The 1,153,433-nt window shown below is 45.1% G+C and overlaps 1 protein-coding gene across 7 annotated transcripts; it reads right to left on the reverse strand.

The window, feature by feature from the left end:
• Positions 1 to 84,074: 84,074 nt before the first annotated feature.
• Positions 84,075 to 785,374, reverse strand: SIPA1L1 (signal induced proliferation associated 1 like 1). 7 transcript variants are annotated; one of them, XM_069208952.1, is made up of 24 exons: positions 784,818 to 785,309; positions 612,512 to 612,562; positions 561,777 to 561,940; positions 555,206 to 555,323; positions 521,271 to 523,070; positions 484,371 to 484,501; positions 469,250 to 469,438; positions 434,223 to 434,397; positions 416,129 to 416,232; positions 384,723 to 384,880; positions 377,178 to 377,754; positions 375,881 to 376,155; positions 354,584 to 354,862; positions 282,961 to 283,113; positions 263,577 to 263,701; positions 231,443 to 231,558; positions 218,382 to 218,824; positions 160,241 to 160,480; positions 159,241 to 159,406; positions 116,080 to 116,302; positions 108,978 to 109,118; positions 96,624 to 96,738; positions 93,873 to 93,954; positions 84,075 to 91,176 (listed from the first exon to the last, which is right to left on the reverse strand). In XM_069208952.1, exons 5-24 carry the CDS (start codon positions 522,769 to 522,771, stop codon positions 91,033 to 91,035), a joined length of 5,337 nt encoding a protein of 1,778 aa, XP_069065053.1. In that variant the 5' UTR covers positions 522,772 to 523,070; positions 555,206 to 555,323; positions 561,777 to 561,940; positions 612,512 to 612,562; positions 784,818 to 785,309; the 3' UTR covers positions 84,075 to 91,032. The 7 variants fall into 7 exon arrangements, with proteins under 7 accessions (XP_069065053.1, XP_069065052.1, XP_069065055.1 ...); XM_069208951.1 differs by lacking the exon at positions 555,206 to 555,323 and having other exon boundaries at positions 784,818 to 785,356; XM_069208954.1 differs by lacking the exons at positions 282,961 to 283,113; positions 555,206 to 555,323 and having other exon boundaries at positions 784,818 to 785,374.
• Between the last annotated feature and the right edge of the window lie 368,059 nt (positions 785,375 to 1,153,433).

Consider the following 1,153,433-nt stretch of genomic DNA (forward strand, 5'->3'; position numbering starts at 1 on the left):
CCCCTTTTGTGCAAGTGCTACCTGAACTCAATTTCCTGGCAACTGGTTCTTTCCAAGTGACAGTGGGCATGGCAGCAGGAATGTCACAGCCAATGTTCTCAATGGTGCTGACAAGGATGCCCTGATAAAACACATGTGCAGCTATATTGTTTTCCCCCAGGTTGAGGATTTGGCCACAGTGAAGGCAGAGTTTTATGCAATGGGACATATCCCCATCATAATTGGGGCGATTGATGGTACACATATTGCATTTGTCCGCCCCCTCCCCCCCCAGCAGAATGAACAGGTGTTCAGGAATCGTAAGAGTTTCCACGCCATGAATGTTCAAATGGTGTGCTTGGCGGACCAGTACATCTCCCATGTCAATGCTAAGTATCCTGGGTCGGGTCATGATGCCTTTGTCCTGAGGACTAGCAGCATCCCAAATGTGATGGGCCAACTACAGAGGCACAGGGTGTGGCTAATAGGTGAGCCCTGGTTCCCACCCAGTATATGTTGGTGTATGCCTGTGGTGTTTCTCATATAGGATAGTGTGTGGCTAAATGTTGTCCCTCAATATTTGCAGGTGACTCTGGTTACCCAAACCTATCATGGCTGCTGACCCCTGTGAGGAATGCCAGGACAGGGGCAGAAGAACGTTACAATGAGGCACATGGGTAAACTAGACGGGTAACTGAGAGAACCTTTGGCCTCCTGAAGGCCAGGTTCCGGTGCCTCCATCTAACAGGTGGATCCCTGTGCTACTCACCCAAGAAGGTCTGCCAGATAGTAGTGGCATGCTGCATGTTGCACAACCTGGCCCTTAGATGCCATGTCCCTTTACTGCAGGAGAATAAGACTGGAGATGCCCCTGTGGCAGCAGTAGACCTTGTGGACAGTGAGGATGAGGAGGCAGAGGATGAGGACAACAGAACGTCTGTGATCCGTCAATACTTCCAATGACACAGGTAGGATAGTGTAACTTTACATTTCAATGACACTGGTTGTAATTTGTGTGGCAATGGCATGCTGATATTTCCCACTTCTATGCCCATTTACTGTTCCCTCTGGTAGTTAATTCTGTAGATGTTGGTGTTTTGACAAATACTCCTGGTATGATCACTACAGCCAGCTACAGGTCATTAATCTATGCTCATTCTATGTACAGTTCATTTGCAATGTTTGTACCTGTTTCAAAAAAATACATATTTGATATACATGACATACTGCAAAAGGAGTTTTTCAAAGGGTGTTTATTGAAGTGCTAACATATAGGGGGAAAGTGCAATGGGATGGGGTGATGATGGAGGAAAGTCCAGGATATTATTCCAGTCTGTTTGTAGCACAGGTACATTATCCAAGGGAACATAGGAAGGTGAGCAATGGCAGTCCAAGGTGGACAGGGTGACTGAGTGGGACACAAGGGGGACAGTCAGGAGAGTCTAATTTCCTGGCGGGAATCTTGGCATGTGTCTCTGGCTTCTGTCTGGATCGCAGGGAATGTTTGCGGGGTGGTTCACCTTCTGCAGGGGGAGGGGTGCTGGTGGCCTGTGAGTCCTGTGGTGGGGCCTCCTGGCCACTAGCGGAAGTGGAACGCTGTTCAGATGTCTGGCTAGTGGCAGGGGCCCGCTGGTGTGAGACTGCCTCTCTCATAATGTTGGCCAAGTCTGCCAGCACCCCTGCTATTTAGATCAGGGTGTTGTTGATGGCCTGCAAGTCCTCCCTGATCCCCTGGTACTGTCCCTCCTGCAGCCGCTTGTTCTCCTGTACGTTGTTCAGGATCTAGCCCATCATGTCCTGGGAATGTTGTTAGGCTCCCAGGATCTCGGAGAATGCCTTCTGGAGAGTCGGTTCCCTAGGCCTGTCCTCCCCATGGCACACAGCACTCATTCCAGTTTCCCTGTTGGCCTGTGCCTCTGTCCCCTGAACCATGTACCCACTGCCACTGACCCCTGGTCCCTGATTGTCTTGGGGGCAAGGTGTGGCCCGGGGTCCTTGTAGAGGTGGACACACTGCTGATTGACGTGTCCTGGGGACAGAGGTGTGGGTACGCTGGGTGGGTGCTGTGGTGTTGTTTCCTGATGGGGGAGGCTCTGTGGTGGTCTGTGACTGGGCTTGGGTAACCGGCTGTCCAGTGGTCCCTGATGGGCCAGGTAGATCATCCAGATCCTGAAGACCAGAGTTACTGTCATCACTGTGGGCCTCTTCTGTTGGGGGACTGGATAGAGCTGGCACCTCCTCTCCAGGAGTACCTGTGGGGATGTAAATGATGTGTTATGGTTTATGTGTATGACATATTGTACATCCCTGGCTTCCCCCCATGGTTGGATTTGCCCTGCCAACTTTCACTTTTGTATGTTAGTGTATGGTGGGATTGTTAGTTCTCTATGCTGTGCATGCTTTAGTGATGAGTGTCCATGCAGGGCTGTGACCGGTGTCCATGCATTGGTACAGCATGCAGGGCTTGTCATTGGGATAAGTGAGATGTGATGGTGGAGTGTGTGGTGAAGTGTGTGGGATGTAGTGGAGTGATGAGAGTGAGGGTGAGGGTATGTTTTGGCATGCAGGTGGGGGTGATAATAGTAGAGAGTTGACTTACCAGAGTCCAGTCCTCCTCCGACTCCGGCCAGTCCCTCAGGATGCAGTATTGCCAAGACTTGCTCCTCCCACGCTGTGAGCTGTGGGGGAAGAGGTGGGGGTCACCCGCTAGTCTTCTGGATAGCAAGCTGGTGTCTTGCTGCTATGGAACGTACCTTCCCCCGTAGATCGGTTCACCTCTTCCTGATGTCATCCCTAGTTCTGGGGTGCTGTCCCACAGCGTTGACCCTGTCCACGATTCTTCGCCATAGCTCCATCTTCCTGGCTATTGATATCTGCTGCACCTGTGCTCCAAACAGCTGTGGCTTTACCCTGACAATTTCCTTCACCATGACCCTTAGCTCCTTCTCTGTAAAACGGGGGTGTCTTTGTGGTGTCATGGGTGTTATGTGAGGTGTGTTGGTGAGGGTGTGTTGGGTAATGTGTTGGGGTGTGTGATGTGGAGTGCATGAGTGGTGCATAGGTGTGAGTAGTGTGTGGCTCTAGTTGTCTCAGTGGTCTTGGTGTCTCTCTGGTGGCAATGATTTGTGATCATAAAGGTTTGTGGGTAATGTGGGTGTGTATTTTATAGTGGTGTGGTGTGTATATGGGTGACAGGTGTGTGTTGTTTGAATTGCCCAATGTGGTGTTGTTTTGTATGTGGGTGTCCATTGTGAGCGCGCCGGTATGTACCGCCAATGGTTACCGCCATTGAATGTCTGCCGTGGTGATTCATGGCTCATAATGTGATGGGAGTTGTTCTGTTGGCGTAATGGTGTGGGTTTTGATACCACCACTTTATCACTGACCTTTGGACTGGCGGATTTGTGTATGTGGCTGAATTCTGTCAGATTGGTGTGTGTGTCATGATATGGTGAGCGGATATCCGCCGCCGTCAGCGTGGCGTTAAGCGGGATTTACAGCCAATGTCATAATGAGGGCCTATGACTTGTCATTGCTGGACACCACTTGTGTCTTTTCAATAGTCCATGTCAGGTTTGTGTCCAATATTTACTAAACATCTTCCCGCCTTAATGGACACCCAACGCGGAGCCAATAACATCCACTGTATACTGCAGCAAAGGCACAGGCATCTTCCACCTAGGCCTTCACCCCCCAACTCGACCCAACATGACATCTAATTTCCAAGATTCCAAGTTCCATGAATTTGATATAGCAAGAGCTTCTCTGCCCCGATGGTATAACACTTAGGCCCATATTTATACTTGGTTTGCGCCGAATTAGCGGAATGTTTTATTTACGGTAATTCAGCGCAAACCTAACTCCATGTTTATACTTTGGCGCTAGACACTTCTAGCGCCAAAGTTATGGAGTTTATGTCATTTTCTGGACGTGAAAACCTACCTTGCGTCAATGAGATGCAAGGTAGGTGTTCCTGCCCAGAAAATGACAAAATGGCTTTAGCGCCATATTTTTCCCCTATGCTAAAATCTAGCACGGGGGATGGGTGCCTTAAATAATGTCGCTAGGCTTACTTAGCGCCATTATTTAACACCTGGGTCAGGGCATGCGTTAGGGGACCTGTGGGCCTTTTTCCAAGTTCAGACACCATGTAAAGAGCCCAAAGGTGTCTGTCCCTGGCCCCAGAGACACCCCCACCCACACCCGAGGGACACCACAGGATGGGGGACACATCCCAGGTAAGCCCCGTTAAGTATTTTTTTTTTAAATCACCCGCTCGGGGGCCCTAACTTGGGGCCCCCTGCATAGCGCTGGCTGCAATGGCCATACCCAGGGGACATCTGTCCCCTGGGCTTGGCCATTGGGGTGGTGGGCATGGCTTCTGTCTTTAGTAAGACAGGAGCCATGTCCATGGGGGTTGTGAGCCAGTAAATGGCGTTACATTGCTTAGAGGCATTACTTTGCCTCTAAACAGTGTAGTGCCATTATTCGGCACACAAGCTTCGGTTTCCCTTACGCCTCACCCCACCCGGTTAGCGTTCTTTGCAAGGACACTAAAAGGGCATCAGCACCAGCTTTTGCCATTCCATAAATATGACGCCTGGTCGGCCAGCCGGCGTCCAGGAATGGCGCTAGCGCAGTTTTTTGTGTAAAAGTATAAATATGGGCTTTAGAGCCTCCCCTGTCGACCAGAACCCATTCTGGCTATAGCTTGACGGCTAAAGTGAAAAGCAAATTATACAGGTTATGTGAATCAGACAATTAGTTAACTGAGAATTTATTCTGTATCTGCCCGTGCCATTATAATATCAGACATTGCTACCTTGTGAATGCACTTAGAACAAATTACATAAATTGGGTCCCAGCACCAGTTGAATTTAATGAACTGATTAGAGACGGTGATTATTGTGTCGGTCTAACCCAATTTTTATACATTGGGCTAAGGAGGTTAGGCTATTCTGTTTGCATGTGTTTGGGGACTAAGAAAGAGGTTTAATTTTTGTGGGTATTGTGAAGTTAATTTTGGCTCAATCATTTTTACTTTGTGCTTTCGACTTAATTATTGTATTATGTTCAAATAAATTTTATTCTATGTTTTGCAAGTAGGCTTTTACCCAAAATGCAATAAAGATGAAATGAAAACAGCAGTATCTCGCTCTGCGACCTGTTATAATTGGCCTAAATTAAGATTGGAGCTGATTACATTTTCCATTTTAAAATGTATTTTAACTCTCTTCAGATACTGAAAAGTAGCTGAAGGCACATGCTGCCCACTCACCCCCAAGCGAATAATATCCCATAGGTCACGAGTATCTGGCATAAACCATCTTAGATGTTTTAATGCGATGCATAGTATTTAGATCGAGCAAAAGCATAATATGCATTATTTAATGATCGGTGTCATAATCAGGACTCTAATTAGACGGGAAAGGTCAGACGCAGTGAGGCACCTTCAAGGAATGAATTAATTTAAAATAAAATAATGTCCTGAGAGTTGAAGTCACCAGAATCTGATCTGCATTTGTGAGTAAGCGTCCAGTAAACAAGCAGATGTTGCACGGCTGACCGCGCCACGTTACCATGGAGAGATGTGTGAAGAACATGGGACCATACGTGAGTCTACCGTAGGAGACACCTGCTCGCCATCATCTTTAATGGATATCAAGAGATCTATTCCTACATATACACAGTGTCTAATATAGGTTAAGGAGCTTTAGATTTTTTGTTGCCTCTTTAGAAAGTTGCAATAAAGTGCTTTTTTAGGGAGGGATGTTGAGTTGAGTCAACCAAGTGCTGGTTCAAAGTGCCTTGTGGAGAAGAAGGGACATTGAGGTTCCTTCTTTGCACTCTCTTACACCCCGGAACAAATCTTCTCCGGTGCAGGTGAAGCTATGGTCCATGGTCATCTCTGCTAAGACGGTCCACTAGGGGTGCCAGTTATGATGGTGGTTTTCTGTTAACCCGCGTCCAAGCTGAAGCGCACGCTCCACCCCTCGAGACGACAAGTAAAGGAAGTAGCCCTGGTCCAGAAATTTGAAAGCATGCAAATATAAGAGGCTGAGGATGGGATCCGACTGCAACGAAAGTTCAATCTGGTAACCTAACAGGAGGTTGGTGATAACTGACTAGATGTCCACAAGGATTCTCCCATCATGCATCACTGTTTTCCATCTCATCCTAGAGTCCTTATGGCTCACAATGCTGTGTGTCTGCCGACCACCTGAAATTCTAGTCGATGATATCCACTCTACTACCAGCATCCCCAACCACGAGCCTAGCATAACACTTGTTTAACTTGTCGCAAATCATCGTTTGTGTTATTTTAAATACCAGATACAACTAGAACTCAGACTTTATAAAATAGCTGTGTGTGTCCAGTCCAGAGAACATGCATGAAGGGCCCTTCACAAGTAGCTCAAAGGTAATTTGTTGGCAGTGGCACAAGAGAAGATTTCTAAGTAAACACAAACTGACCAGGAGTAATAAAAGTGCTTATTGTGTGATCTCTTGAGCAACAGCATTGCTCTCTGAGCCTTTATTATTTTTCTAGTTGTGGTGTCTGCGGCTTGTGATTTGTATGACCTTGTATAGGTCATGTTATGTTGCATAGACAAAATTCCTTACCTTTCTGTAGCACACATCTCTATAGACAAAGCAAAGGGGGCATTATCGTCAGCCCCCCGAGTTTTAAACTTTTCATGGGGAGGGTAAGTCCCACCATTTATAAGGAAGGTAATGCTTGTCTGTCAAATCACAAATATAGTGAAACCTTTCATTTGTGCCCTTTCTGAATCTGTGGATTGGTACCCAATTTTTGTGAAATGATGCTGTAAAACACACCTTATCAACACTTCCTATCAAGGACTAACATGTTTGTCCCCAATCCTCCTGATGGTAGTCAGACCTACCCCAATTTAAAGTATGCTTTTATGGCCCACCACTTTCCAAGTTCACCAGTCACGATTGCGCGGAATAGTCCTGTAAATCGACGGGACTATCCTGTTCCAAATGCTAGAACACGGGCTGATGACAGAAGCTTTTTTATTGGGCTTTAATCAAATTAGCCTACAAGGGCATCCAGAACACCCACCTCCATGTGGTGCCCCCAAATGTAAACAGAGCAGACGGACCGTTAATTTGGCGGACAGGCTACGTTGCCATTTACGAAGCTGGGGACCCTGTCCAGCAAACTAACTCAAGACCTAGTCCCACCCATCAATTGCGAAAACTACAACTGTGCAATTCTGTCAAATTCACAAGATAGGAATGGTGCCAAAAGCATCCCACTGGCAACCACACAAGACAAATCAGAGCCTTATAAAAAATATCCGCCACCTGCCCGAAGGAGGCATCAGTTTCTCCGGGAATCCTACCCTCTTCTGTCTTGGATTAGTATGCCAAGCCTCAACCTACGCCAACTGTAAGCCAATGCAGTCTACCTAACAATGTACTTTGCCACAATCTCTCTTATACCAAACGTGGGCAGATGTTTTGAAGGTCTCACTTATAATCCAACACCCTTACCAGTCCATGGAGTTTATCCACTACATCTACTATCTGGATAGGCATGGAATGACCTTCTGAACAGATGTGCGGCTCATTGCAGGCCTCAAGAAAACTCTAAATTAGTCCACTCTGGCTGGTTCTGGCTAGCCACATCCTATAGCCACTGCTTGATGTCATCAAATGAGATTTACAGAAAGGGTGACAATAATGTCGTCTGTCCTGGTAGTGCTCTCATCCTCTCGCCTCCCATCAATGCTATCTGTGGTGTTTATGACCCCAGAATTGATGACCCTGTGCGGTGGCCAGTAAGGTGGGCTGTAACAGACAAAAACACCATTAAACGGACCTGTGGAGCCAATCATGGCTACCAGCAATTTACTAACCATAAAGTGCATGTCTTTGTCTAACACTTCTTCATCCTTTAAAAGGCTAAGTGCTTCAACCCATTATCTGATAACCGCACCTTGGTCACCATTGCACATTACCTAGAAACACTTTCCACATAGGATCGAATGTAAAACAAGGACAACATCGCACCAACATGACGTAGCACGTTGCCCATACGGGCACTTCACTTAGGATGTGGTAAGTGATATATAAATGTTTTAATACAAAACAGGAAAAGGATTGACAAGTCCCTTTGAGATTACAGTGACGTGTTCAATACTGCTGATGGATCCACATTACGGAGAAGGTGGAGAGCTTGCCTTCAGACCTGCCTTCATAAAGCTTTATCGCAGTAATGCACTCATGCAAGTAGGCACTAGATGGGGCAGTCAAAGGAATTAAACGATTCCTTATTTGTATCACAGGAGAAGTCAGCAATTCCTTTTCTCACAGATACAATTTAATTGTCCCTGTTTGACTTTTGGATCTCAGTCTGGTCCACCCCATTTGTGACATTTTAAGACACATTCTGCCTGATATATTAAAGATGGCTACTGCTAAGTCTACAGCAAGGGTTACCTTCTCCAAATCAGCTAGCTTGGTGGGCTGGGACTCAGTACTTGAAGTCAAAGCTAAAATGTCTATGATGAAGACGCTCTTGTGCATCTTTTTTTTTATTTCCAAATCAGAGCAGCAGGTGATGGAATTAATCAACATCTTGGCATTGAACCCAAATGGCATGCACCTTTTGTACAAATTTAAGAGATGTTTTATACACTTACTTTTAAATTTTGCTACAGTTTGGCTATGGAGGCTGGGTCAATTCTGTGCCCTGGTGATGATGACTCCCCAAAGAAGTTTATGCACTGTTTTCTCATTTTGGTTTTTTTTTTATCGTTGCCCAAGAAAGCTATTTCTATGTCTTTGTTAAATGTTATGGCACAAAGAAAGCAAAGGTCAGTTTTTTAAAATGTCTTGTTAGTGAGCTCTTTACCGATTTGATTAGCTTTTAACCAATTCTTAAAAGCAACAGTATTTCTAAGGCGAATATCGGGCGAAGTTGTACTGGCTACTTAAAAGCCTTTATTTTTTGGAATTATAGAAATATTTCTGTCAAGTTGGTGTTTTATGACAAATTTAAGCGGCTGTGGCTCAAAGTTTAGACTTCAGTCTTGGTTCCAGCTATACATGTCATTTTATATTTTAATGATGCTTTGAATGTTTACTTGTGTTCTTTAAAATATTTTGTGTCTTCTTTTGTCTGGTTAATTCCAAATAAAATAGCTATGGAGTAGAAAGATGACAGTAAATAGAGGCGGTGCAGGAATGGTGCCTACTGGCCCTGGCACACTCTTAAGAAATCTGTAGCAGATTCCTGGAAGCCCCTGGGGACAGACAACACAGTGAACACATCCTCCCAGTTCAGCTATGTAAACACTGGAGAATTACTGCTAAAAGGTACACAAGTGTGGTACTCAGATGCCAATCAAACAGAGTGAGTAACATTAAATCACGGGTCTTGTTAAAATATAAAAAGCTCTGCGACCTCACGTTACACTACAGGAAGGGACGTCACAGGAAGTGATGTCATAATTCTCCTTTTATTTGGCACTGAGACAGGGCACAATACCCTAGTAGCCTGGCATCGAGGACATTTGGAAATTTGAAGCTATCATACACTTCTCTCAGAATGGGCCCATTTTACCGTCCAATGTAATAAAAAGATTTTTTAAATAAAATCTGAGACGTAAACGTCGTTGTATAGTTAACGAGCCTAAATGTGAATGACCTACACTTACTGTGAGGTTTTTAGATAGCGCATCTACCACAATTTCCAACACCTCCTAGGCGCTGTGGGATAGTAATCTAATGACGGATGCATGAAATAATATTTAATCATTTGCGTCGTATGAAATAATGAACAAATATACGTCCTTGCTAAGCAAATTAATTTAACTTCAACCAAATAGAGAGATTGTTTAGGAAGATATGTACTTCTAGATTTAATCATTTATATTTCCAACACACAATTTTTGGTGGGCCATTGACATATGACACGGTTCACTTGGTTGTATTTATCCTGAGTGAGTAAATGCCACGTACTGTATAGGTAAAAAAAAATCTCCATTCGTAGTCTCTTATGTGGCTTCCTCACTGCTCAAGTCTTATGCAAAAACGTAAGAAACGTAAACACGCATAGAAATGTGAAAACATTTTTTATTTCATTTTCACCTTTTGATAATGTCATGGAAGGGGGGCTTAAAACTGATTCTACGTGAACATATTTGGTGCTTGGGGGTTACCATTGGTGTTAATGGGATTGGGCCCTGCTGATGTCTTTTAACAAGTCGAGGAATAATAAGTGCTTCCCTCGAGCCTTTGAAACCACTGCTCCCGCATTAGGTGATGATAATATCAAGGGCGGGCAGTGCCCTGTGCCTTGAGGGTGTCCAAAGGTCTGAAACGAGTTCCCCCCCCCCCCCGGTCGCCCTATTGTATCAGGCATTGGTTCAGTTTTGGAGCCTTTATCTGTCTTTTGTGACTTTTTTCTCCAACCTTTAGTGAGAGATTCCAGCACCTTTCTGAAGGACACCAAACATGTCCTCAACTTGATTGAGACCATCAATTCTAGTACCCGTGTCCAGGCCCTCATCACTCTGGATGTTGAGGCCCTTTACACTAACATCCCTCAGGAAGCTACCCTACAAGTTGTGGAGTCTGCCCTTCTTGAAAGTTCATGGTCCTCTCCGACCCCTGTGCAGTTTGTAATGCAATGTGCTACATTAGCTATGAAAAGGATTTTTTTTCAATTTGAAGACACTCTGTTCCATCAGATTCGGGGTACTTCTATGGGCAGTACCTTCGCACCGAGTCTGGCCTGTTTATATATGTACCACTTTGAGAAAAAGTTTATCCTACCAACATCTAACCCTTTTCATGATAACCTCACACTGTGGCGGAGATATATAGATGATATCCTCATTATTTGGCATTATTTTGGCCTGAAGTAAAACTCCACATAAAAATGGTGGATACACCAGATGTGACTCCAGATTACCTCTTAGAGGCCAGTGTGGTACTTGGTTTGAGAGTGGAAACACCAAGTACATCTCCAGTATAAGCAGTCCAAACAAACATGGCTCATAAGTTCCAGAATGAACTTGCAAGACTGGGGCCAAGGTCTTTGATAAAAAAAGGCCCGTGTGCAAAGATTTAGAATTCGCAGCCTGGATCCCTCCAGTGCTAGGCAAGGCTACTGGCGTCCCAGGAGCAGCTCTACTCAAGGATGCGAAAGGCAAGAACAACACTCAGATAAGGGAATGGTTGCCCTGGTGAACTTGGATGCACAGCATAGTGAGAAGCATGTGTCCTAGGGGTGCTCTTAACCATAATGGGAAAACCTTGCTTCTCCAGAAGATGGGAATCTTTTTTTGGGTGCAAGATTCAATACCAAGAAAGAGGGTCGAAAAAGAGAGGGCAAGATGACTGAAGACAAGAGCAAAAGCAGCCTAAGGACACTCAGGAACAACTTTTGCCGAGGATACAATAACACAAAAAAAGAAGCGCGAAGGCCCTCAGGAGAAAGATAGGGGACATGAGAGTAAGATAGATGGTGGTAAGTCTGCTGAGCGATCGGGCCCAAACTAACATCCCTGGTGGTGGCTTTCTTAAAAAAGGGACAATTAGTGGTGAGATAGAGTAAAACAGGGAAATTGGGGTACAGAGGGAAATTGAGATTAATTGATGGTAGGAGCAAGGTGGCAAAGAGGCAATGTAAAATAATTTTAGGTATGCAGGATAAATACGTTGGCATTGATCAATGAAGGGATGTATGGTCTTCCACCCAGGAAAAATGAAGGGCAGGCAGAATGGAAAGCAGGAAAAGCAAAGGGGAAGCAAAGAACAGGTGGAATAACAAAGAAACATCAGCAAAGTCAATAGGTCTGGAGTTGGCTGCTGGCTTTTGAACTTTGCCAATGCTTGTTTTGTTTAGTTATGTTTTTTGTAAAACTTTATCCTTGAGGGAGCTGCCAGCCCTCACCAATGCATAAAAAGGTGAAAAAAAGCAAAAATATTTTTTGAACTCAATAACATACATTGTCTTAGTAGGTTCTGGCCCTGAAGGGACCTACTTTGTATGCAGATGTGGCTGAGGTGGGCTGCCCTAGGATGTATGGTGTAGGGGGATGGAGGGAAAATTTGAATGATGCAACAACAAACCAATGGATGAAGAGGGCTGGCTGATAGCCAACATAAGCAATAATATATATGTATATATATATATATATAAATATATATGTATATTTTTTTTAAATAAAACTAAAAAGTTTTGGCTAACACCACATTTAAAAATGAGGTAAATGCTCCCAGCAAACTCCTGACCGTGTTGCACCTGAATACAATGGAGCACACGAATCAGTTATTGCCAAACCCCTTCACCTCACTGCTACTCAGGGCCTACCGACAGGCTCGTCCCACAGGCCAGTTCACACCAGATCAGCAGCACTGATACAGGAGCTCTTCAAGCCCATTAGAACGACAGAGGGATTTAAAGTGTGTTAAGTGTACAGTCCCTCATGTCTTGAGTAACTCATGTGTGGACTACTAGTGGTAACTCCAGGCTTACACGCTGCACGCCCTCTTTACATGGTTGTGCAGCCTATTGTTCAACACTACAGCACTTTAAAAATACACCATCACTTCATGATCCAAAACAATCTTCACAGCAAAAGCTGTACTTTAAAAAGTTTTTTCTATATTGACCTTAAAAATTTCCAGAGTCAATTCCAGCCGCTAAAAATAAACTCCAACAGAACAGAAACTTGTGCCAGAACAGATATTATGCTATAAATAAATAAAAAAGATAAGACCAGCTGCCAGATAAGAGTTCTTCTCGTCTTACATCTAATCTGGCCCTCCCCACCTCCTCCCAGAACAACTGTGCTCACTTTTAATTCTATTTTTTTTTTTAACAATCTCTGCTGTTAATTGTATTCACAGCTACTGATCCTGGGCACCACAAGCTTGGAACAGATTATTTCCAAAATGTCTCAGAAAACCGCCCCACTGGACGTATGAAAAGAATCAGCTGGCAATGGTGAAGCAACAATAGCAAAGCGTTGGTTAGTGTGAACCACAGCAGCACTACAATCTAAAGCAACACGTGCTAGACAGGTAAGTAATCAGATCTGACTGGCACTTACCTTGACTGCTGAGCAGCAAAGAAAGAGGCCGTCAAGATGGCGCCTCTCAGGTTTTATGGTTAAGGAGGACTGTGATTGGTGGAAAGGAGGGAAGTATATGGTTGGGGTTCATGGGAGTTGTAGTAGTCGAAAACCTCTTTATTATTGTTCTGTTTGGCTGCTGATAAAAATACAGAAAAAGAAGCACAATCCTTTGTGTCCCTACTAGAATAAAAAAAATCTTGTACCTACATTTAGAAAATGTATTATTTGCATCCACGCATGTGGGCACCACAAGGCCTGAACAGATTATTTCCAAATTGCCTCATTGCAGCATGCCAGCTTGGGCGCAAGTTGGTTTTGTTAAAAAGGGCTCCTCTTCAGAGCCTTGCCTAGCACATTTACCTCAACAGTTTGGACAGTGCTTAATTTGTTAATAAAAACGTGTCGATGCCCAAAGTCCTACTCTTAAGCACACAGCTGCTGCAGTTTAAAAGTGAGAGCAAGGGATATTGAGGCAATCCTGAAGCCATCTCGGGCCTCGTCAATCAATTTACAGCCACTCCCAGCCCCTTCAGCTCACTCTTGCAGCTTTCTGCTTTCTCCGTTTGTGACGCTTTTTCATTTTTCTCTTCCTCCGTCTTTCTCATGTGTGTCTTTTGCTCGCAGCAAATGCTTGAGACAGAAGATTAAGCGCCATACCTCAAAAATGTGTCGGTGCTCAGCACCGGAAACAATAAGCACAAATTAAGGACTGAGTTTGGACCTTCTACTCAACTCTTATGCCAGATGATTCGGAAACTTTGTTCCAAGCTCAAGTCACTTACCACCTAAAAGGCGCCATTGCAGTTCCGCTGTGAAAAAGACCGACCTTACCGCTCTGCCATCTGCAATCTGTCAATTCATCTCTTCGCTCCCCATGGCTGCGAACAGTTTGATATGCCATGCTTCAATACTGCAAAGAGGTTTCTTGGACAATAAGACCATGTTGGATGATGCCCTTCCTGGATTCCAACCCCATGGAAGGACCAAGTCCATTTTTGTTGTCAGACTATACGGCCTTTGGTTGGCCTCCTGTTGGCAGCTGATATCTACGTATTGATTGTTTAAGGTCTATCAGCAGCCCTTGACACTGTCAGCCACGGCAATCTCCAGAACAGACTTCCGGAGCATGGTTGGGTGGGAATGCCGCTTATTGTGTTTTTGCATCGTTTCTATTCAACACCATCCGGAGTATTCATGTTCCTCCGTTCCTCTTGTACCCCCAAACTTGGACCTGTGAGATCCCTTTGGGTTCTGCACTATCCTTCTATCTGTTCAACATTTATGTCGAGTCTTTGGAGAGGCTCATCTGTTCCTCTGGCCTGACCAACACCTGACTTTCCAAAATTCCTTAGCTACTCGCAAAGACCCACATTCACTAAGGTATTTGTACACTCGGATTACACATGTATAAGACACATTTGCTATTCAAAAATGTGCTTTTACATTCACAAAATATTTAATTAGACTTGATATTAACCGACTTTAATGTAATATTACAAGGTTATTAAACTTGGCAGGCGCATGGTGGGTATTCCAGGATGGGGGGCCCAGAAAGTTTTTGCACACCCACAATCTTTTCATTTTGTGCATAGGTAAACGCTTTTTCACCACCCATTCCCACTCTGCTAATTGTTTGAGATTTGCGTTGTTGTTGACAGAAGTAAACACCTTTTCAGCATGGGGCTAGGCAGGGAACACCCCCATAACTGGTGGGGTTGCGAACAGGCACTTTTTCGGGTGGGGGAATGTTTTCTCCCTGAAGAAAAACAAAACACAAGTGCAATTCTACTAATACATAACCATTTGTTTTTCACAAGTATATACAATGCACAATTACCCAGGTTGAAATGGCTTCTCCGGAACATATATCGGAGTACACATAAGTTTACCAACAGTTCTCTCGGAAAATTTGGCAAATCCTCAAAATTCACAAACTGACAGTTTCTTTGAGAATTGAGAAATCTATTTGAGATTTGGACTAAAACAGAGGTCAGGTGTCACTCAAAGAATTTCTCAAGACCCCCTCCCTTCCCTTCTGAGACCCTGTAAGAGGCAATAATGGCTTCCTTTAGAGATGTAGGACTCTCAGACAACAGGGAAAGATGTTCATGAAAACATATTAAGGCCCTTCATCTAATGCTTTTGGTATTCTACATTGTAACAGCTGTATGGTATTGTGGCCAGTGTCAAAAGAACTGTGGGACATAATGGCAGCTGGCTATTGTTTTGACACTGTTTATACTCATTTTAGAGGCCATCTTATTTAAGTAGTAAACACTACCACTGACAGGTAGTTGGATTTCATCTAACGGGAACCAGTGACAATATAGGGGTTCGTCATAACTACGCATCACAGAGTATTTTGCCACGTGTGGGATGGGAGTTATTTTACTGTAGGCATTATGCTCCATTTATCACTTGCTGTGAAATTATCTCCCTTTCTAGAAGGGTGACCTAACTGTATTTTTAGGTTCAAAAGCAACTCCAGGCCCAGATACAGCTCATTTCGTTGATGTGTGACCAGGTCATAGACGGCATCTAATGAGATCATTAAACTCTCAGATCGGCTCAGCGGGTGCTCATGACAAATGTGTCTTGCTTGACGATGTTACTCTCATTGGCAGTAGGTACTTGCCCCTACTCCAGCCCCTCGTTACTACTTTGGAGAAATTCTCACTAATCAATTCGCTGAAGGTGTGGATTTTTGCACATAGAAAGATACCAATAGGTCTGACTTATGACAGTGCACAATTAGGCTATTCATCTACCTAAAAATGACAGCGCTTCAAAGCACTTTGGCACAATGTACAGATTAGGTGGTGACGGTGCTGTTCATCCACCTTTTGTTTACGACTTTAGCTTATTGAAAGTGCCATTGCTATTCCTCTAATATAAACTTTGTTGGCATCCCAGATAATTAAATAAGAGGCACAGCCTTCATTATCTTTTTAAAAATCCTTAACTAAGGCTTTACAGAGTCAGTCACCGTTTGCAAGACTCTTGCATGAGCAGTGTGCGAATAGTACTGCCATTCTGAGGGTAGGAGAATTTCCAAACAGATTTATTGGGTTTTTCCTAAAACTTTCCTCTCATTTCTCCAGTTCGCCAAATGACAGGATTTTGAGGTCTCTGCAGGTATTATACTGGCAGCTGTGCATGTCTCAAATGTTGGCTGAAGTGACAATAGTGAAGAAGCTTCTTTCAGCTGTTGTAACGGGTCTGTCAAGGTCACCTAGGCGGGTTGGATCAAGGATGCCCCAAAGAGAAGTTCCCCGGCTTTCCGGTCTATTATGGATTCACATCCACCCTCACTGCTTGGTTCTAGTTGACCAACCTAGTTGGTTAGCTATGTTTACAGGAAAGAAGGACTTAGGTAAGTGTTTAGGGTTGTAGAATCTCTCCCCTTGGCTCTCTTGGATTAGAGCAATTTTTCATTCCAGCATCTTACTAGCGTTCCTCATTGCCTCTAAAGACTCCAAATGTATTATGGACATATGGGAAGATGCACTTTCCATTTCTTGTTTCTCAACTAGGGCAGACTCAGTGTAACACGAGGGAGTCCCTTCTGATGCCACTGCTACCTCAGTGGTAAGGCAACCAAGTCACACCCAGTGGCAGTAGTATCCAAGGCAAAGCAGAAATGAGATCCGGCCATTCAGACAGCCACAGCAGCCCACCCTCCACTCACCTCCACCATCAGTAAGAAGGAGCCAAAAGCTGAGTAGCATTAGTGTTTGCAGGCCTCCAGTTACAACTCTAACATCTGCGGCCTCTCCAGTAGCACCGACCAAGCACTGCTTCACCACCATCCATAAGCCAGGCAACCCAGAGTCCTCCGAGATGGTGGGCCACTGCTATGTGAGATAATACATGTAAGACGGACCAAGGACTCAGTGCTTCGGCAACAGCAGTACTCTCCGACACCATCTTGCTCCCTCATGCCCTCTATTTCTCACTTAGAACACACACAAATGAGGAAGCAGCCTAAACCACGACTCCTTAACAACGAGGGTTGTTATCCACGAAAGCGGAACACGCTTTCCTCTGCCTTAACGACACATGTCCGGAACAACGAAAACGCGTGGTTAAGGCAGAGTAAAACAGACTCCGGATCAGAGAGGACGCGGTCAGGTAAGGGGGGCTGGGGTAGGATTAGGGGGGTAGTTTTAGGGGTGGGGGTAGTTTTAGGTGCAGGGTGGTGGGGGTCAGGGGGGTTCATGCTGGAACCATGCATGCCATTCCACGCATGCCTTTACAACGAAAAATCGTTGTTAATGCATTCGTGATAGAGGCATTTGTGGTAATAAAGCGGTCGTTGTTCCGACCGCATTGTTCAGGCATGCGTGGTTCAAGCATGTGTTGTTCCGACATACATTCACACAAATGACATACAGAAATAAACAAACTACCCAAAAAGGACTTCAAAAGAGATTAGGGACTTATTGAATGTTATGATGGAGGGAATTTAACTGATGGATTTTCCTCCGGATTTAGCACTTCCTCCATAAATAAGATTTTCTTTGATCCTCCAGCACTTAATAAGGCCTCAGCGTGACTGAGTGGCACCCGAGTTAGGCCTGACATCTCTAACTGTTGCAACTTCATCAGGTTGCCAAGCACATGGCTCCACTCACATTCCAAAATCTGAAATTTACTGCCACAGCTTTCCTCCTATGTTTGGAGTATTTTCTGTTTTTTTTTTAGATTTCGCAAAGGTTTCCAGGAGTCGCCTGAAAAACGTACATGAATTCTTATTTACTCAACTTTGAAGGCTTTTCGGCATTTGCAAATGTACATGGTGCACAATTATGTATGGGGAAATGTTCTGGTCTGTTGTGAGCCCAGTTCGTAGATGTTTCTTCTCCAGTGGAAAATGTTTTTCTCGTTGAAAAATCTCCTTTTCCAGAACGGTCACCTATTTTGCGGGTGGGGATGTTTTTCCCCGAGAAAGGCATTTACTCCTGCCCTTCACATGAAGGAATCCCTGAGCTTACCCAGGAGTAGAATAACCCACGGTAGATGTTAATACTCACACTGAAGTATGTTGGTGGGTGTTCACAATGTTTTGAGTTATTCCTGCCTTGGAATGTTCACTCTAGGGCAGACGATTTACTGATATGACAAAGAATGCAGAATAAACATTTTATAGTGTAAGACCATGTTTCTTGAACACAATTCTCTTTTGCAAAGGTTATTTGCACGTGTAAGTGTACCTTGCATGCAGAAATATTTTTGTAAATCAGGTCCAGTATGTGTGGACTTCCTTCTCCACTATTCAGCATGCCTAACCCAGTGCTTAATTTGTAAAATAAATATATAATACATTATCTCAGTTCCCATTTTTTTTTCTCGGTGTGTTGGGGGTGCACATGCTACTCGGGCTCAAACCTCTAGTAGGAGCAGTCCATTGTTGACCGAGGAGGGGACGTGGGTGAGGAAGGCAAGCGTGGCATTCACTTTTTGTTTAGGTCCTGTCAGCAGCTTCAGTGCCATCACACACAGACCCCTTGCTGCCTCCTAGAGGTGACCACCCTTCGGCTTCCCCTAGAAGAAGACAAAGCAACAGTCTTTCATCTACTTCCATTGTGGTTTGTGGACATAGAAGAAAGACTTCCAATACACTAACTGGTAAAACAAAATACAGCATTAGTGTTTTTCTTTTATTTCTAAGAACCTGTTGTCTCTCACGGCCCTGTAAATAAAGGCAGGTCCAGGATGGGCTGGGGCATGGAGGGGGGCAAAGTGTCCTGGGCCATGAAATTAGACCTGGTGGTGTCCATCCGCAGGGAGGAGGCAAAGTGTCCTGGACCGCTAACCAGCCTTCACCCCTAAAAGTCTTCCGTCTAGGAGGCTATAATATTTCTCCATCCTAATCCACAAGTATATCTCAATGCACCACATTGTGTGTGCTGGAGGCTCTGAAAAGGATAGAAAGTCTATAACCTAGGGGCTTTTGAGCCAGGGTGAGCGAAGAACTACCTGAGCCAGACACCCTAGTGCCCACCACTCTGCAGGAGGCCACCCTTCTGATGGTAGTAGCACCGCTGGAGGAGAGTACTTCACATGCACACTAGACCATGCTCCTTGTGGGACGGAAATTGTGCACTGTCCCCTTCATCATTAATTATTATTACAAATACAGGACAATATGAAGTACTGCAGATAGATTCCTACACTTGACACTTTTTAAGAACTTCAATGAAAAAGGTCAACCCGCGACCATAGCCATCCCAAGTTCACTGGTTAGATATATAAATAACACTACTTAATATGGTTGAAGGGGGTACAGAGACAACCCCACTCCAGGACATTACAGACCATGGGCCAGAACGGCGGTCTGACCGTGACATATTTGCCACGGTCGGACCAATGGCACTGCCAGGTTGCCGCCAGGCACCAGCCTGGTGGTCTCAGCAGTTGCAATCTGCCAGGGCTGTGTTGCTTGCAGCGCTGCCCTGGGGATTAAGAGTCCCCTTTCAGCCAGCCTTTGAATGCAAAGGCTGGCAGAAAGGGGGTGCCAGGGGCCTCATGAGGCACCTGCACTTCCCATGCAGTTGGCATGGGCAGTGCAGGGGCCGCATGGACAGCATTGTCGCGCTTTCCACTGCCCGAATTACAGGCAGTGGAAAGCATGACGGGTGCTGCTGTACCCACCGCACTGGCACATTGGCGCCCGCTCGATTACGAGCCATCATCAATGTTAAGGCCCTGTTCACCGCAGGGCTGGCGTGCGGAAGAGCTGTTTCCACCCACCGGCTCTGCGGTGAACTCTTTATAGGGTGGCGGTGTTCAAACCGCAATGTCGGTCTACTGGCGGTTTGAGTTTGACAGGCGGCCTCCACTGCCCGCCACGCTCAGAATGAGGACCCGTGTCTCCAAACCTGAACTTTTCACCTATTCATTATTAATTTAATGTGTTTTAGTCTAGGTGGTTAAAAGGAAGCAAAACAAGACAAAACCCAGGACGCATCACACAAAGGTACAGGACTGGAAACAGTGTCCTTAATGGCCTGGAGGGACGTAGTCATCGCAGAAGGGAGAGGAGGGAATAAACGCGTCAACTGTGTACCCTACTCTCGAGCTACTGTGCATAATTTTAAAATCTCATGGTCATCCCGATTAAATGTAACTAATCCATCCTGATCTTGCACCCTAGAGATAATATGTACTTAAAATTTTTACTTACAGTTGTAAAGAATCACATTTTGTGTCACCATCATGATCCTAAAAATACATAATTTATTTTCTCTACCGAGTACTCCTTTTAGGTGAAAATCATGGATCATATACTCTTTACCCTGGTTGCACATTTGTTCGCACAACTAGGTTAATCCCCCCCCAAAAAAAAAAAAAGTTTTTTTATCCAAAACTGAGACACCTTTGAGCAACTACAAAACAAATGCCGAGTAGGGGTGGATACCAAGCATCTGCAGCAGAGGCCATCATTCCTCAAGTGCGGCTTACACATGTTTTAGAGGCCTGTTCTATTACACGTGTGAATGTTTTCTGCAAGGACCTCTGGCTTGTACACGGTTTACGCTTGCAGTGACCGCTCACTTTTGCTTGATCTCAGCTTTTTTCTAAGTAGCTTGTTTTTTATCTTCGATGCCCTAGTTATTACAACATAAAACCACTAATCAAGGGAGCAATAATACGACTCATTTAACACAACTAGGTTAGAAGGGAGCAAAGTCTTAAAGCACCTGAAGTATGCCCTAGTACGATGGAATGCTGCTGAAAGTATTCTGAGCTCCTGCTGCCATCTTGTGGTGACTGGTGAGATAGTAGTCTGCGCTCACGAAAGAGTTGAACAGAAAACAGGCGATGGATAAAGGTGCATCATGCTATGTTGGGTTCTATAAAGCGCCACCATTACCTACAGCGATATTGTTGGCGCTGAAGCAAAAAAAATGGCTAAACTAACTAGCTGTCATCTAGTACCTTACACCACCAGGCTCTAAAAGGACATTCTACTACTACCAAAAAGTACGACCTGCTACTATCAAAAGACCTTCGGAAACGTCAAGTGAAGTTGGTCTACAGATCTTAAGCAGAGAGCTGGCATATAAAATGAAAAAGCTGGCCAAAAATAGGGGTCCTGCATTATGAACTGTTTTATGCGCAAGGCTTCGAAGACGTTCTTTAACCTGCATCCAATATGGAGGCCAATAGGGGCAAATTTACTAATAATTTGCATCACAAATATTTATTTTGAATTTCCTTTGCAGTGCAACATTGGTTTGGTGCTGGAAAGTTGCCTGAAAGTAACACAAAACAGCGCTTTGCATTTCTCTGCGTCAGGGCGGCGTTCCATGAATGATACGTGGACGTTCCCATGTAACCACCCACGGGTTGTGACACATTCCTATCTACTAACAACAGTGGACATCGTTTTGCACGAAAAATAACACCTTTTGGAGAGTGGCGTTAACTTGAAGCAATCCTTTTATTTCTTCAAACTTCCCTGCCTTTGCATGTGTGCAGCACTGTACAGCACACACCCAAAGTGGGAAAAGTTTTAAAGTTTTTCTAGGCATGGTATTTTGTATTGGAAGGATATCCTTCCTGTTCAAATCCTAAGCTAGATATCACACGCACTCATGCACTGTGGGGCAAAGATGTGTGCATTGGGTTAGACGGTTGATTGCAGTGCTTAATTTGTGCTTGTTGTTTCCGGTGTTGAGCACCAGCACTTATTTTTGACAGCCGGGGCTTATTGTTCTGTCTCAAGCATTTGATGCGAGCGAAAAACACATATGGGAAAGACGGAAGAAGGGAAGAACAAAAAAGCGTCACAAAGGGAAAAAGTAGAAAGCTGCAAGAGTGAGCTGAAGGGACAAGGAGTGGCTTTATATGGATTGAAGAGGCCCGAGATGGCTTCAGGATTACGCTGCCTCAGTATTCCATGTTCCCACATTTAATTGCAGCAGCAGCGTGTTTAAGAGGAGGTCTTTGGGCACCGGCACATTTTTATTTACAAATTAAGCACTGAGTGACTGTACACCTGTACTAGGGAGAGAGCAACACAGAACCACATCTTAGCAGATCAGGCTCTTTTCTTCACTCCTCCACCACAGTTGTCTGCATTTAAATGTTTAGCAATTCCCCACAAACACGTAAAACTAGCCATGATAAAAGCTCCTTCCACATCACGTTTCAAAGTTGCATAGTCCTCCCTGACAGCTTGATGTGTGTCCCATGTCACAACCTGACAAGTGACATAAAAGCCACTTCTGGAGATAATTAGGCAGGAAAATCAGGAGGAAGGGATACAGAGTTCAGAACAGAAAGGATGTGACCATTCATGGACACCAAGAGATAACATGTGGGACAACTGGATGGGACAAGACAATGGTATCAGGATGGTAGTTATTGACACAAGTAGTCCTCATTTAATTCACAATAAAAAAAAAGGTTTCATCATGTCCGTCTCAAAATCAGGAGGGTACAAAAGTGAAAAAGATGAATCATTCCAAAGGAAAAAGTAGTTTTCAATGTTTAGAAACATAAGTTAACTTTGATGGAAGGAACGGTGTTGCGAAAGGGAATTTCATTCATGCCAACATACTATGAAAAAGTTGGAGACGCAAAATGAACTTCACAAATTAATGAGAAAAATGAGGTTGAAGACTTGTTTGATTAGACAGAGGTTTCTTGAAATACAAAGAATTTAAGCCTAAGACCAGGTTCGCAGCACCAGCAAGTCACTCCAAAGCTAGTTTCTTTGCCAATTTCCACGAGATCGATTTAAATCAATGCCATTTTAAAAAAAAACATCCCCCATAGGTATGTCTTCAAAGCCAATGTAGTCTACCTTGGATCTGCCTTATAACTACATATATTTCACTACATCAGAATCTCAAACATGACATTCGTCGCAGCTTCCTTGAGAAATACAAATGCAAATCAATGCACCATTGGCAACTACAGACAATCATTGCCTGCTGTTGCATTACCATGGTAGTATATAAACAGTGAAATCCACTGCTGAATGCAGAAACCCTCAGGTCAACAATCTACTTTGTTCAACCTCAGAGAAGAGCTTTTCGCTGCCTGCAACTAATGTCAAACCTTTGCCTTTACTGAGTCATCTTTCTGTGGCATTTGGTACCAGCACGCACAAAATACTAACATAGCACATCTCAGTGCCTACCACAGTGATTCCCAAACTTTTTAAAACTATAACCCAATTTTTAGAATTTTTCTAACCCACCTACCTTTAATGCACATGAGGTGGGATGATTTTTTAATGTAACTAAGGTATTGTGTGGAATCATATTGTCAATTTCAGATAGCACATTTTCCATAGAAATGGTCACTACATTTGACCAGACATACAGTTTTACTAAACTAAATAACACCCAAATAATAGTGGGTAGAGACCAGGTCTCTTTGAATATTTATCATGTGAGCATCACCAAGAAAAGTGTCTAGATGTGTTTTGATCATACTAAAATGTTTATTTTCTGCACACTTCAGAATGCCAAAATAGTGCTTTCTTTTTGCTTTCCTAACTGCTGAATGCATACAGTTTATTTACAGGTACTTACATTTTTTTGCAAAAAAGTCATCCTACAGCCTCTTCTTTCACACTCCTGGTGCTCCAGCAAGATTTTCACATTATTCACTCATCTCACTTTGCAACCAGAGGAAGAAAAGCAAACACAAATCCCTATGTTAAAAGAAGAAGCAACAATTTGTTTTAAGACATGGCTGACATTTGACCTCTGTCTTTGAAGCACTGGCAAATGTGCCAAGAAAAACAAAGAAGTTATATTCATCTTTATTTATTGTTTAGACTTTCCTGACTCACTAAAAATTGGCACATGACCCACAGTTTGGGAAAGGCGGGCTAGTGTGTTGATGGTAGAAATACTTTACTTTGACCGATTTATCACTCGGTCACAGCCTACAGTCCGGAAGCATCAGTGATTGATAGGGACAGTGTGGTGCCTTCCTTTGGAAAAGCAGGACCTTCTCCATGGTTTTGCTAGAATATCTCTGCTGCCCTACCTATCCAAGTCACAGGGCCCAGAATGTGTTTTCCCATTTTGCGTACACTAGTGTAATGCAAGTGTTATCCCACGTGATACTAGCAGGGTGTTGTAAGGAACCCAGTATAGTATTGGTCAATTAAATTACTAACTCCACTTAGAGGATCATCAGGTCTTAATTGAATTAAGACCTTCTTTTATGCTAATTAAGAAAATGTGCATTCCTTATTCCAGCCTTTCCCTGTGCTATTGCTTAAAATGTCTCCTAATACCTCTTGATAATGCCCTAATCTACACAAAGGCTCATGATAATGCAATTTCGTTGGCCAGAGACAGACGTTTCGGAAATGTTTAATATTTAGAGGTTTTTTTGGCTGCGCATGTGATATTGAACATCCTTGAAAGAGATCTAAAATTGATCAACAAAGCCAGTGACATTTGAATGCAAGGACTCAATGAGATGGTTCCTCACTAGCCTTAAGTGCCAAGGACCTGTCTGCTGCCTCCTCTGGTCATCCCCTCTCCCTGCTGGCCTCATGTGCACCAATCAAAACTGAGTCCTTAGTGGTGAAACCAAGACACATCCTGTGAGCCTTCCCAAGTGCTTGATTTGAGACAGCGGTTGCAGATGGGGCCCACTGGTAGTCATTTCTGGAGACTCACACCTATTTTTCCTAATCAGGCTTTGACCCAGAGCAAGAGAGAGAAAAACACAAATAGGGAAAAGGAGTAAGATAAAGATGGAAAACAGTGACAAGGAGAGAATGTATGAATGAAGAAGATTTACCTGCAAGAGTGAGATAAAAAGGCAGGGAGTGGCTGGTGGTGGATGAAAGAGGAATGACATGGAATCAAGAATACACAGTCTTGCTAGTTGGCACCCCCAACATTTGATAGCCCTAGCCATGGGTTTCTGAGTAAAACTTTGGGCCCCACCATTTATTCTTTCAGAAATTTGGCACTGGGCACCCTTGTGTTGGACCAACTTAGAAGTTGGCCACCAGCACCATGTGTAGCTGCTTGGAGCTGAGCGAATTGAAGGCAGGTTAATACTTCATACCCTTGGTGTTGGTCATGGGTTGGTCTGACCTGCATACTTTATTTGCAGAGCTGAGGAGCTGTGAGTGGCAGTGTCTTGTGATCACTGCCCTGAAGAAGAAGGCCCATGCTAAGAGAGAGAGCCAGCCTGAACACCATCCTGATCTGGACCTGAAGTAGCTGTGTAGAAATTCTATCCAAAAGGAAATAGTTCAAGTGGATTCTTTATTAGAAATATCCCATCCACAAAAGTACATCCATAAGCTTTCTCCTCCTCCAGCAGCTTTCTGTCTCTCTCCAAGTACTGCCTGAGGAATCAGAATCCTCTTACATTCTACAGCTCCTATGATGTAATACATTCCAGCCACCACACACCTTCCCCCCAAAACATATGATAGAAAATACAGAACAAGCTGAACTGTAAACTTCACTACAAAAAAACATAATAATGAGAACACACAAACATTAAAGTTCATGAAATTTTCTTCTTCGAAATCACAACACAATTGAGATTCCATATCCTCCCATCATTAATTTTGACTACATTCCTGAAAAGTTTGAGGACTACAAAAGGACCCAAGAATTTACTTCCACTTTGACATAATGTGGGTTTTTTAAGTAAAACTTTATCACCAACATTCACACTGACAGTACAAGCACTCTTCTTGTCGAAATACTCTTTCCTTTTTCTTATACATTTCTTTTCACACTCACTTTCATATCCTCCCTTGTCAGACCAGGAAACAGTGCTATTTTTATTCCATGCCACCCAACCCGGAACTAACAGAGTGTTCCCCTTCCTACCTCTGAATAATTCAAAAGTGACTGCACCAGTAGTAGAATGTGGCGTGAATCTGTATGCAAGAAGGAATTTTTTTCAAACCTTCTTTCCAATTTCTGCCAGCTGCCACCTCCAGTTGTAGACATTCCTTTACACACTTATTGAATCTTTCCACAGTCCCATTTCCTTCAGGGTGATACAGGAAACACAATCTACGCTTTATCCCTCTACGCTTAAGATATTCTTCCATCTCATTGGAAAAAAATTGCGAGGCCTTATCTGTCAAAATTGAATTTGGTAACCCCTCTCGGCTGAAAATCTCATCCAACAATCCAATTACTCTCCCTGTTTCAATACTGCTTACAATCCCTATTTCAGCCCACCTGGAGAATTAATCCACTAAGACCAAAATTTAACTAGCCCCACCTTTCGCATGAATAGGTCCCACAATGTCCATCCCAACTACATCCCACAGTTTGCTAGGGAAATCTCCGACACACATAGATGGAACTCTAGTTTTGTATATTTTGCCACTGTTGCAGCAATCGGGACATCTCCTGACTGCCCTTTCAATCATCAAATCCATGCCTGGCCACCAATAGTTAAGGCGGATTCGGGCCTTTGTCTTACTCGTGCTTTGGTGTCCTGAGTGTCCCAGCTCAATAATTCTGTCCGTCAATGCACTCGGAACATAATATTAATGCACGCAATAACAAGCCTTCTGCCACAGACAACTCATCTTTCACCCTCCAAAAACCTTTCAATGCTTCATCACGCTTCACATCTGAATGCCAATGACTCCTGAGCGATTCGCAGACACGTAACACAGAATCTTCAGCTACAGCTCTTACCCATTCATCTTGTTCAATTATCCCTTCCGTAACACTGCACACACTAAATTCATCCTCATGACTTATCCCTAAACCTCCTTCGGATTCAGAAGTAAGTCTCGATAAACAATCAGCAGTTTTGTTACACGCCCCGGTATATAAAACTTATTAAAATTATAATCTTGAAGGTTAACAATCCATCTGCTGATCCTACTAGAAATCAAATCAAGTCCCTTCTTCATAAAAACTTCAACAAGAGGCTTATGGTCAGTTTAAACATGGAATTCCCTTCCCCACACGAAATTCCTGAATTTGTTGATTGCCCAAAATACACTCAAAGCTTCTCTCTCAATAGTAGAATAGTTGATCTCTGCTCCTCGTTATGTCCTTGAATTGTACATCACTGGTTTAAGTATATCCCCACCATCAGATTTCTGTAACAAAACTGCTTCCAGACCTTTAGCACTAGCATCCATCATGAACACACACATTTGTCCGGGATCAAACGAATTCAAGCTTTCCACAGTGGACAATTCTCTTTTAATGCTCTCAAATTCCTTTTTACACTCTCCGTCCCACAAAAATCCAATGCCTTTCTTAAGCAACTTCCGCATATACTCCGTCTTGGAGGCTAAGTTAGGTAAAAACTTAGCGTGGAACTCCACCATTCCTAGAAAAGACAATAGTTCCTCTTTCTTTTCTGGATGAAGCAAACTTAAAATGTTCCTAACAAGATCACTCTTTGGAAACAAACCCCTAGCAGTGATTTTATGACCGAGATACTCAATTTCTGTCTTACTGAAGGAACATTTCTTCAACTTAAGCATCAAACCATGATCTCTCATAATGGTTAGTACCTTCTTCACTCATCTCATGCTCCTTCTCTGTCTGTCCATAAATCAAAATGTCATCCTGGGAGTACTTTATTCCAGGTTCAGAACCAAATAAATTGTACATCATACGCTGGAATTCAGCAGCAGCTGACACCAAACCGAAAGGCATTCTAACGAATCTAAAAGTGCCAAACGGCGTAATAAAAGTAATATAATCTATTGAATCAACATGCAAAACGACCTGATGGTATGCAGAAGCTAAATCCAACGTGCTGAAAAACTTTCTCCCATGTAACAAAGATACCATTTCAGTTATGTTTGGTAACGGAAACTGGTCACTAATAACACACTTGTTGAGATTCCTCAAATCAACACACAACCTGATTTCTCCAGAAGATTTACGTGCAACGACAATTGGAGAAACCCATTCAGAGCACTCTACTGGTTCAATTATGCCTTCTTTGCATAGCCTCTGTATCTCCTTCTCAACATCATCCTTCATTGATATAGGAATAGGTCGTACCTTGGACACCACTTCGACCCTTCCTTAATCTTAATGCGATGCACATATTTCGTCAAACACCCCAACTTGTCACTAAACACATCTTTGAATTCATCAACAAAATCGGGCAAGGACACAACATTCTCATTCTCAATTTTTCCAGAGACCTCAAATATTTCACGCAACATTTGGACATACTCACTCTTAATCATGACTGGTGTAGACCAATTGGATCCAAAATAACATTCAGTTCTTTTTGGTGTGGCCAACTCAAAACACTGTCACCCTTTACAGGCACATACATTTTACCCAAAGTTGTATTAGTCTTGAAATAATCTCAGATTCAAAATAACTCCTCAGTTCTATTACTTGTCCACCATATGCTCCAGGAATCACATCTGGATCTTTCAATTCAACACTATCACTTAAATGTTTGTCAAATAAGTCATTGGACAATAATGTTAACCATGCACCTGAGTCAAACAACACTTCACTTTCAATACCCAAAATAGTGGCAAAATCCTTTGGATGTTTTTTCTTCTTATCTTGTGTACAAACAGTTAAAATAAATCAAATCAAATCAAATCATAAATATTTATAAAGCGCGCTACTCACCCGTGCGGGTCTCAAGGCGCTAGGGGGAAGGGGTTACTGCTGCTCGAAGAGCCAGGTCTTGAGTAGTCTCCGGAAAGCGGAGTGGTCCTGGGTGGTCCTGAGGATGGTGGGGAGGGAGTTCCATGTCTTGGCCGCCAGGTAGGAGAAGGACCTCCCACCCGCCGTGGTGCGGCGGATGCGAGGGACGGCGGCGAGAGCGAGGTTGGCGGAGCGAAGAGGACGGGTGGGAGTGTAAAAGCTGAGGCGGCGGTTGAGGAGTCCGGGTCCCTTGTTGTGGAGGGCTTTGTGTGCGTGTGTGAGGAGTCGGAAGGTGATCCTTTTGTTGACGGGAAGCCAGTGCAGGTGTCTCAGGTGGGCGGAGATGTGGCTGTTGCGGGGTATGTTGAGGATGAGGCGGGCGGAGGCGTTTTGAATTCGTTGCAGACGTTTCTGGAGTTTAGCAGTGGTTCCTGCGTATAGTGTGTTGCCGTAGTCCAGGCGGCTCGTGACGAGGGCGTGGGTCACGGTCTTTCTGGTGTCGGCGGGGATCCAACGGAAGATCTTTCGGAGCATGCAGAGGGTGAGGAAGCAGGAGGATGATATGGCGTTGACTTGTTTGGTCATGGTGAGAAGTGGGTCCAAGATGAAACCGAGGTTGCGTGCGTGGTCTGAGGGGGTCGGTGCGGTGCCAAGGGCCGTGGGCCACCAGGAGTCGTCCAGGCGGTCGGGGTGTTTCCGAGGATGAGGACTTCTGTTTTGTCTGAGTTCAGTTTCAGACGGCTGAGTTTCATTCAATCTGCGACGTCTTTCATTCCATCTTGCAGGTTGGTCTTGGCGCTGGTGGGGTCCTTGGTGAGGGAAAGTATCAGTTGAGTTTTGTTGGCATAGGAGGTGATGATGATGCTGTGTTTGCGTACGATGTCGGCGAGGGGGCTCATGTAGACATTGAAGAGATAGAAGAAAATACAATCCTCCACAACTTTCACAGAAGGAGAATTTTTGCTTGACTTGCAACACTTTGCAAAGTGCCCCCTTTTGTTGCATATCTTACAAGTCACATTAATAGCTGGACACTTTTTGTAAGAAGCATAGGGGGTTATTACAACTTTGGAGGAGGTGTTAATCCGTCCCAAAAGTGACGGTAAAGTGACGGATATACCACCAGCCGTATTACGAGTTCCATAGGATATAATGGACTCGTAATACGGCTGGTGGTATATCCGTCACTTTACCGTCACTTTTGGGACGGATTAACACCTCCTCCGAAGTTGTAATCAGGCCCATAATGTCCAATATTGCCACAACGGAAACATTTTGTGTCTTTGATTCTAGACCATTGCGCTTGATTAACTTTACCATCTGCTTTATCTCCATCACCTTCTTTGCATACATTTTGTTGTTCCTTTTTCTGAATGATCTTGTTAATAGCAGGACTCTTGTTCTTCTCTAACTCTTCCAAGCAAGCTAGAGTGTATTACACACCCTTAGCTAGAATTACAACTTCCTGCAGGGAAGGACCATCTTTACTCCATAGTTCCTGTCTTATCTTATCACTGGAGCATTTCTACATAAACTGATCTCTTATGCGTTCATCAATGGTTGCTCCAAACTTGCATGTTGCTGCTAATTTCCTTAAGGCAGTAATATATTCCTCAATAGTTTCACCAGGTTTTTGCTCTCTCATTCCAAAATGATAACGCTCCAAAATCGTGCTAATTTTTGGTAAATAATGTAAATCTAATTTCTTCAAGCAAATTTCAAACTCATTTAAGTCAGCTCCATCATCTTCAGGCTCTGGTAAGGTCTCCAAACTTCTTGCCCTTCACTACCCAAACAGTGCATGAGTAAAGACGTCTTCCTTTCGTTGGATAAATTTGTGCCACAAACTCTAGAACAATGCAAGAAAGATTTTTTCGATTTGGACCAAGTTATGGGTGCGTCTCCTGGCATGGTTAAAAAGAAAGGAGGAGGAGGTATATTTTGCATTGTTTAGATAAAAGTAAGTAATCCAAAAGAAATATATATTTTTTTTTTCTTCAATGTAAATATTTTTCTCCTTTTAAGGTTTCATTAAACCCATCAATCGTTATAGCCAACTTCCATCATTATGTGCACACAAGGAGAGGTTGTTTTTTTAAAGGAAGTTCCGTCTTTTTTTTTTCCTTGTTCACATGCACGCGTGTACTTCCTGGTTGTGTAGACGCTGCAGTAGGAAAGCAGCCGAAGAAATCAAGAACAGAAAGCGGTTTCAACTTACAAGAAACCGTTTCAGCATAAGAAATCTAAAAGGTGAGAAAAAAATTATTTGCCGGCGTCGGCAACGCGGATGAGTCCTACACGCGCACAATTGGAAGAATGGTGGCACAAGAGAGAAGAATGCCAGCTCGAGAGCGGCGCGATTTGAATTATCTTATTTAACGATCACTTGCCGCTTGATCGCTTGTAGTATATTTAAGTAAACACTATGAAAACAGTGCTTATCCAGATTAAGTGTACATTCTTAAAGCTGTTTAAATTCAGATGCAGAGTAGGATGTTAATGAAAGTCTTCAATGAGCCAAACACGGTTAGTCTTTGACGTGTTAGGATATTTCTTACGCCAGTCGCTCGTCGCCAGTGTAGAAATTCTATCCAAAAGGATATAGTTCAAGTCGATTCTTTATTAGAAATATCCCATCCACAAAAATACATCCATAAGCTTTCTCCTCCTCCAACAGCTTTCTGTCTCTCTCCAAGTACCGCCTGAGGAATCAGAATCCTCTGACATTCTACAGCTCCTATGATGTAATACATTCCAGCTACCACAAGCTGCCCCACACGAGCAGTAGGCTGCATACCAACAAGGCCAACACTGAAGTGGCTGGCTTTTGAGATGTACAGAAAAGAAGCCGGACATTGCTGAATATAGTCCCAGGTGTGCTGAGAATCACTAATGACTAGTATTTAAAACCTGGAGATTTGGGATGGCACACCTCTAAGTTAGCCTTACTGGAGAGTGTCCAAGGCTTGCAGGGAAGTGAGATAGCAACTCCCAGAGGTGTGTGGTTATCCTGAGTGGCTTGTGAGAACTGGACAGTCCCACTCATTGGGCCAAGTCAACAGGTGGCTCCTGGGCTGCATAGTTTCCAGCAGGCTCATAAGGGGAGACTGAGCGCCTGGCTGAAAAGCTGGTGATCATGTTTCTTCTGTGGAGGCATCCGCATGTGCCTAAGCTCACTGTGAAGGATGTAACCCTCGATCCCTGGAATGTAAGTGAAAAAGCATGTGGCTTCCCGGTGGAGGCAGCTGTAGAATGAGGAGGCAGCAGTAGGTGCCCTGGGCCACTATTGTTGATGTGTGTGAGCAGAGCACTGACGGTCACTGTAGATGAAGAACATGACTGGCTCTGGGATGGCTCAACATCCTTGGCTACAGCAGGCTTCTGGTGTCATCATATGGTGAGTGTATGCATGTTTTCCCCGTGAGCAGGACTTTGAGTGATGGCCACCTGTCCAGCGTTTTGCCCATTGCATCACACCCTGTGGGTGAAACAAGGTAACTTGCCTGAGTTGGACTGGTCACTCCCGCCATTTGTAGTGTGATCTCTACATCAGTCATTCAGTGAGTCTTTTTGCCTTGCTTTGAGGGTTCTTCACCTGCTCAGCCAGATGTGCCCTCAAGAGCCCGAAACATTGTCAGTGACCAAATGATGTCACCTGTTCTGGAATGACAACGTGCCAGATTCTGGCCACAGCCATAAGTGCTGCCCAATTGGTTAGCAGATGACAATTGTTGCAGCAGGAAGAATGCTCTGTATCTTGAGAGCTCTGCAGCACTATGTTGTTTTGCTTAGTTTTTGTGCTGTAATTATGATTTGAGTCGTAGTTATTACACAGGGTCTTAATTTTCCAGCCATTACTCTTAGGGTTTCATTACTAGTGGCCCAGAAAGTGAGTTGGTATTTCCCATCCCGTGGAGCTACCAATACTAGGAATACTGGCAAATCCTCCATCATGGAAAATGAGGACCATTGTGAATTGAAACCTGAGGGCCAATAAAAAGTGAAGAATTATTAAACGAGTCAGCAATTCCGGGTCTGAGTCCTCCAGTAATTCCTCACGTGTCCCACAATTCCACCCAGGGATTTCTGCCGCTTTCTGAACTGTGATGGTTCCACCGATCTCGTTTTTTGGCTGGGGCTGGTAACAGCCACTAGGAGACCCTCTGGAAATAAGTGGACACTTGTGATGAAGCACATAGACTAGACTACTGCAGTTGCTACTTGCCAAAAGGGCTGGTGTGGCTTTCATTCAAAAAATGCACTTCCATCACAGGTGGCAGAGCATGCCATCCTCATGATGGTTCCCAAGTTAGTACCCTTGCCACAACAAAGATGAAGCAGGTGCTTAATATGTAAAAAGGTAGGTGACAAGGCCCATCTCAGGAGGTCACTGCATATTGCACTAACCAGTACTTCTGCCAGCACGGCCAATGACAGTACCAAGACAACCACTAACCATCACGCTCCTACAAGTGTGCCAGTTCAGACCGTTCAAGTCCTCCAAAGGAATGAGAATGGTGTAGGCAGCAGGTAAAATTAATTGTAATGTACATTGATTGATTAAACAACTGTTTTGCTCATCTCATAATTAGGCAACAGCACCACCCTGTGGACTCCTGCAGGTGCTGAGATTTAAGTGCCCGGGCCGAGCACCGTAAACCACCGGCTCAATTTAAGCACTGAATCTTTAGGTCCAACTTTACATTTCAACATGAATTCCTTCTTGTAGACGGGGATGGGTGCTATGATGACTAAGGGAAGAAGGACATAGAAGCCCCTTTGACCCTAGTAGTGATGAACGCTCCTCTCTGGCTGCCTTAGAAAAAGGCAGGATAATTGTGGGAGGGCATCTGACAGTAGTAACACATGGCGAGAACCAAGTAGGTGTGTTTATGCAGGGACATTGAACATATACTCAGATAGCTGAGGCCAATCAGTGTCTGGAGGGTACACTACACTGTTATTAAAAGTTACTGAGCTTTAATCCTAGCTCTAGATCGTAGGCATCTTTAATGAGGTCATGAATAATAACCTATCCTGCATATAGGTGTTAACATTCTACTTTTTATACTTATGTATGAAGATACATTTTACTCTCTCATACACAAGACAAATGCCTCAATTGATTGCACGTTTTTGAGAGCTATTGGATCAAGCCATGGTAGAAGTGGCATTAGATGAGGGAAGCTGAACCCAAGCCAGGGTTCATTGCAAACCGGAGACTAGATACTCGAGGACCTTTTGGTGAGACAGAGCTGCTTGCATGTTTAGAAAACTGTCCATGGTACCACAACCTTTAGAGAGCACAGGTCACAGGAGTTACACTAAATGCCTGGGATTATCTCACCAAGAACCAAGCAACCATCAAAATTTCCTCATCATTCATACCTATTCCTGGCCTGCATAAATGCACATTTGCTCACTGGAAGAGTGGTTTCTGCCTGCAAATTGTGTGTGTGTGTGTGTGTGTGTGTGTGTGTGTGTGTGTGTGTGTGTGTGTGTGTGTATATATATATATATATATATATATATATATATATATATATATATATATATATATATATAAGCCTTATAAGCTTTAAGGGAAACAGAGACATGAGAAGATGAACCCATAAGGAGATATGGTAGTGGGATCGATGGACAAATCTAACTAATGAACACTAGTCTGACATATATAAGTCTTATAAGCTTTAAGGGAAACAAGAGACATGAGAAGATGAACCCATAAGGCGATATGGTAGTGGGATCGATGGACAAATCTAACTAATGAACACTAGTCTGACATACACGTTAAAATAATTCAAAAGTGGTAAATGTACACAGGAAGTGGACATGCGGTTGCAAGTACTATGCAGGTGGCACTACACTGCAACACAACATAAGGTCATGGGTGCCTTGAAGTCTGACTTGAGCCAGCAGGGAAGAGGCCACAGCAGCACTTTGCTTCACATCTTTGGGTGGGAGACCAGATGGTATGGACAATATGTGAGGGACCGCGACTGCCAGTGGTCAGGGTTCATCCTTTTCTGGAGCTCTATACCTGAATACAAACATGTGTCGTACATGGTGGGAATGGGACAGAAAGTTAGACCTGGGCGCCAAAATAAAAGTGTCCCCCATTAGTAAATGCGACTGATAAACATATGGCCCACATTTGCAAATCAGGCCAGTTTTAAACTTAGAAAGACAAGCTGAACAGGTGTTTTGCAAGGTATGGGCTACTGCATGCATTTATCCTTGCTGCAGGCAGTGTTTCTCGTACTATCAGAACTCAGTCAAAATCTGTCCCACAAGACCATAAATAGACCTACAAGCAGCCAATAAACCAGTCATATGCTGATCTGAGACCAGCCCTTCGGGCATTGCCAGATTGGCTTATAGTGCTGTCCAACCAAGGTGGCAAATCCCTATGGTCAAATGAGTGATTATCTACTACTGGTTTCCAAACAGCTAGTACTATGCAAGAGAGGTATGCAATACATCATGACGAACGGTGTGGTAGGATCTGGTAGACATTGACCATGGAAAATTGACCAACTTGGCTACAATTTCCAATGATCAATTCCTGGTGATTTGTACATGGATGAACAGGTGTGCATTACCAGATAGGTCACTAGTCCAAAATGATCAAGATTGAGGCTGGTTGAGATTGCCAACGTTACCCAACAAAGAAAGAGAAACGTGGGGATTTGCGTGGGCGGGACGTGGGTATTTTCAGACATGTGGCATTTGTGGTCTCACAGAGATGTGTGGATTCGCAAGTCCGGCTTATGCCATGGGCAAGCTCTGCCAGGGCACTAATCTTCAGAGGGGAGTAGGGCGCTCTCTGTTTTAAGGTCATGCAGACAGCAGAGTCCCAGTCACCTGGCTCCAGTGATTCACATTAAAGTTACTTCACTTTTTTCCCAACATGCTGATTAGGTCTTGCATGCCATTGCACGTGTGTTGCATCAACCCACTCCAAGAAACAGCTTGGCCTCTGTGTGTGTAGCTAATCTGTCTGTGATTCTGGTCTGTTGGGGGAGGAGCAAATATTATGTGTGTTAAGAGGCAGGTCACAACTTTGATGTAGTCAGCCAGGGACTGACCCTCTACACACAAAAGGGTTCCCTGCTGCCTCATTTTATTCATCAGCAGCAGAGAGGGCGCCAACCTTTTCCTCACCGGGCGCTGGAAAAGGCAGACTCTGTGGACTCGGCACAGGGGGAGGAGCGAATGGGAATTTTGTTTTACGAACCTCATTGGTTTTACCTCTTTTCAGATGGGTGCTTTAGTTGCCTTCTCAAGATGGCCACCATCATAAAACAAATAATGGGACTGCACTTTGTGATGCCGAGAGGCCAGCCTGACATGCGCACTTTAAACTTTTCTGTCTTATGACAGCTGGGTTAGAGAAAGCACAGGCCTCCAGCGCTTTGCGAGAGCTGAGAGCGGCCGCTCCCACTAATCCTGGCCCTGCTTTCAGCAGCATGAAAGCAGCGCCAGAATTGGCTTGAGCACTTTCCTGGGTCTCATTGTGTGTTGAAGCCAGGAGAGGAGAAGAGGGCATCCCAAGGTAATTGCCATTTTTAAAATCGTATTATTGTATCACCCCTTATTGTAAATACGAGGCAGCCGCCACTCGTAGACTAGCAGAGTGAGAAGATGTATGGCCGGATACACGGCTGTATGAGTGAAGGGGACTATTCAAGGAAGAATGTATTAATTTTCTGGCTACCCCCTTGATTCTGATGTAACTTGGACTTTTGTGTTATTTAATGAGATCTAGCCTAAGGATCAGAGCTGCAGACTTTTAGAACTGAGGAACCAGGTTTGAGTCCCGGCGTCTGCTGAACATCCTGTGATTCTGGGCAAAACACTTAATCTTCCTGCGCCTAAAAACGCACAAACATTTGAATCTGACTTTGTGTGATTTAACTGGTGTTAGTGTAAAACACTCTAAAGCTCATGGGCCAGATTACGCTATATAAAGCTGCAAAAAAAAAAAACGTTGATAAATGGTTAAAAGTGTTTTTAGTTAGACCTAAAAGGGATGCGGGCTAGCCCTGTGAGCCAGGGTTGCATGGCTCTCTGAATCATTTGCCAAGTCTGAGGCACTTCGAGGGCGTGAGAGCAGTCACTGTTGCCCTGAGCTGTCCTTTTTGCATGTCAGGCTCGTTAGTGTCTTGGACACAGTGCTTAATTTGTGCTTGTGGTTGCCGGTGCTTAGCACCGGCACTTATTTCTGAGGGCCGGCGCTTAGTTTTCTGCCTCAAGCATTTAAGGGAGCAAAAGACACATATGGGAAAGACGGAGGAAGAGAAAATCTAAAAAGTGTCAGCAAGGGGAAAAGCACGAAGCTGCAAGAGTTAACTGAAGGGACAGGGAGTGGCTGTAAATGGATTGAAGAGATGGCTTCAGGATTACGCTGCCTCAGTATTATGTGCTCGCAATTTTAATTGCAGTAGCCGTGTGTTTAAGAGGAGAGCTTTGAGCACCAGCAGCTTTTTATTTACAAATTAAGCACTACTTGGACAGCGCTGTTTATATCATGTCAGGAGCAGAGAAGTGTCTCGCTTTCCTCCAAAGGACCATCCCGCTCTGCACGCAGCGGCGTCCGAGGCTGTCGACTTCCCAGTAAATATGAGCACTTTAACCATCCTGAAAGACGGGCCATAAGAACCAACAATTAATTGCTAATGGTGTAATCAATATTCAAACCACAGCTAAAGCGATCTCTAGTCAATCATCTGCGTGTCTTGGGTTCTCGGGGAGCGTGCACCAGAGCCTTCGTTTAATGTGCTTTTAAATTCAGTCTACCCGGAGGAACGAAACACGTTTTAAACGTTTACAATCTTTCCAGTTCCCATGCAACAAGACCTTTGATATAAATGCAGCGTCAGTAAAAACGATAATGGTGGTAGCGCCACCAAGCGTCTAGGAATATATCTACATCAGAAAGGGCAGAAGGAAACACCCTTTAATGTAGCAACAGTAAGTAACATTTCTATCAGAAAAGTTTCACTTAGCACCGGTTACCGTATGTCAATCATCGAGGAATAGAGGTGGGCGAGCGAACAAATTAAGAGGCAAGAGCACTGCTTAATTTGTAAATCAGTACGTGCTGGTGCCCAAAGCCCTTCTCTTAAACATGCGGTTGCTGCACTTAAATGCGTGAGCATAGAATACTGAGGCGGCGTAATCCTGAAGCCATCTCGGGTCTCTTTAAACCATTTAAAGCCACTCCCTGCCCCTTCAGCTCACTCTTGCAGCTTTCTACCTTTGTGACGCTTTTTCGTTTTTCTCTTCCTCCGTCTTTCTCATGTGTCTTTTGCTCGCTGTAAATGCTTGAGGAAGAAAATACAATAAGCACAAATTCAGCCCCGGGCAAGCGCATGGCACGACTGTTCGAGCCGAGCCCTGAAATTGTTTGCTATGTAAACCATACAACTAATGACAAAAAAAAGTCTCTTCATTATTTTTTTTTAAGTGCATTATTTAAACACGTGGAAGTTTTGACATTACTATGTTACATTACAGCAGTACTTATTAAAAGTGATAGTTTTTTAACCTGAATCATCAGTGCACTACGAGGCAAAAAAGTGGTCAGGTAATCCCTGCACATGGCCCAGATTACAGAGCAACATTATAATGTATTAAATCAAACACAATAGGTTTCTGTACAATTGGTATTCTGAACTTGGATATTTGAAAGTGCTTTCACACACGATAATGATGGAAAAAAGGAGTTTGGGTAAAATAAAATGGTTGCCTCAGATCATGCAATTGCATTGCTTAGTCATTGTTCTCCGCAGCTGGTCCCTTCCTTCTCTTGGGCCTCTACAGTGGAGACAAGGATCACTCTGTCATGTCCAGCTCCATAATGTTTTTTCAAGGTGAAACCAAATGCAGTACTAATCACCTGTTACTGCCAGGAGAACAGCCCCCTGCACCCCTCCTACAGTCTGCTTCTCTGTACAATCAACAAATTGTTGCCACCCAGTCCCTTGTCCTCATCGGCCTGCTCCACCCCCAGCCATTGAAGGTAATGGAGGTTTGCTAACTCCTCCCTGGGCCACTGTTTTTGCGCTCAAAAAGCAACCGGATCAATTGCACTGTAAATCAGCCTTCCCTCTCTGATGGTGTCACCACTGTAGCTTGTGCCTGCAGGTCGAAGAAAACCTTGCCTGGCTGGTGCTTGTGCAGTAGGACATCTGCAGAGTTCATCCAGGAGATTCAGCACACTGTCTCTGAGCAGTGATTTATTTTCAGCTGCTCTGTGTTTATTTCCCTGATCTTGCCTCTGCAGGACAGAGGGTGGCAGGGCAATGCCCCTTTTGCCCATGAACACCAGTCGCAGCTGGTTTTTAGGTTGTTTTGATGCGTCCATTGCTTGCAAAGGAAAATGAGCTGTTGGAAAAATATATGCGGTAGGTTGTTCTTGGGCTGGAACGAGGTAAAGAAATGAGGTATTACCTTAAATCAAATCTCCCAGATCAAGTTATGGTTATTAGTACAGCTTAATGTGGCAAGCGGAGAGTTGAATTTGCTGACGTATTCCAGGATAAATGTGAAAATGGAAGGGATTTTCACACTGATCTATTCTCAAGCATGGAACTATACCTAAGGTCCATAAAGTAATAATGGTATCTTTGTCTGTGAGAGGAACTTTGAGAACCACACTGGATAAACCTTGTGCTGAGGGAAGCATTAAATCCACAGAAGCCTCTGAAAGGCTTAGTCCAGCTGTACTGGCATGAAAACAAAATGGAAATGTACATGTGCCGATTTACGACAACTAAACAACTGTACTTGGGTAGACCGGAATCCACAATACCTAACATCAATCAAATGCTTATTACTTTATTGGAAGGCAAAGGTTTTTCAACCGTAATTTTGTTTCACAGTCCCCTACAGGATTTGCATTGGCTTTTCTAAATGTATTTCTGGTAAATCCATAAATGTATGTATTTCTATCAATTAGTGTATATGGTGAACATGAATCCACCCACATATCAACATCATCTCCTGCTATGGTTACCCTACCCTTTAGAGGATTTTAAGATTCATCAATGTGTAAAATTTGTCCTTCAGTAGCATCAGTTTGAGGAAATTCGATTTTTAATACGATCGTATCGACCCGCCATTTTGTGGCCCGCCGCCATTTTATGTTGCCTTCACTCAGGCAGCACAGCGAACGAAGTCCATTCTGCCTTTTCTGCTTATTCTGCAACATGGTGTTCAAAACAGCCTTCTGCCTCTATCTTTACAAGGCTGGTATTAAGGTCTGACCGAGTACACTAATCCCTGTCTGGTTTTCTAATCCTTGTTTCAACTATCTGTAGGCTCACACTATTCTCCGCCGATCTTATCTTATCGTCTGGCCTTCGCTGTCCTTTGCTAGTATTCTCTCATTTCACAACTGTCCTCCAAACGCACACAAACTTATCGCACCACATGCAACTTCGTTGTGGATCGGTTAATGAATTAGTTCAAGGGAGGGGTGACAAACACAGCTGGAGGGGAGGCAACCTTAAGTCACTTGATACTTTGTTTTCCAGTTCCTTCTATTGGTGCTGTCTTGTTTTCCGACATTTCTATTGGCTCTGTTCTATCTTTACGTTATTCTTACTGGCTCCTTTCTATGTGTTCTAGGAGTGTATGTAGTTAATAAATGGTTTTTATACGGTATATAAGATTGTGCGCCACAAAGTAAAGTGGCAGTCTCCTGAGAACATACCTTGTGTACTTCTTGGACAACTGTACTAGCTGCAGCTAATAAAATCTGATCTTTTACGCCTGACAGAGTGTCCCGTGTCTCTGTTAGTTGAGGCAGGTGAATCCAAGGAGATTTCAGGCGTACCCTGCGCCGCCAGGCCCATAAGGTTCTGGTTCTTCAATTGGCGCCCAACGTGGGGCGGCTTCAGCGGTACCGGTTCTGCCTGAAGGTCGTGAGGAACCCCGCAAGAAAATTCTGGAGGAATCGCGAGCCACGTCAAGCGACCCCTGTATGTCGAAGTGGTCCGAAGGTCTTTTTCAGCGCGGTTACTCCTTCCTGACGGCTACTGACGACTGCTGCCCTGACTGCCGCCCTGCCTTGGCCCTTTCTTTGATGATGTATGGTAAAGCGAGACGATAGACGGGCCTCTGTTGGTGTAAGAAGACATCCTTAGTTAAGTATTTGGTGGGTCGCGCCCACAAATTTTGGTCTTTGTTTTGTCCTTAGGTCCTTAGATTTGGCCATTGCAGTGGCCAAAGCCGAGGGGTAAGTGCATTTGTGCTGTGTAAACTGAAAGTTTTACCCCCTTGATGTTTGTGAACAGCCAGTAAAAATCGTGAGATGTCTGGTCTGACTAAGTTTGGAAAACTTTGTTGCTTTGGTTGTAATAGGGACTCCCAGCTTGAGGACTCCTGTCCGATTCCTTCGGTTGGAACTCCCACATATGAGCTCTATTCTAAACATGGTGTTGGTCCTATTGCCTTTAATAAGACATGGACCCGATATACAAAGAAAGATGGTGTTTTAAAATGGCCAGAAAATGGTAGTTTCGAAACTGATGTGCTAGATAATTTAGAAGCAACGTTATTTAAAAGAAAAGCCCGGCCGGCAATGTTTGACTCTTTTCGCCTTTGGCGTAAGGAAGCCAAACAGAGAGAAATTAAACAAGCGAAACGAGATAGGAAAACACAGGGAATGACGATTATACAGGCTGCTCAGCAATTCAAAGATGATGAAATAGATAATGCAATGGAAATTTCAGACAGACAGCATCGAATGGCAATAGATAAATGCTATCCGACGTTGCCTATCTCTTCCCTTGATAAAAGAAAAGATTTTGAGGAAGATTCCTTAATGTCCCACTTATTGAAATTGCCTCCGCCCTATGTACAAGGTGCTAATGCACCCCCGATGTTACAGCCTGTTCAGCCGCCAGTTGTGCTTCCGCCTGCTCCAGCTTTTCCACATTTGCCTCCTCAAGTATTGCCTATGCCAGCTTTGCCTTTAACTCCTTTGCCTTCTGCTCCTTTGGCAATTCCTAATGCTCCTTTAGTTAATTCACCTAATACCTTGTCCCCTATCCTTATGTCAAATTCTCCATCTATGCGTAAGCGATTTGCAGATACTGTCTCTGGTCTCTTATCACCTTTCTTTGAAGCTTTAAATGTGTCTCCAGCTTTTTCTCGAAGACAGTCTCGTAGTCAATTCCCAGACTCCGAAGAGCGAGAAAAATTGGACTCACTTGCTTGTAGATGGATCAAGAAGGGTCCCCAATATAGTACGTCTGATATTATGTCCACCTTTCTGCAATGGAATGCACCTACGCAGAGATATGTTTTTAAAGTTATGTGCGATACTCTCGCTAAAGAATGGGAGGATATGAATTTGGGTTCGGTCCCACAGGATCTGTTAGATGTTCAGGCTGACTTTGACAAAGGACTTATTATGGGTCCTAAGGTTGAAAACGCTGTCAGAACACTTATTTCTTTCAGATCCCTATTGTTCTCACAGACTTTTCCTGATTCTGATCCTTCAGTTAGGACAGCACTGAAAAACTATCCCATGAGAGAGGTTTCTCCAATATGGAAGGAAGAAGTTGCAGCAGCAGGTGCTAATCCAGCTATTCCTGCGCATTTTCAGCGCATATGGATACATGTCCCCTGGAAAAGGTCTGAAGTTTTAGCACTTAAACAGTCACTACCAGATTCACGCAAAAATCCTGCTGGTTACTATAAAGAGTTGTCGCAAACAGTTGATGCATGTACTATGAATCTAGCAGATATTGACATGTTGATGGGAAATGTAGTTCCACAGACAATATGGGCTAAAATTCGTAGAGAGGATCACGCTCAAGAATTAGGCGGCGATTGGAACGCTATTATTGCCGCAGATAGAGGTCAAGTAGGTGGTGCAAAGCCCGACGCTTTGATCTCAGAACTCCCTGGTAGGATTATTACATTAATGAAAACAATGATGCCTGCTTTGAGAGTTAATTGGGATAAGCTAGCAGCATGTAAACAAAAGAAAGATGAAAGTGTTTCCGATTTCTTTACCCGATTCGAGGAGACATTCATTGATCACAGTGGTCAAGATATGGCTACAGAAGGGGGACAGCGATTATTTGTGGATAAGTTCGTATATAACTTGCTTCCTGAACTATCACACAAGCTAAAAGACTCCGAGAGTTCATGGGCAGTTTCTTCTTCCGCCCAGATATTGGCTACTGCACAATATTATGAAAATAGAGACAAAGAAGAAAGGGAAAAACAAGAGAAAAAGACGAAAGAATTAAAAACTAAAGTTCTCTTGCAACAGGCTTATCCTCCTCGTTATGTTCAGCCTCAGTTTCAACAGCCTCCGCAGTTTCAGAGGTTGTATCAAAAGCCTGAACCATTCATTCCAAGACCTTTGCTAGGTCCCAATCAATGTGCTTATTGTAGGGAGGAAGGTCATTTTAAGAACAATTGTCCGGAATTGTTGCAGCGTAATGGAGCAACATCTGCTTCACGAGGTCGTGGTGGTCTTCAGTCAGCAAATAGAGGTAGAGGTCGAGGTGTGTTAACCCAAGGGCAGCGTTCTTTTGTTCCTCCAAATTCCGGAAATTACTTTGACCAGCAAAATGTTAGGTCTACACAGTATTACAGTGAGGATCAGTATATTGAAGGAGGGAATGAAAGTCTTCATTTTGAATAGGACAGCCATGGACAAAGTAAGGGGGTTACGTCAATTCCAGTGGATCAGAATGGACCTTATGTTAATGTCACTACAATGGGTGTTTCAGAGCCATTTCTTTTAGATACTGGTGCCATGAGAAGCTCTATCATTCATTCTAAACTCCCTGGCGCACCTTTGTCTGGCTTAACGAATGTATCTGTAGGATTTTCTGGCGCCCCTGTTCGCAATCCAGTTTCTTGCCCTTTGCCTGTTTCAATAGGCCCTTATGATTTAGAAGCTCCGCTTCTTCTGACGAATGGTTGTGGTGAAAATCTGTTGGGTTTAGATCTATTAAAAAGAATGCATGCTACGATATATTGTTCACCTTCTGGTGTATACCTCACTCTAGGACAGAAAATGACTAGTCCAATGTACTTATCAAAAGATCAATTCCCACCTGAATTGCTTTCTCTTCCCGAAACGCTTTGGGCTACGGGTCCGAATGACGTTGGTTGTCTTGATATCCCACCTTATGTTGTTACTCTTAAGCCCAATGCTGAAATGCCACGTATTCCGCAATACAGAATCTCTACTGAAGGTGAGAAAGCACTTCTGGAAATTGTCCATGATTTGATTCAGAAGGGTGTGGTTGAGGAAACGAGAGGAAATACATGTAACAGTCCTGTTCTTCCGGTTCTTAAACGCACTGATCCTTCTCAGCCTCCTGTTTATCGTTTTGTAATTGATCTTCGGGAGGTAAACAAGATTGTCGTACCGCAGTTTCCTGTAGTCCCAGATATCACTGCTCTGTTGACGATGATACCTTCTACAGCGACTTGGTTTTCAGTTATTGATTTAAAGAATGCTTTCTTTAGTATTCCCATCGCCGAAGAGAGTAGAGATATTTTTGGTTTTTCCCTCGGAGGCCGAAGCTTCCGGTTTAAACGCGCACCTCAAGGTTATTGTGAAAGTCCCTCTGTTTACAGTCAAGCTCTAAAATGTCATCTTGATGCCTTTTCCTTACCGTCCGGTGCCGCTCTCATTCAGTACATGGATGACTTATTAGTTGCCGCTGATTCAGAGGAGATTTGCAAAAACGTGACCGTTGCACTGTTGCGTCATTTGTTTGATCTGAATCACAAGGTTTCTCCTTCTAAATTACAATATGTCTGTCGCGAGGTGACTTATTTGGGTCATCTCTTGTCAAAGGAGGGACGACGATTGACCCCCGAACGAATTCAGGCAATTGCACAAATGTCAGTGCCATCCACACAAAGAGAGGTACGTGCCTTTTTGGGCATTACTTCTTATTGTAGACAGTGGATTCCGAGTTTCTCTTTATTGGCTAAACCGCTGTTGGCGCTAACTTTAAAAGATACGCCTCAGCCTCTTCCGTGGACTGACGAGTGTCAGAAGAGTTTTACTGATTTGCGTATTGCTTTGTGTTCTGCTCCTGTATTGGGTACTCCTGATTACAGTAAGCCCTTTACGCTCTATGTCCACGAAAGAGAGGGTTGTGCATTGTCAGTCTTAACGCAGCGTTTTGGAGATCAACAGCGACCATGCGCATATTTCTCAGCTACGTTAGATCCAGTAGCTAAAGCATTGCCTAGTTGTCTTAAGGCGACAGCGGCAGCAGCAATTTCTATTCGACAGTCTGCTGGAGTAGTGCTAGATAATACTCTCATTGTTATGGTGCCACATGCAGTGGATACTTTACTAAATAGGACAAAAACGCAGCATCTTACGAGTGCTCGGTTGTCCGGATATGAGCTGACGCTTTTGGCAAGTCACATACACATCAAACGATGTAATACCCTGAATCCAGCTACTTTGTTGCCTCTTCCAGAAGAGAGAGATGTCTCTGAACAGCATGATTGTTTTCTCCGTACTGAAGAAGAGACTAAGGGTAGAATTGACCTAAAAGACACGCCATTAGTGAATCCAGATGGAACACTATGGGTAGATGGTTCTTGTTTCAAGTTCCCGAATGGAGATACAGTTTCAGCCTACGCTATTACTACTTTGTATACGATTGTGGAGACAGCACGCATTAGACATAATTCAGCTCAGGCAGCTGAATTGATAGCCTTAACTAGAGCGTGTGTGTTATCCAAAGGAAAAAGAGTAAACGTGTACACTGATAGCCAATACGCTTTTGGTGTAGCGTTTAACTTTGGGCGCTTATGGAAGGAAAGAGGATTCTTTACTTCCCATGGTACTAAGATACAACATGGTCAATTAGTGACTGAACTTCTTGAGTCACTTACAATGCCTACTCAGATAGCGATCGTGAAGTGTAGTGCACACAAAAAGATTGTGGACGATGTTGGTCGAGGAAATGCATTTGCAGATGAGGTAGCGAAAAAGACAGCCAGAGACAACACAAGTCGAATGTATGTTGCAGGTCCCGCAAACTGCGTAAGAGAAAAGGGAATGTGTGAAGATACAGTAGAGAGTGTGAAATCAATTCAAGGAGAGGCTACGGAGAATGAGTTGAGAAAGTGGAAGGAAAGTACAGGAATGTTAGATGAGATGGGATGTTGGGTTGAATTATCAGAACATCAACGTTGGCTGTTACCAGATGCTTATGTACTACCTGTAGTTACTATGGCACATGGTCCAGCTCACCTAAGTGCAAAAGGAATATGTAAACTTCTGGCTCCAGTGTGGCAAAATGAGGGGATCCCAAAGTGTGCAAATAATGTAGTAAAACATTGTATTGTTTGCTTGATGTACAATCCGGGAAAGGGAACCCCAACTCCAGCAGGTCATTTTGCTCCTCCAACATATCCATTTGAGGTGTTGCAGATCGATTATATTCACATGGAACGATGCAACAACCTCAAATATGTTCTGGTGGTAGTATGTGCTTTTTCTAGATGGGTAGAAGCCTACCCTCTGAAGGACAATACTGCTTTATCAACTGCCAAAATACTTTTGAAAGAATTCTTCCCTAGGTTTGGTTTGCCGCGCATTGTCTGGAGTGACAATGGGAGCGAATTTGTGGGTCAAGTCATGCAAAAAGTTTGTGCAGGTCTTGGCATAAAACAGAAGTTCCACGCGGCGAATCACCCACAGTCGGCTGGTTTAGTAGAATGCTACAATGGAACCTTGAAGCTTAAAATTGCTAAGGTGCAAGCTAGCACAGGACTTAATTGGCCTGATGCTTTACCATTGGCTCTTCTGTCCACCAGAACAGCAGTACACTCTCGTTTGGGGCTTAGCCCTTACGAAGTGATATTTGGTCGCCCAGCTAATGTATGGGGAGTTCCTCGCCCTAAGAAATACTCAGACTTGCCATACCCGATGTTGATTGACTACTTGCATGACCTTACAACTAAATTGCGTGTTCTTCATCAACAGGTTCAGAGTGCTCTACCAGAGGCTTCCACAGACCCAGGTCATTCCATCCGACCAGGTGACTGGGTCTGCACGAAAAATTTCCAACGACAGAGAAATTTGGAGCCCAGATGGAGAGCCACGCCTGGTTCTTTTGACCACAAGAACAGCAGTTAAAGTCGAAGGAAAGAAAAACTGGGTGCATGCCGTGCACTGCAAGAAAGTGCCTTTGCCCTTGCCTTTCGATCAGTGGGTCCGTAGAGGCATCAGTGACTCTGAAAGTGAGAAAGTTCCGCAATTTGTACCATTCAGTGATGCGCGTCTAATTGGAACACTTTCTGAGAAAGAGGACGACGACATCCTTCAAGAAGCAATACCATCGCATCGTCGCTTGAACACGACAAATCCAGGAACATTGTTTCAAAACCAGACTGCCTCTGGACAGGAACGCTATAATTTGAGACCAAGACCAAAGAACTTGTAAATTTCTCTCCTATGTAGTACTCTATCCCGGTTGCAGGGTCACGGTAGGAGTCTTAGTTACGACCTGAGTAAGTGGCAATAGGCCTGCAGGACCTCACAGTGTCATAGGACGGTAGATAATCGTGACTACAGTGATTGAGGAAGATTGCCGTGAGCATCCACTTAGAAAGATGGAGGCTACATTAGATAAAAGAGAAAGTAAAAATGTAAAGAATAATTGTAAAGAAATATGTAGTCGTTGTAGTATTGCTCTATGCGTCATTATATTGTCGTGTATTCTTTTGGCATCTGTAAACTGGATCATTATTACTCTGCAGCAAAAAGTTGTCTCTTCTCCTACCTCTACATCTTCTTCTACTATCTCTCCGCACCTATTTCACACTCTTCCCCAGCATGAACTCATCAGAAGAACTGAATACTTTAACAATTCCTTCGTCCAGTTGTTACATCAACATCAGTTAGTGATCAATACAACTGACTGTTGGGTGTGTGGACTCATACCACATACGGTAGAAAAAGGAATGCCATATTTAGTTCTTCCATTCTCCTATGAAGGTTCCGCTTGGGCTTATTTTGTCATTTTCAATAATGCATATCAAAGTAAAATTAAACAACCTGTCAGTTCACATAGTGTTGGTTCAGATTTCAGTCATAGTTTATTGATAAAGGGAATGGTAGCTATGGCTAAAATCATGGAAAAAAGTGAAGCTTCCATAGATGAAAGAAAAGCATATACCAATTGGAACATAACTAATTACATTTCCAGCCTCAATGATAAGGTTGAGCAAGGAAAATCTCCTCTGATACGGGTCATACCCCAACAAGGAAATTTCTGTCTGCAAATAAATGGTAGAACTCCAAACACCGGACAAAGAGAAAGTTTATGTTCCCATACATATGTTTATTCAGCCCTGAATTCACTGCCGTTAGTACCATCTCAAGGTACATACTTCGTTTGCCACGATAGGGCTTATACATGGTTGCCAGCTGATTTCTCTGGTACTTGTTATATAGCCTTTCTTCTTCCCCCTACATACACCGCTCCTGCGAACCATCATAAAAATAGATATGGCAGAGGGATTGTAGATTCGAAAGACACAGCAGGACAAGAGGGAGGAGATTTCCTCAAAGGATTTCTTCCCTTCTGGGGTCCAATGGCCAACAGCAGAAATATAAGGCAATTGGTTCGTGTCGTAGAAACCACCATAGACATCACTGTAGGAGCTTTAAGTAACATTACGGCTGAACTACAGGCTGATCGTCTTATGACCTTGCAGAACCGTGTTGCCTTAGACTTTGTTCTTGCGGACCGTGGTGGAGTATGCAAATTGATCGGATCAAGTTGCTGTATTTTCATACCTAATGACGCTCCGACAGTATACCAAGCTATCTCTAAGTTACACATAATCTCCGAGTCGATTCATCAAGACGAAGGAGATTGGTCCTTTTCAGAGTGGTTTTGGGGATTACTGTCCAAATGGGGTTGGAAGGTATTGACATTCTTTGGAGTAATTTTAGCTTTTATATTCTCTTGTTGTCTTTGTATGCACTGCGGTCCTGCCGTCTGCAACCTATGTGCTACTGCATGTATTCCCAAACCCAAGTCACAAAGAGCAGAGAATATCAAAATGATGGTACAGCAACAGCTTGATGACCTCATGGCCATAGACATCGACTCAGATTAACATGAGTTTGTGTATCTTGCCTGAGTTCTGGCAAAAGGAGGGTCTGAGGAAATTCGATTTTTAATATGATCGTATCGACCCGCCATTTTGTGGCCCGCCGCCATTTTATGTTGCCTTCACTCAGGCAGCACAGCGAACGAAGTCCATTCTGCCTTTTCTGCTTATTCTGCAACATGGTGTTCAAAACAGCCTTCTGCCTCTATCTTTACAAGGCTGGTATTAAGGTCTGACCGAGTACACTAATCCCTGTCTGGTTTTCTAATCCTTGTTTCAACTATCTGTAGGCTCACACTATTCTCCGCCGATCTTATCTTATCGTCTGGCCTTCGCTGTCCTTTGCTAGTATTCTCTCATTTCACAACTGTCCTCCAAACGCACACAAACTTATCGCACCACATGCAACTTCGTTGTGGATCGGTTAATGAATTAGTTCAAGGGAGGGGTGACAAACACAGCTGGAGGGGAGGCAACCTTAAGTCACTTGATACTTTGTTTTCCAGTTCCTTCTATTGGTGCTGTCTTGTTTTCCGACATTTCTATTGGCTCTGTTCTATCTTTACGTTATTCTTACTGGCTCCTTTCTATGTGTTCTAGGAGTGTATGTAGTTAATAAATGGTTTTTATACGGTATATAAGATTGTGCGCCACAAAGTAAAGTGGCAGTCTCCTGAGAACATACCTTGTGTACTTCTTGGACAACTGTACTAGCTGCAGCTAATAAAATCTGATCTTTTACGCCTGACAGAGTGTCCCGTGTCTCTGTTAGTTGAGGCAGGTGAATCCAAGGAGATTTCAGGCGTACCCTGCGCCGCCAGGCCCATAAGGTTCTGGTTCTTCAAGTTCTCAACTCAAGCTAACTCACCACCAACATCCTCTGATACATTTTTCCCTTTTCATCTGTAACCATTTTACATAGGCTTGAAAAAAATCTCCCAATGTTTTTTACATAACACCTAACTCTTGTTGTGAAAGAATACTCCCTGTAGAGGTAAAATTGGATGTTTAGATATTAAGGTGACAAAAAGATACAGGACCCCAACAGAGTTCTGCAGCAACAGCCTGTTTATCTGTGCCACCTCCAAACTTACCTTTCTAATACAGAATTCTTCCACTACATTCTAATATTAGAGTGGCTTTACCCATTACACAGGATACAACATCACACTGATAGGCCAAGACCCGGGATGCAGCTACTGCTGGTGGATGTCTACTCACATCCACAGTGCTAGGCGAAGCCAAGGATGCTTCTGCTGCTGGTAGCTCTCTAAACTGAACTTGCAACAAGGGAGACTCTTCCTCGCTTTCTTTTAAGGGTGATGGAAGAACCCAAAGAAGGCACAAATGTTCTAGATGATGAAAGAGAAGTCAAGGTGAAAGACAAGAAGACTAAACAAAGAGTCCCTTTATTTGGGGACACATATCGGAGGAGGCTTTAGGCTTTGCTCGGTCTATGATTTGTTGCAAGAGGACCTGTAAAAAGAATCATTCGAGCAAGGCATACGAACAGAGAAGAAAAGCCCCCCTGTGCTGATAATACTGTATCAGTATGAGGGAGGGGTAATCCTTGCCTCCATCATGATCCATCTTGCCCACCTGGCTATAGTGGGATGCGCAACCGCCCTAAATGGCTTCTTAATAGTAATCAATAACTCTCTCTCTGCCAGAGGTCTAGACTTCTCCTTCAGCTCCTCATACGTCTTAAGGCATCTTTCCACACATGGTTTAGGATGTGAATTAAAAGTGGGATACAATACCAACCTTGTACTCATTTTAACCCTCCTGGAAATGGCAAACGTAACCCCTTCGGGAGTGTAAACCCTTGCTGAGATATCCAAGGGGTGTACATCTGAAAGCCTTTTGCAGGAAATCAGGCACAATACCATCGCCAATTTAGCTGAGATTTGTTTCCTGGTGAAAAACTGGTTACTCTTCCATGAAGAGATAAGGTTGAGTACCTTATTGACGTCCCATAAGTGTGAGTATCTGGGATCTGGAGGTCTTGATGATTGAACTCCTTTGAGTAATTGACTCACTCAAGGATGTTCCCCCAACCGGCAAATTATTGACCTGGTTGTGACCTGCAGAAATGGCAGATCGGGAAGAGTTGATTGTGCAGTATGCTAAGCCGGAAGTATACATTTCTGCTATAGGAAGTTGACTACAATAGTAACGGGGGCCCCCCACGGGATCCACCTTCCTCTCCAGACACCAGTGAGCCCATCGGTTCCAGGCTGACTTGTATCGTTTGATCGTGCCCAGAGTCCATGACTGTCTGATAAGGGCATTAGCGTCTTATGAAAGTTGGATTTCTTGCCAGCGTCCCCTGAAATCCTCCAAGCCATGAGGCTGAGATGAACCCGGATTCACACTATATCCCGAAGGATTCCCATGGAATTCAGAGGTTTGAGAGGTGCCGTCCACGACAACTCCAGAAGTGTAGGGAACCACACCTGAGCTTTCCAGATCGGTATGATCAAAATCAATGATGCCCTCCGACGTCTGACTTGAGCCACCACCCTGGTGATCAACAGAAAAGGAGGGAAAGCACAACCCTGACTTCCCGATCAATCCTGCAGAAAATCATACATGGCTGTCTACAACTGAAGTACATTGGAGTGTTCAGTTGTGACGCAAACAGATCTACCTCACAGGGTCCCCAATGATCCATCAGAGATCGAAAAAAATCACAGGATCCAGTTGCCAGTTGCTGGAATCCCTCAGGAAATGGAAATTCCAGTCTGCCACCTTGTTCTGCGTTCCCCGGAGATATTCTGCTGTTACTGAGATCTGTTTCTGCAGGCAGTAATGCCAGAAGTCCTTTTCCAGTTCTGCCGGGCTCTGGAGCGAGTGCCCCCAACCTGTTTTTGTACTGGACAGCTGAGATGTTGTCCAGATGTAACAGGACACAACAGGATACCTTGTCTTGTGTCAGGGACCGGATCGCGAACGAACCTATTAGGAGTTCGAGGCAATTGATGTGTAGATTCAGCTCCTCCGGAGTCCAAAGACCTCCCATGGATACTTGATCACACCTGGCCCCCCATCCCAGTCTGCTGGCATCTATCACTAAGTCGGGAAGGGATCCAAAGACTGCTCTCCTGTTCCATGCCTCCATATGGTCCAACCACCATTGCATCTCCGATCGGGCTTCCGATGAGAGCTACACCAGTTTGGAGTACGTGTGTCCTTTCCTGAGGCGTGAAGCCTTCAATCGTTGGAGGTCCCTGTAATGCAATGGGCCCGGGAAGATAGCCTGCATTGACGAAGACAGAAGGCCCACTATTCCGGCTATTTGGCGGAGGAAGGTCCTGTCCCTCCTGAGCACTTTGGATATTTCCTTCTTGATCTTGGAGATCTTGTTCTCTGGGAGTTTGTGTTTCCAACGTAGTGTCCACTACAAACCCCAGGAAGGTCGTGGATTGTGACAGAAAAAGCATAGACTTCTCTCTGTTGATAACAAAACTGAAATCCTGAAGCAAGGCAATAGTCATGTACACGTAAACCAGCAGCTGAATACGTGATTGATCCATCAAAAGGATATCGTTGAGGTATTTGATTAATCTGACACCCTGAGTTCTCAGATACTCCACTACCGGTTTCAGCAACTTCGTGAAGCACCATGGTGCTGACGATAGGCTGAAAGGTAGACACTTGAATTCGTAAATTAGGTCCCGCCATTGAAATTGTAGAAAATGTTGGTGAGGCGAAAAGATCGGGACCGTGAGGTGAGCATCCTTGAGGTCCAACTAGTCCCCTTGGCACAGAAGGTCCCTGAGAAGATGGATACTGTTAGACCTGACAGCCTTAGGGTGGTCGCCGCCACCTTTTTGCCTGCCTCCCTCCACTTTTGAGATACTTTTTTTGCTGGTTTTTAGACTCGGCGCACTTTACCACTGCTAACCAGTGCTAAAGTGCATATGCTCTCTCCCTTTAAACATGGAGGCCTGCTCCTTTCATAGGCTAACATTGGGCTGCCCTCATACATTGTTTGAGTGGTAGCTGCTGATCTGAAAGGAGTAGGAAGGTCATATTTAGTATGGCCAGAATAGTAAAACAAAATCCTGCTGACTGGTGAAGTTGGATTTAATATTACTATTTTAGAAATGCCACTTTTAGAAAGTGAGCATTTCTCTGTACTTAAATCTTTCTGTGCCTTACAATCCAGATCTGGCTGGGTTTAGTTGACAGCTCCTTGTGCATTCACTCAGACACACCCCAAACACAGGATACTCAGGCTCACTTGCATACATCTGCATTTTGCTGTCTTGCTGCTCTCTTGCTTTGCTACGTAAGTGCTCTCCAAGGGCTTGGATAGAGCTTGCCTCCTGTTCCCTGAAGTCTCAGAACCAAAAAAGACTACTCTCCTTCAGCTGAAATCCCCATGCAGCAAAAACTTTGACGCACGGCCTGCCAAGAAGGAAGCACATCCTGCTCGCGGTGAAAAAGTCACCGCATGCTAAGTCCGGAACGACGCAGTCCGACTTTGCAACAGAGGATCGACGCAGCAACGTGACCGGAACATCAACACACAGCCCTACTGGATCGACGCAAGCAGACTCAGAACAACACTGCACGACTTCCTGAGAGGAATCAACGCAGCGCCTAACATGGGGAAGAAAATTCCACGCATCGCCTACCGGAACCAACGCAGCCACTGTGACTTCGCTCCGCAAACCCAGGATTCCACGCATCGTCCCCGAGGCGTCTAAAAACCCCGCAACCTGAAGAGGATCCAAGTCTGCGCGCTGGAAATCAACGCAACGTCTTCCCTGCGTGGAAAATAATGACGCAAGTCCGTGTGCGAAGAGGCGAAACCGACGCACACTCACTGTTTTCCACGCATCTCCTCCTCAGCGGTCCCTTGCGAGGATTTTTCAAGGCAAACCAGGTACTTTTCCCTACAAGAGACACTTGTTGTTTCTAGGAGAACTTAAGACACTTTTTATTGCTTTTACAGTAATCTGAACCCTAAAGACACTTGATATCACTTTCAGTGATATCCCTACATTTGCTTATTTCTTCTTTAATCATTTTGACCTGCATTTATCCAGTTAAATATTATATATTTTTCTAAACACTGTGTGGTGTATTTTTGTGGTGTTATATTGTGGTATTGTATGGTTTACTGCACAAATACTTTACACATTGCCTTCCAAGTTAAGCCTGACTGCTCAGTGCCAAGCTACCACAAGGTGGGAACAGGATAATTTGGATTGTGTGCGACTTACCCTGAATAGAGTGAGGGCCCTTGCTTGGACAGGAGGTAACCTGACTGCCAACCAAAGACCCCATTTCTACGGATACCCTCCATCTTGAAATCCCGATAAACCACCCATTTGTTATACTCGTTGAGGTTTATTACAGGTCGAAAACCCTTGTCCTTCTCGACCAAGAAGATATTGCTTAAGAAACCCCTTGGGTGAAGATTTGTTGGTGCAATGGCCCCTTTGCCAAGAAGATGTCGTATTTCTGTGTCTATCAGTTGAGATTCCTGAAAATTGAATCGGAAGGGGCGAAGCCTCACACATTGTATCGGGGTGCCATAGAACTCTATGTGGAAACCTTCCACTGTCTCCAGAACCCAAGGGTCGGATGTAATCCGTGCCCAGTTCTCTAAGAATAGACTAATTCTGCCTCCCAGACTGAGGGGAAAAAAGGAGAACTGGAGCATTGGAGCCTTTTCTGGTGAAGCGAGAGGGACGGCTTCTACCAGAACCCCGGTTGGGGAAGAAGGCACCTTGTTTCCCATCGTTCCAGCCATTGTTGCGGCGCGCTTGAGATCTGGAGGTGGTTTATTGGTTCTTATGGTTACGTGCATGGACATCATGGCAGTTGAAGTTCTTAACGCTTTATTGTTTTAACTTTGAACGTGCTGTATATTAATAAAGTGAAGAAAGAACTGCATAATCCTCGCCTCTGGTCCTGACAGAGAATTTCAGTAAATTCACGCTATCTTTCTCAGCCATATGAGAACGAAACCTGCCACTCTCAGTGAATCCTGTCAGGTGATTCCTCTGTGTTCTACTGCAGCCCCCAGAGTGTTCTAAAGAACAACTAGAGTGCCAACAGTCTTGGTATGACAAAAGTGTGGCACACCTGGAGCCATCTTGATTGACTCAAACTGGTAAAATGTAAAAAATAAAATTTAGAGAGGAGGTTCATTTTAGGAGGGGGGTCCATTTTGTCATAGAAATTATGGTTAGTGCTGTAGAAAGGAAAAAAGGGGACAGATTGTAACTAAGTTCTCAAAAATCTTGTACTTTTACATTAAAATATTCTGACATGCAGACTGGAACATGCATTTACAACACCAGCAGCAGACCGCCTGTTAAGTCCCTGGTGATCAGAAGCTTTTCTCGTATTCTAATGAGTAACTAGCGTGCTAACATTCTGAATTCATGCTAAAAGTGTGGCACATCTAAATGTCATCTTGATGGAATCGAAGTGGAAAACTGAAAGCAGTTTCTACTGAGAATACTGCAGTAGATGAGGAGATTAGGGAGCTTCATAATAAATACAGGGAGTGCAGAATTATTAGGCAAGATATATTTTTGAGGATTAATTTTATTATTGAACAACAACCATGTTCTCAATGAACCCAAAAAACTCATTAATATCAAAGCTGAATATTTTGGGAAGTAGTTTTTAGTTTGTTTTTAGTTTTAGCTATGTTAGGGGGATATCTGTGTGTGCAGGTGACTATTACTGTGCATAATTATTAGGCAACTCAACAAAAAAAAATATATACCCATTTCAATTATTTATTATTACCAGTGAAACCAATATAACATCTCAACATTCACAAATATACATTTCTGACATTCAAAAACAAAACAAAAAAAAATCAGTGACCAATATAGCCACCTTTCTTTGCAAGGACACTCAAAAGTCTGCCATCCATGGATTCTGTCAGTGTTTTGATCTGTTCACCATCAACATTGCGTGCAGCAGCAACCACAGCCTCCCAGACACTGTTCAGAGAGGTGTACTGTTTTCCCTCCTTGTAAATCTCACATTTGATGATGGACCACAGGTTCTCAATGGGGTTCAGATCAGGTGAACAAGGAGGCCATGTCATTAGATTTCCTTCTTTTATACCCTTTCTTGCCAGCCACGCTGTGGAGTACTTGGACACGTGTGATGGAGCATTGTCCTGCATGAAAATCATGTTTTTCTTGAAGGATGCAGACTTCTTCCTGTACCACTGCTTGAAGAAGGTGTCTTCCAGGAACTGGCAGTAGGACTGGGAGTTGAGCTTGACTCCATCCTCAACCCGAAAAGGCCCCACTAGCTCATCTTTGATGATACCAGCCCAAACCAGTACTCCACCTCCACCTTGCTGGCGTCTGAGTCGGACTGGAGCTCTCTGCCCTTTACCAATCCAGCCACGGGCCCAACCATCTGGCCCATCAAGACTCACTCTCATTTCATCAGTCCATAAAACCTTAGAAAAATCAGTCTTGAGATATTTCTTGGCCCAGTCTTGACGTTTCAGCTTGTGTGTCTTGTTCAGTGGTGGTCGTCTTTCAGCCTTTCTTACCTTGGCCATGTCTCTGAGTATTGCACACCTTGTGCTTTTGGGCACTCCAGTGATGTTCCAGCTCTGAAATATGGCCAAACTGGTGGCAAGTGGCATCGTGGCAGCTGCACGCTTGACTTTTCTCAGTTCATGGGCAGTTATTTTGCGCCTTGGTTTTTCCACACGCTTCTTGCGACCCTGTTGACTATTTTGAATGAAACGCTTGATTGTTCGATGATCACGCTTCAGAAGCTTTGCAATTTTAAGAGTGCTGCATCCCTCTGCAAGATATCTCACTATTTTTGACTTTTCTGAGCCTGTCAAGTCCTTCTTTTGACCCATTTTGCCAAAAGAAAGGAAGTTGCCTAATAATTATGCACACCTGATATAGGGTGTTGATGTCATTAGACCACACCCCTTCTCATTACAGAGATGCACATCACCTAATATGCTTAATTGGTAGTAGGCTTTCGAGCCTATACAGCTTGGAGTAAGACAACATGCATAAAGAGGATGATGTGGTCAAAATACTCATTTGCCTAATAATTCTGCACTCCCTGTAGATCTCCCTAGATGGTCACCAGAGAAAAAAGGCCTAAATGTAGCACAAATTTCACCCAAATGCAGCCCAAGTATAGCCCAATGACAGAAGTGTGCAAAACACTTGATGTTTTATTTTTGCAGTTTTATATAGCACAGACTTGACCAAAAGGTATTGGAGGGGAAACATCCTAAACAATTAGGTCTAAACCACTACTTGCCTGAACCACTACTGCTAAACAACTAAAAAGTCTCTACAACTAAGTACTGAAAAACTACTGTCTAAACAACAATTGTGCCTGAACAACAAATTTTAAGGTAATGTTTTCTTTTTGGTTTTTATGGTTTATTAGTTGTTTAGAATATATATATATATGGAGCGTGTTGTACAAGGATCTATTTTGAAGGGGCCGACCCGCTTTCCTCAGTGAGAACCACAGCATTTATCCGAGACAGAAGGTCAAACTGAGGTGAGCAAGGGATGGGAGAGAGGTATTTTACCTCCCTTCTAGCTGTTTGGGACCTCCCTATAACGAGAGGAATATGGGCAACAACTTTAAACAAGGACACTTTTCCAGCATACATTAACTTTGGTGCCTAAAACGCTATTTTACGCAGTACAATGATTCAGCACCAGAGTTTAAGAACATGGAATGGTGCACCTTGGGACATGGAGTTCGTGATTATCAGGTCACATGATCAGCAATTTAAAAAGCACTGGCTTTGTGATCACTTGCATTGTCTCACCTGTGATCAAGGCAGTTGGAGCCGAAACGCGTCAGAAAAAGGAGAGTTGTTGTTCACTCTGGAATAAAGTGTTTGGATGGATCCCAAACTGGTGCCTTAGCTATTTTTGTTCTATGTTAAGATGGGATGCTTCGCCCTTATGCGGAGGCTGCCCTGTCAGGGTCTGTGGCCCCTTAATGGAGCGTGTTGTACAAGGATATATATATATATATATATATATATATATATATATATATATGGAAAATGTCACTTACCCAGTGTACATCTGTTCGTGGCATGTTGCGCTGCAGATTCACATGCTGTGCACTGTTCCTGCCATCTAGTGTTGGGCTCGGAGTGTTACAAGTTGTTTTTCTTCGAAGAAGTCTTTTCGAGTCACGGGACCGAGTGACTCCTCCCTTTCGGCTCCATTGCGCATGGGCGTCAACTCCATCTTAGATTCTTTTCCCCGGAGAGGGTGAGGTAGGAGTAGTTAAATTAAGGATACCAGAGGTGCCCATGCAATGGAGTAAATGTGTATGTACATAGCGTATTAAAGTCAAAATTATTTACATATTTACTATTTTAATGCAACTAAAATGGCTACAGGGTCCCGGGGAGGTGGGAGGGCGCATGTGAATCTGCAACGCAACATGCCACGAACAGATGTACACTGGGTAAGTAACATTTTCAGTTCGATGGCATGTGTAGCTGCAGATACACATGCTGTGCATAGACTACAAAGCAGTAATCTCCCCAAAAGCGGTGGTTAGCCTGTAGGAGTTGAAGTTGTCTGAAATAATGTTCTTAGTACAGCCTGTCCTACTGTGGCTTGTTGTGCTGCTAACACATCTACACAGTAGTGTTTAGTAAATGTATGAGGCGTAGACCAAGTGGCTGCCTTACAAATCTCTGTCATTGGTATATTACCAAGAAAAGCCATTGTGGCGCCATTTTTCCTAGTGGAGTGTGCCCTTGGAGTAATGGGTAAATCTCTTTTAGCTTTTTGGTAACAGGTTTGTATGCATTTGACTATCCAACTGGCAATGCCCTGTTTGGATATAGGGTTACCTGCATGTGGTTTTTCGAAAGCTACGAACAATTGTTTCGTTTTACGAAATTGTTTTGTTCTGTCAATGTAATACATTTGCGCTCTTTTTATATCTAACGTATGTAATGCCCTTTCTGCTACTGAGTGGCTGTGGGAAGAAGACTGGAAGTTCTACTGTTTGGTTTAGATGAAATGGTGATATGACTTTTGGTAAGAATTGTGGATTTGTACGGAGAACCACCTTATGTTTATGTATTTGTATAAAGGGTTCTTGAATAGTAAACGCTGTATTTCGCTAACTCTTCTAAGTGAAGTGATGGCTATTAGAAAGGCTACTTTCCAAGTAAAAAATTGGATTTGACAAGAACGCATGGGTTCAAATCGTGGGCCCATGAGTCGTGTTAATACAATATTAAGATTCCACGAAGGCACTGGTGGTGTCCTTGGGGGTATGATTCTTTTTAGTCCTTCCATAAAGGCTTTAATAACTGGGATTCTAAAAAGCGATTTTGTATGTTTAATCTGCAGATAAGCAGATATTGCAGTGAGATGTATGAGATGTATTTTAATGGAAGAGAAGGCTAGATTGGACTTTTGTAAGTGTAGTAAATAACTTACAATGTTTTGTGTGGAGGCGTCTAGTGGCGTAATCTGATTGGCCTGGCAGTAACAAACAAATCTTTTCCATTTGTTAGCGTAACAATGTCTGGTTGTGGGTTTCCTTGCTTGTTTAATTACCTCCATACATTCTTTAGAAAGGTTTAGATATCCAAATTCTAAGACTTCAGGAGCCAGATTGCTAGGTTGAGCGATGCTGGATTTGGGTGTCTGATCTGTTGTTTGTGTTGTGTTAACAGATCTGGTCTGTTTGGTAGTTTGATGTGAGGTACCACAGATAGGTCCAACAGTGTGGTGTACCACGGCTGGCGAGCCCACGTTGGTGCTATAAGTATTAGTTTGAGTTTGTTTTGACTCAGTTTGTTGACCAGATAAGGAATGAGCGGGAGAGGGGGAAAAGCGTTATCAAATATCCCTGACCAGCTGATCCATAGAGCCTTGCCCTTGGACTGAGGGTGTGGGTACCTGGACACGAAGTTGTGGCATTTTGCGTTTTCTTTTGTTGCAAATAGATCTATGTTTGGTGTCCCCCAGCGGTAGAATTGATCTTGTAGAATCTGGGGATGTATTTCCCATTCGTGAGTTTGCTGTTGATCTCGACTGAGATTGTCGGCCAATTGATTTTGAATGCCTGGTATGTATTGTGCTATCAGGCGAATGTTGTTGTGAATTGCCCAATGCCAAATGTTTTGTGCTAAGAGACACAGCTGTGACAAGTGTGTGTCCCCCGTTTGTTTAGATAATACATTGTTGTCATATTGTCTGTCTTGACAAGAATGTGTTTTTGGGCTAGAAGTGGCTGAAACGCTTTTAATGCTAGAAATACCACTGGCAGTTCCAAGTGATTTATGTGAAGTAGTTTTTGTTGATTGTCCCATTAACCTTGTATACTGTGATTGTTGAGGTGTGCTCCCCACCCTATCATGGAAGCGTCTGTTGTGATAATGGCATGGGGCACTGGGTCTTGAAAAGGCCTCCCTTTATTTAAATTTACAGGTTTCCACCATTGAAGCAAAGAGTGTGTTTGGCGGTCTATCCACACTAGATCTTGGAGTTGACCCTGTGCCTGCATCCATTGTTTTGCTAGGCACTGTGTAGTCTTGCGTGTGGGACAATAGCTATGCATGAGGACATCATGCCTAGTAGTTTCATTTCAAACCTTACCGTGTATTTTTGGTTTGGTTGCATGCTTGATCTTACATTTTGAAACGACTGAACTCTTTGTGGACTTGGAGTGGCAATTGCTCTTTGTGTGTTGAGTGTTGCTCCCAAGTATTGTTGTATTTGGGATGGTTCTAGATGTGATGTTTGGTCATTTATAGAACACCCTAGTTTGTGTAGAGTATCTATGACGTATTGCGTGTGAAATTGACATTGTTGCTGAGTATTGGCTTTTATTAGTCAAGCGTCCAAATATGGGAATACGTGCATGTGCTGTCTCCTTATATGAGCTGCTACTACGGCTAGGCATTTTGTAAATACTCTGGGGGCTGTTGTTATTCCGAACTGTAGCACCTTGAATTGATAATGTTTGCCTTGTATTACAAACCTGAGGTGTTTCCTGTGAGATGGATGGATTGGTATGTGAAAATACACATCCTTGAAATCCAGTGTTGTCATGTATTCCCCTTTTTTTTAGTAAGGGAACTACGTCCTGAAGTGTTACCATGTGGAAATGATCTGATTTGATGAAGAGATTCAGTGTTCTGAGATCTAAGATAGGCCTCAGTGTTTTGTCCTTTTTTGGGATAAGGAAATACAGGGAGTAAAGGCCTGTTCCCTTCTGGTGATAGGGTACTACCTCTATGGCTTGTTTTTGTAGCAGTGCTTGGACCTCTATTTGTAATAGCTCTAAGTGTTGTGGAGACAATCTGTGCGGTTTTGGTGGAACATCTGGAGGGAATGTTGTGAATTCTATGCAATAACCATGTTGGATAATTGATAGGACCCATGGGTCTGTGGTAATGTGTGTCCAATTGTGGTAGTATTTGGTTAGCCTCCCCCCCACTGGTGACAAGTGTTGGGGAAGTGTGACATTGAAGTCCCTGTTTGCTAGGGCTTGGTTTGGAGGGCTGGAATTTCCCTCTTCCTCTTGGGAATTGTCCTCTGTAGGAACCACGAAACCCCCCTCTTTGGTATTGCGACTGGTAGGTGGTTTGTTTGGGAGGTGGACGGTTCAGATGTCTTCTTGTCGAAGCACCCTCTAAACTGTGGTTTCCTAAATGTGCCTCTGTATTGTGAGGAGTAGAGCGTGCCCATGGTTTTAGCCGTGTCCGTGTCTTTTTTCATTTTCTCAATTGCGGTATCCACCTCCGGCCCAAACAACTGATGTTGATTTAACGGCATATTTAGTACCGCCTGTTGTATTTCTGGTTTAAATCCAGAACGTCGCAGCCATGCATGCCTTCGAATTGTCACAGCTGTGTTGACAGTCCGTGCAGCTGTATCTGCAGAGTCTAGGGCAGTCCGTATTTGGTTATTTGATACGGCCTGTCCCTCTTCAACCACTAGTTGGGCACGTTTTTGGTGTTCCTTGGGCAAATGCTGGATGATGTCTTGCATTTAGTTCCAGTGCGCCCTGTCGTAGCGTGCAAGTAGGGCTTGTGAGTTTGCAATTCACCATTGATTGGCTGCTTGTGATGCCACTCTTTTCCCTGCTGCGTCGAACTTTCGACTCTCTTTATCAGGGGGTGGGACATCCCCTGATGATTGTTAATTCGCCCTTTTTCTTGCAGCCCCCACAACCACCGGAGGGAGCTGTTGAGTTATAAACACTGGGTCTGACGGGGGCGGTTTATATTTCTTTTTGACCCTTGGCGTGATGGCCCTTCCTTTTACAGGCTCTTGGAAGACGTGTTGTGCGTGTTTAAGCATGCCCGGTAGCATTGGCAGGCTTTGGTAGGATGCGTGAGTGGATGCCAGAGTGTTGAACAGGAAGTCATCCTCCTCCGGTCTGAGTGCATTGTTACATTGTGGAAAGTAGCTGCCCTGGCTAATACTTGCGTATATGCTGTACTGTCCTCTGGTGGTGAAGGCTTGGTCATATAACACTCTGGGCTGTTGTCCGATATAGGTGGGTTGTATAGATCACAGGGATCCGCATCATCTCGAGTCATCCCAGTATGTGTGGGTGACTGCACCATCGCTGTACCCACTGGTGACAAGTGTGGTGATTGCAGTGGGGATGGTTGTGGTGAGAAATGTGGTGGTGGTGATTTGTCTCTAACCACTTTGGCTTTGGGTTGCATCTTAGTCTCTTGAAAAGCTAGTTTTCTTTTCGATTTGAGTGGAGGGATGGTTTGTATCTTCCCAGTGTCCTTCTGGATTTCTAACCTTTGTTGTGTCTGGTCATGTTCTTCTAAATCCAGATCTTGCTCAAATCTGTGCTTTTTTTTGAGCTGCATAGAAAGAACTTGCTCCTCAGTGTAGGAAGAGCGTTTCGGCTCCGAAGCCTGTTTTTTCGGTATCGAAATTCCCAACGAAATTGTCTTTTTCGGTTCCGAGGCTTGCCCGACTCAATGTCAACTTTTTTCGATGCCGGATTCTCGGCAAATCTTTGGCCTTTTTCGGTGCCGATGTTATTTGGTCACCTTCTTTTCTGTGGGTTGAGCCATGGCCTGCTGGCAGTGGCGTCCCCGTGGCCTTGAGTTTTTTGGTGTGACCATGGGTGTGGGACGGGGCAGGTGTACTCACTGTTTGCCGCGCTGTCAAGGGTCGATCACCGTCTGATTCATCAGAGTCCGTTTCTTGGATGGAAATTCTCTCTTTCTCCTCGACGTAGAGATGTTGTTTCGGCTTCTACGCCATTTGTAGTCGTCTTGCGCGTCGATCCCTTAAGGTCTTCTTGGATCGAAACGCTCGGCAAGCTTCACAAGTATCCTCTCTGTGCTCGGGCGACAAACACAGGTTACAGACCCAGTGCTGGTCTGTATAAGGATACTTGGCGTGACACTTAGGACAGAAACGGAAGGTCCATTAGTCTTGGACGACAGGTGTGGTCGGGCCGACCAGGCCTTGATGAAGAGCGGAAGCCCCGAAGGGCCGCCGAAGCGGCTTGATGTCGGTGCCGATACGCTAAAACTAACACGGTACCGAACAAGAACAATACCGATGGATTTTTGATTCTTTTCTAACTTTCCCGATTTGAAATACGGAGCGAAGAGGAACACGTCTGAACCCGATGACGGAAAGAAAACAATCTAAGATGGAGTCGACGCCCATGCGCAATGGAGCCGAAAGGGAGGAGTCACTCGGTCCCGTGACTCGAAAAGACTTCTTCAAAGAAAAACAACTTGTAACACTCCGAGACCAACACTAGATGGCAGGAACAGTGCACAGCATGTGTATCTGCAGCTACACATGCCATCGAACATATATATATATATATATGTATATATATATGGAAAATGTCACTTACCCAGTGTACATCTGTTCGTGGCATGAGACGCTGCAGATTCACATGCTGTGCATTATCCTGCCATCTAGTGTTGGGCTCGGAGTGTTACAAGTTGTTTTTCTTCGAAGAAGTCTTTTCGAGTCACGAGATCGAGGGACTCCTCCCCTTTCGGCTCCATTGCGCATGGGCGTCGACTCCATCTTAGATTGTTTTCCCCGCAGAGGGTGAGGTAGGAGTTGTGTATATAGTAATAGTGCCCATGCAATGGAGTAAGTATGTATGTACATAATGTGTCTAAAAGTGATATATATTTACAAATGTACAAGTTTTATCAACATATAATATATATAATTTTTATCAACTTATAACGGCTACAGGCTCCTGGGGAGGCGGGAGGACGCATGTGAATCTGCAGCGTCTCATGCCATGAACAGATGTACTCTGGGTAAGTGACATTTTCCGTTCGATGGCATGTGTAGCTGCAGATACACATGCTGTGCATAGACTAGTAAGCAGTTATCTCCCCAAATGCGGTGGTTTAGCCTGTAGGAGTTGAAGTTGTTTGAAATAATGTCCGTAATACTGCCTGTCCTACTGTGGCTTGTTGTGTTGTTAACACATCTACACAGTAATGTTTTGTGAATGTATGAGGCGTAGACCATGTGGCTGCCTTACAGATTTCTGTCATAGGTATATTTCCTAGAAAGGCCATTGTGGCGCCTTTCTCTCTAGTGGAGTGTGCCTTTGGTGTAATAGGCAGGTCTCTTTTAGCTTTAACATAGCAGGTTTGAATACACTTTACTATCAATCTGGCAATGCCTTGTTTGGATATTGGATTTCCTGCATGAGGTTTTTGAAAGGCTACAAACAATTGTTTTGTTTTGCGAAATTGTTTTGTTCTATCAATGTAATACATTAGTGCCCTTTTGATGTCTAATGTATGTAATGCTCTTTCGGCTACTGAGTCTGGTTGTGGAAAAAAGACTGGGAGTTCCACTGTTTGATTTAGGTGGAACGGTGATATAACTTTTGGTAGAAATTTTGGATTTGTGCGTAGAACCACTTTATGTTTGTGTATTTGTATAAAGGGTTCTTGTATAGTAAATGCTTGTATTTCAAGTACTCTTCTAAGAGACGTGATAGCTATTAGGAAGGCTACTTTCCAGGTTAAGTATTGCATCTCACAAGAATGCATGGGTTCAAATGGTGGACCCATGAGTCGTGTTAATACAATATTCAGGTTCCATGAGGGAACTGGTGGTGTTCTTGGAGGTATGATTCTCTTTAGACCCTCCATAAATGCTTTTATGACCGGGATTCTAAAGAGTGATGTTGAATGTGTAATTTGCAGATATGTAGATATTGCTGTAAGATGTATTTTAATGGCTGAAAAAGCTAGCTTTGATTTTTGTAAGTGTAATAAATAGCTTACAATGTTTTTTGTGGATGCAAGTAGTGGCTGAATTTGATTATTATGGCAGTAATAAACAAATCTTTTCCATTTATTTGCTTAACAATGTTGTGTAGTAGGTTTCCTAGCTTGTTTAATGACCTCCATACATTCTTGTGTAAGGTCTAAATGTCCAAATTCTAAGACTTCAGGAGCCAGATTGCTAGATTGAGCGATGCTAGATTCGGGTGTCTGATCTGTTGTTTTTGTTGAGTTAACAGATCTGGTCTGTTTGGTAGTTTGATATGAGGTACTACTGACAGATCTAGTAGTGTCGTGTACCATGGTTGGCAAGCCCAAATTGGTGCTACTAGTATTAGTTTGAGTTTGTTTTGACTCCATTTGTTTACTAGATACGGAAGAACTGGGAGAGGGGGGAAAAGCGTAAGCAAATATCCCTGACCAACTCATCCATAACGCATTGCCCTTGGAATGAGGGTGTGGGCACCTGGACGCAAAGTTTTGGCATTTTGCATTTTCTTTTGTTGCGAATAGGTCTATTTGTGGTGTTCCCCAGTTTTGAAAATAAGTTTGTAGTATCTGGGGATGAATTTCCCATTCGTGTATTTGTTGGTGATCTCGACTGAGATTGTCGGCTAACTGGTTTTGAATTCCTGGTATGTATTGTGCTATTAGGCGAATGTGATTGTAAATCGCCCAATGCCAAATCTTCTGTGCTAAGAGACACAGCTGTGATGAGTGTGTCCCACCCTGTTTGTTTAGGTAATACATTGTTGTCATGTTGTCTGTTTTGACAAGAATGTGTTTGTGGGCTATTAACGGTTAAAATGCTTTCAATGCTATAAACACTGCTAGTAGTTCTAGTTGATTTATATGAAGCTGGCTTTGTTGAGTGTCCCATTGTCCCTGGATGCTGTGCTGGTTGAGGTGTGCTCCCCACCCTATCATGGAAGCATCTGTTGTGATCACGTATTGAGACACTGGGTCTTGGAATAGCCGCCCTTGGTTTAAATTTATAGGATTCCACCATTGAAGCGAGGAGTGTGTTTGGCGGTCTATCAACACTAGATCTTGAAGTCGACCCTGTGCTTGTGTCCATTGTGTCGCTAGGCACTGTTGTAAGGGCCGCATGTGTAGTCTTGCATTTGGGACAATGGCTATGCATGAAGACATCATGCCTAGAAATTTCATCACTATCCTCACTTGATAGTGTTGGTTTGGATGCATGTTTAGTATTACGTTTTGGAATGCTTGTACCCTTTGTGGACTTGGAGTGGCAATCCCTTTTTGTGTGTTGATTGTTGCTCCTAAGTATTGTTGTGACACGGTTGTAAGTGTGATTTTTGGTAGTTTATTGAAAACCCTAGCTTGTGAAGGGTTTCTATGACGTATTTTGTGTGTTGAAGATACTGTTTCTGAGTGCTGGTTTTTATTAACCAATCGTCTAGGTACAGGAATACGTACATGTGCTGTCTCCTGATATGTGCAGCTACTACCGCAAGGCATTTTGTAAATACTCTTGGTGCTGTTGGTAATGTACTCCTTGGATTACAAACCTTAAGTATTTCCTGTGGGAAGGATGTATGGGTATGTGGAAGTAAGCATCCTTGAGGTCTAATGTTGACATGTAGTCCTGTTTGAGCAAGGGAATCACGTCTTGAAGTGTCACCATGTGAAAGTGATCTGATTTGATGTTGAGATTTAGTGTTCTGAGATCTAAGATGGGTCTCAGTGTTTTGTCCTTTTTTGGTATTAGAAAATACAGGGAGTAAACACCTGTTCCTTTCAGATGGTTGGGTACTAGTTCTATTGCTTCTTTTTGTAACAACGCTTGGACTTCTAGTTGTAATAGATCCAAGTGCTGTTTGGACATGTTGTGTGCTTTTGGGGCACATTTAGTGGTAATTGTAGGAATTCTATGCAATAACCATGTTGGATAATGGCTAGGAGCCACGAGTCCGTAGTTATGTTTTCCCAATTTTAGTAATAATCTGTGAGTCTCCCCCCCACTGGTGTTATGTGTTGGGGATTCGTGACATTGGAGTCACTGTTTAGTTTGTGGGGTTTTTGGGCTTTGGAATTTCCCTCTTGTCTTAGGGAACTGTCCACCCCTATATTGTCCCTGAAAGCCTCCTCTTTGGTATTGGCCCTGGTATGTGGGTCTGGCCTGTGAGGTTGAAGGTTCTGTGCTTTGGGCCCGAAACCCCCCTCTAAAGTGTGGCTTCCTAAAGGTGCCTCTGCTGTGTGGGGAGTAAAGCGCACCCATGGCTTTGGCCGTGTCCGTGTCTTTCTTTAGCTTTTCTATAGCTGTATCCACCTCCGGCCCAAACAATTGTTGTCCATTAAAAGGCATATTCAGTACAGCCTGCTGGATCTCTGGCTTAAATCCGGAGGTGCGTAGCCATGCGTGTCTCCGAATGGTGACCGCCGTGTTTACTGTTCTGGCGGCTGTGTCCGCTGCTTCCATAGCCGATCTTATTTGGTTGTTGGAGATACTTTGGCCCTCCTCCACAACTGTTGTGCATGCTTCTGAAACTCTTTGGGAAGGTGTTCAATGAAATGTTGCATTGCATCCCAATGTGCCCTGTCATATCTTGCCAATAAAGCCTGTGATTTGGCAATTCGCCATTGATTCGCTGCTTGTGCTGCAACCCTTTTCCCTGCCGCATTGAACTTTCGACTTTATTTGTCGGGTGGTGGTGCATCCCAGAAGTCTGTGAGTTTGCCCTTTTCCGGGCTGCCCCTACTACCACAGAGTCAGGTGTTAGCTGTTGCGTAATGTACATAGGGTCTGTAGGGGAAGGTGTGTACTTCTTCTCCACCCTAGGTGTGATGGCTCTGCCTTTGACTGGCTCTTGAACACCTGTTTCGAGTATTTTAACATGCCTGGTAACATAGGCAAACTTTGGTATTGGCTGTCTTGATGACAGGGTATTGAATAAGAAGTCATCCACTATAGGTTCAGAATGCAGTGCTACGTTATGAAAAGTAGCTGCTCTGGAAACCACCTGCATGTAAGCAGTACTGTCTTCTGGTGGTGATGGTCTTGCCGGGTAGCAATCCAGACTATTATCAGATACTGGTGCATCGTATAGATCCCATGCATCTGGGTCATCTTGGCTCATCCCTGTGTGCGTTGGTGATTGCATCATTGGGGGTGTTGCAATTGGGGACAGTTGCGGTGAGTGCTGTGGCGATGGCTGTGGTGAAAAACGTGTGGAGTTTTTTCTTTAGCCACCTTTGCTTTTGGCTGTTTTTCAGATTCCTGGAAAGCGAGTTTCCATTTCATTTTAATTGGGGGAAGAGGTCTTATTTTCCCTGTGTCCTTCTGTATATGGAGCCTTCTTTGTGTATAGTCTGGCTCTCCCATCTCTAGTTCTTGTCCAAACTTATGGCCTTGTAGTTGTGAAGAAAGGCCTTGTTCCTCGGTATAAGAGCTTTGTTTCGGCTCCGAGGCTGGATGTTTCGACACCGAAACCTTTTCAGCAGTCTTTTTGGGCTCCGAAGCAACTTTTTTCGGTTTCGGGGTGGCAAGTTTGGTCGGAGCCGGTATCTCAGTGCCGAGTATACTCTGTGCCAGTATCTCGACCAGAGTCGGATGTTTTCGGCTCCTGTGTGCCCTTTTTCGGTGCCGATGCTTGGTCACCGTGCTTACTGGTTAAGCCATGGCCTGTCTGCGGTGGCGTCAGCTGGGCTTTCATAATTTTGGAGTGAGTTTTGGCCGGGGCTGTTTTACTCACGGTTTGCTGCCTCGCCAGCTGCTCACTCTCGGGCTCGTCAGAGTCTGAATCAGGAGTGGAGAATGTCTCCTCTTCTTCGACGTCGGGGTGTCCAGCCGGAGTCGACGCCATTTGAAGCCTTCGAGCTCTCCGGTCCCGTAGCATCTTCTTCGACCGAAATGCCCGACAGGCCTCGCAGGTATCCTCTTTGTGTTCGGGGGACAAACACAAATTACAGACCAAATGCTGGTCTGTATAAGGATACTTAGCGTGGCATTTGGGGCAGAAGCGGAATGGGGTCCGTTGCATGAGCCTTGAAGTCGCACGCGGTCGGGCCGACCAGGCCCCGCCAGGGAGTGGAAGCGGAGCTCTTCTGTTCTTCGGTGTTGATGTGCTATTACTAACCCGATACCGAGCGCAAACAATACCGTCGAATTTTCCGAATGTTAACTAACTTTTCCGAACCGAAACACGGAGCGAAGAGGAACACGTCCGAACCCGATGGCGGAAAGAAAACAATCTAAGATGGAGTCGACACCCATGCGCAATGGAGCCGAAAGGGGAGGAGTCCCTCGATCTCGTGACTCGAAAAGACTTCTTCGAAGAAAAAACTTGTAACACTCCGAGCCCAACACTAGATGGCAGAATAATGCACAGCATGTGTATCTGCAGCTATACATGCCATCGAACATATATATATACTAGTTGTTCAGGCAATTGTTATTCAGGTTTAGGCTATAGTTGTTTAGGACCTAGTTGTTCTCTCACATATTCTATTGGAGTGCTTTCTATGAGCATCAGTTACATTACACAAGGACACTTTCATTTTGGTTCCAAGCATGGGGAGATGAAGTGATTTGCCCAGAATCATAGGTTATCAAGCAGATGAAAAATCTCAAACCTGGTTCCTCAGTTGCAAACTCTGCAGCTCTGGCCGCAAAGCCACATCGTCTCCCCTAAGTGTAACATATAATCAAGTGATCAACTGGATAAAAAAAAAATCAATATAGTAAATAATTTAAAAGTGTTTGGTCTATATTTGAGACCTCAGAAAAGACACCCTCAGTTTAGTTTAGTTAGTTATGTAGAGCACTAACCCTAATTTCTATGGGAATAAAACCCTCTCATTTGTATAATTTCTAAAGGAAATGCTTTGGGTATTACAGTTTTGATTACATCAAGATGACGCCAGGTGTGACAATTTTGTAATAAATATAGAATGCTACCAATCCAGTTCTTCATTAGGATACTGTGGTGAGGCAGAGGTCAGGGGCACAGACTCAGATAATTGAGGGGAGGGAGGAGGGTGAAGAGGCAAGAAGTTGACTATGTTGGGAAGGCGGGAGGGGGAGGGGCAATACAATGGACCATGGAGTGCAGAGGTAACAAACCAACCATGCAGGAGAAGCTATGGCAAAATACCAGCCCATTAAGGGCTGAACGAAGAGGCAACGGAAGTACAACCATACATGTCAGAGCTGATTCAGGCAGGAGACACCCGATGTTTTCAGCCCAAAAGGGCCTTATTTTAGCTGTCTCCTGCCTAAAATCCCCTCTTTTTCAATGTAAGTCAATGGGGAAAATAAATTCCCAAGTTTTTTTTCTTCTTCAAAATCTCCCTCTTACCAAGTTCAAAATGTTGGCAAGTAGGAATGGGGTAGGGGCATGGGCTCGGATAACAGAGGGCTGAAGAGAGATGGGTAGGGGCACCAAACTGACCTTACAGGGTAGGTGACAGCGATTGCTGTAGCACAATACACAACAGAGGGCAAGCAGGGCAGCAATGTAGTAACAAAGGACCATGAACGCAATAGGGAGGGGAAAGGTCCATGCACATGGACAATAGAGACCAGATTGGAAAGATGCAAGGACAGCAAGCTGACCATGCCGGACAGACAGGAGGAACAGTTGCAGCATAACGGACCATGAAGGGCAGGTGGGAGGGAGCAGGGGCACGACAATGGACCAGACAAGGCAGGAGGGAGGACTTAGGGGCCTAGACATGGAAAATGGAGGGCAGGAGCAGTGAGCTGGCCACGGAGGGCAGGTGGGATGGGCAATGGAAGTACAACACACCATGGAGTCCAACAGACTATAATGGCATAAAACAGACAATGTAGGGAAGGAAGGAGAGGATCAGGAGCAGCAAGCTGACCACCCAGGCAGGCGGAAGGGGATGTGGCAGCAGAGAAGACCATGAATTGCAAGTAGGAGGGTTAGTGGCAGCACAATGGCCATGTTGGGCAAGAGGGAGGTGGGCAAGGGCACGCACAAAGGACCATGGAGGACAGACGGGAGGAGTAGAGGCTGAACACAGAGTGTAAGGGGCTTCACAACAGACCACACCGGGCAGTCAGGAAGAGCAGTTGCAGCACAACAGAGCATGGAGAGCAGTAGGGAGTTGCAGCAAAATGGACCATGGAGGACAGAAGGGAGTGATAGGGGGCATGGAACGCGAACAGGCAGGGTGGAAGTTGCAGGGACAGGCAGCAGCCACCTGACCACCAGCCTGGGCAGGTGGGAGGGGCAGTGGCAGCTCAACAGAACACTCATAAAGAGGCGGGGCAGCGGCAGGCCCATGGAACATGGTGGGTGTAGGAAAGTGTACCTTTTTGACATGATCACCACCACTTTTTGCCTGGTACATGATGCAATTTTGACTGAAATTACACTGGGTTCCTGCTAACCAGATTCCCAGTGCCAGATCTTTCCGTAAAACTGTGCAATTGTTCCCCCAATAAGCCACACCTTTGGCACTCCTGTACGTCCCTAGTAAATGGTACACCTGGTACCTAGGGCATGGGCATCAAAGGGGGTCTCCAAGGGCTGCAGTATGTATTGTGCCACCTTCAGGGACCCTGCAACTAGCACAGACTGCCATTGCAGGCTGTGTGTCGTGGTGCAGCTAGAGGTGGAAATGCAACATGGCACACAGCCCCTAACACTGCGTGCAATATATGCAAGTCACTCCTATAGCAGGACTTACAACCCTAAGGCAGGGGTCATTATATCACATGCAAGAACATAATTGCAGGACCAGATATGCCCCCGCTATGTCTTTGTCGATTCTTAGACATAGTGAATGAACAGGGAAGCCATTTAAAGTACATGTGCTAGATAATGGTCAATATGCGTTCCCCAGCTACATGATGGTTTCATTGACAATAGGGAGGTTTCAAACATCTTGTGTTAATGAACCCTCACTTATTCCAGTGATGGATTTATCAATACATGCACCCAGAGGGCGCCTTTCAGGAGCCCCCTGAAAACCTACCAACAATTGGTGTGCTGACTGGCTAGTTGTAACTTGCCTGCCACCACCAGACACATTTTTGACCCCCAAGGGTGAGGGCCTTTACTCTCAGGTGGACAGGAACAAGAGGCTGCTCTGGCAGGGGTGTTAGCACACCACTCCCAACAGGATTGCCTGCAAATCAGCTTTCCAAGACAGGGGGCTTCAATGAAGCCCACCACCCTTGCTAAGCAGATCTGGCTTTAATCATGGGCGAGATACCAAACCCCCTGTCCCAGGGCCCATTTGGACAGGTGAGAAATATTGTATTCAGAAAGGTGTGTCCACCCCTTAGGTCAGTCCCACCCCTAAAAACTTCCCACAGGAAACAGCCATATAGATGGTGTAGTGACCCCAGGGGTAAGTAGCCCATTGGCTACTACCGTACAATCCCCTAAATTCAGTATTTAGGAGAGCCCCTGGTACCAGGAAATGAGATCCTACTGACTTGAAAGAAGGACACTCCAGAGACAAATGGCAAGAACTGAAGATACGTGAGACTCAGTGCCAAATCTGCCAGCCTGCCTGCTGACTTCGACAATTGCGAGAGATGTCTCGTCCTCCAGCTGCTGAAACTTCCAAAAGCCCAGAAGACTGCTAGCCTTCATCCCAGCACGAGGAACTCCAGTGGAGCAGCAGAGCTGCTTCCCAGCACCTTTGCAGGCACCCAAGAAACAGAGAAGAATTCCCCAGACAGCCAAAAACAGACACCATCACTGCACCGTTGCCCCCTAGCCCAAGGTGAAGTGGGCTAACTGCCAGCATGTTCCCCAGCCTCTCCGGAAACCAAGGCCATAGTACCCCCGTGCAACCTTCACCTGGATGCCTGCAGCCTCTTTGTGCAGGCCGCCTCAACCACCTCCAGTGACAGAACCCTGATGGCCCTCTGCACCTGGATGCCCGGACCGAGAAGAGGAGAACTACTTGTGTCTCTGCATACCCCAGGCTTGTGAGACTTGAGCCCACTTGTTGGTTCATCCGGACTGGTCCAGCAGTCCATCCCTGCAGTTAGAGCTTCAAGGACTTTACCAAGGTGGATCAGGTGATCCTGCCAAGTGGAGCTAAAGACAGCAATATCATCTAGATAAGCTGCACTAAAGGCTTCCAACCCAGCAAGGACTTTATTCACCAACCTTCAGAAGATGGCATGGGCATTCTTTAAACCGAATGACAACAGTAAACTGGTAATGTCCATCTAGAATCGAGAATGCTTCTCTCTCTTTCACTCCAGGAGTCAGACCAATCTGCCAGTACCCTGATGTTAAATCAGAAGTACAGAGGAATTTGACTGCCCCTCCCCTTCAGTAAGTTAATCTGCTCTTGGGATAGGGTATGAACCTGTCTTGGTTACAGCATTGAGACCTCTATATTCCACACAAAACATCAGCTCTGGTTTATTTCCCTTGGAATAAGTTTTGGGGACAAGGACCACTGGGCTTGCCCAGGGACTGTCAGAGGGCTTAATAACCCCCAACTCAAGCATCTTACTGAATCAGCTTTCATGCTATCTGTCACATGGTGAGACTGACTGTATATTTTACTTTTGACAGGTATATGGTCACCAGTATCTATATCATGGACACATCAGGCGATTCTGACCAGGGGTGAGGGAAAACATACTGCTGTAGGACATGCCTGCAATTCAGATTGCTGCTGGGCAGTGAGAGCATCTGAAAAGACCACACCAACCACTGACCCATCATAGAGATGTGGGAGAGGTCAGGGACGGGCTCATTCTCTTCCTCCTGGTCCTCATCAGTGACCATCAGAATGGTTAATCAGTCCCGTCATGGAAGAGTTTTAGGAGGTTCACATGTATGACTGAGACTTTTTGGGAGTTCCTAGGTCAACCACTCTTCTTCTCAAGAATAGGGTAAGGGCCACTACATTTGTCCTGGTGTGTCCTGGGAGCTACAGGCTCACATACCCACACCTGCCCTGGATGGTATTCCACCAGTGCAGCATTTTGGTCATACCAGAGCTTGTGGAGCTCCTGGCTGACTTCAAGTTTTTTTTCCCCTATGTACGCAGCCATACTCGAACGTAAGCTAGGCACATACTCCACAATGTTTTGTTTGGGCTCTTTGAGAGGTTTCTCCCAGCCTTCTCTCACTAGACACAATAGCCCCCTTACAGGAAGTACAGGCAAATGTTAAAAGGGGGAAAAACCTACTCCCTCCTGTGGCACTGCTCTGTAAGCAAAAAACAAGCATGGTAACAGGATTTCCCATCTCCTGAGTTTATCAGGGAATCCTGCAATCATGCCCTTCATGGTTTTGTTGAATCTCTCAACTAAACCATTTGTGCCTAATATGGGGTAGTGAATTTATAATCACTCCAAAGTGCTTTAACATAACCAGACATGAGGTTACTCTGTCTGATAGCACCTCCTTAGGGAAACCCACTCTGGTGAATACACTCAAGCGGGCCTGGCAACTGCAGGAACAGTGACAGTCCTAAGGGGAATAGCTTCAGGGTACCTAGTGGCATGATCCATTACCACTAGTATGAATCTGTTCCCTGATACTTTGGGGGGGCCACCTGTCTTGCCACTGGCTTGACAGGTGACTCAGGAGCTGCAAAACTCCTTCACCTTCTGGGACATACCTGGCAAGTAGACGTGAGGTACCAACCTACTCCAAATATTGGTCAGGCCAAGATGGCCCAGCTAAGGTGGATGTAATGAGCCACAGTGAGCAGGAACTCTATACATCTGAGGCACTACCACTCGCCTAGTGGCACCAGGCTTGGGGTCTCTGGTCTCAGTAACAGGAGGCCCTCCTCCCAATAGGTTTTGTGGGAGTCCCTGACATCTCCCTTTTCCTGGTCAGCAGCTGCTGCCTCAGGTACTCTGCCCCTGGCTTAGCTCTTCCCTAGAATGTCCCCCTGTGTAAGGCCCAGGCTCCTCATGCTCAGTTCCCTTAAAGGGCTGACAGATCATCCTCCCTGAAGAGAGGGGGCCTGAGCTTCTGGCTGCTTAGAAGCTGGCTTACCAGACTTCTTGCATTTTCTCTTGGAGGACTGGTCCATTAGTCCAGGCTCCAGCACCTCTTTCTCACCCAGGGCTTTGCACTGTGCTCTAGTTTTTTAACACACCCGTTCAGGAATAACCAGCATAGTTGCATAGGTCTTTCTTTCAACCTCAGCCCATGCTGCGGAACTCCAGATCATTTCATAGCAGACAGGCTACAGGAACTGCAGAGGATACCCCTACCTCCTTTTGGCCATTAGCCCCTCCCCACTCTAAGGACACCATTGCCATTGGATGTACCTTAGCTTGGTTGTCAACATTGATGACTGAAGGTGTCACCAGTCTGAAAAACTGATATCCCCAGAACAGTATCTGTCACCATAGAGACACTTGCACCTGTATCCCACAGTGCTTCAACTCCGAGCCCATTTATGAGGCTGTTGTCTGTACTTCTCCAGATTACTGGGCCAGACAGCCAGGGCAGCGACATCCACCCCACCTTCAGAGACTAAAGTTGCTTCTGTGAGCTCTCTGACATGGTCAGGGCCCACCGAGGATCTAATCTGGAGACTTACCACTGCAGCCGGTGCTGCAGGTGCACTGGGGGATTCATTTTGGGACAGACAGGGTCTGCAGTTCAGTGCCCATTGGCTTTGCAATTGTTTCACCAAGCTTTCTTGGGATCCCAGTTCTTACCCTGGTGCCCACCCTTGCTCTGAGTTTTGTCTTGGGGACCACCCTCCTGAACAGGTTTTGGGGGCCTTCAAAAGACTTTGTTTTTATCTTTAGACTGCTGTCCATCTTTCCCCTGGGAGGTGAGAGGGGTGGGAGGGAGAGGTTTGGGGCTCATCAACCCTTTTCTTTTGTCTTGGAGACCTAGTCTTCACCCAGTGGTCTGCCTTCTTTCCCAATTCTTGGGGAGGAATTGGACTAACAGGTACTGATGCCTTTTTTCAGAAACACAGTTTAACAGATGCTCTTTCATAATAAAATTATTAAGCTCCCCCATAGTCTTGCACCAGGTTCAACCAGCTACCCAGTGTTTTGACTGAGAAGTCAACAAAATCTACCCAGGATTGACAAGACATTTCCCTAGTCTTGACCCAGTGGCCTGCCTTCTTTCCCAATTCTTGGAAAGCATTTGGACCTAGGTCTACCAGGCACTGATGCAATTTTTCAGAAACACTTAATGAACAAGTAATTTATCTTTGGTAACGATATATCTGGTAGAGACATTCTAGTTGCAGATTCCGTATCTTAGAATTTCCCCCAGGCATCAGACTGAATCTGGAGATTTGTCTTCGAGGTGTACCCTTGCACGCCATCAGGTGGCATAGGTCGAATCCGCGTGCATCACTGATGTTGCGGTCGTAATGATGACGTTGCGGTCGTAAATAGGCACTACCCTGGCGTACTAATATCAGTTGCTTATCACAACTTTCCACACCAGTAGCACGCAGACATGAACACTGAGAATGGTGTGCCAGAACTAGGGCCCTGAACAAGGAATCTCTGTCCGTAGAAATCAGTTTGCAGTGCGGGGAGGATGGGTTGGTAAGTAATCTGCAACTAGAATATGTCTCTACCAGATAAATCGTTACAGAAGGTAAGTAACTTGTTCATCTGGTACAGACTTTTAGTTGCAGATTCTTTACCTTCTCACCAAAATCCAGGATAGAGGCTGAAACATCGGTATCATAGCCTGAATATCCTGAACTCGCTTTTTGGGAGGATAAGCCCAAATATGCACTGTGTCCAGAACACCTCGGATAAAGGGGAGCGTTTGAGAGGGAGTCATGTGTGACTTTGGCACATTTAAAGTGAACCCGTGGCCACTAAAGGGGTGAAAAGCGGACTGTGCTGGGCTAGGGGCTGCTGTGAGACCAATGGACCGAGCCGTAGCCTGGGACTCCTTAAAACACTTGAGTGCTAAGTCCAGTCCACTTTGTCTCCTAAGAGGCAGGTGCCATCGAGGGCATGTCCATAAGACATTGTTGGACATCTCTCGAAAAGCCAGATGCCCTCAACCAGGCATGGAGCCTTAAGGCCACCATTGACGCATCCAATCACCCAGTGAGTTGGTCGTGTCCAGCCCACAACGGATCGTGAACCTGGCCGCATCCCTGCCATCAGCAACAGCTTGGGAGATGATGTCTGGGGAATGGTGTAGAAGCCCAAGGGGCATGTGGTGTTCAAGGACTGCAATGCCAGACTGGAGGGAGAGAACATCATCTTCCCAAGCTGACCCAGTCTTTTTGATTCCCTAACCAGGGTTGTGGATAGGAATGCTCCAGATGAGGAAGAAGCCTGGATAACAAGGCTCTCAGGCGTAGGGTGTTGAGACAGGAATGTAGGGTCGTTTGGCACACGCCGATGGCGGCAGGATACTGTCCTATTCACCGAAGCCCCTGTGCTGGGCCCAGACCAGTGAGGGCTTCATTGAAGGGTAAAAGGGGTTCCGAAGTGGAAGCCCCAGGATGAAGCACCCGAGTCAGGAGGTTAATCTTCAGGCGTCCTGCTGATCACCACAGAATAAGACACTCCCTCGGCCGTAGCCACGGTAGGGAAAGCATGCCAGCATACAGAGAAGTTTCCAGACCACTAGCCTCGCCCAATTCCTGGGCCCAGCCTAATTCAGGGTTGTCTAGCTGGTATTCCAGGGGGTCCAGCGACCCCTCCAAACCTTCCCAGTATCCATACCCATTATAAAAAGGGTCAAAATCCAACCTGCGGTGAGAGACCCCATCGAAGACAAATCTGGCATTGAACAACGCAGTTGCAGGTTGTCTGGGATCAGGATTGGGTCCATGTCCCTTGTGGGCCCACCTGGCATCAGGAGCGCCGACGTCTTTGCCAGCGCCGGAGAAGGTAATGTTGGCATGACTGGCATCAGCACAGATCTGATAACGGATACAGAGGGGCCCTCAGTGGCTGGAGACAAAGCCAGTGGCATGGAACCTGGGGGGCCCCTCATCGGATCCCCTGAACCTAAAGGTGCCACGGGGGGTCGGTGTGCCTAAAGATGAATCGCTTGGCCTCATAAAACTCCTTCAGCTGGGCAGGGGTGGCTATGGCTCCCATAAAGTTGGGGAGGCATGGAGCAATCCCAGAAGCAGGCTCCAGGGGTGGAGGCCTAGAGCATCAACGCTCTTCAGCCGAGCGACGGGGTGAAGTAGAAGAACGTTTGACCCTCTTTGATGACTTCTTTTTATGACCAGAGTGTCCAGAAGATTTTGAATGGGACGACGAAGAGTGGTAGTGACTCTGTGAGCGGTCTTGTGACCTTCCTCACGAACAAGACCAGGAATGATGCAGAATCGAGTGCCGGCCCTCCATGAACTTCAGGGACCTCTCTCTCAAAGCCTTTGGGGGTCATGGCCTGGCACTCAGAGCACGACTTCGGGTCGTGGTCGCACTCCAGATACAACAAGCACACGAGGTGCTGATCTGTCACCAACATCATTTGGTGACAGGAGTCACATGGTTTGAACCCGGTCTTCTGTGGCATTCCTTGGCACACCAAAAAGTAAAAAAAAGTACGACAAAAAGGTCGAAGCTAGGCAAAAAAAAATTAAGGGCATCTCTCTCCGGATCTGCACGTGGCGCGGAAAGAAAAGAACTGACGTCCGCTCGCTGGAGTGGTGCCTACATACGACTGACATCACGACGACCGCGTTGCCAACGATGCACACAGCGTCAACCAATGCCACCAGATGCCGCGCAAGGGTACTGCTTGAAGAAAAATCTCCAGATCCAGTCTGACATCTGGGGGAAATTCTAAGGATCCAGTCTCACGCCTCCAGGAAATTCTAAGGTAAGGAATCTGCAACTAGAATCTCCATCAGATGGATGCTCTTTCATTATAAGATTATAAAGCCCATCATAGTGTTGCACCTAGTTCCCTTTCAACCAACCACCCAGTGTTTTCACTGATAAGTCAACAAAATCTACCCAGGATTGACAAGAGGTTTTCCTGGTCTACCTGAACCTGTTCCTGTACTCATCAATTGTGAGTCCTTAGCCCTCAGTCAGGGTATCCTTCATGTGGTCACAGGACTCAGCATCTGCTCCAGTCAGTGTCAGGAGTCTATCCCTACACTTTCTTGAGAACAGCTCCCAGAGTAGAGAGCTGCAATACGTATGGCTGAGTTACCTCATGGCACATTCCCTCTCAAAGGCTGTGAACCATTTGGTGATCTCATCACCCTCTTCTAAATATTAGGGAACAATCCCTCTGGGGATCTTAGAGTCAAAAGCTTCTTTTTTCTCCCCATTTAAAACTTTGCTGCCACCATAGGTGGGTCCGAGGCCCATCTCAGCTATTTCTTTTTAAATAGCCATAAGTCTAGCCTTTAATTCAATCCTCTTTGCTAGTTTCTGAAAATCAGCATCTTCACTGTCTCCTTCTCCTGTGGTACTATCAGAGGTGCTCCCAGTGGGGTTACTATCACTGGAGTTGTAGAGGGAGTTATCATGCTCATCCACCTCCTCCTCCTCCTGAGGGTTTTTTTTTTTTTTTTACTTACCATGGCTCTATCATTTTCTGCAACCAACTGCTGCAGATGGGCTTTTGAGGACTTAGACCCCACAGCAAGTACCATGCTTGGCAGAGAGACTTAAGTTAGGCCAACTAAAGGTTTTGGTAAGGGCCCAGGTGGAGCTCTTGGGATGAACCTGCTGCCTCAGTCATGGCTTTAGAGATATTGGGACCTTATTAGAAACAAACTTCTAAGTACACTAACTAAAGTATTTTTAACAGTTTGGACTGGGAAACTAAACACAAGGTCCTAATAGTAATTTTTAAACAATTTTGAAGAATCAAAAATAGGAAAAAAGTATCACCTATTAACCGAGTGGTAGCGCAAATGTAAAGACTTATACACCACCGCCGTGCCCCCAAAGTAGGAAGCTGGCTCTTTATAAGGTATATCAAAATTAGATAACCTTGCAAAGAGTCCAGGGGTTTCATACTTGTGAAGAGGGGCTTGCTCTAGCAATCCCAAGGTGTTCTCTTAGGGGGTACTGTGGTCGAGCAGCCTTAGGCTTATCAAAGAGGAGTGTTAGTCATCTGCAAATACACACACAGTCAATAAATGAGACAACTCAATAAGGAGATCCACACCAATTTACATAACAAAACAAGTATCTTTATATATGTTTTGGCACCAGAATCATCATGATCAGGTAAGCACTTTTTGCAAAATAAATATTTTAGACGAGTCGTGCAATTCTTGAAAGGTGCAATGTTATCCCATGGAGGAAAAACAAAACCCAATAAACAGGTATGGTACAGAGGATTACAGGATCAATAACCTGGGCTACGGTTGGGTATTGGGCAATAGTCAAGACCACACCAACAGATCACAACAGGCAGCACTGGGGCAGCCGGGTGCAGAGGTGTAGTACAGAATTAGATGACAAATGTTAGTCAATGGGGATTGGTCCAGTAGGAAAGAGGCTGCAAATTAGGACTGGGAGTTCAGCCAATGTGAGCCACCAAATGGGCTCAATTCTTACAATGCTCGGGGACATAGGGACACCAGTGGTCCTCTTCTCCTCAGTCCAAGGCGTCTGGGAGCAGAGAGCTTTTCGACTGTTGGGTGCCTGTCACCGGTGGTGGTCAAGGGGGCCACTAGAAACAAACTACAAGCGTGGGCTGAGGGACCAGTCTGGAGGAAATAGCAAGTGGGCTCAGTCTCACGAGCCTGGGGGACACAGACACCACTGGTCCTCTTCTCCTTGGTCTGGGAAATCTGTGTGTAGAAGTACAGTGGACCGTCAGGGTTCCGTCACCAGAGGTGGCTGCAGATGAGGAGGGCCTGCACAAAGAGGCTGAAGGCGTTTGGGTGAAGGTCACAGTGGGAGGACCCACAGTGGCCTTGGTTTCTGGAGAGACTGGGGACCACGCTGGCAGAGTTGGACCACTTCAACTCAGACTAGGGGGCATGGGTGCACTTGTGCTGTGCAGCGTCGGATTTCGGCGACTGGGGCCCTCTTTAGTGCTTATTGGGTGCCTGCAAAGATGCAGGGAAGCTGCTCTGTGGGAGTTCGTTGTGCTGGAGTGAAGGCTAGCAATCTTTGCGGGCTTTTGGAAGTTTAAGCAGCTGCAGAACAAGGTGTCTTCCCCGCAATTGCCAAAGTCAGCAGGCAGGCTGCCAGGGTTGGCGCTGAGTCTGTCACGGATCTTCAGTTCTTGCCATTTGAGTCTCTGGAGTGTCCTCCTTCGAGTCACCAGGATCTCATTTCCTGACGCCAGGGGCTTGCATAAGCAGTTAGGGGAGTGCAGGGTCGTAGCCAATGGGATACTCACCCCTGGGGTCACTACACCCCCCTTTACGACCACTTTCTGTGGTAAGTGGCCATAACTCTGTCCCAGAGTTCCTATTTCTGCAAATACGAAGATGGCAGATTTTTACATGTATCCACATCAGGCAGCTCCTCTTAGGGTTGGGACTGACCTGAGGGGTGGACAGGGGTGTAAGGGGAGGATAGGGGGGGTATAGCGGTGGGGTGGTTTGGCATTTCTCTGTTGAGTGATGGCAGATCTGCATACCAAGGGTTGTGGGCTTCTTTGAAGCTCCCTGTCTTGGAATGCACATTTTCAGGTTATCCTGTTGGGAGGGGTGTGCAAACACCCCTGCCAGAGCAGCCCTTTTTCGTGTTCACCTGAGAGCAAAGGGCTTCACCCACTGGGGGGTCAGAAACTCATCTGGTAGAGGCAAACGTGTTGAAACTAGTCAGTCTGCACACCGGTAGTTGGTAGGTTTTCATGGGGCTCCTCCAAGGTGCCCTCTGGATGTAAGTAGTGATACAGCCATCACTGGAATCAATGAGGGTTTATTAACAAGAGATGTTTAATACCAAACACCCTATTTTCAGTGAAGCCATCAGGTAGCTCTGGAACTCATACTGACCAGTGCCCGGCACAGGTACTTAAAATTGCTTCCCTGTTCACTCACTATGTCTAAGAATTGACAAATGCATAGCAGGAAAATGTCTGCTTGTGCAGATATGTTCTCACATGTAATATAATGTACCCTTCTTTACAGCAGTACAGCCCGCCATAGGGGTGACTTTTGTATATTGCAGGCAGTGTTAGGCGACATGGTGCACCGGCTGTGTGCTATGTTTTTACCTGTAGCTGCACCAAGACACACAGCCTGCAGTGGCAGGCTATCTGTGTTAGGTGCAGGGTCCCTGAAAGTGGCACAATACATACTGCAACCCTTGTGGACCCCCACTTTGGTGCCCATGCCCTAGGTTCCAGGGGTATCATTTACTAGGGACGTACAGGAGTGCCAAAGGTGTGGCCATCTGGAGAACAACTGTACATTTTTAGTGAAACATCTGGCACTGGGGACCTGGTTAGAAGGAATCCAGGGATTTTTCAGTCAAAATTGCAGGCAAAATGTGAGCTGTCCACATTAAAAGGTGGCACTTACCCTACACAACCCCCATCCCCAACCTAGGAGAATGAAACTGACCTTTTCTAAGAGAGTCTTCTTCTAAGTGGAAAAACCTGGAAAGGCCATCTGCTTTTGCACAGTCAGTCCCAGGTCTGTGTTTCAATGAAAAGTCCATTCCCTGTTGGGAGATGGACCACCTCACCAGTTTGGGGGGTTTCACCTTTCTTTTGCATCAGCCATCTGTGGTCTGTATAAACAAGGAAGTGAGAACCAAACCGGTAGGATATCAACTTCTTCGGGAACCAAACCACAGCAAAGGCTTCCTTCTCAATGGCACTCCAACACTGCTCTCTGGGGAGTAACCTCCTGCTAATCAAATCAACAGACTGGTAATGGCCATCGTTACTGCTCTTGGATAGGGCTGCTCTTAACCCATGTCCAGAGGCATCTGTCTGCATTATGAACTGCTTGGAATAATCTAGAGCTTTTAGAGTAGGTGCTTCCTTTAAAGTGATAAATGCCTTTTGACAGCTGTCTAGTTTACTTTCTTTGGCATCGCTTTGGAGTTCAATCTGTTAGGGGTGCCACAATGCTGCCATACACCTTCACAGTGGGCAAAAGAGAGAGAGCAGGGGCATGCACATCTACATCAGCGGGAAGGAGGGTAGGGACAGCAAGCTATGTCTAGAGGCTAAACAGGAGGGCAATGATAGGCACAGAATTGGGTAACGGAGGGCAGGAGGAGTGGGCAGGGATATCAAGCTAAATGGAGGACAGTAGCAGCACATCAGATCGTGCAGGGCATGAGGGAGGGGGCTGGTGCATGGGCTCAAACAACAGACGGTAGGAGGTGGATGGGGTAGCAATCTAACTATTTCAGGTCAGGCTGGAAGGGAAGTGGCAGAACAACAGTCACACAGGGCGGTAATGAGGGAGCAGGGGCATGGACTTGGACAATGGAAGGAAAGGAGGGGGTGCTCTCGCAATGCATAGCTAATTACCCCAACAATTACATCAGCCATGACAAATTCTATGGCATTACTGATATTATCATTGCAACATTTCCAATAATATTGATGAGAAAAGGGAGCATAGCAGGGGCACGTGTTATAGTTACTTGAAATAACCAACTATAACAGCTGAATTTCCATGGTTTTCTGCATGTAATTTCAGAACCTAACTAGAACGACCCTGTAACCTTTTTTCAGTGAATTTCTAAGGGTTTATAAATGCTAATTCCCAACTATAACACCCCTGTAACCTTTGTTTTTTTCAGTGAAAAAACACACACACACACTTCTGTGCTTCAGGACGAGATAAATGTAAATAACTTAAACATGTATTAGTTTACCACAATATATTGTACAAGCTTGGTCCAATTCATTGTTGGCCCAAAAATCTTCCACAGGATTTTGATTCTTATACTGAAAAATGTACGTAGGAAAAGTGATGTTCTGCCACTACTCTAGAATTTATTCCGTCACTAAATTCATAGCAAACACTCTAAATGGTTACATTTGAAATGCAGATATGTAGAGTGGAATCGAGAAGCGGAACAAAATGCAAACAACATTTTAGAAGAGCCTTTAAAATTAGTTTTATTTGTCAGAACTTTACAAGTTGCCTATAGAGGCATCATACAAGCAGAACTCTGTTGCAAAACTGAAACAGTTCGCCTCAAGTCCCTCCCAAAAATAAAAAGAACAAAGCAAGGGTTCAGAACACTCAAGAGCTGCTCGCAATAATCTCCATTTACAAATAATAACATCCGGCATAATACAAATCTCCTTCATACAATCAATAAAAAAGTCAACTTTTACAAAAGAAAGACACTCAGTCTGAATTGCATGAGAACATGTTCCAAAAACCTTAACTTACTATTCGGTGTGAACCACTAGAACAGACGCTTTGAACCAAAATACTAAAAGGGAGAAATAGTACAGGTTGCTTGCTGTAGAGTCATCTAATGGTGGTCCTAAGCCCCCCACGGTCAGATCCTTGGTGGGCACAGCATCAGCAGATCAAAGGGACAGAGCACACTTCAATGCAGAAAAGGAGTCAAGATTGAAGCCTGGTACACTCTGTGCCTCACATGACCAGATCCCACCGCTTTTCACACTTGCCCTCTTCACTTTGGTCTCACCTATCTTGGTTCAGAAGGGCTTGCAGGCAGTGTCAGGAGAAAGAGGATCTTTAGAACCACCAGTAGTAGAGTAACTTGTACTTGTGGGTTCTCTCAGTTCCTCTTCCTCTATACTGAGATTTGAAAACATCTGGTTCCAATTAGGGGGCAGATAAAAGGGCCATAGATCATGGATACTACAGCCCCAGAAGGCTAACCAAAAGTGTTTTTAAGTAGGGCATCCACTGCACATTATTTTCAGAAGCCAGTAGGCATAGTCCAGAAAGATGCTTTACATATAGTATATATAGAAGCACGTCACTGGATAGTCAATGAAGCCGTGATAGTTCATACCGCAAGGGCATTTAACACTACAGTAAACAGGATTCGTTTCTGGCCCTTCAGGGAACAACCAAGTGAGCAACGAAAGCCTAATGTCAGTTTTCTGAGTAAAGGGACACCTGAGGTGATGTACAGTCTTTCCAATTTTATCGGGTTTTTGGTCAGACAAGTAAAATGTCAAAACACTCTTCACATCTAACCTAGAAATGTTTAAGTATTCAAAAAAGGAGTGCATGAAAAACTCAAACAGGACGTTTTTGGAGTGAAAGGAATTCAGAAAGGGAGTTTCATAAAAATGCAGAGTCCCTCCCTAAACCAAGACCACCTTTGTGGAACACTGCAGATGGTTTACACCATTCCAATATTCATCTCGCCAAGGTCTATGACGAAATTCACCACCTGAAAGGAGGCCCTACTTGACAAAATATTTAAAAGTCATTCCAGTGTCGCAAAATGCTTCCCAACTGCATTCAGAAAGGAGGTGAGTTCTTATAAGTCCTTAGATTGGCTAGAGAGGGCTTACAGAAAGGCACCTGGATACCCCAACTGGCAAGATAGAAGACAGCAAAAAAGGCACATGCATAAAGCAGAACATGTATTTGATGTCTTGGAAAGAACTGTTGCAACAACAGCCACTTGCTTTTAGACCAACGTTTGGCTGCATGAAGAATCCTGAAGTCAGCTTCTGAAGTCATAAATGACAAATGCAGCAGCACAGGAACCTGATAGTCAGCTGCACTGATGGCAAAGCAGGACAGATGAATCATCTCTGCAGCCTGTACCACAAATGGTGATACTCTGTGGGGAGCTGGGGGCCCCAGCAACAGGAATAGGTCAAGAGAGGGGACTTCAGCACTTGCAGAAACCTGTAGAGATGAGGAAGCATCCTTTTCAAGTGGTCTGCTCTGCCCAGCCACAGGACCATACCATTAAGCTTCTGAGGTAAAATGTTGCTATCCATTAAGCTAATGCATTTTAAGTTGAAAAAAAAGCTTGGTGAAATTCCTGCTCATGAGAGGTGTGTATTAGCCGAATGTTGGAAGTTTGACACCAAAGTAGGATAGGAGCATCTCCTTGGACTGGAAGAGCAGGGGAGGGATTCACACCGCTAGTGGTGCGGCACCTCACTAATAAACTAGAATGACTGAGAAGAAACTAAATGTGAAGTCCACATTTTCTGAAAGGCTAAGGACATGAAGAAGGCTCATAACACGTTAAAACTACGCAGAAATCAGAGAGATGCTCCACATGCAAACCTGAGGTGTTTCTGATGTGGGTGGGGCTTGTAAGACTAAATTGGAAGTTAGCAACCTGGGAAGGATGGCATAAAGCCAAATTGTTCTGTTCTAGCTTCACCCATGAAGAGCAAGATGCCAAGGATGGAGTGCATACATCTGTCCTACAGCGTATCCATTGAGAACCAAAAATAGACTGAGGATTGCAGGAGCACCTAGATCTTGCCAATAAGCTCTGGATAAAATCACCATAAGACAAGACAGCAAGGAGGCAAATGTAGAAGGAAGAAACCTCAAAAGACCACAGAGAGGAGCTAAAAGTTCTGTCTGAACATCGTATGAGCCTGGCCATCCTGGGAGACTCTCCCTGGCGTAGAACAATATAATGGAAGCATACTTTTGTGTGAGGATTCCTTTGGCTTTATTTCTTTCTATCTAGCCTGATTGTGATTGAGTCTTGCTTTGGGGTAGGGATATAGCCTTGAAAATGTCTGCAACTAGCTTAGGAAAACTGAATAATAAAACAATGACCTTGGCCCCTTCTCTTTACTGGGGATAAGTTGAAAATAAGTCAGCAACGGATTGGGTCCCAGAGGCAGCTGGACCAAAAGCCCAGGCTACATCTTTTGATGCAAGCTGGCGCAATAAAAAAGCTGCGGCCCACAAAGCAAACCTTTGCGAACCCATTTTGTATGAGAGAGGCTGGAACAAAAGAGAAAGGATAAGGCTTAATGAAAAGTTACCTAAGGGACTGAGGGCAAGTGATTCTTGGTAGTAAAGTAGATTGAGAGCAGGCTGCAGCAATGCCACCTTGGGGCACCAAGTACCATAATCCTTAGACAGTATCTTTTAGTCATTCTGCCATAACTTTCTTCAGACAATGAGTCAGCCTTTTGGTCAACTTCAGGAGCTGATACTGTGTGTTTTGCTAAGGGCTGCAGATTCCTGTGATTCAAAGTAGGTTCGTGCAAGTGTTCAACCTTCAGGCAACAGAGGTGTGTACTCAGACATGAACTCATAGGCACTTCAGATAAAGTTCTGGTTCTGTCAGAACATATCTCCTGGCTATGTTGCCTGAGAAAATAATCTTTCTACTTACCCAACGTCGCTTCTATGAAACAAGTAATGCTGAGGGTGACAGTAACCAAATATATACACATCAACGGATGGGATCCTTGTGTCTACAGAGTTGCAGTGTTGGAAAGCACTGATGACATGATCTTCCCCTCTGCCTTCTATACATACTAGTTTAAGTGAAATGACAGGGACTTTTTGGAGGTCTTTAAAGCCAGTGACGTGAGTCCCACAAACTGAAAAAATGCTGATGGACTAAGAAAGCCAGATGGACTAGAATGGGAATTTAAGTACATAGGAAGACCAAGTGAAGAGGAAGCAGCCGACATCTTGGAAAAGTTTTGGCCCGTGCTGTGTGAAAAGTAATGGTGGTTGCTATATAGAAGAGTGGGATGTAAAACTTCTATTTTAACTCCTTTTGTGGTAAGGAAAGAGTGCTCCAGTCTGGCAAGTTGCTGCTACTGGTGACCCGACAAGGAAAGAAGGCTGGACGTACCAATAAGAAAGTTACCTTCCCTTAGAACGTTAAAGTAAGTTGAGATGTAAGTGTTGGGAACTAGGTGTTCCAAGTTGGGAGCTAAAAAATACGAAATTAAATATATAACTCAAGGAAAGCAATGATAACTGTTGGTATGACATAAAGGTTATCAGTGGTGTATGGCAGAGAAGTGTTGCAGGGTTGCTTTCAGGACTGCTATTGTCAAGTTTTAAATTAAGGTTGCATCGGAAATGATGCAGTTAGTAGCAAAGCCACTAATATAGGTCTCAGTACCAAAAATATAGGTATTTCTCCAACTGTGGCACTATGTAACAAATTCAGGTTTCATATTAGAAATGCGTATATACAATCTTTAGTTCCACAAAGATAAGTGGAGTCTGAAATGCTAACACTAAGGGTCAAAATATAATTCTATTGCTCCTGCTGGACCTTCCATGTATCCGAACTACAAATTAAGAATTAACCCAGAAGGAAAAAAATCTGATGCTCTTGATACATTCTTGCTTCTGAATCTCCACCCAGCAATGAAGAAACGTCAGGCTGTGCTACGTCACTAAGGGCAAGAGCACACTGTAAATAACTCGACTGATATTACCCAACGTGTCAACAGTTTGTAGGCTCACGAGTGAAACCGTGGCAATGGCTGTATTACATATAACAGCAATGTTTGTGTAGGGCTGTACGACTTCTCAAATGGAACCTGCTCCACGTATGACTTTGCAAGCGCATGTCAGCCCTAAAACCTGCAGCAGTTGACTACCACTGCCAGGGGCCAGATATGTACAGTTGATCATGCGACGCAAGGTGGCCAAACTGCACATTCCATGCGCTGCAGCTGAAAATGTGGAGATTGCTATTGCTTCAAGTTACCGCTATAAAAATAGGGATATGCTTTATTGACCTTCTTAACATCCCTGAGTAGCAGACTGTTTTTTCATGCTCAGTGGCCAGTGATAGTACCGCTCCACGTCTGCCTCTCGTTGTTCTACATGGCAAAAATATTAATGTTTAGCTGAACCAACCACAGCACATCCTGCAATTGTGTAAAAATTGTGTCGGGGTGCCAGCTTTTCAAGATCAAAGAACAGGTGATATTGAAGGGGAATTGAAACTGCTTTGAAATTTTCACACAGGTTGCAAATATCTCTGTCCCTAAACAATGCTGGTTACAATGAGGAAATCTGGGGTATTCCTTTCAGAATTAGCATCCCCATGTGGGGTAAGAAGGACTGCGAGTAACATGCAAACGTCTATCATCACTTCAAATACAAGCCTAAAAATGTCAACTTTAAGTCAGTCTCTCTTAAATGATGCCAGGGATTTGCGTAAAATAACAGCAGAAATAAAAGCAATGCAAACGTTTGAATTAACGCCCCAAAAATTTACTTTGAAAATAAATTTAAAACCGTGTTTGTGGCTGTGTGCTTAATGTTTTCTTTTATGAAGTAGCAATATCAAATGCCTGGAACGCAGGGAAAGTTGTCTTCAATTGTACACAGTATTGAAAATATACATATCACCAGAACTCCAATGAAGCATTAATTTCAGTGAGGGTCAATCAGCAGCAACAAGAAACTCACACAGTTGCAGCATCCATTCTAAGTGCTTTTGCACTGAAGTATCGCTAGCTGTTCTTACTGGCCCTGCTGAGACCCAGCTTAGGGCGCTAATAGAGTGTATAATATGTGGGTGGAAGGTGCTGAGTTGACGTTGAAGCGCTAACTTGACACTTAATGCTTGGGCTATTTACGTCATCAACGTTGTTAACCACATACTAAGATATTCTAAACTGAGAGGTAATAAAAGATTAACAGCCAAAAAAGGCTCTGTCTTGTGTTGCACAAAAAAAGATTAAGCAGCAGTTACGGCAAGCTAGAAATGCAGAAATCAATGTGCCAACGAAACAATGGTCGCGTAATACTACTGAAACCAGTTGTGCCAAATGTAAGTGTCTTCGTTAAAGCGCCAACCTGAAATATCCACCACAAAGGACAGCTGAGTGACCATATGTGCCAGCACTATCATCTGGCCCCACGGTCGCTGACGTCACATGACAAGTCACAGAGAAAGCGCAACACCACAAGTGGTGGACTCCATCAACGAGAGGGCAGTAAGAGGTGTTTTTAACCTACGATGAAAGGGTGAAAAGAAACGGAAGAGGGTAAAGACAGTAAATTCCGAATGTAATCAACAAACCAGTGACTTGGAGCTGAAAACAGTTCGTAGGTAGAATTTGAAGCCAGTGCCCTCCAATCCTTTTACCCGCATCAGCTTGTTGATTGTAGAAAATGATTTCTGATGATTGACATTCCACATAACCAATCCCAGTGCAACCATATCCCATTAGATTATTGCCAGCACATTAAATGATACAGAAGGCAGTGTGACTTTCAAGTTAGAAATTTTAAAACTATTGTATTAGGATAAAAAAAAGCGCTGTACCACCCAAATTATGTGATTTTGCTACTTAAAACAACTTTAATGCAGTTAGTTGGTGATCATTTGTATGTACTGTGTTTCTCACAGTCCCACCGTTGCCCGCATTATAAATCCAACAATAAGTCTGTAACAAATGATTCAATTGTCCACAATATTTTTTTGCAGCCATGTACTACACAATCAACACATCTGGTTTCACTAGATGAACTGTAAATATATATTTAAGTCAAATGTACGTTAACAAGGGACTGCAGACTCAATATTTCAGAGGCAGCTATCCCGTGTTAACAAGCGCACAACCGGCCAGTCATTTCTGCATGATTAGCCTACTCTAGAGAACACTGAAAAGCAGCAGCACAAAACAATACTCCCAGTTGCGACAGTTTTCAATCCCTAATTAACGATGCTCAAAAGAAGCATAAAAATTTAGACTGCCTGGAGCAGACTGGATAGGGTGAAACCGGAGTCAACAGAAATGGCTATAGGGATTTGGTGCCATTCTTCATACATTTTATACATAACCTAGAAATATGTGCAAAAAAAAGACATTCACATTTTAGAACGCGTGTTTTTACGTTTCTTTCGTTTTTTTATATTTTTTGTTTTTTCCCTTTTCTAAAAAGGCGAGCCGGCGGTGCTGTTGCTCTGGATGTGTGTGCTGTGCCTATGTAAACAGGGTCGCCAGAAGTATGAAAACGGGATCTGCCTTGGAAACATCTTTTTAGAAGATGGTCATGGTCTGAATTAAAGCTAAGCCCAGAGAGCTATTTATAGCAGGTTTTACGACTTTCCTTTCCCTTTGTGTGGAAATCCGTAGTCTCAGTTCATATCAATGGTGTTGAAAACCCATTCTGTAAATTTCTTCAGCTTTGCAGAGGCGTTCTGCGACTCCTCCTGCAGCCGCAGGTTGTCTTCTCGCAGTTGTTGAACCTCAGCTTGGAGATTGGCTTTATCTTCCTTCTCCTGGTGAAAGGAAACATACAGAAAATGAATTGAAGAGACTACAAGAAGCTCTTCTGAACACAGTACAGACTTCATCAGCTAGAGTATTTTCCCAGAAGCTTTAATCAAATTTAAAGTAAAAACCCCTTGTCTTCTATATCTTCTAAAGAAAATCAAATCCGACTTTAAAGAGCAAATTTACAACTGCGAAGGGTCTTGTAAGGCCTAACTCATCACACAAAACGCCAAACAGAACCAGTTAGACTTTACTTAACCCATACTAAACGTTCACCCTCAACGTTTTCTCACTGCGCTGCAGTATACCAAGGCTGTGGATTCCTCTGTACAAGGAGGCCATTGCACACTCACCGAGTGAGTAGCATGTCTGATATTAGTCCGAGCCAAGACTATGGCAGGGTCTCCACACTGCCCGAAGAAAGAAAATACACAACAGGGTGGCATTAAGAATGACCTGGGACTGGGATATTTCCAACCATTCTGGCCTAAGAAATACTGCATTCCAAAATGCGTGATCACTCTACAAACTGGCTGAGAATGCAGCCCATTCTGATCTGTAGCTGGCAAGGAAGAAGTCAGAAAGGCTGGTTTATTAGCTGATCAAACGCCCCCTCAAGCCAGACGAGGCAAAATAATACTAAAGAGAGTCAGGCTTTGCCATCAATGCTGCAAACTTCGAAAGTGCCTTCTATACAAAAAGAGAAATAGCAAGATTGTTGCACGTTTACATGGGTCAAAAACACTTTAAAACATTTCTCAATTTAATGGACTGCACTCTTTCCCTCTCTTACCTCAGCTGCCAACAGCCAACCCAGTCGCAACCTGCAAAGTATTCTTTGCTCCACAGGAAGCATGGGATGCGGTACCCCTTGCCATACATTAGAAGAACATTGAAAGTCACAGTGGAGTTACATATAAAGGAGCAGGCTGAAAGCAGAGTTCCTTTCTGAGCTATGGAACTCGAAGGTGACTTGCAACATTCTTCTAATATATGGCAGACAGGGGGTACTTTCATCCCATATAATACATGGCCATGCCACCACCTTTCCCACAAGCCGCCTTAATCCTTGCTATGTAGCTTTTTCATATGAAATAGAGAATGTTTTCAAACATGAAGAATAAAATATAGTATTTTGAGTACAAAATCAACAAAGCTGTTAGATGTTTCTCGTAAAAAGATACTACAATCAGTTAAATACAAGTAAGATTTTTTTGTTAAAAGACAGTATATCAGAATGTGCAGATATATATAGAAGGATTCTAACATTTTTTATATAACTACCTACGGAGTGGAAAAAGCAAACATGTTGCCATAATTATCTCCTTTCACTTTACAGCTAGAAAAACAGAGAAGAAAGAAAATCCTTAAGAAAAGTCACATTCCTTTTGTTCTTTAAAAAGCTGCTTTAATTATGCTCCTTGACCTCAGCCGTGGCTCTGACAGCAGGCACTGTCAAGTCAGAATTCAACAGTAATAAGTTATTACAGTCTAGATCTGACATCTTTTATTTAGAGTCAACGACTGTGCGCACGTCACAAGTCGCTGAATAGATACATACTTTTAGATGGGTAACAGTGGATAAAAGGGGTTCAGGGATACATCAAATGAACATTAAGAGCGAAGTCTGAGTGGTCGATGATGTCACTAAGAATCCCAAGATGCAAAACATACCCTTAATTCTCTTTTTACCAATCTATATTTTTTATATTAAGTATGCGCCCTCCTCAAAAGAAATTCATGTACCCCTGCTTTCAACTGTTACGCAATGGTAGAGAAGTAATGAAGTAGCGATACATAACATGGCCTCTTATGCATCCCTGCCCCAAAGGTATGCCTTCCTTCTCCCTCCTGAAGCTGTGCTTCTTTTTTCAGTAAAAACAAACAAGAAGAGCTTTGTTGACCGGCTCTCGGCGAGCCACGTCAGCCTGGCCTGGAAGGCCTTTATGATTTATCAACAGTGGGTAATGAATTTTGTTAACAACTGCTGTGATGTCGTAGCAAGGAGTTATCAGATTTAGAAACGGTATCAGACACTAGGTTCTCTACATAGCCATAAATAAGAAATTAGAGATGTTTTTTTATACAGCAATTGTAGAAAGTAATGCATTATAATTTCAAATTGGGATAATATGGCCTGACTGTTTCAGACATTGTAGAACATGCCTTGGATAAAGTTCTGAAAGGGGGGAATTTCACTGCCTATTTAGGTAAAATGACAACTTGGAGAACATAGAAGCAATTCCTATTCCTTATGGGAATATTTTGCAGTTAGTAAGGTTAGAATCAGCTCTTTAATTTCAAATCATTAGTATATATTTAACATAATCCTCACAAAGGCCAAGAACATCTGAATATCCGGCAACAACAATAGAAGAGCAACAATTTGTGGCAGGTCACTAACAAGATCACCAACAGGACACATTAGGACAGTGACAGTGGAGAGTGCTCTGTGCACCTTCGGTTTTATGATGAAAGGTTTGTCAAATAATATGGCTACTTCTCTATATACTTGCTGGGATGGTGTCCTGCATGTCCGAAATCATTTGTGTTAAAATAATGTACTTCTTTAAACAATATATCCTACTGCTCTAGTTATGAACGACATACCTCAGATAAACTATCATCCTTGCACTGCTGTATGTGAGGACAAGAATCCCTATATGTACTGATCGCGCCTCAGACTGTGTGTGTAGTTTACCTTCTTGAGATCATATTGCAGTAATTTCAGCATACTCTCCAACTGGTCAACTTTTGAGGCAAGGCTGGTAGGAGATTCCTTACTACAAAAAACGAGAAAAAGAAGCGTTGATCAATGGGTTTAACAGACCGTGACGGCAAATGAAGGTCCAATGTTAATTTGTTTTTCTGTAATTCATGTTGCAGATGACAATGCGTGCTATAAGAAAGATCTGGTAAATATTCATTGCTAGGCAGGGAGGAAATTACTTTTCAGTCAATAATTATAATCTGACAAGGTGTCAGATTTGAACTCCAGCAAATTCAAAAGTGAATCGGATTTGGTAATGGAAAACGTAGAATTTACCAATACATTTTCTGATTCATAAAGGTAAACTTACACTGTAGTGTAAGTTTACAATTGTTTGCTAATAACAAAGGGATCTACAAGTAGTATCCTTAAGAGTGTGAAGTCTCCGTACATAAAAACATAAGACTGTCCTATCATTTTATGTGTGAAGACTCTGCACTCGTAAATATACTACTTGCAGATCCCTTTGTTAATAGCAAACAATTGTAAACTCACATTAAAGTCTAAGTTTACCTGTGTGAATCAGGCCCAAAGTTGTTATCCACCAGTTGAACAGGCCAAACTCACTGAGGAAATACTCTTTTCATGTGATCAAATTCTGGCATCAATTTATAAGCAAATGAATCTCTCATTAATTTTGTTTTCATCCCTTGCACTCACTTCACAATATCCTAAATATCAGGCTGCATGCTTACATTACACTGGCCATAATGCAACTTATGAGGCATATCAATTAGGTTTTCTCTTCTCCCACAAAAATATCCAACATGCTATAAAGAATGTTTTTTCCCCTCACAATCAAAGACATATTGACATCTCAAGCAATCATCATTGAATCTGGTATCCTCAAGTGGGTTATAAAGAGTCCTTCTATCCAACAATTCAACAATGAGGATTAGTATTTATAGTCATTTTTTGTTTAAACAAATTGGATTTCTCAAACCTACCTTCTAATTAAAAGGGGGGGGGGGGGAGGACTTGTCTTCACACATAGTAGCTGGGGCTCAGTCCAACTAACCAGCATTTGATGAGATAGTGTTCTCTATACTTTTTTTTAAGTTTGGCAGATCTCTAAAACAATGTCCACTGCAGACTCTACACTAGACTAGTTGTAGATCTGTGTCTGTTACTGGGCTCTTCAGATATTGGGGATTGTGTGGCTGGATCAGGAAGCATTGGGATCAATACTGAATCTAGCAGCCTATTCGGTTTCCTTCATAGAGAGTTCTGTCTTAATTAGTGGATCTATGCACACAGCAGGATCTTGGTACTGACAACTCTGCCTCCAGTGTTTTCTTTATCTCAGTTTTATAGTTTAAAAAAAAATAAAATGGTTTTAGGACACGAAGTTCAGAGACATTTAAACACTCGCTCTTGCCGGTTCTCAATTTCTAATTGCGAATTTTGCTGTAAGGAAGCCATGGTTAAAATGATATGCTTTCTGTAGGACTGCCCAGACAGAAGTACTTGCATCTTAGTTTTTCAGTTTGGGCTTGAAGCCATGTGCCATTCGTTGTGTTACGCGAAACTGTTTGTCACTTTCGGTCTTCTCTGCTCGACAGCCTCCTAGTTGCTAATGTTGGGATGCGGGCTATCCTATACACATCTCCATGGAAAGGGCTGATCAGGTTTTGCCACATCCCGTTACGTGGAGAGGAGAGATGCGACTGGAACCAATGGGCTTCCCTTTGGTATTTTATTTTTATTTTTAACATGCTATTTTCATGTTTAGTGCATGCACCATCTCTTTCGTGCGGTGGTGGGACATCTATGATCTGCACCAGTTTGAGTTTCTCAGTTTTGACTTGGACCCACTGTTTTTGCCTGTGTGCATTACATACACACATTGACAGCATCTCTTGCTTGTTTTCTATGCACATTTTTTTTCACTTTCAGCATTTACCTTAAATGGCCAAACTAAATACTCAGACTGCCTCGTAGCTAATGAGCAGAAGATGGCAATCTGCTCACATACACCTAGCCTTTCCAAGACTGAAACTGTGTCCACCTTGCTGCCCAATCGAAACTTAGTTTAGTCTAGTCTATTTCCCCAAGACACTCCCCACTCCTACAACTTCAGCCAGAAACCTTGGAATACTGTTCGACCCAATTACGAGCTTGGAATTCATCACATCCACATCTACATCTACTGTGGCCAGAAACTGAATTACTCAATACTCACAAAGTCCATCAGCAAATCTCCTTTCACACATGTAAATCACGACTCTTCATGCTCATCTATTGTCACATTAGAATATCACCATATACTTCTAGTTGTTTTTTGTCAATACACATTCATGCCAAACAATAACATTTAAAGTTTTTCCACAGTAATCACGTTCGCAGGTACATGCATAGATCTTACTATAGTCACTAAAGTAACTGGTTATCAGCAAAAGTCAGGTAATCAGACATACAAAGTGCTGTCTTGTAGCTACCTATCATGAATGCCAAACGTCGCCAGACTAAAACTGACTTGTTCTCCCCCAACCTGCACGTGTTGCATCATGATTCCAATTATTCCTGAAAGTCAAAGCTTACCTTCTAGGTGCTTATATCCTGGGCAAAAAAATGCCTCCAATGATTAAAAACAGCTGAATTCATCACCGGTTTAAGCAGAAGAGAGGAAAGAGCAATTTTCTCCAGAATACTAGGTTACACCGTAAAAACTTTAGTGCATACCTTAAATAAGGCCTGGCTTGTGAGGCATGTTGTCCATCTGACTGATCGCCCACGGAAGATGCACTCCCTGGTCTGTTTTTTTCACCAGAACCAGAAAAGAATGTGGCACGCTGGACTGAATGAAAGACACAAAAGTGAATCATTGTTAAATAAATAACTGAGCACTGACAGAAATGCATCCAGGGTTCAACTTAATTGTTCCAAACTGTCTTACGAATACACCCAGTTATACAAAATTAGATTGTTACAGTCTGGCTTGACAGCGCAGCTGTCAAAGAATTAATGTGAGAATCACCAAGAGAGGACATTAAGCTCCACCTACATGTTGGGACCAGGAAGTACATGTTTTCAGTGGCCAGAAGTTGTATGCTTCCACAAAAAAAAGTGCTTATTTATCCAACTACCTGAGCTTGAACTCAGGTAGGCCCTTCAGCCAAAGGGCAGGGTGCATGTCTCTAAGTTTGAGGGTACCCCCTGCATGAGCAGGGTGCCCCTACAGATCCCCAGGCCAATTCCTGGAATCTATAAGTGAGGGGAAGCCATCTTAAGGTACGTAGTGCACCAACTATAAAATGGCTTCTCCGAACCTAGGCATGTTTGGTATCAAACATGTTGGAATCATGCAACTACACTGTGCAACAATGTTGGTTGCATGATACTATGTACCCTGAGGGTTCCTTAGAGGATCCCCCAGTTCTGCCTGTGCAGCCTTACGGGGTCTAACTGCAAGCCCAGGCTGCTGCTAACCCCAATGTTCTGCCCTCCTGCTGGTGATCCAAGCTCAGGCCGGAGAAGCCAAACAAAAGATTTCCTACAAGGGAGAAGTGTGGCCACCTCCCCCCGTGTATGAGGTGTCTAATGGCTGGGTTGGGGTGGCCTCTGAGCGCCACCAGACTGTTTTGAAGGGCACATTTGGTGCCCTCTGCACATAATGCAGCGTACAAAGCTAATTTACATAGGCAAATAATATTACTATAAATTAACACAATGAGTGCTTTCCCGTTAAATATGATAGTGTATCTATGGACTTAAATTGTAAAATTCCATCTTAAGAATACATGATCAATTTGAGGATTTCCTAATTGCAATATCGAGACTAAATATTTCAGCTTATGAAAAACAAATTGAAGGGAATGGCACATACCCAGCTCTTCTATTAATATGCTTGGATATTTAGACCACAGGGATAGTAATGCTAGTAACCACAGTTGAGGGTTAGTGCTCATTATTAATAAAAACTATTCAACACATCCCAGAACTACACCACACCATATCATCCTGTTTTCTGCGGATTCTGGTTTGTGAGCTGCTAAAACACATTTGCCAGCAGGGCGCTAAAGTTAAGATTTGTACAGCACGGCATTGAAACAATATTTTCAGGAGGCATAAGAGTACCACTGGGTTTACCTCCCTTAATGCTGATTTTTACATTTCCCCAAGACCGTCTTAGCACTGGTGCAATAAAGCCAAGACAAATGTTCACCTGTCAAATATATGCTTTGCCAAAACATTTGTAGACTTGCTGTTAGATTGTATGGCTCACTAACTAACTATGGCTCTTCAGTTTTCAAGAAGCAACTGCCCAGTGGTGCTGTCTAGATTCTAAATGTAAGAGCTATGGAATTGCATTCCCTCTCGTTTACAGAATATCACCAGTACTGATGCGGTGTCTCTTTCTGTGATGATTAGTAATAAGATAATTGTGTTTTATAAAATGCCAAGAGCTGCAGGACATATTTAGCACCTTATAATGCAGCTTTCATTCTTTGAAGTTGCAAATTCTCTTATCACTTTGCAGTGTAATTTGTTTCCTTCTTTCTAGGATATCTCTGTGCCAAATGAGGCGATCCCAATATAAAGCATATTGATGACGTACAGGTTTACATTAGGTCTGAAGCTTACAGCTCACAGAAACAAATACCAAGCCGGTGTAAGGCCCAGCCCCTACGGTCTACCAACCTGGCCTTCTACAGCCTGCCACAGAAGGAAAATGTTACTCAGTAGACATCTGTTTGTGGCATGCAGTGCTGTAGATTAACATGCTTTGCATACGTCCGCCATCTAGTGTTGGGCTCGGAGTGCTACAAGTTTTTATTTTTTAGAAATTTAAATAAAAAATAAACTTACCTCAGTGCCGCTCCTCTCCTCCGTCTCCTCAGGCTGCAGGTAGGAACAGGCTCCCAGCCTGCCCTGTGGCCAATCATGACGATGCACAGAGCAGCATCAGGATTGGCTGGGAGCACCCTGGCTGGGCACTCCCAGGCAGACTGGGAGCCTGTGCAGGCTTTCTTCAGCCCTGCAACAGCGTTGCCGGCTGGAGAGAGCCTGCTGTGCCATGTATGTATGTATGTTTGGCAGGCCGGAGATGGCCAGCCAAACATACATCCGCAGTGAGGGGAGTGCACAGTGCACTCCCCTTCACTGCTAGTCACCCCATGGCCCTGCCGCTTTCACATAGTTTATTGTCCCTTCCTTGTGAAAGGTTTGCAGCACTTACCATTATAGAATCAGCAGGTAACTGTCCTAATAAAAACTGTAATGATTCTTGCTTTTACAGGCTCTTTAAAAATGTCTTCAGCATGTCTAAGCATGCCTGGAAGCATAGGGAGACACTGGTACTCTGTGAGTAGATGTTAAAGTATTAAACAAAAAATCACCCTCAATAGGATCGGTATGCAACTGAACGTTATGATACACAGCTGCCCTCGCTATAACCGGATTATAAGCAGTGGTATCTTCAGTGGGAGATGGCCTTGCTGAGTATAAATCTGGGTCATTGGGGAGAATGGAATCTGCGTCATATATACCCCATGGGTCTATCGCTTCTTGAGGATCAGTTAAATCATCCCTATGTGGTGATGCAGATGAGGCCTGTGGAGAGAACTGTGTTGAATGCGTAGGTGAAGGTGGTGGTGGGGTAGAAGGAAGGGAAGGAGAATGCGGCGGTGAAGGCTGAGGTTGTTGCATCGCCTTTTGTTTCTCCTTTTAATTAAGGACTTTGAAATGTGGCAGCCCAGCGTTTAGTCTCTTGAAAAGTCAGTTTTCTTTACATTTTTGGAGGAGGAGAGGCTATGATCCTTCCTGTTTCTTTGTGTATATTAATTGTTCGCAGTTTAGCGTCCATAACCTCTAAAATAGGTTGCATCGCCAAAAACTCCTCAGTAGCTAGAGAGTGTTTACTACTGGCAGCTTTCTATTCCAAAGGTTTGAATGCGGAATGCTTGACTCGGGCCAAAAAAGTCAGCTCCAAAAATGCTGTTCATTTTTTCGGCTTCGAGGTGGAAAAGTCTGATTTCCGGCTTGGTACCGAAACTGATGTGCCAGGCTGTTTGGTATATGCTGAATGCACTTTGGTCTTTTGTTTTGGTGCCGAACCTGAGGGTTGGTCATCCAAAGGCAATTTTTCGGGTCCGATCATGGCCCGAAGGCAGTGGAAGACTGACGCAGGAGTCTTTTTAATAGTCTTTATTTGGTGTGATGGGGCTGGTGTACTCACGTATTGTGCCGGTGGGATGGCTTGGCTGTCCAAATCGGAATCTGCAATGGAGACGGCTACACGCTGTCCTACTTCTTCTTGTGGGTGTTCATCTCCGGAGATGTCTGGTGTGTGTTCTGAAGACTTGGACGCCATCTCCAATCGACGCGCCTTTTTGTCCCGAAGAGTCTTTTTGAATCGAAATAATCTACAAGTGTTGCAGTTTTCTTCTCTGTGTTCCGGAGACAGGCAGAGATTACGCACCAAATGCTGATCGGTGTAGGGAAATTTGGCGTGACACAGAGGACATAACCGAAACAGAGTCTATTCTATCAGCCTAATATTGTTCGACTACCCCGATGACTGCAATCTGATCGACTATAAGAGTGGAAATCACGATCGAAACTATACCGACATTTATAGAAAGTTAGAGGAAAGTTCAGAAGATACTGAACCGAGATGTACCGGAGCGAGAGGTAACACGTCCGAACGAGACAGCGAAAAGAAAACAATCAAAGGGCTCAATTCCCATGCACAGTATTACTGAGAGGAGGAGTTACTTGAACCTGTAATACGAAAACATTTTTTGAAGAAAAACAACTTGTAACACTCTGAGCCCAACACTACATGGAGGACTTATGCAAAGCATGTGTATCTACAGCTACACATGCCATCGAACATGCAGAAACTCCAGGTGATTTTGAGACAAGTGGCAGCCTCTTTTTCTTGTGATGAGGTAAAACAACTAGTTTTGTCATCTTATCCCTTATACCTTTGTGTGTGATGTAATCATAGCACACAGTACCACAGTCACTTCGATTCAGACAGTTCTGCCCCATGCTATAGGTTGTTTTCATTATACCCTTGACAGCAGTGTATATTTGGAGGTGGGGTTTAGACATCACTACATAATCTGTCACAGGATGGCCTGTTAGCTACTGTGGTTTCCTGGCGTCACTATTTGTAGGTCTCTGTTTGACGACCCTCACAGTAGCTTAGGTGAGAAAGTTAGTAGGCAAAGCTGTGGCTGAGGAAGCCTAACTATAAAGAGATTCTCTTGAAAGTGAAATGTGGCTGCGGTAACAGCCTTGTGTATGAAAGTGGTTGAAGACATGGTGATGCTTTGGATGGGAGTACACTCTTTGGGCTCCGCGATAATGGTGCACCTGAACCACACCAGGAAACGTGGGTATCATTCACTTCAAATTCAAGCACTTCATGTATCTCCCGCTGCTCATCACACAGCTCTTTCAAATCAGGAGTATCGCAGAGTGACAACGTTGAAATACAGATCAACAGCACAGTGGGTTCTGGTAATTCAGCAGTGCTTAGGCAGCATCAAGCAAGTCAGACAACGGTTCAGGCATCAAAGTCATATGCCTTCAAACTTAAAAAATGTCATCAGAGTTTGCAAACCAACTACATAAACAATTCATTATGTTTGTTTGCAAAAATATATTAAATTGAATCCGATAAATACATTAAAATACATTGATGTGTATGCAACAAGTCTATTGTAACTGAATATATGTGTATAAATAAAATCCTAGAAACAATTTTTTAAAAAAAAAATTTAAGTGCAACTGTAGAGAATCAGATTTAACCAAAGCGGCAGATAATTAACAGTAACTTAAGTTTCTCTGGCGCTTCCAAATACTATGCAATTAGTATTTTTGGTTTGGCCGGAATTCTATTGTTTCACTGCACATATTTTTCAATGTAGACAAATCAATATTTTATAAAAAGTAACAGCTGGTTCAGTAACCATGTCCAACTGGCTAGGCATGCCAGCAGTTATACAACGGCCAGTGAGGAATACAGGAGGATTTTACAATTGACAGTGATAAATCCACCATCCCTGAACTGTCTTTCACAGTTAACCTTAACACACCACGCAAGGTACTGCTATCAGTTAACCTCAATACACCAGCTAAGGTAATGTCAGTAGTTAACCTCAACCCACTAAGCAAGGTAATGCTAGCAGTTAACCTCAACTCACCAAGGTACTGAAATCAAATTTGTATTTCATTTTAAGGATTGCTTGACGTGCACAATAGGCGCCCGTCTAAGAGAATTAAAACATCAATTTAGATAGCGAGACAACACTACTTCCCAATAAGAAGCTAAACCAAGCTCAATATGAACAGCTGCTGCTGTCAGAGGGTCAAACCCCAATATATTTTTTTACAAAATATTTGTGTCCCAATTATGGTATGGACCTCTTGAGAAACCAAACTAGGGCACCTCATAAAAAAAAAAAAAACTGTACAAATCTTTCAACCGACTGCTTTAACCGTGTTGAGTATCTTGTGTGCACTTAACAACCTATACCTTTTAATGCAACGTCTATCTTTTCTTCTCTCTGTAGATCCAACTTCATTCTACTGTTGAACAGTACACTGAAATACTTACACTTTTTAGTTTGAAGCCTACCAGATGAACAAATTACTTACCTTCAGTAACAAATTATCTGGTAGAGACAAATTCTAGCTGCAGATTCCTTACCTTAGAATTTTCCCCAGACGTCTGTCTGGATCCAGAGATTCTTCTCGAGCAGTACCACTGTGTGCCGTCCAGTGGCGACGTTTGACTCCACATCTGTCATTGGCCAGATAAGACGTCACAGGTAGTATACAGGCACCCACCTCGGTGCGCTGACGTCAGTTTCTTTTCACGACTTTCCACGTCAGAAGCACGGAGCCATGAATAACACTGAAACTTGTGCGTCAGAACTAGGATCCTGAAAGGGAAGTCCCGGTGCCTAGAAGTCAGTTCGCAGAGCGGGAAGGATGGGTGGGTTGGTAAGGGATCTGCAACTAGAATATGCCTGTACCAGATAATTTGTTACCGAAAGTAAGTAACTTGTTCATGTGATATAGACTTCTAGATGCAGGTTCCTTACCTTAGAATAGATACCCAAGCAAAACCATCCTGGAGGTGGGTCTGCAAACTAAGATCATACTAGGAAGTCCTGCAGGACCCAACGGGCAAAGTACTCGTCCCTCTGGACCTGACTGTTGAAGCAGTAGATTTTGGTGAACGTGTGCAAAGACGCACACATTGCTGCCTGGCAGATATCTAAGACTGGAACTCCGTGTGCTAACACAGTGGTTGCAGCTGTTGCTCTGGTGGAGTGAGCACGCAAACCCTCTGGGGGTTACTTCTTAGCCAATGCGTAGCACAGCACAGCATGCATAGCATTTTAATGTAGAGAACAACCCTTCTATAGATGGTTCTCTTCTACATTGCCTGACCTTTCTTTGCACCCACATAACCCACAAAGAGTTGATCATCCACCCAGAACTCTTCGGTACGATCAAGATAGAATGCCAACACTATTTTTGGGTCAAGGCAGTGGAGTCTCTCCTCTTCCTTAGAAGGATGTGGGGGTTCGTAAAAAGTACACAAAGTGAAGGATTGGCTTACATGAAAGGGCATGTGTACTTTTGGTAAAAAGGAGGCCCTGGTACGAAACCGCTCCTTGTCAGGATGAATGGAAATGAAGGGTGGCTTCAAGGAAAGAGCCTGCAACTCATTGACCCTGCAGGCAGAAGTGATGGCTACAAGGAAGGCTGTCTTTAGCGTGAGAAGCCCAAGTGGACAGTAATGAAGTGGCTCTAAAGGAGCACAAATCAGAAAAGAAAGAACCAAGTTCAAATCCTATTGGGACATTATGAACGTGAAGGATGAAACATATGGGTAAGACCCTTCAGGAATCTACCCACGATAGAAGATTTAAACAAGGCGTGTTGGTCAGGTAATTTCACGAAAGCAGAGATAGCAGACAAGTAACCCTTTAGGGTGCCCAAAGCGGAGCCCTGTTGGGCTAAAGTAAGAAAAAAACAAGAGAACCTCTGCTAGAGGGGCAGAGAAGTGAAAGTCAACAGACTTGTCTGTGTACCAAGCCACAAATTTATTCAAACGACAGGCGTATTCCGTTTTTGTGGAGGGAACCCTGGCTGCCAAGAAAACATTACAGAGTTCGGGAGGAAAGTCAAAAGCTGTCAATGCTGCTGCTCAATCTCTACGCAAGAAGGCAGAGACTGGACAGGTTTGGGTGGAGAACCGTCCACTACTGTTGCGACAGAAGAGCCTCCCGAAGGGGCAGTCTGATTGGAGGAACTTAAGGGCATGCTCAAGAGCTCAGGATACCAGACTCTTTGTGCCCAGTCCAGAGCCACAAGAATTACTTTCACCTGGTCGTTCTTGATCTTCTTGAGAACTCTGGGCAGAAGTGGTATTGGCGGAAAGGAGACATGAGTTCCACTCGAGATGAAAAGCATCGTCCAGCAAGTGCCACCTTGGAAACTCCAACGTGCAAAGCAGCTGACACGGTGCGCTCACTGCGGAGGCTAACAGATCTAACCCACTGTTGAAAGAGACCTTGCCCCACCTCTGGATGGAAACGCCATTCATGTCTGACCAGCACTGATCGCTGAGTTAGTCTGCTCTGGTGTTCAGAGAGACTGCCAGATGTTGAGCCACCAGAGATATGCCCTAATGTTCCAGCCATGTCCAGAGAGACAGAGCCTCCTGACAGAGTCCATGACTCCACCCAGCCCTGCTTATTGCAGTACCACATGGCAGTGGTGTTGTCCGTGAACACATGCACCACTTTCCCTTTGAGAGAGAGAAGGAATGCTTTCAATGCTAGTCTTATCGCCCTGGGATCCAAAATATTGATATTAAGCCTGGACTCCGCCATAGACCAGATGCCTCTAATCTCTGCATCTCAAATGTAGCTGCCCCATTCCAGGAGTGATGCATTTGTCACTACTGTCAGATCTGGTTGGGGCTGGGAGAGGGATCTGCCTCAGACCCAATCGCGGTTCAAAAGCCACCACTTCAGATCTTGCGCAGGTCCCTCCGAGATCTGGACCATGTCTCACATCATCCCCTGATGCTGAGCCCACTGAAACTTCAGGTCCCACTGCAGAGTCTGCATATGCCATATGGCATGATCTACTAGCAGAATGCAGAAGGCCATGAGGCACTGCAGCCTCAGAGTCATTCTCACTAAAATCCAGGACAGACACTGAAACATCTGTTTCACAGTCTGAATATTCTGGACTCGCCGGAGGATGTGCCCCAAAGTACAAGTTACTTACCTTCGGTAACTAAATATCTGGTAGAGACATTTTAGTTGCAGATTCCTTACCTTAGAATTTCCTCCAGGCGTCAGACTGGATCCAGAAATTTTTTCTTCAAGCAAAACCCTTGCGCGTTGGTAGGTGGTGCTGGTCGACTCCGCGGGCGTAGTTGTCATCATAGTCGCCGTGATGACGTCAGGAGTAGTACATACGCATCGACTCAGCGCAGACACTTCAGTTCTTTTCTTTCCGCGCCAAGCACTGATCTGGAGAGAGCTACCCTGGTCTCTTTTTGACCGACTACGACCCTTTTGTTGATGAAGACACTGGATCCCACGGCCACGCGAAGGCTGGCCAGCATGCACAGCACGGTCACTGGAAGGAAGCGCACATGGTTGGCCCCATTCTCTAGCCACAAAAGGGGCAAAAAGCAGACTGAGGAGGGTGAGGAGCAGCTGACAGGACCAAGGAACGGGCTGTAGCCAGAAACTCATTAAAGCTCTCGAGCACCAAGTTTGCTTTGTCTTTGAAGAGACAGAGGCTATTGAAGGGCATGCGAAAGTGCAGCTTGGACATTCCCCGAAAAGCCAGATGTCCTCAACTAAGCCTGGTGTTTCAAGGCCACAGTCGATGCAACTGATCTACCTAGCAAGTTGGTTGTATCCAGCCCACACCTTATTGTGGACTTCACTGCATTTCTCCCATCAGCAACTGCTTGGGACAGAATGGCCTGGGCCTGCTCCTGGTCCTGTAGCAGCATCTGCACAAACATGTCCCATAAAGTATGGGTGTAACAGCTCAAAAGGCATGTAGTGTTCACGAACCGCAACGCCAGACTGGAGGAAGAGAACATCCTCTTCCCAGGCTGGTCCAGTCTTTTGGATTCCCTATCCAGAGGTGCAGAAGGGAATGCGCCTGAAGATGCAGAGGCCTGGATAACCAAGCTCTCATGGGACGGGTGTTGGTTCTAGAACCCTGGGCCATTAGGCGCTGGCCTATTGTGGTGGGCTATTGTTCTATTAGTAGGAGCCCCAGTGCTGGGTTTGGATCAAGTCCCCAGCTGAACATCAGTGGGGGTCCATTAAAGGATAAAAGGGTTTCTGAAGAGGAAGCCCCAGGCTGAAGCACCTCAGTAAGGAGGATGGTCCTTTCGAAGTCAGCTTGAGACACAGGACCTTGGCCACTCTCCTCACCACCATTGAATAAAAGGCTCCCTTCCTCCATAGCCATGATAGGGAGAGAAGGCATGCCAGCATCAATGGAAGTGTCTGGAACGCCGGCTTCACCCAGGTCCTAAGCCCAGTCCATGGGGTCATCAAGTTGGTATTCCAAAGGGTCCAGCGAGCCCTCCATACTCCCACCGTACCCATAAGAATAAGGTTCAGGATCTGACGTAGGGAGCAAGGTCCTTGTTGAAGTCTGAATCAGAGTCAAGCTACGCCAGTCCGGCTCTGTGATGAAGTCAGCAATGAGTATGGGATCTTGGTGTCGGGAGTGGGGACGTGGAACCGTTGTCAGGGAAGGCTGCGGTGGCACAACCGATGCTGGTTTGGATTTGGAAACAGATCCCTGGGTGCCCTCCAGTGCCAAGGCCGAAGCAGTCAGTGGGGACTCAGAGGGGGCCTCTGCCGACCCAGTGGGGCCTGAAAGTGTTCCAGCAGGGTCACACTGCTCATAGGTGAGGCACATGGCCTCAAAGAACTCACTGAGTTAGGCATGGGTGGCTCAGGCTCCCAGAAACTCTGGGAGGCACAGAGCTGACCCAGAAGTAGGCTCCAAAGACTGAGGCCTAGAATGTTTCTGCTCCTTTTCCTGTATCGTGTCATCCGACCAACGCAGTGAAGTCGAAGATCATTTGCTCTTTTTCGATGACTTCTTGTGCTTACCCGAACTCCCAAGGACTCAGAGTGGGACGATGAAGAGTGAAAGTCTGTGAGCAGTCTCAGGACCCTCTTCTCGACCAAGAGTGTTGCGGAGCAGAATGCTGGGCTACAATTAGAATTAGGATCCGCTCCCTCAAAGCCTTCGGGTTCATGGCCAGCCACTCTGAGCACTACTTCGGATCGTGGTTGTGCTCCAAACACCAGAGACACATCAGATGCGGATCCGTCACGGACATTATCTAGTGACAGACGTAGCGAAGCTTAAAGGCGGTCTTCGGTGACATCTTGACACAGCAGAATGTAAAAAAAGCTTTGACAAAAGTCGAAAAGTCCAGTGAAAGAGTGGCTGTGGGGTAGCTCTTCAGATCAGCACGTAGCCTGGCACAGAAAGAAAAGAACTGATGTTAGCACGCTGGGGTGGCAACTATATGCGGCCTGAGACTTCATATCCGGCGAACCAGATGCAGATGATGGATGTGGATTCCACTGACGCCACCTGATGGCATGCAGGGGTGCTGCTAGAGAAAAATCTTCTGATCCAGACTAATGCTTGAGGGAAATTCGAAGGTAAGGAATCTGCAACTAGATGTCTCTATCAGATAGTGCAGCTGCCTGGTTTGCTTAAAGACATCATGGGGACATTCAGAAGGCTTCCCTGGGAATGCATTCTGCTGTTGGTTACCACTGGCTTTGTTGTATATAACTCACATTTTCTGGCTTTCTATTTGCTGGCCTTATTTATTTCATCCCTCCCAACCAGCAAATTCTTTTCACACTACCTCTTTCTTGTATTCTTCTACAAGCGCTGCTTTCTGTAAATATGGCTGTAAATCTTATTCTTATCTTGTCAGATTTGCTGTGCATTCAAAGACAGAGATCAAACGTCTGGCTCTGTCTTTCAAGGGAGCTTGGTGTTTACTTTTGTTTCTCGGACTTCAAAGTGAGCTGATTTATGTGAGTCTTTCTGGATACCGGGGTAGGAAATAGTTTTTCTAGCTCACAGCAACATTTAAATGAACTGCCCAAGTACTTGAGAATATATCAGAATTAAGAAAGAACAAATTAAGCAAATTGTGTGTTAATTCTGAAGGGTGTTAGAAACAAATACTTTAATATGATCAAGATAAATCAATACACTAGACTGTACTCTCCACCACTGCACTGTGCGCCACTGCGTTCTACAGTGCGGCATTACATGCCACTGAATTATATGCTGCTGCATTTTGTGCCACTATACTCACCAGCACCCTACACTGAAACAATCTACTCCACACCAATGCACTCTACTTTGGAAAAAAATCTACACTAAGCCACTGCATTCTACTCTGAATCAATCTACTCTTATGTCACTGCACTCTACTCAAACTATCTACTCTTAGGCTACTGCACTCTACTCTGAAACAATCTACTCTTACACCACTGCAGTCTTAAGCCAATCTACACCAGTGCACTCTACACTGCATCACTCCACACCACTGCACTGGGCCATGCAAACTGATTTACCCACTTTACTGACTACACTTAAAAACCGAATTAAACTCTGGTCTGTGATGGAAACATTTGCAAAGCTGTACCACATAGTAAAAAAAAAAAAAAGGCACTACGATGGCAAACTAATGGCAGACTGTGCGCTATTCAAGGGCCAATTAACAATAGTATCCAAAATCCAGGGAAGTATACGGAAAATGTTCTGCAGCTAAGCAAATTCAAAATTTCTGGAGAAAAGACTAGGAATCTGCAATTGTGGAAATACACATTTTTATGCTTTACCTAGTCTAAATTAGCGATCATAAAATAAAATATTTCAGTAACAGTCCAAATTGGAAGATCAACAAGTGCTGCTTAAATAACCTTTTTTGAGTATTTAAACATTTTCAAATAAAACAGTCGCAACAGGGCTACTTACCTTCAAAGGCTTTGGCAGCATCTACCAAATTTGACCAATCCAGGTCAGCATCAGGAAGCGGCATAAGACCAGGGTCTGGCATTGGTTGCCTTCGTTGGTCACGGAAGTCAGTGAGAGAAGTGTCTGAGGTAGAGAACTCTCCTGCAGAAGCAAAACATAAAATCAATATTCTCCACAAAATAATTTCTCATTTTTTATTCCAATCTTAGATGGGAATCTCATAATTATCCTCAATATAATGACTGCATACAAACATGTTCTCTAGATTTTACTAGAAACAGGGGTCGGTTGTCTAGACCCCTGGGACCAAAGACTAAATCAACATGCCAATCAGAAGGAGAAAACCAGCTGTACTGCAACCATTTCACAACCCAAATGTCTTTCAAGTAACTATCAATCCTGTGAGACATTACAAAGTTATTCAGTGGAATCTCAAACTTTAGTTTATTAAAGAATTGCATAGTCAAGAACATTAGAAAATTAGGGATACATTGTAAATATTTAAAATTAGAATCCTAGTTTAGTACACAAGAGTTGAATTGTAACCACAATGAAGACAAATAAAATGCCAGCAGCAATGTTCACTAAATGCAAAAATAAGCTGAACGAGTAACATGATTGTGGTGATAAATCTACAGCAATCCGATCTTGACTCTGTTACTTCTAAGTGTTAAGCTAATTCTAGTGCAGCAGAAAATAACAGTTGTGAGGGTTCAGAGATAGTACACATCCACATACCTGTTTGAACAATAGAGGTTATGTTGAAAGCAGTCGCAAGGTTTTCTATGCTCATCTGATGAGGCCAGCTACACTGACAAGTCAGCAAGTGAAGGCCAAATGCCTCCTGCCCAGTTACCCTCACTTAGCAATGGAGATATTATTGTGTACGGTCTGTTCCAGTATTGCGTGTTGTGAAGATTCCCCTCAACCCTGTACACTCTGTGCACTGTTTTTATACCCGTATTTCATTGTTTTTAAAAACTTAGTTTAAACAACAAAGTGACCAGAAGCCCCTTCAATTATTTTCATTCTGCAAGACTTTTTTCTTTTGAATTACAATACGAGACAAATAGTTGCCAATACTCAGGAAACCCCTAGAAATCAATAACAAACTAATGCAAAAAAAAGCAGTCTGGATATAGGTTAAATACTGCGAAATGTAGTAACGTAAGCTTGATTTGCACAACGCAAAACAAAATAAACTCAATGTGCATCATATTAATCACACAATCATTTTTGATTGACTATCACATGCAAATCAAGCACGGGACTACCCAGAGTAGCAAAATCATAATATTCATAACAATATAGCTCTTAAATATGCATGTTGATTCCAAGCGGGCTCTGTCTGTTAGCATTGACACCCCCACCACAAATGTAAGTCATTTTAAATTCTTACCATATGAGTAACTATGCATACATTTTAAGCCTGACTGAGCACAATAAGCCGTTCCTGCCAGAGAACCCAGTGCAATTTGTAAGTGCATCTCAAAGCTCTGTATAGGGTCCACGTTTATCAAAGAAAACAATTATAGGAAGGCATCAGTTAAAAACAGACACATTTACAATGTTTACCCATTTAGCTACCTAATAAAGTGGTTAGGCAGAACAGACAGTTCATCTTTCAACTCAGAAGGGCAAAGACAATCACTTTAAATAAAGCAAACTTGGCTCAGATAAGACGGCCATGGGTCTTGATTTTAATGAACTTGTCCATTGCTTCGTAACTACATCAGTGCAACAAACATAACATACATGCAATACCACCCTAAGCAGGTCATGTGTCTGTATTGGTCACAGACTATCAAAAATTGGTAGAAACAAAAGTGTAGAGTACAGCAACAAAAATGGAGTATGTCAGGTTTCACTTTAACAGCCTACGTATTAGGGTCATGGCCCTGCATCTACTTTGGAAAATGTTAAGTTCTTTGAAATTCGGTAGTTGCCCTCAACACATGCATTTTAAAAATCTGATAAGATACATGTCAGAAAGGGGCATAATGAAAGGTTCATTATCATCTGTCCTGAATTTCTTTTTATATGCTTCCAAGTCTAGTGGCATCCAACTATCACCGCCAACATACACGTAACTGAGCGTAGAAAATTATATCCCTTTCACAGTTTTTTAAATGGCATATTAATAAACGCTGAAATAAAATCAGGTCTATGTTCTTCCATGTTAATGTAGATGGGTTAGATGAATTCAAAGTGCACAGCATAGAAGGAAGTCCCATAGACAGACCCAACATTAGTTGGTCTATGTCCTGGATCATACCTAAGGCAAAAGTATATTCTGAAGTAACATGTTTTTTTTTTTATACCTTTTAACAACAACACTTCTAAATTGTCTTTTGCTGTGAAAAGGCTAGTAGCCCCATTGGCTAACAATGGGTTACAGGCTGGCCACTGAGCCTGGCTAACTTATGAAGAGGACTACTTGTCTGGGTACCAAATTACTTATGATATTAAACCTGCTGTGATGCTCAGGTTGAATTTAATGTCGCTATAGAAGAAATGCAACTTTTAAAAAGTTGCCACTCTGCGACCCGGTTGGCCAGTGGCCTCAAATGGGAACTGGCCCACAGACTGCTTTCTGACCACCTGGGGAGTTGTGTGAACGACTCTCAGGCTTAGGAACAACAGCAGCTTGCTACAGGGCGAGGTGTTACCTCTCCTTCGCAGGAAGCCACCCAAGGTGTTAGCCCAAAAGGCGAGCTTCAAAGGAGAGCTGCCTTTAGTGGGCAGATGACGTGTACACTCAAGGTACAGCCCTTTTCTCACGTAGATAGGCTGGAGAAAGGGACAGAGGGAGAAACCCAGTACCCAAACTGGTTTTCCTGTGGGCATGCAGCAGTCAGGTAGCCACACCTCTAGGGTGGGCTACCAAACTCCTGACCTCCGAGGAAGGGACTCCGCATCTTGAGAGGGGACAGAATAGTGCACACTGGGATTGCAAGATGCCATACATAGCCGTAAAGTTGTCACCAAGAAGGAGGTGGCCTGGTAGACCACTGGCTAGTGACCGCATCATCCCCCAGGGCAAGGTCTGGTAATAAATATTGCACCCTTCACCTCAGATCGCGTTAGAAGGGGAACAAGGAGAGAAGGACTGCCCTGCTGCCACCTGGACTGCACAAAGAAAGGCTGCACCGTCTGCTGGACCCTACCTGCTGCACCTTGGGCTACTGAAGAGAAGACTGGGCCTCTGGCTCGAAGAAAGGTTGTGCTCCAGACCAAAGGAGTGACTCAAAGTAACAGTGGACTGACCCCCATAACCCACACCAGGGTCACCACAGTTGAAGTAGCCCACACCGGAAAGTTGCTAGCCACCACAGATGATTTGCTGCTAGCTGCCATTGGGCTACCCAAGACAAAAGTTGCAACCGAGTCAGCTGGACCCAGAAGTGCTGTCTTAGTCCAGACTGGTCACACAAGAGGGACACCTGCCCCCACCAAAGGATTTTGCTGGGACTGCTGTGCATGGACGCCGGTAGCCCAGCTGCAGCTGTCCTTATATGGTCTCTAAGAGGACTTCAAGGGACCCTGACCACTGTGGCAAAGTCACCCCACCTGACCCGTGGACCGAGGAACAACCGCAAAGGCACACCTGTCAAATGCACAACATCCGGAGCATGCTCAAGCATCTTCATCTCTTCTATCCTCTGCATCAGGACCACTCAATTGACTGTCGTGCTGTAAAGTGTGGAACTGGACTAGAAAAAGTTCTGGGGGCCAGGTAACTGTCCAAATATACCCACTGGCCCCCAGATCTCCTCTCTGTCAGATTTGGTTGCCCAAGCCACGTTGCAGTAGTCGATCTTGATTTTACAAACTTTCATAAAGTTTTCAAAGTTTTCGGTTGCCAATGCTTGTTTGCAGTTGGATTACAAATTAAGATTTCTTCTAAAGTTCTGTATCTCCGAAATCCTACGGTGGATTTTGCTCATCTTGGATTCTAAAAATTCCTAATAATATAATCTATTTATTAAGTTGGTGTTGTGTGGCTTTGTTCAAGCCTTGCTGCTCAAAGCCATAGCTAGCCAGGGTTAAGCATAAGGTTGTGCGAATGAGTGACTGAATCTAAGACAGTTTTTGTGAGTGTATTGCATGGTAAGGCTGTACAGCCATACCATGTAATACACCCAAATCCTCACACTGTGCCCCATCAATGTAATCCATAGAGTATATCTTCCACTCTACAAACCTACTACATCTTTACAGGCCATGAATGCAGCTGGATATTGCAGAAGAAATCAGACCTCCTGTGATCTGGGAGTGAAGCAGTTTACAGATTTGGGTTGTGAACTACACCGCTGGACTATCAAGAAGAGAAAATTGTGTGATTCCCATTCCACTGCTGTTCCAGCTCTTTGATGAATGCCATTCTTATGGTCTGCTTTACAGAAAGATGGAACAAACAGAAAAAAAACTTGCTGGCTAAACTGGGTCCTCTTTGATAGAGAAACCATTTTACTGTCTAAGGGTCCCACTTCAGTAACAATAAAGGGGGTGATGATTTTCTCACCTGGAAACTTGGTAGAACTCACTTCTAAGGTGAATGCGGCACATGCTTGCTGGTATTGTGCACACTCCATGTTGGGGCGATGACTGAATATGAGCCTTGTTAAAGGTGTCAAGAAGGGCCAATGCAGTGGGAGTTCATGACTCTCCATGCTTTCACTTTTTCTTGTATCTTATATGTGGCAGGTGAACAGGTAGTGTTCCCAAACACTAAGGAGGCCCACCTCCTGTGTTTTTCCTTGTGGCAAGGCTGATTTGTTAGCCTTATCCCCTTCAACTGTCACCTGTTTAAATGGCAGACCACACTGCCACTGGGGTGGAGAGACAGGTGCCAAGAGGTGGGCCTACATGATCTAGATCCATCTGCAACAGAACACCCACAGAATGAGGTGGGGTCCTCATCAATACAAGTTAAAAAAAAATAGAAAGTGAATAAAGAATTTGTCCCCAACGCCACACCTTCGGAGAAACACTTGGCTGCCTATTGATGAACAGCACTGCAAGGACAGACTCGGTGCAGCATTTCCCTCCAATGCTACCAGTTACTCATGTCACTTGTTTTGGACTACTCCACTTGTGGAGTAAAATATATCACTGCCTCACAGAAAGAAAGGGTGCTCACACTATGTCAGATAGTCGGAGCTGTATTCCCAGCTTTCTCCTAAAGATGTTATTCTTCATACAAGCCAAAGGGTATTTGAGGGGCCACATACCAATGGTGACACAGAGTGCACTAGCATACACTAGATGACTTCTCTAATGAAATGCAGAGTGTATGCAGGTTGCTTCTAAAGAAGCTTGTTGGTGTGACAAACATGGTGTAAAGACAAAGCATTGCATTATAAGCTACTCTAGGTTAAGGAAAGAAAGGAGGTAAAAACAGCAGGCAAAAGCATCTGGAAAGTCCAATTGAATCATAGCAACGGCTTGTGTTAGAAATTTTCTGAGCACGTGAGCAGTAGGATTCAATCCACACCATTCACCAGAAAAAGAGGGGTTAATGAGTGAATTATCAAGGATGCACAAAAGTGGTAGGACGGGTAATGTTACACGTATGGCAAGCAGGGTAGTAACGCAGAGATTTTTTTAAGGGCCTAAGTTTACATTAGGTGATCCTCAAGTAGTAGAATGGGAAAGAGTCAGTTCGAAAGAATAAGGAAGTATACGGTGTCTAGATTAACAGGGCACTGGGGGTCGCATCAGAGGGCCCTCATACACAGATTCAGTCACCTCAGGGAGGATCACCATCTCACCACCTCAGCAACCAGAGCCTATAATTGTGCCCCTGCTCTGCTACCATGACTCGTAGGCACTGTTCTGCCACTAGCAGTGCTAGGCCTCACCGATTTATACAGCACAATGGGTCATTGCGACAGAAAAGCTGCATCTATTTTTTTCCTCTTTAAATCAAGCACATCCTGCATTTCAATCAAGCTGGTTCTCTCTCCACATTTCGGGGGGGTGGGGCTTAGCAGTCAAGTAACCCACAAAAGTATGTAGAGTATGCCTAAAATCCTACATCTCCTCCCCAGTACTAAGAGTTCAGGCTCAGTAATCAACATGCCGCTTATCAAGAGTCCATACCCATTATTGAAGACCCTAATGAAGTTTCACCTCTCCAAGATCAAGCATTCATACTCTACCATGGATACCACTCGACTTGCCATGGACCAGGATGGACTTCCTGTAATCCACATGAACATGAGAAGCATTTTCAAGTCTCTTATAAATCCATTAAGAGAGTGGGGAAAGATGAACTGTACTCATAGGATTTGTGGATTTGTTAAGAGTGTCTAATCAGAAGCCTGAATTATTGCTGCACATCTTTGAGTTTGCTGCAAGATATGTTTTTTTAAGCAGCACCTCATTTGCCCAACTATCCTGCAATTTCCACATTCTACTATCATCTCTAAGCAGTAGGGTTTTAGGTCTCAAATACAAACAGCATTAGCTACCCGTTGGCCAAGACCCATTGTATATAAGATCTAGAGTGGGCTTTGATTCAGCTTCTTTTTCATGACTGGATGCCTTTGTTGTCTATCTCATTATTCTGGTCCTTCAGCAATGGCTTTCCTCTATATGTTTTTGTCTGTCCCATCCTTTAAGCATTGCGGATGTACACTGCATTTGACTGGATCCACTGTATCCTTCCACTGATGCCTTGATGGGACTCTTTATTGTAATTTCAACTCCCCGTGGAAACACGTACTTTTCTTTCTCTCTGCCCTGGATTCTTCTTCCCATATTTCTTCCTGTTTTCATATCCACCGCTCACCCCTAGTCTCCTGCCCCGTTCCCGGTAATTAGCATTTTTAATGGCATTTCTTCTCTTCTACCACTTCCTCCTCTTTCAGCTATTTGTCATCTTTCTCCTGTCCACACAGCTCAAACGGTGCTGCTGCATCCCTCTACTACCCCTCCATTGTTTTATGTTTTAGCTTATGTTTTCATGGCCAAGGCAGCTGCAACATGCTCCACACTGCTTGCCTGGTTACTCACTTGTGACTTGAAAAAACATTGTTCTAACAACTGTTTACTACTGTTTGTGTGTGCTTTATTTTAAAAAGTCAAAATCTCATACCGTGTACAGACTTCATTCCCAAAGTGTATGACGGCCTTCTTTCAGGTAGGGATTTGTGAAGAGATGGGTAGGTGCTGCTGAAGAGAACAACATTTGGCAGTGCCTGGTCCAGAAGTGAAACACGTGCATTTTCAAAGGCAATGTCTCTTTGACCACTGTAAATACTTTCATCTGACAGTGTTCTGTGCAAGGAACGTCTTGTAGGAGTAGTAGCAAAAGGGGACTGTGGGAGGCAAAGAAAGCACATATGGATATAAGCAAACATTTGTAACACAAGAGGCCTTTGGTACATATCAATTTGCAACCAGATTACAGAAAAAAAATAGGCAGGAACCCTATACATAGAGAAATAAAATGGGCTATAATGTTTCTCAAAATTATTCCATTTTAAGAACAAAAGTTATGGCTGCAAAGATATGCTTAATTCAATAACATAGTGACACTTACACTTAACAAAGGAAAGTCATGCCAAAGAAGATGTCTCTGATGTGTTGCCAAGGCCAATCAAGCAGTGTTAATCAGGTTCATGGACCTGTGAGCTCCCAAGAAGTGAAGCAGAAAGAACCTAAGCAAAACTGTATTGTTTTTGTTTTGTTCAAACTATGGCAAAGGATCCATCTAGAGAGGGTCATCTCAATTCCAGGGGAGGGGTTTTAGGTGATGTACTTCACACTACCTATATAATTATACAAAATTGAAAAGGAAGATTAATAAAGGTATTCTAATTATATTAACCACCATGCACGAAATTGTAAGCAATCAGGGGGTGGGGCTTACTGAGCTCAGGGATTACCGCACTGCTGCAGTCCTGAGGCCTTGTCCATCATACAAAAGCTTGTGATGGTGCTTCACTTGGTGATGGATGAAGCTACATGACACAAGGTATCCTCAGGGAACACAAGATGCTGGGATCTCTTGAAACAACCTGGATATCTGTAGCTAAGTGCTGCAGTATCCAGAAAAAAAAACTACCTTGAGGAATCCATGAGCTCACCCAGTGTATAAGAGCCCCATGGCATACTCGGAGTCAGAAGCGTGTGGGGCCCAAGATGTGGAGGAGTGAGCTGGGCCCACAGACTGCACCTGCCAGTGCATGAAGGACAAGCCAAAGCTTTATCAAGGGGTTGCTGCAAGAGACTATTCCCTGCAAGGACAGGAGGCAGACAAATGTAATTATTTTTTATTTGTTTCCCCTCTAAGGCCTGCTGAGATGGGGACCCGAAGCTTTCAAAGTATTCTGAAAATAGCCACACCCAGGATGAATTTCTGATCATGAGCATGCGGTGAGTCCAGCATTGGAAGGGGTGGGGGTCGTTAGAAGTAATAGCCACAGAGAAGGATACCAAGGACCATAGTCAAAGGATGACTGCATTTGAAACAAAAAACATTACAAGAACACGGAGTCAATACGAGGGTACTAACAATTTGAGTCTTGCACATTTACATCGATTGCTAATCCTGAGTCCAAGGTGGAGTTGTTGGGAACACAAAGAAAGGCGTGGAGACAGTGCTTGCCGAAGTGGCACAGCAAGCAAACAGCAGTGCGTGGCTCACGCTTCTGAGAAGCAAATGGCTACTAGCAAATGGCTTCAAGGTGCCCGTTACCCTCATCCACGCCCAACCACACAGAGGTGAAAAATTCCTACTGGCAGCATTGGAAGATCAACACTGACCTCACCTTCACCCAAAACACATTTGTGGCCTGACACCTTTCTCAATGAACTGAATGTTGTCTTGACATCAAACAAACTGTATGGAAGCAAACCAAAAATAGCAAATTCATTTCCGAGTGATGGATCAATCTACATATACAACAATGGTAGGATCCTGAATCAATCCATACATTATATCCATAAATGTACATCTGACTCTATTCAACCACTTCTTCACAACTCTTCCCAATGCCTTGCACCCACATATACAGCAAATCTTCTTGTACAGTTATAGAAATGAGTACATCCCTGCTGTGATTTCACCTAAGTTACACACACAACTCTCAAAAACATCTCACTCCCATCACTCTTCTACAGTTCCTGAGCTCATACACTGCTTTTTCTCAGTAAGCGCTAATACCAATCCTTGCTCAAGACCTCTCAGCTGCTGACTCACATCACTGAACATCTCAATACTCAGACAATCACTCTGACAATTGCCATCATAAGCCTAGGAGTCCAAACGTCAATGAAAAGCTATGCTTCCTGTCCCCAACACAGACCTCACTATCATCATCAGTTTCCTAGCCACTCTCACATTTGCCAACCTTCAACTACAAGGCTGTAGCTGACAACACTCCAATTAAACCTTGAAAACGGCATATATTATGGGCCAGATGAACATGTTCAAAGTTACGAAAATCACCAGAGCCCCTCACTAGTAGTCATCTATCCCCAGCGGTTTTAAACTGTTGCCTACTGCAAAGGAAAATCACAACTCCGAAGCATTCACTATGGGGAACAGCGAGCATCAACATGGGCGCAGCTCTACAGTTCAGGATCCCGATTCAATCTTCTGGAAAAAGAAAATAAGCATAGTGACTATTAATGCAGCCTAAACATGACAGACCATAATCCTCTTGAACATAAGTTATAGCTCCTCAATTATTCTGGATAGCAGACATGGAATGACCTGCCTACGTGTCCAGTTATCTGCCTTGCTAAAGTCTCCATCATCTCAGAGAAAGTCTGACAATACATGATACTCAAGTCTGAGGAACAACTGACTATCACACCCAGGCAAACTTCAACCCAATGTAACACAGGGAGACAGCCTACTGACAGAGTACACCACTTTGTCCCCTCTTGCCATCAAAACTACTGCACACCTATCCTGGGTTGTTGTACCTTTCCGAAAACAAATGACCCACTAACTCATCATTTAGGGCCGGGCGTCAGTCCGACTCAACCAAAATATAGGCGAACAAGAACATCTCTCCTATTTTGACAGAACTCACCCATTGACAACCCCTTCACCAAAACCTTATGCTTGATGTAGGAAGGTAGCCTCTTTCTAGTGTACCTGTCCGAAAACAAATGACCCACTAACTCATTGTTTAGGGCCGGGCACCAGTCCGACTCAACCAAAATATAGGCGAACAAGATCACTCCTATTTTGACAGAACCCACCCATTGACAACCCCTTCACCAAAATCTTATGCTTGATGTAGGAAGGTAGCCTCTTTCTAGCATTGTTACCCCACCTTTTGGCCTGTTTGTGAGTATATGTCAGTGTGTTTTGCCTGTCTCACTGGTATCCTGCTAGCCAGGACCCCAGTGCTCATAGTTTGTGGCCTTAATGTGTATACCTGTGTAGTGCCTGTGTCACTGAGGCTCTGCTAATCAGAACCTCAGTGCTTATGCTCTCTCTGCCTTTAAATTTGTCACTATAGGCTAGTGACCACTTTTACCAATTTCAATTGGCATACTGAAACACCCTTATAATTCCCTAGTATACGGTACCTAGGTACCCAGGGTATTAGGGTTCCAGGAGATCCCTTTGGGCTGCAGCATTTCTTTTGCCACCCATTGGGAGCTCAGACAAACCTTTACACAGGACTGCCACTGCAGCCAGAGTGAAATAACGCACACGTTTTTTCACAGCCATTTTCACTGCACTTAAGTAACTTATAAGTCACCGATATGTCTAACCTTCACTTGCTGAAGGTTAGGTGCAAAGTTACTAAATGTGAGGGCACCCTTGCACTAGCAAAGGTGCCCCCACATAGTTCAGGGCCATTTCCCGGACTTTGTGAGTGCGGGGTCACCATTACACGTGTGCACTACATATAGGTCAATACCTATATGTAGCTTCACAATGGTAACTCCGAACATGGCCATGTAACATGTCTATGATCATGGAATTCTCCCCCCCATGCCAAATCTGGTATTTGGGAGCCAATTCCATGCATCCCCGGGGCTCCACTATGGACCCGGGTTACTACCAAACCAGCTCTCTGGGGTTTTCTCTGCAGCTACCGCTGCTGCCACCCCACAGATAGGGTTCTGCCCTCCTGGGGTCTGGGCAGCCAAGTCCCAGGAAGGCAGAACAAAGAATTTTCTCAGAGAGGGTGTTACACCCTCTCCCTTTGGAAACTGGTGTTAAAGGCTGGGAAGGGTACCCTCTCCCAACCTCTGGAAATGCTTAGAAGGGCACAGATGGTGCGCTTCTTGCAAAGGCCAGTCTACACCAGTTTAGGGAACCCCCCCCCAGTCCCTGCTCTGGCGCGAAACTGGACAAAGGAAAGGGGAGTGACTACTCCCCTGTCCATCACCACACCAGGGGTGGTGCCCAGAGCTCCTCCAGACCTCTGCTATCTTGTTTCCAGAGGTGTGAGGGCACTGTGAAGGCCTGAGTGGCCAGTGCCAGCAGGTGACGTCAGGGACTCCTCCTGATAGGTGCTTACCTGGCTGGGTGGCCAATCCTCCTCTGAGGGCTATTTAGGGTCTCTCCAGTGGGCTTTTCCTCAGATAACGACTTGCAAGAATTCACCAGAGTTCCTCTGCACTTCTCTCTTCGACTTTTGCCAAGGATCGACTGCTGACTGATCCAGGATGCTTGCAAAACTGCAACAAAGTAGCAAGAAGACTACCAGCGACATTGTAGCGCCAAATCCTACCGGCTTTCACGACTGTTTCCTGGTCGTGCATGCTCTGGGGACGGCCTGGCTTCACCCTGCACTGGAAGCCACGAAGAATTCTCCAGTGGGTCGACTGAATCTTCCCCCTGCTTCAGCAGGCACCAAACTTCAGCTTCACCGGTACTTTAGGACCCCTCTCATCCTGATGAGTGTGGCCCCCTGGAACACAGGTGGTGGACCCAAGTGACCCAGACTGTGACCCACTCTTCCTCCATGACGTTGAGATGTTCGCTGCTTTTCGATGCCATTTCGAGCCTTTGGGCTCTGCGATCTCTCAGGGTCTTCTTTGATCGAAATGATCGTCAGGCCTCGCAATCTTCCTCCTGATGGTCTGGAAAAAGGCACAAATTACAAACTGGTTGTTGGTCTGTATATGGGTACTTCGCGTGGCACCGAGGACAGAATCGGAATGGAATCCGATCCATCAGGTTTTACACACGGTAGGCCCGAATGGGCCAGAGTTAGACACCTGTGCCCCGACGGGTGAAATGAAGGTTCCGACAGTACTACTGGTTCGATTATATGAGATGGGAAACGCGATCAAAACAATACCGACGGTTAAGAAGGTTTTCTGAGATTTTCCGAATCGAAATCTCGGAGCAAGAGTAAACACATCCGAACCTAACAGCGGAAAGAAAATCTAACAATGGAGTCAAAGCCCATGCGCACTGAAACCGAGAGGAGGAGTCACTCGATCCCATGACTCCGAAAAGACTTATTCGAAGGAAACCAACTTGTAGCACTCCGAGCCCAACACTAGATGTTGGAATTGATTTGCATAGCATGTGTATCTGCAGCTACACATGCCATTGAACATAGATATATAGATATATATATATATATATATATATATATCAGTGACAGAACAAAGGTCACACCTGCACTTTATTCAAGGCATTTTTTATTTTAACTTTAATAAAATGGCCATTTTAGGGGTCTTACTGTTCGTAATTTGACTCTCCGGTTCACATGTCTATTGTAGATGGAGCTCCTTCATCTGCAGACCAATTCTTCTTCGCCTTGCCACCTAGCACTGCCGTCTTTCCAGTGAAGGTTTCTTTGGCAAGAGAAGTGATAACAATGATGACCACTGTCTTTGAAACGATGGCCAATGTGCAGACACGCCTGTGGTGAACTGAACACAAGCCTATCTGAGCGCATCCTTACCCAGACCGGGCCAGGGACATGACCCTGGACCAATTTCAGAGTGATAATCTCTCAATCATGTGAGGTTTTGCTGGCTTGGCGATATCGAGTTTGGCAGCTAACCTCTATATTATCCTTCTGTTTGAGGCAGACTCCATAAATGTATGTAAGCACTACAATGTTTCCTTCAACTTGTGCCTAATAGTGAAACAACCTGCCCTTTCAGACAAGGATATGTTTTTTGAATTAAATGTTGCTGTTTAGCCAACCTTAAATTAAATCAATATAGTTTTAATAAAGAGTGTAGATCTGATGCTTTTTTTTATTTTTTTAAACCAAAACCTCATTCAAAGACAACTATGCCAGATGTCGCTAAGGCATACCGGAGGGCTATAGTATTAATAAGCATGACAGCAATGATAAAAGGGGTGGCAGCATTGGCAGTGTTTTTAAATCAGAGTTGATCTGTGTTACAACTGACCTTATGGACTTTGAGCATGAAGGTACTATTTTTTCTTAAATTTCGCACATTTTCTTTTCCGGAGTCCCAATTTACTGCCCTCCAGTTCCAGATGCTAGACTTTCTCACACTCTGCTCAAGGCACTCAAAACGCATGTACTTCAATTTGCTAATCCTAACATTTTTGGAAATCTTAATCTCCATTTTGATAATGAACTCTGTACTTCTGTGTCCAAAGTGATCAAGGATGCTGAAGCCATCACGCCTTTACAATGTGTTAAGCCATGTGGTGGGCCATATCTTAGATGCAGTTTTTATTAATCTTGCAGTTGATCCACCTTTTCCTCTGGTATGAACTGACCATTTCAAGATTTCTATTTCTACTTTGGCAGACCAAGTGTCTACTCCCAATTCTGATTTTCTGATTTCTACAAGACAACTCTCAGATTTCCATTTTTGTGACCTTCTTAAAACATCTAACCTCTACCCCAAATCTAATACAGAGGACGTGGATACATTGTTGATGACATGGATCACCTCCACTTTAGATAAGCTGAAGCCATCAGACTATTTTTTTCTAAAACCACCATCAAACACCCACCACTGTGGTTTAATAGCCAACTTCTTGCCTTCAAAAACGGCTTCAAAGTACTAGAAGAGGGGCAAACAATACGAATCTAAATGTAAAGTGCGATATATTGTAATTAAAATCTTCCATAGAGCCATTAGGAATGCCCAATCTGAATTCTATGCAGATGAAATTAAGGGAGCTTCAAATTCTACAAAGTAAAAATTGTCTATAGTTAAATATATGTAAGAACCCATTAAGTCTCCCCCTATTCCTGGCACTATCAGTAGATATAACAAACTTGCAGGATTCTTTCTGTGATAAATGTATATTTATAGTACCTTCCCTTTAGAGGCTCAGACACAAAAGTTCCTATGATGTTTGAATCTCCCAATGCTTTAGGACCTTGCCTGTCTACTTTAAACCTATTCAAATCGAGGACTTACATAGTCTTATCAACTCTATAAAATCAGGGTCTCCTCTTAACCCTGCCTCATCAAATGTCACCAAGAAGAGCTCATCTATTATCCATTCTATTTTTGTGGAGCTACTTGACCTCTCAATTTCCTCAGCAAAGGTCCCTCTGTCATGGAAACATGCAGTACTCATCCCATTATTACAAAAATCTTCTCTGGATTCTTCCAAAAGTGAAAATTACCATCCTAATTCTCTTCCTCTTCCGGCTAAAGCTTTAGAAAAACACATCAATGGGCAATTATCGAGATATCTGGAAACTAATCTACTTCAGCCCTCGCAGTGAGATACCTGAGTATTGGGCCCGTCCTCTATCTGTTGCTGAAGAGCCAGGAAGGATTCTTGACCAATCATTCTACTTGATCCGAGCGTTGCTTTTTTCGTCCTTATTAGGGCTCTTCAGTCAGGTATAGCTTAGTTCCAGTGCGCAGTGAGCCCGAGACCCATGTCTGAGCATGCCAGCCTTTGCCAGTGTCTAAGATTAATTCAAGCATACCATTCATCACTTTGTTTCTAATGCTCTGAACGTTTTTGGTACCAGGGTACAGAATTTATTTACCCATATCAATTCAGACTCTGATATCAGACAATCCACCGTTCTATACTTCAACTGTGTTTTGGAATGTTTAATGACTTAGCACCACTTAAAAGTAAAAAGACCAAAACCATCGGCTCCCTGCTTTATTGAGGTACTCTCCGAGGTAAAGAAAGTTCTGAGACAGTTAGAAAAATGGCAGACAATCACTATTCACTCACTTACCTCAGAAATGCAAGATCCATCTAAAAAGCCTCATAGGGCTCTCAACTTCGATGTCTTAGTGACTCTACTGAGAACTGCCCCAACAGTTCTGAAAACAACACCCAGATTTAAATGCACAAGAATTGGCTCAATTTTGTGATTCTGAGATGAAATCGATTGATCAATCCCTCACGAGCAGTCCAAATAAAAAAATCCAAACATATCACCACTTATAAATCCAAGACCACTCGCTATCTCTAACAAAATAAGCTAGGGCAAATTATTAAAGAACATCACAAACATCAAACACACAAACCATTTTGGGGCTCAATTCCCAGCAAGTTAAACAGTTGCCATACACTTGCTTCCATGCTGTTTCAAACAATTGAATCTCACTCGCCCAGGTAGAGATTCCGGTGTGCTAGTGAGACACCAAGTCACCCTACTTCTCAAAACACCTTCAGCAGACATATTTGACCGCAACAACTTTTGTCCAGTTTTCAAACCTCTATTCCTTACTGAAAGATGTGTAGAAATGAAAATGTCACTTACCCAGTGTACATCTGTTCGTGGCATCAGTCGCTGAAGATTCACATGTTGTGCATAGCCCGCCATCTGGTGTTGGGTCGGAGTGTTACAAGTTGTTTTTCTTCGAAGAAGTCTTTCGAGTCACGGGACCGAGGGACTCCTCCTCTTTGTCTCCATTGCGCAAGGGCGTCGACTCCATCTTCGATTGTTTTCCCCGCAGAGGGTGAGGTAGGAGTTGTTTGTTAGTAATAGTGCCCATGCAATGGAGTGAATAAGTATGTACCTATTTAAGATTTAATATATTTACAAATGTACAAAGTTGAAGCTAACTTCTAAACGGCTACAGGCTCCCGGGGAGGTGGGTGGGCACATGTGAATCTTCAGCGACTGATGCCACGAACAGATGTACACTGGGTAAGTGACATTTTCAGTTCGATGGCATCTGTCGCTGTAGATACACATGTTGAGCATAGACTAGTAAGCAGTTATCTCCCCAAAAGCGGTGGCTCAGCCTGTAGGAGTGCAAGTAGTCTGAAATAAAGTTCTTAGTACGGCTTGACCTACTGTGGCTTGTTGTGCGGATAGCACGTCTACACAGTAGTGCTTGGTAAATGTGTGAGGCGTAGACCATGTAGCTGCCTTACATATTTCGTGCATTGGAATATTCCCTAGGAAGGCCATGGTAGCGCCTTTTTTTTCTGGTTGAGTGTGCCCTTGGTGTAATGGGCAGTTGTCTTTTTGCTTTAAGGTAGCAGATTTGGATGCACTTAACTATCCATCTGGCTATACCCTGTTTCGATATTGGGTTTCCTGCGTGAGGTTTTTGAAATGCAATAAACAGTTGTTTAGTTTTTCTGATGTTTTTAATTCTGTCGATGTAGTACATTAGTGCTCTTTTGACGTCTAATGTATGTAGTGCCCTTTCAGCTATGGAATCTGGCTGTGGGAAGAACACTGGTAGCTCTACTGTTTGATTTAGGTGGAACGGTGAAATAACCTTTGGCAAAAATTTAGGATTGGTCCTTAGGACTACTTTATTTTTGTGTAGTTGGATAAAAGGTTCTTGTATTGTAAACGCCTGAATTTCACTTACTCTTCTTAGAGATGTGATGGCGACGAGAAATGCAACTTTCCAGGTTAGGAATTGTATTTCGCAAGAATGCATAGGTTCAAAGGGTGGACCCATGAGTCTTGTTAAGACGATGTTGAGGTTCCATGAAGGAACAGGTGGTGTCCTTGGTGGTATAATTCTTTTGAGGCTTTCCATAAACGCTTTAATGACAGGTATCCTAAATAGCGAAGTTGAATGGGTAATCTGCAGGTATGCAGATATTGCTGCGAGGTGTATTTTAATGGAAGAGAAGGCCAGGTTCGATTTTTGTAAGTGTAGTAAGTAACCCACTACATCCTTTGGAGATGCGTGTAATGGTTGAATTTGATTATGATGGCAGTAGCAAACAAACCTTTTCCATTTGCTTGCATAGCAGTGTCTAGTGGATGGTCTTCTAGCTTGCTTTATGACTTCCATACATTCTTGTGTGAGGTTTAAGTGTCCGAATTCTAGGATTTCAGGAGCCAGATTGCTAGATTCAGCGATGCTGGGTTTGGATGCCTGATCTGTTGTTTGTGTTGTGTTAACAGATCTGGCCTGTTGGGCAACTTGACGTGGGGTACTACTGATAGGTCTAGCAGTGTTGTGTACCATGGTTGCCTTGCCCATGTAGGTGCTATCAGTATGAGTTTGAGTTTGTTTTGACTCAATTTGTTTACTAGATATGGAAGGAGAGGGAGAGGGGGAAAAGCGTACGCAAATTTCCCTGACCAGTTCATCCATAGGGCATTGCCTTGAGATTGCCTGTGTGGGTATCTGGATGCGAAGTTTTGGCATTTTGCGTTCTCCTTTGTTGCAAATAAGTCTATTTGAGGTGTCCCCCAACGTTTGAAGTAAGTGTTTAGAATTTGGGGGTGAATTTCCCATTCGTGGACCTGTTGGTGATCTCGAGAGAGATTGTCTGCAAGTTGATTCTGGATCCCTGGAATAAACTGTGCTATTAGGCGAATGTGGTTGTGAATTGCCCATTGCCATATTTTTTGTGCCAGAAGGCACAGCTGTGTCGAGTGTGTCCCCCCCCCTGTTTGTTTAGATAATACATTGTTGTCATGTTGTCCGTTTTGACAAGAATGTATTTGTGAGTTATGATTGGTTGAAATGCTTTTAATGCTTGGAAAACTGCTAGTAGTTGGAGGTGATTTATATGCAGCTTTCTTTGATGTACATCCCATTGTCCTTGTATGCTGTGTTGATTGAGGTGTGCTCCCCACCCTGTCATGGAAGCATCTGTTGTTATCACGTATTGTGGCACTGGGTCTTGGTAAGGCCGCCCTTTGTTTAAATTTATATTGTTCCACCATAGAAGCGAGAGGTATGTTAGGCGGTCTATTAACACCAGATCTAGAAGGCGACCCTGTGCTTGTGACCATTGTGATGCTAGGCACTGTTGTAAGGGCCTCATGTGTAGTCTTGCGTTCGGGACAATGGCTATGCATGAGGGCATCATGCCTAGGAGTTGTAATATTATCTTCGCCTGTATTCTTTGTGTTGGATACATGCGTTGTATAATCTTTTGGAAATTTTGAACCCTTTGTGGACTTGGAGTGGCTATTCCCCTTGTTGTGTCTATTGTCGCTCCTAGGTATTGTTGTACTTTGCACGGCAGAATGTGTGATTTCGCATAGTTGACGGTGAAACAGAGTTTGTATGACCTGATCTGTGTGGTGTGAGCACCTTGTCAGTGAGTCGGTCTTGATTAGCCAGTCGTCTAGATACGGGAATACGTGTATTTGCTGCCTTCTGATGTGTGCAGCCACTACTGCTAGGCATTTTGTGAAGACTCTTGGTGCAGTTGTTAAACCGAACGGCAATACTTTGAATTGGTAATGTATTCCTTTGAATACGAACCTTAGGTATTTTCTGTGCGACGGATGTATTGGTATGTGGAAATACGCGTCCTTGAGATCTAAGGTTGTCATGTAATCTTGTTGCTTTAGCAATGGTAACACTTCCTGTAGCGTGACCATGTGAAAGTGTTCTGATTTGATGTATGTGTTTAGTGTTCTGAGGTCTAGGATTGGTCTCAGTGTTTTGTCCTTCTTTGGTATTAGAAAGTACAGTGAGTAAACCCCTGTATTTGTTTGTGTATCCGGTACCAGTTCTATTGCGTTCTTTTGCAGTAATGCTTGAACTTCTATTTCTAGGAGGTCCGAATGTTGTTTTGATATATTCTGTGTTCTTGGTGGTATGTTTGGAGGGATTTGTAGAAATTCTATGCAATAACCATGTTGGATAATTGCTAATACCCAAGTGTCTGTTGTTATTTTCTCCCACGCTTGGTAATACTGACCTATTCTTCCCCCCACTGGTGTTGTGTGGAGGGGATGAGTGACGTGTGAGTCACTGTTTGGTTGTAGGTGTTTTGGGGCTTTGAAATCTTCCCCTGCTTCTAGGGAATTGTCCTCCTCTGTATTGGCCCCGAAAGCCTCCCCTTTGGTACTGTCCCTGGTAGGTGGACGGTGTTGAATGTGAGGTACTGGCCTGTGTGGCTTGACCCCGAAACCCCCCTCTAAAGGTTGTCTTGCGGAAGGTGTTGAAAGTGCCTCTGCTCTGCGGGGAGTAGAGCGCGCCCATGGCTTTTGCAGTGTCAGTGTCCTTTTTTTAGCTTCTCAATTGCCGTGTCCACTTCAGGTCCGAACAATTGTTGCTCATTGAATGGCATATTGAGCACCGCCTGCTGTATCTCTGGAACCAGATGTTCGTAGCCACGCGTGCCTTCGTATGGTTACTGCCGTGTTAATTGTTCTTGCCGCTGTGTCCGCTGCGTCCATAGAGGAGCGTATCTGGTTATTGGAGATGTTTTGGCCCTCCTCAACCACTTGTTTCGCCCTCTTTTGTAGTTCTGTGGGTAGATGCTCAATGAGGTGTTGCATCTCGTCCCAGTGGGCTCTATCATATCGCGCTAGGAGCGCTTGAGAGTTAGCGATGCGCCACTGGTTTGCAGCCTGTACTGCGACCCTTTTACCGGCTGCATCGAACTTGCGGCTCTCCTTATCCGGGGGTGGTGCATCGCCCGATGTGTGAGAGTTTGCTCTCTTGCGAGCTGCCCCTACCACAACCGAATCTGGTTGGCAGTTGTGAGGTGATGAAAGCTGGGTCTGTGGGAGGTGCTTTATATTTCTTTTCCACCCTCGGTGTTATTGCCCTACTCTTGACAGGCTCTTTGAATATGTCCTTTGCGTGCCTTAGCATTCCTGGGAGCATAGGCAGGCTTTGGTAGGTGCTATATGTGGAAGAGAGGGTGTTGAAGAGGAAGTCATCCTCGACAGGCTCCGAGTGTAGAGACACGTTATGGAACTCTGCTGCTCTAGCCACCACTTGTGAATATGCTGTGCTGTCTTCTGGTGGTGAGGGCTTTGTAGGATACGCCTCTGGACTGTTGTCTGACACTGGGGCGTCGTATAAGTCCCAAGCATCTTGGTCCTGGTCACCTTGGCTTAAGGTGGTGTGAGCCGGTGAATGTGACGGAGTCTGTGCCGGTGAAATGTGAACTACAGGTGGAGGAGAGGGTGGCGGAGTTACCTTCGTCACCAGTTTTGTTTGTGGTGCTTGTTCTTGTTGGAATTTAAGTCTCCTCTTCCTCCTAATAGGGGGAAGGGTGCTTATTTTCCCTGTTCCACTCTGTATAAAAATCCGTTTTTGAGTGTGGTCCACCTCGGTGGATTGTAATTCCTCCTCGAATCTATGCTTTCGCATTAGAGAGGCCAGTGATTGTTCCTCTGAATAGGAACTGGTAGTTGGCTCGGTTGCGGGTCGTTTTGGCACCGAAACTATGTCCACGGACGATCTCGGCACTATTTCGGCCTTCTTCGGTGCCGATGGTCGGTCACCGCTTTTATGGGTTCAGCCATGGCCTGATGGCAGTGGCGTCCCCTGGGCCTTGTCAGTTTTCTTATGTGCTATCTTCGACGTCTTACTCACTGTTTCATGGTCGTCGAATTCGTCCGAGTCCGATTCATGGATCGAGAAGGCTTCTACTTCTTCTTGTTCCTCGAATTCTCGGTGTCCTGTCGGCGTGGACGCCATTTGCAGTCTTCTGGCTCGTCGGTCACAGAGCGTCTTTCGGGACCGGAACGCACGACAGGCCTCACAAGTTTCTTCCCTGTGCTCGGGCGACAGGCACAGGTTACAGACCGAATGTTGGCCTGTATACGGGGTCCGTTCCATCAGCGTCAATGTCACACGCGGTCGGGCCGACCAGGCCCCGACGGGGGATCGAAAACTACCCCGAAGGGCAACGGAGATGTTATCGTTTCGATGCGATGTCGATGCTATCTAACCCGATCGCAACAATACCGACGTAATTTTCCGATTTTGAGCTAACTTTCCGTTCCGAAACCCGGAGCGAAAGGAACACGTCCGAACCCGATGGCGGAAAGAAAACAATCGAAGATGGAGTCGACGCCCATGCGCAATGGAGACAAAGAGGAGGAGTCCCTCGGTCCCGTGACTCGAAAGACTTCTTCGAAGAAAAACAACTTGTAACACTCCGACCCAACACCAGATGGCGGGCTATGCACAACATGTGTATCTACAGCGACAGATGCCATCGAACACTAAGTTACCCAACACATCAAAGAAAACCACCTTCGATGAATTTCAGGATTCAATCAAGACTAACAAAAAAAACAGCATGCCTCAAAATTGTCAACAATACACTTTGCATCCTGACCTTGGACAACTCATGACTTCATATTCTACTTAACCTGGCAGTTGCAGTTAATCACAACACGCCTCTTGACACTCTAAAAAAAAAAGAAATCGGACAGGCATTAATGAAGTGTTTCACATGGCTCAAATCAGCTCTCATGGATGAGACACGAAAAATAGCCACATGCGTATCTTACCATATTGCCTTTAGGCTGCTCAATGATCTATACTAGCCTAAACCCTATTTAACCTGTAACAGGCAAGCCCTCAGAATCTTACTATGAAACTCAGGAATCAAATATTATCAATAAGCAGATGACACACAAATGAACCTACAGATCTTCTACCCAAACAACATCTTCAACCTAGAAAACACTCTAAAGACTATTCAGGAGTGGATTACTTCACATCATTTAAGGCTAAACCCATCGAAAACTGAATTCCTCTTCATTTCCACATCTTAATCACCACTAGCAATACAATCATGGCTGGACTCAATTAGGTCTCCCTTGGGGAACCTACACCTTCATTCCAGAACAAAATCTTAAAATGCTAACTCCATCACTAGTAATGTTTATAACAGACTATTGAGTTTCTCTCCTAATCAGCCGTCCCACAGCTCATTTCAATCCACTGAAAGCAGTTTTACATGCAGCAGCATGGTTCACTTTTGGGGCTAAAAGGAAAGGCCATATAATACCGGACCACAGCTTGCACCACACACAACGCCCTTTGTACATCTCCATCACAGTATCTGCCTGTCAAGCGGAAGATTTTTGATTGGTCTAGACCACCATAGAATGTCAACAATTTTGTTCTAGAACAGCCAACCTACCTTTAAAAAGGAACAATCTATGGTCTAACACTATCCAGAGAGAGCTATCAGAGTCTGGGGTTCCCTACCTAAGAGTTATGCAGCATCACCTCATTGGCAGTCTTGAATCATGCGATGCTCTACAATGATATATGCAGAGAATCAACATTTTAATTTTATTTGGCTTCCTCCTAAGACTACATAAACTTTCATTCTGACATTCAATAATTCTATGAGCAAGATGTAAAACCCCATTTGTAACCGAAAGCGATCAAACACCTAGAATGTCGGCAATGATCCTCTGTGCCCCGGGACCTTCCTTTGTAACTAACTTATTCAGGCACTAACCTTGCACCTGTGCTCCTTTTATGATTGTGTAATGTATGTCGCTTATGCAAAGTTACAGTTGTATTGCAAAGCGATCTAATTCTTTTTAGTAATGTCCGCAGGATAAACAAAAACAAATTTTATAAATAAGCAGCTCATTTCCATTGGACTGGGGCTTCTTTGTGGTTCCCAGTCAGGCTCTGGGTCAGACATGTGAATGATCTTTCTTATTTTCAAGCCTTCAGGTAGCTCACTTAATGGAAGAATTGGGAAGATGATTTTGACTACGCGGTTTGGTTAACTGTGCTGCCTGCACACAGTAATAATGAAATTCAAGGCCCATTCTGCTTCTGCTCTCTACTGGACGGCTGAGGGAGGCACAGATGTACTCCAAAATTCCTCATAAAACCGAGCAACAAGTTGGCACTTGTAACATCCAAGTTGAGTACATGACAACATTACTTACCCGAAGAGAGTGTACTTTACCCAATTGTGTTTTGAAACAGAGATTATTCAGCAGAGTGCTTTGCTGTTAGTGTTGATGGTTCATAGGTGAATTATTTTAGTCCACTGTTTGTAGTCTGAGTTATTTTCAATCAAAAAATATTGAAAGTTCAAAAATTCTAGCTATCATCAAAAGTAAGCTTATGTATTAAAATACTGTGTAGGCTACAGAAGGTCCAAAAAACCGACTGCTATGTTTGTTCTGAATTAAGGCATATTAAACAACTACCATTACCCTGCAAACCAACTGTATGAGAGGCTCATGGAAAACATCACTGGGCAAAAGAGGATGCAGAAATGGCTTTGGAACTTCACATCAAAAAGTGTGCAGCAAGTATAGTAAGTTGTAGTAGAACTTGTGGTAATTTGTGTCCAGACCGATTAGAGTAGAAAAATTGTATCTCTTGTGCAGGAATCCGTGACAAGTTCTTATCATTTGGAAAACTTGTTTTTCCCATGTTCAGCAAAAAATGGACATGCAACCTATTTATTACTAGAACACGAAGCTAGTATTACACAACCTGGGCTTAGCACTGTTAATGTACTTTTTTAAATGCGCGCGGGCCAGGCCGTTTCAGATGTTACTGCTCCAAATGGAAGTTACATTGGCCTATAACAGTAAAAGTTTTGGTCATAACACAGCCAAACAAAATGCATGTGTGGGAAACAGCACTAACAACACAATCATTACCATGCAATACCCTTACCATGCATCAATGACAATGCATACACCTTTACTACGCATATACCTTTACCACACGTGCCTTTACAACGAAAATGTAAGTATTTTCAAGGTGTGTGTGTGTGTGTGTGTGTATATATAACTAAAAAAATGGTGAGGGCGTTTTAAGGGATCAGGTTTGGTAAGGTAATATGAGGGGAAAGGGTGTTTCTTAAAATTTAGGATGGGTGGAGTATTGGCTGGTAAGGTTATTTTTCGATTTTTTAGGGTTTAGGGGTGGTAAGGGCATTTGGGTGGTATAGGCATTTCTATTGTTTACAGTGGGTAAGGGCATTTGGGTGTCAAAGGTAAATTTAGGGTTTTACGTGGGCAAAGGAAGGGTATTTTTAGGGTTTAAAGTGGGTAAGGGTATTTCAGTGACAAGGGTAGTTTTAGGGAGGATAAGGACACTTAGGTGGCAAAAGTAATTTTAGGGTTTCAGGTAGGTAGGAGCATTTGGGTGGTAAGGGTATTTTTAGGGTTTTGGGGTAGGTAAGGGTGGCAAGGTTATTTTTAGGGTTTTGGGGTAGGTAAGGGTGGCAAGGTTATTTTTAGGATTTAGGGTGGGTAAGGGTATTTGGGTGGAAAGGGTCATTTTAGGGTGAGTAGGGCAATTTGGGTGGTAAGGGTTATTTTAAAGGGAATGGGCATTTGTGTGGAAAAGGTATTTTTAGGGTGTGTAAAGATATTTGAGTAGTAAGAGTAATTTCAGGGTTTAGGGTGGTTGAGTCTACAGGCTGATATATATATTTATATTAATGTCACTTACCCAGTGTACATCTGTTTGTGGCATGTAGTGCTGCAGATTCACATGCTGTGCATGTATCACCATCTAGTGGTCGGCTCAGAGTATTACAAGTTGTTTTTCTTCAAAGAAGCTTTTTTCGAGTCACGGGACCGAGAGACTCCTCCTCTCCGTGATAGTGCGCATGGGCATTGACTCCCTTGTTAGATTGTTTTCCCGCAGGAGGGTGAAGTAAGGAATGAAGAATTGTGTAAGTACAAATATATATCGAAAGTGAAGATGTCCATGCAATGTATATACATATTTACATGATAAATGTACTACAACGGCTACAGCCTTCTGGGGAGGAGGGAGGGTGCATGTGAATCTGCAGCGCAACATGCCACGAACAGATGTACAGTGGGTAAGTGACATTTTCCGTTCGATGGCATGTGTAACTGCAGATACACATGCTGTGCAGAGACTACAAAGCAGTAATCTCCCCAAAAGCGGTGGTTAGCCTGTAGGAGTTGAAGTTGTCTGAAATAATGTTCTTAGTATAGCCTGTCCTACTGTGGCTTGTTGTGCTGCTAACACATCTACACAGTAATGCTTAGTAAATGTATGAGGCGTAGACCAAGTGGCTGCCTTACAGATTTCTGTCATTGGTATATTACCAAGAAAAGCCATTGTGGCGCCCTTCTTTCTAGTGGAGTGTGCCCTTGGAGTAATGGGTAATTCTCTTTTAGCTTTTAGGTAGCAGGTTTGTATGCATTTGACAATCCATCTGGCAATGCCCTGTTTGGATATGGGGTTACCTGCATGTGGTTTTTGGAATGCTACGAACAATTGTTTTGTTTTTCGAAATTGTTTTGTTCTGTCAATGTAATACATTAGTGCTCTTTTTATGTCTAACATATGTAATGCCCTTTCTGCTACTGAGTCTGGCTGTGGGAAGAAGACTGGGAGTTCTACCATTTGATTTAGATGAAATGGTGATTTGACTTTTGGTAAGAATTGTGGATTTGTACGGAGAACCACCTTATGTTTAGGTATTTGTATAAAGGGTTCTTGAATAGTAAACGCCTGTATTTTGCTGACTCTTCTAAGTGAAGTGATGGCTATTAGAAAGGCTACTTTCCAAGTTAAAAATTGGATTTGACAAGAATGCATGGGTTCAAATAGTGGGCCCATGAGTCGTGTTTACACAATATTAAGATTCCACGAAGGCACTGGTGGTGTCCTTGGGGGGTATGATTCTTTTTAGTCCTTCCATAAAGGCTTTAATAACTGGAATTCTAAAAAGGGATTTTGTATGTTTAATCTGCAGATAAGCAGATATTGCAGTGAGATGTATTTTAATGGAAGAGAAGGCTAGATTGGACTTTTGTAAGTGTAGTAAGTAACTTACAATGTTTTGTGTGGAGGCGTCTAGTGGCGTAATCTGATTAGCCTGGCAGTAACAAACAAATCTTTTCCATTTGTTAGCGTAACAATGTCTGGTTGTGGGTTTTCTTGCTTGTTTAATGACCTCCATACATTCTTTAGAAAGGTTTAGATATCCAAATTCTAAGACCTCAGGAGCCAGATTGCTAGGTTGAGCGATGCTGGATTTGGGTGTCTGATCTGTTTGTGTTAATCGATCTGGTCTGTTTGGTAGTTTGATGTGGAGTACCACAGATAGGTCCAACAGTGTGGTGTACCATGGTTGGCGAGCCCACGTTGGTGCTATAAGTATTAGTTTGAGTTTGTTTTGACTCAATTTGTTGACCAGATAAGGAATGAGCGGGAGAGGGGGGAAAAGCGTAAGCAAATATCCCTGACCAGCTGATCCATAGAGCATTGCCCTTGGACTGAGGGTGTGGGTACCTGGACGCAAAGTTTTGGCATTTTGCGTTTTCTTTTGTTGCAAATAGATCTAGGTTTGGTGTCCCCCAGCGGTATAAGTGATCTTGTAGAATCTGGGGATGTATTTCCCATTCGTGAGTTTGCTGTTGATCTCGACTGAGATTGTCGGCCAACTGATTTTGAATGCCTGGTATTTATTGTGCTATCAGGCGAATGTTGTTGTGAATTGCCCAATGCCAAATTTTTTGTGCTAAGAGACAAAGCTGTGACAAGTGTGTCTGCCCCTGTTTGTTTAGATAATACATTGTTGTCACATTGTCTGTTTTGACAAGAATGTGTTTGTGGGCTAGAAGTGGCTGAAACGTTTTTAATGCTAGAAATACCACTAGCAATTCAAAGTGATTTATGTGAAGTCGTTTTTGTTGATTGTCCCATTGACCTTGTATGCTGCGATTGTTGAGGTGTGCTCCCCACCCAATCATGGAAGCATCTGTTGTGATAATGACGTGAGGCACTGGGTCTTGAAAAGGCCACCCTTTGTTTAAATTTACAGTGTTCCACCACTGAAGCGAAGAGTGTGTTTGGCGGTCTATCAACACTAGATCTTGGAGTTGACCCTGTGCCTGCGTTCATTGTTTTGCTAGGCACTGCTGTAAGGGCAGCATGTGTAGTCTTGCGTTTGGGACAATAGCTATGCATGAGGACATCATGCCTAGTAGTTTCATCACAAATCTTACTGTGTATTGTTGGTTTGGTTGCATGCTTGACCTTACATTTTGGAACGAATGAACTCTTTGTAGACTTGGAGTGGCAATTGCTCTTTGTGTGTTGAGTGTTGCTCCCAAGTATTGTTGTATTTGGGATGGTTGTAGATGTGATTTTTGGTCATTTATAGAAAACCCTAGTTTATGTAGAGTATCTATGACGTATTGCGTGTGAAATTGACATTGTTGCGGAGTGTTGGCTTTTATTAGCCAATCGTCCAAATATGGGAATACGTGCATGTGCTGTCTCCTTATATGAGCTGCTACTACGGCTAGGCATTTTGTAAATACTCTGGGGGCTGTTGTTATTATGAACGGTAGCACTTTGAATTGATAATGTTTGCCTTGTATTACAAACCTGAGGTATTTCCTGTGAGACGGATGGATGGGTATGTGAAAATACGCATCCTTGAGATCCAGTGTTGTCATGTATTCCCGTTTTTTTAATAAGGGAACTACGTCCTGAAGTGTTACCTTGTGGAAATGATCTGATTTGATGAAGAGATTCAGTGTTCTGAGATCTAAGATAGGCCTTAATGTTTTGTCCTTTTTTGGAATAAGGAAATACAGGGAGTAAACGCCTGTTCCCTTCTGGTGATAGGGTACTAGCTCTATAGCTTGTTTTTGTAGCAGTGCTTGGACCTCTATTTGTAATAGGTCTAAGTGTTGTGGAGACAATATGTGCGCTTTCGGTGGAACATCTGGAGGGAATGTTGTGAATTCTAAGCAATAACCATGTTGGATAATTGATAGGACCCACGGGTCTGTGGTAATGTGTGTCCAATTGTGGTAGTATTTGGTTAGCCTCCCCCACCACTGATGATAAGTGTTGGGGTAGTGTGACATTGAAGTCACCGTTTGCTAGGGCTTGGTTTGGAGGGCTGGAATTTCCCTCTTCCTCTTGGGAATTGTCCTCTGTAAGAACCACTAAACCCCCCTTTTTGGTATTGCGACTGGTAGGTGGGTTTTGTTTGGGAGGTGGATGGGTCAAGTGTCTGTTGTCGAGCCCCCCCCCACCCCCAAACTGTGGTTTCCTAAATGTGCCTCTGTACTGTGAGTAGAGCGCGCCCATGGCGTTGGCCATGTCCGTGTCTTTTTTCATTATCTCGATCGGGGTATCCACCTCTGGCCCAAACAACTGATGTTGATTAAACAGCATATTTAGTACCGTCTGTTGTATTTCTGGTTTAAATCCAGAACTTCGCTGCCATGCATGCCTTCGAATCGTTACAGCTGTGTTGACAGTCCATGCTGCTGTATCTGCAGAGTCTAAGGCAGACCGTATTTGATTGTTCGATATGGCCTGTCCCTCTTCAACTACTTGTTGGGCACGTTTTTGGTGTTCCTTGGGCAAATGCTGGATGATGTCTTGCATTTCGTCCCAGTGTGCCCTGTCGTAGCGTGCAAGTAGGGCTTGCGAGTTTGCAATTCGCCACTGATTGGCTGCTTGTGATGCCACTCTCTTGCCCGCTGCGTCGAACTTTCGACTCTTTATCAGGCGGTGGGGCATCCCCTGATGATTGTGAGTTCGCCCTTTTCCTTGCAGCCCCCACAACCACTGAGTCCGGAGTGAGCTATTGAGTTATACACACTGGGTCTGACGGGGGTGGTTTATATTTCTTTTCGACCCTTGGCGTGATAGCTCTCCCCTTTACAGGCTCTTGGGAGACCTGGTGTTTGAGCATGCCTGGTAGCATTGGCAGGCTTTGATAGGATGCGCGAGTGGATGCCAGAGTAGATCTTTTTAAGAAGGAATGCTGGTAGTGAATGGATGTGAGGGGCTGGGAAAACTGCTAAAATTGCCCAAGAAAACTATCTTTAATACAACCTGGCAACCCTGCCAAGGTTAAAAACATAAAAAGGGGGAAGTACAGAAAACAATGATCTGGTTTCCTACCAAAAACTAAATGTATATCTACCACTCTAGTTAGAGAAGTAGATTTTATGGAACTGTGTGTGGTTATTCACTACACAACAGAGCTGCTAGTCATGGTCATCATGTTTCTCACCTAATACATTCACACGGATCAGGTGGCGATTCTGCATGACCTGTTGTGCCTAACCCTCACCTCACTAAGAGTAAAAAAAAATTAAACTCTACTCCTATTGCCTATGTAAGAAATCACTGAAATCTTATGCTGGAATCAAACTTCTGAATTTGGAGACTGTCCTACATCAGGTACATGGGTCCCTTGGGGCTAGCATGGATGCTGGCTGCTCTTCTATCAAGACAATTTAAAGAGCGCCGCAGTCAGTCTGACCTACCCAGTCTAAGCGGAGACAAAGGCATACATGAGAATACAGTTGCTCCAAATCATTATGCGTTATATGCAGGTCATTGACTACAGTGCAATCTTGTGCATCTTTTGTAAGGGACACCGGTTAAGAATACAACTTACAGACAAATATTGTCCTGTGTACCATAAACACCATGGTATTTGTTCAGCACATAGGCACCACGATATGACTCGAGAGGCACATACTGCTACAATCAAATAGTAGACAGTGATCTAAGACTAAAAGTCTTACGCTGGGAGTTGTATATTTAAAAAATTCAAATAGATGTTGTCAAGTGAACTAAAGAGCTGTGTATTCTTTGTAACATATTCAAACATAAAGGGAGAAGGGGCAAGGACTAACTGTTGGAGTAAGACTCCGGTGACTTCTGGGGGAAGTCATAGCATGGAAGGTGAGGAACAAAGTGGGAAAGCAGAAGAAGGTGGTGGTGGAAGAGGAGGAGCAGTCCTTAAGTTCAAAGGGTAACAGTTGCATAAGTGTCCAGTGGTTGAATGTCTTTAAAGACAAGTCTGTGCTTGTCTGGCAGGGTCTTTCTAAAGCACATATATTGCCTGTGCAGAAGGGATGAGAATCGACCTTTGCCTCTTGTTCATCTTCTGCTGCAGTCTCTCGAGAATTGGCCTTTCCTCCGTCTCTGGAGTATGTTGCTTTGGAGCCAAAGGCAGTTTCCGCCAGATGCATCTCCGCAGACTCACTTTTGGGCTCAGTGGAGGAGCAGGCTTCAAGACTGCAGCAACGACCGACATCCTCAGGCTCACGGCTCCTGAAAGGATCTTTTCTCAGCTCTGAGGCTTTGGTTTGATATTGACTGGTGCACCTGAAGGTGGTGGTGACTTAGGCACAAGGCTTGATGTCTGGACTCCAGAGGTGCAGTGTTGGGCTCTGATGTGCAGCGGTTTCTGGGCTCTGAAAGAGGTCTGGGTGTCAACTGAGGTGGATGGAGCATCCTTGGGTACCTCTACTTCCAAAAGTTTTTCTCCTCTGGCTCAACAAATATGGGAGTGTATCTCAGGACTGGATTGGCATGCCGGAAGGTCAGATGGCTTAAACTGCTCCTCTTCCGTGCACAGTTCAGCCCCGTGAAGAAGCCTGGCATTTCTGAAGAGGGACTGGACATTCTGCTGTGGGTCCACCATCTGTCTCTTCGGTAATGCATGCTTTCGTATTGTGGAATGCAGAGCAAGAGTCACACCAGCTTTTGTCATGCTCCAGCAAAAGGCAGAGGTTGCAGAAAGCATGAAGATCGGCCCAGGGGTCTCTAGAAAGGCAATTCAGGCATCTTCTGAAGAGGGCCCGCTCCATCACCTCAAATGTGTCATCATTTTCTGAAGATGGTCTGGGGCATGCAAGAGCCTAAAAGCCTCAAGGGCCAAGTGGCCTGGCTGCTCATTGACAATGGACTCTAGGAGTGGAGCAGGTGCTGTAAGAACGGAAAATGCATTGCATGGACTTCTCGCAACAGAATAGAAGGCAACAGACTCCAGTCCGAGACAGGAACAAACTTTAGACAAGGAGCAATGCTAATTCACGTCCGAACCCTTGTGGTAGAGAAAAACAATCTAACAATGGAATTCGTGCCCATGGGCATCCACCACCAGAAGCGTTATCACTGACATCTTGTGACACAAAAGACTTCTTAGAAGAATAACAAACTGCAATCGTCCAAGTCCAACACTAGATGGCACGAGCATGCAGAATATGTGCATATGCAGGCACACTTGCTCCGAACAGGAGTTTTTGACATTAAGATAAATCAGCTTTCATAAGGGTTTGGGCGAGTGGTCAATAATAAGGAAGCCTAGACACACAGTCAAAATGTTTGATATAGGCTATAAACCAGTATCAGCTATGCTGTTAATGTCAACGGCTACAGTTGTTTACAGCAGAAACTTAGACCGTGGCTCTGTTTACTAAAGCAAATGTTTCACTGGTAAGCCAGATCATGTAAAGTATTGTTTTAACCTTTCTTTCTTTACAGGACCTCTTAGTCTTGGTGGAAGTGCAGATGCAGAAAAAGTGTGTTCAAGGGTCATTGCCTTGTGACTTTCAGCAGCAGACATGTTTGCTCTGAAGAGAGTTAGGCCCCCTTATGATGGCAATTTAGTTTGCCAGCTAGCTTAGGGGCACCTTAGTGTGTAGCAATGGTAGTGAGGCAGACAGTGTCAAGCAAAGATCGAAATTCAAGAAGAAATAGGTAGAGGGGGCACAGGACTGCTGTTATGTGATGTATTCTGCAGGACATGCAATATGCTACTATTTGATAAATCGCTTAGAGAAGTGCTAAAACAAAACAAAATGTTTGTAATCCAACTTGAAAATGATTATTGCTTCTACAACTGTTCACAGATTGCCAAGATGTGTATATTATTATAATCATAGCAAGTGCAGTTGGAAGTGAGATTGAGGTATAGTTCGGAGTTGAACACAATTTCTGATCTATCACGCTGGGAATAAGTGGGTAGTGATTTGATCAACAATTAGTTTGGGGAACAGTTCAGAGAGAAGGAAGGTGATGGCTACACAAAACTCACTTTCTGGTGGTTTGATGTGAGATAAATTTGTGAGTTCCAATCTTAGGTAGTCACCAGATATTTTCTCTCAAAAGCTATGCCCTAGCGGTAAGAATGTGGATTCCACAAGATGCTGGGGAAGGTGGGCTTTTATCTTTCCTAGCCAGCACACTTCTGTTTATCACTATGTTACTGTAATACAGTAATGACAACTGTTGTGCAACTTTTCTTTGCTGTTTGTGTCTCCTACTATGTGATGGTGAGGGGACAGAAACCCATCAAGAACTAGACCAGGTTGCTCTCTACATCTTAAATCAGGTACTCACTTGGCTAAAGTTAGGCACGTGGTAGGAGATCAGTGGGCACTGAAAGAACATGCTTTGATTAAAAAAAGATGAGTCTGCTTGTAAATAGGGTTTATTTAATCAGTGATTCCTACCCCTTTAATGCAGTTTAAATCTAATCAAGCTGCTTTGCCCACTCAGACACCTTGGCAATGTCCATAAGGGTGGATACCGAGGAACAGAAGAGAGAAAGTAAGCATGAAGGTGGATGGTGTGGCAAACATCCTCCAGATGTGAGGCTCTTTAGAAATTTCCAATTAAAGAATTACAGGTGAGTAGGCAATTGGTGATGCGGAGGAAAGGGAATACCTAGTGGAAGTCTTGGGTTCCAGGGGAGGGGAGGTGGGTAGGCTGTTGCTACCTCAGAAAATAGAGGGCAGAGAATGGCACAACGATGTCCACTTGCTCTGTTTGATCCAAAATGTAGGAGGCCCTCGAGGCACCAATTTTCATTATATCTTCACAAGCATGAACACATCTCAATTAGCATGCCTGCTCATCCCAACATCTTTTCCACAAATAAAGACTCTTCCTGCTACTCAAAGCCCAGCACCACTTTCATTGGCCCTTTGCCTTCCAGTGAAGCAGCTACACGTATACTGTTGAAATGGAGTCAGATGAAATAGATATTATTGGCACCTCAGAAACACATTTCACATGAAGGGAAAGAACTATTGTGGGTGTTTCACTATCACAAAGAGGAAAAGATTGATCAAGGTGGTGGAGGAGACTGAGTTGAAGACACTGTGGTCAATTCAGTGCAGGTGACAGAGAGCACATTTTTCATGCTGCAACAACCATACACATAGAACACATTACAGTCAAGAGGTCTATGGAAAGCCAAAGTCCAGGCTTTACTCTGGAAATTAAACATTACAGCACTTTCATAGTCCTGTTAAGCGTACATGGAAAAAGTGATTACAGAAACTTTGCAGCAGAGAGAAACGAGGACAGGGTAGAGCAGAAGAGGAGACATCTGTGGTGTAAAACAACTACGAGAACTGAAATTCCATATGCACTCCAGAGGTAATGGTGAGAGGTAGCCAGCCAGTCAAAAAGAAAGCACACCACACTGTTCTACTAGCTCCTAACAACCTTGCGAAGAGAAGTGTTCCAGGGAGCTGCACGAAGATAGGTTGAAAAAAACTCCTTTGTCATGCGTGCTCCCTTAGCCTCTTAAAAAAAACAAGTCAAAACCGAGTTTTCCAGCCTCTTTTTAAAAAAAAAAAAAAAAAAACTACTTTACTACGCTGAGATCAGTAAAGTTCTCTGGGATATGTTTCCTAGCACTCCAAATTCCACAGAGAATTTCAGGAAACTAGGTTAGTCAGAATCCTACCAAATATGAACATCTTAGTACATGTCAATGAATCCCCACCTCATTATGCCTCTTCCAAACCTAGTTCCTCCCCCACTCTCACCCCACATGCTAAAAAAGTATAGTTTCTCTATAAGCATCCCCCAAGTACGTCTACTCGGCAGACCTGCCTGCATTAGGGACATTAGGGACAACTGAATTTCCATGAGCCCATCTGTCAGCAGGATTGTTTGGAATACTTCCTGCCCTTTGTTTTTAGTTTCTACTCGTAGCAAAGGTGGCACAGGCACAAAAGGACAGGATACTGAGCTATCTTTGCCATCCACTCAAGTAATAAATACACTGAATTTCACTACTTACTAGGAGGAAAAGTATCTAGCCAATTCCTAATATTTCCATAGCCACGTCAAAATTAAATGAGGTTTGCAAATATGTAAGTTTCAGAAAAAAATAAAACCTAGGAGTGGAATAGTACCTGTCGCAATTCGAAAGTGAGAAATGATAATGTTCAAAACTATGGAACATACTGCCTATGTGATTTATTAAATCCAGAGAAATCTTTCAGGGGAATAATATGCTACTTCCAAGCCTTGTCACCGTATATATTTTAACAAGGCAAACATTCCGCAATCTTGACAGTTAACTTCCAACATGTCCATCATGAGCTTATTTTTACCTCCATGAGCCAGACCAATAAACTGACCTACTGCCAACACAGGCATGCAGCCGGAAGCCCTTTTAAAGAGAATGGCTCGCAACATTAGCTCAGGAAAGCACAGGCGGCTGAAACTTTTTATGAGGATTCAGTCTCAAGAAAAGGTCCAAATTCAAAGATTGAAAATGTAAAACACCCTGGAGATTTTGTATATGCCTCATCACGGTCCTGGTAGGCTTGATATCCAAGACAGATTGGTTGTTTTGCAATATTTTTTTTTTTACAAAGGACTCAGACATAGTGAAAATGTAGACTTCTACGTTACAGCACTGAGACTGCTTTCAGACCACTGATTTGAGAACGTCAGTGATCATGTGGTGAGAGAACAGTTTATCCATCAGTGCCTAGGCAAAAGTATTCAACAGAATTTATTATGGGACACTAGAAAACAGTGAAATGTATTCAAACTTCACAATAGTCTGCGAGAGAAATAAATGATGCCCATTCTGATGACAACAAAGGCTACAGGCCTGGCAAGAAAAACACATCTAAGGAGAAACTTATCTTTAGCCAGAATAAGGTGGTTTAGATGTAGGTTTCCAATGCGTGGCAAAGATGTGAAGTCATACCCAGCTAAGATTTTGGCGTGCAGACCTGTGGGAAGACTGCACATTTTGCTAAAGTGTGGCAGAGTGTATGAGTAAAAAGTACAAGGGATTGCAGTGCTTGCTAAATAATAAGAGTTTAAGACCCAGTGCACAGCTCCAGGAACATTTCCAGGATATGGTCAGGGGGTGACATTAGGAAAGTGGACTCTATTGAATGAGTGGACCCCTATAATGATAAGGTTGGGGACAAATCACTGCATTTATTGATGGGTTTGGGAGTGAGAACACCAATGATTACACAAGACCGTTTTGTGGACATATTAGGAGGAAAAGAGCCGGAACTGTCTGATAGAGCCTCTGTTTCGAATGAAGGTGTACAATTGAACACCCTGGATGAATTAAGGATATCCTTAAATGAAGGTGAAGGAACATTTAAGGCAATATTTATCTGACCAAAAAATGGCTTCTAGGATAGTGTCATCCAGAGTTGTCTGGCATTGTTTTATAATCTGGAGCCGAGGTCCAGGTGCTCACCATAAGGAGTGAAAATGTAGTTAATGTCCTTTTGCTTTGGGAAATATGAGCTTTAAAGATAGGAACGTGTTGAGACTTCAGTTTGTGTCAACCTACTCAGTCTCAAAGAGTTGTGGTCAAATCCCATCTGCTGGAGGTATGCAAGGGTGCTGAACAGATCACCAAAACTAAATAGCCATCTGTGTACTACCAGGTGGAGTTGGGGGCAGAATCCAGAGATTATACAGCCTTCGTGTCTCCCACGAGTACATTCCAATTCTGCCACATGCCATTTGGGCTGGTTTCTACAGCCTTTGTATTTCAACACAATATGTTCCATCTGCGGGAGGTCATTAAGGGGGCGGCGGTGTTTCAGGATCAGGTTCTAATCTATACACCAGACAAAGAAGGACATGATGGTGTCCAGGATAGTGTGTTAAGTGTTTCGGGAATATGGGGTAGTTGTAAAGAAAGAAATGAGAGCTCCTGAAGCATACTGTTAATTTTTTTTAGATGTTTTCTCCAAACATTGTGTCAAACAATAACCAGGGTTGGTAAAAGCCCTGGTCGAAACACCTCCTCCCAAATTATCCTTGGTCTGAACCTTACGGTTGGGTTAAAATACGTTTTAGGGCTGTGTGAGCTTTATGCTAGGTTCACTGTGGACTACACATCACAACTGTTCGAAACACGTTGAGGAGAGAAGTGTCGTTTAGTAGGACAATGTCAATTACTTTTGAATAAGTTAAATCACAAATGATTGATTGCAAGGCTTTAAAGCTATAGGATCCAGCCTTACCATGTGGTATTGTAATCAATGCTCAACTGTCTACCATTAAAATTGAGAAAACATTCACTGCCTCTGTGCACTCTACTTCACATGTGAAAACGGGACGTTAATTTCTCCTATTGCTTTTGGGTGCTAGGAGGACTCAATCATTTGAGTATTTTTGACCTTATATTTTAGATCACTTGATTGAAAGGATTGTCAATTTATACTCATTATTTCTATGCGGCAAAAACTTGCATACCAGACTGTACCTCTTGTGTACAATTTCAACCCTATTTACAGCGACAGTGGTGCAGTGTTGCACCAGCAGTCTGCGCCCAGTTCCTTTCTATCTGGGTATTTTAATACCATTTATCACAAAAATTTAAGTGAGACTCGATGGATAAGCTGAAGAATACAGCTGTTGGCAGAGCATTTTTATCTCCCTCTTTCTAACAGAATTGTTCCAACTGGCTTTGAAAAAGGTAAGAGGGCAAAAGGAGAGAGATCACTAGGCATTACTACTCAGAATATGCAAGCATTATTTATAATCCTTCTGGCAAAAGTTTTACATCTCCCACTCCTTACTATCTGGTCCCTCTCTGACCACACAGAAAAGCCTCAGAAAAACGCAAGCCACTAACCAAAACACTTTTGGACATCAAGGTATATTTGGACTTTTCTATCTAGATTATTGTAAGAAGAAAAAGTTACTTACCTTCGGTAACGCTTTTTCTGATGGATACAGTAGCTACCTGTGGATTCCTCACCTTAGGATTCCTAGCCCTATGAATTCTCCCAATGCGCCAGCATTCAACTGACATTTTCTTCCTAGCACCTCACGTCGAATAGGACATTACAATTGCACGGCTCCGCACGTGACTCCATCGGACGTCATCTGAGCCATAAGAAGTCCTTGCCAGCATGCTGACGTCAGTTTCACCATTATTTACGTGCATTTGAGGCCAACAGGTGAATACCGACCTCACAAGCACATGTGCCAATCCAAAAAAACAACAAAACAAAAAATATATATATATATATATATATATATATATATATATATATATATATATATATATATAATACTCACAATATCTGTTGATATAAAAACAAAAATACATACATTCTATAATAAACGAAGTCTTGGTATGACCAGACAGGCAACGGGGAGGCAGGAGGGACTGTGAGGAATCAGCAGGTAGCTACTGTATTCACCAGAAAAAGCGTTACTGAAGGTAAGTAACTTGTTCTTCTGATGGATATAACTACCTGTGGATTCCTCACCTTATGAATCCCTCTTAACTTCTGAGTCTAAGCAATAATGCTTTGCGAAAGTGTGGAGGGAAGCTCAAGTTGCTGCCTTGCAAGTATCAACAACTGGTACACCTCTAGCTAAAGCCGAAGTGGCAGACTTAGCACTGGTGGACTGGCCCCTACTACCTTTAGGGGGAACCTTCTTTGCTAGCAAATAAACTTTTATGCAAAGAATGACCCACCTTGAAAGGGGTTCTCTTGTGGACGGCTTTGCCCGCATATCCAATGAAGAGTTCATCATCAATTCTAAAGGCTCTTGTCCTCTCAATGTAGAAACTCAGAGCCCTTCTTGGATCTGAACGGTGCAGTCTTTCCTCCTCCTTTGATGGATGGGGAGGAGGGTAAAAAGGACAAGAGTTTTCTAGATCGTCCCAGAGTGACTACTTTAGGAAGGAAAGCCGCCCTGGTTCTCAGCATCTCCTTGTCAGCATGAAAGGTTGTAAAAGGAGGTTTCATACCAAGAGCCTGAAGCTCACTCACACATCTAGCAGACGTGATAGCTGTTAGGAAAACTGTTCTTAAAACTAAAAGTCTCAACAGCCAAGAATGTATAGGCTCAAACGGTGAACCCATTAAAAAAGTCAGAACTAAATTGAATGCCCACTTAGACATTACAAACGGAGAGGGAGGAAACTTGTTAGTTAAGCCTTTTTAGGAACCTAAGAACTACAGGGGACTTAAATAAGGAAGGCTGATCAGGATGGCAAAGAAAGGCAGACAGCACTGACAAATAGCCTTTCACTGTTGCAAATGCACAACTGGGCCAAGGAAAGAACAAAATGCAAAATATCAGATAAATGGGCCTTTAAATGATCAATGTGTCTCTCTCCACACCAAGTAACACATTTTGCCCATCTGCCGGCATAGAGAGACTTGGTGGAGTATCGCCTGGCCGGTAAGATAAAATCCACCACTTCTGGAGGGAGAGAAAAGGAAGTCAGATTGCCCTGTTCAATCTCCAGGCATGTAGGTGCAGGCTCCGGAGGTGGGGGTGTAGAACCTGCCCCTGCGAGAGGATGTCTACCCTGTGAGGGAGACAGAGTGAAAGGCACAGTGAGTTGAAGGAGGTCTGTGAATCACACCCTTCTTGGCCAATCCGGGGATATTAAAATGACTTGAGCTCGATCTTGGTGAATCTTCCTCAGAACTCGAGGAATCAAGGGTATGGGAGGAAACGCATAAGGCATTTGGTCGCACCAAGACAGCTGAAACGTGTCCCCCAACACTGGATACTGGAGGCTGCAGAACAACGGGCAGTGTGCATTCTCCTAAGTGGCAAACAGATCTATCTGAGGAACTCCCCACATCCGGAAGACGTGAAGAACCGGATGAAGACGCCACTTGTGATCGGTTGAGAAGTGCTGACTGAGACCGTCCCCATGTACGTTGAGAACTCTGGCCAGATGGTTTGCTACTATGCAAATCCGATGGCCCTGCGCCCAGGACCACAGCCACAGAGCCTCTCTGCAGAGAAAGTACGACCCCACTCCTCTCTGGTTGCTAATGTACCACATTGATCGGCCAATCATCCAGATAAGGGAATACAGATATTTCCTTCCTTCTGATGTCAGCTGCCATCACCTTCGTGAAGACACGAGGTGTGGAAGACCAAAAGGAAGGACCGCAAACTGGTAGTGTTGCGACCCTACCAGGAACCGGAGATACTTCCTGTACGACTTCAGAATAGGGATATGAAAATAAGCATTCTGTAAGTCGATAGACACCATCCAGTCTTCTTTGTTCAATGCAAGAAGCACCTGTGCTAGGGTCAGCATTTTGATATTCTCCCGTTTGAGGAACCAATTCAAAATCCTCAGATCCAGGATAGGTCTCAATCGACCATCCTTCTTGGGAATCGGGAAATATCTTGAATAACATCCCTGACCCTTTTCCTGCTCTGGAACCAACTCCACTGCACCTTTTAACAAAAGGAAACGCACCTCCTGGTGAAGCAACATGAGATGCTCTTCCATGTAAAATGAATGACAGGAAGGTAAGGGAGGGGGAAACTCCTGTAAAGGAAGGGCATAACCTTTTCACACTATACCTAGCACCCAAGAGTCCAATGTAATTAACTCCCACTTGTGGGAAAAAAAAATGTAACAGCCTTCCCCCTACGGGTGAAACATGCTGGAATATGGAGAGAAAACTAGGGCTGCTTTCCTTGATGGGCTCCCCCAAAGGAAGAGGATGAAGCGGAAGGCTGCTGTGTGGCTTCTCGCATTCTAACCCTCCCACAGCCCTTATAAGACCTGTAGAGAGGGTTGTTAGGATGCTGGATTGTAGCCTTCCACGAAATGAGGACCCACAGCCAAATCCACTGAATCTCGAAAAAGACTTAAAGGGTGCAGACGATGATGGTTGGAGACCCAAAGATTTTGCAGTAGCCCTGCTTTCTTTAAATCATTCCAAAGTGGATTCTGTTTTAGTCCCAAACAACTTCTCACCATCAAAAGGAAGGTCCATCAGCATAGCCTGAACATCAGAGGAGAAACCAGAACCTCTGAGCCACGCATGCCTCCTGGTTGCTACAGAAGTGCCCATAGCCCTAGCAATCGAGTCTGCAGTGTCCAAACCAGATTGAATGACATGCTTTGCTGCCACATGACTGTCCAGCAGGAGTTCATTAAAATGCCCCTGCACATCCTGAGGCGAATTTGGTACAACTGCTCTTGCTGTGTCCATTAGGGCATAGATATACCTCCACAGCACATATGTAGCATTCAGAGACTTTAAGGCCATTCTGCCTGAGAAGAAGCACTCCTTAGCTGTCTGCTTCATACGCTTACACTCCCTATCAGATGGAGTTGTAGGGAACGAACCAGGAGCCGACCACGCAGAACAAGAGGCTTGCACCACCAAGCTTCTCAGGCGTTAGATGCTGTGATAGTAACTGAGGATCTCCTGGAGCAACTCTGTTCCTCCTAGCCACACGCTTGGAAACCGCAGGTGTAGTGACAAGCTTCCTCCAAATTTCTAAAATGGGCTCAGTGAGAGCATCACTGAAAGGGAGGAAAGGTTCAGAAGACGTAGCCAATGGATGCAACACCTCAGTTAAAATGTTTGTTTTCGTCTCCGATTGCCGGTAGTAGTAAGTCAAAAAATTCAGCAGCCTTTCATATCACACTGTGGTAAGAAGCTGCCTCCGCTGTGAGTTCACCTCCAGGTGATGACAATTCCCACTCATGGGATGCATCCAAACCACTAGCAGAGTCTAGGCCCTGAAAGTTACCTACAGGCTCTAGAATTTCCCCTTCCTCCAATAGTGGTTGTTGATACTCTTGCTCCTCTAAGAGTCACAAGGCCCTCTTTCTCGACCTGGACTCCAAACGTGGCGTCGCTAGAGAATTAACCGACGGCGCCGGTTTCAAAATAGAAGGTTGCTCTGGCGGAGCTGAGGGAGGCAAATCCACACTGTGCTGATCGTGATCCATGCAGCGTGGATATCAACTCATTGGGTGCTGCCGGCACCATCATTCGTGGTAGAGGTGGCATCATCGCCACCGAACCAGTACCTTCACATGGAAGAAAGGGTCCAAACAGGGCCTGCTTTTACGGTGCCAGTGACCCCAGCGTGAATGCAGACAGACCAGTGGAACCAGCAGGTGCACCAAAGGGAGCCATAGCTCTGTTAATTATGCTGAACGTAGCATTGAGGAACGCTGATGGATCTGCTCCTGGGGCCGGGAAGGCAGGAAACCCTGGCTCCGATGCTTGTACACCCGTCTCCTGATCATGAGCGGATGCAGGAGAAAAATGAGAAACTGGGCTTGCCGGGGACTCTGAGATCTCAATGAAAGTCGGCCCTGGAGAAACATGTGGACTGAGGAGACACTATAGGGCTGATATCCCACGCCGTGTGGTGCCGTCTCGGATGAGACTGATCTCTGGATGACGACGTCAAGATTCATGTCGGCGTTGCTTCTTATTCGACCTCAAGGATCTATGTGAGAAAGTGTCCCTTGCCTTTGATCTTCAGCAACCTCTACGCTCCTCCTTAGATTTTGCCAAGAAAAGCTTAGCCTCTCTCTCTTTCAAGGCCTTCAGGTTTATTCGCTGGCAGGACACACACCCCTCTACGTCGTGATCTGGGCTCTGGCACCACAGGCAATTTTAGTGCGGATCAGTCACCATGTGACCCCCGCACTTGGTACAAGGCCTAAATCCCGATTTGTTAGGTGGAGACATTGTAGCGCTCTACAACAATTCCCTCAAAACAGTAACTGCCAGGAGGTAGAAAATAAAATTTAGCGTCAAAGGCGCAGGAAAAAGGGAACTGACTGACGTCAGCACACCAGCGAGGACTTCTTATGGCTCCAATGAGCTAGGAAGAAAATTTCTGTTGAATGCTGGCACATTGGGAGAACTCATACGGTGAGGAATCCACAGGAAGTGGTATCCATCAGAAATTGGGTTACTGGTCAAGCGGCGGGGAAATCCCTTCAAGCAACAACCAAAATCCTTGGCAGTGTGAACCACACAAGTCAATAAATTAACCTGTGCTCAATTGTCTGGTAGCTTGGCACAAAAGCAGTCAGGCTTAACTTAGAGTCACTGTGTTAAGTTTTTATGAGGTACACAAGAAAAATCCTACACCAATTTAGAAAAATAGAGGAAATTGCAATAAATTAAACGACTCAAATGCAAATTACATCCTATCAGTAGAATGAAAATGTCACTTACCCAGTGTACATCTGTTCGTGGCATCAGTCGCTGAGATTCACATGGTATGCATGAGCTCGCCATCTGGTGTTGGGTCGGAGTGTTACAAGTTGTTTTTCTTCGAAGAAGTGTTTTCGAGTCACGGGACCGAGTGACTCCACCTTCTGTGCTCATTGCGCATGGGCGTCGACTCCATCTTCGATTGTTTTCCCCGCAGAGGGTGAGGTAGGAGTTGTACTATAGTAATAGTGCCCGCGCAATGAAAAATGTAAGTATGTACCTATTAAAGGATTAAGTAATATATATACAAATGTACAAAATTGAAGGTAACTTCTGAACTGCTACAGGCTTCCGGGGAGGTGGGTGGGTCCATGTGAATCTCAGCGACTGATGCCACGAACAGATGTACACTGGGTAAGTGACATTTTCAGTTCGATGGCATCTGTCGCTGTAGATACACATGGTATGCATAGACTAGTAAGCAGTTAGTTCCCCATAAGCGGTGGTTTAGCCTGTAGGAGTAGAAGTTGTCTGAAATAGAGTTCTTAATACAGCTTGACCTACTGTAGCTTGTTGTGCGGATAGCACATCTATACAGTAGTGTTTGGTGAATGTGTGAGGCGTAGACCAAGTGGCTGCCTTACATATTTCTTGCATTGGGATGTTTCCTAAAAAGGCCATTGAAGCACCTTTTTTCCTTGTTGAATGTGCCCTGGGAGTAATGGGCAGTTGTCTTTTTGCTTTAAGGTAGCAGATTTGGATGCATTTAACTATCCATCTGGCTATACCTTGTTTTGATATTGGGTTACCTGCATGAGGTTTTTGGAATGCAATAAATAGCTGTTTAGTTTTTCTGATGTTCTTCGTTCTGTCAATGTAGTACATTAATGCTCTTTTGACATCTAATGTATGTAGTGCTCTTTCAGCCACAGAATCTGGCTGTGGGAAGAATACTGGTAGTTCTACCGTTTGATTTAGATGGAATGGAGAAATAACTTTTGGTAAAAATTTTGGATTAGGTCGTAGGACGACCTTATTTTTATGTATTTGTATAAAAGGCTCTTGTGTTGTGAACGCTTGAATTTCACTTACTCTTCTTAGAGATGTAATGGCGATGAGAAAGGCAACTTTCCAGGTGAGGAATTGTATTCCGCAAGAGTGCATGGGTTCGAAAGGTGGGCCCATGAGTCTTGTTAGAACCACGTTTAGGTTCCATGAAGGAACAGGTGGTGTTCTTGGTGGTATAATTCTTTTAAGCCCTTCTATGAATGCTTTGATAACTGGTATCCTATACAAGGAAGTTGAATATGTAGTTTGCAGGTATGCAGATATTGCTGCAAGGTGTATTTTAATAGAAGAGAAGGCTAGCTTTGCTTTTTGTAAATGGAGCAAGTAATTTACTATATGTTTTGGAGTTGCCTCTAGTGGTTGTATCTGATTATGATGGCAGTACCAAACAAATCTTTTCCACTTACTTGCGTAGCAGTGTCTAGTGGATGGCCTTCTGGCCTGCTTTATGACTTCCATACACTCTTGGCTAAGTTGTAAGTGTCCGAATTCTAGGATTTCAGGAGCCAGATTGCTAGATTCAGCGATGCTGGGTCCGGGTGTCTGATCTGTTGGTTGTGTTGCGTTAACAGATCTGGTTTGTTGGGCAGTTTGATGTGTGGTACTACAGACAGATCTAGCAGTGTTGTGTACCAGGGTTGTCTTGCCCACGTTGGTGCTATTAAAATGAGTTTGAGTTTGTTTTGACTCAATTTGTTTACTAGGTAAGGAAGGAGAGGGAGAGGAGGAAAAGCGTAAGCAAATATTCCTGACCAGTTCATCCATAGGGCATTGCCTTGGGATTGCTTGTGTGGGTATCTGGACGCGAAGTTTTGGCATTTTGCGTTCTCTTTTGTTGCAAATAAGTCTATTTGTGGTGTTCCCCAGAGTGTGAAGTAGGTGTTCAGAATTTGTGGGTGGATTTCCCATTCGTGGACTTGCTGGTGATCTCGAGAGAGATTGTCTGCCAGCTGATTCTGGATCCCCGGAATAAACTGTGCTATTAGACCAATTTGATGGTGGATTGCCCACTTCCATATTTTTTGAGCTAACAAGCTTAACTGCGTTGAATGTGTTCCTCCTTGTTTGTTTAGATAATACATCGTTGTCATGTTGTCTGTTTTGACAAGGATGTATTTGTGGGTTATGATTGGTTGGAAAGCTTTTAGTGCTTGAAAAACTGCTAATAATTCTAGATGATTTATATGCAGTTTTGTTTGATGTATGTTCCATTGTCCTCTTATGTTGTGTTGATTGAGATGTGCTCCCCACCCTGTCATGGAAGCATCTGTTGTTATTACGTACTGTGGCACTGGGTCTTGGAAAGGCCGCCCTATGTTTAAATTTATACTGTTCCACCATAGAAGCGATAGGTAAGTTTGGCGGTCTAGCAACACCAGATCTAGAAGGTGACCCTGTGCTTGAGACCACTGTGAGGCTAGGCACTGTTGTAAGGGCCTCATGTGCAGTCTTGCGTTTGGGACAATGGCTATGCATGAGGACATCATGCCTAGGAGCTGTAGTATTGTTCTTGCTTGTATTGTTTGGTTTGGAGACATGTGTTGAATGACCCTGTTGAAATTGTGGATCCTTTGTGGAGTTGGCGTTGCTACTCCTTTTGTCGTGTCTATTATGGCTCCTAGATATTGCTGTACTTTGCTTGGCAGAATGTTTGATTTTGCAAAGTTGACGGTGAACCCTAGATTGTAGAGGGTTTGTATGACTTGATTTGTGTGGTTTGAGCATTGTGTGAGCGAACTGGTTTTGATTAGCCAGTCGTCTAGATACGGGAACACATGTATTTGCTGCCTTCTGATGTGTGCAGCGACTACTGCTAGGCATTTTGTGAATACTCTTGGAGCGGTTGTTAAACCAAAAGGCAATACTTTGAATTGGTAATGTATTCCTTTGAATACAAACCTTAGATATTTCCTGTGAGATTGATGTATTGGTATATGGAAATATGCGTCCTTGAGGTCTAGGGTTGTCATGTAGTCGTGTTTTCTGAGCAATGGTAACACTTCTTGTAGTGTGACCATGTGAAAGTGGTCTGATTTGATGAATGTGTTTACTACCCTGAGGTCTAGAATTGGTCTCAGTGTTTCGTCCTTTTTTGGTATCAAGAAGTACAGTGAATAAACTCCTGTGTTTATTTGTGTGCTTGGTACTAATTCTATTGCATTTTTTTGCAGTAGTGCTTGAACTTCTATCTCTAGAAGCTGTGAATGGTATTTTGATAAATTTTGTGATTTTGGTGGTATGTCTGGAGGGAATTGCATGAATTCTATGCAATAACCATGTTGGATAATTGCTAGGACCCATGTGTCTGTAGTTATTTTGTCCCATGCTTCGTAATATTGATGTATCCTCCCCCCCACTGGTGTTGTGTGGGAGGGGTGAGTGACGTGTGAGTCATTGCTTGTTGGTAGTGGTTTTGGGGCTTTGAAATCTTCCTCTATTCCTAGGAAATTGCCCCCCTCTATACTGGCCCCGAAAACCTCCCCTGTACTGTCCCTGGTAGGTGGGCGGTGCGGACTGTGAGGTGCTAGCTTGTGTGGCCTGACCCCGAAACCCTCCTCTAAAAGGTGTTTTGCGGAAGGTGTTATAAGATCCTCTGCTCTGCGGGGAGTAGAGTGCGCCCATGGCCTTGGCAGTGTCAGTGTCCTTCTTGAGCTTTTCTATGGCTGTGTCGACCTCCGGACCGAACAGAAGTTTCTCGTTTACTGGCATGTTAAGCACTGCCTGCTGAATTTCTGGCTTGAATCCAGACGTTCTGAGCCATGCGTGCCTACGGATGGTAACCGACGTATTAATGGTTCTTGCGGCCGTGTCTGCTGCATCCATGGAGGAGCGTATTTGATTGTTGGAAATGTTTTGACCCTCCTCAACAACCTGTTTTGCTCTTTTTTGCAGATCTTTTGGGAGATGTTCAATGAGATGCTGCATCTCATCCCAGTGGGCTCTGTCGTATCGCGCTAGCAGCGCTTGTGAATTTGCGATGCGCCACTGGTTTGCTGCTTGGACAGCAACCCTCTTCCCGGCTGCATCGAACTTCCTACTTTCTTTATCTGGGGGAGGTGCATCCCCAGAAGTGTGTGAGTTTGCCCGTTTTCTGGCAGCCCCTACCACCACAGAGTCTGGTGGCAGCTGAGAGGTGATGAATACGGGGTCCGTAGGAGGCGCCTTATACTTTTTGTCCACCCTAGGCGTCACTGCCCTACTTTTAACTGGCTCCTTGAAAATGTCCTTTGCATGGCGTAGCATGCCTGGGAGCATCGGCAGGCTTTGGTAGGAGCTGTGGGTTGAGGAGAGGGTGTTAAATAAAAAATCATCCTCTACTTGTTCCGAGTGTAGTTCCACATTATGGAATAGTGCTGCTCTAGCCACCACTTGTGAGTAGGCTGTGCTGTCTTCCGGTGGTGATGGCCTAGTTGGGTATGTGTCTGGGCTGTTATCAGACACTGGTGCGTCGTACAAGTCCCACGCATCCTGATCTTGGTCATCGTGGCTCATGGCGGTGTGAGCTGGCGAATGTGACGGGGTGTAAATTGGCGAAGCCGGAGTTACAGGTGGAGGCGAGGGAGGAGGTGTTACCTTTTGTGCTGTTTGTTGCTGAGGAGTAAACTGAAGCGTTCTCTTTCGTTTGACAGGTGGAAGGGTACTGATCTTCCCAGTCCCCTGCTGAATAAAGATACGCTTTTGCGTGTGATCCACGTCAGTGGATTGCAGTTCTTGTTCAAATCTATGTTTCTTCATTTGAGAAGACATAGAATGCTCTTCAGTGTAGGAGCCAGAAACAGGGTCTGATGTCGCTTTTTTCGGCTCCGAAAACCCTGTCGATTGTTTTTTCGGCTCCGAGGTAACCTTCCTCTTTTTCTGTGCCGAAAAATCTGGGCCTCTATGGTCTTCGGCGCCACTGTCTCGGCGTCGATCCGTGTCGACACCGAACTCTCGGTGTCGATGCTTCTGTTTAGCAGTCTCTCGGTCTCGAGGAGGCTGCGTGCCGGTGTCTCGACCGGAGTCGGACGATCTCGACACTGAATGGGCCTTTTTCGGTGCCGATTGTTGGTCACCGAGAATTTGGGTGGAGCCATGGCCGGTTGGCAGTGGCGTCCCCTGGGCCTTCTTTCCTTTTTTAAGGTTTGATCTCGACGTCTTACTCACAGTTCTTGTAGAGTGTAGCTCGTCGGAGTCTGAATCCTGGATGGAAAAGGATTCCTCCTGTTCCTCTTCTGTCTCGAACTGTCGACGCTCTTTTGGCGTGGACGCCATCTGCAGTCTTCTCGCTCGACGGTCGCGCAGAGTTTTTCGGGACCGGAACGCCCGACAGGCCTCACAGGATTCTTCGCTGTGCTCGGGTGACAGGCACAGATTACAGACCGAGTGTAGGTCCGTATAAGGATATTTGTTGTGGCATTCGGGGCAGAATCGAAACGGGGTCCGTTCCATCGGCGTTGTCCTCCACGCGGTCGGGCCGACTAGGCCCCGACGGGGTGCCGAAATCTACCCCGAAGGGCACCGAAGCGCTTCGATGTTCAACGCGTCGTCGTATGTGTCTATCTCTAACCGGATCGCAACGATACCGTCGAAAATCTTCCGTCTTCAGCTATCTTTCCGTTCCGAAACTCGGAGCGACAGGAACACGTCCGAACCCGATGGCGGAAAGAAAACAATCGAAGATGGAGTCGACGCCCATGCGCAATGAGCACAGAAGGTGGAGTCACTCGGTCCCGTGACTCGAAAACACTTCTTCGAAGAAAAACAACTTGTAACACTCCGACCCAACACCAGATGGCGAGCTCATGCATACCATGTGTATCTACAGCGACAGATGCCATCGAACCCAGAGTTATGGATTTTTAAGTTTTTTAGTGAAAAATGGTGCCTCAAAGTACCAACTGCAGGTATCTTGTCAAGCGAGACCAGGGCAAAGTCAAATTTTAGGCCTTACCACGATGTACAAATACAGACACACGAGGTGGATGGGGCCTGGCCTTGGTTTAAATTCTGACTTAGAAGAAATGTTGATGAAAATTCCCAGAGAAGGTTAAGTTCAGCAGGAGAAGGCAGCAGGCTGAGTCCGAGGAGTTGTAGTCCTCTCTGAGCAGCTTGAAGTCTTCAACGATGGCAGGGAATGTTTTTTAGCAGGGAAGCCAGATTTCCAGGCCGAAGAAGTTATCATCGATGGGAAGCCTGTCACTGTTGTTCCTGATGAAGATTTTTACCTTCGGACTTTGACAAAGGTTCGGAAGTCGAATACCTCCAGCAGGTCAAAGCTGCAAGCTTTACTGGGCCAGATAACGTTACTTGGAGGTCCCACTGAACAGAATTTGCTGCTGCGTAGGAGGTGCTACCACAAAGTAGGGCTGACTGGGAAAGCACCTTGGGTGCGTTGACTGGCAGGTATGTCCCTCTCATCTGTCATTTCTTCTGGTGAAAAAGATTCCTAACTTTTAGAATTAGGCAAGAGCAGCAGCTCTAACACCACTTCCAAAGGTCCAGGACCTAGGGAGGGCACCACTTGAAAGGTTAGGACTCACTCCAGCAGAAGCCAGGCGCTTGTTATGTCCCTGTAGCTCACACAGGAAGTCAGCCAACTAGCCCTTAGTTACTTTAGTAGTCCTGGGTTCAAGGAGATGGCCCTCTCGCCTTCAAGCAGTAATGAAGGTCTCAAGTAGAAGGGAAGTCCTGTGAAGAACAAGGCAGGCCCCAAGCAGCAGTGCAGTCCTCTGGAGTACAATGCAGTCCTTTCTTAAGTTTTCCTCCAGTAGTGTACTGAAGTACTGGTCCAGTAGTGTACTGAAGAGGTGATTCAGGCGGTCCAACATGTATACTTGCTGCCAGCTTTTGAAGTGAGGGTGACATCATGGTTGGACATCTGTATCTGGAAAGTTCTCCCCTTCCACTGCCAAGGCTCCAGGTATTTTCGGTTGGCAAAAGACTGGTGTCAGGTTCCTTTGTGTGTGCTGAAGGCAGCCCTTTGAAATGAAACTGGGACAGGGAACAGCATTGCCCCACCCATTTAGGCAGATTGGCCAATACTCCCAACGCCTAGTCCCTTTTTGTCTCATTGTCTGGAAGAAATACACAAAGGCAATCTGTCAGGCTATTCAATCATGTAACACAAGAAGAAAGGTAGCAGGCAAGAAATAGTTAGGACAAGTAAATGTCAGCTTACTTAAAGTGGCATTTTCAGCATTGTGACTTTAAATTAGACTTTACTATGAAAGAGGATCTTAACTTATAATTCATTTGAGTCACAACTTGGCATCCCTATCTGTTCTCAATCAAACATCAACACTTATGAAATGTAAAAAGGTAACCCAATATTACCCAATGGGAGAGGTATGCCTTAAAAAAGAGAAAAAGGATTGTCACATCCAGGACATGTAAAACTTAAAATCACATTTCTTGAAACTATAGACTGTTTATGGTCTACCTTGGGGGTGACTCGTATGTTTTAATAAGGAAGGTTTGGGCCTTAAAAAGGGTTGATTTGCCAGGACGAACTGGCAGTTTAAAATTGCACTTCATGCTGCAACGGCAGGCCTGAAGTATATGTAAAAGTGCAACTTAAGTGGGTAGAAAGAGTGCAACCAACAGGGCCACTAGTACAATTTAATTTACAGGCCCTGTATACAAGTGGTACTATCTCCTAGGGACTTATGAGTAAGTCAATTATCCCAATCAGGTGTAAGGCAACTTATGGTGTTTTAGAGAGACAGCACAAGCACTTTAGTACAGGTTAGCAGTGGTAGAGTGCACAGTCCTAATGGCAACAAAAACAAAATTCAGTAAACAGGAACGGTGAAGGCCAAATGTTTGCGGAATGCCTCAACAAGGAAGACAAGTCTAACAATTATGTTCCTAAATGAATTTGTATGCATGGCCTATGCATCTCTGTTAGTCAGAATAGTATATTTCAAGAACTTTAAATTCAGTGACACACTCAACAGTGGATTGAATCCCAAGCTTTTCAGATCATTCAAAATGCCTGACAAACAATTCTATAAAAGGTAGCACCGTAGCTTCAAGCCTCTGTGGAACATCATCTTACCATTTTCCTAAATTATATACCTTTTGGCAAACGTCAAAGGTCCATAACGTACCTTTAGATTCTTCTCAGATCCAGGCGGTGGGCTATCCAGAGCAATCAATTTTTTAAGCTCTTCCTGAACACTTGTTTTAAGAACCCGCTTTGGGGATGCACGAAGATCGCGGACAGACGCACGCAGCCTTGTATGGGACATTTCATTGTCATCACTCTGGTGGCGTCTTAAAAACAAACAATATAAATTATTAGGATAAAATAAAATATCAGCTCAATTGCATTAATTTACAGGAAAGAAAACAAGATGAAAAGGAGATCCAAGTCTAAATAAATACCCAAAAGTCCATTGACACGAATACCTGTTAAAGGAATAAACCTGTTTTTTCCATACATTTGTAATGCTTTCTTGCCATTATGATTTGCTCAACCACATCATGTAGGCTATAGCTTCCCAACCGGTTATCTACACCAGGGACTGAAAAAGAAAGGGTTTGTTTGGATTTTTGTGTCTTACAAACTATCCCTCTGTGTGTGTATGTTCTTGTTAGTTTGCAACCGAACACTGGGATTGGTGTGCAACTTTAGAAACTGACTTATGAATGCTTTTTGTTTAAACATTTTATGGAAAAAAGTAAAACTGCTTAATAATTAGAAAATGAGTCATATTTACCTCAGTTTCTTAACTTTTAAGATGTGAAATAACTCAACTTATGAGCAGAGAAATTCTTCTCAGCAACTGTTGGAGTGGATTAAGCGGGATTCTATTTGATAGAAAACCTAAAAATATCGCTCTGCCTGTGCTGAAGATTAAGCCTATATTTACAATTGTGCGTCAAAAAAATCTAATGTCGTGAACAGGGATACAACGTATTGCAATAAAGTGCTTCAACATGCACATTATTCAGCTACCTAAACGTACATCCCACACTATCACAGAATTTATGAAAGTCACCTTCAGGCTAGGATTTTTTCATAAATTCACTTAATGTGTATGGTGTGTACACCCACATTTCTAGGTTCAAAATTAACATCCAAAAAGAGAAGCAAAATCCTCTTACTTTCTCGAGTCCATAAACCCCACAGAGTTTATTGTCCCTTCAGGTTTTTTCCATCCAATCAGGTACTTGCTAGTGGCACCCTGGCGAGGGTAGAAAGTCCTAGGACCAGAAGAGGAGGAAGAGGAGGAGGAGAGAGAAGGTGCAAACTGTGGGGAAGTGGCGGAATGAGTCTCATCCTTGGGTGAGCTTCTTGCGCTATTGAAAACAACGGGGCTGGCCGAATGCCTTGAGCTCATGGTACTGGTGGGAAAAGCAACACAAAGACAAAGCTTGACTTAATGTGGTGTGCTTGAGTAGTGCAGTAATATAGGTTACGTAAATGATGCATTTTCATTCTTTTTACTGAAAGCCTATGAATGCATATCAGTATGAGGATTTCTGATGCATCTGCTTTTATCAGTGCTTTGCAGCACAATGCATGCACTTTAATACTGTCATGCATTAATTTCTGATTTAAAAGGAGATTATGGTATTGATGTCTCATTTTACTTTAGGATTTGTCCAATTATAATAGCCAGATATTAATATTTTTTCAGATTTCATCAGATACCAAAAAAACCTCCTATAAGACATTCTCATGTTAGTAGATTTAGTCTCAGGAGTGTCTTCTATGGTTTGGAATACAAACTGCTGTACTTTATCATTTTGTCCTTTGTCCAACTGTGCCACATTTCCAACAATTAAATTTTAAAGTATGGTTAATGCTTTTTTGGCACCTGTAGACGCTGGGATAGAAAACTACTACGTTTCCAGCATCACTATCATATCCAATCGACTGTTCAAATTGGACAAGGGAACAGTACAATATTTCCAACCCCTGGCAAAAACAGCAGAAACTAACCCCAAACTAGAAAACACTTCTGGACTGCCAGTGAATTACAACTTTTTAACCCAATTACAAATTTAATATTTAAAAAAAATCAGCAGTACTCTGGTGTGCTACAAGGTGGTGGGAGAAGCTCTTACTCGAATAAACTGAACTTCTTAATGTAGCTTGTCAATTTCAGCTATGTGGAAAGTGAAACTAAGTTCAACAAGCTCACACCCTTCATTTAAAGAGCTACTCCATATAAAAGCTGACTTTGCTGGCAAACACAGTTTAGACGAAGGGGTGCACCTTTGTCTTTGGAATGCTGTTCTAATTTTCAGAAGCTTTGTTACTCTTCACTAGTTGTTGGTAAAGCACTTTAAGGTCTCCTTTCTCAAAATGATCTGGTTACTCCTGATCACTCTACAACTCTTATTGGGTGGATCATCTGATTCAACACAGAAGCAATTTTTTCACCCAGTAAACTATACCTCAATGTAGACACCAAAATGTGGACGCTTTTTTTTTTTTATTTATTTTTTTATTTTGAACAAGTAAGAAATCGCCAAGCACAGTCAGCACTGACATTAGTGCAGCAAAAAGTGAAGGAAGCCATAATAGGTATAACAGTATCATATAAATGCTGCAGACCCTAGATTAAGCATGAGACTCAACCATGGGGTATGGCTGTTCCCTAACGTATATGGTAAAGAAAGCCTCAAATTACCTTTATACAATGTCATGCCCTGTACTAGTAACATAGTACTGATGGTAACCATCAATAATGCATAACCTCTGTATAACCTACAGCTTACCACCTCATGACAGCGTTATATTTAAGTATGTGCCTCCCAGGTGTTCCTCAGAACTGTACATTTTGGAAATAGGACCATTACCTTATTTCGGTTGCAGTTTTCCATATCCTGCAGGAACAGGTCTTCAAACTCACAGTAGAGCTTTGCAAGAAACCAACCGAGAGGAAACTGAAGAAAGATTCCTTGAATCCTGGGTGTTCTGTGGACTGAGCTTGTTTAAACCGGTAGCATTTAACACAGTTATCACAGTCTCAAGTAGTGTGTTCTAGGCAGCAAACCCAGTTAGGTGACCTGAGTGAGCAAGTAATATTAATTGCTAATGCAGACTTTAAAACTGTTCATTCTCCAAATAGGAAGTGCTTCAAAATAATTAAAACTACATTAATTTTCCACTGGAAGTGCGTGGGAGATTTGTCTTCTTGGGATATGTCACCTGCAGCGTCTCTTTTTCAATATATTATTGAGTTCCTGCACATCGATAGAGGAACACTGTGGGCCTATAGTACATTTTAAATGGTTTTCAAAGCTCCTCATCTGCAAGTTTGAATCCAAATGTGTGCTCTCACAAAAAAGGAAACTCCCACCTCCGTTCATGTGCCTATATCCACAAATAAAGATAGTAAACGGGTGCAAAGTGTGGTCCCTATGCCTGCGACAATCCAAGATAAAACCAAATGTTGCTTTAAAAATTTACACTGAAGGATTTACTTCACCGTACTATTTTATGACTGCTTAAAGTTGTTTCTTTGATTGAGATACAATTTTGCAATAATGTTTGGAAAGATGTATTAAGACAAAGACACCTCCGATGATTAAAATGGATACTAAGAAGGGCAAAAGGGCCAAAAATGTGTTGCTCTGACAAATGCACCTGCAAGGAGACCATGTTTCTCCTGAGTAATGATGTTTCATTAACAAGCTCTCTAAGATTCAAAGAATTGGGTGAGTATTACAAGCACAGCAGTTCAAAAAACAGTAAATCGGTATGCAACAGGAGCATGATGTGCTACTCAGTTTTTTTTTTCCCCCCCTGAAGAAAGAATGAAACATCTCAGGCTTTCTGACTGATCACGTTTAGATTTTGACATTCAAACAGGGTCACAACCTGTTGTTAGATTAGGTAGAAGCTTTCAAGCACCGGTTCTAGTTTATCTTATTATCTAAAACAATGTAATCCAGGGAAAACATACCCCCTGACTCGAACGTATCATCAGTTAAAAATCTAGAAAGTTCTATGCCTGGAAATCCACAGCTACTTAGAGTGGCTTGTAAAATATGAAGTTCTAGATTAGATTTGCTACAGTAGGGGCATGGAGTTTTGGTTTTGCAAGCCAAGGTAGGTCAAAGCAATCCAGCAGAACAAGTTACTAAACTTCTGTAACAACTTATCTGGTAGGGACATTCTATTTGCAGATTCCTTACCTTAAAATGTTCCTCAGGCGTCAGTCTGGATATGGAGAGCTTCCTTTGAGCAGTACCCCTGTGTGTTGTTAGATGGCGTTGGCCGACTCCACGTCGGTTACTGGTGTTGTGGCGCCACCCTAGGGCGCTAACTAGTGCACCTAGGATTTCTTTTCCCTAGAAATCAGTTTGCAGAGCGGGAAGGATGGGTGGCTCAGGTAAGGAATCTACAATGAGAATGTGTCTCTAACAGATCCTTCATTACCAAAGGAAAGTAACTTGATCATTTGATATACTCTTCTAGTGGCAGATTCCTTACTTTAGAATAGATACCCAAGCAATACCATCCCCGGAGGTGGGTCTGCGAACCAAGATCATACTAGGAAATCCTGCAGGACCAAACGGGCCTGCAGACCTGACTGTCCAGGCAATAGTGTTTGGTGAACATGTGCAAAGTTGCCCACATTCCTGCCTGGCAGATGTCCAGGAATGGAACTGAGAGTGCTAACACAGTGGTTGCAGCCGTTGCTCTAGTGGAGTGAGCACGCAAACCCTCTGGGAGTTGCTTCTTAGCCAATGCGTAGCACATTTTAATGCAGAGAACAATCCATCTAGAGATCGTTCTCTTCTGCACTGCCTGACCTTTTTTCACACCCACATGGCCCACAAAGATTTGATCATCCACCTGGAACTCTTTGGTACAATCCAGATCGAACACCAAAGCTTTTTTTGGGTCCACTAGGTGACTCTCCTCTTCCTTAGACGGATGTGGGGACGTGTAAAATGTAGGCAAGGTGATGGACTGGCCTACATGAAAGGGCGTGACCACTTAAGGTAAAAAGGAAGCACTGCTATGAAGCACCACCTTGTAAGGATGGATGGAAATGAAAGATGGCTTTGAGGAAAGGGCCTGCAGCTCACTCTGTGAGCAGAAGTGATGGCGAACAGGAAGGCTATTTATAGAGTAAGAAGACAAAGTGGACAGTTATAAAGTGGCTCAAAAGGAGTACACATCAAAAGAAAGAACCAAGTTCAAATCCCATTGGGGCATTATGAACGGTGAAGGAGGAAACATATGAGTAAGACCCTTCAGGAATCTACCAACAATGGGCAATTTAAACAAGAGGGTTGGTCAGGTAATCTCAGGAAAGTCGAGATAGCAAGCAAATAACCCTTGAGGGTGCCCAGAGCAGAGCCCTGCAGGGCTAGAGAACGTACAAACAAAAGGACCTCAGAAAGAGGAGCAGAGAGGGGGGTGGGGTCAGACTTATCTGTGCACCATGCCACAAGGGATGCCTGGCTGCCAGGATAATGTTACAGCCTTCAGGAGAAAGGTCAAAGCTATTAACTGCTGCTGCTCAATCTCCACGCAAGAAGAAAGACTGGTTAGGTTCGGGTGGAGAAGTGTCCCCTGCTGCTGGGACAGAAGATCCTCCCGAAGGAGCAGTCTGATTAGAGGATCGATGATCATGCTTAGGATACAAGGCCCTTCGTGCCCAGTCTGGAGCCACAAGAATTACTCGGGCCAGGTCGTTCATGATCTTCTTGAGAACTCTGGGCAGAAGTGGCATTGGCAGAAAGGCGGCCTTAGTTCCACTCGAAATGAAAAGCGTCTCCAAGTGAGTGCCACCTTGGAAACTCCAATGCACAAAACAACTGACATTGCGTGTCCTGTGCGGGGGCGAACAGATCTAACAAAGGCTCTCCCCACTGCTAAACGCAACCCTGCGCCACCTCTGGTGGAGATGCCAATCTTAATCGACCAGGCATGGAAGGCTGAGTTCATCCGCTCTGACGTTCAGAGAGCCACCAGATGCTGAACCACCAGGGATATGCCCTGATGTTCCAGCCATGTTCAGAGACAGAGCCTCTTGGCAATGGGTCTACGACCCCACCCCGCCTTGCCGGCTGCAGTACCACATGGCGGTGGTGTTGTCCATGAACAACTGCACCACTTTCCCTTTGCTTTCAAAGCTAGCCTGATCGCCTAAGCTACAAAAGGCTGATGTGGAGCCAGAACTCCACCAGAGACCAGATGCCTCTGATCACCATCTTTCCAATGTGGACACGCCATCCCAGGAGTGACGCATCTGTCACTACTGTCAGATCTTATTGGGGATGGGAGAGGGATCTGCCTCTGACCCAATCGTAGTTCAAAAGCCACCACAGCAGATCTTGTGCAGTTCTCTTTGAGATCTGGATCATGTCAGAGATTCCCATGTTGCTGTGCCCACTGTAACTTCAGATCCCACTGCAGAGCCAGCATATGCCATCTGGCATGAGCCACCAGCAGGATGCAGGAGGCCATGAGGCCCAGCAGCCTCAGTCATTCTCACTGAAATCCAGAACAGACTCAAACATTGGTATCATAGCCTGAATATCCTTGACCCGCCGCTAGGGAGGATAGGCCTGAAACTGCACCGTCCAAAACTGCTCAGATGAAAGGGAGCATCTGAGAGGGAGTCAGGTGGGACTCTGGCACATTTATAGTGAATTCCAGCGACTGCAGGAGGTCTGCCGTAGTCTGGAAGTGGCAGGCGACAACCTGGGGCAAACCCGCCTTCAACAACTAGTCGACGAGGTAGGGCAAGACTGAAACCCCTAATCTGTGCAGATGAGCTGTGACCACCGCCGTCACCTTGGTGTACACCCGAGGAGAGCTGGTAAGGCCAAAGGGGAGCAAGGTAAACAGAAAATGCTTGTGGCCTACTGTGAATCACAAGTAACATCTGTGAACAGGCAGGACGGGAATATAGAAATATCTGTCCTGAAAGTCCAACACTACGATCCAGTCTCCTGGGTCCAGGGCAGATAGGACTTAAGCCACAGTGAGCATTTTATACCGCTCCCTTCAGAGGAAGAGATTGAGGGTCCGAAGGGCTAGTATAAGGCGGAGGCCCTTGTCCTTCTTGGGTAACAAAGTAGTTGGATTAACAACCATGACTGGTTGACCGTATTCAAAACTTAAACCCCCCCCCCCCCAAAAAAAAACATTGAAACAGCATATGACTCCACCTATTCTTTTTCTTACAAGGAATCAGTGCCCCTTTCACGAAGGATAAACAGAGCATTCGCACATGTATCTCTGGTGATTAGGAAGGACGAAAAAAAAAAAAAAAAAAGAAGAACAGAGGAGGATGGAAAAAGGGTCTCCTATCTGTGAAGTGACCACAATGACTTGAGGAGAGGGTGATTATGTAAGACATAGCTGTCACTGGGTCCTGTTCACCTCTGCTGAGGTCTGGAGGACAGACTTGATATTCATCCCAAAGAACCTTTCCTTTGGCATAGCGGTGTGAGCTTAAAGAAGAGAAAGACGTTGCTGATAGCTTAATGAAAATGCCACAAAATGACTTAAATCTCCAGCAGGGTTTTGGCTAGTGCCACTTGAATGGCACTCAAGAGAATTGATTGTGAGCGTGCCTATCAAGTACTGTAGGAGTACCTCGACTCAGTGGAGGAACTAAACAGGCTCTTCTCATTGAAGGGACAATTTATTACTTCCCCCCCCCCCCTCACCCTTGGTGAAAGTTAAAAACATTAGCCATGTCTACCAACATATGAAAAAGCCAGCCAGTGCGCAATTTGAGGTGGTGGTTTCTGGTGCTCAGCACCAGCACTTAATTCTCAACACCGGCACTCATGACAGTCTGCCACATGGTGGTGCTGTCTGTCTAATTTAGAGAAAAGTACAACAAGGGTTTGCTTATTAAATCAATATACATTGAAAATGACCAACACCTGCCTTCAAAGCCATTCTTATATCCTGGAACAGTCTAAATTGTCACACTTGTAGGAGTGTGATGGTTAGGAGATTTGTTGGCATTGTCATTGGCAGTGCTGGTGGAAGCAATGGGTGGTGCAAGCTGCAGTGGGCTTCTGACCCTTGCGCTAGCACTTATGTTTTCACAAATTAAGCACTGGGCCTGCAAGCATGACACTAGAGGCAGCTAACAGGAAGTTGAAGGGACATCAGAAGCTTTTGTTCAGTAGTTTGCCTTAATAACCTTGTTCATTTATGTAGTAGTTTTCAAATGTCTTGCCACAGAAAAACTTGATCTATCTCAGCAGTTCCCAACCTGTGGTCCGCAGGTCTTGGTGGGCAGGAAGGAACTTCTCCAGCTGGGCCTTCTGACAAAAAGACATGTATGTTTTTATTTGTATTACTTCCTTTGTACAGCAGTTTTACAAGCACTTCAAAGTTTCTTGTACATCCAGCAGCTTTCGGGTAAAAATAAAAGTAGCAAGATAACTCTGGTGAATAATGAACCTCCTGGAAAGAGATGGGAGTTGTCTCTAGTGGCAGATGGTTAATATACCTACTACAAGGAATGTGTATCATGAAAAGAACAGTATTTTATGTGCATAGCACAGTGGGTTACTGCTTTTGTCACAGAGATGCTTTACTGTGCAGTTCATAAGTTACAATCGTAATCTAGCAAAGTGACCTATGAGCTGCCATTGAAGAGCTGCATGCAAACTGCATGGCACAAATTAGAATGGATTTTTTTCTGGTCTTTAATTTTCCTTGCGCCGCTAAAAAAAGGTTTGCTTGCGTAGAAATACATTCTTAATAATAAAGTCAATGCAAACCAATGTTTTATGTTCTGAACGATGAGTTTGTGCTTCTCCAGACCAAACACTCTTACAAAATGCCTAGCAGTATGGATGACGTGAACCCTACACCTTGTAGACCCCTGTAAGGTGCTCTGTCACCCTACAGTGGTATGAGAGGGGATATAAAACAAATAAATTACTTGCGACAGAGGCTATGGAGAGATCAGAGACCCTTATGGTTTTACTTCCTTCCACCACCACATATTTACGTGAAAAAGCTTTCTCAGATTTTATGTACCTAGAAAGCGCTTGGAAAATGCTAAATCTGACCAGAGGATTCAGCTTTCCTAAATAAAACTAAACACTGAAAAGTTAGTCACCGAGATGCAGTGCCAACCTTCCCATTAAAATTTTTCAATTTTGGCATATTTTTTCAATATAAAATAATTATATTTTTAGAATTAGAGTATTTGTTTGGTGTATACTTGCTTGTGTATTTTTGCAAATTACTGTTTTAATGCTTGAAATTTAAACTGCACAAATTGCCTGGGGATCCCCGGGATCCAGTAATGACTCAGTGGGGGGCTGGGGGGTCAGGAGTCAAAAGGATCCAACCACTGATCTATGTTTTTGCCATAGGACTTCTGCATATGGGAAGGTGAAGCCTTGGACTCCACAGAGCCTGCAATCACCACCAACAACTTAGGTAGGGTTCATTGAAAGAACTGGCAATATTAAAAATGAACCATCCAACAGAAGGGAGGATGAAGGTGGACAGCATTTTCGAAAGGCGAGAGAGGAACAGTGTCTCAAACAATCATAACATCAACAAGCAATGACACAACGGGACTCATTATGAGTATGACAGGAGGTGGAGGCCGCCCGCCAAACTCTTCCCGCCATCAGTCCACCTCTGCGGACTGAACCCCACCGGCCCTATTAGTTCACCGCAGGCCCTGTGTGAACAGGGCCTTAACATTGCAGCCAGCAACTAATGCCCATAATTCGGGCAGTGGAATGCGCGACGGGGCTGTGCATGGGGGGCCCCTGCACTGCCCATGCCAAGTGCATGGGCAGTGCAGGGGGCCCGCCCCCACTTGCACCGCTGCCCTGGCGGATTACAACCATGTCGAAGTCAGACCACCACTTTGGCAGTGGTCCTTCCTCAATCGTGACCCTGGTGGTTTGGTAACCACAAGGATCATAATGAGGCCCTATGCCTCTAGGTTATGAGAAGTAACAAAATTCTTGTAAGGTGTCTGTTGCAATCAAAGTCTTCAAGATAGAGGCTCCATTTTAAAAGGAGACCAGGCCGTCACTTTCACGAAATGTGGTCTTTCATCAACAGGCCAACCTTTTTTTTTTTTACTGCCTACGTGAAGCTGCCTAATTAAATCACGGCCTAAGAATTGAAATGTAGTGATGGTGGCCAATATATTGTATTAGCATCCCCCCACTCCAAAAGATTAAAACAACAATGATCAAGTCAGGCCTTAAGGATCTTACCTACAAGTATGCTCCAAGTCAGGATGGACTAGCTATGCCAATACCTCCCAAAAGGTCAACATGTTTCTGCCCATGTAGAACAGCCAGAAAATGGTCCTGGGGCATTCATCAAGATAACAGAGGCCCTTCGTCTGACAACACAAACTAAGTGAGTTTGTGTTCCATGATCTTACCATGCACAGGTAGCACACTAGAACAAAGAAACATGCATTGTTTTCCAAGGTTTCTAGGTGTGAGGTCAGCTTACCTTGATCAATCGATCAAATAGACAAGTGAAACAGGACAACACAATCACCACACATGTCCCCATGAAATGAAATGAAATAGTCCAATGTGGAGTTCATGGAACACATTTACTTAAATGTATACTATGTTCATTGCAGAGGTGGTAGAGCAGCTATGCATACTGTCTCATCACCATTGTCACTCTACTGCAAACACACATTCAACAAAGTATTTAAAAAAACATGAGGCCATGGTTTACAAAGCCGCTAAAACGTACCCCACCTCTATGGTTTTTATACAGCAACATATTGGTCAATCAGGGATTAACCAAGCCTACTATTTCTACAGCTCTGAAATGCAATTGTATTGATTGACAGGGACCGATGGACAGCCACTCACAAGGGTTCCGAAAATGAGATAATACTTCTGTATTATAGAAGAGAAGTGAAGTGCAAAATGACTGACAGCAGGTGACAACAGGTGTGTGCAATCCTTGTACCTAAGCTCCAGGATGTTGATTGAACTGCAGATTTACAGCAAGGTAAAATAATGAAGAGATGCTTCAACCTGGACATAGTAGACTGGGGTCAGTGCCACACTGTGATGCCACTGAGTGGGTGTTTTCCATCAGCTGCGTGCAGTGTCTGAAAGGTGGAGTATTGACCTCTCTACAAAATAATCAGTAAATGAAGAAAGAAAAAAGAATACAACCATTTTTCTTTCACCACAAGACCAAGAGGGGGCTGAATTTTGTTACTTCATACATCTAGTCTTAAAGGAAAGTAAGATCATTTTGTGATTCTAACAATAAGACCATCTTTTCGTGCCCAATATAGCTAGTTCTATATAGACTTGTTGATAGCCAGCTTGGAGTGGGGGTTCAGCCACATCCCTTGATTGACTGGCAGTCAAGGCTGCCATTTTTTTTAAATTTTTTTATTTTTTTATTTATATTTTATTGAGTTTTGCATGATACAGAACAGGCAACAATGCAAACAGCCCCCTTCCCCCATTATAGCAACAGACTGTACATACTACAACCCTCCTCTATTCCAGTCAGCAAATCTCCTAGTGTTTCTCGCATTGTGCATCAAGATCGGGAGCCACATCTCTGATCCAACACGCCGGGCTTCCAGTCGACAGTCCGCATATTCAGTCCAGGAGTGATTGTCGTATCAAACATCGAAGTCGATATACCAACAAAAGAGGGGTGAACAACAAGAAAGGCAGGTAGGGTGCACAAACCAGGCTACACTAGCTGACCTCAACTATACACAATCTTTAACCCAGACAGGGAGGGTAAGGGAAAGCATCAAACGCGGGCAAACACACATCATTCCGCCTGCTCATTCCTGGACGTCAGGTACGCACGCAGCGGAGCCCAGATATCCCTCAGCCGGGAACCTTCAGGCATAAGCTCCCAAAAGACCATCAACTGATCTTGACAAAAGGCAGCATCCCGCAGCCATTCGGACCTACGCGGCGCCCGCCCCTGCACCAGCACATGGCAACTCTACGCTTGGCCAATAGCAAAAGTAAGCCCACCAGCCGCCTATGCGGCCCGTTAATCTCATTCACACACCCAAGCAGCGCAACCCTAGGGGAAATGAGTATCTCAGAGCCAGTTACCACAGCAATAGTATGCAAAACCTCCACAAAGAAAGCGTGAACTTGCGCACAGTCCCACGCCAGGTGCAGAAAACCCGCATCCGGCGCATGACAGCGCTCACAGCACGCATCCGCGTGCAGGCCCATGGAGTGGAGCCCGCTGGGTGTAGAATATAGACGATGCAAAAACTTAAAATGCAGCAGCCGTAGCCTATAATTCGGGGACAGCTCTCTCATGTGGGCACAGCAGCATCGCCACATTGCCTCTGAGATAGGTTCCCCCACGTCTCTCTCCCACCTGACCCTAAAAGACTCTTCAGAGCCGCCTCTCTGCTCCTGTATGCAGTTATACAGTTTGGTAACTAGCTTACTCAGCGACCGCACGCAGCACAGCACCTCCAGAGCACAGAACTCCGTGGGCGCCTCCTGCAAGCCTGGAAATCGAGCCCACAGCAAAGCACTAACCCTGAGAGCATACATTTGCTGCAACGCCGTCCCGCCACTGTCATCTAGTACCTCTGAAAAGTTAATCAGGCGACCATCCACAAACCAGTCCCCCAGCCCCGTCAAGCCCCCATCTCGAAGAAAACCACGCACACCACCATCCCGGAATATCTGAGCATCGGCGACCGCCACAACAGGCAACGAAGGAGCAAACGGTGCATTAACCCCAGAACGCTGCATCAGCATCCACCACGCTCTCGCCGTACATGCCACCGTATCAACTCCCTTAGGTCGAGACCGAGCCCGGCCCCCAAGCACATTTAGCAACCCATCCGGCCACACCGCATCGCTCTCGGGCGCCAGATGCGGCAAGTATCGAATCGATCGCAACCAGTAGTATGCAAAGTGCGCTTGCGCGCAGTTATAGTATAACTCCAGATCTGGAGCAGCAAGCCCACCCAACTCGAATGGCACGCCAGCCTCTCCCAAGAGATGCGGGGCCAGCGACCTGCCCATACCAAGCGAATCAGCGCAAGGCGCAGGCGTCGCAGAAAACCCCGCGTGAGCGGAAGTGGGAGGTTAACAAAGAGATACAGGAATTTAGGAAGAACCACCATCTTCGTAATGGCGATACGCCCAATTAACGATAATGGTAGGGCACGCCAAGTCTCAATCTTCTCCTCTAGCCACGACATTGCAGCACCGTAGTTAGCCAGCCAAAGTGTATCAACATCACAGCTCAGCTGAACTCCCAGATAGCGCACCGGGCCCTCCGCCCAAGCCATGGGATACCGCGAGTCGAACTTCGCCACACACGGAGTCAAAGGCAAGACCACCAACTTCAACCAGTTGATCGTGATGCCCGAAAAGGTGCCGAAGCGCACGATCTCGTCCAATAAAATGTCCAAGTTTCGATCGGGGTTCCGCACGTATAGCGCAATGTCATCAGCATACATAGATACCAAGATAGGGGTTTGCAGTTCCGACAGAGACCTATCATTATACTTCTGTCGCAGCCCCGCCGCCAGAGGTTCCATTGCCGACGCAAAAAGTAGCGGGGACAGCGGACAGCCCTGACGCGTACCGCAAGCAACAGGAAATGGGGCCGACACGCACCTGTTGAGACGCAACCGAGCAGTGGGCAGGGTGTACAATAATCTAATCAACTGCACATACCACGCGCTGAGACCTACCCGGGCCAGAAGTGCAAACATATACTCCCATGCCAGAGAGTCAAAAGCTTTGGCGGCATCAAGAAACACCGATGCCGCCCTGTCGTCCGCCCCCAACGAACCCGCCACCGCAAAAAATGTGCGCCAGTTGTGACATGTGGACCTCCCGGGGACAAAACCCGACTGATCCGGGAGCACCAGCTTGGGAAGGAGCGGCTGCAAACGTGCTGCGATCATTTTTGACAGGATTTTGTTGTCAATATTTTTCATAGAGAGTGGGCGATACGAGTCGCATCGAGCCGGATCCTTCCCTGGTTTAAGAATCGTTACTATCAAAGCCTCCCAGAGCGAAGCAGGAAGGGTCCTAGTCTCCAAGTACTCCGCGTACACCTCCAGAAGGCACGGGCGAGAATATCCGCATATTCCTTATAAAACGCTGGGGTCAGGCCATTAGTACCAGGAGACTTATCGCCAGGCATGCCGCGGATCGCCGCCACCACCCCTCCCAGAAAACGGAACATCCAGGTACGACCTGTGTGCCTCATCAAACCACACAAGTGCAATATCCGCAAAATACGTCTGCGCAGCTGCCGCGTCCAGGCCCTCCGGGGCAGCATACAGCTGCGCAAAATACTCTGTAAAAACTTGCATTACACCATTCGTCCCAGTCACCTTCTCATCCCTCAGTGCCAACAACCTCAGTGACATAGTTACTGGCCCAAGGCCTGGGCAGCATATCAGCGAGCGTGCGCCCAGCTCTCTCTCCCTCTTCACAGCGGCGAGCCCACACATGCCTCCCCGTAAAACAAACTTCTCTGAGGGAGGCCTCCTCATACAAGGACACCTCTCGTCGGATCTCCGCTAGCACCTCGCCCGACCAACTCTCAGTCAGACGCCGCTCCAACTCCACAAGTCTCCCCTCTGTCAGCCATCTCCCGCCTCAGGGCCTTCAGTGATCCATGTTGTTTCGAGAGGCATATTCCCCTAATGACTACCTTAAATGCCTCCCATAATGTACCGGCCGACCTCACTGAACCCCGATTCTCAGGGAAAAACAACACAGTAGCCTCGCGCACCTCCGCCCTAAAGGCCGCATCACGGAGTGCCCCGCAGGGCAACCGCCACATGAACGACTGGCTCAACTCGCTGGGTATCTCCAACACCAATCTAACCGGCGAGTGGTCAGATAGAGTGCGAGGAAGATGATCTACTGATCTCGTCCAGGCCTCCACGTCTCTTGTGCCCAGCCAGCGATCAATACGAGACCAGCTACCGTGAACGTAATTCACACACATACCCTCTCTCGCATCTCCATGCTTCTGCCTCCACAGATCTACTAAAGCACCACTCTGCATCACCGCCGCCAGCGACTTCGCTGCCGCAACATGCTGCACTCTGGCCACACTCTCGCGATCCATCATAGAATCCAGAATCACGTTAAAATCGGCGCCCCAAATCACTGGACCAGCACCCAGCGATTCCACCAAGCGCCACAGCTCCAAGAAGAATTCTGGGTCATCCACATTCGGCCCGTAAACAGCAACAAGCCGGCAGGCTCTATCGGACAGCGTACCACTCAGTAGGACATATCTGCCATTTGGGTCGACAATCACATCACGAGTTCGCCACTGCAGACCCTTACGCAACAAGATTGCCACTCCACGAGCGTAACTTGAGTATGTCGAGCAGTGGGTCTCGCCAGCCCACCCAGCTCTCAGTCTGCCCAGCGCAGACGCCGCCAAGTGGGTCTCCTGCAGCATACAAATATCAATTCCATGCCGTTTAACATACTCTGCCACCAGCCGCACCTTCCGCCTGTCATTGAGCCCGCGCACATTCCACGTCAAGCACCAAACCGCAGTCACACTATCAGCCCCCACCACTCCCCCACATGCATACTTCCCTTCGCCAGGAAGCGCATCCCCACCTGCCAAGAACTTGAAAAAAAAACAGCCATAACAACATAGAGAACAGACGCCCGCATCCCAACAAAGCCCGCTCCCACCCCCTCCCACTCAGGCCCCCCCAATTGGACCATTTCAGAAATCCACCCACTCAACCCCAAAACCCACCCCTTTAAATCAAAGGCACAACTATCAGGACTCATCCTAGGGGCTATAGCCGGCCTATCAGCTCTCCACCCAGTGTGCACTTGGGAAGAGGGGAACATGGGCCGAACAGCAAAGCTGAACTCCGGGCGACCTCATGCACGGAGGCGGATCCGCGCACCTCAGCAGTTTCAGCCAGTACCGCCAGCCCAGCAGCGAGCCGACTAGTCATTGTCACTCAAGGCAGCACTCTCTGCTCCCGACTCCCCCGGCCCCGCAGCCCCCGGCCGCCTAGGCAATCGCCGAGCAAACCTGGCTACCCGCTTTGGGTCCGTGAAGTACAGTACCTTCCCCTCATGCCGCACCCTCAACTTAGCAGGATACAGCAAGGCAAACCGGACTCCAGCCTGGTTCAACAATCGTTTGGTCGGTAAAAAAGCACGTCGCAGCGCCTGCACGCCCGGGGTACAATCAGGGAAGAAACTGAGTTCCGAGTTTTTGTATACCAGCGACTTCCTCTCCCTCGCCAGACAAAGAACAGTATCTTGATCCCGGTAATTCAATAGGCGCGCTATAATTGGGCGCAGAGGAGTACCCGGCGGAGGCCGAGACCCCAAGGATCTATGCGCCCTCTCAACCACCAGCATCTGGGAGAGCTCGCCCGCAAACAGATCCGACAGCATGCTCTCCACAAAGTCCTCCATGCGGCCCATATCGGTAGCCTCCGGCAGGCCCACAATGCAAATATTGTTGCGGCGCGACCTCGCCTCCAAGTCCTCATTTTCATTCCGTATCACCTCCAAAATGTGCTACATTTGTGCAATCTGGTCTCTATCCCCCCGACGTACATGCTCCATCTCCGACGTACACGACTCCAGAACCTCAAATCTGGAATCGTGATCGTCCACCCGGGCTTTAATGCGGTCAAGTTGTTCAGTCACATGGTCCAGTTTCGCATCAATGCCAGCCAGGCTATTCTTGAGCTCTAAAAACATGGACCGCACAGACTCCTCTGGGCTACCCTCTCTGACTTCATCACCACAGGGCTGAGAGGCAGGAGCCGAGTTTCTCTTTTTCCCACCCTCAAAGGTGAGCTTTGCTTGACGCTGATCAGCCTTGCCCTTGATTCCAGCTCAGTCCATAATCGACTCCTGCCTGCACACGAAGGGTAAGTAATATCCAGATCTGAGGATGTCCACAATCAGGCAGCCCCTTCACAGCCACCCAAATTTAGCCTCCGGCCTACCAGACGGCACACGAGGTGGCAGACCAGCGCCAAGACACTCCACACGGCAGGCCAATCCGTGCCACCTCTACCGTAAGCCTCCGTCAGAACCAGCTCCAGCACTGTGAATCCTCCGTACACAGAACAGCGTCTGGGCCCCAGCCAAGACCAGCACGCCAGCGCGGTGGACCCCCTCTAGCTCCAGACCCCTAAACGATCACCGGCGGCCCAGCCGCGACCCACCAGGATCAGTTCATCTCCTCCTGCTCTCCAGTGCCCAGCCGCCACGTCTGACTAGTCCCTCTCAGGCAGCTCAATGCATGTCAGCCGACCCAGACCTGCCAAGCGATTCAGAGACGTCGTTCCCCGCAAGGCGCTCCTCAGCGACACTCGTCTGGCACCTCCGTCCGTCCACACGCCAGCAGCAGGCCGCCACGTCCAGCAGATATCCACCGGACCACCAAGCCGGTCCCACCTCCTCTCCGAGGTAATCCGCTGCCGGCTCTAACTCAGCTCCTCTCGCGCCCGCACGCACCACCAGGCCGCCAGGGCGCGAAGACCACCAGAAGCACCAGAGCCGCAGTGTCCGCAAGGCCGCGGAGTCCACGAGGGCCGCGCCTCGATCCAGCCGCCAAGTAGGCCACCAAAAACGTTCACACGCTCCCGGCAGTATATTCGCCGGGAGTGGCACTCCGCGAGCGCCCCGACCACCGGAGTGCGCGTGCGTACAGCAGCCCGCAGCTAGGCCTCCACCCGCGAGTCTCCACACCAGTCCCGATCGCGGGCCGCCACCACACCCATAGTGACGGCAAGACCCACCCAGGACCGCACCTCAATCCGCCTCCGTCAGCGCCGCCCTTTAGGAGAAATAGGCGGATAAACGGCCCGCGGCCCGGCAGAGCCTCACATAGTGCCGGCCATCTTGCCCGGCAGCAGGGCCACGCCCCCGTCAAGGCTGCCATTGATAAAAAAGATACTCATTCTGAGGCAGACTGGTTTCTCCATGGACTGTGATTCAAGGGCTTTGGCAGGCATCAAGTAGTACCACTAGGCTGGGTGCAGGTTCAAATGCTCTCAGGTACAAGGCACAGTGTTTGGGTCAATGACCACAACCCCAAGTTTAGCCTCTTTTGGGAAGTACACCTCCAAGATAACGTTCATTTTATTCCCATTTTGCTAAAGTATATGTGCTGCTACCCACAATGGAGTTTTTAAGCTATTTGGTTTATCCAGACCACACTGCACAGGCAGCACATATGAACATTCCAAGAAAAACCTTTGTGTTCATATTGAAAACATTTACCTTTTAGCCACTTATTCAAGGAGGTTCTATTTCCTCCCTTAAAACAAACATGCCTATCAAGCCAAGCAGAAATCCTGTACTGACGATCTTGCAAACAAGAATATATACAGAGCATATGTAATCAACCATATAGCGCTTAATAAATGAAACATAGCAATGTTTTTGCTGTATACCACTGAATATGTCAAATGTAAATCAAGAAGTAGTGTATTATACAATCAACAAGTCTTTCAGGCCAGCAATAAATCAGAAAGAACGACAGGCGGTTACTTCCTTCAACAGCTGTGTTTACCTGCAGGTTTTACCCTGCTTACAATGACAACCAGATTGAAACATTATTTCTGAGATGCAGAAGAATTTCTGCAAAATCAAAATAAATTAAGGACAGCAATTGGAAGCATAAGAGCACGAAGGGAGGAGAACAAACTACGGATGGAACAGGGCTGGAAGAGTGACAGCAGTAAGGCAATGAAAAAATTGTTTTTCACAGATAAATTTCCTACTCATCGCAGAAAGAACTAGACATTCATTTTAATAGCATTTTGTAAATGCAATAGGTCTCAGTTCAAAAAGGCTAAGCTTTTGGATCGGTCAATGATTTTTACCAAACGCATCTTAATATATGCGCACATAGTTGCTACTCTTGCAATGGGTTTTCTATTAAAGATGATCCATCCCAAAATGGCCTGATACGTATGTGTGCGCTGTGACATTTTCATACACATTAACCCCTTAACTGCTGAGGCTTTTCCACCAGAGTGCTGAGCCTCTTATTGTCTATTTGGTGTACTTTGCGCTTAGGGCTCCAGAACCTATACCCCAACCCCAACACACACATATAAGTATCCAGGCTCCCAATTTGCATCTTTTTTCCCCAAACATCATGGGGATTCTAAGGGGTACCCAGGGTTTGTCAGATTTCTTTGAGGGGGGACACGAAAAAAGCCATAATATTTCATAAATGTTGGATTTGGGTTGGGGGTGATACGGGGAGGGGGGGGGGAGGGGGGGGGGGAAACTGCTGCTCAATAAAACAATTGCCTCAATGAAAGGCTTGCTGTAATAAGATCACCATCTTCGCTGCTTTCAGGAACAAGCACAGCTGGGGGGTTTTAACCATAGTGTTGGCATTTTTCTAAAAGATAATCTATTTTTCCTAAATGTTGTGATTTTTGTGAAACAAGTGGGAAACTCATGGCTGATCCTAAAAAAAGTACGTCTAATCTGCCCTTAATGGGGGCAGAAAGAATGTCGCACCATCTTTGTGGTGGGGACATGTTCATGCTCATGGTGAGCATGTGTTCCATCTTTTTTATATACTTCTTCCCTGGTGTAAATTGAGCTTTTTGCTCTCAGTTGGAAAGATTGGAGGTACTCACCTCCACCGGCCACCTGGGGGGCAGAAAGTTTACATCTTTGGTGGGGGAGGGTCTGGGAAGAGCACAAGCCGTTGCCCAAGGGGCCACTTCCACTGCCAAAAATTCCTGGTGTCAAGTGCGTGGATCACTGCTTGGGGATTGCTAGCCTGTGACAATCACCAATCAGGGATACACTAAGCCAATTACTGCTCAGGGTGTGAGATATGCTATCTGAGTTCAGATGCAGTGAAAGTAAAACGAGCCAATTAGCACGTTTTACTTTCACTTTTAGTGTCTATTCATAAGCAAGGGCCTGATCCATAGCCCACAAAGTATATGTTTTTTTATTGGAATCAGTAGATTTCTCAATGATGTTAACATGTAAACTTACAAAATGTTTACATAATGAACCCAGCGGTATAGCATGCTTGAGACACATTATTGAAGGGCCTGGGCGATGTCAAAGAATATGCAAATAATCAAGTATTTGAATCCTGCACATCAAAAAAGTACGTCTGTGGAAACTGGGTTCAATGACTGATACCATGACATGAAGCTAAAAGGGAATGAGGTTGAGGACAGTGTGAAGAGGGCGAAGGAACCTTCCAGCCAAGGGAGTGAGTGAAAAGAACTAGTTACTTACCTTCGGTAATGACTTTTCTGGTGGATACATTAGCTACCTGTGGATTCCTCACCTATTGAATACTCCCATTGCGCCAGCATCCGACGGAAATCTCCTTCCTAGCTTCTGCACGTCGACATCACAATTGCCCACGCGACGCCGTCTGACGTCATATAGGCAATAAGAGGTCCTCGCCGACGTCAGTACCAACATTTTTTACGTGCCTGAGACTAAAAGGCCATTGAGACAAACAATCAAATAACAATGTTTAATAAAATCGAAGATAAACACATCATTCCAAAAATTCAAGATTTTTTTTTTCTCAAATAAATAAATAAATATATATACAGTATATGTGCAAGCCCTCACATACCAAGAGGAGCACACCCAAGAACAACTTGGTTGGACCAGACAGGCAATGGGCAGGCGGGTGGGACTGTGAGGAATCCACAGGTAGCTAATGTATCCACCAGAAAAGTCGTTACCGAAGGTAAGTAACTCGTTCTTCTGATGGATACAACTACCTGTGGATTCCTCACCTATTGAATAGAGTCCCAAAGCAGAACCGCACTCTGTGTAGGGTGCCTGAATGGTCAAACCAAGAAATCCTACAGCACTGACCGTGCAAAATGGCCATCCCTCCTAACCTCAGAATCCAAGCAGTAATGCTTCGCAAAAGTGTGGAGGGATGACCAAGTTGCGGCCTTGCAGATGTCGACCACAGGAACACCCCTAGCCAAGGCCAAAGAGGCCGACTTCGCTCTGGTGGAATGAGCTCTTATACCATCAGGGGGTTCCTTCTTTGCTAAAGAGTAACACATTTTAATGCAAAGAATGACCCACCTGGAGAGTGTTCTCTTGTGGACTGCCCTTCCTCTCCTCTTTCCCACGTACCCGATGAAGAGCTGATCCTCCAACCTGAAATCCTTTGTTCTGTCCACATAAAAGCATAGCGCTCTCCTCGGGTCGAAGCGGTGTAGTCTTTCTTCTTCTTTCGAAGGATGAGGCGGAGGATAAAACGAGGAAAGAGTAATCGTTTGGGCCATATGAAAGGGTGAAACAACCTTCGGTAGGAAAGCAGCCTTGGTCCTCAACAGCACCTTGTCCCCATAAAAAGATGTGTAAGGGGGTCTAACAGAAAGAGCCTGCAGCTCACTCACTCTTCTTGCGGAAGTAATTGCAACAAGGAAAACAGTCTTTAGGACTAATAACCTTAAAGGGCAAGAATGCATAGGCTCAAACGGTGAACCCATAAGAAATGTTAAGACTAGATTTAAATCCCACTGAGGCATAATGAAAGGAGTGGGAGGAAATTTGTTAATGAGACCTTTTAAAAATCTAAGTACTATAGGGGATTTGAATAGAGAAGGCTGGTCCGGAAGGCATAGAAAGGCTGACAGGGCAGATAAATATCCCTTGACTGTAGCCACTGCACAACCCCTCTGTGCCAGAGATAAAGCAAAAGACAAGATATCCGATAAGTGGGCACGTAAGGGGTCAATTTGCCTCTCTCCACACCAATTCACAAACTTAGCCCACCTATTAGCGGAGATAGATTTAGTGGAGTGTCGCCTGGCCGATAGAATAACATCCACTACGTCAGGCGGGAGAGAAAAGGAACTCGGGTTGCCCCGTTCAATCTCCAGGCATGAAGGTGCAGGCTCTGAAGGTGGGGGTGTAAAACCTGCCTCTGCGACTGCGAGAGGAGGTCTGCCCTGAGAGGAAGATGGAGCGGAGGGCATAGTGAGAGTTGGAGAAGGTCCGTGTACCATACCCTCCTTGGCCAATCCGGAGTTATTAAGATGACTTGAGCCCGGTATTGGCGAATTTTCCTCAAAACTCGAGGAATCAAGGGTATGGGGGGAAAAGCGTAAAGCAACTGGTCGCACCAGGTCATCTGAAACGCGTCCCCCAAAGCTCCTTGTACCGGATACTGGAGGCTGCAGAATAACGGGCAGTGCGAGTTCTCCCGGGTGGCAAACAGATCTATCCGAGGAAACCCCCACATCTGGAAGATTAGACGGACTTGATCCGGATGGAGACGCCACTCGTGATCGGTCGAGAAATGGCGAGTGAGAGTATCCGCACGCACATTCAAGACTCCGGCCAGATGATTTGCTACCAAACAAATCTGATGGTCCTTTGCCCAGGACCAAAGCCGCAGAGCTTCTCTGCAGAGAAGATACGACCCTACACCTCCCTGTTTGTTTATATACCACATTGCGGTAGTATTGTCCGTCAGGACCTGAACCGACGGACCGCGAAGGGATGGGAGGAAGGCCTTGAATGCAAGACGTACAGCCCGCAACTCCAACAGATTTATATGAAACATCTGTTCTACTGGAGACCAAAGACCTTTGATCTCCAGGTCCCCCAGATGAGCTCCCCACCCTAGAGTGGAAGCATCCGTTATTATTGTGGTCACCGGCAGAGGTTGCGAGAACGGCCTTCCTTGGGAAAGATTGCCGTCCGCAATCCACCATTTTAAATCCGTAGCAGCGTCCCCGGAGATCTTTACCGATCCTTTGAGATCCCCTTTGTGTTGAGACCACTGCTTCCGGAGGCACTACTGAAGAGCCCTCATGTGCCAGCGAGCGTGAGTGACCAACAGAATGCAAGAAGCGAACAGACCGAGCAGACGTAGGACCTTGAGGACTGGAACGACCGCTCCACTTCAAAACATTGGAACCAATGCCTGAATGTCCTGAATCCGCTGAGGCGGAGGAAAGGCACGATTCAACGTTGTATCCAGTACTGCTCCTATGAACAGGAGGCGCTGAGAGGGCTCTAGGTGAGATTTGGGCACATTCACTGAAAAACCCAGGTCAAACAACAACTGGGTTGTCGACCGTAGGTGATGCAACACGAGCTCCGGAGACTTGGCTTTGATCAACCAGTCGTCCAGATAAGGAAACACTGCTATACCCTTCCTACTGAGCTCTGCCGCAACCACCAACATCACCTTTGTGAAGACTCGAGGTGCTGAAGTAAGACCAAACGGGAGGACTGCAAACTGATAGTGCTGCGACCCCACCACAAACCAGAGATACTTCCTGTGCGACTCGAGTATCGGGATATGAAAGTAAGCATCCTGCAAGTCGACAGACACCATCCTATCTCCATCGTTCAGCGCCAAAAGCACCTGAGCTAGGGTCAGCATCTTGAACTTCTCCTATTTGAGGAACCAACTCAAGATCCTCAGGTCCAGGATTGGCCTCAACCGACCATCCTTCTTGGGGATCAGGAAGTATCTTGAGTAACAACCCTGACCCCTCTCCTGCTCTGGAACCAACTCCACCGCACCCTTTGAAAGGAGGACTTGAACCTCCTGTTCTAGTAACAGGAGATGCTCTTCTGAACAGTAGGAAGGGCGGGGCAGGATGGGGGGCGGAAACTCCCGAAAGGTGGTGACCCAGGAGTCTGATGTTATAACCTCCCACCTGTGGAGAAAGCTCAATAACCTCCCCCCTACAGGAGTTGAGTGAGAAGGAATTGGTGGAAGTCTAAGGCTGCTTCCCATGCTGCACCCCTCCAGAGGAAGAGGAAGAGGCAGAGTGCTGCTGGGCGGCTCCTCTGGTCCGGACACTACCCCTCCCTCTGTAAGATCTATAGGAGAGAGCAGAGGCGGGTTGATGCTGGAATCTCCCTCGAAAGGAGGAGGAGAAACCACAACCAAATCCTCGAAACCTCCTAAAAAGTCTGGAGAAAGCAGAAGAAGAGGCTTGCAAGCCTAAAGACTTTGCAGTGGCCCTACTCTCCTTGAACCTCTCTAGAGCTGAGTCAGCCTTGGAGCCGAAAAGTTTATCGCCATCGAAAGGAAGGTCCAAGAGTGTTGACTGTACATCAGAAGAGAATCCAGAGCTACGAAGCCAGGCTTGCCTCCTTGTAGCTACAGCAGTACCCATAGCCCTGGCAACAGTCGTATCTAACCCAGATTGAATAACTTGGGTTGCCACTGCTTGAGCATCAGAAACCAGGCTCATTATTTCTTGGGGTACCTCAGTATGAGACGACTTTATTTCGTCCATCAGGGCGTAAATGTATCTCCCTAAAATACAGGTAGCATTAGTGGATTTCAAAGCCATGCTACATGACGAAAAAGCCTTCTTTGATGAAATGTCCATTTTCTTAGAGTCTCTATCTGAGGGCACAGCTGGAAATGATCCTGGGGCAGACCGGGCTGAGCATGAAGCCTGAACCACCAGGCTTTCAGAGTTGGGTGCCTGGAGAGGAAGCCCGGGTCAGCAGGAGCCACTCGATATCGTCGGGCCACAGATCTATTCACCGCCGAAGATGACACCGGCTTCTTCCAAATCTCCGTGATTGGATCCAACAAGGCCTCATTAAAAGGCAGAAGTGGCTCTGCAGATGTTGAGGCAGGATGCAACACTTCAGTTAAAATGTTTGGCTTAGGCTCCGACACCAGCAAAGGGAGGTCTAAAAAGTCAGCTGCTTTCCTGATGACTGAATGAAATGTTGCAGCCTCCTCCGTATACTCTCCAGGTGATGACAAGTCCCATTCAGGAGAGGTGTCCAGACCACTAGCCGTGTCTAAGCCATGGAGATCTTCTTGAGATTCCTCAATCTCTCCTTCTTCTAATGTCTGTCTCCGATATTCTTGTTCCTCAAGGAGGCGAAGAGCAAGCCTCCTCGAATGTAGTCTTTCCTCTATCCTCAGCGTCGACAAGGCTTCAGCAGATGTCGAAGCCTGACGCCAATCCTCGGATCCATCAGATGCCGGATCGAACGGCGCCATGGATTTCTTCGGCGCCGAACGAGGAGAAGGACGGACAGAAGACTGTTCCGGCGCCGGTACCATAGGTCTACTCGGCGTCACTGGCTGAGATGCTGACGCCATAGGCGCCGAGCCCACATTTACCATGGGAAGAAAGTGCATAAAAGGTGCCGGTCGTAATGGAGCCGGAGCACCCATATTGAAGGCCAAAGGGCCCGAAGGGCCAGCCGGTCCACCACCGGGAGCCATCTGCTGAAAGATGGAGAACATCGCATTCAAGAATGCGGAACTATCTGCTCCAGGGGCCGGGTAAGCCGGGTACTGAGGAGCCTGGGTTGGAAGCGACATTGACTCTGGTCCCGACGTCTGCAAAGCTGGAGAAAACTCTTGACGCCGAGGAACCTCGAACACAGAAGGAGGATTCACAGGCGATGTCGGCGAAGTCGGGGATGTCGGAGATGCTAAAGGCATCTGCGGTTGGGGAGAGATGGTGGGACTCACTTTCCAAGTCTTCCGACGTCAAGTCGAAGGTGACCTCGATCGCGATCTCTCCCTACTCGACCGGCGTCCAGATTCTCGACGGCGCCGGGAGTCCCGATGACGCCGTTGCGACTTCGGTGAAGACGTCTTGCGATGATGTCTTTTCTCCTTTTTCTTCGACTTCGCCAAAAAGAGCTTTGCTTCTCGCTCTTTTAAGGCCTTTGGATTCATCCATTGACAAGAGTCACATTTGTCAACGTCGTGGTCGGAACTAAGACACCACAAACAGTAAGAATGTGGGTCCGTAACCGACATCTTGCCACCGCACTCGTTGCAGGGCTTGAATCCAGACTTTCTTTGCGACACTGTAAACTGTCTCAAAGCGAAAACAGCAAAAATAACTAACTACGTCGAGTAGTAACAGTAGCTCCCTCGAAGAATAACTGTCGTTCGAATGGCACGGAAAAAAGGGAACTGACGTCGGCGAGGACCTCTTATTGCCTGTATGACGTCAGACGGCATCGCGTGGGCAATTGTGACGTCCTCGTCGACGTGCAGAAGCTAGGAAGAAGATTTCCGTTGGATGCTGGTGCAATGGGAGTGTTCAATAGGTGAGGAATCCTCAGGTAGTTGTATCCATCAGAACTAATGTAAGGTACAGAAGATCAGAACAGACAACGAGGGTCTCTTGGTGGGGAAAAAAACAGCCCCCAATACGGTCTGTGGACAGAAGGAAATGTGTGCGAATCTTTACCTGCCCATCACTCATAGCTTTCATAACGTGTCAATTTCCCTTTCCTTGATGATCGGCTTCTGTGAGAGTAGGACCATAATTATTATGTAAATAATGAAAAGCAACATAAGCTTCCTATTTGTCAATGTACATCTTCCACCTCTTTGGAGACATCCGCCTAACATGTAAACGTCGCTGCATGACACAAACACCACCACTTGAAGCGGTAAGCCAATTTCAGGTCGGGCAAATATTGCTGCAAAAACGTAATCACTGTAATTTACATTTGTTCCCAGGCAGTTCCAGGTACTAGCTATTTTGAGCCCAGTCAGATCGGCAGACTAATTACAGTTTTGTTTTTCTTCAAGGGAAAATGATTGTCAAACCCCAGTGAGGAATCTCTGCTGTCTGTGTTTGGGCGAAGATGCACCACCAGGACTGCATTCACCCAAAGGAAGCAATGGCACAAATAACCATCACATCATACAACCTGTCAATTTCCCTATCAATCCCTGCAACAGGAATCGCTCCTTGCAAAGAACCCTGGCTTTAAAGTCATAGATGTCATGTACATTTTCAAATGGAACATCTACATTTTACCGATGTTACTTCATAAAAGATAGTGACCAAACCTGCCCAGTGATCTTTGCCTCAAGACCTCTCTTCACATCTTTGAATGGGGGTCAACCCTCAATGGATTCCTTTCCCTTGCCTCAGCTAAGACGAAACCCTGCAATTGTGACAGTAATGCTACCTGGTCCTATACAGGATCAGGCTACCACTAATCCTGGTGGGCACATAAAACTAAAATGGAAAAGAAAAGGCAGTGTCATGTCTACACTTAAGTAATGCTATGGAATAATACCAAGGCTGATGGGAGAGGGATGAGAAACAGGAAGGGACAGTGTGTTGACATGAGATTTCTATAGATAACTAAGCATCTCAAAAGGGAAGGCTTAAAATCCCGCAAACACATGTGTCTCACTATCCATTAACACAGGGTCAGCACTAGTGATTTAAATGACATAGTTTTCTTTAGTGCTGTCTGGAGTTAGCGATTCCAAGTCAAATGGTACTCTGTCATCTCAGAGGGAGGCATGGCATGTGTAAGCCTACAAACGTTACCAGCAAACGTATTCTGAGCAAAATCATTTGAGATAAAGTCCCTAAATTTCCACTGTTTCTTGTTCCAGCTTCTGTTCACCTTGAGGGTGATCACTTCAACTAGAAGACATTGTGTTTGTCCCACAGACGTCAAGAAGGATGTTCAAGACCATGATCAAGTTCTAGCAGAACGTGCTGGTAAGGCACGTCAATAAGACCGATCTCTGAATTAACCATAAACAATAAGGTACTGAACTACGAAGAAACCTAGATGAAAAAAACAGAAAAAGCACAACCAAAAGAGCATACAGTGTTTTAAAACATGCCATCGAAATCGGAGCATGTAACGGGTTAGGGGGAGGTATCATGGTCAGGACTCAATATCTGAAAAGTATCTGAATACTGGAGAGATACATAGATATCGCACCTCCAGCTCTTAGAAGGGAAAAGAGGGGCATTTTCATAGTATTCCATCCCTCAAATGGCTTGGGATGTGGGGTAAATGGAAAGCTCATCTGGGCCTCTTGCTGGGCCTCAAAAGATTTTTGTTCATATTTAAAATTGAGTACTCTCTTTGCTCTTTCTCTTCTGGCCCTGCAAAAGTAGGATGCGCTTACCTTGCACTGTGCACATTTAGGACCAGGTGGAGTCAGTCAAAGACTCCATGAATGACCTGGAATAGTAGGATGGGCTTATCTTGCACTGTGCACATCTAGGACTAGGTGGAGTCAGTCAAAGACTCCATGAATGACCTGGAATAGTAGGATGGGCTTATCTTGCACTGTGCACATCTAGGACTAGGTGGAGTCAGTCAAAGACTCCATGAATGACCTGGAATAGTGGGATGGGCTTATCTTGCACTGTGCACATCTAGGTCCAGGTGGAGTCAGTCAAAGACTTCATGAAGGTCATCCTCAGAGTAATATCTCTGACACAGTGGCACACACGACTATAAGAAAATATTTATCTCCTTGATCATGATGAAAAACTGAACAACTCACTAACGAAATAACAGGGCTGAATGGGCAGTTTCTGAACAAATTCTACAATACACACAGTTAAGTTACCTTTTAGCTGAAATACTGAACAAAAGTTCTCCTAAGAGCTGCATCATCATAAATGTGCAGTAAAGAATCAGAGCGGAATGTAATTCAGAAGTTGGGTTTAAGAGGCAATATAAGTCAATAAAAAATAAAAAAGTAAAATAAAAGTGATCATGTTCCTGAAACCCATAGTGCTCGGAACAGCTGTCCCATTCTTTACCATCCTGCATCCATCCACTCCTAATACATTAAAAGGTCTAGTTTACAGCAGAAAATTGGTGAACTCTAAAGGGTATTATACTGAGAACCATATGCTGGGAATGGTCTAATATGATGGGTAAGTGACCGTGCAACTGCTGTCTCCAGTGGGTCCGACAGGTATCACTAAACGCTCTGTTCCGACTGGTTCAATTCAGTTACCTTTACCACACTTAGCTGACTCCAGAGAGAATTGGAAAGATATGCCCAGCGGCGAGGAGTGAGTATCCCAGGAGCATGGCGACTGGTGCATACTTTCTACACATGGTTTGGTTGTGTCCAGTGATATCCCAGTTCTGGATGCAAGTGAGACAGATGTATCTGGGGGTGACAGAATGTCTTCTCCCACTGGAACTCATTCGGTGCCTACTTGACACAGGTCCCATTATCAGAAAAACAAAGGGTCTCTTGCGCTTCCAGAATCTGGTCTGGATTCTAACAAAAAGATGTATAGCCATGGTGTGGAAGTCAGACGAGTACCCTCCTTTTACCCACTGGTGGACCAAGATGGTAAAGTGGGCCACAACTGAGTTGGCATTACACTGGGCACTGCGTTTAGAGGGCAGCGTCCACTAGGCCGCTCAGACACTTACCTGGTGCAGTTAGACATGAGATCTCACAAACACCACCCCCCCTGAGCACACTACTGGCCCCTCACACAGCCATGTAACAAAGGGGAGACTCAGAAAACTAGGCCACGTTGTCAGCGCAAGAGGTCCAGAAGGCAGGTGCCACAGGATCATATAACCCGTCCACACACTGTACATGAGGTCATTTCAGATAGTGTGTGTTGAGGGGGGGGGGGGTAGTTGGGTAGCGGAGGGACTGGGAACCGCAGACGCACATGATTTGAAGTTATCTTTATTCCTGTTAAAAGCATAAAAATGAAAATGTCACTTACACAGTGTACATCTGTTCGTGGCATCAGTCGCAGTAGATTCGCATGTTTTGCAATAGCTCGCCATCTGGTGTTGGGCCGGAGTGTTACAAGTTGTTTTCTTCGAAGAAGTCTTTCGAGTCACGGGACCGAGTGACTCCTCCTTTTGTCTCCATTGCGCATGGGCGTCGACTCCATCTTCGATTGTTTTTCCCCGCAGAGGGTGAGGTAGGAGTTGAATTGTAGTAATAGCGCCCATGCAATGGAGTGACTAAGTATGCACCTATTTAAGGTTGAGATGATACATATATAAATAGTTGAAGGTAACTTCCAAACTGCTACAGGCTCCCGGGGAGGCGGGTGGGCACATGCGAATCTACTGCGACTGATGCCACGAACAGATGTACACTGGGTAAGTGACATTTTCAGTTCGATGGCATCTGTCGCTGTAGATACGCATGTTTTGCATAGACTAGTAAGCAGTTATCTCCCCAAAAGCGGTGGATCAGCCTGTAGGAGTGGAAGTAGTCTGAAATAATGTTCTTAATACGGCTTGACCTACTGTGGCTTGTTGTGCGGATAACACGTCTACACAGTAGTGCTTGGTGAATGTGTGAGGCGTAGACCATGTGGCTGCCTTACATATTTCTTGCATTGGGATGTTTCCTAGAAAGGCCATGGTAGCACCTTTCTTTCTGGTTGAGTGTGCCCTTGGTGTAATGGGAAGCTGTCGTTTAGCTTTAAGGTAGCAGATTTGGATGCATTTAACTATCCATCTGGCTATACCTTGTTTTGATATTGGGTTTCCTGCATGAGGTTTTTGAAATGCAATAAATAGTTGTTTAGTCTTTCTGATGTTTTTTGTTCTGTCAATGTAATACATAAATGCTCTTTTGACATCTAATGTATGTAGTGCCCTTTCAGCTACGGTATCTGGCTGTGGAAAGAACACTGGAAGTTCCACTGTTTGATTTAGATGGAACGGTGAAATAACCTTTGGCAAAAATTTAGGATTGGTCCTTAGGACGACCTTATTCTTGTGTAGTTGTATAAAAGGTTCCTGTATTGTAAACGCCTGAATCTCGCTTACTCTTCTTAGGGAAGTAATGGCGATGAGAAATGCCACCTTCCAGGTTAGGAACTGTATTTCGCAGGAGTGCATGGGTTCAAAAGGTGGACCCATAAGTCTAGTTAGGACAACATTTAGGTTCTATGAAGGAACAGGTGGTGTTCTTGGTGGTATAATTCTCCTAAGGCCCTCCATGAATGCTTTAATGACTGGTATCTTATATAGGGAAGTTGAATAGGTAGTCTGCAGGTATGCAGATATTGCTGCAAGGTGTATTTTAATGGAAGAGAAAGCCAGGTTAGATTTTTGTAAGTGAAGCAAGTAACCCACTACATGTTCTGGAGTTGTGTGTAATGGTTGTATTTGATTAATATGGCAGTAGCAAACAAACCTCTTCCATTTACTTGCATAGCAGTGCCTGGTGGATGGCCTTCTGGCTTGTTTTATGACTTCCATACATTCTTGGGTAAGTTGTAAGTGCCCGAATTCTAGGATTTCAGGAGCCAGATTGCTAGATTCAGCGATGCTGGATCTGGGTGTCTGATCTTTTGGTTGTGCTGTGTCAACAGATCTGGCCTGTTGGGCAATTTGATGCAGGGTACTACTGATAGGTCTAGCAGCGTTGTGTACCAGGGTTGCCTTGCCCAAGTTGGTGCTATTAATATGAGTTTGAGTTTGTTTTGACTGAGTTTGTTTACCAGGTAAGGAAGGAGAGGGAGAGGAGGAAAAGCGTAAGCAAATATCCCTGACCAGTTCATCCATAGGGCATTGCCTTGGGACTGTTTGTGTGGGTATCTGGATGCAAAGTTTTGGCATTTTGCGTTCTCCTTTGTCGCAAACAAGTCTATCTGAGGTGTTCCCCAGAGTTTGAAATAAGTGTTCAGAATTTGGGGGTGAATTTCCCATTCGTGGACCTGTTGGTGATCTCGAGAGAGATTGTCTGCGAGTTGATTTTGGATCCCTGGTATAAATTGTGCTATTAGGCGAATTTGGTTGTGAATTGCCCAACGCCAAATCTTTTGTGCTAGCAGGCTTAACTGCGTGGAGTGCGTCCCCCCTTGCTTGTTTAGATAATACATTCTCGTCAAAACAGACAACATGACAACAATGTATTTGTGAACTATTATTGGTTGGAAAGCTTTTAGTGCTTGAAAAACTGCTAGAAGTTCTAGGTGATTTATATGCAGTTTTGTTTGATGTACGTTCCATTGTCCTTGTATGCTGTGTTGATCGAGGTGTGCTCCCCACCCTGTCATGGAAGCATCTGTTGTTATTACGTATTGTGGCACTGGGTCTTGGAAAGGCCGCCCTTTGTTTAAATTTATGTTGTTCCACCACAGAAGCGAGAGGTAAGTTTGGCGGTCTATTAACACCAGATCTAGAAGGTGACCCTGTGCTTGTGACCATTGTGATGCTAGGCACTGTTGTAAGGGCCTCATGTGCAGTCTTGCGTTTGGGACAATGGCTATGCATGAAGACATCATGCCCAGGAGTTGTAGTACCATCTTTGCTTGTATCCTTTGTGTTGGATACATGCGTTGTATGATGGTGTTGAAATTTTGAATTCTTTGGGGACTTGGAGTGGCTACTCCTTTTGATGTGTCTATTATGGCTCCCAGGTATTGTTGTACCTTGCGCGGCAGAATTTTGGATTTTGTGAAATTGACGGTGAACCCTAGTTTGAAGAGGGTTTGTATGATATGATTTGTGTGATTTGAGCACTCTATTAACGAATGGGCCTTGATTAGCCAGTCGTCTAGATATGGGAACACATGTATTTGCTGCCTTCTTATGTGTGCAGCGACTACCGCTAGACATTTGGTAAAGACTCTTGGTGCGGTTGTTAATCCGAAAGGCAGTACCTTGAATTGGTAATGTATTCCCTTGAATACAAACCTTAGGTATTTCCTGTGCGATGGGTGTATTGGTATATGGAAATAAGCATCCTTGAGGTCTAAAGTTGCCATGTAGTCGTGTAGTTTTAGCAATGGCAATACTTCTTGTAGTGTGACCATGTGAAAGTGGTCTGATTTGATGAAAGTGTTCACTACTCTGAGGTCTAGGATTGGTCTCAGCGTTTTGTCCTTCTTTGGTATCAGAAAGTACAGTGAGTAAACTCCTGTGTTTATTTGTGTGTTTGGCACTAATTCGATTGCATTCTTTTGCAATAGTGCCTGCACTTCTATCTCCAGGAGATTGGAATGGTGTGTTGTCAAATTTTGTGCTTTTGGTGGTATGTTTGGAGGGAATTGTAGAAATTCTATGCAATAACCATGTTGGATAATTGCTAGAACCCAAGTGTCTGTAGTGATTTCCTCCCATGCTTTGTAATAATGACTTATTCTTCCCCCCACTGGTGTTGTGTGGAGGGGGTGAGTGACATGTGAGTCACTGTTTAGTAGTAGGGGTTTTGGGGCTCTGAAATCTTCCTCTATTCCTAGGGAATTGCCCTCCTCTATATTGTCCCCGAAAACCTCCTCTATACTGTCCCTGGTAACTGGACGGTGTTGCTTGTGAGGTGCTGGCTTGTGTGCTCTGACCCCGAAACCCCCCTCGAAAGGGTGTTTTACGGAATGTGCTGTAATTGCCTCTGCTCTGCGGGGAGTAGAGTGCGCCCATGGCTTTAGCAGTGTCCGTATCTTTTTTGAGTTTCTCAATCGCTGTGTCCACTTCTGGACCGAACAGTTCTTTTTCGTTAAAAGGCATATTGAGAACTGCTTGTTGAATCTCTGGTTTAAATCCAGACGTTCGGAGCCATGCATGCCTTCTGATAGTTACAGATGTATTAATTGTCCGTGCAGCTGTATCTGCAGCGTCCATGGAGGAGCGGATCTGGTTGTTGGAAATGGTCTGTCCCTCCTCAACCACTTGTTTTGCCCTATTTTGTAAGTCCTTGGGCAGATGTTCAATGAGATGTTGCATCTCGTCCCAGTGGGCTCTGTCATAGCGCGCAAGTAGTGCCTGGGAGTTCGCGATGCGCCACTGGTTTGCAGCTTGTGCTGCGACTCTTACCAGCTGCATCGAACTTGCGGCTTTCTTTATCTGGGGGTGGTGCATCTCCAGATGTGTGGGAGTTGGCCCTTTTCCTAGCTGCTCCTACAATGACAGAGTCTGGTGGCAGCTGTGTAGTGATGAAAACCGGGTCTGTAGGAGGCGCCTTATACTTTTTTTCCACCCTTGGTGTGATAGCCCTACTTTTGACCGGCTCCTTAAAGATTTCTTTTGCGTGCCGGAGCATACCAGGGAGCATAGGCAGGCTTTGGTATGAGCTGTGGGTGGAGGAGAGTGTGTTGAATAAAAAATCATCCTCGACCTGTTCTGAGTGGAGGCTTACGTTGTGAAATTGTGCTGCTCTAGCCACCACTTGAGAATACGCGGTGCTGTCCTCTGGTGGAGATGGCTTCGTAGGGTATGCCTCCGGACTGTTATCTGACACTGGGGTGTCGTATAGGTCCCATGCGTCTTGATCTTGGTCACCCTGGCTTATGGTGGTGTGAGCTGGGGAGTGTGATGGAGTTTGTGCTGGTGAGACGTTAATCACGGGCGGAGGAGAGGGTGGTGGGGTAACTCTTTTCACCACTTTTGGTTGTGGTGTCTGTTCAGTTTGGAACTCCAACCTTCTCTTTCTTCTAATGGGGGGGAAGGGTGCTTATTTTTCCTGTCCCCTGCTGTATGAAAATACGCTTTTGCGTATGGTCCACATCAGTTGATTGTAGCTCTTCCTCAAACCTATGCTTTTGCATTTGGGAGGTTAGCAAGTGCTCTTCTGTATAAGAGCCTGAAGCTGAGTCGCTTGCAGTTTGTTTCGGCACCGAAACCCTGTCTGCGTGTTTTTTCGGCTCCGAGGTGACTTTTTTCTTTTTCGGGGCCGAAACCTCTCGGCATCGATCTTCTTCGGTGCCGCTGTCTCGGCGTCGAGCCGTGTCCACACCGGCATCTCGGTGTCGAGGCTTGTCTCCAGCACTTTCTCGGTCCCGAGAAGGCTGCGTGCCGGTGTCTCGACCGGAGTCGGACGATCTCGGCACTGTTTGGGCCTTTTTCGGTGCCGACGGTCGGTCACCGAATTTATGGGTGGAGCCATGGCCTGATGGCAGTGGCGTCCCCTGGGCCTTGTAAATCTTCCTCCGTGTGGTTTTCGACGTCTTACTCACGGTTTGTGTATCGTCGAATCCTTCGGAGTCTGAGTCTTGGATCGAGAAGGTACCTTCCTCTTCTTGTTCCTCGAACTCTCGGTGGGCTGTCGGCGCGGACGCCATCTGAAGTCTTCTGGCTCGACGGTCTCGGAGTGTTTTTCGGGACCGGAACGCACGACAGGCCTCGCAGGTGTCTTCACTGTGCTCAGCTGACAGGCACAGGTTACAGACCAAGTGTTGGTCTGTATAGGGGTATTTATTGTGGCATTTGGGGCAGAAACGGAACGGGGTCCGTTCCATCGGCGTTCTTCAGCACGCGGTCGGGCCGACCAGGCCCCGACGGGGGATCGAAAAACTACCCCGAAGGGCACCGGAGCTCTTCGACCTTCGATGCGGTGTTGAATCTAACTACGCCGATCCCGAACGCAACAATACCGACGAAAATCTTCCGAAATTAGCTATCTTTCCGTTCCGAAACTCGGAGCGACAGGAACACGTCCGAACCCGATGGCGGAAAAAAAACAATCGAAGATGGAGTCGACGCCCATGCGCAATGGAGACAAAAGGAGGAGTCACTCGGTCCCGTGACTCGAAAGACTTCTTCGAAGAAAAACAACTTGTAACACTCCGGCCCAACACCAGATGGCGAGCTATTGCAAAACATGCGTATCTACAGCGACAGATGCCATCGAACATATAGTTATTGTTGGCGTTCCTTTTGTATCTGTCCACTAGTAATGTTATGTATATTTCCTGCTCAGATCTACTGATACCCACACAAGAAAGAACACATGCATTGCATATCGTGTCCAATGGGTATGAGGTTTATATAGATGGCTTCCCCCCTCTATCCACGGCTGTCTGAGATGTGAGAGATGTGGATTTCGCATATGCAAAAATCAATTAACATTTACCAAACAAATAGTGACCATGCAATTATGGCAGCCATTTAAGACATTTTCATTTGAAAAACTAATCTTGCACATAAGGTTGAACAAAACAATCTTTTAATGTCCCATTTAGATGTCCAGGATATGAGCATTTAAGACTAATTTAGGCCCTCATTAAAAAAGTTAGCATGCCAGAGAATACAAACCCACCTATTTTCAGAAAGATGGCATTTAATTCAGTGAAGCACCTCTCCCCCACACTGGAGGAGCAGAGTGAAAAGAACAGCACTCCGGGTAACAGATATTGACTTATCTTATATACACCAGCCATGAGTCGAGCAAGTTTTTGCAATCTTTCTAGATAAAGTACATGTTTTCAACATCCGCAATAGTAACAGATGTATAACTATACAGCATGGACATATTTCGTCATGCCAGATTTACGAGTCTTTGCCTTGGTCTTGACATGCTGTACTGAGCTAGCCAATCATCCAGTCTCATTATTAGGCAGACGGAAATGGAAACTTCTTATTTTTTTTTTTTTTACAACTCCTTACCCCCCCCCAATATACTCTTAGTGAGAGGCAATATGATAGAATACATCTCCCTCCCTTACAAATCACATTAACACTACCACTCACACCAAACACTCAGATCACCAACAGAGAGAGAGAGTGCATTACATTACTGCACAACATCTAACTCCCCAGATTCACATCTGCATAAACATTTAAAGTGTAAAATTATCAATCTTATGAAACTACAGAAATAGTAAGGTGGAACAAAACAGTCTGTACTCCACGTATTTCCACGTTCTGCAACTGCTTCTTTCCCTCGACATCTTACAAGGCTCTGACAACTCTGATTCACCTTTCCATACAAAACTATGTCCCCTCCCTCAAACATGATCACCAATGCTAAAAAAAAAAAAAAAACATTTCTGCTCCTTCTGAGTCTCATCATAACATTCCAAGTACTTAAACTAGTTAACTTGAATGTTCGCACAAACCGTCTCCAAATCCACTTGCTCATCCTAGTGACCCATCCAAATAGGACCTCAAATTTACATGGAACACACTGCAACTCAGCCAATATGCCAACAACCATTTATTGATCATCTTCAGCCATGACAACCTATTCTTCAAAGCCAAATGTACATTTCCCAAAACCATCCAGTTCACTCTCTTAGCAACCTAGATGGCTCTTGTATTATACAACACAAAAAGTTTGTGCTCCACTCCCTTGCCAGTCAAAAAATATTTAATCGTTGGGAGCATAACTGTACAGCACTGTCTGTGACAATAACATTTTATCTTTTATGGTTACCCTAATCACAACACAAACCTCAATCCTTTTGGACAAAGGAACAAGAGCACTATTAACCTACAATTATTACTCAAACTATCAATATGTCACTACACCCACTGCCACACACTATTAGGAAGCTGATCCAGTTTTAAAAGTACACCAATTATCTTCAAACCTTTGCCACTCGTGGTCCACCCTACACATCCATTGTATTATCATACTCCGAACCAACTTATCCATTCCTTGCTTCTAAAAGTTTTTTTTTCTCACCTGCCTCTTCATAACACTTGTCATGCACCACTCATGGGCCATGTCCACACATTTCTTCCTGCAAGCAATGTGAGGCACTAACTGCTCTTTCCTTCAAATGCTAATATACCATACATATTAAACTCATTTTTTCAAACGTGAACAATTGTAACTTCTGAAGGTCAAGCATCACCATGTTATCGATCTGATTGTGGGTGGTGGTAAGTCAGTGGTGGAAAGTCAGAGTGGCCCTGAAAAAACTGCAGCACCCATTTAGGGGTGAGGGTGTTTAATGTGTTATCCGACTCCAATTATAAAAATTACTATTTGGCAACCCAGTTCCAATGCATAGCTAAATGGGACGGTGATTCACAAGTGAACGAAGTTAAATATATAGAAGGCCCAACAAAAACCTACTTTGTGAAGGGTTCGATCTGAAAAGGGTTCGATCTGAAAGCCAGGACATAATATTCTAGAATGAACGTTGCGAAGTAATTTTGGAGAGATGTCTTTTTTGCACTGAAGCACATTCAAGCTCCTGCTGAGGATACATTCCAGACTGCATACGTTAGACTTAAGCTTAAGTCAAATGAGTTGGGATAATGCTAATGTAACTGTACTGGTGGGACAACTGAACCTATATTTGAATTAAGACAAAATAAAAGTATTTTTGTTGAACAATTTATATTCCTCAAACTGTATGCAGTATAAGAGAGGCAATCTTATGGTAAATGCTTCAATCATGTCATGTATTCATCAACTCCATCTTCAAAATGGCAAACAAAAAACTCACATAGATAAAATTCTTAAACATATCAGAGTCCAATTAATCCAGTTATTTCATTGAGTATGGTCCTTGGACGTTGTTTTGTGGGTACATCACATTTCATCTCATGTCCTTTCTTTTTACCACAATGTAGTGATAGCTCTAGGTAAATTGTACTTTGTCCTGGTAGTTCGACTAAGTAAAATTCAGAAGTCCTTTATAATTCCCTTTTAAATTTCACACACTCATCAGTAATACAGTAGACGCGTCTGGGCCTATACACATACCAAGGACTCCCTAGGACTTGTTACAAGGGCTCCAATTTACAACTAAAGATACATAAAAATGTATGCTCACTATTCACAATATATACTATGCAAGGTCATCTCTGGCATACTTATTGCAACAGCTAATGTCATGCATACTCTCCTAGTTACATCTTGACAATGCCCTGGTAAAGCATGGTCTACAACTGGCGACCAGAACATGTCTCCTGGGAGCTCAAAACATACCATGAATACCTGCTGCAAAGGTACAATTATTTTAATCTTCTCTGATACATCAATCTACTCCAATCTATAACGAGAAGTGGGGATCAATTCTAGCATTTATGACAAAAGGAGTAATTCCTTTCTCTGTATAAATAATACATTTATGGGGGAGTCAACTGACCAAATTGATTGTATACAATTGGAAATATTATGGTTACTATGCTCAAATACAGGAACAAAGGAATTATCATATAGACATCTTAGATTGAAACCTATGAAGCCAGCAAATATATTGCATTATAAATAGGGACTGAAGGATCTGGTGGAGTGTCCAGTGTAAGATGGATTTCCATTAACTCCAGACAAAGAAGATTTCAATGGGTTGGTGACTTAACTCGAGATTTAGAGTGCCTAAGCAAACTTGAGAGGCTCCTTTTCTTCTTGGGGTGGTGTTTCTCCTTCAATTATTTCAACATGGGAGTGCGCAATCTTGAGCAAGAGCTAGGAGACGTCGTGCATCTGGACCTTTGCTCTTCTTTGGCGTCGGCCATTAAGAGCTTTGCCTCACTTTTCTTAATTGCTTTTGGAAGCATGCAACAACAGAATAGCAGGAGTCGTGGCAGGACCTGAGGCACCATAAACCGTCCTCATGAGAATGTCTGATATTTGCCGGTCACAGATAGAAAAAGGTTTATACCTGACTTTTTTTCAAAGGTAAAACTATCCTATCCACTGCAGTGTTTTGAACATTGTGAGGTATAAACCTCTGCAGAGCTCTAGGTTTGATTCAGAGGGTGTGGAAGAAAGGAGGCTGAAGATATGGTACAGAGGCGGGCATTTTATACTCCAGGGACGTCATCAGAATGCCATTTCTGCTATAGAGATGGAGCCCGTACCTCCCCCACTAGGAAAGAAGTGTTTAAAAAACATTCCAGATCCAGCCGGGTAAGGGATAACATTCACAAGGGAGGAATCTGCACCTATGAGTATCCCTCAAAAGCATTAGTATATAGATCAGGGGACAAAATTATGTAAGATGATACAGAGCTAGCCATTGCCTGCTCACAAACTCCAGCAATTTCTAACTCGCAGACCAGTAGACAACCCTCATCCTCCACATCAACCTATGTTATCAGCTAGACCTTGGAAGGTGTTGCAGTTGCCAGTATATTCACGAACACAGAAGAAATAAAAGATCCCTTATCACCTTCACCCAGCACTGATGATGTAATCGCTTTCCCAACAATCTCTTCAGAACAAACTCAATGCTCACCACACCTCACACGCCTTATTTTTTATGCTACTGAAATCATTCTCTTCTCCAAGTTAATGGTCTCTTCCCCCCCCCCCCTCATCTAACACTTCTTCATTAACACACCTTCTCTGAGGATGAAACATCAGTGATGGTAAGTCCCATAAACGCAGCAACGAGTCGGGACTCCGCAGCAGGTTTGTGGAACTTAAAATATCTACTTGTCCGTGGACAGGTTGCTTCATACATCTACTTGTCCGGTAAAACAATCTACTTGTCCCTTTGGTGCAGTGTAGTGACACATTATGGCAGCAAGCTCATTATGTAAGAGCTCTGATAATAGCCTCTCCGATTACGCCAGGGCTAGTACTACTGTAGGGCTTGAATACGAACAATTTCAAGTCCTACTATAACAGTTTCCTTATTTTGCCACCTTTCTGCAGATCTACATACTGGGGCTTGAGGAAGCAGTAAGCAATAGTTCCCATGCTGGAATGCCTTGGGGTGTGCAAACCTAGTAACTTGCATGTTTCAAGGATTTTCAACAGCTCTTCTCTAATCTTTTCTCATACTGACAGAGGTTGGAAACTTACCTCGGGACAAGGGCAGAATTAGACATTCTTCCAGGGTTGGGAAAATAGTGATTGGAGGGAAAGTGAACTTGTAAACACAATAGATTTTCACATGAACAAATCTACACATGCATTTTTATTCATGCTAAAATACAGTCACAACTATTTTCTAGGCATAAGATTTCCTGGTCTACTTCTGTAAATTCTTACGAATTCTTGAAAGCCAATAATGCAATGACATACCATGGGTGCACTTTTGTGACTTTCTTTAGGAACTGGGCCACTAATTAGGTCTTGGGTTAACCAAGACATTTTGTTTTTATTAAATTCTATTTCTCTATCTATTGGCTGGATTTACTGTGAGTGATAGCATTCTGCCCTTCAACAAGGTGCATACTGGCACACAAAATAGTTTTTTCAGTGCCAGGAACTACTGTGCTTTTTGAGACAATATTTTTTTTGTGTGTGCTTTTTGCCAAAGTTTGTTACAATGGTGAGGGACTGGCAGCTGGCACAACAATAAAGTATTCAAAAGCCATGTCAAAACAAGACACGCATCGACAAAACCAAACGACTGACAACCAATGCCAGAATGGGTGGTTTTGCCAATGCTTGTTTATTTTCATGTTTTCCTAATCTTGTTGAAAACGGCTACACTGATTTTCCATTATGAATATTTTTTTTAAATGCTAGCATGCATCTACACATTTTACTAAATGGTGTTTTAAAGAATTAGTACCTAAAATTTCAGTGATTTAGCAAAAGTTTTTTTCCTACTTGCATTTTTTTTCCCTGAACATTTTATTTTGAAAGCAAACAATCATCAATCTTGCTTACAAGTTTCTGCAAATATTTGCATCTAATCAGAGAGCATTCTGGGAGCATTATACATAACTTCATATTGTTAAAAAATAAATTAAAAAAACGTGTGTACACATTTTTTTAACCAGAACCACTGTCAGTAAGAGCAGTGTGACCTTACAAAATGTAGTTAGAGCGCTCACTCTTATAATAAAGGCTTTGCATTAATAAACCATAAATTTAGGTTCCAACAGCATTAACATATAGACACAAACACTTCCTCAAGTGCAGACAGTTTCCTTCCCTATTAACTGGCATCTAAAAGTTTTGTGCTTCTCGGGGTTGGGCCTACTTGACCCAAGGACAAAATAAACATGAAAACCTGTTGTCCTTGACATCAAACAATATGTCCTGGGCGTCAGGTTATAGGAATTCCACACCCCTGTGCAGCATAACAGGCTTCTTTATTCACATATCAGGATACATTCAAGAAACATCAGGTTCAGTTGCAGGATACAAAAACATCTACAGGATGCTTCACCAGGAACATGGAACTTCCCTACTCAGCCTCTGGTTCTGAACTGAAAACTGCCAACACTCCAAGCGACATAGCAACATTCCATGAAGCATCACTGTGATGGCGGTGCAAGGGCACAGGTCAAGGAAAGCAGGAAATAAAAATCACCTGTGAAGCAATAGCAAATGCCCTAAGCACCCACGTTTGCAACACTACCCATCACAGGACACATAGCTGTAATTTCATCTGTTACAATGCTTTAAACGCAGCACCAACAACTTACACACTCTTAGCCTGAGCTCATCTCCATTTCACCGTCGTTCCTAATTCACATCTACCTTCCATTTTTGCCTATTACACTGCCTTCATCACTTTTGACATAGAATCACTCACTAGCAACAAATATTCTTTAATGTTAGAATTTCAGATTTCAATTGTGAGTTGACCTTGATGTACTAATATAAATCTTCCATGATTTCCAATTCAAATCCCTCAATACAGCTGTACTTGTTGACAGTTGCATTCTCTTTCTGCGGTAAAAACATTTTTTCCACAATCACATTCATTTTTTTTTTTTTTAAATACTCCAAGAAATCTCTGTGACTTCGTTTTACCAGCTCTAATTCTATATTTCATTCAAAGCAGCATCATCTGGTTGTGTGGGGAGGCCTCTTTTTGCATGGTTAACCCCCCCCCTTTTTTTCTCCTGATGTTGATGTGTCCTAGAAGTTGTAGTGCTCAGGGCCCCTGCTAAACAGGTTCCCTGAGCAAGAGCTCTTTCCCTAAATCTGTTGTGATGCCTGGCACAATTGGATACACTCTTAAATATCACTAAGTCCCTAGTAAATGGGTACACCAATACCCAGAGCATGGGATATTAAGGGTAGGCCTATGAGGGCAGCAGCACTGATTGTGCCATCCTCTAGGGCCCTGCACCCAGATGCACCCAGCACTGCCATTGCAGGCTGAGTGTACTGGGGCAAACCTAAAAAGGCAAACTCGATATGGCACACTCTGTGTGCCCTGTCCACCCTACACTGCATATGTTATGGGTAAGTCACCCCTCTAGCAGGCCTTCCAGCCTTAAGGCAGGGCGCACCATACTGTATGTGAGGGCATAGTTGCATGAGCAATATGCCCCCCACTGTGTCCTTGCCAAACCAGGGACATAGTGAGTGACCAGAGCAGCCATTTTAAGTGCATGTACTGGACACTGGTCAAACACTAGTTCCCCAGCTATATGATGGCCATTCTGCACCCTGGGTTGTTTGGTATCAAACCACTCAGGATGATAAATCCAAACTGGTACCAGTATTGGATGTATCCCTAAATGTACCCAGGGGTCACGTTAGAGGTGCCCCCTACACTAACCTAACTGGCATGGTTGCTGACTCGTTCCATCCAGCATGCCACCTCCAGAGAGCCAATATACAAACCTGGGATAGAGCCCTGACTCTCTGGTTTGTAAGACCATACCCTTCCTGGGTGAAGGAGCTAACACCCCTTCCCTCAGAAATGTGCTCTCTCCTGGCAATGAGCTTCAAAGGGCTACCGCCCTTGAAACTCAAGCCCCCAGGCCTGCTGCTAGAAGCAGATGGCTTCTCCCTTTGTCAGCCCCCACTTCTGGCAGGAGCAAAGGCGGGAAACCACACAGAGTAGGAGGAGGGGGTCTCACTGAGCATGCACCACCCTTTGGCTTGCAGGCAAAGTGGACCCTCCATTTCATTTTCCACCATGCTGAAAGGCATGCAAATAGCCACTGAGGTTTAGGGTAGTGATGCTTCCCACAGGAAATGGTCACTGTAGTGGGTATAGCCACTCAAGTGTAAGTGTTCCATTGCACACTACCAGGTTCCCCCTAAAATGCCCACTAAATTCAGTATTTACTGGGCTCCCCTAGACCAAGAAAACAGATTCATCAGGAAAAAAAGAAGACAGCACCAAAGAACCCAACGGGACGAGAACAGAGACAGAGTCACTTTTACCAACTGGATAATATCTCCGCAACCAGAAGTCACAGCTGGACCCGATACCGCACCAACAGCCCAGATTAGAACTACAAGTGTGCCAACTTAGGTGGCACTGCGCCCTCCCATGGTCAATTAGTGCCAATACCCCAGTTACTGGTCAGTGTAAGTCTGACACCAACAAAAACAGCTCACCCAGAGCTGCTACTGGACCAGGTGGAAGTCCTAGTCGAGGGACCTCAGGAACACCTCAGACCTCCCACCAGTGCGCCCTCATCTTCCTGCAAGGCCTCCAGAAGATGACTTGCCTCCAGCTCCAAAGGATTCCATTGGACCCAGCATCCAAGACCTTCAACTCGCCCTACAACCGGCCGCCCCAAATCGCGGAACCTGCTGTGTGCCACAGGTCCCTAACCACTTGCAACCTCAAAAGCCCAAGGGGACCCCAGGGCACCACCTTTAAACCTGCAAACTAGCTACTTTTCCAGGTCGACCCTCCAAGTGGCCCTGTGCCAAGAGACTTTCCAGCACTGCTCTCGCCAAAACCGGGAGCCGCCCGAGACTCTCCAGCTGGCACGGTGTGCCCACCAACCTCATCAACCATCGTGCAAAAGAAGAGACTGGTAACTGACTTGTGCAATTTTATCTGCATTTTTCTAGGTGGCCTTCCATTGATTCCTATGGTGCGTAATTAAACACGGAAAGACTAACTTTATAAAAACTTTGAAAAATCATAACTCAAAAAGTACTTAACGAATCAACCATTTATGTCTTAAAAATTATATAAAAGCCTGAAGTATTTTTTATAAATTCTGGTCTCCAGTTTTTCATTGTGTGTGTGTGGTGCATGATTGGATTTGAAAGTACAATAAATGCTTAGCACATCTCCAGGATTAGCCTAACTACTCGACCAGCGACCTTAAAAATTGGAGCATTACGTGGTTGCCTGCAATCCCTGCACAGTGTGCCTAGTTTTGGACACTACATGGAGGGACAGCTTCCTACACTGGTAAAATCCTGTATCCTCTCAATCCTTAAACTGCTTAACCGTTCAGCTATATAGATAATTTCTGGTCTATCCTTCAACCCAAGAAGCAGACATGCTTAACAAAATGTCTTGCTTTTGCTTCCTTGTTATGATACGACTTCTGGGGAAAAGAGGAGTTGAATATTAGCCTGCAACTTCCCAGGAAGCACTGTTCTTAAATCGAATAATGTTACTGCACCCCGTATGTAAGCATGTTAAAAAATCCACCACAGTCTAAACAATTTTAATGTATTCAGGTAAAATAATACACAGAACCACAGCATGGTATGGAGAGCGTGTCCCACCTTGATCAGAGTCCACTGATGCAGATTCTCTGCTTGAAGTCACAAGCTTGAACATCTGCCCCAGTGTGTTTCATGCCCTTCTTGGGTCTCCAGCTGTATCTTTTATTTTGGTAATGACAATTCCACCTTTATTTCTTTCACTCCGTTGGAAGCTGCCTAGCTTTCTGCCTGCTATCATGCCTTCTTTGAGTCTATGAAGACGTGTGATGTGCTTTTGTCAAGCATCTTCAGTTTTGCAGGGAACAGCAGTATGTACTTGAGTCCCAACTTGCTAAGTGTTGCCTTATTTCTTCAAATACAGAGGTGAACTGAGACAGAGAATACACCAGGCATCAAAATAGAAGTGGCACTCACTAGTGAGTCAGAAAGCTAAAAAAGTGCCCAATGTTTGCAAACGGTAATGGTTTTGAACTTGTAAAAACATGATTTATCATCGTTTTGCAAGGTATGGAAGACTGCATGGATTTGAGCTTACTTCAGGCAATGTTTGAGGTTTATATTTGGGCAGTCACCAGAAAAATAGACCAGGCAGACTATAAAAAAATAAACATACATACAGCCATGAAATCAACCCATACACTGACGTGTCAGACCAGCCTGTCGGTCACTACCGGATTCTCACATAGGCGAGTCCGACCCTGTTCAAATGTGTTGCAGCTCCACAGCTACCCTATGAATCAGGAAACACTTTTGTTGGGATTGGCTGTGAAGGGGCCATGAATCCTGGCTCTCTGCAGTAGCAGACCCCGGTCTTCATAGTGCAACAGTTTCGCTACTACCAGCCATGGAGGCCTTTCAGGAGGAGGAACTGTGTCCGTCCAAATAAAAAAACAAATGAAAAAAAAAAAAAACTGTGAAAAGCCTCTTGTTGCTGCTGACTTGAGAAACCAAATTTCCAAGAACAACTCAGTGTTCTGTCCTTCTGTTTTTTCTACCAGGTCTACATATTTGCTTGATCTCTTTTAGGTGTAGTCTGCAAGATATTCTGATTATCTTATAATTTCACACAGCTAATATACTTTAGGCTGGACCATTATCTATTCACTTTAGTTTTCAAACATTCATCGCAATAGTTTTTTCTTTTGATCTTCCCTCCAGTATCCATCCACCTTCTGTTCCAAAGCTTCAGGAGTATTGTGGATTTCCATTAAGATATCATCCAGTTTATCCACTTTATCAATGGGCATTTTCTGTGTGCTTTAACTTTTAGCCACAATTGCCAGGTTAGATTCTGATCTACGTATTTCCTGTTCAATTGCTATTTTCATCTGCTGAGGTGGAAGCTTGTTTTGTTTGGGTTTGCCCACTGTGGTAGGGACGGAGGTAATCAAACTCTTATTCTGGTCTATGTAATGCCCTAGAGCCACCAAGGCATCATTAGATCTCACTGCCTCTTAGCACGCTGATGTTGTTTCTTCATTTGATGTGCACAACATTTCACAGCATTCCATGAAAAAACACTCTTTAATTCGTCTGCTTCTGCTTTTCTCTCCACTGCTGTGTATTTTTTGTCGTTTCTAGCCTATAGAAATCTGTAGATCTACCAGTCCATCATTTAACTCCGTGTAAAGAAGCTGGAAACTCAAATCCAGAAAAATTTGATTTATTCTTAACACCGCAAACAGGAACTCAAGGCAGCAGAACAGCAACTAACTTTCCACAACAGATGTGACTTGCTTAGCAAAGGTCGTATATAATCGTAACAGACAATACAAAGAACACTACACATCCTCTTAAATCATCGGGGTTATGACTTGCATTAAAACTGTATTTAATATTTGCAAAGAGTAGCTTTAAAGAGTTCACCATTATCAAGTACAGAAAGGGTCCTCAGTATGGCCCCCATAGACTCTTGAGCTACAATCGTGTCTTGGAGTAGTGACTAGTCTTGAAAAGCAACATTGTTGTATCCTAGTCAGCAAGAACCAGCAAACCGGTGAGGGTCACTTCACCGACCGGATGATATGTCCACAACTGGAAGTCGCAGCCAGACCAGACAACACCCAAAACAGCCCAGACCAGGCCTACATGTGTGCCAACTTTGGTGGCACTGTGCCCTGCTGTGGCAGAGTTCTGCCAATACCCCAGGTACTGGTCAGTGCATGTCAGACACCAACAAAAACAGCTCACCCAGACTGGAACATTGTTGTATCCTAGTCAGTGCTAATCCCCAAAGTAACACCACCAGCACTGAGGCCATATCAAAGTGAGCGTTTCAGATCTGTTTCACGATCATGTCATGGATAAAGCTTTAGCAATTTTGACATAGAAATTGTGCACCAGAGAACAGACATTAAAGTACTTCTTTACGGGGAAAACACACTTTTCATTCATGAAATAACAGACCATCGGACAATACTCTGGGGATCCAAACAAAATGACCCGAACCCTAAATAATTCCAAAACAGAATTATATAACCTATGAAGGACTGTCTGCAAGGCTTCTCAAATTTACTATGCCAAGTTCATGAAGAAATGGGATAAAATGTCACTTATCATTAATCTCCAAAAATCTTTCAGAACACTGGCCAATATGGCATCTCTCTGAACAAGCATTGGTAAAGTCAATAGATACTGCCTATGAGAGCTACTGGCTTTGTTAATGTTTTTTGCCATGCTGTACAGCAGCATGGCTAAACGTAATTTAAAAAAGCACTATGATGCAGTAGGCACTAACTGTGTCAAAGCTTTTTTTTTTGTGCTTTTTTTTTTTTTGTCGTGTGCTTTTCTGGGGTTACAGTGGGCGGGAGGAAGAGAAGGACAGGCAACTGGAAGGGGTGCTCAGTGTCAGAGGGACAGGCAGACAGACAACAAAGGATGACCGGGGTTGGGGACCTAGGTGACTAAGAATGGTGGGTGGTCAAATAGCTGGAGAGTGGTGGGTGGGCAGATGGCAAGAAGGCAGACAAAGGATTATTGGTGGGATGGGCTCAAACACACAAACAATGGAGAGTGAGTAGGGAAGCAGGTCAACGACATGGACAACAGAGTGGGTCGAGGGGTAGAGGCAACCACATGGACAAGGGGGAGAGGATGGGAGGGGTGCTGCAATCACATGGACAGCACACAGGAGAAGTACAGAAAGGAAGCAACTGAAAAACATGCATTGTGAGTGCTTGGACAAAAAGAAAAAATGTATTGCCTGGAACAATGAGCAGAAGGACAAGAGTAATGCGTCCAAGCTTCAGGGGAGGGACAACTGCATGAGCAGGAAGCCTATAGAAGCTCACAAGCCAGTGAGTGAGTGGAAATGAAGCCAACTAATGGCAAGCAATGGACAGCCTCTAAGCTCCCTGTCATGTAACAATAGGTATCGAATGAGACCACACATGAGCAGTCTTCAGCACGACTCAAAGATGCAACACAAGAATGGAAAAAATCTCTAACAAACCAACAACACAATTTGCCATATCTCAACCGGCATAAATGGATCCCCTCTCCACACTACTAAGAAGACATCACTTGCAACACCCACTGTCAGTGAACTGAAACCCACTGTGAAATAAAGAGGATGCAGTATACAAGGGGCCCAAATTCATCAAACAAAAGAACTCAATGTAATTAAGCAGCAGGTTCTTATTGAAGAACGAGTTACTTACCTTCGGTAACGACTTTTCTGGTGGATACATTAGCTACCTGTGGATTCCTCACCTAATGAATACTCCCATGGCGCCAGCATTCGACGGAAATCTTCTTCCTAGTCTCTGCACGTCGACGAGGACGTCACTCTAGCCCACGCGACGCCGTCTGACGTCATACAGGCAATAAGAGGTCCTCGACGACGTGCCGACGTCAGTACCAACATTTTTTACGTGCATGAGAACAACAACCCAATGCAATGAAAGAGCAAGGCAACATCCCATAACCTTGTAAAATACACAATATTGCAATGAATAGCTGTACATTTAATATAACGAACAAATATATGCAAATCATGTATGTACACAAAGATATATATATATATATATATATACAGATAAATATACACAAGTATCCATATATACAACATCTATTGCAACCTTGAAGACCAAGAGGAGCGCACTCAAGGATTACTTGGTAAGACCAGAAAGGCAACGGGGAGGCGGGTGGGACTGTGAGGAATCCACAGGTAGCTAATGTATCCACCAGAAAAGTCGTTACTGAAGGTAAGTAACTCGTTCTTCTGATGGATACAACTACCTGTGGATTCCTCACCTAATGAATAGAGTCCCAAAGCAGTACCACGCCTGGTGGCGGGTGCCTAAATGGTCAAACCAAGAAATCCTGCAGCACTGACCGTGCAAAATGGCCGTCCCTTCTGACCTCAGAGTCCAAACAGTAATGTTTCGCTAAAGTGTGAAGGGACGACCAAGTTGCGGCCTTGCAGATGTCAACCACAGGAACACCTCTGGCCAAGGCCGAAGTGGCAGACTTAGCTCTGGTGGAATGAGCTCTAATGCCCTCAGGAGGGTCCTTCTTTGCCAAAAAGTAACAGATTTTAATGCAAAGAACCACCCACCTGGAGAGTGTTCTCTTGTTGACTGCCTTTCCTCTCCTCTTGCCCACGTACCCGATGAACAGCTGATCCTCCAGCCTGAAATCCTTTGTTCTATCAATAAAGAAGCTCAACGCCCTCTTTGGGTCCAGACGGTGCAGTCTTTCTTCCTCTTTAGAAGGATGAGGCGGAGGATAGAACGTGGACAAAGTAATTGTCTGTGCCAAATGGAAGGGTGAAACAACCTTCGGGAGGAAAGCAGCCTTGGTCCTCAATACCACCTTATCCCCATAAAAAGTTGTATAAGGGGGCTTTACCGATAAGGCCTGCAACTCACTCACTCTCCTTGCAGATGTTATAGCTACCAGAAAAACTGTTTTTATAACCAAATACCTTAAGGGACAAGAATGCATAGGCTCGAAAGGGGACCCCATAAGGAAAGTCAGGACCAAGGACAAATCCCATTGCGGCATAACAAATGGTTTTGGAGGATATTTATTTAGAAGACCTTTCAAGAATCTGATAACAATAGGGGATTTAAATAACGATGGTTGGTCTGGAAGACAAATGAAGGCTGACAAGGCCGACAAATAACCCTTAATGGTAGCCACTGCACAACCTTTCTGCGCTAGAGACAGAGCAAAAGACAAAACGTCCGATAGATGAGCATGTAAGGGATCAATCTGCCTCTCTCCACACCACGCAACAAATTTAGACCACCTATTAGCGTAGATAGATTTAGTGGAGTGTCGCCTGGCCGCTAATATAACATCCACTACATCAGGCGGGAGAGAGAAGGAACTCAGGTTGCCCCGTTCAATCTCCAGGCATGTAGGTGCAGACTCTGGAGGTTGGTGTGTAAAACCTGCCCCTGCGACTGCGAGAGGAGGTCTGCCCTGAAAGGGAGACGGAGCGGAGGGCACATTGAGAGTTGGAGAAGGCCGGAATACCACACCCTCCTTGGCCAATCCGGAGCTATTAAGATGACTAGCGCCCGGTCTTGGTGAATCTTCCTCAATACTCGAGGAATCAAGGGTATGGGAGGAAACACGTAAAGCAACTGGCCGCACCAGGTTATTTGAAACGCGTCCCCCAACGCTCCCTGCATCGGATACTGGAGGCTGCAGAATAACGGACAATGCGCGTTCTCCAGAGTGGCAAACAGATCTACCCGAGGAAACCCCCACCTTTGGAAGATCAAACGGGCTTGATCTGGATGGAGACGCCACTCGTGGTCTGCCGAGAATTGGCGACTGAGACCGTCCGCACGTACATTCAAGACCCCGGCCAGATGATTTGCTACCAAGCAAATCTGATGGTCCTTTGCCCAGGACCATAGTCGAAGAGCTTCTCTGCAGAGAAGGTACGACCCTACTCCTTCCTGTTTGTTTATGTACCACATCGTGGTAGTATTGTCCGTCAGGACCTGTACCGACTGACCACGAAGGGAAGGGAGGAAGGCCTTGAGAGCCAGACGTACAGCCCGTAACTCTAACAGATTGATATGAAACATCTGCTCCTCTGGAGACCAAAGGCCTTTGATCTCCAGATCCCCCAGATGAGCTCTCCACCCTAGAGTGGAAGCATCCGTTATGACCGTGGCCACTGGTGGCGACTGCGCGAACGGCTTTCCTTGTGAAAGATTGTTGCTCGCAATCCACCACTTCAAGTCCACAGCAGCATCTCTGGAGATCTTGACAGCACCTTCTAGATCTCCTTTGTGTTGAGACCACTGCCTTCGGAGGCACCACTGAAGAGCCCTCATGTGCCAGCGAGCATGCGTGACCAACAGAATGCAGGAGGCAAACAGACCGAGCAGACGAAGGACCTTGAGGACTGGAACTACCGCTCCATTTCGAAACATTGGAACCAATTCCTGAATATCTTGAATCCGCTGAGGAGGAGGAAAGGCTCGACTCAATGTTGTATCCAGTACTGCCCCTATGAACAGGAGGCGCTGAGAGGGCTCCAGGTGAGATTTGGGCTTGTTCACCGAAAAACCCAGGTCGAACAACAACTGAGTCATTGACTGCAGATGATGCGACACAAGCTCCGGCGACTTGGCTTTGATCAACCAGTCGTCCAAGTAAGGGAATACTGCTATCCCCTTCCTTCTGAGCTCTGCCGCAACCACCGACATCACCTTCGTGAAGACTCGAGGTGCTGAAGTAAGACCAAACGGAAGGACCGCAAACTGATAGTGCTGCGATCCCACTATAAACCGGAGATACTTCCTGTGTGACTTGAGTATCGGGATATGAAAGTAAGCATCCTGCAAGTCGACAGACACCATCCAATCTCCCTTGTTCAATGCCAAAAGCACCTAAGCTAGGGTCAGCATCTTGAACTTTTCCTGTTTGAGGAACCAATTCAAGATCCTCAGGTCCAGGATTGGTCTCAACCGACCATCCTTCTTGGGAATCAGGAAATACCTTGAGTAACAACCTCGACCCCTTTCCTGCTCTGGGACCAACTCTACCGCGCCCTTTGAAAGGAGGACTTGTACCTCCTGTTCTAGCAACAGGAGGTGTTCTTCTGAACAATAAGATGGGCGGGGCGGGATGAGGGGCGGGAACTCCCGAAAGGGAAGGGTGTAGCCTTTTCCCACAATACTGAGAACCCAAGTGTCCGTTGTAATAGTCTTCCACTTGCGGAGAAAATGCTGTAATCTTCCCCCTACAGGAGAGGAGTGAGTGGGAAATGGTGGAAGCCTAAGGCTGCTTTCCCTGCTGCACCCCTCCAGAGGACGAGGAAGAGGAAGAGGCAGAGTGCTGCTGAGAGGCTCCTCTGGTGCGGGCCCTCCCTCTCCCTCTAAAAGATCTATAGGGATGGGAAGAGGCAGGTTGCTGGAATCTCCCCCGAAAGGAAGCGGAGGAAGAGCCACGCCCAAATCCCCGAAACCTCCTGAAAATCCTGGAAGAGGCAGAGGAAGAAGGAGCTTGGAGTCCTAACGATTTGGCTGTGGCCCTGCTCTCCTTAAAACGTTCCAAGGCCGAATCTGCCTTGGCGCCAAACAGCTTGTCCCCATCAAAAGGGAGATCCAATAGGGTTGACTGCACATCCGCAGAAAACCCCGAATTACGGAGCCAGGCCTGTCTCCTTGCCACCACAGTCGTGCCCATTGCTCTGGCCACCGAGTCGGTGGTGTCCAGCCCAGACTGAATAATCTGGGTCGCGGCAGCCTGGGCATCTGAAACAACATCCAAAAGAACCTGGGGAAGCTCCGTAAATGATGAGGAAATGTCATCCATAAGAGCATGAATATATCTCCCCAGGATACAAGTTGCGTTGGTGGCCTTCAATGCCAGACTGCAGGACGAAAAGATTTTCTTGGACTGCGCATCCAGTTTCTTCGAGTCCCTGTCCCCAGGCACTGTCGGGAAAGAACCAGGCGCTGATTTGGATGAACAGGAGGCCTGCACCACCAAGCTCTCCGGTGTAGGGTGTCTAGAAAGAAAGCCAGGGTCAGTTGGTGCAGCTCGATGCCTCCTGGCTACGGCTCTATGAACCGCTGGGGAAGATACTGGTCTCTTCCACACCTCTAGCACCGAATCCAGCAAAGCGTCATTAAACGGCAATAGAGGCTCTGCCGCAGCTGAGGCCGGATGAAGCACCTCTGTCAGAAGGTTCTGTTTTGTCTCTGCCACCGGCAAAGGCAGGTCCAGAAAACTAGCTGCCTTCCGTACCACTGCGTGAAAGGAAGCAGCCTCCTCCGTGTATTCCCCTGGAGACGAAAGATCCCACTCAGGGGAAGTGTCAAGCCCACTGGCTGTATCTAGACCATGCAGTCCATCACCCGAGTCCTCTAGTTCTCCTTCTTCCAGGACTCGTTGGTACTCCTGCTCCTCTAATAAACGGAGAGCACGTCTCCTCGAATGAAGCCTCTGCTCGATACGCGGAGTCAACAATGCCTCCGCCGAAGCCGAAGATCGGCGCCGATCTTCAGAAGCCACCGACGCCGCGTCCGGCGCCACAGGTAACTTCGGCGCCGATGAAAGAGCACTCGGAGAGGATGGACCCACCGGAGTCACAGGACGAAATCCCGACGACGGAATGGAAATCTCCGGGACCAATCCCTCCGAAGTCACCGGAGTGGACACCGGCGCCGAGCCCACGTTCCCAAAAGGGAGAAAGGGCATAAAGGGTGCCGGCCGTAGAGGCGCAGGATCACCCAATGAAAAGGCCAAAGGGCCAGCCGGAGCACCCCCTGGAGCCATCTGTTGGAAGATGGTATACATCGCATTTAGGAATGCGGTACTATCGGCTCCAGGGGTGGGAAAAGCCGGATACTGGGGTGCCTGTATCGAAGGCGACCCCGACCTCGACGTCTGCGACGCCGGAGACAACACCAGAGGCTGCACCACTTCAATCACCGACGCCTGTCCAGGTGAAGTCGGTGACGCCGGAGAGGGCAACGGCGTCGATGGATGCGGCGTGACCGTGGGACTGACCTCCCAAGTCCTCCGGCGCCGATCCGAAGACCTGGAACGAGTCTCCTTGCTTGAATGGCGCCGTGATTCTCTACGGCGCCGGAGTCTCGATGACGCGGATGCCTTGGCAAAGAAGACTTCTTATGATGTTTTTCTTTCTTCGACTTCGCCATAAACAACTTCGCCTCACGTTCCTTGAGGGCCTTTGGATTAATGAGCTGGCATGAATCGCAAGTCGAGACGTCGTGGTCGGAGTTTAAACACCAAAGGCAGTCGGAGTGAGGATCCGTAACTAACATCTTGCCCCCCCACTCACGACAAGGCTTAAAACCCGACTTTCTCTGCGACATTATTACTGCAGCGAAGGACTACGCAGCAAAAAATACACTGTAACCACGAAAGTAACAGTTGCTCCCTCGAAGATAACCGTTTCGAATGCACGGAAAAAAGGGAACTGGCGTCGGCACGTCGTCGAGGACCTCTTATTGCCTGTATGACGTCAGACGGCGTCGAGTGGGCTAGAGTGACGTCCTCGTCGACGTGCAGAGACTAGGAAGAAGATTTCCGTCGAATGCTGGCGCCATGGGAGTATTCATTAGGTAAGGAATCCACAGGTAGTTGTATCCATCAGAAACATCTCCTCTCAATAGGAACTCCAAACATATGAATGCTTTTGCTTTTCCATAGATTTCAGGAAAATAAACCAGATTTCATTTTGATGACAAGCCACTTACATCTTCAGAAGAGTTAAGTGAAACTTAGCACCCTGCAAACCACTATCTACATAAGATTTAATGATTCATTATTGATATATGCCCACTTTCACAACAGCTCTTTTCAATTAGCCATTTTGCCCTTTGAAGTACATAATCTGGATGGCCATGACATGTGTACTCAATGTTCTGAAAATCGTGAGCATGAGCCAAAATCCATCTCACTGCAATTAAGTAAAGGTGTACTGGATTTATATCAGCATTAACCATACTGAAAACTGTCACGCCATGTCACAAGCAAGGACATTCACCTCTTTGCCAACTTCCTGATTTATCCTTGGGTTTGCCGCATGTGCAGCCCCATTCACAAACAGTTTACAGAAAAAACAATAAAAATGTCTCCTGGGCAATGTATGCCAAAGCGATGTTTCAGACCTTGAGTCTACAGTCCCTGTTTTCTGCTTTAATAGAACGATATTGCCACCAGCATTATTCCTATATTAAAGATTAGTGCTGTGCTATGAAGTGAGCAGCTGAGTGCTTACATTATTCTCTAAAGGGACAACACCTCAAAGTTTACTGATCAAACACAACTTCCAGGCTTTGTTTTTAACAAAATTCTAATCATTGTATCTACAGTGGCTCCCAGACATGCAATCTTTTACTTTACTGCCTGGTAAATCTGCACATCTGCGGTCATGATAACTGATGAGCAGCATAAGAGGGAGATGGTGTTTAAGTGGGTGGGTACAAAACAAGTACCTTTTCATAATCTTGAGATACACATGCTACTTATGGCTCTGTTGGGGACAGGGAACAAATCTGAAACGACTGTCCACTACAGATACTTTACAAATGGAAGAGGGGCTTGGCCAGAATTTTCTGGCCTGGGTGCGGCTGCTCTATACAGCTCTGATTGCCAGGGCAAAGGTCAATGGGGCAGCCTCAGCGGAATTAAACATAAGCAGGGGCACCCACCAGGGGTGCCCGCTATCCCCCTGCTTTTAGCACTGACATCTGAACCTCTGGCGATGTGGATATGCCAGGTCACTTTCCTTAGAGGGCTGGGAAGACGCCAAAACACTTTTATGCAGATTCCCATCAGCAAAAGAGTCGCCTTTAAATCACTCTGCATCGCCCATAAATCCCTCTTCCAGGCAAGCTCGACTCCCCTCAAAAATAGGATCGGTTGACACATTCCTCCTCAGAAACTTAGATCTTAAACTGCCAGGAAATTAATTACCCTGACAATTTTTAAAGAACCAGAAGAGGTAGGAGTTTCTCCCACTACACCTCCCACCTTTGGAACCTGCTACCTGTTCACTTGAGAAACCAGCCAAATTTGGTATCTTTCAGGAAACTCCTTAAAATATGGCTTTTTAAATTTTCTTATGTAGCACTCAGCCGCCATTCACTAGGAAAATTAGCCAATTTGGCTATCTCAGGAAACTCCTTAATTATGGCTTTGTAATCACTATATTTAGCACTAAGTGGTAGATCTCAATCCTAGGCACTAGAACCAGCGCTGAGATCCCCTTGGGCATTTGCTCACAATTTACAAATTGATAAATTCAAACTCGCATACTGCTCTATCTGGACAACCTCAACAGCTCCATGCCCTGAATGCTGCAGATTGTGAAGGTGTTTGGGTCTTATTTGGGGGTCTGCATTAATTGGAGTAAATAAACGGCTTATGCTCTAGCGCGAGGGGAGCAGAGTTAAGTATGGAGCTATCCCCTTAGATGGGAAGTAACTGGATTGAAGACCTTGGGTGCCTTTGTGATCACAGACAAATAGCTCTTTGTCTGGGGAAAGCTCACCAAGATCCTTGACGATTATAGAGGCAGCTTGGGTCGATGGCAGGTGCTCCTGCTGCCACTGCTGGGAAGGGCCATCCTTAACAAAATAAGTTATCTGCCAAATTTTCCTTACATCTTAAAAAAATACACCGTTTGAGGTCCCCTTCAGTTCCTTTAAACCAGTGGACAAGGTGACCAGGACCCTTTTGTGTTACGGTTGACCCAGATGATAGCCTTGCTTACACTGACTAGGAAACTCCTGAAGGGTGGAGGCTGAGCTCCTGAATCAACAACTTTACTCCTCGACGACTCAGTTCCAAGTGATTAATGATTGGGCTTTCCCAAATGAACAGGAGCCATCGCTATTGGCAGACCGTTGGGCGATGGACGCATGGGGATGTGTGCTGCTTCTATGAGGTTAGAGAGGATGCTCCTCTGCTCACCCCTCCCGCCATCACTACCGCCAACAGCGATGATCCAGCTTAAGATTCTCCACCGGGTGTACTTCACGAGGATCAGGCTGTTTCAAATCGTTAAGACTGAGACAGACCTATGTACGGGGGTGCAGACAGAGACACACTGCTGCATACAATACAGGGATGCCTGAATAACCCGAGCTTCTGGCAGGGGTGCAGGATAATATCTCACCTACTCTGGACATAACAGGACCTTACCCCGCAGCTGGTAACTCCCAAGAGCGTGGGGTGATCGGACCTTGGATCACCATGTGCTCCTTTTCAGTAATGTGGCTCTGATGGTGATGCAACGTGACTTAATACAGAGTTCAGGAAGCATTATGGTCCCAACGATAAAAGAATGGAAGACTGGTATGGGCAGGTGCATGAGGACTGAATAGTTGGTTTATCAGGCAAAAAGCTGCTCTAGACAAATATGATACAATCCTAGGCCCCGGGCAGGCAGCGAAGGTCATGACCTCCAGACAACTCCAGGGGAGCATAGGTAGAGGGACTGGATCAGGATGGGGTTACGACAGGTTCCCGGAGCAGCGCTGGTCTCATATATGGGGTTCCTGGCAAAGGAGTCGACCCAATGTACTATACTCAAAGCAACACTGATAAGAGTTTATCTTGCTGTGTTTTTAGTTATGGGGAATGTTAGTGTGATGACTGAGCTAGCATGCCTTCCAAAGATGCTTTGTTGTATAACAACCATTCGTTTATTGTTACCACTGCTGTGGTGTTTCAGAAACATGAACTTAATAAAAAGATTAATATATTAATAAATATAGAGCAACAAGTCTTTCGAAAAAAAGCAAACCCAAAAGGATGTGTACAAACGTTGACAGTCCAACCTCTACTCAAGAGGCTAATCATAGTTATGTTTTTTAAACAGAAATCCTGAGTGTGGAAGAGTCCCAAAAGAGTAAAAAATGGTTAATTCTGGTCATGATGTTTGAGATTTCTTGCCATTCAGACATGCACTGTAAGTAGAGTTTTAATTGCACTACAATACCACTTTAGGTTACAACAGGTCTTGGAAAAATCAGGCTCTTCTTTTTTTGTCATGCCCAAAGAATAGAGTTGGATTTTGCTGCCAACTGGACAGAGGATTTTGAAAAACTACTGCATCATTCAGGGAAAGCAAGTCTACAAGTATATGGTTGATTGAAAACCTTTTGGTCTCATTTATGGCACTTAACATGGAGCTTCTTCAGCATCACATCTCCACAATGCTTGATATGTAAAATAATATCGCAGTTAATTACTGTAATTAACGTAGGACTGCACACATTGCTCACTTAAGGGATCTAATCAAAATTATGTAAAATGCACAACACTGAAATAGTCAAAACAGCACAGATGGTTTGAGGAAAGAAGGTGTTAAGCTTGGTAGGAATGCCATGCAGAAAGTTCTTTGCCTTCAGTGGCACCTGATTAAATAGGTGACTGGGAAGGCCACGTTGCATTTACGCTGACACTTCAAAGCACAGTTACCTGATCCAATCCAAACATTTTATTCATGTAGTTAGGATTAATGTAATTTGTATACTATTTCTATACTACTACAATGCTGCTGTAGCACAAAAAGTCACCATCACGGATAGTGATAAGGAAAAAAAGAAAAAATAATACAAAATAAATACAACTATTGTTCTGGCTGATAAAGCAACATGACTGTGACTGGGGGTGAGTGTTTTCATCGTTCAACACTCAGTCCATCATCCTTTTGTGTTGCTAACGTTGGCCTAAGTGGGAAGGGTATACCCAGACGTGGGTCCCTTGGTCACTGTGCCACTGGATTCAAGCTAGTCTGGCTGATGAAGGGTGATACCCTGAAACCGGTCTCAGGATGCTTGTTTCTGGCAGTTCGGGCTGGACTGTTCCCATGATGTACAGGGTCAAGACAGATTTGCATATGGCTGGGTCCAAACTCAGGTGGCATGGTGAGTAAAAGAACAATGGATTTAACCCAGATCTGTCACTGGGGGTGAGTGTTTGCATTGTTCAGCACTCAGTCCACCATCCTTTTGTGTGGAATACCATCTTCAGTGGGCTTTAATGAGCATAACTATCTGAAAGCTAACCTAGTTGAGCAATCAATAGCAAATGTAAATTGGCAAGACAGCACAATGCGCCAAAAGTGAAAACTGAACACCAAAAAAAAAAAAAAAAAAAAAAACATTTATTTGCTTTTTTTAATAGATCACTGTTGAAAAAAAAATCATAAAATTAGTTTAACTCCTTCAAACATAAAAAGCAGATTTGAAACCTAATATTTCTCGGCTTTTGCTTAGATTTTAAGTGATTTCTTCAACAGGGTACGTTTACTAAAGAACATTGAATCTATTTGCAGTTACCCCTGGGAATATGCAACGTCGGTGATATGTCTAGAAGATCCCTTTGCAACATCCAGATGTTTGGTAAGGGGGAGGGGGGGCACAAGGAGTAAAAGTAAAAGATATCCAAAGGCAGCTGCCAGCACACTGTCAGCTACTGCTAAGGCATTGAACATGTCGAAATCAGGAAACCTGCATCACCACCACCTGTTAGCACACCGCAAGCAAGAACAGCGTGTGATTTGAAAATTAATGTTACCTTGTGTGCGAACCAGCATCAGTGAGGCTGTATGTACTGTTCTCTCTTGTCAGGGGGTTAGAGCCCGGGTGAACCTTATGCAACTCCATACTCAATTGAGATTCGCTCTTTCGCTCAAGGGAGTGAGTGTCTTTCTCCGGAATCTTGCTGTCACTCATGCAGACCTCGCTGGCACTGTGCCACAGAGGTGAGATTTTCTCCTTTGGTGGTCCAGTCCTGGGAGATGTTGTAGTGGTCCCTGCTGCAGCAGTACTTGCCTGGTTGGCACCATAGGATGTGGTATCAATGCCACTGTCTGCGGAAGTTCCTTGGAGGTAGGTGTAACTATTCAGCTCAGACTCAACACGGTCACCGCTATCATACCATTTTTCGTCACTGTGGGCGCTCGAAGCATTGCTGGAGAGTGTATTGCTACTGGAGTGGCTGGAGTAGTGACTGTCAGTCTAGAACAAAGGAAAGTGGGTAAGGAATGTGCACAGATACAGTATATGACAACACTGTAATAGCTAGGATCACATATTAAATCGACATTACCTTTACATGTAGCTTGTAACCTTTTCACTGTGTTAGGCTTGAGTTTTGCAAGGAGGAGGTCAAATATTACAGACTGGTTAAACTAAGCAGCACACACTACACCAGATTTCCCTTTTCAAACAGAACAAACTTTCTAGTACTTATCTTAGTAAGAGTAATGCTTACGTCACACAGGCTGGCTGGTCATAGGTTGCTAAGCTGGTAAATCCAAGGAGCAGGAAGCATGCTTCGCATGAAGTAAAGCACATCAAGATGATGGCTGCAACATATTCCTCAGTAACACAGACCATTGCAGATAGGGAGCTATCTTGCACAGTAGTGTTGGCACTATATGATGTTGTGCGTCTCCCCCCGTAAGCAAAGTACTATGATGGTGCACGTTGCCTCCTGTTTTATTTCCACAGCCAATATGCGATGTCTGCACCATGCTTAGATTTAACCAAAATCATAAAGATTTTAATAAAGAATTCTTGGAAACTGCCTTCTGCCACAGTATATAGATATTTTAATATGCTCCAGCAGCCTTCACAGGTCCTAGCATGCCTCAGTTATTAAAATAAAAACAGCAATCCTTTCTGCTTTCATTACAAGTAACTGACGTACAAAGGATAGACTCCCGCTTTAAGAGTGCAACAAAACTGTGATGATGGAATGATTTGTCATAATGCAACGCAAAAGTGGTCCTCTTTTCTCATCTTTGTTAGCCGAGTTAAGACTGCAGCAACTGGTATGTAGAGTGTAAGGAGCTCCTACTAATATGTGCCTTCAATGGCGGACTTGAAACCAAAACCAGTGCTAACAAATGTTCCACCCACCCCACTGCTTGAGCCAACCACGTGGCCATGAATGGCTCTTAGTAACCCACCCTGCTATATAATTACCCTCAGAACCTGCAGCCCACTAGGGAAACGCTAGAATGGCCTGTGAGGTCACACATCATTTTGTATGACCATTAAGTAGTGACAAGTAATGATAAAGGAACGTGAGACAGAGTTGAGCAGCATGCAAGGTAAATGCTCACATATAAAGTGGATGGCCATACAAGGAGAGGAGCCGAGATCACTTTGTTTTCAAGGCAGTATCATCTACAGAATGCTTGGACAAATACTGTGGCAGTCCAATAAATGTCTACAAGAGGGACTTTCCATAACACCAATGGTTTCAGTCTTGTCCCTTGCCACACAGGCTCTCAGTGAACCTAGCAATAAAATTCTTCAGTCTGTTTAGACTCATCAAGGACTTGCATAATTAGCACAAACAAGAGAAGTAGTCTTAATTAGTCAATTAATAGTGCAAAATCCTTTTAGCAACTAAGGTCTGCAAACTTTGTTCAGCCAGAGAAGGCAGGTGGGCTGATTTCCACGAAAACGCAATAGTTCTTAAGGAGGTGGAGGGAGTCATATACTGCACTTTATTTCCACATTTCTTTGCAGAATAGTACAAGGCTGATGACAAAAAGGCATTCGCTTCACTAAGAAGTTATGACCATCAAAAAACTAATTTTCTATGTAAATTGTGTTGGAACGCTTTAATTTATAGTTAGCAGTTGTTTTGAAAAGATTTGACTGTGTTTGTATAATACCGGCCACTGTACTAAAAGAATGACTCCTAAAGCACAACGTCCATAAATGTACATCTTGAAAACTAAAAAAAAACTCTCCCCATCCTACTTTGACGAAAACTAATTTTAGCGATTCAACACAATTTAAACATACAACGATTTCCGCAATGGATCATACCTTTCAATTTCATGGCCTAGACTGTGGGCCCAAATGAATAGCAAATAGGGACCACAAATATTTACATTATCAAATGAGAGCCAATAAAATTACAGGAGTTTAACCTTAACTAAACCAAATTTCCTATGGAAAAAACGATGCAGGCAGTAGCATTCTGAAACTGCTGCCAGCGACTGATTGTCTTCGCAAGTATATTATTTCAACAGCTTCTACAACTCTGCAAGCGAACTCATTATGATATGCTGAAAAAGGCAATTGTATGAGTGAAACCCATAGGTGAAAAAAGTAGGCTACTCTTACACCAACAAACTTCTGTATAAAAAATAAAAAAAAGAAACTGTAAGGGGAAGGGTAGAGCTGCAGAGCCGACTGGGCCCAACGTGGCTACATCCTCTTGGAGCTCAGACCGAAGTTTCTCTGCATGGCGCCGACTGTGTTAAGCATGCCACAGACCTACGTGGGAATCTGGTGGATCACTTAAACTGACTTCACAGTGGTCCCTAATGCAGCAAAACAATGTAAAATGGGATTAAATTCTTCATTTAATGAGCGGCATATATACAATATATGATGGGTGCGAGATCATCCTCAGGATTCCAAGAATAAACGGCCCGCGAGGGAATTGCAGCCCGAGTCACATGCAGGAGTTGTACAAAAAACCAGAGGCACCCCCATGGCAGCAGAGGGATCTGAATGGAGGAGCCGGTGCTCCTGCGAAAGCTAGGGAAAGGAGTGGGCAACTCTTGATAATAGTGCAGGATTCTGGAGGAAGACTGTAGAGGACCACCGACAAGCCCAAAGCAAACCCCCTAATCGGGTGGATGCAAGGTGGGCGGCCAGGGCGAGGCTGCCAATCTCGAGATTCAGTAACGTGGGAGTCTGGCGGCCTTGTCTGAACCAGCTGGTCCCGGCGTATATCACTCCATACACGTTTCATTACACAGAATGTAGTCATTATTTACATTATTTTTGCTGTATTAGGTATTACTGTGTTGCAAAAAATACATACTGACCCAGGCTGCCTATGACACTCCCTTGAGGTTTTTTTAAATTACTAAAACTGACAGCGACACCTCTGGTGACACAGGGAGCGCACTTTCCTCCTCCCCCACTGGAACACCTGTACTGCGGCCTAGAAAGGTGGAATGGAACATGCAGGCAGGTACTGTGGCACTCTCACCATATAGACAGGGTGGATGAGAAGGTAGAGTTGCAAAATTTCTTTGTGGACAGGGGATCAAAGGGTACTAGAGTATACAGAGGCTTGTGAAGCAACCGAATATGCAACTAAATGTTTCAGCATCAGAAACAGAAGCAGAGTGGCAAAGATGAGCTGGGAAAAGTGGGTGTGATTCTAGGAGCCAAAACTCCTAAAGTCACCAGGGCTGGTTCCTACTATCAACGTGTTTGGAGCCCCTCTCATACTAAGGTGCAGAAGGAAAATATGTGCCCGATTCTTGGTAGGGTGATTTGGCCTACCCCCATCCAGACTGTCTGATTGCAATGGGCTGCAATTATTGATTTCTACCTTCAGGCCTCTGATATAACATAGCCATGTCAGACAACAGAAAGGTAAAAAAGACATCTAAGGTATGAAACCTAGTGGTAGCAGAAAACACAAATCACTTAGTAGTGACATGAGGTGGCTGGCCATTTGAAAAAGGAGAAGGGTCTCTTAAAAGCATTAACACTTTGAGCAGAAATCCTACGCTATTGAGATTGCCATTCAAGCTGTGGAAGGAAAATGGAAGGATCTGCGAACAACGTACTGGAAGTGTAACAGAAGTCTGATCTATTTGCCAACCATTCAACAATTAGAAGCTCAAGGGCATCAAATGTAAATCGCTTTGTCTGTGATGGTAGATGTTAAGTAGTGTAAAGCCAGATAAACTGCACTATGAGGTCTCAACTCTCAGTTCAGGACAGTGGAGGTTTATGAGACATCAATGTCCCAGTGCTGGAAAAAACTGACCAGTGAGTGGAGCAGCTGAGGATTCACAGAGCCTACATGATTGTATGAAAACAGTGAGAAAGTGTGCTACTGTGGTGGCCATTGAGTACTTTTCCAGTTATTCTTGCTGGTAACTGAAGGCTTATGGACATTTTAAAGAGCACCTAATAAAGGCATCTGAGGTGTTTCCAGTAAAGATGAAATTGACTCAGTACGGCAATAAGTGTACGGTCTCCACAGAAAAGCTGCAGTGTTCCTACAGCATCTGGGGCGGTAGGGCACATGAAGTACTACGTAATATGAGACCATCTGGTGGGAGAGCTTAAACATTGACCAACCCTGCTGGTATGGTGTTCCTCTGTTAGGACTAATGAGTCGAAGTTTATTTCTTTGATATTTCCTTAGAAGCTGTATCACTCACCTGTCTCCTCTTTTCTCCATCTATACCTCATGAGTATCCGAATCCTAAAAATAAGTCACTCCCACACAGGTAGCATTGTGTGGCTCTGTGGTAACTGCACAGCCCAGCAAGTGACAGAAGAGATTAATATAAGCGCTGCTCCTGTACAGACGTGTTTCATCAACTTTCTACTTCAAAGCCCTCTAAAGAGGAGTGTTGATTCTAACTTAGGACTCTTTTTGTACGCTAAAGGCTCTCAAAAGAACAAGGAGCAGGGAGGACAGAGAGGAATCTGTGGTTAGACAGCGTATCCACCAAAATAAGTGCAACCAAGGGTTCTTCTGAAGAATACTTCTAACAGTAGATTCTTCATCTTAGAAATACATACCACATCTGTACCTCACAATGTGGATAGCCCTTGGACTGGACTCAGATCAAAAAGAATCGAGAAAATAAAGTCACTTTTCTGAAGGCACCATCTGTCAAGGCAGTAGGGCTAGATGAACGTATGCATCAATGTCAACGGCGGAAGCAAGTAAGATATCTAAAAGAGGTACCTCATCACTCCAATGCTGCCATGGCAGCCTTAGCCCTGCCGGAGGACTATCCATTTTAACATGCTATGCTTCTGCACGGTCTTACCTTTCTCTTACTAGAGACACCAACAAAGACCTGATCATGCATTTGATGTTTTTTTGTGTGGTTGATGTAAAGGTTCAGAGACCTCTTACATGGATGAAGCTTTTTCTCCTCTTTCAAGGGGCGAGGTGGAGCAAAAAACAAAATGGCAGAGAAACAGATTAACCAACATGGAAAGGAGTCACATCCTTCGGCAGATAGGCTGCTGCAGTCCTCAGTACTAATTCATATGGAAAGAAGGTGGTGGAGGATAGTTGCACCAAAAGGACCTGCTGATGAGGATGACAGTTTACTGTCAAGAGACCAAAATAACAGCTTGCAATGGTTCTAAGGCAATACACAAGATAAGTATCAGGACCAATTTCAGTTCCCATTGTGGCAAAACAAATGGCTTGGGAGGGATTGGGGGTGGTGTAATATGCGGGTTAAACCCTTTACTAAATGCAAGACAACTGGAGACAAACATTAACAGTTGATTTTTGATACTGTACATTCTTGTCTGTGGCATATTGATGGACCCCACTGGTCACTACCCCTGGTCTGCCCGACGACATCTGATCAGGCTCTCGGCTCTGGCATTCCAGTCGGTAATTGATCACCTGGAGGATGTCCTGCTGATGCAGCCACTTTCAGAGGCGTAGAGCCTCTTGGCAAGGGATACAGGACCCCGCTCAGCCTTGATTGTTGCAGTACCTCCTGGTGGTCATATTGTCTTTGAGGAGCTGCACTAAACCCCCTCCCCCTCGATAGATGGCAGGAAGGCTTTCAGGGTCAGACGGATCACCTCAAACTCCAGGAGATTGATATGGAGCTCCTGAAGTCCAACTTTCCCAGATGACCACTAGCGCCACCCCTCTACCACCCAAACCCACCTAAGACAACGTGAACGCTGGATGAGGGGAGGTATAGAGTAGCCTGCCGCATGTCAGGTTAGCACATGTGAGCTAGTTTTGCAGATCTTGAGCAGTGTCCTGAGAGATCTAGATGGAGTCAAAAAGGCAGCCCTGGAACTAGGCTCAGTGAAAACAGAGGCCCATTTCAGGGTTCACATTTGCCAACTGGCACTCGGGAAGAGTAGGATGCGCAAGGCTTGCAAACCAAGAAGCATCAGGCCAATCTTCACCAAGGCCTAGGATTGAGCCGAGGCATCAAGATCATACCATGAATGTCCTGGGCTTATAAGATGCTGCAAAGGCCTATGATGCCATCAAGTCCAAGATATCCCTAATGAAGAGACTCCTTTGAATTGAACACAGAAAAAAGCTTTGACTCATTGATGGAAAACCCAAAGATGTCAGGAGTTCAGCAATCATCAGAAGTGGTCTACAACTGACGTCCGAGATGCCGCTTTCAGCAGCCAGTCATCAAGGTTATGTATCCTGAACTTCAAAAGTGGGCAGCAACCACCATCATCATATTGTTGAACACCTTAGAGGCCAAGGTAAGGCCAAAAGGAAGCAAGGCAAATTGGAAGTGCTGCAACCCTACTCTGAACTGCAGGTAACATGTGGACAGGAGGACCAGTATATGGAAATTCAAGTCGTGCAAATTCGGGGACAACAAAGCTGAAAACCGCAGCCAAAGTGAGCTGTTTGAACCATTTGTTCCCTCAGGAAGGCTTTCCACAGGCAAAGGTACAAAATGGGCCTGAGGCCTTCATTGAGCTTCAGAATAAGATAGTGCGCACTAGTCCTCCATCTGCGAGGTCGCCACCTACTTAATGGCATCTTTTCTCTATAATGATTTCTTGCATTAGGAGTGCTCCTCCAATCGACATTCTTGTGCAGGAGGAATGAGGGTGGAGAAGAAATATAAAGCAGGGTGTAGCCCCTTCGAACAATCTGTACAACCCACATGTATGATATAGGGAGGACATGAAGCAGCTTGCCATCTTCTGTAGTAGAGGAGGAAAATTGGAGGATTGCTCCACTTAGGGAGCAACAAGTTTCAGCTGCTGCCACACCCTCAACTGCTAGACTATTGTTGTAGCACAGGTTGGGAAGGTTGGTCAGCCCCCTGAATTAATCTCTATGCTTTGTCTATTGGTGTGGTAATTGCTTGGTCGACAAATGTTTCAATCACTGAGTTGTGGCGCAACTGTTTAAATTATTCTAACACCGAATCAGCAACTGAAAAGTCTGGAGCCATAGAAGGGCATGTCCATTAAAGACACTTGCACATTCCCTGAAAACTAGGTTGACCTCAAAGCATGCCGTCTGAGCACAATACTGGTGCCAACAGCTCTGCCTATGCAGTCAGATGTGTCCAGGTCAGCTTGGAACACATACTTTTCAGCATCCATCCATAATGCATTATTAGGGCTAAAGAGGATCATAGTTCCCCAGATGCGGTCAGGCAAGGCCTCCCTGGCCATACCCTATAATGCATAGGTGTAACTTTCAAGGAGACAAACTGCATTGATGGATCAAGGGGAGAAATTAGTTGAAGAAAATATTCTCTTTCCAAAGACATCAATTCTTTTAGATTCTCCATCCTGAGGTCTGGCCCAAAAAAAATTTTGATTGACTTTACTTGCTGATCTCTGAACTATCATGCTTTCAAGTGTAGGATGTTTAGTTCGGAAGCTCTGGTTACCGGGAGCCAGTCTAGGTCACTTAGCCACATATCTAATGATCAGAAGGCACAAGCATGGCTGAACCCAAGACATCATTAGGGTATCAGTAAGGGCTCTACTGAAGGGAAGTAATGGCTCAGAGGAAGCCAGTCCTGGTTTAAGAACCAAGGTCAATATGTTGGTTCTTTTCTTAATGGTTGTCAGTTGCAAGTTTAGAGCTTCAGCTGCCGTCTGTATACCACTGCAACCAGACACTTGGGTCCATTGGTCATCCAGGTGGTGCGTCTATCTCTGTTAGAAAAATGTGTCTAGCCCACTGGAAGTTTGGATGTCTAAATAAGCTGTCCTCTTCGCCATCATTAAAGCCAAGAGATACAGGATGTGCTTCCTGCACTGGATCAGAATCCAATCCAAAAAGAGCTTCAAGCAGCTGACAGCACAGGTGTTGCAGCAGAGTTTTTAAATCAGAGTGCTGTTGTGTGGCCCGATGGCACACAGAGGAAGCTGAAATCACACTAAAGATCTGCAACATGGTTGGTATTTGCTGCAGGATCAAAAACAGTTTTCAGAATGTTGGCACGCTGGGGCCAATTGGGGAACCTCACCCATTCACTCTACGATTACTGTGGCAAGATGGGGTCTTATTCTGTGTAGTGTTCTTGCAACTGTCTCTAGACTTCAACTTGCTGGAAGACTTAGACCAGGAACTGAACCTTTCACAGGAGCGGACTCATGACCAGGACCATGGTAGAATCCGCAACTTGGAATGGGAGTTTCACATGTGACTACCTCTTATGCTCAGTGACTTAAAAGATCCATTCTTGCTCCAGAGTCACCTTTGGGTGCATAAAGGCACCCTTACTGCATGATTCAGGGTCTTGGCTGGAATTCTGACATCACAAAAAGCCTGTGTGGATTCAAGACTGCCATCTGCTTCTTACAGTCTCTGCACAGCTTGAAGCTTATGGTTCTCACCTGGGGGACACTGTTACCCAACACACTGCCATAAAAATTTAGAAGGTGTTGGAAGACTGATGTAGTTGGGAGCAGTACTTTGAATGCACATTGAAGGGAACAGAAAGAGAAACTGGTGTCCGCATGCAAGGATGGTGCCTATATGTGGCTCCACTTTGTCACTTCCTGGGCAGTATGGAGTCACCATGGCACCACATGCCACTATGTACCAGCACGCAAGAGCCTTGCGACAAAAATCTACAGATGGAGTCTGGCAGCTTAGGCTATTTTTAAGGTGAAGAACTTTCAGTCAGAAGTACCCATAGGAAAGTTTATGTTTATTTAATTTAAAAAAAACAAAACAATGTAGGTTCATTATGCCTTAAGGAGCTGAATATTTCCATCACAAGGATCTCTGGATAAGCAGAATTTAGCTTTAAGGATTTTCTTCTCTCCGCTAGTGAATGAGGTCTAGGCAACTAGGAGCAGACTGGTCCCTAATCCATTTTTTTTGTCATTTCTGTATTGGGATTTACAGAATTAAATCAGTCTGTAAATTAGGGTCCCCAGTTCCTCCTCAAACGGGATGCTAAGAATTTGATATCATTGGAATATGTGTGAAAGGCAAAGACAACATCCTGCAGATGAACCAATGGAGTTAGATAAAGTTAGCAAAAAACAAGGCAACATGAGGAACACTGAGGTATTCCACATGGCACCAGTTTGGCCAAAGGCAAAGCAGTCCAAATACACTACCTGTGAACTAGACTATTCATCATTAAAGTACAATGCCAGTATTGTTACCTTAAAGTTGCAGAGGGATTTGGCATTCGACTGGTTAATGCTGCTCATAGGTTTAATAAGAACAGATATCCTTCAAAACAGCCAATGACCAGCCCTATACAAAGGTCTGGGCAAAAAGAAAGTAGTTCTAAATAAGATTAACAGCTTCCCTAGAGAAAGTCAGGGATGCTATCAGATGGTTTTCTTTCAAATAGTGTACTGTTGTGTTGTAGTTTGCCCTAGGACTGACTTTACGAGTTGATAAGAATAACCTCTGATCTAACCTAATTACCCTGTAGTCAAGAAATCAGTTGTGTAGTTGTTGCTTCTTTCACCACAAGCTACAATCACTCCTAATAATTCTGCTCTCTGAAATCCTAAAACAGACATTCCTGCAGGACACTAATTGTGTAACACTCCAGTAAAGCCAAAGGCTTTCTGACATCACCTCTATCCGATTTTTTCGCAGTGCTGTTTGGACACACAGATGAACATACCAACTAGGATGAGGTTTCATTGTCGTCAATTAAAGAGGCACCCTTTGTGAAGAAAGCAAAACCTTTTTTGCCAAAAACCTGTCTAGTACCCTTTGCTCTGGATGTGCAAAACGTAATTCCTAAAAAGGATATGCAGTTCTAACGGACAAAGGAGGAAATGATCCAGTTCATTAGGAATCATAAAATACTTAGCAGATGGATTGTGTAGTGGGTAGGTTTGCAGTAAGCTTGACAATCTAAGCCATCTAAGTGGGTAAAGATAAACTTCCTATATGCAAAGATTGGTGCCAACAAGAGATCAGTACTGTAGCTCTTTCCATTTGGAATGGGATGATCAGGATGTTGGTGGACGTGATCTTGCTTGTTGGAGCTGATCTCCCACCACAAACCACATGATGTAGAAAGTAGATTGCCTACCATTAGCAATGGTAGTATCATTAGCGGTAATCAACGTTTATTTTTCCCCCCCCTCAAGAATGGGTCTGTGTACCAGGAACAGGCCACATAAGCGGATACCTTTCTCAATAACAAGTAATGCTGAAGGGGTCATCCAATTGTTCATATCACAATGTATCTAAAAACCATCCGAGGCACCAAACAAAACTATTCTGAAATCTTTCCTGATGATAGCTGGTGATGCTGGGTTAGAAGGTCTAGGAAAAGGGATGTATATATACACATTGCCTTTCATTGTATGAAAAATACAAATTTCTACAATGGTAATTCAGAGAAAGTAAAACCTACAATCTTTAGCAAAGCACAAATGTGAAATTTTACCAATGTGTGATGAATAGATTTTCAGTGTGAATTTATCTATGACAGTGGACATTTGAGGCCCTCACAATTAGTGAGCTGCTCTATCCTTCCATAGTGTTGCACAGGGGACGCGGGCCCTCAAACAAATCTTTGGTATTTTGGCTGTGCTTCAGCTGATATTTTGTCACATTTTCTGAACTATGGATGCCAAGCCGGGTGTTGCAGTAACTAAGAAACCCCAAAACTTCCCTCGAATGGTCAAGAGCTTCTGCTTCAAGCCAACTATTCTAAATATCTCTCTCTATAATTTTTACATGCATTTCATTCCTCACTCTGGACTCAAGCAACGTAGTCTCTGAAAAAGGTATGACAACATTCTGCTTTAACCCTGGGAAAAACGATTAACTTTGGCCAAGACACATTTGTTTACATGATGCCACACCAGACTTCACCTGGAACCAAATATGTCAAGGACTGCTCCTATAAAGACTATCCTCTGCAGTGTAGACGTCTGGGAACTGTTGCATACTTGGTGGGGAATAGTCTTTGTGCACAGAAGGCGTTCCTCAACCATTGTTGGGGATTCGGCTTCCACCAGTGAGTCATCTAAGTATGGAAATAAACAGATTCCTGACACAATAAAGCAGATTCAAAATGCAGCACATCTGAAATTGTATGTGGTGCGATCTTGAACTGATAGTGTTAGGATTCCACAGTGAACTTCAGGTAACATCTGTGGGTGGGGAGAAATTGAAGATGAAAATGGGTGCCGGAAGATTCAGGGATGCTATCCAATCCCCCGCATTCAGAGTGGGCAAGATTTGGCACAGAGACAACAATTTTAACTTGTCCTGTAGAATAGACAATTTCAAAGGAGGAGACGGAGTGGGCCAGGGAACTTAGGCCCCACTTGGGGGCCAAGAAATAAAGAGTAAAATCCCAAACTTTCTTTCTTGCAGAGGTAACTACCTCTTTGACCCCTTTCTCAGCTGGGCAAGAACTTCTGCCAGCAAAATTAAAGTACCAGCCAGACAGCATGTCCTATGGAGGGAGGCTCCACCCCCTGTGGAAGATGAGACAAAGTCAGATTTAGAGGCAATCAAGCTAGCAGACAATTGCTGAGACTGGATCTGATGCAAGTGAATAGGTTCCCACTGCTGCCTAGAAAAGAGCACTACATTTTTTGGGCATCTGGACTGGTGGAGAAGGTTGTCTCCACCAGGAATGTTGCAAGCTGAAACGAACTCAGAACTTTCTGTACTGCTGATGGAACTGCTTCTCTGGGGACGAGGGGAACGAGTAAGAAAAACGTAGCTGTGCTGTTCTTGAAGCTCTCTAGAAGAACTTGGCCTTATCTCTGAAGAGCCTTTCGCAATCGAAGGATGCGTCCATGGAAATTGCCTTGACATCTCCCAAGAAGCCAGTGGAAAGCATCCAAGTGTGGTGATGTACCATGACCGCTGTGCCCAAGGATTGAGCCAGGTTATGTCATAAACCAAAACTGCACTTCAGGAGTGGCCTTTGAGACATCAAAAAGTCACTGAAGTTAAATGTTTCAGGAACCAAAGATGTAGCAAGGCACAACAATCTGGTAGAACAAAAGGCTATGCTGGCAAGAGATAAGTAACAATTAGAGTACATGGTTTCCTCTACTTCTCTTGTTACTTATTTCCACATTTCTTCATCAGGTTACTGAAGGGAATGAAGCTAAGCATGCTCAGCCAGTGTGTGAATAAAAAAATAAAAAAATGATGTAAATAATGCCGACATAAAGGCAGTGATTCATAGTCTTATGAAGTCCTGTTGTGGACAACCTCATAACTGTAATATTGTGTCTGTATGATAAACACTCAATACGATTTGAATGAAAAACAAAAGCCACTAAAGTGCTTCAGTTCAGGGATGATATACTTCTTGTAAACACCCATCCTCCCATGGGAGGTGCTTGATTTGAGACCTCCATTTAAAAAACATGATGGTGTACCGAACAAAAAACATATTTTGCATATCATTGGAGCAAATATAAACAATACAAACTCATATGCATGCCTTATTCAAGAATGTTTGTAAAATGCAAATAGGAAAACATCAAAAGCGCTTAGTTTGGGGAAAACAATCTTAGACATTAGGGTGAAAACAGTTGACTGCAGTCACTGCTGAAGCCTTGCTTACTTCAAGTGAACATGAGCACTGATCACAGGAAAGAATTCAGAACATATTTCAATTTCCTTACCTGCCCCTGTTTATGAGGAGAGAGGTGGACAGGGTCTTGCCTCATTAGCCTGCCAGTTGGGCTCTCTCTGAAGGATGGCAGTACCTTGGAAACTGCTGGGAGATGACAAGTTGGTTCTGAAATACAACGCAAATTTGTCAACAAATGGAATGACACCAAAGGCTGAATACATTTAGAAGTTAACATGATTTAAAAAAACTAAATTGACAATGAGTACCATATATAAAAAATATAAAAAAATCTGGCAATGGAATATTTACCACAAATGGGCTGTCTGGCGTGCACACCATCAGATAATCAGAGAGGCAACTATCTAGCCCAAGTTGGTAGTGGCATGAAGTAATTCACACCTGGCGTTTGCTCCCTCAAGTATTTTAAATGAACTTTGTAAGCTATATCGAATTTCTGATCTAAAAGTTTAAGTCATGTAATCCATTTTTTGTGTGTGTTTGGTACTAAAAATTATAAAAGTTCACTCTGGGGCACAAAGGGAAAATTAGTATGCAGTAAGCCAAACTAAGAGGATTTGGAGAAATGTGTAGTGGGAAAAGGAACATTCCAAAGAAGGAGTTGTTTAAGTATTACTGTCTACTATGATGTACTTCATATTTAAGTACTGCACATAATACCCTAAACCTTCCCGATGGTGTGTTAGAAATGGGGTCTTTGGTTGGCAGTCAGGTTACCCCTTTCCAAGCAAGGACCCTCACTCTAGTCAGGGTAAAAGAGAATCACCCTCAGCTAACCGCTGCTTACCCCCCTTGGTAGCTTGGCATGAGCAGTAGGCTTAACTTCAGAGTGCTAGGTATAAAGTATTTGTACCAACACCACAGTAACTCAATGAAAACACTACAAAATGACAACACAGGTTTAGAAAAATAGACTATTTATCTAAACAAAACAAGACCAAAACGACAAAAATCCACAATACACAAGTCAAGTGATCACTAGAAATGCAAAGAGTCTTCATGTAATTTTAAACACAATGCTAACGCCGTTAGCGTGAAAATGTACCTTGGGTGTGTCAAAAATAACCCCGCACAGACGAGTATGCGTCAAAAAGGGCTTGCGATGCATTGATTTCACTCATGAGCGAGACCTTGTCGTTCCTCCTTTAGTCGGGTCGGCGTGCGTCGTTTCTTCTCTCCGCAGGAGAGTGATGCGTCGATCCGCTCAGTACTCTCGGGTCCGGGCAAGCCTTGCGTTGTTTTTACACACCCAGCGATGTTTGCATCGGAAATCCAGCCGCACGATGATCCGAAAACCACACAGCGCGGGTTGCGATCTCCCAGCCTCAGTCAGCTATGCTGTGCGTCTATTCTCCAGCCCCAGGTGTTGATCTTCGGGTCGCGGGGCGTCGATCTTCAGGTCGCGTTGCAGGTGAGTGTCTAATTTCATCTGCGAAACCGGTGGTGTGCCGATTTTTCAGCCGCCGATCGGAATCGCATCAATCTTCTCCCCACACGACGTTCTGTGCGTAGATTTCTCACTCTTGGGCTGCCAGCTTCTCCTTTCAGAGTCCCAGGAACTGGGTGGGCACCACTTGGCAGAGTAGGAGTCTCTCCAGATGCTGGTAGAGAGAAGTCTCTGCTGTCCCTGAGACTTCAAATAACAGGAGGTAAGCTCTAAATCAAGCCCTTGGAGATCTTCACAAGAAGGAAGGCAACACAAAGTCCAGTCTTTGTCCTCTTAGCACAGGCAGAAGCAGCAACTGCAGGATAGCTCCACAAAGCACAAACACAGGCAGGGCAGCTCTTCTTCAGGCAGAGGTTCCTCTTGGTTTCCAGAAGTGTTCTAAAGTATGTGGTTTTGGGGGCCCTTCATATAACCACGTTCTCCTTTGAAGTAGGCCTACTTCAAAGCAACGGCTCCTCTCTTGATTGTGAAATCCTACCTTGCCCAGGCCAGGCCCCAGACACTCACCAGGGGGTCGGAGACTGCATTGTGTGAGGACAGGCCCAGCCCTTTCAGGTGGGAGTGACCACTCCTCCCCTCCCTCCTAGCATAGGTGGCTCATCAGGAAATGCAGACTACACCCCAGCTCCTTTTGTGTCACTGTCTAGTGTGAGGAGCAAATAGCCCAACTGTCAAACTGACCCAGACAGGGAATCCACAAACAGGCAGCGTCACAGAATGGTTTACGCAAGAAAATTTCTAATTTCTAAAAGTGGCATTTTCAAACCCACAATCTTAAAACAACTTTACTAAAAGATGTATTTTTAAATTGTGAGCTCAGAGACCCCAAACTCCACATGTCTATCCGCTCCCAAAGGGAATCTACACTTTAATCAGATTTAAAGGTAGCCCCCATGTTAACCTATAAGAGGGACAGGCCTTGCAACAGTGAAAAACAAATTTAGTGGTATTTCACTGTCAGGACATACAAAACACATTACTATATGTCCTACCTTAACCATACACTGCACCCTGCCCTTGGGGCTACCTAGGGCCTACCTTAGGGGTGTCTTACATGTAAGTAAAGGGAAGGTTTAGGCCTGGCAAGTGGGTACACTTGCCAAGTTGAATTTACAGTTGAAACTGCACACACACACTGCAGTGGCAGGTCTGAGACAGGATTACAGGGCTACTCATGTGGGTGGCACAACCAGTGCTGCATGCCCACTAGTAGCATTTGGTTTACAGGCCCTTGGCACCTCTAGTGCACTTTACTAGGGATTTACTAGTAAATCAAATATGCCAATCATGGATAAGCCAATTACATACACATTTTGTAAAGGAGCACTTGCACTTTAGCACTGGTTAGCAGTGGTAAAAGTGCCCAGAGTAACAAAAATGGCAAAATCAGAGTCCAGCACACATCAACAACCTGGGAAACAGAGGCAAAAAGTTAAGGGAGACCACGCCACGGATGAAAAGTCTAACATGGTGCAATTCTGTTTTACTCTATGGGTTATGAAACAAAAAAAGATGGAACCGTGATTATATTTTATATAGTCACAGGACGATGCTTCTGGCTCAAATGCATAAAACTGAAATTTGCCAGTCATGGCTATCAGCGTACACAACACTTGCAATAAACTGTGCCATCCACTACGTTGTTCTCTTGATAGCTTTTTGTTTGTCCACTAGTGTTTCACTAGCAAACTGGTTTTGAGAATGGTGTTTGCCACAAGTTATTGTATGTGTTGCTAACTGTTACCTGGGAAATTTAAGTGGTTTTACACATTTGAGGAAGGACCATAACTCAGTCTCTATGTATTTTTTCCAGTGCCTTTTTTTTTGTAATCTTGCCACCTGCCAGCCCCCATTCAGTGTTTAATCAACCTCGTCAGATATTATCAGTGTTTTGCTCTGTGTTTTTTTTTTTTTTTTTACTCTAAAATGACTGCTTGTGAACTCCTCGAGTTGCAAGACTGCTTTTGGTGTTTTTTTATGTTGTTGGCCTCGCGTTTTCTATGCCTCTGGGAAACCTGAGCACTCCCTCGGCATCATCTCTGGAGGTGGTACCAAATATTTTTTCTATGGAGCAAAACTCAGAAGTTAGAGTTGACCCTTGAGTTTCAAGGCTGTTTGGGGAAAAAAGCCTCCAGATAACTTCTCCAGCCAATAACATTTCTTAAAAAATAATTCTAGATGTGATTGACAGGATCTGCAAATCATGACTAGCGGGGGAAATGGCAGAGATCTGCCTTTGCATTCTCCTTCAAGCCTGCTCAGCAGCTTTTTTTAAATGCTTATATCTCAAAAACTAATGTAAGAACTTACACCAAAACCAACAAAAACATACGTTTTGAGTAAAGTTTTACTTTCCGGTCATCGTAGTTGCCACTGCCAGAGTCCCTGCTAAAAAATATGTGTACAGTTTGAGCCATACCATGTGCTAAGGGCAAGTTATAAGAATCTGAATGCTTGTCTTCTGGCCGCATCCCAGTCAGAGCAGGAAGCAATGTTAGTTGTGGAGGATTCTGCTCAGGGTAAGATAACACTATGGGCTGTACATCCTCCTCCTTTGTTGATGTGAAAGGAACCAGCGCAGGGGATGGTGCTGAGACTGAAGTCGGAATCAGAGTCAGTGCTGGACCCGATATGGCTTCAAGGGGCACAGATCGTGGTGAGGGCAGACCCACGTGCGGAAGATTGCCTGGGGGCCCAGTCGATTCTTGAGGTTTAAAGGTGCACTAGAGAAAGTTGTTTATGCAGCAATTGTACAGCATGACCTCTCTGAAGGCATCTACTTGCTGAAAACATCGCAGACAATCCTGGTAATTCAGGGTACACTGGGACCAAGCTCTGAACAGCTTCAATGAAGTCCGGGAAGCAAACTGACGCCCTTGCACCGCTTTGGAGTCAGAGAGTTGGGAGGGGACCAAACCCTGCTTTGACTGACTTATTTATTTATTTTTTGATTAACTCGAGGACTTCAACCAAGACGATCTGCTGCAAGAACGGGTTCAGGAGTGGGATCTGCAGCTTCCTCTTGACTTCAGCGAGTTGCAGCGTGAAGTCTTGTATCTGGTAACAAAAGTTTGGCGTCACTGTCCCATATGGCCTTCTTGTTCATCTGGGTGTAGAGCCTATAGGCACAAACACCAAAAGCAGACTTCATGAGAGTCTGTCAGATATCGGTTTGCAACAGTCCCCTGTGGCCTTATGGAGTGACATTTTTCTCTGTACACTGGATAATTTCCCAAAAATAATTGCCTTAAAGATAGAGGAAAAGTTCCAGATCTGCACCAGAAAGTGTAGAAAAAGAAACTGACATTAAAAAAAGCCATTTAGTTGGCGCTTACATGAGGCTCTGCTTGTCACTTCCTAGATGGAACAACTTTAATGCAGAGCCCTACAATGCCACCTACAGGTGTGCATGAGTACTGCTTCAAAATTGCCAGATCCAGCCTGTCTGGGAATAATTACAAGGTGAAGAATCTGCAGTTGGAAGTATCCATCAGACAGCAGTTGGCATTGACCGATTTCATGGCAAAAACAGTCTGTCTAAATGTTACCAAAATTTGGTGCAGTGTCTGAGTATGACTATTCAGTACTGATAAAATGTCTGAGTCAGAGGGATTGGATATTGGCTGGCCACAAAAGGATCGGGCGCAGTCTCAGTTAAGACGAAGTCGGCTCATAATCTTATACCACAATGGGTTGTGGTTCTTCTTCCAGTGGCAGCAGTACCTGCTTCGATGTCCCAGGGACTGGCACAGATTGGTTAAATAAGAGCCAGACCTGGAGGCACAGTGACACCCTTGTGCCTTCACTGCAGATCGAGCGTGACGAGAAGGCACAGAAGACAAGAACTTTGGTTCACATCAGTGTAGGTGTTTAAAGGGTTCCACACAGGAGCAGGATACGGTTTAAGAAGTATTATCCTCTTAAGACCCTCCATGAAGGCCTTAGTGACTGGAACCTTAAAAAGAGATGAGTTCTCTGTTTTGCAATTAAGCTGCAAACTCGGTCAAGTTAGTGTACGGAAGTGTAAGCCTACCTTGTGTAGGTCCAGAAGGTTGCAGGAAATATCCTGGACAGAAACCTTAATGGGTCTAAATGTTTAGAGACCCAGTAATGCATGAACCTTTTCCACTTAGCCACACGGCTAGTAGGCTTACTTGCCTTTCACAGGATAAGCATTTGTTCCTCTGGAGAACTCAGCTGCTCAACTGCAAGGTTCTATTGTCTTGAATCTAGGTACCATGGCTGGTCACAATGCTTAGTAAGGTCTGCCTAATCTGAAGCTTCTTGTGGCAATTGAGAGACATCTTTAGGACTACTGAATTCCAGAGCTGTCTTTCTCAGGCTGGTGCCATCAGGATGAGGGTCACAGATATCTTAATTTCCACATTAAGTACGGGATAAGGGAGAGAGACAGAAAAGCTTAAGCAAATATGACTGACCAGTTCATCCACAGTGCACTGCCCATGGACTGTGGGTGTGTGTACCTAGAGGTGAAGCTTTGGCATTTTGCATATTTGGGAGTGGTGAACAGGTCTAAGGATGGGATACCCCACAGGTGAAAGTACTTGTGAAGGACCTGGGGGTGGGGTTCTCACCGGGGTCAGACTAAGACAAAAATTAGACCTGTGTACCAAAATAAAGGTTGCCACCATTAGTGAAATAAATAGCTAAAAATTGTCTCATGTTTGCAAAATGGGGCTGATTTTGGACTTGTAAAGACAAGCTCTATATGTGTTTTGCAAGGTATGGGAGAATGTACAGATTTGAGTCTGCGCCAGGAAATGTTTGTTTTAATGTCAGGGAAATTAATAGTAAACAAACGGCCTAGCAGACACTAAAAAAGGCGCCAAAACAGAAAACAGCAGCCAACACGGTGACCTGTCAGACCAGCCCATCTGGCACTCCCTGACCAATCTGACCATGGTCCTCACTTGTGGACTTGTACATGCATCCTTAGGAGCAGGTCCACAAAGTTGTTCTCCAGTCCCGGCAAAGGGTCTGCTGGCAGGTTAGTTTTTACAGGGGTTGCCCAATGCCAAAAGTCCTGAACTAGAGTAGACAGCTGGGCCAAGTGGTGCCTCCTATTTCTGGATGTGGTACAGGGCTGTCATGCTGTCTATCATTATTAGGACTGTCTTGTCCCAAGTGAGTTTGAAAAATGCTTTGAGACCTAGTTTGATTGTGAGCAGTTCCAGACAGTTCATGCGGCGCCGCCAATACTGAGCGGTAATGGTACCGTGGACAGTCGTCTTGTGGAGGTGAGCAGCCCACAGCACAAGAGATGGAGTGGTGATGGCCACCTGCAGAAGTGGGCCTAGAAAGTGCCTTCTGAGTAGAGGTTTGTTGCTATTTCACCAAAGCAGTGCTGAGTCCTGGTCACTACAAACACTAGATTCTACCAACGCCCTTCATCCTGTGCCCACTGCCGCGAGGCCCTCGTGGAGCAGGCAACCTGGGTAACCTTGCATATGGCACAGTCCTAATGCATGAAGCTATCATTCTTAACAGTTTCCTCACACTTCGAACAGCGATAGGGCGAGGTGCCTGAAAAAGAGGCACTAGTGACTGGAACACTATCTCACTCTGCTCACTGGGGTATGCTTTCCTTGTTATCACATTTGGAAGGGAGGCCAGGAAAGGCTGAACATTCTGCACTTGGAGGTGGCACTTTGTTCATGTTGGTGCTGAAATCTAGCTTACGATGTTGGGGTACTGACATTTGCTGTTGCTCTTGGTCAGCCAATTGTCGAAGTATGGAAAAACATGCATGGCGTTTCTGCATAAGTGCGCTGCTAATACATGAAGGCACTTAGTAAACACCCTTGGAGCCAAAGCGACTCCAAAACGTAACACCTTGAACTGGTGCACCTTCAGTTACCATGAAATTAAAGGTACTGGTGATGCGCCTGGAATATCAGGAAGCCAGGTTATACGTCCTTAAGCTCCATTGCAGACACAAGTCACCTTGGTGGAGCAGTGCGTGGGATGACGTCCTCAACGGTGATTAAGTTAGTGTTCAGAGGTTAACCTGTTCAATGGCTGGAGTCAGGAGTCCTTTTTGACGATCAGCAAGTAGAGGGAATAAACCCCTTTTCCCACGTTGTTGTGCAAGAACTGGCTTGATGAAGCTCTTTGCAAGGAGCACTTGAACTCATCCTCTAAACGGTGAAGTAGGTCTGAACTAGAGAGGGCAACGGGGGTGTGATGCTGAGGGATTGTGTAGAATATGGGGCATTACCCTTTTCTCACAATGGAGAAGGCCCACTGATCCAAGGCAATATCCTTCCAATGAGGGAAGACGTCTTAGTCTTTCAGTGACAGGTGAAATGTGATCAGGGGTTAAGGGTTGGAAAGCCAGTGGTTGTGGGCAGAGGCACCCCTAGCAGAGCCAGTCCGGCTATTGCTGTTACAAGGCTCTCGGGCCTTAACCTCCCAGTTTAGCACCACCTCTGGTTTGCTGCCTTGAAAGGCATACCTGAGACAGAGGGAAATGCAGGGCACCCGTGAATATGACAAAGTTCTTGATTTTTTTGGAGCATATAGTCCACCAGAGGCCAACGTATATTCGCTGTCAAAGGATGCTATTACACCTTGGGTTAAAACCCTGATACCATGAGCCAGGCATGACGGAGGAAGATGCTGGTGTTTATCCCTCTTGCAGATGTATTGGCTTCTTCAATGGCGCATCTGATGTTGACACTGCTGTTGGTTTTACAGTCAGCAACTATCTTCTGTCTCCACTTGCAATAGGCCTCTTGGAGGTGCTTTGCCAGCTCCTCCAATTCCTCCCAGTGGTACCGGTCGTAGCTAAAGAGGAGGCCCACTGAGTTTCCAATGCAAGTATGAGCACCTGCTCCAAGTGCTAACTGCTTCCCTTTCACAGAACAGGGAAGTGGGAAGGTGGTGAGAAATCAGAGGTACTGAAGGCAAGTAACATACTTCAAATGGATACTTCTAACTGTAGGATCCACACCTTGTGAAAAAATAGCAAAGCAGAACCTTCCAAGGTGCTGTGTCTGTGGAATAGCTCACACCAAAATAAAACGTCCTACAAGCACGAATGGCCAAAATGTCATTCACATCAGACGTGGCAGTAGGGGCAGCAGAGTTTGGTGAACGTGTGCACTGATGCCTTCGTTGCAACCTGAAAGGTCTTTAGGAAAGGTACTCTGCGTGCCAGCAGACCCGGACCTAATGGAATGGCCCCTCAATTTCTTTGGAGGTTGCTTTATCACCCTTGCACAGCAGATCTTAATATAGAGAACTATCCATCTGTATAAAGTATGCTTCTGCACAGCATTTCCTTTCTTTGCCTGAGTGAACCCTACAAAGAACATCTATCACTCTGTGGTCTTTGGTACAATCTACATAGAAGCTGAGGGCTCTTGTGGGGTCCAGAAAATGGAGCCTCTCCATCTTTCGAGGGATGAGGCAAGGAACACTGGAAGAGTGATGGATTTTATCACATGAAAAGCTGATACAACCTTTTAGCAGGTAGGTCGCTTCCTCGTCACCCACGCTACTGCCAGCTGCCTTTCCTCTTGTTGGAATCCTTTTTTGGAACTCCCCTTGTTTTTTGCTCTTTTTCCCCATAGTCGCTGCGTACCGCAACCCGACCCCCCTCCCTCCCTCCTCGTATCTCCTCCATTCTTGCCTCCCCCGTGGTTTCCCACCCGGCTGCCCCGCCCCCGCCTTTCCATTGGTCCATCCACCCCCTCTTCCCAGCTGCCACTCCCTCCCACCTCCCCTCTTATGCTGGCTGCAGCGCGGTGAGGGCAGCGACCACTGACCCTGCTTTTAGCAGGTAGGTTGCTTCCTCGTCACCCACGCTACTGCCAGCTGCCTTTCCTCTTATTGGAATCGTTTTTTGTAACTCCCCGTCTTTTTTGCTCTTTTTCCCCATAGCCGCTACGTCCCGCGGCCCGCACCCCTCCCTCCTTGAGTCTCCTCCATTCTTGCCTCCCCTGTGGTTTCCCGCCCGGAGCCCCGCCGCCCTGCCATTCCATTGGTCCATCCACCCCCTCCTCCGCTCTTATGCCGGCTGCAGCGCAATGAGGGCAGCGACCTCTGACCCTGCTTTTAGCAGGTAGGTCGCCTCCTCGTCACCCACTCTACTGCCAGCTGCCTTTTCTCTTATTGGAATCCTTTTTTGTAAATCCCCGTCTTTTTTGCTCTTTTTCCCCATAGCTGCTGCGTCCCCACGGCTGCTGCGTCCCCGCGGCCCCCCCCCCTCCTCGAGTCTCCTCCATTCTTGCCTCCCCAGTGGTTTCCCACCCGGAGCCAGTCTGCCACCCCCGCCGCCCTTCCATTGGTCCATCCACCCCCTCCTACAAGCTGCCACTCCCTCCCACCTCCCCTCTTATGCCGGCCGCAGCAAGCCCGTCTGCGCCCATCCGCACCAAGACCGCGCCCAGCGCCAGACCCCCTGGCCAACAAGCCCCCATTCACCATTACAATGCTGACTAACTCCACGCCCTCAATCCAGGATGCTCCTCTATCTGCTTCCAGTCCACACCAACGCGCACCAGAGGACCCTTCTCCTGCAAAGCCTGCAACTTCACCTGCAACCTAACCCCTGAACACCATATCAAAACAACAGACAGCCGCCTAAGATGAATCCTGCTGAACACCCGCTCCGTCCACAAACATGCAATTGAACTCTGGGACTTACTGACCACACACTCGCCCGACATCGCATTCCTCACCGAAACCTGGATGAAGCCTGCCTCGGAATGAAAATGTCACTTACCCAGTGTACATCTGTTCGTGGCATCAGTCGCTGAGATTCACATGGTATGCATGAGCTCGCCATCTGGTGTTGGGTCGGAGTGTTACAAGTTGTTTTTCTTCGAAGAAGTGTTTTCGAGTCACGGGACCGAGTGACTCCTCCTTCTGTGCTCATTGCGCATGGGCGTCGACTCCATCTTCGATTGTTTTCCCCGCAGAGGGTGAGGTAGGAGTTGTACTATAGTAATAGTGCCCGCGCAATGAAAAATGTAAGTATGTACCTATTAAAGGATTAAATAATATATATACAAATGTACAAAATTGAAGGTAACTTCTGAACTGCTACAGGCTTCCGGGGAGGTGGGTGGGTCCATGTGAATCTCAGCGACTGATGCCACGAACAGATGTACACTGGGTAAGTGACATTTTCAGTTCGATGGCATCTGTCGCTGTAGATACACATGGTATGCATAGACTAGTAAGCAGTTAGTTCCCCATAAGCGGTGGTTTAGCCTGTAGGAGTAGAAGTTGTCTGAAATAGAGTTCTTAATACAGCTTGACCTACTGTAGCTTGTTGTGCGGATAGCACATCTATACAGTAGTGTTTGGTGAATGTGTGAGGCGTAGACCAAGTGGCTGCCTTACATATTTCCTGCATTGGGATGTTTCCTAAAAAGGCCATTGAAGCACCTTTTTTCCTTGTTGAATGTGCCCTGGGAGTAATGGGCAGTTGTCTTTTTGCTTTAAGGTAGCAGATTTGGATGCATTTAACTATCCATCTGGCTATACCTTGTTTTGATATTGGGTTACCTGCATGAGGTTTTTGGAATGCAATAAATAGCTGTATAGTTTTTCTGATGTTTTTTGTTCTGTCAATGTAGTACATTAATGCTCTTTTGACATCTAATGTATGTAGTGCTCTTTCAGCCACAGAATCTGGCTGTGGGAAAAAACTGGTAGTTCTACCGTTTGATTTAGATGGAATGGTGAAATAACTTTTGGTAAAAATTTTGGATTAGGTCGTAGGACGACCTTATTTCTATGTATTTGTATAAAAGGCTCTTGTGTTGTGAACGCTTGAATTTCACTTACTCTTCTTAGAGATGTAATGGCGATGAGAAAGGCAACTTTCCAGGTTAGGAATTGTATTCCGCAAGAGTGCATGGGTTCGAAAGGTGGGCCCATGAGTCTTGTTAGAACCACGTTTAGGTTCCATGAAGGAACAGGTGGTGTTCTTGGTGGTATAATTCTTTTAAGCCCTTCTATGAATGCTTTGATAACTGGTATCCTATACAAGGAAGTTGAATAGGTAGTTTGCAGGTATGCAGATATTGCTGCAAGGTGTATTTTAATAGAAGAGAAGGCTAGCTTTGCTTTTTGTAAATGGAGCAAGTAATTTACTATATGTTTTGGAGTTGCGTCTAGTGGTTGTATCTGATTATGATGGCAGTACCAAACAAATCTTTTCCACTTACTTGCGTAGCAGTGTCTAGTGGATGGCCTTCTGGCCTGCTTTATGACTTCCATACACTCTTGGCTAAGTTGTAAGTGTCCGAATTCTAGGATTTCAGGAGCCAGATTGCTAGATTCAGCGATGCTGGGTCCGGGTGTCTGATCTGTTGGTTGTGTTGCGTTAACAGATCTGGTTTGTTGGGCAGTTTGATGTGTGGTACTACAGACAGATCTAGCAGTGTTGTGTACCAGGGTTGTCTTGCCCACGTTGGTGCTATTAAAATGAGTTTGAGTTTGTTTTGACTCAATTTGTTTACTAGGTAAGGAAGGAGAGGGAGAGGGAGAGGAGGAAAAGCGTAAGCAAATATTCCTGACCAGTTCATCCATAGGGCATTGCCTTGGGATTGCTTGTGTGGGTATCTGGACGCGAAGTTTTGGCATTTTGCGTTCTCTTTTGTTGCAAATAAGTCTATTTGTGGTGTTCCCCAGAGTGTGAAGTAGGTGTTCAGAATCTGTGGGTGGATTTCCCATTCGTGGACTTGCTGGTGATCTCGAGAGAGATTGTCTGCCAGCTGATTCTGGATCCCCGGAATAAACTGTGCTATTAGACCAATTTGATGGTGGATTGCCCACTTCCATATTTTTTGAGCTAACAAGCTTAACTGCGTTGAATGTGTTCCTCCTTGTTTGTTTAGATAATACATCGTTGTCATGTTGTCTGTTTTGACAAGGATGTATTTGTGGGTTATGATTGGTTGGAAAGCTTTTAGTGCTTGAAAAACTGCTAATAATTCTAGATGATTTATATGCAGTTTTGTTTGATGTATGTTCCATTGTCCTCTTATGTTGTGTTGATTGAGATGTGCTCCCCACCCTGTCATGGAAGCATCTGTTGTTATTACGTACTGTGGCACTGGGTCTTGGAAAGGCCGCCCTATGTTTAAATTTATACTGTTCCACCATAGAAGCGAGAGGTAAGTTTGGCGGTCTAGCAACACCAGATCTAGAAGGTGACCCTGTGCTTGAGACCACTGTGAGGCTAGGCACTGTTGTAAGGGCCTCATGTGCAGTCTTGCGTTTGGGACAATGGCTATGCATGAGGACATCATGCCTAGGAGCTGTAGTATTGTTCTTGCTTGTATTGTTTGGTTTGGAGACATGTGTTGAATGACTCTGTTGAAATTGTGGATCCTTTGTGGAGTTGGCGTTGCTACTCCTTTTGTCGTGTCTATTATGGCTCCTAGATATTGCTGTACTTTGCTTGGCAGAATGTTTGATTTTGCAAAGTTGACGGTGAACCCTAGTTTGTAGAGGGTTTGTATGACTTGATTTGTGTGGTTTGAGCATTGTGTGAGCGAACTGGTTTTGATTAGCCAGTCGTCTAGATACGGGAACACATGTATTTGCTGCCTTCTGATGTGTGCAGCGACTACTGCTAGACATTTTGTGAATACTCTTGGAGCGGTTGTTAAACCAAAAGGCAATACTTTGAATTGGTAATGTATTCCTTTGAATACAAACCTTAGATATTTCCTGTGTGATTGATGTATTGGTATATGGAAATATGCGTCTTTGAGGTCTAGGGTTGTCATGTAGTTGTGTTTTTTGAGCAATGGTAACACTTCTTGTAGTGTGACCATGTGAAAGTGGTCTGATTTGATGAATGTGTTTACTACTCTGAGGTCTAGAATTGGTCTCAGTGTTTCGTCCTTTTTTGGTATCAAGAAGTACAGTGAATAAACTCCTGTGTTTATTTGTGTGCTTGGTACTAATTCTATTGCATTTTTTTGCAGTAGTGCTTGAACTTCTATCTCTAGAAGCTGTGAATGGTATTTTGATAAATTTTGTGATTTTGGTGGTATGTCTGGAGGGAATTGCAGGAATTCTATGCAATAACCATGTTGGATAATTGCTAGGACCCATGTGTCTGTAGTTATTTTGTCCCATGCTTCGTAATATTGACGTATCCTCCCCCCCACTGGTGTTGTGTGGGAGGGGTGAGTGACGTGTGAGTCACTGCTTGTTGGTAGTGGTTTTGGGGCTTTGAAATCTTCCTCTATTCCTAGGGAATTGCCCCCCTCTATACTGGCCCCGAAAACCTCCCCTGTACTGTCCCTGGTAGGTGGGCGGTGCGGACTGTGAGGTGCTAGCTTGTGTGGCCTGACCCCGAAACCCTCCTCTAAAAGGTGTTTTGCGGAAGGTGTTTTAAGATCCTCTGCTCTGCGGGGAGTAGAGTGCGCCCATGGCCTTGGCAGTGTCAGTGTCCTTCTTGAGCTTTTCTATGGCTGTGTCGACCTCCGGACCGAACAGAAGTTTTTCGTTTACTGGCATGTTAAGCACTGCCTGCTGAATTTCTGGCTTGAATCCAGACGTTCTGAGCCATGCGTGCCTACGGATGGTAACCGACGTATTAATGGTCCTTGCGGCCGTGTCTGCTGCATCCATGGAGGAGCGTATTTGATTGTTTGAAATGTTTTGACCCTCCTCAACAACCTGTTTTGCTCTTTTTTGCAGATCTTTTGGGAGATGTTCAATGAGATGCTGCATCTCATCCCAGTGGGCTCTGTCGTATCGCGCTAGCAGCGCTTGTGAATTTGCGATGCGCCACTGGTTTGCTGCTTGGACAGCAACCCTCTTCCCGGCTGCATCGAACTTCCTGCTTTCTTTATCTGGGGGAGGTGCATCCCCAGAAGTGTGTGAATTTGCCCGTTTTCTGGCAGCCCCTACCACCACAGAATCTGGTGGCAGCTGAGAGGTGATGAATACAGGGTCCGTAGGAGGCGCCTTATACTTTTTGTCCACCCTAGGCGTCACTGCCCTACTTTTAACTGGCTCCTTGAAAATGTCCTTTGCATGGCGTAGCATGCCTGGGAGCATCGGCAGGCTTTGGTAGGAGCTGTGGGTTGAAGAGAGGGTGTTAAATAAAAAATCATCCTCTACTTGTTCCGAGTGTAGTTCCACATTATGGAATAGTGCTGCTCTAGCCACCACTTGTGAGTAGGCTGTGCTGTCTTCCGGTGGTGATGGCCTAGTTGGGTATGTGTCTGGGCTGTTATCAGACACTGGTGCGTCGTACAAGTCCCACGCATCCTGATCTTGGTCATCGTGGCTCATGGCGGTGTGAGCTGGCGAATGTGACGGGGTGTAAGTTGGCGAATCCGGAGTTACAGGTGGAGGCGAGGGAGGAGGTGTTACCTTTTGTGCTGTTTGTTGCTGAGGAGTAAACTGAAGCGTTCTCTTTCGTTTGACAGGTGGAAGGGTACTGATCTTCCCAGTCCCCTGCTGAATAAAGATACGCTTTTGCGTGTGATCCACGTCAGTGGATTGCAGTTCTTGTTCAAATCTCTGTTTCTTCATTTGTGAAGACATAGAATGCTCTTCAGTATAGGAGCCTGAAACAGGGTCTGATGTCGCTTTTTTCGGCTCCGAAAACCCTGTTGATTGTTTTTTCGGCTCCGAGGTAACCTTCCTCTTTTTCTGTGCCGAAAATTCTTGGCCTCTATGGTCTTCGGCGCCACTGTCTCGGCGTCGATCCGTGTCGACACCGAACTCTCGGTGTCGATGCTTCTGTTTAGCACTCTCTCGGTCCCGAGGAGGCTGCGTGCCAGTGTCTCGACCGAAGTCGGACGATCTCGACACTGAATGGGCCTTTTTCGGTGCCGATTGTTGGTCACCGAGAATTTGGGTGGAGCCATGGCCGGTTGGCAGTGGCGTCCCCTGGGCCTTCTTTCCTTTTTTAAGTTCTGATCTCGACGTCTTACTCACAGTTTTTGTAGAGTCTAGCTCGTCGGAGTCTGAATCCTGGATGGAAAAGGATTCCTCCTGTTCCTCTTCTGTCTCGAACTGTCGACGCTCCTTTGGCGTGGACGCCATCTGCAGTCTTCTCGCTCGACGGTCGCGCAGAGTTTTTCGGGACCGGAACGCCCGACAGGCCTCACAGGATTCTTCGCTGCGCTCGGGTGACAGGCACAGGTTACAGACCGAGTGTAGGTCCGTATAAGGATATTTGTTGTGGCATTCGGGGCAGAATCGAAACGGGGTCCGTTCCATCGGCGTTGTTCTCCACGCGGTCGGGCCGACTAGGCCCCGACGGGGTGCCGAAATCTACCCCGAAGGGTACCGAAGCGCTTCGATGTTCAACGCGTCGTCGTATGTGTCTATCTCGAACCGGATCGCAACGATACCGTCGAAAATCTTCCGTTTTCAGCTATCTTTCCGTTCCGAAACCCGGAGCGACAGGAACACGTCCGAACCCGATGGCGGAAAGAAAACAATCGAAGATGGAGTCGACGCCCATGCGCAATGAGCACAGAAGGAGGAGTCACTCGGTCCCGTGACTCGAAAACACTTCTTCGAAGAAAAACAACTTGTAACACTCCGACCCAACACCAGATGGCGAGCTCATGCATACCATGTGTATCTACAGCGACAGATGCCATCGAACCAAGACATATCCATACCAGAAAACTACAAGATCACCAGACCGCAGCAACAAACCAGGAGGAGGAATCGCCTAGTCCACAAAAACACCATAAGAGTCTCCACCAACTCCGACGACACCATCAAATCAGCCGAGCACCTCCACTTCACAATCCACATCAACAACACACTCAGAGGTACACTGGTCTACAGACCCCCTGGCCCTAGACCACAGTTCTGCGACGACATCGCTGACACCATCAGCTCCCAAGCCCTCGCCTCAATGGACTACATCCTCCTCCGTGACCTGAACTTCCACCCGGAGAATAACAACGATACCAACACCACCAACCTAATCAACAACCTCGGCCTGAAGCAACTCCTCACTTCACCCACTCCGCAGGCCACACACTCGATCCCATCTTCTCAGCCAGCAACCACGTCTCCTTCAGCCACACCACCGAACTTTGCTGGACAGACCACCGATGCATCCACTTCTCCTACCAGAAACCAGTCACTCACCACCACCGCACACAACCTCCCAGACACAACTGGAGCAAAATATCAACGGATCAACTGATCTCCACCCTTGCCCGGACCCTGGGCCCTGGGACCCCGCAGCCCAACACAGCCGCCACCAACCTGCATCACTGGATAGAAGACTGCGCCAACACCCTCGCACCGCTCAAAAAACACCCAAACACCCTGCACAGAATCAAGGCCAGCTGGTTCACCCCAGATCTACAGGAATCCAAACGGCTATGTCGCAGAATGGAAAAAACCTGGCACGGTGACCCTACCAACTCCAACCACATCGCCTTCAAGGATGCCCTACGCAAACGTCACCAACTGATCCGCACCACCAAAAGGACCCACTTCAAAAACCGCATTGACACCAACGTTCACAACAGCAAAGAGCTCTTCGGCATCATCAAAGAGCTCTCCACCCCCAGGACCTGCTCCAACGAACCCCCGTCATCACAGGAGCTCTGCAACTCACTCGCAACCCACTTCAGTCGAAAGATAGAAGAAATCCACAACAGCTTCAACCCCCAGACCCACCAGCTAGCTATAAACACCTACGAACCCAACGCTCCAAGCAACACCCACTTCCTCCACACCTGGACCCCTGTCAACATAGAAGACACTGCCAACGCCATGGCCTCCATGCACTCCGGATCACCATCGGACCCCTGACAACACCATATCTTCAACAAAGCTAACACCATCATCTCTCCCCATCTTTGCAACACCATCAACAGCTCCTTCGAGTCAGCCACCTTCCCAGAAAGACGGAAACACGCAGAAATCAACGCCCTGCTAAAGAAACCAAAGGCAGACCCTGACAACCCCAAGAACAACCGACCGATCTCCCTACTCCCCTTCCCAGCCAAGGTCATCGAAAAAATCATGAACAATCAATTATTCCGGTTCTTGGAAGACAGCAAGGCACTCAACACCTCCCAATCCGGATTCAGCAAAAACCATAGCACCGAGACCGCACTCATTGCTGCCACAGACGACATCAGGACCATGCTCGACGAAGGAGAAACATCAGCACTCATCCTCCTGGACCTCTCCACAGCTTTCGACACGGTGTGTCATCACACTCTCAACACACCCCTCCACAACGCTGGAATCCGCAACAAAGTACTGGACTGGATCTTGTCATTTCTCACGGGCAGAACCCAGAGAGTCCGTCTCTCACCGTTCCTGTCAGAAGCCTCCTGAATCACCTGTGGCGTCCCCCAAGGATCTTCGCTCAGCCCCACACTCTTCAAAGTTTACATGGCCCCTCTCGCCAACATCACACGAACATACCACATCAACATAGTCTCCTACGCAGACGACACTCAGCTCATCATCTCCCTCACGAAAGACCCTACAACTGCAAAAGACAACCTCCACAACAGACTTCACGCCATCGCCAGCTGGATGGAATCAAGCCACCTCAAGTTAAACACAAACAAGACAGAAATACTCATCTTTGGCACCAACCCCTCAGCTTGGAACGACTCCTGGGGGCCCACCTCCCTAGGATCCGCACCCTCACCCACCACCCACGCATGCAACCTGGGCTTCATCTTTGATTCCACACTCCGCATGACTCAGCAGGTCAATGCCATCTCCTCTTTCTGCTACAACACCCTCTGCATGCTCCACAAAACCTTCAAGTGGACTCCCGTTGAAACCAGGAAAACCATCCCCCATGCCTTGGTCAGCAGCCGATTGGACTACGGAAACACCCTATATGCAGGAATAACAAACAAACTCCAAACAAAGCTGCAAAGAATCCAGAACACGTCCGCCCGCCTCATTCTAGACATCCCATGCCGCAACCACATCTCACCCCACCTCAGAGACCTACACTGGCTACCAGTATCACAGAGGATCACCTTCAAAACCCTCATCCACGCACACAAAGCCCACCACAACACAGGTCCCGCCTACCTAAACGACACTCACCTTTCACACCTCCACCCACAACCTTCGCTCTGCCAACCTCGCCCTCGCCTACGTCCCCCGCATCCATCGCACCACTGCCGGAAGAATCTTCTCTCACCTAGCCGCCAAGACCTGGAACGCCCTACGGCTCCACCTCCGCCTGACCCAAGACCTTCTATCATTCAGGAAACGCCTCAAGACTTGGCTTTTCGACCAGTAGCTCTCCCACCCCTAGCGCCTTGAGACCCTAATGGGTGAGTAGTGCGCTCTATAAATCCTTGATTGATCGATTGGTTTGCAAGGATGAGCTGCTCGTCCTGAGCACCAGCTTGTCCAGACACAAAGTGGTGTAAGGTTTCTGTACTGATAGAGGTTAATACACGAGTGGCTGACATTATTGAAATAAGAAAGAGTCTTCAGTGTCAGCATACTTGGGGAATAACTGAATAGCGGCTTAAGAGCGGCAAACATAAGAAAAATAAGGACTAAATTAAGGTCCTACTATGCAATCGCAGAAGGTTTTGAGGGAAACAAGTGTTCCAAATCTTAAAGGAAAAGCATAACAACTGGTGACTTGAAGAGTGATGGAGGGACTAGAAACCACAGGAAAGCAGACAGGGCTGACAAATAACCTTTAACAGTGGGCTCTGCCAGACATTGCTGGGCCAAAGCCAAAACAAGCACTGGCAAAGCCAATAGTTCTTGCATTTGGGACCTATTGACTTCACCAATTGTCTTAGTGAGACTGAGCACCGTGGGTACTCAAACATTTTCTCAAGGGCCAAAAAGTATGGTTTGAGGAGTGGCAAAGGACTGCATTGATGCCTCCAGGGTGGGGGTGGTGGGTGGGGGTTCAGAGAAGAGGAGAATGTAAGGTAGGCGAAGGTGGAGCAAAGAATGCACATGGTGTGGACAGAGTTATTTTGAGTGCATTCCATACTGCCCTCTTAGTTATGCCCTAGACTCTAGAAAGAAATTCAGATTTGACAATACTGTGTTACGCTGCATCTTATTCGCTATACATCTACCTCACATGGAGTAAGCCGATCTGCTTGCTATCTTTAGTGCGTCAAAGTTGCAAAGGAGGTAACATGATTATTCAACTGGAATGAAATAGAATCTTAGGCCTCACAGTCTCCTTATCCTTTAGTCTCTAATCTGTAAACATTAGGAATGCTTAGAAACCGGCTCAGTTAACATAGCAAGAGCTATCAAAAAGTATGTGACAAAGGCATCACCTTGTCAAAACTTGCACTATGTGTTGCTGGTCAAAGGACCTTATTGAGTGCTTCTTCTAACAGTTGTTTGTAATGTCCATTCACGCATTTCCATTATTGCGTTTGATTATATGAATGTGTATTTTTAGATTCTTGTGAAAAGTTCTCTGAATATGTCCCTGCACTGTTTTCAGCAAGTCGTTTATGTTTTGTTGAGATGTGAATTACAGATGGTAATACAGTAAACTGCATATATGCTTCATTGAAGATTAGTCTTTTTCAATGTTTGTGTGTTAACACTTATTACTTAAGTAAAGGTTGAGGAACATGCGTCAATTATTTGAGCAAATGCTATTTGAATAGAATCGAAATAGGATAGGTAAAAAGAAGTATACCAACAAGGGCTCATGTGCAAATGACATTTCGCAATTAGCATGCGTCAGTGGTGCTGGAACAATTTTCAGGGTTGAGAGTGTTGTTACATCACTGAAGTCATAGATTGTGAAAAATCCATGCGTCACAAAAGAACATTGTAGAAAATGTATTTAGCAGTAAGTAGTAAGGGTGTTGCATGTTGCAAGTAGATTACTAAAGTATGGTGTGGTAGCACACTGTAATTTACAGAACACATTTTCCTCTGAAGTGACCAGTAAATGTGCACATACAGTTTTAGTGATAACATTTTGCAGCACACACATTGTGTGGAAATCACGTTTCAGTGAATATTTCATTTGTGCATCACAAAAGTGTATTTATTTGTTTTGTTCAATTAAAATATTTGATTCCACCACACTTCAGAATTTTTAATACAATGAGCTTCATTTGTGCTTTCCTAACTGCTTACATATTTTGAACTATTTGTACAGCTCATTTACAGGTATTTATATTTTTGGTGTGCTACTAAAAAACATCTAGCAGTCTTCCTTTCCACACTCCCTGTACCCTGCAAAACTACTGCATAGTTCACTTTACAAAATCCTCTCATTTTTCAATCTACTCTCAAATCTGGGTGTGGTCTGAGAGGTCCCCACGATGTAGGGCCCACTGAGACTTCAGAACTTACTGCAGAGCCACATGTGCCACAGGGTGTGCTTGACCAGCTGGATGCAGGAGGGCTTCAGTCCCAGCAGCTTCATAGTCAACTACACTGAAATCCAAGAGAGATGCTGAAAGATTTGGATGAGAGCCTGAATGTTCTGGAATCTTTTCCTTGGGAAAGGCATGAAACAGAACAGTGTCTAGAATGGCTTAGTTGAAGGGGAGCGTCTGAGAAGGAGTCAGGTGTGACTTCAGAATGTTGATGGTGAACCCCAAAGATGACAGGATGCTCGACATAGTCTGGAGGTGTTTGAAGATTGCCTGAGGCGAGTCCTTCAACAGCCATACATCGAGTTAGGGGGGGAAGACAGACCCCAGGCCACCGAAGATGAGCTGCCTTAACTACTGTGAACATCAAAGGGGCACTGGTGAAGTTGATACAGCAAACCAAAAATGCTCCTGTCCCACCACGAACCACAGAAGCGCTGTTGTGCCAGCAGGACAGGAACATGGAAATATGTGTCCTACACATCCAACGCCACCATCCAGTCTCCACCATCAAGGACTGACAAGACCTGGGTCAGGTTGAGCATTCTGAATCGTTCCTTCTGAGGGACAGGGTGGAGGTTTAAAATAGGATGAAGGCCTCCATCCTTCTTTGGCACCAGAAAATAGTAAGAATAACAATGACGAGCCATTTCTGGTGCAGGCACCAGCTCAACAGCCCCTATGACCTGCACTTTCGGGCATAAAAGGAACAGATGGTCCTCTGTCAGCCGTTCTGTAGATGGAAAAAGGTGGAGTGGTTATGAAAGGTAAGGCACATTCTTTCTGGACTTTCTGCAGGGTCCACCGGTCTGATGTTATGGTCTGCCAACCTGCTAGGCATTGTTGGAATTCTCCCTCCAAATGGGCTTTGCTTCACTAACAGCACACTGAGGGGGTTTGGCAGATAGGGACAGATGGGGTGCAGTGGACATACTGGTGAGCTGTCCCTGTACGCAGGGGCAGTGGTTACCACGGCACTGACTGCAAAACGTCCGGGCACCTTGTTGAGGCTAAGTGGCTGTCATATGAGCTACCTCTGCTAAAACTGTGTAAGAAACAGTGGGGTTGATGCGGCTGACAGGGCATATAAGGAAGGGAGTGCAATATGGCCCTGCTCTTTTTGAAATGCTCCAGAGTGGCATCTGCCACATCCCCAAAAAGACAAGTCCTGTCAAAAGGCATGTCCATAAGGGACCAATGGACATCGCCTAAATGTGGGAATAGCAACCTAGTAGGCCTCTGGCACGGACTGACCTGAAAGCCAAACTAGTGTAAGAAATTAGCCTCTTTCCAAAGGTCTCCACTTTCTTGGACTCCCTACTGAGGGAGCAGTTGGAAAAGTATTTGGATTTGTCTGACTGGTGGAAGCATATACCATCAAGCTTTCAGGAGAGGGAGGGGTGTGGAGACAAACAGCTGGGGTCGCCAGGGGTGAGTTAGTGGAGTCTTGCAATTTGATGATTGACATGCGGTCCAGAGAAAGGCCTGACCCAGGACCCTAGGAGGGTATTTTAGCAAGTGCTTCATTGAAAGGAAGCAGGGACTCCGTAATGGTCTGCACAGGCTGGAGCCTAAGGAGGACACTGGTTTTGACCTCTTAAGAGGGAGATGGAGGTCAAGGAATTCCGCTGCCCTCAGCAAAATCATTGCAAAAAAAGCACTGCCGTCTGTGGCAGGACCAGGGGGTGAGAGACGGCCGGAATTAGGAGAGATGTCAAAACCACTGGCATCCTGGACGTCATCATACCAGTTTTCCTCTTGGTAGGGGTAGCCAACATCTTCTGCGTAACAGTGGTTGTCAGAATCTGACCCAAACAAGGAATGCAATGTATGAGATCTGCCTTGTAGAATGTTAAGCAAGGCAAGTTGCACCTCAGTAGAAATTTACTGCAGCCTTGGTCGCTGAGTGAGCTTACTGTGAGTTGGAAAGCCCCCAATGGGTACTTCGTCTTCGGACGCCCATGAAATTGCATCAAGCTCCAGGAAACAGTGTGGAGGCGGAGTCGGAGCAAGAGCCAGGAGAGGTCCTGTGATGGGCTCCAATGGTCCAACTGGGGCTAAGGACAAACCTACCAGCAGTGTCTGAGATGAGGGGCCTCTGGACTACTTGGGCCCCCGGCAAGCCAGATTTGAATGGGATCTGAAGAGTTAGAGCATGACTTAGCAGAACTCTTCGTTCTGCTTCTAACTCAGAGATGGCTCAGGAAACTATGGTTATGCCAGGACAACTTGCAAGTTGGGCTCCAATGTTAACCAACTTCGAGAGCAAGAATGACAGCCTTGGTGAAACCCCCGTGCCTTCTCAGGAGTACGCGAGTGTTCCGGGAAAGGTCAGAGTCCTGCTTAGTTTTTTTTTGTTTTTTTCTTTAACTTACCTGAAGGTTTGGATAGTGACTATCAGCCCTGGGATCAACTCGTGTGACTTCTGGACTCTGGCAGGGACCCACTCTTTGACTTGGACCAACGAGTAGTCTTGCAATGCTTGGTGACAGAGTTTCACCTCCAGGTCATTCAAGGCATTTGGGTTCACTGATGCAGTCATGGCAGGCCTTTGAGTTGTGATTTAACCCCAGCCCCCAAAGGCAAACCTGATGAGGATCTGTAACAGACATTAGCTTGTGACAGTCCTTACAGGGTTCAAAACTTGTTAATTTGGGTGGCCACATTCCCCTCGCACAAGCAGTAGCTCTAGTGCCACGTCTGGTGGCACGGAAAGAAAGGAACTGTCATCAGCGTGTGGGAGTGACGCCTAGGAAGGCTTTGCATGTCATTTCTAGAGTGGGACGTTATCAGCGTGGAGCCGTACGTGCCATCTACAGGTGTGCAGGTACCGCTGAAAGGTTTACAAATCCAGTCTAATGCGTAAAAAAGGTGAGGAATCTGCGGTTAGAAGTCTATCAGAAATTTAATTTGACCCTTATACTGTAGTAATAAATACACAAAACTTTTTTAGTGCATTTACTCCAAATAACACGCTGCATTGGATCACATTTATTTTCTTTGCCTTGGTACCTCATACACAAATCAATGCCATTTTAAAAAGATACTTGTAGCTGTATATTCACTTAGCGCTTTACACTGAAGTGCAAAGTATAATGTAAAAAATATTAAAGTAACACAGTAACAGTCTAGGAGTGGCATTATTCTTCAGACAAAATATATATATGAGGTCTGTCACTTTGGATTTACAACAAAGAAGAATTACTTTTGAGGAGAGCTGGATTTTCAATGACACTGCAGTGCACAAACAGAAGTAGTGACAGAACCAAGCCTGGTTGTCTTGTGAGGAAATTGCTGATTGTGCTCATATTACAGTTTCAACAAGGGATATTGTGGGCAATCTTCTCATTTTATATAGCTGGACTCTAATATGACTTAATATCTGTACTTGCACTTTGAAAGTTTTCCAATCCCTTAGTGTATTCCATTTGGTAAGAGTAGACACAGGAACGTGTTTTGCTTCATTTTCTATATTCTATCAAATCCTTGCTTTCTTCCTAGCAACGAAAAGAGAGCTGTTTCCAACTCTTTCGTGGTGAACAAAGTCAGAAATTATGATTCTAAAAAGTTCCTTTGAGATGTGTAGTTAACTTACAATTCTGTTTATTTTTTCTTTAATCACTTTCTTATAAACCTTTTTTACAGTCTTTCCTCCATTTCTGGTCAAGTTAATGAGAGCCAAGTTTAGTGTTCTCTTGTTTGCTTGTAAAACACACATTTTTGTTGCTTGGTTCATAGTTTATTTTCCAATTTAGGTTATGTAGAATCAAGAAGACCAATTGCACAGCCATTATGTTGTGCCACTGCTTTCTCTGGATCATACAGTATTATATTGAAATCTTTGAAGAAGGTCCTTATAGGATCAAGAAACTACAAAGGTACACATTTCTTCCAATTTCTGTCATTTGGCAGCTAGGATTGCTTTCTTAGAAACTTTCCCATCTAGAGGAATTTTAAAAAGAAGTGCAAGATGGTCATTCCATTCAAGTTTGACAGGGCCATCTACAATAATTCGCAAAACTGTACAACATGGAAACCTTGAGTAGCCAAGTTAACAGATTTGCAAATCCCATCTCAAACTCATACCTCTGGTTTTTCCAGATGATCCACCCCTTTCCCAAAAGGTTAAAACGTTGATCCTCTTATCCTCAGAACTGTCTTTGGGCCTACCGAGCAGTTCTGTCCTAAAGGGAATTGCTTCAAAATCCTAGAAACGCGCTGGTAAGACCTTTATTAGAAAAAAAGTAATCGCAAAGGGAAACAGATTACCAATTTTAGGCCAATTTCTCCTCTCCAGTTTTTAAGTAAATCTCAAGAAAAAACTGCATATGAACAACTTCAGAATTACGTAGAGTATACTTTTGTGCTCAATTCCCCAACCAAGCAAGTTGTTGAACAGGAAGAAGCACAAAGCTGTTTTGTTATCCTTAAATGATCTGAGAGTCCTAGTTAACAGATGCAAGGCAGACACCGTTGTTCTGCTGGAACTATCATCCATGGCTTTCAATACCATTGATCACACGATTTTGAAGGAGAGTCTTCAAGATATGGGGCTAAGAGGGATTGTGCTGGATTGGCTTATCCTTTTCCTAACAGAAGGACTTCATTTGGTACCCCTTCCCCTTTCTTAGCATACTCTGTATAACTCAAACATGGAGGACCCCAGATTCTATCCTATCTACATTTTCTTGACGCCCCTCACACTTGTATTGTAGAAGCTTGGTTTAGTTTTTTATATGTACGTTCACAATATGCAGCAGATCTTTGGCACTGCTAAAAAAACAAATTACTGAACACATTCCAGCTTCACTTAAAAACTGCTTAGGTTACGTTAGATTGTGGATGTGAAAAAATTATATTAAATCCCACAAAATGAGAATTATTCATACAAGATGATAACCAGATATGTATAAATTTAGATTGGGCGACAGAAATGGGGCCCAGTCCTGCAGCCACTGACTCAATTCATAACCTGGGTACTGACATAGATGAGAAGCTTGTTAGTATCACAAGCAGCCAAGCTGGCTAAAACATGTTTTTGGCTGGCAACTCATAAACCTTAAGTCCTTTTATTAATGACCAACTCCACATCTTTGTTGTAAACACTGTATTGCAGAATAGACAAGACTATGGTTTTAGCTGGCAGCCCCCATTCAGCTGCAGTCAGAGCAAGATGTAGACACTCAAATGTATACTAAGGTTTTAAAAAACAGTCACCTCGTTCCATGCCTATTACATTGGCTTCCTAAAATACAGGATAGGTTTTAAATGTCTTTAAGCTTAATTGATTTTTTTAATCTCAACGTCTCTGCTAATAAGTGCATATTATGTTCAGATTTTCTATCTTAGTTTCCAAAAGCACAACAATCTGGTTTGGTGGTTCTGGTTTTTCAATAGCAGCGGCTAAAGAATGCAATGCTCTTCCTGCTGATCTTCAAGCAGAGTCTAATCTTCTGCAATTCAGGAAACTGGTAAAGACCCTACTGGTTCATTTTTGAGGTCATCCTTGGTAACTTGTGGTTTACTTCAGCACCAAGAAGCAACAGCAAATATTTCGTTTTAGAATTATCTACCACAGACCATTATAAACTACTGAAGTAAATTACCTTTTTGTGTTTTTCAAACAATATTTTATTATTATTTACTATGTTCCCTTCTGGTCTCAATGTCGAAACTGCAATTCGAGACCCATTAGAATATGTCTAAAACAATCAATTCAATTTTCACCTCCTGAAGCAGCAAATCGCTCCAAGTAAATTACTTTTATACTGGTTTCAAAGGGAGGCAGCTTCAGTGCTGCACGCTTATTGGGCAATGAGAGATAACCTGGAAAATTAAAGTACACCAGTGCCGCCGTACAACAGTGGGCAATGAAACTAAACCTAGGCTGCTGCATTTCAGCAGAAAAGGAGGTTTATTTAATTGTGCTACAGGCAATGAAAGTAAACCTGGGCACTGTGTGTCAGTGGGCAATGAGGGTAAACCTGAGCAGCTGGACAACAGCAAGCAATGAGAGTAAACCCTGGTCGCTGCTAAGGTTGCCACCTTTTTTCCCTGACCTAGGCTGGTAACAACCACCATAGGTGGAAACAATAGTCACGGCACGACAGGGGGCAAGGCCTACTGTTAATTAATCATGTTTTCTGCCAAACCTCTTCAGTAGGAAGGCAAGATGCACCATTAGCCTTAACCAGGGCAGGAAGCATGGTCTAAATACCTTATTCCTGGTTGTTCCATGTTTCAATAATGAGCAAGCTCTAAAACACAAACCTATGGATATCTGCAGGTGAAAGTGACAAAAACAACAAGCAAGGTATCTCCGAACTAGTACATTGGAAGCATGCCACGCTGTGTGTATTGAGGGTACAAGTGGTAGAAATGAGGCGGAAGATGAGATCTAAATTCAGAGTTACAGTTGTGGTGACCTACATATGTTAGGGAAGCAAAACCCTAACATAGGCCAAACTACATCAACCATTTATTTACTCCTACACCAACCTCATTGTTTGGAGATAGAACTATTAAAGTCAGTCTTCTTGCTTTGAATGGAGGGGTGTTCTCACACATCAAGAGGCACAACACAGCCACCAAATCCAAGCCAAATCTACTCTAAACTGGAGCACAAGCAGCCTCATAAATGCACTGGCCTAGCTGGACATCAGTGAGATGCAGCTTGAATCCAGTGGCACAGTAAGATACGAGCCCCAGTTTGGGCTCAAGTCTAAGTGCTGTACCTTTTCTTCTCTGTGTGCTGCTTCTCTACCAGGCAAAATAATATACCTATTAGAATTGTTAACCATACTTATACTTGGTATTATGTTCAAGCTACTGAAAAAAAACAAATGTATTAAAAGAAGTAAGGACTTCACCAGCCCCTTATATCCTTTCAAATCTTGCTCACACAGCTCTACTGTACCGCTCTGAAACTGGACATCGGACCAGAAAAATCAAAAGGGCACTTGAAGTGCCACCTCCTGACCCCTGAAGGTGCACCAGCCTGGAACTACCACTAGTAAATGCAGTCCTTTCGTCATCAGCAAAGTTTCATCCAATGGCTATCTCAGTCTTATATACCGGCACACAGCACCTCCATAAACACATTATTTTATCATGAAGAGCTTTAATTGAAAAGCTACAGATAACAGAGCAAAAAAGCAAGTTTAAATGAGAAAAGACTACTTTAATTAGGGGTGGTCATGACCTGTAAAACTAGAACGCAATAAAGTCTGTTCTATGGTGCAAGCATTTCCCCACTTTTAATGGAACTGTCCAACAACTCAGTGCTGATGGTATACAAATATTTTGAGGTATGCTGTAACCATGCCCATCAGTTGCGATCAGTCAGTAAAAAAATAAATAAAGTATATAGATAATCTTTTGGCGTGTTAGAAAATTACACTTTTAAAATGCATTATTTGAAGCAAACATAGGCAAAGAAATTTAGAATAATAAGAATGTTTCTGCACCTACCAAGAGCTACTTTTAATACTGTACACTTAAATCACAACTCACATAAAACGCAGATGCATCATCCATTTTCAAACGTAAAGAATTTTTTTTAATATTTTTTTTTAAAGGCTAGCCATTTGTAGTACATAGCGGTATTAAGACGTCAGCCAGTATCTACAATCAGCTTCAATGGAACCAACCTTCATGTCATGTTCAACCTTCGCACGCAGCAGCTCCATCTATGGATAACAGCTTTCTCCTACGGTACATTGCAATGGAGCTAAAGTGATGCAAATAGTCAGCACCCTGCTGTTCTGCAGAGTTAATGTTCCTCCAAGTGACATTCTAAATGCAGGATACTAAGGAAATGTAAACACTTGTCCAATGCCATGGTTACAGACGTATAGATTTATATAGCCATTTAAGCTCCTAATTGCACAGTTGCCATTTTGTGCAACGAGGTTTCTAGGGCTTCAACTGTCATGCAATAGATTTCTGTGTATAGAGCACAGCTTGAGATGACGCCTCCCAAGCACTCTGAAGATACAGCATAGGAGGAATCACATAATGTGCATCATTAGAGACAGAATATGTAATCAAGGCAGAACTGCGGGGGAGCTCAGCAGCACTGGGTTTAAGGCTTAAATGTTTAGTGGGACTAGTGGACTGACACTGAAAAGCACTTCCAGATTGTACACCTCCACAAGAATCATGGCTCGCCTCAAAGATTTGGGGTCTGATTTACAGTTTGGCGGATGGGTTACTTCATTACAACACGTCTGATATCCTGTTTGCATCAGTGCAAGTCCCATGTGATATAATACACGCGAGATAAGGTGGATGAGAAATCTGTCATGTTTGTGACAGAGTGATTTGTCCGTCAAACTATAAATCACACCTTTAGGGGTACAGGTGGGAGCAATCACCCATCCCTCATAACTGTAACAAACATTAGGTTTTGGAGAAGTCCAGTCTAGGTTTTTATTGTTATTTATTGGTTCAGCTGAGCGAACGCGAACTGTCCAAATCAGCAAGGGATCTTTAAAAAGACCTCTGAGTATAAAGGTGCTCGTGTTGTAGGACGGCATCATCTATTTTCTCAACTAGTTTGGGCTTCAGCGTAGAGACTTCAGACTTCTTCTCCAATTCAATGTAATAAAAGTGGTGCCCATGAACTGCTATATCAATATGTAGGAAGTTGGCTCTGTATGTACTATTTCAAAGTAAGAAATAGTGTGCACAGAGTCCGAGGGTTCCCCTTAGAGGTAAGATAGTGGTAAAAAGAGATCATTCTAATGCTCTATTTTGTGGTAGTGTGGTTGAGCAGTAGGTATATCAGAGGGTAGTGTTAAGCATTTGTAGTACACACACAGGCAATAAATGAGGAACACACACTCAAAGACTTACTCCAGGCCGATAAGTTTTTATATAGAAAAATATCTTTTCTTAGTTTATTTTAAGAACCACAGGTTCAAGATTTACAAGTAATACTTTAAATGAAAGGTATTTCACTTAGGAACTCTAGGAACTTTGAATAATCACAATATCATGTACAGTCTTGGCAAAAATGGCAATAAGCTATTTTAAAAGTGGAGACAGTGCAAAAATCAACAGTTCCTGTGGGAGGTAAGTAAAGGTTAAGTTCACAGGTAAGTAAAACACTTACAAGTCTCAAAGTTAGGTCCGAGGTAGCCCACCGTTGGGGGTTCAAGGCAACCCCAAAGTTACCACACCAGCAGCTCAGGGCCGGTCAGGTGCAGAGGTCAAAGAGGTGCCCAAAACGTATAGGCTTCAAAGGAGAACAGGGGTGCCCCGGTCCTTTTGAGGGCACCGGGGGGGAGGGGGGGGGGGGGGGTTACACAAGCAGGTACAGAAAGCACACCCTCAGTGGCACAGGGGCGACCGGGTGCAGAGTGCAAACAGGCGTTGGGTTTTGTATAGGAGGTAATGGGGAGACCAGGGGGTCTCCAACGATGCAGGCAGGCACGGGGGCTCCTCGGGGTAGCCACCACCTGGGCTAGGCAGAGGGTCGCCTGGGGGTCACTCCTGCACTGGAGTTCGGTTCCTTCAGGTCCTGGGGGCTGCGGGTGCAGTGTTGGTTCCAGGTGTCGGGTCCCTTGCTACAGGCAGTCGCGGTCTGGGGGAGCCTCTGGATGTCCTCTGCTGGCGTCACTGTGGGGCTTAGGGGGGTCGTCTCTGGCTACTCACCGGCTCGCAGTTGCCGGGGAGTCCTCCCTGTAGTGTTGATTTTCCGCAGGTCGAGCCGGGGGCATCAGGTGCAGAGTGGAAAGTCTCATGCTTCCGGCGAGAAAGGTGAAGTCCTTAAAGTTGTTTCTTTGTTGCAAGAAAGTTGCAGATTGTTGAACAGGGCCGCTGTTCACGGGAGTTTCTTGGTCCTTGGTTGCAAGGCAGTCTTCTGAGGCTTCAGAGGTCGCTGGTCCCTGTTGGAAGCGTCAATGTTGCAGTTTTCTTCGAAGTTGGTAGACAGGCCGGTAGGGCTGGGGCCAAAGCAGTTGTTGTCTCCGTCTTCACTGCAGGGCTTCAGGTCAGCAGTCCTTCTTCTGGTTACGGTTGCAGGAATCTATCTTCCTCGGTTCTGGGAGCCCCTAAATACGGAATTTAGGGGTGTGTTTAGGTCTGGGAGGGTAGTAGCCAATGGCTACTGTCCTTGAGGGTGGCTACACCCTCTTTGTGCCTCCTCCCTGTGGGGAGGGGGGCACATCCCTAATCCTCAAAAAACAAGATGTAGGATTTCTAAAGGCAGGGGTCACCTCAGCTCAGGGAACCTTATGGGCTGTCCTGACTGGTGGGTGACTCCTCCTTGTTTTTCTCATTATCTCCCCTGGACTTGCCACCAAAAGTGGGGGCTGTGTCCAGGGGGCGGGTATCTCCACTAGCTGGAGTGCCCTGGAGCATTGTAACACGAAGCTGGAGCCTGCTAGGTGTTACAGTTCCTGCAGGGGGAGGTGTTAAGCACCTCCACCCAGAGCAGGCTTTTGTTTCTGTCCTCAGAGAGCACAAAGGCCCTCACCACATGGGGTCAGAAACTCGTCTCTCAGCAGCAGGCTGGCACAGACCAGTCAGTCCTGCACTGAACAATTGGGTAAAATACAGGGGGCCTCCCTAAGATGCCCTCTGTGTGCATTTTTTTAATAAATCCAACACTGGCCTCAGTGTGGGTTTATTATTCTGAAAAGTTTGATACCAAACTTCCTAGTATTCAGTGTAGCCATTATGGAGCTGTGGAGTTCGTTTTTGACAAACTTCCAGACCATATACTTAATATGGCCACAACTGTACTTACAATGTCTAAGAATAGACTTAGACACTGTAGGGGCATATTGCTCATGCAGCTATGCCCTCAACTGTGGTATAGTGCACCCTGCCTTAGGGCTGTAAGGCCTGCTAGAGGGGTGACTTACCTATGCCACAGGCAGCATTTTGTGTGCATGGCATCCTGAGGGGGATGCCCTGTCGACTTTGCCTTTTTCTCTCCACCAACACACACAATCTGCAATGGCAGTGTGCATGTGTTAGGTGAGGGGTCCCTTAGGGTGGCACAACATGTGCTGCAGCCCTTGGGGACCTGCCCTAGTCACAGGGCCCCTGGTATCACTGGCACCTTTTACAAGGGACTTATCTGTGCGCCAGGGGTGTGCCAATTGTGGAAACAATGGTACATTTTAGGTGAAAGAACACTGGTGCTGGGGCCTGGTTAACAGGGTCCCAGTACACTTCTCAGTCAAGTCAGTATCAGGCAAAAAGTGGGGGGTAACCGCAACAGGGAGCCATTTCCTTACACAATAAGATTACCCATGCTCGTTTTACAGACAATCAATAAAGGACAAAAATCCTGCAAGGGTTGATGTCTGAGCAGCAATTGTACTAACATCCAAGCAGTCTCTTGCTCGCTTATCACTTACCTATCTGGTCAACAATGCTGTCCTCACTTCTTTGCCAGCTTGGTGTGGATTTCCCACTGCCACAGGTATCTGTCTGCGTGGTCTGACGGTCCAGAGAGGCAGGGGAGCGACGTGGTGCCCCAATCCTGATTTTAAAAAAGAAACAATCATGAGACGCAATTTAGCCTTTTTCAGAAGATTACATTTTTTGCATAAATCGGGTTTAACTTTTCTTGTTTTAAAACTAATAAAAAACGGCTACAAATTTGACAAAAAGCTAAAGGAAGTTTAGAATTCCAAAACGTCAGCACCTGGTGACATGCATCTTGTTAGTGATTTTGTAAATTAATTCTATTTAACCACCCAATAAAACAACTGAATTTAAATTTATAAAGTTCGACAAATAGAGAATTGAAGAATAAGAAACATGTTTGGTCACAGTTTTGCAGAAACTTAGTTGAAATAAATTATTGAATGAATGCTAGAGTAACCATGTAAGGCAACACAAGTGAGCAAATATAAAGTAATTCTGAAACATTCAAAAATCCAACTTTCTTATTCTCTTGTTTTACCTATTCCAGATTTATGATCTCGTAACTTAGGACAGATGAATTTACCAAACCGGTAGACTGACTAAGCAGGCATCCTGTCATCTCCTAAATTCCAATAAAGTTATACCAATGTCACATTTCAGGACAATGCAGGAGTACAGGCTTGGGGTAGGCAGAATAATTGTGCGGTTACAATGACTACTATGGATTAACTGATATCTAGTAATAATAATGACGGTTTCCAAACTCTGTCAGCCTTTAGTTTCTGCTAGTTCAAGAACATGGATGGCAGTGCTTACCAATCACGGAAGGAAGTTATATAAAATAAAATAAAAAAATTGTATTTAAGTACCATAATTCCAATGAAAATACGCATTTCAACAAAAACATACAGCTCTCAAATTCAATATTATCATTTGTTTAAAGCTGTTACAAAGGATGAGAATTCATGTGAAACCCCTAAACAGATACTGTACTCGAAATCCATTAGCAAAAACAATTTTAACATTTAATTCGATCACATAGGCGGTGAAGAAAATGTACCCACCCAAAAGAAAAGGTCACCACCAGGAGACTAAATATATATATCCATATATATATATATATATATATATATATATATATATATATATATATATATATATATATATATATCCCTAGAAATCCATTTGAAATTCAGTGTAATATGTAAAATCATGTGGCAAAGGAAATGAAATAATACTTCAACACATGCTCATAGGTTCCAGTAGAAATGCAATACAACTACATTAGTGCAGTGGTTCCCAACTTGTGGTCCCGGGGCCCCTAGCGGTCCCCTAAGCCTCATCAGGGGGTCCGCGACTGCTAAGAAAAATAAATAATTTAACAGATTATCCCCCAGCTTTCAATAGTGACTCACTGAGGGGTCCCCCGATTCCAATAATGATTCAGTGGGGGTCCCTGGGTTCCAGCAATGATACAGTGGGGGTCCACAGAAGTCAAAAGGTTGGGAGCTACTGCACTAGGGTACTCCTGTGGAAAAAATATCAGGGAATTCAATTAATTTTTGCTACCCAAGTTTGATGAAATGGTAATTAACACCATGAACCATAACCGCCACATGTATAAGCCAGCATATATACCCATCTCCAAGCATTTCAGGAGCCGTTGGTCTTTGCACCAAGTGAAATGACCACACCTACATTTACAAAAGAGATGCACTTGATGTTTTGGGGGACTGGACACAACGTTTCTGTATCCATGTTTCTGATCCATCATGCTTAGGTTTTTTGTAATGTTTTGTGTATACGACTCACTAAGGAGGATTCAGGAACTCTGGGAAGATATGACTGCTGTGGGAGCAACCAATAACGTTCTTTGACCCAGACCCCGAGAACTTGGCCACTGACCTGCCTGTGAATGGATCAGAGAGTCTTGGCTGCTACAACTTTCAGTATTTAGAGACGAACTCTGGAAAGGTATGCCTGCTCACATCTGCCTCTTAGCAATATTCTTGCATTAAACTTTAAAGCACTAGGAAACCATGATTTATTTTGCAAACGATTGATAACAGGACCAACCAAATATATGCCTATGTAGCTTTCTAGATATTTTAAGAGAAAAGTTTTGAATAAAAATTAAAACATATATAGAGATGACTATCTATTTCAGTGGATTGAGAAATCTGTGCTCGGCACTCAATCAATCAGGATACTTACATGCAAAGTATAGGCATGCACATATCACAAGTCAAAAGTAAGATACAGCCTGCATGTCACAAATTAACAACATAAAGGCATGTCGGGTTATATGTGAACAGTGTTTCGATCCATTATAAATGAGAAATATAATTGGGATGTAAATCTGTTTAAACCTGAGAAGTTACTAAGGGCACGAGGAAACAAACAAAAGGGACACGCATAGGTTAAAAACAAATACACCGAAAATAAAACGTCAAAAATAAACGATTGCTTTTGACACCTTGAGGTCAAGTGCATGGTTGCAGCATTACTTACATATAATTTTTGAAATTACAATTGCAGGCTTCCAATTAAAACTGAAGAACAAAAAGAGGAAGGAACCAGCTCAAATATATAATATCTGTTTATCTCACAGTCCTCATCTTATCACATGGAGCACTGTGTTTTGAAATATTACTGATATACCAGGTCTCTGGTAATCCCTAGGGTTCTCTTATACTATAAATACATATGTAGTTTCCTGGCATCCTATTACACTCCAAAAGCAGAGCAGGAGAATTCAGTTCTAAAGAGGTTCGTTCAACTCTAGGAGGTCCATCTTAGACACTACATCTATACCTTACATGATGTACATCTGTACCGTACACCTTGCAGATCTACACCATATGCACTGAAGTTCTACATCTTCAAAGTTCTGGATGTATATATACTACAGCCTCAACAGATCAGTTCCATGAATGATGGACTGAAAAGCTGAAGGGTCGTACTACATTCCTATGCAGGACTGAGGAACAAAAAAATAATTATTGGCAAAGCCAACAGTTCTGCCTTCTGTCGAGGAACAGGTTTTACAATGTGACACCAACACAGAAAGGGTATAGTAGCAGCAGTGAGAGGTTTAATTATACGTATAAGATACATCAGTAACAGAAGCTTCACTAACATACACAACCATTACAACAGTCATCAGTCAAGAACGTTACGCTTTCACTCACAGTAGCTAGCACACAGAACACAGCATACACAATGAGCACTAGCCGTGCAACATTCTAAACCAAAGATACCTTAGCCAACACCACCTGATGCTGTGCTGTTAAGAAAGCCAATGGAGACATGGATGTGGACATGCATGGGAGCCTGTATGGGAAGGCTCAGTAGGGCCTGGGAAGGAAGCGCACCCTGGTGAATCCAATCATCCTCCAGCACATCTCTGACAGGTGCCGACACAAGCAACCAGCTCCTGGGCGTCAGTGGATGAGGTTTAATTTTGAGAGAACAAGCCTGAATGGTTGTGCTGTGTACTGACACACTTAAATGTCGTTCCAGATCCTGGGTGCCCACCACCCTGAATTACTCGTTCCAACACCCTGATTTAGTATAACACTGATGCACCAAGTAGGAGAAGCACACAAGAGCATGCAACAATTTCTCTTTTTTAATTCTTACTATAAAATGACTTTCTAGTCCTGGGTTTAAAAGAAGGTCCAAAAGTATAAGCCAATGTATTCGTATTGTCAAGGGCACGAAGACAATTAGTCGGTATAAGAAAACCGTAAATGCATCCTTGTTACATCAACTCGACATACAGCCAACAGCTTCGCCCCATCTCAACAGGACTTGCTGAGGGCTCTACTGGTTGATCGAATCCCAATCTTTCAAGAACTGTAACGCCTTGCCCAACAGTGTCACAAATACCGTCTTGTGTATAGCTTGCAAGCATGTAGAGTCTCTTTTACTTGTGTTCATGCATACAGGAGTCCTTAAACAATCATACGGTCCCCTCCTACAGCAGTTGTAGCAGGATGTTGTTGTGGCTTCTAGCACGCCATTGTGGCACAATGATGTTCTGCGACATCTGCTAGAGCAGGGGACTATCTGCACATAAGAGAAGATAATACGGTGACATAAAACAGGATTTCTTGAGCATATGCAGCAAACAAACCTTTAGTGCACACACTTTGCAGCTGCAAGGGGATATCTTGCAAATATTGCTGCCTTTCAGAAGCACAGCTAAATGCTACATGCTGAAAGCAGTTTCAATTCAGGTACACCTTATTGTAGTGTGATAGTCAATCAATTAGACATCATTTTTGTTCGTATGTTATAAATTATGTATTTTTTTTTTAACCAAAAAGAAAATAAGGACAACGTTGAAACTATGGAGGGGATATAAACTAAAAACGGTCAACAGAAAGACATCAGTTTTGAAATGTAAATTACCTTGTCCGTAATAAGTAGAGAGCAGAATGATAACCATCTATTTAATTTTCTAAGACAATTACTATACGGAATCTTTCACTAATTGTAAGCAAGGGTCATAAGGAACCGAGGTAACCTTTCGGGTAAGGTTGGGAATTGTGACAGACTGGGCATTTCACTAGCCAATGTATTTTGAGGCACACAATCTCCCTTCCAAAGCAATTAGCTTTTTTACTCCGGGCAGAGTACTCCAACACCAGGTAGCACTCCCCCCCCACCCCTCCTTGGCCTCACGTTCACGTCAGCTGTGGCTGCAAATACTCAGCCCACTGGCATCACATAAGCAAGCACCATCATACTTCATATAAAAGGTTCCCATAAAGTGCTACAAACAAAAACAATGATTCTGTTTTATAAATTAAATGAATTTATTAAAAGATCATCCCTCAATTCATAGCTAAGGAGCTTGGACAAAAAAACAAAAAAAAAACCTTTCATAGCCTTGGTCCTTGCGGTGGAAGTGCAGGCACCGGACTGAAGGAGGCAGACAAGCAGCATGGGCACGAGACAAGGTCTTCTAGCCACTGCCTGCCACGTTAACGTCTAGTGATGAATACCAGGAGGAAGAAGGGTGCAACCCACCCCCACCTCACCTCCAAGCCTCTCCTCCAACGGATGTCATCAGATTAGTCCATCTCCCCAGGGACACCGTGGTCCAACACTGAGATTTCATTTTCTTCATTATTGTTTGCAGGTGTAATAGACCAACTGGTTTAGTTGTTGTGAACCAGGAATACAATTCAAGGATTGCTAAGAAAGAAGAGGAGTGCAAACGTGCCTCCCTGATGTAATTGGGTAACCTTACTTCTAAGGACTCCAGAACAGGTTAACAAATGGACAATCAATGGGAACGCTCCCATATAATTTCCAGTACCATTAGCCAGCACCAGCTGAGCTTGTGGCAGGAAAGATTTAGGAGGTGCACGGACCTCACAGGTGTGGGTATAGTAGTACAGACTGCACATTAATAATAGAAAGATGCCCAAACTATCAGTAACTCAATAAAAATACAAATCCATAACTGTGCACTCTTAGGTGGCTACACCATCAACAAGCACTGGCAAAGCCTTTAGGTCTCATCTAAGCAAGAGCTATTAGCTTTGGCAATGTGTTGTAGCCATGTTGTACATCAGAGTGGCTTCTGTTCAGCATGGCTAAAAATGAGTGGAGTGGTGTAAGGTGAGCTAGGGTGCAGTGGTTTGGGGTAGATTGGGGGGGGGGGGGGAGATGACTGGAGTGTGGTAGCTTGGGTACACTGGGATGAGTAGGATGTGGCAGATTGTGCTGGTGCAGGGAGGAAGATTGGTGCTGATTGTGGTGGGAGATTGGGGCAGGGTAGGGTAGGGTACACTGAGGCAGGTTGGGTTAGATTAGGTTGGGGTAGACTGGGATGGGTAGATTGCAATGGAGTAGGTTGGGTGGGGTATGTAACGTAGATTGGAGTGGTGTAGATAGAAGTGGGGTACATTGGGGTAGGCAGGAGTAGATTGAAGTGGAAAAGGCAGGGTAAATTGGAGTGGGGTGGATTGGGGTAAATTGGAGTGGGGTGGATTGGGATACAGTGAACTGGGGTGGATTGGGGTAGAGTGGAATGGGGTGATGTGTCGAGTAGATAGGAGTAGGGTAGAATGGAGTGTGGTGGATAGGGTTGGAGTAGGTTGCGGTGGATTGGGGTGGAGTAGGCTGTGGTGGATTGGAGTGTGGTAGACTGGAGTGGGATAGAATGGGGTAGGTTGGATGGGGTAGCGGTTAAGGTGGGGTAGATTGGGGCAGACTGGAGCTGGTTAGATGGGAGTGGGGTAAATTGGGTTAAAATTGAGTGAGGTAGATTGGAGTGAGGTAGCAGTAGTGCGATGAAGAGGGAGGGGCAGCAGTGCCATGGTAAAGTGGGAGCATAATTACGATGAAGTGTACGCTCCTCTCTATTGTCAACAGCTGTGCAGCTAATTTGTTTTGAAACGTTAAAGACTTTTCTAGCCCAGGACACGTTTATCCCATTGCAGGTTAAAGCAAAAACCCAACTATCCAGTCGCAAATGCTTTGGAGCTGTTTTAAATGTAGGTGTTTCATTAGTAAAGCGTATTCATTTTGTGTATTTTTTTGTGTCTGCATAAAATTTGTTTCTCCAGATGACCAACTACAAAATTGACAAACTGTGTCACTGCATATCATCTGCATTTCTTACTAGTTCATAACTGCAATGTACAGAAAGCCGTTGCAGTGTTCATTTGCATGCTCATAACGCCATGGGCTCTCAATGCCAGTTTAAGCTGCTGTAGTGAAATATGTGTTTACCATTGTCTTTGTGTTGCACCACTTTGCACCTGGATTAGCTGTTTAGTGTTCACCAGTTGCAGACTACATTTTGCATTCAGTTTAGCTGCCTATTGACTTTATCGTAGCATTAGACACTGCCATGTTAACACCTAAGAGCTAGTACATAATAGGGAGGAGTTAGGCAGTCAGCACGTTAAGAATGTACCAGACTGATGTTTATAGTGCAAGCAGGAAACGGTTTGACTTTGGGAGGGGTGAATTGGGATTCTGGCCAGGTCCCAACGCATTTATTTGAAAGCTTACCTAAACAAGCCAGCATTTTTTAATACTTCTTTTTTTATGGGAGGGTTTTTTCTAGAAAGCCCCTTCTCCGGTTCTTTAAGATATAAAAAGACCCAGTGCGACAGTGAGAGTGGCTTCAATCAGGATTCTTGACGTCGGATGCCTGATATCTGTCCAGCGAGGGTGGTAATCTCTTGCTTTTGCAGTCGAATGTGGTCATCGTCTTGCTGGCATGAGAAAGATGAAGCGCTCGGCAGGCCCTACGGTGATAAATTTTTACTTCATTTGCCTTGCAGAATATAACTATATATATTTGCTGTATACACTGCAGTTGAGAATCATTTTCATTGCTGTGACTTTTCATTGCTGTGACTTTTGTTTAAACGTGTGCTTTTCAACATGCTAATCTCCTTTTTAGGAACCTTGTGGTGAAATAATAAATGTCTTCTTTGAACTGAGAAGTGCATTCCAGAGATTGTCAGCTCGGTCATTACTGGAAAGCAAAACAGCTGCTTCCTCCTTTTTAGGTCAAGCGAGCAATCGCTCTGACGTGTTGTAATCTATCTGTAGGCTTTTAACCACACCTATCACTATCACTCGTTCATGGGCTGCCTTTCAGAAATCCTTTGTCATTGGTAAATGCTTTGTTTGTCCCTCCTTGGGGCAGTTTTGTTACCGCTTGGCCATCGACCTTGTTACAAGCGACCTTCTTTTTCCTTTTGTCTCTCTCCTTCGCATTCACGCTCATGGTGGCCAGGGCGCTTTGAATTGGCTTGTTTATGTCAACTGTTTTACTTTTACTTTTCAATTTATGTGGCAAGAAAAGACCAGTTAGGAATTTCCAATGCTCATAGCTCTAACTCGAGCAAACATGAGACCCATTGCATTGCAAATGCTTGTTAATTGTCTTTTAGCCACACCAATAATACGTTTGAAGTTGCCAGTAGACAGCGCAGAGCGCATGGGCAGCGGGCCCTAGTTCCAAAATGACTCACTTTAAAATTCTTTCGGATTAGGGCTTTATATACTATTTGGTTTGATTTTTGTTGTAGCTCACGTTCTGGAAAACACTGCGGCTTTCCCCACTTCCAAGTACGAAGGGGAAGCAACAACAGCTATTGAGGAGGAGGGTATGGAGTTTGAGGGAAGCAACATGGAATACTGAGTGGCATTTACTTGTTTGTTAATGTAAAAGAAATAGGAACGGAACCTAAGTAGCAAGTACTTGTATGGAGAGCTTAAGCATAAGTAACAATTAAAGGGCGGTGGGGGGGGAGGTAAAGAAAAAAAGAAAGAGTAAGGGGGCGAGTCAGAAAAGAAGCAACATGAGTTGCGAAAGGAGCGAGTGAAAACAATCACTCATATGGAGTGCGTAAACACAATTTAAAAAGTAGCTCCAGAAAACAAGTGGGTGGACACAAGTATTTTGTCTATGCTCTAGGGAAGAGACAAGCACAAGAAGAAGCATGACATATGCATGCCATGGCAAACTTCAACGAAGGATATGAGCGCGACGTGGAAGCGAATAAATGGTAAGCTATGGGCTGGGTGTAGCCCACTAGCTGTAAACAACATGCCTCGAAGAGACCTACATGGAGCCTTTTCCACAGCACTGACATTTCCTTAGTTGTATAAAACGATCATCATGCAACTTGACACTTTCAAACTTGACACTTTCTACCAAAACAGCCTCAAAGTCCTCCACTCTAGCAAACAATACCAAGCAAGTAAAATCAAAGGCCTAGCGAAATGAGGTAATTTCCGGATATGTTATGGTCAGGCTAAAGATTCTGTGATGTGGAGAGACATAATATCCTAGGGTGAGCAAAGCGAGTGTGCCCTGACTCAAGGACAGTTCAAAGTTATCTCCAGAGAATATTTATAAGAATATGGGTTAAATAGTGCATTCAAAAACATGTTTTCACAGATTTTCAGAAAAGGCTCTCAAAGGACATTCATGAAATACACCAATATTCCAAATACACCGATCGAGATCTAAACAGGGAGACTGGGAAGGAGAAAAAAAGAGAAAGATAAAGAAATAGAAAGATGGGAGAGAGATCGAGACATCAAAACATTCAGAGAATGAGTGGCAGGCACAAAGAAAGAATATGAGAACGGGTCAGAGAAAGATAAGGAGCTGGCAACACCTGGGAGAGAATATCAGAAATGGCCCCTTTACTCCTGCTGAAAACGAGGGAAGTGTGGATGTTGGTTTTTAAATGACTGTACCACTCAGCAACACATCTGCTGTATCAAGAGAACCAAAGATGTCTGGGAGGCTTTCTGCCTGCACCAATTCCAACAAGGAAATACATCCAAAACTGTTCCAGTGTATTAACCTGCTCATCAAGCTCCTCGAAAGTCACTCATCAGGTAGACAGTATCAAGAGCAGGAATTTAAAAAACTGCATTAAAGAAGCCCTGGTGGCAGAATCCCTGTATCCTGTTGGGCTGGCTACTCTCCCTTCTATTCAAAAAACACTATTATGCAGCAGTGAAAGCATAACTATTTATTCTGAAAGACTACTGTAGATGTAATCCAGTAACCGGAGTGATGAGTCCCTGGCTAACTATTAGGTCCTCAATTTGCAGTGCTTATGCTCTGCACGCTGCAGCATCAGACAGTACGTAAATGCCTGACAAGTTAGCAGGTTATATAAGGACCATGAAGAGCATCCATATTGCAACAACACCTGGGAAGGAAGGGTTGTGTGTGTGGGCTGGCGGGGGGGATTTGGAGTGGGGAGGCAGAGGAGCTGGACAGAGTTACATAGGCTAACAAGACTGAGCTTTCAAATTCAGCCTCCATGCTTCCAGCTCACTGGGAGATTGATGGCCAGAAATGGCAATGCACCCCGAATGCCTGTTGACTACACTGAGTTCTCAAATGGGTCCCTGCCTAAATAATGTATACACAAACTCCTGGAAAATGTATCCCTCCATTTGACCTTTTTTTTTATCACCTCTGTCTCAACCATGCCCTTTCTCCCTTCTTCACTCTCAAATCACCCTGCCTTGCTGCCATCAGTGATTAGATGGCTCTCAGATCACTTATGCTGAGCTTCTTCAAAACTGACGTCATCTACTCATTTTCCTGTTTTTTTCAGGTCCGATCCTCTCGACTGGTTCCATCTGCTATCCTCCTAAACCTTTTTCTTATCTTACAATGCCAAGGGTCAAAGAATATACTTTGACAGTAAGATCCACACAAGGTGAAAAGGAGGTTCATATAGAGGTAAATAATTAAAAAAGCGAGGGTGAGGGCTCTCGCCCTTCATGTATTTAATACTAATCTATTGTTTAGTGTTACTGTAAACATTATTTCTAGAACTTTAAGCGCATGGTCAAAAAACATCCAGTCAGTCGGTATGGCTCACATATTTCCCCGGGTGCTGAAAAACCTGCGTACAGCAGGGTTCCCCACATAGAAAAACAAAACACTCAAGGCAGATGTAAATATACAAAGGTACATTTTAAAGTTATTAAAATAGCTGCTACCTTGCCAAGCAGTAGAAAAAAAGACAATTGTGGAATTTCATTTCAAATGTCCGAAAATAAATTAACTCTTTCTTTAAGGTGCAAGGTTGATAACTGGTATCTCCAATTAGACTCAAGTTATTCTTTATCCAAATAACATGTTTTGGGAAGGAATTTACATCCATTATAACAGATTTGAGGAGATCAGCGCCATTTAAGAGTACAAAGTGACATTCCGACAACAAAACTGCAAGGATTCCTACATCAGGACAACACACCTACTGTATGAAGGAGCGCCACATAGTAGGCATATCAAGATGTATGATAAACGTGACTGAAACCCGGTCCATTTCCTTCAGTGGTTTAAGGTGACTGCTGATGTCAGCCTAAGCAAATGAATCTTTACGTATAGACCAGTCAGTGGTGCTGTTTATTCAGAGCAAAAAAAGTGATTAGAACATCTTGCTGGATCCGTAGTATCCAGTAAAACACTGCACTCATTTTTGTATAAACAAACAGAGAAAACTCAGTCGCCAGCAACCTAATAGCATTTTTAGCACTTTAAAAATTGAGAAAAATGTACATGTTATATTTCCAAATGTTAAGATAATGAAATTATCTAGTCTATGAGCAGAAAAGCATTTTGTGCATGTTATGTTCCAGGTTACCCATTCCCCTGTCAAACAGCATTCAAACGCTAACCAACTGCAAACAATGCTAGAAAAATGTACAGCCTGCAAAAGAGAACTCTAATTACCAGGTGTAAATACTGCGTGCTGTGGCATTCACGGCAGAAGCTGAAGCTGTGAAGTACACCAATTTATAGGAGGAAAACAGTTTCCACAAGGTCACAGTGAGAAATCGTGAAGCCACAGATTTAAGAGCGGAGAGCGAAGGGGAATCGTAAAAGGCACAAGAGAAGAAAACACCAAATTAAACAGAGTCTAGCGCTCTCCACATTTCCAGGGGACTTGCTGGTTACCCTTCCTTACGGTCTATTGCATGATGGTTGGATATTAAGGACATAGGTTTTGTTTGTTTATAAAGTAGTTGTTAAACATTAAGAATATCATCCACTAGCCAATAGGGTGCAACATTTGCAATGCATCAATCTCAGCTTAATTATATTTTGAGTCACTGTTCCATCAATTTACTGGAAAAAAATAAAATGAATACCTGGGAACAGAGATGTTTGAGGATCCAAACTAAATTTGAATGCAGCACACCAATAGGTTTGCTCTGCATCATAACAGTGGTTATCAATACTAGCCACTATTTATGGCCAATAATCCGACTGCACACACACTTTATAACATGCTTTTTTGAACCTTCCATCATGCTGGTGGGGCTGCGGCTAAGGCAAACCCAGTGGACCTCGAGCTACTGGATTGGTCTGCATCTTTCAACAGTATCGCATTCGATCCTTCCCAGGCTGGCCTCTAAGAGCAGGCTTTACTATGGTGTAAATTCTGCTTAATCAAGCAGTGCCAGGCTGTTGCTTCCACTTTATTGGTTTGAAAATAAAAATCATACCGCAAGAAGACCCTCAAGGGTTGGCACTTAGCCCTACATTGTTTTACATCTATATACCATCTCTACTGATGCTTACACGTTCTTCGGGACTGGCTCATCTCTATGGACTCTTCAGAGCCAGCCTCTTCAGATACCTTTCATCGGCCTATAAAGGCTGTTCCCTCCTGGAGAGGTACAAATGAACGAGTTACTTACCTTCGGTAACGACTTTTCTGGTGGATACATTAGCTACCTGTGGATTCCTCACCTAATGAATACTCCCATGGCGCCAGCATTCGACTGAAATCTTCTTACTAGTCTCTGCACGTCGACGAGGACGTCACTCTAGCCCACGCGACGCCGTCTGACGTCATACAGGCAATAAGAGGTCCTCGACGACGTGCGGACGTCAGTACCAATCATTTTTTACGTGCATGAGAACAACCAGGCAATGCAATGAAAGAGCAAGGCAACATCCCATTACATTGTAAAAATACACAACATTGCATGAATAACTGTAAATCTTTTATATATATATATATAACTCTCTCTTTTTAAAATATATATCTACACATCAAGTATATACACAAAGATATATACATATATACATATAATATATACAACGTCCATTGCACCCTCAAAGACCAAGAGGAGCGTACTCAAGGATTACTTGGCAAGACCAGAAAGGCAACGGGGAGGCGGGTGGGACCGTGAGGAATCCACAGGTAGCTAATGTATCCACCAGAAAAGTCGTTACCGAAGGTAAGTAACTCGTTCTTCTGATGGATACAACTACCTGTGGATTCCTCACCTAATGAATAGAGTCCCAAAGCAGTACCACGCCCGGCGGTGGGTGCCTAAATGGTCAAACCAAGAAATCCTGCAGCACTGACCGTGCAAAATGGCCGTCCCTTCTAACCTCAGAATCCAAACAGTAATGTTTTGCAAAAGTGTGAAGGGACGACCAAGTTGCGGCCTTGCAGATGTCGACCACAGGAACACCTCTGGCCAAGGCCGAAGTGGCCGACTTAGCTCTGGTGGAATGAGCTCTAATGCCCTCAGGAGGATCCTTCTTTGCCAAAGAGTAACAGATTTTAATGCAAAGAACAACCCACCTGGATAGTGTTCTCTTGTGGACTGCCTTTCCTCTCCTCTTGCCCACGTATCCAATAAACAGCTGATCCTCCAGCCTGAAATCCTTTGTTCTATCGATAAAGAAGCTCAACGCTCTCTTTGGGTCCAGACGGTGCAGTCTTTCTTCCTCTTTGGAAGGATGAGGCGGAGGATAGAACGTGGACAAAGTAATTGCCTGAGCCAAATGGAAGGGTGAAACAACCTTCGGGAGGAAAGCAGCCTTGGTCCTCAACACCACCTTATCCCCATAAAAAGTTGTATAAGGGGGCTTTACTGATAAGGCCTGCAACTCACTCACTCTCCTTGCTGATGTTATAGCTATCAGGAAGACTGTTTTTAAAACCAAATACCTTAAGGGGCAAGAATGCATAGGTTCAAAAGGGGACCCCATAAGGAAAGTCAGGACCAAGGACAAATCCCATTGCGGCATAACAAATGGCTTTGGAGGATATTTATTTAGAAGACCTTTCAAGAATCTGATAACAATAGGGGATTTAAATAAAGATGGTTGGTCTGGAAGACATATGAAGGCTGACAAGGCCGATAAATAACCCTTAATGGTAGCCACTGCACAACCTTTCTGCGCTAGAGACAGAGCAAAAGACAAAACGTCCGATAGATGAGCATGCAAAGGATCAATCTGCCTCTCTCCACACCACGCAACAAATTTAGACCATCTATTAGCGTAGATAGATTTAGTGGAGTGTCGCCTGGCCGCTAATATAACATCCACTACCTCAGGCGGGAGAGAGAAGGAACTCAGGTTGCCCCGTTCAATCTCCAGGCATGTAGGTGCAGACTCTGGAGGTTGGGGTGTAGAACCTGCCCCTGCGACTGTGAGAGGAGGTCTGCCCTGAAAGGGAGACGGAGCGGAGGGCACATTGAGAGTTGGAGAAGGTCAGAGTACCATACCCTCCTTGGCCAATCCGGAGCTATTAGGATGACTAGAGCCCGGTCCTGGCGAATCTTCCTCAATACTCGAGGAATCAAGGGTATGGGAGGAAACGCGTAAAGCAACTGGCCGCACCAGGATATTTGAAACGCGTCCCCCAACGCTCCCTGCATCGGATACTGGAGGCTGCAGAACAACGGACAATGCGCGTTCTCTCGAGTGGCAAACAGATCTACCCGAGGAAACCCCCACCTCTGGAAGATTAAACGGACTTGATCTGGATGGAGACGCCACTCGTGGTCTGCCGAGAAATGGCGACTGAGACTGTCCGCACGCACGTTCAAGACTCCGGCCAGATGGTTTGCTATCAAGCAAATCTGATGGTCCTTTGCCCAGGACCATAGTCGAAGAGCTTCTCTGCAGAGAAGGTACGACCCCACTCCTCCCTGCTTGTTTATGTACCACATCGTGGTAGTATTGTCCGTTAGGACCTGTACCGACTGACCACGAAGGGAAGGGAGGAAGGCCTTGAGAGCCAGACGTACAGCCCGTAACTCTAACAGATTGATGTGAAACATCTGTTCCTCTGGAGACCAAAGACCTTTGATCTCCAGATCCCCCAGATGAGCTCCCCACCCTAGAGTGGAAGCATCCGTTATGACTGTGGCCACTGGTGGCGACTGCTGGAACGGCTTTCCTTGTGAAAGATTGTTGCTTGCAATCCACCACTTCAAATCCACAGCAGCATCTCTGGAGATCTTGACAGTACCCTCTAGATCCCCTTTGTGTTGAGACCACTGCCTTCGGAGGCACCACTGAAGAGCCCTCATGTGCCAGCGAGCATGCGTGACCAACAGAATGCAGGAGGCAAACAGACCGAGCAGACGAAGGACCTTGAGGACTGGAACTACCGCTCCATTTTGAAACATTGGAACCAAATCCTGAATATCTTGAATCCGCTGAGGCGGAGGAAAGGCCCGACCCAATGTTGTATCCAGTACTGCCCCTATGAACAGGAGGCGCTGAGAGGGCTCTAGGTGAGATTTGGGCTCGTTCACTGAAAAACCCAGGTCGAATAACAACTGGGTTGTTGACTGCAGATGATGCGACACAAGCTCCGGGGACTTGGCTTTGATCAACCAGTCGTCCAAGTAAGGGAATACTGCTATCCCCTTCCTTCTGAGTTCTGCCGCAACCACCGACATCACCTTCGTGAAGACTCGAGGTGCTGAAGTAAGACCTAACGGAAGGACCGCAAACTGATAGTGTTGCGATCCCACCACAAACCGGAGATACTTCCTGTGTGACTTGAGTATCGGGATATGAAAGTAAGCATCCTGCAAGTCGACAGACACCATCCAGTCTTCTTTGTTCAACGCCAAAAGCACCTGTGCTAGGGTCAGCATCTTGAACTTTTCCTGCTTGAGGAACCAATTCAAGATCCTCAGGTCCAGAATTGGTCTCAAACGACCATCCTTCTTGGGAATCAGGAAATACCTTGAGTAAAATCCTCGACCCCTTTCCTGCTCTGGGACCAACTCCACCGCGCCCTTGGAAAGGAGGGCTTGTACCTCCTGTTCTAGCAACAGGAGGTGTTCTTCTGAACAATAAGAAGGGCGGGGCGGGATGAGGGGCGGGAACTCCCGAAAGGGAAGGGTGTAGCCTTTTCCCACAATACTGAGAACCCAAGTGTCCGTTGTAACAGTCTTCCATTTGGTGAGAAAATGCTGTAATCTTCCCCCTACAGGAGAGGAGTGAGTGGGAAATGGTGGAAGCCTAAGGCTGCTTCCCCTGCTGCACCCCGCCAGAGGATGAGGAAGAGGCAGAGTGCTGCTGAGAGGCTCCTCTGGTGCGGACCCTACCTCTCCCCCTGAAAGATCTATAGGGATGGGAAGAGGCAGGTTGCTGATATCTTCCCCGAAAGGAAGAGGAGGAAGAGCCACGCCCAAATCCACGAAACCTCCTGAAAAATCTGGAAGAGGCCGTGGAAGAAGGAGCTTGGAGCCCTAACGACTTAGCCGTGGTCCTGCTTTCCTTAAAACGTTCCAAGGCCGAATCAGCCTTGGCTCCAAACAGTTTATCCCCATCAAACAGGAGATCCAACAATGTGGACTGTACATCTGCAGAAAAGCCCGAGTTACGGAGCCAGGCCTGTCTCCTTGCCACCACAGTTGTGCCCATTGCTCTGGCTACCGAGTCGGTGGTATCCAGTCCCATCTGGATAATCTGGGTCGCAGCAGCCTGGGCATTTGAAAGAAGATCCAAAAGACCCTGGGGAAGCTCTGTAAACGATGAGGAAATGTCATCCATCAGAGCATGAATATACCTCCCCAGGATACAGGTTGCATTGGTGGCTTTTAACGTCAGACTGCAGGACGAAAAAATCTTCTTGGACTGCGCCTCTAGTTTCTTTGAATCTCTGTCCCCAGGCACCGTCGGGAAAGAACCAGGCGCTGACTTGGATGAACAGGAGGCCTGCACCACCAAGCTCTCCGGCGTAGGGTGCCTAGATAGAAAACCAGGGTCAGTCGGAGCCGCCCGATACCTCCTGGCCACGGCTCTGTGAACTGCTGGGGAAGATGCCGGCCTCTTCCACACCTCTAACACCGGATCCAGCAGAGCGTCATTAAATGGCAACAGAGGCTCCGCCGCAGCTGAGGCCGGATGTAGCACCTCTGTTAAAAGGTTTTGTTTAGCCTCCACCACCGGCAAAGGCAGGTCCAAAAAACTAGCTGCCTTCCGTACCACTGCATGAAAGGAAGCAGCCTCCTCAGTATATTCCCCCGGGGACGAAAGATCCCACTCAGGGGAAGTGTCCAGCCCACTGGCCGACTCCAGTCCACGCAGCCCATCACCCGAGTCCTCTAGCTCTCCTTCCTCCAGGGCTCGTTGGTACTCCTGCTCTTCTAATACACGGAGAGCACGTCTCCTCGAATGAAGTCGTTGTTCAATACGCGGAGTCGACAATGCCTCCGCCGAAGTCGAAGATCGGCGCCGATCTTCAGAAGCCACCGACGCCGCGTCCGGCGCCACAGGTAACTTCGGCGCCGACGAAAGAGCAGCTGAAGCAGATGGACCCACCGGAGTCACAGGCCGAAATCCCGACGTCGACGGGATGGAAATCCCCGGGGCCAATCCTTCTGACGCCACCGGAGCGGCCACCGGCGCCGACACTGGCGCCGAGCCCACGTTCCCAAAAGGGAGAAAGGGCATAAAGGGTGCCGGCCGAAGAGGCGCAGGATCACCCAAAGAAAAGGCCAAAGGCCCAGCCGGAGCACCCCCTGGAGCCATCTGTTGGAAGATGGCATACATCGCATTCAAGAATGCGGAACTATCGGCTCGAGGGGTGGGAAAAGCCGGATACTGAGGTGCCTGTCTCGGAGGCGACCCCGACGCCGGCCTCGACGTCTGCGCCGGAGAAAACACCTGAGGCTCCAATACCTCAATCACCGACGCCTGTCCAGGTGAAGTTGGAGATGCCGGAGAGGGCAACGGCGTCGAAGGATGCGGCGTAACTGTGGGACTGATCTCCCATGTCCTTCGGCGCCGATCCGAAGACCTAGAACGAGTCTCCTTCGAATGACGCCGAGATTCTCTACGGCGCCGGGAGTCTCGATGACGCCGATGTCTTGGAGAAGAAGACTTCTTGTGATGCTTCTCCTTCGATTTTGCCATAAACAGCTTCGCCTCACGTTCTTTGAGGGCCTTTGGATTCATGTGCTGGCATGAATCACAAGTCGAGACGTCGTGGTCGGAGCTCAAACACCAAAGGCAATCGGAATGAGGATCCGTCACCGACATCTTGCCTCCACACTCACGACAAGGCTTAAATCCAGACTTTCTCTGCGACATTATTACCACAGCGAAAGACTACGCAGCAAAAATACACTGTAACCACAAAAGTAACAGTTGCTCCCTCGAAGATAACCGTTTCGAATGCATGGAAAAAAGGGAACTGACGTCCGCACGTCGTCGAGGACCTCTTATTGCCTGTATGACCTCAGACGGCGTCGCGTGGGCTAGAGTGACGTCCTCGTCGACGTGCAGAGACTAGTAAAGAAGATTTCCGTCGAATGCTGGCGCCATGGGAGTATTCATTAGGTGAGGAATCCACAGGTAGTTGTATCCATCAGAAGCATTAGTTTTAATCTGATAAACCAGAGTTACCTTGGATTCACCACAGTTTCCTCACACTATCCCTCACTATGAAGAAATGGTGCAGCGTTTTAACAATTTTTTGAAGACACAAAGTTTTTTTTTTTTTTTCCAGAATTCATTAACAAAAATATTATTCTCAAAAGCTTTTAAAAAAATCTAATTTACACTTCTTCAGTTCAAGTTTAAAGATTACCTATGGCGTGACAGACTGCAAGCAATTTACCAATGAGGTGTCAGATAGAGAGCATTTTACTTGAGAATAGGAACTGCATACCCGGTCACCGAAGGGAGCAATACTTCGAGAAAGAAACTGTCATGCACATTTAAATGCCGTAGGACACCAAATATAATTATTTCATGAATTACTAAGAACTGAGGTAAGACGTTGGGGACTGAATAGGGGGTGGATGGGCCATTAAGAGACGATCAAGGAAGAGGTTTTATTCCTTGCATAAAGTTTGCAGATGAAATTATGTTGGTCTTGTGTTACCAGAAAAAACAAAAACAATCATGCACAATATATTGATGCTTACACTGATCGCCTGCTTATTTCGTTTATAGCAAGTAACGCACACAAGCATGGACATGCAGAAAGTTCAGTGGACAGGGGTGGTTCTCAGTTCATGATACTGTTCAAACACGGTATCAGAAGCAGTTTTAGGATAATATTTGAAAAAAAATCAGCTTATTGCAGGGTTGTGAAGTTGGGCTATGAGTTGAAGGCCAACAGTGTTTCAAATTTGTGGACGTTTTAGCAAAAAAAAAAAAAAAAAAAAAATGGATGTACTAACTGATGACAGTTGTTGTATACAATATGGACAGAAAGAAATTCTGTTCATACATCCCATAAACAGCACGTCAGTAGGCCAAAGTAGCCTGAGACATTCCAAAACAAGCTTGAAGGGACTATACACATGAGCATTGAAAATAAAGTTATACCCTGCAGAAATTTGAAGAAAAACAGTAAAACATTTAAAGCACCATGAAACAAACTGGTTGTTAACAGGTCATAAAAATGCTGTCCATGTAGGACAAATGCAAGATAAGAGGCAGGTGCTGTCAAGAACTAACATGCATCTAGAGCTCTATTATGGTTCTTTTCAAACATGCAGCAGCCCGATTATTTTGCCACTTTGCAAAACAAGTGGAACAAAGCCAAGCTAAACAAAATTATTCCTTACCCTTCAGGCACTGACGCTGGACGTCTGTGAGTACCCCCACCAGAACCAGTGTCACTAGAGAAGGATAGGTTACTTGGAGAATTGTGACATGGTTGGGGGTGTCCCAGAGCAACTGATGAAACTGCCACGTATATTTCACAACCAGGAGACAACCTGTTGTTAAGAACAAATGATGAAAACTTTAAGCCTTGCACAAGGGTACTTGGAAAACCATTCCCTCGTTCAAGCAACTGTTGCAAAAAAATGTAGGTCTGAAAACCTAGTGAAGGACAGTTCTGGTCCTTGCAAAACAGCCTTAAGTTATCAATCAGGCTCCAGAAGCTAGGTCAAGGGACTCCATGGCATTGCTGAATCTGCAACTGCAGTAGTTCTTGTGACATGAGTTTATGGATCAGGAATGCTACTACACTCAGGATTCCGGAATAACATAGGGTGGAAGTGAATATACCTTAGGCTAGATGTCAGTATCTCCTTTGGATAATTTTGTCTGGCATTCCAGTGGGTAGTTCCATTCTTCTGAACAATGTACATGTTTCTGAAAGCTCAACATTGTTCTATGCTCTGCTTTACTCTTTGCTAAATAAAGTTCAGCAACCTTACTTAGATGATTATGCAAGCAGCCAAAAGAGGAGCAGACTCTTAACTGCTGCCTATTTTTTCCTTGCTCAAGGTAGCTTTTACTTAGTTCAATTTCTAATTTTAACATTCCAGGTTTCAGACTAAATTTTCAGACATTTTGAGCTTTCCATTCAACAATTAATTCAAAACGGTTTACTTTGGTAGAGTAATACTTTGTTTTCATACAGCTGGGATTGTGCATGGTTCAATAAGGGTAAATGTGTTGCATACATTTGGAACACTTTTTGCCGAGGGACTACAATTTCTAATTCTGACTCTGGGAATAAATGAAACCTTATTTTGTTACCAGAAGCTGCTCCTAAAGCTTTTTAAATAAACTATGCAGCAGAGATGGTACCAATCTTGTGTGTTCCTAAGCACGTCAAGGTACACCATGTTCAGTGATGGGTGACAGGTGTGGAGTTGGAATTCAAAGCGTTAGTAATGAACAACATACAGAATTCTATTGAGTTACATTGGTAATTTTCTTACTCTTACAGGAAGCTTGCCTCTTGCCAAACTATGGAAAAGGATTATTGAGAAGAGCATAGGACCCAACCATGCTTCAGGGAAATAGGTTGGAAATGGCAGCTTGGTCAAACTTAACATTAGCTCTGAAACAGCAATCTATCAAGTCTTATTGTGAAGCTACCATTGTGCGTTTCTTGCTGAGATCTCAGACTGGATCATACCTCTATAGAATTGGAGATGCTAGCATGGCTCAAGATGAAGGAATGTCAGTACGCTTCTAAAATTATTGCCTTCGGATTTCACAACAGCAGAAAATGGAATACCCTATTCAGTGTGCAAATGACTGCTTGTACATCAATGCCATAATTACCAAAATAAAAGCCAAGCACAATGTTAAGCCTATGGTTCGACCCAGCAAACCACAAAGGCTAATCAAACCACTTCTATTCATTCAGCGAGAGACTTGAGAAGAAGACTGACAGAATGGCATAGGAAGAAAGGCAGTGTCTGATACCACGTAGGTTGTTTCAAAGATAAGCGACCCTAAAATATGAACAAAATAAGGATAAACAATCTACCAAACATGTCTCATGGCCACAATGTAGGCTACCTTCGAGATTAGCACCTTCATGGCTTAAGCAAGCAGAGGATCTCAACAAAGGGTGGTCAACCAAGCAAAGGACAAGGACACTGGGAACTCTTGCCAAAGCAAGGTCCCGATAAGAGACATGGATGTATTTGCACAATAAAATGACGATGTATTGCCTAATCAGGCAAGGGGGAAGACCCCCCCAAGAGTGTTTCCGTATGCAGCGGTGCCAGTTAAAGTTAAAACTTCCCAGACTAATCACCACAAAACTAGTAAATGCAAAAAAAAGGAAAAAAATGCCTCATTCTTTGAAGTCTAAGAAAACAATCTGAGCCATACATTCCTTTGCATTAAGTTGTGCCACAGGTCTGTCTGGGTCCATATTAACTCAAGGCCTGGCTACTACAGGCTTTAGCAGTGAAAGACTAGTTCCTCAGTTCCAAGTTTCCAGGCTAAGCAAAATGAAAAAGTGGTAAAGAATTAAAACACTCTTTGGAAAAAGAGATCTCATTACTAAGCAAAATGAAGGACATTGTTCATCAATAATTTCAGAATTCAAAGAATGAAAATACAACAATCTACATCTTTACAAATGCTCACGTTTGTACATATAAGTTTAATAATGTTAACAAAAAGTATATAAGCCGCAAAGACTGACTACGCATTGGAGAGCCCCATGCTTTCAATATCGACTAGGCTACACTGGATTAATTTCACAGTACTTTATTTTCAGTCCTCGTACTTGCAATTGATGCTGAAATAGGCAATACATTTGCGCAGACATACAGTTTTACTGATAAAACACCATTGCACACAAACGATAGTGTGGAAATCGGGTTCCAGTAAACATTCATTATTTGCGCACCACCAAGTAGTGTCTTGAGTTGTGTTGACCCTATTAATATCTGTTACCATCACACTTCAGAATTACAAAAAAAAGAGCTTAATTTTTGCTTTCGAAACTGCTGAATGTATCCAGGCCGTTTACAGGTATTTACATTTTGTTGCTGTGTAAAAAAAAAAAAAAAAAAAAAAAAAGACATCACACAGCCTTTCCTGTCACATAATTCACTTTACTTCTCTTTCTCTGGCTGCAAAGTGAGAGGAGTCTAAACATCAACTCCCCTTGATAAAAAACACGAGCAGCAATTTGTCAGAAGAAATAGCCTGACATTTGACTTGTCTTTAAAATGTAGCGATTGTGACAAAACAAATTCAGAATTTTTTTATTTTTTTTTACCGCTTGCATTTTTCCAAAAATAGTCTGTGAAACAGTCTTCTGCATCTATCCACTGTTGCACTTGACCCTCCATTCCACAACCTCGTACTGTAAAACTCTTTATCTAAAATGTTTTGCCTTGAGAAAACACATTAACCCTATTGGTGCGGGCGTTGACCACTGGCCGATGCCCACACTACCTCCCTGGTGCAGGTCACCGCCGACACCAGGGAGGGGGTTAAAAAAATCCTCCTGTGCAATGCACTGTAGGATTGTTTTTTTTAAATTACCCCGGGAGACACGGAAGAACTTCCGCATCTCCCCCCGCTCACTCCCCCACCCGTCCCTCTGTGACGTCATCGCACCGTGAGCCACGCGGACATCACATTTTTCCCCACCGGAGGAGCAGGTGAGTGCCCGCTCTCCACTCCGGTGGGGAAAAAAGGCCCAAATGGCCTCCCCAGATGCCAGGGAGGCATTGATGGAAAGGGGAGTGTCTCCCCTTTCCATCAATGCCTCCCTGGCACCGTTTCCTCCTGTGTGAGTGGGCCACAACCCCCCCAGCCCCCCCTCCCCCTCCCCCCCCGGACGTGGAGGCACAGTTAATTATTTATTTTTTTAAAACAAATGTTGGGGATCTTCTGGGGGGCGATCGTGCCTTCCCAGATACTAAAATTAATGTTTTTTTTTTAATTTTTTAAAAAAAAAAAAGACGGGTCGGGCCTTCTTACACGGGCCCACAGGGGGTGGGGGAGTGGATGGTTTGGCGCATTACAGGGTGGGGGGAATTGGGGAGGCAATATTAATAATTTTTTTTTTTTTAATGTTTCTCCTTGTGGGCCGATTTCGCCCCCCAGGGAATATATCTTTTCTTTTTGTTTTAATGAAAACGTTGGTCAGCCCTTTGGCTAAGCCCCTATGGGCGCATTTTTAGGGATGAGCGCAAAGCTCTCTGTCCATGGTGTAATCTGTCTGTGGGCTTTTAACCACGCCCATGTCAAGCCCATCAGTTTGGTTGGTTCGTGGGCTTGCCTTTTAAAATTAGCTTGATTTAATTAGTGAAAGGCATGCATAGGTAAATGGATAATTGCACTTTTGCCACTTAAATGGATAATTGCACTTTTGCCAATACATTTCACTGCAAGCGAAATTCTGTTTCCTTTTGTAAGTTTGCTTTGCGTTCATAGCGGCAGTCTCGCTTATGTGAAACTGTTTTACTTTTCAGTTTATGTAGCAAGAAATGTCTGGTTAGGGGTTTACAACGATAATAGCTTTAACTCGAGCAAATACGAGCCCCAATGTATTGCAAACGCTTTTTTTTTGTTTTTTTTATACATGTGTGTTTTGCCATGGGGTCACAATTGGCCCCATGGAAAGCACACATGTATTAAAAAAAAAAAAAAAAAGAAATGATGTAGAGAGTCTGTCTCTCTGTGTCTCTCTGTCTCTGTGTCTCTCTGTCTCTCTCTCTCTGTCTCTCTCTCTCTGTCTCTCTCTCTCTGTGTCTCTCTCTCTGTGTCTCTCTCTCTGTGTCTCTCTCTCTGTGTCTCTCTCTCTGTGTCTCTCTCTCTGTGTCTCTCTCTCTGTGTCTCTCTATATATATATATATATATATATATATATATATATATATATATATATATAGCAGCAACGAGAGACATCTTTCTATATATATGTGTGTGTGTATATATATATACAGGGAGTGCAGAATTATTAGGCAAGTTGTATTTTTGAGGATTAATTTTATTATTGAACAACAACCATGTTCTCAATGAACCCAAAAAACTCATTAATATCAAAGCTGAATATATTTGGAAGTAGTTTTTAGTTTGTTTTTAGTTTTAGCTATGTTAGGGGGATATCTGTGTGTGCAGGTGACTATTACTGTGCATAATTATTAGGCAACTTAACAAAAAAAAATATATACCCATTTCAATTATTTATTATTACCAGTGAAACCAATATAACATCTCAACATTCACAAATATACATTTCTGACATTCAAAAACAAAACAAAAACTAATCAGTGACCAATATAGCCACCTTTCTTTGCAAGGACACTCAAAAGCCTGCCATCCATGGATTCTGTCAGTGTTTTGATCTGTTCACCATCAACATTGCGTGCAGCAGCAACCACAGCCTCCCAGACACTGTTCAGAGAGGTGTACTGTTTTCCCTCCTTGTAAATCTCACATTTGATGATGGACCACAGGTTCTCAATGGGGTTCAGATCAGGTGAACAAGGAGGCCATGTCATTAGATTTCCTTCTTTTATACCCTTTCTTGCCAGCCACGCTGTGGAGTACTTGGACGCGTGTGATGGAGCATTGTCCTGCATGAAAATCATGTTTTTCTTGAAGGATGCAGACTTCTTCCTGTACCACTGCTTGAAGAAGGTGTCTTCCAGGAACTGGCAGTAGGACTGGGAGTTGAGCTTGACTCCATCCTCAACCAGAAAAGGCCCCACAAGCTCATCTTTGATGATACCAGCCCAAACCAGTACTCCACCTCCACCTTGCTGGCGTCTGAGTCGGACTGGAGCTCTCTGCCCTTTACCAATCCAGCCACGGGCCCATCCATCTGGCCCATCAAGACTCACTCTCATTTCATCAGTCCATAAAACCTTAGGAAAATCAGTCTTGAGATATTTCTTGGCCCAGTCTTGACGTTTCAGCTTGTGTGTCTTGTTCAGTGGTGGTCGTCTTTCAGCCTTTCTTACCTTGGCCATGTCTCTGAGTATTGCACACCTTGTGCTTTTGGGCACTCCAGTGATGTTGCAGCTCTGAAATATGGCCAAACTGGTGGCAAGTGGCATCGTGGCAGCTGCACGCTTGACTTTTCTCAGTTCATGGGCAGTTATTTTGCGCCTTGGTTTTTCCACACGCTTCTTGCGACCCTGTTGACTATTTTGAATGAAACGCTTGATTGTTCGATGATCACGCTTCAGAAGCTTTGCAATTTTAAGAGTGCTGCATCCCTCTGCAAGATATCTCACTATTTTTGACTTTTCTGAGCCTGTCAAGTCCTTCTTTTGACCCATTTTGCCAAAGGAAAGGAAGTTGCCTAATAATTATGCACACCTGATATAGGGTGTTGATGTCATTAGACCACACCCCTTCTCATTACAGAGATGCACATCACCTAATATGCTTAATTGGTAGTAGGATTTCGAGCCTATACAGCTTGGAGTAAGACAACATGCATGAAGAGGATGATGTGGTCAAAATACTCATTTGCCTAATAATTCTGCACTCCCTGTATACATATATATAACAACCAACAGTTGCTCCTCCTGAAGTAAATACCCGTGGGAGGTGGCTCATCTCGGCCAGCGGAGCAATCTGGCAATTAATTCCAACGTCAAGACAAACAATAAATGATGCGCTCTCAAGCTGATGCAGTCATAACGTTTATTACTCGCATAACGCGTTTCGCCTGCAAAAACGGGCTTCTGAACACACATGGCTTGTGACGCCATAAAGTAGCACAGATGGTTTATATGCCAGCTGCAAAGGATATACATGTATTTAGCTGAGTGGATTAGTAAAGCCAGGCGTTACCTGCACTTTAAAACAAATGAAATGTATGTGGAGGGGGGCTATGGCGATATGAGGGGCACTTTTTCTGGGTGGTACTGAGGGAATTAGAAGAGGAGGTCATGGGAGGTAGAGCACCAAAAATGACTGTTGCACAGGCTGCCACCAGCGCTAAAGGCTGTGAGGATGGGCATGTGGTAAGGTGAAGTAATAGTGGTTTTTTTGTTATTTCAGAATCTGCTGAATCAGAGAAGAAGCGAAGGTAAGGTGACGACAGTTACTATTGGACACATCACACACACACACACACATACACACACCCACGAGCAATTTTGTGACTATCTGCCTTCTACGTAGGCTAGTACTTTAGAGGGACAGTTTAGCCAGTAGGAGAGATGGTGTCTTGTTGGATGACTGCTGCTCAAGCTCCAACTCAGGTTATGGAGGATAGCTCTGAGGCAGGATCAGAGACTGAGACAGCATCTGAGGGAGAGGACAATGGGGCAGAATCTGGGAGTGATTTTTCAGTCGGCGGATTCCTATCTGACAACACCTCTTCCAGTGATTCGGAGGGAGACTATGACGACAGTCGCTGTCTTTTTGTAAGCACAATCTGTGCAGCGGGGCAACAGCGAGTTAGCCGAACCCAGAGATCAGGTGCGTGCGGCCGAAAGCACAGAGCGAGTGCTCTCTTGGCGGCCCCCCAATTTAGTTCAGCCCCAAATTCCACCTGTTACTGGTGACACTGGATGTAAAGTTGATAGGGCCAACTTTTTGCCAGTCGACTCCGTCCATCTATTTTTGGACGTTGACTTCCTTCAGGAAATTGTGCAGCAAACAAATTTGCGTGCAGACCAATTTCTGAGGGAGCATGGAGGCACTCTAGGGCCCCGTTCTAGGGCACGCCAGTGGACTCACACTTCGCTGGTGGAGCTGAAGATATTTTTGGGTCTTGCGCTCAAAAGGGGGTTAGTGCAGAAACCCACCTTGCAGTCCTACTGGACGACTCGCACAGTTTGGGTAACCCCCATCATCGCACCATACATGAGCAGAGATCGCTTTTTGCTACTGCAGCGCGTGCTGCATTTCAATGACAATTCTGCTGCATTGCCCCGGGACCATCCAGACCATGACAAGTTTTTTCAAAATTCGGCCTGTCGTGAAACATTGGTCTGCCAGGTTTCCAGAGATCTATACTCCAGGAAAGAATATAGCAGTTTATGAGTCCTTGATCCTGTACAAAGGACGGCTGTGTTTCAGACAGTACATTGCAAGCAAAAGAGCTCGCTATTGCATAAAGCTGTACATGCTGTGTGAGAGCTCTTCTGGTTTATGTGTACAGCTTGAGAGTGTATACAGGGAAGGACTCTATCCTAAAACCTGTCGGTTGCCCTCCCGCGTTATGGGTCACAGGTAAGATTGTATGGGAACCTGTCCAGCTACATCTTCACAAAGGATATAACCTTTATGTGGACAATTTCTATACAAGAGTAGAGCTGTTCAGTGAGCTCTACCAAGCTGGCACTAAGGTCTGCGGTACAGTTCGTTGTAACCGCAAAGGATTCCCACAGGAGCTGGTTTGCAAGAAGCTCCAGAAATCCCAAAGTACTGCATTGCGTTCCAACGAACTGCTCGCAGTCAAGTTCTTGGATGGGCGTGATGTATACGAGCTCACTACAATTCATGATGAGAGCACTTCCCGCATCACGGTTTGAGGTCAGATGGCCAAAGTCCACAAGCCCATCTGTATACTTGATTACAATAAGTACATGGGTGGAGTGGAAAAGAACGACCAGGTTCTTCAACAATACAATGCGTGTCATAAAACTCGCACTTGGTACAAGAAACTGTTTACCCACCTGATCCAGATGGCAACATACACAATGCGTATGTTGTTTACAGTCAGGCAACCACAGGAAGACTCATGACTTCCTTGATTTCCAGTTGTCTGTAACTGAAAGCCTTACTGCTATTACAGAAGCAGCAGCAGCCTCCACCTCATATGTTCTGGAGGATGTGGCAAGGCTGCAGGAGCGACACTTTGCTGATCGCATTCCTAAAACACCCAAAAAGGATCGTCCATGTCGTCGCTGTAAAGTGTGCTCGAAGCATGGAAAGCAGCAGGAGAGTTGGTATTACTACCCCCAGTGCCCATCACAACCAGGCCTCTGTGTCCCTACTTGCTTTACGTTGTATCATACTAAAGCAAAGTTCTGGGAAATCGACTGAGGTGGAGCTGCCGTTGAGTAATCCTTTCAGTGGCACTGCATGGATACCAAACGTCCATGGGCCACTGCGTCTTTAGGCAAGGAACCACAGAATTTTACTTCATCTACTTCAGGAAATCATGGACTTCCTTATGGCCTGCTTGAGACTTAAATCCACTGTCAGAACCTGGTAGGTGTTCTGTTCAATTAACATGCATTAAGGTCCCCATACTGCATATACCAGTGGACAGAACATATGCCACATTGTCACGGTGTACCCTGTGGGGCAGAATGTTAAAAGCATGACTGAATTTTGAAGTCCTGGTTAGGTAACTTATGTATACTACAGAAGGGCCACCATGATTGCCAACGAGAACCAGAGTAAGTGTAGTAAGTCAAACAAATGTCCTGTCAGATATATTCACCAACATTTCTACTTGTCTGAAATTGTGAAAACTCAATTTGTAGCTTCACTTTCAAAGCAAAAGTAGAAGTGTTGGTGAATGAGTCTCACTGGATATTTGACTTTTTACTTTAGAGAGCTTAGGATTTCTTCACCAGCATGTGTGCCTTAGTTTCAACAGTAAATATGCTCACTGATTTTGAGGAATAGGCCTCCCAAGCCATACTTGGACACCCCCCAACTTGCATCCACAAACTAGTATAGGTTCACTTGGCAATTATACAGGATTAGTCAGGACTCCAATGAGAACAGAGACATGAATGGGTAAGGAAAGCTTATGGTAGGTGTGCCTTCACAGGGATATTGCACAGGTAGAAGGCAGATAGTAAAGGCAGTACAGATGTACATCATCTACAACTATGGATTCAAACCCATTGGTGCCATCCCAGCACTGAAGGACAATGGCATGTGTAGGTCAGTGTTTGACCAGCTTTTCATGTTCATCCTCCATCAGAACTTAGCACATGTTCAGTTTGCTGTATGATAAGTGCATTTTGGGCTGGGCTTGTGATTGGCAGTAGGGCTGGGATTCTGATTGCTTCCTGGCTTTTAGGGCTGGGCTTGTGATTGGCAGTACAGCTGAGATTCTGATTGGTTCCTGGTTTTAAGGTTGGGGTTGTGACTGGTTGTCAGGATTAGGGGTATGGTTGGTGATTAGGGCTGGGTCTCCCATTGGTTGTGAGATTTAGGGCTACAAATCTGATTGGTTAGGGTTAGGACTAGGTTTCTATTGGCCAGTAGGGCTATTTAAGCCTAGGGCTCAGGGCGTCTCAGCCCGGGCGTTGTGGTTAAGGGCAGAGAGTACAAAGGCAGTTGCCTGTTTGGGCCTATTTGGGACTGGTAGGGCCTAGGGCCAGAAATGCTGCCCTACTTACCATTTACCAAAAAGGACTTTACACCCTACACATACATCAACATGCAAACACATTATCTGCAAAGACATTCAACTTCTGCATCACAAACTGACCGCATACAAATTGTAATGTCCCATCATCTAACACAATACCCCATTTACAACACTTATGCATATAACCACTAGAGTAAAACACCTTCATTCTCACAGCAAACACTACTCTGTCCACTCTCACCAACACAAACTGCCATCACCCACACAAAACAAAACCACACTATACATTACTTTCAGCCTTCCATATACACACTCTCTGTTCATACAAACCAACAACACTATCCTCTATTTGCTCCACACAGACCACCTTTCATCATGACAATTCCTAAGCCCAGCCTTCCAACACACCATCTACAAACGCCCTTCCCACTCTCTTCACCAATTACGCTCAACCATACAATCCTCACTCCACCACACATTACCTCTTCCAGTCATCACAACTAACACAAACTCCCCTGACACACATCCATCCCCTCTTACACACCCTCACACATTCATCTCCAAAACACATCAACACCCCCGGTAATACTCTAATTCCACTCACCAGCACTAACTCACATACAAATCCCTCACTGAAAACAACATCAATATCTCCTCTCACTATTGCACTAAAACAATACAGACCACAAACATCAGCACATCAAATCGACACAAACTTTCATTATACTTATTGTCACACCCACGACTACACAAATACAAATCCCGTCCAACCTTTACCCCTACATTCTCACTCTTCACAAACATTTACCACAAGCACCCCAACCCACCAACTTTCATTCACCCGCATCTCCTCCACTGCACAATTTAGAGCCTTACATCATTATCTGCATGCTCCTCCACCACCCCAACCCATACTCCATCCACACAACACAGACGCAAACAAAATAAACATGCCACTCTTAACAACTTCGCATCCCCTTGCCTATTACATAATAAGGCTACCCTACAAAAAACAGTACACTCTTCTGGTCTCTCTCAGCCACCAAGTTCACCACACACACAGACCCAACAAAATGCCTCCTAAACCTACTGGAAGAGGAACACTATATTGAAAAGCAATACTATTGTAACCCTCACACAGTTATCACAACTAACAACACACCTGCTACAAACTTAAAATATACTGCTTACCCTTCTCCTAAGCAAAACACCGCCACTAACACTTTTTCTAAACTGCCAGTTCATAAATGCTCAGTCACTCAAAAAAAACGAGCACCAAATCTACGACCTGCTCACAGACACACAACCTGACTTACTATTCATAACAGAATCATGGTTGGGAGATGACATGGCCCCAGTGTTGCATGAAGCCCTTCCTCCGGACTATCAAACCATCACACAAAACCGTATAGGCAAGAGAGGAGGTGGACTAGCTATTATATTCAAACAGGCAATAAATCTCAGTAAAACAGACATTTCCATACAAGGTTGTGAAGCCCTCCTCAGCAGATGCCACCCTACTCCAACTTCCTCCTGTAACTTTCTCCTCCTTTACAGACCTTCACCTAATAACTCAACATTCCCAGACGCTTTTCTAGATACAGACTCAAACCTTATTATATTATACACAAACCTATGCATTCTCGGGGACCTAAACATTTGGTTTGACAAACCCAATATGCCCCATCCAAAAATCTATCACCACTGGCCTAGTCGCATTGAACAATCCCACACACATCACTGGACACATCCTAGATGTCATTTTTGCTAAGCTTGAACTAGTTACCGTTCATAGCATCACACCAATCACATGGTCAGAGCACCATTTGATAACTTTCCGATATAAAACTCCACAAATCAACACAACCAACAACTACTTACATACATGCACCTATCGACCTTGGAGCAAACTCAATTTTGATGACTTAGAAACACAACTAACAGCCAATACAGATCTAGATTCAATTAATTATGTTCCAAAACTTTATGAGTGGCTACAAGAAGCTTTTGATATCCTATTACCACTCAGAAAAACTAAACACAACAAAAGAAAACAAACACTTTGGAGAAACACAGAACTTAAAAAGATAAAGCAACAAATCAGAAAGTTGCAGCGGACCTGGATCAAAACAAAAGAGTCAAGACAAACTGCAGCTACATAAACTTAACAGAATATACAAATCAATCAAAACAGCAAAAAAGGAACTACTCAGGCAGAATTCAAAATGCTAAATCTGCAACCAAAGAATTTTATAAAATTCTCAATGAATTTTGAAAACCTACATGCATGGAAGGAAGTCATCCCACTATTCAATATTTCACAAACAAATTGGCAACTCATTACACAACCAAGGCAGACACATTGGACTCCTAACAGAAGAAAACCATCAGCAACAACTCCTTTCATAAAATACCCTTTAAAAATAAATCAACCCAGCCTCTACGGTCCTTCAAACAAATATCACAAGGTGAATTTATGGATTTGGTCAAAGCAAGCAGACCTTCTGGTTGTCCTTCTGACCCTTGCCCACCACACATCTTCAAGAACATTCTTTTATCTACTTCTGCAGCCACACCTGTAAGAAGAATCGTCAACAACTCTTTAACTACAGGAACTTTTCCTGTAGACCTGAAAAAGGCAAACATAGGATAGTTATTAAAGAAAACAAACCAAGACCCGCAAGACCCCAACAACTACAGACCAATCACAAATGGACCTTTCCCGGGCAAACTGATAGAAAGAGCAGCATTCACCCAGATGTCACAATCATTGAAGACAATTCTATATTTTCAGACTTCCAAACTGGATTCCGCCCAGGAAAAGGCACTGAATCGGCTCTCACAGCAATCTGGGATGATCTTAAAAACATAGTTGACCGCAATGGAGTTGCTGCACTACTTCTCTTGGCCCTTTCAGCTGCCTTTGATACGGTTGACCATGACACCCTAATTCAAAGACTCCACGAAGCCGGCATAAAAGGGACTGCTCTCGACTGGATTACACCCTACCTTCAAAAAAAGAACTAATATAATCTATTCTCCCCACTTCTCATCCAAACCCTACCTCACACAAGCAGGGGTCCCCCAAGGATCAATCATCTCACCTTTGCTTCTCAACGTCTACATGATATCATTACCAGAACTGATCAATTATTTTCATCTCACATGCTACAACTATGCAGATGACACACAAGTACCACTTAAATTAGAAATCCCCCCCAAAACATTGAAAACTCACTAATCTTCAGTTGCCTCAGAGCTGTACACAATGGATGACTTGGAGCCATCTCAAACTAAATGCCTCCAAAACAGAAATTCTCATATGTGGTGACTGGAAAAATTATGACTCACTGTGCACCTGGCCTGACGATCTCGGACCACCTCCTCAATTATCCAAGGAAGTTAAAAACCTTGGAATCACCATGGACTCCAAATTAACAATGAATGCTCAAGTGGACAAATTAGCACAAACAAGCTTCATCACCTTGAAGACTCTTTGACACATCTTGCCCCACCTCGGATTTCCACACAAGGTGCAAGCTACTATCTCCCTTGTACTATCAAAACTGGATTAGGCCAATGGCCTCTACCAAGGATCATCTCTATCTATTATGAAAAAACTACAACGTATTCAGAACTCCGCAGACAGGCTACTATTACATGTAAAGCCCATATCTCCCCTGCCTTGAGAGCACTACACTGTTTACCCGTTGCCAGAAGATGCACATTCAAGCTGCTTTGTATCACCCAAAAAGCTATACATGGAACAGGACCGCTTTTTATCAGAAACAAAATAACCAAATACATTCAACAAAAAAACCTCCGCTCAAGATTGGCACCCCGCCTTAGAACACCACCATACAAGAAAAAGACTACTGGTGGTACATCCTTCTCCGTTCAAGCAGCCAAAGTATGGAATTCATTACTCCCAACTATCAGAGCCACAGATAACTATCTTGTCTTCAGAAAACTACTCAAGAGTTGGCTCTTTCCTTCATAACCACCATATTGAAACAGCTCTGGACTGCATATGTCTATGTAGAAAATATTTGTATCTTATGTGTATATTCTAGTTATATATAGTTCTTTACAAAATATGTATCGCTACTATGTCCTAACAAACTACACACATACTCTTTAAACCTGTTTAACTAATGTATATTTACTCATGGTTTAAATATGTATATGTATGTACATATGTGTATATATATATATATATATGCTATTTTATGCTTAACATGTTCATAGGTCATTGCATAGCTCCTAGATAAGTTGTTATATTAGATACTTACGAATCCCTGCTCTCATTTTATATCACACTGTCTACCCATCACCATATGTCTGATTCATCCCAAATCCATTCTACTACTTTCATCTCCTAAAAAACCCTGCCTAAGCTCTTCCCTCCTCTTCCACATCTAACTCACCCAAACCTCACTTTACTACCATGATCTCCCCAACAACCCTCCTAAATTCTCCCTCATTTATCTCACTGTTAACTCATCCAGAACCCCTCCTGCTACTATGACCTCCCTAACCTTTTTCATCAGACTTTTCCCTCGATCATCCCCCCTTTACTCATCCCAAGCCTAAATTCAATTACCATAAACTCCCAATCAACACTTCTGGATTCCTCCCTCCTACACCCCTCAATTACTCCAGTCAATTCAACTAACAAATTCACGTATCCGCGGCTCAAATTAACTCATAATAATACTAAAATTGCACTCTTATTTTCCTATACTAATCCACCACTAATTCCTTTTGGGTTCCGGAGTAGCGTGCTACTCGCCGAAAAGCACTTGAACGCCTTGTCAGGGGTAGTAAGCGCTATATAAATACTATTACAATACAATTAGAGTCACAGCACTGCACATAATGTTGGCTGGGACATATGCTACATTCTCCCGGACTCCCCTATGTGCCAAACACTACCCTTTTTCATAGCCTAGGACCTTCCCTTTAGGGAACATCACGAGAATTCCCCAGCATGTCTCCCTTAGTTTCAAAGGTAGCTATGCTCACTCAGTTCGAGGAATCGCTTTGTACGGCATACTCGGACACCTCCAACTTGCGTCCACAAACTGGAAGGAGTTGGATTTAGCACAGTGAGTGTGTTAAAGGCGCATGAAAAACATGCCTTCCTGAGCCTCTGGTGGCTGTCATGGGAGTCTTTGCTAAGCATGCATTTGGTAATGTTCAGGAAGAAGGAGGCGGTTACTTGTCAGGTGGTAAAATGTAGTCAAACCTATTCTGTTCTGTGGCGTGTGAATGTGATGGGCCCTTGTCTGGCAGCAGTAAGTTAATGCGAGTGCAGTGATTGGTTGGATTGGGCCCATGGCCGGTGGTATGAAAGGGCGGTTTGTTGTGCGTTAATGGACCATAAAGAGGTTGGTGCCGTGACGTGGCTTTATGGCCAACCTTCAGAAGGCTTGGTTTCAATATTCAGATACTTTGATAAGTATTCATGCTTTGAAACCATAGTTTCTGGAGGTGCTAAAACCAACAAGTGTGCGTGGTGGGTTAACTAACATACTAGTACCAGGGGAGTCTAAGGGTGCAGGGCTTGCGCGGCTCTCACCAGTTTTCCTTCACCCAGAATCCCCTTTAAATCACAAAATTTGCTTAAAAAACACTTTTGGTTTAATTTTAGTGAGCAGATGTCCAGGGATCTGCAGGCAGCCACATATTTTCTACCACTCAGCATTCCACTAAGTCTCCAGTGAAAAACTGCCTCACTTTAGTGAGTGGGCAAGTGACTACAACAGGGAAGTACCCAAAACGGATTGTGGGGACATCGAAATTACCTACCACAAAACAGCCTTCTTTTGTAAGGCAGTCACCTGAGTATTTGGTCCTGGGCTCGGCAGCCATATAGGGAAACCTACTAAACCAAGACATTTCTGAAAACTAGACACCCAAAGCAGTCCACCGAGATGTGGCGTGTTTGGATTTCACAAGGTTTTCTTACCTAGAATACCCTGCAAAAGTGAAACGTTGATTAAAAACACTATTTTTCCTTGCTTTTTCATCACAGAAACTACAGGAATGCGCAGGGATCCTCAAAGTTCCTACCACCCAGTGTTTCTCCACTTGTCCTGATAAAAACACAACCCCACTTGTGTGCCTGCGCCTACTGCCTGTGTCAGGAATGGATCACTCCAGGGTCAACAGTAGCCCTCATGCAAGGACTACCATTAACCCTTGTGTGATCCATTCTTGTTGCGGGCACTAGCCTACCCACACAAGTGAGGAATCATTTTTATCAGGAGACCTGGGGGAACGCTGGGTAGAAGGAAGTTTGTGGCTCCCCTCAGATTCCAGAACTTTCCATCACCAAAATTTGAGGAAAATGTGGTCTTTTTGGCAAATTGAGTGTTGCAATGGATTGTGAGTAACAAAACCTGGTGAGAGCTCGCAAGTCACCTCATTCTGAATTCCCGTAAGTGTCTTGTTTTCAGAAATATATACGTTTGCTAGGTTTCCCTAGGTGCCGGCTGAGCTAGTGGCCAAAATCCACAGCTAGGCACGTTGCAGGTCAGTTTTCTTTCGGAAAATGTGATGTGTCCATGTTGGTTTTGGGGCATTTCTTGTTGCGGGCACTAGGCCTACCCACACAAGTAAGGTACTATTTTTATCGGGAGACCTGGGGGAACACTGGGTAGGAGGAAATCTGTGGCTCCTCTCAAATTTCAGAACTTTCTGTCACCGAAGTGTGAGGAAAAAGTGTTTTTTTTTTTGGGCCAAATTTTGAGGTTTGCATAGGATTCTGGGTAACAGAACCTGGTGAGAGCACCACAAGTCACCCCATCTTGGATTCTCCTAGGTGTCTAGTCCACAGGTTTCCCTATGTGCTGGCTGAGCTAGAAGCCAAAATCTACAGCTAGGCACTTTGCAAAAAAAAAACCTCAGATTTCAATGTAAAAATTTGATGTGTCCATGTTGCATTTTAGGGCGTTTCCTGTCGCGAACATTTGGCCTACCCACGCAAGTGAGGTACCATTTTATTCGGGAGAGTTGGGGGAACATACAATAGCAAAAGTAATGTTATTTCCCCTTATCTTTCTCTACATTTGTTCCTTCCACATGTAAGACAGTGTGTAAAAAACAAAAAAGATGTCTATTTGAGAAATGCCCTGTAATTCACATGCTAGTATGGGCACCCTGGATTTCAGAGATGTGCAAATAACCATTGCTTCTCAACACCTTATCTTGTGCCCATTTTGGAAATACAAAGGTTTTCTTGATGCCTATTTTTCACTCTTTATGTTTCAGCAAATAAATTGCTGTATACTCGGTATAGAATGAAAACCCATTGCAAGGTGCAGCTCCTTTACTGGCTCTAGGTAGCTAGGGTTCTTGATGAACCTACAAGCCCTACATATCCCCGCAACCAGAAGAGTCCAGCAGACGTAACGGTATATTGCTTTAAAAAATCTGACATCGCAGGAAAAAGTTAGAGTAAAATGTGGAGAAACATGGCTGTTTTCTTTCACCTCAATTTCAATATTATTTTATTTCAGCTGTTATTTTCGGAAGGAAAATCTTGTACGATCTACACAAATGACCCCTTGCTGAATTCAGATTTTTTTTATTTTTTAAAACAATTTAGCATTCTGGGATCCAGCATTGGTTTCACAACTATTTCTGTCACTAACTGGAAGGAGTCTGAAACCACAAAAAATAGTACAAATGGGGTATGTCCCAATGAAATGCCAAAATTGTGTTGAAAAATGTGGTTTTCTGATTCAAGTATGCCTGTACCTGAAAGCTGAGAAGATGGTGATTTTAGCACCGCAAACCCTTTGTTGATGCCATGTTCAGGAAAAAAAAACACAAGCCTTCTTCGGCAGCCCTTTTTTTCGCCATTTAAAAATAATATATATATATGTTCGCTGTATCTTGGCTAATTTCTTGGTCTCCTCCAGGGGAACCCACAAATTCTAGGTACCTCTAGAATCCATAGGATGTTGGGGAAAAAGGACGCAAATTTGGCGTGGATAGCTTATGTGGACATAAAGTTATGAAGGCCTAAGCGTGAACTACCCCAAATAGCCAAAAAAGGGCTCAGCACTGGGAGTGGAAAAGGCCCAGCAGCTAAGAGGTTACAACAAATCTATTTCACCAGGCCTTTCACACTTTGTGCTGATAAACTGTTTACGATTTCATGCAGACACAATTAACCCACTCTTCTATTTAGTAATCTCTTCTAGAGGTATGTGAATTCATGGCTGAAATTTCACCTATTTTCTAGTGCTTCTTACTGCTTTCTGAATCCATTACTATTAAATTTAATATTTATTTAGCCTTCCGTGTAATTTTGACGCATTTGTTTTAAAGTCTGGCTTGATGATGGTTAGGATACAATAATAAGTTTGAGGTAGAAAGGAAATTCTATATTTTAAAACTGGACAAATGAGCTGAGCTACATTTTTATGAGGGATGCTGGAGTCCATGTGCCTCTTAATTGTTCATATTTGCAAAGCTAGAAGACCTGCTACTCAGAGCCCATACTCAACCACCCAGGATAGCTGTCTCTCATGCTATTTTAAGCAGAGCATAGGGAGTAAAATGCTTTCCATAATGAGCAGAGAGAGACCCAAGAGAATAGAAAAGGAAGAATTTCATCAGAACTAGAGTCTACAACTTTATATTGATAATCTTACCTTATTTTTTCTCAGATTTGAACTGAATTTAACATTGAAGGCCACTTCAGAAAATGATTTAACATGATTTCATTGAATTGAGATACCACTTAGAAATTTTGACAACACGTTGTTTGTCTTATTCTGATCAGACCCTGTACACAGTGAGAAATTAAGATGTCTGCATGGGCAGAAAGATGGGCAAAATCTGAAATGTTAGGACCTGTGCTCTGGTTCCACATAGATTTCATGCCTTTTGTTATTAACCTGCTAAGACGACCCACATCGTCAGAGGTGGAAAAGTGGGATTTTTCTGGGAGCACTAGGCAGATGTGTCCTTCAGTGTTTGAAGGCATACAATAATGTTAAGGACACAAAGGCGCTCTCTCTTCCAACAGTCCTCCTCATGAATTGCTACACTGGTTTTGGTTATATGAAGAATCGGAGCACCTTTTACAGGTTGAAATCAAGCCCACTGGTCAGTTAAATATGATCAGGTGTTGGTATGAATGAGTGATGATACTGGGTTATCATCATACTTTAGTGAATACTTGAGAGCATGGTTAAAGAAAAGTACAAGCTTTTGTACTGGTAGTGTCAAGTCCTCACCAACATCCTGTATGACCTACGGTTTCCTACTGAAATTGAGAAGTTCAAATTTCCAGGATATTCAATGTTCATACATTTATACCCTAATGCACCACTGTTCTAGCATATGTTTGTTATGTATCTCTTCGGGGTCAGAAAGCAATTCAGACTGGAAAAAAATGCAGGACTGGACTCTGAACTCCCCTCCCCCTTTTTAAGTAAGGAAAATCAATGTAAGTAATACTCTCTAGAGTCAATCTAAAGCATAGCTATAAATGCATTTGGATTTTCCAATCTTGGTAATGATGCAGACGGAATTGGCAAAACAAAAAGTAGTAGTCACTTCTCCCTGTATTCAGAAGAGATGAGCAAGTCCCTGGCAGCAAGATTACAACAAGGAAAGAAGATGACATTGTCCAACCCACAAGGAAAGAAGGTTCTACAAACCACAAGGAAAGGAAGCTCCTCTGCCTGAATCAAGGCATAAGTGTTCTTTCCATCAATTGTTAAATCAATGCCTATGCCCTGTGCATCGTACTATATGGTTAAGAAGCAAATTTGTGACTGGTCGGATGCAGTGGCAACAGTGTGTGTGTGTGTGGCCTTTTTCCCTTTTTAAATTGAAAAAAGCAGTATAAATCAGTACAGAAAACACAGATGTCACAAATCCAAATGGCAATTCATATTAATATATCAGCTCTACAGAGACTTGTGTAATACTCCACACTCCTGTCCTAAAGCACTGAAATATGTAGGACCACCCTGCCATCCTGCTTACACCCCCTTAATCAATTCCACTTCATTACCAGTTAGTTGACTTTTGCCATTCTATGCCTTTTACCTTCTCCATTCAATACCACGAACTTGATCTCACAATCATTCATATAGGTACACCAAAAGTGCTTAAAGTAAGAGATCCATAAGGAACCGGTACTTGGCTATATACAATCCTGCTACAAATATGGCCACAAACTCCACCACCTCCTCAAATTCCTTGCAATATCTTCAATCAACCCAAAAATGAACAGTTTGCATGAAGGTGCAATTTGCTCCTTTCTCGCATCTCTCAACTCCCTGAAGATTGCCACCCAGAATTCATCTAAAACCATGAAACTGACAAACATATGTATTACCATTGTGTCTCTGTCTTCCTGGGTGTGTAATACAAATAGTAGGTAAGTTGAAAATGTTGGATTTTTGACTGCATTCACTACACTGACAGACTATAATACCGCTGCATCTTTCGAAGTGATAAAAACCTTCACAACATAGTGATTATTTTGAAACTTGCTGATATAAACTAGCTTCTAATGTACAATGTCAAAATTGAGCTCACTGAGTATAGTTAGAAAAGCAAAGAACCTTGCCCACTCTCTTTCCAAATAGGGACAACTGCCTTTCAGATCTTGAATCGATTTGGTTCCTGAGTAGCCGGGTTCAGTAGAGCTTAGCATTAATCTGAAAGTGTAAGACAAGTGGAGACGATGAAAATGGATGACCCCTCACCCCCACCCCCCATCTCCCCTCTGTCCCATGTGCGTTACAATGTCCCAAAAATGACAAATTTAAATTAGGCGTGCCTATGGTCTCTTGTCTAATGGCAATTTTAAATATCTCAGTGCCCATTTATGTTTTTTTTAACCCCTCATAAATAATTCCAACTGCAATATATAGGCACTTTGATTATGAGCACTATCACACGTCTGTCAAGTTCATAATTAACGTTATGGAGTTCAGTAGCTCAATAGTGTGCTGATCTTCTAACTTTAGTCCTTTTCAGATACCAGCATTGGCATAGCCAATAGGTTTGGCAATGGCTATGTTTTTTTTTTTGTTTTTTTTTTACATTTACCAATCCGAGTTGGATTGGTAAATAATTTTTTTTAGCCTAAAAGCATTTTTGTTTATGCAGTAGTAACACAGTCTTACTAGGTGAGAAGCAACACAAAGGGTGCAGGTGGGGAATAAAGGAAAACAGGGCAACACAAGACAACATTAGTAACACTAAAATAAAATGATTTCAACTTTGCGAGTGCTACGAAGTAAACACGCTGAGAGAGCAACGAAAGCAAAGAAAGCCCAGGTGAAAGTAGCTACTGCTGAGAAACAAACCTATACTCGGAGTGCTAAAAACAGACCAGAACCTGGAGTCCTGAGAAACAGACAAATTGTAAGCACTAAGTTTAAAATCAGGGGTGTCGAGAAGCAAGACAAACATTGGCAGAGCTGAAAAATCAGTAGTAACAGGAGCATGAAACCAGGCAGAACTGCAAGTGCAAAATTTTAGTATGTGTATTCCCGCCAAATAGTGATGAAGACAACAGCGAACACTGGATATGCAGGAAGAAGCTACCAACTTAACTCTCTCTTCTTTAACTGTCATGCAGGCTAACCTTTCGGAAATATAGTAGGTTTCTCAGGGGAAACGTCCTAAACATTAATTGGGCAAATTAACAGAAGCAATCTGCAATATTGCCATGTGAGTGAAATCACTGGAAGTGATGAGGCAGAAGTGGTGTCACAAACCCCTCACTTAATGAGAATGCACTGTTTTTACCAAGCTGAGACAAAATAAGAGGGTTTTTTGGATGTACATATATTTACAAAAAGTGCACCGAGCGCTGTGCAAGGTCTAATTCAAGAGCAAGAATTAGAAAATGAATATAGGGGTTGGGTGCTGGGTTCTGAGAGGGGAGGTGGACCATTTACTGTGCCATGATAGTGTTTTTTTTTTTTTTTAAAGAAGTGAATCTTTACCTCTTTCCTAAATGCACCTCTCTTTCCTCTCAACTGTGTGCAAGCTTTCTCCTCCAGTACCAGACATTCTTAGCTCGACTTTGTGAATCCCACCTTCCGACTCTTAGTTGTCTCCTCACCTCTCTCCTTTGGAGCAACATTCCGTTTAAAGCCTCAGAGCCACTATATTCCGGCAACGACCGCTGTGCATGCCGCCCTACTGGAAAAGGAAGGGAAGCAGAGAATACTACTTTCACCATGCAAAAGGACTACTATCTTGGAGCATGCCGAGAGTAGTAGTTCCACTGTACAATGTCACCAAGACAAAAATAGTACTACACATGACTGAAACATGGCGTCATCTTGCAAAATATTGGAACTGAAACCGAAATAATGAGGTAAAAGCTGGCGACTATTTGTGAAGGGGTTGAAAAAGAAAGAATTAAATCCCCTAGTGAGTCATACAGCCATAAACTTTGTGCAACTTCAAAATGACTATGGTAGAAAACGTGGCTCTGCCTATATGTGCACTCTATTCAATGAGTGCGGGACTACAATTCACAAAACCAGTGCAATTTGTTTTCGTGCCAAAACATCTCAGCTGGAAAGTGGGAGTAGTAGGGGTCAAAAAGAAGTGGCACGACTAGGAGGGTGAAACATGGGAATGTATTTATTTTTTAAACAGCAAGCGCTAAACAGTGAGCCTCAAAGGTACTAGCGTGGTGCGCTTTTTTTTTTTCTCTTTTTTTCACCAAGCAGCGGGGGCAACTGCTGGCCCCAAAGGTACTATCGAGAAGGTGCTCAAGCATGCAACAGTGGTGGCTGTTGGCAAGACCCTCGACCTCTCCCTGCCCTTCACCCGTTCAAGACCACTATCATGAAGGACTTGAGGAAACCACTGAAGAGCGTGTGGGCCAAAGCAGCCAGGAAGGTAAATCTGCAGTCGGGGGGATGATGATGATGGTGGGGGCGGTTTTTTGGGTTAACTAATAATGGTGGGGAGCAATGACTGAATCGGTCTGCAAAAAATAAAGAAGCCTGAAAAGTCTACAAACACACAAGCTGATTGAGCGGGAGGAGGAAACACAAGCCGAGGCAAAAGATAACAAGGTTAATGAGGAAGAGCCAGCCGGAGACCTGCAGAGCAGCGCTGAGTAAGGCCGCGGACAGAGGTGCTTGATGGGGGTGGCAGCAGTTCAACGTTGACTAGTCCAGGACACAACTGAAGAGGATGAGCCGGCTTAAATAAATGTAAAAAAAAAAAAGTGCCAATAACGACATAAGTTAAGAGTAGGGGCATGTGTAACAGGGGCAGTGTCCATGGGAGGGAACAGCACACCAAAAGCTAGGACGAATAGCAACAGTTCACCAAGGAAAAGCAAGGAGTTTAGAAGGCCACATTAAGGAACGAATTAAAATAGGTGGGTGTGATAAAAGCCCACAGAGGAGATACCGCATGTCGAGGGACAGCACATGTGCTGCCTAGGCTCGACCTAATAAAGGATGCCACTCTGCAGAATGGAGGAGGTGGGAAGGCAGTGAGGAATCTGTGGCGAGAGTAGGGACTAAAAAGGGCATTATTGGAGGTAGATCGGTCTCTTCTGAAGGGATACTTCTAACTGCAGATTGCTCAACTTATGAGCAGATCCCATAGCATTATTCCCCCCATCCCCTCCACCCATCATCATGTCAGGCCAAAATGTCTGGCTGAACCAGGTGGGAGAAGCAACCTTCCCACCAGACATTTCTGTGAACATATGCACAGATTCCCATGTTTCAGCCTGGCAGATGCGTGTAACAGGAAACCCTCTTATCAATGCTGTTGTAGCATCCTTGGTCCTAGTGGAGTGAGTCTGCCGGACTTGGCCAGGGCACAGCAGATTTTGATGCTGAGAACTAAGCACCTTTTAAATGGTCCACTCTTGCAACAGAGCTCCACAAAGCAGGGTCATCCACATGATGCTTCTTTTTGCTGTTGGTCTAGACACTCTCTTAAGGCCAAGGCAATGGAGTCTCATTTTCTTTGTCAAGGAGTGGGGCAAAGCCTGCTAGCAGAGTGATTAACTAGCCAAAGTAGGAGGAGTCACAACCTTTGTTAGGAAGGCTGTCCAGGTCCTCAGTACCAATTAGTCCAGAAAGAAAATAATTTAGGGCAGTTGCACCAATAGCACCAGAAGTTCACTCATGCAGCGCGCTGACATAACTACAATAAGGAAAACAGTATAAAATACCAAAAGCCTTATGGAACAGCTGTGCATACCACTGAAGTGTGGCCACAACAGAAGTGTCAAGATCAAGTCCAAATCCCACTGGGGCATAACAAACAACTCTTGGAGAAACATGCAAGTCTAATTTTTTTTATCAAACACATCAAAACTAGTGGTTTAAGATTCTTGGTCAGGTAAACACAGAAAGGCTTAAATGGCTGATAAATTTGATCACCTTCCTGCATCAGAATTGTGGAGTTCTCCACCGAAAGTCGCTCTAGTATTGGAGGAAGATGGAGTGGGAGGAAACGAAGGGCATAGTCATAGCCTCTTTGGAAAATTTGTATATCCGCTAATGCTCTCCAGGAGGAGAAAACAGCACCCTCTGTCTCCTACTGGCCAGAAATGAGCCTGAGAGGGCAAACAATCTCCTCTGCTAGCTGCTATAGAAGGGGTGGAAGGACTGGTGGACCGTTGTCTCTGCTAGTTTGCCACGTCAGAGGCCTCGAAAAGACTGGTTTGTTTGCTGCCATAAATGTAAGCTGGACACCGGGTAGAGCCTCTGAATTTCCTGTATTGTAGGGAAAATTGCTCAGCCAGTGTCAATAGCCCCAAGGACCCTGCTGCTGACTATCCTTTCACTGTTCCAGCACTGAACCAGACTTTTCTCCAAGTAGGTTGGAGACATCAAAGGGCATGTCTATTTAGCACACGTGCACACCCCCAAAAAACTGGATGATTGCATTCAGACAGGTCTCCTGAGCATGACACTGCTGCCAATAGCTCAGCTGATGCAGTCTGTAGTGCCTAAGCCACAAACAAGAATGTGCTCTGAGCTGGCTTGCCCACCCTACAAATTCTGGGTTATTAAGGCCCTGAGGTCCTCTGGGGCAGCCAGACAATGTTACTGGCCAGGTCCCACAATGCATGAGTGTTTCTTTCCAAACGCATCAAACTAATTCCCCATCAGGAGGGTTGATCAGAAAGGAATTCGTATTAATCTTAATTGAACAATCAGGCCCATTGGTGTCAGGTGCTTAGTAAGAAAGTATGGGTCCAAGGGAGGGTTGCGGAGATTGTAAGTCTGTCACCTTACCAAAGGTTAACTGGCTTACAGGCAGGGGTATGGCTTATACTATGTAGCAAGAAGGGTATCAGTAAGGGCATCACTGAGTGGTAAGAACGGCCTAGATGAAGCTGCCAACTGCTGAAGAATCTCATTCAATAAATTTGGTTTTGTCTTGATAGTAAGCAACTGCAATTCTAGTGCTACAGCTGCCCACTGAACTACCAATGCAAATGAAGTGCTTTCTTCCATTGGAAGCAGGTCTAGCTCGCTTTCATTCTTTATCAGCATACTGAAGGACATTGGAAGCTTCTCGTACTGGGTCCAACTGACCAACTACAGCATGAACCATCTGCTGATACAGATATCAGCGCAAAGGCATTGGTTTGGAATGTGGCTGCTTGACTACCGGCTGTGCTTTTGGAGTCTCATAGCACAGGATCAAATCAACAGATTGGTATCAGTGAAGTTGATGCCGGTATCAAAGGAACTGGCATGGACATTGGTGCCAAAGCAGAAGGCAGAGTTAGTAAGGGCCTGATAACAGTTTCCATGAGGGTAAACTTACTGGCATAAATCGGACTGGTGACCCATGTGCCTCCATAGCGCAAAAGGAAGCAGGAATTGCACCCTGATCTGCAGCATGACCTCAGTTAGATGCCACTTTTGCTACCCTGTTAACAGCATCGCAGGAAACTTGTGCATGGCAGAGCAACTGTGGGATCGGTGTGGGTTTATGAGACCTGAAGAGTGTGATCTGCTTTTTCATGCCTATGAGCCTTCCCTCTATACTTTGAGTGGTGGTGATGTCGACAGGTCCTACTTGGATTTCTTGTGATTGTGTCAAGACTTTGATTTACCGGTAGATTGAGATTAAGATAAAGACTTCTCACCTGGGCGGCCTTTAAACCAGGTGCACAAAGTGGTGTGGGACCTGTGCTTAGACCACAATCTCTTGTATTCATCAGCAGTTTGTCTCCTGGTCCTGAATCAAATTGAGATGCATGAGAGCACACTTTTCCCAGGAAAGAGTCGTGCTCGAAGACCAAGCACAACAAACATACCTTGTATGGATACCTGACAGACTCCCACTTCTTGCATTATCAGCACAGCTTAAACCCGGTTGTTTACATTATCAACAGTGTTCCCTAGAACAACATGAAAAGTTTTAGGAGTCATTGTAAGACCAACAAAAGAGGGAGCAGAGATCCAGATCCGTGTCGAAGGGCACAAAAAATAAATAAAACTCACATCAGCATTTAGGATTGAATTTATATGTGGCTCCACTCTGTCATTTCTGGGGAGGCACTGAGTCGCCAAAGAACAACACAGCACCATCTACTGGCACGTTGGAGCATTGCTGAAGAATTTCCCAGATCCAGTCTGTGCCTGTGTATATTATTAATAATGTGAGGAACCTGCAGGTAGAAGTATCCTCATGAACTACCAGTGTAAACATGGTCAATGAAAGCCCATAACAAAAAGAGCAACAATCAAATCAAAGAAAACTGAACCAAGTAAGAAATGAAAAGAAACAACTGCACCCAGTAGCCCACTCCCCGAGTCTACTTTCAGCAATAATCCAGAAACTCATGAAGATTTAAAGATGCAATTAAAAGGAAAACTAAAATTCCAGCGAACAAGGATACAGAGTCAAAAAGCAAGAAAAATAACCCCTTAGACATCCAAAGGTTTTTGCACTCTAGAATATGAAAGGAAAAAATGATTTAAGACCCCATATAAACATTTTATTTTTAAAAATGCCCTTCCTGAAGAAGCCACAATATGAACTAAACATAGGCAAGAGAATGTGAAGCAGATGGAACACGCACTTGTGACACTTTACGATGGAAGAGAAGATGCAATGCTGGCATTAGTTCTACTAAACCAATTCAGACACATAATCACTATTGAAGACTAAGTCTGTTTAAATGTTATTTCATCAGACAGCCTAGATATGAAGAAAATGCAGTGAGGTGCAAAAATAAAAATCAAGAAAATCCAACGCGCAGTGGCTTACTTAGCAAAGAACCATCATACATTAAATAGACCAAAAAAAGAAAAGGTTCACAAGCAGAAATAGAGATAGAGACGCATAGATCAAACAAACGAAGAGCAAACCAATATTTTGCAACCCACGATTGAGGGGGGCACTACCAGCATCTAATTGACGTCTTTTGAAATAAACTGCACAATGAAGCTGTGGAAACAAGGATATTTTTCACAAACAAGACCTAGATAACTGCACACTGATTTTTTTTTAAACATATTTATGGAAGGATAATGTACTAGGGGCTGCTATAGTGCTCACTGCATGTTTTTTTGCACTATCTAGTCTCATCTAACGTGTCTCGTTGCCACTGTGACTATTTCCATGCTATGCTAAAGGTTAAAAATAATCACACACAAATGTACAAGTCCCAGCAAAATGAATCTCAGTAGAACAGGTGTGTCTTTACTTTGGTTTCAGCATTTGTTTTTTCATATTTCCACATTCCTCCAAAAATACAGCTCTGAACCAGAAGTGACTGAAATCTAGAGGGATCCAGTATACAGTTATACCTCTGAAGATCAAACTTGATTTAGAAAGCAACACAACTATAACAATCATTTGCAAAGCAATAAGGTCTCGCATTTTCTTGAGTTAGAGCAAATGGCATTGTAAATTTATAACTGGACTTTTCATGCTACTTTAATGGGTCAACCCTGCCTCATAATTTCATCTTTTCCTGCCATATAATTCCAGTGGCCCAGCATTTAACTAAAGCACTTCGTTTACCTTCTTCCTCTAACTTAAAACATATACAATTATCAAATAAACCTTTAGCAGAAATACGTTTTTGGCATTACAGTCTAATGCTCAAAACATCATAACAAAAATATAATTTGGGACGGATTTGAGGGTGAAAGGAAAGAGGGAGTCGGGATAAAGATGATGAGGACAAGTGGTGCAGCAATGGTGTCACGGGCCCTGGAGTAAGAATTTAAGATGGTTCACTGTAATTTCAGTAGGAAAATACAGCAGTAATTGGGGTTGAGTGAAGTCCATAGGTCTCTGGGCCCCGGTGCCACTGCACCTGTTGCTCCAATGATAAGGAGAGAAAGCCGATGGGGCAGAAAAATACAACAGACAAAAGGAAGAAATAGAAGAGGTCACAAAGAAATGAAAGAAAGGGAAAGCAAGAATGAAAAAAATGAAATCACAACTAAGAGAAGAAATAGAGCAAATGCGTGAGACAAAGGAAAATAGGGAAGGAAGCTAGCAAATGAAACAAAGAGGAAAAAATAATGAGATAAAGGAAAGAGAAACATGAACATTAGGTAAACAAAAGAGAGATGGTGAGATAAACAGGCAGCGAAAGAACCAGGGCATTTATGTATTGACCCATTTCCCACAGACAAAGAATGGGAAAACCACTTTGACACTTCGGTCTTGACAAGTAACTTGTAGCTTCCACATACCGACAGGAAAAAAGAGGGATTTATAGTAAAACGTGAATTGACAAATAAAGATAAGAAGAACACCAAAGAATTGAAGGAAGAAAGATCTTTAAAAAAAAAGTGAAAGGACGCATACCAAATCAAAGGAAAGAGCAAATAAAATAGACAAAGAAAGAATGAAGGGAAGAGAAAAAATGTGAAAGAAGGAATGCCTGATGAAGAAAAAAAGAGGAACGAACCAAGGAAATAAATAATTAAGTGTTTGCGAGTTTGAAAGAGGAGGTAGCAAGAGGAAGAGGGCAATAAAAAACAGGAGAGGAGTAGAAACAAACAGTTGAAAGAAAGAGAAACTTAATGTGTGGATTTTAAGAGCTGGAAAGAGAAAAGTGGGGGGGAGAAAGAAAACAGAGTAAACAGAAAAAGGAGTGAGAGAGGTGGAACAGACCCTCAAATAAAGATGGCAGCTAAGAATAGTTTTAATTGGCTCACCCACGCACTCAAACAGAAGTTAGATTGTGGAACAGCAGGGGGCACTACTGAACAGCAGGAGGTGCATTAGCAGAGTTGTATGTGAACCCCAATTCAGCTATATTGGGGCACTTCAGATCATGATTGAGGGAGTAGACAGCTGTGTCCCGGTCAAGTGCTGGAACAACAGAAAGGCAGCGGGTGAGGAATGAGAAACGGAACGCTGTGTAATTTCTGATATTGGTTAGGGCTGAGATGCACTGGCAGGGTTGTCTGTGGGCTGCAGTACTGGAATAGTAAGAAGCACACAAGATAATACGTGAGGTATGTTAATGGAGCTATGTGTGGAACCTAGTATTGGCGTGCCAGTGTTGCCGAGTGTTAAACTGGAGGTGCCCTGGTGAATCTGCGAGTGAGGCCCAGCATGGGAGTGCAGTGCCTCTGAACCTCAGAAGTGAGGAGTCCTGAAGGGCATGTGTGTGAGCGTTAATAGTGAGAAGAAATGTGCACCCAATGCTAGAATAGATGGATTCTGACGGAGCTGTGGTGGTTCCCATCAATAGTGGCTTTGGATGTTAGACTTGAGGTGCACTGGCTGAGCTGTGTTTTGCTCTTTTGGGTCCATTATTGGCCTGGCAGTGGGACTGAATATTAGAGTTGAGCTGCTGTAATGTCCCAGAAAAGGAGGTGCACTGATGGAGCTGCGCCTGAGGTCCAAGTACTGGAGCAGCAGAGTGTACTGACTGCAAGAACTGAGGTGCTCTGTCACACAGCGTGTGTGGGGTTCCTGGCACTGGCACAGCTGAGGGCTTGGAGTGTGTGAACTGAGGTGTAATGATGGAGCTGCAGGTGGGATTCCAGTATGGAGCAGAAGTGGAAACTGTATCTAAGGTTTGTGGAGCCCGGGTAGAGCTGGGTGCCTAGGCTATAAGCAATTACAAGCGATCCTCTACCCTTGCTCTCAGCACACAGGCAGGCACACTTGGTAAAGAAAATCAAACCCAAGGAAGGGCAGGAGCCAGGTAGCTGAGAGAGGGTACAGAGAACCCACAAAGACCAAACATGACCAAGTTCACAACTTGATTTATAGCCTTATTTACAGCTAAGCTCAGAGGAAGAATGCTCTGCAAATGAAAAGGGAAGCTTCCCTGGACAGGAGCAGGAAACTAAGTTTTAAAAAAAAGTAACCTACAGACCAAACAGGACAAAGTGTAATTGCACAGTAGTTGGTCGCCACTCCCACACAGGAGAGACAAAGGGGCAAGGATTTTTAAATGAGACAAACTAAAAAATGAAATAGCTGGAAGCCCACAGAAGAAGTATACTTAAACTTATACAAGAGGTCAAACGCTTACACTCAGCCTAAAAAAAAAAAAGACCACTATAAAGTTGCTGTATGGCTCAAAGTCTGCACTTAGGTGAGAGTAATACTGTCATGTAGAATAGATCAACACCAAACAAGTCCAGCTGTGTTTAAGACATAAGGGAATGAAAGCTAAAAAGAAATAGGCCTGGATTGGTGAAACCCCGAAAACAGAACACTTGTTCAGGTTTCCTCTCTCACTTCAGTCCAATGGTCCCATAAATAAATATTTACTGAAGAGAACATGCACCTGAAGAGGTCTGTAGCCCAGAATGGAACCAAGTGACATGGGTCAGAGGGAAACAGGTCTACTACTTTCCTGAAAAACGAACAGAAAATCTGGAGCGCCGGCAATAACTAAGTTTTAACAAAGTATTCAAATTACTTAAAAACCTTCCTCACACTCAACTGGAAATTTGCCTGTATATACTATTCGTATTGAACAGGCCTTTCAAGCCATCTGGCACTGCAGATGTGCCAGCTTGATAAAAGCCAGTGAGTGGGTGGGATGTTTTTATTTTATAAGGTCCATTCACTGCCCTTGGGACCCCAAAAAATATAACCAGCCCACAAACTGGCCCCTTTCAAGATGTACCATTTGGCAGTGCCAGACTGCTGAAAAGGCAGTCCAACTCTGGGCAGTGCTGGTACCATGTTATTAAATGCCAATGCAGTATAGCATACCAATTTGAGGCACATGGTTAACCTTTTTAGTAGCCACATCAAAACCCGCCATCTTCAGTCGTCTGGGCACGTAATGTAGTTGTAACAGCACATCTAAATGTTGGGGTGAGGTAGGCCTACACATAGGCTCAAACTGCTCTGCAGGGCAGAAGGGGTTTGCAGGCCTAAGAATACTCAGTCACATGATCACTATGTTTCCAAAAAGCACTCTAGTCTAGTCCTAGAAATTAAACCAAATGACCAGGACTAGGAGCACCAGGTACATCTGTCAACTCCCTGCTAACTTTCATACACCACAAAGTGTGTGATCAGCAATGTATAAAGCATTGAAACTGCTAATCTGACCAAGATCTTAGACATCTTACTGTGACACCAACCACAGATGGAGATTTCCAAATCAAAACCTCCTGCCAACAGTACAGCCAAAATGATGATTATATTAATTATTCTGCACTGAGATCTAAGTATTGGATCTTAGTTCACTTTTAAACCTACAGTTCCTCTAGAAATAGCGTTCTTCACTAGTGTGAATTTTCTCTTGAAAAGCCTAGCACATAATAAGCCACTGCATGTAGCTATGTGACCACCTTGTGTAGGTTATGTCGGTCAGACTAACGGTACTAAAGCAATCCTATGATCAAAAACAAACCAAGCTTCCCAGTATTTAAGGGAAATGTCTGCCATTTGGTAGATATACGTCACTCAAGACAAGAGAGCACCTGTGGGAATAGGTAAACTGGACAGCATCTGAAAGCTGGAGAATCACACTTCCATCACTTAAAGGCATGTGAACTGATAACTGGAAAATTGTCAACAACTATGCTGCTACTGATTAATAAGAAAAGGGAGATAGGTGAGGTATGCAGTGAATGAAAGTCCAGGCAAAAGTGGTAGCACCGACATTGTGCAGTACCTCAAAGAGCTTCACTGGTTCCCTATTCACAGCCTATTCAAACTTCACGCACACATAGAAAGCTTAATAAAGCACAGGAGCAGAACACCAGGAGAGCTGCATACACTCCGGCTCAGGCACCTGGACACTCACGGGGGAGTGGTGCGCCGCATGCCTGCACTCCGGCTCAGGCACCTGGACACTCACGGGTGAGTAGTGCGCGCCGCATGCCTACAATCCGGCTCAGGCATCTGGACACTCACAGGTGAGTAGTGCGCCACATGCCTACACTCCGGCTCAGGCACCTGGACACTCACGGGGGAGTAGTGCGCGCCGCATGCCTGCACTCCGGCTCAGGCACCTGGACACTCACGGGGGAGTAGTGCGCGCCGCATGCCTGCACTCCGGCTCAGGCACCTGGACACTCACGGGGGAGTAGTGCGCGCCGCATGCCTGCACTCCGGCTCAGGCACCTGGACACTCACGGGGGAGTAGTGCGCGCCGCATGCCTGCACTCCGGCTCAGGCACCTGGACACTCACGGGGGAGTGGTGCGCTGCATGCCTGCACTCCGGCTCAGGCACCTGGACACTCACGGGTGAGTGGTGCGCCGCATGCCTGCACTCCGGCTCAGGCACCTGAACACTCACGGGGGAGTGGTGCGCCGCATGCCTGCACTCCGGCTCAGGCAACTGGACACTCACGGGGAGTAGTGCGCGCCGCATGCCTGCACTCCGGCTCAGGCACCTGGACACTCACGGGGAGTAGTGCGCGCCGCATGCCTGCACTCCGGCTCAGGCACCTGGACACTCACGGGGGAGTGGTGCGCCGCATGCCTGCACTCCGGCTCAGGCACCTGGACACTCACGGGGGAGTGGTGCGCCGCATGCCTGCACTCCGGCTCAGGCACCTGGACACTCACGGGGGAGTGGTGCGCCGCATGCCTCCACTCCGGCTCAGGCACCTGGACACTCACGGGGGAGTGGTGCGCCGCATGCCTCCACTCCGGCTCAGGCACCTGGACACTCACGGGTGAGTGGTGCGCCGCATGCCTGCACTCCGGCTCAGGCACCTGGACACTCACGGGTGAGTAGTGCGCGCCGCATGCCTACAATCCGGCTCAGGCATCTGGACACTCACGGGTGAGTAGTGCGCCACATGCCTACACTCCGGCTCAGGCACCTGGACACTCACGGGGGAGTAGTGCGCGCCGCATGCCTGCACTCCGGCTCAGGCACCTGGACACTCACGGGGGAGTAGTGCGCGCCGCATGCCTGCACTCCGGCTCAGGCACCTGGACACTCACGGGGAGTAGTGCGCGCCGCATGCCTGCACTCCGGCTCAGGCACCTGGACACTCACGGGGGAGTAGTGCGCGCCGCATGCCTGCACTCCGGCTCAGGCACCTGGACACTCACGGGGGAGTGGTGCGCCGCATGCCTGCACTCCGGCTCAGGCACCTGGACACTCACGGGGGAGTGGTGCGCTGCATGCCTGCACTCCGGCTCAGGCACCTGAACACTCACGGGGGAGTGGTGCGCCGCATGCCTGCACTCCGGCTCAGGCACCTGGACACTCACGGGGAGTAGTGCGCGCCGCATGCCTGCACTCCGGCTCAGGCACCTGGACACTCACGGGGGAGTAGTGCGCGCCGCATGCCTGCACTCCGGCTCAGGCACCTGGACACTCACGGGGGAGTGGTGCGCCGCATGCCTGCACTCCGGCTCAGGCACCTGGACACTCACGGGGGAGTGGTGCGCCGCATGCCTGCACTCCGGCTCAGGCACCTGGACACTCACGGGGGAGTGGTGCGCCGCATGCCTCCACTCCGGCTCAGGCACCTGGACACTCACGGGTGAGTGGTGCGCCGCATGCCTGCACTCCGGCTCAAGCACCTGGACACTCACGGGTGAGAGTAGTGCGCGCCGCATGCCTCCACTCCGGCTCAGGCACCTGGACACTCACGGGGGAGTGGTGCGCCGCATGCCTGCACTCCGGCTCAGGCACCTGGACACTCACGGGTGAGTAGTGCGCCACATGCCTGCACTCCGGCTCAGGCACCTGGACACTCACGGGGGAGTGGTGCGCCGCATGCCTACACTCCGGCTCAGGCACCTGGACACTCACGGGGGAGTGGTGCGCCGCATGCCTGCACTCTGGCTCAGGCACCTGGACACTCACGGGTGAGTAGTGCGCCACATGCCTGCACTCCGGCTCAGGCACCTGGACACTCACGGGGGAGTGGTGCGCCGCATGCCTCCACTCCGGCTCAGGCACCTGGACACTCACAGGGGAGTGGTGCGCCGCATGCCTGCACTCCGGCTCAGGCACCTGGACACTCACGGGTGAGTGGTGCGCTGCATGCCTGCACTCCGGCTCAAGCACCTGGACACTCACGGGTGAGAGTAGTGCGCGCCGCATGCCTCCACTCCGGCTCAGGCACCTGGACACTCACGGGGGAGTGGTGCGCCGCATGCCTGCACTCCGGCTCAGGCACCTGGACACTCACGGGTGAGTAGTGCGCCACATGCCTGCACTCCGGCTCAGGCACCTGGACACTCACGGGGGAGTGGTGCGCCGCATGCCTACACTCCGGCTCAGGCACCTGGACACTCACGGGGGAGTGGTGCGCCGCATGCCTGCACTCTGGCTCAGGCACCTGGACACTAACGGGTGAGTAGTGCGCCACATGCCTGCACTCCGGCTCAGGCACCTGGACACTCACGGGGGAGTGGTGCGCCGCATGCCTACACTCCGGCTCAGGCACCTGGACACTCACGGGGGAGTGGTGCGCCGCATGCCTCCACTCCGGCTCAGGCACCTGGACACTCACGGGTGAGTGGTGCGCCGCATGCCTGCACTCCGGCTCAAGCACCTGGACACTCACGGGTGAGAGTAGTGCGCGCCGCATGCCTCCACTCCGGCTCAGGCACCTGGACACTCACGGGGGAGTGGTGCGCCGCATGCCTGCAATCCGGCTCAGGCACCTGGACACTCACGGGTGAGTAGTGCGCCACATGCCTGCACTCCGGCTCAGGCACCTGGACACTCACGGGGGAGTGGTGCGCCGCATGCCTACACTCCGGCTCAGGCACCTGGACACTCACGGGGGAGTGGTGCGCCGCATGCCTGCACTCTGGCTCAGGCACCTGGACACTAACGGGTGAGTAGTGCGCCACATGCCTGCACTCCGGCTCAGGCACCTGGACACTCACGGGGGAGTGGTGCGCCGCATGCCTACACTCCGGCTCAGGCACCTGGACACTGATGGGTGAGTAGTGTGCCATTAAAGCCATCATAACATAACAAGAGGTTTCGGTGTTGCCTGAGCACTGAGTGGCTGAGATAAATCAGAAGGGAGACTATCGATCAGGAAGGACGGCAGCTAAACAGACAGTGGATGGTAGCAGCTGCTGAAGGTAGAGCAGGAAAGAATTCCCTTATCTTATGAGAGCTGACAATAAATTTGAAGGTATCAGGAAATTAAAAAAGAAAAAGACGAGAGAAAGTGGCTAAACTGACGAAATGGTCCGATGGGGGAAATTTATAATGGTGCCATTCATTATTCTAAAGGCAGTCACAGATCCTACTCACTTCTTCATGTTATGCAACGTATACTGCAATACAAAAATGTTGATAAAGAACAATTTGTCGAAAGAAGAAAAAAGAAAAAGAAAAAAAAACACAGAGAGGATCTTTCTTGATTGTAATAAACTCTGTGCCAAAAATAAAAATGTTGCCAAAAAATAAAAAATCTTTAACGCAGTCAGAAAGAAGGTTAGTACCAACGTACCCGAACTGATGAATAAGAGTGAGGGTATGCAAGCCAGTTAAAAAGATTCAGAGAGAATATGAAGAGGGGGCATACAGGCGTCCACAGTGAGATGAAGACTAGAATTTACAGGAAATAACCAGGAAATGTCAGGGAGACAAGATAATGCACTAAAGATCCGCAAATAATACAGTATGAGGTATAAGGCGATAAATAATGAGGGAAAGTGGATACGGTCTGCTACGTAACGCAAACTGAAAGCCAAAAGTAACACTAGCAGAAAAAATGATGAGGAGAGAAGGAGAGGTCCACTGAGAGCAGCAAACAGTCCAATACCTCCTCCAGAGCAGGAAAGGCGAGGTACATGAACAAAAGCAGCAGCTTAGGTATAAACAGCAGCAGTAACTGAAAGGTCATTAGACAAGAACCAGGTTTCAGTGGTGCACAGAAACTAGAGATTAAGAGAAATTAAAGTGTCAAAGACGTCCACCATAACCTTTTTTTTCTTAAATCACATCCTAGCAGTCCCTGCATTCGGCTATGAACTGAGGGGCACACCAGCTGGTTTGCGGCACAATTTAACACTAATGGATGTTAGTGTGACTGAGCTAGTGCGGCGCTGTGGTGAGCCGAAGCAGCGCTGCGATGTCACGGTTCATCTTAACTCACCATTGCTAACGAGGTGCACGTTTCTGCTGGTTCAATATTTTCCACGTCAGCATCTCGGGGAGCAATCCATCGTCACTAGTGATTATTTTGCACAGCACCCCGCGCGTGCAGATGGTGACATTGCTTAACACCTGCCACTACAATGATTTTAGCGCCTCGTGAATGAGCATGGATCCTGTGCACCAGGAAGTGCATTTTGTCCGCTGCTAGCGCTATTTTCTGTACACCGGCATTCAGGCCCCTACCCCATCACTAGCAGCTATCTATCTGCGCAGTAATCCTCACTTGGTTAAAATGTATATTACATTGGTGCGCTCGGTTTTTGTTGTACACTGGCTTCAATGATTTGCTTGTGTGTACTTCACTTGCTGTTTACCTAGTACTGGTACTCTAGGGAGCCTGCAAAAGCAGCGATCTTGCTTCAATTGGCAGTAACACTATTATCGTTTAAATCTTGCTGAAATTGCTGTGTTTGTTTTTAGAAGCAACAATGAGTTTATTAACGTCTTGCGTATGGGCTGTGCGCCCTGGTAGTTAATGGTCCTTCATTGTATTTTCTTTTTATTAATTGTACTGGTTTTGATAACTATACATAATAAAGATATTCTCTTTGTTGCGCCCACATGAACTCACTCAGATGCAAGACAATACAATATTCTAGCCTGGTAGAGGAGGAGAGATCAGAGGTTTATCAGAGATGGCGAGCATGAAGTGCATGTTGGCATCAATACAGCAAAGAAACACAGAGATTTCACAGCTCCAGATAAAACCTTAAAAGAATGGAAACTTCCTGGCAGGCCGTATCAGTTAACACAATCTATGGCCTTTTTCCATTTCTAGGTTGAACATTTTGACAATTTTGAACCCCTACTTTTTGCACAATCGCGCACTGCTCTCGATCTGTGCATTTTTGGGTTTCTGGTTCCCAGTTCTGAAAAGCTGACCCAGTCTCCCATCCTCATGTGCGCGATTACTCAGCTGGAAAGAGTTAGTTAATTTTTTTCTATACTTTACTTTACTTCTGGTGATTCAGCAAGACGAAGTGCTGTTATGCATAGCACTGATTGGGCAAAGGGCAGGTCTTTTTCCACTGTGGAGGAAAGGGTGGTTTCTTTATCCAAAGCACGCCGAGTGGGGAAACTGATGGCTCTTGGCTTCAGACCAGGAGACAATGGTGGTCTGAAAACTCACTTCAGGTATGGGCAGTCTTACTAAAAGCTGATCCAGTAGTGGCATATTTCACGCAAACGAAGAGATTTTCCGTGAAACAAACCAAACATCCTATCGGCCTTCTGTATTTTTTTCGTAGTAGTATATTTTACAGTTTCAAATTCTAGTGATACTAAGCAGGCGCACTGACACTGGGCCCTTTAACTGCTCAAACTGCATGCCAACACCAACTCCTCCCCCCACCCCGCACTGCAATGAGCTCAGCTCGGTGGCCTGTCCGCTCTTACACGTGTGGAGCAACAGCTGATTAGAAACTGTGTGGAGCACAAGGTCAAAGGGTTTGTGGCAAGGCAGCCCTCAGCGCTCACTGCTACTTTACAGAAAGGGCGAGGCGATCAGGTGCTCATTCCCCTAAGACCGGAGCGTACTTCCAGATAAAAACAACCAGCGGGTTTGTACGCCTCGTTGAAATGCTCGGTGAATAGGACTTGAAACTGGAAGAGAATGAAAAAGCGGTCAAATTTGGAGTCAAAGTGAGCCTCAGCCGCGGGTTCCCTTTCAAGAGAAGACTATTAAAGCCCACCAGTGACAGAAGCAAACCAAAGCTTTGTTCTCACCTGGGAGGGTCATCGCAGGAAAACATGCCAGCTGCGGAAGAAGAGACCCCGACGGCTCTAGATGAGCTAACCCGCAGGGTTTCAAGTCGGTCCCACAGGCTTCGCCAACTCAGGCTTTTAGTAAAACTAATGAATATGCACAAAAACAGGAGCAGTTACCTTCAGGAGAACTAGCTTTACACAAAACCCTGATCTAGAAGCATCTTCCAGGCTCCAAACTGGATGCTGGCCCAGTAGGAACTGGGTTGGCCACACTCCCATAGGTCAGTTCACCGAATTTACTGTTTCTGGTGGTAAGAAAATGCTGCGTGATTACTCTCCGTTCCTTCCTAAACCACACACTTGCGCTATAGTGTGCTCCTAAATGAAATACTTTTGCTCACGAACTAAAATAAGATTCAGGAGTGATGGATTAGGAAGACCACAGGAAACCTTAAAGCAAACTCCTGCTTCCAAGGCACCTTTTTACACTTCTTAAAAAGCCCACCTCAGTAGAGAAGAACTGAAGCCCCATCATCAAATCACTTCGCGCCCCAGCGTTCGGAAATAGAAAAAAAACATTAACTTTTCAAATCCAAGCACGCCAGGGCAACCAATATCACTTTCAGGATTAACAAGTATGCGTTGGACCGCCCTGCAGCAGCCATCATCACTATCCAATGCAATAAAACTTTGCCATTTTTGATAAAACATTCTACCACATGTCCTACATTAAATCTTTAATCCATCTGCTATACAGGACCATAAAACATCCAGAACTGCTCCTTAAACCGAAAACAAACTGTAGCTAGTCATTCTAGCAAGCTGTCACAAATGGAGATCTTCAAAGCACCCCAACCCATTTCCTGTCATCTGCCGTGTCCTCCAAGGATCTACACTCACCCATGATCTTTAACGAACGAATGAAGGCACTAAACAGAAAGGGTACAAAATCAGGTGGCCTACATAGATTAGAGTGCAAATGACAGCTATACCCAACACCACCCTCTAACAAAGGCATACATCAGCTAAAAGTGTGCATCACACTTATTAAATAGTGACCATCCCCTGGCTACCTCTAGCAAATTCCAAAACACCCAGAACTCATCTTCAGCTCCAACTGTAACTGAGGCCAAGAAGCTGTGGCTGCGTGGACTGTGTCGGTGTTGACACTTTCTCAAGTTCCATTACTGGCTTCCACATTTTGGCATTCAAGCCTTTCCAGGACCAATATCAAGGCCCATTGTGCCCCCTACCTAGTAAGGCTGTTTCATGCTGGAATTACAAAAGTTTTTCCAAAGGTGGGGAGCTTCTGCGCTGGAATGCACAGTGGATGAAGGGTAAGACACCTCTACTCTCACGAAGATGAAAATATTCTAATGACCACTTCAGAGAAAGTCAATAACAAACTGGGCACCACAGAGCACTCCAGGTTAGAGTTGGCTGAATCAGAGAATAATACACATCAAGCATTAGAAGTGTGCCTGCACGTGGACAAACCTGATCTCAGAGCTTGTAATTTGTACTTTTATATTGCCATCTTAAACAAGATCTGGGCTCCAGGAATTTAGTAAATAAAGCGAGAGAAGGAGAGTAATGATCCAAGTCACTATTACAGTATGTATGCATGCGTGCTTCAGTCAGTCTCATTCCTTATTGTTCAAGCACTGAAAGGATGGCACCGGTGATCAATCAAGGTAAAGCCCACTTGTCTTTGGGTGGGTTCTTAAGTTGTAAGGGCACTCGGAGATTAAGGAATGAGCAGGAAAATTATGGTGCTCCTGGTCGTGTGCTTAGTTTAACTGGAATAACGGACCATTAGTGTAACTATCAGCATAAACCATTCAAGGTGTGCAACACTGGCTCTAAGAATATTCCCTGGGTTCCTGTTCAAACCTATGGTCTGTTCCGCCAACATGTATTGACTGAAGACTGGAAATGAAGATGTTGCAGACACTGTTCATGACAATAGTAACACGTTCTGGTGGCGCGTTCCAGCCCCGGGTTTGCAAGCATACCATGGTAAAGAACAGCAGTTACTATCACCCAACTTAATAACGCTTATTTTGTCAAGGACAGAGGAGTGAAGTCGGCCCCGCTGTCCCAGATCACAGGGCTAAAGACAGATTAGGGGCCACGGATGATATGTACTGGTGCAGGTGAGGGCAGTGTGACAGGGTGTTTTGTCAGTTAGGTGTCTGTGTTGAAAGAAGCCATAGGTTTCACTTTTGTTTTGAGACCAGAGGGTCCAGCGGGCAAAACTCATAGGGGAATTTATTATAAGGCAGTGAACCAAGGAAAAATACATGTTCTAATCGAGAATCAAAAGGTAGCTGACCTGGTGGTGGGAGGAAAGTGGAGTGTTAGTTTATGTTCCCTTTCTGGAACTAGCTCAGAACGAAACAATAAGTGCAGATGCTATCGTCTGGAGTTTATGAACTGTGTAGAGACTCTCAGCCATTTCGCTTTTTGTATTATTATCTCAAAACTAAGGAAAAGATTAAAGTAAGAACAATACTAATGCATCACAGTACGTTCTTGTGTTGAATAAAGTTTGGGGAGGTGGGGCAGTATATGAAGATTGTCTTTCTGTGCTAGTCTCCAGTCACAAGACACTGGTAATTGGTGTTGCGGGGGAGGCTTTTCAGGATGACATCAATGACTAGTTTGGAGAAAGTCCTCTTCCTTACACCAAAGTAATGAGCAAACTTAAGCTTCATTACAGCACCTAAGTGTTAAATATACTTGGCTAGAATCCAAAATTTAAGTCGCAGTCCTGCCAAGAACGATGTACAAAATAAGAACAAAAAAACCTATTTGTGAACAGAAGACGTTTTTGTCTTGTACATGTGGTTATGATTATTATTCTTTCAATTACAGTCTAACTTATCAAAATACAGTACAATAAAATCAGCCATGCACTGAATGTACATTTCCATCTCATTTCTTTAATGGAAAGGCAATCAGTCATCGTATGTGTGAGATTTTACCCATTTCCATGGCAACTGTGGATGGAAGCCTCACATACTACATAGTAGTGAAACAGAAGGCGGAAAAAGAAAACTGGAATAAACAAGTGGAATAATATTTAAAGCAACACAATATATGTTTTAAAATTGTGTGTATAACAAGAACACTGGCCAAGTTAGAAAATTCTATCATTAGCCAGAAAACTGCACGATTTACCAAGAGAGGTGATCTAACAAGATGTTCTTCCAAAGCGCGGGCTACTGTTTCGTGTTTTAAGGTTTTGCCTAGCCAGCACATGCACTCTCTGCAAGACATGTTTACATACAGTGGACTTAATTGAAATATATACTTTACTTCCACAATTCCATTTCTCTGCTCTTCTGGACAAACATAATAGACACCAACGAAGAGATCTATGTTACAAAAGGTATAACTGTGGAGGATGCTTACAAGTAAATTACCAGATACAACAGCTGGCCAGACCATACAACCTGGAGAATTCCACAACTGTTGCCAAACCAAAGGTCTGTTATAGCTATCTACAGAAAACACGTGCAGCTACATCTGGAAAATACATGTATTCTGTCATCAACTCAAGACATCAGGAAATGAAACATTGTAAATTCATATATAAATATAAAACACAAGACACAGTGGGCGAAGCAAATGGCTTGCACGCAATAATGTTGGACATCGTGCCTGTAATGGCCAGGGGGTGTTGGGAAATCAATGCAAGCATGGTCAGAGAAGAAACTAGTAGAAAAAGCAGCCCCGAGCAGAACAGCGGACACTGCCAATAAATGCACAGCAGTGGGAGAACAAGAACAATCAATGTCACAAACTAAGAGTATTGCCCTGCTTCTAACTGTTCACACCAGTGAATGTGGGGTGAGCTGTATTATAAAGGGAATTGAAAAATAACACATAACACATAGCACATAGCCACATAATCTCTCCAAAAAAGGCAGACACTAAAGTCCATTGTAGCAATCTTCTCCATGCCTCTGCATCACACTGACTGATAGGTTAACAGAGAAACCAACCATTTAACAGGGGGTATCGAGTGGGCTATACAGCTATCACATTTCAGCCTCACTCATTACCGGCTTCCTTCATGTCGCTGCCACTGAACCTACACTTCAGTCACCAGTACTTTGTGCCATTATTATGACAGGCAGTACCAGCATGAATACTGCACACAAGGGTACCAATACCCTAGTAGGAGCCATCATGCACTCTAGTTAGTCAACAAGCTGTAAAGTGACATTTAACCAAACGTAAAAAGGTACTCAAGCCCAAAACAGTATAGTTGAAACCTGTGAAATAGTAGTCCTGGGTGTTATTTTACCTATGTACTTCTATTTAACAGAATATTTACTCTTAAATAAATATGATCAAATTGCGCCAAACCAGACCCCCACAACCGCGCATCCTAGAGTTGCACGTATGAGCTGCTGGCTCTCCTCCACGGTGCAGGGAACAGGCAGCAAGTGACGTAGAACCACAAACATCCACGTCACTTGTGAAAGAGGCCGCACCGCCAACAGCACATGCAGCAATATATCCAGACACTTTTTATGCTATTTTATGGCAGGGATTACAGTAAGTACTTCAAATTATCATGACACAGAAGGCTACTGTTATTTGTCTGGATAGTGTAATGTCTGCCGTCAGCGAGTCTCCTTTCCAAGTAGGCAGAATACCTATTGATTTAAAGTAAATCACATCTTTAAGCAAACACAAATGTTGAAGCCTAAACCACTAAAGAAAGAAAAATGAAAGCACTTGCTTAATAAAATACAGAAAAATATTTCTTTAAATTCTGGAGAAAAAAAAAAAAGTATTTCACATAGGTATTTAATTTATATTCTTGGCAAGCACATTGCCTTATGGAGGCTTAAGAGATGTAAATGGGAGGTTCTTGGGTATACACAGGGTAGAGATCTGTTACCTTCAGGCGAGAGCATGGTCTGCCAGCTACCAAAGCCAGCTTGAAGCATAGTTGTCTTTGAACCAGGGCAAGTTTGTTGGAAGGTTAAAAAAAAATAGTCCATGTGTAACCTGTTGAGGAAGAATTCTCCCTCACCAAGACCAGAAGGTCTAGACCAGAGGCACAGCCATATTTTCAGACCACAGTTTAATAACAGATTGTGGCAGGCAGTGACCAGGAGCTTTAAGAAGTCCTAAGTCTGACGTGTGATTAAAGATACAAAATCAAAGTTTCTATTTTGTTCAGATTACTTTTATACATCTATATTTAGATGGATTGGTCAGAGTTGGGCTTTTTCCTGTGTTGAAGAACCCCTGTCTTTGTGTCTGTACTTTTAATTTAGTGCTATTCTGCACAAGCCATCGTATCCCAAACAGATCAGAAAAATGGACCACTTATTAACATAAAGCCTCGTTGGAACAGACAGGAAGGTGAATGCAGCGTACTCTGGACAAGGCTCCGTAGTTTACCCACTCCATGGAATGGAAAAGGAAAAAAAAAAAAATGTGTCATACAAATGAACTACTTGATTCATTACACCCTGCTGCTGAAGATTTCAACACTAACTACAGGACAAACATCAATGTGCCGTCTCGGCCTTTACGTCTAACCGTTTTGTAACGTGATTAAAAGTCGGGGTATCCCACATCCATGACAACGCCTCGCTTTACATCCCAGGTGATTCTGTCTAGTCGGGCCACATCTTCAAGGGCATCAAACATACCAAAATGTGGATGGTCAACAAGAAACTCAAATTATACTCGGAGACAAAAGTTCCTAGTCATCTCACTTAATAAATTCACCTACTAAATATAGTGCTGAATTTTTCCATTATCTAAAATTTGAACATAGGACTTCAAAACGGGCAATCAGGTTTTTGTCCTCTCCATAATTTGTTACATGAACTCTTCTGGTTGGACAGTATGCAACAGAATGTCCTGCATGCAGTTTTGGAATAGACAATTAAAAGTAAGCATTTTTAGGGTCGAGTCTGCGTCGCCTGTGCATGCGTTTCGCTAGTGAGACGCTTTAGGAATTAAAAAGGGCTCTGAGTCCAGTCTACGTCACGTCAGTGTCTTTCATTGGTTCATGGGCTTGCCTGTTAAAATCTGCTTGATTTCATTAGTGGAAGACAGGCATACGTCATGCCTTTTCCGGTGGTTAGCCCTCCTCAAGCGCATCGACCAAGTACAGAAAACATACGAGGCTCGCTGTTTTCCGTCCGGTTCGTGAACAACTTTTTCTCTATTTTCGCAGCGCAATCTCGCTTGGCAGAAGTCGAGCGCTTTGCATAATATCGACCCTGTTACACAGTTAACTGCACTTTTTCCAGTTACGTACATAATTGCACTTTTGCCGATAGGTTTCATTACGAGTGAAAAGTCCGGTTAGGAGTTTACGACGCTATTAGCTCTATCACGAGCAAACGCGAGACCCGTTTCATTGCAAATGCTTGTTTTCACTTGAAATCAAAATACTCAAATGCCTTTCAATGCATGCCTCTAGCACCTTCAAAAAAACATTTGATTTTTTACAATGCACAGAAAATGCACCCATTTACCTCAAACACCTTCCTCAATGCCAAAACAAGTACTAAACTACAACTAGAAAATCTCCACTTCCCAAAGAAAGCTAAGTTAAATTACTCTATTTCAAGCCATACCCCAGAGATCTGCAACAAGTATCCTGAGGAAAGTGGATGAGCCCCTTCCTTTTTCACATCCAGACAGTCCAAAATCACATTAAGCCCAAATACACATATAACTCGAGTGGCCACTTCTGATATACGCCTTCCCCTTTTGATCGTGAACTCCATTTAGTCCTTTTGACCTCACCCAAGCAGCACCCACTGAGTACGTCTGTTAATATATACTCAAAGTGTTTGCTACATAATTAATGAAATGTTATAATTTCACCCTATTGTGAGAAAATGCCCCATTCTGCATGATAGCTAATTTTTTGGCTTAATTTTATCACTGTTTTTTAAACTAAGCACACTGGAGCTCTACTGTCCAGAGACCAGTGTATGTGCTTTGGCCCTTAAAACAGGTAGAAATTGGCTACTCCAGACGGACATATCTAAATTTTCTATAAGGCCTTAGTCTATAGTGCAGAAAAACACAGATGGCATGAAAATCTGAAAATCACCCATGGACTGCAGCACTTATTATGCCATCCCCTACTGCGAGAAACGAAAGCATATCTCCAGGACTACTATTGTATGCTGCAGTGTAAAACCTGGGATGAGCCCTGTGAAAATAACCTTTTTGACAGGTAAAAGCCTCCCTTTCAATTATTATTTAATTAATGTAATTAATAAGTAGGCCCAGTCACTGTAGGTCTTGTAGCCCACAAGGTAGCGCACATGGCATTTAAAAGTGACAAGTACAAAATATAATGCTATCACGTCCCTGCAGTGACCAGGCTCAAAAAACAATCTTCATTGTGGCAGGCCTACCCGTCTTATGTAGAAAACCAGAGTACAGATTAACATACTAATACTGCATCTCTGGATTTGGACCAGATACAAAAACAAATAGACGAATATTTTAATAGTTACTAAAATCCAATTCAATGGTGTCAGATTTTTAACAACTATCAAGTAAAAGTAACTTTTAGAAAGTTACCCTTTCCCTGCCTTAATTTCCTGGAGTCTAATTTACAATAACCTTTTAGCTTCTCGCAGCCTGTGGTCAACCAAAGAAGAGATGTGAAAGAGGTGTTATATGCATCAGAGGAGCAAGCAATAAGCTGAACTGAATGGGCAGAAATGACTCCTCAGAACTTCACAGAATATGCAGGGTGGGGGCTGTGGGCACCCTGTGACAACACAGTGTCAAATCCTGCTTGACAGGTCTGTTAAGACACGTAACACCCGAGGCACACTTGAGAGGGAGAAAAACAGATGCCAAGACAATTCTTGTATATCCCCTGTCTGGTAGCTAAAGGACCCTGCTTTTTCCTACCACACTTCTGTTTCTTGGTTTGTTGTGGGTATACTGCCTGCTTTAAACTGGATTTAAGTGTTAAATGAGCAAGGACACAAGTGACTTCTCTATCACATTCCCACACACAGCCCTCAGAGCGCATGTTTAATGTGGCCAAAGAATTTTGCAATTTTGAAAATGCCCTGACACTGCATTTTGACCTACTTAGAGTAACGTAACTAGGAGCTACTGAAAAGCGGGTAGGATTGCCCATTGGTTAGTGAATGCCCAGTAGTCACTCCCACCCACTAGCGGGTGCCAAGCATAAATTTGGCACCCCAACAAACGCATCAGAATACTAATAGACTTCTGAAAGGATACCAGGTGGACTGAACCTGCTGCACTTTGCATCAGTGACTTGCAAGAAGGAACTGAAGTGGGTAGACCCCCTAATACCTGAAATTCCTGGACAGAACAGTCTCTAAAGATAATGAGGCTGACTAGTGCGTGGCTCCCAGAACACAAAACAGAGGACATTTCTGTGAAGAGTCCCAGGGACCAGAGGCAACTGGACCTGAACATGACTGTGCTGGTGCACTCTGAGATTCTCGAAGTGCTCCGCTGGGGCCACAGAAGTGTACTCCTGTTCTGATTTGGGCATTAAAATAAGTTTGGGAACTTTTAAAACCTTTTGCTTCAGAGCTTCAAGGGGACCAGCCGTGAAAAGTATCCATCTGGAAGTTCCATGACAATAGACTGAATTTCAGGTTTGTCCTGCACTGAGAAGAGTTGTTCTTCCCTTTTTAGGTTGAGAGTGCAAGCGATTTGACCTGTTGTAAGTATTGTGGGCTTTTAACCACGTCCATGTCTTTCACTCGTTCATGGGCTTGCCTTTCAAAAATCCTTTATCATCATTGGTAAACGCTTTAAGTTTGTACCTCCTTGGGGCAGCTGGTTACCGCCTTGCGGACTGCCCCTGTTACATGGATAATTGCATGATTGCTGATACGTTTGACTGCAAGCAAACTTCTTTTCCTTATTGTGTCTCTTATGCTCATGGCGGCCGTGGCGCTTTGAATCGTATCGCTTATGTCAATTGTTTTACTTTTCATTTTTAATAAAGTGGCAAGAAAAGTCCAGTTAGGAATTTATAACGCTAATAGCTCTAACTCCAGCAAACGGGAGACCCACTGCATTGCAAATGTTTGTTAGATTATGATTTAGAAATTTTTCCAGACTTCCCTACTTCCAAGCTCAAGCAGGGGCCAATATACTTACTATATCCAGCCCCTACTCCATCGCTGTCTGCCTCAAACCACACCAATATTCTGATCTACAGCAACCACCAACTACCATTGATGCTTTTCACCTATGGGTGCCTTTTTCACTTATATCTTTAAAATTTCATAGCTCTGGTTCCCCCTTACTGGATTTTAGGTATTTTGCAATATATTTAATCAATACTTGTTTCTCTCTTTCTACACTGGAGTAGGATTTCTACTTTAGTTCGTTGTTAACTTTAACAGTTTTGACACTTCCAAATGATTTAAACATTTTCCTAAAGTTAAGCCTTTCTGCACTGTGTCATAGCTATCAGGTGGTTTAAACTGCTAAAACCTTTGACTGGACCTAGCAAGTTAGTGACTATTAATCCCGTCCATCCTAACATACAAGTTACTTACCTTCGGTAAGGATATATCTGGTGGAGACATATTCTAGTCGCAGATTCCCTTCTTTAGAATTTCCTCCAGGCGTCGGACTGGAGCCGGAGATTTTTTCTTCGAGCAGTACCCCTGAGCGCCGTCAGGTGGCACCGGTCAACTCCACGGGCATCGTTGTAATCGTGATCGCCTTGATGACATTGCAGTCATATATAGGTGACACCCAAGCGCACTGACGTTAGTTGCTTTTCACGACTTTCCACACCAGTAGCACAGAGACATGAACACTGAGAATGGTGTGCCAAAACTATTGCCTTTAAAGGGAAATTCCTGTCCCTAGAAATCAGTTTGCAGAGCGGGGATGATGGGCAGGTCAGTAAGGAATCTGCAACTAGAATGTGTCTCTACCAAATATATAGTTACCAAAGTTAAGTAACTTGTACATCTGACAGACTTCTAGTTGTAGATTCCTTACCTTAGAATAGATACCCGAGCAATACCATCCCCAGTGGTGGGCTGCAAACTAAGATCACACCAAAAAGTCCTGCAGGTCTGAACGGCCAAAGTAGCCGTCTCTGTGGACCTGACTGACCAGGTAGTAATCTTTGATGAACGTGTGCAGGGATGCCCACGTCACTGCCTGGCAGATATCCAGGACTGGAACACCGCGTGCTAATGCTGTGGTAGCAGCAGTTGCTCTGGTAGAATGAGCATGCAAACCCTCAGGGGGTTGCTTTTTCGCTAAAGCGTAGCACACTTTAATGGAGAGGACTACCCATTGCGAAACGGTCCTATTTTGCACCACCCTTCCTTTCTTCGCACCCACATAACCCACAAAGAGTTGGTCATCCACCCAGAAATCTTTGGTACGGTTTAGGTAGAATGCCAACCGTCTTTTTGGATCCAGGGGCTGGAGACTCTCCTCCTTATTAGAGGGATGTGGCGGTACATAAAAAGTAGGCAAGGTGATTGTCTGGCCTACATGGAAAGCTGTCACCACTTTGGGAAGGAAGGTAGCCCTGGTACGAAGCACCTCCTTCTCAGGATGGACAGCTACAAATGGTGGTTTCAAAGAGAGCTCACTTACTCTGCGAGCAGAGGTGATGGCAATCAAGAATGTAGTTTTAAGAGTCAAGAGCCACAGGGGACAGTTGTGGAGCGGCTCGAAAGGAGCACACATGAAACAACGTTCAAATCCTACTGGGGCATTATGAACAGGATGGGAAGAAACATACAGGTGAGTCCTTAAGGAAACCTCCCAACAATGGGAGATTTGAACAGAGAAGGTCGGTCTGGCGGTCTTAAAAAAGCAGATATGGAAGACAAATAACCCTTGAGGGTGCCCAGAGCAGAGCCCTGCTGGACAAGAGAAAGAATAAAGAAGAGAACCTCCAAGAAAGGTGCAGAAAGGGGATCAACAGACTTGTTGATACACCATACCACAAATATGTTCCAACGACAAGCGTATACCGTTTTGGCGGAGGGACGCCTAGCTGCCAAGATAACATCACAGACTTCAGGCAGAAGGTAAAAAGCAGTCAACTGCTGTTGTGCAATCTCCACACAAGGAGGCGGAGACTGGACAGGTTCGGGTGAGTGACCATCCCCTTCCGCTGTGACAGAAGATCCTCCCGAAGGGGCAGTCTGATCAGCGGATCGATGGCCATGCTCAATAGCTCAGGATACCAGACTCTTCATGCTCAGTCCGGAGCCACAAGGATTACTTGGGCCTGGTTGTACCTGATCTTCAGAACTCTGGGCAGAAGTGGTATTGGCGGGAAGGCATACATGAAGCCTGAGCTCCACTCATGACAAAAAGTGTTGCCAAGCGAGTGCTGCCTTGAAAACTCCAACAAGCGTAACAGCTGACATTGTGCATTCTCTGCAGAGGCCAACAGATCTAACCAAGGCTCTCCCTACTGATGAAAGAGACCTTGCGTCACCACTGGATGGAGACGCCATTCGTGATCGACTATGCATCGACAGCAGTGTGTGTCTGCACTGGCGTTCAGAGAGCCCACCAGATGCTAAACCACCCGTGAAATTTGCTGCTGTTCCAGCTATGTCCAAAGGCGAAGAGCCTCTTGACAAAGTGTCCACGACCTCACTCTGCCCTGCTTGTTGCAGTTACACATGCAGTGGTGTTTTCGGTGAACACCTGCACCACTTTCCCTTTGAAAGAGGGAAGGAATGCTTTCAATGCACATCATATCACCCAGACTTTCAAAAGGTTGATGTGGAGCCCAGATCTGCCAGAAACCAGAGGCCTTTGTTCTCCGCCTCTCCCATGTGGCCGCCCCATCCCAGGAGTGACATCTGTCATTACTGTGATATCTGGTTGGGGGAAGGGAGCAGGATCTGCCGTTGACCCAATCTGGATTCGATAGCCACCACTGCAGCTATAGTGCAGTCCCCTACGAGATCTGGACCATGTCGGAGAGATTCCTCTGATGCTGTGCCCACTGGAACTTCAGGTCCCAGTGCAGAGCACTCGTATGCCATCCAGCATGTTGGACCAGTAGGATGCAGGAGACCATGAGGCCCCACAGCCTCAGTCATTCTTACCAAAATCCAGAATATAGGCTGAAACATTGGGATCATAGCCCGAATATTCTGGACTCACTTTTCAGGAGGATAAGCCCAAAACTGCACTGTGTCTAGAACAACTCTGATGAAAGGAACCGTCTGAGAGGGAGTCAAGTGTGACTTCAGTACATCTACAGTGAACACCAGAGAATGCAGGAGATTCGCTGTAGTCTGAAGGCGGGAGATGACTGTCAGGGGTGCGTCCGCCTTCAACAGCCAGTTGTCAAAGTAGGGGAAGATAAACCCCTAACCTGCGGAGATGAGCTGCAACCACCACCATGACTTTCATGAACACCTGAGGGGTGCTGGTAAGACCAAAGGGGAGCACAGTGAACTTAAAGTGCTCATGACATACAACAAATCGCAAGTAATGTCTGCGGCCGGCAGGGCGGAAATGTGGAAATAGGTGTTCTGCAAGTCCAACACTACCATCCAGTCTCCAGGGAAGAAAGGACCTGAGCTAGAGTTAGCATTTTGAACTTATCCTCCTTGAGAAAGAGATTGAAGAACCGGAGATCTAAGACAGGGCAAAGGCTCTTGTCTTTTTTGGGCACCAGAAGGTAGCGGGAATAACAACTACAACCTACTTCTGGGCAGGGACCCTCTCTATGGCTCCCCTGGCCAAGTGAGCCTTGACCTCCTCGCAGAGAAGTGTCAAATGATCCTCCGACAGATGATGTAATAGCCAGAGGGGAAGTCTCGAAGGGGAAAGAGAAGCCCCTTTGGACAATTTGTAACACCTAACTGTCTGTCGTGATGGATTCCCAGTGGGGCAGGTGATGTCTGTTCTGCCGCCAACATGTCCCGGATGTTGCAACGGACTAAGAAGGTTTGGAGGTAGAGGAGGGGGAGAGGGTAGAGTGGGTGGACCACTGGCTCCCTGATCCACGAGCACGTGGGATCCTGTCTCCACAGCCGCACAGAGGCTGTGAAGCATGCACCGGTCAGTGGTCGGGTGGAAAGGAACGGGGTTGGGTGCCCCTTCTGTAGCCACAAAGGGGTGAAAGGCGGACTGTTGGGGGCGAGAAGCAGCTCCTGGGCCAAAGGACCGAGACATAGCCTGAGAATCCTTAAAGGGCTTGCGCGCTGAGTCAGCATTGTCTCAGAAGAGACTGGTGCCAAAGGGCTTGTCTATTAAAGATTGATGGACGTACCCTGAAAAGCCAGACGTTCTCAATCAGGTGTGGCGGGTCAAGGCCACTGTCAATACAACCGATCTACCTAGTGAGTCAGTCGTGTCCAGTCCACAACAAATCATGAACTTTGCTGCATAGCTCCGGTCTAAAAGGGCCTGGGAGAGAACTATCCGGACCTCCTCAGGACTTGAGGCAGCACTTGCGCGACTGTATCCCAGAGTATGGGAGTATCGACCCAAAGGCATGCAGTGTTCATGGACTGCAGCGCTAGAAGTTATCCATAGTCTTAGATTCCATATCCGGGGAAGAGGTAGAGAATGCGCCAGATGATGAAGAAAGGATCTAAGTTGTAGGATGTTGGGTCGGTCGGCACAGGTCGATGGTGGCGGGCAACTGCCCTATTCACAGGAGCCCCTGTGCTGAGTTTGAACCAGGTACCCAGTAGGTCTGTAAGAAAGGGTTCTGAACTGGAAGCCCCAGGCTGAAGCACCTCAGTCAGGAGGTTAGTCCTAACCTCCACAGAAGGAAACTCGAGGGTCTGCTGGACTGACCCAATTGGGGGCCAGCGTAGGTGGGGACCTGTACAGTTTGTTATTGGTATTGTTGGTATTTTCTCCCCCCTCCGCCCCCCCTTTCTTCCCCTTCTTCTCGCAGCAGAAACTGGTCAGCCTAGCACTAGGAGTCGGACTGGTATTCAGGGGGCATCTCTAAGATGCCCTCTGGGTGCATTTTCACAAATTCCACACTGGAATCAGTGATTCCAAACTTCCCAGATTTCAGTGTAGCCACTATGGAACTGTGGAGTCGTATTTGACAAACTCCCAGACCACATACTCTTTATGGCTACCCTGCACTTACAATGTCTAAGGTTTTGCTTAGACACTGTTGGGGCATTGTGCTCATGCACATATGCCCCCACCTGTGGTATAGTGCACCCTGCCTTAGGGCTGTAAGGCCTACTAGAGGGGTGACTTACCTATGCCACAGGTATGTGAGGGGGCATGGCACTCTGAGGGGAGTGCCATGTCGACTTAGTCATTTTCTCTCCACCAGCACACACAAGCAGTTTGCATGTACTTAGTGAGGGGTCCCCAGGGTGGCAAAAGACATGCTGCAGCTCTTAGAGACCTTCCCTAGCATCAGGGCCCTTGGTACCAGGGGTACCATTTACAAGGGACATAACAGTGTGCCAGGGCTGTGCCAATTGTGGGAACAAAGGTACAGTTTAGGGAAAGAACACTGGTGCTGGGGCCTGGTTAGCAGGGTCCCAGCACACTTTCAATCATAACTGGCATCAACAAAAGGCAAAATGTCAGGGGGTAACCATGTCAAGGAGGCATTTCCTTACACCCCCCATTCCCCCCCCCAAACGAAAGAGGATGAGACTAACCTTTCCCAAGAGAGTCTTCATTTTGTAAGTGGAAGAACCTGGAAAGGCCTTTGGCATTGGCATGGGCAGTCCCAGGTCTGTGTTCCACTACAAAGTCCATTCCCTGTAGCAATATGGACTACCTCAACAGTTTAGGGTTTTCTCCTTTAATTCGCATCAGCCATCTGAGAGGTCTGTGGTCAGTTTGAATTATGAAGTGAGTCTCAAAAAGGTATGGTCTCAACTTCTTTAAGGCCTCCCTCTCAATGGCACTCCAACGCTGCTCCCTGGGGAGTAACCTCCTGCTGATAAAAGCAACAGGCTGGTCAAGGCCATCATCATTTGTTTGGGACAGGACTGCTCCTAGCCCATGCTCAGAGGCATCTGTCTGCACAATGAACTGCTCAGAGTAATCTGGAACTTTCAAAACTGGTGCTGTACACATAGCTTGCTTCGGGGTGTCAAAGGCCTTTTGACAGTCTACAGTCCAGTTCACTTTCTTGGGCATTTTCTTGGAGGTCGGTTCTGTGAGGGGTGTCACTATTGATCCAAATCCCTTCGCGAACCTCCTATAGTACACAGTCAAACCAAGGATTGCCCTGACTTGAGTATGGGTTTTTAGAGCTACCCAGTCCAGAATAGTCTGGATCTTGTGTTGAAGTGACTGAACTTGGCCTCCACTTACAAGGTGATAGAAGTAAACCACAGTACCCTGCCCTATCTGACATTTAGATGCCTTGATAGCCTGCTGCTTGCAGGGCCTACAAAACCTTCAGGTGATCCTGCCAGCTGGAGCTAAAGACAGCAATATCATCTAGATAGGCTGCACTAAAGGACTCCAAGCCAGCAAGGACTTGATTCACCAACCTTTGGAAGGTGGCAGGGGCATTAAGCCAAAGGGCATCGCAGTAAACTGGTAGTGTCCATCAGGTGTAGAGAATGCGGTTTTCTCTTTTGCTCCAGGTGCCATTTTTATTTGCCAGTACGCTGCTGTCAAGTCAAAGGTAATTATTTGGCAGCACCTAATTTGTCTATTAGCTCATCTGCCCTTGGGATGGGGTGAGCATCTGTCGGTGACAGAGTTGAGCCCTCTGTAGCCCACACAAAACCTAATCTCTCTTTTGCCATCTTTTGTATGAGGTTTGGGGACTAAGACGACTGGGCTAGCCCAGGGACTGTCAGAGTGCTCAATCACTCGCAACTCCAGCATCTTGTGGACTTCCACTTTGATGCTTTCCTTAACTTGGTCAGACTGTCAGAATATTTTATTCTTGACAGGCATACTGTCTCCTGTGACCACAACATGGGTACACAGGTGTGTCTGACCAGGGGTCAAAGAAAAGAGCTCAGCAAACTGCTGGGGGACTTACCTGCAGTCAGACTACTGTTGGCCCGAGAGGGTGTCTGAGTACATCACTCCATCTACTGAGCCAGCTTTACGGTCAGTGGAGAAGAGATCAGGGAGAGGTTCACACTCTGCTTCCTGGTCCTCATCTGTAACCATTAACATGTTTACATCTGCCCTATCATGAAAGAGTTTGAGGCGGTTCACACGGATCACCCTTTTGTGGGTCCTGCTAGTGCCTAGGTCAACCAGGTAGGTGACCTGACTCTTTCTTTAGCACTGGGTAAGGGCCACTCCATTTGTCCTGAAGTGCCTTGTGAGCCACAGGCTCCAGAACCCAGACTTTTTGCCCTGGCTGAAACTCAACCATAGCAGCCTTTTGGTCATACCACAACTTCTGGAGTTGTTGTCTGGCCTCAAGGTTTTTGCTTGCCTTTTCCATGTACTCTGCCATCCTTGAACGTAGGCCTGGTTCACAGTCCACTACATCTTGTTTAGGCTCATGGAGAGGTCTCTCCCAGCCTTCTTTTACAAGTGCCAGTGGTCCCCTAACAGGTTGGCCAAACAGAAGCTCAAAGTGGGAAAACCCTACTCCCTTCTGTGGCACCTCTCTGTAGGCACAAAGCAGGAATGGCAGGAGGACACTCCATCTCCTTTTGAGTTTTTCAGGGATCCCCATGATCATGCCCTTCAATGTCTTGTTAAATCTCTCAACAAGACCATTGGTTTGTGGATGGTATGGTGTGGTGAATTTATGAGTCACCCCACACTCATTCCACATGTACTTTAGGTAAGCTGACATGAAGTTGGTACCTCTGTCAGAAACCGCCTCCTTAGGAAACCCCACTCTGGTAAAAATAGCAATGAGTGCTTTGGCTACTGCAGGGGCAGTAGTGTACCTAAGGGGAAGTGCTTTAGGGTACCTAGTAGCATGATCCACTACTACTAGGATATACTGGTTCCCTGATGCTGTGGGAGGTTCCAGTGGACCCACTATGTCCACTCCCACTCTCTAAAAGGGGACCCCCACCACTGGAAGTGGAATGAGGGGGCCTTTGGATGGCCACCGGTCTTACCACTGGCTTGACAGGTGACACAGGAGGTGCAAAACTCCTTTACCTTCTGGGACATATTGGGCCAGTAGAAATGGTTGACTAATCCCTCCCATGTCTTGGTTTGTCCCAAAAGCCCAGCAAGGGGAATGTCATGGGCTAAGGTCAGAATGAACTCCCTAAACTCCTGAGGCACTACCACTCTCTTAGTGGCATCAGGTTTGGGATCTCTTGCCTCAGTGTAAAGGAGCCCATCTTCCCAATAGACCCTGTGGGTTTCAATGACAGTTCCTTTTTCTTGCTCAGCTGCTTGCTGTCTTAGGCCTTCAAGAGAGAGACACGTTTCTTGCCCATTACACAGCTGTTCCCTTGAGGATCCCCCTGGGCCCAAGAGCTCAACCTGGTAAGGCTCCAGCTCCATGGACTCAGTTCCCTCAGGGGATAGAACATCTTACTGGGAAGAGAGGTTCTGTTTACTGTGCTGTGTTGAAGCTGGTTCCCCAGTCTTCTTTCCTTTTCTCTTGGAAGGTTGGGCCATTATTCCAGACCCCAACACTTCTTTTTCACCCTGAGCCCTGCACTGTGACCTTGTCTTGACACACACCAGTTTAGGGATACCCAGCATGGCTGCATGGGTCTTGAGTTCTACCTCAGCCCATGCTGAGGACTCCATACCATTCCCTAGCAGACATTCAACTTGAATTGCAGAGGAGACCACTCTAAAGTTACCATTGCCATGGGATGGACTTTAGTCTGATTGTCAGCATTAGCGACTGGATATGTCTGTCCAGGCAGGTACTGTCCTGGGGAAACCAGCTTGTCTGTCACCATTGTGACACTGGCACCTGTATCCCTCAGGGCTTCTACTCTAGTCCCATTGATTAAGAGCTGCTGCCTGTATTTTTGCATGTTGGGCGGCCAGGCAGCAAGTGTGGCTAGGTCCACCCCACCCTCAGAGACTAATGTAGCTTCAGTGTGAACCATGATTTCCTCTGGGCACACTGTTGATCCCACCTGGAGACTGGCTATTCCAGTGCTAACTGGAGTAGTATTAGTTGTGGGACTTTTCTTGGGACAGGAATTGTCTCCAGTTTGGTGTCCAAGCTGAGTACAGATTCGACACCAGGCTTTATTGGGATCAAAGTTTTTACCCTTATACCCATTTGAGGACCGTGAAGAGGCTCTGGGCCCAGCCACCTGATCAGGCTTTCGGCACCCTGTTGAAGACTCTTTACTTTTTCCCTTGGATGTTTCACCACTCTTCCCCTGTGGAGGTTTTGTGACCCCTTTCTTTTGATCACCCCCTATGGAAGTCTTGGTCACCCTAGTCTTGACCCAATGGTCTGCCTTCTTTCCCAATTCTTGGGGAGAAATTGGAACTAGGTCTACCAGATGTTGATGCAGTTTGTCACAAACAATTACTTAATCGATGTTCTTTCATAAACAAGCTATACAGCCCATCATAATCATTTACACCACTGCCAGTTATCCAATCATCTAGTGTTTTAACTGAAGTCAACAAAATAAAACCCAGGTCTGGCTCGAGGATTTTTTAGCCCCCCTGAACCTAATCCTGTACTCCTTAGTTGAGAATGCAAAGCCCTCAATCAGGGTCGCCTTCATGAGGTCACAGGATTCTGCATCTTTACCAGAGAGTGTGAGGAGTCTATCCCTACACTTTCCAGTGAACATTTCCCAAAGGAGAGCACCCAAGTAAGATCTGTTTACTTTTCTGGTTGCACAAGCCCTCTCAAAAGCTATGAACCATTTGGTGATATCATCACCATCTTCATATTCTGTTACAATCCCTTTGGGGATTTTTAAGATGTCAGTATTCCCTATAACCCTATTTAAGTTGCTGCCACCATTAATGGGAGCTAAACCCATCTCATGTCTTTCCCTTACTATGGCTAGGAGTTGTCTCACCAAAGCCAATCTTTTGGCCATCCTGGCTAGCAGGAGGTCATCTTCATTGAGGCTGCCCTCAATGCTTCCAGAGTTATTGGTCTCCCCTGTGGGAGAACCAGTCTCTCTGACTATGATTTGTGGAGTCAGGGTTTGAGAAACCCTGTTCTCCCTGACAGGAGGGGTGAAATCATCCTCCTGTTCACTAACTTCCCCATCTGTAGGATTACCCTCAGAGGGATGGGTCCCTTGAAAATTTTGCCAAAAGCTCCTGGGGCTTTCTTTGGTAGGGTTGGACTCAGTCTTTATATTTTTTAGCTTACAGAGAGTCCTTTACTCTGACATCCCTAGATGCAGGTAAGGGGCGAGGTTGAGTTTCACCACCATCTCATCTGTGCTAGACATTATCACTCTAAAAGTTGGGATTACCTTTTAAGAATCTAAAAACTACTTCTAGAACTTAAATCCAAACTTTTACTAACTTTTAAACTCTAAAAGAAATGCTAACAGGGACTTACACAAGGCCCTAGCAGGACTTTTGCAAATTTAGAAACCGCTGATCCACCAATGTAGGAAGTTGGATCTGCATATACTATCTCAAAGTGAGAGATAGTGTGCACAGAGTCTAAGGGTTCCCCTTAGAGGTGGATAGTGGCAAAATTAGATAATTCTAATGCTCTAATTTTGTGGTAGTGTGGTCGAGCAGTAGGCTTATCAGAGGGTAGTGTTAAGCATTTGTTGTAAAAATGTTGCTGTAGGTGAACAGTGCCGCTGTTCTCTGGAGTTTCTTGGTCCTTCGGTCCAGGGCAGTCCTCTGAAGCTTCAGAGGTCGCTGGTCCCTGTCGAATGCGTCGCTGTGCAGGTTCTTTAAGTCTGGAGACAGGCCAGTAGGGCTGGGGCCAAGTCAGTTGTTGTCTCCGTCGTCTCTGCAGGGCTTTCAGGTCAGCAGTCTTTCTTTGTGTAGGTTGCAGGAATCTGATTTCCTGGGTTCTGGGTCGCCCCTAAATACTAGATTTAGAGGTGTGTTTAGGTCAGGAGGTCAGTAGCCAATGGCTACTGTCCTGGAGGGTGGCTACACCCTCTTTGTGCCTCCTCCCTGAGGGGAGGGGGGCACATCCCTAATCCTATTGGGGGAATCCACCAATCTCAAGCACCGGTACAGAGGAGGTCAAGCATGTCTTGACTGACTTCTAATCGGACCTGTATGCTGAGTAGGCAGGACCGAACTCTGAAGCAACTACAGTCTACTTTGAAGATATTAGCCTGCTCTGGCTTGAAGACTCACACAGACAATATCTAGATGGTCCCTTCTCGGTAGATGATATGGTTCAGGCCATATGCAGTTTACCGGGAGACAAGGCCACGGGACTGGCGGTCTGACGCCGGCCTTTTTTAAGGAATATGCAGACATTCTGGCACCGCACCTCCACGAGATGTATGCTGAGGCACTTGAGAACGGGTCCCTACCGGCCTCACTGCACGAGGCTCTCATCATAACAATTTTGAAGCCCGGCAAGGACCCGCGTAGCTGTGATTCATATCGGTCCACTTTTGCTAATAAACATAGACAACAAGATTCTGGCGAAACGCATCGCTGCCCGATTGCAGCCCCTGCTCCCTCATTTGGTGCTGCCGGACCAGTCCGGCTTTGTGCCAGGCCGTTATATAATCTCAGCAATTTTTTTTACAATATCTCATACGACTGGCCCCGATGATCGTGCAGCTGTGATCTTTCTAGACGCCACTAAGGCATTTGATCCACTTACGTAGCCATATATGTTTGACTTGCAGGCTAGAGTGGGGCTGAGCCCTAAGTTCATCCAATTGATCCGCCTGCTGTACTAAAAACCAACCGCTAGACTGCGAATAAATGGGATAATGTAAGATCCCTTCCCGATTGCCAGGGGCACTCGCCAAGGGTGCCCACTCTCGCCACTGCTATTTGCAGGGACGATGGATCATACTGAATTTCTCTTTCCCATGCTTACCTGTGATATTGCCCGCGATTATATATATACATATTCCAAAATATATATATAGTGACATGTTTCCTTTTCTTCTTTTTATTTCAAACAAATTTTCTTGAACTCTTACTGGAGAGCCTAGATCAGTTTTCCTGGTGCTTGACATACTCTAAAATGGCCGACACTTTTAGCTCTCGATTTACATGTTTTTGGATGCCATAATGGCTGCCATTGTTCCTTCCCATAGCTCCAGACCAGTCCCTTTTCACTTTCCACTACTCCCAGTGTCTGCTTATAAACTCCATGGTTACAGAAACTTTGTGATCCCGGGTTGCAGATCCAGACGCAGGTTTACTGGCAATGCCCATACATACTGAAAGTAAGTGTCGTCTTACAGGTTCACTGGGTATGTGTTTGATTTGACGGCATCACCGCGACCTCAACTTCGCTACTGCCCTTTTTTTGTTTACCCAGCAACTTACATATTTATGTAGTTATTCGTGACGCTGAGCTCTGAGGCTAATCCCTTTCCTCGGCTCGCGCACGCTGACACTTTTAGGATTGACTCGGTGTCCGTGCGCGCTTTATTGATTTCGGCACATCATTGCCGTATGTGATTTGCGCTTTCATTTATACGATGCCCATCCATATTTTAAAGTAAGCAACTAACACGTCCACTATGTATGTTTTTGATTCGACGCATTACTGCGGCCTCAGCGTTGCTATTGCCCGCTTTATTTATTCAGCTACCTACGGAGTCACGCGTGACGCTGGGCTCTGGGATTAATTCCTATTCCTCAGCCCTCGCACGCTTACACATTTAAGAACGACTTGATGTTCATGCGCGTTCCCTGTATTTCGGCATATCTTTGCCAATAATAATGCGCGCCTTCGATTTGATGCACCTTGCTGTCCTGACCCGTATTAGTCTCTCTACCCCGAGTGTATAGCTATTCCTAGAGCGACACGTAAGAAATGGATGCCCCTGCCATTTCGGCAGTACAGGGATACACGTGTAATCTCTAGACACGTATCTTCTTTTTCAATAATTTTAACACACGTGCTGGGTCCCGTGGTTGCATTTCTTCGCAAGAGTCTTGACATACCTTTGACTGCGCATTCACCTATTAACTCATGGCCATATCATAATTAGTTTTTTTCCTTTACAGGCTCTATGATCTATTATGACATCATGGGCTCTCAATTGAATTATTCTAATTAGTGTTATGAGAGTCACGCTAATGATATCTTATGTCCCCTTATCTATTTATATATGTATAGATCAGAATTGACTTTTCTAGCCTGGACTTCCCCGATGTGGCCCTACCATTAATTTTTGGAGGGTAAGCTATTGTGAATATTTACATTCCTAAATTGGCTTGTGCACTCTTATTTATTATTATTTTTTCCTAGTCACTCATATACCACTTGGCACTAGAGTGAATTTGCACTTCAATCTTGGGGTTGCACAGTATTGAAAATGTCACTTACCCAGTGTACATCTGTTCGTGGCATTAGTCGCTGCAGATTCACATGTTTGGCACAGTCCGCTGCCTGGTGTTGGGCTCGGAGTATTACAAGTTGTTTTTCTTCGAAGAAGTCTTTTTGGTCACGGGACCGAAGGACTCCTCCCTCCTCGGCTCCATTGCGCATGGGCGTCGACTCCATCTTAGATTGTTTTCCCCGCAGAGGGTGAGGATGGAGTTGTTTGGTATAAATAGTGCCCATGCAATGGAGTGAATATGTATGTACGTTAAGAGTTTCTAATAATTATTTACAAATGTTCAGATGTTTAAGATTTATGATCTACTTCTAAACGGCTACAGGCTTCCCGGGGAGGTGGGAGGGTACATGTGAATCTGCAGCGACTAATGCCACGAACAGATGTACACTGGGTAAGTGACATTTTCAGTCCGATGGCATATGTTGCTGCAGATACACATGTTTGGCATAGACTATAAAGCAGTTACCTCCCCTAAAAGCGGTGGTTTAGCCTGTAGGAGTTGAAGTAGTTTGGAATAATGTTCTTAGTACAGCTTGGCCCACTGTAGCTTGTTGTGCATTTAGTACGTCTACACAGTAGTGTTTAGTAAACGTATGAGGCGTAGACCAGGTTGCAGCCTTACATATTTCGCTCATAGGAATGTTTCCTAGAAAGGCCATTGTAGCACCTTTCTTTCTGGTTGAGTGTGCCTTTGGTGTAATAGGCAATTCTCTTTTGGCTTTAAGATAGCATGTTTGAATGCATCTGACTATCCATCTAGCAATGCCTTGTTTAGAGATTGGATTTCCTATGTGTGGTTTTTGAAAAGCTATGAACAGTTGTTTTGTTTTCCTGATTAGCTTTGTTCTGTCAATGTAATACATTAGTGCTCTTTTGATGTCTAATGTATGTAGTGCCCTTTCAGCCACAGAATTTGGTTGTGGGAAGAACACTGGCAATTCTACTGTTTGATTTAAATGGAATGGTGAGATTACTTTTGGCAGAAATTTTGGATTTGTTCTTAGAACTATTTTATTGTTGTGTATTTGAATAAATGGTTCTTGTATGGTAAATGCCTGTATTTCACTTACTCTTCTGAGGGATGTGATTGCAATGAGAAATGCGACCTTCCAGGTTAGATATTGCATTTCACAGGAATGCATGGGTTCGAAAGGTGGACCCATGAGTCTTGTTAAGACGATGTTAAGATTCCATGAAGGAACTGGTGGTGTTCTTGGTGGTATAATTCTTTTTAGCCCTTCCATGAATGCTTTAATAACTGGTATTCTAAATAGAGACGATGAATGAGTAGTTTGTAGGTAAGCAGATATTGCTGCGAGGTGTATTTTTATAGATGAAAAAGCGAGATTTGCTTTTTGCAAATGTAGTAAGTATCCTACTATGTCTTTAGTAGAGGCATGTAATGGTTGTATTTGATTGGCATGGCAGTAGTAAACAAATCTTTTCCACTTAGATGCATAGCAGTGTCTAGTGGAAGGTTTTCTAGCTTGTTTTATGACCTCCATGCATTCTTGTGTGAGGTCTAAGTGTCCGAATTCTAGGATTTCAGGAGCCAAATTGCCAGATTCAATGATGCTGGGTTTGGATGCCTGATCTGTTGTTTGTGTTGTGTTAACAGATCTGGCCTGTTGGGTAGTTTGACATGCGGTACTAGTGAAAGGTCTAGTAGAGTTGTATACCAAGGTTGTCTTGCCCATGTGGGTGGTATCAGTATGAGTTTGAGTTGGTTTTGACTCAACTTGTTTACTAGATATGGAAGGAGAGGGAGAGGGGGAAAAGCGTACGCAAATATCCCTGACCAACTCATCCATAGAGCATTGCCTTGTGATTCGCGGTGTGGGTACCTGGATGCGAAGTTTTGGCATTTTGAGTTTTCTTTTGTTGCGAACAAATCTATCTGGGGTGTTCCCCAAATTTGAAAGTACTTGTTCAGAACTTGGGGGTGAATTTCCCATTTGTGGACTTGTTGGTGGTCTCGCGAAAGGTTGTCTGCTAGTTGGTTTTGTATTCCTGGAATAAATTGTGCTATTAGGCGAATGTTGTTGTGAATCGCCCACTGCCAAATTTTTTGTGTTAGGAGGCACAATTGTGTTGAGTGTGTTCCTCCTTGTTTGTTTAAATAATACATTGTTGTCATGTTGTCTGTTTTGACAAGAATGTATTTGTGTGTTATTATGGGTTGGAAGGCTTTTAACGCTAGAAATACTGCTAACAGTTCTAGGTAATTGATATGAAATTTTGTTTCGTGTATATCCCATTGTCCTTGAATGCTGTGGTGATTGAGGTGTGCTCCCCACCCTGTCATGGAAGCATCTGTTGTTATAACGTATTGAGGCACTGGGTCCTGAAATGTCCGCCCTTTGTTTAAATTTTTGCTGTTCCACCATAGAAGCGAGAGGTATGTTTGGCGGTCTACCAACACCAGATTTTGAAGTTGACCCTGTGCTTGTGACCATTGTGATGCTAGACACTGTTGTAAGGGTCGCATGTGTAGTCTTGCGTTTGGGACAATGGCTATGCATGATGACATCATGCCTAGAAGTTTTAGCACAAATTTTGCTTGTATCTTTTGGTTTGGAAACATAGCACTTATTACCTTGTGGAATGCCTGCACTCTTTGTGGACTTGGAGTGGCAATTCCTTTTGATGTGTTGATGGTTGCTCCTAGATATTGTTGTGTTTGACACGGTTCTAGGTGTGATTTTGTATAGTTGATGGAAAACCCCAGTTTGTGAAGGGTTTGTATGACAAATGTGGTGTCGTTTGCGCATTTTTTTACTGTGTTGGTCTTGATTAGCCAATCGTCTAGGTAAGGGAACACATGTATCTGTTGTCTCCTGATGTGTGCTGCTACTACTGCTAGACATTTTGTGAACACTCTTGGTGCAGTTGTTATTCCGAATGGCAACACCTTGAATTGGTAATGTATTCCTTTGAATACGAACCGTAGGTACTTTCTGTGAGAAGGGTGTATTGGTATATGAAAGTACGCATCCTTTAGGTCTAATGTGGTCATGTAATCTTGCTGTTTGAGCAGTGGAATGATGTCTTGTAGTGTGACCATGTGAAAATGGTCCGATATGATGTAGGTATTTAGTGTCCTGAGATCTAATATTGGTCTTAATGTTTTGTCTTTTTTTGGAATTAGAAAGTACAGAGAGTAAACTCCTGTGTTTTTTTGTTGTACTGGTACTAACTCTATTGCATCCTTTTACAGTAGTGCTTGAACTTCTAGTCCTAAAAGTTCGAAATGTTGTGGTGACATTTTGCGTGTTTTGGGGGGGATGTTTGGTGGGAAGTTGTGGAATTCTATGCAATAGCCATGTTGGATTATTGCTAATACCCAATTGTCTGTTGTAATCTGTTGCCAAGATTGGTAGAATTGGCTTAGTCTTCCCCCCCACTGGTGTTGAGTGAAGGGGTTGCGTGACTTGAAAGTCACTGTTTAGGTGGAGGTGTTTTTGGAGTCTGGAATCTTCCCCTACTCCTTGGGAATTGACCCCCCCGATATCCCCTGAAACCTCCCCTTTGGAAGGAACCCTGATATGGTGTGGTTCTTGTTTGTTGGCTGGTGGTGTCTGTGGGTTGGCCACGAAACCCCCCTCTAAATGGAGTTTTTCTGAAAGAGCCTCTGCTCTGCGGGGAGTAGAGTGCGCCCATGGCCTTGGCCGTGTCTGTGTCCTTTTTAAGTTTTTCAATGGCTGTATCCACTTCAGAGCCAAAAAGTTGTTTCTCGTTGAAGGGCATATTAAGGACAGCCTGCTGGATTTCAGGTTTGAAGCCTGAAGTGCGTAGCCAAGCGTGTCTCCTTATGGTGACAGCAGTGTTGACTGTTCTTGCTGCAGTATCGGCTGCGTCTAGTGAAGAGCGGATTTGATTGTTTGAGATCGTTTGTCCCTCTTCCACTATTTGCTGCGCCCTTTTTTGGTATTCCTGGGGAAGATGGTCTACGAGAAGTTGCATCTCGTCCCAGTGTGCGCGGTCATATCTGGCCAGCAGCGCTTGTGAATTTGCGATGCGCCACTGGTTGGCTGCCTGTGATGCTACTCTTTTCCCTGCCGCATCAAATTTTCGGCTTTCTTTGTCCGGAGGTGGGGCGTCGCCAGATGTATGTGAATTTGCTCTCTTGCGAGCTGCCCCTACTACCACGGAGTCAGGTGGTAACTGCGAAGTAATAAACACTGGGTCTGTGGGTGGTGGTTTGTATTTCTTATCCACCCTTGGGGTGATGGCTCTTGATTTTACGGGCTCTTCAAAAATTTGTTTTGCGTGCCGTAACATCCCTGGTAGCATTGGAAGACATTGATATTGGCTGTGTGTAGCCGAGAGGGTGTTAAATAAAAAATCATCCTCTATAGGATCGGAATGCAGTTGGACATTGTGGAATTCTGCTGCCCTAGCCACCAGTTGCGAGTATGAGGTACTGTCCTCTGGCGGTGACGGTTTTGTGGGGTATGACTCGGGATCATTGTCCGGCACTGGGGTGTCATACAGGTCCCAAGCGTCTTGATCCTGATCGTCATGACTTATGGTAGTTTGCGCTGGTGAGTGCATTTGTGGCGGTGTTTGTGCCGGCGATGCCTGTGGTGGAGAGGGCGGAGGCGTGACTTTAACCACTTTGGCTTGTGGTTGTGCGTCATCCTTTGGAAGTCCGAACCTTCTTTTCCTCATGATTGGGGGAAGGGTTGATATCTTCCCTGTGTCGTGCTGGATGTACAGTCTCTTTTGTGTGTAGTCCGATTCTACACTTTGGAGCTCTTGTCCAAATTTGTGCATTTGGCCACTCATTCCTTGTTCCTCTGAGTAGGATGAAGGTGTGGTATTTTTCGGCGCCGAGAGAGAATCTTTTTTCGGTTTCGGCACCGACAGAATTTTTGTTCCTTTCGGCATGGATTCTCGGTGCCGATGTTTTTCGGTGCCGGTATCTTGTTTTTGTCTCTCGGAGCCGCTTTCTCGGCTCCGAGGTTGCTCCATGGCGGTCCCTCGACCGGAGTCGGGTGTCTTCGCTATGGGCGTGCACTTTTTCGGCGCCTTCGACGGGTCGCCTGTTTTATGGGTCGAGCCATGGCCTGTTGGCAGTGGCGTCCCCTGGGCTTTCGGTTTGTCGATGGATTTACTTTTCGACGTGGACGCCATTTGTTGACGCCTGGCTCTTCGGTCCCGGAGTGTTTTTCTGGACCGGAAGGCTCGACAGGCTTCACAGGTATCCTCCTTGTGCTCGGGGGACAAGCACAAGTTACAGACCAAGTGCTGATCTGTATAAGGATACTTACTGTGACATTTTGGGCAGAAACGAAACGGGGTCCGTTCCATCGGCTTCGATGTCGCACGCGGTCGGGCCGACCAGGCCCCGATGGGGGATCGAAACTACCCCAAAGTCTTCCGATGATCGGTGTCGATGTACCTAACTATCCCGATACCGAACGGAACAATACCGACGCTTTCTTCCGAGATTCTGACTAACTTTCCGAACCGAAACACGGAGCGAAAAGGAATACGTCCGAACCCGACAGCGGAAAAAAACAATCTAAGATGGAGTCGACGCCCATGCGCAATGGAGCCGAGGAGGGAGGAGTCCTTCGGTCCCGTGACCAAAAAGACTTCTTCGAAGAAAAACAACTTGTAATACTCCGAGCCCAACACCAGGCAGCGGACTGTGCCAAACATGTGTATCTGCAGCAACATATGCCATCGAACATATATTGTTTTGTGTTTAATGCTAATTGAGGTTCTCTGCTTTTTATATTTCCTTAGGTTTTTGACTTTTATATGTGATAAACTTCGCAATTCAAAGGATTAGGTATATTATTGGGTCCTGACGAATCGCATAAGGTAATTCCTTGATAACAAGCGAGAAACATGTTGACCAATCATATAGAGTGACACAGGGGATCCTGTGTACTCTGTCTTTTGAGGTTTATACCTACCTGGCTTTCATGGTAATTGTGGTCATTACTCCACCAATTCCCAACTTTATTTGATTTTAATCTTGTCAGAGGTTGAGTCATGAGCATTAAAATTATTAGATTCTACCTCTAGATATTTGTAAAAAAATTTTTTCCTATTTACCAATCCTTCACTTTATTCCTTTTCTCAACCGGCCAGAAACGAGTTTTCTAAAAAAGATCTCCGGCAAAGAGCCCCCCTGTGGGGCCCGTCAGGCATTGCAGTGCCGGCCAGACGAGGAGCTGGCCCTATGATGAAGCATGTCACCGGATGGTGAGTGAGGGCTTTTGCTTCGATAAAGTTCGCCTTTCAATGACTCGCTGAACTATTTCCTTGAAAGAAACCCTTTAGCATTAGGTGGAACCGTGTGTAACCTTTTTTGATTTCTTATCTATTGGGAACCTTACACACGGGACCAGGAGTTATTCTCCGAATATCCCATTTTTCTTGCCCCTCCTGTGTTGTTTTTTTTGATGTTTAGAATTGGGCCAGTTATGGATTATTTGTCCGTAAAGCTTCCAGAGATGTATAATCCTGGAAACAATATAGCAGTTTACACGTTTGTAATAGTATACAAAGAGGAACTGCTGTTCAGGAAGTACATACCAAGCAAAAGAGCATGTTACAACATCAATAAGAACATGTGGTGCGAGAGCTTCACTGGTTATGTATACAGCCTGAGCGCATATACAGGGAAGGACTCAACAATAAATCTTGCAGGCTGCCTTCCCACATTAGGAATTAGGGAGAAGATTGGATGCGATCTTAACCAATCACCATTATGAGGACAACGTTTATACAGGCATGCTGCTGTTCAGCAAGCCGTATAATGCTGTAGCTTGTGGTATCATTTGAAATCACGAAAAAGGATTCACCTAGGAGTTAGTTGTAAGAATCTCTAAAGAGATCAAATCAGTGCATTGCAACGAACTGCTACCTATTAAATTCTCAGATAGGCAGGATGTGTATGTGCTCACTACAATCCACAATGACAGCACTTCTCTGATCAAGGTTTGGTGTCAGTTGGGAGAAGCTCATAAGCCCAGCTGTATACTTGATTACAGCAAGTACCTGGGCAGCGTGTATAAAAATGACCAGGTACTTCAACTCTGCATCAACAGCAGGCATGGACCAAATCAAGGATGCTGCTATGACCACATTGTCTTTACAGAGTCACGGTTTTCATCTGTGCCTGTCGCAGGCACAAGGCCCAACCAGGCTAGTGGGGTAGAGTTTTTATTGGGAAAATTGTAGGAACATAAAAAAGAATCAAATTTGCTTTTATGTCGTGGTTTAGCATCATAATCGGTTTCCAAATGTAAGCCAGTGTACAAGAAAGAACACATTCTGCAAAATGCCCTCTGAATCATGAGATACCATGGGCAAACACAAATTCAGACTTGTACAAGTAACAGCTGCACCTCAAATCAGTATCGAGGGAACATTTCAAGAATACAATGGTGTCGGTCATACCCATTTTTCATTCATTGTATGTTACCAAGTGAGGTGCTGCATGTTTGGCATGCAACGAAAAATTATAAGCTGCAGCTCAGCTGCTGCCCCTGCGAATCACATGTTTTGGACCAGCAAGCAACACAGATCCCAGTCATCAGAAGAGTCTGCCAGACATAATGGTCTATTGTTTTGTAAATCAGCCATTGTGGCAAAAATTACAGATTAAAACGTTGTCAGCTATTTCTTTTTTTCTGATTTGTTTACATTGTTTTTATTCGAATTACTAGTTTCATTGGGAAAACTATGGACGATCTACATTAATAACCCTTTACTGATTTTGTAATTTTGTTTAGGGTTTTATTTTCATTCGAATCGCAAACTGCAAGTAGGTTAAACCTCACTTTGGAAAATGCAAAATCTGTGGTAAACAAACTAGGCTATTTCTTTTACAACTCTGCTTGGTCCCAAACCTTCTCTCAAGGGAAATACAGAAACCATGGTCATCTTCGGTATACCCAAAATGTGGGTAATCTTTGGTGCAGGTATCGCTAGTGGAATAACGTCATGAAGGCTTAAAAGCAAGTGCCTGATTCAGAAAAAGGGCATCGCACTGGGTGGAACAGCCTCAGCAGCTAAGTGGTTCGCACAAACAGGGTAATCCTATTTGTTTTGTCATTCCTTGCCAATTGTTGTTTTGATCTCCACATAAGAGCATGATGTCTCTTTCAGGTAGATGTCTAACATGGAATTTATACCGAGGTGAATAATCTACTTAACTGAACTTCTTTCGCCTTACCAAAAACAGCTAAATTTGTGAGCACCATTGCTGGTGCCAGAGATACAGAGGCGCACACACAGCAACATCCAAAATTAGCCACCAGAATGAGCTCTATTCTGTAACCCCCCCACAAAACCCCTTTCCACTGAAAACTCCTGCTTTCGAGCTTCCAATTGTTCAGTTATATTAGCAATGTTTTTGCTGCAAAGTAGATGTAATTTGTTTTTTAGTTTTAATTCACACTTTTTTTAATGTCATAGTTAAATGTGTTAAGTCACAAAAAGTATTTGAGCATAGACCATAATTCCTTTAGGGAAATATCCTTCATTAGAACAGCTTCAGGCACGCTATAAATCACAACCACCCCCTTGGGAGAACGGGGTGTGATTACATGAAAAGGCCATGAGGATTTTTTTTTTTTTTTTTGATTTTTTTTTTTAAACTGTAGTGTGTTTTTTCAACCCGTGAAGTGTGTATCTGGTCAGTATTAAAAAATTAACTAGTTCTATGCAGTATTTTGCATAAGAAAAGTCTCAGAAGACTTTTAAGAAAAATACATTACTTCATGCGCACCCCTAAATCGTGTTAGTGAAGCAGCAGCTCGCACCCCTGGTCACCCAGCTGCTACTATTAAAAGCATCTACTTTACCTCTCGAGCCCTAAAACACCAGCCAGGAATGTCAACACTCTCAAATCCCACTGCTTTTGTTTGAAATATAATCAGGAACTTAAAGTTAATTTTTATCAACCTCAAACTGTTAACCTTTAGCTCTGACAAAGAAACATATGTAAGCCGCGGAATTCTGTTCCCTCCTTAGAGGGGCTGGGATACAAGGGCTTATAGAACGTGTCATTACACCCCCACCACCAGTGCAAACAAACCATCATCCACCACACAACAAGGGAGGCAAGTTTTCCAAATTAGCCAAGGTAAACTATTACGAACGAACATTCTCCTTTCAGTAGAGCCCACTGTAACCACGGCTCACTACATTCACACACTGTGACCTTTACAGTTTTTCACTCCGTGTGAGCACTTATGCACTGATTTACTATGAGGAAACACACCTAATGTAGCTTATAGGTGACCTGCAATTTCACAGGCTCCCCAAGAGAGCCCCTAGACCCCTCAGGGCCATTCTCTACAAGGACCCCAACTTCCTGATTGAGAAAACCTATTGTGGGGGGGGCAGTAGATCAACTCCTTTCACCTTCCTGTCCTCCTATCTACACTTCTACTCCAATATCACCACTGCGCACCACCACATACCTAACATGTAGGACTCACTGACCGGCATCAGTTTGTCCACTCTGCCAACACTACAGCCAACTTTACATTGGCACAACTCTGGCACCTAGGACCTCCAGTTCAACTTCATCCAATGACTTTGCCAGTTCTACACAAAAAGAACAACATGGATGAGAGCCTGGTCTGAAAATCTACTTGTATGATAAGTTTATATATTTTAAGTTACCATATACGTGGCTCGACATAATTTGTTCAGATTGGCCAGCTTGAATTTGAGCCATGTTTTTCCCATGCACAGGGGACATACCAACGGTACACATCTTCACATGTATAGTCTGTCATCTGCACACCGCATTCTACCATGAACCCATCAAAGGATCAGCCAACGTGTCAATTCTGTTGCAGCAGGAGTTTTCTTTTTGCCTCTTAAAAAGGACAAATCAAGTCATGTTTGGTTTCGATGGGCTGTGGCCATTCCTTGTTAAAGTGTTGTTTTCTCCAACTGCTCCTGGTCGCAGTTGGACCCTGTACGAACTGTGACATTAAATAGGACACCAGGTCAACAGGCCTACCCCCAAGGTGCCCTTCGCCTGCTGTAAGCTGGACTAATCAAGTGACAATGTGCATTCTGAAGTCCCATCCTCCATACTTGCCCATGCAGCGTGCTGAGCATTCACCAGTTAAACACCCACACCACCACAGTAGGCCCCATATGAGCATCAAGGACATCCCTGATGAGTAGGTGTCCAGGCCTCTGCACACCAACTGCTACCTTTCAGCCACCAGAAGCAGTCACTTTTTTGCAGCGCTACCCCCAGACCCCTTTTTGTGATCATCTGAGAACAAAAGCAAGACCATCCTGGCTCAGGGCAGGGAAAATGCCACCCCACGCCTAAGCTCCTATCAGCAATACATATTGCAGAACAACAAGGGCACAAGATTTCAGCCGGTAAGGTCTACTTCAGAATGGAAACTGATCCTGACTGGCATGTGTGGGTTCTCCAGTCTACACTTGCGCTCAGATTGAAATGAACAAATTCCAGCCTACCTGACAACACCAGGTGAGATGACTCAGCAGAACAGGACTGATGGAACAGATTCCAGTACGTGCCAAAATGTTTCCTTCGCATCATTGGCTATAACAAATCTGGAATTAGGTTTTGCCAGTTCCGACTGAATAGTGCATGAAATAAAGTGTTCCTACATCAATAGTTTTATTGAAATCTCTACAAATTCTAAATGTGACATTGTCAGAAGCGTGACCCACATACAAAGATAGTCTCTATAAAACTATTTAATTCATATTAGCTATCTCAACTCGAGAAGCCAAACTGTCCATGCAATACTACAAAACAGCAAGCCATATTATGCGTGCAATACCCTTCATACAAAGAGACGTTCTTCCGAATGTCTCACTCATGTAGCCTTTAACATTCAAGACAGGAATACCATACTAAAAATCAAAACAGAACCAAAATATGTATAAAACGGTCTCAAACACGGGCACTGTGAAATGATATCTTGATGATTTGACTGCATACCTCTTGTTATCCAGTGGACGCCCTTCACTGGAGATGCTGCGAGGGATGTTCGCGGACCTTTCCTGAGGCTGGCTTTTTCCTTCGCCTTTTCCCGTCACAGATCGGGATGAGACTGGGCTTTGTAACTGGGAGGGTATTTGGCTTAGCTGAGGTACTGGTCCCTTGGCAGCATTGCGCTGCCATTTGTTGTTATTTCTGAATGGGAATTTCAGCTCATACGGAATACTTTCATTGACTTTGTATTCCACCACGGGCATGCGGTAGGCTTCGGAACACCCCCTGAAAGGAAGCAACATACAGAAATTATCATTTAATTCACCACGCCAAACTAAAAATCAATTGCGCGTTACTCAATACAGAGTATTTCCGTCACACGTACACAACACCGCCACAGCTCCTGAGATAAACATCATCTAAGCCCCTTCAGATGTTGGTGGTTCATTGATTCAAAGACATGGGAGGGAAAACAGACTATACCTTGAGTGTATCTCTCATAGGAATGTATACAGTACAACCTACCACGATAATCTGAAGGAACGGTTCAACGGACCAATCATAGGCCAATTTCGTTCAGTGTCGAGGATACGGGAGGTGGAATGTATTGAACCCATGTGCACAATGACAATCTCACGCCTGGTGTAACAGTTCAAAGACTCCTTTCTCCGGAAGTAAAAAATAATGCAACTCAGATGGTAGCAAAATGGCTTGAGAGCACAGTTGTGGGACATTTGAATCTCAACAAATGACCTTTTAAATATTTTCGAAGGAAATCAATTAGAATTGAATTTTATGCAACTAAGAAGTATCTTTGTGTATCAGGATGCAATAGATTCCCATGTTATCAATTTGTGTAAGAAATCATAACAAGGTGTGCTAATTCAACTGGTTTAGTCGAAGCAAACTAAGACTGCAAATCTAGAACAGGTCAGGGTGTTAAATGAAAGCAGTGCACCATGCTATGTGGGGAGCAAATATGAAGCAACACAAGTAATCTTACTATTATAGGATGTTAGCGTCACATTTATTAAACATGAAATCAGACAGTGTGTTTGCAGACAGAAATATACTTTTATGGAAATTTTGCTGTCGACTGTGGGATAAGAACATCAAAATCAATTTGTCACAAAAGCTTTAAAAAAAAAAAAAAAAAAAAAAGACTAATTTACTTAGCAGGTCGTACTTAATAATCAGCAGAGTATGTCAATCAGAGAACCCAAACATCTGCCTCTATGTTAAGACAACAAAGCGAGACCCAGACTGCTTCACCCCGGACTTGTGCCTTAGCAGAAATATGAGGGACACGGAAGGCCAGGAACCCTAGACTAGAACCATCCACCACCAGACACCCAATAGGACACGTGGACAAGACGGGAGTTAGAAGCCTGAAAGCTAGACCATATGTTTAGATCTGGAGAACAAAGACTGGGATGCGAAGTACAAAGACTGGTAAAGAGGAAAACAACCATTAAGCTGGAAGGGTGCGCTACACTGCCACAGTAGCTAACAATGGTCGTTTGGCCACTTCTGTCTCGACTTGCGGTTTAAAGCTGGGGCTCAAAACTCGTGGAAAATGGTGCTAATAACCTCTGCCACGCATTGCCAATAGACCTCACAAAGTACGTGCACTCTAGCCTACAGAGAAGCAAATTAACGTCTCCAATATAGAATACGTTATCTGGGGGGAGAAACTACAAATAGGAATGCCTTAGATTTTTTCCACACAATTCACATCCCAGTCAGGCTTTGGCATCCAATAGTATTTTGGAATAACTCCATGGTAGGTGTAATTCCCTGAATGTTACCAAGTCATATGCATAACTAATAAGCTGCCAAGTGGGTCTGAAATCCCATCTCGTTAAGTCATGCATGGTATCCAAGTTTTCTAAGCTGTTGATGTGACTGTTCTAACAGGTTCTTAAACTTGTGCAAGGGCCCCAGTCATTTTCTATATTATCCTGCAGGAGTGGTATTGATAAGAAAGCATACATGTAGTATGTTATGGAAGTCTAACGTTTATGTCTTTGTATGGAATCCATGTATGTATTCCACGTTCATTGTTGGGATTCTGGACCTTTGGTGGTGGCAGAAAGCAGCCGTTGTTCCTGGAGCCGGACGCAGCTACGTGGTCATGGGTTTCCTCCGATCCTACAATAAATCTTATCTTCGCATCGACCAGTGTCTCCTCCTTCCCTGTGTCGTGGGCAGCACTCCATGTTACAATACATCATTTTACCAACCAAGGGGATGCTAATGTATTACCATTTGTTGGAAAAAGGATCACGCAGGATCTGATGCTGCTGTTGAAACGGTCTTTAATACAACTGTTAAAAATGACTGAAACATTTCACAATTTTGATAGGATGCATGGTCACTGCTCAAGGTGTCCTCTAGGCTATCAGTCTCACCTGGACAGTGGTTTGGGATCACCGCAAACTTGTGCACATTGCACCAATTCCACAACACCTGTGCCTTTCCGGAACACTGAGATGTACCTCCCGGTAGCCATACATAAAATATTGGAATTAAGTTGTTCATCAAGATTTTCATTTTTGAGTTCTCGGGCTTTTGCAATTAATAGCTCCATTTGTTTATGTTCCCTTTGGACACCAATGGACACTTGCACAGAGGTCGTACGGGTGTTCTGTCCACCCAGAGAGAAGCATATGTGCCTACCACAAAAGGGGCTGCGGTTCTTTAAAACGCTACTCAAGCAACTTATTACAACCACCTAAGACCAAGCTGCATTTGGAGCAACCTGATCTGGTTCTCCAATTCCTGCAAACAGGTTTCACCGAGGAACTAGTTACTCTTGTACAGGTTTCATCTTCAGCCCACAGTGAGAATCGGATTAAAGGTCTCATGATCGTGACTTCGCATTTTTAGCATTTGACCGCCCGCGTTCTTGATTTGTGAACTTCTTGCATCTTTTCACTTGCGGCACTGAGCTGACCACTGATTATTTTAAATAGAATCATGTCCAATAGATACCAATTTGTGGGATTTCTTTACATGTACCTCTACAACCAGAGTCCATAGAAAGTCCGGGACACACTACAACAATGCTATTTATGCAGGCCATGGCACTCTGAAACAATTAAGGCTTTACCAGCCACTCAAAGACGGAACGTAAGAGCGCACAAAATACAGCACAGGCAGGTGACCACTGGGGACTTGCATTTCATTAAAGATACTCGTACCTAATGGGTAACACCACTGACTCGTAGCGCAGGCCATTCAATATTCTAGATTGGAATACAAATGTATGTGTCATCTAGATTTATGGCTATCAACATATTGCTCCGCACTGTGCTAAAGCAATGTTTAAGAAACCTGTTGAGAAACTGTAAATAAGAATCAGCCAGTAAACTCATTTCGTTTTCAACAGAAGGTGCATCCACTGGATTCATCTAATACTTCAGCCTATGGTCTACTGTGCCTTTTATTAGCATAATAAGGATCTCTTTCTACTCTCACAGCGTTTTGGGGATTTATTTTAAATATACATTCTAATATGTGCCCAAGATACCTTGCATCCATTTGCCTGTAGTAATCCGCTTCCATGCCAAGTGCTGGAAATCATTTCCTCTACCTAGGTGAGAAGAGTAAGAGGAGGTGCAGCCTTAATGTTCATTAGTTTTTTTGGCTTGTTTTCATCATTTACAGGAACGCATGAATTTAGTACCACATGTAATTCTAGGCGTCTCAACTGTTTCGAGGCAGTTTCCAATCCTTCAACACTTGACAAAATGATCCCCTGCTCATAAATTAAGCTCTTTAATAGGATTCTAAAATGATATATTTCCTTATCTAAAAACTGCACAGGGACCTTGCCATTTTAGTGGGTCTTCATAGGGTCAGCAAAGATTTGCTAATCTGTGTGCCAAATAACTTCAACTCAAAAGGGATGTGCAGAATTTTTTTTTGTGGTCTCTAGCTATCTTGGGTCTTCTCAATGACTAGTAGGCAAAAATCTGTGTAATATCTACTGCTAATTGTATGAATAACACACTAAAATGTAATATGTCAAGAATATGGAAGCAGTATTGTTCAGGAATGGCAAGAAACCTAGACATTTCATATAACAACCCTACTTTAGGCTATAATCACCAAGGACTTGAATGAATGTAATGAACAAGTTACTTATCTTCCCTATAGCTTATTCTGGTGGCTATGGTATCTACCTGTGGGTTCCTCATCTTTTGAGTGCCTCCCCCACCCCCCACCAAAGCGCCAGCATTTGACAAATTGTTTTCCTCTCTAGCTCTCCACGTCGAGGATGGGACAATGGCACAGCTATGTACACGACTGTCTGATGTCATCGGAGGCATAATACGTCCTCGCCGGCATGCTGACATCAGTATCACCACTTTTTTCATGTGCCTTCAAAGCGAACAGATGAAACCAACGTCACAAATAGAACAACATGTGCATTTTCAAATCAAAAATGTATATATGTACACTTCATGTACAGGGAGTGCAGAATTATTAGGCAAATGAGTATTTTGACCACATCATCCTCTTTATGCATGTTGTCTTACTCCAAGCTGTATAGGCTCGAAAGCCTACTACCAATTAAGCATATTAGGTGATGTGCATCTCTGTAATGAGAAGGGGTGTGGTCTAATGACATCAACACCCTATATCAGGTGTGCATAATTATTAGGCAACTTCCTTTCCTTTGGCAAAATGGGTCAAAAGAAGGACTTGACAGGCTCAGAAAAGTCAAAAATAGTGAGATATCTTGCAGAGGGATGCAGCACTCTTAAAATTGCAAAGCTTCTGAAGCGTGATCATCGAACAATCAAGCGTTTCATTCAAAATAGTCAACAGGGTCGCAAGAAGCGTGTGGAAAAACCAAGGCGCAAAATAACTGCCCATGAACTGAGAAAAGTCAAGCGTGCAGCTGCCACGATGCCACCTGCCACCAGTTTGGCCATATTTCAGAGCTGCAACATCACTGGAGTGCCCAAAAGCACAAGGTGTGCAATACTCAGAGACATGGCCAAGGTAAGAAAGGCTGAAAGACGACCACCACTGAACAAGACACACAAGCTGAAACGTCAAGACTGGGCCAAGAAATATCTCACGACTGATTTTTATAAGGTTTTATGGACTGATGAAATGAGAGTGAGTCTTGATGGGCCAGATGGATGGGCCCGTGGCTGGATTGGTAAAGGGCAGAGAGCTCCAGTCCGACTCAGACGCCAGCAAGGTGGAGGTGGAGTACTGGTTTGGGCTGGTATCATCAAAGATGAGCTTGTGGGGCCTTTTCGGGTTGAGGATGGAGTCAAGCTCAACTCCCAGTCATACTGCCAGTTCCTGGAAGACACCTTCTTCAAGCAGTGGTACAGGAAGAAGTCTGCATCCTTCAAGAAAAACATGATTTTCATGCAGGACAATGCTCCATCACACGCGTCCAAGTACTCCACAGCGTGGCTGGCAAGAAAGGGTATAAAAGAAGGAAATCTAATGACATGGCCTCCTTGTTCACCTGATCTGAACCCCATTGAGAACCTGTGGTCCATCATCAAATGTGAGATTTACAAGGAGGGAAAACAGTACACCTCTCTGAACAGTGTCTGGGAGGCTGTGGTTGCTGCTGCACGCAATGTTGATGGTGAACAGATCAAAACACTGACAGAATCCATGGATGGCAGGCTTTTGAGTGTCCTTGCAAAGAAAGGTGGCTATATTGGTCACTGATTTGTTTTTGTTTTGTTTTTGAATGTCAGAAATGTATATTTGTGAATGTTGAGATGTTATATTGGTTTCACTGGTAATAATAAATAATTGAAATGGGTATATATATTTTTTTGTTAAGTTGCCTAATAATTATGCACAGTAATAGTCACCTGCACACACAGATATCCCCCTAACATAGCTAAAACTAAAAACAAACTAAAAACTACTTCCAAAAATATTCAGCTTTGATATTAATGAGTTTTTTGGGTTCATTGAGAACATGGTTGTTGTTCAATAATAAAATTAATCCTCAAAAATACAACTTGCCTAATAATTCTGCACCCCCTGTATATGACATATCAAATACAAGCATTATCTACAAACAGATTTCTTCTTGGTATATTCAGACCAGCAACAGGGGGGTGGGTCAGTGAGGAATCCACAGGTAGATTCAATACCCACCAGAAAAAGGGTAACCGAAGATAAGTAACTTGTTCTTCTGATTGATACATCTACCTGTGGATTCCTCGCCTTTTGAATAGACTCCACAAGCAGTTCCACACTCAGTGATGGGTGCCTGTCTGCTATACCAAGAGCTCCCACAAAACAGAAAGGGCAAAATGACCATCCCTTCGCACTTCGGAATCCAAGCAATAGTGTTTTGCGAAGTGTGGAGGGAAGCCCAGGTTGTCGCTTTACATATATCAACAACAGGAACACCTCTAGCCAAGGCGGAAGAAGAAGACTTAGCTCTAGTGGAGCTCTAATACCTTTAGGTGACTCTTTGCCATGGCATAGCAAATCTTTATGGAGAGGATGATCCACCTGGATAATGTCCTCTTGAGGACAGCCTTGCCCTTTATTGCACCCACATAGCCAATGAACGTTTACCCAAACGATGCAGCCTTTCTTGGTCCTTAGAAGGATAAGGAGGATAAAAAGTAGGAAGGGTAATAGATTGCTGTAGGTGGAAAGAAGTCACCACCTTCGGTAGGAAAGCAGCACTGGTTCTCAGAACCACCTTATCCCCATAAAAAGTAGTAAACTGGATTTTAACACTTAAAGCCTGTAACTCATTCACATGCCTAGCCTACGTGATGGCTACAAGAAATACAGTTTTAAAAGTAAGAAATCTTAACAGGCTGCTATGCAAAGGCTCAAACGGAGCACCATAAGAAATATTAAAACTAAATTAAGGTCCCACTGGGGCATTACAAACAGAAAGGGGGGTACATATTAGTGAACACCATAATAAATCTCCAAACTATAGGAGACTTAAACATGGAAGGTTGATCGGGTAAGCAAATAAATGCAGACAGTGCAGACCAAAAGTCTTTCACTGTTGTGACTGCACAACCCTGTTGCGCCAGGGAAAGTGCAAAAGGGTCAAGATCATTTGCAGTGCACCATTTTACAAATTTAGACCATCTACCAGCATATACCATCTTGGGGGAGTGCAAGCATTGGAGGTGGGTGTAAAACCTGCCCCTGTGAAAGTTGGTCTTCCCTGTGGGGAGCAGAGGGCACAGAGAGTTGAAGGTCTGTGTACCACACACTTTGCGGCCAATCCAGGGCTATTAATATGACTTGGGCCCTGTCTTAGCAAATCTTCCTCAGAACTCGAGGCATCAACGGTATAGGGGGAAACGCATAAAGTAGCTGGGCGCTCCAGCTCAACTGAAACACGTCCCCCAATGCCCTCCACATCAGATACTGGAGGCTGCAGGACAGCGGGCAGTGCGCATTCTTGTGAGTGGCAAACAGGTCTATCTGAGGTGTCCCCCATAACATGAAGATTTGAAGTACTACCTCCGGATGGAGATGCCACTTGTGTCAGCTGAGAAGTGCCAGCTGAGACTGTCCGCACGTACGTTCAGGACTCCGGCCAAGTGGTTTGCCACAATGCAAATCCGATGGTCCTGAGCCCAGGACCAGAGTTGCAGAGCTTCTTTAGAAAGAAGATACAACCCTACTCCTCCATTTGTTGATACCACACTGTGATATTGTTGCCCGTTAAGACCTGCACTGATGCCACAAATGGGAGGGAGGAAGGCCTTGAGAGCCAGCTGTATCGCCCGCAACTCCAACAGACTGATGTGAAACAACTGTTCTTCCAGAGACCAAAGTCCCTTGAGCTCCAGATCCCCCAAAGTGGAGGCATACATTATTACTCTGTTCACCGGAGGTAGAGGGCAAAAACAGTTCCCTTGCGTCAGGTTGCTGTCCTCACTCCACCACTGAAGATACACTGCATTGCCCTTGGAGATCCTTATTGACTCGTTGAGATCTCCGTTGTGTTGAAACCATTGCCTCCGGACCCACCACTGAAGGGCCCTCATGCGTCAGCGTGCATGAGTGACCAACAGAAAGCAAGAAACAAACAGACTGAGCAGGCGAAAGACCTTGAGGACTGAAACAAGTGCTCTGTTCTAAACATTGAAATCATAACCTGAAATGTCTTGAACCCTCTGTGGAGGAGCATAGGCACGATTCATTGTGTTGTCCATTACCACTCCTGCAAACAGGGTGCGCTGCGAGGGCTCAAGGTGAGATTTGGGCACATTGATGGAAAACCCCACAATGAACAACAGCTGGGTTGTCAACTGCAAGTGATGCTGGATAAATTGCGGAGATTTGGCTTTGAACAACCAATCGTCCAGGTAAGGGAATACTGGTATCCCCCACCGCCTGAGATGTGCTGCAACCACTCGAGGGGCAAAAGTAAGACCAAATGAAAGAACCGCAAACTGGTAGTGTTATGACCCTACCGTGAACCGGAGATACTTCCTGTGTGACTGCAGAACTGGTAATATGAAAATACGCATCCTGCACGTCTATGGAAATCATCCAATCTTTGTCCAGTGCAAAAGGCACCTGCGCTAGGGTCAGCAATTTAAATTTGTCTTGTTTGATGAACCTAAGGAGGAAGAAGGCTGGTGGGTTGTACCAACTTTTTTATCTCTCCCACGATCGCCGTAGGATCTGTAGAGGTTGGCTGGCTGACTGCTGTTGCTGGAAGTGCTGCCTCTCTCAAAAGCAGGAGCCCCAGTCAAACCCCCTAAACCAACGCCAAGCTCTGTAGGTCAATGGAGTGACTGAAGACCCAAGGATTTTGTGGTGGCCTTGCTCTCCTTAAATCTCTCCAAGGCCGAATCTACTCTGGCCCCAAACAACCTGGATCCATCAAAGGGTAGATCCATTAATGAGGACTATACCTCAGGCGAGAACCCCGAGCCCCTAAACCAGGAGTGTCACCAACTGGCAATCAAAGTCTCCATGGCCCTGGCAACTGAATCCTCTGTATCAAGGCCTGATTGTATTATTTATTTTGCTGCCGCCTATCATTCAAGAGCTCTACAAAATAGCCCTGAGCATACTGTGGCAGCTTGAGGATGACGTCCCTGGCCAAATCCATCAACACATGGATGTAACTGCCCAACAAAAAAGTGGCATTCACAGATCTCAATGCCATTCTTCCAGAAAAAAAAATATTTTTTGCAGACGGATCCATCCGTTTCGATTCTCTGTTATCTGGGGTCGTGGGAAAAGAATCAGGGGCTAACCTAGAACAGCAAGAAGCCTAGAATACCAAGCCTTCCAGAGTCAGATGCTGGCTCAAAAACGCACGATCTTCTGGCACCACCCTATACCTCCTAGACACTGGACGTGATCTCTCCAACGTCGATACCGGTGATGACAAATCCCGAATATCAGAAGGCGAAGGTGCCTTCCTCAGCACCTTAACAGGCCAGGGATGCGAAGCCAAGGCAGGAGGGGCGTCTGTCTATAGGTGCCTTCCTCAGCACCTTAACAGGCCAGGGGTGCGAAGCCAAGGCAGGAGGGGCATCTGTCTATACGGCGCTGGAAAATCTCCCAGGAAGAAAGACAATGGACCCGTGAAGCCAGCCAGCACACTACAGGGGGTCATTGCCCTATTGAAAATGCTATACATAGCATTCAAAAACTTTTGGGTCTGTCCCTGGAGTTGGAAAGGTCGAATATTCTTACTCGTGCTGGGGAGGCTGAACATGACCTGCCTGCTCTTCAGTCTCCTGATCCAGTTGTGTAACAGGAGAGAACTGCGCTATCGGATTTCCACCAAAGATGGTGCCGGGGAAGCTGTGTGTGACTTCGGAGGAAGAGGAGACAGAGTAGGACTCACTTCCCAAGTCGACTGATGCTGGGACTTTGAAGCCAGAGACAGAGGTCGAGGACTGGCTTATGATGAACAACGCAGCGTCGTCTCTTCTTGTGCGACCTCGAAGATCGATGAGACGACTCCCCTGGCGGCCAGGATCCATGATGGCCTCGCCTGACCTTTTTAGCTTTTGCCAAGAATATCTTTGGCCGCCCTTTTTTCAGAGCCATTGAATTCATGCTCTGACACGAAGTGAAGTCCTGACGTCGTGATCCGAACTTAAGCACCAGAGGCAATCTTCATGTGGGTCCATAACCGACATTTGACCTCCGCACTCTCAACGAGGCTTTAGGCCTGATTTAAGTAGAAACATTGTCGTGCAACCAGACGTAGGCCGTGAAATTCCCTAGAAACAGTGTAACTACATGGAGAAGTTGGAAAAAAAACATTACGCATCAAAAGGCACAGAAAAAAGAGAACGGACCTCAGCATGCCAGCGAGGATTTCTTATAGCTCCGATGATGTCAGACAGAGTAGCGAGGGGAGCTGTGCGATTGTGGCGTCCTCATTGACATGGAGAGCTATAGAGAACAACTTTCCGTTGAAAGCTTGCGCATTGGGGGTATTCAAAAGCGGAGGAATCCACAGGTTGATGTATCCATCAGAAAAAGCCATTGCTGTTAGGATGTGCAGCATATAGTAAGGCTCAGTGCATGCAGCATCTGTGAGCTACTGACACCAGTTTTGTTTAATCAAATAACCATGTAGTTGTTGATTTCCTTACTTTTTCTTGCAATGGCCCATGGTATCTGGTGTCAACAATATATTCTTCATAATCCTGAAACCACATTCCCCAAATGTTCCCTTGTAGCACCTGTTATGGTATTGTTTACTCAAAGACACAAAAGACCAATTTGTTTTTTCTGGCTATACTCCAGCCTAAACAGCCTTTTCCAACCGGTATCTTGTTAGCTACTAGTAGCACCAGCTACCTGTGAGTAGCTCGCCTATATGCAACCCAGCCCATTAAATTTGAAACTTTTGTTTGTATTTTGGTACACTTACATATTAATTCAATCAAAGTGTGTCTGAGATACAAATGTGTGTATTTTAACAATTCAATTTCCAAAACATATTAAATCTAATATCTGACTGTGTTAAATCTAATATTTGACCGAATCTTCAACACTGGAGTCTAATTATTAGTAATATTATGTTTGCGTCACTGGAATTACAGCTATCGCCGTTATGAATTATACATGTGGGGGCATCTCGAAATTTACAAATCGTTTTGTGCATTACTGCTAGCAACCCCGCACTGAGGTGGTCACTGCTGCTTCCATATGCATATACTGTGCATTTATTTACCGCTAATGTATTCTTGTCTGATGTAGGCAATACTAATAATATTAGTAGCTTGAGGTGATTTCCACTTAACAGAAGTAGCTTTATTAGTGACAAGGTTGGAGACCCCTGAGCTTAAACATCACAGAAGCCATCTGAAGCTGACCAAGTGGGGAAACCACCTCATCTGGTGAAGTGTTTAGCATTGGACTGTCAAATGAAATCAAACGAAACCTTGTCTAGAATGACAGCCATTTTAAATGCCATCCCCTGGATTGGCCACACTGCCCAATTCTTGGGGTGAATTAATGAACATTAGGGTCTAATTCAGGGTCTGCAAGAGGCACATGGGCTTCTGAAATCTTCTATTAGCATGATCCATCATTTTCTGCACAGACACCAAGTACCACCTGGAACCAAGTTAGCAAAGGAGGTAGCAATTTCTCTTTTACAGAGGTGGCCACTGAAATGATTCACAGTTAGGGGTATGTTTGCTGGTATTTAAAATCTCATGGATGCCTTCAGTTGGGGGTCATGGGGAGAAAACTCCTTGTCATCCGCTTCCTCAATTAATTCCTTGAACGAACCAGACAGACCTTCAATGATGAGCAGGTTTTTTAATCACCCTGTTCTTGTACTATTTCTCTTATTGAGGTGGGTATCATCAAAGGCATATCTGCCCACAAGGCAACTGTGGACTGAGATTTGCAAATTGCTGCCTATCTGACAGGATGGCAGTCTGATAGAGTAGTCAACAAGGATGTGGAAATTAGGTGCACCACCCAATGATGACCATCAATAATGGCTGGGTCAAAGATCGAAGACTGACTTGCAGTCTCAGTGGCTAGCACAGGTTGGCGAGTTTTCAGTTGGCAAAGATTTACAAATCTCTAACTTGAGGTAACAGAGAACATTTTAAAAACAAGGCGAATAGGTATTAAAATAATTCCATTTATTACTCAAGTTAAAAACTATAGTACACATTTTCCCATAACCATACCACTAAATTTGATAATATTTCTTGCACAGATGTCTCTGATTTGAAAGTTAAGCACATATAAAATACTTCGAAATAAAAAATAAAAAAAAGCTCCAGGATACTTTAGTAATGACAGTAATCCAGGAGGGGGGGGCCAATCAAGATATAACTCGAGAAGGAGAAAGAAAAAAAACACATACACCTAAGTTTAAAGTTAATAAATTAAACTGTGAAAATGAAATATACAAGCAATATATGCCTCATGCTCACTGACAAAATATTAAATGCAACATCAAATCTGACAAAATGCTGACTTATTCTGCAAAGTCAGATTACAGGAAGTTATCCCAGATTTCAAATCTGTGTTGCTTCACTAAATAAAGGGTACAGATACAGATCACTATGTGATTTTAATCCAATGAAATAGCAGACGTCATTTGTTGTTCAACTAAGTTTCACATTTTGAAGTTCGGCCATTCTACCTCAAATAGTGATATTAGAACAATGTAATTAAATTGGCAAATGTTGAACCTTTGTAAAGCCCATAAACTAAAAGATATCTAAAGATTATTTAACCTTACAGGTAAAGACTATTCAGTTTTTTTCACCCCCACAACACATTCTCCTGCATCGATTACTTATTAGTTGACGAAGCGCACATCCCAGCCACATCGAATCCCACCACAGAACCAATTTTAGTCTCTGATCACACATGAATCACCATCCTTTATGAAGTTTCTAGCTCAGCCTCCAAGTCAAAAATATTGGGGATGAATGACCGTCTTACAGAAGACCCATCCTTCAGACAGTCCATAAGGACAGAAATTGACCACTTCATTGAAACAAATAGAAATTCAGTCCCAAATCCTCAGATAATATGGGACGCTCTAAAAACCACCATCAGAGGATACATGACTAAACTCATGGCAAGGAAAAATAAACGAGACAATACAACATTAGGACAACTAGAAAACCAAATAAAAAAACTAGAACATACTCAAACAATCTAGAGGTAAGTCACAACTAGTCACTTTAACCAAACCTAAATTAGAGTAAACAAAATCCTAAGTAACAAAGCACATCTAACAGTCCAAAGACACAAATATATTAATTTGGGTGGCCGTAACAGGGCAGGCAGAATACCAGCCTCCTAGCTAAAACATAATGGTCGTAAAGCAAGAATAACCTCCATATGATGAACAAGGTACTATCTCAACTAGAGAGAATGATATCCTTGCTGCATTCAAAACATTTTATCATAGTCTGTCTACCAAAGGGACGGACACCACTTATGAAGCCTGCCTAAACTATCTTAAAATGATAAACAAAAAAATATCAGAACATATAAGAAAACACCTAGAAAAACCCATCTCTCGGCAGTAAACCCTTCCGGCTATAAAAAAAACTAAAGACTTAAAAAGCCCTGGGCACAGACAACTTCCCAGCCTCCTCCTATCAAACATGCTCCGCACCCATAATCTCACCATTAGAAGATCTTTATACACACTTCTCAAATACAGGCGCCGTTCAAGGTACGGCCCTGGAAGCTACAATAATAGTAATTCCCAAGGAAGGGAGGGATCCAACCAACCCCAAAAATGATCACCCCATATCCTTAATAAACAGTGACAGCAAAATGTATGCAAAAATTCTGGCACTCAGATTGAAACCCATCTTAGGCCATATCATTCACTCTCCCTAAACAAGTTTCATCAAAGGTAGATTTAGCTCAGACAACATTAGACTATTCAGTAACATTTTAGAAATAGCCCCCTTTCCCCAACCTGAAACACCCATCATGTGCGATAACACTTGACACGGAAAAGGCCTTCAACAAGTTCTCCTGGCCCTTTTTACATGCTACTCTTACTAGCTTTACCTTAGGCCCTGCTTTCATCAGTAAAATCCCTGTCCTATACCAAGAACCTCGAGCCAGAATTAATATCAAGGGCTGCCTTTCCCACACATTTACACTCCAACAAGGAACCAGACAAGGATGCCCTTCTCTCTCCTTTACAATTTTTACTCACACTAGAACCCCTTATGATACAAACTCTAAGATCCCAAGCATTCCCTTTAAGGCAGGTCCTTGGAAAGTAGCCACATATGCGGATGACATCCCCCTTTTCACTTCTCAGGCAGACCTAGCCTTGCCCAATATCATGTCCACTCTCAACAGAGATAAAACCAAGGTTTCCCCACCCTGAATATATACTGTAACAAATCCATTATAGGTAACCAGTGTCTTAAATGGAATCCCGACACATTAAAATAACTAGGATTATGGTTCTCCCCAAACCTTAAAGAGCCCAGTAGTTATGAGAACGTGATCTTGAACAAAATTGTTAGCATAGATAACTGGTCCTCCAAATTCATCACGTGGTGGGGGAGAATAGAATACAGCAAAATGCTGATTTCACCTCTTATAAATTTTCTCATTAGTATGTCCCCCTATACCTTTTGGACAACTTCATTAGGATAGATGGTATCCTTACCGAACCCCTATGGCAATCTAAAAAAAAACAGAATTGCCCTAAAAAACGAAGACTACTGAAATCACTGGGAGGACTAAACATACCCGATTTTAGGAGACACCAGCATGCTTTCCTAGCTAAACAGGGAAGCTTTTGGCTTGCCCCCTCCCACTCTACCTCCCCACCGTGGCTCGAAATTGAAAAAGCATTGGCCAAACCACTCTCTCTTACCTTCTGAGTTACAACAAAGAAAATAATAGCAGACCACTCCACAAGTATACTTATTTGCATGGCAAAAGCCCTTCGGAAGATAGACAACAAACTGTATAATAAAATGCGGTACTCACAAATTGCCTCTTCATGGCACAACAAACTACTAAAGTTAGACAGAAAAAACCCTCTTTATAGAGAATTGGGCAAATAAAAGGTATACTACTCATAAAATACCTCTGCATCATTCATAACCCATTACCATTTTCCTTCCTCAAAGTAAATTTTGGACTAAAAGACAGATTTTTACAATTTCTTAAAAATAAAAGCAACCATTTCAAGACAAATGCACCACCAAGGCTGACTTACCAACATCCTACAGTCATACAATAAAGGAGCCCATGCAGTGTCTAAAATATACTCTCTTCTATCCCCTACTAGCTCTGCACTTACCAAATTAAAACAAAAGAAATGTCAATTACCCCTATGTTCCTCTGATCATTTGCAAACGTCGCCACTAAACTGGTCACGCATTTGGGCAAACATAACCGCAAACAAAACCATTCCATCACTTTCCCAAACTAGGTACTGGATGGCCCATATGGCCCACTGGACCCTGACCAAATTGTGCAAACTTGGCCTCTGCAATTCCTACATCTGCTGCAGCTGTGAAAAAGCACCAGGAGACTACAATCACATGCCACTACACTACACCTTTTCAAAAAAGCTTTGGGATGAAATGGGGAAAACTATTTCCAAAATTCTAAATATGATCTGGATACACAATTTATTTTCTATTACACTAGGTATCCTTCCCTCCCGATCTTACACTACAGAGGGAAAACATACTATGGGATATACTCGACTCAACAGGTCTAAAAACCATACTTTCTGAAGGCAAAGATTTATACAATCACCATCAATCCCCCTACACTATAACTCACACCCATGTAACCAATTTGAACTTACCTCTGATATGGACTATCATTATCACATTTTTCAAGATAAGATTTATGAATTTAGTGCAGAAACATTTCATAAAAACTCACGTTCTACATCAGCATATAAATGTCATATAAAACACTAACCTCTATTAAGCAATGCAAAACTCATAACAGAATAGCAGGCGTTTTAAGATAGCCTCCCAATCGTTAAACACTTTTGGGTGATGCCAGAAAAGAAGGAATAATTCTCCAGTCCCTTGGAGGCAATATTGCCATAATTCAGACCATGAAGGGAATGTTATTTGCTTGAGTAGTCTATTTTTATTGGAGTGCATAATTACACTTCTGAATTAACTGCCATGTTAAAAAAGACCACTGTGTTGTTTGAAACACCAGGAACAAACAAAAAAACATGCAAATAAACGAACCATAGGTAGCATTTAAGAGGGGACACAGTTTCTGAAAACGCAAATTACTATTTCAAATGCCTGTGTAACTTGCACCCCACTGGAAAAGCAATGCAAAGGATGCAAGGAATTGTAGAGCACAAATCAAGAATTAGGCAAACTTGTAAAGGCCCCTGCTGCTCACATTAGGACACTGACAGCTAATTCTGGAATGCCACCAAAATAGCGAAGGTGGTACTAGAATTGTAAAGTATAAAGAAAACAGAAAGATTCATCAATGTGACACTGCAATAAAAACCTTATTTAAATAATAGTATGGCATGCTTACAGCGTAGGCCAATTGCCCATTGATCTTGCATCACTGTCTTTCTTCTAATTATCATGGTGCAGATTAGAAGGACAACTATGATCAGCCTTTTTAAAGACCCCAGGGTGAAATAATATTACTACATCAAGTATCTTATTATTCCTCCACAGTTTTATGTGAAGAGATGTCACAATCCCTTTGAAAAATATCACAGGAACTCAGGTTGAAAGATGAAGAACAAGCAACAGTTTTTAAAATCAAAGTATTTTAAAGTTTTAATACAAGTCAACAATAAAGGAGAAGCTCATTCATACATAATTACACTGTGCACTTGACGTGTATAACAGTTTGTTTTCATTTGGTAATAAAAGTTTTAGTACAGCATTTGTAAACGCAGCTGTGCATCTGTGAATTACCTCTCCTGAGAAAGAGAGGAGAGAAGGTGTATAAGCAAGCTAGACAGCTACCCTCCTAGGTGATGAAGTTAAATCAGAAATAATTTACACATGCTAGGTAAATTCTTGCTTACTGGGATTATAGGTGAAAGTCTTTAAAAGAGAGAATAAGGCACAAAAGATGGGCATACAGTAACTTAGATGAAAACTGCACCCTTCCAAGAATGTAATATATCTTTAAACTTTCAGACTCAGAACTAATCAATAGCAGCAGGAATGATTCTCCCACAACTTTATAGTAATATGCACTTATTCATAAAGGTGTTCAAGTTACATTTCAAGTAAAAAAAATAATTAAAAAAAATAGGCTATTTAGAAATGGAACTTCACTCATTCATGCACCTAAATAAACAGCTTTTCAATAAATAAAGTGGAAGCAGAAGAGTGTGTGACTCATAAATCTGGCAATACGGACTGAGGACCTTTTACAGGTTATCATGATTTAATCTGAACCAGCAGGAATATTGAAAAGCCTTTACATACATCTTCTAAAATAAGAAACTGGCTCTAAACTATTGGGCAGCTGGTAGGTGTTCACGTCATTGAAAAACATTACATATGGCACCGAATTAATTAGCACGCAAGTTTCTGCACAGTGCGTCTTGGATTTAATGAGTGTCAAAGCTGCAATAACAGGTTTCCTTTGCAGGGCTGAGGCGTTTATATGTGGACAGGGTGGGAAGTGTTACAAGAGAGGCGCCTGGGCTGTAGCAATTCCGGACATCATCCCAGTGGTGTTAATCCATCAATTTTTGTGAATGCTGCACTCTACAATCCTCTGCTTTGTTGGCATAGAAAGCATCTTGCAGGGAATTATCCAGACCTGCATAGTGACACCAAATAGACCATACCAAACAACTGCAACACTGCCACAAACTCAGAAACCCTCATTCAACAGCTTCATGATAAGTGGCTCTTCCATAGATATGTATCTCATATTCTTAATAGAATACCCTGCACTCCATGCATCTATCTCCACTTTAGCCGCACTGCCCCCACCATCCTTGCATTACCAACTCCACACGTTTTAAACTGCTATTGATTCATACCAAAATCCTTTGCAGTTTCTCTTTAGAGGTGCAATGGACATGTGTTGCAGCAATGTGTTCCTGAAATTTCTCAAAGGCAGGAAAGGCTACAAGGAAAACATTTTCTTCAGAAAAAGACGTTCCAGCTTCAATAAAGGTCTTCTATATTATAATAAGTACCCATTTTAAGTATTATTTTAATGTCAATGACATATCTGCAACAGATTTCTGCTACTAAAGGGAACCACCAGACTGATCAAGATGGCCCACTTGTCTGCTGCAAAATTGTAGGTCATATTGCCAGCTCTATTTTTCAACCTTGCCCTCTTGAACTGCCACTGATTTGGTCACACTATGTGTATACAATTTTTCCTTTGATGTGTGTCTGTTACTTAGGTTACATTTCATAAATTCCTCAATTGGCCATGTCCCACACCTGCAAATATTCTATATCGCTTTACTGTAACTATACCTTTGCTGAAATACGCTTGCCTTTCTCTGCTGCAACTATACTGCTGAGGATTTTACACTCTTTCCGTCCTCTCCTTCTGAATGCTTAAGTAACTCCATGTATTGCATTTGCTGCCATTTTTTTACAGCTCGTATCTTTGCACCTTTTGAAGATGTGGCACTACTGAAGATACAACAGTGCTCGTAAAATTACTCATTGGAACATAACTTTTTGTTTATTTCCAACACTAATTGTTATTTGTAAAGCAAATGAAAGGAAGAACACATCTTCTACAACTTCAGGGACTAAGAACAGCAATTGCAGAAGAGTCAAAGCTTAAAGCATTTCAGAAAAGCATGAGGTCAGTAATACAACAAAGGGAAAGTGGAAAATGATTCCAAAACCTCAGAGCCAGAACCTGAAATGTTCTGCCAACCCCTCAGTGTCTCCTAAATTGAAAAAAAAAAAACACCAAAATACTGATTCATGGAGAGGACAGATGGTTGGTTCATCTGGGAGCACAACTGGTGAACCTGCTTTTTAAGAACATCGGGGGCTTCGCAACAATTAGATTTATGCCATACCCTGTATTTTAAAATATACATGCCTGATTGAGAAATCAGTGAAGTTTCTGAAAGAGATGAACGATGTGGCAAAATCTGAAAGTTTCTGTTTCGGCTGAAGCAATCTGGATAACCTGCAGATGAGCCATCAAATGTAAGGAAATGCCTAATCCCACTGTCTAAGCAACATCTGATGATCGTGACTAACACTGGCCCACAAAGCTTCCTCAGTCATATACGGCAAGATTTTACAGAGGTGATTAAGATTAACCCAGTAAGACAAAGAGATTGTGCTTTAACTTTGTTCAGATCACTTCAGTGTTAAATCTGAAACCAAGATTTTTGACCACATTTATAGACTGGGTTGATGGGAATAACCTTAACTTAGATAGCCAAAAATTAGTTGTCGAGAGATTGGGCATCTTCTGCCAGCTACCAAAACATAATTTTATCATAGTTCATTTTGAGCCAGAGAAGGCTATTTCGCACCCAGAAAATCACACATAGACCTCTTAATCAAATGCGGAGATCAAAGGATGTGTTCTGTCAATTAAATTAAATGAATTCCCAATTACAGAGCAACAACTATTATTTGACAAACTGCATTTCTGAAACTTTTAATTGAAAGAATGGGTTCAAACCGGTGAGTTACACACTATCATCCGAGCAGGATACCTTCCACTGAAGGATGGTTTTACACATGGTATAATAAAAAAAGAAACAAGGTGTGATCTACTTAAGTCTAACAGTGTTATCTTGGGACTCTAGGAACATAAACAAAAATGCATACAAAAAAAACAATATATATATTTACACTGACACATATACTAGATAGATAGCAAGATAGGGAGATAGATAGATGGAGGGAGAGATAAATGGAGAGAGACAGATGAATGGAGAGAGATAGAGATATAGACAGAGGGAGAGAGATAGAGAGATAGAGAGATAGAGAGATAGAGAGATAGAGAGATAGAGAGATAGAGAGATAGAGAGATAGAGAGATAGAGAGATAGAGAGATAGAGAGATAGAGAGATAGATAGATAGATAGATAGATAGATAGATAGATAGATAGATAGATAGATAGATAGGAGATATCCTACTGGCGATCACCAGTAGATAGTTATAGTTAGAACCTAGTTTCAATAGAAAAATCATTTTTTGTTTTGCTAATACCTTTGGTGAAGTTTGACCAATATTCACAAAAGTTTCAAAACTAGTATGCCAGGCATTTCATCTGCTGTCTTTAAGGTTTCAGGGTGATTCGTCAAGTGAAGGGACGAGAAAAAGGGGGGTGACAACATGCATTTTCCACATTCAATTTCCCAAAGGGTTTTTAGACATGGCTACAGCCTGAACAGCTGGACAGAATTATACCAAATTTGGAAGAAACAAAAAAGCTAGATCTTAGTCCAGAAAGAGTGATGTTTGTAAACTGGTGTAAATCAGTTTAGTAGTTTTGAGGTTATCAAAGAAAAATAATGTATGTTTATCTAGAGTCGCGGATCCACTTTGGTGGGTCTGCAGATCCACACGCCAACGGCAATGCTGTGATTGATTTGCTGCAACGCAAGAGAAATTTTATGGATGCTGTTTTGTGTATCGGGAGACTGCTGGGGGGGAATAAAACTTAAGCGAGAAAAGGGGTCAGGGTAAAATACCCTGAACGCCATGGGAGTGAAGGAGGAGGAGGAGTCTATGAGGGACCCCTCATGGGCAAGACATTGCACAAAAAACATTTGGGGCTCTGGGGGTCTACAATGATCTGCAGATCCACTGTGGCGCTAAGAGCAGCCCCCCTTATTTTTTTTCTTCAGTAAAATATATACAGACACACACACGTCTCAGTCCAGCAAAGACTCGTTCATCTAAGCATTGGATGATGCAATATATACATTTACTGGCAAAAGCACATCTTAGTAGAAGTGCAACAACTGAGAACTAGTTTATCATAGCAGCAACACACAGGCAGAAACCCCCAAGTATTTTGCTAACTATAACAAACATTTATTCTTTATTATGGTTCTATGTCAAATGGGAGTTCTACAACTAATTGCAGCACGATATTTATCTTCTTTGTTTTCTCTTTTGCCATGAAGCTGGAGATATCTCCAACCGAAAATTAGCAGTGCTCTCATATTACTCTGCAATCTAACTCGCCTGACCAGTGCCTCACTAAACAATATGACTAGGACTCAAACATATTTAATAACAAAAAACACTATGTCATAAAGAAATAGGTACGCGGTTTGTGAATTATCCTACCTACTTCGTAGTCTACATTGAAGGTTTCAAAAGCTGTGGATCTCAACCATACCTGCGAGGAATGCCATCTTCGTGTGGTGGTATTATCACAACCTTCACAGTCACTGATGTCCTCAACAAGTCAATCATCTGTTCATGACTCAAAGTTGCCACAGCAACTTTACAGATCTCAACCAGTCGGCTGCCTTGTCTTAAGCCAGCCTGCCAGGCATAGCCATAAGGTTCAACATCGGCTACAATCCCTTCATAGTTTACGTGGAACCCAAGCTGCCCTAGTCCATTCCTGCGCAGTGTCATATCGATTGTCTCACAGCCCTTTGTCACAATCTGAAAAACAAAAACAAATATCATCTCTTGTATGAATTACAAAGATAAGAGAGGGTGGAAGCCGAAACATCCAAGAAAAGGCAATATTTCACACCAAATAAACTGTCACACAATACATAATTATGTTAAGCTTGGGAATCTCACTCTGCTACAAGGAATTGTCCTGTGATTTATCACACAACTGTATGTAAAAGAAAAGTATCCAAAAAGCATGCTTGCAACGCAGGGCGATAATACTCCGTCTGGACAAATTATCCGGACTGATTGCAGATGAATGGTAACCCAGAGGACTCCATGAACAAACTGAGCTTTCGCTCAAAGAAAAAGTAGAAATAGGACTAAAGAGAGAAAATTGTCAACATACCGCCAGACATTAAATTACACCTAATGATTAGTGGCCAATGTGCTGGGATTTTCGAAACTCGGCCCTAGCAATTGACTGAAAGTTGGGTGGTTTACACAAAATCACGTAATATCCTTATGTCTAAAAAGGAAAATGTAGTGCAACATCATGTCACTGTGCTATTCACATGTGTAACTCTCCTACAGAAGCACTTCAATTCTGTACTGTCTTCTAATACTCCCCATTAATGGAATAACTCCACAGCTACCCAGTTAGGTTTAAGCCAACATACATAAATAAACTGGTTAGCAAGGAAGAAGGAGATATTTTGTTTTTGCAAATTAGGTTATGATAACTGATATATTTTTCATGTTTTGTAAACAAATACATCAAATGAACTAAAAACAGACATTCAAAGTAGATGAGAATGTGTGTACTAAGAAGCACATAGTAAAGAACATGAAACAGAAATATGAAGTCAGTTTATAGGCGTCTCGAATTGCAATAATGTACAGAACTCTTCAACTGAATTTCCCCTTATGGCAGAGTTTAGCAAAGTACTACACAGATTAGACGTGCAATACACAGTCAGTGAAATATTTAGGAATTTCAAGTAAAAAAACTGTAATTTAACTCAAGTATTTGCTTATTTTTCTGACGTGAAGGTAAAAATACGAACCTCCAGCCTTTTGATGATATCCTTTATATCTTCAGTGTTGTTGTTGAAGCTCCGGACAAAGACTGACTCGCCACGTTCATAGAATATCTTGATGGTGGTATCACTAACAGTCCACCCAATCACATCTCGGGTTGAACAGTTAAACACCACAGTCTTTGTGTCCTGCTCTATAAGAGCAACAATTTCATAAGAAATACCCAGGAGGCACTCCAACTCTAGTGCACTGCTGTAGTCCTCCACGTGAACATTCCACATAACAGCGCCACAACTGAGGAGTTCCGCTCCTGGATAAGGCTTTGTCTTCTCTTTCTTTTTTGATGCCAATGAGATGAAAGGAAACTTGCCTGAAGGGTCAATAGCAGTGCTGGTAACATTCTTCTCTGCCAGGTCCTTCAAGTATTCCTGTCGGGTCCTTGTGGCCATGGCTCGGAACTTCTCCGATTTATGAGCAGCATTCTCTGCATTAATGACTTTGGCAAGAAGGAAGTCCCTGAACACAGAGGACTTTGGGAAAGTGACTCCATTTGGAATGGGTGGACCGAAGGAAGGGACATCTCTTGATCTCGTCACAGCAACACTAGAATATAGATAAATACAAGATATTTAGCAGATAAAAGAACACTTCATTTTTCAATCTATTCAAGTAGCAAACCATCATCATGATTTATGTATTTAAATGGCATTTTAAACCCAAACAACTCACCAAAGTGCAACATAGGCTTATGGTAAAATTACCAATGTGTTTTGTAACTAATGGCTAGTGCTAACATCTAGGAAATACTGCACTCGCCACACATGCAATATCTTGTCTGGCATAGAACCGACACCCAACATTATAAAAAGCAATTTAGCAATACAAGGCCAGGTCAGAGGTCACCGCTTTCTGCTCTTTGAGGGTCCAATTAAAGATGTGTCTGGAACATCTGGATGTGTCCCATTATCTCACAGTCTCTAAAATCTTAGCCCTTATGGAAAACGTTGAGGAGTAGGGGAGCCCTGGGAGGCCCTCCTGTTGTCATTCCCAAAGCCTTACTGTTCTTTGCTCCCACTCTCTTCTTAGATAAACGGAGTACAAAGCGGTGCCTGGAGAGGTGAGGGTGGACGCCAGGCCAGAGACTGGTTGAAGCAGAAGAGGAGAGCACAAGAATGAAGGTGTGGTAAGTCTGCTCCACTAGGTGCACTTACTAGAAATGTCCTTTTGGGAAGCTGCTGTTCTCAAACCGAAAAAAATTATATTTCAAAACTTTTTACACTTCATCTCTCTAACAGACTGCATCTTCCCCTCCCAATGTCTCCAATCACTTGTCAATCGGTCTTTCTTCCTTCTGTCTGGTGATAAGGTCTCTACATGAATACCATAAATATATATAGACTATTAAGTCTAAAACAGCTACAGAAAAGATAAACAGCATAACATTTCCCATTCGTCTACTTCTGTTTTGAAATAATGGTTTGAAACAGTCCTGTGGTAGCATAATTCTTACAGAATCAAAGAGACAACCCACAACAAACTATAACATACAACACACACCAATCACTTCAAATATGCATTGTCCTTAAGCTATACCTTTTTGCTTCTACCAATTAAATTTCTCTCCCTCTGCCTTTCTATTGTTTTAAGGTACCTGCTTGGTGCTAGAATACCCACTGGATTATGCCCCTTTGCTAAGGAACCCATAAAAATATTTGTGTACTGCAGAAAACTCAAATTGTATCATATGGTGCTGTACAAATCATCCAAATAAAATAACCAAAAGAGAATCGTTATATACCATGTATGTATGTCATGTATTTCTCTCCAGCAAAGTTGTGAAATGTTTCTCTATCAATGTACTAGACAATACAGTTGGGGTTTATTAGGGATTACCAATCATCAAAGTTACAGGAGAAGAAAGAGGGATTCTTAACTTTGTCCGTAAAGGTTACATGCAGCTATTAACTGGCGCATTAATTTGGTCACAAATGAAACTTATTTATATTCACTATCTCTTTTAAACCGTATAATCAAAAACATCTGCAACAGTATGTCCAAGATCAGATAGCATAGAAGTTAAATCTTATGTTCCCAAACAATAACACAATAACTTTACAGCTCAGAAATGTGCAACACAGAACTACCTTGGAAGCATATGACAACTCAGTAACCCTTTTTCCAAATGAGATATGCTGAAAGGACATATTTTGAGTTGGCAATTGTCATGTCTCCAATATAAGGAGAAATTGCATAAACGGCAGCAGCCTTAAGATCATAATTTGGTCACTAGAAGCAAAGCATACATTTTCAAAAGCAAATTCCTAATTCAACATGCAGAGACAAAAACAAACCTTCCAGGTAGATCTATGGAGACCACAAGTATTTGTATTAAGAAGGCAACAGTCCAAAAGGAATACAACCCAATAGATTGAGAGTAGCCAAATAAAACAGTACATATGCATATGTTCACAAAAAAAACGCAAAGGTTAAAGGGAAGTTATGGTTAGCTTTGATTATATGACCTTAATATACAAACAAACCCTGAACGATTCACTGAAAGAACATTTAAAGTGCAATGTGGTTAACTCAATGCAGGCATCACATCCCCTCTGCAGGTGGACAAAAAACATGCTTGGGGGATGGCCAGGCAGAGCAGTAGTGTACCAAAATTCTTTTTAAAAATATTTTTTAAGCTTTGTGAATACTGAGACCACAAGATGGGCCACAGAATCTACAGAGGGTCTTAGATTAGCAAATTCAGCACCAGATTGGACACTCCAAATAATACAAATTCATTGTAATACAATGGGGATCCTTTGGGGAGGCATCTGAGCATGATACATAAGCCTGGCATTCAGGCTAGACACTCCCTATCCCCTTAACACCAACCCTACGTTGGGTAATGATGACCCAAGAGAAACGCCTGATGACCAGCTAAACAGAACGTGTCAGATTTTACATGTATTTGTTTAAAAAAAAAAAAAACGCAAGCTATTTAATCGAAAACAAGGATGCAATGGGTTAATTTTTTTACAGTAGGGTAAAATCGGATAGAAGGGACCCTGGTGACTCGTTGGAAAGTTGTTTTTATGCGTAAAAGAACTGTAGCATGGAATCTGCGAGGCAGAACACCGTATTTATCTTCTGTGAATTTTGCTGTATAATAATTAACCTGTATTATCTAAAATCCCTCACACTTAGCTGCATGAATACGTTTCTATTCATTTTACATACAATCAACCAATATAGATGAGTATTTCACTTACTGTATTTAATAAACATTTCTTGTTTGAAAAAAGAATTGCTAATATAACTGTGTCAAATAAACAATATAACTACAGTTCCATCTCAGGATTACAGTGACATTTACAAATCATTCAGATTTTGGACTAATGAGGTATGTCACTAGAACTGCCTTTATGGCAATACACGGATACCACATAAAAATGACAGAATATTTATAAAAAGGCAGTGCTAGTGCCGTTATGGTTAATTCAGATGTTTCCCCTGAAAAGGCAATTTTAATTTTCTTAACTTTCGTGGTGTTTAACGAATCTGCGTAAAAAGTCCGAAAACCAAAAGGAGTTTCACTCAGGCCTTTATGGTAAATTGTGTACAGATCCATCAAGTGTGATTCAAGAAACATTGGTGGTCTCAAAAGTGCCATTTCCCATGTTAATCCGAGAATTCCTTGGTCTTTGATACAGAAAACAGAATCGCACCAGATTTGGCAAGAAAGTGGAGCTTTACTCAAAGAATTCCTTTTTTCTTGGTTTGGTCTAAATCTGCTCAGCAGTTTGAGAAATTAGTGTTTATAGAGGGGGCGCTTCAGTACTGCAGACCTTCAGTGTGTCAAAATTAAAAAAATACTCAGTAGGCTGTTTTGATGCCACGGACGTGAAGTAATATCTGTCCGCAGGGCAGTGTGACACCTGCTTGGAACAGAGCAGTGCGTATCTCACCCTACAAATATCTTATATCTAAAGTGGGAAGTAAAAATCTTCATTCAGCCAATCTTTGCCATGTGTATGAAGGAAAGGGTGGCATGAAGGTGTGTTAAATGCCCACCGGTCCCCTTTTATTAAACTTCAAACAAATAAAGTGAAATGAAGTCTTAATGGAGTGCAGAAATGCTTCCATTCTCCACATGTGGTTTGACTGGTCAGTGGAGGGAGAGGGCGAGGGAACCGGCATGGCGAACCGGTCAATAATGAAATGTTAGTTAAATTAGCAGATTCAATGAAAGGGTTCAATGAAAGGATTTAAGAGTAAGGTGGAAGGAAGGCAGAACTGCATGTATGAATGTATGAGGAAATAAGGAATAAAAGCAACATTCTTAATAAGCACTACAAAACAACCACCCAAAGATTTTTAAAAGAGCAAACAAAAGGGACAACTAATAACCACTGATGTGTACAATTTTTTTATAGCATTGGCAAACACTGATAAAAAAACAGTTATCAACCACAAAGAGAAATCGAAAACCGGAAAACCTAAACAGAATGTTTAGATAAATGAAAATGGAAAGGATATCAGGTACGTATAGCACGAAAAGTAATGAAAAACAATTTAAAAAATAAATAAGCAAGCATATTGAAGTGGAACCAAAACGAAAAAGAAAGAACGTCAACCCAGTGTCAGAGTTATAATCTACTGTTGAAGTTGATGTGGACATCCTTCATTCTCTTGTTAGGACAATGTCAGGCTGAGCTCCGGTCCAGGTGCTATAAAGGTATCAAAGGCTAACCTATGTCCATCACCCACACCTTCAACAGTGCCAAGGTGTCCAGCTGCTGCTTAATTCAAGCATGTTCCTTTATCAACAACGGCTTGCAGATAGCTCATGTAGGAAGGTCACAGGGAACATTAAGGATGTGTTTGTGCACACTAGATCCGTGCCACGATCTGACCAATCTAAGAAGTTTTCTTATAAGAGCTAATTCTTCTCATGATAGAAACCAGAACAGCACAGCAAACGCTGTTTGAGCCAGGCGCAAGTCCTAGGCCCAGGAAGCAACCAGTGGGGAAATCCCAGAATGGTATGGCATTACTGACTTGGGAAAGGGCACTTTGTAAGGTTTCGTAGGTACCTTGCGATAATGTCTGGTATGCTGCAAAGGCCCTTTGGAAGAGAACAGTTGCAGGGGTGCGGTGTGCTAGCACTTCAAGGAGCTTCCCTGAACTGAAGCCTTTTTCAAAGAAGAGATCACAGGGTGAGTGAGCCATCACAACCTCGAGCAGCTGGAGAAGGAGAGTGCCTAGAAGACTTGTTTCTGTGCCCTTAGCAGCAAGCTGAAACTTTCAACTTGCTTTATAATCAATTTTATTTTTAAAAGCTCTCTAGGTGTTGAGCTGCCCTGGGCAGGCTTTAAAATAAACAAAAGGGCCGCAAACCTGCCATGTGTAGACAAACCACAGTGAGGGGTAACAGCGTCAATAAAACAGTTATTTTAGATTTAGTTTTTGTAACAATAAATGCAAAGGAAAATCTATCCATTAATGGTCAAAAACAGACAAACTGAAGCCACTCCTGCATTTGAAGATTAAGCTTTTACAACTTCTTAACTTAAAAAAAATGCAGTACACACCCCAATCACCTCAGCTGTAAACTCTTTCCTCCCTTAGGAAAGACATTTTGACAAATACTGAGAATACTTTCCTTTTTATTTCATATTAATTATAAAGATGTTGTAACTGGTTGTTGTATTAGTTTCCCAATTGCAAAGCGCTTTAATAACAGGTGTTACTATGAGCCTTTGGTTTTGAGGATGGAAAGCTCAAAGTTAAGCTTGTGGCACTCAGGATGCACACAGCTCTCAACAGTGGATATATTATTTTATCGGTGGGCGTCGATTGGCAGGCACAAGCAAGGAGTGGTTAGCTTTCCATCCAAAAAACTGCAGCTAGGCAGCAATTCAAGAAAGTCAAACAACCCCTGCACGACAGTCCGCAGCCTTGCTCAAGTGACAGCATTAGCATACGCCCTTGCTAAGAACAATGTCATACCCAAACTATAGGAAAAAGTGCATTAAAAAGCTGTTCAGTCTAATCTTCAGCATGAAGGGCCCACTGCAAAGGATCACTCAACAAGAGCGAGACAAGATCAGGGACTCTACCCCTGGTACGATACTCAGTTTTCATACTGAAAGATATGCTGTGAAGAAGCAGAGTGCAGTGTTTGTCATGTTTTAAGAATTCTACGGGTTGTAGCAAAGATTATCATAACGGATTAATTATTGAAAAATAGACATCTAGGTATTTAATACGTTTGCAGTGCCAGCCTCTTAGTGGATTACTCTTTGAATTCCAACACCTGGCCCACACACTAACAACAACCTTCCCTCGGATGTCCGGCACCGTCCATGGGCTCTGTATTTTGATGTCTGCAGATGCCACCAGACATAGGATGTGCTGTAGTAAACTTCCTTTAGGATTTTTTGGGGCAGATGTAGTGAAAGATTTCTGGATTACAAATTAATTCAAATTCAACTACACACCAACCTGGCACCCAGTAGAGATGGGGTGCTCAAGAATGCTACTGCATGATCCATCTTCCCTAAGCTTCAACAATGGCAGTAAGCACTCTTACGTGAATACTGCCAAGGAATTGCTTGCATTGGGCATTACGGCCAGAATGGCAGCAATCACTTCCACCAGACAATAACGAACAACAATCACTACCGCCCATCAATAAAAGGCAGTAATCAGGGCTGCCATCCACTGCTGTAAAGTAATCATCCCACACAGATTCCCCTCACAGCCTGCAGCACTCACCTTATAATCTATTTAGAGCTGTCAGACAGTGGGAGCCTGAACAAATACACCTAGAGAAAGGACTGAACATGGACGGCAACATGATCTAGCACAACTACCACATGACAACAGAAAGGAAAGCACAAGATTCAACCAATAAACTGGGGCATTTTTGGGGTATTAAATGGGGTAGATGGTGCCAAACAAAACCAGTGCATGTACTTGGAGCTGAACATCTCCACACATAGGATTAGGCCAAATACCAGGACGTGTGTTGGTGTGAAGATTAATATTAAAGTGGAAAGATTGCTGGGGCCAGAGGCAGCTGCACATCATAGTGCAAGGCCGCAATCCTGTGGTGGTGAGAAATGCTTCAGAAGGTAACCATTTAATCAATGGAAACGTAACTTATAGCATACAATATATGACCAGAAATAGGACTACCAAGCTCACCAGGATGTCAATGGGAGCAAAATGTGGCCTAACCAGTGATCACTAAGTCACTGAATTTGCCACCCACACCAAGAGTGGGAGCCAATACACAGTGAAAAGCATCTCTTATTTTAGAAAAATAAATTACAATACAAATCTCTCATCAAAAAGTATAGGTCAATCATTTGAAGAGTCAAATCTTTAGCAATGTAACTAAAGACAGTAAGAAGTGGCCTTAGAAGAAAGGCAACTCTCCCTCCATGGATGTACAACAGAGCACACATCACAAGGGACACACCACACTTAACAAATGGGCATCCTTCTTCAAGGTAATCAAGGCCTGTCTCCACCCAGTGAGGCTGAAGTTTTGAGAATCATGCAGGTACCTGTAACAGACTCCATCAGTGCCAGGGCTGTGGGCTTTCACGATGACGAACACGTGCTGGAAGTGAGACCGAATATTCTTCGGGCTGAATGGCTCTGCTCCAGGCTCCTGGAAAACTATTGTCACAATGTCATTTCCGATGTGGCGCTTCCTCAGGAGCTACAAAACACAACCAACATTTACCAGTTGGGCTCAACTGCGAGACACCAACGCAAAGAAAGCGTTTGCTGCATTTTTATAATCAACTCAATTAGCTACTGTCTTCAGTGATAGGCAAAGTTTCTCCAAGGGACAGCAGAAGCTGAACATAGTGGTAAAAGCACTCCTTTAAAGAAATACTTTGTTTTTCCTTTTTTTTTTTTTTTTGAAAAAAAAAAAATGGGGGCAGTACTGAGAACAACCAGGCCGGGACAGACACATTTGAGCTGGGTGAAACCAAAATGGTAACCCAGACCGTAATTTCATCAATCACGCAACAAATACTACAGCAACGTTAAAAGCTCATCAACAAATTCCGCCTACCGACCTGTTAAAGCTGTAGGAGCCTTTCTGAAGCATGACATCTTATCGTTAGGACCATAAAGTGGCGGTCACCTGTGTTTTGGGCTTCGCTGGGCTGGATTAATGCACAAAATAGTCTACTCTTATCACATAGAATTTACAGCCAACACTGCATCTAGGAATCTATATTCTGTAAGTGCAGAGGGTGTCCAGATCCAGTAAACTGGGCAATGAAGCATCCAGTAAGCATGGGGCTGGCGTGCTTGTCATTGATTTCAAGGAGTGATCTCTAGTTAACTGTAGCCAGCTTTGACTCATCCAGGTTTTAACTTGAATGGGCTACGGCCCAGGGTGTGCGGCTGATTCAGCACCTGCCCCATCTGTTGTGGACTTTAGGTCTGTCTGGAAAGAGGAGTCTAGGGAGCCAACAGGTTGGACAGTGACAACCGCACAAACTCTTAGAGGGTTCAACATTCCAAAAAGGTTTACTGTCTCTGTAGGGATAGATCTAGAGCTGATGGCGGGTACCATTGGGGAAAAGAAACCAGCCTAGGGCCACAGCTGTGAAGTATGTCATGAAGAGGTAACGTAGAGGGGTGGGAAACCTACTGCATCAAAAGTCATGTTGCAGAGCCCTCAAGTACCTCAATTTCAGAACATGCATTAGTGTTTTCTCTTTTGCATGCTGGTCATTGTGCTCTTGAATTTATAATGTAATTAATTAACAGGGCTGCAGGAATCTCACCCAAGTCAGAGCAGATTTTAATACAAATGGCAAACCAACAGAAATGAGGGCTCTTGGTCACTACCTTGTCTGTCTTGACTCCGGCAAAGTCCTCAAAGAGCTGATCATTCACTCAGCACAATCATGTGCCTTGTGATATGGTAAGACACTGCACATGTGGAAACCGGTCTACACGCCCCTTCTTGGAGCTGAAGAGAAAGGAAGATAGATACCGCTTTCTACAGGAATAATGGGATGGAGCATAAAATCAGCTTAACTAGGTAGAACACCAAGAAAAGTGATTGGGCCAAAGTCACTGGAACTAAGACGACCGTTTCATAGACAAAAGATGAACTCAGCTAACATAAATCTGCTCGAATGGGATGTCAAAAGGAACCAAAGCAAGATTTCCATCTCACTTCAGGTACAATAAGGAGGTGGGGTGGAAACAAAGCAAACCTCTCAGAAGCTGAACCACTAAAGGCGACAACTTAACAAAGAGACATGAAGGAGGAGAGGGCAGCAAAAAAACTCACTACAGTATCCACAGCTAGGTCCTGCTGAGACAGACTGTGTGAAGCACGGCCTGCTGGAAAGGCGCAACCTTAACAAATTGAGATCTTTCGACTCGCACCATGGCACAAATTTGTTCCATCAACCCTCATACAGGCATGTTATGGTGGACTTCCTTGCAGCCAAGATGACAAAAGTTTGATCCGGACAGAGATCTTCATAGTGTTTTATGTGTAAAGCCCGGTCTATGCATATAGTTTTCTACACGGCATTTCTAGGCAGGTAAAGGTAAATAGCTATGATATTAATAGTGCATGTGAAAGTGTGGTATGTGGACTCTAGCTTGATTAAAAGAAAGGGCTTCGCAGACAGCCCTATTTCTTGCCCCCTCCACCCCCCCAAAAAAAAAAGAAACTTCAAATTGTTTTCTCTGTCAATATCATATTCCCCTCACTTTCACTCAATACACTGCATGCTTTTTAATAGCTTCAAATGCACGCCAAGCCTGATTCTTCTGAACACAAAAGCCATTAGCTTACTGAAAACCTCGGAACCTACACCAGCCCAATAGGTGCCCCTTGGTGAAACACACTCCTGCTGCTTTGCCACATAGCTCCCCTTCGGATTTATCTACAGTGATGGCAAAGGCTGCAAGCGCTACAAGCCAACCCCTAAAACTGCAAGATCAATTCAATAGACATAAGAGCTATTTTCACCCCAACTTCTTGATGCACGAGTCGTGTTTGCAGGTATAAATCAGCGGAGAGCCTGCTTTTCCATCTAGGTTAAGAATAAAACAGGCTGCAGTTTTAGTGTTATTTATAGAATGAAAATTATTCATCTCATCTGAACTCCACAAATTCCTGATACCTGCTACTGACGTGAAAATGAGAAACCGATTGTTGTGCATCTAAAAAAGCTGCACAAGACTATTTGCAGAAATGGTCCCAACCTGGATATAAGAAGCAATGTTGCCAAATGGACTCCCGTTTAGCTTGACACTGTAAACTGAACTTTAAATAAAATGCTTCTCCTTTTACTGCTATATTTCTGCCCACCAAACACGTACCTAGCTGTTCCACAAATCACTGTGGGTATGTTTTTGAGTTAAAGTACAAGTTACTTACCTTGCTGCTCAATCTCCACGCATGAAGGCGGAGGTTGGACAGGTTCGGGTGAATAACCGTCTCCTGCTGTTGCGACAGAAGATCCGCCCGAAGAGGCAGTCTGAGTGGAGGATCGATGGACATGCTCAAAAGCTCTGGATACCATACTCTCCGTGCCCAGTGCGGAACCACCAAGATGACTTCGGGCCCGGTCGTTTCTGATTTTCTTGAGAACTCTGGGCAGAAGCGGTGTAGGAAAATGGCTCCCTGTTGCAGTTACACCCCCACCCCCCACTTTTGCCTGATACTGACTTGACTGAGAAGTGTGCTGGGACCCTGCTAACCAGGCCCCAGCACCAGTGTTCTTTCACTTAGAAAATGTACCATTGTTCCACAATTGGCACATCCCTGGCACACAGATAAGTCCCTTGTAAAAGGTACCAGTGGTACCAAGGGCCCTGTGACCAGGGAAGGTCCCTAAGGGCTGCAGCATGTGTTGTGCCACTCTAAGGGACCCTCCTCACCTAATACATGCACACTGCCATTGCAGATTGTGTGTGATGGTGGTGAGAAAAAGCAAAGTCGACATGGCATCCCCCTCAGGATGCCATGCACACAAAATAGTGCCTGTGGCATAGGTAAGTCATCCCTCTAGCAGGCCTTACAGCCCTAAGGCGGGGTGCACTATACCACAGGTGAGTGCATAGCTGCATGAGCAATATGCCCCTACAGTGTATAAGTCTATTCTTAGATATTGTAAGTAGTATGGCCATATTAAGTATATGGTCTGGGAGTTTGTCAAAACGAACTCCACAGCTACATAATGGCTACCCTGAAAACTGGGAAGTTTGGTATCAAACTTCTCAGAATAATAAACCCACACTGATACCAGTGTTGGATTTATTACAAAATGCTACTGCCACTGACCTAAACACACCCCTAAATTGAGTATTTAGGGGCGACCCTGAACCCAGGAAATCAGATTCCCGCAACCTACAACAAGAAGGACTGCGGACCTGAAAGCCTCGCAGAGACAACTGACTTGGCCCCAGCCCTACCAGTCTGTCTCCAGACTCAAAGAACCTGCACAGCGACGCATCCAACAGGGACCAGCGACCTCTGAGGACTCATAGGACTGCCCTGAACCTAAAGGACCAAGAAACTCCTGAGAACAGAGGTACTATTCAAAAACTGCAACAACTTTGCAACTTTAAAGCAACTTCCAAAGAACTCTCTCTTGCCGCCGGAAGCGTGAGACTTCACACTCTGCACCTGACGCCCCCGGCACGAGTTCAAGAGAACAAACACCGCAGAGAGGACTCCCAGGCGACGACGTGGGTACCCTGAGTCGGGCCACCCTCCTCCCCCCCCCCCCCCAAATCCCCACATTGACATCTACAGAGAGGATCCTGAGGCTCCCCCTGAACCAGACACCTGGACCAAGCACTGCGCACTGCACCCGAGGCCCCCGGGACCGAGAGGAACCTCCTTCCAGTGCAGGAGTGACCAGAAGGCGGCCCTCTTCCTAGCCCAGTCGGTGGCAGGCCCGAGAAGCCCCCCCTCTGTGCCCTGCGTGCATCGCCTAAGTGACCCCTGGGTCCCTCCATTACTTTCAACAGCAAACACGAAGCCTACTTTGTGCACTGCACCCAGCCGCCCCTGTGCTGCTGAGGGGTGTGTTTTGTGGGCTTGTGTGCCCCCACCTCCCCCACCCCCCAGTGCTCTACAAAACCCCCCTGATCTGTTCCAGAGGACGCAGGTACTTACTTGTAAGCAGGCTAGGACCAGTGCAGCCCTGTTCTTCATAGGCGTCTATGTGTTTTGGGCCCTCCTTTGACCTCTGCAACTGACCGTCCCTGTGTTGCTGGTGCGGTGGCTTTGGGGTTGCCTTGAACCCCCAACGGTGGGCTACCTTTGCCCAGGAGACTTACCTGTGTGAAGTGCCTTGCAGTTTATGTACTTACCTCAAATCATGAATCCTGTGGTTCTAAAATAAATTAAGAAAATATACTTTTCTATATAAAAACTATTGGCCTGGAGTAAGTCTTTGAGTGTGTGTTCCTCATTTATTGCCTGTGTGTACAACAAATGCTTAACACTACCCCCTGATAAGCCTACTGCTCGACCACACTACCACAAAATAGAGCATTAGTATTATCTAATTTTGCTACGATCAACCTCTAAGGGGAACCCTTGGACTCTGTGCTTACTATCTCTCACTTTGAGACAGTATATACAGAGCCAACTTCCTACAAATGGTATAGGCGGAAAGGAGGCCAGAGTTCCACTCGAGACGAAAAAGCGTCTCTGAGCGAGTGCTGCCTGGGAAACTCCAACGCGCAAAACAGCGGACATTGCGCGGGAGGCAAATAGATCTAACCAAGGCTCTCCCCACTACTGAAAGAGACATTGCACCACCTTTGGATGGAGACGCCATTCGTGATCGGCTGTGCATCGACGGCTGAGTTAGTCCACTCTGGTGTTGAGGGAACCCACCAGATGTTGAACCATCAGGGTAATGCCCTGATGTTCCAGCCATGTCCAGAGGCAAAGTGCCTCCTGACAAAGGGTCCAGGACCCTACTCCGCCATGTTTATTGCAGTACTACATAGCGGTAGTATTGTCCGTGAACACCTGCACCACTTTCCCTTTGAGAGAGGGAAGGAATGCTTTCAACGCAAGTCTGATCGCCCGGAGCTCCAGAAGATTGATATGGAGCCCAGACTCTGCCGGAGACCAGAGCCCTCAGATCTCTGCCTCTCCCATGTGGCCGCCCCAACCCAAAGCCACTGGCGCGTAACCCGAAGGCCCCCTCAGCTGAACCCCTTGGGCCCGAAGGCGCCGTATCGGGGTCGGACTGCCCAAAGAAGAGGCGCATGGCCTCATAAAACTCTAAGCTGGGCGGTGGTCGCTTCGGGAAACTCAGGGAAGTGCAGAGCCGAGGACGGAGGCCTTGTGCGTGGACGCTCTTCCCGTGACGCAACGGCTGAGCGATGGGGCGAAGTCGGAGAGCGATGGGACTTTTTTTTTTTACTACTTCTTCTTCTTACCTTGACCAGAGGATTTTTAAGACGACGAGTGGTGATGACTGCGTGACCAATCTTAAGACCTTCCTCTTAAGCGAGACCGGGACCTACACTGAGTCGAGTGCCGGGCCACCGTGAGCTTTAGGGACCACTACCTCAAAGCCCTGGATGCATAGCCCAGGGCTCGGAGCACGACTTCGGGTTGTGGTCGTGCTCGAGACACCACAGACAAACCCAATGAGGATCTGTCACCAACATCGTACGATGACAGTCCTTGCACGGCTTGAAACCGCTCTTCGGGTACATCCTCAACGCACCATTTATTCACAGAAAAACTTGACAAAACGGTTTAATTCAGCCAAAAAAATAGCCAGGGTAGCTCTTCTCCGGTTCAGCGTGTGGCGCGGAAAGAAAAGAACCGACGTAACTGCGCGAGGGCAGCATCTATATACTACTCCCAACAATTACGGCAACTATGACGCCAACAGAGTCGACTGATGCCACCTACCGACGCGCAAGGGTACTGCTCGAAGAAAAATCTCCAGATCCAGTCTGACGCCTGGGGAAAATTCTAAGGTACGGAATCTGCAACTACTAGTCTCTATGAGATGAGTCCAATAGCTTGCCAGTACTCTGCATGTTCACACATTTAGACATGACCAAATTGTCATTTAGAATAAGACCTGCAACATGTCGTCCCCTCTGTAAGATGGGATAAAATAAGCTCTTTTCTTTATCACTAGTTTAGCATGGCTAAATAGCTATGAACGAAACTTACATTTTTATATTTTGTAAAGACAATTAATGGTTCATTCATCTCACTTCAATTGCAATCCATATTTAGGTCTCGATATAGACTGTTTTAGCTGTCTGGTCAAGACCTCTTGTCACTACTACATAATAGAGAACACACTCCAGATTACACAACAGACATACATGCATACACACGCTTTCCAGCATTAGGCTGCTTGGGTACACTCCCTTTAAGTACGACTGTCCATACCAAATCTCAAGTTGAACCAACACCTGGACAGCTTCAGGTACCTGAGAATGCAAGTATATTAGACAGATATTGACCTAGTAGAGGGAAATTTAGTTTTAGTAAAAATGAAAACTAAAGATTTGTCCTACTTCTGGAAATAGATGCATCTCTCAACAATAAGTGAGCCATGTTACACCTGGCATCTTTGATGTGGTTTAACTTAACTTTTGGCCCTCTGATCTCTTGTTTTGCTGACCTTGTTTTTGCTTGCTTTAGTACTCTGGCCATTTTACCACTGCCTGACCAGTTCTAAAGTGCATGTGCTCTTTTCCTAAAACATGATAACATTTGGCTTATCTAAAATTGGCATATTTAACTTTCTTATAAGTCCCTAGTAAAGTGCACTACTTGTGCCCAGGGCCTGTAAATGAAATGCTACTAGTGGGCCTCCAACAACAACAGCAGTAGCCCTTAAAAATGTGTGCAGTTTTAATCTGTCATGCTGACCTGGCAAGTTAACCCCACTGCCAGGGATACACCTTCCTTTTGAATACATATACAACACCCTGTAAAGTAGGCCCTGGACTGCCCCAGGGGCAGGGTATTTATAAAGTTGGACATATACCTTTACATTTTAAATGTCTAGGTAGTGAAAAACTCTAAAATGTGTTTTTCACTACTGCAAGGCCCATATCGTACATAGCTTAACATTGGGATTGCCTTATTAAATTTTATAAGTGTAATGTCCAATTGGGAAGAAATGGGACCCCCATGTTTGGTGTCGCTGGAATCACAATATAAAATTACAACTTATGGCGAAGTCGGATTTTAAATTGTAATTCTGAAAATAGCACTTTTAGAAAGTTTGGCATTTTCTTAATTCAATTCATGTAGTGGCTCTGCCTGTCTCTGAGTACAAGTCTGGGTGGGTGACTGCTGGGATCCTGTGCACTCCCTCCACACAGCCACAGAAAAAGGGAGCTTAGGTGTGACCGAGTGGCTGTGTGCATGTCAATGGGTCATCCTGAGCAGGCTGGGAGGAGAAGCTGGCACCTAAATGGACTGTGTCCTGAGCCCACACAAAGGGCGGCATAACCTCCTGAAGTGTATCTGAGCCAAGGCAGGAAGGACATGGAATTTGTGCACTTCAGAGGCCTCTCTTTGCAATCTCCCCCACTTCAAAGGCAAAACTGGGTATAAGTACTGGGCCTCAGACATTGCCAAATCAGTATACTTCTGGACCCGAGGACATCCTGCCAGGAAGAAGGACTGATGTGCTGCTTAAGGGACTGTCACTCTGCTGGGATTTGCTGGACTCCTGCTTTGCTGTGCTTGTCCTGCTGTCCTCCTTGCCGGTGAGTGAGAAGGACCTGTCCCTCTACATCCCCAATACCAAAGTGACTCCAAGGGCCTGCCTCCTTTTCTGAAGTCTCAGGGACTTCACTCAACCTTGCTACAGTCTCTGGACACTGCCAACTGAGTCCTACCCTACCAGGTGGTGCCAATCCAGTCCTGGGCCCTTGGAAATGGGTAATTCAACTGTTTTTACAAAACTCCACTCATGGAGTCACTGTGCCTTTCGGAACCGGCACATCCCTCCCCGACACATCGCTACTGTTCCTGAGGACATCATAACGCAGGCTGCATGGCTCTGAATCGACGCATCAACCTCAGCCCCAACAAATTGCCTTTGCATTGCCGGCTACACAGCTGGATGGCAAAACCGCCACCTCCGTCATCAAGAGGTCACGGACAATGCATCCCCGACTCAGAACAGACGCATCGCCTCCTCTGCTCCTCGCAATAAAAAATAGTTTGACATCAACGCATCCCAAAGGCACTTTCTCAGAGGGGCAAAGTTGGTCCCTGTATGCGACCCTCACTCCATCATGGTAAGGTTGACTTTTCAGATAAGATCCGGTATAGCCAAACAAATAACCCAAGTCATAAAGCTTCTAAGTACCATGTTTGCAGATGTTCTTTAAAAATTCATATCTCAACTTCTAGTTATTGGATTTTTATTGTTTTTATCGTTTTGGTCTTGTTTTGCTGGTTAAATTACACTATATTTTTCTAACCTTGTTTGAATTATTTTTGTTAGGTGTGTGCACTGTTTCACTGTTTTGACTGTTGCACAATCACTTCACACATTGCCTCCTAAGTTAAGCTTGCTTCGTCTGTGCCAAGCTACCAGTGGGTGAGCACAGGTTAATTTATGGTGTGTATCTCGGTAGTGTTACTCTGACTGGGACTGTGGTTCCTGCTTGGACAAGGGCCAGACCTCTGTCACCCAGATACCCAATTTCTAATAAGCCATTACTAAGATCGCTCAACAATAGGTTAGCCATTGCTAAGATGGTGGTATTCTCACAATTTCTCTATTTGTTTGGTACCACTGCCCTGGGTCTAACACAGCGCCTCATGAAGGGCACCAATAAGGCACTGTCAGATGGTGTAGGGAAAGTGTAGACTGTGCAAAAGGTTCATACTAAAAAGGCATGTGTATCAGACCTCCCAACAGGATGCATCCCCAAGTTCCAATAATTAGTGGCAGGTGCGCATAGGATAATATGGGAGGAGGCAGAGGTACGCATACTTGGTGATCTGTAAATGGATGCACACTGGACATCTTTGGCAAACTGAGAAACATAATTAATAGAGGGAAGCAATTCCACACATTTAACACTTTATTGCATGGGAAGAGGAAACGGTGGTCTAATGGAGCCAGTGTTCCAGAGAGACTCACTGTATTAAACAATGCAGAAAATCAATTGAAAAGGCAAAACTCTAGAGATGCAGCTGTACGAGGGAGAGAATGTGGTGTAATGGCCTGAGCTGCCAACTTCAGAGCTGGGAGAACCAGGTTTGAGCCTCGGCATCGACTCAACATCCTGTGACTCTGGGCAAATCACTTAATGTCCCCATGCCTATAATTCAGCGCCTTGAAACCCTCACGGTTGATTTGCTGCGCTTCACAAAAACAGGTTTTATTTATTTATGCTACAGTTCTGTGTAGCCCATGTATTGCTGTAAGCATCTGATGAGAAATGGGAGGGATATGTGGGTAGTCACCCCTGAGTGACAGGGGAAAAATATAGTGGGGTACCCCACACTGTTTTCCGGAATACCAGAATAAAGCTAAAACTCTTACTTGTGACACACTACAAGTATCTAACCTTGCTTAGATTAAACAAGATGTACTCAGTCACGGAACAGTACCCCAGATGCAATGCCAGTGAAGCAGACTTATTACACAGTCCTGGGGATCGCTTTGTACTGGGAGAAACTCACAGGAGGTAGAGCAGACAACAGATAGAGTGGTGCCGGGAACTTAGAAGAGGGCCTTTTGGGGCCATTACCCCCAGCATAGGAAAGTAAAGTGAAGGCCTAGTTTACCGACCTGGAGTTTGTTCTTGCTAAAAGGGAAACAGCCATGAAATGGAAAACTAACACCTGTCAGCAGATAGAGCAATGGAGAAGGGAGTTGATTCAATGGGAACAGGTAGAAGACAGCCATAATGTCAGGTGAGGGAAACAGAAGGGCACGAGTCGTTCCTGCCAGCTGGAATTTAATACTATAGAATATAATGAGTAAGTACAATGATGGACCACACCCTAAATGATTGAGAGAATAGAATTTCCTCCCTGGCCTTCACAGGCTAACCTCAATCACATTGATGACACAACAGAGACCCTCCCAGTATGGTTTCTTTTCCCATTCTCCCAGGGTTTCTGTCCTGCCATCTCTCACTCCCCTCCTCTGACTGCCATCTTATGCGCTTCTTTCCTCCCAGGGGCTGCATTGACAACCCCTCTAACCAAGCCCACACCCCCCGCTCCCACCACCACCCCAATGGAGCTGTAAAGAGGCTACCTCAGCATCAGTTCTCTTCTGTTTAACTTTTCCTGCTGTAGGATTCTTCTACCTCCAGATTCCTCACCTTTGAATAGATTTTCAAGTAATATTAATAAAGGTGGTGGAATTAGAAGGAAGGCTATGCAAGGGAATTCCATATTACTGAATGGGCGTAAGGCCTGTCCTTCCTCAACTCTGAGTCTAAACAGAAGCGTTTAGCAAAGTGTGGATGGATGCCCACGTTGCTGCTTCACGTATGACTACCAGTGGCACTCCTCTGGTTAGGGCTGCTGTGATCTAGTAGAGTGAGCACAGATTCCTTCAGACTTCTTTTCGAGAGAATAGCAGATCTTAAAGCTAGAGAATTATTAAGAAAATGGTCACTTTTGAACCATTTTTCCCATCCCTTATTTATGCCTGTATAACATTAAAAGAGCTTATCTTGTGATCTGATCTCTTTAGTGCGAGCAATGTGGAAGTTGATCCGTGACCACACAACTAGGGTCCAACCTATATAGCCTCTCCTTTGTTTGGAGGGGGGCGGCAAGGAGTGGACACCCACTATGAATCTCAGACGTTTGTGTTTTTGGGTACAACAGCCACAGCAAGCTACTATGCATAGGTTCAAAAGTGTATACATTGGAAATGTCAAGACTAAGTTAAGGTCTTACTGGGGCATCGCAGATTGTCGAGGACTAAACATGTGAACAAACCTTTATTAAATCATGCTACAACTGGTCATTAAACAGTTGGTCTGGCAACCTTTCACAGTACCCACTGCAAGGCCTTGCTTGGGTCAAAGAAAGAACACAGTCTAAAAGCATTTCCTCTAAAGGGTTAATATTTCAGACACCAGGTTGGGCAGCAAACTTGTTCCAGTGCCCAGCACGGATGTAGCGGGAGTCTGGCAGCAACTAATTACATAACCACCTCTAACGGGAAGTCAAACGTGATCAATTAGTCATGCTTAATCTCCACACATGGAGGTGTAAGTTACAAAGGTTTGGTTGAAGATCCCTGCCCTGCCACTGAAAATGGCAATGCTCTTGAAGTGATAGCCTGATCATGATCATGCTGAAGTGGAGTCCTGGGTCATACACTGCCATAATACAGTCCTGGCCAATTGGATGAGTGGGGTCTTGACCTTCAGAATTTCCAGCGGGAAAAGTAGAGGTGGGAAGGCATACAGGAGTCCCATATGTTCCATTCCTGCTGGTCTGCAGCTACAAAACTGTTAATATTGCACAGTCAATGGCCACAAACAGATCTAGTGAGTGAAGTTAGAGAACGATTTAGAGTCCTACTAAGGCATTTATCTCCAAGCAACTCCAACAATCCTATTACAAATTAAAGAACTCTTGGTACATCTCTTACACTGCAAGAATCATGCTTATGAGGACAATGCATTGGCTATGACAAAAGCTACAAGATTTGGGGTAGTATGACCCAGGCATATTTGCTTCTGCTCTTAACATTTAGCTACCTCTAATATAATATTACTTAATATGAACAGGGCGTAACATTTCAAACATTTTTTTACACATCACACAAAGACAGGACAAGTCACTCTGCAGGGTGCCTTATTAAAGCCTTCATGCACCCCAAACCTAGCTTCTACAGTTGCTTTCTTGTGGTTCAGATCAAGAAAAATGTCTGTTACTTTTATAAATATACCTCTTTTCTGCTGCATGTGCAACCCACTTCGCACAAAAGTAAATCCTGCCCTACTTGTCTTGCTTTCTGTGCCTCTGGTGGAGATTCTATGTATCTGTTTTTGTTCTCTACTATTGCTTAAATTAGTGAAATGGAATAGATGACAGTCCTTAAAACCTTTTGCTGTGGTAGTTTATCCTCATTTGTTATGACTTGCAGGTTCTTTGTTTTTAAACTTTTAATCCATTCTGTGAACGTTTTTTGAAATATACCCTTGTTTAAATCTGCTCCATAGCTCCACCCAAAGAGGTGACTTTAGAAGCAATACAATACTGTATCTGGCCTTCTACTTGTCTACTTGTCTTGAGAAGATACAGCTGTAGAAATTCAACTGGTTAAGGTAAACCAAAGAAGGATCCGATGCCCCTTCCTCAGAGGACTCTGTGTTTGTCCTGAGAAGGATAAGCTTAATTTTCTTTGGAGTTAAAATATTAGTGATGAAATTAAAATTATTAGCTAACAGCAAGTGTCCTTTAATCAGGTCTCCACAAGATCATTAAGAATCAGCCTTTGGTTTGACACCCACTGTTCACTTTGCTTTTCTTGTTTTCATGGTGTTCATTTAGTAAAATACCTCTCAGCAAGCCCGCTGCTTTTCAGCTTCCTGTTTGTGCCGCTTTATTCTGAACACCTGTAGGTATCACAATGCGTCAGATGTAAAATTCTGCCCCAAATTATTCTACTTCACTCCAAAGATTTAAGTGCTTTCCTAAACTGCCTAATCAATCATGCATCCATGTTTAGAGTGATGACTGGCTTCTACATAATCTGTGGTTATAGAGTTCTGCCTCTTTGGTGGAACACTTGTCTCTGTGTGTCACCCCCCTCCCCCCCACACACACAAGCACAGGCCTCTAGTTTTTTTTTAGGGGGGGAAGGGGGGGCTGGAGGAGGAGGATGGGTGAAAAGCCAGCAAAATGGAGCTGTCATTAAGCAGAGGAAGAACACTGTCAGTTGCACAGTAAGCTTTACTTCACAATTTTGAATTATAACTTTCTCCTGCAAAACCTGTACACTGCTCTTTAGTAAAACCCCTGATTCATGAAAAGCTCTATAGCCTTTAGCAGTGGTCAACACCTACAATGATCTACATTTATATTCAAGACACTTTCACATTCTCTCCCAAGCACTGCCTTGCATGCAGTAATCTTGCTTGAAATATTAAAGTAGCCCATTCTGAGACTTCTCCAGTCATATTAAATAGCATCCTATGAATCCACAGAAGACCAGTTTATATCCTCTGTCTAAAGAGATAACCATGTCACATATATATAGTATTCATCAGTTTTTAGTTAGGGTATATTTGTTAAATGATTGTACATACTGTTCTTCATCTTAGAGATTTGGTTTCTCTAAAGGTTAAGGTGACCTCTACATGCCAATGGACTAGCACAATTGTCCCTCATCATTTCCACATGCCAAAGAGAGGCAATTGAACCCTACCTAGCCTGATCGACTGCTGGTAACTCTTCATACCAACATTTCCGCAATGCTAGACATAATAGCCACACACAACTGATGAGAATAAATCACAACAAAAAACGAACTAAATGTTTGACCACAACTATGAAACCCTGAAACAAAAGCAATGTTTGAACTATTCAAAGTGCAACAAACTCCTGGTCTCTACTTTCTTAAATATAGTCTCTCAAACTCTACTCAGTGTTTGTATGAATCGCCTCAATATGCTCAAAATGAAAACCAAACTGAAGCACAATAACAAGCACTTCAGACCCTCCATTATTTTTCTTTTTTCCATCATTTGCATTCCACTATTTCTTTTAATCATTTAGGACATATAGATTCAGTCATGTGAATAAAACTGTCACTAAAGTCAAGTCATATCTTTTGGATGAACCATAATGCATGCGTTAATAATAAATCAACTTTTGAACGAAAGCGTTTATCGAGCTGGAGGCTTATCTCCACGTCTCTAATCCATGCAAAATACTGGGGAGTGAAGTTTTTTGCCAAATCCAAGTATTTGTGACACTAATGATCTGCTACATAACTGGCAGAAAGTACTTAGAGGTATTAATTGCTAATAAATCTTTTCATGTCCCTAGAACAAACCTGATCAGCAGCTCATTCTCCTGGACTTTATAATGGTTTGTGTCAGTGAAATCACTGCTTACTGGTTTATATGAATGGATGGTAATTTCAAATACAGTGGTAAAGGGGGATTAAGACTGCTTTTATAGCCAACATTTAGAATTTGGATCACGAGATTCAAGTGTTAATTACACAACATGGAGGGTTCCCAAGGAATTCCACTCCCCACTTGCTTTCACTGTTGGTATGAATCATCTAGTCCAAATTATTCACAAAATCAACTGTGGTTATAACTATAAGCAGACTATAATCAAACGGAGGAAAACAGGGCGGATCCAGAAAAAAAACATCGCTATGCCTTTTACGCATCCATGTGGATGAAATTACTATGTCTGCCTAAATGGGTCAAAAACATAGTAACGATCTGCTGGAAAAAAATTAACATAGTCAATATCTTTTATGTGGCCCATGTGCTGGTAAAACAGTGAAAAATGCAAAGTACCTAGAAATTAACTTCTAGTCTAGTAAATTTTTACAATCATCAAGTGAAGGCAGTTGTGAAAAGGACAAACCTTTAACAGGAAGACCCTAATGTACATCTTGTACATCTAAACAGATAAAAAAAAGAATGGTGACCAATGGGGTCAAGCTCTCAGAGGTGATTCAACGTTTGGGGTTCTATGGCTGGTTGGATGTGTTCAGTCTGGGGCTTTCAGATGGCTGTTCTGCCTTTGAATGCCCAAGGACATGGATCTGTATACAGAACCAGACCCCATCAAGGGCTTCAAGAAGAGAACTAATTTGATGTTTCTTTAGTCCTAAAAAAGGTAATTACCTATTTGTTTTACTCTATAAGAGTCATTGTTTTCATGTGGATTATAATGTATGCTCTGTTTTTTACCACTGTTTATGAAAGAGAGCTTTCTTTAGAACTAGCAATGGCTCCTGGGAAAGGATACCTGCTTCACGTGTGAGCCCTTACCATCAATAAGGAAGACCTACCCCTTGACTTATATCGGGTAAAAACTATTTCCCATTTCTTCATTATTGCAAAGAGCCACAGATAGATTGATACAAGAGTTTGGCAACTGCCTAAAACATCAGAGACATGGCACACAACTATAACCCTGGCTGATCTAAGGAAGCAATACTGAGCATCTGACATGTTCATATTGTACATACACAAATGGCAAGGTATTTTTTAAAGGTAAAGCAATAAAAAAAGTTTTCTTTTCATCTGTTCTTGGCAAAGGTAAGCTTCCTATTGTCTCTGGTCCAAAGCTGTTTGTTTTTTGTGTCACCGCTGCCCTCAACATCTTCAAGTTCACCTGCAAATAACACAAACTCCCAGTTCCAACAGATACAGAAAAATGCTTGTATTCCTCTCTTAAATGTAACCCACAGCGGTTTTGATCCTGTGCACAAACAAAACAATGAATGTCATTTTAGGAAGCATCCTAGGCTCTCCCACTCTGCCTGGTAACAATGAGCTCAATAAGAAAGTACATACTTTAGGGCACATTACTTCGCAAGCCTAAATATTCATGAGCTGTCGCCTCAAGAAAATGTGGTTCAAGATGGCTTGTGCTATGTAGAAGGGTGTAGGACAACAGGTCGTCAGTTATATTTTAATATTAGAAAGGTCCATGTTTACAAAATGCAAACTAACCCACTAGCACCAGTATCCAGTAGGAACTACCATCCACCATCATCACATGTAAACAATGATAGGATTACTCATGAATAAAAGACACATTGGCTCCGAAACAACAACAATGAAATGTGTTTTAACTGTATACTTCCATGCTCTGCAATTTAAGTACAAAATGTAAAGCCTCATGCTTATTTTGGGTGGTGTGGCAATTGTAAAAAGAAAAAAAGAATCTAGCATGGTCAGTGTAGGAAGTTGGCTCTGTATGTGCTATTTCAAAGTAAGGAATAGCATGCACAGAGTCCAAGGGTTCCCCTTAGAGGTAAGATAGTGGCAAAAAGAGATAATACTAATGCTCTATTTTGTGGTAGTGTGGTCGAGCAGTAGGCTTATCCAAGGAGTAGTGTTAAGCATTTGTTGTACATACACATAGACAATAAATGAGGTACACACACTCAGAGACAAATCCAGCCAATAGGTGTTTGTATAGAAAAATATATTTTCTTAGTTTATTTTAAGAACCACAGGTTCAAATTCTACATGTAATATCTCATTTGAAAGGTATTGCAGGTAAGTACTTTAGGAACTTTAAATCATAAAAATTGCATGTATACTTTTCAAGTTATTGACAAATAGCTGTTTTAAAAGTGGACACAGTGCAATTTTCACAGTTCCTAGGGGAGGTAAGTTTTGGTTAGTTTTACCAGGTAAGTAAGACACTTACAGGGTTCAGTTCTTGGTCCAAGGTAGCCCACCGTTGGGGGTTCAGAGCAACCCCAAAGTCACCACACCAGCAGCTCAGGGCCGGTCAGGTGCAGAGTTCAAAGTGGTGCCCAAAACGCATAGGCTAGAATGGAGAGAAGGGGGTGTCCCGGTTCCGGTCTGCTTGCAGGTAAGTACCCGCGTCTTCGGAGGGCAGACCAGGGGGGTTTTGTAGGGCACCGGGGGGGGACACAAGCCCACACAGAAATTTCACCCTCAGCAGCGCGGGGGCGGCCGGGTGCAGTGTAGAAACCAGCGTCGGGTTCGCAATGTTAGTCTATGAGAGATCAAGGGATCTCTTCAGCGCTGCAGGCAGGCAAGGGGGGGCTTCCTCGGGGAAACCTCCACTTGGGCAAGGGAGAGGGACTCCTGGGGGTCACTTCTCCAGTGAAAGTCCGGTCCTTCAGGTCCTGGGGGCTGCGGGTGCAGGGTCTTTTCCAGGCGTCGGGACTTGGATTCAAGGAGTCGCGGTCAGGGGAAGCCTCGGGATTCCCTCTGCAGGCGGCGCTGTGGGGGCTCAGGGGGGACAGGTTTTTGTACTCACAGTATCAGAGTAGTCCTGGGGTCCCTCCTGAGGTGTTGGATCTCCACCAGCCGAGTCGGGGTCGCCGGGTGCAGTGTTGCAAGTCTCACGCTTCTTGCGGGGAGCTTGCAGGGTTCTTTCAAGGCTGCTGGAAACAAAGTTGCAGCCTTTCTTGGAGCAGGTCCGCTGTCCTCGGGAGTTTCTTGTCTTTTCGAAGCAGGGGCAGTCCTCAGAGGATGTCGAGGTCGCTGGTCCCTTTGGAAGGCGTCGCTGGAGCAGGATCTTTGGAAGGCAGGAGACAGGCCGGTGAGTTTCTGGAGCCAAGGCAGTTGTCGTCTTCTGGTCTTCCTCTGCAGGGGTTTTCAGCTAGGCAGTCCTTCTTCTTGTAGTTGCAGGAATCTAATTTTCTAGGGTTCAGGGTAGCCCTTAAATACTAAATTTAAGGGCGTGTTTAGGTCTGGGGGGTTAGTAGCCAATGGCTACTAGCCCTGAGGGTGGGTACACCCTCTTTGTGCCTCCTCCCAAGGGGAGGGGGTCACAATCCTAACCCTATTGGGGGAATCCTCCATCTGCAAGATGGAGGATTTCTATAAGTTAGAGTCACTTCAGCTCAGGACACCTTAGGGGCTGTCCTGACTGGCCAGTGACTCCTCCTTGTTGCTTTCTTTGTTCCCTCCAGCCTTGCCGCCAAAAGTGGGGGCCGTGGCCGGAGGGGGCGGGCAACTCCACTAAGCTGGAGTGCCCTGCTGGGCTGTGACAAAGGGGTGAGCCTTTGAGGCTCACCGCCAGGTGTTACAGCTCCTGCCTGGGGGAGGTGTTAGCATCTCCACCCAGTGCAGGCTTTGTTACTGGCCTCAGAGTGACAAAGGCACTCTCCCCATGGGGCCAGCAACATGTCTCTGGTGTGGCAGGCTGCTGGAACTAGTCAGCCTACACAGATAGTCGGTTAAGTTTCAGGGGGCACCTCTAAGGTGCCCTCTGTGGTGTATTTTACAATAAAATGTACACTGGCATCAGTGTGCATTTATTGTGCTGAGAAGTTTGATACCAAACTTCCCAGTTTTCAGTGTAGCCATTATGGTGCTGTGGAGTTCGTGTTTGACAGACTCCCAGACCATATACTCTTATGGCTACCCTGCACTTACAATGTCTAAGGTTTTGTTTAGACACTGTAGGGGTACCATGCTCATGCACTGGTACCCTCACCTATGGTATAGTGCACCCTGCCTTAGGGCTGTAAGGCCTGCTAGAGGGGTGTCTTACCTATACTGCATAGGCAGTGAGAGGCTGGCATGGCACCCTGAGGGGAGTGCCATGTCGACTTACTCGTTTTGTCCTCACTAGCACACACAAGCTGGCAAGCAGTGTGTCTGTGCTGAGTGAGAGGTCTCCAGGGTGGCATAAGACATGCTGCAGCCCTTAGAGACCTTCCTTGGCATCAGGGCCCTTGGTACTAGAAGTACCAGTTACAAGGGACTTATCTGGATGCCAGGGTCTGCCAATTGTGGATACAAAAGTACAGGTTAGGGAAAGAACACCGGTGCTGGGGCCTGGTTAGCAGGCCTCAGCACACTTTCAATTGTAAACATAGCATCAGCAAAGGCAAAAAGTCAGGGGGCAACCATGCCAAGGAGGCATTTCCTTACACAACCCCCCCCCCAAACGAAAGAGGATGAGACTAACCTTTCCCAAGAGAGTCTTCATTTTCTAAGTGGAAGAACCTGGAAAGGCCATCTGCATTGGCATGGGCAGTCCCAGGTCTGTGTTCCACTATAAAGTCCATTCCCTGTAGGGAGATGGACCACCTCAACAGTTTAGGATTTTCACCTTTCATTTGCATCAGCCATTTGAGAGGTCTGTGGTCAGTTTGAACTAGGAAGTGAGTCCCAAAGAGGTATGGTCTCAGCTTCTTCAGGGACCAAACCACAGCAAAGGCCTCCCTCTCAATGGCACTCCAACGCTGCTCCCTGGGGAGTAACCTCCTGCTAATGAAAGCAACAGGCTGGTCAAGGCCATCATCATTTGTTTCGGACAAAACTGCCCCTATCCCATGTTCAGAGGCATCAGTCTGCACAATGAACTGCTTAGAATAATCTGGAGCTTTTAGAACTGGTGCTGAGCACATTGCTTGTTTCAGGGTGTCAAAGGCCTGTTGGCATTCCACAGTCCAGTTCACTTTCTTGGGCATTTTCTTGGAGGGGAGCTCAGTGAGAGCTGTCACAATGGATCCATATCCCTTCACAAACCTCCTGTAATACCCAGTCAAGCCAAGGAATGCCCTGACTTGAGTCTGGGTTTTTGGAGCTACCCAGTCCAGAATAGTCTGGATCTTGGGTTGGAGTGGCTGAACTTGGCCTCCACCTACAAGGTGGCCCAAGTAAACCACAGTTCCCTGCCCTATCTGGCATTTGGATGCCTTGATAGAGAGGCCTGCAGATTGCAGAGCCTTCAAAACCTTCTTCAGGTGGACCAGGTGATCCTGCCAGGTGGAGCTAAAGACAGCAATATCATCAAGATAAGCTGTGCTAAAGGACTCCAAGCCAGCAAGGACTTGATTCACCAACCTTTGGAAGGTGGCAGGGGCATTCTTTAAACCAAAGGGCATAACAGTAAACTGATAATGCCCATCAGGTGTGGAGAATGCTGTTTTCTCTTTTGCTCCAGGTGCCATTTTTATTTGCCAGTACCCTGCTGTCAAGTCAAAGGTACTTAAGAATTTGGCAGCACCTAATTTATCTATGAGCTCATCAGCTCTTGGAATTGGATGAGCATCTGTCTTGGTGACAGAATTGAGCCCTCTGTAGTCCACACAAAACCTCATCTCTTTCTTTCCATCTTTGGTGTGAGGTTTGGGGACTAAGACCACTGGGCTAGCCCAGGGGCTGTCAGAGCGCTCAATTACTCCCAATTCCAGCATCTTGTGGACTTCCACCTTGATGCTTTCCTTAACATGGTCAGATTGTCTAAAGATTTTGTTCTTGACAGGCATGCTGTCTCCTGTGTCCACATCATGGGTACACAGGTGTGTCTGACCAGGGGTTAAGGAGAAGAGTTCAGGAAACTGTTGTAGGACTCTCCTACAATCAGCTTGCTGTTGGCCAGAGAGGGTGTCTGAGTAGATCACTCCATCTACTGTGCCATCTTTTGGGTCTGATGACAGAAGATCAGGGAGAGGTTCACTCTCTGCCTCCTGATCCTCATTTGTTACCATCTACAGATTCACATCAGCCCTGTCATGGAAGAGCTTAAGGCGGTTCACATGGATCACCCTCTTGGGGCTCCTGCTTGTGCCCAGGTCCACCAGGTAGGTGACCTGACTCTTCCTTTCTAGTACTGGGTAAGGGCCACTCCATTTGTCCTGGAGTGCCCTGGGAGCCACAGGCTCCAGAACCCAGACTTTCTGCCCTGGTTGGAACTCAACCAGTGCAGCCTTTTGGTCATACCAAAACTTCTGGAGCTGTTGGCTGGCCTCAAGGTTATTGGTTGCCTTTTCCATGTACTCTGCCATTCTAGAGCGAAGGCCAAGTACATAGTCCACTATGTCTTGTTTAGGCTCATGGAGAGGTCTCTCCCAGCCTTCTTTAACAAGAGCAAGTGGTCCCCTTACAGGATGACCAAACAGAAGTTCAAAGGGTGAGAATCCTACTCCCTTCTGTGGCACCTCTCTGTAAGCGAAAAGCAGACATGGCAAGAGGACATCCCATCTCCTTTTGAGTTTTTCTGGGAGCCCCATGATCATGCCTTTTAATGTCTTGTTGAATCTCTCAACCAAGCCATTAGTTTGTGGATGGTAAGGTGTAGTGAATTTGTAAGTCACTCCACACTCATTCCACATGTGTTTTAGGTATGCTGACATGAAGTTGGTACCTCTGTCAGACACCACCTCCTTAGGGAAACCCACTCTGGTAAAGATACCAATGAGGGCCTTGGCTACTGCAGGGGCAGTAGTCGACCTAAGGGGAATAGCTTCAGGATACCTGGTAGCATGATCCACTACTACCAGGATATACATATTTCCTGAGGCTGTGGGAGGTTCCAGTGGACCAACTATGTCCACACCCACTCTTTCAAAGGGCTCCCCCACCACTGGAAGTGGAATGAGGGGGGCCTTTGGGTGCCCACCTGTCTTACCACTGGCTTGACAGGTGGGGCAGGAGAGGCAAAACTCCTTAACCATGTTGGACATATTGGGCCAGTAGAAGTGGTTGACTAACCTCTCCCACGTCTTGGTTTGTCCCAGATGTCCAGCAAGGGGAATGTCATGGGCCAATGTTAGGATGAACTCTCTGAACAGCTGAGGCACCACCACTCTCCTAGTGGCACCAGGTTTGGGGTCTCTGGCCTCAGTGTACAGGAGTCCATCTTCCCAATAGACCCTATGCGTTCCATTTTTCTTGCCCTTGGACTCTTCAGCAGCTTGCTGCCTAAGGCCTTCAAGAGAGGGACAGGTTTCTTGTCCCTTACACAGCTCCTCCCTTGAGGGTCCCCCTGGGCCTAAGAGCTCAACCTGATAAGGTTCAAGCTCCAAAGGCTCAGTTCCCTCAGAGGGCAGAACTTCTTCCTGAGAAGAGAGGTTCCCTTTCTTTTGCTGTGTTGCAGTTGGTTTCCCAACTGACTTTCCTTTCCTCTTGGTAGGCTGGGCCATTCTTCCAGACTCCAGCTCTACTTGTTCACCCTGTGCCTTGCATTGTGCTCTTGTTTTCACACACACCAGTTCAGGGATACCCAGCATTGCTGCATGGGTTTTTAGTTCTACCTCAGCCCATGCTGAGGACTCCAGGTCATTTCCAAGCAGACAGTCCACTGGGATATTTGAGGAGACCACCACCTGTTTCAGGCCATTGACCCCTCCCCATTCTAAAGTAACCATTGCCATGGGATGTACTTTTCTCTGATTGTCAGCGTTGGTGACTGTGTAAGTTTTTCCAGTCAGGTATTGGCCAGGGGAAACCAGTTTCTCTGTCACCATGGTGACACTGGCACCTGTATCCCTCAGGCCCTCTATTCTAGTCCCATTAATTAAGAGTTGCTGTCTGTATTTTTGCATGTTAGGCGGCCAGACAGCTAGTGTGGCTAAATCCACCCCACCCTCAGAAACTAGAGTAGCTTCAGTGTGGACCCTGATTTGCTCTGGGCACACTGTTGATCCCACTTGGAGACTAGCCATACCAGTGTTACCTGGATGGGAGTTTGGAGTGGAACCTTTCTTGGGACAGGCCTTGTCTCCAGTTTGGTGTCCATGCTGTTTACAGCTATGACACCAGGCCTTTTTGGGATCAAAGTTTTTACCCTTGTACCCATTGTTTTGTGAAGAGGCTCTGGGCCCACCCTCCTGTGCAGGTTTTTGGGGGCCTGTAGAAGACTCTTTACTATTTTTAGTTTTGGTTGTCTCATCACCCTTCCCCTGGGGAGTCTTTGTGACCCCTTTCTTTTGGTCACCCCCTGTTGAAGTCTTGGACACCCTTGTCTTGACCCAATGGTCCGCCTTCTTTCCCAATTCTTGGGGAGAAATTGGTCCTAGGTCTACCAGATGCTGATGCAGTTTATCATTGAAACAATTACTTAACAGGTGTTCTTTCACAAATAAATTGTACAGCCCATCATAATTACTTACACCACTGCCTTGAATCCAACCATCTAGTGTTTTCACTGAGTAGTCTACAAAGTCAACCCAGGTCTGGCTCGAGGATTTTTGAGCCCCCCTGAATCTAATCCTATACTCCTCAGTGGAGAATCCAAAGCCCTCAATCAGGGTACCCTTCATGAGGTCATAAGATTCTGCATCTTTTCCAGAGAGTGTGAGGAGTCTATCCCTACACTTTCCAGTGAACATTTCCCAAAGGAGAGCACCCCAGTGAGATCTGTTCACTTTTCTGGTTACACAAGCCCTCTCAAAAGCTGTGAACCACTTGGTGATGTCATCACCATCTTCAAATTTTGTCACAATCCCTTTGGGGATTTTTAACATGTCAGGAGAATCTCTGACCCTATTTATATTGCTGCCACCATTGATGGGTCCTAGGCCCATCTCTTGTCTTTCCCTTTCTATGGCTAGGAGCTGTCTCTCTAAAGCCAATCTTTTGGCCATCCTGGCTAACAGGAGGTCATCTTCACTGAGAGCATCCTCAGTGATTTCAGAAATGTGGGACCCTCCTGTGAGGGACTCACTATTTCTGACTAACACAGTTGGAGACAGGACTTGAGGGGACCTGTTCTCCCTATTTAGGACTGGAGGAGGGACATTGGCCTCCAAGTCACTAATTTCTTCCTCTGTGAGGTCATCATCAGAGGGGTTGGCTTTTTCAAACTCTGCCAACAGCTCCTGGAGCTGAATTTTGGTAGGTCTGGAGCCAATGGTTATTTTTTTGATATTACAGAGAGACCTTAGCTCCCTCATCTTAAGATGGAGGTAAGGTGTGGTGTCGAGTTCCACCACATTCATCTCTGTATCAGACATTATTTTGCTAAGAGTTGGAAGACTTTTTAAAGAATCTAAAACTGTTTCTAGAATCTAATTTCAAACTTTTAACAAACTTTTAAACTCTAAAAGACAATGCTAAACAGGGACTTAACACACAAGGCCCTAGCAGGACTTTTAAGAATTTAGAAAAATTTCAAATTGCAAAAATGAATTTCTAATGACAATTTTGGAATTTGTCGTGTGATCAGGTATTGGCTGAGTAGTCCAGCAAATGCAAAGTCTTGTACCCCACCGCTGATCCACCAATGTAGGAAGTTGGCTCTGTATGTGCTATTTCAAAGTAAGGAATAGCATGCACAGAGTCCAAGGGTTCCCCTTAGAGGTAAGATAGTGGCAAAAAGAGATAATACTAATGCTCTATTTTGTGGTAGTGTGGTCGAGCAGTAGGCTTATCCAAGGAGTAGTGTTAAGCATTTGTTGTACATACACATAGACAATAAATGAGGTACACACACTCAGAGACAAATCCAGCCAATAGGTTTTTGTATAGAAAAATATATTTTCTTAGTTTATTTTAAGAACCACAGGTTCAAATTCTACATGTAATATCTCATTTGAAAGGTATTGCAGGTAAGTACTTTAGGAACTTTAAATCATAAAAATTGCATGTATACTTTTCAAGTTATTGACAAATAGCTGTTTTAAAAGTGGACACTTAGTGCAATTTTCACAGTTCCTAGGGGAGGTAAGTTTTGGTTAGTTTTACCAGGTAAGTAAGACACTTACAGGGTTCAGTTCTTGGTCCAAGGTAGCCCACCGTTGGGGGTTCAGAGCAACCCCAAAGTCACCACACCAGCAGCTCAGGGCCGGTCAGGTGCAGAGTTCAAAGTGGTGCCCAAAACGCATAGGCTAGAATGGAGAGAAGGGGGTGTCCCGGTTCCGGTCTGCTTGCAGGTAAGTACCCGCGTCTTCGGAGGGCAGACCAGGGGGGTTTTGTAGGGCACCGGGGGGGACACAAGCCCACACAGAAATTTCACCCTCAGCAGCGCGGGGGCGGCCGGGTGCAGTGTAGAAACCAGCGTCGGGTTCGCAATGTTAGTCTATGAGAGATCAAGGGATCTCTTCAGCGCTGCAGGCAGGCAAGGGGGGGCTTCCTCGGGGAAACCTCCACTTGGGCAAGGGAGAGGGACTCCTGGGGGTCACTTCTCCAGTGAAAGTCCGGTCCTTCAGGTCCTGGGGGCTGCGGGTGCAGGGTCTTTTCCAGGCGTCGGGACTTGGATTCAAGGAGTCGCGGTCAGGGGAAGCCTCGGGATTCCCTCTGCAGGCGGCGCTGTGGGGGCTCAGGGGGGACAGGTTTTTATACTCACAGTATCAGAGTAGTCCTGGGGTCCCTCCTGAGGTGTTGGATCTCCACCAGCCGAGTCGGGGTCGCCGGGTGCAGTGTTGCAAGTCTCACGCTTCTTGCGGGGAGCTTGCAGGGTTCTTTCAAGGCTGCTGGAAACAAAGTTGCAGCCTTTCTTGGAGCAGGTCCGCTGTCCTCGGGAGTTTCTTGTCTTTTCGAAGCAGGGGCAGTCCTCAGAGGATGTCGAGGTCGCTGGTCCCTTTGGAAGGCGTCGCTGGAGCAGGATCTTTGGAAGGCAGGAGACAGGCCGGTGAGTTTCTGGAGCCAAGGCAGTTGTCGTCTTCTGGTCTTCCTCTGCAGGGGTTTTCAGCTAGGCAGTCCTTCTTCTTGTAGTTGCAGGAATCTAATTTTCTAGGGTTCAGGGTAGCCCTTAAATACTAAATTTAAGGGCGTGTTTAGGTCTGGGGGGTTAGTAGCCAATGGCTACTAGCCCTGAGGGTGGGTACACCCTCTTTGTGCCTCCTCCCAAGGGGAGGGGGTCACAATCCTAACCCTATTGGGGGAATCCTCCATCTGCAAGATGGAGGATTTCTAAAAGTTAGAGTCACTTCAGCTCAGGACACCTTAGGGGCTGTCCTGACTGGCCAGTGACTCCTCCTTGTTGCTTTCTTTGTTCCCTCCAGCCTTGCCGCCAAAAGTGGGGGCCGTGGCCGGAGGGGGCGGGCAACTCCACTAAGCTGGAGTGCCCTGCTGGGCTGTGACAAAGGGGTGAGCCTTTGAGGCTCACCGCCAGGTGTTACAGCTCCTGCCTGGGGGAGGTGTTAGCATCTCCACCCAGTGCAGGCTTTGTTACTGGCCTCAGAGTGACAAAGGCACTCTCCCCATGGGGCCAGCAACATGTCTCTGGTGTGGCAGGCTGCTGAAACTAGTCAGCCTACACAGATAGTCGGTTAAGTTTCAGGGGGCACCTCTAAGGTGCCCTCTGTGGTGTATTTTACAATAAAATGTACACTGGCATCAGTGTGCATTTATTGTGCTGAGAAGTTTGATACCAAACTTCCCAGTTTTCAGTGTAGCCATTATGGTGCTGTGGAGTTCGTGTTTGACAGACTCCCAGACCATATACTCTTATGGCTACCCTGCACTTACAATGTCTAAGGTTTTGTTTAGACACTGTAGGGGTACCATGCTCATGCACTGGTACCCTCACCTATGGTATAGTGCACCCTGCCTTAGGGCTGTAAGGCCTGCTAGAGGGGTGTCTTACCTATACTGCATAGGCAGTGAGAGGCTGGCATGGCACCCTGAGGGGAGTGCCATGTCGACTTACTCGTTTTGTCCTCACTAGCACACACAAGCTGGCAAGCAGTGTGTCTGTGCTGAGTGAGAGGTCTCCAGGGTGGCATAAGACATGCTGCAGCCCTTAGAGACCTTCCTTGGCATCAGGGCCCTTGGTACTAGAAGTACCAGTTACAAGGGACTTATCTGGATGCCAGGGTCTGCCAATTGTGGATACAAAAGTACAGGTTAGGGAAAGAACACCGGTGCTGGGGCCTGGTTAGCAGGCCTCAGCACACTTTCAATTGTAAACATAGCATCAGCAAAGGCAAAAAGTCAGGGGGCAACCATGCCAAGGAGGCATTTCCTTACAGTCAGGAATTTCGGATGTCAAAAAAACCCATGAGAGACCAGTACGGTGTATAGATGACACACCCCAGTACTTGGTATATTGTATTCTTTTTTTTTTTTTAAAGACTAAAACCTGCAAGCCAGAGAAGGAGAACAAAATAAAACTGGATATGATATTTTGTTCTGAACTCCTGACTTCGGCACTCAAAGTCTAGAGCTAAAGAGCGGTCTTGTGTGGCCAATTCAGGATGATGGACCTCTGATCATCTCATACTGGTTACAGTATAACCAGCATATGAGCAGCTCAGATCAAAACAACACTTGCATAGCCACCTTTGAAAGCATATAATTACTTATCTTACATAAATTCAAATTATTTGTAATATAGTCAGGGTATTTTCTCAAAACCAACAAGTAAGCAACTGTACGGTTCACTTCCTTTTGCTTTCAAATGAAAGAGTTCTGCTTAGTAATTTCCCTTCTGCAATGCAATTTATGAAGGGCATATTAAAGATTAAAGATTATCCTCCATTTAAATCCTTATTACAGTACCATCTGTCCATGGATTCTGCTAGCAGATAGCCTTCAGCTGCCAGAGATAGTTACGCCATCTTCTCCGCTATCTGTATTTCGAGGCACAAAATCTGTTTCTGATGTGTCAGAATGAAAAGCTCAATCTAATGAACTGCTAAAGCTTGAAAGCTTGGTGTAGAGATTCAGATTTTTGTGCCTGTAAAGAGCTGATGGGCAATATTTGTTTGAACCTAAATGAGACGGGAGCAAGTTTCTTTTAATTCCATTTTGCCTTTTATATCCCCAAAGCACTTCAAAATTAACCTGCTTCTCCCTCGACAAAACACATTTCATTACAAAGCTCCACACAATCCCAAACATGTAAACTGGAGTAGCGTAAGAGAAAAGCTGGAGAACAGGGTAACCAAGGCTCAAAAGAAATAAAGACGTTTTTCTTCTTTTAGGTGTCTAGCCTGATGCCCAGCTTAGCACAAACAAACTCTTCATTTTTCTCTTTCACATTATTGTTAAAGTTGCACGTTCCTAAAATGTCAGTTTCTATATTAGTGAATTACTGTGCTATGCAGAAAATGTTACAGCACATTGCAAATTAGGGTCAAACAAAAGGCGAGGGCACAAAAGCACGGAGAAAGGGCACTAAGCAGTCTTTCAAGTCTAGCACCAAGTGGCCAATAAGGCCATAAGCTGCCCCAAAATTCTTTTTATTTTTAATAGTGGAATATTTAGTTGTATTACTATGGACTCACAGCTTGCGATTCAACGTGTGCATCCATTCTTCCTTCTGTGATTTCAGTGGACTGCAACATCACCATGCGTAGTGGATGTTAGCCTGATGAATTTTGAAAAGAGCAGCTAGCACTTTGAAAGCCCAGCATAAACAAACCCTCATGATAGAACACATTTAATGATTCCAGAGTCTGAAAGTATTTTTACCTACAGCTCTACGGAGCTGGAATCCCTCAGATTCACAGCCTGGAAGACATATAAACAAGGTAGACTTAACTAAGTGAGCACTAGCAGGGAACCCATACAATTTATGAATGAGGGCAATGTGCGAAAACGCCAGTGGTGCAACAAAGGTAAGCCTGTCCGTATCGAGAAATTAACCAGGCACACTGCAAGAATTATTTCAGAAAAAGAATGTTATATGGTTTTATACCTGTGGAATCGATATTCTGAATGATATGATTGCATGAAGCCTCAAACCCAGAATTGGCTTTTGCAATCCCTAGGTGTTAGAAGCTGTTCTTCTTAGACGAAACTAAAGAGGACAGGTCGTTGATAGTTTTAAAGGAACACTCCTATTCACTCACATCTACCTTTAGTTTGAGATTAATTTCCAAGAGTACAAGTCACTGGTTTTAATATCATGGTTTCACTTTCCTTTTTATTTATGGGGATCCTCTTACCAACTACAAATTCACAATTAATAAGTTACTTACCTTTGGTAACCCCTTATCTGGTAGAGACCATCTAGCCATAGATTCCTTACTTTTGGATATCCCCAGGCATCAGACTAGATGCAGAATATTTTTGAGCAGTACCCCTGCATGACAATAAGTGACGTAGTTAAGCTCTGCGTCGGTGTCATCCTTGACGGAAGTGACAGCTGTGGTGCCTATACAGTATAGGTGCCACAGCTGTGAGCTGACATCAGTAACTTTGGCAACTTTCCACACCAGCGCAGAACCACAATGAAAACTGACCAATGGAGTGGAAAAAACGAAGGCCCTGAGAAGAGTATCCCTTGCAATACAATTAGCTTGCAGAGAATGGGAGGGTCAGTAAGGAATCTGTGGCTAGACAGTCTCTACCAAATAAGGGGTAACTGAAGGTAAGTAACTTGTTCCTCTGATAGAGACTCCTAGCTGCAGGCTCCTTAACTTAGAATAGATACCCAAGCAATGCCTTACCCAAAGGTGGGTCTATGAACCCATTTGTAAATCAAAAGGTCCCCTAGCACCGAAAGGGCAAGGTACCCATCTCAACGGATTGGACTCTCCTGACAGTAGTGTCTGACAAACATGTGCATGCAGGTCCATGTTGCTACCTGTCATATCGCGACATGGACTCTATGGGACAACGCAGTCACAAGCCTTAGCTCTGTTGGAATGAGCACACAAACCCTCAGCGGGTTGCTTCCTGGCCAACGCATAGCCGATCTTGACGCAGAGCACTATCCATCTTCAGATGGTTCATTTCTACACAGCCGTCCCTTCTTAGGTCCTACATAACCCCACGAGGAGTTGATTTTCCACACAAGTCTTTTGTACGGTCTGGGTCCAAATGGTGGAGTCTCTCCTCTTCTTTGTAGGGATGAGGCAGATGGAAGGGAGTCACAACCTTTAGAAAGAAGGAGGCATGTGTCCTGAGGACGAAGTTGTCCAGGTAGAAGGTGGTTTAGGGAGGGTGCTCCAAGTACGCCTTCAATTCAGTGACCCTCCTGGTCGATGTTATGACCATTATGAAGACAGTTTTGATGGTCAAAAGACCATTTGTGCAAATGCTGAAATGGTGCACAAATGGTGGGAACAAGTTTCAGATCCCACTAAGGTATGATGAATGGTGAGGGGAAAAACGTGCTGCAAGCCTTTAGGAAACCTAGCCAGAACAGGTGACTTAAATAAATGTTGGTCCGGCAAATGCAAAAAAGCTACAATGGCTGAAAGATAACCTTCAACTGTGCCCAGGGCAGAAATTCAACGCTTACCCTGCTGTTGCACAGACCGGAGTGGGAACATCATATTTCACCCCTACAAAATCCAACGCTTTACCTACTGCTGCACAGACTGGAATGGGAACAGTAAATGTCACAGCTCCGAGAATCAACATTTTCCCTAGTGTTGCACATACTGGAGTGAGAATAGTGAATGTTAACCCCTCCAAAATCCAACACTTTCCCTACTGTTGCACAGACTAGAGCAGAAATATTATGTTTAATATTCTAAGGCACCAATAGTTTTAATAAAGTTAGTTAAATAGAGTTTATAGCAATGATTTTTGTAACATTTATTTTATTTTAAATGTATTTCAATGTTTATAGCATTTTTTATAAATGCTCTTTTTAGATTTTTCAATGTTCAATATTTTATTTATTGTGTACATTAATATGTTTTGTACTCATTTTTATGGATGTATTGCTTTATTATATATAACTAGTCTACCGTTTAAGAAAAATATTTATTTTGCCTTATATTTGTAATATTTTAAATGTATTAGCACAAACATATAGACAATTTCTTATTAATAAAATAAAAAATGTAAATAAATATTTTTAATTATCTTACATGGTCTCAATATATAAACACAAATGTAAACATTTGATTATTATATATTATACTTATATACAGTATTAAGCATTAGTGGAATATATAAATTATATATATTTTAGAAAAATATTTAACACTTACTACTTTAAAAGTTATATTAATAAAATAAATATATCTGGACTAAATTGGTGACAACATTTTTCTCTGATATTTTTGTACTTACCATTATAAGTATAGATACACTTTATTATGGTAAATGATATTTTTGACAATATTTTTTAACATGATAGTGTCAGTGATCCACACCTATTTTTCTAACCCTTGCAAGTGTGTAAACTATACATAGCAAAGCGCAAGCAGTTGAATATATTTACACTGTGGTCATACTTTGTGAATCAGGAATGTCATGGCGGGTCTAGAACCTTTTTCCAGGGTGAGGTCAGACTTGCACCTGGAATAATCCACTGACTCAGGTCCCTACTGTCTGCACCTACATCCAATTCTGCAAGTACGCTTCAATCTTGAACAGCAACTATTTCAGCTTATAATTTCCGGGTGACAATAAAATCTTGCTTGGATAAAAAAAAAAAAAAAATCTATAGTTTAAATCACTTGCTAAGATGTGTGTGCAAAATAGGAGTCTTCACAAAATAAAATACTCGCCTCGCTAATCAACTTAAGAAATAGAATGTGGCCTTTGCGTCTGACACCTTGAAGTTTTTTTTTTTTTTTTTGAAGCGCCACGGAACCCAATTGCAACTTTCAAAAAGATAACTACTTGTCATGAGTAATACATGTCCTACCTGTTGCTTGTTGTTCGGAGTGTATGGCAGCATGGTTGAAACATGGAACATAATTTCATAATCTTTGTAGGTGGTATAAAGAGAGTGGGTGCCAGTGGAGTCCGCTGTAATCAGAAAAATAAATCTGTATTACTCCACAAAGGCTGTGATTTTGAAAGAAAAAACTCTTGCACTCTATTTGAAGACTAGTATCACTATGAATTACCTTAAAGTGTGATCTTAACTTTCAGTCAAGCCTCATAAAGGAGTTAGGTTGTTAAGCTTAACATACAGTAACTTTGATTGTCAGTCAACAAAGCTAGATTTCTTGTACCAAGACTGCACACTTGTATATGTAAAATGTACTAGATGCTATAACAAAATTTAAATACTATTAGGGTATGGAGGCAAGGATTATGCTCATCTTTCTTCACATTATGTATTAAAGCAGCCTTCAAACCAACATTAAGAACTAACTTTGCCATGAACCCAAAAGATAGGAAACTGATAGCGAGCCAATTACTGTTCACTGAAGTGTTACACATTGTTCCTTTCTGTGACCCCCTTTGTTCATGCGACAGCAGCCGCTGTTGAAAAGCATCCCATTCTTGTTTACAGGTGTCATTCCTTGCACGAATAAGAACACAATATTTTAATTCATACAATCGGAACAGTGTACATAGCCTGCCATCACCGCAACACATTGCATTACCTGCTTTCATACCACATCATATGACTAGAACATAAGGCAGACCAATGTATCTGAATATAAATGGTCAATACTTACACCTTACGGCAGTCGTCCATCCAGAACCTTCAGCTTATACCACACTCAATGCCTCAGGGTGGGAATGCAAGAGTTTTATCTCGACGGGTGGGATAATCCTCACCTCCGTGTCCTCAAAATTGAAACTCTGTTACAGGAGCTAGGAAATGTTATATTCTATGTCCAAACCGGAGGCAAGGTTTATGCTTTTTTAAAGCTTGTAAACTATTAAAGATACCATATTCAAGACAGGTTTAAAAAAATAAAATTAAAAAAAAGGATTCTTTTAAACATGGGATATGAAGACCGGTCTGCAGCATTAATGATGTATTCCAGTCTCACTACCAGGGAAAAAGCCATGGAGTCCATTGCTCCTCGGGTCTAGTGTGCCCCAAACACCAAGGTACCTATACCTTCCTCCTGCATAATCCATCTAACCCACCTTGCTACAGTGGGAGAGGAATCTTGGAGATGGAAATCAAGACCTGAAGTTCCCGGGGGTGGGGGGTGTTCGCAATTCCTCAGCCATTCTCATAAGCCAGATGCATCTGACCACACACTACTTTGGTGTCTTATTAAAAGCCGGAGAGGAAACAGTCCTACAGTTACATATGGTTGCCCCCAAGATATGAAAGGTAACTCCGCCTGGGTTAAAAATCCGACCTCTAATGTTCAAGGCCCAGACGTCTGGCAATTGCCAGCAGAAAACAAGACACAACAGCACAGCCAGCTTACATGATAACTTCTTCAGTGAGAGGTATTTATTAATCTGCCATGAAAGGAGGATATTACGGACTTTATTCACATCCCACAAGGATGTATATCAGGGGTCTGAAGGATGAGACAAACAAATCCCCCTCATCAACTTACTAACGGATGTTCCCCTGCAGAAGAACTCAATTGGGAAGTGCCCTGCAAAAATGGCAGATCGGAAAATACTTACTGATCTGAAAGCCATGCCCTGCGAAGCCAAAGAATGCAAAAAAAAAAAATCAGGATGTGCACAACATCGGACCCTACAGAAGTCTTACCCCTCTGCACACACCAATTTATGCATCAAGTACAGGCAGACCTTAAACGTTTGACCACTCCCTATGCCAAGAGTCATTCAGCTGTTAGTGAAAGCCCTGTGATTTTCCATCGTTCCCTGTAATCCTGCAAGCCACAAGTTGTAAATTCCCTGCTGTCACCAAGTGGTGGGGATTCCTTGACAAATCCCTTAAGAGATAAGGAAACTGGGGGTAGATGGATTGGAGAATCCCAAGAAAGTTCCAGTAGAACTAGAAACCAAACTTGTGACCCCCCAAATCAGTGTGACGACCACTAAAGTAGCCCTCTGTCTGCACACTTGTGTTGACAGTTGCATGATCCTTGCTCAGGACTCCAATCTACGAGAAAGGCATTGGTTGCTGTGCCTAGGTGATCTTAAGAACCTGTCCAGGGTGTGATTCAGCCTTGAAGCAAACAAGTCCACTGAGAAGGGACACCTCCTGCATTTCCATCCAGCAAACATCCCCAGATCCATCTTTCACAAGCTCGTGTCCTGTAGATTCCGCAAGTGCCAATCCACGCTGTGTTTACCTTTCCTGTAAGATATTCCGCAGTGACTGAAGAATAAGTTACTTACCTTACGTAACGCTTTTTCTGGTGGATACCTGTGGATTCCTCACCTTATGAATTCTCCCAAAGCGCCAGCATTCAATGGAAATTTTCTTCCTAGCTATCCAAGTCGATGAGGACGCCACAAATGCACGGCTCCGCAGGCGACTCCATCCTTGCACACCAGCATGATGACGGCAGTTTCACCACTTTTTAGGTGCTTTCGAGGCAAACAGGTGAATACTCACCACAAAACAACAATATATACCAATCCAAACACAAATATAAACCACAATATTTGTTTATATAAAAACACCAAAAACGTATATACATTTATAATAAAAGAAGTCTTGGTATGACCAGACAGGCAACAGGGAGGCGGGTGGGAGTGTGAGGAATCCACATATAGCTACTGTATCTACCAGAAAAAGCGTTACCAAAGGTAAGTAACTTGTTCTTCTGATGGATAAAACTACCTGTGGATTCCTCCCCTTATGAACAGAATCCCAAAGCAGTCCCGCACTCTCAGGTGGGTGCCTGACCGGTCAAACCAAGAAATCCTGCAAAACAGAACATGCAAAATGGCCGTCCGTCCTAACTTCTAAGTCTAAGCAATAATGCTTCGTGAAAGTGTGGAGGGAAGCCCAAGTTGCGGCCTTACAAATTTCAGCAACTGGGACACCTCCAACCAAGGCCGAAGTAGCAGACTTAGCCCTGGTGAAATAGGCCCTAATACCTTCAGGAGGAACATTCTTTGCCAGTGAATAACAAATCTTTACATAAAGAATGATCCACCTGGAAAGGGTTCTCTTGTGGACGGCCTTGCCCCTCAGTTTGCCCACATACCCAGCGAAGAGTTGATCATCATCTCTAAAGTCTTGTCCTCTCAATGTAGAAACTCAGAGCCCTTTTTGGATCTAAGCGATGAAGACTTTCCTCCTGTGATGGATGAGGAGGAGGGTAAAAGGATGAGTGTGTTATAGACTGGCCCATATGAAAGGGAGTGACTACTTTAGGAAGGAAAGCCGCCCTGGTTCTCAGCACCACCTTGTCAGCATAAAAGGTTGTAAAAGGAGGTTTCACACTAAGCCTGAAGCTCACTCACACGGCTAGCCAACGTGATAGCCGTTAAGAAAAACGTTTTTAAAACTAAATGCCTCAACGGGCAAGAATTCATTGGTTCAAACAGTGAACCCTTTAAAAAAGTCCGAACCAAATTCAAATCCCACTGAGGCATGACAAACAGAGTGGGAGGAAACTTGTTAGTCAAACCTTTCAAGAATCTAATAACTATAGGGGACTTAAATAAGGAAGGCTGATCAGAAAGGCAAAGAAAGGCTGACAGCGCTGATGAATAACCCTTCACAGTCCCAACAGCACATCCCTTCTGTGCCAAGGAAAAGTCAAAAAGCAAAACATCAGAGAGATGGGCCTTTAAGGGATCAATTTGCCTCTCTCCACACCAAGCAACAATTTTTGCCCATCTATTAGCATAGAAAGTCTAGTGGCGTGTCGCCTCGCCAATAAGATAACATCCACCACTTCTGGAGGGAGAGGAAAGGAACTCAGATTGCCCCGTTCAATCTCCAGGCATGTAGGTGCAGGCTCTGGAGGTGTAGAACTGGCCCCTGCGAGAGGAGGTCTGCCCGTCCTTTAGGGCAGAGGGGCCACGCCCCCCCACCTTTTCACGCTCATAAATAGTGCCTGTCAGGCTGAGCAAAGGTTAGCCTGACAGACACTCTTCATGTTTAGCTCAGGCAGCCAGGAGTGAGACATGCGCAAACTCCTGGCTGCTTGAGCTGAACTTTGCTGGGCTTAAACCTGAAGCGCCCAGGGAGTGTGGAAATCGGTGACACCTCGTCACAGAGTCGGGTGGGGTCAACAGTCTCACTGACCCCCATCCCACTCTGTGACAAAGTTGGGACTGCTGCCTTCCCTCACTGGCTGACCTAAGGTTAGCCAGTGAGGGAAGGCAGGGGGGTGAGGGGGGAGAGAAGAGAGAGAGAAGAGAGAGAGAGAGAGAGAGAGAGAGAGAGAGAGAGAAGAGAGAAGAGAGAGAAGAGAGAGAGAAGAGAGAGAGAAGAGAGAGAGAGAGAGAGAGAGAGAGAGAGAGAGAGAGAGAGAGAGAGAGAGTTTTTTTTATTTTAATGAATGTTTGGTGCGTGCGTGTATGTTTGAATGTTGATGAGTGCTGTGAATGGATGTGCATGCATGTGTGAATGAATGAGTGTGTTCCTGTCGTCCCGAAAAACTGCCGGCCGCCACTGCTGCCCTGTGAGGAAGATGGAGCGGAGGGCACAGTAAGAGTTGGATAAGGTCTGTGTACCACACCCTCCTAGGCCAATCTGAAGCTATTAATAGGACTTGAGCCCGATCTTGGCGAATCTTCCTCAGAACCCGAGGAATCAAGGGTATAGGGGAAAACGCGTAAAGCAACTGGTCGCACCAAGACATCTGAAACGCATTCCCCAACGCCCCCTGCACCTGAACGATGGGCAGTGTGCGTTCTCCTGAGTGGCAAACAGGTCTATCTGTGGAAATACCCACATCCGAAAGATGTGAAGAACCAGATCTGGATGGAGACGTCACTCGTGATTGGACGAGAAATGCCAACTGAGACTGTCCGCACGTACGTTGACAACTCCAGCCAGAAGGTTTGCTCCTATGCAAATCCGATGGTCCTGCGCCCAGGGCCAGAGCCACAGAGCCTTTCTGCAGAGAAGGAACGACCCTACACCTCCCTTCTTATTGACGTACCACATCGCGGTAGTGTTGTCTGTCAAGACTTGAACTGACTGACCGCGAAGGGACAGGAGGAAGGCCTTGAGAGCCAGACATATTGCCCGTAATGCTAACAGATTGATGTGAAACATTTGTTCCGCTGGAGACCAATAGCCCTCGATCTCCAAGTCCCCTAGATGAGATCCCCACCTTAGGGTGGAAGCATCCGTTATGACCGTGGCCACCAGAGGTGGGAGGCAAAACGGCCTTTCCTGAGAAAGGTTGCTGTCAACAGTCCACCATCATAGATCTGCTGTAGCATATCTGGAGATCGTTATCAACTCCTCCAGATTCCCTTTGTGTTGAAACCACTGCTTGCGGAGGCACCACTGGAGAGCCCTCATTTGCCGACGTGCACGAGTGACCAACAGAATGTAAGAAGCAAACAAACCGAGCAGACATAGGACCTTGAGGACTGGAACAGGAGCTCCTTTTGAAACATTGGAATCAACGCCTGAATGTCCTGAATCCTCTGAGGCAGAGGGTAGGCCCGATTCAATGTTGTATCCAGTACTGCCCCTATGAACAGGAGACGCTGAGAGGGCTCCAGGTGAGACTTGGGCATGTTTACCCTAAAGCCGAGGTTGAACAACAACTGTGTTGTCATTTGCAAGTGATGCAGCACAAGCTCTGGGGACCCGGCTTTGATCAGCCAATCGTCCAGGTAAGGGAATACAGATACACCCTTCCTTCTGAGGTCCGCTGCAATCACCGCCATCACCTTCGTGAAGACTTTAGTTGCGGAAGTAAGACCAAAAGGAAGGACCGCAAACTGTTAGTGTTGCGACCCTACCACAAACCTGTGCGACTTCAGAATGGGGATATGAAAATAAGCATCCTGCAAGTTGCCAGACACCATCCAGTCTTCTTTGTTCAACACCATAAGCACCTGTGCTATGGTCAGCATTTGGAATTTCTCCTGTCTGAAGAACAAATTGAAAATCCTCAGGTCCATGATAGGCCTTAATCGACCATCCTTCTGGTGAATCAGGAAATACCTTGAATAGCATCCGTGAGCCTTTTCCTGCTCTGGAACCAACTCCACTGCACCCTTTAACAAAAGGACTTACACCTCCTGCTGAAGCACCAGGAGATGGTCTTCTGTGCAAAACGAATGAAGGGGAGGGGTGGGAGGGGGAAACTCCTGAAAAAAAAAGGGCATAACCTTTCCCCACAATATTCAGCACTCAAGAGTCCGATGTGATTAACTCCCACTCTTGGGAAAATGAAATAGCCTTCCCCCTACAGGAGAAGAAGGGTGCAAGATGGAGACAAAACTAGGGCTGCTTTCCTTGATGGGTTCTCCCAGAGGAAGAAGCTGAGACAGGAGGCTGCTGAGTGGCTCCTCGTGTTCTAACCCACCCCCACCCTCCATAAGGCCTATAGAGAGGGTTGGCAGGCTGCTGCATGCTGGACTGTGGCCTCCCATGAAAAGAGGGCCCACTGCCAAAACCCCTGAACCTCCGAAAAGATCTAAAGGGTGTGGACGCTGAGTCCCAAGGACTTTGCAGTAGCCCTGCTGTCTTTAAAACGCTCCAAAGCTGAGTCAGCCTTGGATCCAAACAACTTCTTGCCATCAAACAGAAGGTCCAACAAAGTTCTCAGAACATCCGTGGAAAAGCCAGAAGACCTAAACTACGCATGCCTTGTGTAGCCACCGAACTGCCCATTGCCCTGGCAACTGAATCTGCTGTATCCAAACCAGACTGGATAACCTGCTTAGCCGCGGCTTGAGTGTCCAACAGGAGTTCATCGAACTGCCCCTGCAAATCCTGAGGCGAGCTCGGCACCACAGCTCTTGCCGTGTCCATCAGGGCATGAATATACCTCCCCAGCACACAGGTAGCATTGACAGACTTCAAGGTCATACTGCACAAGGAGAAACCCTTCTTTGTTGTTTGCTCCATTCGCTTAGACTCTCTATCTGATAGAGTATCAGGGAACGAACCAGGTACAGACCAGGCAGAATAAGGGGCTTGAACTACGAAGCTCTCAGGTGTTGGATGCTGAGACAAAAACTGTGGATCCCCTGGAGCAACTCTGTACTTCCTAGCCACAGTCCAGGAAACCACTGGAGTCGTTACAGGTTTCCTCCAAATGTCTAGAATGGGCTCAGTAAGGGCATAATTAAAAGGGAGTAGGGGCTCCAAAGATGTAGAGGATGGATGCAACACCTCAGTCAGAATGTTCGTCTTCACCTCTGATGCTGGTAAAGGAAGGTCCAAGAACTCAGCAGCCTTTCTTATCAGGCAGTGGTAAGATGCTGCCTCCTCTGTGAGCTCGCCAGAGGATGAAAGATCCCACTCGGGAGATGTATCTAGGCCACTTGTAGAGTCCAGGCCCTGAAATTCACCCGTAGGCTCAGGAACCTCCCCTTCCTCCAACAGCTGTTGCCGATAGTCCTGCTCCTCCAAGAGCCTCATGGCCCTCCTTCTCGACCTCAGTCTGGCCTCCAACCGCAGCAACAACAGAGAATTAGACGACGATGCCTGTTTCAAAGCAGATGGATGCTCCAGCGGAGGAAAGGCTGGAGAGAGACTGCCTCCCGATCCGGTCCCATCCGGCGCCGGCATCGACTCCATAGACACCGTCGGCAACATCATCAGGGGTGACAACATCAGAGGTGACAACATCAGCGGCGCCGAACCAGCACCTTCACCTGGATAGAAGAGTACAAATGTTGCCTTTTTGTACGGCGCCTGCAAACCAAGCGTGAAATCTAATGGACCTGTGGGACCAGCCGGTGCACCAGCAAGGGCCATAGTTCTGTTGAAAATGGTAAACATAGCAAAGGAATGCTGCTGGATCCACTCCTGGAGTCAGGAAGGCAGGAAACCTCTGCTCGTCCTGAGGCACTTGAACCTAATCCGAAGCTTGTACCCCGACTCCTGACAATGAGTTGACACAGGAGAAAAGTGAACCGGAGGACTCGCCGGGGACTCGAAGCCCTCTATCAACAACGGCACCGGAGAAGCCTGTGGACTTCGAGGCTGAGGAGTGACCGTTGGACTGACCTCCCATGCCGTCTCGGAGGGGACCGAGACAGAGACCGCTTCCTGGAAGAACGGCGTTGAGAATCGTGCCAGTGCCACTTCTTATGCGACCTCTAAGACTTAGGTGAAGAAGAGTCCCTCGCCTTAGATCTTCGATGACCCTTGTGCTCCTTCTTACCTTATGCCAAGAAGAGCTTAGCCTCTCTCTCCTTCAAGGCCTTCGGGTTCATTTGCTGGCAGGACACACACCCCTCCATGTCGTGGTCTGAGCTTAGACACCATTCTCACTTGGAATGCATCCTTGCAGGTGTCGGCGGGTTGCCTCTGGCTACATAATGTTTCTGAAAACCTCTGGAGGGAAAAAACACTCTTAACCAGGTCTGATCCTACCACTGGCCTCACCGGGAGTCTTGACCAGTTGTTGGGGCTAAGTAATAAAAAGTGGTTGGTCGAGTGTGCTCCCATGACCAGCCTATGCAAAACCCATAGGCACAAAGATCTTCTTCCCAGAGGGAGCGTTATACCGTGATGTAAAGGTGGAGACAAACGTCCTCAACTCCTTTATGAAGGGCTCACCAAACTAACCCTCTCCGGCTATTGCTCCTGTCTCCAAAATTACCAGATCACCCAGCTTTAGCTCTACTTTTCTCAACAAGGATTTCTGTGGACAACGAACAATTGGCATTCCACAGATATATTACTGCCCTTACGGCCCACCCTGATGAGGTCTCTGGGGAGATAAGAGAGCCAGGCTGTTTTGCTTCCTCCACCATATACAACATTTTGGTTAGAGGCCAAGCAATATCTAAAAAAAACGTGTCTTGGCACCGCCATCAGGAGCAGTTGATGCCCTTCTTCGTATAACAGATATATTTGCCCAAGAATGTGACCATTCAAGTATCGATCTCTGGGGTCATGGCCACCTTGCCCTTCTTTTTATAAGGGCTTGAGGAGCCTGCCCATCACACAAGTGGCTACTTTTTCAGTTGGCAAACATTAGTAGGAACAGGGGTGCAGCAAGTTATCTGGATCTAACATATGAGGGAGAAGCAGCACCACCGAAACAAGCATCTTCCCCACTCCTGTAGGAGTGTGTCACAGGTTGCCAAGGTCTTGAGGGACCTGTGTCGCAGGAGTACCCATGGCAATCATCAGGTTGTGCCAAAAACAAGGGAGGCCTAACCTGATCTGTCATTGTCTGCGTCCCTTTGAAGGCTTCAGAGCTGGGGCAACCTGAGCCAAGAAAGTCCTTTTAACTTGTCCAACGCACCCAGGTCCACCCCCTGATTTTGCAGTCTCTTTGACGGCTTTTTGGCAGCAATTTCCCCTGTGGCCTTTTTGCTGGGGGAGGGCGCTTGAGGGCTCACCGAACTCATTCCCCCAAAAGGAGTGGTCCTGGGTAGCGTACGCCAACTGATTAGTACCCTCTCCAAGGGCTCCATCGCTGAGGCCACTGCCTTTTGAATAGATGCACCCACTGCCTCATAAAACTCATCATAGGGAGGGAAGGAGACTGCCTCCTCCATCACATTTATTCCTTTAGCCCATTTCTGTGTTATGCAATACTACCAGGAGGCTAAATGTGGCGCTGGGCAAGCTAGCTAATTATGGGAGCCTGGGGCCTCTATGCAGGTTCTAGCCTGGGGCCTGAAAACACCCACGAGTTCTAAGGGATAGCAGGCTTGGACGGCCTCTAAGCGGAATGCATCACAAAAAGAAATTTCTCTGAGGGAAAATTATACAAAATAGTTGGCTAGCAACACCGCAATTGTACAATATTACGGACCCTGATCAGGCGTTCAGCTCCAGGCTGCAGAAGAGTAAATGGCCCAGGCTCCATGGTGGCTCACTTACTCCTCCTGATCAAGGAGATGGAGATCAACATGCCACCTGTTGAGTGAGAGACTAGGGGCCTGATTACAAGGCTGGTGGTCGTGAGACCGCCAGCCTCGCTGTGGGGGTCAGGACTGCCGCTGTTGTGGTGGTACGACAGCCACATCATGACCTTGGCAGTCAGATCACTAGGGTACCACCATCATCGGTTATCCTGACAGGCTGAAATTAGCAGAAGTCAGAATCAGCCAGGGCAGCGCTGCGTACAGCGCCACCCTGCTGATTATGACCTGGTTCTCTGCCAGCCTTTTCATGGAGGTATAACTTCCAGTAAAAGGCTGGCGGAGAACAGGTGTAGGAGGCCACAGGGGGGCTTCTGCCCATGCACTTGGCATGGGCACTGCAGGGTCCCCCTGCCCAGCACCCTCGAAATGCTCATTGTGAGGGTGTTGGGAGCCCTCTGTGGCAGCATTGATGCCGGCTAGATTACGAACCGGAGACAATGCTGCTGCCACTTTCCAGCTGGGCTGATGGGCAGAAACATTGGTTTCTGACCCTCAGTCCAGTGGGAAAGTCGTAATGGGCCCAGTGGGGAGGTAGCCAGCATGTTGGCAACCTTCCCGTCAGAAGTTTGACAGACGGGTCTTCACGTCCGCCCTACTCATAATGAGACCCTAGGCCTCTATGCCGCACGGCCGCGATAAGGGTGCACTCTAGGATCCAGATAGCTCCACCGTGAACAAGTGGCCCTGCAGACTTGCAAGAGAAAAGATGCTGTGTAAGGAGCGCCGAGTGTGTCCCTCCAGTGTTATGACAACCAGTGAATAATATACATCCACACAATACAGGCCAATGTGTAGCACTTATCTGAAGGTTGCTGAAGAAGTGAAGAAAGAGGGGGCATAGAGAATAACAATGGATGAGCAGACTGTGATTGGTTCAATTTTACTATTTCCTTTCTCTGGTAAAGGTAGTATTTAATGTTGGTTTGAAGGCTGCTGTTATGAATAAAGTGAAGTAAGATTAGCATAGTTCTCGCCAAAGAATCACATTATCTGTATAACAAGCACAGAATCATTAATGTTATGTCTTTCTATCTGTCCAGTGGCTTCTAAAGCCATAAACAGCAACATTTCCTATCATGTCACTGTTGGGACGAAGGTATTATTTTTTGTTTTAATCAGCCCCAGACATCCCCCCCACCCCTGGACACAGGGAATTCGTCATCTGGTTGACCTTACTGCTCACACTTTTTACACAAGCCCCCCACCCACACACACACTCACCAGTGTCTTACATAATGTAATGTCTTGTTACATATTACTCCTTTAGGAAGCGTTTTACTCAAGCCGTGTATACATAATATAATGTCTTGCTACACGTGACTTCCGTAGAAAGCCTTTTCTTCATGAACAAACTGATCAAAATCATGTCGTTTAGTACAGAGATGTTGCAAGAGTGGTTAACTCAAGTGATTAGCCACTGTTGTGACGTCACCCAGGGAAGGCCTCCTTGCCCAGTCTCCAGAGACCTGAGCGCAGCAGCGGAATGGCAGCTGGCAATCTCACCAGAGAGGGGAACATGAGTGGATCTGCGCCTGGATCAACCTCCTCCTCCTCCTCCTGTCTGAGCAGGCCTCAGCAGCCCCATGCTGAGGGGAAATAAAACCACGCTGACAAGCGGCTCTCACTGCGCATCTGAGCGGGGAGAGGGTGTGTTAGCGCAGATGGTGGTGGGGTGTGTGGCAGGAGCCAAGATATTTGTGTTAATATACATCTATTTTTTTAAGATGTTATGCAAGATTCCCCTGTTACTCACCTGCCCCAGTTACATGGTAGAAGTAGGAGAAGATCTGGGTAGAGGCATACGCAACATAAAATTAAAGATGGCTTCACTTGAAATAAAGATATTTTTCAGCCTGGGTGCTGAGTACCATCAGAGTCCGCTCGAAAATTGCTTTCGTGGTCTATACGATTGTTTAGAAACCCTTGGTGCAAAATGTCTTAATTATTCATTTTGCCATCTATAATTCTATATGTAGGTTATTTAAGGCACAAGCAAGAACTAAAGATGCAGCTATCTTTACAGTGGACAGAAGCAAACAAAATAATCTAAACTGGAGGAACATTAAAACAAGTAGTTGCATAATAAACAGGAAATCAAAATAGATGGTGATATAAAACTGAGGGTTACATGTATCACGTCTGTAGTTCTTCTAAAAATCAAAAACCTCAGTATTATTTTGCTAAGCACCCATGTGTTTGGGGAGAGCGGAAAGAGGGTTAAAAGGGCCAGAGGAGTAAAACAAGAAATAAATGCAAAAGCATTGGGAGATTGATGATACAACTGCAATACTGAGGTGGTTTTGGTGTAGGATCTTTTTAGGTTGTGTAAGGAATTCAAGCCCAGGCAGTCTTGGCTCAGTAGGTAGTTCAACTAAAGCAGAGTTCAGAATTATTCAAAAAGCGTGTTTAGAAACGGATTCCTTTATCTTGTGTAAGCCGATTATGCAAGTCAATGCAGTTGTGGAAAGCACCAGGCAATCACTCAAGCAAGCCAAGACTTGTGTCCCCTTCCACTGAACCAGCAGGAGCAGTGGACAGCTATCACTGCTGCAAACCTCTACCCTTAAGTTGACATACCCTCAAGATTCCTACTAAAACCACCACCAAGAAGTGGGTGAAAACCAAACTTTTCAGCTCATTCTTCCTGCAGATAAGTTAGCAGAGAAGCCTATTTTTTTTGGTGTTTCCCTGGCTCTCCAGCTCTTTCCGGATGAAAGCCAAAACAAGTCACCCAACAGATTTTTTTTTTCTTTACTTGCAAATCCGCAGATATCAGCAAGATATCAAAGCTACCAACAAACCCCGAAACACGTCTGTGCTCATGAAAACACCCTCATGCATTAATCTAGTTCTTGAAAGGGTGTCTGGGAAGAAAAACGTTCAGAAATCAACACTAACTGTTAAATACAGTCCAGCTCAAGTATTCCAAATCCAACAAGAAATTATCTGACAGCAAATAACTCCTTTTCTACAGCGATTGTCCATGGGCGTCAATTCACTTAAATTTTAGGGGTAGCAGAAGTGACATCACATGTCCTTAGACCTCCACCTTCAGTCACACACACACAAATTCACACTTACACACTCTTTTACATAAACACTCACCTGCAAGCACGCACACACCATTCATTTAAAAGCATTTTTACTTACCTCAGCTGCCATGGAAGGGCATATTTCAGCTAACTGCATCCCATTTTTAAATAATATATTATTCACTATTAGTGCAACACAAAATTGACAGAAAACAAGGCAGGGAAGCCCAATTGATGTCCATAAGGACGATTTGCCACTGTGTTCCTGGCACTGAATTTGTCACCTCTGAGGCCAAGGGTCGCAAAGGCACTGCTAGGGGTTGGACCCCTACATGACGTCCATGCAATTGTCTCGTAGTCCTCCCTTTGATCTTCTGGTTCTTGATAAGGGCTGGAGTAATTGCCCGTGTGGCAGTTCCAGGTCAGTGCATGGAATAAAGGTTCATGATAAATACCTCCTTAGAAAGGGTGTGGCTGCAGCCTGTTCCCTGGGCCAGGCCTCGCCCAGAGGCCCTCCGGATCCCTAGCACGGAGGAGTCTCGCGCCCTGTCCGCGCGCGGATCAGCGCGTCCCTCCCATGCAAGAAACAAACAATAACACGGCCCCGGCTGCGCCCTCCGAGCCCGAGAGAGCGCGCGCTCGTCAGCCCCGCTTCACAGTTATCCACACTCTGCAATCTGCTGACGCCAGGCACATTCCGGAGCCAAGAAATCCTTTATGGTAAATGAACTCCAAAACATTTCTTCCTGAAGGTGGCCCCGCGCCTCTGAAGGCCGCAGCTGCTCGCGTTTCCACTACTCGTCTCTCTAGCAGGGCAGGTGGCCCGAGCCCTTGCACAGAAACTAGTCATAAAAGCAGAAAAGGATGTTTTTTACTCGAAAGCCCCGCATACCGGAGCTGCTAACAGGGATTTCCATCTTCTTCATATCACTTTTCTGCACAAGCGGCCTTTGTACCAATGAACCGAAGCGCGGTCCGGCCTTTCACACAGCGGCGAGAAGGCCTCGACGTTTGCTTCGAGGCCCGGGAGGGGCGGAAGCGGCGGCCGCCCTGGGCGCGAACCTGCGCTGCCCGAGGAAAGGACACTATTTACTCTCACCCAAGTGACATGCTCGAGCATTCCCGCGAAGACCAGCCCGATGGCTTACATTCCGGCAGAGGGCTGGAGCGTGGGCCCCACGCACTGACCAACGGTCAGCACAGCTGTGCGTAGTCCCTGATTAATGGGGTGAGAGCCAAGAGATGGTCAGCGGACCTGTGCGTGGTCACTTATGAATGAACGGGATTAGGGCCAGGAGAGAGGACAGTGACCTATGCGTGTGAGCAGTCATGAATAGGATTAGGGTGAGAAGACAGGATTAGGGCCAAACCACACAACAGTGGCCTCTGCGTGGTCACTTATGAATGAACAGGATTAAGGACAGGACATCGGACCCGTGCGTGGTCACTTATGAATAAACAGGATCACGGCCAGAAGACGGAACATCAGACCTCTGCATGAGCACTCATGAATAGGATTAGGGACAGAAAACAGGACATCATACCAGTGCATGGTCACTTATGAACGAATGGGATTAGGGCCAGGAGAGACGACAGTGACCTGTGCGCGTGAGCACTCATGAATAGGATTAGGGCCAAACCACACAACAGTGACATGTGTGTGGTCACTTATGAATGAATGGGATGAGGGCCAGAGGACAGGACATCGGACCCGCGCGTGGTCACTTATGAATGAATGGGGGGGGGGGGGGCGGGAACGGGACAGCAGACCTATGCATGAGCACTCATGAATAGGATTAGGGCCAAAGGACACAAAAGTGAGCTGTGGATGATCAATGTTCAATAAGATCAGGCATATGGCAGACCAGAGTTCAGTCACCCATGAAGGGGATGGTGCAGAAGCCTGTGCACAGTCACTCATGACTGGAATGAGGGCTGAGGTATGCAGCAGACCTGTGCACAGTCACTCATGACTGGAATGAGGGCTGAGGTATGCAGCAGACTTGTGCATAGTCACTAATGAATGGGGTCGGGACCAAAAGACAGGAGAGTAGACCTGTGCATAGTCACTTATAAATGAAGGACAAGACACAGTAGCACACACCGGAGGATAGTCATTGAAGAATGGGATTAAGGGCAAATGATTGCACAGCAGCCCTGTGGATAGTCACTTATAAATGAAGGACAAGACACAGTAGCACACACCGGAGGATAGTCATTGAAGAATGGGATTAAGGGCAAATGATTGCACAGCAGCCCTGTGCATAGTCACTTATAAATGAAGGACAAGACACAGTAGCACACACCGGAGGATAGTCATTGAAGAATGGGATTAAGGGCAAATGATTGCACAGCAGCCCTGTGCATAGTCACTTATAAATGAAGGACAAGACACAGTAGCACACACCGGAGGATAGTCATTGAAGAATGGGATTAAGGGCAAATGATTGCACAGCAGCCCTGTGCATAGTCACTAATGAATGAAGGACAAGACACAGTAGCACACACCGGAGGATAGTCATTGAAGAATGGGATTAAGGGCAAATGATTGCACAGCAGCCCTGTGCATAGTCACTAATGAATGAAGGACAAGACACAGTAGCACACACCGGAGGATAGTCATTGAAGAATGGGATTAAGGGCAAATGATTGCACAGCAGCCCTGTGCACAGTCACTTATAAATGAAGGACAAGACACAGTAGCACACACCGGAGGATAGTCATTGAAGAATGGGATTAAGGGCAAATGATTGCACAGCAGCCCTGTGCACAGTCAACGCTGAATAGGATAAAGGCAGAGGGACTGTACAGCAGATCTGCGTCTAGTCACTCATGAATGGAACGAGGGCTGAGACCATACAACAGACCAGTGAGCAGTCACTGATTAATGAATGGGATTTATACCAAATTTTTTTTACAATAGACCTGTGAATAGTCACCCACGAACCAAGAGATGGTGTAGTAAACCTGTGCATAGTCACTGATTAATGAGGGGGATGATGACCGAAAGACCATCGAACCAAACTTGTATGTTATCAGTGATGAATGGAATTTTTGCAAAAAGGAGTCTAGAAGAGCTGCGCAGAGTGGAAGGCCTGAAAAAGCAGAAACTGTGGTTTATAAGAATAACAGTAAAGCGATGGGTGATTGTCTGTGCCGGAGATTGCAACATAAGGCTCCTCAAGGACCCAGTGGTGGGGGTGAGTTTTCAAACTGGTGGGAAGTAAATAGCTTCTGCGTACAGTACCAACTGACTCACTCTGCGGAGCATGGATATCCAACATGATCTGAACCGAGCATGTCTAACCTTATTCAGGAAGATTTTGCTTTCTGCCCCAACAGAATTGTCTAAAAATGGGGGTTAAAGTGCATTTTCACATAAACTGGCTATAACACTTTAGAATCTAAAGGTGCATTCATGATATATGCCAAGCACGTGTGAGGGGGACCACACCCTCCTCCCCCACGAGGAGGTACCTGTGGCTCTTGCATATGGCTGGGATGGGGGCAAAGGGTACTTTACTGTGCCACCAGCACAAACTGATGCTTGGACCACATCAGGTGGCCAGGACCTTGTATTTTTTATAATCCCTGGCAGTTTCTCCCAATGAACTAGATGATTGTTCCTCAAGAAAACTAGGATTTGGGGAAACAAAGAAAACAATGAACAAAAAGATGAAAAACTCAGAGGTTAAAGCCACGGTGCTGCTTTAGGAAGTTGGTGAGTGAGATTCTGAGCTATCTTGTTCGGATGAAGGACACTCAAATACAGAGAGAGTGAAGGCTCCCCTGTCGGAGACCCAAATGTGGTCCTGGCACAAACAAGGGCCTGGTAGGTACGGTGGGGCCAGTGATAGGAGCTCAAAACATAAGCAATACGAGCCCCACAAGGAGAGACGTACCTCTCACATTTTCTTTCCTTTCGCATCCTCAAGGGGGAAATCAGAGGGTGAGCTAACACTGACAGTACAGAGAGCCCAGTTCTCAAAAAGGCATGGGCAAGGGTGAACATTCGTAGAAGTGACAGGATTGGTTACCTTCTATTGGCACTTTTCTTGGGCATTAAATCTGCAGAGCAGAAAACCTTTTCAGGTTTTCTCCAGTAAGGGGTGGGGCACATCAGTGGAGGATGCCTCCGGGAAAGGCACATAAATTACAGCAGCCTTCTTTAAAGAACCTGAGAGTTTGGGTTGGATGTCAGGAGCCTGCAAGCAGCGGGCAACCTAAAACTATCCTACTATTACGCTGATCCATTCTTGGGAAACATCCATAACTAAGCCAAAAAAACTTAAACTGGAGGATGTTTATTAGCAGAAACCACCACTGCCTTGTTTTGGTGATCAGCAGCAGTCAAGGTTTTAGTACTTCAGAAGGCCGTGGCTCGGCTGGTAGTATGACGTTAAGAAAGAACATCAGGACGGAGCCTAGCATTAAGCTGTGACAGCAGCAAGTTCAAAGAACAACTCAAATTGCAGGGATAGAAATGCAAATAGCCGACAAACACCAGGACACCTAAAATTCCACGAAACAAAGATTAAATCATCAAAATGGCACATCAGTGTAATGGCACAATTAAAACACGTCTGCAGGGCTCTCACAAACTCGGGGACAGACTGAAATGCATTCTTATTTACTAACAAGGCAATACGATATTTAACAGGTTTTATATGCATAGTCAGTAAGAGAAACCCTTTATGTACATTTGTGTGTGTACTGCTTACCAACATCTCAGATAATATTCACCAATAAATAGTCTATCATAAGAACCAAAAGGACAGGCAGCTATCAACCTGAAGGAAAAAAACTCAAGAAAATCAATCTTCTTTATAATCTGCTGTCAGCGAGTAAACAGTTAACTGCATGATTTTCTGTAAAAAGGGAAAAACTTGGCTGCCTCGTATTTTCACCAACTACTGTAGTGACAGACCTGAACTAACAGAAGCAAGATGTGGCTTTCTTGATACCCATGCTGCCTACAAATGAAAAGCCTCGCATGAAATATAATGTAGAATGGCAAGGACACAATATAGTTAGGGCATTACTTACTCTTGGTATCCAGCTGGGCCCGGTATTTTTCAAATCCCTTTAGTCGGACCCGCTCTCCCAAAAGCTGGAGGAACTCTTCGAAAGCAGGACTTGCTGACTCGTTGTTGTACATCTCTTCCTCTGTGCTTTGCCCAGCTTTGCAATACATGATACCCACCTTCTGCTGATAACTTATCTGCAAAAATTAGTGGAGATTAAAGAGTCAGCGTACAATGTATAGTTCCAGCACTCACTGCTTCATAAGCTAGAAAGAGGTACTACACACTAGAGTGGTACCTCTGACGGCAAGTGGGATGAGCATTCATAATGACCCCCTCACCTCAGTCATCTCTTAAAATAAAAATTCTTAAAGAACAAGTTACTTGCCTTCGGTAATGCATTATCTGGTAGAGAAAGGACCTGGCTGCAGACTCCTTACTTTAGAATCCTCCCCAGACGTGAGACTGGATCTGGAATTTTTTTCCCCACAGCACATAAGAGCTTTGGAAGAGGGCATTGCTCGACTCCGTATCGACATTGTCCACAGGCTGTAACGTCAACAGAGTCCATGTAACCACCTCTCCGACGTCAGGCTTTTCTGTGACTATTTCCCGCAACCAAAATGTGGAATCAGATATAGAAACTGCCTGTTGAAACAGTGTGCTAATATAAAAGACATCCTTGTGTCAAATAATCACTGAATTCTTAATTCAGGATGTGAGTTTCCACAACAAAATCTTTGAGACAAAAGAGGACTCAGTTCGAAGAGCGGGTAGAAAGGGAGGGTCATTAAGGAATCTGTGGCTAGATCCTGTCTCTACCAAATAATGCGTAACCGAAGGTTAAGTAACTTGCTCATCTGATAGAGACACCTAGCTGCATATTCATTACTTTAGAATCAGATACCAAAGCCATACAATCCCCGAAATAGGGTCTGAGAACTGAGACCATTAAAATTCTCTCACTAGTACAAAACCAGTCTAGAACAAGATAAAAAGACCAGACAATCATAATAATTTAAGTGAGCGATAACATACTCTACAACATAAAAACCAGTGGAAGGAACCACAGGTAAGTAAAGTCATAAGGCATTAAAAAGCATGGGAATACAATTATCCACATTTGCATGACCAATCAAAACCCATGCATTCTCAACCCCATAAGAACTGTGGAAAGGAACACAGTAATGAAAGTCATAAAGACATTGAAGACATGGGGATAACGTTACTCATGACAGCAGGACAATTTTGCCATTGACTATGAATACATTTATTTGCTCTTATGTCCAGACCCGAACTGCAAGTTCAATACTTGTGACGCACAGATCAGTATGCCATGCCACTGAGCAATATTTCTTTGTTATATGAAGTTCTATCCCAGCCAGACCTCCTCTAGAAAAATAGAGGGAAAAGTCCACCTGCTGCGGAGAAAGCATAAAGAATGCTCCATTTCCAAAGATGTAGAAGACAACATTAAAAACTATTGGCATAGAAGCCGTCTCTTCCCTAGGAAAATTAACTAGAGATAATATAAATACCTCTAGGATATCCCTACTATATATACCAACATAGGAAAATGCCCAAGAAACCAACATCAAGCAATAGTAGTATAAAGTTGAATAAGACAGTAAGAAAAAGAAACACTGATAGCCTAGCGAAAACCAAGATTAGTATTTTGCCCTACTTATATGATTTATAGACACATCTACAGATAAGCTAGAAAAAAGGTCTCCAATAATTAAACCTACATTTTTTTTGTAAAGATTCTGTAATAAAAAATAAAAAAAATCTAATTTGACTGATCCATAAAATAAACATCAATTTGTATATCCTATCTAGGAACAACACTCTATGGCTCCCTTGGTCAAGAGAGCCGTAACTTCCTCATGGAGCAAGACTAAGTGATCCTCCATCAGCCAATCTTTTAATGGCGGCATAGAGGGAGGGAAAGACTGAAAAGGGAGAAAATAGCCTTTCTGTATCATCTGCAAGACCCATTTGTCCGATGTTATGGATCACCAGGGAGGGAGATGAAATTGAATCCTCCCTCCAACTTGATGCGTGTGGTCTTGCAGAATCACACTAGTTGGACTTTGGCGGTGTGGAGGAGGGGGGGGGGGACTAGGTGGTGGATAACTTCTGGCCAGACCTTCGGTGTCTGAAGGTACCACAACCTTGTCCCCACACAGGATGCTGACCTGATGGAGGACGGTGGCTGGTCTGTGGATGGTGTGGTACCGCGCCCCTTCTGAATCCCCGATAGGGGCATAAGACAGACTGGTGGCAAGGGGTTGCTGAGAGGCCAAAGGACCTGGGTGCAGCCCGAGAAACTCTGAAGCGCTCCAGTGCAGTCTCTACCTTTTTACCAAATAGGCGGGACCCATCGAAGGGCAGGGCCATAAGGTTTGCCTGGACATCCCCCGAAAAGCCAGATGTACGAAGCCAGGCGTGGCGACGAAGGGCCACCATTGATGAAATCGATCTACCCAGCCACACCTGATAGTAAACTTGGCTGCATCTCTCCGATCTTTAAAAGCTTGTGAGAGACTCTCCTGCACACCCTCAGGGACCTGAGGCAGCACTTGCGTCATTGTATTCCATAAAGTATGGGAAAAACGGCCCAATAGGCTGAGGTGTTTACGGACCTCAGTGCCAGGCTGGAGGAAGAAAACATCTTCTTCCCAAGTTGATCCAGCCTCTTGGATTCCCTATGCGGGGGAGCAGAAGGGAAGGCCCATGGGAAGTGGAGGCTTGGACCATCAAGCTCTCTGGGGTGGGGTGTTGTGTGAGGAAGCTAGGATCACTTGGAGCTGGGCGATGGTGATGTCCAATTGTTCTATTTACATGTGCCCCTGAGCTGGGTTTGGACCACATCCCCAGCAGGACATCCGTGAGGACCTCATTAAAGGGTAACATCGGTTCAGATGTGGAAACCCCCAGCTGAAGCACCTCAGTCAAGAGCTTAGTCCTGACCAGCACCGTAGGCAGATCTAAGTCCAGGACCTCAACTGCCCTACGCACCACCATAGAATATGAAGCTCCCTCCTCTGTAGCCACCGTAGGAGGTGAGAGCATGCCAGCATCTGGAGAGTTGTCCAGTCCACTGGCTTCTCCTAACACCTCATACCAGTCCATTTTCTCCAACGGAGACTCCAGAGGTTCCAGAGACCCCTCCCATTCCTCACCAATGCCTGGCTGATCATAGAAAGGCTCAGGCAATGATCTGGCACCAGTTGGCACCATCGGCATTGTACGACACCATTCCAGCTCATCGAGTATTAGAATGGGGCTCGTGCTTATAAAAGGTGCAATTTGGATTCTTTCCACTATGGCATGAGGCGTTTGATCCATTTAACCGTACATAGCTAATGAGCTGACTGAAAGCATCTGTAAAGGCGCAGACATTGCATCCAACTATCTCAACAGTCCTAGTAAGCACATTCATGACCTCATGCAGATGCTTATGCACCCAGACCCAGCCTTGCAAGCATACCTCTGAATCGACCTAAGGTCTTGAGGAACCAACAGGAACCCTTGCAAAAGCACACAACACTTACCAATTTCTCAACCTGCCTTTCAAATATACTCTACACAGGATAAATATCAAATCTTATAATACAGGCTTGCATACATTTGCATCTATGTACTTGAGTGTCTGCGGCATATGTATCTCCAATTGGGACCAGCTCAGATTTTATTTGGGTTCACACAAAGACATGGCACATTTCCATGTTGGTCAATAAGCTATTTTCCAGTTCAGGGACCAAGATACAACAACCCCCACCTCACATCTCCCTGGTCTGTAAAGCCGTGGTGCCAGGGTACACGTGGAGAGAAAGTGGAAATCCTTACTATGTTCAAGTTTGAACCTCTATGCACAAGATGCCATTATTTCTCATAAGTGTACTGAACATAACATTATTATGGAGTAGATTTACCACATTTCTTAGGTACTAAATGAAGCCCAGAAAAAAACCTAAATATGGCTACAATATCAAAGCAAATATCTTTTCAGCATCTAGAGTAGCCACCATTTAACTAACTGGCTTGATCAAGACACCGTAAAATCTCCATATAATAAACAGTAGTCCTACCATGTGTGAACCCTGTCTGATGAGTGTACCAATTATGACCTATTGAGTGATCCATGCATGTAGCCCTAGGTAACTATGAAACGTCCATATTTATTAACGAAAGAGGCTATAAGAGCCCAATTTACTCAGGGCTTTATTCGATTTTAGGTTAGACTATTATACTTGATCCCCACATTCTTTCAGATAGAATGTTTGAGTAGACTTGGGCCCCCATTACAACCTTGGCGGTCGGACGAGGCCGACCGCCAAGGTTGTACTGCCAGTCGGCCGCCCATGCAGCCGCAAACCCGCCGGCCGCATTTGGACATCCCCGCTGGGCCGGCGAGCGGAAACAGACTTTCAGCCAGCCAGCGCAGCTGGGATGTCGGCCGTAAAATTGCAGCTGGCTCCTAGTGGAGCTGGCGGCAATTTGGCGGTTCGGCGGGTGCAGCAGCACCCGTCGCGCTTTTCACTGTCTGCTAGGCAGACAGTGAAAATGGCAACGGGGCTGTGCCTGGGGGGCCCTGCACTGCCCATGCCAAGTCCATGGACAGTGGCCCCCACGATTCCCCTTCCCGCCAGCCTTTCCATGGTGGTCTCTACCGCAATGGACAGGCTGGTGGGAAGGGGAGTCAAAATCCCCAGGGCAGCGCTGCCCTGGCGGATTCAAGCCGCCGGGACAACCATGGCAGAAAACCGCTGGTCCCGGCAGGTGTGACCGCGGCGCTACTGCCGCGGTCAAAATATGGCGATGTGTACCGCCAGCCTGTTGGCGGTATGATCGCCACTGTAATGAGGGCCTTTATGTTTGACCAGAATAAATAAGTGAGCTTTATAGAACTTAACTGTTAACTCATCTGGGTGAGGTACTGTGCTGGCATTGAGAATGTAAACGGGTGCCATGATTGCGTCCACTGTAGTAGGTGTACTGAGCACTACCCTCTGGGCCACAGTCTACTGCAATAACTTAAGCTGTATTGTATGGATTCTCCCCTAATTTCACATATTCTACCCTACTGAGAACATTACCTAAAATTTCCAAGTCAGATTAATGAAATCACAATCCCCAATAACTAGAACAGAATTAGTCTTGGCTTTCTAATATTGGTTTGTGCCCAACCTCACTACCTGGGAACAAAGTAAGATCACTCACTGTTGCCACCCACCCCTGCTCACAGCAGACTAAAGTGTCAAGGTCAGGAGTTTGACTTCCTTTGTGGCAGTGTTAATGATGAGTATCTTTATAATCTTATTTTGCTCGACAAATTATTCTTTCTGGGTATAATGCCCAACTAGTGCAAGACATTGTTCCAACCTGTATAGGGCCTATTCAAACTTTTCAGAACACCCCCCCAACAAGAGATAACTAGATGACCCAAATGTGCACATTAGATGTGTGCTATACCATACCATGAAATATGCTGCCTCATTATTCCATGAGGGGTGCAGCTGAAACAGGATATCTCAATGCATCTAGCTTAAACCACCACTGCACATAAGAGACACTGCCCTTGTAATTGCAAAACAAGCTACACCCGAGGAGTGATCAGACAAGGTGCACAAGAGGACCCCAGAGCCCATCATCCATCTGTAATGGCTCTACAGAGGTTGGCGCAGTGATGACTTAAAGTACATACTTCCTGGTCCCACTGTGTCAGCCACAATAAATCAAATAAGTAAAAAAACATTGGTTGTGATCATTACTTACGTGTGGTACCTTACATTAAGAACTACAAAATGTGTTTTGCCTAAGGGGAAAAACCAAATAGTCTTAAGATCCCCACCAAAAAGCAACTAGTGGCCTATTGTTGAAGACATTAGTATGAAATTCAGGAATTGCATTTTTTTCTCTCTAATATTTGTATTAATGTTTTTGAAAAAGAATAACAGATCACAAATAGGAGTCATCTTATCACACATGTGCATTGCACTAACTGATCTCTCCCCCCTTTTGGTCCCTTCTCGTATTTCACAACAATCAATGAGTGTTCTGTATTGGCCCTCCAGGACACAAGGAATTGAATGCGGTTGTCTACACGAGGCACCACAGATATTGCCCTCTGTAGTTATTACAAGGTCCCCAAATTTTGATCCAATTCCTTGCACATCCTTTGCCTTCATAAATAATTTGTTACTTACCTATAAAACTTTCATTCTCCAGTATTGATAGCTTTCATAGATTCACATGCTTGAATCATTACCTGTCAAAGTGGGAGTCCCACGGTACAATAGTAAGCAGTATATATCAGTGTAATGGGCTGCAACGGGAATGCAGCGTTCATCTTACAGCCTATGTCCTTTTTTTAACAAAGTTGACCAATCAGGCGGTAGCACCCTCCAGAACACTCCCAGCAGAGGCATCTTCCCTCATATTTTCTAAGCACTAGTGGGAAATACCTCACCAGGCAAAAAGGAGAGCTTGTAAGGGGAGCAGGGTGGGTTGCATGTGAATCTATGAAAAATATCAATGCTGGAGAACAAGAGTTACAAGTAGGCAACAAATTATTTCTCCAGTATTGGGATATATTTCATAGATTCACATCCTTGAATCAGAATAGTTAGTGCAATACATAACCAAAACAGCCAAGTAAAATAGCAGGTGTAAGAATATATGCACTGCATCCAAACAGTAGTGCTGGGTGAAGGTGTGCTTTGTCTTCCAGGTTGCAGCACAGCATATATTTTCAATGGACACCGCCGCAAATAGAGCCACTGCTGTGGCAATTCCTCTAGTAGAGTGCACTTTTTTCTGTCGCAAAGGCTTGCCCGCCTTAAGAGTGGCAGAATTGGATAGTAGCTGATATCCAGCTCGCTATAGTAGGCTTGGAGACTGGTCTGCTCTTATTGTTGTTGCCATAGGCCACAAAGAGTTGTTCAGTCATGCGGATATCTTTAGTTTGCTGCAAATACAATTTCAGCCATCTCTTGACATCTAGAGAATGCAGTATTTGTTCCGTTGGTGTTTGCAGGTTAGGGAAAAAAAGTTTTAAGCATCACCGGTTAACTGAGATGAAAATCAGTAGGGACCTTTGGAATGGGCTTGGGATTAGTGAGAATCACTATGTCTTTGAATTGCAGGAAAGGTTTCTTGATAGTGAATGCTTAAATTTTACTTACTCTCCAAGCAGCAGTAAGGGCTAAAAGATACCTACCTTCCAAGCGAGGAATTTTAGCTTGGCTCTGTGGATTGGCTCAAATGGTTGTTTAATCAACTGGGACAACACGATGTTAAGCTGCCATGTAGGTGACGGTGATTTTATTGGCGGAAATGCCCTGAGGAGTCCTTTAAAAAATTGAATGATCAATCTGTGCGATCACAAGGAAGGCGATCCCAGAGTTCGTCTATACCTTGAAATCACAGCCAAATGCACTTTCGGTGGAGTGAGTTAGGCCATATTGAGCTACTGATAGTAAATATGGCAACACCTGTTCAGGAGGAGACGCAATAGGATATATATTAGATTTTTCGCACCAAATACAAAAGCGCTTCCATTTGAGGCTATGTGTTTTGCTGGTAAAGCGGGCTACAGCTTGCGCAAGAATCCTATGGCAATCCTCTGGAAGGTCTAGGTGCTCAAGCTCATGGTGCTCATGAGCCAAGCTGATAAGTGTAGCGAATTCAGGTCTGGATGGAGGACTTGCTGATTGCTCATTGACAACAGATCCGGTTGAGGCTTGAGCTGGATGTGGTTGTCCATCGACAGCATTAAGAAAAGGGCTGAAGACATCATGCCCAGTAGAGTTGATTGGGCAAACTAAAGCACACTTTCTTTTGGAGAGATTATTAGCCAGAATGGAAATGTTTTGCCGTTTGACTGCAGACAAGAATGCCTTGTCGAGTAATGTGTTGAAAGTGGTTCCCAGAAAGGTTATCCTTGTGGAAGGAGAGACTTCTGGAAAATAATTGTAAGACCCAATGTTTCAAAAAGGTGTCCCTCGATGCTGCTGGGAAGACGGAGCCTTTATCAACCAGTCAGAGATATGGGAAAACTTGAATGCCCTGGTGTCACAAGTGAGCTGCAACTGGAGCAAGAAGCTTCGTGAATATCTGGGGAGAGGATCAGAGACCAAAAGGGAAGGACTTTGAACGGATAGTGAGTACCGGCTACTGTAAACCTGAGGAATTTGTGATGGTTGTGGTGGGTGGGGGGGGGGATGTGGAAATAGGCGTCTTGGAGATTCAAAATTGTGAGAAAATTCCTGTAGTTGAGAAGCTGTAGAATCTCTTGCATGTAAACCATGCAGAATGCGATTGTTTCTTCAGCTAACTGTTGCGTTTCCTGAGGTTGAGGATGGGATGCCACTCCTCTGACTTCTTTCTTACGAGGAAAAAATGGGAGCAAATCCTTTCCTTTCTGTGAATGTGAAACATGTTCTATGGCTCCTTTTAACAACATGGCTATAACTTCTACGCAGAGAAGACGAAGTTGGGTTGTAAGAAAAGTTGTTGGTGGAGTTTGGGGGGGAAATTGAGTGAACTCCAGAGTATGGTCATGTTCGATGAGGTCTAAGGCTCACATGTCTGTAGTTATTTTGTTCCATTGATGTAAATAAAGGGAAATTTTGGCACCTACTTGCTGTGGAGAAGTGGATATAGCCGGTACTTTGAAAGTGTCACTGTTTCCTAGAAGCATCTCTGGGGGAAACATGCTATTTTCATCTTGGCTGCCTGAAAAGGCTGCCGATGGTGGAGGTCGATAAGGTTGATGTTGGTGGTAGGCCAGTTGAAAGTGCTGCTGATATGATTGCGGCTGGTATCTTTGGTATCCACCATGATTCAAATATGATCCGTGGATATGCGCGCCTCGAAAAGAAATCTTGCTGTGTTGAAGCGTTCTGTAAGATAGAGCTGTCTCTGTGTCCACCTTTATAAATTGCAGGGTGTCATCAACGTGCTTTCTGAACAAGGAGTCGCCATCAAAAGGCATATTGATCTTGGTTTGCACAGCTGAACCTGCCAATTGGCAGAAGCCAATGGATGGAATGTTCATTGCACAGTCAATCTCGGATGCCGCTCTTGCACCCTCCTGAAGAATATGCATGGCTTCAGACTTCTTATCATCATGTAATAGATCTAGATACAAGGCTATATCCAACCACATTTGGTGATCGTTTCGCCCTAGAACAGCTAGGGAGTTTCAGCGCAGACAGTTGTACAATATATTACAGTGAATTGCTTGTCAATATTATCCAACCACCTACCCTCTTTGTCCGACGGAGATGTAATTGGAGTGGAAGGATTCTTCGACCTTCGTTGTAAGGCCTGAGAAATCACTGAATCAGGCTTTGGGTGGCAAATTAAGGAAGCAGGTGAGGCCTCTGGAGCCTTATACTTTTTGTCTATCCTAGGAAGAATAGCAATAGCAGTGGCCTGCTTCTTCATAATTTTAACTCCTTCCTCGAATGTATAGTCAACAATTGGAATTGCTCTAATCACCTTTCTAGATTGGTCCTTGAAGTCATAAAGCAGTCTTCTTAGTAGTGATGGGCAGTTGAAAACGCTTTGCTGCTCTCTCCATCAACATGTGGAAACCACCAATATCTGCAGGAGAATCTGCTTGATGGGGTGGTGGAGAGGAAGGTTGAGGTAGTCATCCCATTCACTCTTTGTAGTGCGCTTGTCCGTTATCTCACCTTCCTCCCTGTCTCCGTCATTGCTGCCATCATCACTGCTTGAGGAATAAGGGTCGTCTCTAGGGGGAAAAGCAATGCATGATTGCCATCCTTGGCTTAGAATGTGGAGGAAGATGATCTGGAGATGTATGAGGCGGTGCTGCTGATGGTTGTGCTGCAGCTGGCGTTGGGAAGCGAGCGCTTGTAATAACCTTGCAGCATACCTTGTAAATCTTGCACCAGAGTAGCTGGTACATGGACCATGTCTGATGGTGGCACAGGAGGATATTGCTGGTTTTGCCTTGGGTAATGGATGGTGACTCTGGTAATCAGGTTCATAATAATCCCGTTCCTCTTCATCATCATCATCATCTTGATACTTTACAGGTAATTGAGAGGGACTGTATGCTGTTCCAAACATCCCTTGGTCAAAATCAGAGTTCTGAACATCCAACAGCCGGCTGGGTACTAGGGAAGACCTTCAGCAGGTGACGGGTAATCCGCATGGAAACGATGGGGAGAAAAAACAGCTATCGACAAGGCCATTAACAATGAAGGAAAGAACAGTGTGGAAGGTCTTTTCTTTGGTTTTGCTGATCTTTCCAAATTTGGTGCCATCGACGGATTGGTCGATGAGGTGGTAACAGACAGTGCTGCCACCGACGAGAGTACCGACGACAATGCCATTGTCGATGGTGTTGGCACAGTCTTAGTGGAAGTGACCGTCGTCGTTGAAGCAATGGATCTCGTCAACGTAGTCATCGTCGACAAAGTGGTCATAGCCACTGCTGATACCGGTGTTGTCATCAGCGGGGTAGAAAAGGACAGTGAAATCGCCGTCTGGCTTCCAATCACTATCGTCAATGATGGCATTAAGGTTTTTGGTGCCGTTGACGATATTTTAACAGTAATTATTAGCTTTTTTTAAAGTTGGTTCAGAGGCTTCCACAGAAGGGCAGAAGCAGAAGTAGCAGGCTGGCTCAGATTTGGAATCAGAAGAAACCCTTTTAGGTTTTTCTTCCTGTGAGGAGCCTTCTGCAGATCCATGATGGGTCTTTAAGCAGGGATGTGGAATTCCTATCGCCCGACGCCCGGGACATCTTGTTTGGGGTCAAGGGCTACAAGTTTTTATGTTTACTTTGTCCTTGGGACAAGTAGGCCCAACCCCCTGCAGCACAAACCCTTTGGCTGCCTGATTACAGAGAGTGGAACTCTCTGCAGTTGAGTTAATGTGTTTCCAAAAGATAATGCTGTTCCAACTTGTATTTATGGTTCATTATTTGAAAGTCTTCATTATTAGGGCGAGTGCTGTAAATAAATGTTTTAAGGTCACACTTCACTACGGACGTTGGTTCCAGTACAAAAAAAAAAAAACGTGTATACACATGTTTGAAAAGTTTAGGCTATGAGGCTAAGTAGAATGCTCCCAGAATGCTCTCTGATTATATGCAAATGAAGTGTCATTTAGTAAAATGTGTTGATGCATGCTAGTATTTCCCCAAAATATTTCTAATGGAAAATCAGTGTAACCATTTTCAACACGATTATGGGAAGCATGAAAATAAACAAACACTGACACAGCCAACTGATCTGACATATTTTTATAAGTCTTTTAGTTTCATCAATGCGTGTCTTGTTTTGACATGGCTTTTGTAACACTTTATTGTTGTGGGAGCTACCAGGCCCTCAACATTGTAACAAAAACTGGCAAACCCCCCCAAAAAAGTTTTTGAACTCTCTAAAAGCACACCAGCGGCATAACAAAGGCCCCGCAGCCGCCCTCCAGGGGGCCCCTTCAGCACAGCACCTGCCCTGAGTGAGTCTGGAGAGGGGGCTCCTCCATGTTCTTTACAAAGGGGCACCCTCCAGTTTAGTTACGTCACTGATTGCCACTGTAGTTCCCGACACTGAACAAAACTACTTTGTGTGGCAATATGCTCCTTGTGGAAGAGCAGAATGCGATCACTCACAGTAAAGCCGGCCGAAAGAGAGAGAAATAGAAGTTTAATAAAAACAAAATGTCTTTGTTAACACCAGACCTAATTAGGGACCAAGACCCACATGTAGGTAGCTTTTTGCATGTCGCAAACAGCGACTTTCGCTGTTTGCGACATGCAAAAAGCACACTGCGATGCAAACCCAGTTTTGCGATTCGGTAACCTGGTTACCGAATCGCAAAACGGGTTTGCAACTCGCAATTAGTAAGGGGTGTTCCCTTCCTAATTGCGACTCGCAGTGCAATGTAGGATTGTTTTGTGACCGCGAACGCGGGTGCAAACCAATCGCAGTTTGCACCCATTTCAAATGGGTGCTAACACTTTCGCAAAAGGGAAGGGATCCACATGGGACCCCTTCCCCATTGTGAATGTCACTGTAAACATTTTTTCAGAGCAGGCAGTGGTCCTGTGGACCACTGCCTGCTCTGAAAAAATGAAACGAAAACGTTTCATTTTTCATTTTTGTTATGCATCTCGTTTTCCTTTAAGGAAAACGGGCTGCATTACAAAAAAAAAAACTGCTTTATTGAAAAGCAGTCACAGACATGGTGGTCTGCTGTCTCCAGCAGGCCACCATCCCTGTGAGGGCCGCCATTCGCGAGGGGGTCGCAAATTGCGACCCACCTCATGATTATTCATGAGGTGGGCATTTGCGAAGCCCTTGCGAATCACAGATGGTGTCAGGGACATCATCCTACATTCGGATTTGCGACTCGCAATTTGCAGGTCGCAAATCTGAACCTACCTACATGTGGCCCCAAATTCTTAAAGAAAGTCACAAAAGTGCACCCATGGTATATGTTGTACCCTATAAAATATTTGTGAACTGTATTTTAGCATGGGTAAATACGATGTGTAGATTTGCTCATGTAAAAATCTATTGAGCATTTGCAAGTTCATTTTCCCTCCAGCCACTTTCTTCCCAACCCTGGAAGAAGTTCTAATTCTGCCATTGTCAGGAGTAAATGTCCAACCTTTCTTATTATGGGAAAATATTAGAGAGAAGCTGGTAAAAATCTTTAAAACATGCAGGTTAGTAGGTTTGCAGACTCAAAGGCATTCCAGCCCTAGAACTATTGCTTACTGCTTCCTCCAGCCCCAGTATGCAGATCTGCAGAAAGGTAGCAAAATAAGGAAATTGTTACAGTAGGGATTGAAACTGCAAGTATTTAAGCCCTACTATGGTAGTAGCCCTGGCATAATCAGAGAGGCTATTATCAGAGCACTTACATAATGAGATTGCTGCCATAATTTGTCGCCACACTACATGGCACCAAAGGGACAAGTAGATCTTTTTACAGGACAAGTAGATTTGAGAAGCAACCTGTCCACTGGACAAGTAGATATTTTAATAAATTCCACACCCCTGTTTAAGGCTTTTCTGGTATGAGGAGCAGAATCATGACTAGATCTTTCCCTCTTCTTGGGAGTTTTGGAGGAGGTGGATCACTCACTACCTTCTCCCTCACAAACAGCAGTCTTTGATTTGAGCTTTTGGAGTCATACTTAAAGTCTTCCCTCATAATCTTTGAGGGTTTTAGAGGAGAAAGTTCTGCATATCTTGCAATCCCTCAACTTATGTGATGGGTGAAGATCATAAATACACTCCTTATGAGGATCTTCTGAACAAAGTCTTTTCTTGCCACAGGTAGCACACGGACAGAAAAGTCCTTTTTAACCAGTTCTCATATCCTGGGAAGAAAACAGATTGTAGATCAGAAAACCTGAAGAAAAAACTGAGCAGCACTCAGGGAGACTCCCTCACACACGACATGCTGTGAAAATCTGAGGGGAGATGCCTCTTCTGGGAGTGTTCTGGAGGGTGCTGTCGCCTGATTAGTCATTGGTCAACTTTGGTCCTTTTTAAAAAAAAAAGGACATAGATAGGCTGTAACATGAACTCTGCCTTCCCTGTGCAGCCTATTACACTGATATATATATATATATATATATATACACACACACTTCTTACTATTGTACCGTAGGACTCCCACTTCGACGACAGGGAAAGAATCAAGCATGTGAATCTATGAAAGATATCCCAATACTAAAGAAACAGTCTTCTCCACCAACATGCACCAGTCTGTCTTTTTCCCACTCGGCTAACTGCAGCACGTGTTCTGCCCCCCACATTTTAGCAATGTTGCATTTCATGACTGCAGGCCCAGATCTCTGTACTGGGGGTGAATGTTTGACATTGTTCAGCATTCCGTCCATCACTTGTTCTTTTTGCATTTCATGACTGACAGGCCTTGTGTTACTTACACCCGGGTCTTACTTGAGTTCTAATCCCCCCCTGTATGTTTAGGCAACACCACTTCACCTCTGGGGCAAGGAAGGACCCCAACACTTCATTCAGGGACTCCACCACTGCTCCCGAAAAAGCCTGTATTTTTGGACAAATATAAATCACATGGTAAAAGGTGCCCACCCGGTTACAGCCATGTCTACAATTAGCTGCTATAACTCTGCCCATTTTGAACAGTGCTGTTGGGGAGTAGTAGACACGGTGCAGTATATTTAATTGAACAAGGCAGAATCCACATTTGATGGCGACTTCATGGCCTCCACCCATTCGTTATCTTCTATTTCCCTCAGATTGTGTGCTCACCTGTCATGCAGGTGTGCCAGTGTGTCTGGCGAATTGTGAATAGTTTTCCTATACATTATTGAGGTGGCCTTAAGTGACATGTATTCATCTAGCAGATGGTCGTCCAAGGGTGCAGACTCCGGGAGTTGCATGCCTTTGGGCACTGCAGTGTTGAGGGCATGCTGGAAAGAATTAAAATCTTAATACATATATCCTATCCTCAGAATGCAGATGCTCCTCTTCATCTATCATCTCAGAGTGGAAAAAATCTATTGCATTGTGTATCAACCTCATAAAGGTGGTAGAGTATAAGACAGATACTGTTTGTTGGGATTGCACATACTGAAATATAATTACACACAGGGGCTCTCAGCCAACCTTCTTCATTCCCTGCGTGGTTCTGTCATTCACAGGTTTTAGCCAACTAATGCAGCATAGAGCATGGGCAATGGGACAGCCCGCTTCTGCTGTTGGGTAACCTCACTATGAGTGATGGTATTCTGCTCTTTCAGAAGGAGCACATTCACATACAAAGCAGTTTCCTAGAGTGGCCAGGAACAACAACTATGATAAGATGTGCTTTCCAATACCAAACTAAAAATAATGTTGCTTTTAACATATATTCACTAAAAAAAAAAACAAAGGTTACAGGGATTTTTTTATAGTTAGGTCAGATTTAACATGCACAAAACCATAGAAATTCTGCTGTTATAGCTAGACTATCAAGTAACTAAATTGTGCTTTAAGGTAACTATAACTTGCGCCCTCGCCATGCACAGTTTTCTCATCAATAATTTTACTGCAAATGTTACAATGATATTATCAATGATGTCAAAGAAGATGTCCTGAGTGATGTAATATCTTGGGTAATTAGCAGTGTGTGGGTGCGAGTTAGAGTTACCTTAGGGCACGAGTTACAGTTGCTTGAATAACTAACTATAACAGCCGAATTGCTATTGTTTTGTGCATGTAAAATCTTAATCTAACTAGAATGTCCCTGTAACCTTTGGTTTTTTTAGTGAATTTCTAGGGTTTTTAAAATTTTATTTCCTAACTATAACGCCCATGTAACCTTTTCATTTTTCAATGAATTTCTAGTTTTTTTTTTTTTTTTTAACATTACGTAAGATGGCCATCGCAATGCATGATGGGGGAGTTGGACGCAGGGCCTGGATCCCTAATTTCCTAAATTACTGCAGTATCCTCAGAAGAAAATGTATTCAGTTTTTCACTTTGATTCCATCAAGATGGCATTCAGATGTGCCACACTTTTGGCATAGATTCAGAATGTTAGCACTCTAGTTGCTCATTAGAACACTAAGCCCCTGATCAGGGGGTTAACTGGCAGTCTGCTACTGGTGTTGAAAGTGCTGTAGAAAGAAAAAAATAATTTTAAGTGAGTTCTCAAATATCTTTCCCTTCTATTTCATTAAAACATTCCAACATGCTGACTATTTTAATGAAATAGAAGAGAAAGATATTTGAGAACTCACTTAAAACCTTTTTCTTTCTACAATAGTAACCATAATTTCAATGACAAAATTAGCCCCTTCATTTTGTTCATTTCTCAATTAAATGTTTTAAGTGTTACCAATATGATTCAATCAAGATGGCTTCAGGTGTGTCACACTTTTGTCATAAGTAAGACTGTTAGCGCTCTAGTTTTTCTTTAGAACACTCTGGAAGGCTGCAGTAGAACACAAGAAAATCAACTTTAATATTTCAAAACCTACTGAACGGATTTACACCACATAAGAAAAGGGGTGCTTTCTGGACCAAGAGCTACCTTTCTGTCAAATTTGGGATAATGCTGTACAGCGGTTCAGGCTGTAGTTTGTGCCTAAAATCTCTATGGGAATTACACTGGGAAATGCACTTTGCTGCCCCTACCCCCCTCTACACCCGCCAACCCCCTGAGCTTTCTCAGCCCTTGCTTGATGGAATCCCCCAAAACTTTCCATGCACAACAAGACCCTTGGACACACTTTCGTTGGAACATTTCATGAAGATTCAAACTATGCCAAAGAAATAGGCAAGTTAAAAAAAAAAAAAAAAAAAAAGGCTTTTTCAATGGCAACTATGTCTTCATTGCAACTACCTGCTGGTGACCGACAGAAGTTAATTCTCTCTCACACACACACACACACACGCACGCGCACGCACGCGCACGCACGCACGCACAGCAGCTCCCCCAACCAAGTATCACAAAAAGAATGATAAATAAAATCAATAAGTGCCAAGCCAAAAGCCTGGCTGCTGACACTGCTTCTTAGTTTCATCCTATTAGACTAAGCAGACTGCAGACCACCTACGACGACAACTATATTTTACCGGCCATTATCCAGCATCAAATTTTCCTTGCATTAATATCCTCTGACTTACATCTATATATATTTGTTTCTCATGCAGGCCATTTAGATAATTACTTTGCACATACCAAATATTACAAGTACCACCACAACCATGAGCCATTATCCTGAGAACACAATATACCCAACTACTCTGTCAATAGTAAGCATACTCTGTAGAGATTGTGACTGCTCAATTTGACTGCAATAAAATGGTTTAGCCACACTACACTCATGGCCCCATCCAATCACTTATAGATGTATTGTGCTACGTATCAGGTTGCTAACAGTTCGCTCTACTGTTAGAAATTGGGTCTCTAGTTGGCAGAGGTATGCACACTGTCCAAAGCAGGGACCACAATCCTAGTCAGGGTAAGTCAATTACCCAACTAAATTAACCTGTGCTCCCCCTCTGGTAGCTTGGTGCAGAAAAGGCAGGCTTAACTTAAAAGGCAATGTGTAAAGTATTTGTGCAATAAACAGAGTAATCACAGGATCTAGACTAGATAAAGACTTCACACATATGTAGAAAAATGAAGTTTACCTGTAGAACTCAAGACCAAGAAGAGACCAAGAAGAGAAAAATCTTCTAAGTAAATTAGCAGGTATTCACTGGTTACAGTTATTAAACGATGCGGTTTGTAGAAGCAAGGGGTTCAACACGATGTAGTGACACGTACTGGAGATAGGCTGTGGACACACAGGGCATTGAGAGCAGAGAAATGTCCACTTTCTAAAAGTGGCATTTCTAAAATAGTAACAATAAATCCGACTTTATCAGTAAAGAAGACTTATCATTACCATTCTAATGATACTAAACATGATGCGGTTACTCCTCTCAGATCAGGATTTTAAGGAATTCCTAGTGCGGGCCTATGAGAGGGGAAGGCCTCACAGTAATGAGAAACAACTTCAGGGATTTTTCATTACCAGGGTATGAAAAACTTAGAAGTACATATCCTGCCTTTTACTTACAGGGCACACTGCCCTATGGGATAACTTGGGCCTACCTTAGGGGCTACATATGTGAGAAAAGGGGAGACTAAGGCTTTTCAAGGGGTTTTGAATGCCAAGTCGGAGAGGCAGGGAGACTGCGCACACAGGCTCTGCAGTGGCAAGCTTAAAGCATGTTTACAAGGCTACTTGAGCGGGTGGCACAAACAGTGCTGCAGGCTCACTAGTAGCATTTAATTTGCAGACCCTGGGTATGTGGTATACCACTTTACAAGGGAATAATACGTAAACTAAATATGCCAATTGTGGATACACCAATGTGACCATGTTTAGGGGAGAATCAAATGCACTTTAGTAGTGGTAAATATGCTCACAGTCCGAAGACTTTACTCCTTCCCTTAATGGTGCTTTGACAAGCCAGTCATCCGGTTATGGAAACACTTTGTGAACTTCCTGTCTGAGAAAAAGAGCAACAATGGCAAGATATCTGGTGAATACTCAAGGTGCTCATTTTAGCCCGAGAGGGAGTACTCAAATTGGTAGCGTTGCCCAGCTGAGAATCAAAGATACTTTCCTGTGTTTTCGATGAATAGGTATGGGGACGTATGCATACGAAAGGTCCAGGGAGGTCATAAAATCTTCCTGCAACACCTGGAGGACCGAATGTCAGAAATGAATATTTCTTTAGAAACTTGTTCAGCTGCCTCAGATCTAGTATTGGTGTCCATTGAGCCTCCTTTTTGATTAGGAAGTATCCGGAATAAAATTATTGGTTTGTTTGTGATTTGTGGACAATTTTTATAGCTCCTTTGAGGAGAAGCATTTGAATTTCCATTTGAAGCTCCTCCAAAAGAAAATGATAGTTTTTTAGGGTGGACAGACTCCAACTTATGGCCTGAATGGACAATTTGTATCACCCATTTGTCTGATATGTTCTTCCATGTCGGCCCAAAAAGGGAAATTCTCCCCCTCAACTTCTGAGGACCAGACGGAAAAAGGGGAACAGGCCAAGCGGGTACAGACCAACAGTCAAGCTCTTTTCTGATTGCCATTTTTCAACTGGTGTAGTATTCTTGATCATATCCAGAATGTCTTGGAGGATAATATGAAAGCCCCTGACCTCCATATTGATTGAATCCTGCTCTGGAAGTTGGAGACCTTCTTAAGGCATGGAAACTAGACATCCCAAATCTGCTTTACTGCAAACTTGTTAGCCCCTTTGCAGCAGCATTTTTAAGATCCTGAAAAGGTTCATCAACATGTTTACCAAAAATGGTGAGGTCATCAAAAAGGCATGTCTAGGATCCTAGATTAGACACCAGTATAGAAGTCTGTAGACCTTAACCAGTCTTGTCTTCTTAGTACGGTGCCTCCTACACATTGACGAAAGTCTGTGTTCAAGGCATTCATTGCTTTGTCAATGAAGGAAAAAGTTAGCTCTCTTTCCCTTAGGATAGCTTTTGCCACTTCTCTCATGCGCAGGATTAAGTTTAAATAATGAACAAATTCATGCCACATCTGGCTAACATAACGACCTAGAATTGCTAGGGCATTGGATGTCTTAATTGAAGCTGCAGCAAGAGACGAAATTCTTCAGTCCAGATTATCAGTGTGTTTGCTATCCTTGTCTGGATGACTACAGGACGGTGTTATTGGGGCCTTGCTTCTTCTCTGAGCTGCTGAAATTACTGAATCAGGTTTACTGGCAGCATGAGAGAAGTGGTGATAGCAGTTTATAACACACATCACTTTGGCCGGCTGTCTTGTGACAGCCAGCCTGACATGCACATTTAAACCTCTCCAACCTAAGCTGCCTTAGACAGCCTGGTGGAGAGAAAGCACAGGCACCCAGCACCTGAAAGGGCCAAGAAAGCCTGCTCCTACCAATCTTAGCGCTTCTCTCATGCTGATTAACAGCACAAGAGCAGCACCTGGATAGTTAGGGGTTTGCTCTAGGACCCTTGAGAAGGACACCAGGACCGGAGGATGTGAAGGCAATAGGTACGTCAATATTTTTATGTCACTTATTTAAACAGTCACTAAAACGCTAACATGCATTTAAGTACCGTTAATTTAAAAACATTAATCTAATTCATGTTAGCGTTTTATTGACTGTTTAAAACACATGACCCACAGATATGCACCCTGAGTAACTTGCACTTCTTTTAGCCTCATCTCCAGAGATCTCAGTTGTGGCTCATTATAAACACTATTTAGAACAAGTCAGGATTAAGAGCTTTGGCACTGAGCCTAAAGGCACTGCTGGGGTCTCCCAGTGCCATTTTGCCTGTTCCACCACTGAATATTGTCACCACTGCTTCTCTACTAGAATATCAGAATAAACAGAGCCATTAGATTAAATATTATCCATGTCCCCGCCAGCAAAAAGATCCCCCTCGGCGTTGGAAGAGGAGGAGGTAGTGGCAATGACTGCCAATGATGTGAAACCGGTCAAGGAGCATACTGAGGTGGTGGAAGAGTGGGTGCAGCAGGTAAACCCATATGTTAGGGTAATTGTTTGGTTGCTGTGGTAATAACGTGTTGGTAAAGTATCCATCATCCGTTGCAGCTATGATAAAAATGCGATCAACACTTGGACCACATCTGGTTCTCTAAAAGTATCGCTGTGGGCTCTGCCTCATACCTATTCGAGTCCTCTCAGAGTTATACTCCTGTTGGTAAACATATTCGTTGTAGGATTCTTAGTCAACCCACTAGGCGCCAGGGATTGTGTGGTGTGTGTTTTGTGTGTTTGGGGGCACCCCTTGGGCAAGGGTCGCCCCCCCAAAGGGGGGAAATTTCGTACTGGCCATCTCAACCTCCCTTGGGGGCAGATGGGCCTATTTTTGTAGGCCCATCTGCCCCCAAGGAGGGCAGAAACAACCAATACGGCAGGGATTTGTTTTTTGGTTCCCCTTTTTTTGTTTAGTGCTGGGGGTGCCCCCCTTTGGCAAGGGTCGCCTCCTAAAGAGGGCACAGAGCTGTTGGCCATTTCTGCCCACCTTGGAGGCAGATCTGCCTATTATTTTTTTAGGCCCATCTGCCTCCTAGTGGGGCAGAAGCCACTTAGACACCAGGGACAATTTCTAAGTTCTTGGTGGCGGGGTGTTTGTCAACTGGAGAAGAATTTGTATTTGTGATTATAACAGTTTATTTCTTCTTTTTGTTCTAGTTCAAAGCTTTTGCTTCCTTTGCGGTTTTGGCAGTAGTTGTCCTGCGGTTTGCATAGTTGCATGTTTTAGGTAAGTGAAAGCAATTTACTACAAAGGAGTATTATTAACATGCATGAATGACATGTTTGTAGGTGGTGTACTAAATGCAGTATTGTGTGTGAAATTGTCCTTAGATTTGAGCACAATGATATTTGTGCTGTCATATGTCTAATTTTCTTTTTTCTTTTTAGTGGGATATCATTGGTGATTGCTGTGTCTGTGCAGAGTAGTTGCTGGTGAGTAGCTTTTTCAGGCAAGTGAGTGGTATAGTTTTTTAGTACATAACTCTTTGTGATAAAGCTACACTTTATTACTTATTTTAGTGCTAGTTGCTGTTGGCAATCCATTTGTTGTTAGTGAGGATCATGGCTATCCGCAGAGTGACGGCTCAGCAGGTTGTTGGCATGATCTTTGAGTCGTCTTCAGACCATGATTACGAGACTGACTCTGCATCTGAGGCAGAGGAGGAAGTGAGAGATTCTGGCAGTGAGTTTTCTGTCCGAGAGTATTCTTCTGATGAGGAAGCTACTCTCAGTGCAGATGAAGGGCCTGTTTTTGTTGTTTATAAACAAAAAAAAAGTGATGGCGGTGTGCGTGGGGTGGCGCTTGGCTGGCGGTGTGCGTGGGGCGGCGCTTAGCTGGCTGTGCCAGCCAAACGCCAGTCCACACACTCATCAGCTGGTGTGATTGCTGTATCAGGCATGTGGGCGTATGAAAGTGATGGGCCCTTGACTGGCGCTGTCTGTCGATGCAAGTGTTGTAATGTGCTGGGCCCGTGGCTGGCGGCGTGAATGGTCTTGTGCATGTCATGTATGAAAGGTGTATGAATGGACTGTAAAGCGGTTGGTGCCTTGCCGTGGCTTTACAGCTCACGACCCGTGAGTCATTGGTTCTGTTTTTTGGCCTTTCAGTTATTACCAGTGCATTTCACTTTTGTGAAATCTCTTGTTAATAAAATTTGATCTACTGACCATCACTCACCCTCATGCCAAATCCAACCAGTATGTGTGGTAAAAATTACAAAACCTGCTCCGCTGTAATCAGGCGTCACAGCACACTTGTGACACGCTAGGTGTCTCAGGTGGGACCCCGATGATGAAGCATTCCACCAACTTGGTTGGTGGGTGAGGGGCCTTTTTCACATAACCTAAGTGTGTTTTTTTTCACAATTTTAGTGTTTGGCACATCACAGACGTATGTGGACACATCAAAATGATATATTACAAAACTACCTGTGTTTGGGGGGGAGGGGGCACCTAGGTTTTTGGTCCTGGGTGCGGCCTTCATGTAGGGCAACCTACCAAACAAAGACATTTTTTAAAACTAGACACCCCAAGGAGTCCAGGGAGGTGTGGCTTGCGTGGATCCCCCAACATTTTCTTACCCAGACTCCTCTGCAAACCTCAAAATTTGCTTAAAAAAGCATATTTTCCTGACTTTCGTTTGTACGATCACTGCTCCAGCACAAAATTCCTACTCCCCAGCGTTCCCCTCAGTCTCCAAAGTAAAATGACACCTCACTTGTGTGGGTCCCCAAAGCAGAGTCAGCCTAAAGATGTATAAAAGAAGAATATGTGCTTATCAACTTGCTGTGCTATCCCCATAATCTCTACAAGTTTGTGGCCTTTTTCTGTTGCAGGCACCTGGCCCACCCACACAAGTGAGGTATCATTTTTATCGGGAGACTTGGGGGAACGCTGGATGGAAGGAAATTTGTGGCTCCTCTCAGATTCCAGAACTTTCTGTCACCGAAATGTGAGGAAAACGTGTTTTTTTAGCCAAATTTTGAGGTTTGCAAAGGATTCTGGGTAACAGAACCTGGTCAGAGCCCCACAAGTCACCCCATCTTGGATTCCCCTAGGTCTCTAGTTTTAAAAAATGCTCAGGTTTGGTAGGTTTCCCTAGGTGCCGGCTGAGCTAGAGGCCAAAATCTACAGGTAGGCACTTTGCAAAAAACACCTCTGTTTTCTGTCAAAAAATGGGATGTGTCCACGTTGTGTTTTGGGGCATTTCCTGCCGCGGGCGCTAGGCCTACCCACACAAGTGAGGTATCATTTTTATCGGGAGACTTGGGGGAACATAGAATAGCAAAACAAGTCTTATTGCCCCTTGTCTTTCGCTACATTTTTTCCTTTCAAATATAAGCGAGTGTGTAAAAAAAGACGTCTATTTGAGAAATGCCCTGTAATTCACATGCTAGTATGGGCTCCCCGGAATTCAGAGATGTGCAAATAACCACTGCTCCTCAACACCTTATCTTGTGCCCATTTTGGAAATACAAAGGTTTTCTTGATAGCTATTTTTCACTCTTTATTTTTCAGCAAATGAATTGCTGTATACCCGGTATAGAATGAAAACCCACTGCAGTGTGCAGCTCATTTATTGGCTCTGGGTACCTAGGGTTCTTGATGAACCTACAAGCCCTATATATCCCCGCAACCAGAAGAGTCCAGCAGACGTAACAGTATATTGCTTTCAAAAATCTGACGTTGCAGGAAAAAGTTACAGGGTAAAAAGTAGAGAAAAATTGCTGTTTTTTTACCTCAATTTCAATATTTTTTTTTTTCAGTTATTTTCTGTAGGAAACCCTTGTAGGATCCACATAAATTACCCCTTGCTGAATTCAGAATTTTGTCTAGGTTTCAGAAATGTTTAGGTTTCCGGGATCCAGCATTGGTTTCATGCCCATTTCTGTCACTGACTGGAAGGAGGCTGAAAGCACAAAAAAATCATAAAAATTGGGTAAGTCCCAGTAAAATTGTGTTGAAAAATTGGGTTTTCTGATTCAAGTCTGCCTGTTCCTGATAGCTGGGAAGCTGGTGATTTTAGCATCGCAAACCCTTTGTTGATGCCATTTTCAGGGGAAAAAAAACACAAGCCTTCTTCTGCAGCCCCCTTTTCCCATTTTTTTTTTTTTTTTAAACGAAATTTTCACAGTATTTTGGCTAATTTCTTGGCCTCCTTCAGGGGAACCCACAAAGTCTGGGTACCTCTAGAATCCCTAGGATGTTGGAAAAAAAGGACGCAAATTTGGCGTGCGTAGCTTATGTGGACAAAAAGTTATGAGGGCCTAAGCGAGAACTATTCCAAATAGGCAAAAAAAGGCCTGGCACAGGAGGGGGAAATGGCCTGGCAGCGAAGGGGTTAAAGTGAACAAAACATTTCCTCTTATGTTTTTTGCTGACTGCGGATCTCAACTTCAATTTAGTCATCAACAGTAATGGCGTGATCGTCGATGGCATAGTCACAGTCAACAATATGGGTGATGCGGACGACAGGATGGTCGACCCAGAGGAAAGGATGGTCATCATTAACTCTTTCATTGACAGTGGAGGTGATGTCATCAATGGTCTAGTCGTCAATGAGAATTCCTCTGAAGATTAATCTTTTCAAAATGTCTTCTTTCCTACTGCTGGATCTGCTTAGAGGCATACTTCTCTGATCTGTTACCAGAGGAAGTGCTGTTTCAAATAAATTATGCTCATGAAATTGTACAAGTCTCCTCTTGTGCACTGCCTTTGTGGAAGTACCGCCCTGAAGAGGGGGCATCTCTTAACAGAAGGAAAACTTTCTTTATCCATAAGGAATAATGCCAACCTCCTTTCTCTATCCTTAAGTTTTAGTTTAAAGATTTACAAATTTTACAATATAACGGCTTATGAATTGGATAAAGGCAAAAATACACAGAGTGTGGGTCTTCAGTGTATATCCACAAGATGAGCAAGGTTTAAATAGGAGATTTCCTCTCATTGTCAGCCAGTGTTACAGTTGGTTGTCAGAGGAAATTACCTTTCTGGTCCTGAAAATTCAATAATGTACCCTAAAAAACAACTCACAGTTCCGCAATCCCGAAGATCGGGTTGGTTAAAATCCAGGGCAGACCAAAATAACAACAATTTCAGGTTCACTGAAAGGATAGATCAGAGCTCAGACAGGAAAAACTGAGCTATGGTGGCGTCTGGGGGGAGAGTGGGAGCTTAAGCTCCCACCTCACTGGCTAAAATTGGGTTCTTTCTAAAGCGGTAGATGTGTGACTAAGGACACCGTAGTTTCAGGCGCCCTCATAAATTGTACACTGTATGATGAATATTTTACACTGTTTACTGCTATAGTAATGTAACAGGGCTTCCCAGCCTGATAACGGGGAATGATCTAAGCATGTGAATACATATCCAGTGTTAGAGAAAAGAAAAATACATGCCAATCAGAAATATGTTTCAGATCTGCATGATGCCTTATTATCATGGTCTATACCATGTTCTACCCCAAGTTTTGGGCTTTCCAGCCAGCACAAACACACACTAAGGAGTTTGTCCATATGTCCATTGCACAACCTGGCCTGTGTGGCTAGCCTGAATCTTCCTCACTGTGCTTGGTAGTTTCTAATACCCCAAAGAAAGGATCATCACAGATATTCCAGTCTGCATTTGGTGGAGAGTCATCAGACAGTGAAATCAGTGCAATGTCAACTGTCTGCTGGCTCACAGGATAATCAAACCTGGCATTGCCACTAAAGCACAGACAAAGTTCCCTGCTTCCACATCATCTCTGTGATGACCCAAGCAGACGTAATACAAATTGGAGGCGTCTAGATATTTATGGAGTGGAGTGCTAATACATGTTTGATTCAGTATCAGTTATTTTATTTTTTTTGCTTTTGGGAGCAGAGAAGTGTCTTCAGTTATGTGATCTTTCATTGTATGCATTCATTTTAAGTGGTATATGGGTTCCACAGGCCATAATCCTGTTTAACTGATATCTGTGTAAATGGGACTTGAAAATAATTTTTGTCCAATAACAATGTATTTCTTCAATAGAGATGAACTGACCACAAGAAACAAGATAACTGCCACGTGCAAAATTTTTACCATAGCTGTTTTCTCCAACCCCAAACAATCCTGTAAAATGCCTGGTCCATTCGAAGTTTATAATCTGGGTCATACCCCTGACTTTATCACCACATTCGAATCAGGAGGCCCCTAAATCAAGAATGATGAGCTGTATGACACAAATGCACAATTTAAAGAGCTAGAAGCTAAGCAACCAGGTATACAATAATTGAATAATTGTTACTCATATTTGTACCCTTGTTCATCCAGCGTCATGAGCTGCTCAGTGACTTTGGGAGTGTTACATACTGTGCAGTTGACCATTATTATCAATGTGCTATATATTGTAGAAAAAGTGATTTTGCAACTGGTGCAGAGGTCGCCATCAGTCTAAACTGGTTTGTGGACACATGGTGTTAAGTGAGGCAATGATTGTGCTTTTGTTAAATAAATCTATTGGAGTTAGTAAGTTGTGGGTTTCAAGGGGGAGGCTACTGGACTACATACTAGCATTTTAAATGTATCTGTACCTTCTTATTCAGTACACTGTTTTCGAATATTAGCAAGTATCACTAATGTACTTCATACGAACCTGGGTACTTACAAGTCTCATGGATATAACACAAGTGGTTCAAAGGCAGCTTTGTGTGAGCCTTGTGGTGTAGATAAAAACCCGTTAGAATTCAAAGCTACCCAGGCCACCCAAGATGCCAGAACGTCTTTAAAAAAAAAAAAAAAAAAATATACACACACATATATATGGAAAATGTCACTTACCCAGTGTACATCTGTTCGTGGCATGAGACGCTGCAGATTCACATGCTGTGCATATCCCGCCATCTAGTGTTGGGCTCGGAGTGTTAGGGTGAGGTAGGAGTTGTGTATATAGTAATAATACCCATTCAATGGAGTAAGTATGTTCACATAATGTGACAAAGTATTATATTTACAAATTTACAAATGTACAAGTTTAATTTTGATCAACTTACACCGGCTACAGGCTCCCGGCGAGGCGGGTGGGCGCATGTGAATCTGCAGCGACTAATGCCACGAACAGATGTACACTGGGTAAGTGACATTTTCCGTTCGATGGCATGTGTAGCTGCAGATACACATGCTGTGCATAGACTAGTAAGCAGTTATCTCCCCAAAAGTGGTGGTTTAGCCTGTAGGAGTTGAAGTTGTTTGAAATAAAGTTCTTAGTACTGCTTGTCCTACTGTGGCTTGTTGTGTTGTTAACACATCCACGCAATAATGTTTAGTGAATGTATGAGGCGTAGACCATGTGGCTGCCTTACAGATTTCTGTCATTGGTATATTTCCTAGAAAGGCCATTGTGGCGCCTTTCTTTCTAGTGGAGTGTGCCTTTGGTGTAATAGGCAGTTCTCTCTTAGCTTTAACATAACAGGTTTGAATACATTTCACTATCCATCTGGCAATGCCTTGTTTGGATATTGGATTCCCTGTATGAGGTTTTTGGTAAGCTACAAACAATTGTTTTGTTTTGCGAAACTGTTTGGTTCTATCAATGTAGTACATTAGAGCTCTTTTTATGTCTGATGTATGTAATGCTCTTTCAGCTACAGAGTCTGGTTGTGGAAAAAACACTGGGAGTTCCACAGTTTGGTTTAAGTGGAACGGCAATATAACTTTTGGCAAAAATTTGGGATTTGTTCGTAGAACCACTATGTTTGTGTATTTGTATAAAGGGTTCCTGTATGGTAAAGGCTTGTATTTCACTTACTCTTCTGAGAGATGTGATAGCTATTAGGAAGGCTACTTTCCAAGTTAAGTATTGCATTTCACAAGAGCGCATGGGTTCGAATGGTGGACCCATGAGTCTCGTTAATACAATATTGAGGTTCCACGAAGGAACTGGTGGTGTTCTCGGTGGAATGATCCTTTTTAGACCCTCCATAAAAGCTTTTATGACTGGGATTTTAAATAGCGAAGTTGAATGTGTAATTTGCAGATAAGCTGAAATTGCTGTGAGATGTATTTTAATGGATGAAAAAGCCAACTTAGATTTTTGTAAGTGGAGTAAGTAGCTTACTATGTGTGTAGCGGACGCATGTAATGGTTGAATTTGATTATTATGACAGTAATAAACAAATCGTTTCCATTTATTTGCGTAGCAATGTCTTGTAGTAGGTTTTCTAGCCTGTTTGATGACCTCCATACATTCCTGTGTGAGGTTTAGATGTCCGAATTCTAAGACTTCAGGAGCCAGATTGCTAGATTGAGTGATGCTGGATTCGGGTGTCTGATCTGCTGTTTGTGTTGAGTTAACAGATCTGGTCTGTTTGGTAGTTTGATATGAGGCACTACTGACAGGTCTAGTAGTGTTGTGTACCAAGGTTGTCGTGCCCAAGTTGGTGCTATTAGTATTAGTTTGAGTTTGTTTTGACTCAGTTTGTTTACTAGATACGGAATGAGTGGGAGAGGGGGAAAAGCGTAAGCAAATATCCCTGACCAACTCATCCATAACGCATTGCCCTTGGAGTGAGGCTGTGGGTACCTGGATGCGAAGTTTTGGCATTTTTCGTTTTCTCTTGTTGCGATTAGATCTAATTGCGGTGTTCCCCAGTTTTTGAAGTAGGTTTGTAGTATCTGCGGATGAATCTCCCATTCGTGGATCTGTTGGTGATCTCGACTGAGATTGTCTGCCAACTGGTTTTGAATTCCTGGGATGTATTGCGCTATTAGGTGAATGTGATTGTGATTCGCCCAATGCCAAATTTTTTGTGCTAAGAGACACAGTTGTGATGAGTGTGTGCCTCCCTGTTTGTTTAAGTAATACAATGTTGTCATGTTGTCTGTTTTGACAAGAATATGTTTGTGGGCTATTAGCGGTTGAAATGCTTTCAACGCTAGAAACACTGCTATTGTTCTAGCTGATTTATGTGAAGTTGTTTCTGCTGAGTGTCCCATTGTCTCTGGATGCTGTGTTGGTTGAGGTGTGCTCCCCACCCTACCAAAGAAGCATCTGTTGTGATCACGTATTGAGGCACTGGGTCCTGGAAAAGCCGCCCTTGATTTAAATTTATATGATTCCACCATTGTAGCGAGGTGTGTGTTTGGCGGTCTATCAACACTAGATCTTGTAGTTGACCCTGTGCTTGTGTCCATTGTGTTGCTAGGCACTGTTGTAAGGGTGTAATCTTGCGTTTGGGACAATGGCTATGCATGAGGACATCATGCGTAGTAGTTTCATCACTAATTTGACCTGATACTTCTGGTTTGGGTGCATGCTTTGTATTACGTTTTGGAATGCTTGTACCCTTTGTGGACTTGGAGTGACAATCCTTTTTTTGTGTTGATTGTTGCTCCTAAGTATTGTTGTATTTGACACGGCTGTAGGTGTGATTTGTGGTAGTTTAGTGAGAAACCTAGTTTGTGAAGGGTTTCTATGACGTTTTTTGTGTGTTGAAAACACTGTTCTTGTGTGTTGGTTTTGATTAACCAATCGTCTAGATACGGGAACACGTGTATGTGCTGTCTTCTGATATGTGCAGCTACTACTGCAAGGCACTTTGTAAATACCCTTGGTGCTGTTATTCCGAATGGTAACACTTTGAACTGGTAATGTACTCCCTGGATTACAAACCGTAAGTATTTCCTGTGTGAAGGATGTATGGGTATATGGAAGTACGAATCTTTGAGATCTAATGTGGTCATGTAGTCTTGTTGTTTGAGCAAGGGGATTACGTCTTGAAGTGTCACCATGTGAAAGTGATCTGATTTGATGTAAAGATTTAGTGTTCTGAGATCTAATATGAGTCTTAGAGTTTTGTCTTTTTTGGGTATGAGAAAGTACAGGGAGTAAACCCCTGTTCCTTTCTGGTGATTGGGTACTAGTTCTATTGCATCTTTTTGTAACAACGCTTGGACTTCTATCTGTAATAGATCCATGTGTTGTTTGGACATCATGGCCCTCATTCTGACCCTGGCGGTTTGAAACCGCCAGGGCAGAGGGCAGCGGAAGCACCGCCAACAGGCTGGCGGTGCTTCATGGGCAATTCTGACTGCGGCTGTAAAGCCGCGGTCAGAAAAGGGAAACCGGCGGTTTCCCGCCGGTTTACCCTGGCCCAGGGAATCCTCCATGGCGGAATGACCCCCCCATGTGTGTTTTTGGAGGCGCATTTGGTGGTAATTGTAGGAATTCTATGCAATAGCCATGTTGGATGATGGCTAGGACCCACGAGTCCGTTGTTATTTCCTTCCAATTTTGGTAAAAATTGGTTAGTCTCCCCCCCACTGGTGTTATGTGTTGGGGATTTGTGACACTGAAGTCACTGTTTGTTTTGAGGGGTCTTTGGACTTTGGAACTTCCCTCTAGTCTTAGGGAACTGTCCACCTCTGTATTGTCCCCGAAAGCCTCCTCTCTGATACTGGCTGTGGTATGTGGGCCTGGTTTGTGAGGTTGAGGGTTCTGTGGTTTGGCCCCGAAACCCCCCTCTAAATTGTGTCTTCCTAAAAGTGCCTCTGCTCTGTGGGGAGTAGAGCGCGCCCATGGCCTTGGCCGCATCTGTATCTTTTTTCAGCTTCTCAATAGCTGTGTCTACTTCCGGCCCAAACAACTGCTGTCCATTAAAAGGCATATTAGGCACAGCCTGTTGTATTTCGGGCTTGAATCCTGAGGTGCGCAGCCATGCGTGTCGCCGAATTGTGACCGCTGTATTTACAGTTCTTGCGGCTGTGTCTGCTGCGTCCATTGCTGAACGTATCTGGTTATTTGAGATACTTTGGCCCTCTTCGACCACTTGTTGTGCACGTTTTTGGAATTCTTTGGGCAGATGTTCAATAAAATGTTGCATTTCATCCCAGTGGGCTCTGTCATATCTTGACAGCAAAGCCTGTGAATTTGCAATTCGCCATTGATTGGCTGCTTGTGCTGCCACTCTTTTTCCCGCTGCATCGAACTTGTGACTTTCCTTGTCGGGTGGCGGTGCATCTCCAGAGGTGTGTGAATTCACCCTTTTGCGTGCTGCGCCTACTACTACTGAGTCCGGTGTCAGTTGCTGCCTGATGTAAATAGGGTCTGTTGGTGGAGGCTTGTACTTTTTCTCCACCCTAGGAGTAATGGCCCTGCCTTTTACGGGTTCTTGAAATACTTGCTTTGCGTGTTTCAACATTCCCGGTAGCATCGGAAGACTCTGGTACTGACTATGTGTGGACGACAGAGTATTAAATACAAAGTCATCTTCGATAGGTTCAGCATGCAGTGTCACGTTGAGAAAAGCAGCTGCTCTGGACACCACCTGTGTGTAAGCAGTACTGTCTTCAGGTGGTGATGGTCTTGCTGGGTAACAGTCGGGACTGTTATCTGACACAGGCGCATCATAAAGATCCCATGCATCTGGGTCATCTTGGCTCATGCCTGTGTGCGTTGGAGACTGCACCATAGGTGGGCTAGCAATTGGTGATGATTGCAGTGAGCGTTGTGGTGAAGGTGGCGGAGTTACTTGTCTTGCCACCTTTGTTTGTGGTTGTTTATCCTTCTCTTGGAAAGCCAGTTTCCTTTTCATCCTTATAGGAGGGAGAGTTCTTATCTTCCCTGTCTCCTTTTGGATATGGAGCCTTCTCTGTGTATAATCTGGCTCCCCTGCTTCTAGCTCTTGCCCGAATTTATGGCTTTGCATTTGTGTGGAAAGCCCTTGTTCCTCGGTGTAGGAACTTGTTTTTGGCTCCGAAGCCAGATGTTTCGGTATCGAAACCTTTTCAACCGTCTTTTTCGGCTCCGAAGCCACTTTTTAGAGTTTCGGTGTTCCGATCTCTCGGTGCCGACTCATCTCGGTGCCGGTATCTCGATGTCGAGATTGTTCTGACCCAGTGTCTCGGGCCGAGTCTTCTCTGTGCCGGTATCTCGTGCCCTTTTTCGGTGCCAATGGACAGTCACCGATTTTTTGGGTTAAGCCATGGCCTGCCGGCGGTGGCGTCCCCTGGGCTTTGATGATTTTTACGTGAGTTTTGGCCGGGGCTGTTTTACTCACGGTTTTCGGCGTCTGTTCTGTTTCGGCCTCGTCCGAGTCAGCAATGGAGAAGGTTTCTTCTTCCTCCAAGTCGTGGTCTTCCGACGGCGCCGACGCCATTTGAAGCCTTCTCGCTCTCCGGTCCCTCAGCGTTTTCCTCGACCGAAACGCTCGACAGGCCTCACAGGTATCCTCTTTGTGTTCGGGAGACAAACACAAATTACAGACCAAATGTTGATCTGTGTAAGGATACTTGTTGTGGCATTCGGGGCGGAATGGGGCCCGTTCCATTAGTCTTGTAGACGCACGTGGTCGGGCTGACCAGGCCCCGCCGGGGAATCGAAACCCCGAAGGGCCACCGAAGCTCTTCAAAACTCAGTGTCGATCTGCGTTAACTAACCTGATACCGAACGCAAACAATACCGTCAAATTTTTCTGATATCTAACTAACTTTCCGAACCGAAACACGGAGCGAAGAGGAACACGTCCGAACCCGATGGCGGAAAGAAAACAATCTAAGATGGAGTCGACGCCCATGCGCAATGGAGCCGAAATGGGAGGAGTCCCTCGATCTCGTGACTCGAAAAGACTTCTTAGAAGAAAAACAACTTGTAACACTCCGAGCCCAACACTAGATGGCGGGATATGCACAGCATGTGTATCTGCAGCTACACATGCCATCGATAGATATATATATATATATATATATCCACATCAAAAGGTCTAAAAGCGGAGCACTCTGACTGCTGGTGCAGACGTGGGGTATAGACCACTACCCCCAATAGAATTAAAATATATATAATATGATATATATATATATATATATATAATATGATATATATATATATATATATAGATATAGATATATATATAGATATAGATATATATATAGATATAGATATATATAGAGAGATTCTCCCTCTCCCTCCCCATGTGGCATGTAGTTATAGTTAGAACCCGGTTTTCACAAGAAATTGATTTCGTTTTCCTAATAACTTTTGTGTTGTTTGACAAAACTTTCCACAAAAAGAGGTTAAGCCAACTCAGCTCTTTTATGAACAGTTTTTGCGTGGTCTGTCAAGCGTGGGCTGAGAAGAAAAAAAGGGGGGGCGGGGGTGGGGGACGGGGGCGCAAAATGTGTGTTTTCCGCATGCAATTTCCCACATGAAAATTGTACAGCACTGCGGCCAAACCAGCTGAAAGGAATAGCACCACATTTGCCAAAAAGCTAGCTCTTTACCCAGAAAGAGTGTTTTATATGGGCGAGCGCAAAGCGCTCCGTCCATTCTGTAATCTCTCTTTGTGCTTCAAACAACACCCATATCATGTCAGTCACTTACATTGGTTCGTGGGCTTGCCTTTTAAAATCCGTTTGCTTTCAATTGTGAAAGGCATGGTTAAGTCATGCCTTTTCCGGTGTTTAGCCCACCTACACAGCACCGGTAAACTACTAAAAACATACGAGGCTCGATGTTTTCAGCCTGGGGTCCGGACTACTTTATCTGTTTATGTTCCACGCAGCACGATCACGCTGCATTTTCCATAGTGCGATTGTGCTTGTTTTCTTTACAACGCTAATAGCTCTAACTCAAGCAAATGCGAAAATCGTTGCATTGAAAATGCTTGTAGTGATTTGGAGCAAACCTGTTCAGTAGGGTTCAAAATAAATACAATATTTATATATCTATCTATATCTATCTCTCTGTATATATATATCTATCTATATCTATCTCTCTGTATATATATATATATCTATATCTATCTCTCTGTATATATATATCTATCTATATCTATCTCTCTGTATATATATATCTATCTATATCTATCTCTCTGTATATATATATCTATCTATCTCTCTATCTCTCTATCTCTCTGTATATATATATCTATCTCTCTATCTCTCTATCTCTCTGTATATATATATCTATCTCTCTATCTCTCTATCTCTCTGTATATATATATCTCTCTATCTCTCTGTATATATATATCTCTCTATATATATATATATCTCTCTATCTCTCTCTATATATATATATATATATATATCTCTCTCTCTGTATATATATATATCTCTCTATCTCTCTCTATATATATATCTATCTCTCTGTATATATATATCTCTCTATCTCTCTGTATATATATCTCTCTATCTCTCTGTATATCTCTCTCTCTCTATCTCTCTGTATATCTCTCTCTCTCTCTCTCTATCTCTATCTCTCTATCTCTCTCTCTATCTCTCTATCTCTCTCTCTCTATCTCTCTCTCTCTATCTCTCTCTCTCTATCTCTATCTCTCTCTCTATCTCTATCTCTCTCTCTATCTCTCTGTATATCTCTCTATCTCTCTGTATATCTCTCTATCTCTCTGTATATCTCTCTATCTCTCTGTATATCTCTCTCTCTCTCTCTCTCTATATCTCTCTATCTCTATATCTATATCTATCTATCTATAGATATCTATCTATAGATATCTATCTCAATGCAGTACTGTTGAGGTACTGTTACGGAGTACAGCAAGCTGAAAACACACGTTTTGACTGGCTGGCACAGTGCTCCCTCATACCACCTCCTCGCCATGAGGTCAAAAAACACGATCTGATTGGCTGGCCGCAACATGAAGAGAGCTGCAGATACCATTTTATGATTACAAGACTCTGTCCCATGATGTAGAAAATAAAAATAAGGATTAAGCGGGCAAGGTACGGTTACCTCGATGCTCCGGCCCTTGTGAGGGGAGTCTCAGAGGGACACCTCCCTGGGGTTACATTTAAGCTTGTTTTCCCTCCAACGCACTTCAAGTATCGTGGGGCTCAGTGAGAATGTCAATTGAAAAGTTGCATTTTAAATAAAAACTTTTTTTGTTTTTTAAATGACATTTACAAGTTACAGCTAACAGAACTAACTTGGGCCCTCGCCATGCACTGCTCATTACCTCACATATTACATGCTCTACTACATCATTGATAACATAAATGTGACATCTGGAGTGACATCATTGTTAACACTGTGCATGGTAGGGGCCCGAGTTACAGTCAATTCAGTTAACAGTAACTAGTGAATTTCAATGTTCCAACAAAACCTTTCTATTCCTAGACCATGACACAAGGAGCCACAGCGCACACACTCCCTCCACCTCATGTCATTATGTCACCTGGCAAAGACAGTACACACCCACAGAGATGTGGTAAGACAAGGCATGAGAGTATTTGACAGTCAATGGTTCAACCACAGATTTTTTTTTTTTTTATTATTATAACTGGGAAATAACATTTAGCAACTGCTATTTTTTTTCTTAAACTTACTGTGTATGATTATTATAGATACTGTTCATGGTTAACCTCTATCTGAATATCTTTCACGTAGCAAAGCTACAGCTACCCAGACTAAATTAAAGAAGTACAGTTCAACACATCATAATGGTTTGTTCACATAAAATGGAATACAAGCACAAAGCCAACATACCCCTTGTTCATCCAGCTTCATGAGCTGCTCAGTGACTTTGGGAGTGTTGAATGCCAGTCTGAGGCACTGCACGTTCAGCTCAGGCACGATGTGCTCCAGCACCTCCTTGAGGGGCAGACCCCTGGCGGTCCCATGCTTTGCAGTAGATGGGATTGCATCTTCCAAGACAGATCCCCGTAGAGTCATGAGCTAGAAAACAACAATATGTGCTAATGAGCGAAGACAGCAATATTCTAGCCATGTCTCACTTAGTCATGGCTGCCCTAAATGCTGTATTTTGCTGACACTCACAGCCCTGATGTGCAAACCAGTGTCAAGGGGTTTGCAGAGCAATCAGGAACTGGCCACAATGAAAAACTAATGAGCATAACCTCTCCCCAATGAAGAGTAACCTGCAATTATGTGCAGATTTCAGTCACGCACAGGCACCGCTACAAAACTGTGCTCAATTACAAAGGCTATTTTTATTTGGTGTAAAGAAACATCAAGTGCTGTGAGGCCATAGAAATGGTAGGTTATGTGTTGTACTTATTACTACTATATTTTATGAGAAAACACTGCACATCCAAACTGTTTAAGATTATAAAGAAGCATCTGCAAAAACCACTAGGTCTGACTTTATGGTACCATGGTATGTAAACACAGGCATATTCACAAATGCTACTTAGATGTGCATAAGGATTGCTCATCACTTCAAATCCTGCCCTATTGTCTCTGCCAATGCTAAGGAAACAACTTTCAGTATACAATGTATTTGGAGCTAAAGAACTGAAAATGAGAAGCAATGTGTCAATGGTGTGTAATGGATTTCAATGGAAGTACTATCTGGAAGCCGAAATGCCATCAATATTTGAAAGAACTGTTAACAGTACATAGTCAACAGCGTTGTAAAGCCAGATATGAAAAGACAAACTAAGAATACTTCTGGATATGTGAGGGTAGAATTGTATGGCCAATATTACAGGCCTGTGCTTCCCCAACTCCTTCAGGCCCTCAACCACCACCACCACACCCCCAGGTTGTTACACCCAATCAGCCCCCACTCACTAAACCATCAGATAGTATTTATTGTTTCACTGTGAAAGTCTCCCTGGGCATGGGTCTATGCCAACCCACACCCACAGGCACAAGAGTATCTGCCCCTGCTGGGGATCAATAGGGGATGTTAACCCCTAATTTAGAGCCACTGAAATACCTTTGACTGTATGGCAGGGGAAGTGTCCAGCCCACCTGCTATGTCCAACCCCTCAAAATCAATCAACCAGAGTATTTTTAAAGCGCACTACTCAGCCATGAGGGTCGCAAGGCGCTGAGAGGAGGTGGGGGCTGCTACTGCTCTAACAGCCATGTCTTGAGATGTCTCCTGAAGGTAAGTAGGTCCTGTGTCTGACACAGGTGGGTGGGAAGAGTGTTCCATGTCTTGGCGGCGAGGTGGGAGAACGATCTGCCATCGGCGGTAATTCTGTGGATGCGTGGGACGGTGGCGAGGGCAAGGTCGACAGAGCGAAGTTGTTGGGTCGGGTGTAGAAGGAGAGCCGTCTGTTGAGGTATTCTGGTCTGGTGTTGTGCAGTGCCTTGTGAGCGTAGGTGAGGAGTTTGAACGTGATTCTCTTGTTGACGGGGAGCCAGTGTAGAGCTCAGGTGGGCTGGGATGTGGAGGGGGATGTCCACGATGAGGAGTGCAGAGGCATTCTGTATGCGTTGCAGTCTTTTCTGGAGTTTGGCCATGGTTCCTGTGTAGAGGGCATTGCCGTAGTCCAATTTTCTGCTTAGGAGGGCTTGGGTGACCGTCCTGGTTTCAGTGGGGATCCATTTGTAGATCTTCCAAACCATGCAGAAGGTGTTGAAGCAGGAGGAGGAGATAGCGGTGACTTGCTGGGTTATTGATAGTGAGGAGTCCAGGATGAATATCAGGTTGTGTGCGTGATCGGTGGGTGTCGGTGCCGTTCCCTGTGTGGCAGCCCACCAGGAGTCATCCCACGCAGAGGGGGTGGAGCCGAAGATGAGGACCTCAGTCTTGTAGGAATTCAGTTTCAGGCAGCTGTTCTTCATCCATTCGGCGATGGCCTTCATTCCTTTGTGGAGGTTGGTCTTGGAGATGGCGGGGTCCTTGGTGAGGGAGAGGATCAGCTGGGTGTAATTGACGTACGAGACTATGGTGAGGTTGTGAGATTGGGCGATGTTAACGAGCGGAGCCATGTAGACTTTAAAGAGGGTCAGGCTGAGGGACGATCCCTTGGGGACGCCGCAGATGATTTTGGTGGCTTCAGAGCAGAATGGAGGGAAGCGGACTGAGTTCTGCTGGTGAGGAAGGAGGTGATCCAGTCCAGCGCTCTGTCGCGGATTACAGCGTCGTTGAGGCGTGTGCATAGAGTGTGGCGGCAGATGGTGTTGAACATGGCCGAGAGGTGCAGGAGATTGAGGGCCGCAGCTTTACGGTTGACAAGTATGGTCCTGATATCGTCTGTGGCAGCGACGAGGGCGGTTTCAGTGCTGTGGTTGCTGCGGTATCCGGACTCGGATGGGTCCAGTGTTGTTCTCCTGGAGGAAACGGGTCAGTAGTTTGTTGACAATTTTCTCTATTACTTTTGCTGGGAAGGGGAGCAGGGAGATGGGCAGGAAGTTCTTGAGGTCCTTTCGGTCTGCCTTGGGTTTCTTGAGCAGGGCGTTGATCTCAGCGTGTTTTCAGCTCTCCAGGAAAGTGGCGGTCTCGAAGGAACTGTTTATGATCTTCCGGACTTAGGATGCGATGACAGAACTTGCTTTGGTTGGATGGTGAGCCGGAGTGGATGGTGTTCATAATTTCGATGGTGTCGCTGACATGGGTCCAGGAGAGCAGGAGGCTTGTGAGTTTGTGGTGTCGGTGGTTGACTGGGGGTCCGAGTACTGAAGCTGTCATGGATGTCTGCAATCTTGCAGTAGAAGAAGGTGGCAAGGGAGTCGCAGAGGTCTTGTGATGGCGGGATGTCGTTGACGTTGGAGCCGGGGATCAAGGTCCAGGTGAACTATTGCCCCCCCCTCTTCAAGATCACGTCTATCCAAGGCATATTGTTCCTCATCTAGAAGTCTGAGCCTCTCTTCTAGATTTCTGCTTTGACTTCATCATTGATGTCGGTGATATAGGTGATGACCATTCCAACAATGGCGCCAGTGACTTAGAAAATTGGGCTGAATGAACGGATATCGAATGACCTCTGGAGTCGAATGACGCAATATCGCTCCTACTTCAGCCAACATCAGGGAATACCTAGCCAGCGCCAGTGCCGACGACCTTGTTTGATCAGCAAAATTGACCTCCTCTGCGCTAGATTAGGCTAGGGCACCTGAGGCATAGGCACAAAGGGACCTTGCTGGTACAGCACAGAGAATCCACCCAGCAAAAATGTCAGCAGATCCATGGGCCCCAGAGGTGCACCAGATGGAGTCAACACCCTTGCAAAGATGCCATACATAGCCCTGACACTCGAGGAACATGTCCCTGGAGCTGGAAATGCCGAATAACTCCGGAGGAGGATTAGGTGTCGCAGGAGGTAGAGGGTCAGCTTCAGGCTCTGGATTAGGACACTCAGGCGAAGTCAGAGCGGTACTCACAGGTGATATCAGAGTGGGCATCAGAGATGGAGAAGGAGACACCTCAAAAGTCTTTCTACTCTCCTTTGCTTGGGAGACCCCGACTTCGGAGAATCATCCGTCGACGAACTGCGTCAAGAGCTTCTTCTTGTGTTTTCTCTTTGATGACTTGGAAGACTAGGGCATCGGCAACTTCGACTGAAGTAGAGACTTCCGACAACTACTTTTTTCTCGATTGGGCTTGGCCATAAATAGCTTTGCCTCCTGTTCTTTTAACACCTAGGGGTTCATTTTTTGGCACAGGGAACAGGTCTCTACATCATAATCAGAACACAAACGCCAAAGGTAATAATCATGTGGGTCTGCAAAGGACATCTGACCTTCACATTCCCTGCATTTCCTTGGAGGAGACATTTTTCTTCCAACATCAAAGTTTCAACTGTGGCGAAAAACTATCAAAGGCAGCCTATAATGTAACTGAAAGCTATCAAAAACAGTTACACTTTGAAAGCGTGGGGAAAAAAGGGAACTGGCAACAGCACGCCGTCTTATAGCTCCAATGACATCAGACAGTTGCATGCGGAGCTGTGGCATTGTGACGTCCTTGACGATGTGGAGAGCTATGAAGAAAGGTTTCTTTGGAATGATGGCTCATTGGTGATATTCAAAAGGTGAGGAATCCACAGATAGACTTCTCCACCAGAATAACAATTTATAGTGAGCAATGCTGGGTACTTAACTGTATAAAGATGCAAGAACCAGAATTAGTGAGTAGAAGTCTCAAACAGACAAACAGTTTTACTGAGGTAGTCATAGAGGGCTTGGGGCAACTATTTAATGAAAATTCTTTGTCAGGACTGGAGGAGAGGATTATTCTCAACTTTCTCCACTTTATTAATCGCTGGCAGCTTTAACATGTAAAAACTTTCCAATGAACCACTAGGAAAGAAAGAGAAAAAACTTTAACCAATCAGAGTGAACAATGTCCCAGAATAGTCTGTTGTCCAAGAAGCTCCCTCTTTCTTCGCTGCTCCAGTAGCCTACAGATGACTGTCTGTCTTTTATTTATTAATCTGCGGCGTCCCCCAGGGATCCTCCCTCAGCCCCACCCTCTTTAACATCTACATGACCCCCTGGCGAACATCGCACGCAAACACGGACTCAACCTCATATCCTACGCAGACGACACCCAGCTCATCCTATCCCTCACCAACGACCCCACCTCAGCAAGAACCAGACTACACGAAGGCATGAAGGAAGTAGCGAACTGGATGACAGACAGCCGGCTTAAACTGAATACAGAGAAAACGGAGGTCCTCATCCTCGGCCCTACACCTACCGCCTGGGACGACTCCTGGTGGCCTCCCGCCCTAGGCAGCACTCCCCAACCCACCGACCACGCACGCAACCTCGGTTTCATCCTGGACTCTTCCCTCTCCATGACCAGACAGGTCAACTCGGTGACCTCAGCATGCTTCAACACCCTTCGCATGCTCAGCAAGATCTTCCGCTGGATCCCCACCAACACCAGGAAGACCGTCACCCATGCCCTCGTCACCAGCCGCTTGGACTATGGGAACGCTCTGTACGCCGGCATCACCATCAAGCTGCAGAGGAAACTTCAACTAATCCAGAACGCCACTGCACGACTTATCCTGAACATACCCCGCCACAACCACATCTCCGGACACCTGAGGAAACTCCACTGGCTCCCAGTCAACAAGAGGATAACCTTCAGACTTCTCACCCACGCACACAAAGCCCTGCACAACCGCGGACCAGAACTCATCAACCACCGCATCTCCTTCTACACTCCTCCTCGCACCCTACGCTCGACCGGACAAGCCCTGGCAGCCGTACCACGCATTCGCAAAGCCACCGCCGGAGGCAGGTCCTTCTCTTACCTAGCAGCGAAGACCTGGAACTCCCTTCCCAGCCACCTTCGCGCCATACAAGACCACCTTCACTTCAGAAGGCAGCTCAAGACCTGGCTCTTCGAGCATTGACACCCCCCCCCCCCCAGTGTAGAACCTGCCCCTGTGACTGCAGGCAGAGGTCTGCCCTGTGAGGGAGACGGAGCGGAGGGCACAGTAAGGTGAAGGAGGTCTGTATACCATATCATTCTTGGCCAACCCAGGGCTACTAACATGACTTGGGACCGGCCTTGTGGAATCTTCCTCAGAACCCGAGGAATCAAGGGCATGGGGGGAAAACACAAAGCAACTGGCTGCTCCAGTTCAACTGAAACGCGTTCCCCAGAGCTCCCTGCATCGGATACTGGAGGATGCAGCACAATGGGCAGTGCGCGTGCTTTCAAGTGGCAAATAGGTCTATCTGAGGCATCCCCGTAAGTGGAAGACATGAAGAACAACCTCCGGAAGGAGCGGCCACTCGTGGTAGGCTTAAAAGTGTTGGCTGAGACTGTCTGCACGTACGTTGAGAACTCCGGCCAAATGGTTTGCTACTAAGCAAGTCCAACGGTCCTGACCCCAGGACCAGATTCATAGAGCCTCTTTGCAGAGAAGATAAAACCCTCCTTCTCCCAGTTATGATATACAACATTGCGGTAGAGTTGTCTGTCAATACTTGTATCGACTGACAAAGGCCTTGAGAGCCAGACATATCGCCCACAATTACAACAGACTGACGTGAAACATCCGTTCTTCTGGAGACCAATGTCCCTTGATCTCCAGATTCCCCAGATGTGCTCCCCACCCAACGGTGGAAGCATCCGTTATCACTGTGGACACCGGAGGTGGTTGGCAAAACGGTTTCCATTGTGTCAGGTTGACGTCCACACTCCACCAGTGAAGATCCACTGCAGTGTCCCTGGAGATCTTTGACTCTTTGCAATCTGCGTTATGCTGAAACCACTGCTTGCAGAGGCACCACTGGAGAGTCCTCATGTGCCAACATGCGTGAGTGACTAACAGAAAACAGGAAGCGAAAAGACAGTAGGCTCCATCCTGAAACATTGGAATTTTGTAATCCCTATCTTCAGGGGCTGAAGGAAAGGATCCAGGAGCAGACCTGGAAGAGCAAGAAGCCTGTCCCACCAGACTCTCTGGTGTTGGATGCTGACTCAGTAACGCAGGATCTCCTAGATCAGGCTTATACCTCCTAGCTTTTGCCCTTGACACTGATGGATGAGACACAGGCTATTGCCAAATCTCCAAAACCGATTCTGTTAACACCTCATTAAATGGCAGCAAAGGCTCCAAAGAAAAAAGTTAAGAATGAAGGACCTCATAACAAATTGGACCTCATTCCAACTGTTGGGAGAGACAAGTCCAACATATCAGCCGCCTTCCATACAACTGTATGGTAGGAGGTCACTTCAGGTGGACGCAAACCCTGTAGGGACAACAACTCCCACTCCGGGGAAGTATCAAGACCACTTGCCCCTTCAATCCCCTCAAAGTCCTGATTTGGAGGGGATAATCTCACTTTCCTCGATGTCTCGACCTTGATGCGAGGCTAGATATTGCTCCTCCTTCAGTCGCCTCAAAGCTTTTCTTACGGACTCCAGCAACGGCATCGGAAAATCACAGGCTGATGTCGGTAACCTAGGTACTGGAGATGCAGATCATACTGAAGAGTGATGCAACGTTGGCTGAGACCACTCGGACATTGGTACAGGCGCCACTGGCACTGATGAATCCTGCGGAGGATCAGTCAGCGATGGAGTCATCTTCCACGGTGCCGGCAAAGGCCAAGAAAACCGGGCCATATGTAAGAAGGGCAGGAACGGAGCCTGCTGGTATGACGAAATAAATCCTCCCAGTGAGGACATTTGACCCCTGACGCCAGTTGAATCTCTTGGTGCTCCAGATCCAGGGGAGTCACCGGAGAAAATTGTAACAGCACCACCAGCGAGGTTGGAATCTCCACTAACGATGGTGCCGGGGACCCTTAGGGTGACTTCGGAGAAGGCGTACAAAGCCGTGGAGTCACATCCCTGGAGGACCAACGCTGAGGACTATGGCACAGTCTTTCCTTCTGCTCCTTCCTAGACAACCTCGACGAGTGACGTGATGGTGACTCCAAGTGAGGCCGGGACCTCCGATGACTGTTTTTCTTCCTTCTTTGCTTCTCAAGAAATAGCTTTGCTATCCTCTCCTTTAACACTTTGGGGTTCATGCTGTGACATGACGAACACTACCTGACCTCGTGGTCCAATCTCTAGCACCACAAACAGTCCACATGCAGGTCAGCCACAGACATTTGACCCCCACACTCTCTACATGGCTTGAAACCTGATTTCCTCAGAGGAGACAGTCTCATACAGGACAAAAGACAACTCCCCTTTTCGATACAGAGTATCACCAACAGACAGCCAAGAAAAAATATTACACGTCGAAGGCCTGGAAAAAAAAAAAAAAAAAAAAAAAAAGGAGTACTGATGTCACCACGCCAGCGAGGACTTTTTTTTGGGGCTCAGATGACGTCAGACAGAGTTGCATGCAGAGCCATTCCATTGTGATGTCCTCGTCGATGTGGAGAGCTAGGGAAACATTTCCATTGAATGCTCCGCACTGGGATATTCAAAAGGTGAGGAATCCACAGGTAGATGTATACATCAGAATATCTGCTTTACTGTGGATATTTTAATTACAGATATGTGTTTTTATTTTAGGGCAGGTGGAGGTGTTGGGGTAGTTGTGTTTTGGGGCAGGTTGGGGGGGGCCAGGTAGATATGTTTTTAGGGTGGGTGGGACTTATTGGGGTAGTTATGTTTTTAGGGCAGGTGGAGGTGGCATGCTAGAACCACGCATGCCGTTCCCACACAAGCCTTCACTAGGCATGCTTTTACAATGAAAAACCATTGCAAAGGCATGCGTGATGAAGGCATGCTTGGAAACAACGCGGTCGCTGTTTGGACTGCGTTGTTCGCGCATTCGTGGTTCACGCATTTATTGTTCCATCATACAACCCATTCAAGGAATTTTTGACACTAATAAAGCTGTAGTAATAAGGTAACCCAAAGCTATCCCATGGGAGAGTTAGCCTTACAGAGGTGAAAAATGAATTTGGGATATTTTTGCAGTACCAGGTCATGTAAAACTTAAAAACGCACGTCCTATCTTTTAAATACAATGTACCTTGCCCTATGGGCTGTTTAGGGCCTACCATAAAGGTGACCTAAGCATTAAAAATGGAGGTTGAGGGTTGGCTAAAGGTTTAGTTTGCCAGGTTGAATTTTCAGTTTAAAACTGCACCCAGGCTGCAATGGGAGGCCTAAAACATGTTCTAATGGGCTACTTTAGTGGGTTACACAATAACTGCTGTAGGTCCACTGGTGGCATTGAAGTTAAAAGGCTGGAATACATGCAGCACCACTTTACTAGGGATGCATTTGTACATTAAATGTGTGAATTGGGTGTAAGCGAAGTTTACCACATTTAAAGGAGTGAGCACAAGCACTTTAGCATTGGTTAGCAGTGGTAAAGTGCACAGAATCCTCAGGCCAACAAAAACGTGTTTCAAGAAACAGAAGGGGAGAGGATAAAAAGTTTTAGGGTAGACCACACCGAAAACTGTTGGGTTTAACACTTCATTGAAAAGTCACTGAATCATTAATGTAAACTTTATTATCTATCGATCAGGCACTTAGATATCCTCTCGTGTGATTATAGCGCTATACAGATCAATATAACATAACACACACACACATACATATATATATATATATATATATATATATATATATAAATATATAAGAGAGAGAGTTGGGATGAGCATGGGCAGGGGATAAACATTCTTTTTAGTGAGTATTTGTAGCAGGGAGAAGTCTTCAGGACCCCCAACTGAGAAACCATCATTGTGAGGTGTGATTGCTCCTGTATGACCATTTAGCGCTGTGAGCCCCAAATACCGCACTTTCTGACGGCTGGTTACTTTGCCTATTGACTGTTGCTGCAAATAATACTTTTCTGAGAAGATAATTATTTTCCTTGGAAACACTGAAAGAAATAAGCTGAAGGGCGTGTTTTGACTTTCACACTATCTGTGCAGTGGGACACAAGGCTTCTGATGCCCATTTTATGTTCCTTGTAGACACGCTCATGTCATTTCGGAAGTGACTGGCTCCGTTCTCCGTGGCACCATCATATACATGGCTCAGTCCCTTTTTAATAATTTTATGTGTCACTGTTCTCCCTTTTTATGTGCCTAAAATCTTTAGTTACCAGTACTCTTACCTGGGGGGAATGGGAGGCCAGAAAGAGAAGTGTTGCTGGACCCAGTTAGACATTTCTTTCACTCTGCCTGTTTCAAACCCTTCACGCTGCCAGCGCTGTTTGGGACACGCCGGACTATGACAGGATACTTATTCAATCTCACCGTGGGCACGCCAAATGTGCACTAAAAGCAAGTCTGTCTGCGCCCGTCCACACAGAGACTGCCTAGCGCCCATCGTCCTGGATTTTTTACCCTCCCAGTTTTCAAAACATTTGAGTTACTCAAGAGTCTATCTCCTGGCCCACAACATTCCAGGTAGGCCCCGGTTGCCCCATGTTAAACCTATGCCTTGTACCTGGTAGTGACCAGTTTTTGTGTCAAACATGTAGCTTTAATCCTTCCTTATCGACTATGCAGAGAAATGACCGATCCCTCCCCTCCCTCACCTCCCCCCCAACGCCTTGGGAAACATTGGAAAAGTGTTTGCCTTCTGAGAAGCTGCAAAACAACCTGTGCACTGATTAACACCAGATCGCTGGCAAAGCACAGTTTTGAATTTGCTGAATTCCTAGACACCCATCATTTTCACATAGTCTTTATAACAGAAACCTGGGTTGATCCTTCAGCTGGACCAGACTTGCTGCAGCTGTGCGACCAGGCTATACCAACCACCGCTTGGATGACCATCTAGGAAAGGGGGTTTAACAGTGGTTGATTGCGACATGTATGCCGCCATATTTTCCCCAGCATCCATAAAGGAATTTGAAGCATGTTTTTTCAACATTGAGCTACAACCCATCTTTCAACAGACTTCTCATTTATCGCCCTCCTGGGACAAGATCTACCTTTGTTCAAGCTTTCAATTTCCTCTCTGATTTTAAATATAATCTAGGGCAGTGGTTCCCACCCTGTTCGGAAAATTAAATAATATTAACAGATGAGGTCCCCAGCTTTCAGTAATGACTCAGTGTGGGGTCCCCAGATTCCAATATATCAGTGGGGGTCCACAGAAGTCAAAAGGTTGGGAACCGCTGACCTAGAGAATCAGGCGGAATATGAGTCTGAGAATTTAATTAATGCTATGTCCGGATTTGGATTTACCCAGATAGCAGATACTTCCACCCATGTAGCGGGGTATACCCTTGATGGTATATATATTTTTTTCTTTTACTAATAATCTTATCATCTCAGGTCCATCAACTCTACAGCTAGTGTGGACCGATCACAGAGGGGTGACCTGGGAAAATAAACTTTCAGCCACTAACCACCGCCAAGACTCTTCTCAAGACATCTATCTACTAGGTCTGGCATAAAATGTAGGAGTCTGATTTTAACAGATCTAGTGGAGTCAAAAATAGAAAGGTCAAATGACAAATCAATTATATGCAAACTACTCTAATTAGCTGAAATCTGCTGTCAATACACATGCACCTCTTAAACGCAGCACTCAACTAAAAAGCAAACCATCTGCACCTTAGTTTAATGAAGAACTAAGGACCCCCATCCAAAATCATCAGAGGCAGGAGAGGAGATGGAGGAAGGAGTGCCTTGCAGGAGAGGGAAAGATGCAAGCATTGTATTGCAGAATATAATGACCTGCTACTAAAATTCTCAATGGAAAATTCGAATCTGACACAAACTTCAGAAGGGAGCTTTTTCAAACTGTCCTTAAACTCTCGGCTACACCCACAGGCAATTGATTGTAGCCAGCCATTTTGCATTCACTTGCCACTTTCTTCCAGAAGAAAGTGGAGGATATTTCCAACAGTTTTGCTGCAAACAATTCTAAAAGTCCAGGGAGCAAGGCTTTTGCAGATGCCCCAATAGAAAATCATATTTTGGTGAATTCTGCCATCTTGCAGTGGAACAAGTGAAATAGGCCATTCTGCCCACTAAATCCAGATCCTCACTGGATCCTTGCCCTCCCATCAACTGTCCAGAAAGCTCCTGATATTATTGCCCACCACATGACCAAGATTTTAATGCCATGTTCACTTTTGGTATTTTCCCTAAACAATGGAAAGAGGCATCTATTCTTCCTCTACTGAAAAAAAACATCCTAAATCCAGCAGAGCCCAACAGCTATCTGTCTAAATATCCCAGATTCCTGTTCCAGCTAAGCTGGTAGAGAACGCCATAAATTCCCAACTCACCTCATGCAGAGATAACTAGCTGTGGGATAACACCCAATTTGGATTTAGAAGCGGCCATAGCACTGAGACGGTGCTTATTGTGGCTACAGATGAAATCAGGATTACATTAGATAAGGGCTGCAGTGCAGTGCAACCCTTACGTTGCTTGATTGTCTGCAGCATTCAACACGGTCAATCATACTTTACTGACTGACCACTTACAGAGGATTGCAATTAAGGATGCTGCCTTGGCACTGCTGCACTGATTTCTTTCTGATCGTATTCAAACAATTTCCCTTAAGGAATTTACCTCAGCACCTTTTAAACTGCCCTGTGGGGTCCCTCAGGAATCGTGAAGCCCGACCCTATGTAACTTATACATTACCTCTTTGGCTAGCCTGAGTAAATACTTTGGCCTGTCATAAGTATCTTATGTTGACGACACACAGATAGTAGTGTCATTATCTGACTGTAGCCAGAATAGAGGGGAGTTCATTCGGTCCTGCATGAGTACTGTTGGCAAATGGCTGGACAGAAATTGCCTTAAGCTAAACTCCTCGAAGACTAAGGTTATTATATGAGGTTATTATATTTGGCAACAATGTCTTCTGGTCCCTGTCCTGGTGGCCTCTGGAGACAGGGCCACTCCCTCCGCTGGTCAAAGAGTTGAGAAATCTAGGCGTCGTAGTGGACGAAAAACTAACTTTTTAAAATCAAGTTTGTTCAATTACCTCTGCTTCCTATTATATGCCGAGAATCAAAGAAATATCGTAAATTAATTCCCCCATCCCTATCAAAAACGGTTCTGGCTGCAATTACATTTACTAGACTAGACTATTGCATTGTCTCTACCAGAACCTGTAAAAAAAAAAAAAAAAAAAAAATTTGAATAAACTCTAGGTTCTAGGATGCTCCTGAATATGCCCAGATCTCACTCCGCCACACAAGCGGAAAGTAGGCTACATCAAACAATGAATTATTTTTAAAGCTCTTTGTATGGCGTTTAAAGCATGACATGGTCAGGGTCCAGAATACCTGAAAATCAGCTTTAAACGCTATGTACCCAACAGATCTTTGCGGTCTAGCTCAGCAAACAACCTAGTTGTCCCCTCCTTTAAACGCTCCTCGTGACGGGGCAGGAGTTTTGTTAGGTATACTGCTGAGAATTGGGACAGTCTTCCGCCAGACTTGAAATCCATGCCTTCTCTTTTGGCATTTAGGAAATCCCTAAACACTTGGTTTTTCACGAAATAGTGGGTACCTCCTTTCCTTGAACACTCAGCGCAAAGATGCCCCTGGGCATTCGTGCGCTCTACAAGTATTCTAATCATCATCAAATGATATCTAGAGCAGTTTTTAAATGTCTGTACTCGCTGGCTCAGGGAAGAGAGTGGATTACTACACACTACACTGTAATCATAAGGAAACAGTGCCAATATGAATACAGAAAACATTAAATCACTGGCCTTTTGGAGCCAACTTGGATTGTATCTGAAATGTCATCGTTAGCCAGTGTACAATGCAAAAAACAGATGTTATAGAGTGAATTAAGCTACCATTCACGCAGCCATGTACTGCACTAACAGCAGTTTTTCAGTCCATATGGAAACTCTGTTAAGGGGACTGTTTTTTAGTTAAAATAAATGCATAGTTCAGAAGTCCTCTGGAGATCAAAGAGGCTGAAATCTTGGAACATTGACAGGTACTGAAAAATTGGTTCGGTAATATCTGCAACCACTGCCTAGGTTACAATATATCAATAGTACCAGACTAATTTCTAAGGGTAACACCAGAAGATCATTAATATCATCAAGTGCTTCCACAGCAGAAAAAAAAAAAAAAGAGTATAATATAACTATGTTCTACCATAATTAGGGATTTACCTATGACCTCTTACTATTACCCTCTGGGTGAAAATAATGCAGAGCAGGCTTATGAAAAAGTGCTCACAAATAATTCCAAATTTCAGAATGGCCCCTCTCACTCATTACCATGGTTCGACTACTTTCTTTAGCGATCTTATCACTCAACTATCTCCAAGATTCTGTTTAAGTGCTGAATATATCACTTCATGCAATAGAAACATCCATCCGAAATTTTAGAACGTTCTACGCAGGGCAGTCGTCATGATATCATGTTTGGCTTTTTGTTAGAGGTAGAGGCTTCCCATGTGAAGGCAGCTGGTACTTCAGCAAGGAGACACCCATCTTGGAAAAACGTAAACGGACAGTGCCATGCCATGTAACCCACATACAGGCATAAAGGGCACTCGGCAAGGAAAAAGGTCCTCTAAAAGGGTCCTCTTAGGTTCTGAGAGCAGAGTTAAGTGACATCCCAAATTGATAACAGGTTGCTAACGCTTTTAACTCACCGAGTCGTATGACCAGCTTTTAGAAAAAGTAATGGATAGAGGTAATAGTGAAAGAGAAAGGGTGAGTTATGTCCAAAGAGAGGGGAAGTTCACCCTCTCAGAATGTTGTTTGTACATAACAAAAGTTGAAATAAAAACATAACCAATGTAAAATGATTGGTGGGGGTAAAACAAAAAAAAAGCATTGATAAAGTCAGAAAAAGACAACCACTCAGGGGACGCCGGTCTCAGTAATGTTTAAAACCCAATTGGCCAAGCTTTCCTACACACTTCTCAATCTAAGAAAAGTTCTGAAGTCGTGAAGGGGTGAATACATAAGGAGCTTGACAGCTACACAGATGTCATTCAAGAAGTTTCAAACTGTAGCAACAGTGGTGTCCACAAGAAGTAAAACTGTTTTGAACTTAGTTTATAAATTCCACCCCCTAAAGGACGCATGGGAACTGTCTTGAATATTTCCATGAAATCTTTTTAAGAGTAGCTAATTATCAAATTACTCTCTACTCAACACAATAAGGGATGGGGAACGAATACCGAGATGTAAGGACAGCCTAATTAAAGAGCTAGATTCTATATGGACTTATGCAAAGAATACAGTGTGCAGAGATCCCAGCCTTGCTCAAAATTAGATGTAAGTTAGAATTTTTCCAAATCTAGCCTGCCAGCTAGGTTTATTAAACATCACTCACCTTGCCACACTGCAATGCACAAAACATTTCTTTCGGCTTTGGTGAGCTAGAGTAATCTGACTGTTCTTACAAAATCCAGCAATGCTGGATGCACAAGAAATACAGAAGTTAGAATAAAGTCAGGCAATTGAAGTCGCTGTGTATTGGAATTGTCATTCCCGCCTGCTAGCAAAGCTCACCTCACTCGTTCTGAAAATGACCCGATAGTTGTACTGGGGTCCATTTTCTTTTGCATCTTCTAGTTTCTCCCTTCGAATGCTTATGGCAACTGGACCAAGGTTTTCATCGGAGCCGAAATAATTCCAGTGTTCTGAAAAAAGTGAATAGTTAGCACATTTCTGAACACCAATTAAATCACAACCCAAACACAGTATCATCGCAAAAAAACATTTAATCTGTATTAACCACAAATGAAACAGACCTAGTTGTGAACAGCATAAACTTCAGTGGCTATGCTGATTTACGAAGCTCATGGCACTGGCCAGGTGTATTCATTGTTACTAGACATTTCTCAGCCTCACTAATAGTAACTATCTTGGGAGCCCAGTTTTCTTCCTTACAGGGTGAGCTGTAACCACCTTTTTCAAATACAAAACACTAAAATGGGAACAGTATTAGGAGATTTTCAATACTTAAATGAAGTATTGCCTCAGAGAGGATCTAAGTGATTCGATCCAACACAGCCCTGGAGAATCCAGGCAAAACTAACCTGACTAAGCCAATTTACCAACGTTTTTATAATGCATAACACTGTGCCAGATGGACAGTATTACACTGGCTGGGCGTTGGGGGAAGGCTCCTAAACCTTTCTGTTTAGCCTCCCCTCTCAACCAATGCTCTGAGCCTCTCCTTTAACCGTTTTCCTTTCCATTAACAATTAACTCCCACTACCTCATGCCCTCCTTTTAGTCTTTTCTTTCGTTGATTAAGGTGAGCTCTGAACTCACCTTCACTTTTCACTGTCCCCTCCTGGCCCCAACCATCTTTCCTCCAGGCCTTCACCCCTCAAATATTTACCATAAACATGATTAATGTAATAGTCTCTCAAATGTGATCGCCCAATTTCAGACTCAAAAAAACACATTCCTATCTATTTCTTCTTTATCTTTTCTTCCTTGTCTTTTCCCCCTTTGTAACTGCATTTGTAACTGCATTTGTATTTATATAGCGCTTACTACCCCCTGACGAGGCGCTGAAGCACTTTTCGGTGAGTAGCATGCTCTGGAACTTAAAAAGGATTAGTGGTGGATTAGTATAGGGAAATAAAACTTGTTAATACAGGCAGAGGACATGTGAGTCTGTCAGTTGGACTGAATTAGATAAAGGAAGGATAAAAGAGGGACGAGTCTAGAAAGTGATAATAGGGAGATCATAGTAGTAAAATGAGGTTTGGGATAAGTAAAAAAAAAAGGGATTGAGGAGGGAGAAGTCCAGAGGGGGATATTAAGGAGATCATAGTCATACAATGAAGGTTTACGTGAGTCAGAGGAGAGAGGATATATTGGGAGAGGTATAGAATGAGAAAGTGCACTGGAGAGAGTTAAACGTTTTATTTCTACATTAGGAATAAATATATAGCTACATATCTACATAAAAACGTATAGATGTATATGGAAAATAAATATATAAAGTCCCATATGTGCATGTATGGGTAAATAGAGACTCTGGGTAGCTATCGGACCGCCGCAGTAGTGGCAGTCTGATCCGCCAAATTCCGACTGCGGCCGAAACGCCACGGTAATACCGCCAACACAGCCAGGCTGGAGACAGCCTCCAGCATGGCGGTCCCGGCGGTTGTAATCCGCCAGGGCAGCGCTGCTAGCAGCTCTGCCAGCGGGATTACGAGTTCCATTCCACCAGCTTTTCCATGGTGGCTCACACCGCTGAGAAAAAGGCTGGTGGAATGGGGGTGCTGGGGGCCCCGTGGGGGCCCCTGCAGTTGGCATGGGCAGTGCAGGGCCCCCCCAATGCACACCCCCCGTCGTGCATTTCACTGCCTGAATTACGGGCAGTGAAATGTGCGGCGGGTGCTGCTGTACCCGCTGCACCGCCACATTGACGCCGGAGGCCGCCTTCACCGCAGGGCCGGAACACAGTTTCCACCCGCTGGCGCCACAGTGAAGTCGGAATAGGGCCGACGGTGTCCTGACGGCACCAGCGGTCAGGTGGCAGGTTGGGTTTGGCGGGAGGCCTCCGCCGCCCACCAAACTCTGAATTACCCCCTCAGACTGTCAAATGTTGCTGTACATAAAGCGCACACACACATAAATACATACACACAGATATGTATTTTAACCATAAGTAATATACACATTTGTTAAGCAGACCAACAAGAATATCTTCATATTTTTAAACCACAGGTATATTTCTACAAAGAAATGCACAAATCTAAATACATACATATAATCAAATTATACATGCACAGCACATGCATGTGTACGTAAATGTTTGTGTTTTGAGTATGTTGGTCATGTAGGATAGAGTCAAATCTTGAGTAGCCTTCTGAATATAAGGCAGTCATCCTGGATCTTGTTTGGGGGTAATGAATTCCATTGCATGTCTGCTTGAACAGAGAAAGATGTACCACCCATGTTTTTTTTAATTCTATGCTGGGATTTTGAGGCGAGGTGCCAATCTGGAGCAGAGGTTCCTTTGTTGTATGTATTTGGCAATTTTATTCCTGATGAAATGTGGTTCTGTTCCATGTACTGCTTTGTGGGTGATACTAATCAATTTGAAGGTGGATTTTCTGGCAATCAGTAACCCAATGTAGGGCCATCAAGGCAGAGGAGATTTGGGCTGGTGACTTTACATGTAGGAGTAGTCTGGCAGCAGAGTTCCGAATTTGTTGTAGTCTTTTCATAGTTGGTAAAGATGATCCATGGTAGAGGCCATGGGCATATTCAAGTTTAGACAGTACAAGCGAGATAGTGGCTTGGACCTTGTGTGGTAATCCTAAGTGGGAGAAGATGGTTTTGTGGACTTTTGATAGTAAAGAAGCGTGATCTTACTAACATATGCACTTGGGCATTCATTGAGTCCATGGTAATTCCAAGGTTTCTTACTTCTTGGATACTTTAGCAGGTGGTCCCAGATCATCAGGCCACGTGCAGGGTGGGTCATAATTGTTCCCAATCACCACATGTGAGCATTTCAGTTTTGGATGCATTGAATTTGAGATTGTGCCATGTCATCCATTGATCAGCGGCTCTAAGACAACTGAAGATTTATGAGCTTCCAATTTTTTTGAGGCTTTTCAGTTTAAGAAGTATGCAGGTGTCATCTGCGAAGTTATAGGATGTGAGCTGATATTCACAGATCATTGCGGGGAATTACTTCATGTAGATGTTTAAAAGCGTGGGTGAGATGATAGGGACTTGAGGGACTCCTGCTTGTGTAAAGTACAGTTTGCATGAGAAAGGTGAGTATGGGTGACATTTGTTCTGTTTTGAAGGTAAGATGTGATCCAGTCAAGAGAAGTCCACTCTAAGCCAGCTTCATAGAGTCTTTGGATGAGTGTACCCTGAACAACTGAGTCAAAGGCTGCTGAAAGTTCCATGACAAGTAGTGCAGACATCCAGTTTCATTCTACTGCATTCTAAGGTCATCCAAGAATGAAGTGAGGGTAGATTCTATGCCTCTTCCTGGATGGAATCCAGTTTGGAGGTCAGAAAGTATGACGTTTATCTTCAATGAAGTGTTACATATAGGTGAATGCTGCTCTATTAGTTTTTTCAGGAAAGATCTAATTGTAATCTGTCTGTCCAGGTTTGTTTTCTTTACTAAGTGACATGGGTATGCCTTTTTTTTTTTTTCTTCTTTTTTAAAGTCTTCTGGAAAAAATATTGTAGTTAAAAAAAATATATTGGTATTGATGATTGGTCTGACTGGTGTGGCAGCAGAGACAGTGAAAATAATGTTTTTGAAGATTTGTGGTGAACAAGGTTCAGAGACTGCTTGCTCTGACAAGATCCATAAGTTCACTTTCTGAAGGTTGTTTGAAGGAATACAGAGGCCGGCTTAGCCAACCCTTGGGGAAATTGTTGGAAATGGGTTGATGCTGGTGGTTTTCTTTTATTTTAAGTAGGAGGCCAATACGTCTGCTTTGGTTGTGAAATGAGTTGCCAGTTTGTCAGTAAATGTCATAAAATTCTTTATTTGCACATTTTGAGTTCTGTTTGAATACAACCTTTTAACTTGACTGTTGAGTTGTTAATTTTGTGTAGGTAAGCTTGGTCTTTGTTATTTGTTTTGAGACGGGTGTGTTACAGCTTTACAATTTGTTTTATCCTTTTTAGTTCTGCAGTCATCCAATGTGCTTGTTTTCTTTTGTCCTGTTTTGTTGTTCTTAGTGGTATTAGGATATCAAAAGCTTCCTGCAGCCACTCAGTTTTTGAACTGAACGGATTGCGTCTAGATCTGTGTTGGGTGCTAGTTGTGTTTCTAAGTATTCAACAAGGAATTTGCTCCATAGTCAATATGTAGCTGCATGAAAGGTGGCGCTAGGTGTGGTGATTGGTGTTGACGGTGGAGCAAAAAGGGGAGCCATGAGGAAGTCCATGCTATATAATTCTAAAATTGACATTGAAAGGGGAAAGCTGAACATCCTGTTGATTACAGTAGTGGCTCTTTTTAAAAGAAAAAGGCTATTCACTTAAAAAGACTTACTTCAGAGGATCCACCCTTGCCAATAACCCACAATTTGCACAGAAACAGATGAAGAAAAGAAGAACGTCAGTAACGAAGTAACAGTATCAAGACTACTTTCAGAAAGTATAAAATATGCCCTGGGATCCCCTTTAATGACATACTGTTCTTAAAAGTTAATGTACAGATCGTTTGCTTCCACGCAAGTCTTTGGCACAATAATAACAACTAATCAGTTAACAGGATTAAATACATACTTTACTCCCAATCAACATACTTAAAATAAGACGAAAGCCGACAAGCACTGAATCACTGAAACAAAAATAATCTTTAGTCAGCCAGCTGAATTGAAAAATCTAATCAAATAAATATTTAAATCTATAAAAAGTGTCTGATATATTCCACAAATACACAGGACCAGTCCTGAAAACAAAGATAACCTTGACTTGATTGGATCTTTAAGAATCATCTCAGAGTTGTTGGAATGTTTCACTTTCTAGAGATTCCTGTAAGCCAGAAGATGGAGGAAGGAAACAGAGGAAGTATTCTGACCAATCTTGATGTAACGCAAAGCCTAGGAAAATCTCTGACCAGTTCACATGTGAGAAAAGAGTGTAAGATACGGATGACTGTCTTTTGTTGCAAAAATAACCAATCTGTTCAAAGCTCACTTGATGAAGATTTTGCAAATGATCAATGAATTCAGGTTACACTCAGGTGCCAGCATGGTAAATCTTTTGAGGGTGTCTTTTCTGAAAAGCCATAAGCAACATATTGTTCTTAATAACCCAGTACACTTTATATTACCTAGCATGTCCAACTAGAAAATATTTTTGATGTGAAACAAAACGGACGTCAGTGTTTGATATACAGATTTCAGCTTCAAGTGACACATGCTGCTTGATTTCCAGATCTGACAAGCCCTTTTGGGGCTCAGGTCCTAGCCATGATCTCTGCAGCTGAGAGGAGTCTGTGGTCATATTTCTTTAAGAGACATTCAGCTGAAGATCTGCCTAGGTGAACATTTTACTTCCAACACAGCATAAGGAAGTGTAAGATTTTGTTTCAGATACTAATGGACTGGGTCTCTTGAAGTTGGGTCAGATAGACTAACATGGCTCTCATTCTCAGATGGGCACATGAACAACAAGGAATCAGGAGATCGAGCAGCCTCTGAAAAGACTATGCCAGGGTCTGGGCTATCAAATCAAAGTGTGGTATTGAGTCAACACCCCGACTACTGCTAGCAGAAGATGCACCATTCACATAGCAGCATTAATCAGAGCACATATAATCTGGGATCTCTGGCAAGAGATTAAATGACAATCTACAGGGTTCCCATGAGCCAGTCAGTGAATTAAGAGTTCAAGTATAGTCGCTTCAAGCCCAGATAGAAGACCACTACAGAAAGCACCTTCATGAACAGAACATCCTTGGAAATGGGAGGAGTTTGTAATGTATTGGTCAAACCCCATGGACAACCAATTACTGGAGATGGTGCAGTGATGGGCATGTGAAAGTAGGCATCTTGGTGGACAACAAATGTTGCCAGCCCTATTGGTGCAACAACACTAGACTATGTACCAGTCACCAAGAAATTGGTTCAAGTTCTAAACATCTTGGGTAGGCCCTATAGTCCTCAGTCTTTCCAGGGACAAATAATTGGAATAGAGCTCCTTCCATTGATGAGAAATGAAGAAGCTTCTAAATATCCTGATGAAGAAAAAGCATGATGGTTAGAATACTTGAATTAATTTCAAACACTAGTAAACCACCATGAGTCTGCACTCCATTTCATTGTTATTTTGCTCACTGTGTAATTACAGGCAGTGGTCAACCATAAGCAAATCAACTTTTTACCTTATCCCAAAAGACACCACCCAACCCAAAGTAAATAGTGATTGAAAATAATACAGCCATTTCATCCATCAACTTTTGTTTTTTCTCTCTGAATTGCCTGCTGCAGTTCAGGAGGGGACTTATTTTTTTAAAGGAAGAAGAGGACATTGGAAAAAGGTTGAAAGAGACCTTACAACAATATATTTGGTACCCACTAATCCAGAATGATTTAACAGCAATGGGTTTGAAAAAACATTAAGCTGTCTTTCTACTTCTTGCAGGATACTCCCGGATTGCTTGCAAGAATAGGAGCAGAGCTTCCCAACAAGGGTCATATTTATTTCCTGCCGCATCCATGGTTGTTGAAGAACCCCAACTAGGGCGAAACCAGTCCTAGGTTGCTTGTGTTCCAGTGTAGGGAGGACCTGGCCTGGCAGTTTAGGCTGGACTGTTCCCATGAGAAGCAGGGTCAAGACAGATTTGCATATGGCTGCGTCACAACTGAGGTGACATTGTGGACAAAAGAAATGATGGCTTGTGATGTGGCCAAGCGATTGCCAGTGGCTGAGATGAATTCAAGCAATCCATCCACCACCTTGCTGTTTTTGCACTTGCCGCCATAAGTACGCCGGGTATGCCTAGATGTGGTATCAGGGCTCCCTATGCCACTGGAACCAAGCTATACCTGTCTGAAGAGCCCTAACTAGGGTGAAACCAGCCCTAGGTTGTTTGTGTTCCAGTTCAGGGAGGACCTGGCCTTGCCTGGCCTGGCCGTTCTGGCTGGAATGTTCCCTTAAGGAGCAGGGACAAAACTGATCTGCATATGGTGGGTCTAAACTGAGGTGGCATAACAGGTAAAAAAAAAAAAAAAAAAAGTGATGGATTGGAAGGCTGCCCAAGTGATTGCCAATGGCTGAGATTAATTCAAGCATTCCACCCATCACCTTGTTGTTTGTACCCCTGCCGCCCTCCGAGCGCAGAATAATGTCCAGATGTGGTCCTGGGCTCACTGTGCCACTGAAACCAAGGTATACCTGGCTGAAGACTCCTAACTAGTGTGATAAAGTGGACAAAAGAAAGGATGGCATGTAATGTGGCCAAGCGATTGCCAGTGGCTGAGATTATTTCAAGCATTCCATCCATCACCTTGTTTTTGCATCCTTGATGATGGCAGGCTGAGAAACAGATTGTAGTGTACAACTAAATGTGCACTCTCTAGATAGTCCATTAGAAAGAGAGGATTGCTTCCTTGCAGGAGCCTGCCTGTCATTGAAAGCATTGGATGCTTAGGAAGGATGGTAAACACCCTTATATTGCCGGCTGGCAAAAGGACTCAGGGACGCAGTTCTCACTACCCCTTTTACATTTTGTACCTCATCAGTGCAGGGAGCAAATAAGATCTTACTGTCAAATGATAGATCTATGACCTTTCCCTCAATGTCCAAGTGAAAAGGATAAAGCCTTGAGCCATGGAAACCTGTGCTGCAGGCAGACATTCACAGATCTAGTTTGTGGTTTTGGTATAGGTGCTTATGCCTATTAGCCTATAGACTTCTAGCTACTGTAAGGTAAAATCTCTGGCTTCTAGGTTCTGAAAAGGATTTTAGCAGAAGTATCATGTAAAAGAAATTCTGCAAACCTTTCAGTGGTCTGCTAAATTATAAAAAGGGCATAAACATAACATATTTTTTGTCTTAAGGGAAGAGATGTATTTTGGCAGTTTTTTTCCACTTACTCTCAACGCTTCTGCTTTCTTGAGAAGGAGCTATGCCCTTCCCCAAAGCTGCTGTGACCAGTGTTATACTATGCTGTGGGGTTTCCCATCACTAAGAAGGGATTATCCCAAGGAGGGCAACGTTCTGTGTCCAAAGCATTCAGATCTTCTGGCTCTGAATGTGGTCTTGTTCAAGTAGACTATTCGATAAATTGTTTCATAGAAAGAGCTGGCTTGGAAGGATCTATATGAGGTAGGTTTAAAAACAGTAGGAAAACTTATCACAAAAAGATACATTGCACGATATTAGCAATTGGATAGGGCCCCCTATTTTGGAGAAAGGACTTAAGACATGGACTACTGTGCTAAGGTATAGAAGTATGCATATAAATCAAGGAGGTGCCAGCAGAAGTATCACAAGGTGTGGGACTTGTGGTGGAATCATCGTAAAGTACCAAACCCTGTGTGGAAGATTGATAATTATAAGATAAGGTAGCCTTGTCGAGTCTGATACTGATCAGGAGTGTGACTTACTGTAACTGGTGTACATTACATCTTATTGTTAAAATTAATACAAAGTGTTGAAATAAAAAAAAGACAACAGAGCGATGCCAGATCCTGTTCCTCACTCTTTAAACACTGAAGTATAACACTTTTGTTTAATGTGATTGGTTCTGATCACATCTGTAACTTTGTATCTGAAGAGATGTGAGCCTTGGATTTCTTCTGTAAGGTCTCATGTAGTGTAAAGGCTTGTTGTTCTGAGTGGTATATGGTGGGTGTGATATAGAATGGCATATAAATAATGTTATGGTGTTTCGATCCGTATGGCCAGGACATTAAAAAAAAAAATATTTCTTATCATTTGAATTGTTTTTTATTTAGTTTTTCAATGGCATATCCAATATTAAAAAGGAGGCATACCCACTTTAACTTTATTTATTGGTATTTTCAATGTGAAAATCATACTATCAGCAAAGCACTGGGGAACATTGCGATTCACTCAGTACATGGGTACATTAATAACAACAAGAGCCAATCGTGACATCCTTCATACATGCAATGTCCCTTAGCTTAGAGTATGGATCAAACTAAGATGCAACTATCATCAAACTTGTAGAAATTAGATAAAAACACAAGATTTATCCCCCCCCTCCATCCACTCAATCCGGTGCCAACCCATAGCGATAATGATTTATAGGTACCAACTATGTAGTACAATTACTAGAGATGCAGGATAAAATGCTATCCAAAGTAGCAAGATAAGCTCAAAGCCCCTATGTGTCTCACCTCTCTTAAGCGTACAATGCCTTCCACTCTGCAGTCACCCACAACACCACCATTGCTATGCAGGAGTTTACTCACACAACAATATCAATTCCTGCACCATCATATTCCATGTGAGAAGGTCCTCAGCCACCCTGTCATCCATACTTGTCATCCTCAGTGTGCCTCTTCTGCCTCAGACCATTCCAAAAGGTCAATCTTCCACGTCCGCACCTCGGACACTTAGCCAATGAATTGCTGTGAGTCGCTTGGCCACCACAAGGGCCAGCTGCGCAAACTTTCTATTAAACTTTAGTCGTACTGGGCAAGAGGGCCAACAAGCACTGTTTCAGGGTTTGTACAGTATCCAACCACGTAATAGTTTTAATGTATGGCAGGACTGCTGCCCAGTCTGTTTTACTAATTGGGCAGTTCCACACCATGTGACAAAACTCTGCATTGGGCAGAGTACACCAGGCACATTCATAGAATCGAGCAGGGTATATGCGGTGCAATCACTTTGGCAAAAGATATGTAATGTGTATATAATTATATTGTATTCATTTAAAACAAATGTTAAGCATGATGGTCCGAACAGCTTTGTGTATTTTTGTCCAATCCATCGCTTAGCTCAGCTAGCTTGCTGCTACACCTCCTCTGAATAAAGCGGTGGTACTGCCTTCTCTGCTCAGGGTGCGATACAGGCATGTAATTAGCCTACAACCTCCAGCCATGGCCAACAGTGTTTATACTGTGTGTGTGGATTCTGGGGCATCCGGAAATTAAGGTCAAAGTTCTCTAGCAGTGGCAGATAGCTTTGCGTACTGCAACAACAGTCCAAATGAGTCCACGGCATCTTGAATGGTGTGACAGATCATGGAATCGTCGGCATACACTGAGACGATGCGCTCAGTGTGGCCCACTCAGATGCCCCACCCCTTCAAAACCTGTTGAATACAGGAGACCAAAGGCTCCATTGCAATGGCAAAGATCAATGGCGACAGGGGACATCCCGTTCTCATGCCATGTCGTAAAAGTATAGGTGTTAACACATATCGTCCTGTCCTGACCCTTGCAATCGGATGGGTGTATAGTAGTAGCACCCATTGAATAAACTCCGCACCCAGCCCCATCTTTCCTAGTACTTTCCAAACATAATCCCATCCCACGAAATCAAAAGCCTGCTGTATATGAAGGAAGACTGATGTGTAATGATCAGTCATCACTTCTGGGGCATGGAGGATGCGAGTCAAACACTGGATTTTACACAGGGCGTTTCTGCGGGGAATAACTTCTGGCTGGTCAGAATGAATTAATCTAGGTAGGTATAGCAACAGCCTTGCTGCCAGCGCATGGCTAAAGATTTTTTTGATCCACATTCAGCATAGAGAGTGGGCGACAGGATCCAGTCCACAACAAGTCTTTCCCCGGTTTTGGGATCAACATTACAAGAGCCTCTCTCATAGAATCTGGAAGTATCCTTCTCTTGAGGGCCTCACCATAAACCTTTACCAGTTTGTCTGCCAATGGACCCGCAAACAGCTGATATAGATTATCCCCTGCCGCCATCATCCCCTCTCCACCCCCAGGCCACCTAGAGGACTTCAGTGCTTTAATAGCAGTCACCAATTCTTGCTTAGTTACCTGCACTCCCAGTATTCACCACTCCTCAGGCTCCAGTCGGGGGAGAGACAGCTCGTCCAGATAGATCGAGAGGGCAGAAATGTCTCATATATTCGCCGAAGATGGGCAGTAAACGTCTTGTTTATGGCCGTTTGTGTGGTAATTGTCTGGCCTCTGTTTTCGCAAAGCATTAAGACTGGGTTGTGCCTGGAGTCTGTTTGCATTAGTTGCACCAAGCGCCGTCCCGCCCAGTCAACCTCCATATACCAACTTCCGTGGCTGGTATGTCGGACGTGCTTATGTAATCTATCCCATGTCTAGCAGACCCGATGCTGTTGTCTTTTTCAAGACTTCACAGCCTCTGGATTATCCCGTCTTGATTGTTTAACTATTAGCAGATTTTTCTCTTCCTAGAGTAATTACCTCCCTAGTGATTGCCTAATACCCACCGTCATAGCAAGACATACCCCCCCAGCCCACCACGCTGAAGGTATCCCAACTCGACTGCCCTACTGCTTGCCATTCCCCAATTAGTATAAATACTGGGACACTCGTTCTGACAGGGCATCATGGAAAACCGATCAGGCAGGGTGTCTACACGCATGCACCATAAGGGTACCACAGGTGGTGAGAGTCTCAATGTATAGGTTAGCAGGAAGGGAGAATGGTCAGAAATATATTGTTCCAAGTAGGATGTGTCTAAGTCCCTATCAAGCACTGCATGTTGGATAAGAAATTAGTCAAGTCTGCTCTGTGTATCCGATGACTAAGCTGCATGCGCCAAGCGTCCACCAGACCTTTGCTGCATTGCATGTGTTAAAGAGCAGACTTCATATGAGGTTTGAATTCGTGTTGTGGAGGAGATCGGTCTATATTGTCATCTAGGACACAGTTAAAGTACCCTACTGTTATGACTTCAGTGTCCATGTAGTCACTCACCGCCAACATCACTCTACCAAAAAATGTCCCGTCATCAACTGTAGGTGCATACACATTTATCAGGCAGAATTAATGGGCATCAAGGGAACCCGCTAGTGCGACATACCTTCCCTCGTCATCGATCTGAACGCAGCTTTTCAGGAACAGGACACCCGGCGCTATCCGAACTAGGGCGCCTCAAACATAGCCAGAGTAGGACACAGCATATATCTGCCCCTTCCACCTTCTCTAGGTAGGCATACCCACTTAAACACCCCTCACTTTATCATCTGAGCCCACTCAGCATTGACATGACTTTCACACTTGGTCTCTATCACTATCTCATTTCTGTTCAGCAGGGTTCCCACATCGAAAGCCATTGAACAGTAGCCATACCGTAGGACCTGGACTCTGCTGCACCACCAATCAAACCCTGTACATATCTTAATCTTAGATGCCCAGAACTCTCAACGGCCTGGAGCACATTAGCTGTTTGTAGTCCTTGCTGAGATAGGTAAGTACTGGACCTCAAATTTTGTGGGATTTATGCTCCAAGTATAGGGCATCATAAGCCAAATTCTCAAAGCTTAGGAGTAGCTACAGTCTCTGAGCACATAAATCTATTATCAGGACTTAACTCTCTTCCTCAGAGTCTGGCTACAAGCAATAACAAGCACTGGCAAAGCGAATCAGTGCGGCTTTGGAGGCACGTTTTGGCTTGACTTTTGTAAAACTATGTTGTTTGGGATAGATGACAGGCCAGGGAGAAAAAAGCAGGTTTCCAAGGAAGAACAGAAAAGCACAGCTGTTAAGATTCAGGCCTGATCTATGATGTTTAAAGGGTGCCCTTAAAAGGTAATAATCTCAGTCTGTTCTGTATGTTTAAACATAATGGTAACACAGGTTGAGGAGTAACCATCACCAGTTCCAACAGAGGCTCTTTTCGAACCATTTTCATCCTCAGTCTCATGTCACTCCACTTTTTCTAGGACACTGGAGCAGCACCAAAAGTAGGGTTCAGCACAATCTGTACCGCTGATTTAGAACCCAATTCCTCTCTTTCTTTGTGATATTTAGGTACCTTCCAAGCAGTCACTTGATGGCCTCTGAACAAGATGTGCCACTAAGAACCTAATCAAGATGGCAAAATGGGTAACCCTTCTGATCCGGAAGCTTTCTCATTTAGATTTCACAGTCAAAGTCAATTGTAATCTGAATCTACTATAGGCATGAACCGATTAAAGTCAAAAGGAGGAACACTTGCAAATAGGCTAACCACTGGCAATCACTCAGAGTAGCATTCAAACCTACTGTTTTTCATCCACTGTGCAACTCTAGACAGAGGTCTGCCTTATGCAAATCAGTACTGACCCGCTCCTCATGGGAACAGTCCAACCCAAAATGCTAGGCGAGGCGCCCTCTATAGAAGGGAACACATGCAAAACCAGACTGGTTTCGACTTAATTAGGCTTCGAGAGATGAAGCTTGGAGCATGTGGCAGTGTGAGCAGGGGATCTACGTCTGGGCATACCCTTGGCCACGAGGGCTTTACACCAAGCTCACAAACGTTGATTGAAGGAATGCTTGTAAATAGTGTAATCCCTGGCAATCCCTAGGTGTAGCATTTAAACCAATTCCTCCCCCTCCCCCCCATTCTCCCCTACCCACTGTGCCACTGCAGATAGAGTGGAACAGATAGGTTGGAATGCTGAGCCAGTGATTTAGACTGTCTTGAAGCATTCTTCACATTATCTTTTGTGCATCTGTCTACAGCAATTTTTCTGGAGTCGTGCAGAGAAAGGACAGGACTCATCAACATCTCCAAATAGACACATAAGCCTAGTGAGGGTCAGCTTTGAAAAATGAACAGAAAAACCATAAACATTGCTAGAACCTGGTCACCAACACCATGTTTAGATGAGAGGTATTTTATCCACTTAATTATAAAGATTAAAACAAAAATACATTCTAGCAAGGGGAGACCACGTGAAACATCAGGACATGAGCAGGGTTTGTTGGTTACAGACTGGTAAGAGGCATGAATGGCACACAAGGAGGAGACACTCGAGTTAAAGTGATATATTTTTAAGAAGCTTTTTACTGTCATAACTTCAAGGCAGACAACTACAACTAATAGGAAATGAGACAGCTAGAATATCAAAGGTAAAGAGGCACATCTTCAACTACATCGATCCATCTCTACTGTACCTCCTTTATGTGCATGCTTGTTCTTCACTCACTTGTACAGCACTCTGCTGCCTTCCAGCTACATATGCACTCTAATACAATTGTTTTAATATAGCACTCAATGCCATAGTTCTTGAAGTCTCTAAGCGCTATAAGTAACAAGCTGTTACTCAATTTAATGCTATCAAATTTCCAAAACATATACAGAATGAACAGCTTTGCCTCAATTCAAACTCGTGGCCTGCAAGTCAAAACAGAGGCAAGCAATGAGCCCTTTGCTCACTCAGCCATCTGTTGAATTCAATGCTCTGTACATGTACATACCAATCAACAATTTATTTCTCACTGATTCTAATAAAACTATTTGCCACTGAATTTGATGTTCCTGCAATCGTTTGATGTCAACAGAAGCAACTTGACTGTGCCCTTTGATAAAGATGTATTATGCTGTACTTGTGGAACATCAAATCTACAATTCAGATGTAATGATTTCTGGAAAACTGTGCTCAAAGCCAAGCTTACTGTTTGTTTTTTCATCCCATATGTCCATTTAGACAGCATCACCGGGCTTGCCCAGTTTGCCCGAATTCTTTATTAACAGTTATCCCTTTTTAATATACTTTGAAGCCACTGCTTCATCCTTTGCTAACAAATAAATACAGAGAATTACCATTCTCAAATATCGCCATTATATTGGATCATACAGACATTCCTATTAATTTCTGGCACGTGTTTGATGATTAATGCGTTAAACGCTATTGATCAATAAATTAAAAAACAATGCTGTGGTAATTGGGAAATTCTTTAAATTAAGAACACTAATTATCACAGACTGCTTTAAAATTCAATGTGTAAGCATTCGGTTACTCAGCTCTCTAACCTCTACTTCGATCCTCATACGAAGAAAGCGAAAAATCCCCTAGTTCATGTAAACCTGGTAATTAATAGTTTTAGAGTAAATTTTACTAGCTGAAACTTTCAGGAGGCTTTAAAGAGAAGGTCAGTGCAACCATCTACAGAGATGATGCCTGTGGTTACTTGCCAAGCAAGATGCTCAAAGTTAATTTTGTTTTCCCATCCGTTGGCACTACCAAGAGATGCTCCATTTATCTGCGTTACAGAAAACAAAATCATTAGAGATTTAATCAGGTAGTGATATTGCATTTTTATTAAGCATTTATTGATGTATCTAAGGATTTGGCTTAACCATGATGGTAAGAATGTTGGTGCCACTCCAGCAGACCGTGAATCTCCAGCAAGGTCACATTAAATACCATGGCTTGCATATGAGAAAAGGTTTTTCGGTGTGCCTAGGCTGTGACGCCATTGGCAACCCAAATACGTTGCAGTTAACAGTAGTTTGATGCGCAGGAGTGCCTACTGGAAACGGGTGCCCTTTGCTTAGTAGGCTATAGCTTTGGACAGTGTGATAGCTATTAATTTTGAAATCAAAGCACTTGATATTAGAGGTAACTATTTCAATTTGGTTACTCTTCCACTATGTTGATGTCTTTACCTGAAATTGAAAAATGAAAAGGCGTATATGGATCAAAGTTACTCCAGATGGCTGCCTAGCAAGTGACAGTTGTTAGGAAACCATTTCTCCTTTTTTTAGGTATGCTTTTGATAAGGTAGCTGTCTGTATGACATATTGTTGCTCATTCTTATAACATACATAGAGTGGGCTTTCGATCCTTCCTGAGCAGTATTTCTGCCTTACCTCATGCTATTGGCTGTTCGGTGCAGCATTCCACCTCCTATGTAGTGCTTGCACTGCAATGTTTAAGGGACTATTTTACATCTCAAAACTACACTGGGTTGTTTATGCAATAAACTCATATTTGCATTTTGTTTTGTTTCCCACTGCTGTAGTATTTTAAAAAGGTTTTCTCTGTGACTTAAACCTCAATTCATACCTGTTGGGGTGTTTATGCTGGTTTTGGCCTGTGCATTCTTTTGCTAGGAAACTGTACATACAGATCAGAGGGAAAGGACATTAAAGTGTGTGTAAGTGGAGCAGTTTTAACACTTCATAGGCCTAGACTGTGAAATAATTTATTGTGTCAATTTTACTTTTTGTCTTTTGTACATTCTAAATTTGAAATTAATGTTCACTAAACCTAGTGAATCAACTGATACTGCAAAAGTGGGGGCCATTTCTAGGCACAGCACAACCTTCCAATTTAGATGATTAATCAATATAATATTAATTAAATTAGGGAGGTTTTAATATGATTTGATGTGTTTACTCGGTGTAAATTGTTGTTCTGGAAATTCGCTGTAAATTTCAAAAATTACATGACTTGACGGTACATGTCTGCAAAATAATGCATAGATCAAAGGCATCTGTTGCACGCCGTCTTAAAGAGAATTAGGACTGCATTGCAACATGCTTCATCTGAGATGATGCCAAGACTGAGCTCATGTTTATGAGTGTAAAATATCAGACTGACTTTAGTACCAACTTCATCTGCGCTAAAAATGGCAAATAGGATAAGAACATGGACAACCACTTGAAAAGAACCTATCGTACGCTTGAAGGATTCTAATTGGTAACCCCCACTACACCACTGCACACACCTGTGGCATGCGTTTTGTTCATTTACACATATCAAACGTCAATTCTTATATTAATTAACTAAATGAACGGGCTTGGGCACAAGATGTCATCTGGCTCTTACACCTTCACTTTTTAAAGTATTTTTTTCATAGCATCTCTTACCGCAGTACCTTTCCAATGAAGGCATGGAATTGAAGTGAATGTTTTTGTGGTGGTATACCTGCATTCTCAAAATTATGCCTTGCAGATAGGAAAATTACATGTAAAGTCCCTTATCAAACCAGGCATATAAAATGTCCCAATCACATCAGTGCCAGTGGAGTCGAGGATACCAATGAAGAAACTCTGAAATCAAACTTGGAAGCAAACATGCTGTGCAGAACTACTAACACACAAGAAGGCAAATAGCAATATGTAGGAAAGTACCATCTTGCCTGGCATGTTACCCCCATTTTTCACTGTATATATGTTGTTTTAGTTGTATGTGTCACTGGGACCCTGGTAACCCAGGGCCCCAGTGCTCATAAGTGTGCCTGAATGTGTTACCTGTGTAGTGACTAACTGTCTCACTGAGGCTCTGCTAATCAGAACCTCAGTGGTTATGCTCTCTCATTTCTTTCCAAATTGTCACTAACAGGCTAGTGACCATTTTTACCAATTTACATTGGCTTACTGGAACACCCTTATAATTCCCTAGTATATGGTACTGAGGTACCCAGGGTATTGGGGTTCCAGGAGATCCCTATGGGCTGCAGCATTTCTTTTGCCACCCATAGGGAGCTCTGACAATTCTTACACAGGCCTGCCACTGCAGCCTGAGTGAAATAACGTCCACGTTATTTCACAGCCATTTTACACTGCACTTAAGTAACTTATAAGTCACCTATATGTCTAACCTTTACCTGGTAACGGTTAGGTGCAAAGTTACTTAGTGTGAGGGCACCCTGGCACTAGCCAAGGTGCCCCCACATTGTTCAGAGCCAATTCCCTGAACTTTGTGAGTGCGGGGACACCATTACACGCGTGCACTACATATAGGTCACTACCTATATGTAGCTTCACAATGGTAACTCCGAATATGGCCATGTAACATGTCTATGATCATGGAATTGCCCCCTCTATGCCATCCTGGCATAGTTGGCACAATCCCATGATCCCAGTGGTCTGTAGCACAGACCCTGGTACTGCCAAACTGCCCTTCCTGGGGTTTCACTGCAGCTGCTGCTGCTGCCAACCCCTCAGACAGGCATCTGCCCTCCTGGGGTCCAGCCATGCCTGGCCCAGGATGGCAGAACAAAGAACTTCCTCTGAGAGAGGGTGTGACACCCTCTCCCTTTGGAAAATGGTGTGAAGGCAGGGGAGGAGTAGCCTCCCCCAGCCTCTGGAAATGCTTTGTTGGGCACAGAGGTGCCCAATTCTGCATAAGCCAGTCTACACCGGTTCAGGGGACCCCTTAGCCCTGCTCTGGCGCGAAACTGGACAAAGGAAAGGGGAGTGACCACTCCCCTGACCTGCACCTCCCCTGGGAGGTGTCCAGAGCTCCTCCAGTGTGCTCCAGACCTCTGCCATCTTGGAAACAGAGGTGCTGCTGGCACACTGGACTGCTCTGAGTGGCCAGTGCCACCAGGTGACGTCAGAGACTCCTTCTGATAGGCTCCTTCAGGTGTTAGTAGCCTATCCTCTCTCCTATGTAGCCAAACCCTCTTTTCTGGCTATTTAGGGTCTCTGTCTCTGGGGAAACTTTAGATAACGAATGCAAGAGCTCATCCGAGTTCCTCTGCATCTCTCTCTTCACCTTCTGCCAAGGAATCGACTGCTGACCGCGCTGGAAGCCTGCAAACCTGCAACATAGTAGCAAAGACGACTACTGCAACTCTGTAACGCTGATCCTGCCGCCTTCTCGACTGTTTTCCTGCTTGTGCATGCTGTGGGGGTAGTCTGCCTCCTCTCTGCACCAGAAGCTCCGAAGAAATCTCCCGTGGGTCGACGGAATCTTCCCCCTGCAACCGCAGGCACCAAAAAGCTGCATTACCGGTCCCTTGGGTCTCCTCTCAGCACGACGAGCGAGGTCCCTCGAATCCAGCGACTCTGTCCAAGTGACCCCCACAGTCCAGTGACTCTTCAGTCCAAGTTTGGTGGAGGTAAGTCCTTGCCTCACCTCGCTGGGCTGCATTGCTGGGAACCGCGACTTTTGCAGCTACCCCGGCCCCTGTGCACTTCCGGCAGAAATCCTTTGTGCACAGCCAAGCCTGGGTCAACGGCACTCTAACCTGCATTGCACGACTTTCTAAGTTGGTCTCCGGCGACGTGGGACTCCTTTGTGCAACTTCGGCGAGCACCGTTTCACGCATCCTCGTAGTGCCTGTTTGTGGCACTTCTCCGGGTGCTACCGGCTTCAGAGAGGGCTCCTTGTCTTGCTCGACGTCCCCTCTCTCGGCTGGTCCAATTTGCGACCTCCTGGTCCCTCCTGGGCCTCAGCAGCATCCAAAAACGCTAACCGCACGATTTGCAGCTAGCAAGGCTTGTTGGCGTTCTTTCGGCGGGAAAACACTTCTGCACGACTCTCCACGGCGCCCTTTTCGTTCCTGCAGAAACCTCAGCTTCTTCTGTCCAGTAGAAGCTTCTTTGCACCCGCAGCTGGCATTTCCTGGACATTTGCCCATCTCCGACTTGCTTGTGACTTTTGGACTTGGTCCCCTTGTTCCACAGGTACCCTAGATTGGAAATCCACAGTTGTTGCATTGCTGGTTTGTGTCTTTCCTGCATTATTCCTCTAACACGACTTCTTTGTCCTTAGGGGAACTTTAGTGCACTTTGCACTCACTTTTCAGGGTCTTGGGGAGGGTTATTTTTCTAACTCTCACTATTTTCTAATAGTCCCAGCGACCCTCTACAAGGTCACATAGGTTTGGGGTCCATTCGTGGTTCGCATTCCACTTTTGGAGTATATGGTTTGTGTTGCCCCTATCCCTATGTTTCCCCATTGCATCCTATTGTAACTATACATTGTTTGCACTGTTTTCTAAGACTATACTGCATATTTTTGCTATTGTGCATATATATCTTGTGTATATTTCCTATCCTCTCACTGAGGGTACACTCTAAGATACTTTGGCATATTGTCATAAAAATAAAGTACCTTTATTTTTAGTATAACTGTGTATTGTGTTTTCTTATGATATTGTGCATATGACACTAAGTGGTACTGTAGTAGCTTCACACGTCTCCTAGTTCAGCCTAAGCTGCTCTGCTAAGCTACCATTATCTATCAGCCTAAGCTGCTAGACACCCTATACACTAATAAGGGATAACTGGGCCTGGTGCAAGTACCCCTTGGTACTCACTACAAGCCAGTCCAGCCTCCTACATTGGTTGTGCAGCGGTGGGATAAGTGCTTTGAGACTACTTACCACTCTTGTCATTGTACTTTTCTTAAGAGAAAAATATACAAAACAAGTTCAGAGTATATACACATAGCCAAAAAGTTTTGCATTTCCTCTTTTCACTCTTTTCTAAGTGCTGAAAAGTACTTCTAACTTTCTAAAAAGTTCTAAAAAGTTTTAAAAGTTTTTTTTCTCTGTCTTTCTAAAAGCTCTGACAAACTTTTTATCTTTTACTATCACTTTAACTCTCTCTAAAAATGTCTGGCACAGGCCAAAATGATGATCTGTCCAAACTTGCATATGATCACCTTAGCTGGAAAGGAGCAAGGAATCTCTGCATAGAGAGAGGTTTGAGTGTAGGGAAGAATCCTTCCTTAGAACTGTTAATTAACATGCTTAGAGTACAGGATAAGGCCATAAGTGCCCAATCTGTAGAAAAAGTAGCTAATGGTTCTCAATCAGATCCAGGGACTCCCCCAGGAAAAGATTCAGGAAAGAAACTTCCTAGCCTGCCCATTACTAGACAGTCTAGCATAGTTGGTAATGATGATGAGCCACACCATATAAATAGTGTTGTCTCACATCATAGCAAAAGCATTTATTCTCACCATACTGGTAGTGATGTTTCTGTTAGCCAAGCTGTTAGGGTGGCTTCTGTAAGGGACAGGTCTCCTTCTGTCCATTCTCACCATACTTCTGTTTCAAGGCATGTCCCTCCCACCCACCCTGATGACAGATTGTTAGAAAGGGAGCTCAATAGATTGAGAGTGGAACAAACCAGACTGAAGCTCAAGAAGCAACAGCTGGATTTGGATAGACAGACTTTAGAAGTAGAGAAGGAGAGACAGAAACTGGGTTTAGAAACCCATGGTGGCAGCAGCAGTATTCCCCATAGTCATCCTGCAAAAGAGCATGATTCCAGGAATCTGCACAAGATAGTTCCCCCTTACAAGGAGGGGGATGACATTAACAAGTGGTTTGATGCACTTGAGAGGGCCTGTGTTGTACAGGATGTCCCTCAAAGGCAGTGGGCTGCTATCCTATGGCTATCATTTAGTGGAAAAGGTAGGGATAGGCTCCTTACTGTGAAAGAAAATGATGCTAATAATTTCCAAGTTCTTAAGAATGCACTCCTGGATGGTTATGGCTTAACCACTGAACAATACAGGATAAAGTTCAGAGAGACCAAAAAGGAGTCTTCACAAGACTGGGTTGATTTCATTGACCATTCAGTGAAGGCCTTGGAGGGGTGGTTACATGGCAGTAAAGTTACTGATTATGACAGCCTGTATAACTTGATCCTGAGAGAGCATATTCTTAATAATTGTGTGTCTGATTTGTTGCACCAGTACTTGGTGGACTCTGATCTGACCTCTCCCCAAGAATTGGGAAAGAAGGCAGACAAATGGGTCAGAACAAGGGTGAACAGAAAAGTTCATACAGGGGGTGACAAAGATGGCAACAAAAAGAAGGATGGTAAGTCTTCTGACAAGGGTGGGGACAAATCTAAAAATGAGTCTTCATCAGGCCCACAAAAACACTCTGGTGGGGGTGGTGGGCCCAAATCCTCTTTTAATCAGAACAAGGAAAAGAAACCATGGTGCTATTTATGTAAAATAAAAGGCCATTGGACAACAGATCCCAGTTGTCCAAAGAAAGGCACCAAGTCTCCTACCACTACAACCCCTACTGCTACACCTAGTGTCCCTACTAATAGCAGTGGTGGTGGGAGCAAACCTACTAATAGCCAATCCAAGGGAGTAGCTGGGCTCACTATTGGTAACTTAGTTGGGGTTGGCCTTGTTAGGGAGGCCACAGAGGCTGTGTTAGTCTCTGAGGGGGCTATTGATTTAGCCACCTTAGTTGCTTGTCCCCTTAATATGGATAAGTACAAGCAGCTACCCCTAATAAATGGTGTTGAGGTTCAGGCCTACAGGGACACTGGTGCCAGTGTGACTATGGTCATAGAGAAACTGGTCCACCCTGAACAACACCTACTTGGTCACCAGTACCAAGTAACCGATGCTCACAACAACACACTTAGCCACCCCATGGCTGTTGTTAATCTCAACTGGGGTGGGGTTACTGGTCCAAAGAAAGTTGTGGTAGCTTCAGATTTACCTGTAGACTGTCTATTAGGGAACGATTTGGAGACATCAGCTTGGTCAGATGTGGAGTTGGAGGCCCATGCAGCAATGCTGGGCATCCCAGGGCATATTTTTGCTTTGACAAGGGCTCAGGCCAAAAAGCAAAAAGGACAGGGAAGCTTGGATCCTGGAACAATGGACCAAGTGCTCCCTAAAGCTAGGGCTAGTAGAAGCAAACCACTTCCTACTATCCCTCCCTCTACAGTGGATTCAACTTCTGAGGAAGAAGAATTCCCTCCCTGTGCAGAACCTACACCAGAGGAGCTGGAAGCAGACACTGCTGAGCTTTTGGGTGAAGGGGGGCCTGCCAGAGAGGAGCTGAGTGTGGCACAGCAAACCTGTCCCACATTAGAGGGTCTCAGACAGCAAGCTGTCAAACAGGCTAATGGGGATGTCAGTGACTCTCACAGAGTTTACTGGGAGGACAACCTCTTGTACACTGAGCATAGGGATCCTAAACCTGGAGCTGCCAGGAGATTAGTGATTCCTCAGGAGTACAGAAAGTTCCTCCTAACACTGGCACATGACATTCCCCTAGCTGGGCATCTAGGACAAATGAAAACTTGGGACAGACTGGTTCCATTATTTCATTAGCCTAGGATGTCTGAGGACACAAAGGAATTTTGTAAGTCCTGTGAAACCTGTCAAGCCAGTGGCAAGACAGGTGGCACCCCAAAGGCACCCCTTATTCCACTGCCTGTGGTTGGGGTTCCCTTTGAAAGGGTAGGGGTTGACATAGTTGGCCCCCTTGACCCTCCTACTGCTTCAGGCAATAGGTTTATCTTGGTGGTAGTGGACCATGCCACAAGATATCCTGAAGCTATTCCTTTAAGGACCACTACAGCACCTGCAGTGGCAAAGGGCCTCCTGGGAATATTTTCCAGGGTGGGCTTCCCAAAGGAAGTGGTATCAGACAGAGGAAGCAATTTCATGTCTGCATACTTAAAGGCCATGTGGAAGGAGTGTGGTGTAACGTACAAGTTCACAACACCCTATCATCCACAAACAAATGGACTGGTGGAGAGATTTAATAAAACTCTCAAAGGCATGATTATGGGTCTCCCTGAAAAACTCCGCAGGAGATGGGATATCCTTCTACCATGCCTCCTTTTTGCCTACAGGGAGGTACCCCAGAAAGGAGTGGGCTTCAGCCCCTTTGAACTTCTTTTTGGACACCCTGTTAGGGGTCAACTCACACTTGTAAAGGAGGGTTGGGAACAACCTTTAAAAGCTCCTAAGCAGGATATTGTGGATTATGTACTTGGCCTCAGATCAAGGATGGCTGAGTACATGAAAAAGGCCAGTAAAAACCTTCAGGCCAGCCAAGAGCTCCAGAAGCAATGGCATGATCAGAAGGCTGTTTTGGTTCAGTACCAACCAGGGCAGAAAGTGTGGGTCTTGGAGCCTGTGGCCCCAAGAGCACTCCAAGATAAATGGAGTGGTCCCCACACAATTGTTGAAAAGAAGGGAGAAGTCACCTATTTAGTTGACTTAGGCACTGCCAGGAGTCCCCTTAGGGTGCTCCATGTCAACCGCCTGAAACCCTACTATGACAGGGCTGATCTCACCCTGCTCATGGCAACTGATGAGGGACAGGAAGAAGACAGTGATCCTCTACCTGATCTCTTCTCTTCCACAGAACAAGATGCTCTTGTGGAAGGTGTAGTTTTGGCTGATTGTCTTACTGCTGAGCAGAAAGATAATTGCATAAATCTCCTAGATCAATTCTCTGAACTCTTCTCTACTGTGCCAGGTACCACTTCTTGGTGTGAGCACACTATAGATACTGGAGACAGTTTACCTGTCAAAAGTAAGATCTATAGGCAGCCTGACCATGTCAGGGACTGCATAAAGCAAGAGGTCCAGAAAATGTTAGAACTAGGAGTGGTTGAGCACTCTGACAGTCCATGGGCTTCTCCTGTGGTACTGGTACCAAAACCCCATTCCAAAGATGGAAAGAAGGAAATGCGGTTTTGTGTAGACTATAGAGGTCTCAACTTAGTAACCAAAACTGATGCTCACCCTATACCCAGGGCAGATGAGCTCATAGATACAGTGGCATCTGCCAATTATCTAAGCACTTTTGATTTGACTGCAGGGTATTGGCAGATCAAATTGTCAGAAGATGCTAAACCTAAGACTGCATTTTCTACCATTGGAGGACATTACCAGTTTACTGTAATGCCTTTTGGTTTGAAAAATGCACCTGCCACTTTTCAGAGGTTGGTGAACACAGTCCTGCAAGGGCTGGAAGCTTTCAGTGCAGCATATTTGGACGATATAGCTGTCTTTAGCTCCAGCTGGGATGATCACCTGGTCCACCTATGGAAAGTTTTGGAGGCCCTGCAAAAGGCAGGCCTCACTATCAAGGCTTCAAAGTGCCAGATAGGGCAGGGTAAGGTGGTTTATCTGGGACACCTTGTTGGTGGGGAACAGATTGCACCACTTCAGGGGAAAATCCAAACAATTATTGATTGGGTTCCCCCTACCACTCAGACTCAGGTGAGAGCCTTCCTAGGCCTCACTGGGTATTACAGGAGGTTCATTAAGAACTATGGCTCCATTGCTGCCCCTCTTAATGACCTCAGATCCAAGAAAATGCCTAAAAAGGTATTATGGACAGCAAACTGTCAGAAAGCTTTTGAGGAGCTGAAGCAGGCCATGTGCTCTGCACCTGTCCTGAAAAGCCCCTGTTACTCTAAAAAATTCTATGTCCAAACTGATGCATCTGAATTAGGAGTAGGGGCAGTCCTATCACAACTTAATTCTGAGGGCCAGGATCAACCTGTTGCTTTTATTAGTAGGAGGTTGACCCCTAGAGAAAAGCGTTGGTCTGCCATTGAGAGGGAGGCCTTTGCTGTGGTCTGGGCACTGAAGAAGTTGAGGCCATACCTGTTTGGCACTCACTTCATTGTTCAGACAGACCACAAACCTCTACTTTGGCTAAAACAAATGAAAGGTGAAAATCCTAAATTGTTGAGGTGGTCCATATCCCTACAGGGAATGGACTATACAGTGGAACATAGACCTGGGAGTAGCCACTCCAATGCAGATGGACTCTCCAGATATTTCCACTTAGACAATGAAGACTCATCAGGTCATGGCTAGTCTTATTGTCCTTCGTTTGGGGGGGGGGTTGTGTAGGAAAGTACCATCTTGCCTGGCATGTTACCCCCATTTTTCACTGTATATATGTTGTTTTAGTTGTATGTGTCACTGGGACCCTGGTAACCCAGGGCCCCAGTGCTCATAAGTGTGCCTGAATGTGTTACCTGTGTAGTGACTAACTGTCTCACTGAGGCTCTGCTAATCAGAACCTCAGTGGTTATGCTCTCTCATTTCTTTCCAAATTGTCACTAACAGGCTAGTGACCATTTTTACCAATTTACATTGGCTTACTGGAACACCCTTATAATTCCCTAGTATATGGTACTGAGGTACCCACGGTATTGGGGTTCCAGGAGATCCCTATGGGCTGCAGCATTTCTTTTGCCACCCATAGGGAGCTCTGACAATTCTTACACAGGCCTGCCACTGCAGCCTGAGTGAAATAACGTCCACGTTATTTCACAGCCATTTTACACTGCACTTAAGTAACTTATAAGTCACCTATATGTCTAACCTTTACCTGGTAAAGGTTAGGTGCAAAGTTACTTAGTGTGAGGGCACCCTGGCACTAGCCAAGGTGCCCCCACATTGTTCAGAGCCAATTCCCTGAACTTTGCGAGTGCGGGGACACCATTACACGCGTGCACTACATATAGGTCACTACCTATATGTAGCTTCACAATGGTAACTCCGAATATGGCCATGTAACATGTCTATGATCATGGAATTGCCCCCTCTATGCCATCCTGGCATAGTTGGCACAATCCCATGATCCCAGTGGTCTGTAGCACAGACCCTGGTACTGCCAAACTGCCCTTCCTGGGGTTTCACTGCAGCTGCTGCTGCTGCCAACCCCTCAGACAGGCATCTGCCCTCCTGGGGTCCAGCCAGGCCTGGCCCAGGATGGCAGAACAAAGAACTTCCTCTGAGAGAGGGTGTGACACCCTCTCCCTTTGGAAAATGGTGTGAAGGCAGGGGAGGAGTAGCCTCCCCCAGCCTCTGGAAATGCTTTGTTGGGCACAGAGGTGCCCAATTCTGCATAAGCCAGTCTACACCGGTTCAGAGGACCCCTTAGCCCTGCTCTGGCGCGAAACTGGACAAAGGAAAGGGGAGTGACCACTCCCCTGACCTGCACCTCCCCTGGGAGGTGTCCAGAGCTCCTCCAGTGTGCTCCAGACCTCTGCCATCTTGGAAACAGAGGTGCTGCTGGCACACTGGACTGCTCTGAGTGGCCAGTGCCACCAGGTGACGTCAGAGACTCCTTCTGATAGGCTCCTTCAGGTGTTAGTAGCCTATCCTCTCTCCTATGTAGCCAAACCCTCTTTTCTGGCTATTTAGGGTCTCTGTCTCTGGGGAAACTTTAGATAACGAATGCAAGAGCTCATCCGAGTTCCTCTGCATCTCTCTCTTCACCTTCTGCCAAGGAATCGACTGCTGACCGCGCTGGAAGCCTGCAAACCTGCAACATAGTAGCAAAGACGACTACTGCAACTCTGTAACGCTGATCCTGCCGCCTTCTCGACTGTTTTCCTGCTTGTGCATGCTGTGGGGGTAGTCTGCCTCCTCTCTGCACCAGAAGCTCCGAAGAAATCTCCCGTGGGTCGACGGAATCTTCCCCCTGCAACCGCAGGCACCAAAAAGCTGCATTACCGGTCCCTTGGGTCTCCTCTCAGCACGACGAGCGAGGTCCCTCGAATCCAGCGACTCTGTCCAAGTGACCCCCACAGTCCAGTGACTCTTCAGTCCAAGTTTGGTGGAGGTAAGTCCTTGCCTCACCTCGCTGGGCTGCATTGCTGGGAACCGCGACTTTTGCAGCTACCCCGGCCCCTGTGCACTTCCGGCAGAAATCCTTTGTGCACAGCCAAGCCTGGGTCAACGGCACTCTAACCTGCATTGCACGACTTTCTAAGTTGGTCTCCGGCGACGTGGGACTCCTTTGTGCAACTTCGGCGAGCACCGTTTCACGCATCCTCGTAGTGCCTGTTTGTGGCACTTCTCCGGGTGCTACCGGCTTCAGAGAGGGCTCCTTGTCTTGCTCGACGTCCCCTCTCTCGGCTGGTCCAATTTGCGACCTCCTGGTCCCTCCTGGGCCTCAGCAGCATCCAAAAACGCTAACCGCACGATTTGCAGCTAGCAAGGCTTGTTGGCGTTCTTTCGGCGGGAAAACACTTCTGCACGACTCTCCACGGCGCCCTTTTCGTTCCTGCAGAAACCTCAGCTTCTTCTGTCCAGTAGAAGCTTCTTTGCACCCGCAGCTGGCATTTCCTGGACATTTGCCCATCTCCGACTTGCTTGTGACTTTTGGACTTGGTCCCCTTGTTCCACAGGTACCCTAGATTGGAAATCCACAGTTGTTGCATTGCTGGTTTGTGTCTTTCCTGCATTATTCCTCTAACACGACTTCTTTGTCCTTAGGGGAACTTTAGTGCACTTTGCACTCACTTTTCAGGGTCTTGGGGAGGGTTATTTTTCTAACTCTCACTATTTTCTAATAGTCCCAGCGACCCTCTACAAGGTCACATAGGTTTGGGGTCCATTCGTGGTTCGCATTCCACTTTTGGAGTATATGGTTTGTGTTGCCCCTATCCCTATGTTTCCCCATTGCATCCTATTGTAACTATACATTGTTTGCACTGTTTTCTAAGACTATACTGCATATTTTTGCTATTGTGTATATATATCTTGTGTATATTTCCTATCCTCTCACTGAGGGTACACTCTAAGATACTTTGGCATATTGTCATAAAAATAAAGTACCTTTATTTTTAGTATAACTGTGTATTGTGTTTTCTTATGATATTGTGCATATGACACTAAGTGGTACTGTAGTAGCTTCACACGTCTCCTAGTTCAGCCTAAGCTGCTCTGCTAAGCTACCATTATCTATCAGCCTAAGCTGCTAGACACCCTATACACTAATAAGGGATAACTGGGCCTGGTGCAAGTACCCCTTGGTACTCACTACAAGCCAGTCCAGCCTCCTACATTGGTTGTGCAGCGGTGGGATAAGTGCTTTGAGACTACTTACCACTCTTGTCATTGTACTTTTCTTAAGAGAAAAATATACAAAACAAGTTCAGAGTATATACACATAGCCAAAAAAGTTTTGCATTTCCTCTTTTCACTCTTTTCTAAGTGCTGAAAAGTACTTCTAACTTTCTAAAAAGTTCTAAAAAGTTTTAAAAGTTTTTTTTCTCTGTCTTTCTAAAAGCTCTGACAAACTTTTTATCTTTTACTATCACTTTAACTCTCTCTAAAAATGTCTGGCACAGGCCAAAATGATGATCTGTCCAAACTTGCATATGATCACCTTAGCTGGAAAGGAGCAAGGAATCTCTGCATAGAGAGAGGTTTGAGTGTAGGGAAGAATCCTTCCTTAGAACTGTTAATTAACATGCTTAGAGTACAGGATAAGGCCATAAGTGCCCAATCTGTAGAAAAAGTAGCTAATGGTTCTCAATCAGATCCAGGGACTCCCCCAGGAAAAGATTCAGGAAAGAAACTTCCTAGCCTGCCCATTACTAGACAGTCTAGCATAGTTGGTAATGATGATGAGCCACACCATATAAATAGTGTTGTCTCACATCATAGCAAAAGCATTTATTCTCACCATACTGGTAGTGATGTTTCTGTTAGCCAAGCTGTTAGGGTGGCTTCTGTAAGGGACAGGTCTCCTTCTGTCCATTCTCACCATACTTCTGTTTCAAGGCATGTCCCTCCCACCCACCCTGATGACAGATTGTTAGAAAGGGAGCTCAATAGATTGAGAGTGGAACAAACCAGACTGAAGCTCAAGAAGCAACAGCTGGATTTGGATAGACAGACTTTAGAAGTAGAGAAGGAGAGACAGAAACTGGGTTTAGAAACCCATGGTGGCAGCAGCAGTATTCCCCATAGTCATCCTGCAAAAGAGCATGATTCCAGGAATCTGCACAAGATAGTTCCCCCTTACAAGGAGGGGGATGACATTAACAAGTGGTTTGATGCACTTGAGAGGGCCTGTGTTGTACAGGATGTCCCTCAAAGGCAGTGGGCTGCTATCCTATGGCTATCATTTAGTGGAAAAGGTAGGGATAGGCTCCTTACTGTGAAAGAAAATGATGCTAATAATTTCCAAGTTCTTAAGAATGCACTCCTGGATGGTTATGGCTTAACCACTGAACAATACAGGATAAAGTTCAGAGAGACCAAAAAGGAGTCTTCACAAGACTGGGTTGATTTCATTGACCATTCAGTGAAGGCCTTGGAGGGGTGGTTACATGGCAGTAAAGTTACTGATTATGACAGCCTGTATAACTTGATCCTGAGAGAGCATATTCTTAATAATTGTGTGTCTGATTTGTTGCACCAGTACTTGGTGGACTCTGATCTGACCTCTCCCCAAGAATTGGGAAAGAAGGCAGACAAATGGGTCAGAACAAGGGTGAACAGAAAAGTTCATACAGGGGGTGACAAAGATGGCAACAAAAAGAAGGATGGTAAGTCTTCTGACAAGGGTGGGGACAAATCTAAAAATGAGTCTTCATCAGGCCCACAAAAACACTCTGGTGGGGGTGGTGGGCCCAAATCCTCTTTTAATCAGAACAAGGAAAAGAAACCATGGTGCTATTTATGTAAAATAAAAGGCCATTGGACAACAGATCCCAGTTGTCCAAAGAAAGGCACCAAGTCTCCTACCACTACAACCCCTACTGCTACACCTAGTGTCCCTACTAATAGCAGTGGTGGTGGGAGCAAACCTACTAATAGCCAATCCAAGGGAGTAGCTGGGCTCACTATTGGTAACTTAGTTGGGGTTGGCCTTGTTAGGGAGGCCACAGAGGCTGTGTTAGTCTCTGAGGGGGCTATTGATTTAGCCACCTTAGTTGCTTGTCCCCTTAATATGGATAAGTACAAGCAGCTACCCCTAATAAATGGTGTTGAGGTTCAGGCCTACAGGGACACTGGTGCCAGTGTGACTATGGTCATAGAGAAACTGGTCCACCCTGAACAACACCTACTTGGTCACCAGTACCAAGTAACCGATGCTCACAACAACACACTTAGCCACCCCATGGCTGTTGTTAATCTCAACTGGGGTGGGGTTACTGGTCCAAAGAAAGTTGTGGTAGCTTCAGATTTACCTGTAGACTGTCTATTAGGGAACGATTTGGAGACATCAGCTTGGTCAGATGTGGAGTTGGAGGCCCATGCAGCAATGCTGGGCATCCCAGGGCATATTTTTGCTTTGACAAGGGCTCAGGCCAAAAAGCAAAAAGGACAGGGAAGCTTGGATCCTGGAACAATGGACCAAGTGCTCCCTAAAGCTAGGGCTAGTAGAAGCAAACCACTTCCTACTATCCCTCCCTCTACAGTGGATTCAACTTCTGAGGAAGAAGAATTCCCTCCCTGTGCAGAACCTACACCAGAGGAGCTGGAAGCAGACACTGCTGAGCTTTTGGGTGAAGGGGGGCCTGCCAGAGAGGAGCTGAGTGTGGCACAGCAAACCTGTCCCACATTAGAGGGTCTCAGACAGCAAGCTGTCAAACAGGCTAATGGGGATGTCAGTGACTCTCACAGAGTTTACTGGGAGGACAACCTCTTGTACACTGAGCATAGGGATCCTAAACCTGGAGCTGCCAGGAGATTAGTGATTCCTCAGGAGTACAGAAAGTTCCTCCTAACACTGGCACATGACATTCCCCTAGCTGGGCATCTAGGACAAATGAAAACTTGGGACAGACTGGTTCCATTATTTCATTAGCCTAGGATGTCTGAGGACACAAAGGAATTTTGTAAGTCCTGTGAAACCTGTCAAGCCAGTGGCAAGACAGGTGGCACCCCAAAGGCACCCCTTATTCCACTGCCTGTGGTTGGGGTTCCCTTTGAAAGGGTAGGGGTTGACATAGTTGGCCCCCTTGACCCTCCTACTGCTTCAGGCAATAGGTTTATCTTGGTGGTAGTGGACCATGCCACAAGATATCCTGAAGCTATTCCTTTAAGGACCACTACAGCACCTGCAGTGGCAAAGGGCCTCCTGGGAATATTTTCCAGGGTGGGCTTCCCAAAGGAAGTGGTATCAGACAGAGGAAGCAATTTCATGTCTGCATACTTAAAGGCCATGTGGAAGGAGTGTGGTGTAACGTACAAGTTCACAACACCCTATCATCCACAAACAAATGGACTGGTGGAGAGATTTAATAAAACTCTCAAAGGCATGATTATGGGTCTCCCTGAAAAACTCCGCAGGAGATGGGATATCCTTCTACCATGCCTCCTTTTTGCCTACAGGGAGGTACCCCAGAAAGGAGTGGGCTTCAGCCCCTTTGAACTTCTTTTTGGACACCCTGTTAGGGGTCCACTCACACTTGTAAAGGAGGGTTGGGAACAACCTTTAAAAGCTCCTAAGCAGGATATTGTGGATTATGTACTTGGCCTCAGATCAAGGATGGCTGAGTACATGAAAAAGGCCAGTAAAAACCTTCAGGCCAGCCAAGAGCTCCAGAAGCAATGGCATGATCAGAAGGCTGTTTTGGTTCAGTACCAACCAGGGCAGAAAGTGTGGGTCTTGGAGCCTGTGGCCCCAAGAGCACTCCAAGATAAATGGAGTGGTCCCCACACAATTGTTGAAAAGAAGGGAGAAGTCACCTATTTAGTTGACTTAGGCACTGCCAGGAGTCCCCTTAGGGTGCTCCATGTCAACCGCCTGAAACCCTACTATGACAGGGCTGATCTCACCCTGCTCATGGCAACTGATGAGGGACAGGAAGAAGACAGTGATCCTCTACCTGATCTCTTCTCTTCCACAGAACAAGATGCTCTTGTGGAAGGTGTAGTTTTGGCTGATTGTCTTACTGCTGAGCAGAAAGATAATTGCATAAATCTCCTAGATCAATTCTCTGAACTCTTCTCTACTGTGCCAGGTACCACTTCTTGGTGTGAGCACACTATAGATACTGGAGACAGTTTACCTGTCAAAAGTAAGATCTATAGGCAGCCTGACCATGTCAGGGACTGCATAAAGCAAGAGGTCCAGAAAATGTTAGAACTAGGAGTGGTTGAGCACTCTGACAGTCCATGGGCTTCTCCTGTGGTACTGGTACCAAAACCCCATTCCAAAGATGGAAAGAAGGAAATGCGGTTTTGTGTAGACTATAGAGGTCTCAACTTAGTAACCAAAACTGATGCTCACCCTATACCCAGGGCAGATGAGCTCATAGATACAGTGGCATCTGCCAATTATCTAAGCACTTTTGATTTGACTGCAGGGTATTGGCAGATCAAATTGTCAGAAGATGCTAAACCTAAGACTGCATTTTCTACCATTGGAGGACATTACCAGTTTACTGTAATGCCTTTTGGTTTGAAAAATGCACCTGCCACTTTTCAGAGGTTGGTGAACACAGTCCTGCAAGGGCTGGAAGCTTTCAGTGCAGCATATTTGGACGATATAGCTGTCTTTAGCTCCAGCTGGGATGATCACCTGGTCCACCTATGGAAAGTTTTGGAGGCCCTGCAAAAGGCAGGCCTCACTATCAAGGCTTCAAAGTGCCAGATAGGGCAGGGTAAGGTGGTTTATCTGGGACACCTTGTTGGTGGGGAACAGATTGCACCACTTCAGGGGAAAATCCAAACAATTATTGATTGGGTTCCCCCTACCACTCAGACTCAGGTGAGAGCCTTCCTAGGCCTCACTGGGTATTACAGGAGGTTCATTAAGAACTATGGCTCCATTGCTGCCCCTCTTAATGACCTCAGATCCAAGAAAATGCCTAAAAAGGTATTATGGACAGCAAACTGTCAGAAAGCTTTTGAGGAGCTGAAGCAGGCCATGTGCTCTGCACCTGTCCTGAAAAGCCCCTGTTACTCTAAAAAATTCTATGTCCAAACTGATGCATCTGAATTAGGAGTAGGGGCAGTCCTATCACAACTTAATTCTGAGGGCCAGGATCAACCTGTTGCTTTTATTAGTAGGAGGTTGACCCCTAGAGAAAAGCGTTGGTCTGCCATTGAGAGGGAGGCCTTTGCTGTGGTCTGGGCACTGAAGAAGTTGAGGCCATACCTGTTTGGCACTCACTTCATTGTTCAGACAGACCACAAACCTCTACTTTGGCTAAAACAAATGAAAGGTGAAAATCCTAAATTGTTGAGGTGGTCCATATCCCTACAGGGAATGGACTATACAGTGGAACATAGACCTGGGAGTAGCCACTCCAATGCAGATGGACTCTCCAGATATTTCCACTTAGACAATGAAGACTCATCAGGTCATGGCTAGTCTTATTGTCCTTCGTTTGGGGGGGGGGTTGTGTAGGAAAGTACCATCTTGCCTGGCATGTTACCCCCATTTTTCACTGTATATATGTTGTTTTAGTTGTATGTGTCACTGGGACCCTGGTAACCCAGGGCCCCAGTGCTCATAAGTGTGCCTGAATGTGTTACCTGTGTAGTGACTAACTGTCTCACTGAGGCTCTGCTAATCAGAACCTCAGTGGTTATGCTCTCTCATTTCTTTCCAAATTGTCACTAACAGGCTAGTGACCATTTTTACCAATTTACATTGGCTTACTGGAACACCCTTATAATTCCCTAGTATATGGTACTGAGGTACCCACGGTATTGGGGTTCCAGGAGATCCCTATGGGCTGCAGCATTTCTTTTGCCACCCATAGGGAGCTCTGACAATTCTTACACAGGCCTGCCACTGCAGCCTGAGTGAAATAACGTCCACGTTATTTCACAGCCATTTTACACTGCACTTAAGTAACTTATAAGTCACCTATATGTCTAACCTTTACCTGGTAAAGGTTAGGTGCAAAGTTACTTAGTGTGAGGGCACCCTGGCACTAGCCAAGGTGCCCCCACATTGTTCAGAGCCAATTCCCTGAACTTTGCGAGTGCGGGGACACCATTACACGCGTGCACTACATATAGGTCACTACCTATATGTAGCTTCACAATGGTAACTCCGAATATGGCCATGTAACATGTCTATGATCATGGAATTGCCCCCTCTATGCCATCCTGGCATAGTTGGCACAATCCCATGATCCCAGTGGTCTGTAGCACAGACCCTGGTACTGCCAAACTGCCCTTCCTGGGGTTTCACTGCAGCTGCTGCTGCTGCCAACCCCTCAGACAGGCATCTGCCCTCCTGGGGTCCAGCCAGGCCTGGCCCAGGATGGCAGAACAAAGAACTTCCTCTGAGAGAGGGTGTGACACCCTCTCCCTTTGGAAAATGGTGTGAAGGCAGGGGAGGAGTAGCCTCCCCCAGCCTCTGGAAATGCTTTGTTGGGCACAGAGGTGCCCAATTCTGCATAAGCCAGTCTACACCGGTTCAGAGGACCCCTTAGCCCTGCTCTGGCGCGAAACTGGACAAAGGAATGGGGAGTGACCACTCCCCTGACCTGCACCTCCCCTGGGAGGTGTCCAGAGCTCCTCCAGTGTGCTCCAGACCTCTGCCATCTTGGAAACAGAGGTGCTGCTGGCACACTGGACTGCTCTGAGTGGCCAGTGCCACCAGGTGACGTCAGAGACTCCTTCTGATAGGCTCCTTCAGGTGTTAGTAGCCTATCCTCTCTCCTAGGTAGCCAAACCCTCTTTTCTGGCTATTTAGGGTCTCTGTCTCTGGGGAAACTTTAGATAACGAATGCAAGAGCTCATCCGAGTTCCTCTGCATCTCTCTCTTCACCTTCTGCCAAGGAATCGACTGCTGACCGCGCTGGAAGCCTGCAAACCTGCAACATAGTAGCAAAGACGACTACTGCAACTCTGTAACGCTGATCCTGCCGCCTTCTCGACTGTTTTCCTGCTTGTGCATGCTGTGGGGGTAGTCTGCCTTCTCTCTGCACCAGAAGCTCCGAAGAAATCTCCCGTGGGTCGACGGAATCTTCCCCCTGCAACCGCAGGCACCAAAAAGTTGCATTACCGGTCCCTTGGGTCTCCTCTCAGCACGACGAGCGAGGTCCCTCGAATCCAGCGACTCTGTCCAAGTGACCCCCACAGTCCAGTGACTCTTCAGTCCAAGTTTGGTGGAGGTAAGTCCTTGCCTCACCTCGCTGGGCTGCATTGCTGGGAACCGCGACTTTTGCAGCTACCCCGGCCCCTGTGCACTTCCGGCAGAAATCCTTTGTGCACAGCCAAGCCTGGGTCAACGGCACTCTAACCTGCATTGCACGACTTTCTAAGTTGGTCTCCGGCGACGTGGGACTCCTTTGTGCAACTGCGGCGAGCACCGTTTCACGCATCCTCGTAGTGCAGTTTCTGGCACTTCTCCGGGTGCTACCGGCTTCAGAGAGGGCTCCTTGTCTTGCTCGACGTCCCCTCTCTCGGCTGGTCCAATTTGCGACCTCCTGGTCCCCAGCAGCGTCCAAAAACGCTAACCGCACGATTTGCAGCTAGCAAGGCTTGTTGGCGTTCTTTCGGCGGGAAAACACTTCTGCACGACTCTCCACGGCGAGAGGGATCCGTCCACCAAAGGGGAAGTCTCTAGCCCTTTTCGTTCCTGCAGAAACCTCAGCTTCTTCTGTCCAGTAGAAGCTTCTTTGCACCCGCAGCTGGCATTTCCTGGGCATTTGCCCATCTCCGACTTGCTTGTGACTTTTGGACTTGGTCCCCTTGTTCCACAGGTACCCTAGATTGGAAATCCACAGTTGTTGCATTGCTGGTTTGTGTCTTTCCTGCATTATTCCTCTAACACGACTTCTTTGTCCTTAGGGGAACTTTAGTGCACTTTGCACTCACTTTTCAGGGTCTTGGGGAGGGTTATTTTTCTAACTCTCACTATTTTCTAATAGTCCCAGCGACCCTCTACAAGGTCACATAGGTTTGGGGTCCATTCGTGGTTCGCATTCCACTTTTGGAGTCCATGGTTTGTGTTGCCCCTATCCCTATGTTTCCCCATTGCATCCTATTGTAACTATACATTGTTTGCACTGTTTTCTAAGACTATACTGCATATTTTTGCTATTGTGTATATATATCTTGTGTATATTTCCTATCCTCTCACTGAGGGTACCCTCTAAGATACTTTGGCATATTGTCATAAAAATAAAGTACCTTTATTTTTAGTATAACTGTGTATTGTGTTTTCTTATGATATTGTGCATATGACACTAAGTGGTACTGTAGTAGCTTCACACGTCTCCTAGTTCAGCCTAAGCTGCTCTGCTAAGCTACCATTATCTATCAGCCTAAGCTGCTAGACACCCTATACACTAATAAGGGATAACTGGGCCTGGTGCAAGGTGCAAGTACCCCTTGGTACTCACTACAAGCCAGTCCAGCCTCCTACACAATATTTATACCATTTAAACTATTTCATTAGCCAAAGCTACACATTTCAACATCCCAAACCTTTAGATCGCTGTTGGGTGCTGATCGCTGACCAATTCTATAAACACAGCAGGTACACATGTGGCAACTATCCATTTTAATTAAATCCTCAAACTGCTGTTACCCTAACGAAAAGATCTGTCCACTATGGCACCCAGTTGCTCCTCCAAATTACCTTCAAGATGTTCGGTAGCCAGCCTAACACAAGTCTTTAACAAATTTATTGCAGTTGTTTGCTGATTCACTGCATCAAAACCAAGGTATCAACAACTGCAATTCAGAACAAATCCTTATCCAGCAGACATATGGTTTGCAAAATCTGAATCATTATGCCAAATTCAAACAAAGTGGGGCAACCAAAATGTAAATCTTACCTTTTTGATAAAAGTATTTCCGATAGTAATACGCTCCTAGGTCCACATGTTCCACAATGTATCTTTTTGCTCTGTCTATGTGTAGAACCAAGTTTTCCTTGGGCACTTCAAGCACTGCCAATCCTGCATTTGCACAATGTAAACTAAGAGCGGACTCAAAAGAGGCACTTTCGCATCCACTGAATGATCCAGAATTGGATTTGGACAAACTGAGCTTTTTGTCCCCTTCTCCACCAACTTCATTTCTGAAATAGGGACAGCTCATCACAAGCTCATTGCTTTTATCGTCCCCTTGGTCCATGTTGAGGTTTTCTTTTGAATTCAAGTCCTCAGTGCTGCCCATCGGAGAATTGAAACTTGATGAGTGAGATAAAGGTCCAGAAACTAAGGCGGCTACAGCGGCTGCTGACGCCCCTGTTGTGGTGTTCCTCCTTTTTACCACATTATTCCTGTTGATTATAGCTTCGTTCAAATCAAACAATGCACTCTGTACATCATAATGGGCAAAGCACTTTGGGCAAGTCCACGGTCTGAGGCTGTCCTCTGATCTGTTGTCCTCAAGGTCTGATGGCTTTCCAGCGTCCCCTTCGGTCTTGACACTCCGCAGCTTACGAAATATGGAAGAGTCTCCAGTCTCAGATTTTGAACGCCTTTTTAGTGGCTTATCCCGGTCCTTGAAGTGCCTGTGATTGTCTCTGCCACTAATTGCTCCATCTATGACATCCAGTGACAAGCCAGAACCTCTGCTCCCGCTGCCAAGCAGAAGTTCACTGAGTCTTGCGGGAGCCGGGCTTCTTTGATCAGATTTGTCATGTTTATATCCCTTTATCAAATCAAAGAAACTTTCTCCTGATGTGCCCTGCTTGTCAATGGAGGAAGTACTGCCATATTCCCTATGCAGAGACTGGCCCAATTTATAACTCGGAGACAGACACTCCTCAAAGTGGTCCAAGTCAAGTTCACTAATAGTGATATCACTGTTACTGCGCTGTCTTATCCTGCGCATACCTTTTCTTGGGGAGCTGGGGTAACCATCTGGAGTGAGAAATCTGGAATCCAAGCTTTCTGCCTGCCTTGTTTTGCTTTTGAGAGTGTTTTGGATGCTCTTCAGCATTGCAGAGTCATTTGAGTTTAAGCTTGTAGAACTCACCTGGCTGCTTGGACTGCTTTTAACAGACATGGTATCAACACAACTTACTGTTTCAAGGTCCTGACTATTCCGGCTCATTTCTTTCAGATTGTCCTTTCGAGGTGGCCAGTCAGCAATCCTGGCCCTAACGCCCATCTTAGGGACACCAGGGGTGGCGGAAATATGGTGGGAGCTTTCGCTGCGTGGCGGCCCAACGGGAGACATTGCTGAAGGCCCTAAACTGCCATTCTGCGACCTGAAACGCCTCATATAAAAATCATCGGAGCGGGCTTTGGAAGATACTTCTGCGCCAACAGCCTGCGCCACACTCGCAACTGCCCTATCAGTCTGGGACCGCTTTAGGCTGGTCATGATGTGAAAACGTGCTTCGTGCTAATGTGCTCCAGCAGAAAACGGAGTCATTTTGGCTTCCAGAATGCCCAATCCCCTTTTGGAGAAAAGCCTCCAGCAAACAAAATGGTAGCATGGGAACTCAGAAGTGTTCATATACAGAGATTAAAATGTTGCATTCCGCTTCGTGCACGCTAAGTGTTTAGATTGGTGCTGCCCAGAAGTCTCTTTAGCTTCTTCATTGTTGTTGAAGCTCCAGGTTCCAATGTGTGAAGAAAGACCTGGCATCACCTGTACACATGTTCGATGAACTGATGGCACTGAAAAAAAAAAAGAAAGATATCGATCACAAAAATATAATGTCCAAAAACGCTTACAATATAAGTACAAAGTCAAATAATATGCAGGATTAAATGGGTAATATTTAACAACCAATGAGAAAGTTTGTCCTTTAGGAGCATTTATGTTTACATTGCGGATACTTGGTGTCCAGGTGGCCAGTACTCAGTACACAGGTATAATTAAAAATTAGAAATGAGAAACATTATTAGAGGGAATTTAGATAAAAGAATAGAATATGTTATGTATAAAACATACTTAGGACATTATTAGATGAGGTAGATGGAATAACTGGGTTGTCAGTTCCTGCATAGAGGGGAGAACAGAGTTTGCCATATGTAACCATGTAGTCAGTTCAGTGTAAACAAAAGAAGGGTGCTAGAAACGGGGGTCAGGGAGAAGGGACAAAAGGCGAGAAGGAGGGAACAAGGTCGGTTACAGGCACCAGTGAAGTGACGTGTGAGGGGTGACTTGTGAAAGAGTAGAAGTTTTGTGACACTCTGAAGACTGGGGCAGGTTTGGGGGCTTAGGCTAGTTTCAGCATGCTGCTGTGTACACCTTTCACCACCCTCACTGGTTCTTAACAATGCTACATACGTAATACATGAAATTACACCATTTACAGAATGCCCTGGTGCATTTATATAAACACGATCCCTTAAGCTCGTTGAAACGGATACTTCTTACAATCCGACCACGTGAAACAAGTTTTTTAAAATTCTACTTGCAGACACGCAGGACTTCAAAGGGCAACAAGAAATGTTTTTCTTGGATTTTTGGGGTTAGTCGTCATATCACAGACGGCCATCGCAGGCGAGGGTAGATTTCAGAGGGGACCAGTGCCCTGTATTAAGAAACCATGTGTATGCCCTGTTGCAGCTGCCCCCACAGCAGCGTCCCTAAAGTATCTTCCCAGCCAGCGCCCTCCTAGCGAGGCCGGAGCAGGACCGAGTGAAAGCTGCCCGGCGGCGCCGGGGCAGAGCAGCGGACGAGCTGGAGCGCAGCGACCTTCTGGAGGAAGGAGCGGGGCTGGAGGCGCCAGTACCGCGGGCATCCTTGTCAACAGGCCGCTCCAGACGAGGCCTGTCGCTCCTGCCAAGGGGGACGTTGCTGAAGCCGGCTGCTGAGCCAGCAGAGCGGCGACAGCGCCGTCCTGTCCACTGACCGATGCTCCCGGCCCGCGGACATGGGCCTTCAGGGGCTCGGTGATGCCTGCGAGAGATCCACGCAGGCGGCCCTGCAAGGCTACGCTGCTGCAGCGGGCCCTCGGCGCACGTGCACGCACGAGCATCACAGACTGAGCCTGCATTAAGGGACAACGCCAGAGCGCGCGCGCGCGCACTGCGCGGGAGCGATGTCCGGCGAGGCTCAGGCATGCAAGCAGAACCCTCGCCCCAGCCCCTTCGCCCCCGACAAATGCTGACGAAAGTCCAGCACGCCTCAATGAGCAACCGTAGGGTCTTGGGGGCACTGCTCAGGCTCGAGAGCTGAAAGAAGGGGAATAGATGTCACCCCTTCATTCATCTGATAAGCGTACCAGTTTACACACCACTTCTGCAAGCAAGTGTGCAGTAATTGTACACCACAAACTGCCGAAAGGCGGCCCAGCACTGTACAAAGTCAAGGGTTATAACACACACAGGTGAACGCAGCATAGTGATGCAGGGCTCTTCAGAGAGGTGCGTCTTTACCTGCTTCCTCAATCGTTGTAGCAGGGCCGCCCCAATTATGGAGCAACCAATATCGTTTCAGATCCTTGGTGTGTAGAGGTTGATGCCAAGTGACGTGGCCTTGGCTGAAAGTTGGGGTTCATATAAATAAGCAATATTTGGAATGTGGCTCTTGACAAACAGACTTTCTATTTTGGTACCTTCACGCTTCAGAGTGGGCTGCCACGCTTCGCAACGAATTATATACTTTAAAATCATTCATGATCGACGTTCCTGGTGGTGGCCATGTTGTAGCTCCCACAATCTGAAGTACCATACTACGAGCATAGACGACTCTGCTGCACACCACCTGGAACTCACGTGGACCGCGCACGACCAGTGTGCTGATGTGTTCATCCGCGAGCAGATTGAACGCCTGGTGGAAAGATTTCCACGTGAGCCATTTCTGGCCATTCTGCCCATAGGTAAATGCGGCCTTGTACTATCAAATCAAAATCAAATCATTAACATTTATAAAGCGCGCTACTCACCCGTGCGGGTCTCAAGGCGCTAGGGGGGAAAGGGGGGGTTATCGCTGCTCGAACAGCCAAGTCTTTAGGAGTCTCCGGAAAGCAGAGTGGTCCTGGGTGGTCCTGAGGCTGGTGGGGAGGGAGTTCCAGGTCTTGGCCGCCAGGAAGGAGAAAGATCTCCCACCCGCCGTGGAGCGGCGGGTGCGAGGGACGGCAGCAAGTGCGAGGCCAGCGGAGCGGAGGGGGCGGGTGGGGACGTAGAAGCTGAGGCGTCTGTTGAGGTATTCCGGTCCCTTGTTGTGGAGGGCTTTGTGTGCGTGGGTGAGAAGACGGAAGGTGATCCTTTTGCTGACTGGGAGCCAATGCAGGTGTCTCAGGTGTGCGGAGATGTGGCTGTTGCGGGGTACGTCGAGGATGAGGCGGGCCGAGGCGTTTTGGATGCGTTGCAGGCGGTTTTGAAGTTTGGCGGTGGTCCCGGCGTAGAGGGTGTTGCCGTAGTCCAGGCGACTCGTGACAAGGGCGTGGGTCACGGTTTTTCTGGTGTCGGCGGGGATCCAGGCACAGTGCTTTCTTCTCATTTGCAGCAACGTACCAATACCCAGAAGAAAATTTATGTGAAACTGTTCTCACGTGCAATGCAGTCATGAAAATAATGCTCCAGCTGTGAAGAAGGACAAGGGTTAGACTGTCAAGCAGATAGGCCTGAGAGACCGGAGCTTGAAGGACTGCCATTGTGGTATTGCAGAACTGAGGTGTGGGTATAAGAGGAGAAGCAGATGTGATGTTGCCCCTGTGTCCTTGAGTCTTGATGTGAAATATGATTTTCCAGACACATGCTGAAATAGTCTACTTTATGTGGACATCAAGAACTGGAGATGGCACTGAGAGGGTTTTGTTGAGCTTTAGGTTGTTAATTGAAAAGTATTTGAAGCATCTGAAGTTTTGTTATTCTCTTTTTTTGGTTCATCTCAGTGTGTTTACTGCATGTTAAGCCTGGTGAAGGAGACAGGGAGGTGGTTCGTCCAGCAATATGGGAGGTTGGCATTGCATGGTTGGTAGTATCTAGAAGACGAGGTTGAGGATGCGACTTTTGGAACGTGATGGTTGTGTGACACGCTGTCCCAGTGAACGTATTCATGAAGCTGTGGAAGGTGTCTTGTTATTACATGCGTCAACTGGCTGACAGGTTGAAATTGCCGAAGACGATGGTGTGGGCATGACGAATTATGAGGTGGTGAGGTCAGAGGATTTGTTGATGAAATCCTTGCTCTGTTTCAGAAGCACGTAGATAATGTGGAAGGTGGCAGTTACAGTTGGAAGACAGTGAGCTGCCCACTGCAGTTTCAGAGAGTAACCATCAGAAACATTATTGAAGGTAAGTAATTTATTCTTCTATGGCTATTTCTAATCGCAGATTCCTCACCTTAGATGAGATACCAAAGTAGTACCTCCCCAAAGTAAACGGTCTGTGGAGTGGGGTCAGACCAAAACGTGTTTCAGGACCAAGTGGGTGTAATGTCCTTATCGCTGGACCTGGCTTTCAAGGTAGCAGTGCTTTGTGAAGGTATGCACCAAAGTCCATGTCGCACTCCAGCAGACGTCAAGGTAAGGCATTCGGCCAGCCAATGCAGAGTAGCAGTCCTAACCCTAGAGGAGTGGGCTCTGTTTTTTTCGGGGCTGATTCTTGGCTGATGCATAACAGACCTTAAGGCAGACAACTATCTACATCAACAACGTCCTTTTCTGCACAGCCTTCCATTTCCTCACTCAAGAGAACACCACAAAAGGCTTACTGTCCATTCCATGGTCTTTGCTGCGATCAATGTAGAAGCTCAATAGAACCATTCCTTCTCTTTCCAGGGTTGGTTATGGAGCAAAGAACACTGGTACAATCTTGAAAGGCCTCTTACTGAGAAAGGCAGTCCTTGCTAAGTGGCAGCCTGATCAGAGGACAGATAGTTATGGCCAGAACATTTGGTTACCACAGTACTGGTCCAATCCAGAGCGATTAGGATGATTTGGGCTTGGTCGTTCCTGATATATGTCAGAACTACAAGGAGGAGAGGTTGTGGTAGGAAGGTGTACTGGAGTCCTGTCCTCCATTTCAGCCACAGTACATCTTCTAAATGTGTTCTTGTGGAAAACAATGTACACAACTTTCAACACTGCAATACCAACTATGGGGAAAAGACCTAGTTGGAGTTCACAACACTGTTGAAAGACAACCACCGCCACGTCCAGATATATATACACACCACTTGTGATCTGCCAGACACTGCCTGGTGAGTCAGTCCACTATAGCATTTAGGGACTCTGCTAGGTGTTTCACGATGATCAGGAAAATGCTGTGCCACTCCAACCAGCTCCAGAGATGCACAGCCTACTGACACGGGGCTAATGACCACCCCCACTGAGCTGTGCATGTTGCAGTACCAATTAGCAGTAGGATTATCCATGAGAATTTCCACTAGCCTCCCTTTGATGTCCGGCAGTAAAGTATTTTGAGCAAGACTAATACCCACAAATCCAGGAGATTGACGTGGAGCCAGGCTTCCGCCAGGGGCCCCTAATCTCTACTTCCTCCAAGATGGCATGTTAACACAGCAGAGACTGTCACCGCTGTCAGCTCTGGGTGGGTAGGGGAGAGAGGACTGCCACTGGTTCGAGCAGCCACCTCTGCAAATCTGAAGCCGTCTCTTCCGAGACATGGATGACATCGGTTGAATTGCCTTGATGCTGGGCCCACTGGAACTTCAAATTCCACGGCAGAGTACACACATGCCACCTGGCATAGCTGACACACAGGAGGCTAAGGGACCAGGAAGCCACAGTGCTTCTCTCAAGTTATCCATGACCGAGCCATCCCGAACAACCTGGACTCCATGCGGCTGAGAAAAGCCCTTAACTTCACTGTGTCTAGGGTTACCCCAATGAATGGAAGCCCTTGTGAAGGAGTCAGGAGGGGATTTGGCTTTTTGATACTGAATCCAGAAGATGAGAAGAGGGATGCCTCCCGGGAGGTGGTCCACAACTGACTGCAGTGATCCTGCCTTCAACAATCAGGCATTGAGGTACGGAGTAATGGTACCTTCGACAATTGAAGACAGGCAGCAACCACTGCTATCACTTTCATGAACACCTGAGGAGCACTGGTGAGGCCTAAGGGGAACACTGTAAACTTAAAACGCTCTTGGAGCACCATGAACCACAGCTAACTTTTTAGGCCCACAAGATGAGGCTATGAAAATAAGGTTTTGTTTTCGTCTATTGAATCTCTGCAGTTTTGGCTTCCAGTTGTTAGCATGGTAACTTAAGGGTCTTTTATAGCGCAACATACACTCTGTTAGGAGTTTCTTGGCACCGTAGAAAGAGGGAGGGTCAAAATGTGAACTCAAAGGCAAACAATTCAGCTGGTAAGTAACCAGGTTGGCAAAGATTTCCTGTATTTAGTTAGGGTTGGTTCACTGCGAATCTCCAAAAGGAGTTAATCTCACCTTAGACTCGTAAAAGCTTTGGCATCCCATTTAGCATATTTGGTAAAAGGGATTTCGAAAGTTGCCCTTTTCAAAGATTTTGGGCTGTGAGACGGTATTCAGAGTGGCACAAATACCCCTATTTCTAAAAAGTGATTTTTGGGCACTTTACAAAACTGCAGTTTTTTCCTCTATTACTTTTTTAATTCGACACATGTAACTTTCTAAATTGATGGTGGAAATTCAATGAAAAATTATAAGGTGCGGCTTGGTTGATAGCGCTTGTCTGTATTTTTGCGAGCTGACAAACACTACTTACCGCTGCAACAGGGAAGAGTGAGACAGAAGTACCTCTGCTTCACTTTTCTAGATTGGCCTTCAGAGCAAAATATTACAATTGAAAATGTAGTCACGCATCTCTATTAATTTCTACTTGAATTATTTTTTGAGTCCAATAAATAGTTTATTTACAGGAATTACCTATTGTAGAATTCAGTACGTTGTCTATATTACAGAAATGTACAACTTTGTGGGTTGACATCTCTTTCCCAACACTAACTGCAAGTATGGAGAAACCTCATAAATATGAAATAGTGGCAACCACTTTGAAAACTGCACAAACTGTGGTAAAAATTATTCTAGTCCAATTTCTGCAGTTTGCAAACAGGGTTAACTTCTCTTGATGCAATTTTTAGGAAAATACTCTTTCCTGCTTAGCACATATTCCGTTTTCCACAACAACAAAAAAAAGTAATTTTTGCTACTTTTTCTGTTCTATCCAGGGAGCACCACAAATTCGGGCAGTTTTATAATCCTCAACACGTGGGCAAAAAAAAAAATTGGTGTGGATATCTTTGTAAAAAAAAAAAAACAGTTATGATGGCTTTAGCGTCATATCGCTTTTTTTTTTTTTAAGCAAACCACAGAAGAAGGAGAAGAGGGAGGGAGGATGCTCTGTTGCTCTTTGAATAAGTTTGCACTTTACAAAATAAAATTGTGAACATTCATTGCTAGAACAGCATGTTTAGTTACTAACATCCTTTGTAAACTTCCTGTGGTAATACAACAGTCGGCCTGTAGTACAAAATCTCTAATTGGATGATGGCTCTACTGCAGTAGGGCCGTTAGTGCGCCTCTCTGCCTTCCCTTCTAGGTATCAAAAGAAAAGCAAACACAAATGGAGCCAATCATAATACAGTTCTGGATTACCCAATCAGGCACGGTCTCTCATTGCATTTTCAAATGCTCCCGTAGCCTTGGGTTACCAGTATGGATTTACTCTAGCGCTACTCATTCACGCAAACTCCTTCTAGTGTCCACCCTCACGTTCTGTATGCTAAATAGACAGAGCTCCCAAATCTCTCAAGTGGGAACTTCTAAAGCTCTGTGTAAAAAGGGCCTAGATGGTATATCTTGAGCTATTCTAGCAGTCCCTTCTACACACAACTCCAGCTATTTGGCCCACACACTGTAGGCATGATGCAGCTAATATTTAGAGCTGCTAGCTACTGCTCACAAGGTTGCTGAATGAGGACACAGATGCAATGGCGGACGGCTGGGGCCACATTGCTGTATGCTTTGTTCACTTTTTAAGTCGAGCATAGCAGCACGCAAGTGCAGCTTTTCCAACGTGATGGTATGTTTCTGGGCTTTTAACAACGCCCACATCACACCCATCACTACCACTTGTTCGTGGGCTTGCCCTTCAAAAATCCTTTGATGACATTGGTAAATGGCTTACATTTGTCCCTCCTTGGGGAGGTTTTGTTACCGCCTTGGCCATCGCCCCTGTTACATGGCTAATTGCACTTTTGCGGATACATTTAACTGCGAGCAAACTTTTTTCCTTTTGTGTGTCTCTTCACATTGATGCACATGGCGGCCGTGGCGCTGTGAAACGGTCGCTTATGTGAAACTGCTTTACTTTCAATTTATGTGGCAAGAAAAGTCCGGTTAGGAGTTTATAACGCAATAGCGCAAACTCGAGCAAATGCGAGACCCGTTGCATTGCAAATGCTTGTTGGACACTGCCTTTGCCACATGACTACACTAGAAACTAGATCACGATTTGTGCACCACAGAAAGAAGAGGAAATGATGCACGGCAAGTGCTGTCCAGTAAAATGGCAGGAAAGAAGAGCAACAATGATGCCAACAAATGGTAAGCAATAAGTGGGTCCAAGCCAATTACTAAGCAAAAGACTCTGGTAAGGAGAGCGCATGCGCTAGCGCATGATCTCCCAGGCTCAACCTGCCCCAGGGATTGTGGGAAGATGTGGAAACCCTAGAAGGCAAGTGGTTAAAAGACTACTGAAGACAGAAATCACAGTAGTGGAGTTTAGAACTGGTTACCAGTTCCTTGCCGACTTTGTGTTGACATTTTTTTCACCATTTTAGAAAGATGTTATCAAAAACGTTCCATCTCTTTTTAGCGTTAAGGTTTTAAAACTCTGTAATGGTTACGTTGTGAGCTCTTTTTTGCACTTGACATTTTATTCAGATGGTTGCTAGATATAGGCATTCTTTAGGTGACATAACTATGCAGCATTATGCCCTGCATGTGGGTCTTGTCCGTACATGCGATATTAAGATTTACTAACAACGATTTTAAAATCAACATTTTATTTGTTGCATAGTAGAATTACTAATTTGAATTGTTTTACACTTTTGTAAAATTTTGTAACAGTCTGCAAAAGTAGGTTTGTGAATTCAGTAGCTCATTAATTTACTCTGCGTTGCTGCAGTGTTACGGGCAGCTCACTAAACGCTAATCTCAATTTTATTTTTAGCAAACCATTAGTCTCTCACTGGGAATGTGGGAGTGATTGTCAGAACTGGCAAAGAATTGCTATTAAACCAAACTGCGAGAGAAGGTGTTTGGTGGGAATCTCTCTCCTGCCCCCTGGCCCGGTCAATTAGCATGTTACTGCCTATATATGCTAAAGTGTGGGGCTAATGCCGTCATCAAATAATCTATAATCATTGCCTTTCTTGACTAGGTTTCTAAATTATTTTATTCATGCCATGTTACTTTTACTTTGATAAAAATATCACTTCTCTTAATTGTTAATGATGTAAGTGTGTGGTGATCCTCGGTTGGAGGCTTGACATAGAAGATCAAGCGAGAGTTTTGGAGCTTGAATGCCAATCACACAATTGTACGTCATCACTCTTAGTTTTGTAGGACTCACTCTATTGTATTGATGAATAGAAAGTAGCTCTCCTGAATGTAATTCTCTGTAGATGCTTTCTCAACAGACAATGCACCATCTGTAGTCCACTTTTGCTCTCACCCTTTCTAATGCTCTCTTCCTACCACCATTTCTTTAAGCCTGTTTTGCAAATGTGGGGAGGGGATCTTTGTGTGTATCGTTACACTATTAAACATTTAGTGAACTGAACACAAAGACTTGCAGGACAATAAGTTGAGAGTATTCTGCTGCTGGAAGAAAAGTTTACATCTATTATCAGTCAGGATTTTTTTTTTTCCCCTCAAGGGACTACAGCGTGAAATGCCTTAATCCCAACTCCTGTTGGAGGCGGTGCTTCATCTATGGGTGCTGCCCTTAGCACAATAGTCATGATTATTGGCTGCCTTTCAGCAGTGGAATGCTTTGGGAGCCCTGGCCCAGTCCTAATGTACAAGTTACTTACCTTCGGTAACAAAATATCTGGTAGAGACATATTCTAGTTGCAGATTCCTTACCTTAGAATTTCCCCTAGGTGTCAGACTGGAACCAGAGATTTATCTTCAAGCTATACCCTTGTGCGTCGGTCAGAGGCGTCTGTCGACTCTGGGGGTGTTGTTAGCGTCGTAGTCGCCGTGATGACGTTAGGAGTAGTATACAGATGCCGCCTTCGCGCAGTGCCGTCAGTTTCCTTTAACGACTTTCAACACCAAAGCGCAGAGCCGCTAACACCATCGAGATTGGTGCTCCAGAGCTAAGGACCTGAAAGGGGAATCCCTGTCTCTAGAAATCAGTTCGCAAGCGGGGAGGATGGGTGGGCTGCAAGGAATCTGCAACTAGAATATGTCTCTATTAGATATTTTGTTACCGAAGGTAAGTAACTTGTACATCTGATAGAGACTTCTAGTTGCAGATTCCTTACCTTAGAATAGATAATCAAGCAATGCCATCCTCAGAGGTGGGCTGCAAACAAGGATCATATTAGGAAGTCCTGCGTGACCGAACGACCAAAGTAGCTGTCCCAACGGACCTGACTGTCCAGGAAGTACTGTTTAGCAAACGTGTGCAGGGACGCCCACGTAGCTGCCTGGCAGATATCCAGGACAGGAACTCTGCGTGCTAACGCAGTGGAAGCAGCAGTTGCTCTGGTGGAATGAGCACGCAAGCCCTCAGGGGGTTGCTTCTTGGCCAAAGCGTAGCACATTTTGATGCAAAGAAGCACCCATTGAGAGATGGTACGCTTTTGCACCGCCTTCCCTTTTTTCGCACCCACATATCCGACAAAGAGTTGATCGTCCACCCGTAAATCTTTAGTACGATTAAGATAGAACGCCAACACTCTTTTTGGGTCCAGACGGTGGAGTCTCTCCTCCTCATGAGAAGGATGTGGGGGTGCATAGAAAGTAGACAGAGTGATGGACTGGCCTACATGAAAAGGCGTAACCACCTTTGGAAGGAAGGAAGCCTTAGTGCGCAACACCACTTTGTTAGGGTGCACAGACAAGTATGGAGGTTTAGATGAAAGGGCTTAAAGCTCACTCACCCTGCAACAAGAAAGACAGTTTTGAAGGTGAGGAGCCGCAAGGGACAATTCTGCATCGGCTCAAAGGGAGAAAACATTAACTAAGTAAGGACAAGATTGAGGTCCCAATGAGGCATCATAAATGGAGTGGGAGGAAATAAACGGGTGAGGCCTTTTAGGAATCTACTTACAATAGGAGATTTAAAAAGTGAGGGCTGATAAGGTAACCTAAGGAAGGCCGAAATGGCAGATAAATACCCTTTAAGGCCAAAGAAAGAATGAACAGAAGAACCTCTGATAGAGGGGCAGCGAGGGGAATCAACAGATTTGTTGATGCACCATGCCACAAATTTATTCCAACGACAGACGTATACAGTTTTGGTGGAGGGACGCCTGGCTGCCAAGATAACATCACAGACTTTTGGGCAGAAGATCAAAAGTCGCTAACTGGCGCCGCTCATTCTCCACGCATGAAGGCAAAGCTGGGACAGGTTTCGGTGAAGGACCGTCCCCTGTTGCTACGACAGAAGATCTGCCCGAAGAGGCAGTCTGATTGGAGGATTGATGGACATGCTCAATAGCTCTGGATAACAGACTCTCTGTGCCCAGTCCGGAGCCACCAAGATGGGCCCGGTCGTTCCTGATCTTCTTTAGAACTCTGGGCAGAAGTGGTATAGGTGGAAAGGCATGAAAGGAGGCCGGAGTTCCACTCGAGATGAAAAGCGTCTCCAAGCGAGTGCCGCCTTGGAAACTCCAACATGCAAAACAGCTGACAGTGCACCATTGCATGTTCTCTTCGGAGGCGAACAGATCTAACTAAGTCTCTCCCCACTGCAGAAAGAGACCTTGCGCCACCTCCGGATGGAGACGCCATTCGTGATCGGCTGTGCATCGACGGCTGAGTTCGTCCGCTCTGGCATTGTGAGAACCCACCAGATGTTGAACCACCAGGGTAAGGCCCTGATGTTCCAGCCATGTCCAGAGGCGTAGTGCCTCCTGACAAAGGGGTCCAGGACCCTACTCCGCCTTATTTGTTGATGCACCACATGGCGGTAGTATTGTCCGTGAACACCGGCACTACTTTTCCTTTGAGAGAGGGAAGAAATGCTTTCAACGGAAGTCTGATCGCCTGGAGCTCCAGGAGATTGATATGGAGCCCAGACTCCGCCAGAGACCAGAGGCCTCTGATCTCCACCTCTCCCATGTGACCGTCCCAACCGAGAAGTGACGCATCTGTCACTATAGATAAATCTGGTTAGGGAAGGGAGAGGGATCTGCCGCGCACTAAAAGCGGATTCAAAAGCCACCACTGGAGGTCTTTCGCAGTCCCCTCCGAGATCTGGACCATGTCGGAGATACCCCTGATGCTGCGTCCACTGGAACTTCAAGTCCCACTGCAGAGCCCACATATACCATCTGGCATGTGGCATGTGTTATTAGCAGGATGCAGGATGCAGGAGGCCATGAGGCCCAGCAGCCTCAGAGTCAGTCTCACTGAAACCCAAGACCAAGGCCGAAAGATCCGAATCATAGCCTGAATGTCTTGGGCTTGCTTTTCGAGTGGATAAGCCTGAAACTGCACTCTGTCCAGAACAGCTCAGATGAAGGGGAGCATCTGAGAGGAAGTCAGGTGTGACTTCTGCCACGTTTATAGTGAACCCCAGCGTGTGCAGGAGGTTTGCCGTAGTCTGATGGTGGGAGACGACTTTCTGGGGCGAGTCTGCCTTCAACAGCCAGTCGTCGAGGTAGGGGAAGACTGACACCCCTAGCCTGCGCAGATGAGCTGCAACCACGCCATCACTTTTGTGAACACCCGAGGGGCGCTGGTGAGGCTGAAGGGGAGCACGGTAAACTGAAAGTGCTTGTGACCTACCACAAATCGTAGGTAACGTCTGTGGGCAGGCAGGATGGGGATGTGGAAATAAGCATCCTGCAAGCCCAACACTACCATCCAGTCTCCAGGGTCCAAGGCAGACAGAACCTGAGTCAGGGTGAGCATTTTGAATTTCTCTTTCTTGAGGAAGTAGTTCAGGTCCTGAATGTCTAGGATAGGACGTAAGCCCTTGTCCTTTTTTGGCACCAGAAAGTTGCGGGAATAACAACCACATACTACTTCAGGCACGGACCTTCTCTATAGCTCCCTTGGCCAAGAGAGCTGCAACTTCCTGGCAGAGAAGTGCCAAATGATCCTCTGGAAGGTGACTGAAGGATGGAGGCACGGCTGGTGGAGCAGATTAAAAACGGAGGTAGGCAGAAGCCCTTTCGAACGATCTGCAAAACCCACCTGTCCGTAGTGATGGATTCCCATAGGGGCAGGTGATGGCGAATCCTGCCGCCAACTGGATGGGAGTGAGGGGACGGACTAGGAGGGTTTGGAGGCTGAGGCTGCAGCTGCTGCAGAGGTGGACTGGGCAGACCTCTGGTTCCCTGTCCCACGTCCCTGGCCAAGCAGAAGCTGGACAGCATTGGTGACTGTGGCTGGGCAGAAGACTTGACAGGGAGCCCCTTCCGTGGCCATGAAAGGGGCAAAAAGCAGGCTGCGAGGGGCAGAGGAAATACCAAGGGACCGAGCCGTAGCCCGGGAATCCTTGAATCTCTCCAAGGCCGAGTCCGCTTCGTCTCCACAGAGATGGGAGCCATCAAAGAGCATGTCCATGAGGGACTGTTTGACATCCCCAGAAAAACCAGAAGTACGCAACCAGGTGTGGCATCTCAAGGCCACTGTCACAGCAACCGCTCTGCCCAGAGAGTCGGTTGTGTCCAGCCCACAACGGATTGTGAACTTTGCCGCATCTCTCCCATCATTCAGAGCTTGGGAGACGATAGCACGGGCCTCCTCTGGTATCTGCAGCAGGACTTGGTCAACCGTATCCCACAAAGAGTGGGTATAGCGGCCCAAAAGGCATGCGGTGTTCACAGACCTCAGCGCAAGACTGGAGGAAGAAAACAACTTCTTACCAAACTGTTCCAGCCTTTTGATTCCCTATCCGGTGGTGCGGAAAGGAATGCGCCTGAAGAAGAGGAAGCCCGGATGACCAGACTCTCAGGTGTAGGATGTTGGGACAGGGATTTAGGGTTGTTCGGAGCGGGCCGATGGCAGTGTGTGATAGTCCTCTTCACAGGAGCCCCTGTGTTGGGTTTGGACCAAGTACCCAAAAGGACATCAGTGAGGGCTTCATTGAATGGCAAAAAGGGTTCTGATATGGATCCGCTGGCTGAAGCACCTCCGTCAACAGATTGGACCTGACCCCTACAGTAGAAAGCTCAAGGCCAAGGACCTACTGACCACCATACCATAAGTTGCTCCTTCCGCCGTAGCCGAGCGAGTGGCGCCTTGGAAACTCCAACATGCAAAACAGCTGACATTGTGCGTTCTCTTCGGAGGCAAACAGATCTAACCAGAGCTCCCTCCGCCGTAGCCACGGTAGGCGGAGACAGCATGCCATCATCTGGAGAAGTATCCAGACCACTGGTGTGGTCCAATTCCTGAGCCCTGTCCAAAGATGGGTCACCCTCGTATTCATAAGGATCCAGGGACCCCACCAATCCTTTCTCCAATTTGTACTTATAGGATAAAGGGTCCGAATCCGACCTGTGGCAAATAGGCCCCAACGAAGACAAAGGAGGCGTCAGCCGACGCCGCTCTGACTCAGTCGTCATGGATAAGGATCGGGTCGTCATAGATAGTGAGCACTACCGATGTCTGGAGTGCCGACAATCGAACCGGCGCCGGGGAAGGTCTCAATGGTGTGACCCGCGCCAGTGCAGATCCGTGAGCGGATCCAGAGGGGACCTGGGTGGCCGGAGCTGAAGCCGCCGGCACAGAACCGGAAGGCCCCTCAACTGAACCCCTTGGGCCTGAAGGCGCTGTATCCTGGTCGGTCCGCCCAAAGATGAGGTGCATGGCCTCATAGAACCAAGTTAGGCGGGGGTCGCTCCGGCTCCGGGAAACTCAGGGAAGCGCGGAGCAGACCCAGACACAGGCTCAGAGGATGGAGACCTTGAGTGTCGATGCTCTTCCCGCACTGCGTCAGCCGTGCGACGGGGCGAAGTCTGAAAGTGATGGGACCTCTTCGACTTCTTACCTGTACCCAAAGATTTAGAAGACAAGTGGTGATGGCTCCACGAATGGTCTTGAGGCCTTCCTCTCGAATGATACCAGGACTTATGTGGAGTCGAGTGCTAGGCCGCCATGAGTTTGAGGGACCGCTCTCTCAAGGCCTTCGGGTGCATAGCCCGGCACTCTGAGAACGACTTCGGGTCATGGTCGCGCTCAAGACACCACAGACAAACCTGATGCGGATCAGTCACCGACATCATGCGGTGACAGTCCCTGCATGGCTTGAAACCAGTCTTCAGGGACATCCTCGACGCACCAAATATCTCACAAAAACTCAACAAAATGGTCGAAGTCTCTGAAAAAGAGACCAGGGTAGCTCTTCTCCGGGTCAGCACTTGGCACGGAAAGAAAAGAACTGACGTCACTGCGCTAAGGCGACATCTATATACTACTCCCAACGACATCACGATGACTACAACGCCGACGCCGCTACGGAGCCGACCGATGCCACCTACAGACGCACAAGGGTACTGCTCGAAGAAAAATCTCCGGATCCAGTCTGACGGCTGGGGGAATTCTAAGGTAAGGAATCTGCAACTACAAGTCTCTATCAGATTTAATTCCCATAATCTATCCTGCCGTCTTCTCTTCATTAATATATCAGTCCTGACGGGCACTGAGTATTGCAGTCATCACATTTCCCAGAGAGGTTTGCAAGGGCTCAATGCAATATGGATACTTCTCAACAGCTGGAGACAGCTACTCTCTCTGGTCACTTTCCACCCCATCTTTCCAGGTCACCTGGGCTAACTTCAAAGTAATTCTTATCTTATCTGGGGCGCCTCCTCACAAGCCAGCTTGCAAGCAGAAGATGATGGCCAAAGGGCCCCTTCACATTCCCTTGTGGCAATCTCACACCCACTGAAGTGTTCCTACTCACTTCCCAACACTTCCCTGTATTCCAATGAGACACAACGCTGACCAGTGGCAATCACTGATTGAGAGGAGGAGGCCTGGGTCTTTCTCTGGCAGAATGTATTACTCAAATATACTTAGTTTCTTTAGACCACATCAAAAAATGCTGTAGAAATTTCCAACAATCAAAATAATTACAGTATAATAACACAAAAACAGTACAGCAATGTAGTAATACTTGTTTAGGAAAAATGGCGGATACAATTTGCTTCATGTGGCATCCAATTTATCCTGCAACATCTGTCCCACAAAATGATGGCACCCCTTTCAAATGACTGAAGAGGTCTGAACCTTTTTCTCCTACTGTTGATGTGAATGTGTGAGACTGGAGATGAAGACCGCAACCCTCAAAGAAGGACCAGCTTAAGAAAAGTGACCGAACTGAGATTGGAGCTGTGATCATGGGGTGGACGGCTGCATGTTCCTACCCTGTGAGCTGGCAGCACATCAATGAAGAAGAGTGAGCTGCCCAGGGATGGTGCACTGAGTGACGCAGAGTGATAAGCCAAGGCACCCTACCCAGTCTTCTGGACTGAGCATGGAGAGATGGCTGTGGCTGGTGTTTCTTTGCAGCCCCCGATCGTACCTGAGACTCTACGGCAGGCTGCTGGATGAAGGATAGGCAGGAGGGAAGCAGGGCTGCAGGCCTGCTGCAAGTCCAGTGCCCTGGGATCAGTTAGGCTGTGATGGCAGCTTGTGGCCTCGCTCTGACTGCAGAACCGGAGGTGGCTATAAACAGGGTTGAATTAGTGTGCCCGGCTGGTCCCTCGACCCAGTGCTTAAGAGCTTCAGACCATAATGACAGAAGACTAAAGGAGAGAACCAGACCATCCATGAACGACATCTCATGTAAGTGTGCTGCACCGCAATTCCCATAAACATTTAAGCCCTTTGTAACACAGCATCGTTTGTAGTATCACACAAAGAACACACAAGGAGAAAGACATACAGCATTCATTGCCTCATCATTTAAATAAATATGGTGTATAACCTCCCAGAGAAAATAAGAGGAAACAAGCCATATCAGCCACCCCCCACACCTTTATAGAGGTTCAGGGAATAGGTGAAGTGGCATTAGACATCAAAAGGAGCACTGGCTGGTGACCAACTGCATAAGAGAAAAAAAAGGCTTCAAAGAGAAACTGAACCTATGTGCCAGTGAAGCTTCCCCTACTTACTAAGACCATTGTACCAGGGCAGCAGACCCTACCAGTGACTGGCACCAACATCACTCCACTGCCAAAGGAAAGGAAACTAGAGAAAAAGGAAAAGGCTCCCCCCTCCTACCACATTCTGTGGCAAACATGCAATATCAATCATACATATAGACTATTGTGCCACCTCAGCCAAAACAATCATAGGAATTGAGTACTGGAGGGTCTATCACAACACTCAGCCTATGTAAAGATGGCATAGACAGGAATGAAACTTACACCCCCAGTAATGTTAACATTAAAGACTAACTAGCACAGTGCCAAAGCAACACAAAAGCAGCCCTGGGCCAAGGTGAGAGAGAAGTGTAGCCACTCCCCCCTCGCAGGGTGCTGTGTGCAAGTTCATGCAAACCAACAACTCTACTGGAACTAGGAAAATCACAGCTACGAGAGAAATGAACGCAGCAGTGAGAAATTTCAAGAGACCACACAGACCACCATCACCATTCTGGCATTCATACATGCTTCAGATGAGGCTCATGAGGCCAAAATCTGAGAACTGGGTATGGGTGTCTCACTGCTTCATCAATACCTCAGAAATGTGGGTGACAGAATCACAGAGGCATAGGGGAGAGTATATTGATTTGGAGGACATGGTGAAGGTACAGTTTCACTGATTGATTAATTGGGAAATTATCTTAAGCCCCCTTCACTTGGCCCAATAATACCATTGCCAGATTTTCACACATTCAGTGGGGCTCACCGATGCTCAGCAACACTACTACCCAGACATAGGGGACTATATCTGTGGAGCACAGGTCATTAATCAGATTGCACTATTTTTTCAGCCCAAGAGGCGCTAGGGGAGGTTGCCAAAATCACCATAAATGTGTGGTGCCTATTGGATATGATCAAGCGCCTTAGAAATTCAAGTCTAAACGAGAGGCCCCCAAACATACCCCACCCTGGCGAATGAGTCCATGTTGTCTGACCAAATCAAACTTCAGAGTAAAACTTGGGGAAAGACATCTTAATTTGTTTTCAGGCCAATACTAGCTCAGCTCCCCAGCCACTATTCGGTGAGGGAGTCATACACAGCAATAACGTTAGTAAGTAATTTGAAGCGCAAACAAATGACAGCAGAGCTGGAATTCAATGAACAGGAACTCGAAAATAAAGAGAAAGCCGCACAAATGAGCGCATGCAGCAATTATAAAATGCCAAATTGAGATGGCATCGTCTGTCATAAGATTGATGCTATCGAAGTATGGCAGGCATCCCAAAATAGGCTCCAGAACCAGTGCATCAAATCCGGTAAGCTGCTCCACTGCCTCATTCAGCAAAGAAAGTACTAGACATAGTTGCCAAAAAAAAAGTAGCAACAACATTCCTATCTCTACCGAAAGAGACAGCTAACAAGTTTGCCCAATATAACACTTCATAGAACCCCACAAGGACTACCTCAAACAAGAGGCTCTGGCAAAATAATTAAATACACTGTCACTTGCTTGTCTCTCTGCAGATAACTGACCACTTCTAAACAAAACATTAACAATGAAAGGGAAGCCATCGAGGAAAGCACTGCAGCCAAATGGATGTACTTGCTGAATTCTTCTGAGGGCTGGCAAGCTCACCAACTCAACCCAGTCATGATCTATATTTAAACACAAGTGAGATGGAAGGCTCTGTGAGGCACATATTTCAGTTATACTTAAACCAGTTGATCTAACAGAAGAATGCTCCTCAAAAACTATGATAAGCCACATAAATGCAGAGGACAACATACTTGCTCAGGGTGATTGGACATCCAGTCCCCAGGTGGGCCAAAGAGGTTCTAGCCATGCAGATCACCACTTAACAATATCCAACGCCTTTAAAGACCCTGTCTGTAAAGCTGAGCTTCAAGAACACTTTGCCTTCCTACAAATATTTTTCATGACAGCATTTAAGCGCGTTCTGTGGGCCTACCTATATTCCCTTTTCACCAAGTCGGAATTCAGCCCAAATTTCATTACAGCTACCTAGACACTATACAGTGGTCCGGCAGCTTCGATAAAACTTGAGGGCCCCATTTTGGGCCACTTCCCAATTGGACACGAAGCCCGCTGTCACCTTTGCTGTTCCCCTTAGCCCTTGAACCACATGCATGGAAGCTGAGACCAATTTAAAACGGCACTGGCTTCCTCTGCTAAAGTATCCTTATACATCAACCTCTTAATTTATCAAAGTAGACCCATATCTTTATGTCTGTAGACTATGAGCTTTCTTAATGGTTATTCCAGACTGAAAGTGAACTGGACCAAGACTCTACTCATACGCTTATGCTCCAAGGCCAACAGTAATGCCCGCTCCAATCAAGGACACATACCAGTGAATAGACAACATATTAAATACAGGCATCTTTGTGACTAAGTAAGCAAGCAATCTGGCTGACAACATACAGACCCTACTGGATTTAACTCAAAGACACCCACCAAGGCTCCACGTTACATTTATCAATAAAGGGCAGAATCACATTCATTAGAATGCACCCCCCACCCCAAAAAAAATCCTGTATACTATGCAGAATTACCGGGTCAGATTGCAACAGTCCCTTTTTAAAACCCCTACTTCCCTGTTGATATAATTGGTGAGGACAGACATCCTTGGGTAGTTATGGGAAAATGTTGCAAATCCACCTATCACTGGGAACTGAGCAAGGCTGATTTAATTTCCTTATTTAGGGCTGCACATTTACAGGTCAAAATGATTTGATTATATGGCCCTACTTTGAACCCAAATATAAAACTGAATTATGGGTCCTGGGAGATGTCTCTTCTGTACAAGGTTTGGCAGTAGACAGTGCACTGCCACCAGTGTAGTGACTGAAACATGGCAACCTTCATTAATACACATGCAGTGGTTCAAGAATATTACTGGGGAAACTCCCCTCTGGATAGGAGGAATACTCTCACAAGTCAATGCCCAGAATGATTTAAGGATTGGGATCAATTGGGAATATCAAGATTATGTGCCACTGCATCGTCCCAAATAAAAAAAATCATTTTTTAGAAATATGTGAGGAATTTGGGCGAGTGCACTCCCAGCTATTTATCTACAACTTATGCATGCCCTGTCACTATGTGTTGATGTGGAAGAGATCACTGGTCTTCACTCCATTGAAAGTGAAAACTGCAATGGTCTGACTACCACAGAGAGATTTTGTTTCTCTAATTTATAAAACTACATTAGTACGCCAGAAGGTTTCCTCAAATGTAAAGAGGCCTGGGAGGCAGATTCAGAGCCTCTCGACGGTGACTATGTTCACTAGATACCACACAGTACAATTTAAATACCTATATAGGATCCACTTAACCTGCAACAACCATGGAGCAGGAGGTGTAGTCTTGATCCGACCTATCGCCAAACTGAAGTATAGAGTCTTTCTCCATAAGGGTTGGTCTTTCAGAGAATCGTTTGCCATTATTGGGAACCATGTTTAGTACAATGCATGTGGTCCTAGGAAGCCTAAACTTAAATCAGCCTGGTTAAATATTCTAAAAGACAAAGGACATTCAAGAGCCGAAAAAGCCTATGACAGAGGCTGGTGTTGGCCAAAAATAGCTACTGCCCACAACTGGAGAAAGTCAACCGCCCTTAGTGTGCAGCAGTGGAAAGCAGGCTAGCAATGTGTAGCATCCTTGAACGGCCAATACCAAAGGCCAAAGGCTGTCACCAAAAACAACAAACTCAGAGAGGAAGATTGAAACTGATGAGGAACTGGGAAGTACGCCCATGTAGGGCAGAAAATATTACTGATACCCTGGAGTAAAATTCTAACTAAGCATGGTAGACGTTTATCAATGTTACACAATGGTAAGAGTGCATGTAAAAAGTCTAACAATGATGTAAGTTTAAAACGTGTTTCGTTACTTCAAGTTGCAGTGATCAAAAATACAAAGGTTTAAAAATGCACAAATTAACAGTATCTGAGGACACATCATAAAACAAGTTTCATCTGTTTCTGTGTATACTTCTGAAGTTTCTTATCTGGTAACGTGGAGCATCTCTCGAGGATCTGAATCACAGAAGCAGGTGTGGGAGGTTGGCTTTTGAAAACGTGATGGATCCTTTTTACCCCATTTCTTGAAGGGGTGTCATCAAGGGGGATTAGGGGTGGAAATCCTTGTGAAAATAAAGCAGGTTATGGAGGATATTTGTCCCGCAAAGCAAAAGGTTTTTGCAGAAAACTCTTGGAAAAGCCCCATTTTGCTTGAAATGTCGCCTGCATGGGAAGTTGAGCAGATTTTACGCGGCTTACATTTAAATATCACACACAAATCTAGTATTTTGTGATGCGGTGCAAGTAATTCCTCGTTTTGTGTTCTTTCTAGTATGGTTTTAAGCGTTTTGGATACTGTGTTTGTGATCTGTGTTTTTGATTTATCACTTTTTTTTAGCTGTGTCATAAGTGGTATTTAATGGTCTTGGATGCCCTAACAGTGGTTGATACTTTGTATGATACACCTAAAATATGAAACTTGAGATTTTTTTTTCTTCTAGCAGGAGAGCCAGTGAGGTGCTGTGGATGATAAACAGTGTTACCTCCTATGCATCTTAATGTATTTCGTCCAAAGATGGAAAACAGATAAACGCAGGACAAGAAAGTGTGCAACGGTAGCGTCAGAAAACTGGCAATACAGGGCAGGAGAGACGGAGGCTGACATAGAACCAAATGGCACAATAAAAACACAAGTAAAAACAGAGCCAATCATCCATTTCAGGGAGAAACCAACAGAATGCCCCATCATCAAACAGCTACTATACCACACTGAACATCATCAATCATGTTTACCTCATAGGTGATAATTTCAACAGACCCTTAAATAGATCAAATATTTGGCAGCAAAAATCCGCTTAACTCTACACCTAAATAAAATGCACAGGGCCTTAATGTCATTATTAACAAATCAAATATTCTAGGCCTGCTTTAACATATGCCCAGTTTATCGCAGCTCGAGATCATAACTAGAGTTTAATTTGTACCAATACAATCGCAGCAAGAACGAGAAACATCACTCATTACTTGGAGTTTTCCAGCAACAACTGAACCCATTTTCAGCCAACAAACATTTGCAAACTGGGGCAGTAGGGTACAGCGAGATGAGAGATGCGAAAAAAACACCCAATGGTGCTCTGATCGAGACCTAAACAATTAGATAAACAGCCGCTCTGAAAACAGAGGTGGCTTAAAAATGAATTTACCAACATAGAAGAAAACACTGTAGCTAGTTAATAGATACTGTGAAACGGAATCTTCTGACCTTGCTCAGGGGCCCAAGAGCCGAAATGGCGCATTCAAAATTTCTAGCAAAGGTGTGACAGAGCTGTGGAGAACCGCCTTAAGCCACACTGCCTCTTGAGGACCTGGACCGTCGCCGGACTCAAAACTCCTGCAACACTATAAAAGTAATTACTTTTCTAACCCGCTAGGATATCCACTGCCTCCAAGAAACAGAGCATTGCACCATTCTGCAATGAAAGTTTTCTGGGAAGTCACCCTCCCCGCAGTCAGAGCCAAAAGATTTGGGCGACCATCTAGGAGTTTGACAATTTACAGCTCAACTACCATAGATACGACCTGCAGCATTCTGTAGCCTAGTCAATCAGGTCATCATCGTGGAAGACCACGAAAGGCTCTATTCTGTCCCCCAAGGGTGACCGGGCCAGCTCCTGCAATTATCGCCGTAGACCCTCTTAGATGAGGAGGTTAAAGTATTTGCCAAAACCTTGCTAAAAGATCTCGAAAACTGGGCCATTGAGAAAAAAGTAGTACCCTTTTAGCAAACCAGTTTTCAACAGAATTGCAGCACAATAAAGAATATTGTTCACTGTCGCATATATATGGCCCATTACTCAATCAACTCTCTGTGCCCTCCATTATTTGGATACATTATGGATTGTTCCATGACCCTTTGATAAGGCAGACAAACATTCTCTGGGCTAAACAAGGCAACTGGGATATACCAAATCCACTATTTAATGCAATCATGTCACTTTACATGTCACTTTATCAGGTCACTGCACCAATAGTAACTGACACAGGACTGAAAACCGGATTTGTAATCACCCCAGAGTAATTCTTTTCTATACAGCTGACATACCCATAGCACTAGCTAGAGGGAGAACTTTTCTGCTAAGCAGAGGAACTCAAAACATCCAAATTCTGCAATCCGCGGATTACCTATTAATTCAGGACCCAACCATGGTAGGCCTGATGCATGTTCTTGGTAAATTATATGCTTACAATCAATAGAACAAACTAATAACAAACAAGTCAAAAACTAAAATCATGACCTTTGGAAAACACGAAAACAAGGCTGGAAAACATGATATTTAGGCTCAAGAAAACTGGCCCATACACCCATATTATAGTTATCATGGCAATTGGATATCGAAAACCTGCTCTTGGAGATATCACCTCTCCTGCATAAAAAAAGTCCACCTCTGCCCTTACTTTTGGCATCTGCAGGCTTAACGCAAAACTTAAAAGCCAGTTGTCAGATGCTATACTAAAATGAATCCAGGCAAAGTTGTGCCTACATTATCCTACTGGCAACAGGTTCTCCCAGATAAACTTAGACCTCTGCTAGACAAGATGCAATGTAAACGTTTCAGGAAAGTTTTTAACCCCCAAAATGCAACAAAAAGTTCTCAGATACGTCTGGAATTTCGCTTACACAATCATGAACTTGCTCATCATGCAGCTTTTTAAAAATATTGCTTGAGCATTAAAAGACTCATGAGCCGATACCTTAAAAGCACTTAATCAACATAATTGAAGACAAAGTCCACTGATAACCCATGGCCAAACCAACCAAACAGAGCCATCACAGATCTGGAGAAAAATACTGGCCGAAACAGACATCGGAACAAGCTTTAAAACCGCTACAAAAAAAATAAAAAATAAAAATAAAGAATTTGCTTTCACACATCGAGGATTATCCCATCTTGCCTCTCTCAGGCAAAACCACTATAGTTTGCGACTCATGTGATATGCTCACAAAACAACATTATCTGCAGTGGGAACAGGGCAAACCGAACAGACATCATCCAGATGGGAGTCCATCTTTTTCCATTAAGAGAGGAAAGGCGGGACTGGGCTTCACATGCACAAGAACCAAAACAAATGAAGCCTTTGCATATGTCACCAGGAGACCATGAATTCACCTTTTATGTTGCTGCCCAGGTGCTAGAGAAGACAAATCTACTTAAACCAATCTTCCTAAAGTGAGGAATCCGGTCATGGAAGGCAGTGTTAAACTATTGCTTGAAAACAGAAGAGGTCTCAGAGTTGTCTTGCTTTGCGAAGTTCTTAAACTTAAGTTTTATAAAACTGAATTTCCACACGTGACTAAAGAACGTTTATAACTATTTTAACATTTGCCAAAGTTTCGCCTTTTTCATGCTTTCTTTAAAAAAGTGTCACATATATCGGTTTGCTTGTGTGTTAATGTTAATTAACTTAACAATAAACTAATACTTGCTCTTCTGCGCAGAGATAGGAATCGTTTTGACAAACACTGTAAAGCCTCATGGGTGTTTGTTTTTTGTTCTATTTATGGTTTAGGTGATGAATCTACTGCTATAATTCTGAAGTTAATTTTATACTTTTTGACCTTTTTACAGCGTTCAAAAAATGTGAACCTCCCCTCATTAGTGTTCCTACATTACAGTGTTCCTACTCTAAAGAGTAAATGTTTTGTTACCCACAAACTATATTTTGTGTCTGCGTAGAAAACTTCCAAAATTTCATGAAGACATGACAACCTATACCTTAAAGCTAAGGAGACGCCCACAACAATCACACGTCCAACAGAGGGCTGCATAGTGTTCTCTTTAGCAGTACACTTAAAGTGACCACATTGTGAGGACTATAGAACACACTGCCACACAACTGTGGCACTAGCAGCTAGCAACATCTTACATGCCTACAATGACCTCTTTCTCTTCTTCCTCTCCTTACCCCTCCCCCTCCCTCTCGCAGGAATGTTGCACTGTGTCCAAACACTATTAGTAACCAACAACCACTTGAACACTGACTTTTGCAGCATGAATCTTTTTCTGGATTCACATCATGTGCATGTTTCAGCTATCTAAGTAAGGGGTGGTCCTTGTCTTAGCTTTCATTTGCTTTTTGAGGTAAAACATAGTGGTTGTGTTGTCTGTTTGGATTTGTACCAAATGTTACCTTACTTGTACTTGGAAGGCCTTTAAAGCTAGGAAGGCTGTTTTGAGGTCCAACATGTTTGTGCGATTGCCGGTTTCCCTGGTTTTCCATAGTACCCTGATGTAGAAGTTCACTAGGGGAAAGGACTCAAGAGGGGTAAGACCACAGTGAATGCGAGCCACCTCCAATGTCTGAGACCCAGGAGGAGAAGGGATGTCCCAGGAACCTGAGAGCACGGCGAACTATCGCAGGAAACTGACTGCAACCCAAAAGAGGGTGTAAGTCCATATCCACTACGATCATCCCCACCAGACGACATTGCTATTCACAATGCAGTGGTCAAGATAGACACGGAAATATAGGGAGTGTAACTGAAAGAGAAAAAACACAGGCCTGTTTCCTGATGGAAACCCTTTTGTCTTTGCAAAGCAGCAGCCAATACCTCCCTAAGGTGCCAACAGTCTTAGGGAAGGGAAGCTTTCAAGGAGCTGGCAACTCCAAGAGTGGAGAATACACGTATGCTCTTCTCAATGCATCCCTTATACATAAAGGGCAATGCAATATAGTACTCCATCCTTGCAGCCATTGCTAGGAAAAGAGCCAAAGCCCCCACATAAACAGAACCACTTCCTGAAAAGGGGAGAAGAGTAAAGATGGTGGGCAAAAGATTGAAAGAGGGACTGCAACGCAATGGAGAAGGGGCTGCAATGCAATGCAGAACTGTGAGTTCTAACACTCTCCTGAACCGCTATGTACACCAGCTGTGGGAAGAAATCTGAAAACTAATGCTTATCCCCTATCTCCCCCTCGCCCCCAATCGAAACCTTATTAAAAGAGAACTGTGGTGATACAGGAGGAGTAAAACTATTGCCAGTACTTTCTTGAAATCAGGACTGGACACCGCAGAAAGGGAGGGTAGGCAACTGATCACTGAGACAACCTTGAGAAGGCATACATAGCTGCAAGTGTCAGCCTTTAAATATGAGGGGCAAAGAATGACTGATGTCCCATTCACGGAGGAACATCTTTTAGTAGATCAGTGTACAAGACACTCCAACAAATAAAATTTTTTTTTTTAAAAAGTGGCCATAGGAGCGCTGCAGTTCCATGGACACCGACACAGAGGATTTACTCCAATAAATTACCAAAAAGGGGAAGCTTCCAAACTTCAAACCTGCAGTTGGGGTGTAGCAGAGTGGCCCACAGCAGTTGCTGACTCCCAAAATGCCATGCCAGCCCTTTCGAGGCAGAGAAGAGTAAAGACCAGATTCCCAAAGGGGCGGGCTTTTCAAATGACTTGCCACTAGGAGCACATAACACCTGTGTGATGGGGGTACAGAATAGAGGGATTCCTCCAGGAGCAGATGGACTTCACCTCGGACACATGCATATTCAACATCATTCATCATGGTTACTGCATAGAACATAAACTTGCCACCAAGAAGTTAAAAATATACGAAAGAAGAACTATTTATTATGCCTGTAGCAAGAGGTAGCAGAGTTCTTGCAAAAACAAGCACTAGAAAAGTTACCATCTACAGAGATCAATCAGGGAACCTACTCAGTGTATATTCTGGGTGGCAGAACTGGAAGACACTCCGTCCTATTCAGGTCCTTCGCATTCTAAACAAATTTTATAAAAACCTAAAAATTAAAAATTACAACACTCCAGGAGGTCATTCAGTGACTGCGGAACAAGGACTACATTGCAGCACTAGATTTCAAGGACATCTACCTGCACATACCATTGAACAAGCACAAGAGATCACTACAGTGTCATCTAATGCCTTCCAAACAAGTCAGGGGGAAGGGTGGTAGAAATCCAAACAAACAATACAACCACAATGTTTTACTTCAACAAGCGAGGAGGGACAGGCTCATGAACATGGTCAAAGCTAGCCCAAATCATTTGGAAATGGATCATTTAAAAACAGATAATATTGATAACAATGCATCTAGTAGGGGAACAAAGAAGTAAAGCTAGGCAGGGTAAGTTGACAAGCAACAGTCTCACCAGAAGGAGCTAAAACAGCAGATATTACTAAGGTTTTTCAAGAATGGGGCCCACCAGGGGTAGATCTTATCACCCAGAGACAGCCAGGCTGAGCATAGCAGCCTAACTTCTGAATTCGGAGTCTGGACATTTATATCTCCCCAAAAGCGTGATGGACATTTTAAAAGAAGAGAGATGGCAAGCACATGAAACTGTTCTATTGCAAAGTAGAAAAGATGTCTTGTGGTGCAAGAAAGAAAAACTTTTCCACAGTAGAACACAATACACCATAGTCATCAGGTACCCAAAGTGGCTGCTAGATGAATAGTTAAATAAAACTTTCCTAAAAGTTCACTTGGCAGCATGGTAGCTTATTCAAGGGAACTCATAGGCAGAAGTGTTTTCACCAAGGCAGTCATCAAAAGGTTCCTGGAGGGAGCAAAGATAATAGCTGCACCCAGATCAGCATCAGTAACTATCTGAAGCCTAGACCTAGTCCTAGCAGAGCTAAAGAAGGAACCATTAGAACCACTCATTAAAGCAGACACAAACTTCCTAATTTTAAAAATTGCATTCCTAATTGCCTGCACATCTACACAGAGACACAAACTGCAAGCACTAATGACACAAGGACCTTGCCAACAAATACACAAGGGCAGGGTGGCCATGTAAAGCAACCCATACTTCATACCAAAGGTCATATCACAATTTCATATGACCCAAACCATCCAGTTACCAGGATTTTTCCAAAAACCTAGAACGCAGTCAAAAAGAACCCTCCATACTCTGGGCATACGTAGGGCAGGCATGTACTACCTAGAATAATCAAAAGAAAACCGGAACCAGAGGCAATTCTTTGTTTCTTTTTCAGGAGTAGACAAGGGCTCACCAGTAATAAGTCACCATTGAAAGATGGATAGTCCAACTAATCCAAAAATGTCACACAAAGGCTGGCACGCAACTAGAAGAAAAACCTACAGCCCATTCCACAAGGAAAAAGAAGGCACTCTAGCCATTATTTTTTTTTTACAAAACATATCTAACAATGATGTATGTATAGCAGACACCTGGTCACAAAACATTATTTTGGAAATTCAAGTCAGTAAGGAAGCACAAGTGGGACAAAAAGTACTAAAGGTTCTATTGGTAAGAACAAATTAATTTCAATTCAACCTCCAGAAACAAAGCAAGGATATCTCTAGAAAATCAAATCACAGCATGTGAATCCAGAAATGATTTAAATATTTTCTAGATTCACATGCGACCCACCCACCTCCAAGAGAAATGAGTTGCAAAATAATGTAGGGCTAAAGAGTTATGTTTTGAAAAATATAGGAAGCAAAGAGGGCATAAACAAAATCGCCAAAAAGGAGACAGAATCAGTAAATCACGACCACACACATGAGCTTCTGAAGCGCACAGTGACATCACAGGGGGGCCGAAATACCATTAAATGGCAACAGGTGACGGCCAACAACAAAAAGGAGCAAGGAGAGGACTAAGAAAATTATTCTGGACCCAATAACTAGACTGCAGAATAACGCACAGCATGCAAATCTAGAAAAATCTTCAACATGCAAAACTACTCCTATAGACAATTAATCATTTTATTTCAGACTGTGGAAAGATAAGTTGAGATATGTAGTTATATGCAGAAATCCCATCACAGCACCTTTACTGGGATGAAAAGAAACTAGAGGTCAGTTTTTAGGCAAGCTTCAAACTAAATGATATGTAGCAAATTCAGTATTTCTACCAGAGAGAGAAGAGTGAGGGGAGGAGGTGGTGGTGACATGAAAGGAGTCCTTTAGATGTCAGATATCAAGTAAGAATACCTGGTACATACGTTCCCAGTGAGTAGACAAGCTACAGAGATCCAGCAATGCAAAAATGGGTATCCTAAAATAGGTAAAAAGTGCATGTCAGTTCTAGAAACATGCTGAGCAGAATCCAAGGAAGAGGCCAGAAGAGCCGGTGCAAACATTTTGGACAAGAATTGAAATCTTAATGTCTCACAGGCAGAATTAACACTCTAAAAATTGCAGTGTACCTACTTTGGCCATACTTTTAAGAACACTAGTAGTCCATAGCAGCCAAGATTGTGCAGCAGAAGAGTGGACCATGGAAAATGTAGTGCTTGCATCTTGCTAACATGAACAGGACTCCTGACATCTTGATTACCAATATTTCAAGTATGGCAGACAATGTGCCCTCTGGCCCATAACACCCACCCCGCTCCCACCACCCAAAGAAGTGTTCTATGATCTGCTAGACTGCAATATACTGCTGAATAGGAAGCAGAGGGAAATCCCTGAGGGGATGGAGCCAGTGGATCTAAAAAGAAGAAAAAAATAGATGTATGTTCTGATATGAAAGCTTCCTTAGTACACAAATCAGTTCTCAGCACTTGATACCATTGAAGGAGCTCTTTGGTGTAGAGAGAGCTCATGTCGGTAGAGGCACAGAGTTTAAATAATGAAACTAATTGATAAAAGGAATTGTGACTGGTGAATAAAAAGTACCCGGCTCTACAGACGTTAGTGCTGTGGTTCGTTTTTCTGGTTGCTTCCTTTTAACAATCTAGAGTTGAAATATCACGCAAAGTTGCTATGCCTATCACTCTGCTGTAAAACACCCTGGTACATGGGGATCTCATGGTTTTCATTTATTCAGGCAGTGCCTCACTTAAGAATTAGACTAAAGGGAAGATATACTTACTCAGACTGGTATGTCCACATTTTGTGACTTTCTATACATTTGCCCAGTACCCGCTACCCATATCCATTTGGTTGTCAAATAAGGTTCATTTTAATAAACTTGTCCAGTGGCTTCAGTTGCCTGTGCTCTTGCTATTTGTGACCTTACATTTGTGACACACTCGCACATTATAGAACATTTGGAGAAAAGGTTATGCTGTGCCAATGTTGAATGGAGACTAAGGGAAAACCGTTAGAAAAGGGAACTCCATTTTTAACCAGCACTTGCAAAGCCAACAGGTTTGATACTTGTATAGCATGCATGCATGTATGTTGTAAGCTATACAAACCTCAAACCTGCTGTACTGAAAGGCAGGAAAAAAATGAAAAATTAGTGGTAAAGAAAATAAAACATACCCGTTTTTCGTAGCATCCATGTTTTTCCAACATCCTTATGTTGGCACTCACTTTCCAGTTCTACTGGGCCGACGGCCTACAGATGTTGATCTGAAGCAGTCCCACACGCACTCAGGTGGAGTGAGGACACGCCCAAGCACACAACTGAAAAAACAGTCTAAAATACTCCTGTAGGATGGACATGTTGCAAACAAATGGCTGAAAGTTCCAGAGCAAAAAAAAAAAAAAAAGCCAGTTGCTGCAAGAGGTGGACCCAAAACACTGGAAAATAGGTATCAAATACGAAAGTTTTGCTCTAGAGCTTTAGGGCACAAGTACTGTAGAGGGTGCTTGAGAATAGTCAAGAACTGAACATGAACTTAAAAATTAGTACATACACTTTGTATATATACACATCTACATATTGGACGAAAACAGTTAAAGGGGAGTTATGGCTCTGGATCAGACATGTAAAACCTCTGAAATCCGCCCGTTATAGTTATCAACGCACACAACAGACACTGTAACTCTAACTGGGTTTTTTCTATGAATGCTCTTTTTTTCCTCCTCTAATTTCCAATCCTTGCCAGGCAAGGCCTTTGGCTGAGCAAAGCAGAGGTTACTTGTAGGGCTTGGCCTATTGCACACCTCACCTGCTCTACCTCGTACGCTATCAAACTTTATTTTCTCAAACTTAGTCTTGAGTCACAGACCACTTCCCATTTTTCACAAAATGTTCCCTGCTTGGCTTGTGATTTGGTTTTGACTCCTGCACTATTTTCAGCATTTTTTCTTATATGGGTCTCAAGTTTTCCATGCCTCTGGATACATCTGATCAGTCCCTTGGATTAGGTCTGCTCTGGGAGTGGGCCCACATGGATGTGCAGATTCTATTCAACATCATGAAGCTCACAATTGAGTGCCAACATAGAAATTTCAGGATGGCTGAAAAAAAAAAATCAGTGCCATAATCCAGACAATCACATTTCTTAAAGAAATTGAAATGTGATTGACAATATACGAGTCATGACTCATGAGTTCAAACAACAGAGCTATACAGGTGTGTTAAGCCTTTAAAGCCTGCTCTGTAATTTTTTCTCTAACACCAGTATCTGAAAAACTCTTGAATTGATTTACAACAAACCAACAAAAGTACACTTTCGGAGTAAAGTTCCTTGTTATGCCATGTTCATGTAAATTCATTCAGCGATTCAGTTTGAGGATCAGTCAGGTGTATACCAACAGCTTGTGCTTTTGTAATCTAGTAGCATAACACAGGCTTGGGGTGGGTCTGGGGCAAATGGAGTTTGCTTCGGCGCTGGCATAGAAAGGACCAGACTGGAACCAGGGGCTGGGATGGAAGTGCTTACTGGCACTGAAATGGACTCAGAAACATGCCTAATGGGGGTCAGTAAGCGTATGCGGAGGTCCAGGTCTGCAGCTCAGAGGGCCCAAAGTAACGTCTTAAGGAGCAGGAAACATCTGAAAGGACTATAGAAAGGCCTCCTTTAAGGGTTGCTACTTACTACGGGGTCGGGAAGGGAATTTTGGCATGCAAGAACCTGTTACAGCACTGGATCCAAGCCAGAAGACACTTAAGATGTAGCTTTTGACAGATGTTCTTGTGCTGTCTTACCCGATTTTGAGTGACGGAATGAAGCTTGTTCCTGCTTAACTTTCTTCTGCTAATGGCAAAATTTAAACTTCAATTTACCAGAAGGCTTACAGCGGGAACTGGACTTCAGATAGGACCAGCTCCTTAAACAAAATCACAAGTGGCACCACAACTTGGAGTGAGGCTTATGTTTGGTCTGTGACCACCTCTTTTGTTTCGCAACATCGAGTTGCGACGCACACTACCAGATCGTAATCAGGTGCATGATTGCACATATATTGTACCGCATATGGAATTGGAGATCATCACCGAGATACATTCTGAAGTTGCTCGAACAGTTGGAAGTGGAGCTCTGGAATGGAAATAAAGACATCAGCATGCAGGGGTGGTGCTTAATGCAGCTCCGCTTCATCACTTACAGGGCGGTACAGATTAAATAAAGTGCCATATGGCACCACCTATTGGCACGCTGGGACACTGGTGGGCAATTCTCCAGATAGGGGGGACACTCTAAGGTGAGGGATTTCCATTGATAAGTACACATCAGAAATATACTTGAACCAACTTTGTTTAAAATGTTTCTGGTCAAAAGGGCCCGGTTCTTACCTTTTCAGAAAACTAGTACAAAATCTGAGACAAAGGTATGAGGACACGTACCATTTCCAATGCAGCAACGGGTCAAGGAGCGCAGAGAATGAATTAAATCTCAAAGAGTTTCGTTTTAGCTTCAGATGTAGGTGCAGACCGAGTGACTTGGATGACGAACTGCACTGCTCTTTATATTACATATAACAAAAAAGCAAACAAAACCGACACTTTAATTTCTTCATTTACATCTCCACTTATAGAAAAAGAACAGTGGAAACCAACTTTGCTAGCAGAGAGTTCACTTAAAAGGGCAATCTTGAGGGCAAAACTAGAAAACCCACTGTAATAAGGATTGACAAGCTCTCAGAGCACAATAAAAGTTTTACAAACTGCCACGTTTCGAAATACCTAAACATAACGCTGAGGGCTAAATTCAACCTTGACACACACCAATCCCAGAACACATGAGAAATCTTTAGCCATATATCTAAAGCAATACAAATTAATAATTAAGATTAACATTTTTGTTGACAAGATACACAAATATTAAAGTTACATTCTGAAAAAAATTGATTCAGTTAATCTAATATCAATGTTCTAATCCAAGAAAGCATACCTTTATAGAAATACATGCATATCTAACTTCAAATATAGATTTACATTCCATGTTTAGACAGTATAGTGAGTGTTGCCATTATATCTGCTTTTGATACACTGATTTTTATGTTGTTCCTGCATTACGTCCACACGTACGGGGTTATTTACATTTAACTTAACTCACGCGATGGAAAACTAGCTAAAATAATCAGGGTAATATACCACAACAATAAGCACTCGTGGGTGGTCACAGCACCAATGAAAAAAGGCACGTCAACCCCTTCAAATGTACTCAGGTTATAGCCTTTGCATGTTGTGCACGACAAATAGGGGAGAAAAGTGTTCCAGAAAAAGTGCATCTAATGTTGGTGAAGAAAAGAAAGGCAGCCGAAACTTTAAAAAAAAAAAAAAAACTAAATGAGAGAGCGCATGAAATAAGTAAAATCATCAAGCTCTAATTCAATTCGAGCACTCAAAACCCTCAAAAAAGGATGACTATCAGAAAATTGCACAATGTCAAGGACATAATGACATTCCGCCACATTAGTTGGAAAGTTTTAAAATGTTAGTAAACTTACATTAACAGGCATTAACAAGCATTGCCAAAGCCTTTGAAAGGAGCTAGCTATCCGTTTAGCTTTGTCAATGCTTGTTGCTGATGCTGTCAAAATTGCATGTCCCAGTTTGAGGACAAATGCACGTGCAGGTATCACCACGTTTTTGCACTGTGGGGGCCATTTTTTTGTTTTAGCAGTTAATTTGCTGCTTCTGCAGACAATCAGAGCAATAACAGCAAAAAATAAAAAGCATTGGAAAAGCCAATAGGTCTCACTTTCTTTTACCTATTGGCTTTGCAAATGCGTTTTACTAACTGCATCGTCAAAAATCAAAATTGGCAATGCTGGGCACCATCTCAGAGGATAAAGGAAAGAAAATGGTGCAATGCTGTGGATGCAAATTAGGGCTATCTCATCTCACACAACACATGCGCGCACCTTCGGAATGACGATGGACATGGCCAATATGGTAGACATCACAGATGGGCAAATAAAAAACGATTTGTGCAAAAACACATTTTTACAATAAATGGCTGCTGCCAAACCCTCCACAAACCTTAAAATGTAAGCTAATTAAGTTAATTTTGGGGGTGGAAGCGGAGCAGATTGGGAGAGAAGTAGCTGGGATTTGGCAGGCCAAGCAAGCAACAGAACAAAAAAAAATAAGCTATCGAGAGATGGGGAGAGAAATGATTAAGGGGGGGTGGGATGAGGGGGCGGTTTCTCAGGGGCAGTGAGGGAGCTAACAGAGCATGCAAGAGAGGCAGGTGTTTGGAAGGGGAAGCAGTACATAACGGAGAGAGCTAAAAGACGTGCACTCAGAGTGCTGAAAGACAAAGAAACAAATAGTTTTCTGAATGTGAGCTGGGGAAGGATACCGGTCAGCCAATGAAAAGGATGAGGCTATGCTACAGGGAAGGAACAAGCACAAGAAGGTGAAGGCAAACCATCAAATAAGGAGCAAGCGAGAGCGACAATAAAGCAGGCCGCTGGGTAACAATGGGCAGGCTCTAAGCCCGCTGTATGTTTTTTAGTAGGGCCTATAAGAGGTCTTCAGCAACCAGACAGCTAAAATCTGTCTGGTAGGCGAGACCTAAAAAGTATGCGCCACGTAAGCGCATGATGGCGAAAGTAGTAGTTTGGTAGCAAATGCCTGCAAACAAAAAATAGATAAAAGTAATAGGACGACTGTGGAGCAATGGAGGGTGAGGGGGAGTGGGGGGGGGGGGAAGGGTGGCAAGCTTCTCAGAGGACTGTTATAAGCAAAAGAAAACAGGGAGGAGCTGGGATGCAACAGAGAGGGGAAGAAAAATAAACAAGAAAGAAAGCTGGGACGACTGAACAGGGGAAGCAATAGACAAGGTGGGAGAAAGGTTCAAAACAGTGAGGGGGACGCAGCAAACAGGGGAGAGCGAGAGAACACATGCACTCTCATGGTGATAATTATAGGAAAGCCAACCAATCATATGCTAAGGAGTGACCCAAAGTCCACTTCAAGTATTGGCATTGTACACAATACGTCTTCAACAGACATCTAAAGCAGTAGCTAGGCTAGACCTACAGCTAAGAACAATAAACCTTTACAAGCAGGCCACAGCAGCATCCAAAACCTCAAGTGTCCCTCTCCATTAATGAAAGAACCTTTGCTACTGGCAACCTACTCCAAAAGAGTAAGTCCCTTGGATCCAGCTATAATGCTAACTAATCACAATACGCATTTCAGGAAAGCTTTACACCTTCAGCATAGTCAAAACATCTGCATTACTTTGTGCTGGAGAGAATAAACCTTTACATTTCCCAGATGGAGAGTAGGTTTTCGCCTTTGATATTCAGTTACTGCATCATATCTATAGAATATCAAAGCTGCAGCGCACAGGAATGATGCAGCAATAGCAGAAAGTTGTTAATTAAGAGCAAAGGTCTGCACGACTGATAGCCATGTATCAATCTCTACACAGGATTTATTAGTGAAGGAAGTCACATATAACTGGCAGAAATTTCTAAAATCCACAAAGGGAAGAAACGCAGAACCCAGAAGTAACCTCTCACACGTACCAAAGCCTTTCAGAGTAAACACCGAGCCATTTCAGGCACAGGTTCTCAGGCAACCTCATAGCAATGTTGAGTCCAGAATCAATTTTTGCTGCTTGCAGGACTGAAATCCATGCTTCAATTTACTGTTTCTCTCTCTTGAAAGGGTAAGATCTAGAACCACAAAGTGTGAAGACCAATGTAGGCAGAGATATCAAGGACTAGAAAAAGGTACTTTCAGGCCTAATTACATAGTAAGCATTGACAAATCTAATAGGTTTGGCCTGTAACAGTGAGTGCACATCTGTTAGCTTTGCCATGGTTCTGGTGTTAACAGTTAATGGCAAAAACCATGGTACTTTCACAGCAGGTGGGCATGAGCACACGTACAGCATCCATTGTGGAATGCCCTTCCTAAATCATAACAAAAAACGCTTTAAAATGGCGGGTTTGAATGCATATGCATGTCTACCACATTGGATTTTTTTTTTTACATGCTTTACGAAAACCCATTGCGAAACGGACTATCACCATAGGAGGTGGAATGGTACAGCTAACAGATAACCAAATCAGATGAGCCAAAGCCAACTCTGTTTATATTTTAAAGAAGCTGGAACAATAAGTCTTGCACCTTGTTTCACTCTTAAACCAGCCCATAAAATTGGAGGCTGGGAGGCATCTGAAAAGTCCAGATTGCAAAACCTAGAAGTGTCAATGCAAAAAGAATCCTTTTTGTACAACAGAGTGCTTACCAAAACATAATGTTTATTTGTAAAGTGTGTGTTTACTCAGAAGGGCATCGTGGCAGATGCTTGTTGTCAACCTATTTCTAGATATGGGGGTTATTTATGAGCAAATGTCTTGAAACATAAGCAGCAGAGCTTAAAGCAGCTGCAGCCAAGTGTACCGTAAATTGTATGAGGGTGAAATTATGAAATTAACATGGACTCAACAATCGGTTTAAAATTGCCAACATGTTAATGAGTGTTTATATTAAAGATTGGAAATATATTACAAAATATCTTGTTACTGAGTTTTCGTGCACCTGCAAGTCAAGTTTATGGGTTGTGGCTCACCCAGTCATTTTATTTGTAATCTTTGTCTTCTGGTACATGGAGTAGTCCTTTCTTCATTATAAAGGGAGCACAACAAACACAGAAAGCAGAGGACGTCGTGGGACCAGAGTTTCCTGTTGTCACAGAGTTGATTTCACGGCAGATCCAATAGTCCAAGACACCTCAGATCAAGATGCAGGCACCACTGATCAGCTTAACACTAACAACTCGGGCACTGTGCTCGAGTGCGGAATGGACAATCCTGTTCATAAAAAACACTAACTTAAAAGCCTACTGCACACTAAAGGCCAATATTTCGCTAAACAGAACGAATTTTAATACTAAAACTGCAGCTTGGTAGCTGGTATCAGTAGGTGACATTTGGTCTCGTGCCTCTGGGGGCTTGAATCGGCATTGGGGAGAACAGTTAAAGTCATCTTTAAATGAAAACCAATGCATGCCCACACACCTGGACCAACAAATGACATCTACAGGAGACGCCCTTAAACCCAGTGGAGAGCCGGGTTTACTGTGACAACACACAACAATGTCCCAACAGGTGTTATTTAAAATTACACATGTGTGAAGAAAAAAATGAATAAAGGGAACACACCCAAAGATAAGGGCACAGCGATTGTATTTCAAAGCAGAAAACAGAAGTTAAACAGCATCAACATTACTTCTTACCATGTGCAATATACAGTGAACACAGTGTTCCTGAGAACAATGTGAAATATACGGTGCAAGTGGAACACATGAAAAGAAAGTGAAAAAACAGCAAACAAATGCTGGGTTAGAGCAATAAGGCATTTGCAATCCAATGAGTCTCGCGTTTGCTCGAGTTAGAGAGAGCTATTAGCGTTGTAAATTCCTAACTAAAAATGAGAAGTAAAACAGTTGACATAAGCAAGCCAATTCAAAGTGCCACAGCCACCGTGAGCGCGCAGGAGAGACACAAAAGGAAAAGAACAAGTTTGCTCGCAGTCAAACATATCAGCAAACATTCAATTTTCCATATAACAGGGTCGATGGCCAAGCTGGTAACAAAACTGCTGCAAGGAGGGACAAACGTCAACCATTTACCAAGGATAACAAAGTATTTTTGAAAGCCAAGCCCAAGAACGAGTGATAGCGATGGGCGTGCGTGGTTAAAACACCACAGATAGATTACAACAGGCCAGAGCGCTTGCGCACGACCAAAAAAAAAAAGACATACAAATGTTCCAATTTTTACAAGATCATATCTTCAGTCAGAATCCATGAAGTTTGCTGTACCATGTTTATATTTGTAAAGCGCATAAACCCAAATAGGCATCAAAGCGTTTCGATCTTTACAACATTGAAGTCATCATCAGGACAGAAAAACACACACAGAAATGACTGCTGTCTGGCAATGAATCAAGGTTAGAGCCACAGTCCCAAATACACGGGGGGCAGCAGTCTTCAAAGGATGTTTGTTGCTTCACGCCTAAAGCGTGCTATTATGGCTAGGAAGTGCTGTGCGTAATGTGCACTTCTAGGGTACCATTGAATCGTACCAAGTGTAATGTATTCAACTTGGGAATCCAAGGCAGTAACCACTTGAAGTAGAAATAATTTCAGGGCAGTAACAATGATTCCAGAGGAAAGCACAATTACATTTTGGGACCCCTAGTATACAGGGCACTGAATCAAGCCCTCGTTACATGGTGCAATGCTTCTGCCCCTGCCAACCTGCGTCGGACCTCAGGAAATTTCTTGAGTAGCCACATTTTGGAAAAGAAACATTACATACAGAAAAAAATATCCATGTAACCCATATGGAAGCAGGGCAAGTACACAATTTCCAAATTTAAAGATTTCCATTTAAAATGAATCTGTACCAATGACTGTAGTGAAGCAGGAAACACCTCAGAACAAATTAATGTGAAGATATTGCATACTTTTAATATTTCCCTAACTTGACAAAGTATGCTAACTTAGTAATGTTTGTGATTATGTTCTGTGTTTGTTATTTTTACCAAAATTCGTGGACAGAACATCTTTTGAAATCAACAATTTTGCTCTCACCTCAATTTTTTTGTCCCCTATTCTTTGCCCTTTTACTAACTAAATTAGGGATCCTGTTTCAGCTCAATGCTCGAGAACCTCCCCAGGCACCCGAGTGTCGAATTACTATCACCCTCTCACAAGCAAACATTTAAGCAAAAATGTTAAAATAAAGAGCTACTCTCGAAGTTCAGAATTAGCTCAAGTCCTACTTTACACAGAAATCGTTACTACCAGGTTTTCACTTAGTTTATGGAACCTGAAAAACCACTGCTATCACCACAAATTATCTATTTTTATTCTTCTGTATTATTAGTCTTATCGTTATCTTTTGAGTTTAAGATGAATGTTTCACCACTACCAAAGATTTACCTGTTTGGAGATTTAGACAGGAATCATCTTGGATCTTGTGCAACAGTTGTCTTCCTCTGCAAACTCCTCAAAGACTCATGTGTAGGCTTTCATATTTATTCACATGTTGTAATCGTACTTGGTGCTCACTAATGTCTGACGGTAGGCTGCAAACTTCTTTACATCTGTTGTGAAGAAGACAAGTGTCAACAAGAAAAGAAGCACAATGTTAAAGAAAAGCCAAGTTCATGGCTCGGTCTTTGATAAGTTTCAAGGACTCTGCAAAATACTTCAATACTCCAGAGCAAAACAAGTAAGTGACCGAGAGTCTGGATTCAATCGGGTAAGCCAGTGGTTCCCAAACTTTTTCGATCCCCGGCTCCTTTGACCTATTGGCCGTGTTGGCCACGGCTCCCCATTATGTTACTTTTTTTTGGCGGGTGGGGGAACGTAATCCCAGCCTGTACCTGTACCTACACTATTTACAGTTTGACTTCTTTATTCTCTCGTTCAGGTTCCTGAAAACCATTTATTTTAAACTATTTCTTTTCTTTTGTCATAGGGATATTATTAATGGTACTCTGGCGCCCTCCGCTGGTCACAATAATTAATGCAGGGGGTTTTGTTTCCAAAACCACAGTGAAAAGCTACCGATTAAAAGCACCTCCGAGTGGTTTCCAGACTGTGTGCGGCGCCCCTGGCTAATTTTGACGGCGCACCAAGGAGCAGCGGCGCACAGTTTGGGAACCACTGGGGTAAGCCCTCTCAGGCCTTAAAACTGCTAATAGCAGTAGTTTTACTCAAGTGGCCCAATACCATGTACAAATAGTTAAATTGAAAATTGAATTCAAGGTTTAGATCACAAGTAGGATACACCAAATAAATGAAGCTTACAAAAAAGTGATGGATGGAATGCCAGAATTAATCTCAGCCACTGCTAATTACTCAAGCCGCATCCCAATCCATCGATATTGCACATATCATGTCACATCAGTTTGGACCCAGGAATGAAAAATATCCTAGCTATCGTAACGGAAAGTTTCAATTCAATTAAGGACAGGGAGGCGATGATTAGGCTTTATCTTTCCTCACTTTAATGCACCAGCAGCCATTATTTTACAAGGAAACAACATTATAAATTACATTTCCCATGAACATGTGGCAAAGTAAAAACAGAGAAAGGAATAGTGTCCCATGACGGTCCAGCATTCCTCCTATAATAGTCCCTGGAAATCCTCTTCCTTCCTCTTTCTTTGTGCGACCCAGCCATGTGTAGACACTTCATTCCTGTTTGTTGGAATCTACCCCTATGAAAGAGATCAATGTTACAGAAACCCTCATGTAATGAAACATTATAAAGCACTGTAAGCATTGGAGCAAAGAAGTCTACAATTAGTTATAACTATACATTATCAACTATATGACGTTCCAAATCTATGCTGTAGGGATCTTCCCCATGTTGGAAGTGGGTGGGGCTAGGGCTAATCCACGCCTCTGTCTTTAATAGAATTGAACCTTTCCGCTACGATAGCTACAAAACTTGTCTTTCTATGTCAGGACACGTAGGAGAGGATTAGGCGAGTTCAAAGCTTAGCCACCACTAGAGTTGCCAGATTAGCGATAGGTTTGAAGTAAAATCTTTTGGAAGCAGAGTCGAAGTACAAGCCTGCAGATTTAAGAATGTCCTCCAATCTCGCCCCCAAAGAAAAAGCCTCGGACGCCATAGCATCCCTAACTCAATGAGCTCTAACTGGGACCAATCTATACCCGCTTCCTACATAGCCCATCTCACCGATGTAGCAATCGTAGGGGAAGAGACTGCTTTATAGGGCTTGGTCAGTGCGATCAATAACTACCGGTCACCTGGTGGATGGAGCTCTTCTGTCATAGCTTCGTATGGTTTCAGAGTTCTGACCACACACAATACGGACTCACAGAAAAACTTGGATAAGACACCAACTTACAATTACATTTGGTTTGTCAAGAAACATGGAAAGTAAACTACCTGTTATATCCAGAGCTCTCACGTCCGAAACCCTTCGGCAAGAAACAAGACATAACAAAGTAGCCAACTTAGAGGACCTCGAGAGATACTTGTTAGACTGCCATGCCTTGAACAAGTTGAGGACCCGATTGACGTCCCACAGTTTGGAGTACTGTGGTTCTGGCAGAATGGATAGCCTAGTACCACATAGGAGTTTACATACCAAGAGGTGCTCGCCCACAGGGTGACCTTCAATCGGCAGATGACCTGCTGAGATAGCTGAATGAAAGGTATTAATGTATCAATATGCACGGCCCTCTGAGGCTAGAGCCACCAGAAAGTTCAGGATGGGTGACAATGCCTGACCCCAAGGAATCCAACTTGCATTGTAGACACCAACGTATCCACCAAGACTAGGTGGATCAGTACCTCTTATTTGTGTTGTCTGGCAAGTAGGGAGGCAGCTTCTTCTGAGATGCCTTGTACTTTCCTGCGTTCCCTGTAATCCGCCAGGCCATGAAAGAGAGACCCCGATAGGGCTAGGGGATGAAGGTTGCCCTGGGATCCCCAAGGAGATCTGGAAACAGGGATTGGAAAATCCCAAGAAAGTTCCATCAGAGCTGGAAACCAAACTTCAGATCTCAACATCAGAGTGATGACAAGGTCCGTCCTCTGTCTTCAGACCTGAGCAGATAGCCACATTACTATTGCAAACAGGGAAACACATACCCTACCTCCGTGTTCCATTCCAGCAGGAACGTATCTGTGAATGTCACGTTGGCGTCCGGTCTCTTGCTCCAGTATCTGGGAAGCTGAGAGTCCACATGAGAGGCAAAGAGGTCTATGGAGAAAGGACCCCAACAATTCTGGATCTGCCAGATGCAGCATCCAAAGGCTGGCATCCCTCCAGTGACAGGAATGCCAGTATGTTATCTGACTGGTCCTCCACGGGAGGTTCTCTGCTGACACAGATTTGATGGGCCAGGCAGTACTCCCAAAACAAACGAGCTATGTTCAACAAGGCCTTGGATCGGGTTCCACCTAGGTGATTCACGTTGCGGGCCACCGCCACAATGTCCATCTTGAGGAGGATGGAACATTGCACTGTCCTTCGTCCAACAGTTCAAGGCGAAAGAACTCGCCATGAGTGCTAGGCAATATATGTGCAAAGACTGTTCTGTGGAACACCACCTTCCTCCTGTAGAAAATTCTCTGCACCAAGCTCCCCCCAGCCTGAACCACTGGCATCAGATTCTTTCACAAGATCCGGTTGAGAGCCAAAGATAGCTCCAGGCTTCCATGTACAAGATCCACCACTGCAGCTCTTCCCTTGCTTTCGCTGGGAGGGGAATTTACTGGGAGTAAGTGAGACCACTCAAAGTGCGAAATGTTTAGGTGCTACAGCACCTGGTTACTCAGGGGACCTGGACAGATCGCCTGAATAGGGGAAGACAGAAGGCACACAATCCAGCCAGATGACGCAGAGAAAGCTGCGCTTTCGCTAGGGTTCTCTTGAGCTTGTGACAAATCTTGGTCAATTTCTGAGAAGGAAGACATAGGACTGCCTTGACAGAGTCCACTTAACACACCAAGAACTGTAGGGGTCGGGACAGGATGACAGAAGATTTCTTGCTGTTGATCACAAATTCAGGAGATTCCAGGAGATGGACTGTCCACTGAAGTGGTTGTACCAAACACAGTGGACATCAGTTCATGAGGAGGATGTCTATGTAGACGATAAGGCGGACCTCCCGGGATCTTAGATGCTCAATTACTCATTTCAGCTGCTTGTTGAAACACCAAGGAGCGGAAGACCGGCGTAAAGGAAGGAAGGTGAATTTGTATATTTGAGATTCTCCTTTTAAACTGGAGAAAACGCCTGTGTGGCGGAAAAATGGGGACCGTCATGTAAGCGTCTTAAGTCCAAGCAAACCATCCAGTCTCCCTGTTGTAGGAGGTCTCTGAGGAGGTGAATACCTCCATCTTGAAATTGCAGAAGACCAACCATTTGCTGAATTCCTGGAGGTTGATCACCGTCCGGACGACGCAGTCTCGTTTGTCCACCAGGAAAAGGCTGCTGAGAAAATCTGAGGGATGTAGAGTGGAGGGGATTAGCGCCCCTTTTTCCAGGAGACTAGCAACTTCCTGGTCCAATAACCACTGTTGATGTAAGGGGAAAACCAGGGGCATTGTTCCCGCCCCGCAGGCTGGAGTCCTATAAAACTCTAATTGAAACCCTTTCACCCTCTGCAAGACCCAGATGTTGGATATCTCTTCCCAAGCCTGTAAAGAATGTTTGTTTGCCCCTGAGCATAAATCCCACTGAGACCTAAATGCTCACCCTGGGGAGTGGCATTGGCAATGAAGTCCCTAGAGCCACCACTGGAACCTCGCCAGCATGGGTAAGTTCCCAAACCTGGCAGCATCTTGCCACTGGTTCCTGTTTGTGTCTGCACCACGAGCAAAGGCTTGGAAGACGTTGCGGCCAGCCGAGAGCCCCCTGCCATGACTGGCTGCTGCAAAAACACGAGGGGCAAAGACCCTCTTCATTGAGGACTGAGTCTCGTCTAGGTAAGTAAAGGTATTGACAAATTTGCCTAGCTCCCTGACAAAAGGGTCGCCAAACAGGTTCCACTGGGCCTGCTTCCGAGTTGGCTAGCTCCCTCAGCTTGGGGTCAATCTTGAATAATAGGAACCTGAGGTATTTGGTTGAAACCACGCAGTTGGCATTGCTCAGGTACATGACAGTCCTTTGGGCCCAGTTAGAGAGAATCTCTGGGGAGATTAAGGATCCGGACGCCTTAAGCATTCTTTGCTATGTCAAGATCTTGGCAAGTAGTCCGGCCACATTCTCAATTTTATCTTGGCAGGATCGCCCGGACTGGTCGATCCCCTTCTTGGGATCCCAGATTTATTTTGTGTGTAAGGTGGCCATTTTGGAGTCGAACTCAGGAGTGTGAGTCACTTTGCCCTCCAGGAAAAGTCTAGGTCACTCCGCACAGAGGCAGCTCCTGGCCTCCTTTTCAAGGGCTTGCGCAAACGACTTGCCATATATGAAGCCACCTTGGGGACAGGGCACCAGTCCAAAAACTGGGCGTGTAGGAGATCATCTGGGTGTAACAGTAGGTGCAAGTTGCTTCTTTGGTCCAGTTAGGGTCCTCCTCCTGTTCCAGGTCCTTGGATAAGGGACACCAAGGCCTACTAGGGCCTGCATCACCATCATAGGCATTGGGAGAATCATCTCCGCAGAGGGATCATCAGGGAAGAGTTCACATGGGTTTCCCAGGGTGCCCGGAACAGTATGTGTGGGAGGGGCTTGAGATTGTATGAAGGTCCCTTTAAAGCAAACAAAGGTGTCAGGATCCACCACTGCATCATCTGCAAGCTTCCTCTTAGCCTCTAAGGTGCAAGGCTGCCTTGAAGGTTCGAAGGCCAGAGGCCCTAAGGTTCTTCCCTCAGACTGAGGGGTTTTTGGCTTTGCAACTGAAGTTGCCTAATTTTCTTCTCCAAGGGCACCACGAGTTAGGTCACCACCTTAAAGATGGAGGCATCCATCACCTGGCAGAAGTTATCGTCTATGTGCAGGTAGGTTATTCCTTCCTCCTCCATATAGGACTCTGCCTCTTTAAAATCTACCATCCTGCTCTGAGTAAATGGACAGGTATTCTCTTAAAAAAAAAAAAAAAAACTATATATATATATAAGCTGAGGAGCTGGGCCTTAAATATCAGGGGTGTCACATGAGGCAGTGCCCCCTTTAGTTATTATAGGAGGATCTAGACCTCAGAAGAAGGGGGATAAGGCAGGACTCAGGCCCAAATGAAAGGTAGATGACAGTATTACCCTTATGGGATTGTTGCCCGTTATACGTGGGCTGGGAGCCATCTGGGACGAGTCCCAGTAACTAATGATCACAAGGCTCAGGTTCGTGTATTGCAACGATTTTGACGGCCCCCACTCGCAGGTGCGGTCCGACAAGCTTCACTCCTGTTAGCATGAAGTCGACACGCCTGCCAGGTTGGGGGGGGGGGGGGGGGGGGGGGGGGGGGGGGGGGGGGGGAGCGTGTGAAGTGAGGCAAATTGAACGTGGGCCTCCTAGCGGTCGTAGACCGCGCCATGTGACTGAGCCAAGTCAACAGTGGCCGCATAAGAGGCGCTCGGGAACGCTCCCGCCAGATGAAATTTGCGAACAACAAATACATACAATATCTACCTCGCCCGCAGCAAACGCCGAAATAATGATAGAAGCAATTGCTCAGTGTAGCTGCAGGTGCCAGAGGACAGTAAACAAAAGAGAAAAGGTACTTATCTTCAGTGCTACTAGAGCATCAAAGAAAGAGGAAGGAAGAGGATTTCCAGGGACTATTATAAGATGAATGCTGGACCGTCACTGGGCACTGTTCCTTTCTCCGTTTTTACTTTTCTAGGTGTTCATGGGAAATGCAGTTTATAATGTTGTCTGCTTTTTAAATAATGGCTGCTGGTGCATTAAAGTGAGGAAAGATAAAGCCTAATCCTCGCCTCCGTGTCCTGACATAGAATTAAGGGTTAGCCAGAGATTCCTCAAAGAAACCAAATTACATGCAAGTGCTAGACATGTTAAGACCTTAGGTGAACCAAGTCAAATCTCACATCAAGACTGTTTAGAACACGGTCCACCCTGTCTAACCAAACTACTTTCCCTCTTAGGGTAATTACCCCAAACACCCGCTGAAAGAACACACGGACTTTTACACACTGGTCACCAAACATCAGATCTGTCTTTTGGATAAAAAAGAACCCAGACAAATCTAAGAATGCCCTAATACCCCTTTATTGAAGAACCAGGCATCTCTGAGCAACTGGATAACTATTTTAACATTAGTAATCTCCTGTGCTAGTCAAGAGTCTGAAAACAATAGTTGCCCAACAACATCAAACATTTGTCAACAATCACCAAATAATTACATCTATACAGCCTGGTATCATAGCTTGCCATGGGGCATAGACTGCGCTGAAATGACACCATAGGCTTCAGTGATGAGGGGGATACTTAAGTACTTCTCGACTTCCCAGCACCCTTAAACAATGGATTCCGCCCCCCCCCCCACACACACACACTTTATTGCAATGTTTAACCACCACCAGCCTTGTATACAAATATACAAAAGTTTCATGGTTTCATCCTTTCTTAGCCAATCACTGTCAACATGTTAGGATAGTTCCCTCCCCCACCCCCCAATATGTCGGAAGTGATCAAGATAGAATAATAAGGTACCAGAAGGATTATCATAGTCCCTCTCCCTTTTTGATATATACTTGCACCCCAACCCCCTTTACACATGCACCTGTAAGTCCATGAAGAGATTATTACACAAACTACATCCTAGTATATATAAACTTTTCTGTGAACGAAAGCCTACCTTTGTAGCCAGAGTACCTGCTGGGAAAAATGTATGACTGTCATCCCCTTCTTCAAAAACACTCAACAGCGATAAAGAGCTAATTATGTAAATCAGTTCCTAGGATCTACAACTCAGCTTCTCACCAGCTGGAGAAAAAAAAAAACAATGATTTATCTTGTCACACAGACACAAGTGAGACTATTCCTCTAGACCCTCTTAGTATATTTAAATAAAGTTAAGCCAATCCTACCACTCATACCAAGGCGAGATAGAGCATTGGTAATCTGAATCCTGATTAACATATCTGAACTACTGTAAAGCCCTTTGCCAGATCTTCCTTACCGACTAAATCCAAATACCTCAGAGCTCAGCAGTCTCACATACGCCTCAGCAGCCTCAATGGCTTGGTCTTGCATATCTCATATACATTCAGGTCTTTTAACCTAACCCAACAGGGACATCTATAACTAAAAACAAGCCCCTATGTACAGTCTCCAAATATGGTCCCTCTTCTTCAGAAGGAGCGCCTTTCTCAGTACAGACACCAACATTGTGGAATTCTGTTCCACAATATGCTAGGCTATTATTCAAACTCACAAGCTTCGTGGAAGACGTTGAAAACTATCTTGATTTGCAAGGTAGGATTTGACAATCCGCATCAGGAGACACTATCTGGTAGTGTGCTGAAGACATGTAGTAGTTAGTATGTCTCTCAACTCCCATTCCTCTAGCTTAACAAGACAATTATCTACATTTCACTACAAAAGTGCCCCGATATAAATTCCAAAATTCAAATGAACTTACTTCCTACCTTCTGATGCACTTCAATTCACACTCAGTCCCAGCATATAATGGGACAAATGCTATATAGTGGTACAAGGTAGATGCCAAAGTGTTTGTATAGAAATAGTTTAGCAGCTTGGATTTCAGAGTCATGTTTCCGCATTCCCAACTGATTGTTCTTGTTTTTCACAAGCTACAAAGAAACCTTATATTTTAACCAAAGCTGCATCGACCTGCCTTTCTGGACTTTCTGGCTTGCCCTGGGTTTTCTCTTGATCTCAATATAGAGTTCATGCATGTGCTTGGCATGACTGTTTCTCCCCAGTAAGAGCACTACTATTTTCTGCGGGTCTGTCTGAACACATGCAGTATCGCTACCACAAGCATAAAGTATTTTAGTATCCATCTCACCAGTCTGTGGGAAGACAGTTCATGGTGGCAGATGAATATCCTGGATGAGAAATGAAGAGCAGTTTCAATCACATGTAAGTCAAAAAGTCCTGGCAGTGAATAATGCGACAGACAGACAAGACAGACAGAGACACCCCCCCCGTAGTTCAAATCATGGGGAGAAGGTGCTACTCTGACTCAGAAGTCCCCTAGAAAACGAGCACATGAGTAAACGAGATGTGCCATGATGCCAACAGGCAGGAAACTAGCTTCTATGCACAAATACAAGTTCTCACCTTCCTCCCATGGAGACCAGCATCACACTACTTTAAAATTACATGAATACGGTTTTCATTGAATCAAAGCAAGGCATGAACCGTCGGGCTACATGATTAGTGTAAATACAACAACATTTAGCCTGTATCCCTTATCCCAACCCAGTTTTGGGAACTGCTCTTCAGAAAGGTCACAACACTGCCAGCAGGTGAAGTGTGCTATAATGGCCAACAGGGTGGTGAAAAAAGTGCACCTATAGGTTTGAAGGCAGTCAAGGGAGTTGTTCAACTAGTCAAAGTAGCCTTTAAGTCACAATAAATGTATGGTGCCCTTCTTGTCACCCGGGTACCTTCTTCCTGAGACCAGAACTTGAGTCTGCAAACTAGAGGTGGTGCGCCCCAGTACTCATCTACATGGTTCTGGTGGCACCTCAGTGCTCATCTCAATGGCTGTGGTGGCGCCTCAGTGCTCTTGTAAATGGTTGTGGAGCCACCTTAGTTCTCATTTACATGGGTTCGGGGCACCTCAGTACTCGTCTACATGGTTGTGGTGGCACCTTAGCAGTCACCTACAAGGTTGTACTGCCACCTCAATGCATGTCTACATGGTGGTGTTGCCACATTAGTGCTTGCCTACATGGTTGTGGTGGCACCTCAGCACTTATCTATATGGCTGAGCTGCCACCTTAGTGCTAGTCTACATGGCTGTGATGGCAACTCCGCACTTAACTACATTGCTGTGGTGGCACCTATCACTCATTTACATTGTTGTGGTCTCACCTCAGCACTCATCTACATGGCTGTGGTGGCACCGCTTGTCTGCGTGGTTGTGGTGACCCTCAGCAGTCATCTGCATGGCTATGGTGCCATCGCTCATCTATATGGTTGCGATGGCATCCAAGTGCTCATCTGCATGGCTGTAGTGCCACCTTAGTGCTCATCTGAATGGTTGTGTCAACACCTCAGGGCTGTGGTGGCACATCAACGCTCATCTGCATCACTGCAGTGGCACCTCCCCGCTATTCTAGATGGCTGTGGTCAATCAATCAGTATTTATAAAGCGCAGCAAATCACCCGTGAGGGTTTCAGGGTGCTGGAGTTTCTAGCTGCTTCGCAGTGCTCTGTTCGTGCAAATAGCCATGCCTTGAGTTTTTTCTGAATTCCCAGAGCAAAGCGGCGTTCCTGAGGTGAAGTGGAAAGATCGTTCCATGCTTTGGCTGCCAGCTGTACAAAGAAGGGTCCTCTGCTGTTAGATCGGTCGATCCGGGTAGTGTCTGCGAAGAAAATGGAGGTACATTGCAGGTGTCTGGTTGGTGGAAAGTCATTTGTTTGATGATGTATACTGGTCCTTCATTGTGCAGGGCTTTATATGCGTGAGCCAGCATCTTCAACTGGTATCTCTTCTGGATTGGGAGCCAGTATAGTTTCTCGAGGTGCAGGGTGGAGCAAGTCAATCTGGGGAGGTCAAGGATGAGTCTTGTCACTGAGTTTTGTATTGTATGAAGTCTTTCAGGAGGCGTGCAGTGATTACCACATAAACAGTGTTACGGTAGTCCAGCCTGCTGGTTACGAGGGCTTGAGTGACGGTTCTTCTGGAGTCGATTGTAAGCCACCTGAAGATCTTATGAAGCATGTGCAGGGTGTGGAAGCAGGCAGACAAGACTGGGTTTACCCGTTTCTACATAAATAACTCGCTGTCCAAGATGATGCCAAGGTTGCAGGCATTGTCTGCCGCAGTGGGGAAGGGCCGAGCTCAGCAGGCCACCAAGTGTTCGAGGGGCGAAGAGTCATTCTCAAAGATGAGGACTTCCATCTTGTCTGTGATGAGCTTGAGAAAATTGTCCTTCATCCAGTCGGGGACGTTCACCATACATCTGTGGAAGTAGGTTCTGGTGATGGAGGGGTCTGTTGACAGCAAAAGGATAAGCTGGGTGTTGTCGGCATAGGAGACTCTGTTGAGTCCATGCAATCTGACTGTTGGCCAGGGGGGTCTTGTACGCATGTTGAAGAGGGTGGGGCTGAAGTATCCTTGTGGAATGCTGCAGATTATCTTCTGGGTACGGAGGTGAATGGTGGGAGACAGATTCTCTGGGTTCCTCCAGTGAGGCATAAGGCAAATCACTTGAGAACATCTCCCTAAATTCCAATTTAGTGGAGTCTGTTGATCGAGATGAAGTGGGATACAGTGTTGAAGGTGGCTGACTGGTCCAAGAGGATGAGGGCTACTGTTTTGCCGTGGTCTAGGGCCCTTTTGTCATCAGTGGGTGCGATCAGGGATATCTTGGTGCTGTGGTTGGCTCAGAATTCAGATTGAGAGGGGTCAGGAGGTTGGAGTGTTCCAAGTGTTAGGTGAGTTGCTTGTTGACTGCCCTTTCGAGGACTTTTGCCAGAAAGAGGAGCAGGGAGATGGACTGGTAGTTCTTCAGATCGGCTGGATCAGAAAATGGTTTCTTCAGGAGGGGCCTCACTTCCGCATGTTTCCAGTCTTCAGGGAAGGAGGCTGTGGTGATGGAGGTGTTCAGAACTTTGAGTTTGCCACTATTCGTCTTGCTGCCAAGGTTTTAAGATGTGGTGGGGACATGGGTCCTCTTGAGTGCATAAAGTTCATGATGGAGATTGTGACTTGAGTTGTGGTGGCATTTTGATGCTCTTCTACATGGCTGAGGTACTGCCTCAACACCTATCTACATAGGTATTGTGGCACCTCAGTGCTCATCTGCAGGGCTATGGTGGCACCTCAGTGCTCCTCTACATGGATGTAATAGCACCCCAGTCCTAATTTACAAAGATGTGGTGCCACCTCAGTGTTCTTTTACATGGTTGTAGCGGCACCTCAGTGTTTATCTACGTGGCTGTGGTGGCACCTCAGGGCTAATCTACATGGTTATGGTGGCATCTCAGCACTCTACATGGCTCTGTTGGCGTCTCAGTGCTACTCTACACCGCTGTGGTGCCACCTTACTGCTGTTTCACAAGGTTGCAATGGAGCTGCAGTGCTAATCTGCATGGCTGAATGAAGTCATCTATATAATGAAGGATTCAAAGCAGGTGTTTTAAACGCAATACACAACCATACTACCAAACAGACAATAAAACAAGAAATATATAAACTAATACATCAATGGGTCTGAGCCAGTACCGCTTAGCAGTTTCATTCACAGCTAAAACTAAATGTAATTGAAAACAAAGCTTTAAAAAGCAGTGAATAATGTCACACACACACACACACTCTGCACTTCACATCATGGGGAGACAGTGCGATAAAGGGGATGGAAAAGGTTTTAAATACTGTGTATCAGTATGCGGATCAACACTATCCAGATGCTTTACATTATCTACAAAAACAAATCCACTGGATATTAGTATATTCTGTGAACTTCAAAGTACTATCTATTTATAGCAAAGCTATAAACTAAAGAAAGCTGCTGTCACATTCCTCAGTTTTCAGTGGCATTCCTGCAGACCACAAGGCTACAAGTCAACAAGTCAACAAGTCAACAAGTCAACAAGTCAACAAGTCAACAAGTCAACAAGTCAACAAGTCAACAAGTCAACAAGTCAACAAGTCAACAAGTCAACAAGTCAACAAGTCAACAAGTGCTAGGCTTTTTACCCCACAAATTTTTAGCACAGCTAGGAAAAAAAATGTTTCTTAATTACGTGGAATTTAAACTAGATGATGACAAACCTAGAGAATTTACTATCACCTAGCTCTGGAAGATCGACTAATAATGGGTTTCACTGATCCAGAGTCATACGTGCTATTAAAACTAATATTTATAATAAAATCGATACATAGACTCGCTTTTTTCTACAATGCTTACTACCATAAGTAAGCCATTTCTAAGCACTGAAAATAAATGGTGATCCTATTGTTCCATTTAACAGTACACAGTACAGTGATCAATCTAGGTAGAATGAAACAAACTTGCCCTCCTGGGATTTAAATGTGAAGTCATGAAGACCTTATGGAAATTAAGCATGACTTCTGACAGTGAGGAATCTCCAACTGCTTGACTAAAGACTCCGGTTATTCAAGGGCACTGATCATTCACTGAACTAGGGACCTTTTGTGAGGTGATACCAAACACATTTTTACCTTAACAAGTATGGAAATGGACTACTTCCAAGCTTTGGAGTGAACTTTGAGGGGCAGACTACAAGCCCCAGGCTGCCCTGCCAGTGAGGTGAAGGCAGGGAGCTTCTCCGCGCATAAGAACAGTGCCGAAGTCCACAGCGCAGGATGCACCAGGGTATGTACCCAGGACAAGACCAAGCCAGTCATCGGCCAGGACCGGAAATTTCTGTCCTCACATTTTTCGGATGATCTTGCCTGTCTTGGGCGGGTAAGGCATATGCAAGTTCTACTGGCATTGTGGGGAAAAGGAAGTATACGGTGCAAGTTAATAATAAAGATAGTACTGGTTCTTCTGCTCGATTGACAATTGCAAATTATTTATCATCAGACATGGGAGTTATAGAGACAGAATTGGAGCAAGTGGAGGAAAAGATTGGGGCACTACAGAAATTGACGCAAAAGCCGCCAGTGGAACCACTTGTTCTCATTAAATAGATCACACCCAAACACCCATCCCGAAGGCCCTCGGATACAGATCTTGTTCAGGATGGGTAAAAATTGCACTCCCCATACACTGGCATGCAGGCTGTGATCTCAATGGGGGACATAATCTAGTCTTCCTTGGTGGGTTCCCCACCGATAAAAAAAGAGAAGGGAGGGGGAGAAAAAGCATGTGGGTACCTTAGGTCAAGAAAAGGGATGCAACACACATGCAACAGAAAAGAGGGGGGAGCAGTTGGCCGATAAGCCAAAGGAATGCATCTTGGGAAAGGATGCATTCATTTACTTTATCCACAAAATTGATTCTGCATTAAATTTGTTTTGCATATCTCTGGAGGAAAAATTAATTAAGCTGATTGCTGAGAAGATGGACCATTTGAAAGTCTTTGTGGCCAGCTCATTATCACAAATCGCAAATAAGGAGACAACTATGTAGGGGAAAAACCCCAAAGTGTGAAGGCTGCAGAAAATGCAGATAACAATCCATACAGACCAAGCATAAGGGAGTTTTGGCCCACCCACAAGCCAAGCTACAAATTCTCAAATGGAGCAGACATACATCTCGAGAAACCAAAACCTGTTTCACTCTAGGCGCTCAAATTCCCCGCACCAATTTAGAAGGGCCCTCTGCGTTTGCCATCTGAGAGTGTGCTGTATGTCCTGATTCTAGAGAATTTGCCTCCTTTAGTCCCGATTGATAAGGAACACACAATGGCTCTGATGAGAAAGTCAGCCCATTGGCTGAGGGTAAAATCTGGTTTCTCAGAGGACTTCAATAATACAATCCTTTTTTCACCAAGAGTGAAATGGGTGGGCCCAACAAGGAAATCTTCCACAGGAGACTGTGTAGTGATTAATTTCAAATAACCCCGCCTGGTGAGGCAATTGTTGGCTGATTTGCATTATTTTACTGGGACCAAAGAAGGGATACAAGTCCTCACGCTAGTCTATTTTTACAATCCATCTGTATTAGTCACAAATACCCCTAAAGAGACACAAGGCCTTAAGTTAGGTTTCCCGTCCTTACAAGCTCAACTAAATGTCCCCACCTCAAATCATTGAGACATTCAGTTCCTTATTTACAAATGACTGACTCCTGAATCATGTGAATTCCTTGCAAGGAAAGGGCGATTTAGGTGATATAGGAGAAGTAGTTCAAGAACAGTTTTTTCCACAGGGAGTTGCGTTCTCCTCAAGTTCACCACTCAAAGGCTTTGCCCAGACCTCAATTATGGAAGAGACAAACGTTAGAGGAGGACAAACACCTTCAACATTGATTAACTGGAACATTGCAGGTGTCCGGTCGAGAGTACTTAATTGGGACTGGTTAACCTTTGTGACCATGTATATCACCATTTGTCTCCAGGTGACAGTTGACTGATCCTTTTTATTTGCATGGCTATTTAACCCTACATCAACCAGTGATTCAGTCTCCAAAAGGTAGGGCTAGAGGTGGTGTCACTACGCTTATCTCCCTTAATTTAGTAAAATGAAAGGCAACTTTACAATGGTCTTCACCCTACTTCATGTTTGTTTTAATATTGATTGAGGGGAGAAAAGCTATTTTATTAATGTATTTTTATAACATACCGTATGCTTCCTTAAATAGAGTTGTTGAGGATGCAATAGATTTCCTCGATTCCTCCTCTTGACTTCGGGTTCATGAGGCAATCATGCGCTGGGTAGATTTTAATACGCCTTTATGCCAAGTAGAGGATTCCAATTTGTGTAGGTTTCCAATTAAGGGCAGAGAACTTGGGACTCATTTTTGACGCACGGAAGCAAGGGATGCTTTGGACACTTATTAGTAAATATGATCTTTTTTCCACACTGAGGTGGTGTCTCAAAATAACTAGAATATCCCCACTTTTACAGGGAATTCCCAAGGGAGCTCCACAGATTTTATTCTGATTAGTACAGATACCTCGCATTTAATCCAGGATTTTAAGACCATCCCACACTGCGCTAGTGACCATAATTCTTTGTGCATCAAACTAGGATACGATATTAAACTAGACTCAGGAATAGGGAAAGGGGTGGAAATCTTGCTTTTGACAGAATTGCAGGCATGCAAATTAGATGGGAAAAGGTGGATCAAGTGGCATTTAATCAGAGAATTATAAAAGAATTTAAAAGCTATTACCACTTGCTTAGCAAACCCACTAAATCATGAACTTGTAGTTCGAGAATATGAGCAGTTATGCAGTGCTATTTCTGCTGCACTAGTTATTGATAGGTGTAGGAAGTTGGCTCTGTATATACTATTTCAAAGTAAGAAATAGTGTGCACAGAGTCCAAGGGTTCCCCTTAAAGGTAAGATAGTGGCAAAATTAGATAATTCTAATGCTCTATTTTGTGGTAGTGTGGTCGAGCAGTAGGCTTATCGGAGGGTAGTGTTAAGCATTTGTTGTACACATACAGGCAATAAATGAGGAACACACACTCAAAGACTTACTCCAGGTCAATATGTTTTTTATAAAGACAAATATATTTTCTTAATTTATTTTTAGAACCACAAGTTCAGGATTTGAAGTAAATACATAAAATGCAAGGTACTCCACACAGGTAAGTTAGGTACTTTGAATTAAAACAATATCATATACAGTCTTTGTTAAAATGGCAATAAGCTATTTTAAAAGTGTACACAGTGCAAAAAACAACAGTTCCTGGGGGAGATGGGAGATATGTAATGGTTAGATTGTGAGATAAGTACAAGTCTCAGTTCCTGGGCATAAGTAGGCACACAAAACACACCCTCAGCGGCACAGGGGTGGCCGGGTGCAGTGTGCAAAGCAGGTGTCGGGTTTTAGATAGGAAACAATGGAGGGACCCGGGGGTCACTATCGGTGCAGGCAGGCACAGGGGGGCTTCTCGGGAGAGCCACCACTAGGGCTAGGCAGAGGGTCGCCTGGAGGTCACTCTTGCACTGAGGTTCGGTTCCTTCAGGTCCTGGGGGCTGCGGGTGCAGTGCTTGGTCCAGGCGTCAGGTCCCTTGTTACAGGCTGTTGCGGTCAGGGGGAGCCTCTGGATTCTCTCTGCAGGTGTCGCTGTGGGGGTCCAGGGGGGTCGTCTCGGGCTACTCACGGGGTCGCAGTCGCCGGGGAGTCCTCCCTGTGATGTTGGTTCTCTGGATCTCGAGCCGGGGGCGTCGGGTGCAGAGTGGGAAGTCTCCCGCTTCCGGCGGTAAGAGTGAGTTCTTTGAAAGTTGCTTCTTTGTTGCAAAGATGTAGCTGTAGTTGAGCAGAGCCGCTGCTCACTGGAGTTTCTTGGTCCTGGGGTCAGGGCAGCCCTCTGAGTCTTCAGAGGTCGCTGGTCCCTGTTGGATGCGTCGCTGGTTGCAGGTTTTCGACTCTGGAGACAGGCCAGTAGGGCTGGGGCCAAAGTAGCTGTCGTCGTCCGTCATCTCTGCAGGGCTTTCAGGTCAGCAGTCCTCCTTTGTAGTTCTGGCTGCAGGAATCTGATTTCCTGGGTTCTTCGGTGCCCCTAAATACTACATTTAGGGATGTGTTTAGGTCTGGGAGGGCAGTAGCCAATGGCTACTGTCCTGGAGGGTGGCTACACCTTCTTTGTGCTTCCTCCCTGAGGGAAGGGGGGCACATCCCTATTCCTATTTGAGAATCCCCCAAAACTAAGATGGAGGATTTCTAAACACAGGGGTCACCTCAGCTCAGGGCACCTTAGGGGCTTGTCCTGACTGGTGGGTGACTCCTCCTTGTTTTTCTCATTATCTCCTCCAGCCTTGCTGCCAAAAGTGGGGGCAGTGGCCAGAGGGGTGGGAATCTCCACTAGCTGGGATGCCCTGGGGCACTGTAACAAAGGGGGTGAGCCTTTGAGGCTCACCGCCAGGTGTTACAGTTCCTGCAGGGGGAGGTGTGAAGTGCCTCCACCCAGTACAGGCTTTGTTCCTGGCCACAGAGTGACACTGGAACTCTCCCCATGTTGCCAGCAACTCGTCTGGAAGTGGCAGGCTGGCAGAAACTGGTCAGCCCCACACTAGAAGTCGGGTTGGTATTCAGGGGACATCTCTAAGATGCCCTCTGGGTGCATGTTACAATAAATTGCACACTGGCATCAGTGTGCATTTACTGTGCTGAGAAGTTTGATACCAAACTTCCCAGATTTCAGTGTAGCCATTATGAACTGTGGAGTTTGTGTTTGACAAACTCCCAGACCATATACTCTTATGGCTACCCTGCACTTACAATGTCTAAGGTTTTGCTTAGACACTGTAGGGGCATAGTGGTCATGCACATATGCCCAAACCTGTGGTATAGTGCACCCTGTCTTAGTGCCGTAAGGCCTGTTAGAGGGGTGACTTACCTATGCCACAGGCAATTTCTCCCCACCAGCACACACAAGCTGTGAGGGAGGCAGTGTGCATGTGCTGAATGAGGGGTCCCCAGGGTGGCACGAGACGTGCTGCAGCCCTTAGAGACCTTCCCTGGCATCAGGGCCCTTGGTACCAGGGGTACCAGTTACAAGGGACTTATCTGAGTGCCAGGGCTGTGCCAATTGTGGAAGCAAAAGGTACAGTTTAGGGAAAGAACACTGGTGCTGGGGCCTGGTTAGCAGGGTCCCAGCACACTTTCAATCAAAACTTAGCATCAGCAAAGGCAAAAAGTCAGGGGGTAACCATGCCAAGGAGGCATTTCCTTACAATAGGTCAAAATCAGCACCAGTAACACACCACTGGTTTAATGCCGCTTGTATGGCAGCACACAAAAACTTTTTTTTAAAGCACTTAAATCAATTCCTTGTTCCCATGAAGAAGTTAAAAAGGCAAGATGGATGCCAGTACAAGGTCATATTAGAAGAGAGGAAATCTGAAATTAGAGTTAAGGCTTGGGGTGATCTAATGGCAGCCACCTCAATGAAGTATACCTCCAAGTTCTTGGGGGGATAAATCACCCATATTTCTCTGAGCAAGAGACAAAATCAGTTGAATGTCTGATTCTAGAAGAGGCTGGGTACATTATTTTTCAGGGGTTTTTCCGTCTGATAAGGAACAATTTCAGGTAGGGAATGAAATAAGACATTCTCACTTAGAATTAAACCCAATGACATTAGATACTCCTATCGATCTACAGGAGGTTATGAGAGCAATAAATCGATCTACGGGAGGGAAAGTGCTAGGGCCCGATTGGGTCCCTGTTGATTCATTTAAAACAAAGGTGCAAGTTTTGGGATTCAATGATCACAAATGTCCTACGGAGCACAGTTGAGAGCAATATTCCGTCTTCATGGAAACTGGCCATAATTTTCCCTTTTTTTTTTTAAAAGGTGATAAGCCAAATCCAATTTGTCATAGGCCAATTTCCCTTATTGACTCAATTGCAAAAATATTAGGACAAGTGTATCTTTCACGTTTGGAGGAGAGGGCATTGGAGGAAAAGATCCTTTCCCCAATTTAGTTTTGCTTCAGGCCATGTTTAAGTACTGTGGACAAAGGTTTAAATTTGCAACTTATTATCAGCATATATGTATCAGTTGAAAAAGAAGCCATTAACATGGCCTTCATAGACCTTTTGAGTGCATTTGATCTGGTAAACAGAGAAGCTTTGGTACATAAAGGAGCCGTTGGGCATCGATCTAAAAATGCTGAATTTAATAAAACACCTACATGCAGACCGAAAAGTGACAGTTTGGTATGGTTCAGAAGGTGAGAGAACACTCCCAATTCCCTCAGGGCAGGGGGTAAGGCAGGGTTGCATTTCAGCCCCTTTATTATTATTACTATCTATCTATCTATCTATATATATATCAAACCAAGGCCCTTCAGGGTTAGAGTGACGCATAAATTATGCAAAAAACAAAGGAGAACTCTGGGAATTTCCCAATTTTAGGTGGAGAGCTGCTCTAGTAAGGAGCACCCTGCAACACCAGCGACACTCTAGATTTGCTCATATATATATATATATATTTGCCAAGCAAAAGGTCAGAACAAAAAAAGTCTCTGCAGCGCACTCAGCTGCCAGTACCGGTGACAGGAGACCACCCTCAGAACAATTATATATCCGAAGGAAAATATTCACTGCATTCCAAAGAATCCCAATGTTGCGTTTTTATTAGAACAATCAGCAACCACCAAAGTGTTTCAACTCCTCTTGAGTCTTGCTCACGGCCAGTGAGTTTAATTACGCTTGCCCTAAATAGTAAAATTCTATCCTCCTAATTACAATGCATGTATTATTCTTTCAGATCGACGTATTGTCCCTAGATGTTTGAACATTAGGATTCTTTGGAGTGCGGTGAATATATATATATATATATATATATATATATATATACACACAGGGAGTGCAGAATTATTAGGCAAGTTGTATTTTTGAGGATTAATTTTATTATTGAACAACAACCATGTTCTCAATGAACCCAAAAAACTCATTAATATCAAAGCTGAATATTTTTGGAAGTAGTTTTTAGTTTGTTTTTAGTTTTAGCTATGTTAGGGGGATATCTGTGTGTGCAGGTGACTATTACTGTGCATAATTATTAGGCAACTTAACAAAAAAAAATATATACCCATTTCAATTATTTATTATTACCAGTGAAACCAATATAACATCTCAACATTCACAAATATACATTTCTGACATTCAAAAACAAAACAAAAACAAATCAGTGACCAATATAGCCACCTTTCTTTGCAAGGACACTCAAAAGCCTGCCATCCATGGATTCTGTCAGTGTTTTGATCTGTTCACCATCAACATTGCGTGCAGCAGCAACCACAGCCTCCCAGACACTGTTCAGAGAGGTGTACTGTTTTCCCTCCTTGTAAATCTCACATTTGATGATGGACCACAGGTTCTCAATGGGGTTCAGATCAGGTGAACAAGGAGGCCATGTCATTAGATTTCCTTCTTTTATACCCTTTCTTGCCACCCACGCTGTGGAGTACTTGGACGCGTGTGATGGAGCATTGTCCTGCATGAAAATCATGTTTTTCTTGAAGGATGCAGACTTCTTCCTGTACCACTGCTTGAAGAAGGTGTCTTCCAGGAACTGGCAGTAGGACTGGGAGTTGAGCTTGACTCCATCCTCAACCTGAAAAGGCCCCACAAGCTCATCTTTGATGATACCAGCCCACACCAGTACTCCACCTCCACCTTGCTGGCGTCTGAGTCGGACTGGAGCTCTCTGCCCTTTACCAATCCAGCCACGGGCCCATCCATCTGGCCCATCAAGACTCACTCATTTCATCAGTCCATAAAACCTTAGAAAAATCAGTCTTGAGATATTTCTTGGCCCAGTCTTGACGTTTCAGCTTGTGTGTCTTGTTCAGTGGTGGTCGTCTTTCAGCCTTTCTTACCTTGGCCATGTCTCTGAGTATTGCACACCTTGTGCTTTTGGGCACTTCAGTGATGTTGCAGCTCTGAAATATGGCCAAACTGGCATCGTGGCAGCTGCACGCTTGACTTTTCTCAGTTCATGGGCAGTTATTTTGCGCCTTGGTTTTTCCACACGCTTCTTGCGACCCTGTTGACTATTTTGAATGAAACGCTTGATTGTTCGATGATCACGCTTCAGAAGCTTTGCAATTTTAAGAGTGCTGCATCCCTCTGCAAGATATCTCACTATTTTTGACTTTTCTGAGCCTGTCAAGTCCTTCTTTTGACCCATTTTGCCAAAGGAAAGGAAGTTGCCTAATAATTATGCACACCTGATATAGGGTGTTGATGTCATTAGACCACACCCCTTCTCATTACAGAGATGCACATCACCTAATATGCTTAATTGGTAGTAGGCTTTCGAGCCTATACAGCTTGGAGTAAGACAACATGCATAAAGGTGTGTGTGTGTGTGTGTGTGTGTGTGTGTGTGTGTGTGTGTGTGTGTGTGTGTGTGTGTGTGTGTGTGTGTGTGTGTGTGTGTGTGTGTGTGTGTGTGTGTGTGTGTGTGTGTGTGTGTGTGTGTGTGTGTGTGTGTGTGTGTGTGTGTGTAAATGCTATATGATTACCTGCTTAGGAATGGGAAGGGCCTCCCTCCCTAGGATGGGGTGGAGGCTGCTGCCGGTCCTATTATATGCAGATGATGCAATACTGAGTTTGCGCACAGCAAATGGCCTTCAAGGCCTCCTAGATATTTTTCAGCTTTTATGCAGGATGTAGATTTGATAAATCTTATGTTATGTTATGCCAGGTGGCCCCATGAACACTAGGACTAGACAATTTAGAATGGGTGGGGCTGTCCTTAAGAAGGTGAAGGATTTTTATTATTTAGATATGCATTTGAGTTCCTCCCTGTTATGGAATTCCCACCTATAGGTCAAGACCCAATAATTTGAAAGTAACATACAGGCGATCTTTCGAATTGCCTGCAAATTAGGTCACAAACCTATACCCCAGATGGTTACCCTCTATAAATCTAAATGTGCAATGGCAGCCACATATGGGGTGGGTATTTGGGGCTTCGGCAAGGCAGATTCATTACAAGTCTGAGAAAAGATTTGCACAAAGATTGTTGTCCGTACCTAAGAATGTTGCAAACATTATTTGTCTGGAGCAACTGGGTCTGCAGTACCTAGAGGATCAGACTGCGGTCTCTCCACTCCTACTCTGGACTAGATGTTAGAGAGACCCAGAGGCTAGTTTGGTGCTAGACTGCCTGACTGATTGTTTAAATTTGATTAACCTGAATAGGATTCAGTGGCTCATTTACTTAAAAATGTATTTTCATAATCTGGGCTTCGGATTTCAAACCCTCAATCTCTGCATGAGAATGCAAAAGAGATAGTGAAACAGCATCACAAGGACAATGCTTTGACCTACCGACTTCGGGGTGCTGTGAAAATGAAAACAGTTGAGTCCTATATTCAGATTTCAACTACAGATACCATAAAACCTTATTTATTTTGGTTTGAGAATCCATCATATTGTTCTATTTTAACTTTGGTCAGGCTAAACTTAATCCATTTTAGAGTGGCATTTCCAATGCAGTGTATTTGAAGAAAAGACTTACCTATTTGTCCTTGCAAGGCTAAGTCCAAGCAGAGCACGTCACTTTCGATTATTTTGCACATTATATCCAGCACCAAGATCTGCTTTCATATTGCCAATGCTTAATAAGGTAAATGTTAGACATTTTAAGGAAGCAATGGTCTATGTACAAAAATTACCTACGAAAATGTGTTATTCTGTACTGAATTTTATTAGATCTGCCATTGCAATTAAGCAGTACGACTAGTAGATGTATCCAAATTGACGGATATAGAAATGTGCTCATTATTTATCATTTTTTTTGTTAGATTTGGTTTAGCAACCAGGAAATGGTACGATTAGGTGGATGTATATTTAAACTTGATATTTTTACCTTTCACATGAATTATAAATGTATGGTTCTAATCAGTGCTTTAAATGGAAAAATAGAAGTGCAGGTACTCTGTACCAGAGTACCTGCTTGTTTCTGAGAAGTGCCGGTACTCTCCAATTAAAAGTATTGCGTTTTTCTTGAGATGTGCCGTACTCTCCCTCTCAAAATAAAAAAGTGCCGGTACTCAGTACCGGAGAGTACCGGCCCATTTAAAGCACTGGTTCTAATGGTATAAGTTATATGCTTTAAGAATTTCGAAACTGCATCATTGCTGTTTTATGTGATTTTATGGCAACTTCCGAATAAAGATTTTGACTGACCAACTACTTCCAGGCCAGAAAGGGTTAGCAATGTTATGTTTTGTTGCAAAATTCAATTTGATGATTGTTAACTATCTGAAGTGAGCACCAACAATAGGTAAACAATGTAATCTTATTACCTACAAGCAGAAGATACAAATAAAAGCATGGGGCCCCTAAATTTGGCAGCCACAAGCTTTCAGTAAGTATTTTAAGTTAAAAAAGAAAAAATAACCATGGCACATATTTCGAACAGAAAAATGTAGGTGCTTCCTTGAAGGCAGGTTTACTTAGAACCAGCATAGAGATAGTTTTTAATTGTAATGCCAACACAGGAAAATAGGATTCTTAATGGTGCAAAGTAATGTACCAGTGCTTTGAATTGCTCTAATTTGAAGACAGTTTAAATACATACTGGAGACAAATAAATACATATGAAGTATAAAGAAAAGAAACACAAATCCACTGCATCTATGTGTGTGTGTGTATATATATATATATATATATATATATATATATATATATATATATATATATATATATATATATATATATATATATATGTTTACCAGAAACCGGTGAAAAGCAGTTCACTGAATGGCTGTACAATGTCACTCAAGGATCCGACGTCAGGCTGAGAGATAAGCAATCCAAAATAGTCGTTCATCCGCTATTTTATTGTAATTAATCTCAAATAGTGATTGCAAACACGCTGTCCCAACCAAATGTCTACGCGTTTCGGCAAACGCCTTCAACTGGATATATGTAGGTGCATTTTAATTAGGATTTCGTTTTTTATTTTTTTACAAAATGAGGCTGGCATGACAGCGAATTATACACCATTGTGGGCAGTGACATGATCAAATTCTAAGATGAACGTCAAGGGTACCAGTTTAGTGGGACTGTACTCATCTCCAGTTTTCAGCCTACATAGACATGCCTGAAGAAAACAAAAAGGCGAGGGTGGTTTCCATGAATTAATCTAAGCCACTGTTAATAACTATATCCACATTTCAGTCCAATGTTTTTTTGCCCACAGTGCCACACTGGGCAGGGAGCAGCTATATTTCCTATCAGACTTGGGCCTGTTCCATCCAGCGCTCTCTAAGTTGCCTCCAGATTGGTCCCCTGCTTCTATACCAGTATCTTGAACATATTATATATTATAAATTGAACAGAATATGCACATGTACTGAACACGTCACGAATATGGATATATCTTAGAAACAAAACAACTTGAAAATTTACCAAACCAAGAAAGAGGACATACATGACAGAAGCTTATGTACTATTAAAATTTGTTAAAGTTACATTGCAGGAGTTCAGGGTGTTGCACCACCAAATTCTGCTTTGAGAAAAATGCTAAATCGAAAGCAACAAAATTTGCATTCAGCGATGGGCATCTTCAAGGTATGTAATGAGGTGGCACCCTCATAGGAATGAATGTCTGAAATATACACAAATATCTGCCCATCTGTGTGGATATTTCCCACAAAATTTCAGGTACGGGAATGCAATCTAATCAAAACTCACTCCGCCCCCAAATCTCAAGACCGCACACATGGGGTCAGTCACAGTCTGAATAATTAAGTTCTCAAAAAAAATTAAAAAAATACATGAAATGACGCTGATAAAACTCTGTTAACAATATACTAAAAGCCAAAGCACACGACCTTACAGGTTGCTTACCTTGATCCTACGTGTGTGGCTGGCTATGACGCATGCCCAATGAAACCGTTCAAAGTGCTCATTAGAATACTAAAATATGCCATCCACCATGGTTTCTGGGACAGAGAAAGGATTCTGCATACTAAAATATGCCATTTATCATGATTTCTGTGACAGAGACAAAGGATTACGCAACCCCTGAAAAAGTTTAGAGCATTAGCAACCTTTTTGTTACCCCGTGAATCCCCCTTCTTCCTTCCTAGAGTCAGTGGATTAGCTTGAGCCATCATTCACCACACAATGTTTATCGGAATACTGGACTGGCGAATGTCATGGCACCCCCTGCTTCATGTAACGCCACCCACTATAAAGTTATTCTATCAGAGCTGAAAAGAGGATTGTTTGGATCTGCATATTTTTCCGGAGTCAACCGAGGCTGAAATAGTCACCTGAAGTAAATGCTCCCTCATGCAATGTCATTTTTATACTTGCATCAAATAGTAATGGTTTCCATAAGTATAAGATTAAACATTCAGAGCCTGTTTGACACCTCAGTAAAACAATCATTTAAAAAAAGTACTGACAAATTTAGAGTGGGTGAACAAGTTACTATGGGGCTTAATATGGGAAGTGCTAATTTACGATAACCCCAAAACACTTTATCCTTGCTCCCTGCCTTAGTCGGTCTGTATTCAATTACAAATTGAGATCCTAAACCTGGATGTGCCAAGCATGTCCCAAGTGCTGTGCAGATCAAAAATCCATTTAATGTGGACATTTTAATTTACCCATAACCAGTATCACCATTGCAAGATATCATTTATTCCAGCAGTCAATATAAAAAGCATTTGTTTCACTTATAACTTTGCCTTCATTTTAAAAGTCTGCACAAAGATTATGATGGTCCATGTAAGCTGTGTGCAGATTAATTAAGGAGCATGGGGAGTGATAAACTTAAAATATAACAAGTGAAAACACAATTGCTGGACAGATCAGCACCAATCATGAACAAAAATAAATTGTAAATATAGATCCTTTTTGCTTTGAAAAAAAAGTCAATTTGTGACAAAAACAATAACCACAAGTTTTAAAGAATTTAAGAGATACGTAGACAGTTGGAGGGGGTATCGAAATTCGAATTTCAGCTTGTCATATTACTACGTCAGGAGCTGAATATATGGTGTTAAAAATATGTGCTCCAGCATACGGGTTGGAAGTGAAACTACTAGATAAAAGAGTCTCAAGATGTGGGAAAGAATGAAAGAACAGGGAAAGGAAGAGGCAGTTATCGTGTACAGTCGATAGGCAAAGCCAGGGGTCCAACTGGCAGGTGCAACAGCCCACTTACAGCGGGGACTAGATTGCTAAGTATCTGGTGGGCATTGCCACAAAAACTATACTCTAACAGTGGCTCCCAACTTTGTGACATGTGTGGACTCCCACTTTATCATTACTGGAACCAGGGGGCACCCGCTGAATCATTATTGGAATCCGGGTACCACCTACTGAGTCATTACTGGAAGCAGGGGACTCCAGCCTAAACATTGTCAATAATTTAAAACACAAAGCAATACTCAAAAAATACAGAAACAATCACTCTTACACATACACAAATTACAACACATTATTTAATTTACAAACAAATGTAATAGGAAGCTTGGAGGTTTTCTAAATTCAATTTAAGTCCCGTATCGTTGATACTATATTCTGTTCGATGCACCTGCGCTGCCCCCATAAATCAATCTAAGGATACTAATTTCATTTTTAGCCCACGATTTTAAATTCCTTGCCATTCACAGTACGTTTTACAATTGTACATTTGGCCACTTTATAATTTGTTAATATTATTAAATGTTCTAATTAGTCAAAGACCCCATGAGGGGCTTTGGGTACCCCCCCAGTGATCCCCGGACCACAGGTTGAAAACCCCTGCTCTAGCGAGACAGTTGCATGAGCATTGGCAAGGGTGGGCATGAAAGAGGGTGCCAAACAAGAATCATTTTTTTACCCCCATCAGGTGCTTTTCCACAAGTACTATGCAATTTAACCCTTTCTGACATACCTTCTTGTTACACTATGTGCTTCTTAGGTCAGTTCCACCCATTTACAGCTAACCCTAACCTTTCTACGAATCTACTTCACTTATTTTCCGCAATTGAATAGTTTCCTCTCCCAGTTTCCTCCACCTTGCACAGGTCATGACAGATAAAGGCAACAGACAACCTAAACTTTTTCTACTTCAATTGTTAAACTCCCGCCTTTAACATCAGTTATATATATTTTTTTTCAATCTTTTAGTAATAGTCGGACCTCATCATTTTTTTTATTTTGCTAGCTTCGACTCTGCATTCCATACATGGGTCAGTGTAGCGAAACCCGTTAAGTTACCCCAAAATCTCATTCATTGTAATGGGTTTTCAACAAAAAGTATTTTCAAGTTTACTGTTCTTCAGAAATTCATTCTTTACCCACACATTTTTAACTGTATTAAGTAAAATACAGTATGAAAATGAGTCCACTAATGTATTAAAATATTTAATAAAGGCCGAGGCAGACTGGTGCTGGTGGCGTTTGCACTGGAGAAGCCAATTTAGATTTTGGTACACTGTTTGGTAAAAAATACACTAAGACATTTTTAAGCTACATCTTTATACATTAAAAAGTTAAAGTAAAGCTTCTGTGCTGATGAAACGCGAAAGCCCGATGGAGAGACATTAAGGTTCGCAACAGCTGGTAAATGTTTGAAGAAATCGCAATAGGTTTCCAGTTATAGAATTAAAGGGCAGAAGCGAGTGATTGGAATGATATCTACAGGTTCACAGGTACTAACAGACGGTGCATTATCTGCTTCACTACATCACAAAGCACTGAAAACAGCAGTAATAAAGCAGAAAAAAACACATTCTAACAGAGGACACTAACGCAGTGCAGAGTATAGAAGCAATGACCCCCAATGATGGTGGCTGGTGGACATCAGAACTTCATTCAAGGAAAATGAGGCCCAACAGCGCGCGCACATAACTAGTGTGTTAAATACATCACAGTGCATGCTTGAAAACTAAAAACAAGATGCCACTGTAGTGTGTGCGCAATTATCAGGCCTGCTTCCCCTGCGAAAGGGTTAAAAACATGCACAAACCATCTATTCAACGAAGCATTGATTCACAACAGTGGGTGGAAATGAACGTGGAAACTTCAATATTATTTTACCGAGCCTGTGTGCATTGGGAGTGCTCTATGGAGGAATGTTCGGAGGCGTTTGCAAGAAGAACAAAACCTGTATTAACGCAGGCAGTTGGAGACTTGGGCTACACTGTGCCAAAACCAATAAACATTTGCAAGCAGCGAACTGTTGCTTCCCAAATATGAAGCATGCATATGACTCGAGGCAGAAAGAGTAGCGTCCTGCGTTCATGATCCAAGGTCACACACACACTGTTGGCCACACTCAACACTGAAGACAACAGCAAGGCGCCCAACGGCCTGGAAACTACGGAGAACCCTACGATTAAACACTGAAGGGATCGCCAAACGAGTTTCTAATAAGGGAAAATGTTGTCAATCAAAGGGATCCGCAATAAATGCTAGTCGATTTTCCGGTGGGAGTGGGGGCGCTTAATCTTTTGCTACTGATAAAATGCAACAATTAGCTTTCTAGTAAGTACAATGGGTTGATCCTTCCCCTCAACTTACCTTCAGGACAGAGAGCCATTGCTCCAACCCAACTCTTTTCAACCTTTTGCCTTCTGTGGACCGCCCCTGAATCACTACTAGAAGCCGGAGACCTCCACCTATTTCACTGCGCCTCAAAATAATTTATGACCTATACATCAAGCAACTATGAAAATTATGAAATATTTAATTTAATTCACAAACTAAACAAATGAAAATCGAACTTTTAATGGGAAGGATGGAGCATTGCAAATGTGGTTTTATTTCTAAAAGGAGAAGCGATATGTAGGACTCTGGCATATAAGATTCTCGTGTGTGAGGATATCACTGCTACTTCAATTAAGGTCACCAATCGTCCAAATTAAATTCTTTTTTTTTTACTTCAACTTTACAGAGATGTATATTATTATTGTTTCATTTTCCAGTCAGTCCCCCAATCCCCCCCTCCACCGTGGAGGTGTTGCAGACCCCCTCGCCCCCAGGGGGTCTGCATACCACAGATTCCCCACCTCAACCCATTTGAACTTGTGTCCTATACGGACTATGCAATGGCTCCAGGGCTTCCTCCCATCCCTCTGCACACCACAGTTTTGTACTTAATCAAGTGGATAATTGCAAGTGCTATCAATTACTCAACTGTAACAGTGAATTCTTTATACCAGAAGAGGATCTGCTAGCCTGGAGGAGAAGGTCTACTGCAGTAAATCCACCGACTCCAACAAGGAGGTTCCAGAATAACAGGAACTTGTGAGCTGGGTCACTTTCAAGATGCAGGCAAGTTTCTTAAATTAAAGATAGAAACTGCCCCAGTCTACTCACAAACAGCCCCATTCTTTTCTGCATGAACGGCACAAAGGAACCCGACAAATTTATATTACTTAAATGAAAAGAAAAGCAATTGCTTCTTGGATTTTTTGGGTTTGTTTCGTTGAAGCAGAATCATAACAGAGGACACAGGTGCACCAGTTCTCATGCCTAGAACATACCACATTCTGCATACGCACTCTTCAAATTGAATATTGTGAACAATCAAAGTTAATGAACTTAAAGGAGAGAGGTCCGGTGCATACCAAAGACTGAGTCATGTTCTAGTTCAATCTAGGTTCAGGCACCACAATAAAAGCAGGCACAACAAAGCAGAGAGAGATAGGTGTAAAGTCATAGACCTCAGGGGTGTGGAATCCCTATAGCGAGACTTCTGCCTGATTCCCAGGACATATAGTTTGGGGTCAAGGACAACAAGCTTTCATGTTTATTTTATCTTTGGGACAAGTAGGCCCAACCCCCTGCAGCACAAACCCTTTGGCTGCCGGTTTAAAGTGCCACATTAGGGATCAAAGAAAGGGTATTGACTGCAGTTCAGGTAATATTTGTGTCCATATGTTAAATGCTGTTCAAACTTGTATTTATAGTTCATTAACGCAAGGCTTTTGTTATTAGGGTGAGTGATCAAAGGAAATGTTGTAAGATCAGGCTGCACTGCTGACAGTGGTCCCAGTAAAAAGAAAATTATACATACGTTTGCAGAGTTTAACAATATAAGGCTACCTATAACACTTCCAGAATGCTCTCTAATTAGGTGCAAATAATTGCAGAAGCTTGAAAGTAAGATTGATGAGTCTTTGCTTTCAAATTAAATGTTCACAAAAAATGCACCTGGGGAAAAACACTGATAAGCTACTGTGAAATTTAAGGTACCATTTCTTTGAAGCATCATCCACTAAAATCTGTTGATACATGCAAGTATTTTAAAAAACTATTCATAATGGAAAATCAGTGCCACCAGTTTCAACAAGATTATGGGAAACAAGAAAATAAACAATCACTGCCAAAATCAACAGGTCGGATATTTGAGGTCAGCCTTTTGGTTTTGTCAATGAGTTTCTAGTTTTGACATGGTTTTTGTAAAACTTTATTGTGGGAGCTGCCAGGCCCAAAACATTGTTACAAACATTGGCAAAAAGCAATAATATTTTTTGGTATCAAAAAGCACACACTGACACAGTAGTCTCTGGCACGGAACAAAACTCCTTTGTGTGCCGATATGTGCATTCTGAAAGAGCCCAATGCTGTCACTCATAGTAAAGCCAGTCTCATAGATTAAAAAAAAGAGTGAATTTTAATACAAGCATTTGGAATGCAATTGGTTTGGCATCTGCTCGAGCTAGAGCAATTGGCGTTGTAAATTCTTAACTGGAATTTTCATGCCACAAATTGGACTGGACAGGGCAGTGTCTAGCTAGAAAAAAACATCTAAGAGAGGAGGGAATGTTACCAATAAGCAGCACTCTTAAACATAGTAGCGTGGCCTTGTTTTGCAGTAAGAATAAGTAGAAGACATGGCAAGTGTGCTTTCCTCCAAGTACCTCTGGTGAGGCACAAGGTGGAAATAACGTTCGCACGGCAAACAAAGCAGTTACTAATGGTATCAAAGGATTTTTGAAAGGAAAGCCCATCAACAAGTGAGTGATGGGTGTGAGGTGGGCGTGGTTAAATGACCACAAAACTTACAACCGGTCAAAGCGCTTGTGCTCGTGTCCTAAAAAAACAAAAAGGTATTTGCTAACTTGAGACCTAATTTGGGGCCCAAATCTTAAATAGTCACAAAAGTGCACCCATGATACATGCCCTTGCATTAGTGCAGATTTACAGATTATGTATTCACAGTAATTTAAAGTGGGCCAGGAAATTGTTCTCCTAGAAAATATTTGTGAACTTCTCTTTAGCACGAGCAAATATGCAAGTGTAGGTTTGCTTGCGAAAATTTGTTGAGCGTTTACAAGTTCACTTTCCCTCTAACCACTCCCCACAGCCCCCCCCCCCATGCGAATTAGTAGGTTTCACAGACCTCATAGTACATTCCACCCCTGGAACTACTGCTTAGCTCTACCTCCAGGCCCAGTATGTAGATCTGTGGAAAAGTGGCAAAATGTGGGAATTGCTAGAATTGAAATGCTACTAGTTAGGGTTTGAATTTTAGCATAATCAGAGAGACTATTATCAGAGCTCTTATATAATGAGTTTGCTGCCTTAATTTATCGCCATGCTACATGGAAACAAAGAGATAAGTGGATATTTGTTTTACAGGACAAGTAGATTTATAAAGCAGCCTGTCCCGTGGACAAGTAAATATTTTATTAAATTCCACTCTCCTGGACCGGTTTCTTTCTTCAACAGCAGATACTTGCTCTTGTAAGGGAAGAATATCTTGCATCAGCGCTGCTACCACAAAGAGCATCATTTTCAAATTGAAAGAAGGCATTGCAGGACAGGCTCTCACATGCAGATATGGATATAACACCTGAATTAATCACACCCTCCAATTATACTGGGCTACATTTAATTTGTGTTTTCGTTTACAGTTCCGTTCCATTCAGGCATCAACAATGTACAAATCATTCTTACACAAACCCTAAAAGAAAGTGGAGCTAAAGGAGACAGGACAAATAACCTTTGATCAGGAAAACAAGCAACCACAGACATTCAGCCTAATCACGGAGGTGCCATATGAGGCCTACGGAATAATGATCACCTCTGGACAAATCCATGGTACCTCAATGGGATACAGTAATGGCTTCAAGGTGATTTAATTAGTTCAGACATTGGCAATTAATCTATGGTACATTCCACAAATTTTTGTTCCTTGTGCCATATCCAAAAAAAGAATCGATCTCATGCGAATCATTCACTGCACCAAAGTAAACCAGACAGTCCATCCTCAGCATCTAAGCCTCATTCATTTAGTGGGAAATCAAGCGGTCGCAAACATGATAGGATTTTGCCTCAGAGTGATAGGAATGTTTGTCATACCCATCACTGCAAAGACTGGTTCACAGAAGAGCAGTAATAAAATCATTTTTGCGTGCACTCCTGCCCACACAATAAGAACCATAACAGCAATAACATATCTCGAAAATTGGCACACACTTGACATAAACAGACTTGCTGTCCAATTAAAGTCACAACATTTTACATATGAATCTATGAAAACAACCTTGCAAGAGGAGGAGAAAAGTATACAATTTAAAAGAAAAAAAGAAAAACAGTTATCATTGGTAATGCTGTTCCTGGTGTACTCATGATTTTTCATATATGTGATAATTTATAAATACCCCTTCAAGCTATCACACTGATCCACAAGACATTACTCCCTGAGGCCACCAACTGAAGCTGCAGAACACAACCCTTCTTTCAACAATGACATCAATGCAGTCTATTAAGTGCTAATTGGTGCAACAGTGTCAGTTTCTGATATTCATACTGTGCCCCATCAAGGCATATAGAGAGAGAAAGAGGAATGACTCCAAATGCATCACATAAAATATTTGCGTTCAAGATCTTCTTAATCATGGCACTAGTTCACTGAGGAGGTAGAAAGGCGAGGAATCTTCGAGAAGATAAGTTTCCCCAGAAATATTGTTAAAGAAGACAAGTAACTTTCTTCTGATGCATACATCTTCCCTTATGATTTTCACCTTATGAATGAGTCACTAAGCAGTACCCCCCGGGGGTGGGATTGAGTAGAGCAGAATAACCAAGGAAATCAGCAACAGAGCTTCAGCAAAGAACCTTTTGCTGTATGCATAAGATGTAAGGCTGTAGAGCTTTGAAGTACAAGTTACTTACCTTCTGTAACAATATATCTGGTGGAGACATTCTAGTTGCAGATGCCTCATCTTTGAATTCCCCCAGGTGTCAGTCTGGATCTCGAGATTTTTTTTCTAGCAGTACCTCTGCGTGCCATCAGATGGCATCAGTCGACTCCACGGGTGTCGTTGGCGTCATGTTGGCCGTGATGATGTTGCATTCGTATATAGGCACCACACCGGCGCGCGGACGTCAGTTTCTTTTTACGACTTTCCACACCAGCAGCGCGGAGCCATGAAGAACACAGAGTGGTGTGCCAAAACTAGGACCCTTAAGAGGAAGTTCCTGTCCCTAGAAATCAGTTCACAGTGCAGGGAGGATGGGCGGGTCGGTAAAGAATCTGCAACTAGAATACGTCTCTACCATATATATCGTTACCGAAGGTAAGTAACTTGTACATCTGATAGAGACTTCTAGTTGCAGATTCCTTACCTTTGAAAAGACACCCAAGCAATACCATCCCCGGTGGTGGGCTGCGAACTAAGTTCACACCAAGAAGTCCTGCAGGACCGAACGGCCAAAGTAGCCACCCCTTCGGGCTTGACTATCCAGGCAGTAGTGTTTGGTAAAAGTGTGCAGAGATGCCCACGTCACTGCCTGACAGATGTCCAGGACTGGAACGCCCTGTGCTAGCAGAAGTAGCTCTGGTGGAGTGAGCACGCAAACCTTCATGAGGTTGCTTCTTAGCCAGAGCATAGCACATTTTGATGCATAAGAGCACCCATCGAGAAATGGTCCTCTTCTGCACCGCCTTCCCCTTCTTCGCACACACATATCCCACAAAGAGTTGATCGTCCACCCGGAAGTCTTTGATACGATCCAGGTAGAACACCAATGCTTTTTTGGGGTCAAGACGGTGGGGTCTCTCCTCTTCATGAGAGGGATATGGGGGTGCATAAAAGGTAGGCAAGGTGATAGGCTGTCCATCATGGAAGGGTGTCACTACTTCAGGTAAGAAAGAAGCCCTTGTGTGAAGTACCACTTTGTTAGGATGTATTGCCAGGAAAGGTGACTTAGATGACAAAGCCTGGAGCTCACTTACTTTGCAGGCAGAGGTAATGGCAATTGAAAAGACAGTCTTGATGGTTAAGAGCCGTAAAGTGAAGTTGTGAAGCGGCTCAAACGGGGCACACATAAGGTATGTTAATATAAGGTTTAGATCCCATTGGGGCATGATGAATGGGACAGGAGGAAAGATGTGTGAGGCCTTTAAGAAACCCCACAACAGTAGGATATTTAAATAAGGAAGGCTGATCTGGTAACCTGAAGAAGGCAGAGATAGCAAAAAGATATCCCTTAAGAGTGCCCAGGGTGGAGCCCTGCTGGGCAAGGGAAAGAATAAAGAGGAGGACTTGAGAAAGTGGAGCAGATAAATGATCGATAGATTTGTCAATGCACCATGCCACAAATTTCTTCCAACAACAGGCATATACGGGTTTGGTTGAGGGACACTTGGCTGTCAAGATAACGTTACAGACTTCAGGTGGCAGGTCAAAAGACGTCAACTGTTGCCACTCAATCTCCATGCAAGGAGGCGGAGGGTGGACAGGTTCAGATGGAGGACCCTCTCCTGCTGCTGCGACAGAAGATCCTCACAAAGAGGCAGTCAGATTGGAGGAGCTATGGCCATGCTCAACAGCTCGGAATACCAGACTCTTTGTGCCCAGTCCAGAGCCACCAGTATAACTTGGGCTCGGTCTTGCCTGAACTTCCTCAGAACTCTGAACAGAAGTGGTATGGGTGGAAAGGCATACAGGAGGCCTGAATTCAATGAAAAGCGCCGCTGAGCGAGTGCCGCCTTGGAAACTCCAACGCGCAAAACAGCTGACATTGCCCGGTCTCTACGGAGGCAAAGAAGCCTAACCAAGGTTCTCCCCACTGACGGAAAAGATCTTGTGCCTCTCCCGGATGGAGACGCCATTCGTGAACGACCATGCATCGTCGCTGAGATCGTCTGCTCTGGCATTCACGGAAACCGCCAGGGAAATGCCCTGATGGTCCAGCCAAGTCCAGAGGCGAAGAGCCTCTTGACAAAGGGTCCACGACCCCACTCCGCCTTGTTTGCTGCAGCACCACCCATGGACTAGGAAGGTTTGGAGGCTGAAGCAGGGGCTGAGGTGGACTGGGCGACCTGCTGGCTCCCTGATCCCCGGGGGCGTGTGATCCCTCAGCCACACAGGGGCTGTACAGCATGCAAGGGTCGATGGCCAAGGGGGAAGGAAGCAGTTGAGTGCCCCTTCCGTATCCACGAAAGGGACAAAAGGCGGACTGCTCGGGTCTAGGAGCAGGCGCGAGGCCAAGGGACCGGTCCGTGGCTCGGGAATACTTGAAACGCTCGAGCGCTGAATCCGCCTTGTCTACAAAGAAATGTCCCATCAAAGGGCATGTCCATCAGGGATTGCTGGACATCCCCTGCGAAGCCAGATGTTCTCAGCCAGGCGTGGCGTCACAATGCCACTGTCGATGCAACCGATCTTCCCATAGAGTCTGTTGTATCCAGTTCACAACGAATCATGAACTTCGCTGCGTCCCTCCCATCTTTTACGGCTTGGGAAAGGACAGTCCGGGCCTCCTCCGGAACTCTAGGCAGCACTTGCGTGACACTAACCCAGAGAGTATGGGAATTGCGTCCCAAAAGGCATGTGGTGTTCATGGACTGCAGTGCTAGACTGTTGGAAGAAAACAACTTCTTCCCCAAGTTGTCAGTCTTTTTGATTCTCTATCCGGGGGTGCGGCAGGGAATGCGCCAAATGAAGAAGAAGCCTGGTTGACAAGCTCTCAGGCGTGGGGTGTTGGGTGAGGAATTTTGGGTCTGTCAGCGCGGGCCAATGGCGGCGGGCAATCGTCCTATGCACAGGAGCCCCTGTGCTGGGTCTGGACCAAGTACTCAAAAGGACGTCCGTCAGTGCCTCATTAAAGGTAAAGAAGGGGTTCTGATGAGGAAGCCCCTGGCTGAAGCACGTCAGTTAGGATATTGGGCCTAACCTCCACAGAAGGTAGCTCGAGATTCAAGACCTCAGCCGCCCTTCTCAACACCATGAGTACGAGGCACCCTCCTACGTAGCTACGGTAGGAGGAGAAAGCATACCAGTGTCAGGGGAGCCGTCTAGACCACTGGCATCACCCAAATCCTGCACCCAGTCCATTTGGGGGGGTGAAGCTGGTATTCTAAAGGGTCCAGGGTCACCTCCAAACTCTCCCCACATCAATACCCATAAGCATAAGTGTCTGGATCAACCCTGGGCCCCAAGGAGAGCCCATAAAGAATGGAATCCGCATCGAGCAACGTCATTCCAGCTCTGGGTCGTCGGGTATAAGAATGGGATCGACATCGAGTGTGGGCCCAACAGACTTCGGAAGCATCAACATCTGAAGTGATGCCGGGGAAGGTCGCTGTGGCATGACCGGCGTCGGGACAAATCCACAATTGGGTCCGGAGGAGCCCGCTGAAGCCGACGACTTTGAACCCGAGGGGGGTCCCTCACCAACTCACCTGTGCCCGAGGGCACCGAAGTTGTGTCGCTCTGCCCAAAAATGAGGCTAATTGCCTCATAAAACTCTTTGAGCTGGGCAGAGGTGGCTCTGGCTCCCGGTAAGTCGGGGAAGCGCAGAGCCGACCAAGATGAAGGCTCCGAGGACAGAGGCATAGAGCATCAACACTCTTCCAGTGTCGCATCGTCCGAGCGACAGGGTGAAGTCGAAGAATGTTTGTTCTTCTTTGACATCTTTTTCTTATGACCCGAATGTCCTGATGACATTGAGGACGAAGAGTGGTGGTGACTCCGTGGCAGATCCGTCACCGCCATCATTCGGTGGCAGGAGTCGCAGGGCTTTAACTCGGTCTTGCGGGACATCCCTCGACGCATCCACAACCTAGTCAAAAGAATTTGACATAAGTGTCATCGTAGTCAAAAAGTGACTGAGGTACCACTCTCCGGATCCGCACGCAGGCTGGCGTGGAAAGAAAAGAACAGACGTCAGCACGCCAGGGTGGCACCTATATACGACTGTGACATCATCACGGAGAACACGATACCAACGACGCCCGCGGAGTCGACCGACGCCACCTGACAGCACGCAGAGGTACTGCTCAAAGAAAAATATCCGGATCCAGACTAACGCCTGGGGGGATTCAAAGGTAAGGAATCTGCAACTAGAAGTCTCTATCAGTTAAAATATGCAGCAACGGCCACATACCAACCAAGCACGTCAGTAACTGGGATGCCTCTAGAAAGCTGGGGATTGGCCACAGCTCTAGTGAAATGAACAAATGCCCTTAGAACGGTCTTTCCTAGCCAGGGCAATCAGATCTTGATACTAATGGAACTGTTTTCAGAGTAAGGAGTCGAAATGAACAAAAGTACACTTGCTTGAACGGAGATGCCATTAGGAAAGTCAGAACAAGATTCAAATCCTACTGAGTAACAATAGAGGGGAAGGGATTAAGTAAAGCACACCCTGCAGAAACAAGCCACTAGTGGCGAAGAAGGTTGATAACCCAAATGCTTGACAGAAGACAGGATCGCTAGATCACCTGTAACTGTAGTCACCGCCAAACCCTGTTAAGTGAGGACCACTACAAATTCTAAGAAATCAGAAAGATGAGATTTAAAGGGAGTAATGCATTATGACTTATACCCCTGAATGAACAGGGTACTGCAAAATGTGTACATAGATTTATCAGCATGCTTCCTGGCAATCAAGATGGCACATGTATTCTCATCAGTAAGCCAAAAGGAGTAAGTAGCCCAACTCAATCACCATGCATGTAGCCGCAAGGTCTGGGTATTGGGGTGGAGGGTCTGACCATCCTGCTGGATCACTCTATATTGGAGAGAAAGGGCTACAGAATGCTGAGCGCCAATAAACCAATGTACCAGACTGGGGCTACCAGAATCAGCTATGCTCCATCCTCACACCTTCCACAGGAATTGTGCAGATGTGGAATTGGTAAACAAAATTCATACAGAAGGCCCTGAGACAGTTAACCTTGAAGGCAAACCCAATGGAACCATTCAGAGGGAAGTGTATTGTGCAACACCAAAGACATTTTCTGTTCTGGACCATGGCAAAGAGGACTGCTCATAGAAGTCCTATACTTGAGAAGATCATGTTCATCAATACTTTGTATAGCTGCCACTTGTGGCCCTTTAGTAAGAGGTGACAGAACAGCTGCACGCACTGAGGGAGCCTGTTAGGTGCCTGATCCTGGGAAAATTCCCCATCACTGCACCCACTTTCACAGATGCAGATGAACCACTTCCCAACTTAGTGTGTATGACTCCACACTGCCCAGTCTGTTTACATAATGGACATTAGTGGTGTTGTCTGACTATATGGGTGTTCTCCCTGAATAAGTGTTGAAACCATTATCTTTGCTAGACACCACTGGAGGGCGCTATCTAGTGTGGGACACCAAAAGGTTTCATGAGCTCCTGAGGGCTAATGGGGGAAAGGATGTGCAGGACCTGGATCCAAATTTGGGTCAGACACGTTAGAATCATCACCTAAATATCTGCTATCTTCAGAGAAGGGAAGGTTTTCATGAGGGGCGTATTAAGCACCATCACAATAAAAAATACATGCCTGTAGTAATGAGATGAGACTTCTGGAAACTGATGGTCTTGGAGTAGAGTCCTCACCTGCTGGAGATGTTCCCTGACCAGCATTGAGAAGTCTGCCTTCGTCTGCCAGTTATACAAATATAGAAATGCATTGGATACAGACCTCCATAGCTAAACTGCCACTAGTGCCAGCATCTTTCTAAACTTGTGTTACTCAAAAAAGGAGGACCAAAAACTGATAGTGCTGGGGTCCCATAACCCACTTCAAGTGGGGAGAATTGAAGGGTGGCAGAAGGCCTCTAGGAAGTCCAGGGACACCAACCAATCTCTTGTATTCAAAGTTAAAAGGGCTGGGCTCACAGATAGCATCTTTAACTTACCCTCTGGACGAACAGGTTTAGAAGTCAAAGAACCAGGACAGGCCTCAGCATCCTCTTCTTAGCAACCAAGAAGTACAGGAAGTAAAATATATCCATCTTTACAAGAGTTCACTTCAGTTAAAGTAGTTCACTTAAAAGAAAGGCAAGGATTTCTGTCTCCAAGAGAGGCACAAGCATGCTCAAGAAGGAAGGGAGAGGGGGGTCTGGTGAGGAAAATAGGAAGGGCATAACCCTGGCAGATGATCTTGATCATTGAGCGACAAAAAGGGAACTATATTCACCCCACTGGGGGCCTGAGAGAGTAGAGGCATAGGGGTTTTGCCGCAGCACAGTCTGCAGGCAGAAGTGGGGACTGGATCTGAGGCTGCGGTTGACAAACCCTAAATCCATCCTCCTCAAAAGGACAAATGTATTTGTGGCATCTGGGCAGGCTGTGATGACTGCCACTGTTGTCAAGTCTGGCCAGACCTCAAGTCAAGTCTTTAGAAACTAATAGTGAAATTACCAGATAGTGGCATCCTGGCCTAAAAATTGAGAGTCTCACCTCTTTCCAAAAAAGCTGAGCTCAATCAAAGGGCAAATCCATCACCATACTTTGGACAACCGCAGAAAACACAGTGTAACACATACAAGCATGTCAATGTAGCATATCAGCCTTACCCATAGACCAATAATGTTAGTCTTTAGAGACAAAAAACACACTTAAGATCCATTTTGATACCTCCACTCAATCAATCATCAGGTCAGAGAAGGGGGTTCTTCATATGTTCTGACAGACTGACAATCATGCGTTTTGTTTGCTCCCATAGGGCGCAGATATATCAGCCTAAACGTAGATGGTAGTAGCCATAACAGCCAAACTGGTAGAGTCAAAATCTGTACAACCAAAGGCATCAACATTTTGGGTTCCCTGACCAGGCAAGTCATAAGGAAGGCAAGTCTGTTGTTTTGAAATCAAAGTCTGAACCACCAGACTATCTGGTGACAGGCAGGAATACAAATGTGCAGGTCACCCAGAGAAGGTCCATGTTGTCTGGTGATCTCCTTTGGACTTATTCCATGCAGGGTCTAACAGCTGCATTAAACGGCACAAGAGCTCTGCAGATTGTGTGGAGAATTGTAGTATTTCTAAGAAAAGTAAGCCGGTTGGCAACTCTCATACCCAGGTGACAACACATTTTGAGGCGCAAGGCACCAGCTCACAGCACTAGAGTCACTTATGAGGAATGTTTTCCTGGACCCTCTGAAGCTTGAAAGGAGTATTCACAAGTTGAGGAATTTGCAGGAAGTTGTAGCTATCGGAATGCAGAGAACAAGAGAATGATTCCTCTTAAATACCTATGTAATGCATGATCTTCTCTAGCCTTGGATCCAAGAAATTCACCCCTGAATTCATGCAGAGTCAACGGCATAGAAATTCTCCCTGAGGAATCTCTAGTTTTTGCTTCAGTGAGGATAAGTAATTATCTTTGTATTTGTAGAGACAGTGTCACTTTAAAGAGCACTTTGAAATGCAAACGTCTATCAAAGATGCTCAACAGCCAGAGAAATAGTTGGCTCAGCCTGAGACTTCTGCAAGAATTTTAAAAAGGTAATTGCATAAACACTTGGAATAAGTGAAGAGAATGTTCAAGCAGATGCTCGTACAGAACACAAGACTGTCATAAGCGGTAATCAGTGTAATATTTTCTAGCTCTAATGGTTTCCTCAATTTTTCTTCAAGGATACACATGCCTGTCTGCTATTATTCGAAATTGTTGGGAGGTTAAGTCTGTCTAAAGGAGTTTGCGGACATCTTTTTGTAGTTGAGAAAATGGACCATCGTCAAGACTAGCATGTTTCAGAATACTACTACACTGTCAGTGCTGGGCACGCAGCAGTTTCTTCTGTTCCATGATTATTCTGGAAAACTGCATTAGCAAAATACTTTGTCCAGTCAAAAGCGACAATGCATACTATTTTACAAATATTGGTTTTAAAATCTGCCAATGCAAAGATAAAAACATACGGCAATCTATCAGAATACATGCAGGGGTGCATATACAATTTGAAGTGCATAAACATTTGCAAGCATTAACCACATTCTGTATCACCTCATAAGGAAAGTTTCCTCTCCCAACAAATTTCAAAGAGTCCCAGGGCTGTATCTCGATGAAATGGATGGAGATATCATGAAATATATATATATATATATATATACACACACATATATATATATATATACATACACACACAAGTCCCGGAATACCGAAGCATCCCCAGTGGCGGTCTTACCGTGGAACCAGGAAATCCAAATATAACTAATAGCGTATCCTTGCACAATGAAAGGAAAAAGGTACGTACATCTTTGAAAAGTTGCGAAATACTGTTTACTATCAAAAGATTCCTCCAAGCACGTTTCAGCCGTAGCCTTGATCATGGATATAGATATATACACACACAATATGCCCAGGGCATATTGATATAAACAATACAATACATATTGTATGGAGTCACAGGCAACAAGTTTACATGTTTATTAAGCTCTTACGACAAGCAGGCCCAACCCCATGCAGCACAAACCCTTTACTGCCAGTTCATAGCGCCATTTTTAGATCTGTGAAAAAGCGTTGTCTGAAGTTAAGGTAAGACTAGTATGCATATGACCGTGTTGATTACACTTGTATTCATGATTCGTTAATGCAAAGCTTTTATTTTTAAGGTAAGAGCTGTGTAAGTGATGCAAGCCCGGCTTCCACTACGGGCAGTAGTTCCAGTAAAAAATGAGTAGACATGTTTACAATGTGAAACATTATGAGACTACTTCTAAAACTCCCAAAGTGCTCTATGACTAGATGCAAATGCTTGAAAGAAAAATGAATGATTATTTGCTTTCAAAATGAACACAAAAATATGCACTAGAAAACAAAACATTTTGCTAAACTACTATACTCTTTTAGGTACCATTTATTTGAAGCGTCATTAGGTAAAAAGTGTTTGATACATGCAAGTGTTTAAAACAAATAGTGAAAATGGAAAGTCAATGTAAAGCCTGTTTCGGCAGGATTATGGGAAACATGAAAATAAACAAGCACTGGCAAACTCAATAGTCTGTCTTTGGGTGTCAGTTTTTGGATTTGTCAATGCGTGTGTTGTTCTGACACAGTTTTTGTAAAACTTTGTGGACAGAGCAGCTCGGACATCATCACTAATATACAAAAAAACTTTTGCTAAAAGCAAAAAAAATATATATTTTTTTAAATTTCAAAAAGCACATGGTGCTGTAGGAGTCCCTGGCAATGAAGGAAACTACTTTGCACGCCAATGTGTACCCTTGTAAAAGAGCAGAATACTATAATTCACAATAAAGTTAACCATACATTAGGTTATATGCAATTTTAATAAAAAAATAAAACGTCTTAGCTAAGGTCAGACGTGATTTGGGGCTGAATTCTTAAAATTGCACTCATGGTATATGTCCATGCATAAGTGTAGATTTAAGAATTTTATGAATTCACACGAATTTACAGAAGTAAGCATGGAAAAAGTGAACTGCACTTTAACAAGAACAGGCTGGGGGCCAGAGCCGAACCCGGGGGCGACCTCCGGACAACTTTTCAGAGGCCAGTGGTGATGGAGCGTGACTGCTGGGATGGGACGGCGTACAGGCCGTGACACATCATTAGCGGTGAGCGACTCAAATCAGCCAACCCATCGTACTCCCAGTGCTTCGGCCTTTGGATCCTGGGGATGGAGAGAACCCTCGTACCCCCCTGCGCATAACATCAGAGAGAAGCAGGATCTACTAGGCCTAGCAAGTCCCAAAAAGGGGATAAAACCTCGCACCACGTGCACAGAGTTATTGGATAGCACAAGCTCACCACCCCCTCCCCCTACTGAGCACGAAGACAGGGACTGCCCGCAGCATTGTGTTCGATGTGGACAGACACAGGGTGCCAAGACCATTGCTTGAGGACCAAAGAGCTCATGCATCGAACCTCCCCTCCTCGCTGGACCCACTACTGCGAATTATGCACCACCTCTCTCTCTCTCTCTCTCTCTCTCTCTCCAAGCATCGATCCTGTAGCGGATAACCCCTCCCCCGCCTCCATGAGGCATTTGAGCATCTGCTGGGAGCGTTGAGAGAAACCCCCCTCCCTCTTCTGCATCTTTCGCTCACCCCCACACAGCCACAGTACCACATGTCAGTACTAAGTAAGAGACTCTTGGATTCCCAGGACCACCGCGCTAAATCTGCACCACGGAATCTGCGATGCCAGGTGGCAGATCGTCAAGCAAACACTAAGGCAAGCTAATGACTGTTCTCTGAAGATCTACAACACTCGTGGACTTCGCCCTCCACCCACTCATTGAGCCCCACGCAATGGCAGACCAAGCACAGGAAACAAGCATGGACCACATCCTCCAAGAGATCTCAGCGGTGAAACGCAGGCAGGAGGGAATGGACAGCATGATGGCCTCACTGACGGAGGAAACAAAATCAATGCGCCTGGATACTGCAGGCTTTCAGTCACGAGTGACTAGCCTAGAGCAGCGTGTGACGACGGTGGAAGCATACACCACCTCCTCCCAGGACAGAGGCCAGGAACTTCTGTATCTCCGCAGAAAGATAATAGATTTAGAGGATAGGAGTCTCAGAGACATGTCTGCTTTCTCGGATTCCCGGAAAACATAGAAGGTGCAGACATCCACTCCTGCCTGAAATAGACCCTGCCCAAGCTCACTGGCTTGACTTTTGACACCCCCTGGAGTTTCAGAGACCGCACAGACGTGGCCCCAAGCGACAAGACGAAGCCAAGCGCCTCGTCCAATCATAGCCTGCCTCTTGCGACACACACAGACCGCCAAATCTTGCAGGTGGCTCGCACGCAAGGGCTATTCCGGATGGACGGGCAGTAGAGCCGGATGACTGCTGACTTCTCAAAAGAGACCAGCAAGCTTAGGAAAGCATTCTTGGCCCTCCGACCCAGACTACGCCAGCTGGAGGTGAAATATGGACTATTCGAACCAGCAAGGATGTGGATCACTAAAAATGGTGTGTCCAAGGACTTCTACGATCCTGAGGACCTGTGCTTTTTTCTGGACAGCCTGCAGAACCCAGCCCATGGACACTACCAACCCAGTTTAGCCCCAGAGCTTGTCTGCGGTGACTGGACTCAGGGCCCAGCCCCCGGGAGGCCGGGCTGCCACAGACTTTCTCCCTAGGGGAAGAGACCTAGTGAGACTCAAGAAGAATTATGATAACAGGGGCAAGGTGCTGCATGCGGTGGCGAAGCACACACAAGGGACAGAGAGACAAATCTCGTCCCCCCCCCCCTCTAAAACCCACCACGGCCCCCACCTGAAGACAGACGCCAGACACACAACAAGGGCTAAGCCACTGGCAATTATGGTATCCTGCGCATGGAATAGTGGACTCCCTACTGCACCAACGGACAGTAACGTCCATATATGGATGCTGCCATTGTTGTTTTATGGTCGCAATGTACTCTCATAGCTTTGCAGGGGAAGACGAGCAAAACACCCTGCTGTCAGGAACCCGTCCAGACTATTTGAGACCTATGCCTCATACACATACCAATTTTTGAATGCTTACAGTTTGATTACACTCAGAAGGTTGTTGCTTGTTTGACGTTTTAAGGCACCAATGTTACACTGTTCAAGTGGTTGAGAATCTCTTTTCCTTCTTCCTTCCCGCTCCCCCCTCCACTACACATGCAGCAGCAGCAATCTTGCCACGCGGCTCCCTCCGTGTGCCGGACCCCCACCACCCCACAGCGCAGCGCTGCACTGCACTGCACTGGCCTCTGCATGAGTCCAATTACCAGGTATTGTTGCTGTGCCGGCAGGCAGAGCTTGCGACGACAGACTTGGAGTATCCTGTGCGTCCCCTCCCGGCTGGGGGCCCGCTGGGCGAGTGTATGGGCTCCACTGGTTTAGGTCTAGACCCACAGATTACAGCTTAAGACCCGCAGGGCTTTTCTGCTCTGCCTTCCCCCCTTTTCTCTCCGTTTTGAGGTTTGTATTGTCATCCAACTGCCTTTTAAGTTCACTCCTAGTATCTCTATCATTCTCCTCCGCCCTCTTTTTTCTTCTTCTTCCCCTCTCTTTCCCCCTACTTTCTTCCCTTTTTCTTCCCTGGTGTCTATTTCTTTCTTCCCTTTACTAGGACAATGGCTTGGTGGACCATTGGAGGTTAAACCACCCGATCGACAGAGAATATACTTTCCTGTCACAGGTGCATGGCACCCAATCCAGACTGGATTACTCTGTCATCTCACACAGTTCAGTGGCACATGCCCAGAGCACCCGTATATAGGAAGGCAGTCTTTCGGATCACTACCCAATCCAATTAGCTGTCCAAGTGGGCCTGGTGTCCCCGGGTTGCAAACCACGGCTATTCGCTGTTCACCGTTATGGTTCTCCTACGTTCAGGATAACCTCGGCTCTACCGACTCCAAGAGGATCATGTGGGCAGCGGCCAAGGCGACCATACGTGGACAAATGATGAGACACGGCGTTGGCAAAAAGAGAAAAGAAAGCACAACAAGTGACTCTGAAAACCGACATCAGGCGCCTAACACGGCAATACACAGACCACCCATCTCTCCCCATGCGTAGGCGCTTGGAACGCGACCACATGGCCTTAAACGAGCTATATACCTCCCAGGCCAAATAAGCATTGCAACGCATACAAGGAAGACACTACGAGCAAGGGGAGAAGGCTGGTAGACTGCTGGCAGCACAACTCCAGCAGAGAAGGGCAACCCTAGCCATACCGGCCATCAACACCTGCACAGGAGAGACGCTCACACATCCTCAGGAAATAGTCAATGAATTTGCATCCTACTACCAACATCTATATAACCCTGAATCGACATCCATCCCCACCCAAATTGATTCCTTACTCGCCAGCATAGCTTTACCCTCTCTCTCTGACGAGGGCTGCAACCTTTTGGAAGGGGACATTAGCCGAATGGAAATTGCACAGGTCATCTCTGACCTCCCCTACCACAAATCGCCCGTGGAAGACTGTTCCCCTGCGGAATTTTATAAATGGGCGGGGGAGGAGGTGATTGATGCCCTACATGAGGCACTGGGTGAGGCCTGCCGGATGGACTCTCTGGGTGCGATATCTAACAATGCCACAATAGCGGTCATACCAAAACCAGGACAAGACCGACTACTCTGCAGCAATTACCAGCCCATGTCTCTCCTGAATGGAGATATTAAGATCCTGGCCAGCGTCTTTGCGAATCAACTGCGTAAAGTCATACCCTCCCTTATACACCATACTCAAGTGGGGTTTGTACCGGGCCGCATCTCCAGAAATCACCTATGTACCCTCTGCCACACCCTATGGTAGTCTAGAAATGCACCGGAGGCTGCATTAGCCCTATCCATAGACGATGAGCAGGCATTTGATCGCATAGAATGGCCATATTTATCCGCAAACCCTGGCGAAATTCGGCTTGGGAGACCAGTTCATCTCCAAAGTTTGTCTGCTTTATGACCACCCCCACGGCATGGGTTAATTGCGGGTCGGTTCCTCTCGGATCCCTTCCCCATCCGCAGAGGGACCCGACAGGGATGTCCCCTTTCACCCCTTTTGTTCCTACTGGCGATGGAGCCATTAACGGCCACTATCCGTCACTCTCCCTCGATAGTGGGCCTACACCTACTGGACAGGACCTCCAAAATTTATTTATACGCGGACGACGTCCTTATCACCATAACTGACCTAGAGCGTAACCTACCAGCTTTATTGGTTATCATTGATGGATTTACACCCCTGTACGGCTACTGAGTAAACTGGGACAAAAGCAAGGCCCTCCCCCTCTCGCAGGTGACAACGAAGGCTGCTCTTCTCGGCTTCCCATTCTGATAGACTCCGAAACGCCTCAAATACCTGGGAATACTGGTCAACCGAGGCCTGGACCGAATGGTGGCAGACAACCTAGCCCCCCCCATTACGCAAATGAGGTTTGACTTCGAGAAATGGACCCATCTGGAGCTCTCCATGTGGGGCAAGGCACAGGCGGTGAGAATGGTCACGGTACCACGCTTCACTTACGTTTTAGGTCTCCTACCCTTGCAAGTACCTCTTTCAACACTAAGACCAATTGACGAAGCAATCAGAGCTTTTGTGTGGGGCTCTACACACCCACAACTTGCACCAGCTAAACTAATGGCGCGCGGCTCCCATAGGGGAATAGGACTCCTCTCGGTGGAACATTGCGCCCTAGCTCTACACTTGTCACATCTGGCCAACTTACTGCCTGGATCGATGGAACCACCGCAGTGGGTGTCAGTGGAGAGGACGCTGCCGCTGCTTTCCCATGGTGGAGGACTCGGTGGGCTCTACTGCACTGACTCCTCATCCCCTAGCACAACAAATCCGATTTTGAAGGCGACACGCGCGGCATGGAGGAGGGCTCACTGCCTACTTGGGGTTCATCCTTTCTTATACGCCAGGGCCGTGCCGCACACATCCTCCCCACCCTCTTCCCCCTCCCCCCTTTAATAGGGAGAGCGGTTTTCAACTGGCTGCAATTGAGTAGAGCTGGCATCCTCAACTTGGCCCAGGTTCTAGAGGATGGAGTGATCAAGCCCTTTGCCATGCTGCAGGAGGACTTCAATCTCCACCCACGGCAGGAATGGCGATATCTGCAACTCAAACATTGTCTACAGCAAAACACGGACATCATCCGTTGGGGACTTCAGACTTCACCTGTGGTATCCTATCTTAAGACATGGGGGACACACAAAGGCGTTATGGCAGGCCACTATGAGGTCTTCACACGTCACCAATACTCGCAACCTCTCCTGGAAAAATTACACCTGCAATGGCAAGCTCATCTACAGCGGACCTTTGATTCAGAAGACTGGACAGACATACTAGGTGCTCTTGATAGGGGCACTCGCGAAGCTAGATTAAAATTCTGTCTCTTCAAGGTAATCCATGACTGGTCCTGGACCCCGGTGAAGTTACAGAGGGCTGGGCTTCTTCCACATGCGAACTGCTGGCGCTGCTCAGAGACACACTGCGATCTGCTCCATATTCTCAGTGGATGCCCATTCGGTCCAGCCCTTGTAGGATGCTGTGGGACTCAATCTGGCTGAATCAGTGCCGCTTTCAACACCACTACCCTGCTCTCTTATCATAATGAACGATATGGACGCTCTCCCGGCCCCGTCACGACCGCACCAAGACTGTTGCACATGGCACTAGCCACTGCAAAAACTTGTATCCTCCGCCATTGGAGATCGGTAGACCCTCTTACCCCAGAAGGATGGATCGTGACAATGACTTGCATAGCCGCACACCACAAAGTCATCTATAATTTACAGGATCAGGCTGCCCTGTTTAGTCAGGTGTGGGCTCCATCACCTTTTGCCACCGCTAGCCTCCTTTGCTACAAACCCTTCCCCATCCTTGTTCTAGCTGCTCCTTAGTGGTATCCTGGCTAATCCTAACCTCTCCCCCTCCCACGTACCTATCACACAGCTGCTCACTACCACCCCATATATCCCACGCCCCTCCCTCGTCCCATCCTATCTCTCCTCCCCCACCAACTTACCCCCCTTCTGTTTTCACGACACCAGCTCCTACCCTCTACAATCCCACCTTTCCTCCCCTATTTCTCCCCTTCTCTATCATCTTTCTCCCATCATGAAGGGATGATCTGCTACATAGCCGCGAAGACCTAAGCACCTACCCCCCGGGTAGCACTACACAGTTGCTACACTACTACACTGTCCGTCAACATGTTTCACAAAGCAACAGCCTGTACCTCAGCTTTCAATCTCCCCCCTCCACCCCTCTTTTCCTGCTGCCATCCTGTCCCCACTTTTCCATTTTAGTCACCATTGTCTTTTTTATATTGTTTAGATCTGCGAATGACTGTTTAGCCCACCCCATTATCCATGAGATACAGTTTGTACAATTCCCACTAAGTGTGGGGACTCTTATCCTTTTTTCTGTTCTGTATCATTCAGCATTATCAATAATAAAAAAATAAAATAAAAAAAAGATTTTCAACCCTGGAAACATAACTGCCGCTTCCTGACCCAGTATGTAGATTTGTGGAAAGGTGGTAAAATCAGGGGATTGCTAGAATTGAAACTCTGCTACTATATGAATACTGGCACAATCAGAGAGGCTAATATCTGAGCACCAATGTAATGACAACACTGCCATAATTTGTTACGTCACTGCATGGCATAGGACAAGTAGTTTTATTAACCATCCCATCCTAGGGAAAAGTACATAATTTTAAACTTATATATGAATGATCTGGCCCATTTTGTCACTATTTTTTACCTCTTTCCATCAAACTTTTAGTTTGATTACCACAAGACATGGAATAAATGCATCTTTTCAAATGTACACCTGCCATAGCGTACTGAGTTTAAGCAAAATCATATCCAACAGTATGACTCACTGTGTTATGTAGAAGATTTAATACATGCTTCCAGGCACGCATTTCAACTGTTTCCCAGGAAACTGTCTGGCCACAATCCAATAGCTCTACTCCATAGAGAGCCAATGTAGGCATTTTGCTTTGAAAAGCCCATAAATGGGTGTCAGAGAGAATCCTCCATATACAAAAACTAATCCACTTAAGGACACTACAGACCGAACAGCTTCTTGTTATAAATGTTGTGTCCAATCTGAACAGGAAAAAAGTTAGACCTAGGTATTTATTTGAATTTACTCTATCCACACCATTTTCTGTAAGCTGCCAGGAAACTCACCTGTGTTTCTTCTGTCAAGTGCGAATGCTAAAGGTAACAAAATTATGGTTATCTGGGCACCAATAAAAAAAAACGTATTTTCTAAAATACACTTGAATCTATGGCTATTCCTGACAAGGAGACAAAGACCACAAGGGCGCCCCCGTCATATTATGAAATGTCACTTAGACATCAAGTGAATCTAAATTATTAATGTGCATAACAGAACCACGCGGTAATCAATCGCTTACAGGATGGAGTAAAAAATGCGTGGCCTTAGTTTTAATTTTAACTGACTGATGGGTGATCGACTGGATCACAGAACTATTAAGCTTCAACTAAGTACAATTATTCTGTGCCAGCAAGAACTTTGCGCTGACTACCCTCTCAAACTGGAAGTCAGTACAGATCCTTCAGTATTACACTACTGGTAGCTCAGTGAGGTTGTCATGCTGGTAAAACTGTACAGAACTTTGGAATTCCCAATAAGATATAAAAAACTTAAACATCAGCTAAAAATATATGTGACATGACCACAAGGCACAGATAAGTGCTTCTAGAGGCACTGGACTGCAAAGCAAGTTCTCTTTACCAAAGACAGACAAATCCTATGATTTGAAGACCGCAAACATCTGAGATCTCCAAGAGACCATCGTTTTTAAGGGCCTTCTGAAATGCGGCCACAGATGAGGAATATAATGGACATTGATGCAATAAAGTAGAAACTTCATAAAATATTCAGCAAAATAACTCCGGGATTAAATAGTTAAGAGCACAGCTTGTAAAGAAAGTGATTTGTAGGATGGGTTAGACACCAGTCTTATGTACCCGTGCTAAAGTGGCACAACCCCCGCTATCTGCAGTTTCATACATCCTCAAGAGCCAAACAAGACAGTGATCTTAGGATGTACCTACAGTAAAAAATGGTATTTATAATGCAGTTTCTATACACTCAAAAATAAATTATAACTTATAAATTATAAAAATAAATTATGACTAAAAGGTAAGCACATTGCAGCATCAAATATCACGTCCTCGTATATCAGAAGCAGTATAAGTTTGCTATTTAGACGTTTCCTTACCTTTTTTTATTCTATGTCGCAATCCTCCAAGGATGCGAGCCTCAACAGTCCCTGCAGAAAAAGAAAGAATGCTTTAAATATAAAACAGACTTTGGTTGCAGAACATAGAGCAACCTTATTTCTCAGGTAAGCGTGTAATAAAACCTGAAATGGTTTATGTCAGTGGTTCAGAACCATTTGACTCCCGAGGACCCCCACAGAATCATTACTGGAAGCCAGGGACCCCCAAGCAATTTGTACAATTTAAATTTCAAACATTAAAACAATAATTCACAAAAAATACACAAACAAGTACAAACCAAACAAATACTCGAATTACTAAAGATATAAATTATTTTAATATTGAAAATATGCAAAAATCAAAACATTTTAATGGGAAGGTTGGCGCTGCATCTCAGCGACTAACTTTCCAATGTTTGGTTTTATTTGGGAAAGCTGAAACCTCAGGTCAGATTCTACATTTCCCAAACGATTTCTTTTTATTTTTTAGGTAGATAAGACCTGAGAAAATTTGGTCACGTAAATATGTGGTGGGGAAAGGAAGTAAAATCATAAGGGCCTCTCTCCTCTCCATAACTTCTCATTCACATGTAATTCATTTGTTTTATAGCACCTCTCATGCCAGTGTAGGGTGTCGGAGCACTTTAAAAGGGACTACATGTTGTAGGATTCACGTCATCCACACTGGTAGGTATTTTCTAAGAGTGCTTGGTCTGGAGAAGCAAAAAATCAGGATTCAGAACATAACAGTGGTTAGCGTGGACTTTAATAATAATAATATATTTCTATGCAAGCAAACTTTTTTTTTTAGCAGCATAAGGAAAATGAAAGACTAAAATAAAAACATTATTTTCTAATTTGTGCCATGCAGTTTGCATGCAGCTCGTGGGTGGCAGTTTATAGCTCACTGTGCTAGATCAAGATTGTAATTTATGAACTGCTCAGTAACAAAAGAATGGCTGTAACAAAAGCAGTAACCCACTGTTTTAAGCACCTAAAATAATGTTCTTAGTATGATACCCATTCTTTGCAGCAGGCATATTAACCATCTCTGCTACCTTAGATGAATCAAAACTGCCACTAGACAAAACACGCATCTCTCTCTCCAGTAGGCACATTAATCACCAGCTTTATCTTTTGGTTTTATTTTTGCAAGAATGTGGCTTTGCAGTGCTTTTAAACCTGCTGCACAAAGGAAGTAATAAATATAGAAACACACACTTTTCTGTCAGAGGCCCCAGCTGGAGAAGAGCCTTCCTGCCCCAGGCCTGCGGACTCCCTAGGAATGTGCCACGGACCCCTGGGGGACCACGGATCACAGGTTAGGAGCCACTGGTTTATGTGATAGCAAAGAACACACAAAAGCAAAACATATTTTCACAGTTCATACCTGGAGAAACTAGAAATGCCTTGTTAGAAATGGCGTCTCTACTTGGCAGTGGTTTGCACCCTACCCATGTAGGGATCCTCACTCTAGTCAGAGTCAAGATGTCACACAGCTAACCCCTGCTCACTCTTGGTAGCTTGGCACGAGCAGTCAGGCTTAACTCAGAGTCAATGTGCAAAGTATTTGCTTGCACACACACACACACACACACACACACACACACACACACACACACACAGTACCACAGTGAAAAAACTACAAAAGGACTTCACGCCAGTTTAGAAATATAGGCAATATTTGTCTGAATAAAACAAGACCAAAACAACAAAAATCCAACATACACTAGTAGAGAGATCACTTTTTTAAAAATGTTGAAATTAATCTTAATTCATCGGAATCAATAATTGTATCTTTTTAGCCAAAGTACCCGGAATGCGTCAAAAACAAAGACAATGCGGGCCACAGGGGAGTTGAGGCCCCTAAAAGCAAAGCGATGCATTGGTTCCTTACTGCGCAGGGGAGGTGATGTGTTGATTCTTTCCTCGCAGGAGAGGCGCTGTGTCGTTCCTTACTGACAGGGGAGGTGATGCATCGATTCTTTCCTTGCAGGAGAGGCGATGCATTGATTTCCAGACATGCAGCCTTGGTTACTGTAGTGTGGGCTCAATGAGAAATTGGCACCCCGAGCATGATGCATTGAAAATCCAGATGTCCTGTGTTGATAGAGCAATGGTAAAACAGGTGCTGCGTCTATTCTGCAGCCCCGGGACAGGGACTTCGTCAAATTTTACTCCCCTGAGGAACGTCAGTGTGTGGATTTTCTCCGTTAGGTCACCATCTTACACTTCCAAGGGCAAAGGGACTGGAGTTGGCACCACTTGGCAAGTGAGGACTCTCAGCAGAAGAGCCCAGGCACTGGCAGATTAAGACTTCATAACAAAAGGCAAGCTCAGTTCAAGCCCTTGGAGAACCTTGGAAAGCAGGATTTAGAAAGCAAAGTCCAGTCCTTTCATACCCAGGACAGAAGCAGCAGGCCAGCACAACAAAGCAACAGGAAGAGTGGCAGTCCCTTCTATAGCATCCAGCTCTTCTTCCTGACAGAATGTCCTCAGTTCACAAGATTTCAAACTATGTAGGGTCAGAGGTCCAGTACTTGTACCCATTTTGGTCTTTGAAGTAGACAAACTGCCATGGCCCTATACTCGGACACTTTGGTGAGAATAAAAATCACAAAAACATGTGTGACCGGGAAGATCTTTACTAACAAAGGCCTAAAACAGGGCTGTCTTATCCCCCCCACCCTCTTCAATTTATATACAGCTGATCTGGGTGCCGAGTAGCTCAGAGGAAATACGTTCCCGCCGAGGCTGGGGCAATTGGTGCTCCCTATAATACAATACGTGGATGATATGGTCTTCCTCGCCCAAACCCGGATTGGGCTCAAAAGGGGTCTTGACATACTGCATGACTACAATGAAAGAAATGCCTTAAAAGCAAATGCAGAAAAAATAGAAGTCCTGGTCTTCAGCCGTCAGAAAAAATCTGCATAGAATATGGAAACGTGGACCTTGAAAGTAATCTTCAAAAATAAAACAAGTAGTTGGGTCATCTATTTGACACAGGCTGAGGAACAGTTCAACCTGGCCCCTTCCTATTCCACAGACCCTGCTATCACGAAAGCGGTACTGGAGAAAAAACTGAAAGAGCTTGGCGTGCAGGCCTCTAGAGACAAAGATTTCTCAACAGTCAGGGGCATCCGTGGAGCCGATGGCTTGCTCGAATCTTACGTAACCACCAAAAGGTAAGCCCTATCTAAAAGCACCTTTGGGAGAACAAGCGTTCCAGAACATTCTGCAGATGTGCCTTTTAACTTTACCTGCCTGGGAATATCGACGGAAGTGGAATATCACACAGGGGCACGTGCACGAATGCACGCTGTGTAAATACATACTGAATTGATAACATCTTGTATGCTGTTGCCCATGCTTGGCGTCTGAAAGGCGCCTATTACTAAAACCCCTGTTCCTGAAACATGGGGTGAGAACAAGTAACAAAGCTTTAAGACTTATTTTTGCTGCAGTGGTCCCCATAGAACTAGCCTGTTTCTGATTTTTTTTAATTTATTTTTTTAAACAAACTGTGCCTAGCTCTGACGAAATGGCTCCTCCCATCTAAGCTATCCCTCCCTTCCACTTAACGGCCCTGGATGACGATCTGAGAGATGTAACCTATGCATAGCAGCTCCCCGGCTGGCATTTATTTTGTCGAGTTGGTCCCAGGGAAAGTTGGATATGGTACTGGGTTAACAGGTGAATAATTAGCTGGTGCCCGCAGAAGGCATAATGGGTACTCATTTTGTGTAAACAGCTGGTGTTTTGGGGACCCCAGGGTGTGACTCACATCTGGGTTTTTATTGTATTTTACTGTACTTAGAAGGTGCCATGAACAGGCACTCTCATAGGCAGGGCTATGCCGCTTAATGAGCTTTGGCATTTGAAGGGTGCTTATTGCTGTTTACTTTTATTTTTCCTTTATTTTAATATGTTGGAACAATTTTAATTAATCATGCAATAAAGATTTATACTCTAGACCAGTGGTTCCCAACTTTTTGATTTCTGTGGACCCCCACTTTAACATTAATGGAACCCAGGGACCCCCACTGAATCATCATGGGAATCCAGGGACCCCCGCCTGAGTCATTACTGGAAGCTGGGGACTTAATTTGTCAATATTTGTTAATATTTTTTAATTTTCTAGCCTCTCGTGGACCCCCTGAGAAGGATTCGCGTACCCCCAGGGGTCCCCGGACCACAGGTTGGGAACCACTGCTCTAGACAAACTTCAAAGAGAAGTCTTCACCAAAAGATGTATTTTTAAATTGTGAGTTCCGACCCCAAACCCCACATATCTATCTGCTCCCAATGGCAATCCCCATGTTACTCAATGGGGAAGATAGGCCTTGCAATAATAAAAACCAAAATAAGCAGTATTTCACTATCAGGACATGTAAAAGAAACCATTACATGTCCTACCTTTTAAATACCTTGTAACCTGCCCATGGGGCTACCTTGGGTCTACTTTAAGGGAACTTGCAGGTGATAAAAGGGAAGGTTTGCGCTTTGCAAGTGAGTGTACTTGCCAGGTCGAAATGGCAGTTTAAAACTGCACACACAGACACTGCATTGGCAGGCCTGAGACAAGTTTGCAGGGCTACTAATGTGGAAGGCACAATCAGTGCTGAAGGCCCACTAGTAGCATTTGATTTACAGGTCCTGGGCACACCTGGCACACTACATTAGGGACTTACTAGTAAATAAAACATGCATTCACTAATACATTTTAGACAGAGAGCATATGCACTTTGGGCACTTTACCACTGCTAACCAGTGCTAGAGTCCTAAAGCCAACAAAAACAGGTCAGAAAAAATAGGAAGAAGGCAGCAAAATGTTTGGGGATAACCCTGCAAAAAGAGCCAGGTCCAACACTGCTGACTACCCTTGAAGAGACTAAATCAATTTAAGTGTCTTCTCAGGTCCTGGCACATGCAGACCCAGCTTGAGGTTGGCGGCTATCAGCTATGGGCAAGAGAGAAATGTAAAGGGGCAACCAAAGACCTAGGGATTAAAAGAGTGAGTGACAGGAAATGGCGAGAACAACTGGAAAAAGATGGGAGAAACTGATGACAGGAGTGGAAATGTTAGCATGGAAACCAAAGTGTACAAAGAGAAAATGCAACACACTCAACACTGCAGAAACTAGCAGGAATTATGAAAATATATTTGCAGTTCTCCGTGCTTCAAAAATATTCCCCCCCCTTCACTAAACAGTCTGATTAGTTGCACAGGCACCAAAAGTTACTACTAAACTCTTGTCCGACAACTCATTTTCAATTTACTAAATAATGTTACCATAAAATAAAACGAAATGTGAAGTTGCAGAGTAGTGGCTATGGAATGTTCATAAAGATTATGAAATTCAATAAATTGATCACAGGATGGAAATATTCAAGGAATGGCATTTAAAGGCAGACAATGAATCTGGAGGTTGTGGTACATACACAGTAGGCCATCTTTGATTAGACAAGTACCCCCATAAACCTAAAAGACTGCCAAGTTTATACACTGTGTTCATGGACTACAAATGTCCCCGCCATTTTGGAACATGATACTGAAAATGATGGTGACACTTCTACCTCATTTTATCCATGCTCCAGTACGTAATCTAAACATTGTAAACCTTATTATTACTCAATGCCCAAATGATATCCAAATCATAATTCTTCTAATTCCCAAAACCGTACTTTTTTCACTGGGCTGTGATGACTCCCATTTTACAAAGCAAAACTGAATATCCAACAATATTCTTAGCTTCAATAGCATTTGGCATGAAATAAAAACTCAAGTTTTACAATACATAGCGCACAAAGCAAACAATAGCAAATGGCAAATGTCAACCTGATGTGGCACGGCTTGGCAAAACAATCATCAGACCCAAGAACCAACTTGATGAGGCACAGCATAAAACAAAATGAACCCTCATATTGCACCATTTTTTAAAAATTAATTACAATAACCTTTATGGAACAGTGAATTTTCCGTGGCCACATCAGGGGACACCTGTAGTGCCAACTGGGCAAATAGCCTCCAGTGTGGCTACAAATATCCGTTCACATTAGCCTACTGCCCATGATGTTCAAGAATCATTTTTTTGATGTATAAATTCTCGGATCACTGTAAGGACCCTGGAATGAGAGGAAAAAAGTGGAAAATAATGGAAAAATAAAAAAATGAGAAATAAATACATCTATGTATATGGTGGGAGAGTAGCAAATATCTAAGGTAACATTTGTAGTGTAACTATCAGCGTCTTGTATCCTCAACTGATGAGATGGTGAGATTGAGTAACTAGATGACAAGTGCCATTCTTAACTGGGAAATCCTAATATAGGGTTCGGAAAGCATTCACATAAGCTATGTCTAATGAATTTCAGTTTTTTTGTTTTAAACAATATTTTTTTATATTTTTACAAGGCCAAGCTATGTCGCATTCACCCTTTTTTTTTTTTCCCTTACATAACGATATTATTAACATAACTAAAACATCACTATAACTTTTTTCTTTTCCAGTGACTCGCCAGGGTGTTTTTTTTTTTTTTTTTTTTAAGTTTAATTGTAAAGGAAGGTTATATTACTGCACCTAATTATAAAGTCAATGTTACCTTTGTCTTTTCAGTGAATTCAAGTTTTTTTTTAGCATACCTTTTAACCACACGCACCTAACTATAACATCACTTTAACCCTTGGTTTTGTGAGTGGAGTGAACAAGGTCAGTGGGTGTGGGGGTGTGTGGGGTGGGGTTAGGGGGAAGGACGAGTGTGTCTTCTGCATTCGTGCTGCGGATTTGTTATTGTCATGGCCGAACATGGATCATGCGTGTGCGCTATGACAGGCTTGTTTGACGTACTGGGGTCTTGTTGGACTATGAGAGAAGCCCATAGTGCTGTGATCAACAGTAATAAACAAAACATTTTTACCTGTATCACTGGAGTGCGGCCTACAGACTCACTCAACATTTTAAAAAGTTCCACTGCTGTGTCTTTAACTCATCCCTGGCCTGCATCAGGTAGATGTGAAAGTGCGTGCATAATGGAAACCTGCTCAATGTATGTGTACTCACAAGAAGTACACTACACAGGGAGTGAAACATGGTACAATGCGCACAAGGTAAATGTATGTGTATGCTCGCAGCATGCGTTTTTAAAATAACACTGGTACATGAGGATAACAGTTCTGTGCATTGTGTGCTGTGGATGTAAAACTGAGTGGAAGTGTACCTGCCCTGGTAAATCACACAGATCTTGGGTTTTATTTTGGGAAGCCAAGACCCACCTGGTGAAAATATGAGTAGAGGAATCCCCCGTAGGGTAGTTTGAAACCCCAAACTTTGTCAGCAGTCGAGAAGCCAGAGAGGCTGTGTGAGGAAGGGAAGCTGTGGAAGATTTCTACATGCAACCAGAATTTGGGGCCCAGGCCTTCTAGTCTCCCTGCTGGGTGAAGGGACATCACCCAGGAAAACCAAGACCAACCGCCTTGAAGCCTGGAGCACCCTTGCCTGCCTTCTCGCCAAGACCAGTGTGCCTTGTGAGGAAGAGGTGAGTGTTAGAAGGAGGAAGGTCCAGAGGAGCCCTATTATGTGGACTCCTTGTGTGAGGAATCCCATTTTGCACAGATTGGGCCATAGAGCATGTGCTGGATTTTTTTCCAGTGACCCCCGTTTGCCAAGATGGGCCACAGTGGGATGGAGCAGGGGAGCGAGAATTGTGCAGAGGGCAGCAGACCTGCACAACCTTGTGGTGGGTGACTTGTGTACCAAGAGGGGGCCACTGTGAACATCAACACCAGTTCAGCGTGACCGGCCTTGTGAGTGCCACGGCCGCGACCCCGTATGATGGGAGAGGCCATCGAAGATGCTGAGGTCAAAGATTCGAGCCATCGCCCAGGGCCAATGCAGCTGTGACAAAGGCAGGTCCGGCCTGCGTACTGTGAACCGCACCAAATAAGGCCCAAGGATCAAAGGACACCACCAGAGCTTTGTCAGAGCAAGGAGATCACTAGAACCAGCTGACAGAGTGGCTCGGAGGAGAAAGCATGCGCCTACCAGGTGATCACATACAGCTTGACTTTGCCGATCTGAAGCAGGATTTCGCTGCACCGCTGAATGGTTCCATACCGTTGGAGCAGGTAAGCAATGAACTGAGACTTTGGGGCCCCGGAGACATCTGTACGGCGACTCCACAGACTCTTGTAACTGAACTTCCGAAAGGAGTCAGAGGGAAGAACCCCTGAGTACCTCTAATATTTTACATTCACTGGGTGTTGTCATCAGTGCTTGGGGGAATAACACTAGTAGGACAGGGAGTCGCCTGACAACTACTGGAGCCCCGACCTCAAGGGGGATTTGTGTTATTGCTTTTGAATGTTGCTTACCTTTGCATGTGTACAATTAACATTTTATATATAAAAACAAGTATTTGAATGGACATTAACTCGTGTGCGCTGCTTGCACATTGAGTCATGTTCATTTATACACATACATTTATACACACACATATACATATATGGAAAATGTCACTTACCCAGTGTACATCTGTTCGTGGCATGAGACGCTGCAGATTCACATGCTGTGCACATCCCGCCATCTAGTGTTAGGCTCAGAGTGTTACAAGTTGTTTTTCTTCGAAGAAGTCTTTTTCGAGTCATTAGATCGAGGGACTCCTCCCCTTTCGTCTCCATTGCGCATGGGCGTCGACTCCATCTTAGATTGTTTTCCCCGCAGAGGGTGAGGTAGGAGTTGTGTATATAGTAATAGTGCCCATGCAATGGAGTAAATACGTATGTACATAATGTGTTTAAAAATAATATATTTACAAAGTTACAAATGTACAATTCTAATATTTTCTCAACTTAAAACGGCTACAGGCTCCCGGGAAGGTGGGAGGGCGCATGTGAATCTGCAGCGTCTCATGCCACGAACAGATGTACACTGGGTAAGTGACATTTTCCGTTCGATGGCATGTGTAGCTGCAGATACACATGCTGTGCATAGACTAGTAAGCAGTTATCTCCCCCAAAGCGGTGGTTCAGCCTGTAGGAGTTGAAGTTGTTTGAAATAAAGTCTGTAATACTGCTTGTCCTACTGTGGCTTGCTGTGTTGTTAACACATCCACGCAGTAATGTTTGGTAAATGTATGAGGCGTAGACCATGTGGCTGCCTTACATATTTCAGTCATTGGTATGTTTCCGAGAAAGGCCATGGTAGCACCTTTCTTTCTAGTTGAGTGTGCCTTTGGTGTAATAGGCAGTTCTCTTTTTGCTTTTATATAGCAGGTTTGAATACATTTAACTATCCATCTGGCAATGCCTTGTTTGGATATTGGATTCCCTGTATGAGGTTTTTGGAATGCAACGGACAATTGTTTTGTTTTGCGAATTTCTTTTGTTCTATCTATGTAGTGCATTAGTGCCCTTTTAATGTCTAAATGTATGTAATGCTCTCTCGGCTACCGAATCTGGTTCTGGAAAGAATACTGGGAGTTCCACTGTTTGATTTAAGTGGAACGGTGATATGACTTTAGGTAAGAATTTAGGATTTGTTCGTAGAACTACTTTATGTTTATGTATCTGAATAAAGGGTTCTTGTATAGTAAATGCTTGTATTTCACTTACTCTTCTGAGAGATGTGATAACATGGAAAGTGGCTTTTCTAATAGCTAAGTACTGTATGTCACATGAGTGCATGGGTTCAAAAGGTGGACCCATAAGTCGTGTCAAGACAATGTTGAGATTCCACGAAGGAACTGGTGGTGTTCTTGGGATAATTCTTTTCAGACCCTCCATAAATGCTTTTATGACTGGTACCCTGAATAATGAAGTTGAGTGCGTAATTTGCAGATAAGCTGAAATTGCAGTTAGATGTATTTTAATGGATGAAAAAGCTAACTTTGACTTTTGTAAATGCAGTAGGTAGCTGACGATGTCTTTAGCAGATGCGTGTAATGGTTGAATTTGATTATTATAGCAGTAATAAACAAATCTTTTCCACTTATTTGCATAGCAATGTCTTGTGGTTGGTTTCCTAGCTTGTTTTATGACCTCCATACATTCCTGTGTAAGGTCTAGGTGCCCGAATTCTAAGACTTCAGGAGCCAAATTGCTAGATTCAGCGATGCTGGATTTGGGTGTCTGATCTGTTGTTTGTGTTGAGTTAACAGATCTGGTCTGTTTGGGAGCTTGATATGGGGCACTACTGAGAGGTCTAGTAGTGTTGTGTACCAAGGTTGTCTTGCCCAAGTTGGTGCTATTAGTATGAGTTTGAGTTTGTTTTGACTCCATTTGTTTACTAAATATGGAACGAGTGGGAGAGGGGGAAAAGCGTATGCAAATATCCCTGACCAACTCATCCATAACGCATTGCCCTGAGAGTGACGTTGTGGGTACCTGGATGCGAAGTTTTGGCATTTTGCGTTTTCTTTTGTTGCAAATAGGTCTATTTGCGGTGTTCCCCACTTTTGGAAGTAAGTTTTTAGTATTTGGGGATGAATTTCCCATTCGTGGATCTGTTGATGATCCCGAGAGAGTTTGTCTGCTAACTGGTTTTGAATTCCAGGTATGAACTGAGCTATTAGGTGAATGTGGTTGTGAATCGCCCAATGCCATATTTTCTGTGCTAGGAGACACAACTGTGTGGAGTGTGTTCCTCCCTGTTTGTTCAGATAATACATTGTTGTCATGTTGTCCGTTTTGACAAGAATGTGTTTGTGGTTTATTATAGGTTGAAATGCTTTCAGCGCTAGAAATACTGCAGGTAGTTCTAAGTGATTTATGTGAAACTGTCTCTGCTGGGTGTCCCATTGTCCTTGGATGCTGTGTTGGTTGAGGAGTGCTCCCCACCCTATCATGGAGGCATCCGTTGTTACTACGTATTGAGGCACTGGGTCTCGCCCTTTGTTTAAATTTATAATGTTCTACCATTGCAGCGAGGTGTATATTTGGCGGTCTATCAACACTAGATCTTGAATTTGACCCTGTGCCTGTGACCATTGTGATGCTAGGCACTGTTGTAAGGGCCGCATGTGCAATCTTGCGTTTGGGACAATGGCTATGCATGAGGACATCATGCCTAGTAGTTTCATCACTAATTTTACCTGTATCTTTTGTTTTGGGTGCATGGCTTGTATTATGTTTTGAAATGCCTGTACCCTTTGTGGACTTGGAGTGGCAAGCCCTTTTGTTGTGTTGATTGTTGCTCCTAAGTATTGTTGTATTTGACACGGTTGTAGGTGTGACTTGTTGTAGTTGAGTGAGAAACCTAGTTTGTGAAGGGTTTCTATGACATACTTTGTGTGTTGTAAACACTGTTGTTGCGTATTGGTTTTGATTAACCAATCGTCTAGGTACGGGAACACATGTATTTGCTGCCTTCTGATATGAGCAGCCACTACTGCCAGACATTTTGTAAAAACTCTTGGCGCTGTTGTTATCCCGAATGGCAACACTTTGAACTGGTAATGTACTCCTTGGAATACAAACCTTAAGTACTTTCTGTGGGAAGGATGTATAGGTATATGGAAATATGCATTCTTTAGGTCTAGTGTTGCCATGTAGTCTTGTTGTTTGAGCAGTGGGATCACATATTGCAGTGTCACCATGTGAAAGTGATCTGATTTGATGTAGATGTTTAGTGTTCTTAGATCTAATATAGGTCTTAGAGTTTTGTCTTTTTGGGGTATGAGAAAGTACAGGGAGTAAACTCCTGTTCCTCTTTGATGAATTGGTACTATCTCTATAGCATCTTTTTGTAACAACGCTTGGACCTCCAGTTGTAATAGTTCCATGTGTTGTTTGGACATGTTGTGTGTTTACGGTGGGACATTTTGAGGGAATTGTAGAAATTCTATGCAATAACCATGCTGGATAATGGCTAGGACCCACGTGTCTGTTGTTATTTCCTCCCAGTGTTTGTAGAACTTGGTTAGTCTCCCCCCCACTGGTGTTGTGTTGGGGATTTGTGACGTTTAAGTCACTGTATTTTGTGGAGTATTGGGACTCTGGAACTTCCCTCTACTCTTTGGGAACTGTCCCCCTCTATATTGTCCCCGAAAACTTCCCCGCTGATATTGACTCTGATAAGTGGGCCTTGTTTGTGAGGTTGAGGGTTCTGTGCTCTGTCCTTGAAACCCCCCTCGAAACTGTGATTTCCGAAAAGTGCCTCTGCTCTGTGTGGAGTAGAGTGCGCCCATGGCTTTGGCCGTATCTGTGTCTTTTTTGAGTTTTTCCAATAGCAGTGTCCACCTCCGGCCCAAACAACTGCTGTCCGTTAAATGGCACATTCAGCAAGGCTTGTTGTATTTCCGGCTTGAATCCTGATGTACGCAGCCATGCGTGTCTCCGTATGGTCACTGCTGTATTTACAGTCCTAGCAGCTGTGTCCGCTGCATCCATTGCTGACCGTATCTGATTGTTTGAGATACTCTCGCCTTCCTCCACCACTTGTTGAGCTCTTTTTTGGAACTCTTTGGGCAGGTGTTCAATGAAATGTTGCATTTCCTCCCAATGAGCCCTATCCTATCTAGCCAGCAAGGCCTGTGAGTTGGCAATGCGCCATTGGTTGGCTGCTTGTGCCGCGACCCTTTTCCCCGCAGCGTCGAACTTGCGACTCTCCTTGTCTGGAGGTGGTGCGTCTCCTGAAGTATGTGAGTTCGCTCTCTTGCGAGCTGCCCCTACTACCACTGAGTCTGGTGTTAAGTGCTGAGTGATGTACACAGGGTCTGTTGGTGCCGGTTTGTACTTCTTCTCCACCCTTGTAGTAATGGCCCTGCCCTTCACAGGCTCCTGAAACACTTGTTCGGAGTGTTTCAGCATTCCCGGTAGCATAGGGAGACTTTGGTACTGGCTATGTGTGGACGATAGCGTGTTAAATAAAAAGTCATCCTCAATAGGTTCTGCATGCAGGGTGACATTATGAAACGCTGCTGCTCTTGACACCACCTGTGTTTAGGCTGTACTGTCCTCAGGTGGTGACGGTCTGGCTGGATAACAGTCGGGACTGTTATCTGATACCGGCGAACTCATAAAGATCTCATGCGTCAGGATCATCCCGACTCATTTCAGTAGGAGTTGGGGACTGCATCATTGGTGGAGTGGCTACCGGTGATAGTTGTGGTGAGCGTTGTGGAGATGGTGGCGGGGTTACTTGTTTTGCCACCTTTGCCTGTGGCTGCTTGTCTTTCTCATGGAAAGAAAGTTTTCTTTTCATTCGAACTGGGGGAAGACTACTGATCTTCCCTGTGTCTTTTTGAATGTGGAGCCTTCTTTGAGTGTAATCTGGCTCTATTGTCTCTAGTTCTTGTCCGAATCTGTGTCCTTGCATTTGTGAGGACAGGCCCTGTTCCTCTGTGTAGGAACTTGATTTCGGTTCCGAGGCCGGATGTTTCGGTATGGAAACTTTTTCGGCTGTCTTTTTCGGTTCCAACAACACTTTCTTGAGCTTCGGCGTACTGATCTCTCGGTGCTGACTCGTTTCGGTGCTGCCCTCTCGGTGCCGAGATTGCTCTGACCCGGTTTCTTGGGGTCGAGTCTGCTCTGTGCCGGTATCACGACCGGAGTCGGATGACTTCGACACATGCGTGCCCTTTTTCGGTGCCGATGGTCGGTCACCTATTTTTCGGGTTAAGCCATGGCCTGCTGGCGGTGGCGTCCCCTGGACTTTAGTGCTTTTTCCTTGAGTTTTGTGTATCGACGTCTTACTCACGGTTTTCGGCGTCTGTTCGGGATCGACCTCGTCCGAGTCTGAATCCTCGATGGAGGTTTCCTCTTCCTCCTCCAAGTGTTTTTGTCCTGTCGGCGCCGACGCCATTTGTAGTCTTCTTGTTCTTCGGTCTCTTAACGTCTTCCTCGACCGAAACGCTCGACAGGCCTCACTGGTATCCTCTTTGTGTTCTGGAGACAAACACAAATTACAGACCAGATGCTGATCTGTATAAGGATACTTGTTGTGACATTCGGGGCAGAAGCGGAATGGGGTCCGTTCCATTAGCCTTGAAGACGCACGTGGTCGGGCCGACTAGGCCCCGCCGGGGAATCGAAAACCCCGAAGGGCCACCGAAGCTCTTCAAAATTAGGTGTCGATCTGTTGTAACTAACCCGATACCGAACGCAAACAATACAGTCGAATTTTCCGAGATTTTAACTAACTTTACGACCCGAAGCGCGGAGCGAAAAGGAACACGTCCGAACCCGATGGCGGAAAGAAAACAATCTAAGATGGAGTCGACGCCTATGCGCAATGGAGCCGAAAGGGGAGGAGTCCCTCGATCTCGTGACTCGAAAAAGACTTCTTCGAAGAAAAACAATGTGTAACACTCCGAGCCCAACACTAGATGGCGGGATGTGCACAGCATGTGTATCTGCAGCTACACATGCCATCGAACATATATATATACACACACGCACTCCTGACACTTAAAAAACATACCTGTGTGCAGAGGCGGCTCCTCCGATAGGGCACACCCTCCTTCCCCCCCCCCCTCTCCCCCCACCCACCAGTGTGGCCGGCTGGAGAGAGCAGGCACAGGCTCCCAGTCTGCCTGGGAGCCCCTTGACTGGGTACTTCCAGCCAATCCTGAGGCTGCTCTAAGCAGCGTCATGATTCGGTCGCAGGGCAGGCTGGGAGCCTTTTCCTGCAGCCGAAGAGATGGTGGAGAGGAGCGGCGTGCAGGTATGTGGGTTTATTTTTGTATTTATTTATTTTTCAATTGATTAAATGTCCTTACCCCCCACCCACCTCCTCCCCCCACACACACACACACACCCCAGAGATTTATATGCTACAGTTAAATATTTTTCATTAAGAAGAAAATGCAAAAATCACTGATCCCCTTTTGGAACACCGACACAGCGCTGGGAGCACAATGTCTGAATTTAGTTTACTTTATTAACTAAAGGAACTGCTACTAAGAAGGCTGCCTTCCACAAAAACAGACTTTGAGACTCTCCAGTTCGCCAAATACCTCAAATAGGCAACGTACTGGCAGCTGATAGTCTACCTTCTTACGAATTTTCTCTTGCCTCTATCACCACAGGCCCAAGGAAGGCAAAGAACGAGAGTGCAAACTTGCCAAAATCTCCCATCAAACGCAGGCCTTTTCAGACCTGTGCTGAGCTTGTTGCTGTCTGTGCTGACAAGCAGCTCTCACATAGCACAGCATGGCGTTGACTATTCACAGAATGACCAGAGCTTTAGGCATTGATAGAAAACAGCATGTGAAAAGGATGACATGACTCATGCAGTTTCTTAGGTGTGTAAGGGAAGAGTATAAATGAATGAAAGAGGAGATGGTCAGTATTTTTTTGGCATCTCGTAGATGAGAGGAGGGTGGCAGGATGCTAGTTATATCTGTCAATATGTGGGTGGGGTGGATTACCACAGGGAGTGGGGTGGGTGACAAGACACCAGGAATGTTCATTTTTTAAACTACAACAAAGGGTGGAAGGCTCAAGTAGGTAGTTCCATTTTGTGCAAGATTCCAATCTGGCTCCTGTAACATTCACTACTGATCAGAACTTAATTTGAGGTGGGAGGGGAGCATAAACAAATCTGTAGATTGTAAGCCAAAACTAAAATGGAGTTGTCCATCTCCGGTCCCCAGAGACAGATGACTCGAGCACCTTTCATTATCTAGCTGATACCACTTAAAATCCCTGATATGTATTAAAAAAAACAAAAAAGAAAAGAAAAACTGCTGTGACAATGAGGCCTTTTATGACCATACTGATTTTGGAGCATGTCTGCTTTATAAGAACTGTTGGGATTAATGGAATCGGAGATAAAGCACTGAGAAATGTTTTTGACCAACTGGTCAAAGAGAATTTGCCATCACCTGTGGTTTTAAACTCAAGCCCTCAAGTCTAGGCATTTGACAGTCCTATGCTGTTTGAAACCCACTTGTGGTTTACCGGACAGCTTAAATGAGTATTCCGGTGCTACATTATTCACATCTAGAAGATGAACTGCAGTCCAAGCTATCAGCCACTTCCAGATTCTGCAAGTCTCCTTAAGGAGCCCTTATCAGTGTTCCTTCTTCATTTAGACAGTAGCTGTCGTGGTGTTGTCTTTTTAAATTAAAATAATTTGATTTGACAGAAGAAAATATTGGAGTTCTAGATGCACTACTCTTTGATCTAAGAAGGTAATCTGGTGAAAGAAATTCCACCCTGACCATAAGCCTTCAATCGAAGATGATCAGTATGAGCTCCTCAAACCATCAACAAAGCATGTGTAACAAAAGTCTTGGCTGGTACAAACTAGTAGGACTGGACTAAACTGAAGAGGTTCTTTAGATGACTTTAACATGGAAATGCTAATGCAGTGAGACACAGCCTGTCCTCCTAAACACTAGAGAACTGACACTTATCTATTTCTATTCATTATAGTAAAGGTCTCAAATGAATTACCCATTTGAAGCTATGAATATGCAATGACAAGGATCCTGGGCAGCAATAACACATGGCTTTACTAGATGCGGAGACCACTGAATAACTTCACATTTTGTTTAGATGGAAACCATTCTCTCCACAATTTTGCCCCTCAGATGTTTATGGTTGCTTGTAGAGATTCAATTATCTAGGCTGTAGCTGTGTTTACTAACATGAACTAGGACACACATCCGGGACAAAAGAGACTATAGTCAGGATGTCTTGCAACATTTTTTGTTAAGAAGGAGCACTCAGTCAATTGCTAATCATGAATATGTGAAAATTTTTAACTTCTTAGATGCACAGCCACCACTGGCAGGCACTTGAGCAAAGCACATGAGGTAGACTAAGAACCAAAAGGTAAACTTCCATTAAAAGCAATCCTTACCAAGCAAAACTCTTACAAACTTCTGCTGTTTCTGCTTAAATAGGATGTGCAAACATGCACCCCTGCAAAACGGTCAGTATCCTGAACTTCTCATATTTTAACCAGCTGCTTGCTGTCTTCACAAAGACTGTGTACAATCTCGTGCTTTGGAGCTCTCTTTGGAAACAGAAGATTACCAAAATAAATTCCCATTCCCATTAGCCAAGGAAAGACTGCCTCTACCTCTTGTTAGGTCTCACCTACCAGACAGGCGAAGCGGTCTCAGTGCAAAAGACCTGCTGTGAAATTACCAAGAAGAAGATACAGTGGTGCTTAAAGCTCGTTCTTTGCATAAGATTGGTTGATGATATTACAGTTATCTGCTTGCTTCTTGTTAAATGGATTTTCCTTGTTACATTTTTTCTTTGGCCCTCTCCTTGAGCACAGCATCCATACCAACCTTTTGATTGCCTGCTCCCCGTTTTTCGCCCCAATTTCCTCACTCTTCCCACCTGCTCCTCTGTACTTGTTCAAAGGTAATTTTTGTTACTTAAAAAAAAAAAAAAATAGTTACAACACCAAATTGTTGCCAACCCCTCTGCATTACAAAGAGCTTTCTTGTTACTCCAATTACATTTTTTTTTTCCATTAATTGATTCATCTTAGATTATTAAATAGAAAACGGTGCCTGCGTCCCTCTGTTGACATCACACATGCATACCTTTTTTTTCTAATATTGTAGAGCATAACCAAAAGGCACTGGCGCAAAAAAAAAAAAAAAGGAAAAAAACAGCAACAAAAAAGTGTTTTTATAGGCAAGGTAAATTTGCATAGCCAATGCTAATTTGAGGGCACTGGTTCTGAGAGAACTTGTGGAGCTAGCTGGAGAGCTGAACTTTTAGGAGTAGCCACTCTGAACAATATTTTAACACCCTTGCCCTTCTGACTTGATAGTCATCTCTAGCCCCTATGGGACAGTCAGATACACTTGACTACGCCGTCAACCAAAGCGGCTGCCAAATTTCAACTTTGGAAAACTTCCATTTCACTACACCTGCCTTATTTCTCAACAAAAAAAAAAAAAGGACATGCTGAAAGGGGAGTGGAAGAGTGCTTGGTTCCAGGAGTGAGGAGGGAAACTTCATACAAACAATGTCTCAAAAGGCTGGAGTAGAAAAAGTAAATACTGGAATACGAAATACACTGATTGCTATTGTATTACGATGCACTGGATGCTTTTAAATTCACCTGACAGAAAAAAAGATAAATGTAAAAAGTCTATGAAAGAGAACTTCAGTTACACAGTGTTACATTAGTAGAATTTCCTGTCAACTGATTTCTTTTTAAAGAAAAAAATAAAAAGACATGAAATTCGGTTTAGTCAATAAAGAAGAGTAAAAAAATATATTCTCACAAATGTATTTCTTCTTAATTAATATTGAACTATATTTTAAAAGTGATGTGGATCCTCCACCTAAGTGGGATTATTACTCATTCAGGACTATCAATGATTATCCAAACATGGCGTACTAACTCCTTGTGAAGCTTTCCTCAAAGCAACCCTCAATCGCAAGGATGCACAGTATATGTCGCTGGTGGAACAGTATCCTTACATACTTCTGAAACTGACCATACCACAGGAACTCCCCCCCCCATTTTTAGAATTATTAGAAATCCCTTTCAAAACATCATGGTTTGGTCTTCCACTGCACAGCGAATTCACTGTATATTTTACTCCCGAATTAGTTTCAATTTTAGGCAATCTAAAAACAACTCGCAAATGTAGTTGGTGTCATCCTTCCACAACTTAACTTTAGCCATTTCATTTTCATGTCTCAATAAATAATCTTCCTGTGGGCCATGCCCCCTGTAGAGCAGCAGTAGTCGCCATTTAGGGAACACTGCTGCAAGTGGGCAGAAGCAAAACTTGGTGCAAAACCACTGAATTTACTAGGGCAGATTTTTCCTCAGCCCACAGAATTAGGAATGGTTGGATTTCATCTTTATAAGGAAAATGTCACTTACCCAGTGTACATCTGTTCGTGGCATTAGTCGCTGCAGATTCACATGCTGTGCACATCCCGCCATCTGGTGTTGGGCTCGGAGTGTTACAAGTTGTTTTTCTTCGAAGAAGTCTTTTCGAGTCACGAGACCGAGGGACTCCTCCCATTTCGACTCCATTGCGCATGGGCGTCGACTCCATCTTAGATTGTTTTCCCCGCAGAGGGTGAGGTAGGAGTTGTGTATGCTAGTAATAGTGCCCATGCAATGGAGTGAATGCGTATGTACACAATAAAGTTTCAAGTAATCTATTTACAAATGTACAAATGTTTAAGATCTACTTCTAAACGGCTACAGGCTCCCGGGGAGGCGGGTGGGCGCATGTGAATCTGCAGCGACTAATGCCACGAACAGATGTACACTGGGTAAGTGACATTTTCCGTTCGATGGCATGTGTAGCTGCAGATACACATGCTGTGCATAGACTAGTAAGCAGTTATCTCCCCAAAAGCGGTGGTTCAGCCTGTAGGAGTTGAAGTAGTTTGGAATAATGTTCTTAGTACAGCTTGACCTACTGTTGCTTGTTGTGCAGTTAGCACATCTACACAGTAGTGCTTGGTAAATGTATGAGGCGTAGACCATGTGGCTGCCTTACATATTTCGTTCATTGGAATATTTCCTAGAAAGGCCATGGTAGAACCTTTCTTTTTGGTTGAGTGTGCCTTTGGTGTAATAGGCAGTTCTCTTTTAGCTTTAAGATAGCAGGTTTGAATGCACCTAACTATCCATCTAGCAATGCCTTGTTTTGAAATTGGATTTCCTGTATGAGGTTTTTGAAAGGCGATAAATAGTTGTTTTGTCTTTCGAATTAGTTTTGTTCTGTCAATGTAGTACATTAGTGCTCTTTTGATGTCTAATGTATGTAGTGCTCTTTCAGCTACAGAATCTGGCTGTGGGAAGAACACTGGTAATTCTACCGTTTGATTCAAGTGGAACGGTGAGATTACTTTTGGTAAAAATTTTGGATTTGTTCGTAGAACAACATTATTTTTGTGTATTTGAATAAATGGTTCTTGAATGGTAAACGCTTGAATTTCACTCACTCTTCTTAGAGATGTGATGGCAATTAAAAATTCAACTTTCCACGTTAAGTATTGCATTTCACAAGAGTGCATGGGCTCAAAAGGTGGGCCCATGAGTCGTGTTAAGACAATGTTGAGGTTCCATGAAGGAACTGGTGGCGTTCTTGGTGGTATAATTCTCTTTAGGCCTTCCATAAACGCTTTTATGACTGGTATCCTAAATAATGAAGTTGAGTGCGTAATTTGCAGGTAAGCTGAAATTGCAGCAAGATGTATTTTTATGGAAGAGAAAGCTAGTTTTGCTTTTTGCAGATGTAGTAAGTATCCTACTATATCTTTTGTAGATGCGTGTAAGGGTTGAATTTGATTATTATGGCAGTAATAGACAAATCTTTTCCATTTATTTGCATAGCAGTGTCTAGTGGTAGGCTTTCTAGCCTGTTTTAGGACCTCCATACATTCTTGTGTGAGGTGTAAGTGTCCGAATTCTAGGATTTCAGGAGCCAAATTGCTAGATTCAGCGATGCTGGATTTGGATGCCTGATCTGTTTGTGTTGTGTTAACAGATCTGGTCTGTTTGGTAATTTGACATGAGGTACTACTGACAGATCTAGTAGTGTGGTGTACCAAGGTTGCCTTGCCCATGTTGGTGCTATTAGTACGAGTTTGAGTTTGTTTTGACTCCACTTGTTTACTGGATATGGAAGGAGTGGGAGAGGAGGAAAAGCGTAAGCAAATATCCCTGACCAGTTCATCCATAGCGCATTGCCCTGAGACTGATGTTGTGGGTACCTGGATGCGAAGTTTTGGCATTTTGAGTTTTCCTTTGTTGCAAATAGATCTATTTGTGGTGTTCCCCAAATTTGGAAGTAAGTGTTCAGTATTTGGGGGTGAATCTCCCATTCGTGGATCTGTTGGTGATCCCGTGAGAGATTGTCTGCTAACTGATTCTGAATTCCTGGAATAAATTGTGCTATTAGGCGAATGTGGTTGTGAATCGCCCAATGCCATATTTTCTGTGTTAGGCGACAACTGTGTTGAGTGTGTCCCTTCTTGTTTGTTTAGGTAGTACATTGTTGTCATGTTGTCTGTTTTGACAAGAATGTATTTGTGGGTTATCATGGGTTGAAATGCTTTCAGCGCTAGAAATACCGCTAACAGTTCTAGGTGATTTATGTGTAACTGTTTTTGCTGTATGTTCCATTGTCCTTGGATGCTGTGATGATTGAGGTGTGCTCCCCACCCTGTCATGGAAGCATCTGTTATCACGTATTGTGGCACTGGGTCTTGGAAAGGCCGCCCTTGGTTTAAATTTATACTGTTCCACCATTGAAGCAAGATGTATGTTTGGCGGTCTATCAACACCAGATCTAAAAGCGGACCCTGTGCTTGTGACCATTGTGATGCTAGGCACTGTTGTAAGGGCCGCATGTGTAACCTTGCATTTGGGACAATGGCTATGCATGAGGACATCATGCCTAGTAGTTTCAGTATTATTTTGACTTGTACTTTTTGTTTTGGATACAAGGCTTGTATTACATTGTGAAATGTTTGTACTCTTTATGGACTTGGAGTAGCAATCCCTTTTGCTGTGTTGATTGTTGCTCCCAAGTATTGCTGTGTTTGGCACGGCAGCAGGTGTGACTTTGCGTAGTTGATTGAGAAACCTAGTTTGTGTAGGGTTTCTATGACATATTTTGTGTGTTGTGAACACCGTTTTAGCGTATTGGTTTTGATTAACCAATCGTCTAGGTATGGGAACACATGTATTTGCTGCCTTCTGATATGTGCAGCTACTACTGCCAGGCATTTTGTAAAAACCCTTGGCGCAGTTGTTATTCCGAATGGCAACACTTTGAATTGGTAATGTATCCCTTGGAATACAAACCTTAGGTACTTTCTGTGTGAAGGATGTATTGGTATATGGAAATATGCATCCTTCAGGTCTAGTGTTGTCATGTAGTCTTTGTTGTTTGAGCAGTGGGATTACGTCTTGTAGAGTAACCATGTGAAAATGGTCCGATTTGATGTAGGTATTTAATGTTCTGAGATCCAGTATCGGTCTCAGGCTCTTGTCCTTTTTGGGTATCAGGAAGTACAGGGAGTAAACTCCTGTGTTTAATTGATCTTTTGGTACTAATTCTATTGCTTCTTTCTGTAGCAATGCTTGAACTTCTAGTCCTAGAAGATCTATATGTTGTTTTGACATATTGTGTGTGTTCGGTGGGACGTTTGGAGGGAATTTGAGAAATTCTATGCAATAACCATGCTGGATAATTGCTAAGACCCAAGTGTCTGTTGTTATTTCCTCCCAATGTGTGTAAAAATTGCTTAGTCTCCCCCCCACAGGTGTTATGTGTTGGGGATTTGTGACCTTGAAGTCACTGTTTGTTTTGAGGAGTTTTGGGACTTTGGAACTTTCCTTTGTTTCTTTGAAACTGTCCTCCTCTATATTGTCCCCGAAAACCTCCCCGCTGATACTGGCTTTGGTAAGTGGGCTTTGTTTGTGAGGTTGTGGCTTCTCTGGTTTGCCCTCGAAACCCCCCTCGAAATTGTGTTTTCCGAAATGTGCCTCTGCTCTGCGGGGAGTAGAGGGCGCCCATGGCTTTGGCCGTGTCAGTGTCTTTTTTAAGTTTTTCAATTGCAGTGTCCACCTCCGGCCCAAACAACTGCTGTCCGTTGAATGGCATATTCAGCACAGCTTGCTGTATCTCTGGTTTAAATCCTGATGTAAGCAGCCATGCATGCCTCCTTATCGTTACTGCTGTGTTGACAGTTCTAGCAGCTGTGTCTGCAGCATCCATTGCTGATCGAATGTGATTATTGGAGATATTTTGTCCCTCTTCGACCACTTGCTGCGCTCTTTTTTGAAACTCCTTTGGCAAGTGTTCAATAAGGTGTTGCATCTCGTCCCAATGGGCCCTATCATATCTGGCTAGCAAAGCTTGCGAATTTGCAATACGCCACTGGTTTGCTGCCTGTGCCGCCACCCTTTTGCCTGCCGCGTTGAATTTTCTACTCTCTTTATCTGGAGGTGGCGCGTCTCCTGAAGTATGAGAGTTGGCTCTTTTGCGCGCTGCTCCAACTACAACAGAGTCTGGTGATAGCTGTTGTGTGATGTACACTGGGTCTGTTGGTGGCGGTTTATATTTTTTATCTACTCTTGGAGTAATGGCTCTCCCTTTGACAGGCTCTTCAAACACCTGTTTGGAGTGTTTTAGCATTCCGGGCAACATTGGCAGACTTTGATATTGACTGTGCGTAGACGACAGTGTATTAAAAAGGAAGTCATCTTCAATGGGTTCTGAGGGAAGGCTGACATTGTGAAATGCTGCTGCCCTTGATACCACTGGAATGTAGCCTGCACTATCCTCAGGTGGCGAGGGTCTTGCTGGATAGCATTGAGGACTATTGTCTGACACTGGTGCGTCGTAAAGGTCCCATGCGTCAGGGTCATCCTGACTCATCCCCGTATGTGTTGGGGATTGCATCATTGGTGGAGTGGCTACCGGTGATAGTTGTGGAGAGTGATGTGGGGATGGTGGTGGTGTTATTTGTTTAGCCACTTTTGCTTGTGGCTGTTTGTCCTTGTCCTTGTCTTGGAAGGCAAGTTTTCGTTTCATTCTGATTGGGGGAAGAGTGCTGATCTTCCCTGTATCTTTCTGAATAAAGAGCCGCCTTTGCGTGTGATCTGGCTCTATTGTTTGTAATTCCTCTTCAAATCTGTGTGTCTTCATTTGAGAGGACAGTCCTTGTTCCTCTGAATAGGAACTCATTTTCGGTTCGGATGCCGGATGTTTCGGCACCGAAACCTTTTCTGCTGCTTTTTTCGGCTCCGACAAAATCTTTTTGCTTTTCGGCGTCGTGCCCTCTCGGTGCCGACCAATTTCGGTGCCGCTGTCTCGGTGCCAAATCTTTTCGGAGCCACTCTCTCGGGCCCGAGATTGCTGCGTGCCTGTATCTCGACCGGAGTCGGATGACTTTAACACCAGCTCGCCCTTTTTCGGTGCCGATGGACGGTCACCTACTTTTTGGGTTAAGCCGTGGCCTGTTGGCGGTGGCGTCCCCTGGGCTTTGGCAGTCTTTTCGTGAGTTTTTTGTTTCGACGTCTTACTCACGGTTTTTGGCGTTTCTTCGGGATCGACCTCCTCTGAGTCCGAATCCTGGATGGAGAATGTTTCTTCCTCCTCCTCGAAACACCCTTGTCCTGTCGGCGCCGATGCCATTTGCAGTCTTCTTGCTCTTCGGTCCCTGAGTGTCTTCCTCGACCGAAACGCTCGACAGGCCTCACAAGTATCCTCCCTGTGTTCTGGTGACAAACACAAGTTACAGACCAGGTGTTGATCTGTATATGGATACTTGCTATGGCATTTTGGACAGAAGCGGAATGGGGTCCGTTCCATCAGCCTTGAAGAGACATGTGGCCGGGCCGACCAGGCCCCGACGGGAATCGAAAAACCCTGACGGGCCACCGGAGCTCTTCTCAATTCGGTGTCGATCTGTTGTAACTAACCCGATACCGAACGCAAACAATACCGACGATTTTTCTGAGATTCTAACTAACTTTCCGACCCGAAACACGGAGCGAAAAGGAACACGTCCGAACCCGATGGCAGAAAAAAAACAATCTAAGATGGAGTCGACGCCCATGCGCAATGGAGTCGAAATGGGAGGAGTCCCTCGGTCTCGTGACTCGAAAAGACTTCTTCGAAGAAAAACAACTTGTAACACTCCGAGCCCAACACCAGATGGCGGGATGTGCACAGCATGTGTATCTGCAGCTACACATGCCATCGAACACCTATTTACTTACACTCTAAAGTTCACCAATAAGTGACGAAAGGTAGCGAGTTTCACTGCTGCCATCATGTCTCCAGAACCGGAGGTTGGCTCCAAATATGTAAAGCAGAGCACACAACACCACTTGAACAGATCAAACATCCATGTGGGATAAGACTCGGGTAATGAAAACCCAGCTAGTACAGCATCGAATAGCTGCAATTGTCTGGACAGCAAAGATTCAGCTCAATAAAAACAGAACTACCTATGCTGGCAAAAGCAGTACATGCAAGCAATAAATCCTGCAGGCCTTGGAAGTCAATGAAACCCAAGCAGTCATAAAACCAGGCAGACACCAGTCACCATGGTAACTCCCACAGAAGTGCCTGTGTATCTCATCATGCCATCACTACTACTCATTCCAGTTCTTGCTGTTTATTTTGTGCTGCAAGGAAAGCACAGGTTGTTGCATGCTGACAAATTACATTGGGATCGCATTGCTTCTGTGGTCGAGTGATAATTCACAATTTGAGGCGACAATCCCTGAGCGATCCGGAGCAGAGGGAAGGACACCTCGGGGAGTGTGGAGAATACAAACAAAGCTTACAGTGAAATAGTTGGGAAATTGAATTTCTAAGGCTTTTTAATTCTATTACAAAAAAAACGAAAATGACAGACGTTCTAGTTAGATTCGGATTTTACACCTATAAAACCATGGAAACTAAGCAGCTATAGTTATCTTAAGAAAGTATAACCCGTGCCCTAAGGTAACTATATCACGCGCCCCGCCATGCACAGTTTTCTCATTAATAATTTTATTGTAAATGTTGCAGTGATATTAATGAGTTCACAGAAAATGTCTATGTTGAGTAATTAGCAGTGCATGGCGAGGGCATAATTTATAGTTACCTTTGGGCATGAGAACATTTACACCAATATTTATTTATTGTAGTTTCTTTTATATAGTGCTTACTACTCCGAAGGAGCGCTGAAATGCCTTAGGGAAGGTAGCACATGATTCTCCAACTCAAAGTTACTGGTTAATCTAATGGTTATAGTTGTAACATTTCTGGTTATTGGTGGATTCTTGTGCTCAGAGGAAACCGATCACAATATCTGCCTCAAATTAAAAAATATTAAAACTCATGATCACAATTACTTTTCCTCTAAATCAGGCTTCTCCAACAAGTAGCTCATCAGCAACTGGTAACTCTCCAGCAACCTGAAAGTAGTTCTCCTGTGTAGAGCCTAATAAAATAAAACCTGTGCTTGGTTGAATACACATATACTGAATTTTTTAAAAGCATGTTTTTGGGATTAAAATGTGTACTTTTTTATAACTCTTAAGCCAATGTGTGCAAAAAAATGGTTGAATTTCCAAAATATATTCAAAGAGGATATTTAAGTGAGAAACTTCATACTGTGTTGGAAGATTTATTAGTAACATTACTAACTTAGTGCCAAAGACACAGCAATTTTGGCTGTTACCTATTTCCCATATAGAGGAATTCCACATTGAGGAACCGTTCATACACTAATGATAGCAACTGTGCCTAATGCACTGAAGTGAACACTGCTGGTAATCTCTGCATATGATGGATCTTGTCTGAGGTGGTATCTATTAAATCTCTAATATTAGTAGCTCAGGAGAATTTTAATTGACCATACGTAGCTCTTATTACAGAAAAGGTTGTTGACTCCTGCGCTAAATCATAATAGGTGTTAAACTTATTAAAGCTAAAATTAAGTTGAATATGATTGCAACTATTCATGCTTGTAATGTTTTATTACTTATTAATTCCAAATTTCATAGGGATCTAAATAAGGCTGGCAAGGTTTTTGCCAACTACCTGAACATTAAGGCAAGGTGTAAAACTACTGGCTGGATTGTTAATTAAAATTCTGTTTTGGTTTCAAGCCTTTATATTACTAATTTTTTTATTTTTAAATATGAATTATCATACAGATAATCCTACTATGTTATGATTTTGAAAAAGTTAATATCCATAAAACAGCTTGACAAGAAACTCATTCTAGCGTTCTAGAAAAATGAATTACTGTACATGAAGTTTTAGATCCCAGCACATCAGAGCCAAGGCTTCACCCTGATATTTTTTAATTGGCCCCATTTCTCATTTTTTGTACCAAAATTAGTCAACTTATATAACACATTCCCTCACAAAGCTTGTGCTGTTGGTAGTATTTATGGATGCACTGATTACAGTCATTATAAGGAGACTCCGGTTATTACAAAAATTATAAAGCAAAACTATAGTCCATGTTATATATATATATATATATATACATACATACATACATATACACACACACACACACACATACACACACACACACGCAAAAAACATAGAACTCTGGGAAGTTCCCAATTTTAGGTGGAGAGCTGCTCTAGTAAGGAGCACCCTGCAACACCAGCGGTACTATATTTGCTCACCTCAAATGTCTCCTTATCTATCAAAGTTTGAAAGGGCTTTGGTTTGACTTATACTGGGTGCTCCCTTGTGTCTGGACAAAGCTATACCCCTCTGAAGAGCTCTAATCAGAGCGAAACACGTATCAGGGGATGCTTTACTCATTCCAGGTTGGCTTGGACGGTATTTGACCAGTCCAAAGCTGTAATACTGTGCCTGGAGTGGTAAATGGCTTTTGTCATTTTACAGCTCGGCAAGGATAGCACTGTGCTGATCCTATGCTTAAAAACTTTGCTTTCCATTAAATTAAAATAACCATCCTTGAACACTATGCTTCTGCTAATTAGTCGTGTTGCTCCTGAATCAGTCAACTAACTTCACAAATTGTAGCTCAGTCCTAGCAGGACTTTTATTGATAAAATAACTCTGTCCCTCTTCATGACAAGCAGTTTAAGTCCCATCTCCCCATCTAAAAAAAATTGCCTCTGACCAGTTCTCACTCATGCTACTCTCCGGTTAGTCACACTGCGCAGAGATTCACCTTCCACGCTTGGCTGCCTTTCGGATGAGGACCTGGAACTACCAAATACCTCTCCTCACATTTGGCACATGAATCTGAGCTTAATGCGACCACCTACCTTTCCTTGCTACCAGTCACCCACTGGCACCTAAATAGGAGCCCTTCTTCAGCCTTTTTCTCCAAGCTACTTGGCACCTGCTTCAGGCCCCACGCAGAGTCAAAGTCTCTTTGCCTTCCCATGGGCCCTGTATTTGCTGCTCACAGCTCTGTACTCCTTGAGTTTTCTCAAAGCATTCACACTTTTTGTTTGCCCCCGATCCGCCACCCCCCCCCCCCCCATCTTGTAGACCAGAATCCAGCAACTGGCAGAGTCCTTTATTCTGTGAGTGCCTTTTATCACTGAAAGATGACATACTGTTTCCAGCTGTGAATACTACATTTGCCCCCCTTCATCAGGAAGCCAAATCTCAGTTCCCCCACCTTGCTCTACAAGTTTGACACTGCTCCCCTGGATTTGGAAGCCAAGCACCAATTGCTGCACCCTCCAAAGCTTTGCCAGTGGTTGGTTCAGTTGCAAAGTGTGGCGAGTTGCCATCTTGAGTCCTTTCCATTAGTCACAGTTGGCAGCAAACTGCACCCATCTCCCCTGCTGCCATTTGGCCTTATTGTCCATAATGGAGCCTCATTTGCATTACGAAGCCTGGAAGCTATTTCCAGAACTGTTGTGTCCCTGATGCAACAGGCATACAGCGGCCGGAGTCAGCTAGCGGTTACCTCCATACAGTCACCTTCGCCATGACCAGCATCCAAACAGTTCCAAGGGTGATGGAGCACTCATTATCCTAACCTTATCTACTGGCTATACCAGGTGCAAAGTGCAATTAGGGGATGACGTGGATAAAAATAAAGTAAAGCGAAACACAAAGGAAATAAATTGTAGAAATGTTCCCTTGAAATTGAAAAAGAAAAGCAGGGAGTGGTCCAGTACATGCATCGTTAATGTCACTAAAGTCTTTGCCCCAATATGAATAAAACCTAGCAAATAAAAAATAAACAGACTCAACCTGTTTTATCTCTTCCAATACCTTTACCTTGTGCTCTAATACGGACAGTAGGATAGTAGCGATCCCTCAGTAAAGAAATGCATGCTCCATGTTCCTCGAACAATAGATGCTCTTCTGCTGGCCTCTGCTATCCAAGTCCCAACAATAGAATCTGGTCAGCAATCAACTCCGAAAAGTACTGACTGAACGAAGTGTTTGGTACTTCTTTTATAATTTTCACCTCCTACAACCGGCACGGTTATCATTAGTATCACATCATTTTGGCAAGTTAGGCAGGAAAAGAAATAGAAAGAACACAGAAAACTTTGTGCACAGCACACAACGAACCAAGACAACCCATTGCACTGGTGTAAAATTGAGGTCGCACACTGACCTGGTGTTGCCATCCCCATCGCCGCCTGCATCTAGACAGCAGAAAGCAGGGTGGTGGCACTGCAATGAGCTGTTTGCACCTCCTCTTTGGCAAGAAACTTAATACATTTATCCAATGAACTTTTAAGTCAAGATCTCAACAATGCAGCAAAGTTCAACAAAGTTGCACTGCAGTGCCCTAAAAGGCTTAGGTCGTACTGGTGGCTCCGTGAGAATGACAATATCCACTACAGCAAAGGGGCATGTAAAGTAGGAGGATGTAGATGAATGGGGGCCATACTTCATAAGCTCAGAAATGAAGCTTGCAGCTTTGGGTGTCCAAAAAGCACACAGACAAACTTACTCAGACTAAACATACATAAGCTGCACAGAACCTGCAGTTGGCAACAGCTTCTTGAAGCTCAAATCTTCTGACTGAAAGGGGGGGAAATTACAACAGCAAAATGTAGCATTGGTCTGAGCAACCTAACACGTGCACTTTTGTTATGAGGTGGGGGACTATGTGGTGTACTACTGCTTTGCTAGAGACTATGTCTGAAACCTTGACCTTCAGCTCTCCTGCAGATAGACTTTGTGTCCAAATCAGACTCAATCACAGGTACTGTTCTTACAACTTAACCCAAAGCCACCAGATGATTATTGGTGCAGGGCCTGCAGTAAGCCCAATCAAATTGTAATCATGTATGCAGGGTTTGCCATAGGGTGGACAATGGAAACCAGGAACATATTAGTCAGCATTGGAGTATGACCAGAACCAAATGCAGAAACAAGAGAGCGCTAGGAAGGGTAAGTCTAGCATACTTTTGGCAATTCTTGTCTTGATGGTGCTCACTTCCCAGCACTGGCATAATGGCAGAATGGCTACCCTAAAACATGCATCCATAGCATACAATGGTAATATAAGACTGAATCTCTCCTCCCTTGGCAGTGGTATAGAACAATACTTTAATCAATCAGAGCATTTGTAAAGCGCAGCACTATCACCACTAAGGGTATCTGGGTGCTGAGGGTGCTGTGTGTCAAAAAGCCACTTCGAGTCTCCTTCTGAAGCCTGCAAGGAAGGGAGCAGGTGGAGGGGCAGGCTGTTCCAGGACTTGGCTACTGTGTAAGAGAAGGAGCAGCCTCCACTGCGGCTGCTATGGTTGCAGGGTGTGTTTGCGAGGTGGAGTGTAGTTGTCTTGCTGGAATGTAGAAGCTCTGTCGATGGTTCATGTAGGACGACCCTGGGTTGTGGAGAGCCCTGTATGAGAGAGTGAGTATTTTGAATTGGCATCTCTTCTGGACGGAGAGCCCGTGGAGGTTCCAGGGGCGTGGGGTGAGGCTTGAGCACTTGGGGAGGTTGAGGATGAGTCTGGCTGCGGTGTTCTGTAGAGTCTGGAGTCTTAAATAGCTGGGAGGACACTCCGGCATAGAAAGCGTTGCCGTAGTCGAGGCAGCTGGTGACCAGGGCGTGTGCAACTGTCTTTCTGGTGTTGGTAGTGATCTACTTGAAGATTCAGCGGAGCACTCTGAGGATGTATAAGCAAGAGGAGGCGCTTGAGTTTACTTGTCGATTCAATAATAGTTGGCAATCCAGGATGACACAGAAGTTTCATTCATGGTCGGATGGCGAGGGCGTTGGTACTTGATAATGAAAAACTGAGCCAGCAAATATGTATTTGCTAAGAATTATAACTTTTGTGGGGAGGTAAAGAGGCGATTGAGGTTTTTCCGAAATGAAAAACTCGCATTTCACAGCAATGACTCAAAACAGGCACTCAAGTGATAATTCATGCAGAGCTTAACCAACTTATTGATATTTTCTATGTGCAAGAAGGCACTTGCTATTATTTCAACGACACTTATGGACGCATTTCATCATAAAGATATAGCATTTTATTGGATTATCATTGCTGCTTTTAGAGGCCTGGACCTGTAAGATTTGTATTACATCTTTATTGTCCAAGCAATACAAATAATGAATGAGTCTGTCCAATTATCTTGCTTTTCTTAATTGATGGAGTTGGTATTTTTTATTTTTTCCACTCTGCCTCATGACAATAGACCCTCAGTCGGCATATATCATTAAGCTGAATGAATGGCAGGATGGAAACAATTAAAAGGAAGTGTAATCCACTAGTGAAGAAACATGCAATGAAAAATGACAGGCAATATGTAATTACAAACTTCCTGCAATACCTACAGCTTACAAGAATTTTTCCCTTCTTCGGGGAAAACGTGGAAAAAAAAAACATTTTTTGAAAGACCTTATGTGGGTCATGCTTGCTTGGAATACCATGAAGGTACTGGAATATTTTCAGGGTGCCCCTTCAGAACCTATGGCTTTTTAGCAAATCCATGGAGAAATTGTTCTTTAATGAGACGTGTCTGTTCTTTTGCTAAACTCTTCGGAGGGGTAAGGGAGGCCTCGAGCTAGCCTCGGCATGCCTCAGCTGCTGCACATTGTAAGTGTATGTCCAACCACTATAAAAAAAAAACATTTTTTACCACTCCAGCTACCTATATGTGGAGCAGCTGAGAATATTTGGCCATCGTTGTCATGAGTGCAATAAATGATTCTGCTGCAGTAGCCTCGGCCTGCGCATGTAGATTCACCCTTAACCATGTGCGCATTTGGAGAACACGCATTGCAGAGGTGTGCGTCATTTACATCAGGAGAGATAAGAAATGGCTGTGACTTTGCACATCTGCCCATACCACACAAAAAAGGGATAGGTGGAATACTTGAATTAAACTCGGGCCCTTGTAACTACACTGGCCGCACCCCAGTCCATCATTCTTTCGCCCACCAGTCCTGACCCTGCTCCAACAGGAGCAGTCCAGCTCGAACTACCAGGCCAGGCCGGCCCTGAGCCCTCACAAACAACATAGGACCTGTTTCGCCCCAGTTAATCCCTACAGAAACACACGTGACGTATTTCCTTCTTCACCCTCTCCCGAACACTCTTTCCTGCCCTTCCTCGGCCCTCATTTTTTCCCCATTTCATGCCTAAGGTTTCTACCTTTGATTCCTAAGTTTACAATGAGGTCCTGAGAGTTGGTTTACGATGAGTAGCTGTCCGTACCTTGAACCCGTGATCATAGGACACTACAGAGAAGCTGGCAAGTGACAGGTGGTATGGATACTTGGTATGCTAGAACTACGCTGCTGTGACCATGAATGGTGAACTATGGATTCCCACTGACCAGTGCTGTATCCAATAACTCACGAAGTCCTCACCCAGAGACAAACTGAAGCAATTGGCAAGAGCTACCTGCTCCAATCCCTTCCATAAACCCCTGTCCACAAGACCAAGAGACCATGCACCCTGAATCAGCAGACACACATAAGGGCTTTCACATTTGTCCTGAAATTTTTCAAAAATTGCACTGCATGGCTGTGTTTTGAGATACTGGCGGGTGAGAACGAGCACTAAACTTATATTGGTGCTAATTCTCATACATTTTGTGCCCCCTTATCTTGTAACACATTATCAGCATGGGTGTTGTTCGCTCCTAAAATCCTACTTTACAGTCTGTGGTAAGTTCAGCTTTGGTACTGTAAATATAGTGATGCTATACATCAGGCACATAGGCGTGACCTGCACCCTCCCACAAAGGCCCCTCAGTGGCCCCCACCCCAATACAAATAGAGGAGGTCCCAAGGGATCCCTCCCAACCTCACAGGTTGCTTGAGTAGACCAGTGAATACCCAAAGAACAAAACTAATTTTCACACAGCTAGTTTATATCAGAAAGTGGCTGGCAAAGTCTTTCTCTGTATGCAACAGGGTGTGTGTGTTCCTTTAATGACTGTGAGAAGGAAGGGTGTGTATGTGCCAACTACATTAAACACAGGGTGTGATACAGCCAAGGACGGCACACATTACTAAATGATGCTTAGTCAAACGCTGATTTGCTAAGCTAAGCACACAGTATCAATTCTACAAAGGATAAATTTGGAATTTAAAAAGTTGGATTTTTTTTTTCTTTGACTTGTAACTTTTGCGCTCAATAACAAGCATAGAACAAAACAGTACAAGGACGGAAGCCCTTGCGACACCTCTTCAATTTGTTTTATATCAAAACTAAATGATGACAGAAAAACGTAATAAATAAATTGCAAAATGTCTGTTGAATACATTATCCTTAAAAGGTATCTAGCACATCTTGTGGTTCTATAATGCTCATAAATTCAGAGAAAGTTACAGTACGGTGAGTGGGTTTTTAGACAATATTATATTATCTACCCCATTCATTAGTTCTTCAGTGTGCATATACCAATGAGGAACAGTGGGTCTCAAAAGGCAATGAAGAGAGAAACAAAACAATGTGTGAGGAGTGAAAACAATCCAAATGAAAATGCACTATTTGGATGAAGGTAGCCTTGAGATGGATGAGGGCATAATATTTAAAAACATCAGTAGTTAATCATTTGCACACTGATTCGCGAGTGCTAAATAGGGGTCTGACTATGTACCAAAGTGGTCATTAAAATAAAAAAAAATTGCACATCGATCCGATAAAGTAAGTAACATGAAAACTGAAGGGTTGTTTTGCAACTTTTAAACAGTGAATCAGTAATGGTAATTCATAATTTAAATGCAGAAAGGAGTTATGTTTGAAATTACCATCCTTTGCATGGTATTCCCCCAGATTTTTACCTTGACTGTTTTTGTTGGCCACATAACTGTGCACTATACCCCTGCTAACCAGTGGCTAAGTGTTTGTGCTTCCCTTCTAACCTTCAGAAAAAAAAACAGAGACCTAACTGGCACATTTAGCTTACCTAAACGTCCCTAGTATATAGTACTAGGTGTACCCAGGTCCTGTAAATTAAATATCCCCAGTGGGCTGCAGCACCCACTGTGACACAGCAGTGACATCAAATCCAGGCCTACCAGTATAGCGTGGCTGGGCAAAACTCAATTCATTCATTCCCAATACCCCTTTTGACAAGACTAAATATTCCTTTTCAACATCAATTAGTCACCTCCAATTAGACCCTATTGCCCATATGGCAGGGTGCATGGTATTTAAAAATAGGGCATGTAGATGTTGAATGTTAAATATGTCCTGTAGCAGGGTTGGCCATGCCACAGGAAAGCAGTGGGAATACAATATTACGTTAAGTAAATGTTATCTCAGTGTAGAAAATGGCAAATTAAGTTTTTGGACTTTGACATATTTATTACAAGAACAATTCAATGGTGAAGTTGGACTTGTGTTACATATTTTAGAAAGATGACTTTTAGAAATTCCCCTTTGCCCAGCCTGAAGTCCCTGGAAGCTAAATCTGCATTTTGCTCTCTCTCCCTGAACTTGCTTACAGGACAGGGACAAAATAGTTTAGATGTGGGGAGGTGTTGTACCCTTGACCAGATGGCTTGTGGACTGGGTCCAAGGACCTGATTAACTTCAAAGAGGTCTACCTTGTCACAAGCAGATCTAGCAGGCCCGCACCCTTCTTCTGTCCCCCAGCCAGACCGATCACACTCACAGTGGGCCTCTTGTTGACATCAGTGTCAAATCCTGCTGGACTATCAAGATCTGCTTGACAGGTCTCCTGGGGTTTTTCATATGGCATTTGAGGCACACTTCAAAGGACGAAAACAAGACCCAAAACAATTCTTGAGTATCCAGTGCCTAGTTGCTGATTAACTTTAGCATTTCTTCTATTAGACTTCTGTCCGGGTTTCTCAGGAATACAGACACTGCCTAAAACTGTATTTTAGAGTTAGATGTGGGAGGACACTAGGATTACTGCAGCGCGCACACACACACACCCCCCAAACCCCCACTTCCAAGAGACCCAGTTGGTCTAAACAAAGACTTAATCTATTTTACATTTACCCCACCAGTTAGAGCACCCACCGGGGTCAGACACAAATGTGGTATCTCCAAGCACCCAAATCAGAACACTTCCCCACCTGAGCAAGATCAAAAGAGGATTGAACTTTCTGTCTGCAACCTGAGAAAAGCCTTGGAGGATTGGACGGCTTCTCTCCCTTGTACCTAGGAAAAAGCAGTGGTCCCGAAGGCTCCTGCTCAAATTAAAGGAATGCAACAAGCTCCAAGAAGCCTTTCCTGCAACTGCCCCCAACTGACAAGTGGCAACTGGACCTTCCACCCTGTAAGTTTTTAAGTGCCTACCTTGAGGTTACAAGAGGTTTTAGAAACGTACTCTTGTAATGGACTGCAACTTAAAGGACTAACATCTGAAGGTAAGTCTCTGAACAGGACAAATCAGATTAGTCTATTCGACTTGCACTCCCTAACCCGTCAATGTCAAACTGTGCCCAGGTCTTGCTCTACTGCCACCATATTATCATTAGCACTTTGCACTTCTTGGAACTTTTTCTACTTAAAAACCTAAAAAAAATAATATCCCATTATAGGATTTTTGTCATTCTCATATCATTTTAATATATTTTACTCATTTTCTACTTCGGTTAGGGATTTTTATTGTTTTGCATTTCAACTTAATTACAGTTTTAGTTCTGCATAAATACTTTACACTTTGCCCCCAAGTTCTACCTGTGTGCTTTGCACTATAGCTACCGGGGGTTGACCTCCGGTTAATTTAGTGACTTTTAGGGTTCACTCTAAGCAGGACTGTGATTATTACTTGAGATTAATACTTACCCACCTAAACTACGAACCCAATTTCTAACTAGTCGCAAATATCAAATATTCATAATACAAAACTAGACGTAACTGTACATCAAGAGGGAAGTATAAAAGCCAACGCCCAATTAAAATCCAGGCCAAACATAAGCAATGGCTGCATCTTTTTGCAATGGTGGTGTGCAATGGGAGCTCTAGACAGGAGAAGAAGAGTGGATTTTAAGACAGACCAAACAGAGCAGGTTTATAACGAACCAAAGGCAAGGCTGTTCTACTTGATTTGAGTAACGATTTGAAGCCTATGCAAGTGAGGCAGACTGAAAGCAGGCAAACCATAACTGTACATGCTCTAGTTCTGTGATCCCTACAACTACACGTGCACTACAGCTGAGGCAGCAGGGTTATCACGCAGAAGGAAAAAAAACCTGTAAACTTCGCACTTTTATAGCGCACTACTCACCAGTTAGGGTCTCAAGGCGCTGTACGCATTCCGCTGTGGAACCCCTCCTGGCTTTTCCCTGTGAGGCACCCACTCCTGGACAGCCCCAGGGTGGAGCCAGGCATCCAAGCGCTGTGAGGGCAGTTGTGGAGATTAAGCAAGCTATTGCCCAGAGTTACAGAGTGGGACCCATTAATTAGATTAGGCACGAGGCGAGAATTATCTGGTCCAAGGGAATTGAGCCCAAGACCTGCTGGGGTGGGAATTGAACCCTGATCCCAGGCCAGATCTCTGCATCAGGGTCTGCCGCTCTAACCACACTTCTCCGGAGTGCTCTTTCTAGAGTATTTGGGCATCTTCTAAATTAAATGCTGGCCTGGGTAAATATACATATCAGTATTCCAAACAGCACAGCCAGGTTACAGACAACTAAATAGATTTTTTCGTCAAGTCAGACAGCACATTCTTCTAACGCCATAAGATGTGTAGGTGGCACAGACATTAAATATATGTCCCCTTCGGATACAGAGTATCTTTGCACGAATAAGAAAAACAGCACTCAGTTAATATCCAAGAAGTGTGCAATGCGGACTACTTTACAGGCATTGCCATCCATTACCCAGGGAAAACACAACTCATTTTCTGTCACTGTGCAATTTACAATTATATTACAAGGAGAGACAAGGGAGATGGATGTTTGTTACAGAAGCATCATAATGCATGGTGCTATGTCATTCAACATCTGAGTACATATTGTTCATGCTCTTGTTTGTATGCTACGGGTGGCCACATATGCCACTCGACCATAGATTCTTACACCACAGTTACATCTAAAAACACCATGGGAAAGTCGCTTAAACGCAGCACAAACAATAAGACCAGCCACAGAAAGAAGGTTTGACATTACAAAGGATAGATTTCGGAGTCTACATAAAAGCAGTTTGTGTAATGTTACACAACACTGCCAATTGTAGGGTGTTGCCACAGGAGATAATGGATGACGACCGAGAAGATGAGGCTCCCTGTCTTTATCATCACACATACGAACAAGACATTTTACCTTAAGTTGAGAGAACAGCATGTAGACCACAAAGTAAACACTTAAGGTCAATTTTATGTTTTGTATTGAATAAACATGAATGAACACATTTCTTGATTTGAATTAACTACTCCTATTTTACAGGTATTTTCTAATTTTTACATTGCTTATTAGTAATGTCTTACAATTAAAGAAAAAAAATTAGATATTTTTATATCATGAATGTAATAAATATTACGAAAATTACATAAAAGATACTTTTGCTTCCGTCTAACACTAGTTGGCACAGTCAAGGGCACCTGGTGAACAGCACTTTGTAAAACAGTTCTCCTAATTTTCCTCCCTGTACCCTTACCCATACTAACCACTTGCACCCAGACACTACTCACTAGTCCATTCCTCACTCTCAGATTTAATGTCAGCATTTAAGGTTTACAGCTCTAACACCCGACTAACTGATCTGATGCTCGTGTTAGGGCACCATTTTGTCCAGTTAACTCGGCCTATAGATTATAAAAGCGTCTACAGGTTAGAATTAGCTGCTGCTAATCGCTCTATAGCAGTGACTCCCAACCTTTTCACTTCTGTGGACCCTTGGATTCCAGGGACCCCCCACTGAATCATCATTGCACTCTGGAGACCCCCCACTGAGTCATTACTGAAAGCCGGAGACCTAATTTGTTAACATTTTTTAATTTTCTAAGCAGTCGTGGACCCCCGGAGGAGGCTTAGCTGACCCTCTAGGGGGTCCCCAGATCACAGGTTGGGAACCACTGCTCTATAGAGTAATTAAAGGTCATAACAGGAGTGCTAGCGGCACTGTTGTCGGCTCTGTGCTTTGTTTTCTTCTGCTATTCTTCAACATAGTGTTTGCAATGCATCCAAAATGTTTAATATACTAAGTGACATATTAGGTCGATTTTGGACTGTTCTTTGAGGGTTTTTTTCCCGAATTCCAACCATGTAATTTTCGAGTTTTTGGAAATGTTCTGCCTGTGCTGCAGCATCTTCCCCTGCGCCCGCTGTTCCCCTTGGTTCTCTGTGTGTCTTGCAGGGCTTTTGAATGAGTGATGAGGAACAGTGCTGCGGCTGGTGCCAGAAGTGCAACTATAGCTGGTGGCTCTCAGATGCATCAACATAATTTGTCTCGCTGGTATGGCTTCCTGAGTCACGCACTGCATCCACGTCTGAGGCTGTGGACTGTGCACCGCCACTGACCTCTCCTCGTGTGTCGGTGACAATTTGGTAATGGTTCTACGTGGGCAAACAGTAATGGGGATAAACGATTTTCTTTATTTAAATAATAATATATCAACCTGCTTAAGGTATTAGCAGCTATTTTATGTTTAATATAACGTTTTAAAGGAAAAAGTTTGATGAACTTTACATGGTAAGCACTTCAGTAATGACTAGAACTTATTACATTCCTTTAATTATTTAATTTAACCAGTTGCAGTCCAATAATGCATTCTATTACTTACGAGTCACTGCACGAGGGTCAACATTTTAAAGTTAGTAAAGTTTTAAAAGAATAATTGCATCAATTATTCCTAACCGGTTATGGTGGCCACTAGGCGGCCGGGTCTATCTTACTGACACAGCTGGTTGCCTTTGGTTGTTAAGCGCTGGTAATCATTAGAGGGCCTCAGTGATAGGACCCTCTCTGTACTACTAGCTTATGCTCTTTTGGCTGCCACCTATCCCTGGTTCTTGATTGCAAATTATATTTCTTCAGTGGTTCAGCTGGTGACTCCAACCACATTTATGCAGTAACAATTCTTGTTCAAGTTAATCTTTAGAGACATTCAAGAATTATTTACCAGTTAAAAGGGATAGTGGAGGACGTAGGAGCAATTTGTGTAACACAAGACGGTCAAATGGGCAGATTGGAGCACCTAAGGTGACACGAGTGAGATGCTGAAGACCCAGGATGAGGGGTAACCAGAAGAAGCCAAGTAATAAGGGAGAGGACGGCAAAGAGTTTGCGGCTCCCCCAGACAGCAGCACATCCAAGATGTTAAAAACCGTGTGATACTATCAAGCAACAAGAGCAAGGGCAAGTAAATGCTCTAGCAAGATTTATGGAAATTGCATTTTGAAAGCTGTATTTTAGAATACAGGTGGCCAAATACATTGGCAAAACAGGATTTAGCCAGCAGAAACTTTTTAACCGCTTCTATGCCTTGGACGAGATGATCTCGTCCAAGGCTACAGTTCCCCTGTGCCTTGGACGAGATGATCTCGTCCAAGGCACAGGGGAACTTGGGGGAGCGCTAGTGCGCCCCCCCGTGCACCCCCCCTCCCAAGGCGGGGATGGAAGGGGAACACCTTCCCCTTCCACCCCCGCCCCCCCCCCCCTGTGACGTCAGCGCGCGAGCTCGCGCTGATTTGGCACAGGGGCCTCCCCTATCCTTCCAGCGCGATTGAAAGAGAAATGCAAAAGCATTTCTCTTTCAATCACGGGGGAAGGCCCAGAGGGGCTTCAAAGGGAAGGAAAAGTATTTCCTTCCCTTTGAAACCCCACTAGACACCAGGGATTTTTTGAACTGAAATTCACATAAGGGAGCGACCCCTTGGGCAAGGGTCGCTCCCATGGGGGGCATTTTTTCGGGAAGGCCTTTCTGCCCCCCGTGGGGGCAGATCGGCCTATTAGGCCGATCTGCCCCCAGGGGGGGGGCAGAAACATCTAGACACCATTTTTTTTTTTTTTTTTATGTTTCATTTTATTTTTTTAGGTGGGGAGCGACCCCTTAGGCAAGGGTCGCTCCCCTTGGGGGAAAATTATATTTAGGCCATTTCTGCCCCCCTTGGGGGCAGATTGGCATATTTTGATGAGGCCAATCTGCCCCCAAGGGGGGCAGAAACCACTAGACACCAGGGAGTTTTTTCTTTGCGTGAATTTCACGCAAGGGGAGCGACCCCTTAGGCAAGGGTCGCTCCCTGGGGGGGCAAATTTATTTTAGGCCATTTCTGCCCCCCCCTGGGGGCAGAAACCTCTAGGCGCCAGGGGAATATTTTTTTTTGTGTGTTTTTTTAGAGATGGGGAGTGACCCATCAGGCAAGGGTCGCTGCCCTGGGGGGCAAATTGTATTTAGGCCATTTCTGCCCCCCCTGGGGGCAGATTGGCCGATTTTAGGTCAATCTGCCCCCAAGGGGGCAGAAACGACTAGGCACCTGGTATTTGTTTTTTGGCGCCAATATCACGCAGGGGGAGCGACCCCGTAGGCAAGGGTCGCTCCCGGGGAGGGGGGTGGGTGTTAGGGGGGCAAATTTATTTCAGGCCATTTCTGCCCCCCCTGGGGCAGATCGGCCTATTATTGTGAAAAAATATGTTGTGTCCACGTTGTGTTTTGGGCCATTTCCTTTTGTGGGCGCTAGGCCTACCCACAGAAGTGAGGTACCATTTTTATCGAGAGACTTAGGGGAACGCTGGGTGGAAGGAAATTTGTGGCTCCTCTCAGATTCCAGAACTTTCTGTCACCGAAATGAGAGGAAAAAGTGTTTTTTTGGCCAAATTTTGAGGTTTGCAAAGGATTCTGGGTAACATAACCTGGTCAGAGCCCCGCAAGTCACCCCATCTTGGATTCCCCTGGGTTTCCAGTTTTCAAAAATGCGCTGGTTTGCTAGGTTTCCCCAGGTGCCGGCTGAGCTACAGGCCAAAATCCACAGGTAGGCACTGCTTTTTATAAAAAAATGTGATGTGTCCACGTTGTGTTTTGGGCCCTTTCCTTTCGTGGGCGCTAGTCCTATCCACACAAGTGAGGTATCATTTTTATCGGGAGACTTGGGGGAACGCTGGGTAGAAGGAAATTTGTGGCTCCTCTCAGATTCCAAAACTTTCTGCCACAGAAATGTGAGGAACATGTGTTTTTTTAGCCAAATTGTGAGGTTTGCAAAGGATTCTGGATAACAGAACGTGGTCCGAGCCCCGCAAGTCACCCCATCTTGGATTCCCCTAGGTCTCTAGTTTTCAGAAATGCACAGGTTTGGTAGGTTTCCCTAGGTGCCGGCTGAGCTAGAGGCCAAAATCTACAGGTAGGCACTTCGCAAAAAACACCTCTGTTTTCTTCCAAAAATTTGGATGTGTCATGTTGCGCTTTGGGGCGTTTCCTGTCGCGGGCGCTAGGCCTACCCACACAAGTGAGGTATAATTTTTATCGGGAGACTTGGGGGAACGCTGGGTGGAAGGAAATTTGTGGCTCCTCTCAGATTCCAGAACTTTCTGCCACAGAAATGTGAGGAACATGTGTTTTTTTAGCCAAATTGTGAGGTTTGCAAAGGATTCTGGGTAACAGAACCTGGTCTGAGCCCCGCAAGTCACCCCATCTTGGATTCCCCTAGGTCTCTAGTTTTCAGAAATGCACAGGTTTGGTAGGTTTCCCTAGGTGCCGGCTGAGCTAGAGGCCAAAATCTACAGGTAGGCACTTCGCAAAAAACACCTCTGTTTTCTTTTAAAAATTTGGATATGTCAACGTTGCGCTTTGGGGCGTTTCCTGTCGCGGGCGCTAGGCCTACTCACACAAGTGAGGTATCATTTTTATCAGGAGACTTGGGGGAACATAGATTAGCAAAACAAGTGTTATTGCCCCTTGTCTTTCTCTACATTTTTTCCTTCTAAATATAGGAGAGTGTGTAAAAAAGACACCTATTTGAGAAATGCCCTGTAATTCCCATGCTAGTATGGTCACCCCGGAATTCAGAGATGTGCAAATAACCACTGCTCCTCAACACCTTATCTTGTGCCCTTTTTGGAAATACAAAGGTTTTCTTGATAGCAATTTTTTACTCTTTATATTTCAGCAAATGAATTGCTGTATACCCGGTATAGAATGAAAACGCACTGCAGGGTGCAGCTCATTTATTGGCTCTGGGTTCCTTGGGTTCTTGATGAACCTACAAGCCCTATATATCCCAGCAACCAGAGGAGTCCAGCAGACGTAACGGTATATTGCTTTCGATAATCTGACATTGCAGGGAAAAGTTACAGAGTAAAACGTAGAGAAGCATTTATGTTTTTTTCACCTCAATTTCAATATTTTTCTTTTTCAGTTGTTATTTTCTGTAGGAAACCCTTGTAGGATCTACACAAATGACCCCTTGCTGAATTCAGAATTTTGTCTACTTTTCAGAAATGTTTAGGTTTCTGGGATCCAGCATTGGTTTCATGCCCATTTCTGTCACTGACTGGAAGGAGGCTGAAAGCACAAAAAAATTGCAAAAATGGGGTATGTCCCAGTAAAATGCCAAAATTGTGTTGAAAAATTGGGTTTTCTGATTCAAGGCTGCCTGTTCCTGAAAACTGGGAAGCTGCTGAGTTTAGCACTGCAAACCCTTTGTTGATGCTATTTTCAGGGGAAAAACCACAAGCCTTCTTCTGCAGCCACTTTTTCCAATTTTTTTTTTTTTTTAAACGAAATTTTCCCTGTCTTTTGGCCAATTTCTTGGCCTCCTTCAGGGGAACCCACAAAGTCTGGGTACCTCTAGAATCCCTAGGATGTTGGAAAAAAAGGACGCAAATTTGACTTGGTTAGCTTATGTGGACAAAAAGTTATAAGGGCCTAAGCGCGAACTGCCCCAAATAGGCAAAAAAAGGCCTGGCACAGGAGGGGGAAAAGCCCTGGCAGCGAAGGGGTTAAAGACATTTAGACAATGTTCCACTTAAGACAAGTTAAATAAAATGCTTTTTAAAATAACTAGCCCACTGAACTATCGAATTTTAATAGCAGTCAAAAAATTATGCTAGATAATGTTGTTAATTCCAAATCAGAGAAAAAAGGGGGTTCCTATTGCTGAAAATAAGTTTAATCACTAATCTGAAAGTAAAAACCAGACTTTGCATTTACCAGAAATATAACGGACATGGTTGAAAGAACAACCAACTAGACTAGACCAATTTTCAGACCGAAAATTAAAAATGCAATGCTTGCAGTTTTTTATTTAATATCTACTTCATGGCATAGTGTGAGATGGCGTAAAGTAAGTGCATACTGCTACTGTGAATGAATGCAACATCGTCCATGGCTTGTGCTTCCTCAACACATGAGTCACCTGGCTCTGGATAAGGCTGATGGACTATCAGTAAGTTATCTGCCCTTGAAGATCAATCAAGCCAAGACAACAGGTCGCCTTCCTGTCTGGGACCAAGTTAACGAATTACTAGTTGAGTGGTTTATTTCCGCTTGAGTGATTTTGACATTCACAATGCGTACTTTCAGCATAAATGTGGGCACCTCCGGCCATGCACTTCAGGGATTCATGGAAAGTATAAGCACAGATTGAACTCAACCGGTTTTCCCATTATGTAGTCTGGTTTTTGTACATCGGGAGAATATTGGTGCTTCAAAAGGAAGGGGCTGGGAAATAAAGCAGCCTGCATTGAGAAAAGTGCCCCTTAGGAAAGGTTCACCAAGAAAATGTAAGGTCTTAGATCATCGGGGAAACCTCAGATGATTGATCTGTAGGCTGAGGTGGTCTGGAAAGGAGGCCTAAAGCTTGGTACTCTGCAAACACTAACTCAGATAAAACAAAATGCAGGTATCAAAAGAAATTCTAAACTGGAGAGCAAGGAAAGAGGCAAAATTGTGAAAAGTCCGCTCACAAACCAGAGACCAAGCACCACTCCGAGTACTTCCTTAAAATCACCTGCACTGGGAGGCAGTGTAAAGTGTTAAAAAAGGTGGAGTCATTATGTGACTTGTTTGCATGGAGAGGATGAGAACTGAAGTTTCTGGATGAAGTGAAGATGCCGGATGGAATCTTGTGAGCATCCAGTTAGGCACCATTCCCCTTATAAAATCCACAAGAGATTAAAGCACTGGGTACTGTTGATTGATGAAATGGAAAAACAATGCAGGACATAGCATACTAGTGACTACACCCACATGGAATTACAGGAGTTTAAGAGATCACCAATCAAAGCTTTGCTCAAAGTCCTCACTACTATTTGGCAAAGCAGATGTGTGAAAACAACAAACTCATTCTGCACAGGGTAAGGGTTAACACCAGCAAATTATAGACTTTACAATCTACTGTCCAGAAAGGGAACAAACCAATCTAATGCCTTATGTAAAACCCAAGCTGTTTTTGGTGGTCAGGACAAAAAGCTTTTAAAAAGTCAAGCACTATCATTTGTTTGAGCCAACGTACAACTCCCTTCTTTCATCAAGCCTTCAGTTTTGTACTACTCATGGGCTTGGATTGTGAGTAAATTTGCCTTTTTTATTTTAACAAGTCCCTGTCCCTAACAAACACTAAAGCCATTGCTATTATATCAAATTCAATATAGTAATCGTCCTGTGGCCTTATCCATTCGCAGGGCACAACATAAAAAATAATTAAGCGACTAAACGTATGGAAATCACAGCACATCATCAGATGCCATTCAAGTTCTCTGCCCGTCCAGATAATCCCCCACTGTACCAATCAGCTCGAAGTGAGAGTCCATTACCCCCGTATCGCTCTGTCTATGTGAATTTAGCTTTTGAGGAGGACATGCCGCACTGAACCAAACTGCTGACACACGCGTTCTTCCTTCGGGTGGCAAAGCAAATTTGTCAAACTCTGGCATTTTATATCTCAGCCTGCAAAGAGAAGTGGCAGGAGCAGCATTGTGTGTCAAAGTCCACTTTTACTAAACCACGAAAGCAGCAACATCTGCCCTGCCCATCACTAACTCAACCTGCTTTTTATTCTTCTCAAACAAAAGAAATCAATGCACCCACCTTGATGACTAAATAGGATTTGAAAGCTCGCTTTGCACTGTTTGGAGCATAGTTCATAGGAAAAACGTCCAAGATACCACAGTCTATTCACAACATGCACGTGCATACCACGGGTTACGCAACACTTCTCATCCTAGGCAGCATGCTAGGATCCTAGACCGTCTTGCTCAGTGTGCGTTCGTACAGTGGGAAAACAACCGGCCTACAAGTGCTTGTGCCCATCCATGGCTGCTATCCGTGACAGGGTATTCATGCTGTTCTATGTCTGGTTCCTGCTACGCCCTTGTGAAGCGCGCTCCGCTCGCGCCCTGGGAGATTCTAGCCCCCCGAGCGTGCTAATGATGGACGGTCAGATGAAGAGAGGTCATTGTTTGTAGGATGCATTCCGGCCGGACATGGCCACGTCACTGAGAAGCAAGGGCTTACGTGAAAATGAAACCTGCGAGCGTAATAGCTTCTTATTAGAAAAATTATCCTCACATGACAAGTAAGGTAAACTAACAAGGCGACAACGCCTATGGAGTTACTTAACGCAGACAAAGGTGTACAACCTCTCTTCCCCACCCAACCCCAGAGAACACTTAACAGCAAATACGCCAGGTAGAAGATTACGTGCCCACTACAGTCATACCCGAGGCCTCCCCTGCGATCTCCGGGGGGGGGGGGGGGGGGGGGGGGAATCCTCTATGCTGTCAGACAGAGAAGTCTCAAGTATTTGGGGCAGGTCAATTCTTGGAACTCCCTAGAGAGTAGGGTCCTGTATGGGTGCCAGAGCTCCCTAAACCCTGTACTGGCGTCAGAGTTCCCTAAAGGAATCTCCTTGAGCAGTGAGTACCAAGGCGAGTTTTTCCATCCAGCATATACTATAGCCTGCGACGCCACCCTAGATGTCTTGGGATTGTATCAGTGCCTCAGTGAGTGAGGATGTTTTGTAGGGCCTCTCCCGAAGCCAAGCCGATCTGTTGGCCCCTGTGTGATTTGAGTGGGAAAGTAAGTAGATTGGAAAGTCCTAGAACGACATATGCGGAGGATCGAGGTAGCTGAGAGATGTCAAGATGTGTGTCAATATCATTCAAGATTCCCTCCCAGTATTGGGTGGCCTTAGGAAATCCCAGAGCAGGTGTACCAACATCCTGGCGGATCCACAAGTGCCTCCAACATGCATTGCATTGCTCTGAGTAGGGTTACCTTTACGCAAACGTATTGGGGTAAGGGACCAGTACGTGGCAATTTTTGAGGGTGTTTCAATGCTGGCCGTATTATGCAGTGTAGCCTGCCCAGCAATACACCTCCTCCCACTCTTTAGCAGTGGCCATAATCCCCAGTTCTACCTCCCAGCGTGTTTGAGACACTGTAGATGTCGCATCCTCTCGGACTCTGGGAGTGCACAGTCATCCCTCCGTCGTTGAAGGGAAGCAGGTTCTCTTCATTGAAGAAGTGTCCAACAGAGTGACAGCCGGCACTCAGCTACTGGCGAAATGCAACCTAACCCAGGCCCGGAGTAAGAGCTGCCCTGCCCACTATGGGAGTCAGCAGGGAGAGAAATGTGGTGAGGCCCTTACGCTGTGCAGTCCCATACTTTCAGAACTGTGAGAGTGACCAGTTAGTAACAAAGGCCCCATAGTCTCTGTTGAAAAGTAAGGAATGCAATCTTCCAGAGGGAAGTACCAGCGATTGCTCAGTCCATAAACAGCCAATGTTTTTCGGATTTCACCATGGACCACTCCACCAGATAGGGGAGTTGGGCAGCTTGGTGGTATTGTAGAAGATTGGGAAGCTCCAGACTTCTTTTCAGTGGAGACTGGTGAATTAATGCTAGACTCATGCGTGGTTGCTTCTCTTCCCACACTATATTTCGCTCTGCAAGGCTCGGGGCATTCATGGGGGGGGCGGGGTTTGGCCGACCAAAGAAACAACAAGTGGGCTCACGTGGCCCGAGATAGGCAGCTCTCAATCTTTCCAGTTTTAAAGGCGGGGTAGGAGGGAGCGTGGAATCCTTCACAGGGTGAGGGTCCAGTCAGTAAGGCATCCAGCAGCACTGGGACCTTCCGCACATGCAGGGAGAGTATGCAGCTTTCCCCCAGCGGCTGTACTCAAGGAGAAGTGGCGGCATAAACTGTTCTGCCAAGGGTGCAGAGCAGCAGTATTTTGTTAAAAGGATGCTGAGGTATTCTAATATTTACTGCATTTGTTTATGTACTTGGTACATGGCTACATTCACATTAGTCACCTTTAATCTTAACAAATGCAGGCCCTGCTTAGATGCATCTTTCAGTGCTGTTTAAAGATGACACTGTAGGGCTCCAATGAGTAGCGTGTGAGCTTGCCAGGTGCTAGTAAGCAGCTGAGTCAGGGAGCTCAGCAACTACCACCCGTCCGTAAATTTCACGGACTGTCCGTAATTTCGCCCTGCCGTCCGTTGTCCGTGATGAAAGTCTTCACGGACAGCATTTGTCCGTAATTTTAGCCTTTCACCTTAAGGACAACGGAGGCAGGGCGAAATTACGGGCAGATCAGTCTCCCCAGCTGGACTGGAAGGCAGGGGGTCTCCTGTGCTCTGAGGGAGGGAGGGGCAGACAGATAAGAATCAGACCTTCTTGCCAGGGGCTCTCCTTCCCTAAAGACATGCAAATGTGCCCAACTGGTAAATCTGCAAATGCAAAGGGGCTTGAAAACCTGCATTGACTTTACTAAAAGGAGTCACTTGAAGTTTTCTGGTGGCAAAGATATTTCTTTTAGAGAGGTATTGTAATGGTGTTCCAAAGTGATCTGTGGGGTGTGTGGTTTTAATGGAGTGTTATAACATTTTTTAGTACTAGGTATAAACTGTATATTATTCAAATCTGTATTTGAGAAGCACTTTTTTTTAATTTAAGCGAAATGTATTTGTGCATTTTGTAGCAGCCTTTATTATGATGTAATTGTATTTTTCACAGTTCTTTCAGGTACCTCGGTACCTCATAGTGCTAACAAACATTGGTAAAGCCAATAGGTCTCATCTACGAAAGAGTTATTGGCCTTGCTAATGTGTTTTAGCCATAAGCAATGTTGTACACCAGAGTAGCTGCTGTTCAGCATGGCTTAAAGTTAGTGGCATAGTTGTGTGGAGTAGAGTGGCATAGGAGCAGTGGTGTAGAGCCCCGTGGTGCAAAGTACAGTGCAGTGGGGTACAGTGCAGTTGTTTAGAGTGCGTTAGCGTAGAGTGCAGTGGTTTAGAGTGCAGTGGTTTAGAGTGCAGTGGCATGGAGTGGCGTGGGACAGAGTAGAGTGGCATAGAGTGCAGTGGAGTAGAGTGGCATACAATGGAGTAGCAGAGAGAGCAGTAGTGTAGAGTGGTGCAGTGGCAAAGATTGCAGAGTAGACTGACATTGCAGGGAGTGCAGTGGCGTAGTGTAGAGTGGAGTAGAGAAAAGTGCTGTAGAGTGGAGTGATGTAGAGTGGCATAGAGTGCAGTGGCATAGAATGCAGTAGTACATAGTACATTGGTGTATAGTACAGTGGTGGAGAGTGGAACGCTGCAGAGTAGAGTGTGAGTGCAGTGATGTAGAGTGGAGTAAAGTGGCACAGAACGCAGTGGCGTAGAGTACAGTGGTACAGAGTAGAGGGCAGTGGCGTACAGTGCAGTTGTTTAGAGTGCATTGGCGCAGAGTGCAGTGGCATGGGGTAGAGTTACATAGAGTGCAGTGGAGTAGTGTGGCATACAATAGAGTAGCAGAGAGTGCAGTAATGCAGAGTGGTGAAGTGTCAGAGTGCAGAGTAGACTCATGTGGCATAGAGTGCAGTGGTGTAGGGTGGTGCAGAGTGGAGTATTGTAGAGTGGTGTAGAGTAGAGTATAGTGCCTAGAGTGCAGTGGCATAGAGTAGAGTGGTGTAGAGTGCAGAGTTGCAGAGTAGAGTGTCAGTGCAGTGGTGTACAGGTTCTGGCAAGGTAAAAGAAAGCTGTGCATGATAACCCTGAATGGTGATCCGTAGAATGGTCAGTAGGAAACGATGAGTAGTGCATTAAGCCTTTCTTAAAAGTCTTTACTGGTAAACCCCATCTCATGCAGGGAGGTGGGCAGAAAGCCAGTGAGCCATCCATTGGACCTGTGCACCTGAATAAAAGCATTCTAAGTCCAGAAGACCTAATCCACCCGCAGTCACAGTTAGTTTTAGAGTGGAAAGAGTTCCTGATGGCGCCGCAGTGACCAAATCAGATGTGTGGCCGGTCTGAAGAAGGAATGAAGGACGAGCAGAGGAAGGTTTGCAAAATAATACTATCATTGGGGTAGCACACCATCTTCACTAGTGCCACATGGCCTCTACAGAAAGCAGAAGAGAAGACCAAAAAGCAAACTGGGCTTGGAGGGACCGTTCGCTCTGCCGAGATTTTTTTCCTGGAAATCAGTGTAAGAATGGTAGATATTAATCATTAGGTATCAAAAGGTTGAAATCTAAATGTATATAAAGGCAAAAACAGTGTCATATGTCAAACAAACACTAATTAAATTTTACAATTTGTATATTGTGTTTGTGCAATTTACATCCCAAATATTTTGAAGATTCTATGTGTACTTGACACTTAGGGATACCCCAGATCTCTAGTTTGGCTTTTGCTCAATTTCAAAACCATATAAAGACATGGACAAAGTGGGCAATTGCCTTGCACAACCTTGCAAGGGGTCTGGCCCCTGCTCAGCCTTCAAAAGCACTAACAGCGGACCATTGCACCAGAAGAGTTTGCCAAGGTGGATGGGTGTTGCTTGCTCAACCACTTGACAGTGCCCCTTCTGTTTCGCTCCTGTGTGCAGAGACAACTCCCCAGGTTCCCAATACCTTTGAATAGTCTTGATGGACCCATCTTGTCTGATTTTAGGAATTGTCCCACCTTGTACTTCTCTTCCTTATTTACCCAGTTCTTGGCAACAACCCTTTGAATTACTTGCCGTGGATCTCCCATTTGCTCTCGATTTCATCCTCCTCTTTTATTATCTTTGATTGGTAGTCCGGACTCCCATTTCTGAGATAAATGTAGAGTCCCTGACATACACTCTAGTGCTGTGAGACCACAGACAAGTTATGGGTACATCACATCCTGACATTAGGTGTGAGACTGTCGCCCACACCATCTGCCCTGCCTTGTTAAGTTGAAAGTCCATGGGCGGTTGGGGTAAGCCAGATGTTTTTGTTCAATTTGTTTAAACTAGAATAAGGCTAATTACCTTAATGTTTCCCAAACTGTTTGCCAGGGGTTTTAAAATGTTCAGAAACATAATCAAAATGTTGCTGTTACTTTCTCTTCAGGAAAGATCGGGTAGATTTGGGTAGGGGTGATGGCCTTGCCGCAGTACTGAAGGGCATTAATTTACTACTGAACAAGGACGTAATGTGACACCTGAATGTAGCATACCAGGAGGCAATCACAAAAAGACCACAGTGAATAAATAGTGCTATGTTAAAAAAAGAGTAAATAAATGCACTGACAACATAGTGAGGCATGGCCTCTCTCGTGCGTGTCTGTAAAACTGACGTTTGTTCTTGAATTTTTGTCCTGAATTTTGACCCTTTGTCCTGAATTTTTGTCCTGAATTTTGACCCTTTGTCCTGAATTTTTTACAGTCCTGTCCAGAATTTGCCTTAATGCCAGGTGGTCACCCTAACCCCAACATTCATTGGGAGCAGCACCACCTGCGTGCGCAACACACAGCATGGCTGACTGCACGCGGGCCTGTAATGTGACCAATCACCATGGAGAAAAGACACGACGGCCAATGAGATGCAGGACGGCCATGCGGTCACCAATGCTGCGCTTGGGGCACGGGACAAGAAAAGAATACCTGCATGAGCGGATGGAGCAGTTCGAGTGCGGGACTAGAGGAGGATAAGAACACGCACACAAGCCACTTAGAAGCCCAACAGAGCACGTCCAGGGCGCAAATGGAAACTTTAAACAGCATCACTGTATTTTGTGTAGTTTTGTTCAGCCACTTTTCACACAGGAAAAAATCCAATGGGCATTTTTTTGGAGCCCTGTTATCTATAAGCACTAAACTTCAAAACGACCAGAGCCGTTCTTACAAAGCTTCGTGCACATTGGTCAAAGAGGGCAAACTTTTTAAAGATGCAAAAGTAGGTGTTCTATGCAGTGTGGTGACAACTTACGTACCAGTACCGAATCAGTAACATGCGATAACATGCGATAACATAATATGCGGTGCCTCAACCCATGATTCTGTGAAAATAGATGGCTGATTAATTTTAAACAGAGCCCAGAATGTAAACAGAAACGAACTTCAAAAGCAGAGCGAGATAAGCATTTTATGCTCAGTCAAGTCAGGAAAATTGCTTCGGGATATTTAATTTTGGCTTTTTCTGTACTGGGACAAAACACTCTGGCGCTGAAGTGCAGCATTAGGATTTCACAGCTTTGCATTTCAAAGATTCCAGAGGAAATTTCAGCTCGTTAAGTCTGAACAATGCCAATACACTTCTGTAACCGACTGTCAGATCTGGTTTTCATCAGAGCTAGATTAATTGCTGTAAAAGCACTCGACTACAGTTGGCGTCACCAATCATTCGCACAAGCAGACTTTTTTAAAGAACACAGCCGTCAACCACCATGTTAGAGTAATTACCTTGGACAGTACCATTACAGCCGAATACCCCTTAGCCCCATAAATATGCATTTTTAATCATAGGCATTTGTGTGAATTATTGCTCGGTTGAATAGCTATGCCTTTGACATCAAGATGAGCTTACTCCTCGCTCTGCTCCAATATCGGACTATTTACTGAAATACCAGAAGAGGGATGAATAAAGCTTACCTCACCGGCGGGCTACCCCATTATGGTCCAAGTACCCACGAGCACCACGCGCCCGATTTCAACGGGCAAACATTTAAACGGAGTGAATTTATGGTGGCCTGGTCAGTCCCAGGATAAGAGAGACGCTTTAATGCTTAAATGTCTACCTGATTGCACAATTCACAAGAAAACAGTAACAACGCCTACGCCGCCTCCCCTCGCCCCCAAGGGGCGCAGAACAATCTCAGGTACTCAATCAGCCAAAATACAATCAGCATTATCTGCTTCACAACACTCACTGTCAGCCATCTAGCAAGCACAAGCCTTAATTTAACAACAACATATCCCTAAAGGGCAGCCACACATAACCAGAAATAACAAACGGAGGAAATGCTCATAGACGTGGCTAACATATTTTTTATTGAAAACTTTTTAAAGGAAATATTCTATTATTACCATAGTAATATAAAAAAACAAGTTACAAGAAAATATTTAAACAATTTGTACAGAGGACGAACATTAATTGATTTTGGACTGTATAGAAGAGAGAACATTGAAGACCACATTAAGATTACACCTTATAAATTAAATTTCAAATACCTATATTGATAAAACAATAATTGCGGACAAAGGAAATACATGCAATATAAATCCTGCCTCGCAGTTACAATATGAAAGTCCCAGATGATTCATATCATCAATACAAAAACAGCAACACGTTCTCACTTATTTAAGTTCATGCAAGTCTTATTTCAGTATTTAAATTTGCTTTTGAATAAAACTGTTTTCTCCCTTTTCATAGAAACACAATTAAAATACAATTGTTTAACGTTTAAGAAAGGGCAAGGTCATTTTCAAAGCTCCTGTCTAGCTATTTTAAGCCCCCCACCCATATGGTAGTTTAGTTTAGAGTTTTCGATTTGGTAATTCCCAAAGCCTCCAAGGAGGTTTAAATACTTTTGATAGACATCATCTGAAAGTTAATGTGAAAGAATACATTTTATGAAGCTGAAGGTGCCTTGGAAATATGGTAAAAATAACAAACCACCTAAAAAAAAGGCGTAGGAGCCCATTGAAGTCTAACCAAGTTCTAATCTTATTCTACGGTAGGCCTCCAAAGATAAGATATATATTTTTTTTTCATTTTAAGAAGGGCAGCTAAATGTGGAACTTCAAATGCAGGAAAAGCAATTGATGTAATTTTTATACACTTTTAATAGCAAAATGACACTTCTCATCCCTAAAGATTATTATTATATTTTTTTTTAAATACCATAAACCCATTACAACTGGCTTTGCCGGACTGTATTTTTGTGTGGTTGAACCAGGACTAGCCACCATCACCCCTAATTAGACATAGTGATTACCAATTTCAACACAACACAATTTAAACAAACATTGATAGGGAGCTCCTAACCCTCGAGCACTCCTCAAAAGTATTGTCAATCAATGCAAAATCATCTGCATATATTAGTAACAATAACTCCGAGGTTCCTTATTACAAAGGGAAGAGGTAAAATCATGTTACACAACTCATGAAAACTGCTATATAGAGTGAAAATAAAGGGGAAAGAACATAACCCTGTTTTAGGCCATTTGCAACAGAAAATCTAGAAGTTAATTTATTACTTGTACCAATCACCACTCATAACCAAATACCCAAATCCAGGTTGACCAAACAAACCTCAGAACAAATAATCAGGGATATTCAGATTCTTTTGTTTTTGCTAAAGTTACGAACGATCCATCCTACCAAAAGCACAGCTAAAATAGACACATTCACCATCCTTTTTTAAGTCTTGCCCTCATTTTTCACAAAAGAGCTGTAAGAATATGCCATCAACTGCTGAATGGCATGCAGGAAATCCTACATTGCTTGAAAGGTAACAACTAGCTTTCAACAACCCAAGTCTCTACCAGTTTTAAAATACCTTTAGTAACTACTTTCCAAATTACATCAAAGAATGCAACAGGGGTGGGGGTTGGCAGCGACTCAATAGATTAGAACTTGCCCCATTTTATTTTTAATCTAATTATATAATATGACTTCCTTTTAATGAATCAGGAATTTGCTTGGCAATCATACAGAAAGTAGAAAAGGGTTAAAACAGGACACATAAAAATGTAGATTTAAGGACTGCATCTGAACCATAAGACAAATAACTATTCTTTCCTATTATAATATTAGAAATCACCTAATTGTGATATCTTCAACAAATATAAATAGCCTATCACACCCCTGATCACTTGAAATAATGGTCTAAGAACAGTGAATAATGGTTTGACATAACCAAAACTCGATCATCTATTGGAATAGGTTTTATAGATGTGTATTTTACCAAAGCTCTTGCCACAAAAAGCAAAACATCATATTTAAGATTTAGTTAAAGCTAACAGAGCATCACCACCTTGATTTTGAATTTTCCATCTATTTTTGCTCCTTTTCAGAAACCACTCTTCTTTCGGACCATTCTTTGGCACTGGAATTAGTTGACCACTGAAGTAATCAAATAAGAAACATTACCTCACTTTGCAAATCAGAGTTAACCAAATTGGTAATAGGTTGCTGACAACCAGTCAATAAAACTATAGTCGATTACCTCATTCCAGATGTACAGATGGATAGTGCAAAACTATAATTTGATTTAAAAAAGTGGAAGGATCTTGGGATGCAATCTGCATAGACTGTACCAATTCTGAACGATTGCCAAGAAGAGAGAGCTTTAAATTAAAGAAATAATTAAAGAAATAACGGAACTACATCCTACATAGGAAAAACATAGTATGCATAAACACCTATGATTTCAGGAATAACTGATGGGCAGATTCACTTAAAAATGGCCATTAACTGGGACCAGATTTTAAAGGACTAAGTTACAAGGACTTATCAGTGTGCTTATTTGGCAGGAGTGAGTCATCAAGTGCCTCATAGAAAAGCCACTAGGAGTAGCCAAGGAGGCTGTATTCGAAGCATTTAAATCTCATGATGCAATAAAATTGAATTAGGATAAATCGTACAGCAGTCCTCCCACTACTTCTTCAATCCAAATTTAAAGATACTTCTGAGCTAGGAAGAAACTATGTCACCCATATTATTTGATTAAGTACATTGTTTAACACTGTATGACCGAGCACAAAAGCATGGTGCTGTTCACTCCAATTTACGTACCAACCAGACGGAATGCATCAGTATAGCATAACCCTGCCTTTGGCCTGGCCATTAGTCGAAAGGCACAGCAAGACTGGTCAACACACTATAATTAAACATATCAAAAATGTAAGTTAACCAGGTCTCTAGGAAACATACAATGTGAGAATCTAAAATGAGGAAACAAAGTCAATGTCCATAAAACACTCCAGTCGTGCTATAGTCAAATTAAGAAGATTCCAACATTTTCTAGATATTGTCTCTCAATTCAGTTTAAAAAAAAAATCTACAACTCCTCAACCAATTTGTTATTTGAAATGAAACATTGAAGGTATCCGAATTAGTTTTAAAAAAATGCAACACAGTAGAAAACAGTAAAATCAATAAAAAAATATTCTTCAGTCCACATGCAACTATAAATAGCTAATCAATCATGTAAGACATAAATCCTTGGTGGCAGCTTAATCATTACTGCACTGACCTACGCAATAATAAGTGTAAGTCCATACATTAATACAACAATAATTAGCTGTGATAAGAGTACTACTGCACTGAACACTTCGACCTATAATTCTCCAGGTAACCCAAATATTAAACAAACACATATTGAATCCACTTTAATGGTTTTATTGCTCAAAATCATTTTGATTCAGATAGCTCAATGGTGCACACCAACAGGTGCTTCACCAAGTGAAATTACCATATCGCCAGCAAATAGCGTGGAGCTGCACTTAACTCTAACAAACACTGCGTAGAAGGTGGGGACCATATGCCATACCATATACCACACAGTCAGCCAAAACCTGCTGCTTCGTACATCCGGAGGCTGTCCAGGGAAGACTATCCCCTCTGTTGAGTTCAGATGTGCAAAAACGGTTCAGATAGGAGTGGGAAGTACAGGGGCATAGGTTGAATCCCAAGGAAAATGTCAGCATCTCTGTAGCTCTCAGCAAGACGATGGGAGAGTTTTCCCTAACGAGGGCGGTTTCTCATTGCCACTCGTCATTTACTCAATTACAGGTGAAGTTAGCAGTTGAAGCGCCGCTTTGTTGATTCTTTAGGCCACAAAGAGGTCGCATCATGCCATTTCCATCGGTACCGTGCTTCTTTCCCTTGCAGCATTCGCCATTATTAAGGAAGGACGTCATGGAACACTCCTGACAGGTAATTGCAGCACACACAATGCTTACAGCGGAGGTTTATTTCCTCATTCTCTTGAAACTCTAAGTTTACCTCCTCAACACACCTGCATAAATTTTTCTTGTCCCGATACATACTGTGGCTGAACTTCCAGCTATCTCAGCTTAAACTGTGCATCTCTCTTGCACACTTTACAGATGCATTGCTATAACTGAGAACCTGGTTTGTTACCCAACACCTGTCACTTTATTGGTAGATAAATATATTTTTAAATACTCACTAGGCTCCTCACGTAATTGACACTTTTCTTAATCACCGCTCATCAAACCTGACGATGGAAGATTCTGCTCCTCTTACGAATCATAGTTCTTCCTCTGATGTATCCACAGGCACTGTTATTCCTCTGCAAATGCCTGGAACAATTCCGACTAAAAGATTTAAAAAAGAAGCCTCCCACTAAATGTACTCCTATAGTGTCCATGGATCTTATACTGGAGGGAATTAGGGCCTTACGCACTTACTTGGAAGAGACTAATGCGCAACTTGAAAGTCTGCATGACAAGTGGTCCAGGACAGAGGCGAGAATAGAGAAAGCTGAACATCATAATTCAAACTTTACTAACACAGTTCCTATGGTCAATCATTTTCAGCCTTAAGTGTCCTTGCTTCGAATACTAGACTAAGAGTTGTAAAATAGATGAAATAATTTATGTATTTACGGTTTGTTGTAGGGATCAGAAGGTTTGGACCCCATCTTATTATTCAAAAAATGTCTTTCTAAACTGCTGCACTTACAGAATCGCCTCTTCTAAGTAAAGAGCGTGCTCAAAGACTTGGCCACTTACCTACCACAGCATCTACTTCCAAAAGACCCAGAGTTGTTATACTCTACTTTCTTGAATACAAAGACCTACTTAGGGTTCTCTCAGCAGCCAAATCCATGAAGATGTCGTGGTCCGTTAACATTTATTTCTCACAAGATTCTGCTAAAAATACGGCAGACAGACGTAAATAATTTCTTTCCATGAGACCACCTCTTCGGTCCCTTGGACTCATTTTGCCTGTTCTGTCCATGTTTGTTTAAAGTCACCAATAACAATAAACCATCCACCTATGAAGAGCCCTCTTGTCTGAAAGCATTTGTTCAGGATTGCTGAGTTGAGACTACGGACACCTCCAGATCTGCCAAGCCTTGATATCTTTTTTTTTTTCCCCACTTAATTTTGCTCATAGATGTCCTATCTTAGAGAGGCGATATTTGCATCTGTTCTGCATATGTTTTTGCATTAGTATTCTTACAATGTTATGATTTCAGATTATAACTTCCTTTACCACACTAAACTTACTTTTCCTTTTGCAGATACTTATTTTCTCATTGAATTTGTGATATTTCCATTACATTTTCCTACAACAATCTTCCACTATTCGTCTCCCTGGAGTCCAGATGAGTCATCTTCCCATGTGGTCTCAACACCTCCCAACCTTTTGAAAATATATTTTAGGTATGTTCTCTTCCCTGCATTTATTTCATTTAGGATTTCTATTGTTCTGTTTTTATGAGATCTTCTGCTCACCTGCTTCCTTTTCCTCTCTTTTCCTGTTTTCCCTCTTCTCTCGAAGAGGGCACTTTATACTTGGTCCTTTTTACTTGTTCTCCTTATACTATCCTACATTATCTTCCAACCTCTTACCTGCTATAATTAAAAGTTGTATCCCGGACCCTTGAAGGATTGTGTCCATCACTTAAAAGACAGCTTGTTTAACTCATTTCGGACATCTCAATGCTGATATTGCCCTCATTCACGAAACACACCTTACAGAAACTGAATCCTTGAAACTGAAGGGTGGGTGGGTTGACAATGTTTTCTTTTCCCAAGGTAATGGTAAGAAGAATGGGGTCACTACCTAATGTCATAAATCTCCCAATGTTCCTGTAATATCACAGGAGTCAGATAAAGAGGGGAGATGGGTACTCACCTGTTTTTGATCAATATTTATTTTATCTAGCATCTATCTTTAATCTTTATAGCCCTCCCAGTACAGATTGACAATTTTGGTCAGATGTTACTCAAAAGCTTCTACAATGCCCAGATGACCACTTCATTTTTCCAGGCGATTGTAATCAGATTTTTAACCCCTTTACTAAAAAAATGTTGTTAACATCTACTTATGTACCTAACAAATCACAGAAATTGTTCATTCATATCCTTAAACAAAATGCATCAACAGATGCACGGAGACTCTCCTATCCTACATTACATGAACACACTTATTATTCACAAGCTTAGCATACTCAAACTGAGAACTGATTATCTTTATCTCACACTCCATCTCAAACTTTATACTCCACAGACATAGGCTCCATTCTAATTTCTGACCATGCACCTGTTTCTGCACACTTAGACATCTTACCTAACACTGTTAAGACTCATAGCTGGAGATTCAATAACTCACTACTTCTAAACAGATATTTCACTTCTGCTTTTTCCTCTTTCTCTCATGATTTCTTTTTTTTTTAGATTCAACCACACAGATTAACTTTTCTTTCACTGTACATGGGACACTCCAAAAGGCATCAGCCCATGATTTTATTATAAGATTTGTTTTCAGAAAGAGAAAAGATCCCTTGTTAAAACTAATGAAATGTTTAGAAGAATCAAACTATTGGAACACTCATATTACAATTTCAAAAGGTTGCTTTCATGAACTCAATGCTAGACTTTAGTTTCACTGATGTTGCATCTTCTATTCTGCTCAAATCTGGCGTCAAACATGGAGGTCAAAAGAAATCAGACAAACTGATAGCAAATTACCATAAAAATAAAAAGAACAGGAACAAAATGGAGTGTTGTGGTTAATTAAAATGTATTGCATAAAGATGCTGACATATCGAAAGAATTTGGACAATGTTATAAATTATTATGTACTCCTGAGCACATTCCCACTGACTCAGTTTATAAATTATCTTTCTAATACACAAAAATCGTTTGATACTCAATTACATCTCACAGATCTGGAAAAAAGATTAATTTGTTAGAACTTCAGACTTCTTTGCCTTCTCTAAAATCTGACAAAGCTCCTAGTTCTGACAGTTTCACTACAGAATTTCACACACTTCTCTAAACTGCTCCTTCCTCAGTTATCTCTTAACACTTTCTTTCTCCACAGGGGCAGATCTTCAGGTTCCTCCTTAGACCTCCCTCATCCGTCTCATTCCAAAGGATGGCAAAGATTTACATTTAAGTGAAAATTACAGGCCCATTTCTCCTCTCAATATGGATTACAACATTTTTTCAAAAGCTTTAGCTCTCCATTTAGAGTCTCTTCTACCAAAACTTATTGGTCAGGAACAATCAGGCTTCGTCAAAGGGGAATCCACATCTGATAATACACTGTTATGTTTTATCCAAACCTTAACATTAAACTGATCCTTTAGCAGCAATCACTTTAGATGCTGAGAAAGTCTTTGACCGTGTAAAATGGTCCTTCATTATTCACACCTTAAAATGGTTTGGTTTTGGGCCGAAAATCATTACCCTCATTTTCCTTCTATACAGCTCTCAAGCAATACTTTTGCCACTGGGCTCACTTCCCCCTACTTTATTTTGGGAAGAGGTGTATGTCAAGGCTGTCCCCTTTCACCTTTACTCTAATCTAGAACTGGAACCTTTCCTCTACAAGATCAGGCAATCTGGATTTATGAGGCTTCTCATGGAACAACAAACAGATCAAAAGGGCAGTTTATGCAGATGATATTCTTTTATTTATATAGCAAACCACATATCTCAGTTTCAGCTTTTCTTCACAAGGTATCCTCCTATTCCTTTATATCGGACTAGGAATTAAATCATGATAAATGAAAAATCTTACCCCTTAACAAATTTACTTTAAAAACAGGAGTTATCTACCATCAACTTCTCCTGGAAATGAAATATTTAGGGTTATGGGTTGACCAATCACTTAAAACTTCTATTCCATTAAGCCTTTCAAACTGCAAAAATAAATTACCTGCCTGAGTTACTACTTGGCATCCTTTAAATCTGCCCTGCTGGGGCCACCTTGACACAAAAATGATGTTGGTACCCAATGTACTAATTGTATTATATATATTCTTCTGTTATATATGTATTGCAAGAGGGGCCAAGGAAGAAGTCTGTGAAGGTTGAAACGCGTTGCCCTATGTTTCTGCTTTATGGATTTTTGTAATAAATGAAGACCATTGTTTTTGCAAGGAGTGCCAGATTTTGATTTATATACATTTTTTGGAGTGGATTGAAAATGGGTCCTGAGCCCATTAACTGAGCACCAACCTCGATAGGCGAGCGCTGGAAGGAACACAGGAGTACCTTTAGATGATATATATATAGTATTATATATATATATATATATATATTTTTTTTTTCCCCCCTAAGGAATGTGAAAAAACTTTGCATATCACTGTTAAAAATAAAATGCCCTAATTTGGATGGCAGTGTTAATTTGCCTGACTCACACAAATATCACTCAGTCTTTATAATAAAGCAATCCATTTACTGGATGTTGGAATCCTTTGACTATTCGCCTCTGTGGGTAGATTTGGAATTTGTTTTACCCTTTCCTTTCTTCTTTCATGAACATTTGACGTGCTACAAGAAACCTCAAGCTTTCTCTACACCTATTTTGAAACATTTAAACAAATACTGAATCCTTTTTTGTCCTATAGTCCTACTGATGCTACATCTTTCCCTAATTCTACCATTTGGCATGCATTATCAAACAAATTACTTACCTTCTGTAATTTAGAATCTTCCTCAGCACCAGCTGGATTCGGAAACTTTTTCCCTGGTATGGCTTGGCATCGGAAGAGAGCGTGACACGACTCCATAATGATGTCGCCCACTGGATGGGACGTCAAAGGAGTTCATATAACTCCCCCGCCGACGCGTTGACGTCAGTTTCTTCTGTGACTATTTTCTGCACTCAAAATGAGGACCACAATCGAAACTGGTAATGGAAACAGTGTGCTTCAAATAAAAAAGACACCCTTGTGTCAATAATCACCTAAGTCCTACAGCTAGGTGTAGATTTCCAATATGAAATCTAAGGAGAACAAAGAGGAACTCAGTTTGCAGAGTTGGGGGGGGGGGGGGGGGGGGGAAGAGTCGTTAAGGAATCTGCGGCTAGATCCTGTCTCTACCAGGTACATCGTTACCAAAGATAAGTAACTTGCTCATCTGATAGAGACTTCTAGCCGCAGATTCCTCAACTCAGAATCAGATACCAAAGCATAAAAAACCCAGAGGAGGGGCTGCGAACGGAGACCCTCAAAAGTGTTGAAGTGTCATAAAACCGGTCGAGAACAAGGGTAAAAAAACTGGAGAAGAAGAAAAATGAGTGAGAAGAGTAACAATCTACAACATGTAAACCTGTGGAAGTAAGCACAGGCGAATAACACCATAAAACAGAAGAGCACAGAAAGAAGCTCATCCATGTTAGAACATAGAATAAACTCATCCACAGTAGCATGGCCATCATGAGTCATAAGCGACTTAACCACAAAAAGAGCCTGTTATCCAGAAGGAAAGACAATTTCATACTTAAGAAAAAGCCTAAAGCACGCAAACCAAAACACCTATGGGGAAGAACACCCTCAATAGGAAAATGGGTTGGTGAAAAGACAACTGCAAGAAAAGGGGTTCTGAGAACAGAAGGGCTAAGAAAAAAATGTGAAAAGAAACAGAAGGTATGTGAGTTGTAACAGATTGCACTACAAAGGACTCCACAGAGTCCGAGACCAAGTAGGAGTCAAGAACCATAAAAAACATAAAATGAAGAAAGCTACGTGAACATAAGCAATCACTGTAAAAGGCAAATAGCAGCTCGCTCCTTTAAAAGGAGTGAAAACCCATGTACAAAGAGTTTGGCAAAACTGTGGAAATGACCACAGCATTGTGAGTTTCAAAACAAGAGAATGTGGATAAGAAAGAATGCCTGTAATTGCATAATTGAATCAGCAACTGATCTAGTGGGTATACATCAATCCATTCCTAGATGTAGACCGTAGTTGCAGGCTCCACCCTGTTGGAACACAGGGCAGTACAATTGACCATGGAAAAGTATGCCAAGAAGATCTACATCAAAACTCAAACATAATAGAGTATCCCGTGCAGAGAAAGCAGACAGTTGCCACCAATGAAGAGAACAAGACTAATCATTTGGTATATGAAATGCTTTACCACCAGGAAAGTAGCACTATAATAAATAAATCATCAATATACACATCTACTGACATAGGAGGGAAGAACCAAGACCTATGTAGCACTAAGCACTTACGTATATATGTAAACATATACATACAAATAGATTTAACACCCACAGACGTGCAAATGTTAGTCACTGAAAGGAATTTAACTTGTAATATATATTTTGTTTGGTAGGCAATATATATTTTGTTTGGAAGGGCAGTGGTATAGAAGTGGAACCGAGGTCAATTTAGGATCAAAGGTAGTAGTAGAAAAGACGCCAATACTGAAACTAGAAAACTGACTAGATTCCTAGGAAAAGAATCAGCCCAAATGTTATTAGATGTATTCATTACAACACACCTCCAAGTGTGAATTTAACTACAACAATAGAAACATGTCCTCAAAGAAAAGAAGAACCCCAGAAAAGGGGCTAAAGCATTCCAAACACTGAAGAACAAGTAACATCACAGTAGAGATGAAGAGCCAATGATAGAAACCGAGAAATAAAGTTAACTCGATGCTCTACCCCTTCTGTCTCAAACATCGAGGCAGAATCAGCCTGTGCACCATCAAATGGCTTGTCCAGTAATGTATTTAGGATGGCCACTGAGAACCCTGAGGTGCGCAACCAGGCACAGCGACGGAGTGCAACTGAGGAAGCAATAGCTCGACCCACAAATTCAGTGGAATCCAAGCAGCAGCAAATTATCAATTTAGCTGCATTCCACCTGTCATAAATTATAGGAGAAAGAGCACTCCTGACCTCATCTGGAAAGGATTGTAAACTGTTCGCTAAAGAGTCATAACGAATGAGGGAAATGGCCAAGAACATAACACTTGTTCACAGAACGCAGAGCAGAACTTGCAGAGGAAAAAATATGCCTACCACAGACATCTAGAGTCCTGGACAATCCATCATGAAGAATAAGGGGGAGGGACTCCATATTAGGGAAAGCTAAGGCGGCCTGTGCCACAAAACTGCGATGAGGATGTCTGATCAAACAAGGTAGATCACCCGGGGCAGGACAGTGCCCGGAGGATATATCCCGGCTAACAGAGGCCCCTGAAGCAGGCTTAGCCCAAGAACCCAGCAAAATATCATGTAGTGCCTCACTATAAAGAACCACCAGCTCAACCCCGGTCTTGCTTTGATGGAGTAGATCAATTAAGGGATGTGAAGTTAACTCCATTAAGGGAAGGGTAAGGCCTAACACCTCCGCAATCTTTTTCAGCATGGCCGCAAAGGAGGAACTCATTTCCGGAGCAAGTCCAGGAGGGGATAAGAGGCCTGAGGCCCGGAAAAGAATCCAAGCCCCTAGCAGCAGCCAGATCAGATAAACAGCTGTCCTCTATAGGAGGCTAGATGTCTATCAGATATACAAGAACAAGCCCTTTTATTGGAAAGCCTGGATGAAATCCTGTTTGATTTGGGGCAATAAAATTTGTTAATAATGCTTTTCTGACATTGTCTCAGGCTTAAGTCCTTTTTAATTTTCCATCTTCTTTTCAGAATAAATTTCAAATATTACAATCTATTATTACGGATGCGCCTAATTTTCAATCTTGTGCTTGACAACCTTCCACACCCACTTCCTATCCAAGTATTCTTTTACATATAACTCTGAAAGCTTCTGTTGTTTAACGTTTCTTACAACAACCTCTCATCGATACAAATAAAACAGACATTGAATTAGCATCTGAGAGATCTAGGAGTAACTTGGCCCATCTCCACTTGGAGGCAGATTTGGATTCAATTATGGAAAACTTCTCATGCCGCTAATACTACCCAAACATTGTTTTATATCTATAACAGACTTCTTTTTTTCTCCTTCCACTCTTCACTCCATATACCCAAATTTCCTGACAGTTAATAAATTTGTCAATACTATTTTCCATTACTACCATTTTCATAGGCAGTCTATCCAATTAATGAATGGAAGGCTGTCTCAACAGGCATAAAAATTATACAGCTACATTTGGCAGTAGCATTTCAGCAAAACACCGAAAGACTTATACCAGTTATCAATTCAAGCCTGGTGGTATGTGGTTTGTTACAACCACAGACTTGATACATCATATGTTTACCCACTTTCACTTGCTATTAAGTGTTCTATTTTATGGTCTCCCATTACAAATTTTATAGATACACACACTACATTTTCTTTTCGATGTCAATCTGCCATAGAAGTGGTTTCTAAACCTCATTTCTGTTCTTTTTTCTCTCACACAGCTGATGTATTTACATTCATAATTTTACATTGTTTATATTCCTTAAAAGTACGTCTTATTATTAGAATATTTTTACTTTTGACCTTGAATATTTTTGTTACTAAATTGTTCCCATCTTCTGTTTCTGCTCTTTCCCACAGCTCTTCCTCTATAACTCCTATAATAGTCTAAATGCATTAAGACGTTTGTATTTTGTTTAAAATAAAAAAAATAAAAAAATGGGTGGGAAGTACATAGTGCACAGTGGTTTCCAAGTGTATTGAGAAGTGAAATAAAGATTAACCCACAAAGAAGGATTCCATTTCCTCCAGTTGCCTGGGACTTTGAGGGATACACTGAGTTCAATAAGTGTAGTCAGTGTGGGTCTGTAAATACATCCCCAACACAGGAGACAGTTCCCTTAACGCAGATAACAGTAAGAGTAATGAATAAAATAGAACTAAAGTGTGCTGCAGTAAAACACAAACAAGCATTTACAATATAATCGGTCTCGTATTTGTGAAAGTTAGAGCTCTTGGCACTGAAAATGGCATTTAAAAAAAAAAAAATTTATGTAATGGAGTGATGATATTTGCATACTGCTATTGCCATTTATATTACCTTATGGCACAGAAGAACCAGAAAATGGGATATAGGTCATGAGGGAGGGGAGACAAGAGTAATATGCTGGCTGAGAAAAAAAAAAAGTAAGTAATAACATACAGGAAAAAGCAAACACTCCGAGAATACAAGATTAAGTAAAGCATGTGAAATGCAAGCAGGAACAACATGGTTACGCTAACGCTTTTACACTTCTATTATGCTGGCTGAAAAAGATCTGCAACATTTACCGTTCTAATGCGCACCAAGCAGGGAAAGGGTGCAGTACCACAGGCTGTTCCTATGTGTCCCTTGTGACCTCTTTTGGCCACAGAAGGTAGTATGTACCAGCAATGCCAACACAGAAAATAAGTGTGTTTATTTTCCATTGGAATTTAACAACCAATTGCTTTATTTTGTAAAACGCCCTGTTGATGAAACTTCTAAATCCTAAAAACCAATAACCAGTAGAGTTTACTTGCGTATGAAATGAAGCTGTGCGAGAGACTGCTAAACTTCCGTCAGTGGATAGGTAGTAAACAGTGTCGACTCTAGGGCAGTGCAACAGGTGCCACCGCACTGGGTGTTGCCTTCGGCTGGGGGCGCAGTTTTTGCAAGTTTATTATAATTTTAAAAGCACCTGCAGTTGGCTTTTCTTGCCACCAGCTATTTGCAGGCAACAATAAAAATGTCAACATAACTCCATGATTAATGTTCTTTCTGGCAAGAGATTGGAAATCTGTTTAGTGGAAGTTTTGACTCTATAGTAAGGTAGCGCAGTGTTAATACATGCATTATGAAATAAAGCAAATCAGAGAAAAACATGAACCGAAGAGGATTGCTATGCTGGAATTGTAGCAAGGTGAGTATCGACCAACTGGGAATTCCATCAATATAAGCACAGAATCTGAATCTCAGCTAAAACAAACCATTCCAAAACCAAGAATAAAACTGTTTTCAAAAGTGTGAATTGTGTATTTAAATAAAATAAACAATACAAGTAAAATATGAGCCAGCAGTTGTAATATTATGCAAAAGCAAACAGTCATAAAAGCAAATGACTTAAAAAACCCTGGTACATTTAGCGTTCTAATGTGCACGAAGCAGGGAAAGGGTGATGTACCACAGGCTGTCCATAGGTGTCCCTTGGGACCTCTTGGCCACATAAGGTACTGCACCCTGCAATCATGAATGAACACATCCCCAATGACTTTAGGGCGCGGTGCTGAAAAATGCAGCACAAAGCCCGTTTTGTGAAAAGTTTTACGCTGTGCCTTCAGGTTATGAGGGAGGGGAGAGCAGAGTAATATGCTGGCTGAAAAGAGCAAACACTCAGAATGCTAGACTAAGTAAAGCATGTCAAATGTAAGCAAGAACAACAAGGTTACTTAGCTTAGAGCAATAAAGCTGTGGAAATGAAGAGGGAAGCTTCGCCGAAAATTACTCTGACTCCTGCAAAGCAATGCAATACCTCTGATCGAGTTTGCTCTACATGAAACTTCCAAGCGCCATGGCCGCCACGGAGCGTGAAGGGGAGAGACAAAATAAAGTAGAGCACACACTAAAGTATATGGCTGATCGTGCAATAATACATGTAACTGGGTCAGTCTGCAAGGCATAACAAAGCAGCCTCAAGGCGGGACAAACGTTAAGCATTTACCTATGAAATCAAGGGAAATTTGAAATCAATCAATCAGAGCTTTTGTAAAGCACACTACTCACCTGTGAAGGTGTCAAGGCGATGAAGGGTGGGTGCTGCTACTGCTAGAACAGCCATGTCTTGAGGTGTCTCCTGAAGGTAAGTAGGTCCAGTGTCTGTCACAGGTGGGTGGGAAGAGTGTTCCACGTCTTGGCGGCGGGGTGAGAGAACGATCTCCCACCAGCAGTCGTTCTGTGAATGCATGGGACGGTGGTGAGGTCGGCAGAGCTAAGCTGTCGGGTCAGGGTGTAGGAGAGACGTCTGTTGAGATATTCTGGTCCAGTGTTGTGCAGTGCCTTGTGAGCGTGGGTGAGGAGTTTGAACGTGATTCTCTTGTTGACGGGGAGCCAGTGTAGGTCTCTCAGGTGGGCTATGATGTGGCAGTGGTGGGGGATGTCCAGGATGAGGCGTGCGGAGGCAATCTGTATGCGTTGCAGTCTCTTCTGGAGCTTGGCCATGGTTCCTGCCTAGAGGGTATTGCCGTAGTCCAGTTTGCTGCTTACGAGGGGTTGGGTGACCATCCTTCTGGTTTCTTTGGGGATCAATTTGTAGATTTTCCGAAGCATGCGGAGGGTGTTGAAGAAGGAGGAAGAGATGGCGCTGACTTGCTGAAAGGAAGGCCGAGGACCGAATGAATGTGATGGGTATGGTTAAAGCCCACAGAATAGATTACAACATGTCAAAGAGAAGCCCTTGTGCGCTGCTATGCTTGACCTACAAATAAAACATGTATCCATGAGAAAGAATTGACTGTTTAAGGATTTAGAGTTCTTTTGGAATTTAAAATATTCTGTCAAGTATTGCAATGCAAGCACCCCAGGAGGTAGAATGACGACACTCTGGTGTAGGGTCGTGCCATGGGAAAAAGGCTGCTCAGATTGAGGCCATTCCTTCATATCCGACTGCACCTGTCTAGCCTATACGTTCGGTTAATGTGTGTGAAAAGTGTGAATCTGCCGAACAGGACAGATTAGAAGAGGTCAAGCAGCTTTTACCGGTTTCTCCTCCTTTGTGTCCAAAAGGTCTTCACCTCTTAGGGTCTGGTTAAATCCCCCAGAGATTTCTGTACGACCTTTGCCAGTAGCCTTCAAGGAGGTACAGGACATAGTGCAATTACATATCTACTTCATGAGCCTGACTGTAAGCCCAGTGCCCACTTTTTCACCATACCCAGGACTGGAGCTTTGCTAGCTAGGTATGTGTAGGGTCTGATAAAAAAATGTCTGTGATGGGGAGGTATGCATATTTAGGACGCCTCCATGGTATGTGTTTGAGGGCAGAGGCCTCCTGTAATCATTCAGCTTTCCGGCATAGCAGGTGACTTGGTCATATTATATATGCTGGCTGACATAGGGGCACCTGGCACAACACAGTACTAGCTGGTACACAAGCGTACCTGGACCAACCACTGCACTGGATAACAGACAACCCTGGATCTGCAATTGCACTAACTAGTTTACATAGGTCACTATGTGATGAGATGCTGGAGCACATGATGGCTAGTATAATATGTAGACAGTTGGAAATACGATCACTGGTTTAGAATTACTAACAAACAAACAAAAAACTGTCCTTAAAATGATTGCATTTTACCGATAATGATAAGCGGATACCTGGGAGCAAAATGTACCCAATAGTGAAAAGATAGCATCTGGCAGCAAAATAAATGTTAAACAAATATAAAGCCATTTCAAGCTGAAAACCCAGATTATTTGAAACTGACATTTTACACAATGTAGTTCAAAAATTGTGACGTAAAATAAACTGGTCTACAGTATACCATATTTTCAAAATAAATTGTAATGAAGGTTGAGACTGCTCTGCAGATCATGGACTACTGGAACACATGATGTACGACACCTGCTGTTGCTATTCATCGAGCTCCTTAAAAAATAACTTCCACTCCACCCTCACTTTCTTCTGACAGGCTCCCTTGTCCTAAGTGGGTAGCTGAGCATCACTTGCTTCTGTGCAAGGGGATACACTCCCAGCTGGGTCTAAATTTCACTAGTCTTATGCGCTCTGGGCTTAGAAAATAAATATTTCCGTTTGAGGTGAAGGAAAGAATGAGAAGCGCTATTTAAGTCATGTCTAAAACATTCATTTATTTAAACAACCTCAATAAGCAAGGAGTTTGCCTTCCACGAGGAGGCCAGAAACATTTTGCTTGCATGGGTCAAAAAGGAAGTCAGTGTTGATGCTTGAACAGCCAGAAAAAGAACCACTACAAGTTGGCAACTATGGTCAGCTGTCTGTGCTCACGGCTAAGTGTCTAGGATGCAAGGGAATCACCATTGCCTTAATGGATATGAGCAAAATGCAAGGATGGAAATGGAGATGAAGCATTCATGGCAAAGTTATATGTGTGATGGCTTTCAGGGTACAGATTGTACCTAAAGTGGTGGTACATGCCTGAGTTAGTGTCCACTGAGACCACTGTCAGCACACATCCTATTCAGAGAAGTGAACAGTGTCTTGCAGTATGCCACAAGTACTGTCAGGCTGTCTGGGATCCGGGTCACTGGTTTCCGCATTTGTGCCAGTGGAGCTACCCCAGTGAGGTTTGTTTCCTGATGTGCAAGCGTCTTAGACTCTGTTGGGCAACAGAAATATATCCAAACCTGAACTTCTTTCATTATGGGTGACCACAATCTCCATGACCAGGTCATGATCAGACTAACTGATACTTGTGGGGGTACCATCCTTTGAGCAAACACACAGTGGAAAGACAGACTACCTGCTTTCTTTATGGATGCCTTACTGATTCCCCATTGTATCCAAAGAGCATTTGGTACATTAAAGGACATCCCAAGTTTGAGATTCCCCATATACATATTACCTAAAATTGTAGGGTGCTCCGTTGGTTTTAGTAGTAGTCAGAGCTGCCGTCTACCCTTTTCCTTCCCTGTGGTCAGATTTTCACCAGTTTCTGAAGAAATCTTTATAAAGCAAAAGTAAATACGTCCGTCAGGAAATCAATCTTGAATGGAGCAAGAGGGGTCCTGTGTATCCATCCCTGGACCTAGCCAGTTTCAGCAGGTAAGCCGGAGTTTGAGAAGTGCAACTCCTGAAAACTTCTAAAACGTGGCTAAGGCTAACCACCCACATAAAAAGGTGCTCTGCCTGGCCATGCCACGGACCTAGGCAGGACCCCAGCAACAACTCCAGACTACAGCAAGGTCGCCTGGCTCGGTCACACAACATCAGAGTAACAGCAGCTGGTTGCCAAAGAATCTGCATTACAACGCAAGGAACAGCAACACATCGAAATGCTCTTTTGAATGATAGGTTCCCTCCAAAAGGGTTGGATTAAACTTTGAATCTGAAACACCAGTTTCGCTGGAGCCCAGCTGTACGTTTCTAAGGAAGCCCCTTTGAATAATTCAGTCTCCGCCTTTACAACTGTGAGAACTCCGAGCACCTGGGTAGAGACATACAGACTCTCTCCTCCCTGAAACTGTAGGGATCACACTCCAAAGCTGAAGCTATTCCTGCTGCAGCCCAAAACTGCAAAGGCGAGAGACTGCAGGGTGAGTAGAGACTGCTTTGCTTCAGTTCAGAACCTGATTCTAGATTTTCCAGTGATTCCGGAGCACCAGCCTGAGGAGCTTTGTTAGACTGCCAGGACTGGAGACGTGCCCCCGATACCCAGCCTGACCGAAATCAAACCTGTAGTGCTGAGAAAGAGCAGAAACCACCCGAGCACACATCTAACAAACTGAAACCTACTTGAGATCTCGCTCTCCACGAACGTGGGCTGCTCTGAAGTGTTATGTCCAGTAGGTGCCATTCAGATTGCCCAAAGCCCTTATGTGCTTCCTGAAACACCCCACATACTAATTCAGAAAGACCATAAGCAATAAGAGGCCTGGGTGGCTGCACCTCAAACTGTCTGCGAATAAGTGATCTCAAACTGCCCTAAAATTGTAACCCTGCCCGACTGGCATTAACCACCCTAGCACAAATGGTGACTTACTGCTAATTTGCTAAAAATAACTAAACCACGAAGGCCAAGCTCTTCCACTTTTTGTCTGCGCACAGACCAGTCCTGTTAAAAATTACTTATCAGTGACTAAATGCCACACACCAGCTGCAGATTCCTGCAATTCAAATAAGCATTTGCAATGCAATGGGACTTGCATTTATTTGCTCGAGTTAGAGCTATTAGCGTTGTAAATTCCTAACTGGACTTTTCTTGCCACATAAATTGAAAATGAAAATGAAAACGGTTGACATAAACGAGCCAATTCAAAGCGATATGGCCGGCATGAGCCCGAAGGAGACACACAAAAAGAAAAATAAGTTCACTCACAGTCAAACATATCGGCAATTGTGTCATTATCCATGTAATAGGGACAGTCTGCAAGGCGCTAACAAAACCGCCCCAAGGAGGGACAAATGTAAAGCATTTACCAATGATAAAGGATTTTTGAAAGGCAAGCCCACGAACGAGTGAAAGTGATGGGCATGCAGTGGACGTGTTTAAAAGCCCACAATACTTACAACAGGTCAGAGCGCTTGTGCTAAAAAAAAAAAAAAGAATCTAGCAACAGACACTGCACCTACCAGGCATGGAGCAAGCCCTACTTGCAACTGATATTTTAGTATTTCCATTCAATCACTGCATTTCGGCTTTTTAGAAACTAAGCCTGCTTGTAGCACACTATCTGTTGGCCATTATTCAAGACCTGTTGGTACCAGAGAGTTGTAATCAACATCTAAGTAAATGAGAATATGAAGTCAAACCTCTTTTCCTTACTGAAGGATAACAATGCTTGGACAGTGATGCATACATTGTTTTAAAGTTAACGGTCTACCCCCAAACAATCAGTATTAAGGAAGTCTTAATTACTCAACCAAAAGTCAAAGCCTAGTAATAACACTCATTGGCAAAACCAATTGGTTTTGTTTGCCACTTCTGAGAAAGCTATCCTATTAACTTCACCAGTGCATTACTAAATATTTTTAAAGTATAGAAATGGTAGCCAATGTGTTACGCTTCAAAACCTGCCTTGTGTTATCACATCAGTAATCACAGTGATTAGTTTTGAAGTCCAGAAAACATTGTTTTCTATATGATCTAGATGACCACTGACTAGCCCCATACGAAATGATGATGCAACACACCTCAAATAATGTAATGCAGTGCCATTTTAAACATATATGGAATACTGTTCTAGATAAGTGCTGATTATCACAGTAATAACGCAATGCACATTAAGTCATGCGATGTGGCAGCCATCTTAAAAGTACATAAAAACAATGGTTTGTTTGCTATACTTCCGATACGGCTAGCCGTTGGTATGGGCTTTGTCAATGCTGGTGGATTTTGAAAGCCAGCAGCATTGACAAAACCCATAGTAGCAACGTACATCAAGCAAGAAATGGGGGGCAAGGTGAAAGGGCGGGGAAACAGTTCAGCGGCATTTGTAGTAGGAGAATACACAAGACAGCCAATCAAAATGCATGCTAAGAGAACTATGGTGCAGGGCTGAGCAAACAGAATATGAAGGAAACCACAGCCTATCTAAAGTACAACATTAAAGTGGACAAAAGAGCCATCCAAATAAAGGGACACATGTACAGAGCAAAGTATGGAACATAACGTTGCCTGAAACAGCAAGTTTGCAAAAGGGAGTTACACAACAATTCAGTGAGGTTGCAGTAGAGCATAGGTACTCAAAAACATTTTCCCAGAGGCCACAAAGTTTGGTCTGTGGTGTGACATAGGGCCGCACTGATGCTAGCAGCGTGGCGATCAAAGGTGCTCTGGATGGGGAGGGGTTGTGGCGTTATGGTGGGTGTAGGGGGCAGCAAAGCATATAGATCTAATGGCCGAATCGCTCAATGTGAAACCAGAAAACGTGGCATTAATCCCAGCTTCCTCACTTTACCAAATTGTGTGATCCTAGGCAATTGTTTTATTTCACGTTGTCTTCATTTTCTTCATTATTGTATGTAGGAGGACTTCACAATGCATGACTTCAGTATGTGCGCTGTGCGAATCCTTCTCCTGTGTTTGATTTAATAAACTATGAAGCTGTTCATGTGTAATAGCAAATCAAGTCAATCAAAGGGTTCAGATAACTGACTTGCCTCTTAATTCACTATTGGCGTTGTCATCAAGGTGGGGTTAAGAATGAGTGTTTCTGAACTTATGTTTGAAATCTATTGTTCTTAAAAAAATACTTCTCCATGCACTGATATATTCTGATGTAGTAAAATGTAATGGTCCAGCGTGTAAATGAAATACACTTTTTGAATTTTTAAGAACCCTTATCATAGTTGCAGACATTTGCTGCAAGGTTTATTAAAAAATGAAAGTGTTCCTGCAGTCAAGTGGTTCAGGACAAATTCCTTACTTCCTTTATCTTCAATAGTGTTTAAATAAAGTATTGCCTGTTAAGTGGAGTAAACAGCAGCCTAGTACTACTGCTGCCCTGGGGGGCCGCATGTAAAGGTCAAAAGGGCCGCATGCGGCCCCCAGGCAGTACTTTGAGTATCACTGCAGTAGAGTGTTGCATCTGTATTTCCAGGCACAAAGTGATACTTGTTGCACAGACTACCTTGTTGCCCACAGGGTTCACAGTTCCCAAAAGAAGTGGGCTATCACCGGCTCACAAAACAGATAAGCTTGAATTACACATCGGTCTGTGCTAGAAATTGCAAGAAAAAGTCACCCCAGACCAACAAAAGCTCTGTGAGGCCACAGTAATTGGAGATTGCACTCTGCACAAGTAACAAATAAATATACAAATAAAATCAGATGACATCTGCACTAAACATGTGACTAGCTTGTCAGTGTTGTTTAAACCCCTTAGACACAAAGGTATTTCAAAACGCTGTTGTGATTCTCTAAAACAAGGCCTAGAATTTGCTTTCTAGACCCCCTGGCACTGAGGACTTTGGCAATGTGCCAACTCAAGACAGAAACCCAGTAAGCCAGTTGGACTGCAACCAACCCATAACGCACTGAGCAATATTTGAGTGAGATGTGTTTCAGGTAGTGATCCATGTTATGAGACATCACAGAAGTAGTGAAATCCAAAAACTCTCATTAAGGAAAGGCACACTCATGAACACTGGGGAACGCTAAATATATTTTAAAGATGTATTTTAAAATAAAAGTCCTATCCTAGTGCACACAATACAAATTGTAAAGTCTATGAAAACAGACTAGTAGCTGCACCATTTACCAAAAGCGTGAACAACAAAATGTATTCTAACATATTAGCTTTATTACTTTATTACAGCTGCACCCTCATTTCTTTACTAACCAAGCTTATCTTTTAGCATCAAAAGAAAGTTTAATTCAAGTTTCTCACATGACACATACTTGCATACCTGTCTGAACGATAAGGGTTTATGTTTAATGTAACAGCAAGGTTGCTGTTCTCGCCTCTGCTGACAGCCACGTTGATAAGATCAGCAAGGGAAAGCTAAATGCCTCCTGTTAGCCTTCAGCAAGAGCAGGTAATGCGAGTCTGCATGGCCTGTTGCGTCTGAGACGACTGGCACAAAGTCCCGATTTCACCCTTTACACCCTGTGCTCAGCTTGTATAAGTCATTGTTGTATCTTTCAGAATAAACAATTAACAGAAAACAGACACTGGCATTTTTACGTATTTTTATTCTGTGAGACTGTGTCCTTTGAACAATAATAACCAAGGAATGTCGTTATCAGCTTACCATGAAGCTTTGTTCACAACTCAATTATTTAGAACAGAACTGTCACAGAATAACTGAATATATTTCGGCAGACATGATTAAAATGTTGCAAATAAATTAAAATGATAAAAACATATGGATTCTACATTAATCACTTGCAGTCTGATCTAACCACTTTACACGTGTAACCTAAAAGTTTGATAACTAGAAGAGAAAAAAATGTAATAATCCTAACAGCTGTATGCCTCTTGGCTGAAAAGAAGGAAATCACAATTATAATTATAGAGCAAAAGGAAGTATATAATTTGTGCCTTTGCTCGAATGTCCTACTCAAGTGTAATAGAAATACCACATGGAATAGTGATGAAAATAGTGATATCTGTTCATCACATCAACCTATCACCCCTCTAGGGGCTCTGCCACGGGACACCAAAATGTGAATAAGCATGGGTAATGCCAACATACGACAATCCAATTAGAGCTCCTACAAAAGTAAGCAAAGCCAGTAAATCTGGCTTAGGTAAGCTTGTGCAAATTCCATTTGTTTTAGTTTTTATTGCAAACATATCACAAAAGCAAAAAGGCAAAAAAGAAAAGGTGCTGTCTCCCAATGTGTCTGTGTTATATCTGCAATACAGATGTTATGTGTAAAAACATTCACTGATGTCTTACTACTCATACTTTTAAACAGCAAGCCCTTCAGTTGTGCCATGCATTATGTATGCATAATTTATAAAGGAGACAACAATAAACTGCCACCTAACCAAGCACTCAAATTGCAGGCAGCTACAAGGTTACAATGGCGCGCGCACACACTAAAATAAACTTTGTAAAGCACGGCAGTCAAATAAGTTGCTGGAGTCTAAGTAATATTATTAAAAAAAAAAAAAAAAAGGGCTTTGAAAAAGCTTTTGAACTGAAGAGAACGGAAACATTTTTAGAATGAGGCAAGTAACAAGCCTAGGCTTTGTGCAGTCACCCACAATGAAAGGAGACAACTTGTAAACTGGATGACCCACTGCCCCATGATGAACTCTCTCGAGGGTGAAAACAAAGCAGACCGATGGATGAAGCCCCGTGACCAAAACTCCCCCCTCTGTATATGAACATTTATTTTTGAGAAAAAGCAATAGTCTGGAAAGACAACTACAGCAGTGTCAGCGGACACAACTAGAGGGATTGATTTGCAAATATGATAGATGAGATAAAGATTAAAATGTGTGAATAAAGAGTGTAATATTTCAACTGTTAAACAGTGCCTATGCAATCCAGTAGAGACGGGGATATACATAGAAACAGCAGAACGACGGGCGAAACTAAAAGGCTTGTACAGGCTGATCCTAGAGGTAATTGACAATGACTCAAGCTAGCAGCCGAACGTTTTTGAGCCAAAGACACTAGTCGCTCAAGAATGAACCAAAGACCCTCAGATTATGCACAGAATACTGTGTCTGCCATGAATGCAACAAGTGCATTTACAAGGCAAACCTAAAATAATAAAAGAAACCATAGGTAAACATAGAACTTTGACCATGATTTTGCTTGGAATACAGCCAACCACAAACACAGGTATATAGGCATTCCACAAAGTTCAGACACAACTACAGTCAGACATCCAATGCAAGAGTTCATCTAATAAACTAAACCCTAGCAATTCTGCCAGAAAATAATCTCTCCTATATATTTTTTGGGCAAAAGTCACTGCTTGGGGAAATGTGAAGACCTTAGATGAGTAGGATGAGAAGAGAGAGAGGACAAGGGTGTGCTGGGGATGCATTTTTTTCAACCGTCAACCTGCACCGACAAATTACGTCAAATGTGGGCCACTTCCATACAGGACTGTGGACTAGGATGATTAGGACTCTAATGAGGCGGGGTTCTGAACATGTGTACAGGCAGCTGTGATGTTTTTTTATTCACAGACACTAGGGTGATCAAAATGGAAATGTCACAATCATCGAAGGGCCAAGGCAATTTTAAATTGGTGTCTACATTTGACAAATATGGGGAGGTGTTGATCACAAGAGGATGTAAACAATGATTAGGCAGAGTACACAAGGCAAAGTTAGATCACACAACATTTCCAGCGCATCCAATAAATGAGCCTCGGACACTATCTGGAGACTTGTGGCTTGGAGCTTAAATTGTTTATAATAGAAACATTTTCTTAGCAAGTTTTGTCAAACACTGTGTGGAACCATTTGGTTACTTCAGAATTATAAGGGATGTATAGAGGGCACTTATGAAAATGTAGTAATCAGTTGAATACAATACTGCTCTTTTCTTATGTCACTTTAAAGTTTGATGTTCTATACACAGAGCTGCACATTTATGCCACATATGATATAAGGCACTGTTTATAGATTTACACAGTGATAACCTAGCTCTAAAGCAATGGAGCGCTCTACAGAGAAAATGGGTATACTACTGAACCAATGGGAGAGGCTGTGCAGTGGTAGGCTCCAGGATGGCGCAGAGCAGAAGCTGGAGAAGTCAGTAAAAGGGGAGGGACGAGGAAAGACTTTGGAAGAGGCAAGATCTGAGATTATACACTGTTTACAGATCACGATTTTGGTCGTTTTCACAAAGTAGAGGAAGGCGGGGGTCTGATAGCTTTCAACCAGCATGGCCTTCCATGCCACAGGTTCATGGCAGGAGCCATGACACCTCGTTTTATTTTTTGCATCCCTAGTTTCTAATTTGCTCACTTTGTTATAGATTATAGGGCACTCCTGGTGGCGTACTACCATGGATCTCCCAACAGGTAATGCCATTGATTTCTGTAGGGGGATGTAGTGTTAGGTGGTGTTCTGTTATGGAGACAGAAAGAATCCTCATTAAGGAGACGCTTAACAACTTGGAGAACTATTTGTTATGGTGATAACAAAAGGTCTTCTCAATTTGAATTAGCCTATACCACATACAGATAACTTCCAGACTTGATGGTGAAAACCAATTCAAAACTTGGAATTCTAGAAATTAGTGGATGGCTTGAAAACTCAGATTAATATACCTCGAGTTATAACAAAGTATCATTAACTAACCTTAAATACTTACAATTCTCATAGCATGGTATTTATTATTGGATTCTTCATAGAAAACCGATCTGATTTGTCTTGTTGATGTATTTCAAAAGAACAGGATGACCTTGAAGTTATATATTACAACATTCATTCTCCCTACCATATCTTTCACTCAAGTTCACTGAATCTGAAGCATTTCTTGGGGTACTACGCTATAATGCCTTCCTTTCTTTAAAGAAACCTTGCAACAGTGCCTCCTGAGATATCACTTAAGCCTTTTAATCATGGCAAACACTGCAGGTTAAATTAAAAACAAAGGCAGACAATCAGGAATTGGATCATTGCTTCTAGCACTGATTTTTCAAGAAGACTATCTACACTAGATCTGAAAACACAAGAAAATGCACAAAAAGTGTCTATTTGCCAAAGAAACATTAGGAATGTTTTGGCATGTGATTGAAGTTCTCACATCCACCGTGCTTCGTAACTGGAGGCTAGATGGCAGAACCAAGGGTACCAAAGTTAAGAGGCACAATTCTCCTTGGACATCATTTCCAGGGTATTCATGTCTACACTTCAGATTTCTTGACCATTAACTTACAAGTGATATAAAAGAAAAAAAGCGATACAGACTACAGCACACTCAAACCATGCGCGATCCTAGAAGGGTAATGCCAATCCAGTTCATTAATGGAATTATGTCTTTATCGCTGTTTCTTCACATGCTTCTCTGCACAGCACACATACCTTGCAAAGAGTGCAGATATCAATGCTGTGAAGGTAGTGAGAATTTATGCAATTACCATGTGTGTGGTAAAGTAGAAAGCAGATTATTCCAGCATCACAGGAGTTTCATGCTCACATCACACTACCTGTTTAAACAGACTGGCCTACTGCAAGAGACAAAAAAAGAAAAAAAAGAAATAAAACCTTGAAATCAGGAATACTTAAACTCCAGATATCCACTGTGCCAGGGATATGTGATCAATGTAATAATAGATTAGGCTAGCTCTTTGGCTCATGCGCAAATGTCTAAACAGAAAGCACAACAATTTCCAGTACCAGGCTCTTTCCTGGCACAGAAAGCCTGGAAATGGTCAAAAATATTTCTACCAGCTTGATGTATTTGTAACTCTATCTAGTACCTGGGAAAATAACAAGGAACGTCGATAAAGCCTTTCAGCCATTCATAAAACTTTAAGGAAAATAGGTAAGGCTGTTTTTCATTTCCAACATTTATGTATGAAGGACTGGTGCAAACTTGTAAGCATAAACTATTATGAAAACATGCTAATTTTGCATCCCCAATGTTCTAAAAAAACGAAAACGCATATCTACACACAATGTAGAAAATCCGCAGCTTTTAAGGTGGTGGGTGTTTGACAACAGAACTCCAATCACAAAGAAATGCTTTGTCTACAAATGAAAATGGTATCTCACAGACTTGCCACTAGCTCTAATACCCCACTTTGTAATAGAGCTTGCACACAAAGGCAATGGGTTTCAGTTTCACCCATGACTCCTATGAATGACCAAGCAGGTCTCACCACTGTGCCAGTAATTATCAAACAAGCAGACCGGCCTTCTTGGTTGATCTGCAGACGTACTCGGCCTGGAGAGAGAGAGAGAGCTGTTTCAGCAGGAGAGATTGTGTGCAATGGACAAACAGACTTGTAGGGCTTGGGAGTACACACTGAACATAATTCCATAGGAATCAGTCACAAATACGAACAGGAGTTCAGCATGTCTGAGACATGGAGCTGGGGTTAAGAATCACCTCCTCTTTTCTGGATGCCAAAAGCAGAGAATTTTGCAGCCAGGCAGATTCTTCATACTCCAGGCACACTATACTTATGAAAGTTTTTATCATGTGTTCAAGAAATTTATTGTGTAGGCATGACTAGAAATCAATGACTATTTTATGGTGCATGCTGTCAGCCATTTGAAAGCAGACTGGTAAACAGGTTTTAGTATCCAAAACGCTGCCACTTCTTTTTATCGAATTCAGAAGTATGACGGGTAGGCAGTAATAGAAACCTGTGATCTGCAGATTGCAGTTAGGCTTCAGAAGCAAACAAAGAGCCGTACTGGTCTTCCAAGCTGAACATACACCATGCTTCCTACTGGAATCTGCAGGTGCACCATCAAAGGACTTAAGCATTTTTAACAATAACTGAAGATTAAAACTTTAAATTACAACCAGCGCTAAAACAAATTGTGACAGAACTCAAAGAAGCAGTGGGTGCGTTCACCAAGAGTTACATTTTTCCCTGCTTAAAGGATTTACAGGCAACTTTTTCATGTGCTTGAAGTCAATTACTTCGATATAGAAGACTTCAGAAGCCAATATCCTCCTTGGATTACTGGGGATCTGTAATGAAATCGGTCCTGAAGAAAGGCCAACAACCTATTAGGGCATAAATACGCTGAAACATGTTGACCTTTTAGATGTGAGAGAGACGTAATTCGTTTCCAACACACAGATGTTTTTATTTTCTTACCCTAACCCAATCATAATAAATTAAGAATCATTTGGGTATATAGGTAATTTTAAGTCACTCTCACCTTCACTTCACATTTGTTTTACAGATCCCACTAAGTTTCCCTACCCAGTGGTGGCATTTCCTCCTGGTTGGAGGCAAGAAATGACCCAATTATGATGCTACTGGCCACTAGTACATCAGAGGAAAAGAAGATACTACTGGTGGAAAATAGTTGGTGAGGGTCTTACAATGCATGAACAATCCTGGCTAATCATACAAGTGATTTCACTCCCCTTGATGTTTGTACCTCCGTCAAGGCAGCCTTCAGGAAAGCCCAAAGGCATTGTGGTAAAAGCAATCCATGCAGCTTTAATTTTTTTCCAATCTTCATTGAACAGTAAAATATTGATATTGCTACCACAATCCGTGTTGATTGCCTTTCACACAATGTTACTGAACAATAACCTTTTCAGGTTTGCCATTGGCTCACAAAATTAATGCAAAATTGAGAAAGCAAAAAAGCCAAATGTAAGTCATCATAGGAAATTTGGGGCCTCAATGTTCTGAACAGAGCAGTGGTTAAAGGAACACATACAGAATTTTGACAGCAGTGGTTAAAGGAACAGATAAGGAATTTTGACATTTTGAAATCTAGGCCCTATCATTAGTTAAACAAGATAGTGGCTATTCATAGGTATAAATACGTTCTTGGGGCAACATGATTAACTGCCACATAGCCCTGCCCCACATCCACAAGAGGCGAGATGAACCAAAAAAAAAAATCTAAAGGTGTTCTGAAGAAGGATCCAGGCAAGATGACAAAGGGCACTTCAGGAAATGGAACACCAATGCAAGATCTCAGAGGACACCTGAGGAAAACAAAAAGGGGGCTCTTAAGTGCAACTCCGGTAAGTCCATAGGGAGGCCCAGCAACACCCTGGGTGGGATACATGAAAGTCGCTTTAAAATACCTTTACTTCTACACAAAAGATTAACTCAGGAGGAACCGGAGGGAGAGCTTGAAAGATGAAACCCAAAGAGGTACTTGGACAAACCAACTGAAAGGCTCTGGGCAGAGTCAACAAAAAGGCCCGGAAGGCCACTGGTGCAGGCAAGGTCCTGGAGAATTCCTTTAATTTATTCTTACATTCACGTGAGAGAAACTTTGAATGGGCAGGCTGAAAAATCTGGAGAACCTTATGTATGGACCCGAGACCCAGTCCCAGCGAAGATCAGTGGAAAAATCTGTAGAGGGTATCTTGATTTTTCAGTGAAGCACCCTAGTAGGTCTACAGGTATAGAAAAAGACAACAGTAAGCTAATTTGTTAATGAGCAAATATACAAATGTCAAAGAAAAAAGAAAACAATGCAGATGGTTCCTAATGATCAAAATACACTGACTGAAGTTGCCAAAGGAGTGGAGAGAAAAAGCTATTGGCACCAGAGAATGGGAAATATGTGAGATATAGCACACAAAGAGCTAAGGGTTTTGGAAACGAACATATGCAACATGGAAACTGGTACCTGTGCACAAATGGGGTGTGTAGGTGCCCACCTTTTTTAAGGGTTTTACTATGTAGCCTTTGTAGACCCTGGTGCTGCACAAGTCACATTAGTACAAGCTATCTTTGGTAATTCCTTATCTGGTAGAGACCATCTAGTCTCAGATTCCTTACCTTTGAAAAGCTCAAGGCGTCAGACTGGATCCAGAAGATTTTCAAGCTGTGTCCCTGAATGCCTGCAGGTGGCGTGTTCTGTTCTGTTGTCCTGCCGCCGGAAGTGATGTGTAGGTACCACACCTATTCAGGCAGCACCTTGGCACGCTGACATCAGTTACTTTCACAAGTTTCCACACCAGGAGGGCAGAGCCACAATGAGAACTTACCACGGATGTAGAAAAGGCTAAGGCCCTAAAAACGGTATCCCTTATACCTGAGCTGGTTTGGAGAGCAGGGAGGAGGGGAGGGTTGGTATGGAATCTGTGGCTAAACAGCGTCTCTACCGGATAACGTGTTATCGAAGGTAAGCAACTTGTTTATCCGATAGCGACTTTTAGCAGCAGATTCTGTCACCTTTGACTAGATAGATGCCCAGCAATAATTCCACAAAGGTGGGTCTACAAAACTGACTAAACCAAAAAGTCCTGCAGGGCAGAGACGGCAAAGTGCCCATCACAACAGACCTGACTGTCTAAGCAGTAATGTTTTGTGAATGTGTGCAATGATGCCCACATCGCTGCCTGACAGATGTCTGGGAGAGGAACACCACATGCTAATGCAGTGGTCGCAGACTTGGCTCCAGTAGAGTGAGTCCGCAATCCCTCAAGGGGCTGTTTATTGGCCAATGAGTAGCAGATCTGTATGTGCAGGACAATCCATTGTGAGATGGCTCTCTACTGTACAGCTTTCTCTTTTTTAGCTCCCACCTTGAAATCTCTTGTGAAGTCAAGGTAGGTAGAAGAATGCTCTTTTTGGGCCCAGGCGGTGGATCTTCTCCACTTCTTTGGAGGGAATGAAATGGAGCAAAGGAAGTGGGCAGGGAGATGTTCTGGCCTACTGGGTATGACAACCTTTGAAAGGAAGGAGGCGCATGTCCAAAGAACCAGCTTATCTGCATAAAAGGTGGAATAAGGAGAATGGACAGAGAGCTTTCAGTTCACTGACCCTCAGGAAGTTTTGATGATCAATAGCCTAAGAGGGAAATTGTGCAGAGCCTCAAATGGCACACAATTCAGAAAGGCGAGGACCAGGTTGAGATCCCACTGAGGCACGATGAAGGGCACAGGTGGGAACATTATGTTGCAGGTCTTTAAGGAACCTGCCCACAATAGGTGACTGAGAGAAAGTTGGTCCACCAACCACAAAAATGCTAAGATGGTGGACAGGTAACCCTTAACTGTGGCCAAATCAATATCCTGCTGGGACAAAGACAATGCACAACAGGACACACATTTCTTCCAACAGCAGACTTACACTGACTTGGCGGAAGGACGCCTGCCTGCAATAACAACATCACAGACCTCTGGAAGAAGGTTGAAAGCCGTCAACAGTTGCTGCTCAATCCTCCATGCTTGTAGGTGGAGGGTGCGCAGGTTTAGGTGCAGACCCCTGCACTGTTGCTGCAACAGGAAGATATCCCGGAAGAGGCAGCCTGACTGAAGGACTGATGATTATGCTCAATAGCTCAGGATACCAACCTCTCTGTGCCCAATCTGGAGCCACAAGAATGACTTGGGCCCAGTAGTTTCTGCTCTTCTTGAGAACTCTGCGTAGGAGTGATACTGGCAGGCAGGCATACAGGAGACATTAGCTCCACCCGAGATGAAAAGCATCTCTGAGCAAGTCTCACATTGGAAACTCTGGTGCACAGAACTGCTCACAAACACGTTCTCGGCGGTGGCGAACAGATCTAACCATTGCTGAAAGAGACCGTGCACCTTCTACAGGTGGAAACACCATTCGTTATCCACTAGGCTGCTTAGTCTGAGGTTGTCCACTCTGGCCTTTAGAGATCCCGTCAGATGCTGCACCACCAGGGAAATGCCCGGACATTCAATCCATGTCCAGAGGCGCAGAGCCTCTTGAAACAGGGTTCACACCCCAGCCCAGTTTGTTGCAGTACCACATAGCGGTGGTGGTGTCCATGAACACCTGCACCAGCCTTACAATAATCTAAGGAAGAAAGGCTTTTAACTCCAAGCAAATGACCCAAACCTACAATAGCTTTATCTAAAGCTCGGACTATGCTGGAGACCAGAGACCTCTGATCTCAACCTCTCCCAGATGGTCACCCCAGCCCAGCTGTCCTTGAAGTGCTCAAGCACTGAATCAGCCTTGTCTGCAAAGAGGAGAGAGCCATCAAAGGGTATGTCTATGAGGGAAGCCTGGGCATTGCCTGAAATACCAAATGGTCTCAGCCAGATATGGTGCTGCAAGGTCACCAACAATGAAATCACTACCCAGTGAGTCAGTCCTGTCAAGTCCACACTTGGAGATGTTTGCTGCATTTCTTCCATTGGCAACAATCTGAGAGCGTATGACCTGGGCGTCATTCAAGAGAATAGGCACCACTTTCACAACCAAATCCCATAGCGCATGGGAAAAATGGCCCAATGGGCAGGTGCTGTTTACAGGCTGGTGGAAGAGAACATTCTCTTACCAAAGTTGTTCAGCCTCTTGAATTCCCCATTGAGTGGGGTGGTAGGGAACATGCCAGGGTGAATGCAGGATAAGGCAGCTTAGACCACCAACCTCTGTGGTGGGGTGCTGGGTGAGGAAACTGGGATTTCCAGGAGCAGAGCAATGTCGGCAGGCAATCATCCTAATCACAGGAGCCTTTGTGCAGGGCTTGGACCAGACCCTAGCAGAAAGTCCATAGGGGCTATACTGAATGGTAATAAGGGTTCTCGGGGCTTTATTCCCAGCTGAAGCACCTCTGACAAGGCGTGGGACTAAGGGTGGGTGATGGTCTGGGACCTCATCCACCCTGTGCACCACCATTCTAAAAGAGGCTGTCTGCTCCTTAGCCACGTAGGAAGAGATACAAGGCCATTATCAGGTGAGGTGTCCAACCCACTGGTCTCACCCAGTTCCTCATATTGTATCATACACAGACCCCTTCTAAACGTCTCTCTCACCAGGCCTATCAATTAAATAAGACACTGGTCCAGAAAGAATGTCCTCTGTCTGCTCCAGCTGCTGTGTCGGACGACACCCATCCAGCTCTGTGTCGGAGTCAGAAATGACAATGGGCATACCACCACTTATGGGTGTCAGCACTGGAACAAGCATTGAGGAGGGTCTAGGTCTTGCCAGTGGCTCGGCTCTGAATCCAGTGAGGGATCCTTGTGGCCGGTTTGATGCCAAGGGCGAACCTTCCAACATGGTTCCAGGAAGGACCCCTCTGAGCCTGTGGGGCCCAAAGGTGCTCCAGAGGGGACGGGCTGCCTGAAGGTGAGGCACATGAAAATTCCTTCAGCTGGGTGAGGGTCGCGCTGGCAAAAATCGGGAAAACGTGGGCCAGAGTCAGACCCGCCTACTCGCAGGGCCTGGAGTTCTGGCACTCCCTGGTCTTGGATGACTGATGGACCAAGGGAAATCAAAGAGACTTCTTGTGGGACATACCAGACTTCTTTGATGACTTAGTGCGACAAAGAACATCAGCAGGGGCTCCGCGAACTGTATCACAAACAGTACCTCAACTGTCAGAGCTGACAGACATCGGGCGAGAAGGCGCTTGAGGAATCACTCCCTCAGGTGCATGGCACCGCAGTTCTCACACGCATGGGGTCATGTCCATGAACCACAAACACACCAAGACAAGCGAGCTGGTACACCCCAGAGGTCAGAACCACCAAGCACAAATGCTACAGTTTAGAGGAACGATGGTGCTGCACCAGGAACCCCTCTGACCTAGCTTCCACAAAGCAGCCCTCACAGCTTACATCGAAACAGCAGCCAACCACACAAAATAACTATTCAAAATAGTCAAGGAATACTCCAACTTGGCAGCCACACAGAACACAAAACACCCTTCCAAGAACTCTGCGACACACTCTTGGACTATTTCCACAGCAATATTTTCTTAATCTACAACAACTTTATTTCCCCCAACCCACAGAACTCAAACAACGCACACGATCCAAACAATCACTACTTGGACCCCGCTCACCACACAGATCACCATGGTCATGTCTATCCCAAACAGAGCACCCACCAACCTATGTCCCCACCCTTTATTTCAACCGCAGAAGCAATCTCACCAGCATCCTCAACACTTACGTCACCATGTCAGCCTTCCCAGACAGATGGAAACAGGCAGAGATCAGCTCCACCCCCCCCCCCAAATCAACCCTCCTACGATCCCAGAGAACTAAGAAAAAAAAAATAGTGCTATCCCTCTGCTCCCTTATCCTGCGAAAGTACTCGAGAAGGCCATCAACCAACAGATCAGCGAATACCTGCTTGACACCTCCCAAACAGGATTCAAAGCCAATCACAGCAAAGAGACTGCACTGATCACAGCCACAGACATCAGAACCCTCCTTGACCATGGGGAGACAGCAGCCCTAATCATCCTCTACCTCTCAGCAGCATTCAACACCTTATCCCACCACAACCTCATCAACAGACTTCAACACCACCATACAAAGAAAAACCCTCAAGTGGATCGCCTCCTTCCTTACAGGGCATACACAGAGCATCCAGTTGCCTCCCTTCACCTCTGAACCTAATATCATCTGCAACATACCCAAGGTTCATCCCCCAACCCCACCTTATTCAACACTTACATGACGACCCTCACAGACATCGTCAGATCCCATGGTTTCTTCATCATATCCTAGGCAGACACACAACTCATCCTCTAACTCACCGAAGACACCTACCAACACCAGAACAAACTTCTGCGTAGCCATGACCAATGTTTCCAACTGGATGAAAGCTGATAGCCTCAAACTCAACCCCAACAAAACAGAAGTACTGATCTTCGGGAGAAACACATCCATATGGGACAACACTGGGTGGCCATCTGAACTCTGATTTACACCCGCTCCGACAGATCACGCATTCAACCTCTGCATCATCCTCATCAGCGAACTTATGAAGCAACACATCGATGGAGTCGCCTTCTCCTGTTTCTGCATGCTCTGCAGAATCTTCAGATGGTCCTAGTCAACTCCAGAAAGACTAGTAACCCAGGCCATAGTCACCAGTCGCCCCGACTACAGCAATGCACTCTATTCGACATCTCCACCCAAACTCCTCAAGTCTTCAAACCATACAAAACACTGCAGCCAGACTTATCCAAGACATTCCCAAACTGACCCACATCACCCCCCCACCACCTCAGAAACCTCCACTGGCTCCCCATCCAGAAGAGATGCCAGTTCAAGATCCTCATGCATGTCTACAAAGCCTTACGAAATCAAGGACCAGCCTACATTTACCACCAACTGATCTTCTTTCAACCTGTCATACACTTTGCTCCTCCTCCCTATCCCTCGCACACGCACCCCGCATCCATTGCAACTAAAGCAGTTCCTCCTCCTACATCTCAGCCAAGACCTGGAACGACCTGCTTCTTCATCTCCGAACAGCACCCTCCCCTTCCAGATTGAAAATCAAGACCTGGCTTTTTGACGGAGACCTTGCACCCCAGAACCCAGATACTCCCAGGGTGACAGTGCTGCACTCTACAAATACTAAATGAAGTGGTGGTCTGTCACCATCATCTGCCTACAACAGGCCCCAAATGGTTTGAAACAGCCTGTTTTCTTGGGCGATAGCCTCACACCGGGAGATTAAATCTATAAAAAAAAAAAAAAAACATTCTACAAAAAGGTTTTTAAAAAAAAGAAAAAAAAAACTATAAAAAAGTGACTAAGGTTAGTTCAATCAGGATCAGCGCTATCTGGCACAGAAAGGAAAGAACGGACAGTGTGCCAAGGAGGCGCCTATATAGCTACTACGCACGTTGCTTCTGGAGTAGCCAACGAGGAGCCAAACAACACCACCTACTAGCATGCAGGGATGCTGCTCAGAAATCTTCAGGATCCAGTCTGACGCCTGAGGATATTTAAAGGTAAGGAATCTGAGGCTGTAAGTCTATCAGATCTCTTTTATAGAAAATTTAGTTGCATGCTCAAAATAAAGTTCAGCTTCTTTCTGAAAACCTCTGGAGTTCCTAAATGGTTGGGGAGGATTTCTCAGAGAGCTTTCTGTAAATGCCATTACTCCAGGCACCGAACACATCTCTTTCGAGTTCTGCCAAGCAAAGTCTGTAGAAGTAGAGAGAAAAAAAAAAAATGGTACTTTACCAGATTACAAAACTAAAAAGAAAAACTCAGTACATTTGCAACCATAACAAGGCCAGCCATGCTTTGTTATTGATAGTTTATCAACAGACATTCACTGTTCTTCACAAAATATCAAATCTGAATTGCATTCCGAGCTGCTACACATGTGTGGAAAAATGTAATTTTCCTACCACAGTAAGGGGAGAGCAATCAAAAATATACAACTGTGCAACAAATTCAATAAACAAGCAGTAAAACTACTGAGCTGTTTGCTGGCAGCCCAGGAGATTTTACAAAAAATTGTTAAATAAAAATACAATGGGTGTTCGGGGCACCAAGAGAAAACAAGCCTAGGGAAAATAAAATAAATCCATCTCCTTTAATTATCTATAAACAGATGAACTTGCATGAAGCACACAAAATGTAAACTTCAAATATATTAGTACCTTTAAATTACACAATATGAATTTTCCTCATTTTTTAGGTTTTGCCTGTGACATAATGTTACTAAAAAAAAGTTCTTTAAAGGGTCTTAGAACCCGCCCTTATTCGGTCTTTACTTAGTTGAACTTCCCATTTGTATATTCCAACGTCGCTCGAGTTTACTTGCTTTTCATGGGCTAGCAGATCACTTCCTGCTCTTCTGTTCTGCTGCTTTTGCCATAGAGTGGAGGGTGGCCAAAGTACACCTTCCGGTTTTAGGCGATTGGTTACTTGTTAGTGTTTGTACTCAAAAAGATTAACTGAACGCAAGTCAATGCACGTTGAAATGTGTGAAAGCATGTTGGCCATCTTGTTCTATCTCCAGCTCTTTACCCTCCGATCGCCCACATGGATTGCCAAGCAAGTGTGACCAGTGGGATATACGTTAAAATATGATTTATGTTTCACAAACGGAGCGCAGCTGCTCCCAGTCTTGTTTTATATGGCACGACCAAAAGGTATTGGTGCGCTCGACAAGAGACCAGTTCCAATGCACAAAGACAAATTCATTTCATATAAGTAAAGGGTGATAAAGCGATTTGGCCAGGATAATAAGATGTCTAGCAGACAGTGGCATCTGGTTCCCTAGTTCCAAAGTCGGCCGCTCTGGCCGTTATCATAAATTACTGTGGTACTTATAATAGGTAAGAATTAAGAATTGTGCTTTATGCATGATAAATATGATCATGAGCTTCTTTATGTAACCAGTTGGTGTCATTGCTTGAGGTGTACTGGTTTTGGTCTCTTTTCATGGGGGGGGGCAGGGGGGCACACATTTGAAAAGTTAATATGAGGCTACAAATAATGCTCCCAGAATGCTCTTTGTTTAGATGCAGATGTTTGCAGAAGCTTATAAAGCAAGGCTGATGTTTTTTTGCTTTCAAAATATGAAAAAAACGTTTTGGTACTCTCTCATTGAAGCATCATTTAGTAAACTGTGTCAATGCCTGCTAGTATTCCCAAAATATTCGTAATGGAAAATCAGTGTAACCATTTTCATCAAGATTATGGTAAACATGAAAATAAACAAGCACTGGCAAAGCCAACCGATCTGACATTCGTGGCCAGTCTTTTGGTTTTGTCAATGCGTTTCTTGTTTTGACATGGCTTTTGTAAACACTTTATATTTGTAGGAGCTGCCAGGCCCTCACCCTTGTAACAGACTTCGGTAAAAAGCAAAACAAAACAAAAAACAAAAAATAATAATATTAATAATAATAATTAAAAACAAAATGTTGGTCTCAGGAAGCATACGTTGCCACAGTCATTCCTGGCACTTAACAAAACTACTTTGTGTGCCAATATGCTCCTTCTGGAAAAGCAGAATGCTATCAATCAAAGTAAAGCCCCCAGTGGATAGATGGATAGAGAGAGAAAGAGAGCAAGAATATAAATGAAAACAAAATGTCTTGGTTAAGACGAGACGCTATTTGGGGGACCAATTCTTAAAGAAAGTCACAAAAGTGCACCCATGGTATAAGTCTTTCCTTTAGTGGCTTTCATAAATTCACAAGAATTTACAGTAATAGACTAGGAAATCGTACTCCTAGAAGATACTTATGAACTGAATTTTAGCACAAGCAGATGTGCAAGTGTAGATTTGCTCATGCGAAAATCTATTGAGTGCTTAAAAGTTCACTTTTCTTCTAACCACTTTTTCACATCCTTGAAAGAACTTCCACTTCTGCCTTTGTCAGAAGTAAATTTCCAACCTCTCAGTATGGGAAAAGATCAGAGAAGAGTTGGTGAAAATCCTTAACACATGCATTTTACTAGGTTTGCACAGACTCCATAGCGCATTCCGGCACTGGAAGTTTTGATCACTGCTTCCTCCAGCCCCAAGCAGTAGATCTGTGGAAAGGTGGAAAAAATAAGAAAACTACTATCAAGCCCTACTATAGTATTAGCCCTGGCATAATCAAGGAGGCTATTTTCAGAACTCTTACATAATGAGATTTCTGGCATAATTTGTTGCCGCACTACATGGCACCAAAGAGACAAGAAGATATTTTTACAGGACAAGCAGATTTATGAAGCAACCTGTCCCACGGACAAGTAGATATTTTATTAAATCCCACACCCTGCTAATTCTTAGCCTAGAGGTCACGCAATGGATTTGTGATTTATCCTTCACTTCATAAATCCAGATAATCTGCTTTTGGTAAAGTCATAAACAGAATTCTCTCTCCAGTCATCCCTGTAACCATTACCGAGGCACCTACAACAAGCAATGGCAAACACAATAGGTCTCGCATATACAAGAGCTATTGGATTTAGTAATGGTTTTTGGCATGTTGTACACCACTGTGATGCTGTCCAACCTGGCTAAAGGTTAGTGGTGTGAAATGTTAGAGTGAGTGGGGAAGAATAGTGTCAGAGTGGATCTGTCCAAGTGTCAGAGTGGAGTAAGGGGGGGGAGCAGTGTCTCAGAGTTCAGTAGAGGGGAATCGAGTTCAGTGTCAGAGTGACGGAGTGGAGTGAAATAGGGTGGACTGGGTTAAAGTAGTGGGTGCATTGGATTGGATTCGGGTAGAGTGGGGTGGACTGGAAAGGAATGGGATGGAATGGACTGGTGATAGGTGGATTAATTGGAATGGAGTGAATTGGCCTAGACTGGAGTAGTGTGGGTTGAACTGGAGATAGGGGGATTAAAGTGGATTGTATTGGAGTGGGATGGATTCGAGTGGTGTTAGTGGACTGGATTGGAGTGAGGTGGTTTGAAGTGAGGTGGTTTGAAGTGAGGTGGTTTGGTAGTAGTGGATTTGATAGGTGGAGTGGGGTGGACTGGAGTGGGTGTGGGCTGTACTGGAGTGGGGTGGGAAGGAGTCCAGCGGTTTGGTTCGAGTGGTGAAGGTTGGATCTGACTGGAGTAGGTTGGATTTGACTGAAGTGGGGTGGAATTGGACTGAAGTGGGGTGGAATTGGACTGGAGCGGGGTGAGGTGGACTGGAGCGGGGTGAGGTGGACTGGAGGGTGGTGAGGTGGACTGGATTGGGGTGAGGTGGACTGGATTGGGGTGAGGTGGACTGGATTGGGGTGAGGTGGACTGGATTGGGGTGAGGTGGACTGGATTGGGGTGAGGTGGACTGGATTGGGGTGAGGTGGACTGGATTGGGGTGAGGTGGACTGGATTGGGGTGAGGTGGACTGGATTGGGGTGAGGTGGACTGGATTGGGGTGAGGTGGACTGGATTGGGGTGAGGTGGACTGGACTGGACAGGATTGGGGTGAGGTGGATTGGAGTGGGGTGAGGTTTATTGGATTGGAGGGGGGGCAAATTGTTTTCAGGTACAGTTGGGGTGGGAGTGAAGCAAAATGTTTTCGGGTTCAGTTGGGGTGGGAGTGGAGCAGATTGATTTTGGGTTCAGTTGGGGTGGGAGTGGAGCAGATTGTTTTCGGGTTCAGTTGGGGTGGGAGTGGAGCAGATTGTTTTCGGGTTCAGTTGGGGTGGGAGTGGAGCAGATTGTTTTCGGGTTCAGTTGGGGTGGGAGTGGAGCAGATTGTTTTCAGATCGGGTGGGAGTGGAGTGGATTGGGGTACATAGGAATGGGGTGGATTGGGATGGACTTGGGTACATGGGAGTGGGGTTGAGTGGTATGGAATGGGGTAGATGAGTGGGCAGACCGCTTGGGATTGGAGTCTGGCAGAGCGCTTGGGACTGGAGTCGGGCAGACCTTACTGGAGTGTGAAACTGTTTTGGATTGGAGTGGGGCAAACCGGAGTGGGCAGATCAGATTGGGGTGGGTTGGGAGAATGGAGTGAGGTGGGCTGGCGTGTATTATATTGGGGAGAGTGGTTTGGACTGGAGTGTGGTGGACTGCAGTGGGGAAGGTTGGAGTGGGGTGTACTGGATGATTGTGTGTTAAGGCATCTTTACAGAAATTACACATAATAAACAAACAGTCGCTTTGCAATATTTAGGACAAGATAATAGTCATCGTTTGCGAACAGTGCCCACAAGCAAAAACAAAAGAAAACATGAGTGCAAAGTGAGAAATGACAACTAGGCACAATAACAGAAAGTTTGATATTTAAAAAATGTGCTAAGTAAGTTTTTGCTAGTTGCAATTCTTTTGCTTGCTTATTGTCAAGGCACTAGAAGTTAAGAAAAACAAAACAGTACCTCAATCGCGTTACCACCAGCGGGCGAGCAGGAACTAATAAAGTTAAATCAATCAGTGCTTGGTCCCCGCTCCACACAGCCACACCGGGGAAACAAAAATGATGCTTGGCCAGCAATGACGAATTACTAGGCTGTAAGGAATAGTGCCACCCAAGCGAACAAATGTTAAGCGACAGGCAGGCTCCAAGCCCGTTACTGTACACAACAGTCTTGAAGCAGGCAAGGTGCATGCCGTGGCGCATGCACTCGCAGGCATGACCTTAAAAATATCTATTGTTTAACTGATGAATTTCAGGGCATGACAGTCTTTTGTTTCAATTACACACAGATGTTAAAAGGACACAATGCATCTGCTGAACAATTTCACCATTCCTTTAAAGGCAAACAATGCATTAAATGAGGCTTGACAAGAGTCCATATTTGGCGACGTTCCTTGACTAGTTTTTGGCCTACATGTGAGCAATCAAGTTATAGAGACATTGGAATAGAACAAAACACACAAAAAAGACACCCTCTTTGAAGGCCACTGCTCTTCCTGCCGTTTACTTTCTTCTTCATAGACAGAAGTAAGCCAAAAAGCTTTTGCAAGGGTTTGGTAGCCTCTAAATGAATGTGTGCCAAAGACAGGCAACCGAAAATTAAGACTAGTTAGATTGGCGACGCAACCTCATTCCCTTTTTTTTAAGTCGCACTGCTGTGAATACTAAAAACATCATGGTTATATTTTAAACTAAACCATCCTCATGCAGTGCTGCTCCACTGTACCTTACTTGCCTCTGAGACTCAATTGCCCAGTATTACAAGTCTCTACAGGATGTCCAGGCATCTGGCAGTTGACACAAGATCTAATCTAACGACTTGGGCACTGCTTGGCCACCTTTTTTAGTTCAAAAAGTAGTTAGAACAATTATGATTCCTCTGAAAATGTGGATTATTGGTTGGAGGGGACGTGAACCTTCAAGTAATACTGTCACAATTCCGTTGCAGGTCCAGCTAGGTCTCAATTTAAACCGAAGTTCAGCCCTTGGTGACTGTAACAAAGACCAAATAAGGCTTTACATAGGAAAAAAATGGAAAGCATTATTAGTACCAAAACAATGAAAAAGCAGAACACAATACAATGAAAATCCCACCAAGGCAGCCGGGTGAAGTGCAGGACCTCAGTGGGAGCCTTGGCTCTGGCAGGAAACGTGGCACATTTGTGTCAACGGCGGTAAAGCTCAGAGTGGGCAACATCCGGAATCTGTGACAAGTGGCAGTCGAATGCTGTTTGACATTGGCATCTGTGAAGTCCCTCTACATTCATACTTAGAAACTTTTCTGGAAGTCAAAATCCACTCAGTGGGGGAAACCTGCAAGTTGAGTATGACTGGCAATTTGGTGTCTGCAGCTACAGCTTCAGTCCCAGTCTCCACGGGAAAGGTTCTGAAAAACTTTTGTGTCCAGTTTTGTAGGTTTTAGGGTCTGGAGTACACTTTAACACTAGCCAAAAGTCCCAGACCATGTGCACACCAATTGGGGGTTAGGACTCACTCTGCATGGCTCAAAGGAAACCCAGTTGGAACTGGTCACCTTGGGCCTTGGAAAAAGTTGACTTCTTGAGGCATTTAGGGCCCTGCCGCTTAAAAGAAGGTCAGACAACTGACCCTTGAAGTCCACTCATCTGTCCTGGGTACAAGTAGGAGCAGTCCAGCCCTTAGGAGGTCTGCACCTGTAGAGGGAGACCCTGTCTTCTACAGATCCAGTTGTGTTCTGAAGAAGGTATCCAGGGTTGCCACATTTATGTCTGGCACCAGCCTGTAGGTCGGGGGAATCTCACTGATCAATAGGGAAAAGGTTCACATGGGCAACCATGCTTACTTTGACACCATTTCCTGGGCACTGGCTCTAAACAATCCTGCAGATTACAACTTTGAAAAAAATCCAACATGGTAGAACCTTTGTTCATCTGGATGGACTCCTGGTTACATCCATGGGTTTAGGGAAATGAGAAACGCCCCCTGCAAAACAGTTCTGAAATAGGTTGTAACCCACAATCGAACTGGTGCCATCATGACTATCTATACAATGAAAAAGGCAGGCCCAGGTGTGAGTTACATCTGCCTATGATGCCACCCTTGAATGCTGTGCTGTTAGTGGGCACAACCCCCAGAATCCATCTTGGCAGGAGGACCTCCCACAGAAGGCCCTTTTGTTCTCTTTCTTGGGAGCCAGTCACACCTCTATGCAGGGGGCCTGCAGGATGGCAGGTGGCATTTGGGGATTAACTTTAAGTAAGCTATCAGAGACTTTAGACAGAAAAATAGTTATTTCCTAAAAAGTCACAGTTTTGAAAAAGGTGGACAAAATTTGACTCAAACATTTAACTATAAATATGATTGCTTGAAGTTTACCTTACTAGTGCCAATTTGAAGTTAGCTTTATTATTATGTGTAATAAACCAACACTGTTTTCTATGGTACAGCCAGCCTTGCTGGAGCGAAAAACAGGTTTGGGGCTCATTTCAATATAAGGACATGACCAACAAATTAAAAGCACATGTTCTGCTCTTAAATACTATGCACCCTGCCTTAGGGATTGCAAGATCTACTTTAGGGGTTACTTACTACTATTTAAAAGTAAGGGGCAGGCCTGTTACAAAGAGTGATTTTAACAGGCCAAAAGAATAAGTTACTTACCTTCAGTAACACCTTTTCTGGTGGATACACTAGCTACCTGTGGATTCCTTACCTAATGATTTCTCCCAATGCGCCAGCATTCGACAGAACTTTTCTTCCCAGCTCTGCACGTCGACGAGGATGTCACAATTGCCCGACTCCCACGCGACGCCGTCTGACGTCACTGAGGCAATAAGAGGACCTCGCCGTCGTGCTGACGTCAGTTTTCACCATTTTTTTTACGTGCCTTGGAGGCGAACAGGTGACAACCAACAACATATTTGACATGAATACCTCAAATAAATATTTAAGATCATCATTTAATCAAAAACAACTGCAAAATATCAATTTAAAAATAACCATACACAAATATATATATATATATATATATACACACACACACACACACACATATATACCCATTTAAATATACAATTGCATTGATATAGATATCTATATCTATATATCTACAATATACAGATGCACACCCAAGGAAATCTTGGTATGACCATACTGGCAACGGGGAGGCAGGTGGGACCGTGAGGAATCCACAGGTAGCTAATGTATCCACCAGAAAAGGCGTTACAGAAGGTAAGTAACTTGTTCTTCTGATGGATACAACTACCTGTGGATTCCTCACCTAATGAATAGAGTCCCAAAGCAGTACCGCACACGGTGGTGGGTGGCTGAATGGTCAAACCAAGAAATCCTGCAGCACGGACCGTGCAAAATGACCATCCTTCCTAACCTCTGAATCCAAGAAATAATACTTCGCAAAAGTGTGGAGGGACGCCCAAGTTGCGGCCTTAAAGATGTCAACCACAGGAACACCTCTAGCCAAGGCTGAAGAGGGAGACTTAGCCCTGGTGGAATGGGCTCTAATTCCAATAGGAGGAACCTTCTTTGCCAAAGAATAACAGATTTTAATGCAAAGAATGACCCTCCTGGATAGTGTTCTCTTGTGGACAGCCTTGCCTTTCCTCTTCCCCACGTAACCGACGAAGAGCTGACCCTTTAGTCAAAACTATTTTGTCCTGTCGATGTAAAAGCTCAACGCTCTTTTAGGATCCAGTCGGTGCAGCCTCTCTTCCTCCTTTGATGGATAAGGAGGAGGATACAAGGACAAGAGTGTTATAGACTGCCCTACATGAAAGGGTGTAACAACCTTCTGTAAGAAAGCTGCCTTGGTCCTCAACACCACCTTGTCCACATAAAAGGAAGTGAACGGGGGCTTCACACAAAGCGCCTGAAGCTCACTCACCCCACCTAGCGGATTTAATGGCAACCAGAAAAACAGTTTTCAATACTAACGACCTTAAGGGGCATGAATGCATCGGTTCAAACGGCGAACCAATCAGAAATGTTAGCACTAAATTTAAATCCCACTGAGGCATAATAAAGGGAGTGGGAGGAAACCTAATAGTTAGGCCCTTTAAGAACCTTAAAACTATAGGGGACTTAAAGAGGGTTGGTTAGGAAGTCACGGAAAGGCGGATAGTGCCGACAGATGGCCTTTAACAGTCGCAACTGCACAAAACCCCCCTGCGCCAAGGATAACGCAAATAATAAAATGTCAGACAAGTGGGCACACAAGGTATCAATTTGCTTCTCTCCACACCAAGTCACAAATTTAGCCCACACCAAGTCACAAATTTAGCCCACACCAAGTCACAAATTTAGCCCACACCAAGTCACAAATTTAGCCCACCTGCTAGCATTGATAGATTTGGTGGAGTGTCGCCTGGCCGATAAAATAACCTCCACCACTTCTGGTGGGAGAGAAAAGGAACTCAGATTGCCCCGTTCAATCTCCAGGCATGAAGGTGCAGGCTCTGGAGGTGGGGGTGTACCTGCGACTGCGAGAGGAGGTCTGCCCTGTGAGGGAGACCGAGCGGAGGGCACAGTGGGAGTTGGAGAAGATCTGTATACCACACCCTTCTCGGCCAATCCGGAGCTATCAAGATAACTTGGGCCCGGTCTCAGCGAATCTTCCTCAGAACCCGAGGGATCAAGGGTATGGGGGAAATGCATAAAGCAACTTGCCGAACCAGGACATCTGAAAGGAGTCCCCCAACGCTCCTTGGACCGGATACTGGAGGCTGCAGAACGACGGGCAGTGCGCGTTCTCCCGGGTGGCAAACAGGTTCACCTGAGGAAACCCCCACTTCCGGAAGATGTAAAGGATCAGGTCCACTCATGATTGGCCGAGAAGTGCTGACTGAGACTGTCCGCACCTACATTCAGAGCTCAGGCCAGATGGTTTGCTACCAAGCAAATCCAATGGTCCTGAGCAGAGGACCAGAGCCGCAGAGCCTCTCTGCAGAGAAGGTACGACCCTACTCCTCCCTGCTTGTTTATATACCACATTGCGGTAGTGTTGTCCGTCAGGACCTGGACCGACTGACCACGAAGGGAGGGGAGGAAGGCCTTGAGAGTCAGACATATCGTCCGCAATTCCAACAGATTGATGTGAAACATCTGTTCCTGCAAAACCTCTGTGAGGATATTAGTCTTTACCTCAGCAGCAGGCAGCGGGAGATCTAAAAAGTCTTCCGCCTTCCTAACCAATGAATGAAACGAGGCAGCCTCCTCAGTGTACTCCCCAGGAGATGCCAAATCCCACTCTGGAGAAGTGTCCAGCCCACAATCTCCCAGGGGCTCCTCAGTCTCTCCTTCCAGGAGTTGCCTTCTGTATTCCTGTTCTTCCAAACAGTCTCAGGGCCATTCTCCTGAAACGCAACCTGGCCTCGATCCTTGCCGTCGACAAGGAATTTGCTGACGTCGACGATCTCGGTTGACGCTGATCTTCCGATTCGCCCGACACCAGATCCATCAAGTCGCAGGTGCCACCGGTGTCGCAGATCTTCTCGGCAATGACATAGGCGCCGGACCTGCACCTCCAATCGGACAAAAAGCCATGAAAGGCGTTGGTCTGCACGGAGCCGGAAAACCCAAATCAAATGCCAAGGGGCCCGAGGGACCAGCCAGTGCATCGCCAGGAACCATGTATGAGAAGATATTGAACATCGCGTTCAAGAACGCCGCCGGATCCGCCCCCGAGCCGGGAACTCAGGATACCGCGGCGTCGGCGCTGGATACCTTTGCAGCGCCGGCTCCGTATAGTCCTGCGTCGCCGGAGAAGGGTTTGCCTCCGAAAAAGCCGGCGAGACATAAGGGCCCTGGCAAGGCTCAACTTTATACACTGATGGCGCTGGTGAATCCGCAGGGCTCTGTGGCTGAGGCGTCCCTGTCGGGCTGACCTCCCAGGACTTTCAACGCCGAGCTGAAAGCAAACTTGATCGAGACCTGACTGTTCCATCTTTTTGGACTCTCTGTCCGACGGGGCCCCGGGGAATGATCCAGGCGCTGTACGTGAAGCGCACAAGGTCTGCACCACCAGACTCTCCGGAGTCAGATGCTTGGATAGGAAACCTGGATCAACAGGAGCCACCCTGTATCTTCTGGCCACAGCTCGATTCACTGCAGGTGAAGACACCGGCTTCTTCCAAACTTCCATGATGGGATCTGTAAGGGCCTCATTAAAGGGGAGGAGCGGCTCCGCCGCAACTGCTGCAGGCTGACATGAACCGCATTTCTCCACATCTTGGTCGGAACTGAGACACCACAAACAATCATTGTGCGGCTCCGTAACAGACATACGGCCCCCGCATTCCCTACATGGTTTAAAACCGGATTTCCATGGAGGAGACATGTTTTAACAAAGTAGCAATCAACGCAACAGTTGCTCTTAGAGCCTGAAGAAAAACCGTTACTTGAAGGCACGGAAAAAAGGGAACTAACGTCAGCAAGAACCTCTTATTGCCTCAGTGACGTCAGACGGCGTCACGTGGGAGTCAGGCAATTGTGACGTCCTCGTCGACGTGCACAGCTGGGAAGAAAATTTCAGTTGAATGCTGGTGCACTGGGAGAATTCATTAGGTGAGGAATACACAGGTAGTTGTATCCATCAGAATGGCAGTTTTAAAAGTGGCAAGTTAGGCTGCTGTGGCAGATCTAGAATCATGTTTTACAGAGTCTCTTTAGTGGAGGCACGCTAACTGCTAGTGCTCTTGCAGGCCCTGGGCACACAGGGAAGTATATATTAGAGACCTAAAGGCAAGTTAAATGTGCCAATCAGGGATTTGAACCAACTCAAGACGTTTTTAGGGGCCAGAGCACTCTCACTGGGGTCTAGTTAGCAGTGTCCCAGTGTACAAAGTCCAAACACCAAATGTATCAGTCCAAAGAAAAAAAGGTGGCTTGATCATGCAATAAGAGGCTTTTCTTAAAATTCTGTTTTCCAATCTAATGGTAGCTTTACTCATTCGCTCTCGAGTCAGCTGGGGGCAGACGTGCGGCTTGACACTCCATTAGGAAGCAGACTCGCTACTCTATCTAAAACCTTGGTAGGGTCACCAGGTGACATATGTTTATGGCAGAATGGACCTGTTTGTCCCAGTAGAAAATTTCAATCATACTTGAATGGCAAACCCTGCTTACTGCCAACTCATTCTAAATCAATTGTCGGTCATTCTTCTAAAGCCAGATGGCGGCCTTTGATCGTAAAAGCAGAATTGTATCTAGATGTTGAAATGAAGCCTGATAAAATGCACAAGAAAAAAAGAAGAAAAGATGCCTCTAAAGAGTCATCCAAGTGATGTTGAAGAAGACACATCCTCTTCTCAGTGTGGTTCTGAGACCCAACACATCAGAAAATCCAACCTTCAAAAGGATGTACACATGCAAACAGAAGCTGAATCACAAGTTTCCACATATAACCACTGAACTTATTTTTGGAGAGACAGTTGTAACCTGCTGAGCTTATGCATAAGCGGGTGCAGTGAGAGAAAGCCTCTGCTTTGTATATTTAAAATACTTGAGCACTGAATAAAGAAAATGAACAAACCCACAAAGCCAAGCCAATAAATGTGAGTGGGAAATAAATGGAATGAGATTCTTCAGGACTCAAAACAAAGAGAGTCTCCAGGCTTCTTTTAAAAAAAAAAAAAAAAAAAAACACTTGAGGGCTCCTGGCTTCTTCCCACACCAGGAAAGATCTCTGCATCATCTCAGGACTGTCACAATTAAGATTTGCTGGGACCAAATGTGTTGTGGACTTATGGTATCCAGAATGTAAAGCTGTGATGCAGAAGAACGAGTTACTTACCTTCGGTAACGACTTTTCTGGTGGATACATTAGCTACCTGTGGATTCCTCACCTCATGAATACTCCCATGGCGCCAGCATTCGACGGAAATCTTCTTACTAGTCTCTGCACGTCGACGAGGACGTCACTGTCTCGCACGCGACGCCGTCTGACGTCATACAGGCAATAAGAGGTCCTCGACGACGTGCAGACGTCAGTACCAATAATTTTTTTACGTGCATGAGAAAAACCAGGCAATGCAATGAAAGAGCAAGGCAACATCCATTATATTGTAAAAATACACCACATTGTATGAATAACTGTAAATCTTTTTATGTACATATATATATATATATATATATATATATATATATATATATATATATATATATATATATATATATAAAAAACTCTCTCTTTTCAAAATATATACACACACCAAGTATATACATAAAGATATATACACATATACATATATATATATATATAAATATATTATATATACATCTATCGCACCCTCAAAGACCAAGAGGAGCGCACTCAAGGATTACTTGGCAAGACCATAAAGGCAACGGGGAGGCGGGTGGGACCGTGAGGAATCCACAGGTAGCTAATGTATCCACCAGAAAAGTCGTTACCGAAGGTAAGTAACTCGTTCTTCTGATGGATACAACTACCTGTGGATTCCTCACCTCATGAATAGAGTCCCAAAGCAGTACCACGCCCGGCGGTGGGTGCCTAAATGGTCAAACCAAGAAATCCTGCAGCACTGACCGTGCAAAATGACCGTCCCTTCTAACCTCAGAATCTAAACAGTAATGTTTTGCAAAAGTGTGAAGGGACGACCAAGTTGCGGCCTTGCAGATGTCGACCACAGGAACACCTCTGGCTAAGGCCGAAGTGGCCGACTTAGCTCTGGTGGAATGAGCTCTAATGCCCTCAGGAGGATCCTTCTTTGCCAAAGAGTAACATATTTTAATGCAAAGAACAACCCACCTGGATAGTGTTCTCTTGTGGACTGCCTTTCCTCTCCTCTTGCCCACGTATCCAATAAACAGCTGATCCTCCAGCCTGAAATCCCTTGTTCTATCGATAAAGAAGCTCAACGCTCTCTTTGGGTCCAGACGGTGCAGTCTTTCTTCCTCTTTGGAAGGATGAGGCGGAGGATAGAACGTGGACAAAGTAATTGCCTGAGCCAGATGGAAGGGTGAAACAACCTTCGGGAGGAAAGCAGCCTTGGTCCTCAACACCACCTTATCCCCATAAAAAGTTGTATAAGGGGGTTTTACTGATAAGGCCTGCAACTCACTCACTCTCCTTGCTGATGTTATAGCTATCAGGAAGACTGTTTTTAAAACCAAATACCTCAAGGGGCAAGAATGCATAGGTTCAAAAGGGGACCCCATAAGGAAAGTCAGGACTAAGGACAAATCCCATTGCGGCATAACGAATGGCTTTGGAGGATATTGATTTAGAAGACCTTTCAAGAATCTGATAACAATAGGGGATTTAAATAAAGATGGTTGGTCTGGAAGACATATGAAGGCTGACAAGGCCGATAAATAACCTTTAATGGTAGCCACTGCACAACCTTTCTGCGCCAGAGATAGAGCAAAAGACAAAACGTCCGATAGATGAGCATGTAAAGGATCAATCTGCCTCTCTCCACACCACGCAACAAATTTAGACCACCTATTAGCGTAGATAGATTTAGTGGAGTGTCGCCTGGCCGCTAATATAACATCCACTACCTCAGGCGGGAGAGAGAAGGAACTCAGGTTGCCCCGTTCAATCTCCAGGCATGTAGGTGCAGACTCTGGAGGTTGGGGTGTAGAACCTGCCCCTGCGACTGTGAGAGGAGGTCTGCCCTGAAAGGGAGACGGAGCGGCGGGCACGTTGAGAGTTGGAGAAGGTCGGAGTACCACACCCTCCTTGGCCAATCCGGAGCTATTAAGATTACTAGAGCCCGGTCTTGGCGAATCTTCCTCAATACTCGAGGAATCAAGGGTATGGGAGGAAACGCGTAAAGCAACTGGCCGCACCAGGTCATTTGAAACGCGTCCCCCAACGCTTCCTGCATCGGATACTGAAGGCTGCAGAACAACGGACAATGCGCGTTCTCTCGAGTGGCGAACAGATCTACCCGAGGAAACCCCCACTTCTGGAAGATTAAACGGACTTGATCTGGATGGAGACGCCACTCGTGGTCTGCCGAGAAGTGGCGACTGAGACTGTCCGCACGCACGTTCAAAACTCCGGCCAGATGGTTTGCTATCAAGCAAATCCGATGGTCCTTTGCCCAGGACCATAGTCGAAGAGCTTCTCTGCAGAGAAGGTACGACCCCACTCCTCCCTGCTTGTTTATGTACCACATCGTGGTAGTATTGTCCGTTAGGACCTGTACCGACTGACCACGAAGGGAAGGGAGGAAGGCCTTGAGAGCCAGACGTACAGCCCGTAACTCTAACAGATTGATGTGAAAAATCTGTTCCTCTGGAGACCAAAGACCTTTGATCTCCAGATCCCCCAGATGAGCTCCCCACCCTAGAGTGGAAGCATCCGTTATGACTGTGGCCACTGGTGGCGACTGCTGGAACGGCTTCCCTTGTGAAAGATTGTTGCTTGCAATCCACCACTTCAAATCCACAGCAGCATCTCTGGAGATCTTGACAGTACCCTCTAGATCCCCTCTGTGTTGAGACCACTGCCTTCGGAGGCACCACTGAAGAGCCCTCATGTGTCAGCGAGCATGCGTGACCAACAGAATGCAGGAGGCAAAAAGACCGAGCAGACGAAGGACCTTGAGGACTGGAACTACCGCTCCATTTCGAAACATTGGAACCAAATCCTGAATATCTTGAATCCGCTGAGGCGGAGGAAAGGCCCGACCCAATGTTGTATCCAGTACTGCCCCTATGAACAGGAGGCGCTGAGAGGGCTCTAGGTGAGATTTGGGCTCGTTCACCGAAAAGCCCAGGTCGAACAACAACTGGGTTGTTGACTGCAGATGACGCAACACAAGCTCCGGGGACTTGGCTTTGATCAACCAATCGTCCAAGTAAGGGAATACTGCTATCCCCTTCCTTCTGAGCTCTGCCGCAACCACCGACATCACCTTCGTGAAGACTCGAGGTGCTGAAGTAAGACCAAACGGAAGGACCGCAAACTGGTAGTGTTGCGATCCCACCACAAACCGGAGATACTTCCTGTGTGACTTGAGTATCGGGATATGAAAGTAAGCATCCTGCAAGTCGACAGACACCATCCAGTCTTCCATGTTCAACGCCAAAAGCACCTGTGCTAGGGTCAGCATCTTGAACTTTTCCTGCTTGAGGAACCAATTCAAGATCCTCAGGTCCAGAATTGGTCTCAAACGACCATCCTTCTTGGGAATCAGGAAATACCTTGAGTAAACTCCTTGACCCCTTTCCTGCTCCGGGACCAACTCCACCGCGCCCTTTAAAAGGAGGACTTCTACCTCCTGTTCTAGCAACAGGAGATGTTCTTGTGAACAATACGAAGGGCGGGGCGGGATGAGGGGCGGAAACTCCCGAAAGGGAAGGGTGTAGCCTTTTCCCACAACACTGAGAACCCAAGTGTCCGACGTAACAGTCTCCCATTTGGTGAGAAAATGCTGTAATCTTCCCCCTACAGGAGAGGAGTGAGTGGGAAATGGTGGAAGCCTAAGGCTGCTTCCCCTGCTGCACCCCGCCAGAGGATGAGGAAGAGGCAGAGTGCTGCTGAGAAGCTCCCCTGGTGCGGACCCTACCCCTCCCCTAAAAGATCTATAGGGATGGGAAGAGGCAGGTTGCTGATATCTTCCCCGAAAGGAAGAGGAGGAAGAGCCACGCCCAAATCCACAAAACCTCCTGAAGAATCTGGAAGAGGCCGTGGAAGAAGGAGCTTGGAGTCCCAACGACTTAGCCGTGGCCCTGCTCTCCTTAAACCGTTCCAAGGCCGAATCAGCCTTAGCCCCAAACAGTTTGTCCCCCTCAAACGGGAAATCCAACAATGTGGACTGTACATCTGACGAAAAGCCCGAGTTACGGAGCCAGGCCTGTCTCCTTTCCACCACAGTTGTGCCCATTGCTCTGGCTACCGAGTCGGTGGTATCCAGTCCCGTCTGGATAATTTGGGTCGCAGCAGCCTGGGCATCAGAGACAAGATCCAAAAGACCCTGGGGAAGCTCTGTAAACGAAGAGGAGATGTCATCCATCAGAGCATGAATATACCTCCCCAGGATACAGGTTGCATTGGTGGCTTTTAATGCCAGACTGCAGGACGAAAAAATCTTCTTCGACTGCGCCTCCAGCTTTTTTGAATCTCTGTCCCCAGGCACCGTCGGAAAAGAACCAGGCGCTGACTTGGACGAACAGGAGGCCTGCACAACCAAGCTCTCCGGCGTAGGGTGCCTAGATAGGAAACCAGGATCAGTTGGAGCCGTCCAATACCTCCTGGCCACGGCTCTGTGAACTGCTGGGGAAGATGCCGGCTTCTTCCACACCTCTAAAACCGGATCCAGCAGAGCGTCATTAAAAGGTAATAGAGGCTCCGCCGCGGCTGAGGCCGGATGCAACACCTCTGTCAAAAGGTTTTGTTTCGCCTCCACCACCGGCAAAGGCAGGTCCAAAAAACTAGCTGCCTTCCGTACCACTGTATGAAAGGAAGCAGCTTCCTCGGTATATTCCCCCGGGGACGAAAGGTCCCACTCAGGGGAAGTGTCCAGCCCACTGGCCGACTCCAGTCCACGCAGCCCATCACCCGAGTCCTCTAGCTCTCCTTCCTCTAGGGCTCGTTGGTACTCCTGCTCTTCTAGTACCCGGAGAGCACGCCTCCTTGAATGCAGTCGTTGCTCAATCCGCGGAGTCGACAATACCTCCGCCGAAGTCGGAGATCGGCGCCGATCTTCCGAAGCCACCGACGCCGCATCCGGCGCCACAGGTAACTTCGGCGCCGACTGAAGAGCAGTTGAAACGGATGGACCCACCGGAGTCACAGGCCGAAATCTCGACGTCGACGGGATGGAAATCCCTGGGGCCAATCCTTCCGAAGCCACCGAAGCGGCCACCGGCGCCGACACTGGCGCCGAGCCCACGTTCCCAAACGGGAGAAAGGGCATAAAGGGTGCTGGCCGAAGAGGCGCAGGATCACCCAAAGAAAAGGCCAAAGGCCCAGCCGGAGCACCCCCTGGAGCCATCTGTTGGAAGATGGCATACATCGCATTCAAGAATGCGGAACTATCGGCTCCAGGGGTGGGAAAAGCCGGATACTGGGGTGCCTGACTCGGAGGCGACCCAGACGCCGGCCTCGGCGTCTGCGCCGGAGAAAACACTTGAGGCTCCAATACCTCAATCACCGACGCCTGTCCAGGCGAAGTTGGAGACGCCAGAGAGGGCAACGGCGTCGAAGGATGCGGCGTCACCGTGGGGCTGACCTCCCATGTCCTTCGGTGCCGATCCGGAGACCTGGAACGAGCCTCCCTTGAATGACGCCGAGATTCTCTACGGCGCCGGGAGTCTCGATGACGCCGATGTCTTGGAGAAGACTTTTTCTTGTGATGCTTCTCCTTTGACTTGGCCATAAACAGCTTCGCCTCGCGTTCTTTAAGGGCCTTCGGATTCATGTGCTGACATGAATCACAAGTCGAGACGTCGTGGTCGGAGCTCAAACACCAAAGGCAATCGGAATGAGGATCCGTCACCGACATCTTGCCTCCACACTCACGACAAGGCTTAAATCCAGACTTTCTCTGCGACATTATTTCCACAGAGAAAGAGTACGCAGCAAGATATACACTGTAACCGCAAGAGTAACAGTTGCTCCCTCGAAGATAACCGTTTCGAATGCACGGAAAAAAGGGAACTGACGTCTGCACGTCGTCGAGGACCTCTTATTGCCTGTATGACGTCAGACGGCGTCGCGTGCGAGACAGTGACGTCCTCGTCGACGTGCAGAGACTAGTAAGAAGATTTCCGTCGAATGCTGGCGCCATGGGAGTATTCATGAGGTGAGGAATCCACAGGTAGTTGTATCCATCAGAAGTTGTTTGATTCCCATGCAAGTCTAGTGGGCAACCTTGGACCTCACTTCTAAAATGGCACAACGGGGGGGGCAGAGCCAAGATGGCAGTGAGGTAGGAGCGCCGTGGTGGAGCTCCGCCATCACGAGGAGACCTTGAGCGGCTGGTGCTGCCTAGAGTGGCCACCACACCACCGGAGCGCCGTCCTGGGCCCCGGCAGTGGTGGATAGTCCCTCCAGGGACCGTAAGACCCCACAGAGTGACGGAGCTGCGTGTTGCAGGCCACAGCCCCAACTAAGATGGTGGCCGTGTGCGGCATGGAGCGACGGAGCAGATGGGCCTGCTCTGGCGGGGGGTGAGTGAACCCTGCTGGGACACCCCCCCCCCTTTCCCTGCAGACGACTGGGGATGCGGGTGCTATTGGAGGAGGGGACAGCTGATGACAGCCCTGGGTGGGGCCGGCCTGGATTTGCTGTAGGCCTAGCCATTCACGGGGGGGGGCTGAGCACACGCCTCATGGGCCGATTTTTGGACCCGAGATATCACTTGATGCAGAGAAAGCCTTTGACCGAGTTCACTGGGACTTTGTTTGTGGTCTTACCGCGCTATGGTATAGGGCCTTAGATTCGGCAAATGGGTTAAGTGTAATTACACCTCCCCCCAAGCTAGAGTGAGCATAAATGGGGGGCCTATCTGCCCTCTTCCCCATAACTAGAGGGACCAGGCAGGGGTGCTCACTATTGCCCCTGCTGTTTGCCCTATACGTGGAGCCCTTCGTGGAACGCATACGGCTTAATCAGGCAATTCATGGCATCCCAATGGGGGGGGGCGAATGCACAAAATTGCACAATATGAGGACGACGTCCTGCTCTACCTGTCACAACCGGAAATGTTACTTTTGGCAGTACTTGTGGAACTGAGCGCCTTCAGGGAGGTGGCCGGCTTTAAGGCCAACTTGTCTAAATACTCCATCCTCAATTTAACAGTATCGGAAAGAGACGTAGCTGCGCTGAGGCCCACCCTGCCTTTTACATGGGCTAAGCAAACAGTGAAGTACTTGGACCTCCAGATCTGCACCACCCGACCGACACAGCACAACGTAATTACACCACCCTGCTGAGTGAAGTTAGGGACGCACTGGCCAAGTGGAGAGGATATGGACTCTCATGGTTAGGTCGCATAGCAGCCATAAAGATGACGTTCTTACCCAACGTACCGTGCATCAAGCAAAGCCTCCCGCTGACTCCTCCGAGCAGGGTGCTAGACACTATGCAGAAGTTAATCTGGGAATATATCTGGGCCGGGAAAAGGCACAAATGGCACGGGCGCAGACCTATCTCCCGCAAGCAGAGGGAGGGCTGGGGGTCCCACATTTGGCTGGCTATTACCAGGCGGCCCAGTTAAGGTATTTACTGGAATGGTCCAGGGACCGCACGAAGAAGCGTGGTGCTTCACTGACCAAGCAGTGGCTGGACAGCACATTTGGAAATTCCCCCAGAGGGCATCGACCACTGGGAGTCTATGTCTCCCCTGTTCTGCAGGCCACAATGGACACGTGGGACAGGGTGCAGATGCTTAAAGGTTTGTCTTCTCCCATATCTCCACAAACGCCGATTATCGCGCTCTTATGGGTACCTCGTTCCAAAAATGGCAGGACTCCAATTGTAAGCAGATTGGAGACCTTTATGATGCCCAAAGCATTATAGATTTCAACCAGCCGCAGGTGGCGTGCGGCCTGTCGCCAAAGACTTACTGGCAGTACCTAGCAATACGACACTGGGTGTCCTCTCCAGAGATTAGGCCTCACGAGCAGACCGCTTCTACCATTTGAGAAATGGCTTCTAACATGCACCAACGATAAGAAACTCGTATGATATATATCGCTTCTTGACCACTCTGTCAATTTTACTGCAGGCACCTGAAAGGCGCAGAATGTGAGCTCTCCTTCACAGACTGGGAATGTGTTCCACCGAGCCCGGGTGACAGCGCGCAACATGAACACTAAAGAATTATTCTTGAAAATTGCACATTATTGGTACTACACACCGGCCCGGGTAGCTGAATGGCGGAGGGGCAGCACAGACTGATGTTGGCGGGACGGTGGCAGCTAGGCACGTTGACGCATCTACTGTGGTTCTGCCCCCGAATAGCCTCCTTTTGAGATACCATATTAAAGGCAGTTGATGAGATTTAGGACACTATCCTTCCACAGTTCCCAAGCTACGTGCTGTTGGGCCTTCCCAATCCACAAACTAAGCCTCTTAGAACTCCGGTCGGCAGGGCCATCACATTACTGCTCGAAGCAGCCAAACTACTACTTATAGCTCGCTGTGGCACTGAAATGATCCCCACTCACACAGACCGGCTCCATAAACTGTGGGACATAATGGGGATGGAGAAGCTCACAGCAACCTGCACACTTTTGATAAAACATGGGGCCCCTGTGTTGCCTACCTCTCCAACGAATTCAGAGAGCTGACATGGCCACGCTACCTGCACGTCCTTCGCCTGACTGCATCAGGCAAACGCCTGCCTATAGCAAAAACCACTACATAGCATTCAAGGGTTCACTAAGGGTGATAATTAAGATCTGAAATGCAGTCATCAAATCAGAGATGCAGCAATGTTTGTCTGTTCTTATGTTCCTCCATGAAAAAGATTTTAACACCAAAAATGGCACAACATAGTTAAAAAGATCCGTATTCAGTATGAGACCGCGTAGGTGGTTGCAGCCCACACATAGGTGCAAGCCATCTTCCTTGAATTGCTTTATTACAACATCGAAAAACACTAAAATCTCAGTTCTAGCTTGGTATACTGTACAAGGTTGGCTTACTGATCTTGCCTCATTATTAATAGCTGGGGGAGCGGGGACAGCAGCAAAGGCAAAATCACATATAATGGAGACCTGGATTATCAAAGCAATATTCAAATTATCTAAGACCCAGTCAAGGGATCTAGTCAACAGAAGAATTATTGCATGCTACAGCTATCATTTCAACCTCCAGGTCCATAGCTACCTTCAAAATTGTAGGGACAGCTGCCAGAAACTCGCTCACCATCTTTTATGCGAGTGTCCAGCATGGAAATACCTTGGTTGGAGAAACACAGTCTTTACGAGAAATTACATTTATAAATGTGCAGTGCTTCAAGGGGGCTCTCGAGCTCAGGGAAAGGCAAAGCGGGATGATTGCTATAAAACAAACAATCATGGAGCTGAAACGGGCATCTCTCTCTTAAAAAAAAAAAAAAAAAAAAAAAGGACCTTTCAAATGTAGCTTCTTCCTGCATTCAGATTTCCTGACAGCATACCCCCTCGCCCATTGCCAAAGACAGACAATAAAGCAAAATACAGCAATCAATGAAAGTCAAGCTATGGAAAACAAATAGCCATGTCCTTTGGCACAGGCATCCACACACAATGCTCCACTTAGATCCATAAAAGGATCTTGTGGGGAAATGACCACTATCCAACATTAACCATTAGTAAACATTATAATAGTCTACTCCAAACTTGTTTTCCCCCTATCCAGTACACCCACTTTGAAGCAATATGAAACACAACCAACTTTAATATAAACAGATCACAGTCCGACTTCAGGCAACATGAACAGCATAACTAAAAAAAAAAAGCCAGACTCCCATAACATTTTAAATTGTTGGAATGTGTTATACTGATCTACCTTACTTCCCAAAAAAACACATCCTGTGGGGTGTGATGGGGAGGGTATGTATGTGCGTCTGTGTTGTGTTGCTATAACATCTCTCCTTCCTCTGCTTTCTGGATGTCACAACAGTTGGGCAAATCCTAAATGCCCTTCCCTTTCTTGAGCGGGTGTATAGACCCCAGAGAGAAGTCATGTTGAGCACATTCCAACATTGTAGTCTACACCCTGCAAGAAGACCCAGTGAAAAAAAAGGGCCAAGGACACAGCAGCATGCTAATGCCTGAAAAAAAGAGAGCTCTGTGGTGCTATCCCATACCTCCTGGCAACAACTCACAATCCCAGAAACAGCCTCTGACTGGATGAGACCTGTGCAGGGTGAGCCAATCACCAGGGAGTCAGAATACTGAAAGTAGGGGGTGCTTTACTGCCCTGGAACCAGAAAGTACACAAGGAAATATGCACTTGAATGTATTTACTTCCTCTACATTCTCAAGTACATGTCAGCATTGGAGTGTCTAGCTGACCTGACTTTAAATTCTAAACTTGGTTCTCAGACCAAAATATCAGTTCACGTTTTCCTTTGAAAACACTCTCTGAGTGAGTATAGAGGAAGGATTGTACCAGGGATACATTGCTGTCGTCTTCTGAACCAAATACAAGTTCAAAGACTGAGGCTGCTGTTTCTGCAACACGAGAAGCAAGTAGAATGCTATCAATGGAGAGAACTTGCCAGGGTCAATGTTTAGAGTTTGATGAGGCTTTCCCCATTCAACCGGGCATGAAGTCATCCCTCCGAGCTAGGATTTCTGATGGATGACAAATGAGCTTCAGATCTACACAATCTCACCTGCTGCACTGTATCCCGGCAGGTACAAAGTCATGTTACCAACTTTCAGCGCAACATATGAGTTGCACTAAAAACTGCTTCTAGTACTTCCACAAACCTGTGCCTGATCAGCAAGAAGAAAATACTATTGTAACACTTGAACACTGTCCCCGTTCCAGCTGGCCACCCAAACCAAAACGTTAGTATAACCCAATTTGGAAGTTTCTACCCAGCGATAGATTGTGCAAGCTCGAAATTGGGCCTGGTACAACCCAAGAGAGGACCCGTTTGTACCTAGGTCATGTAGTGAAGATCCTCATCGACTTATTTGTGTAAACACCTTTAGCACAGCCAGTAGCTATATAAAAAGGATTATACTAAAACATGGGGATCAGGAAACAAATCTGATAGGCAATGACCAATTCCTATTTTCTTTCAAAAGGGGTACCAACTAAAAAGACTCACTAGTAGGAGATGCTCTACTTAGACAGAATGTACCTACTTTGTACTGGGTCTCCTCCCATTGTTGTGACATTATAGATGCAGTCATTGTTTGGCATGTAAATACACGCTTGACATCAACATTTTCTCATTCAAATGTTAAGATGGGCTTAAAACATATTACAAACTAACTACTTTATGTGATTTGGTGCCCATGTAAAAAATTATATATTGGCCAAACGTTTCAAAAACTGAAACCATATTGTAAACAACGTAATGATTTATGTATGGATGATCTTGGACTCCTTAAGATGGCTTCAGGTGGATGTGCATACATACATGCAGTTATTCCAAAGAGAGACAAAGCCTCAGGATATTGTAAAAAACAGTTCCAGCAACATAGATTCATTGAAAAAGATTAGAGAATCCAGTCCATGCCCTTGAGCCTTCTAGGGTTGAAGTAATCAAATTGCCTTCATTATCTCTTCTGGTGTGGCGTGACTGCTTTATTTTAAAGTTTCATTCTTGATAAAGCATAATAATGAACCAAAACAGACAGCTATTTCTAGTGTGTAATATAAGCTTTAATGTTGCCCTATTATCCCCAAAAGTCAGTCTAGTCCAGTGGTATTTAAAGTGCAGCCCTTCTGACTTTTACATGCAGCCCCTGGCCGCCTCGTCAACAGCAGCACTGGGGTGCTGTCTACTCAACTCAGCAGTAATGGAGTCAAACGAAGAAAGTCCTGCATGCTTTACCTTACAAATACCTTCATTTTTAAAGACATCTTGCAGCAAAAGTGAAAGAGTATTAAAAAAAAAAAAAAAAAAAAATCTATTCAAAATTCAAAAAGTGTATTTCATTATCTTGCAGAATGATTTCACCTTAGTTTATCAGATTATATCACGACATTGAGAAGTATTTTTTGTAAAATGATAGTTTTCAAAAAATTTATAAACATTAATTCTTCACCCCACACTGACAACCATGCCGATAGTGAACTAAGAAGCAAGTCAGTTGCTATATGCCACTGTTTGGGTGGTCTGGGTACCTGTTATACATGAACAACATTCAAGTGGATTAAATCAAACAAAGGAGAAGGTTTTGCTCAGCACGCTGCCTAAAGTCACGTATTTCGGATCTCTCACATGGGATAGTGAAGAAACAGGATGGAAAGCGTAATAAAGGATCACAACATTTGGGTAAGTGGCGAAGCCAGAATTAATCTAAAATTTTTGGTTTCACATTGTGAAGTTCAGACTAAAAATGTATATGCTTTGCTTCCCCTACGCCGACCTTACAGCTAACCACTGTCCACCACACTGCAGGCATTAAGGTGGCCCTCGTCACATCCCAGACCAAAATTTGAGGCCCTAGTGAAAATATTTACGAGTACCCATGGTCTAGACTATTCAACTTCACTGCTCTAGAACCTTACGGACCTAAACAAAGTTCTTAACACTTCAGTAAGCAGAGCATTAGTACAAACACCCTGATATCAAGTAACTGCAGAGACTATTTATCACAAGGATTGTCCTGCAATTCCAAAGCCCTCTGGGTTCAGGATAAATGGACTGAAAGCCTCATGAAATTACCTAATTAATTTAACAGATGTTGGAAGGAAGAACGTTTTAGATAAAGCTCTCTGGCTTAAGACAATGACCCAAGTGTGGATCTTAATCACTTAAGCGCTCACCTTAAAACTGAGCAATACTGTACTGTCAAATCCTATGTGACAACAGGATAGATCAGGTATCCATCACAGAAAACAAAACATTAAAATGGATATGCATTAGGAATCTACCATAATACTATGATTTATGCATTGTGCTCACATTTTTAGAGTGTTTGAACCAGAGCTCATGTAACAAGTAGTTTTATAAAACAAAATAAAATATATAATACCGAGTGTGATATCTAAACAAAATATATTGTATCTGTTGGGCAGATCAATTAGACCACAAAGACAGTTTTAATGTTGAATAGTGGAGAGTATGGTGTTTACCATATGCCATCAAGAATATAGACTGGCTACAGTGCATACCTTTAAATCACAATTAACAAAGGTTAGTCTGTAATGTAGTTTCTTTCACATACTACTGAGAATCACATAACAGCAGAGTGCTGCAGCACAAACATGTCTCAATAGATTGAGTGCTCGTACCCCATTTCCAAGCAGGATTTATAAAGCGCGTCTAATCACCCGATAGGGTATCCAGGCGCTTGCAGGTCCCGGAGGCTTATTTTAACAGCCAGGTCTTGAGGGTCATTCTGGCCTTTTGAAGACATGCATGTTTCTGCTGCGACCACTGTGTCCATCCCCGACTAATACAGGAAGGAGTCTGCCTTCATGGTGGAAGGGAGGTCATAACAAACCACATGAGGCGTGGGTCATTATACATAAAACGAGATTAGGTGTACAGTTAGTATACAGATCTATTTACAACTACAGTACGCAATCCGTTTGGCATAAAATGAGCTTGACATCTAAGATCATGCAAAGTTAAGACAACCAAGTAGGCTTTGTGAACTGGGCCTTTCAGGGTGAGCTGTGAATATTTTAAGGAAGTACTAAAACAGTAAGGTGGCGATTTCAAGCCAAGCAATTAAGCAGTTTTTGGTGTGAAGTAAGAAAATAATTGATTAGATATCCAAGAGGAAAGATGTGCAGCGGTGCTGCGTATGTCACCAGGAATGGAGAGTTTCCCATTGGATAATACAGCTGGTCCCCCCTTCGAGGACTTTATCAATTATGTAGAGATGGAAGTAACAAGCAAAAAGAGATGAAAAGTGGGAAATCCGTTGGAATTCCTGGCTCCAGAAATAAAATGCCCTTTAGCAAATGAGGCCTATTAAACCGTTAAAGGTATTTTTGTCGATGTCAGACAGAACTACAATGGCAAATGGAGAATATGATCTCACAGGTGCATTCTTTGGTAAGAGCAAGATATAAGGAATGCATCAAGACTGGGTCGCCTTTGAAAAATAAAAAACAGAATAGTTATTAGTGAACTGCTGCACGGCATTTAAAGGCACGACTGGTCAGCGGCTGTGTTTAATAGCTGTTCACTGTGTATTCTGCAACTGAATCAAGCATATAGACTCGGTTTTTGCAGCTTCACTGGAGTCCTCGTTTCAACACTGTACAATCTTTACAAAACTGCAAGGGGAGGGAATCCATGAAATCAGACTCCAATGGAAAAGTTTTAGAAGGTTATTTTTCTCGTCCTTTTTTCTGGCTGCATTACAAAGGAAACAAGCATAATAAAATAACAATGTACATAAGGTATCGATGTTAAATCCATTTTCCTTGACAAACACTACTGGACATGACTCAAGGAATTACAAATATTTCTGGAAACAATCCATTGCACTAGTTAGCTGCATTTCATTGCACTCCAGTCCATTGATGGATTGCATTTTCCATCCTTCAAGAAGTTTGTGCTGCTACAGATCATTTTGCTGTTGATTTGTGCTTTTCATGGCCGACATTGGTTTTGCAGAAGGTGGTGGAATATTCGTAGGACAAAGAGCATGTGTTCTAAAGAGGGGAACAGTGGACTAAGGAAAGCTTTAAGGAGCGAACATTTAGAATTCTCCCTGGAACCAAGTCTCCTCACTCCACAACAAAAACTCCCTGTACCCTCTGTGCTGTCACTATAATAAATAAACTACCGACTAGGGCCGGAAAAATCAAAGCAAAAAGTAGAATGCAGGGGCACAAAGAAAGTGTCTTGTCGCAAGTTGATCGGCAAGGGTTTTTCTTTTTTAAATGTACATAAACACTTAACGACTGACCAAGTAAATAAAGTGAAACATTTGGACAGAGCTGGCTCAAAATGATTGACATTAAAACCGTGTACGTCCTTTGCTGGAGGGAAGCAACAGAATGAATTGAAGCACAGTCATCCTGGGAAGACCCTCACTACAGACTTTAGCAAACAGAGTTATCTGCAAGCTGAAATGAAATATCCTAGCAGGGGTACAGCGCGTGACATAAGTCCTAGAACAAATCTGTGCAACATTTAATGCTAGCTCCAGAACTCTGCCAGCAGAGTAAAAAAGAAACGTCTTCTGCAAGCTACATGTAATAAGGCCAAAATACAAATTACACAAAAATCAGGTACTTCAAATGACTGTAGTTTTGCGTGATTTCAATCATGTTAAAAAAAAAATTAAAAAAAAGACAGGGCATAGCTTGAACCCAATAGGAAGCTTGCAAAACTGTGGTTTTGCCACATATCTTCTGAAAGGTACGCTAACGATAAGAGGCTCTTTCTGTACATAAACGCTCACCTCTCGTGCTCCAGTACACTAACCAAAAGAAGCTCTTACAATTCAAGTGACTGTCCGCCTCCATCTTTCGGATCGGCTCAACTCTCACGTCAGCCTCCACAAGTTGTCCATATCTAGGCTCACTGGCGGCCACTTGCAGGATTTGAATACAGTTACTGAAACGCTGCTATCCTATGAATTCTGGAAGCATGATTTGTTTTAAAACAAAGTTTTCCAAAGTTCAGTATCACTTAAGTACCATCACGCACAAGTATACCATAGTATCCGAGAGACCAGAGGAACGTCCTACCCTTCCCCATGGAATACCTCATACAAAGGCAAGACACAGGTGTGATGTTGCAATCATGTTGGTGTAGACAGCATGGCGTGCTCCAAATCTTTCCTCACCGTCCGGTACTTTCTTTTTGTTTTTTTAAACGAAGGAGTGCCGATAGCAGTTACTGGGAGAATATTTTCATAAATGTAAGTTATAAATAACCGTCATACCCAAAAGCCGTCAGTGTACCAAAAGGTTATGGGGATTCTGGTGATGTTTTGAACACAAATTAGATCTCTTTCCTAAAGGATTTGTAGGCTTCACCATGTATGTATATAGGCACCTAGGCTGCACAAGAGATCTTAAGCGCATGTTGCGAGATATCAGAGAACGCAATTGTATGCTCATTGTGCTTCTCCTAGTAAGATATAGAAAATGTTCCTGCCCTAGACCATGTGGGGACCCAGGATTTCCTGGAGTAATCCATCTTGTCTGAGCCAATTCAATAACTGTTTTGGTGTTTTTCTTTTGTCTGTGAGATGGAAGGCCCCTTCACGGCTTTTGGGAACTCTTCTCTTACACGGTTAACCCACTGACTGGGGTTAGAAGGGAGAGGTACAGTTCGCTCTAAGGAGTGCCCTGTTTGTGTATATTATGTCTGGGGACCCCCTGAAATAAATAATGATTTCTGGGGCAGAGGAAAACACCAAGTGATACAAAGAAAAAACCCTGCAGGCAACCAAACTTAACTATATCTACTCAATGTTGTGCAAATAACAATGGCTCCGACAAAATGATAATTCTTTCTCATCTCTTCTTTATTCTTCATAATATTGCATGGCATTCAATCATTTTGTCATACATTATAATATCGAACTTTATATCTTATTTTTAAATCTCTACTCGAAATGTACATCAAAAGTAAAAAAAAAAAAACATTCACTACCATTCATTCCCTCACCCTCTCATACGTGCCACAATCTCACTACACACATTACCCACTATATTTTCACACTATATCAAAATAACAGCTTAAAGTCTTATCAAAAACATGCTACGTACATTTACATTGAGCTATATATATTTTGGAACAATAATTTGAATTTATCAGTGAATAATGAGGGTGAGTGAGTGCTAGGAAGGTTTAATTTTTTTATATAAATTTCGAGTACAGATTATGTAAAAATAAAAGATATAAAATTCGATATTAAAATGTATGATACAATGATTGAATGCCATGCAATATTATGAAGAATGAAGCAGAAGTGAGAAAGAATTATCATTTTGTCTGAGCCATTATTAAAAGGTACAACATTGATTGAGTAGCTAAAGTTAAGTTTGGTTGCCTGCGGGGATTTTACTTTATGTTATTTGTTGTACCTTGTTCGTTTAACTTCTTTAACACTGTGGCCTCTAGAAAATCAATCTGAATGTGAATTAGTGCGTGTTGCAGTCAGGATGGAACAAAGGCCTGTGAAATCTTTTAGAGCTCTGGTAGGATACTTGGCAAGCAAATTATCTTCCAAAAAGAGGGGCTATTTTTTAAGCAGTCCCCTGTTCATATTTCGTAGGAAGAAACCAAAGAAAACAACATAAGAGAATAGCCTGATCATGCTAAAACAATTCTATAAGTTATCTGGTTTCTGAATGGTGGCGAGTATTCAGCGAGTTCGACAATCGCACAGGGAGAGAGTGCCCAAGTATGTGAACCCCTGAAAGAGTCTCAAGCTGCTTGTGGGAGCATCCCACCTATGCATGAGACCGCATGGGTGCATCTCTTTACCTGCAGATCCCGCTCTATCACGCTTTGACTGTCACAAACTTTAGAGAGTATTTTTTAGAATATAGCAGAGATGAATAATCCTTTGACAATATTTTACTTGGTCAGTGAGAAAGGGAAGGTGTAGGACAGTCTATGCAACGCCATGACAAAGTGGTGTATTCTTCTTGGTGCTCCTATCTCAACTATAATTGCTAAAAAATAAAAAATTAACTGCTGCCAGTGTTTCTTTGAAATCGCTGAAAATAACACCTCAAAATTGTATTATGATGCTAACATTTTGGGTTTCTGTAAAACCAAACTTCGCAACAGTCTCTAATATCACTGTGTGGATGCAATGCAACAGGGAAGTCACACTTGGTTCTGTTTGTTCTGCATCGGTGGTCTCCGGTAAATGGGACATGGAGACTAAGAGCCAGATGTATCAAAGGGTTTTACCCATTCTGTGTCTATGGAAAATGTTTTAGTACATCTAGCCCTAAATGAATATTCACTCACAGGAGTCCAAAGTCTCAGCATCACCAGCAAGGGAAAATGTTTGCTTACCTTTTAGCCTGTCTCTCCCACCACTACCCATCCTCCTAACGAAGCCCCAGCCTGTTAGACATTTAGGAGTGTTATCAGTCCCAGAGGGCTGCACACAGTAAGAGATGCTTGGTTTTTCTGTTTTAGGTTCATCAGAAGTTTTTAATGTAATCTTCCTAAAAAAATTAAATAAAAAAAAAAGGGTGGCTAAAAAAACTATATGTATGCTCCCAAACTGCAAGATATGCAGGACATGGAGTGCGAAAGTCAATAACAGAATTACCACACTCTGGACTGATGTAGATGAACCATAGTAACAGATGACGCTGAAGCCAAGTACTTCCAACATACCAAAGCATACTGCTACCAAAGTATGCTCACAGTTCTATGCCTAGCCCAGATGCCCACATGGTGATGGGAGGGAAGATATCTGTCTAACAATCAATCAAGCCGTGCTGCATTCACAGACTGACTCGGACTTTTCCTCCATCTCTCGCCTGCGCTCCAAGTGAATACACACACAACAGAAACAGAATTAAGTAGCGCTGCAACCCGCACATCCATCTCTCATTGCACCCTTCCGATTTAACAAAAAATGTGTTAAATATTTTAAGAAAGTGTGGTTTTTCCCAGGGAAGGCAGCTGGTATAATCAATTATGCAACATTACACCAGATCGAATAATTGTAGTAGCATCCCTGTAGATCAAGCATTCTTCTTTTGATGCCAAGTCAAACTCAGGGCTATAGTTAAGGTATAAAAACAATATAGTTTCTAATTATGTAGTGTCTAAATATATTGGTGCAAGAAAGACCTCCTTTGCCATCATTGACTGGCCAGTGGAACACAGAACATATCGTTAACCAGATTAGGTAATGTATTCCCCCAAAGTGTGGTACTTCCCTTCAGTCTCCCTTGTGAAGGAATACAGCAATACCAACACTTGACTCCCAACTTCCTTCCTCTGAACGTCCTCAACTTGGGTTTGCAAGCAAGCATAGGTATTCTATGGGTTCAGGGTAGCTTGGAAAGCAGTTGAAAGCAAAAGTTGGTTTAGGGTAACTGTCACTGTGTTGCAGGCATCACACACTGATTGAGTGGCAACATACCATAACCAAATATTTTTTATATCTACACCTAAGGTTTCTATTGCTGGGTGCCAGACTGCCCTGGTCTTGACTGGCTAGCCGGGACATAACTAAATAAGACATTTGTCAGATGGTAGCATTTTTCCCAAATAATTGTAGTTTCCTTCAGTCATCCTCGTACAGGAACATATCCCTCCCAAGGCTTAACCCAAATATGAGTTCCCCTTGGTCTTATGAGTGTGTGTGTGTGTGTGTGTGTGGTTATCAGAAAAGGATGGGTTTTCAATATGTCTGAGGGTGTCTGTAATATATGGGCACAGGGATAGGTTGGCCCAACCAACCAACCAACCAACCAACCAACTTCAGGCATTTCAGAAAACAAAACATCTCCTGGATTCCACTGTGATGTGGTGTAAATTAACTCAAACACATTGTATTACCCGGAATCCCCTGAAAATATAAAACTATGGGTATAACATAGTAGTTTCTTCCAGAAAGCACCAGATCATCAGGCAAATGTCCTATCTTCCAGTGTTCCCACATTTCTTCTTATAAAAAGGATAACTCACTGAGTGGGTGGGCCCAGTGCATGCAACAGAAATAGGTTCAAATTTGGACAATGTGCAGACCACATTGACACCATACTGACTTGACACAGTCCTGTCAGTTATGACTGGCCCACCCAAAAGTAAAGTATTGATTTTATTGATAGCGGTCTTGAAACAGAGGGGTGGGAATTTTGCTTTTCCCCTACTTTCTGAAACTTCTAGTCAAAGAAACGTGGGTCCTTTCTTTAATCAATGTTTAACCAACACAGAGAATTCTGGGTAGGAAGTAGTGGTGGCATCCTAACAAGTCACAAAACCCAGGACTCCTCCAGGGGCCGAGCAGACTAATGTCTGGGGTTGGAGGTTTTTGTAGATGAGGTAAGAGCACAGGCCCAGAAGTGTATTTCCGTGTCCCATTGAGTTGATGGGCGATGTTTGGTATTTTTGAGGCTTAAGAAAATGCAAACCACATATAGCTTCTTGCTAGGGATAGACACCTTCTTTCTCGCTCAACCCTTCTCTTGGACAGACAAGCACTAAAAGACAAAAGGAGTGGTCTGAAACAAACAAAATGTCAAGGTATGAGTTAAGGAGGGACTAGGAACAATCTTAGTTCATTCCCTCCCAATTCAGTATAGGAAAGTGTAAGGTTGGTCGGAGGGAGGAACTGGGCAGCTCCTCTCACCCACCTCCTTCACACCAAAAGAAAGTGACTCTAGGTCATGGATATGGCTAGGGAGTAGCAGAGGACCATGAGGCCTGCGCACAACTCAATCTCTGAATGACCTGGAGGGGGGCTATGAATTCCTACCAGGCTCATCCAAGTATGACAGTATAAGAAAATGAAACACCCCTCACTGCGAGAGGAAAAGGTTCCGCTGATGATTAAATATATATTATACACTTTAATTCATATAACAATAATATTATAGGCTTAAAATTGTGTGTTTGTGTATATATATATATATATATATATACATATACATACATACATACATATACACACACACAGACACACACACACACACAAGTTAAAAATACAACACATATCACACACTGGAAATCATGTCCACTGTTTTTCACACGTCGTCCACTCTACCGGAATCACGAAATGCACTGGACATCTCTTGCACAGCAGAGTTGGATAGCTTTCCTCCAAATGATCCGGCTGATCCTAAAAGCTTCTGAAGGTTCTTTAGACTGCCTGCTGTCCTATATTAAATATACCCCAAAGCTACATTCTGGGCTCTCTTTGTAGCATAGCAAACCAGAACAATAGTCCTTCTTTGTGATCTTATACCAACCCAATACACAGAATCCTCAGCCCAACTACTTCATATTCTTCTCTTACCAACCATCTTGATTTTCTGACCTCAACAAGACAATTGATTATTTGCAGCCTCGTGTTCAACTCTTCAAACACAAACCCAGATTAATTTCCAACCTTAACCACAAAAAGCTTTGCCCCATCCTATTCACAGAACTCTCTCACCATTTTGCTCTGTCTGCATACCGCAGGTAACCTTCTATCATACTGTGCATTTTACAGAAACCATTTACTTCATCATCATGCCCGCATATACCCAGGGCTGATCATTAATAAGGTTCACTTAAACTCCCAATTCCATGCTGCCAAAGCTGTAATCACTGCAGCAGTCATGAGCAAAATTGAATACTTCAATGCTTTCAGTTAGTGTATCCAGTACGTTTCACACCACCACTGCCTGACAAGGTATTTAACTTCACTAATTAAACTCCACTCCACCTCATCTGTTCAACACCCAGATCTCAGTAAAGACTAGTCAGTGGCCTTTCTTTTAAATACACCGCTCTTCACAAACTGCTTAGCTATACTTAACTTTATTTATGGACCTCCCACCTCTTTACTCAGAGATCTTGTTTTGGCAGACTCTTCTGTGTACTTCATGGTGTGTCAGCAAAAACCTACTCACTTCATCCAAATCGCGCTGTGCACCAGGGGAGAACCAAATTATGTGGCAGGGTTGACTAAATTATGCTACAAGAAAAGGCAAATTATGCCACCAAATGTGGCTCACTTTATGATCACATTCCATTATTTGCCATTTTTACACGTCATTGCTGTCTGGGCAACGATTTCACATTAGTAAAATGTTTAATATCCCAAAATATACATAAGCAACTGAAAGTTGATCAGTCATTTATTATGCAGCAGGTGACTGATTAAGTGACAAATGTGGCAAATCTATAATTATGCAGAAAATGCTGCAGATTTGTATAATTCCAGTGATCATGTCAGGAAAAATATATTATATACATATATATATATATATATATATATATACACACACACATACAGGGAGTGCAGAATTATTAGGCAAGTTGTATTTTTGAGGATTAATTTTATTATTGAACAACAACCATGTTCTCAATGAACCCAAAAAACTCATTAATATCAAAGCTGAATATTTTTGGAAGTAGTTTTTAGTTTGTTTTTAGTTTTAGCTATGTTAGGGGATATCTGTGTGTGCAGGTGACTATTACTGTGCATAATTATTAGGCAACTTAACAAAAAAAAAATATATACCCATTTCAATTATTTATTATTACCAGTGAAACCAATATAACATCTCAACATTCACAAATATACATTTCTGACATTCAAAAACAAAACAAAAACAAATCAGTGACCAATATAGCCACCTTTCTTTGCAAGGACACTCAAAAGCCTGCCATCCATGGATTCTGTCAGTGTTTTGATCTGTTCACCATCAACATTGCGTGCAGCAGCAACCACAGCCTCCCAGACACTGTTCAGAGAGGTGTACTGTTTTCCCTCCTTGTAAATCTCACATTTGATGATGGACCACAGGTTCTCAATGGGGTTCAGATCAGGTGAACAAGGAGGCCATGTCATTAGATTTCCTTCTTTTATACCCTTTCTTGCCAGCCACGCTGTGGAGTACTTGGACGCGTGTGATGGAGCATTGTCCTGCATGAAAATCATGTTTTTCTTGAAGGATGCAGACTTCTTCCTGTACCACTGCTTGAAGAAGGTGTCTTCCAGGAACTGGCAGTAGGACTGGGAGTTGAGCTTGACTCCGTCCTCAACCCGAAAAGGCCCCACAAGCTCATCTTTGATGATACCAGCCCAAACCAGTACTCCACCTCCACCTTGCTGGCGTCTGAGTCGGACTGGAGCTCTCTGCCCTTTACCAATCCAGCCACGGGCCCATCCATCTGGCCCATCAAGACTCACTCTCATTTTATCAGTCCATAAAACCTTAGAAAAATCAGTCTTGAGATATTTCTTGGCCCAGTCTTGACGTTTCAGCTTGTGTGTCTTGTTCAGTGGTGGTCGTCTTTCAGCCTTTCTTACCTTGGCCATGTCTCTGAGTATTGCACACCTTGTGCTTTTGGGCACTCCAGTGATGTTGCAGCTCTGAAATATGGCCAAACTGGTGGCAAGTGGCATCGTGGCAGCTGCACGCTTGACTTTTCTCAGTTCATGGGCAGTTATTTTGCGCCTTGGTTTTTCCACACGCTTCTTGCGACCCTGTTGACTATTTTGAATGAAACGCTTGATTGTTCGATGATCACGCTTCAGAAGCTTTGCAATTTTAAGAGTGCTGCATCCCTCTGCAAGATATCTCACTATTTTTGACTTTTCTGAGCCTGTCAAGTCCTTCTTTTGACCCATTTTGCCAAAGGAAAGGAAGTTGCCTAATAATTATGCACACCTGATATAGAGTGTTGAGGTCATTAGACCACACCCCTTCTCATTACAGAGATGCACATCACCTAATATGCTTAATTGGTAGTAGGCTTTCGAGCCTATACAGCTTGGAGTAAGACAACATGCATAAAGAGGATGATGTGGTCAAAATACTCATTTGCCTAATAATTCTGCACTCCCTGTATATCACAAAATTGAATTATAGTTGACGCAGTGGAGATTAGTAACAACAGGGATGTGGAATTCCTATCGCCCGTGATATATTGTTTGGGGTCAAGGACAACAAGTTTTCATTTTTATTTTGTACTTAGGACAAGTAGGCCTAACCCCCTGCAGCACAAACCCTCTGAGTGCCAGTTTACAGAAAAGGGACGGTCTCTGGTTGAGGTAATGTGTGTGTCCATAAGTTAATGGTATTTGGACTTTTATTTATGGCTCATTATTGAAAAGCCTTTATTATTAGGGTGAGCACAGTAAAAAATGTTTTACGGTTAAACTGCACTACTGACAGTGGTTCCAGTAAAAAAAAAAAAAAAAAAAAAAAAAAAAAAAAACACACATTTGAAAAGTTTGACAATGTGAGGCTAAGTTTATTACTCCCAGAAAGCGCTCTGATTACATGCAAATGTCTGCAGAAGCTTGTAAGCAAGAGTGATGATTCTTTGCTTTCAAAAGAAAATGTTCAGAAAAAACAAAAAAAACAATGCAGGTAGTAAACTAAAACCTATCGCTACTATAAAATTTAGGTGCTATTTCTTTGAAGCGTCATTTAGTAAAAATGTGTTGATGCATAACAGTATTTCCCAAAAATATTCCTAATGTAAAATCAGTGTAACATTTTCAACAAGATTATGGGAAGCATGGAAATAAACAAGCAGCGGCAAAGCCAACGGATCCAACATTTGTTGTGAGTCTTTTGGTTTCATCAATGCAAGTCTTGTTTTGACGTGGCTTTTGTAACACTTTATTGTTGTGGGAGCTGCCAGGCCCTCACCATTGTAACAAACACTGGCAAACAGCAAAAAAAACACAAAAAAAATATATATATAAGTTGGTCTCAGAAAGCATACATTGCCACTAGTGGTGTAACAAAGTTCCCACAGTGCAGGGAGACCCTCCAGTGGACCCCCTCAGCACAGTACCTGCCTTGTGTGGGACTGGAAGGGGGGGGGGGCGGGCTCCATGTTCTTTGCAGAGGGGGCCCCCTCCAGTTTCATTATGCCACTGATTGACACAGTAGTTTCACGCACTGAACAAAACGACTTTGTTTGCCAATATTCTCCTTGCGGAACAGCAGAATGCGATCACTCACAGTAAAGCCAACCAACAGATAGATAGAGAATCAAAATATTGGTAAAAACAAAATGTCTTGGTCAACGCCAGACCTAATTAGGGACCCAATTCTCAAAGAAAGTCACAAACGGGAACCCATACTATATGTTTTTGCATTAGTGGCTTTCATAAATTCACAAGAACGTACAGAATTAGAAAAGGAAATCGTAGTCCTAGAAAATATCTGTGAACAGTATTTTAGCACAAGCACTTATGCATGTGTAGATTTGCTCATGTAAACACTCAATACATTTTCACAAGTTCACGTTGACTCCAACTGCTTTTTTCCGAATCCTGTAAGAACTTCTACTTCTGCCACTGTCGGGAGTAAATTTCCAACCTCTCTCAGTATGGGGAAAGATTAGAGAACAGCTAGTGAACATCCATAAAACATTCAAGTTAGTAGGTTTGCAGACTCAAAGGCATTCCAGCCCTGGAGCTATTGCATACTGCTTCCTCCAGCCCCACTACGCAGATCGGCGGAAAGGTAGCAAAATAAAGAATTTGCTATAGTAGAGATTGAAATTGCAGGTATTCAAGCCCTACTATGGCATTTGCCCTGGCATGATCAGAGAGGCTATTATCAGAGCTCTTACAGAACGAGATTGCTGTCATAATTTGTCACAGCACTACTTGGCACCAGAGGGACAAGTAGATTCTTTTTACAGGACAAGTAGATTTAAGAAGCAACCTGTCCCCTGGACAAGTAGATATTTTATTAAATTCCACACCCCTGTAGCAAGTGTATTTATAGTGCTAAGAAATCAAAGTCTGTGCCAGAAAGTGCTGTGAATATGTAATGTATTACTTATATCTACATATTTTAGTGATACATAGTCAGCCTATACCTAGAAACATTTTGTTAAGTGTTCACTAAAAGGATGCAGTCAAGAACTCAGCTGGTAGCACTCACATTACCTCTCAAGAAGAATAAAACTGCCATCATGGAGCTCCACGTGACTCATCAGGCCATAATGGCTCCCAAGCAGCCTTTATATTTGGTAATTAAAACCCATTGGAAACATTTACATTTTTTTTCAGGTGCCCTGTTTAGAAGGCTTCTTTCTTCTTTAGACTTCTGTCCCTCCCTCTGCTTCACAGAGTGTCCCTCTTTCACTTTCAGAATGAGCAGCTCGAGAGCAGCTTTAACTTCTAAGGTATGGTTGTATTTGCAAAAAAAGATGAGTCTAGGAGGTGGCATTCAGATGCACAGCCCTGATCCTCCAGACCCCTGAGGACTGAAAGTAATGGACCAAGAGAGGAAAGGAACCAGACCCATGGATATTGTCAGATGTAGTGGCGAGTGGACAGAGGCAACTTCCCGGCTATCCCAGGGAAAGGGGAGGGGGGCAATATATACAGTCTTTTTTTTATTTATTTATTTCAGGGCCATCACTACCATTAGTGCAGCAGGTGCTGTGGTGAGAGTGGCCACAGCAGCCAAAGGCCACAGCAGCCAAATTACTGCTGTTATACTACAAGAATGGGGAGTAGAGGGGTCTATTTGCTAGTATCAGGGCCCGTGTGACACTTGCAAGAACAGGGCCAAAGCAACATGGGTGAGGTATGGAGTTTTGTTTTATTTTGTACACAAAGGGGCAGAAAGCCTGCTTTGTGCCTCAGGCCTACAAGTGATGGCCCTGTGGATTGCTTGCTTGCATTAGGTCTTAGTATACACTTGCTACGCTGCTGTTACTGTGAGCCTGGTGGAAAAAGGGAGGAATCTGAGGAAAGGAGACACCTTGGTTTAAGTGCCAGAGAGAGGGCGGGGGAGGGATATGGGACAAGATGGGAGACTGGCAGAGGAGACAGCCCACTTTGCAAAGCTGCAGCTAATATTAGTGCAGCAGGTGCCTGCACTGAGGTCTGAGGAACCCTACTTTATCATAATCAAGGCGGTCTCTCTTAATTTTTTATTTTTTTTTAAATAAAAAAATAAATAAAAATGCTATGGTGTTAATTTTCCTTGCTCGCAATCTGGCCAAGGGCACCTTTGCTACAAATTCGGTGGCAATACGTGGGAGCTCATATTTATCTCAAATGGGCGATATGTGCGCTCATGTTTTTTTCCTGAAAGGGAGGATTAGTGGCCTAAAGGTGAGAGGTGCCAGGTTGACCTGACATTTGTCCCAAAAACGACCACATTTATTTAAAATGAACAAAAGCGTTGACACCGGGGCAGTCCTCTGAAAAAAACTGACTGTTTGGGGAAATCTGGGACAGGCCGGTCACCCTACTCAATAAAATTGCAGACTACAGGCTACTGATGACAACATTTGGCTATTATAAGGACACTCCCACGTGCATATTTGAAAATAAAAGTTTTTGACATAGAGATGAGAAAGCAGAAAACCAAAAAGCAACTTGTGTACTGCAGCGCTTCAACAAGGCATTTAACCTACGATTACAGACCCAGACAGCCTTTTTACAGCACACTAAGCTAGTTTCCAAACCCCTTGCTTGGAGTAATACTCTGGGCGTACAATTACACTTCATACAGAAAAAGCATGAAGGGATCTGACCGAAGGCTAAAAACGTCAGCTGGTCAGCATCTCAGAGTTAGAAAGTGCCTGTCAGCGCAGCAAGGTCGTGCTAGATAAACAGCACAACTGCTTCACGGCGCTGGACATCGAACCTCTCCAAACTACAATTGTGAACACGTGTGCTTTGTTTGCTACAAGATATTCTGTTAACAGCTTAGTGGTAATAAACATGGCTTAACAACTCACTTCTCCGTTAAAGCACAGCATGGTACTTTTACTCTAAGTAGAGCGAAGGGCTCACTTTCGAAATGTTGTAATCCACTTCTATGGGTTTTAACCACACCCATCACTTTAATTCGTTCCTTGGCCTGCCTTTCAAAATGCCATTGATTTCATAGCCAAATGCTTAACGTTTGTCCCGCCTTGAGGCTTTGTTACCACCTTGGAGACTGACCCTATTACATGGATTAATGCACGATCGGCCATATACCTTAGTGTGGCGCACTACTTTTTTTCTTTTGCTTCTCAGATTCGTGCTCCATAGCTGTTCCTTCCTCTTCCTATTTTTTGGGCCTACCGCTGTTTCTTGGTGGTGTCTGCACCCAAAGCCTGCAGGCTGGAGGGTGGCTTTTTTTATTTTTTTATTTATTTTTTTGCCAGTTTCATATAGCGCAAACTTGGTTGAAGGACAGCTTTATGAGTACCACTTGCGTACGCCATGTTTCATATAACACAAACTTGATCAGGGGAGCGCTTTACAAGAGAATCACTTAGATACAAGTATAGCATGTTGAAAAATATACAAACTGGCGCATTTAAAACACACACAAATCCTCACCCTGTGGCTACTATAATATTCACTGCACTCGGGCAACTCGTCCCATGATCCTTTGCGGAGCGTTTCTTTTTCACAACATTTTGGCCCATCACTCAGCCTGTGGTGGTCTTACAACAATGAGACCACCACCAAAATGTTCAGCACAACACGCTATGTCTAGGTCACCTCTGGGTCCCCACACTAAGTTAGGGGAACCTAACTTAGTAACCTCTCCCACCATTCAGTGTCTTTTTAAGCCCTTATAGTTGGAACTTTTGTTTTACGGCTGGGAGTAGTTTGAGGTTTAAAGGGCATTGTTTATAATATTACCACAAGAAGCCTGAAAATGTGTAAGGGGCTAAATATACGGTTACATTACATTACTTTCTGCCATTCTCTTTTCAGGTGAATATGCTCTATAGGGCCTGACTATATTGTTACATGACCATGTTTCGGACAATTGCTGTTTATACTGTGGGCCCTCTAAGGGTTGTTCTGAGCATTATAATCAAGATATTATTATATTATTCACTGCACTCGAAAACTTGCCACATAATGCTTTGAGGGGCATTCCTTTTACAAAACATTTTTGCCCGTAACTCACCATGTGGTGGTCCTAGGACAATGGGGCCACCATCAAAATGTTCAGTACGACGCACTGTCTAGGTCATATCTGGGTCCCCACACTATGTTTGGGAGACCCCAAAATAATATTATAAAAAAAATATAATGAATACTGGCAATATTTTAATTTTTTGCTGCAGATAGACGAAGAAGGTAAATGGAAGTGCTTTGGATATATGCAGGACCAAATTATGCTGCAGGGTTGACCTATTTATGTGGCAAGAAAAGTCTAATTATGCATTTACAATGCCATATCTCTAACTCAAGCAAATGTGAGACCTATAGCATTGCAAATGTGTGTTATTTCAGGCAGTCAGCCGCCAGCACATCTTGATGCACTCTTGCGTTGATTTTTTAAGAGTACTTTTTTATTGTATATAAAAATCCATTCAATTTTCGAAATCAGATGGCTTTTGGGTTATTTTCTTCCAGTCCTTATCAGTATATCTATGGATTAGACATGAATTGGATTCATTTTGGTTCACTGGTTTAGGATTGACAATTCTGGAAACCTGCACCCTAATTTTCAGGTATGACAATTATTGATTTAAACATCAAAATAAATCCATGGGAACTGGCCTTTTACATCTACCTTTGCAGGGTAGTTACCAGTTAATGCATGTAACAGGCAGTTACTTTGATACGAACAGGCATATTGATGCTGTGCTGGATGGATATGTGAGGTCTTGTAAGTGTGGTTTTAGGTTAAGCCTACAAGACAGAGCAGCTTTTCTGGTTGCAAAAGGTATATTGTGGGCTTACAAAAAACAGGGGGGCTTAAAGCTCCACCCATTGTTTACCACTAAGTAGCTTATTTGCTTGCTTTTCATTAATTCCTAAGCTTGTCAATCTTGTTTTGTCCCTCCCATCGAGCATAGCAGCTTTACATTCTCTTGACTGGCTTACTTCTAGGCTTCTACTGCTTACTTGTCACACACTATTTATTCTTCTGGAGTGCACACTGTGATAGGATGTTTTTCTAGCAGTCTCTCTCGTTTACATCCATCTACCTGCACTCAGTGTCTGTGTTGCTCTGCCTCCTGTATGCTCCTCCCTGCTCCCTCCATGTTGTGTTTGTTTTTGTGTCCTCCCCCGGATACTTTTTCTCTATGTCCTTCTCTTCCCCGCCCCTCAAAGTTGTTTTTCACCCCCATCATATTGCTCCCCGCCACACTTCTTTGGTTACTTTAACTCCCAAGCCCCACATGTTGCTCCCCAACTCACACCCTCCATGTTGCCCCCCCACACCTGCAATTTTGTTTTCAAAAAAGGAAATAAGCAAGCTTTTATACATTTTTTGTGGTGCCAACTCAGTTAGGCAAACAAATCTCCCCCCTCCACCACCCCCCCCCAAGAAAGCTGAATCAGACTCCCCCCACCCCCCTTTTTACTGACAGTATAAAACAGCTAAAAAACAATGACAAAGGCAATAAAAAAGACCTATAGTGATGCATGTTTGGATTGCTACTGCTAGGTTTACCTACATAGAGCACGAGGGCAAAATGGAAACAAAGAGCTACGCATGTCTGCACTACAATAGAGCATTCACATTAGATCAGGCCCATTAATTTCGATTGGACAACTCCGTGCAGTAACCAGATAAGTTAACTCTCATTTATGAGCATAAAGGGACCTGCACAGCTGTTGAAAGCTACCAGCATGCTGAAAAACATTAAACTGCATGTTTGTCTATTGCATTTCGAAGTCCAATGCTCTGCGTCCCATAACACAATAACCACACATCGGTGGTCATCATGCTCGACATGAAAACAAAACATTTCCTACAGAGTCAAAACAAAGACATCCTTTCAAACACCCACCATACAAGGTGTAGCGTGGTACTCATGTAGGCACGCACTTCCGCGCTCAATGAAGGGTAGAAAGCGATATATAGATGCTGCACTACAATGCAATGTAGTGATTAAAGGGGGGAAAAAAAAAAAGAAGAAAAAAAACACACGCAACCCTTTCACGGCAGCAACTGTATTCTACATTTACGCCACATAAGCAGAGGTCAGCTGGAACAGGGTTCAACAATATATCTGCTCAAAGGGAAGAAATAAATGGAGAAGAGAGCGCAATGAAAAAGATAAAAAAATATAAAGGGAAAAAGGAAAACACAATGGAGTAGTATGTGCAGAAAAGCAAACACTAATGTCATACAATGGTGACACAACTACCATGGTATGCAAATGGTGCAAGTAGATTAATCTGTCAATCAGACTTCCTATATCATCCACCTCTAAAAAGAATCTTACCAAGACATTTTTATTAAACACCCATATAATTCACAATAGAATTTTACCTTCAACATTGGTAAACCTTAACTGGGACCAACAAATGACAGAAGCCAAGGCCATCTTTGGAACACGCTGTCCCTTCAGACGCTGTGATTGTTTCTGAACATTCAACACATGCTTCAAGACGTGCAGCTAAAGCCACACAGCAAGAAGACTACAAGCTGCCTCTGGAACCCTGTATCTTGAAATTTGACCAAGATGATGGGCAATAAGCTTGAGGACAGTGAAGCTTATTGTAGGGTCAGCCTTCTGACAAAAGGGTATTCCTGGACATTGCATTCGCCGCTGTCTCCCCAACATTGATATGAGTCCGGAGGGAAAATCCTTGAACCACAATGTGCAACTGACTGGATCTCTCACACCTAAGATAAGGAGACAAGGGGAGCTTGAGGACTCGCTTTTAGATGCTGATCTAAACTATGTGGCTCTAACGCTCCTTGCACCCACCTCACCTTTCCCTCTTGACTTCCATGCACATTTCCTCCTGCTCGTGGAATCTGCTCTGCTGCAGTGATGCGCACTTAGTAAACATATAACAACAACAAAAATTAAACTGAGCGCAGCATGGAAGCAGCTGCTAAAAGTGCCCTCAGGCTTGCTCTGTCCACCGTGAAGCAACCTCGAGTTTCTGGCATCGGACCACCATAAATCAAATGGTGATGGACAGTTTTGAGCTCGGACCTGAATGTGGGCATTTTGGTACCCAATGAATTATGTAACATGTATTCCACGGACATCAGGATCAAAAGGGTTCTGCAGGGAACGTCTTGAGCCACAAGGTGCCAGTCCCATGTTCCCTTCCATTTAGCCTGCAGAGAACTGGCTGTATACTCTTCGATTGTTACCAAGATTGCCAGTAACACTTCTTCCTCGACTTTACCACATCACCTGGCATTTCTTAATACTTTATTAAACATTCACATACTTAAAGATATTTTACTGTGTGGTCTGCCCATGGAGCCTTTAACAGAGTAATTAGGGTCCAATGCTCAGATCTGGGGTACAAAAGGGGTATGGATTAGGAGCACCGAATCACGCTATATGTTAATGATGTCCTGATGTATGTACTACATCAAGAACTTTCAATTCCTCGCCTAATTCACATATTCAAGGTATATGAGGAGTCTAGCCTCACAGTAAACTGGGAGGAATTCATGCTAGTTCCTTTAAAGGGCAAAAGGAAATCTGGATCGATGGTGTGATATACATGTATTGAAAGTGAGTACCTCATTTAAGTAACTGGTTAGAGACATCTACCACCTAGGAGCTGAACGTTGCCGACATTCACAAAGTCAAAGCACAAATGAAAGCCTGGAGTAACCTACAAGTTTCTATAATGATAGCGCTATCCCAATTATTATATGTCCTGCAAAACTAATCACATACACACCCCAACCCTCACAGAATGTCCTGAACACCCGAACCACACCACAAAGTGGGCAGAAGTCCAGATCCAACATGTGTAAAATATGGGCAGTAAGAGGGTATCCTCCTCTATGTTGTGTGGGAACGCCGGTGATTCAATCTTATTGAACGGAGTTTTAAATTATACTAATTCAGGTGCCCAAACAGCCGTAATGAAAGAGCCCAAAGCCGCATTGGTGGTAATAATATTAGAAAGGAATGGGTGTCAGGAAGGCGGAAAGGGGTGTTAGTGGGATTGATGGTAGCTAAAAGGGATACACGGGTACCACCTGCCCCAGAAGTGGCTGAAGAGTCCGGTTCATGCGAGAGAAACATTGGACACGTTTGTTGGTTGAGATTTTGAAAATGTCTCTCAAATCTGGAGCAGGGGGATAAAATGCAGTGTACTGGATTAAGGTGTATTTTACTGTTGGTGGATAATGAAAACCAATAAAAACTATTATATAAAAACATAAAAAGAGCTGTACTTTGTGTCTGAATACGTCCCAGTGCTCGTCACCTTATTTATACACCGTGTTTCTTGGGCACACTGGGCTTGAGAAAAGTCTCATGATGCATCCTTGGCATTGATGTAGTCCCATTCAATCCTTGTTCGTTCACTGGTGATGCCTTTTTTCTCAGCTCTACGTCTGTGCCTTCACTTTTAAGCCCACCAAGCCTCCTCTGCATTTAACGAGCTGTATACCATTACCCCCTCACATCTATTCCTGTTCTCAACAACACGTATCTGCCAGTGTTTCTGCTCCCCTTCTACTTTAAAGGTGACCAGAGACGCCACACTCTGGCTAAATGCTCCCCCGAAACTGTGAAGTGAAAATAACAGATTGTCTTGGCAGTGAAAAGAAAGCAACGCTAAAAACCTAAGACCCTAAATATTACAGAGAAAATAAACATTGCTTCGAACACACGCAGGTTTATTCTCAGGGATGATGCCCGGCCCTTTACACTGACTCGACACTTCGAGCCTTTTCAGGACGGCTGCTGGATGGTAAAGATCTGTTTACGTTCTCGTACTCGTTTCTTGAAGTGAACTCATGCCCAGATAAATGCTCTTTAGAGTTGAGCTCTCTTGTTTCTCCACTAATTTTTACGCATTTCCCTCATCTTCTTAACACCACCTAAAGGTTTCCCTGATGTTGCAGAGATTTTCGTAACCTGACTGGCATAGTTACAACTGTATCGCAACAATCCCTTTCAATATAGCAAAGCCCCATTACAACAACACTCGCTTTTGGCAACTTACTCTCCTCATCCCATTTCCCACCTGCTCATTTTATCGAGTTTGAGGGTGATCTTCCCCTAGTAGGCATACAAAAAGGAAGAACCTATGCTTATATGTGCAAATGGACACCTTCAGATATAAAAAAAAAAAATTAAAAAAAAAAAAAGGGGACTATATCAGATTCAAAGTCAGCTTCAATTACCCATTAGGGGTTAATTTCCTTAAACTCCCACCTATAGAATTTATTATATTCAGGGGATCAGTCTAAGTCTGCATAACTGGCCGGTACACAAGCAGGTAAGATAACCCTTTGGTAGACCGTGCCATAAGCACGGTGTAGTACAAAATGAAGCAGGACTGGTAGCCGATATGCAGAGCTTTCTTGAGGACCCTGGAGTAACTAGAGCCATCTCTTGCAACACACAGAGACCTTGTACACCTTTTGATGTTTGCCACTGGAGCGCTCTCGCAAGTGGGAATAAGCGGCGGTAAAGCTTTGCATGGAAAACAAAGGACAACCGCAAGGAACAAGGCGGCATTCTTCTTCCGCAGCTAAATCTCATTCTCACCCTGAGAAATGGAGAAAACTTTCCAACACAGGCCTCACTAATTTAATCCGGGAGGAGGAACAGGGGTGTACACTGTTTTATTTGAGATAGTCCAAGCCTTAAAGAGATCTTCTGACGTTATAACCAAAAAAGAAATGTCAGCACTGGAAAAGTGTAACTGGCAGTAAGGGTAGATACACTCCAGGAATCGTTGAATGAGAGGTGTCCAGCTTAAATAAGAGAAACAGGAGTATGCAATTCGAGATCTAAGTCCTGCGGGGCCAGGCCTTATACCACACCGAGGTCACTGGAATCTAAAATAGAGGACCTGGAGAATGATGCAAGAACCGATAATGTGGGGAAGTCACATGAATACCAAGTGAGGGGGCTTAGAATGAAAGGGTGGGTTGTGAATTAATATAGCGCAACATACATCCTACACAAGGTATCTTGGCGCCACTAAATCTAAGTACTTACACCACCCCAACATAGGCAGATTAAAAGAAGCCATGATAGTGAGCAAGGTCACTCAAGCTTATTAACAACATGGGAACATCCAGTTCTTCAGCAAATTTCCAAAATGTACGCAGATTGGACTCTTGACAAAGATACAGTGGGAGGGAATCCCACTCGGTGGTGGCTGCTATAAAGACAGCCCTAACACCCACCATCATTAAATGCCACTCAAGACTGTCCAAAAGACATGTATTTTTGAATTTGCAGGAATGGCCACAGCAATATTACCAAAACGAATGTTTTAGGAGTGATTGGCAGCAAAGAAGGCTTTGTCGGAAACACGTCTATTTAAAACACAGTTATTTCACTAGAAGCCTTTTGTAACAAATCTAGGGCTGGTAAGATGTGATCCCATAGGCGAAGGCCTAGGGCCAGTCTTGTAGCATAGTTCTGGATTAATTGCAACATATGGATCTGCTAAAAGAAGGTCGAAGTAAACAGAGTGGAAGAATTGCTGTCAAGTTCACAAACACAAAACATGCAGCCAAGATTTAGACCTGGGGAGTGGAGGTGGGATGAACACTTGAGAAAGTAAAGCTGGTAAAGACAGGACTTAATGACTGTTTGTTTGTTTAAATCTGATCAGGCCTAGTAAGTGTGGAGTCTATTTTTATGCTCATTATTTTTACGCTGAGCATAAGAGGAGTGGGCCTATGGGTCCGTTAAGATGCCCAGAAACTGAACTCAAAAAAAGTTGACTGTTTCAGCAAGCAGAGAATTTCTGAAAAAAACTGATGCCTATCAAATTCTTTACCACGTAAGACTAGGATCCAAACACAAGAGTTGTAGATGTAAATGTTCCTGTGGACTTAAAGGGCAACGGTAGCGTCAAGAGTTGCACTAAGGGGCAAAATATTTTTTCCTGATGTATGCTGTGCCACACAACTGCATAAACAGGACTTTCAGGTAATCAAAAATAAATAACTAAACCTTAGCTGCAAAGGAAAGAACAGCTTCAACTGGACACCCAGCAAGACAGCCAGAGCTCTTAAGAAGGTTTCTAGAGAATTCCCAAGATCGATTCACCCAATTAGATAACTGGTGGCCAAAGACCCCTTCCTATGCCAGGATTCATTAAAGAATCTTAATTTATCTTGAAAAGGCTGGAATGTTATTGTTTGGGTGCATCTGATCCAGCAGTGGTGTACAGCTGGTTCACATCCGTTTTTCTGTTGTGTCATATTTTGATAACATGGGTAAATCTGTACTTAAGGATGGAGATTCTTGGCTTAGTTTGAGGTCTTCAATCACTTGCTCTATGTCTCGGTTGTGGGGATGGGCAGTGTGGGGGTAGTGGGAGATGAACACGATTATATCTTGCCTTGTGGGTTTCAGTGAAGAGGGGCTTCTGGCCAAAGGCCATTCCTGGCCCTAAAAGACCTAAAGAAGCATTGATATTGTCTGTGTCCACCCCTTGCTGGAGAAACGTCCTGAGGTGTTCAGTGAAATAGGGAAAATGCAGAAAGTGATGTCACTTTCTGTACAGATGGATGCTGGGAAGCATTTCACTGTGAGATGGATGATAGGGAAGCAAGACCACTTGCCTTTAAAACCACATGGGCAAAAGACAATTGCCCACTCTGCAGGGTCATAAGATGTACAGGCAGGGTGGGGCACGACATTCCTTAGTTATTTATTTTTTAATAAGGAGGGGGGGGGGGAGAAAGAGAAAGAAAAAGTAGCACAGAGCAACAAGCTAGGGCACAAAATCAGTCCACACAGCCAGAAGACAGACATAATGCCACCTCGTATCCGAAAGAAATCCATCAACAACCTGCCGATGCTGAATGGCGGTGAGCAGAGAGACCACTACCACAAGTGGTTACAAGGCCAGGCCACACAGGTGGAAGGTTCATGTACATTGTAGTTTCCAGACATCAAAAATGACTACTGAAATGCTGTTCATCGACACGGGCTGCCTCGTTCTAATAGGAATTTCAAATGATCCATTGGACAGTTAATCTGCCTTGCGTATGCTCTGCTGAAGAAATTACATATAGTTCATATATAAATACAGGTGGCTGTTTTCGCCAAAGCGCCAAGAAGCTACTTGCAGCATTTACATACGCATAGGAAAATAAAGTGTAATCCAGTGTGCAAAAATACAGTATTCCATTGAGGATCTATTTGCACTAAAGACGATAGAGCTGACTATACAGATTTCAAGTGAATACGGTAACTTCACTAGGTCAACTGGGTTAAATTCAAAGTCATTACTCTGGTTTCTTTCACCCGGGGGCATAGTGTTTTTTTTTTTTACTCTTGTCGGTGTTCAACGAGGGAGCAGAGTTCAGCTGATGACAATGCCTCTGCCTGGGGCGCTGAACACTTCCTCATCAGGTAAAGATAGAGAACACCATTTAGAACAAAAGGACTTAATGACAGGCTGACAGTTGTTGAATTATGCACCCTCATTACGACTCAATAAACACAATAGATCCTTAAGCAGAAGCATTTCATGCAATGGCCTGGAAGGGATTCCAGAGTCAGTCAGTTACTGACATCTGCTTTTACACCGGTTCAGCACCAGAACACGATCTGCAGACAGATCTCCATGAAATGAAGACAGGGGGAGGTTTTCCATACCGAATTCTGATGTGTTCAAAAATATAGTCCATTCTAAATACGACTGCGGTCATGCAAAAATGCTTTTTCTTATGTATAAAGTCCAAACTGCAATTCTGTAACTGGTTACCGAATCAAAATTTGGAAGGGGCATCCCTTCCGAATACCGATTTGCATTGGTATGTACAAATGATTTGCGACTGAAAGGCGGTCGCAAAACATTTGCACTTTACCGCCAACTCAAAGTTGGAAGTAGCCCATTTGCAAATGGGAAGGGATCCCCTTACCCATTGAGAATGGCCGAGTACATATTTTTTAAGACAAGGCGACTTTTAAATAGTAAAAATGAAGTTTTGTTTTTGTATTTTTAAACGCATCCCGGTTTTCTTTAAAGGAAAACTGGCTGCACTTGAAAAAAAAAAAGAAAAAAAATGATTGCTTTAGTTAAAATTAAAGACATGGAGGTCTGCTCGCCCAAGTTGCCATCATCCCTATGATGGCAGCGAATCATAGTGGGTGACCAAAAATACGACCTACCTCATTAATATTCATCAGGTAGGTCTATTTACGACCCATTAAGAATGTCTAATGGGCCAGATATCACTTTTGTACATTGGTAATAGAGATTACCAAATAGCAGTTACAGGGAGGAGTGGGTTGGGTGGGGAAATCACTATTTAGCAATCACTATCTACTGCTACCCCAAACCTTGTTACAAAAACATATTGATCGAATACATTGAAGGTTGCCATGAAAGACACTGCATGAGAAACGTTTGAAGTACAAAGTGACAACAGTGCCCACTATAACAATTCAACCAGGGGTAATTTACAGCACCGCAGAATACCCAATGGAGGTAAACTGCCTGTGGCACACATTTACCGCTAATTGCCGCCAAGCAATAAAAAGTTAAGCTAGGGGATACACATACATTTATAAATTAAACACTGCAAAACATGGCTTCAGATAAGGCTCTGAATTTGAAGCATTTTATTCCCTGCATTTGGAAGTAAAATTTTAGGGGGTATTTCAGTTGGTAAGAAATATAAAATGTATTTTCAATTTTAACCTACAGGAATTTCTTTTACGTGACCTATGTTTTTGTAGCAGTAAAGTCACAAACAAGAATATGCATTTTTAGGTTGAGCGCAAAAGCGCTTTGACCTGTTTTAAGTACTGTAGGCTTTTACCACGCACATTCATCACGTTCACTCATTTGCGGACTTGCCCTTCAAAAATCCTTTATCATCATTGGTAAATGCTTTACATTTGTCCCTCCTTGAGGATGTTTTGTTACCGCCTTGCAGACTGCCCCCGTTACATGGATAACTGCACGACTGCCAATACTTTTGACTGCAAACTTTTTTCTTTTTGTGTCTCTCCTTCGTGCTCATGCTCATTGCAGCCATGGCCCTTTAAATCAGCTTGTCTATTTTTTTAATAAAAATAGACAACAAAAAGTGAGCTGCTAGAAGCAATGAACAAGCAGCAACAAGGAGAGTGGGGATACTTCAGTGAGGAAGCAGCTCACAAGAGTGGGCATGAGAACACATACCCCATTAGAATGAAAAAGAAAGTTGTTCTTTCAACTTCAAGCAACAAATCGGGCTTGGAGATGGCATATGTGCTGGGGACGCCGATGAGGGGAAGAGTTGGAAATCACATGCACTATCATGGGGTCCTTAAACAAAAACAAAGAAGAAGTTCCTTAAAGGAGAGCAGTGAAAGGATACAAGGTTTGGTAATGTTCACAACAGGTCTTTGACAACAGACTGCTAAAAGCTGTTGGCAGACAAGACCTAATAAGAGACATCCATAATTTACATGGGCCCTGATGCACTGCAGCAAGTGCACCGATTATGGCTCTGCCCTTGCATCACCAGTGATATGAAGTATACTTACTAGGATTGATGAACTGCAATAAGAGGCTACCCGCTATTATACAAGAGGCTGAGCAGGTTGGGGAGCAGCAGTTTTGAGTCAACCGATCTCTGTCGCTTGAGAGGTAAGAGGGGCGGTGGGATTACAAGGTTCAAAATACGCTGTTACAGACCACATGAGCAGTCAACTTACTGAAGCAAGATCATTAATCATACGTTTCCTTGTACCCCACTGCAGAAGAGCTGCCTAGGTCACTGGGCCATGCCATTTCATAATGAAAGCACTGTCAAATTTAGTTTTGCGAAAGAAAATTACTACAATTTCACATTTACCTACAAAGTCGATACATTTCATCATCAGTCAAACAGTTAGATAATTAAGTGCATTTAAAGGAACTGGATTAGTGAAGCAACGCAATGCCATAATAATATGATGCCAAACAAGTCCTTCCCTCATCCAACCAAAAGCACAGGAATTAACAAAACAGACCACAATACCTCGAGGGCCCCTGAAGGCAGCTCGCCAACAGCAGCTCACACGTGTTTAAAGCATTCAAAAGCGGTTTATTTTGTGGCACACTTTCCATTTCGTCGGATGCACCAGTAGTGCCCTGAACATGGAAGACGGGCACCCTATGGAAGCAGGACACTAATAATTAAACACATCTTTGTTTTCTGACTTTGCTATGTACATGTATTAGTTACAACGGTGGCACATTCCAAAGCTGGCATGGTTATTAATGCCAGCCCTCCTTGTAATTTCTATACATTTCTTAGGATGTCTGGTGTTCAAACAACGGAAGGTGTGGGTAGGACGTATTGATGACATACTCTCGACATGGATGTCAGTGTTTCTTCATCCTTTTATCATTGAAAATTATGAGTGCGTAATTCGGGAAGGATTCCAATATTCTGTGCGAAAATATTCACAAATCATTTATTATGTCCAATTTACCAGAACACATGGAACACAGGAAAGGCTGCAGTGCAGGAAATGCAAAAGGGGGGAGGGTGAAATCAGGTCATCTCCAGCTCTGAGAACGCAGCTGTTCTACAAACCCATCTAAATGTTCCACTCCCTTGTAAAATGATAAAGACGATTAAACCACTAGAAAGGAATGCGGGCTGGTTATAACGTAGGCCGCGCTCCTCACAAAAACAAGTTGAGAGGAAGGATTCTTTTCTGTTAAAAGGCGCACCGAGTGAAGTAAAAGGTGGATATCGAGGACATGAGGTGGGAAAACGAGAGCAGGTTTATTGCTGGATCTAGCTGATTTTAGGGTCATCTTTAGAACACAATCTACTAAAATAGTTAATTAACCTGCGCCTATTTATGCAATGCATTTTAACTTAAAAAAATAAAAGCAAATGAAATGGGAAAATAAAATCAGAACATGTTCTGATCTATAATAAAATTGCTAACTTCTGCAATGTTTTAATTTTGTTATTTTGTACAATGTGAACCACTTATTATCAAGTTGCATGTGGCTCGGCATAACACCAAAAACTCACCACATTCGTGTAGGTAATATTAAGTCAACAATTATTACTGACGTACTATGCTATTATAAAGATTTAAAAGTAGGTTTAAATCGTTAAAAAGGTTTCGATCGCTTTAAGCAGAGACAAAAGGCACGAAACCCCTTTAGCAGGAAACACAGCAGGAGGCAGTGCATTTGAAAACTGAAAGCAGCTGAAAATGGAAGGGTCAGGGATAGGTGGTCGTTAGGAAAGACTGGCGAAGATGGTGAGGTGTTGCTCAAATGGGAACAAAATTCTGCCACGTGGCAATTGGTGGGATTTTGAGGGAACTCTGCATTAAGAGAACGCAGAGTCGCCTAATTCCTTAAATCCCACAGGTGGAATTAAAAATTGGGCCCGGGCCTACTTAATTGAGAACATGTAGAAATTCAATGTTACACGTCCTTCAATGGCTAGCACCCAAAAGCTATTTTCAGTGGGGCAGGCCTTGGTGTCCTATGCAGGCAACCAGAGAATAGATTAAATGCCAATACTGTACCTCGGGATGGAACCAGCTACTAAGACAATTAAATGACTATTTTTGATAGTTATTAAACAATAGGTTGAACTGAATGGGCAGGAGTGACTTCTGTGAACCTCACAGAATATGCAGGGTGATGGGGTGTGGGCATGCTTTTGGATAATATAGTGCCAAATCTTGCCGGAGTGCACGTGCCAAATTCTGCTTGAGAGGTCTCTTAGGGTTTACATATAGCACTGGGGTGCACCTGAAATACAGAAAACGGAGTGTCAAGGCAATTTCTCAGTTTCCACAGTCTTGCTGAGGATGAACCCTGCTGTGTCCATCCAGACTTCCTCTGCTGGGATTGTTGTGGGTACAGTGGCTGCTTCAAATTGGATTTTAGCATTAGATGTGGGAAGACTCTAGGATTACAGAAGTTCACTCCCCAAACAGACCCCTAGCTTTCAGACCCCAAGTTAAGAGTGGCTGAAGACTTTTGGACAAGATGGCTAGGGTTGGCCCTGGGAACTTTAACCCCGTTGGTTGGTGCATGCCCAGGAGTCAGTCCTTTGCACTGGCTAGTGCCAGGCGTAAATGTGGCACCTCCAGTTACCTACTTCAGAACATTGCTGGACCCGGATGAACAGAAGAGGCCTGCTGTCTGTAGCCTGAGAGGAGCTCCGAAGGACTGGCTCTGTTCCCTCGTGTACCCAGAACAAAGAGGTGAACCTGCTGTTAAAGGTACAAGGATATGAACTACAAGCGGACTTTCGTACAACTCACCAGTGGGAAATGAACTTCGTTAAGACACTGCTGTTGGTCTCTAAAGGACACCATGGAAGTCTTTAAGTGCCTTCCCTGAGGTCCTGTGTGGTGAAATATGGGGACAGGCTAAATCTCATTGGTGTATCGGACCCACACTCCATCGCAATCAGTGTAAAACTGCAATTACTTCCTCCTGGTCTACCACGACTATATGCTCTGTGCGCTTCTAGGCACTATTCCTAATTAAAAATATAAAAAATAAAAATAAAAAATAAATCATATTTCTGGTTCCCCTTATTGGATTTGTCATTTTGGTGTCATTTTATTTAACTGTAATTTTCTAATTCGGTTTGAGATTTTTGTTGTTTTGCATTCGAACATTATTACTGTTTTGGTTCTGCATAATTACTTTACACATTGTCTGAATTTAAGCCTGTCTGCTTCAGCCATAGTTACAGAGGATTGAGCTCAGGTTGATTTAGTGACTTTAGTTCAACCCAACAAGGATTGTGATTATTCCTTGAAGTGGGTAGTCACTCACCACAACTATTAATCCGGTCTCTTATAATAAAACAGTTATTTGCAGGCACATAAACCAATATTTTATATGTGCCAGAAATGGTCAGATATAAGTTAATGACCAGTATTAAACTGAATTTACCCACAGGAATAACATATGCACTAAAAATATAGAGTTCAGCAAGTAATCATTATTTTCTCTATTGTATTGAAAAGATAAAATGTCTAACATACACATCTAATATTCATCACAAAAGCAGTGCTGATTACAAAGTCCCTCCCCCCAATCTGATCCTCCCCTTCACAGTCTATGTTCTTCTCTTTCATGTGCTGCGTTCTCGCCCATTCCACTACCAACTGATTTTATTTTCTCCCACCTCCGAGTTGCGCCTCCCCCCCTCCAACTGTTCTCCACGCCTCACTCACGCCATGTGGGCAGTTGCTTTCCACCCACCGTTGTTTTTGGAGGTTTCATTTACTGCTAAGCGCTTCGCTACAAAAGAAAAGTAAAAAAGTAAGAAAGAAAATGGTGCCTGCATCATTCTGCAGCCACGTGAAGGCATGACGGCATGCATCTGCACAATGACTGCGAGCTTCAGCGGTCATGTCACCGCGCTTACAGCATGAGTAAACACTAGCAAAGCCAACAGGCCCAAAAGACAAGACATAATGGCTTTGTGAATGCTTAATATTAATGGAGTCTACAGAAATCCTAAAGCAACATTAATGCATGTGAATCAGGGGTTACGCCACCTGGGTTGAACAGATATCAAGGAGTAAGAGGGACATTGCCAGAAACGGCTCTTTGTAAATGCACTAAAGAAAGCTGCACTAATTTAGGTCAGACCATGCGACTCTTTCTGAAGCAGCGTGCAGACATATTAGAATTTTTACTTATGGAAAAATGCAATCAATTAAGGTTTTTATTCTTTACAGTGTGGCCCACCTGGACCTCAGCATTCTTACCAATTAGAATCCCACTGCCCTCACCACATCACCATAAGCATTGCCACCACTACCATTATCACTGTCACCATTAATCACTCACAAATATCGTCACTACTATCACAACTGGTATTATCGCCATCATCAAAGCCAACACCACTAGAACAATGGGTATTTGTTAAGCACTCCTTCACCACTTGGTGCATCTGGTCACTAAATAACAAATATTTACCTAAATCAATGGTACTTATGGTAGCATTGCCATTGTCTCCACTGCCATCATTACCAGAACCACTAGCACCACCTTTACCACAACAAATATATCTCAGTGCCACCACAATCATTACTAGCTATCCATTACTCTCACCATCACCACAACCCCTGCTACTCCCACCATCAGCCCCTATACCAATGACAAAGCCACCATTACCAATACCACCACATCCTGTGCCCAGCCAACATTAGCATCATTACTACATTTGCCATCAGCACTATTACCACCACCATCACTACCACTTATCCTACAGCACACCACGCTCACACCTATGCAATCAGCAGTAATCACACCATCACTATCCCATTACCATCATCACCACCACCACACTCACTATTGCTACCACCGCTATCACCACACTGACTATTGTCTCCATAACCACCACCACCAGCCCTATCACCACCAACAGTACTAATATCATCCCTACTACTACCAGTACCACACACCCCTACTGCTACCATCATACAACCACCACTACAACCTGCTCTACCACCACATCTTTCTCATGTGTTTTGAACGCAGTTAGTTTAACAGCAGGGTGTGCGCAAATGTGTAAGAGGAAACAGTGACATTAGTATTTATATGAGAAACACTATGTCTGCCATCAATAATACAGGCCATACTTACTGGCTTTGCTAAGGCAAGTTTTTCACTTCGAAATAATGCAGTATCCATTACTCTGCTGGCTTGAGTGTTCACTTGATTTGCATGCATCCTCATGCACTTAACCAACTTGCACTTAAGTTCCGAGACAGAATTGAACATTTGGTTTTGGACCCTATTCTGACCTTGACTAAAAGCTCTTGCAATCAAACGTTTTCTGGGGTCTAAGGAAGCAGTCTTGGAGATGTTTTTCAATGAAGGACATTTCTAATAAAGTTCGGAACAAGTACGCAAAGATAAGAAATCATTTTATTGTAAATACATATTTCTGAAAAATATTTGTCAATTAATGAAGCTGTGTGGGTGGGGGAGGGGAGGCTTGCATTCGTTCAGTGCCAAAAACTACCACGGATGACCATCTGTGGTTGTTTAGAGAGCAGAATTCTGATTCTGCTGGAAGAAACCAGATTTGCTAATAAGCAACTGAAATTCGTTTTTGCTACACCGTTTCCTATCGATACTGTTTTTTTTTTTCAATTCTGAACTATATCATGGTTTTGGTTAGTTGATGCTCTGGCATTTGAAATTGCTTCTGAGATAGAACTGGCTGCTTGTGTCGAGCTCTCGTGGGTAAGCCATGGAATGTTTACCAGTAAAATTTACAATTAGCAGTCTCAATACTTGGGTCATTTGGGAATTCAGTCACAGGTCCCATCACACCAAGGGGGTCTACCACAGCTTAACCATCATCCTATTTCCTATATGTGGGTTGCCAAAACCCAGTCTTAGGGGAGCCTTCCAGACAGCAAAGGCTGTCTCATTGCGAAAGACCCCTTGTCAGCTTACGAAGAACTTACAGTGGGCATAAAGCTCACCCGCAGCTTACCATTGGTTGGCTTTTTTGTCACCTGTTTGTGTACTTCCTATTCAATAGCTTACCTGGCACGTCTTGGTTTGGTCAGTCCCCTGGTTCGCAGCCTCTTCACTTGAACCTATCCACTGCTCACTTTTCGGAAACTACTTTTTTAGGTCGAGCACAAGCACTTTGACCTGTTGTAAGTATTGTGGCCTTTTAACCGCACCCACCTCACGCCCATCACTTTCATTCATTCATTCATTCACGGGCTTGCCTTTCAAAAATTACTTAATGCACTGGTAAATGCTTTACGTTTGTCCCGCCTTGGACAACGACCCTGTGGCAGGGATAGTTGCACGATTGCCGATATACTCCATTGTGGGCAAACTACTATTTTTTTTTTGTCTGCTCTTTGTGGCTGCCATGGTGTTCAGAGCGTGAACTCAATTGGCGGTTTTGTTTTCACATTATATACACTCTGATCTGCCTTGTACACTTTCTTTGCAGCAGGCATATTAACCATGTGCTCTACCTCATGATTAGTCCAAGCTTCCACTAGACAAAAGCACATTCTCTCAAGAAAGAGCATAAATCGCCAGAGTTATTTCAATATTACATGCACTTTGTGAATTGCTTAGTACACGTTCTTTGCAGCAGGCACATTAACCCTGTGCTCTACCTTAGAACTCCAAACTTCCACTAGAAAACAGTACGTTCTCTCTCTCCAAAAAGAACATTAATCGCCAGAGTTATTTTGACATTTTTACATCACATGCACTCTGATCTGGTTCTCTGCAGCACACATTCGTTCTGGGACTTGTAGTTTTATTTTGATAATGTGATACAAGCTGGAAACCATCCCTTGGAGTAGTATTCGTGAAGTTGTCCAGCTCCCTAGTTTGATTCGCTCAGTTTATGTTTCAGCTTTGCATTTTGGGACTTGTAGTTTTAGTATGTGATACAAGCTGCAAATACAAAACAGAAACCTGACTAGATGAACTACACACGTTTGAGTCTGTGAAACTTGAGCTGTATATGTGCATGTATTTATAAAACTAACGTCGAGGAGAGCTTACAGTTGATTATGCTGTACAATGGTCAGTATTTTTATAACTAATATTTCAGTTCAAGACTGACAGATGATCGTTAATATCATCAGGTGAGGTGGCACCTCCTCAAGAGTGTGAAAAATCATGGGCATTTTGTTCGACTCCGGAGACTGCAATAAAGGGACAGTGATCCTGTAAGAATGATTTCTTGGACTAAAATTATTTATTCATTGCCCCTTAGACAATGTCGCCTTTACCAACTGCCAAGTAAATATGTTTTGCACCAGGGTGTAGTGTTTTTTTTTTGTTTTTTTAAGGGCCTTGTTTAACTACAATTTTTTTTTAATCCAATAGGCCTACCAGCCCCTTAGTTATATGTAAGGCCACCGAAATTATTTGGCAGAAAGGACCAAAATCTGCAGCAAGCTTGACCAATTAATGTGGCAAAAAGTCCAGTTATGAATCTACAGTAAAGTAAATACAAGATCTATTGCATTGCAAATGCTTGTTCTTTATGTGAAGGCACCCCCTTCCAGGCTGCATTTTGCCAATGTTGTACCGCATGAACAAAAGGCACTGGCAGAGCCAACTGGTCTCAAACTTGAGACATTTTAGGTTTTTCAATGCCAGTGTTCTGCTAGGGGCAATAAAATAATTTGTGATTTCTACTGAACTCGCATGATGGCATGTTACTACAGAAACATCCAAACCTAACGAAGGAATTTATAGGTACAGCTGAGCAGTAGCCTACAGATACCTATACGAAGTTCCTTCTCAATTTGGCACCCCATTAGGCCACACATGACCTACTGTGTGTTTCAGTGACCTCGAGAATCTGAAGGAAATGGCACATTTTAGGCAGCAAACAACATTTTTAAAGCTAGAATGCTTAAAACTAGAAATTACATTTCAATTTTTTTCTATTTTTAGTACTTGCTTGAAATTATTACAAATATAAGATCACTACTGAGAGTGTACTTCCTTGCCTTCCTCTTGTTTCTAAGTTGCTGTTGAAATCTCTTGCTAAAAGGCTTCAGTAGACTTCTGTGGTGGGAACATGGCTACATGAATAACTATATTAGGTTTACTCTGCAGCAGAAGAGATGGAGTTGAGCAAAAGAAGGGAATTTGGAAAAAACACATTAACATATGTTTATTCAGTTAAACTGTACTAATCACAAGGGAAAAATATCTACTCAAGGACGCCATTTGTTTAGACTGGCCCCTCATTTCACCACAAACCCCACATGCTAATGGGACACCACACCAGAGAACATCTTTACCAAGAATTCTGAAAATGGCTGTTCTTTAAAAAAACAAATTGGCTCATTCTATGCTGCAGGAACAAACTCTATTTCAGCATGATCTGCAGTATGTTTCATTTCGAGTTGGATAGCATGTCATTCCAAAGTCAAGGTCACCACAGTCAATGGCCTTCAAAGGGACTCAGTTACCTGCAGTACAGTTTTGCATGTAGGTGATGAAGAGTAAAGTACTTTGAACACAAACATCTGCTAATCAGTCATACTCTCACATTATATGCATAATGGTGGCCAATGTCTAGGTCCAAAGTGTAACTATCTAGATCAGGGGTCTTCAACCTTCTCTGGAATAAGATAATTGCATTCTATGAAAATCATCCGGAGCTATTTTTATTATTAGAGACGCAGTAGTAACCACCTCAGACAAAATTAGTGGCCACAACATGCACAATTATCAGCATAGATCTTCTGCGTTCTTTACTCCTGGTTGCCAGCACTATTTAAAAAAAAATGCTTTGTCAATGTGGAGTGCCTCCACACAGGTAATACATTACAGCCATAGCTGCAGTGCCTCTAGAACCAAGTAAATAATAGTTTCCCTAATACCGTTTGATTTTTAGCCCTCAAATATCAGCCTAAAATATATTTTAGAAATTCTACAGTTTTATCATATGAATTCACATACATTTTTTGTTACATATACATGATGTTCTATTATAGTAAACATATTAATTCAACTGTGCAAAAGCTTCCGATTTAGTTTGCACAGAGGAGAGCTACCAGAAGCCTACAAGCTACTCGTTGGAGGAACCGGATCTAAAAGGAAATTCACAGATGTACCAGTATAGAGACTGATTTGATTTCTGTATACTTAGATTTCACGTGGGTGTGCAAAATGTGCAAAGCTGTTTACTGCACCATAAAGCAAAATTACTGCTACCCATGACTAACTGACATTGTCAGCACTCAATGCTGCTTTAGGATATGGAAACGTATATGCAGATACGAAACCACCACACTAAGTGGGAAATAACATGCTGATAGTTCTACATTTCAAGGGTCTTACAAAGACTGTTAACCACGCAACGTCCACAGCAAGAACAAAAATGCTTTTATTGTCATAAGAAAGATTTCCCATTTTATTGTAACCCTGCCAGATTATTATTAAATAATGCCAGCAAAACAGACGCCACAAAAGAGTGCGAGGCCATTCTCTAGAACGTCTGTGTTAAGATACTGGGAAAAAAAATGTAATGGTAGATTTGGCACGGTGTCACCAGTATGCAAGCGAAAACACAGGCAAGAAAATCTGCTTTGTCATATGCAATAAGTCCAGATTCGATCTTGTTGCTCAATGTTCCTTATGAGGTGCAGGAGACTTGTAGCGCACAATACTGTGCTAGTCTACTCACTATTCACAGGTGCATCCTCCCAAACACACACACACACCTCACCAAACCACTGGCCCATGCCCAGTCTTTCTCGATTGGAAATCCGGCCCACATTGTTATGACTACCACAAACTAGCAGCTCTCACACAAGAAAGCCACCTAACCATGAGCAAGAAAACGCTCACTTTGTACAACTGTATACAATGCTGTCTGCAACAGACAGAAGGAGCGGTCTGTAGCGAGATCACAAATAATAAAAGAGAAGAAAATAACACCAATCAGGAAAAAAACATCTCCCGCCAAATCAGACTAACTGATAAAGGGAGGGTTACGTGTGTGATGCTTAACACTACCTAACCAGGGGCACTTGCAGTACAAAGTTTGGTACCTTTAATGTTTCCAATCATCTTCTAGGTGTGGTCAGAGATATCAGCTTAACGTGGAACCTTTGTAAGTAACATGATCTAATCAATAAGGGAGCGGCACATTCTGATAAGAAAATAATTCTCTGACCAAAGGCTATGTTTACAATTGAAAGTCACAGTGAGTAGTAGTTTGCAGTAATAGTACAATCGGAAAGAGAACATGCTTGGACAAGTCACCAGAGAAAGCATTATTAGTGGCTATGGAGATTTAAATCTAGATATTGACAATAACTGAAAACACAAGCAGCAGCAGAATTAACAAAATTATGTACTGCAAGGGAAATAATTTGTCGATCTGCTGTTTTACCTTGTTATTTATATGAGCAGAGACTCTTGGAGATAAGTAGAGGTTTCCATGAAGCTTTAGGAGCAGATTAAAAATCATTTTGAGAAACAAAAATCCGTTGTAAACATTGGAGCACAAGTTGGGAGTTAACTGATGATATTTTTAACAAACCAGGTCTCAAGTTACGTCCTCTGTGTTGAATGCCACACGCCCTAGAATCACAAAACTCTGCTCCCTTTTCCACTCGAGCTCAAATGGACAGGCAGCCCTCAAAAGATGCAAATAAACAAGGCTGAGGGCTCACATGAAGGACTGTATCAAGATCTTTCAAGACTGTTTACATTTAGATTTCCCAAATTAATATCTTAGGGCCAGATGTAGAAAAGGTTTTTACACATTCTGTGTCTATGGGGAAAAGTGTTCGTACATATGGCCCTTAGTTTTTTACAAGCAGGAAAAGCCAACTCGTGTTTTATGAGTATTTTGGTCGCTTCTTCAGGCTCGAAAATTACAATACCAGCATGTAAAATTATATTATATATAAAATTATTATTTTTACACTATAGACAGTGAGCAATTTAAAGTGTTCCTTGTTAGGTTCTGGTTTTCCAGGAAATATCTAAATTGACATCATTTAATCGGTCTAGATCAGGACAGGATAACCCTTGTTGTACTAGGGACATGCATAATCCTCATTTTCAAGAAAGGTGTGTGCCTGAAACAATGAGGGTCATCATGCCGTAGTATAGAGTCATTGAATGATGGCACTATAGAGAATGACTTGAAGTGGATTTGTTCGTAGATGCTTGTCTCAATGATAGCTATACCTGCAGCACTGCATTTTTCCCCACCAGCACAGAACGAAAGAAGACATGTTGGGTTTAATTTTTTATTTTATTTGTTTAGGGCACCTAAATATCCAGCAAATCAATCTGAATTGTGGAAAATAATTCACAGTTCGTTGAAATCATGAAATAACTGACAATCACATAGAAAGCATAACCATGACACATAAGAAATATTACATACAAATTCAATGAAGAGCTTTCTTCCTGTCATGTATGCCATTACGATCTTAACTACTTACATAAAACAACCAACAGACAATAGTACACTGCACTATAACATTTTCCATCCCACTCCTCTGAAGAATAGAATCCTCTATGTGGAATACCTACAAGCAAGGAGTAACTGTAGTAACCTAACAGAGACAAAATGCGCTATGAGAATACACCTATACAAAATATAAAACAATAACGTATGATTCAGAACACAAAAACACCAAGGAACGGAGACAGACTAAAAGAATACTGCAAAAACATTGCCATATTTTACAGTTACATCTAATAATAATAATCATAAGTAAAACTTCTCCGAATAACCCACAAACAACATATTGCAAAGTAAGATCATTAAGAGCTAAACTGCCATCAAGCCATCCATTTTTTTTAAGCCCATTAGAGAGACATGTTGGTTGAAACGCGTACAAGATTAAAAAAAAATATATATATTATTTTTATAAAAAATGCAAAGCTTGAAAAAAATTGGAAGCGACACCAACAAGATGACCAGTCCCTTGTCCGCAAAATCTCAAAAAATAAGATATTGATTTACTTTTGTGTCAATCTCTTTTTAGGCCGAGCATAGCAGGGCGCAAACGTTGCTCTTCTAAACATGCTGCAATCTATTCTGTGGGGTTTAACCACACCAATCGTACGTCCATCACTTTCATTCATACCTGGGCCTGCCTTTCAAAAATGCCTTGATGTAGCTGGTAAATGCTTTCGTTTGTCCCGCCTTGAGGTTGTTACCGGCTTGGAGACTGACCCTGTTACTTGGATTGTTGCACAATCAGCCAAGTAACTTAGTGTGGTGCACTATTTTTTTTATTTTTGCCTCGCCGCTTCGTTTATGGCGGTATGTTGTTTCTTCGTCTTCTTTGGTTTCGGGCATACTGCTGTTTCTTTGTGATGTCTGCAGGTCTTTTTTTATTTATATGTTTTTGCAATTTTATGTAGCGCAAACTCGACACAAAGGTATAGTTGCGCTTTATTTTTTCTGCAGTTTTATGAAGTGCAAACTCGATACAAAGGTATTACAGCGCTTTACATGAGCACTGGTTACATTACACAAGAACACATTCATTTTTGGTAACAAGGGTAGATGATTTGCCCAGAATCACAGGATGCTGAGCCTGAGCTGAGACTCAAACTGTGTTCCCCAGCTCTAAAGTAGGCCGCTCTGGCCCTTAAACCACATCCTCTCCCCTAGGGTTCTTTGTCTGGTGAGTGTTGGGACACCCGGGAAAAACTTTTTTTTTCATTTATTTTTTAAATATAGTGCTTGGCAATACACATACTGCCATTTCATAGTGTTGCAAAGCAGGTGCCATTCTTAACAAAAATTCCACTAATTAATTTGCATCGACCTTGCAGGGATGAAGGGGTGAAAAATACTATGTCAGGATTGTAATCTGTGACATTCTCGCCCTGTCAAGACCTCTGCAGTGGGTGCATTAACTAACTGACTTGAGTAGAGCTTAACACTAGGCAATAGCAAGTGCTCTTGATAACCTCCGGAGGGTCACCAACCAAGCACATAGGCTAGTTCTAGGCAAGAAGACAGCAAAAGGTGCGGTCTCCAAAATGGTGGAAAAGGAGTCGTGACTCCAGACCCAAGCACTTCACGGCCTCAAGCTTGATAGCAAAATACATCTAGCCTTTGGATGTGAATTGGGCCTCTTCAAATGGAGTTCAGTTAGAGCAAACTCGATACAAAGGTATTACAGAGCTTTACATGAGCACCAGTTACATTTTACAATAACACATTCATTTTTGGTAGCAAGGGGAGATTAAGTGATTTGTCCAGAATCACAGGAAGTTGAGTCGGCATCGAGACTCGAACCGTGCTCCCCAGCTCCAGTCAGCAGCTCTGGCCCTTACGCCACTTCTCCACTACGGTTCTTTGTCTGGTGAGTGTTGGGGCAGTCTGGGAATACCCTTTTTTTTTTTTTTTTTTTTTCAAATACAGCGATTGGTAACACAGGTTCTGCCATTTCATGGCATTGCAAAGCAGGTGCGATTATTAACAAAGTTGCTATACTTTATTTGCAGTTAAGCTGCCTCTTCCGTTATTCTCTTTGTATAAGTGGTCAATGTTTTTAAAAGTTTTGCTGGTATTGCCATGTAGAGGAATAATTCCTTTAAAAGTTTAACACAGAAATATATGGCTGCCCCCTTTTCTTTGGTCCCAACTCTCTTGACCCCCTCATTATCCGGGTTAAATACCACAAAGGTGCCTCTTTGTGACTTGTTTGGTGCTATAAAAGTTTAGGTAAACACACTGGAAAGGGTTGTATCTCTAGGGTATCACAGCCAGCCTTTAGGAATGAGGCAATAACACTCCCAAGATGGCGGCCTTATTGTGTCCTTTCTCCTGCAGCAACAAGTCTGGGATGGTTTCTGTGGCACCTGGCATACATCCACTACACTCCAAAGCAAAACACATAGGTAAAAAAAATTGTCATTTTCAATGCAGATACCTCGAACTCTAACAAATGCGAGACCTAATGCATTTCAAATGCTTGTTATGAACTGGAGTGCCCAAGCCATAAAAATATATTGACAGCACATTTCCTGCTAACAAAAAGCTACTCAAACACATGCATGCAATTCACAATGGAGATATCTCACTGTGGCTCAACTATTGTGGCCCACACTGTTGCTATTGTGATTTCCACAACAGCAATGGGGAACTGCTCTGTTACTTTGTTTTAGACAACTTAAAGTGTACCAGCGGTGGGAACAGAACAGCATTGATAATGTTGTACATTATTGATTTAGGTACCCTGGAAACAAGGTTTGAACTTAAGCGAAGAATTATCATCCTTGGGCAATGAATGAAGAAGGGGTGATAGTTATTTGAATACTGGATAATCATCATTGTAAAACTGGTAAATGTAATTAATTGCTTTCTCCCTTACATGTATGGCACTATGGTTTTAACTAGTACTTTTTTTTTTATGCATGGCTTGATTCTATTATCACTAACACAAGCCCACGAAAGATGACGAGATGCCCACTTAGGCTTAAATTATACTGTGAATAAATATGAGATCAAAATATTGGACTGTTTATTTGTCCACTTGGATCTGATAGTGACACTGGATCAATGGGAGTGAATCACAAGCCTGTCCCCAAAATCTATCAGCCCAGTTGGGCTTTAAAGCATAACCTATGCATGACAGGCTTGTTCACAAAAGCGTGAGGATTGTATTGTGAGAAAACATGCATCAGAAAATCCTGAAAATGTGTTTGGAATATTTTACTATTTGTACAAAAAAAAACACTACAAAAGGGATTCTGATGGTACTGTGTAGTATTCAAAGAGCCTATGCACCATTTTGTACCACCGGTCGGTGAAAGAGAAGATGTAGTGTTTGTCACAGGCCTGGTAGGTAATACAAAGGTATGTACTCTGCCATGAAACGGACCGATAATTCAGTACTGAAAAGAATCGGAGGGTGTTGGCATAGACAGCTTTCATTGGCCTGTGTGAACTTCCTGAAGAGCTACAGGTGGTTGGAGTTGCATTTTACATTTATACATTGTCATAGGCTTTTACTAAATTCACAGGCCATTTTCTCAGTTTGATTTATAACATTACAGCAATACTTGCAGGAATCTACTGTTCAGGCTGCCTTCGGAATATGCCATCATAGTTGAAAAGTCAACACTGGCTAGCAGGCTCGCACTCCAAATAGGATCCTATTGTAAGCTGTGAATCTAGGAACAGTTACTACAACCGTCCAAAGTGTATAAGGTGACCTCAGCGTCCACTTACTCTTGTCCTTAGATGGTTGTGGAATGTGATTCAAAACGGAGTACTGCAAAATATTTTGCAAAATTCAAAATGACCAGATTTAAGATTTTAGTGAAAAATCATAGATCGTGCTGCGGTTAGTCTGTGTCTTTGAGGGAGTCTTTTTAAAATAATTTAGGTAAGTGTTGTGGGAGAGTAGAACCTCACAGGTGAGTTCAGAAGAGCACACTTGAAAGGCACAATTTTAAATAAGTATTTGGTGGTACCCCATTTGTAAAGGGGGATGTCTCCTTCCAGTACCATTTGATTAACGGTTTGATGCTATCAGCAAGGAGGCAGGGCTGAATATGGACGCAAAACTGTCTTACAAGAAACAGCCTCTTCCCTAGTTAGCCTAAAAGCCATAGGCATGGGCATCACCCCTTATACAGACAGATGTCAGAATAGAAAGAGCCTTAAGGAAGTAACATAGAGGTTAGGAGCCTGCTTGCACTTTTATGTTTAGAGGAAGCTCTCCCCACTACTTAATAAAAAGGTCCCAGGGTAAAGATGTATTCTTAAAATAACAGTTTTCTTCCAAACCACTGGCGAAAAGATCCCTTCAGCAACATGTGCAATTGGACAATTCAAGGTTTTTCAAGCAGATTCATTTTTTATGGGAGATGGAAACTGCTTTATCCAACATACCACTTCCAGCCCATATCTTGAACTGCTACATTGGATTTCTTACAACCGGGGAAATCGAACTGTGTGTTTCCATCATGTGCAACATGAAGATATGCTGTCCTTAAATTATATCTTCACACAACTACTAAACAGAAATGTCACCTACATTAACCCTAACTAAATCATTTGTTAAAGCTCACTCTAGTTTATTACCCACATCTACTAGCTGCAAATAAAACTTTAAGTACAAGTCATCTCCTTGGAAACAGGAGATGACTTTCTTGCTGAGTTTTGTTACATCAAAGCAGGATATTAAACAATACATATGAGTATATAACCTTGGAATTATTTGCTTCTCCATTTGTTCTAAAGCAATAACAAAGGGGAAGTGTCAAGGCTCCTAGATACATAATGTTCTAATGCACAAGGTGTTTTTCAATAAATTCAACTTGTTAAAAACTTATATATAATTAGAATTTATACTTCAGGAAACGCTCAAAACTACTGCAAATTCAATCATAATAAAAAGCATTCTGCTTTCCAACTATGGTCATTTCCACATGTCCAGGTTCTTTTTTTTTTTTTAAATTTGTGATCAGCAAAATCTATACATGGACTATCGAATCAATGATTCAGAGTCAAAGCAATCCTTCCACTGGCCATCCTACAAAGCAGTACCTGGAGGTACTCATCAGATCATGCACCCCACACTAAAAAGACTTTAGTTTTTTTCCCAACCTAAAACACTTTCCACCTGGAATCAAGCAGCTTCCCAGTGTTTCTGTGATTAACGGGAAACTGTACAGTATAAAATGGTGACATGCTTTAGGTACACAGAACCTTTCCTCACTAATCAATACTGCTTTCCTGGCTTAAAATGGAACAAGGGCAAAAAAGTCAAAACTATACAAGAGTGTGTGGTGTGGTCCAATGACTAGAAAGGAAACAGTTGTTACGGTCATACTGTTAGGGGCATAGGTGCAAGAAGTTTTAGATGACTTATTTTAAACAAAATGTGGACCAAAGTCTGAATGTGCATGATAGTGATGTTAACTGCCATGGTTTGGCACAATACTTCAGAGCTAACATATTGCAAGGAGAACACAGGGAGATGGTGAATAAGCGGTGGATTGTATAACTAGTCACTCAAAACTGGGAGACTATTGTATACTTTAATTAATAAACCAATCACCAACAAGCAAAAATGACCTGATCGCATTTCTGGGCATGGTAAGCTAAACAGCAAGTTTACTGAATGACTGTCAGAGCAAACTCTCCAAAGGAACATGGACTTTATGGATGATGAGTGTTTGAGGGGGATTTTAGGTTGAAAAAAGAAGATTCAGGGGAAATGCCCGACCTTCAAGCTTTTACACCAGTGTAATAATATTTATGTTTTGACCACTGACTCCACGTTGCACTTAGCCTAGCAGCACACCCTCACATCAGTGACCACCAGCTTCATTAAGTCTATAGACTTATTTTAGCATTAGCCACCACCATGTTAAAAGCTGCAAGTAGTTTTCCACACTGCGCTCATGTTTTTATTTTTCATGTTCTTTCCCACCAAGGGCTTAGGCTGATAAGAATGTACTAAGACGGCAGGAAACAGTCTTGTTTTGAGGGGGCACCTTGGGATTGTGGCCAAGTCCCGACATGCTCTTTTCAAAGCTGGCCTAAAGTAATCAGCATTTTTTTAAATAATAAACTTCTGCAGTGAGAGGGAGGTTCTAGAATTTCTCTTGTTCATTCAAAAGTATTAGAGGCCGAGACCAGATGGACAGGGGACCGAGAGGGATTCATATCTCAGACATGCCCAAGATGCTGGGGTGTGTCATCCTTCCCGTGAGGATAACTGATCTCTCTCCCTCTCCACGATCGTTTCTGGGATCTGCCGCTTTGATAGGAGGGAGATGATGCAGATGTGCCCTGGCTCATGGTGATACATACTTTTTAATTCATATATATATATATATATATATATATATATACACACATACACACACACACACACACATATATTCATACATACACACACACATATATATTTGCTGTGTATATTTTAGTGGATAATCATTTGTACATGTTTTCATTTCATTGCTGCAACCATTTTTTAACGTGTGCTTTCAGCATGCTAATCTTCTTTTACGAACCTTGCAAAGTGAATTAATAAATGTCTTCTTTAGACTAGGAAGACCATTCCAGAGATTTTTGTTCAGTGCATGAGTGTTTTAGCTTGGTCATTAGTGAAGCAAAACAACCCCAAAGGGAGACAGCAGTCATCACTAATGCCAGTGCCAAACGTGTGTGAGCAGTTTTAGTACACAAGACTGAAGAAATAGAAAGAACCATGGCTTTTGCATGAGGGGGTCTGAACTTTATTATTTCACTTATGAAGAAGTAAACTCTGGTCAAGCCAGATTAAACTACAGAGGGAGATTATTTGCAGAAAAGGGAATGGTTGCAGTGTCTGCATGACCAAGAAAGCAGGTGATCAGCCTTCAAGAGCATACATTTAATGGCAAGTACATTCAAGTTGAAAAAAAATACAACAGATTATCTATACTAACCCAGGTGGAAGTACGAGAACTGCAGAGGGAATGTGTGCCTAAAGAAAAATCTGTATGTAATCAATATTGGAGCAATTTCGAAAGGAGGCCTAAAAGAAGGAACTGGAGCAGCAAGGTGATGGAGGTTGTAGACAAACTGAAAAAAAAACAAAAAAAACCTGGACAACAGAAGGATGACATGCACACAATTTAACTCATTTTGGATGATCAAGTTTAAAGAAGAATTATTGTTTGGGAGCACAAGAGACTTGTTCATTCTAGCTCTGTTCAAGGTAGGTTGATAGATATGGTTCGAGGGACACCGGGTAGTTAAGACCAAACAAAGGTTACATTTGGATTTCTGGTGGTCAACAAATGTTACATTTGGATTGCCGGTGGCCAGGTCCACAGTTAAAAGTAGAAAGGTTATTTAAAGACTACAACAGTAGTTACAATGTAAAAAAAAAACAAAAAAAACGAACATCAAGACATGCACATCACATGTGCAGCGCAACACTGTAAAACTGGGCATAACAGGAGTTTACAACAACATAACCAATGGTCAGCATTAAGGCTAAAAGGTCCCGTGTTTACACTGCTGTGCATTCATTCTCCAATGAAAACACCTTTTATTTGTCTCAATCAGGGCACTGTACCTTTCTCTCCCCAGAGACCCCATTACCTGGAAAAGTCAAAGGGGGCGGGAGAAGAGGAGCAAATTTGTTGCAATTATTATCCAAGGTAGAAAGAAATGAGTCATGATTATATCACTACCAACAGAAGGCCCAAGAACTGAACTCATGTTTAAGAGGGTTGGAAATCAATCGGTGGGGGGTGGGGGGGCAGGGGTGAGAGTCAGCAATCACTCTGCATTTATCTGGTTAAGAGGAAAAGTTAAAGACAAACACAAATCAAGAGACTACTGGGTGGCAACAGACACACTAATGCCATCTCAACAACCTTAAGAGACACCTGTGCAACCGTGCATGGTGCTGCATTTACCTAGTAACATCAGCATGCTTGCTTTCTTTCACATGTACCAAATCCCTCATGTGTGGTTACCAGCCTCACTTCAATGCATCATCTTGCACTACATCGGCTGTGCTATGCATCCTTGAGCTGCATCATTTATTTATTTCATTTAGACTGCCCTCATCGCCGCCACCGACGACATGACCATGCTGGACAAGGGCGAAACCGCGGCCCTCATCGTCCTGGACCTCTCGGCCGCCTCCACAATGCAGGAATCCACGGAAAAACCTTGGACTGGATCACCTCCTTCCTCACCAGCAGAACCCAGAGAGTCCACCTCCCTCCTTTCCGATCTGAAGCCACCAAAACAATCTGCGGCGTACCCAAAGGATCTTCCCTCAGCCCGACCCTCTTCAACGTCTACATGGCACCGCTTGCCAACATTGTCCGATCTCACATCCTCAACATTGTCTCTTCCACCAACACCCAGCTGATCCTCTCCCTCACCAAGGCCCCCCACCGCCAAAAACAACCTCCACGAAGGAATGAAGGCTGTTGCCAACTGGATGGAGAACAGCCACCTGAAACTTAACTCAGACAAGATGGAGGTCCTCATCCCCGGCTCCACCCCCTCCGCTTGGGACAACTCCTGGTGGCCGACCACAATGGGAGCCGCACCGACCACACACGCAACCTGGGGTTCCTCCTGGACTCATCGCTCTCCATGACCCAACAAGTTAACGCCGTCTCATCCTCCTGCTTCAACACCCTCCGCAAGATCTACAGGTGGATCCCCACCGAAACCAGAAGGACGGTTGCCCCGGGCCCTCGTCAGCAGCAGACTGGACTACAGCAACGCTCTCTACGCAGGAACCACGGCCAATCTCCAGAAAAGACTGCAACGCATACAGGACGCCTCATCCTCGAAATCCCCGCTGCAGCCACATCACAGACCACCTGAGAGACCTGCACTGGCTCCCAGTCAACAAGAGGATCACCCACGCTCACAAAGCACTCCACAACGCCGGACCAGCATACCTCAACGAGCGACTCACCTTCTACACCCCGAACCGACAGCTCCGCTCCACTTTAGTGAATCCTAGTTTGTTTTAATGGGATAACAGGGGTCAGCTTAGCCTTCGGTTTGCAGATTCATGCCCCCGTCACCTAGTGACTTTTAACCTACTTAGCTTGCTCTGTCTTAGCCCATTTCCTTATTTAATTCCTTTAAGGTGGCTGCCTTGTTTATAGTTAGGCAACTTGTTATGCTTTGCATTATCAGTGCCACCGCTTTAAGGCGTCAAGATCAAGTGGCAAAGACAAACAAACAGTAGGTGTTCACTGTTAGGGACTTTCCCTCTCTATGCTTTCGAGGGAATTGTTTATATTAATTGCCGCCCCAAGCATGCCTGTTATCTATTGTTTGGGAACACACTTGCGTCAGGGGTCCAAGTAGATCTGTATAAATACATCACACTTTAGACAGATAATCAGAGGGACTCCGACCAGAGGGCATCGCCACCATCGCTGATATTGATACTGCACGTCATCTTGACGCTGACCCAGTCTACGTGTTTCTACGGAGTATGAGCTAGAGACCTCATTCCAAGGTAACGAGGGTTGGGGGCTCCTCTCATGGACATGGCATTGGCAGATTAGGTTTAACATACCCAGCTCTCCTTTAGGTAGGAGGTTAGGACTATTAGGATAGGGTATTAGGACATATTACACACCTTATGTCTTTTCATATTATTGCAAGATGGTGGGGGTCTTTGTAATAATGACTCGTCTTTACAATTCTGTTTCTTGCACTGTTCATTATCCTAATCATTGCAGCCCATGCAACATATCGCAGATTGCAGTTGTGTTAAATAAAGACCATTGAAACTTTACTGCATCTTCGTTATTGCCTGTGTTTGAATGAGACATGATGTATCAGTGAGAAAGGAGTAATCTCTGTTTAACTACGACACTCCCTGAGATGTCATACTCTCGAGTCCATGCGTAAAGGCTGCCACAAATCACCTTTTACTCAGGGATGTGGAATTCCTATCGCCCGACGCCCGGGACATCTTGTTTGGGGTCAAGGGCAACAAGTTTTTATGTTTACTTTGTCCTTGGGACAAGTAGGCCCAACCCTCTGCAGCACAAACCCTTTGGCTGCCTGTTTACAGAGAGTGGAACTCTCTGCAGTTGAGGTAATATGTTTCCAAAAGATAATGCTGTTCGAACTTGTATTTATGGTTCATTATTTGAAATCCTTCATTATTAGGGTGAGTGCTGTAAATAAATGTTTTAAGGTCACACTTCACTACTGACGTTGGTTCCAGTGCAAAAAAAAAAAACGTGTATGCACATGTTTGAAAAGTTTAGGCTAGGAGGCTAAGTATAATGCTCCCAGAATGCTCTCTGATTAGATGCAAATGAAGTGTCATTTAGTAAAATGTGTTGGTGCATGCTAGTATTTCCCAAAAATATTTCTAATGGAGAATCAGTGTAATCATTTTCAACACGATTATGGGAAGCATGAAAATAAACAAACACTGACAAAGCCAACTGATCTGACATATTTTTATAAGTCTTTTAGTTTCATCAATGCGTGTCTTGTTTTGACATGGCTTTTGTAACACTTTATTGTTGTGGGAGCTATCAGGCCCTCAACACTGTAACAAACACTGGCAAAAAAAAAACCAAAAAATTTTTTAACTCTAAAAGCACACGTTGCCACCAGTGGCATAACAAAGGCCCCGCAGCCGCCCTCCTGGGGGCCCCTTCAGCACCTGGCCTGAGTGAGTCTGGAGAGGGGGCTCCTCCATGTTCTTTTCAAAGGGGCACCCTCCAGTTTTGTTACGTCACTGATTGCCACTGTAGTTCCTGACACTGAACAAAACTACTTTGTGTGCCAATATGCTCCTTGTGGAAGAGCAGAATGTGATCGCTCACAGTAAAGCCAGCCGAAAGAGAGAGAAATAGAAGTTTAATAAAAAACAAAATGTTTTGTTAACACCAGACCTAATTAGGGACCAAGACCCACATGTAGGTAGCTTTTTGCATGTGGCAAACAGCGACTTTCGCTGTTTGTGGCGTGCAAAAAGCACATTGCGATGCACAAACCCAGTTTTGCGATTCGGTAACCTGGTTACCGAATCGCAAAACAGGTTTGCGACTCGCAATTAGGAAGGGGTGTTCCCTTCCTAATTGCGACTCGCAGTGCAATGTAGGATTGTTTTGTGACCGCGAACGCGGGCGCAAACCAATCGCAGTTTGCACCCATTTCAAATGGGTGCTAACACTTTCGCTAAAGGGAAGGGGTCCCCATGGGACCCCTTCCCCATTGTGAATGTCACTGTAAACATTTTTTCAGAGCAGGCAGTGGTCCTGCGGAACACTGCCTGCTCTGAAAAAATGAAACGAAAACATTTCATTTTTCGTTTTTGTAATGCATCTCGTTTTCCTTTAAGGAAAACGGACTGCATTACAAAAAAAACAAAAAAACTGCTTTATTAAAAAGCAGTCACAGACATGGTGGTCTGCTGTCTCCAGCAGGCCACCATCCCTGTGAGGGCCGCCATTCGCAAGGGGGTCGCAAATTGCGACCCACCTCATGATTATTCATGAGGTGGGCATTTGCGAAGCCCTTGCGAATCACAGATGGTGTCAGGGACACCATCCTACATTCGGATTTGCGACTCGCAAATTGCGAGTCTCTCTGACTCGCAATTTGCGGGTCGCAAATCTGAACCTACTGACATGTGGCCCCAAATTCTTAAAGAAAGTCACAAAAGTGCACCCATGGTATATGTCGTACCCCTATAAAATATTTGTGAACTGTATTTTAGCATGGGTAAATACGATGTGTAGATTTGCTCATGTGAAAATCTATTGAGCATTTGCAAGTTCATTTTCCCTCCAGCCACTTTCTTCCCAACCCTGGAAGAAGTTCTAATTCTGCCATTGTCAGGAGTAAATGTCCAACCTTTCTTATTATGGGAAAATATTAGAGAGAAGCTGGTGAAAATCTTTAAAACATGGAGGTTAGTAGGTTTGCAGACTCAAAGGCATTCCAGCCCTGGAACTATTGCTTACTGCTTCCTCCAGCCCCAGTATGCAGATCTGCAGAATGGTGGAAAAATAAGGAAATTGCTACAGTAGGGATTGAAACTGCAAGTATTCAAGCCCTACTAAGGTAGTAGCCCTGGCATAATCAGAGACGCTATTATCAGAGCTCTTACATAATGAGATTGCTGCCATAAATTGTCGCCACACTACATGGCACCAAAGGGACAAGTAGATCTTTTTACAGGACAAGTAGATTTGAGAAGCAACCTGTCCCCTGGACAAGTAGATATTTTAATAAATTCCACACCCCTGTTTTACTATTTGGGTTTTTGGTGAGGTGCTGCTAGTGAGCTGGAAGGGTTGGGACGACAGCTGCGACTAGTTGTAGGATAGGCATAGTCGACCTACAAACATAAGTACTGTCATTCTTAAACCAGCAGTCTTGCCTAGAGCAAGAGTCCAAACTATGACACCGCCAACCTCGCCACCGTTCCACCCATCCACAGGTCAACAGCCGGTGGCAGATCCTTCTCCCACCTCGCCACCAAGACCTGGAACACCCTCCCCATCCACCTGCAGCTGACCAAGGACCTGCTGTCCTTCAGGAGACACCTCAAGACCCGGTTGTTCGAGCAGTAGCAGCTCCCCCTCCCCCCTCACCACCCCCCCCCCCCTTCAGCGCCTTGAGACCCTCAAGGGTGAGTAGCGCGCTCTACAAATGTACTGACTGATTGATTTCCCAAAGTCACGTCCAGCACTACATGCACCCATGGGTGAAAGGTTCAAAAGGATACAGAAGAGGGATCTTGAAGCCCTCATCTTCAATGATTCCAAAGTGCCTAAAAGTGCAATGGTAGTTGAACAAACAAGAGAAATGTTGAGGCAGCAATGAGAAATTAGTGCAAAAGCGCAGTACTGGTTAGCATTGCAAGACTCTTTACCCTACCCTACCCCCCCCCCCCCCACCAGTTCTGTAGTCAAACAAATAAGAAACATAACCCGTCGGTGCACAGATTGAACAACAATACACAAGAGTAGAAGCTACTAATTTAAAACTTGCACTGATGGAGGAGAGTATGGGGGACTTAGGACTCGCCCTCAATTAGCACAAATAAAGGGATGCAGAAGAATGCGACTCCGGCGTTATTTTGTGGCTCTGTATTCTAGGTGTCCAATACAACTCGGTCATTCTTCCTGGCTCTGTGTCAGGTTCCCTATAAAAGAAAATAAATACACTAACGCATTGCAGGAAAGGAGCAGGTGGAATTGCACACTCTGAAGCACCATCCTGGGCCGTTCCATTCGCATGCATGGGCACCCTGTGAGTCAGCTGAAGTTTATGCTCTCAAGAGACCTGTCGTCGTCTTTCCTTCACATGACATTTCCTGCCCATTGTTCAGTGGACTCAAAGATCTGTGTGTATATATTTGTTTACTGAGCCAATGAGGCCTACTGTGTGGGAAATTTGCTGAACAACTTTCAAGGAAAACTTTCTAACACGTCTATTGAGAGAAAACTGTGAGGGAGTATTTAATGTGTTCTTAGCCGCAACTATAAAATTGTCACATTCCTAGTTAAAGCCATCTTTTGTCAAACAAAGTGGGCTAAAAGCGAAGGTCACTGCCTTGGAAGTTCTCGAAGAGAAAGGCTCAAAGCGAAATAACTATTTAAAAAAAAAAAAAAAAAAAAAAAAAAAAAAAAACACACAACATGAATTTCCATTTGTCTTTTTGGTGAATTGTCCGATCAGCAATGTCACAATCAGAAACTCATACCAAATGCTTTAATAAGGGAACCTGCAAATGCTGGCTCTTGTAACTACAAAAGTCTCCCAGGCAGGCCAATCCCATATCAATAGAAAATCATACACAGACAAAATTAAACCCAGGAATACTGTTCTAGTTATGCCCTAGACCAGCATTTCCCCAAACTCTGGGCCGCGACACTCTGGTGGGTCGGAAAGTGAGCAATAAATAAAGATGCCTTTAATTTCTTTCTCTGTTTCTCTAGTGACATTTCCCAGTGCTTTAAAGACAGGTGTCAAACGCCAGGCTAGTTCTTCAGACAAACTGCTGTTTATTATTTTCACATAAAATTGGTGCTTTCCCTGACAGCAAAGGGAGTGGAGTTTTTAAAATGAATTATGTAGCAATCTTATTGGAGTAGAGGGAGTGTTAAAGGAAACCCTGTAGGATTATTATTATTTTTTTCATAAACGCAGCAAAATGTAAAATACATGTAAATGAAATACGTGCATTCACTAGTTAAAAAGCAAAACTTGCACATTTAAAAAAAAAATCTTAAATCTGTTCAGAACAGAGATTTGAATAGGAGCAAAACAAATCAAGACACTTTACTTGATGATGCACAAATGATAAATATTCATATAAACTCAATAGCACATATCATCACTTGTGTGCTGAGCAGTTGTATGAGTAAAACTGTATTTCTGTGCAAAGTTAGTGGCCATTTCAATGGATGATGTGCAGTCTGTAAATAAACAATGGACTACCATGCAATGCTTGTGTTACATTAAAACAAAATCACCCCTCGACATGAACCTTAAAAAGGTAGGGGAGTTGCAAAAGGTTCTTTTTCTAAGAAGTATGTTGTGGTTCTATAAAGTCTGGGAACCACACACACACACACACTGTTGGGAAGAATGAGCACTCCCACGACTCCCTGCAATCCACGATACATTCAACTCTAACAAGAGGAAACCCTACCCAAAGCAAAAAGAGCCATGCATCTGGTGGCATGAAACCAGAACATAGATCATCAGGTAGTGACTTATGTAGGAATGTCAGAAAAAATCCAGGCTGTGTGCTCTACAGGTGGCAAAACATCTAGGTCACAAACGTGGGGGGAACAAAAACTACAACAGGGAAACCTTAAGCCTGATGGATGTAACAGGATACAAAGAAGAAATAAAATGTAAAAACAGAAGAGAAAAGCACCTCCTGTGACCTATCCAAGTCTTAATAGCTGTGCATTTCCAAAGACATACCAGCTTTCAGACAATCACATAACAAAAAAACACTAGGACGTAGGTGTCAATCAGCCCACCCTAGTCAAATCTAACCATTACTTTACATAAAATATGTGGACCGACGTGCATAATGTACATATCAGTGTATGTAGCCTTACTGCCATGCTACAACTTGTTGATGAATAACACGACCACAATAAGGTATTTTGTACCCTGCTATGGTATTAAACTAGTAAGAATTCCACACAACTGCCAGGTGATCAACAATTTCAGTTTCTACAAACGATGGGATACTAGGCACCATACAAATGCAGTTACCATTTTGCCAGAACCTCTGAGCTAGTCAAGCTTTTAAAATCTGCATACACAGGAAGCACGGTTGATCAGTCCTTTAGGTGGCGATATGTGCGACCCTACCATACAACACAAAGACTGCTATTCAGCTGTTCCCAGAGTTTGCTAATGCAATGCAGCGAAAATAATATTTGAAAAAGTCAAGAAATAACTAAGTTGCAAAAATGTAGAAATAGAGGATGCTGCCTGCTGCCCCTTTATGCATACTTCTAGAAGAAAGCCTTGACATTTGGATTCCCTTCAGGATTTTCTTGATTGGCTGGAGGGCAGGGACTCAATGGGGAAAAAACATTCTGTAACTAGCAACACAACAACTCATAAAAGTAAGTGGAGCCACCCCTCGGCCTGCCTGGCACAAAAGGGGAGAAGTACTGGAGAGGGACTGGAAAGTGGGGTACAGCCCAAGATCATACCAATGGCAGGTTGAAATGTGACCGTTTTTGTAGAGGATGACCACCCGAGCAACAAAATGGAGGAACTGAAAGTTCAAAGACCTTACAAACAGATGACACTAAAGCTACATAAATGAAGCTTCCGACTTGGAATATAAATAGGATTGTATGATGTTCTGTAATGTTTACTGGAGACTTCTGTGGCAGTGTTCTGGAAAGAAGGCATATGCTCATCTGCTAAAGATATACTGGTCGATGTTGTAAACTTGGACTACAGTACAAACACATTAATGTAAAATTTATTTAGAGATATATGTCAGATAGCCAAGATTTTGGATAACATGGGACGAATATATTCTTTACCCAGCAACAAAATAGAGTCATTGGTCACTAACTAAATGTTCTGTTCGAGTAAGTCAACGAGGATACAGGTATCAGAGAATGTTTTTTAACTGACAATGAAAATGTCATAGCAATACATCTGAAAATATTTGAACAATTCGAATTGGATGTTGCACACAGGTGCAAGTTTGCCTGATCATTCATGGTGCAAGCAACGTTAGGTTAGAAAAAAATATATATATATATATATATACACATATATACACACATATATATATACACAGTTGGAATAAGAAAGTTATCTCCCAATGGCAACAGACTGATGCTTGGAACAAGGTAATGAGACACTTCAAGTCTGACTGACTACTTATCTAGAAAACCACTCTTTAGTGCAATTGACTACTACCACACCTCATGACCATGGAGTCCTTTCGGTTATGAAACAGGACAGAGACTTTTTGATAACTAACCAGTATCTTGCAGATGGCCTATAATATAACTGAACATTAGCAGCTTAGACAATGTTGGGAATATTGGGGTGCAGTGCTACTGAGAGGAGTAGCAAGGGTTCTAAGTAGTCATGAGGTGACCAGAATCGGCTGTGGAGCTCCAACATGGAGTGGTGACTACCTGCAGAAAAATGTGTTTATATGCTCAGAAGATGCCCAGAAAGGGTAAACAAAACACAGGAGACGTATACAAGACTGACACTCTGGAGAAAGTAAAATCACATCCCAACTCTATCTAAAAATTTCTTTGGACCAACGTGATCTGTAACTCAGTTATAAGTGATGAGGCTTGTTTTCCCATTCAAGTTCCTTCAGAGACACTAACTTACCCTACAGTTGTTTCCACAAATAACGTGAAGTGAAAAAATAATATATGTACCCACACACACAAAGCCTTGGTGCACGCACCAGGCATCAAACTCAGCAAATCCGTATCAGATACACCCTGTCACATCATTATGTGGGGTTTGCAGTCGACGAGGCTACATTTTACACTTACAAGATCAGCAACTGCCAACTTATGCATGGAGTAACATGAGAACTTTGCAACACACAAGCGAGACTTCTTGTCTGAGTGTAATGTATGATATAAAAATATTTGCTCCATTTTTTACTTTCCCTAAATTTCCCTTTCTTTCAAATATTACTGTATATACATGCTCCTTAACAGCTTTGAGAAACGTGCATGGCTTCACCTGTCAGAGCACAAAATGATTTTGTTTAGTACAAATATGCTTGCTGTATGAAGTACAAACTGTGGTGCCTAAACAAAAGAAAGTAACTATTAGCAAATAAACCAAATGTGGGAGTTCTTAAACGTATCCTTGAAGTTTCTTTACAGATTCACGAGATTGCTACCAGCTTCTTCCAATGGATACATCTCAAAGAACGCTGGGTAGATGGGACCACCCTCAGCAAGGGATACTACAGCCTGCCAGAATGACAACTCCCCTTCTATAAGTACTACTGGCAGATCACCTTCCACTGATCCAATATTCTTTGGTGCATATTAAAATCAACAAGATTTGGCAGACATATTGTAGCTTTAAAAACTGAAATCTTGCGGTCAAGCAATTGTCAAATTTAAAAATCAGTTTCACATTATGCAGCTGATGGTATTGAGATTATTTAAAAGTGCTCCAAAAACCGCAGCCTAAAGCCATCTTCACTGCTATACCCCATTACACAGCTTACCAAGTAGAAAAAGCACTGGCAAAGCCGATAGCTCTGGTGTTAGCTGCAAGACTTTTGGCTTTTTCAATACTTGTTTTGCTTTGCCATGGTATTTTCATGATTGTTAGAAAGTTGTGAAGTTCTTTTTTTTTTTTTTTTTTTTATAAATAACACATAAGAACACTCACAAAAAGTAAAATTAGTATTTGATTTCAAAAGCAGAGTTTCCACAGTAGTCCTTGGGATTTAAGAGAACCATTTTGTGTGAATGTGTTCTTTGTAACAGATGTGCTCTTTGTAAAAGGGAAGGAAGAATGCCGTCGCTCACACTGAATTTGCTTATGGCTAAAAGTAGGCTGACACACTGCCCCGCGCTGTAGTGGGTAGAATTAAAATGCGAATGATAATCACTAAACAACTGTTATAGAGGGCTGGCTGACAGCCCCTATAATTTTATGATACCTACAGTTTTAATAAAATCAAAAGAACTTGAGCAACGCAAAACCTAAAAAGATTTTTAAAAGAGGTAGCTGCAGAAAGGACATTTTTATTGACCACTCTCTCTCGCATGAACACCACTCGACCAGTAATAAACACTGTCAGTAAATGGCCAGATGCATCAATGCAAGATAGTGAACACCACTAACAGACCTCTTCTGCAATTACATCTCTCAGGGTGTAAAGTAGCAATGTTCTTTCAGAAGGTGGATGCAAAAAGCTATGATGGATTAACCGACAATAGGAGGAAATCGTACAATATACGCTTTCACCTGCCACGTCAAACAAATTCTACCACATCCCCACCTCACTCTCCGTAGAAGCAGTAATAAGTACACACTAACTTCCTGCAAACACAGCAGAAAAGGGGTTCCGCAGGTAAAGTGATACCTTCTACTGGACAAACAAGAACAGTCCCTTTAACCAGCCTCACTGATTGCCGATTCTTTCCAATACAACTGAATTTCCAGGTCCCATGGAAAAATGTTTTAGCTAGAACATGCCAAACATATGGACTGCGAGCGATGATTTCTGGGCTGCAGGAGGTAAAGCAAAAAAACAATACCCACTGAATAATAAACTGGAAGAGCAGAAACTGCAAAAGAAATACTACTGGGCTGAATGACAGAATCTACTTAGGCCTAATCACAAGAGAAACAGAAAGAATACAAAGTAACAGTGCTTCGAGTGAAGCAATTCCTGCACAATTCGTTTCTTATAAACTACGCTATGTGTGTTTGAGACCAATCACCGTAAATGGTGGGGCGGTGGATGCAAAATGCATGTTACATGACAATATCTGCAAAATGCCACGGAGTGCACACTGTCTACAAAAAAGCAATGAGGTGACGGACAAAATATCGTTCCTGAATGTCATCAGCTATTAGAAATCCCACATTTTATTTTTCTGATGGATGAGATAGTGTAACAACCGACGAGGCAACACCTGAAAAGGAAACATCTAGTAATTACACCCTTTTCTAACCGACTCCAAACCCACAGTTTATGAGCCTCTGTGCAACGTTCTTCAGTCTTGGATTGCTAACATGTGGTTATATCTAGGAGTTGAGCCTGCACGTCGAAGTACTGGCATGGACAGAAGTTCACGAACATTCAACAAGAGGTTTTACCAAGAGCTCCATAAAAACGGCCAAGGGTTTCCATGGCGTGTCCATCCAGCAGCAGTAATTATCGTCGGCCATGCGTGGCATATGAGAAGGAAGCCCATACACGAAAATACTTGGCGAGACGTTCCGCCAGGCTCTTTCATCAAAGAGAAATCCACAAACATGTGCTCACGACTGACTCAAAGTTACATCACGAAAAAAAATTGATTGACTCAGGAAACACCAACCGTGAATTCTGAAAAACGGAAGATGTACATGTGTTAAACAGCGGTAACTTTAGCACCAGCTGACAAGGGGTGCGAGACTTAACGATGCACGCACCCCTAGCCAAAACGATTAAAAATACGCAGAGACCTCTGCATTAGGTGACACTTGATGTGAGGAGTGCTTTATGGAATAGAAGGAGATATGGACATCGTTTGTTGAATCAATTACGTGGGCCACCCATGCAGATACTCATACGCACCCATATGTACGGCTCTAAATATACATTTCCGTCAAATAACTGCTCCAGCTATGCAATATTCACAATGCAGAATGATGTATGTGCCCTTTTAACTCGATTTGCTCCAAAAATAGTAATAATATCGTTGCCTTTTCACAAGAAAAGCCATATCAGCACCTGAAATCTCTCAAAAACACATGTTCTGAGTTTCCCCTTTAAAATTGGCTGCTCTAGGTATGCGACGGCGGCACAGACATTCAAAATGTACACAAACGCAGGGACTGAAAAAGAGAAGTGTTGAATTTCAGCCCAACGCATTTTTTTCTAACTGAGAAACAGCGTGTGGAGAGATGTGCCAGGCTCAGATTGCAGCTCTCCCAGGCACAGTTGGTAAACACCTTTTGTCTTTGACAATACCTTTCACAGGGGGGAAAACCACACACAAATTCCAAAGAGAAGCGTGAAACCAGAACAGGTCTATGCAAACCACAGGTACGAGCAACAACTGTAGCAGGCTGCTTTACTGTTATACTTTCATGCCACTATTTAAAAGATGACAAGGATATATAGGTTTTATAGTGCAGAAACATACAGATACCGAAATAAAGTGCAGATTACAGCTCAAGATGCGACGGCCAGGGCGTTTAAAATGCAGTAGCGCGCAGACAACTGTATCGAAATACAACGAAGTCCAACAGGATCCACTCTTGGGTTTTGATCAGAACCTGTGAATTTGTAAAGAACTTGTTCAACCAAACGGAGGTCTCTAGGCACAATATAACAGCTGTTCATTGTTATCCAATTCAATGGTACCCATTTTACTAGAAGGTGAGAGGACACGCCGGGATTCAACCTGTGCCCTCAGGGTAAAACCCTAATGACGGCTGCGGGTGCATTCCGTCGACTCAGCTGCCGGGCCCAGCGAAAGTGCAAACCAAAGAAAGAAAAGGTACATAGACGAAAAACGCCAATTTCTAAGAAGCGCAACTAGAGTTATTTCAGGCGGCCCAGCAAACCAAGCTATAAACCTTAAAATAGAAAAACAGAGGAGTCCTCTGACTTTCTTCTTAAAAGGGAAAAGTCGGTATCACTCTGACGTTGTTAACAGCTCAAAGTCAAAAGACTGTCAGAACAGTTCCCTCCAGTAAGGTCACTGCTGCTCACTGATAGGATGACCTACTGTGCAGACACTGTGACTGCCAGAGACTCAGCATACCGCAGCAACCCCTGCATTAGGCGCTGTGAATCCCACCATAACTACTCGATCGGTAATCGCATTTTAGGCATCACCATACTGTGGTTCAACTGCTCCATGATAAAACAGTTTAAGGGGCTCGGCAGTTTCAGGGGCAACGCTACATCACCTGGGTAGCCGATGTCATTTGCAAAGCACTGCACGGGTACCCGGAGGGTTGCAGTGCAATAAATAAACACAGCACAGCGCAGAGGACAAGTGTGACTCTTAACATCGAGCCACGTCCAGCTGTAAGATTAGGTCATTTACGCATCACACAGAACACTTGGTGGAATATATACAATTGCAGCCTATTTATATATGCGAGTCAAAAGCAACACAATCTGTGTATTATGGGGTATAACGCAGGGACCCTCGTAGGCGAGACACATTTTGTTTCAACGGACCAAAATACAATATTTGAAAAGGTTCAATGTGCTGATGAAACAAAACCTGCATTTGCTGGTGGACATAACTGGTGCAATCAATGTGACCCGGTACACTGTCAAATGCAGCCAAGTCTTCCAGAAACACTTCCACATGCCCAAACGTTTACAGAAGGTGAAGACACCAACTCCTCCTCCACTTGTCCAACACTACGCTACTAATGGACGGTAACTACCCTCTCAATAAAGGAAGACTTATCGAATCAGTAAAGCAGGTGGCATTACAAAACACAAATATAATCTTTTTTAAGGAGTTTTACATAGAAAAATGGATTTTAACAGACATGCAGCACATAAAAATATGAATTTTACGCATAAAAAAAAAAATGCACGGTGACAAAGCCACGGCAGTCGCAGAAAGTGTTTTCGGAGCAAAGGGAGTAAAGGGGTGCACCCACCGACACCAATACGAAGCACAAAACCCATTGCACAAGTAGAAGGGTGCAAACAAAGGCATCTGCAGCCGAAGGCACAAAGACTCACCAGGTGTGAGGACGGGTGGCACTGTGGGCGGGGGCGATCCTGCCTGTTCCAGTGGGTGTGACGGGGCTGCTCCCGTGCCTGTAGGGGGTGGGGGTCAGAAGGGGGTCTAGGCAGGAGCCGGTCCAGCCGTGGGGGGTTGTGGGGTTGCAGGGTTACCGCTCCACGCCTCTCGTGAACACAGCTGCGGCACCGGGGGCCTCAACCCCTCTCTCCGTGATGCTTCGGGACGGGCCTCGCCTCCAGTGTCCCCCCCTTCCCCCGGTGTGGGGACCGCAACCTGCCAGCACCGGCTACAATTCCAGAAGATTCCCTTGTAGAGGGGGGGGTCCGAAAAACCGTTGCTGGTGGGGAGGTATCCTGTGACCGGGCAGGGTGACCCGTGGTGCCGGTGCTGCTCCCCCGCTGTACCCGAACGCGCAGATCACCGCCCCCTGCGCTCAACTTGTGCCGACAAACTTCGCCTCCTCCGCCGCCCCCGCCTCCTCGGCCTCCGCCTGGGATGAGGTCACACCAGCGACTGGTTCCCATTAGAGGAAGGCACCTAGCGCGGCGCGCCTGTCACGTGACGTGCGTCTCGCCGCCTACGCGCCTGCGCCCTGGCACGTGATCCCGAAGGAGCGGGAAGCGGAGGCCGACGCTGGCCGCGTGCTGGAGAGCTCGCACGGCACCCGTCGATCCGCGCGCCCGCACCTAGCCGCACTCTTATTGGCCCTGTCCGCGCGCTCGCACTTTGACCTGGCCGTTGAGTGGCGTAATGGAGGGAGGGGGGCATCCTGTAGTTAGCTGTCATGCCTTACTTGATGTTAAAAATCTATTAACTATGCTAGATGTTTGTGTGTTATATGTCCAAAAGTTTTACAACCAGGAAGAGGGAAACTCTGAAAATAAAATAGGGGACTTAGTTTTTCCCTGTTGGCACACATTAAAGTAAAGGCAATTTTAGAGGAGGGACAGCTAAAAATAAAGCCATTTTTGGCTTCACCAATCTCCTGTGTGACTGAGATCTGTTGCCATGTATGATTTGTGGAGTTGTTACTTCACAACTCCCATGGATGCCACCTGGCCTCTTCAATACATTTGTTACAACTGCACCCGAGGGCCGGGCACAGCCCAAGGGGATGGAGCAGCAGCTGGCACTCCAGCTACAGCCATACTAAGTGTCCCTGTCTCCTCTGTTATGCAGCTCAAACAGATCCCGGCCTACCTGCATCTCTGAGCTGCTGTAGCTCCATATTGGCAACGAAGCCAGTCTCAACCACGCTGGTGCCATCAACATGGCCCCACCTGTGGTGGAAGGAGAGCTTGCCATTCCGCTCATGCTGCGTTGCACAGGGCGCTCCCAATCAGGCTTGTGGTTAGGCCTGGTGGGCTTACTGCTGTGGGCCCTTCCTAGCTGCCTGCTGAGGCATTGGTGTATCTGCTGCCTATCGGTCTGTTCTGTGAGAAAGGGTCGTGTGGCTGGTAGCCCGCGTTGACAGAGAGTCTGCAGTGCCTCCTGCTGGTGTGCTGCAAGCACCACAGCGCCTGGATGGTTTCCAACTGGAGCTAAACTGAGGACTGAACCCTCGTGGATATGCAAGAGGAGCATCAACAGATGCTTTGCCTGTCTGGGGGTATTTTGTGTCCCTTAACCCTGTCTTCCCTGAGGTTTGAGAAACAGCAGCCCGCACATCCCACGTGTAGGGCAGGCAGCGACCAGCAGTACATGCTTAAGTCCCCAGCAAGGAAACACTCAGTTGGAAGGAGCAGTCACATGTTGACCCCTGCATTGTGACTAATTGCACATTCACCCAGGTCCAAAAGGGGTTGGAGGCCTACTGTCCACAGGGTGTGGCTCGCGCAATGTCTGAGCCACAACAGACTCCACCCTCCACTGCTGCCCGCCCCATCAATGCAACACTACTTCCGTGCCACACACAAAATGGATAGGGTGGTGAAGAGATTGCTGTTGCTTCACTTTGGAGGGACAGAGCTGTATGAACTGTTCGAAAATCTGCCCAAAACAGGTGACAATGCGCCCTTTGATACCTCCGCTGGGGCACTGGAATGGAACTTCGACTCTCAGCTATACCCAGGCTACAAGCAGTTTAAGCTGCGATAGGCTAGACAATGAGTCAGTCAATGTCTTCTATGCATGCCTCAGGAAACTGGTGAGCACTTGCATCAACATTGACCAATCGGAGGAGATAAGGATACAGCTCATACAGGGCAGCAGGTGGGCAGACCTGGGAAGGCTCATCCTACTCGAGCTGGGAATCACCCTTGATGCCATCTTTGTTCTGGCAAGGTCGCAGGAGCTACCGAACAGCCGAGCTGACAACATGGAGGTGGCTCTGACAAGAGTGTTTGCCCTGCTTAGTGTGTCTTGTGAAGGTGAAAGAGGAGCAGGTGAACGCTATCTAGAGACGGCCACACACCTGCACATCTCCAACATTCCGCGACAACTGGAGGGCAGATGTGGCAAATGCAACCTTGAGCACCAAACGCTCGATGTCTGCCCAGCTCGAGCATGCTTGTTCTCTCGTTGTGGGCGGCTGGACCATTTTGCAAAAGTGTGGCAGAGTGAAGGGAGAGGGCAGAGAGCGGTGAACAGGGACTAGCGGAGGGCAGCTCTTTGGCAGATGTCCATCAAGGAAGAGTAGCCCAAGGGCCAGTCATCGCAGAGTAGTCGGAGAGCCCGTCCTGTGCTCAATGAAGATGATGACAGCGAAGTGTTCACCATCTCCTTTGCAAGTGAAGAAAGCAACTAGAAATGTAAAACGCCCTTGTGAACAATGAAGATCGGAGGCATGTTTGTGAGGGCTCTAATTGACATGGTAACCTGGGTCAATGTCATGGACACCACCCAGCTCAACATGATAACCCCACTCTCTAAGCTGACTCTCACCAGAGAAAGGATATACACCTATGGAGGCACAAAACAGCTACCACTGGTAGGAGTAGTGGAAATGGTGGTGGTAAGTGAAGGGCGGTCAATAAGGGCCCACTTCCATGTCACAGAAGGTGACACTGGCACTCTCCTGGGCTGTCACACGGCTAAAGACCTGGGGCTCGTATTCTTCGCCTAAATTTTGGCATATTCTCGGTGGAAGAGGTCTTTCAAAACACCATCCGTGAGACCGTCTCCGTCTTTGTAGGTGTTTTACACATCATTGACAACATCCTGATCTTTTCTGAGACCCTGGAGGAACATCATGCATGGCTCAGAGCAACACTGGAGAGGCTGGCACACCGTGGCCTGACACTCCACAAGAAGTGTTTATTCTATGAGAATTAGATCACATTTTTTCGGTAGGTGTTCTCAAGAGAGGGGCTGAGAGTGGGCCCCAGGAAGTTTGAAGCAATACGGAAGTCGTCAATTTCCAAGAACGTCACAGAGGTGAGGAGCTTCCTTGGCATGGCGACCTACTGTGACCAATTCATTTCGAATCTGGCCACATTGTTTGAACCCCTGAGAGCCCTGACAAAGTCAGGTATCATTTGGGAGTGGACGGAACACACTGACACAGCATTTCTTCAGGTGAAGGATGCTGTACTGACATATACCACCATGGCCTACTTCAACCCAAAACATAAGACAGGACTTGTTGTTCATGCTATCCCTTTTGGGCTGGAGGCAGTCCTCTTGCAGGAGAAGAGTGAAGGGTCCCAATTGCATATGATAGTAGAACACTGCCGGACAATGAGGCTCGATATGCTCAGATAGAGAGGGAGGTGCTGGTGATCCAGTGGGCCTGCAGCCTCTTCCACCTGTTCTTGTGCGGACAGCAATTCAAAGTCATCACAGATCGACCTCTGACCTGATTTTGGTCAGGAGCTCGCTCCCCCACGTCCGCAGCACCACCTTGCTGTGTCTGTGCCCCTGACCCCCGCCCACGCTGCTGCTCGCGTGTTCGAGGCCCTCCTCCACCCGCAGGCATCCGCCTGCGCTTCATCCCTGGTGTCTAGTGGGCTTCAGGTAAGCGTCGCTAGACTCGTGTGCATTGTGCCGTTTTCACCGTATTTGTGACTGTATTCTGTGCCTTGCTTTATTGTGCCTTTTTGCTCCATCTGCTTCCATTTGAGCTTTTTTGACTTTTTGTGACTGCTTTTGCCCCTTGTGCGCTCCCCTGCCGGCTCTCTGAGCCGCGTTTCCCCACCGCTGCCTCCCTGCGGCCCCGCCCCCTTGCACCCCCATTCGCCGCTCCCTCCCGCCTCCCAGCTGCTCCTCCCTCCCCCTCCCTTCTTAATGGCTGGCGCTGCGCGTCGAGGGTGAGCAACCTCTGACCTGATTTTGGTCAGGAGCTCGCTCCCCCACGTCCGCAGCACCACCTTGCTGTGTCCGTGCCCCTGACCCCCGCCCACGCTGTTGCTCGCGTGTTCGAGGCCCTCCTCCACCCGCAGGCATCCGCCTGCGCCTCATCCCTGGTGTCTAGTGGGCTTCAGGTAAGCATCGCTAGACTCGTGTGCATTGTGCCGTTTTCACCGTATTTGTGACTGTATTCTGTGCCTTGCTTTATTGTGCCTTTTTGCTCCATCTGCTTCCATTTGTGCTTTTTTGACTTATTGTGACTGCTTTTGCCCCTTGTGCGCTCCCCTACCGGCTCTCTGAGCCGCGTTTCCCCGCCGCTGCCTCCCTGCGGCCCGCCCCCCTCGCGCCCCCATTCGCTGCTCCCTCCCGCCTCCCAGCTGCTCCTCCCTCCCCCCTCCCTTCTTAATGGCTGGCGCTGCGCGTCGAGGGTGAGCGACCTCTGACCTGATTTTGGTCAGGAGCTCGTTCCCCCACGTCCGCAGCACCACCTTGCTGTGTCCGTGCCCCTGACCCCCGCCCACGCTGCTGCTCGCGTGTTCGAGGCCCTCCTCCACCCGCAGGCATCTGCCTGCGCCTCATCCCTGGTGTCTAGTGGGCTTCAGGTAAGCGTCGCTAGACTCGTGTGCATTGTGCCGTTTTCACCGTATTTGTGACTGTATTCTGTGCCTTGCTTTATTGTGCCTTTTTGCTCCATCTGCTTCCATTTGTGCTTTTTTGACTTTTTGTGACTGCTTTTGCCCCTTGTGCGCTACCCTGCCGGCTCTCTGAGCCGTGTTTCCCCGCCGCTGCCTCCCTGCGGACCCGCCCCCCTCGCGCCCCCATTCGCCGCTCCCTCCCGCCTCCCAGCTGCTCCTCCCTCCCCCCTCCCTTCTTAATGGCTGGTGCTGCGCGTCGAGGGTGAGCGACCTCTGACCTGATTTTGGTCAGGAGCTCGCTCCCCCACGTCCGCAGCACCACCTTGCTGTGTCCGTGTCCCTGACCCCCGCCCACGCTGCTGCTCGCGTGTTTGAGGCCCTCCTCCACCCGCAGGCATCCGCCTGCGCCTCATCCCTGGTGTCTAGTGGGCTTCAGGTAAGCATCGCTAGACTCGTGTGCATTGTGCCGTTTTCACCGTATTTGTGACTGTATTCTGTGCCTTGCACCACCTTGCTGTGTCCGTGCCCCTGACCCCCGCCCACGCTGTTGCTCGCGTGTTCGAGGCCCTCCTCCACCCGCAGGCATCCGCCTGCGCCTCATCCCTGGTGTCTAGTGGGCTTCAGGTAAGCATCGCTAGACTCGTGTGCATTGTGCCGTTTTCACCGTATTTGTGACTGTATTCTGTGCCTTGCTTTATTGTGCCTTTTTGCTCCATCTGCTTCCATTTGTGCTTTTTTGACTTTTTGTGACTGCTTTTGCCCCTTGTGCGCTCCCCTGCCGGCTCTAAGCCGCGTTTTCCCACCGCTGCCTCCCTGCGGCCCGCCCCCCTCACGCCCCCATTCGCCGCTCCCTCACGCCGCCCAGCTGCTCCTCCCACCCCCCTCCCTTCTTAATGGCTGGCGCTGCGCGTCCACGCAGCAGGACGCACGCTGTGGGCGCGCCGCTGGCGTGCCAGAGGCGCGCCAGAGGCAAGCCCGTCTGCGCCTGGACCGCGCCCAGCACCACCCCCCCTGGTCAGCACGACCCCCGCACCGCCAGACGCCTCTACACGGCCAAACAGCTCATCGTCCTCAACCCTGGCCGCTTCACTTCATGCTTCCAGTCCTCACCGAAGAACACCAAAGGACCCTTCTCCTGCAGCGCCTGCAACTTCACCTGCGACAGAACCAGGAAACCTGCAAATACCGGTACAAACCACCTCCACTGTATACTCCTCAACACACGCTCCGCACGCAAGCACGCCATCGAGCTCTGGGACCTGCTCGACACCACCGCCCCAGACGTAGCCTTCCTAACCGAAACCTGGTGGAACGACTCTTCAGCACCTGACATCGCCATAGCCATCCCGGACGGCTACAAGATCATCAGAAGAGATCGCACCAACGGAATCGGAATTCAGCCATCGCCCACAAATCCACTCTCAAAATCCACACCCACACGGACGACACCCTCAAGACCGCCGAACACCTGCACTTCCGAATCCACACTGACCCTAACACCACTCTCAGAGGAACGCTCATCTACAGACCCCCCGGAGCACCCTTCAGCGACTCCATCGCCGACCTCACCAGCACCCACGTGCTCTCTTCGACGGACTACATCCTCCTTGGAGACCTTAATTTCCACATGGAGAACAACAACGACGCCAACACCACATCTCTGACCGACAACCTCTCCAACCTCGGCCTCAGACAACTCGTCACCACACCCACCCACATTGCCGGCCACACGCTTGACCCTATCTTCTCCGCAAGCACCCACGTCACCTTCAACCACACCACCGAACTTCACTGGACCGACCACCACTGCATCCACTTCACAATCAAGAAGCATATCGAGCACCACCGCACCCAACAACCACCCCGCCGCCACTGGAGCAAAGTCACCGAAGACCAGCTGACCAGCACCCTCACCCTGTACCCACCCACCGACTCCACCGACCCAGACACCGCTGCACTCAACCTCCGACGGTGGATCAACGACTGCGCCAACACCCTAGCTCCACTAAAGAGATCCACCGACAACCAAGAAAGAAAAAAAGCCGCCTGGTTCACTGACAAACTCCTCACCTCCAAACGCGCCTGCCAGAAACTAAAGAAGAAATGGCTCCTCGAACACACACTGACAGCCTTATAGCCCACAAGGATGCCACCCGCAAGCACCACCAGCTAATCCGACTAGCCAAGCGATCCCACTTCACAGAACGCTTGAACAACAATGCACACGACAGCAAAGAGCTCTTCTGCATTGTGAAAGAGCTCTCCAACCCCAGCGCCAACGTCAACGACATCTCACCATCCCAAGAACTCTGCGACGCCCTGTCCACCTTTTTCTACCAGAAAATCGCCGACATCCACAACAGCCTGAACACTATGCCCAAGACGGACCCCACCCCCGAAAACTCCGCCTGCACCAACCGCTTGACCGCCTGGACCCACGTACACGACACAGAAACACGCAAGATCATGAATTCCATCCACTCAGGATCTCCCTCAGACCCATGCCCCCACCACGTTTACAGCAAAGCCGACACTACCATCGCCCCCCAACTTCGAAAGATCATAAACATATCCTTTGAAACTTCGACATTCCCGGAAAGCTGGAAGCACGCCGAAATCCACGCCCTCCTTAAGAAGCCCAAAGCAGACCCCAACGACCTAAAAAACTTCCGACCGATCTCCCTGCTCCCCTTCCCGGCGAAGGTCACCGAGAAGATCGTAAACGCTCAGCTTACCCGCCACCTCGAGGACAACTCCATCCTGGACCCCTCCCAATCCGGTTTCAGACGTAACCACAGCACCGAGACTGCCCTTCTCACCACCACAGACGACATCAGACAGCAAATGGACAACGGCGAAACATCAGCCCTCATCCGCCTGGACCTATCCGCTGCCTTCGACACAGTTTGCCACCGCACCCTGAAAACGCGCCTTCACCTAGCCGGAATACAAGGAAAAGCCCTCAACTGGATCTCCTCATTTCTCTCAGGCAGAACCCAGAGAGTCCACCTCCCACCCTTCCGCTCGGAAGCCACCAACATCATCTGCGGCGTCCCCAAAGGCTCCTCGCTGAGCCCGACGCTGTTCAACATCTACATGGCCCCCCTTGCACAATTGGCTCGTCAGCACAACCTCAACATCCTCTCTTACGCCGACGACACCCAGCTCATCCTCTCCCTCACCAAAGACCCGCGCACCGCCAAAGCCAACCTCCACGAGGGAATGAAGTCCATCGCCGAATGGATGAGAAGCAGCCGCCTGAAGTTGAACTCTGACAAGACGGAGGTCCTCATCCTCGGACGCACCCCCTCCGCCTGGAACGACTCCTGGTGGCCCACCTCACTGGGAGCCCCGCCAACACCTACCGACCGCGCACGCAACCTGGGCTTCATCCTCGACTCCTCCCCATCCATGTCAAAGCAGGTCAACGCAGTTTCCTCCTCATGCTACAACACCCTCCGCATGCTCTGCAGAATCTACAAGTGTATCCCGACAGAAACGAGAAGAACGGTGACCCAGGCCCTCGTCAGCAGTAGGCTAGACTACAGCAATGCACTCTACACAGGCATCCCAGCAAAAGACATACGACGCCTCCAACGCATCCAAAACGCCTCCGCCCGGCTGATCCTCGACACACCCCGCCGCTGCCACATCTCCCACCACCTGAGAGACCTCCACTGGCTCCCCGTGGACAAGAGGATCACCTTCAAGCTCCTCACCCACGCTCACAAGGCACTCCACAACGCCGGACCAGCCTACCTGAACAACAGACTCAACTTCTACGCCCCCACCCGCCAACTCCGCTCCGCCGACCTCACCCTCACCACGTTCCCCGCATTCAGCGTAAGACCTTCGGTGGTAGATCCTTCTCCTACCTCGCCGCCAAGTCCTGGAGTGCCCTCCCGACCGCCCTGCGACAGACCCAGGACCTACTCGCCTTCAGGAGACTCCTTAAGACCTGGCTCTTCGACCAGTAGCAGCACCCCCCCCCCCTCAGCGCCTTGAAACCCTCACGGGTACGTAGTGCGCTCTACAAATATTGTGATTGATTGATTGATTGATCACAAGCCGCTTGTCTCACTCTTTGTGAAAACATCTTGACATGCCCCTCCCCGCATTGAGCCGTAGACAGTGCAGCTGCAGCCCTATTTCTTTGAAATAGTGAACGCCATGGAGTGAACAACTTGGCTGACTCCCTGTCTTGCCACCTCCAGGCTCAGCCTGAGAAAGTCCAAAGTGAGGAGGACAAATGAGCTGAAGGATTTGTACGGCTGGTCGTGCATGAGGCATGCCTCAGAGCCCCGTTGATTGAAGAAATACGAAGGCCACCATGACAGACACAAGCTTGTCCGAAGCCAAAGAAGCACTCCTCCGGAAACAGTGGACAGTGCTGGGTTGCTAACTCCCAATGAATAGTCAACAATGACCCAGCTCTAGTGGGTCAGGGATGCACTGAGCACCAGTAGCAAAGGACTGCTGTTACATGGGAGATGCATCGTAATGCCCCAATGCCTGTGGGCCAGGGTCTTTGCCTTGGCTCACCAAGATCCTCAAGGAGTGGTGAACACCACGGTATGACTGCATGACAAAGTCTGGTTCCCAGGAATGGACACCATGGTTGATGAAAAGATGTGGGGTTGCTACTCCTGTACGAGTCACAGCAGAGATCCATGGCCTGTCCAGGTAATCATTGAGGAGCCCTGCCTAAGACCCTGGTCCCAAGGCAGCATGGACTTCGGAAGCTTTCTTTATGGGCGTCTTACTTTGGTGATAGTGGACAGTCATACAAATTGTCAGGTGGTAGGGCTGGTGCACTCCACCACTTTCTCAAAGGTGAATCCAGTTCTATAGAAAGTCTCCGCCATGCTGGGACTCCAAACAAAGTAAAGGCTGACAACTGGCCCCCATTCCAAGGGCAGGACTTCCAGGAGTACCTATTATCACTCAACATCAGACATCAAAAGGTGACACCACAGTGGCCCTATGCAAATGGGGAAGTAGAGCACTTTATGCGCACGTTGAATTGTGCACTTCGCATAGGAGTGAAGCAGGGTGAGGACATAGAGTGATGCCTTCACTGATTCCTGCAGGCTTGTTCTATGTATAGCACCACAAACGGTGCCTCCATGGACCTGTTATGGAGGTCTACCAGAGACAGGATCCCAGCAGGGCCCACCTGACATCCAGCAGCCCTTGATGTGCAAGTGGCTCTGGAGAAATGGAGGGAAAACAGTAACCGTGCCAGCAGGGCCCAGCAGGCCACCGCCCTCACACTGTCTGTGGGTGAGCAAGTGGTCATGTGGGATCGCCACTCTAGGTGGAAATTCCGTACACTTTTTGGGAAAGAAATCTGGAATTTCATAGACATTCAGGGGACCATGGTCACTGTCCAGAGAGGCCACACCAATGGAGCCAGAAATGAGTCATGGTTCAAGCGAGTGTCACCCATGCATGAGGAGCAGAGTGACAACCAGGTGGAGCAGGACGAGATGTCTGAGGAGGCAACATGGTGGCTAGTTCCAGTGCCGATGGTGCCCAAGGCCACACTGGCAACTACCAAAACATGTCAGCAGCTGACTGGCATGTTCCCACCGGTGATCATCAGTACCCAGGTATCACCCCTGGATCACGCGCTTTGGTCACCCCACCGGATGGTGCAAGAGACAATGGCAGTTGAAGCCAGAGGTATGGTCTTTGACCTAATCTAGCACCGAGCCTGCTTCCCCAAGACTATGGGGGTCATTCTTACCCTGGTGGTCACTGACCGCCAGGGCCAAGGACCGCGGAAGCACCGCCAACAGGCTGGCGGTGCTTCCTGGGCCATTCTGAAAAGGGGAACCAGCGGTTTCCCGCTGGTTTACCCCTGGCCCAGGGAATCCTCCATGGCGGCGCTGCTTGCAGCGCCGCCATGGGGATTCCGACCTCCTTCCCGCCATCCTGTTCCTGGCGGTTTTTACCGCCAGGAACAGGATGGCGGGAACGGGTGTCGTAGGGCCCCTGGGGGCCCCTGCACTGCCCATGCCACTGGCATGGGCAGTGCAGGGGCCCCCTAACAGGGCCCCACAAAGATTTTCAGTGTCTGCTTTGCAGACACTGAAAATCGTGACGGGTGCCACTGCACCTGTCGCACCCCTGCAAATCCGCCGGCTTCCTCTTTGCAGGGGCTTTCCCGCTGGGCCGGCGGGCGATCTTTTGGAGATCGCCCGCCAGCCCAGCGGGGAAGTCAGAATGACCACAGCGGTCATTTGACCGCGGTGCGGTCTTTTGGCGGTCTCCGCCCGGCAGGCAGCGCCCGCCGCCCGCCGGGATCGGAATGACCCCCTATGTGTACATGGTGTAAATTAAGTTTGGTTTTCATCTAATAAGAGTTAGAAGAGATATAGAACGCCCCCTGGCCTCTACAATACAATTGGTGCAACAGCACCGGAATAGCCGGGCGCGTCCCGGCAGGGATAAATAAATGGCATAGCGGCTGCTCGTGACACTCCGTCTACACCCATGCTAAGTGTGCGTGTCCCCTCTCTTATGGACAGCACACCGATCCCAGCTATGTGCATCACTGAGTCGCTGCGGTTATACAACTCCCGGTGTCGGCCCTCAGACAACTGAAAGACAAATGACACAGGAAACATCTGATAGAGGGCCATGAGCAGTCCAGCTCCCTTTTATTTAACCCTTCAAGTTTACTCAGCCATCTGGGTTCATGCGACACGAGTGACCCTCATGCAGGGTGGCTCCCGACGTCCTAACTCACATTGGTTAGGTCTTTTGCATGGCTCTGCTTTCAGTGAGTTTTTGTAGAAGCTGCATTCATAGTCTCCTAGTGTGGCCAGGAGGGGTCTCAAGTCATACATTTGTGTGTAATACAGTTGGAGGTTCTTACATTTGTTGTCTCGCAGCTGGGGGCCTTACTGCCCCCAGAGTGTCTTCTGACTTCAGTTTTGGGTGTGCTAGGCTCAACGCTCCTACTTCAGACTAGAGCAAGGTATTGTGCTCTTTTTTTCTGGCAGGAGGGATTCAGGGGCTCTTGATGTTTCACAGCCGTGGTCTTCCCTTGTTTTGGTTAGAAATGGGGTCTCTAGTTGGCAGTCGCTTTGCACCCTGTCCAAGTAGGGTCCCTCACTCTAGTCAGGATAAGGGAGATACCTGCTCAGATAACCCCTGCCAACCCCCTTGGTAGCTTGGCATGAGCAGTCAGACTTATCTCAGAAGCAACTTGTAAAGCCTTTGCATATAACACACAGTAATGTAGTGAAAACACTACAAAAGGATACCACATCAGTTTTAGGAAAATAGCCAATAATTATTATATATATAAAACAATACCAAATATGGTAAAAATCCAACATACACTAATAAATATATGAATTCTGCAAAAGTTACTTAAAAAGACAGTCCCTTGAAGTCGATAGCTCCACCTGGGGCTACTATGGTGTTGTGATCAACAAAACCAACAGTTCAGGCCAGCCGCGGCATCGCGGGCCAGCTACGGTGTCGGAAGGACCCGCAAACAGTACCTTGGAAATGCAGGGCGTCGTGATACTCGTGATGAGGTCCGGAGAGTGGCATTGCTGGCATTGCGGTGTCAGTTCTGGAGGTCGGTGCGGGGGTCGTCGGGCCCTTGAAGTGACACGCGTTGCAGATCAAACTCCAGGCTGATGAAGTCAGGAGCCTAGGCATGGATGGTGTCGGGGCTGCGGTGCGAAGCGGGACAATGCGACATGCGGTGCCCACAGGTCACGTGCAGGCAGCGGCTCAGTGATGATGTCCAGCGGCATCAGTGAGACCAGGGCTGTGGTGTGAAACAAGGTAGTGCGACATGTGGTGTCACCAGGTCACGGTGCAGGTAGCCGCATTGTCGTTGCTGAAGCGCTGTCGTTGGTAGGCACCAGTCGGTGGTGTGTCGCGGAACGGGCTCCGCGTGGCATCCACAGGTCGTGGTGCAGACAGGGATGCCTGGTGACAACACTGGAGTTGATTGTGCTGGCATCGGTGGACCTGGCTGCAGTGCTGGACATGACGGTGCTTCGTGTATCTCACGAGCGGTGTCCACAGGCCACGGTGCAGGCAGCAGCACCGTTGTCGGCAGTAGCAGCATCGTCAAGGATGCCAGGGGCCTGCAGGTCACGGTGCAAGCAGCGGTTCGTTTGCGGCGTCAGGTGGCAGCGTCAGTGAGACCAGGGTTATGGTGTGAAGCGGGGCAGTGCAACTCCATTTGGCGTCGGCAGGTCACAATGCAGGCCAGTGGCGTCGTTGGCAGCATCGGGGTGGTTTTTCTTCTGTTGCAGCACAAAACACACAGTTCCCAGTGCTGTAGGCAGATGAAGCTGAAGTCTTTGATATACGTGAGACTTCCAACAGGAGGCAATCTCCACTCCAAGCCCTTGGAGAACTTTCTCAAGCAGGATACACAGCAAAGTTCACCCTTTGCTCTCTTTTAAGGCTGAAGCAGGCCAACCCAGCAAAGCAGCACAGCAAAGGGGCAGTACTATTACTCCAGCTCTTCAGCTCCTCTCCTTGGCAGAGGTTCCTCTTGATCCAGAAAGATTCTAAAAGTGTGGGGTTTTGGGACCACTACTTATACCCCTTTCTGCCTTTGAAGTAGACAAACTAGACAAACTTCAAAGGAAAGTTTCTGTTGACAAGATCCTGCCTTACCCAGGCCTGGCCTCAGACACACACCAGGGGGTCGGAGACTGCATTGTGTGAGGGCACGCACAGCCCTTTCAGGTGCAAGTGACCACTCCTCCCTCAACTCTCCTCACTCAAGTGGGCACACTATCCAGGTCGAATTGGCAGTTTAAAAACTGCACACACAGACTCTGCAGTGGCAGGTCTGAGACATTTTTAGAGGGCTACTCATGTGGGTGGCACAATCAGTGCTACAGGCCCACTAGTAGCATTTGATTTACAGGCCCTGAGCACCTCTAGTGCACTTTATTAGGGACTTACCAGTATATCAAATATGCTAATCATGGATCAACCAATCAACAGTACAATTTATATTGGGAGCACTTGCACTTTAGCACTGATTAGCAGTGGTAAGGTGCGCAGAGACAATAAACCAGCAAAAACAGAGTCCAGTATACCATAAAAACAGGAGGTCAGAAGGCAAAAAAAAACAGGGGAGACAGGCCAAAAGCTGCCAGGCCTAACAGTTTCCCTTGTAGGTAATTTCTTGAATCAGGAGATATTCTTGGTGGCTCTCTTTTCCCCTGCATGTTGGTATCATCATGCCTTTGACTCCCTCAGTTGTCCCTTCACAAATGGTGTTTGGAATTGCCAGCTGGGACATCAACCTCCTATGAGCACTTGGTCCCTAGTCCCTAAGTGGGGTCTTTGGCCCTAGTAGTCTTGCTGGATTTGTCATTTGTTTGCTTCCATCGTTGTTGGATTGTGGTAACATCTAGAGTAGTGGGGCGCTAATTGGGCCCTATCAGGGTGCTGTTACGAGAGGGTCTTGTGAAGATGAGTGCCCTGGGAGAGCACTTGTTTGTGCTGTGTGGTGTGATGTGGTATATTCACATACATTTATGGAGTATATATTCCAAGGCTTTTTCCATGATCCACACAAATACACAGTGCCTTGCTGGGTGTGCGCAGAAAGCATTCTATGTCACCATTTGTCTGTGGCCATTGGGGCATGATTTTACAATGTTTAATTCACAGCTGAACCAGGTATTCACTGAATTCAGCCCCTTGGAATGGGGGCCTGTTATCTGTTCTGATTCTTGTGGGCAAAACAAATGTGGCAAATGCTTTCTTCAACAGAGGGAGTAGATTGTGAAACACCATTGACACTGTGAGCTCAACGACTAGGAACTTGGAGGGTCCATTCACTAGTACCATTGCCAGTCGGCTAGCTTGAAAGCTGCTAAAACCCATGCAGACCTTCGTTCACAGTTTACTGCATGGGTCTTCAATCAGGATGGGAGGCAGGCATTCTGCCCACTGGTTTGCTGACATGCGTGGCATGCTTTTATAGCATTTGCCATTGCCTCACCCATCGCTGGAAACCATGGTTTCTCTCTCAGCTGGGACTTTGTTTTGCCAACTTTTAAATGGCATTAGTGTTACAGCTTGATGACCCTCTTTTGAAGCAGTTGAAGTACCACCATTTATCACCCTCACAACAGGAGCAGTCCATTCATGGAGATCAGTTTCTCCTTTGCTCTTCAGAACTGCATTAGCATTGGTACACTGAAGGAATCTCACTAGAAATCCTTCTATTATGGTGGCATATTACACTCACTGCTTTATAAATTCATTTGTCTTCCTGAGATGCCAGTGCCATATCTTCTACGTCCAATAGTTTTGGGACAGGTCACCTAAGTTATTAGATGTATGTAGCTTTTGGTTTCTTTACTTGGTGGGGTCCTCCCCTATCTTTGTGATTCGGAGAGTCACAACAGGTAGTCTGATGAGTTAATGACCCCGACAGTGAAGTTGTATCGCTGACGTTTGACCACCCATTATTCAATAAAGGTGGATAAGTGTCTTATGGTCAGTTATGACCCGGAACTAATGGTATCCTTACTTGATGACTGATGTTTCTCATTCAATTTGGGCATAGCTGGTTTCAGTGTCTGTCAGCGATCTACTTACAGATGCAATTTGTTCACAGACTCCCTTGTTCCTATTCTTGGACTAGGAAAGCCCTTAAGTCTGTAGGCTCACATGCACAATAAGCTCTGTGCCCTTTTTGAGGTTGAAGTATGCCATTGTGGTGGCATAAGGGAGAGCACATTTGATGCTGTTGGTTGAATGCTTTGTCTGCCTGCATGATCCATTCTCAATGGACGTTGAATCTTGTCGGTGCCTTTAGGGTTTCGGAAAAAGTGGCCAGGTTGAGCATCAACCTGCTGCAGGTGCTGGCCATGCCTAGGAGGCTTCTTACTTCTGTTGTCCTCTGTGAGGCAGGAGCTTTGCATATTGCTTCTGACTTGTGGAGGTCTACTTTAAGTCTTCCTTTGAGAAGTAACATCCAAAGAATTTTATTTGGTTTTCAAACAAAGCACATTTATCTTTGTGCAATGTTAATCTATTTTCCACCATTCTTTCAAGTGTCACCTTTAGACAGTGGTGGTGTTCTTTCAGTATCGTGGAGTTGTGGGAGTCCAAACCCCAATATTTTATTAAACCCCACTAAAAGTTATCTCTGATGATTCAGCTCCAGCACCCTTGAATCTAGCAATATGAGACGACACCGTCCACAATATTAGGCCTAACAATTTAACAGAGTAAATCATGTTAGTGACTGGGGCCACTCAAGAATTACGTTCCTGATCAGTAAAAAGGTAAAGCATTTTTGTTATAAAATGGTTAGAATAGGCACTACAGAAATAATACAGTACATGCCATTAAGCCTAGAATCAAAACACAAAGTCATGAATCAGAAATCATTTAAATGGTCTCTAATTATCAGGTCCGTAAAGAACACCAACAGAATTTCTAATCTGAAAAGAAAGTCTCTCAATTATTGGACAGAACTCAGTGAGAAAAATAAATATCCAAATTGAGAGATTTTGGTGAGAAAATTAAGTCTTGCACTATTCAATATAAAACGAGGATTTTTACATCAGGAACACAATAGAAAGTTTAATTTGCAATTCATGCTCTCTAAAGAAGTATAAGGTATGTCACATTGTCCTGTGCTCCGCGGAAACTGTGGGGAGAGAAGGCTCGTAGGAGAACATTGATTGTGAGGGGGAATGAGCAGGAGCAGAATGAACAAAACACTAGAAACTGCATCCATTTTAATAAAATGGTGGCTTTTCGAAAATGTGATATAACTACATTATTGATCACCCTTCTAAACATTACTATTCGTTATAAGTGCACCCTCATTGATTCATCAGTTACAACTATATTCACCATAAAAATTATTAATACACACCTATTACCCAAAATTGCACATGTGAAAAAACTTCACATGAGAATGTTGTCACTGATATTGAGGACGCCTTCTAACCCTGACAATGTCTTGCAGATGACATTCTGGAATACCTCAGCAACCGAGGAGATTTGAATGTTGAATTGTTTGTACCTGCCGATCACCATGTACTTAGAGAAGGTGGGTATGTATGTGCAGGCAGGGTCTAGTAATAGCTGATGGTAACCAGCGTTGAGGTCCAGCTTTGAAAACTATTGCACTCTGTTGAGGTCTACAATGATATCGCCCATGGTAGACATATATAGGTTTGTTGAGTAGTCACATTTCAATGCATAATCAGACTGCCCCAGCTGTTTTAGCTTCATAGTGATGAGAGAGGGAGATCACCATGGTGTGGGGCTGAATAAGTTCTCAGTAGCATCCATTTTTCTAGCCATTCCAGTTCCTTTACTGCCTGGGAGAGTAGGTGGAAAGGAATTCAGAGTTGTTTGAGGACCATCAGTTTTTTATGGCTTTGTTAATGTGTAACTTGACAGATATACCTTCCAGGTACCTTAGCCCTTGGAACAGGTGCAGCACATTATTGATGATGTCATCTACATGGCTGTCCTTGCACTTGCCGGCCAAAATACGAGGCATAGAGTTTCTGCCATGTGGCAGCTGAGTAGTGTTCCTTCCTTTTAATTGGTGACAAGGAAGCTGGCATGAGTTTTAATATCTACATTGCAGACTACCACTTTGATATTGTCCGTCAGCATCATGGGCTGATGTCCTTCATATGCATAAATTCAAGTGCATGTTGGGGTCAGCGAAGGTGACCTGGGGCCTTTGCCCTCTTCCTCCACTTCTGCATAATCAGACAAAATGGTTTGCTTTGCCTCATTTAGACCATGTTTTCTCTTGAGCAGGGTACTTACTTGTGTTTAAGGTGCTAGTCTGTAGTTTTGGCAGTGGGCCGCTGCATCATGGGACACCCTTTCTGGTTGTTGTGGTGGTGTCTTCCACTTATTGCATCTAACACCTCTACCTTGACACATGTGCTACCAGTGTTGTCCCGGTGTGGTGGTAGCTACACCAAGGCCACTTCCATCTCTTCCACCTTGCTGTTGGAGAGCTTGTGTGACCTCCCCAAGATTATTATATCCTCCAGTCATATGCCTGGTTGGCACAGTATCAGGTGTATCAGTACTTATTTTGTGTGTCCCTTGATGATTTGGGCCCTGACTTGTTTCTGTTGATAGTAATTAGTGCAAGTGCTGGCAATATCTTTGAGATGGATACAGAATCCATCAATTGTTTCCGCTTCTTGTTGTCTGCCTTGCCACAGTTGAAAACCTTGACAATTTGTTCTCATTCAATTTGTACTCTCCCTCTTCTGCAAACATCAGGCGTAGTGACCTCTTTACCATCCTCTTTGTGTCTGGTTGGTGGCTCTAAAATAGTTGTTGAGATGACCAACTGATGATTTCCATGACAAGGTGGCCATGTGAGGGTACACCAATCTCAATGATTGCAGACAACACGGTCATTGAGGCATGAATTGCTATCCTCCCAGGTGGGGAACCATGGGCAGCAGTGCTGGTCTACTGTCTTGTGCAGCAGATGGTGCTGTTAAGCCCTTGTCTGCCTGTGACTCATCAACCATGTTGGTGCCTTTCCAAGTGACCAGTGTTGCTAATAGCAATGTGGCTTCTGATCCATAGCTGTGAGTTTAGCTCACAATGGAGTGACGCCTGTGATCTTGGGCCAGCTGGGACACACTGCATCCTAGGTGAGGGTGCGTGTCCCACGCTGCTGTTCTTTTTTCCTGTTGTGGTTGCTTGCAAGTCCTACAGTTGTGTTTTTCGTGAACAATGGTGCTATAGTGTCCATTCACATGCCCTCTCTGGTATCTCTTAGTGGTTTCAGTAGGGTTGTGCCTGTGCCTTAAGTCTTACCTTACACCAGGGGTCTCCATCCATTTCTGTAATAAGAGCTATTTTTTTTCAATAAAACTCATTGAGCACTACTAATATTATTAGTGCTGTAATAGTGAGCACACCAAACAAGACTCCGTAAGTGGCCACCATATGGAAGACTACTACCAATGATTACCTCAGTGCATCAGACATAGCTGCCATCAGTAATGTAAAAAAGAGTATGCCAGTATGGAATGCCTCTGCATGAGTAATACATAACAGTCAAAGCACAAATTTCTTTGGTACCAAGGTAATAACATTTGTAAAACGTCTCCTGTGAAAAGTGCCACATTATTTATCACTCAAATATCAGATTTACATATATTTTGAAAATTCTGCCATTTTCTCCAAATATCAGCTTATGACTTCTAAAAATAAACATATTTTCATCTCAAATATACACTCTCAATTTTGGTACACATATATTAATTCAGCCAAGCAAATTATTCTAGGCTGGGCTGCACAGAGTAGGGCTACTCACAGCTAGCTGGAGAGCTTCCAATAGCTCTTAAGTTACTTGCTGGAGAAGCCAAGTGGTACATAACATCTGCCCCCAAATTAGATTACTGAGTGCAGCTGAAATAAAAATAATATAATTTTAAACATATATCATTTTTCATACTCTATGAATAGCCGCAAGAGCAAAGGCTAAGGTTGGAGCAAACATTTTACTTCCCCACAGAGAGATTGACTGCCAAGTAGCTGGTCAGAGCTGTGGTGGCTCTCTAGCAAGATTTGCCCTTCCCTCGCGTCGCACCTGTAAATGAATCAGCACTACACCACTCAGTGAGGTCATCCCCAGCAGATGTGGGTTTCAGGTTGATGTTGGACAGTGTTGGTGTTTCCCTAATGCTCCAGCTGGTGCTGAAACAGTGACACATTTCAAGCCACAGTCTCCTAGTTCAATTCAATGGTGACCATGTTTCTATGTATTACAGTCACAGTCCATTGGCCTCATTCGAATGGTATTCTGAACTTTCTGATGGAATTATAGTCGCGGACTAACAATTGTGCACATATTTTACCCAAATGGGTTCTAACTCCTATTTGTTGGCTGAACGTAGCATTACTGGAGCTTTGTGTCTATTTGGTACCTTCAGTGGCAGAAGTGAGGTCTACTCAGGAGTTGTAGGGATGGATACTTGTACAGTTCTGCCAAACTGAAGGGAGGCATGGGTGCAACTGGCTATGCAAATAAAGGTTTTCTTGCTCCCTGCTGATGGAGAGGGCTTTCCTTATGAGTTATGTTAAGTAAATACAGCATGCTTCATATATTAAGTTTTCCTCCCTCACTGATTGGGACCTATTGTATGTGGTTATGCAACTCTCTCATTAGTAGGAGTGATGGAAACACCCAGCAGATATCTTAAAGGGTTCACTCATGGGTTGCAAAGACACAACGCAAGGCAGACAGCAGACACAACAGTCTATGGATCTAAGGGATCTACCCAGAAGTGGTGATGGTGCAACTCATGGATGTCAACAGATGCCACAGTAGTGGGTTTGTGGATCCACCCAAAAGCCAGAAGCCAAGGCAGTAAATGGTTCGCCCTCTAGAACTCACCATTATTGATCTGTAGCTACCTTGGAGTGGTTTTCAAGTGGTCTATATAGGGGAGGTCCATTGTCACTCTGGATCATTTTTGGGGTGCCATATGTTGCTGTTTTTTTGTCCAAATATGGTCTGACTGTTCGAACAAAGTTAATAAGTTAATTTGGGTAGCCAGGCGTCTGGTGTCGGAGAATAGTGGAACCAGGAGGCATTGAGAAGAAATTGGTATTTAGATTGATGTCTGGGTCTGTTCATTGATCCTACCAAAGGACAGAAGCCTGGTAATCTGTATTGTTTGGTGCTTGGCAGAATTGGAATAAGTTGACTAGATCATTTACTTGTCCCTCTAGCCCCCAGAGCCAGAGTCTTGCCTTTGCCATATGTGTGTTTTAGCATACTTAAAGAGATTCAAGGGTTAGGGACCCAGATGCAAAAATACAGTCATATCTTAAAACTGTGTTGTTTAAACAGATACTATAGGTCCTAATCAGTGAGGGAGGAAAACTTTATATATGAAGCATGCATATTTACTTAAGATAACTCTACATATATTGGCAGATATAATGTCAGTGTCATGTTCACACAGTATGGTCACCCGGATCTCATGCACCACAACAATCTCTTCCCAGCTAGGACATATTACAACCAGACACATTTCTGACCAAACATACAGGTCTGCCTGTAGCCTCTCTCCGGAGAGTTTTGTGGATCATAAATGTAAGTTTCCTACCATACAAATTCTAGATAGCAAAGCATAACATTTCACTGCTTGTGAAGTGAGTTTTGTGGGTGAAACAAATAATCGTTTTGGACTCATAGATTCTCCCCAAACTATCCAAGTTATTCTCTTATTTTCTTTTACTTTTTTTTAGACCTTAATCTTAGTTCAGCCAAAGAAATAGTCTCCCGCAAGTCCTTGTTTCCTTTCTTCCAGGTTTGTGGTGTAGTCTGCGACAGACAAGATTCTCTCTCCACCAGTGGTTGTCCCTCAAAGAGAACACAGGTAAGCACTTGTGAAAAATAGAATTAAGATAAATAAATAAACAAAAACCTACTCTTTTCTTTCTCTTGTCATGTGAGCTCCCTACTTTTTCTCCACTTGTCTAAGAAATATGTTTTTTTTCTTTCTCCCTTTTTAGGTTTCGCCTGCACAGCGCTTGTGCTGTGCTTGTGAAATCTATTGTATTCAATATAAATCTTAAAAGGGGCTTACATCCTGCCCTTGGTTTTCATTGGTTCCTGTGCTTGCCACTTACTTTTCCTTCACTTCTATTTGCTATTTCTTGCATTTACCAAAGTTTGTTCCTTATTTCCTCTTATCCGTGTCCCAAGGCTCAAGTACTGTTTTCATCCGTTTTTGGGGAACTTTTTTATTTTATGTTTTGACTGCATAGCCCCTACGCTGTGCTTATGATTTTTAATGATTGCACCTTATCAGTTCCCAATCTGAAACTCTACCACTTTCCCCCCCAAGGCTGCTGAGTGTAGATTCTCCACTCACCGGTGTGAGATTCTCCTTCTTCCAGCAGACCGAACAGGAGGTAATCTAATCTCTCTCTCTCTCGCTCCACAACAGCAATACATCTTCACAGGCACCATGTGACCCCAGAGGCATGCCCAAGTCAATTAGGTGACCATTTAGCTGTACGGCGTGCGCGCAGTCAGCAACCCGTTTTTAACAAAGTTGAGGGAAAAGTACACCTCCTCCCAACCTCCTTTGTCAGCATAAACATTTCTTTCAGCCCTTTCTTTCACCCCATAGCTTTTGCCACAGTTATGTAAAGAACATCACAAGTATGTTGCTGTTCAAAATTCACTTGGATTCCTTGTTTTACAACAGCAGTATAACATACAGATTTTCCCACACTTTATTTCATGATTAAATTAAATGTTCTGCAAACTGCACTGGAAAACAAATCTAAAGCAGAAATATATGTTTCAGACTGCTTTTTCCTCCCATGGTAAAAAAATAAAAAAAATTGTGTGAACGTTATGTATTTTTTTTACGCACCATCTTTCTATCTCTGTTCTCAGTCAACCGAGCATCCAAATAAATTATTTTTCATTCATAAAGTTATCAAACAGATTTATTGAAAGGCTACTTGTTTGTGAAAGAGTATCTGGTATTTTTGAATTGCGTTGCAATTTTCATTCACAGGAATGATTTAATTTCCCAGCATTGAAAACGTTGCAGGTCCTAAGGATGAGGCTTTAGCAGAATTGACATATAATGCAAAACTCAGTGGTTTAGAAGTAAACATTTCTGGATCCTGGAAGAGTGTGCACATAAACAATAGGGAGCTTTCAGAATGAGTCCCTATTGCCTTTTGCCTCTGCTTCCGAAATACAGGATGCAAATATTTTATAGATTATATTCTCACATCTGTGCATTGCATGCAAACGTACTGTTTCACATATTTTTCTGCCTTATTAAGTACTAGACCTGGGTGAATTTTATACTGATCAGAATTAACAAAGCATAAATTAAGCACATTTTTTGTTAATTCTGAAGTGTGTTGTAAACAAATCTTTATTATGATCAAAACAAATCAATACACTGGGTGATGCCATTTCCACAACTTATAATTTGTGAGCTGTATAGTATTATTAGTAAAGCTGTATGTCTGTGCAAATGCAATGGTCATTTCAATTGAAAATGTGATGTTTGTTATGGCAGTGTCCTACCACACCATGCATACTCCACTCTACGCCTCTCCACTCTAATCTGGATCATGCCACACTGGACTTTGCACCACTCCACTTCACACCATGTCACTGCACTCTATGCCACTGTACTCTACTCCACTCTGCACCACTCCACTCTACGCCACTTCACCATATGACGCTTGACTTTGCGCCTCTCCACTCTGCACTACTCTACTTAATGCCAATGCACTCTCCTCTACACTCTCAAGTCTAGGTCATTCCACTCTACTGTGCCCAGCTCAACTCTATGCCACTCTGCACATCTACACTCAAAACCACTGCACTCCATGCCAATACTCTCATTGCCTATGCACTGTATTCTGTACCACTCCACTCTACGCCCCTATATTCTAAGCCAATTCTCTGTATGCCACTTTAATCTACTCTGCACCACTGAACTATATGCCGTGGCACTTTACTCCACTTTACGTCATTACTCTACGCCACTGTACTCTACCCTGCACTACTCAACTCCACTTCACTCTACTCTGAAACAATCAACTCTGCACCACTGCACCCTATGCCATTGCACTCTATGCCACTGCACTACACCACTGCATTCTATGCAAATGCACTCTACAACACTCTATTCTGCAGCACTGCAATCTCTGACACTGAACTCCATGCCACTCTACTCTGTACTACTGCACTCTCTGCCACTGAACTCTATGCCACTGTACTCTACACGACTCAAATCTATGCCATCAATTACCATGCATTGAGGCACTTTCACCCTGCATTCTCACACTTATCAACTTTCATTCATACACCACTCACCCTGCACCGAGAGCACTCACATCAACCTCCCTGCACTCATACACTGCTCCCACACCTCTTAACCTATTATTAATCCCATAAGCAAAACCTAATACATTTACCAATGCTTGTTTTTCTCTCTCCATATCCAAGAACCTGATTTAATTTCCTTATTTTTCCATTTTTTGTAAGTACCTGTCTTCCACAGTCTTTCCTTTCTTTGTGTCAGTATGTCTTGCCTTCTACTCAACCTTATGTTTCTCCTTTCTTTCCCTCTATTTCAAGCTGTCTTTATCCCAAGAATAAAATGTGTGAAGGGCAACAGCAAAAAAACGAAGACACAGAAATCAATCAACTATCACTGTTATTCAAACCCCCCCTCTTGTTCTTTTCCAAATTACTTGCAAACATCGCTGTTTCCCCTCAAGCCATGGTAGGGACACTTCAGTTTTCCTGGCAGAAGAACCACACGTCCTTTTCAGAGATCCTCCTCTGGCATCTCTTCAGCCAGAAACAACTCCTGCAGCAGGGTCCTCCTCCTGACCTATCTCAATATGGGACAATGTCATCACTCAGCTGTCTTTCTTGTGAAGTATCAAGCCTCCCTTGCTGATTGAGAACTCCTGTAATTCATACGGATGACTTGTGCCTCCTCCCTGAGGCTTGGCGTCCACTTCTTGCCATCTCCCAGTGCACATAGGTTCCTAGGTGAGCAGTTGTCACTTACATTCTCCCTTAACCTCATGGGGGCTATCATGTGACCGTAACATTCATAGAGCTCACAATCGGGCGATAGGGACGTGGAGATCACATCCAAGCGCCCTGCAACACAGGAGCTACTGTTATATGCTGTTCCAGTGCCTCCCATACCCACCCTAGGCCAGAGCAGTGAGAGAGACTCTCCCGCTCCCGCCTAGCAGGGTGTGACGGTCCTGATAATTAAGCAAACACATAGACCAGCACCCAGGAAACAACTTTCTGATTTCCCTGGAAGCACAGAGAGAACCTAAAACAGCCCCTATCTGCATGCTCCCAGGGAATTGTGCTGTGAAGGTGCAAAGCACCACAGTAAGATGTGAGCTTCGATTAGACACCTGGGGGGAGTGGCTACTTGGGCAAGCAGATATTGTCCCCCACCTCCTCTGTCTGCAGTCTTTATGCCACCCTGGAGGTTGATGTGCATGTTTACGTCATAATATGTTCCTCTTGGGAGTGGAGGCAGAAAGCTCTCTAGACATCAGGGAAAACTGTTAAAAAACAAAGGGTTAGGGCAGCCCACCATGCATAATGGGATGTTCATGAAAATAGACCATTTTGGTCTTTCTGCTACCCCCCCAGGCCCCAAGCAAGGCATTTTGGGGGGGTTCACCTCAATCTGACCCCAGGGGGTAGGAAGCCCACTAGACACCAGGGAAAGGCTTAAACAATAAGAAAAGAGGGACTGCCCACCACGCATAGGACCAAACCCTCACTTCAAAAAGAGTGCAAGTCTTTCTGCCCCTCCTGGTGGTAGCTAGGGAGGTGTGCGCCCAGTCTAATCTCCAGGGGGTAGAAAGCCCGCTGGACGCCAGGTATATATTTACAGAAAAAAAAACAAAGAGGTTGGGTCAGCCCACCCTGGCTTTGGCCCCATATCCCCACCCGGAAAGGGGGCATTACAGTCTTTTGTCCCTTACTAGGGTGCAGATGGGGTTAATTGTCCCCATTCTGTCCCCCACCCAAGGGGGGCAGAAAGCCCACCAGACAACAGAGAAATTTGATTGAAAAAACAAGGAGTAGGGGCGGCCCATCAAGGCATGGTCCCATATCCTCACCCCAGAAGGGAGCATGACAGTCTTTCTACCACCCCTCTAAGATGCAAACTAGGAGGTTTTCCCCAATTTGCCCCCAGGAGGTGGGCAAGAAATCCTGCCAGATGCCAGGGATTATCTTTAGTGAAAAATAAACAAAGCGGTAGGAAAAGTGTCCCTGGTATAGGGATATGCCACCACCCCATGAGGGAGCAGTGCAGTCTTTCTGCCACCCCACCATGAGAGGCAGATTGGGGGATTTGCTCCCAATCTGTCCTATGGGGGGGTGACAGCAATCCGACTAGACACCAGGGAAATTCCCAAGAGAAAAACACAGGGTTGGTGGCGGTTGACCATAGCACAGAGACATTTCTCTACCCCTAAAGGTGGCATTACAGATGTTCTGCCCCTCCCCTTGCAAAGCAGATTGGGTGGCTTGGCATAGTCTGCCCTGGGGGAGAGGGGTAGAAAAAAAGGCCACCAGATGCTAGGGATTGTTCTTACTAAAAAATAAGCAAAGGGATGGGGAAGTCCAGCTTGGTGTTGGGCCATGCCTCTGTTGCAACTGGGGTCTTGCTGCTACCTCTGATGTCACAATGTTGATTTATACGTGACCATATTGGCATTTTATTGTGTGAATTGATAAAAAACGAATTGTAGAGTGGTGCACTTAAAAGTCTATATAAAGGTGCATTCATTGTAGTCTAGGATTTAAACGTTTGCGGTAAAACCATATTAATTGACATATAGGGGGTCATTACGACCCTGGCAGTCGGTGGTAAAGCAGCGGTAAGACCGCAAACAGGCCGGCGGAAAAAAAAATGGAATTATGACCGCCGCGGTCATCCGCCACTTCACCATTCCGACCGCCATGGCCGTGTAGACCGCTGGGCTGGAGATTGCGGTATCCAGCCCGGCGGTCGTCACTAGACAGCCGACGGTATCACAACCCTGCATACCGCCATGGATCTCGGGTGGTTGGGAACCGCCATGAGATCCATGGCGGTAGGCACTATCAGTGCCAGGGAATTTCTTCCCTGGCACTGATAGGGGTCTCCCCCACCCCCGCTACCCTCCACGAATCCTCCCCCCCACATTCCCCACCCCCCTGCCATCCCCCAAAGGTGGCACAACCCCCCTCCCCACCCCGACCCCGAACATGCACATATACACACCCCTACACGCACACACCCCCAACATGCACATATACACACCCCTACACGCACACATACACCCCGACAACACATACCCGCACACATACAAACAGACATGCACACCGTCCGACCCGCACACATTTCCCATACACACAGCACCCCCCGCACGCATACCCTCACTCACTCACCCCTCTACACTCTCACACGCACACCCCCACCCCCTTCCCTAACGGACGATCAACTTACCTTGTCCGTTGATCCTCCGGGAGGGGACGGGATCCATGGGGTCAGCTCCGCCACCAGAACACCGTCACCAGAACACCGCCACACCGAATCATGGGACGTGATTCAGTGGGCGGTGTTCTGTTGACGTGGCGGTGGAGGTTGATGAACCTCCATTTTCCCGCCACCCGCCAGTATGGCTGCTGGCGGCTTTCCGTACGAAAAAGGACGGTGGCCTGCCAGCGGTCATAATACGCGGCGCGGAAGACCGCCACCACTGGCGGTCTTCAGCACGGCGGTACCTCGGCGGTCTTGCGAAAATACCGCCAAGGTCGTAATGGCCCCCATAATCATTAATTTTGATTTCATGTTTCCTTATGATGTTAGAAAACATTTATCAAAGAAATAATAATGATTTTCATCACCAATGTACATTAAATGTTATAGGCTAATGTTGAAAGTTGTAGTTCCTTACCATATTTACTGAGATGCATTAACAAGTTATTTCAGCTTTGCAATTTACTGTAATGTGGAGCTAGATAAGATTTATTAATGGCAATTTTATAAATTTAGGCCCTCATTACATCCCTGGCGGACGGGGGAGAAGTGGCGGTAATACCGCCAACAGGCCGGCGAAAAAAAAAAGGGAATTATGACCATGGCGGTTACCGCCATGGTCATACGCCACTTCTCCACTCCGACCGCTGGGCTGGAGACTTCGGTCTCCAGCCCGGCGGCCGTCACCAAACCGCCGGCGCTATCACGACCCTGCATACCGCCATGGATTTCGGGTGGTTTGGAACCGCCACGAAATCCATGGCGGTAGGCACAATCAGTGCCAGGGAATTCCTTCCCTGGCACTGATAGGGGTCTCCCCCACCCCCCTCCACCACACCTGAGTGCTCCCGCCACCCCCCCCACCCCCCTGCCACCCCCCAAAGGTGGCAGGACCCCCCTCCCCACCCCTACCCCCAACATGCACAGACACACACCCCCTCCCCACCCCTACCCCCAACATGCACAGACACACACCCCTACACACACACATACACTGCAACACCACATACCTGCACACATACAAACAGACATGCACACAGACCGACCCACACATATTTTCCATACACACAACACCCCCCGCATGCATACACGCACTCACACACCCCCTCTACATACTCACACGCACACCCCCATGCACGCACACAACATCCCCCCACCCCCTCCCCTAACGGACGATCAACTTACCTTGTCCATTGATCGTCCGGGAGGGGACGGGATCCATGGGGGCTGCTCCGCTGCCAGCTCCCTGTCACCAGAACACCGCCACACCGAATCATGGAACGTGATTCGGTGGGTGGTGGTCTGATGACGGGCGGTGGAGGTGGAGCAGCCTCCACTTCCCCGCCGATCGCCATACTGGCGGCTCTCCGTCCGAAAAAGGACAGAGGGCTGCCAGCAGTCATAATATGCAGCGCGGAAAACCACCTGCACTGGCGGTCTTCAGCACGGCGGTTCACCGCCGAGGTCGAAATGAGGGCCTTAATATTTACATGTGTTTGGTTAACACGAATAAAGTATGCTATTTTCATTTTGTTTTAGTTTAGTCATGTTAAGGCCTACTAGGCCCCAGCTTCACAGAATGTTGGAAAGTTGTTTCTTTTCTGCTAATGTGTCATTTCTTTCAGATTTCGTTCACATGTATTGTTAGCTTGGAAATAGATGTGCTATTGTTTTAGTCATAGTGAGCCTGAGAAATTAACCTTGAAGCTGTTACATGGAGAAGCAAAGAATGTGAAAACCAGTTCTATTCAGTATGTTGCAAAGTTGTACAGGACACCAAGGACAGACTGCCAGGACAGTCGTAGGATCTTCTAGCCAAGTTACAGATGCCCGTAATATGATGTGAGGGGAATGGACAATAAAATCTTCTGATATGTATGGCATTACCAATGGACAAATCATCATTCACTTTGGACTTTAATTTATTGTTTTCAGTTTTCTGTCGTAGCAGAGATCCCTCGGAGTTTGGGAGGGTCAGACCTCTTTACCCTTGACCCACACTTCTCTAAATGCTTGCTGAGAGGACTTAGGGCCTGATTTAGATCTTCGCGGTATTATTGGGCGGCTGACCCAAAAAGACTGTAAGGTTGGCGGTTTTCTGCCCGCCATATTTAGATGTATTGAGGTTAAGTCAAAGGCGGCCATGGCGGAGTGTACTCCATCACGCCAGCTGCATCCCGCAGCCAACGCGGCAGACTCCAATGCTGACGAGTAGACCCTTCATCTCTGTCTTGGTGGCGGCATTCCACTAAGCTTATTTAAATCACACAGTTGTGCTGTGACAAAAGCAAACAAACACAAATGATGGACGGAATGCAGGACCAATCAAACATTCACCCCCAGTCACAGATCTGGGTTAAATCCATCAATTCTTTTGCTCACCATGCCACACCAGTTTGGAGCCAGCCACATGCAAATCAGTCTTGACACTGTTCCACATGGGAACAGTCCAGCACGAACTGCCAAGCAAGGACCTCCCTGGACCGTAAACAAGCATCCTGGGACAGGTTTCAGGGTATCACCCTTCATCGGCCAGGCTAGCTTGAATCCAGTGGCATAGTGATCCTGGGACCCACACCTGTGCATACTCAGCACACTTAGGGGCATATTTATACTCTGTTTGCGCCGAGTTTGTGTCAAAATATTTGATGCAAATTCGGCGCAAACCTAACACCATATTTATACTTTGACGCCCGCGAATGTCAAAATTCAGCAGTGTGCGTCATTTTCTGGATGCAGGAAACCGCCTTGCGTTAATGACATGCAAGGTAGGCTTTCCAGTCCAAAAAATGACTTAAACACCCGTGCGCCTTATTTATACTCCCGCATAATTTTGATGCACAGGATGGGGTGGCCCTTAAAAAATGGTGCACAGCCTGATGTGTGCCATTTTTTTAAAACCTGGGTCAGGGCAGTCGTTAAGGGACCTGTGGGCTCATTTCCATGGTCTCTGACCATGGAAGCAGTCCACAGAGGCCCTTCCCTACCCCCAGGGACACCCCCTGCCACACCCACTCATCCCTGAAGGACACCCATAGATGAGGGGACACATCCCAGGTAAGTACAGGTAAGTTGAGGTAAGTATTATTATGTTTTTTTGTTAAGTGGCATAGGGGGTTCTAACTTGGCCCCCACTACATGCCACTGTGCCCAATGACCATGCCCAAGGGACAGAAGTCCCCTGGGCATGGCCATTGGGCAGGGGGGCATGACTCCTGTCTTTGCTAAGACAGGAGTCCTTTCAATGGGGGTTGTGCGTAAAAAAAATGCAGTCCAGTTAGAGCCATGATTTTTTACTCTAACCTGACTTGCACCATTTTTTGCCGCACAACCCCCATTCTTCCCTACGCCAGCGCTGACCAGTTCGAGTCATTTTTTTTAACTCTAACCAGCCCGCAGCAGCGACTACCATCAATCCATAAATAAGGCACCCGCCTGGTGCGTTGGAATGGCGTTAGCCGGCGGTAATTTTTTTTACGCAAACCAGCGCTTGCAAACAAACACAAATGATGGACGGAATGCAGGACAAATCAAACATTCACCCCAGTCATAGATCTGGGTTAAATCCATCAATTTTTTGCTCTCCATGCCACCCCAGTTTGGACCCAGCCATATGCAAATCAGTCTTGGCCCTGTTCCACATGGGAACAGTCCAGCCCGAACTGCCAAGCAAGGTCCTCCCTGGACCGGAAACAAACATCCTGGGACCAGTTTCAGGGTATCACCCTTCATCAGCCAGGCGGTGTGTCAGCGGCAGGACCATGACAGCGGGAGTCCGTTGCGGGACCTGTGCTGTATAGTTCCAAGGCTGTGGCCATTGGTTGGATGCCAGTAGGCCACACCTGTCTGATAGTGGACTATTGTGAACACCTGCAAAACACACTACAAAACACTCTCAATTCCAGACCATGATCCTTTACCATTCCACTGCAGCAGACAATTCATGCACCAGAATTTCAAGCCAGGAGACAGGTTTTTTCTTTGTTTTGCTTTCCTATCCCTCTGTGTGATTTTTTGTTCAATTTGACTTCATTTCATTACTATTTTTGCTGCAATATAAATTTTGTTTTGTAAAAATCACAATGGCAGGGAGGAGAAATTCCCATTTCACCGAGGGACAGCTGACTGCCATGGTGGATGAAATAATTAGAGTAGAGCCACAATTGTTTGGAGCACAAGTACAAAAAAACTACCATTTCCCAGAAAAGGCAAGTGTGGTCCAGAATAGTAAAGAGGTGAAATGACCTGCAGGTAAACGTCCTTTCCCTGGCTTCCAAGCATCACCTGGAGAGCCTTAGGACTGGTGGTGGTTCTCCCAGTCACTCTTTATAACTATTTCCCTGGGAGAAGAATGTCTTACAGATCCTACATCCTGAAGGATTGACTGGAATCCCTGGTGGAGTGGAGTCTGATCTGTTGCACTTAGCAATGCCTCCACAATCCCAAATGGAGTTCTGTCCTTAAGTTAGACGTTTGGAATGGTTCACCACCCTTAGCAAAACAGACATAACGTAACATGACTGCACAAAATAACTTATTTTATGACAATTAGCCTCATGGTGAAACTTCTCTCATTAACAATGTACAGTATGTGTAGTCAGATTGTGTGGTAGCCCCTATGGATCATCCTTTACAGTTGCTTTGTCCCTTGTGTACTATCAATATATTTTGTTGTCCCAAACATAGGCCATAAGCTCCATCCATTTGCACTGAAAATTATATTGTCTCACCTAATCACACCATACCCATGTGTGTGTATATGTTGTAAATGTGTGTTCATCTCCCCTATTATAATTGAAACAGATATGTGCAACTCGTTTTCAAGCAACTATTGTCTATTGTGTGAAAAGATGACTACAACTACCATGATGCCCTGTTATTGTATCAGAAAAACTGTAATGCTGTATAATGTTGCTCCACCTTCTTTAATTTCCATATGCACACCCATCTCAACAAACTATGCATTACACATTCACAGTGTCAAGCTATGGTTTAAACTGTCAGTTGCTGTGTATCTCAAGCATGTTGACACCTTCTCATAGCTACATATTTCATTGTAATCTGCATCAAAAATGTTCTTGTGATGCGGCATGATGTATAAAAGTAGTACTCGTACACAATTTACATTGCACTGTCCTTAGGATCACCAGTGACAGTTACATTTTGAAGTTGACCCTCATTGCTTCTAAGGTCTTGTAGCCCGCTGGGTCTTGGAATGGTCCAGTACCATAATCTACTCACTACTGTGTTGTGTAGAAAGTCAACTACATGTAATGTACAATGCTGAAATAACACTTCAGGACATCTCTACAATGTCATCACTGGAGCTGGCATCTGTGTAAATGAGCCTGTATATGTAAAACAATGAACATTACACAAAGGCCTAATTAGTCTATCTCTCTAATTTAACTTTTTTAGGTTGCCCCATTTGTAGTAAAAGACAAATAAAATGCACAAGCTAGATATTAATTATATATTTTCTGCATCTTTCTCAGGCTCAACACCCTCGACCACTGGAATAGTGACTGCCACACAAGACACCTCCACTCCAGACCTAGAGCAAGCCTTCAGTGAGGACACCACTCCTGCAAGAACGGATGATCAGAAATAACCTGATCCATCTAGTCATTCTGGCCGGACAGCTCCAGTGAGTTGCACTCGGCCCACACCTACACCTCCCACCCCTGCTGTAAAAATACCTCAGCCAATAGATACCTCCACTTCCTGTGTCCAAAGGAACATCAGACCAATCCTTTGCCCCCCAGTCCTGGCTGCAGTTGAGAACACCAACACCACCTCCATTTCTTCCAGGAACCAGTGGGATGGGGTACACTACTTCAAGGGCACATGGTAGTAGGGGAAGGAGTTGTGGTAGGGAATCTGTTGGTCATCCACGTGAGGCCACTGGGGTCATTGTCAGCCAGACCACCATTGACTGAGTCTTGGGCGCAGTACAACAGTCCCATGATGTGATGGGCCAGGTAGTAACTGAGCTCAGTGAAATCAAGGAGGTGCGAGAGAGCTCTGTCGAAAATACATAATCATAATGAAAATATGAGCATCCTGAGAGGGGTGCTTTATGACATATACCACCATGTGAGAAGGCTTTTCTTATTCTATCTGGCCCTGTCTGTGTACCTTCTACATCCTACATCTGGAACTATTACACCGCTGCTCCTCCCACCCCAGTCCTTGCACCTATCCCTCACCTCTTCCCCAGAGGGAACTATAATTCGAACCGCCAGGTGAGGATGGCAAGACCGTCACCACTACCTCCAAGAGGCGCAAATCCTAATTTCCTACAGTGCTTGTCTAGCATTCACTCTGTGGACTATTTCAGAGACACATTTACCTTTTCTGAGAACAGTTGTTTGTACATTGGACTCCAAACTGTTTCTGGCTCTACTACCATGCTTTCATCCACCATGATAGACTTATTTGTTTCATTTCCACATTTTTTGATTGACATTTCTGTTTTTTGTGTCATGTTAATAAATGGTATGGACACAGACTACAAGATTATTGTTGTATTTTGTGCCCTACCATTTGTCATGTCCGTCTTCCACCATCATGTAGTCATTTCTTCTGAACATTTATTTGCCAAAGAAAATTTGTAATGACAAAGAGGTAAAGTGTTATCCATTTTATTACAAAGAAACAAACACAAATCATTATGGCCCTCATTATGACATATGACACTGACAGTAAATGCCTCTTACCACCGCGCTGACGGCCGCCAACTTACCGCCGCGCTGGCGAAAATCCATTCACCATATTATGACATACACACACCAATCTGACAGAATACAGCCACATACACAAATCTGCCAGCCCAAAGGTCAGTGATAAACTGGCGGTCCCAAAACCCACACCGTTACGCCAACAGAACAACACCCATCACATTATGATCACGAATCACCACGGCGGACATTCAATGGCAGTAAACCATTGGCGGTACAGAATAGACACCCACATACAAAACAACACTACATTGGACAATACCAAAAACACACACCTGAAATTCATGCACATACCACACCCACACCACAATAAAGCACACACCCACATTACCCACAACCCTTTACCAACAACTATTGCTGCCACGAGACTGAGAAGAAGAGCACGGAGACAACTAAACACACACACCACTGACACCCATACACCCCTTACGCACACCACATCACACACCCCACCATATTACCCAACACACCCTCACCAACACACATCACACAACAACCATGGCACCACAAGGCACCCCCGTTTCACTGAGGAGGAGTTAAGGGTCATGGTGTAGGAAATCGTCAGGGTAGAGCCACAGCTCTTTGGAGCACAGCTGCAGGAGATATCATTAGCAAGGAAGATGGAGCTACGGCAGAGAATCATGGAAAGGGTCAACGCCGTGGAACAGTACACAAGAACAAGGGATGACATCAGGAAGAGGTGGAACGACCTACAGGGGATGGTACGTTCCATAGCAGCAAGACACCAGCTCGTCATAAAGAGGACTGGCGGTGGAACCCCACCTCCTCCCCCACAACTCACAGCATGGGAGGAGCAAGTACTGGCAATACTGCATCATGAGGGACTCGCCGGAGTTGGTGGAGGGCTGAACACTGGTAAGTCATCTTTTAACAGTTATCAACCCCCGTACCTGCATGCCATCACACACCCTTACCCTCAATCCCATCACTCCACCACATCCCACACACTCTACCATCACATCTCACTAATCCCAATGCCAGGCCCTGCATGCCATACCAATGCATGGACACCCCTCCCAGCCCTCCATGGACACTCTTCACTAAAGCATGCACAGTATAAGGAAACTAACATAACCACAATGCACCAACATACACAAGCAAAAGCTGGCAGGGGAACATTAACTATAGAGGGGAAGCTACAGAAATACAAATGTCAGACACTTGAAGCATAATACATTATTTACATCCCCACAGGTACATCAGCCAATGTCACTAGAGAGGAGGTGCCACCACTATCAAGTCCCCCAATAGAAGAGGCCCACAGTGATGACAGTAACTCTGGACTTCAGGGTCTGGACGATCTACCTGGCCCATCAGGGACCACTGGACAGTTGGTCACCCAAGCCCACTCACAGACCACCACAGAGCCTCCCTCATCAGGAACCAACACCACAGCACTCACCCAGCGTACCCACACCTCTATCCCCAGGACACGTCAATCAGCAGTGTGCCCACCTGTACAGGGATCCCAGGCCACACCTTGCCCATAAGGTAATCAGGGACCTGGAGTCAGTGACAGTGGGCATACCGTTCAGGGGACAGAGGCACAGGCCAACAGTTGACACTGGGAGGGCTGTTGTGCACCAGGGGGAGGACAGGACCAGGGAACCAACTCTCCAGGAGGCACTCTCTGAGATCCTGGGAGCCTGCCAACATTCCCAGGACACGATGGTCCAGATGCTAGATAAAGTGCAGGAGAACAGGCGGCTGCAGGAGGGACAGTATCAGGGGATCAGGGAGGACTTGCAGGCCATTAACAACACCCTGATCTCCATAGCAGGGGTGCCGGCAGACATGGCCAACATCATGAGGGAGGCAGCAGCACACAGCGGGCCCCTGCCACTAGCCAGTCATCTGAACAGCCCTCCACTTCCGCTGCCGCTAGTGGCCAGAAGGCCCTGCCACAGGACCAACAGGCTACCAGCACTCTTCCCCCTGCAGAAGGTGAACCACCCCGCAAACGTTCCCTGTGAACCAGATAGAAGCCGAAGACACTTGCCAAGACCACTGTCAGGAAATGAGACTTTCCTGATTGTCTCCCTTGTGTCCCACTCAGTCACCTTGTCCACCTTGAACTGCCATTGCTCCCCTTCCTGTGTCCCCATTGACAATGCACCTGTGCTACAGACAGACTGGAACAATACCCTGGACTTTCCTCCATCATCACCCCATCCCATTGCACTTTTCCCTCTATATTTTAGCACAACAATAAACACCCTTGGATAGAAATCGACTACTAGTATTTCATGTATTGCAAATTTATATTGATTGAAACAGCTACAACCATTGCAAATGAACTGTAAACTGTATGAGCATGGAATTAATGACCTGTAGCTGGCTGTTGTGATCACATCAGGAGAATGTTGTCATATCACCAGCATCTGTAAAATGAATATCAATAGGTAACAGTAATTAGGGGAAAGACGTGGGTAATGCCAGCATGCCAATGCCACACAGAATACCTCAATAGTTATAGAATTGTGAAGTTGCACTCTCTTCCCTGTGTGTCATTGGAAGTACTGAAGGATCACCAATGTTCTGTTGTCCACATCCTCATCTTTTGCCTCCTCATCCTCACTGTCTTCAGGGTCCACTGCTGCCACGGGGGCATCTCTAGTCTCCTCCGCCTGCAGAAAAGGTACATTGTGTCTAAGGGCCAGGTTGTGCAACATGCAGCATGCAGCATGCCACTACTATCTGGCAGACCTTCTTTGGTGAGTAGCACAGGGATCCACCTGTCAGATGGAGGCACCTGAACCTGGCCTTCAGGAGGCCAAAGGTCATTTCAATGATCCTTCTGGTTCGCCCATGTGTCTCATTATAACGTTCTTCTGCCCTTGTCCTGGCATTCCTCACAGGGGTCAGCAGCCATGATAGGTTTGGGTAACCAGAGTCACCTGCAAATCTTGAGGGACAACATTTAGCCACAAACAATCCTATATGGCCAACACCATAGGCATACACCAACATATACTGGGTGGGAACCAGGGCTCACCTATTAGCCACACCCTGTGCCTCTGTAGTTGGGACATCACATTTGGGATGCTGCTATTCCTTAGGACAAAGGCATCACGCACCGATCCAGGATACTTAGCATTGACGTGGAAGATATACTGGTCCGCCAGGCACACCATCTGCACATTCATGGAGTGGAAACTCTTACGATTCCTGTACACCTGTTCATTTTGCCAGGGGGGTACAAATGCAATATGTGTTCCATCAATCACCCCAATTATATTGGGGATATGTCCCATTGCATAAAACCCAGCCTTCACAGTGGCTAAATCCCCCACTTGGGGAAAAGCAATGTAGCTGCACATGTGTTTTATCAGGGCAGACAAGACTCTTGCTAGCACTATTGAGAACATTGGCTGGGACATTCCTGCTGCCAAGCCCACTGTCACTTGGAAAGAACCAGTTGCCAGGAAATGGAGAACTTGCACAAGAGGGGGGATCCCAGTGGGCTGACGGATAGCAGATATCAGGTCAGGCTCCAATTGGGCACACAGCTCTGTGATCATGGCCATGTCAAATCTATAGGTGAGGATAGTGTGCCTGTCCTCCAGTGTTGCCAAGTCCACCAAGGGTCTGTACACGGGGGTATGTCTCCATATCCTATTCATCCACAGCGGTAGGTATCTAAGGGACACAGGAGAGAGTAGGCTGTCACAATTATACCATAACTGCAGTCCACTTCATGCAAACATGTTTTGGGACAGTGTGATTTATATTATATGTGCCTATTTATCCTGTGATGCAGCAATTATCGATAGGCCTGCTCACCCCCCACTGAAATGGCAACTGTCTGTCCTGTGTGGGGGGGGCAGGTGGAAGTGAGGTAATTCCGCCGACGTTGTGCATCGTGGCGGTAGGGAGTCATGAACCGCCGTGCAGTTCTTCATTGGTTTATATTGGGCCCTAAGGGGGACAGTGGCAATTGGGGGTCTACGCCGGCAGTGATGATATGTGACGCCGCCGCGGACGTGACCTCCATTTTCTATCTCAATTTTTACTTGTTTCCTGACCTTCCATAGGAGAGGACCTACACTGTATGTGCTCCTGTGACCTGTGTCTGGAACCTACCATGGCCTGTGTGACTTGGGAAAGGGCCCCTGCCTTCACCTCAGCGGACTTGGAGCGACTGGTGGATGGGGTCCTACCCCAGTACGGACTGCTGTATGGGCCTCCAGACCAACAGGTGAGTACACTGTGAGCTCGATGCATGTGGCATGAATGCATTGAGTTGTGTGTGAAGGCATTGTGTAAGGGGGTGGGTGGATGTCCTCTTGGCTGTGTACATGTTGTGCGCTGGGCTATGTGTGTGCCAATGGTGATAGGGTCGGGTATGGGGGCCATTTGTGTGACAGGCTGGACTGTTTGTCTAATGGTGTTCTCCTGTCTGTATTGCCTCTGCAGGTCAGCGTCCATCAAAAGAAGGGATTATGGTGTGCCATTGCTCAGGAGGTGCGGACCCTGGGGGTCTGTGGCAGGCGGAGCACCCACTGTCGGAAACGGTGGAAGGACCTGAGATGCTGGGCACGGAAGACCGCGGAGGCCCAGCTGGGGATGGCCTCCCAACGAGGAAGGGGTGCCCGTCGGACCTGACCCCCTGATGGCCTGCATACTGGTGGTGGCCTACCCTGAGCTCGATAGGCGCTTGAGGGCATCACAGCAGCCACAAGGGGGTGAGTACAGTGGCTATCATTACAACTTACGGCTGGTGGGGTGGTATCCAGGTGGTTGTTGTGTGTCCTTGGGTGCCCTTAGGCCAGGCCACACATAGCACCGTAGGTCCCCTGGTGGCTAAGGGTTTGAATGGAAAATACTGCTTACCTAGCTTGTTAGCATTAACTTTGGGCCAGGGCTGCGTGGTTCCCAGGTGTCTGGCAGTTGGCGGTATGTGCCCCTCCTCATTCCTTAGTGACTAGCCATTTCACTGGTAGTGCAATGCATAGTGCGTAGGCCTGTTCCCTGTGTGTGAGGGTGCTGTATATGCCAACGGTGGTGTTGTTGCAGTCATTGACCCAGTGTATCCCTTGTCTCTCTCCCCCTTTCTTGTTTTGTCATCCTGGCCTTATGTGCATTAGCATCATCTGGCAGGGGAGCAGAGGCACCGGCAACAGAGGGAGCTGTGTCACACAGGACCCTGGAGGCAGAGTCCACTGACGCTGAGGGAACAAGTGGGACTGAGGGTGAGGGGAGCACCACAGTGGAGACTGGAGGGGACAACACAGGCTCTGATACCTCCTCCGATGGGAGCTCCCTCATGGTGGCGGACACCTCTGTGACCACCCCAGCTCCAGGTACAGCCGCCACCCCATACCAGCACCGCCCTCCCAGTAGCCCCTCAGCGAGTTGCCCGTGCCCACTCACCCAGGAGGGTGGGCATCTCCTTCGCCCCAGGCACCTCAGGCCCTGTCCCATTGAGCCCTGCTGCCCTGAGTGAGGAGGCTAGTGACCTCCTGAGATCCATCTCTGTAGGGCAGTCAACCATTGTGAATGCCATCCAGTGGCTGGCATCCCAGGTGCAGCAATGCAATGCATTCCTGGATGGCATTCATGGTGGATTGGCAGCCCAACAGAGATCTATTCAGGCTCTAGCCTCCTCTCTGATGGCAGCCATTGTCCCTGTTTCTACCGTCCCCCCTCCAACTTCCACTTCCCATTCCCATTTTCCTCAATCCCAACCCATCCCAAGCACACACACAGACGAGCATATACACAAGACAACACACAAGAGTGGCACCATTCAGTTGTAGACACGATAACATCCACTGTCTCCCCTCCTCCACCTCCCACCCAGTTACCCCCACACTCAAACCTGCATGCACTACATCAATACCCACTACCAGCATCATCACCACACCAAGCAGAACACACACCTCACCGGCAGACACATCCACAACATCCATGCACGCTTCCCCTATGTCCTCTCCCACCGTGTCTGCCCCCCCCCCCCTCCTAAAGGACACAAACGCAAGCACTCAGGCATCCAACAGCCATCCACCTCACAACAGCATACAGCCCATGCACCTGCACCCAAATCCAGCAGTCATACACCTCCGACGACCACTCCCTCATCCTCCACTCCTATTACTCCTCCCTCCTCCCGCCCCAGTGTCCCTAAAAAGCTTTCCTTTCCACGATTGGCCTCTTCCCTACCCCTCCCCCCGTCCTGCATGTATGAGCAGGGTAGCAAGGACACAGCCCAGCACCTCAGCTAAACAGTCCATGGGGACAGTAGTAGCACCACCTACTCGTGGTGGTAGGGATATCAGAACAACAACACTGAAGGGAAAGGAGGCAGCACAACCTGGGATGAAAGGGACGAGTCCGGCACCAGCTGTGAGGAAGGGGAAAGAGCCTGCACCAGCTGTGAAGAAGGGGAAGAAGCCTGCACCAGCTGGGAAGAAGGCGAAGGAGCCTGCACCTCCAGGCAGGGGGGAAGAGCTCATCCACCCCTGACAGGAAGGGTAAGTGATCCCCAACCCATCACCAGGAGGAGAAGAGTCACTCTACGCCAGCGGAAGCTGTCAGCCAAACACTGCCACCACCACCAGCTGTCACAGGGCCCCCACCGCCAGCCGTGGATGTGCTGCCATCCCAGAGTGCAGGGGCTGTCCAGGAGCCTCCCACAACCACCTCCAGCATGCAGCCATCACAGAGTGCAGGGGCTGTCCAGAAGCCTCCCACAACCACCACCAGCATGCAGCCATCACCGCCGGCGGACGCCATGTAGTCCACCCTCCAGGGGCTACTGTGCGGGCTGCCCCCTCCAGAACCAGTGGGCAAGACACTCACTCCAGGGGAGACCTTTCACTTTTGTGCTCTGTTTCTGCCAGGCTTTTGTTGGCGTTGGTACCGCTCCGGAAAAGGTGGCGGTTTGATGTGTCTTAATATGGTGGGCGGAACTTTGTCTTCCACCTGTACTTGTAGGCCGCATTGTGAAAAAAGCTTACTCGACTCCTAAAACTGCAGCCAAAAAGACCTCCTCTGTTACTCACTTCTGGGAGCCAGGATGCTGGGCAAAGCAGGTCATAGGTCCCCTGCTGTCAGCACGGAGGAGCTGGAGCTCCTTGCCAGAGAGGTCTTATCCCTGTACAGCTAGCTGTTTGGGACCCCAGAGAAACAGGTACATGCACAACAACCACAGCCACTCCCTCTACCTCCCAAACCAGACACCCTCCCACTCCTGGCCCTGATCCCCACCAACTCCCAGACCACCCCTCCCAAACATCAGACCACCCCTTGTACCTCTTCCAAATCCCAAGCTAACCCTTCCACATTTCAAACCACCCCTTCCAAATCCAAACCCACCGCTACTAAAACTAAACCCACCACTCCCAAACCCAAATCCACCCCTCTCAAACACAAGGACACCCCTGAACCCCTAGTGACATCATCGAAGTGCCTGCTCTCTCTGCCCCATAGTTGGCCCTTCCAGAGCAGGTTCCTTTCTGACAGTGATTGTAGGAGGCAAGTGTGGCCTGACAGCCATTGTGGCCCACATGGACTGTTCATATTTTGTGCATATGTCCATAGTTCTTACTTGTGAACATTCATACTTCCGTTAACTATTTTGAGAGATGTATCTCATTTATACATAAACACATGTTATTTTTTAACTTACCTTTGTCCTGCCCTTCTTAATGATTGTTACTGATTGTTTGCTGATGATGTTATTTATGCTAATGCATGAGCCATGCACTTTGTCTCATTTGTGAGGGTGACAAACATGTTGTATCTTTGACTTTTAATAAATGCATATATACATGTTGCAAGTATTCACCACTTTACTGGACACTAACACCAAACTTATGCATCCTAATATTGTGACTGGAAAATGCATGTGCGCTTATTTTGACAGGGTGTGTCAATAATATGCACATATGCATTACCCAGGGCACATGACACTTTGGGGTTCAATATCATCTACTGTTTGACATCAATTGCAGACATCAAGGGGACATGTGAGTTTCCAAGATCTCTGACATGTTTGCAGTTCAGAAGTAAAATTGCTTGTAAATTCTGTGGACACTCCCTTGTACCTTTTTGTATTGCAATTGCTACAGTGTCAGGGTGTAGAGCAATTCCTATAGGGGATACTATTTATATTTGGGTCTATTGTTTGGGGACGTTATTGCACACACCTATATGATCACAATTTTATTTGAGATTGCTGTGCCTTATGGTATAGGTGTCTACTGCCATGAAGGCAGTTAATGCGAGATTGGTGGGTAAAACAGACATCTCGGGTGTAATTTTAAAAATGTTTTTCAGTGCGACATTGCAGGCATATACAATCCGCGTAGTTATACTGTTGTCTGGGGCCCTTGAGTAAAGGAAGTCGAGTCCTGTGCTGGTGTATTGCACCAAGTCCAGGGGTGTCAGGTAATACGGTGACTTACCTCCAGTTCCAGCGACGACGCCGTCAGTTTTCATCCTGGTCCAGCAGCAGGGGTATCATTGGCACTATTGGGTGCATGTCGGCAGGAAAGACGAAAAGTGTAAAAAACGTGAGTTTTGTGTTTATTGAGCTCCCAATCTGAAAACTCAGGTGCTGGGGTTAAGCCTCCACAGTTGCATCAGTGGGCCTGAATATCGTGATTGACTCGGCAGTAAAAGGGGCTGTCGTCCCGCTGACACCCACATCTACCTATGGCACCATTGACGCAGGTGAAGAGTCTTGGGGGTGATGGTGGACCATTGGCGGTCTTTCACCTGTGCTCCCACTAACATCTAAATAGGGCGGGCGGATCATCATAGCGGTGGATGGGGTTTCAGTTGGAAAGTTGACAGTGGGACTGTTACCACCCACATCTAAATCAGGTCCTTAGATTTTCTTTGACCCATGAGAAAGCTCTTGACCGAGCTTTCGAGATGCTGACAGATTCCCTTTTTATATACTTTTTGGCAACCATAGTTAGCTTTGTTTCGCCCCATGTGCCATTTTTCCAGCTTCTTTTTGTCCTTTATTTACTTTTTACTTTTTGCCTCCATGTGTTGTAGCCCAGTACATGTCATTTAGTGACTCGCTGTCTTTGAAGAATCCCTATTATTTAGTTAGCTAATTAGATGATTGAAAATTGTACTAATGCTTAGACAACGCTTATTTATTGAGCACCAACTGTTATTGTTGTTTTGTATAGCATTCCTTGAGTGTTTAGTTTGTCTAATGCGTTTTCTCCAGAGGTTTGGACACTCAGCAGTGTTACTGTACCTCTACAGTTTGTTTTTAAGAATTGTTTACATTGACTTGAACATTCATTTGTATTAAAACCCTTTCACTCTTTATCCTATTTGGGTTTTCATTTTGTGGTCATGCAGTAATTTAAGTGTTGATTAATTGTGATGTTAACCGCTTTTACTCCCTGCTAGGGTGAAAAGATTTGTCAACCTCATTTAGAGCATACCTGAAATACTCCATCATCCCAACCCTACATTGTGCATAGGATGAAGGCATATTGGAGTTCTGCCCATAATTGCCCCCTTAGGGGGGACAGGAAGACCACTAGACTTTTTGGAAGTCCTAAACAAATAGGGATGGGAGAGTCCACCAAGGCATAGGGCAAGGCCCCCCCAAAGAGGGCATTACAGTATTCTTGCCCCCACCCTAGGACACAGAATAGGTCTTTTGACACCTAATCTTCCCCCTTGGTAGGGTAGAAAGTCCTCTAGAAAGCATGGATTTATTTACCAAAAAAAGAGCAAAGGGGTGGCCCATCTTGGCACAGGGCCATGCCCCCACAGCAGAAAGGGGCAATAAACTGTTTCTGATCTTTGGGGTTTGCACCACTCCACGGGTTGACAGAAAGAACATATACAAGACATCAGGGATTTTGAGCAAAATAAAGGGGTTCAGGCGTCCCAGATTGGCACTGGACCATACCCCACTCCAAAAGCGGCAAACCAGTTTCCCCAGGGGTGCAGAAAGACCACAAGACATCAGGGATTTCAAAATAGTATCAAAACAAACAAAACGATGGGGGCATCCTACCCTGGCATCGGGCCATACCCCAACCCAAAAGGATCAATAGAGTCTTTCTGCCACCGTAGGGGCGTAGATAGCTTTGTCGCGATTGGGGAAGAGGAGGCCCTTAATCTGCCCCGCAGGGTGAAGAAAAACCATAAGACACTAGGAATTTGACATTTGGGTAAAATAAGAGGATGCAGTCTTCCCATCCTGGCATTAGGCCTTAACCCCACCCCAAAAGGGGCAACCTAAACTGACTTTGGTAGGCTTCTTTGTGTGCCAGCTGTGCTAGGTCCTAAATTCCGCCATCACCTAAATTGCAAAAAAGTTAGTTTTTTAAATGGAAAAACAAAAGCTCTTTCCATGTTGCTGTGGGCTGTTATTTTGTGACAAATGGCTGTTTTTTCCCTACTCTTTTTTATTATTTCTTTATTTCCACAGTTTGTTTCTTTCAGAAAGTCTTGAAGGATCTACACAAATGCTTTGTTTCTGTATTCAGAATTTTGTCTACATTTATAGCATTCTGGGAGCATCCATGGGTTTCACACCTGTGTCACCACAAACAGCAAGTAAGTTAAACCAAAATTAGAAAATATAGACTACCTCCTAGAAAAATGCAAAGACTGTGCAAAATAATACTTTTTTTTAAACAGCCCTGCTTGTTCCTGAAATCTGGGAAAATGGTGATCCTAGCTCAGCAAACTTTTTAATGCAATTTTTAGAAAAAAATACACTTTTTTGCACACCACTTTTTCCCATTTTTACCACAAAAAATGTTTAGCTACATTTTGGCTACTTTCGTGTTCCCTCCAGGGTAATCTACAAACTCTGGGTTCCGTTAGAATCCCCATGATGTTGATAAAAAAGGACGCATATCTGGTGTGGATACCTTTTAGGAAGAACAGTGTAAGCACAAGTACCCCAAGTTACCCCAAACATCCACAAAAGATCTCAGTATCAGGGTTGGAAATCCCTAGTAGTCAAACGTCTAGTGGTTGATAAGTCCTACCTCATCCTTGTTCCTGTTTGTCTTGATTTGTCTTCCTGGCCTTTGATTTTTTAACTTATTCTTTTACTACTTTTGCTTCCTTGAGTCCTCTTTCCATCTTTTTTTCTTTTGCGAGTTCCATCCGAGATGCTCCAGAGCTGTATCCGTGCTGTGAGGTAAGTAGTGTCTAAATCCGCTCCCTTAGAAAAATACATCTGGGCACTTATGCATACTTTACTGTGCATAAGCACAACTGTGTGTGATGTGTATTTATGAGCATTAAGTTTTGCACTGTTTCTTTTCCAATTTTAACCTGTCGGAAGCCTCTTTCAGGGTTATTTGTAATGTTTCATTCGCCCAGTCTAATGACAGCATTTCCTTCCCTAATCTTTTGCTGATCTGATTCGTGTATGCTCTGCTGTGGATCTCTCTTGTCTCCCTAGCCGGTATTATCAGTCTATACCCACTCTTGATAAATGACAGAAGTGCCTGGAGTCTGAGTGGTTGCAGAATGTAACAAATATTGGTTACAAGCAGAACCTGTTTATTGGTATTGTCGCAGTAAGTAATGGGATCATTATTTGGGGCTGGTACTACCCACCTCAAGGAATAATCACAACCTTTGTCAAGGTGAACCCTCAAAGTTACTTAATTAACTAGGGTTCAACCACTTTGTAGCTAGGCCAGAGTAGACAGGCTTCACTTAGGGCAATGTGTAAAATATTTATACACTACCAAAACAGTAATGAAGTCAAAATGCACAATGATAAAAAAAATGCAAACTGAATTAGAAAAATAGAGTAAATTGTAATACAGAAAATGTCACCAAAATGACAAACATCCAATAAGGGGAAACAGTGCTATGAATCTTTAATGATTTAAGTAGAAACAGCTTAAAAAGCACAAAGCGCCAATGATAGTCAATGGTCGCAGTAGACTGGAACCAAAGGACAATTTGAGGCTGACCGCGAAGGAGCACAGGTTAGATACACCAACTAGTCAAAGGTTTTACCTTCTGAGTAAGGGCCCCAATTAGAATTTGGCGGATAGGGTATTCTTTCGCAAAAGGCAAGGGAGTACCCTCTCTGCCAAACTGAAGGTCAGTCTGCCTTATTTAGAGTCGAGCAGACCTTCAGTATGTCAACAGCTGAGACTACTCCACCTCCACCCGACATACAACTCCGATGGCCTGACAGATTAAGAGCGGTCAGAGGTTTTGCCGTTTGTCCACCCACCCTACTTAGAGTGGGTGAGAGAAATGGCAAGTTTTCACTGTTTGTCCCTACCAGGTAAAATCTGGTGGAAAGGGCAGTGAAAACTTCAAAATGACCCCAATGCCATGGGAGAAAACACCAGTGGCAAGGGAGTTATTGTTTATTTTTATTTTCAAAAATAAAATCCTGCTTTGGGATTTTGTTTTTAGAAATAAAAAAATAATGTTGAAAGTTTGGTGGACCACTCCGTCATTTTAATGGAGTTGTCTGCAATCTTTCATTGCATTTGCAGTAATCGCTGGGACGGTGTTTTCTGGAAATGCAGGAGATGTCCCCTCGGCCAGTGTACATCTTTGAATTTGCCAAGAGAAGTACCGTCTCCATGGCAGACGTAAAGTACTCCACCATGGCAATAGAGCATACTCCGTCTGCCAAACTGTAAATCAGGCCCTTAGTCCTTTAAGTCCTAGTTCACCACAGAAGTGCACTTCTAAGTACACCCAAGGACCTCAGGGCAAGCATTTGGATACTCACAGGGTGTCAGGCAGAGACCAACAGAAGGATTCACACTGGGTACTTCTAGCTGGTTACTTTAAGGAAAAACCCTCCTATAGCATGTTGTATTTGTAGCTTGCACAGGAGATTACCCTCACGGCCCTTGGAGTCCACTTCTTTGTCCTGGGTACAAGAGAGAACAGGTACAGTTCTTCAGGGCTTCTCTCAGGTCACAGACAGCAGATCCTCTTCAGATCATCTGCAGGTTCAGGAAATGTACTGACGCGGGTGCCTGAAGGTACCACATTTATGCCTGGCACTAGTTAAGTGGTGGGAATAACTCCCGGGCAAGCCATAACCAATGTACTAAAAGTTCCCAGGACCAGCCCTACAAACATTGGGCATTTTCAAGTTGTCTGCCACACTAAACATGAGCTCTGAGGACTGGGGGTGGTGTGTGTGTGTCAGGATGATACTATGGTAATCATATTGGCGACCCACAGCTAACACTTACATCCAGTTTGAGGTATCCACAATAAACCCAAAGACAGAAGTCTGGCAGGACAAAAGCATAGCCCTTCAGCAATCAGACAGTAGATCTACAAGAATTGTCTTGGCATCCTATTCTCTCCCTGTTCAAGTGTGCCCGAGGTGTTATGTGTGAACCCAGCAGACCTGTCAAGCAGGATTCGACACTGCAGTGTCAAAAATAATGTTCACATCCTGCACCTTGCAGATTAAGATCAGGTTAGCCTATTGTTTGCTCCTGGGAGGCATTTCACACCTACTCACGTCTACTGAAGGCTAATTACTGGCTGGCATAGAGGGGTAGATACTCCTTAAGGTCGTTCTCAGAAACACAAAAGACTATAGAATTTCCAGAGCTGGAAGGGATATGAAACCAACTACAAATGATAAAATAGGCATCCAAACTACTGCCTATTACAATCATAGGTAGGAGGTGTGGCCAAGCAAGATGGCCGAATAGACGTCTCCCATCCACCACCAGTGTAAATCCTGACTATTTCCTCCACTAGACTGACCATCTACCCCCCCAGTGCTAATCATTTCACTCACTATTGCCTAGTGGGGGCCGAAGCACCTTTTTTTTTTTCACTGCAGTGGACGACTGCAGCGGGCAACTGTTCTGAGCTGTTGACGGAGCGGAGATGGTGGAATAATGGCCCCTGTAGCAACCCTGAAGGCCGGTGGGAGATAGACGGCTTCCGCACGCAGCGAGGAAGTCGACACCTACACAGCAATAAATTCCTACCCACCCCTCTCGATGATGCAGCCTCTGTGGGGGTGAATGTAAGCCTTTTGAATGCTGCCGTCCTCAGACATCAGCGAGCAGAGTGGAGGTGCAACGGTGCTCACGGGGGCAAGCCACGCTGCTGGGCCTCAACATCCTGGATCTGTGCCGCCGAGGCTTAGAACTGTGAAGTAAAAGGAGTCAGAGCACCTTACCTGTGGTCCCGAACTCCCTGGTGTGGAGATAGGCCTCAGTCCCAGGACTGAACTGCCCAGAGTGCGGCTGGTGTGGCCCTGCATTGGAGACACCAGATTTTCCTGCCTGAGACCTGGGGCGGAGTCTACAACTGTGGCTTCGTCAGCGGTGAAGGAGCCTCGCTACATGCGAAGCATATGTTGACCAGAGTCTGCAATACAGAAAATGAGTCTATCCTTGCACCTGTGAAGTCCTTGGGACCAGCTTTCCAGAGGTGGATGCACATAGTGAGTCAATCCTGCAATATTGTCTGTTGAAGTGCATGGGACTGAATCCCTATTGAGGCCTTACAAGGGGGTGTGACACCAAAAATATTGGATGTTTAGCTGAGGCCTGTAGAGACTGGGGCCCGGGGTGGTCTCCCTACTTGGTTGGATAAACCCCTAAGGGCTACCTGTGGCGACACCTGGACATAGATACTTTCACGCCGTGGACTCCCCACCGGCAGTGCCAGAAGAGGGGAGTTGTCTCTCTCAGTGCCCTGGCCAACATAGGCTTTGGGCCGTTAATGGTGTGAGAACTGGCCGAGAAACTAAGATCATTTGCAGGTTGTAGCGCAAAAAGCTCCCCCTCCTCCTGGGCCCCCCACCTTCAACTGATGTTGTCACAGTGGCTGTCTCTGGAGAGTATACCCTAACGGATGACCCCCCAAAATTGATCTTTATTGATTCTGTTGAATGGCGTTGTCCACAGATGCCACTGGCAACACCTCTGATCCAGCTCTGGTAAGAGTGAGACAGTGTTCTTTGCTGACGGGGGGCACCATAGGGAAGGATTAAAGCTCCAAGACACCGCAGGCAAATAAAATAGTCAATTACACGCAGTCCCTACCACCTCCGCCCCTAGAAGAGGAGGGACCCTCCGGCGAAACCCCTGGCGGGAAGAATGGATTCCACGCCTTCCATGACAGATCTAATGGCTAGGATCCATGACTTGAGAACTGAAGTGGATAACAGAATTGAGGCGGTTGCTCTAGAAGTAACCTTACTGTGCGAGGACCTGCGAAAGGTGTCTGATGGCCCGCTGTGGCCAAAAAAAATGTCAATGTTTTACAACAGGAGGTCCACAGCCTATGATCAACAGTATATGACCTTCAAAAATTGACAGCATCATTGGATGAACGCATTGAAGACTCAGAGGGTCGCTCCCGGAGGAATAATCTGCACTTTGTTGGGTTTCCTGAAAAGGCAGAGGGACCCTCCACTGAGTTGTTTCCAGAGTAGTGGATAACCACAGCCCTCATGCCAAAGAAGCTGTCTACTTTTTTCACAGTAGAACAAGCCCACAGTGTGCTGGTCCCTCTGCCTTTACCCAGAGCCCCAGAGAGGGCCATCATTGCCGATCTTTTCAATTTCTGTGATCGGGATGCCATTTAGAGTGGGTCAGGGTGCAGGGACCTCTGCAGTTTCAAGGCAGACCAATCTTAGTATTCCCGGACTATACCAAATGAGTACAAGACCAGAGAAAGATGTTCATGGCTGTCAAAAAGTGAATGTTAGATAGGACCTTGAAATATAGTCTCCTATTCCCTGCGAAGCTTTGCATGCTGCATGAAGTTCCAGTCCTCTTTCTTTTTAGTCCAGTGGAAGCTAGTGACTCACTGGACGCTCATCCACAACCTCTTGTTCAGAATTCAGGTCATCATGGCCAGGATCCCTCTGCGACGCTGTTCCAGTCCTCTTATCCTAAGGAGCCTGTATGGCAGCCAACTAATGGAAAGAATAAAAGTTTGCCCGGATGGCACTTTGTGTACGACTGCTGGAGTTCCTTGTTCAGAGGTATCCTTCAAACAACGACACAGTGCTCCAGATGTCTCTAGTGAAAATACAGGTTTGGACTGATTCAGGGATCTCGATTGATAATTGGCATAGAACAGTATTATGTGTATTGACTACACCAAGAAGTAACGTCTCCGTCTGCATTCTGCATATGTGTTCTATTTTTTTGGGAGGCGAAGAATGCACATTAAAGCTGAACTGTGATGAGGAGGGGGGAACGGCTTTGGGAGGGTGAAATGTTTCTGTATGTTGATTTTCTCTAGAATTTATGATGGGAAGTCCCTAGAAGTGAGTTGAGAGATACAGGGGGGGAGCTTGAGTGTGGATCGCCTCTCATCCTCGCTGAGATCTTCATCTCTAGCTTAGCAGACTTGGTTTCACACGTGTTGGGAATTTTGCTTTAGTATTCCTTTTATTTTTGGATCATGGGGTGGCTAGATCAGGCCTACGGCTGGCGTATAACTGAGTGGGAAGTCAAGGCACAGTTGCCGAAGGGATAGGGGAAGTTAGGTACCAAAGTTTGGTTTGTTCACTCGACCTGTTGGGTTAAAGTTGTACACCCTTGTGTAAATAGGATCATTTTGCAGTTGCCAGAACAGCAAATCGGGAGCTACTGGAGGTACGGAAGTGCTCATTGGGAGGTGGGACGGGAACCTTAATGCAGGTAGATGATGGACATTTCAGCTAAATGTATGACGTGGAATGTCCATAGTATTGCCCAGTTGGAAAAACATAGAAGCATGCACGCTTATCTTAAATGTTATACAATTTCAATGGCATTCTTGCAAGTGACTCATGTTTGGGGGACTGTATCCGCTCTCTCAGGAAGTGATGGAGGGGGCAGATATACTACCTCATATTCTGGATACACCCTGGGGGTGTTAATCTGGGTGGCATCAGGGGTACCCTTTCTACACCGGGATCATGTGATCGATTCTGAGGGCCGATTCATAGTACTATATGGCCTGTTGGATGGGCATGAGATTTTCTTGACTGTCCTTTGTTCTACAACATGATCGCTCAGGCCGCAGCCTCCTTTCTCCCAGCTGACATTATTATGGCACGGAACTATAACTGTGTTTTGAATGGAGACATGGACTGGTCCCCTCTATGCCAGAATACTAAGCCTCAAATGACTAGATCACTTAATACCATGATGTGGAAATTACTTCTTAATGACATCTGGAGAGGTCGAAACCCACTCACATGTCAATTCTCATGTTACACCCTTGCTGCGGGCACCCACTGTCATCTCAACTACTATTTAATCTCAGAGAGCATGGTGCGGCAGGTGGCCAATGTTGCTCACCTTCCACGATACCTGTCAGATCATTCTCCTGCGCTTCTAACTCTCAGTAGGAGTACGAGGAGACCACCGATCCCGCTGTGGCGCTTGAGAGCTAGAATCTATTGGACCCCCCCTTTCGAACTCACAGTTGGAAACACATTAACATTCCATTTCCAGGGGGACATCAAATAGTAAGTCTGTGGATTGCGTGCCGATGAAGTCATTGCTCCGGGGAGTCTGCCTTAAGACAGCCTGTGGGGTCCAGCGGCAACTTGAGAAAAACATTTCGGCCCAAGAACCAGTCTTGGGAAACATTGAAAAAGACCTTCCTTCTGCACCTGAGCGTCTCGAGGAGTGGCGCGATGCCCATAACACCCTATTGGATAACTAGCGTAGACTAGAAAAGTACATTGATACGGCATACCGGCAGCACCTGCACGCAGAGGGTGATAAGACTGGAGCCATGTTGGCTAGAACGGTTAGGTTAGAGGAGTCTCACACTCCTATCCTCAGAATGACTGACCGGGAAGGACACTTGGGGCCATATTTATACTTTTTAGCGCCGCATTTGCGCCGCTTTTTGACGCAAAAATGGCTGAAACTTACAAAATACAATTGTATTTTGCAAGTATGCGCCGCTTTTGCGTCAAAAAATGACGCAAATGCAGCGCTTAAAAAAGTATAAATATGGGCCTTGGTATATACATTGCTATTAATGAAGTGCTCCGCTCTTATCTCAGCATCAGTTATGCCCAACCCAGAATGATAAGTACATGTAGTATTGAGAATTAGCTGTCTAGAGTGTCTCTCCCTACTCTTACCCCAGAATTCCGAGAGAGTACGGATCGGCCTATCTCCCGCAAGATTTTGACAGCGATCTGTGCTTTAAAAACATCTAAAACACCAGGGAGCAACGGCTTCCCCATGGAGTTTTATAAGAAGTATGCGGCCAAGTTGGCAGACAAATTGCTATAAATGTACAGCGAGTCCCTACAATGAGTGTGTTTACCACCCACCATGCGGGAAGCTATTATAATAATAGTCCTCAAACCGGTCGTGACCCCACTGTGCTCTTGGCATATGGGCCCATCTCCCTTTTGAATATTGATATTAAAATATGGAGCAGTATAATGGCAGTCCGCCTGCTTTCCTGTCTTCCCTCTCTACTTTGTTCCTTCCCTGGTTTGTTCCTAAACGTAGTACCCTAAACAATCTATGACGGCTCGCTCATGTCTATCACTCTTCTCAACATCCTAACGATAACTTGACTGTAGCATTTTTGGATATCGAACAGGCTTTGGATTCCTTAAACTGTTCTAACCTCTTGCAGGTTCTAGAACTAGTTAGTATTGGCCCCAGGTTTATTCAGTGGGTCCAGCTATTATAGACAGCGCCTTGTGCCGAAGTAAGAACTGGAAGGGAGGTTTCGGATTTATTTACCCTCAGCATAGGCAAACGACAGGGATGCCCTCTCTCCCTAATCTTATTAGCCTTGGCAGTGGAACCCCTGCTGGAGAGACTCCATCGCACTTTAAATCCTTGGGGAATCACTATTGGGGAGACCACTCATGTGGAATCCATGTACGCGGATGATGCTTTAATATACCTTAGCCGTCCACATTATGCAGTACCTAACCTCATGAATGGAATGTTGTAATTTGAAGAGGGGTCAGGGTGAATCCCGCTAAATCCAACCTCTACCCTTAGGGGTCTCAGAGTGACCTACCACGGGAAGTGCTCCCACCCCTGAAACTCCTCTGGGTGATGACTGATGTGCAATACCTAGGGATTTGCTTAGCACCCACGGAGAAAATTATGTGGTCCTTAACATCCTTAATATTGGCAGGGTGATACAGGGGCTTCAAACCTCTGAAAGGTCCTGGAGGGAATTGCCTCTCTCTCATGGGGAGGAGTGCAGTTGCGAAGATGATATTGCTCCCACGCTGCCTGAATGTACTCCAAGGATCGTTTTATAGCATCCCCACAGAGTACTTCAAAATGACTGATCGCATCCTCATTGATCTACTATGGGCAGACAAATGTAGATGGGTTGGTCTCTACGCTGAAGCGGACGTGGAAGCGTGGTGGTTTGGAAATATCCAGCATGGAGTTATACTATATGGCTGCACAATTACAACATGACATCCACTGGCTGGACCCGGGAGATTCCTGGTAAAAGACCCTATTGAAGGGGTCTCATGGAGAGGGAGAGCTTCCAGTATTATTAATGCGGGGCTCAAGAGTTCCCAATGATACTCCTTACTAGATAAGCCAGGTAGAAGTCTGGGAGAAGGCAGTTAAGAAAGTGATACGTTGAGCACCGTTCGCCCCGGACCTACCCCTATGGATCTTGCCACCTTTTCATAAAATAGTGGAAACCATGGCGATCCGGAGGTGGAAAGACAGGGGATGCACCACTCTGGGAGACTTGTACCCACAGGGGCTTTTTATAACATTAGCTGCTACTATTGACACATTCCAGATAGGGTCTGTCCAATTCTTGCATTATAGCAAAATCTCTACAACAGCAAGGGAGTTCTGGCCTTCTTTGCCGGAGACCGCCCTTGCTCGGCCACGTTGAATATGCTGCTGGTTTTGGCGGGGGAGGCCCTCTGTATCGCATATTTATAGAGCATTACAAGGACTTGCCCTTTCGACGCAGTCTAGGTGGGAGGCTGTGCTGCCTGGGCCCTTGTCTGAGAGTGAGTGGTGCATTATACATGAAGGGGTATGCTTAGCTCGTTCAAATGCCCGCTTTCAACTCACACAATACAATTTCATCCATCAGACTTACCCCCCTTTCAAGATATTATATAGGGTGTACCCAATGAGCCCTGCCACCTGCCTTCCTTGTAGTCCATCAAGGGTGGATTTTGTTCATAGGGTCTGGGAGTGCACATCCTTAATGGCCTACTGAACCTCGATCCTAGGGACCATTAAAAGAGCATCCAGCTGGAGACTGCAACTAGATTTACGACAAATTATATTATGCCTTACCCCTCCCCACCATGAAAAACGAAAAAATTGAGCAGAAAATTTGTCCTTTTGGGCCTTACTTTAGCAAAACGATGGATAACCATCCATTGGTTAAGCCCGGAGCCCCCTGACTCTACAGTATGGCTACGGGATATTAGTAAATGGGCCGTAGCTGAAGAGGTTTGAATGAAACACGTACGGATAGATGACAAACTGGTAGATGACCTGCAAGCCTGGGCAGCTATGTTGGGAGATCTTACAACCTCTCCCACTAAGAACGTTGACAATGATGGCAATGACGGACCACAACATAATATGGACAATGTCATGCACCCATTTTAGCATACATAAACATCCTACCAATACCAGGGAGAGGAGGAGAGAAGGTTGTTTAAGGGTTTGTTTTGCATGCTGTTTGAAAAACTCAAAAAGATGCTTGTTTATCTTGTGATTATTCTTATGATTTGATGTTTGGCACTCAAAAAGGTTTAATACTTCTGCCTTATGGTATATGCTGAAAAATCAATAAATATTATTATTTAAAAAAAGTAGGAAATAGAAAATATTCTGCCCTAAACATGGTGGGAATATGCATGCAACAACAAATAAAAATAAATACTGAAAAATCATAGATACATTACGCAACCACAAGGACGCAAGGGAGCAGATATCATAAGTCAGTTCCCTCCAATATGGTGGACAGCAACAGTAAGAACCCCTATACCAACGTAATTTTGATAACTATGGACATAATCCTAGGCAGAATGTGTAGGCAGTTTGGTTGGTAACATAGTCACTGTATGGGCATTGGTAAAATTAAGTAACATGTCCTACTTTTAAATGCCATGCACCCTACCTTGTGGGCTACACAGCCTATATATTGGTGGATTATTACAATTTAAAAGGGAGGCTCTTACCTGTCAAAAGGGTTTATTTGGGCTGGTTGAATTACAGTATTTCTACTGCTACAGGCAGGCTATAGCCGCAGGCTTGCAGCAATGTTTGCATAGCCACTGTAGTGGCACAATTGGTGCTGCAGTCCACTATTGGCATTTAACTTCCAGGGCCTAGGTACCCTTTGTTCCATATACTACAGACTTATAGGAAAGTTAAATATACCAATTAGGAATATGCCAATTCCACCAAGTTTAAAGGAGATCACAGTCACTTAAAGGGCAGAGTTCTAACACCAAACACCTATGGTCCAGCAAAAGGCAATAATTCTGGGTTGACCATGCATAAAAGGTGGTTTTCTTACAGGAATTGATGATTACAGTTTGCTTTCCATCTAATTTCCAAGTGTGCTTAGAATGTGGTCATGGCTGGGATATAGGATACAATAAATAAATACATTTAAAAGCAAAAAACAACTTTCTAGAAAGTTATAAAGTTTTTATAATCATATAAGTCAAACAGGATTTTTTTCTTTACTTTGCTATGTTTCGCGCTGACCAGAAAAGCAATATGAATCAGATTAGGCCCTTTGTTCGAAAAACGATAAAATATTCAATGCAGAATAAAGTTTTGTGGCAAAGTAAGGATTACGTCTCCTGTGATAGGGGATTTTTCAAAACAGTGTAATGACTGAGAGACCAGATGTATCAATATTCTAGCGTAAAAAGTGGTCATACATTTGCAACCAGTAACGAATTTTGAAACTGACCTATGCATTAATAGGTCAGTCTGCAAAACTCCAAATCGGAGGGGGTTGCAGTAGTGCTTAATTAATTGAAGTGCTCAAAGCCCTTATCTGAAACACCCAGCTGCTGCAGTTAAATAAGCGGTCCCAGAATACTGGGCCAGCGCAATCCTAAAGCCATCTCGGCCCTCTTCAATCCTTTTACAGCCACTTCCTGCCCCTTCATCTCACTCTTGCAGCTTTCTGCTTTCTCCATTTTTGACACTTTCTCGTTTTTCTCTTCCTCCGTTTTTCCTATGTGTGCCTTTTGCTCGCAGTAAATGCCTGATGCAGAAAAATAAGTGCCAGCCCTAAAAAATAAGTGCCGGTGCTCCTGCACCGGCAACCACCAGCTCAAATTAAGCACTGGGTTGCAGTCAGACCTTCGTCCTTAAAACTCATAAGGTAGATTGCAAAATGAGACATACTCTAGTTGGTGGCAATCATAAGAAAGGTGGTCCAAATTGGACCCCTTCACTTTTGTGAGTAGGTTACCACCCCACTTTTGGAGTTGGCAACTTTTCAGAGGTTTTCGGCCATAATACATCTGGTACAGATTCGGTATTTAGAAGGGATGCCCACAATACATATAGGGCCAGATGTATCATACAACCGATTTGCGATTCTCAAATAGCGATTTTTAAGAAATCGCTATTTCAGAAATGCAAAAAGTTATGTATGATTTTTGCGATTCGGTAATAGTGATTTCTAAAAAATCGCAAAAGCTATTACCGAATCACAAATAGAGAATCTGTCCCCATTCGCACCTATGGGCCTGTTGGCCAATATCTGCAAATATTTTGCATTTCCAAAATTGCGATTTCTTAACCAGAAAACTCCAGGGTGCTGGGGGCCTAAGGCCCCCTCTGCTGCACCCCAAACATTTTTTTGGGACATGTAAGGTGCACACATGCCAAAAGGGCATGTGTGCTTTACATGTACATTTTAAAAATGCATTTTAAATGCATTTTTAAATTTTGCACATGGTTACCACCAGGTTCAACCTGGTGGTAAATAGCGATTCCTAAATGCCCAAATCGCATTTAGGAATGGCTTCATACATGTGCTAAGAAATCGCAAATAAGGAATCCTTATTTGCGATTTCTTATTTAGAGAGTCCCAATTTGCGACTCTCTAAACAGGGTCGCAATTTTAAGTAATCGCTATTTTTGCGATTCCTTAAAATTGCGTTCAGAATGTCTTTCATACATTCTGAACTGGCTTTTTGCATTCGCAAACGGGCATTCGCACCGTTTGCGAATGCAAAAAACCTTGATACATCTGGCCCATAGTGCCCTGGGGCTATTAGTCTGTTAGCATCGGACACTCAGAGCAGCTGCGCGCTTTATACCACCATGTTCATTTATTTCCAAATACCAGATCAGTATCCTGTGCCACTCCCATTTAAGGAGCCAGAAAAGCTTTATCAACTCCCGAAAATGCTGTTGGTACATGGTCAAACACGTTTCCATGGTTGCAGATTCCGAATCAGAGCGTTTGCTATCACAAAAGCGTTTTGTACATCTGGTCAGAGACTGTTTACTTAAACTTTTTTTTATAAAATCAGTGTGTAGAACCTCATGTTAAGTAAAGCTGTTATGTTCTTATGCCTCTAAAGGGATTTGTGTTAGAATATTATGCACTATACGGAGGTAGGTCTGGGCATAGCAAGAAGTACATTTATTTGTTTCACTGGTGGTTCCATAGTCGTAGAATAAATCAAATTTGCAACTCGAAATTAGGTGAAATTATAATGACGCAATTTTATGAATTTATTTGTCCAGAAATTCAGAATTGTGCATGAAATGTCAGGAATCAACCCAGAACTTTGTAATATCAGTCTGATTGTGTATAAACCCAGCCAGAAATTGCATTGTTTTCATGCGATTAACTCCATGTACAATGTTGCACACAACTAGAGTTGGTTTTGCAAATACAAAGAATTTACAGTTGTTTAAATTATTTTTTGCAGAATTCTAGGAATAGGGCTGATCTGTGTCCAGTTTTTCATGTGAAATTCCGAGCCCATGCATAGATATGCATGGCACAGATGGAGAAGAAACCCAAGTATCTTGGAAACAACACTGCTCTCTCTAAGCTGATTGGTTGTTTACACTGAGAAATAGAGCTGTATCAGTTCATGCTGCAGTGTGGTAATGTATTCAATTATAGTAGCACTTATATAGTACTTCATGCCACTTACAATTTGCTGAAGTGCATTGGTTGATTGGTAGCATGTCACACTGTAGTGTGTGCTTGCTTACAACAATGCTTGATTGCAGCCTAGCCTATATGGGAAGTGTTTCATGACATGAGCGATGATAAGAGGTGCTCTTATACAGACATCAATCATTGCCCAGTGCTTAATTTGTAAATACAAATTTGCCCGTGCCCAAAGCTCTCCTCTGAAACACGTGGCTGCTGCATTTAAATGTGCGAGCGCGGAATACTGAGGCAGCGCAATACTGAAGCCATCTCAGACCTCTCTAATCCATTTACAGCCAAACCCTGCCCCTTTAGATCCCCTTTGCAGCTTTCTGCTTTCTCCCTTTGTGACGCTTTTTCGTTTTTCCCATATGTGCCTTTTGCTCGCAGTAATTGTTTGAGGCAAAAAAATAAGTGCCGCCCCCCGCACCAGAAACCACCAGCTCAAATTAAGCACTGTATTGCCCTTAAGCGAATAGTGAAATGAAGAAGAGTGCAGCATTGAACCCTGAGCTTTATATTCATTTAAGGAGGTGGAGGGTTATGGGTGTGTGTTGTGGGAAGTGTTTTGTTGTTGTGTGTGATGATTAGTGGAATGCACATCTTGTGTCGCTGCAATGATGTATGTATAGAGATGATTTCAAGTGAGATATAGTTGGTTATGTGGTTGTGCAGGCCATCTGAGAGAAGAAATAGATTCTGGTTCTAAAGTGGGTATAATCCCATTCTTTCCTTCCGAGGGCCAAAGTAACTAATTGTATGCACTGCAGAGATTCTATTAGGCTAGCCACAAGAAAAAGTTTGAATTAATACTTAAAGGAGCCTTCAGGTTTAAGAAGACTGTATGGGCAAATATGCTGTGGTTTGTGTGCATGGAGAGTGTGAACGTCCCAGCAGGACGCTTGCACAACTAGTGCAGCCCACATGGCTTTGTTGGGTCGTGACTTGAATTATTAAATCATTTAGTTACCAACTGATATGTATAATTCTCAATTTGTAGCTGAAGGTTTCAAAAGCAATACCATGAGGAGCTATACTCCTCACGTGTGATGCCACGGCGACTGACTTAAGGAGCAAACTTGAATAGATAACAATGGGATGGTTTGAAAATGCAGGTAGGGGAGCATTACTTCCTTCTCGAACACCAAAGGACATCAAAAATGTTATCAAAAGTATGGGCCTGATTGAGTTCTTGGTGGACGAGCCCCTCCGTCACACAGTGGAGGATATCCCGCCTGCCGAAATATAAATCCCATAGGACATAATGGGTGTTATACTTTGACGGACATTGTGACGGAATAACTAGCCCGCCAAGATCTCAATTAGACCCTATGTTAAATGGCCATGCTCCTGGTATGGATGGTCTAACCACTCATTTTTACAAAGAATTCCCAGAGGAATTGGCTTCCCCGCAATTATTTTGACACTATTTGAAAAGATGTTGGAAAGTGGCTGCCTGATACCGACGAAGAGAGGGGCCTTGCTGGTTGCTATCCTTAAGTCTGTTACGCATGAAGATTTTTGCTCATCATATAGTCTGCACTCGCAACTAAATATGGATGCCAAAATCCTTGCAAAGATCATAGCTAACTGAATCCCTCCATGCATACCTAGGCTGAGCCTTCCTGAGAAAACTGCCCACAACCTCAGGAACTTATTTAGCTCCATCTTGCAATTTCATCCTATAGTAAATACAATAGCAATATTTTTAGATGACGAAAAGGTCTTTGACTTAATTGAGTGGGACATCATGTTTGCTGTACTTTTAAAAATTGGGATCGGCAACATATTACTTAAATTGATACATTTACTACACACTAACTCCACAGCTCTAATCTGGGTCAATGGTAGTTAACCCAGTCAACATAGGAAAGCGGGATGCAACAGATATGCCCCCACTCACCTCTTCTTCATGCCGTTGCTGCTGAACCATTGGCCTGTACACTAGTGGAGCGCCATGCACATAGGCGGGCTGAGGTTCATGGGCCACACGTTGGTTGTGTTGGCCTATGGTGATGACCTCATGCTCTATGTCAGGGAACCCAAAATCAACCTTTCACTAATTCATAATTAAATATTGTAAATTAAAGGTATTTTGTGATTAAAACTAACTGGAAGAGGTCCTTTATCTTTTGACTGACTGAGACAATATTACAAAGTACTCTTGAATTTCCTCTAAGATGGATGCATGAACCTATGCGGTACTTAATCATTATGATACGTAGGAACTCAGCAAAGATTATCTGTTGTCACAACGGCACAACCATTAACAAACTATCAAACAGCATACACAAATGGATAAAACTTCCATTGTCGCCGACTGGTTTAATTGCGATCATGAAAATAATTGTTTTGTCCAAGATGTTGTACCTGTTCTTGAATATTCCTATTATTCTCACCTGTGCACTCTTTTGTGGCTTATAGAAGCTTATAGTCTAGCGTGGGCATGGAAACGGCTCATAGTCAAATGTGCCATGTTGGTGCCCCCCTGCACGAGCAGGGTGGTCTGGAGGCTTCGGACCTGGAGCTTTAATACCAGATTGCCCATGCTCAGTTCACACTATTGTATTCATGGCCTGACACTGCACCTCTGGGTGGAGTAGGATGCTTGTGTGCCTATGTCGCTGGCGACTGCACAGCTCAGCTCACCTATGAGACGGTCCTCTTGCATAGGCCGTTGTGGGCTCAACAGTAAATGGATGCCCCTTGCAATAAGGTCAGAGTCGGAGAGCATAAGTCTATTAACCGGAAACGTGGGTGGAGTGGTGTGCATGGTTACCAGTACTGCTGGATAGTTGAGTGTGTGGCCAAATTGGGCAGCTTAGCATTAGAATGTCTGGGTGACCTGCTTTGGGATAACACATTGGAGCCTCTTGAGCATATACCAGATGATAGTCCAGCCCTCGGCACTAGATAGATTCTTATATTATAGAATAATGTTATCTGTAGGTTTTATTGACTGACTTGGAGTATCAGATCCTACGACATCACCAGAACCTGTCAGTGATGGGAAGAGGATAATCACTGATGAGCAATGTATGTTTTCTGTTCAGTTATCAAGAATATTTTCCTTAACAGTAGACATAGGCTTATGAGGTTTACACTTATCCAGAGTTTCTGTAATACACCAGCTATGATGCACAGACATGGCCTCATAGAGGATACTGCATGCCTTAGCTGTCATGGGAGGGGCTAGATTTTATACACCTGGCATTGTGGTGACCTGGTAAACACATCTATTGGCAAATCATATTCCCTGAGCTGGACAAAATGATAAACTGTGAAACTGAGCCTGACCCACTAATGGCATTGCTGGGATATGTGAAAGAACTACCATCATCAAACAGGAAGTATGTCACTGGCATTATTACTGTCTAACCAATGGATTGCGATGAGGTGTGGGAGGCACCCTGTCCCAACACTAAGCGGTTGCATTCAACATCTCATTTATTGTAATAATGCTTCTGACAATTCCAACATGCTTTTACCAGCCATGGGAGGTACTAGAGACATATTGTGCTTGCCGTCCTATTTGGCGCATCGCTCACACAATAATGATGACGCTGGGATATAAATGTATACTCCTAGACTTAAAAAAACTATAAAAAAGTTTTATTTACTCAGTATTATATCTTTAATTTACCACCAACAATATCTTTGATGATATCCACTGTGGTTTTGTGATGTACTTTAACATGGCTCACTGGATGGCCCCTTTAAAGTAAAATTGACGTCTATAACATCTGGGGTTAGACTTGCTAAATATTCATAAACAATGTAATCCTGGATAGGCAGAGTTCCTTTTTGTCTAGAGTTTGTCATTTGAAGCAAGATGACTATAACGTCTTATGTGATTCTTTTAACCAAAACACATCTGGGCGCCTTGATTTCACTGTTATGGGTGAAAAAGCATACATTCATAGGTGTGAGCCATGTTAATTATTATTCACAGTTCATTTAGAAATTGTAACAAGAAAGATTTGTGTTGTGTAATTTTCATATTATGTTTCATATTACAGCTTTCATTACTCTTCATATGTTGTTGACAGCATTGCTTCCTGGTTGTGTTAGAGCCAGGAGAATAAAAACAGTGAACACTGAGCGCATTGCATCAGACCTACCACAACCACAAGAATGAGGGCCTGATTTAGAGTTTGGGGGATGGGTTACTCCGTCACAACGGTGATGGATATTCCTTCTGCTGAAATCCACATCCCATAGGATATAATGGGATTTATATTTCAGTGGATGGCTCGGGCCCTGTATCCACTGAGCACATTATATTAGACTAACCACAAGAATAAGTCCTAACAAATGCTTACAGAAACCGAGCTGTCTGTCTTTTTGCATCCGTAATTAACATTGCATTTATAAACCCCTTGCTGCAATCTTACTTAGTTAAAGTGAGTTGAGGTTAAAGGCTGAGCCAGAGATGTTTGCATATTGTGCGCTATAGAAATATAGTCAGTCAGTCAATATTTCACCTAGTTACTTTTGACCAGTTTCTCATTGTTTCCCCAGCAAGGACATTGTTTTCTCTGTCGAAATAAAGGTGCATGCTGTTTGGCCGGGGAATGTCCTCTTTGGTGTATGCCACAACATTTGTATCTCTTCATCATAAAAATCTAAAACGTGATAAACTTTTTGACAAGGCAAAGACTAAGGCAATGACATGTAGGATCGTTTGCAGCAAAGAAATGCAGGCTAGGTCCCAATTCTATGGTCGCTTGTTGGTCTGGTATGGTTGGCATTGTTTCTTTGTTTTCTAAGGCAAACCCTCAAAGTAGTCTTTGCTCTTTGAAAATACAAATCAATGTCCTTCATATACTGAGAGTTCTTTTCTTAGTGCATTTGGAACTTTTCCTTTTTTCCAAGTGATTGATGGTGGTCCAGCAAGCTCAAAGTTTATTGACATGGTGCTGGGAGGCTTGTGGTAGACAAAGCAGTACTTCCATCACCTTGTGAGAAAGTGCTTCCCACAGGGTGATTCCTATAGCAGAACAGATTTTCTGCAAGTAAAATGCAGGTTCAACAATTACAGGTGACACCTCTAGCCACTGCCTCACAATGCTTACTTTTGTGTGTGGAATGGGCAGAGACAGGTTGGGAATGATGGCAGTGGCAAGGGTGTGAATAGCATGCAGTAGAGCCGGAGGCCTAGAAGTATACTTCTCATCTAACTGCTCTTGCTTGTGCATCAGCACACAAACTAAGGGGTAGACCACCTCAAAGGTGGATACAAGTGGCATCTGCGGGCGGAGTAGGAGAAAGCTTCCAAATTAAGGAGTCTTTAGTCAGCATCTAGTTTGACCACCTCACTCCAAGTCATTACAAATATTGTCCTAACTGAACTATGTGACATTCTTGCTGGGGTTCAGGGAGTGAGAAAGGAAAGGCTGTAGGTGGTATTTTTTGTGACACACAACACAATGTAAATACCTGTAAATGATCACTAAACATTCAGCAGTTAGGTAAGCAAAAATGAATCACATTTTTGGTAATTCTGAAGTGTGATGGAAACCAAGATTTTGATAGGATCAGAACGAACCAAGACACTTTACTTGGTGATGCACAAATGATAAATATTCACTGAAACTTGATTTCCACACATTATCATTCGCAAGCAATATAGTTTTATCAATAAAACTGTATGTCTGTGCAAATGTAGTGGCCATTTCAAAGGAAAATTTTCTGTTTGTAAAAGACAATGCACTACCACATGCTGCCTTAATTTCATTAAACAATTGCCTGCCTCATGGCTAATAAAGCTAGGTGGGTCGCAAAAGTTTTTTGTTCTGAAAATTGGGTTGTGGTTTGATAACTTTGGGAAGCACTGCTTTAGGCTATCATACAGAACTCCAGGGCTGCAAACAGTGTCCATAATTACATGTAGGGTGGGATCTACTTAACTCCGTCTTCACTACATGCACCTAACTCTTGGCTCAGTGGCATCCCTCAACATCTGGAACTAGGAGCTGCTCATATTTCTAATGCCCCCCCATTGAGTTGCCTTCTCCTTTGGTCTCCCTCCCCACTCTAGGAAAGGTTCTGAAGAGCCCCTATTTAATCTCAAATGATATTCCTTTGACACCTTCAAATTGCATTTTATGTTATCATTGTTTGTGTAGAGCACAATCTGCCATGGGTATGGCACTACTGTGCTTTCAGTAGTTTAGAGATGAATTTCCAAATTGCTGCAGGGTTCAGATCAGAAACCAGAGTCTGATCCTGCTTTTAAAGATGTGCTCCCAGTATCGTTAATGTTTATGTTCCAATATTACATAAAGGTGTAAACTTCAGTGAGTGGTGGGTTAATGTTCTTGATTTGTAAGACTGGAGGGCTGCATCGAATATGACTGTAACCAGGTCACCTCTTCACAACCATCCATGCAGTAAAACCTACAGCTGGCTGAGATCTCTGTTTGTTGTAACTCACGGGTATGTCCTGTTGCACCACATTCCACCCGAACAGACTACCTGTTTGTTACAACCTATTTATTTTTAATGTAGCGTCTGTTGCTTCCCTATGCTACAATTTCAGGTGTAGGATTTTTGACAAATGAGCTATGTTTCAGGTATACCAGGGTACATCAAATTGTTTTGCTTACTGTGCAGTTACAAATATGGACCCCCCCCCCCAGTGCTTCTAGAGCAATTTCTTGTGGTTCAGTCAGATTTGTATAATTATGTCTATTAAGCATTCGTTAGAAATGGGGTCTTTGGTTGGCAGTCAGGTTACCCCCAGTCCAAGCAAGGACCCTCTCTCTAGTCAGGGTAAGTCACACACAATCCAAATTATCCTGTGCCCACCATCTGGTAGCTTGGCACTGAGCAGTCAGGCTTAACTTAAAAGGCAATGTGTAAAGTATTTGTGCAATAAATCATGCAATAACACAGTATAAACACCACAGAAATACATTACACAGGTTTAGAAAAATATAGGATATTTATCTGATTAAATGCAGGTCAAAACGATCAAGATTTGATAAGTACAAGTTGAACTTTCACTTTAGAAAATGATAAAAAGAGTCCTAAGGTCTTAAAAGTAATAAGCGTCTCTTACAAGCACAAAGTACCTGGTTTGCGTATAAATTATCCGCAAGGGACCGCAGAGGAGGAGATGCGTGGAAAACTGGGAGGTGTGCGTCGGTTTCTCTTGGTGCACACAGACGATGCGTCAATATTTATCACGCAGAAAGGGCCTTGCGTCGATTTCCGGCACATGGACCTGGATCCTCTTTCGGTTGCAGGGTATTTGGGATCCCCAGGGACGATGCGGAGAAATCCTGGGCGTGCGAGACAAGATCACAGGAGCAGCGTAGATCCGGTGTTCGATGCGGGGAAATTTCTGTTGTACGGCAGACGCTGCATCGGTTCCTCTTTGCAGGAAGTTGGGCTGCGTTGCTCCGGCTTGGCAATGCGTCGATCCAGTGGGCCATGCGTCGAAGTTCCAGTCGCAGTGCTGGCGCTGTGTCGCTTTCTACTCAGGGAACTGGGCTGTGTCATTCCGGTTCGGTGTGCGGCGATTTTCTCACCACGGTGCAGGCTGTGTGTTGATTTTTCACTGCACAAGGACTTCTTTGCAGAGATGAAGTCGTTTTTGCCCTGAGACTTCAGAAAACAGGAGGTAAGCTCAATCCAAGCCCTTGGAGAGCACTTCTCAGCAGAGCCAGAGGGCAGCAAGGCTGCAGGGAAACAGCAAGGCAGCAGTCCTTCCCAGAAAAGCAGTCCAGGGGAGTCCTTTGGGCAGCCAGGCAGTTCCTCTTGGCAGGTTGCCGGTTCTGGTTCAGAGTTACTTTCCCAGTAGGTATCTTGTCATGAAGTGTCTGAGTTGGTAGGGTCAGAGGCCTAGTAGTGCATTTTTACTAGGGACTTATATGTAAATTAAATAAGCCAATTGGGTATGAGCCAATGTCACCATGTTGTAAGGGACAGAGCATATGCACGTTAGCACTGGTTAGCAGTGGTAAAGTGTGAAGAGTCCTAAAACCAGCAAAAACAGTGTCAAAAAGTGGAGGGAGGCAGGCAAAAAGTCGAGGGTGACCACCCTAAGGCTGTCAGGTCTAACAGCATTGTTATGCATTCTTTGTGAGTTGTCTAAGTGGTATGGATGAGCTTAGACGTGGATCCTGAGCTCGCTGTGCCTTAGTGAGTCAAACCGCAGAACAGCAATGTGGTCCAGTAAGCCTAAACTGTGCCTGGGCTTTCTTCTGTTTCCATTAGAGGAGATGTCACCTAGGCTGCACCCTCTTTTAGAACAGGGCTAAAAGCGATTTGCAGCTGACTGATTCCTGCCAGTAATGCTACAGTGAAACAAAATAATGATAAAATGGGATGAACCAGATTATTTACCAGTGGTTCAGTATAATTCCGGCTTTTCCTGTCATCAGTTCTATGCTGTCCAAGTGAGTCTTGAGTGGATATGCCCAGATATGGTTCCTTTCCTGAATGTGCTGTGCCAAAAGTGGTCAACCTGCATCTCACTTAGGAGGGCAAGTAAGGCCAAAACACATCTATAGTTACTTGTGTTCCCACTCAGAGGAGAGGTGGCCAGTAGGTTAGACTGTCTTATTTGGGGAGAGGCCAAGTTTAATTTGCATACAACTGGTCCCTGTCTGAGATGTCACAGATGGGTTAAAACACAATAGTGTGGAATATGCCAGAGTAATTACCAGTGGTTCAGATTAATGCAAGCCCTTCTAGCAATTACATTCTTGCTGCCTTAATGACTAGAGCCTTAACCTATAATATGCGTTTGTCAGAAAGTGGTTTATTAGTTGGGGTGGATGACAGTCCACCACAAATAATAATGGCAATATTCTTGTTAGGTCTAGTAATGGTTTAAATAATTTAAACCTGAGTTCAACCCCTCGTAGACATGGCACAGGGTAGATAGTTCTCACTTAAGAAAACGTGTAAAACATTTAAACAGTGAAAACGGCAACACTATGAAAATTTTACTCCAGTTTATAAAAAAAGAACATATTTTAATGACTGAAGAGACCAAAACAACAAAAATCTAATAAGGGGAACCGCAGGTATGGTTTTTTAAAGTTTGAATTACATTTTAGTGACAAAAATGGCAAAGCGCCAACCACAGGCCACTGGTCATGTTAGACTGAGACAAGGGTAAGTTTGAGGCAGACTGCAATGGAGCGTGGACTGGATCCGAACCCCACGCAGGTCCTGGTGAAAGAGTTACCCCTGAACTTAGACATTTTTCTAGAGAAAAGTTGGTGGTTGACGAGTCGTTGGAGGGGGAAGCCGAATCCAGGTCAGGGTCTGACAATGGGGGTTCCTAAAGACCTGAGTCCAAGTGTGATCATCAATAAAAGCAGGAAAGCTCTGGGCCAGTAAGGTCCAGCCTCAATGCCCAGGAAGGTCTCAACATTAATCGATCAGGTCACATTTCTTAAATTCAGATTTCTCTGAGCAGTGCAAATCAGCAGATTGGTTCTGACTGGTGATTTAATATTGATAGCTTCAGCTCAATGGCTGGACTCATCTCTTACCAAAATGTTACCAAAAAGTACCATCTTTTGCAGTTTGTGCAGGAGGAGTGCACTGTGATCTATCTAAGGACCTTATGGCCACCAATTAGAGGGGCAGAATTCACTCCAGTAAAAGCCACCAGCAAGGTGTAGGGTAGGTCCAGTTGGAACTGGTCAGCTGGGCTCTCCAGGAAAGGGCAGCTTGTTTTCAAATTGTGTGCCCCTGTAGCTTACCAGGAGGTCAGCCAGCTGACTCTTAGCGCCTATATCTGGATCGTAGGTATAACTGGGAAGAGGTCCAGCCCTTAGGGTTCTCCTCACAGAACACAGCAGCAGATGCAGCTGTTCGTCTATCTTCCAGAGGTCAAACAGTCTTGGTGGGGGCCACTCCTGGCCACTCCCTAAGCAATGGGGTAGTTTTATCCACCTTTGCAGCAGGGCTTGTGTGCTTCACTGTAAACTTTCCCACAGGAAACTTAAACTAACTTAAACTAACTTAACTTAAACTAACTTAAACTTAAACTAACACAGCAGAACCTTTCTTGCCCTATGCAGAGCTCAATGTGGCCACCCTGATTTGTGGCTATGATATGGGCAAACCCTGCTGGAGTCACAAATAAAAATAAGCGAATGCACAGGGAAACAATCTTCTAACCCTGTTGATGTGTTTCTGCCCTCACTAGAACCCTCAGCTGAGGTGCTGGGGTTGGAAGATTGTTTCCCTGCGCATTCACTTATTTTTAATCCTGATCCAGACAGACAATAACAATGTATACTGTTTGTTTGGGAGTCAGTTTTAATCACATCCCTCATTTTATTGTTTACACCACAGCATTTATCACACAGCTAGCCTCACCACATGATTGACTCCATAGGGTTCATTATAACACACTAAAACATTCGAAGACCTCGTCCCAGTTAGGGTGGGAGTTGTAGCCCGCATCCCGACCTGCTGTTATTGTATTAGGACAATCCCTATGGTGAAGCATGCCGCCACTAGTGGGTGATGGATTTCGTCCTAATAAAGGAATACTCCACTGACATTCCAGGTTTCAAGCAACTGCTTTTCATAGACCTGAGTATTTTGTTGTGTGCAGGGCAGATGGTTTGGGAGTGAATATCCATAGGTCTTAAAATCTCCCTAGGCCCCCTTTTTGTGTTTTGTAACACCCACAACCCTCCATCCTAACAGTTTTGCTCATACGTAATATTAGAACACACTGGCATAATTTTATGTATGAATAAGTACATTTTGGAGTGTCGCTTATGGCCTGATTTAGATCTCAGTGGAGGGGTTACTCCATCACAACGGTGACGGATATACTGTTCACCAAAATCTAAACACCATAGAAAACAATGGTATTTAGATTTTGGTGGACTAGATATCTGTCACCGTTGCGACAAAGTAACCTCTCCGCCGATATCTAAATATTCATATACCCAATTTGACCTTTGGTATACAAAGATATTTTTTGTGAATGAGGACCTTAGGCTTTGTGATGCTGAAGGTCACTTATTTATTTGAATGAAGATATTTATACAGCAGGGATCCAGCCACAGTGCAATAGAGCGCTTTACTTGAAACCAGAAATTACATAACATGCAGCTGTTTACGTCTGCTAGGGACAAGAGTGTGGAGCCAATTCACAAACTACACTTTGTTGTACATTTTGTCATGCTGCAATAGTCTTACTCACATACTTCAAAATATTATTCACAAACTTACCTCCGCCTCTCCTATCCTTTCTAGTTGGCGATCTCCAATCGGATTGCAGATATCGCCTCACATGTATGCCTGTATTTTCGTAGTAAATGTGTGAAGGACAGGGAATGGCTGGAAAAAGGGGGAACTTACTATAAAATGGGAGGGGCTTAAGGGGGTTGTATGAAGGGGTTATGGGAGGCTTTAAGAGGGGTTTAGGGAGGGAGAAACGTTTAAAAATCTTTAACATCTTAAAATAAATTTTACTTTAAATTTTTCATAAAAAAATTTAATGAATTAAAATTAACCCTGCATAACATTTAGTCATTTGTTAATACAGCAGGGATCAGCCACTGGAAAATGGACATTTCACTGTAGCTGGAATTTTTTGAATAAATCTTTAATACATGAAACATATACTTAAATTCATTAATTTGAATACACCTTTAGGATAATATTGCCATATCTTTTTTTATTTGTTCACAGCTTAAAAGAAAATAATAAAATATGTTCACATTAACATTTTTACTAAACTATTTGGCAGTTTAATAAACTTTTACCCACGGGGAGGTCTCCGCCGCTTAACCTATGTGTGAACATTTATTAGTAAGAATTTTACACTTGTGATTTTGGCCCCACCCCTTGGTTTCAAGAGGTGGGAATATGGACATCTAATTCGTAGTTGTAGCTTTACAATCGGAAAAGGTAAATAACCTAAAGTAGTAAAGTTACAATAGGGTGTAAGAGTAAATTTACATCTTTTGTGGAAGTGATGGACAGGGCAGAAGCACAGCAATGTGCATCTACGCACCTGAAACTGGGGTGTGAGAAGGATTCTTCTTAGCCGGACCATGCCGTGTGCTCTCTTCACGGTGGCGGTCCTCATTTCTCGTCTGGCCTACCCCACTCAAACTTTACCAAAGTTGAAAGAGATTGGAAACTTCACATCACATTGAAGATATTCTTGGGCTGATAGACTTCAGTGACACGATGTATTGACGTTCATGTGAATATGGCATAAAATCCTAGATGATGCCAAGCACTAATGTCCATGTGTAAGAAGTAGCTGGAAAGTGACAGCTTATGCCAAACTCTTGTATGGCTGTAACATGCTAAGCTGAAACAGCTGTTCTTAGCTAATGCGGCGGCAAAAAGGCTCGTGGGGGATAGACACAAAGTTGCAATGTCTTTTTTTAAATTGATGTACCTTCAAGAAGGTCTTCAAACCTACCTATCCTCAATTCAAAACAAGCAACACTTGTTCACTTTAACTAGATTTCACTTTAATTATCTACCACTCATGGGGGGCTAGCCATCGAATTGTGACTCCCTGTCAGATTTAGAACCATGCCCCTGTGATGGTGTATCTATTTAATCGAATTTACACATTGTGTTCTTTTGCCCCTTTTACAATGGCAGTAGACATTTTTTTACTCTGCCACTTTTTAAAGTTAACAAATTTAGACAGTGCAGACCAGCGTTCCTGTTTCTACATCAACTGCATTGCCCTGTGGCCTGTTACTCTATGATGCTTGTTATATCGCATATGTTAAAACTAAGGAGGCGTGCGGTATGCGATAGGCGGTAGGATGGCACTGTACTATAAGCGCAATAACTATACTTCTTTTGGTGTGCTACTCTAAATGTGCTCTGTTTCAGTGCTTAATTTGTAAATAAAGAGTTGCCGGTGCTCAAAGCCCTTCTCTTAAACACGAGACTGCTGCAAATAAATCTGCCAGCACTGAATACTGAGGCAGCGTAACCCTGAAGCCGTCTCGGGCCTCTTCAATCCATTTACGGCCACCCCTGCCCCTTCAGCTCATCCTACAACTTTCTACTTTCTCCCTTTATGACGCTTTTTAGTTTTTTCTTCTTCCGTATTTCCCATATGTATCTTTTGCTCGCAGCAAATGCTTGAGGCATAAGAATAAGCCCCGGCCCTCACAAATAAGTGCGGGTGCTTAGCACCGGAAACAACAAGCACAAATTAAGCACTGCTCTGTGCATGGTATATTTTAACTTAAGGAAACGTGCAGTAAGCCGATAGGTGGTTTGATGGTAATGAATTGCAGTTCAAACTCGAATGTACAGTTTTTTATTATATTTTAGTGTAATGATGTTTTTAGCTGAAATGGTGCTGCTTTTATCAGCAGGGGCATGGGTACTCCTTGCTGAGTATGATTATTGTTTGAATGTATGTCTTGTTTTATCTGTGCTTTTATGCTACAGAAGTGTAGAGAATAGATATACCTTGAATGACTGGCTGACAACTCATGCAGAATCAGCCAGAGATGCTTTTATAAGCTTCAGCGCTGTTCAGTATGGCCCGTGTCCAAAAATGTCATGGCTGCTCTTCACTATGCACTACACACCCTGGTTAGTCCTTTCCAGCTACTGGGAAGAAACCATTGTCTGTGGATAGCAAGGATTTCACTTAGTTAACCACAGATGGGATGCTCCTGCCCATAGAGGGTCATGGATTCTCCACCATCTGGTGCTGTAATGTAACATTTAGGGGATGATTTACATCCTCTCAGACTGTCCCCTGCTCCGCCATGGGACAGAGGCTAGAGCCTTCTCTCCCCTGGCGGATGGCCATTTGCCTTATTCAGAGAACCAAGGGGATCTCCCCTCACAGTGCTGAAGGTTTGCTAAGTGGCCTCAGTGTTTAAATGCAACCATTTAATCACTCCTCTTTCATCCTGATTCTGTCATGCCCAGTTTCACAAAGCAGTTTCCGGTCCCCAAGACAATGGTTTCATCCAAGTGTCTTCCAGTATCTTACACTTGTAGCAGATTTGTCCAATGACGGGCAGTGATCTTTAAAAATAGTAGGGTGCTAATACCCAACTTTAATTGCAGACCCTGCCTCTGGAACCCACAGGTTTTCTGGAGAAGAGTGATACCTGTGGAGGCGAAAAGTGTATTTACAGCCACGGGCGTAGCTTCAGGGGGTGTGTGTCGGTTCCTACACCCCTCTTATTAATGAATTTTCTGATAAATAGTTGGGTACAGATGCTTTCAGTCGGGTAAGGTGAGATGTCTGCCGGATTTCACCAGGAATTTTTACATACATTCAGACAAGAACGCACACACACTCTCTCCCTCTCAGTTTTTAAAGTCTTCAAAAATATTTGTAACTTTACAAAATATTGTGTTTTCCCTCACTTAGTACCCCGGCACTCCACATTCCTCTCGCTTTTCATTATTTAAACATTATGGGGCTGATTATGAGTTTGACGGTCGGAAAAACCCAGCCGCCAAACTCCTGATGAGGAGACCGCCACAGTGCTGGAGGTCTCCCCACTGGCCTCATTATGAGTCTTCCGCTGCGCTGACCGGCAGAAACCAAGATTTCCATCAGTCAACCTAGTGGAAACGTGCAGCGGCATTGCCGAGACGAATGCCGTTGCACAGGAGGCCTCCCTAGCACCCTCGGAATGCGCACTGTTTGGTAAGCAGACAAAGCACATTACGATGGTGCTGGGGAGGGGGGCCCTGCACTGCCCATGACAATATCGTAGGCAGTGCAGTGGCCCCCAGCACATGTTCTGCACCAGCCTTTTCATGGCAGGTGAACCAGCTTGGAAAGACTGTCGGTGAACATGGTTATAATCAGCAGGGCAGTGCTAAAGTTCTGCATCACCCTGGCTGATTACAACCGGGACCACCGACATTCCGTCGGAATCATAGATCCTGGTGGTGACCACTTTCTTTTGGCAGTCTGACCACAAGGGTCATAATATGGCGGTCGGACCGCCACAGATGCGGCAGGCTGACCTCTACCGCAAGTCTGGCCGTTTTCAGACTGCCAAACTCGTACTAGGGCCCTATATGTCAGCCTGATTGTCGGAAAATCTGAAACTCGCCCCCAATCTTACTGACTAAGCTACGCCCCTGTTTACAGCATACTTTCCACATATATTTTCTAAAAAGCCATAGGTTCTGAAGAGGTACTTGTGAAATATTACAGTAGTTTTAGTGTATGCTAAACACGGCTGACACGTCCCGTAGGTGTTGAGAAAGTGTTGGGAAAATGGTAGCAAAACTGTGGAGTGTTCTGCACAATTTCCCTAAGATGTCTAAAGAGCCAGAAGTGATATAAGCAACACTAAACTTTTATATGGCCTGCCATTCTTCACTTCTGCATTTCACTACCTTTCACTTTTCCATCCTGTCCTTGCCGCTGGAATTATGGCTTATGAGGCAGTCTGGGAATCTCCCTGGAAGTGCAAAGGTGGAAATCCAGAACCATAACCTTACTGCTGAAGTGACAGGCCAGGGTCTCAGACAGTTATCATAATTATCATTCAAATATCTGATTATATATTTAGAAATACATTTATTTTATCCCAAACATCAGGGTGTCAGTTTATGAAAATACTATTTTCTATTTGGAAGAACCAAACCAGCTACCCAAAACAACAACAAATATTTTAATGAAAAAAACACTAGGTTTGTTTGGGTACACCAGCTTTTCATTTTTATTAAATACATGGTGACGAAGCATCAGTTTGTCATTTCAGCAAGTGTTCCCATGTACTGCTGACACACATGCATAGATTCTGTCTTACATGCCCATGTATCCCGATCGTATGGCAGATATAGCTATCAAGTGCTCAGAATTACCACTGCTACGCCCTGGCCAGCATGATGCCACAGATGGGCGTCTCCAAGCCACGGATGCCCACAATATGTTATATGTTAAGAATTCATGTCATTTTTCCAGAGTCTGCATTATACCATTGTAGGAGGCTGGACTGGCTTGTAGTGAGTACCAAGGGGTACTTACACCTTGCACCAGGCCCAGGTATCCCTTATTAGTGTATAGGGTGTCTAGCAGCTTAGGCTGATAGATAATGGTAGCTTAGCAGAGCAGCTTAGGCTGAACTAGGAGACGAGTGAAGCTCCTACAGTACCACTAGTGTCATATGCACAATATCATAAGAAAACACAATACACAGATATACTAAAAATAAAGGTACTTTATTTTTATGACAATATGCCAAAAGTATCTCAGTGAGTACCCTCAGTATGAGGATAGCAAATATACACAAGATATATGTACACAATACCAAAAATATGCAGTATAGTATTAGAAAACAGTGCAAACAATGTATAGTTACAATAGGATGCAATGGGGACACATAGGGATAGGGGCAACACAAACCATATACTCCAAAAGTGGAATGCAAACCACGAATGGACCCCAATCCTATGTGACCTTGTAGAGGGTCGCTGGGACTGTAAGAAAACAGTTAGGGTTAGAAAAATAGCCCACCCCAAGACCCTGAAAAGTGAGTGCAAAGTGCACTAAAGTTCCCCAAAGAGCACAGAAGTTGTGCTAGGGGAATTCTGCAGGAAAGACACAAATCAGCAATGCAACAACAATGGATTTCCAAACGAGGGTACCTGTGGAACAAGGGGACCAAGTCCAAAAGTCACAAGCAAGTCGGAGATGGGCAGATGCCCAGGAAATGCCAGCTGTGGGTGCAAAGAAGCTGCTACTGGACAGTAGAAGCTGAAGATTCTGCGGGAACGACAAGGGCTAGAGACTTCCCCTTTGGAGAATGGATGTCCCACGCCGTGGAGAGTTGTGCAGAAGTGTTTTCCTGAAGAAAGACTGCAAACAAGCCTTGCTAGCTGCAAGTCATGCGGTTAGGGTTTTTGGATGCTGCTGTGGCCCAGGAGGGACCAGGTTATCGCCAATTGCATCTGGGGACAGAGGGGGCGTCGAGCAAGACAAGGAGCCCTCTCAGAAGCAGACAGCACCCGCAGAAGTGCCGGAACAGGCACTACGAAGTGGAGTGATACGGTGCTCACCCGAAGTCGCACAAAGGAGTCCCACGTCGCCGGAGGACAACTTAGAAGGTCGTGCTATGCAGGTTAGAGTGCCGTGGACCCAGGCTTGGCTGTGCACAAAGGATTTCCGCCGGAAGTGCACAGAGGCCGGAGTAGCTGCAAAAGTCGCGGTTCCCAGCAATGCAGTCTGGCGTGGGGAGGCAAGGACTTACCTCCACCAAACTTGGACTGAAGAGTCACTGGACTGTGGGAGTCACTTGGACAGAGTTGCTGGATTCAAGGGACCTCGCTCGTCGTGCTGAGAGGAGACCCAGGGTACCGGTGATGCAGTTCTTTGGTGCCTGCGGTTGCAGGGGGACGATTCCGTTGACCCACGGGAGATTTCTTCGGAGCTTCTAGTGCAAAGAGGAGGCAGACTACCCCCACAGCATGCACCACCAGGAAAGCAGTCGAGAAGGCGGCAGGATCAGCGTTACAGAGTTGCAGTAGTCGTCTTCGCTACTTTGTTGCAGTTTTGCAGGCTTCCAGCGCGGTCAGCAGTCGATTCCTTGGCAGAAGGTGAAGAGAGAGATGCAGAGGAACTCGGATGAGCTCTTGCATTCGTTATCTAAGGAATCCCCAAAGACAGAGACCCTAAATAGCCAGAAAAGAGGGTTTGGCTACTTAGGAGAGAGGATAGGCTAGCAACACCTGAAGGAGCCTATCAGAAGGAGTCTCTGACGTCACTTGCTGGCACTGGCCACTCAGAGCAGTCCTGTGTGCCAGCAGCACCTCTGTTTCCAAGATGGCAGAGGTCTGGAGCACACTGGAGGAGCTCTGGGCACCTCCCAGGGGAGGTACAGGTCAGGGGAGTGGTCACTCCCCTTTTCTTTGTCCAGTTTCGCGCCAGAGCAGGGCTGAGGGGTCCCTGAACCGGTGTAGACTGACTTATGCAGAAATGGGCACCATCTGTGCCCATGAAATCATTTCCAGAGGCTGGGGGAGGCTACTCCTCCCCAGCCCTAACACCATTTTCCAAAGGGAGAGGGTGTAACACCCTCTCTCTGAGGAAGTCCTTTGTTCTGCCTTCCTGGGCCAGGCCTGGCTGGACCCCAGAAGGGCAGAAACCTGTCTGAGGGGTTGGCAGCAGCAGCAGCTGCAGTGAAACCCCGGGAAAGGCAGTTTGGCAGTGCCAGGGTCTGTGCTAGAGACCCGTGGAATCATGGGATTGTGCCAACTATGCCAGGATGGTATAGAGGGGGCAATTCCATGATCATAGACATGTTACATGGCCATATTCGGAGTTACCATTGTGAAGCTACATATAGGTAGTGACCTATATGTAGTGCACGCGTGTAATGGTGTCCCCGCACTCACAAAGTCCGGGGAATTGGCCCTGAACAATGTGGGGGCACCTTGGCTAGTGCCAGGGTGCCCACACACTAAGTAACTTAGCACCCAACTTTTACCAGGTAAAGGTTAGACATATAGGTGACTTATAAGTTACTTAAGTGCAGTGTAAAATGGCTGTGAAATAACGTGGACGTTATTTCACTCAGGCTGCAGTGGCAGGCCTGTGTAAGAATTGTCAGAGCTCCCTATGGGTGGCAAAAGAAATGCTGCAGCCCATAGGGATCTCCTAGAACCCCAATACCCTGGGTACCTCAGTACCATATACTAGGGAATTATAAGGGTGTTCCAGTATGCCAATGTAAATTGGTAAAATTGGTCACTAGCCTGTTAGTGACAATTTGAAAGAAATGAGAGAGCATAACCACTGAGGTTCTGATTAGCAGAGCCTCAGTGAGACAGTTAGTCATAACACAGGTAACACATTCAGGCACACTTATGAGCACTGGGGCCCTGGCTGGCAGGGTCCCAGTGACACATACAACTAAAACAACATATATACAGTGAAAAATGGGGGTAACATGCCAGGCAAGATGGTACTTTCCTACACAACCCCCCCCCCCAAACAAAGGACAATAAGACTAGCCATGACCTGATGAGTCTTCATTGTCTAAGTGGAAATATCTGGAGAGTCCATCTGCATTGGAGTGGGTACTCCCAGGTCTATGTTCCACTGTATAGTCCATTCCCTGTAGGGATATAGACCACCTCAACAATTTAGGATTTTCACCTTTCATTTGTTTTAGCCAAAGTAGAGGTTTGTGGTCTGTCTGAACAATGAAGTGAGTGCCAAACAGGTATGGCCTCAACTTCTTCAGTGCCCAGACCACAGCAAAGGCCTCCCTCTCTATGGCAGACCAACGCTTTTCTCTAGGGGTCAACCTTCTACTAATAAAAGCAACAGGTTGAACCTGGCCCTCAGAATTAAGTTGTGAAAGGACTGCCCCTACCCCTAATTCAGATGCATAAGTTTGGACAATGAATTTCTTGGAGTAACAGGGGCTTTTCAGGACAGGTGCAGAGCACATGGCCTGCTTCAGCTCCTCAAAAGCTTTCTGACAGCTAGCTGTCCACAATACCTTTTTAGGCATTTTCTTGGATGTGAGGTCATTAAGAGGGGCTGCAATGGAGCCATAGTTCTTAATGAACCTCCTGTAATACCCAGTGAGGCCTAAGAAGGCTCTCACCTGGGTCTGAGTAGTAGGAGGAACCCAATCTATAATAGTTTGGATTTTCTCCTGAAGTGGTGCAATCTGTTCTCCACCTACCAGGTGTCCCAGATAAACCACCTTCCCCTGCCCTATCTAGCACTTTGAAGCCTTGATAGTGAGGCCTGCCTTTTGCAGGGCCTCTAAAACTTTCCATAGGTGGACCAGGTGATCACCCCAACTGGAGCTAAAGACAGCTATATCGTCCAGATATGCTGCACTAAAAGCTTCCAGCCCTTGCAGGACTGTATTCACCAACCTCTGAAAAGTGGCAGGTGCATTTTTCAATCCAAAAGGCATTACTGTGAATTGGTAATGGCCTCCAATGGTTGAAAATGCAGTTTTTGCTTTTGCATCTTCTGATAATTTGATCTGCCAATACCCTGCAGTCAAGTCAAAAGTGCTTAGATATTTGGCAGATGCCAGTTTATCTATGAGCTCATCTGCCCTGGGTATAGGGTGAGCATCAGTTTTGGTTACTTGGTTGAGATCTCTATAGTCTACACAAAACCGCATTTCCTTCTTTCCATCTTTGGAATGAGGTTTTGGTACAAGTACCACAGGAGAGGCCCATGGACTTTCAGAGTGCTCAACCACTCCCAGTTCTAACATTTTCTGCACTTCTTGTTTTATGCAGTCTCTGACATGGTCAGGGTGCCTATAGATCTTACTTTTGACAGGCAAGCTGTCTCCAGTATCTATAGTGTGCTCACACCAAGAAGTGGTGCCTGGCACAGTAGAGAAGAGTTCAGAAAACTGACCAGGAGATTTATGCAGTGGTCTTTCTGCTCAGCAGTAAGACAATCTGCCAGTACGACCCCTTCCACCAGAGCATCTTGTTCTGTGGAAGAGAAGAGATCAGGGAGAGGGTCACTCTCTTCTTCCTGTCCCTCATCTGTTGCCATGAGCAGGGTGAGATCATCCCTGTCATAGTAGGGTTTAAGGCGATTGACATGGAGCACCCTAAGGGGACTCCTGGCAGTGCCTAAGTCAACTAAGTAGGTGACTTCACCCTTTTTTTCAACAATTGTGTGGGGTTCACTCCATTTATCTTGGAGTGCTCTTGGGGCCACAGGCTCCAAGACCCACACTTTCTGCCCTGGTTGGTACTGAACCAAAACAGCCTTCTGGTCATGCCATTGCTTTTGGAGCTCTTGGCTGGCCTGAAGGTTTTTACTGGCCTTTTTCATGTACTCAGCCATCCTTGATCTGAGGCCAAGTACATAGTCCACTATGTCTTGCTTTGGAGCTTTTAAAGGTTGTTCCCAACCCTCCTTAACAAGTGTTAGAGGACCTCTCAAAGGGTGTCCAAATAGGAGTTCAAAGGGGCTGAAGCCCACTACTTTCTGGGGTACCTCTCTGTAAGCAAAAAGGAGGCATGGTAAAAGGATATCCCATCTCCTGCGGAGTTTTTCAGGGAGTCCCATAATCATGCCTTTGGGAGTTTTGTTAAATCTCTCCACCAGTCCATTTGTTTGTGGATGATAGGGTGTAGTGAACTTGTATGTCACACCACACTCCTTCCACATGGCCTTTAAGTAAGCAGACATGAAATTGCTTCCTCTGTCTGATACCACCTCTTTTGGGAAGCCCACCCTGGAAAAGATTCCCAGGAGGGCCTTTGCCACTGCAGGGGCTGTAGTGGTCCTTAGAGGGATTGCTTCAGGATATCTGGTGGCATGGTCCACTACCACCAAGATAAACCTATTGCCTGAAGCAGTAGGAGGGTCAAGGGGGCCAACTATGTCAACCCCTACCCTTTCAAAGGGAACCCCAACCACAGGCAGTGGAATAAGGGGTGCCTTTGGAGTGCCACCTGTCTTGCCACTGGCTTGACAGGTTTCACAGGACTTGCAAAATTCTTTTGTGTCATCTGATATTCTAGGCCAATGAAACAAGGGAACAAGTCTGTCCCAAGTTTTCATTTGTCCCAAATGTCCAGCTAGGGGAATGTCATGGGCTAGAGTTAGGAGGAACTTTCTGTACTCCTGAGGAATCACTAACCTCCTGGCAGTTCCAGGTTTAGGATCCCTTGCTTTAGTGTACAAGAGGTTGTCCTCCCTGTGAGAGTCACTGACATCCCCATTAGCTTGTTTGACAGCTTGCTGTCTTAGACCCTCTAGTGTGGGACAGGTTTGCTGTGCCACACTCAGCTCCTCCCTGGCAGGCCCCCCTTCACCCAAAAGCTCAGCAGTGTCTGCTTCCAGCTCTTCTGGTGTAGGTTCTGCACAGGGTGGAAATTCTTCTTCCTCAGAAGTAGAATCCACTGTAGAGGGAGGGATAGTAGGTAGTGCTTTACTTCTACTAGCCCTAGCTTTAGGGAGCACTTGGTCCATTGTTCCAGGATCCAAGTTACCCTGTCCTTTTTGCTTTTTGGCCTGAGCCCTTGTCAAAGCAAAAATATGCCCTGGAATGCCCAGCATTGCTGCATGGGCCTCCAACTCCACATCTGACCAAGCTGATGTCTCTAAATCATTTCCAAGTAGACAGTCTACAGGTAAATCTGAGGCAACCACAACTTTCTTTGGACCAGTAACCCCCCCCAGTTGAGATTTACAACAGCCATGGGGTGGCTAAGTGTGTTGTTGTGAGCACCGGTTACTTGGTACTGGTGACCAAGTAGGTGTTGTTCAGGGTGGACCAGTTTCTCTATTACCATTGTAACACTGGCACCAGTGTCCCTGTAGGCCTGAACCTCAACACCATTTATTAGGGGTAGTTGCTTGTACTTATCCATATTAAGGGGACAAGCAACTAAGGTGGCTAAATCAATAGCCCCCTCAGAGACTAACACAGCCTCTGTGGTCTCCCTAACAAGACCAACCCCAACTAAGTTACCAAAAGCGAGCCCAGCTACTCCCTTGGATTGGCTATTAGTAGGTTTTCTCCCACCACCACTGCTATTAGTAGGGACACTAGGTGTAGCAGTAGGGGTTGTAGTGGTAGGAGGCTTGGTGCTTTTCTTTGGACAACTGGGATCTGTTGTCCAATGGCCTTTTATTTTACATAAATAGCACCATGGTTTCTTTTCTTTGTTTTGATTAGAAGAGGATTTGGGCCCACCACCCCCACCAGAGTGTTTTTGTGGGCCTGATGAAGACTCATTTTTAGATTTGTCCCCACCCTTGTCAGAAGACTTACCATCCTTCTTCTTGTTGCCATCTTTGTCACCCCCTGTATGAACTTTTCTGTTCACCCTTGTTCTGACCCATTTGTCTGCCTTCTTTCCCAATTCTTGGGGAGATGTCAGATCAGAGTCCACCAGGTACTGGTGCAACAAATCAGACACACAGTTATTAAGTATATGCTCTCTCAGGATTAAGTTATACAGGCTTTCATAATCAGTAACTTTACTGCCATGTAACCACCCCTCCAAGGCCTTCACTGAATGGTCAACAAAATCAACCCAGTCTTGTGAAGACTCCTTTTTGGTCTTTCTGAACTTCATCCTGTACTGTTCAGTGGTTAAGCCATAACCATCTAGGAGTGCATTCTTAAGAACTGCAAAATTATTGGCATCACTTTCTTTTACAGTAAGGAGCCTATCCCTACCCTTTCCACTAAATGATAGCCATAGGATAGCAGCCCACTGCCTTTGAGGGACATCCTGTACAACACAGGCCCTCTCAAGTGCAGCAAACCACTTGTTAATGTCATCCCCCTCCTTATAAGGGGGAACTATCTTATTCAGATTCCTGGAATCATGCTCTTTTGCAGGATGACTATGGGGAATACTGCTGCTGCCACCTTGGGTTTCTAAACCCAATTTCTGTCTTTCCCTTTCCACCTCTAGGGACTGCCTATCCAAATCCAGCTGTTGCTTCTTGAGCTTCAGTCTGGTTTGTTCCACTCTCAATCTATTGAGCTCCCTTTCTAACACTCTGTCATCAGGGTGGGTGGGTGAGGCATGTCTAGAGACAGAAGTATGCTGAGATAAAACAGAAGGAGACCTGGCCCTAACAGATGGCACCCTAACAGCTTGGCTAACAGAAACAGCACTTCTACTATGGTGAGAAGGAATACTCTTACTGTGATGTGAGACCACACTATCTGTATGATGTGACTCAACATCATTACCAACTATGCTAGGTTGTCTGCTAGGGGGCAGGCTTGGAAGTTTCCCTCCCACCTCTTTTGCTAGGGGTGCTCCAGAATCAGAGTGGGAACCATCAGCTAACTTTTCAACAGGAGTGCCAGCTCTGGCCTTATTCTGTTCAACAAGCATATTCACCAACAGTTCTCTAGAAGGATTCTTCCTTACACTTAAACCTCTATCTATGCAGAGACTCCTTGCTTCTTTCCAGCTAAGGTTATCATAAGCAAGTTTGGACAGATCAACAGTTTGGCCTGTGCCAGACATTTTAGACAGTGTTTAAGTGACAGAGAAAGTGAAGAAAAAGTTTTTCAGAACTTTTGTAAAGACAGAGAAAAAACTTTTTAAACTTTTTAAGAACTTTTTAGAAAGTTTAGAGGTACTTTTCAGCACTTTAGAAAAGGAGTGAGAAAAGAAATGCAAAACTTTTTGGTTAGGTGTACATACACTGAACTTGTTTTGTATATTTTTCTCTTATGAAAAGTACAATGACAAAAGTGGTAAGTAGTTACAGAGCACTTATTCCACCACTGCACAACCAATGTAGGAGGCTGGACTGGCTTGTAGTGAGTACCAAGGGGTACTTACACCTTGCACCAGGCCCAGGTATCCCTTATTAGTGTATAGGGTGTCTAGCAGCTTAGGCTGATAGATAATGGTAGCTTAGCAGAGCAGCTTAGGCTGAACTAGGAGACGAGTGAAGCTCCTACAGTACCACTAGTGTCATATGCACAATATCATAAGAAAACACAATACACAGATATACTAAAAATAAAGGTACTTTATTTTTATGACAATATGCCAAAAGTATCTCAGTGAGTACCCTCAGTATGAGGATAGCAAATATACACAAGATATATGTACACAATACCAAAAATATGCAGTATAGTATTAGAAAACAGTGTAAACAATGTATAGTTACAATAGGATGCAATGGGGACACATAGGGATAGGGGCAACACAAACCATATACTCCAAAAGTGGAATGCGAACCACGAATGGACCCCAAACCTATGTGACCTTGTAGAGGGTCGCTGGGACTGTAAGAAAACAGTTAGGGTTAGAAAAATAGCCCACCCCAAGACCCTGAAAAGTGAGTGCAAAGTGCACTAAAGTTCCCCAAAGAGCACAGAAGTCGTGATAGGGGAATTCTGCAGGAAAGACACAAATCAGCAATGCAACAACAATGGATTTCCAAACGAGGGTACCTTTGGAACAAGGGGACCAAGTCCAAAAGTCACAAGCAAGTCGGAGATGGGCAGATGCCCAGGAAATGCCAGCTGTGGGTGCAAAGAAGCTGCTACTGGACAGTAGAAGCTGAAGATTCTGTGGGAACGACAAGGGCTAGAGACTTCCCCTTTGGAGGATGGATGCCCCACGCCATGGAGAGTTGTGCAGAAGTGTTTTCCTGAAGAAAGACCGCAAACAAGCCTTGCTAGCTGCAAGTCGTGCGGTTAGGGTTTTTGGATGCTGCTGTGGCCCAGGAGGGACCAGGTTGTCGCCAATTGCGTCTGGGGACAGAGGGGGCGTCGAGCAAGACAAGGAGCCCTCTTAAAAGCAGGCAGCACCCGCAGAAGTGCCGGAACAGGCACTACGAAGTGGAGTGATACAGTGCTCACCCGAAGTCGCACAAAGGAGTCCCACGTCGCCGGAGGACAACTTAGAAGGTCGTGCAATGCAGGTTAGAGTGCCGTGGACCCAGGCTTGGCTGTGCACAAAGGATTTCCGCCGGAAGTGCACAGAGGCCGGAGTAGCTGCAAAAGTCGCGGTTCCCAGCAATGCAGTCTGGCGTGGGGAGGCAAGGACTTACCTCCACCAAACTTGGACTGAAGAGTCACTGGACTGTGGGAGTCACTTGGACAGAGTTGCTGGGTTCAAGGGACCTCGCTCGTCGTGCTGAGAGGAGACCCAGGGTACTGGTGATACAGTTCTTTGGTGCCTGCGGTTGCAGGGGGACGATTCCGTCGACCCACAGGAGATTTCTTCGGAGCTTCTAGTGCAGAGAGGAGGCAGACTACCCCCACAGCATGCACCACCAGGAAAGCAGTCGAGAAGGCGGCAGGATCAGCGTTACAGAGTTGCAGTAGTCGTCTTCGCTACTTTGTTGCAGTTTTGCAGGCTTCCAGCGAGGTCAGCAGTCGATTCCTTGGCAGAAGGTGAAGAGAGAGATGCAGAGGAACTCGGATGAGCTCTTGCATTCGTTATCTAAGGAATCCCCAAAGACAGAGACCCTAAATAGCCAGAAAAGAGGGTTTGGCTACTTAGGAGAGAGGATAGGCTAGCAACACCTGAAGGAGCCTATCAGAAGGAGTCTCTGACGTCACCTGTTGGCACTGGCCACTCAGAGCAGTCCAGTGTGCCAGCAGCACCTCTGTTTCCAAGATGGCAGAGGTCTGGAGCACACTGGAGGAGCTCTGGGCACCTCCCAGGGGAGGTGCAGGTCAGGGGAGTGGTCACTCCCCTTTCCTTTGTCCAGTTTCGCGCCAGAGCAGGGCTGAGGGGTCCCTGAACCGGTGTAGACTGGCTTATGCAGAAATGGGCACCATCTGTGCCCATGAAAGCATTTCCAGAGGCTGGGGGAGGCTACTCCTCCCCAGCCCTAACACCATTTTCCAAAGGGAGAGGGTGTAACACCCTCTCTCTGAGGAAGTCCTTTGTTCTGCCTTCCTGGGCCAGGCCTGGCTGGACCCCAGGAGGGCAGAAACCTGTCTGAGGGGTTGGCAGCAGCAGCAGCTGCAGTGAAACCCCAGGAAAGGCAGTTTGGCAGTGCCAGGGTCTGTGCTAGAGACCCGTGGGATCATGGGATTGTGCCAACTATGCCAGGATGGTATAGAGGGGGCAATTCCATGATCATAGACATTTTACATGGCCATATTCGGAGTTACCATTGTGAAGCTACATATAGGTAGTGACCTATATGTAGTGCACGTGTGTAATGGTGTCCCCGCAATCACAAAGTCCGGGGAATTGGCCCTGAACAATGTGGGGGCACCTTGGCTAGTGCCAGGGTGCCCACACACTAAGTAACTTAGCACCCAACCTTTACCAGGTAAAGGTTAGACATATAGGTGACTTATAAGTTACTTAAGTGCAGTGTAAAATGGCTGTGAAATAACGTGGACGTTATTTCACTCAGGCTGCAGTGGCAGGCCTGTGTAAGAATTGTCAGAGCTCCCTATGGGTGGCAAAAGAAATGCTGCAGCCCATAGGGATCTCCTGGAACCCCAATACCCTGGGTACCTCAGTACCATATACTAGGGAATTATAAGGGTGTTCCAGTATGCCAATGTAAATTGGTAAAATTGGTCACTAGCCTGTTAGTGACAATTTGAAAGAAATGAGAGAGCATAACCACTGAGGTTCTGATTAGCAGAGCCTCAGTGAGACAGTTAGTCATAACACAGGTAACACATTCAGGCACACTTATGAGCACTGGGGCCCTGGCTGGCAGGGTCCCAGTGACACATACAACTAAAACAACATATATACAGTGAAAAATGGGGGTAACATGCCAGGCAAGATGGTACTTTCCTACAACCATAGGTACGTGCTATCTTTTAATGCGCACCCACACTTGACCAATAATCACCACCATTATACCTTGGGCAACATTATATGAAAAGGGGCACCTCTCTCTCTCTCTCTCTCTCTCTCTCTCTCTCTGTCTCTCTCTCTCTCTCTCCGCCCCCTCAATGAGTGGTGGTTATGCAACAAGCAATACTTTGAAATCATTAGCCTGGTGTGATGCAGCCCACTTTGTTTCCTATGCCATACCCGAAGTGTGCTGCACCCCTTGTCCTCCGGTAGCTGTCAGATCCTGTTCACGCAGAATGGCAGGGTCTGCGCCACACTTAGGCGCTCATATTTATACTTTTTTGGGCCGTATTGGCATAATTTTTGACAGAAAAAGCGGCGCAAACTTACAAATTACAATTATGGGCATGATTTATACTTTTTTAGTGCTGCATTTGCGTCATTTTTTGACGCAAAAGCGGCGCAAACTTACAAAATTCAATTATATTTTGTAAGTTTGCGCCACTTTTGCATCAGCAAATGCGGCGCTAAAAAAGTATAAATATAGGCCTTATTGTACAAGACATATAATACCGCACGTTACTATGTGGCTGGTACTTCACTGTATCAGAAGCCATGCACATTTTAATTGTGACACACAAAGGGACTGTTATTGGTGTGACACACAGAGCTCTACTAGAACACATCTGCCTTTGATTTCAGTGCCACATTTCTAGCACATCAGCGCCACCACTCACATCACAGATTCCTTACCTGCTTTTATTGCTGACAGGCTAGACCAATCCTATTGTCACAGGCCTCAGGCAGTAGTTGTAGTCATAAATGTCTTCATCAGTATAGTTGTTGAAATGCTTACACACCTCATGAAACAGCAGCCATAGCAGCAGGTGCCCTCTAGCACCGACGAAATAGCAAGTAAGTCTCCCCAGCAATGCATGAAATATCACTAACGTAGGAATTGTAAGAGTCATTTTGAAATGCAGTAGTTTTGTCCCAGATATCAGCATTTGTGTTTCAGAAAATACACACTTTGATTGTACATTAAGGGGCCTGATTCACAAAGGCAAATTTGCATTTTTGTGTAAGTTTACGATTTATTGCAATTCACAAAGCAATTTTACTAGTAGTATCCTTACAACTGCGGAGTCTCTGCACTTGTGGCAGAGCCAGGGCACCACAGGACTCTCACAAGGCTCACAGTGGTGGCTTCCATCTTTCATATCTGGAGTAAAAGTTCCTCATGATTCAAAAAGTTCCTTACCAGACAATTAGGATGCTTAGATGCTGCAGTCGGATTTGTTGCCATAGTTTGGAACTTACAATGCCATTGTCTGGAGTTATCAAGGCTTACAGGATACAGAGAAGTAATCTGGCATAATAATTGAGGTCAAGGATTTTGTTTTGGCTTTATACATTATTACTAGAGTCCTCCTTTCAGGAATGATGAACTCTAACCTTGCACTATTTGTTTCATGAGAGAAATAAGAAAAATGTGCAACCTGAACAGACTTTGGGCCTGATTACGACCCTAGCGGTCAGGACCGCCAAGAGACCGCCGTCCCCGCCAGGAACATGGTTCCCAACAGGAGACCCCGCCATGGAAAGCCTGGCAGAAACACAGTGCAGCGGGGCGGGCGGCTCCTGCACCCTCGGAATGCGAACTGTCTGCTTGCTTTGCAGACTGTGCATTCTTACGGTGTTGTTGTGCTAGGGTATTGGCCTCAGCTCTTTTAAGGGAGCCAAGACCAATACCGTAGCACTGTTCCTGCCGGGCTGCTCCTGGGCTAATGCACACTGCACAGGCTTCCAGACTCCCCTGCGCCAATCCAGATGCTAAACTCATGCTGATAATACTATTACCCAGCATGAGAGAAGCGCTGAGATTGGTCTGAGCAGGCTGGTTTGCTGCTTGCTCAGGGACAGGGAACAAGTGCCTGTTCTCCTCCCTGCTGTGCAATATAGCTCGGGTTGGAGAAATCTAAGGGGCTCATTATAACATCGGCAGTTGGAAAGCGGACAGTGCGCATTTCAAGGCTGCTGGGCAAGAGGGGCCTACACTGCCCAGGGGCATGGGCAGTGCAGGGGACCCCTGTGGCCCCCTGCACTGTGTATCTGCCAGCATTTCCATGTTAGGGTCCCCACAATGAAAAGGCTGGTGGAAACAGGAGTTGTGATCGGCACGACCACGAGTGCGCCCCCGTCAGTGACTGCAGTCCCCTGGCAGTCCGAGCACCATGGTCGTGAGGTGTCGATCTTACCGGCTAGAGTGGCGGTCTCAAGACTGCTAGCCTCGTAATGAGGACCAAAGTGCTCATGTTGTTTTGGCCGTCCTAAGACAGTCTGCCAAACCAACATGGGCACTTGCAGTGCCCACCACTACTTCTCCCTGCTGCTATCCGTCAGGATGGCCGCGTCCCACCCTAAGACTCGACCTGCTCCGTGAAAAATAAAATAAAAATATTTTCAATTATTATCAGATTATTTTTCATCTTTGCAACTGCTGGCTCTCAGGAGTGGGGCGACGCTCCTCCGCCCTAATGGAGGAGCCGCCGCTAAGTATGTTTCTTGTCGAATCCCTCTTGGATCTGCTGAGTCTATTGGACTCATTTGGTGATCTTTCTAGTTTGCGAGTGAATTGGTCGAAGTCCTGCCTATTTTTGCTGCAGTTAGTACCGGAGCCACAGCAGGCCACGACCTCGGCTTATACCTTACCGTTGTGTTACATCATTTTAAAATATCTAGGTGTACACATATACCATGACACTACGGATCTTAGGGAGGAGAACTTAGGTCAGATGATTAGGTCAATCGGAGGCTCTCTATCTTTCTGGTGTTCATTGCTGCTGTCTCCGCTCGGGAGAGTGGCAATTGCAAAAATGATTGTTCTCCCACGATTACTCTACTATTTCTCCGCCCTGCCGCTCCCTAAGGCCTTCCTTGAACCTCTGACCGGACTGCTGACCGAACTAGTGTAGGGCTGTGGGTGCCGGCCGGTGGCCCTGACCAAGATCTATCTGCTGTTGGAGCGGGGGGGATTGGGCGCTCCACAGTACGAATTGTACTACGCAGCGGCGCAGATACATTGGATCATGCGCTGGCTGCGAGACCCCCTCAGCTCGGAGGGTCGGATGGTGGGTGCCCTTCAAGGCCATTCAAATGTGCTGCGGTGGCTTAACGGTCAGGACGGCCCACCGCTCCTGCGCAACACCCTGATGAATGTGGCGGGATGGGTCTGGCGCCGGTATGTAGTGGGGGTAAAACGTCCCCCACCATATTCGCCCGAGATCCCCCTGATTGCCATCCCGGGAATAGGGAGGATGGCTGGACAACTCGGACTAGCTGCCTGGTCCATGAAGGGTATACTGACTGTGGGAGATATCTTTGGGGAGGGATGCTTCCTTACATACAAAGCACTAGCCAGCGCGCATGATCTAGGTCAGGACGGGTTCATTGCGTGCGGGGCGCTACATCGGCTGGTGCGTGATACATGTTGAAATAGTAACAGCGAACCGCAAAATGCATCGGTTTTACATGAATTACCAACGGGAGCGAGTACACAGTCTGACATATCCTGGATATATAAAACACTACTTGCTGGCCCTGAAGAGGCACAGATACAGGCACTTTTAAATATCTAGGTGTACACATATACCATGACACTACGGATCTTAGGGAGGAGAACTTAGGTCAGATGATTAGGTCAATCGGAGGCTCTCTATCTTTCTGGTGTCATTGCTGCTGTCTCTGCTCGGGAGAGTGGCAATTGCAAAAATGATTGTTCTCCCACGATTACTCTACTATTTCTCCGCCCTGCCGCTCCCTAAGGCCTTCTTTGAACCTCTGACCGGACTGCTGACCGAACTAGTGTAGGGCTGTGGGTGCCGGCCGGTGGCCCTGACCAAGATCTATCTGCTGTTGGAGCGGGGGGGATTGGGCGCTCCACAGTACGAATTGTACTACGCAGCGGCGCAGATACATTGGATCATGCGCTGGCTGCGAGACCCCCTCAGCTCGGAGGGTCGGATGGTGGGTGCCCTTCAAGGCCATTCAAATGTGCTGCGGTGGCTTAACGGTCAGGACGGCCCACCGCTCCTGCGCAACACCCTGATGAATGTGGCGGGATGGGTCTGGCGCCGGTATGTAGTGGGAGTAAAACGTCCCCCACCATATTCGCCCGAGATCCCACTGATTGCCATCCCGGGAATAGGGAGGATGGCTGGACAACTCGGACTAGCTGCCTGGTCCATGAAGGGTATACTGACTGTGGGAGATATCTTTGGGGAGGGATGTTTCCTTACATCCAAAGCACTAGCCAGCGCGCATGATCTAGGTCAGGGCGGGTTCATTGCGTGCGGGGCGCTACATCGGCTGGTGCGTGATACATGTTGAAATGGTAACAGCGAACCGCAAACTGCATTGGTTTTACATGAATTTCTAACGGGAGCGAGTACACAGTCTGACATATCCTGGATATATAAAACACTACTTGCTGGCCCTGAAGAGGCACAGATACAGGCGAAGGCTAGATGGGATGCGGCTTTGCCCACGCCATTGACTCAGCGCGCATGGACTGCGGCGATCACTTTGACACGAGAGGTATCACCTAACTCCCTATTTCGGTACACGCAATTCAATTAGCTATACCAGACCTACTTAACCCCGAATAGGCTTAAGCGCATGTTTCCACATTCCACCTCAGAGTGCCCCAGATGCGGGGACCCAGATGCAAATTTTTTCCATATGACGTGGAGCTGCCCCCCTGTGCTGCACGCGTGGCATGATATCACATGATGCACGGCTGACTGGTCTGGACTCTCTTTATCCCCTACACCTGAATCCTGCCTGCTGGGGATCCGCCTGCGACGTAGGGGGCGGAAACAGACACACCGGTGCTTAGACCTTGCGTTCGTTTTATTTCAACGTCTCTTAGCGACTCAGTAGAAGTCACTGAGTGCTCCAGACATACATCGCTGGTCAAACGAATTGTTACATTGGGCTAGAGCAGAGGCGGAGGTTCTGCGCTCCCTCCGTGACAGGGGGGTGGTGGTCAAAGGGGTGGACACATGGGATTCCTTCATTGATCACCTGGAAAACAAAGACGATACCCGCCCACCCTGAACTGTGGCTTCCATGTTCATAAATAAAGCATATACACATAGGGAAATGGACATGGAACTCTGGGCCCCGGGTTGGAGTGTCTTGTTTGGGGCTTTGAGGCTGTATGGGTCTGCCCCCACACTATGCGTGTTGAGAATAGAGATATTAGCGAGATCATGTGCACCCGGTGAACTCGTCCTCTGGATTGCTCCACTTGTGCAGGCGCGGTGGACGCGTCTGTTGGGACATTTTGTGCGGTCGGGGAGTCCCTATGGGTTGGCCCCTGGGCGCTCTACCCCTCCCCCCCCCTGTGTGGCCGCTCCCCATCTCTGTCTCCTTGCCTTCCTTCCTCCTTCACGACCACCCGGCCTTCCTCTAGGCCGCTAACGGGCAACTTTGTTTTTCTATATTAGTTATGTTTCTCTTTATCTTTTCTTGCTTTTCAGTATTTATTATTAAATGCTCTGTTTATGTGCAGTAATATTAGGCGTGATGTTATACTGCCAGAAGTGTTGATATTGTAATTTGCCACATATCCGGATTAATATGTGGAAATTTTATAAACTTAATAAACAGATAAAAAAAAAAAAGTATGTTTCTTGCCAATAATAATATGTGTTCATTATGGTACAGCTGATGAACTTGTTACATTGATAATCATTCAGATCACTTACCTAATTTACAAATCACTGAAGGTATTTGTCTATAGAGAAATGCATATTGTAGTTCAGGTTATTTCTTCCACTTATCATAGTGGTTTGTTTTGTGTTTCAGCACTAGGAAGTCAAGGAGTTTCAACCGACTATAGAGAATCAAAAATACAGAAATTGGCATGAAGGATATCATATGTCATTTCTGGAATCACACATTGTAATTTAAATGACAAAATAACAACAGAGTTGTTTCTTGTTTAAGATATCAACACTTTTGCAGTGCAGGTTGATTCCAGCTGCAAGAACAGACAGAGTGAAGATCTCCTGGGTCTAATGCTGACAAGCATAACATCCTTTACGCGGCTGACTGTGGGGTCAGGGAAGTGTTGAGTTTAACATCCCTCCTTTTGGATACAGATTGACACGGTATTGTGAACCTGACATGTTGTATCACCCTCAAATGCAAGGCATGCACATACTATATCAGCGACAGCCCCCAATATTCCCTGATGTCGACAATATTCTAAGGATGGGCGCTAGTATATCTGTGACACCATTATTCCAAAACTGTAAACCCAGTATGGCAAATATAGCTGTCATTATACCAAGAATGGCCATAGTTGCTTTTGTTTAAGCCGGGGATGGCCACTTTTATCCCAGAGATAGCTACAGTTTTGCCAGCAATGGCTACCATTAGTATGACATAATATGCAAGAGTAAGCATATTTGTCAAAGAGGGGACATAATTATACCAAAGAGGGTGAGTTGTACATCCCCCCTCTACTATGCATTGTATGCACCCCCCACACGTGTCTGCAACTATCTGCGACCACACTCAGCAATGGCATTTGTTTGCTGATTCATTATTGTTTATGTAGACATAAATGGTACAACAGACAGAGAGCAACTATATGCAATCAGTCTTGGTTCTGCTCCAGTAGGTAAAGTCCGGATGATCATGACCACTCCACTTAGGACAGAATTATACAGTCATTTTTATGCCAAGTTCCCCTGAGCAAACTGGTTTTGCAGTCAGGCCCCCACAAATATTCGAAAGGGGCAGATGGAACTGAGGGTAAGGAAGCTTACTAATGCATCAGCCAATTGGAAATTGCACTGGGGAAAACGCCCCATCCAGGTCCCTGCATCGAGCCCCATCAAGGCCTCCTCCTCAACCTGACCCTTCTCCTGAACACTCTATGAGTTCCCAGCCAGAGTCAATATTCTAAGCTCTTACCAAGACAAGATCCCAACTCGATTTCCTTTGAAAAACACCACCGCGACACCACTTGCAAAGACTTACCAAGGCCAGGTAGCTGGCACCTGGATAGCTAAAGAGTGAAAATTACAGGTATGCAAATTAAATTCTGCTCATTAGGTTTTGCGAAGGTGACAACCGTTTCAACTTTCGAAAGTTCATAAACTTCTTTGAATCTTTTTTTTTATGGTTCATGCCTTGTTAATTGGTTAATACATCTTGCAATTATAAAGTAGCTAGTAGGGATGCCATTCCATAAACAATGAAAAGCTTAACAAATACCTTGATATAAAACTAGACAAACATGATCCACAAAAATAAAGGAGATGGTAGAAAAGAGCACAAGAATACTTATCACTGTCAAATTCTAATGTTCAGTTATACTTTCCGTGGAGTTTTACTACAGCACCATTTATCATGAAGATTTAGGGCCTCACTACGAGTGTGGTGGTCTTCAGCCCGCCACACTTGCGGTGAGGCTCAGGACTGCCGCTGTTGCGGCGGTCCGACCGCCACATTAAAACCCTGGCAGTCAGACCACCAAGGAACCTCCAGCACCTCCCGGATCCATGATCCTGGCGGAGATTGTAATCCAACAAGGCAGCACTGCATGTTGTGCTGCTCTGCGTATTACGACCTTGTTCTCTGCCAGCCTTTTCATGCCTGTAACATCGCCATGAAAAGGCTGGAGAAGAACAGGTGCAGGGGGCCACAGGGGGGCCCCTGCACTGCCCATGCACTTGGCATGGGCAGTGCAGGGGCCCCCCTGCCCAGCACCATTGCAATGTTCACTGTCTGCTTTGAAACCTTTGCCAACATTGAAATTCTTGAAAGCTAATTTTCCTAATTTATAAATCCTTTCATTTTCTGGTATGTTGTTGAATAGAATGGCTCTCCTCTAGTTTTAAGTTAATTCTCCCTACCATATTATGGAAACCTGTTCCCAAACTGGGCAAACCATTTGGCATGTAACAAATAAATGCATAAGATTACATTCTTACATTTTCAACAGTAGACAATCTCTCTTTAATGTGATTTGAACATATTTTTCGGGGGCAAGTTCATCCTCCAGAAAACTTTCTACTGACAGACTCCCTACATACAGTCAGGCTATATGTTCCTGAACAGGCTTCTCATCAAGCTGATTTTGATAAGTCCTCTCCCAATTCTAAAATCCAGTCTATACAAGATACTCTTCTTTTCTTCTCTCTGTAACAGAGACTTTAAGAGAGATACAGTCAAGAATGTTTGTAGTTTTTTAAACCAACCTTTTAAGGGTCAAGTTTGTAATCTGAACTGATATTGTCAAGCAGCCTAATTGTATCATTGTTATATATTTGTTTTGTGGTGGGAATTCCAGATGTATGCCATATTTTGCACTTAAAATGCTTTCTATTTATTTTTTAAGTGTTGGGTACCCCCACAGTGGGGCATAAGATTGCAAATTTAGTAAATGCCTGTTGCGGAATAGTGTTCCTGTAAGCTTACTTGTAGATTAAAAAGCTAAAAGTGAAAACCTTCCATTGTTAAAATGTTGGGATGGAATATTCTACATGTAGTAATTAAACCAATCCAGGCGAGAAAATTACATTAAAGACCAGCCTATTGCTTTATTTCAGTCCTTGTGCATAGAGAGTTTGATCAGGGGGTTGGGGCATGAGGAATCAATGTCAGTGTGTTATACCTCTACCAGGAACACCGTAGCCTTCATATAGGCTTTTGGACATTACAATATTGAGGGGTTATTGCAGTATTTATAAGTTTTGTGTTACAGATGAGTTGTAAGTATTGCTAATGAGATTAACGTTGGTAAATTCTGCATTTGTATGCAGGTGGCTAACTACAGGCGTTAGATAGTGGAAAACTGTGAATGGCCAAAATATTATTTCAAAAATATTGTTGTGCAAGACTATCATGTCACAAACTTTCATAGAGTAGAATACAGAAACTAAGAATGTTGTTTTTTCGGTATTTAATATCATTTTTTGAATTATTGTTGCTATAATATCAGTTAATTTAATATAGTTGTATCGAATATTGTATTGGATTAATTTAATATATGATTTATTATATTTGTTAGGTATATAATTAGTTCTTTTAACATTTGAGTAGTAATTTGTAATTTAGTAGTGAATTTTTGGTTTCTCGTGGAATAGTGTGAGAAGTTATTTCAATTATAAATTATTGTTTTGTTTTAAATTACTGTTATGTCAATTTATTATTTGATTTGTCATTAATTACATAAAAAAGTTAATTGTTATTTTAATTATTTAAGTGTATTTTGTGATCTGTTATGTGTAATTAACATTTCCCACAGTTTAATTACTGATTGCGGTTTGTTAGGTAGAAAAATGAAACATGGCACTTACGGAAGCTCAAGTAAAAACAAAGTTTAATGCAAAAGAGCAGACAGCAAAGCAAAAGTTTTAGCAATGCACAAAAACATGCAGATTTTGATCTAGCATATATCCATTTTTACCTCATACAAGTCTATGTGAGAATGTCATTTGACAATAATTATTTAGTTTAGTCAGAAATGTAAATAACATGCAGGTGTCCTAAACCTTTCCTCCCAGAAAGCACTTGAACAGCCTTTGAAGAAAGATAACATTCATATCCACAACTACTGAGACTACTTTTCTCACAAAACTCTGCTTCTCTTGCCAGGTTTGAAAACAAGGTTATGCTTGCTAAACAGTGCAGTGTACTTCCTGAGACATAAGGGCTTGTGGGCCTACCATTATTTAACAAAGTTGTCAGTAAGCACAACACATTATGAAACCTTAAATTAGAGTGAAATGATTGCTTTCCCCTTGCACACAAGGAATACATGCATGGGTAGTATAATATTTTTCCACATATTTCTTTTTGTGAATATTCAGTATATTATTAATTGTGTTCTATAATCCCTGTATATATGCACGTCTCTAATTTCTTTATAATTGTCGGCTAGTGACGCACTCAGTCACTGATTATAAAGAAAAGACGTCAGAACTCAACTATTATAAGGTATTATAGCCGAGTTTTGATGTCACAATGCCTGCTGTCAGAGCCAGCAGTTGAGATGAAAGGCAGGTCACAGAGCATAATTGGAGCAGCAGTTTAAAGCAACAACATTGGATTGATGCTTTTCTTTCTTCTGCTCTATTTTATTGGCTTACAACGACAAGCAGAGAGAATATGTTTATTTTTGGCACTCCTTAGACAGGAAAAAGCTAGAATTTTTCTGCATCTCCCTACACATTCTGAGTTACTGCAGCTTTTTTATTTTAAATTGACTTGTATTGAACTGTTTCTAATATCTGTTTGCAACAAATACTTAGCAGGTTTTAGATGTGTTTAATTTTGCCATAGAGGTTTTATTTTGTATTCTTTATGTTTGTAAACATGCTTGCTCTTTCATATGAAAGAGCTATGTGCCAAGGTTGTAAGTGGTTAGTGGGAAAGGTGATTGTGTGACAATGTAGTATATGAAAGAAAGTACCCCCTGGCGTACATGATAAGGATATTGGAAGTCACTTTGGAGTTCCATAACCTTATAAAGGGACTCAGCCTGTCTGTCCCGTTCCTTTATACCGTTATGGGTCTCCTTAGTAACTTGCAGTATCCTTATAATGTATGGCAGGGGGTACTTTATCCCTTTTGGGGGCCCTCGTTATGGCCCTGGCGGTAAATCCCACTTACTGCCACACGGACAGCCGCCAACTTACCGCTGCAGCGGTGGATATCCGTTCACTATATCATGACACACACACCAATCCGACAGAATTCAGCCACAAACACAAATCCGCCAGACCAAAGATCAGTGATAAACTGGCGGTATCAAAACCCACACCGTTACGCCCACAGAACAACGCCCATCCCATTATGACCTACGAATCACCATGGCGGACATTCAACGGTGGTAAACCATTGGCGATACATATCGCCACGCTCACAATGGACACCCACAGACAAAACAACACCACACTGGACAATTCAAAGAACACACACCTGACACCCATACACATACCACACCACACCACTATAAAATCCACACCCACATTACCCACAACCCCTCACGAATACAAATCATTGGCCCGAGGCTGACACCAAGACCACTGCCACAACTACATACACACACCACATACACCCATCCATCTTTCACGCACCCCACTTCACACACCCCAACACATTACTCAACACACCCTCACCAACCGACATCACATAACTCCCATGGCACCACAAAGGCACCCCCGTTTCACTGAGGAGGAGTTAAGGGTCATGGTGGAGGAAATTGTAGAGTCACAGCTATTTGGATCACAGGTACAGCAGATATCAATAGCCAGGAAAATGGAGCTATGGCGGAGAATCGTGGACAGGGTCAACGCCGTGGGACAGCACTCCAGAACAAGGGACGACATCAGGAAAAGGTGGAACGACCTACGGGGGAAGGTACGTTCCATAGCAGCAAGGCACCAGCTCGCTATCCAGAGGACTTGTGGTGGACCCCCACCCCCTCCCCCACAACTCACAGCATGGGAGGAGCAAGTCTTGGCAATACTGCATCCTGAGGGCCTGGACAGAGTCAGAGGAGGACTGGACTCAGGTAAGTCAACTCTCTACTATTATCACCTCCCTACCTGCATGCCATCACATACCCTCACCCTCACTCCCATCACTCCACTACATCCCACACACTCCACCATCACACCTCTTCAGTCCCAATACCAGGCCCTGCATGCTGTACCAATGCATGGACACCCCTCACAGCCCTGCATGGACACTCATCACTAAAGCATGCACAGCATAGAGAACTAACAATCCCACCATACACTAACATACAAAAGTGAAAGCTGGCAGTGCAAATCCAACCATGGGGGGAAGCCAGGGATGTACAATATGTCATACACATTAACCATAACACATCATTTACATCCCCACAGGGACCCCAGCCAATGTCACTGTAGAGGAGGTGCCAGCACTATCCAGTCCCTCAACTGAAGAGGCCCAAGGTGATGACAGTAACTCCGGTCTTCAGGAGCTGGACGAACTACCTGGCCCATCAGGCACCACTGGACAGCCGGTTACCCAAGCCAAGTCATAGACCACCACAGAACCTCCCCCATCAGGAACCAACATCACAGCACCCACTCAGCATCCCCAAACCTCTGTCCCCAGGACACGTCAATCAGCAGTGTGCTCAGCTGTACAGGGACCCCAGGCCACACCTCACACACAAGACAATCAGGGACCTGGGGTCAGTGGCAGTTGCCACACGGTTCAGTGGACAGAGGCTCAGGCCAACAGGGACACTGGGAGGACTGCTGTGCCCCAGGGGGAGGAAAGGCCCAGGGAACCGACTTTCCAGGAAGTGCTCTCTGAGATCCTGGGAGCCTGTCAACATTCCCAGGATACGATTGACCGGATCCTAGACAACGTGCAGGAGAACAGGCGGCTGCAGGAGGGACAGGACCAGGAGCTCAGGGAGGACTTGCAGGACATCAACAACACCCTGATCTACATAGCAGGGGTGCTGGCAGACATGGCCAACATTATGAGGGAGGCAGTGTCACACCAGCGGGCCCCTGCCACTAGCCAGTCACCTGGACAGCCTTCCACTTCTGCTGCCGCTAGTGGCCAGGAGGCCCTGCCACAGGACTCACAGGCCACCAGCACACCTCCCACTGCAGAAGGTGAACCACCCCACAAACGTTCCCTGCAATACAGACAGAAGCCAGAGACACTTGCCAAGACCCCCACCAGGAAATAGATTCTCCTGATTGTCCCCCTTGTGTCCCACTCAGTCACCCTGTCCACCTTGAACTGCCATTGCTCCCTTTCCTATGTCCCCAGGGACAATGCACCTGTGCTACAAACAGACTGGAACAATACCCTGGACTTTCCTCCATCATCACCCCATCCCATTGCACTTCCCCTCTATATATTAGCACTACAATAAACACCCTTTGATATAAATCGACTTCGAGTATGTCATGGATTTCAAATATGTATTGATTGAAACTGGTACAACCATTGCAAATGCTGTACATAGAATGTGCATAAATTTAATGACCTGTGGCTGGCTGCTGTGATCACACCAGGAGTATTTGTCAAATCACCAACATCTGCAAAACGAATAGCCAGTGGGAACAGTAAGTGGGCATAGAAGTGGGAAATACCAGCATGCCAATGCCAAACAGAATACAACCACTGAAATGTAAAGTTGCACTATCTCACCTGTGTGTCATTGGAAGTACTGAAAGATTACAGATGTTCTGTTGCCCACATTCTCATCCTCTGCCTCCTCATCCTCACTGTCCACAGGGTCCACTGCTGCCACATGGGCATATCCAGTCTCCTCCTCCTGTAGAAAAGGGACATGATGTCTGAGGGCCAGGTTGTGCAACATGCAGTGTGCCACCACTATCTGGCAGACTTTCTTGAGTGAGTAGCACAGGGATCCACCTGTTAGATGGAGGCACTGGAACCTGGCCTTTAGGAGGCCAAAGGTCCTTTAAATGATCCTTCTGGTTTGCCCATGTGTCTTATTATAACTTTCTTCTGCCCTTGTCCTGGCATTCCTCACAGGGGTCAGCAGCCATGATAAGTTTGGGTAACAAGAGTCACCTGCAAATATTGAGGGACAACATTTAGCCACACACTATCCTATATGGCCAACACCATAGGCATACAACAACATATACTGGGTGGGAACCGGGGCTCACTTATTAGCCACACCCTGTGCCTCTGCAGTTGGGCCATCACATTTGGGATGCTGCTATTCCTTAGGGCAAAGGGATCATGCACCAACCCAGGATAATTAGCATTGACGTGGGAGATATACTGGTCCTCCAAGCACACCATCTGCACATTCATAGAGTGGAAACTCTTATGATTGCTGAACACCTGTTCATTCTGGCAGGGGGGGGGGATAAATGTAATATGTGTTCTATCATTGGCCCCATTATATTGGGGATATGTCCCATTAAATAAAAACCTGACTTCACAGTGGCCAAATCCTGAACCAGGGGGAATGCAATGTAGCTGCACATGTATTGTATCAGGACAGACAACACTCTTGTCAGCACTATTGAGAACATTGGCTGTGACATTCCTGCTGCCAAGCCCACTGTCACTTGGAAAGAACCAGTTGCCAGGGAATGGAGAACTGATAGCACTTGCACAAGAGGGGGGATCCCAGTGGGATGACAGATAGCAGATATCAGGTAATTCTCCAATTGGGCACACAGCTCTGTGATTGTGGCCCTGTCCAGTCTATAGGTGAGTACTCTGTGCCTGTCCTCCAGTGTAGCCAAGTCCACCAAGGGTCTGTACACGGGGGTAGGTCTCCACCTCCTATTCATCCGCAGCTGTAGGTATCTAAGGGACAAAAGAGTTAGGAGGCTGTCACAAACTGAACAATGGAGCCACAATAGTAGTCTGCAATCTGTAAACATGTTCTGGGACAGTGTGATTTGTTAAGTATGTGCCTATTTATCCTGTGACGCAGTATTATTCCATAGGCCTGCCCCCCCCAAAATAGCGTCCGCCTGTCCCTGTGTGGAGGGACAGGTGGAAGTGAGGTAATGCCGCTGATGTGCGCTGTGGTGGGAGGCAGTCAGGAACCGCTGTGCAGTTCCTCATTGGTTACTATTGGGCCCTATGGGTTACAGTGGCCAATGGTGATCTACACCGGTGGTGACGGTATGCACCGCCGCGGACGTGACTGCCATTTTTTATCTGATCCCACACTTGTTTCCTGACCTTCCATAGGAGAGGACCTACCCTGCATGTGATGCTGTGACCTGTGTCTGGAACCTACCATGGCCTGTTTGACTGGGAAAAGGGCCCCAGCCTTCACTTCAGAGGAATTGGAGAAATTGGTGGATGGGGTCCTATCCCAGTACGGACTGCTGCATGGGTCTCCAAACCAACAGGTGAGTACACTGTGGTCACGAATGTATGGAGGTGTGTGTGAAGGCATCATGTAATGGGGGAGGGGTGTCCTCTTGGCTGGGTACACATTGAGTGCTGGGCTATGTGTGTGCCAATAGTGATAGAAACGGGTAGGGTGGGTCATTCGTATTACAGGATGGACTGTTTGTCTAATGGTGTTCTCCTATCTGTATGGCCTCTGCAGGTCAGCACCCATCAAAAGGAAGGTATATGGCGTGCCATCGCCAAGGAGGTGCGGACCCTGGGGGTCTATGGCAGGCGGAGCACCCACTGTCACAAATGGTAGGAGGACCTGAGACGCTGGGCACCTAAGACTGCGGAGGCCCAGCTGGGGATGGCCTCCCAAAGAGGAAGGGGTGCCTGTCGAACCCTGACCCCCCTGATGGCCCACATACTGGTGGTGGCCTATCTAGAGCTGGATGGGCGCTTGAGGGCATCACAGCAGCCACAAGGGGGTGAGTACAGTGGCCATCATTGAAGGAAACGGCTGGAGGGGTGGTACCTCGGTGGTGGGTGTGTATCAGAGGGTGCCCCTAGGCCAGGCCAGACATAGCAGAGTATGTCCTCTGGTGGCTAAGGGTCTAAAGTGGAAATACTGACTACCTAGCTTGTTAGCATCCACTACTGGTCATGGCTGTGTGTGTCTCAGGTGTGCTGCAGTTGGTGGTATGTGCTCCTCCTCATGCCTTGGTGGCTAGCATTATAACTGGTAGTGCAATGCATAATGCGTAGGGCTGTTCCCTGTGTGTGACGGTGGTGTGTACGCCAACGGTGGTGCTGGTGCAGTCATTGAGCCAGTGTATCCTTTATCTCTCTCCCCCCTTTCTTATTTTGTCAACCTTTCCTTATGTGCATTAGCATCATCTGGTGGAGGAGCAGAGGCACCGGCGACGGAGAGAGCGGCATCCCACAGGACCCTGGAGGCTGAGTCCACCAATGCTGAGGGCACCAGTGGGACGGAGGGCGAGGGGAGCACCACGGCGGAGACTGGAGGGGACAATACGGACTCTGATACCTCCTCCGATGGGAGCTCCCTGGTGGTGGCGGACACCTCTGTGACCACCCCAGCTACAGGTACAGCCGCCACCTCCGTACCAGCACCGCCCTCCCAGCAGCCCCTCAGCGAGTTGCCCGTGCCCGCTCACCCAAGAGGGTGGCCATCTCCTTCGCCCCAGGCACCTCAGGCCCTGCCCCAGTGTGCCCTGCTGCCCTAAGTGAGGAGCCTATTGACAACCTGAGATCTTTCTCTGTAGGGCAGTCAACCATTGTGAATGCCATCCTGGGGCTGGCATCCTAGATGCAGCAATGCAATGCATTCATGGAGGGCCTTCAAGGTGTATTGGTGGCCCAACAGAGATCGTTCCAGGCCCTGGCCTCCTCTCTGATGACAACTGTAGTCCCTGTTCCTACCATTCCCCCTCCAACTACCACTTCCCAGTCCCAATTTCCTCGACCCCAACCCATTCTAAGGACACAGCCAGACGAGCATGCACACAGGACAACACCCAAGAGTGTCACAGGCAAACACAAGCACCAAACTTCATCCCACAGGCACTCACACAAGCACCATTCATTTGCAGACAGTACAACATCCATAACCTCCACTGTTTCCCCCTCCTTCTCCATCTCCCACCCAGTGTAGTCCACACTCACACCTGCATGCACTACATCAATATCCACTATCATCATCATCACCACACCAGGCAGAACACACACCTCACTGGCAGACACAGCCACAACATCCATGCACACGTCCCCTGTGCCCTCTCCCACCGTGTCTGTCCCCCTCCTAAAGTACACAAACGCAAGCACTCAGACACCCAACAGCCATCCACCTCACAACAGCATACAATCCATGCACCTGCACCCAAATCCAGCAGAGAAACACCTCCAACAACCGCTCCCTCATCCTCCACTCCCATTACTTCTCCCTCTTCCTGCCCTAATGTCCCTAAAAAGCTTCTCCTTTTCCAGATTGACCTCTTCCCTACCCCCCCGTCCTGCACATATGGCCAGGGTATCAAGGACCCAGCCAAGCACCTCAACCAAACAGTCTACGGGCCCAGTTTCATCAGCACCTACTCATGGTGGAAAGGATTCCAGGCCTCAAATACTGAAGGGGAGAGAGCCTGCACCAGCCAGCAAGAAGGGGAAGGAGCCTGCACCAGCCAGCAAGAAGGGAAAAGAGCCTGCACCACCCAGCAAGAAGGGGCAGAAGCCTGCACCAGCCAGCAAGAAGGGGAAGGAGCCTGCACCAGCCAGCAAGAAGGTAAAGGAGCCTGCACCAGCATGTGTCACAGAGCCCCCACCGTCAGCCGTGATTGTGCAGCCATTAGTGAGTGCAGGGGCTGAGCATGAGCCTCCCACAACCACCATCACAGTGCAGCCATCGGAGGGTGAGGCGCTGAGCAGGAGCCTCCCACTACCACCACCACAGTGCAGCCATCGGAGGGTGCAGGGGCTGAGCAGGAGCCTCCCACTACCATCACCACTGTACGGCCATCGGAGGGTGCAGGGGCTGAGCAGGAGCCTCCCACTACCATCACCACTGTACAGCCATCGGAGGGTGCAGGGGCTGAGCAGGAGCCTCCCACTACCTCCACCACAGTGCAGCCATCACCGCCGGCGGACGCCATATGATCCAGCCTCCTTGGGCTGCTGTGCGGCCTGCCACCACCAGAATCAGTGGACAAGTCACCCACTCGAGAGACTATGACCTTGCACTCCCCAGGATTAAGCACAGGGCATGTTGCCCCCCAACCAGAACCAGTGGGCAAGTCACTCACTCCAGAAACTGTGGCCCATAACTCCCCAGGACAAAGCATAGGGCATGTTGCCCCCTCCAGAACCAGTGGGCAGAGCACCCACTCGTGGGACTGTGGCTTTGCACTGCCCAGGACCAAGCACAGGGCATGTCGCCCCCTCCAGAAGCAGTGGGCAAGTCACCCACTCCAGACACGGTGGCCCATCACTCCCCAGGACAAAGTACAGGGCATGTTGCCCCCTCCAGAACCAGTGGGCAGAGCACCCACTCCAGAGACTGTGGCCCATTACTCCCCAGGACAGAGCACAGGGCATGTTGCCCCCTCTAGAACCAGTGGTCCTATTTCCGCATCCGGCTGATGTGCCCCCCCACCATTACCCCTAAAGTGCCTGCCTATTTGCCAACTGATGCCCCTGCAGTGTTCTCTCTGTATTGAGTGGGGTCTTGGACTTTGCCCTGTGGCCATGTGGCCCCTGTGAACTGAGGACTGGGCTGTGTCCCTTTTTGTACATTTGTACATATCTGTGCATTGCCACATCGACTTATTATTTTTGATGTTGATCTTATTACAATCACTTTAGTCAATTCCTGTTGTCCTTGCATTATTCAGCCAATTGTCGGGGATAGTTTGTTTTCTTGAGCAGCTGGTTGTGTGTATGGTGTGTGTACGGGGTGTGTGTATGTCACTGTCATTTTCCTCCCACCCTCCATTGTGTGCTAGGCGGCTGTACTCACCGTCATTGTCTTCGCCGGCGTTGGTGTTCATGGTGGAGCAAACGTAGAAGATCATCGGAAAGACTTGCAGTTCTGGTTCCATGGCAGCGTGGTTCTTCCCTGTGTCTCCAATGGTGAGTCCTTTGACTTCTGAGCATTGTTTCCGCCAGGCTTTTGATGGAGTTGGTACCTCCCCGGAAAAGGTGGCGGATTGCCATGTCATAATATGGTGGGCGGAACTTTGTCTTCCTCCTGGCTGTAGGCGGCTACCGCCGTGGTGACTGTTGTTTCCGCCCTTCCAGTCGGTGTGGTACATTGGCTGTCTTTCGGAGATATCACCACCATAGTCATAATTTGGCGGTAGTTACCGCCAGCCTGTTGGCCACCAGGGTCGTAATGAGGGCCATAATCTTTTCTCTTCATACACAGCCTAAGTATAGTACAGCATATGAAAATATTTTTGCGCAGCAAGTTAGTAGTGAAACATGGTGCAGAATTATTTAATTTATAAATTACTGTTTCCTTTAAATGATTTCTATGTGAAATATTTAATTGGTAATTAATTATGCTAATTATTTGATTGTTTACTTCTTATTTTAAATATTTAATGTATTTTGTGATTTTCAATGTGTAATGTAAATGCTCTAAATTGTAATTACTAATTTATAAATTAGTAGTGCTGTTGTTGGGTTTATAGGAGATTAGGATGTGAACCTATTGAAAACATGAATTATTGTTTTTTATTTGAAATACGTTTTAGATTAATTTAAAACATGCATGATAATTAATTATGTAAATTATTTAATTTATTATTTATCATGTCAATTATTTGTTGTATTTTATACTCAATGAGTGGCCCGTGGGATTGCAAGAAAGTTTTATTATATCCTACTGGAGTTGCCTTGCTGACATGCCAACCTGGGGCTGTATTATACAAAGTGCAGTGGGGCGCAACGGGCATGTGCACCTGCTTTGCGCGGCCCAGTGCACTTTGGTATTACAGAATAGGCCGCAGACACTCATGCGGCCGTTTCTGTAACACAAATAGCCCTGGCATACATATAGAGCTTGTGCTATCCCCAGAGGGTGTTCCCTCATTTGTGGGGGGCGTGGCCCCATGCAAATGAGGGAATCTCTTTGCCTCTGCGCCGTATTATAGATGCCCGTGCAGAGACAAAGAAGCTATCAGGAGGAGCACTGACAGGGCGCCACCTAAAAGGGGGCACACAGTCAGTGTGCCCTCTGATGGCAGCCCTCTGGAAGGGGGAAAGAGGGTCCTATGGACCTCCACAGACATACCTTTGCAGGCGGTGCAGTCAATCACTGCACCCGCCTGCAAGGGAATGTCTAATCCCCCTTAAAAGTGCAGGCGGGTTGCCACCTGCACATTGAAACACAGAGCATCTGCTTCAAAGCTGCACTGTTTTTCACTAGAGTGCACTGGCACCCCTTAGGGTAGCGCATTCAGTGTTATAGGAATCACTTTCTCTGTTTGCACCCGGTGCACCTGTTTTAAGGTACACCGTTGCGCAAACAGAGAAAGTGTGCCCTATCTGTAATAGGGCCCTGGGGGGTATTACTTATATTCCACTAAAGCCTCCTGACAGCCTCTGTCTTGCTTACTCAAGGTGACAACTCCCATGACTATACATGCTTGCCCCCTTTTTCACCTGGTTCCTTAGTGAGGTTCTAAGACCCTCCTATCTAGTGTTACATTTATGTCTGGCCACAGTGTTTGCTCTATCTGTTTAGGATGATTATCCTGCAATGTATGGATTTTCTGAAGGTGTTCAGCAAAGCATGGTGGACGGGGGTAGAGCTTAATTTGGGATGCTTTTTCCAGGGGAGTTCAGGTGAATTTATAGTTGATTTTCTTGGACAATTGGCTACTGGAATACATATTTGTTCATTTAATGGGAATGTTTCTAAAAGACAAAAAGAGAGACTTCTCATGTGCTGCCTGCTAACTGTTGGTGCAGTTGTTCTCCAATGTGTGTCTTATTTGCCTCTGTCATTTCAACTTTTATTAAAATGTTTAGTGTACTCTGGTATTTCTTCTGTTTATTTGTCCTCTATGTACTATGCGATGTATGTGACTAGATCTTCTTGCCTTTGGGTTTGTCCTATTTGATTCAAGTTATCTCAGGGTAGCGCCCATGTAACAATGAATTTATTGGCCTATTTTCTGTGTCATTAAACCTTTTTTATTGGTCATGTGATCAAGGCCAGGGTGTGGACGAAATGCGTCATGGGTCTATGTCGCTGAAAATAACCTACACGCTTCATCAAGATTGCCCAGAATGAGCATTTACTTTGTTGATCTATATATATATATATATATATATATATATATATATATATATATATATATATATATATATATATATAGATGCACATATATACAGATATATATATTGATTTTAAAAAACAAAGGTTACAGGGACGTTATAGTTGGGCTCACATTTTAAACGTACAAAACCATAGAAATTCACCTGCCACAGTTAGAGTTATCTCAAGTAACTATTACTCATGCCCTAAGGTAACTATAACTCGCACCCCGCCCTGCACAGTTTTTTCGTCAAAAATGTTACTGCAAATATTACACTGACATTATCAATGATGTTACCAAAGATGTCATGAGTGCTGTAATTTGTGGGGTAATTACCAGTGCATGGCGAGGGCGTGAGTTATAGTTACATTAGGGCACAAGTTATAATTACTTGAGATAACTCTAACAGGTGAATTTCTATATATACTATTAGTTGCACCTCAGAGTACCCGTGTTCTTTAAGTTCAGGGTGAATTGTTTAAAATATTTTACAGAGACTTCCACCAGCAATGGGGCAGCGGCACATAGGTGGAAGCGGCTGTGTGAAGCATATATATGTGTATGTGTAAGTGTGTGTGTGTCTGTATGTGTGTGTAGTTCACATTAATAATTGCAATTGTAGATTATTTTATTTTAAATTGAGCTTCATTTGTGTTTTTCTGATAAATAGTATAAATAGTTTAATTTTAGCCTGTAAGTTGTTGTTGTTTTTAACGTTGTGTGTTTGAAAACTGTTCAATTAATATTGTTATATTTTTTTAAATAATGTATATTACTTTATATATTTAATATACATTATATATCGAATTAAATCTATTTTTCTTAAATTATTTTCTGTATTTTAGTATTTTAAATACATTACTTATATTGACTATTTTGATGTCCTTTTATGAAGATATTCTGTTTAACAAATTGTTTGACTCAGTATTTTGGTAGTTTACTTGCAAAATAGTTCTATTCACAAAGGTAAATTACATGTGACTAAATGTATAGTTTACTCCTACACATTTAAGTAACTTTACTACTTTTGGATATTCACAAAATCCAAATGTAAAGTTACTCTTAAGAGTAGAATTAGGGCCTAATTACAAGTCTGGCAGTCACTAGACCATTACACTCGCAGTGGCGGTCTGGACTGCTGCTGCCGTGGCGGTCCGACTGCCAGATTAAGACCCTAGGGGTCTGACCGTCAGGGCACCACTGTCTCCGCCAGGATCAGTGATCCCGACGGGCTGGCAGCGAGTGCTGCTGATTACAACCTGGCTGTGCAGACAGTGCGCATTACGAGTGTGCTGGTACCTCCTGCAGGTGCAGTAGTGCCATGCTGCTGCCGCTTTCCCGCTGGGCTGACGGACGGAAACCTTGGTTTCCGCTCGGCAGCCCAGCGGGAAAGTTATAATGGATCCAGCAGGGAGATCGCCACTACAGTGGTGGCCACCCGTGTCAGGAGTTTGACTAACGGGTGTTCCCGTCCGCCAAACTCGTAATCAGGGCCTTAGATGTCTCCGCACCCTCAAAAAGTGGGTGGAACCAAATTTAAGTGTAAGTTACTACTCCCAAAATAACCCAGTAGTAAATCCAGCACCACTTAAGGCAAACACTGATGCTGCATTATGCTCCCATAGAAAATAATGGAGGTAGGGTCTTAAAATAAAACCCCATAGGAAATAATGTTACATTTAATTAAATTATTTAAGATAGTTACAAAACAAATATATATATCATTTTAACATTATTTTTTATTAAAATATAATGAAATATGTTTAAATAATTCTAATATTTAATAATACAGAATAACGTTTTTTTTTGCAGTAGGTGGGAATTTGTTTTCTAATTTAAACTTCAAAAAAATTATTTTAATTTAATATATTTATTACCACTAATTTAATATAAAGTTTTTAATGTTTCTCTAGATGTTTTCACAGGGGCAGACCCTCTGACCGTTGAGTCTCCCTGTGGTAAAGTATAGTTAATAGTATAAAGTCTATTTAATTAAACCAATTGTAATTTTTTATGTTAAATATTAATGCACATTTATTTTATATATCTATTTAAAAAATGTTCTTTAATTACGTGAAATATACTACATTTAATAAAAAGTATTTTTCTGAAGTTTAAGGTAAAAATTAAATCCCCTCCTAAAGCAACATTTGCATTATGCATTGATAATAATTACAGGGGGTGTGTAGATTTACTTAAAATAAATTTATTTATATTTTAATAAAAAATAATTTTCCATAAATTTGTACATTCAGAAATGTTGCAAAACTATTTTATAATTAAATAATACATTTGCTTTATGTTTTGTTTTTTGTAATTGTACTTATTTATGGTGTTATCTGTTTCAAATATTTTTATTTAATTTATGATTATTTCCTTTGGGGTTTTATTTAAAATCCCTACTGCCATTATTTTCTGTGAGAAGTATTGCAATACCAGTGGTTTGCCATGTGTGGTGCTGGGCGTACTCTAGCTTTTACTGCTGTTTTGGCTCCCTTTTTGGCTGCAGAATTTTAGAAGTGCGGTTTATGAATAGCAATGCTTTTACTCTTTTGTAGGCGGATGCACGTCTCTCCCTAAGCCGCTCACTAACCCTCCTTTAGACACTGTACCTACCTAAATTCCTCCCATTTAGTGGTAAGTACACCTCTTTTTTCAGCCTCTTCATGGTGCCTCCCACATTTACTATTAAAGAGTTAATTTACAAGTGAGAGGATCTCCCCATAGAAAAAGATTTTGTGAATAGCATATTACAGTACTTTAGGAGTGGTTTTGAAGTACTACTAAAGTCATACAAAATGCAGTTTGTGAATAGGCCCCTGAATCTATAAACTCAATATTTTTGCAGATTATATTTTTGACATACTATTCAGTTGTCACAATATTGTTGTTCTTGATACTCTGACAAACAACCTGGAAACTATTGTCAGTAAAATAGTGAGGTGTCATAGTAATTAATAGTGTGTTAATACAGTTAATACAGTTTATGATATTATATTACCAGAAACCTTTAGTGTGTTGGCGCAATACCACCCACTTCTTAGTGGGGGGGGGGGCTGCTGCTTCCTGTTTACGTGAGCATTTTATGAGCTGTATGACTAAAGGCTGAATTCTACATATTCCTGCTAGCCATGAAACAATGTTGTTATCTGCTTGAAGACAAATATTGAAACATAATCTGGCAAGTGGATGAATCAAGTATTGCACTGCCATTTATTACATAGGGTCTCTCTATCTTTTGCCTACCACCCCTCCTGTGGTGCTCTGGGTGGATTTGAGGTTGCAGTGGGCAGGAAGAAGCGAACATCTATAAAGAAAGCGGAGAAGAACTCTGACAATCAGGTGATAATATAATAAAAATAATACCAGCAACAAAGGCAATGATTATAACAATAATAGTAATAATAATTAGAAGAGACGAAGAAGAAGAATAATAAGACAAACAGCACTAACAGTGACAAAAACAATAATGGCAATGATAATAACAGATATTGGCCTCATTATGAGTTTGGCGGGCCGACCATCAGCCCGCCAGTCCCATGGAGAGGAGACCGCCACGGAGTTGGCGATCTACCCCTGGCCCAATTACAAGGTTTACACTGAGGTTTCCGCTGGTCAGCCCAGTGGAAACAGTGTGGCGGCATTGGCCTCGACTCCTCATGGAGCCAAGGCCAATGCCATCACAGAGAGGCCCTCGGAATATACGCTGTCTGCCATAGCAGACAATACGCATTCCAAGGGTGTTGGACAGTGGGGCCCCAGCACTGGCTTTCCGAGAGCCTTGCCATGGAAGGGTCCCTGCCATGTAAAGGCTGGTGGAAAGTGAAGTTGTGATCGGCACAGCAGTGCTGCTTTAAGCATTGCCGTGGCTGAGCACGACTTCGACTGCCACCGACCCATCGGAAACCATGTCCCTGGTGGTGGCGGTGGTCTGACTGCCACTGCGAGTGGTGGTCATGAGATCTCCAGACTCATAATCAGCCCCAAAGTATGTTAATTTCAGGTGCTTATGGACCATGGGAAAAGAAGGATTTTAAACTTTTAAGAGTTTGAGTCTGATTTATTTTTTAGCGGAAGGCCTGCCCACTGCCAGGGTGACAGAGCAGATTTCTCCATCGCCCTGATTTCGTTACCGCCTGCCAAATTTTGAAATGCTCACCGTGCTAGCAGACATTTCAAGCATTGACAGGAACTGCTATCAAGGAGTTGAATCTTCAAGAAGTTGAATCGCCATCAGAAAGTTTGACCACAGCTGAGAAAAACTGTGATCCGCGTGTATTTAAATCAGGTGGGTGAACCATAGTATTGGTGAGGATGGAACTCAGTCGCCATTGATATATATCTGGTTCATTGTTTTCATCCCAATGAAAGTATTATAAATAATTGAACTGAGAAGAACATAGGACCTACCCATTTTTACACTGTTGCCCCTCAACAGTTTTGTAGTTGCTGTGTAGGGGGTCAGAGGCACTGCCTTATTTGAGCTGGTGGTTGCAGGTGGGGCCCACCGGCACTCATTTTTGGGGGCTGGAACTTATTTCTCTTTAACAAACTTTAATCCAGCTCAAAAGAGAGAAAAACAGAAAAATGGGAAAGATGGAGGAAGATGGAGGAAGAGAAAGAAGGAAAACGGTGACTAAAGGAGAAAGCAGTATTGTAAAAAAAGAAAACCTTCAAGAGTGAAGTAAAGAGAGAGGGGATGTATGGTGATAGATGAAAGAGGCATGAGGTGGAATAAAGACTACGCAGTCTTGGTATTAAGCACCCAAAGATCCTGAAAATCTGCTTTACATGAACCGACATTGGGTGCTCTTGAGTTTGTAGCAAACCATACTAGTCACCTTGAGCGCTCAACAGTGAGGCATCTATAGAGCAAATAAAAGGATTCAGCCCCCCAGCCAACCGTAATTCACCTGATCATCAACCCGCATGCAAAGCCATAGAACCAGTAGGGTTACTAAAACATAGGAAAAGGCTTCAACCAGCAGCTCTCAGTCTGGACTTTCTGGAAAGACGGAAGAGCAAAATGTACATGAGACCACTGACCACGTTGATAGGGGTGTTTGGGTGCTTTGCTCCAGGGCCATACTGGATACCAAACTCTCCCTGTTCCATCTTGCATGTCAGGGTATGCTTATTGTACTCTTAATACGGGGTCCAGCTAAGACCCAGCGGGAAGGGATCAAAATACTAAGCAATAATCATCGAAGTCCACCTATAACATTATTTTTTTAAATAAATGCAATTCAAACATACAAGTCAGATGTTAGGAGGTTATTTTCAATTATTATTTGGCATTTAATAATCAAGATGGCACCAAAACATAACAATTTATATCCTGGACAAATACATATCACATTAAACAATGTTTCACAAACTTGTTTAGATAGAATTGTGTCCTGAAATCAAGGGTTAAATGCTTGTTATTAAAAACTAATTGCTATATTTCACAGTTCATGAAGTCACATCTTCACGGCAAAAAAGACACTCTTTTAGGCCATGAGGCCTGTAGGAATTCCATTCTTTTAAGGTGGTCGCTATGGATTACCATGCAGTGGATTTGCTCCTCAATCAAAATGACGTGCCTATAAGTTTCGATTTCGAGAGTTCGGACATTTCACCTAATGCCTTCCTCAGGGTGCTTACCAGACCTGGGGCCTGATTTAGATTTTTCCAGATGGATTACTTCATCACAAGGGTGACGGATATCCTGTCTGCCGAAATCTAAATCCCATTATTTCCTACACCATAGGAAATGCAACATTGTAGATTCATCCCAAAAAATGTTGTGGAACACTGAGTTGGGATGAAAGTGTGTGTCTCCTCTCTTTATACTGTGGCCATCTTAGGCTTGGTGGAGAAAACATGCACATCCATACGAGGTTCAGGAGTGGTTTCCCTCATCGAGGCAGCACAGCTATTTAGCTTATCAATATCCTGTGGGTTCTTCTGCACTAAGATGCCTGGTTGCATTCCAGCTTGGCCTCCTACTTAGCAAGTACTCAGAATCGTGCCTACATGAGGCATTGGTCGGAGTTACTGATTGCTCCTTGCACAGTCACACATGTTATGTGGATGCTCATTCAGTTGCCAGCCCTGCGGACAACTCTAAACATTGGAAGAAACTGCCATCACAGTTGTGCTTGCTATTGCATTAAAGATTTGAAGGACGGGACCGTCAAAATGATGGTACGGTCCGTTTTTGTTTTTTCTAAAACAATGTTTTGTTTTATTTTTCAGCTGCTGGCTCTGAGCCAGCATGTGCAGGGAGGGGCGGGGCTGGGCCATGGGAGGTGGGAATGAGGAGTAAGTGCACTTAAGTGCGCATGCCTGTGTGGCCGTCCAATCAGACATGCGCACTTGGGTTTCTCCAACCCATCTATATTTGACAGCCGGGTTGGAGAAACAGCACAGCCTCCCTGTGCCTGAGCAAGCAGTAAACCAGCCCGCTCAGGCCAACCCCTGCGCTGCTCTCATTCTTGAAAATAGCATGAGAGCAGGCGGGTATTGCACAGGGAGTCTCTGAAGCTGCTGGGACCAGGAAGAGGAGTGCAAGGCAGCCAGCAGCAGCAGGTAAGTTAACTTTTTTTTTAATGTTAAAACCCTCCTGCCCCCGCTTCCACCCCCTTCCCTGCACGACACCCCCACGCTCCACCCACCCTCCCCCCACACCCCCTCCACACCACTTTTAATATGGGTCAGTCGCCACTGGAAACACAGATAGTTTAGTCTCATCATTTTACCAACAAGAAAATATTTTGCCCCTAACTAATACAATTCTCAGAAACTATTGCGGGCTCAATTTCCTTAGAACACCTCTCTGTCAGAAGTCTTCTTCTTTACTACCAGACGGGTGCGTGTACTTTGCACCTGTCAGTCAACACTGATTTGTTTTGCATACATAAATTTGAAGTGGTATTTTGTTGATAATTAGGCTTTTACGTTACGCCTTCACGTACAATCCTGCTGGGAACTCAAGGGGAGCACTCACACCTCAAGTTTGCAATATGATCTGATGTGAATAAGCAGTGAGACTGTGTATTAACAGGATCCCACCCAAGAGCATGTGGGAAAAGGAGTCTTTAGTGACAGGCCTGTGATGGGAACTCTGAGGTTCTGGCGTGAGTAGCACACTCAGGGGCATATTTATACTCTGTTTGCGCCGGAATTGCGTCGTTTTGTTTTACGCAAATCCGACGCAAAGCTAACTCCATATTTATACTTTGGCGTTAGACCCGTCTAGCGCCAAAGATCTTGGAGTTTGCGTCATTTTTTAGCGTGGACACCTACCTTGCGTTAATGATATGCAAGGTAGGCGTTCCAGTCTAAAAAATGACTCCAAGGCATGTGCGCCTTATTTAAACTCCCGTGCAAAAATGGCGCACGGGAGTGGGCGGGGCAAAAAAAATGACGTCCAGCCGCTTTTGCGTCATTTCTTAACGCCTGGTCAGGGCAGGCGTTAAGGGACCTGTGAGCTTGGAAGGAGCCCAGAGGTGCCCTCCCATGCCCCCAGGGACACCCCCTGCCACCCTTGTCCACCCCAGGAGGACGCCCAAGGATGGAGGGACCCATCCCAGGGAATTTAAGTATTTTTTAAAAACTTTTATTGTGGCATAGGGGGGCCTGATTTGTGCCCCCCCTACATGCCACTATGCCCAATGACCATGCCCAGGGGACAGGAGTCCCCTGGGAATGGCCATTGGGCAAGGGGGCATGACTCCTGTCTTTGCTAAGACAGGAGTCATGTCAATGGAGGGTGGGAGTAAAAAAAAATGGCGCTAATCGGGTTGAGGCAGATTTTTTGCCTCAGACCGACTTGCCCCATTTTTTGACGCCCAAGCTCCATTTTCCCCTACGCCGGCGCTGCCTGGTGTGGGTCATTTTTTTTGACGCACACCAGTCAGCTCCGCCGGCTAACGTCATTCCATAAATAAGGCGCCCGCATGGCGCTTTGGAATGGCGTTAACATTTTTGACGCACAACTGCGTTGGCACAGTTGTGCTTCAAAAAGTATAAATATGGCCCTCAGGATCCTAATATTCCGTAATGGAGGTCAGCCTACGCACACACATGAACAAATCACAAATAGAGGAACCTAGTGGAAGAACATGGTAGTGTCATAATTAAGCATTAAAGCCCGCTGCAGAGGGCTACAGCATTCCTTAAAGGCACTAAACCAGAGTTATAAGGCCAAGCTACAGAAAGGGCCTGTGAAGAACCTTTAACGAGCGATGTAGCCTGAGGCAGAAGGGCTATAATGGCTGTTAATTAACATGGCTGTGAAGTACCCTCCCTTTTAGTTATGGCCCAAGCTGCAGGTGAGGAAGTATAACGAGGGTGGTAATCAGGTGCGGCCCCTCCACGAGAGAGGAGGAGCTTCACCCTTCTAAAAAAAATGCACTTAGAACTGAAAAATAAAATATATTTATTACCATTTTCTTTTTCAGCACTCCGTCCTGAACCGAGTGTCTGGACGGGGCGGGGCAATTGCTGCTGAGTGGCAGCAGGGAGCTGTGCACTACTTTTAAAGTGCGCATGTCCCTTTGGTCGGCCATCTTGCGGCAGCCAGCCTGACATGCACACTTTTACTGGTTACCAGCAGAAACGCAGCACCAGGATTGGTTAGTGCAGTTTCCTGGGCCCTGCCTTGGAGCTTCCAGGAGAGAAGGAGAGATGACGAGAGGAAGACACCGTAAGGTAAGTGCTGTTTTTTAAATTATTATTATTATTATTGTTCCCCCACCCCCTCCCCTCTGTAAATGCAAACCAGCCGCCACTGGTGGTAATTAATGCTATCTGGGCTCCTCCCCTGGCTTTTGGTAAAGAGAATACCTCTGCTGCCACCTGCCTTCTCTACATACCTCTTCTGCCACCTGCCCTCTCTACATACCTCTTCTGCCACCTGCCCTCTCTACATACCTCTGCTGCCTCCTGCCCTCTGTACATACCTCTTCTGCCTCCTGCCCTCTCTACATACCTCTGCTGCCTCCTGCCCTCTCTACATACCTCTGCTGCTACCTGCCCTCTGTACATACCTCTGCTGCCACCTGCCCTCTCTACATACCTCTGCTGCCTCCTGCCCTCTCTACATACCTCTGCTGCTACCTGCCCTCTGTACATACCTCTGCTGCCTCCTGCCCTCTGTACATACCTCTTCTGCCTCCTGCCCTCTCTACATACCTCTGCTGTCTCTGGCCCTCTCTACATACCTCTGCTGCCTCCTGCCTTCTGTACATACCTCTGCTGCTACCTGCCCTCTGTACATACCTCTGCTGCTACCTGCCCTCTGTACATACCTCTCCTGCCTCCTGCTCTCTGGACATACCTCTGCTGCCTCCTGCCCTCTGGACATACCTCTGCTGCCTCCTGCCCTCTGGACATACCTCTGCTGCCTTCTGCCCTCTGGACATACCTCTGCTGCCTCCTGCCCTCTCTACATACCTCAGCTGCCTCCTGCCCTCTCTACATACCTCTGCTGCCTCCTGCCTTCTGTACATACCTCTGCTGCCACCTGCCCTCTGTACAAACGTCTGCTGCCACCTGCCCCCTGTACATACCTCTGCTGCCTCCTACCCTCTGGACATACCTCTGCTGCCTCCTGCCCTCTGGACATACCTCTGCTGCCTCCTGCCCTCTGTACTTACCTCTGCTGCCCCCTGCCCTCTCTACATACCCCTGCTGCCTCCTGCCCTCTGGACATACCTCTGCTGTCTCCTGCCCTCTGTACATACCTCTGCTGTCTCCTGCCCTCTCTACATACCTCTGCTGCCACCTGCCCTCTCTACATACCTCTTCTGCCACCTGCCCTCTCTACATACCTCTGCTGCCTCCTGCCTTCTGTACATACCTCTGCTGCCTCCTGCCCTCTTTACATACCTCTGCTGCCTCCTGCCTTCTGTACATACCTCTGCTGCCTCCTTCCCTCTCTACATACCTCTGCTGCCTCCTGCCTTCTGTACATACCTCTGCTGCCTCCTGCCCTCTCTACATACCTCTGCTGCCTCCTGCCTTCTGTACATACCTTTGCTGCCTCCTTCCCTCTCTACATACCGCTGCTGCCTCCTGCCCTCTGTACATACCTCTCTTGCCTCCTGCCCTCTCTACATACCTCTGCTGCCTCCTACCCTCTCTACATACCTCTGCTGCCTCCTGCCCTCTGTACATACCTTTGCTGCCACCTGCCCTCTCTACATACCTCTGCTGCCTCCTGCCCTCTCTACATACCTCTGCTGCCATCTGCCCTCTGGACACACCTCTGCTGCCCCCTGCCCTCTCTACATACCTTTGCTGCCTCCTGCCCATTGTACGTACCTCTGCTGCCACCTGCCCTCTCTACATACCTCTGCTGCCTCCTGCCCTCTCTACATACCTCTGCTGCCATCTGCCCTCTGGACATACCTCTGCTGCCCCCTGCCCTCACTACATACCTTTGCTGCCTCCTGCCCATTGTACATACCTCTGCTGCCACCTGTCCTCTCTACATACCTCTGCTGCCTCCTGCCCTTTTTACATACCTCTGCTGCCCCCTGCCCTCTCTACATACCTCTGCTGCCTCCTGCCTTCTGTACATACCTTTGCTGCCTCCTTCCCTCTGTACATACCTCTGCTGCCTCCTGCCCTCTTGGCATACCTCTGCTGCCTCCTGCCCTCTGTACATACCTCTGCTGCCTCCTGCCCTCTGTACATACCTTTGCTGCCACCTCCCCTCTCTACATACCTCTGCTGCCTCCTGCCCTCTCTACATACCTCTGCTGCCATCTGCCCTCTGGACATACCTCTGCTGCTCCCTGCCCTCGCTACATACCTTTGCTGCCTCCTGCCCATTGTACGTACCTCTGCTGCCATCTGTCCTCTCTACATACCTCTGCCGTCTCCTGCCCTCTCCACATACCTTTGCTGCCTCCTGCCCTTTCTAAATACCTCTGCTGCCTCCTGCCCTCTCTACATACCTTTGCTGCCACCTGCCCTCTGTACATACCTCTGCTGCCTCCTGCCCTCTCTACATACCTCTGCTGCCTCCTGCCCTCTCTACATACCTCTGCTGCCTCCTGCCCTCGCTACATATGTCTTCTGCCTCCTGCCCTCTCTTCATACCTCTTTTGCCTCCTGCCCTCTCTACATACCTCTGCTGCCTCCTGCCCTCTGTACATAGCTCTGCTGCCTCTTGCCCTTTCTACATACCTCTGCTACCTCCTGCCCTCTCTACATACCTCTGCTGCCACCTGCCATCTCTACATACCTCTGCTGCCTCCTGCCCTCTCTACATACCTCTGCTGCCTCCTGCCCTCTGTACATACCTCTGCTGCCTCCTGCCCTCTCTACATACCTTTGCTGCCTCCTGCCTTCTGTACATACCTCTGCTGCCTTTTATGTTTTCAAGAGAGACAAAATAAAATAAACTGTGTGCTACTTTGATATTGAAATATAACATAGCTTTACTGCAAAAAAAGACGTCAAGGAATATTTTAATTTGCTCATTTCTAAAAAAAATAGATGATATTTTTGTTATAATCGTTCTTTGCAACAGTCTGTCAAGCTCATGCCCACTCACTGTATAAAGAGAAGCTATGCAGATAAAGAATTCCCGTCCAGATGTGTCAAATTTTCCAATACCGATTACCAAATTGTGATTTTTTTGCGAATCGCAATTAAGTAATTGCTATTGGAATGTATGAAACTCCAGAAGTTTCATATAGCTATTCGCAAGGGTTCGCAAATGGACCTATCTCATTAATATTCATGAGGTAGGTCGCAATTTGTGACCCATGGTGAATGGCTACAATCACAGGGATGACAGCATGTCTGTGATTGCTTTTAAATATAGCAATCTTTTTTTTTTAAATGTAGCCCGTTTTTCTTAAAAGTAAAGAGTAGGCAGTGGTCTTCTGCTCCTAAAAATGTTTTTGCATGCATTCACAAAGGGGAAGAGGTCCTTTAGGGACCCCGTCCCCTTTGTGAGTAGTTTTGGACAAATTTGAAATAGGTGGTACTGCGATTGTTTTGCGCCCACATTCACCGTCAAAAAACAATCATACATACCTCTGCGATTCAGTATTAGGAAGGGACGCCCTTGACACGCCCCTTCCTAATACCGAATAGGTATGTAGTCACAAATCCAGTCCAAGTTACCGAATCACAAATTGGATTTGATACATACCAAAATGCAGTTTGTGCGATTGATTGAAAAACTCTTTGATACATCTGTCCATCATACATGCTGGTCTAACGTCAGTGTTGAGAAGGCAGCAAACAAACCTAGAAACTCAGAAAAAGTGATTTAAAAACTACACTGAAAGAGCTAAAAAGCCATTTGTAGTTGTCTTGGTAAGAATTTATGAAAAGCTCTGCCTAGGAGTGGGAGTTTCACATCTCGCTAGAGCAGGCTTCAGTACATTGTTTCCATGATCCCTACTTAAGAGCATGGTGTTGTACACGGGAGAGGCGTCAGGCTCGGCGCGCGCTCCGAGGAGGGAGGAGAATCCTATTGATTTGGGATAATTTGCCTTCTTTGTCTTTCTGGGAGCTCTCTGAACATTAATCCCCAGTAATGCCCAGTCTTTGCCTCAGACGCATGGACTGAGTTTGGCAGCAAAACCCTCTTAGTAACAGTTGGTTTCTTCTAGACAGTGCTAACAGGTGTAACAAGCATTTGCAATGTAATGGGTCTCGCATTTGCTCGAATTAGAGCTATTAGCGTTGTAAACTCGTAACCGGACTTTTCTTCCCACAGAAATTGAAAATGAAAAGTAATACAGTTTCACATAAGCGAGCCGATTCAAAGTGCCATGCCCTGAGCGTGATGCAGCACACAAAAGGAAAAAGAAGTTTGCTCGCAGTCAAACATATCGGCAAAAGTGCATGTACCATGTAACAGGGGCGATGTCCAAGGCGGTAACTAAACTGCCCCAAGGAGGGACAAACGTAAGGCATCTACAAATGAAAATAAAGGATTTTTGAAGGGCAAACCCATGAATGAGTGATAGTGATGGGCGTCCGCTGTGCGTGGTTAAAAGCCCACATACATAACAATGTGTCGGAAAAGCAGCACTTGCGCGCTACTATGATCGACCTTAAAATTAGAAAATAATGAAGTAATACCATCACAATTTGTGCTGCATTCTGCCACATAATTTACCTTTTCTTACCGCATAATTTAGTCAACCTTGCTGCATAATTTGGCTCTCCTCTGCTGTATAACCTCAGTGCCCTGATAGTAGCAGGAATGGTGCAAGGATATTCGACTCCCCTTGCTGATTTTGTGCCCCTGCAACTGGGCTGGTTGTGCAACTCCCAAATGCAATCTGGGCTGGTGCCCCCTCTGTCTTCAGCTGGTGGCACCTTCAGGTGGCCTCGACTCACCTAATAGATACCAGACTTGCCAACTAATAAAAAAGTCACAGTGTGAACAAGGGGTGGGACCTTGGACAGGGCAGCGGCTGATCAAAGCCTAGAGAGATGAGCTGGAAATCCAAACTTTGCAGTGGTTTCCAACTCATTTTCCCTGCGGTAGTGTGATATTTGCTACCTGTGTGGTAATCATGTAAAGGGAGCCCATATCGTGTGACACACAGTGGCAATGTCTAAGTAGGCACGTCAAAAGTACACCAACCCTGTGTAACAGCTCAAGTCCCCAAAGAAGGGCCATTTATGTAATAGTGTAGTAGTGTGTAAGGGTGTCCTGTCCTATCCATGAGATACAGGTGTGATTTCCTTTCCCCAAATGCCCACCTGCCTGTTAATCTGGTGCCTGACTTTTATTTTGGCCCAGGTGTACCGCTAGTCTAGCATGTGCACAGAAGCCTAGACCTGTCCTTGAGTTTTCAGGTCTTGGATCTCTCCCGTAACACGAAGGGAACAACAAGCATCCCTCACAGTGGACAGAGGATACTGCCCCTCCTAGGGTATAGCATATAGAGTGGTGGTGGCCGCGACTGTGTTTTGCGAGCTATAGTTTGACCAGACCTTTTGCTCTGTGTGGATGAATTCATGGACCACTGACCCCTATTTTGTAGTGTTCCCCTGTTATGTGTCCCCCAGAACCTTGCCCTGACATCACATATGCATGTTGAGTGTATGTGTAGTGAGCCTATGATACACAAGTGGTAGTAGGACTCTGTGGCCCAGATTTACAAGAATCTGGCACATAAGTACTGATGCACCAGATTTCTTGTGCCCTTCCACCTCCACCTTACAACGGGTGCGCTGTATTTACAATACTGCACACCATGATGCACATTAGACTAATAGCGTCAACATTTTTTTCGCTATTGTGCCGCTTTGCTCCACTAACATCAAAAATGTTGACGCTACTTTAGCAAAGTGCAAGGAGGCCCTTTGATTTCAATGAGTGCATCCTTTTAACGCCTGCTTTGAGCAGATGTTAAAAATGATGCCAAAAATGGTGCAATAAAATCTTGTGGATGTAATTGTGCCATTTTTGCAGGCCTCCTAACCCTGAAACGCCCCCTTTGCATACATTATGCCTGCCGCAGGCATAATGCGGCGAAAGGGGTTGCAAAGTGGTGTGCATACATTGCGCCACTTTATAAATATGCCGCGGTGATTTTTGCCTTGTTGAGCCACATTAACGTAAAAGAATTGGCGCAAGGAGGCGCTAGGGCCTTGTCATTCTGGCCCTGTGTGTGTGTGGGAGTGGGAGTCTGAATACTGAAGCCAGTGAGATCCATTTTGGATGCCAATAGTTAAACATGTCACAAGACAGAGGCTGAGTACAGCTTTCCTGGACAGTGGAAGCGTATTGCCTGCATTCATGTCCTTGGGAGGTATAGATCCCTACAATTAAAAGAAGGGCATGAAGAGAGGGCTCCAATGAGATATTCGTTGTGCCCATGTTTTCGGTGTTCCTGTTTGGAGACAGCCCCAGTGCTACCTGCCATGAGAGGAATCACTTTACGCAAGAGCTGTGCATGAAGAACAGCCGGAGAAGGGTGCAGACCACCCGAAACTGGGACTGAAGTTCATCATTTTAATTGAATCTAACCGACTCCACCAGGAAAGAAAAACAGGTGACCAAGAAGAAAGTATGGCTTCAATTCATAGAAGAAGGCCATTCAAATTTAGAGAGACAGAGGCAGTAACAGAGTTAGAGTACAATGGGCCAGATGTAGAAAGCTTTTTGCATGACGCAAACTGCGAAAATCGCAGTTTGCTCCATGCAAAAAGCCTTTTGCGATGCTCATTCACAAATTGCGAGTCAATTTGTGAATGCGACTCGCAAATAGGAAGGGGTGTTCCCTTCCTATTTGCGACTCGCATGGCAATTCAGAGTTGCTTTGTGACTGCGAATACGGTCGCAAACCAACTCGCAGTTACCACCAGTGTCACACTGGTGGAAACTCATTCGCAAAAGGGAAGGGGTCCCCATGGAACCCCTTCCCCTTTGTGAATGTCAACAAAAAATTTTTTTCAGAGTAGGCAGTGGTCCTATGGACCACTGCCTACTCTGAAAAAATCGAAACCAAATGGTTTTGGTATTATTTTCATTTTGCAACTCGTTTTCCTTTAAGGAAAACGGGCTGCAAAATAAAAAAAAAACTGCTTCATTTACAAAACAGTCACAGACATGGAGGTCTGCTGACTATAGCAGGCCACAATCCCTGTGAGTGCAGGGACTCGCTATGGGGTCGCAAAATGCAACCCACCTCATGAATATTGATGAGGTGGGTCTTTGCGACCCCATAGCGACTCGCAGACGGTGTCTGAGACACCATTCTGCATCCGTTTTTACGACTTGCAAATTGCGAGTCGCTCAGACTCGCAATTTGCAAGTCGCAAAAACGGATTTTGCTACATCTGGCCCAATATTCCTAGATGTTTAATTTTAGTGGGAGTCCAATTGAAACCGGAAGAGGAGAATGAGTGTTTGGTACAGAATTTATTTAAAGGAAGAATTTCAGTCTTACCAAAATTGATTTTGTAACCCAAAACCAGGGAGAAAGTGAGAATATCTTGGGAAAGGGCTGGTGGTGAGGTCTCAGGATCAGAGATAAAAAGGAGAATATCACCAGCATTTAATTGATATGTATTGTAACGAAAACCAGAGATTGAAGTATTCAGTCGCGCATTTCAGTGTTTAGCACATATACAAATGTTGCTATTATTTTACAAAATCAATTTTACTTGTCTCCTTCAGACATTGCAAATAGTAAAGACCTCCTTGCGCCACATTAGCATCATTGTTTTTTACGGTAATGTGGCCCAACGGGGCCAAAAACGCCACACCAAATTTAGAAAGTGGCTCAATGCATGCATTGCACCACTTTGTAGCCTTTTGTGCTACATTATGCCTGCGCCAGGCATAATATATGCAAAGGGGGCATTCCCCCATTAGAGGGGGCCGAAAAAATGACGCATAGAGATTTCTTTGCGTCATTTTTTCCGGCACTTTTAATGCCTGCTCTGAGCAGGTGTTAAATGGAGGCACACCATTGTTTACAATGGGCCTCAATGGGCTTTGCAGGATTAGCGTCAACATTTGGAGGGCATTAAGGGGCGCAAGAAAAGTGGCACTGCACTGGGTGCAGTGCCACTTTTCTTAAATAGCTCTATGATCACCAGACAAAGCTCATCACAGACACTATAAGAGACGAAAATATGAAGAAATGTTATTGATGTTTGAAGAAAAATCTTCAAAGCTCTAAGCATCTCCCTTTTAATGGTTTTAAAGATGTTTTACTTTGAAGCGCCCTAATCCTCCCACACACCAGCTGCTCATGCGCTGTTCCCGTCTGTCTTTCAGTGCCCCCTTTACTCCACGTTTTGTACTGCATTCCGATATGAGTTGTTGTGTTGTGTCATTTAACGTGCGATTCTTAATGTGGATGGTGTGTTGCGTCATTTTACGTGCATTTCATAACACGCCTGGATGGCCAAGAAGTAAACGAAAGAAGGATGGATCTTCTCAAGTAAATACCATATAAAGACCAGCAAGAAAATACATTTTTTCGGAAGCACGTGAAACTGAGAAAAAATAGCTGCTTCATGCAGAAGAATACTGGGCCTGATGTACGTAGTTTGGGTTTTGTGACTTTCAAATTTCAAGATTCAGCGACTCGTAAATTGCGAGTGGCAAAACCTGATGTACAACAGTGTCTCAGACACTGTTAGCGATTGCCAAATGGGTCGCAAGTGACCTGCTTTGTTAATATTCATGAGACAGGTCGCAATTTGTGACCTATTTGGGAATGGCTGCACTCACTGGGATGGTGGCCTGCTGAGGACAGCAGACCATCACATCTGTGACTGCTTTTTAAAATAAAGCAGTTTATTTGAAAAAATAATTGAAAAGCTTCCTTTTAATTTTTTCAGAGCAGGCAGTGGTCGGTGGGACCACTGCTCGCTCTGAAACAATGTTGGCGCCCCCATTCACAAAGGGGAAGGGGTTGCTTGGGGACCCCTTCCTCTTTGTGAATGGGTTACCACCAATTTGAAATTGATGGTACCTGCGATTGTTTTGTGACCGCAAATTTACGGTAAAAAAACAATCATACATTCCACTGCGACTCGCTATTAGGAAGGGACGCCTTTGTCATGCCCCTTCCTAATAGCGACTCACAAACATATTTTGATATTCGGTAAACAGTTTACCAAATCGCAAAATTGGGTTTGTACGTACCAAAATGCTTTTTTCTTGTTGAAAATGGCTCGATTCTGCAATTCGGGCCGTTTGCAACAAGAAAATAGCTACATACATCTGGCCCATTGTGATTTTGTCTCTCACCCAGGAATTATGTCTTCATGAAGGATGGACGTTAGTGCAAAAATGTGTGCAAAAGAGTTTAGCATTGGCCCCGCACGCCCTAGAAGATGAAAGAAATTTGTGCACTCTTATAGTGCGTGTGGTTCTTACCAACAGATTATTCCTCGTTAATTCGTGGCGCAGATCTGCTGGAAAGCGGTAATTGCACATGCAAAAAAGCCACAAAACCTTTTATGTACATCTTTCCATTTTTTAAAAGTAAAAGATGTGTGTACATACCATCTGCAACCCGGTGCAAATGGTATGAAGATCTGCGATCTTGGACCCTATATTTGCACCCATTTCGAAATACTCCCGGAAATGAGGGTCAGTCAACAACAGGAAGGAGCGTGTATGCATGCCACTGCTCAAATGAAGCATACGACGCTCTCAGTTTGAGTGTGAAAAATTCTGGTTTTTCCTGGTTCAAATGTACCCAACTATTGTTCGTCTAATCATTAATTTGGAATCAAGATTCTTCTAACATTTTTAGATCAACATCAAGGTTCCCGATAAAATACAAGACCAGTTGCATATCTTCAGTGTAATTATGGAACACCACCTTTCTCTCAAGTCAATTGGCATTGTAGCGGTTGAATATACGTGACAACAGAGAAGACCCCTGAGGGTCACTATATCCTTCTATTCCTTCCGTAGATGGAGTTTGTCCAGTAACATCTCTGACCACCCAACCACCTAAAATGGAAGAGAACCTTATCTGCAGACCCAAGCACCTCAGTAACCCTTTTCAGTTTGTCCACTATGATGTTGTAGGATGTTAAAGGCCTTCTCCAAAACTTCGATAAATGACGTCTGGACATCATTCACTGAATCCTGATTGTTACATGCCGAGGATGCTGTAGAGCTCTATCTACCACTGGAATTGCATGGTTGCTCCCTTTTAAAAAATGTTCATAATTAGAGGGACTTTAGAAATTGACCATGAGTGTTTTTGGGATCTGACTGTTCTAGTAGTGCTTTTGTTACCATGGTTTGCAATATTTGTTTATTTATTCGTTTCTAGCGCACGCAATCACCCGAAGGCGTCCAGGCCCTAAGAATGAAACTTCACTATACTGGAGGTTACTGAAATAAGTACATTTTTAGAGACTTGCAGAATTTTACAAGGTTGGGCTTGGAACGCATCTCAATGGGGAGATTGTCCAATGCCTGAGCTGTTACTATGGGTCAAGCTCGTCTGCCAAGTCTTGCCCCCTGATATCTGAGCTCAACTTGAGCGCAAGTATCGAAGAGGCAGAGAGTAGCAGTCTCAGGGGAGAGTATCTCTTGAGAAGGAGGAAATGTAGTTGGTGTGGTCTGCAGGATAGAAAGTCTTATGGCAGAATCAGAGGGCCTTGCAAATTAAACAGCATAACCTTGTGATCTGACAAGGGAATTTCCATGATCGAGTCATTAGCTACATGATTAGATCTGGCAAAAATGGGGTCCAGTATGTATCCTGCCTGGTGCATAGGTGATTGAACGGTTTGGTTTAGCTTGAATACTGAGAAAATATTTGTAAGGTCTATGGCCTTAGTGTCCATAATATTATTGAACTGTATGTTAAAATCACCAAGTACAATAAAAAAATGTGTTTCAAGATAAGCAGAAGTGATCGCCGCCTGGAACGAGAGCAGAAAGATTTTTGGTCAGTAGATTAACAATATTTTACATGAGCAATTATGGCTGACCGAGACTGAAGAAGTTACTACTTCAGCATCTGACAAAGGTGGTATCCGCCAGGGAGAAAAATTGAAAGGCTCCTTATATATCAATGCTACTCATCCCCTGTTCTGGGAGAGTGGTTAGCTCTACAAATGACATAGTCCTAAGGACTATCTAAGGAACCTGAGGGCAAGAATCTTCTTTTACCATAGGGCATACTCCAACTGCATGAGCAATCAGAGAACAAGCATTCCCAGGGCACCTTTCATGCCTTGGCAACAAGAAGTACACGTTTCAAAAGTCATCACATTTGCAGATCAGAGTTATTTGTGATTCACACTGACTAACAGGATTTGGAAGAATGTATTCTGTAATAGTCCCTAAATTAAGAAGAACAAGAGGACAGACAGTTCTCAAAGGAGAGTGTCTTGTCAAATGGAGCAAATCACAACTTAATGTAATATGGTTAATCTGAGGGGTAGATCTGGCAACATGTTGGGCCATGAGCATGGATCGGGAGGGATGGGTACAAACAGGCTTGCCTTTGGTGCACCAGTGGCGTGCCCATTGCAGTAACGCAAGGAAGCCATCCTTAACTAACTGAAGAATGGTCTGCACATCGTGTTACCCAAACACTAGAGCACATACTGAGTAAAATGGCCACTCTAGTGTGGAACAGCCAGAGAGGGGAAATATGGCGGAATTAGAGACACTTCCTTAGTGCATCGGTCCAAAAGCAGCTAATAAGTAATTTAAAAAGCCAGGAAAGGCACCCAAAGGCACCCAAGGAATCAACTTAAAAATTATCAAAACTTAAGGCTGATGAAGCAGAAAAAAACATCAAAATGAATTTTAAAAATCTCCCACCAATTGTAAAATCCTCAAATGACACTAAAATCACCCAACCTTCAATAAGTCACCCCGCACTCAATTACGCTTTAAAACAAAGTAAAGTGCTGTTCATGCAAACATATGCCTTACATTACCTCTTCTGGAATAGGACTGTTTCCAAAGGATCTGTATACGAATGCTGCAAAGAAGTAGCAGATGACCACTTTACACTCCTTAAAGTTTAGCGTTCCAATAACTGTTTTGAAGTTTTAACATAAGGCAGCATCCTTTAACTCCCCTCACCCAGTTCTACCATTTCACCCCACTCCCATGCATTCCTCAATCTCTCTATATATCTTGCAGTGAATTGCCATCCATCGCTTGTGACACTTGACAGACGTACCAGTGTTAATAAGGGTGTTTACCTATTTGTCCTGAGTGAAGTAACCGGGGTGCTCCTAGATATCCAGGTCAAGTAACACTATTGCACCCGGTTGCCAAGAAGTGCGGGCCGGTCCCCAAATTATTTGGGATTGTATATATTCTTTTCTACTTTTACACTAATTACTCCCTACTTAACAGTGTCCATCATTTTAATACCTGCAAGTTGGATCCTGGTGCACCTGGTTTACCTCATAATGCTAAGATTGCCTGTTAGACTGCTACCAAGAAGTGGGAGATTACTTCCCCTTTATTCCATGCAGAGGGTGCACATCCTCGGTGGGAGGGCGACTAGAAAGGTCCAATCCTGCTAGAGCATGCACGCTCTAACATCTCACATCACTGTGAATTCACATGTGGACAGTTCAATAGTATGGGCCTGATTTACAACTCGGTGGACGGTCACTCGGTAACAACGGTGACAGATATCCCATCTGCCGAAATCTCAATTCCATAGGATAGAATGGGATTTAGATTTTGGTGGACTGGAGTAACTTGTCTGCCGAGTTCTAAATCCGGCCCATTGTGTCATACTGCAGCCAATTCACCATAGTCCTTCCACTTTGTGCTCTGTTCCACCCTCTCACATTCACTGAGGCACACCTCCTGCATATTATCTTGTAGAGCATTTCCTACCCCTGAGCAGGTCACATAACTTATTTTATCTATGTAGTAAGAAACCCTATTGATCCTCAGCTATAGAACATTTTGGTTCTTTCTCCCATTGTCTTCAGAAGGGCAAGATCTCTAGGCTCCCTGGCAGTATATCAGTGTCAGTGCTTGTGTTTTTCAATTTCACAGAGTGTCAGAGAGCATGCCCCTCATGGTCTAACCTCAGGCTCTATCTCCCACTGATGTACGGGCAAGTAGAGCAATTTTTCCTCTTCTTGGGACCCATACTCTTCTGTTAATGTTGACAGATTTAATCTCACCTTTCTGAAAGATGGCACTCACTGTCATACAGTGTCGTAGCTGTCATGTTCAGAAGAGTGGGCCACCCATCCCCAGAGAGAAATTGGTACTAATAAACATTAGAATGTCGGGCGAGGGATCGGACTTAAGTCCTCTTTGAACACATATCTCATTCCACACAGGTGAGACACAAAAGAGATTTTCTTTCTGAGCCTTATGTACCATGCTACCTCCCTCACCTTGAAATATGTAATCTTTCTGATGGATGCTTCTATTTCACACCTTAAAGAATATGCCCAGGTGCCAGAGTGGAGCTAGAGAATTCTTCCAGCACTGCTCCACATGCTGGAAGGTGGTCCATGTGGCTCTGCAGTAACTTCATACTGTCCTAGAAGTGTCAGAGCAGAGTGGCCTATATGCACCACCACTGCAAGCTGAGATGGTTTTGCCTTTCCCACCCATCAGCAGGGATCCTGAGCTCTGCTCCCAACTTCGTTAGCTTTTCGGAAAACTCCAGAACTCTTCACAATGTGCTAGTGAAAGATGTCCTGGTCGAAAACAGGGATCAAGCTGTGCAGAGACTGCAGGAAGCAAATATCGGTCACAGACCCAGGCACGAAGAACTAGGTCCCATCCTACCACTTCAAGTCTAAAGAAAAGGCATTAAGGTGTCATTTTAAAGAGTACACCCTCTCAATGTCTCCTGAGGCTGAACTGATCCCGCAGTTGGTTCCAGTGTGCCCCGAATTCCTCAGGCTATCTTCAACCCTACAGCAAAGAGCAGCCTTCATATAGGCCGTGCTAAAGAACTGTGGTGCAATTCTAACTCCCTCTGGAGTCCCTTCGAGCCCAGAGGGGTTCTTCAGTTTGACTTCCCCCGATGCTGCCTGCCTCTTTATGGGCTGCTCCCCGCCTCTTGTGACACACTCTGCAGGCTCCCTCTGCTCTTGCCTGACGTCTCTGAGACATATTTTGACTCCTGGCCATTGCCTCCTCTTCCCAAAACACTAGGACCACAAACCACCATAGCTCACAGAATGCAGCACAAATGAATCCCTAATTGTGTTACTCCCCTGATACATTTCTGGCACTACTTCTGACAGGAAGGGAATTCTTTCAACCCCTTTCGGAGCCTCTAAAATAATAATAAAAACAGGACTCAAGATCTCACGATATCTTGAGATCTCCTGAGATTTGGCAGCCATCCTGTGCGCAGTATTATAAATACAGCAGCCCTCTCCCAGCCTTCTTGGGTTCGAGATTCCGACACAGCAACATTTCCCGCTCTTGACTTCCCTGGTTCCTGCTCTGCAGCGATCCTCTCAGTCTCCAGTGCTTCTCTCCTCACCACGGCTTCGGTGATCAGTGATCTGAAAGACAAAAGAGGAAATACTACAACAATCCTCAGCACAAAGAAGGTCAATGCACTGAAACCTTACAAAGCACGTGCAAGACACAGAAGACGCGCACTTTAAGATTTTCACCAAGCAACTGTGTTTGTTCTTTGAAGTAGAAGAAGCTACTGCTTGATAAAGAGACTTTTGCACAAGGCACTTCAAGCAAGAGAAATTATTGTTTTCAACACCTATCACCGCTATGAATCAATAGAGCCAGATGCTGCTAAAGTTGTAGAATATAGTAAAGTGTTTTAGTGAAAGGACTGGGAGAGACAGGTTGAGATAGAGTATTGTTCCTAAACCTGCAGCACCATTGTTGCATGTTTTCATTAGGATGAGGTCACGTGGAGCGTGATTCCCAGGGAGCGAGATTATCAGAGAAAACCTTCAAGAAGATGAGATGTGACAAACCTAGTTTCTCTATCTATCCTAACCCACCCCCTTCACCAGGAGATTAACCACCCACCCCTATGCTAAATCATGTGTTGAGAGCTAGTCGTGGGGGTCTAGGAGGATTCTCTTTGTTCCTGCAGAAGATCTGGCTTTTAGATGAGTGAAACCTTGACCCCGACTTTGGCACTGACTTCTACACCACTGCCCAGTTCCTTCTGTACCAGCGCAGATACCAACACCTCCAATGTCAATTGATGATCCAATCTCTGACTCCAGATTGATGCTGGCCCAATTCAGGCCTGTATTGTGTTATGAAATTGTACAACAGCAACCGGTGGTTATACAGATAGATTTCAATCCAGTACTGCTGCACCGACTCAGGTACCAGCAGAGAGTTAGGGCTATTTTTATTCTGATGCAGATCAGTGCAAGAACCGGGCAGCTGAAACACTGAAATTCAGTTATCCACCAATGCATTGACTGACAATCTTCAACCAAGGCAAGCTTCATCTGAGCTGTTATTGTAATTTAATAAAGTCTGTATGGATGCCTTTCTGGATACATGGTCTAAGCCATGCCCATTCCTGCCAGTCAGTCAACATGTGGCTAGGCGACAGACCCATAGTGACATGGACTTCCAAAGCACCCTACATGGGACAGTCTGATTGTTCAAGCCTCGACAAGTAAGGTTAATCTTAATTCCTTTCAGACTAAGCCCCCGAATAGGTCATCAAAAAGGAGTAATGCTTTCGGAAAGGAAATGTTTTCTTCTGCCAGTGTAGCACTCAGATCAATAAATGCTGCTTGCCTTCTGGGGAGGTAAACAAAGGCACTATGGAACATGGCCAGCAACATCTTGCCAGCTGTTGGGGAGAACCTCAGGGTGTTTGTAGCCCAAACTACACAAGATCATCAGGATGCAGACAAGTATGAACTCTAGCTAGTCTGAACACTACTGAGTGTATTGGCAGAGCTACTGGCACTAGTATCAGGCTTGGGAGGCATGCCTGGATGCGATTGATCATATTTTAGGAGACATTCAGGCATCCTAAATGGACATGTCTTTTGATGACTCCAGGCTAATTGGAGTGAAGGCTGATTCGGCACTAGAGTGATTCATGGACAGTCGCACCACAGCACAATCCTTAGGCTACTGATGCCAACCAAGCAATGTTCTCACCTTGTTTTGGAATTGATTCTAGATCTCGGTGACAATGGCTTTAAGATTTCTTGGTCCTATAGCCTTGCACATCCTTCTTATCCCAAAATCTGGATGGCACATGCAGACCCTGCAATGGAATCTTAGAACCCACTGGGCCCACCTTCAGGGATGCCTCTCGGACTCCAATCAGATGTCACAGGAGACAGCTCAGTGTTATAATGCAAAAAAAGCGTAAGTAGTAAAGACATACTTTATTCCATGTCATACACCATCACAGGTTTCCAGTCAGCAGGAGAATCCTCACTTGACAGTTCAGAGCAGAAGGTTCCAGAAGGAGGATAGCAGGGGAGGTAGGAATGGACAAAGGGAAGAGAAATTATAACACTCAACTTCTTCTTTGGTGGCCTTCAAACACCAACCTGCTCTGCAGGAAGTTCTGAGCTTTTACTTCGATTGTTGCATGAAAGGTTAGTTCTTTGTGGGTCTTTCAGGGTCTCAGAAAGGGAAGGTTTTGCAAACGAGGACCCTCTTGATGTGACTAGTCCTTTGTATTAAAATCTGCTTTGCAGTGTTCAAGAAGTACACCACAGAGGTCTGCAGGCTCGTTCCACCAGGGCCAGAACACTACAATGGCTTTGTGGCTTTGTTGCAAGGGATGCCTGTACTAGACATCTACCAGGTTTGGACATGGGCGTCGGTACATACATTCACATAACACTACTGTCGTGACAGACAGGTCTGAATGGAGGTCTTTTCACCTACATAGTTCCGTAGGACTTTTTGATCTGTGTTCACTCCTCAAATCCTCCACTTTTGGGAGGTGCTGCTATGGCAACCATTGTAAAAGTGAGGAATCATGTGTTTATGGTATCTACTCTAAAGGGGAGAACACTGTGGTTAGACATACCCTCAGAAGAACAAGTTACTTACCTTCGGTAAAGCACTGTACAGTGAATACTCTATCCGTAGATTTGTCTCTAGATTCAGATTCTTCACCGCCCTCCCACCTTCCCATCTGGGCAGTGGCTGTTTGCCATCTAAAAAGATCCCAGGTTAGGATACCAGACTGTCTCACACAATTTATTCTATGGTCCACTTCTGGGGCACAGAAGTAGGAAAGTACAAGAAGCAGACATCACTGTGCCGAGTCACCATGGAGCAATATGGTACCATCTTCCAGTGCACAAGAGCATTGCTGAAGAATTCTTCGAATCCAATCTGGCACCTCGGGATAGTCTAACGGTGCTGTAACAGAGTGTCTACCAGAGAGAGCGTTACCGAAGGAAAGTCATTTTCTCATTTAGCTCCACTCCTTTTTTTCCTGTGTGTGGTCATTCCCACAGGTATCACAAGAGTGACGCTGGATAATATCTGAGTAGATAGGGTATGTCTAACCTGATCTCCTTCAGTGTGCAAGTTCCCTGTTGCCACCAAATACTTTTCCGCTGCCACTTTTAAGATGATTAGCACTACTATGTTAAATATATAGAGAATATGAGGTAGGAGAGTCATTTTAATACAGCTATTTTCCTAATACATGATGTACTATAGGCAGCCCAATGGGAAATTAAATTCTGTTTTAACTGCTTTTGTGACCTTCACATTCCTGGTTAGTAAATAGGTTGGTTCTTAAAAACCTTTAATGGTCACAAAAATACTGGGCTCAATTTGCAATCTTCCAGGTTTAGTTTAAAAATCAAAACAAACCTCCTCCCCTTCCTTTAGATGTGGATATGTCTATTCTTGCACCACTATAGATTGCTGATAAAGTCAGTGAAATTATTGGCTATGCAACCTGGTCCAGCCATGTCTCTGCTTACAAACAGCATTTCCATTCGGGCATAAATGATGAGATCCCACCAAGGAATACTGTGTGCACTCATACATGTAGTGTTACAAGACAGTCAGTCTGATGCTTGTAACCCTACTTCCCTGACCTTTTTTTTATTTTTTATTTAGACCTGGAATATGCTACAGTTTCTTTATATATTACCCAGTGGCGGTTTCCACAGGGTAGTAATAGTTAAGATTGTGTTTCCATCGGAAATATCTTTTTTGTGTTGCTAATACCTGTGGCTCTGTTTCACGAATCCTTATGAAACTTTCAAAAAAGTGCTCTTTTATTGCCTAGTTTGTGCATGGAAAGATTCAGGGTGATCTATCATGCGGCAGGAGCTGAGAAAAAGGGTCTGTCCCTAAAAGCATTTTCCCCACTCGTTTTTTCATAGTAACGTTAAACACAACTACAGCCTAAATGTCTGAACTCATTTGCACCAAATTTGACAGAAAGCTAGATCTTGGTCAAGAAAAAGTGCTTTTTCTGATTTGGTCTAAAACATTCAGTAGTTTTTGAGTAATTAAGCCTAGAAAATCTCTGTATATTTTATGCCATGGAAGATCCACAGAGCAGACAGATTTCCTGCTGAGACCTGATTGGCTGCCACCCCATCAACAAGGATGTGGTGGCAGCCATATTAGGATTTGGGACTGAGTCCTAAAAAAAAAGATAAAAAAACATATAAGGGGCCACGGTAGGTATACCCTGACCTCCTAGGTCTGGTGGGGTGGTCCCAGAGGGACCGCAACTGAGGCCAAAAATGTGTTTAAAAAAAAAATTGTTTGCTGCAAATTCACGAAGGATCAGCGAATCTGTTCCAAACTTTTTTTTTTAAAAGCATAGGCTTCCATGCTACTATACAACCGTACTCCAGGGTGAGCTAGGGCCCGGGGGATGGTGCAAAACATTCTTTTGGGGAGGGGGTGCATGGACTCCGCCCCCAGCCTTTATGAGACCCCATGGACTCTATCCCCTGGGCCGTCATGAGAAGTAAGGGGAGGGGGATGTGCGGCCGGCCCTGGGGACCACGTCCTTCTGGGCTCAATACCATTCTAAAGGGGACAGGAGCGCACAGACCCCCTCCTTGAGCCTTAATAGGCCTCGGCAACCCCATTGCCTAGGCTTCAGGGACCCCATCCCCTCAAGTCGATCTTAACTTGAAGTAGGTAAAGGACCCGGGGACCCCATCCCCCATAGCCAGCTCAATTGCTGTGTCCTGAGTAGACCAGGACACAGCAATTTCCCTGCATACAACAGCACAGGCAGGAAAACATATGTCTACTGCCACCCAGTCAGAGCATTTTTAAAGCTCTCGCTGGGTGGGAATACAAATGACTTCTCTTTCTGCAGGAATGCGAGCAGGGAAGGCATTTCTGCTCCCACTTGGCAGGAACTTTAAGTCTGAAGTAGCTGAAAAGACAAAACGATTGCTGTGCATAGATATACCTTTTTACCAGGTTACAAAAGCCCAACAGAAGTATAAATATGCTTATTACAGCCTTGAAATTTTTAGTGGCAAAGTATTTGTACCAACATACAGAGTAACTTAATGAAAATTCTACAAAATGACACAACACAGGTTTAGAAAAATAGAAAATATTTATCGAAACAAAACAAGACTAAAACGACAAAAATCCACAATACACAAGTCAAGTTATCACTAAAAATGCAGAAAGAGTCTTCATGTAATTTTAAACACACACGAACGCTGTGAGCGTGAAAATGTACCTTGGGTGCATCAAAAATAACCCTGCACGGGTGAGTGTGTGTCAAAAAATGCTTGCGATGCATCGATCTCACTCATGAGCGAGACCTTGCGACATTTCTTCTTTAGTCGGGTCGGCGTGCGTTGTTTCTTCTCTTTGCAGGAGAGCGATGCGTCGATCCGGTCAGCACTCTCGGGTCCGGGCATGCCTTGCGTTGTTTTTACACGCCCAGGGGGTGTTTGCATTGGAAATCCAGCTGCACATTGATCAAAAAACCACACAGCGCGGGTTGCGATCTCCCCAGCCTCTGTCAGCGATGCTGTGCATTGTTTCTCCAGCCCCGGATGTCGATCTTCGGGTCGCGTTGCAGGCGAGCATTGATTTTCAGCCGCGAAGCCGGTGGCGCGACAATTTTTCAGCGGCAGAGCGGAGTCTTTTCCCCGTATGGCGGTCTGTGTGTGGATATCTCACTCTTGGGCTGCCAGCTTCTCTTCTCAGGGCCCCAGGAACTGGATGGGCACCACTTGGCAGAGTAGGAGTCTCTCCAGAGACTCCAGGTGCTTGCAGAGAGAAGTCTTTGCTGTCTCCGAGACTTCAAACAACAGGAGGCAAGCTCTAAATCAAGCCCTTGGAGATCTTTACAAGAAGGAAGGCAACACAAAGACCAGTCTTTGTCCTCTAGCACAGGCAGAAGCAGCAACTGCAGGATAGCTCCACAAAGCATAGTCACAGGCTGGGCAGCTCTTCTTCCTCAGCTGTTCAGCTCTTCTCCAGGCAGAGGTTCCTCTTGGTTTCCAGAAGTGTTCTAAAGTCTGTGGTTTTGGTTGACCTTCTTATACCCATTTTGCCCTTTGAAGTATGCTTACTTAAAAGAAAAGTCTCTCTTGTTTCTGAAACCCTGCCTTGCCCAGGCCAGGCCCCAGACACACACCAGGGGGTTGGAGACTGCATTATGTGAGGGCAGGCACAGCCCTTTCAGGTGTGAGTGACCACTCCTCCCCTCCCTCCTAGCACTGATGGCTCATCAGGAAATGCAGACTATGCCCCAGCTCCCTTTGTGTCACTGTCTAGTGAAAGGTGCAACCAGCCCAACTGACAAACTGACCCAGACAGGGAATCCACAAACAGGCAGAGTCACAGAAATGGCTTAAGCAAGAAAATGCCCACTTTCTGAAAGTGACATTTTCAAACACACAATCTTAAAATCAACTTTACTAAAAGATGTATTTTTAAATTGTGACCTCAGAGACCCCAAACTCCACATGTCTGTCTGCTCCCAAAGGGAATCTATACTTTAATCATATTTAAAGGTAGCCCCGATGTTAACCTATGAGAGGAACAGGCCTTGCAACAGTGAAAAACAAATTCAGCAATATTTCCCTGTCAGGACATACCTAGGGCCTACCTTAGGGGTGTCTTACATGTAAGAAACAGGGAGGTTTAGGCCTGGCAAGTGGGTACACTTGCCAAGTTGAATTTACAGTTTAAAAACTGCACACACAGACACTGCAGTGGCAGGTCTGAGACATGATTACAGAGCTACTTATGTGGGTGGCACAACCAGTGCTGCAGGCCCACTGGTAGCACTTGGTTTACAGGCCCTGGTCACCTCTAGCGCACTTTACTACGGACTTACAAGTAAATCAATTATGCCAGTCATGGATAAACCAATTAACCATACAATTTACACAGACAGCATATGCACTTTAGCACGGGTTAGCAGTGGGAAAGTGCTCAGAGTTTAAAAGACAATAGCAACAGGTCAGAAAAAATAGGAGGCCAGAGGCAAAAAGATTGGGGATGACTCTGCATAAGCGAAAAAGTCCAACAACATTCAATGAAACACTATAGCAAAGGAAACAACACACCTGTATCCTTATACCCTCAATTAAACAATGCAACCAAGGAAACAACACACGTGTATCCTTCCACATTCAATGAAACACTATAGTAAAGGAAACAACACACCTGTATCCTTATACGTTCAATGAAACACGGCAAAGAAGGAAACAACACACCTGTATCCTCATATGCTCAAGGAAGCACTTCAACAAAGCAAACTACACACCTGTACTGTTAAAAATTGGTTATCTAGTTGGTAGAGGTATGCACCCTGTCCAAGTAGGGACCATAATCCTAGTCAGGGTAAGTCAGTTACACACCATATATTAACTAACCTGTGCTCAACCTTCGATAGCTTGACACAGAACAGGCAGACTTAACTTAGGAGACAATGTGTAAAGAATTTGTGCAACACTTAAAACACTAAAATAGTGGAAACAACACACAAAAAGAATCCATACCAGGTTGGAAAAATAGATCTTAATGTAATGAACACAACAAGATCTAAACAACAAAAATCCAATAAGTAGAAGTCAAGATATGATTTTTTAAAGAATATCTGGAATTATAGTACTTTGAAACTTATAGCGCCAACTGGGGCTATCTGGTCACTCTAGACCGGGGTAAATCCAAAAGTTCAGGCTGACCGCTATGGAGTGCGGACCGGCTACGGGGAACAACCTTGTCCCGCTGAAACACTACCTTGTGTGTAGGGTTGCATTGACGTTGAAGATGTCAGGAGCAGTGGAGGTGGTGTGAAGGCGATGCATCAGTTCCAATCTGTGCAGTCCAGGATGCATCATCGAGCCGCACAGCCATTGGTGCGATATCCTTGAGGTGCATCGCTGAACCCTTTACAGTTGTGGCGATGCGTCTTCTTCGTGCCGTGCAGTCTGCAATGCGTAGGGGCCGAGGGGAATGTGCTGATTCTGGGCCGCACATAGGGTGCTGCAATGTCCTCATTCTAAGTGGCAGCGGCAATGTTTTGGAGTCAAGGAGAGATGCGGCGGTTCCGATCAGCCCAGTGACGATGCATGGATTTCTGTAGAAGACAGCTGCAGAACCCACTTCCAAGGGCCCAAGGCTGAACTGGCACCAGTGGCAGGTTAGGACTCACAGTTGGCAGAGTCAAATTAGGTCTTTGTTGTCCATGAGACTTGTAACAGGAGGCAAACCATCAAGCCCTTGGAGTCACATTGGTTCTGGGGATGATGGGGGGTCCATTCCTTCTAGCCAAGGGAAGGAGGGCAGCAGGGAGCAGGTCAGCTCAGGCAAGAAGCAGTCCTTCCAGGTCAGCAGTCCAGCAGAGTAGCATTCCTTGTAGCAGCACAGCAGTCCTTCTTCATGGCAGAGTATCCACAGGTCCAGTAGTGTACTCATTTGTAGAGTCAGAAGTCTCATTCTTATACCCAGTGGTGCCTTTGAAGTGGGGGTGACTTCAAAGAGGGGCTTTGAAGTGCACACAGGTCCTCCCTTTCCTGCCCTGGCTCCAGACACACTGCAGGAGGGTATGCAGCTCTGTGTGTGAGGACAGACACAGCCTTATTCAGATGCAAGTGTCAGCTCGTCCCTCCCATCCTGCCCAGGATGGCCCATCAGCCTAGTAATGGCCCATCAGGATGTGAATGGCCCATCAGACACATCTCAGTTCCCTTTGTGTGTGACTGTCTAGAGGGCATGCACAAAGCCCAGCTGTCACCCAACCCAGGCCTTTTGTTAGAGGCAGGCCCTTGGCACATATAGGGCCCCCATTACAAGAAACTGATGCAACATCATTGATGCATTAGATTTCTTGCACCTGCCGCACATCCCCTAACAATACCGGGGATGCACTGTATTTACAATACAGAGCTCCATTGAGCACAAAAATTCTGACGTATCAGTTGGCGCTAAAGTGACGCATTGCTGGTGTTGCGGGGTTAAACTGAGGCAACTCCAGCAATTCAAGGAGAGTCCCATTGGAAAAACCCCTGTGTCAATTTCACGCCTGGTCTGAGCAGGAGCTAAAATTTTGACACAGTGAAGTCGTAGAGTGACGCAGTGAAAAGTTGTACATTTCAGTGTGCCAGCTGTATGTGGCTTTTTTCGTGGGAAAGCCTACCCTACATACATTATACCCGGCGCAGGTATAATGTGATGCAGGACTTTACAAACTGGCATATTGGGCCCTATGCGTCAGTTTGTAAATATGGAGCAGTGTAGTGCACTGTTAGTGCTGCTGCTGCATCAAAACAAAATGAGGCAATGGTGGAGCAAGGGCTTGTAAATGAGGCCTATAGTGTACTTTACTAGGGACTTTAAGTAAATTAAATATGCCAATTGTGGATACACCCATGTTGCCATGTCTTAGGGGAGTGAGCACAGGCACTTTATGACTGGTTAGAAGTGGTAAAGAGCCCTGAGCCCTATGGTCAACAAAAAGAATTCAGCAAAAAGTGGAGGGAAAAAAGCAAGAGGTTTGGGAGTAACCCTGCAGTGAGGGTCATTTCCAACATGTACCCTTATACAGTCAACGGAATTAAATTAAACTCTGCAACAAAGTAAACAACACACCTGTATCCTTATACCCTAGCAAAACACTGCAGCAAAGGAAACAACACACCTGTATCCTTATACCTGCAATGAAACACTGCGACAAAGGAAACAACACACCTGTATCCTTATACCTGTATCCTTATACCTGCAATGAAACACTGCGACAAAGGAAACAACACACCTGTAGCCTTATATGCTCAATGAAACACAGCGACAAAGGAAACAACACACCTGTATCCTTATTCCTGCAATGAAACACTGCGACAAAGGAAACAACACACCTGTATCCTTATACCTGCAATGAAACACTGCAACAAAGGAAACAACACACCTGTGTCCTTACACCCTAGTAAAACACTGCAGCAAAAGAAACAACACACCTGTATCCTTATACCTGCAATGAAACACTGCAACAAAGGAAACAACACACCTGTGTCCTTACACCCTAGTAAAACACTGCAGCAAAAGAAACAACACACCTGTATCCTAATACCTCCAGTAAAACATTGCAACAAAGGAAACAACACACCTGTATCCTTAAACGCTCAATGAAATACTGCGACAAAGAAAACAACACACCTGTATCCTAATACCTTCAGTAAAACACTGCAACGAAGGAAACAACTCACCTGTTGCCTTATTACCCTCAGTAAAACACTGCAACAAAGGAAACAACACACCTGTATCCTTATACGCTCAATGAAACACTGCGACAAAGAAAACAACCCACCTGTATCCTAATACCTTCAGTAAAACACTGCAGCAACGAAAATAACATACCTGTCTCCTAATACTCTATGAAATACTTCAAACAACAGTCCACCCATCTTGCACAATCTACGAAGCACTGGAACACATGAAACAAACCTCCTGCCTCCTTCCACACTTAATGAAACAATGCAACACTGAAAACAACTCTCCGTGGTTCTTACACACTCAGAGAAACACTGTAGCACTGGAAACAATACTCCCTTGTTAAACTCTCAATGCAGCAACACAGCACACAGCAGTCTTTCCTCCTTACTCAGTCAGTGCAGCACCGTACACAGGACACAACACTCCTTCCTCCTTACACAGTCAGTGCACTAGGGCAACATAGGCCACAACACTCTTGTGTCTGTATACATTAAATGTGAACAGAAATACAGAACACAACGTCTCCTCCTTTCCTATACTCTCAATACAGCACGGGCACACAGACACACCACCCGTCTCTCCACTGCAACACAGCACACAACTCTCCACCCTTCAGACACACGCAGTACTATACACAGGACAATCTTCCATGCTGACATATTCAGTGCAACACAAGAACACTGATTACAGCATGGACACACAGACACACCACCCCTCTCCACTGCAACACAGCACACAACTCTCCACCCTTCAGACACACGCAGTACTATACACAGGACAATCTTCCATGCTGACATATTCAGTGCAACACAAGAACACTGATTACAGCATGGACACACAGACACACCACCCCTCTCCACTGCAACACAGCACACAACTCTCCACCCTTCAGACACACGCAGTACTATACACAGGACAATCTTTCATGCTGACATATTCAGTGCAGCACAAGAACACAGGTTACAACATGTATTTAAATGGAAATATGGAAGTGCAGGGACTCACTCTTGACAGTACCTGTTTGCTCTTGAGAAGTACTGGTACTCGCTCACTAAATGCATTGCAGCAGTGCTGAGAAGTGCTGGTACTCTCTCTTTCAGTTTCAAGAAGTGCAGGTACTCAGTACCGGACAGCACCCGCCCATATAAAGTACTGCATGTGCTCTGAAAGCTAATTAGACAGATTTATTAAAGAACGACTATTGCAACAAATGACAGAGCCAATGTCCTTGTGTAGTTGTTTATCAGGTGTTTTATAACTCATTTACATGCAGTCTTTGGGCTCCTTAAGACACTTGACTTCCCGCTGTCATGTCTAAATAAAGCTCAGTTCAGACAACCAAAGTGAGCAGAGTGAACAAAGTCCATCTGAGTGGAAGCACTTTAAGGGGACCCGCATTCCTGGTATGCCCTGGGGTCTGAGGTGCGTGAAGCCCATGAAGGGCCACGGATGTCCACAGTGGGCGAGGCACAATAGGTAGGCCATGTGTTACAAGGGACAATGTCAGATGTGGGTGAGCTTCAGTTTGCAGGTCCCCTCGGTGCACACGCCATGACTTGTCCTCTCAGCGCACGAGAGCTGCCACAAGCCTCTGAGGAACCACTGTAGGAGCCGGGTCCATCCCAGACCAGAGCTTTGGCTCTTATGGGTGTTAGGTGCAAAGGCAGCCCATTGCCCCTCTTCCACCCCCCAATTCAGGAAGGGCCTTTAAACCTGGCTCTTCAACTGAAGCTCAGAGGACAACCCCCCTTAGCGCCTTGAGACCCTGCGCTTTATAAACCCTGTTTTGATTTGGTTTCTCTCTGTGTTGCACCTGCTTCTTCTTGCAGCATCACCTTTGGCGCCCTCACTTCATGAACCCCGGGTCTCTTCCTGCCATGTTGTTAAATGGGAGGCGAACAACCCGGAAGGACTTGGGAAAGGAGGGAGATGGCTACTGTTTGCTGCACGCGCTTCTGTCTGTAGCCCCAAGCATTGGGTAGGGAGCTCTTCTAAAGCAGGAGCGCATTTCTTGTGCTACGGAATTGCTTTAAATGCACAAGTTTACGAGCCTCTGCAGAGATCACATAAATACGTTCTCTTAGAAGCACAGATGCTGCACGAAGTTGGTTACTATGGTTACACCCTAGTGAAGGGCCTAGCGTGCGTAGAGCTCTGTATCCGCCTCGCAGGCGACCTTGGATGCTTGTAACCCCTACGAAGAGTGACGAAAGACACACCTCCCGCAAAGGGAACAATTGGGGGGGGGGGGGGGGGTGCGGATTTAAATCCTAATTGCAGCTTCCGAAAATGGCACCTGATGATAGAGGGCAAAATGCATCACCTGGGATGATGGAAATACGGTTAGTGCAGGAGAACTGTACCCACGCGTGGTCAAACAATACGTATTGTCGTGGTGAGGTGATGGTGCAACTCTGCAGTCCGGATGCAAGATTTCTAGTGGAAAATGCCTACTCCACTGGTGATGGGATACATTGGACCCAGTGAAGCGGATGTCTGGTGATTGGCTTGGAGAAGATGAGCATGTACTGACTGGGCTCTAAGGATGTTCTGTCATCCTTTCAAGTGCCCCAGAGAAGGGGATACTCACACAAGCCACTGGTAAAAATGGGACTGTGTCTGCCAAGCTAGTAGCTACTCTGGGGCTCTGTGTGCCCTAAAGTACCCTTCTTCTTGAGGGCTGTTCCTGGTTTCCTGCTTTACCTGTTTTTTTAGCACTTTTATATAGCGCGCTCGACCCAAAAGTATTGGAGCGCTTTAAATGAGCATCCCTTACGTTCTTTTTTTTACAGTTTAATATAGCACGAACTCGACCTGAGGGGATTGGGGGTGCTTTACATGAGTCCCAGCTGCGCTACACAAGGAGAAATTCATTTTTTACTATACACGGGAAGATTAAGGGGGTCATTCTGACCCTGGCGGCCGGTGACCGCCAGGGTCACCGACCACGGGAGCACCGCCAACAGGCTGGCGGTGCTCCCAAGGGCATTCTGACCGCGGCGGTTTAGCCGCGGCCAGAAAGGGTAAACCGGCGGTCTCCCGCCGGTTTACCACTGCCCTACAGAATCCTCCATGGCGGCGGAGCGCGCTCCGCCGCCATGGGGATTCTGACACCCCCTACCGCCATCCTGTTCCTGGCGGGTCTCCCGCCAGGAACAGGATGGCGGTAGGGGGTGCCGCGGGGCCCCTGGGGGCCCCACAAAGTATTTCAGTGTCTGCAAAGCAGACACTGAAATACGCGACGGGTGCAACTGCACCCGTTGCACCTTCCCACTACGCCGGCTCCATTCGGAGCCGGCGTCCTTGTGGGAAGGTAGATTTGCCCTGGGCTGGCGGGCGGCCTTTTGGCGGCCGCCCGCCAGCCCAGGGCAAATCTCAAAATACCCTCAGCGGTCTTGTGACCGCGGAGCGGTATTTTGACGGGGGAACATTGGCGTAGAATCACCCCCTAAGTCTCTTTTTTTAAGTTCCTAATGCCAGGATGCTGCGGGCACGTGCTCTGAATAAACGTATCAATAACCATATAATAAAAATGTTTGTAAAATGTGTGGCCTGGCCGGCCTCGCCATTATTTCTGCATTTGTTTGCAAGCTTCTAAAACTGTGCATGTACCTGGTTCTGGCCAGTATCCGTTCCATTTGCATATTCTAATTAAATATTAGCTGTGACTGCAGCTAATTCCCGGCATTGGATGCTCGGGGTTCGATGCGCCCCCCGGCTTAAAGCCAACTCTGATGAAACTGAGCGGATGGTGGTGGGCGTGAGGGAGAGAATGATGAACTGCCCCGGGATACTAAAGGGAGGAGAAAAAGCAAAGAGTGTGAAAAGGAAGAGGGATAAACAGGTTGTAAATGTGAGGGGTGAACAATAGCGGCCTTTGGTACCTTCAGGTGGGAGTTTGACCTGAATACTTTGTTATCGATTAATCTGGGCTTCTAATATGATTCTTACCTGTGTGTAACCCCGTCCCGCCAATATATTTCCATAAACTACTACTTTTTCCCCATTGTTTAAATACATTTATAAAACGCTCTGGGTCTAGTGGGCTTACTGCCTCCCCAGGAAGGTCAGGATACTTTAAATCCTCCAATCTCCCTTTGGTGGGGAAGGAAGGGCAGAAAAACTGATGGGGCGTTTAGAGGTGGGGCTTTGGACCTATATCAGGATGGACTGAAGTGTGACATATATTTTGTTTAATGTAACATCCTGTGAGCTTTCAGCCCCACTAGGGGAAGACGTACGAGGGTGTACCCCCAGCCTGCTGTCCAGGGGGGCTGAAAGACTGTTGAGGGCTTTAGGGGGGCGGGTTAAGACCTGATACCTGAATGAGTCCGCAGACGCTCCATTTCTTCTTTATAAATATAAAAGGCAGGTGTCTGCTGCTCTCTGCCCCCCTCTGAGGAGGGTAAATTAGGGTAAAACTGCAGTCTCCCCCAGGGAGGCAGAAGGACAGACGGGACCTTTATGGGTGGGGGTACAGCTCGATGCCTGAATGGCTTCTAGTGGGATTTCTGCTCTCCCGGGGTAATGTTGGAGGTAAACGTTCCATCTGCTTAAGGGGGGGCAAGGAGTCTGTTGGGGGCAGCCCGAAACATTTCGGCCATCCTGTACCCCAATTTCTTTCTTTATAAATATATAAAGCCATAATGTGTGGTGGGATTTCTCCTCCATGCCACCCGGAGGGCAGGTTGGGGATAAATCACCGAATCTGCCGGCCATTGGGGAAGAAAGCGTGTTGCGGACTTTCGAGGAGGGTGTAAGGCCCAAATCCTTAATGTGCTGGCCCCACCGCATTTCTCTTTATTAGTATGAAAAAACTGTTTTCTAGTGGGCTTTCTGATCCTTGGAGAGGCTAGATTGTGGGTAAAGCCCCCAGCCTGCACCCATAGGGCATAGAAATACATTTGAGGTCTTTAGAGGTAAGGGCATGGCCCAATGCCAGGATGGGAAGGTTCCTATTCCACCCTTTTTTAAATGCCAGGCTTCTAGAGGGCTTTCTACCCACATATGGGAGGGTTGAGTGGGGTTAAACCAAGGAGACAGACAGACTGAATATGCTTTTTATTATAGTGAGGGACTTTGCCATGTCTAGGGGATTTCACTCCTTCCTTCAAGCCTTCATGGTGGCCAGTAGATGGATTTCTGGTCAGGATACTGCTCTCTTCTGACAACCCCTAGGCAGAGATCAGGAAGAGGTACCCCTGGAATGTGCTCGGGAAGTTGAGAAATACTCCTGACCACCGATCCTACGTCTAGCCTGGTGCGATTGGCCACATGACCGACCTACAGCTGGTCCAGCACCCAGCCCTCTTCATGTGGCCAACCCCTGCTGCACCCGGACTTTGGTCAGCCCTGCGGGTGGATGGCACCTTTTGTTTTAAAGTTTTTCATTTTAATGTTTTTAATTTATTTTAATTTTTATGGGGTTAGTGAACCTCAACTGGCTTTGTAACCAGCGATTAGAGACTTGTGGGCCTTTATTGGATCTCTTGCAGGTTCACAAACCCGGTCCTAGATTCGACAACCTCGTAGGAGGACCATCAAGGCTCCAAGACCCCTTGCAAGGGGTCTGCAGACACGGGCAGGTTTAGCTCCCCTACTGCCTAATTCTTCCCCACTTTTCTTTTAGGATGTGGTCACCTAATCTGACATCCTGTAATGGCAATCTTGAACAGATTTCTCCCTGTTGCATCCGGCCAATCACAGCGTTCAGGTCTGCGTACCCAGCTTTGGGTTCACCAAACCAAAATGAATGATGAGGAAAAAAACTCCTGTGTACAATAGGTTCATTTATTTTTTCAATTTGTGTCCTTGTATTGTCTACAAATCTGGGTTTACAGACCATCCGTCTGCGGACTAAACATGCAGCTATCTTTATTCTTTCTACCCTTTCAATACCACCAGACACAATTTGGTAATGCTAATTTCTCAGATAGTACTGAACGATTAACACAAAACGATGCCACAGCATTTCATTGAGTACATTTCTACTTCCCTGCTACTTTTTGACTTCCTCTGTACTTCTTCCCTCGGGTCTACACAAAAACAGCTTTCAGTGTAACCCCTGACATAACCATATGTATATATAGATACACACACATATATATAACCTATTAGCAGTCGCCATTAATAAGTTATAGTTAGGTCTGCTTTTCCATTGACAGAGTGCTTTTTAGTTTGCTAATACCTTTGGTACCGTTTGATGAATCTTCATGAAACTTTCCAAAAAAAAGCTCATCACCTTAGCTCCTTTCTGGAAAATTTTGGGGTGATCCATTAAGCGGGGGCTGAGATAAAAGGGGGGTCCCAAAACGTAAAATCACCAGGCATTTTGCATATACTTCTTTAGACACAGCTCCAGCAAAAACTGCTGAACAGAATTACACTGTATTCGGCAGGAAGCTAGATCTTGGTCTGCAGAATCTGCTTTTTATAATTTGTGTAAATCTGTTCAGTAGTTTTTGAGAAATTAAGGGTAAAAAACAATTGTATATTTGGACAATTGAGCTTGCGAGTGTCCTGTGGGAGTCCCGCAAGAGCGCAAATTTTAAAATGGAGGCACATGATTGGGCAAGAGGCCCGGTTTTTCTGTGAGCCTATGCGCTCTCGCAGGAGTCAGAGGCTCTCGCGAGTCTCGTGAGAGTGAGTGCTCTGATTGCCTGGCTGTTGGAATGTTAGAAATGAAATGGCAGCCTTTACTGTTTACTGTGAAAAATTGGAGGCATTGTGAAAATGAAATAAAAAAGCTATTTAAGAGAGCAGCAGAAAGGCATGCTGTCCCCCTAAGTTTAGAGAGGAGGTGTCTTACGGACAACTACTATGAAGAAAAAAAATGTGTATTGTTTTTAACTAATTTTTACGATCTCGCAGGACTCTCAGGGTATCTCGAATAGTAAAAAATGGATAAATGAGTACTCAATATACTCCATTAGTAGGAATGCAGATAGAAGTCTGGAAGTCTGTTTTTTTTCATAAATCTAAGTGATTTATTTTTCCACACAATTATATAATGGATTGCATTTCATTAAATTAAACACACTGTTACTATTCTGGTGTATATAAATTATAAATACTGCATCAGGATATACCCAGTGTAAATGAAAATTCTATTATAAAAAAGTACGATCTTGCGAGAGGCTCGCAAGAGCAAACCAGAAAGCACTTCCCGCTCGGACAGCACATGAGGGATTGCCTTCCTGGCTCTTGTGAACTCTCATCAGAGGCTCGCGAAAGCCAGTGGTTATGATGGGCTTCGCTAGCTAGCATTCATAACATCGCAAATGACATCATTGACGACATTACCGATTACATCATCCAGTCTTTGTTTTCCTGCATACAGTTGTATACATTACTATAACGTTTGAGGTCTGCCAGTAAGTAAAACATAGCTCGTAAGAAGATCAGGCGTCATTTCTATCAACACAGAAACAAGCATCGAAAAGAAGCATTATGTGCAATATTGGGCCAATACAATACACTTTACAAAGTTCAAATTATCAATCAACCACAGATATATGGGAAACCCTCATTGCACAAGGTGTTCAATATTGATACAACTGTTCAAAGAAAGCTAAATTAGTGAATGCCAATTCCAAAACTAATGCTCTACTAGGGACAGCTTTTATCTGTATCAAACGTCAGACACACTCTGAACCTACATTAAGAAATAACGTGGATATCAGTAGAGAAATGAGTAGTGTAAACAGTGTTTACTTTAAGAACAGAGTTGATTCTATGCCACATTGTTTGCAAGCAATGGAACTCTCACGGGAAATACACCACAGAGTATTCAAAGGAATGTACCAGTGTGCACTCTATGCAACAATTGTCAAAAAAGCACTACTTTAAAAAAAAAAGATCTGAAGGTGTTAAAGATCATGCTACCCTCACCCTTCTTACTATATACTGTGTACTTTACATATTGGCCATCTTCTGAAGTAAAACAAGAAAATGCATATAGATTAGTATCTGGTGGACCCACTCTTCTATATTAAGTATAAATTAGGATGATGACAAAATTCTCTGATGACATCATCCAGTGAGTGTGCTAGTTTGTTTTATGGTTTACATGGTGGCAGATGTTTACCCTTTTAATTTTCTACATAGTTTTGTACAGCCGGCGTCTGGCTAATGGGTGTAAGTGTTTACAAAACATGTCCTTCTAATGCATCATAGGTGTGTAGTGGTATTGATCACATTATACATCTCTCTATTGAAGACTAACTCTGTGTGCTGGTGACAGTTAATGACTTATGTTCACCATGTTCCACACAAGTTTACGTAGTACATACTATGGGCCGCATTATGACTTTGGCAGTCCCACCGTGGGACCGCCAAAGCCTCCGGGAGAACGCTGCCATCATGCTGGCAGCATCCCCCATCGTATTACAATATTCCCCCCAGGCTGACCGGCAGGGACATTGTATTATGACGTTCTGGCCGGCAGGAACTGTGCTATGTTATTGGTCTTGACTCCCTTAAAGGAGCTGAGGCCAATACCGTAGCACACCAGCACCCTCGGAATGCGAACTGTCTGCACAGCCATTCTTCTTCAGGCATTGGCAGTGGCCCACTAAGAAAATACTCCTCCCCAATTTGGGACTTTTTTACAATTAGTAAACAAAAGGAGAACATTGCCATGTGCTCCATTTGTCACATGAGTGTTCGTCGAGGTAAGCCAGGTTCACATTATGGTACTGGAGGCCAGACGACCCATATGAAAAAACCTTATGCAATACGGTGGAAGAGTCACATTAAAAAAACAGCTCAACGTGGTTGTGGTGGTGAAGGTGAGGAGATCCAGGAAACATCAGCTGCAACTGGTCGAATCACAGTGAAGGATGACGAAGAAGAGGGTGACATCATCACGCAAAGCAGCCCTGCCCCCAGCAGTACACCAGAATCTCCTGCCTCAGCGACCACACAATGGCAGAGGAAGACTCAGTCAGATGGAGACACCACAGCATACGGTGACTGCACCACAACGGGCATTGAGTCTACTACCACCTAAATTTCAAAAGTCACCTGTGTCTGTGGCCCACACAAAAGAAGAAAATCCAGGCCACAATTATGGGCATGTTTAGGCAGGAGGGGCCCTATGACCGCAACCACCCAATGGCACGTTTGTACAATGGGAAGCTGGCAAAAATGGACCTCCTCTGTTTTTCTTTTGTGGAAAGAGCAGGATTCCTAAAGTTTGTGGCAGCCCTCTGCCCGAAATAGAGGGTTCCAAGTCACACCTATTTTGCCGGAGTTGTTGTTCCAGTGCTGCATCACAATGTGCTGCAATTGGTTGGACAAGCTGTACAGCAAAGTGTTGTCTACACTATCCACCTGACAACCAACATGTGGACCAGTTGTCAGGTGACTGATTACATGCGCATCACTGCACACTGGATCTCTTTTGTGGGGGTAAAGCAAACTTATCTACAGGCCTTGGCCCTGAAGATTTTTTAAGAGTGTTCAGCGTCATGCAACAGTAGCCATGTTCGCCATGGAGAAATCACACACACCTGCAAACATCTTGGAGGAATTTAATGGCAAGGTGTCTGAATGGCTGTGATCCGTCGATTTGTTTCCACGGACAATGGCAGTAACATAGTCAAGGCCATGGCAGATGGTGGCTATTTCAGGGCCCTGTGTTTGGTGCAATGCATCAACCTGGTTGTGCAAGACTTTCTTAAAAAATAAGACATAGTCAGCAACATATTGACCACCTGCAGATGCATCTGCACTCATTGCCCGGAAACAGTTGTGGATTATTCAGCTTGGTAACAGCCTACCAGTTAAAGCCCTGATACAGGAGGAACCAACCCGTTGGAACTCCACCTATTATATGTTGCAACGTCTGTTTGAGCACTACAAACAGATCAATGATTATGTCATTGATAGAGGAGCTGATGCAATTGGGAGAGCTATGACCATGGATGCGGACAAATGGGGCCTCGTCAAATGCCTCACACAGATGTTACTCCCTTTTGAGGTTTTCATGCGGGAAGTTAGCAAGGAGGACAGTACAATGGGCCAAGCTATGCCGTTATTGGATCTGCTCCAGGAGCAGTTAAAGAAGGTGTCTGAAGGGTTCGCATTTGGGGGTGAAAACAAAAACCCAGAAGCGCATGCCTTGGTTGAGAGCCTACGCTATCGCCTGACTTGTAACGCAAGGCTGCAAAATGACATCATCTTGTCCAAAGAGTACATCTGTGCCACCCTATTTGAACAAAAAAATTATTTCCGCTTTCATTCCTTTTTCTGAAGGGGATGCTTTACAATACAAGAGGTGGATTGTTGAGCAAGCAGAAGAACTGGAAGGAGAATGGCTGGAACTTAGAGTCCACTCCACAGTTCTGGGGTGCCACCTTCAACTTCCCGAGAGGTCAGTCTTAACTCACATCCGTCAGCCCCACCATCAAGAAAACCGGTGACAACAGCAACAGAAGGATCAGACCCAACCTCTGCATTGGCTTGCTTTCAAGTGGCAGGTCTTACGTCCTGTGCAGAGGTGAAGGAAAAAGCGGTCGAGCAGGTGGCAGCACCAATGATCATTCAGAGGATGTTCCAGGAGTATCTGGATGACCCAAAAGAGGTGAATGGGGATCAAAACCCATTGGTGCATTGGTATGGGAAGATACGCCAATGGCCAGAGCACAGCAGGCTGGCAATAAAGTTTCTGGCTTGTCCTGTGGCCAGCATGTCTGTTGAACGTGTGCTCAGTGCAGCTGGTGCAGTTGTTACAGTGAGAATCGTCTCAAAACGTGGAGAGATTGACCATGATCAAAATGAACCAACATTTTATACCACCTGATTACACCGTTCCCGAAACGACACAGGAGGAGGAAGAAGATGATTGGTCAGAATCAAGCGTGTTAGCTAATCAACTTCTGGGAGAGACCCCAGAATTTAAGGACAAACTCTACTTCCCGGACTGAGTATGCCAGTGCCACCATTGAACTTTTTAATTATTTTTCTCTTTCTTTCTTTGCAAAAAAAAAGATATGCTAGTTCAACGTTATGTTTGTGTCGGATTTATTCTGCCCCACTATTTTATAGTCACATATAAGCCCAGATGGGAGTTGGACTTGTGTGCAGTGAAGCCCCCACATACCCTTCAGGACATTGGAGATGATGCCTGCCTCCCACACATGCCATTGCCTAACCTATTTTTTCACATCACCTAGCAGGGCTGTCCTAGAAGATCATTGATTAAAAGACTGCTAGTGCCAGTGCCTAATTCCAATATGTGGATACCATCAAAGAGGAGATATTTTGTTCAACCACTGTGCTTGGCTTGGAAGAGGTAACTACTTAGTAACTATTGCACCAGTGATATATTGATTGATTGTGAATTTGTGAGTGATGACTGATGTATGTGGTGGCTGACAGTGAGGAGGGAGTTCAACAAATTTGTAAACTTGTTTCCGATGATTTGCAATGTTTAGAGGCTGATGGGTGATCATTTGTTCCTGAAAGGGATTGGCCTTTCAAAATTAGTGAAATTTACATGCAGGGTCCACTCTTTTTTTTCTGGTTCCTCAGAACAGACCAACCACTTTAGTTACCATACACAAATCTACAGAAAAAAAGTCTGGGACTGGGACGGAGTTACTCAGATTCTGGAGAAGGAAGATGGAAGATGGAAGGACTTTGATGCAATTTGGCATTTGCTTGTCACAAAACTTTCCCCTCAAAAAATTATTCCATCTCAGCTCCTTCCTGGAAAGTATTGGAGTGATCCATCAAGTGGGGGCTGAGAAAAAGTGGAGGGTCCAAAATGCCATTTCCATAGGGCTTTTGAACAGTGCTGCCGCCAAAAAGGCTAAATGGAATTACACCTAATTTGGCAGAAAGCTAGATCTTTACCCAGAAAGTGTGCCTGTGATTTGGTGTAAATCTGTTGAGGAGTTTGGTGAAATTAATGTTAAAAAGTGATTGATATCTGGATGGTCAGGTTTGCAGGACTCTCTCAGGAGTCCCACAGGCACTCAACTTCAAATAATAGAGCAATCTTGTTGGCCAAAGGGTATTTTTTTTACTGCGGCTGCCTCATTCTCTCGGGAGCAAGAAATCCCGATGAGTACCAGGGGAGCTTGCACTGTGTTTGACTGGCCACAATCTAAAGAGAGATATTGCAACTCTGTCCCAGTGGAAAACCATGATGAAAAAGGAGGGCTGACTGTATTTGTTTACATTTTTTTGTTCAAATTCATGGATCCTGTTATTGGTTCGTGGAACCACGTTGACTCTTTGGTGGCATCTGTGGATCTTGTTTTGGCTCTGTAGACCATGCCAATAGGTCAACATGCTTGGTGTGAGTACGCAGTCCCATGCCCCGTGCAGCTCAGCAGAATTCATGCCCATCCCACCCAGGATCGCTCATGTTGCTGCGCCTGGGAAACTGAAACTGCCCTCCCAGGATTCCCAAACCCCACGGGTAAATCAGCAGGGTGAGTCCCTTTTGGACCTTCCACATGGGCCTTTGTTATCAGAAGGTACTCAGTCTGCCTGATAATTTTATTTTTAGAATATGGGGGTGAGTTCCTGCATGATGTGATAGCACCCGCAGCATTTTTCTCAGAGTTGCAGCCAGCCAAGACGATCTGAATACGGAGCTGTGAACCCCAAATGGGTGACAATGGAAAAAGCTCATTGTCCAGTCAGAGTCAAGAATTTGTAAAGTTTTTGCATTTGTACAGTTCAAGACAGCGGGCTTGGGTCAAATTAACAGTACAATTAACAGAGAGCTCTAAAACTGAATCTCTTCCTGCCCAGTGTGGGACGCTTTTTAAATGCTAATTACACACACATACACACACATATATTTATATATATATATATATATATATATATATATATATATACGTATCATTGTCACTTCCTGTTCCGTAAGGGGCCACAGACCCTGCAGGGTGGCCTGGGTTAATGGGGCGAAGCATCCCACAGAAAATATCTCCCAAACACGAAAAGCCCAGGCGGCAATCCACGTTAATATATATATATATATATATATATATATATATATATATATATATACATACATATATATATATATGTGTGTGTGGAACTGTGCATTATGGGAGTTGGAGTTTGGTCATTGAAGTCACATGACTGTGTATTTCAAAAGCACTAGCTTACTCATACCTGCTCTTACTTACCTGTGAACAAGGCATGCTGTTGCCGAAACGCGTCAGGATTTTTTGTCTTGCTGCTCAGAAATGCTATTAAATGCTTGGATTTTAATGTGGACTGGCGCCTGGGCTTTTTCGTGTTTGGGATATATATATATATATATAAGATTTTTTAAGAGTGTTCAGCGTCATGCAACAGTAGCCATGTTCGCCATGGAGAAATCACACACACCTGCAAACATCTTGGAGGAATTTAATGGCAAGGTGTCTGAATGGCTGTGATCCATCGATTTGTTGCCACGGACAATGGCAGTTCCTGAAAGGGATTGGCCTTTCAAAATTAGTGAAATTTACATGCAGGGTCCACTCTTTTTTTTCTGGTTCCTCAGAACAGACCAACCACTTTAGTTACCATACACAAATCTACACAAAAAAAGTCTGGGACTGGGACGGAGTTACTCAGATTCTGGAGAAGGAAGATGGAAAGACTTTGATGCAATTTGGCATTTGCTTGTCACAAAACTTTCCCCTCAAAAAATTATTCCATCTCAGCTCCTTCCTGGAAAGTATTGGAGTGATCCATCAAGTGGGGGCTGAGAAAAAGTGGAGGGTCCAAAATGCCATTTCCATAGGGCTTTTGAACAGTGCTGCCGCCAAAAAGGCTAAATGGAATTACACCTAATTTGGCAGAAAGCTAGATCTTTACCCAGAAAGTGTGCCTGTGATTTGGTGTAAATCTGTTGAGGAGTTTGTTGAAATTAATGTTAAAAAGTGATTGATATCTGGATGGTCAGGTTTGCAGGACTCTCTCAGGAGTCCCACAGGGACTCAACTTCAAATAATAGAGCAATCTTGTTGGCCAAAGGGTATTTTTTTTACTGCGGCTGCCTCATTCTCTCGGGAGCAAGAAATCCCGATGAGTACCAGGGGAGCTTGCACTGTGTTTGACTGGCCACAATCTAAAGAGAGATATTGCAACTCTGTCCCAGTGGAAAACCATTATGAAAAAGGAGGGCTGACTGTATTTGTTTACATTTTTTTGTCCAAATTCATGGATCCTGTTATTGGTTCGTGGAACCACGTTGACTCTTTGGTGGCATCTGTGGATCTTGTTTTGGCTCTGTAGACCATGCCAATAGGTCAACATGCTTGGTGTGAGTACGCAGTCCCATGCCCCGTGCAGCTCAGCAGAATTCATGCCCATCCCACCCAGGATCGCTCATGTTGCTGCGCCTGGGAAACTGAAACTGCCCTCCCAGGATTCCCAAACCCCACGGGTAAATCAGCAGGGTGAGTCCCTTTTGGGCCTTCCACATGGGCCTTTGTTATCAGAAGGTACTCAGTCTGCCTGATAATTTTATTTTTAGAATATGGGGGTGAGTTCCTGCATGATGTGATAGCACCCGCAGCATTTTTCTCAGAGTTGCAGCCAGCCAAGACGATCTGAATACGGAGCTGTGAACCCCAAATGGGTGGCAATGGAAAAAGCTCATTGTCCAGTCAGAGTCAAGAATTTGTAAAGTTTTTGCATTTGTACAGTTCAAGACAGCGGGCTTGGGTCAAATTAACAGTACAATTAACAGAGCTCTAAAACTGAATCTCTTCCTGCCCAGTGTGGGACGCTTTTTAAATGCTAATTACACACACATACACACACATATATTTATATATATATATATATATATATATATATATACGTATCATTGTCACTTCCTGTTCCGTAAGGGGCCACAGACCCTGCAGGGTGGCCTGGGTTAATGGGGCGAAGCATCCCACAGAAAATATCTCCCAAACACGAAAAGCCCAGGCGCCAATCCACGTTAATATATATATATATATATATATATATATATATATATATATATATATATATATATACATACATATATATATATATATATATGTGTGTGGAACTGTGCATTATGGGAGTTGGAGTTTGGTCATTGAAGTCACATGAGTGTGTATTTCAAAAGCACTAGCTTACTCATACCTGCTCTTACTTACCTGTGAACAAGGCATGCTGTTGCCGAAACGCGTCAGGATTTTTTGTCTTGCTGCTCAGAAATGCTATTAAATGCTTGGATTTTAATGTGGACTGGCGCCTGGGCTTTTTCGTGTTTGGGATATATATATATATATATATATATATATATATATATATATATATATATATAGGCAGATCAAGAATACAGACCAAAGACAGAGCTAAGCTCAGGAGAATCCACAAGTGATTCATACAAATGCTCACAGTGGGGGGCGTACAAGCTGTTACACATTACCATGTAATGGATTGTGGTAGCCATGGAAACAAAACAATGGGTCAAGGAACGTGCATTAAAAATATCCCTTGTTCCTTTCCTTTGTTTACACCGCACACGTCCTTATTTCCCCCCGTTTGTAGGACTCCCCTTTGCAAGGGCAGGTGTAACATCTGACACTGGAGAACTCGGCCCTGCCTTGGACATTAGTTTTGTGACTCCTTAACATTAGCTGTGCAAGAGCAAAGGATCTTATCAGAAATCCGCAATATAATAGCAATTAACAGTTTACATGTTACCTATAAAAAATCACCTCTAATCACCCTTCTGACAGGTACAAGCATCATCCTTTCTGTCCCTCGCAAACCAAATAGGGGTGTGGGAATTTTTGTTTTGCCAGTAAAATTCTGCGAAATTCCATATATTTCCTTTGCAATTGTAGCAGTTAACCGTTGCTGGGGCAAATATTTTTCTGCACTGGAAGAATCACTTTTACTGCATATCAAGAAATATTTCAAATTGTCCAACCCCACCAAGCTGGAAAATGTATGCAGTTATTTTCTAGAACTTTAGGGGCATATTTACAAGCCCCTAGCGCCACCGAAGCGTCACAGTGACACTGTGCACTTTTTGTGGCTAAACGGTGCCTTGTAAATATGGGCCCCTCTGACGCAGTTTCCTGCGGCAGAGGGGAGTGCAGTGTGTGTTGCTGTGGGAGTTCCACTGCAACACCCATTGCTTTTGACTCTGCCCCAGATTTACAAGGAATCGTAAATCTGAGGCAGCGCCAAACACTAACCCACCTCAGGGGTGGTGTTAGCATGGTGCAACGAGGAGAAATACTTTAATTTCTTCTTATTTTTGCTTTTTCTATGTGTGCTGCATTGTGCAGCACACATAGAAAGAGCAAAAGGCCATTAATGATTGTTTATGTGCAGGAAGGTGTCCCTTCCTGCACATAAACAATCATTCCCTTCAAGGCAGACACCCTTGGTGTACTATGGTGCAAGGATGCCTGAATTGGCGCTAGCGGCTGAATTTAGCGCCAGCGCTAGGGGAAGCACAGGGGTGTGCCAATTTTGACGCAGCACCTTGCTACGCCAGTTCCATGTAAATATGCCCCTTAGTTTTTTTTTTATTGCAAGCACGAGCATATAAAGGGCAGGACAGAGACGGCCGCTACCGGGAAGGCTTGGTGGGGTAGTGCGTGAGAGGGATAATAATTAAAAACAATAAGACTTTCCTGCCGCTGCCGGCCCTCCATGTCCCTCAGCTCCCCCCACCTCGGTCCCTTCTCAACTTGCTCCTCTCCCCACCCAATCCAGACGCTTCTCTCATGCTGTTACCCAGCATGACAGAAGTACTGGGATTGGCCTAAGCGGGCTGAAATGCCGGCCATTTAGGGAGTGGGACCCTGCGCTTGATTTCCAACCAGCTGTGCAACACAGCTCAGGTAGAGAGTTCTAAGTGCGCATGTTAGTTTGGCTGGCTCAAGACGGCAGGCCAAACCAACATGCACATATAGAGTACACCTAGCACTCCTCCTCCACCTGCGACGCAGAGGATGCAGGCTATGCCCACTCTAGACTGGCAGACTTGGAGTAGCTGGCTAAGCGGAAAAATAAAATACTTTTATTATAATTTTATTTTTCTGCTTCTTACTGCCTTTCAGCACTTGGGCGATGCTCCTCCGCCACAATAGAGGGGCCGCCCCTGGGATAGGGTCAAAGTTTTCGATAGAAACCTGACGCCCTCGTAAGGTCCATGCACACTATAGCAGCAGAGGAAAATTGAATAAAAAATATTGGTCAAGCAATACTATATTGGCATGACAAGGATCGATATTAGCAATACACAGAACAATGCAGATTTTCAGTACATTTGAAAGAAACAGATTTAGGGAGACTATGCTATGCACTGCACGTAATTACTTTTATTATTTCACTAAATACATTGTAAAAAACTGAGGCCCTCATTACAAGATTGGCGGTTATGATCGTCGACTGCCACGGCGACGGCCGCCAACATACCGTTGCCGTGGCTACCAGCCGGCAACGCGTATTATGACCGCCGGCGGTATACCGCCAGAAATCTGGTGGAACACCGCCGACGGTCATGGAGGGGGTCGGCGGTAAGGCGACGCTACTGACAGCAGCACCGCCACGCCAGCAAAACACCGCCAAGCCTATCATGAGCAATGATACGGCCTGGCGGTGTTCCGCTGGCAGACGCTGCTGCTGCCAGCAGCGCCGCGGACCGTCTCCAGCTGGAGGACACCCTGCAAGCAGGTAAGTCAGGTTCTCCGACCGGAGAGAGGGGGTGGGGGGTGTTGTGTGTATGTGGGGGGGAGGGTGTGTATGTTTTGGGATGCATGCATGCGGTTGTGAGTCGCGGTGGATGCATGCGTGAATGAGTGATTGTGGGTGTTGTGTGTTGTCGATGCATGTGTGTGACAAGGTATGTTGGTGTATGTTGTGGCGTGTTGGAATGTATGTCTGCAGGCGTGGGTGGATGTGGGTATGCGTGTGTGCATGTGTGTATATGGGTGCACTTGTGGGTGTGTATATGTGCGGGAGGAAGGAGTGGGAGGGGGAGGGTGGGGGAGGACTCTGGGGAGGGGGTAAAGGGTGGAGGAGACCCCTATCAGTGCCAGGGAACTGATTCCCTGTCACTGATAGTGCCTACCGCCATAGTTTTCGTGGCGGTACAGAAACCACAGAAACCATGGCGGTAGGCCGGGTCGTAATCCCGAGGGTGGAAATGGGATGGCTGCCATGCTGGAGACCGAAGTCTCCAGCACAGCGGCCGTGACCACCCTGTCGGTCGGTGTGTTAAAGCGGCAGTTTTGGATGGTGTTAACCGCCATGGTCCAAATCCCGACTTTTGTACCGCCGGCCTGTCGGCGGTATTACCGCCGCTTTAACACCGACCGCCAGGGTTGTAATGAGGGCCTGAGCATGCCAATTTTTTAATCTTCTTTTTCTATTATGTTTTTTATCTAGGAGCAGAAAACCAAAAAGCGCTGGAACATTCAAACTAATCTTAGTACTGGTAATTATTCGTGGCAGAGTTCAAATTCACCATTTTTTATTCTCTGTGACATTAGAGACTAAAAGCGACAGTCAGTGGCAGCTCCTCCGCCAGCACCAGCAGCTGTGAAACTGTAAAAATAAAACGATAATAAATGATGTTTATTAGCTTTTTATTTTCTAGGGGGTGGGGCCATGGGGGATGACTGGCATGGAGGAGGAGTGGTGGCACTGCTGTCAGTGCGCATGTGGGTTTGTCTGGCCGCCTCAGGACGGCCAAACCCACATGCGCAGTGAGCTCTCTCCAACCCGAGCTGCGTTGCCGGGTTGGAGACAGCAGGCATAGATTCCCAGTCTGTCTGTGAGCACAAGTGAGGGCACTCAGGCCAATCCTGATGCTGCTCTCATGCTGCAGCTACATGAGAGCAACGTTAGGATTGGCCGCAGGGCAGTCTGGAAGCCTGTGTCTGGTGGAGCCTGAAGAGCCAGAAGACTGGCGATGTGGATGCGGCGGGGATACAGGTAAGTTTATTTTTTATTTGTTGTTTGTTTTGTTCACCTCCCTCACCCTTTCCCCGCCTCTTTACTGTCTCCTCTCAGTCCCCTAGCAAGGATGCCATGGGCCCTGGTGCAAGCAAGGAAAATAGCCATTTTGACTGCTGCTGAAATAGTAAAACAGCAATTATTAGGGTTGAATGGGCCCTTCAGGGCTCTGGACTCTGGTGCCAATGCTCTTGCTGCGGCCAATGATAGATACACCCCTGTCTCCTCTCTATGGGAGCCCAGCCTAACACCGACATATCTGAGCCTGGATGGACTCCTCAGTGAGATGAAGCTTGAGTTCACCACAGCGATCTCGAACCCATGACTGAGCATTCACGTGCCAGTCAGAGAGACTCACTCAGAAACACAAGAAGTGATTTATGGAACGCTCGAAGTAATCTGAGACCCCGAGAATTACACTGGGCCACATCTGAGTCTATAGTTTTTAAGCTCTTTGTGAACCACAGCAATGAAAGCAAATCAGTCTTGGCTCCACCCCAGCCACACAAATGGCAGGCGGCCAACCTTCCAGGTGGCTGGCCCTCTGCACCTTCAGATTAGCATCTCCAGGTGCTCTTCAGCCTGGTTTAGCTTCCTTAGTGAGGTACAGCTTGAGACACGTGGCACAGCGAGCTGCGGGATGCACAACTGGGTATACCTGTGCCCACTAGAGTTCTTAAGGGCCCTGCATTCTGTCTTTCCCTGTGGATTGAGAAATAAAACCCAGAGGCCTCTGTCTTTGCACAGATTGGAGTTTCCTGGTGGGATTATAGTCCGTTCAGCTCACTGAGTAAGACGACTGTCACCATATGTCATTGGCTGGATGGATTAGTAGCTCCTTTATCCTGGGGTTCGCTTGCTTGAGGTAAGAGTCATCTTTCAATGGCCAGAGTGCTCTACATGGTAACTAAAATGTTCAGAGAAGGTGTCTGCAAAGAAAGGTCATGAAAAACTGGAGGCAATAGCCAAACATGATAAAAACCCTGTAAAGACAAGATGGCGAGTAATCTGAAGGACTTTTGGAACATCGGATGGCACATGAATACAAAAGACTCAAGGTGACGGAAGGTGAAGGAACATAAAGATGAAGTCTCAACCATGCAGGGGTAAAAAGAACCCACAGACAGATAGAGTAAAAGATTAGGACAAAACAAGGAAAAAGCAGTCAAAGACTCCAGGAGTGATGAACCTTTTGAAAAACAGGAGTTGAGTATGTAGCAACACACTCACCTGATAATTTAACAGCCTTCTATGGAGTGAAATAGGAAACAGGAAGTGGAAATGTGTCACAGGAGGTGTGGTGGCCATTTTGAATTGGGTATTACCTTGATGCCTACCTTGAAGACCAATGTTAGAGAGCTATGTAATCATATGAAGAGCTTACACACAGAGCCCCAACACGTTATCCATGCCTCTCCTGAAACCCCCCAAAAGCCGACACCTTTAAAGAAGGAGAATATTATACTGCCTATGTTTCCCTGAGATATGCCATCGCATAGAAATGCCATCCCGGCAGACCAGAGAGTCTAGTGCTGCATAAAAGAAAAGAAGCTATGGAGATGCCCACCAGCTGTCACCCATAAGTGCTGCGGCAGGGGGTTCCATGCTCCCAGCACTGCACTGGACCAGATTGTTCAGCTGTGGCAAACCTTCTTCCCGGGACCACAGCAGATATCTTGTCCAAGGCCGCAGCAGTTTCCTGAGCTGTGGTTTTCAAAAATGCAGCAGTGGCAGTTCGCATACATAATGAAATAACTTTCTTATTTTAATTAGTTTTAAAAAGAAGAAAAAACGAGAACAAGTTATATAAACAGATCAGTAAACATAGAACTAAAATGTCAAACGTTTCTTCACACTCCATGTTAGATAGTTGATCATACTATTTCTGGATTTCTATGTGTTCCCAACAGTAGTAACTATGGGCTTGACTGGCAGCCCGTTAGGGTTGGGCGGGACATTACGTTCCCCACTCTGATGGACAGAAGACCGTCATATTTAGAGATCACCGAGCAGCCCAGCGGTGAACTATGTACCTTCAGAGGAACCACCATCGTGGTGGTTCCTCTAAAGGTACCAAAATGTTTGATGGGCGGCCGCCGTCAGTTTTGACAGCCATCTGTTAAACCTTTTCTTCTTCAAAAACAACTTGGCAGTTTGTTTTTGAAAACCAGATAACAAATGAATTCCACACAAGGGCGAAAAAACTCTTTGGATCTGGGGGTCTTTATTTAAAATTTTCTGTCCACCACCACCAGGTTCTCCAAGGGCAGTATGGACTATTATCCTTAAATTATGTACGTAGTGTAATGCTATTACTCCAGTGGCCAAAACTCTTTAGGCCGATAGCGTATGTTTTTCATTGATGGAGACAATGGGGCACCTACGGATAGAAAATTGACAGTCTCCCTGATACTAATTTGGGTGATCAGAATGAGAGGTTGGCGGGAACGTACTCTGTCACATTTGTAGCAGGGTTCTCTCTCTAACAAACTCTAAATCAGGCTCTACGTTATTTAAAGGATACAGAAACTTTGGGCAAGTTCTTCCAGACACCCCGTATGTTAAAGCTCTCCATATTTTGGTGTCTTTTTTCTGTTCTGCATATCAATTCATCTAAATTTACACTCACTATTGTGTCCACTTAATTTGGAAATGTAATTCAAAAATATCTATGCCCACTCAAACTGGCAAAAAATATAATATCTCTTAAAATGACTCAGATAGTGATATGAATTTACTCTCTTCAACTAGTTGACACTGGAAATCTTGAAAACATAAAATAGAGGATGGGATGGAAAAGATTCAAAATGTGCTACAACTGAGCACTTAACTTTGAAAGTGAGGATAACAGAGAACATGTTTGAAAGGATCTGAAGAAAAGGTGGAAACCGATGAATAAACAAGCACATGGTTAAATCTAACCTTTTACGTACTGTACTTAAAACTTGCAATGACAACAATGGACAACAGAAAGGTGAATTAACTAGAAATGTGCATGGTCCTTTTTAGGTCTGGCTTGACAGACCAGATGTCCCTAGACCTAATATGACCAACCTGAAAAAGAGCTTTCAGGTCAAGTACAAAAGGGGCCTTGGCTCCGCCCACATGCTGGAGGACCGGAGTACATATTTTGATTGGGCAGAAGTTGTGTGCTTCCAGGAAAAAAGTAGTCCATCTCTATACATAGCTGTCATGATTTTATTTGTTTATCCAGCTGCCTAGTCAGTATGACCTTGGCTTTTAAGGAGGGCAGTCATGAGGAATGTATTGCTGTTTTCCAGTCCCAGCACCCTCCTCTTCACTTTCCATCATTAACTTTAGACTTCAGGGTGCATCTGTGTGTTTGAGAGCAGCATGGGATGTCCAAGGTACACTAATTCACCTACATTTGCAGGTCTGGCTTGGCAGTGCAGTTGTCATCTGATCTTACATGATCAACAAAAAGGAGCTTGTAGACTACTACTGAGAAAGAGGCTTAGGCTCACCACATGTAATTTCTCCTCGCACAAGATTTGAATGGGCTAATTGGGAGTGATTCCACTGTAAGGAGTGTGAGTATTGCACTTTCTGGTTTGAGGCAAAAGCTGCACTCAATACAGCAGGACTGAGGTGGTTATGGTGCAAGCCAATGATCACAGCTAATGGCTTGACCTGTTTATTATGGAATAGTGCAATAAAAGCATTACGACTGCCATATATTGTGCAAAAACATATGTAGAAGTCAAAGGCCATTTTAGGGTGGATTGTTATTATTCTATATTAAAGCCTAGAGATAGTTTTTATGTCACATGGAGTCTCACAGATGACCATAGGAGGCATGGGGTTTGGTGTTGGTTACCCCCTGTATGCAAACCATGGATTTAGAAGATTTGCTTTCTGAGAATTCTTCTTAAGCCCTGTTGGAAGAGACAGTATTTTACTTAGCCAACTATAATTTTGTTTTCTTTTCTAATTTTATGACTGTATGCCTTGTGGTTGCCTTGTGGGAAAGCTTAAGTTCAATACAGGAGGCCTGAGCAAGTTATGATAACAAGTCAAAGATTACAGGCCTCCACGCCGGAGATAGCGCTGAAGGATGGACGAGACATTGCGCTACATCGGCTGTATGTGTTGCACATCAGCGCAATGCTCCGTACGCGCTTCCCTGGCCTCCCCGAGGCCCCGTTGGTGTGTCAGGCTCTGGAGTTGATGTATCGTGTGCAGTCTCCGCGCAGGCTCATTACTAAGTTATATAATTGCTTGCAAAGCGAGAAGAAGGGAACTGAAATTACTGCTAAGGCGCGATGGGAAGTGCATATTGGTGAGGCCATATCTGCGGAGATGTGGAGGAAATGCTGCGCGCATATGAGGGTGCTATCCCCCAATTACAGACTGCATCTTATCCATTTAAAATTTTTGCATCGCTTGTACTACACCCCACGTGGTTTGCATGGTATGGGTCTGCACGCGGATTCGTGTTGCCAAAGGTGTCGTGCCCCGGACGCAGATTTTCTACATCTAGCGTGGTGCTGTGCAGACGTGCTCACTTACTGGATTGAGGTACTGCATATGATTGAGGAGATGACTGGTCTGGTTCTGCCCTTTACCCCTAAACTTGTGCTTCTTGGATATGTGGAGGAGATACCATCGGCTCATAGGAGGCTGGTGGGTCTGCTGCTGTTACTGGCTAAGCTCAGGGTTGCGATGTGCTGGGGACGTGGCTGGCCCCCTCGAGGATCTGAATGGTTGCGAGATGCCTTTTTTTGCAAAGAACAACTATTTATCTATTGGGAGTTGATGCCTGAGGGATCCCGGCCTAGGGATATATGGGCCCCACTATGCTCCCTTTTAGAGTCTAACGTGTGAGGCTGTGGATGGGGAGCTGCACCCTGCCACGCATATAGAAGTTCAGATTCCTGTTTCTAATTTTCATGTTCCATGGCCGATGTGCTGAAATGGATGATCACATTGCTTTCTTGCGTCTCTTTTTTATCCTTACCTTTTCCATCTCTCTTTGTTTGTTGTGGGTATGTTCTTCAGCCCTACAAATATTTTTCAGAATTTTTTCCTTGCCTTGTAGCAGCCAATGTCTCAACACGCCTGCTGGTGGATGCAGCTACTGGACATGTACGACTGGATAATGGGGTCGATCGCGCCATGCAATTAATACTGGATGTGCTGATCTATTTATCTGTTATTTGGTTATGGCATGGGCATGTATGAGGCATTGTTTTTGCTTTTTTTGTGAGATGGGCTGGCTCTGTTGTTTTTTAAACTTAATAATAAAAAAATGATTACAGGCCTCATTCGTTTAGTAGGAAAAGGTATTTCAGATGCAACAGTTCTCATCGGCTTGTTACAAAAAGTTAAGATAAAGGTAGTAGGCCTGATATATTGCTTTGTGAAAAGCATATGTTAAATTACCTATGCATTTGAGGTTACATTGGTATTTCTCTGTATTAAAGCCTGCACATAGGTATTTTGTTACATGAGATGCCACTGATTCCCTTTGTGGGGAAGATTTTGATGTTGGTTATCACCTTTGACAAACCCTAGGGGAAGAGGGTTCGTACTTTAACAATTCTTGTTAAAATCTGATGGGCTTAGCTGTCTGCAGGGATCTTGTAATAAAAAAGAACAATTACATACATATATTCTTACATATAAATATCAATCCATATAAAAACATAGAGGGACTTTGGGTCAGCCTTCTTCTGCTATTCTTCAGTTTGCGGACATGTACACTTCATCCAAGACAGCATATTGCATGAGATAGTGGATCAGTTCACATTAGGACACCAGGCTGCCTTGCCTGGGAATGACTGTATTTTCTGATAAAATGTGGAAATCCTGGAACATATCACCATGCCCTGGCTGGCAAATGCTAATAGGAAACATTTATTGTCTCCACTGCACCCAGGGGAGATACGCAGGGCTCTTAAAGACATGGCGGCAGGGAGGCCCCGGGCTCTGACAGGCTCACTGTGGCCTTTTATAAGGCCTATCAAGAGATATTTAGAGATATTATTAACGCATTTGGTGACCCTATTTGGAGAGATAGCCAGTGATGCAATATTGCTAGCATCTTTGAGAGAGGCCATAATTATCACCCTGCTTAAACCCGGTAAGTCTCTGCAACAGTGCTCTTTGTATCAGCCCCTTTCCCTACTAAACGTAGATACTAAAGTATATATGCCAAAATTCTATCTAACACATGGCTGCCACTCCTGCCTGGAGTGGTGAGACCAGAACAGGCAGGGTTTATCCCTGGCCGAAATCTCACAATGACTCTCTGAACCTTATTTGGCACTGTACAACAAGTTGACTCAGCGGGGTGAGCGGCAGCAGTCTTTCTAGATGCTGGAATGGCATTTGACTGTGTTGAATGAAGCTTTATGCTAGCAGTGTTGTGCTGCATTGGGGTGGGGGAGGTGTTCATTCAGCTCGTACAGACCCTATACACTGACCCAGCGGCACAGGTAAAAGTCAATGTAGTCGTATGAGATCCTATAACCATCACTAGAGGTACCAGGCAGGGATGCCCGTTGTCACCTCTCCTACATGCCCTGGTGGCGGAACAATTGGCATGCGCCTTGCGTGAATACCACAACCATAGAGGCATCCGCTTTCCTGGTTACAATTTAACAATAACCGCATATGCAGATGATACTCTGCTGTATGTACGTGACCCGGACCACAATCTCACGCCCAGGCTCTGTGAGATATTCAGATTCTGAGGACTTTCCAGACTGAAGATTAACTGGGACCCGGACCACAATCTCATGCCCAGGCTCCGTGAGATAGTCAGATTATGAGGCCTTTCTAGACTAAAGATTAACTGGGATAAATCAATCATATTCCCCCTCACTCGGGCCATGACCCCATTGCAACTGGATTTCCCCCATACATGGAAAACAGATTTGGTATGATAATTGGGAGTCCAAATACATACAGATCCTTTGATTGTCCTCCTCAAAAATTATGGGAGAGCCATATAGAAATTATTGGACACTGTTGATCGATGGATCAGGCTCCCCCTCTTGCTGATGGGGCGTGTAGCCCTCATGGAAATTATGGTTCTTCCAAGGATCTTGTTCCTATTTCAGAATATCCCAATGTTGCTTCGAAGATCAGTATTTGTCATGTTGCGCTCCCTTATGATTAGATTAGCCTAGGCAGGAAGGCAGCGTAGAGTTAGTTGGAAAGTACTCATGCTGCCATATGATATGGGTGATGGCACTATGCGCCCCTGGGACTCCTATGTGGAACACTCCACAGCACTGACTCCACTCATGAAATGCCACTACTTTAGGGCCAGAGACACACTACAGGAGCTTGTGGGTGATGAACTCCTTGACCCACCCAAAATGCAAGCCCTCTCCTGATTGACAAGAGACAACACATAGTAAATTGGTACCTAGACTATATACCTTTGCACAAGAAGCGTGTAGGCACAGTTTACTTAAAGCTAGACTTGACTGGCAAAGAGACTGGTCATTGGCACTGACCAACGCTCAATGGTAGTACTGATGCTCCATGGTACGCTCCATCTCCTTAATTGGGAGATATAGATTAATCCACCTCAAATACCTCAACCAAGCATATTTTACACTGGCCAGACTATTTAGATATGGACTAAATATCATGGCTGACTGCCCGAGATGTGGGGAGGGAGATGCTGACTTTCTCCACATGGCATGGACCTACGCTGACGTACATAGATACTGGATAACAAGGAGGTGGAGACAGGAGTTAGGTACTAGGGGCTACGGCACATACGGTGGCTTTTAGAAATGGGGACTCTGGTTGGCAGTCGGTTTGCACTCTGTCCAAGTAGCGACCCTCACTCTAGTCAGGATAAGGGAGATACCCACCTCAGATGACCGCTGCTCACCCTTTTGGTGTCTTGGCACGAGCAGTCAGGCTTTTCTCAGGAGCAATGTGTAAAGCATTTGCACACAACACACAGTAATACAATGAAAACATTACAAAAGGACATCACACCAGTTTTAGAAAAATAGCCAATATTTATCTGTGTACAGCAAGACCAAAATGAGAAAAATCCAATATACAGTAATAAAGATGTGAGTTTTGCAAGAATTAACTTAAAAATACAGTCCCTTGAAGTTGATAGCTCTTTCTGGGGCTATCACGGAGTTGTAAACAACAAATCCAACAATTCAGGCTGTCCGCAGCGTCCCGGGCCAGCTACGGTGTTGGGAAGACCCACAAAGAGTATCTTGGAAATGTAGGTCGTTGTGGTCCTCGCGATGAGATCAGGAGTGCGGTGTCGCTGGCTTCGCAGGAGTGGGTTCTGAAGGTCGGTGCAGGGGTCATTGGGCCCTTGAAGTCAAATGCGCTGTAGATCGAACTCCGGGCTGATGATGAAGTCAGGAGTGCTGGCGTGGATGGCGTCAGGGCTGCAATGCGATGTGGGATGATGTGACATGCGGTGCCCAGAGGTCACAGTGCAGGCAGCGGCTCAGTGAAGGTGTCCTGTGGTGTCGATAAGACTAGGGCTGCGATGTGAAGCGCGGCGGTCCGATGTGCAGTGCCGGCAACGGCGTCATGGTTGCTGAAGCACTGACGTCTGTAGGCCCAAGGCGGTGGTGCAGCGTGGGCTCCGTGCGGCGCTCACGGGTTGTGGTGCAGACAGGGGGGTCTGCTGATGACACTGGAGTCAATGGCGCTCGCGTTGGTAGACCGAGGCTGTGGTGCAGGATGGGACGGTGTTTCGTGTACCTCAGGAGCAGTGCCCACAGGCCCTGGTGGAGGCACCGGAGCCGGTGTCAGCGTGGAGCATCATCGTCAGGGATGCCAAGGCGCCTGTGTGAGCAAGGTGATGCGGAGTGCGGGGTCCACAGGTCATGGTGCAAGCAGCGGCTCGGTGACAGCATCAGGTGGCAGCATCGGTGAGACCAGGGTTGCAGTGTGACATGGGGCAAAGCTCTGTGTGAAGTCGTCAGGTCACGGTACAGTCAGTGGCATCGTTGATGGCGTCAGGGTGGATTTTCTTCTGTTGCAGCACAAAACACACAGAAGTGGCATTTTCAAACTGACAACCTAAAAAACAACTTTACCAAAAGATGTATTTTTAAATTTTGAGTTCAGAGACCCCAAACTCCCCATCTTTATCTGCTCCCAATGGGAAATTGCACTTAAAAATAATTTAAAAGATAGTCCCCATGTTAACCAATGAGAGAGATAGGCCTAGCAACAGTGAAAAACAAGTTTGGCAGGATTTCAGTGTTAGGACATGTAAGACGCATCAGTACATGTCCTACCTTTAAAATACACTGCACCCTACCCCTGGGGCTACCTAGGGCCTACCTTAGGGGTGCCTTACATGTAGTAAAAAGGAAGGTTTGGGCCTGGCAAGTGGGTACACTTGCCAGGTCGAATTGGCAGTGCAAGACTGCACATGCAGACACTGTAGTGGCAGGTCTGAGACATGTTTACAGGGCTACTCATGTTGGTACAATCAGTGCTGCTGACGCACTAGTAGCATTTGATTTACAGGCCCTGGGCACACACAGTGCACTTTACTGGGGTCTTCTTAGTAAATCAAATATGCCAATCATGGATAAAGCAATCACCAATACAATTTACATAAGGAGCACTTTCACTTTAGCACTGATCTGCAATGGTAAAGTGTGGAGAGACAATAAACCAGCAAAAACAAATCAGAAAAAATAGGAGGAAGAAGGCAAAAGGTTTGGGGATAATCCTGTAAAAAGGGCAATTTCCAACAGTGGCCAAACGCAGGGTGGCAATGAGATGGGATTGCGGACCACTGCTCACTCTAAAAGGTTGGCACACAGACATGACATACTGTAACACCCAGATTGATACCTATAAAGAGTTGACGCCCCTCCCCCCCAGCGCAGAACTGCCCCAAAAATTACTGGGGTCCATATCAGACCTATTTGATCAGTAAAGAAACCAGGGCAGCAGAGGGAAAGCAGTCACCTACATCAAACACAATGGCAGATACCACCGTCACCCCGTGACACGGCGCTTGCTTCCCAGCTCAGACGTGGCAAAAACATAGCTGATAATAATGCGCCCCTGTGAATCCTTATTGCTGTAGATGACCTAGGTGAGGTGCATGTTCCACACGTCTTTCTACCCCTCGCATGTAATGTCCACAAAATTCTGGCTGTATCGCTGTATTATAACTAATTCCGTCAGAGTTTAAGCTAGTGATGTACTTTTTTTGTGCACAGTGATGTATATTGTTTTTTTGTTTACTTGATGGAATATTGAAGAAAATCATAAACAAAATGTTTAAAAATGTGCAAATCCACCTGAAAATAGGTGTACTTCATTGTCATCACTGGTTGGTCAGTCATTTAGTTTTACATTTTCTCCTTTCATAGTTCACCTTCCATTGCTTTGCTGCTCCTCTTTTCATTTTAAATTTTGCTAAGAGGATACTACAATTCTCCAGTGAGTGCTAATGGGACACTTGGTTTCTGCTCATTTTATTTCCTCTGCAGTGTGCAGTATCCCACTTCCCCTAAATCAGAAGACCATATTTAAGTTGTGCCTAAGGGTGAATGCAAGAATGAGTCATCGGATGGATGAATGGATGCATGAGTGTAACAATGAGTGACAGTGTGCATATATGATAAATTACTGAGTGTCTAAATCCATCAACGACACAAAAGGCACCTCCATTCCTAAGCTAGGCTTATTGATATTTTCAATTCTTGTTCAGTTTTTTTTTATTTTTTTATTTTTAATAGTATTTATTTTATGTTTACTTTCACTAGTGCACAGGTACGCCCTAACGATGACACAATGTACTCTGAGTCCAAGGTCATTTCATTTGGTGATTTTCCCAAATCTGAGTTTCCCTACATTACTTGCATATAGCTGTTGCAACTATTCTACTGATCTATGGGCTTTAGTGGAGGCGAATGTATTCCAAAACTACAGGTTTGCGTTTGGAGTATTCCAAATACGCAAAACATTTTGGATCACTTTAAAAGATTTCCAGAATCAAGGATCCTTCAAAGACCTAACCTCAGTCTGTCCTCTGTGATGTCTATGGCTCAAGGCACCAAATTAGAGCTCCCTGGCCCTCATCTTGTCTACAACATTAACCAGATACTTCTGGTGTGGTGACTTGCATAGTGCTGTAGTGGGTAGTGTTTTGAAATGAGGATGTATCTTACCGTGTAATCTTCCCACCTCGTAGCAATCTCCCTTTAACAATTTATAAGTCTCAAATGCAGCAATTTCAGTCATAAAGTTGACCCACTCATTGTAGATGACCTTGGGCCAGATGTAGCAAAACAGCAATTTGCGACTTGCAAATTGCGAGTCCCTGCGACTCGCAATTTGCAAGTCGCAAATTGGTATGCAGTACGGTGTCTCAGACACCGACTGCGACTCGCTATGGGGTCGCAATGACCTACCTCATGAATATTTATGAGGTGGGTCGCAAATTGCGGCCCCATAGCGAGTATAGGCACTCGCTAACATGGAGGCCTGCTGTCGTCAGCAGACCTCCATGTTCGTGACCTGCTTTTAAATAAAGCAGTTTTTTTTTTTTAAGTGTAGCCCGTTTTCCTTACAGGAAAACGAGCTGCACTTAAAAAAAAACCGAAACCTTTAGTTTCGGTATTTTTTCAGGGCAGGGAGTGGTCCCTTGGACCACTCCCTGCCCTGAAAAAATATTTGTGGGTCCATTCACAAAGTGGAAGGGGTCCCATCGGGACCCCTTCCAATTTGCGAGTGGGTTACCATCCACTTGAAGTGGATGGTAACTGCGATGCCATTTGCGACCGCGTACGCGGTCGCAAATGGTATTGCATACCACTCAGACTCGCAAATAGGAAGGGAACACCCCTTCCTATTTGCGAGTCGGAAATGCATTTTGCGAGTCGGTTCCGACTCGCAAAATGCATTTCTGCATAGGAAACTGCGTTTTGCGACTCGCAAACTGCAAATTTTGCCGTTTGCGAGTCGCAAACAGTTTCCTACATCTGGCCCCTTGTGTTTATTTCCAATATCCCATTACAATCGTTCTTGCTTCTGTCAGCACTGTCCTTCTCCATTTCTTCACTCATCTGTAGGTGTGAGGTTTCTGTTCATGGTGGCGTGTAGAGGCTGCAGCTGCTCCTGAAAGTCCTGTCTCAAGAAGATGCACTTGAAGGCTTCACCACTAACTTTCAACCATAGCCATAACCATATTTTGGTTTTGCACAGTAACATACAGTGCATTACGAGTCAAGGCCAAAACACAGTCAGGAGTTACACTTCCACAATGTATAGTTAACACATCACTTGCAATTTTCATGTCAAAGTGTATTGTACTGTATAGTGTGGTTGTTGTCAGACCCTTCCTTTCACTCATGCATGTAAAACAGACTTACTAACACTTAACTCCATCCCCCCTCTCTCCATCTCCCACTCCAATCTATGCACAGGGATTTAATTCAATGGTTCTCGCTTGTCTAGTGGTGCGCTGTCCCCACCGCTGCAGTATGTATTCCATCCACCTAAGCCCTTCGACCACATCCCCAACTACGGTCCTGTTTCTCCAGGGTCCTGATCCGTAGTAGGGAACTGTCAGGGGAGTCCGTATTAGGTTCTTTTAGGCATCCAACCAGGGTATCGCAGGCCTTCACTGTGTCTATGGTGCTTAAACCTCTCCTCACCTCTGAACAGTACCGCTCCCTCGCGTTCCGCCCACCCCGTGGTGGTCTCTTTCCATTTGTGGACTCGTGGCAGTTTTCCATTTCTTTGTAATCTCTCGTTTTGCCAAGATTAGGGATAAATCTACAAATTTAGCTATTATTTTATGCTTAGCCGGTGGAGGGAACCCTCCCAGCAGGCACGTCAGTGCAAAGAAGGGAAGTGTTCTGTCCATTACGTCATTAATGCAGGTCACCACTCCCTCCCAGTAATCTTGCAGGTTAGGGCAGTTCCACACCAAATGGAGCAATGCAGCCCCCTGTTCTCCACAGCGTGGGCACCCTACGTTTTGTTGCTCATAGGATTGTGGCCCAAGAGGTGAATTGACATCCGCTCTGAGCACCTGGTATAGAAGTGTGATTGTCAGTTTTTTGCCGGTTGTGGCATAGAGTCTGCTACTTCTCTGGTGGGCCTGAGGTTCTATCAGTCCCTTACCCCTATGGTTTCACACTGTCGGTAACCAGTTTGTCTCTACCAATCCTTGAAAGGACAGCATTTCACCATCCCTGAAGAGATCACCCACGGGGGTTATGCCATATGTTGCGCATTCTATTACTCCCCAAAGAGCCCCGTCCCGGTTATGGTCCCCAAGGCTTGCAACGGGATGTCCGGGAGGTATGGTTTGAGGGTACGAGTGCGCTGTAGGCAACACAGCCAACAGTGTTGGATCGTCTTGGGTTTTCCCTGTGCTCCCAGTGGCAGGTCTTTTGGGTGACAGGAGGATCAGAAACAATGCGCAGAGGGCCAGACAGCCCTCTGGGACCTCCCTCTTGGGGCTCAATCAGCCGCAGAGCCACTGATTGAACCATTGGAGTTGGGCTGCCAGGTAGTATAGTTCGAGGTCAGGTGCGGCTAGTCCTCCGTCAGTGGTGGACATGCGTAATTTGGACATTGCCACTCTGCGCCTGCCCACTCCCCAGGTAAGTTCCACCATCAGTGAGTTTAGTTCTGTAAACAGTTTGCGACTGATCACTACTGTTAGAGTGGCAAAAGAATAAAGTGGGGTGGTGTCACCATCTTTGCTATCACTAGACGTCCTGCCACGGACAGGGGAAGGGTCTTCTAAAACCCCACACTGGTGTGAAAGGCACTAATGGTCACACCTATGTTATCCTCCAGGACATCTTTGGGATAATGGTACACCTTGATACCTAGATACGTCATGCTGGAACCCTCCCACAGGAGCCTATGCAGGTCCCCTGGTCTAGGCATATGGCGACTCAAGGGGAACTTCATTGATTTTTGCCAATTTATGCAAAAGCCAGAGATAGGGCCGAACCGTTCCAGCAATGAGATAGCGTCAGGTAGGTGCCTCTCAGCATTGGCCAGGAATAGGAGCATATCAACCACGTATAGTGCAATTTTGTGGGAGGTACCTCAGCAATTCAGCCCCTGGTGCGAGGACCCCTTTTGTGCTCTGCAGGCCAATGGTACAACTGTGATAGCAAATAAGAGGGGTGAGAAGGGGCAGCCTTGCCTGGTTCCCCTCCCACTGCATAAGAAGTAGAGATTACCCTACCAGCCTGCACCCGTGCAAAGGGTCTGGTGTAGAGGAGTTTAGTCCATTGGGCAAATCCTGTTTCCAGTCCCATCTTCTCCAACACCTGGTCCAGGTAGTCCCATCTCAGGCTATCAAGTGCCTTTTCTATGGCGATTTAGATTATCACCGCTCTGTTTTCCTCTGGGTTGACAGTTTTCAATCTGCTTATGTTCATCGCTATGTTCCGCCACCGTATAAGCCCGCTGTGGTCGAGGTGCACAGTTGTTGTCTTGTGGGGGAGGAGGCGGGAAGCCAGTATGCAACTCAGGGATTTATAGTCCACAATGAACATCAATAGTGGATGATATGATCTGACATTTTGGGGCAGTTACCCTTGTTTCAGCACGGGGATCATGAGTGCTTTCCTTGTGGTGGTTGGTTGACGGGCAGCTTACCTAGCTGCAGTGAATAAGTCTACCACTTGAGGGCCCAGGTCTTTTGCGTATGTTGCATAAAACTCAACAGGGAAGCCATCAGTCCCAGGTTCTTTCCCCCGGGCCATGACCTTAATGGCAGCTCACATCTGCTGCACCGTTATAGGGGTTCCCAGTTTCTCAGCATCTTCTGCACTAAGGTCTGGCAATACTGCAGGTCCCAAGAATGCCAACAGGGTGTCCTGCAGCATCTCAAGGGGGCGTACACTCATGTATAATAGTTCTCAAATCTATGGTTTATATCCTCCTGACTACAGAGGCTCACCCCGTATTTGACTCCTCCTCCAGTATTGGGGAGCTTCTGGAGGTGGGATTGGTAAGCCAAGCCAACAGGGTCCCTGCCTTATCACGTTTCACATGGGATGTCATCATATATTTGTGATAATCAAAGCACCTGACTTTTTCTAAGCAGATTGCCAGCTGTTCTCTTGCTTCTAGGAGTTGTTGTTGTAGCCCTGGCTTTCCAGGGCAAGCTTTCTCTAGGGTTCTCAGCTCCTCTTCTTGAGTCTCAACTTCCCGTATGAGAGTTTGTCAGACCCATCCACCAGCTCAGCGATGCTGTGGCTCCTCCATACAGTTTTGAAGGCATCCCACTCCATCATGGGGACGCATTATCTATGAATCAGTCCTTAATGGCCTCCCCTATGGTCCACTGGAATGCTGGATCATCTAAAGCCTCAGATCGAAGTTGCCAATCAGGAATTTTGGAACGCTCCCTGTGCCGGTCCAGTGCCGCCAGTATTGGATTGTGGTTCGATACCGTGCAACAGAGGTATTCTACATGCCTTACTGCCCTGTGCACCTCCGGTGAACAAAGGAAAGCATCTAACCTTATATGTAAGTCGTGCTTGCCAGAATAAAAGGAGTAGTCCCGAAACCCCTGGTGCAGTTGCCTCAAGGAATCTATGATACCCAATCTTTGCTGCCAGTTGTAGAATGTGCATGCCAGTCGTACCTCTGGGGAGGCACCCAGTGGCAGGTGTGAGCGATCTAAGGTAGGGTCAGTGACGCAATTATTGTATCCCCCAAGAATAATAGGTTGAGGCAGGTGTAGAGCTAGCATGCAGGACAGCATGCCGAAGAATCCCCCTTCGTCTATATAAAGGGCATAAACCCCAATAGTCAGGTCCTGACCCACCAGCCTCCCTGATATGAGGATTAGGATCTACAAGTTCACTCATCTTTTGAAATGGGACTCCCGGCCAAACCCAGATCAGGACTCCCTGTGTAAAAGCAGAGTATGTTGTGGCATAGATCTGCTCTCTCCAGCGCTTATGGAGTGCATCCCTCTCAGGGCCTGTCAGATGTGTCTCTTGTAGAATGGCAATGTGGGCTCTGTGCCTTTTTAAGTATGCATGAACATTGTAACGTTTTGTCATGCTATGCAGACTCCTAACGTTCCAACTAATAAATGTGTAGGTCAGTGTGGTGGCCATGGTGGGAGTTCAGGGCAGCATCTAAGCCATATCTCCGTCACGGGGAGATCAAGTAGAGGTTTAGTGTGACCAGCCCACCACCCTAGGGGCAGAGTAATGGAGGTGGGGAAGTGCGCAACAACAACTCCAAAAACAAAACATCAATAACCCACCTCCCCAACCCCAGGATGAGAAGTGAACTCACCCTCATCCAAACCAGCAGCCAAAAAACAATATTTGCGCAGTCTTCATATGCACAACTTGAAAGTAGGGGGGGTGCTCTCTACCGGGTACCTCCTGGCTTCGCTTTCTGCTATCTATGTACTAATAAGAATTATAGTGAACCAATCTCGCCCCAACCAGCATTGTTCATACTCATTACGTAGAATAGTTTGCATGCATTTCCCCCAGCCCCCAACACAGGGTCAGCAACTCACTTCATGTGTCACAGTTTGTCAGCCGTTCCTGGTGTGACCTGTGGGAGGGAAAGATCAGTGGTATGAGAGATGTCTGAAGCCTGGACCCAGTCAGAGTTCACCAGGTCATCATCTCCCATATTTGACGGGGGACAGATCCCACCCCACTGATAGCTGCCACCACCTCCACAACTTTCTGACTCTTCTGCAAAGCCTGGGATTGGCATGAGATCGTCCTCATGTCAGTTTTTGCCCTTCTCCTCCTGATCCGTGGGGTGCCTTGCCGTGGGGCCATGGTGGGACTGCTCTTGGCGAGGGAGTTGTTCAATCCATTCCCAGGTCGGGAGCGGGCAGATTAAAAAGTGCACCAAGGCGTCACAACTGACCCGAAGCTGAACAGGGAACAGCATTGCATATGTAATGCCCAGTTTCCTGAATTGTATTTTGGCATCCGGTAAAGATGCCCTCTGCCGCTGCACTGCTTTATTAAAGTCGGGAAAGATCATGACTATTATTTTCTACAGTTATTCCTCCTTTCATTCGGGCCTGGGTCAAGATATTGTCTCTGTCTTTAAAATGCAATACCCTTTTGACAACAGGGGAGATCCCTCACCAGGAAGTGGCGGTCTGGAGGGCACACAGTGGGCTCGTTGGAGTGCAAAATATGGAGAAAGGCCCCAGGTGCAATCTTGGTACAGAACCAGATCTCCAGCAAAGCAGTCATGTCAATGCTAGGTCTCTCAATTCGCTCAGGCAGGCCAATAACCAAAAGGTTATTCCACCTTCTCCTGTTCTCAGCATCCTCTGCCTGTAGTTCCAGCACTTTCACCCTATATTCCATCCCAGTTAGTCGGTCTCTCACTGAGGTGTCTGCAGGGTTTATGTCTTCCAAGGTTCTCTCCATCGCAGTGACTCTCTCTGCCAGTCGTCTGTGGTCGTCCTTGAGGAGTCCCAGATCTGTAACCATAGTGTCTATTTTTAGCTCCAGTGCTATTGCTTGGACAATAGTGTCCAGGGTTGTGCCATTGTGCCCTTCTAGTTCAGGTCTCTAATTCACAGCATGGTCCGTAGCGTAGTGGCTGGAGTGTCATGTGCTGGGCTGGGGACTCTGATGTCCCTTTTCTTAGAATATTAGCCCATCTCGATGTGGTTTAGGGGCATGTGGGTGGTGCAGAGTCACAGTCCTCCTGATTGAGCCCCCTGCCACTAGCAATGATTGTCCTAGGCGAAGCCCAGCTTTTGTGGTCGTCCAGGCTATTCGATCACCACTCTATGAGGCCTCAGAGGCAAGTGGGACCAGACGCAGCATGCACACTGCGTCGTGAAGAGCAGTGCTCTGTAGAGCTCGGGGCAAGAGCATGTACTATGGGTGGTCACAGTTCGAGGTGAGGGTAGGATGGTCCCTAGCATGGTGCTCTTGGAGGGGTATCAGTGAGCCCACCCTCCAGCCCCCTGGGTCCAATCGTCAAGCCCAATCCCACCTTGTTCGACTCTGGGTGCATGGAGGACCTCCTGAATCATTCCAGGTGACCTCAGAAGGGAGTTATGTTGGTGGGTGAGAAAGTGTAGTGCAAGTGGTGCATATGGACCCAGAGTTTTCACATACCTCTCTGGCGTCTAGCAAGCGTGGGGCGGTGGGAGGATCAGGGACTAGCCCGTTGTATGAGCACCCCGAAGGAGTCATCCTATTCACTACTGGGGCCCTTATAGAGTATCAGGGGCCAATTCAGGCCCTTTCAGGGGCAGTTGTCGCAGTCAGTGTGCCTCTCACCCCCTCAAATCCACCGCACCTCACCACTCCAGTGATATACCAGCCTTCTGGATCGCTGAGCACTATCCAGCCGGGGAGCAGCACGTAATGAGCCAGTTTGCTCACTTTGGGCCTTCCCAGAGGTGCACCACTCTACCACTGCTTCTCTGCAAGCCACCTCCTTCCTCATGGTGCAAAGGTTTGAGGGCTGTCCCCAGTCCACAGGGCCAAGTGAGGCCGCCTTCCCATGGCTCGTCCCTGCGCCCAGGGGGGCCCAACTAATATCAACCAGATAAGGGCAGGACGAGAAGTTCTGGGCTGCCACTTTCCCGCTGGGGAGCAATTGCCAAGCAAGCAGGAAGCCGCTTGCAGTCCTTCCCGCGGCCCAAGCCTCTCCAGCCTTCACATCTCTGCGCTACTCCACACTCCAGCACGCCCTGGGAAAAGTCCATGGGGCCCCCAGTTAGGTCCAGCGGTTACACTGCCTCCGGCTCTGCCAAGCGACAATGCCGGCAGAGACGCCCGCTGGTGGTTATGCAAGGTCGCGAGCCCTGGCAACCACCATCTTTGTTTGCAGCTCCTTGTTGTGGCGGCGTGGCTCTTTGTCCTCTGCTCCAAAAGGGCACTGCTTCATCCAAGCGGGGTCACCACCCCACGGGGGGGGAGGTTAGTGGGTGCCCATGCCAAGGCTTGTGGGGCTAGATCAGCTACAGGCGTTCAGGATGGGTCCAGATGGCGGGGTTTGGCTGGGAACCTCGCAAGTTTGCTTCCTAAAGCATTGGTGCCAAGTCACGCCCCCTGGTAGAATCCAATTGATGACAAACCTGCAGGGTGAAAACTCAGGAACAAAAAAAAGAAAGCAAGCAGAGAAGATTGCAAGTAAAAATCAAGTTGCAAATCTGTTGCGACATTTTTTTCTCCTGGAAAGGACTCCTTATATATGGATCCGACAGGAATTGACATCACAGAATAAAGTCCTACATATCTTGGTTTGGGAACTTCAGTTAACATCCTTAGGCCTGATAAGGGCCCAGGGAAGGACAGATTGTCAGGCTCATTCATGGCCCCACTCTAGAATGTCTGGCCTCTGCCTGGCAAATGATTTGTTTGTCCCAGCACCATCCTCTGTAATCCTTTCACTGCCAGTCCAGCTCTGTGCCATAAACTCTGGATAGCCGCGAGCACAGAACAGCACTCTGGATGTCTGTGAACGGAGAACAGCACACTGGATGACCACATGCGCAGAACAGCACTCAGGATGACCACATGCGCAAAACAGCACTCTGGATGGCCACATGCGCAGAACAGCACACTGGATGACCACATGCGCAGAACAGCACTCAGGATGTCTGTGAACGGAGAACAGCACACTGGATGACCACATGCGCAAAACAGCACTCTGGATGGCCACATGCGCAGAACAGCACTCTTGATGGCCACATGCGCAGAACAGCACTCTGGATGGCCACATGCGCAGAACAGCACTCTTGATGGCCACATGCGCAGAACAGCACTCTGGATGGCCACATGCGCAGAACAGCACTCTTGATGGCCACATGCGCAGAACAGCACTCTGGATGGCCACATGCGCAGAACAGCACTCTGGGTGACCACATGCATAAAACAGCGCTCTGGGTGACCGCGAGCGCAGAACAGCACTTTTGATGACCACATGTGCAAAACAGCACTCTGGCTGGCCGCGAGTGCAGCGACCGCAGAGAAGATGAGATGACGGGGACACGGAGCAGTGAACTGAATGCGCCATTTCACAACATGAAACTTCAAAATACTAACTTTTCTCTTTCTTCTACTTTCTGGGCTTGCTCAGCTCTGAACGCTTTCATTTTTACATCAGTCATGAAAGTCCTATTTATACAAACACATACAGTTGTGTTCTGCACGTGTGTGCTTTGGCCTTATAATCACACAGGGCAAAGGCACCCCCTTTATTCCCGACTCTGATTCACAGAATACTTTTCTTTTTGTTAATGAACATTTTCAGACTCCGAATTGGCGTCTGACGTCATGAACGAGCGTCCTGTAGCCACCTGTCAGCACCTTACAATAACTGCCTGCCAAGTCTTGCCGCCGGATACTCCTCACTTGGGCATGTAGCGGCCTGAGCCTGCACTGCACACACATGTTAACATCCCATGGAGGCGATGTCGGTAGCCTCTACATCTGTGCCCCTGACCCCAGTGTGAGAACCAGGAGCTGTGCAGGACGTCTCACACCATGCACAGAAAACAGGGACCTCATAGGATGTACTGGGACGTGGGGCACGTAATTGCTAACAGGCCCGATTCACAAAGGTAAACTTAGACCAAAAGTCTAAGTTTAGACCAAAAGTCTAACTTTACTCGTAGTAAAGTTAGACTTTTGGTCTAAGTTTACAGTTTTGGTCCAAACTTAAATTTTTGTTTAAGTTTACCTTTGTGAATCAGGCCCAACAATGGTCCCTACAGCTAAGTATATCCAGAGTATGTAATAGGCACTTAGGCCCAGATTTACTAAGGGCTTGTGTTGCCCCTGCATCACGCAAGACCATGCCAGGCCACACAAACCCTCAAGTCAGATATACAAAACGTAACTCTGCGCTGTATGACAGGGAGAGAGTAGGAATGAGCCATTTCTACTAAGATATGATGCATTCCTGCTTTGTCCATGCACTGATGCACTGCTTCCTAGCGCCAATGTAAGCACCCTTGTTACAGGCAGGATTGTTTTTGTGCATAAAGGGATACCTTCCTGCACAAAATCAATTATCAGAGGCCAATTTCTCTTTCTGCTTGTGCTGCACAATTCAGCACACATACAAGGAGGAAGATACCTCTATTGAGAAGGGAATTCCCAGGTACCAAAAACCATGGTTTGATGCATGGGAACACCCATGGAACACCTTCCCCACACCGTGTAATGTAAGGCAGCGACGTGAGTTCTCTTGTATTACTTCAGATTTACTATGCCACGTTGATCCACGCAACGTGGTGCTGAATGTCATAGTAAATATCACGTATGCTCTTGCGTTGCCTTACTTTGCCTTACTTTGCCTTGAAAGACGCAAGAACAACACAAGCCCTTGATAAACCTGGGCCTGAGGGTTTCACTCTGGAATTTAACGCAGTGTTACGAGTGTGTTGGAGTGTAAATTTTAGTACTGCTTCTAGTGACACAAACGTCAGCAGAAGCAGACATTTCATGCTTTATGCTTAAAAGTCCTAACGTAGAAAGATCCACTGACACGCACATAAATTGTGCTAATGTTTTCCTTTTGGTGGTGGTCACAGCGTGCCTACCTTGTTGATTAACATGTTAACAAAATAAAAGCTATGTTAAAGTATAATTTAGACTTTAGTTTAAACATATGTTTCAAAACAAATTTGTTTATTAGACATTTAATGTGTGATTTATTAGTTTAAAGAGTCAAGTAGAAAATAAAGAAATGCACTCCTCTGTTATATTTATTAATATGCGTCAACAAAGTATTCATTTCATGCAAAATGTAGTGTTTTGTTAATGGATCACTAATGAGTATATACGTTTATATTTTACATGCAACATGTAAAATTAGATTGCAATGAATGAATTATAATGCACTTGAATTACTTATGTTAGCCTAACAATGCCTGCAGAGCTCGTATTTTGCAGTCACATAAGAGATGCTGCAATTATTGTTTTCTTATATTTTTTTCAGAATTCTTTCCCACGAGAAGCAAAGTCCCATTTGTAAAAATCCATTGTCTAACTGTGGAAGAGAAATACATTCATCCTTGAATTTTAAACTTTACAGGTACATGGACTATAATTTGTTTCAAACTGCTAGGGTCCACATGGAACTGAGATAACTGTATTGTAAAAAAATCTCAGAACTATACGGAGTGTTGCAAAGGAACACAAAATATTTCAAGCTCTTTGGATTCACACGGAAAGATTAGATGATCCCAGACTGAACCTGAGAAAATGCTCAACTGTTGCAAACTGACATTTTATGGATTTTGATTGGATGATGCCTCTTTCGCATGATGTGAGGCCACCAAATTGACAAATCAGAGCCTTTGTGTGCTTTTCTATAGGGGTAGACTTTGTATGTTTCAGGCAGTCTTTCCTTGGGTCCTGAGAACTCTGGACTCCCTGCAGCTTCTCTCTTTGCACTTTCCCTGATGGCAACTTTGCTATTGATGTGATACTCTGCTGATGAAAATTCCCTGAATAGTGTCTCCCTCAACTGAATGCCATTGCCCCTTGCCATGTTCCTTTTTTTCTACAATAGATACTCACTCTTTCCTGTTTTCCAGCGGGTATTCTTTAGCCCGAGTTATATTTTTCAAAATTATTTTTGTATTCTCTTGCATTTTGTCCACATATGTTTGCCCTTCCCCACACATAAATTTTCTAATTTGGTTAGCTGTAGGGACAACTTGTGCCCAGACTAAATTTGAATACTCTGTATTATTGAATTTGATTAATGTTGATAAAATCTGACTTAAGATTCGTAACTGTTTCACAGATCATATCCTTAATGATATGAATGGTTATTCTTTAATGCCTAATTGTGTTAATGCTAGTTAGATTGAATTTATTTCGCCACTCTGGGCAAACTATGGTGATCATATATGTTTACAATTTAGTTTTACACTCTGTCTTTATGTCACTAACATTGTGGTTGTGAAATAAAGCTTTGAAACTTTATTCAGATTGGAATTTTTTACTTCCATGGCTACATTGATCATGGTTATAAATCGTTATGGTGTTGATGTAGGTTGTGTATGGTTCACCACACTCCTTACTGTGTCAAAAGGTCAATCGACTTTGGTGGTACGTTCCAGTCCTGCAAAGGATGAAAACGCACTCGCGAGTGTGAACACCAAGCCCTTCTTTTTCACTCAGTTTTGATAAGATTATGTATGAAAACCATACGATGTAACACATAAAAAGTTTTATTGAGATTAAAGTTCAGATGTATGAAACATTTTTCCGGTTGCAAACGGTCCCATGGGCTGTTTGCGACTAGAAAAATGCTTTTTTCTATGTACCAAAGCAAAATGGGACTCAGTAACTTGTTTACCGAATCACAATTTGCTTTTGTGATCCGGTATTAGGAAGAGGTGTGTTTAGGGCATCCCTTCCTAATACCGAATCACACTGGCATGTAGGAATGTTTTGCGACCGTGAATGCGGTTGCAAAACATTTCCAGTTACCACTAACCTTAGGTTGGTGGTAACCCGTTCGCAAACGGAAAGGGATCCCCGAGGACCCCTTCCCCTTTGTGAATGGAAGCGTAAATATTTTTTCATAGCAGGTAGTAGTCCCACGGATCACTGCCTACTCTCAAAAAATTAAAATAAAACGTTTCCGTTTTTTGTTTGAAATTATCTCATTTTCCTTGAAAAAAACAGGCTGCATTAAAAAAAAAACGACTTTATTTAAAAACAGTCACAGACATGGTGGTCTGCTGTCCCCAGCAGGCCACCATCCCTATGAGTGCGGCCATTCGAACGGGGTCGCAAATTGCAACCTACCTCATGAATGTTGATGAGGTAGGTCTTTGTGACCTCATTAGGAATCGCTAAATGTGTCTGAGTCACATTTGTACATTTCATTTTGGGAGTCTCTAAAGCGACTTGGAAAAAGTCGCATTAGAGTCTCGCAAAATGAAATGGGCCTATATCTGGCCCTTAGTGTTTACTCTCTATGTGCTTAGTTGCAGGGACCATTGGAGATCTCACACTGCACATGGAGCATCACTGAGTGTGAATTCAGACAACTGAATCCGAAGTTCACATGTTTGCACAGCATTTGTAGTGTCTTGGAATCTTGGTTGTCAGATGGAGTATACCCATTCCTGTCGTGGATAATTATAAGGGAAACTTTGGTGATGATGAGAAGCCCCCATTGATTTGAAGGCATCGCCAGGATGGCAATGCCAATGAAACCAGGGGCACCATCATCAAAATGTACATCTGAGCATACTCACACTTACTTAAGTGAACATGTAAGTGCCGACCTGGCCTCTTGTTTCAGAAAGTCGAGTTGCCTCATCACCATGACCCTGAGCGCAGGTAGCCTGGGTCTATTTTGCAAGTAGTGCTTTCTAGGCTGCTTCCATTGCACTGATCCTCCAGGTCACATTCTCCAGATCTCACCTTTAACAGTGACCCCACAATTCACCCGATGGCTTACCTCAGCACTCAGTTGAGACACGACCTGGGCTCCAGTTATCCAGTTGCTGCTCTAAATTCATGGTATCTGTGCTGTCGACTTTCACATCCTGTAGTATACGGGAGCCTCAGGAGCCTCGGGAGCATAGCCAGCAAGGGGCTTGGACACAGAGACAGAGGCGGTCATTACAACATTGGCGGTAAAAGCCGCTTACCGCCATGCAGAACACCGCCAACACACCGCCGCGCCCGCGGAAATCTGCCACAGCTATTATGACCCACAGCACGGAATCCGCCAAAATGCAGAACCCACACAAGTCCGCCACACCAAAGGTCATTGATAAGCTGGCGAAAACAAAACCTCCACCGTCACGCCAACAGAAATACGCCCACACTATCATGACCCATGATTCCACGCGGTGGTCTTTCAACTGCGGTATTCCATTGGCGGTACACACCGCCGCGCTCAAAATACACACACATTTACAAAACACAGCCACATTGGACAAATCGAAATACACACACCTGATACACATACACACACCACGCCCACACACCCAATCCAATATAAAACACACACCCACATCACCCACAAACCCCTACGACCAGAATCACTGAGAGAAGGCCAGAGAGAGACACCACTATCAACAAACTAGCATCCACAGTCACACAACACCATCACCTACATAAGTTCCACGCACCTCACACTACACACCACTACATATCAGCACACTTATCACCACACACACCACCCCATGGCACGGCAAAGACACCCCAGGTTCTCGGAGGACGAGCTCAGGGTCATGGTGGAGGAAATCGTCCGGGTAGAGCCACAGTTATTCGGAGCACAGTTGCAGCACACCTCCATTGCCTGGAAGATGGAGCTATGGCGAAGAATAGTGGACAGGGTCAACGCAGTGAGACAGCACCCAAGAAATAGGGATGACATCAGGAAGAGGTGGAACGACCTACGGGGGAAGGTGCGTTCCGTGGTCTCAAGACACCACCTTGCGGTTCAGCGGACTGGCAGCGGACACCCACCTCCTCCCCCACAACTAAAAACATGGGAGGAGGAGGTCTTGGCGATTCTGCATCCTGAGGGCCTCGCAGGAGTAGCAGGAGGAATGGACTCTGGTAAGTCAAATCTTAACTATTACATCCCCCACCCAACCTGCATGCCATCACATACCCCCACCCTCACCTCCATCACTCCAACTCCTCACAAATGTCCCAATATCACAAACCACACATCCCAACACTAAGCCCTGCATGCAACAACAAAGCATGGACAACCAACACCAAAGCATGTCCACTGCACAAACCCATACACCCCCCTAAACCATCCTCACACAAGGTCCCACACAGGAATGCAAGCACTGGGGTACACGGTCAACCACCCATTGCACACCATGGCACACACAGATGCAATAATCATGCTTTTACACCCCTGCAGGACTCTTACCCAACGTCACCGCACAGTAGGGTCCAAACATGTCCACACCTCCAACAGAAGAGGCCCACAGAGATGACAGCAGCTCTGTCCAACTGGATCTAGATGACCAGCCCGGCCCATCGGGGATCTCGGGACAGTCGGTTCCCATCACACAGTCACAGGCCACTACAGAGCTTCTCCCCTCTGGAAACACCAGCACAGCACCCACCCAGCGGGTCCATACCTCTGTCCCCAGGACATGTCAATCAGCAGTGTGTCCACCACTACAGGGAACCCAGGCTAACCCACCACCCCAACAACAAAAGGGACCTGGGGGCAGTGGCAGTGGGCACACCGTTCAGGGGACAGAGGCCCAGGAACACAGGGGAACTGGGAGGGCTTCTGTGCGACAGGGGGAGGACAGGCCAAGGCAACCCACTCTCCACGAGGCCCTCTCCAACATCATAGGAGCCTACCACCACTCCCAGGAGACGATGGCAACGGTACTGACCAAGTTTCAGGAGACCCAGCGGCTGCAGAAGGAACAGTATCTGGGCTTTAGGGAGGAACTCAGAGCTATCAATTCCACCCTGGGCACCATCGTAGGGGTGCTGAATGAAGTACTCAACACCAGGAGGGACACTGTGGAACAACAAGGGGCCCCGGACACTAGCCTGGACGATGAACTGCCCACCACCTCTGCCGGCGCTAGTGGACAGGAGGCACCGCCACAGGACCACCACACCAGCACCTCACCCCCTGCAGATGGAGAACCACCCTGCAAACAGTCCCTGGGATCCAGGACAAAGACAGAGAACGATGCCAAGACCCCCGCCAAGATATGAGACCACCCTGAATGTCATCTTTCTGTCCCACTTTGTCACCCTGTCCATCCTCAAACTGCCCCAACTCCACTTCCTATGCCCATTTGGGCAATGCACCTGTGAGACCAATAGACTGGACTCTGCCATGGACATACCCCCACCATCACCCCTCCCCATTTTGCAAACCGCTCCAATATTGAGCACTTAAATAAACACCCTTGAAGCACAAAACAATCTGGAGTCATTCTGTGATTTCGAATTAGTGTATTATCAATTACTGTGGCAAAAAGCTCTTACAATTGTAATGTCAACATACCTATGTCACACAGCTCTAGTCCATGAGGAATCAAAGCCTCACATCTGTGAAATCGTAAGGGAAAGTGACAACTCAGTGACCATACACTGGGTGAAAACGACAGACAGTATAGAGGTAGTAATGTTAAAGTACATGTAGTAGGCAGGTTTGTATTCTTACCTGTGTCTCACTGGAAATATTGCAGGATCGCGGAGTCCCTGTTGTCGATGTCCTCTTCTTCTGCTTCCTCATCTTCACTGTCCACAGGCTCCACAGCTGCAACAACACCGCCATCTGGACCATCCTCCTGCATAAAAGGCACCTGTCATCGCAAAGCTAAGTTGTGAAGCATGCAGCAGGCCACGATGATCTGGCACACCTTCTCTGGTGAGTAGAATAGGGATCCACCTGTCATATGGAGGCACCGTAACCTGGCCTTCAGGAGGCCGAAGGTCCGCTCGATTATCCGCAGTGTTCGCCCATGGGCCTCATTGTAGCGTTCCTCTGCCCTTGTCCTGAGATTCCTCACTCTCAGTAGCCATAACAGGTTGGGGTAACTAGAGTCACCTGCAAATGGCGAGGGACAACTGTTAGACAAACACTAACCTGTAGGGATATCCCCAAACCCAGACAACCATTCCCACTGACTCGCTTCCAGGTGCTCACCTAATAGCCACACACGGTGCCTCTGGAGTTGACCCATCACATAAGGGATGCTGCTATTCCGCAGGATGTAGGCATCATGCACTGAGCCATGGAACTTGGCATTAACATGGGAGATGTACTGGTCGGCCAAACATATCATCTGCACATTCATGGAATGATAACTCTTCCGGTTTCTGTACACCTGTTCACTCCTGCGGGGAGGGGACCAAAGCCACATGTGTCCCATCAATGGCACCTATGATGTTAGGGATATGTCCCAGGGCATAGAAATCACCTTTCACTGTAGGCAAATCCTCCACCTGAGGGAAAACAATGTAGCTCCGCATGTGTTTCAGCAGGGCAGACAACACTCTGGACAACAAGTTGTAAAACATAGGCTGGGACATCCCTGATGCTATGGCCACTGTTGTTTGAAATGACCCACTTGCAAGGAAATGGAGTACTGACAGCACCAGCATTTGAGGGAGGATTCCTGTGGGATGGCGGATAGCTGAGTACACAATTCATGGATTGTGGCACGGTCAAGCCTGTATGTGATGATCACATGTCTTTCCTCCATTGTCGATAGGTTCACCAGTGGTCTGTACACCGGAGGATGCCGCCATCTCCTCACATGTCCCAGCGGACGGTGCCTATGAAGGTCAACAGCGAGCACAGAGTCAACCAAATCAGAGGTACGTAGCCACAGCTTACACAGAACACGAATCATAATCCAAAAAGTGGCCTGTATGTGTGTTGACTCTAGGCCTAGGTATGTGTGACGCAGTTAAAAATTAAGCCATGTGGGCCCCTGAAATGGCGGCTGCCTGACCTCTAAAGTGGGACAATGGGATGTGAGGTAACTGTGCTGGTGCTGTACACCGTTGCGGTAGGCGGTCGAAGACCGCGGCGCAATGCTGCATTGGTTAACATTGGACCCTCTGGGTCCCAGGAGCCAATGACGATGTACGCCAGCGGTGACGGGACGCACAGCTGCAGACGTGACCTCCATTTTCTATCTGTTCAATCACTCTATACCTGATCTTCGACAGGAGAGGACCTACACTGCAAGTGCTGCTGTGACCTCGGTCTGGAAGAGACAATGGCTCGAGTGTCTGGGGAAAGGGCCCCTGCCTTCACATCGTAGGAGTCGGAGAAACTCGTGGATGGGGTCCTCCCCCAGTACACGCTACTCTACGGTCCTCCAGACAAACAGGTAAGTACACTGGGAGCATGCTGTATGGGCTATGCCTGTGTGGAGAGGGGTGGATGTAAGAAGGAAGGGGGGAGAGTGCGGCATGCATGAAACGACGGTGAGTGCATGTGCCACATGCCAAGGGTAGAGATGGGGGCCAATGACTTTGACGGTACAGTTGGCAATAAGTTTCTCTTCCCCCTGTACAAATCATGTAGGTCAGCGCCCACCAGAAAAAAAATATTTGGCGTGCCATTGCCAACGACGTCCGGACCCTGGGGGTCTACCACAGACGGAGCACCCACTACCAGAAAAGATGGGAGGACATTCGCCGCTGGAGCAAGAAGATGGCGGAGGCTCAGCTGGGGATGGCCTCCCAACGTGGGAGGGGTGCCCGTCGTACCATGACCCCCCTGATGTTCAGGATCCTGGCGGTGGCGTACCTGGAGTTGGATGGGTGCTTGAGGGCATCACAGCAGCCACAAGGGGGTGAGTACACTCTCATCCTGCTGATTTAGCGCGCAGTGGAGGTGTCTGGGTGGGGGAGGTGGGCTATGGGTTTCCCTAGGCCAGGGTGAGTTTAGTAGGCAAGGTCCCTCCATAAGGCAGGCCATGTGGCACCCCACCCCACCTCTGTAGAGTGCCAAGTACACCTAGTCATGCCCTGTGTCATCCATGTGTGCAGATGTCGTCCATAGCCTAGTAGGCCATGTCCCAGGGATTGAACAGTGGAGCCCAAGAGCGCGGCGTAGTGCAGGGGGCTTCTGTGTCTGTCGTGTCCGCCAACGGTAGCGGTAATGCATGCACTCAACATGTCTTTCTTCTGTCGTCCTCCCCCTTTTTGTGGTCTCCCTGTTCTTGTGTGCCTTAGCATCATCAGGCGGAGGAGCAGTGGCACTGGAGCACGAGGGAGCTGCATCCCACATGTCCATGGAAGACGAAACTACAGACTCGGAGTTCACCAGTGGGACGGAGGGCGAGGGGAGCTCCACGGCAGGGACAGGAGCTGACACCAGCAACACGGACTCGTCCTCTGATGGGAGCTCCCTTGTGGTGGCGGCAACATCTGTGCCCCCCGCATCTACAGCCACCACCCCCCCCCTACCAGCACCGCCCTCCCAGCAGACCCTCAGCCTTTGCCCCGTGCACGCTCACCCAGGAGGGTGGGCATCACCTTCGCCCCAGGCACCTCAGGCCCTGCCCCAGTCACCCCTGCTGCCCTCAGTGAGGAGGCCATTGACCTCCTCAGGTCCCTCAGTGTGGGGCAGTCTACCATTTTGAATGCCATCCAAGGTGTAGAAAGGCAGTTGCAACAAACAAATCCATTCCTGGAGGGCATTCATTCTGGTCAGGCGGCCCTTCAGCGAGCTTTTCAGACTCTGGCCTCAGCACTGATGGCAGCCATTGTCCCCGTCTCTAGCCTCCCCCCTCCAACTTCCTCCACCCAGACCCAATCCCCTGTACCCCAGCCTATCCCAAGCGCACCTTCAGACCAGCATGCACACACCTCAACACACAAGGTTAGCTCTGGCAAACATAAGCACCACACATCCCACAGGCACTCACGCAAGCATCACACACATGCAGACACACCAACATCCACTGCCTCCACTGTGTCCCCCTCCTCCTCGTCTCCCTCCTCCCTCCCAGTCTCGTCTATACTCACACCTGCATGCACTACATCTCCAGCCACTACTGCCATCACCAGCACACACACCACCACACCACGCTCACGTGGAGTCACCACCCCCACTACCATCCACACGTCCCTGTGTCCTCTCCCAGTGTGTCTGTGACGCCACCTCCCAAGATACACAAACGAAGGCACACACCCACCCAACAGCCATCCACCTCACAACAGCCTCCAGCGCATGCACCTTCACCCAAAGTCACCAAACGAACACCTCCTACAAGCACAACCTCTTCCTCCACTCCCAAACCCCCTCCAGCTACCCGTCCCAGTGTCTCCCAAAAACATTTCCTGTCCACCCTTGACCTCTTTCCCACACCTCCCCCACCCCGTCCGTCTCCTAGGTCCCGACTCTCCAGGTCCCAACCTAGCACCTCAGCCACAACATCTCCGGGACCAGTGGTGCCTGTAGTCACCGGAATATGGAGCGCACCGGCCACCAGGGCAGCCAGTGTGGCATGGAGCCACAGCACGGACAGTCCCCCACCTGTCAAGCATCAGAAGTTGGCCAGTGCCCGGCGGGAGAGGAGGAAGACTCCAGCCACCAAAGCCGCTCCCAGGGGTCCCGTGGGAGTATGGAGCCAGCTGTGACACCTTCAAAGGTGGGGAAGGGCCACAAGAAACCCGGCAAGTCTGGAAAGAGCAGCACGGCGGAGGAGCCCGCCATCATCCCCGCTGCCCAGGAGGCCACCGCCATCATCCCCGCTGCCCCGGAGGCCACCGCCATCATCCCCGCTGGGCTAGAGAGGACCGCCAGCACAAGCCCCGGTGGGCTAGAGAGGACCGCCAGCACAAGCCCCGCTGGGCTAGAGAGGACCGCCAGCACAAGCCCCGCTGGGACAGAGAGGACTGCCAGCAGCTGAGTCGCTGCAAAGGAGCCAGCCGCCTCAAGCACCGCTGAACAGGGCACCGCCGCTCCAAGCACCGCTGGCCCAGGAGCGCCAAGGGCACGGACGCTACTGAGTCAGTCATAAGCAGGATGAAGCACTCTGGGCACCAGGCCCCCTCCAGAACCATAGGAGACTGTCATCCACTACCTCTGTCCTTAGCAGGATGAAGCACTCTGGGCACCAGGCCCCCTCCAGAACCAGTGGAGACTGTCATCCACTACCTCTGTCCTTAGCAGGATGAAGCACTCTGGGCACCAGGCCCCCTCCAGAACCAGTGGAGACTGTTATCCACTTGAGAGACTGTGGCTTTGCACTCCCCAGGATGGGACAGTGGGCAAACCACCCACTGTAGAGACTTGAGAGACTGTGGCTTTGCACTCCCCAGAATGGAACAGTGGGCAACCCACCCCCTGTAGAGACTTGAGAGACTGTGGCTTTGCACTCCCCAGGATTGAACAGTGGGCATGTGGCCCCCTCGTGGATTTGGCGTTGTGCACTCAACCGGCTGATGTGCCTCCCCCCTTTCCCTCCCCCTGAGGTGCCTGTTTTCTTGCTCTCTGATGCCCCTGCAGTGTTCCCTCTGTCATGGTCAGCGATCTTGTGTGGGCCTCGCCCATACCATGTGGGCCCAGTGTTCCACGGACTTCATTTGAGCACTACCTGGACTGCTAAGATTGGTGTATATTTAGTTTATGGTGTATATATGTATTTTTGCATACTTGATTTTAATAGATTACAATGGTTACTCTCATTTCCTTTTGTCTTTGCATTCTTCCGGGGGGCTTGGGGGGGTGTAACTATAATGTATAAATATGTATTTGTGTGTGTGTTGTAGTGGGTGAGGGTGGGGGTGGGGGTGTTGCGTGTGTGTGTCCCTGTTTTTTCCCTCCCCCCTCCCCTGTGTCGTAGGTGCAGTATTCACCATTGTCTTCACCGCCGGCGTTCGCGCTCCTGGTAGAGGAGCAAGAAGATGAGGGCTGGAAAAATGTGCAGCTCTGGTTCCATGGCATCCGGATTCCTCGTGGGGTGTGTAGAGGTGAGCGTTTTACCTTCGAAGTCCTGTTTCCGCCGTGTTTTTGTCTGCGGTGAATCCGCCCCGGAAAAGGTGGCGGATTGGTAGGTTGTGATACTGTGGGCGGTACATTGACTTCTGCCTGTCTGTTGGCGGTAACCACAAAGCTGTTTGTCTGTACCGCCGTGGAGGTCGGAGTGTTAAAGTGGCTGTCTTTGTTGGCGGTTTCCGCCACGGTCGTAATTGCAAATTTTTTTACCACCGGCCTGTTGGCGGTCTTACCGCCACTTTAACCCCGTCCGCCAGGGTTGTAATGACCACCAGAATCTCTTGGGCTCATGGCCAGCAGATGCATTGGGAGGAGAGATGACATGTACATTGCGATCAGGGCCAGTGGGTGCATTGGGTGCAGGGTCAGCAGGTGGCTTGGAAGCAGAGACTGCATGTACTTTGGGAGCATTGCCAGCAGGTGCACTAGGAGCAGAGATAACATGTACATTGCGATCAGGGCCAGCGGGTGCATTGGGAGCAGGGTCAGCAAGTGGCTTGTGAGCAGAGGCTGAATGTACTTTGGGAGCATTGCCAGCAGATGCACTGGGAGGAGATATAACATGTACATTGCGATCAGGGCCAGCAAGTGCATTGGGAGCAGGGTCAGCAGGTGGCTTGGAAGCAGAGACTGCATGTACATTGGGAGCATAGCCAGCAGGTGCATTGGGAGGAGAGATAACATGTACATTGCGATCAGGGCCTCCAGGTGCATTGGAAGCAGGGACAGAAGGTGGCTTGGAAAGAGAGACTGCATGTACATTGGGAGCATTGCCAGCAGGTGCACTGGGAGCAGAGATAACATGTACATTGCAATCAGGACCAGCGGGTGCATTGGGAGCATGGCCAGTGAAGGCATTGGGAGCAGAAATAACATGTACATTGGGATCAGGGCCAGCGTGTGCATTTGGAGCAGGGTCAGCAGTTTAGCTTGGAAACAAGAGACTGCATCTGCATTGGGAGGAGGGCCAGAGGGCACATTGGGAGAAGAGCCAGCAGGTGTTTTTGGAGCAGAGATAAAATGTACATTGGGAGGAGAGCCAGGGGGTGCATTGGGAGCAGGGCCAGTAGGTGGCTTGGAAGCAGAGACTGCATGTACATTGGTAGCAGGGCCAGCTGGTCCCTTGGGAGCAGAGATGACATGTACATTGGGAACAGAGCCAGCAGGTTCATTAGGAGCAGAGATAACATGTACATTGGGTGCTTGGCCAGCGGGTGCATTGGGAGTAGAGATAACATTTACATTAGGAGCTTGGCCAGCGGGTGCATTGGGAGCAGAGATGACATGTACATTGGGAACAGGGCCAGCGGGTGCATTGGGAGCAGAGATAACATATACATTAGGAGCTTGGCCAGCGGGTGCATTGGCAGCAGAGATAACATGTACACTGGGAGCAGGGCCAGTGGGTGCATTGGGAGCAGAGATAACATGTACACTGGGAGCAGAGCCAGTGGGTGCATTGTGAGAAGAGTCAGCAGGTGCAGTGGAAACAGGACTAGCAGGTGCCTTTGATGCAAGGCCAGTAGATGCCTTGGGAGCGGGTCTGTAGTTAGCCTGGCAACAGATGACTGGGCTGCAGATGCTGATGGTGTCTTGCCATTATTGGTGCCTGTGGATTTTTAGGGGTGAATGGTTGTGCATGATTCTGACATTCCAGAGGAGTACGGCCTTTGGCAGTTTGTAGCTATTGCAGTAGCAGACGTGGCCTGTGTGCAGTGACTCTCATTTGTGCCTGAGCCTATGCAGCTGGGTAAACCAAAAACAGAGACATAGAGGAGTGCATTGTGCAAGCCCATGCTTCTCTCGCTCTATCACACACACATTTGTGCACACACCCTTTTAACTTAAGGTTCATGCAGATTGAACCCATGTCATGTGCCCAATCTTTGCATTGTCTAAATATTCGAACATTTTGTGGCGGATACATTTGATGGTTTGCTCACTGAATACCTTGTGTGATGGTTAACCATGCCAGTGCCTCATCAAGTGTGGGAACATTATGGCACAACCACAATGGCAGCATTGACCATCTATTGTAAGAATGTACTGTTGTGCTGTGACTAGTTGCATGCATGTTTGTCACTCCGTTGTCTTTCCAGCTGCATGACACACTCCTCTTGTGTGTACATCTAACTTTGCTCAATTGCAATGATGCTTCAGTGTGTGTTGATGGTGACTGCAGCACCTAAATGATTTCATTCGTGGCTCATCCTCCCTATGTGGTGCTTATAGTATGACGACTGTAGGAAGTTGGCTCTGTATGTGCTATTTCAAAGTAAGGAATAGCATGCACAGAGTCCAAGGGTTCCCCTTAGAGGTAAGATAGTGGCAAAAAGAGATAATACTAATGCTCTATTTTGTGGTAGTGTGGTCGAGCAGTAGGCTTATCCAAGGAGTAGTGTTAAGCATTTGTTGTACATACACATAGACAATAAATGAGGTACACACACTCAGAGACAAATCCAGCCAATAGGTTTTTGTATAGAAAAATATCTTTTCTTAGTTTATTTTAAGAACCACAGGTTCAAATTCTACATGTAATATCTCATTCGAAAGGTATTGCAGGTAAGTACTTTAGGAACTTCAAATCATCAAAATTGCATGTATACTTTTCAAGTTATTCACAAATAGCTGTTTTAAAAGTGGACACTTAGTGCAATTTTCACAGTTCCTAGGGGAGGTAAGTATTTGTTAGGTTAACCAGGTAAGTAAGACACTTACAGGGCTTAGTTCTTGGTCCAAGGTAGCCCACCGTTGGGGGTTCAGAGCAACCCCAAAGTCACCACACCAGCAGCTCAGGGCCGGTCAGGTGGAGAGTTCAAAGTGGTGCCCAAAACGCATAGGCTAGAATGGAGAGAAGGGGGTGCCCCGGTTCCGGTCTGCTTGCAGGTAAGTACCCGCGTCTTCGGAGGGCAGACCAGGGGGGTTTTGTAGGGCACCGGGGGGGACACAAGTCCACACAGAAATTTCACCCTCAGCGGCGCGGGGGCGGCCGGGTGCAGTGTAGAAACAAGCGTCGGGTTCGCAATGTTAGTCTATGAGAGATCTCGGGATCTCTTCAGCGCTGCAGGCAGGCAAGGGGGGGATTCCTCGGGGAAACCTCCACTTGGGCAAGGGAGAGGGACTCCTGGGGGTCACTTCTCCAGTGAAAGTCCGGTCCTTCAGGTCCTGGGGGCTGCGGGTGCAGGGTCTCTCCCAGGCGTCGGGACTTTAGGTTCAAAGAGTCGCGGTCAGGGGAAGCCTCGGGATTCCCTCTGCAGGCGGCGCTGTGGGGGCTCAGGGGGGACAGGTTTTGGTACTCACAGTATCAGAGTAGTCCTGGGGTCCCTCCTGAGGTGTCGGATCTCCACCAGCCGAGTCGGGGTCGCCGGGTGCAGTGTTGCAAGTCTCACGCTTCTTGCGGGGAGCTTGCAGGGTTCTTTAAAGCTGCTGGAAACAAAGTTGCAGCTTTTCTTGGAGCAGGTCCGCTGTCCTCGGGAGTTTCTTGTCTTTTCGAAGCAGGGGCAGTCCTCAGAGGATGTCGAGGTCGCTGGTCCCTTTGGAAGGCGTCGCTGGAGCAGGATCTTTGGAAGGCAGGAGACAGGCCGGTGAGTTTCTGGAGCCAAGGCAGTTGTCGTCTTCTGGTCTTCCGCTGCAGGGGTTTTCAGCTGGGCAGTCCTTCTTCTTGTAGTTGCAGGAATCTAATTTTCTAGGGTTCAGGGTAGCCCTTAAATACTAAATTTAAGGGCGTGTTTAGGTCTGGGGGGTTAGTAGCCAATGGCTACTAGCCCTGAGGGTGGGTACACCCTCTTTGTGCCTCCTCCCAAGGGGAGGGGGTAACGATCCTAACCCTATTGGGGGAATCCTCCATCTGCAAGATGGAGGATTTCTAAAAGTTAGAGTCACTTCAGCTCAGGACACCTTAGGGGCTGTCCTGACTGGCCAGTGACTCCTCCTTGTTTTTCTCATTATTTTCTCCGGCCTTGCCGCCAAAAGTGGGGCCTGGCCGGAGGGGGCGGGCAACTCCACTAGCTGGAGTGTCCTGCTGGGTTGGCACAAAGGAGGTGAGCCTTTGAGGCTCACCGCCAGGTGTGACAATTCCTGCCTGGGGGAGGTGTTAGCATCTCCACCCAGTGCAGGCTTTGTTACTGGCCTCAGAGTGACAAAGGCACTCTCCCCATGGGGCCAGCAACATGTCTCGGTTTGTGGCAGGCTGCTAAAACTAGTCAGCCTACACAGATAGTCGGTTAAGTTTCAGGGGGCACCTCTAAGGTGCCCTCTGGGGTGTATTTGGCAATAAAATGTACACTGGCATCAGTGTGCATTTATTGTGCTGAGAAGTTTGATACCAAACTTCCCAGTTTTCAGTGTAGCCATTATGGTGCTGTGGAGTTCGTGTTTGACAAACTCCCAGACCATATACTCTTATGGCTACCCTGCACTTACAACGTCTAAGGTTTTGTTTAGACACTGTAGGGGTACCATGCTCATGCACTGGTACCCTCACCTATGGTATAGTGCACCCTGCCTTAGGGCTGTAAGGCCTGCTAGAGGGGTGTCTTACCTATACTGCATAGGCAGTGAGAGGCTGGCATGGCACCCTGAGGGGAGTGCCATGTCGACTTACTCGTTTTGTCCTCACTAGCACACACAAGCTGGCAAGCAGGGTGTCTGTGCTGAGTGAGAGGTCTCCAGGGTGGCATAAGACATGCTGCAGCCCTTAGAGACCTTCCTTGGCATCAGGGCCCTTGGTACTAGAAGTACCAGTTACAAGGGACTTATCTGGATGCCAGGGTCTGCCAATTGTGGATACAAAAGTACAGGTTAGGGAAAGAACACTGGTGCTGGGGCCTGGTTAGCAGGCCTCAGCACACTTTTAATTGTAAACATAGCATCAGCAAAGGCAAAAAGTCAGGGGGCAACCATGCCAAGGAGGCATTTCCTTACACAACCCCCCCCCAAACGAAAGAGGATGAGACTAACCTTTCCCAAGAGAGTCTTCATTTTCTAAGTGGAAGAACCTGGAAAGGCCATCTGCATTGGCATGGGCAGTCCCAGGTCTGTTTTCCACTATAAAGTCCATTCCCTGTAGGGAGATGGACCACCTCAACAGTTTAGGATTTTCACCTTTCATTTGCATCAGCCATTTGAGAGGTCTGTGGTCAGTTTGAACTAGGAAGTGAGTCCCAAAGAGGTATGGTCTCAGCTTCTTCAGGGACCAAACCACAGCAAAGGCCTCCCTCTCAATGGCACTCCAACGCTGCTCCCTGGGGAGTAACCTCCTGCTAATGAAAGCAACAGGCTGGTCAAGGCCATCATCATTTGTTTGGGACAAAACTGCCCCTATCCCATGTTCAGAGGCATCAGTCTGCACAATGAACTGCTTAGAATAATCTGGAGCTTTTAGAACTGGTGCTGAGCACATTGCTTGTTTCAGGGTGTCAAAGGCCTGTTGGCATTCCACAGTCCAGTTCACTTTCTTGGGCATTTTCTTGGAGGTGAGTTCAGAGAGGGCTGTCACAATGGATCCATATCCCTTCACAAACCTCCTGTAATACCCAGTCAAGCCAAGGAATGCCCTGACTTGAGTCTGGGTTTTTGGAGCTACCCAGTCCAGAATAGTCTGGATCTTGGGTTGGAGTGGCTGAACTTGGCCTCCACCTACAAGGTGGCCCAAGTAAACCACAGTTCCCTGCCCTATCTGGCATTTGGATGCCTTGATAGAGAGGCCTGCAGATTGCAGAGCCTTCAAAACCTTCTTCAGGTGGACCAGGTGATCCTGCCAGGTGGAGCTAAAGACAGCAATATCATCAAGATAAGCTGTGCTAAAGGACTCCAAGCCAGCAAGGACTTGATTCACCAACCTTTGGAAGGTGGCAGGGGCATTCTTTAAACCAAAGGGCATAACAGTAAACTGATAATGCCCATCAGGTGTGGAGAATGCTGTATTTTCTTTTGCTCCAGGTGCCATTTTTATTTGCCAGTACCCTGCTGTCAAGTCAAAGGTACTTAGAAATTTGGCAGCACCTAATTTATCAATGAGCTCATCAGCTCTTGGAATTGGATGGGCATCTGTCTTGGTGACAGAATTGAGCCCTCTGTAGTCCACACAAAACCTCATCTCTTTCTTTCCATCTTTGGTGTGAGGTTTGGGGACTAAGACCACTGGGCTAGCCCAGGGGCTGTCAGAGCGCTCAATTACTCCCAATTCCAGCATCTTGTGGACTTCCACCTTGATGCTTTCTTTAACATGGTCAGATTGTCTAAAGATTTTGTTCTTGACAGGCATGCTGTCTCCTGTGTCCACATCATGGGTACACAGGTGTGTCTGACCAGGGGTTAAGGAGAAGAGTTCAGGAAACTGTTGTAGGACTCTCCTACAATCAGCTTGCTGTTGGCCAGAGAGGGTGTCTGAGTAGATCACTCCATCTACTGTGCCATCTTTTGGGTCTGATGACAGAAGATCAGGGAGAGGTTCACTCTCTGCCTCCTGATCCTCATCTGTTACCATCAACAGATTCACATCAGCCCTGTCATGGAAGAGCTTAAGGCGGTTCACATGGATCACCCTCTTGGGGCTCCTGCTTGTGCCCAGGTCCACCAGGTAGGTGACCTGACTCTTCCTTTCTAGTACTGGGTAAGGGCCACTCCATTTGTCCTGGAGTGCCCTGGGAGCCACAGGCTCCAGAACCCAGACTTTCTGCCCTGGTTGGAACTCAACCAGTGCAGCCTTTTGGTCATACCAAAACTTCTGGAGCTGTTGGCTGGCCTCAAGGTTTTTGGTTGCCTTTTCCATGTACTCTGCCATTCTAGAGCGAAGGCCAAGTACATAGTCCACTATGTCCTGTTTAGGCTCATGGAGAGGTCTCTCCCAGCCTTCTTTAACAAGGGCAAGTGGTCCCCTTACAGGGTGACCAAACAGAAGTTCAAAGGGTGAGAATCCTACTCCCTTCTGTGGCACCTCTCTGTAAGCGAAAAGCAGACATGGCAAGAGGACATCCCATCTCCTTTTGAGTTTTTCTGGGAGCCCCATGATCATGCCTTTTAATGTCTTGTTGAATCTCTCAACCAAGCCATTAGTTTGTGGATGGTATGGTGTAGTGAATTTATAAGTCACTCCACACTCATTCCACATGTGCTTTAGGTATGCTGACATGAAGTTGGTACCTCTGTCAGACACCACCTCCTTAGGGAAACCCACTCTGGTAAAGATACCAATGAGGGCCTTGGCTACTGCAGGGGCAGTAGTCGACCTAAGGGGAATAGCTTCAGGATACCTGGTAGCATGATCCACTACTACCAGGATATACATATTTCCTAAGGCTGTGGGAGGTTCTAGTGGACCAACTATGTCCACACCCACTCTTTCAAAGGGAACCCCCACCACTGGAAGTGGAATGAGGGGGGCCTTTGGATGCCCACCTGTCTTACCACTGGCTTGACAGGTGGGGCAGGAGAGGCAAAACTCCTTAACCATGTTGGACATATTGGGCCAGTAGAAGTGGTTGACTAACCTCTCCCACGTCTTGGTTTGTCCCAAATGTCCAGCAAGGGGAATGTCATGGGCCAATGTTAGGATGAACTTCCTGAACAGCTGAGGCACTACCACTCTCCTAGTGGCACCAGGTTTGGGGTCTCTGGCCTCAGTGTACAGGAGTCCATCTTCCCAATAGACCCTATGCGTTCCATTTTTCTTGCCTTTGGACTCTTCAGCAGCTTGCTGCCTAAGGCCTTCAAGAGAGGGACAGGTTTCTTGTCCCTTACACAGCTCCTCCCTTGAGGGTCCCCCTGGGCCTAAGAGCTCAACCTGATAAGGTTCAAGCTCCAAAGGCTCAGTTCCCTCAGAGGGCAGAACTTCTTCCTGAGAAGAGAGGTTCCCTTTCTTTTGCTGTGTTGTAGTTGGTTTCCCAACTGACTTTCCTGTTCTCTTGGTAGGCTGGGCCATTCTTCCAGACTCCAGCTCTACTTGTTCACCCTGTGCCTTGCATTGTGCTCTTGTTTTCACACACACCAGTTCAGGGATACCCAGCATTGCTGCATGGGTTTTTAGCTCTACCTCAGCCCATGCTGAGGACTCCAGGTCATTTCCAAGCAGACAGTCCACTGGGATATTTGAGGAGACCACCACCTGTTTCAGGCCATTGACCCCTCCCCATTCTAAAGTAACCATTGCCATGGGATGTACTTTTCTCTGATTGTCAGCGTTGGTGACTGTGTAAGTTTTTCCAGTCAGGTATTGGCCAGGGGAAACCAGTTTCTCTGTCACCATGGTGACACTGGCACCTGTATCCCTCAGGCCCTCTATTCTAGTCCCATTAATTAAGAGTTGCTGTCTGTATTTTTGCATGTTAGGCGGCCAGACAGCTAGTGTGGCTAAATCCACCCCACCCTCAGAAACTAGAGTAGCTTCAGTGTGGACCCTGATTTGCTCTGGGCACACTGTTGATCCCACTTGGAGACTAGCCATACCAGTGTTACCTGGATGGGAGTTTGGAGTGGAACCTTTCTTGGGACAGGCCTTGTCTCCAGTTTGGTGTCCATGCTGTTTACAGCTATGACACCAGGCCTTTTTGGGATCAAAGTTTTTACCCTTGTACCCATTGTTTTGTGAAGAGGCTCTGGGCCCACCCTCCTGTGCAGGTTTTTGGGGGCCTGTAGAAGACTCTTTACTATTTTTAGTTTTGGTTGTCTCATCACCCTTCCCCTGGGGAGTCTTTGTGACCCCTTTCTTTTGGTCACCCCCTGTTGAAGTCTTGGACACCCTTGTCTTGACCCAATGGTCCGCCTTCTTTCCCAATTCTTGGGGAGAAATTGGTCCTAGGTCTACCAGATGCTGATGCAGTTTATCATTGAAACAATTACTTAACAGGTGTTCTTTCACAAATAAATTGTACAGCCCATCATAATTACTTACACCACTGCCTTGAATCCAACCATCTAGTGTTTTCACTGAGTAGTCAACAAAGTCAACCCAGGTCTGGCTCGAGGATTTTTGAGCCCCCCTGAACCTAATCCTGTACTCCTCAGTGGAGAATCCAAAGCCCTCAATCAGGGTACCCTTCATGAGGTCATAAGATTCTGCATCTTTTCCAGAGAGTGTGAGGAGTCTATCCCTACACTTTCCAGTGAACATTTCCCAAAGGAGAGCACCCCAGTGAGATCTGTTCACTTTTCTGGTTACACAAGCCCTCTCAAAAGCTGTGAACCACTTGGTGATGTCATCACCATCTTCAAATTTTGTCACAATCCCTTTGGGGATTTTTAACATGTCAGGAGAATCTCTGACCCTATTTATATTGCTGCCACCATTGATGGGTCCTAGGCCCATCTCTTGTCTTTCCCTTTCTATGGCTAGGAGCTGTCTCTCTAAAGCCAATCTTTTGGCCATCCTGGCTAACAGGAGGTCATCTTCACTGAGAGCATCCTCAGTGATTTCAGAAATGTGGGACCCTCCTGTGAGGGACTCACTATTTCTGACTAACACAGTTGGAGACAGGACTTGAGGGGTCCTGTTCTCCCTATTTAGGACTGGAGGAGGGACATTGGCCTCCAAGTCACTAATTTCTTCCTCTGTGATGTCATCATCAGAGGGGTTGGCTTTTTCAAACTCTGCCAACAGCTCCTGGAGCTGAATTTTGGTAGGTCTGGAGCCAATGGTTATTTTCTTTATATTACAGAGAGACCTTAGCTCCCTCATCTTAAGATGGAGGTAAGGTGTGGTGTCGAGTTCCACCACCTGCATCTCTGTATCAGACATTATTCTGCTAAGAGTTGGAATACTTTTTAAAGAATCTAAAACTGTTTCTAGAATCTAATTTCAAACTTTTAACAAACTTTTAAACTCTAAAAGACAATGCTAAACAGGGACTTAACACACAAGGCCCTAGCAGGACTTTTAAGAATTTAGAAAAATTTCAACTTGCAAAAATGAATTTCTAATGACAATTTTGGAATTTGTCGTGTGATCAGGTATTGGCTGAGTAGTCCAGCAAATGCAAAGTCTTGTACCCCACCGCTGATCCACCAATGTAGGAAGTTGGCTCTGTATGTGCTATTTCAAAGTAAGGAATAGCATGCACAGAGTCCAAGGGTTCCCCTTAGAGGTAAGATAGTGGCAAAAAGAGATAATACTAATGCTCTATTTTGTGGTAGTGTGGTCGAGCAGTAGGCTTATCCAAGGAGTAGTGTTAAGCATTTGTTGTACATACACATAGACAATAAATGAGGTACACACACTCAGAGACAAATCCAGCCAATAGGTTTTTGTATAGAAAAATATATTTTCTTAGTTTATTTTAAGAACCACAGGTTCAAATTCTACATGTAATATCTCATTCGAAAGGTATTGCAGGTAAGTACTTTAGGAACTTCAAATCATCAAAATTGCATGTATACTTTTCAAGTTATTCACAAATAGCTGTTTTAAAAGTGGACAGTGCAATTTTCACAGTTCCTAGGGGAGGTAAGTATTTGTTAGGTTAACCAGGTAAGTAAGACACTTACAGGGCTTAGTTCTTGGTCCAAGGTAGCCCACCGTTGGGGGTTCAGAGCAACCCCAAAGTCACCACACCAGCAGCTCAGGGCCGGTCAGGTGCAGAGTTCAAAGTGGTGCCCAAAACGCATAGGCTAGAATGGAGAGAAGGGGGTGCCCCGGTTCCGGTCTGCTTGCAGGTAAGTACCCGCGTCTTCGGAGGGCAGACCAGGGGGGTTTTGTAGGGCACCGGGGGGGACACAAGTCCACACAGAAATTTCACCCTCAGCGGCGCGGGGGCGGCCGGGTGCAGTGTAGAAACAAGCGTCGGGTTCGCAATGTTAGTCTATGAGAGATCTCGGGATCTCTTCAGCGCTGCAGGCAGGCAAGGGGGGGATTCCTCGGGGAAACCTCCACTTGGGCAAGGGAGAGGGACTCCTGGGGGTCACTTCTCCAGTGAAAGTCCGGTCCTTCAGGTCCTGGGGGCTGCGGGTGCAGGGTCTCTCCCAGGCGTCGGGACTTTAGGTTCAAAGAGTCGCGGTCAGGGGAAGCCTCGGGATTCCCTCTGCAGGCGGCGCTGTGGGGGCTCAGGGGGGACAGGTTTTGGTACTCACAGTATCAGAGTAGTCCTGGGGTCCCTCCTGAGGTGTCGGATCTCCACCAGCCGAGTCGGGGTCGCCGGGTGCAGTGTTGCAAGTCTCACGCTTCTTGCGGGGAGCTTGCAGGGTTCTTTAAAGCTGCTGGAAACAAAGTTGCAGCTTTTCTTGGAGCAGGTCCGCTGTCCTCGGGAGTTTCTTGTCTTTTCGAAGCAGGGGCAGTCCTCAGAGGATGTCGAGGTCGCTGGTCCCTTTGGAAGGCGTCGCTGGAGCAGGATCTTTGGAAGGCAGGAGACAGGCCGGTGAGTTTCTGGAGCCAAGGCAGTTGTCGTCTTCTGGTCTTCCGCTGCAGGGGTTTTCAGCTGGGCAGTCCTTCTTCTTGTAGTTGCAGGAATCTAATTTTCTAGGGTTCAGGGTAGTCCTTAAATACTAAATTTAAGGGCGTGTTTAGGTCTGGGGGGTTAGTAGCCAATGGCTACTAGCCCTGAGGGTGGGTACACCCTCTTTGTGCCTCCTCCCAAGGGGAGGGGGTCACGATCCTAACCCTATTGGGGGAATCCTCCATCTGCAAGATGGAGGATTTCTAAAAGTTAGAGTCACTTCAGCTCAGGACACCTTAGGGGCTGTCCTGACTGGCCAGTGACTCCTCCTTGTTTTTCTCATTATTTTCTCCGGCCTTGCCGCCAAAAGTGGGGCCTGGCCGGAGGGGGCGGGCAACTCCACTAGCTGGAGTGTCCTGCTGGGTTGGCACAAAGGAGGTGAGCCTTTGAGGCTCACCGCCAGGTGTGACAATTCCTGCCTGGGGGAGGTGTTAGCATCTCCACCCAGTGCAGGCTTTGTTACTGGCCTCAGAGTGACAAAGGCACTCTCCCCATGGGGCCAGCAACATGTCTCGGTTTGTGGCAGGCTGCTAAAACTAGTCAGCCTACACAGATAGTCGGTTAAGTTTCAGGGGGCACCTCTAAGGTGCCCTCTGGGGTGTATTTGGCAATAAAATGTACACTGGCATCAGTGTGCATTTATTGTGCTGAGAAGTTTGATACCAAACTTCCCAGTTTTCAGTGTAGCCATTATGGTGCTGTGGAGTTCGTGTTTGACAAACTCCCAGACCATATACTCTTATGGCTACCCTGCACTTACAACGTCTAAGGTTTTGTTTAGACACTGTAGGGGTACCATGCTCATGCACTGGTACCCTCACCTATGGTATAGTGCACCCTGCCTTAGGGCTGTAAGGCCTGCTAGAGGGGTGTCTTACCTATACTGCATAGGCAGTGAGAGGCTGGCATGGCACCCTGAGGGGAGTGCCATGTCGACTTACTCGTTTTGTCCTCACTAGCACACACAAGCTGGCAAGCAGGGTGTCTGTGCTGAGTGAGAGGTCTCCAGGGTGGCATAAGACATGCTGCAGCCCTTAGAGACCTTCCTTGGCATCAGGGCCCTTGGTACTAGAAGTACCAGTTACAAGGGACTTATCTGGATGCCAGGGTCTGCCAATTGTGGATACAAAAGTACAGGTTAGGGAAAGAACACTGGTGCTGGGGCCTGGTTAGCAGGCCTCAGCACACTTTCAATTGTAAACATAGCATCAGCAAAGGCAAAAAGTCAGGGGGCAACCATGCCAAGGAGGCATTTCCTTACAACGACATACCACATACATTGAGGGGATAGAGAGGGAGATTATGGGTCGTATCTGTACACCCCCCAGCGATACATACAAAACAATAGTATAGAGACTCTTTTAAGGATGTCTAAGGGCTGGGGGTTTCCTATGTTTTTGTGAAACGCTCACCCACTTTTTCAAGCTGGGCGCTTTATCATCGGGTACCGTGGACCTTACTTCATACCCAGGGTGTGCTGCTTTCTTGGTAGAGGGTGTCTTTTGTGATCAGTTGTTGCTGAAGCGGTGATTTAAAATTACGTAAGGGACTTAAGGTTCTCTTTATTAGTGAGAGCTCCTTGGTAAAGTTTTAAAAAAGAGGCGCGGCAAGAGTGACGTCATAATATATGTGCCAGCATGTTTCAACCTTCTCGTGCACCCATCTAGGTTCATGGGCCTCCGTCAGGGCAGTGAGTCTCAAACATGCCTATTGTCGGTGTGAGACAGACAAATAATGTTACATGCAACACACAACATGCTACAGAGTGTTGGAGGAAATGCCATCTGGGTGCAGTACGACCCTGGATGAATGTTTGGCTATAGGAAGCATTGCCCTCATCCCTCCAGGGGGGCATAGTCCCCCATAGGTTTAGGTAACTAAATATACTGGACAACAATGCAAGTAGCATGAGTGATGCATGTTGTGAGGGCTTTTAAAACTGATGCATCACCTCTGTTTTTAACAAACTACAAACAAACTTAGCTACATAAATACATCCCCTGCACCTATCCAAGGGTTCGTAGTGCTAAAAACACTGGCCCAGGACCTGCTCATCAAAGCATCTCGCTCGTCAAAACAAGACAGGATCACATCACACTGCTAGACAAGGCGCCAAAACATAACCACGTGGTTTCAAGAAATTCTCACATCTATCAAAGTCACTGACACACATACACACCAAGAACATTCGGTTTCGCTTCTTCCAGGCAAACGTCAGCAGCGACGTCACCAGTAAAACCTTCTCAACATGACATTCACTTCCATAGTAACGCCATGCCACCCAGCATCCGGCCTCCCTTGTGACAACATACTTGTTATGAAAGGATGGAGGTAGAGATGATCTTTTTATCTTTTTTTTATTTACCGTATAATATGTACTAGAACAATTCAGCCCCAACCCATCCATCTCCGACTCCACCCGTCAGCTCCTAGACTCTCCCTTGTCGCGCGTTCTCTTCCCCCATTCTATGACGTCTCTCACATTCTAGATCTCGCGCCCAACACACACCTATACAACACCCCCCCCTTCATAATAACACAATTACATTTCTAATAAATATCTTAGTTGTTACAATAATCGCAATTGCCAAATCACAAATAATCGTTTGCAGATAACATTGTACACAGAAAAAATATGAATACAGATAACAGATGACCCTCTAAAATAATATACATATGAACATCTAAATATCGCATACGTAATCCTTTAGGGCCAGATGTAGGAAACACTTTGCGACTCGCAAACGGCAAAATTTGCCGTTTGCGACTCGCAAATGCGTGTTTCCTATGCAGAAATGCATTTTGCGAGTCAGGACCGACTCGCAAAATGCATTTCTGAATCGCAAATAGGAAGGGGTGTTTCCTTCCTATTTGCGATTCGCAGTGGTATGCAATACCATTTGCGACCGCATATGCTGTCGCAAATGGTGTCGCAGTTACCACCCACTTGAAGTGGATGGTAACCCACTCGCAATTTGGAAGGGGTCCCCATGGGACCCCTTCCCCTTTATGAATGGACCACAAATTATTTTTTCAGGGCAGGTAGTGGTCCAAGGGACCACTACCTGCCCTGAAAAAATACCGAAACTAAAGGTTTCGGATTTTTTTTTAAGTGCAGCTCGTTTTCCTTCAAGGAAAACGGGCTACACTTAAAAAAAGAAAAAACTGCTTTATTTATAAGCAGTCACGAACATGGAGGTCTGCTGACTACAGCAGGCCTATACAGGAAAAATAGGAGGGACCGGGAGATTCATTGGTCCAGTGTACATTCTCCCAATAATAGTACGACAATTCACAAGTACACTGTTCCATACAATAAGAAAATGAATGAACTAGGGAGACCTGAATTATCAGGAGCGAGTGCCCTCAAGCATCACAGTGGATGACTGGCATCATCATCGGGTAATGCTCCTCGCCAGGCCGGCAGTGCAACGCCTGACGGGCTCCCCACGTAGGGGGGGCACTAAGCCGTGTTGTACCGATGGTCACTACAAAAGTAGCAACTTCTAAACGGACATGCCTACATTCAGGCTCCCGTAAAAAGGGAGAGAATAAGAAAAATTAAAATTGGTTGAACATCGTTGCATATATCATCATTTTAATCAATAGTCAAGGATGACACCAAGATTAAAAACACAGGAAAGTACTAAAATGAGTGTCAATGCTCAATTACTTTCAAAACGGAAAAAAAGGAAGTTCAGACTAATTATATAACTTCCTTAGATAAGGTCAACATGTTTCGCGTCATGCGGTCCTCTCGGATCCAGTGACGCTTCATCAGGACCAGAACAATCAGTATATAAACCCTCTCCAAGCACACAAAAGCACACAATGATGTAGAAATTACAACAATGCTTTATAAGGGCCGGTCACTTACATTGAAGTACACTCAGCCAGGTCAACAGTCAGGTCGCCCTAGAAAACAAACAGTGAAAACACACACCAAAACAAACCCAAAGAGTGGTCATTGGTGTAGTAGTGCCAACATTGTGCAAATAAATCGTAAAACGACTAAAGAGGATGATGACATAAAGTGGGCTTACCACCCCCAAGTCAGGAACAGGCACCTTGGTAAGCACGTCCCAAGGACTCGGCTAACAGCTAAAACATGGTGGGTACAAGTAATCAATCAAAATGCATAACACATAGTTCGTCAAAAGAAGGGAAAAAAAGGTCAATAATCCTACATAGATCCTCAGTTGATGTAACATCTGTTAATAATTAAAAATTATTATGAGCCAGAGTATTTACTAAGGTACAAGATATACGGATAAATAAAATTAAGTCTGCGGATGATAGTCCAGTCATTTAGCAATTCTTATATATTGTGCCCAAAAAGTGCGAGTTGTCACCAGTAGGGTCATGTTCATTAAAGCCTATAACGTTACGAACAAAATGATCGTGTAGTTAGGAGTGCCACCGTCATGCTCCCCAATACAGTGTCTCGATTACCTCGTTATAGCAAAGACACTCGTAGCAGGTGAATATCGAAAAAACCCAGGGTCAGGAAAGGAGCACACGCACTTACTTGTGTCGCGCTGGTCCTCTAGTTCAGACCTACCCTCCGGGACGTGCAACCGCAGACAAATGCGGCGGCACGCCTTCGGGGTATAAAAGCTCTGAAATCACCGGAAATCGATGTACGTTTCTCGTCCGAGTGCGGCTCGGAGCGAGAAATAGAAGAAGGACTCCGGATCATCTCGGAGTTATGTAGACACTGAGGAAATACTAAAAACTAGAACAAAGTCGGAGGAAACATCGAGTGTACCAGGATTTGTACAGTAATATAAACTGAAATAGTCATGCAGAAAAGACCGTGCAGAATTCAGTGAAAATTATGGTATTTGCTGAACATTACGGACAAAGGAAATAACAAACAAGGAAATTGTAGTCATGATAGAGGAATAAGGTCACAGCCTAAGGGAGTATAAAACTTCACAATAGCAATATCTTTACAAATAGGTGCTTAACCCTCAGTCATTCAAAATTTAAAATTTAATGGCTATCTTAATACGGGGTCCGCCAAAAAGAGGCATGATCAAGACAACGAAGTCCAGGGGATGTCATCATTCAGACCCCGTATGTGGGTGCCCAACTTGAACACCCATCTCTGTTCAGTCTTAAAGAGATACCTTGAGTCATTTGGTAGAACCTTTGGTGCTTCTAGAACAAACCACCATAGATCCTCAGGAGAATGTTTTTTTGCCAAAAAATGGGTACTCAATTTCGTTGTGATCCGGTTACATCGGATATTGCTTCGATGTTCATTAATGCGGTTCTTAACCGGTCTTGACGTCATACCAATGTAACGTAAATCACAAGGGCAAGTGATCATGTAGACACAGTTCCTTGTGTTACAGTTGGTATGTTTCTTTAAATACCATGTGCCTATAGGGTCCAGATACACAGAAGATAAATGTTTGGTCAGAGTACATACATTACAGTTACCACATGGATGGTGGCCTACGACTGGTGGAAGACCCCATAAGGTCATTTGAGTGTTAATAACTGGAGGTGGTCGTGGCCGGGTATGGATAACCATATCCTTGATATTAGCTGAACGCTTAAAAGCGAACAGGGGTCTTGCAATCTCACACCCTCCGCTAGTCAGTATCGACCATCTTTTATTAATCAATTTTTTAATAGAATTTGAAAGAGGGGTGAAAGTAGATACGCAAGTGATTCTAGACTCAGGTGTCTTATCAAAGGTGGCGAGTAAGGTTTCTCTATTGTTGTTTCTTGCTCTTTTTCGTGCTCGATTTACAATTTGAGGCGGATAGTGCAGTTCGGTAAGCTTATCCTGGAGGACGTCTGCCTGACAATCGAAATCGGGAGACGAGCTACAGTTACGTCTGAGTCGTAGAAATTGACCAACAGGTATATTATCCCGTAATGCTTTTGGATGGTAGCTGTCATACAGTAACAATGAATTACGATCTGTGGGTTTATGGTAAACTGAGGTGGTTAGTTTGCCATTGTGAATGGTAATCATTAAATCAAGAAAAGGTAAGTGAGTAGCAGATACCGTGGTCGTGAACTTTAAGAAAGGATCAAGACTGTTGATCCAAGTTGTAAAGAGGTCCGCAAGATGCAGAGGACCATTCCAAATGATGAGGATATCATCAATATAGTGCCGCCATAGTGTAACATGTTCATTGAAAGGATTCAAAGATGATAAAATGAATTTCTTTTCAAAATCAAACATGTATAAGCACGCTAAACTTGGAGCAAAAGTACTGCCCATTGATGTTCCCCGTATTTGATGGTAAAACTGATCCTCAAATTGAAAGTAGTTTTCAGTCAAAGCTAGTCTGGCAAGGTGCATAATAAACGTTACAGGGGTAGAGAGGGCCATTGACGACTCCTGTAGAGCCACTTCGATGACTTGTAAGGTGGCTTCTTGTGGAATGTTGGTATAAAGTGCCTCAACATCCATAGTGATAATGCCTTGTACAGTGCCAGAGGAATTGATCGATTCGATCAGGTTCAGGACATCTTTGGTGTCCTTCAGATAAGTAGAAGAGTTCTTAACTAGAACCTGCAGGAAATGATCACAGAAGATTGATAGGGGTTCTAAGACTGAACCGATGCCCGAGACAATGGGGCGCCCTGGAGGTGGTGTTACGCCTTTATGAATCTTGGGCAAACAATAAAAGTAAGGGACACGGGGATGTGATGTGTCCAGGAATTCAGCCTCCTTTGGTGAAATCCACTGGTTGTTCTTAGCTTCCTCGATAAGGATCCTAATCTGTGTCTGTAATCTAGATGTAGGGTCACTCCTGATTTTGGCGTAGTAAGTTGAATCGCCTAACAAGCGGAGGCATTCCTGTTTATAATCCGTGGAGTCCATAACAACAATAGCTCCACCTTTATCAGCTTGTTTGATAGTAATCTGTTGGTCAGATGCTAAGTCAAGGAGAGCCTTCTTCTCTTTATTGGGAATGTTAATAAACGGATGTTTAGGACATAATTTATTTATATCAGCGAGTACTGCTTTCTCAAAAGTCGCTACTTCGCTGGGCATGCCCATTAATAGTGGTACGAAGGTAGATGCTTTTTTTAGACCAGAGTCAAGTAGTGTTGGTCGTACTGGTTTATCCTTGAAGAAAAATTGTAATCGGATTTTCCGAAAGAATTGAGACAGTTCGATGTGTAGACGGAAGAAGTCCTCCTCAGGGGTAGGGACAAAGCCTAAACCCCTATTGAGGACATCTAATTCAGTAGGCGTGAGAGATCTGGATGATAAATTGACAACTAGGTTCTCACTGGGGGGCCTTTCGTTTGGCTCCTGGTCAACATCTGGGGTTCTTCCCTGGACCACTGCACACGTCTGCCTCTTCCTCTTCTTCTGCCTCTGCCCCTGCCCCGGCCTAAAAAAGGCATGTATGGCATCATAGGGCGGGGCTGGAAGAAGGGATAAGGGGATTGCCAGGGCATAGGTTGGTGTACTGGGTAGGGAGGATAATTATAAAAATTGTGTGGTGAGTTATCATCCGTACTCCACCCATCGGATGATGAACCGCTGCTGTAAGTGCGGCTCTTCTTGGGGCCTGTCACAGACTCATCCGATGATCGAGACTGATTGTCAACTTCATAATCATCTTTGATGTAAGGATACACCTTTTCTCGACTAAATCTAACAATGTCCTTTTGTAATTTAGTGATCTTTTGTTGTGTCAAAAAATCTTTTGTCTCATTCAATTCAGCTGTGATCTCAGAAAGACGGCTTTTAAAAGCTGTTAGTGTGATTGTAGTCTTAAGGTTGTGTTCAATGGCATTAATTTGTATGATGATAGTGTCAGCCAAACGTTTAGAAGTATTAATAATTAAGACTAACCAATCTCTCGTACACTTCCAAGCTATTTGAGCCCAGTCTTTTCTGAAAGATAGGTCTTGTAAAAATATCCAAGGAATGTTGGAAACCAACAACCCATTCGGAGCGATATTAGCTCGTAGGTACTCAGTCATGATGGTCCCATGCATGACAGTCTTAATCAATTCTTTTTTCAAAGAGGATAGTTTATCCCATTCAGATTTTAGACTACTTGTAACAGCAGACCCCTCATTGTCAAGGATAGAGGGTGTCTGTAGAATAGCTGACACCATGTCATCATCATAACTCAGGCCCTGGAAGTCTTCCATTATGAAGATTAACAGTGGGAACGCCTGAATTATCAAAGAAATTCTATAGAAGTCCCACAGCACAGCGGCTGTTCAAGCATATACAGGAAAAAGAGGAGGGACCGGGAGATTCATTGGTCCAGTGTACATTCTCCCAATAATAGTACGACAATTCACAAGTACACTGTTCCATACAATAAGAAAATGAATGAACTAGGGAGACCTGAATTATCAGGAGCGAGTGCTGGCCTTCATGTTTGCGAGTGCCCATAGTCGCTATGGGGCCGCAATTTGCGACCCACCTCATTAATATTAATGAGGTGGGTCTTTGCGACCCCATACCGACTCGCAGACGGTGTCTGAGACACCGTTCTGCATATCAATTTGCGAGTTGCAAATTGCGAGTCGGAAGGACTCGCAATTTGCAACTCGCAAATTGGATTTTTGCTACATCTGGCCCTTAGTCTCTTAGACCTCATCCTTATCCGACCAAATTTACTAACATCAGCACCAACTCCTGATTCCACCCCCACATTGCTAGCGGCTTGACCAGCAGCTCCAAATCCACATGCGGACTCTTGCAGGCCCATGTCCTTATCCAATCTTTGTGTCCCATGTGATTTATCATCCATCATTTCATCCCTCAGCCAAGTATTTTCACGATCACTATCAAATTTTCCTCCCTTATATGGTGCAGCTCTGCTTACATGCCATACTTTCCCATCACTAAGTAAAACAGGGTTACACAAAACTTTTTTAACCCTTAGTGGTGGATAGAATTTCCTGCCCTTTACTTTTGAAACCCGGAATCTTAACTCTGACCAAATCTCCTGCACGTATCTCTGCTACTTTGCATTTGTGTTTTGCATCATACACCTCTTTTGTATGCCTCTGTTTGATACTTATTTTCTTCTTGATCACCTCCGGGGACCAATCACTTCTTCTAGTCTTAGCCATCCAGCCAACACTATCTTTACCTAAGGGAATCCTGCCTCTCATTATTTCAAAAGGACTACAACCCGTGATATCACTGGGAGTAATTCTGCATGACCATACTGTCTTCCACACATCTCTTTCCCAGGGTACACTCCCATTATTGGCTAATTGAATAGCATTTTTTAGAACTCTATTAAAGTGTTATACCTTTCCATTACCAGCCGGGTGATAAACTGATGTAGTGTTGTGTATCATACCATTTCTTTTAGAAAACGTCTTAAACCTTCCAGGTGAAAATTAAGGTCCATCATCCGTCAGGACGACTTTTGGCAAACCCTCTCTCACAAAAATGTTATCCAAAAATGTCACTACCATTGGGGTATCCATTCTTGTTGAGATCTTCACTTCTGGCCATTTCGAAAAATGATCCATTAATACTAAAATACATTTTGCAATCCCATTATCATAAATTGGTCCAGCAATATCTAAACCTACTCCATCCAACCCTCGTCACCAAATTTCATATGAAATGACGGAGGTAGCAATTATCTTTTTTTATCCTTTTTTAATTTACCGTATAATATATACTAGAACAATTCAGCCCCAACGCATCCAGCTCCGACTCCACCCATCACCTTCTACACTCTCCCTTGTCGTGCGTACTCTTCCCCATTCTATTACGTCTCTCACATTCTAGGTCTCACTCTCCCACTCTCGCGCCCAACACACACCTATACAACAATACTACACATGAGTCAAACATACACTACAGCACTCCCATGGGTGACACATACCTGTGACTAATGTATTGTAATAAACAGTTTACGCCTTCTTGGAATGATTGGCACCGGTGAAGTCGCAATGGGCACCCGCTCATTCGGCAACCCCGGCGCAGACTCCCAAGAAACCTTGGACTAGGGTGACAAGGCGTCCCGGATTTGCCAGGACAGTCCCGGTTTTTAATCCGCTGTCCCGACTGAACAGGAGAGTGGGCAGACTGAACACAATCGAATGCTCCTTAGTATGTGCTCAAAAGCAGGACTAGATATTAGCTGTTAACGTAAAACAAATAAATTAACAGATATGATACTGTCTTTACAAATTGTATTTTATCTATTTCCTTAGGGCCGCGTTGTGTGAGTTTCTATGCTGAAGAGCGCTGTCACTGTTCCCTTCTGTTGACGTAAAGTTATAGTCCTGCCATTTTTGGGAAACGTCCCGGTTTTTCATTTTCAAAATCTGGTCACCCTACCTCAGGTGCTAGCCCTTACACTTCTTTATACAAGCACTGGAAGTCCCAAACTAAAAAGCTTTTTAAAGAAGGCAAAGCTGTGAATTTTTCCACAGACCAGTTTGAAGATTGCAGAAAAAATAAAACTTTGCACCTTCTTTTGAAGGACGTAGGCTGGACTAGAACAAGGGCAGTCTACTGGGCTTCCCCAAAGTACTCAGACGTGGCTAGTGGAGCGGAAGGGCATGATGGGTAGCCACCCTTGGGCAGCTGGTCGACTGGACTGGAAGGTGGCATTAGAAGAGGCATGTGAAGTGCACAAAGGTTCCAGAGATCCATGCATCACGGAGCAGAGTGAACAGAAATTGAAGAATTTACCACACTTGTCTGCCCATCCCGTACATTTTGAGATTGGCAGGACTGCCCCACCCACCCGTAGAAATGCGATTGCATGGACCAATGCTTTATTTTGGAGGGGTTTGTGGTGCTTCCATGGGAACCGCCAGGACATGGGAGGTACACGCAGACATAGTCCAAGGGCTGAACATTCAGAGAAGATGCCACCCGCAAACCAAGAGGCCTTCTCCAGTCCATGCATTATGCATGTATGCATGTATGTATGTATATATGTAGGCACTTATATGATTTACATGGTGCAAACCTGGCGACAAAGAAATGTGCAGTAACCGGAAGGTCATGGGCAAAGGATGCTTGCTCAAGACATGAGACGGAGAAGGTAGAGGGACACAAGCGGGTACCTACTAGGCGAGAGGAATCAGGGAGCGAGACACAGGGTCATGGGTGGTGGGACACAAGAAGCTGCCTGAGGGACCAGATGCTTCTCTAGAGTTTGCCAGAAAGGGATTAGGATGCCCTGAGGTGCTTCTGGAGGACAGGGGCCTTCAGCCTCTTCTAGAAGTGGAGAAGCGATGTGTCCTGCTTGGTTTGAACTGGGATGGAGTGCCATACTCTGGAAGCACGGAATGAGGAGGCTTGGTGCCTTTTATTTTCCTTCTTGCGTTTGCCCTTTTCCTTTCTGCTGCTTCCCAAGCTGCATGTTGTGCATGTCCCACCAGAGGTCCTGATCTTGCTTGCACGGTAAGGTAGCCTGCTGTGGCTGATAGCTTTGCAGATGATGCAGCTGGTCTTGAATGTGATATATGAAGGTCTTTGATGGTGGGGCTGCTGCACCCGCCACACTCTTTGGTGATGTCAGGTGGATTTCTGAGATGTTGTCTAGCAGGGCCCTACCCCCTGCGACAAGGGACTTAGTGGGGGGCTCTAACTCTTCTGACGTCAACTTCGGGATGGAAGGACTTCCCTTTGCAGGGCTGGTCAGCTTATGTCAGGCCCAAGCAGTAAAACCTGTCATGCAAGGTGAGTGACCAGGGCTGACCCCATGGGGGTGTTTGACCTCGAGCATAGTGTATGTCTGAAACTGAGCAACCTCTTGAGCTTTGGAGAAACTGTCACTTTTATGACTCCTCTCAGAGGCATTCATTTTATAGACTCCAGAAGGATGAAAGGCTGAGTCAACACTGCCCAGGTTCTAACCTGTGCTGTTAAGGTTTCACTTTGGTTTCCGCAGCAGATTCTCAGTTTACTGCTCTGTCTCTCCTCCACTGTGGTTTTCTTGGCACCAGTACCAACCGATAGAACATTAGTTGCTAGGAAACCAGACATTTATTACACGTTTTTATAAAAATGCACATATGGCTCCGTAGTCTTAAAATTATCCGTTTCTAATAATAAATCAGGGCTCCACAGAGAGAGAGCGAAAGAGAGAAATGATTATGAAATTTAAAGAAATGCAGTCAGAAATTAACGAAAAGTAGAATTAAAGAAAAAACATTGAAATAAAGCCTATAGTCCCAGGTGCCTCAGCGATTGATTATAAGGAAGAGTTCTATGCTGTGCTGCTGTAAAAATGACACAGTTTGAACTCCAGTGTTTTTTCACTGAAAACAGCATGGTGTGGTTTGTTGCGTTCTGTTTGTGCGGTTAGTATATTTTGCAGTCAGAGTCGGACTGAGGAACCAAAAGCAGCCCTGCCAAAAATACTCAAACCAGCCCTGCTCGCCCCATCTTCTTGCTCGTGCTCTCTCTCTCCATCCATCCCCTCTCTCTCCTTTGCTTTTCCCTCTCTGGTTGTTTTCTCCCTACATTCCCTCCCTTCCTTTATTTCTCTCTCTTGAAGCCTCCCTGTGCCTGTTGCAATTAACCTCAGGGACCTGGGGCAAGTGATTGAGGCACTCGGAGTGGCCATGGGCTTTTAAAACCAACCACCTGGGGTCCCAGCCCACTGGGGAAATGCCCGGTAGAATAAAGGGCCAGTCCGGCCCTGTTTGCAGAGCTCACCAAATCCTGACGGAGGGGTCCAGTTTGTGGGTTTTCTGAGAGGGGTGCCGGTGGTAAGACATAGGCAGGGACATTTTCCTAACCTGAGAAAGTATGGGTGATGCGGTCTGTAGACTGAAGGACTTCCCTGCAGATGGGTGTAGGGCGTGCCCGATATTACACCCTCCCACCTGACCCTTGTGATTGTGAACTATGTTGTGGGTCTCCCTGGTGAGGTGATCCACGGAGCCCCCCAGCTCCTGTCAGCTGGTGGGGTATTATCTGTCCTTATCTGGTTCCCAGCATGCACTGGGACAGGCAATGGACTGTGCGCCCTTCTATTAGGGACAGTGGTGCAGTGGCACCTGGGCTCACAGGACTGAGGGGCCCACCGAACCCTGTTATTGTTCTATTTCACAGTTCAAAAAGCAGCCAGGGGACCACTTCTTTCCTTGCACTAGGGCCCATGACACACTGGCTCATCACTGCATTCCATACCACGTGTTTGGGTTGCATCAATATCTTTATTGTATTCTTCGCTCCTGATTCATACCCCATCATTGCTGAGGGATCCTATGTTTTCAGGGGTGTTGCTATCAGTTATGCAGTAGGCGCTACATTTTGAGATAGTGATTCTGAGCTGAAAGATAACTGAGCACTTGAAGCAGTGAAACACTGAGTGATTCTAGGCGGGGTGCTATGTTGTGGGACGGACGTGCAATATTTACTTGGCCATGATGTAGTCATGAGGGAATGTTCTTTAAAGAGATGTGTCCTGCTCTTTCCTAAATTAAAGATGTCTACTGATGGATACAGGTATGTTGTTCCAGGTCCTGGTGCATAGATGGAGAAGGCCTACTGACTAGTTTATTTTTATTTCTTGCACTTCTTCGTCTCCAGTTTCACTGTGTCCTGGCTGCAGGTGTGCCGAGAGCCAACGGGGATACTGAGTTTCTCAACCAGACTGCCAGTGTTGTATGTCACACTATCATCAGCAAAAAATATCATCTGCAGAAATATTGTGGCCTAAATATCATTGAAAAATATCATCCCATTTGGTTTGGAATTTCTAATACTTTCTCCAATGGGACAGCATTTTTGTAAATGATATTTAAGACACAATAGGGGCCTGATTTAGATATTTGCGGATGGGTTACTCTGTCACAACAGTGACGGATATCCCATCTGCCGAAATCTAAATCCCATAGGAAATAATGGGGTTTAGATTTCAGCAGACGGGATCTCCATCGCCGTTGTGACAGAGTAACCTATCCACCAATATCTAAATCAGGGTCTTCATTTTCTAGACAATATTTTGGTAGGGACATTCTGATACCACAGCAATAGGCGGAGTGGCCAGTTGTGGCTGCTTTGTAGATGATGCAGCTGACCTTGAAGATGATGTGGGATGGAAAGGGGAGCTAGTGGAATGACATTGCAGTGAGGGTGATGTGGACATATTTGATGATGCCCTTGATCTGGGGCATAACACAGGGGCCCCACACCTCACAGGTGCGTGAGAACACCCCCTAGGCTTCCTATGCTGGCGATCCCCCTCAGTGAACTGTGACCTTGAGCCGACTGCCCGACTACCCAGTAGTACAGGCTGCGTGCAGGCACAGTGACATGTTAGGGCTGCCATACAAAACTTAAAGAACAAGAAGTTGTAATTTCAAAGTGACTCCCTCATTTGGGGGGCAGGGGAAGCTTGTCTCCCCCTGGGGTCCTGTCCTACTTACTGTGTGCAGTTCAGGAGTGGGCAGGGCCCATTGGATGTGACTGGGTATGCAGGTGGGCCCTGGCTTACTTTTAGGGGCCTCCTTTCTTGTCCTTTGGAGTCAGCCTCAGAGACTACAAGAGACAAGCAAGAGAGGGAGCGGTGCTGGGAGCTGTAGTTGAGAGCTCCCGCCCTGGTGTGTGCCCTGCTACTTAACTCAGACATCCCGCACCCTTTCTTCTGCCCCGCGACGATGCTGCCTTGAAGTAGCCCACATCATACCAGGTAACTGATGTGTTTCACATGATGTGGAGGAAGTACAGTGAGTAGGACCCACAATAATAAGTAGGCCCAAGGAATAATTACTTTGTAAAGTAACATAACCACTAAAGGGGGGATTGTAAAGGGCCTACTAAAGATCTGTGGGAGCACATTTCTCACATGGGTCTCTGCTGCAATCCCTTAACTTTCTGAACTATCTTATCAGTATTATATATGACTTGCTATATATAGATGGATCCTTCACCAGGTGATTTCACCCTCTCAGCCATCTTGAAATATGGCCCGTTTGTGACCAATATAGTAAACTTGGTCAGCTTTAGGACTGCATTTCTTCTGCTTATATTGACGTTTGTGTAAGCTTTTTGGGGCTATTCAGCTGTCTAGATTTGCCCGAGAGAGTTGCATGTGGGCTACGTGCACAGTAGCAGAGCAAGGATGCCATGGGCCCGGCTGCAAGCCAGGGAACTGTTGGGGTATGAAAATACAGCAATTATCAGTGCTCAATGGGTCCCAGTGCCTCTGCACCTGCTGCACCAATGGTTGTTACGCCCTTGTACGTGCAGGTCTTTTAGGGTGCATCGAGGGTGGCATGGGTCACTTGTGGGCTTTGCGAGGGACTCTGGTGACTAAGTAATGGTCTGCGAGAGGCTATCCATGGACGGTCTTTAACAGCATACGTGGGGCCTTTGAAGGTTATTTGTTGATGGTTTTTGTAAAGTGACTGTGATGGCTCAGGCTACATCACGGCACTGTGGGGTGAAAGGAAGTTCAGCAAGCATTTCCAATGCAATGGGTCTCGCCTTTGCCCCAGTTAGAGCTATTTGTGTTGTAAATTCCTAAATGGACCTTTCTTGCCACTTATATTGAAAATGAAAAGTAAAACAGTTGACATAAGCGAGCTGATTCAAAGCGCCATGGCTGCCATGAGCATGAACGTGAAGCAGAGACACAAAAAGAAAAAGAAGTTCACTCGCAGTCAAACGTATTGGCAATCGTGCAATTATCCACGTAACAAGGGCAGTCTGCAAGGCGGTAACAAAATCGCCCCAAGGAGGGACAAATGTAAAGCATTTACCAATGATAGCAAAGGATTTTTGAAAGGCAAGCCCAAGAATGAGTGAGTGTGATGGACGTGAGATGGGTGTGGTTAAAAGCCTGCAATTCTTACAACAAGTCAGAGCGCTTGCACGCTCGACCTAAAAACGCAGGTAAGAGGCCAGGGAAAAGGGAGTGAGGTCAATATTATGTTATTTTTTGGTATAGTGCTTCATGCTGGCTTTGGCCTTAAAGTGCTGTGGGGGAACAGAAGGGGTGACACGTGTTGGAGGGATGTAAAGATGGAAATAGGTTATAAAGGAAGGTAAGAAGAGAACCTGGCACTTAATGCTACATTTTGATTCTCAGCAAAGCGCTCTGATGTAACAATGAACCGCACTCACTTTAAGTACAGTTTGTTATCATGGGGGCCTAGACCTACTGGTTTGAAAAAAGAAAAAGAGAGATGAAAAAACTTAAAACAATGATCTGATACCTCCCGCAAGGAGACGGCGTTGGTAGCCTGTCTCACAGAGACAGACACAACAGCCAAGCCTAGGGAGCGCTCGAGGGTTCCCAGGAGGAAGTCAGGTTTTTAAATATTTTAATTGGCAGAGGGGTGGTTGTCTTGGACTCCCTTGGTGTTTTAGTTACTACTGTGATGTTGAAGTGTTATAGGGGGAGGGAGAGAGAGAAAGGGGAGTTCAATGCCTTATCCACACTTTTCCTTGACCAAACATTGTTTATTGAGGCAAGTATAATTCACAAACGGAACCAATATCCTAACTCTGTGAAAAGGAGTGATCCTTTTAGTACAAGGGATGAATGCTTGAATGAATCACCATCAGGCCCCTGATGTCTACACTATCAGGCCGCAGCTTCTAATAGAAGCTGCTTTATTTTTCAGTCAATTCTATAGGATTAATTCTGCCAAGGATTAGTTCTGCACAGTATCTTTGTTTGCGGCTCCCTCCATACCAGTGCTTAATCTGTAAATAAAAAAGTGCCGGTACCCAAAACCCTCCTCTTAAAAATGCAGCTGCTGCAATTAAATGTGCGAGCACAGAATACGAAGGCATTGTAATGCTGAAGCCATCTCGGGCCTTTTTAATCCATTTACAGCCACTCCCTCCCCTTCAGCCCACCCTTCCAACTTTCTGCTTTCTCCCTTTGTGACACTTTTTCGTTTTTCTCTTCCTCAGTCTTTCTCATATGTGTCTTTTGCTCGCAATAAATGCTTGATGCAGAAAATTAAGCACTGGCCCTCAAAAATAAGTGCTGGTGCTCCGCACCGATAACAGCAAGCACAAATTAAGCACTGCTGCATACATGTTTTCATAAAGTTCACTTGGTGAGTCACTCACTGCTGAGTGGTATCCAACCAGTGCCAAATGTTACCCACCAATGTTGTTTAATAATGTTATTTATTCTACTACATTCACATATCTGCATCCGAAGCAGACCCGAAAATGCCACAGAAGGTTAATCCTTACAGTTCTACTGCAATATGCGTTGCATCCTATACAGTGCCTTCTGGGCAATGGTTCAACAGCGATATAGGTAAATGGGGTGGCCGTCAAGGCTACCAGTTGGCAACTGTATTTGTTATCGCACAACTAATAAAGACATATATTAAAGAAGCACTCGCTGCTGAGATCCATGGGTGCTCAGAAGGTGCAGATCCTGATATGGTCGAAAGAGCCTTTCATCTTTCCAAAAGACAGAGGGCCTGATTTAAAAAAAGTGGCACTGCACCCAATACAGCACCATTTTTCTTGGGCCCCTTAGCACCCCCTACCGCCACCACGTGTGCGATGTCTTAAAAATACGGCGCACCATGATGCAAGGTAGGGGTAACAGCATCAAACCTTTTGACACTATTGATGTACTGTGTAGGATTGGTGCCAAAATGTTGCTGCTAATCCTGCACAGCACATAGGGGCTCATTGAAAGCAATGGTGTGCCCCCTTTTAACACCTGCTCTGTGCAGGCGTTAAAAGTAGCCACAAAAAATGACACAGTGAAATCCCTTAGATTCCACAGTGCCATTTTTCTGGTCCCCCTTTATGGGGGAACACACCCTGTGCGTACATTATGCCTGGCGCAGGCATAATGTTGGGCAAGGGGTTACAAAGTGGCGCAATGCGTGCATTTGTAAACATGTTGTGGTGAATTTGGCCTCGTTGGGCCATATTTGCATTAAAAAAATGCCACTAATGTGGTGCAAGGAGGCGCAAGGCTCTCCAAGGACTGCTGGGGGTCTACAGAAAGTATGTAGGTCCGTGATTGTTTACAAAATTAAATATTATTAGCAGATTAATAAAGGATGTGCACAGATAAATAAAAAATGAAAATCTTTGAACACTGCAAATGTGAATGAGTTTGAAGGCTAAATATTCAGGGGCATGTTTATGAGTGGGTTGCATCATGCTTGCACCATGCACCGAGGTACATGTGTAGTGCAAACCACTAATTCATATTTTTGAAGGTAAGCAAAGCCACTTTGCGTGGCTTTGAATGGCTTCAAAAATATGGAGTAAGGCAACGTAACGCAAATCGCTGCATTGTCTTACTCTGCTCTGGGTAGGTGTTCCGTAGGCGTTGAGATGGTTTTTTCCATGCAACACCCATGGGTTTTGACACATTCCCAGATTTACAAGGACAAGTAAACAGGGAATACTTCAAAACAGTGCGCCTGCCTAGGAGAGACGTAACGAGGAAAAATATCTTTACTTCTCCAGTTTTTTCCTCTTTCTATGCATGCAGCATTCTAGAGCACACAAAGAAGGAGGAGAAAGTCTGTCAGGATTGTTTTTGTGCAGGAAAGTGTGACTTCCTGCACAAAAGCAGTCCTGCATACAACTCAGGCACCAGGGTGCAAGGGAGCCTGTGTTGGCGCTAGGCTGCTGAAAGGGCACCAGCTCAGGGGGTAAGGGAAGGAGTTTGCTGTATTGAATAAATAGGGTGCATTCCTGCCCTTTCCCTGTGACGCATCACAGCGAGGTGATTTGCTGCACTGCCGTGCGCCACCAGACACATAAATATGCCCCTAAATTGACAGCCTTAGCTTGATTTGTGAGACCAGTGCGAGTACAGCATGGACATCCGGCGGCCCGATTGAAGCCCGAGTGTGCGTAAAAAAAGGAGAACACGTAGGAGGAGCAAAAAAGACAAAGTAATATGCTGGCCTATAGTTTCGGCTTTTATTTTAGAATGAATGAAATAATGGTACATTTGTGGACAGAGCAAATACCTAAAAAAGATGTGTCCTGGCACTTGAAAGGCATGATTAAACTGATTTTACGTCAAAACTTACCTTGTCAGATTGAATAAACATGTTTTTACTGTTTCCTGAAATGGCTGTGGATGGGTTGTGCCCTGAAAGCCAAAGATATGGTATTCCATGCCTTGATGTCAGCACTGCTAAGGATCAACCTCCTCTCCTGGTTCTTTTGAATCTCAAGATTGCTGTCAAAAATGTGGAGCTTGAGTGGGGTGAACACTGAGAAGAGCACCATGTGAACAAGGATGTCGTGGTGGTGGCTAGTCTAATTTTAAAATTAAAATGTAGATTTTTCTATATTTTTGTGTGTGAACTAAAAAAGCATATTTCACATTTGATGTATTTGTTTGATGTGCTCTTGATTTTATATTTGCGTTTATTGTTTGGGGCTCAAATCCTAGTAATTGCTTGGGCGGGGGTCCCCGTCTTCCACCAGTGATTCAGTGGGATCCACAGAAAAGCAAAATGTTAAGTACCACTGGACTACTCTGTTATGGCCTCATTACGAGTTTGGCTGTCCCACCATGGGACTGCCAAACTCACGGGAAGGACGCCACTGCCATAGCCGTGACGTCCCCCGAGCATATTACAATGTTCCCGCCGGGCAATACACTGAATGTTGCAATACGCATTCCCGCTGGGCTGCACGCTGGGAACAGTGTTAGGATATTGGCCTCGACTCCCCTAACACTCTAGCACCCTCGGAAAGAAGACAGTGCGCATTCTGACGGTGCTGGGCAGGGGGGTGGCCTGCACTGCTCACAACATGGTTGTGGCTAGTGCAGGGCCCCCCCCTTTGGCCCCCAGCACTTCCTTTCTGCTACCCTTTTCTTGGCGGGCTCCCCGCCATGAAAAGGCTGGCGAAAAAAAGGGGTTGTAATCAGCCAGGGGGTGCTGAGTTCAGCGCTGCCATGGCTGAGTGCAAGCCTGACTGCCTTCATGCAGTCGGGAACTATGTTCGTGGCGGGGATGGCAGTCCTTTGGCGATCCGACCGCCAAAGTTGTAATTTGGTGCTCAGACTGCCAAAGCTGTGGCAGGACGACCGCCACCATGAGTCTGGCGGTCTCATGACCGCCAAACTCGTAACGAAGCCATTTGTTTGGTTATTACTAATTCTATTCAAAATGTATTATGTACAGTGCTGTGGAGAAAAAGCACTAAATGCAGGGAAAGTTAATAGGGGGATTGTGCTGGGCATTAAAGGCATGCCATGTTAAAGCCAGTTTTAAAAGATATACAGCAGCATGGGCTAACAGGCCTGGAAACAGAGCACAGAGGGATGCCATTGGTCGACTCACAACACTGAGGAACCCTGGTGCAGAGGTGGCAGCTCCTGTCCCCCAAAAATGGACCCCTTCACTCACATCCACCCGCCACTAGTGCCCTGAGGGCACCATGCCAGCACTCACAGGACTGCTTGCTCTGCTCATTGCACGTCCGTTTAGGGACATTCCACTCAGAAGCAAAGACCACAATGTTGGGATGAGTAAGTCAGATATTGGGAAAAAGGGTACCAGTGAGAACTAAACAGAGAAAAAAAATGAAAGACAAAAAAAGAGGAGGATTAGATAGGTAGATCAGAAATGAAAAGATAGGATGAGTGAGAGGTGTTGCGTAAAGGTGTAGTTTTCAACAATATTCAAGGACAAAGACAGATGTGCTACATACCTGAAAACAATGCAAGAAATCAAAAAACAAAGCGAAACAAATGACTGAAATTCCTTGATGTGGCATTCATTAGACAACAGAGGGCAGGGTGAAGGCTGGCTAGCAATGCAGGTAGTTTACACTGAAGGATACTGACCAAGCTCTTTATCAATACCAAGGATGATCCGGAGCAACACACTGGTAAAGTGCTTAATTTTTCTAAATAAAAACGTGCCGGTGCCCAAAGCCCTCCTCTTAAACAAGCGGCTGCTGCATTTAAATGTGGGAACCCGGAATACTGAAGTGGCGTAATCCTGAAGCCACCTCTGACCTCTTTAATCCATTTACAGCCACTCCCTGCCCCTTCAGCTCACTCTTGCATCTTTCTGCTTTCTCCCTTCTCCCTTTGTGACGCTTTTTCATTTTTCCCTTCCTCCGTCTTTCCCATATGTCTTTTGCTCGCAGCAAATGCTTGAGGCAGAAGAATAAGCGCCGGCCCTCAAAAATAAGTGCCGGTGCTCAGCACCGGAAACAACAAGCACAAATTAAGCACTGCACTGGTTGTTTTATGTTATCTTTACTCAGGCATGTAATGATGAGCAGTGAGACCTGATGGCTAACCATGCTAGGGGCACCGTACGTAACATAAGATAACCACGCATAGAACACCCTAACTCTTTGAAGTGAACCAATTTCACCCCTGATTGCTCAGTGGGATTTAAACCAAGTGTGGGAATGGCCGCTTGGTGGCATCAACGTAGAACAAAGTGTTTTTGTTAATCACTCTAGACCATCAGTCACAGTGTGACATGCTTCATCATCTAGTCCACACAGTGGAGGCATGTGTGTGACACGCTTCATCATCTAGTCCACACTGCAGAGGCTTGCCACACTGTGTGGGTGACTCTGGACTGTCAGCCACAGTGTGACATGCTTCATCATCTAGTCCACACAGAGCAGGCATGCCACACTCCGTGGGTGACTCTGGACTGTCAGCCACAGTATGACATACTTCACCATCTAGTCCACACAGCGGAGGTATGTCACACTCAGTGGGTGACTCTGGACTGTCAGCCACAGTGTGGCATGCGTCATCATCTAGTCCACACAGCAGAGGTATGTCACACTCCGTGGGTTACTCTGGACTGTCAGCCACAGTGTGACATGCTTAATCATCTAGTCCACACAGTGGAGGCATGCAACACTCTGTGGGTGACTCTGGACTGTCAGCCATGGAGTATGACATGCTTCACCATCTAGTCCACACAGCAGAGGCATGCCACACTCCGTGGGTGACTCTGGACTGTCAGCCACAGTGTGACATGCTTCATCATCTAGTCCACACAGCAGAGGCATGCCACACTCCGTGGGTGACTCTGGACTGTCAGCCACGGTGTGACATGCTTCATTATCTAGTCCACACAGCAGAGGCTTGTGTGTGACATGCTTCATCATCTAGTCCACACGGCGGAGGCATGCCACACTCCGTGGGTGACTCTGGACTGTCAGCAACAGAGTGTGACATGCTTCATTATCTAGTCCACACAGCGGAGGCATGTGTGTGACATGCTTCATCATCTAGTCCACACAGCGGAGACATGCCACACTCCATGGGTGACTCTGGACTGTCAGCCACAGTGTGACATGCTTCATCGTCTAGTCCACACAGCGAAGGCATGTGTGTGACATGCTTCATCATATAGTCCACACAGCAAAGGCTTGCCACACTCTGTGGGTGACTCTGGACTGTCAGACACAGTGTGACATGCTTCACCATCTAGTCCACACAGCAGAGAAATGCCACACTCCGTGGGTGACTCTGGACTGTCAGCCACAGTGTGACATGCTTCATCATCTAGTCCACACAGCAAAGGCTTGCCACACTCTGTGGGTGACTATGGACTGTCAGCCACAGTGTGACATGCTTCATCATCTAGTCAACACAGCAGAGGTATGCCACACTGTGTGGGTGAGTCCAGTGTACTTGAACAACACAACTCTTTAGTCAAAGGGGTGCCATTGAGCAAGTATATCCGTGTTTGGTATGAGTTAAACGGAGCAACCAGGGAGTTGTTTGTGTGGTTAGCCCCCCCATCAGCGCTTTAGGTGGGCCGAAGGGGGCTCATGCAGGGTTGTGGCCTAAGGAGTGTGTCTGAGAAATCCCCACAAGAAACAAGCATTTACAATGCATCGGGTCTCGCGTTTGCTCGTGTTAGAGCCGATCGTGTTGTAAACTCCTAACCCGACTTTTCACCTATCGGGCAAAAGTGCATTTATGCACGTAACCCGAAAAAGTGAAATCAAGTAGGTAAAGCGCTCGACTTCTGCCAAGCGAGATCGGGCTCCTAAATTAGAGAAAAAAAAGTCCACGAGCTCGATGTAAAACAGCGAGCCTCGCATGTTTTCTGTACTTGGTCGCTGCGCTCGGGGAGGGCTTGCCACCGGAAAAGGCATGCCATATGCGTGCCTTCGACTAATGAAAGCAAGCAGATTTAATTAGGGAACCCACGAACCAATAAAAAGCACTGACGTGAAGTTGACAGGGCTCCGAGCCCTTTTATAAATACAAAAGAGTCTCCCTGCTATACGCATGCGCGAGCGCATGCAAACAGGCTCGACCCTAAAAAGGACTTGCGTAATTAAGAGAACAGCCTAATAAATGCAATATAAAATCCTGTGCTTCACAACAAATTCATAAATAGTGTTACTGGACAAGGAGTAACTAAACTCAGCCAGCAGCAAGACATTTAACAATTTAAGTGGCATCATTACTGCAGCCCTTGGCAATAAACTTGACAAGATAAATGTAAAAGGAGGTGGTGTCTGGAGCCCTTGCTATACCCTTGGAGAGTCAAGTGTACAAAGGAGACACCTTGGCTATTCAGTTATCCTGAAGTAGTGTTTTAGGCCCTGGGAAACCAGTGGTAAATGACAATATCCATTGAGCCACCTGTTGCCGCATCACAACAGATCAGCGGCAGCTCCTCCGTTAGGGCGGAGGAGCGTCGCCCCCCCACCAGCAACAGAAGCTGCAAAACCTTTAACAAACGAAACAATAACAAACCATGTTTATTATCGTTTTGTTGTTGAAGGGGTGGGGCCACGGGGTGACAGCCAGTGAGCGGGAGTGCACTGTGCACTCCCCTCAGTGCGCATGTGTGTTTGGGCAGTTGTCTCAGGCCAGCCAAACACTCATGCGCAGTAGGCTCTTTCCAACCCAGCAACACAGTTGCTGGACTGGAGAGAGCGTACACAGGCTCCCAGTCTGCCTGGGAGCACCCTGGCTGGGCACTCCCAGCCAATCCTGACGCTGCTCTGAACAGCATCAGGATTGGCCGCAGGGCAGGCTGGGAGCCTGTGCCTGCAGCGACGGGACAAAGAGGAGCAATCAGGTAAGTTTGTATTTTTTTTATTAAATGTTACCCACTCCCACGACAACCTACCGACCCCTTGTGAGCGAAGCGAGCCGCGACTGCAACAGATAGTTCTGATGATGGAGCGGAAAGGACAAGGTGTGGTGGTCGCTTTTGCACACTTCGAAGCAGGGCCCCGTCAGCAGGTTCAGGGGTGTAGGATGACCATCTGAGGGAGCGGGGAGGCCAGTGAGATGCCAGACAGGTTTCCTCTACTTTGGAAGTTTTGGCCATAAATGTCCCAAGTAACAGGGTTTTGTTTGGGAGAGCGATGGCCTGCACAGACCTAAAATACCTCATATACCCGCTGCTCTGCAGCAACATGTTGTAGGATAGAATCTCAAGGCAAACTGCACACACCACCCCAGCAAGATGTTCAAATATACCAAAGGACCACAGGCAGCAGCGCCGGAAGTGGTATTTTCAACACACTGCAGCCTGAAGAAAACGTTTAGCTACTGGTTTCTAATTGGGGCATTTTCATCTAACCTTAAAAATTTACAAAAAGATGAAAATAGCTCCAAGCACGCGGGGACGTTTTAGGCACTTATTGAAAGTAAGAAAAGCATAGATGCCAGTCTTAGACCCCCACATACTTTTTAAAAAATGACATTATATAAAGGTAACGCTCAGGGCTTGGAGCCTCTTGGTAAATATGAAGGAAAGTTAACAGAGCCACCAACTAGGCCCAGACCATGAACAGCCAGTCCTGGTTTTCTTCCAAAAGCGCTAGAGGCGCTAGGGTGGCGAGATGGCTCATTGACTGTGGCTGATAGGTGTTTTCTCTTTTCGCAGTGACAATTAGGAGTTGTGTAGACAGCTCTCAAACACTTTTGAAGTTTATTCATGTTGTAATTTTCCACAGTTTTAACTTTATAAGCTCTTGTTGATTTTCCTATTTTTTAACCTGTTTTGACATGCATATACAGTTCAAGCTAGCGAAATACTGGGGCTCACAGTCAGAGCACCCCTCCTTTGGATAGGCAATGGACGACCTACTCCTTGCAGTGATATTTCTACGCTCAGCACAGGCTTGATAAGGCTGAGTGGCTGAGAAAATGATGCACTTTTCCATATTTCATATTTGTCTGGAAGGAATAAGATTACTTTATTTTGTCCTTTTCCGCATCTTTAGTCTTTTTCTGTATGGAATTTCCACTTGTTGCAGAAAAAATACCAGTCAATCAGGCAGACAGGATTTTCTGTAAGGATGCCCGCCCAAATTGCCCAATTAAATTACTTTTGTGTGGCCCACAGACCTAGAAAAAGCAGCAACAGTAATCAGTGTGATAGCAAAGGTACCAGGGTTCATATGGCAAGTAAAGGCAATACCCACAACCTCTAGTTTAGCAGTATAAAACAGTCATAACTGGAGTACCATAGCCCTGGTTCCACTGCACCTGCTGCACTATTAATATTTACGCCTCTGAGTGTAGTTAGGCCATAACGTCTGTTGCCCCCACCCTCTCTCTTCCTCGTGTGGGATTCATGCTGGAAAGGTTGTGCAATATTAATAGCAAAATGTCGAGGTTGAGCGAGAGTAAGCTCTAAGCCTGAGGGCTGATCACGTGACCGGTGAATAGACGACACAGCGGCCCAAGATGGCGCCTGGTTGCTTCCGCGGTGCTTATCAGCCCAACCTATTGTCTTGACCCGAGCTGCTAACAACCCCTGTGGGTAAGGAAAGTAGAGGAATCATTAGTTCTTTATGTCTTGGCGGGAAATTAGTTTCTATACGTACAAGCTGCTAAAAATAAACAAACATCTTTCCCCCAAACGCAATCATATTAAAGTGAGATAACATGCAGTTAAACAGTGAAAGCCATCACATCAACCCAATAATAACTCATGTTAGCAGCTAAGAAAGAAAACACTTTTCTTCTATAATCGCGCAATTATGTGAAAGAAATTGTGACATATTTTCCACAGGTGTCCTGTGGAGTGGAACTGCTGGAGCACACACTACTGCATTATTGGCTGGTCTTTATTTAGAACATTTGAAGGTATTTATGTGTAACCTATAAGAACACAGTGATCTCATTTCACCTGAACAAAAATGATGGAAGTAGCTGCTTGGGCCCTGCCGATTTCAAGAGCGCGTACCCCGGCAATCTCTAGATAGGTGACCAACAAACACGTTCAACAGCACTAACTCTTCAGACCAGGCAATGGACGACTTTTCAACCTCACGGAACGCCAAAACTGGAAGGCGCTACTCTATTGTAATGATATGTGAGTTTTGACCACTGACTCAATGTTGCACTTAGCCTAGCAGCATACCGTGACGTTAGTGACCACCGGCTTCATTTTGCCTATTGACTTTATTTTAGCATTAGCCACTGCCACGTTAAAAGCTGCAAGTAGTTTTCCACATTGTACGATGTGCAATTTTTTTTTATTTTTCGTGTACTTTCCCACCAAGGGCTTAGGCTGATAAGAATGTACTAAGATGGCAGGGAACGGTCTTGTTTTGTATTGGCACCCTGGGGTTGTGGCCAAGTCCTGACGTGTTATTTTCAAAGCTGGTTTAAAGCAATCAGCATTTTTGAGAAATAAACTTCTGCAGAGAGAGGGAGGTTCTAGACTTTTCCTCTCTTGTTTGTTCAAAGTATAAGAGGCCGAGACCAGATGGGCCTGGGACTGAGAGTGTTTGCAGATCTCAGGCAAATCCAGGACGCTGGAGTGTGTCATCCTTCCCATGAGGATAATTGATCTCTCGCTCTCCTCGATCGATTCTGGCGATCTGTTGCTGAATAGGAGGGAGATGAAGCAGTGATGCCCTTGCCTCATGGTGATGCATATTTTTTAATTCATTATTTGTTTCGCATTACAATATAGATACATATATTTGCTGTGTATATTGCAGTGGAGAATCATTTGTACATGTTTTCATTTCATTGCTGTGACCATTTTTAAACGTGTACTTTCAGCATGCTAATCTCCTTTTAGGAACCTTGTGTAGTGAAATAATAAATGTCTTCTTTGGACTAAGAAGCGCATTCCAGAGATTTTTGTCAGTGCGTGAGTGTTTCAGCTCAGTCATTAGTGAAGCAAAACATCTATACAAACTCATGCCATAGTTCGCTATCATTAATCAATATGTCCTGTACTCTCAACTTCACTGCTCAACTCACTGAGCCCGGACCACCATGAATTTAGTCCTTGGAAAGAGCCAAAGCCATGTAGAATAGTATTGCAGTCTCTGAAAGCGCTAGAAAATCTTAGAAATGGCAGTAAAATAAATAACATAACATATCAAAACAGAACACATAACAAATAACACATCACACAAAATGGCGTCACAAAAGATAACATAATTTAGGGAGCAGAGGACCATGGGACACAGATCTGACAAGGATTATTATGGAGGGAAAGCTGCATTGAGGATGGGTATATGGAATCAATAAGAAACTCACTCGCAAACTACAAAACATCCAGAACGCCACTGCCAGACTGGTCCTTGACCTACTTCGACACTGCCACATCTCGCAACACCTGCGTACACTACACTGGCTTCCCATAGAGAAAAGAATCACCTTCAAGATCCCCACCCATGCACACAAAGCCCGCCACAACACCAGACAAGCCTACCTGAACCAGGGACTCAACCTCCATGTACCCCACAGGACCCTACGCTCAGCCCAGCTCTCTCTCGCAGAAGTACCCCGCATCAGGAAAACCAGAACAGGAGGACGATCCTTTTCCTACCTCGCAGCCACCGCCCGGAACGCCCTTCCTCTCCACATCAGACAAATCACCTCCCTCCTCAGCTTCACGAAGGAACTGAAGACATGGCTTTTTTTAAGAACCACGTCACTGATAAATGCTAAATTCCCCCCCCCCAGCGCCTTGAGACTCTAATGGGTGAGTAGTTGTGCTATACAAGCACTGATTGATTGATTGATTGATTGTATATGCCCATCCTCTCGAAGTAGATTAGATAGGAAAATTAATGTTGTGAATTTTGAAATTAATTTACCCCTCTAATCTACTTGCAGGTGGCATTCAAGCAAGGCACTCAAAACATCACAGAAGGTGGTTTGTTCTTGAAACGTTCTTAATCCACAAAACTGAAAGCTCTGTACTTTGAGGAAAACTTACACTGTGCAGAGTCCACGAGGAAGGGGCAATTCAGACCAGTGGGCAGCGCCTGCTTTGTGATTGCACAGATCAAGAACCAGAGCAGCTAGACTTGCTGCTCTTTATGCCAAGTTCGCAAAGCACCCATTGTTGTAAGAGCTTCTTGTGGACCATACTGTAACTTTTTTACTAGCTGAGTTCAGTTTTGGGGCAAAGAAGACAAATGGATGTGTGTTCTGGAAAATGATGGCTCCCAGTGCATAATTTGAGGCAGTGCTTATTTTGTAAATAAAGACATGCTGGTGCTCAAAGCCCTCCTCTTAAACACGCGGCTGCTGCAATTAAATGTGCGAGCACGGAATACTGAGGCAGCGTAATCCAGAAGCCATCTCGGGCTTCTTCAATCCATTTAAAGCCACTCCCTGCCCGTTCAGCTCACTCTTGCATCTTTCTGCTTTCTCCCTTTGTGACGCTTTTCCGTTTTCCTTTTCCTCTGTCTTTCCCATATGTGTATTTTGCTCACAGTAAATGCTTGAGGCAGAAAAATAAGCGCCGGCCCTCAAAAATAAGTGCCGGTGCTCAGCACCGGAAACAACAAGCACAAATTAAGCACTGATTTGAGGCGTCTACAGCCCCAATATAGGTTTCTTCTGAGTTAGGAGGTTCCACATTGGTACGGCAGTAAAGCAGCTTTTCAGTTCTTGATATTAGATTTGGAGCTGTGCTTGACAAATAAGCTTGGTTTTAGATCAACTGTCTCACTAGTTGAGAACATTTCACTGTGTTGAGTTGATCAAAGCCTCCCTCCCCGGGGAAATGCGCCCGCTCAGTTGAAAAAGAGCTTATTGCGCATCTGGTTATGTATCCTCCATCTTAGCCAAATTTAGATCAAGCTCAAATCTTCTGTCCATAAGCAAGATAATGGAAGGAGACAATACTAAACAATTTCAAGATCATCTGGAAAATATTCAGCGTCTTCATGACCAGCAATCAGGATGCAGCCAGAAACAGGTGCAGAATCGGTGCTAAAAATATCCGCAAAGAGATCCACTGAGATCCGGACATGAATCAGTAAGAAGGATTGATCTCAAACTTTCTGCTGCATACGATGCTGTGGACCACCAGAGCTGTAGAGTGCATTAAATATAATATATTGTCAGACTTTAAGTTCCTTCTAATTGTTGGTTTCACTAGTTAAGTTATTTCCCATCCTCTGTACCCTCCGGGTTTCTGGCATAATTATTCCATTTGTTTAATGGAAGTCTTCTCTGTTATCCTATTATTTCAATGATAACACTTTGCACCTATTTTTCTCCTGCAGTTCCAGTCTTGGGAAGTTCTTCCTGATTCACATGCCCTTCTTGACAGACTTCGTCTGACTTTGGGGATCCTGTACTTTTACTGGGCCACTCTCTGTTCTCTTCTCTTTCTCCAGCTGCCTACTCAAATCCAGCCTCTGTGGCATCAGAACTCTTTGCCCACACCATCTTTCCAAAGCACTGAATACATTCTTAACCATAAACTAATAAGAAAGCCCCCTGAGATGCTATGGCTGATCAATACCACTGTAAGGGTGGTAGCCTAAAAATATACATGAAAGATTTGCATCTTGTAATTCTAAAATCAAAGTGACAAACTATTGTTTTTTTCCTTCCTTGATCATAACAACCACACACACAGGCACTTTACTACTGGTTAGCCGAGTTAGACTGCACAGAGTTGTAAAGCACGCAATCATATTGGGTTCAGCAAAAGGTGAAATATTTGGGGTGGCCACACAGAAAAGGTGGATTTCCTACACGTCCTGTACAGGGTTCGCTGCAAAAAATAAAAACACAATTTAAACCATCAAGCAATAATGAGCCTCTCATATGCAGAGCCATTTTCCCTCTCGCCCAAAAATAAATTGATGATTTGGTAGCAGAATATGAGATTGGAAAGGCCACCAAAAATCCCCAGAGATCTCTTCATTTGTAGGATTCAGGGAATAAGAAAACGCTTCGACTGGGTAGAGTAAACTGATTGGAGGTACAGTCATTCACAAAAACTCTAGAAAGTTTAAGAGATTAGAAAATTGAGAATTCTTGATTTTTTTATGTCTTTTGGTTGAACCCAAAACTGCAGACCCACCGACCACAAAACTTTTGTCATCTACCTTCAGACAGGGCACAACGTAACCATTATGTAACGATTTATTGAGCTATATTCCACCATTTGTCAAGACAATCTCTTCCTAAAACTATCTAAAAAAATAGTTGAAATGCCTGTTGTTCCAACAACAATTACTCTTGTGTGGTGCTCAGACGTATCACTGACACAATACTGTTGTAAACAATATTGTTGACAAAAACACTGCATAAAAAATGTAATTTGCCACAGTACTGTGCTCCACTACTAATAGTAGTAAGTTTAAGGACAAAAATATCCCAAAAAAGAATCATAGACACTAATATCTTTCAGACAGTATCATCCAAAAGTATGCAAAAATATTGATTTTTTAAATATCAATAGTTTAAATTAATACATGTTAAATATTTTAAAATACACATTTATTATAATGTAAATTAAAAAAATAACACTAATATTTGATACTTTATATAAATGTATACTTATAGAAACACACACTCACATATTTTTATGTAGTGTAACATAATTAATACAAATATCTATTTTACATTATATTAGTTTTTAACATTTTACATTTATTACTAATAAAACATATATATATATCTATATATATATATAAATATATATATAGATATATATAAATATATATATATTTTCTCACGCACACAATAAAACCATATTGAAGTCTAAAAATATGAAATATAGTATTCTCACTCTAATTTATGCAACAGTAGGGAAAGTGTTGTACTTCAGAGAGGTTAGATTTACTATTCCTAAAACTGTCACCGCAATAGTAGGGAAAGTGCTGGACTCCAGAGGGGTTAGATTTATTGTTCCTTCTCTTTTCAGTGCAACATTAGGGAAAGAGTTTGACTTTGGAGGGGTTAAATTTAGTATTCCCACTCCAAACAGGGCAACAGTAGGGAAAGCTTTGCATTTTGGAGGGGTTAGATTAACTATTCCCAAGCCAGTCTGTTCAACAGTAAGGAAAGCGTTGGAGTTCTGAGGGGTGAAATTTACTATTCCAACTCCAAACAACGCAACAATAGGGAACGTGTTGAACTGTGAAGAGGTTAATTTACTATTCCAACTGCAGTCTAAGCAAAAATAGTGAAAGTAATTCACTTCAAACACATCACATATAAGTAACCCCATGAACGTAGAAAAAATATTAAACTCAATATAAAAATTGTTAGTTAACATGAAATATATATGTGAGTAGGAAATAAACTGAAAACAATTAATCAACTTACATAATTACTATTCAATAAACTAATTAATTATCAATTAATAATAGTTACTCGATTATTAATTAATTTCCCACACAATACCTCTACAAACCTAGCAACCTGCAGCTAAAATATAATTAAAGAAATTAGTAATACATAATTTACATATTTAAAACTAATGATATAATTGATTAACAATTAATAACTAATTGTTAATGCATAGTTGATTAACTTCTCACTCTAGACCCATGCACACCTAGCAGCATGCAACTAAAATATAAGTAACATAATTAAATATTCCATAAATTACATATTTAAAATTAAATTAAATAATTAATTTACAAATAATAATTAACACTTAATTAGTTTTTACTTAATTAACTTCCCACCCTATACCCCTACAAACATAGCAGTTCACAACTAAAATATAAGTGAAATAATTCAGTATTCGATCATTTACATAGTTAAAACTCAATTAAAATATTAATTTACAATAATAACTTATTTGTTAATTATTACTTAATTAATTTCCCATCCTAAAGCCCTACAAACCTAGCATTCCACAGCTAAATTGTAAGTAAAATAAATCAGTATCCCATATTTCACATAATTAAAAAAACAATTACATAACTAATTAAAAATTAATAATACATTATTAATTATTATTTAATTAACTTAGCAACCGAAACTCCTGCAAACCTAGAAGCCACAACTACAATATAACTAAAACAAATACGTAATCCTTTACTTACATAATTAAAAAACAATTAAATAATTAATTAACAATTAATCATTGAACGTTAATTACTACTTAATTAACTTCCCACCCTATCCCCTTACAAACCCAACAACCTGCTATGACACTAAAAATTACTATTAATAATTCGATAACACATTCTAAATCACTTAAAATTACATGCTATATTTATAAAAATGACATTTATCTAAACAATAGTAACACATACAATTACTATATCAACTAAAACGCATTAAAATAATTAAAAAAATATATATTTTCAACAACTATATTGAAGAAAATGATATTAAAAACAGTGATATTCTTCAAAACGTTATCACTTACCTCTAAAACCGGTATTCTTGTCACCAGTATTAAATTGTCGATATATTCTCCTGACAATATTTTTTCCAAACACCAACCAGATCTATGCCATGGGCGATCTTCTCCAAAAAATGCTCTCTAAATTTACTGTCAGTACTCCTGTAAATGATGGTGATATCTGTTTATATGTATTCAGATCTGGCCTCCATGTTTGTATTGTGCTACAACAGAAACTCTTCTCCCACAGGTACATGTATGACACTCTGTGAAACCGTAACACTTTGCACTCTCGAGGTACATTTACTATATGTACTGATCTCTCTTATAAGCTGCGACTTGAAATGTACCTCTATATAAAGAGGTCTGTCACCCTTTCAGGCAGATTCTCAGAAGCATTTATGCGTCCCTAGATAAGTACTATAGAAGTACTTTTTTACGGACTCTTAAATGCCTTTGTAAATCGGCTTGAATCATCCAACCCACTGTTAATAAAAGTGCAAAGAGGGCGTAGTCCATTCTCTGTGTACTAACCAATGGCGGCGGGTCCTGGTGATGGGTGATCCGAAATGGATGTCAGGCAGTTAGGCATTTTTTCTCGGGCACATGTGCCAGTGCGCATGTGCAACTATGATTTTGAGTTTTCGGTAGTCCTAAGGGCTGACATGGTGCCAGCCCGGGCATTCAATACATCAGGTCCTCGAAGACCGCCAGGAATGACGTGAAGCAGCGTCATATTTTTGAGCAGTCCTGGGCATGTACAGGCTCAGCCCTGCACTTCCTGGGACTGCTCGACAATTATTTCAAACAGCCTATCACCACCCCTCCCTCTCCCAAGTCATCAAAGGGTGACAAGTTGGGAAAGGGAGGGGTGACAGCTGGAGGGCCTGACGTCACGGAGTCAACCAATGACTACAAGGCCGGGTCATGTGCTGCATTCGCTAAAGAGAATACACTGCGCATGCTTCTGTGCCTGGTGTATTCTGGTCACAGCAATTCAGCCACAGAGCGTGACAGCAACTGCCAACTTAAAAAAGAAGGGACTGCTGGTGTTTGACCTCCATTTTGGACACCAACCTGACATAGTTTTTGGTGTAAGTGTCTGTGGCGGCTGCCAATGAACAGGGGTGGCGGGGTGGGACAGGGCGCCAAGGGACTGGGGGATGTGGGGAGTTTAAAAAAATAAAAAATAAAAAAAAACACTTACCTTCGAGGGGAGATACGTTTGTCTTCCCTCCATCCTCTTCCCGGCTGCACAGGCTCCCAGCCAATCACGACGCTGCTGGCAGCAGCGCTCTGATTGGTCAGAGTGGCCTGCTTCGCCACTCAGAATGGGAATGGGAGCCGGCCAAAAAAACCTGCGCACTTTGTGTGCACATAGCCCTCCTCGGGCCCCCTCCCTCCAGCCCAGCCCCTCCCCGCCCTGCAAGGAAAAATAAAATGATAAAAAGGTAATGTACATTATGATCATTTTATTTTTCCCTTTTTGGAAAAACCAGTGGGGCGACGCTCCTCCGCCTTAGTGGAGGAGCCACCCCGGGTAAATGTTCTATTCCTTCACTATAGAATCGGCAGCTGCATACACGCCCCACACTAGAAATCCCCACGTCACACAGTTTCTATTCTCCCCATGTCTCTTTCCTTGCAGATGTCCCACTTCCTGTCACTCCATACTTGTAGGTTCCCCTACTCCACCGCCTCTTCCAGTTTTTTAATTTTTCCGCTCATCTCTCCTGCTGCAGTTCTCCTTCCCTTCTCATATTTTTACCTGTATAGCGGTTCCTTGTCTCTCTCCCTCAAACCTTTTATTCTCCTCTAGCAGTTCTAGTCTTCCTCGTATCTCTCAACCGGTACCTGCTTCCCTGTCACTTCCCTACCTCACTTTTCATAACCTAACCTCTGCATGCACAGACGCGCGCGTGCACACACCACGCTATTCCTATATTTACTCTCAAACTCAGTTGTGATACTGCACCACGGGCCTTCCTTCAGGGCTCATTGCTACTCTTTTAGTGAAGCCCATACACATCCGTGTCATTGTAAATTTTTTCTGTCCCGCAGTACCACCTGCTCTTCCAGTACACACCATTCTGTCAATGTCAGTGCTTAATTTGAGCAAGTGGTTTTGGGGGCGGGGCTCCGGCTCTTATTTTTGAGGGCCAGCACTTATTTTTCTGCCTCAAGCATTGACTGCGAGCAAAAGACACGTATGGAACGGCAAAAGAAGAGAAAAACAAAAAAGCGTCACAAAGGGAGAAAGCAGAAAGCTGCAAGGGTGAGCTGAAGGGGCAGGGAGCAGCTGTAAATGGACTAAAGATGCCCAAGACGGCTTCAGGATTATGTTGCCTCAGTATTCCGTGTTCGCACATTTAATTGCAGCAGCCTCGTGTTTGTGGTGTCGCGGGCCAGTGACACAACTGGTCACCGGACACAACCAACGTTAGAGTGGCGCAGCCAGAGGAATATCCTTGCACGCGCCCGCAGGGAATATGTAACCCCACCTGCAGAAGAATCGCTAGACTCCTTCCACATGAGACTGAGGGATCTGGCCAGCACCTGCAGATTTACCGACAAAGCAGAGGAAATAAGAGGGCAAATCATCCAAGGATGTGCGTCACTGAGGCTCAGAGAACAAATATTGGAAGAATCTGGAAGGTCCCTACCCGACATCTTACAGATGGGGCGCACATGGAAGCAGCCCTACAGAGACCCATAAAGGAGGAAGCCGCCAACACAGTAACGTCATCTGCGAACAGAACGAAATACCGTCCGAACAAACCACCGACAAGAAAGTGTGGGTACTGTGGCGGACCCTCACACATACCGTCTGATTGCCCGGCAAGAGGCAAAAAGGGTAATGACATCACTTTGCAAAAGTGTGCAGGTCGCGGAGAACCCGAACTGGAAATGCTTCCATCAACACAGCGTCAAACAAGTCTGAGCATGGAAGTGAGATGGATGATGACGAAGCCGAGGTGCATGTGATTCACTCCCTGTTCACTGTTGGGAACATGACCCCTCTACAAACAAAACTACCAAAGTGCCAGGTTCACATAGGCACACACAAGACTGTGGCAGTGGTCGATACAGGAGCATCAATCAACATCCTAGCCGTGGAAGAACATCGCAGGATGGTGCCAGTTCCGACACTGACCAAGGCCAAAGTGAAAGTCTAAGCCTATGGACAGAACACGCCACTCACCCTGAAGGGCATGTTCCAAACCACAATCACCCATGGGTCACAAACAATTCCGGCGAAAGTCTATGTGACAGAGGAACGACGTGAAATGCTGCTAGGTTGCAAGGCTGAGGAAGACCTGTGGGTAGTCACATTCGCCTTCAGTATCCATCAGGAGTCAATAAAAGAACTGTTGGCAAAGTACCAGGGACTATTTGAGGGAATCGAATGCTTAAGAAGCAGAGAAGTGAAGTTACACATTGATAAGAGTGTGCAAGCGATTGCCCTTCGCCACCGACGCATCACGTTTCATCTTCGGCCCCAGGTAGAGAAAGAGTTGGATCACCTTGAGAAGGCAGGCATCATCGAGAGAGTGTCAGGACCAACGCCCTGGGTCTCACCAATTGTAGTGGTACGCAAACCTAAGCAACCCGGAGAGGAACGCATCTGCGTGGACATGCACCTTCCCAACGCGGCCATCAAGCGCGAGAGACATTTGACACCCACGATCGATTACATTCTAGGAGAACTCAGTGGGTCCTGTTGGTTTTCAAAATTAGACCTCCGGTCAGGCTACCTTCAGCTGGTGTTCGCAGAAGAGTCGCGTTACATCACGACATTCTCCACACATATAGGACTGAGGCGATATCGGTGTCTAAACTTCGGAATCTCCAGTGCTGCGGAGGTTACAGACCATAAGCCTTTGCTACCTTTGTTCAATGGCACTGCCTCAAAGCCTCCTCCCAGAATAGAGAAATGGATGCTTCAATTGCAAGACTATAGATGTCAATTAGAATACCGCCCTGGATCTGAAACTCCTGCAGATTATCTATCAAGACACCCACGAGCAGCCTCGGATGAAGAAGTGCACGACGCACAGGAGACGGAAGAGTACGTCTGATATGTTGCAGATCGGTCCAGACCACTGCCCCTGTCCGCGAGCGAGGTTGTTCAGGCTACGGAGGGTGATGAATGTCTGCAGAAGACCTTGAACGCCATATGGACCAACCAGTGGTACGTCGTAAAAAAACAACTACCCATGTTGAACTCGGACTCGCAACGCATTCTGGGGAGCCTGTACAATGTGTGAAATGAGCTCACTGTAGACACGGATGGGTGTGTACTGAGAGAGTGTAGGCTGGTCATACCATCATCTCTCACCGCCAGGGTAGTGCAACTGGCTCACAACGGTCACCAAGGCATGGTCAAGACCAAGAGCCACTTGAGGTCGAAAGTATGGTTTCCCCTCATCGACGAACAAGTAGAGAACATGGTGAAGTCATGTGTATGGTGCCAAGCCTCCCGAGAGCCCAGCCGGCCAGTCCAGGTGGAGACCGAGCCTAGCCCCGAGAAACCCTGGGTGTCCGCAAGCCTGGACTTTGGAAGTCTCCCAGATGGCCGCCACACCATGGTCCTAATCGACGATTTCTCCAAATACCCAGAAGTGGAGATCATTCCGGCTTTCACGGCAGACGTAGTCATATCATGTCTGGAAAAGGCTATGACCACCCATGGCCTGATATCTGAAATCAAAACTGACAACGGCCCGCCATTCCAGAGTGGGGAGCTGGCAGAGTACTTGAACAGTACAGGTACTCCACATCGTCGAATCACACCAAGATGGCCTCAGGCCAACGGCGAGGTCGAGAGGTTAATGAGAACTTTGAACAAGGTAATTTGCATTGCCCACGCCAGCGGTCAAACGAGTGACTATGCTGTTTACTCATTTTTGCGAAACTACCGCCAGACCCCTCATTCGACAATCAACCAAGTGCCCAGACACATCACGTTTGGGCGCACTGCAGTTGACTCCATCCCGCACCACCACTTATGGAGACCTCCATCCGTAAACCAAGACCAAGTCCAGGAACGGTGGTCAGCCACCAACAGGCGTGCCAGCCAGAAGAGGCGGGCGGTGTCATCAGACCTTGCGGTAGGAGACAAGGTTCTGTTAAAGGAGATATCTTCAGGAAGCAAGTTCTGCATGCCGTTTGGCACTGCTCCATGGAACATTGTCCGTCGAAATGGGTCAGCTGTGATAGCCCGGTGCGGGGAAGACATTGTCACCCGCAACATTTCATTGTTCAAGAGATTTTGTCCCTCGGATGACAATCCTCAAGGTGAGGTTCTCCCTCCCACCGAGGATGATTCAGCATCATTACCCGATGACGACATTGAGTGCAACCCATGTCCCCACTAATTACCTGATGGCACACCAAGTCTGGCCCAGGAGGCTCTCCCCGGCCGTAACTCTGATCAGGGCTCTGATCGAGGAAGATCGGAAGCCACCTGATACAATTTGCGCAACAAGCCTGTTCCACCCACACGGTTGCGCAACCACTGTATGAAATATGTTTTCCTTTGTTTTGATTTTTAGGAGGAATGTGGTGTCACAGGCCAGTGACGCAACTGTTCACCGGAAACCACCAACATTAGAGGGGCGCAGCCAGAGGAATACCCTTGCACGTGCCCGCAGGGAATATGTAACCCCACCTGCTGAGACAGTATTTTGGTTTGCCCCGAGGTCAGGGGTAAACGTATAAAATATAATAAAAGGCGTGGTCGGAAGGCAGAGGCGTGTAGGTAACCGAAGGGAGCACACACGGAGGTGCAAATGATAGTTACGCCTGGGCCGCATCCGACCACGCGGTAACACACACACTGTGTCTGCGTTTTCTTTCCATTCGCTGGCCCTCATACGCTACATGCATGTTAGATACTACAGGTTTTAAGAGTAGGGCTTTGGGACCGGCACCTTTTTATTTACAAATTAAGCACTGTCATATCCCAAACTCGCAGCACAGCACCCCTTACTCTTCCAGATCTAGGGCCCACACATAGCTCTGCCGAACCATCACCCCATAAACTGCAGGCCCCCATAGCCACCTACCACCCCTAAGATCGCCGGCTGCAGTAGACACTACACACACATGTATACCAATGCTTGTGAACTCGGACCTCTAGCCCTGCCTGCTGTCCCGGCACTGGGAGTGCGCACACTGACTTTGCCCTCGATCCCAGCATGTGAACAGCCCTTCCACAGCACCACCGCCCAGCTCTGCAGTGTCCTCCTCATGGCCTGTGTAAGTGGGAACTGTAGAAAGGCCATGTCCTGTGACTGGCACTTAAACAGCATTTCTAGGCCATTCTTGTGTGCCCTATGCCAACAGACCATTGTAATCTGTGTGGAGTGCCCAGAGCTAAGCGCACAGTAGGCACAGTCAAAATATATAACTATCAAATGCATCAAAGATCTTTCAAGTGTTTCATTTCATTGCTGATGTCATTTACGATGTCATCAGTGACGTGGGAGGCCGTACATCAGTGCCTAATTTGTGCTTGTTGTTTCCAGTGCTGAGCACCGGCACTTATTTTTGAGGGCCGGGGCTTATTCTTCTGCCTCAAGCATTTGCTGCGAGCAAAAGACATGTTTGGGAAAGACGGAGGAAGAAAAAAACGAAAAAGCGCCACACTGAGAGAAAGCAGAAAGCTGCAGGTGTGAGCTGAAGGGACAGGGAGTGGCTTAAATGGATTGAAGAGGTCCGAGATGGCTTCAGGATTACGCCGCCTCAGTATTCCATGTTCGCACATTTAATTACAGCAGCCGCGTGTTTAAGAGGAGGGCTTTGGGCACCGGCACCTTTTTATTTACAAATTAAGCACTGCTGTACATGACGTAATGAGAGGCGCATGGCAGGGGTCTGAGTTACGTTCTGCCCCACATATGTTTCTCCTTTTTTCTTCCCTTCAGACCATCCTCCCTTTCAGATTCTTGCATCCCTCACCCCCTAGCACCTCTCTCCTGCCCTCTCCCTCCTCCTGTCCTTTCTCGCCCTCCGCTCTCCTCTCATTAAACAAAGGCCAGATGCCTCCACCCTCCATGACATAACCTCCATGAGCAGGGCAGAGCTTGGAAGTGGGCCCCACCCACAGGCAACACCACATGCGCATGTATGAGTGCAGGTCACGAGGCCCTGCAAACCATCCACTGGGAAAACCCACCCGCAGACAACAGTCTGTTCCCTGTGACTCCCAGCAGCAGCAAGAAGACATCTGAGTGGTAAACAGTGAAGTACTTAAAGCTGCCAACCTAGAACAGCATGCAAAACACACACAGTTACCAGCCTGCCTGGTCCATCTCTCCGCCCATCGGGTTAGAAGGCCCTCCCTCCCCAGTTATTCAAATCCTTGCAGTAAAATAAAAGTACAAATAAAAATAGAATCTGAAGTCAGAAGCACCCACCCAGCCTGCTTACATACTCCAGTGGGGTCTCCAGTTCAGTCTTGCATTATTTGCACTTCTCTGGTCTCAGGCCTGTTTGAGTCCTCTCAGGAGTCCAGGGGCAGTGTGCCTCCGTCTTTTCAGCCCTCTCTCCCTCATCTCTTCACTGCTGCTGCTTCTCCGCTCACCTCTCCAACTGCAAATTATTTCACCCTTTCTCCGTTTTTCTTGTCAGTTGTTGCAGTTTCATTCTTCCTATTCTCTCCCTCACTTCAGCTGCTGAGGCTTCCGAAGACCGTGCAGGTTTCTCATGTACCAGTCAGTGGGCCAGGAAGGTGTTCAGAATACATGATCATCCAACTCCTGGCCTCTCTGCAGAGCGCGCAGAGCAATGGCCACTAAGTCTAGGTGTAATTGTGATCCTGTGCACGTACACGTGTAGGAGATACACCGCTGTCAAAATGTTCATGGGGCAAAAGTAAAAGAGGGGTGTTTACAGCTGAGAGGGCCCAAAGTCTGTTTGGGGGACCTGAAGCGAAGGAGATGCGAGGAAGGACATTCACAAGAGGTAGGGAGGAATAGGGCACCGAAATACACCATTTTTTTGGGTGGCCCCTGAGATGCATTAGGCTTGTCCACTTCACTGGTGCTCAAACATTCATCTCTTGCAACTTCCACCAGCCACCATCGGTGCTAGCTGCATATGAATAATCCTAACCATTCCATGTTATTCCCACTTTAGATGCTTTGAGGCCAATTCACAAGGAGCAGATAAGAGGGTCCTGCGGGAGTCCCCCTCCATACCTCCCCGACCCCGCCCGCCATGCTCGGTGTGCGCTTTAACCCTGCTGATGAATAGATGACTAAAGCTTGGAGCGGCCTGGTGAATAGAAGTGCCCAGGTCTGAGCATCGGGAGGCTGAGAGGCACCGCCAGTGATGGCTGAAGGCAGGCCGGCCCCTCTGGGGCTGAGATGATCGGGAAGCAAGGGAGACTGGTGAATAATTAAACAGATGGGGATTAAAAGAGAGTAGAAAGGGTAAAGCATCGCTAATTGCTCTGGTGGGGCTTGTGGTGCGCACAGAATAATTGAGCTGTTAATGCCACAAGAGGCCTCATAATATCACAGGAGATATCCAGTCAGCATGAGGTGTTAATATTGTTTACGTAAACACAAAACAGTATTTTTGGCTCCTAGGCCACGATGGAGACTTTCTCAGGCTGCTACTGTCAATTTTAGAAGTTAAGGGAACCGATGAACTATGAGGTACAGTGATTTGCAGAGGACTACACAGTGTGCCCGAGCTGGGAAGCTAGGATTCATCTTTGGGTATCCTCGCACTGCAGTCAGGAGCCTAGCCACAGGAGCCCCTCTCCTCCAGATGATGTCACTAAAAGTGTGTATAGCAAATGTGTACGTGGCTCTCTGACTGCAGTGACAACTCTCAAGGCACACGTCCTCCTCAACCTGAAGTTCCTTCTTCATTTATTAACCTAGATAACTACAGCTCCCCCTCTACAGGGCTAAGCAAGTTGTAAACTAGGCATGTACAGGCCCAGATTTATGGGCAATTGGCGAGGGCAGCACCACAAGTCATCTTGCTGCACTGACCTACGCCAATGTGAAAGGGCAGGAATGCACAGTTTCTGCAATACTGTGCAATACTGTGCTTTCCCCCTGCGCCGGAGCACAATTTGCTGCCTAGCGCCAAGGCGGGCATCCTTGCACCATGGTACAGAGGGGTGTCTGGGTTGCATGCAAGATTGTTTTTGTGCAGGAAGGGACACCTTCCTGCACAAAAGCAATCCAGAGAGGCGTGCTCCTATTTCTGTGTGTGCTGCAGAATGCAGCACACAGGGGAAGAGGAAAAAAAAGACAAGGAGAAATACAAATATTTCTCCTCGTTACTCCTGCTCTGGAGAGGCGTAAGGTTTTGGTGCTGCCCCATGTTTAAGTCACTGAGTAAATCTGGGGCAGCTTCAAAATTCATGGGTGTTGGGTAGGAAGACCCACCGCAACGCCCATGGAACGCCACCCCCGGGGCAGAGTAAGGGAACGGAGCGACTTGTGCTGCTGTGCCTTACTCCATATCTGTGAGGCCATGAAAAGCCACGTAAAGTGGCTTTGTGTGGCCTTATGGATATGGTTGAGAGGCTTGCCCACCAGAGCGTCAAAAAAAGCGACGTCCCAACGGCGCTAGCCTCTCATAAATATGCCCCTAGAAAGGTACCATTTCCTTCCCGTAGAGCGGAGTCTAGCCCCACCCAATGCCAGCTCCCAAATCCCCCATTCCTCTCCGTAACCACCCCTACCCTACTCTGTATAGCATAGCATAACATAACATAACATAGCATAGCATAACATAACATGACATAACATAGCATAGCATAGCATAGCATAGCATAGCATAACATAACATACCATAACATAACATAACATAGCATAGCATAGCATAACACAAGATAACATAACATAGCATAGCATAACATAACATAAAATAGCAAAGCATAGCATAACATAACATAACATAGCATAGCATAACATAACACAAGATAACATAATTTAGCACAGCATAACATAACATAGCATAGCATAGCATAACATAACAACATAACATAACACAGCATAACATAACATAACATAACGTAGCATAACATAACATAACATAACATAACATAACAAACATAACATAACATAACATAGCATAGCATAACAGCATAGCATAGCATAACATAACACAAGATAACATAACATAGCATAGCATAACATACCATAACATAGCATTACATAACATAACATAGCATAACATAGCATAACATAACATAGCAAAGCATAACATAACATAACATAACATAACATAGTATAGCATAGCATAACAAAACATAAGATAACATAACATAACATAGCACAGCATAACATAACATAACATAACATAACATAACATAACAAAACACTGGGCAATAGGCACACCTGATGACCCAAACAGTACCTACATTTTTTGGCAAAACCTCGCTCTAAACTCATAAGTCATCAGCCAAAAACACACGTGTTGTAAGCAACAACAGGTTCACAAATGCACAACTCATGATAGAGCTGATAAACCCAGAGAGACACCAGTGTATGTAGGAATCCTCTGAAGCAGGATCAGCAGTCACCGGAACCTGAGTGCAGTGAGGCCAGACCAATGGAAGAATGTACCATAAACATATGTCTAACATAACCTGACACTACTTCTAATTTGAATAGATTCTCTTGTGTCACTTGCCTCTTTCTACAGTGTTTCTGGCTGAAAGGCTATCACTGAGGGGCTGATATAGAGACGTGACTGCGATGCAGCATCCTCTCCGGCCTAACTCGAGGTCTGCCCCCCAATTTAGAGGCGGGCGGGCTGAATGTATGTCATCGACATACTCCAAGCCATCCGGCTTCCTGCCCAATTTAGAGTGGTCGATTGGATGGCTCTTTTTCTCACAGTGATGGATTATTAAAAAGAAATACGATCTCCAACAGTGGAAGGAAACTCCCATGGTGGGTGGGCATTCATTTCTCATTTTTATTTAACAAACTCCCGCTGTGGGAGTATGTTTTTGGAAATTGAAAAACTGTGTAAAAGTTTCACGGGCAGTCGTCCTGCTTGATGGAGCCATCCGTTAAACTTTTATAACATTATGGTGGTTCCTGTCAATGTTAGGAGTTATCTAAGAGTTGGGGGGACAACTCTAAGGGCCAGATGTATCAAGGGTTTTACCCATTTTGTGTCTATGGGAAAATGTGTTCATACATATGGCCCCAAATTCGGCAGATGGAGGTCCCTCAGGATGACATAGGAAATGTCCTTCGCTGCCCGGACGGTGTACCCTCCATCAACCAGTACCTCTCCGGGCAATCTACCCAGTAGAGAAAGGATGAATGTCCACTTGAACAGAAGAGTGCTTGGTCTAGATGTTTTGAAACAATCAAGAGGTGATACAAAGTAATAGCTCTTCCAGAATAATATCGCTGGTGGGCTTCAGGCAGAAAACACAGTCTAGCAATCCACTGCATTACTCTGATTGAGAGACCTCCAAGAAACATGAGGTTTTTGTCCTCTGGTCAGCATAATCTATAAAGAGTATATGAGCCAACTCTTCTGACCAGTGGATCAGAAGAGAAGGTGTCTGACTGAATTACTTCAAGGCTTTTAACCTTCTTCGCAAGAAGAAAATCATCTGCTTCATGGGCCGCAACATGGACGAATCAATCGCCCTTTTCAAGGGAAGCTTCCAAGCAATCAATAGAAATTATATTAAGTTTCCTTTTTCATGGAATGAAATCATTTTTTCAGCTGCTGATGCAAAGCATCCTTATCCCTTGTCTGTGTGCCTGATACACATACACACATTTCTAAATCTGTGCAGGGATGCTTAATCTCACCAGATGGATTTAACCCCTTACTTGTAGGTAGCGAATCGTTAGCGGCTTATATAAAGACCGAGGTTCTCAGCATATGATCTAAATAAGGATGAGGGGATGCGTCCTATGTTCGATGTCAGGGATCGAAACAGGAGGAACCTCTGCTGCAGAATTGCTCCTCATGCACTAGAAATGAACCATGCTCAGGCCTTGTTCATTAATTGGCCACCATCAGTGGGTGGGACCTTATGCACTACCTTACGTCAAGTAATGGAAGTGCTGTTCCCATCAGTAGGCCCTCCAGGCACGGATCATCTTCAGGACCAGCCGCATCACCCACAAACCACTCAAAACGATACACTGAGGTTTCTGGCACGGAAACCGACCACCCCAGGTGGACAACTCCATACCAGGAGAAAGGCAGGGCATTTCTAAACCGGAGATGAAAATGTGGAAAATATTGAGGGCTGATCTTTATCTACCTCCCAAGACATGGAACAGCATCACCATCAACAGAGAACTGCGCCCAGTTACCTGCGATTCGGAAAGAAGCTGAAGCCCCATCTCACCCAACACTAGCAACCACACAATAGGAAAGCACATGATACCTGCCTCTCTGCTAATGACCTTGAATATCCCCTGGGCTTCACCCTCTGTTTTGCACTCAGCAGTTTCCTCTGTAGGTTCACTCCTTCCAAATACCTTCACATACATATAGACATACAAGGGGTCAAACGATCCCAATGAGTGCTTTGCCTGCAAGCATTAGTGGGCTCATCAAGAATGCCTTTTTCTTTGCTTGGATAAGGACATGCTTCCTTGGGAAGAGGTTATTTGGATGCAGGCATGATTAGTATATACTAGATCAGGAGATGGATGGTGGCTTAGAGCCAGTGGACAGGCTGCAGACTGCTGCTGAGGCCTGGTGGTATGAATGGGATGCCTGTTATGTATAACATAATTGATGTCAGTGCTTGGCTGGTGGGCCTGGTTAAGAACTGGACCAGTAGAGTATTGAGTTGAACTTTTGTAACCATTATGAAGTGGTTGTTTAGAATGTGCTGGTATGTGGTGGCACAGAACAAAATGCATTTGAACTGGGCCATCAGACATTTTTATCACTTTTCTGCATCACAGTATAGCAGAAATTAAAAGTGGAATGGATGGTTCGGTCCAGGTCTAGGATGGTCACACTGTGATCCACTGTTGTGGCGTGTGAAAGTCAAACTAATACATTTTGGTTATCTGGAAAGATGCAATGTAAAGCTGCAGGAAGCCTCCACCTTAATGAGCAGCCCATATGTTACTAGCAGAGTTACCTTTCCCATTGGAACGCATCAACTGGCTGGTTTAGTGCTTAGATATGTCCAGAAGGGGATCCAGTCCAGTGCAGTGATCTCCATTACAATTATGCTGAATCCTCTGGTGCAGGAAGCACCCCCCTGTAGGTAAGACACTTTGACTAGATGATGAACAACTAAGAGGTCTCATATGCTACTAAAGACCAAACCAAGAGGCCAGGACGGGGTCTCAATGGATGGAGATACCTGGCAAGAAGCCCGTAAGGACTTTTGGGTGATGGGTCCTGTGTATGCGATACTCCTGTGGGTGATTCAGGTTATTCTGCTTGGCCCAGAGGGGAATGACCATTCAAAAGTTGGACTTGTATATCTATCCCTTATGAGGATGCTTGCTAACACCCAAACCTGGATACCCCAAAGTAGTAACATGGCTCTCATGTGATGGAGACTTGTTGGAGAAGAGACAATCCCTCAACTCTGTAAAGGGGGAGGCTCTAAAGTTCTAGGAATTCTCTGTTTTCCCTCTGGGGGGGTGAAACACTCATGACAGTATTACCATCCCTAGTACTGGAGAGCCGCTCCCATTCTGATATACACGCTGTACCACTACTGGTCGCGTCTGTGGGGCGAGGGAGCCTGTGAGCCTCTTTGCCTTTCAGGGATCCTGTGGGGTACCACAGGTCACAGGCCACCTGATGCAAACTAGAGGAGGAACTACTGGTTGGAGGGCCTTGGAGAGAATCGTCTGCCTGTAGGATTATGTCAGGTTGTAGGGATTCTGCAGTTTAGGTTGGACCCTATATTTACAACCAGTGATAATGTTCTCTGACTGCATGTGCATCTTTTGCTCTGTACCATAGTTGCTACCTTTGCTAATGGTGCACAAAATCCATGCCTGCAAAGAACAAAAAAAATGCAGAGACGGCAGCTGGAGCAGTAAAGGCTTGTTTTTCTCTACTCTGTGCTATTGCGGATCTGCTTGAAGCAAAATCATCAGAACATACAGGAGCATTTAATTTATTTGAGAGTGTATTTGAGAGTATGTCCTCTGCTAATCATGCGGCTGATCGTATTTCCAGACTAAGGATTGTGTAATTATTATCAGCCTTTTCCTATTCTGTGGTCTGGTCATTGTTGTATTCTCATGGGTATTTAATTAATTCCGAAAAGAAAGATTCTCAGCCTGTTCGGTTTAGTGTGTCTCTTGCAGTAGGTGGAAATCCCTCTCAGCTGAGAGCTTCAGACATAGGCCCTCATTCTGACCCTGGCGGTCTTTGACCGCCAGGGCGGAGGACCGCGGGAGCACCGCCGACAGGCCGGCGGTGCTCCAATGGGGATTCCGACCGCGGCGGTAAAGCCGCGGTCGGACCGGCACCACTGGCGGGGTCTCGCCAGTGTACCGCGGCCCCATTGAATCCTCCGCGGCGGCGCAGCTTGCTGCACCGCCGCGGGGATTCCGACCCCCACTACCGCCATCCAGATCTCGGCGGTCCGATGGCGGTAGGGGGGGTCGCGGGGCCCCTGGGGGCCCCTGCAGTGCCCATGCCACTGGCATGGGCATTGCAGGGGCCCCCGTAAGAGGGCCCCTACATGTATTTCACTGTCTGCTGCGCAGACAGTGAAATACGCGACGGGTGCAACTGCACCCGTCGCACAGCTTCCACTCCGCCGGCTCGATTCCGAGCCGGCTTCATCGTGGAAGCCTCTTTCCCGCTGGGCTGGCTGGCGGTCTGAAGGCGACCGCCCGCCAGCCCAGCGGGAAAGTCAGAATTACCGCCGCGGTCTTTCGACCGCGGAACGGTAACCTGACGGCGGGACTTTGGCGGGCGGCCTCCGCCGCCCGCCAAGGTCAGAATGAGGGCCATAGTCTGAACTCTTCCTGTGCTAGGAATGGTTGAGATGCATCTTCAGATCATATAGAGGCAACCCCTGAATATTATAGTAATATCCTAGACGCCTTTATGTGAGATTACTCCTCTCATATATCACCCTCTGAAGCCCAAAAACAAAGCTGGGGACGGTGCTACAGAGAGTTACGATAGAGGAGAGCTCGAAAGCTTTTTTTTAAGAAATAGAGAAATAATTACGATAATCACAAAATTGTCTTTCAAAAAAATGTGTGTACTTAGAATCATAGTAATAAAACTGTAAATAAACACTTTGAGCAAGGTCACCTTCTTGGATCAAAAAAAAAGTCAAATATTTTATTTAATTTTTTGCACATTCCGATGCTCTCTGCAGTATGGTATGGTATCACATTCTCATTGTCTCATCGATAGCACAAGTACTCTTTCCTATGACAGAATCTTGAATGTATGAAATGCCAATAACATTTATTGGGTTACTAGTTGCCTGTCTTGCATATTTTATATGGGTTTTGAAATACATGCTGAAGACTTCAGCTACTATTGGCTTATTTAATGCTGAGTTACCCTATCAATAACCTTCGCTTTGCCCTTGACTGAATTTGTGGGGAACATATAGACAGTGCTTAATTTGTAAATAAAAAGGTGCTGGTGCCAACAGCCATCCTCTTAAACATGCGGCTGCTGTAATTAAATGTATGAGCACAGAATACTGAGGCAATGTAATCCTGGAGCCACCTCGGGCCTCGTTAATCCATTTACAGCCACTCCCTGCTCCTTCAGCTCACTCCTGCACTTTTCTGCTTTCTCCCATTGCGACGCTTTTTTGTTTTTCTCTTCCTCCATCTTTCCCATATGTGTCTTTTGCTGGCAGTAAATGCTGGAGGTAAAAAAACTAAGCACCGACCCTCAAAAATAAGTGCTGGTGCTCTGCATCGGAAACAAACAAGCACAAATTAAGCACTGCCTATAGGCCCACATGGGTGTGTGGCACTTTATCACCACTTTAAACAAAGGGGCATAATTAAGTGCTCCTGGCACCACCTTAGTGCTGCCATAGCATCATTTTTTTATGCTAAGGTGGCGCTAAAGTGGCTTTTCTGCCACACCATATTTACAAAGTGGCGCAATGCATACATTGCATCACTTTGCAACCCCTTGCACCAAGCATAATGTATGCAAGGGGGGCGTTCCAGTTCTAGAAGGCCCACAAAAATAGCGCAGTGAAATTTAAATTTTGGGTTGATTTTTAATGCCTGCTCATAGCAGGATAAAATTACGCTACCATAGTAACCTATGGGCCTCCTTGCACTTTGTTGCACTAGTATCACAATTTTTGATGCTAGTGCAGCAAAGCACCACAATCGCGTAAAAAACGTTGACGCTATTTTGCTAACCACCGCCATGGTGCGCCATATTTATAATAAACCATGGTGTCATTAGGTGCCAGTAGGTCTTTAATATGGGCCTTGGAGTTGGTGTGAATAATTTAAGTGGTGATTATCTGCCCTATTATATGCCTCTTAATTAAATCAGTCCTTATGACGACCTTATAATTGTAGACAAGGTTGAAACGTTGTCAGCATTGCAACAAACAGACTGAGGCCATTTTACATTAAACAAATGAGTTTCTGAGGAAACAGAGTAAATGTGATGCCCAGCTGCAAATATTGTGTTCTTGGTTGTTTTCTGGCGTATACACAAACATTTAGTCACTATCATTAACATTTGTCTTGAGTGAGCAGGGGGGCACCAATCACATGCATGTCATTTTCCATGTACAATGTAAAGCTGCATTAAAAAAGTTGGGATTTACTTAAAACTGTTGATGTTTGAGATGATTATTTCTTGCCACAGATACAGCCTGTCTTGTGCAACGTGACGACTTCCAAATAATGATGAATTTTTTAAAAAGTCCCTAGTGTTCCACTCGTCTTAAGAACTGTATATAGGAAGGTTCCTATTGGGGATATTTGGTAGCTCTTGTGTTGCTTAAGTAATGGATGGTTAAAGTGGTATCCCTAGGCAACATATAGATTCCCTTGATCAATTACTTGACAATATGGGACATCCTGTCTCATGAAAGTGACGGAAGGAGGCGCTCCTGGTGTACCATGCAGTGATACATGCTGCTACGTTGTGGAATGGGAGAAAGAAGGTCACTTTTTTGTCTACGTTAGGGTGCTAGGGATGGAATATAGTCAGGCTCCTTCCTCCATTCCTTGTGGGTCAGGGCAAGATGCCCATTGGTACCGTAGCATAGTGCTTTTATGGTGCCACAACCATAAAATGGCATTCAGGCACTGCCCAAGACTCCAGTTGCTAACTGAGGACCTTATGAGTAGCTATTGTTAGGAAGACATGTATGTGTAGGTTGAAGACATGCTTTAGGTTTAAATAAATGTTGCTTTGGAAAGGTTTAGTTTTTAGACCAGGAATCAGAGTGAAATAGAGACATCTGAGGAATGTGTAGAGCATTATGGATGCTGGGAACGTTTTTAATGGTGCTGGAAGAGATTCTAGGAAACCAGATTATGGTGCATGCAAAGGTTATGGATGATCATTTTTGGAGAAGTAACAACTAAAGAGAAGGCTATAGAACTGTCAACACAGAGGTTAGAGGCTGATAGGAAAAAGAAAAAACAAGTTGATGGATTCAATGTTGATGTATAGCAAAACTTCATGAATGAGGAAGATGGGCCAACTCAGGGGAAGAAGTCATTTACAAGCATTTTGGCATAAATGTAGCCATGTCCAGGGGCTGTGTGCCTACTGGGGGACTGCAATGTCTGAGGCAGGAAGGTCTCTGGAGGAGCAGTGCTTGATGGGCAACATGGAGATTAAGAGAACTCTCAAGGTCGACTCTTGTAAATCCAAGAGACGCAATGAATAGATAAGTTAAGAGACAGTGAGTAGAGGGGCATGCCACCCATGTGCAATCCTGAGAGGGAAAGAGAGCAGATTAGGCCAGATGTACGCTCTACATACACTTTAGCGTGAATGGATGTGTGCCACACAATTTTATGGGATAAGTGTATATACATTGTTTCAGGGTATATAGATGTGGAGTTCCTTATAGAAAACCTATATATACTTACCTTGTTCTTTTTTTATTTGTCAATATTTATAGGATGATATTTGAAACTCAATGTTCCAAGACCATACCCTAGGACAGGGTTCTGCAAAGTCGATCCTGGAGAGCCGGGTCCATGCCTGATTTTTAGCATATCCACATTTAGAAAAATGTAGATTTCCGAAAGATCTTTTTTCTAAATGTGGATATGCTAAAAATCTGGCATGGACCCGGCTCTCCAGGACCGACTTTGCAGAACCCTGCCCGAGGACAGAGGTGCCATCTTCCTTCAGGAACTTCAGTAGTAGACAAGTTGGAAATAGATTCTCCTTCTTGCCCCTGTGGTTCTCTTGAGTCTGGAGAGTGTAGAACGTCTTCATAGGGAGGGTGCCTGCCTGGTAGAGTTCCGGTGGAGCAAATAGAGATGAACATTTTTTATGGACCTCAAAGTAGAATTGTGGGAGCTGTTCTTCAGTAGGCAAAAGTAGTCTGGACTCTGAAGAGCTACTCCCTAAGACTTGAGGACTTCAGTTGAAGGTAGCAGAACTAACAGAACTTTTATCAAAAGTTTGGAAGTAAAAAAAAACACTTTTAGAGGACTGGGGCAACTCATCAAGCGAAAGATCATCTTGTACGGTTTATGGAAACTTGAGGATACAGAGAGGTTGCTAAATCAATGTATCTGATGTTGTGGAACCCATTTTATTACCTGCAGCTTCCAAACTTAGCCCATACCAAGAATGTAAAGTATTTACCAGGGCTGAGGAAATTCGGGTGGCAGCTTCCACAATGGCACTGATGGCAGACCCACACTGGTGGCTGGTGGTGATGCCAAACAGGCATCATGGGCACAACTATCGGCAACACTTCTCGGGCACATTAAGACGCGCTAGATGGGGATCTCGAAGGACCAGGAACGTTAGCTTGTAGGTCTTGACAGCTGAGTTCACCATCATTCTTTTTTCTCATGCTGCACATTTGTATTAGTTGCCCTGTGAGTCTGCGTCCTTGTAGTTCTCTTTCCTACTGGATATAGAGCTTGTTTGTTTACATTTTTATTTCATTCACTTTCAGCCTTCTTGCTCTCTTGCTGCCAGCGGTGCAGACGTCTCTTCTTGGGGTTGCCGGTGGTCTACAGGTGATAACTATTCTCCTAACAGCCTCATCTAGAAGAGTACTGAAAAGACTGCTGTATATATCTTTGTATGCAGCCAATGCAGTGACCCAGGGCACAGAATTAATAATAAGAAGGGCCATAGTCTTTGTTTACTTTTAGAGTATGAGTCTTACCTAGTATGGCACCTTGGAAAATAAATAGGGCCTCATTACGACTTCGGAGGTCTTTTCTGAAGACTGCCGAAGCCGCTGCAGGCAACAGATCGCCAGTGCTGGAAGTCTGTTGCCCACCATATTAGGACTCTTTGGAGGACTTCTGCCCATTTCTGGGCGGACGTCTGACTTCGAAGAGGAGGTTGCATCACCAGCCCGGCACAGCAGCAGGACTCTGCCCGCCACATGACAAGCTGTAATACGGCATGGTGGAGTACTGTTGGCGTGGTGGTACTGGCGATGCAAGACCGCCAGGACCCATCCCCTCCTGGACGACCTCATCGACGGAGAAGGTAAGTGGTCGTCTGAAAGTGAGGGAGGGTGTCTGTGTGTGTGGGTGCGTGTCCCCGTGTATGCGGAGGGGAGTGTAGTGTGAGTGCGTGTGTGTATGTGATTGAATGTGAATGTGTGCGTGTATGTGTGTGTGAATGGGGGTGTATGTCTGCATGTGTGCGAGTTAGTGGGGGTATATGTGTGGATGAATGCAAGTGAGTGAGGGTGTCTGTGTGGGTGAATGTGTATGCTGAGGGGTGTGTATGTGAATGCATGCGTGCGTGAAGGGGTGAGGGCCTGTTTGTAAGCGTGTGGACGGGTCGAGGTAAGACCCTCACGGCGAGACTGGCGGTCTGGTGACCGCCAGCCTCCTAATGAGGGCCATAATCTTTAGAGTCAGTCTCTAGTCTTTAGTTCTCTCCCTCCCTACTTTTCCCCATTTAAGATATTCTGCTCAGTCCTCCTGTACTGCCAGGGTAGTAAAGGGTGTGAGTTTTGGGATTAACAGTGGGGGTCGAACACTGTATTCTTTTCTCCTGTGCCTTGACACCCCGTTCATGATCAGAGACCTCCAGAAAAGTTTGTAAGTTCAAGGGTAAAGGCAACACCAACCACCAACTTGTACCTGACACACTTCAATCACAGGTCGGCCGCACAAGGTGGCTACGTCCTGGGCAGACACACAGATCACATTTCACATTTTGTCATCTTTTTTGTCATTTCTAGTAGGATAACATTGTGGTCCCTTGTTCAACGCTTTCTGTAAAGAACATGGAAAATGTAATTATCTACTATGTTTAAGCCTGCCCCCTGAGTGGTTCACGTGCAATGTTGCTAAGCAACCCTTGGCAATGTTTCTTTACTACTGAAGCTATACCAAGTACACTGATCCGTGTTATCACCTGTAAAGTTCAGAAACATCTTGTACCACGCATCAAATGCAAAGATGCAAGTCAATCAATCAATCAGGATTTGTAAAGTGCGGCTAATCACCCGACAGGGTATCCAGGCGCTTGCAGGTCCCGAAGGCTCATTTGAACAGACAGGTCTTGAGGGGCCTTCAGAATTCCTGAAGTGAAGTGATGGTGTGGAGTTGCATGGGGAGTCTGCACAAACACTGAGGGAAAAACAAGGAAAAAGCAGTGAGAAACAAGGGAAAAGCAAAGAAAGGCACAAAAAACTGGTAGGAAAACCAAGGAGAGAGCAGTGAAAGAGAGTGAAAACCAAGGTGGAGGTGCACAAAAAACAGGGTTTAAAGAAAGAAGGAGACAGGAGCGAGAGCGATGCAGCAGAGGAGACTCACAAAAAATGAGGGAAAAACAAGAAGATTACTCAAAACCGGAGGGAAAATCAAAGAGAAGGTACACAGAAAACAGGGGCAAGCAAAGGGAACAGTACAAATGAGAGGAAAGCAAGGAAGATGGCACACAAAAAACTTGAGGTAAAGCAAGGAGAAAGTAGTGAAAACAAGGGAAAAGGAATGATAAGGCCCTCAAAAAATGGGGGGGAAGCAAGGGGAAGACAGGAGCAAGAGCGATGCAGAAGCATGGGGGAGATGGGCCTGGGACCCAGCAGACAGAATCTCCACAGGTTTCCATCACCGACACGGACTTCCAACCCGTGACAAAGCAGCAACAGCTCTACAATGTTTGCAGCAGAGTCTGACCCTCATATGTACTACAGCTCACTCCGGGGCTCGTGCGACGGAGTACAGTTTAGCAATGTGCGCCCGGCCCTTAACGTGGTACGTAAATTGACGCTATCTTCTGCTCTACATTGGGCTGCAGGAGCACCCGCACAAATCTTTAGCAAATGAGGGCCACGTGTAGAAGGTACTTTCATGCCAACATCTGAAACAGGAAGTACAGAAATGGGGACAAAAGCCCTCTGCATGCAGTGGGTAATTTGTAAATAAAAACGTGCTGGTGCCCAAAGCTCTCCTTTCAAACACGGGGCTCCTGCAATTAAGTACGCAATGCGGAATACTGAGGCAGCGTAACCCTGAAGCCATCTCGGACTTCTTTAATCCATTTACAGCCACTCCCTGCCCCTTCAGCTCACTCTTGTAGCTTTTTGCTTCCTCCCTTTGTGACGATTTTCGGTTTTTCTCTTCCTCCGTCTTTCCCATATGTATCTTTTGCTTGCAGTAGATGCTTGATGCAAAAAAATAAGTGCCGGTCCTCAAAAATAAGTGCCGGTGCCCCGCACCGGAAACCACCGGCTCCAATTAAGCACTGCGTGCATGGCAAGGAAAGCTGAGCGACGTGTCCCTGTGTGACTCGAACAGGCCTGTGTTTTCCACCAGTGAACTGGACAATATAGGTCTTCCTCGTTATGCTGATAAGAGGGTGCGCTCAAATGAGGGCCTTTGCCCCCTCGGCATAGTGGGGGTTGAACTTTGGCCTGTGAAAAGAATGAAGATCAGGGGAAGCTGATTCTGGCTCAGGGGCACCTGTCCGGGTACCTGTAACCCTGGTGGTGAAACGGCGTCTCCAGGAATAAGCGCATCTGTGCCCTTTCCCTTTTCTCCACGATGGGAGGCATGTTACATGCGTGATGGCTGCCTGGCAGTCCATGTGCATTCACTATGAATGCTAAGTTCCTTGCACCCTTTGTTAGGCATGTTACATGGATGTTAACTACCTGGAAGTCCATGTGCATACAGTGTGGATGACGAGTGCAGCGCACCCTTTGTGTGACGTGTCACGTGGGCGTTTGCTGATTGGGAGACCACGAACATCCAGCGTGAGTCCTGAATGTAGCGCACCCTTTGTGTGATGTGTCAAGTGGTCGTTTGCTGATTGGGAGACCATGAACATCCAGCGTGAGTCCTGAATGTAGCGCACCCTTTCGGAGCGCGCTACATGGATGTCGGCTGATTGGGAGGCTGCGTGAGTACAGTGTGAGGGGTGGGTGCAACCTCCTCTCCCCCCTAAGCTGGAGGCCAAGGCTGGACTCCGTGCAATCCAGTCTCCTTCCTCCTGTCCTTACCAGCCCCCTCTGCCTCCTAGAAAACCGAGGGAGATGCACCTGGTGGTCTCTGGCGCAGGGTTTGAAGTTTGAAGCAGCCGGTGGTTCTTGCCAGGGCCACCAGCGATGGATACATACTGGCCCCAGCCAATAACACTGGCCCCAGCCAGTAGCTAGTTGTGCATGGCGTGGACCTCAGAAGGAGGCTCTGTGCACCATCCAAGGGGGAGTTGTGTAAGAAACAGGACTCAGCTTGTAAAACAAATGAGGGCACATTGTGTGCTGGTTGTTTCCATCATCTGAATGATGCAAGAGCTCATTCACCGACTGTCCTCACCTCCTGTACATGTGGGCTGAGGCGAAAAGTGGTGAAAAATGATTGAGAAATTCAGGAAACAACAAATGAGCACTGATTTATATATCAGAATGTATGTTCCCCTTGAGCATCCTCTTCTCATTAAAATGCACATGAAAAAAGTCATTCATTTTGTAGAAAAATGACCACTAACAATCGAGAGCAGACACTGCGATGGAAGTGGTCGAGCTCACACTTGGGTACCACGGGTAATACTTTAAGTTATCAATGTCCTTTTTGAACTCAGCGGTGCAACTACAAAAGTAGATTGCTTTTTCCCCAAAAGAAATAGTCTGCGCTGATCTGCCAGACAACAAACACCTCTGTCTGAGTCAGCAAGCAACGAGTTTGGGCCTCAGCGACCTCTTCAACAAGGCTCAGTAAAAAAATAATTTTAAAGTCTTTTTTTTCTTCTTCCTAGTCTGAAAATGGAGAGACAGGAAGCTGTACACAGTTTAATAAAAAAGAATGACGTCTTGTAATGATTAATCAACCCTGTGTTATGCTTGGTTGAGGATCTGCAAGGTGAGGGATTGTGTGGCCAGAAGAAAGAGACCTCCACGCTCGGGACAAGATTGAGTAAGTGATGTGAAATGGCTATAGAAAGGCTCTGGCTAGAATGAGAGGGCATTCCTGCTGCGGGACTCCCCGGGTATCCGCCTCACTTGTGACAGAGTAAACCCATCCACAAAACTCTACATCAGACCCTCCGTGCCTGACTGAGAATGTGTGAGCAGCGAGCCTGTAAGGAGGACTGTCCCCCACACACTTTGCAGGCATGCTACCCCAACGTTTTCTTCTGCCCCTGCAACCGCCCAGTCTTTTTGCTCTGTGATGACAGTTTCCGGAACATTGGATCCTGAGGGACCTGATAAATTGCATGGTGATGCTTCTCAGGGACCCCCTCAGATGTGCCCTGAGATGGAGAGCCACTGCATTCGTCTACCAGAGGTCAGGGGGGGCTTTAAGGGACATGGCACCACAAAACCCACCTAGTTATTTAGCACTAAAGGTGCAGGTGGCTCCATTTTGCCAGTACTCCCTGTGGTTGCCTGGTGACCACAGTCTCCTGTGTGCAGCACCTTGTTGGGCCCTATGATCCCTGAAGGTGGCTCGCCGTCTTCCCCTTGTCCGCGTGATCCACTACGGAGGCTCTTTTTCCTCCTCCCCGTGCAATGCCTTGATTTCACAGGTAGCCCACGTCAGTACTCAGTACTGCTTCCAGGCGATTGCCAAAGTTTAATAGTTTTTGGGGTGCAATTGTTGCACCAAGGGGTGATGGCTCCCCATGTAAATCATGCCTATCAGCTTGGTACAGTCAGGGGCCTTTTAATGTTTATTTTTATGTTTGTAATGTTTGCAAACATGATATGTACAGAGCCAGATAAATGCTTTACATATAAGCCCCCTTTACCCTAGCTGGAACCCAGAGGACAAGTGTCCCGAGAAACAACTGCTACATACGCAGGTGATTTCACCTAATGATGACATTCCCTCCCTGCACTTCTTATTAGGTCTGGGTTTTGACAGGAGTGCAGTAATACAGACCTGTTGTTACAATATACACACAGTGGGCTTGGTCCATCCCTCTAACTATCGACTTTCTTCGACCAGTCCCTTTCAGCCATTGGCTGGATATTTTGCCATTCGTGCCAGTGGAATATTCTTCTCTCACCTAATTCTATTGGTTGTTTTGATGTATTTTTCTACCTTTACTCAAGTGCTTACACTGAACAGCGCGATAAGCAACAGTAAGTCTCTCTGTGCTCCTTGCTGGCTCCATTCTGTTTGTCGCTCTGAAATGTGCTAATGCTTCACATGTTAGCACATTAACCGCATAACTGTTGTCTTTGTCACTGCTTGCATTATTTTAATCTTTATTTGACCCATGCGCCAATGACACCCAGCTGATCCTCTCCCTCACCAAGGACCCGCCACCCCAAAAACCAACCTCCACGAAGGAATGAAGGCCATCGCCGAATGGATGAAGAACAGCTGCCTCAAACTGAATTCCGACAAAACTGAGGTCCTCATTCTCGGCTCCACCCCCCTGCCTGGGATGACTCCTGGTGGCCTGCCACACTGGAACCCGCACCGACACCCAGCGACCACGCACGAAACCTGGGATTCATCCTGGACTCATCGCTATCAATGACCCAGCAACTCAACGTCGTCTTTTCCTCCTGCTTCAACACCCACTGCATGCTTCGGAAGATCTACAAATGGATCCCCACCGAAACCAGAAAGACAGTCGCCCAAGCCCTCGTAAGCAGCAAACTGGACTACGCCAACGCCCTCTACGCAGGAACCACTGCCAAGTTCCAGAAAAGATTGCAACGCATACAGAAGCCTCCGCACGCCTCGTCCTGGACATCCCCAGCCACTGCCACATCACAGCCCACCTGAGAGACCTGCACTGGCTCCCCGTCAACAAGAGGATCACGTTCAAGCTCCTCACCCACGCTCACAAAGCATTGCACAACACCGGGCCAGAATACCTCAACAGACGACTCTCCTTCTACACCCGACCCGCCAGCTTCGCTCCACTGACCTTGCCCTCACCACTGTTCCACGCATGCACAGAATGACTGCCGGTGGCAGAGCGTTCTCCCACCTCGCCGCCAGGACGTGGAACACTCTTTCCATCCACCTGCCACAGACACAGGTCCTGATAACCTTCAGGAGACACCTCACGACCTGGCTGTTTGAGCAGTAGCAGCCCCCCTCTCCTCAGCGCCTTGAGACCCTCACGGGTGACTAGTGCGCTTTACAAATGCTATGATTGATTGATTGACATATGCAGGCCTTGATGCCAGACCTATTGTGTTTGCCAGTGATTGTTTGCCTGAGGCACCACAGAGCTACACCGAGGAGAAGCTCATAAAGCAATGCGCAAAGTTACTCTTCCGTGTGAAATAAACTACCTGGATCTTTAGTTCGGTGTCTAGGAATTTAACGGTATAGTGTTTTTTGCTTGTCTGCAAATCAAAGGGGAAGCACTATAGTCAGGGCCACTGGAATTATGCGATTGTTCTGCTGCGACGATTTCTGCATAGTTATAGATGTGCCAGTTTGCTACACAATCATTCATCTGCTGCATAATTTGCAGATTTAAACCCAAAAAATGTGTTTATCGCTCAAACGGTTCAAAAACTTACTAAAATGCAGTGGCACGTGCTGCTGCGCCGTCAAAGTCCATTTTCAAAGCTGGACTGGTCACCTTTCTGTTGCTTATTGCTGGTGTTAACCTTGTACTAACGATGTGCAACCAACTCCCAGACAGTGTTACCAAGTTTAAAAATGCTGAAATAATGAAGTAATACTATTACAAAGTGTGCCACGCTATGCCGCATAATTTCGCTTTTCTTGCTATGTAATTTACTCAACCCTACAGCATAAATTGGCACATTCCTGCCACATAATTCCAGTGGCCCTGACTACAGCTAAGGTACACTGCAAGGGCACGGATGGAGAGTACCCATGGACACACACTGACACCCACCCACGCATCTACCCAAGAGCTCAGGCATGCCACATGTGAGCGATGAGGTCCTTCCTTGATCCAGGTGTGTGTCTCACTGGAAAGCCCATGAGCGTGGAAGACAGACTCATCCTCCTTCAGTAAGTAGCTTGGGGAGAATGTTGTGGAACACCCACGTTAGGCTGGGTTAGAAACCCGAAACTTAGCAGGGCCGTCTTAGCTTTTCATCCTTCAGAGGTCAATAAAATGAGCACCATTGAGATGGATGACAGCAACACCTTTTATTCGGGCGCCATGTGATGTGTTATTTTGCTTTACTTTACAAAGTAGGGAGGCCAGGGCAGGGTGAATCATGCAAGAGAAACATCCAGAGCTTCCCGAAGGGACCGCATCCAGGAGAAAACGTGGAACGCTGGCCTTTGAAGACGCTGTTTTTCCCCATTCGCAGGAAATGATAAGCTGGGTAAGGTACAGACGCCAACAGTGAATCATTTCCTGTTCTCTTGAAACAGTCATGTCCTAGCTACCTGGCATGGAGGCTGAGGGGGCACGCCGCAGCAGGTGCTTTCCATCCACAGTGCCTCGAGGGTGACCTCAGTGAGCGCAGGTTCACTAGCACAGGCGGTGGAACGTTGAGAGGGAGCTAGCCAATCAGCGGGCGAGGAATGCAGCCTGTGAGTGCCCTCGGCTGCAGCTCACAAGAGACCACTGGGGATTCTGAGGCTCAGGGGAAGGGGGTAGAGACCAGGGGGCGACACGGGTAGCACGTGCCCATAGCTGCCAAGTTTTCAGATTCCATATGTATGACATCATTAGCATCGTTTATGTGTGCATATGAGTGACGTTCCATGACTCTTGTGTAGCAGAGTGAAAATTAATTGTGATTTAAAACAAACAGAAGCTTCTCTGTCATAGGAAACACGTCAGAAAATATCTCCATTCACGCAACGTTTGGAGTTGCAAGTTAACTCCCCTCCACCCATTCTTATCTGCCCTGGCGGTAGACTTTCAGAGCAGCCGCAGTGATAAATAACATTTTACAATGGGTGGCAAACAAAGGACTTCTGCTGAGCCTCAATCAAGCTCTGAGAAATGCGTGACACATTATTCCAGTGCGGGGATGCGAGAAGGATTGGCAATTTGCGTTAGCCTGACTCGTGATGCGTGGCACTTAGCAGGGCTGCGTGCCAGTGCACCCCTGTCTCTTCGACATTCCGAGGTTTTCAATTTAGGTTTGGTACCAAGTAAAAGAAAGCCACTGACTTTTGACAAGCATTATATGTCCAGCTGTCCTACAGTAGACCCCAGTGTCATTTAAAATGATTCCTTTTTTGCACTATTTTTTCAGGACTTGAAATTATTTTTTTACAAACAGTGAGTGGGTTGCAAAATGCTTCATAGATGATCGCTGGGAAAATGGCAAACAAGGATCACTGGTGACAATAAGAAGTAACTACCTCCGTTTTAATGTGCATCGATAAAGCCAATAGGTCTGGCTGTTTTAGTAGTGAAATTGCCTCTTTACTGACAGGCAAATTTGAGTGTGTGTTTGTGTGCATGGGCGAATGGGGGAATGTTAGTATGTCTCAACGAAGGGATGGTAGAGGGAATGGATGGATGAATGAGTAAGTGATTGAGTACATGCATAATTAATGAGTTAGTAAATGAACAAATACGTGTGTGTATGGGTGCATCGCTGGGTTAAACCGTGAGTGCACAAGTAGATGGCTGATTAGAGACAGGCTGCACACATCCTGCAAGCTGAGCCCTCAAACAACAGAAAGGATATTATACAAAAGACAAGAGTTAACAGTAGTGTGACAATGCAAGCATTGCACCGAGGCTGGTGCAATGGATCACATTGAAAAAGAATTCAGAAGAAGAGTTTTTATTGACTTAGACCCTTGCTGGGTCAACAATATTAAAAATGTTATATCAAAGAATACCAGGGCACACCATAAGCAGTCCGAAAATCAATTCCAAAGTGGAAAGAAGAGTCCAAAGTTCAAGCAAAATGCAGAGGCTGATGAGATTTTATTCTTCATAGATAAAGTGCTTTCTGCAAACAACTGACACATGTTTCGTCACAAGGACTTTTTCAAGGCAGGATTTTAAATGTGGATAGTTTTCATGAAGAAAACTGGATTGTTTCCAAGAATCCAAGAAAGTTCATGTAGTAAATCTGGTAAAAGATGTACCATGTACTGATGTAGTCGTGACAATTAGTTTCCAAGCAAGGAGTCTCTGAGATCATGGATGTGATATGAAGTAGAGAAAAGGGCAATTCTACTACTCCTATTCCTACTTTCCTGTTGTGTGGACCGACTTATTTGAGCCCATCTTTGGCTTATCATGGCCCTTGTATAGTATTGTTTCCTTCCATGGTGTTGGCTTGCACATGTAGCGTATAAGTAAAGACCAGAAGGGGCTCAGACGAAGCAGAGACTATTTTAAAACAGGTGAGAAAAGTTGTAGTTTTGCAAAACTGGGAAGTGCTGCCACGAGAGAGCCAATCAAGGCAAAAAACTAGGAATACTGGAATAGTGCTGTCAGATAAAATAAGTAACCATCTTTGAATAGTGCTGCTTCCTGTAGATAAAAGGATACGCTGCACAAAACAGAACAAGCTCTTTCGACAATACACTAGGGGTGGTGAAAAATTGCGCTCCACCATTGGAGCTTGCAGAGTTTTGCCCACTCTGGCCTCCGCTTTCTGCAAAACTCCACCTTGTGACGGACTTATTTCTCACACAGATATCGCCAATGTGAAGTTTGGGAGCACTAGAGAGAAAATCGGGTGGTACACCGCCTTCTGGAGAGATTGCTAAACACGGGCGGTCGCAGCAGGACGCTACCGCTCGCGTTGGAAAAGCTGCCGCTCGTATTGAGAAAGCTGGCGCTCGAGCGGCAGAAAGAAGTAAAGCCCTCTGGCACACCGCATGGTGCCATTCACACCGATTTTACACCGCAGGATAAGTTACCAATACTAAAAAATCAACGTGAGCAGCACAACGTACCGGAATTCTGATGCTTGCGGAACTCTGCGGAATCTTGTGTAGTTTTCAGGTAACTCAGCGGTCTTCCACAGACTGAAACTCCGCAATTTCTGCCTACAATACACTGCTTATACAGTATGCCATTTATTTGCTTGGGATGGGAAAAATATATGTTCATCCAAAACTTGTCCTTGTTTACCTGCCTACACTTGTCATGGTGAGCATGCTTGGGGTCATACCTACAATCCTTTGTGGCACCATTCTTGTCCTTGACTTTGCAGTCACAGACCAACCTTAGGATGAACTATGAGTAGGCCTTTCAGTGTGAGAAGAAGCGGTGAACGGTCTTGTTGGTGTGGACCCACCACCCGCTCCTCCTTCTTTAGGGCGGAGGAGAATCACCCCACTTCTAAAAAACAGTGCAAAGTTGAAAAATAAAATGGCAACATAATTAATTTGTTACCATTTTATTTGTCACTGCTCGCGAGCAGAGCATTAGAACGGGCCAGGGCCACCACTGCTGATGACTGGCAGCAGGAGGGGAGTGGCGCACACTCCAGTTCAAAGTGTGCATGTCACTTTGGCTGGCTGTCTTGAGAAGGCCTGCCTGACATGCGCACTTTAAACCTCTCCAACCCAAGCTGTGTTAGTATAGAGACAGTCTGCTCCAACCAATCCCGGTGCTTCTCTAATGCTGTTTAACATTATCAGCAGCATGAGAGAAGCGTCTTGAGTGGTTAAGGGTGTTTGCTCTGAAACCACGTGCTCCCCGACTGAAGAACACCGAGGAGGACCTGAGGAGGTGAGTCAGTGTGTAAGTACATATTATATTTTTAATTTTATGACCAACTGACAGACACTGAGATAAACTCTCACTGCCTTCAGCCTCAACCCCAGAGCTCTCATTAGTTATATACCCTGTTTATAGCGAGCCATGATTGAGAGCTTTGGTGTTGACCCCTAAAGGCATTCTCACTCTCACAGTGCCTGACAGTGGGTCAAAATGATTTATTGTTTGCCCCACCACCTATGCATGTCACCAGCCGCCACTGGGACCCACAGTTCCCAAGAACAAGCACGCTGCAGTGGAGGACACACCGTGCACAGGTGACTTCCAACACTGAGAGCACCACAAGTAAATTAAGAAACAAACTCCTCAGCTGTGATAAAAAATATGCATGTGCATTAGAATACCTACCATGGCTTATTTTTTTAATAATGTAGCGTATGTTTGATATTTTTTATGGAGCTTTTTTGCACCAAAAATACTTTCTTGGAAAGAGAGACCTGACAGCTACTAATATTTAATTTGATGAAACATCACGTAAGTGTTTGTGTAGCATTAAAATGCGTTTAGTCTAGGGAGCATTTTTTTCAAGATGGCTTCTGTTTTGAACAAATGGTCTCTAGAAGATGCTGAAAAGAATGCAAATCATGCAGGGCAATATAAACACTCCGTGGGAGGTGGAATAATGCACCCACCAACCCATAGCATGACAGTGAGGGGGAAATACTGCTCCGGCAGGATCCAAGGTTTGACTTACACTATCTCAAAACAATGGCTGAGGAGGGAGCCCCAAAGCATATTTTCTTTGTATTTCTTTAAAATCAAAGGTCTTGGCTATGCCAGCCTTAAAAAAGCAGTCTGGCACAAAAGACACATTTTTACAAGCTACTTAGTTCTTCAGATATTAAATCCATTGGAATTCATGCAGAATAGAATATGCACGTGTTCACGTGGTGGATATTCTGGGTTTGTATATATTTTATAAATAACTATGAGAATGCAGATACTGTACAAGGCATTGCAGGTAGAAGACAGTGCAGGCAGGCAAAGGCATACTATATATTCTGTATACAGTACACAGACTATTGAGACCTCTTCCAACTTTAAAGGCCAAGGAAGTACATGAAGAATCATTAGCATTTCATTAATACTCTGCTAGCACTTGGATGCCTCAGGGTTTGTAGTGATTTGTATGTACAACAAGAAAGGACTAATTACAGAGTGTTCATGCAAGTTACCTGAATGATCTCGGAGCAGGCCCAATCCAACTGAGGTGTGTTTGACCCAGATCATTTGTGCATATTTTGGAAATATTTTAAAGAGACAGGAAAGGTTTGATGAGCTATGCTTTTAATTAAAAAGAACAAGGCCAAAAACACATATTTTAATAAATGAAGCACAGTTTCAGAACAGGAAATGACAATAGCAAACCTATATAAAAGTAAGGCCTGTGCTTAACGGAGGGGTCAGCAAGAAACTTCGGGGCAGGTTTATGAAAAGTGGCGCTGCAGACAGCGCAGCGCTACTTTTCTAGCGCCCCCTAACACCACCATGGTAGTGCCGTATTTAAAATATGATGCACCATGGCGGTAGTTAGGGTGACTAGCGTAATAATTTTTGATGCTAGTCCGGCGCTTTGCAGGATTAGCGTAAAAAATATGACGCTAATCCTGCAAAGCGCCCAGAGGCCCATTGTATTCAATGGGAGCCTCTGTTTAACGTCTGCACTTAGCAGGCGTTATAAAATGCCGATAAAAATGGTGCAAAGGAATCTCCTAGATTCCTTTGCGCCATTTTTACGCCCTCCCCAGCACCGGAATGCCCCCCTTGCATACATTATGCCTGGTGGAGGCATAATGTTGTGTAAGGGGTTACAAAGTGGCGCAATGCAAGCATTGCGCCACTTTGTAAATATGGCGCAGCGTTTTTGGCCTTGTTGGGCTACATGTGCGTAAAAAAAAATGACGCAAATGTGGCGCAAGGAGGCGCTAGGGGCTCTTAAATATGCCCCTTAATTCATAAAGACAAGAGGGGCAAGAGAGAGGCGTGGATTTGGCAAACATCATGACATATATTGGCTGAGATTTCTACTTCCACAGGCATTCTGTGAACTTACACATAGGTGCAACCATGATACTAGTACTTGTAACTATGTGATAACTCGACATGACTGGATGTTACCTGGTTTGATGCTATGGTCTGAGGTTTCTCATTTATTTTGTTTCTGAGTTTGCACACATAGCAACTATATATATCATCCTAAACCGCGCCTGTTTTGAACAACTCTGAAAATAAATAATTGCAATAATGGTGGTGATATTTGCTTCACATCTACAGCATCTGGCCTCCCATTACGTGTACAACAGTTCATAAAAATGGTCTTTTAAAACAGCAGGAGTTTTATTGAGCAAAGTCATAATTGCTGAGAATTGCAATTACGAAATCGCCAGGCAGCAACATATTACAGCGAACAAAGCAAACACCACATTGCAGAAGCAGGGTAGAGATAGCTGATTACCCAGTCCTCACTGAATCAGTTTGGACTCTAGGGCCAGTGAAGGCGAAGATGCTTTGAGCACTGCCACCAGGGAAAGAGAAAAATGCTATGGAAGCGATCGATGCAAGCTCACACAAGCATCAAACAGCTGCTTGCACAGCCACATTTGATATTCATACTGAAACAACTCTTTATTGCATGACAAACACATTTAAAAAACACCCACCCAGAAACAAAACGCCCACACAGTAATTCTCCATACAAAGGGAACTGACTTAAGGAAGTCAGGCAGAGTAAGTTATTGTGAGTACTCGCGGTGTGAATGAACAATGTACACGACCCCATGCCACAACCATTGTCAATTTGCCACAAGATCACACACACACACAGAAAAGATGACTTATGCAAAGGGCAGTACCCATGGACTAAACCTGTGAGAACCTCTCCAACTCTTCAGACACACAAACAACCTGCTCAGAGTCCAGAAGAACATGCTGCATGTCGTGCAAGCCACAACCAACCTGCTTCATCACTGGGCTCTCCAGAGAGTCAGGTCAGACACCACTGGTGTATGACAGGTCAGACCTCATTGGTGTATGACAATGTCCATCCAACAGTCTAACTGCAGCACAACTCTTTGTGGACAACCCACTGGCCACATTGTCAGTGTCCATCACCAGCGGGTCCTCTGGTCACCGACACTGGCCGCACATACCCTACCAGCTCCTTCACCCAGGACCCCGCCATGAGCACTGCTTCACTGCATGGCACTCTGTACGCGTCCTATCTCTGATGTTGTGGTTGGTCCTTTGGCCCCAGGTGTGGAAAGACCCTGCATGGAGAAAGAGAGGATGCCTGAGATGCCACAGTGCTACATGGGTTGCATGTGGCCAGTGATGTGAGATGGATTGTGCCAAGTCCTATCACTGTATTCAGCACAGGTCAAAGGCATGCATAGCTGGTGTGAACCCAAGGCATAGGTGTGCATCAGTACCATTGAGGCAGACTCAATATCATCACCCAGCTCCTGCATCTTTCCAAGAATAGCATCTAATGGGAGGGAAGATGGGTGCAGCGAATGGCACACTGGGGTTCTTCAAGGATGGCACAAATCCTGGGGGGCTGGCATGCCCAAATGCAACACTGGGCAAGATAGGAAGAAGTGACAAAAAGCTACTGCACTTTTGCAGCGCCATGGTGTCTCAATGCATGAGGCACCAGTCGTTTAATCACACTAGAGGGCGCGTCTGCAGGTGGAGAAGGAGATTGTGTTAGCACTGCAGATGATTGTGCCTGGCACCAGAGTTGCATCATCAAGTACCAGCAAAAAGTGCTACAACTCAGGACCACTATGGATACAACAGAGTGCATGCAGTAAGGTATGTTTTGTTGATGCGATATGAGCCCTACTCATTCACCATGAGGAATTCCTCTTCCCAGGCCTTGCTGCAAAGTGCCCATCTTAAATAACCGATATGAATGAAGTGCATGGTCCTGAGGTTTATTATTCTGTTAGGACACATGGGGTGTCCTGCACTAGACAGACAGCTCTGTGGAAGGGCCCAAAAAGAAGTTCTAACACAGGATTTTGTGTGAAGTTGATCACCCGCGCGACCACTACAAATAGGATATGATGATTTACTGTTGGTCGAGTCTTGGTCTCCCAGAAAGTTGTGCCATGCATTAAAAAAATGGTTTGTACTGTTACCACAGGCTCCAAGCCCCCTCAGTCTTCCACTCTTACTCCCTGATTAGTAGCCCAAGGACCGTCAATTGAGAGACGTTCTTTCTTTGCTTATATCCCCTGGTACTACAGCTTTTGTAGGCCTACAGATGGCTTTTGCTGTCTCACCAATTTAATGTTTTCCAAGAAATCATAATTAAAATGCCACAGGTTAGTGAATTGTTAGGGAACTAGGTGACAGGAACTCTGATGATAATCCCTTGATACTTCTCACAAGGGCACAGGAGACTGAGGTGCTCATTTTGACATTGGTGGTCTTTTGCGAAGACCTCCGTTGAAGCGGGCACCAAAAGGCCATCAGTGTTGGCGGTCCAAAGGGGATGGGGGCAGATATTGCCTGCCTGCGGGGAGTTGAAAGCAGGGCCTGGCTACAACATAGGCCCTGTTGCTAACCTCACGCCACGCATGAGCAAAGCCGTGAGTGGCATGGCATTGGCTGCCTTCGGGTGGCTGCCTCTGGGAAATTGGTCGCAGGGCCTGGCTGCTAGCCAGGCCCTGCAGCCAACCACACCCGAGTGCAATGAAAGACCATGTGCAGTGTGAGGTTGGCTGCCTGTGGGGAGTTGTCTGCTTCCAGGTGGGTTGGCCACAGGGTCCCTGTTGCTATTCCCCGCCTTTGCATGACCAAAGGTCTTACACAGTGTGGGGTTGACTGCCTGTTGGAGGGAGGGGTTGCCACAAGGCCTGGTCGCAGACCTGTCCCTGTGGACAACACGCCACCAGCTATGTGTGGCGGGGATTGGCTTTACATATGGTAATGAAATATTAGTTTACATTACAAAAACCTAGAAATGCACTGAACAAAAACAAAGATTAAGTAAGTTAGATGTGATAAAAAAGATCGGTTTTGTTTATTGTCGCTTTAACCTTTGTTTTTTAAGTGAAAAAAACTCTCTCTCTCTCTCTATATATATATATATATATATATATATATATATATGTATCTATAGACAATGGTGCGGGCAGGGAAACCTGTGTTTGCTCTTGTTTGGCTGAAGCAATTTCAAAGCTCCTTCCAAGTGAATGCAAACACTTAGGGGCATATTTATACTCCGTTTGCGCCGAATTAGCGTCGTTTTTTTCGACGCAAATTCGGCGCAAAACTAACGCCATATTTATACTTTGGCGCTAGACGCGTCTAGCGCCAAAGTAGGAGGAAAGAGCGTAATTTTTTTGCGTGAACGCCTTCCTTGCGTTAATGAGATGCAAGGTAGGCGTTCCCGTCCCAAAAAATGACTGCGCCGCAAATGCGTCGTATTTATACTCCCGGGCAAAAATCACGCCCGGGAGTGGCCGGGTCAAAAAAACCTGCATTTGCGCCGCTTTTTAACGCCTGGGTCAGGGCAGGCGTTAAGGGACCTGTGGGCTCAAAATGAGCCCACAGCTGCCCTCCCATGCCCCCAGGGACCCCCCCTGCCACCCTTGCCCACCCCAGGAGGACACCCAAGGATGGAGGGACCCATCCCAGGGACATTCAGGTAAGTTCAGGTAAGTATAATTATTTTTTTTTTGTATAATTTTTTTGGGCATAGGGGGGCCTGATTTGTGCCCCCCTACATGCCACAATGCCCAATGACCATGCCCAGGGGACACAAGTCCCCTGGGCATGGCCATTGGGCAAGGGGGCATGACTCCTGTCTTTGCTAAGACAGGAGTCATGTAAATGGCGTCTGGGCGTCATAAAAAATGGCGCAAATCGGGTGGAGGCGATTTTTTAGCGTCAACCTGACTTGCACCATTTTAAGACGCCCTAACGCCATTTTTCCCTACGCCGGCGCTGCCTGGTGTACGTGGTTTTTTTCCACGCACACCAGGCAGCGCCGGTCTGCTTGCGCCGGATAACGCCATTCAATAAATACGGCGCCCGCATGGTTCTTCAGAATGGCGTTAGCCGGCGCAAAAGTATAAATACGGGCCTAAATCTGCTGGAAAAATGCTCCCCCCCACAGGGAGAAGCATGTTTTGCAACTCCCTGTGGGTGGGAGCAATGCCGGCTCTGGTTGGAGGGAGGGAGTCGGCTGGGGCCACGGGACCATTGGGGCTCCCCCGCCCAGCTTCCAACAAAGAGAAAGAGGGTGCCCTGAGTGTGCTACAGGGCACCCACACTTCACTGGCCAGGCCTCAGTGGATGGGGGTTCCTAGGGCTAATATTGGCCCAGGGAGGGGGTTGCATCCCCCCTACCTCATTGATAATGTGGCCGGGAAACAGGGAATGGGGTTCCCAGAGCCGAAATTGGCCAGGTCCCCATTCCCAATTATTAATTATATAGGCCCCGGGGGATCCGGTCCCCAGGGCTAACATTGGTCTGCGGAGGTGTGTTGTGTGCGCCCCTCCTTCTTTTGAATATGTAGTAGGATTCCTGTGTGCCCGGGGCCAATATTTGCCCAGGAGGGGGACTGCATGCCCCCTTCCCCCTTTTGAATATGCAGTGGGTGCCCTGGGTGGGCTCCAGGGCACCCACCATTTACTGGCCAGGCCCAGAGGGGATGGGGTCCCCAGTGCCAATACTGGCCTGGGGAAGGGGGGCTTCATGGCTCCTCACCCTTCAGACAATGGAAGGGCCCTGGGAGATGGGGTACCAAGAGGCCAAAATCTGCCTGGGGAGGCTGCCCCCTCACACTTATAAATATCGCTGGACCAGGGGGAGTTGGGGTCCATGGGCCAGAAATCGGCATGGGATGGGGGCTGCGTGCCGCCTACCATTTACAATAAGACTGGGCCGCAGGACATGGGGTTTCCGGGGCTAAATGTGGCCCGGGGAGGTGGGCCACATGCCTCCCCCCCCCCTTCTAAATATGGACGGGGCTGCAAGATGGGGTTCCAAGGACTCCAAATTGGCCCAGGGGGCTGTGTGGCACTTCTCCATTTGCAATAAGTTACCTTAGGGCACTAGTTATAGTTTCCTGAGACAACTCTAACTATAACTGCTGAATTTCCATGGTTTTGTGTGTGTAAATTATGAACTTAACTATAATGTCATTGTAAACTTTGTTTTTTTAGGGAATTTCTAAGGTTTTTTTAAACTCTATTTTCCAACTGTAATATCCTGTAACTTTTAGACGTAAAAAGACCCAAGAAATTCACTGAAAAAAACCAAAGAGTAAGGTAACGTTATAGTTAGGTGTGGTAAAAAGATTTGTTTTTGTTTAAAAAAAACTAAGAAAGTCACCATAACTATAATGTTACTTTAACTTTTGTGTGGTTTGGGCTGTAGTTGTGTTCAAAATCCATATGGAAAAATGCATGAGGAAAATGCGTTTTCAGGTCCTCCCCCCTTTTTCTCAGCCCTTGCTTGACGAATAACCCCGAAACTTTCCAAACAGCAGCTGAAGTGTGCATCAAATTATTTTGGAAAATTTTGTAAAGATTCATCAACTGGCATCAAAGATATAGGCAGGTCAAAAAACACTTTTTCTATAGAGACTAGAGGCCAGATTTACAAGAAAGTGGTGCATCGGTCGCGATGCACCACTTTTCTTTGCATGCCCCTACCGCCACCTAACGACACCATGGTTGCACTGTATTTACAATATGGCGCACCATGGTGCACGTTAGGACAATAGCTTCAAAATATTTGATGCTATTGTGGCTCTTTGCTGCACTAACGTCATAAATGTTGACGTTAGTGCAGCAAAGTGCAAGGAGGCCCATTGATTACAATGGGTGCATAATTTTAATGCCTGCATTGAGCAGGCATTAAAAATTATGCCAAAAATAGCGCAGTGAAATCTTGCAGATTTCACTGCGCCATTTTGCAGGCCTCCTAACGCTGGAACGCCCCCCTTGCATACATTATGCCTGACGCAGACATAATGTGGCGCAAGGGGACGCAAAATGGCGCAATGCATGCTTTGCACCACTTTGTAAATATGGCGCATTGAAAATTACCTCCTCGAGCCATATTAGTGTAAACAAAATGATACTAACGTGGCCCAAGGAGGCCCTAGGTCCTAAGTATAACTACCTAGTGGCAACCAGCATATATATATATATATATATATCTTACTGGAGGTGTTCCAAAACGTGTTTTCCCCATTCATTTTTTCCATAGGGATTTTGAACAGCGATAGCGCCAAAACCACTTGACAGAATTACAGCAAATTTGGCAGAAAGGCAGCTCTTTGTGCCAGAAAGTGACCTTTTTGTTATTTGGTGTAAATCTGTTCAGTAATTTTACAGAAATTAAAGAAAATCCAAATTTGTATATATAGGGACGTGAAGGATTAGCAACCCCTCTCGATCTCGTGCTGAGATCTGATTGGCTGCCAACACTTCAACAAGGAAGTGTTGGCAGCCATGTTGGGACTTGGCTTCAGCCGAGTCCCAGAAAAAAACATTCAAAAAAATAAAAGGGGCCAGGGTAGGGACACCCTCACCCCTTAGCTCTGCTGTGGGGTCCCAGATGCCCACCCCAGGCCAAAAAGCACTTTCTAAATCCACTGCAAAAATTAAAAAAAACAAAGCGTAGGCTCTTGCGATTCTTAATACCTAAGTCCATGGGTGGGCCTAATCCCAGGGGCATTAATATTTGTAATGTGGGGGGCAGCGGGGCGCCCATCCCCCCCACAGCCCAAGGGACCACCACCTCCCTGAGACTATACCAAAAAAGTGAAGGGGGTCTGTGACAGATCGAACAGTATAAAGGCAGCGGAGAGACGGTGGTATTGCACAGGTAAGTGGTTTATTTAAACAAAATGGGGAAAAAAGAAATGTTTATGATGAAGGTGGGGTTCGTTTCCCGAATTTGTGGCCTTGTTCGTCTTCTTTTCCTGACCGGTGATTTCCTCTGTTTCTCTTGTTTTCTCTTTCAGGTGGATTGCCGATTTGTTCTCTCGGTGGTTCCAGGGCGGTACCGGAAACAGAAGGACAGAAAACGCTATGGTAAGTAAGGTGGTCTATGACGGGCTTTCTCCCTCTCTATTATCACTGACTGGGGAAAAGGTAAGAACAAAAGGATGGGGTTGGTGTCAGTGAGGAGTTGGGGAATGACCTGACCATAGTCTAGGACTGGTGGGGGGGGAAAAAGTGTCTCCCATGTGGTGGTCGCGGTGCCCCTTTTAATTCCTCCCTTTCCACCCCTCCTCTATATCCCCTCCCCAGTCCCCTTTGGAATTGTGCCCCTTTTCTGAGTCCAAAAGGACCGTACCTTGGTTAGCCACGACCCTCCGGGGTCGTGGCTGGCGTGGGGGCGGTCCTCCTGTTGATCTCTCCCGGCAGGGTTACCCAGTTCCGGTTCCTCGTTGTGCCCAGGATCTCCTCGTCCTCCCGTCCTCGTCGGTTCTTCTCTCTGGTTCTCCTCCTCCTTGGGTGTCTCCTCCGGGCTCCTCTCCTCTCCTCTCTCCACAGGTTTTTTTTCTTGCTCCGGCGCGTTCCTGCTTTCTACTCTGCTGTGCCGGAAAACCGCATTGGTTTCCCCGGCAACGGCATCCCGCCAGCCTCGTTCCAGTCGCGTTTCCCCGACAACGGGGAAACGCGGAGGTGACGTATCGGAGGGTTCCGATACGTCACTCGGAGTACACTGTGCCAGAGTGAACGGGGACACCCGGTCACACACCTCTCCCCATGAACGGTCCTGTTCGACGACCGTAGTAGAGTCCGGGAACCGGGACAAATAATCAGCCGGGGCCTGTTGGGGTCCTGGTATGTGGCGGACCTGAAAGGAAAATGGTTGGAGTTCAAGGAACCATCTCAGAATCCGGGAATTTGTATCTTTATGAGCGGACAACCAAGTGAGGGGAGCATGATCCGTAAAAAGAATAAAAGGTCGACCTAAAAGGTAATACTGTAAAGTGTCCACGGCCCATTTAATGGCCAAACATTCTCATTCGATGGTAGGATAGTGACGTTCCCGGGGAAACAATTTCCTACTGACATATACTACGGGGTGATCCCTACCTTCCTCGTCAGGTTGGGCCAGAACTCCCCCCAGTCCTACATCAGAGGCATCTGTGTATAGATGGAAAGGTTTCGAGAAATCCGGGCACTGTAGTATTGGGTATTTGGTCAGATAGGACTTCAGTTGCTCAAAGCTAGCCTTCTGGTGTTCTGAAAAAGGTGCTAATCGGTTAGGATGGGATTTAGACAAAAGATCCGTAAGGGGTGTGGCAAGGGTGGAATATTCAGGTATGAACCTTCGATAGTAGCCTACTAACCCTAGGAACGAGCGTAAATCTTTTTTTGTTTTAGGGTTAGGTGCATTTAGAATGGCGTCTACTTTCTTAATTTGAGGTTGTAGAGTCCCTTGACCGATTTTGTATCCTAAGTATGATATGTCGGGTTTTCCTATAACGCACTTTTTGGGGTTGGCAGTTAAACCTGCGTTTGTGAGAGTATGGAATATCTGTTGTAAATGGATTAGATGATCATCCCAGGTTTCACTAAAGATAACTACGTCATCTAGGTAGGCTGCTGCAAAAGTTTGAAATGGTTTTAAGAGCCTATCCATTAACCGTTGGAACGTAGCTGGTGCTCCATGAAGTCCGAATGGTAGCACGGTGAAATGATAAAGACCGGACTGAGTGGCAAAAGCCGTTTTTTCTTTACCCTCTGGGGCTAATGGAATCTGCCAATACCCTTTTGTCAAGTCTAATGTGGACATATATTTTGCCTTTCCCAGCTTTTCTAGGACGTCATCTACTCTAGGGATTGGATATGTGTCAAACATTGAATTTTCGTTAAGCTTCCGGAAGTCAATACAGAATCTGATAGTACCGTCAGGTTTTGGCACCAGGACGACTGGGGAACACCAGGGACTAGTCGAAGGCTCCACCACCCCTAGTTCTAGCATTTTCTGTATTTCGTCCTCCATAATCTGTTTCCTTGCCTCGGGGATACGATACGGCCGTAACCTAACAATTTTACCCGGTGCTGTCCTTATTTTATGGTTTATCAAGGTGGTTTTACCCGGCACTACTGAAAAGAAGTTTCGGAAGTGCTCTAGTAAGTGATATACCTGTTCCTTTTCTGGTGTCGTTAAGGCTTCATTTACTGCTGGTAGCCTCTCCCCATCTTTGTGTTCGGTTGGACAAAACTCGATATGCAGGTTTTTGCTAGGACATAGGAATCGACCCATTTCTCCGGAAACGTCGGAGTTGTCTGGTTCTTCCCATTTTTTTAAGAGATTTATATGATAAATCTGGGTTTTCTTAGGATTGACCGAGATTTCAATCAGATAGGTGATAGGAGTAACGGCTCGCAATACTCTATATGGACCCTGCCATCTTGCAATCAGTTTTTGTTCAGACGTGGGACGCATTATTAGTACCTGATCCCCTGGTTGTAAAACCCTTAACTTACTTCCTCTGTCATAATACTGTTTTTAGGTTTGTTGAGCTTGTTCCATATTTACTCTAACCGTTTCCCATAAACTTTGTAGCTGAGACCGTAAGTTGTGGGCATATTCTAATAATGGTCTTCCCCCTTCTTCCGCCTCTTCTTCCCATGTTTCAATGGCCATGTCTAAAAGGGATCGAGGCTGTCTTCCGAACACCAACTCAAGAGGGCTATGGCCTGTTGAGGCCTGTTCATGGGTTCGTATAGCGTATAACACTAATGGTAATTTTTGATCCCAGTCTCTTCCTGAGTCCTGTACTACTTTTCTCAATAGGGTTTTTATTGTTCGGTTGTACCGTTCCACTAATCCATCCGTCTGTGGATGGTACACCGAAGTTCGTATTTGGGAAATACCTAATGTCTTACACACCTGTTTCATGAGCGTAGACATAAAGGGGGTTCCCTGGTCGGTGAGTATTTCATGAGGAAACCCAACTCGAGAGAAGACGTTTATCATTGCTTGGGCAACTGTTTTGGTTGTCATACTTTTCAGAGGAATAGCCTCGGGGTATCGGGTGGCATAATCAACCATAACTAGGATATACGTGTGACCTTTCGTTGAGGGTACTATAGGTCCAATCAGATCCACCCCCATCCTACTAAAAGGGATGTCTATGATGGGTAGGGGCATTAGAGGGGCTTTCTTAGGTCTACCCAGTTCCGTAAGTTGGCACCTGGGACATTGGGAACAAAATTTTCGTATGTGGGCGAAAACCCCTGGCCAATAAAACCGCCTGAGGAGGTACTCTTCGGTTTTTTCCCTCCCATAATGACCCCCACCTGGTTGATTATGAGCCAGAGTTAGGACGTGATCTCTATAATGCTCGGGTACCAATAGTTGTTGTTTATGTTCCCCCGTACGAGTAGTGGTTATCCTGTATAAGAGGTTTTTCTTAATTAGGAAGTAAGGACCCACCTCCTCGGTTTCTTCAGATTTTGCGGACTTCCAAGCTTGCGCGAGAGAAGGATCTTCTCTCTGTTGCTGGGGAAAACTGACAGGTGCCGCATGGGTTTCGGCTATAACGCCCTGACCTTGACCTGGCGCCTCATTTCCCCGGTGATACTCTTTTCCTGCCCGTTTTTCTCTACGTGATAATTTCCTACGGGTTATCGGGCATTCAATAACACTGTCAGAAAAGGGAGCTTCCCTCCACCAGTCCTGTGTCAGTTTGGGTTTTCTAACATGTTCCAGGATCTCATGAAAATGTTCATAATCAGTCCCGATGATACATTCCTCAATCAGTTCTGTCATTATTCCCATAGGTAGGACATCCCGGTAATTTCCCCACTCCACTGTTAGTTTATGCAAAGGGTATTGCTCTTTGTCTCTGTGAATACAGCAAATATTCACCCATCGCTCTACTTCCTTGTCTGCTAGGTTTACTATATCTTTCCTCACTACAGATTGGCTACAACCTGAATCAATGAGAGCCCATACCGCTCGTCCATTGATGTTCATGGTCTGTTTGAACTTCATGTTACCTCTTCCTGTACACAGTACCCTTCGCCGAGTTACTCCGATCTCCATCGGCTCACTACTATCACGTTTCCTCGGACACATGCGGGCTATGTGTCCCCATTCCCCACAGTTGTAACATTGGGGTCCTGGTACCGGTGGACTGTCGGTTAGTCTGCGAGGAACTGGCTCATCGGGAAGGGCTCTGGGAGCAATTTTTGGGTTGGATACCCCTGGTTTTATGCTGGGTCGGGGTGGTACATTCCTTACATCCACCGAGCGATGATAGGCACATGCTAAATCGATCGCCATGTCGGTATTCACTTTTGGATGTTGGCGGATCCAGTTTTTTGTAGCCGTAGGCAAGGCATCTAAATATTGTTCGAGAACGATTGTTTGTATCACTTCCTCCCGGCTATTCCCGGAAGGACCCAACCATTTCAAAGCCAAATCCTTTACACTGTAATAAAAGGTTCGGGGGTCTTCATTCGGTCCCCATTTGATTTTCCGGAATTTGACCCTATAGTATTCGGTGTCATGTCCCACACGTTCTAAGATACTAGTCTTTATCTCTTGGTATGGTGCGATACCCCCCGGGTTTGCTGCTTGATATGCTGCTTGTAATATCCCCGTAAGTAAGGGTGTGACATACTGGCCCCATCTATCCTCAGGCCATTGGGCTGACGAAGCCACTCTCTCAAAGTTAGTGAAAAAAGATTCGGGGTCTTTGCCTTCTTGATATTTCTGCAACACAGAACTTGGGACATTGGGGTGGACCTTACTGACTGCAATGGTCTCGGTTAATTTCTTCATGGCCGTCTCGTGGACCAGTTGATTGTTTGCGAGGATTGTTGCCTGGCTTTTCAAAGCCGACTGTAAGGCTTCCCTGTCCTCTTTTGCTTCTCGTTGGTGTGCCTCCCATACCAACTGCAGATGTCGCTGGCCTTCTGCCAGTTGTTTTATCATATCCTCCAACGATGGGGCGTCACTCATTATGTATACTGTTCGGTTGTCTGGGAGGGGTCCCAACAGATCCCACTTCTGACACCACTGTGACAGATCGAACAGTATAAAGGCAGCGGAGAGACGGTGGTATTGCACAGGTAAGTGGTTTATTTAAACAAAATGGGGAAAAAAGAAATGTTTATAATGAAGGTGGGGTTCGTTTCCCGAATTTGTGGCCTTGTTCGTCTTCTTTTCCTGACCGGTGATTTCCTCTGTTTCTCTTGTTTTCTCTTTCAGGTGGATTGCCGATTTGTTCTCTCGGGTGGTTCCAGGGCGGTACCGGAAACAGAAGGACAGAAAACGCTATGGTAAGTATGGTGGTCTATGACGGGCTTTCTCCCTCTCTATTATCACTGACTGGGGAAAAGGTAAGAACAAAAGGATGGGGTTGGTGTCAGTGAGGAGTTGGGGAATGACCTGACCATAGTCTAGGACTGGTGGGGGGGGAAAAAGTGTCTCCCATGTGGTGGTCGCGGTGTCCCTTTTAATTCCTCCCTTTCCACCCCTCCTCTATATCCCCTCCCCAGTCCCCTTTGGAATTGTGCCCCTTTTCTGAGTCCAAAAGGACCGTACCTTGGTTAGCCATGACCCTCCGGGGTCGTGGCTGGCGTGGGGGCGGTCCTCCTGTTGATCTCTCCCGGCAGGGTTATCCAGTTCCAGTTCCTCGTTGTGCCCAGGATCTCCTCGTCCTCCCGTCCTCGTCGGTTCTTCTCTCTGGTTCTCCTCCTCCTTGGGTGTCTCCTCCGGGCTCCTCTCCTCTCCTCTCTCCACGGTTTTTTTTTCTTGCTCCGGCGCGTTCCTGCTTTCTACTCTGCCGTGCCGGAAAACCGCATTGGTTTCCCCGGCAACGGCATCCCGCCAGCCTCGTTCCAGTCGCGTTTCCCCGACAACGGGGAAACGCGGAGGTGACGTATCGGAGGGTTCCGATACGTCACTCGGAGTACACTGTGCCGGAGTGAACGGGGACACCCGGTCACAGGGTCCATTTTGGAACTCCGAGGCCCCAGGGACCACCACCACCCCTGGGCTATGCACATTTGAGGGGAGCCTCTGATGGACCTGGGGACCACCATCACGCAGGCCCGGCTCCTGCTATGTCCTGGGGTGCCCACCCCCAGGACATAGCTGTTTGCTTTTGCTTGGTGGAAGCTTTGACAGCTTTATGATGCAGAGCAAAACAGTCACCTGTGGCCTAATGGCTAAGGTCACACTGACAGTTGAGGGTTCTACTCAAGGTGCGTCCGTGATCATTTGCCTCCTTTAATTTCTTCTAAACTTCAAAAGTTTAAAGATCATACTGAAAGGTGATTTCACTGCTTTTAATTGACAAATACATTTTTCTTTTCACTTTGTCCAGAAATCTCTCATTCTAAGTATATCACCCATCAAAGCCTAAAAAACTCTCTCTCTCCCTTTCACTCTCTTTCTCTCTCTCTCTCTCTCTCTCTCTCTCTTTCAATCTTTTTCTCCCACACAAACCCATTCAGACCCTTACACAGCCACTCACAGACCCACGGAAACTCTCACGCACCTACTCACAGACCCACACAGACACTGACGCACCCACTCACAGAACCACTAATACAGTGATGCACCCTCTGTCACACCCAGACAGACACTCTCACAGCAACTCCCATACTCAGATACACCCTGTAACACCTATTCTCACACCCAGAGAGACAGGCCACAGAGTTGGGTGGTTAGGGGGTTTGGCCACAGGGTCTGGACGCAGGCCAGGCCCTGTGTCCAACCGACGCCGTGCATGGCGGAAGTCGGTTTTTGGATTAACGTATAGTAATGAGAATTACCTTATGTTAAAAAAAAGTAGAAATTCACTTAAGAAAACAAAGGTTACAGGAACATTATATTTTGGAAATAGAATTAAAGAACATCAAAATTCACTTAAAAAAAACAAAGGTTACAGGGACATTATAGTTAGGCTCACATTTAAATTGTACCAAACCATAGAAATGTAACAGTTATAGCTAGTATTATCTCAAGTAACTATAGCTTGTGCCATAATGTTACTATAACTTGCAGCCCTCGCTATGCACTGCTAACTACCACACAAAAACAGCACTCATGACATCTTTGATAACATCATTTGATAATGTCAATGTAATATTAGCAGTAACATTTTTGATGAAAAACTGTGCAAGGCGTGGCTGCGAGTGCACCAATCTCACCCCCTTTTCTGTCTTTGGAAGTGAAGCCTCAACGGAGCTGCCGCCAGTCCCAGGAGAGCGTGGGCGAGGTGTGCACTCTGTAATACCCTGGGGGCACAAGCAGGCCCCAACTTCAGATCAGCATCCGAGGCCGAAAGAAGGAGAGGAGCTGGTACATGCAGGATTATTTCTCCAGGCATCGCTGCCTCCCAAGTAAGAAGAGTAGCGGTAAGGGATGCCCGGGAGGGCCCTGTACACACCACTAAGGCACAGTGGCGTTGTGGAGGATGGCAACCGCACAGCGAGGATGCAGACGGTTGCTTGTGACTTGGCTGGTGTTTGGCCCTGCGTGGGAGACCAGGAGAGGCCTCCTGGTTGCTTAGGAGGTTTGTGTGCACCCATGTACATGTGCTCACCATTTCGGGGGGGGGAAGTACAGCTTCACTGATGTTGGTAGCAGGCCGGGGTGGTGACCCTCGACGGAGGTCCCCGGTCCTGCGAGTATTATTTTTACATTCCGGATCTGTTTTTGGAACGCAGGAGCTCCTAGATTGGGACACATGCATCGGAGATTGCCGCATTACCCCTAAGAGGAGCGCAGGAGCTCCTGGATGGGGACAAGTGTGTCTCTGTTTGACCTCATTGCTTTTCTTTTTGCATTGTTACTCGTGACCTAGTTTTACTGCATGCCGTGCTTGCCATGTTGGGGAGTACGTGTGTAACTTTCAGGAGGGGCATTGCAGAATGATTTTATGACACATGCAAATACAAAAAATGTTCTCATGATGTGTGCATTATATCTGGATGATAACAATGACCTGCCATTTGGGAATGTTCCATTCTATGTGCATTTATTCTTGATAATAATGTGTTTACTGGTTTGCAGAGTACGAATAACTGGTGTGATAATATGACAACTGCTTGAGTAGCAAGGTACTACTGATACTTTTTGTTTTTGGTCTAATTATGTTTTGTGCAAAACAGTTTATTTTTATATAACCTATGGAGTTTTCTTTGTGGTGTATTCAATGTGTCACTTTTGGAGTGGGTGTTGTGCAAACGCTTTACACATTGCCTCTGGGATAAGCCTGACTGCTTGTGCCAAACTACCACGGGAGTGCGTAGGGGTTATCTTGGGTGTGTTGCCCTGACGAGAGTGGTGGGTTCTGCCTGGCTGAGGTGTCTACGCTAGCCAACCAGAAACCCCATTTCTAACGATGGTTCATGTTTTTTCCACATTTTATTCATGTTAGCAAAGCTGCTTTTTAGCAATGGCATTTTTACACATTTTATCAGTGTGCTTTTATTTTAGGAAGGCAAGGAACATGCTGCTCACTTAAACAGTCTTTGCACCTTATGTAATCTTGTGTGTTTGGCCAGCCAAACACACATGCGCAGTAGGCTCTCTCCAGCCCAGCAGCACAGTTGCCAGGCTGGAGAGAGCATGCACAGGCTCTCAGTTGGCCTTGAAGCGCCCTGGCTGGGTGCTCATAGCCAATCCTGACTCTGCTCTGAGCAGCGTCAGGATTGGCTGCAGGGCAGGCTGGGAGCCTGTGCCTGCAGCAACGAAGAAGAGGAGACGGAGGAGCAGAGCGACGAGGCGGCATTCAGGTCAGTGGTTTTAAAAAAAAAAAAATTTCATGTTTATTCCCCCCCCCCGGCCACCCTTCTGCGCGCCGTCCCGCCCCTTCCGCTTCCCGCGAGCTGCAACTGCTGCTTAGGAGACAGCTTCTATAACAAAAACACAGCCTTACATCAGAACTGTATTCCCATTGGGGTATGTTTTAGTATATACATTCCAGCCATGATGATCCCTGGGATGCATGCTGTGTGACACACTGATTGGCTGGTGCTGATCTGCCAACTCCCGGAGAGGATTACCATCTACACCACAGGCTGATGCTCATACTCTATCCAGGTTTAGGGATGGGGCTCATCCCTTAGGTCAGGCCAGGCACAGGGTACAACCACTAGGCTCTCTGAGGTAGACATAGGGTTAGGTAGTAGCTTCTAGAATATCTAGAACCACACACACATCATGGTCGGATTGTTTATCGTCTTAACCAGGCTCATAATGCTGATTGCCTTGTTTTGTTTCATCTGCCTAATTATCGCAGCTCACCCTCTATATGCTAGATTGGAATTCTTTCAATAAATGTCTTGAAAACGCCTCTTTGTCTCACCTCAGCATGCATTAGTAACTGAGGGAAAGGGTATGATTTGTTTCCACAGCTTCCCTGTGGAGTCAGAGTGTCAAGTTCAGGCTGCCATGATCACCTTTTACCCCAGTGGTTTGGCGGTTTGGGTGAGGCACTGTGAGCTAGCCAGGAGTTAGGCCGGCAGCTACTCAGAGTGCAGCTTGAGTCAGTCCACCACACTTTACCGTTCTGCCATCCTAAACATGCAGTCCTTACCAAACTAGGAACCACATAACACTCCTAAACTGCCAATCACACTGTTTATTGCGTCTTCACATTTATGCAGGAGAACTGTGTCTAGACTCATGAAAACAATGACAAACACAGTGTGGAAAACCCTGATTAGAATACTCATTACATTCTCTGAAAGTGCAACCATTCCAGTGAAGAACTGGGTAACTAATGAGCTGATTTATAATATGAAGGGTGGATTGCAATCCGTTAGTGCAACAAAATAAATTACCTCATTGCTCTGACGGAGTACCTGCCCGCCAATCTTAGAAATGTTCGTCAATCTCTCAAGGCGGTTCTTGTGATTGGATTGGGACTTTGCCGTATGATTAAGTTTCAATACTTATTTTATTTTCCCCAAAGTGGGTTTTTATTTTCAAAAATAAGGAAAGCAAAGCCCCCCTCGCCATGGGAGTGAGGAACCACGGAGAGGGGGGCTTTTTTAGTTTTTTTCTGCCCCTTCTGCCAGGTTTGCCCGCTGGTGACTGGCAGTAAAAAAAACAGCTAGATGCCCGCCCATCTAAAGTGAGCAGGCGGACATGTAGCTAATTCTGCAATGGCCCTTACTTCGTTGTGCGGTCTGAGAAGTCTGGCCAATGGAGTCGTCTTCGTTGTTGCCAAACTAAGGTTTATCCCATATACATTTGGTGGGTGGACCATTATATTGGCAGTAAACATACTCTATTTCCATTGCAACGGAAAATGCTTACTGCCACTATATAAACCAGGCCCTAATTCGATTGTGAGATGTGAACACTGAGTGAAAACTGCTGCTCCTGTTAGCACATGTTGCCTGCTGTTTTGTTTTGTTTGCACACTGGAATAACTGTTCCAGTATGCTAAGATATGGTTGTCGTGTAGGACAGACAGCTTCCAGTTTTAGAAGAATATGCAATGGTACAGGATTTGTTCACGTCATTTCAAATAGATGTTAACAGGTGTCAGCATTTTAGCTATTTAAAGCCTACTGCGCACTTCACAAAAAGTTCTAACGAGCATTGGCAAAGGCAATAGGTCTCACCCATGCAAGAGTAAATGGCTTTATCAATGTGTTTAAGCCATAGTGTTCACCAGCGTGGCTGCTGTTCGACATGATTAAATGTTACTGCAATAGAGAAGAGTGACATGGAGTGTCAGAGTGAAATGGATTGAGTGTTGCGTATTGGAGTGGCATAGTGTGGAATCGTGTAGAGGGGCATACACTGGAGTGGCACAAAGTAGAACAGACTGGTGTAGAGTGCATTGGTGTACAGTGTTGTGAAGTATAGTGGTGCAGAGAGCAGTGGCATTGAATTCAGCAGACTACAATGCAGGGTTGTAGAATGCAGTGGCATAAATAAGAGTGGTGCATAGTAGAGTGCACTGGTGCAGAGTGGAGTGGTGAGGAGTGGAGTGGCATAGAGTGGAGTGGTGCAGAGTAGAGTGGCGCAGAGTAAAGAGGCATAGATTGCAGTGGCAAAGCGTGCAGTGGTGTGGAGCAAAGTGGTGTAGAGTGGTGCAGAGTGGAGAGGCGTAGAGTTGAGTGATGCAGAGGGCAGTGGTGTGCAGTAAAGTCAAGTGGCATAGAGTGCAGTGGCATAGAGTGGTGCAGAGTAGAGTAGCACACAGTGGTGCAGAGTACAGCATAGTGCCATATAGTGCAGTAGTATAGAGTGCAGTGGTGTAGAGTGGAGTAGTGAAGAGTTCAGTGGCAGAGAATGCAATATTGCAAAGTAGTGTGTCAGAGTGCAGTGTTGTAGAGTGGAATAGAGTGGCATAGAGAGCAGTGGCACAGAGTAAAGTGATGCAGAGTGGAGTGCAGTGGCGTAGAGTGCAGTGCCATAGAGTGCTGTTGTGTAGAGTGCATTGGTGAAGACTGCAGTGGTTAAGAGAAGAGTGGCATAGAGTGCAATGGCATACAGTAGATTGTTTCAGAGTAGAGTGAAGTGGAGTAGAATTGAGTCGAGTGGTGCAGGGTAGACTGCACTTGTTTAAAGTGGCATAGAGAGTAATGGCATAGAGTTAAGTGGTGTAGAGTGAGGTGCAGTAGTGAAGAGTAGATTAGGATGGCGTACAGTGGATTGGCATAGAGTTTAGTGATACAGAGTAAAGTGCATTGGTGTGCAATGTATTGGAATAGAGTGCAATGGTGAAGAGTGCAGTGTTGCTGAGTGGTGTAGAGTGCTTTGCGTCCTATAGCTTTCAAAAGTGAGCAGTATGATGGCTTACACAACACTGCCCACCTAACCAGACCCAGACCTGCCAACCTAAAAAATAAATGTTGCTGTGTGAGATGCGGGCATGCCCTTCAGGGGGTTGTGGGTCCTTCTGCCCCTATGCCCTGCCCCCGGACCTCTTTCCCCCTCAGATAAAACAAAAAACACAAAGGCTGGTGGGGTTGCGGCTGATGTATCGGGGTCTTTTCGCACCTCCAAATGGACTTTGCTGCTTAAAGCCTCCAAAGAGTAGCCGGAAAACCACGCTGTTCAGTGGCGTCCAGCTCCTCTAGCCTGCCACTGTGTGACTTTGGCTCCTCATCGGGTGACCATGTGAAGAGAACCAAAGTAGTGTGACACACAGTAGCACCGTGTGAGTTGGGAGTCTGCAAACCTCTCATCAATCTCACTGATGTCCCCTTGCCTAATGATGTTGATGGTTCTTGCCTCAGAAATGATAAAGGAGCCCTGGTTGCTGGTTGTGCTGTTTGTACAGTACATGAGACGATGCTTACCTCGTGCATTATGCTCAAGAAATTATACCCCTTACTCATTCCTGTATCTTAGCTACACAGAAAATTGCAACCATTTTCACTCATTCAAAGTGTATGATGCTCCTAATTTTGGGGATGTTCTTGAAGCAGCGAGGGTTCCTGACCCCTGCGGGAGACACAACTAAGAATGGGTTCACTGTATAGGGTTTGTTTGATGCTCTCCTGTTACCTCCTTAAAGCTGTTATTGTGAAACGTGGTGTCCATCAAATCACCCAGGTTGAGCTGTCCAAAGGTAAGACTTTCGCTGACCGAACTGTTAAAAAAGCTTCTCCTCCCCAAGTCATGAAACCAGTCTGCATGCGTGCATACATATATATTTATATATATATGTACAAATTCTAAGCAACTAATAAACCATAAAAAAGCAAAAAGAACAACTTACCTTAAAATTAGTTGTTCAGGCAATTGCTATTCAGGCACAATTGTTGTTTAGACAGTAGTTGTTCAGTACTTAGTTGTAGAGACTTTTTAGTTGTTTAGCAGTCGTGGTTTAGGCAAGTAGTGGTTTAGACCTAGTTGTTCAGGATGTTTCCCTGTTGGCAGAAATGGTCCCACCATCGAGTTTTCGACTGTTAACCCCTTGTCTGCTGTGACGATCCACCTAATATATTTGGATGTTGGCAGTCCTATTGCCAAAAAACCTGCATCCAACCTGCCGTCTCTGTCAAGAAACATTGTCTGAGTCGAGGGCGTGAGAGAGAAAAGGGGTTGCCGACAGGAACCCAGTCACCCTTCCTGCCGTATAGATTTGGATGTGACTTACTGCCAAGCAAAAGGTGGCGGTTTGACCTCCACTTCTGAGTTGGCGGATTGAGGGGAAGGGGTGAAAACTCTCCTTTTTTCCCCATTCCACTTCCGTCTTCAACTGGACATGACTGGACAACACCTGCTATTGCTGTTGCCACAAACCCACGAAGAAAACAAGACCCTCCCTCATCAACAGACTCAAAGGTAGGGATGCCGGATTGCCAGGGTATGTTGGGTGGGCACTGCACAGGACGTCGGGAGCACTGCAGGCATGTGCATGTCACAGTATTTGTTTTAATCACTGTGACATGCATATGTCAGGCACACAATTGTGTCACACATGCATGGGGACACACTGGCACAACACGCATATCGCCCACATATACAACGGTCATTGTGGTGTCAGTGTTCATTGTCAAATGACTACTGGTACCACAATGACAGAACCACAATAACGGTACATTCACACTAGTCAACAGTGTCCATGTGTGCGCGTTGCTAGGGGATCTACATTGGTAGATTTGTGCTATCTGTTGTGTATGTGAGTCAATATGTACATGTGTGTATGTGTGGATTGGTTGGTTGAGGTGGAGGGAGCGGTGAGTGTTGTTGATGTCTGGCGGACATTGGCATTATGTGTGTAGTTGTGCTTGTGTGTGAGTGTGTTTTTGTAGATGGGTGTGTAGTTCTGTTGGTTGTTGTGGTTGTGTCGTGTGTGGGTACAGTGCCAATGGTGTATGTATGTTGTCTAATGGATGTATGTCAATGTGTGTTTTTGGCATGTACAGGTAGTGTAGTGTTGGAATTTGTAATGGATAATCGTTTGTATATGGTGCGTTGTGTAGTGTGTAATGCAGGGGGGCGCATATGCCAAAAGGACAGTGTGTGTGTATCACTTACCTATATTCCATAGCCACTGCCCTTGACCGAAGTCCATTGGATCCCGCCGCCGTCTCCCTCCGTCAGCAGTACGCCGCCAGTCCACCGCCAGTCCACCGTTTGCAGAGTTGCAACATCTAAATACAGTGAGCAGAACACCGTCGACTTGACAGTCTTTTCGGGTACGCTGCTGACGAGGCTTGGCGGTAACACCGTCAAGATCTAAATCAGGCCCATATTTTATAAATAGAATCCTTTTGGGAGAAGAAGCCAATGTTGAGAGGCAAAATGATTTGAAATGTGTTTCCTGCCAGGACGTCCAAGGACAAGCTTGACTGCTATATTCTGAATAAGCTGCAACTTCTCAGCCCAGGTTTTGGAACGTCTAGGTAGGTGGCACTCTCATAATCTGCCTGAGGAGATAATACTGCTTGAGTGACAGTTTTCCTAACGGGGATGGGGAAAAAAGGAAAGTTATTTCGCAATTATGAAAAGGCAAAAAACAGAAGTACCCATTTTAAGTTTAAAGGTTTAGGGGGTATCAAAAAACATGCCATGGGTTCTAGTCTGATCTACTAAAGAAAGGGATTCACCCTGAGAAAGGGGCCACCAGGAAGTGTCCAAGAGGTAGAAAGGGCCTCCAAAAATCAGTCCTTCCAGCTTATCCATGTCGAGTTTCAGATGACTAGTAAACATCCAGTGGGCGATAGCCGGGAGGCAGTCATGAAAGCCTAGCTTTGAGGAGGCTGCCCCCAGGTTCAATATCACCTCTGTGTCATCGGTATACCAAGAAAACTTGAAGCCAAAAGATGTGATTACATTAATTAGGGGGCATTTATATATTAAAGATGGGCTCAGCTGAGGGAGGAGCCCTGAGGGACTCCACAAGGCAGCTTGAAAAACCTAGAGCGATCGAGAGTGATAGGAATTGATTGCTGTCGACCAATCATGAAAGAAGAGAACCGGCGTAGAGTTGGACCCCGCCCCCCAAGTTCATAGACCTGGACATTAGAATGGTACAGGAGAACATAACAAATCCCATTGGAAAGTCCAGCATAATCAGTATGAAGAATCATGCTGACACCACTGAGTGATGCAGTGAGCACTGGTCTGTTCCATGCGCAGGGCTGAAACATGCCCCAGCATCACAGTGGAGCCTCCTTAGATTTCAGTACACCCCTACAAACCTTGAGCTGCAGGTGGGCAACTAGGTGTTAGGGGGTTCCTGGTCAGTGAGATGGCATGAAATGGGTACCTTTCTAGAGGCCGCAGAGTGAGTGGCATCTCCTTTTGCGTTACACCGCTGATATCCTCATATAATTGGTACTTAAAGTTAAAAAAAAAGTTTCTGTGCTTGCAGCGGACATTGCAGAGTCAGGCACGACAGTACATTCTTGCTTACAAAACACAGCAGTGCCTGACTCAAGAAGAGATCCGCAAGGTGACTCATTGCAAACAAAGTGCTTAAGTCAGATTCACTTAGCCACGCAAAGCCACCTCGAGTGCCTCTGCATGGCTTAGTAAAGCCACCTTGAGTGCCTCAGCCTGGCTTAGTAAAGCCACCTTGATTGCCCCTGCGTGGCTTAGTAAAGCCACCTTGAGTGCCTCTGTGTGGCTTAGTAAAGCCACACAGAGTGCCTCTGCATGGCTTAGTAAAGCCACCTTGAGTGCCTCAGCCTGGCTTAGTAAAGCCACACAGAGTGCCTCAGCCTGGCTTAGTAAAGCCACACAGAGTGCCTCAGCCTGGCTTAGCAAAGCCACCTTGAGTGCCTCTGGGTGGCTTAGTAAAGCCACCTTTAGTGTCCCTGTGTGGCTTAGTAAATCTGGGGTACCGTAAGGCAGGGGAAGTCGCTGATTTGCGTTACTCTGCGCTGGGAGGCGTTCCATGGGTCGAGTGTCGGTGTTCCCCTGCATCCATCATGGATTTTGATGCATTCTCAGATTTACTAAGATTAGTAAACCAGGAGATGGATCAAAATGGCACGCCATCCAAACAGAGACGTAACACATGTTTACTTCTCCTTGCTATTTCCTCGTTCTACATTCTGCAGCACAAGTAGAAAGAGGGAATGTCTCTGAGGATGGCTTTAGTGCAGGAAGATGTCCTTAGTGTAACTCCTGGAGTATCTACTTCATGGCCTTTTCTCAGAGGTGCCCCATGAAAGACACCCTTGCAGCAGTCACTTGTCCAGCTCCTCACACATTCATCACACATTCATGGCTCCTTACAGACCTCATGCAGGTGGCTGTGTTTCCACAGATTTTGGTCCTAGAACCTGTTGAATCTGCTTCAATGTATTTGCACACTGATTAATTTCACTGGGTGTCACTTTATTTGATCCCCCTGGACTTTGTCTGGATAGCTAAAGATTTGATGTTTGATTTACTGTGTTGGGTTTTACCTCATTCAGTAAGGACTGGGACGAGGAAGACAGGCACAGGGTAATGAACCAGTTCCTTACTGGTAATATTCATTACTCCCAATCTAGGTCTTTCTCCTCACTCAATTTGCCTCCATAACTCCTGGTAAATATGGAAGGAATCAACCACCGAATTATTTTTATTTTCTTTATTTGACCTGAGTAATATGAGGTTGTGTGTTGTATTGAGCCCACTTTTGGAGGACAAGGGCAACCATCTTTGTAGTTGTTAATGCATTTTTATTAGCTTAGGGTAGACATATACATTTGGGAGCTAGAAGTAAACCTTATTCAGGACTGTGACTTAAGTAAACCTTATTCAGGACTGTGACTTGGAAAACCTGGACTCTGAGTAATAAAGATCACAGGTAAATAATGGAGTCATATGTAACGAAACTTGAGGGGGTCCCCCTGTAAAGTACATAGAGGGAACCTCCTCCGGACTCACTCAGGAACTCTCAGGCCAGGGTACTCTGCTGTGGGTGGCCCCTGAAACTCAGGGGCTCCCCCGCACTGCAGGGGCTGGGGGGGTCTTTGTTATGCCACTGCCTTCAGAAGCTTCTCTTATTAGGCCTGACCTCAGAACAGAAGACTGACCTATCATTCTTCATCCGAGAGGTACATCGTGATAATTGTGTAATGGTGCAGCGCGGTCTACCAGTTCATAACTTTAAGGCCCTTTGCAGTTGGTCAGGTAGGTGTATTGAGTGATTCAGAGTCCATGGGTTGCCTTTGCAGTCAGTCAGATGTATTGCGTTAGACATGGGCTATTGATCAAATGTTATACACATTTCAGTGAACATGTGGCTATAAAATGCAATGATTCATCCCATTTATTCAATCTGCTCTCAGAGGAGGTGCTTTCTTGTCAAACCTTCCTTTAGGAAGGTAGAATTTTTCACTTTGCTTGCTTTAGCTCAGCTTTGTGCATTGTTCATGTGTGCAGCGGGTTGTGCCTTTGATGGAAGAGGGCAGTGCCACTGGGAGAAGTGGGTAGCAAGCTCCTAAGAAAAGGTTTAGGCACCTGAATCTATTTATTTGCAAATTAAGCACTGGCCCAAGCAGCAAAATATCTTTGTGTATGGGGCTCTGAGAGCTTCACCAGCTGCCACTTGCCTATAAGTGGCAGCTGGGGAACTTTGAGACAGGTGGGACATAAAATTCCCTAACTGCTAGCATGTCCACCACAGAGTCCACATGCCACCATGTAGCCCTTTGTTTATGTTGATTGACAGTCAAGAGGAACAGGGACTGGGAGATATTTCCACGGTCCAGTGAAGAGTCTCCCAAAATTCTAATATAGAATATAGCAAGGTACACTGTTCCGTATATGATATTCCACAATACTTATTCAGAGATGACAAAATGGTCACCCAAAGTAATTGTTTTTAGGAGCAGGTTCCCTCACCCACCATTAGGTGGCATGCTTCATCATCGGAAGTTGCTCCTCGTCAGGCTGGTGCTGCAATGCCAGACGGGGCCTGCAGGAGGGCTCTTTGTCGGAGATCTTTTCAGTGGGTGCCAACAATTATCATGCATATGAATTCTGCGTCAGTATAAGAAAAGTGTGAACCCAGAAAGATGACCATTTCCAGAGTGGGAGAGGGTGGGAGAGGTCACTAATTCACAGACTTGTGGACGGAGCTTTATATATGTAGGTATTTGTGCATAATTATAATACTAATAATAATAATGTCCATTTATGTAGAAGACTTTATAATGAATTACTTTTTGTGTGTGGTAGATGTTATTTCCAAACTCAATTGTATTCACTTTGTTGACCACAGAAGATTAAGGCCCACATTAAACCGCCTACCGCCGCACTGACGGGCGCCAAAAGACCACCACCGCAGCTACCATCCGTTTGCAAGGTTATAACCAAAGCTGGACTTCCACCACAAGAAGGGCGGAAATTCGGCTGTGGCCATACTGGTGGATTGTGGTAAGGTGGCGCTGCTACCACCAGCACCGCCACGCCAGTAGACCGCCGCCAGCCGTATCATGACACATGATACAGCCTGGGGGTGTTCTGCTGGCGGGTGCTGCTGGCGGTAGCAGCGCCCCATCCCGTTCCCTGACGGAAAACCACCTGGATGCAGGTAAGTTGGGCTTCCGACTGGGGAGGGGTTTGGGGGGGTGTTGTGTTTGTGTGTGTGTGTGTGTGGGGTTGTGTGCATGAATGTGTGAGCGTGTGCATGAATGCGTCTATGTGTGTAGTGTTGTTTGAGTGGGTGTATGCATGTGTGTGAATGTGTGTAAGAATGGAAATGTGAACGCGTGTCTGCATGTCAGTGTGAATGTGTGTACGGATGTGTGCGAGCATAAATGGATGTATACGTGAATGAATGCCAGTGTGAGTGAGTGGGTGTATGCGTGGTGCGTGTCTGCAAGTGTGTGTATGGGTGGTGGGGGATTTGAAGGGGGGACCGTGGATGGAGGGGGCATCTGGGGAGTGCTAATGCCACGAAAACCATGGCGGTAGGCTGGCTTAAAATGCCGCCGCCGGTGCTATAGCGGCCGCCGGGCTGGAGATTGCTATCTCCGGCCAGGCGGCGGCAACCGCCATGGCGGTAGGAATGGTAAATTGGCGGGTTGGCTGCAGCCAACACACCAATGTCATCATGTGGCGGTATGTACCGCCACCTTATCACCTACCGTCGGGGTAATAATGACCCCCTAAATTTCTTCAAAGATTCACTAATTTGAGATGTTTTATTCTCTTTGTGCTCAGCCATAAACACATCACATAACCACTGCATAAACCATTACATGAGGTTCATATAAAACAGTGGTGCAGTATAAACTAATCTTTATACCACATTTAAGACTGTTTTCAGCCATCCTGACAGTAATGAAATGTATGCCTTTCCTGTTACTGTTCCTGTTGCTTGCTGAATCAATGGCATTGCAAGGGAAGCCCCGCGATGCCAGAGAGACCGTAAAGGGCTTTTTGTAATATTAAACATGAAATAAATAAATATATAAATAAGGAGAGACCATGGGGGGGCCCTTGATGGCTCCCTCTGTCTTAGTTTGACTCTTGCTCCAGGCAAGACTGCCGGTTTAAGGATGAAAGTACTTATGTTTGTAGGTGAGTAGGCCAATCCTACAACAAGTCGCAACTGTCGTCCCAACCCTCCCAGCTCACTAGCAGACCTCACCAAAAACCCAAACAGTAAAAGGTGATTTGTGGCAGCCTATACGCATGGACTCAAGAGTGTGACATCTCAGGGAGTGTTGTGGTTAAACGGAGATTACCCCTTTCTCACATAAACAACATGTCTCAATCAAACACAGGCAATGAATGAAATGCAGTAAGGTTTCAATAGGTTTTATTTAACAAAACTGCAATCTATGATAAGTTGCATGGGCTGCAATGATTAGGATAATGAATAATGCAAGAAACAGAATGACAACACAGAGCTAGGTGTGTTAAACCTAATCTGCCACGGGCATGTCCATGAGAAGAGCCCCCCAGCCCTCGTTACCTTGGACTGAGGTCTCTTTCTCAGACTTCGAAGGGACACGAAGACTGGGTCAGCGTCAAGGCGACGTGCAGCATCGATGGCAGTGATGGCATCTGTTGGAATGCCTCTGGCTAGCTGTCTAAGTGAGGTGCATTTATACAGATCTGCTCGGACCCCTGACGTAGGTCTGTTCCCAAACAATAGATAACAAGACATGCTTGGGACGGCAATTTATGTAAACAATTCCCTCGAAGGCGTGAAGAGAGAAAGTACCTAATGTGAACACCTACAGTTTGTTTATTTTTGTTGCTTGATATTGACGCCTTAGCGTGGTAGCACTGATAACCTGAAACTAAAACACTGGCCTAACTAGAAATAAGGCAGCCATCTTAAAAGATCTAATTAAATAAATGCGCTAAAACAGAGCAAACATATAGGGTAAAAGTCACTAGGTGATGGGGGCACAAATCTGAAAGCCAAAGACTAAGCTCACTCCTGTTTCCCATTAAAACACACTACGATTCACTACACCTCGCGGTCCAACATAGTCCATAAAGGGCTGAAAAAGTAATGATAAAAGAAAGAAATCTATAGCTCAGTGTGAAGGTTGCAGACCTTCACACTTAATACTCAGGGTTCGAGTCCGGCCTGAAATGCTTACTTTTTTCTATTTTCTTTTTAAAAGACATACATTTAAAAAAAAAAATGTAGAGAAATATCTCATTCTAAATATATCATACATTAAAGCCTAAAAAGCTCTCTGTCTCTCTCACAGTCTCTCTTTCTGTCTCTCTTTCAGTCAATTTCTCCCAGTCACACATGCACTCAGATCCTTACGCACCCACTGCCAGACCCACTCAGACACTCATGCACCCACTCACTGACCCACTCAGAGCCTTGTACACACACACAGAGCCCCAGTCAGACCATCACGCACCCACTCACAGACCTACTCAGATAGTTATGCACCCACTCACAGACCCACTGACAGCCTCATACACCCACCGACAGACCCACTCACAGACCTGCAGAGACACTGACGCACCCACTAAAACATCAATGTACTCACTCTCACACCCATACAGACACTCTCACAGCCACTCTCAACCCCAGATACACCCTCTCGCACCTATTCTGACACCCAGAGAGGCCATGGCCAACTTTCGCTGCCCACGGACAAAGGTCCATGCACAGTTTGGAGTTGGGTGGCTAGGAGGGTTGGCAAGAGGGTCTGGCTGCAGGCCAGGTCTTGCGGGAAACCTCCGCTGTGCATGGGTGAAGGCCGTACATGGTGTACGGTTGGGTGCTTATAGCGGGCTGGCCTCAGGGCCTGTCTGCAGGCCGTGCGCAGCTATGGTTGGATTAATGTATAGTGATAGAAATTGCCATATGTTAAAACAAAATAGAAATTCACTGAATAAAAACAAAGGTTACAGGGACGATATTGTTAGGAAATAGAATAAAAAAAAACCATACAAATTCCCTTAAAAAAACAAAGGTTACAGGGACGTTGCAGTGAGGCTCACATTTTAAACGAACCAAAACACAGAAATTCACCAGTTATAGTTAGAGTTATCTCAAGTAACTATAACTTGTACCCTAAGGTACCTATAACTCGCGCCATTGCACGATTATACAAAAGGAGCAATGTAATGCAGTAAGGGGAGCACACTCGGCGACAGATTTATCAAACACAGATGCGGATTTAAGTGATGCAGGGGGCAGCACCGGGCATCAGCTCAAAAGAAGACTCTTTTAAACGAGATGCGCTTCGCCTTAGAACAACAAAACAAAGACAGGAGTGGTATGTCCTTAAGAGGCAGAGGAAAAGGCAAAGGGCGGGTGGAAAAAGAAGCGAACGAGAAGAGGACAATGAGGCAACGGCAAGAACTACCAGGGCCTGAAACATGAAGACATTCAGGAATTAAATATAATAAATCTGACCGAACGACAATTAACAACAATTTAAACCTCCCTTCTAAAAAAAGGCCTGAATTGTTGCCCCATAACTTATATGGATATCGTTCAAACAAGAATTGACTTGTATAAATATATAAGGAAATTCAAATTGAAGAAGATAATCACGGAAGCGAAAGCATCAAATAGAAAGTCAGACACACAATGGGAACCTACAATAGATTTAACAGCAGGTGACAGGGATGCGTTGTTAATGTTGACAAACTTGGATGTACCAATTGGTAATGATTCAGAGTTAATAGACACGAATATCATCTCTCCCTCGGGAGCGCGCCTGTCAAAAATGAAATCCAAACCTGTTTACTATCCAATACCTCCACCAGGCAATAGGATTGATCAATAGGCGGAAATGGTGACTTATACAAAATTCCGAAAAACAAATACAAAGATAATTTGACAAAGGAAGAGAAAGAAGCATTAAAACATTTGCAAATGGATGACACAATTGTGATTTAATCAGTGGAGAAAGGTGGGAACGTGGTAATAATGACAAAAGAAAATTATGTGAAAGAAGCAGTTTGTTAATTGTGAGACACAACTTGCAACAAGAAAATAAATACAGGCCCTACAAACGAATTACAAATGGAAATACAACAAAATTTAAAAGAATGGGAACATCACAGCCTGGTAGATGCTGATGATCACACATATATGTTGGTTGAACATCCAGTAACACCTACTTTATAAGTGTAGGAAGTTGGCTCTGTATGTGCTATTTCAAAGTAAGGAATAGCATGCACAGAGTCCAAGGGTTCCCCTTAGAGGTAAAATAGTGGTAAAAATAGATAATACTAATGCTCTATTTTGTGGTAGTGTGGTCGAGCAGTAGGCTTATCCAAGGAGTAGTGTTAAGCATTTGTTGTACATACACAAGGCAATAAATGAGGTACACACACTCAGAGACAAATCCAGCCAATAGGTTTTTATAGAAAAATATCTTTTCTTAGTTTATTTTAAGAACCACAGGTTCAAATTCTACATGTAATATCTCATTCGAAAGGTATTGCAGGTAAGTACTTTAGGAACTTCAAATCATCAAAATTGCATGTATACTTTTCAAGTTATTGACAAATAGCTGTTTTAAAAGTGGACACAGTGCAATTTTCACAGTTCCTGGGGGAGGTAAGTTTTTGTTAGTTTTACCAGGTAAGTAGGACACTTACAGGGTTCAGTTCTTGGTCCAAGGTAGCCCACCGTTGGGGGTTCAGAGCAACCCCAAAGTCACCACACCAGCAGCTCAGGGCCGGTCAGGTGCAGAGTTCAAAGTGGTGCCCAAAACACATAGGCTAGAATGGAGAGGAGGGGGTGCCCCGGTTCCGGTCTGCTTGCAGGTAAGTACCCGCGTCTTCGGAGGGCAGACCAGGGGGGTTTTGTAGGGCACCGCGGGGGACACAAGTCCACACAGAAATTTCACCCTCAGCAGCGCGGGGGCGGCCGGGTGCAGTGTAGAAACAAGCGTCGGGTTTGTAATGTTAGTCTATGAGAGATCTCGGGATCTCTTCAGCGCTGCAGGCAGGCAAGGGGGGGATTCCTCGGGGAAACCTCCACTTGGGCAAGGGAGAGGGACTCCTGGGGGTCACTTCTCCAGTGAAAGTCCGGTCCTTAAGGTCCTGGGGGCTGCGGGTGCAGGGTCTCTCCCAGGCGTCGGGACTTTAGGTTCAAAGAGTCGCGGTCAGGGGAAGCCTCGGGATTCCCTCTGCAGGCGGCGCTGTGGGGGCTCAGGGGGGACAGGTTTTGGTACTCACAGTATCAGAGTAGTCCTGGGGTCCCTCCTGAGGTGTTGGATCGCCACCAGCCGAGTCGGGGTCGCCGGGTGCAGTGTAGCAAGTCTCACGCTTCTTGCGGGGAGCTTGCAGGGTTCTTTAAAGCTGCTGGAAACAAAGTTGCAGCTTTTCTTGGAGCAGGTCCGCTGTCCTCGGGAGTTTCTTGTCTTTTCGAAGCAGGGGCAGTCCTCAGAGGATGTCGAGGTCGCTGGTCCCTTTGGAAGGCGTCGCTGGAGCAGGATCTTTGGAAGGCAGGAGACAGGCCGGTGAGTTTCTGGAGCCAAGGCAGTTGTCGTCTTCTGGTCTTCCGCTGCAGGGGTTTTCAGCTAGGCAGTCCTTCTTCTTGTAGTTGCAGGAATCTAATTTTCTAGGGTTCAGGGTAGCCCTTAAATACTAAATTTAAGGGCGTGTTTAGGTCTGGGGGGTTAGTAGCCAATGGCTACTAGCCCTGAGGGTGGGTACACCCTCTTTGTGCCTCCTCCCAAGGGGAGGGGGTCACAATCCTAACCCTATTGGGGGAATCCTCCATCTGCAAGATGGAGGATTTCTAAAAGTTAGAGTCACTTCAGCTCAGGACACCTTAGGGGCTGTCCTGACTGGCCAGTGACTCCTCCTTGTTTTTCTCATTATTTTCTCCGGCCTTGCCGCCAAAAGTGGGGCCTGGCCGGAGGGGGCGGGCAACTCCACTAGCTGGAGTGTCCTGCTGGGTTGGCACAAAGGAGGTGAGCCTTTGAGGCTCACCGCCAGGTGTGACAATTCCTGCCTGGGAGAGGTGTTAGCATCTCCACCCAGTGCAGGCTTTGTTACTGGCCTCAGAGTGACAAAGGCACTCTCCCCATGGGGCCAGCAACATGTCTCGGTTTGTGGCAGGCTGCTAAAACTAGTCAGCCTACACAGATAGTCGGTTAAGTTTCAGGGGGCACCTCTAAGGTGCCCTCTGTGGTGTATTTTACAATAAAATGCACACTGGCATTAGTGGGCATTTATTGTGCTGAGAAGTTTGATACCAAACTTCCCAGTTTTCAGTGTAGCCATTATGGTGCTGTGGAGTTCGTGTTTGACAAACTCCCAGACCATATACTCTTATGGCTACCCTGCACTTACAATGTCTAAGGTTTTGTTTAGACACTGTAGGGGTACCATGCTCATGCACTGGTACCCTCACCTATGGTATAGTGCACCCTGCCTTAGGGCTGTAAGGCCTGCTAGAGGGGTGTCTTACCTATACTGCATAGGCAGTGAGAGGCTGGCATGGCACCCTGAGGGGAGTGCCATGTCGACTTACTCGGTTTGTCCTCACTAGCACACACAAGCTGGCAAGCAGTGTGTCTGTGCTGAGTGAGAGGTCTCCAGGGTGGCATAAGACATGCTGCAGCCCTTAGAGACCTTCCTTGGCATCAGGGCCCTTGGTACTAGAAGTACCAGTTACAAGGGACTTATCTGGATGCCAGGGTCTGCCAATTGTGGATACAAAAGTACAGGTTAGGGAAAGAACACTGGTGCTGGGGCCTGGTTAGCAGGCCTCAGCACACTTTCAATTGTAAACATAGCATCAGCAAAGGCAAAAAGTCAGGGGGCAACCATGCCAAGGAGGCATTTCCTTACACAACCCCCCCCCAAACGAAAGAGGATGAGACTAACCTTTCCCAAGAGAGTCTTCATTTTCTAAGTGGAAGAACCTGGAAAGGCCATCTGCATTGGCATGGGCAGTCCCAGGTCTGTGTTCCACTATAAAGTCCATTCCCTGTAGGGAGATGGACCACCTCAACAGTTTAGGATTTTCACCTTTCATTTGCATCAGCCATTTGAGAGGTCTGTGGTCAGTTTGAACTAGGAAGTGAGTCCCAAAGAGGTATGGTCTCAGCTTCTTCAGGGACCAAACCACAGCAAAGGCCTCCCTCTCAATGGCACTCCAACGCTGCTCCCTGGGGAGTAACCTCCTGCTAATGAAAGCAACAGGCTGGTCAAGGCCATCATCATTTGTTTGGGACAAAACTGCCCCTATCCCATGTTCAGAGGCATCAGTCTGCACAATGAACTGCTTAGAATAATCTGGAGCTTTGAGAACTGGTGCTGAGCACATTGCCTGTTTCAGGGTGTCAAAGGCCTGTTGGCATTCCACAGTCCAGTTCACTTTCTTGGGCATTTTCTTGGAGGTGAGTTCAGTGAGGGCTGTCACAATGGATCCATATCCCTTCACAAACCTCCTGTAATACCCAGTCAAGCCAAGGAATGCCCTGACTTGAGTCTGGGTTTTTGGAGCTACCCAGTCCAGAATAGTCTGGATCTTGGGTTGGAGTGGCTGAACTTGGCCTCCACCTACAAGGTGTCCCAAGTAAACCACAGTTCCCTGCCCTATCTGGCATTTGGATGCCTTGATAGAGAGGCCTGCAGATTGCAGAGCCTTCAAAACCTTCCCCAGGTGGACCAGGTGATCCTGCCAGGTGGAGCTAAAGACAGCAATATCATCAAGATAAGCTGTGCTAAAGGACTCCAAGCCAGCAAGGACTTGATTCACCAACCTTTGGAAGGTGGCAGGGGCATTCTTTAAACCAAAGGGCATAACAGTAAACTGATAATGCCCATCAGGTGTGGAGAATGCTGTCTTTTCTTTTGCTCCAGGTGCCATTTTTATTTGCCAGTACCCTGCTGTCAAGTCAAAGGTACTTAGAAATTTGGCAGCACCTAATTTATCAATGAGCTCATCAGCTCTTGGAATTGGATGGGCATCTGTCTTGGTGACAGAATTGAGCCCTCTGTAGTCCACACAAAACCTCATCTCTTTCTTTCCATCTTTGGTGTGAGGTTTGGGGACTAAGACCACTGGGCTAGCCCAGGGGCTGTCAGAGCGCTCAATTACTCCCAATTCTAGCATCTTGTGGACTTCCACCTTGATGCTTTCCTTAACATGGTCAGACTGTCTAAAGATTTTGTTCTTGACAGGCATGCTGTCTCCTGTGTCCACATCATGGGTACACAGGTGTGTCTGACCAGGGGTTAAGGAGAAGAGTTCAGGAAACTGTTGTAGGACTCTCCTACAATCAGCTTGCTGTTGGCCAGAGAGGGTGTCTGAGTAGATCACTCCATCTACTGTACCATCTTTTGGGTCTGATGACAGAAGATCAGGGAGAGGTTCACTCTCTGCCTCCTGATCCTCATCTGTTACCATCAACAGATTGACATCAGCCCTGTCGTGGAAGAGTTTAAGGCGGTTTACATGGATCACCCTCTTGGGGCTCCTGCTTGTGCCCAGGTCCACCAAGTAGGTGACCTGACTCTTCCTCTCTAGAACTGGGTAAGGGCCACTCCATTTGTCCTGGAGTGCCCTGGGAGCCACAGGCTCCAGAACCCAGACTTTCTGCCCTGGTTGGAACTCAACCAGTGCAGCCTTTTGGTCATACCAAAACTTCTGGAGCTGTTGGCTGGCCTCAAGGTTTTTGGTTGCCTTTTCCATGTACTCGGCCATTCTGGAGCGAAGGCCAAGTACATAGTCCACTATGTCCTGTTTAGGCTCATGGAGAGGTCTCTCCCAGCCTTCTTTAACAAGGGCAAGTGGTCCCCTTACAGGATGACCAAACAGAAGTTCAAAGGGTGAGAATCCTACTCCCTTCTGTGGCACCTCTCTGTAAGCGAAAAGCAGACATGGCAAGAGGACATCCCATCTCCTTTTGAGCTTTTCTGGGAGCCCCATGATCATGCCTTTTAATGTCTTGTTGAATCTCTCAACCAAGCCATTAGTTTGTGGATGGTATGGTGTAGTGAATTTATAAGTCACTCCACACTCATTCCACATGTGCTTTAGGTATGCTGACATGAAGTTGGTACCTCTGTCAGACACCACCTCCTTAGGGAAACCCACTCTGGTAAAGATACCAATGAGGGCCTTGGCTACTGCAGGGGCAGTAGTCGACCTAAGGGGAATAGCTTCAGGATACCTGGTAGCATGATCCACTACTACCAGGATATACATATTTCCTGAGGCTGTGGGAGGTTCCAGTGGACCAACTATGTCCACACCCACTCTTTCAAAGGGAACCCCCACCACTGGAAGTGGAATGAGGGGGGCCTTTGGATGCCCACCTGTCTTACCACTGGCTTGACAGGTGGGGCAGGAGAGGCAAAACTCCTTAACCATGTTGGACATATTGGGCCAGTAGAAGTGGTTGACTAACCTCTCCCACGTCTTGGTTTGTCCCAAATGTCCAGCAAGGGGAATGTCATGGGCCAATGTTAGGATGAACTCTCTGAACAGCTGAGGCACTACCACTCTCCTAGTGGCACCAGGTTTGGGGTCTCTGGCCTCAGTGTACAGGAGCCCATCTTCCCAATAGACCCTATGTGTTCCATTTTTCTTGCCTTTGGACTCTTCAGCAGCTTGCTGCCTAAGGCCTTCAAGAGAGGGACAGGTTTCTTGTCCCTTACACAGCTCTTCCCTGGAGGGTCCCCCTGGGCCTAAGAGCTCAACCTGATAAGGTTCAAGCTCCAAAGGCTCAGTTCCCTCAGAGGGCAGAACTTCTTCCTGAGAAGAGAGGTTCCCTTTCTTTTGCTGTGTTGCAGTTGGCTTCCCAACTGACTTTCCTGTTCTCTTGGTAGGCTGGGCCATTTTTCCAGACTCCAGCTCTACTTTTTCACCCTGTGCCTTGCATTGTGCTCTTGTTTTCACACACACCAGTTCAGGGATACCCAGCATTGCTGCATGGGTTTTTAGTTCTACCTCAGCCCATGCTGAGGACTCCAGGTCATTTCCAAGCAGACAGTCCACTGGGATATTTGAGGAGACAACCACCTGTTTCAGGCCATTGACCCCTCCCCATTCTAAAGTAACCATTGCCATGGGATGTACTTTTCTCTGATTGTCAGCGTTGGTGACTGTGTAAGTTTTTCCAGTCAGGTATTGGCCAGGGGAAACCAGTTTCTCTGTCACCATGGTGACACTGGCACCTGTATCCCTCAGGCCCTCTATTCTAGTCCCATTAATTAAGAGTTGCTGTCTGTATTTTTGCATGTTAGGCGGCCAGACAGCTAGTGTGGCTAAATCCACCCCACCCTCAGAAACTAGAGTAGCTTCAGTGTGGACCCTGATTTGCTCTGGGCACACTGTTGATCCCACTTGGAGACTAGCCATACCAGTGTTACCTGGATGGGAGTTTGGAGTGGAACCTTTCTTGGGACAGGCCTTGTCTCCAGTTTGGTGTCCATGCTGTTTACAGCTATGACACCAGGCCTTTTTGGGATCAAAGTTTTTACCCTTGTACCCATTGTTTTGTGAAGAGGCTCTGGGCCCACCCTCCTGTGCAGGTTTTTGGGGGCCTGTAGAAGACTCTTTACTATTTTTAGTTTTGGTTGTCTCATCACCCTTCTGCTGGGGAGTCTTTGTGACCCCTTTCTTTTGGTCACCCCCTGTTGAAGTCTTGGACACCCTTGTCTTGACCCAATGGTCCGCCTTCTTTCCCAATTCTTGGGGAGAAATTGGTCCTAGGTCTACCAGATGCTGATGCAGTTTATCATTGAAACAATTACTTAACAGGTGTTCTTTCACAAATAAATTGTACAGCCCATCATAATTACTTACACCACTGCCTTGAATCCAACCATCTAGTGTTTTCACTGAGTAGTCAACAAAGTCAACCCAGGTCTGGCTCGAGGATTTTTGAGCCCCCCTGAACCTAATCCTGTACTCCTCAGTGGAGAATCCAAAGCCCTCAATCAGGGTACCCTTCATGAGGTCATAAGATTCTGCATCTTGTCCAGAGAGTGTGAGGAGTCTATCCCTACACTTTCCTGTGAACATTTCCCAAAGGAGAGCACCCCAGTGAGATCTGTTCACTTTTCTGGTTACACAAGCCCTCTCAAAAGCTGTGAACCATTTGGTGATGTCATCACCATCTTCATATTTAGTTACAATCCCTTTGGGGATTTTCAACATGTCAGGAGAATCTCTGACCCTATTTATGTTGCTGCCACCATTGATGGGTCCTAGGCCCATCTCTTGTCTTTCCCTCTCTATGGCTAGGATCTGTCTTTCCAAAGCCAATCTTTTGGCCATCCTGGCTAACTGGATGTCCTCTTCACTGGAGTTATCCTCAGTGATTTCAGAGTTGTTGGTCCCTCCTGTGAGGGAACCAGCATCTCTGACTATTATTTGTGGAGTCAGGGCTTGAGAAGCCCTGCTCTCCCTAAGTAGGACTGGAGGGGGGGAATTTCCCTCCAAGTCACTATCTTCATCCTCTGAGTTGCCATCCTCAGAGGGGTTGGCCTTTTCAAACTCTGCCAAAAGCTCCTGGAGCTGTACTTTGGTAGGTTTGGGGCCCATTGCTATTTTCTTTAGTTTACAGAGTGACCTTAGCTCTCTCATCTGTAGATGGAGGTAAGGTGTGGTGTCGAGTTCCACCACATTCACATCTGTGCTAGACATTATGCTTCTAAAAGTTGGAATACTTTTTAAGAAACTAAAACTGGTTCTAGAATCTAATTCAAACTTTTAACAAACTTTTAAACTCTAAAAGAAATGCTAAACAGGATCTAACACAAGGCCCTAGCAGGTCTTTTAAGAATTTAGAAAACTTTTCAAATTGCAAAAATCAATTTCTAATGACAATTTTGGAATTTGTCGTGTGATCAGGTATTGGCTGAGTAGTCCAGCAAATGCAAAGTCTTGTACCCCACCGCTGATCCACCAATGTAGGAAGTTGGCTCTGTATGTGCTATTTCAAAGTAAGGAATAGCATGCACAGAGTCCAAGGGTTCCCCTTAGAGGTAAAATAGTGGTAAAAATAGATAATACTAATGCTCTATTTTGTGGTAGTGTGGTCGAGCAGTAGGCTTATCCAAGGAGTAGTGTTAAGCATTTGTTGTACATACACAAGGCAATAAATGAGGTACACACACTCAGAGACAAATCCAGCCAATAGGTTTTTATAGAAAAATATCTTTTCTTAGTTTATTTTAAGAACCACAGGTTCAAATTCTACATGTAATATCTCATTCGAAAGGTATTGCAGGTAAGTACTTTAGGAACTTCAAATCATCAAAATTGCATGTATACTTTTCAAGTTATTGACAAATAGCTGTTTTAAAAGTGGACACTTAGTGCAATTTTCACAGTTCCTGGGGGAGGTAAGTTTTTGTTAGTTTTACCAGGTAAGTAGGACACTTACAGGGTTCAGTTCTTGGTCCAAGGTAGCCCACCGTTGGGGGTTCAGAGCAACCCCAAAGTCACCACACCAGCAGCTCAGGGCCGGTCAGGTGCAGAGTTCAAAGTGGTGCCCAAAACACATAGGCTAGAATGGAGAGGAGGGGGTGCCCCGGTTCCGGTCTGCTTGCAGGTAAGTACCCGCGTCTTCGGAGGGCAGACCAGGGGGGTTTTGTAGGGCACCGCGGGGGACACAAGTCCACACAGAAATTTCACCCTCAGCAGCGCGGGGGCGGCCGGGTGCAGTGTAGAAACAAGCGTCGGGTTTGTAATGTTAGTCTATGAGAGATCTCGGGATCTCTTCAGCGCTGCAGGCAGGCAAGGGGGGGATTCCTCGGGGAAACCTCCACTTGGGCAAGGGAGAGGGACTCCTGGGGGTCACTTCTCCAGTGAAAGTCCGGTCCTTAAGGTCCTGGGGGCTGCGGGTGCAGGGTCTCTCCCAGGCGTCGGGACTTTAGGTTCAAAGAGTCGCGGTCAGGGGAAGCCTCGGGATTCCCTCTGCAGGCGGCGCTGTGGGGGCTCAGGGGGGACAGGTTTTGGTACTCACAGTATCAGAGTAGTCCTGGGGTCCCTCCTGAGGTGTTGGATCGCCACCAGCCGAGTCGGGGTCGCCGGGTGCAGTGTAGCAAGTCTCACGCTTCTTGCGGGGAGCTTGCAGGGTTCTTTAAAGCTGCTGGAAACAAAGTTGCAGCTTTTCTTGGAGCAGGTCCGCTGTCCTCGGGAGTTTCTTGTCTTTTCGAAGCAGGGGCAGTCCTCAGAGGATGTCGAGGTCGCTGGTCCCTTTGGAAGGCGTCGCTGGAGCAGGATCTTTGGAAGGCAGGAGACAGGCCGGTGAGTTTCTGGAGCCAAGGCAGTTGTCGTCTTCTGGTCTTCCGCTGCAGGGGTTTTCAGCTAGGCAGTCCTTCTTCTTGTAGTTGCAGGAATCTAATTTTCTAGGGTTCAGGGTAGCCCTTAAATACTAAATTTAAGGGCGTGTTTAGGTCTGGGGGGTTAGTAGCCAATGGCTACTAGCCCTGAGGGTGGGTACACCCTCTTTGTGCCTCCTCCCAAGGGGAGGGGGTCACAATCCTAACCCTATTGGGGGAATCCTCCATCTGCAAGATGGAGGATTTCTAAAAGTTAGAGTCACTTCAGCTCAGGACACCTTAGGGGCTGTCCTGACTGGCCAGTGACTCCTCCTTGTTTTTCTCATTATTTTCTCCGGCCTTGCCGCCAAAAGTGGGGCCTGGCCGGAGGGGGCGGGCAACTCCACTAGCTGGAGTGTCCTGCTGGGTTGGCACAAAGGAGGTGAGCCTTTGAGGCTCACCGCCAGGTGTGACAATTCCTGCCTGGGAGAGGTGTTAGCATCTCCACCCAGTGCAGGCTTTGTTACTGGCCTCAGAGTGACAAAGGCACTCTCCCCATGGGGCCAGCAACATGTCTCGGTTTGTGGCAGGCTGCTAAAACTAGTCAGCCTACACAGATAGTCGGTTAAGTTTCAGGGGGCACCTCTAAGGTGCCCTCTGTGGTGTATTTTACAATAAAATGCACACTGGCATTAGTGGGCATTTATTGTGCTGAGAAGTTTGATACCAAACTTCCCAGTTTTCAGTGTAGCCATTATGGTGCTGTGGAGTTCGTGTTTGACAAACTCCCAGACCATATACTCTTATGGCTACCCTGCACTTACAATGTCTAAGGTTTTGTTTAGACACAGTAGGGGTACCATGCTCATGCACTGGTACCCTCACCTATGGTATAGTGCACCCTGCCTTAGGGCTGTAAGGCCTGCTAGAGGGGTGTCTTACCTATACTGCATAGGCAGTGAGAGGCTGGCATGGCACCCTGAGGGGAGTGCCATGTCGACTTACTCGGTTTGTCCTCACTAGCACACACAAGCTGGCAAGCAGTGTGTCTGTGCTGAGTGAGAGGTCTCCAGGGTGGCATAAGACATGCTGCAGCCCTTAGAGACCTTCCTTGGCATCAGGGCCCTTGGTACTAGAAGTACCAGTTACAAGGGACTTATCTGGATGCCAGGGTCTGCCAATTGTGGATACAAAAGTACAGGTTAGGGAAAGAACACTGGTGCTGGGGCCTGGTTAGCAGGCCTCAGCACACTTTCAATTGTAAACATAGCATCAGCAAAGGCAAAAAGTCAGGGGGCAACCATGCCAAGGAGGCATTTCCTTACAATAAGTTTTACCCAAAATACATAAAATTGCAAAGAATCCATCTGGAAGGCCGATTGAGTCAGCTATGTGTTTTCTATTAGAACAAATGTCAAAGTATATAGATCATTTCCTAGCCCCACTGGTACAAAATCTGAATTCCTATCTAAAGGACACTGGAGATCTCTTAAAACATTAGAGGAGGTCCCATGGCATGAAAACTACAAACTAGTTACAATGGATGTGGTTGCATTATACACCGATATTGATCATGAAGTTTTCCTGTGAATATTTTCTACAACAACGCAACAAACAACCATACCAACATAATATCATGCTTCTGGAGGTGATAATGATGTGTTTAATGAATAACTTTTTCCTTTTTGATAAACAGTTATACCTCCAGGAACAGCAATGGGTTTTTCATTTTCTCCAAATTTTGCAAATCTAACAATGGGGTGGTTTGAGCAACAGTTTGCATGGCCAGAAGAAAATGACACATTTGTGCAAAAAATTGTGATTTGGCTTTGATTCACATTTATTGTATTGGATGGCACAGAAGGAGAATTTCAACAGTATTTTGAGCACCTGAAAAAGAATCCAGCAAAATTGGAGTTTACCTATTGAATTGAGAAAACTAGGGTCACATTTCTAGATACAGAAATTTATATAAATAATAATCAAGTACTGTTAGAAATGGGGTCTTTGGTTGACAGTCAGGTTACCCCCTGTTCAAGCAAGGACCCTCACTCTAGTCAGGGTAAAAGAGAATCACCCTCAGCTAACCCCTGCTTACCCTCTTGGTAGCTTGGCAGAGCAGTAGGCTTCGCTTCAGAGTGCTAGGTGTAAAGTATTTGTACCAACACACACAGTAACTTAATGAAAACACTACAAAATGACACAACACCAGTTTAGAAAAAAAGGAAATATTTATCTAAACAAAACAAAACCAAAACGACAAAAATCCAACATACACAAGTCAAGTTATGAATTTGTAAAGATTAAACTCAAAAATAGCGCTCAGAAACACAAAATGCTTCGATGAGGTGTTAACACGGCATCGTGACGGAGTCATTCCCAACAAGCCAACACCAGCGGTGCTGGATACGGAGTCGCGTAGACCCCCAAGTACAGTACCTTTGGTGAGGAGTGAAAACAAGTCGATGCGCGAAGTCAGGTGTCGCGGCGTCTGTGCGAAATGTTGAATCCGCGTACTTCGAGCTGCGTCGGTCACGATGTGGTGTGGCGACTTCCACGGAGTCACAGACTTCAGGGGGGCTGCAGCAGCGTCGGGCCTGCGAAGGTCGTCACGTTCCTGCGAAGATCACGAGTCAGTTGCAGGCGGCGTCACCGGATTCAATAGCGGCGTCGGACCGAAGTCGATTTCCTTGGATTTCCACCAGCTTTCCCTTCAAGGGCCCAGGGACTGGATAGGGCACCACTTGTCAGAGCAGGAGTCTCTCCAGAGACCCCAGGTGCTGGTAGAGAGAGGTCTTTGCTGTCCCTGAGACTTCAAACAACAGGAGGCAAGATCTAAATCAAGCCCTTGGAGATTTCTTCACAAGATGGAAGGCACACAAAGTCCAGTCTTTGCCCTCTTACTCTGGCAGAAGCAGCAACTGCAGGATAGCTCCACAAAGCACAGTCACAGGCAGGGCAGCACTTTTCCTCAGCTCTTCTCTAGGCAGAGGTACCTCTTGTTTCCAGAAGTGTTCCTAAAGTCTGTGGTTTTGGGTAACCTTCTTATACCCTATTTCTCCTTTGAAGTAGGCCTACTTCAAAGTAAAGTCTCTTTTGAATGTGAAATCCTGCCTTTCCCAGGTCAGGCCCCAGACACTCACCAGGGGGTCGGAGACTGCATTGTGTGAGGACAGGCACAGTCCTTTCAGGTGTAAGTGACCACTCCTCCCCTCCCTCCTAGCACAGATGGCTCATCAGGAAATGCAGACTACACCCCAGCTCCCTTTGTGTCACTGTCTAGTGTGAGGTGCAACAAAGCCCAACTGTCAAACTGACCCAGACAGGGAATCCACAAACAGGCAGAGTCACAGAAATGGTATAAGCAAGAAAATGCCCACTTTCTAAAAGTGGCATTTTCAAACACACAATCTTAAAATCAAGTTTACTAAAAGATGTATTTTTAAATTGTGAGCTCAGAGACCCCAAACTCCACATGTCCATCCGCTCCCAAAGGGAATCTACACTTTAATCAGATTTAAAGGTAGCCCCCCTGTTTACCTATGAGAGGGACATGCCTTGCAACAGTGAAAAACGAATTTAGCAATATTTCACTGTCAGGACATATAAAACACATTACTATATGTCCCACCTTAACCATACACTGCACCCTGCCCTTGGGGCTACTTAGGGCCTACCTTAGGGGTGTCTGACATGTAAGAAAAGGGAATGTTTAGGCCTGGCAAGTGGGTACACTTGCCAAGTCGAATTTACAGTTAAAACTGCACACACAGGGAGGGGCGTGGCCACGGGCGTCAAGATGGCGGTCGCACTCTAAGAGTGCTCAGGACCCCTCCGTCATCTGCCCGAATCTTGCCACCATAATCGACCCCCTCGAGTCTTCAACCGAGATTCGGGGGTGGTGAGGGACCTTCCCGACCCCTGTGGGTCCGGATCCGAGACCCGAGGACGCCGGATCAACGCGGGGGAAGAGGCTGACGCGGACCCCCAGGCCGCGCGGCAGAGGAGGCGTCTGGCGCTCCGGACCGGAGCACGCCCTCGCGGGCGGACGAGCATTGCCGGCCGGGAGTTCCGGGACCGACGGAGCGACGAGGATAGAGGTACCCTCCCCCTCCAGCGTGACTAGTGGGAGCCGCGGCTGTCGGAGGACGAGAGGATCCGCAAAAGAAGACAGCGGCGATGCGCCGCAGAGCTCCGTGGTCGGAGCACCTGAGAACGAGCGCAAACTTGAGGCTCGGAGGAATGGGCGCCCGAGGCCCCACTCTAGAGGCAGCGGAGCGCCGCTGGAGGCGGTAGAAGAAGATCCAGTGACCAGGAGGTAAGAGCGGAAGAGCCCCGGGCCGGGACCCCTAAAGCTGAGGAGAGACCGGTGGGAGCAGAGTTACAGGCCCGGGCGGGTGCGGTCTGAAGAACGGAGTGCTCACAAATCCCGGGACATTGACTGAGGGACTAATAGAGGCAGGCGATCGTACAGAGAACCTGCAGCAAGTGAAGGGGAGGAGAGGAAACGTTTGAGGCCCACCGCAAGGGACCACACAAATGTAAAAGGTCCTGGAAACCAAAGGAGACCCGGCTGCGCGGACGGGCGAGCCCCAACCGCCGTGGACCAGCGGGGGAGAAACAGAAAGTAGTGAGAGGACCCGTGCCCCCCCAAGCGGGGACAGGGAGGAAGAGGCCGAGGCGCTGGAGGGGCCCGCCTCGTGGCCTGCACCGAGTGGGACGTCAATCGCCTGGGGCTGGCCGCGGGGCGCTACCCCCTGGAGGCGCGAAGATAACTAGAGGGCTGGCCAAGGACAGTCCGAGTTGCTCAAGAAGACCAAAAGAACGCCAGGACCCTTGACTTCCAATCGAGGAGGGAGGCCTGGTCTGGGGGCCGCCGGGCAGTCCTGGATGGAACCCCCTGCCGACCAAGTCCCCCCCACAGGTGATCACATAGACCCGAAGCGGCCCCGAAAAGAAGAGGCGCGAAAACCCTTGTGACAACTGAACTTCACCCACATAAAGACGTAGCTGCACAGAATAGGCAACATGGGGAAAGACAGAGCCTCCAAGCAAACACAAGCATCCCAACAGAAAATAGACCAATTTACCACGCCAGCGGCTCCCCGGACCGGAGGTGACACCGCGCCCTCTGACCAGGCCGCAGAAGGGGTCAGCACCATCCTACTTGCGATTCAAACCTCACAGCGGGCAGTGGAATCCAAAATTGGAGAGGTGAGAGAAGAGATGGGCCTTGTGAGGCAAGACCTTAGAAATGCTGTGGGCCGCATCACAGAGGTGGAGGCCCGTGTCTCGCAAACCGAAGACGACCTGGCGGATCTAAGAACTAAAGTGGCACAGTTGCAGATGCGAACTGGAGAACTCCACCGCAGAGCCGAAGATGCAGAGAACCGCTCCAGACGCAACAACCTGCGCTACGTAGGCGTACAAGAGGGAGCAGAGGATGGCAAGCCGGACGAATTCCTAGAAGCATGGATTAAATCCTGGATGCCGGAGAACTCTCTCTCGCCCTGGTTTGCGATAGAGCGAGCACACAGGGCCTTGGCCCCGAGACCCCCACCGGGGGGCCCCCGAAGACCAATGATTGCACGCTTCTTCAACTTTAAAGATCGAGATGCCATCCTCAGAGAAGCCAGACGCACCCCCAACCTCCTTTGGGACAACCAGAGAATCATGGTCTTCCCGGACTACACCCGTGAAGTCCAAACTAAACGCCGCTCATATGAACAAGTGAAACAGAAACTGAGAGCGATGCAGCTCACATACATGCTCCTCTTCCCGGCGCGCCTGAAGGTAATCCTAGCGGGCAGGGCGCACTTCTTCGAGTCACCCGAGCAGGCATGGGACTGGCTGACGGAGGAGGGCTTGGGAAACCGACGGGGCCCAACCGGCCCGCCCAGGAATTCGGATGGGACACAACCGATTACCCGGATGAACACAAGAAAAGGTCGGAAGCGAACCAGGTCCAGGCGGGGTAGGCCTGGAAGCCCCAGCCACCGAGTAGAAGAGGAACCCCATTTTAACCGAAATCCCTCGCCAGAGGGAGACCCGACGGACTGCCCAAGAGACCGAGCTAGGGGAGAGGACAAACTGGAGGATCGTTTGAGCCAGTCCCCTTAACTTGGCTGATTGTACCCCCACGCGTACCAAGCTCCGGCTCACTTGGACCTACCGGTAGCCTCGGATGCCGGCCCACATCAGTGAGACAAGGTGACACAAATTTTCCAAACTTGTTGTACACCCTAGACACTTTACCAAAGGTGGGGGTTTCGCACTAACTAATTGCAACTGATCCGACACACAGGAGGGGTCCACCACTCCACTCAATGGCAGTCTATACGACTGTATTGCCCCAGTTGGGCTCTAGGGCGACAGATGCTTCAAGGGTAGAAGTATGGGGTGGGGGGAGGTTGGGATGTTTAAAGCTCACGTTAGGGCTTAGCACAGTGGTTAAGATAAGTTACCGTAACAACACCGACACCTATTGTATAAACTCTCCTCAGTCAATATGCCCATCTCTGGGTCCCAGGTCAAGTCCTCTAAACCCCAACACGCAGATATGGCACAAACCGGTCCCCCACTGACACAGATCCTATCTTGGAATGTTAACGGTCTTCTAGATAGGATCAAAAGATCAGCAGTGTATAGCACGCTGCGCAGATACGCCCCTAAGGTGGTCCTTCTGCAGGAGACCCACCTGCTTGGAACCAAATGCCCCTTCCTAGCGCGAGGGGGTTTTGACAAGGTTTTCCATGCAGGATTCACTAGAGGTTCCAGGGGGGTGGCCATCCTACTTCATCGCTCACTACCAATAGTAATCACCTCTACCACGTCAGACCCGCAGGGTAGATTCGTAACGGTGACTGGAACACTACACGGGTCGACAATTAACTTTGTCTGTACATACGCCCCCCCAGTTGGCTTTGACAGTTCTTGTTAAAACTACGCCGGACGCTCACTGAGATCCCGCAGGGACTCACACTCATAGGGGGAGATTTTAACTCTGTCTTAGACCCCAACCTAGATGTTTCTGGTCCCGTCTCCTCTGTCAGAACTGGGAGAGCATCCAGTTTAAATGGATGGGCTACTAAACTGGGACTATGTGAGGTATGGAGGACATGGCACCCTAGGACAAGACAATACACCCACACCTCGGCGGCTCACCACTCTCAGGCAAGAATTGACATGGTGTTCATGCCCGCACTGGACATCTCTAGAGTCACTGGCGCAGAGATATTGGCCTGAGGAGTCTCAGATCACTCCCCAATACGCATCCGATTGGGGAGCGCCACCTCCAATCAACGCCCTACATGGCGCATGAATGCATGGTATTTGCAGGACGAGGATTACACCTCCGAAATAAGGGAACACCTTACCCAATATTTTGATCACAATGTGGGCTCAGTTCAATCCCCGGGCACGATCTGGGCGGCATGTAAAGCCACACTTAGAGGCTACGCGAAGCATCGCATTCGCACCTGAGAGAGAGCTCGGGACCAGCGAGTGACAGCCCTCGAGATAAGGGCCCCCGCTCTGGAAAGATCTATGACCACTGCCACGTCGGCGTCAGTTCTGAGACGCCTAACGGCAACTAGGGAGGAAATAAAACAGACGGTACTTGAAGCCGCGAAACACGCTTGGAGGGCATCGGCGGCCCGTTTCTATGGATGGGGTGATAAAAATGGCAAACTCTTGCATTGGCTGGCCTCGAGCCCCTTGGCCAACAGAGTTGTCCCTGAGGTGGTGGATGAGACAGGCTTGGTTGAGGGAACCCCTAGTGGAATTGCGAGGAGCTTTGCCTCCTATTACGCTAAGTTATATGCGGTGCGTCATCGCCCGCTAGCTGAAAGGGAGTCTCCGCTCTTGAACGATATTACTCTCCCTAGTATCTCGCATACGACCAGGATGAGCCTAGATGAAGCCATAAACCTAGCCGAAATCACAACGGCCATAGCTGCCCTGACATCGGGTAAAACACCCGGACCGGACGGCTTTCCGGCTGAACTCTATAAAAGATGCGGAGATATCCTAGCCCCCCACTTACGTACCATGTTTGATGAAGCAGAGAAGACGGGCCGCTTCCCCACTGAGATAGACCAAGCCACAATAGTGGTGATCCCAAAGTCGCAACCGCCATCACCCAATAGATCGGTCTACAGACCAATCTCCCTGTTAAATGCGGAGATCAAAGTGCTATCAACAATACTTGCCACAAGGCTGAAGGCGGTGCTTCCCACACTGATACACCCAGATCAGTGCGGCTTCATGCCCTCCCGCAGCACGAGACATTGCATAAGGAGACTACATGTAGCGCTGGCTCAACGTGGCACCCTGACTGGATCCCCCCTTGCTCTTCTCCTGATAGACTTTGAAAAAGCCTTCGATACGGTGGACTGGTCGTATTTAGAGCAAGTCCTCATAAAAAACGGCTTTGGACCCAGGTTTCGCGGCCTTGTTAAACTACTTTACTCCAATCCAACCGCCCGTATTCAGATAAACGGTGTGACCTCCGATCCATTCCCCATCCGGCGAGGGACACGGCAAGGATGCCCGCTGTCCCCGCTGCTCTTCGCCCTAGCAATCGAACCGTTGGCCACAATGGTCAGAGAGGACCCACTGGTGACGGGCTGGACATGGCCAGAGAGCCCGGAAGACCGTGTAGCATTGTACGCTGACTACGTTCTCCTCTACCTCTCCAACCCAGCGAGGAGTGGCCCCCGTGTCTTGGAACTCCTGGAACTCTTCTCACAAGCTTCGGGTCTAACCCCAAATCCTAGTAAATCCTTGCTGATCCCTCTACACCCCTCTAGAGATTGCATAAACTGGCAGGAAAACATCCCAATCCGTCGTAACAGTTTCAGATATCTAGGAGTCCATATAGCGCTGCTTCCCGAACTAACCTGGGAACTTAATATCACACCACTTCTTAAAAAAACCAAAAAGGATCTTCAACGCTGGCGAGATTTACCACTCAACATACTGGGAAGAACCGCATTGTTTAAGATGATGATTCTCCCTAGTTTTTTATACCAACTACAGAACTTCCCACACCCAATCCACCGGAAGTGGTTTAGCAAAGTCGAGACGACTTCGCGTCAATACCTATGGTACGGCTCCCGAACCAAATTATCCCTTGCCACGTGGCAAAGGGACACATGTGAAGGGGGCCTAGGGATGTCCAACATTTATTTTTATTATCTAGCCATGCGCATGCAGGTGATCAATGATTGGTTATCGGGGGGCTGGACGGACCCCGCATATAGATTAGAGCTCCAAGCACTGGGCTACAATGGGGTTCTTGACGCGCTATATGGGGGAACGATACCACAAACTATCCCTGAAGTCACTGGGATGGTGTTGAAGGGGTGGCGAACGGCACAGAAGACCATGGGGTGGTGGTCCTGACTAACGCAACAAACACCTCTCTGGAAGGGGAGGTGGCTGAGGGAGGTTTCCACACTGGCGGGATTCCGGAAGTGGGACAACATAGGGATATCCACGCTGGGGGATGTCTGGGGAGACTCACAAATCTGAACTTTTGAGGAACTTCAGAGGTCACATGATCTGAATAAAACCCAATTCCACAAGTACCTTCAACTAAGGCACGCCCTATCAGTACACCTACAACCGGGGGACAACATTCCAGAACATAGCCCTCTCGAAGCAAAGGTAATGATGGGACACATAAATAAAGGCGGGATCTCCCAAATATATCGGGTCATCCTAACAAACACCTCTCCCCCCCTTGAGAAGCTTCGCCGGAAATGGGAGGGTTGGGTGGGCCCCTTGGAAGAACTAGACCGGAGAGACGCGCTGGCAGCACCCCGAACACTGGCCACATCTACACGATTTCAAGCGCTACAAACCCTCTACTTACACACAGCCTACCTTACCCCTAAAAGGCTCCATCAAGCTAACCTCCGCCCCACAGCTGAGTGCCCCCGCTGCCTTCAGACAGGTGCTGACTTCTTCCATATGATCTGGGCCTGTCCAGTTATAGAGTCATACTGGGGGATAGTCCTGGGAGAGATCTCCGAAACCCTGCAATCTAGGATAGAGGCATCCCCGATCCCGATTTTGTTGGGGGCCATGGACGGAATGGGGCTGGGCAGAGCGAACCTCACTTTCCTAGGGAGAGCCTGTTTGGTGGTGAAGAGGGACATCATGTCAGAATGGAAGGCAGCAAAAGCTCCGACCCTCACCAAACGGAGAAGAGGAATGGACTGGTGCGCAAGATGTGAAAAACTGATATATGAAGTGAGGGGATGCCCAGACAAATACAACAAAATATGGGGGAACTGGGACAGTCAACTAGACAGTTGAATAACTTATTAGAGCAGAACCCCCAGAGATTCCCTTGGCAAACCATTTAACCCTGGGAGAAGGGACGTAGCTGGCTACAAACCCCGATTAGTGATAAAAGAGGGACCAAACCCACAAAGGGTGGCGTGATGACGAAGTGGATCCCTAACAAATAAGGTGGCAGCGAAGCCTGCAACCCCCGCACTCGAGTGGTGGGACCAAACCCAGATTATAATCCACATCCAAGACCAAAAGGAACTGGACAGGGCCATTAAGATGATGAAAGTCATTTAGACCACTAAGAGGAACACTTAATATGCAGAAGATGGTATATCTCAAAGATTGTGTCGATTTGTCGGTAACTGTTTATTATTTATTTAAAATGTATTTTTTATTTTTTTCCCTTCTTTTCCTTAGTCTTTTACTGTTGTAACATGTTTATGCTGTTCCATTCAGATAAAATGAATAAAAAATCTTTATAAAAAAAAAAAACTGCACACACAGACACTGCCGTGGCAGGTCTGAGTCATGATTACAGAGCTACTTATGTGGGTGGCACAACCAGTGCTGCAGGCCCACTAGTAGCATTTGATTTACAGGCCCTGGCACCTCTAGTGCACTTTACTAGGGACTTACTAGTAAACCAAATATGCCAATCATATATAAGCCAATTACGTACACATTTTGTAAAGTAGCACTTGCACTTTAGCACTGGTTAGCAGCGGTAAAGTGCCCAGAATAACAAAAACAGCAAAATCAGAGTCCAGCACACATCAATAACCTGGGGAACAGAGGCAAAAAGTTAAGGGAGACCACGCCAAAGATGAAAAGTCTAACAAGTACATACTACGCTACATAGAAAAATAACATCAACGAATTCAATACTTCATGCAGAAAGTTTTCACCCGCCTAGTACCAAATGAAGTGTTCCCTATGGAGAATTTATGAGAATGCAAAGAATTTGCTCAGAAACAAAGGAATATGAGTGGCATTTGGAAGTCTCATCAGAGAGGTTTATGAGGGGAAAATACCATAGGAGATGCATTAAACAGTCAAAAGAAAGATTGGAGGACATCACGAGATCAAGGTTAATACATCACACAAAAGATCAGAAAATAGAAAAGGAAGAAGTGATAATATTTATAACATCGTATTCTTCAGAGACAAAACAAATGCGGAGGATTCTCACCAAACATTGGCCTGTCTTAAAAAGAGATCCAGTAATAGGAAATGTGATAGGAGATCATCCACAGGTGACCTATCAAAAAGCACCAAGCTTGAAGGATCATCTGGTGAGAAGCCATTTTGGCAATCCAGGTACATCATGGACCACACAACCTGGCTTTTGGAAATGCAGTAAGTGCAAAGCCTGTGTATCCGGAATCAACAAAAATGAATATGTAACAGGAATGGGAAAGACCAAACAGATCAAACAACATATCATATGTAGAAGAAGATTCACTGTATATATTATTGAGTGCCCTTGTGGACTTCAATATGTGGGGAGCACGGTTTGAGAAACAAGAAAAAGTATCTTGGAACATATACGGGCAACAGTAAACTCGGATAGAAGCTACGCAGTAGCAAAACATATGGAACTGGAACATCGGAGTGACTGGCAACTATTAAAATATTTCAAAATTGATCATATCCCAAAAATAGAATGTGGTGGGGATCGTGAAAGACTGCTTTGACAAAAAGAATCGAAATATATAATAGAAATGCATACCATGATGCCCCCAGGGTTATACTCCGGTGAAGAATTACATCTACACGTATAATTGGTACAAAACATGAATGTGTACTATTGGTTTCATTCTGTGGTTTTTCGAGAAAGGCAGCAAAAATGAGATATGAAAATTGTTTAGTTTTCACACAAAAAGAGTTTGTCACAGAAATGCAGTAACAGATACTAACAGCTAAGCAATAATAGCATATACACGTATGGCACTGTGGGGGGTAATTGAGTTACGAAACAGAGCAGCCATGTGTGGTGTCTCTTAAATGGAAAAGGATTCATTTTTTGCCTCTAATATTTAATGTGACATAACACACACGTAGAAAACAAGGGCAGCATTTAGTAAGGCATAAGTACCGGTGCTAAAAACTACTGATGCATACTGTTCAAAGGGCAACGCAAAATGAACAGAAAGCGCTCTCTGAGCAGAAAGATTTTTATTATACACTGTCAATCAATAATTGTCTTTTCTAGGTTGGAAACAGAGAAAAAAAACAATATATGGCACTACATAAACCACAGTGCACCATGAAGGGATCTAAATATCGGGTAAAGGAAAATGTGACATAAAGCAACAAAAGAATTGTATCTAACTGCAGTTTTAAAATATAGGTATATTTTAAATTATTTTGTTTTTTCACATTATTGCTTATGTGCTAGCGTTCCCCCCATGAGCCTCAGTACCCCCAGGGCAGGGAAGGAAGGGGAATTGCATTTTTTATTTATATGTGGGGAGCGACCCCTTAGGCAAGGGTCACTCCCCTGGGAGCAAAATGACTTTTAGGCCTTTCGTGCCCCCCTTGGGGGCAGATCAGCCTATTTTTATTAGGCCATCTGCTCCCAAGGGGGGCAGAAACCACTAGACACCAGGGAATTTTTTTAATTTATATTTATACACAAGGGGAGCGGCCCCTTGGGCAAGGGCCGCTCCCCAAGGGGGCAAAAGATTTTTAGGCCTTTTCTGCCCCCCTCAGGGGAAGAAACCCCTAGACACCAGGGACGTATATATTTTTTTAAACTTTTTTTTTTATATATGGGGAGTGACCCCTTAGGCAATGGTCACTCCCCTGGGGGGCAAATTGTATTTAGGCCATTTCTGCCCCACTTGGGGGCAGATCAGAGCATTTTTATTAGGCCAATCTGGGGGGCAGAAACCACTAGACACCAGGGACTTTTTTCTTTGTCAGTTTCAGGTGAGCAAATTTGTTGTAGGCCATCGGCCTACTGTAATTAGGCCGATCTGCCCCCGGGGGGGCAGAAAACCCTAGACACCAGGAATTTTTTTTGTTTGTTTATTTTTTTTACATATGTGGGGAGCGACCCCTTAGCCAAGGGTTGCTTCCCTGGGGGGCAATTGCCATTTCTGCCCCCCTTGGGGTAGATCAGCCTATTTTTATTAGGCCAATCTCCCCCCAAGGGGGGCAGAAACCAGTAGACACCAGGGATTTTTATTTTTTTGCGTAAATTTCTCGCAAGGGGAGCGATCCCTTAGGCAAGGGTCGTTCCCCTGGGGGGCAAATTTATTTTAGGTCAATTCTGCCCCCCTTGGGGCAGATTGGCCTATTTCTATTAGGCCAATCAACTCCAGGGGCAGAAACCACTTAGGCACCAGGGATTGGTGTGTGTGTATGTGTGTGTGTTTTGTCTGCGGGGGCAGCCCCTTGGGCAAGGGTCGCTCCCCCTGGGGGCACATTACTGTTGGCCATATCTGCCCCCCTTATGGGCAGATCGGCTTATTTTTGGAAGGCCCATCTACCCCCAAGGGGGGCAGAAAGTCCACCAGAGACCAGGGAAGATTTGTTTTTTAAAATAAGAGGGTGGGGGTATGGCCATACCCCCACCCCAAATAAATGGTGCCAAAGTTGTTCTGCCCACCAGTGGGCAGATGGGGCAATTACCCCCGATCCACACCCTGGGCGGCAGAAAGTCTACTAGATGCCAGGGAATTTTAAAAAAGAATTGTGGGTTGGTGGCTACCAACCAGTATGGGCCTGGTTATGCCCCCACCCCAACTGAAGGGGGAAACAGTCTTTCAGCTCTCCCACCACACACTAAAACATCTTATCCCACGGCAAGCAAGAGGACATTTGATTATTTTTGGTTTTGGTGTTATATTTGGGCAATGAGAGCTTGGCTAACTCTCAAAATCGTCCCACGTGGAATGGTGAGGGCTGCACTTTTTGGACTTTGGGATGCCGCCATGTAGAAAAATCCACAAGACCTAAACACATCTGAAAACTAAACATCTGGGTGATTCCAGGACGGTGTGCTTCACATGCACACCGCACCATTTTCTTACCCACAATGCCCTGCAAACCTCCAACTTTGCTGGAAATCACACAAATTTTCCCACATTTTTGTGATGGAACCTTCCGGAATCTGCAGGAATCCACAATATTCCTACCACCCAGCATTGTCTCATCTCTACCGATAAACATTCTGCTGCACTTGTCAGCCAATTTTTTTTTTTTTTCAAACTGCCCTTTTGGACCCGCTTTGGTTCTCCCGCTTTGGTTCCCCCTCAATTTCGACATGTCTTTGGCTCTTCCTTGTCACAGGCACTTGTCCCATCTACACAAGTGAGGTGTCATTTTTACCAGGAGACTGCGGGGAACATTGGGTGGTAGGAAATTGGTCCCGGTGCGGTGATCCCACACAGAAATGTGAGACAAATTTGATTTTTAGCTAAATTTGAGGTTTGCTGAGGATTCTGGGTAAGAAAACATTGGGGGATCCACGCAAGTCACACCTCCCTGGACTCCCTCAGGTGTATAGTTTTTAGAAATGTTTGGGTTTGGTAGGTTTCCCTATATGACTGCTGAGCCCAGGACCAAAAACGCAGGTCCCCTCCCCTGCAAAAACAGCTAGTTTAGTATTTGATAATTTTGATGTGTCCATGTAGTGTTTTGGGGCATTTCCTTTCACGGGCACTAGGCCTACCCACACAAGTGAGGTACCATTTTTATCGGGAGACGTGGGGGAATGCTGGGTGGAAGGACATTTGTGGCTTCTGTCAGATTCCAGAACTTTCTGTCACCGAAATGTGAGGAAAAAGTGTTTTTTTGGCCAAATTTTGAGGTTTGCAAAGGATTCTGGGTAACAGAACCTGGTGAAAGCCCCACAAGTCACCCCATCCTGGATTCCCCTAGGTGTCTAAGTTTCAAAAATGCGTAGGTTTCATAGGTTTCCCTAGGTGCCGGCTGAGCTAGAGGCCAAAATCCACAGCCTGGCATTTTGCAAAAAACAGGTCTGTTTTCTTTGGGAGACTGTGATGTGTCCACGTTGTGTTTTGGGGCATTTCCTGTCGCGGGCGCTAGGCCTACCCACACAAGTGAGGTACCATTTTTATCGGGAGACTTGAGGGAACGCTGGGTGGAAGGAACTTTGTGGCTCCTCTCAGATTCCAGAATTTCTGTCACTGAGATGTGAGGAAAAAGTGTTTTTGGGCCAAATTTTGAGGTTTGCAAAGGATTCTGGGTAACAGAACCTGGTGAGAGCCCCACAAGTCACCCCAGCTTGGATTCTCCTAGGTTTCTAGTTTTAAAAAATGCACAGGTGTGGTAGGTTTTCCTAGGTGCCGGCTGAGCTAGAGGCCAAAATCCACAGCTAGGCAATTTCCCAAAAATACATCAGTTTTCTTAGGGAAACTGTGATGTGTCCGTGGTGCGTTTCCTGCCGCGGGCGCTAGGCCTACCCGCGCAAGTGAGGTACCATTTTCATCGGGAGGCTTGGGGGAACACAGAATAGCAGAACAAGTGTTATTGCCCCCTTTGTTTCTCTACATTTGTACCTCCTTCCAAATGTAAGACAGTGTATAAAAAAGACGCCTATTTGAGAAATGCTCTGTAATTCACATGCTAGTATGGGGACCCCAGAATTCAGAGATGTGCAAATAACCACTGCTCCTCAACACCTTATCTTGTGCCCATTTTGGAAATACAAAGGTTTTCTTGATACCTATTTTTCACTCTTTATATTTCAGCAAATGAATTGCTGCATACCCGGTATAGAATGAAAACCCATTGCAAGGTGCAGCTCATTTATTGGCTCTGGGTGCCTAGGGTTCTTGATGAACCTACAAGCCCTATATATCCCCGCAACCAGAAGAGTCCAGCAGACGTAATGGTATATTGCTTTTAAATGTCTGACATCGCAGGAAAAAGTTACAGAGTAAAACGTGGAGAAAAATTGCTGTTTTTTTACCTCAATTTCAATATTTTAAATTTCAGCTGTTATTTTCTGTAGAAAAACCTTGTAAGATCTACACAAATTACACCTTGCTGAATTTAGAATGTTGTCTACTTTTCAGAAACATTTAGCTTTCTGGGATCCGGCATTGGTTTCACACCCATTCCTGTCACTAACTGGAAGGAGGCTGAAAGCACAAAATATATTAAAAATGGGGTATGTCCTAGTAAAATGCCAAAATTGTGTTGAAAATGGGTTTTCTGATTCAAGTCTGCCTGTTCCTGAAAGCTGGGAAGGTGGTGATATTACCACTGCAAACCCTTTGTTGATGCCATTGTCAGGGAAAAAACCACAAGCCTTCTTCTGCAGTCCTTTTTTCACATTTTGTTTTAAAATACAACATTTTTGCTGTATTTTGGCTAATTTCTTGGTCTCCTTAAGGGGAACCCACAAACTCTGGGTACCTCTAGAATCCCTAGGATGTTGGAAAAAAAGGACGCAAATTTGGCATGGGTAGCTTATGTGGTCTAAAAGTTATGAGGGCCTAAGCACAAACTGCCCCAAATAGACAAAAAAAGGCCTGGCACCTGAGGGGGGGAAAAGGCCTGGCAGCGAAGGGGTTAAAAAAGCAAATGTTTGTTTAAGAAATGACTCAGAGATATAAACATTGGTGATGGACTGTGAAAACATGCTTGTGAACAAGTTCGGTGAGATCAAAATGCCTTAAGATTTCTTTCTTTATCAGAACGAATATCTTTTCCGAATAAACACATACCAGCAAAGTGACCTTTGAGTGCGGTTTATCTCTTTTCCAGCCAACAAAGAGAGGGAAAGAATCTTTTTGTGGATATAATTCGTCATCCCCTTCCAAGAAACCAGCACTGCCAAAGTAGAAAAAGCGTGCTATAAGATGCCATAACTAAGGGGAAATTCTCATATATATATATGTATATATAATTTTTAGCATTTTCAAAAAATATGAAATAATGGACCAGATTTAAGAAAAGTGGTGCTGCACCCAGTGTAGTGCCACTTTTCTTGCCCCCCTTAGCGCCCCCTACCGCCACCATGTGTGTGCTGTATCTAAGATACGGCGCACCATGGTGCTAGTTAGGGAACTTCGGAGCTTTGCAGGATTAGCGTCAACATTTTTTACCCTAATCATGCATAGCCCATTGTAAACAATGGTGTGCTTCCTTTTAATGCCTCCTTTGAGTAGGCATTAAAAGTGCCTAAATAAATTTCCCTAAACACATTAACCCAATGTTTGTTAGACTGAAGCTAGAATAATAGATATGCTCCTGACCTTAATGTCTGCACTTTACGTAATGTGTTTTGGACTGGAGGTAGAAAAGTAAAGTTGCCTCCCCATGTAAATTACCACCCGCCAATGTCTACTAGACTAGAGTTAGAGTGGTAAATCTGATCCCCCCCATGCATTTTCCCCAGTGGTTGTAAGATTGGTGTTATTGGTGTTAGAATAGTGTATTTCAATAGTTTGTTTTTTTTGTTTTTGTTTTTAGATGATTTTCAAATGGACTTATGTTATGACTTGTCGCTTTTTAATATTTAATCTAATTTAAAAGTATATATGTTTTTACTTTATTTTATTTCTTTAAATCATATTTGTATTTTATTTTGCAATATTTACTACTAGTGTTGTGTTTAAATTTTTTTAAATATTTGTTATGTATTTTCAAATATTTATAATGGTTGAATGCATTTAAAATTGTTTTTTTATATTTTTTTGAAAACGGATTAATAGTTATGTGTTTATGTTGTGTTTTATTCTTCAATAAACAATGAATATTGCATTTGATTTTTTATTTGTATCCTGCATTTATTGTAATGTGTAATTTATTATTAAAAATGATGTTTAACCATTGATATTTTTTTTACATCATGGGCCTCATTATGACTTCAGCGGACGGAAAAGCCTGTCCACAGATGTTCAGACGGGAGTTTGCCACCAGTGTAGCAGCCTTCCCACCAGGCCCATTACGGGTTGCCTGCTGGCCCAGCGGGAACCGGCCTACTGCATTGTTTCCGGCTTGTAATGGAGCCGGCGGTAATTCTGTAGTGCGTATGGTGCACCAGCACCCGTCACAATGTTCACTGTGGTGCTCGCCAGGGGGGCTCCTCCACTGCCTATGTCAAGTGCATGGGCAGTTCCTGGGACCCCCCTGGGCTCCCTTCACCTCGTCTCCACCTGCCTTTTCATGGCGGTGTTACCACCATAAAATCCCGGACAGAGAAGGGGTCGTAATCCCCAGGGCACTGCTGCTTGCAGCGTTGCCCTGGCGGATTACGACCGTCACGACCGCCAAAGTGGCGCTCGGACCGCCCCACTTGGCAATAGACTGTCAGACTCATAATGATGCCCTACATGTATGTACAAACGATATTTTTTGGGGTCAGTGTTTTAGCCATGATATTTTTTTACAATGATACATTTGGGTGAAAATGGCCGATGTTCCAAGATCACAAAGGCATCTTATTGTCTAGATCATGGGTACTCACAAACTTTTTCTCGGGGGCCAAAATTGCAGCATGGTTTGTGGCCGAGGGCCGCACTGAAGTGACAGCGGGGGGGGGGCTTAGAGGGGGCGGGGCTTAGAGGGGCTAGATTTGGCGCGGATAGACTGCTTGCTCCTGTCACCCTGATGGACACAGATGGCACAGCTCGGAAACACAAATATCACGTGCTCCCGGGGCCATTTTACGATCCTGTTTTCGCTGCTTCATCGTGTAGAAAGGGTCTGCTGTTCGTGTTTGTCCAGCGCGTGCATTAACTCGAGAAAACTCCCACTGTGCATGAGCTGTGGACAGCCACTGCCTCTTTGCATCAAAATAGAGCACTTTTAACTATTTTGGATGCTAGTGGTAGAAAAGTGAATATGATTCATAAGGGAAATTCTGTCACGCTTGCTCTGGGTGGATTGTGAGAAAGCGTGAGCCTCACAGCATAGTTGACCATGTAATTGGCATTAACAAGGAACCATAAACACCACAGAATTCATGGAAGGGTTGGTAAGGGCTGACTCTGTTTGACAGTTCACTATTATTACGGATACATATTTTTCTGTAACGAGGAAATGAAAAAAAAGAACAAAATGATATAGGGTCTTTAATGTTTGAGAACAGTAGGATCCGAATTATTAGATTCGAAGTATTTAGTATTTGTTCTCAAAATCTGTAGATGTTTGATAAACGTTATTTGACAAAACGGGGAACGACCCGGGGAATCCGGCTATTAGAGCTGAACTAGAGCCGAAAATGCCCGTGTACTGCATGAGCACTGGTGAAGCTGGTGTTGAGTACATTCTTAACAGGTATACAAAACTTTCCTGCAGCGAGTTAGCGAAAGTTGAGTGTTTCACACTCTACTTAACTACTCAAAAATCATTACAAGAAAAGACCACTGGAGCGGGTAATTGAAAAATGTGATGCTTCCGGGTGGATTTATTACTTTCTATGGGGCTTACAAATATGTAAGGATGCCACTCACTCGCGTGCCATCAAGGTAGGTCCGTGGGGCCGCTGGCGGCCCGCGGGCCGTACTTTGAGTAACGTCGGTCTAGATCCATCAAACTCTACAGCCTGAGATACCTGGAAATCTCTTGCTGCATTTGGTGCAAGGGATTACCTTTGGGACGTTTTAGTCATAAGCAAATCTGGTGCGGGCAGCCATGAGCAGCCTAAGATGTCATTGGGTGTTTCAAGATGAGTTAAGTGGGTTTACTCATGCTAAATGAAGATCTGATGACGTACAGTTTGATCTAACAGTCCACCTTCCAGCCTGGCTGCTGCATGTCTGCACACGCAGGCATTACACTGAAGTGGAAGAATCTGAGTAAACACTGGAAGAGGAGAAGAAAAGAAGCCAGAGAGTAAGATGCAGTGAAACAGTAAGTTGAACATGGAGAGGCTTTGGCTTCTTCAATTTTCACACTTAATGCCCTCATGAGCCAGTCTTGCTGTTGCCTTTCCACACCTCAAATGCCAATGGGGTCTATTCCCCAGTTCAAAGAGTTCTCCCATGTCCACTCAGAAAAGGTCATCTTGTCTGTTTGTTTAGTACTGTGCTTAATTTGTGCAAAAAAGGTGCCAGGGCCCTCATCTGTAGGCCATTGTGGCTTTCACTGCCCACTGTTCCTGCCAGCCGTGCCATTGACAATACCAACACAACTACTAACCATCACACCCCACAAGTGTGACAATACAGACTATTCCAGGTCCCTAAAGTTATAAGAATAGTGTGAGAGATAAGTATTAGTCCGTTTTAAATAAATATTGAATTAATAAAGAACTGTAGTTGTGCTCATCTCTAAATTAGACAAACAGTGCCACCAAGCCGCAGACTTTCAGAAGTGCCAGTATTGGGAATTAAGTGCCAGTGTCAATCACCAGAGACTACTGGCTCAAATTAAGAACTGTTATTTTGGAATGCTGGGGCTTGTACCTTTAGAGTTGTTTTTTCCCATTGTAAATGTAGAACTACAAACAGAAGAGTTTAAAGGGAAACAAGATAAGTGGGGCCAGCCTTCTTGTATCTGAACTCTCGGCTTTCCCTCCTACATGTATGAGATGCTCATCTAGTTTAAGTTTTTTCTTTGAACTCTGGTACATTTATCTCAGGATGAAGTGGTATAAAGGCGCGCGCGCTTGAATTCTGTGAGCATGCAGTCATGGCATTTTCTGCATATTTAGGAATTTACTGCACTGGCCACATAATCTACCTTTTGATTTGTCATGTGCAGATTTCAACATTTGTTTCTTGCTAAAATGGACCAAGTAAGACTTAACAAAATACATCATGTTCTTCTGTGCAGTGGCAAACCCTTTGCAAAGGTTAAATGTTAAATTTTAATTGCTATGTTCAGGTGTTACCATTTTATTCAAGTGTTACTGGTCACCTACAGATCCAGGCGTTAAACTGAGGGTACAGAGATACCATTTGTCCAGATAATGTTAATGTGTATTTAAATGTCAAAAGAGTGAAATAACACTGCCACTGAACGAGGTACATCATTTGCCTTTTCTTAGTCATCCATGATGCCTAACATGGTCCTTCATTCCCACATAGTCAGTGGACATGAGATGGATGAGATACCCATGCATGGACTTGGAACACTTGAGAGCTCTACTGCATTCCCTGCTCTGTTGCTGCTTCTCTGCATGCATACCTGAGACAGAGATACTGAACATACAACTAACTAGTGGCCCCTTGGTGTTTCAAACAGCAAGTTATGCTGTAGTTTTGGTCTCACCATTTACATGCATACTTATACACATCTCAGCATGCAAGTACTATTTGAAGAGACACCAGAAGTGGCTGACAGTGTCATACGTGATTTGGGGCCCATTGGTAGTTATGCCTGCACTATAACCTTCTTACACCCATGCCAACTCCTTCCCTCAACACACCTCACTATTCCTACTGCTATTCACCTTGGTGTTACACCTCAACCTCCATGCACCCCTCTTCTGGCTACTACACCCCATCACAATCTCCAGCACCTTAGCCTCTTCCACCCCAGTTCCTCTTGTAGTGCTTGGTTTCATGCAGTCACTGGCATTCTGTTGCTTGTCTTTTTTTGGATGCTGGGGTGTGCCATATTGTTCATATTGCATGTTTGGGATAGATGAAGGAATGGTTTCTACAGCTTAGTGCTCTAGAAGCATGCAAACAAATAATGGCATGCACATCAAGCTCAATTGTTTATAGACCAACTCTTAAAAGTGCTAATTGGTACCAAATTGGCATCCATGGAATGTGAATGTGGGCGTGTTCACAGGTCCATACATAGAAAAGCAGCAGTCACAGTTTAATGCAACAACATATATGTTTATTAATGCTAATGTTAGCATTAACCCATCTTGAATACAAGCTGAAGGGGCTGCCTTACACCCTTATGGCGAGTGTAGTCCACCTGTGGTCAGATTACAGAAAGAAGCAATGGGACAAAAAGTGTGTGATCAATTACCTGTAGGTAGGGATGAACACTCTGGTGCAACCAGTCCCAAGGAGAACTGAGGGAGAGTGTGTGCACGCTTTGCAATAAAGATTGAGCCAATTGAAGAGTTTTTGGCACTGTACGAAACTACGTTTTACCACGTTTCACCAAAGAATGGGGCAAAATTCGATGCTTTTATGGGCAATCAGGTGTCCCCCTGCTGGGGACCCCAGACAGCTGACTAGTCTTGTCTTCATGTTGCACCAGTGCTGAGCATGTGCCTAACAACAGATGTGGAAGTGCAAGAAATGCCTGACCTTTCTCTGGTGGCAATACTGGTGTGAAGGTTTTATGAATGAGCTCCTGAAGAAGGGAGGCGACAGAGCCGAAACGTTGTGTGGGATCCTTGCAACCTGAAGACGGAAGCTGCTATGAAAATCAACAATTAATGAATCTGAAGTGTTTAAAGTATTTACAGAAGTAAATGTGTGCTTAAGAAGCTTACCAGAAAGCAAACACATTTAGTGGCAAAACCAACAGAGTCCTTGGACTTGTTCAGTTTTTGCAATATCCAACATTTCAATGTGCTTACATGTTGGTTCTGCGACTAAGGTATGACATTTTGAACTGTTTTCTTCTTTGTGGTGGGACCGTACTACAGGACTCATTTTTGGACTGTGTATATTTAGGATCTGATGCAGAGGAATACCTTTTCATGGGTATTTATGTGTTGATATATTCTAGCTCATTTTTTAGATTCAGCATGTAGCCAGGACCACTGGAATTACACAATTCTGCAGTCGCAACGTTCTATATTTTACGGATGTGGTACCCTTGCCACATTACCCATCAACTGCTGCAAAATCTCCACATTTTATCAAAAAAACAGTCTGTAGCTCAAATGGATCAAACGTTACTAACAACATGACAACAAGTTTTCCTGTGCAGAGGAAGGTGTTTTGCAAAGGCTGATTGGCCATCTTTGAGCTGCACCTCGCTGTGATTGGGTGTTAAACTGGTAATAATAAGGTGAGATATTTTTCCAGGCAGAGTTACAATGGGCCAGATGAACGAAAATGCAATTTTGCATTTCTTAAATAGCGACTTCATAGAAATTGCTATTTCAGAAATGCAAAATGCAATGCACTAAGATATTGATTTCCTAATAGTGATTTCTACAAAGTAGGAATCGATATTAGAAAATAGCTATTAAGAAGTCCTATTGCATTTGAGTCAATGGGCCAGTTTTGCATTTCCTAAATAGTGATTTCTTATTAGGAAATCACTATGTAAGAAAATGCAAAACTAAGGATGGCTATGGGCAAAGGCCCCCCTTGGAACACCTAAAAATAGGGGTGCACCTGTAGAGCACATATATCCCAAAGGGGCATGTGTGTGCTCTATTGCAATGAATAAAAAGCACTTTGGGGTGTTTTTTTCAAATTGCACCTGGTTACCATAGACTTCAAGTCAGTGGGGATTCATCTCCTAAATACCCAAGTAGGATTTAGGAAATGCATGGTACATCAGAATAGGAATTGCAAATAGGAAATCCCCATTTGCAATTTCCTATTCTAGGAATCGCAAATTGTGATTTTTGCAGGGTAGAAATAGCAATTTACGATTCCTTAAAGGACTTTGTACATAAAAAAAGCCCAGTTTGCATGTCATAATGGTCCGAAATAGCGATTTGAACCATTAGGAAATACAAACAGGCTTCGTACATCTGTACCCATGTGTAAAAATGGCAAACTAATAAAATAATACTTTCACATAATGTGCTGCATTACACCACACACAGGACCACATGTATGAAATTCAGGTTTTGCGACTAGCAAATTGCGAGTCGCAAAACATGATGTACAGCAGTGTCAATGACACTGTTTGCGCTTCCCAATGGGGTCACAAATGACCTACCTCATGAATGGGAATTGGGAATGGCGGTCCTCACAGGGATGGTGGCCTGCTGGAGACAGCAGACCACCATGTCTGTGACTGCTTTTAAATAAAGCAGGTTTTTTCTAATGCAGCCCGTTTTCCTTAAAGGAAAATGAGATGCATTTCAAAATCAAAAATGAAAAGTTTTCTTTTCATTTTTTCAGAGCTCTGAAAAAATATTTTCGCTGCTATTCACAAAGGGGAAAGGGTCCCGTGCGGACCCTTTCCCGTTTGCGAATGGGTTAGCACCAGTTTGGTCACAAAACAATCATACATACCATCTGGATTCGGTATTAGGAAGGGACGCCCTTGTCACGCCCCTTCCTAATACTGATTCGCCAAACCAAACTGCGATTGGGTAACAAGTTACCCAATCGCAGTTTGGGCTTTGTACATCCCAAATAGCATTTTTCAAGTCGCAAACGGCCCGATTTGTCGTTTGCGACTTAAACAATGCTTTGTACATCTGGCCCCTAGTACTTTTTCTTGCTGCATAATTTAGTCAACCCTGCCGCATAATTTGGCCCTCCACTGCCGCATAATTCCAGCGGCTCTGCATATAGCCACGGTGTCACATGGTGTAATTTCCCATTGGTTCTTCTATTTGCTGGGTACATCGATGCAACCTTTGCATCACTCGTCTGCCGCGGCTGATAGAGACAGACACGCACATTCCTGCGGGAGAGCCTGGCTCCGGGCCAGACACCTGGCCTCTTGAAAGCAGCTCCTTCAGTGTTTGTATGTAAGCAAACCTCTAGCGCTCTCGCCCGCAGGGAACGCTTCATCAAGGAAAGCGCACACTGTTAATAGCGCTGGAAGCGTTTCAGGCCAGTTCCGGCACTTAGTGCAAGAAAGCTACATTGAGGTTTCTTCAACAGACACAGCACACCTGGGTGAGTCAGGTTCTACCTCCGTGTTATGTCGAGGAGGAGGGAACCAATGGTGGAAAAACATCCACTTTTACAGCAGGAGACAAAAAATCTTCCCTTTAGGCTCCACTCCTTACTTCCAGAGCATTGTTAGTGTTTTCACTCAAGGTGTCCAAGTTGTCAAACTTTGCCTTCCACTTTGTGAAGTTTTTTAAGAAAACAAAACGTTGCCAACTTTGTGAGTTTCACAAAGCTTTCAAGTTAAAAGCCTTGAGTGAAGTCAGGTTTTCCATCATTTTAAGGATCTAAATGTACTTGAATTCTTTGCGGTGTTAGCTGGAAAAACAAGACTTTCTGAAAGGCCCTGTCAGGAAACGGGGCCAATTAAGAGCTGTGTAGCAGGTGGAAGCGCCGAGTGACGTCATCATCTGTACGCAGTGCTCCTTTGAAGAGGGTTTTTGCGCCTAACTATTGACATCCCTCAAAGATGTTAAAAACTCACCGCCGCATTTCATCTTGTTTACGCTCACTCTACAGGAGGTGACCTGTTTTGAGAGCGATTAAACGAGGGGACCGAGGACCAGGCTCCTGTTCCCAAGAATCTTTTGATTTTACATTGCAATATTTTGGTAAATAACTTACGTCTTATTTCCCCTTTGAAATATTGCACAGTGACAATGGCCATCAAATATTCCCTATTTGTAAATGCGCAACTAGAGGCAGCAAGGCCCACTCCCAACCACACAATTGCATTCACTGGACTTAATTCCTGCAGTTCAGAATTATTACGCCAAAATAGTCAGGGTGGACACCTGTCCCCACGGCATCAGGTACAGCTTTCGGTATTTATCCTTTATCCTGGGTGTTTTAGTCTGATTGAGTCAAAGGAAGCACACGGAAACAGCACAAAAGAAAAGTGTCCATGCAGACCTGGAGTGAGGTGACCACTCTGAGATGAGTCAACCACAGTGCTTAATTTGAGCCAGTGGTTTCCAGTGCGGGGCACCAGCACTTATTTTTGAGAGCCGGCACTTATTTTTCAGCATCAGGCAATTATTGCGAGCAAAAGACACATATGGGAAAGACAGAGCAAAGAAAGGCGGAAAAAGCGTCACAAAGGGAGAAAGCAGAAAGCTGCAAGAGTGAGGTGAAGGGGTAGGGAGTGGCTGTAAATGGATTAAATAGGCCAGAGATGGCTTCAGGATTAAGCTGCCTCAGTATTCTGTGCTCCCACATTTAACTGCAGCAGCCACGTGTTTCAGAGGAGGACTTTGGGCACCTGCACATTTTTATTTACAAACTGACCACTGGTCAACCAGAGAAGGTGGGGGTGAGGAGGTATTGAACCTCAGTAATAGGCATACAATCCCCTTCTAAACGTGAGGTCGGGTTTCATTAGCATGGAAATGCCAACGTTCTAAACAGGACAAATGGAACAAAAGTAAAACATGAGTAAAATGACTGTTTATTGGGGAAGATTACATCGAGCAAATAAGCAAGGAAGAGCCGGATGCAGAAAAAGCACCAAGTGAAATAGAAGGCAGATCCAGCGACTACAGCCACATTGGTACAACACTGCCCCCTGCAGGTGAAGCCTCAAAGTACCAATGGCAGTTTACACATAGTAGAGAGCTTTACGCCACCCCTCTGCATCCATTGGTCTGTTCAGTTAACATTCACATTATGCTACTGCCCACCACCGCACAGGGCAGTGGGGCAGCCCGCTTCAGCCACTGTCTCTAATGCAGCGGTTTCCGAAGTTTTTAGGACCACAACCCACTTTTTAGAACAACAAACTTCTGCAACCCACCTGCCTTTAATGGGCATGAGGCGCCTTAGTTTTTTTTTGTTAAACTGTTTTTATTGGAATCTTTATGATACAATAAAGTATGCAAGCCAGGTTACAGATGGCTTCGTGTAACTCACAAGGTGCTTCAGCTTTCCCGCTATCCATCCCCGATCATGTCATATCTCAACAATAAGGAGAGAAGCAAACATTATAAATCTCATGATCCCACCTGGAAGTGGCACAGTAGCTCACTGAATCTATGATACATTGTGCAAACGAAAAATAATACTTAACAACAAAACTATGGATGTCATTCCGACCCTGGCGGTCCATGACCGCCAGGGCCGGGGACCGCGGAACCACCGCCAACAGGCTGGCGGTGATTCCTGGGCTATTCTGACCGCGGCGGTAAAGCCGCGGTCAGAAAAGGGGAACCGGCGGTTTCCCGCCGGTTTTCCCCTGGCCCAGGGAATCCTCCATGGCGGCGCTGCTTGCAGCGCCGCCATGGGGATTCCGACCCCCTTCCCGCCACCCTGTTTCTGGCGGTTCTTACCGCCAGGAACAGGATGGCGGGAACGGGTGTCGTGGTGCCCCTGGGGGCCCCTGCACTGCCCATGCCACACATGGCATGGGCAGTGCAGGGGCCCCCTAACAGGGCCCCACAAAGATTTTCACTGTCTGCTTAGCAGACAGTGAAAATCGCGACGGGTGCCACTGCACCCGTCGCACCCCTGCAACTCCGCCGGCTCCATTCGGAGCCGGCATCCTTGTTGCAGGGGCTTTCCCGCTGGGCCGGCAGGCCGGCTTTTGGCGGTCGCCCGCCGGCCCAGCGGGAAAGCCAGAATGGCCGCGCGGTCTCCTGACCGCGGAGCGGTCATTCGGCGGTAACCGCAAAAAGGCCTCCAACCCGTCTAGGAAACCCAAGAGAAACTGCGTTTGTAAACTGTTGGGAGCATATAGTGTAGCCAACGTACAAACCCTCCCCCCCAGGCTGCCCTTGACCATTAGAAATCTTCCCACCTTCTCCTGTTTTGTCCCTAAAATCTGGAAGTGTATGGACCTGTGGAACATCAGGGCGACCCCACAATGCTTTGTTGTCGCAGAAGCAGTGTGTATCTGCAGGTATTGTTTGTGGTGTAGTGATGTCCCTCTCCCTTCTTCAAATGTGTTTCCTGCAGGGCCACAATATCATAGTGGTGATCATCAAAGAACTTTCTCAACTGCGACCGCTTATTGGATGAGTTCAGCCACTTAACATTCCATGATAGTAATTCTAATATCTTGCCATTGTGACCAAAATCCCCTAGCCTGTGTGAGCACCTCCTTTTGGCTGCCATTCGGACCCCAGAAGCCCCCACCCCCTGCCCCAGGCCCGAGGAAGCAACCCGGCCCTCCCAGATGGCCCACCCACGCTAAGTAGGGACAACAAACAATAACCAAACAGAGAAAAAAACATCAGAACAAGAAAAAAAACATAAACAACAGGTCGCTGGTTCTCAAACCTCCATGTGGTCTTCATGACAGGGAAAGGGTATTCATCCGCTTCTACCTCCCACAAGACCACTTTCGAAAGCCATGGCGATGTCAAATGTGGGATCCTCCACTATTGCTTGCCTGTAGTGTGATACACCAAAACTGTTCTTGCGGTCTTTCTTGTCTCCAACCATATTCTCTGGGCTCCCCCCATTGGGGGGTCCCCTCCCTACGGGCCCATTTGGAGCTTCTGTGCAGCCTCCACCCCGAGATCCCTCCCCAGCCCCTCGATTGTCTTGCCACTGTCACGTGCCATGCAAAGGATTTTATTTCTTGGGGGCCTTCCTCCCGCTCCTCGGCTACCTCCAGTGATCCGCAGAAGTGGAAGGGTCCTCCCATCACTGTGATTCTCCTGGTGCAGTTAGCCCGACCTCTGCGCTCTTCTCCTGTAGACCAAGCGAGGTCACTGTCTCCCCGAAATATGTGAAGTGGTATGACTTGTTAAGCTCAAAAGCCAGGCCAAAGGGGAATGTCCATCTGTAACTAATATTTTTCAATCCCAGTACATCTGTAACTGGACGGAACTGCAGCCGGCGGACCACTGTTGCTGCAGCAATATCCTGGAATAAGGTGCACTGTGCCCCCTGGAAGGACACGGAATCCTGCCGCCTCGCCCAGTGGAGGATGCGTTCCTTGACTTTGAATGAGCTCAGTTTCACCAGGATGTCCCTGGGCCTCTTTCCCTCATTGGCGGAGCGACTCTTCACCCTGTGAACCCTCTCTACCTGTACTGCAGGATGCTCATCGCCCAGGATGGGTGGAGAAGAGACACACCACAAAAGCCTCCTGATCCGCTCCCTCCCTGCCCTCCTCCAGCCCCCTTACACTAATGTTGTCTCTGCGGGAGCGGTTTTTACAGGTCTTCTCATTTGAGCATGGAGAGCTGAAGTTGGGACTTAAGATGTGCAACCTCTCTCTCCACAGGATTTATTTGTTGTTTCACCTCTTGGACCTGCGCTTCAAGATCCAAAGTACGTGTCCCCACTGAGTCCACATCAGCTTGGAGAGAGGCCAGCCGACTATTAATGTCCGATTGGAAAGCATCAAGTGTAGTCTTGATGTCGGCCATGAGCTCATCTCGCAATTCCGCCTTAAAGGTGTGGAGGGACGACAGGAGGTCCTCCTTCGTTAGTGCCATCTCACCTGCCTGCAGCGAGGAAGGACCACCCGTTCTGGCAGGTGCGAAGTAATTGGAGACCCTGTTGGTTTGTAGTCTCTGTCGAGGCATAGGCGCCCCCCAGGTTCTTGTTGGGCTTGTGCTCATCGCCGCCCCTGCTCACAGCTCCCTTCACTGGAACCACTAATCTCCTCACTGGGGTGCTCCTCACAGTGCAGAGACCGCCATCTAAGTCGCTTTCACGGGAGAGGGGGGTTTAATACCCTGCCCTTTGGCCATGGTCCCCAGAGGGGCCTCCCCGGGATCCTCCTTGCGCCCTTCCTCTGGGCGCCATCTGGAGGTCAGGCAGAAACTTCGGATGCGCCTCACCACCGGGCATCCGGGGGCCCGCCGCCACCCCCTCACTCTCTTCTATGGGGTCGCAGGCCGATCCCCCACCGGGGCACCACCAGTGGATACCGGCCTCCGCTCCTCGCCGGGACCGCCCCAGGCCCCCGCGTGTCTAGGCCGCGGCCGTGCCTCACCTTCTCTGTGCGGCCACTCGATTCTCCGGGGGAGCCCCGCAGCCCCCCGCCTGTCATCAAAGGGGGCCGTCGCATCCCCGGCCCGGGTCACCCTTCGTGTCTTCCGGCTGGCCACTGGGCCGCAGGCTTCAGGCCTTCCCGTCCCGCGCCCTGGCCCGCCTCTTCTCTTCGCTGCTTGAGGCGGCCAGCACACCCGTCGAGCACCCCCACCACGGCTCACCTCACCCCCGGGACATCAGACCCCGTCACCGGGGCATTGCTGGCGGAAGGCCCCCACTAAGACACCGCTTTTCACGTGTCTGCAAGGTATTTTTTGCGGAGCCTCCGGTAATCACGTCCAGGCGGCCATGTTGGTTGGCCCTGCCGCGCCTAAGTTTTTTAATGTAACTGAAGCATCGTGTGGTGGCGCACTGTCATTTACAGACAGTACATTTTCACTGAAATGGCCACTAAATTTGCATAAGCACAGCTTTACTGAGAAAACTGTATAGCACACAAATGATAATGTGCAGAAAGTGGGTTTCTATGAATATGTATCATTTGTGCATCACCAAGTAAGTGTCTTGCTTTGTTTTGGTCTTATTAAAATCTCTGCTTCCATCACACTTCGGAATTAAAAAAACAAAGTGCTTGATTTGTGCTTTTCTAACTGCTGGGCGCATGCAGTTCGTTTGCAGGTACTTACATTTTGTAGTGCGTTGCAGAAAACATCCTACATTGTCACATAACTCACTTTAAAAACTCCTCTGACTTTTCAATCACAGAAAGACCTGTAAGCAACCAATCCCCATGTTAAAAGAATAAAGCAGCCTGACATTTGACCCCTGTCTTTGAATCAGGCTAATGTGGCAAGTCAAACACAGTATTCAAAGGCATCTTTATTTATTTATCTTACTTTTCTGACCCACCAAAAACCAACTCATGACAGGGCCCACAGTTTAGAAAACACTGCTCTAATGCAGCGCGAGTGATATCATTATTTTTTATTAACGTGCACATTTGCCTAAAAAGAAGTCCACTTTATTGAGATTGCTGGAGAGCTAATACCTCATCAATGATTTTCCTCTCCATTCTTTATCCCCTTTCATTTTTAGCATTCTTTGAGTGTTTAAACCACATTTTTAGGTTACAGTAATTTAAAGCTAATACTTCATTTATTAACAATACTTGCAAGCATATGTCTGCCATGTTTACGCCGAGACATGTATTACTTGTTTTTCCTTTTCCTTGTGGCATATTCTTGCAATAAAAAATACAAAAACAATATTCTTTGCAGAAGTTTTCTGTGCTTGTTCAGAATGTAGTGGGTATAAACATTTTCATATAGTACTCTGTGGTCAGGTTTGACACAGCATTGTGCATCAGGCTTAGTATAATGCGTTTGTTTCCATGGGTTTAAGTTCTTCATCCATCTCTGCATTTTTTGATTTTGGGAATCAATATTGTTCTGCATTTTCAAACTGAGACTTTCAGTATGCTGTGCACATCTGGTGTGCTGACTATTTTAGCTGAATTCTGTTTGGTTGGTCACTCAGGGCCATTTGGAAGAGAGAGAGAGAGAGAGAGAGAGAAAGAGACAGGATAGAGAGAGAGTGTCTTGGGCAATGCCATGTGCATGGAATTAAGGGGTAAAATGTCACAATCAGAGATGTTTTAAGGCATGGACAAAGTGGGCATTTACCCAGGGCCTCCACTTTCCAAGGGGTCCCAGGTAAAAGTGAACTTTCTCTCACTTTTACTTCTGTCTAAATGTCTCTACCTTCTGCCTACCTCTACCTCTGATTCCCTTGACCTATCCAGTGCCCTCTTAAGGGTTTTGTGTGTCCCAGGCAAGACATACTTCAGCTGTTTTTGTGTGACCCTGTTAAAGTTTAGCCTATAGTTTAGTATTGCTTGGCATCATGGATTCCTCAATTAGAAGTACATATTAAAAGATAAATTCAAATTTGTTACGTAATGGGGCTCCTAAAATATGTCTTGCTGGGGGTCCCAAAAATCCTTCAGATGACACTGTCTACGAGGTTGTGAGTTTAAAGTGCATTTACATTTTGGTACATTGAGCCTTTATGTCAGGCAGCATCAATCGAATGCAGATAGATGCCACAAAAGTCATCCATTTTACACAGCAGTGATGCTCAGCAATACCAACCAAGGCCCCTCGGTCTTTCCAGGGGTGGGTGGACGGATCTTATAACTCTTTCATCACCCCTGCAAAGGGGTTGGTTGTTGGAACCACAGTGGCACTGACAGTGGGCGACCAATGATTAGCTTCCCTTTAATCATAATCAAGAAAAACATTATATATATAGTGCAAGTGAACATGGTCATAGTCCTCCTCAATTATTGCTATTCCTTAGCACTTCAGTGAGAACATCTGGATGTTAAGTATCGCTGGGCTGGCCAGTCCGCCACTCTGGTATTTTCCTTTACACAAATCACACCTGAGGCTGGTTTAACGAGGAGAAATATCTTTATTTTGCCTTCCTGGTTCCTGCACCACACATTCAAAGAGGAAATAGCCTCAAAGGATAGTTTTGGTGAAGGGAGGTACTCATTCTTGCACAAAAACCAGTGCTTAATTTGTGAATAAAAAGGTGCCGGTGCCCAAAGCCCTCCTCTGAATCACGCGGCTGCTGCAATTAAATGTGCGAACACGGAATGCTGAGGCAGCGTAATCCTGAAGCCATCTCGGGCCTCTTCAATCCATTTACAGCCACTCCCTGCCCCTTCAGCTCACTCTTGCAGCTTTCTGCCTTCTTCCTTTGTGACGCTTTTTCGATTTTCTCTTCCTCCGTCTTTCCCATATGTGTCTTTGCTCCCAGCAAATGCTTAATGCAGAAGAATAAGCCCCGGCCCTCAAAAATAAGTGCCGGTTCTCAGCACCGGAAACAACAAGCACAAATTAAGTGCTGACAAAAACTATCCTGCCCATAATGCAGGCAACCTTGCACCGTTGTCGCTCATAGCCACCAGTGTAGCAGCGGAGGGAGAGAGCAGAACTTCATAATTTCTTAAAAAATATGGGGCGGTTCTGCACTCCATTTTATGCAGCGCAGCGCGCAACTTCCCTTGCTGAGCTGCTTTGCATGAAATGTTTGTAAATCCGCCCCTGATGTATTTCATATCCCGCTACTTTGAGTATTTGGCTTTAATCAAATGTGTAGCATAAGACCTGGTGGTAACTGTGAAGAGAACAGGCCCAGCCTTCTTGATAGGGACACCAAATAGAGAGATCATAGAATTTCCCATTAGTTAAGTATTTGCACATTTTTGTATTTGCTTCTTTCAGCACATGGGGGGCCTCCTGCTAGTTAGTTATCTGGAAATACCATGATCAGTTTTTCTGCATTTTACAAATACGTGATATGTTATTAAAAATGTTTCTTGGTGTATTCTGGGAGGTTATGCCAATCTAGCATGCTTTTTGCCTTCAACCACCTTCCATTAACTTTAAACAAATGGAATAAACACCCTCACAAACACTTGCCCTGCCACCTGTATTAATTCTGCCTCATTAAAGTCATTACCTGTGTGTGCCGTTCAGAGTGCAGGCCTGAGTCTGAAAAGACCTCTTTCAATAAGGACCCCCACCACACCAAGATTTCACCTACACCAGGTCCCACAAGGTTCAGAACAGGGACAAAACAGATCCCACCTGAGCCTGTCTGTGTTGGAGAGGCAGATGGGCAGCCACCGTGCATAGATTGACTCCTCTATATAGTTATACAACTGCAACCCTTTGAGATGGGTAGAAATGGAGATCAAGGGGCATATTTAAGAGCCCGTTGCGCCGCCTTAGCGCCATATTTTGTGTGCTAAGGCTGCGTTAAGGTGGCCTTTTCCCTGCGCCATGTTTATAAAATGGTGCAATGCATGCATTGCACCGCTTTGTAATCCCTTGCGCCACGTTATGCCTGCACCAGGTATCATGTATAGAAGGGGGGTGTTCCAGTGCTAGGAGGCCCGCTAAAATGGTGCAGTGAAATTTCTCAGCTGCTGGTACAAGGACCTTTGGTGTAGCTACACAGCTGTCTCCCACCTTCTGCACTGAAGCAGGAAATTGAAAGCTGAAGTCTGCACAGTACGTAACCACGCACCATGCAGGAGTCAGCTTTAAGCCTCTGGCTTTTTCACACTACCCTCTCCCATCTTGTCTCATGGTGGTTGGAGACTCTGAGGCTCCTGACCCTACCCCATCCTGTGATGAGATGTGAGAGCGTGAGGTGACAGCTTGACTGAACGACAGCCCTGTGCATTGCAGGACTTAAATCTAAAGTGCCTCGAGCTATCAGCAGTGGTTATTTTGTGCCGGTGATTTCAGGTGGGGCCCACGTCACTCATTTTTGAGGACTGAAACGTATTGTTAATCATCAAACTTTGACCTAGAACAAGAGACTGGACACTCGAAGAGGAAGACAGACAACAGTGACCACTTGAGAAAGCAGGGAGGAAAAATAACCCGCAGGAGTGAACTAGAGGGGCAGAGAGGGTATGTTGCTGAAAGAAAGAGGCATGAGGTGAAATCAAAACAGCCTTGGTATTCATCAACTCTGACAGTTTGCAGTAGGCTAGAGTGCTTCTGGGAAAATGCTGGCCCGCCTGCAATTATGCTTTTTCTAATCAAACACTGGCTGTCAGTATAGAACAGAGGTCTTCAAACTGGGGGGCGGGCCCCCTCGGGGGGGCTTCAAGTGGTCCCAGGGCAGGTGCCAGACTGTGGCCAAAAGAAGAATTATACATATAACAGGTCTTTGTTTTAAGCAGAAGCATGTTATTGCGTTTTTCAAAAAGGTAACAGTACTTACCTGCAATGTTTAAATTGGTCTAGAAATATTTAAACATTGCCATCTTTATCAAATAATTGTGAAAAATGTGAGGAGGGCCAATAATTTTTATTTTTCACCTGGGGGGCGCGGCATTAAAAAGTTTGGAGACCCCTGGTATAGAAGGTGTTCTGTCATGTCACAAATGGGGTATTACCTAGGGATGTCTGACCCCTCAGGCGAAGGCTGGGTCTTCTGAGACTCTCTGATGGCTGGTGCGGGCACCTCTATGTGGCTGAGGCGGGCATCAAACAAATTTGCTGCTTCGCAGTGAGGGTTGGGGCTTCTTTAATTCTGCCAATATAAAAAAATAACCTATCACTCAACATACATATACTAAAAATGGGGCAGAAAATAAGGAGAATAGGGCTCTGATGCCCACAAGGGATTCCTTCCCCGGCCTGCAATGGTTGAGGGACAGACGTGTACTGCCAGAGAGTCCCCAGCCCTCCATACAAGAGGTTGAAAGGAGCAACGCGTAACTAACTACTGGTGCAGGTCAGTACTTATGCAAAGATGACAGTTATCCTTAGCATTAGTGTTTACCAATCTGCCCTCCCACAACACGAAAACCCAGATTGCTATAGTTTTCCTAACTAAACATGCACCCAAAACAGTGGCTTCACACAGGTCATGACCCAGAAAAAAGCACGAACTGCGGTCATGTGTGAGGCAACCAGTTTTCCTGCTAAGTAGCCCTTGCCAGTTTTTTCTGCTTCACCCTGGCATGGCTTTTTACCCAAAATGGTATTATATTGTAATTTTACTTAGACTGGTAAAAGTTAAACTACAAGTCCCAGAATGCAAAGCACTGTTGGCTTATGGGTAAAGACAAGCTATGGATTCACTTGGAAGGTACGACGGTATTGTGTGGAGTCGAGGAGATTGGCATTACTTTCAGCGTGTCTGGCAGGACACAAGCCAGGGGTGGACTCCAGGAGTCCATGCACTACATTTAGAAAGGGACCTCCATTCCTCTTGCTGGAGGCCTGCCCCAGCACTGCAGCTGCTTGCATTTGCAAACACGGTGAGTATGTAACCCTTCATGCCACTGGCAGGGTCCCCTTTATTTGTGAAAACTGCAGAAGAGATCCTATGTTTTAATCTCCTATCTTGGGAACAGACACTGTTAGCCATTCTATTGCTTTGTACTTTGAAGCTGGATAAATGACACCATCATGTAAAAAAAAAACGCATTAATATCGAGTTTAGTGTTTGAAACATGCACCCAACACATTTTGCTTACTTACTTAAAGCAGTTACACATTCAATCAATCAATCAATCAGAATTTGTAAAGCGTGGCTACTTACCCGTCAGGGTCTCAAGGCGCTGGGGGGGGGTGAGGGAGGGGCTTCATCCGAAGAGCCACGTTTTTAGGTTCTTCCTGAAGATGGTGAGCGGCGGGCTTTGTCTGAGGTGCAGGGGGAGGTTGTTCCAGCTCTTTGCTGCAGTGTTGGTGAAAGATCGTCCTCCGACGGTGGTTTTGCGGATGCGAGGGACAGTGGTCAGGGCCATCTGGGCGGAGCGGAGGGATCTGGCGGGGTGTGGAAGGAGATGCGGTGGTTCAGGTAGGCTGGTCCTGCGTTGTGTATGGCCTTGTACCTGTGGGTGAGAAGCTTGAAGGTGATTCGCTTCTCCACCGGTAGCCAGTGGAGGGTCCTCAGGTGTTGAGAGATGTGTTCTCGGCGAGGGAGGTCCAGAATGAGTCTGGCTGCGGCGTCCTGGATGAGTTGAAGTTTTTTGATGCTCCTAGTTGAGGTGCCGGCGAGGAGGGCGTTGCCATAATCGAGCTTGGTCGTGACTAAGGCGTGGGTGACTGTCCTGTAACAGTATGCTGAGATCCATCTGAAGTTCTTCTGGAGTTTGCGGAGTGTGTGCCAGCAGGAGGAGGCAAGAGTTTACCTGGCGGGTCATGGATAGGGAAGGGTTGAGGATGATTCCTAAGTTGCGGGCGTGCTCAGTTGGTGCGAGGGGGGATGCTGAGGGATGTGGGCCACCAGGAGTCGTCCCAAGCTGAGGTGGTGTCTCCGAAGATGATGAGCTCCGTCTTGTCGGAGTTGAGCTTGAGGCAGCTTTCTCTCATTCAGGTGGTGACGGCTTCCATTTCTGTGTGAAAGTTCCTTTTGGCCGTGTCCGGGTCTTCGGTGAGGGAAATATGTATACATTACTATTAATGGAGATTAATATGTGGAAAAATCCATCTAATTTATAAAACGTAAAAACAGAAATTCTCTTTGGGATTCTTTATTTGGGAATGTTGGTCAGTGGTTGTGGCACATATCAGCTTTTTTTAAGTAACTTTAGATTAATTCGGTCCTTAGATACACCACAGGTGCTGTATGGCATCGAAGCACCGATACATATGAAATTCACCCACCATTAAGACTAACGCGTTATACTAACATAAAAACTTTTGGCACATTTTCTTGGGTAACCCAATGCTTGGCCTACAGGAAACTCTGTCCTCGTTCTTCTGTAGTTATGTTAATCGTGGGGGGCGCTGCTGTTCTCTTGGGTCACACTTAAATGCTCCTTGACTCCCCGCTGTGATAAGAGAGGAGCTATTACCGCACACTGCTTATCATCCTCTCCTCCAGTAAAACTGCTGCAGAGGTCTGACAGATTATCCTAAAGTACAGAGATTGTGGGAAGAGCTCATCCTGCCTGACCCTCCAGTGCTGGGCCCACCTGACAGTGAAGATAAAAACACACTTCAATAAGCATTTGTAATGCAATGGGTCTCGCGTTTGATCCAGTTACAGCTATTGGCATTGTAAATTCCTAACTGGAGTTTTCTTGCCACATAAACTGAAAATGAAAAGTAAAACAGTTGACATAAGGGAGCCGATTCAAAGTGCCATGGCCGCCATGAGCGCAAAGAAGAGACACAAAAGGAAAAAGAAGGTCACTCGCAGTCAAACATATCAGCAATCATGCAATTATCCATGTAACAGGGTCAGTGTCCAAGGCGATAACAAAACCGCCCCCGAGGAGAGACAAACGTAAAGCATTTACCAAAGATAACAAAAGGCAAGCCCATGAACGAGTAATAGTGATGGGCGTGGTTAAAAGCCCACAGCTAGATTACAAGCGGACAGAGCGCTTGTGCGCTCGACCTAAACACACTTCAAAAAGAAACAAAGACCTCTCTGTTTACTTAGAATGGACAACTCGCAGGGCCACCTGCCGCTCCTACTAGTGCCGCTGTCTGGTGGGTGAAGTGACGTCATATTGAAGCGACAACAAACTGCAATGGGAAATTCTGACGCCTAGGGGCTCCCACATACAGCTTGTGTAGGAGGGCTTGTTTGTGTGAGGGTCCTTTTTACCAACCCCTAGTAAGCATACCCAACGCGCCCTCACCCCCATTCTTCACTTCTGTCCCTCTCTCTCATGGACTGCACATGCTGAAGTGTACACAATGTTTGTACCCCCGCCTTCTACCCGTTGTCCCCCAGCTGGGCTCCCCTAGATTATTCGTGCCCCCTTCTTCTCTGCCTCCTGGGTCAGTGCTGCACCTGGGCGAGGGCTGCTTCCACCTGGCTGCGCTCTGCGACCTTCCAGTCGATTGATGTTATTGACCTGCACAGCACTGGTTCATTCTAGTGATTTGCACTGCAGTGCTGCGTGTGCTCTCAGACCTTCCAGTCTCCCTCACTGATGACTTCCAGTGGTCTGTCATCTACTCTGCAGTGTTCCCCACGCTCTCAGGCCGGCCCAGTCTCCCTCATGGATTATTTGCAGCGGTCTGTGCTGCGTTTACTCATTCCAGTGGTCTGCACTGCAGTGTTGCTTGTGCTCCCTGACCTTCCAATTTCTCATTGATTAATTCCAGTGATCAACACTGCAGTACCGCATCCATTTTAGGACATCCTCATTCCTCACTCCTCATCCCTCCTTCTCATCCCTACTTCTCATCCATCATACATCAACCCTACTTCTTATCCATCATCCCTACTTCTCATCCATCATACATCAACCCTACTTCTCATCAATCATACATCATCCTTACTTCTCTTCCACCATTCCTACTTCTCACCCCTCATCCCTGCTTCTCATCCCTGGTTCTCATCCATCTTCCATCATTCCTACTTCTCATGCATCAGCCATCATCCCTACTCCTCATTCCTCATCCCTCAGTCATACCAACACATTTCCAGTTTTGTGATACACACCTTCACACTGATTGGCTGGCAACAGCCAATCAGAGTTATGAGAGAGGCCTGCATTCTATTTCACTGAAAAACAGCCTCCTCATTGCATGTGCTGTGTGAAGACGGAGGAGAGGAAATGCAACTTTGTGTTTGTTTCCAGTGATTTCAAGGCTGCACAACATTTCATTTTATTTAACTAAGGCCCATATTTATACTTTTTTAGCGCCGCATTTGCGTCATATTTTGACGCAAAAGCGGCGCAACCTTACAAAATACAATCGTATTTTGTAAGTTTGTGCCGCTTTTGCGTCAAAAAGTGGCGCAAATGAGGTGCTAAAAAAGTATAAATATGGGCCTAAGTGTTTTTCTGTTTACACAGGCCTCTGCAGAAAGCTCTGCTGATTTGGGAAATACACAGAGCCCACAACTTGCACCATAAATCAGCTCTTGGAGAAAGTGTTATACATTTCATCTACAGTTCAATGAAAACCTTCCTGGTTCTCACTAAGAGTTGCAGAAAGTAATCAGTGAACTTCGTGTGTTCAAAAATCCCACCCTGAGCAGTAATGATAGGGCGTCCCGGCAGATTATGGACATCTTTATATATATATATATATATATATATATATATATATATATATATATATATATACATACATATAGTTTATTCTAAATAAACGTTTTTTCAATTTAAATATTAATGTAACTTTAGAAAAAAAAAATTACATTAATTTAAGTTCATTTTATACATAATTCAACATAATTTATGACCACATAAAAAATAAGTATGCACTTTATAATTTAGGTGGGTATTTGTTTTTTAAATCTTCAGAATTCTTTTTAATGTAGCTTAATAAATACAAAATAAATACATATTTAAAAATAAGCTAATGCTGTAGCCTTTTTAATTTTGTTCTAAATTTAAAATACATATTTTAAGTTAATTCACATTAATATTTAATATTAACATATTTTTACAATTTTCACTTTTAACTTTAATTAACTTTTAAATTTTTCCCTATACTTTACCATAAGGAGATCGTGGCCCTGGTGGGCAAGACTTTTGCCTATGTGTGAAAAGGTACAAGCAGTAACTTTACCCTTGTAAAGGGTTCATTGGTTGGGGACATGTAAGTCTACACTTTTGAGTAACTTTTCCATCATAAATGGTGAAGACCCAAACACAGTAAAGTTACTCAAAAGGGCAAGAGAAAATATACATATGTAGATTTACTTATGTGTACATTTATCTTTGTGAATAGCCCACAATATTCCAGATACAGCTTCCTCAAATGGAAACAGTACTGGATAAGTGAATTCCAGAACTCAACACAATACTCCAGATACGCCTTTGAAAACAGTCACAATCAAATTTGGCCTCCAAATTAGGGCACAGAATGCTAGAGGTAGCTTCTAGAGCAGGGGTCTTCAAACTGGGGGGGGGGGGCAGGCTACCCTAAGGGGACCTCCAATGATCCCCGGGGGTGGGCACCAGCCTCTTGCCTAGAGAAGCATGTGCGGATAACAGGGCTTTGTTTCAAGCTGGAAAAAAATAAGCAGCACTAAATGCTCTGTAATGGGCCATCACGAAGATGCTTTGTCATTTATATCCAAACTGGCACTATGGGCCTCATTACAAGGCTGGCAGGCCGACCACAGCCCGCCAGCCCCTTGGGGAGGAGACTGCTGTAGAGCTGCTGGTCTCCCCCCAGCCCTATTACGATGTTTCCACTGAGCTGACTGGGGGAAACCTCCATATTAGGAGGTTTCCACCGGTCTGCCCAGTGGAAATAGTGCAGCAACATTGGCCTCGACTCTTCATGGAGGCCAGGTCAATGTCGTCACAGAGAGGGGACCCCCAGCACCCTCCAAATGCACCCTGTCTTCCGTAGCATACAGTGTGCATTCCGAGGGTGCTGGGCAGGGGGCTCCTGTAGTGCCCCTGACATGTGGCCCCCAGCACTGCCTTTCCGCCAGCCTATTCATGGCAGGACCCCCACAGGGAAAAAAGGCTGGTGGAAAGGGGATGTGTGATCCACACAGTGGTGCTGAACTCAGGCCTGCCTTGGCTGAGCACAATTCCAACCGCCGCCATGCCATCGGACCTCTAGGGTCCGACTGCCATGGCAACTTTGGCAGTCCTAGGACCGCCAAAGTTGTAATAAGGCACTTAGGGCCTTATTACAACCCTGGCGGTGGCGGCCAGACTGCCACTTTACAACTGCTGCAGTAGTGCTGCGGTCGGACTTCCAGCACCGCCAGATTACGATTTAATATCGGTCTGGCGGTGCTGGCAGTCATAATCCTCCAGGGCAGCGCTGCCCTGGGGATTATGACTCTCTTCTCTGCCAGCAGTTTCATGGAAGTAGCACCGCCATGAAATGGCTGGCGGAGACGGGGTGCAGGGGGGGGGCCTGCACTGCCCATGCACTTGGCATGGGCAGTGCAGGGGCCCCCTGGCCAGCCACGTCGCAAAGTTCACTGTCTGCTTTGCAGACAGTGAACATTGTGACGGGTGCTGTTGCACCCTACACACTACAGCATTGCCGCTGGGTCTATTATGAGCTGGAGCCAATGCTATAGACCATTTCCCGCTGGGCTAGTGGGAAACCTGTAATGGGGCCAGCGGGGAGATGGCAGCATTGGCAGCAGACTACCCTCCGGGACTTCGGTGGGCAGGCTTTTCTGTCGCAATGACCACCTTAGTGTCAAAAGGCAAGGGACTCTAAATACTCTACAAAACCCCCTCCTTATTCCCAATAATCACACTGTGGATACTTATACAGGTTAGTAAGGCCTGCCTGACCAGAATAGTATGTTTGGCATCATGTATTTGATTGCATTTTTAGAAAAGTAACAGAACTTAACTGCAGTGTTTAAATATGTTTAGACATAGTTAAACATTGCCAATTTAACAGAATGATTGTGAAAAATTCAGAAGGAGGGTCCGATGATTTTGTTTTTCAATGGTGGAGCGTGGCATTAAAATGTTTGAAGACCGGACGTATCCGGTGAAATCTCTACCAATAGATCCGCCCAGGCCTCGAGTCTTGGCAGCTGGGCAGAGAGCCTTGGCATGTGCGAGGTGTGGAGAACCTGGCACCCCAGGGAGCGCCAGTACACACACACCTCAGCTGCCCACTCGACACAGTCTAGAATTGACCTTATATTCATGCCTGCTCTTGATATTAATAGCGTCATGGGTACGGAGCTGCTGCCCCGCGGGGTCTCAGACCACGCGCCAGTGCGCGTCTGGTTGGGCGGCACGGACCCCACCAGACGCCCGATATGGCGCCTGAACGCATGGTACCTACAGGACAACGACTATACCCAAGAAATTAAGAACCACCTTACCCATTATTTCGAACTGAATCTGGGATCGGTCCGATCTCCGGGCACCCTATGGGCCGCCTGCAAGGCCACTCTTAGAGGACAAGCCAAATATCTCCTCCGCTCACGCAAACATGCCAGAGACTCACAGCTGCTCAAGTTGGAGACCAAGGCACTAATCCTAAAGCGCCAGCATACGACCTCAGCGTCGGCCTCTGTTCTGAGACAGCTTACTAGGGTTAGAGAAGAAATTAAGCACATAGCACTGGAATCAGCAAAGCATATTTGGAGGGCCTCAGCAGCACGAATATATGGCTGGGGGGACAAAAACGGGAAACTCCTGCACTGGCTGGCCACTCGCCCTCTGGCCAACAGGGTCATACCCGAAATCATGGAGGATTCGGGCTCCCTTTCCAAAACTCCTATAGAAATTGCGCAAAGGTTCGCTTCCTACTACACGCGCTTATACGCAGAACACTCCCGACCCACTGCTGAGAAAGAGTCCCCCCTTTTAAATGACATTACTTTTCCCAGTGTTCCTCTGGCGATAAGAAATAGACTAGATGAACCTATTGATCTTGCAGAGGTCATAAGCGCGATCACCAGTTTGGCGCCAGGCAAGACCCCCGGGCCAGACGGATTCCCTGCGGAGCTGTATAAAAGGTGCAGCGACATTCTGGGCCCCCACCTGCTCAGCATGTTCGAAGAAGCCGAAAAACAGGGCCGCTTCCCCACTGAGATTGACCAAGCCACAATTGTGGTGATCCCTAAGACCCAACCCCCATCACGACACTGTTCGGCATACCGCCCATCTCACTTCTAAATACAGAGATCAAAGTGCTGTCTTCGATCCTTGCTTCTAGACTAAAGGAGGTGATACCCACCCTGGTGCACCCGACCAGTGCGGCTTTATGCCTACCCGCAGTACCCGACACTGCATCAGGTGATTACACCTAGCTTTGGCACATCGCACGACCTTGTCACACACCCCCCTGGCGCTACTCCTACTTGACTTTGAAAAAGCATTCGACATGGTGGATTGGTCCTTTCTGGACCATGTCTTACTAAGAAATGGACTCGGGCCTAAATTCTGAAGACTGGTGAAGCTCCTCTATTCTAACCCGACGGCCCGGGTACAGGTGAACGGAGTGGTCTCCGACCCGTTCCCCATTGGCCGCGGCACCCGACAGGGATGCCCACTATCCCCGCTGCTCTTTGCACTAATAATAGAGCCTTTGGCGATATTGCTGCAAAATGACCCCCTGATCGAGGGTTGGCCCTGGCCTAACTGCCCAGAGGACCGAGTAGCGCTATACGCGGATGATGTTCTACTGTACATTTCCAACCCGGCCAGAAGCGGTCCCCGTATCCTACAAATTCTGAGCGTCTTCGCGGAAGCCTCAGGACTGATCCTAAATCCTAATAAATCCTTACTGGTTCCTTTACACCGCTCCCGGGACTGTATAGACTGGCAGCAAAACATCCCAGTGCGAAGGAACAGCTTTAAATATCTGGGAATATAAATCTCACTACTACCCGAGCTGACATGGGAGCTCAACATCACACCACTAACTAGGAGAATTAAAGCTGACCTACAGCGCTGGAGGGTTCTCCCCTTAAACCTGCTTGGCAGAATAGCTCTCTACAAAATGATGATCCTCCCCAGACTCCTATATTTATTGCAAAACTTCCCACACCCCATCCCTAAGAAATGGTTTGGTGAGATGGATTCACTATCGCGTCAATTTATGTGAACGACACCCGTCCGCGGCTCGCACTTAAAACCTGTCAAAGTGACATTTACGACGGGGGATTGGGCATGTCCAACACCCATTATTATCTCCACGCGATGCACTTGCTTGTGATAAATGATTGGGTGGGGGGTGGGTGGTCAGACCCGGCGTATCGGCTGGAACTCCGGTCGCTGGGCTACCCGCGGATCTTCGATATCCTGTACGGAGGCCCAATCTCGCGGGACATCCCAGACGTGACCAAAGTGACTTTACTGGGTTGGCGAGCGGCCCAGAGACTGTCGGGTGGTGGTGACGCCTTACCCAGCAGACCCTGCTGTGGCATGGGAGACACCTAAGGGAGGTGGCGAACCTGGAAGGCTTTCAAAAGTGGGATAATATAGGCGTCTCTACTCTGGGTGATGTATGGGAGGGGTCACATTTGCGATCATTCGAAGACCTCCAAAAACTCTTCTCCTTAAACAAGACACAATTTCATAAATATCTCCAGCTCCGCCACGCCCTACTTGTACACGTACAGGCTGGGGACAACATAACCGAACATAGCCCCATGGAGGCGAAGGTACTGATGGGGAATCTGGGTAGAGGAGGTGTTTCCCTGATATACCGTGCCTTGATCGCCAGTACTACCTGCCCCCTAGAGGGGCCCCGCCAGAGATGGGAGGGATGGGTGGGCCCCATGGATGAGATGGACTGGAGTGAAGCACTGATGGCCCCCCGTACCCTGACAATGGCCACCCGCTTCTGGTTAATACAGACCTTTTACCTCCACACAGCCTACCTCACACCAACCAAACTACACCGGGCAGGCCTCCAATCCTCAGCGGAGTGCCCGCGATGCATGAACCCCGCAGCCGACTTTTTTAACATGGTATGGACATGCCCAATTATAACGGCTTACTGGGGAGCGATCGTACAAGAGATCTCAGGAGTCCTACAGGAAAACATAGAAAGGGAACCACTACCCCTCTTATTGGGGATCATGGGAGACACTGGGTTGAGAAGATCAGACCGAGCATTCCTTGGGATGGCATGCCTGGTAGCTAAGAGGGACATAATGGCGGACTGGAAAGCCAGATGCGCCCCAGCACTTACTAAATGGAGACTGGGGTTGGATTGGTGTGCACACCGGGAAAAACTGGTATACGAGGCCAGAGGATGTCCAAATAAATATGATAGGGTATGGGGGAAGTGGGAAGACGCAGCAGCCACTTAGGCGATGTGTGACTCTTATTTGCATTGCGGTGCCTGGGAACCGGGATCTGAGACCGATTACTGTTAGGTGCCATGTTGGCACCTTGTTAATAAGTGTATGTTTCTTTAACCTTTTTCCTCCTGCAAAATCAATAAAATATCTTTATAAAAAAAATTTAAAAAAATGTTTGAAGACCACTGCTCTAGAGGGTGTAGTCATAGTCTAGGTGAGGTACGGTGGCCCGCTGGACTAATGCGTTCACTCCAAGAATGTGTGTTTGATTTCTTGGTCACTGGTTCTTTCACTCAGTTTGTCATATTTTTAAGGTAGATAAAATGTGTACCAGTGAATTGACTACCAATAAGCATTTGTCATTCAGCGCCGAGACGCCCTAAGGGCTAACCATGCGCTGTGGAATGACACACACGTAAAGTTATGTTAGAAATGTATTTAGTATTCCAGATAAAACTAACTGTGACTTGTACACTGTGGCCCTCATTATGAGGTCAGCTGGTTACCCCACCGACAGCCGCGCTGATGAACGACGGAAGACCGCCAACCCGGTGAAGCCCCTGCCGGCCTTATGATGTTTCTGCTGGGCCGGCAGGCGGAAACAGTGTTTCCGCCCCCTGGCCCAGCGGGAAAAAGGGCCTTTACATAAAAGGTCGGCTCCAAACGGATCCGGCGCCAATGTGGCAGTGCGGCGGGTGCAGCAACACCTCTCGCGCATTTTACTGCCCGTAATTAGGGAAGTGAAATGCATGATGGGTCTGTGCATGGGGGCCCCTGCACTGCCCATGCCAGGTGCCTGGGCAGTGCAGGGGCCCCCAGGGGGGCCTGAGTCACCCATTCCGCCAGCCTTTCCCTGGCAGGGTAAACAGCAGGAAAAGGCTGGCAGAATGGGACTCATAATCCGCAGGGCAAGCAGCTCTGCCCTGTCGGATCTGAAATGCCATCACCCACCATAGCCAGGCTGCCTGGTGGCAGGAGCCTGGCGGTGGTGGCGTTTCCACTGTGGCGTTTTCACCACTGCCATAATAGGGCGGGCGGGCGGGCGGACTGCCACCACTGCGGCGGTCTGCCCAGCACCGTAAGCCTGGCGGTTCATGGACCGCCAGATTCATAATGAGGGCCTGGGTGGCTATAGCACAACCTCTCTTTTCTATTGGCCTTTATTGTATTTCACTGGGCACCCCAAGGTTCCTTTCACTCTGGCTGAGACCTTGGGGCATGTTTAGCCCACTATGAGCTCCTGCAGTATGAAATCTCAAATATGTTCCAAGACAACAGAAGCTTACACCCTTGCGGCCTTTGGCTAATGCCTTATGCTGTTCTTTGTGTTATGAAAGCTTGCACTGCTGTTGACTACGATGCAAACGTGAAGCTTGTTTGTCAATTGTTAATATAATTAAAGTCACATCTATTGGCGTTTAAAATACTTGCACCACAAAACATAGGTTGTGGGAGTCTAGTTTACTGGCCCCAAGGTTTTCATATTTGTTTGTGAAGCTTATTGGCTCAAATATAGGGGGTCATTCTAACCCTGGCGGTAAAAACCGCCAGGGCAAACGAACGCGGTAGCACCGCCAACAGGCTGGCGGTGCACCGCTGGGCATTCTGACTGCGGCGGTTCAGCCGCGGCCAGAAACGGAAAGTCGGCGGTGTCCCGCCGACTTTCCGCTGCCCTTGAGAATCCTCCATGGATGGGGATTCTGACACCCCCTACCGCCATCCTGTTCCTGGCGGTGCCAATGGCATGGGCACTGCAGGGGCCCCCGTAAGAGGGCCCCAAAAAGAATTTCAGTGTCTGCCTAGCAGACACTGAAATTCGCGACGGGTGCAACTGCACCCGTCGCACCTTCCCACTCCTCCGGCTCAATTCTGAGCCGGCGTCCTCGTGGGAAGGGTGTTTCCCGCTGGGCTGGCGGGTGGACTTTCGGCGGTCGCCCGCCAGCCCAGTGGGAAACCCAGAATGACCGCCGCGGTCTTTTGACCGCGGTACGGTATTCTGGCGGTTCCCGCTTGGCGGGCGGCGGTAGCTCAGAATCACCCCCATAATGTCTATTTTAAGAATCTTGTGTGTAGCTTTATTGCATTTAATTGCACTTAGGAAGTGCTTTTCATGCTCTCTTCCTATATTAGTTACATTTACATAGAACTAGTTCTGAGACAGAAACATTTTGCACTTTATAGCTGTATTACCACAGGGGACTTTCAAAGATGCTACACAATAGGCAGGGCCACTGGAATTATGCAGCAGGGATGACCATATTATATGGCAAGAAAAGGTAAATTATGCTGCATAATGTGGCACATGTTGTGATGGAATAAACTCCTTATTTTGACATTTTTACTCGTTAACACTATCTTGGCAAAGGTTGCACCTCATTAGTACCGCTCTGGCACCCAAATACAACAATAAGAAACCAAAGGGTGACCATTCAGCCTTTGATGAGGGCCTTCCATAGTTTTATCTGTTTGCACTAGAAGCAAAATATATTTTTTAAATCTGCAGATTATGCAATAGATGATGAATTATGTGGCAAATGCTCCAAAGCCACAAAAATGCGAAAAACGCCATTGCCACAAAATCTTATAATTCCAGTGGCCCTGACAGCAGGGCAGCGTCGTGCGTGAGTGAATACTCTGACCTGATTACAGTTGTAACAGAGACTCAGTAATCCGAGTGGGACAACAGTCATCAGCCCTTTGCCCAGATGGTTTATTTTCATAGCAAAGCGTTATAACTTGAGGGGCACGCAGAGGAAGCGATTTACCCAGAATCACACGTGTTGGGCAAAACCCAAAGCCGGGAAATCTCCGCGTTCCAAGGTCTGCGAACGCACATTTTATTTTGTTTACAATGCAGGCCCCTCAGAAGGGGTCATATGTTGCAAAATTATTATTTAGTATTTGTTTACGACGAATTCCTACTCTCTGCCAGACCTCCATAACTTTCCAAGTTGCTCTCAGTGCCACAAATCCCAAATTCCTGGGCCTCTCCCCAGCAGGTGCGCGTGTCCCTCCCTCCTAGAACCGCAAGATGTGTGTTTCCATCATCCCAGTGCAGGAAAGGGAGGGGATGCTGGGAGGCAGGCGCGCGGCAGGCCTGCAGGCCGCAACCATGGCAACGAGGCATAAATAGATCCAGCACTGAACTGTGTTACTGTTCAGAAGCAGAATTTATAGGACGCGTTCCCACTCAGACTGTCAGAACAACAAGGACCCCGAGAGCTCCTCTCTGCCGGTTCTATGCTCAGGGTCACACACTGCATTGTATGCTGGATTGATGGGGGTCAGTGTTGCATTTTGTCAGGCACTGGTGGCGTTGCAGACTTACATCGGGTATTGCCTGTCTTGGGCTCCTCGTTATTACCATCCGCACTTTCTGTCGGAAATTCCAGTGGGCCAGTTTCGAAAGGTTTTTACTGGATCCACTTTGGCGAATAGTGTGTTTTTGGACCTGGACTAAACTACGATGGGGACAACTCTATAAGGTCCCAGCTGCATGTCAGAGATGGTGTGGATGTCTGGTGATGTTTGTTGATTTCAGACATTTTTTTTAGCCAATTTAACTGGTATTTTTGAGCTCTGGTGTTCGCAATAACCTTTTGTTTTTACTAAAGTTAGATGTAGAATATACTGTTTCCTGGGGTCTGACACCAGTCCTCTTCACCCACTGGTCTGTTGTTGTGTCATTTATATTTTACTTCCGCCCACAGCAGCACACAAAATGGCACAACGAGTCAGCCCGCTGCAGCTTTCGCTAACTTCGTGTGAGTGACGGCGTTCTGCCCTTTCATAAACAACACATCCACACACAAGGTATTTTCCTTTGCTGCCAGGGACTACTGTGGCAATGTGTGCATTTTGGGTCTAAAAAATATTTTTGATTTCAGCCAATTTTTTTTTGGGGGGGGGAATTAACAAGGACTCGCCAGATCTCCCCAACAATAAAGTTTTGCAAAAACCATGACAAAACAGAGCAAGCTCCGACAAACCGTAAACCATACAAATAAAAACGTGAAAACACCCACCTACTGGCTTTGCCAGTGCTGTTTTTGGCAAACTACAGTTTGCAGTACCCAAAATTACATATGACATACGTGGATCCATTAGAAATAGTTTAGGGCAGTTTATTTAAAAAATGTGTGAACCTCTTTGTCATTTACCCTTATCCCACTTTGAAACGAATCACTTAGGATGCAGATTCATAACACACACACATGGACAGCCAACCGGTTGTAGCTGAATAAGAAGCAAATACAATTTGAGGTTTGTGATCTAACAAGGCATCGGAACGGCTTGTAATTTTCACAGGTGATCAGAAACAAGTTATATTTATGAACTGTGATTTGTTGGAGAATGGTCTTCAATGCAATTATGTATATATAATTTCTTGTAAGAGATTATTTTGCTAAAAGCGTAAATATCTTTCACATTTCAGCATTCACATTTTACTACTACTTCAAGTAGGTAGTAACCCATTCACACATGGGAAGGGGCCGCCAAGGGACCCCTTCCCTTTTGTGAGTGTTTGTTACACTTAAAAAAATGAAAAGATAACTTTTCTTTTCTTTTTGATTTTGAAATCCATCCCGTTTTCCAGGCTGCATTTAATAAAAAAAGATTGCTTTATTTGCTGAGCCCAGCAGACCACCATCCCAGTGATTTTAGCAATTCCCAATGGGTCGCAAACCGAGACGACCTCAGTAATATTCATGAGCTAGGTCTATTGCAACCCACTGGAATCGCAAAATGTGTCAAAGACACATTTGTACATTAGTGTTTGCGATGACCAAATAGCGAATCGCAAAAATGTACTATTTGGTCATCGCAAACGATTAACTTTGTACGTGTCCCTTATTTTTATATTTCATAGAATTGCAAAGGTGTCCACCAAATAAACCATTCCAGCTATGTTTTTATGCTATTTGTAACAGCCCGATTTAGAGTTTAGGAAAGTGCTTTAGGATATAATATATTTGTAATAATCCGTCACCTTTGTGATGGAGCAACCCATCTGTCAAACTCCAAATCCAGACCGTGGTCTTTCAACTCATCCGCCTCACCGGGACACTCTCTCATCTACAAATCCAAGTCTGAATCATCACGGTCAAAACATGATTACTGGTACAAGGTCTCGTACACTGGTTACCGCAACAAGGTTTATTTAGCCTCAGTCTATTGAGGTAAATTATTGTAGCCTACAATAACAATAATGGTATCAACAAAATTGGGAGTGGTTCCGGCTATAAAATCTTGCTCATAGTTTCACATATATCATGCACAAATGCAGCACAACAAATGTTTTAAGGACACAGGTACCCAGTTGAGTTAATTACCATATTTAAAATATTTTTTTGTTGTCAAGACAAAAACTATCTTTCAACTTTTAAAAAATGAACTAAGCACTTTTTGTTGGTCCATACACAATGCCAGAAAAATAGCCTAATAACACCAGTAGGCAACCCCGTTGTTCAGGGCATCATCAATTCACTTTAATTTCTTGACTTTGTAAATAATCTTTTTTCAGGGGGTGATACAGCCTTCATAATATACAATACATTTAAAATTGCTTGCATACCAAACATATTACACATTTCCAGCAAATAACGTTAAGGCCTCAGTGAAACCCTTATAAGGCTCATGCAAAGGCAAGTGCAAAAAAAAGAAAAAAAGCTTTGACAAGCTGGTAAAATTAGTATTTTCTTAATTTAAAAAAAAAAGTAGAAACCATATGCCAGAAAAATAAAAAGGAGAAAAACAAGCATTGGCAAAGCCAATAGGTCTTGCCTCTGTGAGATTTATTGGTTTTGTTAATGTTTTTAGTTATGTTACAAATGGCTGAAAGTAATGTAAAAATGCTGTATGATACAGCCAGCATTGTCCGTGTTTTGTCGCTTTATTTTTATTTTCAGTTATGCTGCATTTAAGCTAATACTGCTGTATAATATGGCTAAAAAAATTGACAAAGCCAATAGGTCTCTCATAGGAGAAACCTACTGATTTTGCCAATGCATGGTATGGAATGCCATATAATAGTGCTCAGTGGGTTTCTAGAGCTATTGGCCCCTGTGCCACTGCACCTGCTGCACCTTTCAAAAAGTGGCTTGTAATGCCTGCAAGGTAGTTGCACTTGGGACTGCTTGCTTAATAGTACATTATAGCAATAATCAGTGCATTTCCTAGAGCTATTGGCCCCTGTTCTATTGCACCTGCTGCACATTCAAATTGTGGCCCCTAGTACCTGCAAGGTAACTGCACTTGAGACTACATGATTACTGGCAACATGTAGCAAGAATTGGTGCTCAGTGGGTTTCCTAGAGCTTTTGGCCCCTGTGCCACTACACCTGCAGCACAATCCAAATTCTGGCCCCTAGTGCCTGCAAGATAACAGCGCTTGTGACTACTTGTTTACTAGTAAAATATAGCAATGATCAGTGCTTGATGGGTTTCCTAGCGCTTTTTGCCCCTCTGCCACTGTGCCTGCTGTACCATTTAAATCATGCTCCCTAGTGCCTGCAAGGTAACAGCGATTGTGACTGCTTGTTTAATAGGAAAATATAGCAATAATCAGTGCTCAGTGGGTTTCCTAGAGTTTTTGGCCCCTGTGCCAGTGCACCTGCTGCACCATTGAAATCATGCTCCCTATTGCCTGCAAGGTAACAGCGCTTGGACTGCTTATTAAGTAGTAACATTTAGCAATAATCTGTGCTCAGTGGTGTTCCTAGAGGTTTAGCCTCTGGGCCACTGCACCTCCTACACCATTCAAATCATGGCCCTAGTGCCTGCAAGGTAACAGCGCTTGGACTGCTTGTTCATGGCAGCACATAGCAATAATCAGTGCTTGGTGGGTCTCCTAGCTTCTTTGGCCCCTGTGACAATGCACCTGCTGCACCATCCAAATCACGGCCCTAGTGCCTGCAAGGTAACAGCGCTTGGACTGCTTGTTCATGGCAGCACATAGCAATAATCAGTGCTTGGTGGGTCTCCTAGCTTCTTTGGCCCCTGTGACAATGCACCTGCTGCACCATCCAAATCACGGCCCTAGTGCCTGCAAGGTAACAGCGCTTGGACTGCTTGTTCATGGCAGCACATAGCAATAATCAGTGCTTGGTGGGTCTCCTAGCTTCTTTGGCCCCTGTGACAATGCACCTGCTGCACCATCCAAATCACGGCCCTAGTGCCTGCAAGGTAACAGCGCTTGGACTGCTTGTTCATGGCAGCACATAGCAATAATCAGTGCTTGGTGGGTCTCCTAGCTTCTTTGGCCCCTGTGACAAGGCACCTCCTACACCATTCAAATCATGGCCCTAGTGTCTGCAAGGAAACAGCGCTTGGACTGCTTGTTCATGGCAGCACATAGCAATAATCAGTGCTTGGTGGGTCTCCTAGCTTCTTTGGCCCCTGTGACAATGCACCTGCTGCACCATTCAAATCATGGCCCTAGTGCCTGCAAGGTAACAGCGCTTGGACTGCTTGTTCATGGCAGCACATAGCAATAATCAGTGCTTGGTGGGTCTCCTAGCTTCTTTGGCCCCTGTGACAATGCACCTCCTACACCATTCAAATCATGGCCCTAGTGTCTGCAAGGAAACAGCGCTTGGACTGCTTGTTCATGGCAGCACATAGCAATAATCAGTGCTTGGTGGGTCTCCTAGCTTCTTTGGCCCCTGTGACAATGCACCTGCTGCACCATTCAAATCATGGCCCTAGTGCCTGCAAGGTAACAGCGCTTGGACTGCTTGTTCATGGCAGCACATAGCAATAATCAGTGCTTGGTGGGTCTCCTAGCTTCTTTGGCCCCTGTGACAATGCACCTGCTGCACCATCCAAATCACGGCCCTAGTGCCTGCAAGGTAACAGCGCTTGGACTGCTTGTTCATGGCAGCACATAGCAATAATCAGTGCTTGGTGGGTCTCCTAGCTTCTTTGGCCCCTGTGACAATGCACCTCCTACACCATTCAAATCACGGCCCTAGTGTCTGCAAGGAAACAGCGCTTGGACTGCTTGTTCATGGCAGCACATAGCAATAATCAGTGCTTGGTGGGTCTCCTAGCTTCTTTGGCCCCTGTGACAATGCACCTGCTGCACCATTCAAATCATGGCCCTAGTGCCTGCAAGGTAACAGCGCTTGGACTGCTTGTTCATGGCAGCACATAGCAATAATCAGTGCTTGGTGGGTCTCCTAGCTTCTTTGGCCCCTGTGACAATGCACCTGCTGCACCATCCAAATCACGGCCCTAGTGCCTGCAAGGTAACAGCGCTTGGACTGCTTGTTCATGGCAGCACATAGCAATAATCAGTGCTTGGTGGGTCTCCTAGCTTCTTTGGCCCCTGTGACAATGCACCTGCTGCACCATCCAAATCACGGCCCTAGTGCCTGCAAGGTAACAGCGCTTGGACTGCTTGTTCATGGCAGCACATAGCAATAATCAGTGCTTGGTGGGTCTCCTAGCTTCTTTGGCCCCTGTGACAATGCACCTCCTACACCATTCAAATCACGGCCCTAGTGTCTGCAAGGAAACAGCGCTTGGACTGCTTGTTCATGGCAGCACATAGCAATAATCAGTGCTTGGTGGGTCTCCTAGCTTCTTTGGCCCCTGTGACAATGCACCTGCTGCACCATTCAAATCACGGCCCTAGTGCCTGCAAGGTAACAGCGCTTGGACTGCTTGTTCATGGCAGCACATAGCAATAATCAGTGCTTGGTGGGTCTCCTAGCTTCTTTGGCCCCTGTGACAATGCACCTCCTGCACCATTCAAATCATGGCCCTAGTGTCTGCAAGGAAACAGCGCTTGGACTGCTTGTTCATGGCAGCACATAGCAATAATCAGTGCTTGGTGGGTCTCCTAGCTTCTTTGGCCCCTGTGACAATGCACCTGCTGCACCATTCAAATCATGGCCCTAGTGCCTGCAAGGTAACAGCGCTTGGACTGCTTGTTCATGGCAGCACATAGCAATAATCAGTGCTTGGTGGGTCTCCTAGCTTCTTTGGCCCCTGTGACAATGCACCTGCTGCACCATTCAAATCATGGCCCTAGTGCCTGCAAGGTAACAGCGCTTGGACTGCTTGTTCATGGCAGCACATAGCAATAATCAGTGCTTGGTGGGTCTCCTAGCTTCTTTGGCCCCTGTGACAATGCACCTGCTGCACCATCCAAATCACGGCCCTAGTGCCTGCAAGGTAACAGCGCTTGGACTGCTTGTTCATGGCAGCACATAGCAATAATCAGTGCTTGGTGGGTCTCCTAGCTTCTTTGGCCCCTGTGACAATGCACCTGCTGCACCATCCAAATCACGGCCCTAGTGCCTGCAAGGTAACAGCGCTTGGACTGCTTGTTCATGGCAGCACATAGCAATAATCAGTGCTTGGTGGGTCTCCTAGCTTCTTTGGCCCCTGTGACAATGCACCTGCTGCACCATCCAAATCACGGCCCTAGTGCCTGCAAGGTAACAGCGCTTGGACTGCTTGTTCATGGCAGCACATAGCAATAATCAGTGCTTGGTGGGTCTCCTAGCTTCTTTGGCCCCTGTGACAATGCACCTGCTGCACCATCCAAATCACGGCCCTAGTGCCTGCAAGGTAACAGCGCTTGGACTGCTTGTTCATGGCAGCACATAGCAATAATCAGTGCTTGGTGGGTCTCCTAGCTTCTTTGGCCCCTGTGACAATGCACCTCCTGCACCATTCAAATCACGGCCCTAGTGTCTGCAAGGAAACAGCGCTTGGACTGCTTGTTCATGGCAGCACATAGCAATAATCAGTGCTTGGTGGGTCTCCTAGCTTCTTTGGCCCCTGTGACAATGCACCTGCTGCACCATTCAAATCACGGCCCTAGTGCCTGCAAGGTAACAGCGCTTGGACTGCTTGTTCATGGCAGCACATAGCAATAATCAGTGCTTGGTGGGTCTCCTAGCTTCTTTGGCCCCTGTGACAATGCACCTCCTGCACCATTCAAATCACGGCCCTAGTGTCTGCAAGGAAACAGCGCTTAGACTGCTTGTTCATGGCAGCACATAGCAATAATCAGTGCTTGGTGGGTCTCCTAGCTTCTTTGGCCCCTGTGACAATGCACCTGCTGCACCATTCAAATCATGGCCCTAGTGCCTGCAAGGTAACAGCGCTTGGACTGCTTGTTCATGGCAGCACATAGCAATAATCAGTGCTTGGTGGGTCTCCTAGCTTCTTTGGCCCCTGTGACAATGCACCTGCTGCACCATCCAAATCACGGCCCTAGTGCCTGCAAGGTAACAGCGCTTGGACTGCTTGTTCATGGCAGCACATAGCAATAATCAGTGCTTGGTGGGTCTCCTAGCTTCTTTGGCCCCTGTGACAATGCACCTGCTGCACCATCCAAATCACGGCCCTAGTGCCTGCAAGGTAACAGCGCTTGGACTGCTTGTTCATGGCAGCACATAGCAATAATCAGTGCTTGGTGGGTCTCCTAGCTTCTTTGGCCCCTGTGACAATGCACCTGCTGCACCATCCAAATCACGGCCCTAGTGCCTGCAAGGTAACAGCGCTTGGACTGCTTGTTCATGGCAGCACATAGCAATAATCAGTGCTTGGTGGGTCTCCTAGCTTCTTTGGCCCCTGTGACAATGCACCTGCTGCACCATCCAAATCACGGCCCTAGTGCCTGCAAGGTAACAGCGCTTGGACTGCTTGTTCATGGCAGCACATAGCAATAATCAGTGCTTGGTGGGTCTCCTAGCTTCTTTGGCCCCTGTGACAATGCACCTGCTGCACCATCCAAATCACGGCCCTAGTGTCTGCAAGGAAACAGCGCTTGGACTGCTTGTTCATGGCAGCACATAGCAATAATCAGTGCTTGGTGGGTCTCCTAGCTTCTTTGGCCCCTGTGACAATGCACCTGCTGCACCATCCAAATCACGGCCCTAGTGCCTGCAAGGTAACAGCGCTTGGACTGCTTGTTCATGGCAGCACATAGCAATAATCAGTGCTTGGTGGGTCTCCTAGCTTCTTTGGCCCCTGTGACAATGCACCTGCTGCACCATCCAAATCACGGCCCTAGTGCCTGCAAGGTAACAGCGCTTGGACTGCTTGTTCATGGCAGCACATAGCAATAATCAGTGCTTGGTGGGTCTCCTAGCTTCTTTGGCCCCTGTGACAATGCACCTGCTGCACCATCCAAATCACGGCCCTAGTGCCTGCAAGGTAAATGTGTTTGGACCGCTTGTTTATTGGTAACATATAGAAACAATTGGTGCTTAGTGGGTTCCTAGAGCTTTTGGCCCCTGTGCCACTGCACCTGCTGCACCATCCAAATCAGGGCCCTAGTGCCTGCAAGGTATCTGCACTTGGGATCGGTTGTTCAGTGGCAACATGTAGCAACAGTTGGTGCTCTGTGGGTTTGCTAGAGCTTTTGGTCCCTGTGCGCCTACACCAGTTGCACCATGCAAACTGAGGCTCCTAGTGCCTGCAAGGTAACTGCACTTGTGACTCCTTGTTTAGTAGTAACATGTGGCAACATGGACTCCAGCCCACTGGGGAAATGCCCGATGGAATGAAAAGCCTGTCTGGCCCTGATACTTTAGTATATTGGACTCATGTAATGATTTTTGTCATTCAGTATTTTGTGTCTGTTCTCAAAACACATTTGACTGGGCAGCATTCTGGTTCTTTGTCCTTCTGGAGAACTGGGCTCTGGAGCAGGGGACAGGACTTCAGATGTTCCTCCACCGGTGATGGGTAGATTGAGATTCCTTGGCACCAGGCCAATGTAGGTAAAGATCAGATTTCAGCAAGATGCTCATAAAAGAGGGGTTAAAAACATAAACAAAAGAGATGTTTTAAGGCCTTTGGGAGCTCAGATGCTCAGTGCCTGGAACGGCTGCACTGCAGGTGTGATACCCTAAAAAAACCCACAGTGGGCAAGGCATGGTGCCCACCAACCCATCCACAACACACAAATGCAAATGGTGTTAAGGTCCAGAAGGCATTGTGCCACCCTAATCTACTGCACAGTTGGTGTATAAAATTATAACGTTGCCCTGCTTCCAACTAGCAACCACCATGCGCGGGGTCCCAACAGTGCTTCTTTGCAGTAGGGGGAAATCACATGATTGCTGGCAAGGTCCCTTAAGTTGTCTTTCATGACAAGAACAGACATCCATTCATTGGCCCGGCCAAAGCTAACATAGTGCTTACTGGTGTCAATTATTTCCATTTCTCTCTATAGATGTGGCCACTCAAATATAATGGAGCTTAGGAGCAAACTCTCGCAAGACCTACCCAGACCAATGAGAATCTCGCTGCAACCAGACTATAAAAACTGTGGTCCCGGGTAGGCAGTGCTTGGCAACCTCCATGGGGTAGGAAGTGTGGGGGATGTGGGGACTTTATCCCCCCCAGATTTTGGAGTCGAGGGGACACAGGGTACAAGCGTTGGGGGACGCAGGGGACAAAACATATCTCCTCCACACTTTCACTGTTTGCAGGGCTATTGGACCGTTAAAACATTATCTATGATATGTAGGCCTTTCTATCAGGTTTGTGGCAGGCTCCCCATTTAGCACTAACTGATGGCTGGCTATTGTCATTCTATATAGAATGACAATGGTCAGCCTGAGCAGGCACAGCATGTGGTGTGCCGCCTCCTTTTCCTGGCCTGAGGGCACAGCAGGAGGCCTCTGCTGCTGCTGGTTCTCAGTAGCACAGTTCACACCCCCTGGCAAAGGGGAATGCTTTGATCCCCGGAGTGGGTAGCTAACCCCACATTCATGGTGGTCAGGTGAGGCATTTTTTATGCAAACCAATGCAAGTACAGAAATAAACAGGAAAGCAAACCCGTTCCTTACCTGTGTATCGTAGATTTGCCACTTAATGGAAGTGCAGTGCTAGCAGATGCCCTGAGCAATGTGTTTGCTGGTCCTCACGCCTTTCAATTACTTTAGTCCAGCAAGAGGCCCACGGGGAAGCTTTTCGGATTCATCAAACAGATGAAATGTTTCATCATGCACCCCTTTTTGGGGAAAAAAAAGTGCTTTCAAACCAAACAAGTGAAACAGAAAGTGTCATGGCCTGCAGTTTAAAAGTTGAAAAAAATCACTCTGGTTTAAGTGCTTTCTGCTCTGGTGACATGGTCAGACTGGACTGTAGGCAGCCTGGCAGTACCAGAGGGGCAGGTTTGACAGGTCTATGTGTGGGTGTTTGGCTGCTTGTGGGACAGTTTATGGTCTGTGGGTTGGTCTGTACTGTTGATTTCCCTAATATTACCACAAACATTGCTTGTAGCAAATGCACATGCATGCAGTCTGCCATTACTAGGGCCGCTGGAATCATGCGATTGTGCAACCGCAGCATTTTTTCATATAATGATGGATTTGCCACATAAAGCATCATCTGCTGCATAATCTGCAGATTGATTTTAAGGAGAAAAAAAATTCTAGCTCATATGGTATACAAAAGTTACTGAGCACAAAGCGACATGTGTTGCAGCACAGTGGAAGGCCCTTTGCAAAACTTGACTGGTCACCTTTCTGTTGCTTATTGCTGTATTTTAAAGCTCAATATTAAACCACAACTAATGAGGTGTAACCAATGTCCAGAGAGTGTTAACAAGTGAATAATTAATACTATGTGCTGCATTACGCTGCATTATTTGCCTTTTCCTGACACATAATTGACTCAACTCTGCCACATAATTTGGCAGTCCCCGGCTCGCATAACACCTACGCAGTGTCTTTACAAGTTCGGTCCCAACCTGATTTGTGGCCCACGTTTTTAGCTATCTGATTTGCTAACAGGGTCACTTTTCTTTTGGTGCCTGGGCCTATTTTCTTTCTCAGTCCGACCCTGCCTCAAGTACTTATGACCACCTTGCCGGTCACACAATGAGGCTGCTATCACAAAGATCCCTCTCAATTGTGTACAAACTATGGGAACTGTAATCTTGAGTACAATGGACGTTGAGTCAGAGATGTGACTATAAAGGGCTTGCCTCCCTATTCCGGCAGCACCATAGAAAATCAGGCACTTTCTACCATGCACCTGCCCTAGGCCTCCCATTGCACTTCAGCAATGCATTTTTTCTCTACACAAGCTCAGGGTTAGCCCCCTGCTCTTCAGCAACCTTTGAAAGGAATAAGCAGATGGGCTCAGACATCCTCACTCTTTCCCAACACACACCAGACTGGCATGAAACACTGCCCTTCATTTCCTGGCTGCTCCACTTCAGGATGCCCTACTCCACTTGTAGCTGACTTTTGGGCAACATGAGGTGCAGGCTTCTCTGACTGCCCCAGTCCGTGAGAAAAAAAGACCATTGAAAGGAGAAAACATATCTGTTTCAGACTCCCATCCCCATGTAACACTCAGACACATTTTTGAAGGAACTCTCCTTTCCTCTGCTGCCACTCTGTTTTGAGCCATATTTACTACATGTTTTGTTTAGTATCCATCTAGTCTTTGCAGCCACTTCAGAGCACTTTGGCACAATCAGTGTACAGTAAGGCGAGCTAGATGCATTTTTCTGACCATAAATCCAGTTAGGAGAGCATCCTGCTTCCCAGAATATATTTTGTTGTATTTTATCTAAAGGAGAGCATGTGGTAAAATGGCCAGAGATGCCGACTTTGGAATTGGGAACCAGGTTCAAGTCTTGGTGTCGTCTCAACATCCTGTGACTCTGAGCAAATCATTTAATTTTTCTGCACCAAAAAAAATGAATATGATCTTGTGTAATATAATAGGTGCTCATGTAAAGGTCTCAAGTAACTTTGGGTCAGGTTCCTGCTACACAAAACTGCAAAAAACAAGCATTGGACAAAAGATCTTGCCTGTACAAGAGCTATTGGCTATGGCAATGCGTTTTTGCCATTTTGCACACCAGTGTGGCTGCTGTTCAACATAGTTAAAAGTTAGTGGTGTGGAGCGGGTGGTAGAGTGGAGTAGGGGGAGTAGAGTGTCAGAGGAGAGGAGAGTTCAGTGGCCGAGACTATCGTAAAATGGAGTGGAATAGGGTGGAGTGGGTTAGATTGGATTGAAGTAGTGAATACAATTGGAGTAGAGTGGGGTGGATTGAATGGAGTTTCATGGATTGGAGTGGGCTGGATTGGAATGGGGTGAATTGTGTTAGAATGTGGTGACTAGACTGGATTGGGGTGGGTGTATTGAATTGAAGTGATAGGACTAGGGTGGGTGGATTTGGGTGGTTTTGAGTGGGGTGAAATGGAGGGGTTGAATTAAACTTGATTGGGACGGGTTGAATTTGATTGGACTGTTTGGATTGTAGTAGGGCGGATTAGATTGCGGTGGGGTGCATTGGACTAGAGAGGATGTTTTAGAGTGGGGTACATTGGAATAGAGTGGGGTGAATTTGAGTGGAGTGTGCTGGATGGATTGGAGTGTGGCGGGGTGAATTGGACTGGGTATAGTGGGGTGGGGTGGGTTGGACTATAGTGGAGTGGGTGGATTAGAGTGAGGTTGACTGGATTGGATTGGATTGGGGTGGGGTGGACTGGAATGTGGTGGATTGGAGTGGGTGGGCTGGATTGGAGTGGGGTGAACTGAATTGGGGTGGTGTTTATTAACTATGGGTAGAGTGGGGTGGGATGGAGTGGGGTTGATTGTGGTAGATTGGATTGCAGTGGTGTGGACTGGATTAGGCTGGATTGTGGTGGAATGGTTTGGGGTGGATTGGCTTGGTGTGTGGTGGATTGTGGTGAAATGGAGTGGGGTGAATTGGGATGGAGTGGTGTGGATTGGATTGGGGTGAGATGGACTGGATTGGAGCAGGTTGGACTGGAGTGGGATATGTTGTTTTGGATCGGAGTGGAGTAGATTGGAGTGGGACAGATTGAAATGAGGCAGATTGTTTTGGATTGGAGTGGGGCAGGTTGGAGTGGGGCTCATTGGTTTGGCTTGGAGTGGAGCATATTGTTTTGGATTGGAGTGGGGCAGATTGTTTTGGATTGGAGTGGGGCAGACTGTTTTGGAATGGGGTGGGGTGGGGCAGACTGTTTTGGATTGGGGTGGGGCAGACTGTTTTGGATTGGGGTGGGGCAGACTGTTTTGGATTGCTGCATTGGAATGTGGCAGGTTGTTTTTGATTGGAGTGGGACAGATTGGAGTGGGGTGGGTTGGGAGGATTGGAGTGTTGTGGATTGGGATGGAGTGAAGTGGACTGGAGTGGGGAGGATTTGGCTGGGGCAGATTGGAGTGGCGCAGATTGTTTTGGACTGGAGTGGAGAAGATTAGTTTGGATTGGAGTGGGGCAGGTTGTTTTGGATTTGAGTGGGGCAGATTGTTTTGGATTTGATCAGGGCAGATTGTTTTGGATTGAGTGGGGCAGATTGTTTTGAACTAGGGTGGGGAAGGTTTATTTTGATTGGAGGGGGCAGGTTGGAGTGGGGCAGATTATTTTGGATTGGAGTGGGGCAGATTATTTTGTATTGGAGTGGGGCAGATTATGTTGGATTGGTGTAGGGCAGATTGTGTTGAATTGTAGTGGGGCAGATTTATTTTGGATTGTGCCAGGGCAGATTGTTTAGGATTGCTGTCTTGAGGGGGTCAGACCTTTTAGATTGGAGTGGTGCAGTTTGGAGTGCGCTGGGAGGATTGGAGTGTGGTGTCTTGGAGTGGATTGGGGTGAGTGGTTTGGATTGGAGTGGGGCGGATTGGACTGGAGTGGATTGGGGTGTAGTGCATAATTATGTGTTAAATATTTTCAAAAATTACAAATAAGAAAGAAACAATGTTGGTTTGCAATATTTAGAACAAGATAAATCATCTTTTGAGAACAGCACCCACAAGCAAAAACAAATCAAAACATGAGTGCAAAGTGAGAAAAGAAGACTTGCCAAAATAAAAGTTAGCTATAGAAAATAAAACTTTGCAATTATGTTTGCCCCACTGGGCAAGTTTTTGCCATTCACATGCCTTATGGTTGATGGGCACAAAAAGTTAAAAAGTACAAAATAGTAGCTCAATCACCTTGAGAGAAACAGACTGGCACTGATTGAATTGAATCGGCCAGTGCTTGGTCCCTGCTCCACGGACAGGAACAGAAATTATGCTATGCCTGCATTGACCAACTACAAGGGTGTAAAGAAGAGTGCCGTGCAAGCCAACAAATGGCAAGCAATGGACGGGCTCCAAGCCCTTTTCACTTAACAACAGAGTCTCACAAGCGAGATGCATGTGCTAGCGCAGTGGTTCCCAACCTGTGATCTGGGGGCCCCTGGGAGTCCGCAAAGCTTCCTCAGGTGTTCCGCAAGTGCTCAGAAAATTAAATAATGTTAACAGATTAGGTCTCCAGCTTTCAGTAATGACTCAGTGAGGGGTCTCCGGATTCCAGTAATGATTCAGTGGGGGTCCCCGGGTTCCAGTAATGATAAAGTGGGGGTCCGCAGAAGACAAATGGTTGGTACATGCTATCCCAGGCTCAACCCTAAAAACACAAGAGACCTGCCTCTGCTCATGACGCACTTCCAGCCATGTTCATGCGGCCTCATAAAACTGAAATATTCAGGGGTTAATTTCATACCAACTAAGAAGCACTCATGTTAAGAACCGCTGAAGAATGAAAAGCAGATCCTGCAGTCTCAAACCTGCGACCTCCAGGTTGCGTTTGACTTTGGCAGCAGATGCCTTGGCTCCCTGACCTACCGTACATTAGACTGTGTTTGATAAAACTGCACCTGAACTTTGTATAAAAAATAGTGTATTTTAATAACACCATTTCACTTCAAACCTCTGTGATTGTACTGGTTTATTGGAGTCAGCAGTGTGAAGATCATAGGGAATTTGTATTGGATCCCCAAGGCTGATCCTGTGCCCCCAGAAATTCAGTGTCTCCAACGCCCCTGGCAACCTCGGCCACCAGAGGAGGAGAGGACACCCCTTTCCAGGAAGGGGTGTCTTGCAACAGTCAGCAGGTGAGGAAGGCCTCGTGTCTTTCACCGGCAGAGCGCTACTCGGGACCGTGGAGGCGTCAGGTGTTTACTTCCTGGAGCAAGCTCCAGACATCCCATTCCTGTGATGTTAATTGCATCTCGAGTGACGTAAGCTCGCGTGGCAGCTTTCTGAGCTCAGTTCGAAAAGGCAGCAAGTTTGGGCAGAAAGAAAAGGTTTATGAGGCAATGGTGCTGTGAACTTCTATCCTAACAATGCCCTTGCTGTTCTTACAGGTCCTAGGTGTGCCTGTGCTGGGATACAGAATGTGAAACAAGTTAGGGCTACAGAGGTTTATTTGTAGGTGTCTGGCTCTCTAGT

Source organism: Pleurodeles waltl, chromosome 9, assembly GCF_031143425.1.
Source record: "Pleurodeles waltl isolate 20211129_DDA chromosome 9, aPleWal1.hap1.20221129, whole genome shotgun sequence".
NCBI lineage: Eukaryota > Metazoa > Chordata > Amphibia > Caudata > Salamandridae > Pleurodeles > Pleurodeles waltl.

What these genes read in the sequence shown, in the direction of transcription:
- SIPA1L1 (XM_069208951.1), bottom strand. Translation starts at nt 522,771, where the DNA reads ATGACCAGCCTAAAGCGGTCCCAGACTGATAGGGCAGTTGCGAGTGTG. An exon ending in CGTCCACTGGATAACAAGAG is followed by an intron (nt 283,114 to 354,583) that starts GTATGCAGTCAA and finishes TCTTAACAACAG; the next exon opens with GTTGTCTCCTGGTTGTGAAA. An exon ending in TGCTGCCAAAGCCTTTGAAG is followed by an intron (nt 96,739 to 108,977) that starts GTAAGTAGCCCT and finishes TCTTTCATTCAG; the next exon opens with TCCAGCGTGCCACATTCTTT.